The sequence below is a fragment of the Crocodylus siamensis genome, chromosome 5 (assembly GCF_052110815.1).
Source record: "Crocodylus siamensis isolate JL-2025a chromosome 5, ASM5211081v1, whole genome shotgun sequence".
Classification (NCBI taxonomy): Eukaryota; Metazoa; Chordata; order Crocodylia; family Crocodylidae; genus Crocodylus; species Crocodylus siamensis.
This window is the reverse complement of record NC_143399.1, coordinates 130,710,363-131,863,795: the sequence shown is the minus strand read 5'-3', so window position 1 is coordinate 131,863,795 and position 1,153,433 is coordinate 130,710,363. Positions and strand designations below refer to the sequence as shown.

Below are 1,153,433 nucleotides of genomic sequence, written 5' to 3'. Positions count from 1 at the left end.
AAAGCCACAGTATGGCTTACATCGTGACTGGAGGCGCGTAGTCCAAGCCTGCGCAGCCTGTGCAAAGGAGAAAGTACATCCAACGAGGAGCACACAAGGAGCCCTCGCAAAAGAAAATTTCAACCCAGGTCAAACCTGGCAAGTCGACCTTTTTGGGCCATTACCTGGAGCCTCAGTCCCAAATAAGGGGCTACTCGTTATTGATCTTGGCTCTCGGCTAATGACCGTCATACCCCTTCGGAAGTCCCACGCTGCAGCAGTTACTACAGCCTTAACCGCCGTCTTCGCGATGTGGCAAGTTCCCACCACAATACAATCGGATGGTGGGCCACCTTTTACGTCAAACACTGTCGAAAAATTCGCTAGGTCATATAACATCACATGGCATCATCATCTTCCTTACCATCCCCAGTCCAATGGGGTTGTGGAACGGGCCATAGGACTTTATAAAGAAGCGCTCCGAGTAACGGGAAATGGGAGTTATCGAAATTGGACAGTCCGTAATCATGAGATCCTAATTAATCTGAATGCGACCAAACCCTTGTGGGAACAATCTACGGAAAAACCAGTCGAACCATGGGAGAAGAAATTTGCAGACAACGAGTTAGTGTGGGTCTCCCTTCCAGACCATAACCATCGCCATCCTAAAGTTTTGCAAGGCGTAATACAATCTGCAGAGAGCTATCCGAACACCTACTTGGTCACCCTTACAGATAGCGGACGGACCATACTCACCCACCACAACTGGCTATCGAGACGCTCTAATACAGAAACGATTCTACCACAAGACGTTAACCATACCAATGATACTACTTAAAGTCACAGCTCCTGTCCTCCCAGCAAGGGGGCAACTGTTTCTCCCTTATTAAGTGCTGGAAGGTACAGGAGAAAGAGGTCTATAGGAAAAAAGGACACGTTCTGTTGTTTTGTTTATGTTTGTCGTTTCAGGTTATCGGATCATTCCTCAGAGGATTTGAGAGGAGCCTGGAAATTAGAGTGACAACTTAAATCAGACAAGGCTACAAAGATGCCAAGAAGACAAAAGGACTTTGGAGTACTCTGGGTTTTGATGTGTTGTAAATATGTTACTTTTGTATCTACGGTATCGATCTCAGATTCTGAGCGGTCTCAAAATTCGGTTCTGTACTTGTTGTCAATGTGGGCTAATGCCACGGGAGACGACGAGAATGGTGAGGGATTGACCGCGAGTCTTAAAATCCCTCTGTCCGTAGAGGATTCGGTCCTCATCCCATATTCAGTACCGTTTGACATCGAAACATGGTTTACCAAGGTCTCAGAAAGTGGGGAGAATGTTATCAATATCTCTGTCCCCTTGATGGGAGGAGGCTATATTCTGACTAGTTACACTTGGCCCCGTGGATTTAATCTCACCACTCTCTCGCTAATCACTCGACCACCTCGTGAGGAGTGCTGGGAAAGGGAAGCTCCGTGCGCTTGTTCCACTATCCCATGGGGGATACACCCCGAAGGTGAGGATTGGTCTCGACCAGACATGTCGCTAAAGTGGGACCCCCGCTCAATTATCCCACCTTGGCACCTCACCCTCGTTCCCAGGGGAAGGAAAACTTCCGACCCTGAGGTCGTCCTCTCACCCCTCGTAAAGCCTACTCCCTTGGTGGTATGGAACGAATCATTAACAATCGATCTAACTCAGCCAGGCCCCAGGGGAAACAATTCATTGTTTAGTTTTTATTACCCCATATTACGAGCGGTGTTAGTAAGTGCTCTCTGCCATGGTGTGGAACAACCCATTAGACAATCCGGCCCCCCGGAAAGGACTAGGCATGCTTTTCCTGCCCCAGGTCGATGCTCTGAATTGAGTACACCAGCACCTTTGGGAATGGTATGGGCATGCTCGGACGGGCGATTGTACACCACCCTACCAGCTACATTATCAGGTGTACAGTGTTTCTTGAGTTCGATTTTATTTTGTCCACCCCTACAGGCTTTCACGGCACACCCGCCGAGTCCCCTTGTGTCACACCGAGATAAAAGATCTCGTACTCCGGTGTGGAGTTCTTTATCATTTTTATTCGTGTTCTTAGTTATCGTTCTTATTGTTAGTTGTATTTCTAAGATTCTGACACGGAAGGTTTCAGCTTTGTCTGTACACGTGTATTCCATCGTTCCCTCTCCCGATAAGTTTCGGAACGACGACAACACCGAGGGGGAGGAGGTATAATTCGGCCTTCTAGCTTCTGTGCTGACAGCAAGGGGGCATGTCATGGAAATTTTTTGAGTATGTGCTGCCAGTACAGAAGAGGTTAAACTGACATGCGCGGTTTGAAGCTGTGAGTGGAAATTTCCAAGGCTCACCCAGTCCTTGCCCCCTGGGTGACCTGCGGAGCTGTCAATCATTGTTGACCTACTTTCCCCACAGACGCATGCTCAGATTGTGTCAGCTCCTGACTGAGAGCATGCTCAGTCAGAACCTGACATGAGGTAATCGGACTAGAAATTTCTCTGCGGAGAGCACGCTGATTGGCTACTAAATTGATATAAAAGTTCTGTGAGCCCCTCCCTCGGGGTGGTGGTGGTGGTGTGTGGTGGTGGTGTGTGTGTGGTGGTGTGTGAGGGGAGATCGCGCGGACCAGAGACAGAGGCTGCTGCTGCAGGGACTGTTCTCTGAGTCAGGCTTCAGGGCCTATTGATCTCCTCCTTCGGTGGCTTATTGCTTATTGTACTACGGTTTTGACTACGTTCATCTGGCTTCCTGACTTACCTTTCGAACTGATTAACGGCTTACGATTTCGGATCACCCTCTGGACTTTGTTTAACCCGGTTCCGGACCATCGACCTCGGCTTTTCTTCACCAACTACGACTCTGCTCATCCCTCCAACTGACGTCTCCGCTGCATCACCTTCTGGCTACTGACCTCGGCTTTTCTCATACGACCACCCGATTCATCCATTGCTGTGGACTGGCGTCACGCGGTTCAACATCACCGTGTTACAGTTCGTTTTATTGTTTGTTTCGTTGTTTGTGATCCCCATTTATGAGCTGTTGACCAGCCCTGGGACTAGGTCTTCGGACTGAACCTCGTGGGCCAACAGACCCCTTTGTTGTTAATTGTTTGTTTGTGTTCCAACTGTAACTGAAGACCTTTCTGCCTACGCCTGAAGCGTAAGTCAAATAAATTCACCTGTTTTCCTCAATCCGCTCCGAGTCCCTATCTCCAGACTCTACGCCGCTAATCCCACCTGTCCGTATCTGATTGCCACCCCGGCCCACCGTGACCTTGGGGCCCGATCCTTCGGTTTTCCCCGACACCATCTCTGAAATTTATTAAGCTTTTTTGTTATTTTTGGGGACCACAGGCCAATGCACAGAGAGCAATATATATTTTGTACAGCAGAACAGAAGTGGTTCCCAGTACAGGGCAGCAAGAAAGTCATGGGGCATTATTACAGTATTTATATTCACTGTGCATTGTAGAATAGGAGAAATCAATACCAGAATCAGTTATTCTGAAATGATCCATTTTTAACTTCAAATATTAAAAAGGAAAGTGAAGGAAGTCAGAGTAAATTTAAACTTGCTACCAGTTTTGTAGATTTAAAATGCTGTCTACACACACACACACACACGCATGCACGTACACACACACACACACACACACACACACACACACACACACCACCCAAGGGGGATATGATTAAATGTTGAATTCATTTAAGCAGTTCCAGAGGGGTGAAATTTATCCTTGTGCACAAAGACTGCACAAAAGCTAAGCAGCATACAAGTCCTCAAAATACATCCTAAGTGAAATTGAAGTGATTCACAGGATTCATGCTAACTCTCTGCACAAGTGAATGTATAGGGAGAATAAAAGTTAATCTAGTTCTTAATGAAGTTAGTGGGAATTCTGCCTTGCCGTAAGTGAGAACAGGTTCTGGCCCAAATGAAGTGCTTAAGTAATCAGTAAATTGATGTTTGACAAAATAACAAGTGCTGTTCCACATCCATATCCATGTGGGTATCACACACAAGGTGTGTCTACATGTGTGCTTTAATGAACAGTAGATTATTTTACTATGCATTAAAGTGTCATGTAAAAAACTATGACATTACATGAATTCATAGTAAATTAGTCTACTGCACATTAAGCACCACTAAAAAAGCATGCAAATGCAGTCTGCAGTCTGTGCAGCTTAATGCACATTCATTTAGTGACTCACATTGGAGGTACTAAAGTTAATGTGCATTAGAAAAAGTGCATTCATGCACATGTAGATGTCCCCACAGTGCGTTATGTACCACCTCCACAATTTGTTAAAACTAAGCATGTGCAATGCAATGAAGGGTACCAATAAAACAGGTATCACAAAATATGGAAGATGAGTTACTGAAAATACTCCAGGATTGCAATAGAATAAGGATATTGATACAAACTCTTCACTACTGCTCTAACAACAGAGACCAAAAGATTGTGTCTAAGATTCCTTTGTGGGTAGTTAGCTTTCTATTTCAAGAAGGAACTTGGCAAATAAGCACAAAATATAGAGGAACCGAGTTCCTTTGCCATAGAACCAGAGTGACAGAACGGTGAGTTAATTTCATAACTGGTTTAGGTGTATTCCCGCTTGCGAGCCTGCTGGGCACACAAATGAATTGTTGGCTCCTTTTCACCTTTGAGTGACTGAGTGTGTGGAAGTCTGTCACTTGGGTATGTCTGCCTGGCTGTAGCAAAACCATTGATTGCAGTAATCCAATGAAACCGTTGTGTTCTGGTTGCAAGTTTCCTCTTCCTCCTCCACTCAAGTACATTGTATCCTGCCCCTCTGCCATTTTCAAATTTAAAGATGTAATTTGTGAGACAGTAGGCAGCTCAAGCCTGTCTTTCCTTCTCCTTTCTGATCTTGTGTGATGCCCCCAATTTCCTTACCAGCCACACCGTACTCACTTGGGGAAGAATTCTTTAGAAGGAATCTCAGCCATTGCTTGAATGACTTCTCTGAGAATTTTCACGATTGGGCAGTGAAGCCATCTGGCCAATGTCCTTAACATCTATTTTGTGATTCACTGCAAAACCCTCCTTTCCCGTGGCTCTAGCAGTCACATGAAGCATGGGAGTAATTCCACATGCCACCTCTACATAGGTCTAGAAGGCAGCCTCTTTTGCATCTCTCTGCATTATGTAGGTGACTTCCTTTGAGAGCCCACATGGCCGAGACCTTTGGAGGCAGATTGGAAGACAGGATCGAGTTACAGCAGAACAGCAGAGTTCTGCCTGAATGATGTCAGGTCCTTCCACTGATGTCATTGACCTGACACATGCCAGGGCTAACTCTGGCCACAGAAAGAGCAGGCAGATGGCAGCAGCAGCAACAGCCAACAAGGGGCACTGGGAGTCCAGCCAAATAAATCAAAGGTTAGAACTTAATCACTGTAGGAATGTGACCTTACCAGCTGAAGCCAAAACACAGAAATCCAGGGTAGGCAGCACAGCCAGTCTGGTAGTCAAACACTCTCTGGTAGTCAGAGTGTGCAATCTGAACTTGCTCCAGTAAATTGTCCAAGCCAAGTCCATTTTGTAAGGAATATATTTCTCTGCTGCAGGAAAGCAGTTTCTTGGAGAAAATGGCAGAGCATAAAGTGATCTGCAGCAGTGCAGACAACTAAATAAACTTGCAAAATGGACCAACTCCATATCTACCTCAAGCCTTCCAGTACTGAAGACTGACGGTTTAGATTCGTGTTAGCTTGCCCATTGCACAGCACTTTAAAGGGAAGGGACGGGAAGGGAAGGGAAAAGAAATTCACCTGAGTATAAACGGAGTACAACATAGCAAAAAGCTCAGAGAAGCAAGGACAAGAGAAGACTAGAAACCTGTAGTTGTTTGCTTTTCCCAAAAGAAGCAAATTGCACTAATATGTCACACTGAATCCTGACAGTACTGGGCTATTAATAGATGCAAGTCAGTATAAAAGTGTATAAATGGGAAGTGAAGCGTATTACATATGTTTTTGTACATTAAGGGACAAATAGCTTGGCTCCAAACAGAGCTCTATTTCTGAGCGTGCAAGTTTTGCTCCCCTAGTTATTTATGCTTGGAATTGTTTGTGTTTGCAGTTTAGAGATGTCTCAGGGACTTTGACATCTAAGAGAACTAAATTGCTGGCGTAAATAAGGGAAGCTGCAAAATTGCTTCAGGTGATTTTATGCTACTGATCTACGTCCACAAAGGAGGAAGCAACAGACTGAATATCTAGCTATAAGATTCATGATGTATTTAACAAATATGTCCTGAAAACTGCTCTTCCTGCAGCATACACTCCCCTCACCCTCCCCACACTCCTCACAAACAAGAATACCTCTAAATCAAATACATGTAATATAGATTTTTTAAAGGAAAAGTCAAGTAACATTAAACAAAGGGAGGAATTCGCTGCCTGAATAAGAGTCTGGGGGTCTTATTACATGTTGCACTTCAAGCTGCTCAGGTGTTGATCAGTGTTAGTGCAAACTCGAGTTTAGAGCAGTCACACATTCAAACCGACGGGGGCCTGGAGGACTGAAAAGTAAGAATCCCCCTCCTCCTCTCCCCTCCCATTCCAGGCTTACTCCTTACCTCTGGGGCTCCCCCCCCACCCTCCTTCTAGTCCTCATGGTGCATCCATGCCCCCCAGCTTACTTATAGCTCCCTATGCAGCCCAGAGAGTGGCAGCAGTAGCCAGGCAGGCAGGTTTCCTTTCCCTGCCTTCTCCCCTGGGACAGTGCCAAGTAAGCCAGGAAACAGGTTGGGGGTAAGTGAAAATCTGGGGTGTGGCGGGGACAGGAGATGATGGGTCTGATCTGGCAGGGTGGGAAGACAACTGGTCAATCTGGCTTCCTCCCGAACCCCTGGGGTTCCTCCCTTGCTCTGCCCAACCCCACCTTGCTCCACCCCCAGGACTCCCTGCTGCCTCTTTCAGTTGCTGGCATAGTCCCAGGGGTAGACAGGGAAGGGAAACCCATATGCCTGGCCCCTGCTTCTGCTGCTGTCACTGGGCTGCCACTCTCCTCCAGGCTGAGCCCAGCCCAGAGAATAATGGTAGCAACAGCAGTGGTGGAGGCTTGGCAGGTGGGTTCCCCTTCCTTGTCTGCTCCCCTGGGACAGCACCAGCAGCCACAAGTAAACTGCAGGTCATTGGAGGGGGGGCAGCAGTAAGCAGCCATCTGGGGTGCTGGAAGAGCAGGAATGGCAGGCTTGCTCTGGGGTGGGGAAGGAGGGCAGCAGGTACATCAGCGCTGCTGAAAGACAGGAGCGGGGACTGGCAACCTGATTGGGGGGAGTGGGCCCAATCCAGGACGACGGGGGGCAATATAATCCCATAGAAGGCAAGTTATAAAGGGCCAGCTTCTCCATGATGTTAAGGGCATGCCTGTTGCCTCTTAACGGCCCACATTAGTGTGCAGTGAAGCCCATGACACCCATTCAATAGTTGCTACTTCATTAAACAGATGTACTGTAGATGCCTTACTGCAGCTGTGGGCAGTTTTGGGCAGTCTGACCTCCCCTGAAGCACAGTCCTTTGACAGCGCAGCCATGCCCTTTATCCCTGTTATAATGCCACAGTGCTGTAAAGAGACTAAGGCCTTGCTGATAGTTAAAAATGAAGCCATTTTTTTAGAGAAAGCTCAGAAAATGAAGCTAATTCTACTGTGGGACTTAAAGGGAGAGGATCATGTGACTCTTTTGGTGTTTCAACTAAAATGAATTGTATTGCAAAATGTTTGTTCTTTTGTTGAACTGCTGGCTGGGTTGCTTAAGGAGTCTGAATAATACATATGCAGCATTGTGCAGTAATTGTTCCCTGTTCTCAAAAATTAATAGATTTTGAATTCATAGATTGTTTATGCAGCTGACAGCAGCTTGAATACCAGTCTAGCCTGTATTTTCAAAAAGCCAGAATGAGGGATGTGTACGTGGCTTCAAGGTGTCAAAATATAAATCCACTTGAACATTACCTTCCCTAAGAAGACTGTGGCGTTGTTTCCAGGAATACACCTTTCCTTTGATTCCTTTTTTATTGCCACACCTGGGTGTGCAAACAGCAACAGAAAAAAAAATATATCACCTGCGTAAAGGCCCTGCACCCTTTCCAACCTTTGATACACAGAAGGCTTTCCATACTGGATGGGGATAAACTGATGTCACCAAATGAAACGGTCAGGATGTGTCCTGGTACAGCTGATTTTTCATTGGATTGTCTCACAGGGTTGGTCCCTGATGCTCCTGGGAGCAGCAAGGACCCAATCCTGCAGGACAACACTTGAGGCACCCCTCTGCAAAAGAGGGACGCCGGGGTTTCCCTGCTGGCAGAGGAATATCCAGGGATTCCTTGGCTGTGTGTTTCTGCAAACAGGGAAACCTGGGGTTTCCCCGTTTGTGGAGAAATGGGGAATCTCAAATGGGGGAAACAGGACAGATACTCCTGGGGCCTCAGGGGCCCAAAGCTGTGTGCTCTGGGAATGGAAATTCCCAGGGCTGGATTGAGCCTCTGAAGGCTTGGGAGTGTCTGCCCACAGTGGCTGGAGACTGCGGGCAGCTCCAGACTGCTGGCTCTCTCCTGTCCTAAAGCAAACAGATGGTCACAAAACAGAAGCACAAAATCATACCACCTCTGTCACAGCCACAAATTTTGAGCATCTGTGGCTCAACAAGAGGCATGGACGTCTGTTTGCTTAACCTTTGTGCCACCATAAAAATATTTATGGTGGCACAAAGGCAACACCTGTTCACAAACTACCAGAAAAGACCCCCAGCAGTAGAATGAGGTTTAAAGGAAGCATCAATTCAGCTAAAAATGACTGAGGGGATACCAGGAAAGGTGAGGTACGAAAGCCATCTTGATAAGCCAGGAGTGTTGCAAGTCATTTTGTTTCCTGGGCTGGATCCAGATGTCCCATGAATAGCACCAGTAGCAGTGTCAGTCCTCATGGCTGCAGGAACTGCTATATCAGTGTGGCTATACGGGGTTAACACAGCTGCCACTGACACCCTTTTTTGCCTGCCACTAATGACAACAAAAAAACCCAACCCTTGAATTCAGCATCAGGTAAGGAAGGGGCAGCAGAGGCAGCGTTACCCCGTTAGGTTCTGGAGCTGCACTGACACAATGGTTCTGGCAGATGACAAGCTCCACAGCTCGAATCTCACCCATGAAGTGGGCTTTTCAGTCCATGACATAGAGGGAGAAAATATTATTTGGTGGGGGCTGAGTAAAACTTAAACTTAAAAGATACTTCTACACACACGGACACCGTGTCCCCTGCCTGCCTGGTGACAGGAGGCACATGGAGTCGCACGGCTGGCAAGGAACTGGCAGCAGGGTTCAGAGCCCAGCCAGCAGTGGCAGCCTGCCTCCATGAAGCCCTACACAGATCCTGGGGGCACATGCCCCCTATGTCTTGCGCAGGAATGCGCACAGCCCCCCCAATGTCCCTGGATGAGCTGCCTGGGCTCTGACCCTCCCACGACCTGTCCCAGGACCCCATTCACCCCAGCCTCTGCCCCTGCCCTTGCCCCTGCCCCTGCCTCTGCCTGTGGTGCTCTGCACTGCTATCGCTGCCCTGCGTTTGCAGGGGGGTCTAAGCCCTGTTAACCCTGTCCTTCCACTGCCTATGGTCCATGATAAACTCCACAAGCCAGATGACCCACCTCTGTACCTGGATCCAACCCATGGGGCATATGCTTGACATCCCTATGCTAAGTTAATCAGAAATGCCAAAGTAGGCACTGCTGTCTTGGTACAGCTGCTTATACTTGGAAAAGAAAGAAGCATTGACAGCTGGAGATGGGTAGGAAAGAAATGGTTCAAGGAAAGAAAATGAAAAGGAAATGAAGAGAAGAGGAACAGAGAATAATTAAGGTTACAGGGAAAGAGGAGGTAGAAACTACAGAAAGAAGAAAGGGCTAGAAAGACAGAGACAAAATGAAGAGATTGTAAACGAGATAAAATTGTGAGAAAAGCAATATTAAAAATCATATATATGTGCACATATCCAGCTAGGATGGATTGCTTGTACAGTACCTTTAGTCATCGCTGAGACAGAATGCAGACCACTTAAATTCCTCATCTCAGAGCAAACTTGCTGAACAGTGTTCTGCATACCTACTAAGCCTAGAAAAGCTCATGCAAAGCATATTTATAAAAGTTTCCTTAGTTATGAATAGATCTGCCCCAGCTTCAATATACATCAATGGCATGTAGCCTCAGGCCTCTGCTACCTTAAGTGAATCCCTGGTGGTAAAACAGATTTAACTGTACACAAAAGCTGTGTTTTTGAGGCATTTCCATTATGTTCAATTACAGGAGTTCTACCATATGCTGTACATTGCCCTGACATGTACTGGAACAGAACAAATGCATTCTCTTAACTGATTCATTCATCCCTATGTATCACTGTTCGGTGTACAGGTTTCAAGAATGAAAACATTTATATTAGGCTGCTATTTATTTAAAAGAATGTCACTTTCCAGTAGGATTTCATTGCCTTGGGGCACAAGAAAAAGATCCTTTTAGTTGTTTTGGGTAGAGTAGTTGTCTCTTTGTTTGTTGGGTAGGCTTCCGTTCACGTTGCCAGCTGTGGAGACCCGATTCTCTTTTCACTTACACAGGTGCACCTCAATAGAGTATTTGCTGGTGTATAACAGTGTAAGTGGGAGGACATTTGAGCCCAATTTCTTCTGAGGGAAGATTACACCATTAAAATTATCCCTACTTGTCCCTCCGTGGCCGATTGTATCAACAGGGGTGGTGGGGGGAAGGTTCCCTTGAAGCCAATAATGCCGACCTGGAAGTGCCAGTTGCACTTCTGGGTCAGCATGGTCAGATGCAGGGGACACTCCTCCCCCTCTCCCCCCCCCGCAATCACTGACTGGCTGCTGGAGGGGCTAGTGCCTCCCTGACTCAGGAAGTACCAGTCACCCATGCAATGTTTTATTGATATATTTACAATTTTAAAGCATTTTGGAAGTCTATCAGTGCTTTAATAACTATAGTAAAATAAATTATAAGTACCTATAAATTTTGGTATTTGATTTTGGGTTTTCTTATCATGGAAAATCAGAGCTCCCTCTGCCCCCTTAGCTCACCAGGATGCAGGTCCAGGCTCCTCATTCCCCATCCACAGCCCCATGGGCCCTGCCAGTGTCCCTCACTACCCAACCACAGCCCCACAAGCCTGCTAGTGCCCTTCACTCCCCACCCACATCCCCCCCCAGCCCTGCTAGTGCCGCTTACTCCCTACCCATAGCTCTTTTGCCCCAGCCCTGCTGGTGCCCTTCATTCCCCAACCACAGTCTGCTTTTGCCCCTCACCCCACACCCAGAGCCCCCTGCCCCCCCCAGCTCTGCTGGAGGGGGCCCTCAGATGCCAGGGCTGTGGGGCCAGGGACCCGGGTCCACAGCCCCTTGCCCCCCACAGCAGCGCCCAAGCCCTGGCTGTCACCCAGGTGGCACAGCCAAAACAGAGCCTGGGGAGGGGGTAGGTGCGGGCTGCCTGCTATGGGCTTAGGTGGGGGAGGGTTATCTCCCTGCCACTGCATGCATTCCTGGGGGCAGGGTGGGACAAGTGTCCCTCAAATCTGTGCATGGGGTGGGGCAGGGGTGGGGGCAGGCTGCCTGCTACAGGCTTGGGCTCTGCACCCTGCTGCCCTCCCCCTAGGCAGGACCAGGCACTGCTATGAGCCCCGCACTGCCCTGGTGACTTGTCCCCTGTCTGTCCTGCAGCAGCAGGGGTGGCAGTGCGGGGTTGTACCCATCACTGTTCCAGGGTGGGAAAGGGGCACATTGCGAGGGCAGCATGGGTCTCACAGTGGTGGTAAGGAGCTTCCCCTCCTGGCCTCGCTCTGCCCTGCTATGCCAGGTCCTGTCTGCTGGGCCGTGGAAGTCCCATGGAGGAAGGCAGCAGGGCAGGTAGCCCAAGCCCACAGCAACCAGCTTGCTGCTGCCCCCACCCCTCACACACACACGTCTCAGGGCACATGCCCACCCTGCTCCCTCAGGAGTGCGTGCAGCAGTGGGGAGCCAGCTCCACTCTTCAGATAAGCTGCCTGAGGCCTCGGCCCACTCCCTGATAGGGTCCTGTGGCTGTGCATTGCATCCCCAGGCCCCAAGCCGCACATATTGCCTGGCTGGGCCCCAGCTCCGCCCTGCCTAACTCCCTCCCTATGGGGGCCTCAATCCCCACCACCCCACACACTTACCTGCAGGAGCTGTTCTCTAGGCTGCCTGGCAGCCATGTGCACATACATGCACATAGTACCCCCTGTCTGACTGCCCTCCTTCTGTTCCCCACAGCCCCTTGCAGGCTGGAACCCTTCCAGCCTGCAGAGAGCTCTTTGCAAAAGAGCAAAATCTGTGTGTTACTCTGTTAGTATGAAAAAGCTGTGTTTTTCTTGGGTATAAGGAAAAAACCCAGATCCCTGTACATTGCCAAGACCAAGGGTGTTTATACACATGCTCTAGAAATGGGGGAGGCGCTTTAATTAGAACGGGTCCAAGAGCCTCAATTTCCTGTCCTTGAAGCTGTACTAATTAAATGGCCTAAAGTGTCCTGTGTATTAGCATCCCCGTACTAAAAAATGGTGACAGGGGTGCTTTAACTAAAGTGTGTCAAATGAGTTTTAGTTAAAGTGCCCCTGCCACCATTTTTCAGCATGGGGATGCTAATACCTGTGATGCAGGAGTCTGCTGGAGCACAGTAATTACCATACTTCAGCAGACTCCAATGAATCTTGAGTCTGGTCTGACACACTGTAATTACTCGCAGCACATATATAGGTGCCCCAAGAGTCTTCCTAAGGTTTAACTAGCCCACTTCAAAAAAAAATTTGCATCATTTTCCCATGTAGACAAATCTTAAGAGAGGATTTAGAATACTGTCTTAACAAGCAGTAGTAGAAAATGACTGTCATTTACTGTGAATTTCAATAACTTATTTTGATAATATAGTAATTTATTTTTATTATTATAGTGATTTTAATTTTAACATATAAAAGCTCTTTTAATTAATGAATTAATCAGTCAAGCCTCCCAACATCCCAGTAAGAGAAGTAAAGGCTTTAGAGCAATCATTTCAGCCTCCACTGAATTGCAGCTACTTTTATTGTGGAATGTATTACACTAATGCAATAGGAAAAGAAGAGAGAAAGATAAATGTCAAAACCAATTGAATGTGCTATAGGACATTAGGAAAAATGCATTAAACCAATTTATAATTCAATCAGGCCACCATGATGAGCTCCATTTTTCTTGGAAAAAATGCCATGGGATTTCTTTAATGACTAGAAGTGATCAGGACTTCTCTGTAAAAAAATACAGTGCATAAAACAGTACCAGAAATGCTGGCCTTTGCTGAGGAATTGGCTTAATAGCAAAGGATATAAAAAAAACCCAGTCATTTTAGAAGAATATGATTTTTTTTTCATTTAAATCAATTTGATTTTCTTTGGGTGCATCCACATGTTCATTGATGCACCATAGTTATTGCACAATAAGTTTAGTACTTGAATAATCAATACTAAATCAATGTGTAGTAACTGGTGCTACTGTGCACAGCCAGTGCACTTGTTTTTACAGATGCTAGTGTATTAACACGGGTTTTGCCCAGTATGCTACTGTGCAGCGTTATTAGACTACTGTGTAGTTAGTGTCTTGTGTAGACTCACCCTTTATTAAGAAATCCTATTAAGAGCTAAGTTTCAAATAAATGACAGCCTATATCAAGGTCAACATTGTCATAATCAATTAAAATAAATTTAAATTAGTTCTATAAAGTGGTGAGTATTTTTAGCTGATATTTTAAGTAAGTTCACACTACTGAACTAATGGTAGTAACTGGTTAAGCATCTAGACCCTGAATATGTTGATATACTAATTTAGCTTTTGACAGAAATGGCCTTTTGACAGAAGTGGCCTTTTCTCCATTTCATTTTACCCGAGTTTGAGTAAAAACTAGGTGATAGAATCTACTTTTTCTGTAATCTTCAAGGACATCATGACTAAAGCCACTCAGTTTAATTTATTAAATACAGATATACTTCCTTTGTTTTGAATGCAAAACATGTTTTGATTCACTTGTTTCTCTTACATATCCAGCAAAGTAAAGAAGTTTTAACTAATGAAAACTCAATTTTAAAATGCTCCTTTAATACATTTAATTCCATTGCAAGTTTTATCAGCTTGACAGAAATCTCTGGTAAAAAATTAATCAGTTAAAAAAGATGTACATTTTTCATGAATTTCTAATGTAATGAAATGGAAATATTCATAATGTTAATATATTTTAAGCTATATAAGTGCTTAATATTTGGCCATTTCCCATGTTACCAAAGTGTAGTACCAAATTTAGAATGATAGAAAAATAGACCTGAAAGAGGCTTCAGTAGGTCATCTAGTACAACTCACTGCTCCAGGTGGGATCATCCCTGTCTCAAACATCCCAGACAAATATTTAAGTTGCATTTAAAATTTCCCAGTGACAGAGATTGCACAACCTCTCTAGGTAATCTGTTCTAGTACTTAATCACCTTCATAGCTAGAAAGATCTTCCTAATATTGAACTTAACTCTCTCTTGCTGCAATTTAAGCCTGTTACTTCTTGTCTGGTCTTTCATGGACACAAAGAGCAAAGTATTGCTATCTTTGTTGTAACAATGCTTTTTGTATTTGAAGATTTATTAAATCTCCCCTCAACCTTTTTATCTCGAGATTAAATCACCCCAGTTCTTCAAACACTTCCTCATATGTTACATTTTATTCTCTCCAGTTTGACAACAATCAGTCTTTCGAATGTAGTGACTAACTGGTATACCAGGGGAGGCTTCACTGATGCTGAACAGAGAAGAAGATTCTCATCTATTGACATGTATGCAACATCTTAGTGTGCTATTAAATTGTTTTCTTCAATATTGAACAGTTGACTGTAACCCTGAAGTCTTTTTCTACAGAATTGCAATCTAGCCAATCCTCTCTCATTCCGTATTTGGGAATGAGTACACGGGACACTTTCCGTATTTGGGAATGAGTACAATGGGTACACAGGGGCACTTCCAGACAACACACACGTGGTACGAGGCACCGAAGGACCTGTCTGTGGCATTGCACACCACATGCGCTGTACATGCAGGCATATCCTCCACTGCTAATTTGCAACATGAGGGCATTTTTTGACACTGGAAGATCCTGGTGTCAAAAAACCCTATGCCTAAAAAAAGCAGCATGTGGCAGCAGCATGCATCGCCTGAAACCAGAGCCATGGCTGCAGCCCCCAGAGGCCCCCAGGTCCCCAGATAAGGCTCCTGGGGTCCTCTGGGGCAACGTGCTGTGCACCAGAACATGCATGCACAGGGGTTCCCTGAGGACAAAATTGTCCATGGGGAAATGCACATTCCCGCCTAAGGGGATGTGCCCAGGGATTGCTCATTCCTAAATGTGTATTTTGCAACTGTTCTTATTGAAGTTCATCTGATTCGTTTCATATAATTTTTCCAATGTATCAAAGTAGTTCCCCAAAGTAGTTCGGTAGCTCCCACGCACTGACTTGTCCCCTTTCTTCAAGATGGTCACAATGTTGGCATTCTTTCAGTCAGGTGGTGCTTTCTTGTCAACCCATATTTTGATGAGAAGTTGGTACAGTTTTTGTGCAGGTTGCCCAGACAGCAGGCTAATGAGGGAATTAGCTGGCACCTGCACCCAGTCAGCTGACCAGAAGACAGGGCCCTGGGCACATATAAGCCCCAGGGCTAGGGCTGACGGGGGGTTAGTTCTCTGGAAGCTGACAGGGGAAGAAGCTTTTGCAGGAAAGAACTACTCAGAGACGTTTGATGGACTGGGGCTAAGAGGCACACAGAGAGAAGTTTACATCCCTAAGGTGCAGTGTGTGGCCTCCATTATTATTGTTATGTTGTAGTAGTCCAGGGGCTTGTTTTTCTCTTGTCTTTTATACTGGTGGACCAGAAAGAAGCTAATGGGGAGGAATGCACCATAGGGGTGCATTTGCAGAGGCCAGGGGCCCAGTGACAAGTTAGGACAAGACCTTATCAGTGAGACAATATTTATATACCACCTGTGAGGCACAGGGCATGGGAAAGGGCAGGTTTTGGAGCCATACATCTAGCCCATAAGGCTTGGGGTGTTCCATGAAGCACCAACTTGACGGGACCCAGCAAGGGGTCCAAGAACCCACAGGGTTTGGTGGGGTGCAACAGGACAGTAACTGCAGAAACTCATGGGCAGCCTCCCTCTTAGTTGTTTATATTAACAAGATGTGGCAGGTGAGAAAAGAAGGTGCCTGCAGGCCAGAAAGTGGCTTGATCATGGAGCCTTAGGGGCATCACAGCCATCCGTGGGGATCTCGTGCCAGGACAGATACATCCGTGAAAAGGGTAAAGCCAAACGGTTTGGGCCATTGGAACATGGCCTGTGGATGGCTTTTATTGCTTGGAAGAAGCTTCTTGTGTCATGTTGATCAGCAAACAGGATGATCTTGTGGGGAACCTGCGAGTACACAGTAACCTGGGAGATAGTGACCATCACTTGGTAGAGTTCACTATTCAGCATAGGGTGGGAAAAATATCCAGTGAGTCTAAAGTGTTAGACTTCAGAAGGGCCAACTTTAGTAAACTTAGAAGGCTAGTTAGTGAGGTGGCGGAGCTCAAGAGCATCAAGCAAATGGGGGTCCAGGAGGGTTGGAGATTTCTCAAAGCAGTAATCCTTGGGGCACAAAAGGAGTCTATCACCTTATGCAGGAAAGGGGGGAAGGGATAAAAAAGCCCCCTTGGCTGAACAGGGAACTCCAGAAAAGACTAGGGGCAAAGAAAGAGATGTATAGGCAGTGGAAGTAGGGGGCAGCCACCAAGGAGGAATATACCTCCCTGGCATGCTATTGCAGGGAATCAGTTAGGCAGGCCAAGGCAGGACTGGAGCTTATGCTGGCTCAAACAATTAAGGACAATAAAAAGTCCTTCTACAGATACAAAGTGAGCAAAAGGAAAGTGTAGAGTAACATAGGGCCCCTGCAGGACAAATCAGGACAGTTGGTGGTTGATGCAAGGAAAAAGGCAGAGCTCTTCAATGAGCTCTTTGCTTCAGTATTCCTAAGTAATGACCAAGACAATTCCCCCACCTTGAGCATAGACAGATGTCCAAAAGGCATCAAAGGTTAGCGCTGACTTAGTTAAGGAGCTCTTGGAAGGGCTGGATGGGTACAAGTCAGCTGGCCCGGATGACCTCCATCCACAGGTGCTGAAGGAACTGGCCAGTGTTATAGCTGAGCCTCTGGCATGGCTGTTTGAGCACTCCACTCATGGTGCTCTGGCCAGGTCCTTGAGGACTGGAAAAAGGCCAGTGTGGTGCCCACTTTTAAGAAGGGGAGAAGAGATGAGCTGGGTAACTTTAGGCTAGTCAGTCTTACCTCTATCTCTGGGAAAATACTGGAAAAAATCATCACATTTGTGAAGGCCCAGCAGGGGAAATGATGCTGAAAGGGTTTGTCACAGGGAGATCCTGCCTGACAGAACTTATAGCCCTTTATGACCAGGTCACACACTGCCTTGACACAGGAGCTGAGGCTGATGTCATCTACCTGGATTTTAGCAAGGCTTTCGACACAGTTTTGCATCTTATTCTCATAGGGAAGCTAGCAGGCTGTGGAGTGGATGCCTACACAGTTAGGTGGGTGGCCAACTGGCTTAGGGACTGCACCCAGAGAGTGGTCATTTTTGGCCTGGAAGGAGGGAGGCAGTGGGGTCCCTCAGGGTTTGGTCCTTGAACCGGTGTTATTTAATGTCTGCATCAGCGATTTGGACAAGGGTGTGGAGAGCACCCTCTCCAAGTCTGCAGATGATACCAAGTTGTGGGGCAAAGTCAACACAGTGGAGGGCAGGGAGAAGATACAGGCCAACTTGGACAGGTTGGATCAATGGGTGGAATGAAACAGGATGCAATTCAACAAAGATAAATGTAAGGTACTCCACCTAGGAAGGAGGAATCCCCAGCAACCAGGTTGGGGGATGTCCTCCTCAGCAGCTCAGCAGCTCAGCAGCTGAGAGGGATCTTGAAGTCATAGTTGACTCCAAGATGAACATGAGCTGGCAGTGTAACGAGGCCATCAGCAAGGCCAATTGCACCTTGTCATGTATTAGCGGATGCATGACCAGCAGATCAAGGGAGGTGATGCTCCCCCTCTACACGGCATTGGTCAGGCTGTAGTTGGAGTACTGTGTCCAGTTTTGGGTGCTGCACTTCAAGTAGGACACGAGAATCTGGAGAGGGTTCAGAAGAGGGCCACTTGCATGATTAGTGGCCTCCATGAAAGACCTGCGAGGGGAGGCTGAGAGATATGGATTTCTTCAGCCTTCACAAGTGACATCTGAGGGGAGAACTTGTAGCTGCCTATAAGTTTATCAGGGAGGACAACAGAGAATTGGAGATGCACTATTTACCAGAGCACCCCTGGGAGTAACTAGGAATAATGGGTGCAAACTAGTGGAGAGTAGATTTAGGTTAGACATTAGGAAGAATTTTTTTACAGTAAGGGTGGCCAGAATCTGGAATAGGATTCCAAGAGAGGTAGTACTATCACCTAACTTGGAGGTCTTCAAGAGGAGGCTGGATAGTTACCTGACTGGAGTCATCTGACCTCGGTCCTCTTTCCTGCCAGGGGCAGGGGGCCAGACATGAAGATCCATTGTTGTCCCTTCTGACTCTACAATCTATGAATCTATGAAAACTTTGGATCTCCATAGCCTTCGCTTGCCACCACTGATTTTTGATAACCTGTAGTCTCCTCTGAACTACAGCTTTAAGCCAGTGGTAAGACTCTCACTTTTGCTGGTTGGAGGGTTCATTTTGCCAGCTGCAGAACGCAGTTCTCTTCTGATGGATGAGCACTAGGATTTCGTCATTGTTCTCATCAAACCAATCTTGGTGATGGTAGGTAGAGTATCCAATTGATTCAGTGCATGCCTTGTGAATAACATTCTTAAGTTCCTCTCAGTGTGCCTGTATGTCCTTGATGTTCTCAGGTAGGTCAGAGAGCCTCTCATTAAGGTGTTGCTGAAGAGCTTCATATCTAGCTTGATCTTGGAGTGCCTTGATGCTAAATATTTTCCACATTCCTTTCAGTTTTTTATGGTGTTGCAGTGCAAGCTGCATGTCCATGATTAATCTGACTAAACATGGTCCATACAACAGTCATCTGCACCTCTCAGGACCTGGGTGATATGGACATCAGTATAATCACAGGCTCTGACAATAATATAGTCTAGAAGGTGCCAGTAATTGGAGCGGGGGTATTTCCAAGTGGTCTTATATTTGTCACTCTCTCTGAAAATAGTATTCATAATAAGCAAGTCATGTTCTGCACATTTGCTGAGGAGGAGGATACCATTAGAATTGACTTTCCCTACCCCGTCTTTCCTAGTAGTGCCACTCCAGGGTTCAGAGTGTCACCCAAATTTTGTGTTGAAATCACCCATGAGGATGAGCTTGTCTTCATTGGCAGTGGCAGTCAGAACTGTGTCAAGAGTGCAGTAGTTCCTTGTTGACTTCTTCAGAACCAAGAGTGGGGGCATACGCACTGATGACCGTAGCATATTGGTTGTTACTGAGCTTGAGGCGGAGCATCATAAGGCATTTGTTAATGCCCAGAGAGAGTTGCTGGCTGACAATCTTGTTCTTGATGGCAAAGCCAACCTCATGAATGTTCCTCTCTTCAGGTGACTTTTCTTTCCAAAAAAAAGTGTAGACACCTTCTTCTTCTTTCATCTGGCCTTCTTCAGCCCAGTGGGTCTTGCTTAGGGCAGGAATATCTATGTCATGTTGTGAGGGAGCGGGCGCTAAGGGCGGCCGTGAAACTCCCTAGCGCCACTCACCGTCACGTTAGGGTGAACGTAGCACCCTCAGAATCTCGCCCGCCACGACTTTGATGTCTAATATATATAGTATGGAGGCTGCCTGTTTCCCTGGTGGACGGTATCGTTGTTCCTATCTCTACTCCCCAATGGGGTGTCTATCCGTGCCCTGCCTTAAGGGCTACGCGTGCCTCCAACCTCCCCTTTAGCACGCCCCAAGCCTCGCAGCTGTTCCGGGGGACGTTTGTCTTGTCCCTTGCCCGTCGGGTGCCTCTCGGCCACCTGGCGCCCCACAGGGTCTATAGCGCCACCACCGCCCCACTCTCGGCGCCATCGGGCCGGCATTACCGCCGCCCTTGTCTCGGCGCCATTGGGCCGGCGCTATCACTGCGGGTGCCTCTCGGCCACCTGGCGCCCCACGGGGCCTATAGCGCCCCCGCCACCCAACTCTCGGCACCCTTGGGCCGGCCTTACCACCGCCCTAATCTCGGCGCCATTGGGCCGGCGCTATTGCCTCTGTACCTCGCCCCCTCTGGGGCCTCGCCCCCTCTGGGGCCCAATACCGCGCACCTTGCGCCTCGCCCCCTCTGGGGCCTCGCCCCCTCTGGGGCCCAATACCGCGCACCTTGCGCCTCGCCCCCTCTGGGGCCCCGCCCCCTCTGGGGCCCAATACCGCGCACCTTGCGCCTCGCCCCCTCTGGGGCCTCGCCCTCTCTGGGGCCCAATACCACCGCGCACCTTGCGCCTCGCCCCTCTGGGGCCTCGCCCCCTCTGGGGCCTGTGCCTCCCTGGCACGATCTTCCGGAACCCCCCAAGCTGTTGGGGGGGGCCCTGCTGAGGCCTCCTCGCTCCCCAACAGCCTCGCCCGGTCCTCCGAATCTACTTGCTGTTGAGGGTGATCTTGTTCCCTGCATCATTGCAGCCGGTAAGTTTGGTAAGGCTGCCCCACTTGCCTCGGGCTGCTCAGCTCAGCCGCAGAGCTCCTGCTCCTGCGGCAGCCAGAAGGGAACTGTGAGGCAGGCTTCGGCCTAAGCTGTTTATAAAGGCCGGGCCCTGCCCCCTTCTGGCCACGTGACCCAGCTGGTCACCCTGGCAACCGGCACCTGAGCTGCCTGGGTGATTGGCAGCTCTGCCAATCACCCTCACAGTCACGGGGCACCTGCGTGACTCTGTGACACATATCTTGCAAGTTTTCTAGCTACTATGTTGGGTCTTCTTTCAGGACACTCAATGTTTGGGGAGTCCATGAGAGTGTGGACATTCCATATGGTGAATTTCAGTACATTATTTTGTTGATTTTGGCTGCAGGTAGAGTGATCCTACTGGATGCCGTAATCCAGCGAGGGGGGGTTGAGACAGTTTATTTTTAGGGCACCTTTTCTAGCCCCTTTCCCATTCAGGCTGAGCAGAGGGGATCCTAAAGAGGACTGCTTAGTCACAGCCGCAGCTGCTGAATTGTACTTCTACCTCAGCAAGTGCAAAATGACCATCACACAATGGCCGCCTACATTCAGATTTGTGACTAGGGACTCCCAGAGATCACTGTTCCTGTTTCCACCACCACTCATCCATCACCACAGGATTTGGTTTGTGGGAGATGCAATGTTGCCAACTCTCATGATTTTTGGCCTTGTTCTTGAAATCTATGCTTCAGGAATGTGAAAAACTTAGCTTTTTATTTTTTATATGTATAAATATAAAAGAAAGAGCTAAGTTTTTCACATTCCTGAAGTGTAGACTTTAAGAACAATGCCAAAAATCATGAGACTTGGCAGTACTGGAAATGTCAACATCCCTGGCAGAGGCCTGTGACATCTTTTAATGTGGGCAAGCCGGTGTGCAAGCAACAGCCCCATGAACTTGACATGAAGGAGCCCTGAACCCAGTGGCAAGAATGTCTAAGATAACTGGAGACCTCCATCCCACTGCAGCCCTCATGCACCTTGTCAAGTGGCCAACTGGGTAGTTCGCCCTCCCTTGCGACCCTTTCCTTTGTTTTCTCCTCCCGAGAACTATATACACATATAGACAGCTGATCTAGATGCGTGCTTTCATAGGACCTCAGCCCATTGGCTGAAATAAGGGACAAGTCTTAGACAGAGATCCACACACCCACGCTCTCTCCTGCCATGTCTTCGGTGTTTATAGGAAGATTTTCAGTACCTGGATGGGTAGTTCCGTCTAGTTGTCATCCGCCATCCTATGATGCTGAGGGCCCCACCACCCCTACACCCTTGCCCGGTCCCCTGGTTGTCTAGGCATCCTTGGGTTTGTATTCAGTCACCGGGTTCCTCCCCGGGGCCTTTACCTTAACAAAAAAATGAAAGGAACCCATGCCTCCTGTCCTGGAGGATTGTCGCCCAGCTTTTGGCAATAAACAAAGAAACAAAATGTCAGTGCGACTACTCTCTCCTTCCCCTGTGCATGTTCATAGGATCGCTCCTCTTGCACCTTCTATTGGTGTCATCACAGTACCCTCATCTCACTGAAGTCATCATTTATAATTTTTCCTTGTACCCCTTTTAGGGTCACTCTGGTACCAGGCTTTAATAGTGCCCCTCTATTAGAGTCTTTACGGTACCTTTTTTCTCTGTTGGGCTTTGCCGGCTGCCGAGGAGATCACAGGCAGTTCCTGACCCTCCCAGTCCACCGTGCCTTCCTCTAGAGCTTGTCCGGGGAGTTCCCTCTCTGCAGGAGCCTTCTGCCAGCCCTCCACATGGCTCTCACAGATTCCTCCAGTGTTGTTTGGCCCAGCTCCTTTGCTTCTGGTCCTGCGCTCTCCCCTCCTGCTTGCTCCAGGCTCCTCTTTATGCTGCAGTTTGAGTTCCCAGCTCCTCCTCTCCAGAAACATCTGGGTATGAAGGTGTCCTGGGACCCGAAGAAGCCGGGAAGACTTACCTGAAAGGCGGGACGAGAGGAATGCCGCAGTGGAGGGAGAACCCGCGCGGCTCATCAGCCACGTCTATGTACAGCTGTGGCCGGCAGCTGATGATGATGTCAGACGCCAGCCGGGAGATTTAAAAATGGTGGCCGCCGCTTCGGAGGCAGCGGATGGCTCAGGGATCATGTGGTGGGCCGGGAAAGCACTGGCAAAGGATCCCGGGGACAGGACCCACCGAATGGGAGTACAGGAGACAGAAGCAACCCTGACCGGGAGCCCGATGATGGGGACGACATCCGATCATGCGAGGAGCGATAGATCGGGTGAGCGATGAAGGATCAGGACGATCCAGGAAGAGTTCGGGGACTCAGAAGTAAGTTCCGCAACGGTGGGTGCAGGGCTCACCGAAGAGGGGCGGAAGACCGAGAATCCCCAGGCTGAAGGGAGATCGGGGCGGGATCTCCGCCAAAACCCATGGACGTCAGGTCAAGAACAGGAGTGAGACAACCAGAGGGCCACTAAGGGGGAATCCCTTCCCCTCCCATTCCAGGCTAATTAGGATCTGGTGGAGGGATAGCGATATAGTTAGTGACTACACAGGGAGAGAGCAGCACCGGGTGCAGGGCTTGTGGCGAGGGGTCAATAGAGGGTGCAGATTAGGCTCCAGTGGAGGCTACTGGGAGGAGGTTGACCGTAAGGTAGCAGTATAGTGGTATCCTACAGTCTGTGGGATTGAGTAAGAAAGCTGGGGTAGAAGCCGGCGGAAGCAGCGGAGCCGGCTTGGGGAAGTGGAGCCCAGAGGTGGCGTGAGGCCGGGGTGTAGGGGTGGCGGAGCCCCGTGTGTAACCGGCAGGCCAAGCCTGGGCCACTGAGGGACCTGTGAACTAGCCCCGCCCTACTAAGGAAACACCAAGTTGTGGCAGGCGAGAGCGGGGTTTGGCGATGCGGGAGAAGAACAGCCACGGAGACAGACCGGTCCGAAAGGAGAATATTTACCAACCGGGAAAACAGAGCTCCCCGGAGGGGTACAAGAAGGCCCGTCGGCGGCAGAAGGGTTTCAGCCAGGTCCTTTGGGGCTGTGGGTCTAGGGTAGCTTCTTCTGGCTTTGGCACGGGCTCTCTCACTCTCTCACACACCTTCACAGTCCAGAGAACCAGCAGGTCCTCAAGTGTACCTGTTCTGCCATTGGGGTCTTCAGGAGTTTGGACCATGCTTAGTCTGGGACCTCACCTCAGACCTGTTCACCATGGGAGACACTACCAGGAGTACAAGACTCCAGACAACATAGCTTTGAGGGTCATTGGAACACACAAGCATCTTCACTACAACAAGGTTGTGGTCCAAGGAGATAAGCTAGCTTATGGAATACTTTGCACTCTGCCCATTGCAGTGGTACCACTGTGCAGGAAAATTCAAGGTATATTCAGTTAGAGTGAGAGAGAGTGTACAAGAGGGTGGGTTAGTGGTTCTTAAGCTTGTTAAACTCAAGGTTGACGGTACCCCTTGGAAAATGCCAGCTCTTAGCTTTCACTCACTTTTTGACCATGGAAAAATAATAGAGTAATTCTTCTGTTGCAAAGAACTCAGGTCAGTATTTTTTCCTGTCTGAAATTTCTGTTTTATCTTGTGTTTACATATCTAACAGTGCTAATATTGTACAGCATCCCACAGTACCTTTGAAAGGATTTCACAGCACCCCAGGGTGCCATAGCACCCTGGCTGAAAATTACTGGCCTAGGTATACAACCAACATACTACTCTTCAATTTAGGAACAATTGGCTCCAAGTTTGAAATGTGTGGTATGATTCTGACTGTTGACAATTGTTGGGTCTTTCTTAATTCTTTTATCCTCATGAAGATGCTCAATATTCCTTCTTTAAAGGCCAAATACCGTAACAGATTAATTTGGTAGCACGTGCTATTCAGTATACCATTCTATTGCAGCCTCCATCAAAATCCCCTCATAAGTGTAATTTTTTTCAGTCCCCACCCGACAACTTCTTCATATCAGTTAGCTTGTAGGTTCCATGCTTGCTTTATTTTTTAAATTGAGACATACACAAATAGTTTTCTGCTGTCCGTTTTCAGCATTGCCCGTGAGTTTTTGCTGATCTTTTCTGCATGTATTTTAAAGGTCAGGAAAACAAATCAATGAAGAGAAAGACCTCCTGCCCCTTTAAACTCAACATGTAGGATACAGGAAAGTGAAATAACCAATAAAATGAAAGGAAATGTTAAAATCCAGTAGAAAAGGCACACTGGGGAGTGGAAGGGGGATCATGAATCAAAATAAAAAACTGTTTCTGAAGCTCAGGAGTTACTCTCTGCACTTACAGAACAGGATGCACAGGCTTTTTTTCAGGAGACTAATATTTGGGCGCATCCCACTGAAGCAAATGCAATAAAGAGGGGAGGGCATTTTCAAGGAATTTGGGGAGATTTGATTTGACTGAAGCAGGTCTGTATCAGGGTGTGACAAAGGAACCTACTTGTGGCCGGTCACCATACCAGCCTGCCCCTCTGTCTAGGGCAGCTACCCTGTCTTGCCTGCCATGTCTTGTTGTACAATATAGGAAGCTGCCCATTTAAGGCCCCAATGCATAGGACGTTACACGTGGCTCCAACCTACCCTGTACCATGTGCTGTGCCTTGCAGATGGCATCCATATTGCAGAGTGCCTCACACCATGACCCATGGTCCAGGGGTCTCTCACAGGATTTTCACTCCCTGCCTGCAGCTTGCCGTCACTAAGCTAGCCACTATAACGCCCCTCCGGCCCTTTACTGGCCACCCTTAACCTTTGCCTCTGCTTGCCTCAGGTATCCTTAGATGTGTACTGCACACCCTCTCACTGAAGCCCAACTCTGCTTCTGGCCACCTTCTCCTCTGCCCCATTGCTGAGCAGCAGCCCTAGCCGGATGGCATTCTTCCGGCTGACAGCAGCAGACTGCTGCTTCAGACCTGAGGGCCTGGATCTAAAATGGAGGCTGCTCAGCCTCCTCCTCCAATCCCAGGGCCTTCCTGCAGACATGTGACTGCCTCATTACCCTGGTACACACCTGCCAACTGCCCTGATGCCTGCTCTGGCCCTTGAAGTGGCAGGTACCAAAGGTGCTCTGCCACACAGGGTAACTCTTCTTATACAAGTCCAGTAATATAGAACTGCTACCACTGCAACATCAATTCCATTGACCATGCTGGTCCTTGCAAAGGAGACGATGGGTGAAGTTACACATTACACTTATACCATACTAAATACTTGGAACATTAAGCTGTGTTAAAGCTAGAATATGCTGTATGCAGTGGTACGTTAAGTGTTAATACAGTTTCTTGCCTGTACAGTTCTGACAAGAGGGCTGGCAAGTGGGGTATGGTTAGGAGCTGAACACCTGGGCTCTATCCCTGTTCTGGGGGGATGGTGGGCTGGGAGTGATGCTTCCTGGGAAGCTGGAGGACTGCAAATTGCCCATTTTATCTCTGTGGAGATTTCCAAAGTTACCTTAACACAAGCTAGGTAGCATGGCCCAGCACTTACCTCAAACGTCATACCTTTGAAATACTCAAAGGGCACTTAGGACAAGCTAATGAGCTTTAATATGTAGACGCTTGCATTTTAAGTGACCTTAGTCTGATCTAAGTTTAACAGATAACTTCACAAGATGATTCACTACAAAAGAGACTGAGACTTTACAGTTTATTTGATGAATTAGTGTTTGTGTTGGTAGTTATTTGACTCTGGGCGTGTCTACATGTGCCTTATGGACGATGTATAAACATGCCCTCTGTTATCTAGAGTTTGAAATCTCTCTTTCTCATTGCCACTTTCTTTAACTGTTTGGTCCCTTCCCCTTAGCTAGTGGGATTATTTTAGGCCAAAATGCAGGGTATGAAGCTAACAGCAAGAGATTCCCTATTTGCACAACCCATGGAAATCAGACACTTGCTAAGCTGGCAGTGGGTAACAAGGCCACTCAATGAACCTTTCATTTAATCACCATCTTGAATGGTAGAACTATTTTTTCTAATTTAAACCTTAAATTATCTCAGCAGATGCACATCTTGTGTGCTTAGCAAGTATTGCATCAGTTAATCTAATTGGTGCAAGTCTTGAAATTCACCAGACTTCCCAGTAGGTCTTCAGCTTCTTCCTTGCTTTGAAATTCCTTCTTTTTTCACCCCCATCCATCCTTAACTTCTCTTCTCCTATTTAACATCAAAATCAACCTCTGTCTTTAACTACAGATTTTCATTAACTGAATTGTTTACTCGTTACCACTTCATCGTGTACTGTCACATTAATCTTTTCTTATTAGATATGGCCCTGAAGGGGTATCACTGTGATATGTCAGTACTGCTAAGCTATGTTTCAGGATACAGCCCTCCCCCTAGCAATGAGATTGCCAAGCAGAAAACTACATAAAAAAAAATGAATCCCCATTTTAAAACCCTGGAACAACAGCCATCCAAACCATGTGAATAGCAAGTCTCTTTCTACAGATACCATACTATAGATCCCAGACTCACAGTGAGCTGTCCATTGAAATCTTGGTCTGCTCTTTAAATTTGCCCAAATCAGCTGTAGAGATCAAAACCCCTTTGCTTAAATTCTATAAATATAGCCAGCTTGTAGTGGAAAACAAAAGTGCCTGTATTCCTCCACAGAAAATTCAGTATTAGCCCTGCTGTGTAAATGACATTATCTAGCCACTCATCTGCTGGTAGAGTATGTCAGCCACAAAAGCAAAAAGGGACTAAACAAAAAACTGAATGCTATTTCTCCCCAAGGTAGTCCTTTGTGCTGCTAAAATTGGTTCATTAAAAGCCTTTTAGGAATAAAGTTGCTATGTTATTTGCAGCAAGAGCTTTCTTCACAAAGCAGTCATTAGGAAAACTATGTTTTTTTGCAGTAGCTAAAAGCAAAAGTCCAGTGGAAGAATATTTAAACCTTCCCTTTCACAGGTCTGAGTATAAGAATATTTAAACCTTCACTTTCAGTATTCTCTGTTCTGGTCTCTGAAACATTACAATGCTTTGTCTGGTATTGCACGTCTGCTGATTGATAGGGCAGCACCTGACTTACCAGCATGGTTGTCAGAGCCTGTCTTGGATTGGTGTGTATTCTCCATTTTGAAAGGCCTGCCTGAAAGATCTGTTAGGGTAAGCTGCTGACCTCTACAATAGTGCCTGTGTGCATCTTGTTTTCATAAAAGGCATAACTTGTGGGGTTGCAGCATCAACCAGGGGCTCTGAGCAGAAAGTTTTTCTTTTTAGGTCAGCCAGTGACAATTTTTAAATGAAAATATCCTGGATTGCCATAAATATGAGCCTAACATTTCTGCTGCTGTAACTGAGAGAAGAATTCGGCCTGTTAAATTAAACAGGGAGAGATAAATTGTCCTTCAGACTCATGCCCCTTTATCCTGACAGAGAGTAAAAAAAGGGATGTAAAGTAAATGAGAATCTGGCCTTATTGAACAGAGAGAAATTAAAGATTTTAGGATAAGTTCCAGGTTTCTTAGTTCTTAATGTAAATGGGAGCCAGGACCTTTGGCAAGATCTAGGGCAACTTTGTTGGGATCAGTAAAGTGACTCCTGCTTACACAAGGTCTGAATTTAGCCTTCTGAATCTAAAGGTATGTCTGCATTACCTACTGAGAGCCTGAGCATGCTGCTAAGAAATGAGCCCTGATCATGTGCCCTGGCACCATCCTCAGGCTTATTTCCTGGTGGTTTGTCTAAGGTCTCAGAAGGCAACATAAACATACCCTAAGTCAGGGCTGGCAATGTTTTCCAGCAGAGAGCTGGACTGACCCAGTTCAGGTCTGAGGCAGGCAAGCACTGGGATCTGGCCGCCTCTGCTGGAGCCCCAAGGACCCAACTGGAGCACAGTGCAGGGGGACCCCCACTGCCACCAACCTTGCAGGCCGGATCTGGCCCTCAGGCTGTAAGGTTGCTGATCCTTGCCCTAAGCAGCTAATATAAACTCTTCTTGCTCATGCAATTTTCAGTATATAAAGACACTGGGAGAGGGAGATGTGTCACAAAAACATGCTTTTTAAAAGCAAAATGGAAATCTTTGTAAAAACTGTGCTTTAGCTCAGTGGTGCTCAACCTTTTTGTCCAGCAGGTTGAACTGGTAGTGCCTGGGCCCTCCATGGGCCGGATCTGGCTGGGGGACCCAATGCAGTGCTAGGGCAGGCTCATCAGGGACCCATCCAGCTGCAAGGAGGGGGCAGCCCAGCCCTGATCCAGCCACGTGAGGGAAGGGGGCTTAGTCTGACCTTGTGCAGGGGGGCATGACCCAGCTCTGATCCAACTCTGCAGGGGAGGGGACATGGCCCAGCTGTGCACAGGTAGGAGGGAGAAGGGGGCATGGCTTGCCCTGAATCAGCTGGGGAGGGGGAGGGGGAGGGGGTGTGTGGCCAGGCCCCAACCTGGCTAGGGGGAAGGAGGGAAGAGGGTGTGGCTGAAATTGTTTCTTATGCTGGAGCTAAATCTCTCCTTTAATGCCCATACTTGGCCAGGGTCCTCAGGGTAGCTTGAAAAGTCCTCTTCAGAAGATCAATCAATGTTTGTCTTGTTACAGGAAGTTCTCTTTTGCTTATTTTTCTGATCAGTACTTTGCAAAAAATCATGCTAGACAAGTGCTGTGTTATGCTAATGTGATGTGATGGTCACATTCCTACGGACTGGCCTGGAGCACTTTGGAGACCCTCTGAGATGTAGTTTGCCAAACATCTTGCAGCGATGCTTCACACACAACTCTGCATCTTCTCTCTCATTACAGATATTGTCATGTTGGTCTGCTTGGTGCATAAAAGTATATTATTCAATTAGATTAGAGTAATAGAAATAGCATTCACAGCAATTTTACAGGTTGGCTGGAGTGAGTTTGAATGTCTAATGAAAAACTAGATCATTAAAAATTTAAAGTTACATATGGATGGGGAAAGTTCTCTCATCGAGAGACAAGCCCAGCTGTTTGCTAATAAGTGGGATGGCAGAAAATAACAAATGCTGTCTCCGTAGGAATTGCTGACAGTTTGCTACTCACCACAGTTATGTATTCACTCAGCTGATCAGATTACTCAACAAGCTACATATTCCTAACTTGCTGCTTGGAACAGAGGGTGCCCTGCACAGGGAACCAATTGTGTGTCAGGCAGGACTGGCTCACACCAGCAAGGTATGCTCAACCTGGGATAAAAGATCCCTTCATCTCCTTCCCTAGCCCCCTTGACTTCAACTCTGTGAAGGAAGTCACTGGGGTGTTTGGATGTCCTCACCATTGCCTAGGCTCTGCTTTCAACCTCCTTTCTTTTTCTCCATTGTTTCTCTGTGTTAACAGATCACGCTGGTTCCTACTTTACAATAGCTATGCAATTTGTCTTTTCTTCATCCTCAGCACAAGAGTTCTAGAGCACATCGAGTTCACTTGCTACCTTGGTTATTGTCACTCCCTCACAGAGGGAGAATTATGTTAAAAGCAGCCCACAAGAAAACGCATTGTAAAATGAGGCATACAAAATACATTTGGAGAATTGAATTGAATCTGGAGCTTCACTATTGCCAGTGTTTGGACTGAAGTGTTGGTTTGGGTCCATCCTGAAAAGAAAAGAAAAATACAGTGTAAGCAGCTGCTGTTTCTGAATATTGGTTCAGGAAAATGCGGTGTGTCTACACCAGGTGAAATCCGCAAAGATCTAAAATCCCCAGAGACATCACTGAAAAACTTATTCCAACTTGTCTCCTTCAGTGAATGATTTTGACTTTTAAAAAATGAATATATAGAGAAGTTCTACTTGCAGCTACTCATTTTGTCCCGTCATAAATAGTTAGATGGGCTTATTCTGAAATTCTCTTGACGGTAGTTTCTAGGCTGCAGTTTAGAACAAATGTATAGATTGATCCTAGAAGCTTATGGACACTCCCAGACCAATCTAATTCCACCCATGAGCCACCTCAGTGTCTAAGTGCAATTCTCTTCTATCCTGTTGACGTTCCTGAACAACTGTTCCTGCCAAATGATCCTCCTTCTCCTCAATGCTGTTTTTTTGTAACTCAGTCTGCAAGCTAAATGGAGGTTTGTTAACTGTTTCTTTGAGACTTGATCAGGGTGAACTAGGATCACACTTAGGCATCTAAGAGGCCTGTAGGCATTTAAACGTCTAAGAGGTGGAATAGGTTCTAACCCTACATGGCCATACATTTTCTCATGTGATATATAGGTGACTCAGGACAGAAACCATTTTTCTGAATAATGTTAAACATGGGGGCTGAGAGGGTGGTTCCAAGCCACCCACGATCTGGGCTTTGGTTCTGCAAAACAAAAATTGAATCTACTGAGTTTTGCAAAAGTTTCTCCCAATGTTGCCTATCCCATGCAAAATTTTCCTGTGAGTTAGAGCAATGAAACTCCCTCGAGTGCCATGTGGAATGCCATGGCATTCTGCAAGAGCAACACGCAGAGAATTTGGTTTCCTTACAATATGAATAATGCAAGGCCTCCCTTTGCATTTTCATTCTGTCCACAAAATAAAAATAAGAAGCAGTATAGGAACGGACTGAATGTTTTTCATCATGCTTTCCTAACATGAGAAACCACCATTCTTTTCTCAGGCCTGATCTTTTCTTTCCTAGGCTACCAAGTCCTATTTGGAAGTGCTTCAGAGGAAGGGCGTGGATAGATAGATAGTCCAGAGATAAAACTGGTCACTTGAGTGCCCTGGGTGGCAGCCATGCATCAGTGGTTGAACCATTGCTGGCAATGGTGCTCCTGGTATTTTATGTGCCCTGCTCCCAGGGTTGACACCTGGGACCTGCCCTGGTCATCCCTTCATTATGCTACTGATATAGCCTGTGCTTACACAGGGTCTGAATGTAGCCCTCTGAATATAAAGAATGGCTGCTGAGAGGGCCTGAGCATATTACTAAGAAATAAATGCTGTCTACTTGCACTCATTGCATGAGCATACACCTCTGCCTATACATTTTTCACTCCCCTGAGAGAGAGGATTTCCTAAAACTGCTCTGAAACAACAACTTTGACTAATCTAAGAATGGGTAGGTAGGCCGCAAGGACAGTGGCTGGGAGCCATTTTGCTTTACCAGCCTGACATAAGCCCTGGAGGCTTTATTTTCTGACAAAGCATGGGATGCTCTGACTCAAGGCTCTTCTATGAGAGCCTCATGAATTTTGTTAAGCCATTGCTCCTCCACCAGCCTGTTGCCTCCAGCAAGGGCAGAAAGCCAGCCTGTTTCTTAGAACATTAAAAGAACTCAGAGCTATGCCATCTGGGTTGGTTTGGAGGCATTCTTGAAGGAGTTGTTTGATTTTTTTTTTAGTTTGGTTTTGGCATCCTTCTACAATCCCGTCCATGTGGCAGAGTTGACATGATCACTCCCAGAAGAGTCATGGAAGAGGTCCATGTAACTCCTGAAACAAAAGCAGATGGAGAGAAATAGAAGCTGCCAGATCCAAAAGAAGCCCAGCAATGCCTAGAGGAAGTACAGCTGGTAGCGCAAGAGAGGAACTGCCCATGTTGAGAAGCACAGCTGGTGGCCCAACAGCACTGACAGAGGATACACGCAGCCACACAGCAAGAGCAGCTGGAGGCACCATGTGCTGAGCAGAAACAGAACTGCCCATTTTAGGCAGATACAGGCGGACTGCAGGGGAAAACACCAGGATGGGACTGGGGAAGTAGTGGGGAGGCCAGCCATTATGTGCACATAGATCTTACCCTCATCAAGCTGAGGGCAGTGACATCCCAGAATCCTATCGATAGCAAACTGCTAAGGTCAGCTCCAGTGGTTTCATTTAGGTTCCTTTGTTCCAGGGGTTTCATGCAGGTTCCTTTGTTCTCTGTAGGTGGAGAAGCTCATCTTAGTCAAGAGTGTGTGAATCCGTCACTGACTTTGATCATTGCTCTTTCAACGAATATAAAATCTGACTTGGAATCTTGCATATTTAAGTAACCTCCCAACTTTTTGCTCACCCCAAACATAAATGAGCTGCTCATATCTCAATCCCCACAACTCCTGACTGTTGCTATTTGGGGAAATAAAGGTAAAAAGTATAACTCCTCACCAAAGCACCAATGTCTAGGTCCTGTTCTTGCACCACCTGCAATGGATTCATTTTGCTGGTGTGGGCATTGAGTTAGCCATAATTTGGCGAAAGGAAGGGAGAATGAAACTGGGAGTAAAGCAGGCCTAACAATATTCTGATTGGCTTGTGCTACTTGATGGGACTCACTGTGCTGAGATTCAAAATTTACAGCAAAGTCTTTTCTAAACCTGTAGCAGAATGTAAGCAGATGCGTTGTTCGGCCCTTATCTGTGCTAGGTAAAGGAGAAACAATCACAATGAACACTCTCCCAGGTATACCGTTGTGTGTACCATTACCAATTTCCCAGGAAACTGATATAATTAATTGATAAATACAAAGCAAGGTTCATATGGAATGGGAACCGAACCAAGAATAACATATAAATCATTCCAGCCCTCGGATGTACTAAGGCTCCTCGGCTGGTATGTCTGGAACTCTTGAGTTGTGGCATTTCTGCTATCGTGTAATGTTCATCACACTGACTTGGTGCGACAGGTCTCTTATCAGACAAAAGTTATGTCGTCTGCATAAACACTCTTATCAAGTGTCTCAGACTATAGGCTCTGGCTCCATAGTACCATTAGAGTGAAACAGTATTAACCTCACAAAAGACCTTGCACAACCCTTATGAATCAATCAAAACTGGTTTTGTGTTGAGTAGCTGCTATTTGTTTTGATGGGCTGTTGTTTTCTTTTTTCTTTTTAAATCATACTGCTCTTCCAATGTGGCTTACTGAAGTTGCCTAGAAACTGTCTAGCATCAGCTCACTCACCCAGGACACACAACTCCCCACGTGCAAGCAGAGTGATAAGCCCAATTTCTAATTTTTTTTAAAGAAATGCAATTAACCCCTGTTCCCAGGCCTCTCCCTCTATGCGTGTGATGTCTGAGAACCCAGCTAAAGGGAAAATAAGAAACCCACTGAATCGACATGAATATGATGTGAAAAGTCAGCATGAATATGATGTATGAGCGTGTTGATGGACACGAATAAAAGCTATTCCTCAAGATGGTGGGTGAATCAGTAAGGCAAAATGTTACATCCTCCTCCTCTGTGAAGCTCTTTCTGTTCCTTCTAAACACACATTCCCTTTCTCAAAGAAAAAAAACGGAAACAGTTGTTGTTGCTGGCTGTGATAAACATGGAGCGTGCACTTGGATGCAAAAGGAGAGATTCACTGGTACACTTCGGCCACTCCGGTGACAGGAGGCAAACATAATCGTGGCTAGTTTGGGCTTTCAGCTATCTCCTGCCCACCTTGTGAAAATATTAGCTGATCCCTCTTTCCCCCTTCCTCTAATCCAAAATCTTATGTCATCTCTTGAGGGGATGAGGAATCTGTCTCCCGCAGCAGCTGTGACTGACTGTTCTTCCATAGGAAGCAGAAGAGTGGGGAAGGCAGCTACTTTAGAGTAGATTTTGTTGTTGTTCCTGTGTGAGTTGAGCAACTGCATGAAGTTGGAATGTCATATATCATTACATGACTGGTTCTAGCAGGGGCTAAAACTGCATTATTTTTTATAAATCCACAAAAGCTGTGGATGCTGAAACATGTAAGTACTTCAGTTTATGGAAACAAAGTTAAGCAAGTGTGTAAGCAGAGCCGGGAGAAAAAATGATATTTCTGTTTGGGGGCTTAAGCAAAAAAAATTGAAAAAATGGTTTGGGTTGAACTAAAACAGATTTCTTTTTTTCCAGGCTTTTTGGTGAAACTAAAAAACTGAAAGATTTTGCTATGGGTCAACTTGAAATGCTTCATTTCTTTCTTTGGATGTTTAACTCTTTTAAAACTTTTTGTTTGTTAGATTCGGGACAATCTTTATGTGAAAACAATGCAATTTCAAAGTTTAAATTTGAAAACGCAGAAGCATTTTGGCACTCCTGAATGAAGAAATGTTGAAACAAAATGAAAACAATTTTCATACTATTTTCCATCACTTTTTTCATTGTGAGTTAGGTGCCTAAATCCTGTAGTAGATCTGGATCGTAGGTGCCTTGTGGCCAAGCTTTTCATCTTCCAGTTGGGAATAACAGCACTTCCCTACCTTACAGGGCTTCTGAAAAGATAAACCCATAAAGCCTTAAATTAAGAATCTGAGGTACCTGTAGGCTTTTGTAAATAGGAGACCATGTAAGTCCCTGAGAAAAAATCCACTGAACTCATAAGAACATGCCATTCTGTGGACCACTGGGAGTTTTTACCTACTGTTTCTTGCAACAGACAGGGAACATTTTTAGCTGGAGAACAGTTCCCCACAAAAAAAGAGAAAACATTAGTGGCATTCAATTTGATGTCTTTACAACAAAGGACCATGGAGAGTTGCTGTGATGGCATGAACGTTCTCCATGCCGATTAGGCAAAGGAAGGGTTTGCTCCTTGCAGAGAGCAGCCAGGGAGAGGCTTCCCCCTTTACAGAACGTTTCATGATTTGGGCCATGTTGTGTCTTATTGTGTTTTCCTTGCACTGTCCCTTTAAGGCCAAAGCCCGCATGTTCAGCACCGCAGGCTCAGTTGATTTGTGGCAGTTTTGCAGCCCTGGGGATGCCAGGCTTTGCCATGAGGAGCCAGAGGCTTTCTTGCCTCCACAGGACTGGACAGGGTCAAGTTAGAGGTGGAGCAGGTATAAGATCTGTATACATGTACTGATGCAACTGTTAAGATCTACCTGGATACAATTCCAGAGAGTTGTAATGATAAATGGACTGTTAGTTCAACACAGCAGTGGCCAGAGGCTTGTTGCTGAACTCACAACATATTGGGCCAGTTGAGGAAAGTGTTTCCACCCATGTCCATGAAAGCCCTGAGAGTAAACATTTGGGTCTTGCTCAGGAAGTGGCTTGTACATTTGCTCACCAGCCTGGATAGACGCTGGACTTGAGTAATACCTGGGGCGAGGGCAGGATTGCGTGGACTTCTGGTAGAGAACTGTGTTCCAGATTTGGTGCTCTCAGCTAGGGCTGTTGCTTTGCTTTTCATTTCTTTAGATGAAAACCCCCTACGACAGGACTGAAGTGAAGCCTTAAGGGGTAAGCAAGCTAGCTAGCATTGGAGCTGACATCTGCACAACTGATGCTGGAGGCTGGAGTGTACAGCTGGTTCAGTAGCTAAGGCCTCAAGGCAGTGCCTATCCTAAAGAAGAAAGTCCTGGGTTTTTTAGTGCCTCAGCTGTAGACCTCCTTGATGAAAGTGTATTTGTGAAGTGCTTATCCTGAGAAAATATTTGATGTGCAGCGTCTCTTTGTTTGGACTTCAGAACAATCCACTCCTACAATGATCTGGGTGGAAAGTTCAGTTTAGTTATTCTCCCAGAAGAAAGAAAGAGGCTAAACAGAGGGAAGCAGAGCCAGGGGCACATCTGATGTCAGAAAGGCAAACTGTGTTCTCACAGGCTCCAGCTGAAATTGGGACCTTGCATATTAGGCACTGGGTGAATGGTCCCTGACTGGAACAATTTGCCAGCTAAATAGAATAATAGTTTAGGGCGCTGTGTGCAACTTTGGCTTTCACATGGGGAAACTGCACAAAGATAAAATTACTAGTTGTGTCCAGCCTGCTGCCAGTGAGGGGCACTTCGGCTTGACACAAAATGGCAACACATGTTGTTGACCACCAGCTCTGAACACTGCTGTCATTACACTGAGCCCCCTGTAGTACCCAGGAGAGGGATTTTGCCAATGACTGCAACTGCAAATCCCTGTGCCATATCATTTTCCCCAAGCACTGCTGAGGATAGAGCCCATGGGACCACAGCTCTGTAGTATGCAAGGGGTATGGACCTCATTGCATTAATTAGTTTCCTTTTTCCCTCCTCCTGTATGTTAGAAGTCCTTTATGTACACAGCTTACTAGCCTTACATGTGCTTTCAGGAAGCATTTGCACAGACTTGGTGTTGCTACTCTGTGTGAGATGGAGGTTTGGATTATACATATTGTGCTTCACTGACTCTCTCTCTCTTCAGATCTCATCTTAAATTACATCTCATCTCTCTTGCCTCTCTCTCTTAACTCCTCTCCTGCTGTTATTGGCCTTATGACTGAATGCTTTAATTTGCTCCCCATTCAATGGCCTTTACACCGTTTTTCTCTGGGATTTATATTGTACATTGTTTGCTATCCCATACTATTCTACTCTGGAGGCCATGTTAGGATGTGGTTTGCATGAAGGATGTTATATAAAAAATATAACTGCATTGTTCTGTATTGTGTATAGGAAAGAGGTGGGCAGAAATGGAGGGATGATGAGTTATTCACATTTGGAATCGCTGTCTCGAGGAGGTATAGAAGAGTTCCCTTGTTATGAGCTTTGGAATTGGAGTCAGGCAGGGTCAGGGAGAGCACATACACTCCAGTGCCTGCAGCCCCATCTGCCACCGAAATAGAAAGTAAAAAAAAAGGAAAGAAAGAAAGAAAGAAAAAGAGACCTTTTGGGCAATAATGAAAAGCTGCTGAGCACAGATCATGGAACTGCACCAGGCAGCATAGGAAAGTTGCTCACAGAAAGGTGTCAGCTTTAATCACTGTGCTTTTCTGAGACCAAGGAACTTTCCTTGTATAACCGCAGCTGTCATAAGGGCTTCTGGTTGTTACAGGGAATAAACCACAACCCTCTCCCTGGTAAACAGTTCATATCTAATTATCCTCTAATCGTCTCTCTCTGCTGTGCCAGATCTCATATTCAATAGGGTGATGGAACCTCCTAGTTTGTGCTCTATTTGTATTCTTTTAATAGATAGATCCTCTCCTTGCTCCAAATCAACTCTGGCACATCCAAAGCAGAGATGGCCCTTGCAAATCATGATGGATTCTTCACATTACTGAAAGCATGCTGAAGGCAGGACTTGGGGAATGGTAAATCCCAAGTAGATTCATAGATGAAGGGACCATAGCAGATCATTGAGTCCGACTCCCTGCCCTGGGCAGGAAAGAGTGCTGGGGTCAGACAGCCACAGCCAGGTGCATGTCTAGCCTCCTCTTAAAGACCCCCAAGGCAGGGAGAGCACCACCTCCCTTGGAAGCCCAGATTCTGACAACCTTTACTGTAAAGAAGTTGTTCCTGATGTCTAGCCTAAATCTGCTCTCCATCAGTTTGTAGCCACTGTTCCTAGTTACTCCAAGGGGTGCCCTGGTAAACAGAGCATCTCCTATTTCCTGCTGCTCCTCGTCGCATCTCCTGTTCCTTGCTGCTCCTCTCCCCCACTCCCTGATGAATTTGTAGGCAGCCACAAGATCACCTCTCAGCCTTCTGTTGCAGAGGCTGAAGAGACTCAGGGCCTTCAATCTCTCCTTGTAGGGCTTTGCCTGCAGGTCCCTAACCATGCGAGTGGCCCTCCTCTGAACCCTCTCATGGTTGCCCACATCCCTCTTGAAGTATAGCGCCCAGAACTGGATGCAGCTCTCCAACTGTGGCCTGACCAGTGCCGCATAGAGGAGGAGTATCACTTCCCTGGACCTGTTTGTCATGCACCTGCCAATGCATGATAAAGTGCAGTTAGCTTTACTGATCGCTTAATCATATCAACGACTCATGTTCATCTTGGTGTCAACAATGACTGCAAGATCCCTTTCCACTGCTGTGCTGCTGAAAAGGTCCTCCTCCAGCCTGTAAGTGTGCTGGTGATTCCTTCTCCCTTGATGCAGTACTTTGTACTTGTCCTTATTGAACTGCATCCTATTCTGTTCTGCCCACTTTTCCAACCTATCCAGATCCACCTGGATTAGTTCCCTACCCTCTAGTGTGTTAACTTTACCCCATAATTTGGTATCATCTGTGAATTTGGACAGAGTGCTTTTCACGCCTTCATCCAAGTCACTGATGAAGACAATGAATAACACAGGTCCAGGGACTGAGCCTTGTGGGACTCCACTGTCCACATCTTTCCAGGTCAATAGCGATCCATTCACCACTACTCTCTGGGTGCGACCCCTAAGTCAATTTGCCACCCACCTGACCGTGTAATCGTCTACATCACATCTGCTCAGTTTATCTGTGAGAATAGGATGAGATACCATATTGAAGGCCTTCTTAAAATCCAGAGTTCATTTAAAAAGCTTTTATAAACCTGAGGTAGTGTGCTCACAGGGATATCATCAAAATAGCCAGTGCTTCAGACACAGTGAGACTTTATCAGAAAATACATTTGAGAGTTTATGTCCAATACCTTTGTGACAAACTAAATATTTATGTAACTAATTCTTTTGCTCATACTTAGTGGCTGATTTTGAGTTTGAAGGCATGACAGATTCCTCCCCTGTATATTTGTGATGGAGGGTGTGGAGGTGTGGGGACCCCCTCACACTTCCTCCATGATGTGCAGTCATAGTAGGGAGCGGTGGCAGCAGAAGCAGGTGGGGGCACTCCAGGCGCTTGTGCTTGGTTATGGTGCCAGGTAGTGTGCGGCTTTGGCTAGCACTGCACATCGTGGTGAGGAGTGCCACCCCCTGCCGGGCTGCCTCTATAGCCCGACCTCCCTTCCCTCGTGGCAGGGGAGCAAAGCCTCAGGCACTAGAGCCAGCTGCCTTTCCTGCCCCAGCCAGCTCCAGCACATGGAGCTTCCCTCCCTGCTGTGTGATAGTGGCAGCCTAGCGGGGGGCTGTGCTGCTCACCCTGCCAGGCACCAGCACCCCAAGCACCCTTGCCTGCTGCTGTGCCATGGGGGGGAGTGTGGGGGGTCCACCCTCCCTCACACCCCAGAAACACCACACACCCACACCCTGTCCCCCACAACCCCACACATATACACAACCTACCCAACGTACTCTATGCTCCCCACACATAGCCACATCCCCTCACAACCCCCCCACCATACCTCACTGTACATGCACACCCCCCACGCCCCACCACATCCCCCCACCATACACAACCCCCCATGCACCGAACCATACATGCACACAACCACATCCCCCCACACAATATAAAAGACTAAGAATTTATTTTTGAGTTATTGTGCAATCACGTCTATATACAGTACACGGACAAATCACGCAAAAATATTTTTTAAAATAAAATTAAAATGTTATAGTAGGTGTTTGTCTTTTAGCATCTGACTTGGTTTTTTTCTTGTTCTAAGACGGCAACCCCTCATCCCAGAAGGAGTATTTTTGGGGGGGTAAGGGAAAAGACTTCTGATGGCAAAGGTCGGGGGTTAAGGGTGGAACTTCCGATCCCCAAATGGCAACCAGGGGGCGGAGCAACTGCCAAGGGGTGGGGCTACCCAAGTGGCCCTCAAAACATAACCAAATTTCATTAAGCAGCCCTCCAGCTGAAATAATTGGCCACCCCTGCTCTAATTTGCCTGCAGATTTAGAATAGCATATTAGTAATGTCCAGTAAGCCTTGAGTGTTGACCTGAGGAACATTTCTAATAAAGATAACCTATTTCCTATAAATTACAGTGTACTGCAAATTTTTAATTGAAGTCATGAAGAGTATCGTTAATCTGTGTTTCTAGCACTGGATTCAAGAAGGCTTAATACTAGGCCTGTGCGAAGTGGCTACTATTTGCTTTGGATTCAGTTTCAGCCGATTCGGGGGACAGTAATTCCATTTGGTGATTCAGATCACTGTCCCGGTTTGATTCAGCGGAATCTGATTTGGAGATTCGGAGGCTGCCAAGTCTCCAAATCAGTCAGGCCCATCCCCTCCAGCCTGGCAATGGCTGCCCTGCCCACCCCAGCTCCCACACTTGTTAAAAAAAAAAAGCCCCGACTCACTGGGTGCTGCCAGGAAGGGGGGCCATCCCCACTGCCGCCCACTGCCCCACGCTGTGTGTGGGGCTCTGCATGAGCCCCCCGACCCTCCCACTGCTCCCTCAGCTTCCCCCCTATGGCTGCCTTGCCCGTTGTGGCTCCGGCCCTTTAAGAACTCCCCCCAAGAAAACCCCCGCACTCACCACTCCTGCCAGCAGGGGGCGATCCCCGCTGCCCCCCCACTGCCCCGTGCCATGTGGGGGGTTCTGCCACAAGCCCCGTAATGCCCAGAGGCTGCTGCAGGAGCAGTGAGTCCCAGGGCTTTTCTCTGTTTTTTTTTCCTTAAAGGGCTGGAGATGGCACCCATGGAGGGGCTGGGGGGGCATCAGGGGGCTTGTGCAGAGCACCCCACACAGTGTGGCACACGGGGGGGGCAGCAGGCATCACCCCCCATCTGACAGCACCCAGTGAGCACCGGGGCTTTTCTTTAAAGGGCCGATAGCTTGTGTGGGCAGGGCAGCCATAGGGGGGCTGGGGAAGTGGGTGGGAGGCTGGCAGGGGTCCCCCCATGGTCCCCTCTCCCCTCCTCCAGCCTCCCATTCCCTGCTCCCTACTTATCAGCTTGGAGTTCAGCTCCAGCTCCCTGCTGCAGCCACTGAGGACTGCCCAAATCACTGAAGCTCTCCAAATCTTTACCGAACGCTTGGAGAGCTTTGGATCAATTCAGACTTTTTAACTGGTCCCCTGATTCAATTCGGATTCAGAGATTCGGCCAGTGAATCGGGCTGAATCTCCTCCGAAATGAATCACCACCAGAAGCTTCGCACAGCCCTACTTAATGCTGTGGAGGAAATGGGACATTGGCATTGAATAAATGAAAGTTCCTCAGACCTTAAAGAACTCTAAGACAAACCATGTTAAGACGGGGTGTTCATATCAGTAATTCAGGAATAAGGTGCGTCACAAGGAGAACTGAAACAAATCCATGCATGGTAAGATAGGAAATGTGTTGTTAATGCCCCAAAGCAGCCTTAACTCTGCCTGGTAGTTGCACCACGTGTCTTTAAAGAAGAAATGAATGGGAGACCACAAATGCTGAAGTGTTGTAATTATAATAGTATGGTTACTTCTTGGCAGAAAACCTATAAGGCAGAATTAAGGCTTTTTGGGAGCTTTAACTATTGCATGGTTCTTTCAGATATAACCTTGGGCTTTAAACAAACTTGAATAGAGAGAAATGAGGTATTTCTGATGATCTGAAGCATGTATTTTAAACTGCTTCTTGTGGTATTTAAGGACAGATTCACTGTTATGCAAGAGCAGTACCAAGCAGTCAGACTGCACTGGCCAGTTACACAGTTGTTTTGCATCACCTGAGCAGTACAAGCCAGCCAGAGGGCACTGGTGATTGCAGCCTTGAATTTGCAATTTATGCGCAGAGCAGTTGGGAAGACTGGCACTATATGCAGAGGGTATAGCAAGAGACTCTCTGACTGCCAGGGTCTTGGCAATAACATGCTTCCACACTGTTACCTCAGTTCCTTGGGTAGTGCTGTGTCACTGTGATAGGAGTAGTTTCAAGCAGTGAAGCAGAAACTGTTAAGCAGCAAGGGACCCTCCTGAATTGTAGACTTTGCCTGGTTGGTAACAAGGATCAGAATAGTTTAATACAATCATTACTAACATAAGTTACATCCTACTTTATTCAAAGAGTGTGTGCACAGAATATATTAAAGGACAAGTGTTTAAGTTGCTTATTAACACATTGATAAACCTGGCAAAAAGTTATTTTTGTGCTGGGTGCCATACGTTCTGGATATATTTTTTAATTTTACAATGGAAGTGGGGATTCTACCCTAATCAAGATACAACTGGTGCTTCCATCACCCACGCAATAACCTGATGGCTGACTTTTTTTATACTTTCCTTTTCTGGGGCCACATTCTTGCTTTTACTGTGCAGATTCAATAGAAGCCAACTGAGTTGCTCCAGGGGTATAGCATGGCCTCGTGACTTTCAATGAAAGGTTTACTTGAAGACAAGTAATTAAAAAATTACTCTTAAGTTAATTAAAAAATACCCTGTTGGTATAGAGAATTAGTGCAAGAGACAAATAGTTTTTAATAGGTGAGACTGTGGTATTGTAAAATGTACGCTGGTCATGTGATATGATATATTTATTTATTTTATTTTTATTGTCATGCATCCACAGGTGCATCTCAAGTAGGGCCAAGGAGGTGATCCTCCCCCTCTACGCAACACTGGTCAGGCCACAGCTGGAGTACTGTGTCCAGTTCTGTGCGGCCCATTTCAGGAGGGACGTGGACAACATTGAGAAGGTCTGGAGGAGGATCACTTGCATGATCCGGGGACAACAGGGCAGACCCTACAATGAAAGACTGCGGGACCTGAACCTGTTCAGCCTCCACAAGAGAAGGCTGGGGGGGAACCTGGTGACCCCCCTAGGGGAGAGGGGGGACCAGAAGGGTTTGGGAGAGACCTTGTTTCCCCTAGCACCCCCTGGCATAACAAGGAATAACGGCCACAAGTTGTTGGAGAGTAGGTTTAGATTAGACATCTGCAAGAACTAATTCACTGTCAGGGCAGCTAGGATCTGGAACCAACTTCCAAGGGAAGTGGTGCTGGCTTCTACCCTGGGGGTCTTTAAGAAGAGGCGTGATGCCTACCTCGCTGGAGTCATTTGAGCCCAGTTTTTCTCCTGCCCAGGCAGGGGGTCAGACTTGAAGATCCCTTCCGACCCTACTTCTATGATTCTATGATTTAAGTTTTAAGTTTTATGCTCATTGTGCTTAGTATACTACTAATTGTGCTGTAGTAGCTTCTATACAAAAATGAGACCTCTGCTACCAAATCTCTGTATGATTAAACTATTGGGCCTCACTACAGTCCCTAAATAATCAATTAACAATGCTTTCCTGTGCACCTTCACATTTCTACTGTATCTTGCAGCTGCTCTGACAGTTATAATCAGAAGGTTGGTTTGCTCACCACAACTCAGTGACTGTCAGTGCAGTGAGAGCACCATACAAGCCTGCAGGATTTGGCCTGTTATTAAATTTGAACTCTTGATGCAAAATGTACACTGAAGTCAATGGAAATTCAACCTGTTTGTGTGTGTGTGCTGCACATATCCATCTTGATGGTGACATGACCAAAAAATCAATTCTGCAAGAGTCAGCTTTTGAATTTAATAAACAACCCAAAATATGTTTCCCAAGGCGCTGACCAAATATCTTCCCATTTTATACTGCTTTGTTAGCTGTCCCTGTCTTCTCCTCTACTCCACACACACGCGCACACCTGTTGAGAATTAGGTACCCAATCTGCTTGGACTCTGCAGTCTATCAGTAAATCTCTGGTTGTCATTCCAGTGGTGAGAGATGTCATGGGGATGCTGGAGGAAAAATTAACCTTGGCTCCACTGCCTTGTCTTTTTGTCTAGACATACTCTCCCTACCTGGCATAAGGAGGTACACTCAGGCATACACAGATACTGCATCTGGGAGTTGTGATAAATATAAAATGTCTGATAGCTGAAATTCAGCTTATAGCCCTTAAGTGCACTAGAGCAACATAGCAGTTAAAGCCCTGGAAGCTGGACCCAAAGATAAGTGAATTTTTACATATGTTATTTAAGGTCATTACCAGCCTCCTCATTACTGAAGCTAACTTAGGCAGTAAAATAAGATTCCAGCAACTAGACTGTAATAAAGAGCAGGGCAGATACTTTGCTGGTGCAAGTTGATGTAGAGCCGTTAAAATTAATGAAGCCATGCCAGCTGCAGATTTGGCCTGATGCAGCTGGGAGCAAAGAAGGAGACGGCAAATGTACAGGGAGGCTGAGCACTGAGCTCCATGCTGAGTGGTGTATGCACTTAGACGAAATGCATTCTCTAGCAATATCAGGTTTGCTACTGTAGACTCTAATGGGATTTTAGGATGAGCCTGATCTTTAATGGTATTGAATTAACAACACTACTCATTCTGTCTTATTACATGTCCTGCAGTAGCTGTCATATCTCTCAACCATCTACAGCAAATAATGACCCCAGCAATTGTAATCTTTTTGTGCTCATACAAATAAGAAGTACTGTGTCACATGGGGAGGTGCTTGAGCCAAATTCTCCTCGCAGCTACGGCCATGCAACCACATGTAGTAACGTGGTCTTACGTGGGTCTCTTTCTTTGCATGCAGTAGTTCACAAGGGAGAAAAAGCTTTTGTAGAGGAAAGAAAACATAGAGGACTTTGTTTCAAGTTCAGTTTTAAGGGAGAAGCTGATATAAAAAAGGCAAATCTGCTGCTCTACAGGTCTGATATAAAACACACTGAAGTCAATGGAAAGACTGTGTTCCCTCCTTGCCTCCCACGATCTGTGTCCCCTCTTAGAGCATGTACAACAGAGGCAACTACATGGTGAAGGGAGAATGTGCTGCATGTGGTCTGCTTGGGGAAGCAGCAGCAGCCTGTCCAAATAGTGGGGTGGACCTGGAGTTGATAGATCTGTGCTACCTTAACTGGGCTGTGGAAATGGAGGGTTGCCACTGTGGGTGGAGAAGAAGATTTCTGTGGTATGTGGCATCTATGCTTAATGTTTATTTTGTGTACATCATGTTCAATGGAAGCAGTGGCCATGATCACAGTAATTTAACTACTAGTTAGGAGAGGATAATTTGATGAAACATTTAATAAAATCTGGGTCCAAAGTCACATCACATTTCTGATAGTCTGTTCACTTATGAATATAATGCTCATCAAGACTCCTGTGTATTTTTACATGCAGCTGCAAAAGGGGTTTGGACATAAGCATTACAATAGCAAGAGTTGTCTCCTCCCTCCCCTTTCCCCCAGCCCTCCAAGTTACACGTCCATACTTATGTTCCTCCTTGATATAGGATGTGGGAAGGGGTAGTTTCGTGCAGCTCTGTAGCCCTATTCCTTCCCCATCTCCTATACAGATGCTATCTGTGTGCTGGCTAGTACTTTGAGTGGGCACACCAAAGGCTCTACTCAGATTTCTGCTTTGCTAGGCTGGCCTGAAGTGCAAATCACAGTTTTTTCTCAGAAATGAAAACCATTACATTTACATTTCTGTGTTTCACTGTCCTGAAAAAATAACCCCTTAAACATGGGAAAACAGAACAAATGGTGACAGGTGTAGCCTGAAACAGAACAGATGAAGACATGCTTTAGATTTGACATATATGGCTTTTACATGGAAGCAGTGAGAGTTAGAAACATGTGAAATAATAGTAGTACTTTTCCCCTTTAAAGTGCTTTCCTGTACTAATTTATAAATGTAACATTGATTTTTTTGGCTAGGCTGTATTATGGGAATATATTCAATGGCAAAGACCTTTTAAGTCGCGAGTACCCCCTAACTTCTGAAAATTTTAATAAGTACCCCAACACTCAATTTTCCAGGGGATTTTATATTTAAAGACTAATGTGTACCATATATTGGAAGAAGGGCTGTGTATATAATGCCATGATATGACAGATGTCTGATCTGGTGTGGGTAGGGTTACCACCTTTTACACCAGGGATGCTCAAGTATGTACCTGGGCTAGAGTTGATGTTGGCCAAAGCTAGGAGGACTAAACCCAGTGTTGCACAAAGCATAGTACACCAAATTATTGCTGGGGAATTTTTTGCCAATTTTTTTGCCATAGTTTTGAGAGAAGGTAAGAGGGACAGGGAAAGAGGACGAGAGAGGGTGGTAGTAGTGAAAAGAGGGCGAGAGAGAGGAAAAGAGAGCGAGATAGAGATAACCAAGGATATAGAGTAAGAGAGAGAGTGAGACAGGCAAGAGGGGAGGGTGAAGATAGAGAGGGAAGGGGGCGGAGAGAGAGGGGACAGGTAGCAACTGTAATTGTGGGGATGACCCTTAGGAGGAGGGATGATTGTGGCTGCTTTTTTTCTAAAAAGGATATGTCTGCAGGAGTACTGTGGTGGCAGTGGGTGAAGGGGGTGTTTCGATCGGTAGTTCAGAGATAAAAAGACACAAGGACACAGTCAGACACATGTAGCGACACGCTGAGACACACATGAAGGCAGACATGGAGGCACACACACACATAAATAGGCATAGAATAATTCAGAATTTAAGTTTTATTCTTTTTTATTGAAGTTTACAACAGCTTTTGAAACAAAAGAACACATGAATCATAAATTATAGAACAGTAAAAACAATATGTAACTCAAACATTTATATTAATACAACTCTAAACATAGGCTTCTTTGTGACTGAAACTGATACTGTCCCCCTCTAGAACTGTTCTACAAATCAGGGATTGAAATGGACTTTTTGCTAGTTTTATCAAAATAGCATAAAAATGAGTTCTTGTAAGAGCTGGATTTAATGAGAAACTTGGGCCTGTTTGGATGACATAACCATTCCAAATCTTGGTTTTAAACTACTTATTGCTACTATCATATCATTTTCCTGGCACAAACTATTTTTTATTTTACTTTTTAGCCCAGTCAAGTGTGAGAAACTGGTCTCTCACAGATATGTTGAGGCAAATGGGAGCAGCTCTGTGACAGCCATGTTCCTCAGCTGTGTGTATTCCCATTTCATTTTCTGCCAAAATGCAGGGTTGTCACCCAATCCCACGCTTTGCATCCTCTGCAACGTACTGTCTGTGGAAAGCTCAGTAAGTTCTTCTTTCATGCTTTCTGGAATCCTTGCTTGTTCAATAGTGCCATCAGTAAACGGATCCAAAATCCACAGTTTCTGTGGATCTTCATGCTCTTCAACATTAGGGAAATAATGTTCAAAGTTTGACTTCAAATTTACTAAGTGTTCTTTAATATTTTCTTTCACACTTTCATTCAGAGGGATTTTGTTTTCTTCACAGAACTCTGAGAGCTGTGGAAATGAACCAAAATTTCCACATAATGCTCAATTTTTCCAAACCTCAACTTTTTTCTAAAAGCTCTTACTTTGCCTTGCAAAGTAAATATATTTGTGTTGTAGCCCTGAAGCTGAAGGTTCAAGTCATTGATTTTATCAAAAATGTCACAAAGATAGGCTAATTTGCAAATCCATACTTCATCTTCAAAATGCTGTAAGAATTCAGATTTCATCCCTCTGAGAGAGACAGTAACTTCATATCCCAACTCAAACAGGTGGTTCAACATCCTTCCACATGACAACCACAGAACTTCAGTGTGAAGAAGTATGGTAGTATGTTCAGATCCCATGTCACAGCACAGTGATTGGAAAAGACATGAATTCAGAGCCTGTGCTTTTAGGAAGTTTACTTTTTTCATGGCTGTGCTTAGCACGCTGTTTAAATCTTCATTCAGTTGCTTTGCAGCCAATGCCTGTCTATAGATAACACAATGGTTCCACTTGATTGAAAGATTTATAGCTTTTAAACGAGCAACAAGACCACTTTGTCGACTTACCATTGCTGCTGCTCCATCTGTGCACACAGACACACACCACTCCCATGGCAATCCATTTTTTACACTGTGCTCATTTAAGATCTTAAAAATATTCTCTCCTGTTCTTTTTGTGTCCAGTTCTTTGCAGCCATATATTTGTTCCTGTATTCCTTGCTCATCTTCATCATCAATGTATCTGACAAACATCAATGCGACCGCCGTGCTTCGACTAGCTGCTCTCGGATGACTTTTGATCTACTGGCGGATATCACCTCCTTCCGGGCCTGTTTTTCGTCAAGGTAGTTCTCTCCTCCTTGTGCCGCCAACCCTGTTTTCACCTGCCACGACTTGGTGTTCTTCAGTAGGCGGGGTCAGTTGACGGGTCCTTCGGTGGCCCGGGCTGTCTCCAATAGCTGCTCACGGGGCTCCACCACCACTACACCCCGGACTCATGCCACCTTCAGTGAACCGCCTAGCTGTTATCCACGGTCTCCCCCATGGGTCACGTTCACCACTCCATGTCCCAGAGCCAATGGCTAGAGACTCTGCTTGCCCTCGCGGGCCAGCCCTTACAGCCCTTCGCACCTCGGTCCCTTCCTTTGGGGTATCTCCCCCACTATGGCACCCTACCGAGGCTTCCCTGCAGCCCTGCCACAGGGACACTTATCCCTATCTCCCACGCCCCTTTGCTCAGGGTGACAAAACAAAACGACTACAAAAAAGAACTGACCCGTAACCTATTCCCCTTCCCTGAACCCTAAATGGGAGGGATAGTTCTCCTCTTTGTTCGTCACTCCCCAGACTAGCTCCTGTCCAGCACTTAACAGACTGGGCCCCGGTGGCAATACCTGCCCCGATTACAACCCCCTTCAGGGCTGTCCCCTGGTCTTTGCCCCTTGGCATGTTGTGCTCCATGCCCCATTGTCCCGGCACTCCCACCTGGGTCCTGCTGCGCTTCCAGGTGCCACTTCAGCTCTCCCTCCACTTGGCCAGCTCCCCCGTTGTTCGACAGGGATCTTTGACAGGGTGCTCCTCTCTCCCCAGCCAGCGTCACCTCCTGCTCATCAGGCTCCCCAGGATCCGCTCGTGGAGTCTGCTTTGCCGCCGGTGTTGGCTGAAGCTCTGTCTCCCGGCTATCCAGCCCCTCTGCAGCTATGGCCACCATTTTTATTTTCACTGGCCGGCATCTGATGCTGACGTCACCAGCCGGCTGTAATTGTACAAAGAAGTGGCTAACAAGCCATGTGGGTTCCTCTTTCCACCCCACGTGTGTCTCGTCCCGAGCTGCCAGTGAGTGCCCTGCGTTACTTCACCTCGTGGGACAATCATCAATTGTGAATAGTTGGATACATCTGTAGATTCATCAATCTCTAAAGCAAACTGTTGTTTCTGGATAACTTTTTCTGAAATTTGTTTAATTATGTCTTCTGCCATGTCATCAATTCTTGTTGTCATGGTGTCATTTGAATGTGGGATGGTTTTAATTTTATCTACTTCTGTTTTGCAAAACATGATTTCAGCAATTCTGATAGCAGTAGGAATGACAAGGTTCTCAGCAATGGTATGTGGTTTCTTCATTTTTGCCACCAAAGGGTTGGTGGTTTCTTTGTTTTTGCTTCAAATAAAGCTTATAGAGCTTGTTTAGGGAGCGAAGAGTACGGTTTCATAGCAGCACTTGATTTTTCCAAACCTGCACAATTTCTGGTGAAAAAATCTATTGATTTGTCTTTCAGATCAGGGTGTTTAGTATGAAGATGCCTTTTCAGAAGGGAAGGCTTCATACAATGATTAGACAATGTCTAATTGCAAATCACACATAGTGGTAATGAAGGTATACCTCCGTTTGTTGTAAACCTGAAAGCCAGACAACTGGGATCATAGCTATGTGCTTTATGAACCTGTGAAGATTGTGTACTTTCACTACTGAGGTTTGTCTTTTCAGAAACATGTTCCTCTGGCTCCAACACCTGTTGCACATTTGTCTGGGAACTACCTTCTAAATCTGAAGGCTTCCTTTTTACAAGAAAATGATCCATTTTAACACCCTCATAAACAATAAAATTAAAACAGTGCCACAAGCCCACTTAAATTTAAACACTTAAAGTGGAAAGTACAGCAGGCAGGCACGTGGTTAAACTCTGAGAAACACAATCTTTCTCCCCTCTACTGATGGATGACTATTTTTCGTAAAGCAGGAGAGTTCTGATGCAGAAAAGCTGGCAGGCAAGTGTAGGGTTGATGATTGATGGAAGTATCTTATTTTAGGAAAATATACAGGTTTCCCTCGCTTGATTTATGCGGGTTCAGTATATGCGAATTCACTCTTATGTGATGACTGTTTTTACCCCCCAAACTCATTATATGTGCGGTAAATTCATTGTTATGTGATCAGCTCTGGGGCTCTGCTTGTCATCCCACCCAACCCCTGGGCTGCACCTGCTGTGGTATAGGCAGGTGGTGTTGGCTGCTTCCGGGGCTGCTGTAGCAGGGGTTGGGTTGGGGTGATGGGGAGAAGCAGAGGCCCATGGTGCAGCAAGGTAAGTCTGTAGGGCAGGGGTCGGCCACCCCAGGGGCACATGTGCTGAGCATGGCACATGAGGTCATTTTGCTTGGCACACTACTGCCAGCCTGGGCAGATGCTGCCAGCCATGGAGCCCGGGCTGTTTCCAGCAGGCGGCTGGGAGGCTGCAAGCCCTGCTGCAAGCAGCCTGGGTTCTGTGGCTGGCAGCATCTACCCAGAGCCTGGGCTGGCTGCAGCCAGGAGGCTGCAAAGGAGCTGCTCCAGGCTCCAGCATCCTGTGGCTGCAAGCAGATGTGGGGGGCCTGAGGTAGCACAGACCATAAAAGCCCTGTGCTGCCACCAGCCCGTGCCTGGATCCAGCCTGGGCTCTGGGCAGTTGCAGCAGGCAGGCTGCAAACAGCTGCACTGGGTTCTGCAGCCCCAGCATCCATTTCATGCTGGCTACTGCATGTGTGCCTCGAAGCAAAGAACAGGTCTATGCCTGCTCTCTGCTCTGAGGCGTGCGCACAGTTGCCACCAGCATGCAGCTGATGCCAGGGCTGCAGAGCCTGGTGCAGCTGTTTGCAGCCTGTCTGCTGCAACTGCCCCAAAGCTGAGACTGGCTACAAACAGCTGCGATCGGCTCCAGAGCCCCACCATCAGCTCCATGCCGGCAGCGACAGCATATGTACCTCAGAGCAGAGAGTGAAAATAGGCACCCTCCCCCATTCTCTGCTCTGAGGCGCACATGTTGTTGCTGCTGGCATGGAGCTGATGATGGGGCTCTGGAGCCCAGTGCAGCTGTTTGCAGCCTGCCTGCTGCTGCTGCCCCAGAGCCCAGGCTGGCTACAAGTTGGGGCCGGTGGTGGCACAGGGCTTCTCCTGGCGTTTGGTGGCAACGGCACTGGGGGGCAGGCAGCTTGCCCTGAGCACTGGAAACAGCCGGGTGCTGCTGCCAGCCTTCCTGCCCGCAGTGAACTGTGCCCCAGGGGGGCCAGGTCATGGGGCCAATCCCCACAGTGCAGGAGGGAGCGGGGCAACACCATGCCCCTCCCACACTCCCTCCTGCACTGTGGGGGGTCTCAGTCTGCCCCTCCTCCAGTGCCCAGGCAGGATAAAAAAGAAAGAAAACTTACCTGCCTGTCAGCAGGGAGTGTGTGGGTATCTCTGTGCCTGCCCTCCACCTCCTGCAGCAGCCTGTGGCTGGCTTGGGGGTGTGGGCAAGTGGCCAGATGTAAACCTGGCAGCAGGGGAGCAGCAGCACCCCCTTGCTACAGGGGTTTTCAGCATCTGCATACCTCCTCCTGTGTCTTGCATACCCCCAGGGGTACGCATACCACAGGTTGAGGAACTGTGCTTTAGATTACCTTTATTTCTAATGCTTTAGAAATATCATTTCCAATATGAGGATCTCAAAACTGGTAGCAAATACCAGATACATGGTAAGGACCTGTTCTTGATTGCATGGCTGTGACACCTTTAGGAATCTATGGGAATTTTACCCATGTAAATTAGCAACAATGGCTGCAACCCTCCCCCCAAGTGCTTCACTTTCAGCTCAGCACACCCATGCACTGAGATCAGCGCATGCCCAGAAGAGGCACTGTGTCCTGGCTAACTCAACGTCTGTATAGATGGCAAGCTTCAGCGGGGCTTTTTGGCTCTTTTATCCAATAGCTGATTGAATCACTTTTGCTAGGACTAAAAACAAGACCTATTAAAGGGCAGATGGGCTCCTTGTGAGCCAACCACCATCCATAGGTAGAGAGAAGATGGGTGCCCCCAGGTCACTTTGCCCAAAGAATCACCAATGATGCACAGCATCTAAGGTGCCTTAATGGTTGCAGCAGCCTAGATTGACTTGACTTGACTCCCATTACAGCTTAGCCTATTAGAGAAGTATAGGCATGGGCTCCAAAAATGTTTTTTGCATGAAGAAAATACAAGTCCTGAAACATTCTCTTCAGTAAGACATGGGGAAGATGCATAAGTTTGTGTCTGTGGTTGAAGAAGAGTAAGTAAATCAAATAAAAATATCAGTACAATCATAAAGTCTGGTGCATGTTTCCAAATCGTTTAATTTTAAATGACTATATTTGTAATACAGCCAAGCCACTTATTGCTGAGATCCGATCAACCTTTGTAGGAAGTGAAGGAAGCTTCCAATTTCTTTGTTCAATCATTTCATTAAATTCCAATCCCTTTTAAAATCTTGGCTGTTCCTATTCTATACCACTGGCTGCATGCAAGTCTTCTTTTCCAGTTCCCAGACCTCTCATTCCTTCCATTCTTGCACTTCATTATTCACCCCAGCTCCCTGCTACTGCCTCAGGTCAGTGCATCTTAGCTTTTTGCTATAACCTTACTACTTTTCCTGTACAGCAATTAAAACTGGACTGGGAATTAAAACTGAGGTACGTATACAGAAAATATATGCAATTTCCTCACTTGAGGAACCTTACAACATCTTACACTTGAGGAGCCTCCTGGAAAGTACACTAGATAGACTCAGATGCTTTTGGAAGACCAAAATTATCCTGTCCAGTGTACACCACTACAAAGCTTCTGTTGTACAAACAAATGCCCTTGAAGAGAGGTACTGGACATTCCTGACAGAAGAGGTAAATGGTGGAAAAAGCTCTGTTCTCAAGAGAATTGTTACTGCCTGATACAAGGAGTATTTAACCAAGAAATGGGCAATAGCACCTCAGCATAGTTATTACCTGGCAACCCCTCACCCTTTATCATTTCCAGCTTACATAATTGCAGAGCATGGAAAATATAAGTGCTAGGGTTCATTGGGCCCTGCAAGCTGCTTACCTGTGTGATGCACCCTGATATAGGTTAGGGTAGGTCAGCACACCTAGACGCTGCTTGCTTTTTCCTGTGGGAAGGGAGAAGAAGGGTATGATTTGAATAGCAACATACCCTGCCCCAGGCTTCGGGGAAGGAGAAAGACTTGCTTGACAAGGTGTATTGGTGTAGCAGGACTCAGCTGAGGCACATACTCACTGGGTGATGACAGTTGGTGTGCTCCCCAGTCGGCAGATGCCAGCCAAGCCCAAGGAAAAGTGGCGAACCTGTGAGCTGACAGCATGTTCTGCTGCACCACTCCCCCTGGACAGGCATCTAGCAGGCAGTGGGCTCTCCCCAACCTCAACTCCCAGGCCAGGGTGAGAGCCAGAACCCTGGCTCCAAGGGGAGATGGGCCCCAGCCCAAGAAGAAGGCAGGTGGCCAGCACAGGAAGCACCACCTAGAGCCTGGAAGCTGCAGGTGCAGGAGCTGATGAGCCCCTCTAGGGGTCTTAGCACCTGGTGGCAGCTGTAGGACACATGAGAGTCAGCAGGGGTCTGGCCTAGGTTGGCTCAGACAAACCCAGAACTCTCTACATAAAGCAGCAGCAACCCCGGAAATAGAGGAACACCAGCGTAGGCACTGGCCCATGCTATGTCCCTCCATCCCAAAATACCTGGGATTGAGGACCAGGATGATTCTGGCTCTCCCAGCGGAACCCAGACTGTGACTCTGCCACCAGGAGCCAGGTACCTTTAGGGGCTCCATGAGGGGTTTTACTTCCCATGGCCCAAGGTTACCTGAAGGGTTTGGCCCAGGGCAGACCAACCCACTTGAGTTAGGTTCATATCAAGGGGAAACCCTGAAAAGACCCGAGTCTGGAGAAAGATGGTTGACACACCCTGAAAAGACCCGACTACCTGAAAAAGGGTGGTTGACATACCCTGCCAGGCTGAGGCAAAGCCTGAAGCAGGCAAAGACATTGTTATTTGAATTATATTAGTTTATTCATTTTCTTATATGGACAACACCATTGACCACAGGATTTTATTGGAGTGGAGGGCTCAGCCAATGTGCATTGATTCTGGGCTATGGGGTTTCCCTCCATCACAGACCCTTTCACCTAAATAATGATTCCAGATGCCTATTACAACCAGGCATCTACTCCAAGCACCAACAAGAGCACCCAAATGGAAAGTGGTGAGGTGTAGGGGAGGAGGAGCCCCACTGAAGACTCTCAGATGGTGTGGCCCACACCAGTTTTGGGAAACTCTATACAATCAGGTACCACCTCCTGATACCTTGTTTCAGTTACACCAAGTCATGGTAGGTGAGGTATGAAAATAGGGAAGTGAAACACCTACTGAGTGTGTGGCACTCAGGTCTCACTCTGGTATGGCTGCTTGGCCTGGGTCCCTCTACAACTGGCTTTTAGTTGGCTTATACACAATGGGCCAACTAGCTTCCCTTTCACCCTCTTTCAGAGAAAAGTGTACACAAGGGGCTTCTAGACAGGCACTGAAGATGATGCCTGTTGAAAAGGCAGGGCTTCCTAACCAGGGGCTGAATGCTGAGGGATCTTTCACTTCCATCTGTGGAAGTTCTTGGTCTCAATGGATTTTCCCTGCAAAACAGGCATTGCTGCCTGCAAAATAGGCATTGTTTACCAGAGCCATGTGTTTGTTTCTGTTTGGCTATTCCTTCAGTTCATAAACTGCTATGATCCTACTTTTTTTTTAATTTGTATGCCCAGGCTGTCATTAAAATACTCTATTTGGATGGATATCTCAAGTATTTCTCCACTATATATAATTATATATAGTGCTGTTCCAGTTTAGACTAAATCCATCTCTGCTGGTCAACATTTCTTGCCTGGAAAAAAATGTTAGTTACAGCTTTACAATTGAACCATAAGAGATGGTACAAAGTGCTTCTAGTTAGAAGGCTGTGGAGTCTTGGGTGTATTGTTGAAGATGATATATTGATGTAAAAGACATACAGTGTTTGCCTGAAGCACCTGACTCTTTCAGCTGGGGAAGGGTTAAGGACAGTCAGCTGACTTCCTGAGACAGGCAGATATGTTTTTCCTACCTGGTTATGAAATCAGTTAAAGTCTAGGACAAGGGTCAGCAACATATGGCCCACAGAGCCACTGGATCCAGCCCACAGCCCAAGAGCTTTGCCTGTGCCTGCACTGGTACAAAGGAGCAAGGAGCCATACCAAAGCCGGGCACCTTTCCAGCTGCCCCTTTGACACTGCTGCTTCTCCTCCTTGACCCCTTGTCTCCTCCAGCTGTGGCACAGGTGTAGTATACAGATGGTGCCAGGAGCTAGAAGGTCTGTCCATGAAGCTGTCTCTCTCCCTGCTCCTTCCTTCTCCTTGTCCCCTGCCCCTGTGGCACAGAAGCAGCAGTAGTGTGGACACAGTTTCTAGCTGCCAGGCCCAACATAGCTTCCCATCAGCTGGCAGCTGTGCCTATGCTTCAGCAGAGATGCAAGGGACTGGGAGAAGTGGTAAGTGGCATGGACACAGCTGTCTGACTCTGGCATGGGAGCAGGGCAAATTCACAATGTGGAAGCCACCCAGGACCTATTGGAGTGGAGCTGGTTGTTCTACCCCACAGCTTGAAAATGTTGCTGGTTGCTGGTCTAGGACATAGGTTGGGTAGTTCTCAGAGATGCACTCTGTAGTACTCAAGCATGGAGGCAAAGCAGGGGAATGATTTTATTTAATTTTGTGCTTCTATGAATAAAAACTCCAAAGCCTAGCAGAGAGGGGATTGAGGCCAGGTGAAAACTGCATGGACTATCTGGAGCAGGGTGGGAAGCCTCCTGCTTGCAAGGGAAGGTACACCACCTTTTGTTCTGGCACATAAGCTAATCCTTGTTCAGTTGTCTGTCTGTACAGTTTCTAAGCAAATGCCAGTAGGAAAGATTATGCAGCTGTTGGCATTTTAAAGCTTTGACAAGTTGCATTCAACACATGGTAAAAACTGCACTCCTGCAGTACAAGACAGATGTGTTTCAGCTTGCTGGGAAGCATGAAACTGGAAAGGCTGACATTTATCTTTCTTTCTGTTCACTAAAATCTTGTTGCTGAAGTACATTTGTTACCATTCCCTACCCATATGAACCATTTTTTCTAGAAATCAGCATTGACAATACAAATGAAAACTAGATATTGCTGCTTATCACATTTGCTTTTGCATTTGTCCTTTAAAATAAAAGGCTTGAAAAGCAATAGTACAGTAAAACTGGTAGAAGAGGTTTTAAGTTAGCTTAAAAAATCAGTCAAGTGTTTCACAGGGAAGAAAAGGTTGGGAATGTTACCAAATCCCAAGGACATCTGTCTTGCTGAGAGAGACAGAAAGAGAAAGCAGCTATGCGATCTATTGATTTTTGCAGTGGTATCGCTTGCATTCATGGTGCTCCAGCTTTGCATACCTGCTTCAATGTCTCCAAGAAAGGCTTATGACAGCCCCACTCAAATATAGATTGGAAACATCTTGGGATGAAAGATTTCATACCTAAGAACTACCATCACAGCACTTCACCTCCCATACTCACCTTCACACAGATCAGGTAATTTCTGTCACCTGAAAAATATTCCTCCTTAATATATTATCTTGTCTAAAACTGACTCTGACCCCCTTAGCTTGGGACAAAGCTGCTTTAGTGACGTAGCTTGGATAATTCTTCTTCCTCCCCACTCTGTCTCCTTTACGTAATAAGCTTATCTCCAGCCAACTATCTTCTTCCCATTCTAGTCCATAGGCACATGTGCCTAGATCGGCCAGTTTTCTGCTCTCCAACTGCAGGACTGTCTTTCTGTGCTCTTACGGATTTTGGTGTTTCCATGTGATCACATGGAAGAGCCAGAGATGATCTGGAACACATCCTTTGCTTTAAAAAAACAACCTGTCCAGCTTCAGTGATTTAGATAAGGATGTGGAAAGTGTGCTAGCCAAGTTTGCAGTTGATACTAAGTTATGGAGAAAAGCAGTCACACTAGGGGATAGGATGCAGATCCAAGTGGACCTGGACAAGCTGGAAAGGTGGGCGCAAAAGTACCGGATGCCGTTCAATAAGGATAAGTGCAGAATGCTTCATCTAGGGAGAAGTAACCAGCAACATGAATATAAGTTAGGAGGAGATGTCCTGGCAAGCATGGTGGCTGAAAGGGACCGCGGGGTTATGGTTGATCACAGGATGAACATGAGCCACCTGTGCAACGCTGTAGTCAACAGAGCTAATAACATACTGGGATGCATTAGCCGATGTGTCATAAGCAGTGCTAGGGAAGTGATACTTCCTCTCTACATGGTGTTGGCAAGACCCCAGCCTGAGTACTGTGTCCAGTTTTGGGTGCCACACTTCAAAAAAGATGAGGAGAGTCTTGAAAGTGTCCAGAGAAGGGCCACAAGAATGATTAAGGGCCTGGAGGACAAACCTTATGAGGAAAGGCTAAGGGATCTGGGACTGTTCAGCCTGGGGAAAAGAAGACTAAGGAGGGTACTCAGTGTCCATCTATAAGTATGTAAGTGGTGAATATCAGGAGCTGAAAGAAAAATGAACTAGGGTGCCCCAGGGGAGGACAAGGAGCAATGGCCATAAACTGTTAGAGGATGGTTTCAGGTTGGATGTAAGGAAGAATTTCTTTACAGTAAGGAGTAAGCAGAATCTGGAATGGACTTCCCAAGGAGGTGGTGCAGCCCCCAACCTTGGAAGTCTTCAACAAGAGACTGGATAGTAGGGCTGTGCGAAGCGCTTTGGATTTGAACGATTCAGGGGACAGTGATTTGATTTGGTGATTTGAATCACTGTCCCAGATCCATTCAGCCAACTTTGATTTGGAGATCACTCAGGCCCATCCCCCCTGCTCAAATCACTCAGGCCCATCTCCGCCCTGTTCTCCCAGCCTGGCAATGTCTGCCCAGCTCCTGGCACTTTGAAAATAAAAGCCCTGACTCAGCAGGTGCTGCCGGATGGGGGGTGATCCCCACTGCCCCACACTGCATGGGGGGGTCTGCACAAGCCCCTTGACCCCCCCCCCCCACTCCCTCAGGTCCCCCCATGGCTACCCAGCTCACCCCAGCTCTGGCCCTTTAAGGAGAAAAAAAAAAAGCAAGAAAAACCCAGAGACTCACCAGTTCCTGCTGGCAGGGGGTGATCCCCACTGCCCCCCACTACCCCCCAGCCATGTGGGGGACTCTGCATGAGCCCCCCGAGGCCACTGCAGGAGCAGTGCCCCGGGGTTTTTCCTCTGCTTTTTTTTTTTCTTAAAGGGCCAGAGCCACGGCGGGTGGGGTGGAACAGCGTGGGGGGGTGGGGGGCTTGTGCAGAGCCCCCCATGCAGCATGGGGAAGTGGGGACCAGAGGGGATCACCCCCCGCCCGGCAGCACCCAGTGAGTGGGGCTTTTTTTTAAAGCACCGGGAGCTGGGGCAGGTGGGGCAGCCATGGAGAGGCTGGGGGAGCAGGCAGGGGGCCAGAGGGGCTGGGGGGGAGCTTGGGGAGCAAGCAGGTGATGGGGGCTGGCAGAGGTCCCCCCCAAAGTCCCCTCCCCCAGCCCCCCCCTTTCCCACCCCCTTACTTACCAGCTCAGAGTCCAGATGTAGCTCCCTGCTGCATCCACCGGGGACTGCCCAAATCACTGAAGCTCTTCAAATCTTTTCTGAAGATTTGGAGAGCTTCAAATCAATTTGGACCTTTTTATTGGTCCCCTGATTCGATTTGGATTTGTAGATTCGGCCACTGAATCGGGCCAAATCTCCTCTGAATTGAATCACAACCCGAAGCTTTGCATAGCCCCACTGGAGAGACACCTTGCTGGGATCATTTGATCTCAGCAGCAGTATTCCTGCCCAGAGCAGGGGTGTTGGGCTCAATGGTCTTTTGAGGTCCCTTCCAGCATTTAATTTCTATGATTCATTATAGTTCCCCTCCACCTTTCAGTGGACAAAATAAAACCAACAACAGGGTGGGGTTCACATCAACCAGAAATCAAAAGAAGAGGAAAGAAAAAAGAAAAAGAAATCTTGATCTAAGTAAATACATAAAAAACTTTATTACAAGTGCTCCAGGCACTTGTAAAAAAACACAGGGAAATGAAGCTCACAAAACTGGTGTTGATTGGCATCCTTTTGCTAAATTTCACAGTGGTTGAAGTACTTCCCTTGGATGGAAAAGATTCATGTTTTTCTTTGCTTGAAGAGATTTGTACCTACACCATCTACCTCTCTGGCAAGTGCCCCAATACCATACTAGAGGTTTTCAGTCTCTGACCTGCATGTTGTTCCACTTTCCTTGAATGCTTCAGTATTTGCTGAGCCAGACACAGAGTGACTCTGTAGCTTTCCTGAGAGATGGGCCATCTCAGCTTAGAATTATTCTTTCCCTGAATTAGAGCAGAGATTTGGAACAAGGGCTGGCACCTCTCAGGGAATATCCTAATCACCTCTTCCACTGTCCCAGTCAATATGCAAGTTTCCATGCAAAATGGAATTGCCTGAGTTAATGAATAATTTTGGCTGCCCTGAAATCTAACTTGAAATCTAACTTTTTTTTCAGTGAATAAATAAGTAACTGAAAACATTTTGCTTTATTCTAATTATAATAATACCAATTGTTCATGTAAGTCATGAGGTATACAAAATACCTGTTAAGTGGTATGGCTAAGTCAGAGGAGGTACTATCCATGTTGTTATCTTCCATCCTGACTTTTTAGTCACCACCCATTATCAAAACAGAGTTTTATCGTCCTAGGCTGTAGAAGAGCCTTGCTTTTTGATATAGGATCTTGGAAACTTCCACCCTGGCTTACAGTGCTAATACATGCAGTGCTGCGTATCACATTTGCTCTTGCATTTGTCCTTTAAAATAAAAGGCTTGAAAAGCAATAGTATAGTAAAACTGGTAGAAGATGTTTTAAGTTAGCTTAAAAAATTGGTCAAGTGTTTCACAGGGAAGAAAAGGTTGGGAATGTTACACACACACACAACAGGCTAAAATATCTGTGCAAAGTGTTTGTCAAACAGTGATGACTAAAGCAGAGGTTTGTGAACAGCAAAAGCTAAAATCTATTAAAATTACTTGCAACAAATTTTGGTGCACAGAGCTGGCTGGACTACTTTATGCTTCCACAGATGGGAATTATTCAGTTCCAGACTAAACACAGAAGTCCAAGGTACTGTTTAGGCTTCTTGGCAGTGTATTCAGCTACTAAAAACTGAACAAATAGAATGTGCTCTTCTGTATTTTCTCAAATTTAAAAATGGGTTTACTTTATTTGGGTTTACTTTATTTGTGTTTGTGCCTCACTCTGGATCTGGCTGCGAACCTTCAGGTTTTTTTGTGTGAAGGGTTACAGAAAGCCAACTTGAATCCCTCTCTATTATTTGCAATAAAGGTGGTGTCTTTCATATGGACAATATTTCCCCCAAAGCTCTTGTGCTCCAGAATAAGCTATAAAGTGAGCCAAGTGTGGGTGCATCTCTCCCCCACCCAAAATTAGACAGCCTGTGCACACAGCTGCTTCTAATGAGTACAGTTGGATGGAATTAGCTGTAAGATCTGTATCTTGCCAACAAATCTTTCTTCTTGTCAAGTAAAGTATTTGTGACTAGTACTGTGGTCTCTGGAGTAATACAGCTCACAAGTGAATTCTGCCTCATGTGCCCCTCTGGAGAGGGTGCACTGCTCTCTCTAACTTCTTGTTGAGGGAAGAGAGTATCTCTGCTGGCTATGGGGGAAATGTGGCTAAGTCTTTGAAAAGGCTCCTGGTGGGGGTAGGTCTGTGGAAGCCCTCTCCTATACCCAGCCCCTGCATCAGGAAGTTGGGAGTGATTGGTGTGGCTATGCTTTGTGTGTGGTACTTATTCATGCCTTGTATGATAGACAGAATAAATGTTCCCCAAAGCTTCCACTTCATGAAACCACACCAGAGATAGCCTAAGCAAAATAAAAGCCTGAATGCCTAAATGCCTAAAATCTCTTACTAAACACCATGAACTTATTGCTGCTTTCCTTGGGAAATGGATTCTTTCTCTCCAGCCTGTTTTGTGGGCCAAATCCTTAGCTGCTGTAAACCTGCGTGGCTCTGCTGACTTCAGTGGAGCCGCATACATTTGCAGCACAGTACCTGGAAATCTAGGGGGTGGGCAACCATTTCAAAACCCTGCTGATTTTCAAAATTATTTAGTTTGCCAAGTTAAGCACTCAAAAGTTAGTGAATTTTTGTAGTTGTATGTGAAACCTGAATTCTGTCCTCTGTGTGTAAAACAAGGCAAGAGTTCTGTGAGGGGAGAAATAGTACGCGGTCATTAAACTACGGGGGCAAAATTGAGGTTGTACATTCAATTGTAAATCAGGCTGTTCTTAAATCACAGGCATGTGACCTTGCAAGTCTATTTGTATGTGTGGCAGGCTCGCTGGTGGCAGCCCGGCTTGATGGCTTGAGCCACTTGGCTCAGGCCAATTGATGGGGGCATTCCCCTTCCCCATCAATTAGAAGAAGGTAGGAGGGAAGCTGAGGGATGAGGTGAAGAAGAGGACCTGAGGGGAAACTAACCTCTCAGGCTTCCTCATTGGTCTGTTCCCAATCTGGGGGCAGAGCCTTGAAAAGGAATAAAAGCCCATGTGCCCGGCACATGCGTGGCTTCGACAAGAGATGATGAAGACGGGGCTGCAGAAGAGCTGATAGGGCTGACCAGTTGCCCCAGAAGCGCCCTGAAGATGCTTCTGCCAAGCGGGAAGCAGTGGGCAGCTGTGTCCCAGCCCCGCCATAGAGAGAGCTGCGGTGTCAGTGCACAGGTTGGTGAATGGGGCTGAGAGCTGAATGGAGCTGATGGGACACCGCAGCTGCACGAGGCAGGCACCCCTTTGGTGTACAGGGCAGCGCATGAGACTGAGAGACGGCTGAGAGGCCCAGTGGCTGCACAAGGCAGCTCAGGTCTTCCTGCTGCAAGTTGCAACCAGGCGGGTTGACCACCCTAGCGAGGAAGGATGCCCCACAGCAAACCCACAGATAGAGATGAGCCTAGCCCACCAAAGTTGCTGGGTGTTGCGAGTCACCCAGGAAGGGGACTGTCTTTCCCTGAATGGGAAGAGAAGGGGACTTCAACAAAGGAGGAGGGGTTCTCCCTATTCAGGTGACCAAGAGGAAGCCTCTGACAGGGAGAGGGACAATCCACCCTTGAGTGTAGAGATGAACCAAGAGGCCCTGTTTGTTAAGGGAGATTTCACAGTTACAGGGCCCCTCCTAGTTGTGTGACCTAGGAGAGGGTGACGGTGTTCTGTTAAGGTAATGGGTCCCTTCCCCTGGTACTATTTCTTCTTCGAGCACAGCGGCTGTGCTATTGTTATGTTCTGACTCCTTGTGTTGTTGGGAATTTTTGTTGTAAGCTTGCATCCTTATTGTTGTATTAGGAAAGGGTTGTAAGCTGCTTTATTTAGCCTGCTAGTAGGCTCTGCTAGCACAACCCCGCCTCAATATCTGAATTCACTGCATTGGTTATCTTTATGCATTTGTATCCTGTTTGATGTAATCTCACTTGTGTATGTTCAGTTATTGTCCCATCACTGCCTGATTCTCATTTGTTGATTTGCTGTCTAACCTGTGTTTTATCATTGAGTATTCCCTTGCCTGCCACCTGGAGGGCCCTGTTGAGGGCCCTGTTTCTGCACACTAACCAGAAGGCCAAAGAGGATCAAGGCCTGTGCTAACATAATGTTTTTGTCTGCCACACCCAGCTGAATTTGCCCGAGTTCGGGGTTAATACAGTTATTGTCTTTAAAATATTATAGATATATACTATACTATAATATGATTATAGATATATCATTATAGATATATGTAGCAGGGCACTAAGGTGTCTGCTACTTGTGGAGCAGTAATGAAAGAGCCCAGGTGCAGGTTGCTAGGGCAGTCAGATGGAGCCAGAGACCCACACCTGTTAGCAGTCAGCTGACCAGAAGGGGCAGGGCCTGGCTCCTATATAACTCCCAGGCTGAGGCCAGGCAGGCAGTTCCCTGCTGGCAGCCAAAGGGGAAGGAACTCTGCTGGAGCAAGTGAAGAGAAGAGGCTAAAATGCATGAGCACTTGGTACAGGTGAGGGATGGAGCACCCTTGGGGGTGCCTCAAGTGATGTTGTAGCCGATTGGCAGAAATTTATGTTATAGTGTAGGGGCTTGAGTTTTGTGTTTGCTGTTTACAACCGGAGGTTTGGGTGAGGCTATTAAGGGTGGGGGAGGCCTCATAAGGGGACCCACGGCAGCATGGGAACCCCAGCCCCAGACAAGGGGGCAGCAGTTCTGAGCGCCCAGAGAGGAGACAAGGGTTGCGGAGAGCCCGAGCGCCCAGAGAGGCGCGGTGTGAGACAAGGGCTGTGGAGAGCCCAGGTGACAGAGGTAAGACTGAAGAACATCTGGTACATCTGTAAGGCTTGGGGCATGGTACAGGGGTGGTTGGAGCCACGCATAGCCCATAAAGGCGGGGTGCACGGAACACCCAGAAAACAGGACTAGTGATAGTAGGAGAACCGTGGCCAAGAGGAGGAAAGGCAGCCTCCCTACAATATATATAAGACCAAAGATGTGGCGGGCAAGATTCGAGGGTGCTTTTAGGCAGCTTGGCACGGTACAAAGGGCCACTAGGGGAGAGCACGGCAAACCTAGGAATCCCCTCCTACTACAATATACATAACACTATGTATTAGGGGTGTTCGAAACAGGCCATATTCGATTCAGATTCAGCCCACTTTAGGGGACAGTGATTTGATTTGTTGATTCAGATCACTGTCCCAATTCAATTCGGCCGGATCTGAAGATTCAGTGCTGATTCAGAGAATCGCAGATTTGGCCATAGACACAGCTTTAAATGTTTTTTCTACATACCTGAAGGTACCAGGCATGGCTCATGAATGCTGAAATGGTGGGGTGGATGGAGCATCCCACAGGAGCATGGCCCCCCTCTCCCCCCTGCATGGTCAGCGGCAGACCTGGAAGTGGACTGGATGTCATTCCGGTCTGCTTCCAGGTCTGCTGCTGAGCATGTGGGGGACCCCCCAGCTTGGCGATCGGCCGTGGGGGGCCCAGATGACCCCCCCCAACCCAGGAGGCACCAGTTGCCAAGCCAGAGGACGGGGGGGGTGGTCTCCCGTGCGCTCCATGGCAGACCCAGATGTGTTCTGAAAGTGCTTCTGAGTGTCTCATGGAAGCACGGGGGTGGTCCCCAGTGCACTTGGTGACAGACCTGGAAGGGGACCAGAACCACTTTTGGTCCACTTCTGGGTCCGCCGGGGAGTATGGGTGAATCCTCCATGCCCCCCTGGCTCAGCAATCAGCCACAAGGGGACCCCAGGTGCCCCCTCAGACCCAGGAGGCACCAGTCACCAAGCCAGAGAGGTGTGGGGGGCCCCCCAGCATGCTCTCCAGCAGAAGCACTTCCGGTCCACTTTCAGGTATGTTGCCAAGCGCACTGGTGACCCCCCCCATACTTCCATGGGATGCTCTATCTGCCCCGTTATCTCAGCATTCACGAGCCGCCTGGTACCTTGAGGTATGTAGAAAAAACATTTAAAGCTGTGTCTATGTCTGAATCATCAAATCTCTCCGAATCTCTCCAATTCGATTCCAAGAGATTAAAGAGTCTGCTGATTCAGTTCAGATTCAGAGATTCAGCTGCTGAATTGGGCCAAATCTCTGCTGGATCGAATCGGGGACCGAAGCTTCACACAGCCCTTATATGTATGTATATAAGTATATGTTTAAAAGCTTGGTATAATATTATACAATTAAACCTGTAAATAGTTAAGTATCACTGGGTGTCCCTGGTCTCTGCTCTGCTCTGTAGGGAAAGGAGGTGAGCTGGCATGCAGCTAGGCAGTCATGCTCCCACAGCATACATGTACCTTCAATTGAAGAGTGGGTACCAGCTGCGTAACACCTGGGTTCCATATCTAAATTCCTCAACACAGAAATGGCCCACATGTTGGGGCAGACAGTGCTTGTAGGAAGACCTGCCCTGTTTACACACTCTCTCCCTCTCTCAGGCCAGGTACAGCCATTATGCTTTTACTGGTGTAAGTGATGAGAAACTGGTCTATAACAGAACAGAAGTTTGGCACACATAGACTGGTTTAAGATGGTGAAACATGGTCTAAGATTTGCTCTCTCCCTTCTCCCCCAGCCCCAGGTGAATGTGCATTCTGTTCGCTACTAATCTAAACTATGCTGCTTACATAAAACTGCATAACTTAGACTGATTCCACTATGGGCTTTTTGAATGTCTGTTCCTAGCCTCAGTTTCTGCTTCCCTTCCCCCTTCCTCTCTCCAGCAGCTGCCAGCCATTCCCACTGCAGCCTGTGGTGGTGCTCCTGCTGCTCTTGCAATAACACAAGCACAACACTTTACAATTTGGGGGGGGCAGTTTAGTTATTTTGCTTGAGGCCAAATGTTGCTAAAAACTGTTAGAGGCAATGCAAATAGAGGTATAGATATGTGGGTTTGCTCTTTGCATGTTAATAGCTCAATAAAACCAGAAAGGGACTTCATGGGACCGAGAAAAGGCACATCTCTAGCTGGAAGATTTTTCCCTGCTGAATTGCAACATGCAGTGATGGTAGCTACAGAACATTTCAAAAAAGCTGGCAAGGATCTTTCATTATGGAAAGTATTAGGCAGTCTAAATTTAAGGATAACTGGCAGCATCCTTTGTGATCATTTGCTGTGTCTCATACACATCCATATCTTAACTGCTTAATATTGAAAGGAATTCTTCAATTCAGAGCAATGTTTTCATGTCACAAGCAAAAACTTTTCACCCCATCAGGATAACAATACTTGATGGCTAATCAGATATTGAGGATTGTATTTGTCATTTACCATACCATAAAAATATCCAACTTGTTGGCCCTGGTGTAATGTATTTGTGCAATGTATTCTTTGGCAAGATAAAAAGGCTCGGGGCAGGGAGGTTTCCTTGGAACTCAAAATTTGCTTGGCATCACTGAGCATAAGGGTAGTCATGGAAACCTGTCTCTCAAAGCCCTCTCACAGTCTGATAAGAGCCTCAAGTGCTACTGTTTGTGTCCAGCAGGGAAAAGGTGAGTGGAAAAGGTCAGTGCTGATGACAATCTGTGAACTGCCTTGAGGTGATGGAAAGAGGCATGAAGTAGGTTGGTTGGCTGGGGGATAAGTCACTGCAGGAACTGGGGATACAGGCACTCCACATTATTTGCACTAGCCAAAGTGTTCACAAAGGAGGCTGGCCAAAATGTGACAAAGGATAAATTGATCCCACAGCCAGCCCAGCATGCATTTGAGCCATAGTCAAAAGCAGGATTTGGTGCCCTTCTGTTGTTTGCTCCCTAATTTGTGCCTCTATTTGCCTATAGTGCCCTCAATTCAGTTCCAAAATAACTCACTGCTGGCAGTTGTGCTAAAAAGAGTCTGGGGTACATCTTACTTGTAGGGATGCAAGCTGCACATGACTCCAGAAACTCCACAACTAGAGAGATCAGGGCACTGACTCAGTATAGGGATACAGAAATTGTCATATTAGATTATGCCTGTGGTCCACAGAGTTCTGTATCATGTCTGAGACCAGATGTTTCAGAGGAAGGTGCAAGAAACCCTTCAGGAAACAAATGTGGGTTAAACTCCCCTGAGGTGAGTCTCCTCCTAACCCCACGTAGTTGGAGTAATTTATGCCAAAAACTGTATTAATATAAATCTTTAGCTATTCTCATTATCCACACAAAGGGTAGATCCTTTGAATCTTGCCAAGGTCTTGGCTTCAGTGAGAACTAGCAGCAATACTTTCCAAAATTCAATCGTATCCAGTGCACCAGTTCCTTTATATAAAGTTTTAAGTATAAGTTTCTTCAAATGTCCCTATTTCTAGTATGAGACCAAGACAATTTTCTATCCTCCTAAATTTCTCTAGCTGGTCACATCTCTAAAGTAAGCCTAGTTTATTCTCAATTGTTTCTGAGAGCTTCTTTTCTGTTTTAGCCACACACTTCATCCTACCATATTCTTTCTAAGAGTCTGGGCTGACCAGTATTGTGTATAATATTCCAGATGACCCCAGACCACTAACATTTTCAAGTCCATTCCTTCTGCATCCTTACAGTTTGCCATTTTTGTTCCCTGCCATTTCATTTGTCCATCCACTGTGATGCCCAAGTCTATTTCCTGAGTTGATATATATCTATCCTTTTAGGTTCTGTATTGTCTTGTGTTTGGGGGAGTTCTCATTTTCCCCCAAATATAAATTAGCTTCTATTTATAAGCAATGAATTTCACATGCTCTCCTGTTGCCATTCATCTTATGCAGGCCTTTGAAGTATTCTCTCTTCATACATATGTTCATCATCTGCAAAGTTGACACCCTACTCCAGATAAAATATAGTTAATAGCATTTCAAGTAATCCCATAAGTCCCAATACCCTCCCAATATTCCTCAGCCTTGGGGAGGTCAGTGTAGAGTAAGTTAGGATATGCATCTACGCAGCCTGTGTTACTTGACAGTAACTCTCCATGTGCCTGCTTAAAGTGATCACATGGGGAGTTACTGAAGAGTAGAAGTGCACTGTACATTTGCACTCTCACTTATTGTATCCTAACTTCCTGTGAAGACATAAGTCAGTAGGGATTTTTTGGAACCAATGAAGCCTTGCACCCTTCTTGAGTGCTACTCCAATCCCCTTTCCTTGTTCAATATGCTGCCCTGCTCTCTGCTCCCTACTACTGTGCTGTGTGAACCCTCCCTGATCTGTCGCATGCCACACACAAGCTGCCTGTGCCACTTGTGGCACTTGTGCTGCAGTTGGGATGCCCTTTTCATAAATAATGTCTTGGAACTTAAGCTATGCCCAATCCTGTTCTTGCTTGTTTTGTGATAGCAACTGATGGCTTAGATGTATTTGAAGAGCCATAATACACTCTTCAGGCCTCTGGTCTTTCCCCCTCCATTCATCAGCACAAAGTCCCCATTTCATATCTTCTTTTACACACATCTAGAAACTGAATGTCAAATTAATATACTTTGGAAAAATGTCCCTGGCAACTGGACTGGTCTTCTTCAGGCAGGTGCAGCTCGTGTCTGAACAACAGTGTTTCCCTCTACAGCACTTTTAGACACAAGGAACTGATGGCATTGTGAAGTTGAGTGTTATATGAGGAGCCTGGGGCCAAGGAAGCATCATGTACAATACCAAGTAGACAGCTGAATTTTATGCATCTAGTTTTAATTCGACTTGACTTGTTTTATAAAACTTTTTGAGAGAGAGAACACTTTTCCTCTAGTTGATTATTATTCACGGTATGACTTAAAACCACCGTATACACAATCATGTGATGACTTGAGCTTTTATCATTTTAAGATGTGGAGATGGTTTTCCTTTCTTCTTCTCCTGGCGCCTGTGGCAGGCATTCTGAAATAACTCACCTGGTCATCTGTGCTGATTAGATTGATACTAATAAGCATGAATCTGCCACTCCAGAGTCTCTCTCCCTCATTATGTTCTGCAACCTATGGCACATGTAATACCCTTAATATTACTGAACTGGCTGTTTCAACTCTTGGTTTCCTTTTTGCAGTTTGGTTTTGAGACTGGCTCATAGCAAGCAGAAAGAACACGAAAAATGCAGTTTTGCTCCTGCAAGAACCGTTCCTTTTCAAATAGTTCTTTACCCAAGGTACCCATTGTGCACTGTATTGTGTTGTGAAATGAGCAGCACTAAAGTAGGGTGTTTTCTTTTAGTGAAATAAAAATGAACACATGCAGCTTCTCCTTCAGCAGGAATTGCATTTCTATTCAGCAACAACTTGGAAAGAACTAACAGACCAAAATTTCTTTCCTTGTGTGATTATTTCTGAAGAAGTTGTAGAGGAAGGTCTGTTCTGTTGAAAGTACACACACTTTTTGTGTTCTATAAAATTTAATGTCTAATCTTTATTTTTCAAGCAGTGTGCCTTTCGGGATACAGGCTTTGTAGATTCTTATGTAGAGACAGTTTTTCTATCTAGACTGTTTTTACATAGGTGTAAAAATAACCAAGAGAGCAGCTAAAACTTAATCTGAAATTTGACAAAGGCTAAAACACTTGATCTTTACATTGGTATGTCAAACCAACTTCACATGGGTTGGGAGACTACCACCTCACAGCTAATCAGTGGTTTATGTAGGAATATGTGGCACTTTCCATTTATTTCTGAGCAAACACTGCTGCAGATACCGGCTGAAGTAGATGTAGGTTGTCCCTCCCAACATCTCCCTAATATCTTAGTGTTATTAGTGATACAGTGGGTACATCTACACATGCCCTTATGGTGCTGTTGTTACTATGGAGTATGGTGCAGTGACAGCCTGTATTCTGCTGTGCTGGCAGTGCACAGTTATTTTTAGCCACTGCATTGCTGTAGCAATGTGCTATAGCAACGTGGTATGTGTTGCTACGGCAATGTAGCTGCGGCATCACGGTGTGTGCCTGCCAATGCTATGTCGCCATAGTGTGTTGCTACAGTGACATAGCATCTTGTGTAGATGCACCCTGTCATCCTCAACCCAGTACAGTGAAGGGCTCAAATGAAGAGTTGCTGAAAGTCAGGTTTGGGAACAGATAGTTTCATAGTTTTGTAGTTTCTAGTTGGAAGGGACCTGAACAGATCATCAAGTCTGACCCCTTGCCCCAGGCAGGAACGAGTGCTGGGATCATAAAACCCCAGCCAGATAACAGCCAAATTATGTGGCCAAATAACTGCCAATATTCAGATAGCATTGTGTTGTTAATCTCTGCAGACTGACCAAAAACTGCATATGCAAAAGGAAGACTGAACTACTCTGATTACAGAGTTAGTCTTTTGGGGTCACAGTTAAATGCCACTGAGTAGAGGAATAAAGGGAAAGTTTTCAAAATTCCTGTTGTTTCGGGACTTGTTCTGTGTCAAGTCAAGAGATAAATGTTCTCCTTCCAGTTCTGAATCCAATCTGGCATGCTTCTCATGTGTTAATTTTCATAGATTTTATAGACATTAGGGCTGGAAGGGACCTTGGAAGATCATCGAGTCCAGCCCCCCTGCCCAAAGGGCAGGAAGTCAGCTGGGGTCATAGGATCCCAGCAAGATAAGCATCCAATTTGCTCTTGAAGGTGTTCAATGTAGGTGCTTGAGCCAACTCTGATGGCAGGCTGTTCCAGACCTTGGGGGCTCAGACAGTAAAGAAATTCTTCCTTATGTCCAGCCTGAAATGGTCTTGTAGTAGTTTATGACCGTTTGACCTCGTCATCCCTTGGGGCGCTCTGGTGAACAAACATTCCCCCAGATACTGGTGGTCACCCCTGATAAACTTATAGGTGGCCATCAGATCACCCCTGAGCCTACGCTTTTCCAGGCTAAAGAGCCCCATGGCTCCCAACCTCTCATCATAAGGTCTGCTTTCCTGACCTCTGATCATGCACATGGCTCTTCTCTGGACTCTCACAAGCTTCTCCACATCCTTTTTGAACTGTGGAGCCCAAAACTGGAGGCAGTACTCCAGCTGCGGCCTCACCAAGGCCGAGTACAATGGGAGAATGACGTCCTGGGATTTGCTTGAGAAGCATCTATGAATGCAAGCCAGAGTTTTGGTTGCTTTACTAGCCACAGCATTGCATTGCAGGCTCATGAACACCTTGTGGTCAATGATGACCCCCAAGTCTCTTTCTTCCGTAGTGCTGTCCAACGTAGCACTGCCGAGCCTATAAGGACGCTGCAGGTTTTTCCTCCCAAGGTGGAGAACCTTGCATTTTTCAGTGTTAAACACCATCAGGTTCTTGTCTGCCCATATGCTGAGCCTGTCCAGGTCAGCCTCGATCACCCGCCTATCTTCAGGTGTGGATGCTTTGCCACAAAGTTTGGTGTCATCAGCGAACTTGGCCAGTCCACTTCTGACTCCAATGTCCGCATCATTAATGAAGATGTTGAACAACATGGGTCCAAGGACAGAGCCTTGGGGGACCCCGCTGGTCACAGTACACCACGATGAGTGACTGCCATCAATTACTATCCTCTGGGTCTGACCATGGAGCCAATTTCCCAGCCAGCAGATTGTGGTGGACCCAAGGCCACAATTGGCCGGTTTTGCCAAGAGGTGATCATGGGATACCAGATTGAAAGCTTTTTTGAAGTCAAGATATATGTATGACATCAATCTTTTCTCCCTTGTCCAGGTGATAGGTCACCTGGTCATAAGAGGAAATGAGATTGGTCAAGCAAGACCTACCCGCAACAAACCTGTGCTGGCTATCCCTTAGGATGTTGGTGGTGGCCAGTCCACGAAGGATGGCCTCTTTAATACATTTTTCTAAGATCTTCCCCAGGATAGAAGTCAGGCTGATGGGCCTATAGTTAGCTGGATCCACTTTCCTTCCTTTCTTGAAGATAGGCACCAAATTGGCCTTCTTCCAGTCTTTGGGCACTACATCAGAGCACCAGGAGTTTTTAAAGATCTGTGCCAGGGGCTGGGCTATGACGCTCACCAGCTCCTTGAGTACCCTGGGGTGTAGATTGTCAGGGCCAGCTGACTTGAAGGTATCCAGCCTCTCAAGGTGTTCCTTCATGAGGTCAGCATTGATGGAGGGCAGGGGATCTCCCTGTCCCGTAGCGGGAATGGGCGTCCCATGGGACTGATGAAAGACTGACACAAAGTACCTGTTTAATAGGTTGGCTTTTTCCTGGGCGTCAGTTGTCAGTTGCCCCATCTAGTTCAGCAGGGGTCCAATGTTGCCCTTGTTTTTCCGCCAGCTCCCCACATATCTGAAAAAGGACTTTTTATTGTCCTTGATGCTCAAAGCTAGTTGGAGTTCAGTTGCAGCCTTGGCTTTCCTGGTTTTCTCCCTGCAGGACCAGACCAGTGCAGAATAATCCTCCTTGGAGGTGAATCCCATCCTCCATCCTTTGTAGGCCTTTCTTTTTAGCCTCAGGAGGTCTGCTAGGTCCCTGGAGAGCCAGGGGGGCTGCTGTGCCCTCTTGCTGCCTTCCCTCTGAGATGGAATTGAATTAGCTTGTGCATTGAGGATCGCTCCCTTGAGGAGCAGCCACTCTTCTTGAACTCCCCTCCCCCTGGGGTCATGGTCCCTTAGGGCCTCACTGACAAGCCTCCTGATCTTGCCAAAGTTGGCTTTCCTGAAGTCGAGGACTTCCGTGTTCCTGACTGACTTGCCAGCTTTATGGCAGATGGTGAAGGTGATCAGCTCGTGGTTGACTTCTTGAGTCAGGTAGAGATCATCCATGCATGATAGGAAGCTTTGCAACCGCTCGGATTTTGCTGAGTGATCTTCCCATGAGATGTCCAGGTAATTGAAGTCACCCATGACAACCACGGTCCTGGAGCATGCGGCTTCAGCCAATTCCCAGGTGAACTCCTGGTCAAGCTCAGGACTTTGGGTGGGAGGTCTGTAGTAGATTCCCACCATTGTGTCCCCTGTGCCATGTTCACCATGGATTTTAACCCAGAGGGCCTCCAGTCGTCCACCCTGGTTGCCAGTATCGGCTTGCAGGGACGCGTGGCTCTCCTTGACATAGAGATCTACACCCCCGCCCCTTCTGTCCACTCGATCTCTCCTGTACAGGGTATAGCCATCTATACCCATGGTCCAGTCATGGGTGGAGTCCCACCAGGTCTATGTTATCCCTATGACATCATAATTATTTGCATTAAGCAGGAAGACGAGCTCCTCCTGCTTATTTCCCCAAGCTCCTGGCCTTTGTGTACAGGCAGGCAAGTGTCCCCTTGGGGGCTCTTACCTTGCCCACAGATTGTACCAGGGCTGGGGCAGAGGTGGGCTCCCTTAAGTGCCTTGACCTGCTGGCTTTGCAAGGGTTGCTCAGTGGGCCAGCAGTGGCGGTAGTCCCCCAGTGGGCTTAGTTTAAAGCCCGGTGGAGCAGGTCACCAGTCTGGCTGAAAAGAGCTTCCTTCCCAGAAGAGAGAGGTGCTCTTCCCAGCAGCTCGCTGCCTCTCTCTCCAAAGAGTGGGCTGTGGTCAAGGAAGCCAAAGCCTTCCCTATGACACCAGCGCCGCAGTCTTTGGTTCACTATGTGGATCCTCCTCTCCCTCCTCAGCCCATACCCCGGGACTGGGAGGATCGAAGAGAACACAACCTGTGCCCCAGACCCTTTTAGCCCCGCTCCCAAATCCCTGTAGTGCCTAATGACCCGGATGGGAGCGCTCCAAGCTGTGTCATTGGTGCCCACATGAATAAGGAGCATGGGATAGTGGTCTGTGGGCTGGAGGAGCTTAGGGATCTTCTCCGCAATGTCCCGGATGTGAGCCCCCGGGAAGCAGCAGACTTCCCTGGCTAAAGGGTCGGGGAGGCAGATTACTCCCTCAGTCCCCCTCAGGATGGAGTCTCCCACAAAAAACACCTTACGTTTTGTCATGGGGAGAGCGGGGGCGGTAGCTGCAGTTGAGCCTGTGTTGCTTGCGGGAGCTGGCAACTTAGCAGGCTCTGCTGGAGCAGCAAGAGGTGTGTACGTGTTAATTCACATTTCCAAAGCAGTATGCCTAGATGCATGGCTGTTAACAATATATACAAAACCTCATGCAACAAGAACATAATGCTAGACCTTATCTAGCAAAGGGAGACAGGAGATTCATCTGAATAGGGAAATCAGTCAGAATACTTATTTCACAACAGCTCCCTTTGTTGACACTCATGCTCTGGAATAACACCATACACATGTGCTAAATTCACACCATAGTTTATTCTGGAATAAACTCCCCATGCAGACAAGCTTTAACACTTCTACACTGAAAAGGAAAGCTCTTCTATCTTGGAGTCTGCCTGTGCATATCTAGTCATATATTCCAGCTCTTGCCAGCATCATGTTCATGAAAATGTGGTCACTAACATTTTCTTCCTTGCCACCTGGATGTCACTGCACCCTTTCCTGAGTGGGGTCACAGCAGAGTGTGGGTGTTCCAGGGATGTCATACATTGGTGTTTTAAGTTTCTCACTAGAGTGGTTGGCCAAGACCTGGTACCTCCCAGCATACTCAGTGCCTTGACCAAGAGAGAGACTCGTGCACCACATGCTCCTAAGGGTTCATCTACATTACATCCCTGGTACTATCTGGGTTGCACAGGCAATGCATATAGGAAGGTCCAGGGGGTGGCCGGTGACATCTGTGGGCAGTCTCCACTTGCCACCACCGACACTGCCAACAGCAACTGCGGGCGGTCCTTGCTGCCGCCACTGATGCCAGCGGCTGCTGCGGTCCCTGCTCGCTGCCACCAACGCCAGCAACTGTGGGTGGTCCCCCTCCCCCACAATCTTGGGAAGCACCAGTCAATCATGCTGGGTTGCCCACTCTTAAGTACTCTCTGAGAAGCCTGGAAATGCGGCAATGAAAGCTTTCTTGGGGTCATCTCGCTATGGTGTCTGTCTCAAGATCTGTCTCCAGAATGCTGGGGTCTGGCCACGAGGGGACAACCTCAGAGCAGCTTCACTGGTGTTTCTGGGTTTGGCATATGTAGTGGGGCTGTGTTTGAGAGCAGGCACTGCTGGTGGTGGACAAAGTGTAGACCTAGCTTAAGTATGCTTTCTGAAAGCATAGTACTTATGAGCAGTTTCCTGCAGTACACAAGCAATGTGCAGGGTAGTGGCAAAGTTTTTAGAAAAGCAGTGTTTTATTTGTTAATTTACTTACAACATACCAGGTAACTGCAGTATCTCTTCTGTATTGTCATACTGTATTTAGGGCTGGAACATTTATTTTTGAAAAAAAGGGACTAATCTACTATGCTAGACATTATTTTAACAATTTATATTGAAGTCAGTGTTGCAAACAAGTATCTCACGGGATAACTGCATAGAAAAATTGAGTTTATTCAGTGATGTTGTTTCCTGAGTAGGGAAACAACGTATCCTAATCATAGAATTTTAGCAGTATATTGAGGACTAATCTGTTTATCTAAAAACTGTCTTATGGCAAAAGTTTCCATTCAGATACAAATAGACTGATACTGTATGAGTCTGAAATAGATGTCTTGCTCCACCTACATGGACGTGATCATCTCTAGCATCAGTGTAAGCTCTGATCATATTGGTAAGGATGAATGTAAATATCTAGAGCCATGCTGCAAATCAGCAAGTAGAAATTTGCTTTTAATGTCTTTATTCGTGGTGTTTCTGGGAGCAAGTACAGGCCAGTTTAAGAGGGTAAATATAATTTAACTGTAAGTTTGAGTTTGGATTCAGGAGTTTTAATACCTAGAATAGCTACCTTCTATAACATTGTTGCTGCCTGACACAATTCTCATAGCTCCCATGATGAGACTCTGCGCATCCTTCAGCAAGCAAGGCAGGACATCTACTTCCATAGACCTGAGAGCTGTCTGATTAACAGTAACCCATTAATGGAAACCTATGGGTCTAAAACAATTAATAGATCAAGCTGTCCTGTGAATGTATTTCTTCTGTCTTAGAGGTGCTCACACACTGCTCTGACTTAAAATAGAATGAGCAGTGGAATTTTATTGCCTGTTTGTGAAAAGTAATTTTCGGAGGCTGAAGAATTTACAAGCAGAACTTTCTGAAATCTAATGTCCTAACGAAGTATGTTCTCATTGTTTTGTAGTCTAGCCATGATTAAATCTAGGAAGGAACGGCCTCCTGTTTGGCAGTGCAGGGATTCTAAAACCAGAAAGTAACTGAGGCAGCTCATCAGCGTGAGGCTGCCCATAGTAGAAGGGGCTATGGGCAGGTGGTTGGTACCAGAAGGCAAAGCCTTTAATATTAACCTACAGATTCAGTCCAAACCTGGTATTAACAGTCCTGTTCCATGACAGAATCCGATCCAAACTTCTTAATGAAAGTACATATTTCTCAAGAGCATAAAAAGAATATATATATATAATATAAAATTTGGCTTCCTTCTTAGCATTTTTCTTTCATAAAAGATAAGGGACCAAATTTATCCTAGTATGTCTTCTTGGACTTCCATAGGTTTACATCTGAAATGAATTTCACCCAGTAGGTCTAGTCCTTTTATAATGCAATGGTAAGTATGCAAAATTAAGGTCATTAAAGTTCTTTCTTCCCAAATAACTGCTTGTGCTCCCTAGCTTTACTGGCTAATGTTCTGATATTGGGCTTCATTTTGACACTGGTGAAGTCAATGGTGAAACTACTGAATTCAGCTGGATCCAGGCTAAGGCCCACTTTTTCCCACTGTCTTTTATTTTTTTTAACTTGAAAATTCATTGATTGGCTAAGGCTATTCTCCCTTTTGCCAGCACCATATTAATCCAAATGCAGTAATAATGAATTTGTTGGCCAAATTACCTTTACATTAATGAGAAGAAAAGTTCCTTTAAACTACAATACATGTAGTTAACAGCACAATGTATAATACACATGTATTGCATGTTTAATCTTTAGCTACAAAGCAACTACAAAGGGTTTTATTGAGTTACTGATTAAGTACTCTTAATCTGCACTGGGTTCAGGAAATGGCAATAATAGCCTAATATACAGTGCAATCATAAGGTACTCATGGAACTGCCAGTTCTGAGCTAGCACAGAGTACTTAAGTAATGCATCACTAGCTGTGGCTTCCCAAGCAACAAGCACTCAGACGCTTTGCAAATATTCTGTTTTCAAATTGGGTGGCTTAGTCCATTGCTGTTAATGCTAAATATATATGGGGACAACAAATGGGCTGTCCAAAGTGGCCAGTATCCACCTCCCAGACAGGCTTTGATTTTTCTGTTTCTTCCATTCTTTTGTGGTCGTAAGCATACAACTTTTAACACTTTAAGACTATAACTGTTGGCATTTAATACCTGACCATAATAAGCATACATACTCTGGAGAAGCAAACAGAAAATCCATGTCATTTGCTTTCCTGTTTGTTTTTTTTTGCCAAGAAAAGCAGTGACAAAACAATATGGAAAAAGTTAATGTGGGAAGTCACAGGTATACATCTGGAGCCATGTCTCCATTCCACTAGGCCCTGTTCATATCATGTCACTTGAACAGAAAGAAGAAGCTACTAGGGCGGAAATGGGTCATAAGGAATATCCCCTGGTAAGGATGCTAAAAATAGGACTTGAGTAGAATAGGCCTTGTGCTGGCCCTGCTATAAGGTGAATTTCAGTCACACTGGGTGCATCTACACATGCTATTAATGTTAAAATACTGCACAGTAAGCCTTCCCTGATTGTCTACATGTGCTCTCTGTAGGAAGCAAATATGCTCCCAATTGGAGCAGCCTGGTACAGGGCTGCTCCTACCCTGCCCTGCACCCCTGCAGCAGCCACAGGGAGCCTCAGGCTCCCCAGGGGTGTTAGCCTGGGGGATGCTAGGGAGCACAGGGACTGGTCCCAACATGCACAGGGCCAGGAGAGCTCTGCTCGCTGCAGCAGCAGCTGTCTCCTGGCCCTGTGCACACTGGAAGAGGTCCTGATGTGCAGGGGGCTGGGAGATAGCAGCAGCAGAGCTGTCCCAGCCCATGCCCATCAGGACAAGCCTGTCCCAGCCTGTGCCCATGGAGCTTCCCTGCCTGGCTGGGGGCTGACTGGGAAGCTGTCCACTTTTGAAGCAGCTCTCAGCCAGTCCCAAGCTGGGCAGAAGAATCCTTGAGCAGCCCGGGGCTGGCTGGGAGATGCCCCGCTTCTGGGTCAGCTCCTCTCCTGCCCCATTTCCACAGCAGGACAGGCCTGGCTCCTGGCAACACCTGCTATCATGGCTCCAGACCCTACTGCTTCCGTTTATCCTTCTGCAGGCCAGCTGCTCTCCTGTGCTGCTGCCCAGCCCACAGCACCCAGGCGTGGGGGGTGCAGAGCTCCTGGACTGGGATGTGAAACTGGCTACTCCTCATCCTTCCTTCAGGGGGCCTCTCCGGGGAGCTGCCCCAGGGCCAGCCTCCCCCTGTGCCAGTGCTACGCCTTGAATGTGTCCCTGTTGCATGTGTCATGGGTGGTGTGCAAGTTGTTTCCATAAACTGAGGAGTGCCTGACCCACTGCAATCTGCTGCTGCTGATCTCCATGGTGCACTGGGCACACCTACACATCTGGCACAGGACCCTGAGTTTCAATGGTGTGGGGGGCAAACCTGGCCTGCACCACAATGTCTGCCTCCACCTGGAGGGCTACCTGTGGCTGCACTACACATCCCTGCCCCCCGCAGCTGAAGAGGTCATTGCTACCAGCATCTATGTGTTCCTTGACATGTGAGAGGTCCATGTCCCTGCAGCTAGGTGGGCATGGGCTGCTCAGTAAAGTTTGTCAGTGTTTCCCACTTCTCTGTGTACTGTGAGGGGAGAATGCGGTGGCCAGGGGAGTGCAGGCAGGGCAGGCTGGGCGGGGAGGATGGGCAGGAGCAGAGGCTGGGGCGGGGTGGGGAGGGCTCTCCCCCCAGTGTGAGGCTTATCACGTGGATGGGGCTGGTTTGGCCAGTGGCTCTGCTTGGTCCCAGCTGGTGGCAATGGTGTGTGGCTCCAAGCAGTGTCCTCTGGGGCACAACATGTGGGTGCCCAGGCAGGGCCCCTCCCCTCCCCTCCCCCGGGAGGAGCTGGCACTACTGGCAGTCCGCAGTGACATATCCAGCCATGCCTTGTGGCTGTGGCTGAGGCTGTAGAGCTGTCAGGGCAGGTTCTGGCCCAGGCTCCCCAAGCTGCTGGTAGAGGCTGCAGGTGGGGAACATAGCAGGATGGGCTGCTGGAGGCCCAAGGGCCCTCCCCTAGCAACAAGTCACTGTGAGTGCCATGCTGCAGCGCGGGCTCAGGCAGGCCACCCGTGCTGCCGTATACAGCATGGCTATGGCCTGGGTCCTGGGGTGTGAGGATGTCAATTGCCGCATAAAGGGCATGGACATATGGGCACTCTCCAACCAATGGTTGTGGTTGTTGATGGTGACCCACTGTGCCCACAAGGCCTTAACCTTTATGTGGCATTGCCATGCCAACTGGTTGTGCCTGCACTCCCACATCCAGCCTGAGAGCCCCTCATAGACATGAGTTTTAGAGTGCCCATCCTGCGTAAACTGCTGCTGCATCTCTGCCTTGCCCCATAGTGCCATGAGACTGCTAGTGTCTTCCACGGACCAGTTGGGGCCCCAGGTGGTGTGCACAGGCATCGGTGAGGATGAGGCCATCAGGCTTCTGTGCTGGCTCTCTGGGCCTCTGTGTGGCTGTCCCTGCACTGCTGGACTTGGGCAGGTGCCTGCAGTGTCCAGCGCAGGGACACAGGATGGGACTGGCCCAGGCACAGCTGCATGGCAAGGTGATGTCCTGCAGCACCTGCAGGTTCTGGGCAGGCTACTGGGGGTGGCCTGTGGGCAGTTGAAGCCGGTCCTGGCAGCCAGGAGCTGCCTGAAGCTGGGCTTGGGTGCTGGCAGGCCTGGCAGGAGCCTGGAGCAGCCTGCAGGCCTGGATGGTGCTGGCCTGGTAGGCAAGTGGCACTGCAGTGTCAGGCAGCAATGCCGGGTGCAGGCAGGCTGGTACTGCTAGCCTGAGGCCTGCCCAGGGGGATACAGAGGCCTGGAGTGACTTTAGGCTCCCTGCATGTGTGTTCCAGGACTCAAAATGCCTGTAGGCTTTTAAGGGCCTGAGGCTGGGGCTGCCATAGGGGCAGCCCAGCCCTGGGGGAGGAGAGGCTCCCAACCCCCAAGCCCTGAGGCTGAACTCGGGCTAGTCCTCTAGTGACAAGACTGATTGGGAATAAATCTGCTCCTGGTTGGCATCTACACATGTATTACTGCACAGTGTCTACTTGCAGGTAAATTTCCTACTTGCATTTGCAGGTACCAGATTTACTTGTGAGCAGTGTCATTTACTGTGCAGTACGCCTGTCCATGTGTAGACATGTGCACTTACTGCGCAGTAAACTGTGCACAGTTAAGCTTCTCACGCACCTTCACTGAGGTGTTAGGCAGTCAGCAGCTGTTCTTATCTGCTGCTCTCTGGCAGAAGTTCAGTGTCCTGACAGTTGTAGCATCTGGTCTCAGTCTGACCTTTGGAGGCTGTCTCAATGGTATAAAGGGGGAGATGGTAGGTCTTGGGCAGCCTCCACTCCATACTCTTGCCTAGGCATATACATCGAAGGTCTTGGTGTGATGGGTGCATGACTGAATAAGTAGATTCATTAGGTACCTGACTAGACCTCTTATGCATACACCATGATTGAGAGGATAAATAGTTGCCTACTTTGCATAAAGTAAACATTCACAATTCAAGATTGGCTCAGAAAATATAATTAACAGTGACTAAATAATTTAAACCAGTATAAAGGCAGAATAGAGAATCAGAAGAAACAGGAAAACTTCTCAGAGGAAACTTACTCTAGACCAAGGGAAATGGGGTACAATTTATGAACAGACAGGACAAGAATTAATGGTCTAAAATTGCAACAGGGGGAATTTAGGCTTGATATTAGGAAGAACTTTCTAACTATGAGGGTAATTAAGCATTGGGATAGAGGTTATGGAATCTCCATCCTTGGTAGTTTTTATGAGCAGGTTTGACAGACACTTGACTGAGATGATTTAGATCCTTGAGGAGGGGGTCTGGACTCAATGACCTCTTGAAGCCCTTTTTTTAGCCCTACGGCTCTATTCAAATATAGATCTGAGAGCACAGTAGTATAAATGTATAGCCTCGATTTAGATAACATAATGTACCTTCATGACTGGGAGACTCGTGCTGTGCAGCCTCCCAGGAGGGAGGCTGAAAACCAGGAATTCTATTTCAAACAAGTAAGAGATTTGAAATGTGTTCATTCTGCACTGGAACAAAAAGGCGACCTTTGAAAACTTTCTGAAATAGAGCTTCTAGATTATCCAATAGCCAGAACACTCACCCAGGATGTGTGAGTGTTCTCTGATTCAGGCAGAGCATGACCTAACCACTCAGGCTCCTTGGGACAGAACCAGAAGAAAGGGAAGGAAGGAGATACCTTAGGTCCATAATAAACTTTCCTGTTGGAACTAATACATTTCCCATGAAAAATTTTAGTTTTGTTGAATCAGTCTTTTCTGAAGACAAAACATTGCTTTGAGAAAAAAATTCTGCTTGGCTTTACTGTTCATTCTTTTATTTGTCAAATATTAACTAATTTAAGACTCTTGCAGCTACAGCTGTCTACTGTCTGAGGGTATCTCTGGCCTCATATATAATGCTTCTAAATATATTTGACAACAGCTCCTGCAGCTTATATCTTCTGGAAAAGTTGAAAGGAACATTTTCCCCTTCCAATCTATTCCCAGCTAAACCCGTCTGAGATCCCAGCTCTAAGAACCACACCAACACTCCCCTTTGCTTATGTGGACCTTTGCCTGGCTGCGGTAGTTGCAGAATTTAAGTTTTTAATACTATACTTAGAGAGGTAGAGGAAGGACCCTGACCACTTTCCGGCTCCCTTTACTGCATTTAGCCAGACTCTTCCACACCCCAGCAGCAGGGACGTCAGGAGCCACCTAATAGCTTCTCCTCCATAGTTGGGGAAAGGGGTTGCATTCATCCTGCTCCTTTATTAGCAGACTTATATCCTGTTAAGACTTGCTCTTATTACTCACTTCTCTGAAATGCCATTTTGGGATCCCTGAAAATGCAACACTGGAGACTCCCAAGAATACATGTGGGACATTGTCCATGGTGGTTGTCCTTTATTTAAAAAAAGTAAATTTGGGAGACCTAAATAAGTTGACTATGTCCCTTTTTAAAGATTTTTTGCACCAAGAGTTTGGAAATATTTTTCACACAGACCTTTCTAATTATTTCCATTGGCTAATTAGAATGTAGCAGGAGAATAGTATACTAGGTTTATAAATGAGTAAGTTACTGGTTAACTAACCTGAAATAGAGGCTAACACTTGTGTGTATGAGTGTGGTATATCTTGGCTTTTGTGCTAACAGACTCAGAAGATGGCAGGGTCTAACTTGCTGCTTTTTATGAAAATGAGGAGGGAAGTAGATGAGGAAGCAGGCTGGCCCTTCACACAGAGGAAGCAAACCAGAATGCTGGCATTGCTATTCAATGCTCTGTTCATGGGTGCGCTCCAGCTGATCTTGCATTCCAGGAGTAGAATAAAACGCTGATGTATGTTCTTGAGGCTGGGCCTCTAAATACAGGGCACTGAGTGTTTCTTTTGAGAAAATAGATGGCATGGTTATGGCACCATATCCATCCCAAATGCTGCAATATCAGGACTGTTAGATGTGGCTGTAGAATACAGTAGTGTTTTACTGAGGGAGTTGGGGTTGGAAAGAGTGGTGAACACACCAAAAAAGTATGACCAGATGGGATTAAGGGTGTGGTCTGGGCTCTTTGTCTCTCCCTAATTGCTAGGCCCCGGAGAACAGCAATGGGAGTATGTGTTGTTGAATCTAGGCTTCCCAGGCCTCTGAAAGTATTCTGCCTTGGCGCAGCAGCTAAGGGACTATCGCCCAGTTGCTGGTACAGAATTTCAGCTCCATTTATACATACTAAAGCTCCCAGCATGTTTCTATCTTTTAAAAGTCTGTGGGCCAGACCAGTCTTTAGGGCTAGGGGCAGAAGTTACACATAAATTGGTATAAGTGATGAGACACTGATTCGAATCTCTAACACAACAGAAGTTCAGTGCACATAAACTGGTTTCAAAATGGCTAAAACTGGTTTAAGATAAACCTGAATGGATGTAGTATCAGACTTAACTGATTTAGGTTTCACAGTTTGTTAGGGGCTGGAAGGGACCTTACAGATCATCTGGTCCAGCCCCCCTGCACATGAGCAGGAAAGACTGCTGGGGTCAAATGATGGAAGCAAGATGCTTTTTGAAGACTGCCAGGGTAGATGACTATACCACTTCAGGGGGAGCCTGTTCCAAACCCTTGGCACTCAGCTTGTAAAGTTTTTCCCTTATAGCTGGCCTGAAGCTATCTTTAATTTTATCCTCCCCTGGGATGCCTTGGTGAATAGATGCTCCCCTGAACCCTGATGTACACCCCTGATATAGGCTACTACCAAGTCCCCCGGAGTCTTCTTTTCTGCAGCCTGAACAATCTCAAGTCCCTCAGCCTCTCATACATCTTGATTTCTAGGTCTCTAATCATGTGTCTGGCCCTTCTTTGGCCTCTCTTGAACTTTTCCACACCTTCTTGAAGTGCAGCACCCAGAACTGGATGCAATACTCCAGTTGCGGTCTCACCAAGGCTGAGTAAAGCCGGAGGATGACATCCTTTACCTTGCTCGAGATGCCTGGGTGAATGCATGCCAGTGTTTGGTTAGTTCTAGCAGCTATGGCATTGCACAGGTGGCTTATGTTCATTTTGTTGTCAGTCATGACACCCAAATCTCTTTCAGTTGTGGTGCTAGGCAAACAGAGCACTGCTGAGCCTGTAAGTGTGTTATTTCTCCCCAGATGTAGCACTTTACATTTCTCTGTATTAAATGATATCGTGTTGAGGGCTGCCCACTTCACAAGCCTGTCCAGGTTGGTCTGTGTTGCCAGCTTGCCTTCAAGCATACCAGTGCGCCCCCAACTTAAATTACCTGATGATAAGCAGACTTGAACTGACAACCTTGTGATAACTAGCACACAACTCAGGTCCTTGAGCCACAAAACAGGCCAATCAAACAAAAACAAAAAAAAAGGCTCCAGATTCACACCCACACTTGAACTCATGGACCTTGTGTTCTTAACTACACACCAGAGCAAAATGTGGAACACTTTACAAATTTTCATGTCATCCTTGAGCAGGGGCCATGCTAATTTTCTCTGCATCACTCCAGTTTTAGTATATGTGCTGCCAAAGCAAGCACAAGAAGGTCTGCTGACAGCAATGAGATTTGATTCCACACAATCAAAGCAACCAGACCTTAAAGCCAGCACCTTAGACCACTCAGCCACACTACCATCTCATTACTGAATCTCTTTCCTCAAACACCCTAGATTTAAGTTAACTCACAGTCCCCCAGCATCCTAAGATACTTTGCACCTCCCCTGCAAGCCACCTCCTCACAGGGTGGGTGGGCTAACCTTGGCCCAAGCTGTCTGCTCCAGCCAGGCAGGGAGGTGTGCTCTAGCCACCTCCCCCACCTCCCAAGCTTCTGGTCTGGGCCACTGCAGGCTTATGGCTGCATTTCTGGAATCAAAAGTGAATGTCTGTTCATTTGCTTATTGATTCAATCTACACAGCTTAGACTAACCTGTGCAGATTCAATTGATTCAGCCTCAGACTTTTTGACTATTTGTACTTTGCCAAAGTGGTATGTTTCCACTGGCTCTTGAGTCTCAGCAGTGTAGTCGGAGGAAGTCACTTGGGTACTGTGAAGAGCTGTGCAGAAGTGCATCTGGCTTAGGCCTTCCACCAGCTTTACACAATTGCTATGAACACTACTGCACTGGCCACAGACTGTAACAGTGCAATGGCAAATCGGGCACTTTGTATGGCAAAATCGCTGTGCCTAAATATTGCCTGGCCTGACTTTAGCAGTCATCTGGAGCTTCCACTGATCCATCTGGGAGCTGGAGGTGCTCAGCACCTCTGAAAAGCGAGATAGCAATGTCTCTAGAATATCTGTGTATAGCACAAGAGAACTAGAAATGAACTTTTAAAAAAATACAGCCAGGTCTGTGTTTCACATTTCTTTCTGCCCTTTCAGCAACCCTTCCCCTCCCTTCTCTGCAAAGTTTATGTCTACAGTGCAAGAAGCAGTTGAATTCTCATGCAGCCAAGCCATCTCCACGCTGTTTTTGATAGTTGAACTGCCCTTTGCATAGCCTCAGTAGCTCTGGGGCCTCTCACGGACAGAGCAGGGTTTGTCTGAGAGGCATGTTGAACTTGGCAGGTACCGTATATCTAATTCCAATTTAAACTACCACCTTTCCGAAGGAAAGAGTCTGGAATATACAGCAGTAGCCGCAAGGAAAATAAGCTCATCCTGCTGCAAAACTCAACCAGCTGTTACAAAGGACCCAGTGCAAGCAGAAGGCCAAAATGTACACCCAACTCTGTAACCTTACAACATTGATCTAGCTGTAGGGTTTTTCTTTAATTGAAAAAGTGTAACATTGGAGCCCGATGGCCTGAATAGGCTAATGTGGGCTAAAGCAGACATAAATGTAACTTTGGAAAAAAAAATCTGGCCCCTGAAAAACAGCCATCTGTTGTACATGTGGATTTACTGTAGAGTTTGTGTGCTCTTTCATAGCCTGATGGCTTCCTGTGGGTTCATCACTTCCCATTAAGTTCAGCAAAGTCAATATTTACCAGTGCATTTCTTTGGAGTCTGGCTGGGTATTTTTTCCCCTCTGGCTAGTGGAAAGCAAAAGCTGATCTCAAATGAAAAGGGAGTTAACAATGGCTCTCTGTAGGTAACTGGGCCTGTGTAAATGGGGTGTTGGCAAGTTGGCTTTGGTTTGCTGGTGGGAAAAGGGCAGACATGTGACCCCACAAAGATCTTGGGAGAGGAAGAGAGACCTTTCTGAGGAGAGGTGACTTGAGCCAGGAGCAGCTATGATCGGAAATCTGTGTTGACTTAATGGACGTACACCGTGTGCATGGTTAATTGGAGGGAATGGCTGGGGTCTTTCTGACTAGAGGTGAGTGTGTGTGTATGGGGGGGGGAGATAAAGCAGGTACATTCAGCACTTCTATGTGCTGTGTGTGCTTCTGTGACATTCGCTTGTTTCCAGTCACTATTTCCTCAACCAAGCTAACCTCAGCAGCAATAAAACAGTGTTTCTTGTGAAACCGTTGAGGGAGGGAAGGCCACACCAGAGCTGAATCATTCAGATTCATATCTTCTGAGGAATAAAGAGTTATTTGGGTCATTCTCAGTCTTCTACACATGCAGTGAATCTGTAAAGAATAAGTAAATTCCAATAATAATATATGTGCCTGTGGTCTACAGATACCCAGCAAAGCAAACCTGAGCAGTCAATGCTTGGGAAAAACTTTGACTTGAAATTGGACAGATGCAATCAATGAGGAAGTCTTTTGTCAAGTGCTGAATCACTTGTTTCCTTGGTCTCTTGTTAGACAACAGTTCCTTCTTTTCAGCTACCTTTTCCAGATTGGCATAGCAGTGGGCTGCATGACTGCAGCATAAGAGGGATAGAAGATCCTTGCCTGAGGAGATGCATTTGGGGGCATTTTCAGGCCCTGAAGATAAATCTTGATTTTTGTCCTACAGGATTTCAAACCATTCTGAAGAGTCCTCTAAAGAACTCAAATCAAGCAGAATCAGGGAGGTGTAGGTGCCTATGCACATGCCCTGAGGCTGCTCCAGTGCACTGTAATTACAGTGCATCAGAGCAGACTTGATTTATTGAGTCTGCTGGAGTGTGGCAATTACTAGGCTTCTGCGGAGCGGCTAGTATTTGCTTCAGATTCGGCAAATTTCAGGGGACAGCAATTAGATTCGGTGATTTGAATCACTGTGCCGAATCTGATTCTGAGATTTGGCTGCTGCCAAATCGGCTGAATCTCCAAACTGCACAGGCCCCCATCCCCCACCCACTCTCCCAGCCCTGTCAATGGCTGCCCTGCCCAGCCCTAGCTCCCCACTCTTTAAAAAACAAAACAAAACAAAACAAAAAGCCCTGACTCATCCACTGCTGCCAGGCAGGGGGCGATCCCCAGTGTCCCCTACTGCCCCATGCTGTGTGGGAGGCTCTGCCACGAGCCCCCCTCCCCCTGTCCACTCTCTCCACCCCCTCCCCTGGCTGCCCTGCCCGGCCCCAGCATCAGCTCTTTAAAAAAAAAAAAAAAAAAAGCCCTAGATTCCCTGGAGACCTTTGACTCGATTCGGACCTTTTTATTGGTCTCCTGATTTGATCTGAATTCGGAGATTCAGCCACCGAATTGGGCCATATCTCCTCTTAATTGAATCAGCACCCAAAGCTTCACACAGCCCTAGTAATTACCGTGTTCCAGCAGACTCCAGAGTCATATGTATGGGGAGTCAGGGGGACTCCAGAGTCAGCATCCCCATACTGAAAAATGGCAGTGGCGGCACTCTAACTAAAGCTGGTGTGATAAACTTTAAAGTGTCCCCGCCACCATTTTCAGTGTGTCCCTCCTGGAACACATGCATAAACGCTCTGTGATATGGGGAGATGTGGCTCATACTACTTCTTTCATTGTTTTTTCTAGATACCTTTGCTTGCTTATTAAGTTGAGAAGCAAAGGGTTAAACAGTTCCAAGGGGCAAAGTTCAGTCTTCCACCTGACCTTGTTCAAGGATCCGAATTCTGATGCTGATATAAAGCATAAACTAACTAAATGTGTTTGCTTGGGGAAGCAATTTGAAAAAGAGAACTGGGTAGAGTATCTTACTATTAGAGTGAACTGCACTGCTACTACATTCCTGTATGTACTAAGACAAAGGAAGTAAATACTGTACGTGTACCTGTGATTCCTGAGAATCCACTACACCTTGTAGTGTTTTAAAAATATTTTTGATGCTGGTGTTTTTCGGGGGATATGTTTGTGAATAAGTCTCTCTCTAGGAAAAAGAGGGTGAATGAAGAAAGTTGAAATAATAGAGAAAGATGAGTGAACTAATTTGGCATTTTTAGTCCTGTGTCTTTTGCTGTTCATGCAGTAGGAGAATCTCTATGGGGCTCAATAGAATTGTTCATGAGTGACATGTGCCCCTGGAGGCTGGGGGGGCCATGGTGGTGTTGGGGGGGGGGGGGAGGGTGGTGAGCGCCGACCAGCAGTTGGCGACCACCTGCAGATACCACTAGTAGTGTCAACTGTGGCCAGCGGTGATCGGGGACTGCCTGCAGACACTGCCGGCAGTGTTGGCAGTTGCGGGGGGGTAGGAGGGTTGTGAGTGGCGACCGCCCCCGCAGATGCCACTGGTGCTTCTGTCGGGGGTGCACCGCTAATCTCAGGGGGTCCACGTGCACCCGTGTGCACCCCCTATGTGTTGCCATGGCATTGTCTGCTGAGGAAAGTATCTTGTACTAACTCTTGCTTTGACTTTGTTAAAGCATAAATAACTAGAAAAATTGCTTTGTAATCTTTAGGTCAACTACATCTGCAAAGGATCCCAGAACACAAAATAATATTTGATGTTGCAAAGGAACAAAGTATTACCAGGGCTGCCACATATTATTTTGCAACACTGACTTGCCTAATTGTATCTCACACAAAATGTCACACATCTGGCTTGACTACAGTTTTTTGTGCAGCTACTAGAAATTGATGAAGAGCTGATTCCAGGTAGCCAACCTGCTGGTCTGCCTGCTGAGCCCTAGCCAGAGTCACATCAGCAGGTAAAATGAGACTGCTCAATATTCAGCCTAGGCTCCCCCAGACCGGTCCCTTGTCCATTGCTCAGGAAATTGTCTTCCCAGCCAGGCTCAGGATTCTGTAGCTCCCAGAGAGAGCCATGCCAGACCTGTTCCCTTAGGGTACAGACAGAAGTGCAGCTTCCTGCTGAAACTGAGAGCACTTTACAGGAAGCGCTCTGAGTTATAACCATCTCCCAGACCAAACAGAAGTTCACTGTTGATTCTTGGTGGGAGGAGAATCTAGCAGCTGGCTGGGAGCCTGCAGCTGGTTTCCCCTAGTAGTGGCTCCTCCTCCCTCCCAGCCTGTCCCTGTTTTCAAAAAGGGAGAGGGGAAAGGAAGGAGAGGGAGCTCATTCTAGAGGTTCCCCAGCCGGTACTGGAGAGTGGGGTGGGTGAATTGGAGCCCCCCCAACCTTGAAGGGGCTGCAATACAACCACCTCACTCTCCAGTGTGGTCTGAAAAAACCCCAGACCAAACTCCCTATGCTCCCTTTCCTCCCTCCCACTCTGAAAGCAGCTTGAGGCTAGGAGGCAACATATATAGAGGTTACAGAACATGCTCTATTTTGAAACCTCTTTATCTGAACCCTCATACAAGTCTGCAGCCATGCACTTGTGTTTTGTCATGGCTATAGACCACTTTCTACACCTCTGAGATGTTTCAGTTTAAAAGCTCTCTGCCGCCATTTTCTCAGTTCATGTCACCGCTTATATAACTGCATGCATTGCAGTGCTGGGCACTTTTGAAAGCACCCGGCACTGCGATGCATGAATGTGTAAAAATGCCATATGTTCCCAAAGCAGATTCAGGAACACTCTTGTGTAGGGTGACAAAGGGATGAGGAAGTGCCTTGCATCCTTCCCGTTCTGCAGACTTTTTTTAAAGATTTTATCAGAATAGTCACATATGCCAGTCATTTCCCCATGGGGTTGCTGGGGTCCCTGTCTAAGGTCTCTCTTATTACTCCAGTTTCTCTCTGAACTCATAACAGTCCTGGAACTCTTACACAAGCTGTTGAGTAAAATAAGAGTCCTTTAAGAGCTGAGAAGCCATCTAACAATAGAAACATAATATTCTAGTTTATACCCAGGCTGGGGGGCAGTACTTTCTAAAATGCTTATCTCCAGGCCATCAAGCCACCTAACCCTAAATCCAGGTTTTCCAGAAGGAAAGAGCTTGGTTTTTGGCACTTACAGATTTTCCAGATGCAGGTATTTTTAAGTAACTGAAAATTTTTGGAACAAGACAGCAACTGTAATGAAGCAATAAACACAAGTTTTAAAGAGATGAGAATCATTGAATGAGGTTTCCTGGTGCCTTTGTGCTGATGGTCTTTTTCATAGATACTTAAATGTTTGCCTTATTTGTGTATTGTTTTTCCATCCCAGATCATGCCTTCTTATTTCCTCTATATTTTGTGCACTTTTCCATTTCATTTTTGCCCCTCCTTTTTTTCCTCTGAGCTTTTTATTACTGTTTTGAACATGTGCTTTACCTTTGCTTTCTATGTCCATGTTCTTTCCGGTTAATCTAATTCCAGCATCCATTTTTCTCAGTCTCTGTATCAGTGGTTCTCAACCTTTATAGACTCAAATCACCCCTTGTTAAGCTCAAGGCACCCTTTGTTAGACTTGAGGTACCCCTCAGAAAATGCCTTTCACTTGTTTTTTTGCACTGCAGAAAACAAATAGAACAATTCTTCCGTTGCAAAGAAATCAGAAAAACCACAAAAGGTCAGAATGTTTTTGATACACTGTATTTATCTTGTGAATCATGTGTAGCATTTGCATATCCAACAGTGCCAATATTTTGTGGCACCCTTTAAAGGATCTCATGGCACCTCAAGGTTCCATGATGCTCTGGTTGAGAATTACTGATTTATATGCTCCCCACTCTTGTCCTCTCTCTTCCAGTGGATGTTATAGTGATGGAAGTTATAATTCAGAGATGCTTCCTAACAGGAGACTGAGGGAATTGGTAATTGGGAGATGTCCCTTCAGTTAGGGAGCTACTTAATTAAAAACTAAGGGCACCTATACGTGTGTGAGGCTGTTCAGAGGCACTGTAATTTTAGCTCATCAGATTAATAAGCAGATTAATTGAGTCTGCTGGAGCACGCTACCATGCTCCAGCAGACTCTAACATCACATGCATCAGCATCCCCGCACTGTAAAATGACAGTGGGGGTGTTTTAACTAAAGCTCATTAGACCAGCTTTAGTTAAAGTGCCCCCCCCACCATTTTTCAGTGTGAGGATGCTGATGCACTTGATGCTTCAGCTCCTTTAATTACAGCGGCTCTCAGAGCTGCTCTATTTAAAGTGCTTCCCACCCCCTGCCTCCCAGAGCATGTGTATAAATGCCCTAAGGTATAAATGCCTACTGTTCCACAATAAAGTTCACTATTTAGTTCTCTTAACTTATGCCTGTATTTATTGATCACTACGGATGTGTGTATGCACTGTAATACAAAGGTTTGCTGTCATACCTAAGGCAGGTTTACGTGAATTCACTGAGGTACTTTTAACAGTATAGCCATGAAAGCATGGAGTGCAAAACCTACCAAGGATCCTGGGGAAATACTCAGACTCTTGATGTGAGCTGAACTCTGTGCTGACACAACTACAACGTAGTCAGTCCCTGAAGCTAGCTTGCTCTTGCTTGGGCATGTCTACATGAGCTGTAGCCACACCTTTTGCATTGCAGTGTACCCAAGTGTCTGGGTTTTGGCCCTCTATTTTTTGTATTGTTCTCTCACCTCTGATTTTCATCACCCAGTCCTAGCAAGTTGTGCCCTGGTACTGATTTCTTCCCCCACACCTCCCTCCAACACCTCCCTCCAAATATAGTAAAGTCATCAGTCTGTCCTACTGCAGCAGTATCACAGTAGTGAAGAACAGCTACTTAGTACATCATAGCTTGCAGATGTTAAAAATAAAACCCCTAAAATTCGCTTTACTGGAAGAAGCAGTGTGTTACTTCAACCTGGCTCTGCAGTGTCTGTAAAGATCAGGCACTTCAGTGGGGCTTTTTGGTGCTTTTAGCTAAAGCTGGTTCAATCACCTATTAGACAAAAGCACTAAAAAAAGCCTTACTAAGCACCAATTGTTATAGATGTCAGAAAGCCAGGTTGAAGTAATGCTCTGTCTCTTCTGGGCATGCATGGGACTTGGCATGGGAACACACTGAGTTTAAAGTGCCATTTTTGTTTTTTAATGTTTGAAAGCACCCTAGTAGAGTTCAAGTCTCAACAGCTCATATGCTGTAGATGGAATACTGTTTGGATATGGTAGCAAACAAGCTTTGCTAGAAGCACTTGTGTACCTTACCTTTTGTTTCTAGGCAATGGGGAGCAGTATCAAGTCTGTTATCAAGGTCCCCTGTCTTGTGACAAACTGAACCTAAATTTTGTGGTGCTCCAGTGGAACAGACTGAAACTGCCTGCGGCATCTTTGTTTCAGTTATCAAAAAATGGGGAGTAACTGAGTATGCAAACAAGTAATACAATCAGTATGGCAATTCCTTTCTCACTGTAGTAACTTCATTTTCAGTTGGATATGTCCTAGATCTTGTATTGGCAAGGTCTAACCATATTGTAGGAACTGTGAGTGGGAAGGCGAGTAGGAGAGTTGGGGGCTTTCATGCTGAGAGCATTTATTGGAGACAGTTTAACATTGTTTCTGCTAAAATCTAATTAACAGGATTGATAGTTACCTTGTTCACTTCAGGTTTCAAGCGGAACACACAGGGTTTTGCTAATCACAGATCTTCAAAACTCATTAAATTAAAAAACAAAAGACCTGATCTTTCAGGATGTGCACTTTCAAGCTTTTTCTTACAAACTGAGGTCTAAAACCTCCTCAAAAACAATAACTGAGATTGTCCCATCATCACATGACTCTGTTAGCTGGGACTTGAAAATCATCAAATGTGGCAAAACTGGTGATAAAAACAGGAGACCTAGCAACATTGCACTCATAGGGATTAATAGGAGGTATTGTTGCAAGCTGTCTGCACACTCAGGGGCTAAGTAGACAGCCAAAAGCCCAAGTCTGACTTGATTCAGTCTTTGTAGGTTAGTTTAAGCTGCAAAGATTGAACCAATAAGCAAATGAACAGACATTCACTTTTGATTCAGGAAATACAGACACATGCCTACAGTGGTTCAAGCCAGAAGCTTGGGGAGGAGCTAGAGCACAGCTCTCTGGCAGATAGCCACCATTGTTTGCATCTTCTTCCTGCTGCCCCTGAGGACTTTGGGATTTGTAGTCCACAATCGCAGCAGCAGGAAGACTCTGCAGGGTTGCTCATCACTTCCTGTTTCTGCTTCCAGGTGCCTCTGGTATTTGTAGTCTACAGTTGCAGCCAGCACTAAGTAAGCCAGTAGGGCAGGGCAGCTCTGTACTTGGGGGAAGGTGAGTTTAACCTGGCCCCAAACCCCAGCCAAGGTTTGTTGGGGAAGGGGGAGCAGGGAACGAGCACAGTAGGCAGTAAGTCAGGCCTCACTGCTCTAGCCATGGAGTAGAGGGGTGGGCCAGCCCTGCTGTCTGGAGCAGACAGCCCATCCCAGGCCAGGGCTGCAAAGCATGCTGGGGGACTTAACTTGGACCAGAAAGGGGTCTGTAACAGAAGTTTTATAAATCGGTTTGACCTAAATCAGTTAAGTCTGATACTATACTCAAGCCAGGCTTATCTTACCAGGCATTTTGAAACAGTTTAAGTACACTGAACTTCTATTCTTTTACAGGTTTAAACTAGTTTCTGATCACTTAAACTGGTTTATGCGTAACTTCTGTCCCTATCCAGGAAGAGAGCTCTGTATAGAAATAGTGAGCTATGTTGGCTTGAAGTCAGGCAGAAGGCAGGGCAGAGTTGTATGGCATCACTGAATTAGACTTGCATAGGGTTAACTTTAAATGGAAGCAGCATTTCTTCTCAACCATAAAGCCTATAAATATTTTGTTTAAACAAATAAACAGACCAAAAGTACCTCAATTCTATAGCACAGTTTTAGAACAACAGCTGGATTCCCTGGCAAGGTCTACCAGTTACAAAATGCACATGACCCTGCTTTTAATCAATGGATATCCCCATCTTTCCACATCCAGAGAGTCAATATTGCCTTATTGTGCTGCATCCTGAGAAGTCAAGGAGGTCAGTGCTAATGCAAACGCACTGAGAAGCTACAGGCTTCCTGTTCACTCAGCTCAGCAGACAAAGGGTACTCCCACTTTGAAAAAGCTGGCTTAGTCATTATTTGCAGAGCCAGTCTTATCAGTACTGTACTTGATGAAAACAGTTTCTCCTAAGTGTTAAAAATACCATCATGAAAACATGTAGTCACAGTGCCATACAAGTAGAAACTGCTTGATTGGAACACCCACACAGAGTTTTGCAATTAAAGATGATGTCTTGGAAAATTTAAAAAAATAGAACGGACTCAGACTGGAAGTCTGCAAAAGAAAGAAAACTGTGCTGAGTAAAACCATGGCACCAAAGCATGAGGGCCTACACTTATAATGGTATAAACCAATATAAATGAGGTGTGGACCATAACACACAGCTCTACATCAGTGGTTCTCAACCTCTATAGACTCAAGGCATGCCTCAGAAAATGCCTGCTCTCTGGCCCTGTGCCCTCTGGGATCATGGAAAACCCTAACTCCTGTAACCACCATATTTCTCACACAGAAGTCTGCACTCTGAAGCAGAGGGGGCAAAATATAGAGAGCAATTGGGGGGCGGGGTGCAGAACCAGTGGATCCACAATTACATGGTAACCACTGCCACAGTGGTCTTAGGTTACAAAGTAAGCTAAATTCATTTGGTTTTGACTACTAAAAATAATAGAGCAGATCTTTTACAAAGAATCCAGAAAGACTACTACAAGTCAGAATATTTTTGACACTCTGGGATTCTATCTGAAATCTCTGGGTTTATTTTATGAATAATGCATAGATGCTTGCATACCTAACAACACTTATATGGAGTGGCACCTTTAAAAGGATCTCACAATACCCCAGGGTGCTCTGTCACTCCCATTCAAAATTATTGTTTTATACCAATGCAATTACTAGGTGCTGGTGTAGAGCACCACTTACGTTTTTGGCTAGGGACAGACATTCAAAAAAGCCTGAGCCTGAATTGATTCAATCTTTGCAGGTTAGTTTAACCTGGCTATGCTAAACCGGTTTTGTAACCAGACAGACATCCCAGAAATGTAGGCACATGCCTGCAGTGGCTTAGGCTAGAAGCCGGGGGGCACTAACACAGCCCTCCTTTTCTGATCACTTAAACCAGTTTATGTGTAATGTCTGTCCCTAGCCTTCCAGGTTAAAAATTACACCCCTTTAAGTTACATCAGTGTAGGTTTTGCATGTCCTTTTTTTCCTGGGATAGCTGTTGGATCATTTAAACATGATGATTATTGACTCTCTGCCACTTAGTTGCAAGGTACTATATAACACTACCCACAGCAACAGCTACCCACTAAGAGCCATTCATCAGTCTCTGAATACTGGTGTAACTTAGATTAGTATACAAAAACAAAGGGAGTTATATTGGAATTAAAATGTGTGCTGAACCTGTAGTAACATTTCATCTCTGTACTTTGTTCTTTGTGACCTTTAGCACAATCTTTTTTGCTCAAGAGGCACTCTTCTGTGTCTCTTTTTCCCCTCCCCCACTACTTTTTCTGCCTTTGCGCAGCATCTAGCATGGTGAATCTTGGTTGAGATCTCTAGGATACTCCTGTAATTGTTAGCTGTGTTAGCCTGAAGTCAGGCAGAAGGTAGCATCTGACGAAACATCAGATGTGTTTCACAGCATCTGATGAATTAGATTGTTGCTTACTAAAGTTCATACCTCTCTGCAGGGCCATCCCTGGGGGGTAGGAATCGGGGTGACTGCACCAGGCCCCACGCTTTGGGGGACCCCATGGATCCAGGGAGAGCAGCATGGTGCCTCTGCACTGTCGCTGGCTGCTCAGCACCCCCTGCCATTGAATTCGCATGTCCAGGGGCGAGACCCCACACAAGCTGATTTGCCCCGGGCCCTGCACCCTGCTCAGGTCGTCTCTGCCTATCTGAACCACTTAGTCTGTCTATGCCACCCTGACTTTCTGTCTGTAATGTTAGTGATGGGTCTAAACTTAGACACACACATCTCTTCCTGCCCTGGGTGCACAATGCAAGGAATTAAACTGTGTACTATAAGCTTTGTAGCATCTTTTTTTCCCAGGGCCATTCTGCAGCTTACTCTGTATCTCCTAAGGCCATTCTGGCAGTGGTTACCATGTAATTGTGGATCCACTGATTCTGCCCCCCTCTGCTCTTTATATTTTGTCCCCTCTGCTTCAGAGTGCAGACGTCTGTGGGAGAAATATGGTGGTTACAGGAATTAGGGCTTTCCATGACCCCAGAGGCACAAAGCCCAATTTAGCTTTTAACCTTCCCTTACAAACATTTTAAATAACACTTGACTACTTAGTAGTAGCCAAAATACATCCATTATTATATGAAACATGAGTATCACCACAATTTGAAGGATCAGTCATTATGGCTACAATCATTAAGTGAGAAAGGGCATCCTAACAAAAGAGTTATCACAATTTGTGCTGAGCAATGTGTTCAGGACTATCAAGCTTACATATTGTGAAAACTATTCAGTGGACTGCACAACTGCAGCATGAGAGGGGAAAGAGGATCTTTGTCTGAGGGAGAGGATTTGGGGGTATTTTCTAGCGCTAAAGGCAAATCTTGACTTTTGTCTTAATTATTTTAAAGATCTCACAGTGTTCAAAGTGTTCAAATGCAGAGTCCCAGAGAGAACAAGAACCAAGAGTGCAAATGCAGAGGCCTGGAGAGGTTAAGAAAGGTAGAACAAAACAAGGATATCAATGAGACAAGAAAGACATAACTGAATGCAATACCAAAAGTGAAGAAGAGGTTGTATGTATGTCATCATGACAGAAGCCAAGCATTCAAAGACAAAGATGAAGTGGAGTGATGAGATACAGGTAATGCCAGGGAAAAGGAAGAAAAGATGCAAGTTATTGCAGAAGACTAAAGTGCAACAGGATTATTAGAAATATGAAACAGCCAAGAAGGAGACCAAGGAGGTGGTGGTAGAGGCAAAAAACAAAGCACCCTAGAAAAGTTGTAAAATAGACTGCAAACAAAGAAAGGTGAAAAAGACATATGCTGACTGGCAGGGGCTTAAGAGTCTAACCAAAGATATTGGGGACATATAGGGAAGTAGGATATTGACAAAGCCAGGAAAGATCAAGGGCAAATGGAAGAATTATTCTGAGAGACTCTTCATGAAGAGAACCCAAGCAGGGTGTAGAAAAGTTCTTGTAAATCAAGTCTGGGTTGAATCAATAATGGAGAGAGAAGTAGGAGATGCCTTTGATGAGATAAAACATCGTGAAGCTGTAGGACTGGAGAGAATATAGACATGGAAAGCATCAGGGTGCAAAGCTGTAAGTAATCTCAAAAAGTTCTTTAATAAGACCATGTTATGCAAGACAATACCAGTGGCACGGAGAAGGAACTTTATGGTGTTCGTGACAAAATCCTAGGGTGTCAGGATGCTCCCAGACTTACACATAGTATAATAGGGAGCGAGGTCTCCTGTTACTTTAAGAGAAAAGGTGACCCTTAGCAGAGAAGCAAGTACCACAGAGTGTAAAGGGCAATAAGGGTCATCCCGTTGTAGGCAACAGGGCCTGAGGCTGTGGATTTATGGTAAGTAGCAGCACCTGGGCTGGTTACCAGGGAGTCAGATTGGGTGACCAGAAGTAGTAGGACAGGGGTGGACAAAATATGGCCCGCAGGCCTCATCTGGCCCTCCAGCTGATTGGATCCAGCCCACAGGCAGGCACTCACCAATTAATTGTATCCAGGCCGGTCCACAGCTGCACTCTGCCTGGAGCTGAGTCCTGCCTGAGGTAGAGCATGCTGTGCTCCCAGCCTTCCCTGTTGGCAGGCACAGCTCTGAGCAGGGCTTCTGCTGCTGCCACTGCCCAGGGAACTGCTGGGCTCCCCCAGCCTCCAGCAATTAAGGAAAGGGCAGGAAAGCAATTGCCACTGCCGGCAGCAACAGAAGCCCCTGTGAGAAGACAGGAGAGGGGCAGAGGGACAGCTGGCATCACCATCTCTCTTAGTCTCTGTCTCACACTTGCCCAGTGGACTGCAGCCAAGCCTGCACTGGCTCCTGCTGCTGTTGCTTCTCTCTCACCTGCCTGCCTGGTGGGGCCACATCAAGTGCACGTGGGCTCCTTCTGTCCATCCCTGCCTGCCCATCAGGGCTTTGTGAGCGGCCAAGCTCCTTCACGCCTCACTATCTTCCTCCAGTCACATGTGCTCCTTGCATGAGCAGGACCAGAATGAGGTGCTGTCAGAGCCCATCCTGCTTTCCTGAATGCTGCAACTTCCCTTCCCTACCTGCTGCCTGGAGCAGAAGAGGACAGGGACACTGGGTCTTAATTCTGTGTATCCTAGCCCCACTTTAGATTAGTTACAACAGAAAAATCTGTGCTACTACAGCAAGAGTTCGCAGTCACCCCCCATGAGCTCATTGAGCCTTCTGACTGGATGAGGGTCCTTCTGGGTTTTCCTATGAGATGAACAGATGCAGGCCACTGAGCAAAACTGATGTAGTCTTGCACTGTGAAAGCAATATGGATAGGAAATTGCTCCCTTTTAAGTTGGACTGTGCATCCATTTCTTTTTCAGTTGCATTGATGCTGTTGCTATGGCTGTTACCATTCAGGAAGGTGAAGTGGCAGTTTTCATTAAGAGTCTTAGAAACTGGCTTGATTTCCCAGCCTCCCTTCACCCCCACAATTTCCATCTCCATTGCAATGCACAGCACTTAATGCATCTCTAGTGTGCTGACGTATGCAGAGTAAGCCAATTAAGCTTAAGGAAAGATGCATTTAGTTTACATCAAAACGGCCACACCATTCAGCTGTGAGTAACATTCCTCCATTATCGAGCACAAAAAAAGGATCCCTACCACAACACCTGTCCCTGTTGCCCTAGCAACAGCTGCAGACATAATTACAGCTGAATGAGTAAGAGTTTCACAAGCAATTGGAGTACTTTCCATAGGCCTTGCAGATCTCATCATACCAGGAAGGACTGAGTGCGCAGGACTGGGTATGATCAAAGGCCGGTAGTGAGTCATCTCAAATCCAATAAATGATCATTAGTTGGAAGGGGGAAAGAGGTAATTAGATGGGCCTGACTATCTAGTAGTTATGTTGGCAAGACTAATGGGGTGGTACTACTGCCACTGAAGACTTCATTTGCTTAGAGTGACTCATTGAGTGTGCATGACAAATTATACACTGGAAAACCTGTTTGTCCTTTTTGATGGCATTTGATATTCAAAGTCTAGTATGGTGTGTCCATGCAATAGAAAGCAGCCATGTGACTAATGATACAATCACCCAGGTGAGTGCTCCCTTTACTTTCAATCTTATGCAGAAGGAGCCTGCTCATAGACTGAAACTGGCAGTGGTGGTGCTGCTACTGCTAATAGCAATGCAAACTTCTTACATGGCCTGCATCAGAAATTGGGGAAGCTATAACTCTGGGGACAAGGAAGTCAGCAGTGAGGGTCAGAAGGTAGGCCCTAAATTACCAGATCCCTGTAGCACTAGGGAGGAAATTCACACTGTCAGCCTGATTCCTAGCTTTGTGACTGTCCTTAGCTTTATTATAAGGTAGAGTGAAATCTTAGATCCCAGTGGCTCTAAAACTTGGTGTTCAAGCTCTCTATCTAAATCTGAATCTTGAAGCTGAACTAGGTCTATCTTTTACTTAAGGACTGCCTGATAAGTGAACCCCTGAAGTTCTCATTTAAACAACTGATTTATTTGTACTGAGGTATTCATTTGGAAATCACAAGAGAAATTATATTCTTACATGGCTTCTAGATCTTCTGTCTACAGGTAGGCTAGGATTTAGAAATGGGGGGCAATGAAAAAATAAACGACAGCAAAAAATAGTTGCATGGTTTTTTTTTAAATCTTTTTTTGTTTAAACAAAAAAATCTTGTTTCAGTTTTAGGGGCAGTTTCAAGCTTGTTCCTATTTTACCCAAACTGGATTTCTTATCTCTGATTAAACAAACTTGGCTGTTTGCCCTTGAAAGCCTTGGTCTAAAAAGCATCCACTAAAGAACCACTTAGTGCGGGGAATATAAACAATGCTGAGGCTTGTTGGTTATTTCCTTTTATGTGTGCTTTTAAGAGAGAACTTGATTACAGCACTTGAAAATTTTTCTTTTATTATAGCTCCCCATAAGAAAACAATTATGGAGACAGTTGCCCTGATTTTCCCATTGATTCCAATGGTGTGACACTAATTTACACCCTCCTACGAATCTGGCCCAGTAGTAATGAATATTTTAAGGAGCCTTGGTTTGTGTATGTTTTAATGTGGCAAGGTTATATCTCTTGTAATATTTAGCTCAGGTTCCACTTTCCATCTTCAAAGCAGCACATATAGGCTTGGATTATTTCCACTCCTTGCATGAGGGGAAACGTGCAAGGAGCCCCTGTACATGTGTTCAGAGGAGTGCATGTACTGTTCCCAGTAGGATTCATCTCACCTGCAAAAGGACAGAGATGAAACCATAGACCTGGCCTTTGGCTCTGGAGAGCACAGGCTACAACAAAGTAGTCAAGTTCCACATGCCAGATGAGGCTAGGAGACAGAAGTCAATTTTTCGGTGGAAAAGTTCTATCCTGGCTCTGCCTGGGTGAGTAGTAAAATACATCTGTCCCTTACTAATCACTCCCTGTTTCCCTGCCTACCTTCAAGTAGGGAAGATCCCAAGAAATGCTATGAACTAAAACTTCCTGTTGACACTATAGGGAGGATACAGAGTACTTTCTCTGCATCAAACCCCATGTGCTCTACCAGAAGTCACCACCTAGCAGACCCAAAATCACCATGTGGGAGCTCTCAGGTTGCACGTCTGCGCATTTTCCGTCTGATCCCCTCCCTCCCTCAAAGAATGGTATTTGAGAGAGATGAAAGAATGTACCATTTACAATCAGACTAACTGGAATAAACAAAATAAGCAGTAACAGCATGTTATGAAATGGAATTGGGATCTGAAGAGCAACAAGTACCGTAAGTCCTTGCTTTCCTGCACACGGATAGATTAGAGAGTCACAGCACGTCCAGATGTACTTAAATGGTTTGAATCTAGTTGGCTTAGGTCTTGATGGCAGTAAAGCTCTGGGGGCACGGGCTTCAGTGTTGACTTCAAAACTCCACCACTGCATAAGTACTCTGCAGCTGGAGTTTACTTGCCCTTGAAGTAAATATGAATATTTGTCATATTCAACATTTAATATGGAAACAATCTTTTGTAGATAAAAGATCTTGTCTGTCCGCAACTGTTCTAAAGACAGGTTTTCTTAACAGGCAAACACAGAAAGACTTCCTTCTTCCCCTTTCTTTCCTCCATTTTCCCTACTCAGTAAATCCCCATTCTCTCCGTCCCATTTCTGTACATCCAAAACTGAATCTGTGGCAAGACTTGTTTCATGGGAGGTTCAGAATTGGATTTGACACTATATGATGGGCATTCTTTGTCAAAGACCATGTGGTTTTCACCTACTCCTGTTTTTAAAGTGGACTGTTACATATACACCTAACCCAAGTAAATTAACTTTTTTTCCACTTAGTGAGGTTTTTTGGGGTCACGGTTTTAGCTAAAACCCATGTCTGATGAAGCAAGAAACTGAAGAACATGCCCTCTGATGAGGATGGTTAAGCACTGAAACAAGTTGCCTAGAGAAATTCTGGAATATCCATCCTTGGAAATTTTGAAGAGCACGTTAGACTCGAATGGAATGGTTTAGTTGGGGATGATCCTTCCCTAAGCAGGGGGCTGGATTAGATGGTCTAAGATGGTCCTTTCACTCCTTTCCTACGATTCTATACACATGTGGTGAGGTTTTAAGGAGATTACTTTCCATCAGCCTTTTGTAGCTTACAAGCTTTCCCCAGCATTAGGCAAAAGAAATGAAGGGAATGGAGAATTTTGTGCTATGCATTCATAAAGTGTGTGAATATTTAAACAATGGTATACTGATTTTTGTTGAGGCCCTTAGGCACTTCTGAGATTTGAAGGGTTCATTGTGTCCTGTTTCCATCCACGGAGGACAATATCCTTTAAGTCTAGATGGCTCATTTTATATGAAGTATAACAACTGAGAAATACCCCTATACTAGCTGAGGATGTGGCCTTTCTAGTGGCAAGTGAAGAGTTGCTATAGTGTGAGTAGGTCTACTCATGATGGCTTTAAGCTAGCTAGGGTGGATAGTAGTAATATGGTGGCCAGGGTTTCAGTACTGCCAGGATAAATCTGTCTGGGATGCTAGTTGCATACTCGGATCATTAGCCTGCACTAAGGTTTGTGCTACTGTGTCTTGGTATTGTTTCTCATGCTGCTATGCTACATGTGCTGCAACTGCACCTTCACTTTGCTGTGTGGATGTAGGTTATGCTTACATGGCACAATCTGGGGCCATGCAGAGAGACTCAAGATAGCTTAGGTATCAGATGCTGTATTGCTGCATTCTCAGCAGGATTAATTACTCCAGGCAGAGTAGCACACTAACATGGCTGTCCTGCTTCCAGTACTTGAGTTCTGACTTTGCTTGGTTAACTCTGCAGGGTACTGGATCAGGCTGTGAAGACATACGCATAGCTGTACTGAAGTCAGTGGAGCAAGACTAATTTCTACATGCTGAATGTCTAGTCCAGATCTCATCTCTCAATCTATAAGATTCTGAATCTCCTTCCCAGCAAACCAAAAGGTGCAAAAATTCTTTCTCTGCCAGCATTGTACAGACTGCTACCCTACCAGGATGATTTTAGCTATACATTTAACTAACCCGACCTTGCGTAGCTCGTTTTCAGGGTTAAGTGAACTGCCTCATTATCTTCCAGCTCTTGGTTATGTCCTGATCTCTGCTTTGGGTGCCTGAGGAATTAGGGTAAGTGGTCATGCCTACTTATTTTCAAGCTGAGCTCTTCCAGTGAAAATGCTACTGGGCGACATTATTTATGCTGTAGGTAGAATACACAGCTGCTTATTCACTTCTCCGTCCCTTCATTTTCTCCTTTTATGCCTTTCACCTTCCTGATGCACAAACATATTGGTTTAAGTGCACATATGTTACCCTCTGCTCTGGTTGTTAATTCACCTTATTGATTTTGGGTGATCTAGACCAGTGATTTTTTTGATTTTTTTTTTGATTTTTTTTTTTCAACCAGTGTGCTGTGGCACCCTGGGGTGCCTTGAGATTTTTTTCAAGGATGCCACAGTGTTAACACTGGTAAGTGTACAAACATGATTCACAAGGTAAACTCTGAGTTTTCATATAGGAACTTGTATTGTTAAAAACATTCTGACCTGTTGTGGCCTAAGTTCTTTGCTACAGAAGAATTGTTCTATTATATTCTGTGGTCAAAAAACAAGCGAGAACTAAGACCTGGCATTTCTAAGTGGTGCCTCAAGTCTAACAAGGTATGCCTTGAGTTTACAAAGGTTGAGAACTAGTGATCTAGATATGGAAAGGCAGGGTATATCTTGTCCATCTATGAATGTATTTGAATTCATAGACATGAGTTTCTGTATCTATAAATGTGCCCATTCATACACTTCCATCAACAATTGCTCTTTGTTGCTTTTCTATCCTTGGGTAGCAGAACTGATGACAGACGTTATCATCTTAAATGGTGCCATCATGGTGTATAAAACAAGTAAGAACCATCTTCTGGGAGGAGGACACTGACATCAGATGCGATGAATGCTGATTGATTTCTCTGTCAATGCAATCAGTACAACATGGATATCCTATACATTAGCAAAAGGCAATTAGCAAATTTGAAGGCCAATCTAGATCCTGTGATAGACAGGGATTCCACAAATTATCTCAGCTGAGTTGCTGGCCCATATCATCAGTTTGGCTGCGGTTTAAGCAATAATGAACATTGAGTATCAGTACAGGGAGGGTAAAATTAAGCTAAAAGAGAGCTGCTGTTGGTTTCATTGCAGGTAGTACTTTATTTACAGTAGTTATTTGAAAGGCAAAGATTATAATGAAAAATAAATAAAACTCTAGAAAACCAGGTCTCACAGTTTGAAAATGGTAACTGTAAAAGTCTTTTAAAGATTTCTTGTTAAGTGATGCTCTTCCATACCATGAATTTGCTCCTGGGCGCTACCAGTGTTACAGTAAGTTTGTCCCAGGCACTGGCCTCACCTGACATACATAGTTTTGCTGTATCAGATGCTCTTATTGAGAGCAGCCTGATGAAATGTCATACCAAATTACTTTGTACAAGAGGTTTGGCTGAAGCAAAAATCAGCACAAGTGACTGATTGGATTCTGTTGTTTCTGGGGTCTCTTGCAGTTTCAGAAACTCTTGGCCAGATTCCATCTCCTTTTGGTTATGGGCATGGGACTGAGCAACAAATAAGGCCAGACTTTGGAGGATCTACCATTTGTAGGATAGGCTTCAAGGAGGAGAGAAGGGCCTTGTGATAGAGTTCAGTTTGGAAGGAAATGTTGAAAGGTTATTTTTGTGCCTAATTCTCTGTATCTTGTGTAGCTCTTCACGTTGTGTAAAAAGCTCCCAAGTCTGAATGCCAATTTTTGTACTGACCTAAGCAGCTATCACTTTAGACTATGTAAAGAGTCAAAACTGTTATTTTTAACAAGTTGTTTAGTTTTTCAGTTATTTTTGGTTGGCACCTGTTTGCATCCTTATAACTTTTTTAATAATTTGAAAGTGTGCTTAGACATTCATCTGAAAACAGTGAATTAATACAACAAACTTTCTATCACTGGAAATCCACTAAAAATTAAAATGAGAGAGCCTAATAATGAACTGACTGACATCCAAGGATACTGATTATCCACTATTCTTGTTACAGTCAGTGATAGCTTTGGTTGTACTTGGGTGCATCTATCTACACGTTCATTAATGTGCCATAGTTACAGCTCTTTAAGTTTAGTACTTGGTTAAGCAAGTGCTTAGTCATTGCACAGTAACTCATGCTACTGCACAGTAGTGTTAGTGCATGGGTTCTTAGTGATGCTTACCATGCAGTCGCCTAATACTACTGCACAGTAGCATATTGGCATGGTTTCTGCCCAGCACACTACTGTGCAGTTAGCGTCTTGTATATATGTTCCCCTTGTCTCCAAAAAGCAGATCGTAAAACGCTCATGTAATAATGCTAAGGATTCATAGAGAGACACGTTTCCCTCTTTTGTTAGTACAAGGAAGATGAGAATTTGGCTTTTAACACAGTGCAGAACATGAATCAACAACAATCCACTTCCAGTGCTGTAATGTTATAGTTCTAGTATTCTTCCTTAGCTGGTTCCATGGGCAGATGTAGGATTTTGAAAAGGGAGGTGTAGTGCATTGTCACATATAGCACAACACACATTTTTCTCCAGTTAAAAAGGAAAAACTAGAAGCCTCACTAACAAGTAGGAGTCCAGAGCTATAATATTAAATTTAAGATTGAAGTGCAAACCCCACCCCACAAAACCTTTATTGGAATGTGCATTCATTTGCTCTATCATATATTATGTATAAAAACATAACAGCCTAGGCAAAAATAATCCAAATGCATTGTTTCATTCATCCTGGCATTGTTATAGTTAAATGTGTGTTGCTTTTCAGAATCATAAAACAAATTTGAGTCGTCTTGAGCATCTGGATAATGCCCCAATGCTTCATTGAAAGTGATTTCCACACCTGAACTAATGTTCACCTGAGTTAATATTTCCACATCTAAATAAATATTTTTTAGTAGTAAGACTAGCTGCAGTGCTGGAACCATTAAAGACCATTTAAAAGGAAAGAGGGACATTAACACCTGTGGAATAGTTTAGAAGGAATCAAGCAAATTATAAAGAGCCATGAAGTCAATCAACTCCCTCACTGCTGCCTCAATAGAAACGCTGCTGCCTGCTGCTAGATAGTTGGCTTTAAACTTTGGATGGACCAGTGTAACCCTTCTGCCAAGCACTAGATGGCAGCAGTAAGGCCTGAGTTCACCTTGGGGTTTTACACAAATTGATCACCTTGGCTTGAGCCTGCACCCAGAAACCTGGGAAAATAATTTCTGCCTGGGTGCTCCAATGTGAATGAACTTCTGTACTTGCAAGCAATATCAAACTATAACAGGGTTTATTAATAAGGGAAAGAGAAATGGGACGACAAACATTTAAGAACCCCTTAATAATCAGTAGCCCACCTCAACCCACTGTGAACAGTTCAGCACAATCAATAGGTTCAGAATTCTTGCTTAGCCCTACACAGGGTAAACAGTGTAGACCAGCTTGTCCAACATACAGCCCACGGGCTGCTATACGGCCTGCCAAGGCGTTTTCTGAGGCCCGCTGTGCTGTGATGGGAAACAAAAGTAGACATTTGTCCCTCCCCCAGGCCCTCAGCAGCTTCCCAATGGCTGCTGAAGGGCTGGGGAAGGAACAAGATTCCCACACACGCTGTGTCAGCTTGACATTGCCAATGCAGTGTGTGTTGGAAGAGGAGTAGCCATGTGCCTCTCAGGACAGGATGAGCCCAGCTGGAGCAGCAGGGGCTCGGCTGCACTTTGTCCTTACCTGTCCCGGTCAGTTGTGAGCGGCACACAACTCCGCTGTTGCCTCTGCTGGCTGGTGCCAACCCGGGTGGGTCTGTCCTATCTGGAGCAGCATGCAGCTGAAGCCGGATTCCCATGTACTGCTGGGGATAGGAGGAGGTCGGCACCAGCCAGCAGAAGTGGCGGTGGAGCCATGTGCCGCTCAGGACTGACTGGTGCAGGCAGGGGGAAAATGCAGCTGAGTCCCTGCCACTCTGGCAGGGCTCGTCCCATCCTGAGTGGCACATGACTCTGCCGCCACTTCTGTTGGCCGGTGCAGACCTGACTGGCCTCCTCCCATCCCCAGCAGCATGTGGGAAGCCAGCACAGTGGGCCTTGGCAGGCGAGGTCCTGGCGTGACGTCTGTGGGACAAGGCGGCGGGAGCCGGTGTCTGCTGGACCCAGAGCTCCGGGCTCGCAGCACTGAGGCCACCGGGGCAGCATGCGTGGGTGGCCAGGCACCACGGTGAGTGGGGCTACACAGGCAGGATCTCTCTGGGCCAGGACAGAGGGTGGCTCGCCGGCCTACTGGGTAGTAAAGAGTTCATGATCTGGCCCCACATTCAAAAAGGTTGGACACCCCTGGTGTAGACAGGGCTAGTGTAGCTCTTAACCCAAGGCTTCCTTTGCCTCACCAGCTAGGGATAGTCATTACACACAAACTGGTTTAAGTGATCAGAAACTGGTTTAAACCTGTAACAGAACAGATGTTCAGTGCACATAAACCAGTTTGAAAATAGCTGAAACTGGTTTGAGATAAATGTGGTTGAATGTAGTATCAGACTTAATTGATTTGGGTCAAATGCATTTATGCAATGTCTGTCTCAGACCACTGGTTTAAGTGAAACCAAACTCTCCTAGCATCCCAGCATACTTTCTGGGCTGGGCGGGGCACTTGATTCCACAGCAGAGCTGGCTCCTCCTCTCTGCTCCCTGGCTGGAGGTTGTCAGAGACTGGAGACATCTGCCTGGCATCCCCCTGACCCCTCCTCTTCTCTCACAACTCCCTGCTAAACAGGGATTCCCTAGTCCCTTCTGCCTTACACAGACACCTCAGCATGACCACATGCTGGTTTCAGTCCATGCTGTGGCAGATGGGTCAAAGGCAGAATCAACAGGTACCTGGTAATGTTCCTCTGTTGTTTTCTTAATGGGGTGATAAACACTGTGTTATCAATTCCCTACTGGGCTGGTCAAAGGGGGGACCCCTTCCTAATCGGAGCATCCTGCCAGGGCTTGGTCAGGCCCCCCCTCAACTCAGCACTATGGAAGGGAAGGGAGGGCTGCTTTAGTGCCCTCTGGCTTCTAGCCTGAGGTGCTGCGGCCATGTGCCTGCATTTCTGGGATATCTGTACAGTTACAAACTGATTCAGCCTAGCCAGGTTAGACTAACTTGCAAAGATTGAATCAGTTCAGACTCAGGCTTTTTGAATGTTTGTCCTTAGCCACCACCACTGCAGTGCTGCTCTACCACTGCTGTTGCCAGTCCCCACCATGGCTGGGAGGACACAGCTCCTTGTTGCGCCTCACTGTTGCTGTGGGGTGCTGCTCGTTGCTTCTCACCACCTCCATTGCAGTTCCTCACTGCAAGCGGTGAGTTGCTCCTCTTCTGGTTGCAGAGGCAACCCAGATTTTTTAGATGCAGTCTCAGCTCTTTCAGGATCTAGCAGGTACAGGCTTCTGCCTGCTAGTATTCTAAGGATTTCAGTTCTTTAGAACCAGGTGGGTAACAAGCTCATACTGAACCCACTAAAAGGATTTGTACATCACCACCCCTTATGTCTTTATGGTTAGATGGTGAGATACAATACTATCCCCCTAAAAGAACTCCAGTCTGGAGCCTCTCCTTTTTCTTCTTGTGATTCCTAAACAGGGGGTCTCTTCACCTTAGATTTCCACACAAGTCATGGTAAGCACTGACCCCTTACATCCATTTACTCAACTTTCACTTACAATATCGGTCCTCTTATCTGTCAACTTTACAATTTTAGAAGGCAGGGCCAGTCAACACAAACCTGACTTCCCTGGCCCTTTAGGCTGCTTGCAGATCATGGGCAACTGGTGCCTCTCAGGTCTGGTGGGGGGGGCACCAGATTGCTGACTGGGGGGGCGGTCCCCCAGTAGCTGGTTGCCGAGCCAGTGGCAAAACCAGAAGTGCACTAAGTGCACAAAGCAGCGAAACCCCTAAGTGCACTTCCAGTTTCACGGCTGGCGGTTCCACGGAGTCCATGGCTGATCTCAGGGGATGCATGTGTACTTGTGTGCACCCCTACACATCGCCAGTGTTGCAGATATTACAAAACAAAACAAAAAAACCCCTCACACTTTATTGAAATAACCAGTACATTACTTTGACCCAGCTCTGCAGCGTCTGTATAGATCAGGCACTTCAGTGGGCCTTTTTGGCCCTTTTATCTAATAGCTGATTGAATCAATCTGATTCAATCAGCTATTAGATAAAAGGGCCAAAAAACCCCAGTATAGCACCTGATCTATACAGATGTCAGGCGAGCTGGGTTCAACTCAGGTGCTGCCTCTTGTGGAAATGTGCTGGACTCAGTGCAGGAGCGTACCCAGTTTAGAGTAAAGCACTGCTTTTTAAATTTTTTTTATTTAATGTCTGCAAGCAGCCCTACAGTCAAAATGTTAAAAGCTGTTACTGCAGTTGAAACAAGCACAAAAGAGTTGTTTATTTCCTCACCCTTTTATACCAATGACAGCATGCAAATAAGCACCACAGAGCAGTGGCGTACTGATGGAAGGGGCGGGGGGGGGGGGGCCATGCCCCCAGGTGCTGGTTGGGGTGGGGGCACCAGCCAGGCCCTCCGGGGGTACTTGGTCCCCTGTGGCACTTCTGGTTTTGCCGCTGGCGTTTCCAGGCTTGGCGATTTGGCCGTCAGGGGACCCCCTCCACCCCCTCTCAGTGAATGGCCATACATGAGGAGTGCAAATGGATGCAGTGGTCCCTGTGCACTGGAGACTCCCAATATGCCACTGCCACAGAGAAGTTGTCATACTGGTACAGTAACAACAGGGTCACATCAGGAATCAAAGGGGGGTGCACCCCTCCCCTGGATCTGCCCCGGCTGGTTCTGTCATGACTGGAACTCCTCAAATTGTCCTCTCGCAGGTGCTTTATTGATGAAATTTGCAAGGTCCTTGAAAACAAACCACTTCAGCTTTTGGCTAGCTATAATAACAGCAAAAAAAATTTGACTTTTCTTAAAAGGTGAAAAAAGGCCTGAATATGCTGGGAATGGAAGAGTTGTCTGTTTTAAAAACAAAGGAAGACTACCCAGAATGTGTAGCTACTTCTAATTTTATCTTCATATTACTTGCTTCCATTCTTTTGTTTAGCATCTTGCTGATTTGGATCTAGGTTTGTACCCACCAGTTCTCTAAGTAATGTTGTAATCTTTGGCATAGAGGCATACTGTTTGCTTCCATGTTTTGGTGCTTGTTGTTTCTTGGCCTCAATGCCATGTTCTTTAGAAGAGAAAAGATGTGGAAAAGGACATTATTGCAATTCCTTCATCTGTTTTTGTAACTAAATATATACTTTCCCCTCAGATTCAGCGTTTTTTAAAGTTTCCTGTTTTCAGTCTCCTCTTTAGAATCTATGTTGTATATCTTTGTACCAATTTCCTCCTTCATCCCCATACTTTGTGTTGCATTTGTATTTGGACTGCTATCCAGTGTCCTCGTCCGCTGCTATGTCCGGGTTCTGGGTTGTTGTTGTTGTTATGGTAGTCCCTTGAGACCTCAGCTGAGACTGGTGCCACATCACGGTAGGTGCTATAAGATTGCTGCTGCTCCCACTTACAATCTAAATAGACAAGCCAGACCAAAAAAGAAGGGGCAAAGGATGAGGTGGTTTAGAATACAGGTTTTTCTTGTTTTATGCTGTACATCCGTTCCTGGAAAACGGTGCATAACTTGAATTTGCATAAAGGGAACCCATTTTACAATGTAACAAATAGGGATACATTCCAAGACCTTGACTGTACTGACCCCCAGACCCATTTCTACTACTCTTATAAGACAATTTTGGTACTTGCCAACAGCAGACAGTACACACAAGCACTGGTGGTGGTGAATGTTACCATAATGAGGATGGCAACTACAGAAACACATGTCGCAGACAAGTGAGGAGCACAGGGGAGACTATATTTTGGAATGCGTCACTCCCACAATTCGCAGCATAAAGCAGCTGACTGTGGACTTCCACCACACTGATTGCATATGAGTGAATTTACTTCACCTATAACAATTTTTTAGTATAAAAGGGGTCATCACATGAGCAAATTTGCGGAACCTGCATAAAGCGAGGGAAACCTGTAGTTCCACAGAAGGCAATGAAAAAGGCTAGAAGACAACCCAATTATTTTGGGTCCTTGTCCAGTGCCTTTGTCACCTCTCCTGGTGTGGCAGGACCATGCAGAAACGTTCTTATTAAAGGAACATTTTTGCTTTCTTCTTCCCATTTCCGTCCCATTCAAGAAAGGAAGCAAGTCTGGCTGTATAGCAGCACTGTTTCTTTTCCATAGCCTGAGATTCCCTTGTCTCCTGGAGTTTTCAACTGCTCAGCATGCTGGATGTTATAGCAGGGTACTTGTCCCGACATGAATGGAATACAAAATACTTTCAAACCCACTTGAAAAGTAAAGTCTTCTTTTTTTCTTTTTCTTTCTTTAAATTTTGATGACTGTAGATGAAGCTTTGCACAGACAAGAGTTTTGAGAGTGGCAATCTGTATAGTGTACTCTAAATCACATTCTTTTTTTTAATGGACATTCAAAACTTAAGACGCCTTTGTGCTAAAATGATTTATGGGCACAATCACAGTAGCATATTTTCTCTACTCCAATTGGGATTCACATTCTCTGACTATCAGAGGTGCCTCTGAAGGAATTACAGTGTAATAGAGCTTCACGTAGGTGCTTTTTCTGCTTCTGTTAAATTTCAGTTTGTTAAAATTAGAAGTGGACCAAGAGCAAATCCTTCAAACTGAATTTGTTGGATTTTGCAGAGTTTCTGGGTCTGAACTGGATACAGGGGCAAATAGCCTGGTTGGTTAGCAGGAATAGCAAGATATATTTCAGTGGCCAAGAAAATGATAAGGTGGAATTCTAATATTATAAAAGCCTAAGTCTGTCTGTCTCTCTGTAACACTTTATTTGCACTCTGGCTGACAAACAGCCAATCAGAGCACAAAGAAGCATTCTGACAGAAAGCAGTCCCCCACCATGATGGTGGAGAGACAGGATGGAGCAGAGGGAGGTGGCGGCAGCAAAGCGGACAGAAGGGAGGGGCAAGGCCAACAGGGCTGACCTTGCCCTCCCCACCTGCCCAGCTCCCTGAAGGTAATGGCGGGGGGCAGGGGAGTGGGCCTGGAACCAACATGGGGTGGGGGAGGAGCAGGCCTGAGCAGGGGAAAAGCCAGCCCATTGTGTTGGAGGATGCAGCCATGGCAGCAGCTGGGGGAGGGAAGGAAGAGGCCTCTTCCCCTACTCGGGCCCAGGCCCACTCCTCTCTCCCAAGCCTGCTCCTTCTGTCCCCGCATGGGCCTGATGCAGGGAGGGAGGGGGGTAACAAGCCTGAGTCAGGGAAAAGCTGGCCTGCCACAGTAGTGGGGGGGGTGGACAGTAGACCCAGCCCAACACAGCAGCTGTGGGGGGGAAGGAAAGAGTGAGCCTCCTCCCTGCATTTGGCCTGGGCCCACCCCACCCCCAGTTCCTTCCATCCCTTTGCCACTGCTGGGTTGGCCCGGGTCCGCTGCTTCCCCCTGCTGCGGTGGCCTGGCTTCTCCCCACCCTCCGGCTCAGTCCTCCCCTGCATCAGGCCCAGGCCCATCCCTCCCTTCCTCCACCACTGTGGTGGGAAGCGGGGGAGTGGGCCTGGACTCCAAGCAGCAGGAGGGAAGGGGCAGTGGGCCCGGATGGGGGAGGCAGGGCTCTACCCCCACCTGCTCCCCCCCCCCGCCATTCTTGACAGGTAATTGGCTAATAGTTTAATAACTGCCTATACTTGGCACACATGTTTATTGTTAATCTTAATAGCATAAAGTTATTAATAAATGTATTAAGTTCTCAACCCAGATTGTATTATATTCATGGAAAATGACAGGTGCTTCTAAAGCATTCTCAAGCCATAAGAAAGTAACATATCATGATTCTGTAACCTTCAGTTTATTTGCTGACTTCCAGTGTTTCAGAACAGACTTTTTAGCTTCTATAGAAGTAGTTCCTGCTGAGATTTTTATGAGGATTTGAGAGACTCTCAAGGAGATTCAAAACATGTAGTAGAAAATTTGTTGGGTCTACAGGAATGTCCCTGGTTAAGACCTTATTTATTTTTCTGGTACTCTCTTCCAACAGCCTTTGAATGTGGGGAACAATATGAGAAGTGCTAAGCATTTCCTCTGACAGACAAGTTTCTTTTGGTAAATGTGATTTCTTTTATTAGACAAGCTTTCGGGTACAAGTGTTCTTTTCAGACACAGAGAGCATTCCTGAAACGGAGCATTCCTGTGCCTGAAGAAGGGTGTTTGTACTTGAAAGCTTGCAAAGAACAAGTTTCCAACTCTTCATTTGGTCTTATAAAAGATATCACATTTACCCAAAGAACCTTGTCTGCCTACATCCTTAGACCAACACTGTTACAACAAACAGGCCTAAAGCATTTCCTTTTGCATTTCTCCAATGTGTATGTTACACATTTTTTTTTAATACTACCCATTCTGCTACAGAATCTGGTATCTCTGAGAAACGTTTGAGGTTATGACAACAAAATGTTTCAGATTGGGACTCCCTTGTGCACTAGGAAATATATTAATTTCTTAAAGAAGTTAGTAGCACTCATGGTTATAACTGCTAGTTGAGTTAATACATATCTGTGTTCAGCAGTAGTGCTGGATATTGATTACTGAACCAGTGCTGGGCTGCTGAACCCAGTGTGGCAATTCCTGTGTTACTGACTGGGATTAGTAAAATGAATCTGGCTTGAGGTATGGTGCTCCATGTGCCGAAGTAAGAGGGAAAATACAAATGTGTCTTTGCTATAAATACATATTTATGCTTCTTTCCAGTCAGTGATAACTTCCTTCTTTGTACATGGAAGAACTCTAGCCCTTCAGTATTATGAGTATCATTACAGGAAGGTCATGAATGATGCATGTGTATATAGTAACCTGTTTCAGGTATAACATAGATGGCCTTAGAATAAGTATACAGCTTGAATCCACTAGAGAGCCTCTAATGGTTTCATAAACTGCAAAAGCATAACTTTGAGTGGCTTATAAGTGACAGCCAAGGCTCCAGAGTGATTTTGGTCATGTATTCATTCCTGTGCAATGTGTTCAATAGCTGATTTTTCTTGTTTATGTAATGCACCTTTTCTCCACTTTTACCTTTTTTAAACTTCCTCTTGGAGCAAAATTCACGAGAAGGTAATACTGTCACCATACCTATGAAGTCTGAAAAAAGTGGTAATGTCCCCCACTTGTCTAATATCTGTGCCCTGAAAAACCTCTAGCACCTTCAACACAAAGATCTCAGAGTGCTATATAAACATAATACAATTTAACCTGAGAACATGTGAAGCAGGTGAGGTTTTCTTACTACTATTTACCCCTGAGGCACAGAGCAAAACTCCCATTGGTTTCAACAGAAGTGGGATCAAGCTCAAAGTTAGGGTGTAGAGAGACTAGAACCCAAGTTTCCTGACTCAAGTCCTGTGTGTTTAATCATTAAACCAGGGGTGTCAAATTCACCTTTCACCTGAGGCTGGATCTAGACCCCAGAGCTCCTTGTGGACTGGAGCCAACCCAAGGCATGAGGAAGTCATTGTACCGGTAGCTCCAGCACTGACCCAGAGCAAGTGGAGGTAGTGGCAGCAGTTTTGGCTCTGACTTGGGGCATACAGCAATAGCTGCAGCCTTTGCTGTGTGTCCTGTGCCAGAGCTGGAGCAGCTGCCACTTGTGATCCATACCATGGTGGCAAAGCTGGCTTTGGCTTTGACTCCAGCATTAGGTAGGCAGTAGCCATGTGTGAAGCGGCTAGTATTCACTTTGTTTTTGGATTTGGATGATTTGGGGGACAGTGATTCAGTTCGGTGATTTGAATCACTGTCCCGAATTGATTCAGCTAAATCTGATTTGGAGATTCAGCTGCTGCCAAATCAGCTAAATCTCTGAATCACACAGGCCCCATTCCCCACCCACTCTCCCAGCCCCATCAATGACTGCCTTGCCTGCCCCAGCTCCTGGCACTTTAGAAGAAAAAAAAAAAAGCCCCCACTCCCAGCTGCTGCTCACCTCCCCATACCACATGGGGGGGCTCTGCCATGAGTCTCCTGACCCCCCCACCAATGGTCCCAGCCCTCCCCCCCACAAGGCTGCCCTACTTGCCCCAGCTCTGGCCCTTTAAGAAAACCCCCCCACAAAAGAACCCCGAACTCACCAGTTCCTGCCCAGCGGGGGGGAGGGGAAGACAATTCCTGCCACCCCTCATTGCCCTGCGCTGCATTGGGGCTCAGCACAAGCCCCCAGAATCCCTAATGCCACTGTAGGAACTTGTGAGTGTGGCGGTTTTTTACCCTTAAAGTGCTGGAGCTGGGGTGGGTGGGGCAGCCATGAGGGCAGAGAGTGGTGGGAAGTCAGGGGGCTCATGACAGAGCCCCCCATGCAGAGTGGTACAGTGTGGGAGGCAGCAGGGATTGTCCGCCCCCGTGCAGCAGCACCTGGTGAGTAGTTGCTTTTTTTTAAAGCACCATGAGAATTCAAAAAGGATATGGAGAAGCTTGAGAGGGTGCAGAAGAGAGCCATGTGCATGATCAGAGGTCAGGAAAGCAGACCTTATGAGGAGAGGCTGAGAGCAATGGGACTCAGCCTGGAAAAGCACAGGCTCAAGGGTGATCTAGTGGCCGCCTATAAGTTTATCAGGAATGCTCACCAGGATCTGGGGGAATGTTTGTTCATCAGAGTGCCTCAAGGGATGACAAGGTCAAATGGTCACAAAATCCTCCATGACCATTTCAGGCTGTGGTCATGGGGAAGAACTTCTTTACTGTCTGAGTCCCCAAGGTTTGGAACAGACTGCCGCCAGAGGTGGTTCAAGCACCTACTTTGAACACCTTCAAGAGACATTTGGATGTTTATCTTTCTGGAATCCTATGATCCCTGCTGACTTCCTGCTCCTGGGGCGGGGGGCTGGACTCAATGATCTTCCAAGGTTCCTTCCATCCCTAATGTCTATGAGCTGGGGCTGGGTGGGGCAGCCGTGGGGTGGGGGTTGGGGGGAGCAGGCAGGGGTCAGGGGGTTCTCAGGAGGGCAGGCAGGGGATGAGGCCTGGCAGGGATCCTCACATCGTCCCCTCCCCCTTCCTTCAGCCTCCCCTCCCATGCCCCTTACTTACTAGCTCTGAGTCTGGGTCCAGATCCCTGCTACAGCGGTCAGGGACTGCCCAAATCACCAAAGCTCTCTGAATCTTTTCTGAATCAATTCAGAGAGCTTCGAATTGATTCAGACCGTTTAACTGGTTCCCTGATTTGATTCGGATTTGGACATTCGGCCACCAAACTGGGTCGAATCTCCTCCGAATCAAATCGGCACCCGAAGCTTTGCATAGCCCTACTAGGCAGCAGGGGCTGGCATGAGCAATGGCAATGGTGGATGACGCCAGAGGGTGACCAAGGCTGTCAGCCTCCACTTGCCCTCCTGCCACCAATCAGCATGTCCAACAGGGCCCGAGGACTCTGGATTCTGTAACAAGCCAGTCCTCCAGTCGTGCCCCTTAACTTCTAGTGGTCTGCCAGTAGCCTGGTGGGCCACATAGAACAGCTCCATGGGCTGACTATGTTTGACACCTCTGCACTAACCAATCCTTCCTCTCTGGTAGGTGAGATCTTACTGCTTATACCATATGATTTGAATGAAAAGATACTGTGTGTCAGCAGTTCCCAAACTGACAGATTGCACACCACCAATTTAAAATGATACAACCTTAAGTACCACCAAGTGGGGGGTGGAACATGTGTATGATAGGGTGTGTGTGGGGGGGAGGGTTGTGAGGGGGTGTGTGTGTGGAGGAGTATGTAGGGTAATGTCTGCCCATTTGCTGAGCCTGTGCTACAAGAACCTGATGGTGTTTAACACCAAAAAAATGCAAGGTTCTCCACCTTGAGAGGAAAAACCTGCAGCTTCCTTATAGGCTTGGCAGTGCTACCCTGGCTAACACTATGGAAGAAAGAGACTTGGGGGTCATAGTTTCATAGTTAGTAGGGTTGGAAGGGAGCAAATCATCAAGTCTCACCCCCTGCCATGGCAGGAAAGAGTACTGGGGTCAAACGACCCCAGCAAGGTGATTGTCAAGCCTTGTCTGTCTTAAAGACCCCCAGGGGGTCTTCTCTTGGAAGTTGGTTCCAGATCCTAACTGCCTTGATGGTGAAGTAACGCCTCCTGATGTCTAATCTGAATTACCCTCTGCCAGCTTGTGACCGTTATTTCTAGTCACTCCTGGTAGTGCTTGGGGGAACAGGGACTCCCCCAATGCCTGCTGGTCCCCCCTGACTAGTTTGTAAGAGGCCACTAGATCCCGCCTCAGCCTTCTCTTATGGAGCTGTGTTGGTTGCCCCTAAACATAATCTCCCCTGCTGATGCCTCATGGACATGTGCCAAAATATTTTTCTCAAAAAGCTTCCCCAGATCGAGGTAAGACTAACTGGCCTATAGTTCCCTGGGTCCTCCTTCCTCCCTTTTTTGAAGATGGGAACCACATTGGCCCTCTTCCAGTCCTCTGGCACCGCACCAGAGCACCACAAGTGCTCGTAAAGCCGTGCCAGGGGTCCCGCAATGACCTCAGCTAATTTTCCTCAGCACTCTGGGGTGGAGATCATCTGGACCAGCTGATTTAAATACATCCAGTCCCTCCAGAAGTTCCCTGACTAGATCCTCATGACCCTTGGCCTAGGTGCGCCTCCCCTGGGGCCTGAGGGGACCAGATCAGCCTCCCCACTGGGCCCCCTGCTCAGGAAAATGGAGGCAAAGAAGTTTTTAAATAGGTTAGCTTTGTCGTCTGGTGTGACGACCAAATTTCCTAGCGTGTCTTGCAGGGGCCCCACGTTACCCGGTACTTTCTTTTTGCCCCCTATGTATTTAAAAAAAGGACTCCTTGTTGTCCTTGATCAGGGAAGCTAGTTGCAGTTCCATCTCCACCTTGGCCTTCCTGACTGCCCCCCTGCAGCCCTGAGCAACCGCACTACAGTCCTCCTTGGTGATGGCCCCTCCCTTCCATTGGGTGTATGCCTCCCTTTTAGCTAAAAGGCATTCCTGGATGTTTTTGGTGAGCCATGGGGGCTTTTGCACCCTCCTGCCCCCTTTGATCCATGTTGGGATTACCTCCCTTTGGGCTTGGAGGATCGTCTCCTTAAGGAGCAACCACTCTTATTGAACACCTGGCTCCCTTCCCCTCCGGGACCTCAGTGCCTCCCTGACTATTCTCCTTAGCTCATTGAAGTCTGCCCTCCTGAAATGTAGGTCTGCTGCCTTGCTGCAGGCCTTTGCCACCTTGCTCTGGATGGTGAATTCCAGCAGGCAATGATCGCTGTCGCCCAGGTGGTCGAGCTCCCGCAGTCCCCTCACCAGGTCATCGCCTGTGGCCAGGACCAGGTCCAACAAGACATTTCCCCTGGTGGGGCTGTGCACCTCCTGGGTTAGATGGCGGTCCTGCATTTTGGCTAGGAGCCTATGTGAGTGATCAGACCTGGCTGACCGCTCTTCCCAGCAGATGTCTGGAAAGTTCAGGTCACCCATGATGACCATATCTTTTGACCTAACTATCTCCGTGAGCTGACTTAAGAATTCCTGGTCTAAGAAATGGTCATCATTGACCACAAGATGAACATGAGCCTGCAATGTGATGCTGCGGCTAGTAAAGTGACCAACGCTGGCTTGCATCCATAGACACTTCTCAAGCAAATCCTGGGATGTCATTCTGCCTTTGTACTCGGCCTTGGTGAGGCTGCAGCTGGAGTACTGTGTCCAGTTTTGGGCTCCACAGTTCAAAAAGAATGTGGAGAAGCTTGAGAGAGTCCAGAGAAGAGCCACGCGCATGATCAGAAGTCAGGAAAACAGACCCTACAATGACAGGCTGAGAGCCATGGGGCTCTTTAGCCTGGAAAAGCGCAGGCTGAGGGGTGATCTGATGGCCACCAGTATCTGGGGGAACGTTTGTTCACCAGAGCGCCCCAAGGGATGACAAGGTCGAACGGTTATAAACTCCTGGAAGACCGTTCAGGCTGGACATAAGGAAGAATTTCTTTACTGTCCGAGCCCCCAAGGCCTGGAATAGCCTGCCATCGGAGGTGGTTCAAGCACCTACATTGAACACCTTCAGGAGTAAGTTGGATGCTTATCTTGCTGGGATCTATGACCCCAGCTGACTTCCTGCCCTTTGGGTGGGGGACAGGACTTGATCTTCCAAGGTCCCTTCCAGCCCTAATGTCTAAAGTCTATGTTGGGGGTTGTGTATGTGGGGGCAGGATGTGGATGTGTGAGGTTTATGGGGTGTGAGGGTGGGGGGGTTGGGGACCCCCCCCCCCCCACTCCTCTCACGGTACAGCAGCAGGCAGGAGTGCTCAGGGTCCAAAGTGTGTAGGTGCCTAGCGGAGTACAGCTTCAACCAGTGCTGCACATCGCAGCAAGGGGCACAGCCTCTGTACTGTCTGTATTGCCGGTGCTCCCCACACTACTAGGTACAGGAGGGAAGCCCTGTGTGCTGGAGCCAGCTGCCTTCTCCATCCCCCAGGGGAAGGTGGCTGGGGCTTTCCTCCCGCACTGTGCAGCCCTGGCGGGGAAGGCAGCCAGCTCCAGCATGCAGCGCTTCCTTCCCATGCCCAGAGAGTGTGAGAACTGCATGTGCATGTGGGGAGCTCTAGTGCTACAGACGGCCTGGCAGAGGCTGTGCCCCTCACTGAGATGTGCAGTGCTGGCCGGAGCCACACTCTGCCAGGCACCTGCACCAAGCAAGAGTGCACTGAGTGCCCCCTCCTGCCACTGCCACTGCCTGCTGGGGCTGCACACCACGGGGGGGAGGGGGGAGTGTGTTAGTGAGTACCACTGACGGGTTATCTGCATATCACTGGTGGCACATGTACCACAGATTGGGAACCGCTGCTATATGTTGTCAAGAAGGTGATGCTCTTATGCTTTCCAATATGCTATAAATATGTACATTTAAAATATATTTTAAACAGAAAAAGAAACCTGTCACCGTTTTTTGAGATAATCAATATATTCATTTTTTTTCCCAGCTCTTGCTGTTTTAGTTATCAACAGCCAAGCTGTTGTTTAGGCTTCCTGGGTAGATTATTTTTAGCTAGGGTGGCATTTTTCCCTTTGGAAGTTTTCCCTGCTGCACATCATGCAATAAAAGCTGTTTGCTGGCATTACACTTTCACTGCTATTTTTCCTCTTCTGACTTTTTAGCTTTCAAAACATCAGTTTTCTTATTAGATTATCAGGTTGCCTGCAGTAAGAAAGGAAAATAACTTGGTAAAGCTTGCCTCCTAGCACCATGTAACATCCCTCATACTATGATCATACTCAAGATATGCCCTGTTTTCATTCTGTCGGTCTGTACCGGAGACCTGAATGGGTACCATTCACTGGTACTTCTTGCCTTCACTGAACCCATTCTAGGCTTATACAATACTTAGCAGTACTGAGCCAAGCAGGCACTTACATTTACTTGCTCCAGAGAGAAACAAAGGTGCATTTAAAAAATGACTTCAAATGAAGTATTTTTTCTATAGATTTGCAGGACATAACAAATTTTGTGGCTCTTCTCTTTGAGATTTTGATATTGAGGCTTCACCAGAGGTAGAATATGCCTGAGTTTTATAAAGAGGTTTGGAGGCAAAGGAGACACCCAAAGCAACCAAGGGTAAAATACTGTCTCCACTCAAGTCAGTGGCAAACCTGCCATGGTCTTATAATAGAGATCAGATTTTAGCCCACAGTTTTAGTGGGAGTAGAACCAAGTGCTTAGTATGCAAACATTTTGAGGGGACTGGTGCATCTGCCTAAGAATAATGGCAGCCTGTGTCACTGACTTTTTTGTGTTTCAGTGTGTGTGTTGAGACTATATGTTTTCTTCCTCAGGGTCATGGCTAGGATTCCTTCCATTCCCCAGCTACTGAGTTTGCCACTAGCTCTTCCTCTTGCCACAGAAATGTGGTTCAGAATATAAACTTGTATTTAAAAAATGACAATTCTAGCTATTAAAGTTATGAAGAAAATATGAGCAAGTATCCAGGAATAAACCATTAAAGCAATGTGTAAGCCTTCAGATAACTGCAAACGTAGCTTGAACAAATAGGTGAAATGCCACCCATCCTTCTCAATAGGCTTAACTATGAAGCCTAAGCAAGGCAGTTTAAATGTTCCTGTTACCAATTATTTAATTTCTAATCTGTTTTAGTGTAGTTTTTTTCTTCCTCAACTCAAACCCTTTTCTGAGGCCTTAACAGTTGCTAAAGACTCAAATATACTTATGTAGCTGTGAAAATCTACATCTTGTGCCTTGATGGCCTTTATGTTATGCATAGTGAATACCAACACCTGTTACTTATTGAAAACAGTAGGGCAGAATAGAATTATTTCAATTTTAATACTTTTTCTGGAGTCAGAGCATGTTTCTTTAGAGAAGTAGTTCTCAGTCTTTTTTTGTACCAGGACCCATTTGTAAACATCAGTGGCCAGTCCTGACCCAGTGCCCCTCACTCCTAACCTGCCATTTTAAGGCCCTACTCTGCCCCTGGTCCCAGCCCCATAGTGTGTGGAGCAGACGGGGCCTCAAGCAACCCCATGCAGGCTAAAGTTCTGCCAGCCTGCAAGGGAAAAGCCCCAGTTTCTCATATTTTTCTCCTTTAAAGGAGAATCCATTTTTAAAGTTTGTTTGTGACTTTTTGTTACATATTCTTGTGCTCTACTTTTTGGTTTGTGACCCACAGGTTGAAAAAAGTTGCTTTAGAGCAATTGCAGAATCTGAGTAGATTGATGGTACTGTTCATTTCATAGAATCATAGAAGTAGGGTCAGAAGGGAACTTATAGATCTTCAAGTCCGACCACCTGCCAGGGCAGGAGAAAAAACTGGGCTCAAATGATCGCAGCTAGGTAGGCATCAAGCCTCCTCTTAAAGACCTCCAGGGTAGGAGCCAGCACCACTTCCCTTGGAAGTTGGTTCCAGATCCTAGCCGCCCTGACTGTGAAGTAATTCTTACGGATGTCTAATCTAAACCTACTCTCCAACAACTTGTGGCCGTTATTCCTTGTTATGCCAGGGGGTGCTAGGGGAAACAAGGTCTCTCCCAAACCCTTCTGGTCCCCCCTAGTGAGTTTATAGTCACCAGGTCCCCCCTCAGCTCCCCCCTCAGCCTTCTCTTGTGAAAGCTGAACAGGTTCAGGTCCCGCAGTCTCTCATTGTAGAGTCTGCCCTGTAGTCCCCGGATCATGTGGGTGGCCCTCCTCTGGACCCTCTCCATGTTGACCACATCCCTCCTGAAGTGGGGCGCACAGAACTCATAGAATCATAGAAGTAGGGTCGGAAGGGACCTTGTAGATCTTCAAGCCCGACCCCCTGCCTGGGCGGGAGAAAAAGACTGGACTCAAATGAGTCCAGCCAGGTAGGCATCAAGCCTCTTCTTAAAGACCCCCAGGGTAGGAGCCAGCACCACTTCCCTAGGAAGTTGGTTCCAGCTCCTAGCCGCCCTAACTGTGAAGTAGTTCTTGCGGATGTCTAATCTAAATCTACTCTCTAATAACTTGTGTCCATTGTTCCTTGTCGTGCCAGGGGGCGTTAGGGGAAACAGCGTCTCCCCTAAACCCTTCTGGTCCCCCCTAGTGAGCTTATAGACAATCACCATGTCCCCCCTCAGCCTTCTCTTGTGAAGGCTGAACAGGTTTAGGTCCCGCAGTCTCTCAATATATGATCTGCCCTGCAGTCCCCAGATCATGTGTGTGGCCCTCCTCTGGACCCTTTCAATGTTGTCCACATCCCTCCTGAAATGGGGTGCACAGAACTGGACACAGTACTCCAGCTGTGGCCTGACCAGCGTTGCATAGAGGGGGAGGATCACCTCCCTGGCTCTGCTTGAGATGCACCTGTGGATGCATGACAAGGCCCTGCCAACCGAGACCTCACATTGTCGGCCCATATTCATCTTGGAGTCAGTAATGACTCCAAGATCCCTTTCTGCCTCTGTGCTCTCAAGAAGGGAGTTTCCCATTCTATAAGTGTGCTGCTGGTTTCTGCCACTTAAGTGCAGCACCCTGCACTTGTCAGTATTGAAACGCATCTTGTTTATGTCAGCCCACTCCTGTAACCTGTCCAAGTCTTGCTGCAGTCTTTCCCTACCTACTAACGTGTTCACTTCACCCCAAATTTTCGTATCATCAGCGAATTTAAACAGGATTGCTTTTCACCCCATCATCCAAATCACTGATAAAGAGATTGAACAGTGCGGGCCCAAGGACCAAGACCTGGGGGACTCCACTGCCCACTTCTCCCCAGGTCGAATGTGACCCATCCACCACCACCCTCTGAGCGCGACCCTTCAGCCAATCTGCAATCCATCTGACTGAGTACAGTCACCCAGTTTTTTAATGAGGATGGGGTGGGAGACGGTGTGAAAGGCCTTGCTGAAGTCCAGAAAGACTACATCCACGGCAACACCTGCATCCAAGGCTCTTGTGACCTGATCATAAAAGGCAATCAGGTTGGTCTGACATGACCTGCCCCTAATGAAACCGTGCTGGTTGCCCTTGAGCATCATCCCTGAAGCCGGCCCATTGCAGATGTGCTCCATAATGATCTTCTCAAAGAGTTTCCCTAGGATTGAGGTAAGACTGACGGGCCTGTAGTTGCCCGGGTCCTCCCTCCTCCCTTTTTTAAAGAGGGGGACCACGTTGGCTACCTTCCAGTCATCTGGCACCTGGCCCAAGCACCATGAGCGCTCGTAAAGCCGTGCCAAGGGCCCTGCAATAACCCCAGCTAGCTCCCTCAACACCCTGGGGTGGAGAGCATCTGGACCCACTGATTTGAACACATCCAGCCCCTCCAGAAGATCTCTAACCCAGTCCTCCCCAACCTGAGGTCTGGAGGCATTCCCCTCAAGTCCATCTTGCATCACGGTGGGGAAGTCCCGGTCCCTGCCCAAGAAAACGGAGGTGAAGAATTGGTTAAAGAGGTTTGCTTTCTCCTCTGGTGCAACCGCCAGATTGCCCAGAGGATCTTGCAGGTTCCCACATTTCCCGGTGCTTTCTTCATCCTCCCTATATATTTGAAAAAGGACTTCTTATTATCTTTAATTTTGGATGCAAGCCCTAGTTCTATGCCCGCCTTAGCTTTCCTGACAGCCCCCCTACAGGCCCAAACAGAGGAGGTATACTCCTCTTTGGAGATAGCACCCCCCTTCCACTGGGTGTACGCTGCCTTTTTGGCAATCAGGCATTCCCAGACACCCTTGGTGAGCCAGGGGGGCTTTTGGGCACTCCTGCCCCCCTTGCTTTTTTGTTGGGATGGTCACCCCTTGGGCCCTGAGTATTGTCTCCTTGAGGAACAACCACCCATCTTAGGCACTGAGTTCCCCTGCCCTTGAGAACCCCAGTGCCTCTCCCACTAATCTCAACTCGTTGAAGTTGGCATTCTTAAAGTCTAGGGCTACCGCCTTGCTGCTGGCCCTTGACACCCTGTGCTGGATGGTGCATTCCAGCAAGTGATGATCACTATCACCCAGGTGGTCAAGGACCTGGAGGCCCCTTACCAGGTCATCAGCTGTGGGCTTTAACTCGCACCCCCTTACTGGGACATCCACTCCAACTACTCCAGTCAACTTGTGTGCAGTCCTTCAGGCAGTCTTGAGTCCCTACTCTACATTGCTGCAGCTAGTTCAGTCAGGCCAAGTATAGTTCTTCAGACAGTCTTAAGACCCTACAGCTTTAAGGCTCTCTACACAGCTGCCACTATTCTGGTCAGCTTATGTGCAGCCCTTTGGACTGTCTTAAGGCCCTACTCTACGTGGCTGCTGGGTCACTGCTAGTCTGCCCCTCCCTTGCCCTCCCACTGGGGCATCTGGGCCTCAGGCATCTGACTACTTATCTGGACCCTTCAGGGCATTATGCCGCTTTCAGCCTCAGGCATCTGTTGACTTACATGGACCCTGCCTTCAGGCCCCACTCAATGGGCTTGTGCCCCTGTGCTTTTCTGGTGGGGTGTGCTTTCCTAGCCTTTCCGCTCCATGAGGTAACCCACAAGACAACAGTGCCTGAGGCTTTCTGGCACCTCATTCTTGCCCTTCACTGGGGAGGCACAGGTGGAGAGCACTTCCTGGAAGCTGCCCCGCCAGAAGCAGCCCCACCACACCATCCTCCTCAGCAGGGTGTATTTTTACGTCATTCTCCAGGACCAGAAACTTCCTGCCATCTCCATAGTCACCCTGTCCTCCAGGTGTTCCTGAGCAGCAGCTGCAGCCTGGCAATGTTCTGCTTCTGGCTGCTTGCAGCAACTTTTGCTGGCTTTCCAGCTCAGGACTGCTCATATTGCTAGCAGCTGAACCCACTTTTCCAATCAGCCAGTCTCCTGCTGGTCTTATGACTCCTGATTGGGGACTGCATCCACCTGCAGGCTACCTCTGCTGCCTACTCAGACCCTTTGAGTGGCAGACACCCAAAGGTGCCCTGCCACACCTCCATTGTGAGGTACTAGAAAAAGGTGCATTAGCCTATTTTAATGCTTACTAGCAAAAGCACAGGGTTTTTTTTAATACTTTTAAGAAGCATTAAAATAAGCTAATGCTCATTAAAGCACATGTGTAGCACCCACTGTGACTTATCCTAGGAGACACTCAAAATGTTCCTTCCTTTATGCTATCACCAGGTTCTACAATTTAAATGTGTGAGGCAGCCTTCAGTAGAAGAGAGTGGCGAGAGCTAGAACTTTCATAATCCTTAGATAAGTAGTATATAATATTGGTGAAGATTTGAACTTAGTTCATTTTTAACCTCCCTGTCTAGATATTTAAAACTCTAGTGTTAAAGAATTGGTGAGGTCACCATATGCAAGAAAAGGACATTGTTTCTATGCTTACCTGGCAGTTTCCTTTCTTCCAGCAGGAAGGTCTCTAGCTTGGGAATTTTGGCTGGGACTGCAAGTGTTTAGGACTGTGTTTTTAAAAAAACTCCATATAATTGCATCCAGATAGGAGTGGTGGGTAGTAGTGTTTCCTGCTTCTAATAAAGTCTACATACACAAACAGGACATTGTCAAAATTTGATCCCTTCCTGAGGTTTTTCCTTTATTATTCACTTGTAAGACATTGTTCATGTATAAAATAAAGAATTATCAGCCTGAGCTTCCTCTTACGATCGGTTGTTCCTACGTTATTATCCTAAAGAATCCTTAGTAGCAACTTCTCTCTGTGATTTTTGTCTGTTTTCTGAGAGATTTGCACTAATACATTACTTATAAGGAGCAATAAGAACTGTCTCACGTGGCTGCTAGAGTGAATCTGCAGCAACTTTTAGGGACTTTTTCCTGACACCCAGGAAAAAGAAAGAGTTGGCAAATCTCATGCCTGAAGCATGAAAGTCGCCTACTGTATATTCTAGTATGTATCACAACAAATATGCTTGGTCATCAACCCTTACAGCCAAAAGCACTTGACTTGGTGGTGGAAATTCCCTGAGAATTTCCTTTTGCCACGTCTCAGGGCACCAGATATTAATTTCACAGCTGTAGTAGTCTCATGTCACTAATGCCACATAGGGCAGCAGTTGTATCCTGCCACAAGTTAACAAAAGACAGAGGAACTGCAGGAAGGAGAGTGTCCTATCTGCATGATGGAAGAACCAATAAAGGGAGTAAGGAATGGAAGCAGCTTTGCTGATTTTTTCCCAGGACCAGCAGGGAGAATGGGCAGATGGGAAGCTGCCCTGATGGGCTCTGATGGCCAACCTGGGAGTTAAAGCTCTGGAGTTGGACAACTTATCTTTCACTGGAGAAGGGAAACTAGCAGGAGTGGGAGGTCATGCAGCTGCACAGAGGTGCAGCGATTACCCAACCCAGACAAAAGTCAGTGGATTGTGTGGAGGAGCTAAGAAGGTGAGACTTACCTGAGACAAGATCCAGAGCAGAGGCATCGCATGGAAGACCGGTGGTGAGAGCCCAGTGAGTGCAGTGTTCTGTGTTCAGGGTCTACAAAAGGGAAGAAGCCAGGGGGCGACTAAGGGGGATTTGCCCTGAGAAGATGGGGTTCTCCCTTCTAGAAAGGGAGCTCAAGTATTGGGACTGAGTCAGGGGATTGCGCTAAACCGGTTATGAATCTGGATGGTTCTCTATCAGTTAAAGTGGAGTGGCACGGGGACTCGGAAGCTTTATTGGATACTGATTATATGCAATAAATGAGAGCGTGTCCAGAGAGAGGATTTACCCCTTTACACAAAAGGGGGTAGTAGAATTGAGAGCAGACCAGAACTGGGGACTTGAGAGGGTGTACACTGAAGCTGGAGAATGTCATGGCCACAGGCATGTGATAACTAACAAGAGCATGCAAGACTGTCATTGTAGTAGGCATGGACTCTAGTTAAGGAAATGCACCACAGAACATCTGGAGTGGTAAGAGCAGGGTATGCGGGGTGGAAGAGCCCTGCGAAGAGGCTGTCTGGATATCTAGGTTGCAGTAGGAATCAACAATTTACCTCCCAATATTTACTTTCTCCTTCAAAGGCATAGCAAACAAGTTCCAAAAGGAATCAGCAAGTCAGGGGTGGATTGGCTGCAACGAATATTCCCAATGACAGAGTCGGTCTTCTACAATGAGCCTCAGACTTTACACCACAGTTTTCTGAGAAGACCTTGCCAGTGTGTGTGCACTTGGTCTGCTTATTCAGACCCACACCAATTAGCAAGCTCCTGGGCAGCCCAAACATTCAGTCTGCTGCTGTTCATATACTGCTCAAGTAGAAAAAAAATCCATGTCATACATCATCCTCCCCAAAATAAAAAGATTAAATGGCATTAATTAATTTAACTGCACAGCCCATTAGAAGTAAATGCATATTCTTAGAAGGTTCCTTGATTGAGTGTAAATGCCTCATTAATATTGGATATATCAACCTGGGTGCACTAGCAAAGTCAAATAGAATAATGACCAGCATTACAATGAGTCCAACAGACCCCACACAGGGATGCCTTTTCTAGTTCATCAGTCTGCATTCAGATACAGACCTTTCTCTAAAGACACCATCTGTGCAGGTTTCTAATGCCTGAGTCTTAGCTCTTTGGCATGGCACTGGCAGAATTCCCCAGGCTCTGAAAAAATATTTTGTCCATAGAAAGCAATTGCACTGGGGGTGAGCACAGGCCAGGACCCCTGCTGGCCTTAGAGCTGCCTCCTAGAGGGCAGGAATGCTGCATCCAAAAGTTCTAAGTTGGCTTCCTTCATAAACGAGCTCCCCACAGAAGCCTGCCCTTCTCTGGTCTCCAGCTGTTTTCCTTTACAGCAGTAATGGCTAGGTACACTCTAATACCCCAAGTCTACCAGGGCACTGGGGTTGTGCTTCTTGAGTCTTTTGCCTTGGGTACTTCAGTGCACTTCTGTGGTACATTGGCTGTGGTTGTGCTGGAGCTTCAGCACATGCTTCTCTAATTGTCATCTTATTAGAGGAGACTGGACGGTCACCTTGTTGGGGTCTTTGCCAAGGCAGGTTGGCAGGTGTAGCAGTAGGAGAAGCTGGATGAGAGTCAGGAGGTGGGGGTGGGACTAATGAGAACACCAAAAATTACAAGCCAGCAGAAGTAGCATGAGGACATTTCATGGAAGATGAGAGACCACCTCCATTAAGATGAGAATGCCTACTCCTTCCCACTTCTCCTGTAACATCCTGCAGGTCCCCACTCCAAGAGCATCTTTGTAGTCCTAAATACAGCACCTCTGGAGCAATATCCTCAGTAAAACTGAGATCATTTAGAAAACCTTTAAGAAATGGCAGAGAGTGCAGTGCTCCTGGATTCGCTACCGAAGATTGCTCTTACGGGGCAATGTGTGAGCGTAGTGCTGTGGACTAAGGATTTGGAGAATTTGTCAGTGGCCAGCTAAAGAGCATGGGCTCCTGTTCTTCCACTGCTCTGCTCATGCAGGCTGACCTACCAGCTCTTTCTTAAGGGCACCCTTGCTTACACCTGCTTTTTAAAATGAACGTAATGTTCATGGTGCAATTCTGAGCTCTTCCCAGCTACAATATCTGTATGCTTTATTTCTCCCACCTCTGTCCTGCACATTTGTAGCATGAAGGCCAGCACCCCTTTCTTGGTAATGAGCTGAATGTAGAAGAGAGATGTCAGTCATCTCAGACATGTCTCTATCCTGCCTTCCCAGTTGCATCTTCTGGGGTCTCTGGCTTCTGAGCAGAGATTTGCCCACTGGGTAGTCTTTATATCCAAGATGGTTCTTGAGGAATTCAGTTTCTGGCAGAAGAGAAGAATATGGACACAATAGCAACAAGCAAGTGGACATGCTAGCTGCATTTCCCAGCTTTTTTATCTCTAGCACCATCTTCCCAAAATCACCCAGACTAGCTGGACACATTCTACCCAGACTTAGTTTTTAGGTTTTCTTGACAGGGCATCTAGTTCTTCACAAAAAACGATGAGGTTTCATTATGGAAAGGGTCTCCTTTTTTGTGGTGTGGAACATGATTTAGGGAGGAAGCCAGGCCACATAAATATTCGGTGGCTCCTGGGGAGCTGTATCCTATGGTTTATCTGCATCTTAACGGGTAACTAGATCTGTCAGAGAGAGCATGTAGGCCTCCTCCACCTTTGAGCTGGGTCACACTGCCACCTGACCTCACTTTCATTTGTTAAAGGTACTCCTGGCACCATTGGGGTTATACTGCTGCCACTGTCTCTTCCACCCAGAAATGCCAAATACAAGAAGCTTCCCTCAGAGTACACGCCTCTCCATTGTGTTGTCCCTGGGTAGGTGAAAAAAGGGGTCTAGAGATTGTCCTTGACTCTAAAACCTTGATGTGCTGCTTGGGCATGCTTTCTCTCTCTGTCAGTATCAGAGTCTCTATACTTCTCAACCATAAGTGTGTGTGTGCGCGCATATGTATGCATGCATGCATTCTTAGATGTGTTATCAGAGCGAAAGGGAATGGTGGCTAGTTAAAACCCAATTAGAATTTGGTTTCCTAGGGTTGCTGTGTGAAGAGTGGCAAAAGAGTAGCTGCTGTCTCTAGTTTAATGTGAAGCAATCTCAAGGGAATAAATTCCTTTTAAATTCTGCAGAGTACTTTCTGTAGGAGCCAGTTGTCAGTGTTGATGCTGGATTTTAGGAACCCAGCCCTTACCTTTGTTCCAGGCGAGCACAACCCTCAGACTGACCACAACACCTGGCAGTTGATAATAGGTGAATTTATTGATACAGAATAATAACAAACAAGCAACAATACAAACAATCAAGCAATTCTATATCTCCTAATCCTAGGGCTGTCATCAAAGTACATCCGGTCAGGATGCAGGCTCCACTTTGAGGCTCTCTCTTAAGTGTCAGCAGTCTGGAGGTGGGATGCCGAGGACCACAGCCCCCCTCCTGTGGGATGCATGAGATGGACTTCTGGTATGCTCTCTGTCCATGGTGGCTTCAGGTACCCTTCCTGAAGGGGGATGGAGATGGGAACCCCTTTCAAGGAAGAGAAGGAGGGACAGGGAGGGATGGACAAAGGGACAGGGAGGGACCCTTTGTTAATCTCAAGTCTCTGCTTTTGTATTCTCCTTCCCCTTTGATGACGCCTGATGACTCTTCTCCATGGCTAGCTCTGGTTTGTTGTCTCTCTGTGGTCACACATCTACATAGCCTTCTGGGTCTTTTCCTAATTTGGTCGGTTCCCCCAAAACCGGAACTTAGCTGCCCCTGCTGCTTTGGGGCCTTGTAGCTGGTGTCACTTATCTTGTGTTATGGGACAGTATGGTACATACTTCTTTGATTTCCAGGCTGTGTGTCCTTGTTGTGTTAACCTGTCTGCTTTGAAGACTATGAGCTCGTGTTATGGCATGCACCTCTCAGTTCTCAGGCTGTGTCTGCCCATTGGCCCTGTTGTGCTAGACAGCCCATTTGCTTTTCAGGGCCGTGAGAAGCTGTGTGCATGTCTCCCAAGCTTTTCAGAAATCCATTTAACCCCTGCTGCCCATCTTGACCCCTTATAATGTATATATCTATACCTATAAGCTAATTCCCCCCAAAAACAGGCCTTTAAATACTGTTTCTAAGCCAACAGTCAGGCTGTCTCCATATGGTTCAGAGATTTTTCTCCCCAGCCTCTGAAGTTGGTCCATTTCATTCATTGCCACAGTGAGCGTGTCTATCCTGAGCACTGCCACTACATTCCATGGGTTATTCTATGTTATGTAAAATGCTTATAAAAATGCCTCTAAGAGGAAACCTATTATTCACCACAAGAAATCTATCCTCGTATGAATATGCAAAAGGTGACATTTCTTCTTTGAATCTAGGCCAACATCTTGGCTAAACCTGAGCTAAACTCCTATTGTACATAATGTAAAAGTTTCAACAGAAAATAGAATTACTCAGGAATAGCATTTTTCTCTGTTCAATAGAAAATATTTTCTCTTTTTTGCAATGCATATGTACTTACTAACACACACTACCATTCTGAGTGATCAATCATTGATAGGTATATAGAGTCATCAGAAGCCTAGCCCCTCCATCCATAGAGACTTTATATAGTAGGGAAGGCAAACACTATAAAAGAGAGTGCATGGAAGACCATACTACACTGTGAATGGGTTTCCATCTATGAATGAATTACAACATGCTGTTTTATCCTGCAGAGAGGAGTATAGCTTCAAGTGATTCCTGAGTTTACTTTTTAAACCAAGATACACATTACCAAGTCAGTAGTGATGAACATGGATACAAGACTTTTGACTGAGATGTTTACAAATGTCTCCTGCTATTTTCTCTGTGGGATAGTGTAATGCCCATTAGTTTCCACATTCTTTATAGTGCCAGAAAATTATATAAATCAGCCATCCAGCAGCTAGAGCACAGCCTACTTCTTCCTCGGTTTAACTGACCGCAATCTGACTGTCTAGCGGTCTCACTCTTATTAATCTGCCTCAATGCTTTTTTTCCTCCTATGTGTGAGGTGCTAAGTCTAGAGAAAGTAAAAGTGTTGCTTTAAATGTTACTGTATATAACCCATATCTCTTTTTAATAAAACTGTGTGATGAATGAGAAGGTGGTTATTGCAGTCAGAGATGTGTGCAATGTTTGCAGCACTAAATGGAACCACGCCAAATAAAGGCCTATTTGAGGGTTTCATGTCAAGTTACAACTCAAAGAAAATGCCCAGTAAAACTACTTAGTGTCTGAGCATCCTATGGAGATAATTTAATTCAGCCCCATGAGGAGGTAGGAAAATACTGTTGCCCAAATTTTTAAGATAGGGACTGAAGCCTTGAAAGACTAAGGGCCATACATTCAAAGGTATTTAGATAGCTAAAGGTGTAATGAGGGACTCGGGTGCTTTTGATAATCCCAGTAGAAGCCTACCACCCACTGAGTTCTGTGCCAGCAGTGAAGATGGAAACTGAGTCTGCCTTGGATTTAAACCTAGCTATCTAATCCTAGCCTTTTAGGGCTCACTTATGATTTTGTTTAGTGTTCATGCCCTGTAGACCATGAGGCATAATTTCTATTTGACCTGAACTGAAATTCTGGGCTGCAAATCCACACAGACTGAAAACAGAGACCATTTGTCTAAATGCAGGGTAAAGAATGGAAAGCCATAACTTTCCTTAACCTGCAGGGACCCTTTACCCAGTCTTGCTGCCCTTGGTGCCTGAAATGAAAGATTTTTTTTTGCAATTCTTCCTACAAGAGAACAAAATGTAGATGCATCATTTTTCCTACCCCACTGCCCAAAACTTGTCTTCCAGTCAGTCAGCTGCCTTTTAAATTCTACCTGCAAGGGGTGGCTTCCTAGAGCAGAGACGCAGAGGGCTGATTACCAGAGCTGGTCAGGGTGTTTTCAATGCAAGATTTTTTTTTTTTTTACTGTTTTGTCAAGAGCTTAAATGTTTCCCAAAGCGATATAGCTTTTGACAAGGGTTTCTTAGGACTGACATGGACCCTCAGGTCACATCCACAGAGAGAAAGAATAACCTAAATCATAAATCTGACCTCTTTTACCTGAAAATGGATGCCTTAGACACAATTCCTTGGAATGCAAAATTCTGAAAGATTTTATCATTCCAGGAAATTTTGAAAGTTGTCATAGACTAGATTTGTCATTATCTGGCCAGCTTTGACTACCCTTTCTGCAACCTATGTTCTTTGGGAATGTTTCTAAAGAAGTGGGGTTCCTGTGGACAGCTCACAGTACAATTCCGGAAAAACAGAGTGATTGTGGTTGTGTCCTATTCAGTTTATGCCCAGTGATATGAATAAGTTAATGGGCTCTTGAGACCCACTGAATTTCTGCCAGAAAAATAAAAGCTGGAGTAAATATCCTGTCTTTTGATAGCGTATTTCTGCTTGAATCTGAATTAAACATACTGTGGAACAGCATAAGATTTTTGCTTTTGGAATGGACTAGAGTGCCCCAAATCAGCAGTTACTTAAAAGGAGGTGACACAACTTGTTATGGTTACAGGAGTTTTTCATGAGTATAATGCTGTTCACTTCAGTAGAATTCCACTCGTGTAAAAATATTGTAACAGGGTCTAGTATCAGGCCCTAGACGACTGAAATGTACCATATTGCAATGCATATGAAAAATACTCTGAGATCAATTCTATCCGTTTCCCTTATTAGAGTCTATGGCAGGGGTGGGCAAAATATGACTTGCAGGCCATATCCAGCCTGCCAATTAATTCTACCCAGCCCACAGGCAGGCCATGTGAGTGGCAGCTCTGGCTTTGATCTCTGCTGGTGCCACAGGGGATGCTGGGTGGAAGCCCGGGGCTGGCAGGAGCTGCTCTGGGTGCTAGGACTGTGCAGCAGGTGCTCTGCATCTGTGCCTGGAGGTGGTGGTGGAGCTTCCCTGGTGCCTCCCAGCAGGTGAAGCCCCAGTCCCTGTCCTGGCCCCACCACCCACCTTGCTCCTTCGGTTGCAGCCAGCACACCTCCTGTCCCAACTACCCGGCTGAAGCTGCCCCCAGCACCCTGGAATTGGGTCTCCTTTTGGAGAAAGGGGACTCCTGGGTTGTGGGTGGGCCCAGCCTGCATGGCCCTGGTAGGAAGCTGGGGAAGGCTGGAGAGGGCTGTTGGGCTTCCCCTGGCTTTGGGAGGGCAAGCGTGGATGGGAAGGGCAGGCAGGGTTGGGGTGCAAATGGCTCTTGTGGGGTGTGTCAGGATGCAGGCTGAGGCAGGAGCTCCCTTGTGATTTGTGGGGTGGCTGGGTGGTGGCAGGACTGTGCTGAAAGTGGGGACATCCTCCATTGGCTGAGCACCCTGCTGGCTGGTTTTGGTTCCCTTGGGAAACACTTTATTTGGAGCTATTATGCAATCGCCTCTACATACACTACTCAGATAAACAGAAATCAGGGCAAAAACTATTTTTTGAAATAATATTAAAATATGTTATAGTAGATGTTTGATTTTTAGCATGAGGTTTTTCTTAATCTATAATTTGTTAAAATGATATCTTCGCTAATCTTATGTGTGCAGCTCTCAACAGCTCCCCAAATCTCGTTAAGTGGCCCTCCAGCCAAAATAAATTGCCCACCTCTAATCTGTGGTATACAGCCTAGAAATAACTTTTGTTAAAATGTGATTTAAGACAAAGTGATAGAGTTTTGAAGGTGTGATCAGTGTGGGAAAAACAGACCTGTGTTGTGCTTATGTACCAAATTGTGCTTGCTGCACCAAAGTGATTTGATGTGAAACCTTGATTTGCAGAACCAGCCCTCCTGTATGATTGTTTTTTAGCACATAGTGGAATATGGGGAGATTTACATAGAGAAATATGGGGAGATTATATAATTACTATCTGAAACCCCCTTTTTTCACTGAGGCTTTAGTACAAGGCACTTGCCAACCAATCAAATTTGTCAGTTCCTTCAAAATTTCCAATGTCATAAATAAAAAATGAGAGAATACTGAGTTTTCATGGGATGGAGGAAAATTCAAGTCCAAAATGTGAGATGTTTGGAAGTCTAGCAGTCTTCTTCAGTTCATAAAGTCCCTAGACAGAGTAAGTATGTTAGCAGGTAGATATAACTCCAGCCGCCCCTGGAAAAAGCCAAGTTGCTGGCAAGTAAAGGTCAAGTGTTTTGTTATTTTCCAAAGAAGGAAACAAATTAACAACCTAAGTCTTGCTCTAAAGCACTCTGAAGTCAGTGGGAGTCTTTCAGCTGACCTGAACAAGCTTTGGATCAGGTCCCTAATGAATAGTCCAAGGATGATTTGGCCTCAGTTACTGCTCTGATTTTTCTTTTCCCTTCTGGGACGTGTTGAAGACTTTCTGATGATAATCAGATCACGGTTTTCATGTCTCACACTGCATGTGAACAGCAGCAAGTGACTTGTGAGGTTTTACAGTCATTCTCACACTTGGAAACTGTGCTGCAAACCCCAATGGGAACTGTTGGAAGAGTCTCCCCACCCCCTCTCTCCTCCACCCCTGCAGCAACACACATTTTAAAAATCCCACCCTCGGTGATTTCAATCAACAGACAGCCCTGTTACTGCTCAGACTGGGAGCTTTGTAACATTTCCTGCAGACAGCTATTTTGGGAATATTATGCCTGCGTGTTTTGGTGGAAAGCAAATTCAAAGGGGCACAAGAGCAAAGAATGAGTGAATGAACTCAAACAACTTAGCAACACTAAAATTTTGTAACTTCTTTAGACACAGAAGGAGCTTTGATACCACACATGGCAACAGAGACTTTTGTCATGTAGGCTTCTTAGATATTAATAAGAAAATGTTTCCATCATACTAGCATCTAGTTTTAGGAAGCAAGGCTCATAGTAGACAGATAAAAATATTTTTAAGGCTCATCACTTTTTGACATCACCAGTCCAATAACACTTTCCTCCCTATGGTCTTGTACACAGACAGATCATTGTAACTACCATGTCTGGTCTCTTGCCTTACCTAATGCATATACCTGAGCTGATGCATTGTGTTCTGATAAAAGAAGCATATTAGGAGGAAAAAGACTTCAGTGATAGCTTGAAATCAGTAGGGACTACCCCCGCCCCCTCTGTGAGTAAGATATTTTCTTTCACTGTGAAGTACTAAGGAATTGAGTTTCTATTTAAAATTACATTTTTCTATAGCAGGCATGTTAGTCAGATAGCCCACAGGCCAGATCTGGCCCATGGGACTTCTTGTGGGCTGGACCACCCACCTCTGTGGGCTGGATTCAGCTCATGGTGCTCATCACCATGGCTGCCAGACCACAGTGGTGCTGGTGGAGCTTCTGTTTCAGTGAAGCTCCCGAACTTAGAGAGTTAATGCAAACTTGCTGCCTCCACCCTCCTGTGCTGTTGAAATTAGGATTTTTAGTCGCAGTAGTAGATGGGGAAAGGGTGGGAGCAAGAAGCAGTGGCATTAACAGTTGTTCCAAAGCCACGCTGAAATAGTGGCTTTGGCAGCTGTGGGGATTAACACTGACACGTCTCACATGTTGTTCCCTGTTCCACAGCATTAGTTAAAATACACACACACACACGACATAACAGTGTAGTGTTTTGAGCCATGACTGTAGAGTAGTCTTTTTATAAAGGAGCAGCCAACCATCTCTTTAGATCACTTTATTAAATGGAAATTCCTGCCCCTTTGATTTTAAGCAGATGAAACTGCATTAACTGGACAGCAGACAGACAGCAACAGTTTTCAAAGTTTAAGCTTCTATACCACCTTCCACCCCAAACTCTCAAAACACTTTACTCGCACTTTAAAAAATGCGAACCTTCCAACACTCCTAGTTGACTTCCTGATGTGTGGTTGGGGAGTCTGATAGTTGTTTGTTTGTGGCAAAAAATACTCACAAGATTTATTAGCAGTCAGGGTCAAACTATTCTAAGTCTGTTTTAAAATGCAAGGATGTGGACTCAGACATCCTGTGTTTACATTAGGTATTTTTCCCCTAAAAAATTCCCTCCATGGCTAATGTTTGCTGGTGTAGCTGCAAGGGTAAAATTACTAGTATAAACTAGTTGTTTTAACTAACATGTTAGCTTACAAGTTAAGAGAAGATTTAGCTGTTATGATCAGTGAGAGTATCTGTCCACACTACATAGGGCAGGCTACTTAAGGATGGGACTTAAGAAGGAAAATTTAAATGTAGAAAAGACCTCAGTATTCACATTATAAACTAACATGGCTCAGTGGATGAAACCCAACCCATATAAAATTTGCTTATTTTATTTCCTTGCACTGTGTTTAGACTTTGTAACTTAATGGGAGAGACAAGGGGCTACTTAGTAAATATTTCTAGTTAAACAGTGGGACCTAGCAGACCTCCTGAGGCTAAAAAGAAAGGCCTACAAAGAATGGAGGACAGGATTCACCTCCAAGGAGGATTATTCTGTGCTAGTCTGGTCCTGCAGGGAGCAAACCAGGAAAGCCAAGGCTGCAACTGAACTCCAACTAGCTTTGAGCACGAAGGACAATAAAAAGTCCTTTTTCAGATATGTGGGGAACTGGAGAAAAAGCAAGGGCAACATTGGACCCCTGCTGAAACAGATGGGGCAACTGACATCTGATGCCCAGGAAAAAGCCAACCTATTAAATGGGTACTTTGTGTCAGTCTTTCATCAGTCCCATGGGACGCCCATGCCTGCTACGGGACAGGGAGCAGATATGTGGGGAGTCAGCCGGCCCTGACAATCTACACCCCAGGGTACTCAGGGAGCTGGTGAGCATCATAGCCCAGTCCCTGGCATGGATCTTTGAAAACTCCTGGCACCCTGGTGTAGTGCCCGAAGACTGGAAGAAGGCCAATGTGGTGCCTATCCTAAAGAAAGGGAGGAAAGTGGATCCAGCTAACTATAGGCCCATCAGCCTGACTTCTATCCTGGGGAAGATCTTAGAGAAGTTATTAAAGAGGTCATCCTTAATGGACTGGCCGACACCAACATCCTGAGGGATAGCCAGCACGGGTTTATTGTGGGTAGGTCTTGCTTGACCAATCTCATTTCCTTCTGTGACCAGGTGACCTATCACCTGGACAAGGGAGAAGAGATTGATGTCATATATCTTGGCTTCAAAAAGCCTTCAATCTGGTATCCCATGATCACTTCTTGGGAAAACTGGCCAATTGTGGCCTTGGGTCCACCACGATCCACTGGCTGGGAAATTGGCTCCGTGGTTGTACCCAGAGGGTAGTAATTGATGAAAGTCAATCATCATGGTCCTGTGACCAGCGGGGTCCCCCAAGGCTCTGTCCTTGGACCCATACTGTTCAACATCTTCATTAATGATGTGGACATTGGAGTCAGGAGCGGACTGGCCAAGTTTGCCGATGACACCAAACTTTGGGGCAAAGCATCCACACCTGAAGACAGGCAGGTGATCCAAGCTGACCTGGACAGGCTCAGCAAATGGGCGGACAAGAACCTGGTGGTTTTTAACACCGAAAAATGCAAGGTTCTCCACCTTGGGAGGAAAAACCTGCAGCATCCTTATAGGCTCGGCAGTGCTTCGCTGGCTAGCACTACGGAAGAAAGAGACTTGGGGGTCATCATTGACCACAAGGTGAACATAAGCCTGCAATGCGATGCTGCAGCTACTAAAGCGACCAAAACACTGGCTTGCATCCATAGATGCTTCTCAAGCAAATCCCGGGACATCATTCTCTCCTCGTACTCAGCCTTGGTGAGGCCGCAACTGGAGTGCTGTGTCCAGTTTTGGGCTCCACAATTCAAAAAGGAAGTGGGGAAGCTTGCGAGAGTCCAGAGAAGAGCCACGCGCGTGATCAGAGGTCAGGAAAACAGACCTTACGAGGACAGGCTGAGAGCCATGGGGCTCTGTAGCGTGGAAAAGTGCAGGTTCAGGGGTGATCTGATGGCCACCTATAAGTTTATCGGAGTGACCACCAGGATCTGTTCAGCAGAGCACCCCAAGGGATGACGAGGTTGAACAGTCATAAACTACTGCGAGACCATTTCAGGCTGGACATAAGGAAGAATTTCTTTACTGTCCAAGCCCCCAAGGTCTGGAACAGCCTGCCATCGGAGGTGGTTTAGATTCCTACATTGAACACCTTCAAGAGCAAATTGGATGCTTAACTTGCTGGGATCCTATGACCCCAGCTGACTTCCTGCCCTTTGGGCAGGGGACTGGACTCGATGATCTTCTGAGGTCCCTTCCAGCCCAAATGTCTATGAAATCTATGAAATGTCTACTCATATTGAAATATGGTATTTTAAATACAGTATCAGGATTTTGACTGTCAGGCAAAGTTTGTACTTTCTGCTGGCTGTGGTCAATTTTGGAAGTTCATATGTCCAAAAGAAAAAAAAAGGATTCACAGGGCCTCAGCAAGCCAGACTGGCTATGTTTTGCACATCTCTACTGCCCAGCAGAAGTGAGTGAATAAAAGGCAATAACTGCCTATGAATATCTGAATTTGAAAGAGAATTTTAATTTGATAGAGTTTACAACCTTTTGTGTTGATTTCTGCATAGATTTTCATATTCAAGCCTGCTAGCGTGAAGCCTTAGAGTGAATATTAAATACAGGTGTTCAAGTATTGACCAAGAGCAAAATCTGAATTACATATTTGATTGTAAAATTCACATTCTACTGTTCGGTTATCTAACTCCCCCAATAAAGGGATAGAGGAGAAATCACGTTATTTATGTAATAAATGGAAACAGCAAACATTGCAAATGATGGTTACTTATAATGAACAGGACAGGACTGTAGAGAGGAAATGATTCACCAACACAATTCTTGAATGAATATAATAATAAATAAATTATGGAGCTTTGCAGTCTGTGGACAGTTCAGAGACAAAAGGTGAAATAGATGAGCAGAGGAGGGGGGAGGAAGCATCAACTGTGAACTATTTGCTCAACTTTAGTTCTCACTTTTATGGTCAAATGACCTTGAGTGCTCATCAGCCAACATCCTTCAATTCCAATAGCGCTGGTTGTAAACTTATAAAAAGCTCTTGATGGCTTGTAAAGCTAGGAGGGCTTTAATTTAAGTTGCTTACTAATATTCAAAAAAATACCTGTGGTTCACCTTCAGTACTTCAAAGCAGGAGGGAAATTCCATCGATAAGTCTAAGAGCTGTTCTCCTTTTGTCCTGCCAGTTGCTGAATCCTCCATAATCCTTCATTTTCAATAGTGACAGGTGAACTTCAAGGGATTCAGAGAGTGGAGTTCCTATACAGGTCCTCAAATCTGAATTGTTAATTAGGGGGAGCTTATCCAAGTCTTTTGAGCCTTAGTACATGGGGGAGCGGGGAGGAGGGGAGAAAGGGGCAACAACCTGAAGTTTAATATTTGACATTAAAAAAACCCATCAAGTCTATGCAGAAGAGGAATAAGAGAAACAAAATTAATTAGTAGCTGACTCTGATGTTAAGGTAAGGTCTAGCTGAAATGTAGATTTTCTGTCTTTGTCTGTTTTTATTAAAATTGGATAATTGATAGTGCTATAGCCTCATGGCCAATAAAATGGCCTAGTGGTTAAAACACCTCACTAGAAGTCTGTAGATCATAGTTTTGTTTCTGACTTTATCAGAGCCATTCCATCTAATCTTGGGAAAGACAGCTTGCATCTCTTGGCCTGCTTCAGTCCCTGCACAACAGGGAGACGTGCCTGCTTACCTCCTGGTGTTGTTGGGAGGATTCCTTCAACTAATCTTGGTATGGTTCTTACAGCAACATGAATGGGAAGATCTAAACATGCATGGTAATGATGATATGATTAGTTTGAGGGGGATCATAAATAAACCATTTCTGATTGCTGACTTAAGTTCTGATGACCTTTCCACAGAATAGTTCTTAAAAGATTCATTCTGGCCCAGGTACTTCTTCCAGGCTACTTTTTTGTACTGATTTTAGCAGCTGTTTCAGAGAAAGAACAGAATAGCACATTGTGGGATAACAGGAAGCAGTCTCTGCTGCCTGAAACTGCAAGAATTTGATGTGATCCATGTGAATGAATATGAGTCTCATGAGCACAGGAGTTTATAGGGTTGTGCTCACCAAAGTTTTGAAATCTCTATCAGCTACTCACAGCACACCTTGTTAAATGGGTCTATTGCTCATGGCATAAGTCTGAGCAGATCACTGAATGAAGGAAGGAGACTGCAGTTTTGAAATAGTTTCCCATTGTCATGTCTGAGAGGAAGGCTCTCATGATGAACCACACATTTTGAATATCAGTAATACTGTCAAACTTGAAATTAAACATTAAACGTTTATAAGCCAGATTCTTACTTATGCACTCACAGTTATACCACTATGTTCTAAAGCAATTCAGTGGGTCCTTACTCTAAAAGATATTCAGACTCTTATAGGCGTAATTGCTATTGTATTGCATCTGCCAATTGCTCAGGGTGCTGTCCCCATTGGATCTTGCATAGTGATGCAGCACAGACAGATCCAAATGGTAATGACACCCTGTGGCAATTTAGCTGCAGGATCGAAGGAAAAGAGGATCTGGGTTGCAAGAAGATAAAACTTTTGTTCCCTGTCCTGAGATTTCCTGAGATTCAGAAGTCCAGGAAATTCTGCTCTTACCTCTTGTCTCATTTTTTTTTTTTTTTTGCCTGCCTCAACAGCAGCATTACAGTACTTTCCTCTCTACCCCTGAAGCATCCCCTTTCTCCCTCAGCTTCCCTTCCACATCCCCCATCCTTCTCTAGTGCCCAGGCATGGAAGCCCATAGCACAGGAAGAGGCCTTCTTTTCAACCAGGCAGAAAGCCAGGGGATGTCATGTTACCAGCTTGACAATTCAAGACCCTGTAGTGCAAGAGGTTGTGTATCTCAGACTAACATGTTGATGGGGAGGGAAGAGGGCACGGTGTTCTGTCATAAAGGAAACAAATCAATTCATAGCTTTGTCTGCCAAGTCTCGCCTCTTTAGTTATAACAAACCCTTCTACTGACTCTCTGGCCTGGCTCCCATTTTAAGGTGCAAAGAAAGGAATGCGAAGGCACAGCATGCAAAGTGTGGGAAAGTAAATCATATTTCATATAAACATTTTTTTAAGCTAGGTATTATTATCATTGTTACTGTTATTTTAAAGATTTACTATTGTGAATGCCTCTGTTTAAGGCAGGTCCCACATTATTGTCCTTTTGATTTTTCAGTTGGGATTCAGTTAAGATTAACTAGGAGATAAACTCCTGCATAGTCTGGAATGTTACTGCTTTGATCCATTCATTTCAACTTTAAAGTTTACCTTTTTTCTCCAGCAACTGCAGGCCATACACCACACCCCTGCATTGTTATTTTACCCTGCAATTCACATGAACAAAATAAACATTCATTTACTTTGGTCTCTTATGTATGGGCCTAGTGAAATTTTTCTACCCTTTTGGTTTGGTTTCAGTCCTAGCCTGCCTGCCTGTGCTTCTTTTAAGCAACCAATATAATTGCCTCAAATGAATCCTGTTGGGGGAAGCATTAGGGGACAGCATAGTAACTGAAATGACACACCAAGGCCAGCTGAACATAATAACAAGCTGTTCTGCAAATTGTGCCCTGAAAGTAACATGAAAAAAAACCTGAGCTGGGGTTTCTCTTTTTTTATTTTCTATAGGCCATGATTTCTCTTGCCATGCTTTGCAAGCATTTTCTTGCTTTATTTTTTCTGCCCCCATATTGTCACAGATTGCGGAACAAAATTCCAGAAGCAGTTTACTGTATTTAAGATCACACCAGTGCTTTTGGACTATTGGTTCAAACAGAGTTAGCAGATTCATAGCAGTGTATGTGCAGTCTTTTCATTGGATTAAATCTAAACCAGGAAAAGAAAAACTGGGGCTTCTACTCACTCATTCCAGTAATTGCTGGTCTTAGGAGAACTTTGGTTTTAACTGATTGCAAGAGTACAGTGTGAGGTACCAAACTTTCAATTATACTTTTGAAAAGAATGTTAGGAAAAACAAATATATACTGCATTAGTGGGCTAGTATAGTTGGAGAGGGGAAATCAACTGACTATTCTAACAGGCATGCCAAGGCAAAATTATTTGTCATACAGATTTAGTATCTGATCCACCAGCATCATGCTAAATACTCTCCTTTAAATGTGAGAGGCAAGGATTTTTGTGGGCGATAGCTTTTATTTGAATAACTGCATAGTTGGGATGAAGTCAGACAAGCTTTTGAATGCAAGGCATTCTTCATCAGGGAAGAGAATTCTTCTGGGAATTTTGCGTGTCTCTTCCAAAATCCAGTTGCCACTGGGTCCATGTGCCTTGGGACGCAGATCTGGGCACTTTAATTAGCGAGCAGCACTAATTAAAAGCACCCACACATTACGTGTATTAGTGTTCCCCTGCTGCTAAAAAGGTTGAGAACTACTTGGGCCCAGAGTATAAACAAGTCAGAACCAGTAGTCATGAACAGGACTATTTTCTTCCCTCTCTCCCTGCACATTGCCTACCAGATGCTACTAAAGATGACTGATATTACATTAGAGTCTCTCTTTTTTTCTGATAGCAAGAATATATAATAATCTCTCTAGGAAGTAAGTCTCATGCTATCTCCTGGAACAATATCTGCTTGTAAGGCATCCAGTGAAGTCAGAATAGCTCCAGGCTCTGAGTAACGTAGTAACTTTTTGTACTTGTATAGTGTTTCATTTTCAGAGTGATCTGAGAGACAGTTAAGTAACTAGTTTTAAAGGGACTACAGTGCCTCTTTAAAACGAGAACTTTAATGCCAATTGGAATGTGCTTACAATAGCAGGGACAGTAACATCTGAACAGATTTTTTGGGCTCTTGTGATAAGTACTATAGTCGGTGCAATGGCAAGCTTTGGGGTAGGACAGGGACGGCAGGCCATGGACCCTAGGCCATGTGCTGCATGGGCCACAGATCCAGGAGCTATGTGGCACATGGGCAGCCTGTTCCCTCCACCCCACCAAAGCACAGGTTGCTTTGCTACCCTGTACCACCTACCTGTAGCTTGAGCACTCCAGCCCTGGCTGCTGGGGCAGGAATACCTTGAGGGGGAGGGGAGGGGAGGAAACTGCAAGCCTCATACCTACCCTTTGGGGGTAGTATGTAGCCCACAAGATGCAAGTTGGACAGCTGTGGGGTAGGGTGAGGGAAGCAGAGAAAGAATTGCGAATCTGAAGAGATACAGATTTCAGAAACAATCTAACTCAGGGGAGGGCAGTTATTTCAGGTAGAGGGCTACTTACTGAGTTTTGGCAAGCCCCCAGCAACCATTTTGTGTCTGGAAGTCCCCTAACCCCTGACCTTTGTCACCAAAAGTCCTTCCTCTTGTCCCTAGAAGTATTCCTTTTAGCTAGGGGTTTTGCCATCTCAGAACCAGAAAAATACCAAATTATATTCTAAATATTCTAAATAGTGAACATCTAAAACATTAATTAATTTGATTTCAAAAATATTTTTGTCCTGGTTTATATGTGTTCATATAGTGTACATAGAGGTGATTCTATATAATAGCTTAAAATGAAGTCTGATGCTTGTATATTGTGTGTGTGGGGGTGGGTATAGGTTTGTGGGGACTGTGGGTATGTGGGGTGTGGGGAAGGGTATGGGTGTGCCTGTGGGGGTGGATAGGTGTGGGGTGTGTGGGTGTGGGGTAAGGGAGCATGTTGGGGTGTGTGTGTGGATAAGTGGAGTGTGGGTGGGTATGGGGTTTGTGGGGGTTGTGTGTGGGAGTGAGGGTGAGTGTGGGAATCTGCATGTATGATAGTGGGGGGGGAGTAGGGTGTGCGTGTGGGACTCACTCTACAAATACACACGCACACACACACCCCCTGGGTAATGGCGCAGCCCTGTGCTCCCATGGTCCAGCGATGGAGCCGGGAACCACCTGATGCTGGAGCAGTGCAGGGGCAGCAAGGCAGGAAAATGGCTGAGACTGGGGCAGGGCTGTTCTGCTGTCATCTTTGACAGGCAGCCAGGAGCAGATAAATAGTTTCTAAATTTTTTAGGGGCTCCGCAGGCTGGATAGAATGGCATGGTGGGACAGATCCGGCCCGTGGGCTGTATTTTACCCACCCCTGATTTAACTGCACTGCAGATTGTGTACTGTAGTGAAACAATATGTGCATGGGAACTTGTACTGAAATGCACTGTTCTAATACAGTGGTTTTCAACTTGTGGTCTACCCCCCTGGACCTCTGGGGGTCTGCAGACTTATGTCCAAAGGGTCTGCAAAATATGACCATGACCAATCAAAAGTGTGTGAAATCCAGTTACAATTCAAAAGGGTCTGCACCTCCATTTGAAATTTTTTAGGGGGTCCACAAATCAAAAAATGTTGAAAACCACTGCTCTAATAGCATTCAGGCTGTCCATATTTCAGTGATACCAATGCAATACAAAACTGGGCTATGTTCCAGTGGCACATCTGAATTGCTGGTGTCTGCAAATAGCCACATATACTGAAAATGTATTATATGCACAGTTCACCTAGCAGTGTCACAGCTATGAGAAATGTCTGCTGATGAGTAGTGTCCTGCAAATCTTAAGGTACAGAATTTAAAATTGCTCTAAATTTTCTTAACAAAAATAGCCCATTGCAAACTGACCTAAGTAAAGAATTGTTATGGAAGTACATGAGACCCAATTCTTTTTTCCAGAGTGAGACCAATTTTAAAGGAACCTTAGTATAAGTAAGGATCAGGGCCATGAACTTAATACATTTTTCTACCTCTACATCTCTGACAGCAAATCTGTGTTTCATTAAAACCACAGAATTCTTTGCCTAGCTTGGGAATGAAAACGTGTTCTCATATCTCATCCAGGGTATCCCTAATATATTCTGTTTCCTTCTCTAGCGTGGACACAGTCACAATAAACTCTAAATCAAAGCTATTTTATAGTGTTTGTGGTTGCACATGGTGCGTTGGGTTTTTGTTGTTGTGAAAAAAATAGTGATTTTTGTTTTATGAGGCTGTGTCATTAAATGATCATAATGTATTAAGATAGTGTGTTTTCAGCATTCACCTAGACAGGAGTCATTTATGATCATCCAAATCCCGTGAAACTGTTGTGGGGTGGAAAATAAGCTTAATACTTTATCCAAGCAGCTGCTCTATATCTGTAGCATTGTAGCCCACTGCAGTATTGTCAGTTCCCTCAGCCTGGGGTGGCTGCCTCTGCTAACAGTAAGGAGTCTGCATACAGGAAAAAGCAGATTTGATTGCAAGGGTCAGGTGACTAATGTTAGGTCATGTTAAGTCAGCATGCTGGGGTTTCTCTTCCTCCTTTGCTACTGCTTGTTAATGGTTTTAATTGTAGCTTCCAGCAGAAACCAGAAGGTTGCCAGGCACTTGGAAGGTTTGCCTCCCACCAGTTTCTGCAATGCTACAGCAGAGATCTGCATGGCTATAGTACACTGTGAAGCTGGCTTCTTTTAATTTAGTGCTATTAGAGCTGGGCAACATTTTCTCAGTTTTTTATTTGCCAGAAAAAGGCAGCTTCAAGACAGCTGAAACCTTCATTGAATACTTTTATCTGTATGAAAAATGTGTGTGTTGGGAGATGGGGTAGGGAGCTTTCCACATGCCAAAATTTAACCTCTTTTGCATTCTCCAAAGCAGCATTATATTTTTTTGATCAGATGCACAAGGAGGGTTAGTTAGCATTCATGAAGAGGAGGAGGTGCTGCCCTCTCCCTTTTGGAGCCCAATAGCTAGGGGACTTGCCTGAGATGCAAAAGAACTGGGTTCAGTCAACTTGATTTTGAAGCAGACTTAAACCCTGATCTCCAGCCTCCCGGGAGAGTTCCCTTCCCTCTGTCTATGGCAGCGGTGTCAAACTTACCTGGCCCTGCAGGCCGAATGAGTGGTGTGGGGTTGGTTCATGGGCCAGATCAGGACCCCCTGCCTGCATGCCTAATCCAGCACATGCAGCATGCACCCAAGTCAGTCCAGGATGCCAGCCTGAGTGTGTGCCACAGGTGGTGCAGCCCAAGACCTGGCCTAGACAGCTATAGGCAGCTCAGCCCAGGACGGGACTCAGCAAGTGCCACATGCAGCACAAGGCCAGTGCAGCGTGTGGGACAACAGAGCAGCACCGGGGGGTTGGATTATGGGGCTCTGTGATCTGGATGCATCCCACTGACTGGATGTTTGACACCCCTGGTCTAGAATTATGTTGGAATGGGTTTCTCTCTTCTGTTGAAGAATACTCCAGTATTCAGTGGGTTGGGAATCCAGGAGAGTGCTCTAATCGGTAGCTCATAAAGACAGTCTCTGACCGGTCCAACAAATATTTAAGTATTTTTTTTTTCAGTTTTACTTCTCTTCCTGGTTAATGGCTTACAAGACTCCACTTTGCAATCTCTAAACAAAATCCCCTAGAAAAAAATAAAATGGAGCACCATCTGTCCACCCAGGGCTTAAGCTTTTTTCAGCCCATCTTCAGTTCTCCCTGCCCAGATCCCCACTCTTCTGCATAACACTGACCAACATGGCTGCCTCCCTACAGTCTTCTTACCCCTTTTTCAGAGTCCTTTTGCAGGAACTAATTCCACTCCCGTGGCTTTCCCATAGTTTTCTCTCTGCCTAGCTTCTGCCCAGCTCTCCATTCCCATGGAGTGTTTTTCTCAACTGCACTGAAGCACTGAAGTGAACACCTTCCTTTTAATGCCCTGACCTTGAAACACTCTGGTTATTTTTTTTTTTAAAGGGAGTTAATAGAGCTCTCAGGCTTCAGCTAACCACTTCTCTATCAGCGTGGGGTTTATGCTACCATCACAAAGGGATTTAAAGCTAGGTCTCTACAGTATTTTTTAATCTCTTGAGCATATTTTAACAAATTACTTCCTGTTCTTATAGTGGCAGGACTTTGGTAATGCCTTTGTCCCCCTACTTTACTTGTGGCAAGTTAAAGGCATGTTTGATGTTCTGGGCACTATGCCTGTTATGCCTGTTAGTTGTGTTTGAGGGTTGTTTCTGAAGTCTTTAAAAATAGGTTCGATCAGTGGTGCTCAGCTGTTTGGCCTCGAGGGCTAGATAAAGGGTGCAGGCCTGTCTGTGGGTTAGATTGGATCCTGTGTGCCAGGATCTGGCCCTGGGCCCAGCACTGCCTTTGCATACTGGTGTCAGGCTCTAGAGGTCCCCATGCCACCTCTGAGCAGTCCTTTGTGTTGGGATTGGGCTCTAGGACCCCATGCTGCCTTCATCCAGTCCCATGTTCCAGGATCGAGGCTCCAGGGGCCCTGTGTGCCTCCGCCCAGTCCCACATGCCGAGATCAGGATCTGAAGCTTCATGCCATCCCTTGGCCTTGAGTGCTAGCATCAGGCCCAGACTCATCCTGCACACCCAATCTAGGAAAGAGAGCCATGGCCCACAGGACTCCCCACAGACTGGATAAAATGGCACTTGTCTAGGATGGTCTAGAAAGGAATGACCCTGCCTGGAGGAAGGAGTGACCTAGATGACTTCCTGAGTGACAACCCTACTTTTCTATGATTCTCCACCAGGTACAAGCCAGAAGCACTGGACTATGTGGCATAAGCAGAGGTCAGCGGCACTGTGATCATCTCGTCCTCTTCTGTTTTTTTTCAGTTATGCCTCAATCCATGTATGAATCTTGATCTTCAATTGCAAATTTCCTTTCCTTTTATTAAAAATGCCAGAAACAAAATGCTTTGAGATCAACACCATTTTTCATATGACCCCCAAACAATTGTCTTTGATTTGCTAAAGAAACCACAAATAATTAACTTGGGGGCAATCAAAAATACACTTCCCCCCATTTTTAGTTTGGCAACTGAACCAAAAACAATCAATTATTTGCACAGCCCACGGTGTTCTGCCATTCCACTGGCACTTGATCACTTGTTTTTTGAAATATGCTTTTATGGGTTTTTTATGAGGCAGTAGCTACCTGAGTCATGCTGAATGTGCTTGGTTCTGTAAATGAGTGCTTTGCTGTTTTTCATGCTCCCTTAGAGCCAATAGATCTGGCCTTGTTACACCACTTTTTGCACTGCATAGCATCTGGTACCAGAATCTGAAGTGCCCTGCCTGTCTACAACCCAGACACTTCCATTCTCCCCGAGCTACTTCCCCCACCCCACATCCTTTAGACTCAGTTCCCCGCATTGCCCTTGGTATAATTCCTCTAACAGCTGTTATCACCACCACATGAACAGCTAAAACATTTTTTTATGCCTTCTGCTACTGGTACGGAAGCTATTGTTCTGCATACCAGTAACTCTGAATACAGTCATATAGTGAATATGTTACCATTATGGCAGCCCTGGTATGAGCACACGAGTGAAAATAAAGAGCTCCTTGCGGCCTCACTTCCCTTCTAGCACAGGCATGGTGAAGTATAATAACCTCAGTACCAGGGAGCCACTGTTTCTGCATATCCATGCAATCAGTGTGATGCTGTATCTGTGGTGGCAATGCCCCACCTCAAAATTTGCCCCAATGCAAGCGTGCCTCTTCCTCAGACATCTATAGCAGACCATTGGTATCTGTCTGCTGAAAGTATTTCCTTCAGGTCTAAAGCAGCTCCATTAAAACTAAGCCTTGCCTCCAGCTGCTCTGGATGCTGCCTAGCTTTATTCTTTGTCCAGCATCAGCTTCCTACTTTTTCATAGTTCCGTAACTACAGTGTAATCAGCAATTCCTGTAGTTGGTTTGTTCTTTAGACTTCAGCTCCTGCTCAGACACCTGGCTTTCAAACCTGTTCTAGCCATTGCCTCAGACTATGCGTGACGGTCCCTGAGCTGAAACAATCAGGATCTATCCCACAATATTTTAAAACAAATTCAGACTCATGCTTCTAGCTTACTCTTATTATCACTTCCTGTACTCTTAATGTATTTCTTCCAGGCTTCTTCTTTCTGTTTCTGGCTTCCAAGAAAAGTAATGTTGCTAGTGGACAGGTGATGTGTCAGGAGATAGGATATGATTCATAACTCTTAACATCAGACATCCTCCTTGAGTGCTTGAAGAATGACTCAAGTTGCCTGAACCCTACCTTCATCCTGTTTGGAGTTGGAGGTCTGCATTTCCCCCAAAGTTTCAGTATATAAGACTAGAGGTGGTAACCCAAGGCCCAGGTTCTTTAGCGCAGTATGTTTACTGCTATAATAGTAGTAGGTTTTGATCCAATAGCTGGCTGAACTGAGGAAGGAACTTCCCTATGCTATTTTCTTTACCACCCCTCCTGGCAATTCATTGATCATGCCAATCTCTAGTGGTTGTTTCAGAGTCATTTCCAGCTGGTATAACTGCAGGCTCCTCTAAATTATGCCAGAGGACTGGACCTCACATGGCAAGTCTATGAACAGCAAAATACTAGAGCTACAGCTGAGCTCCTCAACCACAGTTGAGAACGTGGGCCACTTTGTGCTCTGCTCCTGCTGGAAGGGTTAAATATGTTCCTTATCCAGCATGTGCTCACCTGACCATAAATTTATGAAATTCAGTGCCCTTGCAATTCAGAAACCAAGACTGAGTATAACAGGAAACAGCTTATTGAGTCCTTCGTGTTACTGAAGTCACATTATTACCGCTTGTATTAGCCTTGGTATGATGTATGTGTTTTCCAGGGTCCTTGATTATATTACATCTTATTACATAATTCAGCTCTTTATCCATTTGATGATAGGTACTTCAGGTAATAAAATTCACTGTTTGTGGCAGAAATGCCAACCAGAAGTGGTTTCTTATAACTAGTCTAGGACTGAAAAGTGGATACTTATATGCTTTCATGTTTGATTCCCATTCGAACTTCACTTCAAAAACGTAATTTTGCTGAAAATATAATAAAGTAAGATGTTTCAATATTGGCTTCTTTTTTTTCTTTTTCTAAAATATCTTGCCATTTTAGGAGGTAATCTCCCTCTTAAAGAAGACAACTCAGAACCAAATTTTCAAAGGATGATTGTTCTCTGAAAAGGCACTCCACTGGAGATGTTTTTTAATGGTAGCATAAATTGCTGTCTCCCATTGCTTAATTTATCAACATACATGTCAGTTCTCTGTGCGCCACAAGGGAGAAAAAACACATAGCTACGTTCCAAGATCATTTGACCTGTTTCAGGGTAGGGTATTCACTGATTAGTATAAACAAATAATTGAGATTGCCTTGCCCTCTGGATTATGAACCACCCATATCAACCCCTTTCTGGTTGTCCACTGTGTTTGAGCAGACTCGATTAAACAAGTCTGCTGGAGCACAGAAATTGATGCGGCAGCCTCCTGCATCTCATGTATCAGCATCCCTGTGCGTCTCCACACTGGAAAAAAATGGTGGTGGGGTGCTTTGGAATAAAAAACATTTGATGAGCTTTAGTTCAAAGTACCCGCCACCATTTTTTCAGCGTGGGGATGTGCAAGGATGCTGATACACGTGATGCACAGGTGCTTTTAATTAGCGCAGCTCACTATTTAAAGTGCCTGGTGCCATGTCCCAGAGCACATATAAAAATGCCCCTTGAGACTGTAGATGGGACTTTCTTGATTCTAATCCAAAACCAATGGAGCCAGTGGGAGGAGTTCTATTAATTCCAGTGGGCTTAGGATGAGGCCTTTACATGTGACCTGGTTTGAAGGAAGTTGCCAGTCCAGAACATAACTGACAAAAGAGAGGAGGAGGAGATGGTCACAGTGCCACTGACCTCTGCTTATGCCCCATAGTCCAGTGCTTCTGGCTCATACCTGGGATAGAATCATGGAAAAGTAGGGCTGGAAATGATCTCAGGAAGTCAGCTAGTTCAATCCCCTCCTCCAGGAAGGATCGTTCCTGTCTAGACCATCCTAGACAAGTGTTTATCTAACCCAGGGGTGTACAAACCCCAGCCCATGAGCCAGATTTGCCCCCTGGTGCCATTTCATCTAGTCCATGGGGAGATTTGACACTTGGCATAATTACAGACCTCTCTAGAGCCTTTCTGCCTCCATTTCCCTGGCAGTGACATAATACGAGTATTTAATATCTTGCCACCTCCACTGGAACCATTTGCTTTTATAGTGGAAGTATCTGATTCCATTGGACAAAGATGCATTGATTTCCATGAACAAGGCAATCTACTATTCTGCTCTGCAGTGAAGAAATGAGCCTTGCAGTCACTTCAGAGTGATCTTTTCAGGAGATATTATGCAAATTAAGAAGTCACATGAGCTAATATTTAATGCCGAAGACAGAAAGACAGGAAAATGCTTAGCTCTCATACACTCTGACTTTGAGGAAGTCACTTGACCATCTCATGGCTTAGTCAGATTAGATGCACATTTGGGGAAAAGCAGTGATGCATCAGTTGTCCTTTTCAGATTTCATGGTTTTCATAGACATTAGGGCTGGAAGGGACCTTGTAAGATCATCAGGTCCAGCCCCCTGCCCCAGGGACAGGAAGTCAGCTAGGGTAGATAAAAAAAAAAAAATGCTCTTCATAGAAAGCAACCAGAAATAATGCTACCTGATATTGAATGAAGTAAGGGGTTTTAGAGCAGCATTGTTTCCATTTAGACTTTCTCTAAGACGGGGGTCAGCAACCTACAGCCTGTGGGCCAGGTCCAACTGCAGAGCCTTTTGATCCAGCCAATGGAGTTGGGGTTTCAGCAGCAGTCACTTTCCCCATGCTGATGCTAGGAAAAGTGATGATGGTGGGCACTTCCCTCATGCCAGCCCAGGAAGAAGTGGCAGTGGCAGCTGGGTCCTAATGCTAGCCTGCTTCTGATTTGAACTTGGTCAATCCAGCTAGTAGTTTTAAAAGGCTGCTGACCACTGCTTTAAGACCTCTTCTTTACCAGGTATTTCTCACAAAGTTAAAAAAGCCTTGGCAGTCAGAAACAACCTCACAGAACAATGGCCTGAAAATAACATTTTCACTATCTGCTAGATTATGCTTTCTTAGAAAAACAGACAAAGACCTATCGAAGAATTTAGATCTCATTTTTTTTATATGGGGTTTTTTTTTTTTAATCTTTGCTAACCTAAGCACAGGCAGGTTTATAGGAAGGTATGCTGTGCTACTGATCCTGCAGTTACTCACAAGTTGCTACTTGTGAGCTGCTTGTGATGATAAATAGAAGTACATTGAAATGACTCTAGTTCTTCTTCTCAAACCACACCTAGAGAGTTGTGATACAAGCAACCCCCACTTAGTGCTCTTGATTGGTCCCTGAAAAAATGAGCATTAACTGAAATGAGCATTAAGCAAAACTGAAAGTATTTAATGACCCAAGATGGTGATCACAATTGTTTTTAATGACCCAAGATGGCCACCGTAAGTGTTATAACGAAACTCACTGAGCGCTAAATGAAATCAGGTATAATTTCAAATGAGCATTTTAGCGAAATAGCGCTAAGTGAAACAGCATTAAGTGGGGGTTGCCTGTAGATAGCTGCACATCAGCTCCCTGAACTCTAACCTGTGACATTCCCTGCCATATAAAACAATTCCTAAAAAATCACTAAAACAGAGCAGCAGACAACACAATCCCAAATGCCAAAACACTGATAATGTATAGGTTTGCTTTCTTTCATATGCAAAAATTACCATTGTTATTACCACTATTAGCTATTCCACTGACCATGTGAAAAAAGAATTTGTGTGATGAATGGTTTGATGAATGCATGGAGCGACAGAAAAAAGTTATTCTTTCTCACGTTGAGGAGCCAAACAAATTAGCCGTATGTTGCCCGGCTTTGGGAGTCTCTCATCACAGCCAGATTTAACCACAGAAATATCTTGGAGCTGCAAATGAACATGGAAGCCTGGGTGTGGGGAACAATCTGGTATACAATATGAAATGAGCAACAACCGTAAGCAAAAGCATGTGACCTCATTGACTGTCCATTAAAAAAAAATCACTAAGTACCACCACTCTCTGATGCAGTGGTTCCAAAATATGCTTTCCAGTCTCTTAATAATTGTACGCCAAGGGTGCATCCGAGATGAGCACGCACGTGTGGTTTGTGACACCTCAAAGCTGTTTAAGGTGCCAAAAACCACATGCAGCACAGGTATACCAGTTCGCTGCACTGCTAATTAGCAGCACGGTGGGGATTTTTTATGCTGGGAGATTCTGGTGTCCAAAAAACTGCTGCTAAAAAAGCAGCACAGTGCAAGTGCCAGCAACAGACACCACCAGAAAGGGAGCTCTGGCTACTGGCAAGGCTCCAAGTGCCTGGATCACCACCACTGCTGCCCCAGGAAGCCCCCAGGATCCCAGGTAAGGCTGCTGGGGCCAGCCCAGCTGCTGGCCCCAGGCTCCCCTACCCCACTTGGGCAATTTGCCAAGCTCTGGAGCACATGTGCAGGGCTGTGCCCTGGGATCAACAGCAGTGGCACAAATATGTGCCACTGCTCTTTGTCCTACAGGAAATACACACCCCTGCTCTTGGGTGCTTGTCTGGACGTGGCCCAAGAGTCAGAGGATCACACCTTGCTAGAGAACATTTGCCTTTTGCTGACTGAAATACTAGATTATCTCAAGTTTCCGTTGCATTGTAGTGACTTATCGACAGAGAAGATCAAATAAATGAGTACTATCAGTGTCAAAGAAGATCTTCCTTTGTCTCAAGAAGGGGGTTGCTTATGCTTCTGATTTTGAAGCAGAAGTTCTCTCTCCACTGGTAACTGGGAAATGAGGCTGAATATTTATATTTAGCAGAATGATATTGAAATGTGCATATCACCTCAGACAATTCCCATGCATTTATTTTAGTTACTTGGCTTGTTTATGTTTTTTAATGACTTAAGCAATCTTTCAGTGTGCTAATGGGTCAGTCGCTACCTTACAAATTATATAAATCAACCCATGCTGCTTTTGTGATCGGAATGAGAGCTCCTTGTTGCTGTTACAACCTTGGGAGTTACTTCCTGCATCGTAGCAGGCCCAGATGGGGGGGTGGCATGGGTGGTAAGGTTGCATGTCTAACAACCTAGGGGTTGTAAGTTTGAAGCCATAGCAAAAATGCAGCCTGTCAGATTACACTGAATCTTCAGGTTTTGCTAAATACCTTGTCACAAGGAAACAAAAAAGGAAAGACGGGCCTAGATAATAAGAGCTCTTCAAAGAGGTTAAGGAAAATCTCTTCCCTTTTCTCTGTAAGCACTGAGCAGTAGAGCTTCTGTCTATTGTTTCTTCCCCTCCTCCATTCCCCTCCTATAACCTGAAGTTAAGAAAATGCATCAGCTGATAAAACTGGGAAAGGTCAGAGCATTTGGTTTAGCATTTGACTGAAAAAATAAGCCCCTCTCTCTAGCGTGCCAAGGAGACTGATCTAGTGGTCTGCTCACAGGACCAGGAGCTATAAATTCCTGAGTTCTAATCCCTGCACTGACAATTATTTCTTCTGTGACCTTGGGCAAATTGCTTAACCTTTCTGCTTCTGTTTCCCTAGTTGCAAAACTGGGAAAACTACCTCACAGGGTTGTTTTGAGAACTAATTATTTAATGTCTGTGCTTGAGTATTCTTATTGTGTGGGCAATGGGTGAACCTGCTTGCTCATTACAATGTCAGGCTGCATTTCTATCATGTACTGTGTGTTTATCTGTGTCCGATGCAGATGGTCTTTGCTCTTTGTGAATGTTAAGATTCTGATGCAGAAATACCAAACAGTGTTCAGTCTCCAGCACAGGCCACATGGTAGGTTAGGGGGGAAAAAAGGAAATATGCCCTTCCACTTAATCAGAAGCAGCAGCAAACATAGAAGGTACAGGTGATCTTTGACCTAAGAGTGTAAACCAAAGATCCACCTTAAATTATCTGCCTAGGGGAACATGTGCCTCAGTAACGAATTTTTATCACTATTCATGCTGCAATGTTGGGTCTGCATCTTGAAAACACTTGAGCATGTCTTGAACTGTCCTCTTACACATCAGTTGGACCAGCAGATATGGGGACAGTCCAGTGAAAGGGTCTTAACAAAGCCTGCCTCCCTTTGAGAAATAAACTATACAGTGAACTATGTACTTTACAAGGTAGCAAAGAAGAGTGAGAAATCTCATTACACCGCCAAGTAGGCCACCTTCATGGTAGATCTGGACATGTAACAGTAATTAAGTTGTTCATACCCAGTGAGCCAATTGAGAGGAGATGTTATTTATCTGTAACTGATTTAGATCAGTGGCAAATTATAGTACTTCTCCCCTCTTTTCCCTGGCCTCACTGATTAGGGAGCAGGGGAGGAATTATTTCTCACAGTATAATTCATGAGGTAGAGTGCTTCCCAGATCTGCTACCAGGTCAGTGTAGCTTACATGATACTCCTGGCTCAGGTCTGTGCCCAAGGTCAATATCTAGTCAAAAGTCAACAGCAAAACTCTTATTGACTTTACTGGTGTAGAAACTGGATTCTAGTGATTGTTGCACTTGCAAATAGTTTGTCTATGCTCTCTTTCTTTCATTTACTTCCACATTTTTGTATCAACATGACTTCATGTGCCATTAATCATGCTTAATAGTTTGTACTTTATCTCCTTTGTCATAATAAATTAAGTACAAGAAAATAATTCAACAGAAAAAGCCCTCAAAATGAGCTCCCTGATTCAGTGTCACAAGCTCAGCTCCCCAACTCTTGAATTTAGAAAAGCATTTGAGCATCTGCTTAAACATAAAAATATAATAAGTTGAACTAGGACCTGAGACAACAGCAGGTGAAGGGCAGACCTATAAAATTAGAAAAAATATACCTCCAAGTACTAATGTCAGTAGTTCTTTCTCAGGAGAGTGATTGCCTTGCTCCCAGTGGGTCTGCTTGACCAAAAGGTGGGTACAGTGCAACCTTTATGTGTCAATGATCCTTGACTTTAGAGAAGGCAGTTTATTTGACTAGAAAAGAACCATAGCTTTGGAACTTGAATGCCTATATTCTGACTCCTCAATCTAACCGCTTACCTTTAAGCTAATATGTAAGCAAGAATACAGGTTTGAAAATGGCAACACTGAATTCACAAACTGTATTTCAAATAAACCAATGTGGACAAACAACATGGAACTGCATTTAAATAAGAAACAGGAAAAGGTTCTCAAAGCTGCTACCTGGCCATGCTCAGTTCCAGCTCTGGTTGCATGTGCTGAGGAAGGAGTTGTGAGGATGAGTTCCCTCAGTGAGGGTGACAGGAGTCATGTGAGCAGAGCACCTGTACAAGGGCAGATGCCTCACAGAAGAAAGGAGACTGTAGCAGGTACAATTTAGCTAAGCATCTGAGCCTGGATCAAGATAGTCTCAAGAAAAGGTTCCCACAAGATCTGTGCCACTCCCTGGTGCTGGGTTGGTGACATGCAGCCTGTTGGGTTTTCAAGGCTATATGCCTCAAGCACAAGTAAAGATGGAAATTGAAGCTTTTAAGCATTCATAGGAAGGGCTCAGTACTTTTCAGGGTTAAACCCAGGGGCTATCAGATTAACCTCTTGAGGTTTTCTAGCATTTTTACTTCTAGTGATGGGCAAAATGTGGAAAAACAAAGAGGTGTCAAACTGAAGGAGAGAAAAACCCAAGACGTTAATTGCTCTTTTGAAACTTAGAAGGGTATAATTTGATTTTGGGGGAGCAGTTTTGCTAAGTTACTGTCTTATTCTAAGGGAGTTCAGTCACCTTTAGATAGACAGTGTAAATTTAAGACTAGAAGCAGTGGGCACATCTACAAGTTGTTTTATGACAAGCTTGTTACTGCACCATGCTTTGGCACTTTCTTTTGGCCCACACTACACCATATGTCCAGCGCACGGTTATTTTTACCAGCTACTTTGCTAAAAATTTGTTATAATGGGGGAGTGTGCCACTACGGCGAAGCAGCTGCTGGTTACGTGTAGACACCCATGAATGCTACATCGCCATAGCACATCACTACAGCGATGTAGCATCATGTGTAGATATTCCCAGTGTGATATAAAATGACTGAAAATAAGACATTCTTATTAACGGTGCTTCCTTATTGAGTAGTGCTGAGAAAAATGTGCTTGAAAGATTTTGCCTGAATTTACCTGTACTGAGGTCCACATATCCCCATTACTGTACCTATGGCAGCTGCAGTTAAAACTGCCAGAGTGAAAAATAGCAAAAGACAGTTTAGACTTGAAGAGAAATTCCAGCTAGTGCTGCAGCCGTGAATTCATCCCTTATTACCACTGACTGGCTAATTCAGAAATGAATCCATAACTAGCTAAGAAATAGCTACTTTTCAGAGCTGTTCTAACTGTGCTGTTCCATAGTAAGGTGGCAGACTGTTTACAGCAAGACTGAGCAAACAGAGGCAAGAACAACGAGGAAGATATCAGAATGTCTTCAGAGAAAAAAATCTAGTAGTATGCTGACTTTTTCCTGCAAACATAGGACAAGAGAGCCGTTTAGAGTGTAAGCGTGTTTTCTTTACAGATTTAGGTCTCTCAGGATTCAGAAGAAAGTGGTATCTCAAACTGGTCAATCTCTATGTAATTGAAAATCTCCCAATACATGGCAGGCTGTATTTTTTTGCAAAGCGTATCAGCCCTCTCTTATTCTGTGGCAGCTAGAACAACTTTACTTATTTTGAAATTCGTCCTGAGTTTCTGCTTAGTATGCAACACAGTCTCCCAATCCCTGCCATCTTCTCTCCATCCAGAGCCTCATCACAAAGGTCATCTCATCTGATTATTCCCTCAGACATCACCCTATCCCAGAATCTTAGCTCAAATAAAAAAACTAAATTCAGTCATGGTTGCATGCTGGTGCAACTCCATTTGAATCACTAGACCTTACATCAGGGCTAAATTAGGCTCAGAAGGCACAGACAGAAGAGCAGCTTCCCATTCTAAATTGTGGTGCTTTGCAGGAAGTCCCATGAGTTACAACAATCCCCTGAACACAACAGACATTTGCTGTTGGATCCCAGGGATTGGGAGACTGTGTTGCTGTTTAGAGCAGCAGCAAGCCTGCAGTCACTCTTGCCTAACAATGCCCATCCCCACTCCTGGCCACAGGACTGTTTTCAGAATAGGAGTGGGGAAGGGAGCAAAGGGAGCTCGTTCTGGGAGTTGCCCAGCTGGCACTGTAGGGTGGGATGGGTGTACTGGAGTCCACTGTACCAGCTGAAAAAACCCCAGACCAAACTCCCTCTGCTCTCTTTTCCTCCCCAACCCCTTCAGAAGACAACATCAAGAGTAGGGTTGAGCTATGTCAGCTGGTTAAGGTAAATGACAGCTTCATGCCAAGGAAATTTTACTTAAAGATTTACTAGTTTTGCAAAATAATTTTACTTAACAGTCAGTGTGTTGCACAGAGGGAAAGAAAGGCAAGAGAAATGCCTAAAACTCACAAGGAACCTGCAAACATCGAATCTTCTCATTTCTGAATTTCTACTAGCTCAGGGAAAAGCTAGAGGAAGAAAATGCAGGGAGACATATAAAATATAAATAGATTAACTGGAAATAAGCAATACTAGTCTTTCATTGAGATTAATAGCAGAACGCCCTTTGACTTGGGAAATGGGATCGAATACCAGAGTAAGAATAAATTTGAGCCATCACTCAAGCTTAAACTAAGAGTTTTGTGTTCCATAGCAGTTTGTTTAACTTTTTCCTTAGCTACTTTTCCATGTTCACTTGCCAGGCTTTGCACTTTTCAGCCAAGCCTGGAAACAGACATAGTGTAGCACAAAAAGAGAAAGGGATCTTCTCTCAGGATTTTTGACCCAAGCAGAATAAGAAGCACCAGAAATTTGGAAGAAATCTTTTTCTTGCAAGTTTTCCGGCTTACTTTTTGCAGAGTCAGTACATTTGGATATGAACTTTAAATAACCATCCAAATGTTTGGGTTTGACCATCGCTAAAAATAATGCAGACTGAAGGATGGTGATTTGAACATAGTCTGCAACTGTTTTGAGGTTCATCCATCACTGGGTGAAATGGCAATTATAATCTGGCAGGGAATGTTATCTGGATTCTAAATTATGTTTATTTTTAATCAGTTTCTCAGTTTGCCAGGTTCCTAATGTGGGACTAAAAGAAATAATTATATCCTAAACAGAATGATCAAAAGCTTCCAATTCCCGAGGTAGCATTTTTTAATGAAAAGTGCATAAAACGACATTTTTGTTGCTAACTTGCATGTAGCTAAGCAACAGGAAGAGGTATGATCACTGCTGCACAGTCAAAAAATTAAAACAAAAAGATTCAAACCCAGTCATAATTTTTAGATGCCACCTACTAATACCCTCCCACAACCCCCAAGAAATGTGTTGGCTTTTCCAACTGCTCTGCAGGGAGCTGCTAACAATTAGGAATATGATTACACTCTAAAAGTATGGTTGAAAGTGTCCTTTTAACATGCTACGTCTGTGTCAATGCCATATGACATGACATGCCTCTGCTATTTTTTTAAATAGTGCCATAGCTCTGATAACACTTTAGAAAGCAGATGAGGCCAGTGCAGTCTCTGGATCAGATCCTGTAGCAGAGCTGTAGTTGCTTCAGTAGGGTATGAGCTAGAACATTAGGTTACAGTGAGCTCCAAATGTGGAGAATGAGGAGATCTGAGGTGTGGGAAGCAAGCAGCTATTAAAGAAGTAGGGGGCAGCAGGCAAAACTGAAGAATAGAGAATGTGAGATGAGGGAGGGCAGGAGGGGGAAAAGGGAACGTTAAATGGATAAAACTGGGCATAGGGTAATATCAAGAGGGAGTGTTACATCTCTTGTGAAATAGGGCAGGTACCTATGTTAAGACTGAGGATAAAAAAAATATTGCCTGTCTTTAGGCAGGTAGAAGAGAAGATTCAGGGAGAGAGGTGGGTTGTCGGGAGATCTCTTACTATTTTTATCTTCTATCTGCAAGAGACAGTGATGGATTATCTACATTTAATAGGAATTTATGATCCATCGAGTGATATTTAAAGGACTCAATGATGCATTTAATACCCAAACATTCTTCCTGATTAGTGCTTATTTGATCTCTTGTGAAAAGAGCTCCTCCTGGCACAGATATGAAAACTTGAATGCCCTTGTTCCCCTATATCTAATGACAGAGCACAGAGCAATGATACTGGCGTCAAAGAAATCTGTGAATTGAAGTCTGCCTGGGAATATATGTAATTTTCGTAGTCTATATCTATCAATCTCACTCTCAGGAACCCCCAGAGTTTGACACTTTGAAGTCCTGCTGATGCTTTATTAGAGGAAGATTTTTTTTCATTATTCAGACATATCAAGATTATGGTATATCAGTATGATAGACTATACATCTGTAAACATGGCTAATTATTTCCAGGAAACCTGAATTTTTTGGCCAATGGAATCAAAAGTTAAAATCTTCATTAATGCTGCATGGCCTTGGTTTTGCTAACAGGCTTGCTAACCTAGTGAAGAGGGCTTTAAACTAGGTTCACTGGGTGATGGAGATAAAAGCCCAGACGTAAGTAAAGAGCCATGAACCTGGATAAAAACTTAGTAATGGGAAAAAAAGTGGATGCCTTAGCTTCCTTCTTCTTAGGGAAAAGAATGAACAATCAGTTAATTACCTGAAATGATTATTCACTAATGCGAGAAGCATGGGAAACAAACAGGAAGTATTGGAGGGCCTAGTACAATTACAGAATTATAATGTAATTGGGATCACAGAGACCTGGTAGGATAGTTCACATGACTAGAGGGTGGTCGTGGATAAGTATAGCTTGTTCAAGAAGGATAAGCAAGGGAAAAAAAGAAGACGTGTTGCCCGGTATATACAGGTGATGTACATGTGTTCTGAGGTACAGTACAAAGTGGAAGATAAGCCTGTTGAAAGCCTCTGGGTAAAGGTTAGAGGGGAGAGCTGCAGGGGAGATATCATGGCAGGCATCTGCTACAGGTCCCCAAACTAGGAGGAGGAGGAGGTGGATGAGACTTTCTTTAAACCACTGATAGAAACTTCCAAATCACAAGGCCTGGTTCTCATGGGGCACTTTAATTATCAGGACATCTGCTAGGAAGGAAGCACAGCAGTGCACAAATGGTCCAGGAAATTGTACTGGAATGTGTTGGGGATAATTTTTGGATGCAGATGTTAGACAGTGTGACAGAGCACTTAACATTCCTGCTACTTTAAGAAGGAAGGAGGCTGAGAAGCAGCCTGCAGATATGGCAGGGGCCAATTAGAGTCACCTGACCAGAAGGGGGCTGGGCTTGAAGCATATAAGCCCAGGGCTTAAGCTGGTGAAGGAGTCTAGCTCTGAGAGCCGCTGAGAGAGGAGCTCCTGGTTAATGTCTGAGCTGGGGTAAGTAATTTTGAGGTTTGAGGAAAGGACTAAGGGGAGGAAGAAGTCCCAGTAGGAACAGGGCAGAGGAAGACAGAGAGGCCTGGGAGATAGGGTTAGAGTCTGTAGCCCAGAGAAGGGCAGGAGGGAACTGAAGAGCCAGGAAGAAAGTGGGGCCAGGGTGCCCATGGTCTCGACTGAAAGTAAGGAACCATAACCAGAGATGGAGGGGGTCAGAGGACCCATAGACCAGGGCAAGGGAGCCCAGAAATTGGGGCCAGGGGCCCAAAGCCCAGCAGGGGTGGAAATAGGAGCTGGGAGTTGTCTGCAGAGGTGAAATGCCTGGGTGGGGAATATAGGCTAAGATGCTGTGTTCAGGAGTAGCTGAGCTAGGCAGTGCCTGTGAAGAAATCCCCTCCCCCTTTGTGTGTGTCTGTGTCTACCTGTCTCTCCTTGGTTCAGGCTGGTCGACCAGGTGACCCAGCCAGATAAAATTCCTAGGTGGGGGGAAGTGCTGTCTTCCTTCTGACAGGCGTTTTGGAAACTGCAAGCAAGCACCCCAGGCAGCTGTCTGGTGACTTTTGTAAGTGGAAAACTGCCAAGAATTAGGAATTGTGTAGCCCAGTCATGTCTTAAAAGGGTGCTTGTATCCAATCTCTGTAAAGACTAAAGTTGCTTTTGTTTGCTTAAAGTGTATTCTGACTTCCTTGTTTTAACGCCCCCTCCCCCCGCCATGGTGCACGCTCTGATCAGTAAAGGTGTCAGGTTACAACCTGTATTGTTGTGCTGCTGTGGGGGAAGGCCTTCTGCCCCTTGCTTGGTCAGCAAAGTTTTTGTTTCTTTTTTTCTTTCTATTCTCCTTCAGTTTTTCCTGATGCTATCTTGGGATACTTCAGGCTGAAATAAAGACCCAGAAATATTTCTGTGGACAAATTACCCCCAAGGTTTGTAGGGTCTTTGTGTCCTGGGCTGCACAGAGCCCTACCAGAGACCAGTGTGTGTGTGGTGGCCACATTACTCCAGGTTTGTGGGTGTTCTCCAGGAAGCAGGACAGCTGGCTGTAGGTTCTCAAAGTGAGGTTTTGGGCCTGGCACAGTGAGGCAGGTGGCTCTACATAGTAGCTCCCCCTACTGTGCTGCCACAGTGCCTGGGCAGGGAGGCTGTGTCATAGGGACTGAAGCCATGGTCCAAGAGGACTAATGATCAATAGGATAGATAACAACATCTGCCAGGCATGGGCATGGTGTAAGGGGTAACTGGAGCCGCATTATAAGCCCCTAAGGCAAAGCAGAGACACCTGAATACCAGTATGAGATTGGGAATCCTTGGGGCAGCCTTCTTTTCTAAAGATCTAAGAACATCAAGGTGTTGTTCTTGGAGTTGGCAGGCAAGGTGAAGGGGAACAAGCCTGAGGTGTGAAGGCAGAGCAGGGATTGAGCAACCACCCTGGGATAAGCATCTGTTATAGACAGGCCAACAAGGGGGGAAAACTCTTATGGACTTGCTGCTTACAAACAGGGAAGTATTGATTGAGAATGTGAAAGTGGAAGGTAACTGATAGAGTTCAAGATCCTAAAGGGAGGAAGGAAGGGTAAAGAATAGAATAAAAATACTGAACTTCAGAAAAGCATCCCTTAAACTCAGGAGCTGGTGGGCAGGATCCCCTGGGAGGCAAGTCTGAGGGGAAAAGGAGTCCAGGAAAGCTGGTTGTGCTTTAAGGGCACAGAAGCAAGCTGTCTAGTGCAATGGAAGAATGGGAAATGCAACAGAAGACCAGCCTGGCTAGATAGCAATTTCTTCAATGAGTTGAAACTCAAAAGAGGAATCTTATCAAAAGTATTGCACAGGCATGCAGGGAGAAAATCAGGAAGGCCAAGGCACAATTTTGAGGTATACCTGGCAAGAGACAAGGTAATTATGAAGGGATTTCATAGATTTCGTAGAGATTAGGGCTGGAAGGGACCTCGGAAGATCATCGAGTCCAGCCCCCCGCCCAAAGGGCAGGAAGTCAGCTGGGGTCATAGGATCCGAGCAAGATAAGCATCCAATTTGCTCTTGAAGGCGTTCAATGTAGGTGGTTGAACCACCTCCGATGGCAGGCTGTTCCAGACCTTGGGGGCTTGGACAGTAAAGAAATTCTTCCTTATGTCCAGCCTGAAACGGTCTCGCAGTAGTTTATGACCATTCGACCTCGTCATCCCTTGGGGCAGTCTGGTGAGCAAACATTCCCCCAGATCCTGGTGGTCACCCCTGATAAACTTATAGGTGGCCATCAGATCACCCCTAAGCCTGCACTTTTCCAGGCTAAAGAGCCCTATGGCTCTCAGCCTGTTGTCGTAAGGTCTGTTTTCCTGACCTCTGATTATGCGTTTGGCTCTTCTCTGGACTCTACAAGTATGTCAAAAGTAAGAGGAAGATGAGAGAAATGATAGGTTCCTTATGGAATGCGCAAGGCAATCTAGTTACAGATGATGCAGAGAAAGCTGAAGTATTTATGGGTAGTATTTTGTTTTTGTGGTTTTTTGTGTTTTTACTTCAGCCTTCACAAATAGGGGCAGCTACCAGATGATTATTGTAGTGGCAGCAAATTCAGGAAAGGAGACAGCCTAGACTAGTAAAAGAACAGGTTAGGGATTACTTAGAGATGCTAGATGCTTTTGGGTTGGCACAGCCAGATGGGATGCACCCTAGCATACTGAAGAAATTGGCATGGCTAATTTTCAGAGCCATTTAGCCATCCTTTTTGAGAACTCATAGAGGTCAGGTGAGGTTCTGGCTGATTGGAAAAGGGCAAATATAATGCCCGTCTCTAAGACAGAGAAGGTAGAGGATCCGGGGGATTACATATGAGTCAGCCTGACTTTGATACCAGGAAAATCATGGAGCAGGTCCTCAAGGAATCTATTGTGAAGCATCTAGAGGAGAACAAGGTGATCGGGTACAACCAGTATGGATTCTCCACCAGCAAGTTGTGTCCAACCAGTCAGATTTACTTCTATAAGGTGATAGGCTGTATGAATGAGGGAGAAAGCAGTAACAAGGCTTTTGACATCTTGTCTCACATTCTCATTAACAAGCTGAGGAAATGCAGACTAGATGAACATACTGTAACTGAGATATATAACTGGTTAGATCATCATGCTCAACAGGTGATCATCAATGACATGAGGTCTAGTTGGAAAGAGGTATCAAGTGGGGTCTGTCCTGGGTCTGGTATTGTTCAACATCTTCATTAATGATTTAGATGATGGTATTGAGTGCATGCTTAGCAAATATGCAAATGACACCAAGTTTGGTAGAACTGCAGTAATTTTGAAGAGTAGGGCTAGGATCTAGGATGACCTAGATAGGTTGGAAAAATGGTCCACAATCAATCTGATTAGATTAAAAAAGGATAAGTGTAAGGTCCTGCACTTGGGATGGAATAATTGCATGCACAAATGCAGACTGTAGAATGAGTGGCTAGGCTGTAGTACTGTAGAGAAGGCCTTGGTTACAGTTGACCACTAGCTAAATGTGAGTCAACAGTGTGCTCGTCTGAGGTTGGGGGAGGTGGGGAGTCGAGGGCATACTGAGATATATGAACAGGAGTGCCCATTTGCAAATCAAAGCATGGGAGTCATTTGTACTATTCAGCATTGGTCCAGTTTTGGCTCCGCACATCAAGAAGGATATGGACAGGTTGGAACGAGTCTAGCACATAACAACAATAATGATTAAGAGCCTGGGAAGCAAGACTTGTGAGGCAAGCCTGGAAAAACTAGAACTATTTAGTCTGGAGATAAAAATACATAAGGGGGATTTGATAAGTCTTCTAATACCTGAAGGATGATTATAGAAGAGGGCTTTTTCTGTGGTCATAGGGAACAGGACTAGAAGCAAGAGCCTCAAGCTGCAGCAGGGAAATTTGGGTTGGAGATTGGAAGGGACTTTCTGACTGTGAGAACTGTAGAATCTCCATTTCAAGAGCAGGTAGGACAGATACTTGACTGGGATGGTTTAGTCAAGGATGATCCTGCCTTGATCAAGGGGCTGGATTAGTTGACCTTGTGAGGTGTTTTCCAGTGCTACGCATCCTATCATCCTGTGGCATCTGACTGGCTGTATATTAACAAATCTAACAATCAAATACACTAGCACAGGTTCTTAGCTGTCATATAATTGATTCAGTTGAGAAGAAGTGATGGACAGGTGAAAATGAGTCGTCTGTAGCTCACTAGCTGTGATGCTGATTTCACACCGGACTTTGCCACCCTACCGATCTCTGCCCTCTGACTGGGTCCCTAAAAGGCCATCCAATGGTTTGGGATTGCCAGGGTACAACACTCTGGCTGCATCCTTCAGACAAGCTTGTCTGGACCAGCTGATGATCCCCCCACCCCCCCCCCAACTGGGGAGATGCGGTGGTTTTCTGGATCTACCAGAACAACACAAAGAATGGAATAAAACAGAGGGTCAGTTTTATTATTTTGAGACGGTGGGAAAAATCTGGCAGTTTCTTTAGACTCTTAATAAACTAGGAATGACTACAGTGTTGGGGCACTTCTATGTGTCTTCCTAAGCCTGTTACACCTGAAGTTGCCCAGTGACTTTCTGATCAAAATTCTCTATTTGAGTGATATGTTGAAGTCATGAATTATCCAACAATGAAAATGACATGGAGCAGGTAGGTATGTGGGGGGAAAAAAATATTTATGAATCGGTTGTACTGTCCATGTGGACGTGAGTCCCTTGAAGAATCCAGAGATTCTGGTGATTTTTAAGCTTTCAAGTTGAAGATGTGCGATTTTGCCAAGTACATAACAAAAACCTGTCTTATTCCCAAACTCCTTGATTGGTATGCAATCACTAATGTAATTAAAATGTTATTGTATCTCACTTAGGTGAGAAACAAGTAGGTAAGTATCTCGCCACCTGCTCTCAGTGACAACAGCAAAGGAACTGCATCCAGTTTATCTATTCATGTGCTGTAATGTTTACAGCTTCAAAAACCTGCTGTAGAAGGCATAGAACAAAGACTAGATTTGCTAAGATGGCCTTAAAATATCTGCTTTCAAGGGCTGTATTGTACAAGGTTTCATTAGTGAACTACATTTAGCTACTATTCTGGTTCCTCGAAAAGAAGTATAACAGTATAAATTCATTCTTAGGACAAATATCATGAGGATTAATAATTGGATAATTTGTTCTATATTTTTATGACATTCTTAGGAAGATGATGTTTTCAGCTTCCAATCTGCTATTCCCTTTTGGGCACTGCTATAGCACTACTAGGTCCAGTTCTATGACTGTACTATGACTGTATATTTAGTATAGTCATTATTAATCTAGTGAAGGTTTTGCCTTCCCACTCTAAAAACCTTCTTTAAAAACCTCAGAGCTATAAGCTTTAACAAAAGGCCCCAGGGATACACTTTAGTGTACACTCTATCCTAGTATGGCCCTTACTTTATGTTTACCCATAAGTTAAGTGCCGTTGCACAGCAATCTGTGTAATGCATCATTTCTAATCTACTGTTGTAGTAGCTCTGAAGGGAGAATTTGTATCTGAAAGTCACAAACTGATGAATGGTGGTTGCTTCCTTTTGGCTTTGGCCCATGAAAACTGTTCTTAGTTAATCACCATGAAGGGAGGGGGGAACAAATCTTTGCTACACTTCTATCTGTTCTCTGAGAACAAAAGTTACTGTAATGCAGGAAATAAGAGGTACCTTTCTGATTCTTTCAGAACTCACTAAAGTTTATCCTGCCAGGGTAATGGGGTTCCCCTGGTCCATTTCCTAGGGAAGAAGCAAGGGTTTCAACACCCAGGGGTCTGGAAGCTGAAACTATCCACAAGGAAGCCTGTGTCCTGACTCCCATCCTTTCTCTCTCCTCTGTCTTCAGCCCTACTCCCTTAAAAGAAAAGGACTCTCCTTGGGCTCCCGCTGACTCTGACAAAGGTTAGCTTTAAAATGCCATTTTTCTTTTGCAGGGTTTGAAAGAAGTGAAAAAGGCACCTGCATAATTTTCTTCTCATCCCTGCTCCTGGCCTCTTCCCCTTCTGGTTATCTTAATTCATCTTTTGCCTAAAAAGGGAAAGCAAAGAGAACATTGATGTGGAAACAGCTGTATGCGGTTCAGGAGATCCCCAAACCCATCCATGCACAGAACAGAGGGTGAGAAGCATTAGGTAATGGTCAGAATTCTTACCAAACTTTGGCTGAGAATTTGCTGGGTGCTTTCTCAGTGTGATACCTCGGCAATTTCACGTTCATTGCCTACCTGATGTAGGATCAAGCTGTCTATAGAGCAGATACACTGTAGCAGAGATTCTGCAAACAAGTGGTTGTACAGATAACTGAATAGCCATTCTGTGTCTTGGTTGGTGGACTGGACATCTCTGCCTTTGCAAGGATAGGTTTGCCCCCTCGCTAAAACTCTTCATCTGTGTAACTTTGGAGCATTGGGGTTTATTTTTGTTTTGCTTTTTTTCCCCCTTGCCTCCACACTCCCCGCCCCCTTCAGTTTGGTCAGGCCCTCATTGCACATCTTTATTTTCCTTCTTCGTAGGAGTTGTACAGTTTTGATGACCTTGCTTCTTCCCTTGGAAGGGACACTAATAGCCTTTGGGGGTTTTCTTTTTTTCCCTTTCTTCTTCAGAAAGTCAATTTATTTTGAATGACAAAAATAAACAAGGCAACTGAAATGCTGTCTCTGTGGATACAAGAGCAGTTTAGCTCAGCAAAGGGGCCCTTTTCTTTTCTTTTTTTTTCTGATTAGATATTTCTTCACAACCTGTACTTGAATTTCAATATCTTGTTGTTTTTGCCTTGATTTATCTTGAACTTTATAGTATAAAGTTCACTGATAAAACTCATTCTTTACCATATCATAATAGACAGCTTTATACAGATGATGCCCCCCTACGGAAAGAGCTATTTTACAGAAGTTCTTATGACTTCATATTTTATGAAAGCCATAGATATACTGTCTTGTTCTGATGTCTTGTGAAGAAAAAGCTAGATATTCACTGTGCGCATCTATGTGAGATGCTGTACTGCATAGTAGCATAGCTTACTGCACAGTAGGCATGTGTGTCTGCATGTGCACATGCTTACTGTGCAGTAAACCTCACTAATTGCAAGTAAATTTGCTACCTGCAAATACAAGTAACAAATTTACTTGAGATTAGTAATGGTGCAGTAGCGCTTGTGTAGACACCTGCCCAGGAACAAATCTGTTCCCAGTCAGCCAGCCACCAGGGGTGGGAGATTGCTCCCTGTCCCCAGGAGTTACCTGCTGCTGGGGTGGGCTCTGCCACTGGAACCCAGCAGCAGGGAGCTCTAAGTCCCCCTTGCTTCAAGATCCAATTGGGGAGTAGGGGCTGGTAGCCCCTTATCTCCTCAGGACGAGCTCTGCAATAGTGGGGCTGGTGCTAGGAGACCCTTATCTCCCAGCGCAAGCTCTGCAGTCACAGAGGTGAGACTGGGGGCTGGAGAGCTTGTTCTCCATGCAGCTCTGATCACAGAGTTGGGTGGGGAACAAACTGGGGTGCTTGTTCCCTGCTCATGAGTAAACTGATCCTGGATCAAATGCATCTGTAGACATGCCAACTGTAGCTCAGTCTACAGCTTTAAGTAACAATACACATTCACATAACCATCTCTATCTAGCTGGGCTTCATTTCTATATTTTCTGTGGTGTATTCTATCTTGACATGGGTCCAGTTGTTTCATTCTGGATACAGACAAATATTTTGCTATTCTTATTCCTGCAGCTCTCAAATGTAAATCATTTGGGATGATTTATTTGGTGTGTTGTCCACATTGTTGAAAAGCTGCTGTCAGTTGGCATGTTTAGCCATGTTTTGGTGATACAGTTTGGGGGAAAAGCCCACCTCTTCATTTCTGTTAAAGTATTGTTTTTTGGCACTAAAGTGGAACTTTTGATCTCTGGACTTATGTATGTACAAATACATCCCATTGAGGTGACTGAACAGTCAGTGGGACAGATTTTTGTAGTCTGCCTACAATATGCCACAAGCATGGTGCATTATTTTGTCTGATTAATACACTGTGACTCTGGAAACTGAAGAGTGTTGCAGCAGAAGGAAGGAGTTGCTCTCTTTAAGATCATGACCTCCATTCTAGTGTCATTTCACACCTCGGGCACTGATCTTGTTACATCTCATAAGCTAAGCAGGGTCAGGCATGGTGAGGCTAAGCGCTTAAATGGGAAACTTCTAAGAAAAAAACTCAGGTGCTGCAGGAAGTGGGTCTACTGTTTAAGAAGGTGACATTATTCCTTTGGTGTCAGTAGTGAAAAAATGCCCCAGCGTACTGTTAAGAAATCCTTATGAATATGTCTATGAATTTGTAGCATGCTTATCATCATAGTATCAGCTAAAGGAACTATCTTTCAGACAAGTCATTAAATCAATGCACTAACCAGTTGTGGTCATTAAAAATCATCCCTTCCCACCGTTTTCTCCAGAGTAGAAGCCCTTGTGTGCTGCTAATTTGGGATGGCATTCTTCCAAGCCAGCTCCCTCCTGCAGTTTCAATTTGATAAGTTACCCTTCACCTACCTTCCTTTACAAGCAATCCCCAGGTAGCTTTGCTCTCATTTTCATCACAGATCAGGCTGCATTTCAGCACTGAGCAAATGAAATACTCATCTTCAGTGAGAGAGAGCCTCCCTTCCCCCTGCATAGAAAGACTGCAAAATGAGGCACTTAGGATGCAGACAGAAGTGCAGCTCCCAGCTGTAACTCCAGACAATTTTTCCAAAGCGTTCTGAGTTACAACATTACCCCAGAGCAAACAAAAGTTCACTGTTGGTTTCAGGGGAGAGGGAAATCTAGCTGTGGCTGGGGGCCTGCAGTCAGATTCTCATAGCAATGGCCAGGATTCTGTCAAGTGTTCACTGTTTCAGAATAGGGTGGGAAAAGGCAACTGAGGGAGCTCATTCTTGGGGCTCCTAGCTGGTGCTGAAGGGTGGGGTGGGTGAATTGGAGCCCCCACTTCAGGAGCTTAAGCCCCCCAGTGGGGGGGGCTGAATTCCCTCTGCTCCCTTTCCCTCCTTCCATTCTGAAAACAGGAACAGGCTGGGAGCTTCCCAGACACAAGTTACAAAAGACACTACATTTTGTAACATCTTTATCTGATACCTCATGCAATGAGGGGTCGGGGTTTCACCCAATCAGCCATTTTTTAAGCTGTTTGCAGCCACGTACTTGTGTTTGGTCACAGCTATAAACTGCTTTCTGTGGCCAGATTAGGCAAAAATTGTCACATCTGTCTGCACCTTCAGAAGTGAGGAACACCAATGTGAAGGATCCCTATGTTTTCTTGACTCTCCTGATTTCTTTTTCTTAGGTACATGCTGCTGTGTTCTTGTAGGACCTCTGCCTCATTCACTGCGCAGGCTAGATAACGCACAGGGCTGAAACAAAACCTCCCTGCTTATGCTTTATCCTCACTGTTCAGTGGGAGGAAAACCTCTTCATTCAATACAAATGGCTGTTTCCTATGTGCTCTTCAATGGAGGGCCCAGATGTGAGCCCATATGTAATAACAGAACAAATTTTATGGTTTAAAACATAATAAACCACAAATAAAATAAGGTAAATCGAGTGACAGGTATTCAGGAGCTGCAGAGTAGCCCATCTTACTGTATACAGGCAACTCCTGCTTAATGCTGTTTTGCTTAGTGCTATTTTGCTATAACGCTCATTTGAAACTGATACCTGATTTCACTTCGCGCTCAGCGAGTTTCATTATAATGCTCGCGGTCACCATCTTGGGTCATTAAAAACAATTGCAGCTGCCATCTTGAGTTGTCCAATACTTTTGGTTTTGCTTAATGTTATTTTTTTTTCAGGAACCAATTAAGAGCGCTAAGCGGGGGTTGCCTATATTCCTGCCTCGCTCATTAAGCATCATCCAGCCTGCCTGCTGGATGAGGTAGGTCTTCGTAAAGAAGAGTGTATTCAATCATGTGTGATGTACAAGATGCACAAATGCAAAAACGGGCAGAATAGAGCCACTTCCTGGCTCTTGACTACTCCACTTTGCTGCCATCACATTCTTCATCGTAAAGTTGGGGCTGACTAGTCTAGGCCCCCTAGCAGAATTGATCTTTTCTAGGGTTTTTGTTTTTTTGTTCTCTTTTTAAGTGTAACTGTTGGCTGGATGTTATGCAAACATTCTGCCTTCCACATGACATACATTCAATAAGGTCCATGTTTCCTTCTCTGTACATGGAATGAGGGAAGGCAAGGCTCCTTCCAGCTGACGAAAAGCAAGGAAGAAACTGGGGTCCAGTTATGTAATTGTAACCTTTCTGTTGGATACCAGCTGGTAGCAAGAAGGGCCAGGTTCACATTTTGTGGTATCCCATAAATTATACCAGTGGCTCAAGCCCACACCCAGAAATGTGGAAACACTAAATTTGCTGGGGCAGCCCATATAAACAAAACCCCATCCTTGCAAGCAGTGTAAACACAAAACCCCAAACTTATTACAGAGAATAAAAAAAAGGGAAAAAAAAAATGCTAAATATAATTTTAAAGCACTATTGACTACAAAGCAAAGTATATAGATGTCACCCTCTTGGGGGAGGCTTCACCCATACCCAGAAAGTCTGAGACTTGAGGCTCCCAAACAGGTAGTTCCAGGGGCCTGCACCCCTATATCTGCTGCTTGGGCTCACTATTCTGCGAGGAGCAGCTTGAGAGCATAGACCCTTCTGCATTGCAAGGAGCTCCATTGTTCCTAGAGAAGGTATAGAGTGTTGATCTTTGCTTCCACAAAGGGGTGTGTGTGTGCGTCCGTCCGTCCGTCCGTCCAGCCAGCATACATGTACCTCAAAACTACTGGGCTGGATTATATGGCCTGCTGAAATGAAAACTGCAGGACACACTCAAAAGGGAGCCAGGTGGATTACTGGCTACAGCTGACCCAACCACACAGCTTGACTGGAGCAAAGGCCCATCAAAAAAACAAAACAAAAGGGAAAAGCCAGGCCTGCCCGCTAGGCCTGGACTGCAGGTAGTTTGGGTAACATGGCTACACCGGGAGCAAAAGTTGCAAACCTCAATCCTAGTCCAAAACTGGCAGGATTAGAAATTCCCAGGTTTCAATCCTATTTAAAATTGCCAGGCCTAATTCCTGCCAGCCAACCCAAAGAACCAGTACCATCCTCCCTGATATTAATCCCTTAAAATGTAAGGAATAGGGGAAGAAAAGGAGGAGAGGGGAATGCCCAGACACTGGGACAATTCTCCTTTTCTCTCTCTCTTCTACCTGGGTTTCCCCTTTTGCTATCTGCAAATTCCTTCTCCCTTGGAGGAGACTTCACTGTTCAGTGGCCCCTAGCAATTTCTCCTCTTCCCCAAACCAGCCTAGCTCACCTTGTATCCCTCTGCATAACATAACCCTGGCCTTGTCCAGTCAGGGAGTGCTACACTCCAGTCTTTCTCTTGACCAATCTGCCTGAAAAGTCTTTGCTCCCCCTGGCCAATCAGGCCAGAGGATTTTATACATTATGCCAGATTTCCATGTGCAAAGTGCATAGCCAGAACAACAGGGGACATCTTGCACACACAAAACAACACATATGCAAAAAGCCATAATACACAACCAAAAGCACACTCTTTGCCCCCCCACAGCCCAAGTGTGTCTGGGTGTTGTATAATATTTGATTCATTTAATTAACTTAAAGTAAGTATAATTTAATTAAGGTTCTGTGATACCTTTTATGGGGAAGAAAAGCAGAGAGAAATATCAGACTAGTGTTATCTATAGGCTATACCTCTAAGTGCTCTTGGGATATGCTCTATCCTTGTACTGCCTCCTGCACATGCCAAACCCAGAAATATGACAGTGAGACTGCTCTGGAGGTGGGGGGGGGGGTTCCCCTCCATGTCTGTTGGAGAAGGGCACCAGGAGAGCAGCTGCAGGAGATTCTGTACCACTGCATTTTTGTGTTGGCACGTGCAGGTGGGAACAGATGGATGGGACATGCTGGAGAGTGTCCCTGATCAAGAGCACCAGGAACATAGCATAGACTAGTGGTGCCAACCTTTTTGGCAGGCTTGCCACAAATTAGCTCCACACCCTCTCTAAGTGTCATTCCTGTCCCCTTCCCCGGCCCCATGTCTTGCTCTGCCTTTTGCTTCCTGCCTGATTTGTTACTATGTTGCTTGTCCCCCTCCCTAATCTGCTGCATGCCACACACATAGGGGTGTTCCACACCACCCACTCATGTGGACTCCTAGGACCTTTCCCCCCGTTGCCAACCCCTGCTGTAGGAGATGAAACCCCTGTGCCTGGTTCTAAGAGGCAGGATCAGGTGACTGGAAAGTGTGGAGCCCAGGGGAGGAGGGACCTAGAGAAGCACTTGGCATTTGGGACTAGGGGCTTAGTGCTTGGTACAGTGCATACAAGTAGGGCCAGGGGCCTAGTTTAGAGAGAGATAGGGAGAATGAGGTGATGGAGGCCAGCCCAGAAGAATGATGTCTTTCTCTGGGGAGACTGAGCTGGCGGGTCCCAGCCCAGGGAGTTAAACAAGTTGGCTGAGACTAAGAATAAGAGGTGCCCTGCTCAGGTCATGGACCTGAGAGCCTGATGATGGGCAGAGCAGGGTGAAGCACTGAGAACTCGCTCTGGTTTCTGAGGGCAGTTTCCCCAGTTACACAAGCACTTTACCACCAAGGCAAGGCAGCAGGGTGGAACCCTGAGAGGCCAGAGTGGGAGGAAACGGGACAAGTGTGGTGCTAAGGGGTGCCCCAGCCCCCTAGAGGCAGGGTCCTGTCACAGTAGTATTACCTGGTCTTTCATATGCATGAACACTCTTCAGCATACTACAAATGCTATGTCCTTTTTTTCATAAAGAAAATATGAGCTAATATGGTGCCGCTTCTCCCCATAGTGACAAGTGCTGCCAAAGCCCCATGTCCATGGAACAGATCAAATGGTTCTGTGAGCCGGACTCATCCCACAGGCCATAGTTTGCTGACCTCTGCCCTAGACCATATTATCTTCCACGCAGGGAACTTTAATGTAGCAAATTCTTTCCTGATGTAATACTATTGTATTGGCATTTTGCTGGTAATTCTGTTCATAAGATAGAGACAAAAATAATATGTAGAAAGCTGAATATTAGTTTCTTTTGGCAAGGATGCTTTTATTTTTAAAATATTTCTTGAAAGGTGTTGTTTTTAGTCCTACATAAAACATTTATGAAGAGCTAAAGATTTAAAGCTACAGTGCCCACTCATGTAAGAACTGAAGTAGACTCTCCTTTAAACTGGAAGAGGGTTTTGGTCAGGAAGTATAGTTATGCTAAAGGCTCAAGTTAGCATCGCCAACCAAAAATTGATGCTGAATATAATTACACATTACAAAGAATATATGTGATGTGATATGTTCTGGGAAGTTATGTCAAAGGCTATTGTTTATTTGAGGTAGTGTGGTCCACTGGATAATGAACTGGTTAAGAAATCTATGAAATGGGAGCTCTGTTCATGATCCTGCCATGCTTCTTTTCTGTTTGAACTTAGGCACCTCACTTCCCTTTCTGTGCTTAGTTTCCCTTTTGTAAACTAGGGATGATCTCTATTTAGCTGGGTTATTTAGGGGGTCTTCATTATCACAGTATCTGAACACCATACAGTCTTTAATATATTCATCAATCCTTCCCACATTGATCTGAGTTAGGGCAGTGTTAACTTCTGCTGTCCTCTGTAAAAAAGGCTTAACAAAGTCTGTGGCAGAGCAGTAAATCACCCTAGGTATTGTTGCTTCTAGGTTGGTGCCTAGACCAGTGGACCAATGCTTTGTAAAGTGCTGTTAGGTCAGTAGACCTCACATTTAAAAGTATTCAAAATAACTACCCTTGACCTTCAGTATACTGATGACTGCACCATACTTACAGACACAGGGGAAAACCTCCAAACTGCACTGGCTCTCTTTGCAGAAGCCTGCTGAACTTTGGGCCTCTCTCTCACCATTGGGAAGACTAAAGGGCTCTATCAGCATGCTCTAGGCCATGAAGGTGACACCTCCCTGCTTCTCAAACCATCATTAAAGGAAAGATCCTGGAAGTAATCAAGTACTTCCTCTACCTCAGTAGCCACCTCTCTCAGACAGCAGGTATTGATCATAAAATCTAGTATGCAAGTACCTCCTTTGGGAAATAACTTTGGATCTCTGGAAAAACACCAAGATCCAGGTCTACAGTGCAGTAATTATCCCTACTCTCCTTTATAGATGTGAAACACGGGTGACCTACCATCATCACCTCAAGACATTGGAAAGGTATCACCTACAATGCCCCTGGAAAATCCTCAGCATCAAATGGGAAGATTGCCATACAAATGCCAGCATCCTTGCTGAAAACAATATTACCGGCATTGAGTAATTCTCAGGCACCAACTTTGCTGGATCGAATATTGTGTGTGGATGTTTGACTCTCAATTCCCAGAGCAAATGCTCTACTCCCAGCTTAGTTGTGGCCTAAGATCACACAGTAACTGCAGGAAATGCTTCCTGGACACATTAAAGTCATACCTCAGTATAGTGGACCCCAACATCAAAAGCTAGGAGGAGCTGGCTGCTAACCAATTCCAGTGGCACCACAACCTCAGCCAAACATCAGCCTACTTCAAGGTAAAGTTTCTTCCCATCAAAGCGTAGAAAAGAAAGCAGAGGAAGAAAAAGAAGAGAAATCCCAGCCTGTGGCTTACTCTTCCTGCAAAAAGACCTGCACAACTTCTGTGGACAGATCTGTGGTTCAAGGGTGAGACTCTTAAGACACCTCAAGTCCTATCAATAAGGGTATAGATCATCCTTGAATCAAGGGATTGCTGATGAGTATCTGGTCTCTTTTTTGATTCGGCCCCTTGCTTGTGAATAAGACTAATCTTGTGCTTTATGGTTTGGGATTCATCATGTCCGTGCCCAAATTTGCGTATTTCTAGTTGTAGTAAGAGACCTGCCTCATTTCTTTGTAAAGCAAATAGCATGTTTAGGGAAAGAAGACAAGTAGAGTGCAGTCAGTGCCTGAACTGTTGCTGGGGTGTAGGTTGTAGCTGTGTTGGTCTAAGGACATAGGCAGATAAGGTTCTTTGTGTGAATCTGATATCTTTTGTTAGACTGACTTAAATAGTTGGAAAACATTTATTAAGCAAGCTTTCAGGTTCAAAAACCCTTTGTCTGGCTAAGGAAGTTTCTGTAGTTGGTGTGTGCTCTTCCTGGATGGAATGAAAAGTAAAGAAGTCAGAGGCTGGGCTGGTATGCATACAAGACAGGTAGTCAGTGAAAATGTAGATTGAGGAGTCAAAGGGTGAGACACAGGCTGGGGGGGCGGGGGGGAGAGAGAAGGGGGATGAATAGTGGAGAGATACCTAGGGAGTCAGATGTCAGGCAGGTTATAATGTGTCATAAATCCAATGTCTAGTCCATGGTTTTTAGTATCCAGGAGGCTGATGAAGTAGAGTTCGTAGGCTTGTTTCTGGGAAGTGTTGTGTAAGTTTCCTTTGAGGGTCAGGACTGAGAGATTGGAGAGAGAGTGGTTTTCTTTTGCTGTTTGATAACATTGATGCAATGTGACTACAATATAGAAATGTTTGAGATGGGCCATAAGGAGTCCAGCCACTTCAAACTGTAAAGTACACAATACTGATTAAGCTTGAAACAGCTGAACCAACAGTCAATAAAATAAAGAGGAGGGAGAGAGACCGATCCTACAAACAGCAGGGATAGCTGCTGCAATAGCAGCTTTGTTGGAGCATGATTTGTGGTTTCCTGGGCTAGCTGGTATCTAAACTTTTATGTGGGGATAAAAGTGGAAAGAGGCCATGATATGCAGAAATTGTTTTCCCATCCTATGACACTTGTTTTCATTCTCTTCCACATTGCGATGAACTTAAAACCTTTCAAGGGTTTTTAGAGTGAAAGAAAGAAGCAGGAAGAGAACAAGAGCCCTTAGAAGAGCCAATAGCCCTGTAGTTATGGCTTTCACCTGACATCTGAGAAATCTTAATTTCAGAATCTTGCCATTGTCCTTTACTATCAGATGAACATCCTCTGTATGAGGGGAAGAAGAAAAGAAGTCTGTATGCTCTTTTGGGGGAAGTGTGGTTATACTTTGGCCTGAACCAGGGGGCTGGGCCTGAATGATACAGCTGATCCTTGAGCTGGGACCCTTGAAGTCAAGTTAAAGTCCTGTATCATATCACATCAGAGTGGCATCAGATAAGTACTCTAACAGTTCATCAACAATAGAAGTATGGAGTTGTTAGTCATGGAAAACAAATGCTTGTATCCATGTTTTAGAATCATTGCTAAGTAAAAAAAAACAAAAAACAAACAAACCCCAGAAACTTTATATTCGGGCATGCACCTTTGTCTTTAGTAACAGTTGATTGCATGGACAGCATAACCACCATCTAATGTTTCCACCTCTTGGTGAACCTAAAATAGTAATTTTTGTGTTCAAAGGGGATGGGTGATTTGAAGGTTTGGAGGATGTTTCAGGGAACTAAGGTGTTTGCCTATGTCCTTAATTTTTTCAGTTTTTGCAAGAGGACTCCAGCTAATTGCAGTTTTAAAAGACTGTTTGATTTAAACTCCCTTCCCCCACACCCTCTCTTTACTCTTCTCTCATGGCTTTCATCACTGCAAAGATAGTGGTGTGTATCATTGAGTAAAATCTGTATCTCAAATTTTCCTGTTTTTTTCCTAGGAATTAAAAAAATAGGTGTTTGGGGGGTGGAGGAGGAAATTAAATTGTAGAAGCCTGCAGCTTTATGGGGTTCTGCTGAGCACAACTGATTAATGTTTGTAAGCACGTTGAAAATGAAAAGAACTGTATTATGGGAAAATTTAATTATTTTCATCACGTTATTTAGCTTTTCACTAGCTACCAATACCACACTGAAGGATGAGCTAATGGTTTCCTTGAAAAACAGAACATAATATTCTTAGAGTTGATGACTAACCTGACTTAAGATAAAATAGAGAAAAATCCATGGCAATAGATTGTATTGTCGTATTTTTAGATTGACTTTAGAGTGGGATCAATATGCAGGAGTTCTGTTTATTATAGCTGTGGTTTTCAAAAACACCTAGAAGCAGGAGGGTGCCCAGCATTTATTGAATTTCAACTCTCAGAATACCAGCCATATATATATTTTTATATTGTCAATGAAAACCAAACCATTTAGGGTAGTTTTGCCTTGAATTTTTGTTCATGATTTAACACATTAACGAACACATGTAAAGTCACATGTTGGAGTAGCGTTGTAGCTGCGTTGGTCAAGGGAACAGGTGAGGAATAAGGTTTGCTCCGTAATATAGTTGGTCCACTAAAAGATATCAACAAACAGTTCTAGTGTCAACAGTCCATGGACAGGTCCTGTTACACCGTGCACAAGAATTTACAATTGTGTTAGTTAACCCATGTTAAAAACGTAACTAAAACTGAACTACATTTCAGATGTAGACATACCATCAGGAAGAGGTCTGAGAAAAACAGTAAGTCATAATGCAGCAGTAAAAGTAGCTAAGCACTTAGGCCAAATTCTTCAAAGCAGAACATACTTTATACATAGTATAAATCATCATAGCTCCCAAAGATTTCAAACCAGAATTTAAAATTGACCAAAATTATTTGCATTGATAATTTTGGCCAGGATTATTTTAAATAAAGTAGTTAAAAAGTCTTCTCCACTACATCATGTCTATCTCTGTAGGCAAGACATTTTATTTCATCAAGTCTTCAAATACCATCCCCCCGGGGCATTCAATCCTGAATGATTTTCTCATTAAAAATTATGGTTCTACTCATAAAAAGTGAGTGTCCTGTTAAAAATAGGAAGGAACAGCACAAGAGATTTATGGGCCAAACACATGGGTTAAAATTTTGATTACTGAGTAGAATTTGGCTATAGAATTCATTATAATCTTAATTTGTCCTCATTTCTGTGGAATTCTGATCCTTTTCTTTTTTATTTTTCTTTTATTTTTATTTTATCTTGAAGAGAAAAATAGAGGGCATAAAGGTATTGGGTTTCGTATCAATGGAGGACAGAGTAGCAGAAAACCGGACTGTCCTCTGTGATGGCTACCCTATTCAGAGGGCACGATGAGGGCAGAAGCCAGGTACAGCATGGTAGACCTAGGCAAAAAGGGCCCAGCTATATGAAAGGAGAGGCTGAGGCCCCCTACAAGGGAATGAAGAGGCCTGACATTGTCTTGGGGCTAAAGTGCCCACTTGAGTGATTAAACAGTAACATCTGCTAGGCATGGGTATGGCTACAGGGGAGGTGAAAGGCCATGAAATTAGCCCTTAAGGCAATTAGCATACTAAAGCAATGACAGGCTGGGAGGGCCCCACCTAGGGCATCATGCCTGAGGGCATCATGGCTGCCCCTGGGGCTCAGTCCTGCTACAGCGGTGCATTGACTGAGAAGGCTGTGTGCACATAGGGACTTAGCATCAGCATCCCTACAGGAGAAGAGAAGGACCCTGGGGCCAGGCAAGGGTAGGAACAGGTCTAGATCAGGCAGGGCTTCTAACCCAGCAGCAAGGTTGGGCAGAGATTAAAAGGATCAGGACTGTTTAGCTGAGGCCACAACAGGAAGGTCTGCAGCAAGGGCTGTGGGGAACTGTTGTGAAGGTGGACACTATCTTCATTAATGATGTGGACATTGGAGTCAGGAGTGGACTGGCCAAGTTCGCCAATGACACCAAACTTTGGGGCAAAGCATTCACACCTGAAGACAGGCGGGTGATCCAGGCTGAACTGGACAGGCTTAGCAAATAGGCAGATGAGAACCTGATGGTGTTTAACACCAAAAAATGCAAGGTTCTCCACCTTGGGAAGAAAAACCTGTAGCATCCTTCTAGGCTCGGCAGTGCTACCCTGGCTAACACTACGGAAGAAAGAGACTTGGGGGTCATCACTGACCACAAGATGAACGTAAGCCTGCAATGCGATGCAGGCTTATGTGGGAGGAGAAGCTACAAATGCTTATGAAAGAGGTTGTTACCATGGCCTCCTGGATAACCGAGAAAGATGCAAATGAGACAGCTGAGACTCCAGACCACTCATGTAAGAGTAGAAAGGAACTATAGAAGCCCTGGAAACATGGGCAATTGGTGCCTCCATTGTCTGGGGGGGCGGTATCAGTGGCCGATTGCTGACTGGGGGGTGGTCTCCCAGTGGCCAATTGCAGTACTGGCAGCAAAACTGGAAGTGCCACTGGCACTTCTCTCTGTGCTGTCGGTGCTTCTCAGGGTGGGGAGCACCGCCTGGTGCTTCACTTTGCACCTCCACTCCCTGGCCACCAAGGGCCAAACTTGGGGGGGGGGCATATGCCTGCCCCGTGCCCTCCTTACCGCTTATGCCTGGAAAGAAAGCCAGGTTTCAAGAGGGAGAGGAAGAGCTTCATGAGGAGGTAGAGATTTGGCAGGGGAAGTATTTCCAGCTGAAAGATGCTGCAAAAATACTTCAGTGAGAGGTTACCAAGAGGTAACTAAGACCCAAATTTGGGTTAAAGAGCTATGCTAAAAAAGCCTGCTGACCAACACACAGAGAAGGTAAAAGAGCAGCAGCATAGCCTCACTGAGTTTCAAGCCAAGTTGCTTTCTTCTGAAATGGAGGCAAGCTGCAAATCTAAGTTCCTAAGGGAGGAACTTTATGGTTTGAAAACAAAGTTGCTGGAGACCAGTACTGAAAACACCCAACTCATGGAGAGGATCAAATCTATTGAAGCCCTCCTAGGACAGGGCAGGTGAGAGAAGCAGCCAGTTGAGCAGAAGTGAGCCAGCTGCAGTCAAGACTCAAGGAAAAAGGTGACCTACTCTCCTTGTTTGAAAAGGAAGCCACCAAACTAAAAGAGATAATCGAATAGCAGAAGACAGAAAACAATGGCCTTCATGAAAACACCTTGAGCAGTAGAAGCGTTGGCTATAACTGAGAGAGCCTGTGAAGAAAAGCTGCTTGCTGCTGCTAAAATGAAGGATAAGTTAGAGCAGCAGCTTGGTGCAATTCAGGGTCTCACACAACAAGCACTACTTTCTGTTTTCCTAGAGGTCACTGCATCTTCACAGCAGACTTATGCTGAGTGGCTAAGAGAGTTTAAGGAGAGGATCCTGGAAATGTTGAAGCAACAGAGGGCAGGAACAGAATTGCTTGATTCGGCCATTAAGTTCAAGAGGCAGAAGAAGTTCAGAACATTTTACAAGCACGTGAACAATGCAGAACCACTTTCACTGAGATGGAAAGAATCCTCCAAGCTCTGCAGGAGAGTGTGAAGAAGGAGGAGCAGTTGTGGAGAGCAAAACTAATAGTATCTGAAGAGGAGCTTCAAAGGGACCAAGTCAAAGTTCAATCCCTGAAATCTCAGCTAGAAGAGAACTTGGAGACAGCTGGTTCTGAACATCAGAATTACCGGAAGGAAGTATTATGTGAAAGAAGCATTGAGGCAACTCTTAGCTGAATCCTGAGAACAGCTGGAGGCAGCAGAAACAGCAGCCCAGAAGACAAAAGAGGTTCAGGAGTTGAACAGGCAATTGGACCTGGAGCTTCAGAGGTGTGGTGCAAGGATCAATCAGCTGAAGGGGAGAATAGATAAGAGATGGAATGCTTCAGTCTGAAGTGAAGGAACTAGAGGAGTGGTTTTCACCCTTTTTTCATTTGTGGACCCTTAACACTTTTTGAGTGGAGGTGCAGAAAATTTTGAATTTTGAAAATTTCAAATGGAGGTGCAGGTGCCTTGGAACTGTAAGTGTGGGTAGTCACATACTTTTGATTGATCATGGTCATCTTTTGTAGACCCACAGGGTTGAAAACCACTGAGCTAGATGTTTGAGTCAACAAATAGAAGGACTGAGTAAGGAGCTGGCAAGACTCGCCACCCAGTATGAGGCCTCTCAAAAAGACAGACTTGAGTTGTCAGAACAGGTGAAGGCTGAGCACCACCTCCACAAACATAGAGGGAGAGCTAGCAGCCTTGAAGAGCCAAATCCTGCAGTTAAAGGCTGAGTGGGAAGAAGCCAAGGTGAGGTCAGCCACAGCTCCACAGCAATATGAAGAGATACAGAGCCCTCCTAAGCGAGGTGGGACAGAGACTAAGTGAATAGAGGACCAAGACCTGAGAGAGGACCTGGAGAAGAAGGTGCCACATGTTAACAAGGACATGGTACAACTTGAGCGAGTCCAGGAAAGGGCTACCCATATGATTAGAGGCTTGCATGGCAAGCCATACAAGGAAAGGCTGAGGGTGCTGGGATGCTTCAGCTTGAAAAAGAGAAGGCTGAGAGGGGACTTGATAGCAGTTTACTGCTACATCAGAAGCTGGCTGAACAACTGGTCACGAGGGCACCCTTGGGAGAACCAGGAGTAATGGCCAAAAATGCTTGGAAGACTGTTTCAGGCTCAACATAAGGAAAAACTTCTTCACAGTTAAGGCATCCAGACTGTGGAATAAGCTCCCTCCAGAGGTGGTGCAATCACTTACCCTGGAAATCTTCAAGAGCAGACTGGATTGTCATCTTCCTGGGGTCATCTGATTCCACCTGTCTTTCCTGCCTGGTGCATGGGACTGGACCTGATGATCCTCTCAGATCCCTTCCAGCCTATGAGTCCTCCACATAGACCATGAGTGAAGGTCACAGGAAATCCAGAAGGCTGAGGCTAGAGTTGCCTGATATGGGGTTTAGATATGGGAGTAGTTCTTCTGGAGGTAACTAAAAATGACATGGGTGTCATAGAAGCCCTACCTCCATTGCAGCCTGAATGAGATGGTTGGCTGGAAGAACGAGGGACAATGACAATGTCCACTACAGCCAAGAATGGGGAAAGGGCTGACACACCTAGAATGAGGGTTATGGGGCTAGGACACAGGGAGAAAACCCCAGGGAAGGGTTCCAGAAGCAGAAACATCTCCATCTACCCAAGCCCAAGGGAGTCCAAACCTTCCTTAAAAGGACAGGACTCGAACAAGAAGAAAAATGGTGACAGCCCAGCCCCAGGAAGACCCGATATGCCACTTGAAAAGGCACAAGGTGGTGGCCTTAATAGCAGGGGTTGTGGGTGATGGGCACATAGTTCCACATGGACTAATAACAATGAGCCTCCAACCTGGGGAAACAACTCCTTAAGGGGGAGAGGAAGAATAGCACTCCCAGAATGGTGGCTGAGACACTGGTTGAAGGGAAAATAGCCAAGGGGTGGGGGAGCAAACTTTGCTGAGCACACAGGAAGTTGGGGGAGCTTCAGGGGAAACAAAAGTTCCTGCAGGTCATTATGGGGACTGAACAGCCACAGCAGGAGCCGCTGATAGGGCCTGTAGACAGCACATCCACCAAGTTGGATACTAAACAAAAGCCTGAGGCGAGGACGAGGAAACCCCCTAAAAGCAACAAAAGAGACAGCAAATACTGGGAATGGCTTGCTGCAGACTCTTCCATGACAAAAGCCAGGACAAGATGAGAAGACAGGGATAGCATCTGCAACAGCAGGCCAGAAAGTCAGCAGCAACACTGTGAGAGACAAATCAGAGAGCCAAAGAGGGGGCGCAGCGTGGCACCTCAGCAGATGCACTCAGAATCACCAATGGAGGAAAGTTGGAATATCTTGCCCAAGGGCAAGCTAAATTGTAGGGCTGATAGACTCAAGTTTACCATGTCTATAAGCAATCTGTGCTTCAGGGTAGGCTAGGGAAGACTGAAACAAGTGTTCCAAATGTAAGATGCACAGAGATATGGAAGATACACAGAGATATGGAAGAAAAGAAGGGGAAAAGCTGAGGCATGGGGACAATTGGTTCTGAACACCCCAGTGAAACCACCTTAGCAATAGACATGCTTGATGGATAGTTTCTGTGTGGCAGACCCGTGCAGGTAAAGATGAACAGAGAGAGTTGTTCATTACAGACTGTCAAACAGAGGCTTGGGCAGTGTCACAACTGCCCTGGGACTTAGGGAACTTTGGGGTAGGGTATGGATCTAGGGGGAAATCCATCAAAGGGAGGGGAGGGGGCGGAGAGTCATGAACAGGAGAGAGAGGAAGGGGAGGTGGGATGGCACTGGTGGGGGGCGCTGAGCCCAAGCTAGACAGGAGGAGCTCCTGGGAGCCAGTAACTGTAAGGTCACAGGAACCTAGGACCAGTGGTGGTGGTGGAAAAATAAAGGGCTGAGAGGAATGGATCTTCCCCCTGTAAAGATTTTATGGAGGGGAGGTGTGTAACAGGGATCTAGAGGCCCCCATTACTTTAAGGGGAAAGCAGCAGCAGAGTCCCCCGGGAGGTAGGAAGGGGGCAGGGAACTGCCCATAAGGAGCTGGCTGCAAGGGAATAAGTAGCCAGGGGGCCAGATGCTATTACCATAACAGGGGCCAGATACTATAACAAGCCAGATGCCTGTTGCAGGGTTAGCTGCTCTGCAATAGGACTGTAGGGCAGAACCCAGGATGAGCAGCCAGGGCACTGCTAGAGCATCTGGAGCAAGGCAGGAGTCATGAGGCTACCAGGCGTGTCACAGCCACCCCTGGGTCTCAGTCCTGCAGGAATGTTGAATGTAAATCATGGCAAGATAATCTACTATTCAGCACTGGTGAGGCTCAAAATGGATCCAGTTTTAGGTGTCACACTTCAATAAAGATGTTGGCAAATGATAGGGAGTCCAGAGGAAAGCAACTGAAATGATTGAAAGTCTAGAAAATGCGATACACAAGGAAAGGTTGGAAGAACAGGGCTTATTTCGTTTGGATAAAAGAAGATTGAGGGCGGTTTTAATAAGAGTCTTAAAATACAAAAGGGTTGTTTTAAAGAAGATGCCAATCACTTGAGCTGTCATGTCTACAAAAGCAGGACAAGAAGCAATGAGCTTAAATTGCAGAAAAGGGATATTTGGTTTGGATACTAGAAAAACTTTCTAACCTTGAGAGTGGCTAAGTACTGAAATAATTTACCTAAAGAAGTTATGGAATCTCCATTGCTGGATGTCTTTAAATGTAGATCACACAAAGATTTGTCTGGAATGATTCAGATAGGGATGTTCTTGCTTTGAGCAGGAGGTATATGACCTCTGGAGTTCTCGTCCAACTTTATTTTTCTATGATTCTATGAGATCTCAGTACTGAGTCAGAGGTTAGAAGGGAACTAATAGCCTAGCTACTCCAACCCCTTACACAAATACAGATTTCACCACAGAAGAATTTTGTCCAAAGTCTTTAAAGCACTTCTGTATCCTTCTTGATGAAAACTCCATATAAATGTAAAGCTTCTGCAGCTGCTGTTATACACAAAGGGAATATTATTGGGAGAATGGAGCTTACATGAAACTCCGATATATTGATTAAGAAAGCAACAGATTCTAGAATTTGATCTGCCTTTGCAGATTCACTTGATCTTCCATTTTCAAATAGGGCATAGTTCTGCCCTAGGAAATTGCAGCCTTGAATTCCACCAAACCACAGATACAGATTGTATATTATTATATATAATTTTGGAAATCTATCTGGAGCACACCATAAAGTAGGAATAAAAGAAAAACTGTAAAGACATTTGTAATTGTCAGCATCTCCCCAGACAGAGCCCTGAGGAGATGGTATTCTTAGAATAAAGCTTTCATTTCACAGTGCATCAGTGGGAAAATTAACAAGCTTTCCTCATACTGTTCCATAATTCATTTTCTTTGTTTTAAATATTGACTGGAGCTAGTACAGCAACTTAAACTGGGAGCATAGATTTTAAACCCTGATCTGGATTAACGCTGGAGGATTTTTCCCTTTCCCCATCCTGCAACTTCACAGTAACTAAAGAATACTAAAACCCCCCAAAACTTCAGCACTGAAGTTATAAGTAACTTAAACGTCCATGTATTACTTTTAAGTGGAAACTAACAAATCACTTCAAATGATTTTGAACAGCTAGGAGCAGATTTACTTACGCTGATGCCCTGGGTGTAAATTGTACCTACTTCTCCCTTGAGAGATTAAAGAGAGATTACCATTCTTACCTCACATCTGCTAACACGAAGGCCAGGACTCCATTAAGTTCTGGCTGAGTGAGATTCCTTTGTGCAAGGCCTGTGTGCTGCCTAAATTCACATAGGTTCTGAATACCAAAACACAAGGGCCCTAATATTATAGTCAATTTAATGCTTTCACTTACTGGACTTTGTAACTGAAAGGCCTGGTTACATATTTCCACTAATAACATGTTGTGGAAACAAAAGTAACTTTAACTTCATTGTGCTGAATCCAGAAAGTTAACTTTGGTCTCAAATACAGTGCACACCAGAGAGAGGGAGGAAGCAGAACATAGCACAGTTAGTTTTTGTCATCAGGAAAACTTTCCCCATGCTAAATCTGGCAGAACAGAAGGACAATCACTGGAACTGGTTCAACTAACAAAGAAGCCAAAACCTTGATAGAAAAATGACTTGTTTCATGCCAATGCGCTGTGCTCTGCCAGTTCGAAAGCTCAACAAAAGTAGTGCCAGATTTTGGTTGCTTATGTACAACCATATCCTGTGCTTGCAAGCTAGACAAATGGAAATTACATACTTCCTGACACTATATCAGCAAGCCCTGGTGATGCTTCCATAGTCTAGGTATCAAGAGCATTTGCCTTCAGGCTAAAAGGTATTGTAGAATCATAGAATTATAGAAACTAAGGGCTGGAAGGGACCTTGAAAGATCATTAAGTCCAACCTCCCTGCTCTGTGCAGGAATACTGCTGAGATCAAACGATCTCACCAAGGTGTCTGCCCAGTCTCTTCTTGAAGACTTCCAAGGCTGGGGACTGCATCACCTCCTTGGGAAGTCTATTCCAGATTCTGGTCACCCTTACCATAAATAAGTTCTTCCTTGCATCCGACCTGAAACCATCCTCTAACAATTTATGGCCATAGATAGCTCCTTGTCCTCTCCCTCTACAGAGGGCAAAGGAACCAGTCTCACAAATTTGCCTGCTGTCATAAGGACCCTTCTTGCCAGTTTGGAAGAGTTTGCTTGCATCTCTGTCTCCCAGAAAGAGAGGAACAGTAGTGGCAAGACATGGGTGATGCTTCTGCCTCTTCATAGTGGTTTCATAGTGTGGTTGCACTTTCCTTCTAGTCCTGCTGCAGGCGTAGGAAGGAGGACCTACCCATTACCACTGTTATCGTCCAGTAGTTGGCATAATTTTTTTCCCTTCTGGGGCCAGGGCATGAAAGCCCACAAGATCCAGGCCAGGGAGAAGTGTGCAGTGGAGGGACATGGGGTCAGGACACACAGGACTTCCCCAACCTCCCACTGCAGGACAGGAAAGGGCAGCTCCCTGCTCCCTCATCTATGCCTCTGCTCCTGAGGAGCACCCTGGGGTATGCAAGCCTGGCCCTGGATAGGGTTCTGTCGAGGTCGGGGACAAGAAGGTCGGATCCTTTGGTTTCCCCTATGCCTCTGTCAGCAAAGGGTGATATGGGGTCACACCCCATTTTTCAGAATCCTTCCAAATCCCTTCTCCTCTTTACCTGTGGTATATTTTGGGAGTTTTTACAGAATAATTTCCTAGCTATGTTGTATGAAAAGGTTTGGAGTAGATGGTAGTTAGGAGTGGATTTAGGGGAGTTCAGGTATGCAGTCCCACCCCATTTTTATTCCTGTTCCACCCAGGATTTAAAACCAACTGCCTGACAGTGGCAGCAGGATTTCTATTTAGGTAGCAGTGAGGGAGTCACTTGGCTTCATGTCTTCTTGTAATCTACCTGCTTCCTTCTAAAATCTTCATTCCATTGATGTTAAGGACCCTCTCACTGTTTTTAATGGTCTTGATATGCACTAAAGCTGTCCTTTTTTCTGCAGTTCTGTTGTCTGTCAGTTGTTCCTCTTAACACAGCTCCTATTTCACAGCCCTGAGACTGCTTTTAACTCTAGCCAAAAACATTAGTTCAGGTGTGGAAACATTATTACAGGTGTGCAAATAACTTTCAGTGAAGGATTGGATGCACTGTTAAAGTGCCCAAGAAGGTTAAACTTTGTTTTATTAATTTGAAAGATATCCATTTAATTCTAATGATAATATGACTAATTCAACAGCATTTTTTGAGTATTTTTTGCCTGGTCTATTGTGTTTTTTATACATAATATATGATACAGAAACTTAATGCACATTCCAATAAAGTTTTATATTTGTTTTTGCTTTGATCTTGAATAATATAGCCCTAGGCCCCTAGCTTATTAGTAAAGCTTCTCGTTTCTTTTAACTTGGAGAAAAATGTGTATTTGTGTTTATATGTGATGATGCACCACACCATCTGCATCCCCCTTGTTAAAATCCTAGATCTTTCCACGATGATAGTTTAGAGTTTTTGGACAAATGCTTGTCCATGAACACAGGGAAATTGACTTGGTAGCCTGGGAGGCCCCTATGCTTTAATGCTGGAACGTAATCCCTCCACTGAATGCATCTCTAAATACTTTTTCCCCATATTTTTGAGCATTGGAAATAGTAAGTCTAATAGTGAACCATATAAGGGCCAGAGTACCCTCAGCTTCTGTTGACTTTATTCACATTTGAGACATTTGACTCATGGTTATTGAGCACTGTGTGAGCATCGTTGAGGAAGAGCTGTGTCAAAATGTTCTAACGTAGCTAAGTATAGGAACCAAAGGGCTACTACACTGATTTAAGAAATAGCATGTCTTTTGTAGTCTTCTGCCCTTCACCTGACACATCTAGGGGGCATGTGGTAGCATGGTCACACTCCTTTTCAATTCCTCCTCTGCTCAGTTATTCATTAACAATTATTCAGTACCTGACCATAATGGACATTTCTTTCAGCTGAAGGCACTTGGTGATTGAGTTATGTTTTGAAGCAAATGAGTTGATATCCTTTATACATCATTTTCTATTCTAGTTCATGTGATTGTGGATATTTAAAACATTTGTATATATGTATAACTCTTTGACTCCTACTCAGACACTAACATCATGTGACAGTGAGTTCCGAAAATTAATGACATGTCAAATAAAAATAGTATGTCAGATTTTCCAGTCCAATAAATCTACTTTGTGCCACAACCACAGCCAGGAATCAGCCCTATATTTCCTTTGTTCTGTTCTGAATGTATTTTTTTATTCCGTTAGGTATCTCCTTGTTCTTGTATTACATGAAAGAGTAAATATGAATAGTCAGCTCACCCTTTCTGTACTATTCATTGCTTTATCACCTCTGTCATGTCACCTCTTATTCTTCTCTTCTATAAAATATATTTCTAATCTTTTGAATTGCTCCCCACATAGAGACCTTTCTGTGTCTCAGATCATTATCATCAACCTTCTGCGGACCTTTCTATTTCTGCTGTTTCCTTTTTTTGTAACGAGAGGGTGAGTGAAACTACAACTGAACATGCTATTCAAGTTGAGGACATAACATGATTTATAGATGGCATTATAATATTTTCAGTGTTTAAATATTTATAATAATGTAGTCATGGACTTCTCATGCCATAAGACCTATTTTAAAACTACCAGAAAATCTGCATTTTATAGACGGAACATGTTTTAAACAAAGACCATGGGTGCTAACTATTTCTGAACATAAGAGTAGACACCATTTTCAGGAATCTATGAGAGAAGCTTTGGCATCCCTATCATTAGTGAAGGGTTTTAACCGAGTGAATGGATCTTACTTGGTTAGGCTTCTCAGTTAGGGCTTTGTGTTCCCCACGCCAGATGGACCTTGGCAGATGGCAAAATTTTGTTGCTTAATTATTTAAAATACTGTATGCAAATCAAACTTTGACATTCACTGATATAACAGCAAGTTTGTGGTTAGTGTTCCATCTTTGATATACTGTTTTGTATTTCTCTCTTTGTAACCCTTTGAAAATTATTCTGGTTTGTTGTACTTATATATGGACCCTACTCTTTCAGTGGCTGTCCACACAGCTGGTTTCAGAGCCTTTTTTATGCCTTAGGAACACCTGACAGATAGGGTGTAGGATTTAAAGGGGGTAGCCTGCAACTCTTACAAGAATAGTCTCATCGATTTCGGTTGCATGGAGAAAGAATTTCACATTTGCAGGGAAAGCAGAAAATAATTTGGATGCAGTCTTTTTTTTTTTTTAATGTTAGCTATTTGAAGCTGCTCAAAGTTTTGGAATTGGAGATGAAATTGTCATTGGTCCAGGACTCAACCCATCCTGATCCCTTGAGTCAGTTAACTGACTTCACTGGAACGATTTACATAGATAGCAGTTTCTGTACCAGAACAAGCCCCTTATAAAGGCAGAAGCTTGCTTGCCGTGAATATTTGTGACACATTTTAGAAAAACTGAATCAAATTCTTATTATTCTTTAAAGAAATGATTCATGTAGCACACTTTTCTATATTTCCAAATGTCATGACTTTAAATTTTGATATTTTGAGATTAAAAAATGAAGGCTGTATCCCACTGGGAAGAGAAGATTCCCAGCACTTTGTTTTAGTCTCCAACAATTGTCCATAAATTTCTGGCTTTTTCTTTAGGGATAGAAAAATTATTTTTAGTAATATATGAAGGTTGATATGGCTTGCCTCACCTTGGAATCATGAGGTGAAATCAGAGGCATAACAAGCAGGTTTTGAGCCCTGGGCAAACTCTGCAAGAAAGGTGAGAATACATGCAGGTTCCTAGAGCTTGGTGGTCAGGAGACTTACTCGTTCTGGGAACTCCCAAACAGTCCTCAGCTGCACTGCTGCTGCTGTCATATGCTCTGCCCACCCCAGTTCCTGCTCTTGACAATTTTGGTGCCCTTCTTAAATTGGTGCCTAGGGCTGGTACCCTCTTGACCACCCTTAGTTACGCTAGTTGGTGAAATCCTGGGACCCACTGGAGTCGCTGGTAAAACTTCTGCTTCATTATCGGGTAGGTGGAGCCTTAGGATCTTTGCAAGTGCAGATTGTAATGTCTAATTCTGAGAAAAGTCTTTAAACTCTTTAACATATTCCTGTTTTTTTTCCCTATAAAATATGGAAGAATACAAGACAGCATGGTTCAGGGCAAATGGATTTATTACTGCCATAGTGCTTATGACAGTGTAAGGGATGATATGCAGCTCCTGGAGGAGCACCAGAGAGATTGTGATTTGTATGGAGGTCTGATCTCCCTAGTGCTGCTTCCTCAGCCCAAAAGAAGTTCAATGGATGGAGTAGATTTATCCTTACCCAGTGCACTGTCTGCACTCCAGAGGCCAGTACCAACAGGGCTGGCACTATGCCCTTGTCACCTTCCCACCTTAGTTCTACTTTCCTTTTATGAGTCCTGCTTCCTGTGGTGGGCTTGAACCCCTCCCTGTACCACTCACCTCACTGTGGCTGGGCTTTTGAATGACTTTTGCAGTACTGCAGAGGTGAGGATGCTTCTCTCACCCCTCAGCTCCTGCACAACAGTAAAAGGACTTCCGTGTGTGTGTGCACGTGTGTATGTGTGTGTGTGTGTGCGTGTGTGCAAGAGACGTGTATGGAAACCTACATTGGAAAATACTTAGCGGGCAGCATTTTAAGAACACACCAAAGTTGTCTGCCTCTGGACACAACTGGTTTTAGGTAAAGGTGCTGAAAAACTGGACACCACAAGGTCAGTATTGGGAATGAGACAGCAGAGGTACTTCACAATACTGCAAATCAATTAACCTTTTGTTAAAAAATAAGAAGCAAGGGGGGAGTTGCATGCTATTGTAAAGGATTGGAATTGAGAAAGAAGCCCTACAGAACAGCTGTTAACACTAATAAACCATTGGTTAGCGTAGACTATTTTTGAAGGGGGAAAAAGAAAAACACTAACAATGAGGCACAGAGAAGTAATAACTAACTACCGTAACAGCACCGATCTGAAACCGGACCCTCCGCTGGAGACTGCAGCAGCTCCTAGTGGACTTCCTCTGGGACGGACGCCGCTGGCTCCCACGAGCTGCCCTTTAGCTGCCCACCACTGAGGGGGGCAGGGCCTGATCGACCTGGCCAGCAGGGTGGACGCCTACCACCTGCAAGCCCTCCAGTGGCTCCTGTATGCCGAGGGCCACCTCCCGTGGCAGCAGCTGGCGTGCCGGTTCCTGCACTGAGTGGGGGGCCTTGGCTTTGACTGGGAGCTCTTTCTGCTGGACCTCACCTTCCTGAACGGGGCAGTCCTCCCCCTGTTCTACCGCAGCATGGTGCGGACCTGGTGGGCTGCTTTCCAACTCTGCCCCCAGGCCAGGCACCTGTGTTTCCCGCAGCTGCTTCAGGAGCCCTTGGTCCACAACCCAGCCCTGCAGCATGTCATGCCAAGTCTGGCCTCCGCCAGCCTCGTGGCTGCTCTCATCGAGGCGCGTACCACCCGCTTGGGGCACCTCCTGGACCCTGCTCAGTCGGGCTGGCTGTTACCCGAAGCCCTGGCTGCCTGGATGGCACTGCACTCTGTCCGCACCATGGGCCGGCTTCTGCATGTCGTTAGGGCTGCTCTCCTTATGGAAGCAGCAACCACCCTAGAAGGCTGCCTCCAGGGTCACCAGGCCCTCCCCACCGCAGACGCTGCAAGTGACACCTTCCCACCGCTGCTGGTCATCCCAGCGGTGGCCAGCGAGCTGGCTGACTGGCCCAACACACTGCTCAGGCTCCCTGTGCCCCCCCCAGCATCAATACGGGCTGCCCCTTTGGCACGCTGCCCCGGAAGGGACTCTACACGTGGGTGGTGCGCATCCGGCACACCCAGGTGCTGGCCGGCTTCCCCAACACCGCAGGGCGGCGGCGCCTGGCGTGGCCTGGGACCCCAGTGTGGTGCACGCTGTACAAGGTGACCACTGCCAAGAAGACCAGCAACCTCCAATGGAGATTGGTGCACGGCATCCTGGCCACTGGCACCTTTGTGCGGCACCTGGACCCAGTGGCCTCGGCAGCCTGCCCCTTCTGCCCAGGGGTGCTGGAAGAGGACATTTTCCATGCCTTCCTCGACTGCCTCCGACTGCAGCTGCTCTTTGCTGCCCTTGGGGCGCTGCTTTGGGTGCTGGGCCAGGACTTCTCCGTGGAAACCTACATCCACTCCTTCCTGTACCGGGTGGCTGAGCGGGCCGCAGTCAGCCTGGCCAACTTCCTGGTGGGCCAGGCCAAGATGGCCACCCTGAAGAGCCGGCGAAACCGGCTTACTGGGACCGGGATGCACGACACCCTGCAGCTTTTCTGCCCGCTGGTGTGGGCCCGCCTCTCTCTTGAATTTGAGTATGCGGTTCTCCAGCGGACGGTGTCCATCTTTGAGGAATGCTGAGCTGTCAATGGTGCGCTGTGCCGAGTTGAAGTGGGACGCCTGTGCCTTGCCCTGTGACACCACCAGCTCCTCAAACTGCAGAGGTGCACCCAGCGAGCTGAGACCTTGGGCTTTGTCCAGGCGGCCCGACCCCTGATGTCCTGAGGCCCCCTTGGGTGTGCCCCCTGGCAAGAACTGTACATATGTATATATGTAAATACATCTTTTGTTCTTTGTGGGGTTTTTTTGTTTTTCTTTTTTTTTTTTTGTCTAAAGTGTGCAGGCAGGCCTTGCAGGCCATGAACCCAGGCCTTGTCCTCGAGGCCTAGGTCCCCAGACCAAACTATACATAATTTCTACTGCCCACCATTTGCCACCCTTCCTGGAATAAACATCTCTTAAAAGTCAGTTTTTCTTTCTTTCTTTCTTGATGGCCACCGACGGGTGGAGCCTGTCTGAGCTTCTCCAGCTCAGGTCCCTTCTGTGTGGTCTCTTCTCCCCCTGCTCCCTGTCCCCCCATTTCCTCTCCCCCCACCAAACCTTGCCTCTCCCCAGCCTGTGCTTGGGGACCCCCTCTTTGCCCCTTTTCCCCACTTTCTGAGCTTTTCCCCCTGGGCTCTGGCATCCTCATTTGCCTCTGCCCGTCCCCCACTCCAGCCTGTGCTCTCCCTTTGATTTCTGCTGCCTCCCTCCTCCAGCATTTTAAGAACACACCAAAGAGACCTTACCCTGGTCTCTGCCGTGTCCTCCTGCCTTAGGGCTTGCCGTCAGCCCCTGCAGGGCTGTTTCTGCCCCCTGGGGCCGATTTTAGGGCTGTTTTAGCCCCCTCCCAGTCCCCAGCTTCAGTCTGAGGCGGCTTTTTTTTTTTCTTTCCTGTAGCAGCCCCTGTGGGAGAGTTAACCCTCTCCTGCCCAGGATGGCTGCCAGCAGCCAGGGCACTTGGCACGGGGATGTCTCTGCAGACCTGCCCCTCGGCCATGGCCTGCAGGTGCACACCCCTCTCCACATCAGGGTGGAGGCCTGCGGACCTGCTGGAATGCCGGAATGTCCGGTACGCCTCCCGGGTGAACTCAGTCCTGTCATCTACCTGAGCTCTCCCAGCCTGGTGAGGGAGGTGTGTGCAGCAGGGCTGGTGATTTCAGGTGTCCCCTGCTTGGTTACACCCCTGGAGACGTTGGCAGTGCGGGTGGTGGCCTCCAACTTCCCCCCACACCTGCCAGACCAGGACCTCACCAAAGCGCTCGAGAGTTATGGTGTCCTCACCAGCCCCTGGTGCAGGCTGACCATGGGGAGCAGGGACCCTAGGCTAAGGCACGTCCTGTCCTTTCAGAGGCAGGCATTCATGCTCCTCAAGGGGGGCTCCCAGACCTTGCCTCTCTTCATGACCTTTGTGATCAATGAGAGGCCATATGTGGTCTGCTTCTCCCAGGGTGGGACCTCATGCCACCGCTGCGGTAGCAGCTCCCACCTGGCTGCCCAGTGTGCAGGAGGATGGTGCATCCACCTCTGGTGTGGGGGCCCATCAAAGGGTGGGGCTGGGGGCTCCCTCCAGCCCCCCTCCACTCCTGCTCCATGGGGGGAGATCGATGCCTCTGGCGTGAGCATGCCACCCATGGGGAGGCCTGGGATGTCCACCTAGGCTCCTCCTGCCCGTCGGGGCTAACGCCCCACCCAGTGGAGGGGCTGGGCACTCCTCCAAGCCACCTCGTGCCCCGGTCCCGTCTGGGTGGCTGGTGCCCCAGGAACTGGCACCTCACTGGGTGAGGCAACCATGGCCTCCTCTCAGCTTCCCTCCACCCACTTGATGGGGCTGCCCCCCCAGTGTGGGGGCTTCATCTGGTAGAGGGGCTAGGATGTCCACCCAGCCCCCCCACATCCCACCCAGGGAGGCCAGCATCTCAGGTGCTGGGCCCTGTCAGGTTGAGCAATTGAGACCCCCCTCTCCACCTTCCTCCACCCCTGCCTCAGTTGAGGTGGTGGGCCCAGAGGTGGTGGACCCCAAGCAGCCCGGCCCACCCCCTTCAGGGGAGGCACCACCTACCCCTAAGAAAGCTAAGACCAAGAAGCAGAAGGGCGCTTCCCAAGGAGCCCCAGCCCCTTTAGGCCCACCTCTGCCAGTGCTGGGGACAGTGTAGCCAGGAAGTCTGACCCCACCCTGCCTGCCTTTCCAGCAACTTCACCACCTTAGGCCATGACTGAGGTGTCCCAGCAGTGTCTGGCAACACCTCTCCCCTGCTCCAGCTGGTGGGACTTGTGAGTGGCGGGGCAGAGATAGAGTTTTTGCCTGTCCAGTGTCAGGCACAGGAGATGGCAGAGGGGCCTGCCACCCCCCACCTACTGCCCTGCCCACCAAGGCCAATGAGGAGGTGATGGAGTGCCTGCCCTCTGAGTGTCACAAGCAGCTTCAGGAGTGGGATGACATTTGCCTCCCAAAGCGGATGGGGATCAATCTCCCGGAGACGGTCCTCGACCCAGATGCTGAGGGGGGCCTGCTAGGGAGCCTGGTTATCAAGGGCACTTTCACCAGCCTCACTGGTAGGTCCCTTCCCAGGGTGAGGCCCTGCTGGTTCTCGGGAACATCCAGCTCCTGATGGAGAACCCTCCCTGGGTGGCCCCCAGCTACAGAGGCCTCCTCAACCTCCTAGAGCAGATGAAGTGCCAGAGGAACGTGGCAGAGAGTATTTAGCAGTGGTGCCTGGACCCCGTGTAGTTTACTTGCACCACCAGTGATGTGGCAAGGCTCATGTGCTGGGACCTGGGCACGTGTCAACATACCTTCTAGCTTGAGAAGCTGGTGACCCGGGTGAGGGTGGTGTGGGGCCAGGGTGGGTCCATGGAATAGAGTAGGGCAAGGATAGGCCTTCCCCTGTCTCTGTGCTTTTGCCCTGCTCTGTTACCTGCTGTCCTGCCTATGCCCTCCCTATCCTTCCTCTCTATTCTCCTATTCATGGCTACTACCACAATTGCCTCACTGAACGCTGATGGCTGCAGGGACCCGGTGAAGCAGACAGCCATCCTGGAGGGTTTGCGGCAGAAGCAGCTGGTGATCGCCTTCCTCCAGGAGATGCACAGTGTTGTGTATGATCAAGCCAACTGGCACACTGCCTGGAGAGGCCATTTGTTTCTAAGCCATGGCACCAATCTCAGCGCACCTACCTTTGGCCCGCAAGCTGCGGACCGTGCTGGAGATGGCAGATCTTGTCAACGCCTGGTGGACCCTCCATGCTGACAAGTGCCAATACACCTGGGCAAAGATGAGTGCCAGTGGCTCGCCTTGACCACCTCTACATCGCACAGCACCATCTGCCATTACTGCAGAGCATCTGCATCATCCCATCAGGCCTCTTAGACCATGCCCTGGTCTGCTGCAAATTAAGCCTGCCCGGCAGGGCACACACACAGGCCCCTTACTGGTGCCTCAACATCAGCCTGCTACAGGACACCCGCTTCAGGGACTGCTTTGCCCACCTCTGAAGAAGCTGGGAGGCTGCATGAGCAGACTATTCCTCCTGGAGGCTGTGGTGGGATGTGGGGAAGATCCAGGTTCAGGTATTCTGCCAGCAGTATTCCCAGCTGGCGGCAAGTGAGATCCGCCACTGCACCTAGGAGCTGGAGGAGGACGTGGTGGAGCTTGAGGCAGCCCTGCTCCACACTGGCAATGACATGGTGCTCCTTGAGAGCCTCCAGTCCCACAAGAAACGCCTGCGGGAGCTGGCAGAGGGCACGGCCCATGGTGCAAGGGTGCGTGCCTGCTGCCAGGGGCTGGCAGAGGCTGCTGCCCCGGCTGGCTTCTTCTTCAACCTGGAGAGGTGGCGGGCTGCGTCAAAGACCTTGGACCATCTCAAGACTCCAAAGGGACAGCTGCTCATGGACCCAGGCAAAGTGCAGGGGCACGCCATTGCCTTCTATAGTGACTTGTTTGCAGCTGACCCCATCTGTCTGGAGGCCACTCAGCAGCTTCATAAGGACCTGCCGCACCTCTGCGCTTTGCAGGTCAAAGCCCTGGAGCGTAAACTCTCCCTGGCAGAGCTTGAGGCTGCTGTGAGGGGGCTTGCCTCAGGCAGGGCCCCAGGCCTTGACAGACTGCCTGTGGAATTGTACAAAGCCTTCTGGTCCCTTCTTGGGCCCAGCCTCCTCCATGTCTTCCATGAGAGCCTCGCTGATGGGACCCTGCTGACCAGCTGCCACTGGGCATGCTCACCTTGCTGCCCAAGAAGGGGGACCTTGGCTGCCTTAAAAACTGGCGGCCCGTCTCCCTTCTGTGCGCCGACTATAAGATCTTGGTGAAGGCGCTGGCGAACTGGCTCCGCACTGTCATGGCGTCTGTTGTTGGGCCCGAGCAGAGTTACTGCCATGGCTGGGTCCTCATCATCAACAACCTGGTGGCAGTGACCCTGTGGCACCGCTGCACTGTGCTGGACCCCCTGCCAGAGCTGCTCGAGAGGCTACAGTGGCTCCTAATGGGCTTCTTTGGGGATGGACACCACTGGCACCCACGAGCTGCCCTTTACCTGCCCACCACGGAAGGGGGCCAGGGCCTGATAAATCTGGCCAGCAGGGTGGCTGTCTACTGCCTGCAAGCCCTCCAGTGGCTCCTGTATGCCAAGGGCCACCTCCCATGGCAGCAGCTGGCATGCCAGTTTCTGCACCGAGTGGGGGGCCTTGGATTTGCCTGAGAGCTGTTTATGCTGGACCTCACCTTTTTGAACGTTTGACCCCAATATTATTTCCTGCCATGGTAGGGGGTCGGACTAGATGATCTACTCAGGTCCCTTCTAACCCTAGAAACTATGAAACTATGAACTACTATGAATGGGGCGGTCCTTCCCCTGTTCTACTGCAGCATGGTGTGAGCCTGCTGGGCTGCCTTCCATCTTTGTCCCCAGGCCAGGCACCTACATTTCCCACAGCTGCTTCAGGAGCTCCTGGTCCACAACCCAGCCCTGCAGCATGTCATGCCGAGTCTGGCCTCTGCCAGCCTCGTGGCTGCCCTCATTGAGGCGCACATCACCCACCTGGGGCACCTCCTGGACCCTGCTCAGTCGGGTTGGCTGTCAGCTGAGGCCCTGCACTCCATCTGCACTGTGGGCTTCTGTGAGCTGTTAGGGCTGGCCTCCCGACAGAGGCAGCAGCTGCCCTGGAAGGCTACCTCCAGGCCCTCCCCACTGCAGACACCACGAGTGATACCTTCCCACCACTGACGGTCATTCCAGCAGTGCCCAGTGAGCTGGCTGATGGGCCCAACACACTGCTGAGGCTCCCCGTGCCTCCCAGAAGCAACACGGGCTGCCCCTTTGGCATGCTGCCCTGGAGAGGACTCTGTGAGTGGGTAGCGCACACCCAGCATGCCTAGGTGCAGGCCAGCCACCCTGACACCATGTGGTGGCAGCACCTGGCATTGCCTGGGACCCCAGGATGGCACACACTGTACAAGGCACCCACTGCCAAGAAGACCAGTGACCTTCAGTGGAGACTGTTGTATGGCATCCTGGCCACTGGCACCTTTGTGCACCACCTGGACCTGGTGGCCTCAGCGGCCTGCCCCTTCTGCCCAGGGGCAGTAGAAGAAAACATTTTCCATGCCTTCCTCGACTGTCCCGACTGTGGCTGCTCTTTGTTGCCCTTGGGGTGCTGCTTGAGGCACTTTTCAGAGGACAGATACATCTGCTCTTTCCTGTACTGGGTGGCTGAGCGGGGTGCAGTCAGCCTGGCCCACTTCCTGGTGGGCCAGGCCAAAATGGACACCCTGAAGAGGTGGTAAAACCGGCTTGCCGGAACCAGGATGGACGACACCCTGCAGCTTTTCTGCCTGCTGGTGCGGGCCCATGTCTCACTTGAATTTGAGCATGTGGTCCTCTGGCGGACAGTGCCCAACTTTGAGGAATGATGGGCCGTTGAGGGGGCATTGTGCCAAGTCGAGGCAGGACGCCTGCTCCTTGTGCTGTGACGCACCACCTGCTCAGGATGAGGGGGCGGGACCAGCGAGCTGAGATCTCAGGCCTTGTCTGTGCGGGCTGACCCCTGATGTCCTGAGGCTCCCCTGAGCATCCCCGCTAGCAGAACTGTATATATGTATATATTTCTTTGTTCCCTGTTTTTTTTCATTTTTGTCTAGAGTGTGCAGGCAGGGCAGGCCATGAGCCCAGGCCTTGTCCTTGAGGCCCAGACTTTCGGGCCAGCCTGTTGGGTCTTTACCATTTGTCACCCTTCATGGAATAGTCGTTTCTTAAAAGTCAATGTTTTTATTTCTTTCTTTTTTTCTATGAGCTTCTATGAGCTTTTCATGTCTTGAATAGCTTATTTTTAACTCTACACTTTCTGCAAGGAAACTGTTTGAAGCAGCTGGATACATGGCCAGGACATAATGAATTGGATCAGAATATAGATAGATATTATTTTAGCTGTATCAGAAACAGAATCACCCCAATGTGAGTAGAAACAAGCAGTTCAAAGTACAATATAAGCAAATCTTGGCCAGCGAGGCCAAGATCATTATCTTAATGGGATTTTATTTTCCACAAGAAAATATGAAGTCATAGTGAACTACCTTTACATTTAAACCTTGTGCAAAATGGGAAATATTCAGATTATGAGATACTAAAGTGCAGTCAGTCACAAGCATGGATGAATCTAGGTTTTTGAATAGGGGGATGCAAATGGTATGGTGCATCATCAGTCACATGTAATGCAATACATATCTTTCTCCAGTTAAAGAGAAACTAGAAGCTTTATTAATATTGTAGGGGACTAATACTGTATTACTCAGTTTAAGATCAAAGCAAAAAGAAATATGCCTTTATAAGAATATGCACTAATTTGCTAGATTGTAAAGTTTAAAAAAACACAACAAACTAGGCAAATACTGTATAATTAGAAGAAATTGTTTTATTAGACCTGTAGTCATTATCATTAAATGTACACATCTTATTCAGGTTCATAAAAAAGAATCTAGTTTTCATAAGCATCTTGACCAGGGGTGGGCAAAATGTGGCCTGGGGGCCGGATGCAGCCCACTGGGCCATTCTATCTGGCCCGCGGGGCCCCTAAAAAATTGAGAAAATTAATATTTATCTGCCCCTGGCTGCCTATCATGTGGCCCTCGATGGCTTGCCAATACTCAGTAAGTGGCCCTCCGCCCAAAATAATTGCCCAGCCCTGTGCAGCTGACACTTCACAGTCAGTCATTTCCACACCTGAGTTAATGTTCACCTCAGTTAATATTACCACATCTGGGTGTTAAGACTTTTAAGTAAAGCTAACAACAGTCTGCAGGCCTGAGAAAAAGAAGTGAGATATTACCAGGAATGGCTAACAGACAACAAAATTACAGAAGGAATGATAGGTTGATTAATGGAACATTAAGACCATTAAAAAGGGGTGGTTGTTAACACCTGAAGAATGAAAGGAGATTAGCAGAAATCAGGTACATTATAATGACTGAGCCATGAAGTGAGTTGATTCCCCCAGTGCTGCCTGAATAGAAATGCTGCTGTCCCTTCTGGGTAGTTGGTTTTAAAATTTGGTTGGAGCAGGAATCAAAAGGAGGATGCAGCTGAATGACTGCATGCCCCTTGGATCCACCCACAAGTGTTGTGGCCATGTGAAAATGGCGTTCCCTTTTTTTTTGTGGGGGAGGGGAGGGAGGGTTGGGGCTTTAGCCAAGCGGATTCCGTTGACATTAATGGGAGTTGTATGGCTAAATCCTTTGGTGCTTTGAACATTTCACACATTTTTTTTCAGGGAGGGGTTAAAGTACCTCTCTCAAAATATGGCCTACTCTGTCTTACCTGTCATGGTTATTATGGGGGTATTAATTTATTGGGTTTTTTTTATGGTTGCAGCTCCAGGACAACTGCACAACTAATTGATTTTTTTTCTATTTGCTGGCCATCCAAAATTATATTGATTTTCTTAATGAAATTTAAAAAAATGTTTTGAGTCTACCAAAGCATTTAGTTAAACTCAGAAAAAAACCTTTCCTTTTCAGGGCAGGGGCTAAGGCTGAGAAGGTTTTTTTAAAAAAATTAAATGTGGGTAAATTTACAAATGAAACTTCATTTTGAAATGAAAATTTGAAGTGGTTACTTTGAAAATATTGAAATGAAACATTTAAACTTGTCTAATTTTCCCTCATTTGTTTCAGATGGAACAGTTTGGCAAATCTGATGCAAATCCAGGAGTAGTTTTGGTTAAACTGAAGTTGCTTTTTTTTTTTAGCCAGTTGAACATTTGCCCTCTTCCCCCCAGAAATTGCCCAGCACTAACTTAGGAAACTTGAGAAATGATGAAGCCCTGTTGCATTTGGTATGGTACACATATTGAATAAGACTATTCCTGCTCCCTGTACATCTGGTCTATTTGCTCAGGAATAAACCCACCTTTGCTTGTATTCACTTCGTAAGTACCAATCTAAAGGAGTGAGGTGGGGTTTGTTCTTCTGCCTTATGCACCATTTCCCAGGTTGTCAGCTCAGTTCTGACTGTAGAGGCTTTGGAACTGGCAGTGATGTGAGACACAGGAAGAATGTAGATTTACACTTCATATTGCATGCCAAGGTGGCAGTGCTAACAGCTAGAAAAGTATATATTTAAACTTGTAAACTAAATCAATACTAAAAGTATTGAAAAAGAACAAATGTAGGACTCAAACTGGCCCTTTTATTATGTCTTATCTGTCAGTAACTAGTGCAGTTTAAATATAATGGTAATTATTGCAGGTAAAACTAATGAGTTTGATTTTCTTTTCACTTAACTGGTTTCACAGCTGTGTAACTGCATTGATTTACATATGGTTACTCGTGTTTTATACTAGTGTAAGAAAAGAATCAGATCTAATTTATTAAAGCAGTGAAAAACCAGTATTGTTATATCTTATGGTTTGATATGGAGGCCCTGTGTCTGAAATATGTTCATTACCAAGAATGAACTTGCATAGGGAGAGATCAGCCAGTTTTGTTGCATGGCTTCACCAAGACCCTGGGCAGAAACAGAGTAACTAACATGTTGCTAGTGTGTAGCGAAGGTGTGTTTTGTCCCATCTTCCAGTTTATCTGTCTGTGCTGCATATACTGTGCTGGTGAAAAATGACTGTGAAGTAGCTCCAGTGGTTTCTGGAGTCCACAGAATTCCATGACCCCATTCAGTCTGATTTCAGGACTTTGTATGGGAGAGAAGCAGCACTTCTTCTATTGATCAATGGTTTATCTAATCTGGCTATTCTGTGCTTATCGCTGCAGTATCTAATCCCCACTGTCTCTCCAATTATGTGTCTTGGAGGATTTCTGCAGACAGTGCACTGATGAAGAGTGGATGTCAATGGATCAATGTGCTGTTTCTTTCCCTGATATGACAGGGTTTGCTAGTCTACTCCATTCGCATTCATTTACTTTCAGTACACTGTCTGCAGTAAGAGGGGAGGTGTCATTGGGGACTACAGGCTGACAACATCATGGCTTCCTATTAACTTATTCTCATCAAGCCTGGAACTAGACATCAAAGACTGAAAATCTGACTGCAAATTTTGGGGAATTTTTTTTTTAAAGATTATTTTCCTCCTTTCCTTCTTCACCAGTACTGACTGACCATTTTTATTTTCCCTCTTCTGGTCCTGTTAGGAGTAACAACTCCCCCCCCCCCCCCCCCCCCCCAAAAAAAAAATACACCCCAGTTCTTCAGGACACAATGGAATTAATACACAAATGTTGTTGATGATAGGCAGGGAGACTAGAGTAGACTGAAATACAGGATTGTTAAGGGAGTTCTGGCTCCATTCTATTTACAGTTAAAGTGGTAAAAAATAGCAATAGCAAATGCATCTTGGCACCTACATAGCTCCATGCTTTTGGTTTGAAATGTTCTGTGTTTAGCGGTTAAGCCTTCATGTGCTAGCTTAAAATAGTAGAACTTATGGGTCCAGTTCTTCCCTCTCTAAATTGGTGCCTTTAAACTTACTGAGAACAAATTATAAAATTGGACTTCATGTCACTAACAACAAAGGGTTATAATTCCTATAGTCACCTTTGCCTTTTATTTGCAGTTTACCCCTAGCAGGTATTTCCTACCCCACCAGCTATTTCCTACCCCACCTGATGTCTTGTACTTCATGCTTTCCATTTCCTGCAAGCTTATTTATTTTTGTTTACATTGTTTTAAAGTTAGGAAATGGTGAGTAGTGTTTAATGGCTTTCACTTTGCTGTCCATCAGTGCTGTTTGAGGGAGTAGGGAGGGATAATAACTAATCTTGTTGTTCAGCTTTGTCCTGGCTGGCTTTCGCAGGCTGCATACAGTAGATTGTGATTCATATATTCCTCTCCAGGTGTCTTGAATGCTCTCTCTGGTACTGTGAAAGTATGACTGATAGCGCAAATCAAAAATAGCACACAAAAGACTATGTCTATGGGAACTCACTGATACTGTTTTGTGGCATGTGGATACTTAAACTGAAAAATCCACTAGCTTGACTGCCTCTGGCAGGAAAGGGCACATCGTGGGTGAAAAATTTGCCAGCATGTCTCTCAATTGCTGGACAAAGTGCACCTCTGAGCCCTTTTGGTCTCTTCAAGTGTACCTCTCCTCATGCTTCAAGCTGTCACCTCCCTCTTAGGGTGGAATCATGGGATTATCCCACATTCAGTTTGGCTTTTGGGCTGGAATCCCTATGATTACTTCAGTTGGTGTGATTGCATCGACTGTTCAGCATCTTCAACCCTTGTTCCCTTGAGAAGAGAGAAACCAAACTTGAAACGAAGTATTGTTTATTTGGAACCAAAATATTGAAGAAAAACTGGTATTAAAACCTTAATCAGGCTATATACATACCTGCCTTTTCCTAGCATTTACCATGCCCTGGATTCATAGAAGTAGGGTCAGAAGGGACCTTGTAGATCTCCAAGAGAACAGCCAACTTCTTCAGAATTCCTTTGCAGAGCTTCTCTCTTTGTTATCCTTTCCCTCTAGAGATCCCTTGAAAATAACAACATCCTCTTCCACTTTGTCATCCAAGGAGGCTTTTAACTGTTTACTACTTTGGCTTCTAATTGCAATCAAAACTTGTGTCTTTGCTAGAGATGGAAAATAGGATTTTTAAAGCTGGTAGGTTTTCACATAGACTTTCCTGTATCTACTAGGTGTGTCTATATGTGCACTTTTGCACATTAGCATATTTTAATGCGCATTAAAGTGTCACAAAAATGTGCCTTTTAGTTAATACGCATTAAAATAGGCTAATGTACATTAAGTGTCACTTAAAGACTGTAGGCACCTATACATATGATGGAGCTCTGCTTCAACACATGCTAGTTAGCATGCATCGGAGTAGACTCAGTTAATTGAGTCGTCTGTGAGTCTACTGGAATGTGCTAATTAGTGTGCTCCAGCAGCTTCCACATCACATGTATTCAGTGTCCCTGTGTTTCAAAATGGCTTTAGTTAAAGTGCCCCCTCCAACATTTTGAAGCATGGGATGCTGAATACACATGATGCTCTGAGTGCTTTAATTAGAGCGGCTCTCAGAGCCACTCTAATTAAAGTGCTCCTCCCTCCACCCCAGAGCACATGTATAGACACCCAGTGCTCTTTAGTTGTTGCACCCTGTGCTCTTTAGTTACTGCAATGGAGGTACTAGATTTAATGCACATTAACTAAAGCACATTAATGCACGTGCATTAATGCACATTAACTAAAGCACATTAATGCACGTGCACACACTAAGCAGTTCTTACCTGGGAAGCTCCTCTTTTTGCCTTCCTGTTCTTCTTCCAACACCCCCCACTGAGTTAAATAAGTTTAAGTGTATAATAAACATTTTGGTAGCCCTTTCTAGATATGCAGTTATCTTAATAACTAACTCAGTATTTCTTAGATTGTTATACAGTAGATCCATGTCCAATGCAGCAGGATTGTGAGACGTTTAGTTTAGAGCTTTTATGAGCAAAAAGTTAACATGCCATAAAGAAAATGTAGAGATTGGTAGGGAAAGGTTTTATCTCTCACTGGTGGGTTTAGTGTACTTTTTCCCCATTTTTATGAGAAAGAACCTCTTCTGATACCTGAAGACAAACTGTTACATGACTTGAGAAATTTATTAGTAGAAGACTCAGGTTTGATGGTGCTCCCCTCCCAGCAGCATCATTTATCCACCTTTTGAGAGTGAATATGGCTTGGGATTTCTATAGACGCCCCAGATTAAAATCAGATTGTGATACACTGGTTTTGATGTCAGACTGGATGTATCTATGAGAGATGCTTTACTGCACATAGAGCTAATTTCTGTGCAGTAAGTGTCTGTGTCTACACATGCAGATGCTTACTGCACAGTAATTGGCTCTAATCACAAGTAAATTTTGCTTTATACAAATGCAAGTTGCAAATTTACTTGGGATTAGCAACTGCTCAATAGCACATGTGTAGACACCTGACCAGGAGCAAATATGCTCCCAATCATTTGGCAGCAGGGAGCAGGAATTTGCTCCCTCCCCCAGGAACTGCCTGTTGCCAGGGCAGGCTCTACTACTGGAGCCCAGGTGGGGACAATGTCCCCCTGCCCTGGCAGCCGAGAGCTCCCAGCCTCCACTCTGCAATCACAGGGCTGGGCCTGGGAGACCCCCATCTCCCACCCAAGTCCCGTGGTGGTTGAGCCCAGAATGGGAGACCCTTATCTCTCAGCCTGAGCCCTGTGGTCATGGGGCTGGCACTGGGAGATCCTTATCTACCAGCCGCAGCCCTGTAGTCAGAGGACCTGGGCTGAGAGATATTTATCCTCCAGTGCCAGATCTGCAGTCATGGGACCAGTGCTGGGAGATCCTTATAAGGATAAGGATCTCCCATCCTGGGAGGATAAGCATAAGGATCTCCTAGTGCCAGTCCCATGACCATGGAACTGGTGCTAGAGATAAGGATCTCCCAGCCTTGCGATTGCAGAGCAAGGGCTGGGAGCTCCCTGCTGCCAGGGCAAGGGGACATTGTCCCCACCTAGGCTGTGGTGGCAGAGTGCACCCCAGCAACAGGCAGCTCCTGGGGGCAGGGAGCAATGTCCCAGCCCCTGTCAGGAGGCAGCTTTCTCTTGGCCCCTGAGCTGGCACCCAGGGGGAGCCTAGAGCTCCCCCAGCTGCTGTAGGGGCTAGTTGCAGGGCTGCAGGAAGTGGGATCATTGTGCTGTCAGGAGAATCAGATCTTCTGCTGAGTCCTTGCATGTGTAGACACATGCCCAGTGTTTACTCTCGAGTAGTTTACTCAATAGTAAACTGCTCCTGGATCTTTTGTATTTGTAAGCACACCCACACTGCTGTGAAGTGCAGCTGGGTGTGAGAAGGGTAACCATTCATTTCGAACAGTAAATTCCATATGCTGCAAACCTCACCAGTGGCTTTGGTTGTTTAACTAAATAGCATTAGCTGCTTCTGGGACTTGAGACCGTGTTCATGTTAGTGAACAAATTACAGATTATCAAGAGCTGTAAGATTTATTTTAAAGTTTGCCCTTCTGTTTCAGATGATTTCTACACAGGTGATTTAACTTTTCAATAATTGTTAGAAGGCTAATATATCAGATTTTGATTTGGAAAAAGAAAAAGTCATTTTCACTTAATTTCAGGCTTGCAAATTTCTGAATAAAACCGAGTGATCCATTTTCTGATCCACTTGGTAAATCTAGAGAAAAAAGAGGATCATGATATTTGGAGTGGACAAAGTACACAATATACACACAATAATGATGTGTACACCTCTTCCTGCGTGCTTCTCAGTACTACTACTTTTAATGGCCTGCTTATTTTTTGCTGCCACTCACCCTTGATGTTCTCCTACTCCATACTTCTCTGTCACATTCCTCCAAAAGTCACATTTATCATGTTATCTTCTTGTAATTAGTCAAGAATGTATGGCTTGATGGAGAGAAAGTCAACAAGTATTCATATTTATTTAAGGTATATATTACAATTATTTTGATGTGCCTTTATCTTTTTCATTATCACTTGTAAGTTCTTTGGGACATGATGGTCGTGCTTTTGGTTGGTGTTATACATCAGCCTCTGGTGGCTGGTGCATAGAGGGCATGAATCTAGTACCTCTGGAAGAGGAGTTACTCTTTTAAATCTTTTGTGAGACGGCTCTTGCTTTTTGTCCAGTTGCATTCCCTGGCACGATCCATAATGGTGATTGTGTCACCTGGATACCATCTGGAATGCTTCCAGCACTGCTGGAATTTAAATTATAAATAGAACTGGGGAGAGTAGTGAGTTACAGCCCCTGACACCTGTAGGTGGAATGAGCTGATTAGGGTGAGGCCCCAAAATAAAGAGCTTTTAATGCAGTGCATCAGCCTCTTTTGGAAAAATGCCTTCATCTTTTGCAACTGTGGAGCCTTCTCTCTTAACTCTCTTTTCTACATGCATGATCCTGAGAAGTGCCAAGTACTTGGAATTCCTGTTGTGAAGGTCATAGGAGTAGTGCTCAGCACCTCATGGGTTTAGTAAGAGAAGGCCACTGATCTTTCTCAGAATGCTGTGTCACTTCAGAAATACAGTAAATGTGAAACTTACTTGGAATCCCAGCTATGGGAAAAGGAAATCAAGAAGAAGAGGAAGTTGCAATCAGCATCTTGGCTGAAAATCGGAAGGATTAAAGTAGGGCAATAAACTTCAGTCAACACTTCCATAAATTTAGCAGGGGAATTAGATGATGCTGTGGTCAGTGAATCCTCAGTCATTTAGTAGAGACACAAACCCTGTATTAATGGCATTAGACTAGGATATTGGTACCAGAGGTAATAGATTTATGTCCTCCATGCACCTACTAAATATAAAACGTGAAATATCATCACATATGAAGATTATCATCAGTCCCCATGGAATGAAACAGGAATAGGCAGCACAAAGAAAATAAAGGCTCTTTATAACTCAGAGAGCAGTAGCCTAATTACAAAATGTTCCTTCAGATATATAGTCTAGGGGATTTCAGCTAACCCCTGGAGTAAGCTTAGTTGGTTAGAATCTAGAACCAAAACCATGTAACCCCCAAGCACTGTCTTTCAACTTGAAGCTGACCTGTGAAAAACTATATTGAAATTTCAATGTGCATTTAGGTTTTAGCAAAAATTACTGTTATGAGAACGGGGAGCATAAGCAAGCACCACAGTCAGATAATGAATCATTGTTGTATATTAAATTAATGTCACTATGAATAGGATCCATTTAAACACTTTCAGCATATCCATTTTCTTCCATTTGGGCTCTAGCTCAATAATGAAATAATAATAATAATAATAATTACGACTTATATGCCTTTCATTTTTGATAGAGCTTCAGAGGCATTCATTGATTAAACTGTGTAATAGTAGTATGAGTTGCATAAATATTACCCCATTTCACAGATAATATTGAGGCATAAAGAAATTAAAGAAGTGTATTTCACAACAATATTCTGGGCTCCTTTTCTTTTTGGTTCCAGCTTGGGACATCAAGGACATGTACTTTAGAGCTGCTGAGCATTTTCAGCTCCCATGAACATCAGTGAGTTTCATAGACCATAGAATTTCTGAGAGGCTGACCATGCAGAAATAGAAGCAGCAGAGATCAGAGGCCACTTGTAAACATAGACTTTCACAGACTTTCATAGACATTAGGGCTGGAAGGGACCTCAGAAGATCATCGAGTCTAGCCTCCTGCCCTAGGGGCAGGAAGTCAGCTGGGGTCATAGAATCCCAGCAAGATAAGCAAACATGTTAGCTTAGGGCCCAGACTTTTAAAGGTACTAGGTTTCTAAAGATTTAGATAGGTGCCTTGTGAAATTTCCAGAAGCACCTAAGCAAAGTTAAGTGTATTACTCTTACTGATTTCAATGGGAGTTAGGAGTCAGAATGATCTCAGAATGAGATCATCTCAGAACAGAGATGATCTCGAAATCCCTCCAACACTTCATGAGGTAAGGAAAGCCATCAATCGGATGAAGAATGATAAGGTATCTGGAGCAGATGGAATCTGCACAGAAATCTCCAAGCAGTGGGGGAGAGGAGCTTACATCACAGCTTCATTCCCTCATCTTAAGGATCTGAAATGATGAGGAAATCCCAGATGACCTCAGGGATGACATGATTGTGACAGTCTTCAAAAAAGAAGACAAGTCCAACCTTGGAAACTGCAAAGGGACCACCTTTCTGTCCACAACAGGGAAGATCACTGCAAGAGCCTTCCTAAATCATCTCTAAACCCTCCTTCCACTTGCTGAAGAGCTCCTCCTGGAATCGCAGTGTGGATTTAGGGCATCGAGAGGCATAACTGACATGATCATCACAGCTCACCAGCTGCAGGAAAAATGCTGAGAACAATATAAGCCTCTCTTTAACCTTATGGCCTTCTTCGAACTCATGAATGCTTTCCATTTTGTCAGCCAAGAAGTGCTGTGGAGGATCCTTCTGAAATACAGATGCCCACCGAAATTTGTCACCATTCTCTGCCTGTTCCATGATGGTATGCAAGTAGTTGTTCTCAGTAATGAATCTATCACAGATCTCTCTGAGGTTAAAACAGGAGTTAAGCAAGGCTGTGTCATCGCTTCAACACTCTTCTCGATATTTCTGGTTGTGATGCTACATCTGACCACCAACAAACTTCCAGCCAGTGTGGAGCTAAACTACTGAATGGATGGTAAGCTGTTTAACCTCAGCCAACTCCAAGCCAAAACTAAGACCATCCTGACCTCAATCATTGAGCTACAGAATCATCAGCGTACTGGAGTGTGTGCTCAGAATCACACTTGCAGGCAATCGTCAATGTCGTTACTGAGGCATACAAGAAAATGGGACTGACGCTTGACATTCAGAAGACTAAGGTCCTCCACCAACAAGCTCCTAACGAACAGTACCCAGCTCCAGTAATCCGTATCCACAGTGAGACTCTGGAGACCAATGAGTATTTCCCATATCTCAGAAGCCATCTCACGCAGAAGGCTAATCAGCAAAGAAATCCGATATTGATGAAGAAATCTGGCATTAATAAAGAAATCCAACATTGCCTCGAATGTGCAAGTGCAGCCTTTGGTCACCTGAAAAATGAATGTTCAAAGATCGTGATATCAGTTTCAAAACTAAGCTCATGGTTTATCAAGCAGTCATTTTCCCCACCTTGCTGTACAGAGCTGAGACATGGACAATGTACATGAGACATCTAAAGTTGTTGAAGGAAGTACCATCAGTGATGCCTGCAGAAGATTCTCTGAATCCAGTGAGAAGAGAAATGCACCAACATTAGCATCCCTCTGTAAGCACCATGAGTGTTGAGGCAATGATCATCCAACATCAACTTCATTGGGCTGCTTCTGTCATCCGGATGTCTGATGCCGGACTCCCAAAGCAAGTTTTATTCTCCCAGCTTAGCCAAGGCATACACTCAAGAGGAGGGCAGAGGAAGCACTTCAGAGACATCCTCAAGGCCAAATTAAAAAAATTCAACATCAGTGTCAATACATGGGAGACTGCTGCCCCAAATGGAGGAAGAGTCTGCTGCAGAGATCTCAGTACTTTGAAACCTCCCAACAACAACAGGAAATAGAAAAGCAGAAGCAGCAGAAACAGTGTATTGTGAACCAACTCAAGAATCCAGCACCACCCACCCTATATAGAAACACATCTGAGCTACAGTAGCATCTGTTGATCCCAGATAGGCCTCATCAACCATCTTCAGATGCACAGATAAGACTGTCATGGCAGACAGTCATCCTCTACTGTGAGGGATTGCCGAAGAAGAAAGGTGCCTAACTTACTTGAGCACTTTTGAACATTCCATTGGATATCCATCTGCATGGTTTGAAACCTAACATCTTTGAGAATCTGTCCCCCAGTAGGACTCAGTGTTAGGAACAACATAAAAACACAATTCTCTTAAATTCTGGGTCTATGCTTCAAGTATGAGGACACTGCCTCAGGAGTCCACAGAGACGTTCTCGTTGTTTGCCTCAGTTCAGTCCTTTATATCCTGCAGCAGCACTTATGGTGGATATAGGAGGGAAATTCTTAGATTTTAAGGGCTGGAAGGGACCTTGCAAGATCATTGGATCCAGCCCCTCTGCATTAGGCAGAAAAGACAACTGGGGTCATGTGACCCCAGCAAGGTGACTGTCCAGTCTCCTCTTGAAGATTTCTAGGGTAGATGATTGTACCACCTCTGGAGGGAGCTTATTCCACAGTCTGGACACACAATTGAAAGAAGCTGCATTCAGGTTCCTGTTTATTGTAATTTAAATGTAACGGGTCTTCATTTCTCCAGCTGTATCATCCTGGTCATACGTGATCTCATTTATTCTTGGGAACTATTCAGGGTATAACCTCATTAGTGTTTGGAATGGGAATCACCCGCAAATGTCAGGCAGTACAGTGGTGCAGGCCCTGAGATACCACAGAAATGAGCACAAAGGTGTACGTGAGAGGGAGCAGTGTTTACCAAGCTCGAGATCAGAAATCAAGAGTTAAAACCAGAATTTAATAAGATATTAACAATGTTATATAAAATCATGTTTAGTTTATCTTATGATTTTGAAAGTCCCCTCTAATCCCTCTGACACATTGAGAATGACAATTTCAGATTGAAAAAAATCATCTTTTCACAGTGCATACAGAAATGCATACTTCTGCAGCTTCTCAGTTCCACTTCCTATCTCCTCATGCCTAAGATTGGGGAACTACCATCACTACCACAGTTCTGTTACCTGAGACACAGCCCTCCCCCAGTTCCCTTCTGCCTCTCCTGGGGAAACACGCATGCACACTCATGGGGACACACCCTTAGAGGGGTGGTGGAGTCACAGAAGAGCTGTGGCTGTGGTCTAGGGGTAGCAGGAGACAAGGAATTGCTATTAGTCCCTGACCCAGCACTATTTTTTTCCCCCGATAGCCCTTGTCAGCCTCCGAGTCTTCCCTCTGTTCTAGGACCAATTCATGACAGCAGGACTAGGTGGTGAGGTCATGTTTGTATCCTTAGCTCAACAGGCTCAACAGAGTTCTGCTGTGTGTGTATGTGAAGTTCAGGAAAATCACAAAAATGGGAGCGTCTTGCATCATTATGAAATGTTCTTTTGAAGCTGCCAAAGTCTTGTAACTAACAAATAATTCATAAGAAATGACACTACCAGACAGAAGAAGTCCTACTTGCTGCAAAACGACTACCATTTTGTGTTTCAGCTCAGATACAGAACATTGAAGATTGAGTCACTGTTTACTCTTCTTTGTCTTTGATGGAAACAATAAAGAAAGAAAAAACTATCTGAAGTAAAAGTCACAGAGGGTAGGCCTGTACCTCTTCCATGCTTTCCCCAAGACTGCCAACAAGAAATACAGAGAAGGTTCTTTGCGTGAATCTGATATCTTTTATTAGACCAACTTAAATAGTTGGAAAAACAATTATTAAGCAAGCTTTTAGGTTCAAAGCCCCTTCATCAGGCTAAGGAAGTTTCTGCAGTTGGTGAGCGCTCTTCCTGGATGGAATGAAAAGTAAAGCAGCCAGAGGCTGGGCTGGTATGCATACAAGACAGGTAGTCAGTGAAAATGTAGATTGAGGAGTCAATGGGTGAGAGAGAGGCTGGGGGGAGGGGAGAGAGAGAGAGAAGGGGGATGAATAGTGGAGAGATACCTAGAGAGTCAGATGTCAGGCAGGTTATAATGTGTCATAAATCCAATGTCTATATTTAGTCCATGATTTTTAGTATCCAGGAGGTTGATGAAGTGCAGTTCATAGGCTCGTCTCTGGGAAGTGTTGTGTAAGTTTCCTTTGAGGATCAGGACTGAGAGATTGGAAAGAGAGTGGTTTTCTTGGGAGAAATGTGCCCCCACAGGTAATTGGTCCTCCACCAACAAGCTCCTGTCTTTGATAGATTTCCGGTGTGCATTCACTCTGGTGCGCAGTTGTTGTTTGGTCTCTCCTACGTATTTTCCCTCAGGGCATTTGGTGCATTGGATGAGATATATTACATTTCTGGAGGCGCAGCTGTGAGATCCAGGAATGCTGATGGCTCTGTTGTGAGGTGTAGTAATTGTGGGGGTGGTAGAGATGTGTTGGCAGGTTTTGCATTTCTTGTCATGGCATGGTTTGGATCCAAGAAATACACCCATTTTTCCACAAGTGGTACTCATGGAGTGGAAGCAAGCAAATGTTTTCTTTTTTCTTGGTGGTGATCACAAACTTCATCAGGGAAGACATACAGACCTATGCATAGACTAGTAAGTAGTATTTGTTCTTTTTATGGTACAGTGTATTACACCCATAGATTGCCTGATGCTGACTGCTCTAGGCCCTTTCACCATAGGCTGCACGGGCAAATAAGTCACCTTGAATCCAGTATTTGTCCTTATTTCCATCCCAGTGCATGAAGCACATTGTTTCTTATCAGCTTGTGAAGCTTGCTTAAACAGGTACTACTACTGCTTCAGTAGGGAATTAGCTAAAACAACATTATTGTGATAAAGTAGAAGAGAATAAGCATCTCTCAGCACAAGAATTAGTCACGTTAAAAGGCGACCCAGAAATCATTCATCGGGAGAAATGTTAGTTCTTTATATCACTCCAGAATTGTAAATCAACAAATATAAAGCAAACACAAGTTTAAATAATGAGGAGTGTACTCTCAGTTAAATGCATGACAAAAGGTCCCATTAATAGCATCTAGTACTTCCACAACAACTCTCACCCCTGAACTCTTCAGATAATATGTACAGAATTGTTGAAATGCAGCCAGGTCCTGGGAGGAAAGCTGCAACTCACACCTGGGGTATGTGTATGAAAGATTTTGCGCAAGGACACAAAGACAAAACTGCCTACCCTTTCCAAAAATGCAATGCAAAACTTTTAATACTTGCAGCAAATATTTAGGCTTTTGCTTTTTAAATTCTCACATGAATAACAGTCTTTATACCCACAGAAGGTGGCTTAAACAATGCTCAGTTTATCTCCCTTTGCTGATGCTGCCAGGACTTGAACCCCTTGATTCTATGGCATCTAGGTATTACAAGCAATCTGGGGAATTACAGACAGCTCTTTTGAGAGCTGCAGAGCATGGGCCAGATCCTCAGATGATTTAGATTGGTGTAGATCCAAAGTCAGTGAAGCAATGCCAGTTTATACCACATGAGAATTTGGCCCTACTCCTCTAGACATGCTAAAACAGTGGTTCACATCCACGTCTAAGAGAGTTCCTTGTACACAACCCTCATAATTCACTCTAAAGATTTGTAGATGCAGTTTTTGCCAGAGATATGGTTTATTGCACACTGTAGGTGGTAGTATGAGGCTGAAAGCCAAGTGACTAACCACCCAAGAAGAAAATTCCCTAGAAATACATTGCTGGCAAATAGCCATATTGAGATTGACATGTATGACATCAAAAATAAATATCCAAATCAGAAAAAACAGTGCACTTCTGCCACTCCTCTGTCAATAATGGTCTAATTAGCAGCTAGTGTTTATGGGTGCTTACACAAGTTACATTTTTCACATGATTGGCGCCCCTAGAAGTGCTCTACAACCATGACATGACACATATACATAGTTGCAGAGCACTTTTAAAATGGCCGATCACATGAAAAATTAACCCTCCTCAAATGAGGTATTAGATGAAAGTGCTCAAAAGCAGACCACCTTTGGGAACTTGTGTTCCCTCCAGGATTATTTGTTCCTGCTTTGTGGAGCTGTGCCAGTACTCATACTGGTGAGCACTAGCCTAGCCCTGCCCTCGGGGCTGTCAGTGGGGGAGAGGGGGAAGGAGCAGCATGGAGCTGCTGGCTGGGTTTCGCCTAGTTGGAGCTAGAGGGGGGAGGGCAGGGTGGAATGGGGCCCCCAGTCTCATGGGCCCCCCCAGCTACCCCACCTGGGGTGCTGGGGGGAAATAGGCTGGGACCCTGAAATGAGGAGGCTCCATTCTACCCCACCTCCACTCCTCCAGCTCTGGTCAGGCTTAGCTGAGCCAGCTGCTGCTACTGCTGCCGCTGTCAAGAGGCCTGGGTGGGGTAAGGGATTTCCCCTTGCCTTGTGGGCCCAGCTCAGCTCTCCCCAGAACCCCAGCTGGGATAGCTGGGGGGAGCCTGTGAAGCAAGGTGGCTCCATTCCAACCTGCCCGGCTCCCTCTCAAGCTCCAGCCAGCAGTTCTGATCTGCTCCCTTCTTCTCCCCCACTCTCCCCCACTGACAGCCCTGAAGCTGGGGAAGGGTGGGGGCTGGGGAGAGATTCAGTTCAGCAGCCTCCTTAGGGGCTGCTGGAGTGCCCCCACCTGCGGGCCAGGGCCAGTGCAGGCAGGCTTAAGCTCCTACTCTGTCTGTTGGGTTGGTGGAAGGAGAGGTCTAACTCATGGTGCTTTGCGTAAACGGCCATGTGTTGGAGTGGGGCCCCTAAATGTCTGTAAGCACTCTCTGTGTCTAGAGTTACTCTTATTACTATCTCTTAATGCTTAATTTAGAGTCCTCTGTACTACCTGTAGTTACTAAAACCATTTTGAATTAACTTGACAATATGGTATGAGCAGTAGAATAAAATGAGAAGTTTTGTTTCTGAACTACATAATACATCATAATTACTACATTAGTAATAGCTGTTAATAATAAAACAACAATAACCCATCACTAAAATTATTTAATATAAATTAATATCATTCACTCATTGATTAAATCTTTGATTTGATTTGTTGTTATGATTATTATTTTCCAGAGTTCCATTAATATGGAGCCTGGTTGACTTGCAGTGCCTTGTCCCCTTCTAGAACATTACATGCACCTATGTTTAGACCTTGAAAACCCAGAAATAAAGTAAAAAAGACTAGATCCTCAACCAGTATAAATCAGTATAACTCCATTGATCGTAATGGAGTTATGTTTAAGTCAGTGATTTTCCACCAGGGTGCTCTGATATCTGTTGGCTCTGGATTTAGTATGCAGATGCCTTGTTCTGGTGGTGGGGAACAGATCCTCAGACTGACTATGACCTTTTCATTCTATAATAGGCAAATTTATAGATACACAGTGATAACATAAAAGGAACAACAGAAACAATCAAGCAATTCTAGAGCTATCAATCATAGAGATGTCATCAGAGTCAAGCCAGGATGCAGGCTTCATTCTAAAGGCTCTTTCTCTGGTGTCAGATGTCAGCAGCCTGGAGGTGGGATGCTAAGGGTTCCACCCCCACCTCCCCCTCCAGTGGGGTGGATGAAATGAGCTGGTGGTGTGCCTTCTGTCCACGGTGGCCTGGTGGCCTCGGGGAACCCTCCTGGGGAATGGGATGGGGACCCCTCTCAGGGAGGAGGGTGGGAGGAGGAGGACCTGTGAGAAGGACGGGGAAGAGTACCTGGGACCCCTTTGTTACTCTCAAGTCTCTGCTTTTGTATTCTTCCCTCCTCCTGATGACTCTTGATCTATGGCTGTTGCTGATTGGTCTCAATGTGTTTGTCACACTGTCCACATTATGTTCCGTTGCATATCCCAAGCTCATCACATACACACCTTTCACAAAACAGGAATTTCAGGCCCCCTTTGGCCTTGTGAGCTGGTGCCACCTTATTTCATGTTACGGAATAGTGTGGTACATGTCCCCAGTTCCTCAGATAATGTGTCCTTGTTTGGTAGACACCCTGTCTGCTTCTGAAGACTGAGAAAAGTGTGTATGTGAAACCCAGGCTTTTAGAAATGAGGTAACCCCTGCTGCCCATCCAGAACCATTCTAATGCGTATGCATGCACGCACGCGCGCACACACACACACACACACACACACACACACACACACACACACTATAAGCTATTTCCCAAAAAGCAAACCTTTAAATACCATTTTCAAGCCATCAACACTCCCAGGTGCTTTGAGACCCTTTTGGGGTGCTGCAGGGTGCCACACAATGTTTGCACTTTTCATAGATTCATAGATGCTAGGGTTGGAAGGGAACTAAACAGATCAAGTCTAACCCCCTGCCTAGGCAGGAAAGAGTGCTGAGGTCCGATGACCCCAGCCAGATGCTTATCCAGCCTTCTCTTAAAGACCCCCAAGGTAGGGGAGAGCACCACCTCCCTTGGAAGCCCATTCTAAATTTTGGCCAACCTTACCATGAAGAAGTTTTTCCTAATATCTAGCTTAAATCTGCTCTCTGTCAGCTTGTGGTCTTTGTTCTATGTTACCCCAAGAGGCACCCTGGTGAACAGAGCATCTCCAATCCCTTGCTGCATCCCCCTTATGAATTTGTAGGCAGCCACAAAATCACCTCTCAGCCTTCTCTTACAAAAAACTCATTGAATAGCTCAGCCTTGTCCCCCCTTGTTGTGGGGGTACAAGCATGGGGGAGCAAGGAGCATGATGGCAGGCTATTCCAGACCCTGGAGGCTTGGACGATAAAGAAGTTCTTCCTTACGTCCAGCCTGAAATGGTATTGCAGTAGTTTATAACCATTCAACCTCATCATCCCTTGGAGCGCTCTGGTGAACAAACGTTCCCCCAAATACTGGTGGTCACCCCGATAAACTTATAGGTAGTCATCAGATCACCCCTGAGCCTGCGCTTTTCCAGGCTAAAGAGCCCCATGGCTCTCAGTCTGTCGTCGTAAGGTCTGTTTTCCTGACCTCTGATCATGTGCGTGGCTCTTCTCTGGACTCTCTCAAGCTTCTCCACATCCTTTTTAAATTGTGGGGCCCAAAACTGGACCGAGTACTCCAGCTGCGGCCTCACCAAGGCTGAGTACAAGGGGAGAATGATGTCCCAGGATTTGCTTGAGAAGCATCTACAGATGCAAGCCAGCGTTTTGGTCACTTGACTAGCTGCTGCATTGCATTGCAGGCTCATGTTCATCTTGTGGTCAATAATGACCCCCAAGTCTCTTTCTTCCATAGTGCTAGCCAGTGTAGCACTGCCAAGCCTATAAGGACGCTGCAGGTTTTTCCTCCCAAGGTGGAGAACCTTGCATTTTTCAGTGTTAAACACCATCAGGTTCTCATCTGCCCATTTCCTGAGCCTGTTCGCCGGCCTGTCTTCTGGTGTGGATGCTTTGCCACAGTTTGGTGCCCCAAAGATTGGACCAACGAAAGCGTAGGGAGCGCAAAGATCCGGAATTGACATCACCAGAGGGCAAGCCACACTAAGATCTTGAGGCTTATCTTGAGGGCTGGCGTATGGATGGGGTGTAGGGGAGACAAAGCCCCACATTCATCCACCGGGGGATGCAACAACTCCGGTGGTACCATCAGTGGGAGGCCCCACCACTGAATATCCATCTGAAGTTGTGGCAGGTGAGTTTTGGGGTTCTACCCGAAGTGACTGAGGGCCTCCCCAGGGATCGCACAAAGTCCCATCACATCCAAGACTAGGCACGCACACCAAAGCAGTGCTGGAGCAGATAATCGAATTGAGACAGGCACACCCTTCTCTGTCACTAATTGCTCCTCCTTGTTCAGTAGGGGTCCTATGCTGCCCTGCCATTTACTCCCTACATACCTAAAAAAAGACTTTTTGTTGTCTTTAATTTGTGTTGCCAGCCTCAGCTCTGTAGTTGCTTTGGCCTTTCTAACTGCCTCCCTGCAAATGTGGCCAAGTAGGTATACTCCTCCTTGGTAGTTTCCCCCTGATTCCACCACCTATATGCCTTCTTTTTTGCCCATAGGCTCCCTTGGATTTTCCTGTTTAGCCAAGGAAGTGTTTTGGCTCCTTTCCCCCTTTGCCCCTGTACTATGATAGTCTCCTTCTGTGCCCAAAGGATTGCTTCCTTTAGGAATGACCACGCTTCCTGGACTCCCATCTTGCCAATACTCTTCTCCTGTAGTGCGTCATTGACTAGGCTCCTAAGTACACTGAAGCTATCCTTCCTAAAGTCAAGGAAGACCTATAATTACTCAGATCCTCCTTCCTCCCCTTCATGTTTGTTAAGTATGCAAATGCAATTAATAAAATAAACACAGAGTTTTCATATAGGGATCCATAGTGTTAAAACATAACTGATTTGGTGTAATCTGAGTTTTTTTACCACAAAAGAATTGCTGTATTATTTTTCAGTAATATCTCCCTCTCTCCACAGCTACAAATTCTACCCCGGACTTTATCTGGCAGTTTCCTCCAGCTCCTGACCATGCAAGTTTGTATTGCTTTAGACTCCTTTGCACGCACTCACATACTGGTAACTCTACATGAAGCTAAAGAAATCTAAATAGAAAAAAAAGAGTGAAAACTAAGAGCTGGCATTTTCTGAGGGGTAGCTCAAGTCTGTCAATGGATGCCTAAAATTTATTGACAGACAAGGTTCTTTGGGTGAATCTGATATCTTTTATTAGACCAACTTATATAGTTGGAAAAAAAATTTTTAGCAAGATTTCAGGTTTAAAAACGCTTCAGCAGGCTGAGGAAGTCTCTGTAGTTGGTATGTGCTCTTCCTGGATGGAATAAATATTCCGTGAGCATAATCTGGGATATAGTCTTAGAGAATTGATAGGCTTTTTGCCTGGGAAGTAGTAGATACCACTTCTAGCTTCATTTAGTGTAGAGAGATGCTGCAGGTAGACCAATGAACTCTCACTAGAGCAGAGCTAATTAGCTTGGGCATGGCACTATGCAGATATAGATTCACAGATTCTAGGGTTGGAAGAGACCTCAGTGGGCCATCTAGTCCAATCCCCTGCATCTGGCAGGCAGGAAAAGGCTCTCCAAACCTGGGATCATATCCTGTCCAGGTGCCTGTCCAGTCTCCTCTTCAAGACCCCCAAGGATGGGGCGAGCACCACCTCCTTTGGAAGCCCATTCCAGATCCTGGCAACCTTGACCATGAAGAACTTTTTTCTAATGTCCAGTCTTAACCTACTCTCCAGTAGCTTATGGCCATTGTTCTTGTTGTTTCGGGGGGTGCCCTGGTAAACAGATCATCACCTACTTCATGTTGTTCTCCCCTTATGAATTTGTACTCCACCACAAGGTCCCCTCTCAGCCTTCTCTTGGAGAGACTGAGGAGGTTAAGGTCCCTTAGCTTTTCCTTGTGGGGCCTTCCCTGCAGGCCTCCAATCAGATGAATGGCTCTTCTCATGTTCATCCTGGAGTCAACAGTGACTCCAAGATCTCTTTCTGCCTCGGTGCTGAGAAGGTCGCCCCTTCTCTTATAGGTATGGTGGCAGTTCTTTCTCCCCAGATGCAGCCCCTTGCACTTGTCCTTATTGAATTACATCCTGTTGCTCTCTGCCCACTTCCCCAGCCTGCCTAGGTCAGCCTGGATCTGGTTCCTCATCTTCACGGTGTTAGCTTCACCCCATATTTTTGTGTCATCTGTGAATTTGGACAGGGTGCTTCCCACCCCTTCATCCAGATCACTGATGAAGATGTTGAACAGCACCAGCCCCAGAACTGAGCCCTGAGAGACTCCACTGCACACACCTTTCCAGGTTGACACCAGCCTATCCACCACCACTCTCTGAGTGTGACCCTTGAGCCAGTTTGCTACCCAGTCTACCATATTGTCATCCAAAGCAAATCTCCTCAGTTTATTTATAAGGATGGTATGGGATACCTTGTCAAAGACCTTCTTGAAGTCCAGATAGATAACATCCACCTCAGCTCCTGCATCTAAACATTTGGTGGCCTTGTCATAAAAAGAAACTAGGTTAGTCAGGCAGGACCTGCCTGCTATAAACCCATGTTGGTTACCCCTCTGCATCACATTAGCCAGCAGGCTCCCACTGATGTGTTCTTTGATAATTTTTTTCAAGGATTTTCCCTGGGATAGAGGTAAGGCTGACTGGTGTATAGTTCCCCAGATCCTCCTTCCTCCCCTTCTTAAAGATTGGGATGACATTGGCCCTCTTCCAATACATGGTTATATTGCTTTTGGTTTGGGAGGTTGCTGTAGGCTCCCAGTGTGGCAGCAGTATAGTGACATTTATGCAGCACAAGAAGCTGTTGTATTCTGTCTGCTGAGGGCAGACCTCATCCCAAAGTAGAAATGGCATTGCCATCATCTGGCAACACAGAAATGTTAGGAAAGAGATTTGGCCAATTCGTGAATAATTTTCCAAAACTGGGATGAGAGTCTTATTTCAGGTACTATTTTGGGACACTGTGATAGCCCCAGTATTTGGGATTGCCCTGGAAAATTCAAGATAATGGGTCACTTTATCTATGGCAATTTATGCTCAATAGGATCAGGCCAGCTATCAGCACATATTAAAAACAGCATTTAAGTGCCTAGAAACTTTAATGTTAAAAGAACCCCATTGTGAATAGATCCAGATGTGAATTAGATAAAAAGATTAAGGTGTATAAAAGAGGCTTTGGGTTCAAGTGAGTGTCAGCAGAAGAAAAATCAAAGAAACAAAAAGCATCAAAATATGTAAATAGCTTCAAGGGGAAAAATCATTTCAATGCTGAGATGGTAACCTTGGAAATATTTATAAGTCATCAATAGTGCTCTTAAAGATGCAAGCCGCACATTCAGTCAAACATCGTAATTCACTCTGAAGTAAACAAAGACAGGACTAATTTGACTAAATCTGGACAGCCTCTTGGCAGATGCAAGCATGTACTGTATATCAATGCTGACTGCACAAGGAAAGTAAAGGTGATCATGTGTTGCCCAAGTGTTAAAATCACATGTATTCACCTAGTAATTTTGGAGATTTGGGATCCAGTGTTGCAGTGAGAGCTGCACAGGTTGTTTCCTTTAGCTAGGCTCTGGAGAATGCCAGGGCCCATCCCATGTAGAAGGGCCTAACAGAATAGTCCACAGATTATATAGTGAGTGGTTACTGGCAGACACCTAAGAAGCATTATGAGAGACAAGGCTAGTGCCTTCAGGAGGCACATGATAGCATATTACAGCATACTTCAGCATGGCTTAATATTTTTAGATTTTAGTATTTTAATTAATTTTTAAACAATTTTATGTGGCTTTATGCAACCTAATCTGTGAACCTATTAAAAAATTCTTCCTAACAAAAGACAATAAAATAATAGGACTGAAACAATAGTAGGTACCTTTTTTCCTATAACTTTGAACATATTTATTAATTTTCAGTGAGAGTGTCTGTACAAGATACTAAATGCTCAGTAGACTAATTCTACTGCACATTAGCATGTTATGGCAAAAACCATGCTAACACGCTAATATGCAGTAGAATTGATCTACTGTGCATTAATGTCACGAAAAGCACCATGCACTGGTGCTACTGCACAGTAGTGCCAGTTACTGAGCACTGGCTTAGTACCTGTTATTACAAGTACTAAACGCGTAGAAACAATAGTGCATTAATGCACGTGTAGACACACACAGTTTTAACCTTTTCTGTTTTGTTATAAGGTTTTCTTCCTGCTTCTGCCATCTGCTTTTTCAACAGCAGTTTGTGAGCTAACCACGTCTTTTCTTTCTGGGAAAACAAAACATGAAGTAATGGATATGCTCTGAAGCCTTGTTCCTGCTACACATTCTGGTGTGGATTGACCCTGTTGCTTGCCCAGAGCCCTGCTGATGGCAACAGGACTTTGGGAAAGTGTGAAGGCTTGTTCATGCAAGTCAGACAGCAGGATTGGGTCTTTATTTTGTACACTAAAAAGCAAGTTCAAAGTTTCTTTTGAGCACAAAGAAATACTGAAAGAAGCTTAAAACATTTTTCCCATCTTCCAGGCAATCCCTCTCTCCACCACTATAAATTCTACCCCTGACTTTATCTGGCAATTTTCTCCAGCTCTTTACCATGTAAGTTTGTATTGCTTTAGACTCCTTTGGACTCACTCACATGCTGGTAGCTCTATGTCAAGTAAAAGGAATCTAAATGAAGTCCCTGCAGATGTTAAAGCAATAGCTGCACTAATTCCCATGGCTCCCAGAGCTGACACAATACTGCTTACCCCACCACTGCTTGTTCTACCACCAGAAGTGGGTCTGGATCCAACCCTCAAGACTCCTTTTGTTCTAGATCTGGCCAAGGGGACTGAGCAAATGTGACATTCCTGGTATAAAAGGTAAGATAGCAGGGGGAAATGGTCCTTAGTAAAACATTATACATCATCTCTCTCTTTCTTTTATTTTTAATCTGCACATGCATGATAGTAGGGTTTTTTGGCTTTGTATGTGTGATTAATTTTTATTTTAAATGATACTTTTATGTGGAGGGTGTGTGTGTGTGTGCACACATATCAATCTATTTAAAGTGAACCCAAGACATTTGTGCCTGAAATTAATTCCTTCACATCTGATGTATATTCAGAGGCCTATAATAAATTAAATAAATTGATGGTCTCACTGTAGTTCCAACAGAATAGTGTTCACATCACAAACACCACTGCAGTTGGCACTGATCAGCAAATATCTAGTCAATGGGAACAGTAGCACATTCATGTGTGGTAGATATTATCTTGGCATATAAATAATGAAAGTCTCTAAAATGCTCCCAGATGTTGGAATCTAGATTCCTTCTGGGCATGTGAAGAATTTGCTTAGAGGAAAATATAGCAGTTATACAGAAATAGAGAGCTGCTTTAGCTTTGTGAAGGTCTGTTCTGCTTATAAAAAAGAATGAATAAAAAAGAAAACAATGAATGTATTGGTTAGTGACTTACATGAGGCTACCAAGGGTAGTTTCAGCTGCTCAAGGTATTACTGTAAAACAGAATATTGGTTTTATATAAACTATTCCTATGGTGTGTATGTGTGTGTGTGTCTATGGGGCTGGGGGATAATACAAAGGGGGCCCTAATTTCTTACAGTTGTCTAAGTTCCAGTTTACAATCAGTTTTTCAATGCATCTTGGAATCTACAGTCTTTCCTGAGAAAAATGAACTATTTGATCTCTTACAATGACAACTTATTCCATAAGATAAGATAAAAAAAGCACAATTAACAAGTGCCTACTGTGAACTATTTCCCATGAGAAGCTGCTGTTCATAGCCTATGCAATTAAAAATTTCTAACCCCAGTGGTTAATGTTTGAACTCTTACAAGAAAAGTAAATAAACAGACAAAATATACAATACCATACAAAGCTATGGAGACCTTTTTCAGTTGTTTAGCAATTAGGGTTATTTATCTGTATAGAAGTTTAAAATACACTTACACAGTTCAGTATTGTCCACACTCTTTAATCTTGTCTAAAATAAATAGCTATAAAGTGGTGAAGGCAAAGGTTTGTCTTCATGGCAATAGGATTAGAACAAGTTTGACTTCTCATTATGTCAAACTTAGCAACATATTTAACTTAGTGATGTATTTAAAACAAGCAGGTTAAATGCCTTACACCATTTAGGATCAAATTCTGTTAAGTTTAGGATAAAGTTATATATACTTAGATGAGAATGAGGGCACTGAAAACATGATTATCTATATAATAAGGTTGTTAACTCATGCTAATTGCCCGCTGTCTCAAAGTGATGCCATCTCAGAAGAGAGTTAACTCTGGAGTATGTAACCTAGCTTGTGTAACTTTAGTCTGCTTCATGGAGATAAAACAAGCAGTTTGTAGTCCTCTAGTATCCCAGGATGCACCACTACCATTCCCCCCCAACCCAGATGTTTTTGTTCCTAGCCCACCCCTGCTCACCAAACCTCTAATGGCAAGTCAGAGCTCTGCAGGCAAAAAGCAGTATTAACCCTTAATGTGTAGCTACTCATAGCACGTTATAATTTTAATACCACTTAATATACTACAGTTTTAATAGGGCCTAAGAGTAAGGTGTAACTTCACCCTTATTCACTTATCTTGCTGAAATTGATGGAATTCCTATTGGATTGAGCCAGCATCCTTTATTCATGTGAGTTTTCTTCACACCAGACTGTAATCCTACCAAAATCCACAAATCTAGTCACAGAAATAAAAACTACCAGTGATGCAATTTGAGCAAGGGTTGCAGAAACAGGTACAATGGCTTTTAAGGGAATAGGGTTATACCCACATAAACAAAGGCCCTCACCACCCCACCCTCCAGACTATACCGTTTGCAAACAGGGACCATGACCCTGATTTTGCAAAGATTTAGACACACACTCAAATTTACACATTGTGAGAAATCTGTATGACCTCTACAAGGTTACTTGCAGTACATAAAGTTTACTGCATGCAGATGTCTTTTCAGGATCAGGGCTTAATTTTGAACCAGTTTTTATTTTGTCAGGATTTATGGTCAATTTATGATATTTTTTCTGTAACTGTAAAGTCTCCGGTTACAAAGGAATGATTTTAACAAGTCTTTTTCTCCAAGCGACAACAGAAATTAGATACTTTTCTTAATCAGAAATGACTCCTAAGCACATCTCTGAAAATTGAACTCATTATGGTTATAGCGAAGGACTTGGTGCTATGCCAACCTCTAACTTCACCTTACTAAATGGCTTTTGGCAAATCAATTAACCTCCCTGTTCCTTTTTGCTCATTTGTAAAATAGGTATGTTACTTTGGGGGGGAAGGGTTGGAAAGTACTGTGAGGTCCTTTGCAGAAATGTGTTCTACCAGAAAAGCATTGATGAGTTCAAAATGTAAGGTCCAGAGTATGCCCCAGGAATACACTGGTTCACTCTTTATATGCCCACTAATGCCATATGTGCTACATCAAGAGTTACTTATTATTCAGGAGTCTTGCTTGTGCAAGGTGCAGTCCTATGAATTAAGATATAAAATTTACACTGGTATATCCTATTTTGTGCCATTGTGCTATTTTTCACACACCAACTTAACTAAAGCTGTATTTGGAGGATGTAATTGTGACTCCAAAGAGGAAGAATGTAATTTAGGAGACCTTAATTCAGTTTTCTGCTCTCCCACAAACTTCCTGTGTGACCTTGGGCTAGTCTCTTGTCCCTTTGCATCCCAAGTCCCTATCTGTAAAACAGATCCCCGCCTCATGTGAGTGTTGTGAGGCTAAATGTATGAGAGGTTGGGAAGTACTCAGATATTGCAGTCATGGAAACTGTCAGTACCTAATAAAGATACGTAGTGAAGAAACACATCATCCTTAAAGTATATTCATGCAAGAGGACTCTATTTTTTTATTAAATAAACGTTTAGTTCAGTGAATAGAAAATACATATTTATCAAATCTATCCTCTCTAGATTTCTGACTAGGAGTTTGAAACAACCAAAGAGACTTCTCCCATCTGTTGTACACTGAGTCTAATGCATGCTGGACAAGACTTTGAGTGACTGCTGTGTACACATTCCACAAGCAGAAGGAGTAACATTCAGTTTTGGTGCTACATGTTCAAGTCTCAGTGCCTGAGGTAAGAAACTTCCCAGTAAGCTGATGTAGCTCAGGTCAATTTTCTCCTGCAGTTTGCACAATAGAAATGTCTTTCCCTTTCATCAGTTTTCTCACTTCAGTGGGCTGTTAGGGCTGCGTGAAAGTATTTCAACAGAACCTGAAACTATGTAGAAGTTTAATGATTTCTGATTTTGTTACTGTCTTGAGGTTCAGATGATATTTGTCCAAAGATAATTAAGGTCTAGTTATACACTAGAAATTTTTGCCAAAAATAATACTGTCAGTTAAGGGTGTGTTTAAGGCAAAACATTCTTTTGTGGATGCAACTATATAAAAAAAAAAAGATCCCTTTTGTAATGACTTATTTCATTTAAGGAACATTAGCAGAGTGCCTTTGATTAATATAATCTGCATCTTGACTAGAGTGATTCCCCAGTATAGTTACTCGCAGTCCCTTTCTGGCAGCCAAAGATTCATAAACACTTTAAGGAATTATGGACTTTTTAGGTGTCTGCACTGAAATTACATCATGTTCATAGTTTCTTGTGGCATTACTATGACTAGCTTTGAAGGAGTCTTTCCTGAAAAGTCAAGTTCATTAGAACCCCAAACTCCAAATGAAACTCAGGGGTATGTGACTCATGCAGATTGTAAATGGAAGGGACTCATACAGCCAATGCTTTGTGCAGCTCTGTTTATTTAATATGTATGGATGCTTGAATGTGATGCAAGGAAAAATGTAGTATTTTCTCAGGTATTCCTTTAAGCAGGTGGCACTGTACTTTGAGGAAAGCAGAGTATTTAATTTAGGTTGTCTACTACAGCAACAATTCTAAATGACAGCGTTTATATTAAAAAAAGCTATTCTACCCCAGTGGCTTTCCTACAATAGAAGCAGCACTGTTATAAAAATAGTAAAACAGAAGTGATATTATTATAGAACTGCTTCAGTAACAAAAGTTGTACTGTATGATAATCTATGATTTAGAAAATTCTTGCTTTTTCTCTGATGATGAGTATTCTCTTGATTTTCCTACCATTAGTCCAATTTTTTTTTTGTGAAGGACTTTGAGGTCATTGCAAATAAGCTGCTGTGTATAGTAAGTGCAATATGTTATACCTTCACTAAAACTACGCACATAAGTAAGCGGTATTTAGCAGGAGCAAAAGTGGCAAAATCTAATTTTTGAACAGTGTTCAGAAAATCAGAATTAAAAAATCAGTTATTAGCTGCTAAATGGTGGTTTTGCCAGAAAGCCTTGTATACATTGAGCTATCACTCAAGGAGCAGCATAGAGAAGCAGTCATTCTGCTTTTGCTCTAACACAGAATGTAACTTGCTGATAGGTGCATAAGAAGGAGAATAACTTTGCAGCTGATCCCTTCTGGTGACACATTATTGTCCCCTCCACAACCTATGGAATTATGGGTAGGGATCTACCTAAACTGTGCTGAGGTAAAGGAAAAATCATGGGCTGCTTGCAGTGCGCATCACCATTTTCATAGTCTTTTTGCAATGTCCCCCCCTGCCCTGGTTGGCCAGGGTGCCCTAGCGGCCCTGCCCTTCCCTGCTGATTGGCCAAGAGGACTGCTCATTGTGCGGCCCTGCACCATGCCACTGATTGGTGGAGAGAGGCAGGACCACACCATGGGCAGCCCTATTGGCCAATCAGCAGAGAGGGGCAGCGGGGCAGCTGCTATCTTTGCTGCTTCCCTTCGTGCTGCTGGCTTCCCTTCCCACCCACCCATTCCAGCAGGTTGCAAGGCTGGGCTGGGCTGGGCCCAGAGGACTGCTGGTTCCAACTTGGGAGCAAGCATTTTATTTTGCATAAGCTTTTCTTTTTCTCCTAGTGATTCTGTGCCAAAATCACAGGAATTGCCATTTTTGCAGGGTTTGTGGAAACTGCTTTTGTTGCTGTTCCTGCAAAAAATGCAAAATCACAAGTAGAGTAGATCCCTAGTTATGGGCTTTGTGGCTCTGCTGGTCTGAATGCACCTGATTTTATCTGAGCTTAGAAGCTAAGTAGTCCTGTACCTGTCTAGCACTTGGATAGAAGACCCTTATGGAACCCCAGCTTTCATAGATACAAGCTATGGAATTGTGGTTGAACACTTTGCAAATACCACTCTGTAGAAAATTGAATGAATGGTCTATACCAACTTCCTGTATTTTCTGGTAGGGTTCTGAGTGGTTAAATCTGAAGTAATGATAAGAGCATAAACATACATTGTGGTGAGCTGGTTGAGGAAGCAGATAAGGGCATTCTGTGCCAAAGTTCATTCATCATTTCTCCTTGTATAGCCACTAAGTGGTTTTTTTAATTGCACTGATTTTTTTGCCGTGGTGACTGACTTACAGATCATCTCTCTGTCCAATTACTGCTTATGTAAGAAAGTGCATCTTGACACTGTCCTCGATTTCTTTTTGCTTTCTTTCCATTTATTCTTCTCTGTGATGGGAAAAAATACTAACTCAGGCTAAGAGTAGCTGTTATTCGTTTTATATCCTTTCAATTAAATATCCTTTGAAATATTTCTAACCCTTTCTTTTTTTTAGCCAGATCTCACAAATTTCATGTCTTAATTTTGAAATTAACTTTTTCAATTCTTCCCTGAGTCTTTTGGGCACTATAATAATTTTCTTATAATTTGATGACCAGAAATGAATGAAGAATCTGTCTGTCTGTCTATCTCTACTGACTAAAGGCTATTCAGAAAGCAATGTTGTTTTTGCATTAAGTACTACTGTACATTGGCCTCAATTCTGAGATGCATTGGCATTACAGATGGCTATATCTGGCTATGCATTTCCTAGTTAGCTAAGTAACTAGCAAAATTACTAAGGGCCCCTGTTACTTTAAGGGGGGAGAGCAACTGGATGTTGCAGCAGAGGAGGGCAGGCTGGCCATCAAGCCCATCTGGAAACCCCTGTGTGTGGCTGGGGAACCATGAGACAGGAAGGGATGGGGCTTTTGCCACATAAGCCCAGTGCCTAAGCCCAATGGGGCAGACTGGCACCGCATACTGCAGAGGGGAGATCAAGAGAGAAGGGCTGCTGAAGACAGACAGGTGGGCATCCAAGGGAGCTAGTATGAGAGGGCTCCAATGGAGGCATGGACTGTAGGCATCATTAACCCAGAGTGGGGAAGACTTTCAGTTTGTGAAGCAGCTTGCTGGCATTTATGTTACATTTTTAGCTTGATCCTGGAGGACTGGATTGTGGCTATGGGGGAGGTGTGAAGACTATAGAGGAATGCCTTATTGGGGCACTCTGTGACAGGCAGCCTAGCCTGGGGTCAGGGACCCAGAGGTCAGAGGCTGATACAGTGAGCACATCCTGGCCAGGGCTTAGGGTTCCAGAGGGCTGAGGCTGACTCAGCAAGGGCAGACCAGCCTGGGATCGGGAACCCTGAGGGTTGAGGCTGATGCAGCAAGAACAACTTGGCCAGGGGTTGGGGACCCTGAGGACTGAGGCTGGTGCAGCAAAAGTAGGCGGGGCAGGGGTTGGGGACCCTCAGTGCTGAGGGCCAGAGGCCCAGAGCATGCAACAGGGCCAGGGCTGGGGCCAAGAGCCAAGGACCAGGGCAGTGGACCTAGGCTGAGGGGAGCAACCAGCATAAAAAGCCAAGGCCATGAAGGCTGACACCTGGACAAAGGTTTGGGGCCTGAAGGCCAAAGCTCTGTTGCGGCTTGAGGGCTCCCTCCAAATGGACATGAACTAACGTCTGTGAGACATGGGCATGGCTACAGGGAAGGATAGAGGCCACAAATATAGCCCATAAAACAACTGGTGCCCTTAGATCTTTATAGGGCCAAAAGGGCCATAACTTAGTGCTTGATGGGCAAGACTGGGGGCAGCCAGATAGAAGAGGTACCAGCTGGCTAAAGTGCATAAGAGCTCACTCTGGAACCCTGGGACAGCTTCCCTTAGCAACAATGTAGTTACATAAAGGCATGGCAGGTAGGGAAAAGAGGGAGTACCCTGAGGGGTGGAGGTGGGGGCAGGAATTGCATGGCCACCGGGGTCATCACAGCTGTTTCCTGGGGTATGGTCCTTCTACAGTGGACTCATGTGCCTGTATTGAGGGACTTGTTTTTATGCTCATGGGAAATTTCACTGGGAAAACAATTGTGTTGAATTCAGCAGAATTTAGCTTATTGGGAATGTCACCTCCTTCTAGTTCCAGTTTGCTAAGCAAGATATTTGTCCACTTGAGACTATAACACATTTACTTATTCCTCTCATACAAGCCAAGTCACCAAAGATATTAGTGGGAACTCCAAAATGCAGGACTGCTGCATTCTGTGATGGATTCATTTATTGGCTTAATTATTTTATGAAAGAAAATCCTGAGCCCTTGCCCAGTAAAACATTCATTGAAGTCAGTGACCATTTGTATAAGTAAGGACTGAGTAAGACCTGAGGCCAGGATCTCTCCTTAGACAGCATTCCCTCCCTGCTTCCTCCCTTCCCACCCCATCTCACAATCTATACAAAAGCAAGGAGAATGCAATCTGTACAGCTCATTCCTTTCCCTGAAAACTCATAAACAGTCCTCTGGCAGGTTCCTTTATGGGTCCAGGTTGCAGCATTGGGAGCTTGAGGACAGGAGTTTGGGAATGGTTAGACTGGAGAACTCAGTCTTCTTTGGCAGCATCTGCTGAAAAAATGGGCCTGATTTCCTAATGTAAGCTAATTCAGTTCAAAGTATTGTCCAGGAGACTAAAAAATGGTTGCAGGCTAGCAGTGCTGGGTGGTGGGTGGGGGTGTGAGCTAGGTGACTGCCCGAGGTGCCAAAGTGAAGAGGCGCCAACAGGCGCTGCCCAGCCAGGGCAGGGCATGGGATGGAGCCGTGAGCAGCTTGTTTGGGGGAGGTGTAGGGATGAGGGGAGGGTGGCTCCCACCGTTGTGTGCAGTCCCAGGCAAGCATGGGAGAGGGGTGCCTGCCCCCCCGGATCTGTGCGCAGGGTGAGGGCAGGCTGCTGCTGCGGGCTTTGCCCCGGTTGCCAAACTTCCTTGCCACAGTACTGCAGGTTAGGACACCTCTCCCATTTCCCCTTCTAGACATTTACCAGGCAGATCTTTTTGGTGTCAACATTAGACCCTATGTGCTTTTAAGCTTTTCTGGGTGTTGGGCAGAGTTTGGGTATTGCCACTGACTCAGGGAATCTAGGCACACTCTCAGGCTGAAGATTCTGTGTTCAAGAGCCCAAGAGGTGACCTGCACCCATCATCTGATTGTCTAGGTCCTGTGACTTATGCTAATTTCCTCAAAGGCTCTAACAGAACCTCCCTCTGCACACCAGTGTGGATGTCCTAGTTTACAAGTTACATCAGGGGTCTCCAACCTCCAGGCCACAGGTCAAATGTGGCCCACAAAGCCAAGACATCAGGCTTGTGAGGCTCCCCATGGGTCGGGACCTTTGGTGGCAGGAGAGTAGTGGCAAGTAATATTGCTACTTTTCCTTACTACCAAACCCTGCAGGGTTGGGCCATGCCCCCTTCCCTCCACCCTTCTTCCCTGCCAGGCTGCATTGGGGCTGGACCACACCCCCTCTCTCCCCATGGCTGAACTGGGTCCCAGATACCCTCTCTTCCCCTACTGTCTGGCTGTTTGGGGCCAGGCCACACCTCTTTCCCCCTAGGCAGCTGGACTGGGGCCAAGCCAAGCCCCTTTCCCTTGCGGGGCCCAGTCGGGGCTGGGCTGCTCCGCACCCCCCACATAGCCAGATTGGGCCCTGTCTCCTCACCCCAAGTGCCAGATTGAGTCCTCCAGTGAGATCTGGTGCACGGACAAACTGAGCACCATGCATCCAATCCGAGAGGGAAAAAGGTTGGGCACCACTGAGTTACACAATTAGAAAACTGTGATAGTTGAAGCCACCAGGCACTGGCTTTGTAAATGATTTCTAATACAATTAGTCTATACTTTAGACAGTACAAGAAATATAGAACTCTATGCATAATAAGGCCCTTTTCTGCCTCAGTTTCTTTATTGTACATGAGCATTCTTTAGGATTGACATCACTGTCCTTTCAGGTTCAAGGTCCTTTCTGTGGGGCCTAGCTTGCAGTTTCCCTACCGAATCAAAGTCTCTGGCTTTCTCTGAAATCCACATTTAGCTTCCTCTAGTCTTGGCTGGGCTCTTAATTAAAAAAAAAAAAGGTCCTTTCTGTTCCTCTCTTGTGTTCAAATTCCCTTTGTCTTTGTGAATTTGCAACTGTAAATTGAAGCAGCAACACTTGGTTTCTTTTCCCCCTTTTTAGAGAAATTCTGTTCCTTCAGACCTTTTCCTTCATAGGAGAAACTGGTGAAAGTGCATTTACTGGCAACCCCTGCTTAACACGGTTTTGCTTACCGTGGTTTTGCTGTAGCGCTCATTAAAAATACCTACCTGGTTTCAGTTAGTGCTCATCAGTTTCATTATAAAGCTTGGTATTGGGGAGGGGGAAGAATCAGTGGTGGCAGCGGCAGCAGTGGTAGCGGCATTGAGTGAAGTGGCCCAGGGTGGGCTGGCATGAGTCCAGGGTCTGCTCTGGCACATGGTGTTGGAGTGGCTGACAGGTTGGGGGGAGCGGCAGTGGTGGTGAGAAGGGGCAGCGGGGGGCGGGGTATGAGCACGGGGCCCAGGGCTGGCAGGGTGGCAGGAGTATTTCTTCCCTGGCAGAGCCAGCAGTGCCTTTCTGGGAGTGGCAGAGCCAGGGCCAGCAGGAGTGCAGGAACAAATTATATTTAGTTACATTAAACCCTTTCGGAAAATGGATTTTGCTTAACACTGTTTTGCTTAGCACTTGTTTTTTCCAGAACCAAATAAGACCACTAAGCAGGGATTGCCCGTATCTAGGATATGGTTTCTCTGTTGTTCTGTCTGGTAAAGATCTATTCACATGCCAGTAGTCTTTATCAGCCAACCTGTTCAAAACTGTGCCATGCAGGCACTGCTGCTTTATTTTTTTTAACACACAGTATGAGTCAAGAGTATGATGCAAATAAACACAAGGGCTTAATGCATGCAGAGTTCCTAATCTCAAAAAACCCAATAAATTGTACACAGGCAAATTCCTTAAATCCTCACAAAGCTCGCAGAAGTGCCTTGCTGCTAAAGGAAGAGAGAGTCCATGGCAGAGTGCACTAATGTAAGTAATCTACGTGGATGGATTCTAGCTCTGTGAATTCTTTTCCTTCAGATCCCCTGAATTTATAAGGTTGTGAGATCTTCCCTCCAAATACTTCCCCTGGGGTCCAGAGCTCTCCTCTTGCAAGGTGTTTCCTGGGAAGTTCAAGTGGAATCTCAAAAAAAATTTCTTTCTCTCCCCTTTTCATAAGGTTCTCCAGGGAATGGGGAATTTGAGCCTTGACTGAGAACTGTAGAGTTTAGTCCACTGTCGTTAACAATAAACATGATATTAAAACCCTATACTGTTAGTGCTCATCTCTAATTTACGTTACCCTGCACTAATATTAAACCTTACATGTGCTGTACAAGCTAACATGTAATTTAGCTTACAGAGAACCATGAGGTATTACACAGCTTTCTAGCCAGAAAATACCAGCATTTTCTGCATTTACTGAGGAGAAAGTATTGCCCAGAGGATAAATGAAGCCTGACAGTCTTTTCTGCCTTATTTTCTGCTGGCAAGTAAATGAATACTTTCAGACCCTGACTGATCTTCCAACCTTACTCTAGTGGCTACATGCAGGCCAGCACTGCTCACTATCTGTTAGTCGTGTTTTGGACAGTACTGGCGTCTCCAGTTTTTCTGTGGAAACTGTTAGGTGTGGAACTTGCTACTTACTCTGAACACTTGGCTCAGAGTATACCTCTTCCCTCATTTAAAAAAAAAAAGATCTGAAACTGTTAGGCCAGGCTTGCTGTTTTACTCTGGCTGTTTTTTGTTGCCCTGGCAAAGTAAAATACCATAATCTTAGCTTAACTTTATGCTGGGTTTGTAGCAGATTTGAACTGCCAAAATGGCATGAAGCAGCTACAGTGAATCAGTTAAGCTTGCTGTGTTGCTGAGGCAATTTCATCTTAAATCTCCATTGATCTTTTTAATTTTTATTGCTTATTATTTGTATTGTGATTGGGTGTAGAGGCCCCAGTAAAGGTCCTGAACCCTATTGCATGGAGTACTGTCAAGAGACAGAAAAGATGATCCCCCTGTCCCAAAAGAGTCTCAGTTTTCTTATTAGATAAAATACAACAGATGGATGAAGACAGATGGAGGAATATAAGGAGAACAGCATTGGTCAGCGTGATAGACAGGACTCTCATCACACCTAACACCAAACTTCCTAACCTGTTGTAACAACACCACGTTGCTGTTGTAAAAAGTTTGTATAACAACCGAAGCGTCACAGCTGGAAGTAGTTCTTTATAAACAAAATGACGTGAGTTCCAGTGGACAGGAGTTGAATATACTACAAGTGGTGTTCTTAGCTGCAGACCATGCACTGATAATTGATATTTTGTCCATGTAAACATACTACAAATCTACTTAAAAAGGACACGCTTAATGTTTGATGATAAGGCAGAATGGACAAAAGGAAACAAACTTTAATTTCAGTACATTTATTACTCTGTATTTGTTAAGACGGATAGTTACACCAGTCCCCAGAGGCATTTTATGGGAATTTAAGATCATTGTTATAGCTTTCTGCAGAAGCAGGAAAGAACTGGTAGGAAGAATTAGTTGCTGTACAGTTAAAAAAAGGACTCAGAGATAATTTTCTCTCTCTAGAAACTGGTTGTGCAAACTCTGTTAACATTTAACAAATGCCTGCACACTTGATAAAGATTTTCGAAAAGTCCAGTAACTATGTGCCTCAGTGTTTGTGTGTCCTGTTAGCAACATATTAAAGGAAATTGGTTTAAAGTGCCCAGCATGCATCTCTGACTCTCAGACCCCTTGATATTGCCTCATGCTGGGCAAAGAACAAGGAAACTAAAATCACTAGTAGTCATGTCTGGAAGTTTTTTACATGTATTTGACACACAAACCATACCAGAAAAAATTATAGTAAAAGAACATAATATAGGCTTCAGGGTCAAACACTTGAAAGAGAAAACACCATATACCAATTGTCATTTCAATCATAATTCAACTCGCTTGTGTTTATGCACTTTGATATGTTTCATACAACTCACATGCTGGATAGTTCAGGCTAGTCGATGGATAATGAATGTCTTTCACGCCACTGGCCTCATAACTCTTCCTTCTGCTCCTTAGCCCAGCCCCGCAAGTTGACCACATCTCAGAAGTGCAAGTTAGGGAGGTTTTTGAGGTGATAGGGGCTGTTCTCCCTTTTGGAGTCTTTTGAGGGTCCCCCTTCCTCAAAACTGTCACTTTGGCATCATTGTTGTTCCTGAACCAAAGTTTCTTGGAGCTGCTTTTCACAACAGCAGGAAGGATTTATATACTCTTACTCCCTTTTGGCCCTTTTGATTAGTTAAAAGTTTGGGGTCCCTTAGGTGGCTTTGGTTAGGAGGAGAGATTGGTGATGGAGTCTCATGTTATTTCATGCAGTTCAATCCTGTTTCCCTGGTCACAAGAGGAATAAAATGACACAAGACAGTTTATCTTCCCAACCTCTCACAGCCAGCACTTAACCCAAAAACTCTCTCTACCTTTTTTCTCAGGATCATGGTACCAGTGGTGCTGTGGCTATATCTGACCCTGTGTCTGCTCTATTTCTGTTTTTTAGCTTTTGCTTTTTCTTCTTCCTCTCCTACACATCTGCTCCTATTCTATTAGTACCCTCAAAAAGTCCCTTCATCCAGTCAGGATCACAAGAAAGTAGGGATGGAAAGTGCCTCATTCAATTCAACCTGTTCCATGCAGGATCATCACTGGGTAACCAACCCAGTCAAGTGTCTGTCTAATTTGCTCTTGAAAATTTTCAGGTATAGATTTCTGTAACATTTCTAGGTAGTCTCTTCTAGTGCTTGACTATCCTTATAGTCAAAATGTTCTTCCTAATTTCAAACAAGGGATGCCAACCCAAGAAATAGATATATTTTTTATTGACAACCATGCTTTTAAAAATGTTTTTACTGAGATTAGGTTTTACATAATGTAAATGTAACCCTTCTGCCAGGCCTTGGACAGCAGTAACAAGGTCTGGGTTAAAATTTAGGGGTTTAACACCATCCTTATTAAAAACATTTCATTGTCAATAAAAAAATTGAAGATTGAAGATTGTCGGTAAAAAAAATAATTACTGGGTTGGCAACCCTAATTGATAACAAGAATGGTTTTACACTGTGAGGCCCCTACCCTAGGGGTTCCTTACTCACTTCCACATCCTGGTACTCCTGACTGCACCCTGCACCATGCTGCTCCCCCAGCCTTATCCCTCCTGGCCCCACTGCTCCCCTCCTAGCACAGAACTCCACTCACTGCTTCTTCCCCATTTTACCCCTGCAACTCTATCCTGGCCACACCACCCCTCCCTGTCTTGCTTGTGGCTGCACAGCCCGCCCTACGTGTGAGGCAAGCAGTGTTACAGGCAGGCCATGGGACACAGCAGCAGCACATGGCTGGGGGACAGGGGGCTACAGAGGCTCCCATGACCTACAAAGCCCTGAGGGAAAGGTCTCTGCAAGGCACCAAGCTGTGTTCTTGCTCAGACATCATGTGGCACTGCCTTCAACATCTAGCCTTGTTCAGACAGCAGATCTTTAATCAAGCTCACGGTTTTGTAGTTTTTATGAACAGCTCCATTTTTACAGGCTTTATAGACAGGTGTTTTTAGCCTGTTTTTTATGGACTGTCCATAAATTTACAGGCAGTTGGCAATCCAGTTGCCAGTCTAAATCCCCTGTGCTGTAATTTGAAGCAATAGCTCCATGTTCTACCCCTACAGCCACAGAGAAGAGTCCATCATGGGGATGGATGAAGGTCACTGGGCTAGTCTGTGATCAGATGGGGCTGTGCCATGTAGGGCTAGTGTAGCAGGTGTTACATGTTGTGCATACCCTGTGTAGGTCCCCTGTCCCAGGTACAACCCTGTGTGCCATGTGCAACTTGCACGAGCGCTGCTCTGGGGCCGCACAGGGTGTGCAGCATGTGGTGCACAGGGCCTGTACAAGGCACATGCTGCATGGGGTGCCCCACTGGAATGGCCCTGTGCTCTGGTTCTGAAGCTGGTCTGGATGGAGCCCCAGGCTGTCCATGTGTGCCACAGCCAGCACACAGGGTCAGTCTGGCAGGGCATCCTATGCAGAGGATGCTGCTTGCACCACCTGCACAGTGAGAAGTAGAGTGGGACCAGCACATGCTGCACATGAGGCTGGGGTTAGCCCTAGAGCAGTGCCTGTCCCAGCCTGGCTGTAGCTGGGAATCCCAGCCCCTATTACTGGTGAGGACAGAGAACAGGCAGTTGAAAGTAGCAGTAGATGTGGGATGAGCCTGGCACTGATGAAGGCAGTGGATTACCAAGTAACTGGCTGCAGGGTGCAGCAGTTCTAGTCCAGAAGTGGTTGCAGCTACTTCCGGGAGTGCTGCTTCCTGGCTGGCACTCGCAGGGGGGGACACCGGCGCTCCCGCCTACCCCCACTGCCCGTCGCCTAAGCAGCAAGCACGGCCAAAAAGGTATGAGACAGCCATTTAGGCCAGGCCTAAAGCCCACAACCTGAGGTCTTTACCAGAGGGTCAAGGTGGGCAGGGTCAGAGAGAAAAAGGGGTCTAGACTGAAGTCCCAACAAGGTCTCTGCAAGGACAGCCACGTGAAAAGAGGAACCCTGAGTGAGTGCTCAGCATGAATGGCACGTGCCCCCTGTGGGAGAGCAGTGGCTGTGGCGGAAGCATGGCAGCGGTAAGCGGTGAAGCTCCTATAGATGCTGCCAGTGGTGTTAGCAGTGGGGTGGTGAGCGGCGACCGCCCACAGGCGCCACCGACAGTATTGGCGGTGCCTTTTTGTAAGAGGTGCACATGCACCCACGTGCACCCCCTACAGATCACCCCGGTGCTCAGGGGTAGAAGGACTTGAGTACAGTGATGGGTCCAGTGGCACCAACCAAGCTGGCTGTGGAGCTGCTACCAGTCCTAGGACTTCCTTCCACGTCCCAATATCCAGTAACAACAAAGTTGCAGTGGGCACAGGGAGGCCAAGAGAAGGTAGTAGCAGAGCAGCATGGGTCCTACATACTTTACACTGACTTTCTTTGCTGCGTCTAGCACCATAGAGCAAACCAGTTCCACACACTCATGCAGTGCATGAGGTTAGTCCAAGGCCCATGGGCCAGATCATGATCCATGCACCAGACTGTGTCCATATGTTTGACATCTCTGGTCTATCTACATCCTCTTTGTAATATTTGTTCAGGTATTTGAAGACTTATCAAATCCTGCCTCTGTCTTCTGCACCCCAAATAGTTCTATTCTTTCCTTTCCTTATAAGCCACATCTCCTGAGCCTCTAATCATTTAAATTATTTTTGTCTTTCCATACTGGACTCTTTCTAATCTATCCACATTTTTCTTGAAGTGTGGGGCCCAAAACTGGACACAGTACTCCAGGTGACACCTCACAACTACCTAATAGAGCTGAAGAATCACTTTCCTTGATTTACAAGATCAACCCATGACGTTGTTGGCTTTTTTGCAACAAGAACACACTTTTGGCTCAAATTTAGCCGATGATGTACTGCAGGGGTTGTCAACCAGGGCTATGTGTACTCCCAGGGAAGCCCATAGTGGGTACATGCAGGCAGCTGGGAATGGAGTGCTGCCACCCACCACCCCATATTACTGCCTTCCAGGAGCAGAACCAGGGGAGGGGGGTCAGGGCAGTGGCGCCCCTCTGTGGGCCGCACTGGTGCCGTCCATCCAGCCAGACATGGGGGAAAGTGGGGAAAGCTTCCACACAGTGGTTGCCACCACAACCCACTACCCCATGCTGCCACCGCTCTGCATCCAGCCACATGCCGTGCCCCACCCTGCTCCCCCCGCTCCACGTCTGGCCATGCACCACCTCCTACCCCGCTCCATCTCTGGCTGCCAGGGATACACTTATTAAAAAAGATTGAAAACCCCATATCTACTGTAAACCCCAGGTTTTTGTCTGTAGTACTGAAGCCCAGCCAGTCACTCACCAGTCTGCAGTTTGCATACAATTATTCTGTTCCAAGTGTAGGACTTTGTAGTAGTTCTTGTTGAATTTCATCTATTGATTTTTGTACCATTTTTGTAGCCCTGCCCTCCAGAGTGTATGCAACACCACCCAAATTCTTTCTTGCACCTTTGTTTTGGGTGGTGACATGCACCCCTTTTGGGGTAAAGGCTGGTATTATTTCATAAAGAAGCTTAACTCACTCTGACACGTATCTTAAATGAAGGGCAGTAGTTAAATCCATGCATTTCGAAATGGCTTTTCACATAAGCAGACTAACAGACCAGGAGGAAGTGGTGGATGAGGCTTTCTTCAAGCAGCTAGTTTCCTGATTACAGGCCCTGGTTCTCCTAGGAGACTTCAATCACACTGAAATCTGCTGAGAGGGCAATATAGCAGTGCACAGGCAATCCAGAAAGTTTTTTGGACAGTATTGGTGCTTGGAGCTGCCAACTAGTGGCCATGTTCTTCTTCACCTGCTTCTCACAAACAAGGAAGATTTGGTGGGGAATGTAGTAGTGGATGGCAACTTGGGCAGCAGTGATCACAAGATGATTGGGTTCAGGATCCTGAGGAAAGGAGGGATGGAGAACAGCAGAGTAAGAACCCTGAACTTCAGAAAAGCAGACTTTGACTTGCTCAGGGAACTCATGGGCAGAATCCCCTGGGAAGTGAGACTGAGGGGGAAAGGAGTCCAAGAAACCTGGTTGTACTTTAAAGATGGTTTACTGAAAGTGCAGGATCAAACCATCCTCACACTCAGGAAGACTAGTAAGTATGGCAGAAGACCAGCTTGGCTTAGCAGGGAACTCTTCAGTAGACTAAATCACAAAAAGGAAGCTTATACGAAGTGGAAACTTGCACAAATAACTAAGGAAGACTATAAGAGCATTGCTTGGGTATGGAGGGATGAAGTCAAGAAGACCAAAGTACAATTGGAGTTGCTGCTAGCAGGGGATGTGAAAGGTAACAAGAAGGGTTTCTACAAATATATCTGTAGCAAGAGGAGGATTAGGGAAAGTGTGAGTCTCTTACTGAATGGGGGAGGCAACCTTGTGGCAGAGGATGCAGAAAAGGCTGAAGTGCTCAATGCCTATTTTGGCTCAGTATTCACAGGCAAGGTCAGCTCTCAAACTACTGCACTGGGTGGCACAGTTTGGGGAGGAGGTGAGCAGCCAGCAAGGGAGAAAGAACTGGTTAGGGACTATTTAGAAAAGCTGGATGTGTACAAGTTTATGGGGCTGGATGGGATACATGCAAGGGTGTTGGCTGATGTGATTGCAGAGCCATTGGCCATCATCTTTGAAAACTCATGGTGATCAGAAGTCCTGGATGATTGGAAAAGGGCAAACATGGTGCCCATATTTAAGAAAGGGGAAAAGGAGGGTCCAAGGAACTACAAACCCATCAGCCTCACCTCAGTCCCTGGCAAAATCATGGAACACAGGGAAGAGAAAAAGGTGATTAGGAACAGTCAGCATGGATTCACCCGGGGGGCAAGTCATCCTGACCAGCTTGCTTTCTATGAGGAGATGACTAGCTCTGTGGATGTGGGAAGACCAGTAGATGTGGTATACCTTGATTTTAGCAAGGCTTTTGATACGGTCTCCGACAATATTCTCACGGGCAAGCTAAGGATGTATGGGGCTGGATGAATGGACTGGACTGTAAGATGGATAGAAAACTGGCTGGAGCATCAGGCTTAGGGACCAGTAATCAATAGCTCAATGTCTAGTTGGCAGCTGGTATCAAGTGGAGTGCCCCAGGGGTTGGTCCTGGGGCCAGTTTTGTTTAATACCTTCATCAAAAACCTGGAAGGTGGTATAGGGTGCACTTCAGCAAGTTTTCAGATGACACCAAGCTGTGGGGAGTAGTAGATACACTGAAGAGTGAATCCTAGCCCTCTAGGATTCAGAGTGACCTCGATAAACCAGAGGATTGGGCCAAAAGAAATCTCATGAGGTTCAATAAGGACAAGTGCAAAGTCCTGCACTTAGGACGGAACAATCCCGTGTACCAGTACAGGCTGGCGACTGACTTGGCTGGGCAGCCGCTCTGCAGAAAAGCACCTGGGGGTTGTAGTGGACAATAAGCTGAATATGAGGCAGCAGTGTGCCCTTGTTGCCAAGACAGCTTACTGCATCCTGGGCTGAATTGGTAGGTGTGTTGCCAATAGGTCAAGGGAAGTCATTATTCCCCTCTATTCAGCACTGGTGAGGCCACATCAGGAGTAGTGTGTCTAGTTTTGGGCCCCCCACTATAGAAAAGATGTGGACAATTTGAAGAGAGTCAAGTGGAAGGCAACAAAAATGGTTTGTGGGCTAGGAGACATGACTGAGGAAAGACTGAGGGAACTGGGCTCATGTAGTCTAAAGAGGAGACTGAAAGGGGACTTAATAGCAACTTTCAACTACCTGATTGAAGGTGGGGTTGAAAGAGGATGGAGTTAGACTGTTCTCAGTGGAACAGGTTACACAGAGAGATTTTCTGGGGATTGGAGACTGAAAGACTATCCTTGGAGATTTTCAAGACCCAGCTAGACAAAGCTTTGGCTGGGGTGATCTAATTGGGGATGGTCCTGCTTTGAGCAGGCGGTTGGATTAGATGACCTCCTGTGGTCCCTTCCAACCCTAACTTTCTATGATTCTATGATAACCCACAGTAAAACCCATATCACTGCTGTTTCTGTCTGTGCAGATAACCACTATCCGTTTTGAAATCATACAGAAAATGTTTAATCATAGGCTTTGTAAGAAACCTTAATGTGTCTGGCTTTTGAAATGATTCATAACAAGGTGACACATGCTTAAGAAAAAAAAACTTCTCCCCAAATGTAAAAGATTATTGCATGAGAACCTCAGCTTGCATTTCAAAGGAAAATGAAGTCTCTGTCCCTCATGGGTAGAGAGCAGAGCTTGAAATTGTTACCCCAGAGACTCAAACTCTAGACCTAAAATAACCCCAACATGCATTTTAAAAAATAAATTAAAAACCAAGCTCATGATTTTGGGGCTACAAACTTCTAATTTTTTAACATGTGGAGTTACCATTGCTACAGAGGTGTAATAGCAGAGTAGGTACGACATCTTGCTTTAGCTCCAGACACATGAGTTCAGGCCTTCCTTTCTGGACTTGTGCTAAACCCTGCCCCTAGTTGATTCCTCTCTAATGGATTACCTGATTATTCACACAGGAAATTCAAGGCAGCTGGATGCAGTGCTGACCATCTCTTCCTTTTGTGTACTGTTGGCTGTGGATGCTGGCACACCTTAACCATGTTAGCCTGTTGGGCTGTTTAACACAGACAGACCTTTGGCTTGAATGCTGGTAAGCCTCATGATTCAGAACAAATCCATGCTTGACTCCTACAGCACAAGAATAAGTAGGGAGAGGTAGAGGGTGACATATCCTTTCCAGTCCTAACCATCTCATGCAGTAGCCGTGAACAGCTTCAGCTTTTCTGGGCACAGGAAATGCTCCCTCCCTCCCTGTGAGAATATGTCATGGCACTGGAATGACAAACAAACCACTGTATGCACTTAATCAACAAAGCTGTTATGAGGTATAACAAATGATGCATGCATTCATGTATGTACTGTGAACCAAATGTCATGTTAAAGTGAGTCACTGGCAGCAGTGGGAAGAGAACTAAGGAGTACCTGGCACTCAGCTCTGCGCTCAGTGTCTGCACATGTGCATGCACATACAGTCAAATACACACCATACCTGGTTTCACGGATAACCTGGTAGATCTTCCCCTTCTACTTCAAGGGGCTATTATTAATGACTTACAACTCAGCACTAGGTTTAGTGAGTCTCACCTGGCCTGTTGCCAGCAAAACTCCCCAAATTAAATTAATTAAATGGGCCTTGGGAAAGGTGGTAAATATATTTCAGAGAATGTTGAGGTAGCCCCACGACATCTGTTAATGATAGCTCAAGTCACATAGCTAATATCTTGGGCATTATGACATTTACCTGTCAGGTTCCTTTTCCTATGGAGTTGTAGTGTGTATAAAAGGAAAAGTTCATTGTACCATCAATGACTTCAAAATGTGGATATGTGGAGGGAGAATTACCTTTAAAGTAGGATCTGTGAAGGAGATGCCTTCCAATAAATTAATTCTTATTATGAGTATAATTGAGAACTTCATGCGCCTTTACCCCACTGACTTAAATGTTAATTCAACCAAGGAACAAAGTTTAATGGTAGTGAGTGATAATGGATTAAAACAGCTGCTATATGGCACAAGATGGTTTATATATACTAGGGGAGAATTCTGTAGTTAAAACTAATGTGCTACTAGAAAGTCAAGTTATCCTCATGACTGGACAGAACAAGGTGACCTGGGCAGGTTACTGCAGTTAGCACAGAATTCATACAACATGGTCTTGTATCCTTAGAAACTCCAACACAAAATAAATTCTTCCTATGCTGCTAATTCAAATGCCTTTATTTCTAAATTGCCAGTTGCAAGAGCAAAATGGAGCAGCGTTTCTGTGGATAGTGAATGTTTTTCTTCCTCTCCATTGCAAATACAACAACAAGCTGCAGTTTTTGCTGAGCTAGCTGTTTCTTTACGTTTTCATTGGCAGGTTAGTATTGCAGATTGTAGGAACCACAATGAGCAAATCATGCTTTAAATTCTGTAAGATAAGTGCTAAATACTTCTGCGTTGAAATATGCTACGGGTGCGATGAGATGTCTTTGCCATAGCCCAGATGAGTAAACACAGATCTTGGCTGTTTGTCTAACCCCCTGTGGGAATGCTGTTGAACACAAGCAATGCAAGGAACTCTTCGGGGTCCTGCGCCTACTTGGCAAGGCAAAGGATGGTCCAGCCCTGGATCTCTCCACCCCTTCTAACAACAAGACCAGGGTGGGAAGCAGCTCCCCCTCCCAGTTAGCAGCAGTAGGGGCTGTATGTTTGCTTGGAGTAAGGTAAATCATAAGGCTAATACAGCACATGTGTCTGTGGCCAGAGGGCTTATACCAATTACACAGGAATTTTAAAAGGATATGGTACTAACTTCCTAAAATTCACCTCTGTCATATGCTGTATATTCTTTCACACCAGGCTTATATTTTTTTGCTTGGATGCCTTATATAGGCTGCCACGCTCATTTCACTGCACCAGAGCCAGTTCAGATATTGATTGCAAAATCCTTCAGAAAGTTTCTTCTTTAAATTCTAGCTATGACACCATCTCTTGTAAGCTCTTGCTTACTGATACTTATGTCATGGTGGTCTAAATTTCCAAACAAAACTAATATTTTGGGAATTCTCCTTTTTGGTATTCCCAATTAGAGATACAGGTTTCCCTCACTTTATGCGGGTTCTGAATGTGCAAATTCGTTCTTATGCGATGACTCTTTTTATAACAGAAATTCAATACAGGTGAGGTAAATTCACTCTTACGCGATAGGATGGTGAAAGCTCGCAGTCAGTTGCTTTGTGTGGTGCATTATGGGAGTGATGCACACCAAAATATAGTCTCCTATGTGGATCTGTGCTCCTCGCTCATTGTCTGTGACATGTGTTTCTGTAGCTGCAGTCCCCATTATGACAGTGCCCTGTGCTTGTGTGTAGTCTGCTGTTGGTGAGTACCAAAATTGTCTTGTAAAAGTGGTAGAAATGGGTCTGGGGGTCAGTACAGTTGAGGTCTTGGAACGTATCCCTATTTGATACATTGTAAAGTGGGTTCCCTTTATTCAAATTCGAGTTATGCACCATTTTCCAGGAGTGCATGTACAGCATAAAGCGAGGGAAATCTGTATCTTAAGGGGCCTACTTTTCAGAAAGTTCTGAGCTACTTTCCTCTGAAAACTTGGCTTCCTTCAAAATGCCACAGACTGGGCACCCAAAGATAAGTTTTGAAAACGTAGGGTGTTTATTAGGCCTGTGAAAAGCAGCTAGTATTCACTTCGGATTCGGCTGATTTGTGGGACAGTGATTTAAATCAGTGATTTGAATCACTGTCCCAAATTGATTTGACTGAATCACCCAGGCCCCATCCCCCACCCACTCTCCCAGCCCGGCAATGGCTGCCCCACTGGCCCCAGCTCCTGGCACTTTGGGAGAAAAAAAGCCCCAACTCACTGGGTGCTGCTGGGTGGGGCTGCAATCTCCACTGCCCCATGCTGCATGAGGGGCTCTGCACGAGCCCCCTGACCCCCCCTTCTCTCTCAGCCCCCCCCTGCCAATGGCTGCCCCACCCAACCCAACTCTGGCCCTTAAAGGGAAAAAAAATAATGTAGAAACCCCCCAAACTCATCAATCCCTGTTGCCCCCCACTGCCCCACTCTGCGTGGGTAGCTCTTCATGACCCCCAAAGCCCCAAGGCCGCTGCAGGAGCCAGTGAGTCCCAGGGTTTTTCTCATTTTTTTTCTTAAAGTGCCAGAGCTGGAGCAGGTGGGGCAGCCATGGGGGGTAGCGGGAGTGGGGAGGGGGCTTATGGCAGAGCCCCCTCTCAGTGTGGGGAAATGGGGGCAGCAGGTATTGCCTCCCCCCGCCAGGCAGCACACAGTGAATAAGGGCTTTTTTTAAAGCACCAGGAGCTGGGGCGGGTGGGGCAGCCATGGGGCGGTGGGCCTGGAGGAGCGGGCAGGGTCAGGGGGGCTGAGGGAGCAGGCAGGGAATGGGGACTAGTGGAGGTCCCCCCATAGTCCCCTCCCCACTCCTGCAGCCCCCTACTTACCGGTTCCAATTCCAGCTGTAGCTTCCCACTGCAGCCACCAGGGACTGTCTGAATCATCAAAGCTCTCCGAATCTTTTCTGAAGATTCAGAGAGCTTTAAATCGATTTGGACCTGTTAATTGGTTCCCTGATTTGATTCGGATTTGGAAATTCTGTCACTAAATCGGGCCGAATCTCCTCCAACTCGAATTGGCACCCATAGCTTCACACAGCCCTAGTGTTTATAGATGTGTTCTGGGAGGCAGGGGGAAGTGGTGCTTTATTTAGCACAACTCCAAGAGCTGCACTATTAAAGTGCCCAGAGCGTCATGTGTATCAGTGTCCCCAAGCTGAAAAATGGCAGTGGGGGTGCTTTAACTAAAGCTCATCAAACGAGCTTTAGTTAAAGCACCTCCACTGCCATTTTTCAGTGCAGGGATGCTGATGCATGTGACATGGGTCTGCTGGAGCATGGTAATTACCATGCCCCAGCAGACTCAATTAACTGAGTTTGCTCTGATGCATTGTAATTACAGCGCATTGGAGCAGCCTCCCTGCAACTATTCCAGGAGCCTGTAGATTCCAAGACTCCCTTTTCTCCCTAGGGATCCTTATCAAGGATTCAGGTTTTTCTCCAGCCTTCTATGCACTTGGTAAAGCCTAGCCATGTATTGCATTCCTTTTTGGAATTAAATACTTTACAAATGTTTTCAGAAAATTGTCATAGCTATTCTTATCTCCTTCCTCAGCAAAGGCAAATGATTTATAAACATTTTCAGCTTTGCTCCTCATTATGTAGAGATTAACAAACTGACCAGTTCTCTTTCTTTGATAAGCTTTGTTATGGTTCAGGATTGACTGAGGTACTTTTCTCCCCTCCCTGTTCTCCTCACACAAGTATTATCAACCTTCAAGCCTGGTGGAGCATTACCTTTGAGTGATTTCATAGATTTCATAGACATTAGGCCTGGAAGAGCCCTCGAAGATGATCAAGTCCAGCCCCCTGCCCAGGGGCAGGAAGTCAGCTAGGGTCAAAGGATCCCAGCAAGATAAGCATCCAAACATTTCTTGAATGAGTCTAGAGTAGGTGCCTGCACCACTTCTGGAGGAAGTCTGTTCCAGGCCTTGGGGGCTCGGACAGTAAAGCATTTTATTCTTATGTCCAGCCTAAAACAGTCTTTGAGGAGTTTATGACCATTGGTCCTTGTTTTTACTTAGGGAGCTTGGTGAACAGATAATAGAATCATAGACTCATAGAAGTAGGGTTGGAAGGGACCTTGTAGATCTTCAAGTCCGACTCCCCGCCTGGGCGGGAGAAAAACTGGACTCAAATGAGTCCAGCCAGGTAGGCATCAAGCCTCTTCTTAAAGATCCCCAGGGTAGGAGACAGCACCACATCCCTTGGAAGTTGGTTCCAGCTCCTAGCCGCCCTAACTGTGAAGTAGTTCTTGCGGATGTCTAATCTAAACCTACTCTCCAATAATTTGTGTCCATTATTCCTTGTCATGCCAGGGGGCGCTAGGGAAAACAGTGTCTCCCCCAAACCCTTCTGGTCGCCCCTAGTGAGTTTATAGACTGTCACCATGTCCCCCCTCAGCCTTCTCTTGTGAAGGCTGAACAGGTTTAGGTCCCACAGTCTCTCATTGTAGGGTCTGCCCAGTTGTCCCTGGATCACGCGGGTGGCCCTCCTCTGGACCCTTTCAATGTTGTCCACATCCCTCCTGAAATGGGGCGCACAGAACTGGACGCAGTACTCCAGCTGTGGCCTGACCAGCGTCACATAGAGGGGGAGGATCACCTCCCTGGCTCTACTTGAGATGTACCTGTGGGTGCATGACAAGGTGTGGTTAGCCCTTCCAACTGTGACCTCGCACTGTCGGCCCATGTTCATCTTAGAGTCAGTAATGACTCCAAGATCCCTTTCTGACTCCGTGCTCTCAAGAAGGGAGTTTCCCATTCTATAAGTGTGCTGCTGGTTTCTACTGCCCAAGTGCAGCACCCTGAACTTGTCAGTATTGAAATGCATCCTGTTTATGTTAGCCCACTCCTGTAACCTATCCAGATCTTGCTGCAATCTTTCCCTCCCTACTAGCATGCTCACCTCACCCCAAATTTTGGTATCATCAGCGAATTTAAGAAGGTTGCTTTTCACCCCGTCGTCCAAATCTCTGATGAAGAAATTGAACACTGCAGGCCCAAGGACCGAGCCCTGGGGAACTCCGCTGCCCACTTCCCCCCAGGTTGAATATGACCCGTCCACCACCACCCTCTGAGTACGACCCTTCAGCCAATCTGCAATCTATCTGACTGTGTAGGCATCAATGCCACAGTCGCCTGGTTTTTTAATGAGGATGGTGTGGGAGACGGTGTCAAAGGCCTTGCTGAAGTCTAGAAAGACTACGTCCATGGCAACACCTGCATCCATTGCCTTTGTGACCTGATCATAAAAGGCAATCAGGTTGGTCTGACATGACCTGCCCCTAATGAAACCATGCTGGTTGCCCTTAAGCATCATCCCTGAAGCCGGCCCATCATAGATGTGGTCCTTGAGGATCTTCTCAAAGAGTTTCCCTAGGATTGAGGTAAGACTGACGGGCCTATAGTTGCCCAGGTCCTCTCTCTTCTCTTTTTTGAAGATGGGGACCATGCTAGCTATCTTCCAGTCATCTGGCACCTGGCCTGAACACCACAAGCACTCATAAAGCCGTGCCAAGGGCCCTGCAATAACCCCAGCTAGCTCCCTCAACACAAGATGTTCTCCCGGAACCTGATGTACAGCCCTTATGTACTTTTAGGCAGCCACCAGGTCCCGCCTGAGCCTGCACTTTTCCAGGCTGAAGAATCCCATGGCTGAAGAGTCCCATGGCTCTCAGCTGCTCTTCATTTCTGTTCCTCTCAGTGATGTTGGTTCAACATTAGACCATTTCTGGCACAGAGTCATTTAAAATAGTAAAGAATAAAAAAAAAATACCTTCCTTTTAACACTGGCACCACCACTCACTCTCTTGGGTTTTTTGCCAGTCTTGTAAGTTTTGCGTTGTATTTGGCTTTTTAGAGGCTCACATGTCTTAAAAGCTCATGAAGTTCTTGTAATTCAAAATGGCAGTCATCTCCCATTATCTTCAGTCAGATGAAGCAAACTGCTGTCAGTAAAAATGAGGATAAAACCAGTTAGGGTCAGGGAAAATGTCCATGCACTGGGCTTTGCAGTTAATGAGATGGACTGGAAACGATGACAAGGGAACAAGTGAAGTAGGGAGGGGAGTCCAAGGGAATTCAGGAGAGAGTTTGAAATGGACAGAGACTGAGTAATGTGCGTAGGATTGTGGGATGCTTTGGGCCTTCTAGAGAGATGGGGATTGGGAGGAACAAGAGGAAATTAAGGTCTAGGAAAAATAAGAGGGAGGGCAGATCTGGGTAAGATTTTATAAAGAGAAAAGGCAGCTAATACCATTTTTATGCATAAACCTCATGCAGCTTTTACCCCAAAATTAGTCCCCCAAAACTGGTATGCATGTTTTAAGCAAGGAAGCTGATCCATGCCAAAATGGAGGCATGGGGAAACTAGAATAGCTTCTGGGGGATTTGTTAGGTTCTATGTTCCACAGAGGAGAGGTAGAGTCTGCTCATCAGTGTCACTGATCCTGCAGCACCAGATCTTCAGGGTTAACCCTGTCACAACCACTGCTAAATCAGCAGTAACTTTCAGCTGAGCAGCCAATTCAGACAGGGTGCGACAGGCTGGATTAAACCTGAAGCTCTGGTGCTGCAGCTACCGGGTGAGTGACAGGAGTGTTCAGACATTGTGAGCCCAGCATTCAGCCATGGAGAGCATGTGTTGTGGTAGTTAAGTTTTGGGTGCCTTTTTTTCTTTATTCAGGGTGTTTGTCTTATTTGGGAGTATGTGGTATTGAAAAGAATGAGTGCATGGAAGGGGGTTTAGGGGAGTATGGAATGGCTATGCAAGCTTGTACGCACACCCAGTTGGGGTAAAAAGAGGAAGGAAACAGCAATCATGGAAAGAAACAGGAGATAGAAAGGCTAATCCCCTATTTCCAGATGCTGAGAGAGGACAAGGGGAAGTCCCATCTGATCGGTCAAAGGGGAAGTCTTTAATTTTGCAAAGGAATTTTGACCCTTAAGTTGTCTCATACACCATAAATGTGAGCAAATGTTCAAAAACCAGAAGACAAAACAAAATCTTAAACTACATTATTTTTTTTCAAACCTCATGACATGTCTCATCATTTTGGGCAGCCTGCATTATAATTGTGGGTTGGTAATGAAGCAGTAGGCCAGAAACTTCATTAGGAGAAGGAAGACAGTATTATCCTCTCTTTCTATCAGGTTTCCTTAGAACCTTTCCAACCTCCTCTTGTCTCAACTTTTTACCATCATAAAGAAGCAAGAGACGCATCTCACACAAGGATGCTTCTGCACATGTACACTGAGGAGCTGTAAGCTGAACTAAAATTAACTGCAAAAAAGCTGCATATGAGGTGGTGCCCCTGTTTGAAGACCCAGTTTGACAAATGGGCAGAACTCTTAAATTCATCATTCATATAATCACTTTTATGAGAGGTATGTGCACAAACCCTCTATGCACTTTGGTTGGACTTCTAAGGTCAGAGTATGTGCAAGATCAGGCCTCTTACCTGGGGTCATGACAACAAAGATTTCACTACCAGGCCAAATGAAAGCAGTGAGAGGGGCAGCAGCCTGGGGCTTCAGTTCAGTTCAACCTAATGAAGACACCATTCAAAGATTATTATCTTCACTGTTACTCACAGCACCATCTGGTACAGATGTACATGTGGGAAATTAAACATGTAAAAGACGGCAGCAGTGGTGGCAGTGGCAGCGGCGGCAGCAGCAGCAACAACAACAAATGTTTCCATAATAGTCGTCTTTTTTTTTCTTTTTTTTTTTAAGGAAAATATGTTGACCGTCTCATTTGGATTCATAAAGCAAACCTGTTAATCAGAAGCTTCAAAGAATTGTCTCAGAACTTTTAATCAGTAGTTGCATTTGCAATGGAAAGAAGTGGAGGGCTGCGTTATGTCTGCTTCTGTTTTTTGGTTTGGGGCTTTGTTTTGTTTTTTGGGGGGTTTTTTTGTTTTTAAAGCAACTGACTGTTTGAAAGCAGGCTGGGTGAGGAAGCCCAGCAGGGATCCTCTTCTCACCCACCTGGAGAAGAGGCTCCCTGAATGCTTGTTTTCATTAGTATGGGCCTCTCTGGCTTTTCAAAACCCTTTCCACTGGTTGCCAAGGCAACCTAGAAACATATTGCAGCACATGGACATTGCACATCAACTAGTGTGTTGCACTTTACTGAAATGATAATTTTTCATGTTTATTTGCTTATTTATGGACCAAAGAAGGGCATTGCCTTTTATCATGGACCTCTCACGCTCATCGGGATTTCAAACACTCTATCTGCCAAGAGACAGTCGATCAAAAGAGGATAATATATGTAGAGAGAGAGCCTGTTCCTTTCATTTTAAAGGGGCTCCTGGCTTGCATGCGGTAAAAAGGATTGGCTCTAGAATGTGCCAGCATATGTGCTGGCACTGCCCTAGGTATTTGCCTAACTCAGCCCCTGCAGTCACAGCCAGTTTTTCAAAGGAGCTGAGAGATCCCAATTAGACACCAAAGCAAGTGATCACATTTTCAGAAACGCTCAGCACAGGTGTCGCAATGGTCACTGCCACATGTCAAGAGCTTTTGAAAATCTGGCCAAAATAGTAAATGCTGTTGAGCACTAAAAAATGGGCTTTTAGGATACAATCGTGAAATTGTCATTTACCCGAGTCATATTTTTTCAAGTAATATTCCCAGTGTAAAAACTAGTCATGGATGAGGGTCAGAGGACCGAGCTCTTTGGTTGCTCAAGGGAAGGCTCAGATATTCTGATAAAATTACCTTTTTGGAGGACAGAATTTGTGGTGACCTCTGGCGATTACTATTTACAAAGGAGAATAAGCATCTGAGTACATGCTGGGAGTCTACGTATATGAGAGAATAAAATGTTGATTGCTGCTTGACTGAGTTAATTTGAAATGAAGGATAACAACCCTAGCCTCCTCTCCCTCCACCAGGCCTGCAAGTTTTCAAAGTGTAGCTGAAGATAAGATTTTGGAAGATAAGACTGTGGAATTTTTGTTGCATGTTTTATTAAATGTGGCTGTGAAAGGGTTTTAATTCAAATTCAGGAAGGGAGGTGCTGGATGCAATTATTGGCAGGAGAAGAAGGAAGGGAAAGGGGCTGAAAACACTGTAGCCACTTCAGCAAATACCATCTAGTTCTCCTTCTGTTTTGTATTAGCTTTTATTGGAATTTGAGAGAACAGTGGCAGGTCAACAGAAGATGCAGCACTTGATGTGTGTGGGTACAGTCATATACTGAAGAAGGCTGGCATGTGTACATGGGATGCAGAGGAAGAGAAAGTATGACGCTAAGGGGAGTGAGGGGCTGTCTCCATTGAAGTAAATAGGAAACTCTATCAACTGCAGTAGAACTAGGATTTCACTCAAGGTGACTAAAAGGTGAATTACCTCAGGCTTTGGGAAAGCTTTTAATTTAACAATTGTCAGACAGTGAGGGTATGTGCACAGTCACAAAGCCTGATCTTTGACCATTCAAGAGGGATGTGGCTAGCATTGAGAGTGTCCAGAGGAGGGCCACTCACATGGTCAAGGGGCAGCGGGGCAGACCATATGAAGACAGGCTGAAGGACCTGAACCTATTCAGCCTCCACAAGAGAAGGCTGAGAGGGGACCTGGTGGCTGTTTACAGACTCACTGGGGGGGGACAGTGAGAATTGGGGGAGGCTCTGTTCCCCCGGGCACCACCGGGGGTTACTAGGAATAACGGCCATAAATTATCAGAGAGAAGGTTCAGGCTGGACATCAGGAGGCATTGCTTTACGGTTAGGGCTGCCAGTCTCTGAATGGACTCCCAAGAGACATGGTGCTCTCTCCTACCTTGGGGGTCTTCAAGAGGAGGTTGGATAGATATTTGGCTGGCGTGTTATGACCCCCAGCACTCATTCCTGGCCGGGGCAGGGGGTCAGACCTGATGATCTGTTTAGGTCTCTTCCGATCCTAAGCACTATGAAACTATGACCATTCACCTTACTTTAAGCGGTGTTATTGTCGATTGGGTTCCCACTTGTGCACACATTCACCGGTGCCAGGAGCCACACCAGAAATGCAGTCTAAGTTAGTTGGGGGGGCAGGCCCTGGCTGGTCTTTGGGGAGGTTGTTGGGTCTGCATGGGGGTTGTCAGATCTGGGTATGGAGAGGTCAGAGGGCTAAAAAATAGCCTGGTCGTGATGCAGGGTGTAGGCAAAACAGAGCCCCAGGGCTGGGGTGAGTGGCTGGGCTTTCCCAACCCCAGACTATGCTCCTAGTGTATATTAAGTTAGCCTAATCTATCTATATAGTGCACTTCCTTAGGTGAAATAAATTAGATGAGGCCACCCATTTTTTGCCCAGTCTAAACATATGTATACATGGCACTTAGATTGACCTAACCTTAGATCGATCTAAGTGTAACATCTAGATGTACCTTTAGATAATTGTCATAAACTTGCATAATTGGGTGTGGAGTTGGATTTCTAGTATAAGTGTTTGGGGTGTAGGGTCTTGATCCCTAAAGGAAATCTTTAGGATTGCAGTCTAAAAACAAAAATGAAGTTTGTTCAATCATACAAATGATTTCAGCTTTGTTCCTCCTCTTTTAATCCCCATGTCAAAATTCTTCCATAAGAACCATATAATGCTAGAGCCTAGGCTCTCAAACTGGCCACAGAGTTTAAGCTCTTTTTCCCAGATTTTCAAAGACATGTAGTTTCCTATCTCCCACTGAAATCACTGACATCTAAATAATCCTGCAGGTATAGCCCTTTGTGTCTTTAGACATACATATTTTATATTAATGCATGTGTACATTGCCTACAGAAAAGGCATCTTAGCCCCTTGTTGAGGCCTCTAGGCACAGTCATACTGAAAATAATAAATAACAATAATATATACCCATGTACTTGCTCCAGTTTAATTCTCTCCTGTTGGCAATGCTGTATTTGAGTAGGTTCTCCTATAGTGACTTGTCTCATTTTTCTCTGAGATCTTACAATGCTAACAGTTACTCTTTCATGCATTAGACTGAAAGGTACATATTTTAAGTTCATAAGTGTTGTATCCCAATGCTTTACAATTCAAGAACTAAAATGACACCAAATATTGGGCACCTACATGTATAATATATTGTAAAACATATGTACATATATACATAAAATATGCATGACACATGTTGATTGTTAGGCCTTCACATAGTATGGTTTTTATTACTTTTTTGGCTTTATTTTTACTTTTTATGTGAACTGAAGCCTGTTATTATTTAGGCTTTTCAAATATACATAGTAGTAGACAACCGTTAATCCCCTGGATCATGGTGTACACATAAGCGATCTAGTCAGATGTGTAATTAATCCGTTTGTGGCTGACAAGCCCAATTCAAGAGCGACACCACTTTTTACAAGTTTCACAGATTCATATGTTGGCTGAGCTGGAGTCCAAATTTCCAGCATACCGATTTCTTCTTTCTCACTTGGCTTCTATCCTATGGATCAAAGCTGCTTCATGTAGAGCTGTACCCAGTGCAAGATGTTCCTTCCAGATCAGATGGGATTCTACACACTCCTCCTACCTTTCTACACTGATGTTGAATGACTTCATATAATTTTTGCGCACATTGTGGTATTGCCGTAGAGGGTTACCCCACTTTCTAGAGCCATCTCGAAGCTTACTATACAAGATACTCTTGGGGATACAGTCTTCTCCTATTCTCCTGACATGGCCAATCTGTCACTTTTTCTTCTTGATAATGGTTTCTAAGTGTGTCAGTCCTGCGCACTCCACTGCCTCTGTGTTTGGCATTCTGTCTCCTCACTTTATTTTCAGGATCTTACTCAGACATCTCATGTGGAAGCTGTTCAGTCTCTTGGTATGCCTAGCATATATAGTCCACATTTCTGAACCATAAAGCAGGGATGAGAGCAGGCAAGTCTCATACATTTGTAACTTCACCTTAGCTGATAGTTTGCTGTTATTCCAAGCACATAGCTGTAATAGCCCGAAATTCATAGCTGCTTTTCCAATTCTATTCCAGTTGTTAGTCAGTTCAGTCTGAAGTTCAAGATTCCTGCTGATCATAGAGTGTAGACAGAAGTGACAATTTTGGCCTCATCTGGCCACATAAAGTGGTCTATACCTGTGACCAAACACAAGTGCACAACAGCATACTACTTAAAAAATGGCTAACTGGGCAAAAATCTGAACCTTCATTGCATGAGGAGTCCGATGAAGATGTTTCAAAATGGAGCAACTTCTGCCTGCACTACCTCGCTGCCTGTTGCTGTTTTCAGGATGGGAGGGAAAGGTAGCAGAGGTACTTTGGTTTGGAGTTTTTTCAGCCCCTGCTGCAGGCTGGAGGGGGGCGGTGGAAGGAAATGTGCTGGGGAATCCCTAGAACATATTCCATCTCTTTCCCTTTCCCCTCTCTCATTCTGAAATTGGGACAGGCTGAGAGGGGTGGAAGGTGTTGCTAGGGGAAACTGGCTGCAGGGTCCCAGCCAGCAGCTAGATCCCCCCCCCCCGGAACCAGCAGCGAACTTCTGTTTGGTTCAGGGGATTGTTGTAACTTAGAACACTTTCTGCAAAGCATTCTCAGTTACAGCAGGAGATGCACTTCTGTCTGTACCCATAGATCCCAAGTAGCAAAAACTGCCAATAACACCAAGAGATTTATCCTCCAGAGTAATGTCAGGTATCGATTCTTTCACCTGTGGTACATGATCCCAGTTTTCTTGAGATTAATTGCCATCCTGAATCTTTTTGCGTGATTCAGAAAATCCACCCACAAGATTTTGCAGGGAAGATTCACTGTGGGTAGTCATAGCCGTGTCATCCACAAATGAGAAATCTCTCAGAACCAGTTCTTTCACCTTGGTTTTCACTCTAAACCTTATGATGTTGAACAGGCTTCCATCTACTCTAGTTTGAAGATAAATACCATCACTGAGGTCCCTGAATATATAAAGAAGCAGGAATGAAAAGTAGGTGTTAGAAATATATAGTAGTGGCAGCTAAAATGAGTATACTTTTCATTAAATATATATCTTATTGTGAAAAGGTTATTTCTTTGGTTGCTGTAGTCTTAGATAACAAATCAGGAATAGGCTATTAAAATACCCAACAGACAGTGAACTCACCTATCCCATTGAAATTAACCAAACAAAATGGACTGAATTCAATTGGCAGATTCCAGAAGGAAGTAGTTGATTGAGCTGCAAATATATTTATTAAGTTCTAGAATTTAAATTTCAGAATTCAAGTTTAATTTAAAACTCAGGATCTTAGAATTAAAAGACTTTATTGGAATCACAAGACAAGCAGTATCAACACCATTTGTCTGTTCAGCTGGTTTTGTTTTCACTAATCGTGAGGGTCTGCCCACCTATGCTATGTCAAAAGCTTACAATTAACCTTGCCAGTATCTTGCATGTAATATGAGACCTGTGCATTGTATCCATCATGCATCTACATGGTCCTCATCACCAGGAATCCTGTTTTTTTCTGATAAAAAAAAAAAATCACAAATTCTCTGATAACCCCTCCCAAATCCATTATTAAAATTAAAAGCCCCCTGCAGCACCCCTAGTCCTGCTGGTGCCCCTCACCAACCCCCAAATGCTTCCCCCAGCCTGGCTGGTGTCCCTCACTTCCCCAAAAGACCCCACAGCCCAGCTGGCACCCCTCACTCACCCCCAAAGACCCCCCCAGCCATGATGGTGCCCCTCACTTACCCCCCAATGCCTCCCCCAACCCTGGTGATGCCCCTCACTGCCTCCAAACCCCCCCACCCTACTTATGCCTCTTGCCCCATCCATAGCCCCTGCCCCCCCAGCCCTACTGGACAGGGCCCCCAGCTCTCAGAGCTATGGGGTCAGGGACCCAAGTCCGCAGCTCCCTGCCCCCAACAGCAAGCAGCTGCAGCAGAACCAGCATGGAGCCAGCTCCCCCACTGCTGCTGCCTGCTTGGGGTAGGGGCAGGGAGGGACAAGCTCTTGGCTCCCCCTCAGCCCTACCAGTGCCCCAACCATGACCCTCAACCCCCAGCCCTGCCAGAGGGGCCCCCAGCCCTCTGCAAGCCCCACTTACCTCAGGCTCTAGGCAGGAAGAGTGAAGCTGAGCTAAGCCCAGAACTGTGGCTGACTGACTACCTTAGGCCCCACCCTTCCCCCTCCCCCTTCCCCTCCAGGTAGAGCTGGGGGTTTCCTGCCCTGTTTGCAAACAGTTCTTGCAGGCTGGAGCTCAACCAGCCTGCAGAGCTCTTTGCAAAAGCAGGGAATCCATGGGTTCCTCTGCTAAAAGGAGAAATCCATGTTTTCTCTGATAAAGACGGGAAACCTGTGGTTTTTCTGTGGGAAACAGAAAACCTGGATCCCTGCTTATCGCTATAGTATCTCATTATTACACCGATTCCTTAATGAGTTTGTTCTTAAAGCACTGTTGTAAGGTAGGGAAGTATCATTAGCTCCATTTTTTAAGATGATGAACTGAGAAACAGAAAAAGCCAGTGATTTCAGGATCTGGGAATTAAACCTAGTGGGAATTGTTAAAAGCTAAATATTAAATTGCCAGATACCAACAGCAAATGTGGTGGACCAAATCCTCGGTTAGTGTAAACTGGCTGAGGCAAATTCATTCTAGTAAAGCTGTATTAGTTTCCTACTGAGCAGCTAGCCCTATGAAGAGAGGATAGAATCATAGTACATTTAGTGGAGTACATCTAGGTCTTCTCCTTTGCTAACATCTATCAGAGTCACTAAGGCTGTAATAATACATATTAGGGGATGTCCAGTATGATCTATGAAGGAGTTTAAATTGCATGAGACTTACTGTGGCCTCCTGCACTTGCCTGAATGGAGAAACTCAATAATTCTAAGCTGCTCTTACACTGAAAAATTGTACCCGTAAATCTCTCTCTCATTTGGCATTTAATGTTCCCAAGGATTGTGGTAAAACCAAGTCTAATAAGCATCATAACAAGTTCACAAAAGAAGGAAGCAGTTTTAACAGTATGTAAGCTTTACAGTCCACCTTTTAAAGAACATTATTTCACTGATCTGCTTTTCTGCTAGTATATCTATGAAGAAATGAAGCAAACTAAGCTATTCTTATGAGGGCAAGTTGATTGCTGCTGGAAAACACAAAGCCCTTGAGCCTGATCCTGCCAACACTTTCTCACATGAGATGCAATTCAGCCTGGGGCAGAAAAGATCTATGCCCCATATTAGCCCTGTGTAAGCCCTGGGAGGGAGGTCACATGTTGGGTGTCTGCACCAGTGGTGAATTGCACCAGTCTTTACTTAAATTAATAGTGCTATTGACCTTAATTGCTCTCCTTACAGCATTCATCATGAGAATAGAGATTTGCAAGGTTTGGCTCTTTATCTGGTGATGGTTTTCTAATTAGGCTTTGCCAGAGTTTCTGAGAGTGTACATGATAGGGTGAACATTCTGGATTCCAAATGACCACAGTGATTTTTCTGTGGATTCAGTAAAATGGAAGGCAGGAAAGAATTGAGGCCTGAGAGCAACCTCCTGGATCATCAAGTCCAGGCCCCTGCTATCACAGGTAGTCACAAATGCTTTTGATCATGCTTAATTATTGTTCCACTTGCTTTTTTTGTAAGGAATCACTTTTGATTAAAGATATGGGTTGCTGAAGCTTTCAGAGTGCTAATAAGTGTTGGTATCTCAACTTATTTCTGTCCTAAACTACTTCAACTCTGCCATCCATATCTTAAAGTAAACTTCTACATCAGAATACAACATCAGTTAGAGAGAGAGAGCAGGAGCTTATCCAGAGCTGATCTCACTATTGAAGTTGATGAGACATACTGCTAAAAACAGTGGTCAGATTTCTCTTGAACAAAGCTTTTTATTCTACAGAAGTACAAGCTCATTGTCCCACTTTAAAGTACCTGTGAAGTACAGGGATAACACACCTCCAAGCAAACAACTGGGGACATATTTGAGTTAACTGCCATTCAAACTGCATGTGTAAATGACTGTCCTGCCCTGTTTTGTTGCAAGTCAAAGCCCAGAACTGGATAAACCCCAGGTGTTTTGAAGGCTCAGATCAAGTGTAGTCTGTTTTTAGTCATACTTGTGTCAATGAGGACTATTCAGTCACGCAAGTAAACATCTGTAGAACTGCACATGGGGTTTTTGAAGGGTAACAGTTATTTAATTTCAGCAAATTATGGGCCCAGTTCTTCTACCTTTAGGCTTTTGAATACCTCAGTCTACAAGGAGACCCACTGAAATAGTGGAACAGCTTATGAAGCAAGGTCTTATTGAACTAGGAGATGGAAAAACAAGAGTGGCAGAAGACATATTGCAGACCAAGCCAAGAACCCCAAGCCAGCCACACTGTATGTGCCTGAGCTGCAACACAGTCTGCTGATCCTGGATAGGCCTCATCAGCCATCTTCGGACCCATAGATGAGACAATTATGGAAAATAATCATCCTCAATTGCAAGGGACTGTGGATAATTCAAGAGTGCACTTAAACATGTCTTTAACTTTAAGCATATGAATTAACTTCACTGAAAGTACTCATGAGTGCAAAATTAAGCAGGTGGTTAAGCGCTAGACTTGGCCTAATAATTAATTCTACATGAGTAGTTCTAGAATAATCTAGTGCTTCACTATTTTGGTTAGTAATTTTAAGGAAAGTATAGTTAAAATGCCCAATTTCGATAGTGGAAAGGAAGGAACATATTAAATATGACAGTGATTCCAAACTTTTTATAGATAGTAAAATAAATGTTGAGAAGCAATCAAAAATGTTTTGCCTACTAGATGTACCCCTTAATGAAAAGTCAAAGAAAAAATTGTACCAGAGAACTTAAGAAGACTGTAAATTGGTCTCTTCAAACAAGTTTCTGTACTTGAGATGGTTGTTAGTAGACACTTCCGCATATTTTTAAAATCCTGACAATTGTTACCTCTACGTGGCAATTTTTTGTTTTAAATGGATACTTTTATTTTAGAAGAGTTTTTAATGGAAAAATTGGGGTCCCAAAGAATATTGTTTTTGTTTTTATGAATAACATTTGCCCAAAGCATATTTTTACTTTATGTGCTCTGTATAAGGGTAATTTTTACCTAATAAAAACAAAACCATACCATGAGGTCAAGGTGCAGTTGGCTTGTAAAAGCCTTGATCTGATTCAAAGTTAGTACAGTTCAGCCACTTGGGGGAAAATTGCCTTAGATCAGAGGCTGGCATTCCCTGGTATGTGAAGGCATTTTGCTTGGTACATCCGTCTTGGGCTCCATAGCGGCCACCCTCTTGGGCTCTATGGTGGGCAGCAGGGGTCTGCCCAGAGCTCAGGCCAGCTGTGGCAGGCAGCCAGGAGGCTACAAGTGGCTGCACCGGAGTCTACAGGGCCCTGGCCCAGCTCATTGCCAGTGGTGGGTGCATGTGTACCTCGAGGCAGACTACAGGGGAGCTGTGAAAGACCTCATCCTTATTGTGGCAGGACAATCCCAGCCCCTCTCCCACCATCTGCCTGGAGGTATGCATGCACCTGCTGCCAGCAACGAGCCAGGCCAGGTGTAGTCACTTACAGCCTGTTGTCCACCTGCTACAGCCAGCCTGGGTTCTGGGCATGCCCTTGCCGCTGGCCACAGAGCCCAGGCTGCTCATAGCAGCTGGCAGGGAGGCTGCAAGCAGCTGCATTGAGGCCTGCAGAGCCCCAACCCCCACAGTTGCCAGTGGTAGGTGCATGCACACCTCTGGCCAGATGGCAGAGAAAGGGCCGGGGCTTCCACAAGGGTGACATCCCTCACGGCCACCTGGCCTTGGCATGCCAGCATCTCACAAGTTGAGGCTGGGGTGTTTTTGGCACTCTCCCCAAAAATGTTGCAGACCCTGCCTTAGATGCTTCAGAGTTCAAAACTAATGTAACCTGAATGGAGCTCCACCTTGAGACTCCCTTCACAGCAGGCAATGTGACTTTGAAAGAGAGAATGTTTCACAGGTTATGCTTCCCTATTTCACATGGCTGTCCATGGCCCAGTGGGGCATTTCAGTAGCAAGAATCATTAGCTGGACAAGCAGCAGAAGAGTCACTCCACAGAAAGAATCCTCAGTTGGTTAATTTGGCTTTTACACCATTTAGCTTCATATGCCAAAGTGTGAATACTTCCCTAAACTATTCAAACTTCTGAGTCTACAAAAAAATGAGAGGCTGCAACAATCTAGAGAGGAAAAAGCTATCGTGAGTTCTCCAGTCCTTTCTGCTTCTGGTTAAGACAGGAATGCCATAAGAACATGAAAATTGCTATGAGCCAAAGAAGGACATTGCCTTTTATCATGGTTCATGGCACTCTCTTACAATATAGGTTCCTTTAAAATACAGAAGCCCTTTCACAAGTGGCCCAGTATGAGGGCCTCATAAAATAAGGTGCAGAAGTAGCATGAAAAAAAAACACATTAAAACATCCTATTTCATTTTGTAACTTGTATAAAGGTTTGATTTAGATTTGGTACTCTGGGCAAGGAGTGACGGGGGGCATAGGTTTTTTATCACAACTGATTTGTCCATCCTTACATATTAGGTCCATATTTTAGTAACATTTTTTGGGATGTAATTCAGCCTTATGTTGGCCCTCTGCACCAACTTATTTCCATAAAAAGTCTCAAGCACTGGTGCTGACATGATGCCTGGGCTTTTTCCTGACCCCCTGCACAGCTGTGTATTTTTACCCTTGATGCTCTTCCTCCCTTTCTCTGGCCCAGAGGAGTTTCACAGCTTTAGGATTCCCTTCTCTTTTTCCTTAATCCTCTACCAAAAAATCAGCACCATTAATATCTCTGTTCATAAGCTAAGAGAATCACAAGAGAAATTCCTGTAGTCTTATAATGGCTCAGATAATAAAGGTATAGGCACATTTTATGAATCTATTTGCCAGTCCTATTAGTCAGGGTAGAAATACGTGATTGTAAGATGTATAAGCATTTTGTCATCCCTCAATAGTTGTACCCAAATATAGTCTAAACAGTTATCATTGTATTTCTGACTAATAATTTAACACTGGCTAATAACAGAGTCAGCAGTGAAAATTATTCTAATCGTTATCTTTCTGGATAGGTGACTTTCCTATTATTTGTTGTATGCTGCAGGTTTGGGCAGGTGGGGGTTCTCTTTTCTTTTCATGTTAACTATGATTTTATCCTCAAAGGGGTGATTATCTCAGAGAAAATTGGCAAGGTTAAACACTATCTATAAAAAACATTCAGCTGTGTGCCATGAAATGAATTACATAATATATCAGTCATCTACCTGCCTTTTGAAAAAGTGCAAATATGTTTTTGTTCAGTCTGGGTAAGTATTTTATATTTGGCTTCTTTTTCCATGAAGGTAAAAATGACCTTGGTTATTATAAAGTGAAGATATATTGAACTTGTTAGAATCAACACAGTTCCATTTCATTTAGTCCCCACTAAAATTGCAAGGATTGAAAATAGAGATTGAATTTATTTTACTATATATTGCCTCATTTGAACTTTAGTAAGGCATTAGCCACTGAGGAAAACCCTTTCCTCCCCCCAGCCTTCCATAATCTCTTATAGATGATATGTTAAGAAAATTGCCTTGACTTTATTGATTCTGGGCTATGAGGTACAACATAACAGCCAGTGTGTTAAACTGGGAAAATTTATGCTGTACTAGACTTGCAGCTAGGTAGCACTTTGACATGGCAGCTGTATCTTCCTTCACAGAAATCTCTGACATTTTGCAACTACAAATTCATATTTTTTTCTAGACACCCTGCCATCTTGTCCTTGTGACTCCATTTTTTTAAAGTTATAGCAGAACAAACTGTTTATTTTACAGAAGGAGAGACATTAGCCCCTTGCTAAGCTGAAGGGACAACAGGTCAAAGCCTATTGCCATGTTAAATCCAGCCACCATATTGGCTGGTACTTCCCTTCCAGAAATGCCTCCCTTAAAAAATTATAAAAGAAACAGTATGTGATCCTGCCTGCTGCTAAACTGTTATGAATTAACCACTGATTAGTTAGAACTACAAATATTTTTCTACCTAAATAATTTTGTGTTGAAGTGAGTAAATGGATAGATGTAAATCTTCCTTTTCCTTATTCTATTTTTAAAAGAAATGAGAATCTAATAAATTCTGGAATGGATCAGCAGCTGGCATAGATCACATTAGCTCTGTTGAAGTCAATGGAGCTACATCAGTATAAACCTTTAGAGCACCCACTCTTTGAATGCAAAAATCCACATTAGCACCTATTTTATAAGTGATAATTGCTGCATAATTGCTGCAAGCCAAGAATATTGGCACTAGCATGTGACCTCACTCTGTGCCAAATTCACTTCTATGCAAACCTGCATGTTTTTTGACTTAAATTAGGTTTTGATTTAAAAGACAGACAGACAGAAAGAAAAAAAGGAAGACAGAAAGAAAGACATCTTGTGAAAAATTCTTGCTTTCCATAGATGTTTCACACTTTTCTTTCTGGGAAAACAGCAAACCCCTCTTCCTAATTTCTGCTCAAGTGTGTTATGATGAGAACCACAGTTTTCCTGCTTTATGCATCTATTTTCTTACATTGGCTGAGCTCACTAGTCTGAATTTATCACCCATGTTTCATTGCTGCCTTGTGACTCCTGTCATTGACTACCTTGTCTCTCCAATAGGGAACCTACCTAGGAGTCTGAGCATAAAAGGAAATGTGAAGTATCCAAATTACAAATCCCACAAGACATTTCAAAATCAAAACCTGCATTTTTTTAGTTGAAACATTTTGAATTTCAAGTTCTCATCCAAATTCAAAATTTTCCATGGAATTTTTTTTCCATTTCAATTAGCTTTTTTGTGAAAAACAACCCCATTTTCCAACCTGCACTGTACTGTGTCTTTTAAGTCAAGCTTACTACATTAGTATATCTCATGATTTTATTGTAAGTCTCACAAGTCGCATCTACACAGGATGCTGACTGCATAGTAGCCCATTACTATTGCACAGTAGTGTTGTATGGCAGGAAGTGTGATGCGATGCTACTGCATAGTAGTAACGAGCTACTGTGCAGTCAGTGTCACCTAAAAGTTGTTCAGGGACACTACTGTGCAGTAACTCCAGTTACTGCACAGTCATTTAGTACACAAGATGCTAACAACTGCGCAGTCATTTATATTTGTGTATGCAAGTACTAAATGACATCACAGTAACAACTGCGCAGTCAGCATCTTGTGTAGATGGGGTAACAATATCTTAAGGTCATAGCTCCTAAATACTTGTATCTACATGGTAGTCTCTGTTTTGATTTAAAACAATAAAAAATACATTTCTAACTCTCATTGTTTTGGAGAAACTATTCTCTCAGAAACAGAAATCACCATTTATTATGGTTTAAAAAGCATCTTGTGACATTTGGGAGTCTGACTTGGAATTTTTTAAAATTTGAGTTTGATAGTATTGTGCATATGCCCTTAAAAGAAGGTTTAATTAAGACTTAGGTTACTCATGGACTTTGCATTAACTTTTTGCAGCCGAAACTGAACGCAATATGGAATCTGAGCTGTAGTCCTTGAGGTTAATAGTATGGATATTCATCATATCCTTATCTCATGTTTTTGGAGGTCTGAATTTATTCCCTAGGTAGTTTTCAATGGGATGGATTAGACTTCAACATCACAATAGGTGTAATTTTATTTGACATGTCTTTGCAATATAAACATAATATATTAACAATATAAAGTCTACTGAGGGGCCAATATGAAACTCTCCCAATCATCCATCAGATTATACTTCTTAGAAGAGTATGACCAGCCTAACCTACTTTAAAGGCCAAATTCAGAGGTGATATGTTTAGCAGTGCAGTTTAGACATCTTGGCCTCATTATTCACCTCTATCTCATTTCTCTACCTTGTTCTTCAGCCATATAAATAAGAAGAAATGCGGCCACTATGCAGTGAGGATGGGATAAAGATTAAGGATAAGTTAAGTATGGCTCAAAAATTAAATAAGTATTTTACCATAGTTTTCAATAAGGAGGATGATTCTAAACATAGGGGAGAATGCAAGATGAATAATGGGAATGATGGTATGGAAATGGATGTTACTAGGCTGCAATGAAAGCAGAAATCATGAAGCTCAATGCACTCAAGCTGGGGAGACTAGATAATCTCCACTCATTAATTCAGAGAGAATAGGCACATAAAACTCCAGCTCTATTGGCAAGTATTTTTAATAAATCCATCCAGTCAGGGGTGGTGCCATTTAACAGGAGAATATTTAAGAGGGTGAGAAGAGATTTAGGCAACTCTAAATCTATTAGTCTGACCTGTAAAATATGCAAGGGTTTAGAACAATTTTTTAAAAGAAAGAATAATTTAAGATATGGAAGAAAATGGAATAAAATACAACACAGTTGTACAAAGGTATACCGTGCTAGGCTAGCATGAAAGTTATCTTTGATAAAAGAACCAATTTTCTAGAAAAATGAAATGCAGTGCAACTCTTCTATCTTCAGTAAAGAATTTGATATGGTTCCATGTATGAAAGTATTAGTGAAGATGAGGAATTGTAGCATGGATAAGGAAATGTCTAAAAGGAGATGACAATGAGTAGTGTTGAAAGGGAAAGTAATAGGCTAGAGAGTAGTTGCTACAGGTTGAGCTCCTTTAGGATTAGTTTTGGTATCAATTCTGTTTAACATTTTCATTGTTGACATTCCCACAAAAAGAATGCTCATTAAACTTGCTGATGATACACAGTTTGGAGGTATTGCCAATAGTAGAGAATCACAATAGTATAAAAGAAGACCTGGACGATCTTGGTAACTAAAATAATACAAATGAGATGGAATTCAGTAGTACAAAATACAAGGTCATGTGCTTGTTGACAAAGATATTGTTAAGAGTGATGATGTAGCCAGGAGTTATGTGAGAGGCAAGGATTTCTTACCGTGATCACTTTTATTGGACCAACTGCATAGTTGGGATACAGTTAGACAGGTTTTCAGGTAAAAGACAATTGTGACAGGCTAGCTGGCAGTGACCTAGCCCAGGGGTTTTGAAAAGGCAAAAGATGATTGGAGGTCTTGGGATTCTTTCCTCACCAATCTGGTAATGATTTGGCCCAGGGGTTTTGAAGGGGTAAAAGATGATTAGAGGACTTGGGATTCCCTTTCCGCACCAATCAGGCCCCAGACACTCACCCCCCCATGTCCCGACTGGCCCCTTGGGTCACCTGGAGGGGGATAAAAGGGGCAGCGTGGGCTGACTCAGGGGAGAGACCAGCGAGGCACAACAAGGAAGGAGCTTCACAGAGCTGAGCCAGCGGGGCAGGAGCAGTGCCCCGGAAGAACCTGAAAGAGCAGAACCTGCAGGCAGCAGTGGGACCCTCAGAAGCGCGGTGTGCGACCGGCAGGAGAGGCTCCCCACTGGGCTCCAGGATCCCCTATGAGAGGCTGCAGCCAGCAGGAGAGGCTCCCCCTGCTCCAGGAAGGATCTCAGCAGCGACCTGAGAGGTTCCCAGCTCTGCTTCCAGCTCCTCCAATCAGATGCCAGGCAGCTTGACGTGAGGCCAGAGCTCTGGGAAGGTCAAGACCCCTACCAGGCTGGAGCAGTGCCACCACTAGTGGCTGTGTTCCTACCTACCATGTGAGGGATCTGGGTTCAAGTCCCAGCTGAGGTGACTTAGTGTAAATGAGATAGCAAGAAGTAAATCTTCTTGCAGTGGAAAGGAGCCATTGTGTTTTCTCCCCCTCCAGGTACCAAGGCCCTATATTTCCTTGTCATTTGACATTTTGCATTTTGCGCCTTTTTACATTTCACCAACCCGTATTGTTTGTTCTGCTGTTTAGTTTTATATTTTATTAACCCTGTTTTTTGTCAATGATTGTAAGTGTCTAACCTTTGTTGAATCCTGCCCCCTTGGGACATTGTAGTGTCCACTATACCCTCTGATTTATGCCTGTTATGTTCCCAGTATTAAAAGGTATATGGTTAAGTCCCCACTGGTGGTCTGGCTCTGCCCTACACCTCCCACAGCGCTTGTGCACCTGCTTTGATCCCTTCAGTTGGAGAGGGGGTACATCTTGGAGTACAGCCCAGGTTACACAATCTTCATTGGGTCTTACATTCAATAGCTTGTCTAACTCTATCCCAGCAATGCAGTTGGCCCAGTAAAAGAGATCACCCTAAGAAATCCTTGCCTCACTTGTTAACAGCAGCTTTCACTGTAATTTAAGAGTTCATCAGGTAGAAATGACTGAGGAGGAGAAGGACTTCAATTTACTAGATAATCACAGGATGACCTTGAGCTTGTGGTGTAACAGCCAACGAAAAGGCAAATGCAGTCCTGAGATGTTTCCTTTCAGGAAAGGTACTTCCATCAGAGAGAGAGAAGCATTAAGTGCAATTGTTCAAGGTGCTGGTGAAACCTCATCTGGAATACATTGTGCAGTTCTGGTAACATATGATCAAAACGGAGGGATAACGGAGACCTGGTGGGACTCCACCCATGACTGGACCACGGGTATAGAGGGCTATACCCTATACAGGAGGGATCGTGTTGACAAAAGGGGCGGGGGTGTAGCTCTCTATGTGAAGGAAAGCTACATGTCCCTGCAAGCTGATGTTGGCGACTGGCATGGAGAGCTAGAGACCCTCTGGGTAAAAATTCGTGGGGAATTCGGCACAGGGGACACAACGGTGGGAGTCTACTACAGACCTCCCACTCAAAGTCCTGAGCTTGACCAGGAGTTCGCCCGGGAACTGACTGAGGCCACTTGCTCCAGGACCTTGGTTGTCATGGGTAACTTCAATTACCCGGACATCTCGTGGGAAGATCACTCAGCTAAATCTGAGTGGGTGCAAAGCTTTCTCTTGTGCGTGGATGACCTCTACCTGACTCAAGAAGTCTATGGGCCAACGAGAGGCAAAGCGCTGCTTGACCTGGTACTGGCTGCGGGGGACGACCTAATTGGCGACCTAGTGATTGATGGGAAGTTGGGTGACAGCGATCACAAGCTGATCACCACCATCCGCCGTAAAGCTGGCAAGTCAGTCAGCAACACAGAAGTCCTTGACTTCAGAAAAGCTGACTTTGACAAGCTCAAGAGGCTAGTCGGTCAGGCCATCAGGGACCATGACCCTAGGGAGATGGGAGTTCAAGAAGAGTGGTTGCTTCTCAAGGAAGCGATCCTCAGTGCACAAGCTAAATCTATTCCAACACGGAGGAAAGGCAGCAAGAAGGCACAGCAGCCCCCCTGGCTCTCCAGAGACCTAGCGGACCTACTGTGGCTAAAAAGGAAAGCCTACAAAGGATGGAGGACAGGATTCACCTCCAAGGAGGATTACTCCGCGCTGGTCCGGTCCTGTAGGGACCAAACCAGGAAAGCCAAGGCTGCAACTGAACTCCAACTAGCTTCAGGCATCAAGGACAACAAAAAGTCCTTTTTCAGATATGTGGGGAGCCGGAGGAAAAGCAAGGGCAATGTTGGACCCCTGCTAAACCAGATGGGGCAACTGACAACTGACGCCCAGGAAAAAGACAACCTATTAAATAGGTACTTTGCGTCAGTCTTTCATCAGTCACACGGGATGCCCATGCCTGCTATGGGACAGGGAAATCTGAGTGAGGGGGATCCCCTACCCTCCATCAATGCTGACCTCGTGAAGGAACACCTTGAGAAGCTGGATACCTTCAAGTCAGCTGGCCCTGACAATCTGCACCCCAGGGTACTCAAGGAGCTGGCGAGCGTCATAGCCCAGCCCCTGGCACGGATCTTTGAAAACTCCTGGCGCTCTGGTGTAGTGCCCGAAGACTGGAAGAAGGCCAATGTGGTGCCGATCTTCAAGAAAGGGAAGAGAGTGGATCCGGCTAACTACAGGCCCATTAGCCTGACTTCTATCCTGGGGAAGATCTTAGAAAAGTTTATTAAGGAGGCCGTCCTTGAGGGACTGGCCCAGGCTAACATCCTGAGGGACAGCCAGCATGGGTTTGTTGCGGGTAGGTCTTGTTTGACCAATCTCATTTCCTTCTATGACCAGGTGACCTATCACCTGGACAAGGGAGAAGAGATTGATGTCATGTATCTTGACTTCAAAAAAGCTTTTGATCTGGTATCCCATGATCACCTCTTGGCCAAACTGGCCAGTTGCGGCCTTGGCTCCACCACGATCCGCTGGCTGGGAAATTAGCTTCATGGTCGGACCCAGAAGGTTGTGATTGATGGCAGTCACTCATCATGGTGCCCTGTGACCAGTGGGGTCCCTCAAGGCTCTGTCCTGGGACCCATACTGTTCAACATCTTCATTAACGATGTGGACATTGGAGTCAGGAGTGGATTGGCCAAGTTCGCCGATGACACCAAACTTTGGGGCAAAGCATCCACGCCAGAAGATAGGCGGGTGATCCAGGCTGACCTGGACAAGCTCAGCAAATGGGCAGATGAGAACCTCGTGGTGTTTAACACCGAAAAATGCAAGGTTCTCCACCTTGGGAGGAAAAACCTGCAGCACCCTTATAGGCTCGGCAGTGCTACGTTGGTTAGCACTACAGAAGAAAAAGACTCGGGGGTCATCATTGACCACAAGATAAACATGAGCCTGCAATGCGATGCTGTGGCTAGTAAAGCGACCAAAATGCTGGCGTGCATCCATAGATGCTTCTCGAGCAAATCCCGGGACGTCATTCTCCCCTTGTACTCGGCCTTGGTGAGGCCGCAGCTGGAGTACTGCGTCCAGTTTTGGGCTCCACAATTCAAAAAGGATGTGGAGAAGCTTGAGAGAGTCCAGAGGAGAGCCACGTGCATGATCAGAGGTCAGGAAAACAGATCTTACGATGACAGGCTGAGAGCCATGGGACTCTTTAGCCTGGAAAAGCGCAGGCTCAGGGGTGATCTGATGGCCACCTATAAGTTTATCAGGGGTGACCACCAGGATCTGGGGGAACGTCTGTTCACCAGAGCGCCCCAAGGGATGACGAGGTCGAACGGTCACAAAGTCCTGTAAGACCGTTTCAGGCTGGACATAAGGAAGAATTTCTTTACCGTCCGAGCCCCCAAGGTCTGGAACAGTCTGCCATCGGAGGTGGTTCAAGCACCTACATTGAACACCTTCAAGAGTAAATTGGATGCTTATCTTGCTGGGATCCTATGACCCCAGCTGACTTCCTGTCCTTTGGGCAGGGGGCTGGACTCGATGATCTCCCGAGGTCCCTTCCAGCCCTAATGTCTATGCAATCTATGAAAAAAAATGAGTGCAGACTGGGGCAGGGGAATGGAGAGCCTGTCCTTGGAAGGGAGACTGGAATGGTTTGGCTTGTTTTGTCTTGCAAAACAAAGTTTGAGTGAGTATGTAACTCATAAGGGTATGTACCTAGCAGTACCTCATAAGGGAAGGAAAGGAGCTATTAAGCTAGAGGACAATGTTGCCTCAAGAATATGTAGGTGTAAACCAGCCATGAATAAATTTAGGCTAGAAATTAAGGCTAGAAATTAAGTCTCTTGACCAGAGAACAGTGAGGTTCTGTAACAGCCTTCCAGTCAGAGCAGGGGTCCAAAACAGCCTAAATATGCTTAGGATGGAGCTTGATAAGTTTATGAAGGCAGTCTAGGCTTGATGATCTAGGAAAACTCTTCCAGTCCTGTTCCAATGTACCCAGATGGTTAATACTCTGTCACTGGCAGGGCCACTTTGCAAAGCTGCCCTATACCCGGTGTAGCCAGTCAACAGAGAACCTTCCCATTACAGACATAGGACTGTTTTAGCTATTTGTGTATCTCTTCCAAGAAGCAAGGGTAGGACAAAGGGCTGTTGCTTCCTTTTGACAGGGTGCTCCCTGGCTGCCACAGTGCAGACCTCAGACTGTCTTGACCCAGGCAAGTTTATTAACTTAGCACACAATTACCTCAAGGTTTGTTGCAGTGAAACTATATTAACATCACCTTCTGAATAGCACTGCAGGCCCTCCAGGCATGGCTGAAGTTCAGGGCCCTGGAGCCTTTTCAGGGCTTCAGTAGCAAAATCCAAGATTAGGAGCAGAGACTTTAAATTTAGTGTACATTCTCTGTGGCTCAACAATTTCCTAGTCCCAAATTGCAATTTCCAATTTCCCTTATACCTGCCACTTGTGATGCTTATGTGGCCTACTATTACTGTAGTGTCTTAATGCCTTACAAATATTAATGTATTTATCTTCACAACCTCCCTGGGAGCTTAGAAAAGTGTTATAACAGTCATGAAACTCAGGTAGATGAAGTGTGTTACCCCATGCCATGGAAAACATCAGTGGCAAAGTGGAATATTAAGGTATGTCTCCAAAGTTTCAGTCCCCAATGTTTACCACAGCAAGCCCATTCTTCCTCCCTGCCTTACATAATGTAACTCTCCACAAATGACCACTGCCCCACTTCACAGAGCTGGGCTTCTTTGAAATCCTTGCACCCAGGCCAGACATCTGCTAATCCCTTATTTAGAAACAGATCTTGAATCTTCACCCTGTGGAAATTGGAGTTTATCTTCCCAACATGAAAGAAAGGAGTATTTTAAAACATTCTTGAAGACAGTACTAGAAGTCTCACTTAAGCCCAGAGATACAAAGGGCTTCAGAACTCCATCCTTAAGGCACCTGTTGTGCCTTAGCCTGCAGCTGATAAGATGTACAAGATCATACATTATTGTGAACCCCTGCACAACAGCGTGTGCTGAGAATGAAGTGGCAGCTGCAGAGCATTGAGTTTCTCTTGCTTTTCTTAATTTCTCATCTAACTTTTACCATTATTTTGACATGTCCAATGTGCCTAGCTTTAAAAAAAAGGCCAAGAAATATGATATTGCAGCTAAACTTCTCCCATCCTTTTTTATTTCCTCCTTCTCCAAAATCCAGACAATTTTGAAGAGTAAGAAGGCTGCTTTTGAGAGGCAGGCCTGCTGTGAGCTGTGATATTCATGCAGAATTAGATCATGTTAATATTAGATATAATCCAGTACAAATCCTGTTAGTTTCGCTGGCACTGTAAGGGTTGTTATAATTGCTCATAGCTTAAAACAATTTTGTAGCTTTTCTTCCTCTCGGCCCGTCAGTTCCAATTAGGCTAAGAGAACTCTACAAACTCATAGAGGGTCTATTTAGGACACAGCCCTAGCCTGACAACATGCTGTCAGCCCCACAGAGAAGTTAGGAAAATGCCTGCTTTATTGCAGAAATGTGAAAAAGCAGAGTAAGAGTAATGTGCATGTTCTACTTACTTTCCAGCTCTTGTACAGCCTTCCTAAGGCGATTATTTCTCTCTGCCTGACACCACTTTGTTTAGACCATGTGTCTTTGTTCTGCGTCGTCCGATTTCAAAAAACATTCTGACTTCAGAAAGTTTGAGGAAAGGGAAAGGAGAACAATTAAGAGGCAGCAAATCAGAAAGTCTAACTGGCTCTTAGTGCATTCTTGAAAGGACACCCAGTGGAGAAAACTACATCCTGATACACTGAGTCTGCTCAGAGGGCTTGAGCCAGATTGAGATGGAGCATAGACCTGGTGTTGGCCCCCTTCAGGGGTCTGAATTTCAGCTGGTCTGAGTAATGAGGTTTACTTGGTGACACATGCATATAGGACTGAAGAAAGGACTTTCCAGCCTGTGTACTTCACTCCCACCCTCATGCACAGGAGTGCCCTGGTCAGCATGCACAGCTTCAGGGCAGGGCTGCTGCTGCAGCCGCCATGAAATCTGCTAGGCTTCCCCAGCCCAGAACTCTTGTTCCTACTGCAGCACTTGTTCCAGGCAGCAAGTAGGGGAGTGGCAGTGAGTGAGGGAAAGCTGCAGCTGGGTCGGAGTATATGGCTGGGGCTGGCAGGAGTGTGAAGCTTGGGCTCTGCACCCAGCAGGATGGCGAGAGCACAGAGTTCTAGTAGGCAGGGTGCGGATGTGAGTGTGTGCAGGGTTTGTGAGGTGTGAGAGAGGGAGGGCTGGGGTGTGGGCACCCCCTACATACCTCCCCATGGTGCACAGCTCCTGCCACCAGCAACAGAAGCAGCATGGGGTGCTCATGGCCCTTGTAGGCACAGCTGCCTGGTGGCATGCAGCTTCAGTGAGTTCTGGGAGCTGCACGTGGCAGCAAGGAGTGGAGCCAAGCCAGCCTGCCTCTATTGCATGGTGCTCCCTGCAGCCCACATGGAGCTCCCAGGACTCAGGCACCATCGGGGGAAGCCCTGCATGATAAAGCTGGTGACCTGGCCAGCCACCATGTGTGACTCCTGGGACTCTGCCAGAGATGGCAGGGAGCCCTACCCATTGCTTTCCGGAACAGTACCAGAAGCTGCACATGGCAGCAGGAAGTGGGGACAGGCCACTGGCTCCATCATGAGGGCTTCCTCGCAGAAGCTCCACGTGAGCTGCGGGGAGCTGGCCTGGCTCCACATGATAGAGGCGGCTGGCCTGGCAGCACTCCTTGCTGCCATGTACAGCTCTGGGAGCTGGCTGGAACTGTGTGCCACTGGGTGGCAGGGAATGAGCACCCTGAGGACCCACTATCTGTTGCTGCTGCTGGTGGCGGTGATTGCTGTGCACCATGGGGCACGGGGTTTAGGAGGTCCCCACACCCCTCCATCCTCCTGTACACCCCACTAACCTCACATACCACCCCCACACAACCCCCTCCACATATACACCCCCAACATTCCCTACGTTCCCCACACACAGCCACACCCCTCACAAACCCTACACATACACATACCCACACCCCCCCACCATACATCACCCCCATTCCTCAACCACATCTCACACTCTCCCCCACACACAATATACAAGAGTAAGACTTTTTTATGAGCTATTATGCAATCACCTCTATATATACTATGCAAACACATATAAATAAGGACAATTTTTTTTTTAAATAAAATTATTTAATAGTACATCTTTGACTTTCAGCATATGTTTTAGTTTTTTTCCAGTCCAAGGTGGTTCCCCACTCCCTTCCCAAAAGTAGTACGTCCAGGGGAGATGGGTAGGACTTTGGTAGCAAAAGTCAGGGGTTAGGGGTGGGACTTCCAGTCCCAAGATAGCAGCTAGGGGGCAGGATACCTCTCAAGGGGCAAGGCTACCCTTGCAGCACTTGACTGCTCACCAGAACTGCACATACACTGTATGTGGCTGCATATGCAGTAAAAGTAAAATGGTACTGCCTATAAATTTCTTTAGATGCAGTGTATCTAATGCCATCCATGCGTTCCAGTAGGGGGTTGATGCCAGTGCAGGTTTATGGTCAGAAGAGCAGGCAGCCAGAAAGTACAACTGTGATAACTGGGTTTGACTCCAAGACAGCAAGGGAAGTAAGGGACACCTTATGTGCTCAGATCCTTGCTTTGCCAGGGAAATTATCAGCATGGCATTAAATGGTGGAAAATGTTGGCAGGAGAACATGACCACAGCTTTGGTGTGTAGTATCAGTGTACCCATGTGGGTCAATATATGGCTTTATTTTTACAAGTTTAGTAGCCCACTAGGTATATGGTTAATCTGAGACTTTATTAATAGCTTTTTTAGGGGAGAAGAGATTGACCTTTATGGTTTGCAAAACAATGATACATCAAGGTATTGGTCAAGCAGTGAAAAATAATGAATAGCAAGACATGTAAAGGTACAGTGTGAAGGAGCATTGTGGAAACATGAACAAGCAAAATGAAAAAAGGTCCAGGAAGAAACAAAGTTCTCCCCTAAAAAGGAAGAAAAATATAATGTCTCATAAGAGGATGCAATTTGTCTGCAAAATAACACTTGTTTTCCTTCCCACTTTGCTGCATCGGACTAAAGTGAATTGGGTACCTCTGGCCATGTGCACTGTGTACACCACGTATATCTCGTTCCATATACTGTACTGAGTGTTTAAGCAGCCACCCAGGCTTGTGGGCAGGCTGCATGATGTGATATGGTGGAGAGCCCCTGATACAGGGTAAGGCAGGTGCTGGAATCACAGCTGGCGTTTTCACAAGTTACCATCCTTTTAATCAGCTACTCCGTCACCTGAGCCCTTCATCCCCAGTATTAGAATCATAGAACATTAGATCCTGATCCTGAGGGACCTCAGGAGGCCATGTAATCCAACCCCTGCTCAATGTGGTACCCATTTTCAAGAAAGAGAGGAAAGTAGATCTGGGGAACTACAGGCCAATCAGCTTGACCTCAATCCCTGGAAAGATTCTGGAAAAATTATCGAAGAGACATTCTTGACAAGCTGGCTGATGGCAACATCCTGAGGGACAGCCAGCATGGGTTTGTTGTGGGTAGCTCTTGCCTGACCATCTCATCTCCTTCTATGACTAAGTGACATATCACCTGGACAAGGGAGAAGAGATTGACATCACGTATCTGGACTTTAAAAAAGCCTTTGATCTGGTGTCCCATGATCTCCTCTTGGAAAAATTGGCCAACGGTGGCCTTGGCTACATCACAGTCCAATGGCTGGGGAATTGGCTCTGAGGCCAGATACAGAGAGTGGTGGTAAAAAGAAGTGAGTCATCATGGCACTCTGTGACCAGTGGTGTCCCCCAAGGCTCCATCCTTGGATCTGTTCTCTTCAACGTCCTTATCAGCAATGTGGATACTGGTGACAGAAGTGGACTGGCCAAGTTTGCCAATGACACTAAACTTTGGGGTAGAGCGTCCACACTTGAGGATAGGCTGGTGATCCAGGCTGACTTGGGTAGGCTCAAAAAGTGGGCAGATACAAACCTGATGAAATTCAATACTGACAAATGCAAGGTGTTTCACCTTGGGGAAAAAAACCCTGCATCACACTTATATGCTCAGCAGTGCTATGCTCACTAGCATCAATGCTGAAAGAGATATGGGGGTCATGACTGACCACAAGATGAACATGAGCCACCAATGCGATGTCATAGCTGGTAAAGCAAACCAAACTCTGGCTTTCATACATAGATGCTTCTCAAGTAAATCCCAGGATGTCATCCTCCTGCCGTACTCGGCCTTAGTGAGGCCGCAGCTGGAGTACTGCATCCAATTCTGAGCTCCACAATTCAAGAAGGATGTGGAGAAGCTTGAGAGAGTCCAGAGGAGAGCCACACACATGATCAGAGGGCAAGAGAATAGGCCTTATGAAGAAAGGCTGAGAGCCATGGGACTCTTCAGCCTGGAAAAGCGCAGGCTCAGGGGTGACCTGGTGGCAGCCTATAAGTACATAAGGGGTGTGGATCAGGATCTAGGGGAACACCTGTTCACCAGGGCACCCCAAGGGATGATAAAGTCCAACGGTCATAAAGTCCTCCAAAATCATTTTAGGTTGTACATAAGGAAAAACTTCTTTACTGTCCAAGCCCCCAGGGCCTGGAATAGACTCCCTCCAGAGGTGGTGCAAGCGCCTACTCTGGATTCCTTTAAGAAGCATTTTTATGCTTATCTTGCTGGGATCCTTTGACCCTACCTGACTTCCTGCCGTTGCGGCTGGACCCAATGATCTTCCAAGGTCCCTTTCAGCCCTCATGTCTATGAAATCTATGAAAGTGGGACAATCCCCAACTAGAACATTCCAGCTAGGGATTTGTCTAGCCGGGTCTTAAAAACCACCAAGGATGGAGATTTTACCACCTCTCCAGGTAGCCTGTTTCAGTGCTTCACCATCCTCCTGGTGAGAAAGTTTTTCCTAACATCCACCTTAAACTTCTCTTGCTTCAGCTTGAAATTATTGCTCCTTGTTCTGTCATCTGCCACCACTGAGAACAGTCCAGCTCCATCTTCTTTGGAACCACCCTTCAGGTAGTTAAAAGCTGCTATGAAATCCCCACTCAGGCTTCTCTTCTCCAGACTAAATAAACCCAGTTCCCCCAGCCTCTACTCATAAATCATGAGCCCCAGCCCCAAAAACAATTTTTGTTGCCCTCCACTGGACTCTCTTCAACTTATCTACATCCTTTCTACAGTGGGTGGCCCAAAAGTGGACACAGTCCTCCAGATGTGGCATCGTCAGTACCAAATAGAGGGTAATAAAAACTAACCCCCCCCCGGGCTCACCGACCCCTGCAGCAGCCTCAGGGCTTTGGGGGGGCTCATGGAAGAGCCCCCCCCATGTGGCACAGGGCTGCGAGGGACAGCAGGGATTGCCCCCCTGCCAGGTAGGAACCGATGACCCTGGGTTTTGGGGTTTTTTTTTTCTTAAAGGGCTGGAGCTGGGACGGGTGGGGCAGCCATGGGGCTGGAGGAGCAGAGCCCCCATGCAGTGGGGGGCAGTGAGGGGCAGCAGGGATCACCCCCCGGTCTGGCAGCACCCAGTGAGTCGGGGGGGGTTTTCAAAGTTCCGGGGGGTGGGGGGCGCAGCTATTGGAGAGGCTGGGAGAGCAGGCACAGGATGGTCCTCTGTGAATCAGATTTGGCCGAACTCATTTGGAACACTGATTCAAATCACTGAATCAAATCACTGTCCCCCAAATAGGCTGAATGTGAAGCTAATACCAACTGTTTTGCACAGGCCTAGTAAGTGTGGAGGGCTAACAGCACCAAACTTGATAAGCCTATGTTCTTACTGCAGTTGGCCACTGCTCAAACCCGTGCCCAGTAAACCATACTTAAGCCTCAAGCCAGACTAAACTGGCAGTGAAGACATAACCTGGGATGAACCACAATGTAATTTATTTACAGCCACCTGTAGGCCTGCCCTAAGTGTGCTGTGGTTTGAACTTGGCACTGCAGAAGTGCCAAAATCACCTTTGCTTTCTGTGACGGCCAGAACCAAAAAGATTAATAAGCAATAAATGTCTTCTTCTTGGAGGCATTTGGAATTTTTGTCTAATATAAAGCTTGTATATTTGTAACCCGCAGATGTAACTTGTGACTGGTTGTGGAACTGACTAGGCCTCAGAGACAAAGCTATAGCTGTAAGATTAGCTGACCTAATGGTTTTTAGCTCAGAATTTAGCTTTGATGATGATAAAAACTGGATTCAACTGCCTGGCCTACCCAGCACATTCCAGGAAAGCATATCTCAAAAAAGCATAGTCAGAGAGAGCTAAAGGGATTGGATTTAGGTGGAGTAATGTTAATTTCAAACCTGAAGATGCTGCATTGTAATTTGCTTATTGGATAAACCCAAGTTTGGGTAGTAAACTTTTATAATAATTTTTAACACCTTTTAATTCCATAGGGTAATAGCTATAGGGCAAGATTGTGAGTGGCTCTAAAGCCAACAAATTAGCATAAGACTAAGTATAAAAAGCGCATGTGTCAGGTGACCAGCAGGAAGGAGGGAATAGGATGGTAATTACTTCTCCAAGCCCAGACCCGGACTCCTGGTGTGAGTGAGGATCAGATCCTGATCAAGGGAACTTTCTCGGTAATCTCTCCAACAGCATTGATCAAGGATACCTGACTTCTCTGGAATCACCTGGCATGCACCTGGCATTGAGGGACTATAGATAAGTTGCCAACCCATGTCTGTCTATTTGTTGTTTTAAACAGCCCAGTGGCTGATGCCGTCGTAGTGCCCAGTTGGCCTGCGACAGATTGATGTATCTATCTGTTGTTATTATCTGTTGTTTTAAACAGCCCAGTGGCTGATACCCTTGTAGTGCCCAGTTGGCCTGCGACAGATTGATCTGTCTCTTGTTATTATCTGTTGTTACTATTTACTATTAACTCTTTAATACTGCATTATCTGCTTATTGCATTTATCTTTCTGTTAACTGTTGTGTGTGTGTAAACTACAATAAATTACTCCCAACTCTGTCTCCTTGATCCCGAACCAAACAGCCCAGTGGCTGATACCCTCACAGTGTCCAGCTGGCCTGTGACAGCTTTCCCACAGTGAGCTACACTGCATTCAATCCAGTGGAAGCACTGATGTGAAATAGATATAGTCACACACTCATTCTGGCTGGAGAGGACAGTAAGTGAGGTAAGGATAGATTATAGGCTACTGCAGGGGAAGTTCAGTTTAATAAATAACTGTGGATATTTCTGAGTGTCACCTTCCTTTCATTTTGCAGATATACATTAGAGTTAATATGGGAAGCAGAATAGCAAATTAAAAGGGCCTGGCCTAACAATGTTCAGAGATGTCACATATTTAAGCTGTGATCATGGAAGACACTGAGTCTCTTCAACTCATAGGGACTTCAGTAGGATTTGAGAACACTTGGTATCTAAGAAATGCTGAGTTCCTGACATGTCCTAGCCATTACTAGGGAGAAATACCCAGAGAGGTGGCCAGAATTCCTGCAGAATCCTGTTCTCTTGGGTAATAAGGAAAGAAATGGTTAATTGTTCAGGAAGATAGCAATTATTTCTGCATGGGGTTTGCTTTCTTAAGACTTTGTAAATAAGAGAATAGAGGATAGTTGCAGTCATCATGTTCTGGTACTCAGATTTCCATCCAGTCTGCTCTCAAGATGAAAGAATGCCAACCAAAAGATCGTATTTTATTTTCACACACTCTCATCTTTTTTTCCTTGGGACATCTTCCACATCAAACCCACCTCCTCTCCCCCAGCTTGCCACTCCCCTTTTCCTTCTCTTTAGACTCCAATATTCATATAAAGTGGTCATGAAACGTGTGAAAATTTGTTCAGAAAGTGATCCCTTCCTGCTTTCCACGTGGACTCAGCTGTGTGCAGCCTTCCACTCATCTGTGCAGAACAGAAGGAAAAATTTAAAAAAAATATATCTAATTTCTGTAAAAACTGTAGTTTCCCCCTATAGTGACAGTAAACCTCTGTGATAAATAGGGAGTGACCCTTTCCCTCTAATGCACACTGTAATACAGATTCAAATTCATTGGATAGAAATAAATGTGCTTAAACTTCTGCAAATAAGGGAAGGCTGCCTCCAAAATTATTTTCATTTTCAAGGTCAGTAAGCAAAGAGTCAGTCCACGTTCCTTGGAGACAGCATCCAATCAGAGGAAGCTGCTCTCTTGTCAGCCAGCTGTTATCTGCATAGCCCTCTTTTGCTATTTGATGTGCCACTGGCTTCTTGTCACTTAACTGTGAGATATTTTCATCAGTCCTTCAGCTGACACCCTTAACATTCCTTTTCTCCCAGCGCAAAAATTCCCACGTCTCTACAGCTGCGAGTGGCTAAAACCCATCTAAGCGAACTCCAGTCTCTGTTGTTTTCACATTGTTGATAATGTAATGTTGTTTTACGGGTGTATATTTCATAACCACCTTCACGCCTCTGTTAGTTTCTGTCTGTCAAATCCGTACATTGATTTTAATATATATTTGCATAATACTCGGGGTAGAGAGATTAGGCTTCTAATGAGCTAGGCAGTATGCATTCCCTGTGGGCCACATCTTGAAGCCCTTGCTCAGGCAAACTCCCACTGAACTGGAAATTGTGTTAAGCCCAGTGGTTTGGCCTAGTCTGATTAGCTAAAAGAACAGAAGACTGAGCACAGTCTGTTTCACCCACTCAAAAGGACACTAAGCTAGCTCACCCTTAGGGTGCTGTCTCATTCACATGGCCTCTGTACTTCCTCCCCCCTGGGTCTTGCTGCGTGATATGAAAGGGAAAGTCACAGGGGAACATAGGGCGGGTGGAGTGGGGTGGGTGGGAAATGGCTTTGTGTAATGTTTCCTCCTTCTGGTATGTAACTGCCAGTGTCCCCCAATACAGCTCTGTGCAACCCTGGAGGAGCTGTGGAATAGTCTCTCTGTGTGGCACACTCCCTTTCCCACCTATCCATGTGAAAGTCCCAGCTTAGTTAGTGGTGCCTGAAGCAAGTGTGCTCACTGTATATATTCCGGGCATGTTGCCGGAGGGGCTACAAAGCACAGGCGCTGGATGGGAGCCAAAAGTAGCAAGGCTTTACCACGGGAAGTAGAGGAGTGGGGACAAGGACAGAACTTCCTTGGAATCGATGCCAGTGGCTCTCAGGCTACTTCTCTCCATACTGCCTCCCTTTGCTGTACCTCACAGTGAAGGGGCAGAGAAATGCAGGCAAAGAGGTTAGAGGTGAAAGAGAGGGAGAAGCTGAGAAGGGGCTCGGCCTTCTGATCAGATGAATGAGAGGATGCAGGTGACAATCTTTATCTAAAGTGAATCCCAAATAACTGTGTATCCCCTCTGCTAGGATACTCACCTGCTCTTCTGGTTTGTTCCTCAGAATCCCGATTGTCACAGTTTTGTTTGCTTGCAAACTGCAAGCAGACCAGTCAGTATAAATTTTCAGTCTGTAGACAGATCAGTAAGAGTAAATGTTCAGTTCCCTCTTCCTAATTCTCACAAACTTAATCACCAGTCTTGTATTTTGCTTCACAAAACTGCAATACCTTTTCATGATGTACCTGGACTGCATGAAGAGGCTTGAACTTTGGGCATGGCCTGAACTTTATTCCTGAAACGGAACACAGTGGGTGCATTCAGATGAGCCCACATATGCCTCTTGCAGTATCTCAAACCCCTTTGAGATGCTGCAAGAGACACGTGCAGGAATGAGAAAGTGTTCCCCACACTGCAACTTTGCAGCGCAGGGGCAAAATTAGTCCCCTGGATATCCAGGGGTCAAAAAACCCCGCTGAGAAAAAAAGCCGCACAGCCAGAGGCTGGGTCCCCTGTAGAGCAAGGGTCCTGCATAGATGCTACCAGAGCATCTCTATGGTTAGCTCTTGTCCTGGTGCCAAAGTATGCTGCCTGCCTGTGAGGCCGTGGTGCTAAAGCACCCTGCCAGCCACAGGAAGCTGGACCCAGGTTCCACTGCAGGTAAGTAAGGGATCAGGGGGCTGGAGGAGGGGGGAGGGCACCATGGGGGGGAGACCCTCCGGCCCCGCCTGCTCCCCCAGCACTTCCCAATCCCTGCCCTGCTCGGCCTCATCTCCTTGAGCCCCCTGATGCCATCCCCCACCAAGCCCTGCCCGCCTACCCCAGCATCCTGGGGAGGGAAACCCATCCCCCCCAAAAAACCTCAGCACTTACCAGCAGTTCCAGCTGCTGCTAGGGTCACTGGGGCTCCCTCCACACAGCACAGGGCAGGGTGACAGCCCCAGTGGCCCCAGCCCATGTCCTGCTGCCTGGGGGTGCTCTGCCAAGATGCCCCAGAGCCACCACAGCCCCTGCTCAGTGAGTAGAGGCTTTTTTTTTTTTAAGTGCCAGAGGCCGGGGGGGCAGCCACTGGGGGCTAGAGGTACAAAGGGGGGATGGGGTTGGGTGGGGTAGCCACTGGGGGTGGTCTGCAGGAGCCGGTGGGGGATGGGGCTAGGCGAGTCAGCAGTCCAGGAGTCTGGAGGACCCTGGGGGAGCAAGCGGGAGTGGGGCATGTGGGCCCTGCAGCAGGGGGCCATAGCCCCTGTGGGGGGGCTGTAACCCCAGTGGGGGTGCCATGGCCCCTGAGGGGGGGGCGTAGCCCATGTTGGGAGGGTGTAGCCCCTGTGGGGGGCAGCAAAACATATATTCATGTATTCATGAATTCATGAAATATGTATTTAGAATTCACTTTATTATTATGATAGAGACACTGGTAATCTAACAAATTGCTTTAACACTGTAGATAGATCAATAAAGCAGTGCCCAACTGATCGCTTTGTCTCTATCTCTCACTCTCTAGTGGTCTTTTGTTCTAACTGTGGAGGAACATGGATTTTCGGGTATTTTACAAAGTGACTGTGGGTTTTTATCATGGATTTTTTCAGTTTTCCAATAGGGAACACCAGAATTCATGCTAGGGAGGCCAGCCGCAGGACCCTGCCTGCTCAGAGCTGGCACCTTGGGCCCAGCTAGCTGTGGCTGATCTCTTGGCCAGTTGGGGCCAGGAAGACATGCTTTGACAGTTCAAAGCAGGCCACCACACCCGGAACATCTTCCAGGCGATAGCTGCCCAGATGGCTGGGTTCGGGACACACATGGCAGTAGTGCCACACAAAGGTCAACTCTGCAGCCACAGCCCATTGGCAACTGGCCCAGAGGGGCAGATGCCTTATCCGGGTCTGGCAGGTGCACAGCAGGTCACAGCCAGGCAGCAGCCCCCCACTGCCGGACTGCTGCAGTGGGTAGAGGGTGCAGGGAACTCTCAGGGCTGCTTCAGCAGTCCAGCTGACACAAAGGGGAGTGTCCCCAGGTACCAATTGGCTGGACCCCAGAAGCTCCTGAGAGCGAGTAGCCCTGAGCTACTTGACAGGGCAGCTTTCTGTACTGCTGGGGCCAGGACAGGGAAGCTTTTTGTACTGCTGGGGATGACACAGGTACTAGCCCTGGGCTCTAGCTCCCTCTGGCTGCAGATCTGGGAGGAGCCAGGCAGGGTTATTTTGCCCCAAGTGGCACAATTTACTCCACAACAAAGTGCATGTCTGAGCATGTGCACTGAGGCAAAAAGCCCCAGCTCAAATTTACACCGCTTCTATTTGAGCTGCTGCAAGTACACATGCGTGCATGCGTGGACACGCCCAGTGAGCTGATCTACACAAGACACTAGAAGCGCAGTAGACCAGTCCTACTGTGCATTAGCGCATCACAGCAAAAACCGTGATGATGCACTGTGTAGCAGAATTAGTCTACTGTGCATTAGTGTCATGTAAAGGATGTGTGCTGGCGCTACTGCGCAGTAGTGCTAATTATGACACATTAAGTTAATACGTGTTATTACAGGTACTAAACTTACTGTGTCGTAATTATGGTGCATTAATGCATGTGTAGACATACCCAGTTATGGCTAAGTACTTGCACCATGTTGTAAGTGGTTCTCCTGATTCGATTGTTTTGGAGTATGAATAAGAGGGAACTTAGTTCATTTTAACGTTTAATTAAAATTTTGCAGACTTTTAAATACACTGCTGTCATGCAACATCAATGTTAATAGTACTGGTGATGGGCTTTGGGGTCAATTATATTGCACGGTCTGAAGATCCTCACTCTCTGGTTGACCATTATTGCTCCGGCACGGTGTATAGTGTTTTGTCTTTTCATGGTGCTTAGAGTACAAATAAAATGGAAGCTGCTATTTTTTGGAAGCAGCAAGCATAAATTCCATAGAGTGCTGCATGATGGATTGCTTCACATTAAACACAAATGGGGAAAAAGTTTACATGCCACAATTACCGTGAACAGTAAATTGTTTTAAAGTCCTAAAGTGGGGAAACCTCATGAAGTGGTACTGACAGAACCTTTAGTTTTATAGCTAGTCTTAGTGTTTGGGGGGATTTTTTAATTAAAAAAGGGGAAAAATAATTGCATAACTACAAGAACAGAGAATGTAAGGCTGGAGCCCCTTGTTGATGATTTCATTAGAAATAGAAGAAAAAATTAAAATAAAGCTAGGTTTTGTTCCTTGGGGTTTTTATTATTTTATAAAAGATGCTTTCTATGGTTAACCCATGTCTCAAGGATCAGCAAGAAAGATCTCTTTTATGTTGCTGGGATTAAGGAGATTTACAAAACAGGAAAACAAATACTAAACGATTCAATTTTCAGTTTAGGTAAGTTTATCCAATACCTATTTTGATACTAAGGGGAATCAGGAAGTCATATTACTTTTTCTAGCTTAGTATATATGATATTACATACGAAGTTTAGTTTAGATTATATAATAATAATATTCTATTTTGTAACAATGTGCATTATAAAACATGAGACACAATATTGGATATGTATAGATATTATATATGATATTATATTATAAAATTATATACAGCTGGTATAATAAACAATGCATAAAATAATATACTTGTTATAGCAAGGCAGACTCTTCCCAGGCTGATCAAAATAGAAATGATAAAAGAGAAAACGATGAATGGGAAGAAACTAACATGAATGCAGGAACGCAAAGTCATGAAGAGATCCCTCTGGATGAACACCTGACTGTTGTGGTTTTTGTATATGTGACATCTCGAAATACTGGGGGAATATAATAGGAAAAAGTAGGTAATTACAAGATACTGGTTTGGAGGAAGCTCTTGTTAGTGGCATCCTAAGGCACTGATCCTGCTGTCTGACCCTAAAGGGAAGATCCTTTTGCACATGTCAAGCCGTACTAGTTTCAGTAGAACTTTGCATGAGCCAAAGGATCCATCCACCCAGACCCAACTGCAGAACTGGGACCAAATTTGGAGCATGATTCAACACTCAGAATCAGGGGCCTGCATTTAAGGGGAGTCTTGTTAAAACCAGTGGGGCTTTCCATGAACACAAAAACCCACAGATCCAAGCATTTTTTACTATCTAGAGCAATATACAAAGGTTCAGGAATGTTATTAATGTTGTATAATATAATGGCGGCCCCAGGTGTGTTACAAATGGTAGCAGTAATAATAATTGGTACTACTACTGTTACTACTACTGGTAATGGTCTGCAGCAAGAGGAGCAGGAGAGAGTAGATTTTTGTTGTTTTAAATTTAGTTTTACCTGTAATAGCAGATAATAACTAAAAGCGCCGAAAATATAGTGCATTAATGCATGTGTAGATATGCCCACTGAGACTGGTTCATCCCATCTAGTGTACTTTACAATGTTAAAAAGAGCCAGAAAGACATTGGGGTTTGTAGAGGTAATAAATCAGTGCTATGTTTTCTGCATTATCACATAACCATTAGACCATTAGTTACCATAGCAGGAAAGAATAAATGGCATGCAAATATTTTGTATGAAACCATCAAGTTCAGCTTGCTCAGATTTAATCATGATGTCTGAGTATTTAGAATACCAACTGGTATTTATGTATCTGGAGCTTTTCATGAATTATTGCACAAATCATTAATTGTCCACAAATTCATCACAGACACCATGTCTACACTGCTTCCTTGACAGGACTGGGGCTCCTGCCAAGAAGCAAGCCCTGCCCACTTGTTCCTACTTCATACACACCAAAGCCCAGAAGTGTAGGCAAAAATAGTTAGGTAAGTGCAACCCTGCATGTGTGCCTCAGTAGTGCTTTTAGGCTTTGTGTCTGAGGCATGCTCAGGGCTCCTCTAAGATGGCTATACTACTTCATTTCTGGGCTCTGGCATGCCCTGTGGGGGAGTAAGTGGGTGGGGCAAACTTCAGATAGTATTCCTGGGCTTGCCAAGAAGGTAGGTTGGAAATGGCCAAATTAACATTTTTTTTTTTGTTCAAGTCCAGTCAGGGATCATTAATCACATCATGTGATTTATATGTCCAGTCACACACCATGAAGAACAGATACCAGATATTCAAAGCAAACAGTAACTCCTAGATTAAAATCTGTCATTTACCGTAACTTACAAGTCACAGGTCCGGTCTTCAGATGTTGTAAATTAGAGTAGCACCATTGAAATCAATGGAACTGCACGTATTTACACAAGCTGAGGATCTGACTGAACCAATAAATACATCAGCAGAAATCGAGACTGATCTGCAAATGACTTGCTAACCAAAAATGAATATCACTTTGTATTGATCCCATTGGATGCCAAAGTGGGCAATTGATTTTGATAGTCCTGATATAAATTAACCCCTTCTCCGCATCAGGAAAAACACATCCACTTCCTTAGTATTTTGTTTCAGACAGTCTGATATACAGGGCTAATATCACTTTGAAACAAACTAGAAAAAGTGTAACTATTCTTGGTTTTCCTCTAAATCCTCTAGGAGGATTTTTGTGGATTGTTGCAGCTTTAATTCAGAACTGTATTGACTGATTTCATCCTAGGGGTTGCTAAGCAACATAGATTCTTTTTCTCCATGAGTTTGTCAAGATAGAAAAAGTGAGAAAAAAATAGAGAGAGAGTCGCATTCTCTAATATATCTATCAGATTATAGCATATCACTTGTTTCACTCTAGCTAAGCTATATACTATTCTTAGTTTTTCCCTCAGAATAGGGGCAGATCCTAGATTCAAACTAAATTCCAAATGAAACCAAGGCCCAAACTTTGCTCTCAAAGACAAGGTATTATCAAAATATGACATTTACCCACAATCGTAACCAATATATTATAAACCTAGTTCACAACTTATTGTTTTATATTCCTAGGTTCCCTTCACAGGAAGCTGTATGATATGAGTTAAGGGATGAAAAACAGAAACATGCTATCCTCAGCATGGAGTTGTTCTCCAAGATGTTTAAAAATGGACAGATAAAACTGGCAGTCAGTTCAGTCAGGATAGCCAAACTGAATCAATCAGGCCTTACAGCTGCCTCATTTCTTGGCCCTTGGCCACTGCAACAGCAAGAATAACCAAAGAGATTGTTACTTTCTAATGTGGGTTATCATGGAATGCTCTACATGTAGTAGATCTACCCCAGAGTCCATAGGCAGTTTAGGATTTGTGACAGCAAAGCTGAAGGTATCAGAAACCTGCATACGTTTATAGGGTATATCAAAAAAAAAACCAAACAGTGATGGTGTACCAGCATCACCCCTCTCCTGGGTCGATGATGGACACCGCAGCTTGTGGATTCACCCACTTCCTCTACTTTTTGATACCATCTCCTTTCTGTGCCTCTTAAACCTTCTCCATCATCCTGTAGTGTTAATGAGGTGGGGTGACCTTGGGCAAGAGCCTCAGGTGCTGCCTTTGTAGGAGGGTGCAAAAATAGCCACCCCCCCCATTGGCAGTACAGCAGCTGGCACTGCCCTCTGCATTGTGGGTGTCTGGGCACGGAGCTGCCCTGCTACATTGCTGCTGTGCACCAGATGCATCTGCAACCCCCTGCTTGCACAATTGGAACATAGCACATGCCCTTTAGTTAACTGTTCTCTTCATGATGGTATATGAGAAAACATCCCAGCTCACACTCCCAGAGCTGAATGAGTTCTGCAGTGCAAGCAACAGTTTAAAGGCAATAACAGCATATTTTTGTTGCTGAGGAAAGTATAACATGGAATCCATATTGATCCAAATTCTAAATTCTGTCATGCTTAAGTAAACCTGGAGTAAATCTGTTCACCTTAATGTCTTCATGTTTTGTATAGTAAATGAAGTTATTCCTGATTAGCACTAGTAAAACTAAGAATGGAATTTGGACCTATAACTGCACTTTAAGCCCCAAATTTGCCCTCAGATAGATCTATTGTGTAACTTCCATTGACAACATGTATCTGAGGACTCGTAAACTGGAACAGTGAAAAGTATTATTGATTGATTTCCTCTTCTGTCATTCATAAAGTATGTTAAGTTCTGTTTCTCATAAACAGCATTTTGAGGACAAAACCCAGCAGCTATATTCCCGCTTTTCAGTTAAAAAGTCAATTGAGTGTTGTAAAAATGTTTTATAGAAAACGAGTAAAATCCTGGACATGAGTCATATTTTTGGCGACAGCTTAAATACTAGGTCTGAGTTAATATAACAAAAATGTCTGCAAAAATTCCTTCGTATTTTCAAATTGTTTTGACTGCGTTCATAACCCAGTATGTCTGTTTTGGCCAACATTCTAGGGTAGGAATTTTACCGAAAGAAAATTTTACTGTGGATAGAAGTGATGAGTTTTAACCATTATTGGATAATATTTTATGAAAATAATTTAATTCGTTCTCACAAATATACGCCCATTACCTGTACTTATAAGAATTACACTAATGCAGTAAAAATATGGATGCATACATAATCTTTATGTTCAATCTAAGCAGCATGAATTTCAAAATTCACTATTCACAATGAACAATTTGCTAATGAGGCACAGATTGAAAATCCCTTGTGCAGTGATGTCAAACATGGTGAAATTCTTTTTTGTGGGGAGTGCCAGCATGAACCCTATGTATAATTTGCATGCCAGTCTGAAGATTTCACAGGGACTGATGTGTGGCACGGACCTTAGGCGAGGCCTCTGCACAAAGTGGAATTTCACTCATAGTAAGTATCACTTCAGAAAATTGTAGCTGTTCCTGGTTAATGTGCAAACATAGAAAAGAGGCAAAACTCACTGAATTAATTACTTGGCATGAGTTATCTACCAGGTACCAGTAAATATCCTTTCTATGATATCAGTGCCTTTTTTAACTTTAACAACTGCAAATATTGCACGCAGAGACATTTAACTATATGTTATCATATATATATTAGTTTTATATCTATATCTATATCTGCTTATATCACTAATATATTCCCTTTTGTAGAATGTGAGCTTGATAAAAACACTTGGGATTACTCATATGAGTAAGGTTAGTCACTTGTGTAAGTGCTTACAGGATCAGGCCCCACATTCATAAAAAATAAACCTCTTTTTTTCTCCTCTCAGAAGTAAAAACCTGGCTGCAATGTGAATCAGTTACATATCTGAGTCGTATTGTATTTTGTGTATATGTGTATTTACATGTAGCTCATCGTATTTACAGTTATGAATCTACAATCTAGTATAGCAATCCAGTGAACAAAGCAAATTGGAAAAGTGCATTTCTTAAGCAATAATAAGATATGCTAGCAGTGCCTCACTGCACAATTACTGCACACCCCAGGCAATGCTGTAAGGCACAGAGTCAAAGGTTGAGTGATTCAACCACTTAATAAATGCTTTAAATTTCTTTCTTATTACTAATATGAAAAGAAAATTGAAGGGAGGGGGAGCAGAAATAATACTTGTACATTTGTTACCTGTTGTTGTAGTTCTTTACATGGCCATATCACCTTCCATGTGAGGGCTTCAAATAGAAGCTTTACAACATTAATTACTGTAAGGTAGGGCTTGTCTACAATACTGCAGCAACGGGTCCTGGCCCAGAAAAGCCCAAGCATGTCATGCCTACACCCTTCCCATGAGTCCTCAGGCATCCTCCAAACCCAAAATATGTCAGTGAGTCCACTCCATTCAAGTTCATCTGCATCTGCTCAGGCCCTCAGTCTTTGGCAGGCCAAGAGTGGCTGCTGGAGATGAGCCTGGAGTAGCCTCACTGGCAAACTCCCAGTATAGGAGTTTGTCAGCTAGCACAGGTTGATGGATCTGGGTGCAGTGAGCTCTGGCTGTTTTATGCTAAGACACACTGCCATAACAACACAGACAATTCCTTAGAAGCCTAATCCAAAACACACTGAAGTGGACAGTTGTCTTTCTTTTGATTGTTCTGGCCTTCAGATTAAGCTCCATACATGACATCAACATTTTTTAGATAAGGATGCTAAACAGACCCTAACTCTTGTGATTTCCCAGCTTCTGTCTTTAATCACTGTATAGTATACTTGTCCTTTCCAGTTAAAAGCTTTAACCTGTCTGTGCTAGATTTAAGAAACACATGCATTAAACCATGTTTGCTAATGTGTTTTTAAACATAACTACACATCTAACTACCTTGCTTTATTTTCCTAAATGAGGCTTGGCCTGTTTGTAGAAGGTTATTACCAGCCAGGAAGAAAACACTACCTACGCCTAGAGTCCTGTCCACCTAGAATGTTAGAACTAATTCTAAACTAAAAATGTTATAGGTAATAAATAACACTTATATAATGGCTGAAGGGATTTTAATCATACTTAAAAAAAAACACAGAGACAGAGCATGGAAAATTCCAGCTCAATAGGAGAGTTCTAGAGGACTATTTGTCTTTGACAACAAAAGGCTGCAATGGAAACTGTTTTGCAACTTTGACTGTAGCATTTGGTAGCACTCGCACACAATGAACTACTAATAGAGAAGTGCACACCACCAAGAACAACATTTCATTAAAGGATTAGCATACCTTCCTCCCCATATATCATATCCCCCAGTTTCATTTGCTCTCTCCACATAAGCCCCAAACCCTTCCAAAGGGACATTTATGCAATATGCACATCACATTCCTCATGATTGCACTATAATGTAAAACCTAACCCTCGACCTCATGTTTTCCCCATGGGAGAATAACTCTGCATACAGCTGACTGGTGCACGGATGTCAACCAGACATGTATGTTGATATTCCTGAGGTTTTACGTCACAGTGCAACACTGAAAAGAGTGACTTTTTTACTGTTTGTATTTTTTTCCATTTGCCAGCAACCAAAAAAACCTCAAAAATTCAGATACCTCAAAGAAAAGGCTCCACTTCATTTTTTTTAAAAAAGCAACCCACTGTGTTTCAGCTCCAGAAAGGATTTTATGGTTAAATCCTTAAGGCATCAAAGTTTAAATCCTGCTGCAATCTTAACTACGGAGCTGCTATCATCACCTCTATAATATAGATAGAACACATATATGCACAGGTTTACTGTAATTCCTTATTCCCCTACTTGTATCTCTTACAATCACAAATTATATCTAGTCCAGCAGTATTACATATTTGACTAATATGCACTGCTACAATTTGTAGTAAGGTATTTTAGTATGTAGTCTGCAATGCCTGTCAGTGTTTCAGTACGTACCGAGATAGCTTTATACATATAATATACTTCCGAAGCTGTCTTATACCAAGTTAAAAGAACGGTCACGTGTTTTTCACTTCACCGCACATCACAGAGCAAATCCCCAGCAGTGTAAAATGGTTCCATTGGCTTCAGTGTGGATCTGTGCAGATGCATGCTATTTAAGGATCTGGTTCCATATGTCACAAAATGCTATAGTTCATGCATAGATTTTATGTGGGAAAATTTCATTCAGTTGGATTATCTATAAAGCAGCATTCTGAAATAGTTAAATGATATGAAGACCATTTCTAACAGGCTAGGGACAGAAGTTGCACATAAACCGCATTAAATGATTGGAAACTGGTTCAAACCTGCAACAGAACAAAAGTTCAGAGCACAGAAACTGTTTTCAAAATGGCCAAAACCGGTTTAAGACAAACCAGGTTAGATGTAGTATCAGACTTAACTGATTTAGGTCAAACCAGTTTATGGAACTTATGTCCCAGATCCTTTCTTGGTTCAAGTTAACTCACAGTCCTCCATCAGCCCAGGATCCTTTGCAGTTTTTGGTTATGCTGTCGCTCCAGTGGAGCAGGGCCTTGCCCCTCTGCTCCTTAGCCTGCTTCCTTCCTGCGTCCCTCAGCTCATAGGGATGGGGGGTGGGGCAGGAGAACAGACCCCCAGACTCCCCAAGCCCAGGTCTACACAACATGTGAGGGGAGAGAAAGCTGCTATGGTGGGGGCGTTTTGACCCTTGGTAGCCCTCCCCCTTCCCAGCTGCTGATTGCTTCAGCAGCTGCCACAGGAGGGAGGGAGAAGTCCTTCAGACCAGGTGCCTGCCCATGCAGCCCAGCATGGGGGCACCAGGGAGCCTTTGCCTTGGGGGGGGCTTCCACCCACCCCAGCCCGGGGTCCCCCAACCCCAGGCAGCCCCAGGGAACTGAGGGAATTCTTCCCCCGCAAACCCCAGAGCTGCTTGCCTCAGTTCCTGCTCCTGAGAGTCTCAGGCAGACTCAGGAAGCGCAGAGAAATCCTCCTCCTCCTCCTCCTCAGCTGGTTTTACCTTAGCTGCTGCAAGTCTGAAGCAAAACCATTGCAGGGGAGTGGAAGAATTTCCCTGCATTTCCTGAGGCTGTCCCAGGCTGTCCCTGAGACTCACAGCAGCTAGGGAAAGCAACTCTGGGGTTCGGGAGGGGAGGAATTCCCCTCAGTCCCTGGGGCTGCCCCGAGCTAGGAGTACCCCCCCTCCTCCCCACCTACTGGTCTGGGTCAGTACAGGCCTCCCCTGCCTCTCCCAATTGAAAACTGAATATCAGGTTAGTTTGTATCCATTCAACCTACACAGCTTAGAGGAAGCTGCCTAGATTGAATCGATTCTGCCTCGGGCTTTTTGACTGTCTGTACTTAGCCACAGTGTCAGAGTCACTTCATCTATAGAGATATATATTTGGTTATGTATTCAACAGAAGTCATAAACTGGGATTTATACTGGGCTATAAGCAGGCCAGGGGATTTGAGGGGCATATCTATGGAGACAGGGCCTGCCACAAAATCCAGGGCCCTGGGGGCCCACTGGATATGACCATCAGAATCGGGGGTGAGCAAGGTTTGTGCTGACACAGCTCTGTTTGCTCTGTGGCTGCTTAGCCCATGGGCCCGTGGGCCACAGCCACCACTGCTTGCATTGCCTTTGCTGCTGCAACTGGCTGCTTGGCTCAGAGTGAATGGCCCACTGCCTCACCACTTGCCCTACTGGTGTCTCCTTTGCTGCCACTTCTGGCCGTACCAATGCTACTGCTATCACTGCCGCTGGGCACACCACAGCCGCTGTTTGTCTTGCACATCTGGCCCACAAGGAACCCCACAGTCTTGATGTGGCCTGGGGCACAGGGTGAGTTTGACACCCCTGGCCACATTTCCTATAGATTAAAAAACCTGTGTGCATGTAGCAATATACAGGAATTAGTTCATGGACCCCAGATATGTCATGATCTCAGGAATCCACAGGGTGTTCTGAATAAAAACTTGCTGATAGATGCACAAGTGGCCAGACGGCTCCCTGTTGAGGTTCTTGAGGATTATTTATACTAGTGAATACCTGGGATAGTCTGTGCTCATAAAATGTGCTCCTGGTAGAAACGATTCAGATAAGAACATACATTTAACTATTGTCAAGGCCTAAAAGCTTCCTATTCAAATGAAATCATGTCCCATTTTGAATGCCTAGCACAAATGAATTAGACACATGTATAACCTGTCTCCTGGGGGCTATCAGTATGCCAGCACACTGCATCATTAAGTAATGGTTACCTCTGGTTTCTCAGACATGGCCAATGTTTAGACTAATATGTGGAACTGAGCGCAAAGCCCTTTGAAGTCAATGGAGTGTTTCCATTGAAGTCAATAGGCTCCAGTTTTGGTTAATGCAAAATTGAAGCCTGAAATGGAGGAGGCCAAACTAATGCCTTTTAAATGGACATCATCTTAAAAATAAAGCCAGTGTCAAATTCTACAGGGAAACGGAAGGAATTGTTTTTCAGTAAGTTTCCTAAAAAGCAAAAGTTAAAAGATTTTTTCATCCTCCTGGTATTAGTCACTTACTACAGCAACAAATAACAAAAAAATCTGTTGGGTGCAATAGAAATTGAGAAGCAAATACAGGATCATCTTCATTGCATGGTGTGAGATTTCAGATGTAAATAAGGGGAGCACTGTGCCTCCTTGAAGAAATGTAGCTGGGCAACTGCGTACCCTGGGATGCTGATACGCATGATGGTCTGGGCACTTTAATTAGAGCGGCTCTCGGATCCATTCTAATTAAAGTATCCCCTCCACTTCCCAGAGTATGTATATAAACACCCCATGGTCCTATCAACTTATTAATTCCCAGCACTGACAAAACAAGCTTTGTAACAAGCCAATGAAATAGGATCTGCATAACTAACAGTTTTGGTATTTTCTCTTAAAGAGCCCTAATCCATATACCAGGAGGCTGCTTACATGGAGCTACTGTGTCACATTCTAGGAACCCTGGAATCAACTGGAATTAGCATAGGCGTACAGCAAACATGCTGCTGATCCAATATAACTGTATGATAAATATCACAGTAATACACTATTGTCAATACAACAGCTATCCCAATAACTAGGTAACATTAGATATTCATAAATTATTACAGATCATCCCCATGTTCCTCAAATGCTTGAGTAACCTAGGAGCCTTTCTTGCACTCAAAGCCAATCACAGTAGTTCTGCCTCTCATATTCCCAGTGGCTTTGGTCTTTGTCCTCCATCTACAGCCTCTGTCTGTAGCCCGCTTCTCCCATGTAAGGCTCAGTCTTTGGACTTCCTTTCCTATTTCAGTCTGCGTGGGGCCTGCCTTTCTCAACACATGCTCAGTCTTTTATTCTTTTCTGCAGGCTCTCATGTTCCAGTGTATTTTTGCCTTTTCAAAACCAGTATCTGCTCTCTGAAGCCTAGTCTGCCTCTTCAGAGCTTGCTGCAGCTTTAGGAGGAGCTTATTCCTGGATATTAACTTCTGTCACTTCAAGTAGTTTCGGGACTACGTGCTTCCTTTTCTTTTGACCTCTGAATGCATTTGAGGAGAAGGTCCCTTGTCTCCTCTGCTTTTACATACAGCATGTTATAGGGCAGGGGAGGGGAGCAATATTTACCACAAATTGAGTTTGTCTCCCTCTCCTTTCCCCTTAGTGCCACTCCAATCCCCTTCCTCTGCTTTCTGCCCCCTGCCCTGTGCTCCCTGACTTATTTGCCATATGCCACACACAGAGGCTGCTCATACCGCTGGTGGCATGTGCCACAGGCCAGTCACCCCTGTTCATTGGTGAATGATCATCACTGATGCCAAGATGAACGTGGGCCCGCAGTGTGGGGACACAGTCAGGAAGGCCAACTGCACCTTGTCATGCATCCACAGATGCTTCTCAAGCAGATCCAAGGAGGTGATCCTCCCCCTCTATGTGGCACTGGTCAGGCCACAGCTGGAGTACTGTGTCTAGTTCTGGGCGCCGCACTTCAAGAGGGATGTGGACAGCATGGAGAGGGTCCAGAGGAGGGCCACTCTCATGATCAGGGGGCAGCAGGGCAGACCCTACGAGGAGAAGCTACGGGACCTGAACCTGTTCAGCCTCCACAAGAGAAGGCTGAGGGGGGATCTACTGGCCTGTTACAAACTAGTCAGAGGGGACCAGCAGGCATTGGGGAAGTCCCTGTTCCCCCATGCACTACCAGGAGTGACCAGGAATAACAGTCACAAGCTGATAGAGGGTAGATTTAGGCTAGATATCAGGAGACGCTACACTTCACAGTCAGGGCGGCTAGGATCTGGAACCAACTTCCAAGAGAAGTGGTGCTAGCTCCTACCCTGGGGGTCTTTAAGAGGAGGCTAGATGTACACCTTGCTGGGGTCGTTTGACCCCAGTACTCTTTCCTGCCATGGCAGGGGGTCAGACTCCATGATCTGCTCAGGTCCCTTCTGACCCTAGAAACTATGAAACTATTTTGAGCTTCCAATATGATAATTTCATATTTAATACCTGGCAATGCTGTTCTGGTTCCCTCCTGTCTTCCCCACTCTTCCCAGCCACATGCATCACACATGCAAACCAAACCACCTGCCCAACTGGCTGCACAGGCAGGCCGGTCACCCCCTGCATCTGTCTAGGCAACCCAGCTCCCCTCCATTACACGCATTTCCTTCCCTTCCCATATGTGCATGCTACCCACCTGCAGTACAGGCAGCCCAGCTTCTGCTGCCCTGAACCCCTCCCACTGCACTGTCCTGCCCCCAGAAGCAAGGACATGAAGTAGAAGCTGGGAAGCAGAAGCTGGAGAAGGGCAAGGGAGTCTGAAGAACCCAACTACCATGGCAGGAGCAAAAGTGGAGGGGAGGGGGCAATGGCAGCTAGAAGGGATCCTGCAGGCCACATACCAACTCTTTGGAGGCTGCATGCAGCCTGCAGGCCACCAGTTGGACAGCCCTGTCCTAGACAATAACAATAATGATGGCAGTTAAAAGTCAAGTCTGCAGAGGAAAGGAGAGAGAAATGTAAAACAGGTAGGTTGGATCTGTAGGTTTGGGGTTAATTTGTAGCAGATTGATGAGATGTTTCAAATAATACAAGGACATTTGATCAGTGTCTTCTGCTTAGCCACTTAGTTGGTCACCTCTGGAAGCTAAAGAATTTCTATCCTTGATGATGTCATCTTACAGTGACCATAACGGTAGTGCACAGTAATTCCAACCCAAGTGTTCTTATTTAATCTGCACTCTAAACATACACACGATAAAACAATCAGAAAATATTACACAAAAAAATGAAATACATATCTACAATGTGGCCTAATGGTTGTAGGCCTTGGCTGGGACACAAGAGTCTGATGATCTGCTGGGTAAGTCACCTCATCTCCCTATGCCTCTGTTTCCCAAATGTAAAGTGGGTGCAGTGATATGGAACACCTTTGTAAATGCACTTTAAGTTGACTGGATGAAAAGAACTAATTTTTTTATACCTTATGTGGAGACACCTCATCTCCTGTCAGTTTGGCTCTGTCACTATGGTGTTGGTCTGTCAGTCAGTCTTTATATTTCTGGCTCAGCCTCCTCCCACAACAGTATACTTCCAACAGACTTCTAGCTCCTGTTCACATATGCAGCCAACTCATTGGTTGTTCTGTTCACTTTGGAGTCCAGCTTCTCAAAGAAGGGGAAGATGAGTCTTCTGTTCCCTGAGATGCAGTGGTCATCCCAGTCCTTACAACATGCTTTCATTTTATTGACACCCTGCTTATTACTGCACTCAGTGCTCAAATCACTGAGGCTTGAGGTTGACCTGAATGTCTTGGACTGTAGTAGCAAGACCCCCTTGGATTGGTTTATCATCACTGCAGATTGTACTCAGTACCTGCTGTTGGGCTCTTAGCTCAGCCAGCTATCTACTGGTATTGGTACTTGTATAAAAAAATGTGATGTCAGTCCTGCACTGAGGTTTGATTACCTCACAGGTCTGTCTGCTGACATTCATGCCAACTTAGAGGCAAAATATTTCAAAACTATGGGCCTGATCATCATCTTTTACCCACATGAGCAGGTTTTACCCATATGAATAGTTCCATTGACTTTCACATGATCCTCTCAGAAGTAACATTGGCTTGTTTTATAGGGTTCTAGGATTGGGCCTTGATTTTCCACAAGTGATCACAGATTATGAGTGACACAGTTTTTTTGGCTGACCAAATTTAGGCCCTGAACATGTCTAAGGTTGGTCATCCAGCAACTAAGGGTGTTTTTACATGCTCTGGGCATGGGGGGCAGGGGGCATTTTAGTTAGAAGCAGCTCCAGGAGCCGCTCTATTTTAAAGCACTCACAGAGTCTCATGTATCAGCATCCCTGCATTTCAAAATGGCAGCAGAGGCACTTTAAGTAAAGTTCATTGAACGAGTATTAGTTAAAGCTTCCCCACTGCCATTTTGAAGCATGGGGATGCTAATACACAAGACATAGAGGCAGGCTGGAGCATGCTAATTAGCACATTCCAGCAGACTCGTTTAATTGAATCTGCTTCGGCATGTTATAAGTAAAGCATATCAGATCAGCATCCTTGCACATGTACAGGCACCCTGAGTCACCCACTCCTGAAAAATTGGCCCTAAGTGATTTAAAATAAATTGGTGGTAGAGTGAGGTTTAAACTAACTAATCCCTATCTCTTTGTTCCCTACTTGGTCCACATCACCTCCTATGTACATCAGTTCATTTTAACTCTTTTTTTTTTTAGGTTATTCATAAAAGGTTTATGTGATATCCCAGAAATTTCTCCTCTTCAATGTTGCTGTTTCTGCAGATGACAAAAGTATTTATTTTCAAGCAGCACTTTCTTTTATACAAGAAGTATTTTATGTAGCAACTGAGACAGTAATTTCTGTTTTCAAAAACAGGAAGACAAGTATAAACAATGTGTAGCCCATATAAGAAATAGAGGAGGTCTGCCAACTACATTCTTACATGCACATACATGATATTTGTGCACAAAATTGCCACAATCTGTGATTTCTAAAATTCAGCTATATCATACCATTCAGTTTAGGCTTATGTTTTATGCGAGATTAACAATGATAAAAATCTACTGCTAATTATGAGTAATCCTGGGATTTATTCACAATCGTGAACTCTTCAGAGTGATCATTACAGGAGAATAGGACAAACTAGAGCAACTGATTTAGCATAGCAGGAACCTTGTATTAAGGGCAAAATTCTTCTCTCAGGTTAGCTCTCTGGATCTTCTCTATTGTCTATCTGGTGCTCCCTCTTTACAAGAAGACTCTATTATAGCTGCAGCAGCTCTGTGCAGAGGATGAAAGCAGTTATGTGCTTAGATTAGAGAAAAGGATTTAGCCCTGTGACAGGCTCACAGTCACTGGGCCACTGATGGCATGTCCTGCCTGCCCAAACTTTGTCATACCAGAGACTACTCACCTCCCATGACTTGTTGTTACATGAGGTTTTACCTGGAGGAGTTGTTCAGTGGTCTCCCTCAGACTCCAGGCACCTCTGCTCATGCTTCTGCTGTGGGACTTCTCCTCCCCTACACCCCACCCCTTTCCACTCAAGTGGTACGGATCAGTCTTAGTAATGTCTTGGTGTGATGAGGGTGCTGTTCACTCCTGCAGTGATGCCCAGCTTTGAGGTTACCTGCAAGATTATGTCTGCGGCTTCACTAATTAACCAATATAGTAAACAAACAGTATTTCAATGAAAACAGCTCAAATGATATGGTGGGCAGGGCAGCAATGCCCACCACACCCAGCACTCTGCCTCAGCACTTGGGGCTTCCAGAGGCATGATTCACCCAGTTCCCATATGGTCCCACGTTGCGGGTGCCTCTGGGTTGATCCTGTGCCTTGGGCTGGCTGTCACTTGGTCACATACCATAGTGTCCTGCACAGCATTCCTTCATGTCTACACAGCACTCATGACTGGGATACCTCCCAGCTGGGAAGCTCTGTGTCCTCAGCTGCCCAGGAGGACGAACAGGGATTGCTGAGTTCCCAAATGGGGTCTTGCCTTCTGTAAGTTCTGGTGATGCCCACCAGGCTGCAGTCTCCCAACCCCAGCTGACCTTGAATTCCTGCGTGTAGGGCCTGACCTGGGTTTCTTGGCCTGCCGGTTGCTGCTCCCTTCGAACTGCCTGGATTATCTCTCCTGAGTACCCGAGTGATCACACAGTCCTTGGGCTTCATAGCTGCTAGGGTGTGCTCTGCCCTGGGCAGAGTCGCCAACTCCTGGGTGGCAGGAGGCACATGCTTAGGCTGAGCCTCACTGGGCTGAGCTGGAACTGTTTCACCAGGAAAACCCCTTGAGCAGGGACATGCCACCTTCCTGTCAGCAGCAGGGCAAGCCTCTGGTTTTACTACCAGTGCTGTCCTCTGTAGTCCGGCTCCCGGGCTCCTTTTATGCCTAGAGCCTTCAAGTGCCGGACCCATTCGGAGGGCTCCTTCCAGCTGTGTGGCAACAGCCAACTCCCCTGCAGAGCAGCCCCTGGGATGCTGGCACGACAGTGAGTATGGAGTGAGCATACTGCAAGTCCTAAGAACTACAAAGCATACGCTCCCTTCATTCAGATGCCCTCTAACCAAAGATACTAGTACAGCTTGCCTTCACACAGCTTTTGTATTGGTTAACTGTGTTGACCTGAAACAAATACAGTTAAGGCAGCCAGTCCTCTAGGAGGATTTCAGTTTTACCAGTATAAAGCACTTGTAATAAGCTGTACCAATAAAAACACCTTCATATCAGTATAATTGTTTTCACACATAGGACTGTACTCATTTTAAAAAGTGATAAAAAACACGTGTGTACTCAGATTAGTACAAAAAACTGTATGAACTAGGCCTAAATACATCTTCCTTTGTTTAATGCCTACTTTGTCTTGTTTGCCACTGTGAAATTTGTATTGGCTTCTTTGTCCCTGGCAAGAAGAAATCAGTCTCATGAACTTAGTTATCTTATGGGGCAGTTCAAGATGCATGTGCCTAAGCTACTGCCTGGCCACTTATCTGGCAGCACCGTTCATGAATCCAGGTGTTACCCTGTGCTTCTGTGGCACGCAGCAGCTCCCAGATAGGTCTGGCAGGATGGGGAAGATGTTTCAGAAGGGTTTTTGAAAAATAAAGAAGTGATGCATTGGCTGAGAAATAGACAGCTCTCTTCTTCACCTTTCTAATTGCTACACCTCCTCTTCCTAACAGTGCTGTTTCAGGCTATATGCCTATTTTAAGGTTCCCTTTAATAACCCATCAGTGAGCCAGCCCCTGCAGGGAGGTTGCAGAGGCACTGTGTATCACCCCATGCTCTGTGATACAGAGGCACTGTATCACCCCGTGCTCTGCGTCTCCTCTGGCACCACTGTCCAGCAGTTCTCTGTTACATATTCTATGGCAAGTAGGTAACATCCAGTTTGGGACTTCACCCCTCAGAAAGGGGAGGTAGCTGGACAGCCTCAGAAAGCTGATAAGGCTGGCTCTGGGCAGGATGGCTCCTACCCATCTTCTGTGAATATGGAAACCAAATGTTTTACAGAGGACTTTCAGACCATTTCCTGAGCCCAGGATCTGGCCCACAATATTTTGGAGGCAAATTCACATGGCAATAACATCTAGTACCTTTGTAAAGGAACTCATGTATTAATTATAGAGATGAAGGTTGCTGTTAGTACACTTATCTGTTGACAAGAAACTGTTACAGAGAGGTCCTGGTAACTTAAGTGAGCTCTCCAGAGTCAGAGTTGAAAAGAGCACCCACAACTCTAGTTAGGATGGAGACTTTTTAACTGGCAGAATGTCATCTGGGAAAACTGTGGGGTTTCCAGCACCTAACTCAAAAAAGACAAACGTAGACTAGAATGTAAGTTGACTGTATTTGTACAAAGCAGCAGACTGAAGTGTGCATGAAAATGCAAAGTGTGTGGGCAAACACTCTTTTGTGCTCACTAGAAGATTTACAATTTGTTCTCAGCTGTCATTTATTTTCATTATCATTCAGTAATTAATATGTACTACTGACTTCCCACACACATGTAAGTACCCCGTTCTGAATCTGTTTCCAGATATGACTATCTGTATCTTTTACTCTCTGTACACACATCATTATGAATGAAGAGACAATATGTACATGGGAAGACATTTTTAGAAATTCTGGGGAGCTTCATAAGAATCATATAGAACAATAGGACTATATTATTCCCTGGATTTTATATACAGTGCTCTTCATTCATTAGGTGAACCTATTGATTTCTATACCCAGATCAAAGATAGTATATAGGCTGTCAAAATTAGATGAGGAAAAGACATACTATGTCCACTTGGCTGTTTTCTGCATCAGTATAAGATTTCTTTCCTGTGCAGTATTAAGTGCTATATCTGGCCTGCTTTCAAATGACTCAACTGATAGTTTTCCAGCACTTTCCTAGATAGGTGTTTTTTGTAAACTAATAGCCCTCGGTGCTGGAAAATTTCTTTTCATACTCAGGCTAATGCTGGTTATTGTTGATTTCATCCAATCTCCCATGTTCATCTCCCTCTGTGGTCTTTTTCTGGGACTGAGTTGCCCAGTATAGTATTCAAGGAGTGATTTTTACCAATCCCCTAAAGAGAGGCAGAATTACCTTTCTGTTACATGAAATGCTGCCTGTGTGTATGTGGCTTAAAACAGCCTATACTTTTTGTCATTATACTGTATTGCAAGCCCATTTCTAATGCACTGTCCTCTGCCATCCAAGGTCTTTCTGAACATTATTGCTGTATAAGTATTTCCCTCTTGTTGAACATCTGCATTTTGAACTATTTCCCAAAGCTCTCTCAGCTTGCATCTTGCTAAGCAGAATATCATTTTTAATTCCCTGTCCTTTTAATCCAGTTTTCCTTTCTTCCCATTGCTGTTCACAGTCCTTCTCACTATGTGTCATCTATGAATATAATTAATGTAGTGTTTACTCCTGCTTTCAAATGTTAATGAAGATGTTAATAAGCGCAGGGGTCAGAACCAAATAAATCTTGTAGGTACTTAAACAGGACTTTGGCAGAATCTAAGCCCAGAAGTGGTCCAAATTGGCCTCAAACCACTTAGGCACCTAGATTTATTAGGCATTTCCATTTTGGTTTAAAAAGAACCTTAAGGACCAAGACTTGGTCTGTTGCACATGGTCAGAAACAACCAAACTCAGAGACCTATCTTCTGCCCAAGTTCCATTATGTTCTAAACCAGTAGGAAAGGCACCAACCTAAATCCTGGATTTCTTAGGTGGGGACCGAGCACACCAACCTAATTTTTGACATTCAGAACATGGGTCAGGAATTATCTAGGTCCCTCTCTAACCCTCCTTTTGCAGGTGAGTCGCTGAACCATGTATTTAATATTTATTGGATAAACTGGATGGAGAGCAGTGGGCATAGGTGACTGGTACCTCCTGAGTCGGGGGGGGGAGTTTCCCCTGCCTCCAGCAGCTAGTCAGCGATTGGTGGGGGAGGGGGGAGAGAGGGCATGGACGATCGTGCTGATACAGAAGTGCGCCACTGGCACTACCGGGCCAATGCAGTTGGCCATGGGGGAGCTCACCCCTGTCCCCTGGTCGGTGTGATCGGCTGCAGGGGGACTGCGGGGATCACTACTCCTGGCACCCCCACCCCCCGGCCGGCACTCTCAGGGGGGGCACCAGCACTCTCGTCTTCCCTCCCTACCCGTCACCTAAGCAGGGAACACTACTTTCAGGGGGTGCACCAGTGCCCTCAGGTACACGTTGCCACTGCCAGTGGGGATGTTTCTGTCCTACTGGGAGCAAGAGGCCAGGCTAAATTCAGGGCTCACTCCCATCCAGAACTCTCACTGAGCCACATACCCTCTAGTTCAGCAGATCTCAACCTTTTTTGACTTAAGGCCCCCCTGGATAAACTGCAGCAGCCCTTGCAAAATGCCAACTCTTGGCTTCACTCTTTTTTGCCTACAGAAAAATAACAGAGCAGCTTTTCTGTTGAACTAAGAAAGACCACAGCTCTGCATTTCTGTTAGAAATCCCTGGGTATCTCTTGCAAATCATGCTTGCACACCTAACAGTGCTAACATTGTGTGGCACCCTATGGCACCCTCAAGACACCCTGGAGTGCGGTGGTACCCTGGTTGAGAATCTTTGCTCCACTTTGTTCTCTTCCTTCTGGCTCTCCACAGTTCCTTTTCTTGCGATGGCCACCTTGAAGAAAAGGACTAGATAATGCCTAACCTGTGGCCTGGAGGAAACTGTATTGGGAAGTCAGAGAAATGTAGTTTTTTGCCTGTCTATAATTTCATGAAGAAGTGCATATGGAGTTGCATACCTGTCCAACCAGTATGTAGCTTCTTTCATATGCTTGGCAGCCATGTGGTTATTTGTGCATTGGCAACACATGGAATAGAATCACAAACTACATGTAAGACCTGAAAATGGCAGTTATGCATCTGGGTAAGTGCCATTTGGGCATGTAAAGTGAAACAGATTCTGCCCTAAATGTTTAGGGGTGGACAAGCATGCATTTTTACCAAAATAAAAATTTGGGATGAAAAATTTCATCCAGTTTCACTTTTACCATGATCTGCTGACTCCTTTCTAGTATGCCCAATGTGCTCATAGCCCATCCACTTATAATGATTTTTTTCTGAGTAAGCATGTAGTTTGCTTTTGTTCCTGCTGTTAATCACATTCATTAGGGTTGTTCCTAGAAATTAACCAGTATTGAGGATTCATTGTCCTAGGTAGCACACAAACACAAAGCATCACATAGTCACTATCTCAAGACCTCTCAGTCTTAATAGACAAGAAACACAGGGTGGAAGTGATAGGACCTGAAGGAGAGCAGAGTAGGAGAATGCAACATGTTAATGTTACTTTTTTAATGGATTTAGTTAGAAGAGGATACATTAAACAAAAAAAAAAAGGAAGAGAAAGGGATGAGTGGCCTAAGGCAAGGGAGAAGAGGAAGAAATTAAGCTGAGGTGAGGGAAATAAGGGAATTTGAATCAACATGTTAATTGCTTTACTAATGTGAAGATACACTATTTCATCTACTACTTTTGTTTTGTAATAAAAAAGTGATTTATTCATTTTCTGTTTATACAGTACTATTAATTACTTATGGTTCTGTCACCCTCTAGATCAGTGGGCGCCAACCTTTTTTGTCAGGCACACCACAAATTAGCCCTACGCTCTCCCTGAGAGCCATTCTGATCCCCTTCCTCCGACTGATCTACTGCTCTGCTTTCTGTTTCCTGCCCTGTGCTTCCTGCCTGATTTCCTGCTCTGTCTTCTGCTTCCTACTCCATCTGCTACTGTACTGTCTGTCTCTTCCCTGATTTGACATGTGCCACACAAAGAGGCTGCCTGTGCCACTGGTGGCACTCATGCTGCAGGTTGACCACCTGGCTTTTACATTATAATCTCTCACCACCTGCCACCCCCAAATTATGATTTAATTCTTCATGTTTCCCGTAATACCTAGGACTAATAAGGGGCAAGATTTAGAAGAGTCTTGCAGCTATTATAACTTCTGCTGCTTGTTATTGTTTCTTAGTGTCCATTATATCAGCCAGGGATCACCAGAGATGAACTGTGCCCCGACCATCCGTTATATTTCCTTATTCAATATAGAGAGGATCTCTTTAGCATGGCTGGGTAGTTTTATGGACCCCCTTTGCACTTTCAGAGACAGACAAAACAGAATTTGGCCCTGCATTTCTTAATTACACAGAATATTGTTGTCTTAGAATCTAATATCTATGCATAGCTATGCATCCATTCCATTCAGTATTGATATCAGTGTTCACTAGGCTCAGGCTTCCCCATCTGCTCTCAATCTTGTTTCATCAGTTACTACTTTTCTGTTATGTTCCTCCTTATTTGTCAGTAATGCCACTAGTGAAAGATAATGGGGTAGGAATATCTAGAGAGATAACAAGATAGATAAGGATGCTCCATTAGGCAAGCATTAGGGCCTAGTGAGAAAGCTTATATAGCCAGAATAAGTCCTCAGTGTACATGTAGGATGCCTATTAAAATCAATGGGAGTTTTGTGCATGGAAAAAGAGTACTACATGGCCCTGAGGATGTAAGGAAAATTTGCTAACTTTGCTTTATACTCTTCATGCAGATAAGGAAGCTTCTCACTTAGTCTCCAATCATAAACCAGTGTTTTACAGTATACTCCCAAAGGCCATAATTACTTCCAGAAGCAGAAATTTGAATGACCCAGATAATTAGTTCAGTGCAGTTGGTCCAAAAACTATTTACATAAAAGCCAGTTTTACTTGAGGGGAAAAGGAAAACAACCTTGCTACCAAAAGCAAATGACCCAGTTAGCTTAGTGCAATGAGTCTGAGGAGGTTGAATGTGAGTGGCAACACAACAGCTCGGTTCAGGGTTTCTCCTCTTGTTTTTAAAATGCAAACTTCTGAAAGCTGACTATGGCATAGGTCCATCAACAATTCTGTATCATATTTTGCCAGACGTAATGGACAGCCCTCTATAAAGAAATTTTTTATAGTGGGGTAGGGAGCAAAGAGACTGGGAAACTCCATGAGCTTGGTTCATTCTTTTGTTTCCTACAAAGTATTCTTTTGTTTCCTACAAAGTATGCCTGATAAGGAAGTTTGGTGAGTCATGGAATCAGTATGGGTGACACTCCCCAGAACAGATCACCCAATCTGCAAAGACAGCAGCTGTGTGTATGGACAGCTTCCTTGCCTGGTTCCTCACCCCTCCCACCCAGCTGTTGGTCTGGTCCAGCAGTTAACACAGACTGAGACAGGAGGAATTCTCCAGCTAATGAGGAATAATAGGAGTGGAAGTTTTTCTGCCAGAATCCTTCCCTCTGCGTGGACTAGAGAAAGCGCTGTGCTGCACCTTACTATCTTTTCTTTCACCCTTAAGCTGCAGCCCATGTCTTCTTTGGCAATCCCTCACTGTCGAGGATGATTGTCTTCCATGATGGTCTTATATGTGGATCCAAAGATTCTATGTTGTGTCGGTGGCTTCATATTCTTGATTCAGTCTGTGACACGCTGTTTCTGCTGCTCTCATTTTTTCATCTCCTGTTGTTGTTGCAGTACTGAGATCCTTGCAGCAGGCTCTTCCTCCATTTGGGGTGGTCCTGGATGATTGTCTCCATGCTTCAGGAGTCTGGAGTCAGACATCTGGGTGACATGGTGAGCCCAGCAAAGTTAATGTCAAATGATCATTGCCTCAATACTTGAAGTGTTTACTTGCAAGAGGACACTAATGTTGGTGCATTTTTCATCCCACCAGATTCTAAGGATCTTACGCAAGTAGCATTGATGGTGCTTTTTCAATGACTTCAGGCATCTCCTGTACATTGTGGGGATCACAACTACTTTATAAACCATGAGCTTGGGTTCGGATCCGATGCCACAGTGCTTTGAACATGCACATCCTTAGGTGTTCGAAGGTTGCACTAGCCCATTTGAGGCAATATTGGATTTCTTTGTTGATCTTAGTCTTCTACGAGAGATGGCTTCTCAGAGCCAGGAAAGTGACCCAGGGGAAGTTAATACAGATCCAAGCTTTCATAATGCCTGAGTGGATCTCAGTGTAGAAATCCAGGGGGTCTGATAGAGAATGGGTTCTCTACAACTCTCATTAGTCTGCACCTATGCTCCCTTCCCCAACACTGTAAGGGGAGAAGACCACTAGAATCCAACTAGAAAGCCTGCTGTAGGATCCTAGGTTGAGGCAGATTGTGTTTTGGAGGGGGCATTTGCCTCCTTGCCACTGCTGGCTAGTGAAAAGGCTGTGCATGTGCTAATACCCCAGAAACATCTCTGGTGTTAACAACAGCACAAAGTCTTCAGTAGCCACAGTTAAAAGGCTGCTTGGCTGTTTGGCTACCAAGCCAGACTCTAGAAGGGATCAGAGAAATTTCAGTGATTCTCTAATCTCAGCAACGCTGTAGTCTTCCACCAGCAGTCAGAAATCACTGTACCATAGAGCTGCCTCAGCTGCACCTCTTTTCCTTGGTTATGCCACCTTCAAGGCATCCAAGAAGGGGCTGGCACAGGAGCTGCTGCCCTGTGCTGCCAGAGCTGGGGAGATCCTCCTCCTCCTGCCACACTGCTTCACAGCTAGGAATGAGGGCTTGCTGACAAAGGAAGCTCATACGCCATATGAAAAAGTGTGAATTTCCAGTGTGGTAGCTAACTTACACTAACTTCCTATGTGGACATTTTCAGTGAACACCTAGACTGGACTAAATCATCTTGCACAAAGACACTCTTAGTCCACAGTGGGACCAAGTCTGTACCACCTCTCTTCCAAGCCTGAGACCACTTCTGAGAAACAAGCTTTTCCTACTCTCTGTCTTGCTGCATGGGCCCACACCCAGCAGTTAGCCCTCTCGGATGGGTCAGAAGGGTCCTGAGTGCGTGCACCAAGAAGTCTTGAAAGAGCCTGAGACTTGTACTGGTATGAAAACTCAGGACTCTTCAAATCTGTCTCTGCTGCTTAATTGCCAGGCTTGAGCACATGCAGAGTGGAAACCAGGGGGCAGGGCTTGTTTCTCAGCCCCGGCCTTGGGCTCAGCAGAGGCAGTACCGACATTGCCTTAGGGATGTCCACAAGGAGAGTTAATGCGGAGTAGCTGGTTTGTTGGAAATTCACCCCTTAGTTCACCTTCCCCATACAGACAAGACCTTAGAGCTCATATTAGGGGTGTGCAAGATGAAAGCCTGAGTCTTTTGTTCTGTTTTGTGGGGTCATTAGGTCTTGTGTAGCTGGAGGCCAGCCATTTACATTTGGGTCTTAGCTGGAGAGCAGTAACTTTCACCATTGCAGAATTAGGCAGATGTTTAACAGCAGAAATTTACCCCTGAAGGAATAAGTCACCTCAAGCGCATCATAAATATCATCTGGTGCCATCACTATTTAGCACGCCCTCAGATGTAAACCTGAGTGTTTTCCTTCTCATAAAATATGCTGACTTTAAAAACAGAGTCCCGTTAAAGAATCTACAAGAGAAATAAAATCTGTGTGAAACCAGGTGGCATTTCAATGGATTTTTTGTATTCTAGAGACAACAGGGACTTGCTTACTTAAAAAACAAAATTGTTCCCTTAATATGTTGTAAAATGTATAAATAATAACAGCAAATTGCTCTGCATCTCAGCAGCACCACGTTACAGATTGCTATTAAACTTGTTACAGATAGCTTGTCACTTAACAGCACAGTAAATAACCAGATAAAATCCACATAAAGTGAGAGTATCTGATTCGCTTCCTACTTACACTGCTTTTACATTATTGTATCCCCATTGGCTTAATAAGGTTAATCCTGATTTACAGCAACATAAAGACAAAGGACGGTCAAGATCACAAAAGGCACAGGGGCTACTGTTCAAGAGCACTGATCTGTACACCCTCTGCCAGATTCTGATTTCACTACTGTGGATGTAAATCAGGAGTGACTTCACTGAGATAAATGGAGCTACACTGTCTCAGACCAAGATGAAGGAGAGTTAGGCTGCCTGTATTTGATGAGTTTTGTATAATAAACATGTATATTACACAGAATAGTGTATATTAGCACACTTCTCATTCTCTCCACTCTTGTTGGGGCTGAATGCTTTTGAAAACTCAGGATCAGAACAAGCATTTTCCTTGTACACTGCCTGGATCTAAAGGGACCTTAATGACATGCAATGTTTTAACATTGTTCTACCCTTTGCCTAAAGGCAACATACACAAAGTCCTATGGGTATATGTTGTATGCATATGTGATGATTCAGCCTTTAGGAGGAGAACCAAGCTGAGGCTTATCTAGGTGTGTTTTATCCCGGTTTAGTTAAACTGGTACAAACTCCCACCTGGACACTTTTACATCAATTTAAACCCCACTTTTATCAATTCAGCTGAAATTAATTCCAGTTTAAACTAAATCAATCAATTTAAAACTGGATTTGAATGCAACCAATAAAATCTAGTATATACAAGTCCTAAAATGTTGAGTGAAGGTTCAGTACAGATTCTCTCCAACATTTGATTCCCTTGTACTACTTTGATGATGCAAAGGAAGTAGAAATTGACTTTATCTTCCAAACTTGGGATTGCTTTGGCAGATGGAAGTGCTAAAATAGCACAGAGCTTCCCATAGACCCAAAAGACACTGTCCTTCTCAGTCCCCAAACTGAGTATATAAAAGCCAATGAGTAGGGATCTACTCAATTCACAATTTTATGGAAATCGTGAAATAAAGCATTGTCCGCAAAATCAGTGAAAAAAAACTGAGAGCCAGCAGTCATGGCCGCTGCAACCTGGCCATGTAGCCCATGGGGGGGTCCCGATGGCATGAAGAGGAGCAGCCAAGATAGCAGCTGTCCTCACCCTTCACTGCTGATTGGTGGACAGGGCTGCTTGTCATGTGGCTCTGCCCCTCTCCACCAATCAGTGATGAGGGGTGGGGCTACAAGATGAACAGCCCTCTCAGCCAGTCAGTGGTGAGGGGCAGGGCCACATGATGGACAGCCCTCTTGACCAATCAGCATTGGGGGAAAGACCAGTGGTGCCCCTTGATCAATCAAGTGTGTGGGAATGCCCCGCTGTGATAACAGGGCAAAAATGGCAGCTGACCCTGTGATTTGCCCATGAGATCAGCTGCCTGCCTCCTCGATTTCAGTAACTTTCTAGTAATAAGGTTCCAGGAGGAGGCATAGCTAATGTGTTGAGTGCTGTAGTAATCATATAATCATAGAAAATTAGGGTTGGAAGGGACCTCAGGTCTAATCCAAACCCCTGCTCAAATCAGGACCATCCCCGACTAGGTCAACCCAGCCAAGGCTTTGTCTAGCTGGGTCTTAAAAACCTCCAAGGATGGAGATTCCACAACCTCTCTGGGTAACAAGTCATGGTATTTTACTACCCTCCTAGTGAGAAAATTTCTTCCTAATATCAAACCTAAACTTCCCTTGCTGCAACATGAGACTATTGTTCTGTCATCTGTCACCACTGAGAACATCATCTTTTGAACCTCCCTTCAGGTAGCTGGAGACTGCTATTAAATCCCCTCTCAATGTTCTCTTCTCTAAACTGAATAAGCTCAGTTCCCTCAGCCTCTCCTCATAAGTCATGTGCCCCAGGCCCCTCACCTTTTTTGTTGCTCTCCGCTGGACTCTTTCCAATTTGTCCACATCCTTTCTGCAGTGGGGGGACTGAAAACTGAACCCAGTATTCCAGATGTGGCCTCACCAGTGCTGAATAAAGGGGAATAATCACTTCCCTTAAACTGCTGGCAACACTCCTACCAATGCACCCCAGTATGCCATTACCCTTGGTGTCATCTACAAACTTGCTGAGGGTGCACTCAATGCCATCTTCCATGTCATTGATAGAGATATTGAACAAAACCGGCACCAGAACCTGACCCCTGGGGCACTCCACTTGATACTGGCTGCCAACTAGACATCAAGCCATTGATTACTACCCTCTGAGCCCGATGCGCCAGCCAGTTTTCTATTCACCTTACAGTCCATTCATCTAGCCCGTACTTCCTTAGCTTGCCTGAGAGAAGGTTGTGGAGACTATATCAAAAGCCTTGCTAAAGTCTAGGTATACCACATCTACTAGTCTCCCCACATCCACAAAGCCAGTCATCTCATTATAGAAAGCAGTCAGATTGGTCAGGCATGACTTGCCCTTGGTGAATCCATGCTGACTGTTCATAATCATCTTCTTCTGCTCCAAGTGCTTAGACATGGATTTCTTGAGGATCTGCTCCATGGTTTTTCCAGGGACTAAGGTGATGCTGAATGGTTTGCAGTTCTCTGGATCTTCCTTTTTCCCTTTCTTAGATATGGGCACTATGTTTGCCCTTTTCCAGTCATCCGGGACTTCTCCTGATCACCATGAGTTTTCAAAGATGATGGCCAGTGGCTCTGCAATCACATCGGCCAACTCCTCAGCACCCTCAGGGGCATCCCATCTGGCCCCATGAACATGTCCAGCTTTTCTCAATAGTCCCTACCTGTTCTTTTTCCACTGTTGGCTGCTCACCTGCTCACCAAACTATGCTGCCAGTAGTCTGGGAGCTGACCTTGTAGTAGTCTGGGAGCTGACCTTGCCTGTGAAGACTGAGGTGAAAAAGACATTGAGTACTTCAGCCTTTTCTGCATCCCCTGTCACTAAGTAGCCTCCCCCATTCAGTAAGGGACCCACACTTTCCCTGATCCTCCTCTTGTTACTGACATGCTTATAGAAACCCTTCTTGTTACCCTTCACATCCCTTGCTAGCTGCAACTCCAATTGCACTTTGGCCTTCCTGACTTCATCCCTGCATACCTGAACAATACTTTTATACTCCTCCCTAGTTGTTTGTTCAAATGCTTCCTGCTTGTTTCCCAGGCTGTGTACATTCATGTACAGGCATCTGAAGTAACTAGTTGATTGCCCTGATTTCTCAGGAAGAAGGAGAACACCTTCTGCTTGTCTTTTCTCCAGGTCACTGACTTCTCCACTTACCTCAGGGTGTTGGTCTCCATCCCCCAGCAAACCTAGTTTAAAGCCCTCCTCACTAGGTTAGCGAGCCTGTCAGTGAACATGCTCTTCCTTCTCTTTGTCAGGTGATTGCCATCTCTTCGTAGCAATCCTTTTTCTTGGAACATCATCCCATGGTCAAAGAAACTAAAGCACTGCTGGTGTCACCACCTGCACAGCCAGGGATTCTTCTGCAGGATATACCTGCTCCTGCCCAGGCCCTTTCCCTTGACCGAAAGGACTGAAGAGAACATGACCTGAGATCTTGTCTCCTTCAGCCTTGAACTCAGACACCTGTAGTCAGTTTTGATCACCTCAAGGTCTCCCCTTGCAGTATCATTTGTGCCCACATGGGTGAGCAGCATGGGGTACTAGTCAGAGGGCTGGATGAGTCTCGATAATCCCTCCATGACATCTTGAATCCAGGCTCCAGGCAAGCAGCAGACTTCCCAAGATGCAGGTCAGGTCAGCAGATGGATCCCTCCATCCCCTGCAGAAGGGAGTCTCCAACCAACAACACCTGTCACTTCTTTTGGTGGTGCTGGTCTTGATCCTGGCCTGTCTTCCTTCACCAATGAAACATGCTATTCACCCTCTGTTGCTCCATATCTATTCTCCTTGTGAACTGCTTCAGAGGAAGATTTCTGCTTGCTGCCAGAGGTCACAAGCTTCCAGCTTCCACCTTCCTGGGAGTCCATGTCCTCTCTCTTCTCTAGCGCTGCTTCTGGCAGTTCTTCCTCCGTAGTCTCGGAGGTCTCCTCCAGCATCAAATCAATGAACTCCTCATGGTGGAGGATGCTTTGGAGCTTCACCACCTCTTTCTGTACTTCTCTTATCTGTTGCCTGAGAGACACCACCAAGAGGCACTGCTCATACTGCAGGCACTCCTCAACCTGGCTGTCATTGGAAGGAAACTGCAAGCCACAGTCCCCACAATGCCAAACCCAGACCTGGGTGGAAGCCTTGATGGTGAGTAGCCCTGCCTGGACAGAAACCTCACCGGTGCAAGCAGAGGCAGTGGCAGTGGCTCTGGCATTGTGACGTCCTCCAGCCATTCCCTGTGTCTCTAAATCTGCCTCTTCTCTCCTGCTGCCCTTCTTCCAAGCACACCTTCCCTAGTGAACTCACCTGAAAGCTGGCCTGTTTACTGTTCCTTGGTTCTAAGGGGTTCCTGAAGTGTTCCTTTTCCTTTTCTCTGCTTCCTCACACCAGGCTGAAAGGCTCTCCCCTCAAATGGGAGAGGAGGAGGCAAACTGAACTGCAACCTGGCCAGCAAACTGCTTGCCCTGTTTGCTGCCCCTGTTTGCTTTCAATCCCCAGTGGCAAGTGGTTCCTCAGGAAATAGTGGTAGTTACTACCATTTAGAGTAGCCTCTGACTTCAGTCTTGAGCAAAATCAGTTAGGAAGTGATTCTTAGTGAAACAGAAAATCTGCTTTTATTCTGGATTTTCACTTTGGTTCTTGCAAAATGATTCAGCTTTCCCATTCACAGCTTGGAAATACTGTCACAGAGGTGTGCACATTGTGTTGGCATGGGTGTCTCCTTTCCGTCTAAAAACACAGCTGATTAACATCAGCAGGTATAAATCAGTAGAAGTCAACAGAACTACGTCCATTTTCACCAGTAAAAAAATCTAACCCCATACATACTTTTTCTCAGAACGCAGTTGTACCATACAGCTCCTCTTTTTCCTATGAGACCGCAGTATTAGTAAATGCACCCTTGTTTACATTTCCTGTTACATAAGGGGAATGTTAACTCTGGCATTTCCTTCAGAACATTTTGCAGTTACTGTATAATATGGGATTTTCACAGCAGGGGGACAAGAAAAAGAAGGGAAGCAGGAAATGGCTCATGTATTGTATTCATGCTACTGACTGACCACACCCATCCACTAGGTCTCTGCAGCATTGGAAGGAACCATCTCTTTGTGGTCTAACTTGCCTCCAAGTCACAGCTACAATTACACCCTGGTACCGTGTATTCCTGAAATGTATCAGTCACTCTAAATTACACATTGAACCAGTGTCCAAAGCCATCTGAGTTTTTATTTCTCTTTTCCCAAGATCACAATCACAGACTGGCTAAGCGCATGGTAAGCAGGGCTGCATGCCGGCAGACAGAACAGATTCAGATTTTGTTTATATTGGAACAAAGCTGGAGTATTTCAGGCTTCTGACAGTAGCATATATCTCCATCTTGATTTCAGGTGTAACTCATGTGGCAGAGATGAATTTGATTCTGCAGGACAGATTTTCAAAAATGCTGGGCACCCGGTAGCTCCCAAGATTTGTCTGCTCATAGAATTCAGTCCCACGTTAGCCAGCCAGATGACATTCAGATGTATATTCCACCCCCCAGTAATACTTAAAAAAACATATTGCATGTTTGTTTCTCTCAGGTCCTTGCTACTGCCCTACCCTTTCTAGATGAATGGTACTTTTCCTTGTGCAAGCTGCTTTCTAAAAATAATAATAAAAAAATCCCCCATATTCAGTTCACACTCTCAGCTGAGCACCAAATTAGATTCTGTCTTCATATCATAAGCTCACCCTCTCTGTTAGTTTATATAAAGCCATTTCAGCCCTCAAGGAATTGGCAGCTCACATCCCTGGCTTCTGAATGCACAGAATAGAGGACTTAAGAACAAAATAGCGGTGGGGGGGGAGAATGGGGGGGAGGGGATGTTCTGTTTCTGCTTCGTAACATGAAAAGTCCTCAAGTTAAATACCAACAAAATATTCAGTGTTAATCCTTAATATTGCTAGGAACTTGTCACCTCTTCTTACAGTCTAGGAGCTGCCATTCTCCTACTAACTCCCACGTCTTGACTTTGGGCATATCATGCTTTCCTATTATATACTAAAAAGAAAAGCCCAGAAGTATAGAAATGCAGTGATTTTGCTTCAGTTTCAAAGGCACATTTTTTTTTTTCTATTTTTTGCAGAAAAAAATGAGTCGGATGGTTGAGCTGTTGAATTGCTGCTTTTTCAGGGGTTACCTCTTTTAAGCAACCTCTGTCTAGCCTGTGTATTTGACATGATCTTTGGTTTATGCAGGTTCCTTATGTGGTTTCCTTACGCTTGTTAAAAAAAAATCAAGGGGCTGATGTGGCAGTTCTGAAACCAGAGTTGTAACTGCAAAATTTGGGATATCCAGCAAACCTGGCCTGAATAAAGTATGATGCCTAAGATAATGACAAGAATTAGGACTTGCCTCCAGTGTTTCAAAATTGACTTGAGGCTGATTTGCAGTCAGAAGAGTCATCTTTAAAAATACATACATTCAGTTTCTCAGTGCTTGCCTCCCAAAATTTGAAGTCTTTCCAAGTTTAACCTTCTGGTGCTGACTGTACAATATGGTCAATTTCCCATTCAACCCTGGAATTTTGGATACCAAACTGCAGATGAAGAAACAAGAGACTGGTTCCTCCCATTCAGTGCAACTGCTTAGTAGGCCTGTGCAAAGCAGCTAGTATTCACTTTGGATTTGGATTCACGCAATTTATGATTTGATTAGGTGATTTGAATCACCGTCCTGAATCCATTTGGCTGAATCTGATTTGGAGATTCGGCTGCTGCCAAATCAGCCTGTGACAGGGCGCTAGCAGGCAGCTACCAGGTGCCTGATGAGGGCAGCCATTTTGAACACAAGACTTAAAGGCTGCAATTTGCTACTACCAGTAGAGGCAAAAACACTGTCTAGCTGCAGCAGGAGCATCCTTGGAGGTAGGAGCAGGAGTTTATGGGGCTGGTTTGGAGGCTCCTGGTCCTGGGCATGACCTAAAACTTTACCCTGCCAGGGAAGGGTGGCCTGGTGGGGCTCCTGGTGGCGTGGAAGTCCCCAGGAAATGCCAGGCCAGTTACCCCTCTTTGCCCTTCACTGGGGAGGTGCCTTATCCCCAGTCCCTCTCTTTGGGTGGGTTTTGGAGGCGGCTGGGGGAGTAGTGGGGGCCCATGTGCTCGTGTGGGTGCCTGAGCACAGCAGGGATGAGAGATGCTGGAGACCCCAGAGAGGGTAGTAGAGAGTTGTGGGAGTAGTGGGGGCTAGGTATGTCCATGTGTAGGTGCCTGAGCCCACTGGGGATATGAGGTCCCAGAGAGCCCAGAGTGGGTAGTGTGGAGAACATTGGGAGGCCCTGCATGAAGGAAGGCTGAAGTGTGGGTAGGCCTGAAGTCCTGTGCATTTGAGGGGGCTGAGTAGGGTTAAAGTTGGAGTAGGCCTGAAGGACAGTCCAAGGAGTACACTGAGTAGGGTCAAAAGGAAGTTAATTTGAAGGACTGTGCAATGGCCAGCCCCATGAAAAGTTGTGCCCAATGAGAGGCTTGGGGCAGAATTAGCTCAGGGTTTGGCATAAGGCTGACCCATATAGAGTAGGGGAACTCGTGGGAACCGAAGGTTCTGTGTGGCAAGGCCAGTATGAGAATAGCGAAGCCTGATGGCCCAAGAGGCTCCGCCCAAGGAGGAGCAGGGCAGTGGAGTGTGGCCTGGAAACATGCAGTATTCCAGAGGCCTTTGTGAGAGAAGGGAAGTGTGGAAGAGACCTTCTGCGAGAATGGAGGTGGTGTGGGTATGGAGCCCGCTTTGGACTTGGTTTGCTCCTGTCTCAGACTGAAAGTAATGCTAACCTGGATGCCATCTGCAAGGCATGGGCTGCAGCGTAGGGGAGGTTTGGAGCTGCAGATAGTACCCCCTAGCATTGGGGCATGTAATGGGTAGTCTCATGTATTTACCATCTGTTTGTAGGAACATCAAAGTCATGGCAGGTGAGAGCAGGCCCTGTAGCAACAGGTAGGCAGGCTGACATGAGACCTGGCTCCGAGAGGTGCCCCTGTCACACAGCCAAATCTCTGAATCACACAGGCCCCATTCCCCGCCTGCTCTCCCAGCCCAGGCAATGGCTACCCCACCCACCCCAGCTCCTGGTTCTTTGAAAAGGACAAAAAAAAAAAAAAAAAAAAAGCCCTTACTCATGGGCTGCTGCCAGGTGGTAGTGGGGGGTGATCCCTGCTGTCCCCCACTGCCCTATGTTGCATGGAGGGGGCTCTGCCATGAGCCCATGACCCTTCCCCCAGTCTCCCACCCCCCATGGCTACCCCTCCCACCCCAGCTCTGGCCTTTTTAAAAAAAAACACAAACAAAAAAGCCCCAAGTCGCCAACTGCTGCCAAGCGGGGGGGGGGGGTGATCCCCACTGTCTCCTGCATGGGGGGGGCTCTACCATGAGCCCCCCAATCCCTGCCCACTCTCCCAGCCCCCACTCATGGCTGCCCTGCCTGCCCCACCTCCTGGACATTTTGATTTAAAAAGCCCACACTCACTGGCTCCTGCCCTGCCTTGCTGCTCCCCACTGCCCTGTGCTGCATGGGGGCCTCTGCCATGAGCCCCCAGAAGCCCTGAGGCTGCTGCAGCAGCTGGTGAATGGGGGTTTTTGGGGTTTTCTATTTTTTTTAAAGTGCTGGGAGCTGGGATGGGTGGAGCAGCAGCTGGTGAGTGGGGGCTTTTTTTCAAACAACTGGGAGCTAGGGCCAGGTGGAGCAGCCATGAGGGTGCTGGGAGAGCGGGTAAGGGTTGGGGAGTGCTCGGTGGGGGGGAGGGCTGGGGGAGCAGGCAGGGAATGGGGCCTGGCAAGGGTTACCCCATGGTCCCCTCCCCCCTCCTCCAGCCCCTCTTCCCCTGCCTCCTACTCACCAGCATGGAGTCTGGGTCCAGCTCCCTGTGGCAGTGAGTAGAGACTGCCCAAGTCTCCTAAGCTCTCTGAATCTTTTGTGAATTGATTTGGAAAGCTTCAAATCAATTTGGACCTTTTACTTGGTCCCCAAATTCGTCAGATTCAGAGATTCAGCTGCTGAATCGGGCCAAATCTCCTCTGAATTGAATCAGGACCCGAAGCTTCGCATAGCCCTGCTGCTTAGGATTTCACTGCAAAAAGACTGCAGCTGTTCCATCAACTTTTCTGGCTTTAGAAAGAATTACCCCTTTATATCTTCTCACATGAACAGCGGCTGACCAAGCGGCTCCAGCACTGAGGCTGTGGCAGCCAGTGCTGCTCTGTGTCCTTGTAGTTGCCCCAGGCATGGAGCTGGCTTACTATGACCCTGCCTGTTAAACCTACCCATGTCAACAAAGTTTAACCCAATTTGTAACAACCCTTTCACTTCAGTGCTGGAGAGGATCATTTCCTGTAGCTGGGAAACTCTATTTCTGGTAAAAAACCCAGTTTTTGACCAGACCTAATGAAAGACCTGAAGCGATCATTCAAAGGGACCAAGGAAGGCTATACAGCACACCGATGCTGGCACAGAGGAAAACCCTGACACTAATTCTAGTCAGTACTTAACAGGCATAACCTGGGGATTATAATATGCCAAGATCACGTTAAGGGAAATGTCACCTGTTAAACTTCAAAATATGTTGGTGATGGGTTTGCTGACTTGCACACCAACACTCTAGTCCCTGGGGATCACAAACATGGGGGAAAAATATTGTTTTGCAACAACAACAAAGAAAATCTGGCAAAAATTTTCCAACAAAACAACCGCTGTGTTGAACTGTAACAGGTGTGTAGAAGATCTGAAAAAGATGGAAATCTAATGGAAGAAAATAAATTTAAGAGGAAAGTCCCTGCCAGAAGCTACTGATAACTTGGCAAATTAAACATCCGAGGGACAAGTAACTGGATGAACGTGAACCAGAGGTTACTGAGGTCATTGAATCAGCAATTTTAGAGAATGTGCGCTAGTGAAAAATGGCTGTCAGGGTTCCCCGACTTTAATTCCTGCCTCCTCCAGGCTCACGAGGCATGTACAAAGGTGCTGTTGTAGCCTTTCTGTGGCTTGGTCTACCCATCTGTAACAACAGGTGTAAATACTATGACGCTCCTGCATAGTTAAGGTGGGAACTAGCTTCCTATTATAAACCTGATTTCTGTTCTCTTTTTTTTTTTTTTTTCCAAAACCCATTTAAATTTACCTCCCAAAAAATGATCTGCCTGAAATTCTGCATGCAGCCATTCATCCCAAAATACAGGGAGTTTTTTTCCTCATGAGAAACTTAGAAAAAAACAGCATAAATATAAAGTTATGTGATGAGATTCTTTAGTCCGCTAAAGTTGTTTCACAAGGGACTTGGGCAAGGGGTGGATGGATGCAACTAGTGCAGTATACTTCTTTGGCAGAAAGATGATGGAGACGGCTGCAGTAGCTTCTCTGCTAGTCAAGCCCCATTCATCAGCAGAAAGGAGAGAGGCAACATGTTGATGAGTTTCAGGGGCAAGGTCTGGTAGAGCAGAGCTACTCCTGATTCTCTGAAAGAGCAGGTAAGAGCTGCTCCTGTACTCACGGTTCACAAGATATTGATTTTTTTTTCACTTCATGTTTTATTCACTAGATTATCTTTTTTATTCGCATTATTTTACCAAACTCACTTTCCCCTATAGGAGAAATAATGATATGTTCCATCTGCAGTGGGGTGCTTATGAGAGCCCTAATGCTGCTTGCAATAAAGATTATGCATGTATTGCAGGTGGCAATAAATAATAAATCCCTTAATGGAACTCATTGATCAGCCATGTTTTGTGAGGGCAAATAGTTAATTAAGGATAAAGGACCATAAGGAAGACTATGTAGGTATTCTAAACTGTTTTGATTTATCTAAGGAAAGCTTTTAGTTTGCATCAAAACAGCAGTCCAGACTGGAGCTCCCTAAATAATTCAGAGCACTCAAATATCCTGTCATTAGCAGAGAAGAGTTCTCCACACAGGTGCTTAAAAGTAGAAGGCAAAGTGGCAGTATTTTCTCTCTAAATCCAAGTAATATTTTACCCCGCTATGCCATAGCACTTAGTAACTTGTATAAATCAATAACCTCATTGCTTTCTATAATTAAATCAACAATTAAATTGTTGCCCATATCCATATGCTCAGAAATCATCTATTCTACTGATTTAATTGCAAAACTAATCTTGCAGTACAGTTTAAGGAGCCATGAATGTCTTAAAGCCCCAATGTGCAGATATACTGGGAGCTTACGTACAGGAGGAATGTCTAACAAAGCAAGCTGCTGCTTTCTTTCCCAGATGTGGTAGGTATCTCTTCACTTTTCAGAATGATAACTGTTATGGTAAAGTTCAGTTAAGCAAAGCAAAAACTTCAGTCACTCTACTTTTCATAGTCAAAACTGGAATGCAACAGGGAGCCCTTGCAGGTCTGATCAGACAGTCTCTCTCTTTCTCTTTGAGAACTTGGGGTCCCAAAACAGGCAAGTGATGCCCTATTGCTGGATCCTCGATTTGAAAAGGGAATAAAATAACAGGATCCATCTCATTCTAGCTCAATAAGCCCTTCTATAGAAAGAGTGCTTTTCTTTTGTACTTGCATGCATGGATCCACACCTGGGAAACTATACTCCTGTTACTTTTATAGGTTGGGTGTTTTTTTTCCAAATGTGTTTCTTTTAGCCTATAGGCAGGGTATTATCTTTTCCAGTCTGCTTAAGTTTTCAGGGGACACCGCAAGCCCACCATTTGCAGAATGAAGTATTTGTAACACAGAGGATTCCAATTTCAACAAGGTGCCAATGCCATCTCCCTTCCTTCATCTGGGACAAGTATAAACTTCAGACTTTGGATGATGATGATGATGATACTTTCATTTATGTTAATGTAGAACTGTCAATGCAATGGATCCAAAGACAAGTGAAGTAAATGGAAGGACTCGCATGAATTTCAGGGATCACAATTGTTCTACAATGTAAATTAATGTAATCCCCCACCCCGTCACTTAGATATGTTGGTAAAATGTGAAACTAAAGTGACTCATTGAAGCTCACGTGGGAGGACTGAGGTACAGCTCTCCCAGTTCCCTGCCCCATGTAAGTTCAAATTCAGCCAGGGGTAAGTGGCTGTAGATATAATTATTGTTCTATGCAGGTGACCAGGACTATGTGGCAGAAGTATTCAGTAAAGACTTCTCTGAATGCTGAGCCTGATTTTTCACCTGCTAATAGACTGGACAGGTGATGATAGACATTGTGGATTGTGACAACTGATCCTGAGCCTGAAATATTTGTCAGAGACTTGGGCTTTACATCCTTGCTGAGTTGGTTTTCAAAGTCAGAGTCACACCATTATGGGCCAATTTACACCAAGTTTTGTGTTTTTGAGCTCTTAGTTCCCTGCTGTGCATATCAATACTGCATTGATTCAAAGTTATTTTTAGACAATCCTTATATCTTTTCTGTGGCCTGCCATCTATTAAAGCAGAACTCTGTAAATGAGAGAGCCAGTTATCAGACACCTTGACTATCAGATGCCCAAAACATCTTAGTTGTGTCTGCATAATTATAGCTCCTGTGCTTTGAATATTTGCCTACTAGGGAACTGCAGTATTTGGGATATTAGTTTGCCATCTTATTTTCATTAGCTTCCTCATGCATTTTTAAATGGAAGTGGTTCAGCTTCTTGACATGATGCTGCAGGTTGTCCATGACTTATAGGCATAAAGGAGGTCATAATTATTGCCTTGTAGGTTTTTAATTTTGTCTGAAAAGTTATGCCTTTCCAAAGACTTTCACTTAGTCTTCCAGAGGCTGCATTACCTTTAATGATTTTGTTGGAGACTTCACTGTCAATGTGAATTCTGCATGAGCCTAAGGTGTGAATTAATTTGTACTTCAAAGCACATGCCCTTCAGTGGTGATGGCTGGTGGTAAGGCCATGCAAAGCTTTGGTCCCTGATTTGATTCAGGCCAAATCTCTGAATCTGAATCAAATCAGACGACCCTTTAATGTCTCCGAATTGATTCGGACGTAGACACAGCTTTACATGTTTTATCTACATACCTCTATGTAGCAGGGGCTTGTGATCACTGGTGCTGAGGCAGATGGAGCATCCCAAAGACGCACAGGGTGCTCCCCAGCACAGATGGCAGCAGACCCAGAAGTGGACCAGAAGCTCTCCGATGGACCCAGAAGTACATGCTGGCCCCCCCCCATGCTCTCCCAGCTTGGCGACTGGTGCCTCCTAGGTCTGGGGGGCCCACCTGGGGTCCCCCTGTGGCCAATTGTTAGGTGGGGGGGCAGAGGGGTGCCCTCTCACATGTTACCTGGAAGTACTTCTGGGATACTTCTGGGTTTGCTGCCAAGCACACTAGAGAGCCCCTGCACTGCTGTGGGACGCTCCATCTGCCCCAGCACTGCACCAATCCTTAGCCGTGCTGCTACCTCAAAGTATGTAGAGAAAACTCTTAAAGTTGTGCCTGTGCCTGAATTGCTGATTCTCTGAATCAGATCAAATCGTCAGATTCAGATTTGGCTGAACTGAATTGGGGACAGTGATCCGAATCAATGGATCAAATTGCTGTCCCTGATTTGGGCTGAATCCAATTGAATAGGGCCCGTTTTGCACACTCCTAGTAGGTAGGGCTTCCTGGGAGCATGTTGGCACATAAACTATCTTTGTATGGCCGTAGCTGTAATGACATTTGGATTGTACCCACCTATACCACCATTGGATTTGGCTTTGCTGATTTTGCTTGCAAACCTGTCCTGCTACAATTAACTGCAGCAGCATATAGGGGACACAAAAATGTTGAGGCCAGCTTTCACCACACAGAACCAACAAGTTTGATTTGATAACATCAGTATTTCCCCCTCACCTATTCACTCTTCTTCCTTAGGACTAATACACATAGCTGATTTTGACCACCCTTATGTAGGGGTAGTTCTGTATAGCTGAAGACTAGATTTCAACTTCTGGAAGGGACAGTTAATAATGGGTTCTTTAGTGGCTGGTAAGTAAGAAAGGCCTGTCCTCCCCCCGCCGAGAAATATTGTTCATGTAAGGAGACTCCCAAATGACACAGCTTTGTGCTATCCTTCCCACCCCAGCACTCGGAATAGAAAGCACATCAAGTACCATGAGAGATGGGAGAGCATGGCCACATCGCACTATGATATGGATATTCTTAACTCTGGAAGGACCCTAAGAGGATTTTGCAACTACCGTATTTTTCGGACCATAAGACGCACCTGACCATAAGACGCACCCAGTTTTTATGGCAGGAGAGACTATGTGTGCCAGTGGCCGGCCATTTTTATTGCCGGCTCCCGGCCACCGGCACGGGCGCCGGCTTCCGGTGTAAACAAGCAGCGGATGTCCCGCTCGGGCTCCGCCGCCTCCGCGGGCTAGCTTCTCCCCGTCTCCCCGGGACACGGCATAAACAAGCGGCGGGTGTCCCGCTCGGGCTCCGCTGCCTCCGCGGGCAAGCTCCGCCCCGTCTCCCCGGGACACACACCTTCGGACCATAAGACGCACCCTCGTTTTCCCCCCACTTTTGGGGGGAAAAAAGTGCGTCTTATGGTCCGAAAAATACGGTAAGTATAAAGTACAGTAGCATTAAAGTTACTCAGATTTATGCTGGGTTCAGGTTAGCATTATAGCAGATACAAATGCACTCTAAAAGTGACTTTTATTCGTGCCCCTCCTCTTTCCCATATTGAGACTAAATTAGAGATGAATTTGGGTCCATTGTCAGGAGCAGAGGAAAGTTGTTCCAATACCAAATACATTGTTGAGATAACAGATCAGGGCTAATTCTGTGTTTTTAAAGAGTGTCCCATTGCATAGATTTATCTGTCTGTGGGATTTAAGCTAGCTTGATGAAAGCTTCACTATATCCTCAACTGAACCTTCATAGTTAAGGACCTTTTTAATTCATGATTTTATGGATTGTCTGCGAAATCCATAAAGTCAACAAAAACAAACCTTAACAAAGATCAAATGCTGGCTTGCCAATGGGAGGCAGCGGTCCTTGCTGCCAGGAGGATGAGAAGCCAGCTGGTGGGGTGGTACAAAGGACAGCAGACAAGATGGTGGCTGCCCCTTCTTCCCCTTAACTTGGCCTCTTCACCAGTCACCACCAAGGGAGGTGGCTGCAAGAAGGGTAGCCAGCAATCAAGATGGTGGTCACCCTCTGGTCCCTCCTTTTCCCACCCCCTGGCCTCTATGCCAATCAGCAGGGACAGGGCCACACAAAAAGCAGCCAGCAATGAAGATGGTGGCTGGCCCCTTATTCCTTCTTGCCCATAGAGCCTCTCCACCAATCAGCACTGAGGGGTGGGGTGACCAAGAAATGACAGTGGAATTAGAACTTGATGCTACAATCAACCATGAACATTGGTAAGTCCTCCCCTTCCCAGTGACTCCTGCTCATGGTTCTGAGTTCTACCTGACTTCAGACTTCCAGGTGTACTTTTGGGTGAAAAATATCTTGTAGCTGCTGCTTTTATATTTCCTGTGTGTTTTAACATTGTCTAACCAAACGTCACCAAAAGCAATGCTCCAAGAGACTGTAATCACAATTGCTGGAAGCCAGCATCATGACCAAAAATAAAATGCCACAGCCTCAAACTGAGTAAGGGGCAACAAGTCCTCCAGCCAATATTGCCAATAACATCAAAGCTGAAAATGAAAGGCTGCATGCTCTGCCCTCCCCTCCCCATCTACCCTGTGTTAGAAGAAAAATATTTTTCAAATCTTGCCATTTTAAATCAGCATGAAATATAGAATAAATTAGATCAAAGAATCTTCCCAGCTCATAGATGGTTATGGTTAAGGTCATACAATGTAGCATGACTGTCATCCATGGCAGATAATGAAAAAGCTTGACAGTCCAACATTGATCAGCCCCTCAGTGCAAAAGGAGAACTGAATTTTGCAAAATGCCTCAAAATATTCACTTGTTTTTGCCACATAACATTATATTTTTTCCTAATTTAATTAGCTAAATTCTAGGGGGTAGGTTGTGCCATCAGGATACAGCCTATTCATATGAGCAGCCCAGGGAAAGAATTATGTCTCAGGAAGTCCCAGTTCCCCCCTGCTTCTTCCTTGTCTACAAAGCATGGGAGGGGGCTGTTTTCTCTGCAATCTCTTTGACTGCTTAAGTGTAATGGCTGCTGCTGTGTTGGAAGCAGCCAAGCTCTGGTTCCACCTACTTCCCATTCATCTGCTCTAGGAAGAAAATAGCAAACATACTCATCCATATTCAGAGACAATATCAAGACAATCATGCAGAGGTGTCTCATATTACCCCTTGGACTCCTGGGTGAGCACTCGGTCTTAGAGACGGTCAAGACCGGTATAAGCTACATTCCTTACTCAAGGAGGTGGTTAGCCATGTTAGTCTGAAGTCAGGCAGAAGCTAGGGCAAGGTGGCACCTTAGAGGCTAGCTGGTTCAGAGTCATGAGCTTTCATAACCAACAGCCTACTTCATTAGATGCTCTGAATGGATGCTGACAAAGTAGGCTGCTGCTTATGAAAGCTCCTGCCTCTCTGTACCAGCTAGCCTCTAAGGTGCCACCCTGGCCTACCTTCTGCCATTCTTTGACCCACTTTCAGTAAAGCAATTTGGTGCTGCATCACCTGTGCAACTCATCCAGAAAGCCAGCACCAACATTAGTGGGGCACAGCCAGCATAATAGTATGTACATTCAGTAAAAGGGGTACAGCTATTGGAATGGCCATGTGGCTAGGGCCTCCATCTACCCTTCAACACAAAAGGTGTCACATAAGACATGCTGACCAATCAGCGCGTTACATCAGTACTCTAGACCACCAGCAGTGAGTCTTCTGGATGCACTAACTTGTAGCAGGAGTTTGGCTCACCATGCAACCAGCTCAGGAGGAAAGCAAAAGAAGCCTTCAAGCCCACTGCATTAAGTGTTGCCTATTTCATCACCTTTGCATATTATTAGGTATAAACTCAATTAGCAGTAGGGTTGTGTGAAGCTTTGGGTGGTGATTCAATTTGGAGGAGATTTGGCCTGATTTGGTAGCTGAATGTCCAAGTCCGAATCAAATCAAAGGACCAATAAAAAGCTCTGAATCAATTCAAAGCTCTTCAAATCTTTGGAAAAGATTTGGAGAGCTTTGATGATTCGGATAGTCCCTGGTGGCTGCAGCAGGGAGCTGGACTCTGAGCTGGTAAGTAAGGGGGGGGGGCTGCAGGAAGGGGGAGGGGACCATGGGGGGATCCCTGCCAGCCCCCATCCTGTCTGTTCCCCCAGCCCCTCTGACCCTCCACCTGTTCCCCCAGCCCCCCCATGGCTACCCCACCTGGCCCACCTCACCAGGTGCTGCTGGACAGGGAGGCGATCTCTGCAGTCCCCCACTGCCCCCCACTGCATGGGGGGCTCTGCCACAAGTCCCCAGACCCCCTCCTTGCTCCCCCAGCCCCCCCCACAGCTGCCCCACCCACCACGGCACTGGCCCTTTAAGAAAAATAAAAGAGAAAACCCTGGAACTCACTGCTCCTACCCTGGCTTCAGGAGGCTCGTGCAGAGCCCCCCACATGACAGGGGGCAGCGGGGATCACCCCCTACCAGGCAGGAATGGTGAATCCAGGGGTTTTCTTGTTTTGTTTTTTTTCCCCTTAAAGGGCCGGAGCTAGGGCAGGCAGGGCAGCGGGGGGGAGGGTTGGGGGCGCTTGTGTGGCGCCCCCCCATGCAGCATGAGGCAGTGGGGGGCAGAAAGGATCAACCCCCACCCAGCAGAACCCAGTGAGCTGAGGCTTTTTTTCCCAAAGTGCTGGGAACTGGGGCAGGCGAGGCAGCCATTGCTGGGCTGGGAGAGTGGACAGGGGATGGGCCTGGCCTGGCTGATCAATGTGGGACAGTGATTCAAATCACTGAATCGAATCACTGTCCCCCGAATCAGCCGAATCTGAAGCAAATACTAGCCATTTCACACAGGCATAAGTAGCAGACCCTGTTAATTTCATAAACTGAACTCATTTGTAATGATTTTGTTGAATTAATTCCTTGGTTGGGTACCTCCCCTCCCCCTCCAAGTTTATATAGTCATTCTAAATTTCCATCAAGTCTTCTGTGGTGAGTGAGCCACCAGTTTACTATGGTATAAGGATGGGATCCAGGCCTGTGCAAAAGCCTTCCTGTATTTTATATACAATATTCCTGCAAAATAAAGGCATTCTAAAAAATTACAGGACACTGCACTTACATGAAAATAAATATAATGCATGTCTTTGAAGGGTGGTGGTGAGGTGTTTTATTTGCAGTTGTTTACCCCGTGCCTCAAAGAAATGAATTTTCAGTCTCTTTTGCTATACAGTATTAAATGGGACATAAAGTGCTTCATGTGAATTATGGTAATTGCTTCGAAGCAGAATTCAAACCCTCCATTGAGAAAAGATAGTACTGCCTCTGAAATGAGAAGAGGAGGTTCGCAAGCTCCCAGAGTGAGTCTTTACTGGGAGTGAGTCTTTACTGGTGGGTTAGATTTCTTCCTAGGGCTTGAGTTGTTGCCATTTAGGATGAGTCCAGGCCTGAGAACTGTAGCTTGTGATGCACTTGAAAGCATCACAGGGTCGAAGACCACAAACCTCAGGCTGATTCAATAGCTGGCTTGGCCCACATCTTTAAAAAAGTTACAAGGCTATAAAAATGATGTTTCAGTGCAGGGTTTTATTGCCAAGAGCAAGCTGCCAGTGCTATATTATTAGATTCAAGGCCCAAAAGAAGGGACGTTACAACTTCTCTCCTTTTCTTTAAAGTCCTATTAACATCTCAGCTGTGTTGTGAAGCAATAAATATGATCAGCCAGTGTGTAATATCTCAAATCAAAACACAGCCCCATCTCCATTTCCCTTTGCTTCAAAGGAACTTTATATGACCATACATCATATGATGTATATTGCCTTAAAACTTTATGATAACCCTTGCAAAGTTTGCAAATATATTCAAAGAGGCTTCTTTTTCTTGAGAAAAGCTGGGGACTTCAGGAATAGCCAGCGGAAAGAGAAATTCTTTGTTAATACCTAATTTAGGAAAGCCAGGGTGGGAGAGCAACTTTTTTCTTCAGATTCTTCCACAAAACTCACTTCTGCCACTTTATTGGCCTAAGTTTATAAGGCAGTTGTTTGCCCAATAAATGGGATCAATATTCGTGTTCACTACATTTTATAAAGGTTACTGTAAGAAACATTGGGAGAGCTGCTTCACAGCAACAGAGCCTATCTTGAAAATCCAAGGGATCATAAAATATCTAGACCCATGGTCTCAAATGTTTTAGACTCAAGCCATCCCTCGTCAAGACTCACCCCTTGTTAGACTTAAGGCACCCCTCCATAACTTTTCTGAATATAGTGGTTCCCCAGTTTAAAATCAGTGCATTAAGTCTTACTGCCACAGCAAGTAAGTGGGCTGGCTGAACACATCTTCTGCTTCATAATACTGGAATAGGTAACTAATGACTGGTACCTTAGAGAAGCCATGAGAGAAACTATTGCCTAGTTTGCAATATAGGGCATGTACACAAGTGTAGGCAGCCTGTCAGGGAGGCACTCTAACTCATGGTATTTTGTATGAAGTGCCACAAGTTAGAGCACCATTGACTCCAACAGGCATTTGATTCTGCCCACATCCTAGGTGGTCTTTGCAGGCTGGATTGGTGCTTGTATGGGTGGGCACCATCCCAGCCCCACCCAGAGAGAAGACAATAAAACTCTGTCTCCTCCCTGTGCTGCACGGAAGGGAGGAAGGTGGGGGAAGGGAGCTACCCCACCATGTGTGCCCCCTCCCCCCCACCAAACTGCTCCTGCTGTGGTCTTGGGGGGAGCTGGGCTGGATCTGTGAGGTTGCGGGGGGCTGCCTTCCCCCACTGTTCCCCTCCCCAACTGTGCAGGGAAGAGACAGTTTTCTGTTTCCTCTCTGTGACAGTCCCAAGGGTGGCACTGAGGTGGTGCTTGCCCATGTAAGCACCAGTCCAGCCCTCTTTAGTGACCATGGTAACCAAATTGTCATATTGGTCACCCACCTGACAGCAGAGTTTGGAGAGAGACAGAGATGGCATTCTGCTACAGTGCACATGTGTGCATAGTAGCCAGACACTGGAGAGCAGCTGCCACAGCTCCTTCCAGGTAAGTCTATGGGAGGGAGAGTGGGGAAGAGGGCAGATTGAGGCCCCCACAGTGAGGGAGGAAGAGATGGAGGGAGGGAGTGGGGCAGGGCTGGGGGCGCTACCCAGCTGGGGCAGTGCATGGAGCCTGGGCACAGGGCTGGGGCAGGAATGCAGGGCCCAAAATATATAGATATTTAGAATTTATTTTATTATAGTGATTGAGGGACTGGTAGGCTTCCAAATTTCTTTAAAATTGTAAATATATCAGTAGAACACTGTATTCAACTGATATCTTTATATATAGTGGTGTTTCATTTTAATCACAGAAAAACACAGATGTGAATGTACTCTGACTCTGTATCGCTGATTTCTCTTCCGCTGGAAAGCCAACCTACAAAGCCCCAGTCAAATGCTGCTGTTCATCAGAGAATCAGTGTTAGCATTAGAAAAGGAAATCAGTGTTGTAAAACAGAGCTACAACTGTAATACTATTTTATCTATATATTGCATATTGTGTGTTACACCTTCTAAAAGTTTAGGGTGCATTCTTCTCCCTTCCCAGGTACATCGGTGACCATTTTATGGTTATCCACAAGACTTTTTTGCAGTTACACCCAGGTAGGAATTCTGTTTCTGGCCTACATGATTGGTAGGGGTGTGCAAAACAGGCCATATTCGATTTGGATTTGGCCCGAATTGGGGACAGTGATTTGATTAATTGATTTTTGGATCACTGCCCCTGATTTCAACCAAATCCAAATCTGAAGATTTGATGCTGATTCAGAGAATCAGTGATTTAGCTATAGACACAGCTTTAAATGTTTTTTCTACGTACCTCAAGGTACTAGGTGTGGCTCATGAATGCTGTGATGCTGGGGCAGATGGAGCATCCCACAGGAGTGTGGGGGGGCCCCCCATGTGCTCAGTGGTGAATCCAGAAGTGGACCACAGGAGGGTGGGGGGCTCCACAGCGCACTTGGCAGCAGACCCAGAAGTGGACCAGAAGTACTTCTGATCCACTTCCAGGTCCACTGGTAAGCACGTGGGGGGCCCCCCTGCACCCCCCGGTCTTGGCGATCAGTCATGTGGGGACCCTGGGTGCCCCCCCAGATCCAGGAGGCACCAGTCGCTGAGACGGGGGGCGTGGGGGAGGCCCCCCTGCACACTCCCCGGCGGACCCAGAAGTAGATCAGAAGTCCTTCTGGTCCACTTCTGGGTCTGCTGGTGAGCATGCTGGGGAGCCTCCCATGCTCCTGTGGGATGCTCCATCTGTCCCAGCGTCACAGCATTCACGAGCCACCTGGTGCCTTGGGGTATATAGAAAAAATATTTAAAGCTGTGTCTATGGCCGAATCTCTGAATCTCTCTGAATCAATTCAGAGGGTTGTGATTTGATTCAGAGAGATTAAAAGGTCTCCTGATTTGATTCAGATTCAGCCACCAAATCAGGCTGAATATCCACTGAATTGAATCAAGGACCGAAGCTTCGCACAGCCCTAATGATTAGGCTGTACATTAGCGATGTATGAGTCTGACTACATGCATGTACCCTTTGTGGAAGTTCAGTAGCATCTAAGGCCTAAACATGTAGTCAGCTGAAATACATGATGTGGTGCTGTGAGGAGGACATTCACCTCCTGTCTTTTGCCTCCAATAGCTGAATGATGAGGACACTCTCCTGGGAAGCCAGAAACCTAGGATATAGCTCCTCTGTTACCCAGAAAGGGATTGAACATTGAAGGACTCAGACATAAGCAAACAAGATCTCTTCCACTAATGCCTCAACAAAAAACTGGTGAATTCCAATCAACAACAATGGGAGACTGTCAGCAGTGTGTGGGGTGCCCTCAAGGCCACCATCATCAGAGCCTATGAAGAGACCCTTAGATTCTCTACCAGGAAATATCAAGACTGGTGTAATGAAAATAACTGGTAGATCCAAGAGTTGATCAAGTGCAAGGCCTTTTGTGCTTGGCAAAATGACACCAACTCCAAGCAAAAAAATGAATCTCCAACAAGCCACAGCAGAGCTCCAAAGAAGGACCCATGATATGAAACTATGAAACTATGAAACTATATGAAGAACAAATTATGGAAAGACAAGGCTAAGGGGATTCAACATCTCACTGACATCCATGATGCAAGCAATTTCTTCAGTACCACCAAAGCTATCTATGGCCCAAACATTCAGTACCAACCCCCTTGCGACCTAAGGATGGAAGAGACCTGATTAAAAAAAAAACAGGAGCCATCAGTGCCCATTAGAAGGAGCATTTTGAAGACCTCCTCAATCAAGACTCTGTTGTTGAGTATTCTCAACTCCATCGTGCAACACTCAGTCAGAGATGATCTCAGAATCCCTCCAGCCCTTGGCAAGGTAAGGAAAGCCATTAAGCCAATGAAGAACAACCAGGCATCTGGAGCAGATGGAGTCCCCTTGGAAATTTTCAAGCAGTGAGCAGAGGAGCTCAAATCACAGCTTCATTTCCTCATCTCAAGGATCTGGAATGGCCAGGAAATCCCAGGCTACCTCATGTTCCAATCTTCAAGAAAGGAGACAAATTTGACTGCAGAAACTACAAAGGGATCACTTTGCTATCCACCACAGAAAAGATCATTGTGAGAACCCTCCTGAACTGTCTCCTTCCATGTGCTGAAGAGCTCCTCCAAGAATCTCAGTGTCAGTCTAGGGCCTCAAAAGGCACAAATGACATGATCTTCACAGCTCACCAGCTGCAGGAGAAATGCCAGGAACAATGTAAGACTCTCTACATGACATTATTTGACCTCATGAAAACTTTCAACTCCATTAGCTGAGAAGTGTTGTGGAGGATCTTTCTGAAGTATGGATGCCAACTGAAATTTGTCAGCATTCTCTGCCTGCTCCATGATAGTATGTGAGCAGTAGTTCTCAGTAATGGATGTATCACAGATCCCTTTGAAGTTAAAACAGGAGTTAAGAAAGGCTGAGTCATTACCCCAGAACTCATCTCAATATTCCTTGTCACAATGCTACATCTGACCACCAACAGGCTTCCAGCTGGAAAGGAACTAAACTACCAAATGGAAGATAAGCTGTTTAACCACAGCTGACTCTGAGCCCAAACCAAGACCACCCTAACCTCAATTATTGAGCTCCAATATGCTACCGATGCTGTAGTGTGTGCTCACTCGGAAGCAGACCTTCAGGCAATTGTCAGTGTCTTTACCAAGGCATACAAGAAAATGGGACTGACACTTAACATTCAGAAGACTAAGGTCCTGTACCAACAAGTTCCTAATGAACAGTTCCCAGCTCTGGTAATCCAGGTCTGCAGTGAAACTCTGGAGAATCTTGAATATTTCCTGTACCTCAGAAGCCATTTCTTGCAGAAGGCTGACATCAATGAAAAAATCCAACATCACCTCAGATATGCAAGTGCAGCCTTTGGATGTCTGAAGAAATGGGTGTTGGAATATTGTGATAAACCAAGCTCATGGTTTATCAAGCAGTCATGATCCCCACCTTGCTGTATGGAGCTGAAACATGGACAATGTACAGGAGACATCCAGTGTTGTCAAAGTACCATCAGTATCAGCATTGCCTGCAGAAGATCCCCCAAATCCAATGGCAAGATAGATGCACTTAGGACTGAACAGTCCCATGCACCAGTTCAGGCTTGGAACCATCGGGCTAAGCAGCAGCTCTGCAGAAAAGGACCTGAGGGTTATAGTGGATAGTAAGTTGGGTATGAGTCAACAGTGTGTCGTTGTTGCCAAGAAGGCTAACAGCATACTGGACTGCATTATGAGCATTGCCAGCATATCAAGGGAAGTAATTATTACTGCGCACAGGACTGAGCAGTGGCCAACTGCAGTAAGAATCTAGGCTTATCAAGTTTGGTGCTGTTACTCCTCCACACTTACCACTCAAATGCATTGGGGCAGTTCTGTCCTAACTCCTCTCTTTTCGTAAGGTGTTAATTTCTTTACTCCATTTGTTTACTCTACACTTGTTTACTCTACTTCTGATGCACTTCCAATGGTATTTGAATAGAGATGCTGTCCAAAACCAGATCCTGTTGCAGGACCATTACTGCAGCTGTGAACAGTCACAGCAACATGATGCAACTGACAACTGGAGAGAAGTGCAGAAGCCTGGGACAAAAAGAAAAGTTGCCAGAGTTAAACAGATGCAAGAGAAACTAGGAGTTATCTAGCAAGAGAGATTTCTTTATAGTGCATGGCAGGCAGGTGAGGGGAAGGAGGAAAAGCTGTAAGTGAACTACATTGCCCATAACCTTGCCATGAGAGAGCAAAACAAACAATGGAACAACAATTAACATACAGTGGACAATAACCTGGATATGAGCCAACAGTGTGCCCTTGTTGCCCAGAAGGCTAAGAGTATACTAGGCTGGATTAATAGGAGTGTTGCCAGTAGATAGAGGGAAGTAATGATTCCTCTTGAATCTGCACTTGTGAGGCCATATCTCGAGTACTGGGTCCAGTTTTGTGCCTCAGCTACAGAAAAGATATGAACGAGTTGGAAAGAATCCAGTGGAGGGCAACGAAAATGGTTTGGGGGCTGTGGCACATGATTTATTAGGAGAAGCTGAGGGAACTGGGCTTATTTAGACTGCAAAAAAGAAGTCTGAAGGGGGATTTACTACAGCCTTTAACTACCTGAAGGATGGTTCCAAAGAGGATGGAGTTAAAGTGTTCTCAGTGGTGACAGATGACAGAACGAGGAGCAATTGTCTCAAGTTGCAGCAAGGGAAGTTTAAGTTGGATGGCCTGGCACCCTCTTATAAACATAGAAAATAAGGGTGGGAAAGGACCTCAGGAGCTCATCTACGCCACCCCTCTGCTCAAAGCTGGACCATCCCCCAACTAGATCATTCCTTGTTCCTAGTGAGGCAGGAATTGTTCCCATTTTCCCCAATGACTAGTAAATAAATGAGTGGCAGAGTCTCAACTTCAAAAGGAGTCCTAGGGAAGGGTTTGCAATAGAGATGCACCGATACATAGGTCCAATATCGGATCAGTATCGATATAAAGAAAACTTACTGTATCGGAAATTGGTCTGATGTGGCCGATTAATTTGGATGATTTAAATGCCCGTGCATGCATTCAGCTGCAGCACAGCACATAGCTGGTGAGGAGCACCGCTTGGCAGCTTGGAGAGTTGCATACAGCTGGTAAATCTGTTGTGGTGGAAGGAGAGGGGGAAGGAAGGGGTATGGAGGGCAGCTCAAGGGCCCCATGGTGAGGGAGGGAGTGGGACTGGGCAGGGTGCGGGACCGAGCTGTGGCTAGTCCAGGGGTCGGGTGGGGGGGGCTCCTGTTGTTGTGCACACCCTAGGAGGGCATGGGGAAGGGGGGACATGTGCTCACGGATCTGTGCAGGGCAGAATGGGGTGGGCTGCAGCTGCACCTGCAAGCTGGGGCCAGGGTGGTGCTGGGCTCTTTTCAGCATGTTGTGGGGAGGGGAAGGGGGAGCTGGACCAGGGCTGCACTCAGAACGGGCAGTGGCAGTGCTAGGAGGGGATGCTATGGGGGGGCTATGGTGCATTTTGGGGTGGCTGAAGGTCCCCCCCATAGCCCCTTTCCAGTGCTGCTGCCCACCCTGAGCGCAGCCCTGAGCCAAAGTCCCCCCCCCCCCCCCACACACGCACACACACCGGGACGATCCCAGTGCCACCAAAGCTCCAGCTGCAGCCCACCCTGCCCCCCACAGATCCGTGGGCACATGCCCTCCACCCCATGCCCTCCTGGGATGTGTGCAGTGACAAGAGCTGACCCCCGCTGCAATTCTCCCCCTGGATGACCTGTGATTGTCCCACACCCCACCCCACCTGGCAGCACCTGCCCCAGCCCCACTCCCTCCCTCATCTCAGGGGCCTTGAGCTGCCCTCCCACACCCCTTCCCTCCCTCCCCCTTTCCACCCCAACAGACTTACCAGTTGGACACAGGTCTTCAAGGTACAGAGCTACATATCGGAAATCGGATCAGTATTGGCCAATATGCCTCCTTAAAAATCAGCTATGAGGTCCCAAAATTTCTATTGGTACACCCCTAGTTTGCATAATTCCTGGCCTGTAGCTTGGGGGTTAGTGTGCTTTGCTAGGAAGTTGGAGGGTAAAACTAGACATTGGAACTGGATTTTTTTTCCCTAGATAAAGCCTTTAATTCTTGAATCCTAAAGCCTGTTGTGTCCCTCTTGAAGTACTGAGATAAAACCTCCACCCTCTTCCCCAACCCTGTTTTGGGGCACTCATTCCAGGAAAAGACATCTGTCTTTAGTCAGAGAGACCTGGGTTTAAACCACTTGTGGGTAGCAGGGCCTAAAACTTAGGGGTGCCTGTAAACATGTGGGAAAGCTGATGCAATGTGCTGTAATTACAGTGTGTTGGAGTAGACTCAATTTGTCAAGTCTGCCAGAGCGTGCTAATTAGCATGCTTCAGAAGCTTTCACATCTTATGTATTCATCATCCCTATGCTTCAAAATAGTGGCGGGAACACTTTAAAGCTCGTTGAACGAGCTTTCGTTAAAGTGCTCCCACCACCATTTTGCAGCACAGGACACTGAATGCATGAGACACTGTGGGCACTTTAATTAGAGCATCTTTTGGATCTACTCTAATTAAAGCACCTCTCCCCGCTGGCTCTGGAGCACTTGTAAAGATGCCCTAGGTCTCTGGGGCTGCCGGTTAGGCAGATGTACTCATTTATGTTCTAACTAAAACACGAACAAGCAGACTCAATTAATCAAGTCTGCTTTGTGTTCTAATTAGGCCACTCCAGAGTTGCTGTAGTGTCACATGTATTAAGCTCCCCACCACCACCCCCCCCATATGACAGTGAATCATTTTAACTAGAGAGGCTGTCTGGGAACATTCTAATTAAAATGCCCCTTGAGCACATGTATAGGGAGTCTGTCTTTCCAGGAAAGTGTCCTAGCCACTCAGCGATTGGAAGCAAAAGATGGGGGATTGTCATCTTCCTCTACTTTGATGTGTAGTTATCTGCACATGGAGGCTTACATGGCCTGGAATAGAATCGTTACCTGTGTGCAAGTGTCAAAAACACCATGTACATGTCCAAAAACTGGCCACTTAGATGAACAAGAAGGGAACAGAATGCCATCCTTAGTGTACACCAATCAACATAGATTTTGACGCCTGCTACACTGGTTGAGTTGTAAGGTTTTTAAAAAGCCATACATTTTTCAGCAATATTTTTAAGGGAGTAAATTACACCCGCTGTTTTCAGTGGTACTATATCTGGTAATCCAGTACTTTGCCACCTCCTCCTCATTCCCGTAAATCTGTGTCCTGGATCTGCATTTTCAGTCACTTAGGCAGATAGGGCAAAAATGCTATTGGGAACCTCTATGAGGCACATGTTCCAAACAGGTAAGGAGCAGAGGGCCTTTACATCTTATCTGTGGTGACAGAATAGAGCCTTTATAAATGGAACCTCTTATTTTCAGAAGAGACTATTTTCAGTTTCTTAGCTGAACCTTTGCAGCTATGGGTTGCAGGAGCTCATTTAGGAATAAGGACATGCAGAAGAGAGGCAGAGGTAGCAGAGATTTCTAGAGGTTAGGCCCATCCTACCATTCACAGTAACTTGTATGCCTGCTTCTAGGAGAAAGTGACTCTGGAATACGAAGGTTATAGGCCATTGTATTACTCTAATTTAAAACTTTTTTTGCCTTGTCCCCAGAAACAATGAATGAAAAAAATATAAAAGTATGGGAACCCATGTTTTCCCCTCTCCCCAAAGAAAATCCATCTTATATGGTTTTAAAGACAGTATAGATGAAAATGTTAAATGTCTATTTTTGTGTGTAAGGAGAGGAAGAAGGTTAAGGCAATAATTTATTCATTGACAACAGGAAACAGCTGATAAAAGAAATCTTCCTTTGTTTTGGATTTTCTAGCCATTTCCCATGTCTGATGTTTGCTGTGGCTGGCTCTGCAGTATCCGCTGAATGAGGTGAGGGGGAGGGGAAGCCAAGTCTGTTGAAACCACAGGACTCCCAACTACTGTCACTCCAGTTGTCCTTGGCATAAAAGTAGCAAGGGCTTGTCTGAACCCTGATCCTTCTCCACATGTGTTTTTAAAGAGTAATTATGTGATTTGTACGTGGAAGCAAGGTTACAGAAACTATCTGGAAAGACATCCCAGGTTTTTATGAAATAGATGAGCTAGGCAGCTCTTAAACTGCAAATGGAAAAGGAACAGCTTAAATAAGCCAACTTTAAAGCGTTCCTCAGTATTACTCTTCAGCTCTTCTATGCTCAGCTGATCCTTTTATTTCAGGAGACAGCAATTTCCAATCATTGTCACACTTCTGTCATAGCCTCTGTTTCCTTACCTGAATAGTGAGGTTCTCTACTGTGTACACCATTACTTCTTCACACTGCAAGGCTAAGATTTGGACTAGGTCCAAAGGAAGTTTGAGCACATTGTACAATGAGAAGTGGTGGGAACTTGTTCACCCATATTAGAAGTATCATCATGCAGTATTTTAAAGCTCCATCAGTGCAAAATTTGCTCCTTTTCTATCAAGGACTGGACCCTTGGTCTGCTCACTGGGCATATCTATGCATGCTTTTACATGCACCTAAACTAAATGCACATTTGCCTAATCCACATTAAGGCTATTTAAGTGTGTGTCTACATGTGCATATGCTAAGGCACATTAACACAGTGTGTGGACCGACTTAGTCCCAAGTCAGTCCACATACACAGTGTTAATGCGCCTTAGCATGCCTACACATGCATTAAGGCACTTTAATTATTCGCACCTAAAATCACCATTTTTAAGGTACATTTAGGGCAAGCATTTGTAGACCCGCACCCTTAATGTGCCTTAAAAATGGCTAATGCACACTAAATCAGCACATGTAGACTTGTCCACTGTGACAGGTGCAGGTGTTTAACAAGGCTGGGGGAAAAAACAATTTTAACAAATGATCAGAAAAGGAAGGGAAAATGGGTTGTTATCCTTCTTGCTGATATGTTACCTATAATGAAGGCTTTGGACTTCTTTTTGGTTCTTACTTTAGAAATAAAAGGAACGACAAGTCTTGTGTTAGCTCTTTTGTTGGAGAATTCATTGGAAGTTTCAGAGACGAGCATGGGGTTATGAATTATTGGACCTTAATTAAATTTCACGGATATTGAACCTTTAAAGAAATGTATCTTTTTCTCTCAAATGCTTCTTAGTCTTTTGAGTCAATGTGTTTTTACAAAAGCAAACAAACCGCAAACAAGTTTTAAACAGCCTAAATAAAAATCACTCCCTCTCTGATTTAATCAGGTATCACTGGCCTAGAATCTCTGATGTGCTAATCCCATTATGTCAACCAGAGTCTTCTAGGAGAAACAGAATAGACAAGCTTTAAGTTTCTAATTAAAAGAAAAAAACAGGGCATGTCACAGGGTAACAAAAAAGCTACTGCTTAAATATTTTTCTTTCTTTAGTAGGTCACTTTTCAGATGTTTTGAAGTCATCTGGTACAGTGATAAGTTATTTCACCATGTATTTTAAAATTATCTGAGAGTTACACTGGATTCCATAAACACAGTGCTAAATAGGGCAAACAAAAATAGCTGTTACTTTGACAAGTGCTTATTTAAAGCATGTTTTTGTCAGCACTACCACCCTGGTTATGACAGGGATGTCTTCTAGAAATTGCATAATTACTAGCATTAAAAAAAAATAACAGAACACAAACCAATAATGTACTGGTGCTTGTTTCCCATCATTATTGCTCCCTTATTAAAGCCATAGTAGGCCATCTTAACACATTTCCTTAGGAAAACATTCTGGTGGCTGCTCTTTGTTTGATATCAGCACAAAAATTTGCTGGTCTCTTGTTACTCAGATTGCTGCTAAAGATTAGGTGATAAGGATACCATTCTCTGTCTGTATCCTGCTGAGAGAAGGCTGGGTTACTTCATTAGCTCCAGCTTCTCCAAGCCCAGCCCTTGCCATCAGGACTGGAATATACTGAAATACAATAGGTGTAAGGATTGGGCAGGGAGGTGAGAAGTATTCCCCAAACATTAGGAACTCCTTTTTTCACATAAAATTTGTAACAAGTTCAACACGTGGGCCTGTGCAGGATAAAAGGAAATGTTCTATGCTTTTTTTTTTTCTTTATTGTAATGGAAAAGAGGTGAGAGAAGCTGACTGGCTCAGAGATTGTTTTTTAATGGTTTGATTTCATGGTCTTTATGTTGCTTAAGTACCATTCATCTTCCTCAGAATCTCTAGTGGGAGTTTCATATGGCTTGGCAGTTCTATTTTCTATCAGCCTACCAGATCATACAAAAGGTCTATCTATCTGATCAGTTATCTAGTAGAACCAGGGAGGAAAGCCTTAGAGTAAGCATTACACCACCTCTGTGAGTACCTTCTTCACTCCAAGATTTATTGCATACACAAGAGGAAATTTACTATTACTTGTTACATTTACCATACTTATTTGGAAGCAACCTCACTATTGATTTGCTGTGCATTTTGTTTCATTTCATTCACTTCTCTAGAAGAGCTTGCTGTGATGTGGCTAAGAAAATGAACAGGGTGTACTAAATTGATTCATTCCAGCTTAGAATCTGACCCTTTCCAGGTATGCCTGCAGTGATATTTTGTGGTGGCCCCAAAGGCCCTAAAGAGCGACCTGCAACACTTGACTGACCATCCAGCGCCCACGCTGTAGCCCACAGTTAAATGGTACACACTGTTCCAAGCACACCACAAAGAAGCATCCTGGACCCTATATTCCTTGAGAACTAGAACCCATCTAGGATTCAGCTCATGGCTAGCTTGTCAACCCGCAGCATCCTTAGGGCTGGAAATTCTTTAGCATCTCTCTCACAGAATTGCTCCTGTGTTCCCAAAGCTGCTTTGGCTTCCTGTTAATGCTCCTTGGCTTTGTGTAATCGTAGCATGGCAGCCAGTGTTGAAGGAATTCACCACTGTTGTCTGGGTAAGTTGGTGGTAACACTCCAGATTGGCAGCGTAAACATACTCTGTGGGCACTTCTACACATTGCCATATGGTGGCGTTGCTATGGCACCATGTTTTAGTACTTACTTTTTGAAGTACTAAAGCATGGCACAGTAACTGCCTATACTGCGCCACGTGCACAGGAAACAGTTAGTTTTCACTGCTACTTCGCCATCGCTGCGCACTAAAGCAGGGGAGCACACCACTATGGCAAAGTAGCTGTTGCTGATGTGTAGACTCACGTGATCACTTTGTCACCATACCATGTCATATGGTGATCTAACACGTTGCTATGATGATGTAGGGCGATGTGTAGGCACACCCTGCGTCTCCCTCTGCCGTTCTTGTGCTCCTCTACTCTTATTCTTGTGGCTTCCTCTTTTCACCTGGCCCCAGCATAGTGGCAAAGTTCCTGCATTATGGATTCCTAGCCATGCCTTCATGTTAAAGTGTGGCTGTTACTTATGAAACAGCATTTTGAATGATGAAGGGCTAGCTTTTTTTGTCAACCCAGTGGGTATGTTAACTTCTAAAAGCACGCTTGCCAAAACTGATACAGTTGAAGTGTGTACCATTTCCCAGTCCTGTCCTCTGCTTCCCGGTCTAAAACAGAAGCTGCTTCATGGATTTCACAAGCAGAGAAGCACCAGGAAAACCATCAGAAAAATGATATCTCCTATCTGTCGGAGCAAGTTGGGCAACTGGGGGGATCTGAGGCTTGGTAGAATGGAAAAGGTGCACACTCACTGACGGATGTCTGATAAAAGTGTGGGTGTGATCAATGAGCTCAAATTAGCAGTGCAAGCAGGCAGTTTCAGCTGCTGGTCTGGGACTGCGTTTGCCTCCAAGCTCCCCTGCCTACTCCTTTGAGAAAAAACCTGGAGTCCAGAGGAATGTCTTCCTGTGAGTGGTTTCTGGCAGCCAGCAAGGAACTTTCTCTGTTCTGTGTTGTTAAAGGGCTCCTTTTTCCTTGCTGGCTGTTTTCTCAGACAATGGAAGGTGGGGGGAAGGCACATGATCTGTTTTTTTTCTTTGGGATTGCTTTAAAAAAACAATTTATTCTGCCACTATAGACATAGTCACAAAAGTCTTCAAGGTTCCAGCCCTGTTAGTCATGCATGCAGTCCAAAGCCTCTAAGTCTTTGGGTCAGATTCTGCCCTGAGATATCATTGGGCAATATGCACAGCTGAGATACCGTGTGGTTTGGCACAATAAGAAGTAAGAATTCGATCATAGAGTGAGGTTGGCGATTATTTTCTTGTCCTGCTGAAGTCTTAGGATTCTTTTTTCCCCCTTCTGAAATTATATAAACAATCAAGATTTCTTAAATCTTCCAAAACTGATAATCCTACCTCCTGCCCCTTTTTTTTGTTTTTGGTTGGGCCAACTAAACCAATTCTGTCATTTAAAATGTTTGCGTTAAATCTTGATCTTTTTCTCATTGTCCTTCGCACACATTAGTTAACTACAGTCTCTAAATCAAATGCTATTTTAATTGAAAAATGATGGTATTGTTTCAAATATCAACAATCTTGAAGCTTCTTTTCAAATGGGAAGTCATCAGCACTGGCCCCTTCTGTGAATAGCTCTTGTTTCAATAGATGACTGACTTCTTGAAAGGCTCATAACTCAGCCAAATCTGGGCAGCTTTTCACAGTGACAGCAAAGCCACAGCCTTGCCACAGAGGCTACCTCCTGCTGGGGTGGCCACTGGTCCTGTGGTTTTTTTGTTTTTGTTTTCTTTTTTTTTTACTGGAGTGTCCTGTTTTTAAGCCCTTTGTCCCCTGCACATTTCTAAATGAGGAACGGACTGCAGAAAGTCCTGTTTTTCAGTTCACTGGTGGAAGTACATGTCAATTATATTTGTCTTCACAATTCTATTGGCTGGACCTAGAGTTAGGGTAGTGCACAACCAAAAGGGGCAGGGTTCCAAGCCAGCCAGGGAGGGAGGTGGCCTTTTTGTGGTGGGCCTGTCCCTTGCAGCTGATTCGCCAAGGAGGCCCGTGGTTTCCCTACGCCTGCTCCCCACCAAGGAGATGTCCCATATTCTGGGGATGTCAGTGACCACCCTACCTACCCCCTGCCCAATTTCAAAGCATACAGGTGCTAGAACTGCCTCAAGAAAAGTTTGTCAGAATTTTTAACCTGCACATAACATAGTACTTTTCCCAGCCCTCGTTCAGGGGAATGGCTGAACTGTTTTGACTGAAATTTTATTTCGAAAACCCTCCGACTAGCTTAAGGCAGATACCTAACAGAAAGGGGTTCAATTCAGATGTCCTACCTTTGGCAAATGTTATAAGCAACTGAAAACAGATTCTTATGAGGGGAAGTGCTCTTCTGCTGCTTATGTTCTTCTGTAAAATGGAGATAATCATACTACTTTTTGTAAGTACTTTAAAATCTCTTGGTGAAAAATGATATATAAGAAATGGTATTTTATCTTCTGCCTCTCATCATCCCCACTGCCACCCATGATCATTATTATTATTTTGAGGAGACTTTTAGCCCATGTTCATAGCCTGGATTTACTGCCCTTTGCCTAAGAAAGTATCCAGGTGCTATATGTTTGAAGGGAAGGGGTTACCTAGCTATCCATCGCTGTTGAAACAAATGCTGTTATGGGCAAGGTTTTATCAAGTGGATACTATTTGATATGGAGTTGAAGGTATTGGAAGGGAAGAGGCAATACAGTGGAGGGAGCATTACAGTGAGTAGGCCTCATGGTTTAAAGCATCATGTTAAGCCATGTTGTCCTGAGAAAAACCTATTTTTATATTTTCCTTTCAAGCCTGAGGACAAAGCCTTGCAAACTGTGGATGCAGAGCAAACATGGCAAGTACAGGGGGAATTTTTTTTTTAGGAGTGAGAGCTTGTTCATGCCTAGAAGAAGATTGCCCCAGGTAGGCAGTAGTAAGAAAGGTTTTTAGCATGGTGCTGCTTCTCCTGAATGAAGGACTCAGAGGATGTGTCTACATGAGTCGCTGACTGCGCAGTAACCAACTAATACTGTGCAGTAACATATTAGCACTGTTCATGCTGTGATGTGCTATTGCACAGTATTATTAGGCTACTGCACAGTAGCCTAATAATATGCATCATTTAAAAGACATTCACTGGCACCTCTGCACAGTAACTCTGGTTTACTGTGTACTTATTTAGTACTTGCTTATACAAGTAATAAATAAAGGCGCATAACCACTGTTCAGAAGCATCTTGTATAGACATGCACAGAGAGCTGAAAAAACTGGAAACTAAGAGAAGACATACAAGTGTTTATCAGGAGTAGGGTAGCCATCATAGAGGACAGTCCAGTTGTTCTCTGTCCTCTATTGATATGAAACCGGACACCTTTATGTCCTCTTTTTTTCTCTTGAAGAATATAAAGGCATCGGGTTTTGTATCAATAGAGGACAGAAGACCGACTAGAAGAAAACTGGAATGTCCTTTATGATGGCCACCCTAAACAGGAGGCACAACCAAATCTTTTCTGTGAAAACATACTACTTAGGGATCAGCCAGCTAATAACATTTGACAGACAGTTAAAAAAACCTCTGAGCTTCATCTTTATTGTCCTGCACCTTAGGCAGTTCTTTTAAACCAGTGCAAAGCAAATGTGATATGCTATATTCTGAGTTTTGCATTCTCCTTGCACTGGTGTAGATGATAATACAAGGGGTGGGCAACAGGAATTCAGTCCCTTTGTTTGTGTCACCATAAGTCATGGGAAGATTTAAAGCACTGTGGATGTGGTTCTCACTTACCCTGTTGCCCTGCAATGTGGTGAGGGGGTCAAGTGCCCCACGAGAGGAGTGAACCCACCCTAAGTGGCCTCAGTCTGTAGGGGAGACCAGCTCAGAAAGGGCTGGTGACAGGCAGGACTTACCCACAGGCGCTTGGGCCAGGATGACAGACCAGCATGCAGCACAGCTGCACCGCTTTAAAAATACATGTTCCCTGCATATAGGAAGATGCTCAGAAAGTGACATACAAAAGGCCACCCATAGGATCAGACACCCTGGGCAGTGGAACCAGACGGAGCCAACGGGGAGAGCTCCCTGACACCACCATGTCAGAGAACCCAGGCTGCTGAGCCAGGTGAAGTCAGCAAGGAGAGGTCTTTGGCTCTGGTGAGTCCACAAATGTGGGATGCTGGGACCTGATGCAGCAGTCTGTGACTAGACAACCCAGAGAGATTCTCTGTCTTGAAGCTTGTGGCCATGGAGAACCGGGATGACAGTAGGTCCGCACACCCGGATGAAGCAAGCTGAGGGGGCACGTGAGTGTGAAACCCAGCACAGCACTGGACAGAAGGTGCTGCTGGGGCAACCATTTTTCTTTGATTTCCTTTTTATGTTTGCATAGAGGATAGATCCTCTTGAAGCTTGAGCACCCTGATCACCCATGCCAGCATCCAGCACCTGGGATTCGTTTAGGTATTCATTTAGTAATGCTCCGGCAAAGTAGCTGCTCATGTTTTGAGTTACTTTTTCCTATGAATTTGCATTGAGAGTGAACTTTGGGGTCCTATTATCACTGCAAGTAAATCATTGGGACAGACTGTTGTCCACTTAGGGGGACTATATGGAACCATGGTGCATATATTTTTTTTCTTTTGAAAGTTCTTTCTTTCAAGTTCTAGAACTGAGAACCATTTGCACCAAAAATGACCCAAGTGTATGTACAGCTGCAACAACCCAGAATCACAAAGCACCATTTTGATAACATCTCGGTGGGCGTGTGGATGGAGTGCAAGGGAGGTGGAACCCTAAGTGAAAGGCACCTCCCACTATTGGAGCCTCCCTCCCTCGAGTTTCTTTTTTTCAACCAAGTCATGGCAGGTGATTTAAAGATGGATCTCCCTCATGGGGAAAAACTCCTGAAACCCAAAGAGGGTAAGTGTAGGTCACCACACATGTACTGAGTAACCCTAACAGTCAAGTTACTCACCTCACTGCCTTGACCAGGTACATACCCTATCACAACTTTCCATTACTCTGGTAATATGTAGAAACTCTGAAGTGACTGGAAATAGTTCCATTTTAAGGCCCCTTTGCAGTGCAAATTATCTATTGATCCCTAACTCTATTTCTGTTGCTTACCAGAGAGAATAATGGGACTTAAACACAATCAATTTGCTGGTAAATATTTTTTTCAGGGACCACACAGATTCCTTTGTAGCTTCCTTCTCTTTTTATTACACTTTTAAATCTACCAAAATAGAGGAGAACTTCCAAAATTCACAGAAAGTTGGCAGTTCTTGACACTGTCTTCAGTTTATTTCAATCAAAATAAATGCTGGATATTATGAAATAGGTGTAGCACACTTGACACGCATTGAAATTTCCATTTTGTTTGGTTGGAATATCTTTTGGCAATAACCTTGCCCCATACCCCAGAAATGTGTTTTTCCTGATTCCCTGTTTTAATTATCTTAAACAATGTAAGATATGCAACACTGACTACCTTGGGAAACCTGATAACAAAGAGCAGTGATACAATACAAGCCTTTCAAATAGATGTAGTTAATCCTATACTAAGACAAAAGAAAACTCATTGCCATGTCATGTCTCATTTTCTCTCTCTTCTGTGGCAGGTACTAGCAGCATGAAGAGATAGCTATGACTCTGCCATGTTTTTCTTGGTAATAATCTCTATATATCAGCAGGTCAGCTATTACTATGGACTTTTTTTCCATTTTTCCCTTCTGTGTGATCCATAAAGGACTAAAATGATTTTTTTAATGTGCTTTTCTTCCTTTCTTTCCTTCTTTAACATGCTTGTTTTTATGTTAGGAATTCAGGTCTTATTTCTCTTGTTTTTAGAATATTCTTTGGACTACTGAAAACTTATAACTTCACAGGAACAAACGAAGAGAAGCCTGAATGAAGACTAGAGGTTTTCAGTCAGCCTGTTCATAATTTGTTGCATTTGTTGTTTGTTTTTGTTTTTGTTTTTATTAACACATCTAACTCAAGTCCCTTACAAACAGGAGGGAAAAGAGAAATCTTTGGCCAGGTATACATGAAAGAATTATTTGCTGGCTGAGCTGTGTTTGTCAGCGGTGACCTTGACTGACTTGGCCGTACAGGCAAAGATGCTTAGTGTAGATGCAAGAATATGAGCAAAACTATGCAAAACAAGAAAACCAAAACACAGCAAGAAAGACAGGATTTACTTGTCAAGTTATTTTGAATATAGAATCAATAATATTTTAAGCAAAGCAACAACAGGCTCTTGCAAACCCATTGTATATTCCAAAAGAAGGGTTGCAGCTGAGTCTTTTTTTTTCTTCTTTTGTGGGTCACCTTTAGTTCACAAGTATACCCCATATCCTGATTAATTACAGGGCATGAAATAAGCTATCGTGATTAAATTGAGAAGACAGCTAATGTACATTTGTACCTGTGGGCGGCACCTTTGTATTACAGATGAGACCAGCTGCACCCTGTTCAATTTCATACGAATTAGATTCATTCCTTCTGGCTCCTGTAAAGTGGAAAACATAGCTCTCCTCTGAGCTAAGTACAGACTATACAAATCTACTACTACTGCTAGAGATAGTGTAGGACTGAAATACTCAATCCACCCAGAAGGAAAAGTAAGAACAGCTTTAGTGTTTGGTACAGCACATTTTACAAACTCCAAATACTTGTGAATCAAAATGAGAGTTCTGGTATAACACTACATGGTAACGTACTTGACTGCTACTGTGGAAGACCAGACTGGAGGCCCAGACATGTGACATACATCTAGGACCGCAACTTAGGTAGGACACATGTGGGACTGTCATGACAGACATGAACAATTCTGAAGTTTAATGAATGGTCTTCAATTCCACATTGAAACAATACTGTCACTCTGTGGCAGGGCACCTTTGGTGCCTGCCACTTTAAGAGCAGCAAACAGGCAGCAGCCAGGTGCCTGCTGAGGGAAGCCATTTTGGCCCAGGTTTATAAGTTGGGCTGCAGATTGCTGCAGGAAGGAAGGAGGAAACATCAGGCTGCTTTGGTCAGAATTAGGAGCTAAGGGCAGGTGATGGGGAAGAGATGACCCCTTATACCGGGTAAGATGTAAAACTGGTCCCTGCCAAGGAAGGGTGGTCTGGTGGGGCTCCTAGTAAGATGATAAGAGGTCAAAATGTCAGACCTACTGTAGCCTTACAAATTTGTGTGGAAATATACAAACTTTCTTGATTTGGAATGTCTTTGACCTTTATCTATAGGGGTTACAGAACAAGTGATTATCTAGGATGACAAAATAGTAGGGGCACTAAAATATTCAGCAACTGCTTGTGTGATTGCTCTACCCTAGGAGAACCAGACATTTGCAAGAACAGTTATCACAGAAAATCCCCTTGAGTGTATCTTACATAACTAGTGTATTTCTTTCCATCTCTCATACCCCTTCACCCTTATAGCTCTCTTCTGTTCACTTCAATGGACATTCTGTAAAGTCATTTGATCTATCCAAATCATCCTGAGTATACAGGTAGAATAGCCTCTTCCCTGTCTTTGAAAGAATTTGGCCTGAATTTCAGCCAAATTTCAAGTATTTCTGAAATTTAGAGAAGTTTGAATCTACTTGTGTACCTGAACTTCCTGGACCCCCTCTGTAGAAGAGAACCCAAAGCAAAGCCTCCCATTTGAGCACACTGAAATTTTGGAGAACCTAATATGTAACCATGGAAGCTCAGGCCCATATCCACATTACACAGCTGCTTTACTATGTTACCTCTAGTTAACATGTTGTCTAACCAATGACTGAGCTCTTCAATCTGAAGTGATATTGTCACAGAAAATATATAATGTATTCACTTGTAAGTACATGTCCCCAAATAGTTGGAGAGCTTCATCAGAATTGCTAACAGTCTTACCTTCAGAATTAGTAATTTATTCCACAACCCTTAAGGGACAACAAACAAAAGGAGGCTAGGAAAATGCCATCCTTCATACTGTGTGAATAAAACTAATGCTTGTGATTTCAAATTTTCATGCATTTGTGCATATAGCCTTTAGTCAGCAAACCATTTATGCACCTGCCTAATTGCACTTTCTTAAGTGTTGTGCTGACCTATAATGCCCAGATGTTCATGCTAGTGAAGAAAAACTTTTTAAAGGTCTGCTTTACCATTCACAGTTTCTGACATTTCAGAACTAAAGATGAAAACTTAATTTTTGAACTTTTACAGGTGTATATATTACCTTTGATCTGAACAGATAGGCAAGGACATATAGTTTTGTGGCAAGTTCATTCCAACAACTGCTATCCCTAGATGAGTGAAAATCCAAAGCGCCTTTCTTCTCAAAGCTCTTCTAGACATTGTAAGAATGGAGCAACTAGCTAGTATAAGGGAAAGCTACAGAACTAAGGCGTCTCATATATTGTAATATAAATGGCTGCAGATCACAGAGCACTTTATTTTCTCTAATTGAGTGCTACAGCTCTCCTCTGAGTTAGGCAACTTTAAGACCAAGTTACAGATGGGGAAAAACTATAATTAAAGATTTGGCTCAGTGAATCAATCAAAACTGGGAAACCTAGGCTGTGGAAACAGGGGGCTCCACATACCCTAGAGCCCATGCAAACCATAAAATATTCTTTTAACATAAACACATTATGATTAATTAGGTCGGCAAGGTTCTTTGAGTAGATGTGATATCTTGTATTAGACCAACTGAGTAGTTGGAAAAAAGTTCTAGGCAAGCTTTTGGGCCTAGCCTTCTTCAGGCATAGGGAGTCTGTGCTGGTCTGAGACTCCAAGGAATGAGAGAAGCTAAAAGTATGCTGGGATGTGACCAATTATGATTAATTAAAGATATATAATTAAAGTGATTCGTCCCAATGCTCCTCCACTCCACCATTCTCCTTTGGTCACTTGCCTGTCTAATCCAGCTATCTTATCATAAAAAAGTAGTATAAAGAGAAGCTTAATAAACAAAATTTCAAAACAAAGAGTGACATTGACTCTTCCTACTGTACATATGGAAGTTCTTCCACTAATGATAATGGGTGTCGTAAGGACAAATTGTCTAGAGAGCAATGCTGAAACACTAAATAAGAAAACACATAAAACTAAAACCCCATGGTTTTTAATGCAAGAAAATAAACCGGAGGTGTAAGTACATAGCTGTAAAGCATTGTGCATTCAGCCAGTGAAACTCAGCAGTGAATAAAAGTGAATGTCACTTAGGGTGTTCTGTAATATGTAGGAATTAGCTTTGTTATCACTCCAATTGGACAACCAATTAACACTTTGCTGATGGAATTAGTTATTAAGATTCCAGGCCCCAATCTTACTCTTTGATGGGAGTTTTTGCCATTGACTTCAAAGAGTACAAGATCAGGCTCAGTATTCCACACTAATGGTCTGAAATTACTTGTTATAATAGTGCTAATGCAGTGTTTGGGACCATTGCTATAGAACAGTATGGTATCTTTTGAAGAATGCATTATATAGTTAGCATGGGAAGTGATATTTGGATTGAGAAACCTCTCTCCATTTCCCCAACCTATATATTTTTTAAAGAACCCATCTCTGCTCAAGAGATTCAGTTTAGCTTTGGATTGCATAACTACCCAAAGGGCACGTCTACACATCACTGTACGGCAGTGTTGGAAGTACTAAAGCATGGCACATGGTTAGATTTTGCCGCTGCATTGCTGTAACGGTGTACTAAAGTGGGGGAACATGTGGCTATGGTGACATAGCTGCCAATCACATGTGTAGAATTATAAGATTGCTATGTTGCTGTAGCACTCTGTACGGCAATGTAGCATGTCACTAGGACAATGTGTAGATCTGCCTAAAGGTAATCTAAATGCATCACTGAATGTGTGTAAGAGTAACTTTGGCATACTCCAAGGAAGTGGACATCTAGCTTAAGAAGCTGTGGCCCCAAACAGACTGAGGCAAATTAAAGGCCAAATTCTAGCACCTACCAGCACAGAGTTCTCTGGAAACGAGAAATGACATTTCTGTTAGCTTGGCATTAGTTATATTAAATTTAAAGTTTTGTATTGTATCACTCCCCTTTATTATCAGGATACTCATAATAGTCAGTAGCTGATCTCTCATGTCATTTGAGCTAATTAAACCAGGAACTGCAATTTTTGGAGGAAAAGGACAAGAGGTTATTTCCCCAAATGCATTTTCTAGAGTATTTCAACATCTCTGGTTAAGTTCCTGCTAGGAAATTGTAAGTCAAATAAGAAATATCAATAAAGCACATGTACAGGTTCATGCACTGTGGCAAAAACTATTTGTGCTGCTCCTATTTTTTTTTGCTGCAAACGCATGCCCCTGCACATCTGGATGCAACCTGAGGGTCTAATCCCCTGGGCATGTTATCTGGCAAAATTCCATACAGTTCATAGATTTAAATCAGAGGGATCAAACTCACACCATGCCTCAGGCCCAATCCAGATCATGGGGCTCCTCTCAGGCTGAATTTATGGAGCAAATGGCACAGGTGGTGGGGCCAGTGGCTGCAGCAGCATCTGCGGAGGCGATGGCAAGGGCAGTGCAAGCAGTGGTGACAGCAGGGCATGCAACTGTGAGGTGAACAGCAGCAGGACAAACAGCGATGGCCCCAAGCAGCCATGGGGTGAGCAAGCTTAGCACAGACTTTGCTCCCCCACCTGCTGCTAATGGCCATGTCCAATAGAGCTGAGGTTTATGCAGTAAACCCCACCCCCAAATTCCCTGGCCTGCCAGGAGTGGTTCCACAGGCTGAACCTGGCCCATTGGCCCTGCACTTGACAATCCCAACCTATACTAACATACACCAGATGAATCTAATACAGCTCTGGAGTTTTAATAAGTGGCTATCATGAGTTTAGTGTGTATATGGCTCTTGAAATAGGTGAACATTTGAGATTATTCTAAGATTCCCTTATTTTCTCATAAGTATTAATGCTATTTCCAATTTTGTATTTTGACTGTTACTACTGATTACAGCATTGGGCTAGCTAGATGATGTCTCCACATAAAGGAAGACAGACAATTATAGACTCATTTTTCACTGTGGTTATAGTCTGAAACATTGCTAATTAAATCATGTAAGTTTTGGGCCCCCCATGGGTCCCCCAATTTCTCTAATTTGTCCATATCCTTTCTGTAGATATGGACAAATTGGAGAGAGTCCAGTGGAGGTCAGTGAAAATGGTTAGGGGGCTGGGGCACATAACTTATGAGGAGAGGCCAAGGAAACTTGGCTTATTTAGCTTGCAGAAGAGAAGACTGAGGTGGGGAGTTGATTCACAGATTTACATAAGTTTAGGGGCTGGAAGGGGCCTTGTAAGGTCATCGGGTCCAGCCCCCTGCACTGGGCAGGAAAGACACATGGGGTCAAATAACCCCAGGAAGGTGTCTGTCCAGAAAAACATGGTCCATTAAACACTGTTTAATGTGCAATGTGTATGGTTTGTGGTGCCACGAATCTGGATCTGGCCTAACAGGTCGCCTCAGCAACCTTTAACTACCTGAAGGATGGTTCCAAAAAGGATGGAGCTGGACTGTTCTCAGTGGTGGCAGATGACAGAACAAGGAGCCGTGGTCTCAAGTTGAAGCAAGGGCAGTTTAGGTTGGATATTAGGAAGAACTTTCTCACTAGGAGGGTGGTGAAGAACTAGAACAGGTTACCCAGAAAGGTTGTGGAATCTCCATCTTTGGACATTTTTAAGGCCTGGCTTGACAAAGCCTTGGCTGGAATGATCTAATTGAGGATGGTCCTGTTTTGAGCAGGGGGTTGGACTAGATGACCTCCTGAGGTCCCTTCCAACCCTCATTTTCTATGATTCTATGATTTCTGTCTCCATGCAATGCCTGTCTTTGTGTAGAAGATTAGGACATGAATCAGTTTGGCCATACGTGAACATGTAGCTTAGTCCTCTAGAACAGTTGTGCTCAAAGTTCTGACCTCTTGGGCTGGATAAGTGGCCGAGCGTGTGTCTGTGAACTGGATCCAGCACAGAGTCAGCATGTGGGGTCAGTCCATGGGTGTGATCTAGCATGCCAGACTGTCCCTACATACTCTGATCTGGCCAAATGCCAACTCAGCCCTGGGCTAGCCCAATCCTCTGCGCCCATATTTAGCCATGCACTGCCCAGCCTCAGGTGCCCAAATCTGGCTATGGAGTGACCCACACACTTGCCTGACCTCACACCAGTGGGATCTAGCACATAGGGCCACATTATCCAGCTTGCAAGGCTCTCCATAGGTTTGGAAATTTTGTAGTGGGGAGCAGCAATTAACACAGCCACTGTGCCCCTGCGACAAATTTTCTGGGCCTTTGGATGACACAGTTTTGCAGGCTGGAGAATGAGCACCACTGCTCTAGACTAATTTCAAGTAGGGAAGCTTGTGATGCCAAGAAACCATTTGTACCCATTCTTATATAGAATTGTTGACTTATGTCCTACAGTAATTTTGTGCGTTGGTAGAGTTGAGTACATTGTAAGCCCCAACTTTGTTAGATTTCACCTCAGCAAACTTACAGGCTTCCCTGGAGCACTGCAGCTGTAAGTGAGTGCATTCACCCTAGGGTTCTGAAGTAGCTCAGATCAGATATTGCTGACCTCCTAACTGTAGTATACAACCTATCACTAAAAACAGAGGACTGGAAGGTTGACAAGGTGACTCCAATATTTTAAAAATCTCTGGAGGAGACACAGGCCAGTAAACCTAACTTATGTTCTTGGAAAGCTGGTAGAAACAATAATAAAAAAAAGTAATGGATGATCATGACTTTCTGGGGAGGAATCAATATGGCTTTGTCAAAGGAAATCATGCCTCACCAAGCTACTAGGGTTCTTTGAGGGTGTCAATAAGTGGGTGGATCAGCCTGATCCAATTGATACAGTATATTTGGACTTCTAAAAAGCCTTTGACAAGTACACCATCAGAGCTCTTGACTATGTTAGGTAGTTGCAGGATAATGGAATATCGACTTGTGGATTAGAAATTGGCTTAAAGATAGAAAGGAAAGAGTGTGTATAAATGGTCAGTTTTCAGGATGGAAAGAAGTAAAAAGCAGGGTCCCCTGGGGGATTTGTGCTGGGACCAGTGCTGTTTAACATATTCATATATGACCTGGAAAAGGGGTGGGAGTGGGGAGGAGGGGGAGTAGCAAAATGGCCAGATTTGAGGATGGCACAAGATTATTCAAAGTGATAAAGACCAAGGCAGACTGTGAGGAACTACAGAAGGATTTGGCACTAATGAGTGAATGGGCAACTAAATGACAGGTGAAATTCAATATAGAAAGTGTGCAGTGATGCATATGGGCAAAAATAACCCAAACTGTACCTACACTATGATGGGCTCTACATTAGCTGTTACTGTGTTATTCTAGATCTTAGGAAGAGACAGGTTTGTTCTCATTAAGACTTTATTGTAACTGATGAACCCAAAATGGTCCACCAAACACTTCCTGTGGATGACATCATTCTTTAGTGAGGGAGTTAACCCTTACTACTACACTCCCTTTTCTCAGGGGGGAAAACCAGATACACACTTAGTTACAAAAAGGAATCTAAGCAAAGCAAAAATATTGGTAAGTCTATTCATTTAGAGCAGACTAATTCATGGGTTTAAACTCCTTGGTGGAACTGAGGCATGTGCAGACCTAGTGTGGTAAACAGGTGGAATATGACATGTTCTTAGTTCCTATGGAAAACACCACTAGGCGTCTCCACCCAATATGAATGAGGGGTAAGTGTTCTAGCCTGGATGGTGCCTTGAAACCCTAAATCTGGGATCCAAACTTTCTGCTGTGGGTGTCTTGAAGCATGCCTCATGGTATAGCTCTGTCTCTGATGATCCTTTATCCATTTGTCTTTCTCACTAAATTCCTGAGGATTGACAAGTTTTGGAACCAAGTAATTTCTCACTTGGTAGGGTTGTATGGAATTAACAATTCATAAGCAACTCAGCTGGACTCCACCCATGTTTCAGTGACATTGACCAGTAGATCAAGAATGCCTTACAGAGTTCTTCATTCTTCTGGAGCAAATTCTTCACAGTCCACATCACTCATTCTGCCTCTCCATTACTGCGGTGGAAATGTAGACTGCTGGTGACATGCTAAAAGTCATACTGGGCTGCAAACTGCTTAAACATGGCTCCCAAAAATTGAGGGCCATTATCAGTTCTTAAAACTGAGGTTATGTCATGGCATGCAATGACACTCTTCAGTGCCATTATAATTCTCTCGAGTTGCAGTGCCTGTATGACCAGTAAGCCAAGTAAAGGTACAGCAAGATTACCAATCACATAGACTTCCTGGTCTATGTATCTCCACTTCAGTGTCATCTTCGCATTAAAGGATCCCAGTACTTTGAGGGTAGTAGTGTCACCCAGTCCTCATAGCTATTTAGTAGAGGTAAGAAGAATTCCATCCCTATGTGGTCTGTAGTAAGAATCAGGGATAACAGAGACTGCTGCTCCTGTATCTATTTTAAATGGCATTGGCTGTCCATTGAGCTCAATTTCTGTCATCCAGAGTCCCATATCTGATGAAGACTCCATAACTTCCTCTAAAAGTACTGTGCAATCCTCTGCATTCTGTTCTGTGACTTTAAAGACTCTGGTGGTGGAGCCACAAGCTGAAGCACAGTGACCTTTCTTTTTACATCGCTGGCATATCTCAGTGTCTCTAGTAGGACACTGAGCACAACTATGGCCTGGGGTTTGACCACTCCTGTAGCATTGGCCTCCTTTTCCACTTGTCACTGTGGGAGCTGGTGGGACCACTCCTTGTATTCATTATGCCTGTCAATTCTATTTGTATTTGTTTGTAGTTTCTTTACAGTGTGCATTGCATCCATATTAACTAATGTCTGACAGGACTGAGAATCACTCCTGATTTCTTTTTGTCGCTGTTTAACTAGCTCTGATTGGACAGCCTGTGTGATACTCTTCTGGAGTGTTAAATCAGGGTCCAACTATATTTTTTGTGAGAGCACTGTTTCATGAAGCCCCACAACTAAGCAGTCCCTAATGAGCTCCTCCTTAAGCTCCCCACATTGGCAGGATTCAGCTTATATGTACACATATGTGATGAAGCTGTCCACAAATTCTAAAGGCTCCTGTTTACAGAGATTGAATCTAGCTCATTCATATATCACATTTCTCTTGCCCATAAAATGATCAGTTACTGCTTCTATCACTGCAGCATATTGCTTTTTCTCTGCATTTGTAAGAGGCAGTGAGAGTAGAATTTCATCTGCCTGATCTCCCATAGAGTAGATAAACTCTTCAGTAAACTAAATCGCAAAAAGGATGCTTATAAGAAGTGGAAACGTGGACAAATAACTAGGGAGGAGTGCTTGGGCATGCAGGGATGAAGTCAGGAACGCCAAAGCCCAATTGGAGTTGCAACTAGCAAGGGATATGAAGGGTAACAAGAAGGGTTTCTACAAGTATATTGGTAGCAAAAGGAAGATCAGGGAAAGCGTTGGTCCCTTACTGAAGCAGGGAGGCAACCTAGTGACAGAGGATGCAGAAAAGGCTGAAGTGTTCAATGCCTTTTTCACCTCAGTCTTCACAGGCAAGTTCAGCTTCTAAACTACTGCACCAGGCAGCACAGTTTGGAGAGGTAAGCAGCCAACAGTGGTGAAAGAACAGGTCAGGAAATATTCAGAAAAGCTGGATGTGTATAAGTCCATGGGGCCATATAGTGTGCACTCAAGGGTGCTGAGGGAGTTGGCTGATAAGATTGCAGAGCCACTGACCACCATCTCTGAAAACTCATGGTGATCAGGAGAGGTCCCGGATGATTGGAAAAGGGCAAACATAGTGTCCATATTTAAGAAGTGGAAAAAGGAGGATCCAGGGAATGACAGATCAGTCAGCTTCACCTCAGTTCCTGGAAAAATCATGGAGCAGATCCTCAAGGAATCCATTTCTAAGCACACGGAGGAGAAAAGGGTGATTAGGAATAGTCAGCATGGATTCACCAAGGGCAAATCATGCCTGACCAACCTGGTTGCCTTCTAGGATGGGCTCTGTGGATGCAGGGAGAACAGTGGATGTGGTATACCTTGATTTTAGCAAGGCTTTTGATACAATCTCTCACAACATTCCTGCAGGCAAGCTAAGGAAGTAAGGCTGGATGAATGGACTGTAGGGTGGATAGAAAACTGCCTGGAGCATTGGGCTCAGAGGGTAATAATCAGTGGCTTGATGTCTAGTTGGCAGCCAGTATCAAGTGGAGTGCCCCAGGGGTCGGAACTGGGGCCAGTTTTGTTCAATGTCTTCATCAATGATCTGGAAGGTGGCATAGAGTGTACCTTCAGCAAATTTGCAGATGACACCAGCCTGGGGGGAGTAGTAAATACACTAGAGGGTAAGGCTACGATTCAGAATGACCTAGATGAACTGAAGGATTGGGCCAAAGGGCATTTCATGCAGTTCAGCAAGGACAAGTGCAAAGTCCTGCATTTAGGACTGAACAATCCCACGCACCAGTACAGGCTAAGGACTGACTGGCTGGGCAGCAGCTCTGCAGAAAAGGACCTGGGGTTTACAGTGGACAATAATCTGAGTATGAGCCAACAGTCTCCTTTGTTGCCAAGAAGGCTAACGGCATACTGGGCTGAATTGGTAGGAGTGTTGCTAGTAGTTCAAGGCAAGTTATTACTTCCCTCTATTCAATACTGGTGAGGCCACATCTTGGGTACTGGGTTCAGTTTTGGGCCACCCACTAGAGAAAGGATGTGGACAACTTGAAGAGAGTCCAACAGAGGGCAACAAAAATGGTTAGGGGCCTAGAGCACATGATTTATAAGGAGAGGCTGAGGGAACTGGGCTTATTTAGTCTAGAGAAGAGGAGACTGAGAGGGGATAGCATCCTTCAACTACCTGAAGGGAGGTTTGAAAAAGGATGGAGCTAGACTGTTCTCAGATGACAGAACAAAGAGCAACAGTCTCAAGTTGCAGCAAGGGAAGTTTAGGTTAGATATTAGGAAATGTTTTCTCACTAGGGGGTTAATAAAACACTGGAACAGATTACCCACATACCCAGAAAGGTTGTGGACTATTCATCTTTGGAGGTTTTAAGACCTGGCTAGACAAAGCTTTGGCAGGAATGATGTAGTTGGGGATGGTCCTGCTCTGAGCAGAGGGTTGGACTAGATGACCACCTGCGTAGTGACTTGGTAAGTTTCTGACTGTTTGTCCAGAGCCAACACTTTCCTGATGTGATTAAAATGCCTGATCCATTGAGGCCACATTCCAGGGGACTGAAAATCAAACTGTTCTGGTGGTGCAACTTCGAGTGCCTGCATAGTCTCTGGAGCCAGCCTCAGTAGAGTATTTACAAGTACTCTATCTGCTGCCGAATACATTAGTTTACTCCAACCTAATAGGGGCACATGTATAGACACGCAACATTTACTGCACAGCTAATGAGTCTCTTGCACAATAAACATCTCATGTAGATGTTCCCATAGGAAGTAAAACTAATTGAAAGGATGTCATGAAACAGCATGCAATTAAAATGTGGAACTCATGGCCACCAGCTGTTGTGGAACTGATAGTTTAACCAGATTCAAGAATGGATTAGATAATTCTTGGAGGAAAAGGGTAGCAGTAGCTTTTGAGCACAGGAATTAGGGGTAGAGCCTTTGAGTCAGAACTTCCTAGATGTTGAATGCTACAGGCTGCAGGTGAGAGAGGAAGAGTGGAAAAAATCCTGGTCATACCCACTTCAGTCTCGCTTTCAGTATTCACTCTTTGCCACTGTGTGACTGGATAGCAAGCAAGATGGACCTATGGTCTGACCCAGTAAATGGCAATTCTTATGTTCTGATTAGTGTCTCCAAGCAATATCTGTCACTTTTGTTTCAATTTTACAGGAACGGAGCCAAGTCATTCACACTTAAGCATGTGTAATGCCATTGGCTTCGTTGAAGGCCCACATACAGTATTCTACAGGGAAATCTAGCCCATACATTTTTAAATGCAGGTAATAGAACAGATAAAAATAGATCTTAGGTTGTAAATAAAGATCCATCATATCTACAAAAATATGATTCTCCCCAGTCATCATGGTGATATGCATAGAGGACTCCCACAACTCTTTTACTACTGAATTAACTCCTGTATATTCTAAAGGTGAATTTATCAATATTTTATTACTATGAATAAATATTTCAAGATGGGTATATTCCTGGATACATAAAGTGAAGTCTTTCAATGGAAGGCAACCAATTTCTGATTTGTAAATACCGAGAAAAATATTTGTCTTGACATACCACATTTATTTTAAGCTGTAGAAACTAAAAAACTAATGCATTTTTAAAAAAAATTTTAGAAATCCTCTACTTTTGCTACTGTTGGTAGCAAAAGAATGACATTTGAATTCAGAAATGTTAGTGACTGCCAATTTCTCCCTCCTTGTAAAGCAATAAAAATGAAATCCATAACTCATGATCCACACTTAGAGTTCAGCTTAATAACTGATTACATGATGTGGCCTATGGGAGGAAAATAACAAAAGGAGTCTCAACCCAAAGACATTCAAACCAAGACATCTAGGGAAAGTAATCCAAATCCCAGCTATTCCTCAGAAGGGAAAATGAGGAAAATAATGCCAAAGGAAGCCTGAGGGAGCCAGTAGAGAGCAAATTAAACATGACTAAACAAAAAACAGTGAAAATTTGGGCTATATATTCAAAGACATTGCATCATGGAAAAGGGAAGAAAAACCTCTTCTCTGCATGGCTTTGGTGTGACTACACTTGGGATATTAAGTTCATTTCTGGGCATCTCATTATCATTTGAAAGAGAAAGTTCAGTGAAGAGCAACAAAACTGTCTAGAGGGTTGGCCAGATTGACTTTTCAGGATAAATTAGCATAGCTAAGACCTGAATTTTGACATCTTTTATTTCTATTGGGTAGTACTTTACTTCAAGTGTCATCCCAAAACCCTTTACTTTAATAGGACTATTTAGGGAGTAAGGTGAGATGGGTAAGGGAGTTAACATGTGGCCCTAAGTATGTCTAGATAAGCTAAAAAAAAGAATATAGGAAGAAACCTAATGACCTATGTATGGTAGAAGGGTTATCAACACCAAATGGGTATAACTAGCAATGGGATGACATTAAAAGAGCAAAATCTCTCTGACCGATCAATTAGCCTGTTGATTTATTTCCCAACTGGAGAAGTGAATGCTCAGTTGGTATGTTTAAAACAACACTGGACAACACACAAATGTGCTCAAGGGAGCAATTCCATATTAGCAGGGAGATTGACTAGATGATTTAGTGGATCTGTCATGTTTCTACTTTCTCTGACTTTGAAACTTTAATGAGACATAGAAAGTTACAAGAAAACCTGGCAATAAATATGCACCAGCGTCTCATCTATTTTTGACCAAAGCCCAGATAGTTCCTAAAGTACACCTCAGGGTCTCATAACAACTCCAGCATTAAATATCTTACAGTCCCACCTCTGCCTGGCAAGCCAATGAAACATTACACAGGATAAATAAGAATTAAATCAATAATTCTAAACCACAGTCTGTAACGATGGCTTTGTCAGAAAGGCAGGTAGCGTTTTCTCAAAATATTTTCCATTACAACTACATGTGATGAAACATTGCGTTTCAATCCAGTTTAGCATTTTAGGAATATCTGCTTATGTAACATTTTTCTTCTGCGTCCAATTTGTAGTTTCAGTGCTTCCCATTTAGGCAGGCCCTCAGTTCTGGTGTGTGCCTGCAAGAAATGACTACCTGTCACTCCTATCAGTGGAAGGTGTTCAGATCCTGTGATAGGAGAATCAGGCACCTCTATTATGGACATTCCCTGGGCTGACTAGTCCAGAATAGTTTCTCCCCTGAAACCATAGGGTCCATTACACCTATCACAGGAGCTTACTGGCTATCCCATAATTCCATGCTTTGGTCCAGTGTCCTATTATACTTCATTAGCACCTTCAGCGTTTTGGCAGAATGTTTTATTTTCCCCTCATAGATCGTTAAGCCTCTATTGATTTCAAGCCATTCGTTTTCCACACTCTCTGTACATTGTTATAAATTACTGATGCGTGATGTAAGCTTATTCAGCTTCCCATCAAATGCCATTAACTGTACCTTGTAAACTGTTGAATTTTGAGTTCATCTCCTCCAAGTATGTCTTTCGTGGTGTGTTCATCTTGGTCACAAGTGGAAGATGATTAGCTTTCTCAGCAGTAATTTCACACATCTCCAAGGTCTTGCCTGGATAGCATATCCAATCCAGATTCCCTAGAAAAAGTCATTGGATGTATTTAATTTTGTGTTTGTTCTGTTCTCTCTGCTAAGGAATAAAGCAATAATGACATGAACAAGCCTTTCTTCATTATCAATAACATTTTAGCTGAGAACGACAAATCCCTTGCAAACTCAGAAGAGGATATTCCCCCAGCCTATGCACTACATTATTGAATCTGTTTGGTCAGAGTCCTCAGCCTTGGACAGCAGCAGCAAGGGCCAGGTTCAATTTTGAGGTACTAAATATATTTTTCCTTGGCTTGAGCCCCCACCCAGACCATCTGGGAAACACTAAATGAATAACTAGGGTATCCCACATAAAAACTCCCTAAACAAAAAAACCCCTCACAAGCAGTGTAAACACAAAAGACAGATTTATAATAGAAAACATAGGAAAACACCAAATGCAGGTTAAAACACTACTACTTACAAGACATAGTTTATAGGTTGTGCTGCACCAGGGGAAGTTGCTAGGGAGCGTAGTCCTCCTGTGGTGCAAGGGGCCCCTCATTGCGCTTGAAGGAATGGTAGCGTGCCAATGTTTGCTCCCACAGAGAGGCTGTATGTGTATGTGTGGAGTGATTGCAGCTCCAGACAGCATACACACACCCCAAAATTTCTGGACTGGATTATATAGCCTGCTGAAACAAAACTGCAGGAAAGACTCCAAAAGGAGCCAGGGTGACTGATTAATGGCTACAGCCAGCCCAACCCCACAGCTTGACTATAACAAAGGACCATCAAAAGAAACAAGGGGAAAGACCAGACCTACTCACTAGGCCTCAGCTGCAGGTGGTTTGGGTCATGTCTCCACTGGGAGCAGAAAGTTGCAGATCTCAACCCTGGCCCAAAACTGGCAGGATTAGAAACTCCCAGGTTCCAACCCTGTTTACATTGCCAGGCCTAACTCCTGGCCAGCGAATCCAAGGAACTAATACCCTTTTCCCCAGTATTGATCCCTTAAAAACTCAAAAGAAAAAAGAAGTTGGAAGAAAAGGAGACAAGAGCACTGGGACAATTCTCCCTCTCTCCCTTCTACCTGAACTTCCCTTTTTGCTATCTGCAATGCTTCTCCCTTAGAGAAGACTTCACTCTTCAGCAGCCCCCAGGAGCTTCTCTTCCCCACCCTCCAACCAGCCTAGCTCACCTTGTATCCCTTTGCATGACATCATCCTGGCTTTGTCCAGTCAGGGAGCCCTGGGCTCCAGTTCCTCTCCCAACCAATCAGCCTGAAGAATCCTATGCTTCCCCTGGCCAATGAGGCCAGAGGGTTTTACATATTTTCCTCAGATACAGACCCCAGGTTGCCAGGTGCTGCCATGGCACATGGCCAAAACACAGGGGCCATCTTGCTTACTTGAAAAACATACACAGAAAACCACAATATACACCCAAGTGTGTGTGTGTGGGTGTTACATATAAAACTTAAAGCTTGACCTTAAATACAGGCAGTCCTCAGACTTCCAACACAACTGGTTCCTGAAAACCACATCTTAAGTCAAAACGTAACTTGGAACTGATGTTCCCATAGGAAACAATGTTATAAATGGGGGATTTGTTCCTGAACCAAGACCCGATACCCTATTTTAACCAAAAAATAACCCAGAATTTTGTATTTAATCAATTCTAGATGAGTAACATAGCTACATTAATGTATTTATGTTGTAAATAGCTATCATATTGATTTTGGAAGGACTTCTTTGAGGTGACTTTGCTGGACTTTTTGAAGGGCTCTTGGTTGGACTTTTTGAAGGGCTCTTGGCTGGAGTCTTCTCAGGAATCTTGGCTGCAGGTTTTTATGGAGTCTTGTCTGCTTTCTTAAAGAAAAGCAAGTTTGGACAGATGTTCTCCAGGAATAGGCGACACAGCAAACTTGTTTGCTGGTAGAGTGTTGCATTGGATCAAGTATGGTAAAGTAGAAACTGATGTCAGAAAGTTGAAATAGGGTGTCAATTTATAGATGTTGTAAATGTGAAACATTGTAACTCAAAACGTTGTAAGTCAAGGACTCCCTGTCATACTGTAGTTACTTGAATACAAGATGATGCCCCCAAAATAATTTGATTCCATATATGGGAAGTTTAAAAATTTGTTCTAATTTTCCAGGTATATAATCTAATTATTGGAGGTTTATTTTGTATTACATGTTAAATTTCATTTTAAAAAGAAATGTTATAAAGATCTAAACAACAAAATAACAAAAATCTGATTGAAAAATTAAGGAATTCACTTTAAAAAAAATACTCAACTTTATCAATCTTGACCTGTGAGGTTTGGGTTAGGCGCTATAAAGAATAACAGAAATAACTATAACACTCAGCAACATATTCAGAACAAAGGGCAAAACTCATTATTTTGATTTAGTTTTCCCATAATAAGCAACTCCTGCCCTCAGAAAACCATATTTATAATAAATCAATTCCCCCCAACATGGAGTGGAAGAGGATGAGATAGATTCTTCTACTTCTTTTAACACTTTCAGGCACTATATTGATGGGCCCAATTTGCTGAAGTAGTCTATGTAGGAAAGCTTGAAGTCCATAGAGAACAGTAAAAGTCTTCTTTCTGAATGAAATAAATGTAGTATGTTTATTTCCCTCTGGCCTATTCCTACATCTTATTTGCAGAACTTTAATGGAACCACTCCAAAGGATGTATTATCTAATTGGTGTCAAGTCCTGCTGCCACTAGTCTTCATTTTTTTTATAGCAAAAGAATAACTGCAGACATGGATCTAACCCAAAGCCAGAAATCCAGATAGTTCAGTCTTTGGAAAAGTCTGGATCAGAACTCTGTGGGTCAGGCCCATTTGCAATGAACTCAAAAGAATAAGAGCTCCCAGTATTCATGTTTAAGGTAATATGTCGATGTTTAAATTTCCTGTTTCTGCATATTCTATTCAGGGAGAGAAGGTAGCAGATATTCCAGTTGTCCTCCTCACCAATATCTCTCACCTTCCCTCTTCATTCTCTTTTATCTGTCATTCTCTTCCCAGTATAAATATTATTAATTATTTGTTGAATGCCACTGCAACAGTAAGCCAAGAGGCTTCCATAACTTTTAGAGGAAAGAGCACCTAGTAGGATGCAGGTGCTAAACTTTAAAAAGGCTGACTTTAATAGGCTCAGAGGATTGGTTAGCAGGGTACTAGGAACCAAGAGCCTAGATGCTTTGGGGGTCCAGGAGGGGTGGTTGTTCCTTAAGGATACCATTCTTTGGGCTCAGTGTGAGACAAGCCCATATCAGAGAAAACGGGGCAAAGGGGCCAGGAAGCTCCTTTGGCTAACCAGGGTCATCCAGGATACCTGAAGGGCAAAAAGGTAGCATACAGGAAGTGGAAGCAGGGGGTAGCTATCAAGGAGGAGTACACTTCTTTGGCCCGCACCTGCAAAGAATCAGTCAGGAAGGCCAAAGCAGCTCTAGAACTCAGGCTAGCGGCAGGGATTCAGATAATAAAAAGTCCTTCTTCAGGTATGTTGGTAGCAAAAAGAGTGTGCAGGGTAGCATAGGATCCCTACAGGACAGGCAGGGGGGCTTAGTGGTGGATAGCAGTGACAAGGCAGAGCTCTTCAATGAGTTTTTTTGCCTCTGTCTTCTTAAATAGGAATTTAGACAAACCCTCAATACGCATCACGGACATCAACAAGGGGAACATCAGCCGACCAACGGTCAGTGCTGATATGGTAAAAGGACACTTGGAGGGACTGGACATGTTCAGATCACCAGGACCAGAGGGACTCCACCCACAGGTAATGAAGGAACTAGTGAGTGTTATAGCCGAACCACTAGCAAGGATATATGAGCACTCATGGTGCTTGGGGCAGGTCCTGGAGGTTTGGAAGAGGGCCAGTGTCATCCCAATCATCAAGAAGGGGAGGAAGGAGGATCTGGGGAACTATAGACTAGTCAGCCTTACCTCTATCCCTGGGAAAATCTTAGAAAAAATTATCAAGGAACACATCTGTGGGAGCCCACTGGCTAATATGATGCGGAGGGGTAACCAACATGGGTTTATAGCAGGCAAGTCTTGCCTGACTAACCTAGTTTCTTTTTACCACAAGGCCATCAAATGTTTACATGCAGGAGTCGAGGTGGATGTTATCTATCTGGACTTCAAGAAGGCCTTTGACACGGTATCCTATACTTTCCTTATTAATAAACTGAGGAGATTTGCCTTGGATGACTATATGGTAAACTGGATAGCAAACTGGCTCAAGGGGTCACACTCAGAGGGTGGTGGTGGATGGGTCAGTGTCAACCTGGAAATATGTGTGTAGTGGAGTCCCTCCAGGCTCAGTTCTGGGGCCAGTGCTGTTCAACATCTTCATCAGTGATCTGGACAAGGAGGTGGGAAGCACCCTGTCCAAATTCACAGATGACACAAAAATATGGGGTGAAGCTAACACCCTGGAGAGGAGGAACCAGATCCACGCTGACCTAGACAGGTTGGGGAAGTGGGCAGAGAACAACAGGATGCAATTCAATAAGGACAAGTGCAAGGTGCTGCATCTAGGGAGAAAAAATTGCCATCATACCTATAGGCTGGGGGGTCACCTTCTCAGCACCACTGAGACAGAAAGAGATCTTGGAGTCACTGTTGACTCCAGCATGAACACGAGTTGTCAATGTAATGAAGAAGTTGGCAGAGCCAATCGCACCTTGTTGTGCATCTGTAGGTACTTCACAAACAGGTCCAGGGAGGTGATTCTCCCTCTCTACATGGTACAGGTCAGGCCACAGCTGGAGTACTGTGTCCAGTTCTGGATGCTGCAGTTCAAGCAAGATGTGGACAACCTGGAGAGGGTCCAAAGAAGAGCCACTTGTCTGTTTGGAGGCCTGCAGGGAAGGCCCTACGGGAAAAGGCTAAGGGATCTTAACCTTTTCAGCCTCTCCAAGAGAAGGCTGAGAGGGGACCTTGTGGTGGTGTACAAATTCATAAGGGGAGAGCAACACAAAGTAGGTGATGATCTGTTTACCAGGGCACCCCCTGGAACAACAAGGAACAATGGCCATAAACTATTGGAGAGTAGGTTTAGACTGGACATTAGAAAAAAGTTCTTCATGGTCAGGGTTGCCAGGGTCTGGAATGGGCTTGCAATGAAGGTGGTGCTCGCCCCATCCTTGGGGGTCCTCAAGAGGAGACTGGATGGGCACCTGGCTGGGATCACATGATCCCAGGTTTGGAGATCCTTTTCTTCCCTGCCAGGGTCAGAGAGTCAGACTAAATGGCCCACTGCAGTCCCTTCCAACCCTAGAACCTATGAATCTATCAGTACCAGGCTAAACTGAACCAGGGAGAACTGACAGCTAGGAAACAAGCTAGCTGCTAATGAAATGGCTCCCAGTAAACAGATCAGGGTGCAAGGCACAGGGAAAGGCTAACTGTGGGAAGGTAACTCACCCTGGGGAGAGAGGTAGAGCAGTAAAATGCAGCAAGGGCAGTCTGGGATCTGCCCAGAAACAAGGGGCTGCAGACAGATGAGCTCAGTTGTAGCAGGGAGAGCAATCAGGCCACCAGGCACAGATGGGAAACTCCTGTGAGTGCCTGCAGAGTTACATAACCAGATGGGGCTGGGCTTAGGGAACTCTTAAAGGCTGGGCCTGAAAGTAGGCAGTGAGTCTGGCTTTGATAGCCACAGAATGAAGAGCTCTTGCCCTGGAAAGCTGCAGTGGGGGCTGCTAATTCTTGGAATGCCTGACAATGCCAGTAAAACACTGAATGCTCGCTGCAATGGGGATAGGCCCCAAAACAGGGGAAAGCTTGGAAGCTTGTCAGACAGCCAATTGGCTTGGAGTTTTGCTAGAGCCTGAGTGCTTATGTGTTTTGTTTGAGTTTGACTGGAGGTTTGGGTGGGACTAGAAAGGGCTGAGAAGAGGTCCCAGCAGTGCCAAAGAGGCATGAAGTTAGAGCCAGAGTGGGCTCATAGCTTAGTGAGGGGCAGACATAGGACTAGGGAGCCCAGAGCCCACTTAGGGGCAGATGTGGGGATGGAGAGTCCAGAACCCAGAGAGGGCTAGAAAGCTCAAAGCCTACAGAGGGGAAAAGGGGGCTGGAGTCCAAGAAGTCATGCCTGGTGCAGTGGGTCTAAGATAAAGGGAATAGCCAGAGCAGAGATGCAGAGGCTGGGACGACCAAGGCCCCAACAATGGAAATGGAGGCCGGTGGGTTTGGATGACGTTCCCACTTAAGTGAGAGTTGCAAACACCTGCAAGGCATGGGCACAGCTGATAGGGAGGTTTGGAAGCCATGAGTGGCCCATAAGGTGCTGAGCAGTGACACTGGCACTCATGAGTGAGATTTTGCTTGGGGAGCCCTGGGGCAGCCTCCTTTTCTAAGATATAATAACATCAAGGCATGGCAGGAAAGCTGAAGTGGAGATTGCCCAAAGGAAGCAGAGAGGGCAAGGGCTGAGAGGGTATTCTAGGGGCATTGCAGCCACCCCTGGGGTAGGACATAGTTACAACTATGAATATGCAAGAGACTTTACCAATAGGGATGAAATAAAAATCCCAGCCCCTTACACTTGTTTCCTCTTCTTTTTAATATCCCCTGCTTTTTTTTCTTCCTTTTTTGTCCCAGTGCCAGTATATCATTCCCTGGCAGATGACTGATGCCAGCTAAGATTATAAAAAGAAAACAGGAGAAGCATGGGAAAGATACAGAGGAAAAGGAAGTTAAAAAAAACAGATCATCCGTTATAAAAATTCTTTGGCACACTGAATCAATGGCATTGCCACAGCTACAGAAAATGAAAGAGAACTAGAAGAAGAAAGCAAAATAGAATTTAATTTAATATAGTCTCTTTTTAAGTTTTGGAAAACATGATAGGAGTATTAAACAGTTCAATCTGTTAATTCTATCACTGTGTAGGTAAGTGCAGTAGCCATTTTGCAGACAACAATAATTCACTGTCTTGGACAAAAGAATCGATTTTATAGAGAAAATGTTGGCCAAGATACTAGGTTACCCATTAAAATGGAAGCTTTTCGATGGAATTCAGTAGGCATTAGTTCACAGATTAACCTTTAATTACCATTTGGACAGACACTAAACAGCTGTAGAATGGATCTTGATGTAACATCTCATGTAAGGTGTGTGCCTTGTGGCAAACATTAGGTCACTCTTTTAACCGGTAATGTTTTGAACATACATATTTCACTAGGCAACATACTGATAGAATATTTGACCTTTTCAAGTGACACAAAATATTTACCAGCTTTGTTATCTGAGAATGCTACAAAGGCTGTCAACCCTACAAATGTGAGATGAGAAAGGTCTACAGCAGCTTCTAATGGTTTCCAATAAATATATAATTATACACACACTATGTAGAGAGAATACATGTATATATAATGTGTATACATAGATCTGTCTCACACGCATCATCATAGCATTTAAGTACCATAAATTAGTCATGGCATTCCAGAACTGAATGACATGAGAGAGAAATATATCATGTTCATGAAAACCATTTGCTAGGATCATCTTTAACATAAATAATATTTTCATTCATACATTTCAAAATACAGGAATCAGTAAGAATTGTTATCATTGTTTTACCACTGGAGAAACAAAGAACAGACAGTTTAAATTATGGCCTAAGGTCACACAAGGTAAATGAATACAAACCTTGTCACCTAAGTTGAACTATCCCCTGAGAGTGCATAGAAGAGAGTGAGAGTGAGCCACAGCATTGCATTTGAAACTCTTCAGCACACATGCTGTAAGAGTGCTGCCAATTGTTTTTGTTGCCTTTTGGTATCTGATTATTTAGAGTTCAGTAAAGTAATGCTTCACAGCTTTTATCCATGACTGTGAGGGATCATCGTCTTTTAAATGAAAGCTGGAATTCTCACAATTCCAGAAACAGTATATTTAGAAAAAAATGGCAAATACTGTAAGTCACAAAAAAATAGTAACGGTTGGCAACACAGCCACAAACATACATACTTCAGCACATTTTAGTGTTCTTCCTGAGAAAACGGGTCTCATGTTCAGAGATGATCAACACCAGCAGCTGATCCCAGTGTACTCAGTGGGGTTGACAGACACTTAGCCTTTTCAAAAATTGGTCTTTTGGGAACTGCAGTGCCCATGAGCGATGTGTGCCCCCGGAGGCTGGGGGGGCATGGTGACCACCCACAGGCAGTGGCAACAGTGGGGGTGTGGCAGTGGCAAGCGGGAGGTGGGGGAGCGACCACCCCCAGACACTGCTGGCTGCAGCAGTGGCGGTGGCCAGTAGGAATTGGCTACCACACGCGGATGCCGCCAGTGGTGTCAGCGAGGTGGGGGTGGCAAGCAGTGACTGCACACAGCGGCAGCAGCTGCCAATTGCAGGGAGTGCACTGCCAATCTCAGGGGGTGCACATGCACCTACGTGCACCCCCTACGTATTGCCAATGGCAGTGCCACCCACAAGCATGTGGCAGATGTGTGGTTTAGGGCACTGGCCATTGTCACTCCTTAAGCCCACAACAATTTCCTTGCAGATCAGCACTGCATCACTGCCCAAAGAGGATACTGCTCTCTGCAGCCAGGGATTCCCAGGAGTCAGGTGAAATCCTGGTCTGAACAAGATGGAACTTGATTAGGTCCCCACAATGCTTTTGTGGCCATCTCACTTTCATCATTTGTTTTCTACAGCTATTTGGCATGTACTTATCACTCATGAGTGCAACATGGTCCACCCAATGGACCTATGCCTTCATTATCCATGCCTCGGTGCTGTAAGAACCAGCCTACTGCAGCACATCGGATAGTCAGTCAAACTGCCCTGACCCTCAGAAGGAGGCATAAGAAGTGTTGATGGATTTTCTTCAGCTGCTGGAAGTGCTAGCTGTACAGTTTCCAGGTTTCACACTCATCAAGCAAAGAAGTAAGAACAAGAGCTTTCTAGCCTTTTATCTTTGTGGAGGCCTCTTTCCCTCCGTATGCACTTGGTCAGTTCACCAGTAGTTGTATTTGGTTTCAGGATGCAGGAAACAACTTCCTGATTGATAGTAACTCCATCAGTCAACACACTGCTGTTTAATCCACCCAAGGTCTGCCTTCCTTCGCAATGCTGCTTATGGAGCAACCTCCCTGACCAGGATCTGTTTGCAGAAGCCCTTTGGATCAAGGAATGGGAATCATGTGAAGTCACAAACAAGTTCCTTGGTACAAACCCCACTTATCAACCTGCTGGCTTTAAACTATTACAGCAAGAGTGGTTCCTACTAAACAGGTTCAAGACAGGCCAAGGACCCTGCACAGCCAAACTTCACCACTGGGGTCTCAGTGGTAACCCATTGTGCACTTGTGGAAAGATACAAACAATGCTGCACATCACCGAGGAGTGTCCCCTCTACAAAATAAGAGGTGGATTAATAACTTTGAACTCAGTTAATGGGGAAGCTATTGCTTGGCTTCACAGGTTTGCATTCGCTAAATAAATAAATAACACAGTGCCAGGAAGTGAAACTCAAGAGCCACAGGAAGCCTCTCTTCACCAATGTGTTATGTGCCTTCATGTAATTCTTACCAGGTACAGGATAACACATGACCTCAGTCTTCGTTAAACAAACTGTAAAACTGAATGTGTGTGGGGCTGCTGCAAAGTGGCCAACCTGTACCTGCAAGTCCCATCTGGAATGTGCCACTGATGCACAGCCATCTGCATAAAGCAATCTGCAGAACACTTGAGTGGTGACTTTTGATCTTGCTTGCACTGTTACGTGACTGAACGTCATGCCAGAAGTGCAGAATCTTGATATCATAATAACTGGAACGTTACCAACCATCTTCTTCACAAGCGCTGCACAGAACAGAGGGAACACAACTGATTCAAGAAAACAGTCTTGTTTCAGTCCATTAGAGATGGGGAAAGCTCAGAGAGGTCAGTGCCAGTCCCTGCTCTGCCAATCCTTCGCAGAATTGTGAGGACACCCAAATATGTCTGGTAGACTTCAGAAACTAGATTGCCTAAGCATATCAAAAGGTTTCTGGATGTCAATGAAAACCACATAGAAAGTGCAGTTCTGTTCGTAACCATTATCTTGGGTCTTTCACATAATAATAACCATTTCCACCTTCTGCTGCCTCACCCTAGAGCCCCACTAGGACCAAAGAAGTTTGCCAGCCAGTGTGTGCTGGTTAAGGAATATCCAAGGCAGCAGTGCCTAGATCAGGGGCAGGCAATTATTTTGGGCGGAGGGCCACTTACCAAGTTTTGGAAAGCTGTCGAGGGCTGCATGGGTAGCCCCACCCCTTGACAGTTGCCCCACCCCTGGTTGCCATACTGGGACCAGAAATCTGACCTCCTAGCCCCTGACCTTTGCCATTGGAAGTCCCTCCCCTTGCCCTGGAAGTACTTCTTTTGGGAAGAAGGGTGCTGTGATTTGGAAACCATGAAAAGGTTATATACATGTACACACACACACACACAAATACACACACACACAAAACATCTACTATAACCTATTTTAATTTAAATATATTTGTCTACTGATTTCTGTGTTTACAAAAAGTGTATCTAGAGATGGCTGCATAATAGCTTAAAATACAGTCCTACTGTGTGTTTTGTGTGGGTGGCGAGCGGATATAAGTGGCAGTGTGGTTGGGAAGAGTGTGTGTGTGTGCAGACATGGTGGGGTGTGGGTATGGTGGCTGGGTGTGTGCTGAGAGAGAGAGCCGGGGCTGCGTTGCCAGCTCCATAGCGTGCAGCTCTAACACACTGCATGTGAGCCTCACATGATGCAACCAGGCAGACCCCATGCCCAGGCTCTGTGCTTCTCCAACCCCACCCTGGGTCTCTACCGGTCCCAGGGCATTTGCACAGGCTCTGCGTTTTTGCCTGCCACCACCTTTCCCTGCATTCCCTCCTGCAGGCTTGCCTGCTGTTCCCTGCAGCCCCCGGCTTCCTGCAATGCTCCCTGTGGCCCTCACCGGGGCGTACCACCTGCCACAGCCCCACTGTGAATCCACTGCCTGCCACAACCCCGCCACTCGCCGTGGCTCCACCATCGGCCAAAGCCCCCCATGGCTATGCTGCCCACTGGGGCCCACTGTGCCTGTGCCACCACCCACTGGGGCTCTGCTGCCCGCTGGGTCCTGCCTCGGCCTGGCCGTGGCTCTGCACCCACCAGGGCCCACCTCCTACTGTGGCTCTGCCACCTCCTGGGGCCTGCCGCCTCCCCACTGCCCACTGGGGCCCGGCTGCAGCTCTGCTGCCTGCAGGGGCCTGCCATGGCCCCACTGCCCACTGGGGCTCTGCTGCCTATTGGGAACCGCTGCGGCTCCCGCCACTTGCTGCGGCCCAGCTACAGCTCTGCCGTCCACTGCAATCCTGCAAACTGCCGGGGCTCACAACAGTTCTGCTGTCCACTGTGGCTCTGCTGCCTCTCAGGGCCCACTGTGCTGCCTGCTGGGGCATGCCGCGACCCCACTGCCCACCAGGCACCACCATGGCTCTGCTGCCCACTGTGGCTCTGCCGCCTGCTGTGCACGACATGGGTTCTGCCACTCCTGGTAGCTGCCACTTCCCACACTGCTCCCCAAAGTCCCCCTGCCACCGCACCACTCCATGCAGCCCCCACGGCTCCCCACAACCACCACTTCCATCCAATCTTACCTTATTTTTCACTCAGACGGAGAGAGGGGGAAGACCTCCAAGGGTACGGGGCCAGAAGCCGCAGAGGCTTCTGGTTGGGGGCTGAGGGCAGGAAGGAGGTGGGGGGCTGGGTGGAGCTGGGTTAGCTTTGTTGCTTAGCCACAGGCTCCCGCTGGGTCCTGCTGCCTCTGGTCGCATGTCATCTTTGACAGGCGGCCACGGGCAGATATAAATTCATTTTCTAAATTTTTTCAAGGCCCCGCAGGCCAGATAGAATGGGCTGGCAGGCCAAATCTGGCCCACGGGTTGTATTTGGCCCACCCTGGTCTAGATCTTAATTAAGGTTGCATCTTTTTGTTTTTAAGATACAACTCCTTACTCCCCAAGGTAGCACAAGAGCTTATTCACACGCTCAGCCAGAGCTATATGCATTCCTTATAGTTGTAGAGTGCCATTAGGACCTGGAGCTTTGCCAGTTTTCAGCATCTGCACAGCATCCAGAACTTCTTCCAGAGTAGGTACGTGATGTAAGATATTGCTAGATCTTGCCTGGGATATCATCAGCATCATTAGACCAAGAATTCAGCAAGTCCTAGAAATGCTGCTGCCATTGCAGTTGGTTGCTGACAGCTTCAGAAGTCACAAGGGATCTGGGTTTTCCATTTGTGATAAATGTGGTAAAATGTGCATTTCCTTATTTTAAGGAGAAAACCCAGGCTTTTCTCCTTTAAAGGAGGAAAAAAACATGGGAAACAGTGAGTTTCCCTTTGTAGGCTGGCAAAGTTCCAGAATGGCAGTCAGGCAGCAGGTGCAATGTGCATATGCTTACTCACATATGCACATGGCTGCCAGGCAGCTTGGAGAGCAGCTCCCACAGATAAACTGGGGGGGATTGAGGCCCCCATAATTAAGGAGGGAGGGAGTTGGGATGGGGCTTGGGATGAGGCTGCTGTCCAGCCTGGGTGGTACACAGGGCCTGAGTGGGGAGCAGGATGGGGCCATGGGCAGCTCATCTGGGGGATGGGAGGGGCTGGCTCTCCGTTACTGTGCACACTCCCAGGGAGGCATGGGAGGCACATGCCCCCCAGATTTGTGCATGGGGAAGGGGTGGGCTGCCCACTGTGAGCTTGGGCTCCCTGCCCTGCTGCCCTCCCCCTGGGGCCTTCATGGCCTAGTAGATGGGGCCCAGCACAGCAGGGCAAAGGCAGGGAAGCTGGGTGCCGTTGCCGCAAGCTCCGTGCTGCCATGGCAAGGCCCCCTGCCTGCCCAGCAACAGCGGGGGGCATAACTTGGTATTGGCACCCTCACTGCTGCCAGGCAGACAGGGGATGCTTCACCATGGCGTTGTGGGGCTCATGGCAGCAGCACTGAGCTTCCCTACCTGGCCCCACCTGGCTCTGCTCTGCCCTGTAGTGCCAGGTCCTGTTCACTGGGCCACTGAGGCCCTGGGGAGAGGCCAGCAAGATAGGTGGGGAGACCAAGCCCTCAGTGGGCAACCCACACTGTCGCAGGGCACTATGGTGCCTGTTCCTCTTAGAGCAGAGATTGTCTGGGGAGGGAACACAAAGAGCCAGATAAGAGCCCAGGTGCAGGTTGCCATGACAACTGGCTAATGAGGGAATCAGCCTCACCTGCACCCAGTTAGCTGGCTGGAAGAGGTGGGGTCCTAGACCTATATAAAGCCTAGAGTGGGGACCAGACAGTCCAGTTCCCTGCCAGCAGCTGAAGGGGAAGGAGCCTTCAGGCAGAAAGGGCCCAGAGATGCTACAGCCATCGGGTATGCTACCCTTAGGGCTAATGGGGCACCAGAAGCCCATAAGGCACCCTCGCCTACTAGACACCCAGTATTAGAGAAGGAGTTTTACTCTTTTAAAGGGGCAGAGCATGCCCTGAACTTTGTGTTATGTTCTATCCCAGGGGCTCATGTTTGATTGCTGTTGTTTGTTTGTTGTCTGATAACACTGGTGGTTTGGGTGAGGCTATTTGAGGAAGGAGGAGGCCTCGTTGGGGGCCCACTACAGCATGGGGAGCCCAGGCGCCAGCATGGGTGCAGAGACAAGGACTGCGGGGAGCCCAGGCGCCAGCGTGGGTGCAGAGATGAGGGCTGCGGGGAGCCCAGGTGCCAGCATGGGTGCGGAGATGAGGGCTGCAGAGAGCCCAGAGAAGACACTCGCATGTTCAGAGGGCAGCAGGGCAGGCCTTATGAGGAGAGGCTACAGGACCTGAACCTGTTCAGCCTCCAAAAGAGAAGGCTGAGGGGGGATCTAGTGGCCTGTAACAAACTAGTCAGGGGCCCCTGTTCCCCCGAGCACTACCAGGAGTGACCAGGAATAATGGTTGCAAGCTGGCAAAGGGTATGTTTAGGTTAGACATCAGGAGGCGCTACTTCACGGTCAGGGTGGCTAGGGTCTGGAACCAACTTCCAAGAGAAGTGGTGCTGGCTCCTACCCTGGGAGTCTTTAAGAGGAGGCTAGATGTACACCTCGCTGGGGTCGTTTGATGCCAGTACTCTTTCCTGCCATGGCAGGGGGTCAGACTAGATGATCTACTCAGGTCCCTTCCAACACTAGAAACTATGAGACAAGGGGGCCAAATCATAGCAAGGCCTAGACAAGACAATGTCGGTGCCATCTGTGAGGCTTGGGGCATGGTAAAGGGGTGGTTGGAGCCACGCATATAGCCCATAAGGATGAGAGACTCAGGAACCATCCACCATAATGTGGGATGCCAAGGGGGGCTCTATGAATCACAGGGTTCAATAAGATCTAGCCAGACTGTGTCTAAACCCAAAGATCAAGGGCAGCCTCCCTATATCAATTATACCAACAAGACATGGTGGGCAAGATAGAGGATGCCTGTAGGGCAAGATTGGCACAGTTAACGAGCCTAGGGGTAACACAGCCACCCCTAGGGACTCCACCCTGCTACACACACCCATGGTGTCCACTCCAGCCATGCTGCCCATGGAGAAGGGAGAGCCAGACTCCATGCTCCACTCCGCTGCAGCAGCCATCACCTCCCGCAGGAGGCAGCTGGGGCTTGGGTACTACTGCAAGGGGCAGGAGGCTGGAGACCTTGGTCCCTGGCCCCATACCCCTGGCAGCTGGGGGAGCAAGTGGCACCAGCATGGGTGGGGGGCTGTGGGTTGGGAGTGAGGGGCACGAGCAGGGGTGATGGAGCTGTGGGTTGGGAGTGAGGGACAATGGCATGAGCAGGGCACTGGCACATCAAGGCTACTCAGTGCCACAAAGCAGTGAAGGGGAACAGTCAGAGCTTGACCTGCCCCCTGGTGAGTGAAAGGGGTAGAGGAAGCTTTGATTTTTCCATGTTGAAAAGCCTGAAATCAAATGCCAACATCTATAGGTATTTAGAATTTATTTTATTATAGTGACTGAGGCACAGGTAGGCTTCCAAATTGCTTTAAAATTGTAAATATGTCAATAAAACGTGTTCCACTGATACCTATATATATAGTGGCATTTCATTTTAATCATAGAAAAAGCATGGATTTGGGGAGTTTTAATAAGAGAACTTACAATTTTTATCAGAGAATTTGTGATTTATTTATTTTTAAATAGAAAAAACCAGGAACGCTGGTAATTGACCATCATTGCCGTTTCCTAGCATTTACAGTAAAAGCCGTGTTATCGAGCACCTTGCAAACCGGCATGCTCTATTAACTGGCATACCAGCTTGTAAGGTAAAAGTGAAACCGGAAGTGCCCACCATGGCACTTCTGTTTTCGCCGAGCCCCCATGGCCTGGGGCAAAGCAGCCTGCGTGAGGCCCCCTTCCTGTCCCAAGCACACTGATGCAGCAGAAGGGGTGGCAACACAGTAGGAGAGGCAGCAACTCGAACAGGCAAAGATGCATATTTGCTAATCCAGCACCCCCCATTCCCCATGGGTACTGGATAACAAAGCTTTTGCTGTATATATAACAGGCAGGTCCATGTGCAGCCTTGGCCTCAAGTAAAAGCATGCCATGTCATGTGCATCATTAGGCTGTTGCAGTTCAGCTGCTTTGGCACTCTCCCAGCTGTCCTGCAGTCCATGGACTCAAACACACATGACAAATCTATTTGTAATCCATCTATTTGTAATCGGGTAGACAAGAGAATCAGGTTTGTGAAGAAGTTTTTAGTGGAGCATCCTCTTTTTATCTAACAGCTCTTGGATGACATCAACATGTGTGTGGAGCCAGTCCTAGAGGCTTACCAACAGCAACACAATACAGTGTTTTGGATGCTACTCCACATTGTAGCGAGAAAGAGACCTTTATGTACCACACCCAGGCCAAACAACACCCAATAAGAATGAAAAATAAACAGCTTTTTTTGTGACTGAAACATTTTTTTTCTCCCTTCAAACTATACCAAGTACAGGCATACCTCGGAGATATTGCGGGTTTGGTTCCAGACCACCGCAATAAAGCGAATATCGCAATAAAGTGAGTAACACGAATTTTTTGGTTTCCCAGTGCATATAAAAGTTATGTTTACACTACACTGTAGTCTATTAAGTGTGCAATAGCATTATGTCTAAAAAAAAAATGTACATACCTTAATTGTGAAGTGAGCAAATGCTGTTGAAAAAATGACGCCGATGGAAAAATGGCGCCAATAGACTTGCTTGACGCAGGGCTGCCACGAACCTTCAATTTGTAAAAAACGCAATATCTGCAAAGCGCAATAAAGCGAAGCGCAATAAAATAAGGTGTGCCTATATGTCACGAAGACATAAAACTGTCATCTTGCAAACAGGATCTCTCAGAAGATAAATACTCCTATACATGGATCTATTGCAGGATCTGTCTCTTAAGCCACAAACCTATACTTACCCATCATTGATTTCTTTATACAGAATTGCAATGATTTTCTCCTTCAGAAATGAGGGGTTTCTTATTTCTCATATGCTAAATAAACAGGTTAACACACTATAATTTGCAGTCCAGTCTTCCCAAACAATACTTATAACATACCAAAACTGTTCTTCTAAACTTTATTCTAGACAATTGGTATTTTTTCCACAATAAAATTTAAAAAATATTAGCCCCTTTTTGTCAAATGTCATAAAACAAAATGCTTAGTTTTTAAAAAATAAGATCTGTTTTTTTCTCCCAAATGTTTCCACATGGATACTAGCTAGGGGCATTTATGGTTGTTTTCCTTCTAAGACAAAGACAATATTTACTTTTTCAGTTTCTGTTGGTGTTTTATCTCTTATTATGCTAAAACATTTTGAAAGCTATATCGTCCATTTAAAAGTCATATCCCATTATCCAGAAAAGAGTTTGAAAAGGTCAGCATTAAAAAAAAAAATTAAAAAGCAAAAGCTAAATCAACCGCAATGACCCAAACTTTCAACATTACCTAACCCATACGCTATTGAAGGTTAATTATATTGCAAGAAAATGTGCTGGTAATACATATGGCATGTTACTGATAAAATAACATTGCTTATAATAAATTAAATTATGGGAGAACCTAACTCATTTGCACTAATCATAGGAAACCCAATGTAAATTAATGGTGAGTTAAGCTGGGCTTAGCTTTGAGTGAATAAACAAAAGAAAACAAGAACAGCATGTACCCAAATGTATTTTGATTCTTTGCTTTTAAGTTATAGTTCAGTTTTACTTATTTTGATGTGTTTCTACCTATTTTGTCACAACTCTTAGTACACAGCTCCAATGTAGCCATCCTTGGTGGGGTCTGTAAAGTATGCAGATTAGTAAAGAGCTATTTAGCAAAGTCCTTCTCTGATGCAATACTTTTCAGCTGTTTCACAAAGCTGTAGCATTTTTGCTACTACATACCTATTAGAGTGGATAAGAGACAATGCATCTGCTGAGAGAGAAAGCAAATACAGACATTTCAGAATCTAAACAAAAGTCAAACATGTTCATCTGATTTCCTTCTTTTTTTTTTTTTTTTTTTTGAGACAAGAATGTTTTATGTTGCACCCAGATATGCATGCCCTAGAAGAGTACGTGTTTGTTGGAGTGAGTAGGGTGAGGTTTTGGACTTCACTGAATTTCATTTTTAACAGAAAACACTTGAGTGTGCACTCTGTAATAGAATATTGTTAAGAGCATAAATCAATCTGAGTACATCGTTCTTGTTTTCAGCTAACATGTTGACAGACTCTGGAATATGCAGTTGCTCAGATTTCTTAGTGCTACAACCTCTAAAAATGTTACAAAAGCTCCTAACAGAGGAAATTGCATGAAAATGCAATCCTGTGGATCTGTAATATGTTCCAATTGGCACTGCATGGCAGTGTAAGCATTAACAAAGACATGGCAGTGTAAACATTAACAAAGTAAGCCTTACAGCACCCCCATGATGCAATTAGCATCATTCTCATTTTACAGATGGGGAAACCGAGGCACATAGAGATTACATGGTTTGTCCATTTTCAGATTGCGATTCAATGGCAGTATCAGGAATAATAGATCTCCTAGGCCCCAGTTCTATCTTTCAACCACAAGGCCATGCAGAAGAGGTTGCTGGCTTACACATGAACTGGCTGAACATCGGAGTTGCTTATGACCAGATCTGTTATATTAGTCTTGAATAAGAGGATGTGTGTGGCTGTATCACAATTTAAATAGCTAAAATGTTGCTTCCCTGGATAGCCTAAGTGGGGCACAACAGAATGACTGACCTGTAATCTTATCACCTTCAGAGCAAAATACAAACTCACTTACTAAACTTTGCTTTCTGATGATCAGTACAACAAAAACAAACACAAAATCAAATTCAACAGGAAGAGAAGGAAGAAAACTTAGAAGTTATGATTTTTTAAAAAAACTTGTTCTATGATTTGTGACACGTTTGGATAGCTGATAGCATAATGTTAAGGGCACTCTCAAAGGTAGAGAGGCATCTTGTTCTTATGCATATCCCAAGGGGACAAATGTCACAGTTACTCCAGTATTAGGCTGGCCATATGGAAATCCCAGAAATCCAGGATATCATCTAGGAAATCAAGGACAGTCCTCTCCCCCTTGCATTCTCAGAAGTGGGTGAGAGCAGAGCTGCATGCTGGGCAGGCAACAATGCCTGCCCTCCACATTGCTATAACTCGTTGCGAGACTGCCCCTCTGTTTCTAGGATGCCTGTTATAATTCCCAACAACTAGCTGGGATCAGCCTCTGAAATCCAGGACTGTCCTTACTAAAATGGGTCATATGGTCACCCTATCCAGTATACCTAATCACAACACGAACAATGCAGTGCAAGATGCTCAGTCTGAGAGAGCAATGAACACTAAACACTCACTATTTCAGGTCAGGCTTTATAAAACAAGGCATGAAACATTTCTTAAAAGCAGATAATGTTGGTTCTTGTTCCAGTTGATCAGTAAACTTATTCCATCTGTTTGGGGTTACAGTCCTGGCTGCCTCCTTTTGAATAACCTCTGACTGAAAGCATTGCAGAACTACATGCTGCCTGTGGCTCAACTTAAAAAAAAAAAAAAAGTTTTGACTTTTATAAGAGGGAAATATATTTTCTTGCTCTGTAACCCCCTCTCAAAAATACACCCCTACTTTAAATCTACTCCATAAGTGTGTGCCTTGATCACTAAAAAACAAAGAAAACAACTGCATTTGGTACACTGTTTTTTTTATGTGTGCCAGAAGCTGTCTATCAGTCCAGAGCAAAGGAGGGTCTGGTAAGTTGTTTTCCATCTTCTGAACTACTGTTATCTCTACTTCTGTTTCTAAGGTCAGTAGAAATATACAGAAGTGATTATGCAGGAACTAGCTCTGAGGGAGTATGCTATTTGTCAAAGTAATAACAGTGAATTCAGTATGTGTAAATCTCTTCTCCCTGTGCAATATAGTTGTGCTCTGGAATTCCAGTGGGATATTGATAGGAATTGTTTCCTAGGCAGCTTGCCTTCTGGGGGAAGTTGTGGTTGCCATATAGAATCCCGAATTTCCACAGAACCTAAAATCATAGGGGAATTCACTACTGTAGTCTGGCCGCTTTCTGCCAGCTAACCCAGCACAGGTAATTAACATTTTTATCAGTGACCTGGAAGAAAGCGTAAAGTCCTCATGGATAAATTTAACAGAGATGACACAGAGATGGGGGGAGCAATAAATAATCAAGAGGAGGGGCCACTGATACAAAGCAATCTGGGTCATATGGCAACCTAACAGTACATGTTTTGATACATACAGTCACATGGCAAGTTATACATCTAGGAATAAAGAAGGCCACAGTTATGGGTTGGGGGGCTCTACCCTGGGAAGCAGTTACTCTGAAAAAGACTTGGGAGTCATGGTGGAGGATCAGCTGAACCTGAACTCCCAGTGCGACAGTGGTACAAAGGACTAATGCAATCCTTGTCTTCTGTAAACGGGAAACTTGCATAGCAGTGAGGAGGTTATATTACTTCTGTAGTAGGTTTGAGCGCAGTTGCTGCAGGAATACTGAGTCCAGTACTGTTCAGTTCTGGAAGCATACTAATAATTTGGAGCGGGTTCAAAGAAAAGCCACAAGGATAACTAAAGGATCAGAAAACTTATGTAAGAAGTGCAATCTAATTTATCAAAGGAAATGTTAAGGGGTGACTTAAGCATCATCTGTAAAAGACCTGCATTGGAAACAAAACTTTGATAAAGGGGCTTTTCAGTCAGCAGGCAAACATGTAACAAGGTCCAGCATTTGGAAATCAAAGCATTATTTCAGACGAGAAATAAGTTCCTGATTTTTTTTTTTAACTGTGAGTGCACCTAACCATTGGAAAAACTTCCCAGGGGTTGGGGTGGTTTGGAGATCAGACTGTTTGCTAAGTTTAGCACTCCACTGCATTGAAGACTGAAACAGAGGAGCAGCATAACAAATATTTAGGACTATGTAATCTCAAGAAAAACTGCTTCCTAAAGCTTTCAGTAATGGGCTGCCCAGTTTAGGTGCTGGGGTTTTGTTTTTTGTAAAGCTTGTTTTTTAAAAGGCCAGATACCAGGGTTATGTGTCAATTTAAAGATCATTTAGGGACTGGGGTACAAGTTGTGTTTGCCCGTTAACGTTGGTTGAGGAGTCAGTGTGCATAGGAATTCTCCTGTAGAAACATGTATGGATATAATAGATGGGTTTAAGCAGGGTCTTGAAAAGGTTATAAACTTACAGCACAGAAAAAGCCCCTAACTCATTATTTTTTAATACTTTAATGTGAATTTAATGCACATTAAAGTTGCAAGATTTATTGTTAGTCACTGAAGGTAACGTCCTGTATATGCACAGCACAGGAACAGTAAGTCAAGCTTCTTTACAGCACATGACAAGAGTACCTTAGTCCTGACAGGAAGGAAATACCAACTCTTGGGTGACTTAGGGGTCTGCGACAGAAGTTTCATAAACCGGTTTGACCCAAATCAGTTAAGTCTAATACTACATTCAACTAGGTTTTCTTAAACCAGTTTCAGCCATTTTGAAACTGGTTTATGTGCACTGAATTTCTGTTCTGTTATAGGTTTAAACCAGTTTTTGATTATTTAAACCAGTTTCTGATGACTTAAACCAGTGTAACTTCTGTCCCTAGCCTTGGTTTTCAGAACCTGTTCAGTCTTTGAGCTCTCTGACAGGGATATCACCTCCAGGGCCAGTTGTGGTTTTTCTTTTTTTGGGGGGTATGGATACATGTACCCTTACCTCACCAACCTTTTTTCAGACATCCTTAAATGGATCTTTTTCTTTCATTGGTTGGGGGGATAGGTATGTTGACATAGCAGGAGGTTGTCTGATTCTTACGGTGGAATTTACACTGTCTTCATGAACGGTGCCTTTATGCTGTTGCCTTTTATTTATTAAATTGTTTTACAACAATGCTCAAAACGGATGCTTTGGGAAAGAAATGGCTCTTGTTATAATGCATTTATGCATCAAAAGGTGAGATTACTGTTTCATAGACTATCATTTCCTGAATAATTCTATTTACATCTTATAGACCCCTAGCAGTTTTATTCAGCTCCTATATTCCTTCTGTCTTCCAAAACTACATTAATTCAAGCACGCAAATGCCTGAAAACTAGGTTATTCACCAGTGCTGGTTATCTGTGGAGCCTAGACTTTATTGTGAAATTTGTTTAAATTAATTCCAAATAAAAAGAGAAAGAAGATTGTTGGGGATTTTTTCTTATCATTAGGAATGAAAATAAACTCTGGGCCAGATTCATCAAACAGGTCTGGTAATTATCAACTCTGCCTTCATAAAAAAAAACAAACTTGTAAACATCTAATTCAAAAAAACACTGATAGGTTGGAAGCTGACAAAAAATTATTAGCAATAAGCTCTTTCGCATAGAAATAGGCTTATTACCATGAATTTGCAGCAGCTGGCATGAGACTGGCTTTGTGCCAGCGAACAGTGTCCTGCAAACACCATCTTTTCACCTGACTACAGGAAAAAATTCAGCAAGTCAGGGTCACAGTCTTCTTTTGATCTCTGCATAAAATTCCCATTGACATCAGCATGCATTTTATGTATGCACAGAGCACAGTGCTAACATAAAATTAGTTTCAGTTTTTAACAGTCAGACTTGTGGGCCACAGAAGGGACTGTAGGTGGCTGTTTAAAAGCTGCAAGCCATTGCTACATAATAAAACACTTGTGGAGGCAAATGTTCAAGGAAAGAACAAATTAAAAATGCAGGAAGTAGAGTAATACAAAGAGCTTAGGTTAAATCTGTTTTTTTTTCCTTAAAATCTGCAGAAAAATTACCTGCAGAATGACATGTGACTCTGACTTCAACCTTTGTGGCTCCTTCCACACATGGCTGTTCAAACATGGTAGTGGCTAACAGAATGATAGCATGATTTGTTTGTCCATTTTGAATTGATTTTTTTCCATATAATTATACTATCAGACCTGTCCCGTTGAACAGGTCCCTCCTTTTGCCCCTGGAAATGCACCTTTTCTGGGGGATGGGTTGCCATCTTGGAACCAGAAAAAAACCAAATCATATATAAAAATCAAACATTTACTATAACATATTTTGATTTTCTTTCAAAAAATATTTTTGTCCTGACTTACATGTTTGCATAGTGTATATAGAAACTATTGCATACTAGCTCAAAATAAAGTCTAACTCTTGTATATTATGTGGGGGGGTGGGGTTGGGGAGCTGGACGTGGGGGGGGATTTATGGGGGGGTGAGGGGGTTTCTGAACAGGTGTGGGGAGTATGGCTGTCAGTGGGGGGGTGGGGGGATTTTGGGGAGGTGTGGGGGAGGTGGGCTTTCCCCTGCCATACGGCACCCCCAAGGTACACAGCCCTTGCTGCTGGCAGCAGCAGCAGCAGCAGGTGGCAGGCCTTCAGGGTGCTTGTGGTCCATGGCAGGTAGAGCCCCCCCATGGCTCACAGCTCTGGCTGAGTCCCAGAGGCTGCATGTGGCAGCAATCGAGCTGGCCTCACCCAGCCCGCTGACATGGGCCTTTGGACCAGACCAGGCTGGCTCCGTACCAGCATGTGGGACTCCTAGCAGTACCGGTAGAGGCTGTGTGCCATCAGGCCAGGCCAGCTCTGTGCCTCCACATGAGGCTTCTAGCATTCCAGCGGGGAGCCATACATGGAGGCATGAAGCCTGATAGTGTGCAGCTTCTGCCTTCAGGGCCAAGAGCTCTGCATGCAGCCAGTCAGACCTGGCCCAGTGGCACACACTCCCAGCTGCAGTGCTAAGAGCCCCACATGTTGACATGGAACCCCGCTGGCCCAATGCTGTATGGCTCCTGGAAGGAGTGCCAGGATCCACATGTGGCAGCATGGAGCCCACAAAGCCCGATGATGCGTGACTCCCTGTGGCTCCTGGTCTGTGCACCGCTGGGCCAGGTGGGCTCCATGCCACCTTGGGTGGCTCCTAGCACTCCTTCCGCGAGCCATGTGGTATCAGGCTGGCTGGGCTGGCTCCATGCCAGCATGTGGGGCTCCTGGAACTGCAAGCATGAGCTCTCCACCCCAGGCGAGTCATAATTGTTTTTTGGAAGGGCCCCACGGGCCAGACAGAATGACCAGGTGGACTGTGTCTGGCCCATGGGCCATATTTTGCCCATCCCAGCACTAGACCATGCCTCCCTATGTGGCTGGAGTAGACAGCTTGCCCCAAGGCTAGCCTGTCCACCCTGCAAAGGAGGGTTTGTGGGGGAGATGCAAAGCATCCTGGGATGCTGGGAGACTGTGAGTTAGCTTGATTCTGATGCGGGTCTGGGACAGAAGTTCAATAAACCAATTTAGCATAAAACAGTTAAGTTTAATACTACGTACAGGTTCATCTTAAACCAATTTTGGCCATTTTGAAAGTGGTTTATGTGCACTGAACTTCTGTTGTGTTACAGATTTGAACCCGTTTCCAATCACTTATATCGGTTTATGTGTAATTTCTGTCCCTAGCCTTTGACTGCATAGTGTTTAAGGGTCTAACACAGTCGTTTTCAGCCTTTTTTCATTTGTGGACTCCTAAAAAAAAGTTTGAATGGAGGTGCAGACCCCTTTGGAAATTTCAAATGAAGGTGTGGACACCTTTGAATTGTAAGTATGGCTATTTACATACTTCTGATTGATCATAGTCAATTTTTGCGGAACCCTTAGATGTAGTCTGTGGATCCCCAAGGGTCTGCAAACACAGGTTGAAAACCACTGGTTTAACATGAGTCCTAGGATGACCAGCCATACAGTTTAGTTGCTAACAATATTGTAGGATGGATAGAGTAAAGTAAGATAAATAGAAGCTGTTACTGAAAATCTAGGGAACATGCCCTTTCCAATGAGACATACAATTTCAATGTTAGTAATTTAGGAAGTGTTTGACCAATCCTGCATTTATTTTAAAAAGCAAATTATATCTTTTATTTTAATTCCTTATTTTAATTTTGATAAAAGGCTGTTTAAAGGGAAATAAAAGAAATGGCCAGTGAGGCCCCCCCTCTTTCACACACACATGCACGGACATGTACCTGCTATGATCCTTAAATGAAACAGTCAACTGATTTAGAATGGCTAGATAACCATGGCACACAAGGAGTTCTAATAAAGTTATAAGCAACTGAGGACTGGTCTTACTGGGTAGTGTCAGACAAGCTTAATAAGAGGTAGTGTTAATAGCCCCACCTATAATTATTGTACTTCCCTCCCTGCCCTTTCTATGTCACTAGTTTCCGTAGATTGTAAGCTCCTCAGACCGGCCTAGAATTGCCGAGAAAAATTGAGCCCCACATCTGGCTAGATTTCTTGGGAGCTGCTGCAATATAAATATTAAATATTAACAACATAAATAATAGTAGTAATAATAAAACAGGTGAAACATCTCTCTGCCTGCCATTTGCTGTAACGTACACAGTACAGTGTAGAGTCCTCTTAAAAGAAGGTAGGTATAAGAAATGATGTATTGAAAGGAATATATTTACTGTACATCATATAGTTCCCATTAGGAGATTTTTATGATCACATTACTATGTGCTTTGTCTTCAAACGGAGACTTCTCTGGCTTTTCCACCCATAAGCAGAAAAACTACTCGCCATGCTCATTATCAGTGTCTTGGCTCAGATTTTTCTCTCTGATGTGCAGAGGTTTTACTTTGGATCTCAGCTCCAGTAAGATCCATTATTGTCACCTTTTCTGCAACAACATTTTTTTATAATCCCGAAGCTAGCTGACACTTGGGACAGCGTTGTTACTATGTGGCTGAGGCTAAAGTGCACTTTGAAATGATTTAGATGACTAGTGCTGGCTGAACTGTTTGTTTTGAATATCTGTTACCAATTAACTCCTTTTTTTGATAGACAATAATTCAGTGATATTGAATTATTGACAATTATTTCAATGACTAGAAATTAAATAATAATGAATAATTTTCAGCCTGTATGTTCTTTAAACAGTTTTGTTTGACTAATTCACATAATTTTATTGTACTGCTTTTGTTTGTTGATTTTTAAACGAGGGATTTTTTTTTTATTAAAAATAATGAATTTGTGGAGCAAATTTTCAAATGAAGGCTTGAGCCAAAGTACAGAGAGCTTGTTGGACTCACTGTTATTGTCTCAATAAACATAAATATTTGCAATTACAACACTGGGAATCACAACTTAAATGCAGTGCTTTTGTTCATGAAAATATTGAATACATTTATTTTTAAACTATTTGGTCAGTTCCATAGAATATAAAGCTATTTAACTGTCTGACAGTGAGAACTTAAACGGGTGAAGCATAGATTGACAAGGGAATGAAAGAAAAAGTACCATTTCTCCATTTTACAGGTAAATACTGATTATACAAAGGTCTTGAGAGAGATTTCTAAAAGTCAGGATTGGTTTTCATGTGTACTTTATTTTAGGTACACGGCCAGATACAATAAATGTGTAGATTCAGGTAGTTGGAGGGAGGAAAATTTGAGGCTATCTGTACATTGTAAGTGCTGTTAGTGTTTAGCTCCTGTAAGATGCATATAGCTGAGGATATTTATGATGGGGATCTATAATGAGATTGAAAGTCAATACATGCATCAGTGTTACATGCCCCAGTACAACTTGTGTGAATGCAAATGCAGTCCTACTCCCAACATTGCAAGAAAATTTTTAGCTTCCTATTGCTGAAAAATAAATGGGCTAATAAGTTATAAATGAGGTGCTGTGTGCCCCTCGTCTGTGGTAGAATCCATTTCCCACAACAGGCATCTTCAGGATGGTGCTGCATCTGGGAGGAGACGAGGCTACTGGCAACCTGATCCTGTTTGCAGAGCTCTTCAAAGGAGACTCAGTTGGCAGAGGGCTTCCCTTTCTCCTGCTTGGATTTTTCCCCACTTGCACTGAATATCCCTCCCTTTCCCAGACCTCCTCATTGGCTCCCTGTTCCTTCCTCAGCACGAACTCAATCATATTCAAGGCCCTTTGCACTACATGTGCAATATCAAACTTAAATTGCTGCGTTGCTGCTATTTACTCAGCAAAACTGCACTACATCCTGCACAGCATCCCAACAGCGTTAACTGATCACAAAACTAATTTGATGAGCTGTGTGCTAGCTCCTAATCTGGAGCAGCAGTGAGGAGAAAAGCAATGTCAAAAGGCACCAAAGCCGGAAGATAAAGGAAATGGTGTGTAGAAGGAGATGGCTGTCATCCAGGGCTCTTAAGCACTGCTTCCAGAGGAGCTCTGGTGTGTGGTCCTCCCTATGATGCTCTCAGTACAGAGGCTTGGTACAAAAAATTGTCAGTTAGCAACTGACTCCAATAACATTTTTCATATAATTTCCAAAGGCCCAGATCCTCAGCTGATAATAGTACTTCTATAGCACAGCTCATTTGAGGGCCTGAAAATGCTTTGCAAATATTAGCTTTTAATAAAAGATATTACCTTGCCTCACAAACCGCGCTTCTCGTGTATTCCCTGGACCATTGTGGCTAACAAGAAAACTGTAATACTAATATAGCAAATATGAGCTACTCAAACCTCATAGTACTGCTCTGAAGTAGGTAATTGGAAGCAAAAAAAGGTTGACTTGCCCAAGGTTACCAGGTGAGGTAGAAGCAAGAGCAGAGCCCAGAAATCTTGAATCCCTCTAGCCAACTCGAAACACCACCACACAATCCTTCATTGGATGAAGTGGTTACTGACAGCTAAGGATCAGATTGTCCCCTGCCTGAGCAAGGTGTAGAGAAGCCCATGCTAATCATATCTCCCCTCTTCTATGCTGTGGGTTGGGGAGTCAGCCAGTTCCACAGCCAGTCCCCACATGCCTGCACCAGGCAAAGCTCTCTTGGCAAGGTGGATATATTGGCAGGCTGTGGAGGCATGGCCGTGGTGTGCATGAACATATTGTATTCCCCTGTAGACCATATGTGAAAAAATGCATGGAGAATTGCTGTGGTTAGGGGCAAGTACCTCTTGGCATGGCTCCCAAATCATGCACTCTACAGGAAATGTTGGTTGGGGGCGGGGAGGGGGAGTCAAGCAAAGGGCTCAGCTACTTTAATAATGAGTGCCATGCAACTATTTCAGACAGATACAAAACCAAAGTGACAAATTGTTGATGAGCCAATTACTTCTTCACCAGGCCCATCCTTGAATTTACCTTTTATTTCTTTAGTTGTGTTGTACCAAGTGTTTAATCGGTAGTACTTACTGAATTTCACTGACAACAATATATGGCTACTTCTTTTGGGCATAAATATGGGCTCTTCCTTATTTTTCAGATAAGAGTATGATCCTGAACAGCTTGCCTACATCATTTTTTGGTGATGTTCAAAGCCTGGAGCCTAACTTTTGCCCATTTTATAGTGCCAAATATAACATAGAAAAAGAGAAAGTGTAGATTGTGGAAACACCCAGTTTGTCCGGAAGTTAAAGGAAAAGTTCCCCCCACTGGCGCTACATGGGCCAATGAGCATTGTATTTCAATAAATTGGATGATTTTTTTAGTAGAATATAACAAAATATGGAGAGTATTTGAAACATCATAAATATAGAGATTGACCTAGTTGCTGACTCTTAGCAAAATAGGCATGGATTTCAATGGAGGTTTGGTCTGAATCTGGCTTAAAAATCAGGTCCTTGGAGTGGTCATGAAGCAACTGCAAAAATAAAATAGATGCATCACATAAAGCCTTTATTATGAAAAAAACACTTATTTGACTGGTCTAGCATACAGGTTTGGAAAATGATAGGGCTTTTTATTATTAAGGGAACAGATATTTGATATTCTAATTTAGAATCCCATTGTGCAACCTTACATTTGTTCATAAGTAATCTATTTGACTTTTATGGGACTATTTGTGAGTAAGCACTCACCAATCCTCATATACTGCCATGCAGGTAGTGTTTCAGCAATAATGATTCTTCTAATTACTATGAGGTTAAGGCAAAATAGAGATGAAATCTCTGCAGTGTCCAAGAAAATTGCTTTATAGCTTCTTTTAGGATACAAACACACATGGAGAGTCTACTTGTTTATATCCCAGAATAAAAAATTTCATGAGTTCTACCAGCTGTTTAAAACACATGGGATATAATTTGCTTTGTTTACATTTTTAAAAGGAAGTAATTTATGTTGTGTCAATGCAAATGGAAAGCTAATAAAATCAGCACAATTTAGCCCTAAATTTCACCCTCAGTTTAACCTTTTCGCAAAGCTTCAGACAGGCAGGTCTGCATACATGGTTTTAGTTTTACATGCAAGTAGATAGTTTTTTGCGTTCATATGCAAAAATAAAAATGGACAGTTTGCCTTTAGTTAGCCTCCTGTCCTTGTAGCCTTGGAGTGCTGCAGTGTGTTAGTGGCATCTGTCTGTAAGGAACTAGGAACTGACTTCCATGAAAACTATATTTATCAGAAAAGAGAAGAGAATTCTCCACTTAGTTCACTGCAGATCACATATGCTAAACTCTAAAAATAATTTATTTTCTCTGCTTTAAAGTTGATGGAACCCAAAGTATTCAAATTTGCATCAGTCACTTCTGAGATGTTTACAGCCCCCACCTTCCCAGTTCCACACATGTAATATCTTATCTACAAAGCTCTGGCATATAACAGGTCAGAAATGATTGGTGGAGTGTATTATGTAGATGGACATCATCAATCCTGGACACATCATGGAGCCTCTTTAAATATTTTTGCATGTGATAGATTTCTGTTTGGGTTTTAAATCCTCTATTCCTGTCTTCTGTGCTGATGACTAAAACATCCAGGAGACAGGATGGTCTTTGACAATAGGTACACAAGATATTTATAATAGCAGGACATTGTACTCTGGATTTTGTTTTAGCATGTGGGGGGGAATAATAATTGTATTCAGACTTGAAATGGCTTGGGTTACTCAGTTCAGAGCACAAGCACCTGCAGCAAATTAATTTGTTGTAGCACATTAATTATCTCATAGCTTCTATTTAGGCTGCAGCTGTTGCTATTATGTTAATAATGTTTTTTATCACCACTGTATACAACAGGTTATGGTAATAGAGAACATTTTTAGGATGGGGTGGTTTTTTATTTAATTTTTCTTGAGAAATTTGGGGGGAAACTAAACACATAGGCATCGATCAGGCATTTAGCATTCTAGTTATTAACTGATTTGAAAGAGAATGGGTAACTGAAATTAGAAAAGAATAACAATAGACAAAGATGGCGCGTGCAGAATTTGTGAAAGCAAAAAAGAAGAAGAGGTGAAAAAAAAAGAAAGAAAGAAACACCGAACACCGCAGTGCTGGGGTGGTGAGTGTGCGGGTGGGGGCGGGGAAAATGCTGCAGTTTTCATGAAATAATAAGGTGGAAAAAAAGGCATACAAAGAGTAGGTTTTTCATTGTCTGTAAAATATAAACACAGATGAATTCTGTCTTTGGTTTGTTCATGCTTTTCACTCTGCACAGCAGGGATGTTCTTAAGAAGTTGCCCTCTGCGAAATTTCACTAAATGGAAACCGTGGACCCTGCATGATGTGATTATAATCACACCAGCCATTCTTTTTACATAATTTTTTGTTTAAAATCCAGTAATGCTTCTTGGTTTAAAATATATATATATATATATATCTCTACATGTAGGCATGTATATAAAACTGTGCTGTTTTACGCCCCTATAGCAAAGTGCGAGCTGAAGCTATAACTGGTTATACCCCATCTACAAATCTCAATGGACTCAAAAACAATATGAAAATTTTTAGCTGACAAGAACATGTCTGCTGCCTGCAGTCACTGCAATAGCTCACCATGTTGCCTACTAACCAAAAGATCAAAAATTATCGATTTCATGGCGCTGCGTGCTCAGGATAGAAAAGCTACTTTAAAATTTGCATTATTTAAGAAATGAATTAAGAGAAAAGGCTCGTGTTTTGGAACACTTTGGAATGTAAAAATGGCTTTATATTTTAATCTTATCAATGATTTACTATAATTCTATTATTTTTAGCAGCTGGGGTCTGGAAATGATTTTTTGCCGATGAATTTAGGATTTTGCCGCAGTATACATCTGCAGTCCCAGAATCCTCTGGTAAGATAATCCCTCTTGCGATGGGGAAACGCCTTTAACCTTTTCGTGAAAGAAAAAATATGCAACCATTTTGAAATAAAAAGGGGGAAAGAATGATGATTTCTAAGAGCTGGAATGATATTTACTCTGCATTGAAAGACCACTGAAGGGAAAACATACTGTAAGCGCTTTGTCTTTTTGCGTTTGTAGTTTTTGTCTCCATTGCTCGTACGCTTCCTTCCATGGTGACCGTAAATATGTACTTCTAGATTATGGTGCTATCCATGCTGCTAAGAAATCAAGAACCAAGATCGAAGAGATATGCAGCATTTTCTTTATATAATTACGGAATCGCCCCAACTACCACCCAAATGCAACTTTTCATAATAATTCTCATTTAATTTGCTCAGTGGATTCTGAGATTACTTGTATAAGAAGAGCCAACTTTCTAGATGACAAGAGGCATTTACAACTACTTAGCCTTTTCAGCTGGAAAGAAATCAAAAGATTCAACTGAGCTATGAGATGTGTTTCAAATCTGAAGTCCTAGTCCATAAATACCCTATCTGAAAATCCGTTAAATGAAACTTATCCTGATGCATAATATTTTCAGATTATATGTTAATTAGAAAAGTCTACATAGTCAGTCTCCATAGGAAAATCTGGCCTTAACATTTAGCATTTTCAGATTACACATTGTTTAAGAGGTCGGTTTGAACAGGAAAATTCGGCCTAATTGCTTTTTTTTTCCCTTTTAAAAAAAGACTGAAACTTTATACACCCAATCACATTTTTACTATTTTAATGTTCACTATATAGACCTGATATTTAAGGCTTTTTATATAGTGCTGATATTTTAAAGGGTTTACACATATGAGAAACCAATGGCTTCATATGGATGAAGTTGAGCGGGGGAGAGGAAGGTAGGTATCACACCTTTGCTACTGCTATTGTTTTCATTTGTTTCTTCTGCAAGGCTGGCCGAGCATAGCAGTAACATATTGATTTAGCTAGTAAGGCAAGTTACCTAATCAGTAGGAGTCAGATATATTTTTAAAAGAAAACTGAAGCTCTGTGGCATATGAGACACAACAAATTCAAAAGGGGAACAGAACTGAGGATTTCTTTTGACCTCGGTCATAATTGGCCATTTTTATTTTATAAATGCAAATCATTTCTGATATTATGCATTTGATTAGCAATCATTAAAATATATTTATTTGGAAAGTACATAGCTTCATGTTTGCTCATTTTTGCTGTGTTTGCTGCTTAATAAGCCAGTAATCAGATATTGTGATGAGTAATCCCCTCAGCTGCTAGATCAGTTGGATACTATTTTCAGTTACTGAAACATACCTGAAATATAGTTAAACTATTGCTGAATTCACACAAATTGTATTCAGACATGTAACACTGATACATGTTATAAGGATTTAAAATGAAAAAACAAAGAGGGAATAAATCCTTTAATTTTTCCCCCCCGAAATAAAATCTATTCATTACTAATGTCTTTTTCTCATACTTAAAATAATATTTAGAGTACTATATGCTTTATATTCTTTCAACCAACTACAGTAGTTTGACTTTCATGTCAGTTTATAAATAATATTTTAATGTCTGCCTTCATTTTAAGATAGATGATCTCCAGTTGTGGCTCTGTATCATTTTTGTCTCATAATTTTGAGGGAACTCAAACCTGGCCAGTAATCACACTTGTGTAATTCATTCATTTTTTTTTCTTTTCCGAAGTGCCTGCACACAGTAGGTATTTTACCAAAGTCAAATCGGACCAGTGCACCCATTTCCCTTATTACAGAGAAGTTTCCCCCTTTTAAAATAAAACAATTCTCAACTAAGCCACAGGCATTAACTTGAGTTGTATATCTCAAATTGCATACTTAAACATTTGCAAGTCTCTACAGTCTTTTTCCTCTGTCTTCTATACCAAGGTACAAAATATGTTTTCCTTTATATTACTGAAACTTTACTTCAGAGAAAGTAGTATTTTTTTTCTTTTTTGCAAAATGGCCAACCTGCTTTATTCTGGTGTTGATAAACTGAACATATCACCAGTCATGATTTAAAAAAAAAATACTTGTCATTGATTCTTAAATCTGCCTCTAAAACACGCGTGATTAGAAGCCATTATGCATATGTTTTTAAGATGTGTCTGGAAAAATCAAAGATTCAGGCCCAAGGTCTTAGACATTTCTTTCATTGTTACTTTTTTGGGGGGTATGTATTATAGCCATTGCTAGTCTTCCTTTACTGTGTGCCTTAAAAAGACATAGTTATATTCCAGTATCCTCAGAGGGAATGGTAGCCAACTAAATTTACCTCTATCCACTTTTCCCCCATTTTTTCCTTTCTGTTTTGTAGGGTGTTAAACACTGACCCTGCAAAAGCAACGCTAAGGATGTCTGAGAGAGGCTAACTAACAAAAAAGATCTGAATCATTATCTTATAAAATTTAACCATGAAGTTCTCCTTTGCACTGAGGATTTCTCACTGCAGTGATACACAATGGCCATGTTAGAAGGCTGTTTGACCTTTTGAAAAAAAAAAAGTGTCTGCAGCATAGTCGACTAACAAACAATCGCCAAGACAAACCTATTAAAGTATAAATTAGCTCCAAAGAAACTTCTGGAGCTATATGGATAGTGATTGCTTTTGGGGAAAAAATGATTCCTAAGATTGATAGATATAACTTGATTGTTGATGTATTCATTAATTGTAGCTTTACACTGTAATATTAAAAAAAAAAATCTCTTTTTGTTCCTTTCTACACCATATCACACTGTATTTTATAAACATCTGTAAACATTTATAAACATTTGCAATGGAACAGAAGAGTGTTATGTCAAAGTCAGTTATAATTATAACATTTACATATAGCTATGAAAGTAATAATGGCCCTCGCACAGCTCCAGAAGTGACATTGTAGTAATGGTTAACTAAATATTGCAATGCCAAACCAAAACATTTTTTTATTTGCATAGTGTTTAAATATGAAAGTATCCTAAGCCCTCTGCAACAACACAAGAACAGATTAAATGCCTAAAAAATATGCAAGATTAAAAGCAACTCTAAAAATTACTACGAAGCTAACATTATGTGCCAAAGGCCTTTTGAAATTTGAAAAAGAAGGGTTTTTCAACCTGTTTTAAAAGGGGCTAAATCCAGTAGTCCTCTTCAGGTCAAAAAGAAAAGCATTCCACAGTTCAGGGGCCTGAGGCAAGGACACAGACTGTACCCCTTCTGCTCCTGCAATCCCGGCTCCACCAGCCTCATCCTCCCAGACCTCAGGGGGTGGGATGGCACACAAAGAGGCTCTTAAAGGTATTTGGGACCATGCGATGTATCAAGAGCGTTTGACTGATTCTCCTGTTGTTATCAAATACCCAATGGAAGCGCTTATCATAAGTTTGGCAATAATACCCTACAGCAGCTGCACTTTGAACTCCGATTGCATCTTTGATCCCAGGGGGTGAAAAGCTGGTCATTCCGCAGCATCATCCCCATTTCACAGAGGGTGGAACGGAGGCACCCGGGATGGCCCCGAGCATCAGGAAGAAAAGACCGGGACAAAGAACCAAGCTTTTGTCTCAGCCAAAACACTGGATCGTACACCTCCAGCTCTCCTGTGAAATTTTACAGTCTTTGCACTCTCCTATGCCTGAGGAAGGGCGAGTGTGCCCAAAAGCTTGCAAATCTTTGTTTGTTTTTTGCAAATATCTAGTAGGTCTAATGAAAGATATCATCTCTGCCACCAGTTCTGAGTCCTGAGCAATTGGACACATAAAGTAGGGGGAAGTCCTGGTGCCGACTGTGCCAGCTTATCCTCAGGAACTTGCACCAGGGGCTGCATTTCAGAAGACGGGCTTGCAACCGCAGGGTCAGGAAGAGGGAGGGTGACTTTGCCCCCTGCGGCTGCCTGGGCTGGAACGGGTCAGCAGCCAGGGCAGGGGGCGAAAGCCCCAGGCCTGACCTGCCCCTCGCCGGGCCTAGGCGCTTGCGGGGCTGCGAAGACACGGTCCCGAGGGGAAGGAGAAGGGGGGTAAGGAGGACGAGAGGCTCAGCCTCGCCAAGGACGTGCCTCCGCCCACCACGCCCAGCCCCTCGGTCCAGCCACCCCCACCCGCCCACGTGGCCTCCGCGGCCTGGGAGCCCCGCCGGGCCGGGCCTGAGCGCCAGAGGGAGCTGCCGGGCTGGAGCTCCGCCTCCGCTTCGCGGGGCTGGGCCGTGTCCGTGGGAGGGAGCAGACTGTGTGGGGGGTGTTGGTGGGAGGGTGAAGCCGCGCAGCCGAGGGGAAATGGGCGTGCTCCCCGGGACGGGTCCCGTTCCTCAGGGCGTGTCCACGGCATTCCTCCGCGCCGCTACAGGCGCTACAAGGGTCCAGCCCACCCCTGCCCAGCTCTTTTAAGAGCGGCCGCCTCCAACTGGCGGACCCCCGCCCCGCCCCCTCCTCCCCCTGCGCTGCCATTGCCCTCAGCAGCTACGCCCTTCCTCGTACGTCCCACGTCTGGCGCCGCCGTGTCCCTCCGCGCCGAGCCGGGCACTACTTCCCGGCGTCGCGCCCCGCCCCGTTCGTGGAGCGCTGCGCGCGGCGGCAGGATACATCCGCGCGCTATAAGAACCGCGTTGTGCGCGGCGCCATTTTAAGCCTCTCGCTCAGGTCGGTGGCAGCGGCGGCGGAGGGAGTGGAGGAGCCGGGATCGCCCAGGCAGCGGCGGCGGCGGTGGCGGCAGCAGCCGGAGGCCGAGGCCGAGGGACCCTGCGTCTGCAGCGTTAGTGCCGCGCTCCCGAGCAGGGCTGGGGGGCTGCGCCTGTGGCGGGGCGGCGGAGCCCGCGGGGGTGGCGGCTCCGTCCCGGCCGCTGTGGGGCCCGCGGGCCCGGGTGGGCGCCGCCCCTCGGCACAAAGGGCTGGTGCGGTCCCTGGCGGGCGCGGGAAGGGGCCGAGCCAGGGCCCCCCTCTCCCTTTGTTCCGCGCTGTCCCCTCTGTAACCCGAGCCGGGCTCCCGGCGGGCAGGGCAGGGCGCTAAGGAAAGCGGGTTTGTTTTGAGAAAGTATCCCTCAGCCAGGGGAGGGGCGGGGGCCGGTTTGCGTTGGGACGCGTGGCCGGGCTGCAGCCCCCGGGACGGGGGCACAAGTGGGGCCCCGGGACGGGCCGGCAGAATCCCAACCTGTGGACCCCGGGGCGATGCCGCTGCGCGGCGGGAGGGAGGGAGGGAGAGACAGCAGTGCCGGGAGCCTGCTCTGCTTTGCAGCCAACTTGGGGCTCCCCGGGCTTTTGTGTGGTGCAGCCGAGCTGGCCGGTCTACCCTCCACTTCGGCAACAAACCCTCCAGACAGTGTGTGTGAAGCCGGAGAGGAGGCTGCTGCAGACTGGCGGCGCGGCTGTAACTGAAGTTGTGCTTTTGGAAGCAGTTCACAATAGTTTGGGTTGGGAATAGCAGGATGGTGGTGACAGCGCAGGCGGCCGCAACAAAACTTTTTTGTTAATAGCATAGCTTAAACTGCCTGTTGTGAATAGGACATGCAGAATATGACCTCACTCCTTAGTATTTTAAGTTTCCTCTGCCCTTGAGCTGTGTTTTGCTTGATCAAGGTTCTGTAAAACAAACTTCGGTAAGAGAAACCAAGCTTAATTGGCTCCCTGATGGACTAGTTGGGAGGGAGAAAAATGGTGTGTGTATTGGCATGCAACTAGAAAAATCGGTGTGGCAGTTGAGCTGCAGTGAAGTAGGTTCAAAACCAGGCTGCATTGAACTGTGCTGCAGACTTGTACAAACCCATTAGTCCAGGGAAGCATGTGTTTCTACTGAGCAAAATTATTGTAGTAAAGGATGGTGAGGTGGGCTCAATATGTCTAAAACTTAGTCTGTGTCTAATTACAGTGCCTTAAAACAACCCCCCGCTTTGCTATACCTTTAAACTATTTGGATTTTGTTGCTGCTTTGACATTGAAAGGTCTTCAGTAATGTAGCTTGCAACCTAAGATTCCCCCCTGCCCCATTTTCTCAAACAACAAAATTAACTCTGTCATATCAGCAAGCCCTTAAACATAGGGAGTTACTAGCTATGATTGATATAGTGAGGTTTTTCACCCTGCTCTTTGTTTCTGGGGGTATGACTGTCACTTTCCAAACCCATTAAAAATGGAATCTTTTGGGCACAAACACCCTTCTTCAGGCATAGGGAGAGACTCCCCCTATGCCTGGAGAAGGGTGCTTATGTCTGAAAGCTTGCAAAGAACAATTCTTCCAACTATTTAGCTGGTCTAATAAAAGATCTCACATCTACTCAAAGAACCTTGTCTGGCGATGTCCTGAGACCCACAAGGCAACAACCCTTAAAAATGAATTTAATTTATAGCAGTAATATAGTCTGGCTTTCGTAGCTGATGGGAATAATTACTTGGATAACTGTCAGCATAATATACCAAACTTGCTTAATACAGTATAGTGTGAGCAGATGTCAAGTTCATTATCATTTTGATGAATGCAGGCTCCATGATGAGATGACATAAAAAGAACTGGAGAAAACAGCAAGTTTTCTCAAGGTAAACATAAAAAAAAAAAAAAAAAAAGACTAGACCACCATACTCTAGGTTGTATGCCACACATCCTCAGAGGCTCAGAGCTAAAACCCTAACATTTGGGTCTGCTATGAATAAGATGGGGATAAATGACGTGAACTAGATGGAGCATTATTGCAGCAGTGTGGTCTAGTACAAAACCAAATCACCATGATTTGTAGTACAGTACAGTAGTATGTTCTTCATTCTGTAGCACTGAACCAAATCCTTAAGCAGTTCCTTGATAAAGCTAATATTTGAGCATGTTGGTGTAGGCTTCAATTGGCATCACAGAATTCTCAAGCCTGCTTCTGCTGAATCGGAGAATTACTTTTTTATTAAATGAAAAGTGACACTTAAACTTACTCAGTCTTGCCTGAATTATTTAATACAAATGCATTTGTTCTAGGCACGTGGTACCCCCTGACGGAATCAAAATTGAGCTAGTATATCTAGCTAGGTATATCCAGGCTGGAACTGGAGGGATTATAAAGTTCCATGTTATAGGGCATGTATGACCTAGTTACAAATATTCCAAGCCATATGTAGTCCTTATAGTATAGAGCTCTGTAGGGTAATGCCAGCTCTGTCCTGGCAACAATATAGGTGCCCTCCAGTGGTCAAGAATCTTAACATCCAGCAGCTATTGAGGAAGTACTATAGCTTAGTCAGTCTTGCTTTAATTCAAGGAGTGCTAGTAAAATAAGCTTGGTCTTGGTGTCGAGCCTCACTCGGGCGGTTCTGTTTTAATAAGCATCTAACTTTATGTAGATAACTTTTTTCATTATAGATTTTACAGCGATGGAATAGAATTGCAGAGCAGTTACTGCCTTAATTTCACAGTTTCTCAGATATCCTGTGGGCATTCTCCTAGTAATAACATTGATTCTAACAGCTGTCAAGTTTTTAAGCCGCAAAGACTAATGGTTAACAGCTATGTGGAAGGCTGACTAAAATAGTCCATTTTTGTGTACAGCTTTAATTTTATTTCCCCCTCCCCCCCGTGGCAATTTATAGAGCTTTGAGGGTGATTTGTGAGGTACCACAGAACAGTGACTCTGTTTGCAGATTGGGATGAGGACAGACTCCACAGCCTCTTAACCTGTTAGAACTTCAATCTTTTACTTCTCTTGCTTTGCAAACTTTGGAAAGTGACTGAATAATTGTAAGTGGTTACTAAACTAGCAACTTCCAGCAGGACTGTTTTAAGATGTCTGTCATAAATCTGAAGAGTTCTATATTTTTGGTTATCTCACATGTAACAGTTACATCAACCAATGCAATATCAAACTCGAGCGGACTCTTATTTTAAGGGATTACTGTACTACTTAATATTGCCTGACCACTAGATCTTTGAAAGCCAGAATCTTGTTTGTCATTACCAAGTAATTGGCCTCAGATTTGAGACTTTTGGATGGGTGCTCTAGTATGAAAAATACTTGCTCTCAACATCGTGGAAATGAGTAACACTGGTGTTCCTTGTGGCAGAGTAGTTAAATTTGCTGGAAATATGGATGTATCTAAGTGGAAATATAAAAATAATGCATTTAGTCTGTGAAAGCAATTGATTAAACTTGCCAACATAAAATGCACAGTAACTTTAGAAAGCCATGTTGCCAAATTCAGGTTTATAAATTAGTACTCCAGAAAAAAGATACAAGGTGCAAAAGACATAGAAATCTGTTTGCATGTTATCATATTTCTGTATATTTGGATGTAGAGTCTAACCAGTGTGCAGATTTGAGTATATGACTTGATTGTTGGTCACACATTCTAGGCAGCTGTACTCCTGGGGTATATAACTGCCCACTGTATATTTAACATTGCTGATTTGGTAAAATTGATGATAAAAAGCTGTCCTGCAGAACACCAGCTATTTTACAAATATGAGCTGCTCTTTGCAGTCTGGACTGTTTGAGTACTGTTGTAGTTCTGGCATGCAACTGTTAGGTTGTACAGAAGGTAAATGTAGTGACATTTGAGGTGTTATGTAGGTAACTATATCTCCTTGGAACGTCGTTGCTATTGCATTGGCTATCTAACTTCCAAGTCCTGTAACTAGATTTTGATACAGTGTGTCAGTAAACTAGCTGTACAGTGTTAATTTCTGGGTGATTGGTTCAGTTTATCACTCGGAATAGAAGGAATGATTTCATGCAGCTTCCTGTAACTCCTAAAGTTTGAACGGGATAAGTGCAGCAGGCCTTTCCTTGGATAAAAACAGTTGTAGCTTTAAAATGGCATGAATTCCATGAACACTTAAAAGAGCTGCAGAGCACAAATACCAGCTTTACCTCCCATAGTGATATGGGCAAGGGACTTTGACTTCTCATTCTTGTTCTCTGAGTCATAGATGACTTGGTGAACAAAAAAGCAACCCGAACTTCCTGCATAATGCTGCCAGATGGCTATGAAGTTGCCATGCCAAATATCCACTTATCAAAACAGCATTCTTTTGGGCATAACTATCAATTTGGAGTGTTGATGTTAAAGAATCTGCAAGTCTTGAGTGGATTATTGCTTATTACAAACCATACAACTGCTACTTGTTCTGCTTCTGTGGTATAAGTATTATACAATTACTGTATTCTAAAGCATACACTGCTTTTCTGTTGCAGTCTGAACTGAGTTGGCATGTGTATACTTCAGGTTCTCCCTTAATTGCCCTTCATTGGGTAAATCTGGCAGTGTTGGGGGCCTGGACTAATTTTAACTGGGGGGGAGGGGATGCAGCTTGTCTGCTGAGTCAATGCTGGTCTTGGTATCCTAATAGATAGGGGGGGTAAGTGGGGAGTTTTACCTCTGTACCTCAGGTTACAGTTAGGTTTATTTCTTCCATGTGCAAGAGGCAAAAGCATCAGAATTTGCTGACCACCTTGGGTAAATAACAGAGGGAAAGCATTTTGCTATATTAAAAACAAAACTGAACAGGCTACGTAATGGGTTCTTGATGTATGTAGGAACTCTGGATTTTGTACAGTTTGAGTGCCGATTTAGGCATTAAAAACTGAAATAAGGGATTCTGACTTTCAAGGATAATAGTGCTTTGTTTGGTTTAGGGGAGACTGGTGGTCAAGTAGCAGATGCTGGTTCTATAGTAGTTGTGTTGTGTGGTGTCCCAAATGTGTGTAGGGTGACTAAGTCTTCACTTGCTTTTATTTGGACTGGTAAGTCGAGTGCAAATGTGGTGCCAGAATAGTGTAATCTATGTTTTGGGTACTCTATTGTGAACAGAAATAAGATTTAAGCCTGAGAAAAACCATCGCTTTTGTTAATACAGGCTGCCAGAATTGCATCTATCCAGTCCAGATTACACTTAAAATTTGAAATTCTGTTACTGGCATTACTTTTTTATCATGATTTGTAAAGAAGTATGTTAAACTGTTCTGACTTGACCATGTGTTGCTTTTCACTTGAATCACTTAGCCTCTGACCCTTGTAGAAAGCTAAAATGTTGAATAAACCTTTCTGAGAACCATGCAGTGGCTTTTTTTGCCCTTTCATGGGCAATATGTGTTCTGTGGTACAGAATCATAGGATAATGCAAAGTAATCCCAGTTCAGATCTTTAAGAGCTATATACCTGCTAGCTTGTGGCCTTGCATGAGAAAAGTTCAGAAAATCCCCTTCACAGTACAACCAATCCAACTTTAGAAAAATGTTGGTGGGACCACTCTGCATGTTCTGGCTCTGGCATCTTACAAACCTGTAGGACTGGTCAGAGGTTATAAGGGAGAGGGGTGCCTAACAATGTAAACAAGAACTTGAAATTACCAATTGAAAGTGCATCTACAATAAGTGTCATTTGGGTTGACACTAGACAAATTGGTTTGAAGTTGTACAGGACCTAAAGGCCTTCTTGAAGCAAGGATTTAAGTGATCTTGTCTGTGAAGGTCCCTAGCAGATTCCAAACCACATGTGAAGTTTGGAAGCCAAAACAGCTGATGTGAGAGCAGATCACTTCCTAGTTGGGAGTCTATTTCAGCACATTTGTACTGCAGGTGACCAAGGCAGACTTGGATGCTGAAAAATACCGTAGTCAAACATTTTTGCTAAATGGCATTCAAGCTTGATTTTTTTTTTTTTCAAGAGTGCACCTGCTGCTTCCCTTAGTCGCTTTCTCTCTTAAATGGCTTTTATGAACTTGGATAAAAATCCTTTTCTGCTTTCTGTGTACACTGGGTAACCTGTACTAGCTCATTGTGTGTAGATTTTTTTTTTTCTTTGCTTTGCTTTTTTTACAGCAGCCTCTAAATGCTTCTAGCATAGCATCCGACTGAAAAGCATTTTATAGAGTTGGAAAACTGCTGATAGCTACCATATGACCACTCTTTAAATGACGATCACTTCCAGTGTGGAGCACCTTCAAGTACCAGCTAGGTAACATGAAGGCAGATTAGTCTAACTACTTCAACTTAAAACTCAAAATGAACAGTTTGATTTATACTTTGTTTTAAAGTAATCCATCTTGCATAATACAAAGAATGAATGACACATTTTAATATAGAAGGATTAAAACTGGAATTGAATGCTGACTTCTCTTTTTTTTTTTTTTTTAACTGCTTCATTTAACTTGATGGCAACCTACAATTAAGTGGCCATTAGCTTTCAATTGCACTTTGAGGTTTTTTTGTTTCATTTTATTTATTTTGATTAAGTTTACAGCACTCATAGGCCTTGGACTTTAGACAAATGGGGTATCTGAGACTATAGGACTAAGACCTCCTTACCTATAGCTAGGGACCTGTCTAATTCATAGAGGCTGCCTCTACATTTCATGGTCCTGGTACATTGTATGCCACTATTTTTGTGGCGGAGCATGGGGGGGGTGGGCTGTGCCTCTGGCCATGGACTCCAGGAGTTGCACCCCTCCCTGGAGATCTGGCAAGTGTCACCTGTCAATCTGAGGTGGAGTGGGACTTCTGAGGGCTCCATGGGGGGCGGGGGGGGGGCACTGCTGCCAATTTTCTCATACAGCCCCTGCCCTGCTCCCCCCCCACTGGCTCGCTGCTGTTTTCCTGCTTTTTCATGGTCCCTGTGCTATTTTGCAGGGACTGGGATTTTTCACAGAACCTATCAAATTTGAAGTTTCTGCAAAAATCAGGAGTTTGATAGGTTCATCTCTGTTGGAAGAGCATTTCACTTCTGTATAGGGTACATGGAGGTAACCAGTGCTTTGTCTGTTACCTGGTTCCATTGTATTACTCTCACCCTCCAAAGCAAACCTACTCAGTAAGGGGAGAAGATGCATACTTTCATATAGTTAAGTCTTGTGTTCTGCAACACTTTCAGTCTGTATCAGATACTAAGTGAAAGCTTCAGAACTGAAGCTTCACTTGGCTCTGTAATCCTACTATTGATTGTACAAAGTCAAACCTCCTGCCTGCCTTTTGGTGGGGTTATCTAAATGAATCTTTCTTAGGTAATTTAGGAAGAATATTAAATGGCTGCAATCAGCCTATAAAAAAACGTAATGCTTCAGGACTCAAAGTGGTAGCATGGGAACCATGCAATCCATGAGTTAACTTGGGCATTTTATACTATCAGGATGGATGGTGGGGGCAGGTTATGGTCTATAGTTGCAGTGGGGTGGAACTAGTGATGCTTCATAAAACTAAAATAACACTTAACCTTAATGCCATTGTTGACAAGGGGGCTTAGTCAAACTTCACAAAGCTGCTCCAAGACAGAAGATCATCAAGGACCTGATAATAAAATTCCTTGTGCAGGTAGATAACTTGCAAGAGCAGCCCTGCTGACTTCAGAGGGAAGACTTCTGTATAAGTGGGTACCACAAGCTACGCATGGTGCATGTACACCCATTTGCATGCTGTTAATTTTGCAGGCTGGTGGGTTGTTTTTTGATTCTCAGATCCCGGAATTAAAAAAGCTGCCTCACCTCAGGACTCCAGCACAGGTGCTGGCCCCACCCTCCCCTACTCCACCTGGATCTATTTGCCATGCTCCAGAGCTCATGTGCAGGGGTGTGCCTGGGGAAATAATAGCAGCAGCAGCAGCAGCATAAAAAATGCATGCTGCTGCTTTTTGTCCTGTGAGAAGTGTGAGCTTCCCCTGTATATGTGTACTTGTGGGGATGTACCCAGTGTGTGCAATGATGAGAGCTATATCTGAATAGTAGCAACCCCTTGCTTCAAAACTTAACTTCTATTTATTAATGAAAAGTAGATGTTAACATGGTGGTTAACTCTTCTTATACAGGCCAGAATTTCCAAAAATAGAGCCCTACATTAGGGGGAGGATGGAGTTTTCAGACCAGCCTGTGTAAATTGAGTACAAGTCAAACAGCTGTGAAAGGCCAGATTCTGGTGTGCATTCTGAAAATGCTTTTCCTGGCTGAGATTGGTGGGAATAGCTTAGACTGTTCTTTTTAACCTAAATCACTTCTTAGATCTGCTACATCACTATTGTATTTGACCTTGTGCTCTCTCACAAGGGCATTGAGCTACTAGGATAATTCTCCTTCCTCCCTCCCCCCTCTTCAACATAAGAATTTTAAGTGGGTGTAACTTGAGTATTTCAGAGGTTTCTTTTTAAATCCTCCTCTTCAAAATTGTTAGAAGTAACTTAAAAAATGAAGAAAGGCTAAGTCCAGACTTCTTAATTTTAGAAAAATTTTCCACTTTGACGTGTTTCATATTGATGCTAGTCTTTCTAGCCTTCCATGCTCACAGGAAACGCCCAATGCTCCAGGACTTCTAAAAGCAATCTGAGAGGCAGTACAAATGTTTTGTGCTGGGCTCTAGATCGGGGCAGCCAATTATTTTGGGCGGAGGGCTGCTTACTGAGTTTTTGGCAAGCCATCAAGGGATGCATGACAGGCAGCCAGGGGCAGATAAATATTAATTTTCTAAACTTTAGGGGCCTCACAGGCCAGATAGAATGGCCTGGTGGGCTGCATCTGGCCTGGGGGCAGCATTTTGCCTGCCCCTACTCTAGGTAAAGACTGTTGGTCCATGATCTCTCTAGGAATTAGAAGCTGGCATGCAAAAAGTGTTGCATTAACTCTGAACTGGCAGTTGTAAAAATCTTTAGTTTTGGAGACCTTGGCCCTAGACTGCTCTTGATTTCAGGTTTTGGAAGAAGGGGTTGCATGTGCCATTTTCTTGTTCCCATATAAGGTTTCTTGTTCTTAATTGGTGTGTAAAGCACTTTCCAGGTACAGGTCCTCCAAACCTTTGGTTGGTTTCTTTTTTTGCTCCTCCCTAACCTTGAGGCTTATGTTTAACATACATGAGCACTAGGCATTCCCCCACAGGACAGGGGAGAAGAGTGTTGGCTACTGGAATGTGATGGCTCAAAATGCTTTAAGTACGTTGTTGGGAAATACAGTGTGAGAATTGACAGTGTCTGTATTCTCACACATGTACAGACTAGTTTAAGGGTTCTCTTTGGTTCTCTGTAGTTGTGTGGTAGCTTAAATCATGGTCAGATCCCTTGAAGGGATGCCACTTTTTTTTTTTTTTTGGATGTAAGAAATTTACAGAATTGCTGCTTAAACATAAGAACTGAAAGAATGTTAAATGATCCAGACTTTTTTTTATTCATATTCAGAAGCAATACAAATTAGGTGCTTTGTTAGAATGTTCATCACACAACTTTTTAAACCTTTTTTCTTCATTCATGGGGATGTCCCATCTCCACAAAACATACTTGTCTACCAGGGAAATTTTACAAACCCCTATCTCTCTTCTACATTATCCAGTAGTTGTCCTTAGTATAAATCTGAATCTACATGTGTTCTTTGCTTTCTATGAGCTTAATTAAAACTAATAGTTGGCTCGGGCTACGTATTTTACCTACTCTAGGGCTCCTACCAATGTTAAGACATTGAGCTGCTTCTTAAGCACAATACTGTTTACAGCAGGGGTGGGCAGTTTTATTTGGGCCTGAGGACCATGTAGGGAGTTCTTGAGCTATTACAGGTCAGGTTGGCACCCTTCTTTCCCCCATTACAACTCCTTATGGGGCTTTGGGTGGGGAGTGGTGTTCAGGAGTGGGACAGGCAGGATCATGGGATTGGGTCACAGGGTGGTAACAGCTTGGGGCCTGGGCCAAGCTACAATTTTCTCCTTGCATAGCCTGCTCTGTGGCAGTGAGAAGGGGCCATTGACCTGGCCTGCGCATGTATCAATGCACATCAAGCTTATTCTGTTTTTAGTATGCTAGATTTGTGTGAACACTGCAGTTTTTTTAACTCTAAAAAGCCTTGGTGCAGTCAGCCTGAAATAGCAGTTAGTTTAATCTGTTACAGGCTGCTCCTGTTTTGTGCAGGTTGAGTTGCATTTTGGCCTGAGACATTGGTACAATTTGTGTACCATTGAGAGAACAAAGCTCAAATACATGCAGTGTTTTTGTTTTTTAAAAAAAACCCTTGACATGTAAAACTTCTAATGGGAAAAGGCCTCTGTCTGCTGTCTGGTTTAGTTAAGTGAGTTGTACAGGGCTAGTACTGCTGCTTTTAGCCTTCCTCGTTAAAACAGCATGTTCATAAAACTGTTTGTTGTGTTAGTCATTCACAGAGACAGGCACGTCACAATTTTTATCTTGTGCTGCTAGTAAGGCTGTACGTCTTACAAAAGGGAAAAGACTTGAGCTTAAGTTACATAAACAATCCAGTCTGAAAACAGATGAAATTTTTTGCAGATTGTGCCTTAACAAGGAAAGGATTTATAGGTTGGATGAGAGAACCCTTTACAGGATGCATGCACCCTGCAGGCTGCCAGCTGGACAGCCCTGCTGTAATCTGGACAACTGAAAATGTGTGGTGGGGAGAGTGTGTGGGTGGGGGGAAAAGGTTGTGTCCTCTGGGCTTCTGTCTGGCTGCCACTTCCCACTCCCTCTTCTAGCTGCTGCAACTTGCCTCTGCCTGGGAGGGTGGTGGGGCAGTATGGTGCTGTCTGGGGCTGTGGAGGAAGCAGGCCTCAACCTGCATTGCAGGAGGTGGGGGGCATCCACTGGGATCTACTGCATGCCCTGTGGGCTGTTCCTTGCCTGGTGTGGCTCCCAGGGCCTTAAGTTGGACAACCCTGATTTTACAGTGTAGATTTTTATTTATCAAGAGGATTTTCATTAGGAATCTTAGAGCTGTATTCATTTCAGCTGGAAGGCTGGGGTACTGCATCTGCAATGTTGTCTTAATGCCTTTTGAGCTCTGAAGTTAGTGGGGTATGAATGTCTGAACAATTCCCCTTTTGCCTCTTTTTTAACCTGAGCTCCTTAACTTATGTAGCTTTTAACTTGCTCTTGAGCTCTTTTGAGTTTGGCAACTCAACTTTTAAGCTAAAGTTGACTTGCATACAAAGACCTACACTTGAATGGTACCCTGTATCTCCAGATGTACATTAAAAGTACATCTTGTTTTCTGGAAAAATATAAAGCTAGTAAACTCTGGCATGAGTAAGTGAAGTAACTAACTAGTCCTCTTAGTGTACAGATGTAGGGAGGGGGAGAGAGCATGGTAATTGGCCTTACTTGCAAAAAAAATCTGCAAGTGTGTTCACTAATTTAATGATGATCACAATCTTAAATTGATAACTGCTGAGTCTGTCCCACAGCTTTTGGTAGGGTATTGCTGATGAACATGTTCCATCTGGTAAAACCTCCTGGGCCTTAGGTATAGAACATCATTTTATTCTAAGTTCTTGTTTCATCTCTTTTGGCACATGGAATCCTGCTGCAGTTAGCAAGGAGATGTATTTAAAAGGAGCATGCTTGTTCCAGTGTAGCTAATGTTAAACTTACCTTTCCTGTTAGGCGGTTTGTTTGTTTTTTTTAAAAACAACTTTTGAAATTGTAATGGTGACCAAAATTTCTGCATTAATGGGTTTTTTAGTAATGAGGCAAGAATTGCCCATGTCTAGTTGAATGGCATCAAATTGAATTGGAGCTAGGCTTAAAGTAGCTGGTGCAAGCATATGTTGTGCAAACCAGAAGCACAGTAGACCTGGCTCCAGGCTGCCTTTTTCACAAAGTAAAACGGTGTGTGTATTGCTTTCCCCTCAGACCAATTATAAAAATTTGCCCATTTCCCTTTACTGAAATTGTTACTACTTATCTTTACCCAAAGTAAATCATCAGTGTTTTTGTTGTTTTAGATTTTGTGCAACAATGGACACATTCAAAATAGACTGAAGACATTGTGGCTCCTTTTAGCTGTAGTAGTGTTGGACTCAAACGGAGTAGGAGCTCATTTCCTCTTAAATCTAGCAGGCCAATCAACTGCTGTAAAAGTTCCTTCACAGATAGATGCAGTATGCACGGTAGCTAGTTCCAAGTGGTCATGCTGTTCCTAGATGGCAGAAATTCAGGGGGAAACCCTGTCTGGTTGTAAATAGGTGCTCTGAGGACTCTTCCTAGACAGAGCTACTTAAATGGTACAAAGTCTTTTTTTACCACTGGAAGAATATCAAAATGGAGATAGCGGTGATTCAGCCGCTATCACTAATCACCTGGAACTGGAACTTTCAAATACTGGATGCTGGATTTATAAAACTACCAGGCCTACAGCCTAGAGCAGTGTTTCAGTTGCATCTTAAGGAATCATCTTTCCTGTTAAACTTACTCTGTAACTGTGCTTGATAATTCAAACTACCCCTTGAAGCAATTATGCTTACTATGTAGTTACATCCAGCCAAGCAAAGTGGTCTCACTTGTAACTTCATCAACAGAAGCTGAATGCAAAAGGGAATATACAACTAGCTGTAAAAAAGGGACTTTAAAATATTACCTATACATAGTGGTGATGTTGGTATACAAGCTTCTTGGCTTTGGGTCAGAGGGAGGGATGTATGTGGTAAAGCTGTTAGGCCTCATTTTAAATGATGCATGACTGGCCATAGCTATGCCATAGCCCAATATTTGGGACTTGTAGCTGGAGACGGGTTAAATAACTCAATATGGGTGATAGGCTTCTAGTTCAACCCTTTCTCTCTGCCCAAATACTGCTACTTCTAAAGTGACACTTCTAAGACTTGACTTGCGTGGAAATGCACAACCATGGTTTTGTAACTGGTTCAATTCCTTGTCAGTTCAGAGCATTGCTGTGTGAACAGTCATTACTGTTACTTGGCTGCGCTAAGGGATAATGCACTACCTACCCCTGGCCAGGGAATGGGTGCATCTCTGGTGGGTTCAGAGGAGGACTTGAGTCTGATCTAAACAACTGCTTTTTAGACCCTCATATCTAATTTAAGCTTGCACTAGAGTTGCTTAGCCCTTCTGAATGCTGTCGTAAAAACTAGTATCTGCTTCCTTTCAGTCTTAGCTTGATGGTTAGTAGTTCTTGAAGGAAAGGTTGGATATCTCCTTTTCAAGATTAAAAATATTATTTAGAAATAAGGGTATCTGAAATACAAACATAGCACACTAATGAATATGTTAGATGGAAATTCTGTACTCTAGGTCAGCGGTCTCCAAACTTTTTTGATTGCACGCCCCTATCAGTAAACTTTTTGAGCATGTACCCCAATATATGTATATTTATATAAATAGAAGTTCTAATACTTTCTTCCTGCACCCCAACAAATCATCTTGCACACCCCTGGGGTCTGTGCACCCCACTTTGGAGACCACTGCTCTAGGTGACATTGGCTTGGTTTTGATTTCAGCAGGTCATTTTAAACATAATGCTGTTGCAAACTGGAAGGGTAAAATACTTTCTCTCAAAGGGAAGTGACTATTTTGTAATCTCACTTGCAGTAGGTGGGCTAGAGTTGTCAATAGTTTTAACTTGTTAAAATTCTAACAACTTTCACCCAGTCTTGACCCTCAGTCTTAAGTTTGTATATTCTTTACAAATACTGTCTGAAAAAAGGAAACTATCCCTATTCAGGTGCATTTAAACTGTCAGGGAATAATAGAGAAGGGCATGTCAGCTCTGTCCAAAGGAATAGTAGGGGCTTGGTGGTTTAGGCTTTGTTTTTAGAATTCTGTGGGTTTGATTTAAATTATTCCCCAGGAATGCATACTACCTACCTGCCTTTTTTAATAAAGGCTAAATTCTCAGTTTGTTTTTTTTTATACCAAGTGGAGAATTCTTAATTGTATCTTGCCCACTTTCATGGGTGGTAGTCTACTTTTTCCCATTCCTTTCTCCTCTTCTTCCCCCCCCCCCCCCCCCCCCCGTTTTGTGGTTTGTGTGTGTTTTTAGCTTAACTGATATAAGACTGATTCCTCAAGTCAGACAACTGCTATAGGTAGGGGTGGGGAGAGTCTGCACCAGAAGCAGATTAAATAGCATTGTTTGTGTTGCTCCAATTAGTACAGAGCCCCAGCTTGGCTTAAATTCTTGGTTGAAGGTTCGTCTGAGAAATTTTTGCATGCTACAGAGGATGAGAAATAGAGAAACCAGCAAATGACTTAATTGTTTTCAATCTTCCATTCTTTCTTCTGTAGTCAACTTTCCCAGGAGGTAAATGTTCTCCATACAACTTCTGCCAGCAGAAAGTGTGCCTGGATGTGGTTTCAGATGTTTCTGCTCCTACATTGGATGCATGTTCTTTTAAATAATGCCTGGGCAGTATCTAAATCCTTGGTTTTGTATGTGTCCATAGTAGACTACTAACCTCTTGGGCTAATCCCCTTGTCTAACTTCAGCCTCTTGTACTAGCTTTCTACAGCTTCTGAGATCTGATTTTCTCTTTTCTAACTTTTTCTAGGGTCTCTGAAAAACAGCAGGCCACAGTTCTGAGCGGGGGGGGAAAAAAAAGGAACATGGCTACTCAAGGTACGTGTGGTGCATCACACTTTGTCTTTTATTTCAAAATGGTTGTAGCACTATCCTCTCTACTAAAATATTTAAAGGTATGGCAGAGAGAGCATGAATTTGTAAGCATACTTGTATTAAGCTTGCTGACACAGGCTGAGAAGCAGGTTGGTCCTTTTCCTGGAATACATGAGGAAGACCGAAGGCCTGAATGTCTGGGTCACAGAATCAAGTTACTGCTGAGGTGCTAAGTACTTGGGTTGGCTTAAGCTGCTCGACTAGATCTATTTTACTTAGGTGGTCAGGTTTGCAGGCTTCTGAATTGGTCAAGTGGTGAAGCCTCAGTCTGAGAACTGGGTTGCAGTCTTTTAACTGTTCTAACTTGAAGTTTGTCTGAAGCAGCCATATTTGTTCTTTTTGCAGCTGACTTGATGGAGTTGGATATGGCAATGGAGCCTGATAGAAAAGCAGCAGTCAGTCACTGGCAGCAACAGTCTTATCTGGACTCTGGTATCCATTCTGGTGCCACAACAACTGCTCCCTCTTTGAGCGGCAAAGGGAACCCTGAAGAAGAAGATGTTGATACGACACAAGTTCTGTACGAGTGGGAGCAGGGGTTCTCTCAGTCCTTCACCCAGGAGCAAGTGGCTGGTATGGAGGGTCTCCATTGTATTGTTGGCTTTATTTTAGATGACTTGCGAGCTTGGCATACAGTGTACATAATTGACACCCTATCTTTTGGGATGGTATTTTTTTGGGGGTGTTTTTTGAGTAGGCATTTAGTAACTAATCTTCCCTCCGTCAGATATTGATGGACAGTACGCAATGACTAGAGCTCAGAGAGTACGTGCTGCTATGTTTCCTGAAACACTGGATGAAGGTATGCAGATCCCATCCACACAGTTTGATGCTGCTCATCCAACTAATGTGCAACGCCTGGCTGAACCATCCCAAATGTTGAAACATGCTGTTGTTAATTTGATAAACTACCAAGATGATGCAGAACTGGCAACTCGTGCCATCCCAGAACTGACCAAACTTTTGAATGATGAGGACCAGGTATGCACATACTTATTTTCTTAGTAGCCAACTTGTAGGATTCCTTTTAATTGACCTGAAAACTGAGAACTTGTTTCAAACTTCCTCTTTTTTTTTTTTTTTTTTTTTTTTTTTAAGGTGGTGGTGAATAAGGCTGCAGTTATGGTTCACCAGCTGTCTAAAAAGGAAGCCTCTCGCCATGCCATCATGAGATCTCCTCAAATGGTATCCGCCATTGTGCGTACCATGCAGAATACAAATGATGTGGAAACAGCCCGTTGTACTGCAGGTACACTACACAACCTTTCACATCACCGTGAAGGACTGTTGGCAATCTTCAAATCGGGAGGCATTCCTGCACTGGTGAAAATGCTTGGGTATGTGGACTACCATCTTAACATCTTATCTGTTATTACCAGTAAGTAGATGGAAGTACTCACCAGGTTTTGCTGGCTTTTCTGTAGGTCTCCTGTGGACTCTGTGCTGTTTTATGCCATTACTACTCTGCACAATCTCCTCTTGCATCAAGAAGGTGCCAAGATGGCTGTCCGTCTTGCTGGTGGGCTTCAGAAAATGGTTGCCTTGCTCAACAAGACAAATGTTAAATTCCTGGCCATCACAACAGATTGCCTTCAGATTTTAGCTTATGGGAATCAGGAGAGCAAGGTAAATGATGTCTTGGAGTCCTAATTGGGCCTCTTTGAATGGTGCTATGATAACAGATAGTACAACGTGGAAGATGTTGGTATTTGACCTTACACTAAGATCTCCAAATATGTCACCTAAAATGTCAGAGCTAAACTCTCACCCCAGATCACTATGTAGCCAGTGAACTGAGAATCTGCCATTAGCAACAGTCTTTCTCTGCACCCAGAGAACTGAATGATAATTGAAAAGGAGTACTATCTTTGTTTCTTGCAGCTGATTATTCTGGCCAGTGGTGGACCTCAGGCTCTCGTTAACATTATGAGGACCTACACTTATGAGAAACTACTGTGGACCACAAGTAGAGTGCTGAAGGTGCTATCAGTCTGCTCTAGTAACAAACCTGCTATTGTTGAAGCTGGTAAGTATCTTTCATGGGACCATGTAATCTTAACTACTGTGTAGTAACCCAGTGGTTCTCAGTCTTAGACTCAAAGCATCCCTCCATAACTTGATTCTGAATTTAGCCCCTCAGTCTAGTGGGGAGATGGAGTGAGTACTCATAATTCCATTCCTTTATTTAAGGTAGTACAAAAGGGTAAGTAGCAATAGTTAGAAGACCTTTTTTTAAGCTGGATTGCAGGAAAGCCTTGATGTTTGAGAGAGGAGCAGCCTCCCAAAGGAAGATACAGGTCTGTAACTTTGAAGTAAACCAGAAATCGAACTTCCTGAAAAATAGAGTAGTGCGGCATAATTTTGTCACAAACCCTGTGTATAATAAACCCCTCTTAAATCATTCCTGTTTCTTGGACTGTTTCATCATGATGCAGTTACTTGACTCCCTGTACTTTTTTAGCATACACACTTAATGAACTCCTTCCCCTTGATCCCAAGGGGTTTGTTGCAATGAACTTATACTGTACTTCTCTGGAGTGGTGAGTAGTAAAATAATACTTTTTCATTAGTTCTTTACACCTTTTATCACAATCAGAAAGCCAAATAAATACAAGAATATTAAAGCAGTCTCTATTAGGTGGTTCTTTGGATATAGAAAATGTTATGTTTACTTACTGTGTAGTGTTGATTTCCTGTGCCCTTCCCTATCTTCCCCCAACAGCTTTGGACAAAAAGTGCAAGAACTGGATTTGCATTTTTCTGTAGCTCACCAGAGAATTTAATTTTTTTTTATTTAAATAATAATCGGGGCTTGTGAAGCAGCAGGTTTGCTTTGCTTAGCACAGGACTCCAGTGTTGCTTGTCTTTACTGTCTTCCATGAGCCTGTCTTGCAGTAAAGGGAGGGGGTAGCATGTGCTGAACTAGTTGAAGGTCCCCTTCAGGGCCCTGGAATGCATGCCCTTGTCCCATCCTGCATGCTCAGCAGGAGTGGTGGAAAAGCTGCAAGATCCTCTTTAAAAAGGTCTCCTGGCATGCAAGTTAAGAATCCCTGAGGTAGCAAGTACTGCATGCTAGAGCATGAATTGATCTTTATGGAAATAAGGAAATCCAGTAAAAGCTTCAAATTCCTTACTCTCTTACATCAGTACTTCCTTGAGATGTAGTATGTATCAGAGAAGTGCCTGACTTGAAGACTACATCTTAAAGCTGTTAAGCTGTAACTGGAACCGAGATGCATAACTGTTTTAAATGATATGCGTACTTGGCAGACTAGAAACCCACACTGTAAAGCAAATTCAACATAGAGGCTAAAGCAGTGATTCTCTGCCAGAGTGCCTTAAAATACTTTAGAGTGCCATAAGGAGCTGCACAACATTAGCACTACTAGATGTGCAAGCATGCTTGCACAAGAATTACCCACAGATCTTGAAGCAGAATGCATAGTATTGAAAATAGCAGCCTGAAAGATCACAAGAGGTCAGATTGACAGACGCTCATTTTGAAGGAGTGATTGAAATCTGATGCCAACCATCATGCCTCCTGCCATGCATGTTTTAATATGCACAGTGCGTGGCAGGAGGCATGATGGTTGGAATTGCAGATCAGATCCCAGCTGTGCCTTGCTTGGGAATCAGATCCCAACTCTGTCCTGCTGATCTGTGTAGAGTAGGGGTGGGCAAAATGGTGGATCTGGCCAGTGACTGGACTCATTTCCCAGCAGCCTGTGCTGACATTGCTTTGGCCAGTTTCCATGGAGACCCCAGGAGCGGCAGGGCTGTGACATGGGCACAGTTTCCATGAAGACCGGCCTGAGCAGCACTGCCAGGGCGCATGGCTGGATGGAGCTGTGCCAGGGCTGGGATTTTGCAATGGGGACAGCACAGGCTGGAGCCAAAGAAGAGCTACGATCTGCTGCTTGTGTGCCCCAGGCTGGTCTTAGGGGAATCCAGGCTCTGTGCTGTCATGACTTCACCACTTCTGGCATTCCCAGGATGTAGGCAAAGGGCTTCTGGGAAATAGTCTATTATGGGCCCAATCTGGCCCATGGGCTGGACTTTCCCAACCCCTAGTGTAAAAAGAGCCTTGGAACCCCCCTACATTGATAAGTTTAAAAGCCAGGTTTCCCTCCTTGCGGTGCTATTAAGTCCCTAAACATATATGGGTGGGTTGCAATTAATAGTCATTTAGTTGCTGACAGACTTGGGGGGGGGGGGGGGACACTTTTAGCAGAAGAGATCTCATGTTGGTATGACCCAGCTCCCCAGCATCTGTATAGCCTGGGTGCTTCAGTGGGGCTTTCTGGCACTTTTTTTTAATCTAATAGTTTATTGAATCAAAGTCCTGCTGAAACATCTGTATAGACCAGGTGCTAGGCAAGCCAGGTCAAACTAGTGCAGTGCCTCTTCTGGGTATGTGCTGCACTCTGTAGGAGGGTGCACCAAACTGAAAGTTTAAATTGCTGAGTTTTTAACTTTTGTAAGCAACTATTGTGTCCAAAATGCTAGCATCTGCCAGGGGCCTTCGTTCTTTGCAGTGGAAGAATTGTTTTTTCTGTGCTCAAGAGTGAAAACTAGTAACTGATGCTTTCCAAGGAGTGACTTCAAGCTAACAAGGATTATCTTGCATCTGAGGGATGCCTCGAGTCTAAAAAGGTTGAGAACCACTGGGCTAAAGCATAACTTGGTACTGAATCTCTAAACACTCTTCAGCCTAAGCCTGACAAGAGCAGGAATCTGACGACAAAGATAGGGACTGACCTGGTTTGGTACCAAACTCCCTTAAATCCTATCTTGAATTCCATGGGAATTTTAAAAATCCTTACCTGCTCATGAAAGTAGTTGACATCTTGTGAGATGAAGATCTGTACAACTGCTGCTTTCCAAAAGAAGGTTGCTGGCTTAATACTGAAGTATCACATCTTGTTTTAGGTGGAATGCAGGCCTTGGGACTTCACCTTACAGATCCAAGCCAGCGTCTTGTCCAGAATTGTCTTTGGACTCTAAGAAATCTTTCAGATGCTGCAACCAAGCAGGTAAGTGCTCTTTACTAGAGATCAACAACAGCTCTGTGTAAAATTAAGATTTAAAACCATCCTTTTTCCCCCCCTTGCTGCAGGAAGGAATGGAAGGCCTTCTAGGAACCCTTGTTCAGCTTTTAGGATCAGATGATATCAATGTTGTAACCTGTGCTGCTGGCATCCTTTCCAACCTTACCTGCAACAATTACAAGAACAAGATGATGGTGTGCCAAGTCGGTGGCATTGAAGCTCTTGTGCGCACTGTACTTAGAGCTGGAGACCGGGAGGATATCACAGAACCTGCTATCTGTGCGCTTCGTCACCTCACCAGTAGACATCAGGAAGCTGAGATGGCTCAAAATGCAGTACGTCTGCACTATGGGCTTCCAGTAGTTGTTAAACTCTTGCATCCCCCATCTCATTGGCCTCTAATCAAGGTAAATGCTGTACAAATGGGTAGTGCTTCCCTATATCTTATTATTAACACTTTAATGTGGCCTGTGTGTGTTTAATTAGCAAAGCTCAGTATGATTTCTGTGTTTCTATATGGCTGCAAAACAGTGGGGTGTATGTCATAACTGATGTATGCTAATGGGTAGGAAGATTGAGCAACTTGTTAGATTTTGCAGGGGTTGCAGTATATTTTTTTTGTATCAAGTGTACAAGCTCTTCAATCCTCTTTCTTTTCCCCTCCAATTGCAGGCTACTGTTGGTCTCATACGCAATCTTGCACTCTGCCCAGCCAATCATGCCCCCTTGCGTGAACAAGGTGCTATTCCACGGCTAGTTCAGTTGCTGGTCAGAGCACATCAAGATACCCAGCGTCGTACTTCTATGGGTGGAACACAACAGCAGTTTGTGGTATGTGATCCAAATGACTTGGGGTGGCTTTTCCTTGTAATTGAGTCTGGAGCACACTGCTGGAAGGTCTAGGTAGGGTGGACTATATAGATTCTGTTAGTCTCTTATTTAAAAAAAAAACAAACAAACCCAACCTGCATGCCTGGAGCTTGTTTTCAGTAGCCACTGAGTGTTAAGAAAAATGTGTACTTGTGGTATGTTTTTGTACACACTATATAATCCTGTTAAGGCAAGCTGTCTTGTTTGAGAATACAGTTCTCAAAGCTAGATTCCATAGGAGAACAAACTAGACAGAATTGTGTGAAAGTGCATGATGCCACATCACTGGGTGATTAGTTAAAGATCTTTTTAGTTTACTACAGTGCATTGTTCAGTGAATCTGAAACGTGACACTTCAATTTTCTGTATACTGTGCCCACTTGGATTGGGCACTATATGAGGTGGTAATGTGGCTTTTTAAATGTGTATGCTATAGCACTAGGTTCTCCTGTGAATTTGTTTGCCCCAGGCAGTATAGGTCATGTAACCTGGTTTAAAGATCACACAGCTTGCAGTAGCTACTATATTGCAGGAAGTAAGTGCTGCACCTGTATGCCAAGGCAACTTCCCACTTCCGGGGCGGCGGGGAATTGGTATTTGGTAGCACAAGAACTCAAGCTTAAATTCAGTTGGAGCCAAGTACGGCTTCAGTCAATAGTTTTTTCTTTTAGCCCATAGCCTTGCTAAACAAATTGTTTGTTGAATCACAAATTGTTCCAGTTGCAATTGAGTCCTCCTGCAGAGAAACCATTGTCGGAGACGTGCGGACTAACAAAGCACTAAAAGCTGAAATACATCTTTGCAAAGTTGTCTGTCATGGTGATAATGTCTATTGACAGTCTGTTATCCCACCTTCTTGTAGGATTAAATGGATGCTTGCTTATCAAATTATCATGTCAGAACTGTGCAAAATCAGGATTTTTTTTTTTTAAACTTCACTTCCATTTGACTTATCCCACTCAGAGGCAGATCCTAATGAGCACTTATGAATGGGTTGGGGGAGGAAAACACCAGCTAGTCCTTTTTAAAGCCTCACTCAAATCTAGCTGTTAGAAGGATGGCTGCTTGCTGTTTCAGTTTTTATCAATAAAGACTTGCACTGCATAGGATAGTGCTGGAGCTGACCACTGGTGACAATCTGGCTAGCCTATGGCAGGCTCATAAACTGCATCTCTCCCAGGAATTCACAGAATTCTCATTCTCTACACAGGAAGGTGTGCGCATGGAGGAAATAGTTGAAGGCTGTACTGGAGCTCTTCATATCCTTGCACGAGATGTCCACAATCGAATTGTAATCAGGGGTCTAAATACCATCCCACTGTTTGTGCAGGTAAACTAGTGTTACCCTTCTGCTTGTCACAGGGATCACATTATTTCCTGAGGCTTCTGTTGGCTTTTGTTGCATTTACATTCTGTGAGCTCCCTGGGCCAGGCCGCCTTATAGGTCACTATCAGGGCTAGCGTGACTAGTGGAATTAGTTCCTTCTTTGTGGTCTTTGAGTCCAGTTTGGTTTAAGTACAAGGCAGGATTAATTTGTGGGTGTTAAGCCCATTATGCACTATGGTTGGGAGGAGGGCTACTAACTTGAGTAAGTAATCAGCATGGGTTCATAAGTAATCAGCATGGGTTCATCAAAGGCAGGTCCTGCCTGACCAACCTAATTGCCTTTTATGACTGAGTAACTAAATCTTTGGATGATGGTGTTGCTGTGGATGTAGTCTTTCCTTTGACACTGTCTCTTACCCCATTCTGGTCAATAAATTTAGGTGACCTGGCATTGATGCCTGCACAGTTGGATGGGTAAAAAATTGGCTGATGGAGCATACCCAGAATAGCGGTGGATGGGTTGTACTCAACCTGGCGAGGATGTGAGCAGTGGGGTACCCAGGGCTCGTTAAACGGGGCAGACCTGAGGACCATCTTCATCAGCAACTTGGATGAGGGGGTTGAAAGCACACTGTCCAAATTTGCTGATGACACTAAGATGTGGGGTGAGGTGGACACTTGAAGGAAGAGAGAGGCTGCAACTAGATTTAGACAAGACTACAAAAGTGGGCAGATGAGAATAGGATGGGGTCCAGTATAGACAAGTGCAGCATGCTGCACCTTGGGAGAAGGAATCCACAGCATGCATACAGACTGGGGAGTTCCCCTTTTGAAAGCACAGAGGTAGAAAGGGATCTTGGAATCATTATTGACTCCAAGATGAACATGAGGTGCCAGTACCAGACTGCAGCCAGCAAGGCCAGCCATACCTTGTCATGCATCCAAAGGTGCATCTGGTCCAGAGAGGTGATACTCCTCTATACGACTTTGGTCAGGCCGCAATTGGAGTGCTGCGTCCAGTACTGGGCGCTGCACTTTAAAAAGGATGGGGCCAGCCTGGAGAGTGTTGCTTGGTGAGAGGACAGCGGGACAAGGCCCTATGAGGAGAGACTGAGGGACCTGAACCTGTTCAGCCTCCACAAGAGGAGGCTGAGGGGGACCTGGTGGCTGCCTACAAACTTACCAGGGGAGATCAACAGCAAATAAGTGGAGCCCTTTTTCTCCCCAGCACCACCTGGGGTGATGAGGAGCAATGGTAATAAACTGATGGAGAATAGGTTTTAGGTTAGAGATCAGGAGGCAATATTTTGCAGTTTAAGGTGGCTAGAATCTAGAACCAACTTCCTAGGGAAGTAGTCCTCAGCCCTACCTTGGGCAAATACAAAAAGAGGTTGGATGATCACCTGTCGGGGGTGTTGTGAACCCAGCATTCATTCTTGCCTGTGGCAGGGGGTCAGGCTAGATGATCTGTTCAGGTCTGTCCTGATCCTAGGTACTGTGAAACTTGGCTGTTTAGAGGATAGCTAAGACTGGCAGTTGCCTGTCATCTTGCTCATTGAAGCTCTTAAGGTGGGCTTCTTTTGATGCCCTGCACCTTGTTGATAGATAATGTCTGTCTCTGGCTTTAGTTGCTGTATTCTCCCATTGAGAATATCCAGAGAGTAGCTGCAGGAGTACTGTGCGAACTGGCTCAAGATAAGGAAGCAGCTGAAGCCATTGAAGCTGAAGGAGCTACTGCTCCTCTAACAGAGTTGCTTCACTCTAGAAACGAAGGTGTTGGTAAGTGAACTAAAACTGAGACGCTTCTTAAAAAATGAGATTTTCTTTAGTGAAAGGCCTCTGCTAAATTCTTACTCTTCTTCAATAGCAACATACGCAGCAGCAGTGTTGTTCAGAATGTCTGAAGACAAACCACAGGATTATAAGAAACGGCTTTCAGTTGAGTTGACAAGCTCCCTGTTCAGAACTGAACCAATGGCTTGGAATGAGGTAGGTCACATTCTTGTACCGGCCTTATTTTCCCTATAAGGCCTGATGCCCCCACACTTCTGTCTTCTGTGCCCCATAAAACTGTTCATGATTCAATCTGTTTCTCTAAGCTTTGCCATAGCTGTATCTTTTTTTTTTTTTTCCCTGTAGTACATTGTCGATCCATTTTGGATCATATTCTTTCAGTAGGAGAAAAAGGGCTTTAAGTATGATGTGCATTTCTCCTGTAAGCTGGAATCATCTAAGTATTGTCTAGAGTGTTAAGAGATGACTTCTGCTGGTCTCTGAAACAATTTGACAGGTTATTGGTAGCTGTCAAAGACGCTATTGTAACTTATTTCTTTGAGAGATACTAATGAAATAGCTGTGTTCTTTGCTCCCTTAGGCCTACCTTGGAGGGATGTCAGGCCAAATTATTTGATAGGTTTTACTATATAAGTTATAACTGGTCAAAACTGTCAGACTGAAAGTTAAAGGAAGCACTGAACCCTAAACTTAACTTACCCTCTTAACCAGATCCACTTCTAGGTATTAAGTGGAGCTAATGATGTTAAATGCAAATCTTTGCTGTTCATGGCAGTTGCTCTCTGCTCTTAACTAATCTTTCCTTATTTGGAGCAAATATCTTCTTTATTAAAAACTACTTTTCAGTCTTCTGTACAAAAGTTGCAACAGTCTGACTACATTGGTCATGTATAAAGTGGTTCATACTGCTGTTTTTAAATTATTACCCACCCTAACAAACTGTCCTAATTTACCTTGAATGAACTTGCAGTGAATACTTAGCTCTTTAGTATTTTTGATCCACCTAGACACTGGGCACTGACCTCAATCCATGTTGTTGCATTTAATGCAGTCTGATCAGGATTGCTGTGTGTTTGTGCATGTAGTATTTAGCTGGTGTACTTGCAGAGGTAGCTGGTGTGTTGTGTGTAGTGTTTTTTTTTCTTTTTCCAAGGCCCTCAAAGACCTTTTCCAGCATTGAAGTATCTTAAGCCTTCACTGTCTCTGGGAGGAGATGGAAGGGAAGGGGGTGGAGGTTGGCTTGTGCCACTTCCAGAAAGCCTGGAGTTGGCAAAGCTTTCAACCATTCTATTCTCCAGGCATTAGGATGAGAATTCTCCCTCTTCCCCATGGGAAAGAGGAGGTAGTGTATTGTATTGTGTTAACTACTGCTCTCAGTCTAGCATAGTGAAGTCCTTCTGGGGGACAGCTGCTTTCACCTAGGAAGGTGTTGGTTTGATATGACACATTTCTGCTCTCTTAGGCAGGGGTAGGAGGAGCATTGGGACTGTTAAGTTGCTTTGTTGTTTTCTCTTGGGACACGCTGGAGTTGGCCTTCAGAAGGGGCAGACATGCTGCTCATTCCACTTGGGTGTTAGCATTTCTAAACAAGAACAGATTCAATCTTGGCACCATCTTATGAGCAAGACGGCCCCTCTCTGTATTGACAAGCCCTGCTGACTAAATCAGTATCTTTCCCAAGGTAAATGGCAGCTGGTGAAAGGACGGCTGGTCAGACTGCCTCAGATTTGCTTTTGTTGCTGAGAACTTTTTCAAATCCTCCTGGGTCTTTAGTTTAGTTGAGACTCAGAGCAGCTTATCAGTACCAGGCACCATTGACAAAGGGATGTGGGGTGCACAATTGTGTGCACCTTCAGGAACTGTTCTGTACATTTAACACTAAGCTAGGCTGAGTAGAGACAGCTGCTTTTACCATATGTTGCTGCCTTCCCTCCCCCCTCTGATTTAGCATGGAAGAACAAAGGCAGACACTGTAATGCTCATGTGAGTTTGTCTGGGGTGTAAAAGATTCCTGTGAGCTGAATCTCTGGCTTATGGAAAACCTGTTTATCTGGTCTAGGTTTTGGGCACCCCTCTTTCCCATTACACAGCATGCAACACATGCCACCCCCAGCCTGTCCTACACTGCATGTGGCACGTGAGGCCGTTCTGGTGCATACTGCATGTGGTGTATATAGGGTTCAACTCAGTGCCATGAGCAGTGGTTTGGTGTCTGGTGAACCAGCCCTGCACATGACCAGCCCTGCAACCCCAAATTTGGGCCCACAGATTGTACCTATGGGCCAGAGCAAGCATGCTGGCCCGGTGTCCAGACACTGCATGTAGCATGAGCCCTGGACTGTAACTGGAATGGGCCTGTGTGGGACATGTGGCACCCTGCCAGACTTTGGTTCTGGGGTTGGTCTGGGTCAGGTGCACACTGGCCCTGTATGCCAGGGCCAGTCTGATGTGGGCACTTCCATGCAGCACACACACGGTGTAATGAGTCTTTAACTAGGGCTGCTTTGAGCTGTGCACTGCATGAAATGCCTGTGCTGGATTACCCTGTGCACTAGTCCAACATATGGAGCTAGTCTGCAGGCTTAATCCAGCCAGCTGATTTGACCCTGTGCCCCTTATCCAGACCTGTAGGGATGGATGCATTTGACACCTCCTGTCTTACATGACTGCCCAAAAGTCTTGGGTGTCCACTGAATCAAAACCCAGTTAAAATGGCACTAAAAGTGGTGTTAAGGCTGTTTACTAGGGAACATACTCTCTTCAGTCTCTGAGAGCACAAGTCACCACAGTAATCGGGTTCAAATGAACTTGCATGAAACTAAACTATTCAGCACCAACTGTCAGGTACTTACAGATACAGTGTTGAGTCCTGGTGGACAATGGCTGTGCAGTTGCATTTGTTTCTAGCAGAAGTATTCCCTGGAGCTCAACTAACCACCTAAACATCACAAGGCAGAACTGCCTGATGCACATCTGTCACCTGAGGGAGATGCAACTTATCACTTTTTTTTTTTTTTCCTCCCCCCGGTTACCCTGCCTATGCACCCCCTCCTCTAGACTGCAGACCTTGGAATTGATATCGGTGCCCAGGGAGAACCTCTTGGATACCGCCCAGATGGTATGTCTCTTCCATTTGCTGTTGACCTCTACGTTTTTAGAAGTTAAGCCTGACAACATTCAATTCATAGCCTTTAAAGGAGAACTGCGAAAAGTGAAAGGCTCCATTGGAGACTTAATTGACCTGAAAACATTCCCAGTTGTTGGGCCTAATAAGCTTTGCAGCACCTTGGGTCCTATTTTGGTGGGATTTAAGAGAACATGCAAGCAAAGCAGGGGGGTGGGGGGACAGTCTGACTCTTTTGTGTTGGGCAGTCTAAATGCATCTTGACCTCAGCCCATCTAAAAAGTATTTCTAAATGGCAGTTTTCCTTTAAAAACGAACCCTAGTGCTTGAGTGTACATTACCCTGGGTCATTCCAGACTTGGAGAACTAGGCACAAGCTGCCTTTTGACTAACATGTATTGGAAGCAGACTGCAGTTACTGGTCTTGTTCTGTCACAGCATTGGTGTGCAGGGTTTTAGTACTGTTCTGCAGACTAAATGGCTTGGCTGGAGTCTGCTTATGCTTCCAATGGCAGTGCACTCTACAGAGCCACAGGAAAGCTGCCTCATTCAGATGGGTGGAGTAGCTGTAACACTACGTGGTAGATCAGTTTGTAGCCATTTAATTTTTTTTTTTAAGTTTGGCCAAATTTGGGGAGGAGGAAACCCTACAAATCTCTCGCACTGATAGATGCATCAAAGCTGCAAACTAACATCTGTTAATATTATGCCTCCTTTTTCTCCCCCCCTCCCACCCCCCCAACTCTTAGATCCTAGCTACCGTTCTTTCCACTCTGGCGGATACGGTCAGGATGCCTTGGGTATGGACCCTATGATGGAACATGAAATGGGTGGCCACCACCCTGGTGCTGACTACCCAGTTGATGGGCTGCCAGATCTGGGACATGCCCAGGACCTTATGGATGGGCTGCCTCCAGGTGACAGTAACCAGTTGGCCTGGTTTGATACTGACCTGTAAATCATCCTTTTAGGTAAGAAGCTCAAAACTTAAAGCAGTCTGCCTATCAAACTAAGAACTTGGTTGGCAGGGAAGGAATGGCTTTACGTAGATCTGTCAAAGTATCAAATGGAATATCTGAAACTCCTACTCTTCTGTGACTCCTGATGTGAAGTGTAGACATAATAATTAACAATGCCCTGTTTGTGCTCCAGCTTCATACGGTCTTAACATGTTCAAGTAACCCTCCCTACTTTTAAACACTGACACCTTTTTTTCTTCTTCCTACACAGCTGTATCATCTGAATGAACTTGCATTGTGATTGGCCTGTAGAGTTGCTGAGAGGGCTCGAGGGGTGGGCTAGTATCTCAGAAAGTGCCTGACACACTAACCAAGCTGAGTTTCCTATGGGAACAATTGAAGTAAACTTTTTGTTCTGGTCCTTTTTGGTCGAGGAGTAATAATACAAAATGGATTTTGGGAGTGACTCAAGAAACAAAGAATGCACAAGAATGAATTGCAAGATGGAATTTATCAAACCCTAGCCTTGCTTGTTAAAAACTTTTATTTTTATTTTTTTTTTTAAATATCTGTAATGGTACTGACCTTGCTTGCTTTCGAGTAGCCTTTCTTTTTGCAGTAATTGTTGTTTAGGGGGCTTTTTGTTTCATTTTTTTTTCTTTTTTCTTTTTTTTTAAAGTCTCTCGTAGTGTTAAGTTATAGTGAATACGCTACAGCAGTTTCTAATTTTTAAGGATCAAGTAACGGTGTAGAACACTAATTCATAATCGCTCTAATTGTATTCTGAATAAAAGTGTAACATTGTGTAGCCTTTTTGTATTTAAAAAAAAAAAAAAAAAATTAGACACATAGAAATGGTCCAATTAGTTTCCTTTTTAATATGCTTAAAATAAGCAGGTGGATCTATTTCATGTTTTTGATCAAAAACTTTACTGGGATATGTCTGGGTAGGGGCCAGTAAGAACTGTTTATTTGGAACCTTGTATTGGACAGTTTACCAGTTGCCTTTTATCCCAAAGTTATTGTAGCCTGCTGTGATACAGATGCTTCATGAAAAATGCAGTTATAAAAATGGTTCAGAATTAAAGTAAACTTTTAATTCGCTGTTATAGTGGTGGTCTGATTATTTATTTATTTTTGTTGTTGTTGCAAACCCACCTTCACTACATGTACAAAAAGCATAGTTGCAGAGAAAAGTCCTTTCTAGTCTATTTCTGCTGTTTAGGGAACATCCATACTTCTGACCAACCACTTTTAATTGTCAAAGGGGGAAAAAAAACCCCAAAAACATTCCTAATGGTAGGCTCCTCTTCCCTTCTATGAAAAAGCAATCTATCTAGTACCAGCATGCTGCAGTCCTGAACACAAGTCAGTCTTCCCTCTTGCAGATATTGGCAGTGTTTTTAGTACGGAGTTCCCTTTGGCTGTTGTACTAGAGCAAAGTGTAAATAGTTTGAAATTTGCTCATACCTTGTTGGCCAAATCCCTGAACCAGTTCTGTTGCAAGTGTGGCAATCAACTATACACCTTCAGGCAGCATGCGTCACTCCTGCTTGGGCTGCAGTATAAAGCATTTGTTTTAACAGGTGCAAGCACCCAGTCCCAAAGACTCTGCCTCAGCACTATCTCTTACAGTCCATGTTGGTGATCTTCTGATCTGACAAGAGAGGTTTTAGGCTCTAATTCAAATACACTGAAGAATTTACAGGTACAGTTCAGTAAGATGTTACAAAATTCATTTCAAGAGCTTCCATTTGCCTTGTATGTGTACAGAACTCTATACCAAGTCTTGTACCCCTTGTATTGTGTGAGCTGATTCTGTAAATGGCATATGCAGACCACCTTTCTACAAGAGATCACTTCTTTGTAAGCCATCTACTGCTATGAAGCAGATGCTACATCCCTCATGGGGATGGGAGTGTACCTTGGATGAAAGACAGAACACCTACAACAAGCTTCCCCACTGAAATTAGTTAGAGACTAAACAAAACTCCCTGAGCTGTAAGGGGGAGGGGAGCACATATGAGAATTGCACCTCTTGTGATCTGCATCTACTTGCCTGCCTAATTAATTCATTGCAGCTTTGTGATGAAAGGCCAGTTGTAAGATAGTGACTGCTCCATGTTTCCTCCTGCCTCTTGCATTTTTCCATAACATGGCTAAAATTAGTTAATACATTTGTGCAATATCTAATCCCAAACTTAGCCTACGTTTACCCTGCTGCCTTGTTTATAAAGAGTAACCACAATTGTCACCCCGAGCAGGGGATCAAATACTGGCTTCCTGATTGTAAATAGCATACTCAAAAGCAGGCAAAGAAAGTGTTGGTACCTGAAGTACAAACTGACTAGCAATAACACCTCTAGCTTGAGTTGGCGTCACAGCAAAGCAGCTAGAATTAGCTGCTTCACAGATGTTTGACTTGGACCATAATATGTTTTACATTCTTCTACGAGCAAAGATATGACATGACCAATGGATGAGCATCCTGGCTGTAGCAAATGCAATTCTGGCAGCTATTTGACAGTCTGTAAGGATTTGGGCTATAACTTCTGGATACCTCAAATTCAATCTCAAGTGTCAGCAGAAATGCTTGCTGTCACTTCAACATGCCCCATGTGGTAGAAAGGAAGGGACATGGTAGGCAAACCTGATCAACTGTACACCTGCATGCTGTAGCTTTTCATCTCCGTGGCAAGTGGGGAAGTGGCTGATGACACAATGCATGGTTTTCTTCTAATAAGTGTGACTAGTAAAATGAAATATGAAGTCTTGATCAACTTAACTTCCAAGTTTTAAGTAGGAAAAAAAGTTTTTAAAGGATTTTATTAAGGCATATTACAGCCTTTCAAAAACTAAGACCATAATTTCATTTGCTTCCCAAAATAGTGACATTCCCTTTTATTTTATTTTGGTGTTAACTACTGAACTATGCTAAAACAACATGCCTCTAGGCTAAGCAACTAAAGAAAAAAACACACTAATTGCTAATGCTGAATTGGGACATGCCCTCTTCATCCAAAACTTAGAAGTATGGAAATGAATTACGGTATCAGACATTTGTATTCTTAGTTAAGACACTTAACTCCAGCAGTCCCTAGGGCTCACCTACCTAATGCAGATACCACAGCATTTCACTCAAGCTTGCATTTTAGCATGCAATCTAGCAGTGACCTTATATCTACATAGAAGATGGGTATATCTTGAGTCACAGATTCCATTACTTTGACCGGTGGAGGCTGTGGGTTATGAAGCTTGGGTACCCATTGCTTTTCATATTTAATGAAGATGAATTATTTTATCAGTAGACTTACAGGCACTATGGAAATGCAAACAATGAGATGTACAGCTGGTATCTTAAACAAAGAACTAGTTAACTTTTAGTTGACATAAAATGGAGACTTCTCCTTTCTCAGGGCATCAGACTGTGTGTAAAGTACTGCATCATTTTGGGATAATGCCAGAACAGTGTAGGAACAACTTGGATGGCTTAACAGCTTACCTCCTCCAGACCATCTTTCCTCCTTTACTGCTACTGTAAAATAGCACTAGATAGTTTGAAACTAACCCTTTATCTAGGACCTTTCAAAAAACTTGCAATACTAAAAGGTGTTGAAAATTCATGCAAATACTTTACCACAAGGTTACTACTTTCAGGTAAAAAAAATGACTTCTACCCAAGACACCAAGTAGACTGAATATAAATGGGAATCTGGCAAAGGAATGTACACTGGCCTAAGTGCCTAACTATAACATTTCATTGAGTAGCTCCTGGGTTTCAAACTGTGCAGTTAATGAAACTAGCAAGTCCTGAAATTCTTTGAGCAAAGGGATACCTGTTGTTTAGAACAAGTGGTCCTGGTTACAAAGTACTTTCACTATCCTGTCCTGGAATGGAGAGGGCCTCCTGTGTGTTAATAGCTCAAAGTGAAGTGACTACTGCCCAAGGGCTTAGGAAGTATTTGGTCACTTACACAAAATTTCCTTTACTGGAAACCAATGCTGAAATGTGGCTAGTGCTTCATTCAGCCTGCTAACACGACTCTGTCAAGAGAGAGTGAGCGAGCCTGCCTGTCACTGAACTAGCAAATAAATCCATGTCATGCATCTTAACCATGCTTGTCTGTGATTAAAAAGTGTTATTGTAGGGAGGGCAATACTTGTTCTGGAAGCACTCATCTGTCAGTGACTGATGAGATGTTCAAAGCCCAAAGATTGATGAGCTATGGGACTTCAGCAGCCTGCTGTCTAGTGGTACTGTCAGTCTCAAGTTAGGCAACAAGTTCCCAGGTACTAAGGTGCAAGTGTGCACTAGGCTCCAAAAGCTTGATGGCACCAGGCTGCTGTGGCAGAAGCTGTGCTCATCTACTGGCAGAAACTCCACACCTAGGGATTTCCCATGCTTACAGGGCAGGGCAACAGTGAAGCATGGGTGTGAAGAGCACAGTGGCACCTAAATGTTAGCATTACCTTGGGACTTAAGGTAACAGCTAGGCACCTAACTTCCTTTGCAGATGTAGTCCACTATGAGGATGGGAGCTGGTAAACAGTTACTAGAAAGCTTAAAAGGTTTGACTAAATCCTGTAGCTGTCCTGCAGTTGAGACTTTCATTTCACAGTTTGACTGGGCATTTCACCTTACTGTGAAATCAGTGCCAACCAGATACCACTGCTGCACGGCAGGAGCATCAAACTAGTATCAAAAGCAGGTAGTTTGAAGGCAGAGCAGGGTGGCACCTTACAGCACGTTCACACGTGCTCTGACAGTCTGATTAGGCGGCGTTGAAGCAGACTTGATTCATCCCATCCAGCATGCTGCAGCGTCTCATGTATTCAGCGTCCTGTGTTTCAAAATGGTGGGGGGGGGGGCACTTTAACTAAAGCTTGTTGAGCGAGGATGCTGAATACATGCGACGCTGCGGGCATTTTAATCAGAGCAGCTCCTGACAGCTGCTCTAATTAAAACACTCCCTCCCCACCCCGGAGCATGTGTATAGGTGCCCTTAGCAACTAGCTGGTTGAGAGCCATAAGCTTGTATTGGCAACAGCCTGCTTTGTCAGAGGCTATGATAAAGCAGCATCTAATAAAGTAGGCTGTTGCCTACAAAAAGTGCCACCCTGCCCTGGTTTCTGCCAGACTGAGTGGAACATGACTGCAGCTTTATGTAGGGGAGCATAGTTGAGGGAGAAAGGTCAAACAATAGCTACAACAGGCCGTTTGCTCTGCCCCAGTTTGACAGCTTCCTTGTCAAAGTCTCTTTATTGTCCCCACGGATTAAGTGTTCTTGTAACAGAATGGGCAAGGTTTGAAGTGTGTTAAACTTGTTCTAAGAATTGCCACAGGTTGGTTTGTGCATATGGCACTTGTTAACCAAACCTCACTGTAACAGGGAAGTGTGAAGGCATTTATTGTACTTCAACTAGAACGCTTTCTCTAGTTTTGCAAATTGCCTTTTAACTACATGACAGAAGATCTCAGTTCTACTGCCTGTGTCCCAGACTTTCTGTAAGACGCTAGGAAATCGCTCACTCTCTGAGCTTGTTTTCTCATCTGCAGCGTGGCCAGGACTGCATCATTAACATTTGCAAAGTGCTTCAGGAATCATTACACGTGAATAAGTCACGTCCTACTCAGCAAAAATGTACTTTCTCCAGTTTCTCTCAACGAGAAAACATTCTATTTCTGATCAAACATTGTGTATGGAAATGGATCACGGTTTGGATGGAACGAATAGGTCTCCCCTACTGTATGTATCTGCATTTTTCTAATTCATGGTTTTCAAAAATACAACTGCCTAGCACTTTTGGTTAAACTAAAAAGGTACTGAATTAAGTTCAACAGAGCAACAGACAAACTATCGCTCTTTCTCCGCTTCTCCCTTATTTTTAAGTCGAGAAGAAAGCAAACATAAATATACATGTGCCCCCACAGTTTTGCTGATGGAATTAGGACTACTCTACCCATCTGCAGCCATCCTAAATCAAGTGCAAGGAATTGACCAGCACAAATGTCTTTTGGTTTCAGTCAGGGCTGCGGAGTGATGTTGATCTGGTAGCCTTGATCTTTTCGTGTCCAACTGTTCTGAGAATTTCAAAAGCCAGGGAAGCAACAGCAATATCTGCATGGGAGCTAGGGAAGAAAACAAAAACAGTAACACTTCTTAGAAATCTTTCAGATAAAACATTGGATCTAAATTCTGCAGTTGCTCCACACTGGAGACTCATCTGAGGAAGGCGGCCACTTTGGATAATGCCTTTATACACCATTTTTCTGCTACTCAGTAGCAAGATTATACAGGCATACCTCGGAGATATTGCGGGTTCGGTTCCAGACCACCACAATAAAGTGAATATAGCAATAAAGCGAGTCACACAAATTTTTTGGTTTCCCAGTGCATATAAAAGTTATGTTTACGCTATACTGTAGTCTATTAAGAGTGCAATAGCACTATGTCTAAAAAAACAATGTACATACCTTAATTAAAAAAATACTTTATTGCTAAAAAATGCTAACCGTCATCTGAGCCTTCAGCGAGTCATAATCTTTTTGCTGGTGGAGGGTCTTGCCTCGATGTTGATGGCTACTGACTGATCAAGGTGGTGGTTGCTGAAGGTTGGGGTGGTTGTAGCAATTTCTTAAAATAAGACAACAATGAAGTTTGCCGCATCGACTGATTCTTCCTTTCATGAAAGATTTCTCTGTAGCATGCGATGCTGTTTGATAGCATTTTACCCACAGTAGAACATCTTTCAAAAGATCACAGATCACCATAACAAATATAATAATAATGAAAAGGTTTGAAATATTGTGAGAATTACCAAAATGCGACACAGAGACACGAAGTGAGCAAATGCTGTTGGAAAAATGGCGCCGATAGACTTGCTCGACGCAGGGTTGCCACAAACTTTCAATTTGTAAAAAAACCCAATATCTGCGAAGAGCAATAAAGCGAAGCGTAATAAAACGAGGTATGCCTGTACTGTTTTTTCAATGTACAACAAGTCATGTGTGAGCCCTTGAGTTCATGTTTACCATAACTTCTTCCCTGATGAGTCCCACTCTGTGAAAGGGAAAACGTAATAATTATATTTTCTTCAGTTTATTTGGGGAAAAAAAAAAAGTCTCATATCTTTTGTCTCTTTTACACACATCTTCAAATGTGTGTCCAAATCCAGAGGCTGCTCTGCTGATGTCTATTTTCTTTCATAGTTTCATAGTTTCTAGGGTCGGAAGGGACCTGAGCAGATCATCGAGTCCGACCCCCTGCCATGGCAGGAAAGAGTACTGGGGTCAAACTTTCCTTCCATAGGCAGGACTAACTGCGCCTGCTACAAGTAGTTATGTTTTTCAGACCAATTCATTGCCTTTATCAGTAAGTACAATGCTCCTCTAGCTCTATTGTCTATGCTAACCATCTTCCAGCATCCCCACACTTATTTTGCCTGTTTTTCATGCTGGGTAACATTTACTTTTCCCAGAATTGGGAAATGTCAGGGCTGGCCCAGCGAAGCTGTTACTATGGGCTACCCTGCCCTTTAGTTATTCTAGCTCTATAAAAGTGTGTTAGCACACTGATTCATTAATGCCTTGGCTTCCATGTGGGATATTTATCAATTGAATGCTCTGTTTTTGGTGAACAATGTGCACAGTCACAAGGTCCCAAATGCTGGTCCAGGAGTTTCTTACTGAGCAGCAGTATAAACCAGAAACCTTAAATTATTTGAACATCTTTTCTGAAACTAATTCAGCTCATAGTCTTGGCAACTGTCTTCACTGAAAAAACAGCAAACCGGACAAATTGGGAAGTACAAAGCTAGTTCAGAACAGTTAACACGTGATGAATTCTATGTTGCTCCAAAATGGTTTGTCCTGACTGGTTCAGCAGGTAGCAGAGAAAAGGTTTAGCAATGCTGCTTCATGTAGTTTCTTCAAGGCAACAGGAAAGCACCTACAGCTCAGCTTTCAATCTATTTAAACCTGCCAGGCTTCTCCTGAGTGTATTTAACAACTACTTCCTTTCTCTTTGTAGGGGCTAGACACTGGCAGTGCCCTGCCCTCCGCTATACCTGTGGCAAGTCAGGGTGTTCCAGACATCGGAGCTTTTGTTTCATAGTGCTCTGAAGTTTTGAAGAATAGGTTAGACCAGCAGCCAGCAACCTTTTAGCAACAGCCAGCTGAATTCACACAGATCAGTCCTAGGGCAGGACACCACCTGAAACCCAGCCATAGCTACCACTTCTTCAGCCACCGATTGTTGCTGCTGTCCCAGCTACATGAGCTGCACAGAATCTCTTTGCAGGAGAGATCCAGCACACAGGCTGTAGGTTACCACTCATCCAGGGTGGTTTAGGGATGATCCTGCCTTGAGCAGACGGCTGGACTAGATGACTTTCTGAGGTCTCTTCTCACCCTTCATTTTCTTTTGCACAGGCTGACAGCCCACAGCCACGCCACCCCAGTTGTAGCCACTTACAACACCCAGGATGGCATTAGCCTTCAGGTCTTGCACAGGAAAATGGGACAGATCTCAGAGGGAAGTTAAAGGGCCTCCTGTCTACGAGCCCCTTTCATATTCCTATGGCTGCTGCAGGGCTGAATCGCAACAAAGCAGCTGAAGAGGTGCTACACACGTAGGGCCCTGCTACATGTTCAAACTAGAGCTGGATAGAAACCAGTTATTGTTACGCATTTTCAAGCACTAACTTGAGAACTCGTTGGCTCTTTGTAGCTGGAGAGTCATGTGCTAATTACTCTGTGTGTGGCCAATCTAAATTTATTGTGCAATTAACCAGTTAATTGCCTAATAGATGTAACGTAGCGTGGGCCTTAATCTACCAATTCGATCATCACTGGGATCAGCCAGGCAGGGCAGAAGTTGATGAAGGAAGCTTCTTGGGCCCTAGCCCAGTTATCGTTTTCCTGGAATAAGGATCTGAGTAGGACCCTTACATAGCAGCATGTGGGTACTTTTAGGCGGTAAACAATTACAAAATGAAGATTAGAAATGACAATGCAGGGATGTTAATAGTACCTTAGATTATTAATTAAAATCAGCACTACAACAAAAACTGGAACTGAATCGTAGAAAAAGAGGAAACCAAAATCTGTGTAAATTTTCTCCCTATCTGATAGTGCTAGGTTAAGGTGAGCTGCAAGGGGGTTGATTACTATGGTCTAGTAATTTAGTTTGATATATAGGAAATTGCAACAACAGCTGCATGGAAAAGAGGGGTAACGGCTTTTCCAAGCTCCATTAGCTCTCTGCACCCATTCCCCTTGCCACACCATCTTTAACTCTATGCCCATCTGCACCCCATAACTGTCTGTTTTTTACCTTCTCTTCCATAATTGCACTGTTTATTACACCCTCTCAAAACCCTCCCCTACAAAAAATACAATGCATTCTGCAATAGTGTATAAGGACCATTTTCAGAACTTGTGCTTAAACCAGGCCATGCATTTAACTCGCACAAAACCTACAGTTGCATGTGCAAAAGTGCATTAGACAGATTAACCAAAGCATTAAAAAATAACTGGCTCGTGACCTCTATGACTTGTCTACAAAGTATATCTCATTCTGCACAGAAACATGGCGTATCAGCCCATGACGCAATATCTTAAGAATGGCAGAGACCAGTCACTATCTGCTGAGTGTGCAAGGGGAATTAAGCAGGGGGAGTGTCATAACCCGGGCTGGAATTCACCCAGGCCACTGGGATTAACAGCTCTGTTCTCACACTTGATGCCCACGCATTTCAGAAGTGGTCAGGACCTCAGTTTTGTAACCTTACCTGAAAAGACATGAGGCTTTCTGAGAAGTAGGATATTTCTCATCTTTCTCTGATGCACATGCAAAAAGTTTCTGCTTTTACAGACCCCAGTATTGTGAGGCAGGGCACAAAAGTTGTGTTTTGCTGCCAGCACACTGTACCAGGGAACAATAGAGCAGTATCTGGTTATGAAGAGGTGAGCCATTAAAAAATAAAAAAAACCCAAACGCCCAACAGATTGTGTCACATAGCTATGGCCTGCTGCATCTGGGGATCAAAGCACACCGCAACAGCAGCAACAGAAAAGCTAGAAAGCTTTGAATAAAAGGAGTGTTGAGGACAGCAATGTCTGAGAGGCGAGGGGTGGTAACACGAGAGGCTTGTAGTGCACGAGGTGATTATATGAGAAGGCCATTTCAGACTAAAGGGGGGGAGATCTCTCGGCCCTGGAAATTCCTTAAAGCCCGAGGGAACTCACCTGGCAGTTTGGGCCAGCCCCCCGAGAGCGTGGATAAGAATGCCTCCATCATTCTTCAAGCTCTCACAGTGCTTCTCGTTTGAAGTTATCTGGAATAAAAAGAAAGGAAGGTTTGCAAAGGCTTAGGAAGAAATTCTTCTGTGTCATTTTTAGTGAGGCGGGGGAGAGGCAAACAAGTTGCAGCAAATTGTTAGTGTTAACTGGAATGTGACGTTAAAGAGGCAACAACAAGAGAAAATTGCTGAACAAGACCGGATTTTAGGCGCAGACTGTCTAGAGCAGCTTGCCTTCATGAACATGATTTATTTTTGTTCGGTATCCCTGCATGTGAGATCATTCACAGATTACAGCCCACCAACCCTGAGCAATTGCTTTTCATATTTATTATTGCTGCAACTAATATTATATCCATTTATTTTGAACTTCAGGAGAGTTTTTGGTACAAAATCATTTTGATCTTGTCTGCCCGCGTTCAGGTTGGCTATCTATATTATAACATGCTGGATTTGCTTATGGGCAAGAGGCAGCTGGTTAAAAATCATGGCAACTCTTGGAAAGGTTCTCCTTCCATGTGGAATCACTACCACTTACTACACATTGGAAACTTTGCATGCTGTGCACAGTGACATAACTGCCTAAGGCCCCCTCCTACAAGTGCAGGTAAAGGTGTGATAGGATTTAATGCACAATCCACACAGCCACTCATCCTGCCACGCCACATGTCCATGACGTAAGGTGTGATTGTTGTATCGTGCATTAAATAGATCCCATTGCATTTTATTGCTGGTGTAGGGGGAGCCTGATCTCAGACTCCCCTTGCACATGAAGCAAGCTCCTGCAGCTGGAAGCCTCCTCAGTTGAGGAGCTCCCAGCCACAGGGTTGCCTTATGCACCCCTGGGGCTGGGGAACTGCAGCAGCCATGATCTCCCAGGCTCAAAGAGGGACAGATCGCGGCCACAATCTCCCAGGCTTGGAGAATCGCAGCTGCCTCAATCCCTAGGGCTTGGGAATGCATGAAACCCCTAGACCCTGCTACATATACAAACTGAAGCTGAATAGCAACCAGCTATAAAGTTAGTACACATTTCTGAGGTCTAACTTTATAGCTGGTTGGAGCTTTTTATTGTGCGATAGCTACTTGGCCTGTGCAACTGGTCTTAAGGTAACTGTGCAATACCTGTAATGTGTAGAGGGGGCCTTACTGTCTCTAAGGCAAGTAAAACAAGAAGGGTCTGCATCATTTCCTGTGTTGGACTAGCTGACCTTGCAGTGCTCTACTAGTTTCATCGCAGTAAGCTAGAATGACTGGTTTATTCTTTCTCCCATCTTAAGCGGTATAACTTTTGCTATTCAAGGTAACTGCAAGAAGCTGCCCATTTCCTAACATGTCAATCATGCTGGCGGGAAGGTCAAGGTTACTGTGACATGGAATGATATAATTTGTATGGCAGGCATTGAATATCTGGTAAATTGCTTAAGGAGCTCTACTATCAGTTTCCTTCTAACGCCCAGGAAAGTGTCAGAGAGATCTAGATATAGACTGCCACCTGCAAAAGTGACCAAAAACTTGGCCAGAAAGGAGAAGGAAAGGAAAGAAGTACAAACATTTAACGTTGGGTGCCTGATTAGTTAAATGACTCAGAAGTTAATGCTTGAAATCACAGATTTTAATCCTAAAATTGGCAGGGAACTACAGGCTATAAGATCTCATAGCTGGTCCTATTTAACATTGATCAGGCATACTGATTTGCCTTCAAAGTCATCTCTTTAAAGCTGCAGCAAAGCTATATTTACTGCTGCCATCATGCCTTAATTTGTGTCAACAGTGATCCTACTCCACCACAACAGTGTCACTGCATCTGTAATCAAAACATCCAAAGACAAAGAACAGGGTCCTTCTTGTACTAAATAACAAGTTTTCTTACATATTGAGTAGAAAAAAGAAAAATAACTCCCCTAAGTAAATCCATTGCCTAAGCACAAGTCAGTGATCAAGTTCTGTTTTAAGACCATTCAGCCTTTCTCCCTTTTTTGAAGCTTATGCAAGATCCCTTCATTTTACAGTTCAATCATCCATCCTTCCTTTGTTTTCCTTTAGCCAGAAAATAGCTTTGTGTTATGTGTTCTGAATTGCAGAACAGATGACAAAGGGAACAAAAACAACATAATCTTATTTAGCTTTGTTCAATCTTGCTTTAAATACCCATGCAGTAATGCCTCTATTTCTTCTCTAGGAAGCTTACACCTATCACAGCTTCCTTTCCATATCGTGATAAAAACAGTATCAAGGCAGACAACATTTCAATTTAGGCTAAACCAAAATTTGTAACACAAATTTTCAGAGGTTTCCAAGAGCTTGTGAAATACACATACTCAGTTTTTGTGCAAAACCACTTGTGAACACAAATGGTAGAATTTGCACATGCACAATCCAGTTTGCCAAATCTGCAAACAGTTTCACACATCTAATCTTGATCTATGGTGTACAGAATACTGTGTTAATCTGCCATACGGGAAATTAGTCCAGGTTACATGATACAATTGGCTTGGAGGAGAACATGTAATAACAGAAGTTGCAGGTCAATTTTGCAGAACCATGCGGGTTAACTTGAATAGCATCTGCTTGTTTTTTTGCCAGTACTATGAACTACTTACTGCCATGAGTATTAAATATTTGCCTTCCCCAAAAAACAATTTTTTATATTAACCAACCTGCTTGACAAAGCTTACTGTGCCACGAGTTGTCAAAGGCCTGCTGACACAAGATACTAGACCCTTTCAAATGTAAATGTTATGAAAAATACTGGTTATCCTCAGGAATCGCTTTGCAGCTAAAAGAATGAGGGCAAAATCTAATATCCATATAATACCGACGAGCTGACCGATTTAATTTTTAAATAACATCTATCAGTGGTGGTAGTCATAGCAATATTAGCACTGTAACAGTAATAACAAAATTATAATAGTGAATTAGTTGCCCCGTTTGGTTTTTAGATGGCTATAAATGATAATATAGCATGCATAAGGAAGACAAAGAACAGAACACTATCAAAACATGACCATTTTAAACATACTTTTAAACATTTTAATATTTTTCTTTTACCCTACATCAACCATGTGACTTGCCTTCACCAGTTATGTTTTTAAGGGTTCCTTTATGTTTCTAACAAATTGTTTAGAGATCTATTGTCACACTGATGTTTTGTTATGGTGGATTACAGCACATGTTCAATGACTTGCAATCAGTGGCTGTTCCCTTAATTAAAAAATTAAATTAAATCTCAATTTAGTTGTATATTCATTGCAATTTAATAAGAATTTCAAAAAGATTTTTCTTTATTAAGCTAATAACCACACAGCAGATTTCCTTTGTTTAACTCTGTTAGGCAAAGATGAGTAATAAAGAACATCATAATTGATATGTAAATCTAATTATTTCCTAATAGATAGAATATGTGGTCAGGTAAGTGCATTCAACATTCAGGAACACATATCAAATGAAAAAGTAACTTCAGCTTTATTATAGTATGAATACTTATTCATACTATAAGGTGTGACCTTACTGGAGTTGGACTTTTGATTTAACTAACACTTGTTTTTGTCTGATTTTCCTATTGTCTTTTTCTGAGACTCAAATCTGGGCTTGGCCCTATGCAAGAAGAGAAGATAAGGAGCTATTTTCCTTTTTTAAATTTTCTGGCTTCACAACACTGAGCTGTCTTCAATTTGTCACAACTTGTACATTTTTGATTTATGACTGACTTTGAAATCAATTAAACCGAGGGGTGAAATTTTCTCTCTCCATTTAGAAAGGAATGTGTTTTTTGCTTGCCCTGTTGAGGGTTTAAGTGAACTGGAAGTTTCTGTCTGGGTGGGAAAATTATATCCAAATGGGGAAATATAAAATGCTTTACTGGATAAGCAAATGGGGCCAACTGATCCTGAAAATTTGTATTTTGTGATTTTCTTTTTCAAAGCAAGGCCCTCAGGATCATTTTAAACTGCATCACTCAGCATTCCCTTCACAAGTATGACAAATGTCCATATACATGGATTGGTGTCTACTCATTTTCACTATCAAACACATGATTTTCACAAGTCATTAGTACAGATGCATACAAAAGAGTAAGTGCATCATTTTCCATCCATTTCTGTGCATGTACCCTGAACTTTTCTTTTTTCAGTGTGGCCTGACACTTGAGTTCCATAAAGGGATGGATTTTTTCTATGTAAAAAAAATCTGGTACAACAAAAACCATGTCATCTTTGCAGAATTCGTTGGCTCATGGTGTCTACTCTCACATTAACCTTCATGTGTTAACCTGCCTGAGAACAGCAAAAACATCAAAAAACACTTTAGCTGCATTGCCTTAGCAGCAGCTAATAGAGTGCCACCACTGCATTACTATGTCTAGCATTAGGAACATTTGCGTGTCAACTCAAGTTTCGTGATGGCCCAGTTAGCTTGCGATCAAGGCTCTACCTAACTAGAGGCAGAGATTTTTGTGGATGGGTGCTGAGCTTAAGCAATACCCAATTTATACTTTGAGCTAACGCTGGAGCAAAGACAAATCCAAAGCTTTCTTTTTTTCCTCTGTACAATAGTTGTAATATGTTTGTGGCCCTATACAATATTTATCATTACAAAGTTTCAGTAAAAGTTTTTCAGTCCTGCACTCACTACAGGCTTTACTTTAATTAAAGTGATATAAAATGTCATTCGTAATATTTACCATGTCACTCAGTGCATATGGAGCAGAGTCAGAACCACTTGATCCTGTCCCTATTTATGTATACAGATAAAATAGTCCTTTCAAAATAAATCTCTGTATACATGCATATATTTCAGGCAGGGATTTTCAAAGGTTTCTAAATGTTATCAGCTTCATCCTGCCTGGTAACGTTAGGCCTGTATAGTTTGCCTTCAGATGTGAGCTTAAGATCTTAAGTTTATATAATTATTAACTGTATTACAGTATTACCTAAAAGCCCCAATCAATTGGTGTGTTAGCACCATGCAAATATACAGTACAAATGCACAATACCAGCTCCACAACAGCTTATGAACTTAGCTTAAGTAAGTTCATTTACAAATATGGATTGAAAAAACATGCAGGGAAGAGATGGCACATGGAGGTTATGATAACAGTGATTTGAATATGGACATATGAACAACTCACTGTGGTGAAAAAGAGGCAGAGTTTTACCATGTGCCTGCTGATCCAAAGTAACGGCTCCTATATGCCGCCTTATTCTATTTTGATGAGGATGAAACTATTGTGGCTTAGCTTCCACATACCATAAGATAAGAGTGTGCACATGGGCAGTTACCACAGAGGAGCTGATATGCAATAAAGCTCTGTCCCCTTTCACTGTACAGTTAAGTTTTTTCTATGTGAATAGCCTATGTGTAGTCAATACTTGGAAATGCAGAGCTACGCATTCAGCCCTTTGTACTGCATCTGTAGAGTATAAAAGGACCATAAAACTTCCAGAACTGGGCAACTTTGGATTATGCCTAGTGAATCTGTAGATGCCTTGGAGTCAGCATAACCTGTTATACCTGCCCTGCCTGGCCTCCCCACACTGTTACACTGTGTTCAGCAATAGCTAACAAGGACAATAGCTCCTTGGCAGCTGTTACTGCAGGCACAAACTAAAGCATTCCTCCTCTTTTTAAGTCCTACCAGCGTCGAAGTCCACAACAGCCTCTCACAGCTCTACGAATTAAGGGCAACAGAGATGATGTCTAATATTAACACATATCTCTACTGATAGTCTATTTATCAACAGATATTGCTTTAATAGATATTTCATTATTTTCTCTATCTCTATCATTCTTACTATAGCCTTCAAAAAAAAATAAAAAAATCGGCAGCCTCAGTTTACCTAAAACAGTGAGAAAACACAACTTTGCAGTGATACCTGTAAAATGACAGTAGAGACACTGAGAACTGATAGAGGTCTACAGAGGGGACATTCACAGATATGCTCAATTAGTGTTTATTTAAAAAATAATCATCACTATTCTTACGATCTTGTACAACTGTACAAAGGAACGGGACACAGTGGAAGCACTCTTACAAATAGGGCTCACAAATGTACGCCTTGGTGACACAAAATATGAGAGATCATTCTGAAATGGTACAATTATATCTGATGCATTGCAATTGTATTTTCCTGCTACTCTTTTTACAGCAAAAGCTTCAGCTGGCAAGCGAGACGTGTGGGAAGAGCAAAGCAGGTTTAACAAGTTTCGTCTACGCTGCTAACTGCCAGCTCAACTGAACAGGTCTGGGCAAGGCTGATGGACCTTAAAAACAAGTAAGGAAAGTTACAAAAGTCTGAGTGTTCCAGGTGTTCTCTGGCACACGTCTTTGTAGAGGTGTATTTCACACATGCAGATTACAAGGACTTCATGGCCTTCAGATCTTGTAAGTACTTGTAAAGACAAGCAGGTATCTGCAATGATAAACCTACATCAGACGACTTGGATTCAAGAGCTCATGTGTCTTTTTTGTTCTTTATGGGAGACATACTTGCCCAATGAAGTCAAGGGCATACTCCTTTTGACCTCAGTGGGACCAAGATTTCATTCTACTTTTCCTTGTTTGCATTTACATGCATATGCTTGTGGACATCTTTCTTATGAGCTGAATGCAATTTTCAGCGCTAATTTGCAAAGGTAGCAGCCTCCTAATGTTCCAGTTGTCAAAGAAGCCTCAGGGTTTGTGGTGGTAAGTGCTACACCTCACCTGTGGTTGCTATCAGACCTCAGATATCTTTCTGCACCCTCCAGATTGAAGGTATCCTCTCCTTGGCATGTATAAACACACACTCAGGAGAACTCCATGGCTACTGTGTATCTTGTAAAGTTCCAGGATTTTTACCTGTAAGGGTCTTTTGCTGAAGTATTAAAGACCATTTACAAAGCTTCAGAGTAATTACTGAGCAAAAGAAAAATATCAGGAGTGCTCTCTCCTGATAATTCTCACTACTCTCTTTTGGAAAGTACAAACGTCTTTATTATCCAGAAAATATCCATTATTATGGCAGTTTCTGTCCACTATAACTAGTGAGTTAAAAGTGTCTGATTGAATATAGTTGGTTAGGGAAATCTTTTTATGTCCAATCTAACCAACTGTCCATAGCAACTGCATCCTGTACAAGTGAACTGCAGTTAATTAACTGGCAAAGAGAGTCTGACATTTCCTGCTTTTGAGAAGAAATGTATGGTATAACAGACAATCTTGAAGGGGTTACAGGTGATTCTCAAACAGTGTTTCAGACTTCTGCTCTGTGCATGTGTGCAGTTGTATGTGAGTACACACACACCCCACCCCATATCCAAGAGCAATATCACAGTGAAAGGCAAATCCTTGGCACCCCACTTCTCCGTGATCATATATACAAACTAAATTTCAACAATCACCTCCTGGCTGATGATTAACAAATGTACCTCTCTCTCAGAATTGTTTCTTTTGGTCTGAAAAGTAACCTTTGCCTGCCTGCCTTTCTTTCTTACCCATATCGGGCGGCTGAGAAGGGCCCCATCTGCCTGGCCAACTTCTTACTGGGTCAGGCCTAGTTGGCCATCCTCAAGAGCCACCGAAACCGGCTTGCCGGGACCAGCTCAGATGATGCCCTGCGGCTTTTCCACCTCCTGGTGCAGGCGCGCCTCTTGCTGGAGTTTGAGTGTGCTGTGCTCCAGCGGGCAGTGCCCGCCTTTGAGACACGCTGGGCCCTTGAGGGAGCACTGTGCCATGTGGAGGACGGCTGTCTCAAATACACGCTCTGATGTCATGACCGGTCTGGGCGACCGGGCTGGCTCGGAGTCGGACTACGATTTCGTAGCCCTCACCAGGCTGCTTTTTTGCTTTCTTTTTGTGTGGGAAGTTGAAGGTTTTTGTTGTGTGTATGACTGGATGGAGCAGGGTATGAATTGTTCATCTATAGTTATGACCGTGTGGCCGGCACTCCGACCACATAACTAGCAAGTAAGGCACGACGTGGCATGTAGCAAGGATGTCTGTCACGGTGTGATGTGTTGAATGCAATGATATGGTATTCTTGGTTTGATAGTAATTTGTTTGTTTTTTTGCTTTGTAAGCACCCACCTTTTTTGTATCCCTGAACCCCTGAATAAAGTAGTTAAAAAGTCAGAAGTCTTTCTTTCTTTGAGATTGGTGCACGGCATCCTGGCCACTGGCACCTTTGTGTGCCACCTGGACCTGGTGGCCTCGGCGGCCTGCCCCTTCTGCCCAGGGATGCTGGAAGAGGACATTTTCCATGCCTTCCTTGTCTGCCCCCGACTGCAGCCGCTCTTTGCCGCCCTCGGGGCGCTGCTTTGGGCACTGGGCCGGGACTTCTCGGAGGAAACCTACATCCACTCTGTCCCATACCGGGCAGCTGAGCGGGCCGCAGTCAGCCTGACCAACTTCCTGGTGGGCCAGGCCAAGATGGCCGCCCTGAAGAGCCGGTGAAACTGGCTCGCTGGGGCCGGGATGCACAACGCCCTGCAGCTTTTCCGCCCGCTCATGCGGTCCTGCCTCTCTCCTGAATTCAAGTATGGGGTCCTCCGGTGGACGGTGTCCACCTCTGAGGAACGCTGGGTCGTTGACGGGGCACTGTGCTGAGTCGAGGCGGGACGCCTGCTCCTTGCCCTGTGACACCACCAGCTCCGCAAGGTGCAGAGGCGCACCCAGCGAGCTGAGACCTTGGACTTTGTCCAGGCAGGCCGACCCCTGATGTCCTGAGGCCCCCCTGGGTATGCCCCCTGGCAAGAACTGTATATATGTATATATGTAAATACTTCTTTTCTTCTTTGTGGGTTTTGTTGTTTGTTTGTTTTGTTTTTTGTTTTTGTTTTTGTCTAAAGTGTGCGGGCAGGCCTTGCAGGCCATGAGCCCAGGCCTTGTCCTCGAGGCCCAGATCCTCAGACCAAACTGTACATAATTTCTATTGCCCACCATTTGTCACCCTTCCCAGAATAAACATCTCTTAAAAGTCAAAGTCTTTCTTTCTTTCTTTCATCTCCAGTAGCTGTCCAGACTTCACCTTAAGCTAAACATGGCCTATAAACAACAATTAGTGTCTTTTCACACAATTTTTCTGTACCCTCCAAGAGCAAGGCAGTGGTTAATAACATGAACAATAGTCTCCAATTCTTTAAAACTAAACCATTGCAGGGGAAACATATATAAAATAAATAAAACAGACTATGCACATGTAGCTTTTCCCTATGTCTCATCTTCCCCTGGATATGGAACAACCCACTTCTTTTCACTTCTGTACAGAAACTATAAAACATGTCAGCCAGCACTTCATGTCCTGAGAAGCATTAACCTCCCCTTCCCCTCCCCCACCCAAAAAACCCCAAACCCAAATCTCTTTAATGTTCTTTTGATCTCCAAGAGCCACAATTTTGAAGGTATTTAGATGCCTAAAGATGCTGGCAGGCACCTACTGAGTTTTTCAAGAGTGCCTATGCTCCTAACTTTTTGTGATTTTAATGGATATTATTGTGTTTTTGAAAAATGCCTATGTACCTACCTACTACTTTTGGCACTTACATCTCTTTAAAATCAGGCATTCATTTCTGGGAACAAGCTACATCCTCCTTGGAGACAGGGTCCTTGAAACTAACAGCTTTCCTCCTTTTCAACTGTTTCACCTAGACCTATTGTGTTACTCTTCCTAAATCCCTGGAAACTATTACGACAAGTTATGCAGGAAATTCTATTAACCCAACACAGCTATAGAGTAATTTTCTTTCACTGACCATGACACAACAGCCATACTATTATTACATTGTGAGAATTCATACACTTCCATGGTCTATCATAATGCCACCACTGTATTTCTCGCTCATACCTATAGCCAGGGTGTTATCTAGAACACAGCCTTCTCTTTAGATGTAACCCATATCTGTATCATTTTATCTTTTCCTGAATTAGCCCTGTAAAATGTGCCTGTCCTCTCCTGCCCCCCACTAAATTGTTCATTCAGGACCTCACAATCTCATGTCTCACCTACTGCAATCAGCTCATCATTGGTCTCACTGCTTTGTCTCCTGTATAGCCATTCACACAGCTGCTGCAAAGAGAACAGCTTCACCTCACAGATCTGACCATGTTAACTTGCATCAAACACAAATTCTTCCCTTTTAGGACTGTTCATGGCTTATCCCTGCTCTACGTAATATCTTTGATACAACATTAATATTGCACCTTGCATCTACTATGGCAGTGATGTCCATCTTCATGGCCCATGTCAATATGTTTTCAAATAAGATGTACTTTCTTCCATGTTGCCCCTAACACTAAGAAGGAAACATCACAAAGCTACATCAATTTCATGTTTTAAATCCCTTCTCAAAACTCCTTTGCTGTAATACCTATAAACACTGACAGCGGTTAGGCAGCTGAAATGCCCGTCTTGTATACTTAAGACTTAGTTCTTTAGTCTGGAGACAGACTTTTTCTTGTGCGCCTGCACAATGCCTAGCCCAGGAGAACCCTGCTCTGTGACTAGCATCCAGCAGTGCTACCACAGTACAAATTAATACGTAAAGAAATAACAGCATTCACCAGAACTACACAACTGCTACAATTATTGCTTATTTCCAGTGGGGGAAAATATGGTTGCAACTGCATTTTACTCAGTAGTAACGGTTGGAAAAATGCTGACTTTTTAAATAGTGATCAGTGGACAGCAAAAACATGAAAGTGACCAAGTGATCAGAATTGAAACCCCCTCCTCTCCCCCCCCATTTGAATACCTAAGGACATCAGCCTCAAGGACGACATTCCTGTTGCACAGCAGAGACCCAGGTGTATCTCTATAACTGCAGGGCAGTTGCTGTTTGCCAAGGAATCTGATGTTTCCAATGAAAACCATCTCCAGCTTGGTATTTCCATTTCTCTCATTTTTAAATGTTTATTTAGCAGCCATGATAATGAAGGACACTGCTGGGTTTAGCAGGACACAGTGCAAGTAGATGCTGTCCAAGCTTTCCTGAAATGGATCTGCCAGTGCATTTTAAGCCTGCCCTGATGCACAGAATCCTTAGCCTTTCTTGAGCAGAGTACTAATCTGGTGCAGCATGTGTGGTAATTTTGTGCTACTGATTAAAGTTCACTACAGATAAAGAAAAATCAGAAAGCTTATTTTCATGTGGGTTTGAATCCAGGACTCCAGAAATACAACTGTATGCAGTATTTTGACTTACTATATTAGGTTTGCCATCCAGCAGAGGACAAAGACAATGGGATGTGTTAAGAATTAAAGAGGATTATGAAAAATACATATTCAAAGTATAAAAAGAGCAATAACATCTTGTTAAAAAATTACTGTGGGCTCTGATTTTGAGGCGAAATATGACAGCATTATACATGTTTCTCTTACTAGGTTCTATAGGAAATAGATGTAAATTCCCCCATTTCCAAGGGCACATCAAACTTGGAAATGGAGCCCTTGAGGTTTTCACTGAGTATCAAATATGGATAAGAGTCCTTCAAGGATTTTGTTAAAAGGACAGAACTTCGGTCTAAAGACTCTTTTTTATTTAACATCTATATTTGGGCTCCATGTAAAAGCAGCTAAATATGTAAATGACTGAAGAGGGATATAAAGTCTCTAAAATACCAATTTCTGTGGAAAATTATGTTTTATGTAATGGGCCAATTTCCATAAAATTGTAAAAACTGTCATAAAAACAAATGGAGTCCTGAAATCTACTCTTGCTTATTGTCATGTGGCAGATGGCTCTTACTGCCTGGCAAAGAATAAATAGGTAGTCAGTTGGTCTTGACTGACCTTTGAGAGAACCATTTTGGTTAATTCACATTTCCTCTAATGAGCCTGGTTGCATTTAGGTACCTTTACAGCAGCCAGTCAGTCATGCATGCACAATTACAGAGAAGAGGTCAAAAGGAAGTAATAGTGATGGGCACAACAAATGACACAGCAAGGCAAGCTCAACAGAACCGCACCATGTAAAATTACAGTGCACTGAAACACCGAATGAACATGGCAGTCCTTTTGTTCCCACAGCAGCACTGAATTAGGGCAAGAACTGCTGCACAACAAAAACAATTGTGATCATTGTAGAGATTTGCATTGACTTGAAATTATGAATCAAATGTAAACAAGATATCAGGTTCCAGAATCAGACAGACAGTCTCACTGTGCCACCAGGAGGGAAACATTTGTTCACATGGAAAGAAAGCATATTTCTCATCGCTAACAACGCTGTTTTGTGGACCAGCTCCCATATTTACTCACAATCACACCAGGCTCCCATTATTCAAAAGCCAGAACAGTGCCAGTTCCTCAAGGGGTGCTGGAAAGTGAATGTATTCTGAACAAATGGGGAAAGAAAGGCAACCTCTACTGGAACATCAACTTACAATACTCCAGCAGTAGAAATAAAGCCTGGTCTTTACTTTCTTTTCTCCTTTCTGAAACCAGGATAAAGTGCCTCTGATTTGATTTTTCCAGGAACCTAAATTAACATCACCCATTAGACTTCATTGAATCCTTTACTGTCAATAGACTTTGGTAAACAAACAACAACAAAAATGGCAGCCAGATAGGCAGAAATGCATACATTTTTAGCAATCGACTACCTATTTAAATAAACAAACTCTGCCTAATCAGAATACTTGACGTAACATGGACAAAAAAAAGAATAGGGCAATGGGCTGGGTTTCAAACGCATTGCTAAAGCTTCATCTTAATCATTCATGCCCCCACCATTAACACCCACACCCAATATTAGTACTTTGCACAATATTTGGTGAATATATTTTGTGAAGAGGTCTCACCACATGTGAGTTCTCACACCATCTCTCACTCAAAAGGCAGGGCAGGGATGCATCTGATGAAGAAGGCTGTTGCCTCCAAATGCTTATGTACTACATTTCCAAATGAGTTAGTCTCTAAGGTGCCACCCTGCCTTACCTTCTACCTGAATTCAGACTAATGCAGCTAACTCTCTCCTTCACTCAAGGTCACTTTGACATTTCCATATCATCATTACAGCATTCCACGTGGCACATCTCATTTCTGTGCCTTGCTGTTGTAGTGACATCCAGCAAATATCAATGTTATGATTCCACTACCATTCTCCCTCCACTCACTCCCTGCCAATCCACAAACATGCACTTGCTCAATTTTATCACAGTTCCAATTGGTGATTGACAAGAACAGACTCATGAGTGGCTTTTCTATGCTTTTATCAGTTAGCTGAGTTCCAGGTCCTGGCAGTTCTCAGTGTGACACAGAGACCCCTGCAGCCATCCCCAACATAATGCCATTTTACCATACTTTATAATCATATTCAAGACACAAATGACTGTAAACACTGCAGCTTCTTTGCTGCAACTGCAAAAACAAAAGGACTCCAAGACAAGGTTAAATGATTTACAAGAACTCACAATAAAAAGAAATAATATAAATCATCCTCTTTTCTTTACATAACCAGTAATGAGCACAATATAGTCATCTTCATTCTTTCTTATCACCTGCCACTTCTAACATATACAAGCAGGGCTCTTATTGTCATGGGGAGAAAGAAAGGTCAGGGCTTCCAACCCTGCATTCCTCTGTCAACCAGCAGAAGAAAAAGATATAAGGACTACAGAAACCAAAGTGATAGTGCTTCCCAGTGACAAGAATGGCAATGGGCTGTGTACTGTTAATAACATAAGGCTTGGAAGAGTGAAGCTTCACTTTGTTTAAAGAGAAAGCCTGATATTTCATATGGGTGGCATGCAGAGAAGGGCACCTTACTACAGCTCCAAATAACCTGAGGCAGCTGGAGCATATGTGTTATTGCATAATTAATGGGGCCAGAAAGACAAATTCCTCATAATGCCACAAGCCCATTGACTGCTACAGAGGGACAAGGCAAGAAAGAATATCTTTATGGTGTCAGGAAACAACGGTAGACTACACAGTGGACACATCTAGTGCAACACAATAAACTCTGGTGCAGTTTGTGCTGGAGTTTATTGCTCCCAGGCACAACATTTACACCTGTGCCTGGGACTGGACAGGTGGAGCCCTAACTGGCAGGGTCCCAGGGGGCAGCCTGCTAGTCTGGAGCTGCTTCCCCTGGTTCAATGTGTTGTATAGGGTTTGGCTGGGGCACAAGTGTGCTACAGTGCAAGGCTAGTTGGCAGGAAGCCCTGTACTGTAGCACCCTCGTGCCTCAGGCAGCCCCATCACTGTCTACACATGCGCTGCAGCGAAGTAAATAACTCTGCCATAGGATAGTACTCATGTCAGGCAATACTAACCTATGGCAGAGTTAATTAGTTTACTCTGGCCTAATAGCTCCATACGTGTAGACAGTGAAGCTTTACTGCAGAGTAAATTAGGCAACTTGGCAGTAAAGAGTCTTGTGTAGATACCCCCAGTTGCTATTTAAACTGTTCTTCCTATCCATGTAGTGTAGCATAAGGTAACTGTCTTATTATGCACAGCTCGGCAAAATTGAGCTAAATTATGATACATGGTTTTGAGGCAAATTATTTTCATAATTTGATTGCTGTCATCATCTTAAGCAAAAAATGCTATAATCAGAGACAAATGTAGCTGGCACATGTACTTTCAGAGCATCCCAACTTTCACAAAGCTTACTATAATTATTTTTGATTAGATGTCATCCAGTTCTAATCTAAGTAAATATATACAATTTTTTTCTCAGTGAAAAGGGATTGAGTTACAGAGAAGGGAAGCTCAAAAGACAAGACTTTTAAGGCAGAAATTGTCCCACAATAAGAGGAAATACTGTCTTTAGATAATCATGTTATCTGCAGAAGTTCCTAGGACAATGCAGAAAAACCTCTATATACAAGGTTAATGTTTGAGTTGGATAAGAAAATCTTCTCAGGAAGACAGCCTATATTTCCCTTTCTCCTTTCCCACTTGGTAGCTTTGATGACACAAAATAAATTGTTCTGTATGCCTTTGTTTTAATGATCATCATGGAAAAACAACCTATAGGTCAATGTCTAGCAAGAAAGATTTAGAGGATTAATTACTGTTATGCAAAAGTATGGGCAAATTTAACACAGAAAGCCTTCTAAAATATGAGTCCAGCTGCTGTATCTGTCATGTTAGCTGGCTTTGTATTCTACTGTTTATTTGTATCTGAAATGTTTGCTGAGACAAGTTAATCACGTAATTCAAATTTGACACAAGTCTAGCTTTAGATAGTAAATTATCCTTTGGTACTTTTGCTTGGTTATCTTTGAGAAAGTTTGACTCAAAATGCATATTACTTTCATATAGATTGAGGAACAGAAATACTTACTTTGTGCAAATGTGGGATTTTGCTTTGTATTTTGTGGGGCAATTTATGATTCATAAAAGAAAGGGACATATATGATAGGCATAATCCAGTGGTAATGCAGGTAAGACCTGTGGCAAATTTCTCCTACATGGGCTCAGTGAGCTTTACTCCTAACTTAAAACACTGCTGCTACTCCAGTCTTAGGTTCCAACTGAACAGAGGTAAAAAGTCAGACTTAATCATGTACAAAAGTAGAGTGTGATGACACCAGCAGCATCACTTTTGGATGCGACTCTGTCAAGATGTGAATGATGTGCTTTTTTCAATTTAGTTTTGATTGATAGAAAATAAATACAAACTACATTTATAGCATGGGAAATAGCCAGTTAGAAGTTCATACTAATGCCAAAGGCCAACAAGGTTCTTTGGGCGAATCTGATATCTTTTATTAGACCAACTTAAAAAGTTGGAAAACAATTATTAAGGGTTCAAAAATCCTTCGTTGGGCTAAAGAAGTTTCTATAGTTGGTGAGCGCTCTTTCTGGATGGAATGAAAAGTAAAGCAGCCAGAGGCTGGGCTGGTATGCATACAAGACAGGTAGTCAGTGAAAATGTAGATTGAGGAGTCAATGGGTGAGAGAGAGGCTGGGGAGGTCAGGGAAAGAGAGAGAAGGGGGATGAATAGTGGAAAGATACCTGGGGAGTCAGATGTCAGGCAAGTTATAATGTGTCATAAATCCAATGTCTATATTTAGTCCATGCTTTTTAGTATCCAGGAGGTTGATGAAGTGGAGTTTGTAGGCTCGTCTCTGGGAAGTGTTGTGTAAGTTTCCGTTGAGGATCAGGACTGAGATATTGGAGAGAGAGTGGTTTTCTTGGGAGAAATGTGCCCCCACAGGTAATTGGGTATTCTTGCCTTTGATAGATTTCCAGTGTGCATTCACTCTGGTGCGCAGTTGTTGTTTGGTCTCTCCTACGTATTTTCCCTCAGGGCATTTGGTGCATTGGATGAGATATATTACATTTCTGGAGGTGCAGCTGTGAGATCCAGGAATGCTGATGGCTCTGTTGTGTGGTGTAGTAATTGTAGGGGTGGTGGAAATGTGTTGGCAGGTTTTGCATTTCTTGTCATGGCATGGTCTGGATCATTTTGGTGTGTTCTGGGCTTGAGGAAGTCTGGTGATGAGGTTTGTGAGGTTCGGTGCTTGTTTGAAGGCTAGGATGGGTGGCTCTGGGAAGATCTTTTTAAGAATAGGGTCTCTTTCTAGTATGGGTTGCAATTGTTTGAGGATTTTCTGTACGGGTTGGAGGGAGATGATATGTCATAACCAGCGGTGTGCGATTTGTGTGTGGGGGGGAGGGGTTTCTTCTGTACTGCAGCAGTTCTTCCTGTGGTATGCGGGTGGCTCTTTCAAATGTGCGATCTCTCTCTCTGGAGGAGTGTCCTTGTTGGGTGAAAGCCTTACTAGAAAGAGACCCTATTCTTAAAAAGATCTTCCCAGAGCCACCCATCCTAGCCTTCAAACAAACACCAAACCTCGCTAATCTGGATCTTATAGCTGCACCTCCAGAAACGTAATATATCTCATCCAATGCACCAAATGCCCAGATGAAAAATACGTAGCAGATTTACCCAGCGAACCTTGTCTGCCTATGTTCTTAGATGAGCACAGCTGCAACCTATACACCTGTGTACTAATGCCAAATAAACTATTTTAATATACTGTTTTCCCCCCTCTTGTAGGCTTCAGAATAAATCACTTATAAAAAGACATTTTTGTTGAGATGTAGCTAATTACATCAGTGGTTTGTATTCATTATTACACAACTATTATGAACAGGGCGTTCCCACAAAACAGAAGTTGCAATTTAGGCACTTAGCCTGATTATGTTAGTAATTTAAATACTAACATGGGAAATGAGACCAGGAGGACATCAGTTCTAATGAGACCAGGAGGACACCACTTTTAAAGCTTTTCATTCTTTATTCTTAGGAAACCCTCTAAATTGTAGAGATACGAAACAAAACATTTTGGACCCAGGACAAATATTTAAGGCTCAGCTATATAAAGGCTTCATTTTTGTTCCTTATATCTATGTTAGGGGCTGCCAATTTTATATCTTTGCCCTCTGTGACAAAGTAATTGTGTCATGATGATTATCGTATCAGAGCATGGAGTTAATATATCACCGCTGCACCTGACAATGGCTGATAAAACAATGGAGGGGTGTAATTCCTGGTAACACTTCTCATTAGAGATGCAATAATATTAGTCCATTACTATTTAAGAGTTCACACTGGCAAACTGAGCAGTTGTCTACAAATACCCAGGCAAGATGACTGGGCACCTCCATGTTGTCCTCTCCTACCTCGTGAAGGAAGTAAGTGGGATGGTAACATTCATATTTTTAACAAGACTCTTGATGCTTTGTTGTCTGATTTTTAAACTGCAGTTTAAAAGAGTTCTGATATTTTACCAAGCCTGTGATCCTTTCCCTTAGTGTTAAGGTTCCTAGAAATATCTTTATGACAGATTAAAAACGGTTTTGTACTTTAAAGGATAGCTTTACAATGCCATTTCAAGTGTTCAAATCAATCAAAGTTGGCTATGATTTCATTTTGTAGCCATTAATCTAATTTTACCTAGCATTTGGATTATTTTCTGGCATATTATCAGACATGCAGAAACAAAATCTAACATATCTAGATCTGACTTGAAAGAATACCAGTGTGATCAAAGTCTCTAGTTCACCTGTTTTTATAGCAGAACTAACTAGTGGGAAAAGTCTTATCTTCTAAGAGAGGTACTCAGGATCAACTGCTTTCAAAGATTTGAAAAAAACATTGGGATTATGCTCCTAAAACAGCACCAAGGGAACTGGGTGGATCAACAGACTGATAATGAGAATCTGAATCTTTCAATTCTAAATTGCTGATTTACACTGAGCCCAAGATGACAGCAACCACAAGTAATCACCACCTGATGGCCATTTGATGGCCTGTTTGAGAGCAGCTGACAGTCTTACTCCAGTAGTTGGCAGACATGAATGTTGACAGTACAAAACCATTAACACAATCTGAACTCTCAGCAGTAAATAAAAATGAAAAACTGAACATGAAACTTGAACTACCATCTTGCCAATAGAAACAATCCTTTAGATCACAGCTCTGGCACCTTGGAAGGCAGAGGAGGACAGGAAGAGTGATTTAAAACACCACCACTCATGTTGTGTCTGTTCTGTCCAACCTGCTTAAAGGAAGTATTTTAGTTTAATGCTTGTCGACCACACAGGAGACCTGGGTTCGATTCCCAGACACTTATACAACTACAGCCTTGGAGGCACCAAACATTTGGACTCAGTCTGGTCCTTGGATTCTGTCTGTGGCCTCAGGGAGGATGCAAGGTCTGGGCAGCTTCTGCTCCTCCAAAAATTCCTGCCCAGGCACATACATTGAAGGTCTGGGTGGCCCTCATGCATATACCACAATCCAAGAGGATCGATGGTTGCAACCAAAAATAAGCATATTGGCAAATAATAATAGTCTAATGCTGCCAGACAACCTCCTTATCTCAGATTGAAAAAGATACCTTAAAGGCTCTCTAGAATTTGTATCCTTGGAAAATACTTAAAAAACATAACCTCATATTTCACTTACGTTTCATTAGAAGTTACTTTATATGACGGGGAATAAGATGGGGAAGCCATATCCCCTCAAAAAACTATTCTGAGGGGGAAACCTAGCTAGCCTCTTTAGTTTAACAGCTATATGTTTGCTTCTCCCCAATATTTCTTCTAAAGACTGTGCCCCACTCTACATGTTATATGTATTATGAAATTAACTGCTTAATTGTGCAATTCATTTAGATCGGCTACATGTGCAAAGTAACTACCATGACATAAAAAGGTCCAACCAGCTATAATGGAAAATAACTTTATAGCTGGTTGCTATTCAGCTTTAATTTGTACACATAGCAGGGTCTCCCCCTGCAGCTGGGAACCCCGTCAGCTGGCGGGGCTCCCAGCCACAGGGGTGCACCATGCACAGCCAGGGAGCCCTGCAGCTGAAAGGACTCTAAGCTGAAGCAGTGCTCCACGGCAACACCCTGGCAGCACCTCCCTCTCCTTGAACTCTCAATCCTGGCAGCACACCATGGCCCTGTCAGCTATGGGACTCACAGCTATGGGAGCCTGATACTTGGAATTATATGATCTGATGCTGGATCCCACAATCACGCCTCCTGCTATGCACATGTGGCATGGCAGGAGGCACAATTGTCTGGATCATGCATCAGATCCTCTCATGTCTTTACCTGAATGTCTAGAGGGGCCATGAATACCCCACAATCCTCTACCATCAACAAAGATTCTTTTCTGAGGATTATACTATGTTATCTCATGATTACTCAGCAGCCAACTTTTATGCTAAAATTCTAACTATTATCCCTTTTTACAAATACAATGACCCAAGATTTATCCCTTCCAGTTTCCTTCCTACCACATAACTAAGGACATGACCCCCTAAAAAAAAAAGCATCTAACCCAGATGATAATTATTCCATCCAATTTAAGCTATAAAGTAAACTTCTCAAGCAGCTATTGATGCGGTTTCCCAGAAACCTACTTTTAATTCTGCTCTTTTAGTATATGGTGTGCTTGTGTATTCTACTTACTACACCTTAGTTCAGCAATCCTGCACTCCATAAAGTTCCCCTTCCAGATGCACTACCGAGCTGTGCAGTGGAAGGTAACAAAGTGAAGACCCACAAAACTGCAGCAACAGGCAGCTTCAAAAGCCAGCAATGAAACTCTGACATGGAGAATTTATGTAGGTAGGAGCAAACTGCCTGTCAATAATGACAGGGGGTGGTGCAGACAGGCAGGGGTGGAGCCCCATGTCCACACCCACCCTCATCTGGGACTTTTCCCCTCCGCCCCCACCACTTGGGGTTCAGCCCCATTCCCCCTACCCTGTGGTGTCAGGCCCAGGCCCACTCCCCCCTCACCCCTGTCAGGTCAAGCCCAAGCCTGTTCCTCCTTTCTCCGCCCCCCATTGGGCTTAGGCCCCAGGACCCAGGGCCGATCCCCACCCCCACTCCCACTGCTTGGGGTCCAGGCCCACTCCACCCGCTACCACCTCCAAGAAGCGTGGGGGGGGGGGTGGAACCAGCACCACTGACCTTACATCCCCACACCGTCGCTGCTGCCTCCAGGGCCGCACCCCCTGTTCTGTCTCCACCGTCATGGGCCACCGCCTCCTGTCTGGAACACTCTTGGAGCACTCTGATCGGTTGTTTCAGACAACTAACCAGAGTGCGAATAAAGCATTACAGACAGACTAAGGCTTTTATAATGTAAGAATCCTAGGGGAATATTTTGAATCCATAGAGTACCCACCCACCACCACATAATTTCATTAAGGAAAGAATCTAGCACAAAAATGCAAGATTTTTAGACAACTTCCCCATATATTTGTTGCACTTAGATTGTACGCAAGAATATAATTAGCATCTATCTGGATTTGGACTCTGAGAACAAGCTGAGAACTTTGATTCTGGCCAAAATGAAAGTACCACAAGGAAGCACATTTTCAAATTATAAATTAGTACAAATGTTTTTAATGTTCAAGAAGTGAGAAGATAACTTAGCATGTGTGGACTGTGGGAGCTGGCTGTAAGCATACTCAGAGCCATGAGGATTTTTTCTTTTTTCGATGAACTGTACAAGCTTCTCATGAAGATATGAAATAAACAGAATAATTTTAACATCATCTCTGTATTTGCCCTTCATAAACAATAATAAATAGCAGGGAGTGGAAATTAACACGCATGCTGGAGATAAAACTGTGATGTCACAGCTTTTCTGTTACCAGTAAGAATCTTGAATTCAAAATAAAAAATATGAAAGAACAAAAAGACTAAATTTGATTAGAAAGGTTTTTAAAGCATCTCTAAAAATATAACCAGAATGCTTGTAAGAACAGCAGCTTATATTTAAGAGCCAGGTAATTAGCATAATTAAAAGGCATTGATAATTTATGTAATGCAGGTGAAAGAGTAGAAATATCACACCATAGTAATTAGCCAAACTGGTCTGTCAACTATATTTTAATTGAACTAAAATGCTTCAGATAAGTCAATGTCATTTACAACTGTACATATTACTCTGGAGATCAGATTTTAAAACTAAAAATTGAGTTGCCTTTCTACATATCTAACTCTTAAGTTATTTGACTACATATGGCATGATGTAGGCAGGGATGCTATACCCAAAAATAATCTGCAAGGAAAAAGAGAGGGTAAATTGCCCTCAGTGATAATCATTGAGGGCAGTGGCAAAAAGGCATTAAGTTTGGAAACATGTCAAATGCATAATTAGGTTTTGGAAACATCAGTTCAGATATTGAGGAGCAGATATATAGTAAGTGGCCAAGGCCTTGGTGACTAGTAAAACTAATGGAGGAGACTGTTGTAAGAATGTGGTAGGATCTGGCAACTGGGGACAGTCCCAAGAGAGTGAAAAAGTTTGGCAGTTTGGGGAAGACCAAGTCATTTTCCCAGAGACACATGGGAAGGTCAGAGACAGTTGAACAGGGTTATGTTCAACAAAGTTGCTTCTAGGGAGAACATGAGGATTCTAAAGTAGAAAAAGGAAATCTTGTGATAGGGTCTTGGAACAGGAGGTATAGAAGTATTTTGTACTGGAGAAAAGTCTTGTTCTGGGTTGACACTTTCTCTTCTCCCTCTATACTTTAAAGAAAATCAGGATTCAGATATAGACTTGCTGGGTCTAGAAGTGCTGTCCATCTTTTATGGAACTATGTATCCATGATTCATTTTTTAGACCAAACCATAGAGTTAATTTAGTGAGTTTGGTTCACCCAATGCTACTACTTTTGTCATGCACAGATTTGCTTTGCTTTATATTAGAGAGGTTAAGTTGGTCCATCTTTTAGAGAAGATACATGGTGAAAAGAGTGTGTTGTTTCCTAGCTCTAATATTAATGCTTATCACAGCAGTACATTAGAAAATGTATATAAATGCTGAAGGGGAACAGCAATGGATCAACATGAGATAATGTTTGTTGGCCATCACCTCTGAAAAGCTCATAGAATAGCATAAACTGATGGGTACAAAATTCAAACTAATGAATTAACATGGGAAGCAATTTCAGTGCAGAAACCTCACTGAAAATGCTTTGTTTTCTGTCCCATATATATATAAAATATATATCTCATATATATATAAAATGAGAGCTGTAAATTTAAGTGCCTCAGATAATCCCAGTGTCATGGTACTGTACAAGCAGATAGGCAATATCTGAGGTATTTAGGAGCCAACTCAGTTATGGCTCTATGGGTTAAGGCAACACCATACATTACACTAAATGAGCTGGACACCAGGTACTTCACATAACAGAGATGTAAATATACTATCTACAAGCAACACTGCCTAATAAAAAAACAACTGCATTCTGCATCAGCTAGGGTGGCCATCATAGAGGACAGTCCAGTTCTTCTCTGTCCTCTATTGATACAAAAATGGAAGCTTTTATGTCCTCTATTTTCTCTTGAAGAGAAAATAGAGGACATAAAGGCATCCAGTTTCATATCAATAGAGAACAGAGGACAGAGTAGCAGAAAACTGGAAAGTCCTCTATGATGGTCACCCTAGCATCAACTGATGTTTCTAAGAGGCTTTTAGTAGCAAATCCATGTAAAATGTGGCACAGAATTCTAATTCAAGTAACGAAGCAAGAGCTCCAGTGCTGACATTGGCATTTGAAGGAAAAGGCCATTTTTGTTTTTACCACGTTGATGGTAAAAAAAAAAAAAAAAAGTTGCTCTTTGGACATCCAGGAGCACTAAGGTTCTCAAGTTACAAGTTTACATAACAAATGTGAGAGTCTGCTCCCTCAATCAAGAGAAACTATGCAACTCCACCAGATTTTTCAATTACTTACCCCAGTTTATTAATATTCCCCCAATTTTCTATGAATGTGTCCTGCTGCCACTTACCATCCTCCCCAGTCACTGCTTCCGACTAGGGGCTAGGTTTATATTTGGCACTAGTCAGACTTGATGGAGGTGACATACAGAGTTGAGTACTGTAACCTTTACTGGAAATGCTGACCCCATCCCCATCTTCATTATTTCTCCTAACTGCTTCACACCCGTTGAGTAAGGGTGATAGAACCGAACTCTGAAGCACTCAGTATGACTGTATTTTCAGGCAAGGGGAGAAATCATCCAGATACTATCATGTAGAGCCCTTCAGCAAGAAAGGACCACTCAAGCACAACCCTAACCATTCCAATTAGGGATCTGAGGCAGTAATATTCAATGGTCAGTAATATTTAACCATCAATGAAATCAGTCTGTGCAGTTCTTATTCATCACCAGAAGATCAAAAATGAATTAAAATAATGCAGTCTCTGGTTAGCTCCTAGACATATGAGAGACAGGTGAGAGAACTCTGAAAAATGGTATTTCCCATTTAATTTTATCAGCAAGGAAGAGCTTGAATCCTGGGCATACAAAAATATAACTCAAGTGAGCTGCCATTTCCTTTGAAGCAGTATTTTGTCACTGGTTCAACACTCACACTGGCAGCTGGATATAAACTGCCAGTCATATAAATCAGCACATTCAAAGTCATCAATTTTCTTCAATGTAGTTTTATGTATTATGCCATTTATAACCAACCGCTATAATTAAAGTTGTAAAATTATCTTCATTCCAACACCCACTGTTTTCACACATGCATACATTTCTGAAACATTTAGCATTTCAGATAAAACTTTCCATGCTTCTACCCATTTGAAAATGATGTAGTGCATAGCTTGCTGAGCACACATTAAAAACCTGGATAAGAGAGTCATCTGATTTTGCTCAATTGCCACCTGATGCCATGATGTCATGCAAGAACAGTAGTCAGGAGGCAGTAGAGTGTTAGATCACATTCGATGAACAGGCACCAAACACTAGCTCACACATTCAATTTACATTTTCCAGACTACAGGCCTGTGCATTCCAAATGTACTGAGCAATACAAAGCCTTGGGAATTTGAAACAGTGGTTAGCCAGCAGCTCACAAGGTTTCTCAAAGACTGGCAAAAGGGTCCTCAAAGTTGATCTACAAGTCCCTTTTCCCAGTGGGCAACAAATGAAGAATCTGCTCTTTGGAGCTTCTGCTCTTGGAGAGGAAGCAGGCTCTCTGTTTCACATCCCTCATAAATTTTCTGGGATGTAGTGCTCAGTCAGCTCCTCAGCCATCCCAGCTAACTTCACAAAGACACGGGGGGAATTTATAGTAAACTACAAACTGCCTTTGTTTAGTGGGCATTCCTGCAAATACAGAGCTATCAGCGTTGTTAGAAGTATATACCTCATAGATGCACTGATATAATACTTCCAAGAAATGTAGCTGTACTTCTAAAAAAAAACCTTAGCGGCATCTGGTGGCACATGTTTCAAGCAGGTGTACCTTCTGAGCAACCCTACACAGAAACATACTTTACTCTAAAGAAGACTATAATTTAGCAAATAAAGCTGCAATGTAATGGAAAAATTAGAGGGCCCATTTCTCCACTGCCTTGCATCTTTGAGTGGTCAGGTAGACCTGTGTCAAGTGAGCAGCTTGTTAACCAACGGTGTCAGAGGAGAAACTGATTTGGCAGCATTTAATACATGATTGTAAATGACTACACAAGGTGTGAGGCAGCAGAAGGTCATATAATCCATCTCCCGGGCTAAGTACAGACAGTCAAAAAGCCTGAGGCTGAACTGGTTCAGCCTTTGCAGGATAGTATAAACTGTAAAGGTCGAGGCCAATAAGCAAATGAACAGACATTCACTTTTGATTCAGGAAGTGCAGCCACACGCCTGCAGTGGCTCAAGCCAGAAGCCAGGGGGCTAGAACATGGCTCTCTGGCATGTAGCCACCACGGGCTGTGTGTTCACTTCCTCTTCCTGCTGCCCCAAGGATCTCTGGGATTCACAGTCCAGACTCACATCAGCAGGACTCTGCAGGGTTGCTCATCACTTCTTCCTGCTTGCAGGTACCTCTGAGGTCCACAATCACAGCTGGCACTAAGTAAACAGGCCAGGGCAGGTCTGGTCTGTACTTGGGAGAAGGGAAGTTTAATCACCTTCCTGGGCCCAGGCCCCAGCAGGGGTTTGCCTGGGGGGGGCCAGTGAGCCAGCCCTCACTGCTCCAGCTAGGGACTAGAGGGGCAGGGTCAGCTCTGCTCACTGGAACAGACAGCACAACCCAGCCCAGGGCTGCAAACTACTAGGATGCTGGAGGACTGTGATTTAACCTGAACCTGAAGGGGGTCTGGGACAGAAGTTTCATACACTGGTTTGACCTAAATCAGTTAAGTCTGATACTACATTCAGCTAGGTTTATCTTAAACCAGTTTCAGCCATTTTAAATCTGGTTTATGTGCACTGAATTTCTATTGTGTTACAGGTTGAAACCAGCTTCAGATCACTTAAGCCCGTTTATGTGTAACTTCTGTCCCTAGCCCTAGTCACAGCCTCTCTTCCCCAGCTCCTGTCTCAGTCTACACAGTGTCAAGCTACCTTTTTCCTCATCCATATGGTATCAGGAGTTAGATGTCTTCTTCCTCTGTGTTGCCTAGGTGCCAGCAGAGGGGTCACTAAGGATGTGGACACATGAATGCTTGTAGCCTTTTCAAAGGGAAACATTTCAAAAGGGCAGCAGCTGGTATGTTCTAATTGTTACGTTTAAACTGAGCTGAGAAAGATTCAAATGCAGCAAAACTGTTCCAACTTTACTTCTGGACAAAGCTACTGCCTTTTTTAAACATTCCACTTTTGAAAGAGCTCCAAGCGCTCAAGTGTCCACACCCCACACAGCACAGGAGAGACAGTATCCCTGCTTTCAGTTTCACTGTACAGTTCTGCCTTTGCCAAGAATAGTAAGGACAGAAGAAAGTCTGGCTTCAGCCCTGGGCAAAATCATACATTGTTGCTCTGTAGTGATGGCACACAGGCACCCTGGTCACACAAAGGAGCTATGAAGGATGTTTGACTGTTCTAGGAAATGGCCTGCACATGGCCTACTTGGTACTGAGAGCTGCAAGAGGCTTGAGAGAGTTCAGTGGGAATGGACTTTTGGAGAGTTTAACTGGTAACAATGAAGAATCTTTAACTGAGGATATGACCACCAAAGCTTTCAAATACAGAACTGTCCCTCTGAATCTCATGTATGGAGACTGAAAACATTTGTTGAACGAGCCCTATACTATCATTCCATCCCTTCCATAACATTTCCCACTACTTTATTTAAAAGACCATTTCAAAACTTCTCTCCTCTGATAGCTAGAAATATTCTAATTTCCAATTAAAATTTGTTGATAGCCAGTTGGTAACTATTCGATCATGAGCTGGCATTCTTCTTTTACCTAAAAAAGCTCTTTTCTCTCCCTAAAATCATCTAACAATTGGATTTATAAAAAGTACTCATATGCCCTTTTAACTTACATTTTTCTAAGCTCCTTTAATCTCCTTCCATAAGAAGAGGTCTATAACATTCCCTTAACCATCTTGCTTCCAATGCACCTGGCTCACCCCTTGGTGAGTTTTGTTCATCTTTATTGAATGTCGGTCACTGAGAACTTTACACAATGTGCTAAAGGGGGGTCCTCCCAATGCCCCGTAAAGTGCCACTAGTATTTCTTTGTCTCTGCTGTATATGCTCTACCTAATATACACTAAACTTTTTCCCAGCCAAATCATGCTGGCAGCTCAAGGCCATCCTACAATCAACAGCAGCCTATACAGAAACAGAGGAGAATAAATATACAGTATAGGTACCAGGCTTTTCAACAGCAAATTGCCATTTATTGATGATGGAGATATCCTTAATATCTATAGCAATTTTGTATATAAAACCTCGGATCCTCATTCTGTGTTCTGAGTGCTGTCAGTCTCAGCACAACACGGCTGGGCTTGATAAAGATCTGAGGGACAGGAACCTACTCATAGCTTCTGTACCTTTCCACGACGCAAAGCCAGGGTCCATTGTAGTTTAGCTTCATGTGCTGGTTTTCTGAGATGATATTAAGCCATATTTCTCATAAAGGTCTGCTGGGCCATCCTCCCACTGCCAATCCATCAGGGGGTGGAGTGGTTGTATAGAAAGTAGAGATTGTTCTAGCTGTTAAATAGGGCTCACAACAGCAGAGCAGCCCCAGTAAAATTCTTTAAGCTGTACTGAGGCAGGGCGGTAAAAGATCAGATTGAAGCAACAGCAGTTTTTCTTCCCTATATCCAGAGTTCAGTCACAACAAAGAATCATTCTCCAAGTCTTCCCCTCATGCAATAAATACCCTTTGGATCTAGTAATTAGTGTCTGTGATAATCAGTTACTTTCTAAAGGTTACTTTTATAAATGCTTATAGTGATTACAAGTTGTTAGGTTTTTATATTGGTTTTGAGGGAAAAGAAAGCACTGGGATTGCTACAGAAATCAAACTGGAACGACTTTCTGTATCTGCTTAATTTTTAAAGATCACAGAAGCAAATCCATAGGGATGATGGAGAGTCAATGGGGAGTTGGCTTTTGGGGGGGTGTTTTTTTTTTAAAACTTGTATCCATTAATATTACCATCACACACAGGAGCACTAAATAAGATGAGTGATGGTTAGCATCAAAGATTTACACCACTCCTGTACAAGGCAAGTGCAGTCCATTCATTTCAGCTGTTTTTTTTTCTACTGTATGTAAATTAACCTAACCACAGCTAGCAATTTTCCTTAGTCAAGTCATTCGTTCCCCTAAACAACAAATTACCAGTTTTATTACAGTGCGAACATCAAAATAAATGACTGAGTTGAGCTGCAATTCTTAAGGGGAAAATTTAATAAAATATTTTAGTAGGTTTTTGATTTATCTTAAAGAACAATGCCGTTCAACCTATATATTGGTCTTGTGCAACATGACAAAATGAATTTCAATTACTGCAGGCTGTGATCATAAGATTTATTTTCTGGTTCTAAAACTGAGAAAGTAGATGCCAGCTATTCCTCTTTTATATCTATTTACAGTAATTTTACTATGATTGAAGGAAAATAGTTAAAACACCCTCCTGCCTTCTCCCAATGGGATGCATGGTTCTTGTCATTTTACCATAATAGGATGTGTGCTGTCACGGTGTTTAGGGTGAATTATTTATGAATCCACTGGAAGCTCCCTCTTTCTCATTGAGGGACTCTACCTAGGGACTGAAGGGTCACCAGAGGGCACATTCTAAAAAGTAGCGCTCCTTTTAGCCATGTTTTTAGTAAGACTTCTAAGATACCAAGAGAGCCTTCTACTAGTTTGAATTATCCAGCATAACCAGTTATTTTCCATTAATATGAGATATGAGTAGTCAGTTTACAGAGTCCTACGTGCACATTGATGAAAAGGTTTGTTTCACTGCAGGGCTACATTTTGCACCGGTGATGCTCCAGGAAAACTGGGAAGTCAATTCATAGCTACAAATATAGGACTCTGTAATAGTATTTATTTGTATTGTGGCAGCTGTCAAAGGTCCTTTTGCAGGATCAAGGGCAAATTGTGCTATACAGATACACATGAAGCTACAATCCTTGCTCTAAGAGTTTACAATTTAATTTAATACAAGATACAAGAGCTTCCCTGGACTTTGGATCAGACCACGCAACTGACAGTGAAAGAGAGAAATCAGGAGGAGAGGGAAGATTTGTGGAACAATATTGAAATCACATATGTATTAGGCTAGACCAGTGCTCAAGCTTTTGGCACTGTAGGCCAGAAGACCAACACGGGACTGGTCCATGAGCCAGATCAAGCTCCGCCCACCAGAATCGGACCCTGCCTGACCTCACATGCCCAGATAAGGCACCAGGGCCCACATCACCCAGTCCAGGCCCTGTGACCTTGAATCAGGTCGTGTGTGCTGGGACTGGGCCCTGAGGCCTGGCACCATCCACGCTCAGCCCCCTGGGCCAAGATTGGGCCCAGAGCCTGAAATTGCCCCCACATGCCAGGATTGGGCCTTGGGGCCCTGTGCTGTCCCAGCGTGCTGGGATTGGGCCCCATACTGCCCTGTGAGCTTGATCTAGCATTGTGTTCCCAATTTAGGATGCAGGGTCCAGGGCTCTGCACAAAACTGGAAATTTGGCAACAGAGGAATGGTGCTACCCATGGGGAGCCCCACAGACCAGATGACATGGCACCAGGGGCTAGATCTGACCCAAGGGGTGAGCCAGAGAGCTCCACATACAAACGACTGTGGCAAAATTAAGTGTTTGTTTTTCCATCTTACCCATAAAGTGGTGCAACTCACTTTGGCCGTACACAGAGGTGTGGCAAGAGCTGACATATGTAACAATAATACAGCAGATTATAAACCTGATTTTCCTCTTAGGTCAGTTTTGTCACCAGTGGAGTGACTCCTGCTGTGAGATGAGGAGCAGTCCCCAGATTTAGGTAAAATTTCTCATTTCATAAACAATTTGCTTTAATCAATAAAAATGAATGCTGGAATACCCATCACTTCTGGAGCTGGAGGTTTATAACACGGGCTCTTTTAACTCTTGGTGATTTCCAGCAACAGAGATAGGGAGTATGAATAAAACAGAAGATATCATTGATGTGGTGGTTTACCGTTTTGTACTTTTCACAGGCACAACATTTAATTAAAAATAAAAAGACCTGTACTACCGCCTTTCTAAAGATGATGTTATTGTGATAATAAAAGGAACTACCTGTCTCTACACAGATGAGAGATTGATGCTTGTCTTCTGTTATAGAGTCTAATCTAACTCTTATTGAACACCCTTGTCCCATAAGCCAGATATAGTAAATCCCCTACCTTCGCTATATACAAAATAATCAGATACACACTTGTAAGAACATAGACTTGTTCTAGTGAAGCGGTTTTCACATGGCATTTCATAAACAGACATTCACAGGTGTCAGCAACCTTTGGCTCTCTGGATCTGCCCTGCAGAGCAGTGGCTTTGGAAGTGTTTGGTGATAGGGTGCTTTGCCTCCACTGTCCTGTAACTGGGCACTGGAGGCTTTGATAGAGGGGGCACTCTGCTCGCACCATGCCAGTTGGGTGTCTGGGTCTCCAGCAGAGGGAGGCTCTCCTTGTGCTGTACCGCAGCCAGGAGGCAGGGAAAAGTGGCAGAGGCAGCCAGATCCTAGTGCCTGCCTGCCTCAGATCTGAGCTGGGGTATTCTGGGCCGCTGCTGGACAATGTTGCTGACTCCAGGATATTCAGAAAAGGAGGTGTTCTCACTTTTTGAACCTTTTTCTACTTAAAAAAACAGCTTTTTTGAGTTGGGACTCTAAAGTAGTTTCACTGATCAGATTTATCATTATATACTATTAAAATATAGTCATACAAAACAGAGCCATGAATAATGAATTTAAAACTAAATACTCTCTTTGCAATGCTAGTTGCTTCAGTTTCTTTGAGGTAACAGCAGGAAGATTCCTTTATCTGACTTAGGAAGATATTCTATGGAAACTTTAAACTTATGCAACTGCTGACAATGTCCTGTTCCCAGGCTGAGGGTGGAACAAAATTAACTCAGGTTGTCCTCATTCCCATCAGCAAACATGTGGCAGCAGAACAACAGCAAAGGGGAGGAGTTAAACTGCGTCACTCAGAGTGAGCAGTCAGAAAAGGAGTACAAAAGGAGTCAACAAGGAGCAGTTAGGAGAATGGGTGTGATAGTTTGGCTACTGGCCTTGAGCAAATCACTTGGCCTCTTGGTGCCTGACTTTTACCTTTCCCCATAACGTGTAATTGAAATATGCTTTAATTCTTCATGATTACTATACAAAACTATGAATCTTAATAATTTGTTTATAACAAATTATTTCATTTTCCCTACTATCATACAGGCATTGATAATCACAACAAAGACACTTATAGAATCATAGAAAATGAGGGTTGGAAGGGACCTCAGGAGGTCATCTAGTCCAACCCCTGCTCCAAGCAGGACCATCCCCAGCTAAATCATCCCAGCCAGGGCTTTGTCAACTGTCTTTAAAAACCTCCAAGGATGGAGATTCCACCACCTCTCTGGATAGCCTGTTCCAGTGCTTTACCGCCCTCCTTGTGAGAGAGTTTTTCCTAATATCCAACCTAAACCTCCCTTGCTGCAACTTGAGACCATTGCTCTTTGTTCTGTCATCTGCCACAGCTGAGAAGAGTCCAGCTCCATCCTCTGTGGAACCACCCTTCGGGGAGTTAAAAGCTGCTATCAAATCCCCGCTCAGTCTTCTCTTCATCAGACGAAAGAAGCCCAGTTCCCTCAGCCTCTCTTCAGAAGTCGTGTGCCCCAGCCCCCTAACTACTGTCATTGCTCTCCGCAGCACTCTCTTCAACTTGTCCTCATCTTTTCTGTAGTGGGGGCCCCAAAACTAGATACAAATACTCCAAACGTAGCCTCACCAGTGCAGAATAGAGGGAAATAATTACTTCCCTTCATGAGCTAGCAATGCTTCTACCAATTCAGCCCAGTACACTGTTAGTGTTCTTGGCAACAAGGACACACTGTTGACTCGTATCCAGTTTATTGTCCACTGTAAACCCCAGGTCCTTTTCTGCAAAGCTGCTGCCCAGCCAGTCAGCCAGTCAGCTCCCAGCCTGTACCGGTCCGTGACACTCTTCAGTCCTAAGTGCAGGACTTTGCACTTGTCCTCGCTGAACTGCATGATATTCCTTTTGGTCCAATCCTCCAATTTGCCTAGGTCACTGAATCCTAGCCCTAGCCTCCAATGTATCTACTACTCCCCCCAGCTTGGTATCATCTATGAACTTGCTGAGAGTGCACTCAATCCCATCTTCCAGATAGTTAATGAAGATATACAGTATGGCTGCTTCACTAATGTCTATGAGCCTGCTTGTGCCTATTAACATACCTGAACCAAAGCACTATCCTATTATGACATATACCTTAATATAGCTAATGACACAGGAATACATCCTATTGATACATCACATTGTGACAAGCTCACAAGACAAAGAATCTCTGATCTTAATTTAAATCTTGTTTCAAAAAGAGAAACTTGCCTTTTCCCTCTTTCAAATCAACTGTCTCCTAGACTAGTTTCAACAGCTAGGACCAAAGAGGACCCTAATGTAGACAAAATTATGTAAAAAAAGTGTCTGCCAGAATTACATCAAGGGAATCAGTTTAAGTTAGATCAGGAAAGGATTTTTTTTTTGGTCTTTATTAGCTGCATCTCCACTAGGGGGATTTGCAAGTGCAGTTCTGCAAGTGTAGATTTATCTGCAAACCCTTTTATGTGTAAACAGATCCTCAGAGGGACTCCATTGGCTTCAATAAACCTGTGCCAAATTACACTCACTGACAACTTGGACCCTGGTGTATTTATGTAGCTGTTTCCTTCACTGCCCTATTTTTAACATCTTAAATTTCTCTACAAACATAAATTGAGCTCTCCCTCACTTCATGATTTTTTTTCTTTCATACTGCAAGCTTGCCCACCACAAGAGTTTTTCCCCAAGCTCCCACAGCTCCATTTGAAAGGAGGGGAGAGGTGTTAATTAGAGGAGTAATGGCCACAGAAACACCTTTTCTCATTTCAAGGAAGAAGCAGATACTGCTGGAAACTCGGTATTCCTTTCAGATGTGCCAGACTGCATAAAAAATTCAACAAACAAAAATGCTTTTAGTCTGCACCCGTTTACTCAAGTAAATAGCACTTGCCTCACAACTGATGCAAATTACAAGCATAATCTGTCCACCACACCTCTGATTTGGAACCATTTTGCTGTGGAGCAGGTTGTATATGTTCTTATCTTTGAGCTGTACCTTTTAATTCACAAACTGTGTTCCACTCTCAGGGTGCATATTCACATAGAAACTCTGCCCTCGATGTGCGATAGCCAACAGGAGGCAAAGCCCTAGTAACTACAGGGCTACTTGTAGTTTTTATACACGTTCTCCTGGAACAAAGCCTCTTATCCTAGGATCCTACAGATGTACAAACCCATTGCCCCACTCTAGGACCTGTGAAGCAACCAAGGTAACACTTTTTCCAAGAATACTCAAATCCCAGACCATAGTACCTTACAGCTCAACATGGACAACTCTTCAGGTAAGCCTCCTGAAGATTGCAGCTAAATCCTACACTGATGCGAGTCAAAACTGCAGACCTAGGATAAATCTGATGTCTGTTTTTAACCATGGTTACAAGCTAGCTTTACAAGTCTTTACCTTAACTCCCTGTCTTATAAGACAGCAATACATAGTTCAGCTCCACTAAGATTTTAATTCATGCCCGGATACCAGGTGTTAGCGAGTATGAGGTAAGAACTTTTCCTCTTTGCCTAATAATACGCCTAAGGTTTGACCTTTGTTTTCTTCCTCTCTGATCCTGATATAATAGTGTAAAAACTGGCCCAGTTTTTTTGTCTACATTACAACTATAATCAAGTCTAGAAATGTAGCTAACCACTCACTTGTCTTCTCACCAAGTAGATATGGGTAAAAGTTACAGGCAAAATAACCATAGCAGTGCACAATAACTAGAGGTGCACCAGTATATTGATCCATATTGTATCAGCACCAGTAAAAGGAAAATTGACATTACTGGCAATTGGCTTTTTTTGACTGATGTGGCTGATAACGTCACTGATAAATGCCGCATGACTGCGCACAGTCGTGGCATGCATGGGGCCAGGAATGAAGCCCCGCAGCTTGGAAAGCAGCATCTGGCTTGTAAGTCTGGAGGGGAGAAGGGGTATGGTGGGGGCAGATCGAGGCCCCCACAGTAAGGGAGGGAGGGAATGGGTCCAGGGCAGGCACTACCCAGCTGGGGTGGGGCAGGGCATGGGACAGAGTGACAGCTGACTCATCTGGGGCGCACTAGGATGTGTGGAGGGTGATGGCTTTCACTTCTGCACGCACCTCTGGGGAAGGGATGGGGGGGCATGTGACCTCCGGATTTGTGCGTGGGGAAAGGGCAGGCCGCCTGCTGTGGGTTGGGGCAAGGGGCTGCATTGGCCTCTTCCTGGTTGGGGACTGAGTTGGAGCGGTGCTCGGGAATAGGGGGTGGGGCTGGTGGCAGCAGCATGGGGGAGGCTATGATAAATTTTGGGGTGGCTGTAGCCTACCTCCATAGCTCCCCCTCCCAGCACTGTCACCTGCACCACACCTGCCCACCCTGAGCACAGACCCAACCCAGCCCCCTCACTGGGAAGAGACCAGTGGAGTCACTGGCCCCAGTAAGCCCTTGCCATGCACGCAAATCCAAGGGGCACATGCCCCTAATGCTTTCCCTGGGAGTGCTAGCAGTGATGGAAGCTGTGCACCCAGACCCCTGGATGAACCGCCTGAGGCTCTGTCTCATGTCCTGCCCCACGTGAGCAGTGCCTGCCCCAGCCCCAGCCCCATTCCCTCCCTCACCATGAGGGCCTCAGTCTGCCCCCCACCCTTCCCCACACAGACTTACCGGATGGACACTGCTCTTCAAGCCACAGGGCTGCATATTAGCAATTGGATTGGTATTGGCCAATATGGCTGGTTAATATTTGGCCATTGGTATTGGCCAAAAAAACCTTTTATCAGGTTTATCAGATGCACTCCTAATAGTAACTGGTATGTTTCAAGTAGAAGTGAAAAGACTTCAAATGTTTTTAGATTATAATAATTTTGGAAATGCCAAAAGTTAGGCAAATGGCTAAGAAACTATGCTTCTCCTTCAATTTGATCCATGTGCTTAGGATCCAGTTAAGGGACATGGAAAGATTCAGTTTTAGGTTGACTATGATTGTCTCTGAAGTCTGAATGTCATCTTAAATGTTGACTGCTTTCCCTGACTGTTGTTCAGGAAAAAAGGGAAGGGTAGGATCTGTAGACTAACTAAGATGCCACATTTAAAACAATTTATTTCGGTTGGAGAACCTCCATCCTTTTATTTTTCAGGACAGTGGGGAGCGGGGCATATAGGATCACTCCTCTAAAGGAGTGAGCTTTTTTTCCTGTTTTCTTATTCTCTGATGCTTCAGGAAGGACTGCCTAGGCTTCTCCCAACTAGCTTGAGATTTTCTTTTGAATACAATGGGAGAGGAAAAGGAAGGAACTCTGAGTGTAGCCATCCTCTTTCTTCTCCCCTTATTCTCTCACAGAGAAGACAGAGATTATTTAGCTGTGCTAGTCTGCAGTCCAGCAGAACGCAGGGCAGGGTGGCACCCTGTAGACTAATTAGTTCAGAGGGGCATAAGCCTTCACAGGTGAGAGCCTATTTCATCAGATGCTATGAATCATAGCATTTGACAAAGTATATTGTCATCTACAAAGATTTAGGTCTCTTCAAACCAGTTAGTCTCTAACTGGTGCTACCTTGCTCTGACTCTTCAGAGAGAAGAGCTTCTTGCTTCCACTAGAAAGGATCGAGGTTGTAAATTAGATCCACTCCTATCGGATGTATTATCTGTTCTGGTTCAGATATGGCCTAAATCATGTGGGAACAGCTATTTCATACAATTAAATCTTGAAATTGCAGAGTTGTCATGAGACCATCTGATTTAATGACAACTGTGACATTAAAAATGGCAGAAATCTCAAGATTTTGTTCTGCCATTTGCAGATGAACTCTTAAAAAAAAAGCTCTAGAGAAAGGGATTCTGCATCCTCATATCTAACCCTAAATCCAAACTCAGTTTAGCCCTCAGCTTCATTTCATCCAGATTCTCAGCTCATCTTCCCTTTCAGCTATTATTACCAACTGCTCAGACTGCTACGATTGACAAACTGCTTCAAATTTAATGGCTGAGTGAAGAAATTCCATCTAAATTTCTTTATTGCCTTTACCTTTTCATAGGATAAGATTGTGCCTACATTGTACTCATTTTTCTCGCTTTATTCAAATAGCCCAATATCCCATGTTCCACGTTCTTCTCAAGATTCAGAGTAAATAAATAAGATGTCTCAGGCCAGGTACAAATATTGCACTTTTACCCATATAATTGATTTGAAACGGGTCTATACCCAGAAATTCAGCACACATAAGCTGGTTTAATATGATGGAAACCAGTCTACAATTTGCCCCCACCACCAAAAGGCAAAAGTGTGTTCTGCTTACTACCAATCTAAACAACCCTGCTTACAGAAAACCAAATAATGTAGATCAATTCTGCCTCAGGCTTTTAAATGTCTGTACCTAGCCTCAAGTCTATGCTTTCCTAAAGAACACAGCCACAACAGATCTAATCTTTTCAAGTAACTAAAATCCTTGCATCTTTAAATCATTCTAATTCCATTCTGTTTGTTAACAAGAAAACTAGGATGCACATGCTGCATCCTAACTCAGATTTCGACACTAGTATGGATGTAAGCAGGCATTGTATTGCCTGTAGTCATCTATCTACTACAGCAAGGTTGTTCATAGGCAAATATGCATTTCAGTTCTACAGTTATAGAATTGCTGGTCTCCTGTAAGAAATCATTGTATAGTGAAACACTAAAGATAACAAAAAATTGGAGGCTAATGAATGAAAATAGGTCCTCCCCCTACTTTTATAGGAGATAGCTACCATATTTACTAGAGTACATGATGACCCTAAATATAAGATGACCCCCCTCCCCACAATAAGTAGATTCTGTATATGGAAAACATATAACATTATACATGTTACAATTTTCAAGGCATAAAGTATAATTATTGGAGGCTTTGAATTTGTCCCCCTTCCACTACTACAGCAGGGAAAATAAATGGGGGGGGAGAAGGGGTCAGGTGGCCCCCTTTCCCTCTGCCCCCCCAACTTCTTCCCCCTATAGATCCTTACCCCCTTACTGTCAGATCCTGCTCTCCCATTCCAGATGGAAATAAGAGACCCATTTGAAAACACTAACTTTGAAGTTAACATGCCTGTTATACATGCCTATACTTGCATATAGGCAAAGTACTATGGGTACCAGTAGACTTAGCTTCCGTATGACTTGCATTGTATAGGAATGCAAGAGGAGGAACTTTTTTCTCCATGCTCACTGGGGGAAAAACCTTGTCTTATATTTGAGTAAATATGATCTGTAGCTAAGGATTTTTCTGGTGAAAAAAGGAATTCTAACATTCACTGGTGCTCATCACAGTCACTTCAATATGCCTGATATATATGAAGATTAAATATATCAGATTTATATATAGAACAGATTTTTAGCAGCTTAAATCATAAGTGTCTGAGTAGGGTACAGTTTCACTACAGCATGTCGGGTACCCACCCCCTTCTGATTGAACAAAATGACATATTTGATCCTAGTATGAAATGCTGGAAGAGTCCTTTGAAAAGAAGCTCTTTAAAAAATATGCGTCAGCTTAGTGGCCCAGAGCTAGCGCTCAATGCTGCCTCTGTGGAAGCTGAGGTTTAGTTCCCAGTTAGTTCCCTTATTAATTTCTGAACTAACAGTGGAGTCTGGAAAAGATTCAGATGGGCAAAGCAAACGAAGACTATGGCAAAGTCTGAGGATCTAATAGGGCTTCAGTCTAAAGGATAAGAAAAAACAACCCTGAATACCTCTATCAGAATTAAATATAAACAGAGTTGAATGCTTCAATGGTTTCTAGAAAGAAACAACTGAGAGATTAGAGTCTGAAACCAAATACTAGAGCAGAAAAACAGATTTCAAATTATTATGCAAACCAGACATTTTCTATGCAAATTTAGGGACTGAATATCTATAATCTGAAATTTAAAACATAATTTGATGTCTTGATTGTGAATGTCTTTTTTCCCTTCTTGAATGTCATACTAAATTACTGCGTGCATATGTAGGGTGTGTGGGTGGAAGGGATTAGCACAGGGAAGATCAGTCTTATGATAGAATAAAGATTTTAAAAGGACGTGTTAAGAATAAACATCTAGCACTTCCATTAAAATGGAACGAACTATTATTTATAAACATGTCAGAGTGCAAATGGAACAGTGCTACTTGCTAGTCTTAAGTAGCGAAGACATTTGTTTCAGCCTGTGCATATACCAGTAATTTGGTGTCAGTGGCCACAGTCCACTTCTTATCCTTCTTGTTCTTCTAAATCAGTGCTTCTTATCATAGCGAATACCAAGTACCTTTCAGCTCAATGTGGACAACTCTTCAAATTAGCCTCCTAAACACAGTTTTGCAGCTAATTCCTATATGGATTTCATTATTAATTGAAGTACAATTTAGATCTACTGATTACATTTCTCAATTCCTGTAATTCCCATTTAATTTATTCAACCAGATTAGCACAACATCTGTTGAAAGCCTATCATATTTAAAACAATTTTCTGTCCATATAATATATTTGAGTATATTTACTAAAGATAGAAAATAGTGATAGTTACATGGAAGCAGGGATTCACTCCTAAGCATCACAGGTTCTGCTGAAATCAGATTTGATATATTTGACTTTATGTCAGAATGGAAGAAAGACAGAGCTGCTGCATGTTATGGCTCCAATCAGGCAACATTCTGTGTAACTTAACTCCCATTAACTTCAACATGGCCAGATCTAGGTTTTTGAAAGGGGGGTCTAGGAGATGTAACTAATACCTGACGGTGGCCACCCCCCACCTCACCTCCCTTAGGCAGACTATGCCACAGCAGCAGCTGCCAGGGTTTTTCTTAAGCCCCCCAAACAGGTAAGTCTTTGAGTCCCCATCTCCCCCTAACCCTGCTTTGGGCATGTCTTCTCCTCCCACGCTCACCAGCACCTCCAGCAAGGGTTGCCTCCAGGCACAGAAAAGCGGAACCCATCCACCACTGCTGCTGTCCCCAGCTGACCTGGGGTTGGGGACGCCCCAGGATATTTCCTACCCCACTCCAGCCAGGAGCCGAGTTGATCAGTTGTATGGGGTACTGGGCTCAGCTAGGGACAGTGATGGCAGTGAATGAGTCCTCTTCCAGTGCTTGCTCCTTGCTCGGTTCCCCTAGGCCTTCCTCACTCTCAGAGAGCAGGCACTGAAGCTGGGGACTGCCCCCAATGCAGATGTCCCCAGCTCAGCCTGGCAGCTGGAGGCCCAGAGCTAGTGAGGGAAACTTGGGGGAGGGACAAGAAGCAGAAATCTGCTCACTGCTGCTGAGTCTGGCACCCCATGAAACCACGCACCACAGCTCCTGGTTGGAGCATAGCATAAGTGCCTGAGGCTTCTCCCACCCCTAGTCAGCCAGGGACAGTGACCTCAAGCATGTCCCCTTTTCCTTACCTACTCCCTGCTTGATCCCCTGGGGTCTCCCTATCGCCCCAGGGTTCTGCAGGAGACCCAATCACCTGGAGCTGTGGGCAGGTGAGCTATACTGCTGAAGTGGGAAAAAGTGTGTGTGGTGGTGGGAGAGTTCAGTACAACTATGCCACTGCATCACCATCAGATGCAGAGTTCAGTACTGCAGAGTTCATTACAACTATGCCACAGCAGCACCATCAGATGCACCACCACTGAACTTCTGAAGTTGTTCAGAACCTTGCAGTTTTGGACCCAATGAGCTGGAATCCCTAAATAGTGCAAACTAGCATAGTTCTACTGAAATTATTAATGTCTTACTAATTTATACTAGTAAGGGATAAAGCTATCGTTTTGTACCTATAGCTAATGCAGCAAATGCTTAAGTAAATCAAAGGATGAAAAACAGTTAACATTGTTTATTATATATTGTGCAGGATTATTTAGGCAGTTGTAAATTTGGTTATGCAAATAAATGGGAAACCAAAAGCAGCTCTTTCTAATAAATTTTAACAGCATTTCTCCCAATATTAGAAAAACAAAAACCTAGAATGTAAAACAGCTCCATTTCCACACGCATTCTAGGTTATCATACAAAGATAAGGGGATAGTAGCATGAATTACATTCTAGTAACTAGACTAAGCAACTCTGTTTATTTACTGCAGCTGAATAGTGTTTTCTGAAATAACTTCTGAGTTCTCAAAAACACCAGGGAAGCACTTGTAACCTGCTAGCATGGCATTCAGTAGGATGAAAGCATTATTGCTGTTTAGTATTGGAATATACTGGTCACCCTTTCCCCAACTTTTGAAAATACAATTAATACAGGGACAGTATCAACTTAAAAATATACCTCTGAAATTTTTTTATAACTATTGCTATTGGGGTGTAAGAAGCGGGCCCTATTTGATTTAGATTCAGCCCAAATTGGGGACAGTGATTCAATTTTCTGATTCAGATCACTGTCCCCGATTCGATTCAGCTGACTCCAAACCTCAAGAGTCGATGCTGATTCAAAGAATCAGTGATTCGGACATAGACACAGCTTTAAAAGTTTTTTCTATATACCTCGAGGTACCAGCACGGCTTGTGAATGCTGAGATGTTGGGGCGCATGGAGCATCCCACAGGAGTGTGGGGGGTGGCCCTCCATGTGCTCGTCAGTGAACCCGGAAGTGGACCAGAAGTACTTCCGGTCCGCTTCCGGGTCTGCCAGGGAGTGTGCTGGGGGACCCCCCTGCACGCTCTACCTGGGTGATCAGCCATGGGGGGACTCTGGGTGCCCCCCCCAGACCCAGGGGGCACCAGCTGCCAAGCCGGGGAGACATCGGGGGGCCCCAGCATGCTCCCCAGTGGACCCAGAAGTGGACTGGAAGTGCTTCTGGTCCACTTCCAGGTCTGCTGCTGAGCGTGCTAGGGAGCCCCCTGCACTTCTGTGGGATGCTCCATGTACCCCAGCATTGCAGCATTCACAAACTGCCTGCTACCTAGAGGTATGTAGAAAAAAACATTTAAAGCTGTCTCTATGTTCAAATCTCCGAATCTTTCCAAATCTCCCCAAATCGATTCAGAGTGTTCTGATTCGATTCAGAGAGATTAAAGGGTCCTCTGATTCAATTTGGATTTGGAGATTCGGCCACCAGATCGGGCCAAATCTCCACCAAATCAACTCAAGGATTGATGCTTTGCACAGTCCTAATTGCTATGGGGCACATTATGATTACTAAAACTAAGAGAGATTAGAGATAACAAATCTTCTTCAGTTTATTTATTTTTGGTTTTCACAAGGCCTTAGAATAATAGAAAATTAAGATTGGAAGGGACCGCAGGAGGTGATCTAGTCCACCCCGCTACTCAAAGCAGGATCATCTCCAACTTGCCCACAGTCAGTGTAACTATTTTCCTGTCGACAGTCACAGAACTTCCCCTACAAAATTTGTATGGTTTTTACCCAGATCAACAGGGAAGTGGCACACCAAAGATAAAACAGGAAATTATTATTATAAAATTGATACATTTTATTATCAATAATAAAACAATTGATAGGGATCTTAGATAATAGTATCAGAAAGTATCTTCAACTCAAATTGGGGGTTTCGAGTTGATGCCCCAAATTTTGAAAGCAAATGACATACAACTAGTAGTGAAGTGACGTTGTTCAATATTTCTTCGTGAAGAATTCATAACATTTCTGTGCAGGTTTGCAAAGCAAAACCCAAGTGATTTAAAACTGATTATACTGTAAGATTATAGTTCTAATACTAAATTTTGTCTCTAAACATAACATAGAAAAATACCATGAAAGGAAACAGTTAAAATAGCAGAATACCATACAAAATTGTACTCTCGAATTGGAGAGTAAAGTCCCCTTCAATAATTCTAACAGAAGGCAAGTAAGTACTGACAGAGAATAGAGCATTTAGAAACATAGGTCTAGGAGGGGAAAAAAGATGATCCACAGAATAGTAAGTCTTGAACACCCAAAAAAAGCCAGTCTTTCTAAAGCGCAAGAGTAGAACTCTGATGTTTAGCAGTTCAGTAAAATATGTGGGACCATTCAGAGCCTTACAGGTTAAAACTAAACTTTTATACTGAATCTATGTGCCAAAAGGGCATCAGTGCAAAGTGAGATAGTGGTCAGTCACAGTTCTTTTAGCCCACTCCAGATTTTAACTGGCTCGCCTCATTCGGCATTAGCTGCAGGCCCAATATTCAGCTTTTAGGACTCTAAATATAAATTCAGTCCTTTCATCAAGACTCTGTATTACACTTCTCAGTTAAACAACATCTTCATCAAAAAAGAACGAAGCCTAAGGTGAAGTTGCTACTGTCACCCCCTTGCCTGAAAAAAGGAAATATTACTTTTTCTAGGGTTTAATTCCTGATAATTCTCTCTCACCCATTTTTGAGTTTCTTTTAAGCAGTATGTAATCTGTCTCAGTGTCAGGAGATACAGCTATGAAACATTTGCATCACAAGATCTCTCAAGATCTCCCTCATTACAGCACAACAGATCAATAGAAACACTTGAGGTAGAAAAGACCCTTGTAAAATGCTTCATGCACTTGCAGTAAAAGTACATGAACGTTCACCCAATGAAGCTGTTAGTTAGAAATGACCAGAATGTCACAATGGGTTGAGTGAGAGCCAAGCTGGCCCCCAAGCAGTTTAGCTGGTGTCAATAATAGAAAGTAGCAAAAGAGATCCAATAGCAGGGGATCTTTTATCTACTAGCGCATGCTACTTGTATAAGTGGAGACAGGCTTGGTTCTGTGACTGGGCTGAAATAAGGGCTGAATACTTACTTACACATAAGTCTATTCTAAATATTCCTGTGTATGTAATGCCAACATTGTTTCTAGGTCATGGGTTAAATGTGAGAAGTTGAATTAGGCAATATTTTTCTCAACAGAGTTGTGTCACCCAAAGCTATCTTAAATAAATGTTTTACAACCTTTTTCTTCAAAGCGCCAAGAATATATGTGTCTTGTAAACAACTTTTAATTATGCTTAGAGGGGCAGAAAGCAATAGCTGTTGAAAATCTGAAAGACATTTTGTTATGCACAGGTCCAAACTGTACCTGGCAGAATGAAGCTTAGTAACTATACTAGCACAGGTTTGGTCCAGAAACAGCTCTAACACCTCTCTGTTGCTGAGTAAATGGCATAATTTATAACTTTTTGTTCTAACCATAGCTCCTTCAGCTTCTTCAATAGGACACTGCATGCAGGTCACCATCTTCTGGCGTGAACACTACTGAATCAAGTTTTATTCTGAATTTTGAAAATGTAAAGTGCTATAATAAATGTCAAACATTGTTAAGTCTGAACAGGAGAAAACTGATGATGCATCGTAGCTGATGCAGTCACCATACAGCGATATACGATCACTGAAGCATGAATAAGATTGCCCACAGCCTTGAACAGGGCAGACAGGTGGTTTCAAGCCGATGCCTTTGAAAAATAAGGCCATTTTTCAGAGGTGATGGTTCTCTGATGATGGGATAAATATCATAGGGATACTTCGTCCTTCCAGAAACTCAATGACTTCATTAGTTGCAATAATACTGCCACTATACCCAAGAGGTTGGTTAGGACCGAAATATGCCATTTAAAAATAAACAGATTTTTTTGCAGAAACAGAGATCCAGTTTTTGGATAAGCAATGCTAAAATAAAAGCAAGGAAAAAAGCAATTTAAATGTGCTTTCTCCATTTTAATGATCAAACTAACTGTAACAACACAAGAACAACAGAGAGCACCATCTGAAGATTCTTTCTTTCTTTCTTCTTTCTTTCTTCATTCTTTCCTTTTTTCACACTGATATTTTATAACTGAAATTAAATATTCAGTTTCTGAAATATTAATCTTTCCTTACAGCATTGTTCATATGAAAATTTTAAGGGTTTTTTTTGCTTCAAACTGGAACTTCTTATTTAAAATTTAACCTAACGCCATCCCTCCCCAGTCTTAAAAAAACAAGAATGAAACAAAACATTTTATATGAGGCACTATTTCAGAATGACCTATTATAAAATGTTTCATTTTTCCCCCACCAAAAACATGACAAATTTCTGTTTTGGCTTGATCAGAAGAATTCTTTCCCTAATTTTTCAGTTCAGCCTTTAAACCAAAAATCCATTACATCACCCACTTCCACTGCAATATAAATGAGAATCAAGCCTATTGTATCTGAATGACAGGCTTCCTGAATTATCTTGTATCAGTAGCTTGCAAAATAGACCACTTGTCTTTGCATTTTAAAAAATCATCATTCGAAATATGTATGTTAAAGCTGCTATTTTTATTATTATTGATTGGCTGCATTCTTCATTTGTATCATTAAAATTAAGGCAGAAAACTCAAATTATACTTTGGGTCATGCAAGTGTAAAGAAGAATCAAGTATGAATTTTAATAACTAGTGATCAATAATCCCGAATTCTACATGTAAGCAAAGAGGCAAAAATATACCACAAGAAAGCAATTTCCTTTCCCAGAACTTTTTGTATTTACATTAAAACTGTCAACCTAACATATATCAGCTTCAATGAGGACAAATAATATATCTAAAGTAGGGAGTGGAAAGGATTTATATACGTATATATGTATGTGTGTGTATAAAAGTATCATCATTCAGTCTTGCTTGTATGATCATTACAAAAAAACTCACTGATTTTAAGTTTCATTACATACCTCAGACTTAAGCCAAATTCACTAACTTGTCTGACCATGTTTTGAATATGCCTGGATACTATTTGGGGAAAATTTTCTTGTATTTCATGTAGTTGTTGTAAGTTTATTCAAATGAAAATGACAGGGAATTGACGAGGGATAGAGCAGGTGAACTTAAAGAAAGAAAGAATTACACAATATTTGCAGAGATTCACACAACTTCAGGCAGACCTCTTTGGAAACATGAGTGAAAGTTGTTCCTGACAACAGTGCTCCTTTGCTCCCTCTTCAATACAGAGCTATTACACTGGAGGGCTGAGATGTTTGCATGAGCTCGTTTTTTAAAGCAAGGATTAATTTACTTGAGGAGCTAAAAACCACCCATATAAAAGTAAGAAAAATATAACAGAAAATGCATGAACTTTGCCAACAGAAGTATTAAAATAGTAGGTCACAGTAGGTTTTATAGGTACTGTTTAACATTGCAGAGGGAATTTAAAAAGGAGGCTACCTCATTCCTTTGAATTTCTATAGGATTGGGATGCTTAGTTTGCCCTGGTTCCTTTGAAACTGCTATCCTGTAGCTACATTTTAAAATATATATTAAAGGTCTGTCTCTCTACCTATCATTCCAGCATATAAAGTGAAGGATAAGAATAATGCCTCCAAAGAACTCACATATCTTTGACGAGATTTAGCAGCTTTCTGTTAGTGAGTTGTCTTAACATTTAATTCTTCTTCCCTCTCCTCCTCCCTCTTCCCTTAGTTCAGACCATAACTGCCTTTTCTCTCAATCAACTGGCATGAGTTTGTTTTCTAATAGGGAATATAAAGATTATTCTCACAGTATCAAAATTCTGGGTGGGTTAAATCCAAGTTCTCAAAATTTGAGATCATTATAAGCATAATGTCATTTTCCTTTCTGTGACTTATTTGGATGTATATTATTATCATTTATTCTATCCTTCAAAATGAATAATTAAACTAAAAATAATGATGCCAAAGTTGTGGAGTTTAAAGGACTGCCATAGAACTAACCACTTGCTATGGCAGGGGCAGGCAATTATTTTGAGTGGAGGGCCACTTATCCAGTTTTGGCAGGCTGTTAAGGGCCACATGGGTAGCCCCCGCTCCTTGACAGGTGCCCCGCCCCCTGGTCACCATCTTGGACTGTGCTGCAGCCACTCACAGCCCATGTGTGGCTGCCTGTGCCTGCTCCAGACAGCTGCGCGTGGGCTGCGAGTGCCTGCAGTAGGGAGCGCCTACCACAGGGCGAGGGAAGGGCTGCTTTCCCCCCACCCGTTCTCAGCTTTTCCCTGGGCTCCTTCCTGGCGCAGGGTCCTCCCCTGCCCTTCCTTCCCTTCCCCCTTACATGAGGTTCCAGCCAGGGCAGCTATGTGGTCCTGGGCCAGAAGCCCCTGCTGGGGCTTCCAGCTGGGGGGGCAGAGCTGGGCAGGTCCTGCCGTTGTGGGAGCCCGTTGGGCTTTCCCATGGTCCTACTGCCCTTGGTTCCCGTCATTTTTTACATGAACCAAAGGCAGAGAAATATTAATTCTCTAAATCTTTTAGGGGCCCTGTGGGCCAAATAGAATGGCCCTGTGGTTCTGTAAGACTATCTAATATCTTTGATTGCCAACTACAGATCTCATGGCATGAGGATACCATAACTTCCTTAACAAAACATACCTATGGAAATGAAGTGGTTGGTAGTAGCCACAAATGTAGTAGTTTAATTTGTTATTGACAAACTTGCTTAATGATGGTATCTTAGGTCTAAAAAACAAAACAAAATAAAACAAAAGAAAGCCATGTAATATTAAAAAAGACGACCAAAAAAGCTTTACTGTATCACTGAAAATCATTCTGCAAAGGACACGACTGTAGAAGCAACAGGAAAAGCAGAAGTATTTACCAATTTTATAAAATATTTGAAGAATAGGTAATATGACCAACGAATGATGAAGGTTGCAATAGACATTCAATAACCGTACCATCTAACTACTTATGTGATCCCTGCTACCGCAGTATCTGCACATATCTCCTACAAATAATAATTTTCCCTCTCTCCCTTCTCAGCCTATAGGAAAAACAACTTAATTAGTTTGTAGTTTTTGTGCATGTGAAAACCTTCTGAGAGAAATAAAGAAGTTGAAAAGAATATTGCATTTGGATCTTGATTCAGCACAATCCACATTCAGAAAAGCACTTACACACATTTCACTTAAAGGACACAATTAAGCCCTGTTGATGTTAATGGGACTTCTCCATGTGCTTAAAGTTAAGTGCAATGTACCCAGTGAATCCCATAGCCTAACACCAGTTTCTGTCATAGTTCTATGCAACAGTGGTTATGTAAGTACTCATGTACCACTTTCCTGAGTATGATGAGAAACGTTTAGATCAGTGATTTTCAATCAGGGTGCTGAGGCATCTAGGGCTGCCTTGAAATCCTTTCAAGGGTACCTCAGAGTGCTGCACATGTTTAGCACTGTTATGTGTACAAGCACAATTCATGAGATAAACCCAGAGATTTCAAATAGGAATTCAGTGTTCAAACATTCCAATCTGTGGTAGTCTTTCTGAGTTCTCTGCAGCAGAAGAAGTGCTCTATTATTTTTCTGTGGTCAAAAACAAGCAAAAGCTAAGAGCTGACATTTTCTGAAGGGTACCTTGAGTCTAATGACAGGTTCTTTGGGTAGATGTGATATCTTTTATTAGGCCAAGTGAATAATTGGAAAAAGGTTCTTTACAAGCTTTCGGGCATACACACCCTTCTTCACGCAATGGGAGACTCTGCTGACATTATGAGATCTCCAGGGTAGAAAAGAATCTGGATCTGTAAAGAAGCTTCTTTTCTACCCTGGAGAACTCATAACATCAGCAGAGTCTCCCATTGCGTGAAGAAGAGTGATTGTGCCCAAAAGCTTGCAAAGAACTTTTTCCAACTATTCAGTTGGTCTAATGAAAGATATCACATCTACCCAAAGAACCTTTCCTGCCTGTGTCCTTAGACCAGCGGCAGGCAATTATTTAGGGCAGAGGGCCACTTACCAAGTTTTGGGAAGCTACCAAGGGCCGCATGGGTAGCTCCATCACTTAACAGTTGCCCTGCCCCGGTTGCCATATCGGGACCAGAAGTCTGACCTCCCAGCCCCTGACCTTTGCCATTGGAAGTCCCTCCCCTTGCCTTGGAAGTACTTCTTTTGGAAGGAAGGGTGCTGTGATCTGGAAACTGTGAAAAAGATTTATATATATATACACCCCCCACCACACACAAAACATCAACGATAACCTATTTTAATTTATTTAAAAATTTTTTTTACTGATTTCTGTGTTTACAAAAAGTGTATTAGAGGTGGCTGTATAATAGCTTAAAATACAATCCTACTGTGTCCTACGGGTGGCAGGCAGGTATAAGTGGCAGTGTGGTTGGGAAGAGTGCGTGTGTGTGTGTGCTCGCGTGCACTCATACACGGTAGGGTGTGGGTATGGTGGCTGGGTGTGTGCTGAGAGACAGAGCCAGGGCTACGCTGCCAGCTCCATAGCGTGCAGCTCTAACACACTGCATGTGAGCCTCACATGATGCAGCCAGGCAGACCCCATGCCCAGGCTCTGTGCTTCTACAACCCCACCCTGGGTCTCTGCCAGTCCCAGGGCATGTGTACAAGCTCCATGTTTCCGCCTGTCACCACTTTTCCTTGCATTCCCTCTTGCAGGCTTGACTGCTGCTCCCTGCAGCCCCCACTTTCTGCAGTGCTCTCTGTGGCCCCCACTGGGGCCCACTGCCTGCCGCAGCCCTGCTGTGACTCCACTGCCTGCCACAACCCCACCACTCACCGTGGCTCCACCATCTGTTGGAGCCCCCTATGACTACGCTGCCCGTTGGGGCCCACTGCACCTGTGCTGCTGCCACCCACTGGGTCCTGCCTTGGCCTGGCCATAGCTCTGTCACCCACTAGGGCCCACCATGCACAGCGACTCTGCTGCCCGCCAGGTCCCACTGGGGCCCAGCTGTGGCTCTGCCATCTATCGGGGCCCACCTCCTGCTGTGGCTCTGCCACCTCCTGGGACCTGCCACCTCCCCACTGTCCACTGGGGCCTGGCTGTGGCTATGCTGCCTGTTGAGGTCTGCTGTGCTGCCTGCAGGGGCCTACTGTGGCCCCACTGCCTACTGGGGCTCCACCGTCTACCGGGTCCCGCCACCCATGGTGGGTTCACCAACTGCTGGGAACCACCGTGGCTCTGCCACCCACTGGCTCCTGCCACTTGCTGGGGCCCAGCTACGGCTCTGTCACCTGCCAGGGCCCACTGCCTGCTACTGCTCCACCACCCACCACAACCCCACTAACTACCAGGGCCCATGATGGCTCTATTGCCCGTTGTAGCTCTGCTGCCTCCTGGGGCCCACTGCAGCCCTGCCACCTGATGGGGCCCAGCCGCAGCTCTGCCACCCATCAGGGCCCACTGTGCTGCCTACTGGGGCTTGCCACAGTCCTGCTGCCTGCTGGGGACCATTGTGGCTCTGCTGCCCACTATGGTTCTACCGCCTGCTGTGCACCACGTGGGTCCCGCCACTCCCCGCAGCTGCCACTTCCCACGCTGCTCCCCACAGCCCCCCTGCCACTGCACTGCTCCACGCATCCCCCATCACTCCCTGCAACCACCACTTCCAGACACTCCCTCCATCCAATCTTACCTTATTTTCCACTCAGATAGAGGGAGGGGGAACAGCTCCAGGGGTATGGGGCCAGAAGCCACAGAGGCTTCTGGTAGGGGGCTGAGGGCGGGAAGGGGGTGGGGGGCTGGGTGGAACTGGGCTAGCCTTGTTGCTTAGCCACAGGCTCCTGCTGGGCCCTGCTGCTGCTGGCTGCCTGTCATCTTTGACAGGCAGCCACAGACAGGTATAAATTAATTTTCTAAAATTTTTAAAGGCCCCACAGGCCAGACAGAACGGGCTGGTGGGCCGCATCTGGCCTGCAGGCTGTATTTGCCCACCAACACGGCTACAACCAAAAACCTTGAGTCTAATGAGTGGTGCCTTGAATCTAAAAAGATTGAGAATCATGGATTTATATAGAAATGGGAAAATGGTGAGGAGAAATACGTCCCCAAATATACAACCATTTGAAGAGTTGAGTACTTTCATTCCATCTTTTTGAAAAATAGTGCTACCAGTAGTTAAACTAGGAAGTTATTAAACTAAGAAGAGTTATTGAACAACTGTGATGTTGATAATTTTCCCTACCATTTATGAGAGCCAGCAGTATCATAAAATGTTAGGGCTTCCTTATACTCTGTAGGTATAGAAGATTGAGAAGCAATACTCGGTCTCAGAGGGAGCATGGGAAGCATTTGGCTTCAGAATACCACCCAGAGTTCCCAGATACTTGACATTACATTTCTGTATGCTGTTTACTACTCCCCTTATGGCTGACCAAGTGAAACTTCAGATGGTCCCCATCTCAGTCTAGCTATCCTCTGTGGATATCTATGTGCCACCACAAAACTAGGGCTTGTGCTGCATTGTGCTTTCCTCATTGAAGGGTCTACAGTATTGCTTCCCCCACATTTAAAGGTACTGAAAGGAAGTAAAACAGGTTCCTTATGGCTTCCCCTTACTATGAATCTCTCATACCTTAATAGGAGCATCAGCCCCAAAAATCCTTGTGAAAAAGTAATAAACCTGACCACAGAAACACAAACGTGTCTTTGTATAATGATATGGAATTAAAAACAAAAACCATACATTTTCCTGTTAAGATTTCAAACTGTTAGCTTTCACTTCTACCTAGTGCTGTCATGTAGATAAAACACATGTACTCAAATACTCTAGATACTATACATAAGCAACTTTTTATGGCAAGGAACTCAAAATGTGATGTAACAAAGAAAAAGGGCAGAAAGGTCAATATTTTCTCAGAATAATCTGGATTTACATATCCAGTTCTTTAACAAAGGTTTTATTGGATGCACAATTTCTTTTGTGTGCTTTGTAATCCAACTGGTTCAGGCATTTCTAGTAATAAAGATGCTGCTTCTGTTATTATATTTAAATATATAAATGTATGTGAGCAGCAATGGTCTAATAAAGACCCAGGTGAACAAAGAAAACGGCTGACAAGCTATAGTCTCATTTTAATTTTAATTTTCATGTGTTCATATCACATTTTAATTGTACACAGCAATAAATAAGCTTCTGTCATTACTAGTTTCTCATAAATGGGCTAATGCTAATCATCATTCTATTTTCAACTCTATGCCTTTAGTGAAAAGATTAATGTCAGGAAAATAAAATCAAAATAATGAGCTTTGCAAGCCACCTGAGAGACGGAAAAGCTCATGATTTTCCTTATTACATTTTACTGAATTTATATGAAAGCTGTTATCATCCATTTCATATATTTTAAAAATCCTTACATTCTTGGATTAAGATCCATTAATGTATTAATTCTATATGAATATATAATTTTTTTTCTAGATTCTTTTCAGGATTGTCATATCAGTGGCAGTGAAAGGCCAAATGTATTGTTCTTAGTTACTATCCTTTAATCAGGGAGTTAGGTGATCCTCCTCTTGGAAAAACTTCTATGTCCAGGTAGTATATTTTTCTTCCCATTCTTATCTCTGTTCTAAAGCTGATGTTAATGAAAGCTTACTTTTCCTGAAATTACATCTGCTGATCTGTTAAAATGACTCTAACCCTGGTCCTAGATGTAAAAGAGTAGGTGTCTAGAGATGGATTCATTAGAAAGTAAATGATTTGCCAGTAACTCAAATTCTTCAAAACGTGGTGTCCAAAAACACATTCTCATATGCAGAGTTGGAATCAGCCCATGAACCTTCTAATTGGACACTTTAATATTTAATCCATAAAGGCCAATCCAGCCCCTTCCTTCCCTTTGGCTTCTCCCTGAGCCTAGGGGAAAAAGAGTGGAGTGCACAGCCCCTCTCTTCAGTTTCTTCTCAGCTACAGACTTTCTGAGAGAGGGGGGAAGAAGGACAGGGTTTGAATGTGCATGTGGCTAACACATCTAAAAAAACCCCAGTTATCAATAAGTGATTTCGTTTTTCTTCTTCAAGTAAGTACCTCATATATTCTCATATGTGGGTGACTCCAACACCTGGAGGTGGGAGGCTGTGTCTCCTCACACCTGACACTCCACTGAAGAAATCTTCCACAATCTGAGTGCTTAGTGAAGGTATAACCCAAACCTGAAGGGCTCCTATAGACATGCAGGGAGTCTGCTCCAATGCGCTGGAAATCCACTGCGTTGGAACAGACTCAATTAATCGATTAATCGAGTCTGCCAGAACATAGAAATTGACATGCTCCAGCAGCCTTCCATGTCGTGTGTATCAGTGTCCCCGGGCTGAAAAAATGGCAGCAGGGTGCTTTGAAATAAAACATGTTCAATGAGCTTTAGTTCAAAGTGCCCCACTACAATTTTTCAGTGCGAGGATGCTGATACACATGACGCACAGGCGCTTTTAATTAGCAGAGCTCACTAATTACATCACCCGGCACTGCACCCCTGAGCACATGTAAAAATGCCTCAAGTTACTGCTTAGCAAATATTTGACATGGAGGCCCGTTGGGAAAAAGGCAGCAGAAGTAGCCTAAACCCTGGTGGAAAGCACTTGAATTACCAAAGCACTCATTACCTTCAGCAGCTTGTAAGAGTCTGATACCTTCTAAGGAGTTTGCTCCTATGCAAGTAAAAGCCCAGAAATCTTTTCCCATCCAATGTGTGAAGGGCAACTTCAGATTTGAACAGCATGAATTTAGGGAAAAAAAAAAATCAGTAATGCAATTTGTAGGTCAGAGCAGAACTTAAAGAACAATCTTTTACATGAGGACGGATACAGAGGACCACCTTACCCAGATAGAACATCATATAAAGAGAATCTCTCATTCATACTGGGATTTCACTAACACATCTGGAGGTGATTCCTACTAGGAAAACCAATTTCATAAACAGATGGCAGAGGGAACAAGAAGCCATTTGCTTCAATGATTGGTGCATCAGTGCCATAAGGACCAGATTCTGATCCCAAGTGAAGAACTGGGTCCGTGACACAAAAGAAAGGCTTTTGCAAACCTTTAAGAAACTTCAGTGTGGCATGGTGGGAAAAAGTTGGCTCACCCTTGATTGGGGGTGGGAGAAATAGGGTGATGGGCAAATTGCATCAAGAGTCTTGGGATTTTTTGAGGGGAAAAGAAGGAGTATAAAGAAGGAAAGAGAACAAGAAGAAACAACACCAGAAAGGAATAGTGGTAAGTAGACATCTGGTCATGGGCTGTGATCGCTACACAACAAGAAGATACGCTGATTTAGCCAGGTGGTTGAGAAGAACTGAGAGCATGTGCTTCACCATTTGTCTGTTTGGTGTGAAGGGTGGGAAGCGGAGGGACAGAAGCTGAGGACAGAGGCCTGAGCAGTAGGGGTGTATGAAATGGGCCGTATTAGATTCGGATTTAGGTTCAGCCTGAATCGGGGGACAGTGATTCGATTTGTTGATTTGGAGCACTGTCCTGATTTGATTCAGCTGAATCCAAATCTGAAGATTTGATGCTGATTTGGAGAATCAGTGATTTGGCCATAGACACAGCTTTAAATGTTTTTTCTACATACCTTGAGGTACCAGGCGTAGCTCATGTATGCTGAGATGGTGGGGCAGATGGAGCGTCCCACAGGAGTGCAGGGGCCCCCTGGCCTGCTCAGCGGCAGACCTGGAAGTGGACCAGAAGTATTTCTGGTCCACTTCTGAGTCCATCACTCCCAAGGCACTCTGAGTCCATCACATGGCACTCCCCCCCACTCCTCTGGGGGCAATTGGCCATGGGGGGACCCTGGGTACCCCCCCAGATCCAAGAAGCACCAGTCACTGAGCTGAAGGGTGGGGAGGGGTCCCCCAAATGCTCTGCGGTGGATCCAAAAGTGAACCAGAAGTGCTTCTGGGGACTCCCCCACACTCCACGCTCCATCCACCCCAGCATCGCAGTATTCATGAGCCGACTGGTACCTTGAGGCATGTAGAAAAAATATTTAAAGAGGTGTCTATGTCCAAATCATTGAACCTCTCCGAATCAATTCAGAGGGTTCCAATTCAATTTGGAGAGATTAAAGGGTGTCCTGATTTGATTCAAATTCGGACACTTGGCTGCTGAATCAGGCTGAATCTCTGCTGAATCAAATCAGCAACCAAAGCTTCGCACAGCCCAACTGAGCAGCCTGTACTGAGTACTGCTCAAGTACCCACAGTTGTTCAGACAATTATTCAAAGAAGAAAGATACTTTGTTCTATTAAAATACTTAGTCCTTGTAAACAACCCGCCCTTTTTTTTTTTAGCTTTCCACACACGAAACAGATTATTCTTCCTGCTAAGATATATACTACAATAATATCCAAGGTCTGCAGGACTCATTCTGTTGAACACTGAAATACACACACACCCTTTCCCATACTCCTTGGACTCTTTCAGTCTTTTACTAAAAACAAACTCTACTTTACATCTTCCAAACTTTTACAGTTTCCAGCCTTCCTCGTCTTTGTCTCGCTTGCTCTCTCATTTTGCAGTCTTGCCCAACTCCCGTGCTCCCATCGCTCTAGTAATTAGATTTTGATTCTAGTTTCTCATCCATATGCAATTAAGTTTTATCAGTTTTAAAATCTGTTCTATGTTCTGTAATGAACATTAGGCAAAAGCTAAATAAATTAACTTTGTTATAATTGACCTTCAGTAGTTATTACTTTCTAGTAGAGATGGACAAACTTGTTTAGCCTCTTTTCCAAACCACTTGAAATTTCTATGATGATGCTTGAAATTTCTGGGTCAAACAGTGACTACATCATTTAGTTCATGTCTCCTTTAAAGGAGACTGTGAAAAGGGGAATTGGATATGGGTACAAGGAACAATTCTAAGGGGAAAAAAAGAGAGAGAATATATCATATATGATCATCCCCTCTGCCTTCCAGGCAGGTTCTGGGGGACTGGTACCTTTGAAAACCGAAAGTATTATTTGAGAAGTTTGCAAAAGCTTCCTATTGTGACTGGATTCACCTCTCTGCTTCCAAGTCTCTTGTAACAGAAACGCACAGTTTTTGACCACAACCTGTAAAAGTGCCTAGTATTTTTGGATGACAAACTGGATATGCTTTAAAAAATGCGTGATTTTCAGGAGTAAGAGCATAACACTTTCTGACTACCAGGTTCTTATAAGACTCCTTAGAATGGGTACCCAAAAAAGAGGCACTCCAAATCACAAGACACTTTAGAAAATCATAACCATTATGCATATGAAAATGCTAAATTAAAGAAAGCTATTGTATATACTATTCAAATTTAACATCATAATTAAAAATTGATTGCAGAAAAGTATATAACTCTACCATGTGTACACATATAAGAACATAATCATATGCATATATAATTATGGACTCTTGATATCATACATAGCTATGCAAATTTAAAGTACCAAGCCTCAGGGAGGAGAAGACGATCCTGCTGAAACCTGCAATGGTCAGAATGCAACATAAGAGAAAGCATTTTAATATTCAAGAGGCTCCTGCTGCTCTAAGTTTCAATGGTGATTCCTATACAGCTTTCAGTTTCTTTTAAAAACTTTTTAAGTCCTGAAAGATATTAGAAGCACCTGGTACAGGGGTTGAAATGAGAATCAGACACACGTGGGGGCAGAGGTGGCAATACAGGAAAAAGACATGGAATGAGCAAGGCAAAACAGCAAAGACTAATAAACAGAAAGGTGAAGTAGGACATACTATAGAGAGTAGAAGAGAACAGTCTACAGGATCCTTTGTTATTAAATAACATCATATTGGGGTTCTACTGAAATGAATGAACAACGTAAGTATCTCCTTATGATGTTTTCCAGAACCCTTCAACAGAATTATAGTCCATATAACCCAAGAATTTTAGGGTATGTTATTCCTAAAGTCTTGACAGCCATAATTTGCCTTTCAGTAATCACAAAAAGTAAAATAAATATCACTATGTCAGTAGTGCCAAGGCCACACATCTTACTGATAAATGTGGCACAAACTAGTTTTAGCCATCTCACAGATATGAACTATAGAAATAAATTTTGCATTCTATTTCATGATTATATCCTCATTAACACTGCAAATACATACATTTCACTGCTTAAAGATTTGCAATGATAAAAGAGAGCTCTGAACATTTCTTCATAAGCAAAGGCCCTATTCATGTTTCATACAAATGTATTATTTATCATATATATTAAGATGACTTCTGTTCATTTTAAGAATGGCTAGTACTTTGACAATGTTAGTCTTTTGCTACAATATTAATTTTTGTCAGTGTTATTCTAGTCTATAGGGTTCAATGTGCTATTTACCATATTTACCCAAATCCAAGATGACTTCAGATTTATGATGATCCCCAATAATTAGATTCTAGACATGGAAAAAATAAATGTATTATAATTTTCCATACCAGGAATCTAATTTTAGAAGGCTGTCTAAAATTCATCCTCCTCACTGCTACAGAAGGGAAAGCAGTACCCCCTTTGTCTCTCCCCCAGTCCTTGTCCCCGCTACCCCCAGTGTATGCCACCACTAGCACCTGTCCTCACCCCCCCCACCATTTACCTTATGTGGTGACTATGGCTCTAGCTCAGGGCATGGAGCACTCAGTGGCTCCTGGTCTGGCCCTGGCCAGGCAGTCATAGCAGTGGCAGCAATTCTGAGTTCAGAAGGCAGCAGGGAGGGGGAAGAAGAGGGGAACACAAGCTACTGAATGGTTTCCTTTGGGCTTCTCCCTCCCCCACACTGCATGATCTCCCCTGTGCCCTCCAATATATCACATGGCTTTCCCCATGCTCTCCCTACCCTGCACTGCACAATGACATGCATGTTCCATCCTCCACATCAGGCACTCTCCCCTCTGCCCTCTTGGCAGTGCAGTGTTCCCTGTGCTCCTCCCCACTCTGCACCACATGGTCTCCCCCTACTACGTGCCCTCTCCCCTGTGAGACAACCTCAAGCTACCATGACCCTGGCCAAGGAGCAGCAGCAGTAACAGCTTTGGCCCCAGCACTAGGCCATGATAGGTGGTGACTGCAGCTCTGGCTCCAGCCCTGGACCTGGGACTAGAGCAACAGCAACCCATGTTAAGTGCAAGAAAAAACACATCTTGTATTCAAAGAAATATGATGGTGGCTGTTACATATATATGCGCATATGTAAAACTTGACTATAGTTTTTCACTGATCAGAATTAGTAGATTAAGAAATTATGGATAAGTGGAGGATCTTAGTCAAAACTTGAGTTGGTGCACTGTAACTCTACAGCTACAGAACTGCAAAAGTGCATATTTATTACAAACACTTTCGAAAGTGCCCATTGGTTTTTGGCTGTCAGACTGATCTCACAAAGCACTTTATGACATCTTGCTGTTATAGCTTTGGAGCCCTCTAGTGGAAAACTATACTACAAATAAGTAACACTGGACCAAATAGGCTGAGTGGATCCTTTACCCAGACGCACTACTCGATTAGTTTAACAACCATAAAAAGATGAATTCAGTGTAAATGACTAGAATACAAATCTTATATCTGTCTCTGAATTCTTATTTAGTTGCATGTATCCCATCTTTTTCATACCCATTCCACATAACGTATACTTGGCTGGGCTCACTCATAAATACGATCCTAAGCAAATTTTGATCTCACTTATACTCTCATAAATCCAGTTCTAATCCAGAATAACTCTACTGAACAAAATAGATTTACCCAAGTTTCAAGAGCATAACTGAGGTCAGAACTTGCTCAATGGTGTATGACATGATACAGCCAACTGGAATAAAATGTATATCAATTTTTGTATTATACCTATATATTATCATTCATGTATTCTAAATGCCATTGCATGGCTGTAAGCATGGGAACATTTTGTTAGAAACATATTCTAAATAGTTTGGACTGAGTATTCGATACTGGTAAATAACATGCATCTGTTGATCCGTATCTGAGAAATGCTATTAAGCTTGACTGACTATTATATACACCTGGAGGGAGTACATTTTTACTGATATTCAAAGAATTAAGCAGTCAGCTCCTTTTGGCAAGAGCAGGAGTTTTGTCAACTCCATTGCTCTGAAAACGCACCCTGAACAATCTAAAAAAAGCCAACTGTATAATCAGTACAGAACTGGTATGCAAATTATGAGATATTCTTATGCTACATCATATGAACTAATCAACTTGGCATTATATCCCAAAGAAAGCATCTGCTGTGTGAAATTTAGGACAGTAATTCACAACACATAGAACTGTGCATCATCACACAAATTACTTTGTTATAAATTTATAATGATATTCACATAAAACCATTTCGTCTTAATAGTTTAAAGAAATGACAGCATTGGGCACTTCTATAAATGTTTAACTAGCACAGCCTTCATAATTCAGAATGTGTAGGTTTCATCACTGAAGATGTTGAATTGAAACACTGTCTGAACTCTGAAAAATACACCAATTGCTATAGCAATCTATTGAAAGCATGACCTCAGTGCACATACATGCTATTTTAAAATATATCCCTATTTCCAGAATCCTAATGTGAATCATGGACTTATTTGAGGTTGTTTCAAGTGCACAGTCACACATACCAGTATCAGGCACTGGAGTATCAGAACAGATCCCTTTTATAGGGAATTTCAAGAGCGTGCACTTTAGTGCTGAAGAATACCTAAAACAAATTCAGCCTGATAAAGCATCAGAAGCATGAGGCTTTCAAGGAGAAACATCAAGAAGTTCTACATTCCCTCATCCATTTCTAAAATAATTTTCTTTGACCATGTCAACACTTTCTACCTCCTTGAATCCCTGTCTTCATTTTCTTTTTAGGGCATAAAGGTTCAAAATTCTCTCACCTTCAAGACAGACATACTTTTGCTTTGTCTGCGGACTTGGGAGTAAGAAGAATACATAGGGTGGCACTGCTCCCTGTGCTCAGCTCCTTGCGGCCATGAGCTGAGCAGAGGAAGTGGCATGGCAAATCCCCCGCCTGCTTCTCACTCTGGGGATTTTAGCAGGAGGGGAGCCGCTGGTGGTTGTTCATCTCCTCCCTTCCCAGTCTGTGGGAGGGGTGAAAGCAGCTGCCCCTATGCCTTCTCCAGGCTGGGGGTGAACCTGGTCTCTTGGAAGGCATCAGAGCCTTACCCTGTAGCTCCACTCTTCTGGGGTTCTGGGAGGAGTTGAGCCACAGAAAAGTGTACAGATGTCCATTCTCTCAGGAGCAATTTCTGCTTGGTTGTAGTTGGGTCTAATTTTTTCTATCAATTGCCATTTTTGCTCCAGGAGAAAAATCTGGAATATCTGTATACTTGTGGTTTCTACTGCCAAACTGGCAATTCTCCCAGTAGTAGCCTTATTCCAATAGTGCAATTGTTATAATTTATACAGTGCCTTAAGTTTACAGTAGAAGTTCAAGGTATTTGCAAGAGGGATTTGTAGAAGACACCGTAAAGGAGATTTCTATGCTTCTGTTTATATTTTTCAATACACATAATGTATGGTTTATTTCTTCACAGTTTCTATGGCTTCAGAGAATGGTGTCACATTGATAATGTGTCAAGATTAAGAATTTTGAAGTACTGAATTCACCTCTGTAGGTGAGATTTCAAACTTGGGAGTGACTTCCATATTGATAATTAGGATAACTTGTTAAAGCCTCATCCACATCTGCATGTACACCATGGCTGAAGTCTCATCCAGGCTCACAGCACTTTCTCAAGTCAAATTATCTACTACATGGGAACTTCAGTTGCAGACAATTGTTTAAACATGCTTAGAAGGAACCTAACTATTTGGATTCTAAGTTCTTTAAGATAAGGACTATCCTTTGTATTTGTTTATACAGACAATAACGCAATGGAAGCTTGGTATACAGGTCCCAGTACAAGTAAGAGCAGCCACAAATCCTGGGCCACATTCTAAGGACTCGAGAACATTATTCAGCCTTATATTCATATTTAAACCAGGAATCCAATGCTGACAACCTTAACATAAGCTTACTGATATTGGTAACATCTTGCTAATTACAGTTTTGTGATTATACACTACTGATCACTCAAAGGACACTCAGTACTTAGCAAACATTAGATCTCATGGCAGCGTATGTGGACAGATAAATTATATTAAACTCCCAGTAGTCGTGATAAAGAAGGAAACCATAGAAAGAAAGAACGTCTAGCTATTTACAGGAAAAGAGATATGTATCTTAAAGAAATACTGGAGAATGAAGACAACCACTGAAACTGGCTTCTTCTTGGACTTCTGAACTGATAGATATAGATAATGTAAGTGCATCCCCTTTTGCAGATTTCTTGGGCACAAAAGACTTCAATAAATAACATGCCGACAAGGCAGGTGCACATGTGATGCAAATACTAGACAAAGAGCAGTGTACTTTCTGCTCTATGACAAAAGCACCTGGTTATTTCTTTGTTAAAATAAATAATCTAGACAGCAATTTGGTTATTATGGAGATATGTCTCTAATCAAATGAAAAAGCAAATGCAGATTAAGATAGCCACTGGTGTCTTGCAAAAAAAAAAATCAGCTTGACAAAAAGGGGACCTCAAATTAGAAGACCTTCAAAATCTTTTTTTAAGCCAAAAGCTTCTGAATCCTGAAAATGTGAAATCAATCATTCTTTGATTTAGTCATGCATAACATTCTAATTCAGGTGATTTTTTTACTACACGTAGTTACTAATTTTGAATATTTTATCATGACTCTTGTAATATGTATTTCATAAAAACCAAGCTCCTGGAGTCAAGTGATCATTTGATCATCTCAGCTTTGATTAAAAAATAAAAGTAAGTTTCTGGCCTTCATGGTTGTAGAGAGAATACTGAAAATTTAACCCGATTGTACTCTGAAGGCACAAAAAATGGAAAGTAAAGAAAAAGAACTCAGGATATTAAAGTCCATCTGATGATTTTGAATGATTGCACTTGGTGATAAGTAGGGGTGGACCAATAGAGATTTTTTGGGCTGATACCAACAGCCAATTTTTAAGGAGGAGCCCCTGCCCCAGTTAGCTGTGTTAGCCTGAAGTCAGTCAGAAGTCAAGGTAGAGAAGTACCTTATAGATCAGGGGATGGCAGCCAGACTCCGTTTCCCAGCGGCCCTTGTCCACATGGCTGGGGCTGGTCTCCATGGAGGCCCCAGCCAGCTGTGCTGTGATAGCACAGCTGGGGTTGCCATGGAGACCAACCCCAGCCACACTGGTAGGGCATGTGATAGGGCAGAGCAGGGCAGAGGGCTGTTCCGGAGCCCTGGGATCTTGTGGCAGGGATAGCTTGGTCTGAGGCCAGGGCAGAGCTGCAGTCTGCAGCCTGCATGCTCAGGGACCAAGCTGCCCTCACCACAAGATCCTAGGGCTCCAGGCTAGCCCCCTCCTTGCCCTGCTGCATGCCCTGCCAGCGTGGCTGGGCCTGGACTCCATGGTAATCCCAGATTTGCTCTATCACAGTGCAGCTGTGGCTGGGGTTTCCATGGAGACCAGCCCCAGCCATGCAGGCAGGGGCTGCTGGGAAATGGAGTCCGCTACTGGCTGGAACTGGCCTATAGGCTGGACTTTGCCTGCCCCTGCTATACACTAACTTAATCAGAGATGCATGAGCTCTCATAAGCAAGGCAGTAGTGTAACTGATGGGAAGGCAACAGGTCTAGGTGTTGCCTTTGTGTGGGGGAAGGTGCAAAAATAGCTGCAACTGCAACAGTGGCTGACCATGTTGCTGCGATAGCATTGTGACAGCTGGTGCTGCACGTTATGCAGCTGTCCCATGTGTGGAGCTACTTGGCTACACCTCTGGAGGAAGATCTTGCTTAATAATCTCTACCCATCATCTCCATCACCTGTCTTTATCCATACACTGGATGCATTTCCAATTTGTATCTTTCTCCTTCATCAAATTATATAGGGCAAATACCAAAGGAAAAGTCTCAGTCACTGGTTATAGGCTTCACTCATCTGATTAAGTGAGCTGTTGCTCATGAAAGCTTATGCATCCCTGAATTTCTTTAGTCTATAAGATGCATCTCTACCCTGCCTTCTGCCAATTTATGTATGCAACACTGGAGTGTTAAAATGCTGAAAACTGTGTGTAAAGCTTCCAGCCAGTGGAAATAAATATGTTGCAAGACTTAAAAGTACTTTCATTTTTTCTTTTTTGGGAATAAGCCAGACCTGGTGTCAGACAAACACAGACAGACCTACAATCACACTGTTTTAATCAGTAGTCATGGGGAACTTTCCATTCAGGAGCTCACATTGCTGATTTAGTGCAACTGTCTCATCTGTTTATTCTAACCCACAGTAAAGTAAAGCTAAACTGCAATAATTCTTTGTGGGTTAGGAAGAGACAGATTAAAAACAAACTGTACCAGATTCAGCTGAAATGTGATAAGTTCCACCTTCTTCTTTAAAGTAGAGTAACCGTTTCAACAATCTACACCAGTGATTTTCACCCAGGGTGCTGCAGCACTCTGGGATGCTTTGAGGTCATTTGAAGGGTGCCACAGAGTACCACGCAATGTTAGGTCTGGTCGATGTCCAAATGATTCACAAGATAAAGATTTTCAACAGAAATTCACAGTGTTAAAAACTGTTGTGGTCTTTCGGAGTTCTTTGCAACAAAAGAATTGCTCCTATTTTCCTGTAGTCAAAAAAACAAGTGAAAATTAAGTGCTGCCATTTTCTGAGAGGTGCCTTGAGTATATTAAGGGCTGCCTTGCATCTAAAAATATTGAGAACCATTGATCTACACTCCCAGTTCAATGTCTTTGCTTGCAGATATCATGGATGAATATACAAAATAACAAGTAATCAAGAATACAATATTGTTCATGGGGTTACTACACTAAAAGCAAAAGACAATTGCTTTATGTTCTTTTTTGGCACAAATGTGACATCCCACATTTGTTTAAAGACTTTACATGGTGACAGTAAATATACTTTGTTTCACACACTGAGTAATGGTAAGACTGCTCTGCAGTAATCAGGCCTCTTCTCTGTTTTTTGGAGATAGGTGACTGAAGAGAATGGTTTATCATATATGCAGCGGACGTTTACAACAGTGTGCTGTTGAATTCATGAATAAAAGCTCAGTATCAAAACAGACGGGGAGCTCCTCACTAAAGCTAAGGGGATGTAAATCATACAGTAAAAGCTATGTTATCCGGCATCCATGGGGAATGGGGAGTGCCAGTTAATCAAATATGTCAGTTACCTGAGAGGCGTTTTTGCCTGTTCAGGCCCCCCCGCACGTCTGGTGCACCAGGTCTTTCACTCGCTGGCATCAGTGTGCCAGGGGACAGGGAGAGGGGCCCCGTGCAGGCTGCTTTGCCCTGAGCCGTGGTCCAAAGTCGGCAAAGTGGGACTTGGCGAAACTGGAAGTGCCACTGTGGGACTTCCGGTTTCACTTTTGCCCCGTCAATCAGCATGCCAGTTAATAAAGTGCTGGATAACACAGCTTTTATTGTATAGTGCTAAGACTAGTGAAAACGTGTCACAGATTAAGCTCTGGTTAATTCACTGCTACAAAGAGAATGCAAATAATGGTGAATTATCCAGTACTGACCAATAACCAGGAGTTGATGAATTTGCTGCTGGAAATAATAATAACAGTGATTACACCATCCTGGCAAATTAACCTATAGGTGAATTAAACAGAGTTTATTGCATTTAAAATGACCAACCTGAAAGGAATCCATGGTTTATAAATCAGCCTGAATTTGATGCTTAATCTGCTGTATAAACTCTTCACAGAGAACAATTTATGCTCCCCCCTCTGCGGTAAAATGTTTAACAGTGAAGAGCAGCAGTACACAATAATTCAGGACAAGAAATGGAAACTTCATATCCAACCCAAATCAGAAGTTGGCTTTCAGGGTGTAGAATGTAATTAGACAAATTAGATTTAATCTGATATAGTCTTAAAAAAAGTGCCACGGATTTTGCAGTAACTGGCTAGAATTGAGAATGTAGCATGATGCAAGATCCATAGATAAATACCACAGAACAGTGTTTTCAGTGAGTACAAATTTTATGCAAAAAGACTTCACATTTGAAGACTTTTGCCTTGCTTGAAAAATGTCTGAGGATACATTGGGATTATACGTTCCAAATTAACCAGGCTTCATTTTTTTCACCAACTAAATGAGTTTTCGGTTGTTGCTGAGAACACACAAATAAAGGGAATTTCATAGACACTTTCCAGCGATATTTGGCATTGAACTTAAAAATTGTTTAGTATGAGAATCTGCATTAGTAGATCCCGTAATTGCAAGTAAACTGAACACAGAAATGTTAAAATCAAGTTGTAGGAAAGCTGTTTAAAAACTGTTCACCAAAATGGCTTCATATTCGCTCAACTCTTGGTTCACTGAACAGCCAAACAATGCAAAGGGGCTGTACTGTTGTAAAGAACTGGGCCCGAATCTGTATTAGTTTAATTACATTGATTCTTGCAGCCAGCAACATTAGCTTCTGCTTATATGACTGTTTCAGTCACTACCGAATCTGGACCAGTATATTGCTTCTTGAATGGGGAAAAAGGGCAGCAGACCAGTCCAACCTGATAACAGAATAAGTCTTACTTGTTAGCATTAGTTAGGAGCGTTATGTCTGCTTTTAAAAATATCCTAAAATGTATTTGGGCTGAAACACGTGCAATATTTAGAAAACTATATTTAATAACTTACTTTGTGACTAGATGAAAACCTAGCAGTGAAATGAGGTTTTCACCCTCCAAATACTAACAGAGTACAACCTTTAGAAGGGGATTATTTCCATTACATTTTCATCAGGGACTGGCAGAAGAGCAGTATATCATGTTATTACAGAGTCTGGCAATGTAATGGCTTAAGGTTGCTAAGCAACGTCACCGTGTTAAAGGCCTCTGTATCTGTGATCTCTAGAGACTCTCTCAAATTTCATTAAAACCTGTCCATAACTATTACACAAAGGGCTGTGTGGAGATTATAAACAGATTGAGCTTCTTGACACAATGGTGGAAGGATAAAGCAAAGAAGTGACACTATACTTTCATTACGTTGGCTACAACATTTTTAGGTTAACCCATCCTGTTTGTGATATGCATGTATTGGTTGGCTTTTCTTTGCTGGAGGAGTCATTAGTAATTTCTAACTAATGAAACACCTTATCCTACTGAAAGAAAGTCTACTAGAGACTGCAGCCAACTAAAGAGTGAAAGGATAAAGGATATAACAAGGGAAGGGGGGGAGATGGAGACTATTTGGTATAAGAAAAATGCAGGTTCTTTATATTAAGAACAGCACATTAACCATAGGTTGATTTTAATCAGACTTAGCACAGATATACATATCAGCAAGCCACATCTGTAGTGTGCTGCCTAAAACTGAACTATCATTCCTGTGATGAAGTTCTTCCTCACAACAGATAATGGGCCTCTAAAGTAATTTAGCTTAAGGCATTTTACAGATAAAAGCAAAGAAAATACCCCCACAAGAACAATTCCTTCTCCTAACTGAGGTTCCCTGACAGTGTTCATACAAGTGGGATATACTAACAAGTACATTAAGCTTTATGTGGCTTTTATTAAGGCAGTGTCTGCTGCAAATCACATAAGCACCTCCTTGTGGCTCTGACTAGGTGGAGCTGCATTATAAAGGCAACACCATCTGAATTACCAAAACTTTCGTAAATAAATGCTTTCACTTCTTCAAGGTAACCCATGTGTATCCCTGCTGGTGGGAATCTTGTGTGAGGCACATTCACCAGTAAAGCAGGATTAAGAGTTGTATTTAAACAGGGACTGCAGAATTGCTCTCCTAACTCAAACGTCAGTGAGTGTTGCTTAGACCAGTGGTGCTCGACCTTTTTGGCTGGCGGGCTGGGAAGGCAGTGCCTAGGGCTGTCCGTGGACTGGATCTGGCTGGTAGCCCTGATCCAGCACAGAGCGGTAACAGCAGGGCCCATCTGGCCATGCAGAAGGGGGCAGAGGGCATCACGGCTCCAACCTGACCCTGCAGGAGGGAGGGAGGGGACACGGCTCAGCCCCACAGGGAAAGGGGTCTGACCCGGCTCCAACCCAGTGCCAGGAGGGAAAGGGGTCATCCCAACCCGGCCGCATGGGAGGGAAGGGGTATAACACAGCCCCACAAGGGGGAGCGATATGGCCTGACTTCAAAGCTCCAAATTTCCCCTGCCAAAGCTCCCCTGCTGCCAAATTTCTGAATCTGTGGGAAGCCCCATGGGCTGGATACTTATGGCTCCATAGGCCACATTTGGCCCATGAGCTGGAGGTTGGGCATCCCTGGTTTAGACTGTCAACTCTGGAGCTGGAACAGGCTTTTTGTTGGATGTTATTCAGCATGTTGTGCCATGAGGAACTACCACAATAAAATACAATCATAAATAGATGCCAAGTCAATAGATGCCTAGTGCCGAATAAACCTGTTTACAGAACTCAAACTAATATCTCTGCTAACTTCTATGATGGAAATGAGAAATGTCAATTATGCTTACACCTAGCAGAGCAACTTGTTAGACTTTCATGTTTTCCCACTAATGCTGACATCTTATTACACAGCCTAGAATAAACAGAAGCATTTTTATGCAGGTCATTAAAGGCTACTAAAAGGCTAGATAATTTGCTAAATGTATTAGATTTGCTCAGTAAAAGCTAGAGTACTATTTGACATCTGTTTTTTTAGAGACTAGTTTCACCAGAATGAGAATGAGGCTTTAGGAGGGTCACCAAAGATTAGAAGCCTGATTTAGGTGGACTTTAGATATAATTTTTAAAGTAATTTAGGAGAGAAATACTGAACAGGTAACTGGAAAACAGCCCAAAAAGGGCCTTCCATTAAAGCCTCAAGTTTACTCTCTCTTAAATTAAGTTCTCTTTATGCATAGGCAAACTAGGGAAAAGTTTCCCCTTGGATCAAAAGTGGAAAATATGACTTCTGTCAGTACAAGCTGAAATCCTGCGCTGCAATATTCTGTAACCATTGGAAAGTCATAGGACAGTTGGTTAAGAAATCTTGTGATAGTGCAACAACTGAAAACAGCAGCATTGTGCACAGGAAGATGGGAAACTGAGATGGCAGACAGGTATATCTGAAAAAGAATGGCTGAAAATTTCTGAGTAAAGCAAACTGTTAATATACAATAATCTCCCACTTTGAAAATCTTTTCCTTTTCTGGGGGGAAACATCTCAATGTACAAGATCCCTTGGAAGGTGGCAAAGTATATATAGTCTGGGACTTCTACAGAGTAGGTGAAGTCAGAAGACTTAGCATTCTATTAAGAAGAAGCCAAAATGATTCTGGAACTGCCATACAGAAGAGGGTCCCATTCCTGTGTCAGATAATATGAATGAGACTGCCAGATTATACAAATGCTGCCAAGAAAGATCCAGAAGCTACAAATACCAAAACTGCCTGTCCCAAAATGAAGCAACAACAATTAGGGACATACTGAGTAACACTGGTTATGACATATCTCCCCTCCCTTGAACCTATACAGAAAATCCTCAAATAACTGCAACCCATATTAGAAGGAGACCCTACTATTAAAGAGATCTTCCCAGAACTACCCATCCTAGCCTTTAAACAAGCTCTGAACCTCACTAACATCATCAGCAGAAGCAAGCTTCCTACAGCCCAGAACACACCAAATGGATCCAGACCATGCCATGACAAGAAATGCAAAACCTGCCAACACATCTCCCCCCCCCCGCAATAACTGCACCCTACAACAGAACCATCAGCATTCCTGGATCTCACAGCTGCACCTCCAGAAATGTAATATAACTCATCCAGCGCACCAAATGCCCTGATGGAAAACACATAGGAGAGACCAAATAAGCACCAGAATGAATACACACCGGAAATCTAGTGAAAGCAAGAATGCCCAATTACCTGTGGGGGCACATTTCTCACAAGACAACCACTTTTTGTCCAGTCTCTCAGTTCTAATCCTCAAAGGGAATTGACAAAACACTTTTCACAGATGAGCCTACAAACTTCACTTCATCAGCCTCCTGGATTCAAAGAATCATAGACTAAATATAGACACTGGATTTATAACACAGTATAACTTTTGCCTGACATCTGACTCCCCAGGTTCCTCTCCACTATTCACCTGCTACATTCATCCCCCTTCTGTCTGTCTCTCACCCACTGACTCCTCAAATTACATCTTCACTGACTGCCTTTCTTGCATGCAGACCAGCCTCTGGCTTCTTTACTATTCATTCCATCCAGGAAGAGCACACACCAACTGCAGATGCTTCCTCAGCTTGACAAAAGGTTGTTAAACTCGAAAGCCTACTAAGAAAAAAATTTCCAGTGATTTAAGTTGGTCTAATAAAAGATATCAGATACACCCAAAGAACCTTGTCTAACGGTGGGAGAATATACTTCATTTCCTTGTTGCTATCCAATATTTGTTAGTCAACTTTTCTAAAATTCTGTTCTGAAAACATTGGTACATAAGTGGCTACCTACTAGTATTTCAAGGGCCTACATTTTTTTGAAACTAGGGTAATCTTAGTTTATACTAGTGAGTTGAAGCAAAAAGAGATGGAAGTCAGTCAATGTGGCATATTTAATAAAAAAGACTCATTTTTAAAAATTTGAACAAAGCATATTACCTGATTATTATTCCTCAGTTTTAGTTATCATTAAAATAAAATCAGAATCCAGAGGTGTCTAAAGAACATGTACATTCTGTGACATTTAATTAGTTAGTCTATTCTGGACATTTTTCTTTTCTTGCACCTATTTTACCTTTCAAAAACAGCAACATTTCAATCCAAAATGTCAGTGGGAATGGCAATCCTAAAAGGATAATATATTTCACTGCCTATTGCCATGCAGATATCCTAGTTTAAAATAATCTATCCTAAAACAGCTACCCATCTGCCCACAGTATGCATATAGGAGAAAAAATATTTAAATTCAGGTTATTACATTAAACTAACACCATAGGAGTTTGAAACTCAAATAATGCCTGCTCAGTATATTGTTAATGATTCCACTCACATATTCTAAACCAACGTTCTAGGACTGTTATCCAAGAATCCCTGGTTGTGCATAGAGCACTTGGTAGAGAGCGAACTGGTTCTTCCTCATTTCCAGCATATGCAGTATAATAAGGGAAGCCATTACAGAACTGCATTTAAATAATTTCCTAATATTTCTTTCTTACATAAGCAGTAGCTATGGTTGCCAAAGAGATGGAATAAGATCATGGATAGAAAAGAGATGGCAGTGCAAGCAGTGCTAAATGTGACAGGAAGTCAGTGCACTTGACAAATTCTCTCTCAAAATGCTGACCAAATTTCAAAAAGTTTGAGAAACCATGCTGTAGGATACAAAATTCAGCATGAACAGCTGGAAGTGGGTTGAATTCATCTGATTATATTTCAGTGTCTTTTGTGATTACTGTAATTTTGACAAGATAATTATCTCTTGTGGATATGAATTTTTAAGGTTCATAGAAATAAAATAAGATTTATTATACAGTCTGTCAAATTATTTATGCAACCTACTTTTGCTGCTTTGAGAGGAAATCCTATCATCTCACATAATTGGAGAAATCTTTCCCTGTTCTAGTTTACAGCAACGATCAATATTGTTGACGTACAAAGAGAACCGATGGTACAGGACCTTCCAAGACTCACGTTTATCAAAGGTGATAGGATATATTTATTTTCTGTGGTGTTATGTAGCTTGGAGTTAAGATATTGTGTGGAACATTCACCACCCCTAGGTCACTAGGTCATTCACCACTTGTCCTAGGTCAGCCTTTGGTACTCTTCAAAACAGAGAAATGAAGCCACACAGACAGTAGTAAATTTGGAATGGAATGATCTGAAATCGTATGCCAGCTTCTTGCCTATCTCCGTCAGAACCATCTTTACTATCGACACATCTTGCTGCCTCTTTAGTCTTATTTTTAGGCCAGAGTCAGTTCTACAGCATGGCAGGAGTATGGCTGGACAAACGCTAGCAAGAATGTCATGTAAGATGTTTGCCACAAGTCACTTTTCAAGATGAGGTGAAGTACAGAACAGAGAAGTTGAAACTGGAAAGGAATTCAGGGGTGATGGGAATTCAGAAGTTTAAATTTATCTGGGTAAAGTGAGTTTTAGCTTCACAAGTTAACACTTTGGGGAAATTTGGGTTTGGAAAGGGGGAGGGAGCTATATTTGCTTTTCTGTCATGCAAAGATGAGTGTGGTATGGCAGCCACTTCTTTCTAACTCCATATCTATATTGACTTCTTCAATCTTCTGGTCAGGACACCAACCGACAAAATCCATAAACTTTGCAGGAGCTTAGAAACCACAAGTATACCTTGTTTAACCCTGACTCAGAAGGAAGTTATTCCCCTTGGAAAACATTTTTTTCCTGGAGGCTACAGCAGAGTAAAGGGTAATTATCAGAGTCAAGTACATAGTTCAGCTAAATCATCTTTCCAAAAGACATTAAAATTAAAAGTATGGTGAGATTAAAAGTAAATTATAGATCATATGATTTTCTATACACTTAGTCCACTTCTAAGAAACAACACTGCCCTCCTGATGATTAAGCATGACAGGAATGGAAGTCATGACATGTCTGTAACTTTCACTGGACTTGGATTTGTGCGATTCCTACTGACTTATTCCAAGTTATAACCATTCTGTCAAAAGCAGTTTTACCATTTGATAAAAATAATAAAATAATCTATATATGGATGTATTTCAACTACAAAAATGAATTATTGTCTGACAAGAAAACAAACAATATAATTTTATGTTACAAGGTCAGTGCTTTGGAAATATTCAAAATAACATTCAATAATTTTTAAAGACAAGACACTAAATAAATATATAAACAACATAAGCTTTCTCTTAACAAAGTAAAAAGAGGGTTAATGGTAGTGGGGGAAGGGAATGAAGTTCTATTACAGTGGGTTCTTAATATTGAATATAAAACATGCATTGATCCAGTAACCGGTATCATCTTCTAGAGAAAATAGAATGGATATATATGATAATTTTTGCTTCTTTAAGAACTCTTAATATTCTTTACACACCAAACTTTTATTTAAAGGAGGAAAAACACAAATCACAACAATATCTTTTCATCCAACCATACAAGAACCAAGACAGAAATGTTAAGTTGAATTTTGGATGCAAATAAAGTTTTTTAACTCACCAATCTTTTGATGATTCTTAACAAAAGCTTCTGCTGTCTCAGATCTCTTTTGGACTTCAGTATTTTGGCAAAGCTGTCCATATTTTCTGGAGACATACTTTCTGGACTGTCGCCGCCATACAGCTGAACCAGCAATGACAAGCATTGTGATGCACTCTCATATATTTCAGTGTCTTCACTTGGAAGCTAAAAAACAAATACACTTCAAACTCATATTTCACAAAATTCTGCACCATCAGAATCTGTGAGATTCCTGTGAAGATTTGTACTGTGGTAGAAAGCAATAATTTCCAATCATCGTACTTTAAAACACAATAAAAGTTTATAAAAGATTTATAAAGTGATAGAAAGACATTACTAAGGGCCCCTCTACATGTGCTGGTAAATGTGCAATGGGGTCTAATGCATGATCCACACAATTGTGCCTCCCACCGTGCCACATATGCATGGCAGGAGATATGATTGTGGGATCGTGCATTAGATTGTACTATTGTGTCTTATCACTGGTACGCTGAGAGCCTGGGCTTGATCCTGGGCTCCCCTGGGCGCTCAGCGCAGGGAGCGAGGAGAACACTGCCCCTGTTACTGGTCTCATGAGGTACGGGGCTTGCAGTGGGGAGAACACTGCCACCACTGCAAACCTTGTGAGGTGTGGGGCTTGCAGTGATGGCGGCATTCCCTATGAGCCCCACAGCCAAAGACACTACTCTCACTGCAAGCCCCACAGCCGAGGTGGCTCAAAGGGAGTGGGGAGGAGCAGCATTTTTCCAGCTGCAAACCCCGCAGCTGACAATGCTGTGACCACTGCAAACCTTGTTAACTGTGCGGCTGGTAGCGGGTGGCGCACCTCTGTGGCTGGAAACCCCTTAGTTGATGGGTCTATGAGCCACAGGGGAGCACTTGCCCACACATTCAATTAATGGTGTGATTAGACAAGCTACAAAGTTATTACACATTTTCTGTGGAATAACTTTGTAGCTTACTGCTTGCTTTATCATGCCATTAACCGGTTGAACATGTAGCTGGGTCCCAACTTAAGGCACGATTACCTGGTTAATCACACCTTAAGTGTAATGTGTAGAGGGGGCCTGAACACAGCTATCCTTGATTAGACTGTAAAAGTGTCTATGGTACATTTATTAAGTCGTATTAGTCTAGAGGAAAAAGCAATCAGGGCTTGTGGTAGAGGTGATATTTTTTATTAGAACAATAAGATTTTTTGCAAAAAAACCTTTAATTGCAAGCTTGCAGACACAAACACTCTTCATCAGGCATCGGAGAAAAGATTGTAAAAGTTCTCCTGGGTAGAAATGAAAGTTCATATTTCATACGATTTCACAGAGGAGTCAATAGATAGAAAACTCCTCTAGGCGGGCAGTTCTTAGCTGGCAATGAGTCTTAGCTCTCCTGTGAGGTTCTGTGATGATGCAAATTACCTTAAACAAAGGCAGGAGCAATATCTCCATTGTTAAATTGATTTCATCATTGATTTGCAGAACTGTTCTTTTTTGCTTTCAACAGAATTTTCAATAGATTTTAAGGTCTGACCACTATTATAATCCAACCTGACCTTCTGCATGGTGTAGGCCATAAATTTTTACCCTGCTGTTCTTCCATCAAAACTATAACAACTGATGACAACGATAAAGCACATCTTCCAGAAACACATTCAATTTTAGTTTAAAGACAGCAAATGATGGAGAATCTACCACAGCTTGTAAATTATTTCAGTGATTTAATTATCCTTATTTTCTTTATGAATTTGTCTTCATTTTTTATCCATTGATACTTCTTATGCCTTTGCTAGCTAGATTAAACAACCTTCTAACAGCAGATATCTAGATATTTATGGGCCGTAATCAGATCGCTTAACGATCTATGAGATGACGCTTCTAAATCTCTTGCATTCTGAGGCAAATTGCTCAGATAATTCTTGTAGCAATTTTCTGCACTTTTTCTAAATCTCTTCAAAATCTTTTTTTAAACACTGGACATCAAAACAGGCCATATTTATAGGATTAGGGTTCTCTCTTCTGGGAAACAGTGACTCTGAAAAAGACACAGATTACCAGGGCTGATAATCTGCTGGACACGAACTTCCAAAACTATTTTGGAAGTTTTGATCCATTTAATGGTTCAGAGAAGAGCTGTAGGATAATTACAGGACTGGAAAATGTCTCCATGAAAGTGACAAAGAACTCAATCTACTTATTAGTTTATTTATTAGATACTGTATATATGTTGCCCTTCCCCAAAAAGGCTCGGGGGGGAGGCGCTTACAGTGAGAGACAGAATAACGTATGAAAAGAAATGGAATATTAAAATAAAATATGAAAACAAAAAATCCCTAAGTGGCATCCCAGCTTACCCTAGCTTGCTAAATACCTGCTCAAATAGGAAAGTCTTACAGTGCTCCCAGAGGATATCTAGGCTCAGGCTCTGGCAACCCTCAAAGGGGAAGGAGCTCTGAAGCTGAAGAACAATTATCAAAAACAACCCCTCACACATTTTTGCCAAGGTGACTTGGTATACTGATGATAATAGCATGAAATTGTTTTCAGCTGTCCTTGGGGATTCAGGTACCTAGGTCTCAGACCACTTAGGTCGAAACCAGCACCATGAACTGCAGCTGGAAGCCAATGCAATCTCTGGAGCACTGGAGTTATGTTCTTCTGGCAACTCATGCCCATCTGAAGGGAGCAGCTGCAGCTTTTGGATGGTCTTCAAGGACAGCCCCACACACAGCATATTGTAGTAAACTAGCCTTGACGTTATGAAAGTATGGATGATGGTGGTCAAATCCAAACATGAAAGAATGGGTCATAGCCTTCTTACTGGATGGAAATGAAGATGGAGAGAAGAACTGCTAGCCCCCATTAACACCACCTGCAAATCCAGGGGCAGCAGAGGATCCAGGATCACCCAACGCTGCAAAACTGAGTGAAAAGGGGAGGTTGAACCCCATCAGTCCCAAGCCATCCTGTGTCAAATGGTCTGCCCACCACTATCAACACTGGCTAGTCTGGATCTAGTTTTAATTGGCTCTCCTGCATTCAATCCCCAACTTCTACCAGGCACTGGGGCCCAGGTCAGATGACAAAGAGAGATAGGGATGGGTGTTATAAGCATGCTTATGGTATCTCACTTGAAATCTCTGCACAGTCTTTACCAGCAGATTCATATACATGTTGAATAAGAGTGGTGACAAGAAAAGTTACAAGGGGATGGCACTTACCATTACTACCCTCTGAGACCTCCCTGCGAAGAAAGAGAGGAACCAATTTAAAGCAATCCCACTAATACCTACCAGGTCATGTAAATACTTTATCAGCACCTTGTAGCCATGTGTATCAAAACCCACTGAAAAAACTAGTAAACTCAATGAGGAATAATACCCCCCATCTATCTCCAAGTGAAGATCATCAACCAAGACCACGAGTACAGTCTCTGCTGTACCCAGGAAGAAAGCCTGACAAGGGTCTAAGGAATCCAATTTCATCCAGATGCACCTTGACTTGTTGGGCAACTATCCACTGAAAGACCTTTCCCAAAAAAAGGGAGCTTGGAAACAGGGCAAAAGCTGGCTGGGGAGAGTTTCTTGAGTAAGGGATGGGCAGCTGCAAACTTAAGTACACCTAGCACCCTCCTCTTCCAGGAGGAAGCACTGACAATCCCAGTTCCAGTCCCCCTCAGCTGGCTTTCACAAGGCAGTCTGGGCATGAGTCTAGTTCACAGCTGGTTGCTTCCATTCCCCCAAAGCACATCCTTTGCATCAGTGTGACAGCAACTGAAACTGATCCATACACAAACAGAGACAAGACTGAACTTCCCCAACTCTGAATTCTGACTGCAGCAAAAACGTGGCAGTCCCTGAGCTATGCTGGAAATGGGCAATTTTTGTCTGCAAAGTAGGTGGCAAACTTTTCATAGTGGACTGTAGATGGTTTTGGATTAAAGAGTGGCAGTTATGGAAGGGAAAGTGGACCAACAAATGCGAAATGAATTGGAGCACAGAAACAAAGAGTGAGAGTCTGATGGAAGATGGACAGAGGTGGGGAAGAGGGAGAAAAAGAAGGTAGGAAAGAAAGGTGGGATACTAGATCTAGTGTTCCTGTATTAGTTGACCACTGCCAAATGCATTGGTAACATAACCACTCCATTCCCACTCTTTTATAAAGAGCTGTATAAAAGAAGAGGAATGGTTGGAAGAAAAATGAAGGTTTCCTTGAGGCGATAAAGGAAGGAATAGAAGAAGGAAATAAACAAATTGGAGAAGTTAAGTATGAGAGAGGTAGAAGACTGCTTAAAAACTTGCAAGAGAGGGATTGTGCTGGAAAGAGATGGACTTCTGGTGAAATTCTATGAAAAATGTTGGCAATGGCTGGGGACAGATATACTAAAGACATACAGGGAAATAATGGGGAGATCAGGAAGGATTTTGCAGAAGGTGTGGTAATTTTGATATTCAAGAAGGAAAAAGAAGATGTGTTAGGCAACTGAAGGCCAATAATCTTTTTAAACACAGACTACAAAATGATGGCAAAAGTACTGACCAAAACAATGTGCGACTGTTTAGCAGATGATACAAGAAGAACAAATGTGTGCTGTTCCTAAGAGGAGGGTATCCCATACCCTATGGTTAATGAGAGATTTCATATTGGATGTGCAAGACAGGAAAAGAAACACAGTAATAATGAATTTAGACCAGGAAAAAGCTTATGATAGAGCTGAACTTGCTCTCATGTCTGAAATATTATGAAGGATGGGGTTTCACATGCAAAGATGATTGGATGGGTCAAAGTGTTATATAATAATGTGGAAAGAAAGGTTCTTTGGGTAGATGTGATATATTTTATTAGATCAACTAAAATAGTTGGAAAAAAATGCTTTGCAGGCTTTCAGATACAAACGCCCTTCTTCAGGCATTTGGAGACTCTGCTGCTGTTATGAGTTCTCCACAGCAGAGAAGAAGCTAAAGCATAACAAGAAGTCTGTGAAAATGTAAATAAGTGGAAGTCTGCAAGACAATAGGTAGAAATAGGAGGGGAGGGGAGGGGAGAGAAGATGTGTGAAGGAATGTAAGTGGTCAGCTTCAGCTAACCTGATGAATTAGATGTCAGGCAGGTTATAATGTTATAATGCGTCATAAATCCAATTTCTATATTAAGTCCATGTTTTTTTGTATTCAGTAGATTTATGAAGTGAAGTTTGTAGGCTTGTCTACAAAAGGTGTTTTGTAAGTTCTCTTTGAGGATTAGGAGTAAGAGATCAGAGAGGGAGTGACTGTTTTGTGAGAAGTGGGCACCCACAGGTAATTAGATATTTTTGTCTTTCATGGATTTTCGGTATGTATTCATTCTGGTATGCAGTTGTTGTTTGGTTTCTCCTACATATTTTCCATCAGGGCATCTGGCACACTGGATGAGATATATTACATTTCTGGAGGCGCAGGTGTAAAATCCAGGAATGGTGATGGTTCTGTTGTGGGTGAAGTTATTGGGGACTGGTGGAGATGCGTTGGTAGGTTTTACATTTCTGGTTATGGTCTGGATCCATTTGGTGTGGTTTGGGTCATAGGAAGTTTGCATCTGGTGGTGAGGTTAACAAGGTTTGTTGCTTGTTTAAAGGCTAGGATGTGTGGTTCTGGAAAGATATCTTTAAGAATAGGGTTGTCTTCTACTGTGGGTTGCAACTGTTTGAGGATTTTCCATATAAGTTCCAGGGAATGATGATATGTCATAACTAATGGTGTGTGATTCATGGGAATTTTCTTTTTCTACTGAAACAATTCTTCACGTGATATCTGGGTGGCTCTTTCAAAAGTGCAATCTCTCTCTCTGGAGAAGTGTCCCTCTGGAGAAGGGTGAAAGCCCTTTTGAGATATGTGATGTGATGGTGATGGAGGGGGAGGGGTACTTTCCTCTGTGTAAATTTGGTGGTATTGGCGAGCTTGCTTGTAAATTACAGCCTTTTTGGTGTGTGTCTTTCGTTGATTGCTGGTTCTGTGTAGTTATATATGTTGTGGTCCATGGATTTCTTGTATGTATGCTAGTTCGTGGCTTGTATTTTACCATTCTGGATATTGATCACGACGTCTAAAAAGGAAATGTTGGTATTGCAGTATTCAAGACAGAGTCTGATGGAGGGCTGATGATTGTTGAATTTGTGATGGAAATCAAACAAACAGAAACTGCAGGCTTTCCGTCCAAATTATGAAGATGTCATTTATATCAAGAGGGATGTGGACAACATGGAGAGGGTCCAGAGGAGGGCCACTCACATGATTAGGGGGCAGCAGGGCAGGCCCTACGAGGAGAGGCTACGGGACCTGAACCTGTTCAGCCTCCACAAGAGAAGGCTGAGGGGAGATCTAGTGGCCTGTCACAAACTAGTCAGAGGGAACCAGCAGGCACTGGGGAAGTCCCTGTTCCCCTGAGCACTACCAGGAGTGACCAGGAATAACGGTCACAAGCTGGCAGAGGGTAGATATAGGCTAGATATCAGGAGGTACTACTTCACTGTCAGGGCGGCTAGGATCTGGAACCAACTTCCAAGAGAAGTGGTGCTGGCCCCTACCCTGGGGGTCTATAAGAGAAGGCTAGATGTACACCTTGCTGGGGTCGTTTGACCCCAGTACTCTTTCCTGCCATGGCAGGGGGTTGGACTTGATGATCTGCTCAGGTCCCTTCCGACCCTAGAAACTATATATCTTATGTACAGCATGGGCTTGATGGTGCAGTTCTTGAGGAATTCTTCTTCCAGGTGGGTCATTAAAATGTTGTCATATTTTAATGCCATTTTTGTGTCCATAGTTGTGCCCGTGGTCTGGAAGACATGCTGATGTTGAAACTGAAGTTGTTGTGTGTGAGGATGAAGTGTATAAGTTCAGTAATATCTTGAGGTCTGTACTCTGAGTTGTAATCTTGCTCTTGTAGATATGTAAGGCAGGCCTGGATGCCATCCTGGTGTGGGATGTTGATATATAAGCTGGTGACATCCATAGTGGATAGGAGGGTGTTGCTGAGAAGGTGGTCTATGTTTTTGAGTTTTTGCAGAAAGTCTGTTGGGTCTTGGATAAAACTTGGTCTTTGGATGACAAGATGTTTTAGGATTAATTCAATGAAACCTGATATTTCTTCAGTTAGGGATCCATGGTTGGAAATTATAGGTCTGCCAGGGTTCTCTTGTCTGTTGATCTTAGGGAGCATGTAAAATGTCCCTGGATCCAATCCAATTTTAGGGACATGCTCCCTAAAATCCACAAATAAAGGAACCCCCATCTGAAGAAATATCAGTTTTCAACAAACCCGTCCTGAAAAATAAGGATGAAAAGTGATTGATGGGTGTGGGGAACTGGGAGAATTTACAGAAGTTTGATCTGTGAGTGTTAGAGGGTATAATCAAGATCTTGGGAATCCCAATGGATGCCAAAGGGAAAGAAATAAAGGCATGGGAGATGTTAGATTGGGATTGTCAAGTGGTAGAATGTTATCTTTGAAGGATAAAATGGCTGTGGTTAAAATGGCATTCTTGTTCATCATTCTTTACATGGTAGTGGTGTATCCACCATCATGGCAGAAGATAAGGAGGGTACAGAGGCAGATATGCATTGGGGGAGGTGGGGAGGGAGGGGAAGTAAAAGAGAAATGGTAGTCAGAATATAGCTATACAAAAGCAGGGAATTAGGAGGTTGGAGAATGCCAAATTTGGACAGCTTTGTATACATCTAGTTTATAAGTATGTTCTTTTAAAGTGGCAATGGAGAGGATGGGGAAGACTGCATGTTTCTGTCCTTTCCTGGCAGAAAGAACATTAAGAGGGACATGTACACAGGAGACTGGAAAAAATGTAGGCAGGGCAGCCACCAGCTCACTATGCAAAAATGGAGAGTTTCTTTATAATAAATAATCTAGAAGGAGTGGGATTAGAGTGCTTTAAAGACCATAATAAAGTGACTAATATGGTAAGAAAGAAAGATGATAACAATAGTTGGCGATCTAATGGAAGGACATATGGCAAATGTGGTGAAAAAAGTGACAGAAACTAGACTGAAGGGAGAACATACAAATATCATATCGCTGATGATATGGAACATTCTTCCTGTGAGGGGTATTCAGCATAAATGGGGTTTGGGAAGATTGGCAGTGTGTCTGAGAAAGGGATATGGGGCTGAAGAATCTGTATCGCTTGTATTTTGCGACTGCCCTTTTGAGCAAGGTGTATGGGAGGTGTGCATTGATTTTTGAGGACGATCAATATGAACTGTGACCTAACAAGTAAAATGGTGTTGTATGGGTTAATGCCCAAAGAACTAGAGACAGAAACTGAGAACCACACTACTTTGTTTACTACTTAAACAGATATGCTCTATTACAACTCCAAATTAATTCAGGGAAATCCTATGACTGATGATGATCACAAAGATCATATAATCTATGAACTGTGCACAGTTTTCCAGTAATGGTCTCACCAGTGCAATAATATATCCTATGCAGTTATTTCATTTTGAAAAACAGTATTCACTTCTTCACAAATATACTACATTAAAAAAGATTACTACTGGTTTATCCTTATACTAATAACAGGCAAAAGATTTACATTAAAGACAAAAAATCACAGATTTTACATATACCAAGGAAATTCTATCTAAGAATCTAGCTGACAGTCTTTTTAAGAGACCACAGAACAATGGATGATCTTATATGCTAGGCACCTATGCATGCATTGCATAACTATGTAAGTGATAATATATTTGCCTGACTTCTGTCAGTTAAGAGAAACCTTTATTGTTATTTTAACATAATTCTGGAGAATAACATTTATCATATTATGCCCCTTAAGATACTTTAAAGTATAATTTGCCAGACACCTATACATAAATAAAGCCCACTTCTTTATATCCTTCATAAATCCTGAATTAAGATGGAAGTTATAGATTAGTAACTCTAAGACATAAAATACAGGACACCCTCGCTATTCACGAATCTGCTGTATGCGAATTTGAATATTCGCGGTGCACCACACCAACTGGTTGAGTCAGGGTGAGCACTGTCGCGGCTCCCTCTGGTGCTGCACTAAACTCCTGCCTCTGCAGTTAAGCTAGGCATGGTGTGCTGCACAGGGCGGGAGAGGGCAGAGCTGGGGAGAGTAGAGGGGAGAGCAGAGCCAGGCGGGCAGACGGGGAGGGCAGAGGCAGGCAGGCAGAGAGCAAGTGCCAGAGCTGAGGTCGGAGGCAGCAGCAGCATCTTCTCCCCCAAGGGCAGTCACAGTCAGTCTCTAGGCACTGCAGGGGAGCCCCGCGCTTCCAGCCTTGTGTGGGGTGGGGGCAGGGGATGGCTGTTGGGTCTGATGGGGAGTCCTGTCAGTATTCGTGGATTTTTCCATTTGCAGGGATCTCCTATAAATGGTAAGGGTCTCCTGTACTATATTTGACCCAATACCATAAAAGTGAGAAGATCCTCAAAATTATTTTTCTTCTTCTCTGGGATTATTTTTTTCACTTTGACTTCTTTCCAAGCTTAAAGCCATACACTGTTGATATCTGATTATTTGTTTCTTGACCTACTTACTGATACGACTTATAAAGCAACTGACAAGTAAATGTCTTATCTGGTAAGGTAACAAGAAGGAGTAGTGATAAACATAACTTTAATTCCTGCACGTATCTCTAAAGTCTCAATTCTAAGTAGAATAAAAAAAGTCTACTGATTTCATTGGAGGTTTTCACTGAGCTAACTTAATTTCCCCATTGCTAGAAAAGCAACTTATCAGTTAAAAAAGGTTAAACAAAAAGAAGTCTTTTAAATCACTTATTTTACATCTCTAAAGGCAAGAGAATATAACCTACAGTATCAGTCTAGGCTATGGAATTGTTATCGGGTCAAAACATTGATGTACAGTAAAGCTTCTTACAGAGAAAAACCACTACATCTGCTTTTTAAAATACGGCCTGTCCTCAAACCTAAAAGAACATCCATGCAGATTTATCCAGGATCTAGCCCGGTTTGGAATAGCAGTCACCTAGTTGATCTCTACCAGCAAGAACTAGAGGAAATAATCAGAGTAACTGTTCTCAGTGGAAACTAGAGATTGCTGGAGTAAGGTTTGCTGGGGAGATCAAACCAAACCAACATAAGCCTGAAGAGTGCAGGATTTTTGCCCAGGCCTTCCTGCATCAACCATGTACGAAGTATATGAACTCCTTGTGGAGTTCCTCCTGGGCCCTGGAGACTACAGCTCCTTCAATGAGGTCACAAGAAAATGAACACAATGTAGCTCAGAATTAAAGGGGAAGTCCAAAAAGGTTGACACCCTGTATGAGTGTGTCTACAGCAACATTTTTCTTTGCAACTCCCACATTATGTGACATCAGTGGAATTGCACAGTTGGATTCACTAATGTAGATGGGGCCCTGGGGATATGACTGTATTAGTTAATATTATCAGCCAGTGTATTCCTATTAGTGGCAGCACACAAGAATGAAATTTCAAGAGAAAGTCTGGATGAATGCATAGCTGAAAGAATAAAATGCAATACGTTAAAGCTGGAAAGCTAGAAAAATGAAACGCTGACATTTGGGGAAGTAGTTTCTCATTTAAAACAGAAGCAGCCAAGTTAGGATCTTGTTGCTAGACAACAGGATACTGTTTGATAGTTCATCTCATTTCCTAACAAGCTAGAACAGTGCTCCATTTTATTTTTTTAATTCAGCGAGTCTCAATCTGGCTGTTGCCGCACCCTGGAGCACCTTGAGATCCTTTCAAGGGGGTAGTGGTGTGCCATGCAATGCTAGCACAAGATAAACCCAGAGATTTCAAACAGGAATCCATAGTGTTAAAAACATTTTGATCTGCTCTGTAATTTTTCTCTAATAAAAAATAAGTGAAAGCTGAGAACTGGTATTTTCCAAAGGGTGCCTTGAATCTAACAAGGGGTATTCAGGGTCTAAAGCAGCTGAGAATCACTGTTCCAACTGGACAAATTCTGTTAGTAATTTGCTCATTTGCATATCAAGAAAGCATGTCTGTATCTGTGAATCATTTACTTAATTTTTTTAGCCAAAACACATTATTTGGTCTGACAATGGGGGGCAAAACAAGAAAAATCAAAACCTAGTTCTCGTCCTTTAGAAAAGGAAAGCAACTGCTCACCAAAACATGACAATTCTTTCCTTTTGTTAACCAAAAGGCATCTCTAGGTGGTTTCTATTTTGTCCTTTCAGTTTTAGAAAAGTTTAGGTCTTGAGCCTTTCAATCATGCAGAAGTGTTAGAGCTCCTTCCCACCCATCTCATTCTCCATATGGCTTGGACTATTTTGGGATACTGACCATTTGAATTTCTAGTAGGGGACCCAAAAATCAAAGTAACTTGTAGAAATGTATTTTAAGGAAATAAACTTATGAATGCTCAATGATATACTTCTCTGGTAAAATTTGTAAAATATATAGTAACTCCTTGTAACAACTCTTGATGCACAGAAGTCTTGCATGTCAAGCCTGAGCTTCATTAGATTTATGATTACTTTAGCCTTCTGAAAACAGGTTCATAATGTAAAATCTTAACTGTATTTAATACTGATACAGATCTTATTTGCTCTATGTAGCTTAATGAGAATTTGGCATGAAACATGAGGGGTTTTTCTTATTATAGCACTGCATTTTTGTAGTTTATTGCCAAAAATGTGTTCATTTTGAGCCCAATTTCATTGTGTTCATGAACTGCAAACCACTGCAAGAAATGTGTGATCATTTGAGCTGAAGTGACAGTTTTCACACCGATGGAGTTGTTAGGGCATCTAATTTGAGAGTTACAATGAAACTGTCTGGAATACCCTGAGGGGACACTATTTCAGCACATTAATGAGGTTACACACAAAGAGAGTTTATTACGATAAGAGATAGATGTTCATTAGATCAGTAATATGATTACAGAACATGCTGTACAGGAAGGACCGTTGGGAACTACACACAAGATGATTTTGCAAACATTAAAGAAAATACGAAAGCAAGCATCATTATTGAATCTGCTAACTTTACTATATTATAATTACTAGTAAATGTGCAGTTTTTAAATGAAATTTTAAACATTATAATACTATATTTCAAAGCAGAATAAGCCTCCTACCTAGCCAAGGAAACCACATTTTAGGGTGGATCTTTTTTTAGCTCCCTTGGTCTAATTAAGACCCCTTTCTGAAGTTCTGTACTTATGACCAATATATTTTTACTTCCCCGGTGGTTTTGCTGTGCAACTCCAACAAGGGAAATTCTGCCTAGTAGTCAGCCCTGCTGGAGTTCAAAGTGAGTAAGTACTAGCACAGGATTTTAGACAAGTGAATATCAAAGTGGCACCATTTCAAGGAAGATCATGGCAATGCCTTCTTTTATACCTACAATGTACAGTGAAGAAAGTTTTACATTGGTCCACAGATAGCCCACTTCCATTAATATCTCGTAAAATCACATTATGCGGTCTATACACAATGCTACTATTTCTACTGATACTTTGGTGCCCCGAAGACAGCTTGCTTCCCATGCTCTGTAAGCGAAGCAGGTGCACAATCTTCAAATCATAGAACTGTAGCACTGGAAAGGACCTCAAGAGATAATCAGACTCAAACTTCTGCATAAGAGAGAGAAAGCTTGAGAAGTAAAAAAAGTAGCTCTTGTTGAATGTAGATTTATATGATACCATATAAACAATCAACAGATCTTCCATCATTTAAAAGAGATGTTGTTTGGGAAATCATCACTATTGCCAGTTGCTCTCTGGTGTCAAAAACTTGAAAATGTCATTCACCTGAGATAGGGCAAGTTTCCCACCAAATCATCTCTCACTAACATGATATGATCTAAGAGGGGATGGAAGAGAAATCAAGCATCATTCAGAGGTAAATACTGTATTACAGTTGGTTGGGAAAGAGTTCTTTGAACAGCTTGTATAAACGTCAAGGCTACTCTGTTTATAGTAAATTATCACTTGCAACTAGAGATTTCTGATTTAGGAGCCATCACTCATGCCATGGCAGACCAAGAATGGGAACAAAGAACAAAATGAGGTTGCTCATTTCTAACTGAATTTTAAATCAGTGGCTCATTCTTGGGTTGGAATGGTAATTTTGATTTTTTTGAAGCTATGCTTACGTATCCTTACTTAAATTTAGAATAAAGATAATAGTTAACTCATGTAAAAAATATCACACAATTACTGCTATGATTAGTAAGATTTAGGATCATCTGCTGTCCTGCACAAAGGCAGTTCACACTAATTAATGCTTCTTCCTTGGTTTGGAACATTTTCTTGGAGAGTGCAGTGAATTTTAGAAACCACTTTTTCTGCTTTTGTAAATTTGAATAAACTTTTTCAAATTTGCAAACATTTGACTAAATCTGGCATATCAACAAGTCTGATTTTTTTCCATGTATACCTTCTGCACAATATAATTTTAGCTGTAATATGCAATTTACCATTCTTTTTAAAAGCAGAAGCACTAGACAAAAAGAATCTAAATGGAATTAGTTTTAAAAAGTCAGCTTGACAAAAAGAATCTAATAGTGAGTGCTCAATTTACTTAGCTTTGATTGATCAATTAAGGGCAATACTGATCATGGGTTTAAATACTGCATTATCTGTACTCGCAATTTTTCTGCATGGTGGGTTTTGGAATGATTTCTGCTTCCATATTCTTAAGAACTCAGAGGTTTCATTTAAATGCAATTTTCATTTTTTATATTTCCTTCAGTGTACCCAAAGTAATGGACTAAATCACAAGTATAGAAGGGAAACACTGATTCTAAGATTTGGGTATTTTCATGTTTAACTCATATTGACTTTTGAAGAATTATTAAAAGACCTAAGCATTTAAAACTTTGCCAAAAAAAAAGATTCAATGGGACAGAGGATATAAATCATCATCTCGAAAGATATAAATATCAGTGAGGGAAGGATTTGTTCAAAGTCTAATAAGTTACAAACCTGGTAAAAATAATGGTGTGAAATAAAGAACAAGAGAAAATCTGAATTCAATGACAGAAAATTCTAATCAGGGTGTGGACCAGTAAAAATATTATGGCTACTGAAAAGGGATCCATGGGACTTATGACAATTAGGCTGAATCTGCTGTAACTGTTTAGCTTGTCCATTCTATTTCACAAGTAGAATCTGAAGTGCAGTAAATTACTGACTTTATTTATAGCTAAATGATGTTCTTTATCTTCATTTGTGGTGGAACAGGGGTAGATGTAACACAGCACAGGGTGTTCTGTTACTACCAGCGGCCTGAGTGGCAGCTAGGCAGCTTGCAGCTGCCTGCAATGCCAATTAGGCAGAGCGGCCTGATCGGGAGCAGGGCCCAGCTATGCTCTAAAAGAACTGAACCCTGAACAGCAAAGGGGCAGTAGTTCGCTGCTGCAGCCAAAGGAACAACACTCAGGTGAGCTGCTGTCCATGGAACGCTCTTGGCGGGAAGGGCTGGGGCTATAGGGAAAGAGGAGACCCCATGGTTCTGGGCATGATTGGAAACTGCACCCTGCTGGGTGTGGACCAGTGAAAATATTATGGCTACAGGACACATGACCTGGTGAGATTATCTATGGTGGGACAGTCTTCCAGAAATGCCAGGTCAGTTACCACCCCAGTGAAAGGTGAGTATGGGGTGTCTTCTAACCCTAGCCCCACATCCCTGGTGGGTGAGATCAATGCAGGGGGAGCCCAGACTCATAGAGAGAACTGAGGCAGGGCCCAGGTCAGTGGAGGGACCTGTGGCAACACCCAGACTCTTGGTGGAGGTCTGAGGTTGCATACAGAAGCCACCATGAAGCTCTTGGGGAGGAAGTGGGGGGGGGGGGGTCCTGAGCTGTGGGGAGCTATTAAGGAAGCTCCTGGGGCCAGGGATAAGGAGATAGCCCAGGCAGGGCTTGGGGACAGGGGTTGGAGCCCTGATCTGGTGGGGAGTGAGGGTCCCGATGAGACCCCAGAGCTCGGGTCCCAGTGTGAGCCACTGGAGGGAGAAACATATGCAAGGCTTGGGACATGATAAGGAGATGTTGGAGTCGTATACATAGGCCCTTGCCATCAGGGCAGATAAATAGGCGGCCTCCCACCTCATTAACATTGGATAATTAGTAACATCAAGGCATGGCAGAAGAGGAGGCAGGCAGCTGGCTTTAAAACAAGTGGATGGGCCTACATTTAGACTAGTTCCAGGATGCTCACTTGTTACAGAAGACAAGATTGAACAAGTGCAATGTATCTGATGAGTTCTCAAAAACAGCGAGATTCTCCACCCCCTCCACACTTTAAAACAGTACAATTGGTTGTCTGTCTATGCCTTCAGAGTTTCAATTGCCCTGCAGTATCTTGTACCCCTCTTTCCAGAAGGGCAAAGTCAGCAAAACTCAAAAATCTGAAAACCAGAAAATGAAGATTTAAGATGTACTCCCTGTAACCTTAATTGTATCACCTGCAATGCTCCAATAGACCACTGAAATTATTTGCAAGTACTCCAGGTCCTTTCATTGTACTAGTGCAGGTGTATTAAATGATGGAGGAATTAGTTGGAACAACTTAGTAGAGCCTGTAGGAGACAATCTGAGTAGGCCATGCCCCTTGATGGACTCCACTAGCATAATCTGGGGGGGAGGGGGTACACCTGCAGGGTACCAGCCCTAGGTGCCGACTAAGAGAGGGCATTAGGATGCCTCCTCCATGACCATGGCTAGGGCAGCTCTTCACTGCATGGTCATAGGAACCAGGCAGGCACAGCCCTGTATATAGCCATGTATGGGGGGAGGGAATGGGGGGGGGCAGACCAAGTGGGGCAAGTGGAATGGTGTCCTCTTGCCCCCCCCCCCGGAAGTCTGTGCCACAGGAAGTGCAGCCATGCACCCAAAAGCATATTTGGGGAGAGGGAGCGAGCAGGGCACCAAACATGGCTCCCAGAGAGCCCATACCATGGGGCTGCAGCAGCCCAGGCCGATGCTGCTACAGTAGTAGAAGCTGCCTTCTCTGTGTTTTGCTGACTTTGCCCTTCTGGAAAGAGGGGTACAAGATACTGCAGGGCAATTGAAACTCTGAAGGCATAGACAGACAACCAATTGTACTGTTTTAAGGTGTGGAGGGGGTAGAGAATCTCGCAGGAGCAAACAGAATAACATCATGCTGGTAATCACTTTTGTGGTTCCACAGATAGCCCAAGCTTTTAGATGATGTGACTCTGGTCCAAGTGAAGAGAAAGGCAACAAAAGAATTTCTTTGTAAAGCCTAAGGAAAATTCCACTTGTTGGACTGTTTCTGTTCAAAAGAACAGGGCTGCCTGAGATCCTGGAGGGATGGAAGAGCTTGTCTAGAGCGCTATCTGTATCTCAGGTTCCAAATTATTTCCTGAGTAGACATGATACAGTTTTTATGGGTTATAAATGCTTATTACTATGACTGGCTTTACCCATGCTTTTTCTGTCTTAGATAAGTTTATTTGGGGTTTAACAAAGAACAGATTTTCTGTTCTTGTGTGTACAGGTACCATTTTTCATTTGTGTGTCGTATTTTCACTGTTGGAGAAGAATACTGTTTTCCTGCTGTTTTGACTGAGGCCATAACCCTGCAAGGGTATTGCTACAATAGAGCACTAACAGCTGCATGAAATGCTTTCAGTTTTTGAGTCTGGTGCATCTGGGAGAGGAGAGGAGCACAAAGCACAGCCAGATCAAGGTTCTAGGATTCAGGGTGGGGGCCTGCCCAAGCTGGGTGGTCCTTATTCTTGGGGACCATTTTACCATGAAGGTTCGCTATGCTTCTGCTAAAGGTCTTTTCGTGGTCACTCCCTGTATCTGTCATGAAACACATCTCAACGACAATATCTGCTCTAACAGTTCCAAATGAAAAGCTGTTGCATGACCATAATCAAATGACTGCTGGTACTCTTTTTGCCTGTTTGAACTATTGCTTGAGACCCCTTCATCTTGGACTGCTTTGGTGATGATCCCTTGCAGTTATGTGGAGTGCAACTGCTTTGTACACAGCTGAAACCAACTGATTTCTTTTCAGGGCCTGTAATACTTTTACCTCTTCCCAGAGGTATGAGACCTCTATGCAGCTCCAGCAGACAGATCAGTAGCCAGCAGCTGGCATCCTTGAAAATGCACTAGGAGGTTGTGTAGATCATATAGAGAAGACAACTAGTGAGTTCCCAAAGTTTCAGATCCTGGAGTGTCCAAGCAGTATCTGGCCATGCATCAGAACTCAGTGTGAGATGAGATCTAGGCATCATCACTATATGACCATAAAGTTCATAAAGGTGAGCAGAGAGGGCACAAAATGGTGTGGGAAGGCAGCGGATAGGCAGTTGATTTGAGGTAACTGCCTATCAAGAAAGCAAGGGTAGGCTTGTAATTACAATTACAATTTCTCACCATCATGATGGTCAGAAAAATTATTAAAACTGTGGCACCATAAGTTGAAGGCAGTTAACTTGCAGCAGCTGACTGACTCAAGCAGAGGTCAAGTACAAATTAAGTTGTCAATCACTGAGTGTTAAACATGATAGAGAGGTGTGCAATCCCCAAATTAGGAAATCTAAGGCGTCTACGTGCTGAAAGCTGTAAAGGGAAAACAGCAGAGGACAGCTCAGTTTGGACAGCTCCTGCATAAATACGGTTTTCCCTTAGCATCCACTTTCTGCTACTGTGTGAGAAGATACCTGGCTACTGACCCAGAAAAGGATGGCTTTTCTAATGTTCTTATATTCTTGTTTGAAAAAGAATACCATATTTAGCCTTGACTCATCTAGGAGTAAATTTTACACTAATGGGTGGAGCTAAATCTCACTTAGAAGTTGCATCATTCATATGCAGCTTTTTTTGAATGGGGATGCCATTACTTTATATAGGTTAAACTGCTCCTTGTTCACAGTCCAATCCTAGCCTGCACTCCCATGGGGTACAATGAATTTCGAGGCAAGCAAGCATGTGGATTTTAGAACACTTAGATAAATCAACCTTTAAACAGAAAGTAGTTTGCAGAGAGGTATGAAGTGATCCATTCATCTCTATTTTAAGTTTTAAAATGAATGAGAATATCCCACAGAGATGATTACAGCCTGAACCAATAGCTCAGAGAGGTGCAAACTACTCCATTCATCTCATTGGATGTTTCCATGCCCACAAATCCCTAGTTCCAGTAGCTGACAGCCTGAGATTTGCATCACACATTTCCATTGTTCAATTATTACCTAGCCTCAGCCTTGTGTGCTTGGTGCATATTTCTCTCATGATGTCTTCAAATCATGAGACCGTGGGCCTCTGAACCCCTCTTCCTGTTCCCTTCTGAGCCACTAAAGGACAAGCGTATTCAGAAGGGAACAGAAAGAGGGGGTTCATAATGCCCCTGATCCCACCTCACAAACCCTAGGGGGGTCAGGGATACCCCCAGGTACAGGATCTCATGTGGCAGAGCAGAGAAGGACAGCCCACCCAGACTGAAGCATGTACAGCCTATGCATACCAGAAGGAAGAGCTCAGACCTGTCTCCCTCAACCTCAACACAGAGGTAGAGAGGTAATCAGATACCAACAGTGGGACAGGGAGTCCCTAAACCCCTGTTTTTCTGAAGGGGACTGGGGATGGAGGTCTGATAGGGACCCACAAAGTATAGCTCACATGTGAGAGCATGAACAAGAGCTCAACTGCACTTCTCTTTCCTATTCTTTCCACTTTTCCATTCCTTAATTCCCTTCTGCTATTAATGCAAATATTTGTATATATAATCTATCTTGTATCTGAAAATAGCTTGAGTCTTCCAAATTTCTTATTAAACTCAAATGACATTTTCCCAAAATAACAACAGCAATGAAAAAAACCTTTTTGACAGAGGAAGACAGTAGAGCAAGATGCTTTCTTTCCCCCTTTCCCAAGATTTTGGCCACATGTTACCTTTGATCTGCTATTTGGACTCCTTCCCTCATACAAGCTTTTTTATATGGTTCTTTGAATGCAGTGTAAATGCTGATTTTGGTCCCCTGTTATCTGATGATAACCTCTTCTTTTAATCCTGTAAATCACTGGTAATGATCTTTTTTGGCAGGCATGACACACATTAGCCTTAGACCCTCCCTGAGTGCCACTCTGATCCCCTTCCCCTACCTGACTTGCTGCTCCATTTTCTGAGCCTGCCTGGTGCTCTTTGCCCTATCTGCCACTATGCTGCCTGTCTCCTTCCCAGTCTGCCATGTGCCACACATGGTTGGCCACCTCGGCTATAAGGTATTTTTAAAGAACTTTAGCATGGCTATTTACATAACTCTTCTACTACTTGCCCCTCTGCTTGCTGATGCATTGAACTGCTGAAATTTCAAGAATCAAAGACAGTTTAAAAACTGTGAAAATTCTAAGCCTCTGATCTGTGACAGTTATCCATAATCATAATTAAGTGAAGCTCAAATTCAAAAACATCCTGGAAGATATAATAGAAATGACTAAGCCAGACAAGCAGAGCTTTAACACGGTTAAGCTGACAAAAATATATACCATATACATATAATTTGAAGAGTTTGTTGTTAAGTGCACATGTTGCCTTGAACCACTCTTTGAATTTGTGGTAGTGATACTACATTTAAAGCATCATTGCATTCTAAACAACTGTTTTCAGTCACTTCAAATCTTTTCAGAACTGTTTGTCTTTGGTTGAATGTACTCATCTTTGGCACAATTTAGATGTAGATTTTTATTTGTTTTGAAAAGTAAAGTTATTTCTGAAGTATACAAGTATGGGGAAAATGTTGTGTGCTTCAAAAATACTCAGTGCAGCTTTGACTTTTGCATTAAGTTCAAATGGAACTTTCATAGATTTCATAGACATTTTGGGCTGGAAGAGACCCCGAAAGATCACTGAGTCCAGCCCCCTGCCCCAGGGGCAGGAATTCAGCAGGGATCATAGGATCCCAGCAAGATAAGCATCCAAATGCGTCTTGAAGGCATTTAAAGTGGGTGCTTAAACCACCTCCGGCGGCAGTGTGTTCCAAACCTTGGGGGCTCAGACAGTGAAGAAGTTCTTTCTTACATCCAGCCTGAACCGGTCACAGTGGAGTTTGTGACTGTTTGATCTTGTCATCCCCTGGGGGGGCTCTGGTGAACAGTTGCTCCCCCAGATCCTGATAAGCACCCCGATAAACTTACAGGTGGCCACCAAATCACCCCTGAGCCTGAGCTTTTCCAGGCTGAAAAGCCCCATTGCTCTCAGCCTCTCATCATAAGGTCTGTTTTCCTGACCTCAGATCATGTGCATGGTTCTCCTCTGCATACTCTCAAGCTTTTCCACATCCTTTTTGAATTGTGAAGCCCAAAACTGGACACAGTACAGTAAAGTAAAAACTTGGTGAATCATCACATTCATAGAGAGTTCAGATGGTTTGAGGAGGACCAGGTCATCACAGAGCCTTTAACATCCATACCAACTCATCTGTCTCAGGCCATAGACTTGCATTAGCATACATACACATAAGCAGTAAGGTGGGAGGAGGGGGGAGACACTTTAACTAGAGCAACTCTTGGAACTGCTCCGAGCTGCTGCGGCAGGGAGGGAGGGGCACACACTCTCAGACACAGACAGCCAGAATCGTGGCCCCAGTATATGGATTACTGCTGAGCAAGATGGCCAGGAAAATTTCAGTGTACTCTGAAGGGGTACGGGGTTGGGAAGCAGCAGATCAAGGCCCCCACAGTGTGGGAGAGAGTGGGGCAGGCGCTGGGGTGAGTGGGGCCCTGGGACAGGTCATGGGACTATTGGAATCCCGGGCATCTCATCCAGGGGTGCATGGGGGCTATTGCTCCACCGTGGCAGCCACATGGCAGCGTACGGCTCTCTGGGCAGAGGCAGTGGGGCACACAGCCCAGCCTGCAGCACACAGCCCTTGCTCCACGCACAGATCAGAGGTGCATGTGCCCCCTGGGCCTCTGCCAGGGTGCATGCAGCAGCAGGAGCCCCCCCCATTTCCCTGGATAAGTCACCCAGGCTGAACATCTCATGACCACCCCGGGACCCCATTCACCCAGTCCCTGCCCTTGCTTTTGCCCCACTCCTTCCTGCACTGTGGGGGCCTTGATCTGCCTCCCCACACCTCTTCCCCATGACAGACTAACCTACTGGGAGAGGTGTGGGTACACACGCAAGTGCACACACACTCAGTCCCCCCCCCAAAATAATATTTTCTCCCTCTGCCTACGACAGAACCTGTGCCTGGCTAAAGAAGGATTTCCCTAGTAAAAGGTATGAAGAAACCCCCCGCTCTCTGCCACTCACTTGGGACAAACCAGGTGGCCCCTGTAACTCCTTGGTTTCTTCTTGGTACTGGTTGGTCAATCAGCCTGGCCAAATAAAATTCCTAGGGTGAGGGGAGGGCTTTCCTCTTCCTCCAGTGGGCATTTTGAAAAGCCACAAGCAATATGCCCCCAGGTGCAGCCTGGATGATTCCCTGTAAGTAAAGACCTGGAAACTAGCCAGAAGTCAAGAAATAAGTATAGGCAGTTGTGTTTTAAAAGGATCATTGTATCCAATATCTGCAAATTATCAATTTACTTTTGTTTGCTCTGACTTCCTTGTTCAACACCCTCCCCTCCCAAATCAATAAAGGTATCTGGTTACAGCATGCCTGCCTATGGATTACTGGGGATAGGCAGGCCTTTTGCTCCCTTTGCTTGGCCAGCAAAGTTGGGCTTGGCTTTTTATTTTTCTCCAGTACCTAAGCCTATCTTTGGATGCTTTGGGCTGACAGAAGCACCCCAAAATATTACTGTGGGCAAAGCACCCCCAAGGCTTACCTGGTCTGTGTGCCCTGGGCTACACAGAGCCCCCTACCAGAGACCAATGCCTAGGTGGTGGCAACGTTACGCCAGGTTGTGGGTGTTTTCTGGGAAGGGGGATGGCTGGCTGTAGGCTCCCCAGGGGAGACTCCTAAAGTGTGGTTTTGGGCCTGGCACAGTGAGGAGGGTGGCTCTGCATAGTAGTGCCCTCTACTGTGCCATCACAAAAGGAAACAACCACAGAAGGGTGTCCTTTGAGGACCCTTTGTTGAATGTATTTCACTTTGAGCCACAGCATTCTAAGCTGGGGAGATTTCAGGCAAAGGTGTGACCCCCTAAGGATAGCCCAGTGGAAGCTTCCAAAACTTGGAGATATCCTTATGGCTATTTACTAGTTACATCAACGTTCTCCTACCTCTCTCTTCTGCAATATAAATGAAACCGAATTTATCTAGTTTTAGGTTACACCAGAGTAATAACAGAGAAACACATGCAACTATTTTCTGCTTCATAACCCTTACATCAGAAGTTTCTGTTTCCTTTGAACAAGCATGATTTTTTCAAGTTAACACCTTTGTATACAAATTTGTGATAGCTAGTCAAATGGTAGGTCATTTGTGTTAAGCATATCCTTTCAATCTCTTTTAGGCACTTTATAGATCTCAACAAAGCTCTCTGTTTTTGTGTTGAATTCTGTCTTGGTTGTTACTTTAATGTGATATAGCTAAGTCACAAAGTGAAACTCAAGAGGTTAAAACCTGTGTAAAAAACAAAACAAAACAGGATGCTACTGTTAAGCACTGCAAAATAAGAATTGTTCAAAACTAGTCAGATTTATCAGCCGCAATAATTGTTAATCTACAGATCTCAAATGTCCTGTTTTTTTACTCAGTGGTCACCATTTCATCTGTAAGTACCAGAAAAGACATAAGCCCAAAACAAAGCTAAACTTACATAGCCTAAGTTCTGAGCATGTGGCCCTCAAAGTCTTGCAATGTGATAAACAAGTTTTTTGCAACATGCTTTATGCAAAGTATTTCCAAATAATGAAAATTCAGTGTCTAAAGCTTTGAAAAATGGAATTCAGATGAGTAAATCCAACTTCAGCAACATTCCAATAGTCTTACAAATAAGCAAGTTCTTACCAGTTGAATAAGCAGGCTAATTAGGTCTGTCAGGGGTTTATTGATAAGCAGAAGGTCTTCAGCAACCTGAGTATCTCCTCCTGTGCCAGATTTCTGAGCCTTTGCAAGACAGAGAAGAATAAAAAGGTGTCTTGGTGAGTACTTAGTTCTGAGAAACAAATAAGGCCCATTAGGTGGTGAAAATCTGAATGGAAATTTGTAGGGAACTTAAACTGCCTTTCCTGGTTTAGTATTCAGAAAGCCCAGTTGGGGTGGGGGAGGAGTTTCTCAGGGATCCAGAGGTTTGGTGGCAAAGGATTAGTGGAAGCTTCATCTGCTGTAGCTCCTACAATGTGCTGGAAGCTCCAGCAAGTAATATTGCCACTGCCCCGCTGCCACCAACTTTCTGGACCCACGGGAATCCAAATTTCTTGCATATTTTGTGCACTCCAATTTCCAACTGGTTCTGGAGAAAACATGAATGTTTTATGCAAGAAAATGCAGTAATCCCTTCCCCCACCTTGTTCCGGCCACTTGCTCGATCAGAACAGTTAAGCAGATTTACATGAAATCTTCTGCTTTTGAATTGCTCAAAGTTATTATTTTCCATTTATAATAGTGAAAGATATTTCAAAGCAATTAACTGGTAAAGTTTGTAGAGTGCTTTGAAATCCATAGGTATAAGCTATGTATTACTCAATGCATTATGATACAGGAACATAGCTTTGTCTTCCTTGAGTCCCTATCAGGAGATCTTTATCATCTCTCTAGTAAAAATTTCAAATATTATTTGCTTGGGATATGCCTGGGTTGAAAATATAACTGATTATGTAAATTGTGTCAACAAGAAGGCAGATATACAGTACTGGCTTCATATCCATTAAATCCTATTAAAATCAATTATAGGTTCTCAGTTATATGAAGCTAAAATACAAAACAAAGTGGCTATGCTTTTGTTAATTTTTCTGCCCTCTAAATGTGCTCAGTAAAATACAAGTCTGTCTCTTCCTTAAGATACCCAAAGGAACATCAAAGCTCATGAGAGATACTGATAATCAGAAGTGATGCTGTTATTAGTGTAAATACGAAGTCACTTTCAGTCAACTGGTTGAGGGCATGTATCAGATAATCTTAAGATACGCAACTTGCATGATTTACTGAGATGCAAGTAAAAAAGGAAGTACTTCAATAACTATTATTGTAATAAGAAATCTGTTTCTTCTCTTTGTACATCCCACACTTTTTCCTTATCTTGAGGTAGGTATATGGTATTTCTCTTCACACACTCTTCTCATTCTTTCTCTTTGTTTTCTATTTTCTCTCTCTAGCCAACCTACTGTACTCAGGTTGTAGACTTAAGCCCTCCTTTTATACACCTTTCTACTATGTTTGTCAAACAATTTTAGCCATTCCACCACTATCCATCTTTGTTTTTCTCATTTTGGATCAGTAGTCTAACAATTGTTTTGGCATTCTCATAACCCCACATTTTATGATATTCCATGTTTCTTCCTATAGTGCTCATTTCATCTTCACAATGGCCATAATATTTTCTTTCCCAGCTTCCATGCATTCCTTCTTGATGTCTGGGTCTTTCAATTTATCTGTCTGAGAGATCTTACATCTTGGCACTTTTTTTGGTTGAACTCAGTCAGTGGTAAAATACTATCAGAAATGTATAATCAAAGGAAAGCAAGCCAGGTTAAATAATGGAATATTATTAAGATTGTACATTATACAGAACATTGTAGATTAATCTGTCCCACAGAAATTTCACAAAGGAAATGAGGAAGAACAGTAGTAGTAAAAATCACAATAGAAAGTCTAAAAAAGAGAAAGGTGCCAGGAAATGACAATATAATTGCAGACCTGTTGTAACCAAGTAAGAAAGGCACAACAAAGGTGATGCTCAATCTGCTTAATAAGATTTAGCAAGACAAATGAGAATGAATGCTCCATGATTGGAAGGAGCTGTAATAACTGAGACAACAGTGATTGCAAGGACCACAGAGAAATCCACTTGCTGAGTATATAGGGGAACACATTCACCAACATGTTGCAGAGCAGGGTGAAATAGTATGTGCAAGCAGTGCTTACAAAGAAACATTCCAGATTTCAAAAAGACTTGACTACAATAGACCATGCATTTTTCATAAGAAAGATATCAGCACAGAGAACACAACAAAGCCTGATATAATGACTTTATAAATTTCAAACAGGAATTTGATAACATCTTGCAAAAGGATGTTCTCCAAGCATTGAAAATTTATGGAATCCCCAAGAAACTGATCTTCTCTTGTCTACTTTATTTCCCCCTCTGCACATCATTAATGTGGCAGAGCCACATAACTGCTTTACTGTTGGGGTAGATGGGTGTGCTGCACATGTGAGGAAGTTGTCAGCTGTCTGTGGTGCATCACTACACTCACATATTGGACTGTCCTTTAAGTCATTCTTACAGAGTGTGGCATTAAGTGTTCAGACAGCCGTGCTGCTCCTAGCTGTAACTCAGAACAATTTTTGCAAAGCATGCTGAGTTATGTTACCCCAGACTAAGCAGAAGTTCACGGTCGGTTCTGGGGGGAGGGGAATCTAGCTGTGGCTGGGGGCCTGTAGCCAGGTTCCCATAGCAATGGCTAGGGCTCTCGGCTGTTTTCAGAATGGAACGGGGGAAAGGCAGTGGAGGAAGCTCATTCTTGGGGTTCCCCAGCTGGTGCTGAAGGGGGGGGTGAATTGGAACCTCCCCCATCTCGGGGGGGGGCTCCAAAAAACCTGCCCCACCTGGAGGGGTGGAAAACCCCCCAGAATGAACTCCCTCTGCTCCCTTTCCTCCCTCTCATTCTGAAAACAGCGATAGGCTGGGCGCTTAGCAGACACAAATTACAAAAGACACTACATTTTTAAATGCCTTTATCTGGTACCTTATGCAATGAGGAGTCAGATTTTTACCTGAGTGGCCAATTATGAAGCTGTCTACAGCCATGCACTTGTGTTTGGTCACAGCTATAAACTGCTTTCTGTGGCCAGATTGGGCAAAAATTGTCATTTCTGTCTGCACCTTAAAGTGTCCAGCTCCAAAGCGAATTCTGTTTAATTTAATCCATAAATTGCAGGGGAAGCTCATACCTGGGTGGATAGAAGGTGTTGGGTTGTTTATGAAGCACTTGAAACCTACCTATCTACCACGGTAAACCTATCATCATGATGCAACCTGGCCTTCTTCAAAGAAATTGATTAGACTAATTTATTGTAGACATCATCTATCAATGGTTGTGGTGAGGGCAAACAACTCTAGGAAGGAGTCAGAGGTGGGCACCATCACTGGATTTGTTCCTGTGTAGGTCAGGATGCTTAAGTATTAGCAAAGTCAATAAACAGAGGACACTGACTGCAAAAATGAGATGACTGAGAGGAACAGCAAGTCTCAGGATTACAGAAAATAAAGAATGAAGGGATAAAAACACCCAGGGAAAGAAATAATATTATTACGAAAGGTCCAACACAGATGACTACAATGGTCTGGGCACATATAAACAGTCTCACATATATACAGGCTACTTGATGTGCCCCTATGCTGAGTGCAGTACATGACCAGAAGAGGCATCACATTGTTTGACCTGGCTCATCCAACATCTGAATAAATCAAGCACTTCAGTGGGGCTTTTTGGCACTTTTGTCTAATAGCTGATTCAATCTATACAGACGCTAGGGAGCTGGGTCAAACTACCACACTTCCTCTGCTGGTAAAGCGCTGTGTGGGTTTTTTTTTCATGTCTGTCAGCAGCTATTATTACACATATGCACCATATACACCAGTAGGAAATGCTTTGAAACATAATCAAGAATGTGTCAAAGGAATTTATTCGTGGAGTTCACTAAAGGAAAAAAAAAATCAACAAGTGTGGGTTGACAGCATGTGATGAGGCCCAGTTAACCTTATATGAAAGAACAAATTGATTAAGGAGTTAGTGCTGTGCTACATAGAAGGCCTTGACCCAAAGCTCATTCAAGTATATTTGGAGCTTTTCATCAACTTCAGCAGACGTGAGTTTATATTAGCAGTTCCAAATTATTGTTTGGTGTATTGTGATCTGAATGTGTGGAGAGGTTGATGAAAACAGACATTACAAGATAGGAAATGAGAAAAAGAAACAAATTGCTCTGCATCTGCATAGATACAATTATATATAAAAGGGAAACAGTGAGTTTCAGAAGTTTTTTGATCATTGGAAATAACTGGCTGGTGTTTCTTGCCTACTGAATCCTAAGGAAGGTACAAACTGTTCAGGGTCAAATGATCTGTTTTAGGGAACCACAACACTACTTTGAAAACTCTGCTGCAGATTTAGAAAATTGTATTTGAGAGATTGACAGCATCCCTGCATGCTTGGTCTTGTATTCCAAAGATAACTAATACATATTATTCAATATATATTACTAATCAATAGACAAATATATTTTAGGGGTTAGGAAGATTCAGATAAACTTCTGAAGTGTCTTTAGAAACAATGTACAACATGATGCAATTTATTTGAACCTTTGCTTAACTAACAATCAACTTGTCAAAATGCTGGCAAATGAAACCTACTATAATCCAGTCTAGAATCAATATGGTATCTCTGATGTATGCTCCATATGATGGGAGAAAAGTATTTAATTTTCAAAGTTATTTACACGCCTACCAAAGGATGCTTGGGAAAACTAATCTAAATTAACTAAAGGCAGGAATTGTGGATTTGTTAAACTACATTAAATTCCTTCATATCAGAAGTGAAACAAGCTTAATTGAATACAAGCCACGTTAGTTCTGAATACCACTGTACACACAGGGTGTAATACAGTTTAACCTATTCATTTTAAGCATTAATTCAAGCTTCCTGGCTAAGTATAGACAGTCAAAAAGCCTGAGGCTGAATCGATTTAATCTTCATAGGCTAATCTAAGCCAGGGGTTTTCAACGTTTTTTTTAAATAAGTGTATCTTGGCAGCCCCCTTTTTAGTAAGTGTACCCCAGGGGGAGATAGCGAGTAGCCAGACACAAAGTGGGGTTGTGGTGAGTGGCGGAGCAGCAGCAGTGAAGTGTCTGTGCTGCCCCGCTCTCACCCCGCCCCAGCCCTGCTCCTGTGAGGCAACGGCACAGGGTGGCAGCACTCCGTTCCCACACACCGTGTGTACCCTCTGGGGCCTTTCAAAGTACTTCTCAGAAGTATGCATACCCCTGGTTGACAACCCCTTGTCTAAGCTATGCAGACTGAACTGATAAGCAAGTGAACAGACATTCACTTTGAATTCTAGAAATTCAGCCACATGCCTGCAGTGGCCCAGACCAGAAGTGAGGGTGCTAGAGCACGCCTCCCTGCTTGGCTGAAGCAGACAACTTGGGCCAAGGCTAGCTTGCCACCCTGCAAGGGAGGGGTTTGTGGGGGACTGTGAGGATGTGCAAAGCATCTTGGGATTCTGGGGGGACTAAGTTAACTTGAATCTGGAGGGGAATCTGGAACAGAAGCTCAAAAACCGATTTAACCTAAATCATAAGTCTGATGCTTTCTCCATCCAGATTTCTCTTAAACTGGTTTTGGCCATTTTGAAAACAGTTTATGTGAACTGAATTTCTGTTGTGAACCGGTTTCCAATCACTTATACCAGTTTATGTGTAATTTCTGTCCCTAGTCCCTGAATGTCCCTGTGGAAATAAGCTTTACAGTACTAACCATCGCAACTGGTTTTCAAGTAGTCCAATTCAAAGAGTAAAACGTAATAAAAAATGGATTTCACCAGTAATACACAACAGAAAACACACCTCTTCTTCCTCTGTCAACCTGTTTTAATTTTTTTTAAATAGTGGCAAATTCAGCAATAAGGATAATAGAAAGTAGCCTCAAATGTTTATGACGGTGATTTCTTTACTAGAAAATAGATTCCATACCTGTAATGTCAGGCGGACAATATTTGTTGTATACATCAGCATGTAGTGCAAAATGTCAAGCAAGGACAGTAGGAGCACATTTGCTGTCTTGATGTTGCTTTTATCATCTGCTTCCAAGTACAGAGCTGCAGTTTCTAATAGGAGATTACAGATGTGAGTGACCAGACCTAAGTGGATAACAAACACACACACCTAGCATCAGAAAAGAATATCAGTTTCAGAAGGTCTTGCCATTCTAATAACTATACATTATCATCAGAACAAAATTCACTTAAATACTGAAGATCCATTTAATACATTACCCCCCACTACACTCTTGTAATTACTATTTTAAAAAGTAAAACTTAAGGCCTGTGTACATGAAGCCATTTACAGGATTGAAGTCTAAACTGATACAATCACATATACTACATACTTTTAGAGTCAGATACTGTTTGTTGGAAAGGATGGCATGTAAATCAAAATCAAAATAAATAAATACATAAACACATAAATAAATAAATTATACCAATTGACTAAAACTACCACTACTACAGCTTCAGTTCCTGACTTACTGGTATATACAATCTTTAGACTAGTGATTCTCAACCACAGTGCCATAAGATCCTTTTGAGAGTGTTGAAGGGTGCCATTCAATATTAGCACTGTTAGGTAGGCATGCAAATACCTACATATGATTCACAAAAGAAGCCCACAGATTTCAAATAAGAATCCACAGTGTCAAAACATTCTGACCTGTTGTGGACTTTGAGTTCTTTGCAACAGAAGAAATTATCTATCATTTTTCTGTAGTAAAAAAATTGTGAAATCTAAGGGCTGGTATTTTCTGAGGGGTACCTAGTGTGGTTGAGAATCATTGCCAAAGCTTGTGCAATGGACCACTGGCAATATTGAGTACAGAATGTGAAATCCTGTGCTTTGATTGGTAACTCCCTTTAAATGTCTCCTCACTCTGCTGTCATTTTATAAGGGAACATTTTAAGTCTTAATGTAAAATGTATTTGGTACACCATTCTATTTCCCAAAACTAACAAAGAATCACTTAAGAGACATGATAAATGAAACATTGAACATTACACTAGGAAAACAGTGCTAATGTGGGTTTGATTAACAATAGTAAGAATCTCCTCAAAGCGGCTTTTCTGTCTTGAAATTTTGTTCCGTTTAGAATTTAGGGCTGCTGGTCAAATAACTTTTCATGGCTTGCCTATGCCACAAATCATTTTCTGTGTCAGGGATAAATATCTTAATCAATTTAAAATGAGCAGCAAATCAATTCAGATTCTTAGCCTCTTTCAAAGAAAATGTGACTTAGTTAAACTCTGTAATTTCTTTTCAATTCGTTTCATAAAGGTTGTTCATTCTCAGCCATGGAACACAATTGTGTTTACTAACTAGATCACCTCTTTTAAGCTGGTAATTGAATCACATCCAAGCTCTGGCTTGGTATATGTACTAATGGAGTAGTAAATTAGTAAGGGGATACTGCACTGTTAGAGATGTTGCTCTTTACGTGAGAGATTAATCTGAGGTCTTTTCTTCAATATTCTAATGGCTATCTATGATGCAGTTAAACATCCCCATGGCAGTTTTCCAAAGAGAGTAGAGGCCATCCTTTGTCTCTTAACCAGTATTTTCTTTCTCTGTAGAAGAAGTGTGTGTATTTATGGATATGTGAGCTACTGCTGAGTGCATAATAGCTATTGTATTTGGCCACTGCACTGCACAGGGTAATGATCATGATGGAAAGGATAAGTCTGTTTTGTGAACTGTTTTGGGGTATTATTTGACGTATGAAAGGTATTATAATGAAACCAAATTCTTTTCCATGTGAAGCTAAAACATTTTTAGAAGATTTTTGAGTTCAGCAATTGTTAAAACAGCTTTGATTTAAAAAAAGACAATTCTAATGCATACATGCAATATAAAATTCTCACATTATTTCACATCACTTCAGGTAGATTAAAAATTGACAGAGACAGAGAAAAGAAAATTAATCATAATAAAGCTTTAAAATAGGCTACTGCATTATTCAGTCAAGTTTTTGAAGATTTGGAAGTATATTTTCCTAGAGATGCACAAATAATTTCAGCTATACCTCTCCACCATGGATATGCCACTCACACCATTGACCTATTGCTCTAGTGTCTAGCCAAAAGAGCCTGAAGAACTACTGCCATTCTGACCAAACCAAATTCCTCAGCAAATTAGCTATAACAGAGGAACTCCCAATAACAATAAATTTAAATAATGACATGTATATTCAGAAAGACAAAAACCCTAAACTAAGCAGAGTTTTAGCTTCAAAAGCAAGAAGTTACCTATTTCATGGGCTAGGGACAGACATTCAAAAAGCTTGAGCCTGAATTGATTCAATCTTTACAGGTTAGTCTAACCTGGCTAGGCTGAACTGGTTTGTAACTGCACAAACATCCAACATATGCAGGGACATGTTTGCAATGGCTCAGGCTAGAAGCCATGGGGCGCTGGAGCAGCTCTCCTGTCCTTTCCACAGCGCTGAGCTGATGGGGGGGAGGGGACATGGCCAGGCCCCAGCAGGAGCTCTGATAAGCCCAGCAGACAATTGATAATAGTGTTGATCACCCCATTAGGAAAACAACAGAGTGACGTTACCAGCTACCTGCCGATTCTGCCTGTCGATTCTACCTGCTGACTCAGCACAGACCAGAGCCAGCAGGTGATCTGCTAGCTAATACACAGACACTTCTCTGCAAGGCACAGGTAGGGGAGAATTCCTGTTTAGCAGGGAGTGGTGAAGGGGAGGAGGGAAGCAGCCCACAATCTGTGCTGGAGCTGCAGCCAGAGAGCAGAGGGGATGGGCCAGCCCTGCTGTGGAGCAGAGAGCCCTACCCAGCCCAGAGAGCATGCGGGGGGGTGTCTACTTTATCTTAAACCAGCAAGAGGTCTGGGACAGACATTGCATAAACTGGTTTGACCCAAATCAGTTAAGTCTGATACTACATTCAACCAGGTTCATCTCAAACTGGCTTCCGCCATTTTCAGACTGGTTTATGTGCACTGAACATCTGTTCTGTTACTGGTTTAAAACAGTTTCTGATCACTTAAACCAGTTTATGTGTAATCTCTGTCCCAAGCCATGAAGTCCAGGGTGACCCTTGTGGCTGTTATCACTTTTACAGGGAAGATGCACTGAATAGGGACTGGAATATAATACAGATTCAGTTTGGTAGATGTAATAGGAACTACATGCATGCACAGGGGAAATATAAAACAGGCTTCCAATATTTGTATTAGATTCAGACATGGACAAACTGCACCATTTTATGCAAAAATGTAGACCAATGAAAAAGAGGCCTCTGAAGTAACTGCAATGTGGAAGGGATACAAAGTGGGCATAATAGGAAATAACTACTTGCTTCACATAGCAGAAATCCAGAAAGATTCTGAGAGACCTGGATTCAGGCCCTCGCTGTGCTGCAAATTTCCTGTTTGACCACTGGCAAGTAGGGGTAAATTTAAAATCTAATAAGATTGACAAAAGCGTCTGTAGTGGTCAGATGCTTAACTCCTGTTGATTTCAATGGCAGCTAGGTGTCTACCTTGCAGACATACTAGATTCACTTTTGGATAGATCTTCGGAAATCCTTAAGCTTTTTCTCTCTGATTCCATTGATAAAATGTGATATTATCTCTTTCCCATCTCCCAGATGTGCTGAGGGAATAAATGTATTAAAATATTGGGATGTGTTCAGAAACTACAGTAACGAAGCCATATAAGTACTCAAATACACGTTGCCTCTCAGGTATATCTATTCAGATTCATCTCATCCTAGAGCCTCTACAAGTAAGGGAAAACACCTGGGAGATCTCTATTTACCATGCTGACTTGGTCAAAAAGTAATTGGTATGGAGCCAAGACTCCCAAATAAACTGACACCAAAGCTGCTTGCTGATGTTAAAAAGAAATAAATAAACAAACAAAATGATGCTTTACTTTAAACTTGGCACATTCCCACGCCAAGCCCTGCACATGCACAGAGGAGGTAGCACCTTATTCGGACCTGGCTTGCCTGATGTCTGTATAGATCAGGCACTTTAGTGGGGCTTTTTTAGTGCTTTTATCTAATAGCTGATTGAATCAGTTTTAGCTAAAAGCACCAAAAAACCCTACTTAAGCGATAGATCTACACAGATGCTTCAAAGCTGGGTGCATGTAATATGCTGCCTCTGCTAGTAAAGTGCATTTGGGTTTTTTTTTAATGTTTGCAAACAGCCCAAGTCAATAGACCTGCAACAGAACATGTGCAAGGGCTCAGGGATCACTGCTTTTCAAAGTTCTCACTCATGTGTAAGCGGCATACTTGTCCCATACATGAGCACATATATTGAAAAACTTGTATAGTGTACTCTACCCATTATCAGGGCTTGCCTATCTGACACCCAGAAAAAAGGGATTGGACAAATTCTTAGAGGAAAGGGGTATCAGTAGCCATTGAGCATGGAAGTTAGGGATACAGCCACTGAATTAGAACTTTCTAAACTTTAAAAGCTAGCTATTACAAGTGAGAGAGGAACAGCAACAAAAAACTCAGGCCATACCCAGTTCACTTGCTCATTCTGCTACTGTGAGACACAGGTTACTGGACAAGATGGTGAGACCCAATAAATCACAATTCTTATGTTTTTATGTACCATGGTGCTAAGTGAAATGCTCCCAACTTTTTAATAGATGACCCTAGTTAAATTTCTCTCAAGATACATCCACACCAAAGGACTGCACTAGAGTGCTACAGTGAAACACAGCACTAGGGGTGTGTGAGGCTTCGGTTGTTGATTCAATTCAGAGATTTGGCCTGATTCAGTGGCTGAATCTCCAAATCTGAATCAAATCAGGAGACCCATTAATCTCTCCAAATTGAATTGGAAGCCTCCGATTCAATTCAGAGAGATTTGACAGTTCGGCCACAGACACAGCTTTAATTCTGTGTACCTTGAGGTACCAGGCATGATTCATGAACACTGAGATGATGCGGTGGATGGAGCATCCCACAGGAACATGGGTGGGGGAGTGTGCTCAGCAGTGGACCTGGAAGTGGACCAGAAGTACTTCCGGTCCACTTCTGGGTCCACCACCGACTACGTGGGGAACCCCCACACCCCAGTAACTGGTGCCTCCTGGGTCTAGGGGGGACCCAGGATCCCCCCCCAGCTGATCACTGAGCTAGGGAGCCATGGGGGGGGAGCCCCACACTACTGTGGGACGCACCATCTACCACACCATCTCAGCGTACATAAGCTGCGCTTGGTACCTCAAGGTATGTAGAAAAAACATTTAAAGCTGTGTCTATGGCCAAATCACTAATTTCTGAATCAGAATTGAATCTTAAGATTCAGATTCAGCCAAATCAAATCAGGACAGTGATCTGAATCAGCAAATTGAATTACTGTCCCCTGAATCGGGCCAAATCCAAATTGAATACTGCCTGCTTCGCATACCCCTACACAGCACACCTGCTCCACTCATGGTGTACCCATACTGCAGGTAACATAGCTGCCTTCATGTGGGACTGGGTAAAGCCCAATAAACTCACCCAGAAAATAGTGAGCTTGGTATGTACCCAATACCAGTTTAAGAACTTCCATCAATTTTGGAACGTTGTGCACATGGATAAGGCATGCTAGAGAGAAAAGGATTTTTTTAGGTGATATATCTTTTATTGGACCAACTGCAGAGATGTGATAAAGTTAGACAAGCTTTCAAATGCAAGGCATTCTGCATCAGGTCTGCCAGATTGCCTGAGGCATTCTTTTGACAGCATAGAAGCATCATCAGTCTGAGATTCAACATGGCCCCTGGCACATTTTAATCCTGCTCCCTCTGTCTGAAACTGCCCGTCTTCCTATGGTTTTCAGGTGTGATATGGTATGTATGGTTTTTGCTTCTATGTCTATACTAATAGGGTTTGGAGTAGGGATGGCACAGCAAGTTTTTTCTTCCACTGTTTCTCAAAATAGCCAGATGTAAACATTTGGTGAAGTGTGGAGTAGGCAGCAAACAGCATTTCCTCTCTCCATTTCCTAACTAGTGTCCTATGTAGCCTTGTCTGTCTTCTTCTGCCAGTGCTTCTCCTCCTCCTTTTACCATATTTTCACCACATACAAACATTTCCCCCAAAATCTGACCCCCAACATTTTATTAGGCAGGGAAGCTGATATTCTGACCAGGATAGAAGATTCATATGTTCATAGGATTTAACATAGACAATGACTTCATTGTCTATTATAAGCTACCTGATCCTCACTGATCTCTGCACTTAGGTGATAACAATCCTCCAATCTCTTTTGCCTGTCGGCTATCTCATAATTTCTCCTATATCCTGTTTGAATTTAGATATGGTTTTACACAAGCTATTGTTCGATCTTCTAGAGGTGGTAGAAGGTCCATCCTTGGATGTTTTCAAAACCTGTCTAGACAAAGCTTTGGCTGGGATGATCTAGGTGGGGACGGTTCCTGCTTGAGCAGGGGGTTGGACTAGATCAGAGGTGGGCAAAATGCGGCCCGGGAGCTGGATGCGGCTTGCCAGGCTGTTCTATCTAGTCCGCAGGGCCCCCCAAAAATTTAGAAAATTAATATTCATCTGCCCTGGGCTGCCTGTCACACGGCCCGCAATGGCTTGCTGAAACTAAGTAAGTGGCCCTCTGCCCAAAATTGCCCGCCCCTGGACTACATGACCTCCTTCCAACCCTAACTTTCTAATGAAAGTATGATTCCATTTAGTTCTGCTGTGCCTGCTTCTTTCCCAGAAACTTGAGGAAGGGAACTGTGATACCTGAAAGCTTGTCTAAATCTATCTCAACCATGCAGTTGGTCAAGATACAAGGTATCACCCACAAAAACTCATGCCTCTTGCATAATCTTATTGAGAGTTTTGTAAAATTTTATGGTGTTACCAAAGTCCCAGTTCTCAGATTTATGCGATTACACAAAAATCTCCCTTTAAAAAAAATTCCTAACCCTCATGACTGAAGAAAAATTTGAAAATATGACCCAAAAATATTCTAAAGTCAAATAAAAGAACCTCAAAAGTATTTTTTAAGTTTATATTTTAAACCTCTTTCTCATGACTCTAAAAGGATAAGGTTGGAATTACTATAGATTACAAATAAAATTGTCAGGTAAATATTACATGTACCAAAATATAAAGCTGATTTTATAAACAACATTATAAATAACACACTGTTACAAGCCTAAATACAACACTAAATATAATACTGTACATGTTTGCATAATTAAATGATTAAGGTCTCTTGAGTAAATAAATGCCTAACTGTAACTTCTGCCTTTGAAAGCTGTCCCTTTAATTTACTCAACTTCTATGGAACAGTTTTTTCCTCCATTATCCTCCTCCCTCACTTACCTAAGGAAATAAATATAAAACATTACTTCAGAATATTTTAAAGATCAGTACCGTTTGGGCTCAAGTTATAATTCACACCATTATATCTTTATTTTTATGTACTAATTTAAGAGATGAACCAAGTATCAGGCTAAACTTTGAATTTTCTGGGTTTTGTCTGCTTAAGCCAGACTCTCAACATTATATCAACCTAATCTAATGCATTTAATTTCTTCCCTTTTTTCCAGCATTGTTTCTAACAGTATTCTGAATGTTATACAAAAACGAGATACTGTAAAGAGACATACTGATGTGATATCACCATTATCCACCAAAAAGAAAATAAACAGACATAATTGCATGTCTACGCAATACAAAACCTTGTGGTTACTCTGCTCCTTTTTCACCAGGCTAAATTAGAATAAACCTAAGAAAACAATCCAATAAAAACTGATCGCTATCAAAGTGAAGTTTGCAAATTTTCATATGGGCAGATGTTCAAGTACTCCCTGTTTCTCCCAGTAGGTGACCACCAAACCCACTGACCACATCAAACTGAATGAGTCACTCCTCTTAGTTTTTGTTGATTTACACACTTTGAGATTAACATAGAGAAAACTTCTTTCAAATGGAAGTATGGAAGAGGCAGTGATCAAAACATTTCAGAATATAATTCAGCCAACAACCTCAAATCTGCACAGACAGTACAGAGAGGAACCAAAAAGCCACCATCAAAAAGAAGTTGTGACTGACTTGCAGTTCATTTCCTGATTTACCCCACGACCTCTCGGGGGAGTAACTTCCCCAGCAACAGACTGCTAATGAGCAGCAGATGACTTCTCCCTCAGTGCTGGAAAGACAATGGTCAGCCGACTCCTCGCCCACTCACGCAGGGGCACAAATAATGAAGCCTGACAGATCTTGCTCCTCATATATACAGACTGAAGACCAAAGTCTAGCATGAAAGGAAGTTTGAGATGAAGTGAGGAACTTTACAGCTATCTAGTTTCTTGTGTAATGACATTCTTGACCTGTAACAAGGTGCCTAAGGTTAAAAAATAATGTATGCTGTCAGGCATAATATGCATATTTGAATAATTGAAGTATAACAGTGATAACAATAATAAGACATGTAAATCTGTAACACCAGATACGTATGTATATGTGCCTATACAAATCTGAAGTTTGGTATTTGCATATATATTTGGTTAGTAGGAATATCAGAAATAGTGCACATGAAATGAATATAGTTTCATAGTTTCTAGGGTTGGAAGGGACCTGAGCAGATCATCGAGTCTGATCCCCTGCCATGGCAGGAAAGAATACTGGGGTCAAACAACCCCAGCAAGGTGTACATCCAGCCTCCTCTTAAAGACCCCCAGGGTAGGGGCCAGCACCACTTCTCTTGGAAGTTGGTTCCAGACCCTAGCCGCCCTGACTATGAAGTAGCGCCTCCTGATACCTAACCTAAACCTACCCTCTGCCAGCTTGTGACCGTTATTCCTGGTCACTCCTGGCAGTGCTCGGGGGAATACTGACTCCCCCAGTGCCTGTAGAGGGATTGTAGAGGGGCCCAATGCTTATCTGGGCCCCTCAGTTGGCTCATCAACTCTCAGCCTAACTCCCTTGGCTCACATGGTCTTTCACTGTGCACTTTGTTCCCTCTCTTCTTGGGCTCATCTGGCCTCTCCAGAAGGTCCAGGCACACAGACCTTCTCTCAGGGCTCACATACCTTTTAAAATACTTTTTGTTATAACAAAAGGGAAGGTAAAGGCTACATTATTTACACATGTAAAAATATTCCTTGCTTACTTTAAGAGAATAAATATATGTTCCTTGTGTTCAAAAGATAAAGTCAATGACTGAAACAAATATACACTGGAAATTTAATAGCCTTGACTATTGTGAAAAGGTAGCTATGGAGATCAAGAGACATGCATTTAAAGCATCTCCAAGAATGCAATCCAAAAGAAGATAGTTTGAATAAATATATGGATGATTTAAAAAAAACAAGAGATTCTAAAAGGAGATTATTGTATTCAAAAGGATCATTTAAAAGATTCACCTTCTGATCATTTTTACAAAATGTACTACAAAGGCTTTCTATACAGTTTTGGTAAATGTGTTAATTCAGGGATCAAATGTTTCAATCATCTATGAAAACAGTCAGCCTTAATTTTCAAAAGAGCCTAAATATCAATATCTACATTTTAAAAACCCACATGCAGCATTTCTAATCCATGCACAGGAGCAATATGTTTCTTGTGCAGCAGACTTTAAGACTATTTAAAAGTAGACTTGCCCTGACTCAAAAGCCTCAGTCCATGCACTACTGAACTTTGGGAAATGTTGGATAAGGGATCTGACCTTTGTGGGTTGGTCAAATGTCTAGCTTAAAACTGGACTGGAATAAACTGTGGGAGACTGTTCTACTGAAAACAGCTGTAAAACTATTGAGTAAACTGAGCCCTACTTGGCATTGAACCAGTCCTCCCAGTCAGAAGAGGTTGTTTAATGACAGTTTACACATATTGTCAGTTTTTCATGGTTTCTTTGAGTTCAGCATTTCTAGTTTTAAAAGTTCAGTAAAACCTTGTTTATTCTCTCACTGTAGATTTCTTACTCTGCTAATTTGCAGAGTTCAGCAAACAAGAATACAGTTAAAAATAAAATACACTGAAACACAAAATGTACTTTGTTCATTTATGTTTTGCAAGTGTAGCTGAGTTTGAATCATTATGAGAACATTTCACAGTATACTAGTAAATGCACTATCATATTTTGTAAAAGTGGTGGAATCTTGGAAATAGCAAATCTCAGTGCAAATGTCCACTATAAAAACTGCAGAGAAATGAGGAAAAAATAATTTTGGATGCATGATAGTACATTATGTCCAGAGATCAGGTTAATTAAAATTAGGGTGGAAATCATTTTAGTAAGAATTCCAATTTCATTATCAGAGTTAGAAGGATAGAATGAAAAAGCATACAAAATTTCTACATTTTACAAAACTAAGACATTTAGCTTATTTAATATTTATAACCTGGAGTACCTTCCTGCAAAAGAGAGAAACTCTCCACAATGAATCAAAAAGTTAGCTTCTAGAATTTTATGAATGTGAACAATGACCACCATGTTTATATATTACAAGCCTTTTCATGAGATAGAAGTACCACATTTATCCAAAGCCAAGATGACTCTGAATTTAAGAAAACCCCACAATAACCAGATTCTATACATTGAAAATTTGCTTCAATGTTCCATGTATAGAATCAAATACTGGAGGGTCATCTTAAATTGGTCCCTCCCATTGCTGCAGCAAAGAGAGCAGCAGCAGGGAGGCAAGCAGTGGGGGAAGAGGGGTAAGCAGCCTGACCTCTGTCATTTGCTTCCCTGGTGCTCATGTCCCCTGCTGCCTGATTCCCTACTATCTGCCCCCCTGGTACCTGTCCCCCTTTGCTACTTTCTCTCCCTGCTGCCTGCTCTACCATTGTCTGCCTCCTGGTATTGGCTCCCAGGCCCCCACCCACTGCTGTTTAGCCTCAGGCTCAGCTCTGGATCTGGCTCTGGCCCCATTCTAGCTTGGGGCATGGAGTACATTGTGGCTTGGCAGCAGTGGCTGCAGTGGTGGGTTGGACTGCAGTATCAGTGTCAAAAACATTTTAACCTGTTGCAGTCTTTGAGTTCTTTGCAACAGAAGAATTGTTCTATCATACTTCCACAATCAAAAAAAAGAAAAGAAAAGGAGTGAAAACTAAAAGGCACCATTTCCCAGCTCTATGAATGAAGCACTAGTGAGCTGCTTATACATCTTCAGATAACTCATTCAAGACTGGTCAGTTAATCTCGTTTTCTCTCACATAGTATGAGGTCATGTCACCACTTTATATTAGTCAGTGATGAGTGTCCACTCATATAAGTTCTGTTGCCATTGTGATTAATTGCAGATAACATTTTCAAAAATAAAATACAATTTGTAATAGATCAGTTCATTATAAAAAAGTGAAAATGAGCCATGTAATAAAACTATAATAAAGAGTGAATCTTTGTGTTCAGAAAAAGATGAACCTGAAGCAACTATAAGTTCAAGTAGTAGTTTTAAACAAGGCTAAAAGTAAGCAAGCTGAGACAGTACAATGAAAGAAATTTAGCTATGAGTTTTATTTAGCATACATTTGAGCATTATTCCATAAAAAAACAAGAGGAGAGAAAGACAAAAACTAGGAGTCACAAAAAATAACTAGTAGGTAGTAAGTGTAAAACTAACAAAAGGAAATTCTTTCTCACACCACTTGCAATTAAAGTGTAGAACTCATTGCCACCAAATGTTGTGGAAGTTGACAGTTTAGCCAGATTCAAAAAGGGATTGGACAAATTCTTGGAGGAAAGGGGTATCAGCAGCTACTGACTATGGGAGTTAGGGATACAGCACCTGAATCAGATCTTCCTAGACCTTAAAATGCTGGAGGCGGCAAGTGAGAGAGAAATGCTTAGGTGTCAAACTTCATCATCAATTTTTTTCCAAGCCATATTTTATCACCTACTTGAAATCAAAAAAACTTTGCTACGAGGAGAGAACCATACTGTGGACTAGTCAGCAGTGGTGAGGTAGTTCCTCAATATGACAGTCTTCCAGTAAATAGAAAAGTAATTTGTGGGTCCATAGATGACTGAGAAGGCTGATCTGAGATCTGCATGTTTGACAGAAGATGTGGCAAGTAGTTCCTGGAGGAAGGAGTAGATCCTAGTGATGCTGGGTCACAGCTTTCTTTTTGTCTCTCATCTATCCATGTCCATAGAGAAGTGAATTTGCTTAAAGAGCTCAATGCCTTGTTGTACATCACAGTGCCACTGCTAGCGTGGACTTGTGAAATTAAAGTAAAACAGTTCTACTGGACATGAGTACTTAATCATGTTTTAAAGATTACTCATAAAAAGCATATTAGAATACATAACTGCATGTGTGATAGTCATTATTGTTTAAAACATAGAAGAGGATGTGCCTTTCAATGTTCAAAATCAAAACACCCACAGTTCAGTGTTGAATGGTAAAGTGCGACTTACAGTTTTATATTAGTGACAGTGATAGTAACAGAAAATAATTACTAAGTGAATAACTTTCTTAACAAGCTCAGAACTTTGATTATGTTTCACATTTTTCATAACAGTTTATAAGGGTTGGTACTATAATATTTCCAAGGAAAAAGACAGAATGCTGAGAGATTGTGGAGAAATCCCACTGTCTCTGCCACTCACTTGTGACAAACCAGGTGAACCCTGTATTTCCTGGGTTTCTTCATGGTACTGGCTGGTCAGTCAGGTGACGTAGGCAGGTAAAATTCTTAGGGGGAGGGGAGTGTGGTCTCTTCCTCTGGCGGGCATTTTAAAAAGCCACAAGCAATGCCCCTCCAGGCTGCAGTTTGGATGATTCTCTGTAAGTAATAACCTGGAAACTAGCCTGAAGTCTAGAGATAAATATAGGCAGTTGCATTTAATAGGATCCTTGAATCCAATATCTGCAAAGGCTCAACTTACTTTTGTTTGCTCAAAGTGTATTTCTAACTTTCTTGTACTAGCCCCATCCCCCACCATTGATTAACAGAGGTACCAAGTTACAGCTTGCCTGGCTGTGGTACTGGGAGAGGGGAGAAACAGGCCTTTTGATCCCTTTGCTGAGCTAGTGAAGTTGGGCTAGGCTTTTTATTTTCCTCCGGTTCCTGATTATCTTTGGCTTCTTCAGGCTATAAGAAACGCCCCAGAATCACATGGTGGGTTAAGCACCCACGAGGTCTGCAAGGTCTTTGTATCCTGGGGGGGAGGGGGGAGGAGGCACGGAGCCCTGACAAAGACCAGACCCCGGGTGGTGGTAACGGTTATCTCACACTTGTGGGTATGCTCCAGAAAAGGGGTCAGCCAGACATAGGCGCCCCAGGGGAGGCACTCAAAGCTGGGTTTTTGGTCAGAGGCACTGAAGTGGGTGGCTCAGTGCAGGAGCACCCCCTACTGTCCCACTACAGAGATGCTATTTGATTTGGAGACAAAGATATATGGTGATTTTTAGATAAAACCACCCATAGATGGGAGAGTTAAGGGTTACTGAGCATTTCAATAACATCATTGCTGTTTTGAAAATTAATTTTACCCTAACTTTAAAGGAAAATGAATGGTCCCTAAAAAAGGCATTTTGGGTATGTATCCTTGTACATAAAGTGGCTGCATGCAATTACTTAACAGTCTATTCCTGCTGTTGAGACAACTTACATATAACTGTACAGCTACTGAGGAACAGAAACTCCTACCTGAAGAAGTCATGCTGTAGTAGCCAGGACTATCCCACCCCACATATGTGGAGGATCTACATAAACCGTGCTGGAAGTGCGCTGCGCAGCAGTGTCTTTAATCTTGCTCTTTTTGCCATCCCCTGCACCCCCAATGATTGGTAGAGGGGCCCTAGTGGCCCCACCACTTGCTCCTACTCAGGCAGGAGGCAAAAACTGCAGTTTAAAATATATCATGGTTTTTGGCTCCTGTTGCTGATAGACTGAGGGGTCCTTGTGGCCCCACTGCTTGTTGCTGATTGAGAAGGAGGCAAAAACCATGGTATATTTAAAACTGTGGTTTTTGCTTCCTGGCTGATCAGGAGCAAGTGGTAAGTGGAAGGGCTGCCAGGGTCCAGGGGAGGGGCCATGTAGTTAAAAGACCAAGATTAAAGGAGCCACTGTGCATCACATTTCTGGTGAGATTTAAGTAGATCCCTCATAAAGTCAAGGTGCTGAAGGATAATCACAAAGCATGTAGCATTTCCTTGAAGTCTCAGACAAACAAGGGGTTGTGAGGGCAGCCCCAGAATGGAATAAAATTGTAATGGCTAAGGAGATGATGAGGTTTACCCTTTGCAACAACTAGGTAGGAAGTGGGTTGGGTATCGATGCTATTGATAATAACACTCAGTTATTTGACCGAGTCCTGACACCCAAAGAACAATACAACTGGCACTGAATTAGAATCAAGTTTCAGTTTTGAGACACAGATTCTCTCCAGGATACAGATATCTATATAGATATATATTTATCTATATAGATTCTAATATTATAAAATCCTAAGTCTGTCTGTAATGCTTTATTCGCACTCTGATTGATTGATGGAAACAGAGTGCTCCAAGTGTGGGGAAGCGCCTCCATGATTCCGAAGTTGTGCTGAGGATTGGGCAGAGGGTGGGGGAGCCAAGCCCAGCAGCACTAGCCTTGTCTTACCCATCCAGCACCCTGCAAGAGGCAGAACAGCAGCAGCATGGGGTGTTAGGTGGTGGCACTCCATCCCAGCTCCCTCCCCCACATAGCCCCCCTTAATTTTTTTGGGCAGTTGGCTACTTATAAATCTATATCTATATAGATATATCATCTATCAATGGTCAGTGTCAAACTGGTGAGGGAGCACTTAGAATGGCTGAATGTCTTCAAGTTGGCAGGACCAAATGGACTACACCCAAAAGTGCTAAGGAAATTGGCTGGAGTCATTGCGGGACCGCTGGCGAAGGTATCTGAAGACTTCTGGTGATCAGGAGAGGTCCTAGAAGACTGGAAAATGGCCAATCTGGTTCCAATCTTTAAGAGGAGGAGGGAAGATGCAGAAAACTATGGGCTGATCAGTTTGACCTCTATACTAGGTAAAATTTTGGAAAAAATTATCATGAAGTCCATTTGTGAGAGACTGGCAGAAGGCATGATGCTGAAGGATAGCCAGCATGGTTTCATTGTGGGCAGGTCATGTCTGACTAACCTCGTTTTCTTCTATGATTAAGTAACTAGCTGCTTAAATGTGGGAGATGTGGTTGTTGTCATGTCCTTGGATTTTAAAAAGGCCTTCAGTATGATTTCCCATGGAGCTCTTATAAAAAAAAACAAAACTGGGGAATTGTAGACTGACTGAGTCCACTGTCAGGCGTGTTGGGAGCTGGCTAAGGGGTTGAACCCAGAAAGTGTTAGTGGATGGGTCTGTATCACCTTAGTGGGAGGTGGCCAATTGTGTCCAGCAGGGTTCAGTTCTTGGCCCCATGCACTGTTCAACATCTTTATCAATGATTTAGATGAGGATGTGGAAAGCACACTGGCCAAGTTTGCAGATGATACTAAGTTATGGGGAATGGTAGTCAAACTAGGGGATAGGATGCGGATCCAAGTGGACAAGCTGGAAAAGTGGAACCAGATGCAGTTCAATAAGGATAAATGGCAGAGTGCTTCATCTGGGGAGAAAGAACCAGCAACATGAATATAGGTTAGGAGGAGATGTCCTTGACAGCATGATGGCAAAAGGGACCTCAGCATTCTGGCTGATCATAGGATGTACATGAGCCACCAGTGTGGCAGTCAACAGAGCTAATAGCATACTGGGTGCACTGGCCGATGATGCATTATGAGCAGGGCTAAGGAAGTGATAATTTCCCTCTCTATTTGCTGTTGGTGAGCTGGAGCACCATGTCCAGTTCTGGGCACCACACTTCAAAAAAGATGTGGAGAATCTTGAAAGGGTCCAGGAAAGGGCCACAAGAATGATTAAAGGCCTGGAGAACAAACCTTAAGAGGAAAGACTAAGGGAGATCTGGGACTGTTCAGCCTGGGGAAGAGAAAACTGAGAAGGGAATTGGTGGCTGTCTATAAGTATGTAAGGGGTGACTATCGGGAGCTGGGAGAAATACTGTTCACTAGGGTGCCCCAGGGGAGGACAAGGAACAATGTCCATAAAGTATTAAAGGATGAACCTTGGAAGTCTTCAAGAGGAGACTGGGCAGACACCTTGCTGGGATCATTTAGAGCAGAGGGGATGGACTAGATGATCTTTCGAGGTCCCTTTCAACCCTTAAATTCTATGATTCTAAGGTAACTGAACTATTGTTTTAAATTAATTCTCAGTTGGACATCACAGTGAATAAAACCTGTTGTAATGCAAATCGAATGGGAGGAGTATTCAAAGCTAAATTGAAAACACACTCAAGTGTGTTGAACACATTATGACTGTAGACCCTCTGGGTTAAAATCCGTGGGGAACACAGCACAGGGGACACAATGGTGGGAGTCTACTACAGAACTCTCACCCAAAGTCAAGAGCTTGACCAGGACTTCACCCGGGAACTGGCTGAGGCCGCATGCTCCAGGACCATGGTTGTCACGTGTGATTTCAGTTACCCAGACATCTCGTGGGAGCGTCACTCAGCAAAATCTGAGCAGTCGCAAAGCTTCCTATTGTGCATGGATGACCTCTACCTGACTCAAGAAGTCTACGGGCCAATGAGAAGCGCTGTTCGACCTGGTACTGGCTACTGGGGATGACCTAATCGGCAACCTGGTAATTGATGGGAAGCTGGGTGACAGCGACCATGAGCTGATCACCTTCACCATCTGCTGTAAAGCTGGCAAGTCAGTCAGCAACACAGAAGTCCTTGACTTCAGGAAAACCAACTCTGACAAGCTCAGGAGGCTTGTCAGTGAGGCCCTAAGGGACCATGACCCCAGGGGGAGGGGAATTCAGGAAGAGTGGTTGCTCCTCAAGGGAGCGATCCTCAGTGCACGAGCTAAGTCTATTCCATCTCAAAGGAAAGGCAGCAAGAGGGCACAGCAGCCCCCCAGCTCTCCAGGGACGTAGCAGATCTCCTGAGGCTAAAAAGAAAGACCTACAAAGGATGGAGGATGGGATTCACGTCCAAGGAGGATTATTCTGTGCTAGTCCGGTCCTGCAGGGAGCAAACCAGGAAAGCCAAGGCTGCAACTGAACTCCAACTAGCTTTGAGCATCAAGGACAATTGTTCCTAGGAAGAAATTAGGGCAGCCCAGGTGTCGGTTGCTGGGGCAACTGCAGCAGGTCACCTGACCAGAAGGGGGCAGAGCCTGGCATTTATAAGCAGCCCAGGCCGAAGCCTAGCTGGCAGTTCCCTTCTGGCAGCCAGAGGAGCAAGAGCTCTGCAGTGGAGTCAGGCTGAGTCAAGCAGACTGACAGAAAGAGTAGCGGCATCACATTGCAGGGTAGAGAGAACCCTCCCTGTGAGGCTTGGCAGGAGAGACTGGTGGGACTGGGTTGTATGTTATAGCCGGTAGGCTTATTGTTCTGTTACAGCCGATTGGCTTATGGTTCTGTGGTGTTATTTGTGTAAAGTCCGGAGGACCAGGAGAGGCTGTAGGGGACGGAGGAGGCCTCAATAGCCTGACTTCTATCCTGGGGAAGATCTTAGAAAAGTTTATTAAAGAGGCCATCCTTAATGGACTGGCGGATGCCAACATCCTGAGGGATAGCCAGCATGGGTTTGTTGTGGGTAGGTCTTGCTTGAACAATCTCATTACCTTCTATGACCAGGTGACCTATCACCTGGACAAAGGAGAAGAGATTGATGTCTGTAGCAGGGCACTAGGGTGCCTGCTACTGGCATCAGGAATAAGGGCTGCTGAAGCTCCCTGAGAGCACAGGTGTTGGTTGCCAGAGCAACCAGGCGGGTCATATGACCAGAAAGGGGCAGGGCTAGGCCTTTATAAACAGCCCAGGCCAGAGCCTAGCAGCAGTTCCCTTCCTGCAGCCGCAGGAGCAAGAGCTCTCCGGGAGAGCTGAGCCGACAGAGTATAGGTTGCAGCCTGACCACCCAAGCGGCTACAGAATGATAAGAGTGGAAAGAACCCTGACGGGGAGGCTATCGCTAGAGAGCCAAGGAAGCTTAACTTTTATGTTCGAGCGAGGAAGCTCATTGTTAGGTTACGGCCGGTGGGCTTATGTTTCGGTTTAGTTTCTTGTGGGCACAGCGAGTGGTGCTGGGCAGGCACAGCTGTTTGCGCTGGTGGGGCATATATTGGGGGTGTTGGCCCCAACCGGAGGACCGGGTGAGGCTGTAGCAGTGTGAGGAGGCCTCACAGGAGCTCCCCAATAATCTGGGGGTTCCTGGTGCCCAGTAAGGGCACAGCAAGCGGTGCCAGGGCAACATAGCGATTGCCACCATAGTTGGCATGGAGAGTGAGCGCTGGAGAGGCGCGGGGTGTGGGGTGTAGAGAGCCCAGCCCGTGAGGGCAGTGTTTGCCCAGTAGGGCGTACGACCCAGAAAAGGGTAAGGGGGGGCCAGGCACGGCTATGGGCCACCTGAGCCCTGAGCGCGGGAGGCACGTGAGCTAGGCCCGAGAAGGCGGGTCTGGGGGCCAGGCAGGGCTAAGGCTGCCTGAGCCCAAACTTGGGAAGCCCAAGTGCAGGCAGGGAAGCGCGAGAAGCGCGGCACAGGCCCCAGAGAGGGCAGGGAAGCGCGAGAAGCGCGGCACAGGCCCCAGAGAGGGCAGGGAAGCGCGAGAAGCGCGGCACAGGCCCCAGAGAGGGCAGAGTAGAATAGAAGGCTCCACGGTGAGCGATTGGCACCCTATCAGCGCAAAGTCCTAGAGAAGGGCAAGCGTGCGGTAAAAGTCCCAGAGAGGGGCAGGCGCACAAGAACAAGCCTGGAGAAGGGCGGACATGTGAATAGGGGCCCGACAGAGACAAGGCACAATCAGAAGCCAGAAAGAGGGGCTGGTGGTGTGACAAGCCCAGGGGCGCCAGGGAAGGGCGCCTATAAGAAACTGATGAGAACGTCCGGTACAGCTGCGAGGCTTGGGGCATGCTAAAGGGGAGGTTGGAGGCACGCGTGGCCCCCAAGGCCAGGGTGCACCAAGTCACCCCATACGGAACGGGGAATAGTGCCAGTGCAACACTGTGTACAAGGGGATCAAGGGCAGCCTCCTTAATTGAACCATATAACAGCAAAGACGTAGCGGGTGAGATAAGAGGGTGCTGGATCGCCCATTTGACACGGTAAGGGGACGCTAGGGGGATCACGGCCGCCCCTGCGCCCCGCCCCATGACAATGTCATATATCTTGACTTCAAAAAAGCCTTCGATCTGGTATCCCATAATCACCTCTTGGCAAAACCGGCTAATTGTGGCCTTGGGTCCACCATGATCCACTGGCTGGGGAACTGGCTCCGTGGTCGGACCCAGAGGGTGGTAATTGACAGAAGTCAATTGTCATGGTGCCCTGTGACCAGTGGGATCCCCCAAGGCTCTGTCCTTGGACCCATATTGTTCAACATCTTCATTAACGATGTGGACATTGGAGTCAGGAGTGGACTGGCCAAGTTCGCCGATGACACCAAACTTTAGGGCAAAGCATCCACAACAGAAGACAGGTGGGTGATCCAGGCTGAGCAAATGGGTGGACGAGAACCTAATGGTGTTTAACACCGAAAAATGCAAGGCTGTCCACCTTGGGAGGAAAAATCTGCAGCATCCTTATAGGCTCGGCAGTGCTACACTGGCTAGCACTACGAAAGAAAGAGACTTGGGGGTCATCACTGACCACAAGATGAACATAAGCCTGCAGTGTAATGCTGGGGCTAGTAAAGAGACCAAAATGCTGGCTTGCATCCATAGATGCTTCTCAAGCAAATCCCGGGACGTCATTCTCCCCTTGTACTCGGCCTTGGTGAGGCTGCAGCTGGAGTATTGCATCCAGTTTTGGGCTCCACAATTCAAAAAGGATGCGGAGAAGCTTGAGAGAGTCCAGAGAAGAGCCACGCGCATGATCAGAGGTCAGGAAAACAGACCTTACGATGACAGGCTGAGAACCATGGGGCTCTTTAGCCTGGAAAAGCACAGGCTCTGGGGTTATCTGATGGCCACCTATAAGTTTATCAGGGGTAACCACCAGGATCTGGGGGAACGTTTGTTCACCAGAGTGCCCCAAGCCGTGACAAGGTCGAACAGTTATAAACTCCTGCAAGAAAGTTTCAGGATGGACATAAGGAAGAATTTCTGTACTGTCCGAGCCCCCAGGGTCTGGAACAGTCTGCCAGTGGAGGTGGTTCAAGCACCTACACTGAAGACCTTCAAGAGTAAATTGGATGCTTATCTTGCTGGGATCCTATGACTCCAGCTGACTTCCTGCCCTTTGGGTTGGGGGCTGGACTCTATGATCTTCCGAGGTCCCTTCCAGCCCTAATGTCTATGAAATCTAAGTATTAAATACTGATATGTAGAAGTTACTTCAGCTACTCTTGGAATTATTTCAGTTTGGAGTGTTCAAGACAACTTTTACAAAGATAATCTGCAGCCCTTAAAACATAAGCAGCCTCCACACATGACTATTCAATCGGGATATTTTGAAAGACTAAAAGATAACTATCCTCCAAAATGAGTACAAGAATCTCTAAATATCTTTCTATTATTTTCCAGCACATAACACACCTCCGCCCCCACATTAGAATGAATTTATTTGACTTGAGAGATTATTATATGTTTATGGAGGGTAATGATGTTTGGGAGAAGACTGCTGATATGGCCTTAATAGAGTCTAATTTCAACAGATTTGTGTTTGGATATCATGCTGTTGGCAACCTAATATCCAGAACTTTAACTTTTTACTTGTCTTATATTTTATATTAGCTGGGTAACTGGGTTTTCACTTCAACAGGGCAATGGCAAACAAAGGGAAACTAGGTGCCTTAGAGAGGAATGGAAATAAGATACAACCATTTGTCTTTAAAACAACTATTCAAATCTAGCTCTGCTCTCAAAAGATGGATTCTAATGTCCAATACCTATCTAAGCAGTCTACTTCACAAAAAATGATCCAAGTTGGAAGAAAAAAGAAAGGCATGGAGCACTAAATAAGTATAAAGCTTGAAAGCTTCCATCCCAAATGATGTTTGGTAGAACAGTGTTGAAAAACACTGACTTGCACTATTGCTACAAACATGATGAAACATTTTTGTTTATAGAGACTTTCAATCTGCCAATTTTGCACTGCTCACAGGTATGTTTTTAAACGTAATATACTCTCACTAAACCACAGAAATTCTACTTTCCAAAAAAGAAAAGTAAGCTAAGAAACAAAAGTTTGTCCTCTAGATTCGCTACTATTGATGCTGTTATCACATATAGTTGGCTTTTTGCAGGTCCTTCCTTGCATTTTCCCCCCACATACCTATTTCAGAAATATTCCATTTTACCTTTATATACAAGTAGGACTCCTAAAAGCAGGTTATCCAACAGTTTATTATGCACAGTTGAATTTACATCTTTGGTACTTCCCATAATATCCTCTATTATTACCCATTCCTGTTCCAAAGGTACTAATTACAAATGATCAAGTCACCAGTTTGATGGTCAAAGCTAAAAAAGAAAGATGTCTGTATTCTGAGTTTTAAAAACTCAGCACATAGGAATCGAAGCATTGCTGATACTTCTCTATGCAACAAAGATATTCCCCAAAATACTATACTTCTATTGAGACACTGATAGGCTCTAATCTCAAACCTTCTCATATTCTATAACATAAAAAGGAGGTATAAGAAAATGCCCATAATTTTATGAACTGGTAATTAGAATACAAATAAGAATGTTTTTAATAAAGCAGTATATTGCAGTTATCCACATAAGAAAATAGAATAGTTTAGCAGGTGTCCACAATACCTTAAAACAAGGTGGTCAAACTCACCCCGTGCCCTGGGCCCAATAGGGCCCATGGAGCTTGTTGCAGGCCAGATCCAGCTCAGGGCACAAGGTGATGGCTATGGGACTGGCAGGGCCAGAGGCTAGGATGGATGAAACAGCTCTCTGTCCCAGGTCCAAAGGATGTATTTTTCACATTTCTGCCTTAAACTTTCAGATAAATATTTCTGTATGATTACTTGTATGCTGAACTGAGAATTTATGGTTTGCTGATTTGTTTGGGCAGGTTCACATTAATAAGGGGAAGTTTTCATTTGCTTTCCACATTAATATACAGTGCAGTATATGTTTATAGAAAAGCAAAAGCTGTGTGAAGTCGTCAAATTAATGGCAAAATTAGACAAGAAGTTCTTCATCAGCAGACTCAAACCTGTTCATTTTTCTTAGATCAGGAAGTTTTTGCTGTCAACAAGATTTTTAGAAAAAGACTTTTGACTTAATGCTCAGGAACATCAAGGCTGCAATAATTACTATATGATAAAATATAAAGGGAATTGTATCTTGGGCTTAATTTAGAACTAGATGCTCTTTTAAAGAAAGTAATATTTTAATAATAGACTTCTTGTCACACAAGATTAAAACTTGATTATTTACTTCAAATCTGCAAACATGCCTCTTCATTGGCAGCAATCTCTGCTTTTACTAAAATCTTCAGAGACTAAATTCAAACTTTGAGAGCTGCCTCTTTGACAAAAGCTGAAAAACCCAGATATGAACAGCTTGCTTCAGAATGTGGCTATACCATTAAACTATTTGTCACACACTGTCAGTATTTGACAGCTTTGAATAAAGTTAGCAGCACTAATTACTTTAGCAAGGGCTTCAAGAGTATCTGGACTAAGTGTGATAAGGACCAATGAACCTTGGCTTCAGAAAACTGTCTAAAACTTTAAAACACTTAAAAATGGCAAAACTAAAACAGAGCTGACTAATGTTCCCAAGATACTTAGTAAAGGATAAATGCAAAAACTCTACACGTGTCCCTGTTTAAAAGTCATACTCTAAGAAAGGATGATAAATAGGAACTTAAGACTGAGAGGGGCCTCTGGGACTACAGAGTCCAGTCACCTTCATTCCCAGCCAATCATTTACCCAACAATGCCTGCAGGCTGTCACTATAAACTCTCCATATACTATAATCACAAAACACATGATAAAACCAAGAGCCCTCCATAGTATGCTACAGATAAAGAGTAGGGAAAATGAGCACAGCCAATACAGCACCACTGCAATACCAGAGAAGCAATGGTCAGAGATTGTGTAGTTAACCCCTTCCTTCACATTTGTCCTTCTACTATCTGCTCAGCATATATTAACCAATCTAACCTAAGGAAAATTGTTTCCTGACCTCAGAGCTCGTAATCTGTTTGACCCTGAGCAAAAAACCCAAGATCCTCTAGTCCAGGGGATGGCAACCTTAAGAAGTGACAGGCTGAAAAAATGCAGGTGCTTCTGAAGTAGCTCCCCATTTGCGACCCAGCTGCTGTTACCCTTACCACCAAGAACCCATCTGTTGCCACATGCCAGCAATACTGTTCCACTACTGCCATCCTGGTTTTGAAGGCCAGAAAGAATCACTTGGCAGGCCAGATCAGTCCCAGGAATGAGCAGCCCATGCCTACGGCATGGCTCTGCCAGTGGTGATGGGAGTGCGGCAGTGACCGGGGAGCTCCCACAGATGCTGCTGGCACTGTTGGTGGCAGGGGGTAGGGGGTGAGGTGGTGAGCATTGACCAGGGGTCAGCGACCACCTGCAGGCACTGCTGGCAGTGTCAGGGTTGGCCAGGGGCAATCATGGACTGCCCGCAGATGCTGCCGGCAGTGCCAGTAGAGGGGTAGTGAGTGGTGACCGCCTGCAGGGGGTGCACCGCTACGTGTACCCGCTGCACACTGCCCTCGGGCCATAAGTTGCTGACCCCAGCTCTAGGCAAGTACATGAGAGGTTTCTAAGACTCAACAGGAACACCAGGATACTCCCATCAAAACTCCCACATTAAGGTGTTGCAAATGTGCAGTGCTTCAGACAATGGTGAAAACTCCCTCTAGAAGTCATAATGCAGTCACAAGGGGAAGAGATCCTTCCCAGACCCTGCAAACTACCAGTATGGGACAATTAGGTACCCCCCCAGGTAGGGAAAAGTTATGTCGCAATACTAACACAAGGATTGAGACTACTCCCTATAGTATCACATCATCCCTTCTATAATCTCACTAAACTCAGTCTTACCAGTCTTAAAATGATTCAGTAATTCTTAAAGCAATTCAGGTTCCTTGCTTCTACTGCTTTGCTTGGAAGACCATCATGAAACTTCCCTAATAGTCAGAAAGCTTCTTTTAAATTTCTAATTTAAATTTGTTCATACTCAGTTTACAGTCATTTAATTATGTGCTTGTACTATGCTCCACTATAATTCAAAAAATTCTTCCCGTCTTATTCTCACCCTATGAATAGCTTTTTAAAAGTATCTGTACCCCTCTCAACCTTCATTTTATGAAGTTAAACAAATCAAGCTCTTTTAGTCTTCTCCTGTTAGATGGATTCTCATTTCCTTTGACCGTCTTTGCTGCTTTTCTCTGTATGCATTCCAGTGTTCATCTCTTTTTTACCACTGATGCCCAGACCACCTCCTCCAAGAGAGCTATCAAACAACACTCATTATATACACGGCATTAGGAAATTACTTCAGGTTGATATACATTCTGCAATCTCCACATCCTACTCCTCTTAGATTGATAAGAATAGATCATAGCAAGGCCATCATTTACAAGGTGTGAATACTTTGGGCATTTATACACGGGCTCCACAACTGTGGGCGGAGGTGATAAGTTAGAGCACCCAGAGCATCTTATGCATCAGCATCCCCACACTTAAACATGATGGTGGGAGTGCTTTATCTAAAGCTTGTTCAACGAGCTTTAGTTAAAGCACCCCGATGCCATTTTTAAGCCCGGGGATACTGATACACGAGATGCTGGAGTCTGCTGGTGCACTGTATTACCAGGCTCCAGCAGATTCAATTAATCAAGCCTGCTTTGACATGCTGTAATTAGAGCACTTCAGAGCAGCCTCACTGCTCATGTATAGGTGCCCTTTGATTTTAAAGTTACAGCCCTTGTGAGCTGCTGAAGCTGCTAGTCCAAAGGACAAGCCAAGGACAGGATATTTAACTAAACAGACTCTGGCACAAGATATTATAACTAAATATTGTATCCATTCCACCAGACTGTTTGCTGTAATGCTGAAAATAAATCGTTAATCCTATTTGAAAGAAAAATGAAAGTTAATTACTGGTCACTGGAGTTGGCTCTTAGAGAACAGCCTCTCCATATTCATACTTGCAACATCAAAGCCTATTTTTAGCTCCCTAACCCTCCCTCCACCCCCATGCAAATAACCCTCCCCGGTAAACCTACTCCCTCCATTCCACCTGCCCCCACCTCAATGCCAGGGTAGGGATGTAAGAAAAGCACAGCTTCACGGCTGGGGCTAGCAGCTGGACTTTCCCAGCCCCGGGGCTATGCTGGGAACTGTACAGAAGTTCAGTTACTCTCACTGGACCCAATCTAAGTTAGACTACCTTGGACTACTACTTCCTCAATTTCTGTTCAGTTGGCACTTACATTCACAAGGTTTGTACCTGGGTCAACTAAGCAAGATCAGGTCCTCATTTTTAATGGGATCTAACCTCCCCGAATGTCTTTATGTACTCACAGTGTAGGACTTACCTCAAATCAGGAAGCTTGACTGGTTACCCCTGTTGACGCTTGAATGCAGGTGAAAATCTGGTCTATTAAGTTTTCATTAACTACAATATTTGTTAAAACACAAGTAAAGTCACTGCAACAGAACACGATCACAGAATCCCCATTTTGTTTGGAAAATAATGTTCAAAGAATCTCTCACATTCATATGATGGAATTTCCATGCACATACAGGATAGTGCTCATTTTCAAAGGTGAATGCTTACATCTAAGCAGGCTCAACATTAGGCCACAACTCTACCGCTGATGTCTGGGCATCCACCCAAATTCTGAAAATACAAGTGCCTTGACATTTTAAAGAGGACCTTCTTTGCATCACCCTAGCACATCGCATATGCTGCCCACACTGAGAAAGCTGCATCTGTGTTATCTTTATAGTCGCTCATAAAATTCAGTTATAATAGTGGCCATAGCAACTTTGAACTACATGGGAACCTTGCGGCCAAGCTCGAGGAGTGGATTGTGGAGCATTTCTCCACTCTGATCATTAAGGCTCAGAAAGATAATGTTCAAGAGAAGCTTTTACACCTGCTAGATATGCTATTCTCACTGCCTGTCATAATGGTGATGGACTAGTTCGTTCAAGGAGCAACACATGCTGCAGGCCATTTGTACCTAATACATATTCATTGTAGTAATGGTGGCCTTTCTTTCAGTCTCTTCTGTCAGACCTTCAAACATGCCTTTATAACATCACATCTGACTATTGGGGGAGTTAACTTTTTTTTTTATTATTATTCAGGCAAGTATAGAAACAAAATTCCAATACTATAGTAATACACAGGAATTGCATAAGGTTCAAGTTGTTACAAATTTACAAAGCAAATAATATGCAACAATTCTTAAACTTATCATTTGTACTATCAATATAATGTTTATATATGTTAACATTCAATCTGGCCAAGACAAAGGCTTACTGGCTGGTGAATACATATTAGCTGGAATTGTTTTCTTCTGTTTATAATATATGAAAATAAGAAATAAAGCAAATCTAGATTATGTTTGGTGTACTTAATAGCAGTACTGCTCTCATCCTTGTGTATTCTATACAACCTTGCCCTAAAATTAATTTTATTTACTAAAGTCCCTGCATCCCACCATTATTTACCTTGTTTTCCTAACTATTTTCGTTCCCAATACTGCTGTTTTATTTCTCCCCCTTGTGATATTCTTCCTTCCATTTTTTCCCTCTATTATTCAGTCCCACTCAAATCCTCTTAAATTGCCTTAATTTTGTGATTACTCCCAGTCTTTTTTCTTAGTACTTCAGTATCTTCTTTCACTTAGACTTAAGAGTTTGCTGCTCAGAATCAGTGTTGCTTCTCACTGTCTGGGTTAGTTTCATGTTGAGATTTCAGGGTATTGTCCATTAAGTTTCCCAAGGATTTTAAGACCTTCCCCCCCTCTCACTCCTTTACAATGTACTGCTCTTCTTGATGTGTAAAGACAAGTGTAAATGGAAAACCCCATCTGTATTTTATATTTGCTTCTCTGAGAGATATAATTTTACTACGTTCCTTCCTTCTCATTTTTCCTGGTGACAAGTCCTGAAACACTTGCATTCTATATCCTCCAGGAGTAGGAAGAGAAGCCTAACTTTGCGCTGTTGTTCAAAACACAGCAAGAACTGCATCACGTCTCTGGGTTTGTTTGAATTGGTGGGGGAGTGTAGAGAGCTCTGTATGCTTTATCTACAAAGAACTGTTGCCTTTGTTTTCAGCTGTAGGAAAAAGCAGAATACCTGCTTTAAATATCCTGCTGGACTGCCCTTTTCCACACCATCTAGGAGTCCTCTTATTCTTATGGTATTTTTCCGGTCACAATTTTCAATTATCCTAAATTCCTCTGCAAGCTCCTTTTTTTTTTTCCCCAATCGTAATTTTATTTTGAAGATTTACTGCTGATCGCAGGTTTCCCTTAAGCTTTATCTCCGGGGCTGCATATACACGTTCAAATAAATCTGAGAGAATTCTCTCAGGTTTGTTTTCCTGGCAAGAAACTTGCTTAGAGCTGCATGTACAGACATTTGAATGCTGAGGCCCTAAGAGTGGAGAGCTTGTAGTATTGACACTGTGCAGCCAGGGGGAGCCCCATTCAAAAACATCTCAGCTTGCTCTGCAGCATAGGTGACTTGTAACTGTTGATACTAGGGGTGCACAACTGAAGGGCTGTGGTAAGAAATAGATGGGGAATGGAAGCACAGGCCCTTTCAGATCCCTTTCTCAGATCCCCAGCAGCGGTGCCGGATCCCACGTGAGGCAGCGGTGGGGGCAGAATGAGGTGCTGTTACCTGGCATCACTCTGCTGTTGGTGCTTCGGCAGCCTCTGGCTGTGAAGGGAGCCACAACACGCCCTGTCTACTGATACCGGGCTGCCTGCTGCTGCTGCTTGCCCAGCTTCTGGCCGCAGGAGAAGCTGGAGCAGCAGCAGCACAGCCACCTTTCATGGACCCCCAGAAATTGCGGGGGGGGGGGAGGCACATGCCCCGGCATGCCTCTGATGCATCGCCTGTGCTCTTGCAGGCTCCCTTAATTTGCCTGGCACCAGATAGCAGCAGTGCGTAGGACAGCCCTAATTGGCTGGGCCAGACTGGCCATGGTCAGCCTGTGTTTCCCTGCTGCACAATGTGGGGGTTGTGAAATGGGGGAGGAGGTGTGAAGCAGCAGAATCCAGCAAGTGACAAAGCTCCCCCATCAGAGAGGGGATGCTTCTAGAGGACTATGTTCTCTTCTGAAAGAAGGGTGACATGTGCAGACTTTCACTCTCTCAGGACAAACTGTCTTGGAAGTGATTTAACTTTGGTTGTTACTCAGGCTATTCTCCCCCCCCCCAGTGGTCATTTTTACTTTTGGAGGAAAAAAAGCTTGAACATCTGTACATGTGTGGTTTCTCCCGGGAGAGCAGTAACAATCCCAGGAAAAAACTGAACATCTGTATGAGGCCTTCCCTCAATGTCTTTTATCTCTACTTGGATTTTATCAAATTGTGCTCCCATAGAGGATCTTAAAACTCTACTTTCTGAGATTAACTCACCCAAGTCCTTTACGGACAAAGGGGCTGTTTTGTCTTTCTACTTTGCTCTGCCTGTTTTGTTTTCCCCTGCAGCAACCGTCTTTGATTCTGCAGACCCGGTGAGCTGTTCTAAATGAGAATCTTCCAGCAAGTTTCTTCTGGGGAAGCAGGTTTTCAAATAGTTTCCCTTATATGGAATACGTGTTCTATGAAAAAGGGAAATGCTTTTTTTGGAGGTTAAGGGAGTCAGGGATCAGTGATGTTTGTGGACTGTGCCGTCTCTCCTATGGAGGTCTAGCTTCAGGCAGCCATCTGCTCCGGTGATGTTATGTGACCCTCCACACTGACTACTGTAACTATATTCTCTGCAACTAACAAACCTCTCTTTCTAGTCCATCCAAAATACTGCCTTTAGAACTTCAGCTTTTGCACTGCACCAACCCTATTCTTTCTGAATTGTTCCACAGATGTTCCCCTTAATTATAACTTTTGTGGGAAATACATAGCAAATAACAGTATTGCAGCATGCATGTTCTTATAAATTACATCAGGAACCTGTTCTTTGAGTCATTCACTTAGGTCTCCTTTTTTGGAGATAAGGAGAGAGCACAAAGTATAAAATAGCTCTCAATATTTAGGAAGGATAGGACAGCTGTTTCAAAAGTTACCCATAACTAAAGGCTTCTAAGTTCTTTTGAAAGCCCATAATGGATAATTTTACCATTTTTTTTGGCCTATATATAATTAATATAGCAATAACATAACTGCCAGCCAGAAAAATAAGTCATATTTCATGATTGTGTCAACTGCTAAAAGCTGTATGTCAGTCTGGGCTTAACAACCATGAAATATGACATTTAAAAAATAGGAATATATTCATATACAATACTTTTTAAAGCATGTAGCCATTAATATAAAGAAGGGGTGTAGGCTAATTTTACATGAGCTTGCCATGTAAATTGTAACTATTTTTTTAAACCTTGCTTAAGAAAAATATCATGGGAAAGGCAACAAAAAAAAAAAATCTTCCCGGCTTTTACTACTTCTTAGGAGGGAGAGACACTTTTTGTTTTTTAAGAAGCTTGAGATTAAAGATCCAAACATTAGATCAATAGAACCTGGAATCAGATTTGCTACTCAGTTCCAATAGATGCTTTTGTGTAACTGTAATGCTCTATTTATTTTCCTAGTCACCTCCAAATATCAAGAGACACAGACTTCTCCTGAATAAAAGAAAAGTACTCAAATACTTTATCCAACCAATGTAGTATTTCTAGATGTTACAGGACATAATCAAAAGATAAGGATTTCCATAGAGAAAAATAGCTGAGAAATAGAAAAAGTAAGGTCCTCCAAATTAGGGGTTCTCTGTAGACAAAGTTGTATTGATTTTACTAAAGAGTAAATTAAAAAATGTCTTAGTTATACTGGCATGCAAATGACAATGGAGGCGCTCTACACTTATAGAAGCCAGATTATACAGATGCATGTCAATCAAGAACAGATTTAAGCTAAAAAAACCAGCAGAATATCTTTAAAAATGTTTAGATACTGTTTCAATCGGTTTAACAAATAATTAAAAATTTAAAAATAATTCACTGTATTTTTCTTACATACAAGATGTCACTAAGAAACGCACCTTGTTTTTGAAAGGCAGAATGAAGAAAATAGTTCTTTCCTTTCAAATACTGGTAAGTGCGGTATTTTCCCAGGGTAACATTAGCACTTGTGTTTGGGAGGGAGCAAAACAGTGCGGCTACTCTGTTAACCCCCAGGCTGCAAGACACTGCAGATGCTACTGGCTGAGTCAAACTGCCTGCACCCTGTTCTCTTCTCGAGCTGAACTGGATGGGCAGGCAGCAGTGTCTGCCAAGTCCTCTAAGGGCCTGATTTGAGCCAGCAGCACTTACAGAGTTCACCAAGGACCCACCCGTGTGGTTCAGCAGGAGCCTTTGCCTCAGTACCAAGAACTCGGCTTCACTTCACAGGGTAGGCAGGTAGGCAGCCCCTATGCAGCACGTGCAGGGTTACTTTCCCTTTTCTCAGCAGAAAACTGAGTGGCAGAAGCTGCTGTTTCCTCACTCAAAACAAGCAGCCCAATTTCCAGCAGCTGATTTTTGGGGGCAAAGCTGAGTGTTGTATGCAAGAAGATATGGTAAGTCAAACTGCTGCTATATCTGCATGTAGGCATGACTTAAGACTCCCAGACCTCCCTTGGCAAAAAGATTCTAAAATGTATTCAAGATCTACTTTTTGCTTTGTATGTTTTTTCATATAGATTTTATCTGCAAATGGCTTCTTGAATCAAATATAGTTACAGGGTCAGATATTAGATAACAATAGAAGAGAAAAGGAAGGCAGGCAAAGTTAAGAGATTAAAAGCTATATTTTAAGTGATATGAAAAAAGGGCTGTCAAAGTTGAAGAGTTACAAAATGCTTGCTCTACATGGCAGGAATATCAAAAGAAAAGGTTCTGACAGCCTATGGGCTGCGAGTTTTTTTTTCCGTATTCTGTAGTGTAGAGCATGGTTCTCTTCCTAGGATCTTCTGAGCATATATTAACCAACTACTTCCCTGTCATTGCATCAGCAGGGCACCAGCACTGTCCTAGTCTTCCCTGTTTTTTTACATATGTCATTGTATAGAGATTTCTTAGCATTTCCGGTATTGTTCCTTGCAGTTGTGTGAAAGACTTTGAAGTGGTAATTTTGGGGATTCTTTGGGTTTACAACTGCCTGTAAACATACTTCAATGGCTCTTTCCAGTCCTACATTGTCATGTCTATCTTGGAATGCTTTTAAGCATGAATGTTGGAAAATAAAAAGGAGTGCTAAATGAGCAGTAAGAGGATTAGATAGGTACAAGACAACTAGCTAAACATACCAATTTATTCAAAAAAATAAATGTGTGAAGATATTTCTAGTGTCATCAGCTTTGCATAAAATGGACAGAATCTAAATTTGTGTAAAGGCTGGTAAATATAGGATTAATTATTTAACTTCAAAATATAAGAAGTCTGGAAATTTTTAAGTTTGCTCACACAATACTCTGTTTTAAAGAAAATAAACATTTATTTTAAGGATTAATCAACCATGAGCTGCTTAAATTAGAAGTTTGTTTGTATGACAAGTATATTTGTTCAGTTTTTAGATCTAGTTTATACAGATTTTTTTCTTGTATACAAAAGGAAAATTATTGGTTTCCTGGAAACAAGTGCCAACTACTGAGAAAATGTAACAAACTCTTCAAATTAATGGATGTGAGGGAATAACCATCCAATGCATCCATCTATACAAGCAGTCATGGTTCTCATAAATTGCCAGAATACATAATTTTTAGTGGAATCAATTAAGCACAGAGGAATAGTATTGGCTCAGTGACAAAATAATGATTAATAGCACTTAATTCTTACTGTGTCTAGCACTTTGCATCTTCAAAGCTCTGTGCATACTTTAAATTGTCAGTTCTGCATTGATCTTAGATTGAGACTGTCCTTTAGCTGGAAATCAAAACAAATATTAGCTTCTAGGTAATCCCCAGAATAAAAGGTTGTAACTGTTGAACTGTATAGCTCTGTTTTGAATTTCACTTTCTGGCAGCATCTGATAGCTTACTAATTACATCTGACAAGCTATGTAGGGACATTGTTATCATTAGATCTTAATTTATCATCTGTAACAACTTTAATAGTTTATATCACTAATGGTGCAGTATAGCTAATATGATAGCTATACTATTATCTGGTACTTTATTTTTCTGAGAAATGACAGCCACTAATCCTGACAATTGGGCTGGATTGCAGCCTGCCCCACAAGCTATAATAGGGAGCAATGTAATGATGCCAGGAGAAATAACATTTAAATTAAGTTTAATAAAACTGTAGTTACTAGGGACCAGGATGAAACCATCTTTTGTACAGTTAAATAAATAGGAAAAGATTTGGTGTCCTTTCTCCTTTTTGTGGGACCTAAAAATGCACCAAACCCCCTCCCTACCCCCCAAAAAACACCATGGCTTCCACACACAGGAAACAGAGTTTAAACATGCAACTTTGTTACATGAACAAAACTCACTTGGATAATTTTATCCCTGGTAAGTACAGGAGTTAATAGGCAAAAAGCATGAGCAGAAATTACTCAGGCAAAGGTGGAAGTCATTTTTGAAAGTTTTACCCCCTCAATTGTTTGGACAGTCTGCTGCTTTAAAAAACCTAAACATACATGCGTCTTGTTTCTTCTGGAGTTAAAGGCACTCCCTATTGTTATTACATTACTTTTCAAAATATGGAAATTTTGTTTCATGGATAGTATAACCTGCAGGCAGACTGCTACAATATAATTTTGCCCAAGTCAGCATTTGGTAGGTATCAGAACTTAGATATTACTGTGAATACCCTTTGTTAATAGTTATAAAAGTAGACCTTAAAGATTAAAAAATAGATACCATATTTACTCAAATACAATATGAGGTTTCCTCCCCTAATCAACATGGGGAAAAAACCCTGTCTTACATCTTCAAAGAAGGAAACTGCATTAAGTACGCTATCTTTCAACTGCTGTGAAAAGCAACATTCACTCAGTAACATAAACTAACTATAAAGATGATTAAATGCAGCCAACACTGAGCTTGACTAAAAATTACATGGCCCACTTTTTTTTTTTTAATTGTGTGTTCCAAGCCAAATCACCCAAATCAATTTCAAATCCATGAGTCATTCAAGAACCATATGTGGCCCAGCAAGCATCCTCCACCCCTGCCTGGGGCTTTAGATGCTTTCAAATCCTTTGGGAGGCATCCTACATGGAGGTCCATGCCTGGAGGCTTGGGGTTCAGATGCCCCCAAGTTTCACTTGTCCTCAACCATATGACCGCAGAAGTGAGCTAGGGAGGAGACTCCCATTTCCATATTGTCGATGTATAGCCAAGATGTTCCCATTGGAACTGAAAGTGAGAGGCTATCTATGCATTACTACCCCCTGCCAAGAAAGTGATTTCCCCTGCAACTAGGAAAACCACCTCAGTAGTCATGGTATTTCCCCTGCCAGGTAACCTTACGGGAACCTACCATAAGGATAAGTACATGGCCCACATTGGGCAAACATGCTGATGGGAACCTACCACAAATGTAAGTTAGTACAACCTATCTATATAAGATACATGGTAGTGCCCATAGAGTGCAGCCCACCCTACCCCACCAGCATCTATTCTGTCAAGTCATGGTGAGCCACTACACTGCATATATTTTTAGTTCCTCTTCATTCCCACAACTAAGCTGAAACTTTCTTTCCTATTTCCAATGATTCCTGTTTCCTTACCAGTCTTGTCTGGAAAATTGGGCCCGAAATGATTCACCCAAAATCCCTGTGTCAGCCCCTCTCTCAGGCTATTGCATATGAATAGTGTAGTCCCACCCACAATGAAGTAAAGCCTCACCAGGTTGCCCTGTGACAGGTTGTCCCTATCTTTGGAGTATCCATGGATTCATGATAAGAACACCTAATTAGCACATGAATCCTTTGCGGCAGGGATATCTGAAGTACACACACATGCTGAGCACGGCTCAGTTGTGGGGTCAACATGGCTTGAAATGCTGAGACTCTGCTGGGACCCAGCCCAATGAATTATATGGTAAATCACAAGCCTTTTGGCTTTAGTTTAATATACATAGCAGGCATGTCTACACAAGTTGCTTTACTGTAAAGTAGTGTAGCTTACTGCACAATAAGCATGTGCATCTACACTTGCACATGCTTACTGTGTAGTAAACCTTCCTAATAGCAAGTAAATTTGCTACCTGCAAATGCAAGTCCCTCTGCCTTGGGATCAGGGAGATTCAAGCCCCCCACTCTGAGATCGTGATAGGGGAGCAGGGGCTGAGAGATCCTTATCTGCCAGTGCCAGCTCCATGTCAGTGGGGCTGGCACTGAGAGATCCCCATCTCTGCAGTTTCCCACCCCACTGGGTACGCACTCCCACCAGCCCCAGCCACACTCTCCATGTTCCTGCCCAGCTGCAGCTTCCCTACTAGGTGCACAAAGCAAGTGATGCAGCAGGGACACAAAGAAGAGACACCGGAGGCCAGGGAACCCAGGCAGGTCCCCTGGTGACTATAGCAGTCCCACACAGGAGGGTGGGAGTGAAGCATAAGGGCTGGGTGGAGTACAGTAAATTGGTGGGTGCCTGTGGGCTGGATGGGATTGCCTGGTGGGCCAGATTTGGCCCACAGGATGCATTTTGCCCACCCCTAATATAGACTGAATCTTGGCCTTTTTTCTATAAAAACTGAACCTAAATCTTCTAATATGTATAAATCAGTTCAAATACTGCATTCAACAGGATTTAGGTAGGATCTTATAGGACTGCAACCCAGAACACAGTGGTTACCTGCCTTGCCTCCCCACTGTAGATAGATGAGTTGGCCCTCCCTAGACAACTCCTATTTTCTTTGCCCCAAAAGTATCTATTTTTGCTTTAACTAAGCCAGTGGTGCTCAACCTTCTAGCCCCACAGCCCAAATGGTCAGCACAGGGCTGATCTGCAGACTAGATCTGGCCACAGAGTTACTTTGCTTCCCCTGGATACGACTCCATGTACTGGTGCCACCTCGTGTGTGGGGCTGTCTCATCTGTCCTGTAGATTTTCCTGTAAGTTTGGAAACTTAATAACAGGGGAGCAGCAGTAGCATTAATTGTCATATCCTCCAGAGCAGGAGCAATTAATGCTGCCACTGATCTATGCCACTATTTCTGGACCCCTAAATGCATCAATTCTGGATGAACGAAGTCTATGGGTACTACAGGGAGTCCCAGGGGGAGGACCACTGCTATAAACCATTAAACCTACCTAAACCACTAAAAACCTACACTCCAGGAGTTGCAGCAGTTAATTTTGTGCCTCTCATCTGACTGCCAAATTTCCAGACACAGAGAGAGCCCCATAGGCCAAATGATGTGGCCCCATGTTCAGCACCCAGCCTGTGAGACAACCCACACACTGGATTTGGCCTGAGGTATTGTTCTGCAAGCCAAATCTAACCCATGAGGCCACATGAGTTGGGTACCACTTGGCTACGGAGCTAGATCTCTCATCAGGGTCGGTATCTATTTTACAAGAGTGGGAAGGACAACTAGGGGGATAAGAGGGCTGCATAGGGAGGCAGTAACTCTTAATAAATACTCAGTTTTAAGAGACAAAAGCACTTTGGAAATGAGACCTGAAGTACAGCTATTTGTAAGTAGGAGTAGGATAGAAAAAAGTCCCCCAATGATATGGATAAATTATAAATGTATGGGCGGCTATCTAGATATAAAAACTTTTCAGCTTGCCTATAACTAAACTATTTTTCTGTAAGTGTAAAAAGCTGGCACATGACCTTTTTATTAAAAAAGTTAAAACTGGGTTGCTGGTCTCATGGGAGTCACTTTTTAAGTGTGAAATATTTAACTGACTTTAACAATACGACATGCATAAAGACATCTGAAATCTAATTAATCTCTTGACATTTGACTAAAAGTCAAAGCAGCAGACCACAAGATGAATAGAATATCTCACCCGTGAAGGTTGACTATTATCTTTCTTTCATGAGGTGCAAATGAGTTACTAAAATCCTTCTACAAACTTCCATTGCAGGGCTTTTCGTTTTTAATAACTGTCCACACTTCAAGTGCTTACTGTGTTTTCTTAATACAGCATCAGATATAATTGCTTTAAACTGTCATATTCTGTTTTGCATTAACAGTCTTTCCTTTTCAGTTTTGGTATTGTAGAAACTACCTGCATTCTTATTTACCATTAATGGTTTTACATTATTTTGAAAAGCAAGATGCTGACTATATTATTCTCAATGATGATATCTCAAAGCTTCATTTCCATGTTAGTTTCTGGTATTTAACAGATCTGGCAATTCCAAAAACAGAAGGAAAAAGTTTGGCATATGTTCCACCAGTAACTAGAAACACTTTCTTCAAATTCAATTTACACATAGTGTTTTTGTATCAGTCAAAATTTTGCCTGTATTGCCAATGTTGATGTCTTCAGCATAGGACTGGCCACTTGGCAAAGAAATCTGCGGTATCCTTTATAATATTTTGATAACAGTTTGATTTCTTAACAAGTACTGGTCTGCCAAAAGAAGTTAGACCTAGAAAGTAATATAGTTCTGGACATAGCCAGAATGAGCTACAAACTACCTCTATAATTACCTTTGAATTAACTACTGCAATTAGTAGAGTACAACATGTCTATGTCCTGCCAGAAAAAGAATTCTCTATATAAATAAGAGTGCTCTGACAAATATAAGCTACCAAAAATTTTCTTTTGCCAGTACATCAGTCTACTCTGCAATAGATCAGCTTGTTCATCATGTAGAAATGAAAACACTGAGCTCCAAGACAAAGCCTTACAAACACATTTACCCCTCTAGTAAAATGTGTCCAATTTCTTTCAATAAAACAAATGCCACCTGATGTGACAGGTATAATAATTTTTTTCCATGCCTTTGAATATATACCAAAAGAAAAGAAAAAGTTTCAAAACAGATAAAAATACCATGAAATGGTATGACAAGCTCTAATTCATGTAAAACAATTTGAAAATATATGAGAAAAAAAGAGTTTCTATAATGGTTGTAAAAGGCAGGCATTACAGTAAAAGACTTTGGCTTTGTTTTATGAAACATGATACTGCATAACAAATATGCCTACCTGAGGTTATGCTAAATCTTGCCTAGAATACTTTTTAAAACAGAGTTCCAAGCAGCCTTAGAAGGACATCAGCATGTGAGCATATACTATAAGCCTGCTGTGGTTAACACCGAAAAAGAAATCAGGAGTTGCAAACAATAATTATAATTAAGATGCTACAGTTTTGTCCTAAATGCTAAGAATAGGGGCATCCTTATGTTGACTGTGTAATACCTGTTGGCAGATGTTAATCTTTGTACAACTATGACACGATAAGAAAAACGTACGTATGTGCGAAATTAAAATGCAGGTTTCAAGTACTGATTGTCAATAATTGAAGTTCAGAAATGTAGGCATTCATTAATACTTCAAGAGCTTTTTTAGAGATTAGAACATCTTCCTCTTTGTGTAAGGTAAAGTGATATTTTTTCACCTTGTTCTGCCTTGCACACTTTATATACTTTGGCAGAGGAGAGGTCTCTAAATTAACGTTTGAAGGACATATATCTGATGTTTAATATGCTGGGTGAAAGACCTTTAGCTATCTATCTATCTAGCTATCATTTTTAAGATTTAAGTAATTAAAATACTTTGGTCAGGTTTAGGACCCCATTACACTTCCCAAAATACTAGGGTCATTCTGTTAATATTAGCATCCTTTCTTATTTTCAACCTAGAGAGTTGGATGCTGTCTCCATCCCAGAAAAACCCATACCCTAGTGGTACAGCATTCATGCAAGGTGAGACATTTGGAGCTTGAATCTTGTTAGAGTGAGTCTTCTTCCACTTCATAGACTTATGCCATAAGGATATTATATGATAAGGTAGGAACAAGCATAACACCACCAAAAGAGGGACCCCCTAATTTAGTTCTTGGAAAGAATAGTTATAAGCATCTACTCTGAGAATATGACTTTGGACTATGAATTCTGAATGGATGGAGGCACCTACCTGCCTCCTCAACTTAGGAGACCGTATCTAAACTCTGGAGAGGGACAAGCATATAGGCCTAATCCCCTCCAAAATGTTAAATGGCTCGGATATATTTTTTCTAATCATTCAGAAGCTTATATATTTAGCTGATCTGCTATATAGATGAGTAATAATGCAAGTAATGTTTACCAAGACAATTAACTTTTCTTGAGCCATTACATATTGCTGAATCAACATATAACATTTGGATTTTTTAAAATAATATTTTTGCAGATGGGGCACTTTATATTTTGTACAAAAGTGCATAATTTAGACTGCCATGCTATTTGTACAAAAAAACTGCAATAGAAGATTACAAAAAGGTCAATCTGCACATACTAGCCAAAAGCTAGATTTAAAATGTTAATAACTGTAAAATAATGTAAAACTAAAATGGCTCTCTCTGTGTTATGGACACTATTTGCTAGAAACATTTAATGCTCATGCAAATGCCTGAAATCTTTCAAGTATAATAACATTTCAAACAAGGCCTCTACTGTTAAAGCAAATGATGTTAGCTTCACAATTTTAATATTTAGTTATCTCCAGGTGTCAAATGCAGAAGGGACTATTTATGCTATCTGACTACCTGTATAATATAGGCCCATACTCCCATAATTTGTTTGACATTATTATACGATCATTATGATTATTAATATAGTCACTGGCACTTTAGACCATACATAAAAACAACTTATCCCAAAGAGGTTAGTTAAACCCAGAGAAATCTTAGGAATGTAAGAGCTGGAATGAATAAAAAATACCCAGACCAGCCTGACATTGGTAGATAGCCAAACACTTTATCACCCTCCTCTTCAGCTTAACTTTTTACCTATTTCAAGATATATTGTATAGGTCTGCAAAAGTGATTCTCAACTGGAGATTGTGAGATCCCGTCAAGGGTGTAATGCCATCCAGCCCCTGTGTGATGAGGTAAATGCTTTCAGCTCCAGTGCCCTGCACCTGCCCCAGCTACCCCAGTGGTGATTATGATGCTTCTCTGAGGACTGCTTGCACTGCAAGCCTCTTCTGCTTCCAGGCAACCCCTGTGCCAGCTGCCCCCACACTCCCAGGCAGTTCAGTCTGCTGTGGGTGGGTGGGCAGATGCACAGATGGAACCACGCTTTGTAGTCTCTCTCATCTGTCCCACTCCTCCCATAGACAGCGGAAGAGCCTGTGAGGGTAACTGCTGGCTTAGAGACTCCACAGGATCAGCCTCAAGTGGTGGGAACTACCCTTGCTCCCTCAGATATAGATTCAGAACAGATATGGAAGGGTGACAAAGATTGAGAACTCTGGTCTACATGGTACAATGTAAACTTGTGTATTGCCTCTGTTCTTTTCCACTTTTATCTTTACCTAAAGACTTTCAATGTCTGTTTCTTCCAGCTTGCTTAACTTTTAGTGTAAAGGAAATTAATTCTGGATGCGTAAGGCAAATCTGCTTCCTCTTTTCCTTGCCTATCCTTTCTAAATATGTTAAACACTTTAATAACAATATTTCAAGCCTGTGATGTATAGGAAAAATGACAATGTTGTACATTTTCTGTTGTTACTCCAGCACTGTTTACTTAATTACAAACATAGAAGAAATAAGTAACAAAAAACAGACTGTGCTATAAAGACTTGCAAATTTCTAGATAAATTTAAAAATAAAAATTCACTTTAATTTCATAAATGTCTTTCTTCAACTTATAAACCAAAGCAAAGACCTTTATTTTAACAGATTTTCTTACTAAGGCTGTCTGTTGTTTATTTGCAGAAAGGTTTTCAGTTTCAATATAACCCCTTCTGAGTGCAGCAGTCTGCCTGTGTAATTCATAATACAGAAATGGGGAACCAAGAAAGAAATAGAGTGTTCCACAACTAGCACTTCCATGGATGTAACTTGGAAGGGAGAACACAAGCAGACTCTCCTCTTCTTACATATCCCATATGTACAAAGGCCAGTTGCAATCAGACTTCATGCGTGCCAGACTCTGCACCACCCATATGAAAGTCTGTGCCTCAGAGGCATAATTTAAGCTTCATTGCTTGATGAATTACATTTCCTTTAGGAAGCAGCATTCTACAAGTTATAATTTCTAATCAAAAGGAGTTAAATAAATATGAGGGTGGAGGAGGATGTGTAGAATGCCAGTTGGCTTTAGTGTGGCTAGTGACTACAAACCAGTAAAGAAGTAAGTACAATGAATAGAAAATCTGCATGTGCAATCCAGCTATAACAAGTATATCACAAAACGATGCAGGAAGGAGGATGCCATACGTAGAAAATACATACCTTGTTCATAAAGTAACATCAGGTTTGTATTTTTGTTGGCAACCAGGTTATTCAATAAGGCAATTATACTCTGCACAGTATTTCCCAGCACACTGTCCTGATGCTCCTGTAACACAAATAAAATTAAGTAAAAAATTTATATTTTTGTTCTACAAATTGAAAAATGTATTCCGCCTCCAGTAATACATTCAGTTGCAAATAAGAAAATGTTAATAAAATCTTTTAAATTCAAGAACGATTGCAAGACTTTGATATACATCCTCTTTGCAATCTTTTAAATCAGGTGTCCAAAGATACAGCCAACAGGTCAGATCTCGCCGATGGAGTCCTGTCACCAGGCCCTGGTGCTGCCCCTGGGTGCTACACCTCGCAAGCCAGGCTGGTCCCACAGGGAGGGCACGTGGTGCCACAGACAGCACCCACCCCAGCCAATCCAGGACACACAGTGTCCTGGACACACACATGGCATCTGCTCCTGGCCAGTCTGGGACCTGTGCTACATATGGCATCTGCCTCAGCTGGACTGCGCCACATGCACTGCCCATTCCAGCTATTACAGGATCCAAGCAGCATGCAGTTCCCTCCCCAGCCAGCCTAGGACACAGTGCCGCATGCAGCTGGTGTCCCAGACCTGCTGGAATAGACGTCACATGCATTGAATCTGGCATGGGGGGGAAAGAGGGTCAGAGGAAAAAAGAGTGTCTGTGGGCTCAATTCAGCCCATTGTCTGTGGGGCAACATGATTCTGATACCTCTGGGTTAAATGGATTTCAATTGAGAAGGGGACCTAAATTGAAAACTCACATCTGAACCTCACAGGCACATTTTGTCACTGCATTCAATGGAAACCCTGGACAATGTTGAACTTTCAGGATACTTGGATCTGGAGTATAATTTGCTACTCCCCAAGGACCTCATAGTCATAACCGATTTGTTTGTCTTCTGTATGGTATCTCTTCATCTCATTATTTTCATTATATTCAACTTTAGTTTAAGATCCTACTTTTCTTTTTTGTGAAAAAAATTCACAGCAACAAGATTTTCCTTAAATACAATATTAAAGATAATTTCCAAAGCAAGAAGGATAGGCATTTTCACATATCTAATTTAATGCTTTTTAGTGTGACTCCCTCCTTAGTGACAGATTACTTCAAAGATGTAACAGAATTTTTTGAGTCTACACTGATAATCTGGAAATGTTCTTGGTCCCCAAGAAAAAGATATATTTTGCTGCACTGCAGAATATTCTTAAGCACAATTTGTACCAGAGAGAGAGATGAACTTTTGTGGGATCAAGAACTTCACATAATCACAACAGTTATAATAATAATACATTTGACCACAAAAAGCAAATATAGAAAGATTATGGGCTTGTGACAGAGGCTGCTTAAATATTTAAACCTCAATAGGAAATTCAGGAAATGATAGGCTGAATTTGTATTCAGACCCAAACATGAATCAAATAGGCATACAAAGTCAACATGCAGCATTTCCTACCAAAAATTAATATTCAAAATTAACTCCACATCACCGTATTAGTCAACTGCCCATCAGGAACAATAGGGAGGGGAGCGGGCAGGGATGGAGCACTGCTACCGCCTCCTAGGAACAGGGTGGGGAGGAAGCTTCCCCGCTGTCACCTCTGCCCCCGTCAGCCAGCACACCACACTGCCACCACCTCCAGGGAGCAGGCCAGTGGGAGAGAGGGGGAGCGGGGAAGCAAGGACTGAGGTGCTGGCTTCATCCTGCCGCTCCGTCCACACTTTTGCCACTGCCTCCATGGAGCAGGGCTGGGGAGGAGGGAGGCAGTCAAGGCCAGTGGTGCTGGCTTCATTCCCCCCTCCCCCCACTCCATCTGCTCCATTGTCACCACCTCCAGGGAGCAGGGCCGGGGAGGGAATGGTGAGGCCAGTGGTGTGTCGTCATGGTGGCACTCTGCTGTTGCCTCCTGTCTGGAATACTCTTGGAGCACTCTGCTTGGTTGTTTCAGTAACTAAATTAGAGTGCTCCAAGAGCGTTATGGGCAGACAGAAAAATGGACTAAGCCCTTTTTATATTAGAATTAAACATGTCATGGAACATTCTAATATATTTCAGCCACTTCCATGCTCTTCCCATCTGCTGCTCCTCTTCAGAAGAGGGCAACTACTCTCCAGGCTTCTAAATTACTCTATGCAGCTTTGTTCTTTAATAATGTGTTGAAATTCAAGCACAAGGTAGGGTTACGGCATTAATACAAATGCAGATTACAGCACTGCTGATACAGTTGTGCAGCTCATTTTATCAAAACCAGATGAGGTAGCCTGTATTATGCCCACATTCTATCTGATGAGTCCAAGGCCATGTACAGAAATTCAGTTTCTACTGGGAAAATTTCTAATAGCCCATTAGAAAAGACAAGTGTACAAATGTTCAAGATTTTTCTTCCATAGCAAAAAATGGCCACTTGGGGAGAAAAATAACCCAGAAACAACCAGGGTTAAATCACTCCCAGGAGAGTTTCTCCTAGGAAAGTGAATGTCTGTACATGTTCCCTTCTGAGAGAAGCCACAGCACAGTCCTCCAGCATCCCAGGGTGCTTTTCTCCCTCGCCCCAACCTCTGCATCACTTGCTAGACTCTATTGTTCTAGCCAAGCAGGGAGCAAACCATACCTCTTTCACAATCCCCACATAGTGCTGCAGAAAGACACAGACTGACCCTGAGGAGTTTGAGTCAGCCAATCATAGCTCTCCCGTCCCTTGATGCCATCTGTCACCAGGAAGAATGAGGGAGCCTGCAGAGCATGCTGAGATGTGAACACAACCCCTCCCCCCTCGCCACCTCCCCCTCCAGGCTGTGTAGCATCCACACTGCAAGTTTTCTGCTCCTCAGGGTCTCAATGATCAAATGTCTATCCAGGGGTCACCAGGTAAATTTTTCTATCAGGAAAACAAACCCAGAAGAATGCTCTTGGATCATCTGAACGTGTGTACACAGCCCAAGTCTCAATCTGTACAAAACTGAAGATTTATCCTTAAAGCCGTGGTAAATACTTTAAGGATACAGCAAGGATGCTCACAGACACCATCAAATAGGGTTCACAAGCAAACTTTTTCTACAAAGTTCACAGTTCAGTGGAGTTCTGAGACTAGTCTTCCTTTGGAATTCCAACTGCTGTTGGCATCCAAAAGAATCTTATACACACACCTATTTCTCTGGCAGTTACTTTTGTTCTTCTCTGTCAAGTTTGTTTTCACACACTAATGACAACCCACCCCACTACAGGATCTCTTTGATGACTACTTAGATGTTACAGCTGGCGCAGAATGCAATTTCTTGCTTATTAGATAGCAGCTGGCACAAGGAAGATGTCCCTTCCCCCCCCCCCGAATTTCTACCTATTCATCTTTTAAGTGCAGCTCAAGACAGGGTCTCTAATCTGTAAAGCACTCCATGACTGGAGCCCTTGCTATTTGATAGAACCTCTCTCTTTTCTAAACTTCATACCATATTCATAGCATTTAGAATAAATGGGGATTATTTGAGTGTCTGGATATGATTAGTGACTGGGAATTTTAGTGGGGAACTCATAATTCTGGACCTCTTTCCTCAAGTTGTCTAGTTAATTTTGGGCCCACTTGTAATGCCATACATTAAAGGGTATTCATGCACTTGGCTACTACAGCGAAGAGGATGCTAGAAGAACCATACATATTAGTGAATTGTACTAACAAAGTATTTGCTTGAAGAGAAAGTTCCAGTAAGACAAATGCACAGTTCCTTTGGGAAAAGATACTTTACCTTTTATTTATTAAATAAGAGAATTAAGTTGAATGCTATTATTACTTTTCATAGTTACTCTGAGGCACATCAGACAGGCCATTATATATAAAAAAGATCAAACACTGTCTTCTGTGAAGCCTGGTATAGGTAGAATTACCAGTCCTAGGCACCATGTCTCTCTATAGTGTCTTCTTTGTGGGACATTCTATACATGCCTTCTGTGTGGGACCTTACATTCTGCTACAGTGCTGTAATTCCCTTCCCAACATTTAAATAAATACGCATTTAGATCAAAAGTTGTATTTGTCTTACATGCCATATTGACATATAATTTGTGATGTCTATGAAAGGCACGATATAAGTCTATTTACATCAAAGCCTAAAATATAGGCTAATGTAGCTAAACGTAATGCTGGAAAATATAACTGTCATTTTCTTTACAGAAAAATAAAGTGCCTGAAACAGAAAAGTGATGCCATATGACTACATTACTGCAAAACAACCCTGAAGTCAACTCTTTTAAATAGCTGAATTTAAAAAAAACCCAGATTTTCAATATATCAACAAGATAAATATACATCTGATAGCCTGCCATCATCTAATTAGTCTTCTTAAAGTGTGTTTGGAGCTCATTTCATTAATAAATACTAATATTAATATATATGTTATTGAATAAAAAGTTAATTATATAGACTGCAGAAAACTTTTTCTTATGGAAAAAAACCCTGCAAAGCTAGTAAAATAATCCTGCCTATGATAGATTATACCTTCTTTTTTTTTTGGTGAAAGTCCAATAAATTTATCATTTTAGAGACCAGTGCACCATGTTTTTGGGATAAACATCTTGTAATAAAATATACAAGTGTAACGGAGAAGCTGGTAGTTGTGCAGCACTGCAGTGTTTGGACACACAAGGTTAGCAGCATTTAGATGAGTCATTCTTTTAGTGGAAATCGATCAGTTATATTACACAACCCTTTAATGGAAGACTCTTGCAGAGATGTGTTTGCTTACATAAAAGCAGTACTTAAAGAAACTTATCATACTATAAGACACAGAATTCCAGACTATAGGATATAATCTTAGGTATCATGAGGGAGAAAAATAGTCTCTTAATGAATAAAATCATGTTCTAGATGTCTGTCTTGGAGCAAAACAATGTTCTCAACTAGATGACAGGCATTGTAATACATGTGTAGAAAATGGCTTGTGGTAAGATACTAGGTTTCAAGAAGACACAGGTATGCCTTACCTACCTTAGACATCACTGATGTCTGTTGCACTAGCTTTTTAAGGTTTATGTAAAAAAAAAAGGTTTAACTTCTTCATAATCCATCAGTGAGCAAAGCTGATCTAATTTGTGTGCACAACACTACAGACTGTGGACATTTAATGAACAGTGCACTTGACAGCTTTAATAAAACATAGCATTCGGCAGCAGAGATAATTAGAATTGAAGCAGCAAAATTCTAGTGTTTGGCAACACAGATGAAACAACTTCATTAAAATGTACAGCTTCAGCAAATGAAAGGCAGGAAAGCACTGGACCCTGAAGAATCAGCCTTCTCAAAACTAATTGCTTCAGTGCTTAAACAGGACAGCTATGAAATACCAAGGGCATAACAAGGAAATACTAGTAAAAAGAGAGAAGGAGAGAGAGAGGGAAAGAGAGAAAGAGAAGGAGAAGAGATAAATCAGCTTTTCAAACAGTACTACAATGTATTTAGGCCATTAAACTTTTTATTCTAATTTTGAAGGGTTGTGCGTTAATGAAATAAATCACTCAGAGTGTTTTAAAACCAGTCAAGTAAGCAGGCTTGAATTAGCGAGGTGGGAATATGCACCTCAACAAGATGCTATTGTATACACTGAGTAATAACCATTTTTCTTCCTTTCAGTGTATCAGAGTTTAAAAGAACACATCCAGAATACAACATTTGAACTACCTTTTTGATATTGGACTGAAATTGTGATAAAAGTTAACCATTAGGAGACTGAACATAACATGTGCACGCATGCCCTCCTAATTATTCATTTGGCTGAAAGTCTGGAAAATAAAAAATTCTCTGAGGATTAACTTCAGAGATATGCTGTAATTAAATAACAGGATACCATGACATTTCACACAGTAATTCTCTTCCACTCATTCCGCTGTAATTATTTTAGGGGCTCTCCTTCTCAAGCTTATACATGATCTATGAACCCAAGTAGGATAATTAAGGTGTGATATTTGGTGCAATAAACCCACGATATAAAAGTACTACACAAATGAAATATATTCAAACTATTCTTGACATAAAGGTGATTTTTTTAAAAAGTTCTTTTGGTATGTTATAGCCAAGACAGTATCAATGTTATGACTATATCAAATATACCTGACAAAAATGCAGCCTAATAGTCTACTGGGCATGTTTTAGTCTGTCTTTCAGTGTATATCCACTAGGAAAAGAAAAATGTGGTTATAGTTACTCCTAAGTGGAAAAGTATGATATCATTAGAATACTGTAATTGACATTCATGATAGGCATGTGCACAGTTTTTCAAATCAGAAGAGAAAACCAACTAAAAAAAGGGATTCTGTATAGGGATTCGGTATATAAATTGACCGATCATGCTCTTTAAATTTTGTTCTTTTTAATCTATAAATGTAGTGTTTACAAACCTTGAAATCAATTAATATAACTTACGATATTTAATGTAACTATACTGTATCTGTAGAGGATCTAGCATAGGACAGAGAACATTTTGTTTTAAATACTTTATATTTTCTCAAAAGTAAAATGCTGATCACTCCATCTTTCAAAAATCACCTTTATTCATATGTTCAGTTCTAGTAAACCCAACATTCACAGGACTACAGTATGACATTTGTCATACAATAAAGGAAGCAGCTACCATTTGGGCAATCCAGTTGAGAAGTAATCATGGGAATTCTGATTATTGGATGCATCACAGAATTCATATATTGAACCCACATAAGGGAGCACAAGTGTCATACACCTTTCACTAAAATTTCTGTTAGAGAATTTAGAACAGTCCTTGAAACTTAGTGATGGGAACAGTATCAAGCTCCAGACATCTAAAAAAACCCAGTAGTTCAGTGTGACTGCTGAAGAGCAATATGCATGAAAAATACTTAGAGCCTCAAGAGCCTCAAAAGCCATTCTAACTGGCCACTGAAAACCTCACTCCCTTATTTTTTTTCCACACTTGACCATAGCATTTTCCTCTTTCTTGTAGAAGTAAATGTACTCCCTGAACTCCTGTCCTGGTTGCATTTTTCAGACACAGTCCTGGTAACCATTCCCCTTTCACTGTGTTCTCTTTACACCTAAAATCTCTACAGTTGCCTTCCTGCCTCAATAAAAATATTGTTCCTTAGAGAGGCAGCGATGGCATGGGATGGGGCGGATACTTGTAGAAACTGGCATCTTAGGAACATTGCCTTGTTTTAATCAACATCTGCAATGTGCCCCTAGAAAAGACGATCTTTGGTGGTCTTCTAGACAAGTGGTTTGTGCTGGGAGCAAATGAATGTCTCCTTCAAAAACCAAATATTTAGAATTAAGGAACTACATGGATCATATGTCCCCATTCTCATTTCCTTCTGCTAAACTACAGTCATTCAGAGAGTAGAATGCTATAGAAAAAGCTAGACCTGTAAATAAAGAGAATACTGCTAAACCAAATTTACTAAGGAAACTGATTTCCTTGTTTGAGGTGACTGCTAAATATTCCATCACAGGTAAGACTAGACAGCAGTCAAATCCTCAAAAGGTGTTCTACTTAATAAACTCTGCAGAACTGCTGTACCAAAGTAAATACCAGCTTTAGACGTTATAGCAAAAATAATGCTGAGCATGTTCAGAATTCTAGGCAGAAACCCTACAGAGTTTTAAGATGGAGACAGAATGTAGACATGCCCTCAGTCATGTTCTATGGCTGCCAGAGCAGTGGAGGCCAACCTTTTAAGCACCTGTGGCACAAATTAGTCCCACGCCTTTCCCAAGTGCCACGCCTATCTCCTTCCCTTGTCTGGTCTGATGCTCTGATTTCCTTGCCCAACCTGTTCTGCTTTGCGCTTTCTGTCCTGTGTAGCCCATTCAATTTTTTGCTCTGCTTTCTGCTCCATGCCCTGTGCTTCCTGACCTCTGCAACTCTTTCTGCCTCCTGCCCTATCTGTCACTGTGCTGCCCGATCCCTCCCCAATCTGCTACCTACCACACACAGAGGCTCCCCATGCCACTTATGCCCATGCTACAGATTGGCGACCCCTAAGCTAGAGTGAGCTAAGATCCTCAAGTACTGACAGTTAATTCAGAGAGTAGAATCATTTAAAATAATTCAGTTTACCAAGAATAAACTACTTAAACAAATGCTCTTGCTTTTTGCTATAGTCCTAAAAATGCAGAAGCCCTACTGACACCAAGGTTATAGAGTTTAATTTCCACAAGATGTGAATGAGGTTTTGGCAAGATCACAAGGAAATTAATGGTCCGATTCAGCTGGAACTCAGATGTCACTAGTGGTATATAATTTTTGTATAAGGATAGAGGTCAAGTTTGTTCTTGCTGAATATGGTTAAAAGCAGAAGAAACCTTACTGCTTCAACTCATTCTTTTTACAGAGGTAACTGCAAGACAGCTCAGGACCAGGTTACCAAGACTCAAGGTTGTTTATTCTTCCCCAAGCACAGGGCCAAGTATTCTGGCACTGAAAATTCATCAGTACTTCTCTTTTGCTTGTGCTATTGCTTCTCTAGTGGTTCTCTTCTGCTACAGGGAAGCCAAAAGAGGGCTCAATATTTCCTCAAAGGAAGAGCCTATATGTATTTGATGGAGAAGTCCTGAGGAAGGCCCTGTGGAGATGGCTCTTGTTGGGCACACCTACACTTTCACTAACACACCTGAAATACTGCACATTTAGTTTAGTACTTGCTTAATAAAGTACTAACTGAATGCGCAGTAACTAGAGTTACTGAGCAGTAGTGCCAGTGCATGGTTATTTTGTGATGCATACTGCGCGATAGCTTAGTAACACTGTGCAGTAGGCTATTAGCACGGTTTTTGAAAACCACACTACTGCACAGTGTTAGGCTAATGCGCAGTAAGCGTCTCATGTAGATATACCGACTGTGGCATAACTTTTTCAGCATCAAAGAAAATCCCCCCAAAAAGGGAGTTGGCTTGCTCCAAAACAACAAAGCTCAAAGAAAGCATCTGGTTCCAATACACTAGTAGGTACATGTTTAATATGATAATTTCTTAGTTGCCTGGAGAGTCCCTGATATCAGTTTACAAAGAAGTTAGGAGCTAAAAATTAGTCTTTACATTGGTTAGATTCCAGTACTGTAAATTTTACTACTCAGACCTATTTCTGCACTGGAAATGAGGAACCATTTGTTAAAAACACCTGAAGAACTGCAGATATTGTTATGACTAGTTGACATCTTTTGTTCCAGATTTCCTTTGACTTGTCAACAAGTTGGCCTCTCTGGTTACCCTACAGGTATAGAGGCTGATCCAATGACAGAATCCAGGATATTTAATTGTTGGAAAATGCTGATTTATCAGGAAAAAAACCTTTCATCTGGGTAGTTTTTTGGTATGGGTATGTCCCTTTTTGTTTCCCAATGGAGCTGTTCCCTTATCTCTCTATTTCTCCCATTGGAGATTTATACGTAAATAAACACTAGGTCAAAGAGAGAAAAAGAGAGGCTGATTACTGCCTAGCAACTATAGCACCCTCTGGAGTGTAAGACCCAGGTCTAAATTCCTGGTTTGAGTCTCCCTGTCACAGATAGAATAGTTGGGCCAATAAGAATTATAAAAGTTGGCAAGGAAAGTTTGGGGAAAAGATAACTATGCACTAAAGTCTTTTGCTGTTTGCATTGCTTCACACTTTTGAGGAATTAAAAAAACAAATAAACATTATTTTTAAGATACTGTTTTAATGGCATTAAAATTAATTTATACCTGCCCAACTGTGCAATGAAAAAAACTGCAACCATGGCCAAAATAAATAGAGCTTATGTCATTAACATCATTGGCAGCCAGGGGGCTGCTATTTCAGTCTAGAGGCATGTGTGCGCACAACACTTTAAAGCTGGCTAAACGCTTTTGTACCGCTTTAATGGTGTTGGTGTTTGCACACGACAGTGGCGTATTGCACATTAGTTCCAGTTGCTGTAGGGAATTCAGAGGTGTAATGAGCCTTAAATGACTTGGGGCACACTAAACTAAAACTCCTCGAAGGAGTTTTAGTTTGTTGCCCCTACAGTTACGGAGTGAAGCACCGAGCTCTGTGCAGCTCCATGGCTCTGCAGAAAGCCCTGAGGGCAACCTGGCAGCAGCCTGGGAAAGCAGGCTCCACCCAAGAAAAGCGGCAAACCTGATTTCCTCTCCTCCCTCTTCTTTCACCCCAACCTCCCTCCCCACCCCCAGAGCCTGTGTACCTGCTTGAGCTGTATGAGGGCCTGGTGCTTCCTTCCATGGCTGCAAGGCACCCCAGGACTGCCTGAGCTGGGTGCCTGCAGGCAGGTGCCGCCTGGTGTTGCGGGACAGGTGCCGCTGCTGTAGAGGGAAGCATTACCCCCCCCACACACAGCCCAGGGACAGCTCGCCCTCCTTCCGCAGCTGGAGAGACAGGTAAGGTGTGTGCACGACACAGGGGTTTAATCAACCCTAAATTGAAGTGGTGTTTTTTTAAAACCCCTTTTCATCTACACACACCCTAGGAATGGTTGAAAGGAAAGGTTCCACCCACAGTAGAGTGCAAAAAGATAAACTGGCCATCTCCTTTAAGGAATATCTGAAAGAGGAAGTAAGGGTTAGTGCATAATCTGTTCTTAGTTTTCTTGGCAACATTTTTTACAAGGCTGTGTTCCAAGCCATCACTCCCTCACCTATTCATTAGTTCTCAGGAAATATTCTGAATCTTGATAATTATTGCTATTATGAAAAATGAAGTTGAATAAAAACACAGCATGCAGATATTTTAATCCACAAAAGAATGCCCTAATCAAGCAGCCTGCTTGTATCACCTCTCAGCTTTACATTCCATTTCCACTCTATTTAAAATACAAATGCTACAATGTTCTTCTAGCAAATTTATTATCCATTCTTTTCCAGCTTATTCCTGTAGCAGAAAACAATGTTTTCAGCTAGCTGGTATCAAGGCATCCTGCCTCAAGGCAGGGAGTGGGCTAAAGCCCTCAATGAACTGGCTGGCAGAAGTGCTGAAGAGTAAAACAGCCAGCATTAATGCCCCTTGTGAGCATCTCTCTTTCATGTTTAGAAAGACAAACCAATCTGCTTCAAGCAAACTATATACTGTACAAGAGCACCAGTAAAGGAGAGAAAAATGACCAATTAGTTTTCATTTGTAAATAAAACATAATAAAAGCAATACAAATAAACAAGATGATTCCCCCTTTTTAATGATAAATAATACCTGTTAAAAATCTCTTGGTCACGTTGCTTGTACCAATAGTTTTTGTGCAGTTGTGGTACTGCAGCAAGAATCACAATTAAAGTAAGTAATCAGTTCACCCCTCTTGAGCTATTGTTTGCAGACATCTAAAATTTAGAGAGATGTACCATGGGGGAGGGGTTAGGGGACTGAATGGGGTAAAATATATTGTTTGCTTAAATAGTTAATTTGGAACTATAAACGCTAACATATCTTAATGAGTATCAGATGGTAATTGTATGCTCTGCATTTCCTGGGTTTATAAATATTTAAGATTTGGAATAATTATAGCATCTTCATCGTGTATTTTCCCCTAAGTTACTAATACACCATCTTTACCTTTAATTCCATTTTACCTCAAGATACCTAGGCAAATCATACGCATTATCACTTGGTGCTTATTTAGGAAAATAAGGATGTTCCAACTTCTCATCTTGCTCTATAAATCTAGCTGAAACCTCACCTGGCTCTATAAATTTAGTTGAAATCTAGCTGGAGGGGAACTAGAGACAACTGAAGCTGAACTGAAACCCAAGACTGTAGCGTGTGGGTAAAGGTTCAGAATTTAGAATTGAATCAGGATCAGAATTCATGCTAACCTCAATTCCCTATGTCAATGGTTTTCAGCTAGAAGTATTGGATCAGCACCGATATAAAGAATATTGTATGAGAAATCGGCCCAATATGGCAAATAATTTGGCCAATAAATGGCCCATGCATACGTGCAGCCGCAGCGCAGCACATACACAGCAAGGAGCACAGCTGAGCAGCTTGAAGAGCTGCATGCAACTGGTAAGTCTGGTGTGGTGGAAGGGGAGGGGAAAGAGAAAGGGGAAAGGGGGGCAGATCAAGGTCCCTGTGGTAAGGGAGGAATGGAGCTGGGGCAGGGGCTGGGGCAAGTGCTGCCCAGTTGGGGTTGAGTGGGCACAGGACGGAGCCGTGGCTTGTCCGGGAGGCTCCTGCTGCTGTGTGTCACTTGAGGGAGGAGCTGGTCCAGCACTCACCCGTGCATCCGGCGCTCGCCCAGCAGCTCCTGCTGCTGCTCATCCGGGAGGGTACAGGGAGGGGGTGTTTGCCCCTGGATCGGCACAGCGCAAGGCTCTTCAGTGGGCCTGGGGGGGGCTGCAACTACCCCAAAATCCACCATAGCCCCCTCCACTCCCCTAGTCAGTGCCGTTGCCTGCCCCAAGTCCAGCTCTGCCCCATCAGGAAGAGCTTGGTGCGGTTCCAGCCCCACACAGATCCGGAGGCACATGTCTCATCATCCCCCCCAATGCCATCCTGATGAGCAGCAGGAGCAGTGGAGGAAGCCGCCGGACAAGTGGACAAGGGTCAGACCAGTGGCTCCTGCACAAGATGCACACAACAGTGGGAACCGTGCCCCATTCCCCGTGCCCCCTAGATGAGCTGCAGCTGCATCCTGTGCCCACCCCGCCCCAGCTGGGCAGCACTTGCCTCAGCTCCTGCCCCACCCCCACTCCTCTCTCACCATTGATGCCTTGATCTGCCCCTCCATGCCCTTTCCCTTCCAACCCTCCTCCCCTTCCCCCACACCAGACTTACCAGCTGCATGCAGCTCTCCAAGCTGCCAAGTTGAAATCAGAAATCAGATCAGTATTGGCCAATATGCCTCCTTAAAAGTCAGTTGTTAGTATTGGCCCCAAAAATCTATCAGTGTACCCCTATTTTCAGCCTTTTTCATTTGTGGACACCTAAAAAACTTTGAACGGAGGTGCGGACCACTTTGAATTTTAACTGTGGGTATTCACATACTTTTGATTGATCACAGTCATCTTTCAAGGACTGCTTTGACCTGGTCTGTGGAGCCCCTGGGGTCCATGGACCACAGGTTGAAAACCACCGCCCTATGCCCTACCTCCAAACATTCCTTAATATAAGTGGGTTTGAAATTGGATTTAAATTGCACAGCCCTTGACAATTTCTTGCAATTAAGGCCCAATCCTGCAAATACTAAACAAGTGCAGTCACTTATAACTATCAGCAATTCCAGTGACCTCAAAAAGACAAGGAAGTGCTTGCAAAGATAACTATGATTCACAGCAGGAATGAAGCAAGAAAGGTTCTGCAAGAGAAAAAGTGAATATTATTGTTAGAAAGAGTACAAGACAGCAGACAGGAAGGGACAAGAATGGAAAATAAAGAACGTTAAATGTAGTGGAGGGACAGGTTGTGGCATGGCCTCCCAATTGCAGTCCTGCTAGCAAGTGGTTGAAGAAGCACCTTTTTGTAGAAACTACAGAGCAAGTTGTCCCCAATGCCACCAGAGTCATACTTTTTCTATGTGTTTGACTGGGCAAAATAACTTATAGGATGAGCTGGCATCCAGGGCAAACTATGCAGAAGAAAGTAGAGAGGGACCTGGCTTCTGAGAGCAGGAGGAGACAGGGAGCACGGGTTCAGAGAGTGGGGGGGGGGGGAGATCTGAGAGCAGGGATAAAGGGGTAGCAGCCTTTCTCAAACAGGAATTTCTAAACAGTCCTGAATAAGCTGCTGCTGGTCCACATGCTCTGCCCACCATGCTCTGTTGCTCTTGAACAAGAATAGCTGAAGTTTTGAAGTTCATGGCATGGCAAAGCTGCTGGGGCATATTTGGTGGGAGCGAGGGGCAATTCTGGCACCCTTCCTAACCTGGCATCCTAGGCGGAAGTCCATCTTGCCCAACCCTAGTTACACTACAGTGGGTGCATCTACACAAGACATTTACTGCAGAGCTGACTAATTTGCTGTGCAATACAGTCTCAGCATCTACACATGCTGTGCTATTAGGACAGAGTAAACTAATCAACTCTGCTGTAGGTTAATATTGGCCAACGCAAGTACTATTATACAGCAGAGTTTATTTTACCTCAACACACATGTAGATGCTGATGAGGCTAGCTGGAACATGAAGGTGCTTCAGTGCAGGCTGCCTGCTGGCTAGCACTGTCACACTGTAGCCAGCCCCTCTGAAGTATATTGAGCTATCAGAGCAGCCCTGGACTGGCAGGCTGACCCCGCAGGCCTTCTGCCAGCCTGGACTGTTTCAAACTGGTGTTTCAAACTGGCACAGTGTGCTGCATTCCCCGGTGCATGTGTAAAACACACTGCCCAGGAGCAATAAACTCTGGCACGAACTGCACCGGAGGTTATTCAATCGCATTAATAGCACATGTAGGTTGCACCCTGTGTCTACTAGACAGCTACCAGCTCTAAACCCAAAACTCCTATGTTTTAGAGAGGCCTGAGGGCAAAACTAGGCCTCCAGAAACTGGTTCCAACTCAGAAATATGAAAGTAAAGGGGAAGAACATTGACTCTGTTTTGCATTTGCAAAATAGTATCTGTTATGAGTCAAAAGAATATTCATTGCAACTACATATGATCTCACCCATAATTTATTCCATTTTTATAGCAGATTAACAGATGGATCAAAGAAAAAATCAAGAACAACTATATCAGCAAATCAGAAAGCTTTAATAAACAAATCCCACTTCAATTTTAGAGTGAGAGCAAGCTCTTCATTCTTCTTTATTATGACAGATATGTTGAGCATCAATTTTTTTAATTTATAGTTCTTTACTGTACAATCTCCAAATGATTAATTTTTTTCTTTGCCAAAATATTTAGTTCATTTTTATTTAGGTGTCAGGGAATGGATCTAGGAGGTTTAAATGAAGACTTGAAAAGGATTCCCTTTTATTTATGGACCACGGAGATAAATGCTATTTAACGGCAAATGATTCCTTACAACTTTAAGTTCAAATTAAATCCTGGTTCTGCTCATTAGGTCAGATCTTCATTCTTACTGTCAAGAGATTTAGCTCCTGGAAAGAAAGGAAAACCCAGGCATAATGCCTGCATGCCCCCAAACAGTGAACACTTTTTGAATTTCATACATGTTTAATTAGCTTTCTTCTGTAGTGAACAGATGGCCCTAAAGGGTTACCGAAGAGTTTAGATATCAAAGTTTTAAAAATGGCAATGAACATAAATATGTCATAGCTCATCTTTCCTTGCAAGTTATTCTGATCAGCTGCCATACACAAAATACAAGTGAAACGTATCTGGCAATATTTAAATATGAATGACTTGGGACTTCATGGTGCTTTTAGCTAGAGTTGGGTGGGAAACAATTTTCTTACAAAAAGTCCCAAGATTTCAAAACGTATTCCCAGTTTGTATTGAGATAAAACTGAAACCTTTCTAAGCTTTTCATAAAAATGAAAGAAAATGCCTACCCCAAAAGCCCACTGATTACCTGTCAGGAGATACAAGTTCAAATCCCTGCTCTGCTCTCCCACTTGAATGCAGTTAGTCTCTCTGGTCCAATGAATATTTAACTATTTATACAAATTGCAACAGATATATCGGGAATTACTGAGAGAGGCCCATTCCAAATAATCAACAGCCTTACTGGATACTCACCTGGAATGAGAGAAAGCCAGAGTCAAGTACTAATGGACTTGAATATAGGTCTCCTGTATCCCAGCTGAGTTTCTCACTGCCAGACCACTGATACTCTGGGCTGTCTGTCACCCTAGTTTGGAGTAAAACTGCACCTGGAACTTGAGAAACCTCCCCAGTTGTATTTTTATCACAACAGATTTCATAGATTTCATAGACATTAGGGCTGGAAGGGACCTCGGGAGATCATCGAGTCCAGCCCCCTGCCCAAAGGGCAGGAAGTCAGCTGGGGTCATAGGATCCCAGCAAGATAAGCATCCAATTTACTCTTGAAGGTGTTCAATGTAGGTGCTTGAACCACCTCCGATGGCAGACTGTTCCAGACCTTGGGGGCTCGGACAGTAAAGAAATTCTTCCTTATGTCCAGCCTGAAACGGTCTTGCAGGAGTTTGTGACCGTTCGACCTCGTCATCCCTTGGGGCGCTCTGGTGAACAGACGTTCCCCCAGATCCTGGTGGTCACCCCTGATAAACTTATAGGTGGCCATCAGATCACCCCTGAGCCTGCGCTTTTCCAGGCTAAAGAGTCCCATGGTTCTCAGCCTGTCATCGTAAGATCTGTTTTCCTGACCTCTGATCATGCGCGTGGCTCTCCTCTGGACTCTCTCAAGCTTCTCCACATCCTTTTTGAATTGTGGAGCCCAAAACTGGATGCAATACTCCAGCTGCGGCCTCACCAAGGCCGAGTACAAGGGGAGAATGACATCCGGGATTTGCTCGAGAAGCATCTATGGATGCACGCCAGCATTTTGGTCGCTTTACTAGCCGCAGCATCGCATTGCAGGCTCATGTTCATCTTGTGGTCAATGATGACCCCCAAGTCTTTTTCTTCTGTAGTGCTAACCAACGTGGCACTGCTGAGCCTATAAGGGTGCTGCAGGTTTTTCCTCCCAAGGTGGAGAACCTTGCATTTTTCGGTGTTAAACACCATGAGGTTCTCGTCTGCCCATTTGCTGAGCTTGTCCAGGTCAGCCTGGATCACCCGCCTATCTTCTGGCGTGGATGCTTTGCCCCAAAGTTTGGTGTCATCGGCGAACTTGGCCAGTCCACTTCGACTCCAATGTCCACATCATTAATGAAGATGTTGAACAGTATGGGTCCCAGGACAGAGCCTTGAGGGACCCCACTGGTCACAGGGCACCACGATGAGTGACTGCCATCAATCACAACCCTCTGGGTCCGACCATGAAGCCAATTTCCCAGCCAGCGGATTGTGGTGGAGCCAAGGCCACAACTGGCCAGTTTGGCCAAGAGGTGATCATGGGATACCAGATCAAAAGCTTTTTTGAAGTCAAGATATATGACATCAATCTCTTCTCCCTTGTCCAGGTGATAGGTCACCTGGTCATAGAAGGAAATGAGATTGGTCAAACAAGACCTACCCACAACAAACCCGTGCTGGCTATCCCTTAGGATGTTAGCCTGGGCCAGTCCATCAAGGATGGCCTCCTTAATAAACTTTTCTAAGATCTTCCCCAGGATAGAAGTCAGGCTAATGGGCCTGTAGTTAGCCGGATCCACTCTCCTCCCTTTCTTGAAGATCGGCACCACATTGGCCTTCTTCCAGTCTTCGGGCACTACACCAGAGCGCCAGGAGTTTTCAAAGATCCATGCCAGGGGCTGGGCTATGACGCTCGCCAGCTCCTTGAGTACCCTGGGGTGCAGATTATCAGGGCCGGCTGACTTGAAGGTATCCAGCTTCTCAAGGTGTTCCTTCACGAGGTCAGCATTGATGGAGGGTAGGGGATCCCCCTGACCCAGATTTCCCTGTCCCATAGCAGGCATGGGCATCCCATGTGACTGATGAAAGACTGATGCAAAGTACCTATTTAATAGGTTGGCTTTTTCCTGGGCTTCAGTTGTCAGTTGCCTCATCTGGTTTAGCAGGGGTCCAACATTGCCCTTGCTTTTCCTCTGGCTCCCCACATATCTGAAAAAGGACTTTTTGTTGTCCTTGATGCCTGAAGCTAGTTGGAGTTCAGTTGCAGCCTTGGCTTTCCTGGTTTGGTCCCTGCAGATATTATTCCCATTAAAAGTTTCAGTTTTCAAAACAGCATTTTTTGACAAAACAGTTTTGTCAAAAACTCCCAAAAAGCACTATTCTTAATTCCCTCCAAAATACTTATTACTGCAAACACGGTCTACAAGTCCACTTAAATTGTACTTATTGGGGATCATTTACTTTTGTATTAATGAACAACAGTTTGGATTTATTGAGTATCATCAGTTTGCTTTAAGCTATTCCATCACTTGGTCAAATTCATTGCTTGCATCAATTTCTTCTCCAAAAGGGTTCCCATATTTCTGCACACTTGTAAGTGAAAAATAAAGGAGATGAGAAGGCAAAAATGTTGAAAAAACTGCCCATATCACAGTTGGACTAGATTTAGGGGCAGCTGAAAATGTCAGATATACATGGTACTCACATATGATGAGGAACTGCAATTATTAGAATCAGTAAGAAAGTATGACAGAGGCTGTGGGCAAGACAGTATATGGTTAATGTGTATTATTCACTAAACACTGGAGTTCAGAATTAATTGGCCTGGTACAGATTCTTCCAACTGCTGAGATTACTTTTCACTTAGTAGCACAAAGTTAATTTACATTGGCTGAGAATTACATCTGGGTACAGAATCTCAAGATGGCATTAAGCCAGCACTATCATTTCCTAAAACTTGAGATGCCTCAGTCAACATAAGGGAAAAGTGTGCGGTGGGGGGGGGAAGAATTATGGAGGGGAAAATAAAAAACAGGGTTGCAAAGCAGGGATTCACAACATACAACACTAGAAGATCAGATACCAGCAGTATAAGTTAGAGTTTTCCCTGCAGATAACTGAATGCAAACAAGAGATAAGAATTAGGGCTATGCAAAGTTTCAGTGTCTGATTCAATTCAGTGGAGATCTGGCCCGATTCAGTGGCCAAATCTCCAACTCCATATCAAATCAGAGGACCTTTTAATTTCTGAGAATCGATTCGGAACCCTCTGAATCAATTCAGACAGATTTGGCGATTCGGACGTAGATACAGCTTTAAATGTTTTTTCTATGCGCCTCTAGGTAGCAGGGGCTCTGATCACTGTAGTGCTGGGGCACCTCTGATCAGAGCAGGAAGGGTAAGGGGGGGCCCCCAGTGCACTCCCTGGCAGACCCAGAAGTAGACCGGAAGTACTTCCTGTCCACTTCTGGGTTCGCTGCTGAGCATGCTGGAGAACCCCCCGGTGCTGCTGTGGGACACTCCATACGCCCCAGCATCGCAGCGATCATGAACCGCACTGCTACCTCAAGGTATGTAGAAAAAAACTTTTAAAGCTGTGCCTGTGTCTGAATCGCTGATTCACTGAATCAGCATCAAATCTTAAGACTTGGATTCGGTCAAATCAAATCAGGGACAGTGATCCAAATCAATGAACCGAATCACTGTCCCCAATTCCAGCTGAATCCAAATCCAATAGGGCTCATTTCACACAGCTCTAGTGAGAATCAAAGCAGCATGATCAAACTCTGTTAGCAACTCTTCTCCACTATGTCTGTATTCTGTTCAGGCTTATTAGTTTAAACTAATATAATAGAGTCTATTCCTATGTTAAAATTAAGTATTTTTAATTAAAGCTATGGGTGATAACTAAAAAGAGTTTAGTTTTTAATGACTGATGACAATCCCTAACACTAGCATTATTATTAAAGATGACTAAATCAGCACTCTGTCTCATTTAATTCCATGGACCCTATTTCCCTTGCTATGGTTTGTTCACACTCAAGGATGCTTACAGGATTGAAAGAGAAAAGGGAGAGAGAAAAGGGAAAAATATCTAAAATATACCTGAAAAACTGGTAAATGAGTTTAAAGAAGGATGGACTGGAAAGGGCAGTATGGGTATTATTAGCCTTTTTTTATATCCTAATGGAACTCCCTTACTGAAAAGTGGGTCGGTGGCAAGGAGCCCAAATGAGGTCTGGGAAAGGATAATGTACCTTTAATGATTGAAATAGCAAGAAAATTAAATCTAATCATGTTTCATTAAGCATACTCTAGCTCCCATTTTTACTAAATTATTTTATTATGATTTCCCAACTGTCTGTTGAAATAACCTTTTACAGCAATTTAATTCCCTACCATAAACAAGTCTCATTTTTCACAATGAAGTCCCCTGAGATTAGTGAGAGGAGATAGATAATCTAAATCTTGCCTATCCTGCAGCCACTAAGGTAACCATTCAGGCAGACGAAGATTTTGTTTTCCTATTTGTAGTTGAGCTCATTAAGATATAATTAGAATCTTATTCATGAGTAATAGAGCGCCTGTTATTGAGATGCCATTCACCCAATGAGCATCATCTGTACCAATTTTTAATAAGAAGGGCAGCAGGCATAATCCCCACTTCAGTCTCTGGAGAGTTCTACATTAAATGGACTGCATTAGACATCTCTCCGTCTCGCCTTTTTTTTTAATGGAATCTTATTCAGGCATCCAGTGTTTTCTCAGACTCCATTGTTATTGATCAAACTGCTAGTCTGTTTGCTTTCAGCAATATGCTTCTGCAATGCCATCCAGATGTGAGTCCCAAAGACAGCTACGTGTAGTGAATTTAAATCCCATCCTAGAACCTGTTACAGGGCACATAAATGTGGAACTTTACACTACAGAATAACAAATGAATTGGACTATATAGAATGACCTCTGGCTGTCTGCAGAAATGGAGAGAGCTATCAGCATGTGCAGGTGTCATTTTAGGAACTCAAACTCTTTTTACCTGGTGTATGTTCTGCAAAATAGTATTAGGATGAACTACATTAATTAGGATTAAGCTAAAACTAGTACCAAATTTTATACATCAAATAGCTCCTTTTTTGCCTTGCATATAGAAATTAATCTGGTTCCAATCTCAATCCAAAATATTAAGCATTGCAATATATGGAAATGAGAAATAATACTAATAAAGCATATCATATATCCGTTAAAAGGAAGAATTAAGAAAAGCCAATTAAATTGTACTACGAGTACTATCAACAGATTCTGCAACATATTTAGAACCATGACAAATGTATATTGTGATGGAAACAAAAGGAGAAAAACACAATGCTGTGGGGCATAATGCTGTTACCTTTACTTAAGAGGTGTTCAGAACTACTTGCGCAATAAGTTACTACTCATATTTAGCAGACAAGTAGGATCTGACCCCAAAATAGTAAAGATATGTCTTGAAAGAAGAACTAGAAAGAGTCTAATGCTTCTGGACTCTGTTGAATAACTGCAGGAGAAAGAATACTTTCTCCCTCATGAAAGCTATTGGCTTTGGGGACACTTTTTATGGTGAAAATTTGAAAATCCATTCAATTTACATAAACATGCAGAACCCTGTTTTTCAGCATGCAACTTAGTAATGAAGAGACCAGTTTCCTTATTCAGAAATATGAGTCTCCCTCTAGCCAGCTCTCTGTATAAAACATTTCCAATTTCTGTGAAGGCCATACTACAAGTGTGTTTTTGGCTTCTCCTGCATAACCACCTTCTTTACACTCAGTCCCCAGTAAAATACCTTTTCCACATAGTTCAGCTTCTGCCCAGCATCATATGGGGCTGTATTTTGGGCAGCTATTCCTATTTCAGCTATCTTTCCTACAAATGAACCTGCTTCTTACATGTACTGATCTCTGAACAAAGGCTGGCTAGCATACCCACCCCTCAAAGAGGCTGGTGACTCCCTATAGATCAAAGACACTAACAAGCTTGATACAAATACTTACCATAAGAACCAGAGGATGGCAACAACAAAGGCAACAGAGATGAATTACAGGCATTTACAAGGCCATTACAGAAAGCTAAGGAAGAAGGAAGCCTCAGGACAGAAAATATTTTCAGTTCCTTTATTAGGCACATTAATTAAGAAGCAATTTTTTTCTCTTGGAAAAAAAGCTTTCAAAAAGTTCACCAACCAATAAAATCAACCACAGAAACAGGTCAAATATAATCTGCATTATTTGGTAATATGTGGTGGATGTTATATCATGGTTAAAATAACAAAGCAGTGAGTCTCAACCTACAGGTCCTTTCAAGGGTGCCACATGGTGTCACACAATATTAGCACTGTTAGGTCCATTCTACATGTGCAGGTAAAGGCATGCTGGGATCTAACATGTGACCCACACAATTGCACCTCCTGCCCTGCCACATATGCATGACAGGAGGCATGACTGAGGGCACATTAAATCCTATCATGGCTCCCATGAAGCTGGGACTGCAGATCCCATCAGCTGACTATGGCTACTGACTGAGTCCTGTCAGCGTGTGGGATGCACCCGGGACTGTGACTCCCACATCTGAAGGGGCTTGCAGTTCCAGCTTCATGTGGGTGTATAGCAGTCAGGGCTATAAGTCCTGTGAGCTGCAGGATGTACTCTCCCCAAGTTACGAACAGACATTACACAAACTGGTTTAGGTGACCAGAAACTGGTTTAAACTTGTAACAGAACAAAAGGTCAGTGCATGTAAACCAGTTTCAAAATGGCTGAAACTGGTTTAAGATAAACCTGGTTGAATATAGTATCAGACTTAACTGATTTGGGTCAAACTGGTTTATGAAGTGTCTGTCCCAGATGCTTTTCTGATTTAAGTTAAACCAGAGTCCCTAGCATCCCAGATGTTTTGCAGCCCTGGGCTGGGATGTGCCATCTGCTCCAGAGAGCAGGGCTGGCCCTTCCCCTCTGCTCCCTAGCTAGAGCTCTGGCAGAGACTGCAGGCACAGCAGGGTCTGCCTGGCTTCCCCCTGCCCCACTCCCCCACTCACCACTAGCTGCTCAAGCAGGGATCCCCCCTCCCATCTTCCACAGCACAGACCCCAGCCAGCATGTGGTATGCTAGCTAATGCCGACAGGTGTCTGTGTGTGTCTCCAATTTCACTGGGACAGGACAAAGGCAGACAGGACAGTGTCTACTCAGGGCTTTTTGGAGCTGATCAACAGGTCAGCTGGTAATGTCCCTCTGTTCCTTCCTTGGAAGAAAGACTAACCTGCAAAGACTGAATCACATTCAAAAAGCCTGAGCCTGAATTCTGTCCCTAGCCCCAGCCACCAGGAGCCTGGTATGCACTCCCTGGCTGGGAGGTCTCAGCTGCAGCTATCCAAGGGTGCCTCAAGTCCATCCAGGGATATCTTGATTCTAAGAAGGTGTTAAAAGAAGTTCTCTATTCAAAGTGGAAAGTCAGCTCCACTCCACATATCTTCAAAAACAAAAATCCTTTGGTGTTACTAATGGAGTGACTTGTTTATTGGATTCTAAAGTTTACCTCTGATGTTTGTTAATCAAGATGAGAACACAAGCTGAGGATTTAAGAAAGGATATTTATTTTTTGGAAAAAGATGCTAGATAGTGACAAAAAACCAGCTCATTAATAACATAATGCCCTACTCAATCAATGGTGTTCATATACCATTTTGTTGTATACTTCTGTGCAAGTGCTCTCAGAAACATTTATTCCTATACAGTACAAAACTAATATATTCTATATGTGAAAATAAAAGCTCTGAAAGGCAAAGGCAATAGTCTAAATGTATCTCTACTCAGTTTCCATTTCACTTAAGAAGAAACTGCCATTTCCACTCTCCAACTTTGATCCTGAACTTGACATCCAAGTGGTCTCATTTTTACTGTAAAAATGCTGCATCAAAATCATCTGCTTTAAAGAGAGAAATTAGAAATGGAAAAGGCCTTTTAGATAGTGAAGGCTATTTTTGTGCTGATACTCAATTGTGAAATACAGTGGTGCTCAACCTATTAGACTGGAAGTCAGGTGGTTGGGCAGAAGGGAGGGAAAGAGGGGTGAAGAAAGGTGGCTGTTCATGTCAGAGGGAGGGAAGGCGAGGGGAGGGAGAGAAAAGAAGAGAGCTTACATCTACTAAACAGCACCTGCAATAGGGGAAGTGGAGGAAGAGAGCAGGAAGGACTACAGAGCAGATCAGCAGCACAGTGCAGAGCAGGGAAGGACACATGCTGAACTGGTCTGTTTGCCACTAATCCTTTGTGTCATGGGCCATTCCCAGTCTTTTCAGGGGCTGGATCTGGCCCAGGGACATTGGTGGAGCAACAGTACCTCAAGATATATAAGTATTAATGCTTTTCCCAGACTTGCTTTAAAATTGCTTAAAATTTCCTAATGAAAAGGCTTTCATCACTTCACTTGGAAGACTAAGAGGAGAACATCTCTCACAAGTAGGAAGTTCTTTCTCGATTGTTAAGTTTTTCCCCCTTTTCTTAATTTAAACATTACTCACCAGTTGGAATTCCTGAAATCAACTTCTCACATTCCTGGGCTTTTACAAATACATTAATATAACAGATATTTATGCCCTATCCTGGTCACTGGGCATAACTATACCTCTTCTGCGGCAATCTTCAAACAACCGCAGAAAAATAAAACCTACCCGCTAACTACTGCTCCACCCAAACTGCATCCTGAAAAAATGTTGCGCTATTGCCTTTAGAACATTAGGCACTGCCATGCCTAGTGTTGCTCTCAGGAGTACATCCAAGAGAAATCCTGGGAACACCTTTGGACAGGGCTGGGCAAAATGCGGCATGCCAGGCCATTCTATGCTGCCTGCAGGGCCCCTAAAAAATTTAGAAAATTAGTATTTATCTGTCCCTGGCTGCCTGTCATGTGGCCCTCAATGGCTTGCCAAAACTCAGTAAACTCTATCTGAAATAACTGCCCACCCCTGCGTTTGGATGTGTGCTAAGAAATAGTCAAGTAACATTTTTCTGCAAGTGGTGCATGCAGAGTGCAAGCAAGTGGGTACAAGCTGTGATCTCAGGATTATCACAGAGGAGGCATATACACAGTGCTTTGGTAAAATGTACATTTTCATTTCCTTCATTTCTTTTTCAAACTCTTAATTGTTGTACTTAGTTTAAGCCAGTTTTTAGGCCATCTCCATTTTGGTCTGGCCTCCCATCCATCCCGTTACCACAGTGGCCAGCCAGGATGAGCTAATCCTTCATTCCTCTCACATAAACTCTTGACTTAGAAAAGGAAGTGTCCAGGCAACAGGGCACAGCCCTTATCCAGACCATCTTACTGTTCCTTACAGCTTGTGCCTCTGCCTGCTTTTTGTCTGATTTCCTGGCTACCCAAACTGGGCTTGCCCTCTGACTATGCTGTCTGATCCTTTGGCTTCATAACTCAGTTTATCCCTAGATCCTGCTCTCTGCTTGATCTAGCTTACCCTCTGACACTGTGCTCTGCCTGACCCACTGTCTTCCTGACTTGACTTATTCCGAGACCCAGTTCTCAGACTGACCTCCAGGCTTCCTGACTGGACCCACAACTGGATTCTATTCACTTCTCCCAACCTTGGTCAGCCCCTTGACCCCTGAGTGATGACCCACAGACCTCACTGCCCACAAGACAACCCAGTGTGACACTAGTTTTCTACACTTCCTGTAGTTCATCTATAACTTTTTTCTGTTTTCAGATGTCCATTCATAGATGCTAGGGTTGGAAGGGACCTCAACAGATCATCGAGTCTGACCCCCTGCCTAGGCAGGAAAGTGTTGGGGTCAGATGACTCCAGCCAGTTGCCTATCCAGACCCCAGACAGATGCCTATCCAGAACTGATTCCTGATTTGCTTTATAAACAAAAGAAAGCTAGGGATCTGCCAACCAAGAAATAGCTTTAAAAAACAAAACCTAGTGCAGTGTATCTGGGGAACAACATTTTGGAAAAAAAAATTTGGTTACTTTCAAAAACAATTCACTCTAGGATATAAGAATCTTCACTGCCTTCTGCTGATATGGATTCCAGAGCTCATGTTACTAATTGCTACAATTGGAAGAAGGTATTCACAGGTTTGGCTTCTTCAAATAACATCATTATCATCATCATATAGTGTTTTTTTATTTCTCTGCTTATATTTAGTATATACAAAGAACTTCACTAATATTGTACTCTGAAATGGAAGTTGGGTGTATCTGCCTACCCTTTATATTTTCCTGAAAGGATAAATATTGGAATGGGTATTGAGGATGCTCTCCTGGATGAGAGGTGCATTTTTGCATTTGAAAGCTTGTCTAACTCAATCCCAACTATGGATATGGTCCAGTAAAAGATACCAACTTAAAAAATCCTTACCTCTTGCATAATTTCTGGACCATGACAGCTATAACATCACTCCTATACTACCTCCTGTGTGAGGGGCAGAGAAGCAGAAGTGGGTGAGGTGGGTAAATCTGGAGCCTTTAAAGGCACTTACATACGTGGGGAGCCTGCTTCAAAGCACTGGAAATCCAGTGCAGACTTGATTAATCAATTCTGCTGGAGCATGTAAATTGATGTGCTCCGGCAGCCTCACGCATCATGTGTATCAGCGATGCAGCACATCTCCACACTGAGATAAAGGTGATGGTGCACTTTGAAATAAAACACATTCAATGTGCTTTAGTTCAAAGCACCCTGCCGCCATTTTCTCAGCATGGGGATGCACTCCACCACTGAAGCACATGACGTGCGGGTGCTCTTAATTAGCATGGCTTGATAATTAAAAGCACAAGTGCCACGTCAGAAAGTTATGTAAAAATGACCTAAGATTTTGGGGTGCTGTTTGGGGATTCTGTTTTTGTTTTATATCTTGTGGGCTTTATTGTAAGCTACATTAAACCTTCTTTGAATAGGGTACCACATAAAACTAATACATAAATAAATATTTAATTTGCTTCCATCTAGCTACCGTCTGTCTTTAGATTGTAGAATCTTTAGAACAGAAATCATCCGGCTTTTCTTCTGTCTTTAGAAAATGCCCTTCACACCACACACAGTCAGAAACAAAATTTAAAAATTTATGATAAAATGGAATAGTTCACTAACTACCAATTAAGTATATCACTATGAACAAATGATTATCAGCGTCACCGACGGGCCTTCTTGTGTCGTTCCTGGGAGCACTGCCCTCCTGGTCGTTGGCTACTCCCCATCCGGACCTGGTTGTCACCGTGGGTTTCATAGTTTCATAGTAGCTAGAGTCGGAAGGGACCTAGGTAGATCATCTAGTCCGACCCCCTGCCTTGGCAGGAAAGAGCACCAGGGTCAGATGACCCCGGCAAGGTGCTCATCTAACTTCCTTTTAAAAATCCCCAGGCTAGGAGCCTGCACCACTTCCCCTGGAAGCTGGTTCCAGGCCCTAGCCGCCCTGACTGTGAAGTAGCGCCTCCTAATATCTAATCTAAACTTCGTTCTCCCATCGCCAACCCCGCTCTCACCTGCCACGACTTGCTGTTTCCCCAGTGGGCGGGGCTAGTTCACAGGTCCCTCGGTGGCCTGGGCTTGGCCCGCCGGTTGCACATGGGGATCCTTCACCCCTACACCCCGGCCTCACACCACCTGTGGGCTCCGCTTTCCCGTGCCTGCTCTGTGCTGCTTCTGCAGGCTTCCCACACGTCCTTCGTTCTCGATCCCACCATCTGAGGATTCCCTACCTCAGTGTAAGCCCCTTCACCTTAACCTACACCGGTGCCTCAGTCACACCATCTGTATACCCCGCACCACAAGCCCTTCACCTGGTAAAACCCTCTACACTAGGAGTCACTGATATTCTCACTGTCATGCTGACCCTTCACCAGATCCCTCCTAGCCCGGATGGGGCAGGGAAGGGATTCCCCTTAGCTGCTCTCTGGCTGCCCCGCTCCTATCTCTTTAACAGGCATCTGCTGGTCTTGGCGGCGACCCTGCCCTGATCTCCCTCCAGCCAGGTGATCCACGATCCTTCACTCCTCTTCAGCATGGCTCGCACCCACCGCCCCGGCACTTACTTCAGGGTCCTCAGAATCCTCCCGGGTCGTTCCGACCTCTAGCAGCTCACCTGATCCACCATTCCAGGGACGATCCGCCAATGTCTCGGTCATCTTCTCTTAGGGGTCACTGCTCCCTCCGGCACGCCAGCTCGAGGTTGTCCGTCCCAGAGTTCCCTCACTGTCTCTGGCCCTAACCGTTTCTTTCTTCCCGGGCTCTCCGCTGCCTCTGGAACGGCGGCTGCCATTTTTAAATCCCCTGGCTGGCATCCGGTGCTGCCGTCAGCTGCTGGCCGCAGCTATACAAAGATGCGGCTAATGAGCTGTGCGGGTTCTCCCCCCAGCTTGGCATCTCTCCTGTCCTGAGCTGCAGGTAAGTGTCTCCTGTTACCTCGGGCCCCGGGACAATCAGTTAGACTTGTTATCGCTCATAAATTTCCAGATTTCAACCACTAAACGTAGAAATGCGGGACAATTATCAAATCCTCCAATCACTGAACTTAGAAATATAAACAACGTGGAACAAGAATAGTTAAAAACACAACTGACAATAGAAATAAAACATCCTATCACATCATTTCATAATGTTATGAAAATGATATTATTTCATTATGAAATAATAATAGTTCATAAATTTACATATAAATGTATTTTATAATATCTTCAGTATCCACCATTATCTCCTAGCACATATTTTATGTCATCAGACCTGTGTTGTAGCATGTTATACATAACCCAATGGTAGTACAAATACTGCAATAGATTACTTGTGGTGTTATTTACCCGTTTATAGCCTTCTAAGATAAAGCAGTCATACTTCTACAGCAACAGAACGTCTTATAATTTATCAACTATAAATATATAGCAGATCCTACTAGATGAAAGAAAATAACATTTTAAATTTTTTTCACTGCCTTGTAGTCATCTTTCAGAACACCACCCTCTTGAATATGAAACTCATCTTTGTTTTGCTGCACTGACCTGAATGAATGAAATGCAACCTCTTACAAAAAGAGCTGAACTGAATACACATCAGATACCAGCAGGCTTGAATACTACTCAGGACAAATAATGTTTGTATTTTCCATGTCAATATGCTTTCTAATTTACTGCTTTTTTCCTAATAAATTAATTAAGCCAAGACCCTGAATCAAGTTAAGCAGAAATGTTTTCATCTGTTAAATGAAGTTATTGATATTTAAGACCCAGAATTTAAAACAGTATTTTCTACTAGGCATGAACATACAGAGTAAATGTCAGAAAAGGGAATTATGCCTGGGTATTCAAAGATACACCCTAAGGACAAAAGGAGAGGTGAGATTTGAGAAAGCGTGAAGGTTTTCCTGGAGACTTGCAATTTGTAAAATGATCTAAAAGCAGTGATAGATCTACATGCTGCTTGCTGACTTATTACTCTTTTCAACAGATTGGAATAAGGCAGCATGTAAGGAACCAGAACTGACACTATCTGGTCAGGCCAACTTATCAGAAGAAATCAGATATATGAAATAAACCAGGGCAGGCAAAATACAGCCTGAGGGCTGCATCTGGCCCACCAGGCCAGTCTGACCCACAGGGCCCCTAAAACATTTAGAAAATTATTTTATCTGGCCTTGGCTGCCTGTTAAAGATTACAGGAGCCATGAGCAGTAGGACCCAGGGGAAGCCACCGGAGGACCAAGGCTGCGGAAGCAAGACCTGCCCAGCCTTGTCCCCACCAGCCAAAAGCCCTGCGTCAAGCAGAGCCTTCTGGCCTGGGCCCCTGGGGCTGTTCCTGCCTCCCTGCATCAGAGGAACATTCAGATCAGAAACTGGGGAGGCAGGGGAGGACTGCCCATGATCACCCCAGTCCAAAGAGTCAGGCCAGGATGGGCCAGCTGCTGCGGTCTTGGCACTGCAGCTGGGAATCATGTGGTGCTGGAACAGCAGGTGGGAGTGTGGAGAGAAGCAGCAGCAGCCACAGGGAGGGAAGCACTGAAAGCAGTGGCAAGCAGGGGAAAGGGCCAGCAAGTGGGCACACGAAGGGCAATGACAGCTGGGTGGGAGCGTGGGGTCCACACTGGTGCACCAGAGCCAGGGCCAGCGGGGCCCAGAGGGGGCGGCAAAGGCACGGGACAAGGCTGGCAGGGACTCTGGAGCTGGGCTGGCTCCCCCTCTCCCTATTGGCACAGCCTAGCCTGGCTCCAGAGTGCCCCTGGTGCCCTGCACTGGGCCCTGCTGGCTCTCGCTCTGGTACACCAGCATGACCCCGCACTCCCACCCAGGTATTGCTGCGCTCCATGCACCCACTCACTCCCACTCACCCCACCTGCTGCAGCCATTCAGCCACCACAGCCACTGCTCCCCTCCGTGCCCCTCCCCCCACCTGCTGCTCTGGCACCATGTGGTCCCCGGCTGCAGCACTGGGCCACAGTATGCAGCATGAGCTGGCCCGGGCCCTGTGATTCTTGGCTGGCTCTGTGCAGTGCTAGCCAGACCAGACCAGTCCAGCTCCTGCTGCATCCTGTGGTCTCAGCCGTGCAGCTGGGATGTGGTGCCAGAGCGACAAGTGTGGGGAGGGATGGGGAACTGGCAGAGGGGAGCTGATGACAGATGGGGGAAGTGGCTGCGAGTGGAAGCATAGGCCCATGCTGATGTCTTGGGCCAGGAGCGCAGAGCCTGGGCTGGCAGGATAGCTGTGGGGGGCTCTGCCTGCTGAAGGATGTTGTACACTCCTCTCCCTCCACAGCCACCTTCTCCCCACATACTCACAGCTCCCCACACACCCCCACATGCTCCCTCACCCCACATATATACACACACCCACAAACCTATACCTACCCCCACACATCCTCCCCACAATATACAAGAGTAAGACTTCATTTTAAGATATTATACAATCCCCTCTATGTACACTACACAAACGCATGTAAATCAGGACAAATATATTTTTTGAAATCAAATTAATGAATGTTGTAGTAAATGTTTGATTTTTAGAATATAATTCGGTATTTTTCTGGTTCTGAGATGGCAAGCTCTTGCTGAAATGAGTACTTTTGGGAGGTTCAATGGGAGGAACTTCCAGTGGCAAAGGTCAGGGGTTAGGGGGCAGGACTTCTGGTCCCAAGATGCCAGGAGCTGGGCTACCCTTGCAGCCCTCAATGGCTTGCCAAAACTCAGTAAGCGGCCCTCCACCCAAAATAATTGTCTGCCCCTGAAATAAACACAGTTGTTGGGAGACACTAAAGTACCTAAAGGATACTAAACGACCAGTGGAAAAAAAATGCAGATTTCCCTGTTCTGTGATGCTCAACTTAACGGGACTGGTATTTCAACTCACAAAAACAAGCAGGTATATGAACCTAGACTGCATATTCAGTAAATCCAAACATTCAGATAACTAGCAGTAACACCTTGCAAGATGCTAAACCTGAATTGTTTCTCTAGAGAAACCTGGATAGTTAGTCACTGGGTATGGCCTTATTAATGAATACTCTGAAAAAGGGCACTTTATGTTGCAAACTTATCCAACAAATCTCCCAACTATACAGTTAGTCCAATAAATGATATAAACCCCGTCACTGAATCCCACCCAGAATACTATTGATTTATATATAAAACACTTTGACTAAATTTGTCAGCTATTAAAGTATAATTAGTCCTTTCCAAATGTACACATACTAAATGAGAATGAAATTTGTTCCTAGTAACTGCTTGATTTACAAGGTACTAGCCTACGTCTGCCATAGCATCTGCCAACCACAAGCACTGGCTACTCTTCAGCTTTTATTAATTCAAGAAGATAGAGATCATCAGCTATTCTATTTTGAAGAATTTTCTATTCTGGCAAAAACATCGTTAACTGATGATTTTATTCTCTCATCATCCTGTAATGCTTATACAACGGTCATTCTGAATTTTTATAGTAAGAAGTGGTACAGGAAATATTTATCTGCTTAATAGCTGTAATGCTTAATGTTTTGGGCTGCTGCTGAGATCCAAATTCCTCACTTTCAGGCTGTCTGTGTCTTGCCCCCCTCATGGTTATCTTGCCTGCCATGACTTCATGTTATAGGTTAGTAGGGAGGCTGCTCTAGGAGGTAGATGTGGAGTTTGGGGTAGGTCCTTGCCTCAACTCAGGCCCTTCCAGGCCTTGGCTCATTGTTACTCTGGCTGGGGCCTGTGACTTGGGGTCCACTGCACCAGGACCCTAGGTTCTTGACCCCCATTGAAGCCCTCTGTGGGCTCTGTGCCACTTGGCCCCTAGGTAAAGGCATGGAGTTTACACTGCACCCCAGTCTTGGTGCCAGATGCCCAGTCCTCTGACATGCCACAGTCCTCCCTTTTGCAACATATTTGAGCTACTGCCCACACGCAACACCCTAGGGCCCCAGCCCTCTACAAGTGGGCTAGAATGAGTGCCTCTCCTGCACCCTAGGGGTCTCCAATCCACCCCTTACAGCCACCCAGGTCCTCTGGTTCAAACATAAATCAAAACATGAGCATATGCTTCCAAACAGAAGGCTTGTCAAATATAAGCTCCCCTGCCGGGGTTAATTCTCACACCAGGGTAACAAAAAATGCAAAAGGCGCAAAGTACTTATCTTGTGTTGCTTGCAGCACAGGATTTCTTCTGCCCTTCTGTGGTCACAGTCCTTTCCTCCAGGTGGTATAGACTGCCTGTCCCTTAGAGCTCTGCCTCCCACAGATCCTACAGTCAAACTACCCCTTCTGGGTGAAACCTGGGGCTTTTGAGCCTTTCCCTGGGTCATCTGGCCCTCTACTTCCAGGCCTGCCAATTACTGCCTATGCATCTGTGGCATGTAGCCATTTTATTTAGGTCCCTTTTACCGTTATGTCTGTTCAAAGGGGCTGGGCTGGCCAGTGGGCCCTGGGCTCCCTCCCCCTTCTCAGTAATGAGGCAGGGGCCCTATTTAATAATACAATTCTCATATTCTCACCCAGCACTGAAGAATGGCACTTTGTACTCCAAGTTTATCTATTTTCTCTCCAATTATACAATTGGTCCAGTAATTTCTCCCCAAATATACAACTGGTCTGGGTGGGGGGAGGGGACAGGCACCAAAGGCACCAATCGGAAGGCTCAAGTGCCTCTATACTAATGCTAGGCATATGAGGAACAGGCAAGAACAACTCGAACTCCTGCTTGCAAACAGTAACTTTGATTTAGTGGGGCTAAGGGAAGCCTGGTGGAACCCCACCCATGACTGGGCAGTATGCATTGAGGGCTATAGGTTGTATAGACGGGACAGAGTAGGGAGAAAAGGGGGGGTGTGATTTCTATGTTAAGGAGCGCTATACATCTACTGTAATCAAAATAGGATCAGAGGAGGAAAAAGTTGACATCTTGTGGGTTAGAATACATGGAAGTTGGGGGCAAAGGGACTGGGACTTGGTGGTGGGGGTCTGCTACAGACCACTGCATCAAGAGGAAAAACTAGACTTGGAATTCTTGAGGCAGCTCTCAGACACTGTATAGTCTAGGGATGTGGTTGTCGAGGGGGACCTAAACTACCTTGACATCTGCTGGGAGGAACAGTCAACCAAATCCAACCATTCATGTAGGGTCTCAATCTGCATACAGGACCTTCACCTAACACAGGAGGTATACGGTCTCACTAGGGGGAATACCTTACTGGACTTGGTGTTAACTACGGGGGATGACCTGGTAGGGAAGCTGCAGATTTGTGGTTACCCTGGGGACAGTGACTATCAATCAGTCAAATTCACTATACCGCATTGGGTGGGAAAGATAACTAGTAGGGTGGAAATACTTGACTTTAGGAAGGCTAGCTTCAGTGTGTTCAGGAGTTTAGTTACGATGCACTGCAGGATAGGGGCATTGGCGAGATGGGAGTCCAGAAAGGGTGATTGTTCTTAAAGGAAGTGATCCTTTGAGAGCAGAAGGAGATGATCCCATTGTGTGGGAAAGGGGGCAAAGGGGCCAAAAACCTCCTTGGCTAAACAGAGAAATCCAGGGAAGCCTAAGGGCAAAAGAGGCATACAGGCAGTGGAAGCCGGGGGAAGCTACCAAGAAGGAGTATATTTATTTGGCCCATACTTGCAGTGAGGCAGTTAGAAAGGCCAAAGCAACTACAGAGCTGAGGCTGGCAACAAAAATTAAAGACAACAAAAAGTCTTTTTTTAGGTTAGTAGGGAGTAAAAGGAAGGCACTGGGCAGTATAGGACCCCTACTGAACAAGCACGAGAAATTAGTGACAGACGGGGGGACAAGGCTGTGTTTTTCAATGAGTCCTTTGCCTTAGTGTTCCTGAACAAGGATCAATATAAGTCTCCTAATGGGTTCTTAGATGGGCATCAAAGGAACACCAGCCCACCAACTGTTGATGCTGACTTGGTACAGTCACTTTGATGTACTGGATGCATTTAAGTCAGCAGACCCAGATGAGCTGCATCTGAGGGTACTGAAGGAATTGGCCGGTGTCATAGCAGAACCACTGGCACAGCTGTTTGAGCACTCGTGGCTCTCAGGTCAGGTTCCAGAGGACTGGAAAAGGGATAATGTGGTCCCTATTTTCAAGAAGGGGAGCAAGGAGGATCCAAGTAATTATAGGCCAGTTAGTCTCACCTCTATCCTTGTAAAAATTTTTGAAAAAAATTATTAAGGATCATATTTGTGTGAGTCCGGTGGGAAAAATGATAGAGCAGGGTAACCAGCATGGATTCACAGCAGGTAGATCATGCCTGACTAATCTGGTTTCTTTTTATGACCAGGTCACAAAACACTTAGACACAGGAGTAGAGGTGAATGTCATTTACTTGGATTTTAGGAAGGCCTTTGATACAGTAACTCATCCCATTCTCATAAATAAATTAAGAGGCTCTGACTTAGATGATTACAGTCTGGTGGGTGGCAAATTGGCTTGGGGGTTGTACCCAGAGAGTGGTGGTGGATGTGTCGGTATCAACCTGGAAGGATGTGGGCAGTGGGGTCCTGCAGGGCTCAGTCCTTGGACCTGTACTCTTCAATGTCTTCATCAGTGACTTGAATATGGGCATGAAGTGTACTCTGTCCAAGTTTGCGGATGATACTAAATTGTGGGGGGAATTGAACACGCCAGAAAGCAGGGAACGATTGAAGGCGAACCTGGACAGTTTGGAAAAGTAGGCAGAACACAATAGGATGCAGTTCAACAAGGACAGAGTGCTGCAAAATGCAGAGTGCTGCACCTAGGGCGTAAAAATATACAGCACACCTACTGGCTGAGAAGTAACCCTCTCAGCAGCACAGAAGCAGAAAGGGATCTCAGAATTACAGTGGACTCCAAGATGAACATGAGTCATTAGTGTAACAAAACCATCAGCAAAGCTAACTGCACTTTATCATGGATTAATAGATGTATGACAAATAGAGCCAAGGAAGTGATACTTCCCCTCTATGTGGCATGCGTCAGACCACAGTTGAAGTACTGCATCCAGTTTTGGGCACTGTACTTTAAGAAGGATGTGGATAACCTTGAGATGGTCTAGAGGAGGGCCACTTGTATGGTTAAGGGTTTTCAGGCCAAGCCCTATGACAAGAGACTAAGGGACCTGGATCTCTTCAGCTTCCACAAGAGAAGGCTGAGAGGTGATCTTGTGGTAACCTACAAATTCATTAGGGGGGCGTACCAAGGAACCAGAGATGCTCTGTTCATTAGGGCACCTCTTGGAGTAACAAGGAGTAATGGCCACAAACTGAGAGACAACAGATTTAGGTTGGACATTAAAAAGAACTTCACCATAAGGCTGGCCAGAATTTGAAATGGGCTTCCAAGAGAGGTGGTGCTCTCCCCTACTTTGGGGGTCTTTAAGAGAAGCCTGAATAAGAATTTGACCTCTTTCCTGCCCAGGATGTTGGACTCAATGATCTGTTGAGGTCCCTTCATACCCTAGCATCTATGAAAAGTAGCCAAAAACCTGTCAATTCAGGAGCAGTACAAAGATTAAAACTGGACTTCACCTCTGCTGCTTCCTGGGCAGGGAGAAGCAGCAGGCATTATAGTAAAGTGTCTCCATACTTCTACTCCAGTGAAGAAAATCAGCCTTTCCACTTGAGAAACATATTCCAATTTTGAAATATTTCTTCAGCCATCATGACTACAATAACACTCTGATCCTACCACAATTCTGTTATGCTAGGGCAGGGTTCGTTCAATTTGCATTTTTTGTAGCACTTTTTCTTCATTATAAATTATGAAAAAATATTTTTACTGTGTCTTGATCTGGCATGCAAAAAAAGTCTCAATGAAAAACTGAAAATGGCTATGGATATTTAGTCACTCGTGGATAATTAGTCATCATTTACCATTCTTCTTGGAGTGACAAATGAACCAGATTTTACTGTGTGTATTAGTAAAATATACATACTAAACTCAGATCCTTGACTCAGTACAGTACACACAATTTAGAATTTGGCCCTCAAGGACTGATTTGTTGCCTATGAATCATGCAAAAAAATCATAGGTGTATCTCAAAGTGTCAATTAATTTGAATTTTAATCTTTAAACAGTTTTCTGCAACCCTTCATTAATAAAAATGAAGTGATATACAGCACTTAAGAATCATTTCTAGATTTTTATCTATGTGAAAACACTCAGAATTAAGTAAACAGGATTAATAACATGTTATATCTGGGTAAAAGTATGAAAACAAGTAGAAGTACACTATAAAAATATTGAAATATAGAACTTTAAAAGCTTATATTGCATCTGGGACTAATCACCAACTGGTAGTAAAAATCCATTTTTGTGCTAGAGAAAGAGAAAGTAGAGATGTACCATCAGAGTTATAACAGCCAACCTGCTGGTACAGAGCAAGATGCTTCAGGCTGCATTACACACTGCTTCTCTTACGTACGTAAAAGGACAGTGTAAACATCAAAATGGATTAACATTTTGCCCTTAATTTTTACTGTGATGGAACCTAATGCTGCATCTACACAGATAGCACAAACTATTAATCTGTGTTAGCACATCTTTGTTTTTAGGGCCCGATGTATTGATTTCAACTTGAGAATACATCAATAGCTCTGTTAATTAGTTCTGATTTTTTTCATCATAACATTTTAATCTTCCTGACAATAAAAAACAAACTTTTGCTTAACACGGCACTTCTGATACAAGAATACATTGTGATCTTCTGCATTTAAGACCAAGAAATATACAGCTCCAAAATGATCAATATATAATAGAATTGTCTTGCCTGGAGTACAGAAAGTCATTATAGTAAATCCTTCCATGTGCTGCTAACTCTTAAACATAACAGTTTCTTTTTAAAGTAAAAAAGAAATATGCTGTGATAGTCACCAACTGTTTGAAAAGCAAAGCCCATAAAGAATTAAATTTATTCTCCTCTGAATACAATTTAATGGTTAGTCCCATAGCTTTGAACCAGCAGCTTCTGAAACTATAATTTTCTAACCATTTATTTAACTTTCCAACAAAAAATTAAGTAAGTTACCACATTTAATTAGTTTTAAATCCAAAGCTGTTTTCCCTTCTTCCTTGGATATAGTACATAAGTACACTATTTTTAATAAATATACCTCATTAGAAAGGTGTCCCTCTTCTAGTTGTTCATTGACAATGTTTAAAATACAAGACAGGGTAGAATTGCATTTTACAGACTAACTAAATTAAGGTTAGTACCTAGTACACACAATTTAGTTAGTACCTATGAACTCCAGCTCATAAAAGCTTATATTATATATAGAATGGAGGATGATTTGAATATAAAAAGGAGGAAGGGGGGGAGGGGATAGTTCTAGGAGTGGTAAATAAGCAAAGAACCTATAGGAAGAAAGGAGTCACAAAAGCAAATACAGGCAATAGGATAAGACTCCACAGCCCTTATTTAAACAATTCTTAATGCAATCTAGTCCATAGAGTATTTCTTGTTCCACAATTTCCTGTTCAAATCAGTTTTTAAATGTTTGCTGCCTGAGAACAGCTACTCTGAGGTCAATGATGAAATGTCTGGGGACATTCCAAAGTGTCTGGACACAGGTTTTTGTGTCTTTGTGGAGCCGATGAAAAATTGGTGTTCACTCACCCTTTCACATATGGATCACCCCTTCTTGCCAATCTAGACAGCTAAGGGGCACTATAAGCATGTGATGGCACATATGACGTTGGTAAAATTGCAAGTGAATGAACCTTGGAAGTTATGATCTGTATTATTTGGTTCAGTGATGACAAGGTCTGTAATGATGCTAGGACAAAGCAGGCACCTGGGTCTGCTGAAAGGCCCAGTGCCTTGCTAAGAACGAGAGTTTGGTAGCTTTTTGCTCGAGAGATGTTGTCAGACATTGGGGGACTTCTTGTAAACTAGGACAGGTTTGTTCCAAGTAGCTACCTTGTCCAGGAGTAGTTGACAGACATTAACAATGTTTCTAAGGTGTTCAAGCCAGGGAGTTGTAGGTGACAACCAGAGGGTCTCCTGCTGACCTTGTCCAGGGCTTGGTATTGTAGTGAGTTGGTGCAAGGTCTCAGTCTGGCTTTGCTGATTTGAACGCCTACAGTTCTGAGACTGTATTATAATTATAGGAATCCCTATTCCAATTCCTTAACTCAACCACAACACAAGCCTTTTTCGAACCCCAACCAACCGTTACTTAGCTTTGGGTTATTGTGAATATATACTAAACACTCATTTTGGATGTTTTCAGTCATCAACAAAAGGCAAAAAAATAATGGTTATCCAAAGCATGTTCTGATTTTACACATACAGCTAATGTGTACAAACTCTGTCTCCATTCTCCCTTGGATTAGGTTCACAAATAAAACAGTTACATGGTTCTTGAAAAAGAAACAAAATGGAGGTTTCAATATATAATTGTATGTCACTTTAGAGCAATATAGTGAAAAGCCCTTCCCCTTTTGGATAGAGCAATAAAATGATAAACTACCACAAACCTAAAGAAACACATGAGTGCAAGGCCCAGCAATGTTTATGTAATATAGTTCAAAGAAATACCTACCACAGATAACAAATTCTTTATTTTTCAAGATGACCTAGAAAATGTTATGCTATACTAGCGAGGACTGATCACTTGTGACTAACATACAAACTTTTCCAAAATAAAAACAAGAAGTAATGCTTTTTTACAGCTTAATCCTAATGAAAGAAAATAAATTTATTATAATCTGAGAGATCAAAGAGATATGATACTGAGATGACATTAGAAATAGACTGAGAACTCAAGTTTTGATGTCATCAGCAGCAACTATAGTTTCCATTTCTCCAAAGCAGATACTGATATACCTGTCTGTTTCTTATTCCTCTGTGAACTCTTCTGGGATTTCTTATTCCTCTGTGTTATGGCTAGCTTTAAAAATCAATAAAAGCAACCAATACATGTTTATTATCCATAAAAAATCTACTTTTATAGGGCAAAGCCTAAAAAACCACACATTTTTATTTAATAAATTAAGAAGTCTTTTAGTGGTTCCTTTGTTTAATTAAGAAACTTAGTTATCTAGTAGGGTTGTGCAAAGCTTCAGTCCCTGTTTCTATTCAGCAGAGATTCGGCCCAATTCAGTGACTGAATCTCTGAATCAAATCAGGAGACCCTTTAATATCTCTCCAGATCAATTTGGGAAGATTCAGCAATTTGGACATAGACACAGCTTTGAATGTTTTTTCTACATACCTCAAGGTAGCAGGCAGCTCCCACAGAAGGCACCCCAGCATGCTTGGCAGCAAACCTGGAAGAGGACCAGCAGCACTTCAAGTCCACTTCCGGGTCCACCAGGTCCATCAGAGCGCGCCGAGAAGCCCCCTTCTTCCCCCCCCGCCCCCCGCTCAGCAACTGGTGCCTCCTGGGTCCGGAGTGGGGGGGTACTTGAATTTCCCCCCTCAGCCGATCACCGAACTGGGAGTGACATGGGGGGGGCCCCCCAGCATGCTCCCCAGCGGACCCGGAAGTATTTCCAGTCCACTTCTGGGTTGCTGCCAAGCACGTGGGGGGCCCCTGTGCTCCTGTGGGATGCTCCATCCACTCCACCATCACAAAGTTCATGAGCTGCACCTGGTACCTCAAGGTATGTAGAAAAAAACCGATTTAAAGCTGTGTCTATGGCCAAATTGCTGATTTTCTGAATTTGCATTGAATCTTCAGATTCAGATTCAGCAGAATCAAATCGGGGACAGTGATCCAAATTAACAAATTGAATCACTGTCCCTGATTCAGGCCAAATCTGAATAGAATATGACCCGTTTTGCACACCCCTATTATCTAGTATAATTAAAATACATAGCAAATTACAAGCACCTATATATAGGGCATGTCTACACTTCGCCATACTACAACGTTGCTACGGCACCTTTTGGAAGTACTAAAGCATGGCACAACATGGACAGTTACTATGCATACAGTGCACAGTCAGATTTTGCCACTATGATGATGTAGTATGCACCATTGTGGCAACATAGCTGGTGATCACATGTAGATCCATGTGTTCACTACATCACTGTAGTGTGCCATACGGCGATGTAGTACAATGCTACATCACAGTAAGGTGACATGTAGATGCATCCACAGAGACCAATTTCTGTAGGCTTTAAATAGATTAACTCACTTGCCATTAAAGTGAGTTTTTACAAACAGGGGCAGTTATCAGATGATAAGCACAGTTGCCAGCAAAGAGAGACAGACAGACAGACAGATAGACAGACCAGAGGTACTAAAGAGAAAGGAATAAAGTAATTTAAATACAAAGGATAGGGAAAGGGGGAAGAAAACAGACTAGAGTAATGGCAGAACAGGTTAGGGAGTACTTAGAAAACCTAGATGCTTTCAAGTTGGCATGTCTGGACAGGATGCACTCCAGGGTACTGAAGGAAATGGCCACGGTAATTTTGGAGCCATTGGCTATCCTCTTTGAGAGCTCATGGAAGTTGGTGAAGTCCCAGATAACCAGAAAAAGGAATACATACAATGCCCATCTTTAACATATGGAAGATGAATAATCTAGGGAGCTACAGACTAGACAACCTGACCTCTGTACCTGGCATGGAAAGATCATGCAGCAGGTCCTCAGGGAATCCACTGTGAAGCTCCTAGATGAGAAAAAGGTGATCAGGAACTGCCAGTATAGATTCACCAAAAGCAAGTCATGCCTGACCACCCTGATTTCTTTCTATAAGATGACAGGCCCTGTGAATGGGGGGAGAGCAGTGGATGTGCTATACCTTGACTTTAGCAAGGTTTTTGACACTTGTCTCATAACATTTTAATTAACAATATGAGGAAAGAAAGACTAGATGAAAGTACTATGGCAAAATGGTTGGATCTTCATACTTAATGAGTAGTTATTGATGGCTCAATGTCTAGTTGGGAGGAGGCATCAAGTGGTGGTCCCCAGGGGTCTGTCCTGGGCCCAGTTTTAATTAATATCTTCATTAATGATTTGGATGATGGGATTAAGTGCACGCTTTGCAAATGTGTGGATGACATCAAGTTGGATGGCACTGCAGATACTCCAGAGAGTAGGACTGAGATTCAGAATGACCTGCATAGATTAGCGAAATAGTCCATAATTTATCAGATGAGACTCAACAAGGACAAGTGCAAAGTCCTGCACTTGGGATGAAATAACTGCATAACTGCATGCATACATACAGACTGGGGAATGAGTGGCTAGGCTGCAGTACTGCAGAGAAGGACCTGGGGGTTATGGGAGACCATAAGCTGGATATAAGCCAACAATGTGCTCTTGTTGCAAAAAAAGGTTAACATCCTGGGCTCTATGAAATGGAGAGTCTTTTGCAAATCAAAGGAAGTGATTCTTCTACTCTACTCAGCCCTGGTGAGGCCTTACCTGGAGTACTGTGTCCAGTTTTGGGCCCCACACTTCCAGAAGCATATGAACAGTTTGGGAAAGAGCCCAGCCAAGAGTGACAAAATTGATTAGGGGTCTGGGTGGCAAGAACTAGTGTTTTTCAGTCTGTCAGGCTAGGTACAGACAGTCAGACAGCCTTTAGGCTGAACTGATTCAGTCCTTACAGGTTAAACTGCACAGATTAAATTGAAACAGAAGTGAATAGACTTACCTTTGATTCAGGAAACGCAGCCACATGTCTGCAGTAGCTCAGGCCAGAAGCTAGAGGGGGAGGGAGGGCTGGGGGACACTAAAGCATGGTTCTCTGGCTGTGTGTTCACTTCCTCTTCCTGCTGCCCTCAAGGTCTCTGGGATTTGCAGTCCAGAATTACAACAGTAGGAATATGCAGGGTTTCTTATCACTTCTTCCTGCTTCCTGGTGCCTCTGGGATTTGTAGTTCACAGTTGCAGCCAGCAGTGAGTGAGTTGGGGAAGGGGTGTTTAACCCTCCTCCCTGGCCCCAGAACCCAGCCAGGATTTGTCTGGGGGGGTGGGGAGGGGGCAGTCCCCCACACTGTACACTGGGCTGCATCCCCAGGCAGGCTTCCCTCCCCCTCCCACCCCCTTGTTAGCCAGCCCTTACTGCTGCAGCTAGGAAGCAGAGGGGCCAGGTCGGCCCTGGTCTCTGGAGCAGACAGCACCACCCAGACCAGGGCTGGAAAGCATGCTGAGGGACTGTGGTTTAACTTGAACCAGGAAGGGGTCTGGGACAGAAGTTTCATAAACTGGTTTGACCCAAATCAGTTAAGTTTGATACTACATTCAACCAGGTTTATCTTAATTAAACCAGTTTCAGCCATTTTGAAACTGGTTTGTATGCACTACGCTTCCATTCTGTTACAGGTTTAAATCAGTTTCTGATCACTTAAACTGGTTTATGTGTAACTTCTATCCCTATCCAAGAAGAGAAGACTGAGGGGGATTTGATAAGAGTCTCCAAATCCCTGAAGGGCAATTATAGAGAAGATGGAGATGGGCTTTTCTCTGTGGCTATAGGGACAAGACTAAGAGCAATGCCTCAAGCTACAGCAGCGGAAATTTAGGCTGGAGATTTGAAGGAACTTTCTTTCAATGGTAGGCAAGCTTCGGAGCAGGTTACCTACAGAAACTGGAAACTTGGCTGGGATGGTTTATAGTCAGGGATGTTTCTTGAGGCAGGGGGCTGGTTAAATAATTTTGTGAGGCTCCTTCCTGCTCTGCTTGCTTATGATCCTACTCTATACAACCTATGATAAAGACGGTGGATTATATTCTGTCTTCAGAAATGCATATACATATATACATACATTCCAAAGTATCCCTGTGCACAATTACAGGAGAGGAAGAATTTGAAACATATTTTTGTGGGGTAGAGAATATAATAATATTCATTTTTGTATCTTTTTTTTGTCCAAAGGTCATCCCCTTCTGTTACAAATACTGCTACATAACTTTATTAAAACGAAAGCTCTGGTGTCTAGCATGCTTCTCTAATCTTTACAAGCATATCTCTGTAAAATGGAATGGGTTTATTTATCAGTATTTCTGTGCCATTTATTGCCATAAAAATTGCAGATCTTTCAAATATAAACAAACTTATCACAATACTCCTGTGAAATGCTTTTTATCTCTTGTCTGGAATTAGAAAAGATGAGGGAAAGAGATTCAAACCTTAATTTTCAAAAGTAATTAGTCATTTGGGCCTTCTTTTATGGTCTTAAAGAGGGGTCTCTTTAAGACATTCAGAACATTTTAAGCATTCAGATTTTAGTAATCAGATCAGTGTAAGATTCTTAAGTGAGAAAACACAAAATCTAAAGCTGTCAAAATCACCTACTTGGCTTCTCAATGGTTAAGATACCTCATACTTGGCTCTGTACTGTTGCAGCTAGATTGCTTCAAGAAGGCAAGGCAGTCCATTTAAAAAGCTCTCTCATATATCTCTACACTATACTGCAGTCTGTAATGTGGAAATACAAATGGCACTCACATGTGAAGATTCGTCGTTGATATCATTGGCTGTATTCTCTATGAGGGACTGCCAGGGCAGCAGATGCCAGCAGCTTCCTACTGAAAACAGTTTTACAACTCTACTACATCAGTTGCAGTCCAGTCTGACCTGCAGCTAACTGTGTGACCAGGGACAAGCATGCTTTCTTGCAGGCAACCTGAGCTGGCTTGGGAGCTGAATGACCTACCAGTCTAGGAGAAGGATATGAACTTTTTAATCCCATCTACTGAACTCACCTCAGGAGTAACCGAGTCCTGACATCCTTTTCCAAACCAATCCCTTGAAAAGGCTGTCTACCTATATTCCCAGAGTTTAAGAGAGGCTAGAGGGAATGAAAGGACCAATGAGAGTCCTATTACTTCTCTCAACGCATTTACCCTTTTATACCAATTTTGCAAATTGGGCTAAACTCCGCAACATTGTTTATACAGAAACTGGAGCAGGTAGATTTTCTACTTTATTTTAACCACAAATTGCAGCAGCAATACCCTTGTTCACGTGCCAGTGATGTAAGCAAAAACAAAACTAAAACAAAAATAAAAGACAGTTCACATACTGTAATAAGAATGTTTGCTTGAGGAATTATAAAGTAGAACTGTAGCTGTCTATGTCAATGTAACTGCCAAAGATTTCTCATGCAAATTAGCCTGTCTACTCAATTACTTAGTTCTTTTGAGAGCTATTACATGCTTATATGCAACACCAGTAATGCATAGACAATTAAAAGATATGATCCACAATTCAAGTTAAGATACAGCACCATGGTCATCAATAAAAAGGACAGAATAGGAGAATGAGGTACTCCACTTAATTATTCACAAATCTTAGTGGTTTTATATATTATATTATTAAATAGTGATATAAACTAAAGCTCCTGCCTTAAAGAAGCACAATTTTAAAGACTCAAATCTTGCCCCATACAAAAAGAGTGCATGCACAGATGTGTACCTCCTATGTAGAGTCCCATGGACTTCAAAGGGCTCGTCTCAGGAATAAGGACCTGCAATGAAGGATTTCACTGCAGGGTCAGGATCCAGACTGGTCTTCAAATCTAACCCTCCCATTTTAAAAAGTGAGACAATTGTGGGGAATCACACTGTTGGATTTAAAAAACATCTTTGAAATGACTTTCTATGGTAAATGCTCCATTTGTTTTAGTTTTGCAATGGGTTTAAAACTTCCTAGGAATGAATTAACTTTTTGAGATGTAAATAATGAATTATGCCACCAAAACCAATAATGAATATAAAAGCTCAAACTTAGATAAAAATCAGAAAAATAAGAACCAAAGGTGAATATTGAACAGAATTGTTCCATAGCTGTTTTGATCTGATTTTCTTTTTGGTTTTCTAAAGTATATCTTTGAGAACTTCTACAAAATGAAAGAATTTCAGTGGAAAATCTGGAGTCTTTTTAAAATAAGACATGGTGTATTGGTATTTTAGATAGATCAAAGATTTTGACTAAATCATTATTCAAAGCTATTGTTAATAATTTTACATTAAAAGTAAATTACAAACATCAAACAAACTTTGAAGTATACAAACTACTTTCACAGTACTTTCAATAGAATGAAATATAATTTTAGATAATTTAAGACAAAGTTAGATTGCTCAGTTTAGACATGCCCACAGCATCTACACAAGATATTTATTGTAGTTGCCTAATTGGCTCCACAGTAAATGCCTCAGCATCTACATGAGCAGTGCTATTAGGATGGAGTAAACTAATTAACTCCACCATAGGTTAGTACTTGTAAACACAAGAGGTTTTTTACTCTGTACCCATGAATGTTTAGACACTGATAGCGCTGGCTGGGGCATAAGGGTGCTTTAATGTGGGTGATGCACCTCTGCAGCATGTTGAGCCAGGACAGAGCTGCCAGCAGGGGCTGCTCCAACCCAGCTCAACGTGCTGTGGTCCTGGGCACATGTTCACATGCAGCACCCAGGAGCAATAAACTCAGGAGCAATATGCACCTGAGTTTATTACTGTTTATTAATTGCATGTGTAGATGCACCCTATTTGTACTAAACAATATTACATTTGTAAAAGAGAGCTTGCAACAAATAATTCTTCAGTCCCATTAGAAATACATTTTCAATACAAGGATATACTTTAAATTCCAGCTATATCACTATACATTTTAATGAGGGCATTGACCTTTAAAGGACAGCACCGTATAAAACCTGTTTAATAACACAAACTGAACTCTGAAAAGCTAGTACATTAAAACTTGCACTAAAATTTCTAATAGGGTAGGTATATAGTTGCTATCTGTCTTTAAAAAAAAAAGAATAGTGCTGAGCTCCTAATCACCAACATCATTAGCTTTTGTATTAAAATTTATCTACATAAAAAATACAATTTCACCAACTTTATAGGATTTCTTTTATATGCAATACTTTGCAGTCAGATAGCCCTAAAGTAAGGGCAGATAAACAACACTTTTTACGATGTGTGCAGTTTTTATTCAAGGTCTTTAATTCTGATTGATTTTTTTCTCCCCCAGTGACTATAATAAGAACTACCCAGAAAGGAAGGTAGAGTAGAAAATAATATAAAAATGATATTATTGCTGGTTACTTAGCAAAATGTTGGCAATAATTCTAAAATGCAAATATATATTATACAAATGTGGGGGCAAAATACATTTGTAACACTATTATGGAGCGTTTATAACAGTATTCTGCTACTGAATAGTAGCTTATACTTTATACATTCAGAACACTGATACTGAATTAGATAGTTGATCTGGCTCATAAATTTAACGTTGGCACAAATGTCTGATATTGGGACACAAATGAATCTGAACATAGCAGAAAAAGCTAACAGGAGGGCATTTGATAGTATAAGACACAGCATAAAACAACACTTTATTTTACACTTTCTAGTTGGTTTCTTTTTCTGCTATAATCCCTTCTGCCCTCACAGCACTTACAATGTACCAACTGACACCATTCATAACTTAAAATAATGAACTAAATTCAGTGGTAGTCAATGTTGCTAACATATGTCTGTAAATTGAAAGCTTGAGTTTTAATTTCAAAATAAGACAAATCTTTGACAGTTTTTACACTGTTTTTCCTTATCCTATATTTTTCAAGGTATATTATAATCACTGTCACTAAATCTCATTGTTTCTATGTAGGAAAACTCTCTTTTACAATATTTTTCCTTAAAATCTTGATAGAGTTTAGCATTCATAAAAATGCTGAACTGGAAGCTCTACAAATTAATTATCTACAAAACAAATACCAAGTCTTCATTAGTTAGTCTTCAAAATTAATCACCAATCACTGAATTGGTAAACATTGTCACTTCAGTTATATTTAAGAAATAGAAAGTAATTTATTTCCATCTTATGTGCATATATGAAAGCACATACAACTTGCCACTACTGCAGAATGTCTTGCCATTATGCTAGCTAAAGGCTAGTATAGATATGCATACCTACATTGTAATCACACCTTTGCTTGCAGCACAGACATACCTTAGGAGGGACTGATATTACAAGGCTTAATTTCTCAAGACATTTTCCATTTTTGAGTTCTCATTCATTCACTCTAGACGTTACAATGCCTATCTATGTCCATGCAATTGGTGGAATTTTCTTACCATAAGCTGTGTTGCACAGTTCATGTAGTAAGCATGGGACCTTTGGGTAATGTAGAAAGTCATAAACTAGGCTTAAAGACATGAATACTGGGTTTTGATTAATCTCAAAAGAAGTGGCTTCACACTAGTAGTATAAAGAAATTCAGGCTAGCTTTAACCTAACATGGAGCTCAATATGGACCAATCTATCCTGCCTTTTGAGATTGGCCCTGAAGTATAGACATGTCCAAAGACCAGTTAACCAATCAGCTTTGGTGTCAATGTCAGAAGTGGCAAGACTTGTGTGTATGAGGTGTTTTTAGATCTTCAGAGTAAGAGCAATACTTGAGTTAATAACTTACTGCTTATTGTACTTATATTTGAATTCCTATCTGATGCCATGACAGTAGGAACTGTTTCCCTACTCCATTTCCATCCAGATTGACCACTTAGTATGTTTGTGTACAAGCAACAGAAACACAAAATACTTGGAATGTGCTTTGACATCTTTTTTGTTCTTCTACTGCTTACAGATTATTTTCCAAAGTCAGCAAGGGTGAACTGTTTATTACAAACATTTGCTTCTTTCTTTCTCATCAAAAACAGAGGTCACAGAGAACAAAAGCTGTCATAAACAGCTCTCAGTCTGACCTCTTGGCCAAAAAAAGAGCAGGTTTATTACTAACATATGTGGATTTCTTTAAAATACTTCCATGGCTGACTGGAATTGGTCAGACAGGGAAACAACTGCTCTGCCTTAACAGTCTCGGGTACCTCTGATCTTAAACCATTTGGGTACCCCTAAGTGGCATTCTCTCAGAGCCCAAATGCCACATACATGCAACTGTCTCTTCTTAGAAAAATGGGGCAGGCTGAAGAAAGAGTAATTTTCCCCTAAAAGCTATGATTTGTTTCTAAAGCTTTGCAGTAGAAGACACAACCTAAGTTTCAGTGGACCACCAGACGCAGCAATCATTTTCCAGTGACTTGGGATATCTTGGGGTAACCAACTTGTAGACCACATTAGATCAAACTGTACAATGAAAATAAAGTTACCAATTGATTCCAATTTCTCCACTTTCACATAGCAGACCGCAGATACCAGAGGTACTATATTGAATAAAGGGTATTTTTTGGGGGGGAACATATAATTTCCCAAAATCTATGACTACTCCTGGCCATTTTATTTCCAGCAGAGGAAATAACTCTCTCCCACTAGAAACAGAGTATGCAGAGTATTAGGAGACATGCAGTGATGAAGATCTCACCTGCATGAGAGGGTTTCTTAGGTAGGAATGAATACCTGAACACTTCCCTTCTGCTTGACTTCTCTTGGTCTCCATAGGAGCTAAGCAGCATCTGCTCCCCATACCTTAAGCCAAGGTGACCAATTGCATGCCTATGAACTGCCACAGTTCTGAAGGCTAAGGTTCATGTACTACTCTGGTACTTGGGTAACTTAGCACAAAATATTTAAAAATATTATAGTATATTCCTTTTGTTAGTATATATAATTATTTAGTTAGTATTTATAAATAGGACTTGGAACAAAATGACTATATTTTCTCAAAGCTAAGGTGACTTGGAATTTAAGACTATTCTCCCCCTCCCCCGCATTAGAGTCTATACAAGGAAAATTATAAATTTGCTATAATTTGACATATATAGAATCTAATTATTGGAGGGTTATCTTAAATTCCTTCCCTATATGCGGCAGCAGGGAAGGCAGTGGCAGGGAAGCAGGTGAGCTGACCCTCACCACTTGTCCCCCTAGTGACTGCCCTCCCCATGCTCTGACTCTGGCTCTAGCTTTGACCCAAAGAATAAAGCCACTGTGTCTCTGTGCTCTTGGCCCTGGCCAGGCAGTTGTCCTGGTCCTGGCAGCTTTGGCCCCACCTGGAGTCCTGACCCCAGCCAGGCAGCAGGGGCAGTAGCAGTTCTGGCTCTGGACCCATCCCGGGACAGGCAGTCATGACAGCGCTGAGGCAGACAGTAGCAGCAGCTCTGGGGCTGGACTTAGGCAGTGGCAGCAGTTGAGGGCCTAGCCTGGAGAAAGAAGCAGTGGGAGCTCCAGGTCTGGCCCCGGTCTGGCAACAGCTCCAGCTCTGGCCCATCTCAGAGCTGCAGCTGTATTAGACACTTGCCCCAGGCCAGTACTGAAATCCAAGATTAGGCTTTTCTATTGTCTCCATGTTGAATAAGGAAAAAAACCATCTTGCTTTGGATTTGGGTTAGTAACGTAGCTATTAGTGGCATTTGTGTATTCATGCTATCTGTGTATTTTTGTGGTTAATATTTGACATACGAATTGTTTTAAAAGATTTGTGTATACATGTGATTATAAAATGTCATGATAACAGTATTCTGCATGCTACTGGAAAAAAAATCTGCCATCAATAAAGATTTTTTTTTAATAAAAAGGGGTGTTTCTAGGTATTTGATATTAAAGTGATTTATAATAATAGGCAGTAAAATAAATCACTCAATGAAACAGTGAAGATGAAAATACTTAATCCTAAGGAGGAAAAATCAGAGTCGATTCAGAACTACATTTATGAACTACTAATCTAAATGAGATTGAATGTCAAAGGATTTTACAATAAAAAGTATGTAATGTGCTTGCCTTACATAAATCAAACTATTTAGTATTCGCCTAGAACACCCTGACATGACCGAACTTACCTCATATGAATTTGTGGGGGAAAAAAGTGTTAAAAAAGAAATGGTAAAGAGCTGGAAATGACTGGAGAGTACTGGGCTATCAGTATTTTAAGAAGGACCTCCAAATTCACCACTTCCCCATTAACCTGTAATGAACTCTACAGTTACAACTGCACTGTATGTATAAGAATAGTGGGGGAGGAGGGCTGGCGGCGGAAGAGAAGGAAGGCTGTAGCTTAGGTCTGTAGTGGTGAAGGGCCTAGTACTGGCCACTATTGAAAACCAACTACTGGACGTGGCTAAGCACTCATGTGATTGGACATGGCAATTTATTATCTTTCATCTCTTTGCTTTTTCAAATAGCACCACTGGACGAACTACAGCAGGGAATGCCTCACTTAAGTACAGTAACCCCATTCAAACAAAAGAAAGGTAAACTGCATGTTATCCAGCACATCAGATGTAAACATGATTATCATCGAAGCCAGTCTCTCTCACTTCTTTTTGTATTGTTCTCTTATACTTTTCACTACCTGTGCTGTTTCCTGGACCTGCTACTGGCAGCATCTCATGTAGTTAACACAGTACTCACCTTCCAGCCCAAACTGTAGCATTTTTTTTTCAGTACTCCAGTAACATGAATAATCTACTAGTGTTGTATGATCTATCCAAATGTACTCCCTGACCATTTCTCAAAAGATGTGGCTCTAGTGTAGTGAATCTCAAACAGGGTGCCACTCTACAACTTGTGATGCCTTCAGATCCTTTCAAACATGCCACGGGGTGCTACATAATGTTAGTGCTGTTAGGTAAACAAAATGATTCACAAGATAAAGCCAGAAATTTCAAATAAGAATTCCTAGTGTTAAATACATTCTGACCTGCTGTGGTCTTCCTGAGTTCTTTACAATAGAAAAACTGCTCCATTATTTTTCTGTAGTCAAAAAACAAGTGATAACTAAGAACTGACATTTTCTGAGAGGTGTCTCGAGTCTAACGAGGGGCGTCCTGAGTCTAAAAAGTTTGAAAACTCCAGGCCTTTGTACACACCACATTTTTTGCCCTTTCTTGCACTGCAACTACATGACTGTTTGCACAAGCAGGTTTCCTGCTTGTTCTTCAAAGCTAGAGACAGACATTCAAAAAGCCTGAATTGATTAAATCTTTGCAGGTTAATCTAACCTGCCTAGGCTGAATCAGTTTGTAACTGCACAGACATCCCCTCTGGACTGAAAAAATACAAACACTGATGCGACGCTCCAAAAAAAAACAACCACCAAATTTAAATTCTATAAACCTATTTAATTTAATGAGGATTAAAACCTGTGCTGTGTACAGGCACCCTACAGCTCTAGTAGCTGGTATGAGGAGTTAACAGTAATAGTTTGTTTATGCTGAAAATGCTATCTGGAGACAGTTTTCTGAGGTTATGCAGTGAAACCAAAACTAATACTGTTTGCTGGTGGAGATAAGATAAGTAAAAATAAGGAAAAATTATGAGTGGTAAAATAAAAGAAAATTATTGCTCATTAGTGAGATTCCACATAAATGTCTGTGTAAGTTGGAGATTTATGTACTGACAGATACCATGAAGCTGAACTACCCAAAAAATGCCATAGGACTCATATATAGTCATGTCCAAGTAAAATAAATAGTTATGAGTAGAACTTTTCAGTCAGGGCATTTCAAATGATGTTAAACAAATTTATTTAAAATTTGGTTAAAATTAAATATAAAAATGAATGCATTCTTACCAGAATGACTTGGAAAAGAACTGGAACAAGATTGCTCTCTTCAACCAGGCTGTAAAAACATTAAGATACATATATTTTTATATTAGAATTGTCAACTGGTATTTAACATACAAGTTACTCAGGGAGCAATGCAGCTCAAAAGTCTTTGTTGCGAAAATCTCTGACCCAGAACCCTAGCCTTTGACTAACTCTTCACATAAATGAGCTATTAAATAGAAACAGCAATGTAATACTTCTTTGGAAATTACTCCTAGGTCTGACTTACTGATGTGAGGCAAGTGAGTGGAACAGTAAGTAAATTAATATTTTTAAAATGGCAGAAATTAATTAAAATTTAGAAATACAATACTATAAAGACTATCAAGCAGTCAATGTAGACCATGAAATAATTTAAACTAATAGACTACAATGCCTACAGCAAAATTATAAGCAGACTGCGTGTTAATTTTTTATGTATGCTCCATTAACTATCCTCTCTACTTTAACATATTAATGTACAATGAATATGCAGCATCTTCTCTTTAAAGAGAGTCAGGAAATGATTACCTAGTGGATTTCAGCTATCTCCCAGTAAAAACAAATATGAAACGTGTTCTATATTTTTCTTATAATATGTTCTAATAGTGGAATATTCAGAAAAAAGGAACAATTTTATTTCTGAAGCATTTTCCAAGAGGATGTCAAAGGGATATATATAAATTAAACTTTACAATACATTTGTAAGCAACTGTAAGGTCAGTCTGCTTCCTTTAAAATTAATGAGTGTTTTGCAAAACAGTTGTTGATTTTAGAGAGAACAGGAAGAGGTCTCAGCATTCCATAGGGCTAGAAACTGATTTACTTTAAAAGTGTTCAAATTTATTTTAATAGTCTAATTTTAAAAGCTTCTTACATTAAAAACAAACAAAACTATGTTACCATTAACTCTGCGAGCATTCATACGTCAGGAAACAGAATTGAGATTGTTTACATTAATTTAAATTTAGCCTAATTGTGAACACACATTATGATACAGTCTCTAATTTCATGACTACATAATATTTTTCTCCACAGAACATCTGCTTTATTCAGTGAATGTGTACTTATTCAATAGGTTTTTTCCCCCTTGTCACTCAGTGAGTTGTATCATGCCTTATTTCACACTGTTCAAACCTGGCCTTGAATATCTTCTGTGTTTATCTTATGGTTTTTATTTTCACAATATTCAAATATATCTCCCCATTATATAGATGGAGAACTGAGGCACTGAGCGATTGAAGCCAAACTTATCAAAGGATCCTAGTTTCTCCCGCTTTGAGCCTCTTTTTTTCCAGCATACTTAGCATTAAAAGTCTAACTACTACAAAATGATGAAAGAGAGACTTTGCCAGTGAATTTCATGCTTATTTGCCAGATCACAGAATGCTGCTGAGACTCAAGAGACCTGGTTCACTTCCAGATTATGGCAAAACCTTTTGTTCCTGTGGTCCAGGGCCATCTTTTAGTACAAATTACCAGCCTGACCTGTTTCACCCAGCCCTCTAAGTAAGCCTGCATTTGTCTGACCTTTTCTGTGCCTCATATCCTGCTACACGTGTCAGCATTTTTTAAAGCCTTCCGCAGCAAATAGTCAAGATTGAGAATTTTGACTGATGTGTCAGTACTCCTGCTGGGACTGAGCCCCAACTTTCCTAGCAAGAAGGTCTTGCCCCTCCACTCAAGGTCAGACCAATCACCATACTGGGGTCTGGGATGAATTTTACCCCATGGTTAGACTGGTATGGATTGTGGCACCAATATGGCACTAGTATGGCACCCTGCACCAGATTCAGACAATTGCCCAATCCCACTTGCCAGTCCAGCTATGTATGCTGGATCCTACTATGACCAAACCCTGAACACCAACACAATCATGTGGGGGGGTTTTCCTTCCTCTTTAGTTGGGGTTCAGCCCTCTTCCTTCTCTTGTGTATATTAACAACATGCTTCAGGATGTTGACCACCATGGTATTCCCTCCTTTACCTGTGGCAGATAAGGGTGTAAAGCTTTGTGCTGTGTCAGGGTTGACTGCATAGTTTTGCTGAGAAGTCAGTGAGTGGATGTGTATACAGTGGTTTGGATAGGGATTATCCTGCCCCAGGCAGGGAAATGGACTAGATGACCTATGAAGGTCACTTCCAGCCCTAATTCTCTATGATTCTATGTAGTCAGATCCTACCAAGATCACCAATTTATTATTAATTCACTGGCATTTTATAACATTTCACAGATTTCACAGACATTAGGGCTAGAAGGGACTTCGGAAGATCAGAGAGTCCAGCCCCCTGCCCCAGGGGCAGGAAGTCAGCTGGGGTCATAGGATCCCAGCAAGATGAGCATCCAATTTACTCTTGAAGGTGTTCAGAGTAGGTGCTTGAGCCACCTCCGATGGCAGGCTATTTAAGACCCTGGGGGCTCGACAGTAAAGAAATTCTTCCTTATGTCCAGCCTGAAATGGTCTTGCAGGAGTTTATAACAGTTTGATCTTGTCATCCCTTGGGAGCTCTGGTGAACAACCGTTCCCCCTGATCCTGGTGGTCTCCCCTGCTAAACTTATAGGTGGCCATCAGATCACCCCCGGAGCCTGTACTTTTCTAGGCTGAAGAGTCCCATAGTTCTCAGCCTGTTGTTGTAAGGTCTATTTTCCCAACCTCTGATCATGCGTGTGGGCTCTTCTCTGAATTCTCTGAAGCTTCTCCATATCATTTTTGAATTGTGGAGCTCAAAACTGGATGCAGTACTCCAGCTGCGGCCTCACCAAGGCCAAGTACAATGGGAGAATGATGTCCTGGGATTTGCTTGAGAAGCATCTATGGATGCAAGCCAGTGTTTTGTTTGCTTTACTAGCCACAGCATCACATTGCAGGCTCATGTTCAACTTGTGGTCAATCATGACCCCCAAGTCCCTTTCATCTGTAGTGCTAGCCAGCATAACACTGCTGAGGTTATAAGGATGCTGCAGGTTTTTCTTCCCAAGGTGGAGAACCTTGCATTTTTCGATGTTAAACACCATCAAGTTCTCGTCCACCCATTTCTTGCGCCTGTGCAGGTCAGCATGGATTGCCCTCCTGTCCTCAGGTGTGGATGCTATACCCTAAAGTTTGGTATCATCAGCGAACTTGGCCAGTCTGCTTCTGACTCCAATGTCCTCGTCATTAATGAAGATGCTGAACAATATAGGCCCAAGGACAGAGCCTTGAGGGACACCATTGGTCACAGGGCACCACGATGATTGACTTCCATCAACCACCACCCTCTGGGTCCGACCACGGAGCCAATTCCCCAGTCCATGGTTTGTGGTGTATCCAAGGCCGCAGTTGGCCAGTTTTGCCAAGAGGTGATCACGAGATACCAGATCAAAGGCTTTTTTGAAGTCAAGATATACAACATTAACCTCTTCTCCCTTGTCCAGGTGATAGGTCACCTGGTCATAAAAGGAAATGAGATTGGTCAAGCAAGACCTACCTGCAACAAACCCATGCTGGCTATCTGTCAGGATATTGCCATCAGCTAGTCCATTGAGGATGGCCTCTTTGATGATTTTTTCTAAGACCTTCCCCAGGATAGAGGTTAGGCTGATGGGCCTGTAGTTTGCTGGATCCACTTTCCTCCCTTTCTAGATAGGCACCACATTGGCTTTCTTCCAGTCTTGGGGCACTTCACCAGAGCACCAGGAACTCTAAAAGATCTGTGCCAGGGGCTGAGCTATGATGTTAGTCAGCTCGTTGAGTACCCTGGGGTGTAAACCATCAGGGCTGGCTGACTTGAAGGTGTCCAGCTTCTCAGAGTGTTCCTTCACAAGGTCAGCATTGATGGAGGGCAAGGGATCTCCCTCACATGGGCCTCGATGTTCTGTAATGGGTAGGGGCAACCCATGGGACTGATGAAAAACTGACAAAAAGTGCCCATTTAGTAGGTTGGCTTTTTCCTGGGTGTTGGTTGTCAGTTGTCCCTTCTGGTTTAGCAGGGGTCCAATGTTGCCCTTACTTTTCCTCCAGCTCCCCACATATCTGAAAAAGGATTTTGTTATCCTTGATACTTGTAGCTAGTCGGAGTTCAGTCACAGCCTTGGCTTTCCTTGTTCGCTTCCTGCAGGTCTGGACTATTGCAGAATATTCCTCCTTGGAGGTGGATCCCATCCTCCATTCTTCGTAGGTCTTTCTTTTTAGCTGCAGGAGGTCTGCTAGGTCCCTGGAGAGCCAGGGGGGCTGCTTTGCCCTTTTGCTGCCTTTCCTCCAAGACAGAATAGCATTAGTTTGTGCATCAAGGATGGTTCCCTTGAGGAGCAACCACTCTTCCTGAACTTCCCTCTCCTTTGGGTCATGGTCCCTTACAGCCTCACTGACAAGCCTCCTGAGCTTTCGTAGTCAGCTTTCCTGAAATTGAGGACTTCTGTATTGTTGACTGTCTTGCCAGCTTTACAGGAGATGGTGAAGGTGATCAGCTTGTGGTCGACATCACCCAGCTTCCCATCAATTGTTAGGTCACTGATTAGGTCATCCCTGGTTGCCAGAACCAGGTTGAGCAGCGCTTTACCTCTCGTTGGCCCATAGACTTCTTGTGTCAGGTAGAGGTCATACACGCACAAGAGGAAGCTTTACAACTGCTTGGATTTAGCCGAGCACTGTTCCCACAAGATGTCTGGGTAGTTTAAGTCTCCCATGACAACCATGGACCAGGAGCATGCAGCCTCAGCCAATTCCCTGGTAAGCTCCTGACTTTGGGTGGGAGGTCTGTAATAGACTCCCACCATTGTGTCCTCTGTGCCGTGTTCACCACAGATTTTAACCTAGAGGGCCTCCAGTCGCCCACCCTGGTCACCAGTATCAGCTTGCAAGGACACATGGCTCTCCTTGACATAGAGAGCTACATCCCCGCCCCTTCTGTCCACTTGATCTCTCCTGTACAGGGTATAGCTATCTATACCCGTGGTCCAGTAATGGGTGGCGTCGCACTAGGTCTCCGTTATCCCTATGACATCATAATTATTTGTGTTAAGCAGGAGGACAAGTTCTTCCTGTTTATTCCCCAAGCTACTGGCATTTGTGTACAGGCAGGCAAGTGTCCCCTTAGGGGACCCAGCCTTCCTTGCAGAGTGTTCCAGGGCTGGGTAGGGGTGGGCTCCCTTAAGTGCCTTGACTTCTTCACTTTGCGAGCGTTGCTCAGTGGGCCAGCAGTGGTGGTAGCCCCCCCCCCATCCTCCAGTGGGCTTAGTTTAAACCCCAGAGGAGCAGGACAGCCAGTCTGGCTGAGAAAAGCCTTCTCCCCAGCAGAGGTGTAGGCCGCCTTCCCTTCCCAGCAGCTTCCTGGCTCTCTCACCAAAGAGCGGACTGTGGTCATGAAAGCCGAAGCCTTCCCGATGACACCAGCGCTGCAGTCTTTGGTTCACTACCTGGATCCTCATCTCCCTCCTCAGCCCATGGCCCAAGACTAGGAGGATTGAAAAAAACACCACCTGCACCCCAAGACCCTTTAGCCCAGCTCCCAAATCCCTGTAGCGCTTCATGACCTGGCTGGGAGCGCTCTGAGCCATGAAATTCGTGCCCACATGGATAAGGAGCATAAGGTCAGTGGGCTGGAGGACTTTAGGGATCTTCTCCGCAATGTCTCAGATTTGGGCTCCCGGGAAACAATAGACTTCCTGGGCTAAGGGGTCAGGGTGGCAGATTATCCCCTTAGTGCCTCTCAGGATGGAGTCTCCCAAAACAAACACTTTGTGTTTTGTCTTAGGGAGAGCGGGGGTGGTAGCTACAGTAGAGCCTGTGTTGCCTACGGGAGCTGGCAACTTAGCAGGCCCTGCTGTGGCTTCAAGAGGTTTGTACCTGTTGCAAAGCTCCAACAGGGCAGGGACCTTGGTGCAGCAGATCTTGGGACCCTTTACTACCTTGGTCCAACCCCTGGGCTGGACAGAAGGGGAGGTCCCCGAGTCCTCCCTTGTCCTGGAGGGAGACTGTGGTCTACCCTCCACCTTCCAAGGGAGAAGGGCCTGGTAGTACATTAATAGGATGAACTGGGGATTGTTCACTACTTTTAAATAATGTGCATAAGGATTATTTTTAAAACATTCTAGTTCTCTTTGTGGCCAAATGTAAACTTATTGTATGTATTAAACACAAAGCAAAGCCTTCAATTTGATATTACTTAATTATTCACTAGCTCAGACAACCAAAATAGGCTTTGTAAATTCAAAACCTGTTGAACAAAGTTGAGATCTTAATTTAAGATGTTAATAAAATACTTCTCAAAAATATAACCTTCATAAATATTGGCTATTGTGCATACTATGTTTACACTGAAAGTAGTAATGCTTTTATATTTATGAATGGATGAATTTCTGCTCTCCAATGGAACATTTGCTTTATGCTGACACAATCTTAAATTCCATTGCTCATACCTCAGGGTTGCAAATTATTGGTAAAAGAAATATACATAAAAAAAACACTTTCCCTCTTATGCCCTAGCATCTTTGATTTCAATTTCATTCCTTGTCTATCTTTACATAGAGAATACTATTTGAAGTATATTATAAATAGCATTAAAAATGGAGGAAGATAAACTGTTTAGTAAGTGGGAAGCTACAGATAAGATTGTGAGAAACCCCAAACATCTAGAGCTCCTACTGAAATTAAAGGCCTGTAGTAAAAACACCAATGTTTGGCGAACAGCTGTTCTATTCAGGGTTTATCTATATATCTATATCAATATACTGAATGAGTACTAGACCCCCTGTAATGACTTGGGGGCAAACAGCACTATGTGCTAGCTTTTGGATTATGGGGAGGGGGCAGGATTGGGAGAGAATTTGACCTCTGTTCACTTTGTTGATCCTTTAAAATACCATACCATTTTTCACAAGAATGGGAGAGGTAGTATCCTGGATAGATTCCAATTTGAATAATTATATTCATCTTGTCTAAAATGTCCTTTCAATTTCAATTAGATAATCTATTCTTTAATTTGTATTCTCAAACAGTGGTTTAATATCATTCTGTATTGCTAATCAGTTTCTGTAATTCATACTAGAGGGATTCTGTATTTTAGTGAAGTGATACCAGTTATCTGAATGTATAAAACAGATCTAGTAATACATCTCAAAATATATAATTTTAAAATCACTACAAAAAAAGGATAAAATACAAATAAAATTAAGTCACTTAATTTCCCCAAAGGCTGGGAAGTTTCAAAGTTCTGCCCTTTAGGCCAAGACATTAGTAGGGAAGTCATTCACTAGTGAAGTGAATTACAGAATCAAGAGCCTGCCAGTAAGAATGACCTGCTAGTAGAACAGAAGGAGAATTTTCTGGTTCTGGAAGAAGTATTACTAGACCTGTCTGGACATTTTTTGCTCTCTAGCCTTTAGAAAGTTGAAAATTACAAGTAGAAAGCCTACCGACACAAAAACAGAACAAATTTAGAATTACTCTGTGGGGTAATGCTGAGAAAAAAAATTGTGAATGTTTATAATGAACTCCAGATTGTGAAGAATCTCTCTCAGCCTATGAGATGGTTTGAGGCCGTCTTTCCTTATACCACAACTCTAATTGAATAAGCATTAACATTACCCTCAATTACCAATATTGCCGATAACACTGATAAAATGTCACTGCATAGTAAAACATAATTTTAGCATGGTTTTTATTGAATAACTGAAACATAACACGAAGATAAAGCAAAAAACCCCCAACTTTAATAAACACATTAAGCAATATGTTCTGGTACAGAAGAGAAGTTTTGCACTGGTCCCTTATAGGTAGGGGGATCTTAGGAGGGTGGAAAGCCACTACACAGAAAATCCTACATCCTGCCATTTCCTGAAGGTAGAGCAGGAGGCATGGCTAAGTCCAAAGACGCTTCCCTCGGACCTAACATTTTCTAAGTCCCAGTTCCTGGAAGAGCCTTTTTGTATAAAGAGGCAAATCAGGAGAGCCTTCAAGACTGCTCTTTGCCCTAGTTAATGAAAAGCATCATTAGATCAGAAAGGTTCATAGCCCACATATGGCTATGAATCCTGGCTGCTCTAAGGCAAAATAGAAGACCTAGCCATTGATTCTCAAAGTGAAAACATGAAGATCAAGGAACTTCCTAGAATGTTGGCTAACAATGATAGGTATGAAACATTATACCAATGATGCTCAAACTCCAAGCCACAAGACCACTTCATCTAGCCCATGGGGACAGAAATTTTGCAGCAGGGGAGCTGTGGCAGTGTTAATTATGTGGCTCTGGAAGCTATTGCAACTAGTGCTTACACCACTCACCTCCTGCCAAAATTTCCAGACATGTGGGGAGTCCTGAAGGCTGGCTGACACGAAGCCAGGTGCTGGATTGTCTTAGTGTGCAGGGTCTGGCCACAGTTGGATCCAGCCTACAGAGCCAGGCTGGCAAGTGGGGTCTGGATCTGGTGCAGGGCGCTATACTGGTGCACCACTCACAGCTGCACACTAACCCCCCGCTGGATCCAGGCCACAGACCAACCCCAAAGCACTCATCTAGCCTACAGGGCCAGAAAATTGAGTACCACTGCATTAAACTTTTCAGGGAGAACTAACAACATAAAATGTCCCTTCAGACCTAGGTTATTTTAGAACTAAATACCTGAAGTTATTGCTAAGTTCCAGTTCCTAAGATTTTTCAGTAGCTCTACTTTAAGTGTTAAGTTGTTTCCCTTAGTGATAAAGGAGGTGACTTTCGTCTTTTAAATAGCAAAATAATTATTCTGTTATGGTGTACACAGAATATTATCTTCCTGTCTCACCCTGGAAATCTATTAGTAAGTTATTAAGTCTTCAGCATTTGACTCAATATTCCAGTCTTTTGTGTTAGGCGATGAGAGCCAAGCCAGAAGAGAATGATCTGTATGTGAAAGGTGCCTGTGCCTGAACCAATTACTAGGGGTGTGTGAAGCTTTGGTCGCCGATCCAATTTGGAGGAGATTCAGCCTGATTCAGTGACCAGAACTCTTGATTTGATTCGGATTTAGAGACCCATTAATCTCTATGAATCAAATCAGAAGCCTATGACTCTGAGATTCAACGATTCAGCCACAGACACAGCTTTATATGCTTTTTCTACATACCTCGAGGTCCAGGCAAGGTTCATGAATGCTGAGATTGTGGGGCTGATGGAGCGTCCCACATGAGTGTGGGGGGATCCCCTGCATGCTTGTCAGTGGACCCAAAAGTGGACCAGAAGTACTTCCAACCCACTTCTGGGTCTGCCACAGAGTGCGCAGGGGAACCCTGGCCCCCCAGCTCAGTGACTGATGTCTACTGGGTTTGAGGGGGCACCCTGGATCTCCCCGGGGCCAACTGTTGAGCTGGGGGGGTCCACCACTGAGCATGCAGGGGACTTCCCACACATTCCTGTGGGACACTCCATCCACTCCACCATCTCAGCATTCATGAGCCACACCTGTTATCTTGAGGTACATAGAAAAAAAGATATAAAGCTGTGTCTATGGCCAAATCACTGATTCTCTGAATCAGCATTGAATCTTCAAATTCAGATTTGGCCGAATCGAACCAGGACAGTGATCCAAATCAGTGAACAGAATCACTGTCCCCCGAATCAGGCTGAATCAAAATCAAATACTGCCCGCTTCACCCCCCTAGCAATTACTAAAAGGGGAGGAAAGGGGAAGCCCATCTTGTTTTCTGTAGGACTTTCTTTATAATTTGCCAAGCAATATTCAGCAGATAATTTTTAAAAAGATATATCATAAGTATATGATCAGTAATGAAGATGTGAGCTTTAAGAACAGAAGCAAAGTGTTCCTTACATATGCATATATAAAAGCGTTGGTATATGAGGAAGTGGAAAATTAAGGGAAATGCTGTACATCAATAGCTTTGTCTAATTATAATACTGTTGCATTATTTTCCCTTCTCTTAAATATCTTGATACTCGCTACAGTTGCCAATGTTTGTAACAATGAACAAAAAGCACTTTTTAAGTACAACACAAAGTAGATTTTTATTGAATCTACTGATCCACTAGCAGTGTTGTGTTTAACTATCAGATGTCATAAACTGAATTGCTAATAGCTCCCTGATAATTATATGTTGAAATGAAGAAGGCTTACTCTGAATCTTATCATAAGCTTAAAAACTGCATTTTACTCTTGTTTTATCATACTGGCGTCATTGCAATCTTAGACATTTTACCAAAAGGCTCAACTTGCTTACTGATGCAGAACAGAGTTCTTCTTCTCAATTCCCGTAGTTTCCATTTTCAAAAAAACATATTCTTACAGGATTGCACAAACTATTAGTTTGCCTTTTGACAGTTTTGAACCACAGCAGCACATTTCTTTATTAACATTACTAGACTGGAAAGATCTTGACAGCCATGCTAATCCAAATAAATGCCATTTAATTTATTTTGCAAATTCTCAGTTTTCAGAATTCAGATCTGTAACTTATTTAGAAAGGTCTGCAATTTAACACATACACAGACACACATAGCGACAGAAACACATACTCTATTCCTACTACTGGAATCAAACAAACATTATTCTCATGTTTTTGTTTTATTTTCCAGTTTCTCAATATGTCCTGTCATTTTACACTGTTGTGTTCCCAGAAAATTCATAGCGTCTTTAAAATATTTTAAATGTAACTGTGACAGGAGGCCAAGCCCAGGGCCGAGTCTCGAGTCAGCCCGCCCTCCTGTCTTTATGGGGCAGTCCACCCAGTCTTACCTGCCATGACTTTCCTGGCCCCATAACTCAGGGGTAGGCAAAATACAACCCACAGGGCCCCTAAAAAATTTAGAAAATTAATATTGATCTGTCTTTGGTTCCTGTCGAAAATGACAGGAACCAGGGTCAGTAGGACCCAGGGGAAGCCTGGCAGACTTCCACAACAGCAGGGCCTGCCTGGAGGCCCCGGCAGGGGCTTCTGGCCTGGGAGCACATGGCTGGAACCTCAGGCAGGGGAGAGGGTGGGGGAGGACCCCAGACAGGGAAATGGCCCAGGGAAAAACTAAGCCTGGGGAAAAATGGCCCCTTGCTCGCCCTGTGGCCTGTGCTACCTGCTGCAGCCACTCAGTCTGTGTGAGGCTGTCCTGAGCAGGCACAGGCAGCCCCACATGGGCTGTGAGTGGCTGCAGCATGGGGCGCTGGGTATGGGGTGTGCAAGGGGAAGCTTTTCCTGCACCTAACACCAGCTTGTAACCCACCCCCGCTGCCAGCCTGGGCCCCACGCTGGCTCTGGGCTTGCCCGTCAGTCCCCCTGCACTTGCCATGCTGGGCAGTATTTGCTGCTGCTGCTGCCCACCCAGAACTTGTGTGCTGGGCAGCACAGAGGCAGCAGTGCCAAACATTGGCAAACATTGCCCGCTGCCACAAGTGCGGGGGACCGCAGCTGCTGCCACTGCAGTGTAGCCCCAACGGACAAGCCCAAAGCCGGTGCGGGGCCCAGGCTGGAAGCAGGAATGGGTTACAAGCTGGTGCTGAGCGGGGGAAAAGGGCCCCCACCCCTGCCTGGCACCTCACAATGCAGCCATTTGCAGCCTATGTGGGGCTGCCTGTGCCTACTCAGGACAGCCCTGCATGGGCTGCGAGCAGCTGCAGCAGGGAGCACCGGCCATGAGGCGGGGGAGGGGCCACTTTTCCCTATGCTTCGCACCAGTTCCTCCCTGCCAGTGAGTGCAGGGTCGGGGCTGCACACTAACCCCTGCCTGTATCGCAGGACTGGGGGGCACTGGAAGTGAGCAGGAGCATGGGGTCCACACCAGTGTCCTGGGGCCACCGCCAGCAGGGCCCAGAGCAGGGTGGCAGCAGTACAAGGATCCTAGCTGGCAGGGGCTCTATGGAGCAGGACCAGCTTCCCCCCTCTCTCTGCTGGTGCAGCCCAGCCCAGCCCAGCTCCACAGACCTGCACCCCTCTCTGGGTCCTACCAGTACTGACCCTGAGACTTTGGTCCCAAGACATGGGGTCATTGGTCCCAAGATGGTGACCAGGGGGCGGGGCACCTGTCAAGGGACAGGGCTACCCATGTGGCCCTTGACAGCTTGCCAAAACTAGGCGAGTGGCTCTCCACCCAAAATAATTGGCCGCCCCTGCCGTAACTGGTGGAAAATGTGGGAGACTACCCATTACAGGCCCTGATGCCAGGGTGTGCTATCCACCACTCTGAACCTCCTCCACATGGTAGCCCATGCATCACAGATGACATCCTAAGTTCTTGCTATAGCCCAGCCTAAAGCCAGACCAAGCTTATCTGGATCATGCCTTGGGTGGCAGGCCCCTCAGACGACCCTCACCTGGGTAGGGTAAGCCAAGTTCCCGACCTGGACCAGGCTTGTCCTAGTCCCTCTCGGGGCAAATCTACATACACATACACACACTGGGCCCCAGGCCCCACATACTGGGCTCCCAGCCCTCACTTCTGCCTTACTGCAGCTCCATTGGGGTGCTCCACCCTGTGAGGGTCAGGTGGCCAAAGCCATGCCTGGTCCTCTCTCAGGGCCTCTCCAACCTCAGATCTCAGGGGAAGCCTGTGCTGCTCCAGGTCCCACCACCGACCTAGATCCTGCCTCTGGACTCCCATGAGCCGAACCCACTAGGAATATGGGGGTTGGGGTTTTCAGGCACCCCTCCTCACTTTTCATAGATTCATAGATATAGGGTCGGAAGGGACCTTGCAGATCTTCTAGTCCAACCCCTTGCCTTGGGCAGGGGAGAAAACTGGGCTCAAATAACCCTAGCTAGGTAATCATCAAACCTCCTCTTAAAGACCCCCCCAAGGTAGGAGCCAGCACTACTTCCCTTGGAAGTTGGTTCCAGATCCTAGCCGCCCTGACTGTGAAGTAGTGCCTTCTAATGTCTAGTCTGAACCTCTCTAACAACTTATGGCCATTATTCATTGTTACTCCAAGAGGTGCTTGAGGGAAACAAGGTTTCTCCCATTCCCCACTGGTCCCCCCTAGTAAGTTTATAGATGGCCACCAGGTCCCCTCTCAGCCTTCTCTTGTGAAGGCTGAACAGGTTAACATCTTGTAGCCTCTCCTCATAGGGTCTCCCCTGGTGTACCCAGATCATGTGAGTGGTCCTCCTGAGGTCCTCTTAATGCTGTCCACATCCCTCCTGAAGCGCGGAGCCCAGAACTGGATGCAGTATTCCAACTGTGGCCTGACCAGTGAAGCATAGAGAGGGGGGACCTCCTTGGCCCTGCTTGTGATGCATCCGTGGATGCACGACAGGTGCGGTTAGCTCTACTGACCGTGTCCTCGCATTGGTGGCCCATGTTCCTCTTGGAATTGATAATGACTCCAAGATCTCTTTCTGTCACTGTGCTTTTGAGAAGAGAGTTCCCCAGCCTATAGGTATGCTGATAGCTCTTACTGCCCAAGTGCAACACCCTGCACTTGTCAGTATTGAATCCCATCTTATTCTCATTTGCCCACCCCTGTAACCTGTCCAGGTCCAGCTGTATCCTGTCCCCTCCCTTCTAGCATGCCCACCTCACCCCAAATCTCGGTGTCATCCATGAATTTGAATAGGGTGCTTTTCACCTCCTCGTTCAAGTCACTAATAAAGAAATTGAACAGTGCAAGCCCAAGGACCAAGCCGTGTGGGACCCCACTGCTCACATCCCTCCAGGTCGAATATGACCCGTCCACCACCACTCTGAATGCGGGCCCTCAGCCAATTTGCTATCCATCTGACTGTGTAGGCATCAATGCCACAGTCACCTAGCTTTTTAATGAGAATGGGGTGGGAGATGGTGTCAAAGGCCTTCCTGAAGTCCAGAAAGCCTACATCCACCATGACACCTGCGTCAAATGATTTTGTAACCTGATCATAGAAGGCAATCAGGTTGGTCTGACAGAATCTGCCCCTTATGAAACCATGCTGGTTGCCACAGAGCATCATCCCTGCTGCTGGCCCTTCACAGATGTGCTCCTTGATAATCTTCTTAAAGAGCTTCCCTGGGATCCAAGTAAAACTAACGGGCCTATAGTTGCCTGGGTCCTCCCTCCTCCCTTTTTTGAAGATAGGGACCACATTGGCCCTCTTCCAGTAGTCCGACACCTGGCCAGAGCGCCACGAGAACTCATAAAGCTGTGCCAGGGATCCCGCGATAACCCCTGCCAATTCCCTCAACACCCCTGGGATGGAGAGCATCTGGACCTGCTGATCTCAACATGTCCAACCCCTCCAGGAGTTCCAGAAGTTTCACCATGGAAGTAACTGGTCTGGCATTTCTGAGGAGCTACCCTCCACCAGACCACCCTTCCCAGCAGGGTGCAGTTTAAGGTCATACCCAGGACCAATGAGGCCTCCTCCTTGTCCATAGCCTCATCCTTATCTCTGAATGTTCCAGGAGCAGCTCAGCCTCATGTTGCCTCCTTGGCTGCTCCCCCCAGACTGCTGTCTTTCTGGCCTAAGTTTGAAAAAATGGCTACTGCAATCAGCTCCCTGGCAGATGCCTGTTCCAGCCCTTAAAGTGATGGAGCACTAACGCTGCTCCATCGCAGTAACACTGCGCATAAAATAATAAGCATGTGTTTTCACACCAGGACTTTTCAAAATCCTCTGTCTTGAGGATTGTCCTTTGGATGAAGTGGTTGCTCAACAGTAATAATGCAGAACAAGAAGATAACACAAAAGCCAGTGAAATCTTCAAGGGAAAACAGATATACCATGAATGGACGTTTCGAAAGACTTGACAAAGTTGCAGCTTTTACACTGTGGTTTGTGTTCTGAAAATTCAATAACAATATAAAACCTTTACCTTAGTGTTGTTATATTGATTTCTTTGAGTACTGAATAAAAGATTTTGAATTACTTTTAGAACAAATTATAAACACTTTGGCTCTCACTAGAAAGATATAAATATTATTGCATTTAAAGCTTTTGCTACTTTCCAATAGTTATTAAATCCTCTAGGACAGTTTTCTGGAAAAAATATTATAGTATTTCCATTGTACAATATTATGGTTGAATTACTTTTGTTTGGACCCTCCTTAGAAGAACATCAGTAGTACCATAGTGGGTCAGACCAATGGTCTCTCTACACCAGTATCCGGCCTCCAACAGTGTTGGAAGTGGACGCTATACAGGGAAAGCACTGAGCCTCTCTAGATGATCTATCCTGTATCAATATCCTCCCTGGCACCCACCATTTATTGTTTTTTAAAAGATGTCTGACAAAACATGTCCAACTATTTTGTTATATAGCCATTGATAGATCTATCATTCATGACTTTATCCAGTCTCTGTTTGAATCTGGCTATGTTATTTGCCACCACTATACTTCCTGTGGTGATGAATTTCACAAGTTAACTACACGTTACATAAAAAAGTACTTTTTTGTTAGTTTTAAACATGTTGCATACTAATTTCAGTATTCTGAACAAGATGATGATTTTATGATTTTATGAACCTCTATTATACCCCCCCATAGCCTTCCCCTTTTCAACCTGAAGTGTCCTAACCTTTTAAGTCTCTCCTGGTATGGCAACTGCTCCAGGCTCCTGATCATTTTGGTTGCCTTTCTTGTTATCTTTTCTCATTCTATTACCTCCTTTTTGAGATGCAGGGATCAGAACTACACATGGTATTATTCAAAATATAGGCACACTATGGCTTTGTATAATGGCAGGATGATGGTCTCGATTTTGTTTTCAAATCCATTCTCAATGCTGCCCAATATTTTATTGGGTTTTTTTGGTCACTGCTGCACATTGGGCTCATGTTCTTACAGAACTATCTACAATGATTCCAAGGTCTCTTTCCTGAATTATAACAGCCAGTTCAGAACTGAGTATTGTGCACATATAGTGGATGTTATTTTTCCCCAGGTGCATTTACTTGCATTTGCTGACACTGAAGTTCACCAGCCACTTTTTGCCTACTCCCTGAGCTTGGTAAGATTTTTTCTGCTGAGATCCTTCCTCATACTTGGTTCTTCTTTCTTGTTAAACTGATATGGTAGATTCTAAATTCCCTGAAGTGAAATCCTGGTCCCACTGAAATGAATAGCTAAACTCCCATAGACTTCAATATGGCCAGGATTTCACCCCTCTGTGCTAACTCTTGTGATGTAATGTGGCGCACACAGCTAATCCACCTCTGTATTTCCACAATTGTTCCTTTGCTGATGTAGAGATCAAGTTAAATATTTTTTTCTAGTCTATGTCTATAATACCTGGCCTTTTATAAATAAGATTTTGCCCGTTTTTATTTTGTGGGCTGCAAAAGAGTTATAATTTTTGCCAGTGTCACCACATGCTTTCTATCATTTATTCCACTGTTGAGCACTTAAATATTTGCTACAACCACACAGCTGATTAATCAGAGGGTTTCCTGTTCAACTCAGCCATCATTAAGATTTCAAATAAGTAAAAATATGGTTTTCACACGGTGGAAACTCAAATAAAGTCACAAATTATAGAATCTTATAGCCTGAACATGCTAACTCTCGTTCTGATGGCACCACTCTCCAAATGACATGCTGCTTATTTTACAGACCTTTCCCCCTGCAAGCAAAGCTGAGGTAGAAAGCAAAGCAGTTAGCTTCAAGAACTTGCTGCAATCTTACCTAAGAGTTAGATGACACCATTGTGAAGGAACTTTTGAAATTTAGTTGCATTTTGCCTATGAACAAATCAAAATCTTACAAATATTTCCATGAAACTGGAATTGTTCCAAAATGAAGATTTTTGGACCAAAACATAGCATAGCATATGAAGTGAGCACTTGCTCATAAAAGCTTATGCATATGTAATTCAGTTAGACTATGAGGTACATCTCTACTCTGACTTCTGCCTGATCAGACTAACAGACTAACAAGCCTTACTACCTCCCTCTGGATCAAAGCTATAAAAGACAGAGCTCTCCTGATGGTTACAGGCACCTAGGTCCCTGCTCTGCCCAATGCAGAGTGATCTGAAATAATTAAAAACTTTGCTCTGAATTGGGCAAAATGAAAGATTTGAACCTACTTTGTCAGCATCTTAGGCCAGTGGCCAACTACCATGCTAGAGAGCGCATCAATGTGTCAGTCAGTGGGCTCTCATGCACCACTGAACTCGACACCTTTTGGCTTCAAAAAAAGATCTCAGTGAAATCTCACTTAGCCAAAAACGTTCCAACCAGTTCTGCTAAGATTAATGGTTCACATTATCAGAAGCAAAGGCATATAGAGCTTTGAGTATTATATTAATAGGAACATAGAATTAAAAGGTTAGGAGAATTAAAAATAAACCCTTTTGAAAATGTATTTCACTATTATGTTCTTGGGATGGCTTCATATGGCACAGTATTCCTTTATAAATGCTCAACATCAGGAAATAAAGCATACTAGATTAATTATGGTCAAATGATGAGGTTACTTTTTGATAAACCTCACTATGTTGTCATATTTTTCAGAAATTACAATTATTAAAAGGTTTTTCATTTCAAGCAATCAGTCACTTCATCTTGCTTCAAAAATTTGTTTTGAAATATATCCACCTCATAAAATTCCACAGCTTAAGAACTTTACTTCATGTACACTAGATTTCACAAGTGGAACAGATGAAAGCCGGCAAAAACTTAATACCCTTAAGGTTTGAAACCATTCCTCGTATAGCATTTTTTTGTTCTTATTAAAGTTGAAGGACTAATATTACTTTGTAAGTTTTTGCCAGAATGTACTGTATACATTGGCAACTCTGGGATCTGTTGTTAATGGTACATTAACATCTTTTCAACTAAATTTAAAATACCAGATGTTCAAAGATCAATAACAACTTACAATTTACTTCATTAACACAGGTTAAGATTCCTTAGATCAGTATCCAATTGGAAACTAGATGTATTGGAACTATAAAGCAAAAGACAATCATCTTGATTAGTGCTTCTCAGGTTTACAAGACTTTTTAGGGAAGAAGCACAAAAAATGGCTTTTATCTAGCTTTCAGTCAAATGCTGACTTTAGATCAAATAAAACTGCATGCAATGTTTAAAAGCCAATGGCTGCTTATACATGTGAGCACGGTGTAGTTCACTCTAAATTTAAATAGTGGGCTTTGAATTGCTTGTTTTTAATTGTGACAATTAAAAAATCCACCGGTTCAATTTAAGGGCTCCATCACTGTTATGGCCAATCCCTTTTTTTCCCTGCTGATGGAGCCCACTCACAGCAGGGGGGTGAGCTGCCAGTGGACCCTGAATTGCTCAGAGCCAGCAACCAGCGCACCTGCACCCTACCCAGGTGGCCCCAGGGGATGTCACTGGCCCAGAAGGAAGTATTGGGGCCCCCCTGCAGTTCAGAAGACATTGACAGTTCACCCCCTGGCCACAGGAGAGGTTCCCCACCTCCCGCCAGGGCTTCCAGCACCCCATGTACCATCCCCACTGCCTAGGAACAGGCTGGCTTGCCTCTAGGGCAGCACGGAAAGGCAGAAGGGTGGCTGGGTGTGCTGCCAACCAGAGAAGTCAGTGGAAACAGTGCACAGACCACTGGAAGCCTGAGCTTCCCTGAGCACACCTGAGCTGCCAGCACCCCATGCACCATCCCCGCCACCTTCTCTAGCTACCAACACACTGAGCTGCCCTCTGCCTGCCTTCCATACTGCCCCAGGGACAAGCCAGCCCATTCCCAGGCAGTCCCAGGTGGTGTGAAGGTGGTGGGGATGACAGTGCATGGAGCACTGGAAGCCCACCTCCTGCAGCTTTTTTCCCCCCTTGAAGAGCCTGTCTGCAGCCAAGGAGTGAGCTGCCAGAAGGATGAGTGGTCCCTGAGCTATGGGGGGGTGCGGGGCCACAGGGATGGATGTATCACTGTAATTTGTTATATGGCAAACTAAAATACACTGGGATGTGTTTTAGTTTGGTACATAAAGTCACTGAATTTATAATATACTGCCACACATGTACAGTGTGACATGATTAAATCGCTAAAAAAGGGCAATTTTGTCATGTGTACAAGTATCTAATGTTCTCATTTTCAGGATGTGCTTTCACATAACACATCAGTGCTTTATAAAATAAAATTATCTACAATACAGAATCTGAAGAAGAATGTCTAACTATATCCCAACTATGCAGCTGGTCCAATGAAAGCTATCACCCTAAGAAATCCTTGCCTCTCCTATAATACAACAGCAGTGTACACACACACAAATGTGATTGTGCCTGTACATCAACATCCTTACACAGTGTTCAGGAATTTGACATTATTTCCATTTTTGAATTTTGTTCAAAGCTTTCCTCTTTTTTTAAAATTTGTCCTTCTTGAAACTTTAAAGTTGAACATTTGCTCACAACTTGGATTTAAAAAATTAATCCCAAAATCTAAAATTATTGATATCAATTACTATAAATACTTTTGCTTGATCACACAGAAACAAACTTAAATTTCTGGCTACATGATAACTACAAACAATGCAATACCTCATCTTGCAACTCTTACAAACATTTGTGGTGTTTACCTTATGCTGGTAATCTCATCCTTGTCAACGAAACTGTTCGAGCAAGTTGGTGTTGTAGGACTAGGTTCTTAAATAATTAATTGAAATTAAAACTTGTATATATTCTTCAATGTGACCTGAGGTCCTTCAGTATTATTCTCATCCATAAGGCAAATCCTGATCTAGGGGGTGTTTTGTAAAGGGGACTGCAACTGCAATGTAAACAGACAACAGCCCTGCCCACAACCAAATCTAAAGAAAACAGACAACCCCTCCCCCCAAATCGCACAGCCTTAAAGATGCATGTTTTGAATATCCTAAATAACAGGGGTAAAGTAGACCGTAAGCTTATAAAGGTAATTGATTGAGTCTTAGCGTTACTGCTTCCTAAATCCCCCACTACAGAGATTCTGAGTATCTGAGTACGGAAGCAACCTAAAGGGTATTATGGGACTTTCTGGTTCTTACAAATTAAGACAAGACTTGCCAGGATATAGAAAGTAATCATGCTGGCCATGTCTACACATGCATTAACGTGCTATTGCTACTGTGCATTAAATTTAGTACCTCTAATATGAGGTACTATATAAATGCACAGTAGCCAGTGTTAATGCACAGTAGCAGTGGCACACAGTCTTTTCATGACACTTAACGTGCAGTAGACTAATTCTACTGTGCATTGGTGCATTACAGCAAAAACCATGCTAATGTGCAGTAGAATTAGTCTACCGCACATTAAACATCTTGTGTAGATGCTCCCACTGTGTCTTACACGATCCTATCTTGCTGAAGCAGAACCCAGACATAACAACTGACAGGAGAAAAGGTGAAGAAATAGCATGGAAGGAGGGATCCAGCCCATTTCTCCAGAGATCACCACTCCAAGAAACAGTATTAACCATTTTTCCCAATTCTCTCATGAAATCTCTGTCCTTCATCAGAAGATAGATGCGACAAAGTCTGTGGAAAAGAGGGAAGGAAGCCATAGGGGGAAGAGTGCCAAGTCAGGTGACCAGTGTGTGCCATTCCTGCATAGGTTACAAATTCCATTTGACATTGAATAGGTGCTAAGCATCTTAGAAGTCAGATATCCAGGAAAAGAACAATTTAGCTATGTTGAAGTTGAGGCAATAAATATTTTCCAGCCCTTTTTAAACAATATGTTGTCCGGTATTTTGTAAGCCAGGAATAATGTCTATTAAATTTATTACAAAAGCTCAAGAGTTGAGAGAGTACAGAAAGAAACAATAACAACTAATTTAGAAGCTAACAGGTTAATTTTTAAAAATATTCAGTATTACTACATTTTAAACTAGAAAATACAAAGTTAACAGTTTTAGAGATCATGAAATGCTTTCTAGGCAATTAATATAAGCGTTCATTAATAAATTTACTATGGAAGCAAAGTTACAAGAACTTTAGCTTCATACTGTAAGTGCAAAGATAATACTGTTTTTTCATGGAGAATGTGTAATTTAAACTACTGCTTTTCATACTACACTTTTAAAATAGATACCAGAAGCTATGTTTAAAAATGTAGCATCTTCTGACTCAAAAGCAATTAAGATTTTCATATTCAGCTCCAAAGAAAAAGGGTCAAACTCTTCTGTTGCTGCTTTTTTAAATCAAGGACCAGGAAAATCAGATAATGTTTTTCAGTATAGGCTGGAATGTAAACAAACGTTAAAGCAAGCATCATGATATATGAGAAGAGGATCAACCCATTACTAATACTGACACTAAAATGTGACTTTAATGGCCTTTAAAGAGATAAAGCATGGGTAAAACCAGTGGTGTAAATGAAGTTTGAAAAGTAGATCCATCTTGGATGGTTCCAAAGACATCATGATAAAGAGTTACTTTAATTAATCACAACAGTCTGTTATGTTATACAAGGTTAATCCATCTATCATCTTCACAAACTGTATCATTTAGAAAAGGTACATTTCTGAACATTTTTTTTTCTGTTTTGCCACCTACCTCTATGGCTGAGGCTATCTCCTTTTCTGGAATTGTCCTCCTTTGTGGACAGCTACATGGAGATAACTAAGAGCACAGAAGCTGTTTGTTTCTTTCTTCCCCTATTACTCCTTACCATAAAAGCCCACACATGATCCAAAGACATTCTATCCCATTGTCTCAATCAGATATTTACAGAAAGAATGTCAATATTCAAATCACAGACAAATGTTTTCTTTCTAGTTTAGCAAGATTTCACTTTAAGAGACTGCTCTCCACATCTTAAGTAACATTATTTTAGAACATGTATTATGGATGCACCAGTACATTAGTAAAACCTGAGCTGAGCTTCGTACTTGAGTCAGGGATTTCACTTAGCATTGAGTGTCCAACACATCTTCTTTTTTTTTGGCTTGAATTACCATAAAAATCAGAACAATTCAGTGTTTCCAACTCTCATGATTATTGATGAGTGTAACGGGGCCTTCTCGGGGCCAGTCTACCAGTGGCCTGCTCACCTGTTTCTGGGCTAACCGTCTGCCTTCTTGACTGCCACATCTTGATATTTAATTAGGATGTTAATTAGGTGAGAGGCTGCCCATTTCTTGCCCCGATGCTATAGGGCACTATTTGCGGCTCCGTTCTTCCCCTACACCGCAGCCTAAGCCTCGCAGGTGGTGTCCATGGATCATAACTTCACCAGCCCCACACTGGGCCCCAGAATCCTTGGATCTGGACCCCAACTGGATGCCTCCACTCAGGCAGCCTACTCTGCCTTCATTCTGGGCTACCTAGCTCCCTGAGCTGTTCCCCCTCAACAGGTGTGGTCCCCTCAGGACCTCTGGCTACACAAGCCCTGGCCTCACCTCCAGGCCAGTCAGAATGCCAGGTCCTCAGCTCTGGGCATCCCTCACGGTGGGCCCCTGGCCCTTTGACCCTTCCGGTCCTCCCCCAGCATTGACCAGTCAAGAGATTTCACAGAATCATAGATGTAGGGTCGGAAGGGACCTTGTAGATCTTCAAGTCCGACCCCCTGCCTGGGCGGGAGGAAAAAAAAACAAAACCAAAAACTGGACTCAAATGAGTCCAGCCAGGTAGACATCAAGCTTCTTAAAGACCCCCAGGGAAGGAGCCAGCACCACTTCCCTTTGGAAGTTGGTTCCAGCTCCTAGCTGCCCTGACTATGAAGTAGTTCTTGCGGATGTCTAATCTAAACCTGCTCTCCAATAATTTGTGTCCATTGTTCCTTGTCATGCCAGGGGGTGCTAGGGGAAACAGTGTCTCCCCCAAACACTTCTGGTCCCCCATAGTGAGTTTATAGACAGTCACCAGGTCCCCCCTCAGCCTTCTCTTGTGAAGGCTGAAAAGGTCTAGGTCCCGCAGTCTCTCATTGTAGGGTCTGCCCTGTTTTCCCCGGATCATGCAGGTGGCCCTCCTCTGGACCCTTTCAATGTTGTCCACTGATTTCAAGTCAGGATTCTGAGTCTATAGCCCCACTCTCTCTCCTGGTTCCGCCTTCTGGACCCTGCTACGGGGTAACCCACTCAGTTGTGGGAGCTGGGGTTATTAAGGCATCTCAACCTGCCTTTCACTGGGGTGGTAACTGGCACGGCATTTCCTGGGGGCTCCCGTGCCACTGGGAACCCCACCAGACTACCCACTCCTGGCAGGGTGCAGTTTTAGGTCATGCCCAGGACCCAGAGCCTCCAAACCATCCCCTTAAGCTCCTGCCCTTACCTCCAGTATGTTACATGCAGCCAGGCAATGTTACTGCCTGGTCTGCCAACAGCAAACTGTTCTGTTTATATAGGCAGCCAGAGATCTAAAATAGCTGCAGCAATCAAGCATCTGCTGGCTGCTTGGCTGAGCTCTTAAAGTGGCAGGCACCTACAGTGCCCTGCCACAATGAGAGTAGCACAACCACGGTAGGGTAACCAAGCAACCCCTTCCTGGTCCAGAAGTTGCCACTGCCCCTTGATGCATCCTACTGCCCCAGGTAACCCAGCTACTTTGTTATGCCTCTGCTAAAAAAAACTTAGGCAACAATAATCACTTGCTCTTCACAGCCTCTTCATTTCTCAGTAGTATCATCAGGATACCATTTCTGCTAAGACCAACTTAGCTTTATTCATACCAGGAGGAAAGGAGTAGGACTTCAAAAATCAGTTGAAACTAAGGTAGGACTAAACTATTCTATCCATTAATCAGAATCCAATGTTTACTGCAATGTAGTACTACAGGATAGAGTTAAAGTCATATTTTTTCTGCTAATGAAATAGTCAATCTCTTTACTGAAGAAGCATGTAGTAGTAAAATATTTACCACCATGCAAAGAGTAGACAGATAAACAAAATCTTCATCAACATCATGATTCCTAGGGTGAGGAAAGATTAAACAATTGAAACACTTCCAAATGAAACACACTTGGAAACATTTCCACCAGTGAGCAAACACACTCCCTCTGTGCTGTTCCTGGCTGGAACATTTTAAAATGCAACACAGCCTCTTCTAGCCTTAAGCAGGGGGCCCTAGAGGAGGCTGCAGTGATGTATACCTCACTCTTTGTTTCCCCTCCTCCCTTCCCCTCACAGGGATGAGAGGTAGAAGAGAGGGATGAGAAGTCAGTGAAACAGGAAAGTAAGAGAAAGGATAGGTCTGGGAGTCTGACATTCCAGCCCCAGTCCTTTGAAGCTGGAGAGTCAAGGAGCACTTGGAGTGCCTCAATTCCTCCAATTCCTGCTTTTATCTGTCTTCATTAGTTTGCAGTTTTCTCTGACATGTCTGGTAGTACTGTCCAGAACTTAGGAACTCTGTCAAACACTGTGCTCCCCGTTTCTAGTGCATGACAAGCATTGCAAAAAGATAAGAAATTAAAAGAGATTGAGGCAAAATCACTTTGGTAAATTGGGGATGAGGATGCAACTCTACCACATTTAAACATAAAAACTTACAAACATATTCAAGTCATCAGAATACAGGAATCTGAAAACAGAAAATGCATTTGATTTGAAGAAGCCCAATTACTGGTATTTTAAGTGAGAAGATAGTTACTAGTAACTCTTGCACTTCAGAAGTTGCCTGTAAGGTTTTATCTGCGAGACGTCACCTTCCGACAGTACACATGCTCATCACAAGAGACAACACTGCACAAAAGAAAATGTACGGAGTTCTGTGAGGCAGCCATAAGAAAATTACTTAAAATATTCTCTGCAATTTTTATTCTGCACTATGCTGCCATACTCTTTTTTCCTTTTATACTTAGTGTAAAATGAGTTCTGTGCAGTCATGAAATTAAGATCTTTATCTGCAGCTGTAGCTCAAAGATGTTATATATTTTGAAGCATGTAGTGCTTCAACTCCAATTTAGGTGTTTAAGAACACATGTAACCTCATTAAAATGCTTAATATTAAATATATACTTAAATAACTAGCTGATTTGGTTTATGATAAACTAAGAAAATAAACTACAATTCTATCCTCTTCTACTCAACATCTTTTTTCCTGTAAAATGTCTACAGTAGTAATCTTTAGCTGGGCATATCTAAAATGCCTATACTTACAAACATTTATTTAGATTGTAAATGTCTGTATTTAGATTGTAAATGGGTTCTGTACGTTTCTAACATTAGACAACTACAACATTTTAAAATTGCTAACTTGTACTGTTGACCTGAACTTCAGTTTAAACATACGTTGTCATATTATCAAAGTGCTTAGGGTCGGAAGGAACCTAAACAGATCATCAGGACCAACCCCCTGCCCTGGGCAGGAAAGAATGCCAGGGTCATATTACCCCAGCCAAATATCTGTCCAGCCTCCTCTTGAAGGCCTGCAAGGTAGGAGAGAGTACCATCTTACTTGGGAGTCCATTCTAGAGCCTGACAGCCCTAACTGTAAAGTAATGTCTCCTGATGTCCAGCCTGAACCTTCTCTCTAACAATGTGTGGCCGTTATTCCAAGTAACCCCCGGTGGTGCCTGGGGGAACAGAGCCTCCCCCAATTCCCACTGGTCCTCCCTGGTGAGTTTGTAAACGGCCACCAGATCCCCTCTCAGCCTTCTCTTGTGGAGGCCAAATAGATTCAGGCCCTTTAGCCTCTCTTTGTAGGGCCTGCCCCACTGCTCCTTGACTCTGTGAGTGGCCCTCCTCTGGATCCTCTCAATGCTAGCCACATCCCTCTTGAAGTGCGGCACCCGGCACTGGATGCAGTACTCCAAGTGCGGCCTGATCAATGTCACATAGAGGGGAAGGATCGCCTCCCTGGACCTGCTTGTGATGCATTTGTAGATGTATGACAAAGTGCAGTTAGCCTTACTGACCACTTCCTCACATTGGTGGCTCATGTTCATCCTGGAGTCAACAATGACTCCAATATCTCTTTCTGCCACCATGTTGACAAGTAGGGTGTTCCCCAGCCTATAGGTGTGTTGCTGCTTCCTTCTCCCTAGCTGCAGCACCTTGCACTTGTCTGCAATAAATTCCATCTATTCTCATCTGCCCACCTCTGTAATTTGTCTAGATCTAGCTGGATTATGTCCCTCCCCTCCAGCATGCCCACCTCTCAACTTGGTGTCATCAGCAAATTTGGGCAGTTTGCATTCCACACCTACATCCAGACCACTGATAAAGATGTTGAACAGTACAGGCCCCAGGACCAAACCCTGCTGGACTCCACTGCCCACATCCCTCCAGGTCAAAAACGACCCATCAACCACCACTCTCTGGGTGCGACCATCTAGCCAATTTGCCACCCATCTGACTGTGTAGGCATCAATGCCACAGTCACCAAGTTTTTTTAAGAGACTGTGGTGGGAAAACGTGTCAAAGGGCCTCCTTAAAGTCCACGAAGACGACATCCACCCTGACACCCTTGTCCAGGGACTTTGTGACCTGATCATAAAAAGAAACCAGGTTAGTCAGGCAGGACCTGCCCTCAATGAACCCATGTTGGTTGCCCCTGAGCATTACCTCCCCTGAGGTAATTGTCAAGTGAGAACAACCAATAAATTATGCAAATATGTTGTGCACTATCGTCTATTTACTATCAGGATACCAAAAACCATAGTCTTCAACCATGTTAGTCTTTTTTTTGTATAACTGAAGAGCATTCAATAAATGTAACCCTCAGCTAAAAAGCAAAATACAAAAACTGAAATAAAAATATTTAATTGCAAAAGCTCGGAGTAATTCTAACATTGACTGTAGAAGTCAATATTGTTATATTACTTAAAAAGAATCAATGGAAAGTGTATGTCATAAGAAAGGAATAAATGAACTCAACAAAATCATCCTCAGATAATCCAGCTATTTGATCATTATATATGTTAAATAGGGAAATGATGGACAGTGTCTCAGAGAAGCAACTGATTAAAAACTGGATTGGCAGCCTAACAACGTCATCTCAATAAACAGCCACCATATTAAATTGTTCCAAACACACTGCAGACAGTTAAATCAGATCCGATTCTACTATGCAAATATCTGTTCCCAATAGGAGTTCATTTCCTCTGACAATTTCTTATACAAGCACTATCTGTAAAAAGTAATTAAAAAAGAAACAAATGCAATTTTTCAGTTGTCCAGAGATGAATTTTATTAGTTCAAGCTGTCCTTTTTTTTAGTATTCACTCCTTATTTTATTTTACACCATTACTGGTCTCAAAACAGCTGAAAGCAAACTATGGTTTAGTATTATTTAATGTTTATTAATGGATTTTGAGGTTGGATATTTGAAACATATTTCACAAGACTGAGCACTCTGATGGATGACTTATTCAGGAAAGACAGGCAGAGGGGGAAAAAAAGGTGCTGTTGCTCTCTCTATATAAGCAAGCAGGGGTGGATGAGGTGCATCCTAGAGTACTGACGTAATTTGCAGAGGTAATTTCAGAGACATTGCCTATCTTCGGGAACTCAAAGACACTGGGGAAAGTAGCTGGAGAAATGGTCCAAAATTAACTAAATGAAATTTAATAAGGACAAATGCAAAGTCTTGCATATGGGATGGAACAATTCCATGTACAAATATGGACTGGGGAATGACTGGCTAGGCTGGAGTATTGCAGAAAAGGAACAAGGTGTTATAGTAGACCAAAAGCTGAATGTGATCCAAGAGTATGCTCTTGTGGCAGAAAAGCCAATGGTGCTACATTAATAAGAATGTCACTTGCAAGTCAAGAGAGGCAATTCTTCCTCTGTTTGTCACTACTAAGGCATCAGCTGATGTACTGCATCCAATTTTGGGGGCCACACTTCAAGAAAGAGGAGGATAAATTAGAAAGACTCTAAAGGAGACCATCTAAAATTATTAGACCTCTGGGAGACTTGGATTTACAAGCTGAAGAAAAGAGGGTATTTGACAAGTCTTCAAATACATGAAAGGTGGGTATATAGAGGATAGTGATAGAGAATTCTCTGTGTTTGCAGAGGACAGGATGAGATGCAATGGTTTCATATTTCAACAAGGAAAAGTTAAGGTGGATATTAAGAATTTTTTCACTATAAGGATGATCAAGCATTGGAACAGAGAAGCCGTGGAATCTTTTCTCTTGGAAAGTTAGACAGTGATGATCCTTCATTGAGCAGGAGGGTGGAGCAGATAACTTCCTGAGGCACCTTCAACCTCTAGTTTTCTAGGTTTCCATGAGAAAAAGATATCTATTTACCTATTTAGTTCTTCCACCGTAGCAATGCATTTTTCTATGTTATTATGTAGGTCATAAAAGAAAGATATTCTAGGAGGCAGTCATTGTGGGAGAAATATAAATTCAGTTAAATCACTGACTCAGTAGAAAGTGATATCCATCATTATATATTAAAATAGTAATGTGAAAGGACATTCAGGAGTAAAAGGAAATGAAGAAAATCAGTTCTAGAAAGTACCTCTATATTGAACAACACACCACGTGGAATCATTCTGTTCATCCCCTACCAAATCCCAGAAATGAGGCAATGTGGCTACCTTGGGTCTACCTTGAGCACATGTCAATTTACATACTCAAGATGGAGCACATGAGAGCAGTGCTAGTTGTGGGAGATGATGGGTGGGAAGTGCTTCTCAGTGGTGCTGTTCATTCAGCACAAGTGACACTATAGATAACCCATGGGGATCTACTCACAACTACTACCATCAGATATGCTATAATTAAAAATAATAATAATTTATAAATATGGGTTATAAACCACCTAGAGTTTCAATAGTCATTTTCCAATAGTGTCATAAACACAATGAATATAACCCAACTGTAAGTACATTACAAGATTGAGTGTCAGCATCTGCAACCCCAGTGTCTGCTATCCAATCACATTAAGTATATGAACACAAAGAAAATTCTCCAGATAAAAAGAGCTTACGATGGTGAGCCACAGTATTGCCCTGATAACCAAAGCTCTACTTACAGTGACATTTTATGAATTGTAATAAAGATTTAGAAGCTCAATAGAAAAAATCATACCATTTATTTGCACAATAAGCATAATCCCATAGTTGTATAAATATAATTTATATAATAAAATGCAGTTAAATACTATATTTACTGGATTCAAATTGTTCAAAAATCTCAAATCACCCAAGCGATTTTCTAGTTTATTTTAATCTATTTAGTGTATTGCAGCAGTGCTTATGGTCGCATGTAAAAGATGAGAAGGTATAAGGAATATTTTAGTTGCTTTTAGGACAACCAACTGATCAGACATCAGCCAAAGAAAAAATGTGACTATGTTTCCAGTCTTTGTTCATTACATTAGGTTCAAGAAAGAGAGAGTAACAATTGAAGAACTACTACCTACTCATAGTGAAAAGGTGAGTGCAAGAGCATGCGATCCTCACTTAAATTTTCTGCTAGTATAATTTAACCTACTTCAGTAGAGTTAATTAAAACTTAATGGAAGTGAAAGAAGGACCTGGCTCATTGCCCTACAAGGGTACCTTTTAGGCTCCCTACCTGTCTCCTCCATCCCCAAGGTGCCTTCTATACGTTTCTGGACGGGCTTTCTCTAGCTTTCCCTGATGTTTGATCTCCACAGCATGAACAGTAAACACCATTCACCCTCTCTCAAGCCTAACCCAAGGCCTATTATGGAGAGGAGTATTTTCCTTTACCAGTTTGCAAAGACAAATATGTATCATCAAAAATTTATTCTCCCATCATATGAACATGCATGTTTCATAACCAGAATTTGCTTATTTCACATTTATTGTTTTATTCTTGTCAATGTCATGAAATAGAAATGTAAAAATTAATTTAGTGCCCTCTAGTGAAACTTTTGCCATGAGTTCCTGACATATCAATGACTTAGTGCTCTAAATTTCAATAATTTCACCAACATATTTTGAAAATAGCATAAAAATAAAAAACACGATACGAGTTTACAAATACTTGCATGGATTTCTTTTTTACCTATCACGTTCTCTCTCTCTCAATATTACATCTCTGACAAAAGAAAGTAATTGAAACAGCTAGTCACTCATTACAATACTGTTCACACAAAAAACAATTGGGAAGCAGAGGGGTTTTACAGCATATTAATAGATTCCATAGGATGGCAATACATGGGAACATTACAGTATGCTCTATAGTGTCAAAGATGTCTATTGCCACAAACTACTCAGGTCAGCCATACTTTTCAGTGACTGCCTTGCATATAGAATTGGCTTCTGTCTGCAGAGACAACATATATACCCAATTTTCTGCATTGTAAGTACTTCCACATTCAATCATTCACAAGCATAGGTGACACGTGCCCCTCTGAGAGCACTGGTGCCCACCCTGACAGCAAGCACTGCAGCTGGTAGAGGGGCACAGAGAACGCTATTGCCCTCCCTGAAATTGGCTCTCCATCGCCGGCTGGCCGCTGGGGGACGGACCCCTCCCCACCAGTTGTGCCCTGCTGGTGCTTCCCCCACCCACAAGACTTGGGAGGCAACAGTTGCCCATGCTCGCAAGGCAGAAATTGGTACACAGAATAATAGAAAGTTAGGGTTGGAAGGGATCTCAGAAGGTCATCTAGTCCAATCCCCTGCTCAAAGCATGACCATCCCAACGTATATCATCCCACCCAAGGCTTTGTAGCTAGGTCTCGAAAAATTCCAAGGATGGAGCTTCTGCCATCTGTCTAGGTAACCTGTTCCAGTGTTTTACTAACCTCCTAGTGAGAAAATTCTTCCTAATATCTAACCTAAACTTCCCTTGCTGCAATTTGACACTGTTGCTCCTTGTTCTGTCATCTATCTCCATAGAACAGTCTAGCTCTATCCTCTTTGAACCCTATTTCAGGTAGTTGAAAACTGCAATAACAACATCACCCCCTCAATCTTCTCTTCTCCGGACTAAATAAGCCCAGTTCTCTCAGCCTCTCCTCATAAGTCATATGTCCCAGTCCCCTCACCATTTTTGTCACCCTCCACTAGACTCTAATTTGTCCACATCCTTTCTGTAGAGGGGGGTCCAAAACTGAACACAGTACTCCAGATGTGGCCACACCAGAGATGTGGGGCACCAAATTTTCCCATGCTTTATTTTTCTGTGGGAAATTTTCCATTTCTAAAAATGCATTGTTTCATAAAATTCATTAGTAACAATGAGTGGATTCCAATACAAAATTAGGCAAGCCTGGCAGTTTCAAAGTTGTAATTAATGTTTTTCAGGTAATTATCCCTAGGAACTGTGAGAGAAAGTACAAATATGTTTTATTGATTTGTAAACAGGAGGGTAAATGCACTCACATAATAATCCAAACCAAAAATCAAGTTATGAATTCACCTAGTTGGCTTTGCAGGTCATATCAAAACCAAAGCTAAAATTCTTATTTCATCTCAGACTGCAAGTGAAAGCAAAACCAGAACTAAAACTGTGATTAATTTTTCTTTCACTTCAGCAAACACACAGCAGTGTCTCATTTCTTTTCTTGAGTTGGGGAAGTTGGAAGTGTTTGTAAAAGATGTTAGTTTTTTAGTGCTTTTGCTCTGAAGTAGTCATAATAATGCCTAATAAGGAAAAAAAACTGGTGTTCATCATTATAGTGAAGTTCAAGTCACTGAAGGAAGGAAGTTGGTAGATTTAAATATTGTGGGCAGGAGTATGTTAACAATGCAACAAGAATGAAGAACATTTAATAACAGGTAGAAACTGTCCTGAAAAAGTACAAGCCATATACAGTAAGCTAATACAACGAAATGGTGGAACAACATCATCTGAGAAAAAGTCTACTTCAGAAATCCTGTGCTAGTAAACAAATTAATATGTCAAACAAGGCACAGTATAGACTGAAATGTACATTGTTTTAAAACATTACAATTTTAAAAGTTGTTAATGCAACCCTGGACTATTATTTATTTATTTAATTAAAATATTTGTATCCTGCTTTTCTGCTTGCACTAAACACCTAAAGTGGCTTAGCCTTAACAATATATTTTTAAAATTACATAATAGATAGTTAACTATTTCAACCCAGCAGAGCAAGCTTAGTCCTCTGGTAGATGGCAAAGGCCAGACTATACTTCCTTTTGGCTCTGCAGTCCCACGGCAACTGAGCAGCAAGTTAAGCGGCAGGGTGTTCTTTCTGGCAGGGAGTGGGGAAGCAAGCACCCTGCTACTTCTCCTCCTTCTGATCGATGAGGCCAGACTAGAATAGGCTAAGATAAAAATCTTTCCCCTTTTTGTTGCAGAAACTTGGTAGCTCAAGTGAAATAGCAGATTTGCAAAATATGGGAAATGAAAACGTTGGGCTGCCAGGTCTAGGCAGCAGCAGGATCCTCGCTTTCAAGATCACTGTCACCACATATGTGATCCACCATGAGTAGCTGTTCAAGATAGTCAAGCTTTTTTAATCAAGCCTTGTGGACAAAATGTCAAAATAAGATCAAGAAAAAGCAGATGAGACATTAGCTTGAGGTATATTTGCAAGTTGTACACCTCTTTCCATAACTGAAAATCAATACTAGAAGGAACACTACAAACTAATTCGCTCATCATATAAGTTACCATCACATGATCGCCCATCACATTCTCTCTTAGGTAGAGAGTATGACAGGATTCAAACAACAGTTATTCAAATGATTGGTCAAAGACAATCACTGATTCTGATGTCAGATGGATGGACTGATTGATATACAAGGAAATCCTTTATTGAACATTATGTTAGCAACACCTGAACCAATATTCCTGAAAGCAATTGCTACCAAATCTTCTCGTCAAACAGGTGGATACATAGCCAATTACCGAGTGAAGAGACAAAGTGCAGGTCCCTCCATGGTACCAGCCCTTGTAACTGATAATTTAAGTAACATGAAAGCTGCATGGCAAATATTAAAGGCAAAGTATCCTCATTTTAATAGTATTAGGCTATCTTGCTCATGTTTTGAATCTTCTGGCAAAGGACATAGTAAGTATGAATACAATGAAGACAACATTGGCAAACTGCAAAGCGATTGTGAAGGTATTCAACAATCATCATGTTGCTAATCAGACTTTGAAGAAATTACAGAAAGAGAAGCAGGGGAAGGAAAGTGCACTTTTATTGCCATGAGAAACTAGATGGGATCTGCTACAAAGTGTTTACATAGTTTGCTGTGCCCAAACAACTGTTTGTAGTGTGCTTCAATAGATGACACGGCACCCCGGATTATTCCCGTGAACTTACAAAAGCAGATTTTTGACAACAATGTGTTCTGGGTTCGAATTCAAGGAGCATTCAATTTGCTACTACCAGTTCCCAGTGGCTATCAAGAAACTTGAAGGAGATACACCAAGCCTTTCAAATATTCCAGAGATATTCAGATAACTGAATGAAAAAGTCTAACTGAGCTTTTGCCTTCTTCACCTCTATCCAAAAAAGTAGTAGTAAAACAAATGTTTACTAAGAGATCTGAGTTTTGCTCTCATCCAGTTCATCTGGCAGCAAACCTTTTGGATCCTCAACACAGAGGGCAACATTTAATTGGAAGATTAATTATCTACTGCTCTTGATACAATTATGTAAGTAGCTAAGAATGTCCCCAATGCTGATGCAATATCCCTGATAAAAGACATTGCCAAGTACTGCACAAAAGAAACATTTTGGGGCAAAGATGTCATTTGGCAGGTAGCAGAGAATATGTCTCTTCTCACATGGTGGAAGGGATACTGTAACACCTGACTGCTGTACAGGGTTGTTCTAAGGCAGTGTTTCCCAACTGGTGTGCCATGGCATTTTGGGCTGGAGCCACGCCCCCCACCTGCTGCTGCTGCAGATACAGGCAGACGGGGAGCATGGCTCCAGCTCCAGCCCAAAATGCCTTCTGGCTGGCCGCACACCACCCCCCTGGTTAATGTCTGGCTGGCCACGTGCCATCCCCCACCCCATTCAGTGTCTAGCTGGCTGCACACCACCCCCTTCCCCGCTCTGTGTCCAGTGTATTGTGGTGCTTTTTTTTATTTAGGTAAGTGTACTATGGGGCGAAAAAAGTTGGGAAAAGCTGCTCTAAGGATCCTAAGCATTCCACCAACAGCTACTTCTTGTGAACGGAACTAGGTTTTCAGCTCAATCAAGAAAAAAAAGGAGGAATAGACTAACAAATGAACGCACCTCTCTCAAAATCTCTTCCTTCTGGAGAATCAGTCGAAGCACAATTAGTGAGGAAGATGCAGTGTGATGATAGGTTGCCCTTGCCCATAGACTCATTGGTCAAACCATCCTTTAGTGAAAGAGAATGTGGTTCGAATAGTTCTGAATCAGATTTGCCTCAATCTGATACTTAAATGGAACTAATAAATAGTACAAGTGATTCTACAGATAGCGACAGTGAAAGTGGAGGTGCCAAAATGACTTCAGTGGAAGAGAGTTAAACTCTGTTAAAGTAGATGAGTGGACAATCATGATATATCATGCAGATTCTTTGGGTGTGCTAAAATCAGCGTCAACAGTTTTCAGTGCCCTCTTTTTTTCTTAAATTTAAACGAACAACATAAGGGAAGTACATGCTATTGTGTTTGTCTTCACATTTTTACAAGTATTCCAATAAAAATAATCTCTTTCCACATGAAGCTCTGAATAATATTTAAACCACATTAACAGTGCTGTATTTAATTATTCTTCTAATCAAATATTTCAGTTCAAATACTTGTGGCTACTGAGACATAAAATTAACATTAACTTTTTTAGTTTTGTTTACTAAATGTAAGTCAAATAAACATGCTAAATCAGATCACGATCTATTTAGGGCAATGCCAGGTAGGGACTGCAGCCACAGCCACAGTAGCCACCTGACCCCTCCTGCCTGAAATATGCTGACAGTCACTGATCCAATATTCCCCCTATATTTAAAACAAGATACACATTTAAGAATTAAAGATGCCAGTGTGCAGACAGATATGCAGAGAGTGAGATCTTCTCACACTTCTGCTTTTTTAAAATCAGTAAAGCACTCTCTCTTCTACCTTAGAAACCCACCCATCTGCAGTACAAACCCTAGTAATGAGGGCATTACTAGACTCTGATTCACTAAAATGAGATGCATAGTCATTATAGGCAGGTGGTGTTAGACCCCATATTCAAACATAAGATATTGTGGGAAGAATGGGATAGATGATTTAAACCCCGATTTGTGGCCTTGCACATTCTTTGAAGAATTAAGAGGAAAATGGATCTCTACCTTAGTTAAAAATGATAAACACTGGGCTCCTTCCTAATATTTGATTTCTTTCTAAAAACTTGCAGCCTGTCCTATACTCCTTGGGTGCATTTGCAATACTTGCATGAAGATAAAGGCCAAACTCTAATGAAATTTCTTTTTTAAATTCTTTTACTATAGCATATTGTTTCATTTGATTTTTTGCATCATATGTTTGTTTTAATTTTAAGTTGGTAAAATATATAATGTTATTGTATGTTTTTACTGATAACTATGAATTACCTAATTTTATTCCAATATATATAAATTTTATCGTCAATTTTACTGCATAGTTTTAGCAAAAGCTGTAAACATCCCAATATCTAGTAGTAGTTTTTCCAGTATATACATTCTTTGATATTTCTATTTACCTCATATCTTCAATTCTTTCCTTCAAAATTTGCTGTAAAGTCTTTCATTCTACTGAGGTCAGGATAATAGGTATGAAATTTCATAAGTAAAATCCGTAAGTACTAAATTTGCTGTGCACATGATACCCCAAATTTGATATTTTTATTAAAAATTTATGTTTTCACTTTTACAATTTTACATATTAGGTTTTTTAGCGTTCTGGATACAGACTATTCAACCCTTCCCAATTTGAGTCCAAAATGTCCTGGAGCAGGGGGTTGGACCCAATGATCTACCAGGTCTCTTCCAACTCTAGAAATCTATGAATCTATGTCCCTGAGATTTGCTCTGCGTCTTGGATAGGGTAATTCACATCTTGCTTTTGTCCCCATGCTCAACATAACTGTACTGACTGAATCAAATACTCATTTAATACTGCAGCCATAACTAAGTTATTTCTAATCTCTACTCTTTTGCAATTCCATTTCTTTTCTTCTCATCTTTTCATTTATAAGGATATGTAACCTTTTACTATTGTTTTAATTTCCTTTGCAAGGAATTGATTTACAGCTATTCACCCTTTACCTATACTGACATCTAAGACATAGATTTCTTTGCTGATCAATTCTCTTTCCCCCTTTGTGGGAGGCTCTGCTTACTGCTAAAATCTTTTCTGGGGATAATTTAAACACTCAGTACTGAATATTCTGATCATAACTTGCTGAAACCTCATGTTAGCTTTATGTAACCTGATTTCAGAAAGTTCAGAATTATATAGAAACCTATTTTGTTACTGCCACTATTGCTTTCAGGATTTAGAAAGTAATGGACAAAAATGAAGAATGAGCTGAAAATCTCACTCACCAGTCAGAAGTGAGGGAAAGGCAAATACTGGTAATTCCAAACACTACATTCTGACATAGCAGCACAGTGTGCAAACTACTTGCAGAGGAAGGGAAACAAATATAGTGTTTTTACACTAGGTGTTATATACACACTGAAAATAGACATCACATTGGTCATATTATCCTGGGACAAACTACAGGCATACAGATATCCATTCTCTTATCCTGAGATAAATCCTAAAAATGTTTCCTGCGTAACAGGTAGTAACGGCTTGTCCCAGGTTATTGCAAAGTATGTCCAAACAGTTATCCTGGGATTATGTCATTGAATCAATGGCAGAAAGGTGGTACTGCATTGAACTGCTCACTAAATCCTGACTATACGGGTGATGTGCGTACATACCAATCCCAGAAATTTTTGTACTGGGATAAACAGAAGCACAATTTTCCAGGGACAAATATGATGTCTGTTCCTAGCCTTAGTGTATTTATATTAGCATAGACAGCACAAGAAATTCAGAAAATTCAGTAAAAGATTAACAAAAAGATTCAAATCAGAAAAAGATTTTTTATCTTCCCATTATTTTATACTTTTGTATTTAATAGGGCTAAAAGTATTCAAAAACATAGAAAAAAGCAGTAGAGCATATTAAGAACTATGAATTGAATAAATCTTACCTGCAACAAACACCAGTAGTGTAACTATGTTGGAGGAGGGGGAAGCAACTGGGGCATTTGTTACCAACTTGGGAGGGTAAGCAGAAAGAGCAGCCTCCACTCTGTGGCCTGGCTACCACCACTACCAGCTGGAGCTGCTGCCCTCATGCATTACTACTACCCTGGTCACAGAACTATCCAGCTATGACTCTGACAAGCACGGCCTTAAGTAACAGAAAACTGTTTTCACTATTACTACAAACCCATATCTCTACATAATCTCAACAGGTTGAACTGAATTTATCCCTAGAGTAATTCTTAACAATTATCTGAGTAAGTGAAAAGAGAGAAGAGAATGGTGTGTTACCTTGTAAAAGCTGGGCTGTGTTCACTCAGGGCTACTAAGAGTTTTAGAGCATACACTGGGACTGGGTCAGGAGCCATTAGAATGTGTTCATAACTGCAACGAAAAGAAAAATTAATGGTGAAAAGCTAGAGACTGAGTGTATCAAGTAGCCTATAGACTTTGTTAATGGCTTAAAATATAGTCACTCCTAGAATATTAAGGAAAAACAGCACTCCAAAATAATGTATTTTTACTGATTTGGTAACACAAACAATAAGGTTCCTGCTACTTGGAATTATATAATATTAAACACCACCACTATTTGGAAATGAATGGTTTTTTTTTTTTCCAGTTTATGGCACTAAGTCAAAAAATATAAAAAACAACAACAGTATTACTGAAAGAGCAATTTAGTTTCATCATATGTACTTGAGACAGGCAAGCAAAACTATAAAGAATTAATTTTATTCAATGAATCTTAAAATAGTAATAGGTACAAGATATAGGAATCTCAAACTATTGTATAGAAGCTTATACATGACCAGGTGCTGGGATTTTATATTTTACTTTGTTAATTTTTTTGCAATTTAAAGCCTTTTATTTTTGAAGTGCTTCTTTTAGTTTTGGTTTTCTTTTCTTAAATACAGTGTACTTTCATTCTCTTAGGAATGCTATTGAACAATGCAACAACTCCAATCAATGCTTCTTTTCAACTTCTTCGATAAATGCACTTCCACAAAGAAAAGATCTATAATATATATCAAAATATTTCTACCTAACCAAAAGCCTTGTCAGGGAAAACAAGGTGCTGTATGTTAATATGAAAAATTGATCATCTTGGTTCTCCCTGGGAATAATGGTATTTCTAGTTCTTTTTAGCCCATTTATGAAAAAGAAGAGCTGATGCATAATAAGATATAAGATGATGGATAGAAAAAAAAAGATACCGGTGCAAGAGGCTTAAGTTCCGTTTCAAGAACAGAACTTCTCATTAATAAATACTATAACTCTACATAAGAAATAAAAAAGTAGAGACAAAGTCCTTGATTTATGAAAGGACAATGTAAAGAATTAATATATTTAAATGGGGGATTATTCGAAGGAAAACCTAGTAGACTACCATAATATGGGCATCAGATGCATTCATATTTTACATACCATTTTGCGAAAAAAAATTCTGAAGGGGTGGATGGGGAATAGAATACCACCATTAAAATTTTCACTTCTACTAAAATGAGCAAGGAAGGGCTTGTCACCAGCTTCTGTGATATCCTCAGAGAACTGCACATGCTTCTCACACCTTGAAGAAGCAAGAGCTAAACCTACAACCTTACACAAAGACTTATTCTTAACTTTTTGTCTATCCGATGAAAAGGCCAAATGTTACTCAATATAGTTTTTATTTCCTGAAATAAAACCCATTTTCTTGTGTGTGATTAATACATTAATTTTTTACGAGATAAAAATATTTTAATTCACTATGGCGCTTCTACTGAACTAAACACATTTACTCACATGCATCTACAAGCTGCTTGGGGTTTAGCATGGGTGCTTATACAGTCTCCAAAATTAACTGCCAAAATCTATACTTTGCTATATAAAACATGGATTTGTGTCTCAAAATCATAATCCATAACAAAAATAATAGTAAAAATTGGTTAGGGCCCAACTTCAGACACACAAGCTCAAAAATGTAACAATATATACTTTTCTGCAGATATAGAGGTAAGGTGATTATTACCTTGTAGAGACAATATCCACTTTATATTTAAAATCTACTATGAATTATTTTAAAAGATTACCTTTATATTTACCGTCATACTCTCCCATGCACTTGATAAAAATCAGTTCTTCTTATTTGCTTCTACTGAAAATGCCATTTTTTTTCAAAGATAGTATAAGTGAATACTATTTATGGTACAATATTTTTAGCTTAACAAGCAAGAAATTTCATTGCAAAGTGATTCATCGACCCAAATACCACATAAAAAACCCACAGTAGCTAAAATGAACATTCTTTTTGTGGAAATCATATATTTTTTTCCTGAGGAATCACTACAATATCTATTAGAAGTGCTCAATTTTCTACAGGGAAAATAAATCTCTTTGCCGTTGCAAGCTACCTTTAAATCATTCTAAATTTGTGGAATGTTAGGCAGTATTAAAGTAAGAAGGGTTTCAGAGCAGTCACACATTAAGTTTAATGCAGTCTCCGTGGGCTTGAGACTCACCATGCTTGGTACTAGGCAGCCCTTTCCCTACTTCCACCTCTCAGGAACGTGGCAGCCATGGTCCCCCCACCCCAAATTCTCCTTGCTAGGAACGAGTCACCCAGATGTGGGGCAAAGGTTTAGCTATCTGCATCAGGTCTCCTGGGTGCTTGGAGCTAGCAGTGTGGTTGTTATGTGGGCTGGGGTCATACCTAGTGGGGGCAGGTGGGGGTGGTGGCTTGGGGCCAGTATCATACCCTGGGCAGTAGAACTAAAGAGGGTGGAAATTTTATCAGGGGGAGAGGGGCTGAAAGCCAGGGATATTGGATGACTGCAAACTGGTTGCTTTATCTCCATGGAGCACTCTAACAATACCCTAGCTAAAGCTAGGTGGAATGGTTTAGAGACAACCCTAGTCTGAAGTAGCATAGCTTTAGGATGCTTAGAGGGTACTTTACACAGTTCAACACTTTGTGGCACTGGCCATTTTAAGGGTTTTTAAAATAGTTTAAAGGGTAACTTGTAACACCACCCGTACTGTGGATTAACTGCAGGCCTGATAAAATTTCTAATCCTTGTTAATTGCAGGTACAAGAACAGTTTGTGTGGGGTTACACTGGAAATTAAACTAGGATGGTTTTGCCTTGTTGCATCCAAGCTGCCCTGGTTTGGCTCTCACCACACAGAAATCGAGAGCCCAAGGACAGTTGCTCTGGAGCAGCTGCAGTGCGGTAAATCTGGGCACACATATAGGTCAAGGCACATAGTATATCCCCTTAAAAAATAGGGAACAGGCACTTATCAGAAGGGCAATAAATATTTGTGTGCCTGCAAGTGAAGGAGTGAAGTTACTGTGGTTTAGTACTTACATATGGGGTAACTGCAGACAGAGGGATAGTTGATGTGCATCCGGCATGACAGTGGAATTTAAGGGCTCTGTGAAGCTTATGACCCCATGTGGGATTGCAACCGCATAGGGAACAGTTGCCCTAACTTATGGATTTACAATTAGAACAGTTTATACCACTATAATACCGGTACAATTTAAATTATGTCCATCTACTCCTGTGCCAGTATAAGTGGAACTATACTGCTAAGCTAAACCTGAAGAAAATGCCTTTTAAGTTACAGTGTCTTTAGTTCACTTTATACCTGTATAGGAGAGGACAGACACAGTAGTAAAATCTAAACAACTGACGCACTATCAGTTGGTTGGATCACTGTACTCAATAGGCACATCTACACAAGGTGTTTACTGCACAGTAGACTAATTAACTACACTGTAAACATCTTGACAGCTACATGTATATCCCTATTAAGCTTGAGTAAACTAATTTACTCCACAGCAGCACACATGTAGCTGGCTGGGGCACAAGGGTGCTTCAGTGCAGGGACTGCCTGCTAGCTAACCCTGCACTGAAGCACCCTCATGGCCCAGCCAGACCTTCTGCAGCACATTGAGCTGGGGAGAGCAGCTCTAGGCTGGCAAGCTGACCCCCCCCAGTCCCCATGCCAGCTACGGCTGCTCCAACCGAGCTCAGTGTGCTGTACTCCTGGTCACATGTTCACACAGCAATTAACTCTGGAATTGATTGCTCCCAAGCATATATTCAAACAGCAAACCCAGGAGCAAGAAACTCTGGAGCAATAAACCCCAGAGATTATTGCTTCAAATTAATTGCACATGTACACATGCCCAGTGAGTAGTCATCAATGGCTTGATGTCCAATTAGGAGGAGGTATCTCCAAGGTTCTCTCTTGGGTCCAGTATTGTATAATATTCTTGTTAATGATTTGGATGATGGAATTGAGCGCACGCTTAACCTAGTGATGTCTTCAAATTTGTTATGTGGAGTTGCAAACACTAAAGGATAGGTCTAAGATCCAGAATGACTTTGATAAACTAGAAAAATTGTCTGCAATCATTCTGATGAGCCTCAATAAGCACAACTGTAAAGTCCTGTACTTGAGACAGAAAAACTGCATGCACAGACTACAGAATGAGTGGCTAGGCTACAGCAGACCATAAGCTATATATGAGTCAACTGTGTGCTCTTGTTGGGAAAAAACCCAACATCATCTTGTGTTATATTAACAAAAGAGTCACTTGCAACACAAGAAAAGCAATTCTTCTTTCCTATTAGGCATTGGTGAGGCCTCATCTGGAGTACTGTGTCCAGTTTTGGGCCTCACTTCAAGAAGGAAGTGGACAGTTTGGAAAGAGTCGAGTGCAGAGCGACAAAAATGATTAGAGGCTTGGGAGGTAAAACTTCTGAGGAAAGGCTGAAAGAACTAGTTTTATTTAGTTTGGAGAAAAGAAGACTGGGGAGGGATCTGATAACAGCTTTCAAATCCCTGAAGGGGGATTATAGAGAGAATGGAGATGGGCTTTTCTCTGTGATTGTAGGGGACAACAATGGCATCAATCTCTGCAGGGGAAATTTAGGTTGGAGATTAGGAGAAACGTTCTGACCATGAGGATGGTGCAACACTGGAACAGGCCACCTAAGAGAAATTGTGGAATCCTCACCCTGGGAAATTTGCAAGAGCAGATTAAATAGACATTTGCCTAGAACAGTTTAATCATGGATTGTCCTGCCTTGAGCAGGGGTCTGGACTGGATGACCTCATGAGATCCTTTCCTGACTTTTCCTATGATCTTATGATCACCAGGTGACAATCACTTCACTAGAGAAAAACAAAGGCACAAATACATGAATAAGATTTTTCTGCAGACGAAAATAATTGAAAAATTCCAACTACAATCTAGTAAGTGCCGTTTTACTGATATTTCCCAAATAGAAATAGTATCATGGGAATCCAGAGGTTTTGGAGCTTGGGTTCTTTTAAGCACTGAGACATCTAAACATTTTTTTATTTTTTATTTTTTTTTAATTATCCATGATTTTGGCTTACAGAGCTGAACTGAACAGTTCACATAATATTCTTAACCACATTTTATCACTTCAGATCTCAGCCAGAACTAGGATGCGCAGAGCAATGTGCAAGTGAAAAATACTATTTTCTTTAGTATAAGAATATAAGATAACCTTTCCATATATGAAGGTTTTTTGTAGTCTGAGTTTCTGAAAAAAATTTAGGTAATTTCTTACTAAATGTAAACCATTTTCACCCCTTTTACTTGCTTTATTAGTTTCCTAAAGTTTTGTACCCGTTGCACCAAATACTGAGGAGACAGGAAACCAAATCTTTCACTGAAATAAACCAAGACATTCCATTCAATGAAAGGCAGAAGGGGAAATTAACATTCTGATCTACAAATATAGAAATACAGCTAACATGGAATTACCATTCTTGTAGATGGGACATGCATATATACAGCAGATGAGAACATGGCAACTGTTCTTTGCCCAACTGCATTTATCTCAAACTGTCCTTTTGCATCTCCTGCATATTAAGCAAAATTCTACCACTGGGACAATTTCATGCTTAAATCAATTGCCTGCTGTTGGCAAAGATCTGGCACAGTCATAACAAATGTGGGCCCTTCAGGGGGCTACATTTCAAAGTGGACAGCAGGAAGCTACATTTACATTTCAAAGTAAAACGTGTAAGGGGCAAGAGGCAGACGCTGAACATGTGAGGAAGTCTTGGAATATGTAAAAGACAGTCCATCCAAAGGGCGGGGGGGAGGTGCAAATCACCTATAAAAGCCCAAGTAAAAATGAAACTTATGGGACCACCCTCACCAGCTAAGACCTGCGGATCCCCAGAAAGACCCTCCAAATGTCTGGCTGCAGGGAGACACTCTGCCCTTGGGATTATGTAAGACCTATGAACAGATTTCTGTTGTCTTTTTGGCTTATTAGGTTGTATTTTGACTCAGGTTATTGTTCTGTGGCTTATTGTATTTTAGCTTAGGCAAAGTTTTTCTGTTCTTTCTTTGTCCTATGCTTCAAGTTGGAAATTGCTGTGCTCAATAAGTACTCTCATCAGAGAACAGACTATTTCTGTCCAAATATTTTCATGAGTTCATTGCCACTACCTAAAATCTAATGTTAAGTCCAGTAAGACCTGTGGGCAGCTATTTTGTAGGTATAAAGTGCAGACATACAAGAGTCCTAGCTAAAGCTCCCCTTAAAAAGAGCAAAACTTAAACTGGGAAGTCTTCCTTTTCCATACAGCTAGTTGGAAAGGCTCATTTCTTGAAACAAAACCAAGCCTCGATTACTACATGCTGTTTGCAGAAGGGCAACTCATCACCTGATCTACTGCCTCACAGCAGAGCATAGAAACACAGGCACTCCTCCTTGGGAGCCCACTGCCAACAGCCACTCAGTGGTCTGCCTTTCATAACTTAGGCACCCAGCCAAGAAATATTCAGGCACAACAATTCAAATGGCATTCAGCCCCTGACCACAGGCTTAGCTATTTGTCTCTTGTAGGCTTTTCAAGAGTTCCTAGCCCCAGATCCAGGATTTTATACACTTCCTTGGCTCAGCAGTTGCTGGCATAAATTAGACACTACCTTTACTCTGTGCTTCAGTCTAGGGACCAAGCCCCAAGTAGTTAGGGTCTGTGTTCTCAGATTCCTTACTGTTTCCTTGGACCCAGGATTTACACTTCCTGTTCCTTACCTGGCCTCCTTTTCTAGGGCCTATCACTTACTTCAGTTTCACTCTTGCAGCCATGTCTAATATCGTAGAGTATTCCTCTTAGCTTTTTGACCAAGTTCCCTTCTCAGGAAGGGATCTCAAGATCCCTTCTTAGTTCCTTAGCTCTGTATTGCAGTCCTTTAATAAGTTACATATCCCTCACAGCTGGAACACTTAATTTACTTAGAACTGGCCTATCCTCCAGGTGCAGTTAGGTGCACTGTTTTCTCTGACTGCAGTTAACTCTTGCAGGGTTGCACTGATGTTTCCATCCTCCATCACAGTGTTTCACAGTTTTATTAAATGTACTTTTATCTTTGCACAAAATCTTTCAAATGTTAATAATCTGAGTGTATATATGTCATGTAATATGCTTTTCAAGGATGGATATTATTATAGCCTTTACTAGAAACAAACAAGGGACCTAACTCAGAGGAGTTCATTTGACTCCAAAAGGATTGGTATCAGGGTCAAGAAAAGAACCCACAGCTCCTGACTCCTCATCTGAACAGGATTGAAGCAATATTTATTTATTTTACTACAGGCTATACTCTATTTAAGTCAAATTTCCAATACTATACAAGTTCAAATTTTGGAACTAGTGTTTATAAATTCTGTGAATCTTTGGCAAAGGGGAAGGATGTTGTGAGGGATTATTAAAACTTCTTTCATGGAAAAACTCGTAAGAGCAAACCTCGTGAAGATAAAAACCTCAACAAGTTTTCATTCAGATTCACTTTCAAGTAATTCCACAGGAAGGAAAAGGAAGGACTTGCACTATTCCTACCTCCAAATAAGTTAGCATATTGCCTAGTATCCACAGAATTTGCAGGCCAGTCTATTACAGGAATAGTGCCATTGGTACAAAGGGCATGCATCTGCTTTTCTCCTAACATGCCCTGCTGTTGGTTTCCTAAAGACTTGATGTGGGTACTTTCCTTAATTTAGAACAGGCAGACAAGAGACAATGAAGGTATATATTGCTTCAGCAGAGAACAATGGAGAAGCATATCCTACCCACCCCTTTGTTCTCTCTTTGAACAAGTGAAACTGCCCTAAGAAGGTCCTTTGTGGTCACTCTTGAAATCTCTCTCTCTAAAGTGCTTGAGAGCAATGGTGGAGTGCCTCTAAGGCAGCTTTTAGGCTCATTTCTGGGTTTAGAAAATGTGGAACAGGAGAATGTCAGTAAGGTATGCTTCCTGACAGAAACATGGAAATGGTATAGACATAACCAGATAGCAATTTAAAGAGTGCACTTTACTTCACTACTGAAAAGCTTATCTGAATCCCAGAGGCCTAATCCCCCCTCACTCTCCTTTTTAGAAGTTCATATTTAAATATGGTACTCTCTGAACATCTTTCAGAGGCATAGTATTCAAAAGAGAAGAAAAACATTATCGTCAGCAATGATCAGAACTGTTCTGACCTAACGTGCTGGGCAAGCAGGGGAGTTCACAGCCCAAAGCCTATGGAAACTCCTGCCTCATTTCGAAATGAGGCAGCCAGGGAGACAATACAACTAAGCAGCAAATGTGGGTGTCCTACAGATGTGCAACTTCTGTCACAGATGGCCAAGCAATAGATGTGTTTGGTAGGGAGTCATTTGGAAAAGAAGTGTGTGACACAAATTCATCATTATTTATTATTTTAGCTTTGTTATTTAAATAAAAAAGGATTCAAAACAAATACACAGTCAAAGTGGACTGAGTATCAAAATATTCTGTGCTAGAAGGGCATCAGTATACTTACTGAGGCAGCAATGAATCTCTAATGAGAGACAGAAGCTTGTTGTTTGAGTCAAGGCTCTCCTCTTTCTCCTCAGCCATGACCTTGTGGCTAACAAGCAGTGATGTGGTTTCTGAGAGCAACCGCAAGCTGAAGAGTCTCCATTCCACTTGAAAATAAATGTGCCAAGAATGTGACCACACTGAAGTGTAATTAAAACAAAATGTGGAATTCATGGAAATTTTAGTTGATGTGGCCATATACTTACCATTCTGACTGTGGACCAAAGAAATTAATGATGGGAGGATATATTCTTCAACCTAAAACAGAGCATTAAAAAGATCTGGCTTAGATCATTCAGAAGGAAAAAATAGAACCCAAATATATTATAAACTCTGTTATTCCTCTCCTAGAGCCTTTAATCAAAGGGATGAACTATCCTGGAAATTTAATCAGACTGAGGAGGCTGCCAAGCTCACATTGCTCTGGTAAAATCACTATGAAGTTACAGATAGCAGTATATCAGAATACCAGTATATCAAAGTAGATATCAAACTTCAGCTTAATTTACTAAAAAGTTTTTTTAGGTTTAAAATGCAGAATGTGGTTTTGATGTAAGACATTAAGAAGCTAAAAGAAAATTAGGAAATCTATTAATCCTCAAACCCTAGTCCAATGGGGGACAACCTTTCTGGTAGGTGTGCCACAAATTAACCTTGTACTCTCCCCAAATGCTACACAAATCCCCTTCCCCTACCCAATCTGCTGCTCTGTATTCTGCTCCCAACTCTATGCTCCCTGCCTAATCTGATGCTCTACTTTTTTCTTTCTTCCCTCTGTGCCACTGTGCTGCCTATCCCCTCTATGATCTGCCACATGCTATGCACAGAGATTGCTGATGCCACATGTGACATCAATGCCACTGTTTGGCCATCTTGCTCTAGTCCATGGAAAAAAAATCATTAGATAGACTTAGAAAGAATTTTTTTAGATAATATGTGACTGTGAAGTTAAGATACAGAAATGCAGCTTTATATCCTCTACTGAAGTGACCACCAGTACCAGTTTAGAAGATAGAATAGTTCCCCACCTTCCTTTAACTGAAATGAGTTTCTTTCAAGCTTCACCTTTATTCAAATTCATCCTTAACAATTAATAAAAATATTATTTTTAGATTTGGGAAATGAAAAAGAGAAAGGAACTGAGGTGAAAAATCACTGGACATAATACAAGCAATAAATCTCAGTGTCCCATCCACACCAGGCTGTAAAATATCATAGATCCTAAAATTGCAAAGTTAGGATTACTATTTAATGCTCATTTCAGAAAATGACACAAAGTCAAAACATAAATACCTCCAAGATAATAAAACTACAAAATCGTGTAATAGTCGCTTTAAAATGAGAGTCTCAATTGTTCTGAACAGAATATAGCAGATTAAAAGACTGGGGATTAAAAATGTATTTCAGGCCACATGTTCAACTGATGTAAATCAGCTTTGTTCCCTGTGAGGTCAATTTACACCAAGTCAGGATCTAGCCCAAGTTATTTATATTTTTAAATGGTGTCAAATAGCCCATTAAAATGGCTAATAATCTTTGGAGAGTACATTACAAAGTCACACAATATAATATAGTCTACATTCATACTATATAATCAGTAAAGTATATCATAAGGCTTGGGGGAAAGGGAAACAGATGATAATGACAGTCATATAACAAGCAATTTGGAAGACTAAATCTCCCTGTATTTAAAATATACTACAAAAAAAGTGTTCTGGTAACTCAGGCCTGATTCTTTGGCTTTGATAAACAAAAGAAATACAGAATGATTGTCATTAATCTAAGCAGAGGTACTAAAGAAGAGTACTTCTTAAGGATTTCAGGAATCTCCATATCCCTAGTCTCCTCTATTCTGGGGAGTTCTTTCCACCACTTATATAGTCTATTCACAACATACTTTATACTTCTGGCCTCCCAGGATGGGCAGCCTAATGCTCCCAGCATACATTTACTGGGCAGCCCATGCATAAAGCTACTTTGGGCTTCAAGCTACATACTTCCATCTACTTGCTGGTTGGTTCAAGTACAAAACTCCTACATGTAATACTTTCAAGAGGAAAGAGGGAGCAGTATCCAATAGCAATTGGTACACAACAAGATAGATAGGTGTGGGAGCTTGGGAAAGACATGGTCATTTAAGACTCTTCTCAAGAGGGAAACTCACATTATTAGGCTTCACTTGTTGCATTAAGTATTCCTACTGTTAAAGGGAACATATCAAGAAACTTGTGTCATTCTATCTCTGCAATTACTATTGTTATTAATTGTGTTTGTGTTCTGGCACAATTATACACTGTTTTTACAATGATTATATACTATTTTTACAAGGATTCAGTCCATACAATATATACCTCACAATCTAAAGCAAGCAACTTGGAATGTATAGCAAGCAACAGAGCTATAATCAAGACTTAGATTTTATGTATGTATGTAGAGTTGCCTATTAAATAAATATGAGTCAGGTGTACCCAATGGTCCCTTGATTTACTTACATAAACATTTCAAGAAAGGATCACACTATATTACTAACAAGGTAAGCTGTAATTAGGCTAGGTTAACAATTTTCAAAGAGCTTTATTAAGCTGCTCTTGATCTGAAGACTAATACCTATGAGACTTCCACTAATAGACCATAATAGATGTTACCAGGCTATACAAAAATCATAGAAAATTAGGGTTGGTCATCTAGTCCAAGGCCCTGCTAAAAGTAGGACCATCCCCAACAATATCATCTCAGCCAAGTCTTCATCTAGCCAGGTCTTAAAAGATTCCATGGATGGAGATTCCACAACCTCTCTGGGTAGCCTGTTCCAGTGCTTTGCTACCCTCCTAGCAAGAAAGTTTTTCCTAATATTGAATCTACACTTCCCTTGCTGCAACTTGAAACCATTGCTCCTTGCACTATCTGCCACTGCAGAGAAGAATCTAGCACCATCTCCTTTGGAACTACCCTTGTTGAAGGCTGCTGTCAAATCCCTCCTCAGTCTTCTCTTCTCCAGACTAAATAAGCCCAGTTCCCTCAGCCTCTCCTCATAAGACATGTTCCCCAGTCTCCTAACCATTTTCACTGCCCTCTGCTGGATTCTCTCCAATTTGTCCACATCCTTTCTGTAGTGGGGGACCCAAAACTGAACACTGTACTCAGTTGTGGCCTCATTAGTGCTGAATAGAGGGGAAGAATTGCTTTTCTTGATTTGCTGGCAACACTGCTACTAATGTTGGAGCAAGGAAACTATGGCCCGCCAAGCCATTCTATCTGGCCCATGGGGCCCCTAAAAATTTTAGAAAATTAATATTTATCTATTCCTGGTTGCCTGTCAAAGATGACAGGAGCCAGAGGCACTAGAACCCAGGGGGAGCCGGCAGAAGCCAGCAACAAGGTCGGCTCAGCTCTGCATCCCCCAACCCCGCTTCCAGCCCCCACAACCAGAAGCCTCTGCCTGCCCCGGCTTTCACTGCTTCCTTGCACGCCTGCTCCAGCACTACGTGGCCCCAAGGTGCATCACTGGACCATGGGAGCACAGGGCCACACCAGTACCCCAGGGCCAGAAGTGGGAGGGTGTGTGTACGCGTGCGTGTCTGTGTGCACGTGCAATGAGGGAGAGGGAGAGGGAGAGAGAGAAAGAGAGAGTGTGTGTGTAGTGAGGGGGGCACAGTGTGCGCACGTGCGTATGTGTACTTTGGAAGGCACAGTGCATATGTGTGTACACTTTGGGAGGCACAGAGTGTGTGTGTGCGTGTGTGTGTAGTGTAGGAGGGACAGAGCACACGTGTGTGTGCATACACAGGGAGGGAGGGAGGGGGAGAGAGACAGATAGTGTGAGTGTTTATAGGGCAAGGCCCACAATCACACCCCAACATACACACAGACCCCCACACCCATACCCCCTCACACACGCCAACCACTCTCCACCCCACACACACAACCCCCACAAACCCCATAACCACCCACACCCCACATATCCACACACCCATGTGCTCCCACACCCACACACCTATCCTCCCCACACACCCACACACTCCCCCACATACCCTCACACCCACAGCCCACCAAAGACCTATACCTACCCCTGTATGCTCTCCACCCCCTACAATATACAAGAGTAAGACTCCATTTTAAACTATTGTTCAATTTTTAGACTATAATTTGGTATTTTTCTGGTTCTGAGATGGCAAAGCCCCTTGCTGAAAGAAGTACTCCCAGGGGCAAGGAGAGGGACTTCTGGTGGCAAAGGTTGGGAGCTAGGGGGTGTGACTTCCAGTCCCAAGGGGACAACCAGGGGGCGGGGCACCTGTCAGGGGGTGGGGCTACCCATGTGACCCTCCACAGCTTGCCAAAACTCAGTAAACAGCCCTCCACCCAAAATAATTGCCCGCTCCTGTACTAATGTAGCCCAGTATGCCATTACCATTCTTGGCAACAAGGGCACACTCTTGGTTCATATTCAGCTTATTGTCCACTGTAACCCCAAGGTCCTTTTCTACAAAGCTGCTACTTAGCCAGTCAGTCTCCAGCCTGTGTCACTAAGAAAATTAGCTCTTCAACTCTTCTCTTCCCCCAAATCAATATTGATCTCTACATCATAACTAGTTGGTAGACAGGCTGAAAGGAGTTTTTATTTTAGTCTACAACTCATAACAACAGTTCATTTTCTTAAAACCACAAAAGATGCCAGTTTCTGCCAGCTCCAGCAGAAAGGACTGTAAAGGACTTTAGAGGTACTGAAGCCAGCCACACCCTCTCATATACAAGCGGTTTCTCCAGGTCAGGATTAATTTATTGGACAATACAGGAAATCCTAAACAGCCATTGCTATAGAAACACGAAGACTTTTCATTTAAATGTTATCAATGGTAATTTTCACAAGTAGTAAATGAATTAAAAATAATATGGCAAGAAAAGGAACAGGCTAGAATCTAGTGTTTTCATAAGGCATTCAAGGAAAAAAAAAGTTTTAATCATACAATGCAACAGTTCAATAATTCATCATTTTGAAATCTTTTATACCCTTGACAATTAATACAATAATATAACAAACAATAAAATTATTTTTCTGAGGGGCCTTTGCAACAGAAAAAATTAGTAGCTATGCAAATGGTTTACAAAGTCTCACAACAAACCTATAAATAAGACCTGGTTTAAATCATAGGCTCAGCTCATGGTACAGTGGCTCCTTTAATCTTAGAGCTTCCCCCACATACCCGCCTGCTGGTGATTGGTGGAGGGGCCCCATCAGCCCTGCCACTTGATCCTAATGGTAAAAACTGAGATGTACTGCATCCAGTTTTCAGCCCCCACTTCAGGAGGGAGGTGGAAAAGCTTGATAGAGTCCAGAGGAGAGCCACTCATATGATCCAAGGCTAGAGGGCAGGTCATACGAGGAAAGACTGAGGGATTTGGGACTCCTGAGAACATTTAGATATGTGGGGAGCTGGAGGAAAACCAAGGGCAATGTTGGACCAAGGGCAGTGCTATACCAGATGGGACAACAGACAACCAACACGCAGAAAAAAACCAACTTGCTAAATGGGTACTTTGTGTCAGTCTTTCACCAGTCCCAAGGGACACCCCTGCCCATTACAGGGCAGGGAGGCCTGGGTGAGGGAGATCCCTTACCCTCCATCAATGCTGACCTTGTGAAGGAACACCTCGAGAGGCTGGACACCTTCAAGTTAGCTAGCCCTGACGGTTTATACTGCAGGATACTCAAGGAGCTGGCTAGCATCATAGCTCAGCCCCTAGCATGGATCTTCAAGAACTCCTGGAGCTCTGGTGAAGTGCCCGAAGAGTGGAAGAAGGCTAATGTGGTGCCTATCTTCAAGAAAGGGAGGAAAGTGGATCCAGCAAAATATAGGCCCATCAGCCTGATCTCTATCCCAGGGAAGGTCTTAGAAAAGATTATCAAAGAGGCCATTCTTAACAGACTGGCCGATGGAACATCCTGAGGGATAGCCAGCATGGGTTTGTTGCAGGTAGGTCTTGCTTGACCAATCTTATTTCCTTCTACAACCAGGTGACCTATCACCTGGACAAGGGAGAAGAGATTGATGTTGTATATACTGACTTTAAAAAAGCCTTTGATCTGGTATCCCATGATCACCTCTTAGCAAAACTGGCAAACTGAAGCCTTGGCCTCACCATGATCTGTTGGCTGGGGAATTGCCTCCATGGTAGGACCCAAAGGGTGGTGGTTGACAGAAGTCAAAATCATTGTGGTGTGCTGTGACCAGTGGGGTCCCTCAAGGCTGTCCTTGGGCCTATACTATTCAACATCTTCATTAATGATGTGGACATTGGTATCAGAAGCGGACTGGCCAAGTTCACCAATGACACCAAACTCTGGGGTAAAGAATCCATACCTGAAGCCAGGAGGGTGATCCAGGCTGACCGTGACAGGCTAAGGAAGTGGGCAGATGAGAACCTGATAGTGTTTAACACCAACAAATGCAAGGTTCTCCACCTCGGGAAGAAAAGCCTGTAGCATCCTTATAGGCTCAGCAGTGCTAGGCTGACAAGCACTACGGACGAAAGGGACTTGGGGGTCATGATTGACCACAAGACAAACATGAACCTTCAGTATGATACTGCTGCTAGCAAAGCAAGCAAAACACTGGCTTGCATCCATAGATGTTTCTCAAGCAAATCCCAGGACGTCATTCTCCCACTGTACTCAGCCTTGATGAGGCCTCAGCTGGAGTACTGTGTCCATTTTTGGGCTCCACAATTCAAAAAGGATGTGGAGAAGCTTGAGAGGGTGCTGGGGTGAGCCACATGCATGATCAGAGGTAAGGAAAACAGACTTTATGATGAGAGACTGAGAGCTATGGGGCTCTTCAGCCTGGAGTCAGGGGTGATCTGGTGGCCACCTATAAGTTTATCAGGGGTGCTCATCAGAATCTGAGGGAACGTCTGTTCACCAGAGTACCCCAAGGGATGAAAAGGTCGAATGGTCACAAACTCTTCCATGACCATTTCAGGATGGACACAAGGAAAAACTTCTTTACTGTCTGAGTCCCCAAGGTTTGGAATAGACTGCTGCCGGAGGTGGTTCAAGCACCTAGTCGGAACACCTTCAAGAGACATCTGGATGTTTATCTTGCTGGGATCCTATGTTCCCTGCTGACTTCCTGCCCCTGGGGCAGGGGGCCGGACTCAATTATCTTCCAAAGTCCCTTCCATTCCTAATGTCTATGAAATCGATGAAATCTTCAGTCTGGAAAAGAGAAGGCTCAGGGAGGACTTGGTAGCAGCATACAATTATATAAGAGGGGTACATCGAGACCTGGGAGAACAGTTATTCACCAGGGCTCCCCAAGGGATAACAAGGTCTAACGGCCATAAACTCCAGGAAGACCAATTTAGACTAAATGTAAAAAAAAATTTCTTTACAGTGCAAGTGTCCAGGGTCTGGAACAGACTCCCCACCAGAGATGGTGCAAGCACCTACTCTGGACTCCTTCAAAAAACATCTGGATATTTAGCTTGCTGGGATCACTTGATCCTAGCTGACTTCCTGCTGGAGGGGCTGGACTCGATGATGTCACGAGATCCCTTCCAACCTCTAATGTCTATGAAATCTATTAAATAAGGTTGCTTGACGTCTCATTTAAGACTTTGCTCTAAACTTGTTGATGACACTAATATACTTCAACAATCTGAGCTGAAATCTTCCATACGAGGCAACTGTTCCATGCTGAATTGTTTTGGATTGATTGAATGAGACATGGATCCTGTTGAAAAAATATTATGTGATATGTAATTGGAGACTACAATAATATAAAGTGCAATAAGGGGGCGCCAAATTAAAACTTTAATTCTGGCACCACTTAACTTTTGAATGCTTGATTTTACAACTGTTATGTTTTTATGTTGGTTTTTTTGTGGACTATATACAAGGAGAAGCTTTGAAAATGCCTTATGAATATTTCAAGCAATTAGGCAGAGGAAGCAAATTGGGATAACTAAAGGGAAAATAAAAACAGTAATAGGGTTTCTACAGCATAAAGAAATCCTTACTGAATTCATCTGTGCTAAAATAAGAGTGGTTATGCTTGAACTTGAGCAGAAATAACTTTTCTATTTTCAAGAACATTGGGAATGACATATGAATGAGAATGTGGTCAAGTAAGGATTTGCTTTTTCCTCCTTTGTACAGCTGCTGAAATTTGAAAATAATTCTGTTCTGAAAAGTCTTTTCATTTGTGTATGGCTGTATGATTATTTTTCTTCTCTCTCACAAAGGTCATATATATAGGAGAAAGTTATGGAACACATTTTTCTTACTTAAGAATTTCCTTCACAACACAGAACTGTAACAGGAGATTCACTTCTTTTCCCCCCAGGTGATTAAAGTCATGCCAGATCATTAAGGCCTGCTTCTCACTTACACTAAGGACATTTTTCATCTATCTGGAGACATAAAATGGTGTCAGTGTAATCGGAAGCTACAGTTGTGCAGCACTGCACCTGTGTTAATTAGGTCTTTTAAGAGGCAGGCTTTAGCTTGGGTGCAGCACTACTCAAATACAGCTAATCTGCTTCTGGAGCTGGTATGCATACAGCTAGCTCAGGTGTCTCTTTCTGACACTCCCTTACACCAAAACAGGTGTGTATCTAGAAAGGAGGATCCCTCTATGTCGGTTTGTAGGCAGGTTGAGACCCAGTGTATTTCTTGGTCTTGCTGTTTTTAATGCTTCTAATAGTCAGTTTTGGAGCTGCTATTAGAAGCCTGAAAATAAAGGGACCTGGTCAGGTCCACAGCAGATAATATGCCAAGACTGAAAGTGTTTTGTACTTAACAAGCATTGGTTTTTTTAGCAGAATCAGTGTTGTGATATTAGCGGACTGGAAACAGACTAGCTTTCATTTTCAGAGCTTATAGTGACAAGTGTTAGACAACTGTTTTCCCTTCACTGCTTCTGACAATTAAAGGGAGCACAGTTAGTTACAAAGTGCACAGTTACAGTTAGTATACAGAGTACTATTATGCATCAAAAGTGGATTATTAAGGCTGAAAGATGCTCTGCACTTAAGCAGTTTATGCATTTAGCCAATATACAGATAATCTTTGTTACAATGTAAGCAATAAGCCTACATTTTTCTCAAATTTTTCTCATAAATTTCCACTGCAATAAATGAATGCCTATTCATACCCTATGTACTATGTGTGTGCAGGTATGTGTGCATCTGTGTAGTACAAGCTTTCATGAGTTGAGCTCACTTCATCAGATACTGTAAAAGGATGTGCAGAAAGCTATGTATAAGGACAGGCAAGTTTCAATACCAAAGCAGAAATGAAAGGCGGGGGGGATGGGGGGCAGCACTGGGAGAGGCAAACATGCAAGCAATAAACCTTCAGGAACAAAGGAGTCACAAAAGCTAATTCAGGTAATGGGATAAGAATCCACAGTCCCTGTTTAAACCATGCTTAAACAGAATCCAATCTGTGGATGATTTCTTGTTCTGCAATTTCCAGTTCAAATAGGTTTGTAAAGGCTTGCTGCCTGAGACCAGCTACCCTCAGGTCAGCAGTGGAATGACCTGGGAGGTTAAAGTGTTCTGCCAAAGACCTATGTGCCTTTCTGCTGCTGATGTCAGATCAGTGTTCATTCATTATGTCATGTAGGGATCACCCCACCTGTCCAATGCAGACAACACAGAAGCACTGTGAGCAGATGATGACACTGGCAGAACTGCAACTGGATGAAACTTGGGTGTTATAATTTACATTATTTGGTCTGTATTGGTGCTGGGGGCAGAGAACACATCTGGGTCTGTGGCAAGGTCTAATGCCTCAGTGCGACTGAGTTACGTAGTCTGTTACTTGAGAGATTGGTGGCTACCTGTAAGCTAGAAAAAGTTTGCACTCCATGACTGTTTTGACATGGTCATCCTTTTCCAGGAGTTGGAGATCCTTATTATTCTCTCATTATGAACACCTTATTGTCTCAGGTGTTCAAGTCAGGGACTGTAGGTGATGACCAGAGGGACTCTGTTGTCTTTGTTCCTACAGGTTTACTGTTTTCATGTTTGCCTCTACGGATACAGCAAGGGATCAGAGATGCTCTGTTCACCAGGGCGCCTCTTGGGGTAACAAGGAACAATGGTCACAAACTGACAGAGAGCAGATTTAGGCTGGACATCAGGAAGAACTTCTTCACAGTAAGGGTAGCCAAAATTTGGAATGGGCTTCCAAGGGAGGTGGTGCTCTCCTCTACCTTGGGGGTCTTTAAGAGAAGGCTGGATAGGCATCTGGCTGCGGTCATCTGACCCCAGCACTCTTTCCTGCCTAGGCAGGGGGTCGGACTCTATGACCTGTTGAGGTCCCTTCAGACCCTAGCATCTATGAATCTCCCAGCATTGTCCCTACCCCGCAACTTACTTCCTTCTCTTTCCCTCTCTGTGCCTCCCCTCTCCTTCTATATTCTCATTTCTCTCTTTTTACACACAGATGAACCTGTCCTTTTACAGCATCTGATGTAGTAAGTTTTAGTTAGTATATAAAGTGCAGATCTACCCTGCTTTCTACTTTACTTATGACTAACTATGTCTCTCTATTTCCTTGGTAGCCATTTGTGCTGTTACGATTATCTGTTATTGTTACCTGGGCTAGTTAGGTTAAATCTAGCATAACTACATCCACATAGTTGCAATCACACCTCTGGATTGCAGTGCAGACATACTGGGAAAAATCAGCAAACCTGTGTCACTTTGTAAGGTGCAGTGGGATCATGAGACAATGGATACAAGGTCCAGGGAGACTGAACTCTTAGAAAAGGGAGGCTATACCAGAGAAAAATGGGAGTGGACCGGGACCAGAACCAGAACCAGAACCAGGCAAGACTGAACAAAATAGAAGGAATTCAGGAATTGAACAAATCTGAGCAGGTTTTGAAGTGAAGAGGAAACTGAGACAGGAAACTGCATGCAGGTTTTTTGTTTTCCACAGATCTGTAGGACCCTTGCACAGTTTATGAGTAAGGTGTGTTGATGTTTAGAAATTCCTTTGCTAACCTACACATTATTTTATCATCACTTGGTCACCAAAGAAACGAACAGTAAACCAGAACACACAGCTTTGGAGGAAATGAAATCATGCATCAACTACTGAAGTGGCTTGGAAGAACTCTTTATGACACTACAGTCTACCCTATGGGGCTGCATTATGTGTCAAACACAGGGTCTGGACCTTTCGTGAGTGCCTTGTGATCCAGAGCCATGAACAAAGTGTCTCAGCGTTCAAGTTTGGGTCCAGAATAAGAGCCTGAAAAATGTCCATCACAGGGAGCTGCAACACTGGAAAAGCTCAAAATGAAAGGATGCAATTTAATCACATTAAATTCTTACATGAGTGTGTATCACTACCACCAAGACAACCCAGGGCTTGGAGGAGATCTGAAAATGGAAGAATAGTATCTGGTTGAATTTGAACCCAAGAAAGTACTCAAAAGTACAAGCCCAGCATAGTTAAAAGAAGCTTAAACTTTGAGACAAGGATCATGGTTGAACATTCCACTCTTCACTCCCAGAAGAACTTCTGACCACAAGAATAAAGCTCATCTATACAAGTAATAGAGTTTTTTGAAGCTCAATCCAAGAAGATGGAATGAATGCCTGCAAAAACTTCATGCTGACACAACATCAGCACTTTCAAAGGGGTTCCCAATATCCTCTTTTCAAACGCATATCTTTAACACATGGAAGGAAGAGAGTTCCAGAAAGTGTAGAACAGGTAGATTTTTTTCTAAATAGATTATTTCTCAACCCTTACCATAAGGCATCAAAGCTTTTGAATTAAATGTATTTTTTTTAAATCAGAGTCTGACAAACATTCTCAAATCTTAATTCTAATTTTCTTAGAGGCATCATGGTTCAGTTTCTACTATCTTCTACGTAGGTTTTTATATCACACTTTTCACCATCATATCCAGTGCCTGGGACAAAGAGGTTAATGGAAGTCCAGGACCAGAGCCAGGCATGTAGCAAATCTCTCTCTGTGTCTTTAAATATCACACATAACCATATGCTAAAATAGATCACCTATCACAGAAATAAATCTGTACTTGCTTTCAAGTAGCTCCCTATTTATTCTGATGCTAATAACATATATTTGAACATTTTAGGAATAAATATTGCCAATAATCAACATGCATTTGATCTCATTATGCAGTCATCCTGTTTGGAATCACTGACCTTGCTGTTAGTAATACCAGCTAATGCAAAACTATCATAACATTATTATTTTTAAACTGAAGGACAGCTTTAATAGCCTTTTTTCAAATGAAGATGAATGCCATGAGTTTTGTTTTGTTTTTCCCCATTTGCTACGGGAGACTAATAAATAATTTCAGTGCTACTGTAGTGCAACAAAAGTACACCAACTGAGTGACTTTCTCTCCTTCTCCCACACCCCCTTCCATGAAACACTGATGGTAGCCCACTTTGCTTAAGTGAACTATCCTAACCTCTGGGAACAATCTAAAGTACACATTTCTGGCCAGTAAAAGGATATCCTATTAACCACCTTTATATTTAAAAGTATTGATCTGGAACCTTGAGCATGCCTTGCTTCAGCTTTTCAAAAAAACATTAAGTTCCTTTGGGCACTGGCATTTATATTCATAGATTCCAGTCATGCTCAACCAGCAGCAATTAGAAGATATCCCTCGAGTAACAGCATTTCTAAAAATATTTTGTATGCATCATGTAAGATGAAGTAGCATTTCCTCTAAAGTAATGTACGTTGTACATTTAAAAATAATTAGCACACTAGACCCTGAAAGTGGTAATAAACTAATTATTGTTCACACTGCTACTGGCAGATATGGTAACATTAGCAGTTATACCGGTCTAAACCAGATCTCTTAAACCTAACATAGTAAATTCAAGGCACTTCCTCCATTGTGCTTGCAGTCTGAATGGCCATTTGTTGGGCACAAGTACTGCTCTGTAAAAGCAAAAAGCACCATTCTAATATTATAAAAGCCTAAGTCTGTCTGTCTGTCCATAATGCTTTATTCGCACTCGGATTGGCTGACAAACAGCCAAGCAGAGTGTGAACAAGCTGGCAGTGGTGGAACACCACCATGATGGTGGGGACACAGGGAATGGAGGCAGCTGGCCTTGCCCCCCACCCCCTCCCCTGCTCCCTGGAGGTGGGGGCAACAGAGCAGATGGAATATGAGAGGTGAGGCTAGCAGTGCTGGGCTCGCCTCCCATGCCCTGCCCCTTGCAGGTGGTGATGATGGAGCAGAGGGGGGAGTGAGGCCACCAGAGCTGCCCTCACCCCCCACTTACTCCTTGCAGGTGATGACAGTGGTGGTGGTGTGGGGAGGAGTGGAGCCAGGATATCATGGAGGGGAGGCCACCAGCTCTGGCCTCAGCCCACCCCTCCTCTCTTCCATCATTGCTGCCTACAGGGCCTGATGTGGTGGCAGTGAGGAGAATAGTGGGCGTGTCACAGTGGCAGCAGCATGGGGAGGAAAGGAATGGGCCTGGGCCCAATGCGGGGGAAGACAAGGGTGGGGAGAAGCTGGGCAGTCATGGCGGGGGGGAGAAGCAGGCTTGGAGCCAACACAGGGGGTGGACGGAGGACTGGGACCAGGCCTGAGGGCAGGGAGGAGGACCAACCTCAAATCCAGGGAGAAGTTGGCCCACCGTGGTGGTGGAGGCAGGCTCTGTGGGCCTGGCCAGACACAGCAGCAGTTGGGGGATGCATGGAGCAGGCCTCCTTCCCCCTTTGGGCCTGTTCCCTCTCCTCCTCCCTCCCCCTCCCCCTCATGTCAGCCCCAAGCCCACTCCTCCCCCATCCCCCCACTGCCACTGGGTTGGCCCAGGCCCGCGGCTCCCTCTGCCGCCGCAACCTGGCTTCTCCCCAGCCTTGGGCCCAGTTCTCCCCCACATCGGGCCTGCTCCTCCCATCTCCCCACTGCTGCACTGGGGAAAGGGGGGAAACAGGCCCAGACCCCAAGCAGCAGAAGGGAAGAGGGGACCGGGCCCAGATGGAGGGCATGGGGTTCCATCCCCCCCCCCACTCCCCCTCTATCATTCTTGATGGGAAATTGGCTAGTTATTGATAGAAATGAAGAAGAGAAGTGACAGATTTTATTTTCTCAAAAAGCCATGGAAGTAATTATTTTTAGTTAATATTAAAGATATCAATTCTAAATCCAAGTAAGGATTCTGTATATACACTGAAGTGGTATACTTCATAAACTTTAACCAGCATTTGGATGGGTAAGAAGCTTTATTTTTACCTACAGAAAAGTTAATGGCTACCTTCAGATGGGTTTTAGATAACACTTAACATTTTGACTGTTTAATGTGAACTGAACCAAATATCCAATCATTTTAATAATCAGTCAATACTAATCTGCAGCCTTAAATCTGAAGAGGCAAAATGAACCTAAGTTGGTTTAGTGATTATTTCAAAGACAAGTAGGATAGTGGCTGCTCTCTTTTTGATGATATATGGTGCTCAGTATGTGTGTTACAAGGGAACTGTATCCTTACTGCAATCTATTTCAGAAAAAAACAGACCCATTAAAGAGTAAACATCAACTGTGGGAATTTTATATAATGTACGGAGAGAGGGTATCGCCATTTCAGTAAATATTTTGACAGAAACTTGTATCACTTTTATGGATGTCCATCAATAAGATGCACTGAAAAACCATTAAAACTTAACAATGATTCTACAGAAAGATCACTGCTCTTGGAATGGTGTTATAATGCAATGAATTTATATGCCGATAGGTATCTGAGACAATATCCATAGGTATTCATGGTACAAATACCTTGCGTGCATTTAAATTCCTCTTAAAGAACCAATTCTGCCATGCAGCTTACAGTGAGTTGAGCTGACTTAAAAGTACACTAAACAGAACTATGTATTTCTTTTCTACTTCCCCTAACCTTCGTCTACTTTTTTACTGTTAGATTCTGAGCTCCTGGGAGGAGGAATCATCCCTTCTTGAATGCCTATAAAGCATATAGCATATTTTTGTCACTACAGTAAACTAATATTAAAGTAGTATTATAATTCTAGCTCATCTCTGTTTCTGAGCTATAGCGTTTTCACTTCACAACTTAATACCCTGCTTAAAACACATACCAGAGTAGGACTAGGTGATGGAGATATGCAGCATTTCACCTCTAGGGAACCTATTCCTCCAGTCATGTTTGTTTTAGTTTGTCTTCATTTAATTTTTAGCTCAATGCAAATCCCATGCACATACAAAAATCATACTTAGCTTGCTTAACTGATATTTAGAAATCACACTAACTGGTCCATAGAAGGGGAGGGGGTGAAGGTTAAACACTCAGGGTAGTAAACTGTGGGGACACAAACAAACCAAGTTACAACAACTCATTAATAGCTAATTCATTCAAACTGCTGCTATGAAGTCTCTACCTACCTGGGTGTTGTTTCACAATATGGCTGTTCCTACTTGAGGTAGGCTAATCTGACTGGAGTAATTTGAAAGTATTAAACTGAGCTGACCATTGCAGTGAATGCATGACCAAAGACATGAAATATCTTATGGTTGTTAAATTTGTATGTAAAATGAGTTTAGTGATTGCAACCCAAGTGGGCACAGAATAATAACTGGCACTAATCAGTCCTCTCAATGAGAGCCTCATCAGAAGGAGAAAAGATTGAATGGTTTGAAAGCTCAAACATTCTTTCACCATTAGAGGTTTTTTCTTTCCCTGGTCATGGCAAAGGCATGCTGACAGAACAGTGAGAAGGTTTCTACTGATGTGCTTCAACATAATTTGTTCTAGAGCTTAAAAGAGGACTTCAGTCTGCAGTGCTGTCAATCCAGTACTTTCTCAAACATTTTCATATGAAATCATTCTGAAAATGGATATACAGTACCGCCATAGCTAATTTAGGATAAAATATTTGCAACCCTTCCCAGTCAAAACAATTATTTTCTTCTTACAATACATTTTAAGCTGTGATTCCATCAGCTACTGAAATTTTTGAAAAAAATGGCTCATTAGTGGGAAATCAGCCAGTAAGTATGCAACTGTTTCATGTGGTGCTAGGACTTACTGTTGTGTGGTAGAGTGTTAACAAGGCTGGATGCTGAGTTACTGCTTCAAATGTGGATAAAGTGGTCTTAATCAATTCTTCTGATGCAGCTTGACCTATTAGTAAATATCATTGTATTTCTTTATTACAATGCTACCATGCAAATGTTTTCATATAAAAAGTTATAGAAATGCCATAAATGAACTTACCTATAGCTCCATCTAAGTTAGTTTCTCCTGAATCTATTGATTTAATAAAACTCTGTAGAAAAAAGAATTACAAATATATATTCAAAAGGTTCATGAACAAAATGTAACAATGTTTTTTTAAGATCTCTGTATTGTTATGAAATAATGAAATAACATGGAATATTTTAACATTATAAAAAATTCACACGTGCACAGACACACATATATGAACTTATATTTCAAATACGAAATACAATGCACTGGTAAGCATGACACAATTTTGCAGTTCTACTAAACAGTCAAAGAATTATGCAATGATGATCATTACTCTAATATTAAGAATGATAATGTTTCTATATAAATATGAAGCAATTAAACCATGTACTTTATTGCTAACAGAAGGTTGAATGTTCTAAAAAGACTTTGAATTGTCTTAGATCCTGCTATGTTAAAACACCAAAGATCTTCTGGAAAATGCAATTTTTTGTTATTTGTGCCACCTTTTTGTTTTCCACATATAATACATATAGCATAGATGCACTTACATGTAGGAGTACATACAGAAAGGCATACTCTCCTAGATTTTAAGGATAACCTAAATCAATGATCATTCTGAGGAACAGGATAAATTAAATGTTAATAATTTGGGATAAGTAAACACTATACTATTATTCCCATTGTTTTGTGTCATTTAATTCATTTCTAGTCTTTCAAGTCGACTTTTATGTCCGAGTATTTCTTTCATGAAGGATGCAAACGACACACTAATGATGCTTCCTGAGAATAATTCTCAGCAGAATTTACAACACTTATATTTATCAAATCAGAGTTTTATTGCACATATAAATTACCTGCTTTGACACCATCTTTCTGATCTTCAGTTTATGCAATATATTTCTATTTCTTTTTAAGGCATATGATATTAGAATTCTCATTTCATGTCGTGGTGGTGTCAATCAGAATTTCATTACTACATCTTTTACTGATGGGTGTAAACCCACTAGTTACCTTAATATGTAAGTATATGAATTTTTCAAAAATACAATAAATCACCATTTTATATTATATATATATATATATATATATATATATATATTATTTTTTTTTTTTTAAATTAATTATCACAAGGTAGGTCATCAAACAACAATTATTTTGGGTGTTAGAAAATCAAGAATGTAAAGTTCATCTCTATTCAAAAGGCAGTTTATTTTATCTACTATAACTTTTAATGCAATTGCTTGTTTTTGTGTCCAGCTGAGATGGGGTTAAATTTGACTATATTACCAAAATTCATCCCAAAATCCATAAACTATGTGTGAAAATTAGACCTTGCTTTTATACATTTCAGTGAAAACACAGAAAAATGTTGCTTACTGCTGCAGTTACCATGCTTTTGGAGAGATGCTGTGTTACTGTAGAGAGCGTGTATACATTCTACTGTATGGAGTGTGTATGTGTCCGGTGTACTTGAATCAATCTAATACTAACAGTGCCATCAGAGAGGAGTATGTCCTGTACATGTTCTTGTACACACAGCCAAAGCATAAAGAAGCAGGACTGTGCCAACTCCCTCTCATTCCTTCATACAGGAATACTGATGATGATAAAAACAACTCCAAAGCATCAGGAAATAATGGAGGATGTAAAGAGTGAGTAAGAGTGTGAGAGAGTGTGTGAGAGAGTGCGTCTCACATTCTCCATTCTTCCCTGATGCTTTGGAGTTGTTTTTATCATCATCAGAACACAGCTTAAACAACCTTTACAGTATGGGTACCCAAATTTGTTCTCCCGTTTCAGTGATTGCACATTACACACACACACACACACACACACACACACACACACACACACACACACACACACACACACACACACCCTACTCCCAAGCACTGGAGACATCAGCACAAGGACAGTAAGATTGATTTAGCAACGTCCACATGAGCCCAGAGAAGCCCAAGTTACAGTAAAGTGCTTCAAAAGATACATTCAGACAATCAAATGTCCATTTACAGACATCCATGATGAGTACATTTCTAAAGAAAGCTGAAGTAGCTTATTCCTTGGTAGAACACCAGTTATCTTGCCCCAAAAAATTGTTAGCCAGGTACAAGATGAAATCCAGTGCAGTGTTCCATGTACAATCATCACCTGCCTCCTACAATTCTTGTTCTTAGTCTAGCAGTACAAAAGGACAAGACACTGCAAAGTCTAGCAAGTGAAGCCTTTTCTTACCCTTTAAAGTTAAGCTTGGGGAAGAAAAGTAGCAGATGGACAGTTAGGTTCATGGTGCACATGACATGAAACAAAGTTTGGATGTGGTCTCAAAAAGGCCTATCTTTTTGGAATGTCATGCAGGTGAGCCTGCAAGTCAAATTCTCCCGGTCAGCATTAAAAATATAAGAACTGCCATAGGTGTCAGACCATAGGTCTATCTTGGCCAGTATCCCAAGAACAGGGTATGTCCACGGGTTTTTTTGTTTGTTTTTTGTTTTGTTTTTTTTTTTACTGTTCTTATCCCACTTGCAACCTCAGTATTTAATGTCTAGGAAGTTCTGATTCAGAGGCTGTATCCCAAACTCCCATAGCTAAAAGCTGCTGATGCCCCTTTCCTCCAAGAATTTGCCCAGTCTCTTTCTGAATCTAGCTAAACTGTCAGCTTTCACAACATCTGGTGGCAATGAGTCTCATACTTTAATTCAGCATTTCTCAACCCAAAAATGGGTCACAAGAATATGTGAAAAAGTCACTAGCACACTTTAGAAATGAATCAACAATCTTTAAAAATGGATTCTCCTTTAGAGGAGAAAAATGTGGTAAACTGTGTTTTTCCCCTTGCAGGCTGGCAGAGCTGTAGCCTAAAAGGGGCTGCTTGAGGCCCCCCCCCATGCCTGACATACCCACCCACTGCCCCACACACTGGGGGGCTGGGACCTGGGGGCAGTGGGTTGGGAGTGAGCAGCACTGGGTTGGGACTGGCCATCAATATTTACAAATGGGTCCTGCTACAAAAAAGGTTGAGAGCCATTGCTTTAATTGTACACTGTTTGAAAAAGAACTTCCTTTTGCTAGTTTTAAACTTACAAATTGCTAGTTTCATTTTGTAACCCTAGTTCTTGGATTGTGAGAAACAGTAAATAATAAATCCCTATTTACTTTCTTTTCACCATTTGGCATTATATAAACCCTTATCATATCCTCTTCAAGCATCTCTTTTCTAAACTTAATAGGTCTAGCCTCTTTAGTCTCTCCTTATATGGAAGCTCCTCCACACCACAACTGGGAACAGTATTCAAGGTCTGGATGCACTAAGGATTTATTAAGAGGCATATTGATACTTTTGTTTACAATTCCCTTCTTAATCCCTAATATTGTTTGCCTTTTTGACAGCTGCTGTGAACTGAGCTGGTGTTTTTAGCAAACTGTCCACAATGACTCTTTCCTGTGTGGCAACAGTTAATGTATAGCCCATCACAGTATAGGTATAGTCTGGGTTATTTTTGTCCATGTGCATCACTTTGCACTTATCTACACTGAATTCCATCTGGCATTTACCTGCCCATTTACTCAACAGTGCCATCCTGTTGTATATCCTCACAGTCCACTTTGGTCTTTAACACTTTGAAAAGTATATTGTGTCATCCACAAATCTGCCCACCTCACTACTCACCCCTTTTCTAGACTGTTTATGAATATATTAAGCAACGGGTTATATCCATAAGAATACAGGTTTCCATGACAAAAGACATAAAGAAGAAAGCAGAAAGCCATAGGTCAAATGGGGAGCCATAGGGGGTGGGAAACACCTCATAAATTAATTTCAGACAAGGTCAAGACCCTATGGAGAAATCAAGTTCCCAAATTGATGAGAACTGTACCCAAACCTTGTTTCAGGGGTGCAGATTGTAGCTGTGTTGGTCTAAGGATATAGGCAGACAAGGTTCTTTGGGTAAATCTGATATTTTTTTATTAAACCAGCTCAAATAGTTGGAAAAATTCTTCTTTGCAAGCTTTCGGGAACAAACACCCTTTGTCAGGTTGAAGAAGCATCTATATCGGATTTGCCCAAAGAACTTTGTATGCCTTTGAGAAACCTTGCCACTCTGGGATGAGAGATACCCAAGGCAACCCCTTCATGTTAAGACATACAGCTCATGTGAGAACTAAAACAAACTCTGATATAATAACAGAAAGTCCCAAGTCATTTTGATGCAGCAAATATTGCAATGTCCTGAAACTGACCTCAAGTTAGAGAAAACAGATGAGCTACAGCTCATACAAAAAACCTCCAACTGCAGGAAATGCAGATTCATAGGCTCCCTGCAATTTATCAGGAAGCTGTGGACTGCCTGAGAGAACAATCTTTCTATTAAGTTTGGCTACTCATTACCTATAAGGTTCAAATGGTGCAGGCTAGAAAGCAGGACCTGGCCCCAAATCTGTGACTGTAGCCTCTCCACCAGAGTAAGCTTCACATGCGGTTAAATAGCAGTCGGCATAGAAATAGTTTTGATAAAGCTACTGCTATGCAGACCACTGCAGTGTACTTTTATTTGAATTCCCTTCTGACTGACATTCACTGAAACTTGAGGAAAAGAATTATAAATTTACCAGAGGAAAGAAACAAATGCATTGGTGCTTCACACTGGAACAGTATATCTCAGACACTTTTGCTCAAGTTAGGCACTAAAAGGCCTGCTGTGGATACAACTCGTCTGTGTAATATATTTGCTATTTCATTTAAATCACATCTTAGCTAACCAAAAACTAACTTCCATGTGTAGAGAAGCACAGAGACAGCAAGATCAAGCAAGGGATATATAGCTTATTTAAAAGATGTTCTCTTAGGCAAATCTTTCTGGACATAGTCCAAGATAATGAGGATGTGAAAACTGAGCATTTGTCCTTAAATGCCCCTCATCTAAACAAAACAGCTTGACTGTCCATCATTAGCCAACATCACAGCTCTGCAGGAGGCTCTTAGTTTACAGCCTGGAAATTTCTACATAATTAGAGCAGAGTAGTTGGAAGGGGGAGGGGGATGACAATTAAAGTGCCTGTGAAGGAGATTAACACTTCTTTACAAGAAGATTTTAAACATACTACCCATCTAGAGAAGAACCATGACTCAAGAGAAACAGGGAATGCTCCATCTCCCACCAGCGCGGTAAGATGGCACAGAGAGGGAGTTGAGGCAGCTGCAACTATACGCAGGCTACATCCAAACAGTACTGCTAGTAACAATCTCTGATGCAAATCCACTGGTTTAACAGACCCCTACAGTAGGCTGCATATGTGGCTAGTCACTCACTTATTTATAAGACCAGTAGCCACTTATAATATATATAATTTTTGTATACAACCTGGGATCATGCTTGAGAGAGGGCTTTGTTTCAGAGTGGGGATGGTGGCCACTTAAACAATGGAAGAGTTTAGGCCAAAAAATAAATTTTAAAGTGTGAGATCCACCTGTTTTAAGTTTCTGTTCTTCAACTATTTTTTCCTAATTCATTGCCTCGTGTCGTGTTGTTATAAAAGGGTTTTCCAGGATATATTTTCCCATCCTCTTGCCAGCAAGACTAAAGAGAACAGGAGACAAAAAAGTTAAATGCCAGAATTCCTATTCTGAAACTGACATAGCTTTGTCCTTCCAAGCTTTTATTGGTTTTGTGATCTCCACTTCTGGGAAGTAAGATGCAGCATCTCTAGACTCATCTTTTTTGATGCCAAGACATGGGGAGTGGTGGGACGTAGGCTCCTTACACACTTTCCTCCTTTCTCCCCTTTAATATGCCCCCAAAAGGAACCAGAGATAACATGCCTATGGGCTTTATGAGTGTTCTCAAGCGATCTTTTCCTGCCCATATGCAAAATATATAATCACCAATTCATCGACTAATATCAAGACTAGTTTAAGAAGGTATTTTACAAAGAACTCTTTCATAAGTCACTATTCAAGCAGTCTTTAGAGCAGTCACAAGGATGACCACCAAAGAGCTCTTACATGATTTCAGCCTGGGCAAAAACATGGATAAAATATTTCATTCTTCTTCCTCTTCTTTGAGGATATGGTTGCAAAACCAGGGGAGTTGGAGGTGCTCAGCTACTTGCAGGTCTGTGTCTACATTATTTATGGCATTTGAAATTACATGAAACATAGCAGGGTCCCTAGGAATCCTGAAGTTCTGGGTTTGATGTAGTTTTTCAAGAACTTGGCTCTAGCTGTCCTTAGATTCATTTTAAAACCTTACATATAAATAATTTGGTTAACTATTTGGGATGCGAAACAATTATTTTCAATTTGGATCACACATTTTTAAGTGAGATCTAAAAACCTTTCACATTTAGTTTCCTATTTTTAATTTAGCCCAGGTAATGCCTATAAATTATTACTACCTGTCAGCAATTTCGCAGTCCAAGTAAAATGGCTTATTTTGGAAGGAGGTGGTTGAAAAATCACACCTACACATTTGTTAGCTGTTTTAGGAAAGCCAAAGGAATTTGAAGGTGAACAACTTTAATCTTTCCAGTAAACTTGGCAGGGCAGCAAGAAGCAGCTTGCACTCCAGCTGCCAGGGTTATACCATGTACAGTTGATAACAGAGGACTTCTATCTCCAAAGAGATCAATCACGAGAGTTTAATAAGCACTACATTTATTTACAGAAGATTAAATAAGAAAGAAATGTCTTGCAGTTCAACTTTTAAAATATGTATTTTTTCTTTATTCTAAGGACCCTCATTCTAAAATATAGTCTTTGTGTACATTATTCATTCACAAATAGGTACTGCTAAATCAAAATCAATTAAACTCTTCTCGGAATCAAAATCCTAAGAAGCAAGAAAAAGTGAAACTGTCTTCAATGAAGAGCTTCTGCACTGTATTGTGTAGATAAATTGCTAATCAGTCTTTATGTACATATGAACTTGACAATATTTTATTTCACCATGAGATATAACTTCTAGAATATATTTTTTTCATTTGACAATAGCAATCACTCTCAGTCTAAAATCTAACAGTACAATATAGAAGTACTGCTTCATTTTAACTACAGTGCTGTATAGCATATTTGAAATCCCAGTTCAGTTTTTATTGTTAATATCAAAGCTAGACTGCAGATGCTGAATGTGACAAATGTCTTAGCCATCTAGTTTATACTGCTTGGCATTTCACCAACTAAATATAATGTAAATGTACTGGCAAGGAGAAAAAGATAACATAATTCATGCAGGTCAAATCCTTAAACAAAGGAAGAATGGGTCTCACTAAATGTAAGTGTGAACTGAGCATTATAGTTTATCTTTCATTCCTACTCATAATTTCACCATTAAATTATAGAAAGTAAAATCATGTGTAGTTTAGATTTAAGTTATTCTACTATCAAATAAAGTGCTCAGGAAATTCTGCATTTATCAGAATGTCACAGGGCACTTCAGTGTCCTGCTCTTATAAAGAGTTACAGGTGCTGGTTGTCAGGGCAACTGCAGTTTGGTCAGCTGACCAGAAGGGGGCAGGGCCTGGCCTATATAAACAAGCCAGGCTGAGGCCAGAGGCAGTTCCCCCCTAACATCCAAGGGAGAAGGAGCTCTGCTGGAGCATGCAGCCTAGAGAAGCTTGATGGCCTAAACAGCTTCAGTTTGAGGACTGGGTGGAGAAAGCCCCTGGTAGGAATTTGAATGATGATTAGCCAGAGGGCTTAGAGTCTGCGTTTTAGCCGGGAGGCTTAGTTTTGAGTTGTAGCTGATTGGCTTACGTTATTGCTTTTGTTGTTACACCAGAGGACTGGGTGAGGCTAATAGGGGTTGGAGGAGGCCTCGTAGGGGCTCCACAGCGGTGTGCGGACCCCGGTGCCAGAGAGGGCACAGCATTTAGGGGTGTACTGACCCCAGCCCTGAGAAAGGGCACAGTGCACTGGGGGCCAGGTAGGGTGGAGGCCGCTTGAGCCCCACAGGAGTTGTAGACCTGAGGAGGGGATTTAGGGGTCAGGCACGGCTGTGGCCACCTGAGCCCCAAGCATGGAGAAAGGCCCTAGTGAGGGCAAAGCCCAGGGAGGGCACACAGGGGAGAAGCCTCAGGAAGGGCGCTTGCTTAAGACCCAAGAGGGGAATTTTGGGGGCCAGACATGGCTACAGCCACCTGAGTCCCGAACGCAAGGGAGGGCCCCAATCGCAAGAGCAGATCACAAGGGAGGGCCCCAATCGCGAGAGCAGATCGCAAGGGAGGGCCCCAATTGCGAGAGCAGGCCCCATGGCGGGCACAGCCACAAGAGAGGCCAGAGAGCATCCGCGGAGAATGCAGGCACCTGAGAAAAAGGAGAAGCCAGGAAGCGCTCGTGAGAACTCAGGCAAGACGGCTGTGAGAGAGGCCAGAGAGCGTCTGCAGGAAGCGCACGCAACTGCGAGGAAAGAGAGGCTAGGGAACATCCGTGGGGGTGCAGGCCATTGAGAAAGAGGCCAGAGAGCCCGTGAGGGCCTGGGCCAAGATGAGATAACCCCAGGGAGCCCATGAGGGCACCAGCAATTACGTGAAGAGCCAGGGGTGCCCATGAGGACACAGATAGAAGTTGACTAGACAATGTCCGGTACATCTGCGAGGCTTGGGGCGTGGTATTAGGGGTTGTAGGAGCCACATGTAGCCCCTAAGGCTTTAGTGCACGGAGTCATATTAGACGGGGCACAGACTTGGATACATCACGGGTACCGTGTCCAAGGGGGCGAAAAGGCAGCCTCCCATAACACTAATAACATCAAAGACATGGCGGGCGAGAATGAGGGTGCATTGACACCAACTTGGCACGGTAGGGGGCGCTAGGAGAGATCACGGCCGCTCTTAGGACACTGCTCTGCGACACAGAAAATATACATAACTTCTGGATTTATTTTTTTTCCAGTATTTGAATGTCTTATGAAATTTGATCCTAAGAGACATGAAAAATATTCTGTAGAAAAGCCACTTTATATGTTTTTGCCTTTTGAGCAAATACATTATGGAAAGAAAAAATGAGATAGTAGCAGAAAATGTAATAAAATCAAAGGCAAAAAGGCACATCCAAAATAAAATAAAACCTCCCTTTCACTTTAACAGTGAGGTATATGTTGTATAAGACTAATCCCCATGATTTCTCTGTGTGCACTTTCCTGATAAATAGAAAGTTAATATAATGAAACTCTTTACTTACAAGCAAGCTCCCATAGTTGAAAAGAAACTCTTCTGTTATAATTTGGGGACGGAAAACCTATTTGAACAGAGTTTGGCAAAAAGTTAAACAATCCAAAAAATATTAAACATCCTACATTTTACAAGGGATCTAAAAAATAAGCAGAATACTTATTTTTTTAATCAGTAAAATTGTCACATCACTACAAGCGCCAGGCTTCGTGTTTATTCTGCTATACAGCCATATCTTAACTTCAAATAAAGCAGTTAAAAAAGGCAGTCAATGCAAACTGCATTTCAGAAGCTCGTACAAGTGTAATGTCCTTTGTTAAAAATTTGAAAAAATAATTACCTGGGATGTTACAAGATGGAGGACAACAGGCATCATGGGAAGACACACCTTGAGCTGTTTGGCCTGAATTGTTGATGGATGTTTACGTCCAGATACATTAGCTAAGGCACTGAGAATGTCTCCTGCAACAAAAGTACTGAAGTGTATTTTAAATACAGTATATTTTCCCAAACTTCACTAGTTTACTAAACAAAGTTTTTATTATTCAAAAATATTTTTCTTCCAGTTTCAGTTGCAATCTGTATAAGGATTTTGAGGATTTTCCTTAACTGAAACTCATGCTGATTTTTTTTTCCTTGTTTGAAATTCTAGAGGACTTAAGCCTGCCAAGTTCTCAGCAGTCCGCTCCCTGTCCTTCAGAACACATAAGTATGTGCCTATCTTTGAGCACGTATGCAGTTCTACCATTTTTTACAAGAGTAAAGATTAGTCTCTTATGCTCACCAGTAACATGCACTAAATTGTGAGGATTTGGAAGGGAAGAGATTCTGTTTTTCTCTAGGAGGTAACTTTTAAGAGTGTTAAGGCACCTAACTCTTATCTGGCTAAAAAAAATTATCACTGCCAGATACACCGTACCCTAATTCCACATTTTCCCCACTAATGTGACATATGGTCATTTTCTTGACGCTAAATAAGTGCCAAGCTAGAATCTAAGGGATGATTTCTCTTTTACTTCTCTTTTTATGTCAAAAGAAAGTCCATCGTGTACATCTACACATGCAATTGATGCATCTTAATTTTCTGTGTAAAAGATTCAGGTGCATTAAAATGAGGCTTCGCACATATCTGAACGTACACCTACTGGAAGCAAGGTGGGAGCAGTTCAGTTCAGGGCTGCTCCTCTCCTGCTCTGCCCTCCTGCAGCAACCAGAGGGAGTTCCAGGCTGTCCTGAGTTCCAGTCCCAAGCTGGCAGGGTTCATGAAGGCTGATGCCAATCTCTGTGGGGAGGGGGAAGCTGTCCTGGCTGCTGGGACAGGTCTCCCAGCCACATGGAGATCAAGACAGGTCCAAATCTCCACGTAGCTGGGAGGCAGGTGCCCAGCAAAGAGGACAGCTCCTCAAGCCACGTGGAGATCAGAAAGTGTCCCAATCTCTCCGCCTCCTAGGCTCCCTGCTGCCTAGGCTGATGTATGCTTTGGTGCATTAGTTTAATGTGCTGAATTCTAGTATCTGCATCTAGAAAACAGCGCATAAAACTAATCTACTGCACAGTAATTGCTGCACATGTGTAGATGGTAACACTTTACTGCATATTAATCTAATGTGCAGTAAAGCATCTTTGTAGAGGTACCAACTGATTCCAAGCAGAACTATATTTACAAAAATCTGCAGTAGTGCAGTAGATGAATCAAGTCATGGGAAAATGCATCATTTTTTGAGGCAAAATATCTGTAATTCTGTAATTATGTTGGTAAATTCTGACGTGTACAATCTCTTAGAAGCTTTTATTTCTTCTCCACAAGAAACATTTGCAAACCATCTCTCTGACCCCTTCTGAGTATCCCAAACTCAGACATATCAGAATGAACCACAGGAAGCTTATGCAGTCCAAACCTAATTGAGTGATCAAAACTCTGAGTAGCCTTGTTAGCAGCTTTTCATGAAACATTACAAAAGAGCCTTCAATGACTGATCTTTGAATGAAGAACATTTTTGATAATTGTCTCACAAATACTTTCCCGAAACTTAAATCAAATCTTGTGCAAGATGGTGTGTTCAATTTCATATACAATACAGGGGTGGGCAGAATACATCCAGCCTGCCAGGAAATTTAATCCAGCCTGTGGGTACCCACCAACTAATTGTACTGTGCCTAGTCCACACTTGTCACTCCTGCCCAGCCCTTCTGTACAGGGCTGCTGCTGTCACTGCAGCAGCTGCCAGGGGATCTGCTCCAATAAATGGATGAATATAAAAAACTGTATTCTGACTGGTTCTGTTCTACATTAACTACATTAACTGTTGTCTCAAGCAAACATGACTCCATCATATCTTCATCTAAAGTGGAAGAAAGAGGCCAGAGAAAGTCTTTGTTTATATGCAAAGAAAGAAAAGCAACTACCAAAGCAATGAAAATAATGATTGAAAGGGCCATATTCTATCTTTGAATGTTCACAGGATCATAGGAAAGTACGGCTGGAAAGGATCTCATGAAGTCATGCAGTCTAGAATGTGCACTTCTTTTCCCCAAGAACACTGTACTGAAGATTATTTGCAGCATAGAGTATGTGCATTAAACAATTAAAGGACACATTCCGCCACACTTATTTAATGTTTCATACACTTTAAGGCCAAATGGCACCACACAATCTTCATAATCAGATCTTCTCTATAAAACAGGCCATGGTATTAATTCATACTTAGCAGTAGCAGTGTTTTATCTGTTAAATATTCCAAGTGATTGCAATGTTCAACAAATAGAAAGACAGAAGAACTAGGTACCAAATTAAAAGGACAGATCTATGTTTATGGATTTGACTGTCATGGATAGTTAACTGTCCATGAAATCTCATTTTTTTTCATTTATATAAGATACAAGAAAAAAATCCTATTTTTTAATAAACATACACTTTTATTTTGAATAGTTAAGTAGAATAATCTGCCCACACCCAACTTGCAGTGACAGAGATGGTGAATCACCCTCATTTGGTAGTCTGGTTTTCTGTATGGTAAGATGCATACAGTGATCACCTTGTTGCCAATTCTGCATTAGATTAATAGGTATGCTTACCTCAGTATTTCAGTATGACTTGCACTTCTTATAGTTATTACAGAAGAGAACTTAAAATTCTATAATTATAGAAGTTAGGTTATTTAAAGTATTTGGCAAGTTTGGAAGACTGACTGCTCTATTACAGATTTAACTGAACTTTTTAATGTGTGTATGAGAAACTGATTTCTCTTTTTTTAAATATAATTTGGTTTACAGCAACATCTGCTGGAACAGAAGGGGATTAGAAGAGAGTTTAAATATATGCTTGTAAAAAAAAACAACCAAACATTAATTTGTTAATCAGTAATTACATTACTTTTAACTAGTTCCATTTTGTAAGGTATCCAAGTCTGGACACCTTTTTCACATGAGGCAACAGCATTCACTCTTCGACCAGCACATGGTTCTTCATTGATCCCAAATAAATAAAAAGAAAATGCTTAATGATAGAAATGGACAGCTCAGAAATAATCAAAACAGATGAAGAAAAAAATTAAATGGAAATGTCTGCAATTGGCTTTACTTTAGATACAGTAATTGTCCAAGCCATCCCATTAAAACTGTACAATAGTAAAATCAGAAAATTGCGTGCAAAAACCACGATGCAATATTCTGGGTGAATAGTAACAATGATATGTTTTATCTCCCAAATGAGATGAGGACCACATAGTGTGAGGTACTGCATGCATATATGGTAAAACAGTTCATGCCTCAATCATTTTATAGACTGTGGATGCAGTCCTGGAATTGACCCTGAATAGGCATCTGATATATTTAGTTACGTAAAGAGAAAAAAAGGCATTTGGTGTGAGGAAAAAACAAACATCACATGGTCTTTGTAAATAAACTTTAAGAGAATAAAGTGACTTCTAGGCCTAGCATCTTTGCAAGTGCTGCCCATTCTTTCTCATTCCTGTAACAATAATTAACACCAGGGCCATCCCTGCAGGAGCGGTGGGGGGTGGCACGGTGGAACTGGAGCAACTGCCCTGAGCCCCTTGCTTTGAGGGGCCCCACAGAGCCAGGTGGAGAGGCCACGGCTGCAAGTTAGGCCACTCGCCCACCCAGCAGGTTGGATAGCTCTTTGCCTGTTCTGCCCAGAGGTTCCGGCCACCACGCATCCTGCCGCATCTGGTGTGCCAGGGCTTTCACTCCTTGGCATACATGTGCGGGGCAGGCAGGGGGACCCAGCCCAGGCTGCTTTGCCCTGGGCCCCGCACCCTGCTGGGATCATCTCTGATCAAATCAACTGTCATCTTGGATCCAAAAACCATTACACAGAGTCTTACTCTTCTCTCCTGCCTGAAGGTTGCAAGAGTCTCTATCCTTGGCCCCTTCTCTCCTATACCTTTGCACCCATATCTCTGGGGGTGGAAGTAGACAGACATCCCCTTTGCACTGCCATAACTTATTTTATGGTAGTACAAAGGCCAAGCAAACAGACACCCATACCCCTATCAAGCCACAAATGCCCCAAATTTGTGGCCACAACATAGGTCATATCAATTTGTGTTGCTTTAATCTGTTAGGTTTATGGTGCGAGTGTGCAGTCAGCCCGAAGTTGCACACATTTCACAGTCACTGCAAGCAGGCAGACTTAAGGCTTCAGGGGTCCAATCCAGTAAGCCCTGTGAATTCCTATTCCCAGCGTATGAAGGATCAGGTCCTTAAAAGCCTTGGGAATGCCTGCCTGGGTTCCCCCTTCTGGGACTACCTGTCGACACTCCAGTGTAGTCCCAGGGTTGTGGCCAATCAGCTGATTGGTGGCCCAACTCTGTCACCACATCAGAGTTTCCAACTCGCTCCAATGCAATCTCAGGGGGGGAAGCTGGGATTTCCCTGCTTATAGAGACATATCAGAGAGGAATGTGTTGCCCACAGTCCTGCAAGATCAATGGGCAAAACAATAGGTGATGTGTTTCACCAAATGAAGCAGATCAGCTGTGCTAGGTTAAATCCTGACACCTGATTCACTTCATTTGGCAATATCTATTTCTAGCCTGGGACATCCCGTCTGCTAAGACAGTTTTAACTGCCACCTTTGTGTTGACAACTCGCAGATCAATCTCTCTTCTCCCACAGTATTCAAACCCACATCTCATCTTTCCTGAAGCCTTTCTCTTGCACTTGAATTTATGTTCTGCCTGTAACTCCCCAAACTCTGACCTCCTCTGCCCAATCTGCTACAGACTGATTCTATCCCATCCCCTTTTCACCAAATCTGGCTCCTTGTCCTGGTCCCATTCTCTTGCCTGCCCAGTCCAAATTTCCAGACTCAGTTTCCCCAACCAGCCAGTTTGAAAATCTTTCCCTCATAGCTTGCTACCCAAATCCCAGTCTTCTCATCCTCCCTACTTCTAGCCTCAGTTTACATACACAAGTGGCCCTTCTACTCTTCCCCTTCCCCAAGCCATCTACTAACTTCTAGTCCTAGGCCACTCATCCCATTCCTTGGTGATTTCATTTCACCCACAAACACCTCCACAGATCCTTATCCCTGTCTCATCCATCCACTTCCTTCTCCACCCCCACTGTTTCTTCTAGCTTATTGAACCTGGCAGTCCCATTTTCCCTGTGCACCCTAACTTCTTGTCAGAGGTGGCTTCCCAAGTATTATTTCCAACCCCTAGTCTCCTCTTCCTGTCAGTTCCTCCTCCTCCTAATCTATCCAGTGTCAGTGTTCGCTACAACCAAATGACTGCCAGTTGTTCCTGCTTCCTTTCCTAGGTTCCTCTCCATCTATAATCTGTGTCACCAGTCTCTATGCCCCCTTTTTACTCATTTCCCTCTCCTAACTCCAGCTTTTGATATATAAATCTTAAACAAAACAAAGCATTCTCTCAATATTCAAATGCAAAATATCATCATACAACCAACAGTTTATCTGCACCATTTCCATATGGTGTCCTAACTTCATGCCCATAAGCACACTCAAGACCAAGAGCCTGAGGGACAATAGGAGCCTGGGTCCAGGTCCACTGTAATGTGACTACATTGCTATATTTCTAGGACTTTTAGCACACCCAGAGTAAGACTGAGTGGGCAAGCAAAATGTGCTTTCCAGGAGTGCTCCCAGCCTTAGCTCTAAGCTAAGCCCTGAGAAACTCTGTGAAGCTAATGTCATAAACAGTAAATGATTGGAAAATAGCATCTTTCCACCTTCATTTTTGTTCGTTAAAAAGACATTTAAATGTTCCACAAGGGCGTAAAGAAAAAAAAAGTAAAATTAAAAAAAAAAAAATCGGTTTACAGTTAGCCAGTTCAATTTACCTAGAATTCCTGGAAGCTCCTGTACAATGTGATAGATGAGAAGATCCACGCATTTTGACAGGTATTCATTGCCGCTTTGCTGCTCTTTTCCTGGTGTGGCCTTTCTGCTGTCTCTTTCAATGTACATCACCAATCTACATGCAAGCAAGTACAAAAGATTACCTTTCATGACAAAAAACTGACTCTGTATCTCAAAAATACTACCGAGGCAAACATTTCAGTTTGCACAGTTACCAGCAAAATGACACTTAAATATCGTTTCTGCAACTTGCTGAAAATATTAGATGCTGCCTTCCAAACAAACAATTACAAATACTCTAAAAACAGTGAGCTAAATCTAGCTCTATGGTAGTTAACCCTATTAGTATAAATGGAGATACAATGTATACATGACAAGTGATTTGCCCCTTACAAGCAGACTAGGGAGATACTTATTTTAAAATAACTTATTTTAGATTAAAATAACATTCCAAAAAAACCCAAACCCCTCCTGCCTACAGTAGCAAGTTTCCAAATTTATGAGCGTAACATTAGGGCCCCAAATCTATTTTTAACTTCATCAGAAATGACCTGATTGTCCGGAAGAGCCACAAATCCCAAAGAAACCAATGACTATTTTCTCACATATCACACACCCTGAAATCAGATGTGCACCTCGTTTTAGGGAAAGCTGAATAAAGGAAAAAAGATTTTTTGAGAGGCATGGCTCTGTCCTGAACACAGAGGCAGAGTACATGCTGCATTATCAGTATTAACCCTTTCATTGCCACTGCTGAATTAGAAGCAACTTTTGGTCAAAAGCTAAAAGCTGCTACCAATTTGGCAGTGGCTGTAAAAGGATTAACACTATAGGTCTGACCCTGCATGGGGTGCACATAGTGGCAGTGCTGTGGGCGGAGGGGGAGAATGGGGTGGGGCTCATGTGGTGGCCACTGGCGCCAACTTGCTTGGCCGCATGCTGCACTGCTTTGCCATGGCCAGTTGTGGCTCTGTGGGCTGCTGACTGGCCTCACATCTGGCCAACTGCACGCTGCCAGGGGCAGGCACTACCCCCCAACCATTCAGACCCTACCACTCTGCTGTGGGGGTAGTGGCCAATCTGGAGAGTGAGCTGGGGTGAGGGGTGGGGAGGTGCTGCAGCATGCTGCATGGGGCCTGCGGTGCCTGGCATGTCCTTCCCCTGGGTAAGAGGTGAATGCACCAGGGGAGATGCTGCCCCCGCACCCCAGGGCATGTTCCAACCCCGCCCACCCATGCATACCCCTAACAACCTTTCTAAGTAACCCTGGGGGTGCATGTACCCCTGGTTGACAACCCATGGACTAGAGCCTTCATAACATTAAGCAAATGTAGAGAAGCTTTTGCCCAAGAGAAATGGGTCTTTGGGAAGAAAACTGGGAGAATGATCTGTCACTATTGTGCAACTCAACACAAGAATTCTGGATAGGTCTTCAAGGTTTTGTCAGGATAAAATATGATGTAAAGAGGATATGCCATGAAGGCTTGGATCTTGCCTGCTCTCCTTGCTAAGGTAACTGCTACTAGGAATTTTTGTTAGTAGATGATAGCTGGATCATTGATAGATGAATCAGGGTTCATGTTGCCATAGCCTCAAACAGTGGCTCTATTTAGTATATAAGGACCAGATTTAGGTCCCACTGAGGAATCAAGACTCATACACATTGGCCTGACTCTAAGGAAAACAAGTGTAATGGGGAACCAGGGGCTCCTTTTACTTTAGGTGAGAAGCAGCAGCAGGGAGATCCCCAGGTTCAGGAAGCACTGCCCATTATGGGCTGGTTGCAAGGGAACAGGCAGCCAGGGATTCATGGGTTACGAGTGCCAATTGCAGGGCTAATGGCCCAGCCACAGGTTGATAGGACAGAGCCCTGCTTGAGCAGCAAGAGCCCTGCTATGGCAACTAGAGTAGCAGCTTAAAGGAGAGGGCTAATAGAGGAACATCCAACACTCTATGAACCTTCCTTCAAGGTCTAAGAGGTCTCATAACCTGACAAATCAATACAATGGTCCTTATGGGGGTTTATCCTGTAAAAAGCATAGGGATATAGGACTAAAAGGGGCCTCCTGGGCCACAAAGTGCTTCACAGTCTGTGCTTACAAGAAAAATTCCTACTTGACCCCAAATTTGTCATTTGGTTTGATCCTGAGTGAAAAAGCAGGATCTTTCAGGCTGGATTCTTTGGGTTTATTGAGCTAGAGGAGGCATAGTGAACCTCAGTCAAAAATGACCTCAGGTGTGGCCAATGTCCCAGTCCCTCAAAAACAAAAAAATCTTCCTGGCCCCAACTGGAATTTCTTCCTGGCCCCAATTGATGACCAGCAAAATACAGAGTCATGGGATTACTAATCTTCCACATTACAGTTACCTTTATACCATAACCTGAAAACCAAAATTATATGAGTCCATACCACACAGACTGAGTGGTCTTGTACCAAAATTCCCAATCAGTGGTTCTTTTCTCATAACTCACATACACAGATATCCCCTCCACTTGATTAACTACTGTCATATTTGGATGGAATAATAAACTATGTTTATTTTTTTATTTATATATTTATATCAAACCTCACACCACATAAAAATATATTGTTGTAATTCTTTACTTTGATTTACTCAAGAAATTGTCAGTTGGTGTATTTCCAGCTAGGTGATAAGAGCACTTCTCACTAGGCAATGGTTAACTGCATACAAAAGGAAACCCTAGTCAGCATACCTATCAGACAGAGGGAGAAAAATTCTGGGAATGTTTACATGAAACAGAATATGTATCAAACAATGGCCTGGTGCATGCCAACGAATACAACTGGTGCAATTATCAGGTGGATGCCAGACATTGGAAGAAAATCATCTACCAATATAAACATGTGCCCCAGGAATTGAAACAAGAAATGAGAGTTTAGATGGAGATGATGATCATGGGATTTAAAAAAAAAATGTTGGGAGAGAAGAAGTTACCAGGTGTCCAGGGGAAGAGAGGAAACCAGCCAATGAGGCAAAAGAGTCACCCAAAAAGTTAGCAAGACTGCTTGCTGCTGGAAACACAGGAAACATCTTCAGGTTAGAAGTTAGCAAGGAGGTATTTTTATTCTTGTATGTCTGTTTAATCAAACCAAACAAACATTTGATTTTTTTCCCCTTGCCTAATAAACCTGTCTCAACTTATGACTTCATAGCTTTTCTAAGGGGAGAGAAGTCTCCCAGAAGCAAAAAGCAGTCAAAACCCTGAGGATACATAGCAAGGCAGTGGGGAGAGACTCTGGAGCTCTGGGGTCACCCCAAGATGAGACTGATTTCATTGCATCAACCCTTCCACCAGACTTATTCAGATTCAGGTTCCTTAAGCCCACTACTTTGCTTGGAAGACTGTTACAGAATCACAGAATCATAGAAAGTTAGGGTTAGATGGGAACTCAGGAGAGCATCTTGTCCTGCTCAAAGCAGGACCATATGCAACTAAATCATCTCAGCCAAAGCTTTGTCTAGCTGGGTCATGAAAACCTCCAAGGATGGAGCTTTCACCACCTCTCTGGGTAACCTGTTTGTGTTATACTACCCTCCTAGTTAGAAAATTCTTCCTAATATCCAACCTAAACTTCCCTTGCTGCAACTTGAGACCATTGTTTCTTCTTCTGTCATCTGCCACCAATGCGAACAGGTAGCTGAAGGCTACTATGAAATCTCCCATCTTCTATTCTCCAGACTAAATAAGCCCAGCTCCCTCAGCATATCCTCATAAGTCATGTGCCCCAGCCACCTCACCATTTTTGTCACCCTCCACTGGACTTTCCAATTTTTTCACATACTTTCTGTAGTGGGGGCCCAAAACTGAACATAGTACTAGTATACATAAGCCTCTTTTTGGATACTCAGATGTGGCCCCACCAGTGCTGAATGGAGGGGAATAATCACTTCCCTTGACCTACTGGCAACACACCTACCAATGCAGCCCATGATGCCATTAGCCTTCTTGGCAACAAGAGCACACTGTTGGTTCATATTCAGCTTATTGTCCTCTGTAACCCAAGGTCCTTTTCTGCAAAGCTGCTGCCCAGACACTCAGCCCCCAGCCCGTACTGGTGCATGGGATTGTTCCATCCTAAGTGCAGGACTTTGCACTTATCCTTATAGTTTCATAGTTTCATAGTAGCTAGAGTCGGAAGGGACCTAGGTAGATCATCTAGTCCGACCCCCTGCCTTAGCAGGAAAGAGCACCGGGGTCAGATGACCCCAGCAAGGTGCTCATCTAACTTCCTTTTAAAAATCCCCAGGCTAGGAGCCTGCACCACTTCCCCTGGAAGCTGGTTCCAGGCCCTAGCCACCCTGACTGTGAAGTAGCGCCTCCTAATATCTAATCTAAACTTACCCTCCGCCAGTTTGTGACCGTTATTCCTGGTCACTCCTGGCAGCGCACAGGGGAACAGGGATTCCCCCAATACCTGCTGATCCCCCCTGACCAGTTTGTAGCAGGCCACAAGGTCCCCCCTTAGCCTTCTCTTGTGGAGGCTAAACAGGTTCAGGTCCCGTAGCCTATCCTCATAAGGCCTGCCCTGCTGACCCCTGATCATACGAGTGGCCCTCCTCTGAACTCTTTCCATATTGTCCACGTCCCTCTTGAAGTGTGGCGCCCAGAACTGGACGCAGTACTCCAGCTGCGGCCTGACCAGTGCCGCATAGAGGGGGAGGATCACCTCCCTGGACCTGCTCGAGATGCATCTGTGGATGCATGATAGGGTACGATTGGCCTTCTTGACTGCCTCCCCACACTGCCGGCCCATGTTCATCGTGGAGTCAATGACGACTCCAAGATCCTTTTCCGTCTCCGTGCTGGCAAGAGGAGAGTTCCCCAACCTGTAAGTGTGGTGCCGGTTCTTCCTCCCCATGTGCAACACCTTGCACTTATCAGTGTTAAACCCCATCCTATTCTCATCCGCCCACCGTTGCAACCTGTCAAGGTCAGCTTGTAGCCTATTGCACCCTTCTAGTGCACCCACATCCCCCCACATCTTAGTGTCATCAGCAAACTTGAACAGGGTGCTTTCTACCCCCTCATCCAAGTCACTGATGAAGATGTTGAACAGTGCAGGCCCGAGGACCGAGCCCTGCGGAACCCCACTGCCCACATCCTTCCAGGTCGAGAAGAACCCATCCACTACCACCCTCTGGGTGCGGCCCTCCAACCAGTTGGCGACCCATTTGACCGTGTGGGCATCGACACCACAGTCTCCCAGCTTTTTGATGAGGACAGGGTGAGAGACAGTGTCGAAAGCCTTCCGGAAGTCCAAAAAGACTACATCCACAGCAACCCCTGCGTCTAATGATTTGGTGACCTGATCGTAAAAGGCCACCAGGTTGGTCTGACAAGACCTGCCACTGATGAACCCATGTTGGTTGCCCCTGAGCATGCATTCCCCCGCAAGGCCCTCCTGGATGTGTGCCAGGATAATTTTTTCAAAGAGCTTACCCGGGATTGAGGTCAGACTAACTGGCCTGTAATTTCCCGGGTCCTCTTTTTTTCCCTTTTTGAAGATAGGGACCACATTGGCCCTCTTCCAGTCCTCCGGCACCTCGCCAGAGCACCACGAGTGCTCATAGAGCCGTGCCAGGGGTCCCGCAATGACCTCAGCCAGTTCCTGTAGAACCCTAGGGTGAAGATCGTCCGGACCAGCGGACTTGAACACGTCCAGCTTCTCCAGAAGTACCCTAACTAACTCCTCGCTAACCCTTGGCCCAGGCGTGTCTCTCTCGGGGCCCGAGGGGGGCCCAGCAGGGAGGTGGCTGAACTGGTCCCTACTTAGGAAGACAGAGGCAAAGAAATCGTTAAATATGTTAACTTTGTCATCTGGCGTGATGACTAAGTTGCCCATCGTGTCCTGCAGGGGCCCCACATTACCCGGGACCCTCTTTTTACCCCCTATGTATTTGAAGAAGGACTTCTTATTGTCCTTAATCCGGGAAGCTAGTCCTATCTCCAACTCTGCCTTGGCCCTCCTGACTGCCCCCCTACATCCTCGGGCGACTATAACATAGTCCTTCTTGGCGATGACCCCATCTCTCCATTGGGTATATGCCTCCCTTTTAGCAAGGAGACATTCCCGGATGCTCTTAGTGAGCCATGGGGGTTTATGTGCCCTCCTGCTCCCTTTGACCCTTGTTGGGATTACCTCCCTTTGGGCATGGAGGATCGTCTCCTTAAGGAGCAACCACTCACCTTCGACATCTGATTCCCTTCCCCTCTGGGTCCTCAGCGCTTCCCCAACTATCCTCCTTAGCTTGTTGAAGTCAGCCCTCCTAAAGTCTAGGGCTGTTGCCTTGCTGCAGCTCTTTGCCACCTTACGCTGGATGGTGAATTCCAGCAAGCGATGATCACTGTCTCCCAGGTGGCCCATCACCCGCAGCCCCCTCACCAGGTCATCACCCGTGGCCAGCACTAGGTCCAACAAGGCGTCTCCCCTGGTGGGACTGTGCACCTCCTGGGTTAGATGGAGGTCCTGCAGTCTGGCTAAGAACCGACGTGAGCGATCAGACTTGGCTGACTGCTCCTCCCAGCAGATGTCTGGGAAGTTCAGGTCCCCCATGATGACCACATCCTTAGCCCTCACTGCCTCTGTAAGCTGACCTAAGAATTCCAGGTCGAGCTCTTCTCCCTGGTTGGGAGGTCTATAGTAGACTCTCACCGTTAAGTCTCTCTCCCCTGGACTGCCTTTTACTCTAACCCAGAGCACCTCAGAGTGCCCCCCCTCTACCCCCATGCTAATTAACGAGGAAGTATATTCCTCCTTGATGTAGAGTGCTACTCCTCCACCTTTCCTTCCTATCCTGTCCTTCCTGTATAGCCTATAGCCCTTGACACTCACCGCCCAGTCATGCGATGAGTCCCACCACGTTTCTGTGATCCCTACTATGTCAGGGCTGGTGACAGCTAGGAGGAGGGCGAGTTCCTCCTGCTTCTTCCCCATACTTCGAGCATTCGTGTAGAGGCATTTGAGGCCTTCAGCGGTTGTGCCCACTGACCCCCTAGTCTCAGCAATGCCCCGTCCCCCATCGCTTACCTGTTTCTCCCTTTTGACCATTGGTCTGGGCTCGCTGGCTGTTGCTGGGCCTGGTATCTCATCGTCTCCTCCGCCCTCATCTTCCCCCTCCCCCGACGAGCCTAGTTGAACTGCATGACATTTCTTTTGGCCCAATCCTCCAATTTGTCTAGATCACTCTGAATCCTAGCCCTACCCTCAAACATATCTACTACTCCCCATAGCTTTGTGTCATCTGCAAACTTGCTGAGGGTGCACTCTATGCCCCCTTCCAGATCGTTGATGAAGACATTGAACAAAACTGGCCCCAGGTTTAACTCCTGGTGCACTCCGCTTGATGCCAAATGCCAACTAGACATCGAACCATTGATTACTACTCTTGGAGCCCAATGCTCCAGCCAGTTTTCTATCAACCACAGAGTCCATTCATCCAGCCCATACTTCCTCCCTGGCAAACCTAGTTTAAAGCCCTCCTCACTAGGTTAGTGAGCCTATTTGTGAAGTCACTCTTCCATCTCTTTCTCAGGTTGATCCCATTTCTTCCCAGCAATCCTTCTTAAAACAACATCTCATGCTCGAAGAAGCCAAAGTGATGCTGGTGACACCACCTGCGCTGTCCCGGGCCCTTTCCCTTGACCAGAAGGATCAACAAGAAAACAACCTGAACCCTAGACCCCCTCACCCTTGCACCCACAGCCATGTAGTCACTTTTGCTATACTCAGGGTCTGCCTTGGCAGCATCATAGATTTCATAGACATTAGGGCTGGAAGGGATGTCGGAAGATCATCGAGTCCAGTCCCCTGCCCAAAGGGCAGGAAGTCAGCTGGGGTTATAGGATCCCAGCAAGATAAGCATCCAATTTGCTCTTGAAGGTGTTCAATGTAGGTGTTTGAACCACCTCCGATGGCAAACTGTTCCAGACCTTGGGGGCTCGGACAGTAAAGAAATTCTTCCTTACGTGCAGCCTGAAATGGTCTTGCAGTAGTTTATGACTGTTCGACCTTGTCATCCCTTGGGGCGCTCTGGTGAACAAATGTTCCCCCAGATCCTGGTGGTCACCCCTGATAAACTTATAGGTGGCCATCAGATCACTCCCAAGCCTGCACTTTTCCAGGCTAAAGAGTCCCATGGCTCTCAGCCTGTCATCATAAGGTCTGCTTTCCTGACCTCTGATCATGCGCGTGGCTCTTCTCTGGACTCTCTCAAGCTTCTCCACATCCTTTTTGAATCGTGGAGCCCAAAACTGGATGCAATACTCCAGCTGCGGCCTCACCAAGGCCAAGTACAGGGGGAGAATGACATCCTGGGATTTGCTTGAGAAGCATCTGTGGATGCAAGCCAGTGTTTTGCTCGCTTTACTAGCCACAGCATTACATTGCAGGCTCGTGTTCATCTTGTAGTGAATGATGACCCCCAAGTCTCTTTCTTCTGTAGAGCTAGCCAGCGTAGCACTGCAGAGCCTATAAGGAAGCTGCAGGGTTTTATTTCCCCCAAGATGGAGAACCCTGCATTGTTCAGTGTTAAACACCATCAGGTTCTCGTCTGCCCATTTGCTGAGCCTGTCCAGACCAGCCTGGATCACCCGCCTGCCTTCTGGCATGGATGCTTTGCCCCAAAGTTTGGTGTCATCAGCGAACTTGGCCAGTCCGCTCCTGACTCCAGTGTCCACATCATTAATGAAGATGTTGAACAATATGGGTCCAAGGACAAAGCCCTGGGGGACCCCACTGGTCACAGGACACCATGATGAGTGACTGCCATCAATTACTACCCTCTGAGTCCGACCACGGAGCCAATTTCCCAGCCAGCGGATTGTGGTGGACCCAAGGCCACAACTAGCCAGTTTGGCCAAGAGGTGATCATGGGATACCACATGAAAGGCTTTTTTTGAAGTCAAGATATATGACATCAATCTCATCTCCCTTGTCCAGGTAATAGGTCACCCGGTCATAGAAGGAAATGAGACTGGCCAAGCAAGACCTACCTGCAACAAACCCGTGCTGGCTATCCCTTAGGATATTGGCATCGGCCAGTCCATTAAGGATGGCCTTTTTAATAAACTTTTCTAAGATCTTCCCCAGGATACAAAATCAGGCTGATGGGCCTATAGTTAGCCGGATCCACTTTCCTCCCTTTCTTGAAGATACGCACCACATTGGCCTTCTTCCTGTCTTCAGGTACTACACCAGAGCACCAGGAGTTTTCAAAGATCCGTCCCAGGGACTGGGCTATGATGCTCGCCAACTCCTTGAGCACCCTGGGGTGTAGATTTTCAGGGCTGGCTCTCTTGAAGGTATCCAGCTTCTCAAGATGTTCCTTCACGAGGTTAGCATTTATGGAGGACAGGGGATCTCCCCCACCCGGACCTTCCTGTCCCATAGCGGGCAAGTGCGTCTCATGGGACTGATAAAAGACCGATACAAAGCACCCATTTAATAGGTTGGCTTTTTCCTGGGCGTCAGTTGCCCCATCTGGTTCAGCAGGGGTCCAATGTTGCCCTTGCTCTTCCTCCGGCTCCCCACATATCTGAAAAAGGTCTTTTTATTGTCCTTGATGCTCGAAGCTAGTTAGAATTCAGTTGCAGCCTTGGCTTTCCTGGTCTGCTCCCTGCAGGACCGGACCAGCCCAGAATAATCCTCCTTGGAGGTGAATCCCATCCTCCATCCTTTGTAGGCTTTTCTTTTTAGCCTTAGGTCTGCTAGGTCCCTGGAGAACCAGGGGGAGCTGCTGTGCCCTCTTGCTGCCTTTCCTTAGAGATGGAATAGACTTAGCCTGTGCATTGAGGATCTCTCCCTTGAGGACCAACCACCCTCACTGAACTCCCTTCTCACTGAGGTCATGGTCCCTTACAGCCTGACTGACAAGCCTCCTGAGCTTGTCCAAGTCGGCTTTTCTGAAGTCAAAGACTTCCATGTTGCTGACTGACTTGCCAGCTTTATGGCAGATAGTAAAGGTGATCAGCTCGTGGTCACTGTCACCCAGCTTCCCATGGATCACTAGGTCGCCAATTAGGTCATCCCCGGTAGCCAGTATCAGGTAGAGCAGCGCTTTGCCTCTCGTTGGCCCATAGACTTCTTGAATCAGATAGATTTCATAGACATCAGGGCTGGAAGGGACCTCGGGAGATCATTGAGTCCAGTCCCCTGCCCAAAGGGCAGGAAGTCAGCTGGGGTCATAGGATCCCAGCAAGATAAGCATCCAATTTACTCTTGAAGGTGTTCAATGTAGGTGCTTGAAACACCTCCAATGCAAGACTGTTCCAGACCTTGGGGGCTTGGACAGTAAAGAAATTCTTCCTTATGTCCAGCCTGAAACGGTCTTGCAGGAGTTTGTGACCGTTCGACCTAGTCATCCCTTGGGGCGCTCTGGTGAACAACCGTTCCCCCAGATCCTGGTGGTCACCCCTGATAAACTTATAGGTGGCCATCAGATCACCCCTGAGCCTACGCTTTTCCAGGCTAAAGAGTCCCATGTCTCTCAGCCTATCATCGTAAGATCTGTTTTCCTGATCTCTGATCATGCGCGTGGCTCTCTGGACTCTCTCAAGCTTCTCCACATCCTTTTTGAATTGTGGAGCCCAAAACTGGACGCAGTACTCCAGCTGCGGCCTCACCAAGGCCGAGTACAAGGGGAGAATGACGTCCCGGGATTTGCTCGAGAAGCATCTATGGATGCAAGCCAGCGTTTTGGTCGCTTTATTAGCCGCAGCATTGCATTGCAGGCTCATGTTCATCTTGTGGTCAATGATGACCCCCAAGTCTCTTTCTTCTGTAGTGCTATCCAACGTAGCACTGCCGAGCCTATAAGGATGCTGCAGGTTTTTCCTCCCAAGGTGGAGAACCTTGCATTTTTTGGTGTTAAACACCATCAGGTCATCCATGCACGAGAGGAAGCTTTGCGACCGCTTGGATTTTGCTGAGTGGTCCTCCCACAAGCTGTCTGGGTAATTGAAGTCACCCATGATAACCATGGTCCTGGAGCATGCGGCCTCAGCCAGTTCCCGGATGAACTCCTGGTCAGGCTCTGGACTTTGGGTGGGAGATCTGTAGTAGACTCCCACCGTTGTCTCTCCTGTGCCATGTTCCCCATGGATTTTAACCCAGAGGGTCTCCAGTCGTCCACTCTGGTCGCCTACATCAGCTTGCACGGACATGTAGTTTTCCTAAACATAGAGAGCTACACCCCCACCCCTTTTATCTACATGAACCCTCCTGTACAGGGTATAGCCATCTATACCTGAAGTCCAGTCATGGGTGGAGTCCCACCGGGTCTCCGTTATCCCAATGACATCATAATTATTTGCATTGAGCAGGAGGACGAGCTTCTCCTGCTTAATCCACAAGCTCCTGGCATTTGTGTACAGGCAGGCAAGTGTCCCCTTGGGGGCTCTTGCCTTGCCCACAGATTGTACCAGGGCTGGGGCAAGGGTGGGCTCCCTTAAGTACTTTGGCCCACTGGCTTTGCAAGGGTTGCTCAGTGGGCCAGCAGTGGTGGTAATCCCCCATCCCACAGCGGGCTCAGTGTAAAGCCTGGTGGAGCAGGTCAGCCAGTCTGGCTGAGAAGAGCCTCCTCCCCAGGGGAGAGAGGTGGAGTCCATCTCTCGCCAAAGAGCAGGCTGTGGTCATGTGTGACACCAGCGCCGCAGTCTTCGGTTGACTACGTGGATCCTCCTCTCCCTCCTTAGCCCATAGCCCGAGACTGGGAGAATTGACGAGAACACCACCTGTGCCCCCAAACCCTTTAGCCTCGCTCCCAAATACCTGTAGAACCTCATGGCCTGGCTGGGAGTGCTCCTAGCCGTGTCATTGTTGTCCACATCAATAAGGAGCATAGGATAGTGGGCTGTGGGCTGGAGGAGTTTTGGGATCTTCTCCGCAATGTCTCGGATGCGGGCCCCCGGGAAGCAGCAGACTTCCCGGGCTAAGGGGTCAGGGCAGCAGATTGCCCCCTCAGTCCCCCTCAGGATGGAGTCTCCCACAACAAACACCTTACGTTTTGTCTTGGGGAGAGTGGGGACGGTAGCGGCAATTGAGCCTGTATTGCCTGTGGGAGCTGGCAGCTCAGCAGGCTGTGCTGCAGCAGCAAGAGGTGCGTACCTGTTGCTAAGCTCCGGCAGGGCAGGGGCCTTGCTGCAGCATGCTTTAGGGTCCTTGACCAGCTTGGTCCATTCCCTTGACTGGACAGAATGGACTGAGTGGGAGGTCCTCCTTTGTCCTGGAGGGAGACTGTGGTCTACCCTCCGGCTTCCGGGGGAGAAGGGCCTGGCAGCAGGAGTCAATCTCCTGCTCACATTCCCTGATGGCATGTAGTCTCTGGACTGCGGCCTGGAGCTCCTCCAGCTGGCATGCCCTTTTTAAAATAACATGGAACCCAGAACTGCACACAGTACTCTAGATGAGGTCTAACCTGTGCTCACTGGAGAGGCACTATCACCTCCCACATCTTGCACCTAGTACTTCCATAGATGCATCCCAAAACCACATGCATCTTTTGTGCAGCTGCATCACACTGCAGGCTCAGACTGAGTCTATGATCTGCCAAGAATCCCAAGTCCTTTTCCACAATGCTGCCATCCAACTAAGAGTCATTCATTTTATATTTGTGTTTTTGATTATTCCTCCCAAGGTGTAGCACCTTGCATTTGCTCACATTGAACTTCATTCTCGTAGCTCCAGGATCAGCCTATCCTCCTCCAGATGCTTGCAAACAAATCTTATTAGGACATGCTCCAGTAACTTACTAGGTACTGAGGTGAGGCTAACTTGTCTGTAGTTCCCCAGGTCCACCCTTTTGCCTTCTTTAAAGAGAGGGGCACTATGTTGGCACTTTTCCAGTCCCCTGGCCCATCCCCCACAACTTCATGAAAAGCACTGCCAAGGGCTCCAAGATCTCCTCTGATGGTTCAATTCAGTATCTTGGGATGAAGTTTATCTGGCCCTGGTGACCTGAATTAATTTAGACCCAATAAAAGCGCTCTAAGCATCTCTTTTGTTATCTCTTCCCTCTGCTCACCCCCCTTCTTTTTCAGATAATTATTTGGTATCTGGCTTCAGCTTAATTTTTTTGATGAAGACAGCAGAAAAGTAGTTGTTGAATAGCTCCACCTTCTTTGCATTTTTTGTTAGGAATTCCTCCTGGCTTGTTACCAGAGGACCCACAGCTTCCTTGGTCCTTCTTTTCTAGTAAACATACTTATAGAACCTCTTGTTGTCCTTAACCTCCTTTGTCATATGCAGCTCATTCTTTTTTTTGTTTGTTTTTCTGATTTTGTCCCACCAGGTTCTTGCTATTTCTTGGTATGCTTCCTTGGTGACCTGCCCATTCTTCTATTGCCTGTATGCATTCAAGACATTTTAGAAACTCCTTGTGCAGTCACATTGGTCTCTTGCCATTCTTCTTGTGCTTCCATCATGTCTGGAAAGTTTCTTCTTGGTTTCCCTATACTGTACTCTTTAGAAGCACTCAGCCCTCTTGGGAGCCTTTATTCTTCAGCCTATCTTCCCGTGACACCATGCCTATTAGCTCCTTGAGTTGAATGAAATCCAATTTTTTTAAAATTTAACAGTTTCTTAGGTTTTAATCTTTATAGTATTATCACCCCTTACACTTTTAATGCACTGGGTAGCTCCAGCAGCCTAATATTAGTGTTCTGAATGGGTGTGTGTGCTGCATTGCCACTTAAATGGGTCAGGCTGGTTCCTACATCTTGTCTCAATCTTCTGAAGAACGATAGGTTTTGCCTCGTCTTACCCACTAAAGAATTTATGCAAGTTACAACCATTTGGTCAAAAATTCCAGATATTGCTGTGCGTCCTGTAGGGCTGTGCGAAGCTGTGGTTCCTCATTCGATTTGGTGGAGATTTGGCCCAATTTGGTGGCCAAATCTCCAAATCTGAATTGAATCAAAGGACCCTTTAATCTCTCCAAATCGAATCAGAACCCTTCGAATTGAATCAGAGAGATTTGGAAATATTCAGTGATTTGGACATAGACCCAGCTTTAAATGTTTTTTCTACATACCTCAAGGTAACAGGCGGCTCGTGAATGCTGTGATGCTGGGGCAGACAGAGTGTCCCACAGGAGTGCGGAGGGCTCCCCAGAGTGCTCAGCAACAGACCCAGAAGTGGATCAGAAGCACTTCTGATCCCCCGGCCCCCCACTTCCAGTCCCCCAGCTCCCCGTGCCCCCCTGACTTGGTGATTAGTGCCTCCTGGGTCTGGGGGAACTCCCTAGCAGACCCAGAAGTGGATTGAAAGTACTTCCAGCACACTTCTGAGTTTGCTGCTGATCATGCGGGGGGGGGGCCCCCTGCACTCCTGTGGGATGCTCTATCCATCCCGGCGTTGCAGCATTCACAAGATGTGCCTGGTACCTCAAGGTATGTAGAAAATACATTTAAAGCTGTGTCTGCATCTGAATTGCTGATTCTCTGAATCAGCACTGAATCTTCAGATTCGGATTTAGCCGAATCGGATTGGGGACAGTGATCTGAATCAACTAATTGAATCACTGTCCCCAATTCAAGCCAAATCCAAATTGAGTAGGGCCCATTTTGCACACCCTTAGTCTCCTGCTATTTGCAAGTGGCACATATGTCTGTACCAGCATACACACGGGTTGTCTTTTTCATTCTATACTCCCTCTTATGACATGGTCATTTTGAGCATCTAGAAGTAATTTATATCTTTCAACATTTTTAATTTTTCAATATCATTACCAAGGCAAATTTTCAGTGAAAAAATGTTTTATTATTGCATCTTGCTGTTCCACTTATCATACAAAAATCTGTTATATTGAAAGCAAGTAATATTATGATACTCTTTTTATTGGTAATTATATAGGAGAGAAATAATATAGCAATTATGCTGATACTTAAGATGACCTAATTCTAAAACAGCTAGGCACCTCAAAACAGAATACAAACCTTGCATGTGTTAAGTTCTGTTTAGCTGAAGCATGACTATAACTTAAAAAAGTGACTACCCAAACCTTCAAAATTTAGTCATTACTTAAATTAGAAGGGCATGATGCATCTGTAAATAAGTTACTCCAGCTACTGATTGAACAGCTATTTTTATACACCAAAGGAAAAATGCTTGATAAAACCCTAAGAAATTGTATGCGCTTCCAAAAAATAATACTGAGCAACAAGCTGTGAAAATTTATAAAAATTACAGCGCACAGATGCTTGCTTCAAAATTGAATTTAAATTGCATGACAGCTACTCATATAAAAACATTAGGGAATTCCAGAAAATATTCTTAATTTATGACTTATGTCAACACTCTATGATGCTCTGTGCTAAATGGGGAAATTAACTTTGGCCCTGATCCTAGAAAAACTTACACAAAGGTTGATTTCATTCATTGTGAATCCTGCATTTCAAGATGACTGAATTTAAGAACCCCCCGTCATAATTAGATTCTATATATGGAAAAGGTATAATTCTTTTATCATTTATAATTTTTTCAATAATTTTCCATGTATAGAATCTAATTATAGGAGGCCTGTCTTAAATTCACCCCCCCACCCCCACTGGGGCAAACAGTGGCATGGGGGGCAGGCAATAAGGGGGCAGGAGGTTGGGGGGGGACAGGCAGTGGGAAAGTCAAGTGGCCTGTCTCCCACCCCTTGCTGCCTGTTCCCTTTTGTGGTGCCTGCAGCTCTTGGCACCTGCCTCTGCCTGCATCCCCCAACAGCTTGCCACCCCTGCTGGTGCCCCAGTATTGCTCCAGCCCAGAACACATGATTGCTCTGGCCCCAGGCACAAAGCACACGGTCACTCTGGACCATGTCCAGTCAGGCATCAGTAGCTGCGGCTGCAGCTGTTCCTATCCTGGCCTTGGACCCTGGATTAGAGCTGAAGCAAGAGCTGGACACAGACGATATGTAAGCATTGACAGTGGTAGGGCACAACTCTGTGCTGCTGCTGCCACCCCTGATGCTGCTGGGAATGGGCTCTGTCCAGGTTGCAGCCCCATGCCCCACTGTCAGTGCAGAAATCTGGGTGGGGAAACATGTCCCCCTGCTCCCCTCCCACACCACATCATCTATGGCTGGAGGCACTGCTGCCACTGATGCAGCCTGGCCAGATGGGCCAGAGTGACCATATGCTCTGTGTCCTGGGACACAGTGGGTCTCAAGTGGGGGATGTGAAGGACAGTGAGTGAGTGATAGGGGGTAGGGAGGGCAGACGGAACTGGGGGAGGTGAAAGGGAGCAGAAGCTGCAGCTCCAACTCTGACCCTAAACCTGGGCTGGAGATGGAGTCAGAACTGCAGCAGCCACCTGCCACCCAATTTCTACTCAGCTCCAAGAGGAGGAGATGTTTCCCACCATGTTGTATGAGGGAAAAACTGTATCTTGGATTTAAGTAAATATAGTAATCCAACTGATTCAAAGGATAAACTCAAAGAGCATAAAGATAAGTATGTGTGTAAGCTTTTTCAGGACAGGGATCTAGTACCGTGAATAAGAATAGTTACTTCTGGGCTTATAATATAGGTGCTGCATGTTGAATTCAGCACTCTGCTGTATGTAATAATTTTGTCAAACTCAGAAGATAATTCAAGGAGTCTGGTTTAATCAATGGCGGGCTAAGGGTTAAATTGGAATATTTACTATCTGTTTGAGAACACTTTAAAAAAACAGGCCTGGGTTTAGAGTGTTAATTTGCTTAGTGATCTAATCTTATTCTGTTGCTTCAGGTTTTTAAGGTCTATTTTTTGGTTATCCTGCAAACAATCCTTTACATTGAGATATACTCAAAATGTGGATATCACTGATTATAAAATTTACTCAGCTTGCTAAGTGACTATTGTATGTGTGGAAAACTGTTTCTTCTATTGTATGTGTGGAAAACTGTTTCTTCTGTGGCAACAGAATGAAGCGTCAGCTCCACATTTGTTAAAGACTTAACAAATATCTTCAACTTTGTTGCTGGAGTAGAGAGCAAACAGATCAAGCTAGAGAAATCCAAACATCTAGCCTTGTTTTCCTGTAGTGAAAATCTCAAAAAGGATGCAAAAATCTAGAGACAGTTAATGCATCCACAAATGCATTAACTATCAAGATTAGTTATTTACACTACATCACATTAGCCAAGAACTATGCTTAGCACTAGTCAAAGCGGATACCATTCTTACATTACTAAATGCATGAGAAAACTCTTCATTCCCCACTCTTCTTTTTTATGTTTGAGAACATATAACACCAGCAGAGTCTCGGTCTCCCTATGTCTGATGAAGGGTGTTTGTGCCTGAAAGCTTGCAAAGAACTTTTTTCCAACTATTTAGTTCGTCTAATAAAAGATATTTCCATCTACCCAAAGAACCTTGCCTGTTTCATTCTCCATGTGAAATGGTCAGAGCACCTTGAAAACTAGTATGCTGAAAGGGACAGAGCCAACTTGATTTATTTTTTATTTAACTCATTTTAAAAGGATATCAATTTGGATTGACCTAGGATTCACATCTTAGAATTTTAAATATTTAAAAATGTTTATAAGGGTTGGTCTACGTTTTCTGCTGTATTCATAAAGGTTTTTTGGGTGGGTACGCAAGAAACAACATCAAACAGGTTGTCTCCCCCATAAATGCCTCTAAAATAGTAGTAAGCAAGAGTTTCACCTCCCAGGAACACACATACTCTCTTTCTGTCCCCCCAGCTTTGGAGAAATATAATGAGCTGTGTTCTGCCACATTAAGCACTTCTGACAGGTATATGCAATGATAATTGTGCCAAATAAATAATCTGTAAGTGCCTTGGGGCAAGCAAATGACATTCTTTTATGGCTGGAAAGCACCTGGCACATGGCAGACATTAACTGGAGTAAAGTACATAACAATATTTAACTTTTGGTTAATCAATCTGCATTTAATGAAGGCTTTTTTTTTAAATTGCTTCTAGTAACACCAGGGTTGTATTACAGAATAAAGAATGAAAGAACAACTGAGAAAACATAGTGATGTTGACAGAGAACTTGTTTTAAAAGAACTGTCAGCACTCTCAATCTCAGAGTATAAAAAATGAGTTCTGATCTATGTATATAGAACATAAAGGGCTATAGGCTATCCAGGAGGGATAGAACAGGGAGGAAAGGTGGGGGTGTGGTGCTCTATGTCAAAGAACAATTCACATCCTCAACGAGCAGCACTGGGTCAGAGGAGGGGTACACTGAAGTGCTCCGAGTCAGAATACAAGGGGGTTGGGGGGAAAGGGACTTAACGGTGGGGGTCTACTACAGATCACCCAACCAGGGAGAACAGCTAGATTGGGAATTCTCAGGTCAGCTCCTGGAGGCAGTTAAGTCAAAGGATGTGGTTATCATGGGTGACCTAAACTATCCAGACATTTGCTGGGAAGAGCAGTCAGACGCTCACGTAGGTTCCTAGCCATGTTACAGGACCTTCATCTAACTCAAGATGTTCACAGTCCCACCAGGGAAAATGCCTTGTTGGACCTGGTCCTGGCCACAAGCGACGACCTGGTGAGGGGACTGCAGGTGCTCTATCACCTGGGCGATAGCGATCATCGCCTATTGGAATTCACCATCCAGCGCAGGGTGGCAAAGGCCTGCAGCAAGACAGCAGCCCTGGACTTCAGGACGGCAGATTTCATTCAGCTAAGGAGACTAGTTGTGTAGACACTGAGGTCACGGAGGGATGGGGAGTTGGGAGTCCAAGAAGAGTGGTTGTTCCTGAAGGACACAATCCTCCAAGCCCAAAGGGTGGCAATCCCAACACAGATCAAAGGGGGCAAGAGTGCTCAAAAGCTCCCATGGCTAACCAAAAGCATCCAGGAACATCTCAAAGCTAAAAAGGAGGCATACACCCAATGGAAGGGAGGGGCCATCACCAGGGAGAACTATACCTCCATTGCTCAGGATTGTAGGGGGGCTGTTAGGAATGCCAAGGCGGAGATGGAACTGGGATTAGCAACCTGGAAGAAGGATAACAAGAAATCCTTTTTTAAATACACAGTGGGTAAAAAGAAGGTTCCGGGTAACATGGGGCCTCTGCAGGACATGCTAGGAAATCTGGTGGTTTCACCAGATGACAAAGCTAAACTATTTAATAACTTCTTTGCCTCCATTTTTCTGAGCAGGGACCACATCATCCCCCCACCAGGATCCCTGATGGTCCCAGGGGAGGCACAGCCAGGCCCAGGGTCAGAGAGGACCTAGTTAGGGAACTTCTGGTGGGACTGGATGTGTTCAAATCAGCAGATCCTGACGATCTCCACCCCAGAGTGCTGAGGGAATTAGCAGAAGTCATTGCCCTGGCAGAGCTTTATGAGCACTCATGGTGCTCTGGCAAGGTGCCAGAGGACTGGAAAAGGGCCAATGTGGTTCCCATTTTCAAAAAAGGGAGGAAGGAGGACCCAGGAAATTATAGGCCTGTTAGTCTTACCTTGGTCCTAGGGAAGCTCTTTGAGAAAATTATCCAGGTGCACATCTGCAAGGGGCAAGCAGGGAAGTGTATGCTTAGGGGCAACCAACATGGGTTCATTAGAGCCAGCTCCTGTCAGACCAACTTGGTGGCCTTCTATGACCAGGTCACAAACTCCTTGGACGCAGGTGTCGTGGTGGATGTAGTCTTTCTGGACTTTAGGAAGGCCTTCAACACTGTCTCACCCCATTCTTGTTAAAAAATTAGGAGATTGTGGTATCAATGCCTACACAGTCAGATGGGTCGCCAATTGGCTGGAGGGCCGCACCCAGATAGGGGTGGTGGAAGGGTCATTTTTGACCTGGAGGTATGTGGGCAGTGGGGTCTCCCAGGGCTCGGTCCTCGTGCCCGCACTGTTCAACATCTTCATCAGTGACTTGGATGAGGGGGTGAAAAGCACCTTGTTCAAATTTTCAGATGACACTAAGATGTATGGAGAAGTGGGCACACTAGAAGGGAGGGTCAGGCTGCAATTGGATCTGGACAGGTTACAGGGGTGGGCAGATGAGAATAAGAGGGGATTCAATACAAGTGTACCTCCCTGCACCTAGGGAGAAAGAACCAGCAGCATACCTACAGGCTGGGGAACTCCCTTCTTGTCAGCACAGAGGCAGAAAAGGATCCTGGAGTCATTATAGAACTCCAAGATGAACATGGGCTGCCAATGTGGGGACGCAGTTAGGAAAGCTATCCACAGATGCATCACGAGCACGTCCAAGGAGGTGATCCTCCCCCTCTATATGACATTGGTCAGGCTGCAGTTGGAGTACTGCATCCAGTTCTGGGCGCCGCACTTCAGAAGGGATGTGGACAACATCGAGAGGGTCCAGAGGAGGGCCACTCGCATGATCAGGGCCCTACAAGGAGAAGCTACAGGACCTGAACCTGTTCAGCCTCCACAAGAGAGGGATTCAATACTGACAAGTGCAGGGTACTTGTCAGTCTGGATCTAGTAGAAGGCTCAAGATGAGTCCCTGCTCCTCCTGAATTCCTACTCTCTTCTGTATTTATGATACTTCCCAACTGCAAATCAACAAATGATATTACTTGGTACTCCCTTTTTTGGTACCAAACCATTCCTGAAAATATTAAAGACCAGACTCCAAACCAATCCTTAAAGAATTCTGTTAGTAATCTCCTCCATCCCAACAGTTCTCTTTTTATACATCTCATTTTCATCTCCACTTCTGATAGTTGTCTATCCATTTTCCAATATGTACTAACTTAGTCTGACCAGATCTAGGTTTGGAAAACCCACAATGTGTGTCATCCCATTTTCTATTTTCTCCAGCTCTTTAATCCTTCTTTCTTTCAAAATTCACTCTAAAGCTTTGCATGCTACTGAGGTAAGACTAGAGGGTTACACTTACCTGGTTCATTACCTGAAAAACCTTATTAAAAACAGGTACTACACTTGATATTCTCCAATCATATAGTCCCCAAATAGTAAAAACATATTGTAAGATTTACTAAAACTCTTCTACTGCTGGACTTATGATTCCAGTGTCACTTCCTTCAGAATTCCAATTCACTGACTTGAGTGCATTGAGCTATTTAAAGTGTCTTGAACCACAGATGTGAGAATTCTTATTTCTGTATTCATTCCCCACTTCATCACTCTGTTTTTTCCACCATTTTCTGCATCACTGTACTTGTTGAAAACAGAGGCAAAGCATTCATTTAGTTTTTGGCACATACCAAAATCATTTTTAATCCTCATTGCATAGTAGACCCACTTTTTCCCCCGTATTCTTCTTCTACGTATATGGCTGCATCCTTTTTCTAAACGTTTTTCTCCCTTGTTTTGGCTAAAAATTCAGATTATTTTGGCACCTTTAGCTTAAAGGTATTCCAAACTTCCTCCACATTCAAGCACGTAAATTTTACTTCACTAGTTCCCCTAACTAGTCAAAGTTTGCCCTTTTGAAATCAAATAACTTAGTTACAGAGATATTTTTCTTTATTCTTTCTGTTAAAATTCATCTGTACCACACAGGAACTCTTAAGGCACCATTATTTTCTAAAAACAGCTGTTCTATAATGTCCTCAATTCTACTTATTAACAAATTCTTCTATAACATGCTCACTCACCAAAAGTAAGTCTAAACTCAAATAGCATCACTGTCTTGGTCCAGTAACAAACTGCTGAAGGAATCTGTTGGTTTTCACATCTTTATCTCTGGAAAGAATCACGGATAATCTTGCAGTGTTAGATGACCTGACTTAAAGGATGCTGACAGACATGCAGATCCCTGTTCTAACTCATGGCGCTTTGCACTGAGCACCATTAGTTAGAGCAAACTGCCAACCAAACAGACATTTGCCTGTTGGGTGGGGATGAGGGAAGGGAGGGAAAAATCAAGTCTGCCCGCCTGTCCTATGATTGGGGTTGGGCTGATGCAGCCCCACCGCCTCTGACCCAGCTCTAGTGCTATCTGCAGGAAGGGAGGGGGGAGGGAGGAGGAGAGGGAGGAGGAGCTGCAGGCTGGGTTGTACCCAGCCTGGACCGAAGGAGTGAAGGACAAGGGGGGACCATGTCCAATCCATCCACCCTGCATCCAGCTCAGACTGGGCAAACCCAAGCCCACAGCTTCCCCTCTCCCTTCCCTTCCTGTAGACAGTACCAAGGGAGGGACTAGGCTACATCAGCCCACCCCAACTGCACTGACAGACTGACCCTAAGGAACACAGGTTCCCTCAGGTGCTCCACTTTGGAGCATCGTCATCTGATCCCACATTAGATGAGGATTAATTTGTTGTGCAATCAGCCACTTTTAAAGTGATCTGCAGTCGTGCATGTGTGTCATGGCATGGTTGTGGAGCACTTTCAGGGGGCAACCAAGCAACCAATATAACTTCTGTCTGTGCCCAGGACTATCGGTAGATTCTTCAGAAGTATAGCTAGGCAGCTCCATGCCCTGTACAGCCATGAAACACTACTGTCTCTGTGGTCACAGGTATCTTTGTGCCCTACCACAAAGTTGGCACTGGGGCTCCTACCCCAGTCACTCCCCACCCCCTCTCCCTTAGTCACACTCCTGGGATTTCCCTTCACTCCCATTAAGATCCAATTCAACCTTTAAGTCCTCGTCATATTTTTACACTCAACACATAGAAAACATTTTCAATCTCTGGATCTACTCTAGTGATAGGCCTCTTGAGTCTCCTTAACAATGATTCCTCAGTGATATAGTCATCTCTTTGTGTGGTATGAATGGCCCTTCCATTTCTTGCCTTCTGTTTTCTCTCTCACTCTACTATATATATTATTCTTAACCCTTCTTATGCTCCAGTTTCTAGCTATCTACCTGTCCTTCTCTTCTTCCTTGCCAGCTCATTCTCTATTTCTGTCAGTTTGTTCTCCATACTTTCCAGTGCAGCAAACCTGTCCCTACATGACTTTCTCTTCCATTGGCTGGTCTCTTTCTAGCTTACTCCTGTGTTCACATACTTCCCTAGGACATGCTCCTCACATGGATTTGCCCTTCAGGTTCTCTTGTTTAGCAGGTGTCTGAAAATCAATTTGTCCATGGCATCTTCCCTCTCTCGTCATGTCTTAAAACCCCCATTTGAACTCCACCATCATCTCAAGCTGTACCACTAGATATCTGATTTTCTCTCTTGAACTTCATGGCTCTATGAAGTATGGAAAATGATTAATTAATTCAACATCTAAAGAAAGAGTGACACAGATATTATACTTTTTTTAATACTTAAGGAACCCAAATGACTGGTAGCTACATTTCCAAAAAGAAGAAATGAAACAAGTAAGAAAATGAGGTGGTGTTATTTTTATTGTGACTGTAAATCATTCTTTTGACAAGTTTTGTGATAAGGCGCATAATTTCCTATACTGAATCTCAGCTGTAAGTTTTATTTATTGAAGTAATTTACATAGCACCCTTCATCATGACATCTGCACTGAGATTACAAAGAACTAGACACCATTAGTGCCAAAACTGACTGAGAACAACCAGCCCTTTTCTCTGACATTTCCATCCATTAAAGTAACCCTATGCCTACAAAGCCAAATTACAAAAAAAACCCCAGTGAACAAAAGTGTATTTTATCACAAAGCTAGAGCTCTTACAGACACGAGAAACAGCAATTTCTAGATCCAAGTTCTCTGCATCAGGAATACCTGCTGCCTCCCCACAAGTCCAGCTCTGCAGATGGGTACCAGGAATACATAGGATCAATAATTATTCTAGTGATGGGACTGCAATTTTGTCTATGGCAGCCATGGGTAAAAAAAGATGCTTCATTTAAGAATCCATCTGCACCAATGGCTCTTATAAGACCTAAAGTTTATCATTCAATGCAAAAAATGAATGCCTACTTCCTCTGTGAAGGTATTGATTACAGAAGAACCTGGACAGTTCATATTGGGATGGATCGTAATCTGTTTAATTCAACTGCTGAATCACAGACAAACTATGCAGCTGTTTAAATCTGGCTTCTACTTCTATGTGTGTTAAATTTCCAGCCAGCTCAGACACCTCAACAAACCTACACAGCTGCTTTGCTGTGCTTTAAATACTCCCAGTTAATTCACAAAAGCTCATTTTTGCAAGGGCTAAGGAATTTAACCTTATGAATTATCCAGATTATACCATTTAACTCCTTCCCCTACTCATCCCCTAATCTACTTCCCCTACTCATCAGCACTAACTCTGTCCTGACAGATAGACAGAACTAACTCTGTCTGTATTATTAAGCAGTGATAAAAGTGAGGAGACTAAATAATCAAAGCTGACTAAGAAAACATGCAGCTAAGTGCTATCAACATACTAATGACACTTCTGCCAAAAAGTCTCATTATCTCAACTAGCTTCAACGCATACATCTTGAAGAATTTGGAGAAAAAGTGTGAGCAGCTCATCACTTTTCTGATTGCTTAACTAATCCTAAGAAAAATATTTATAAGACCAACAGCAGACTACATTAACATCAAAATTAATCTCTGTAGCAATGTCATCCATCTGTCGAACCAATATTTTAATAAAAAAGTGTGAAACAAATTTGAATTTTTTTAAACATTAATAGCTGAAGAAAAACTGAAAAATAATTATAGCATATTACTGTATACTTTAAAACAGAGAAAAAGTGAAGACACTGAGTTTTTACTTCTTTTCATTTATGTCATACTTCTTTAAAGTAGCTTTATGTAAAGGGAGACAAAGAATAAACCAAAAAGTTCTACATCGCATAACAGAATGGCAAAGAAAAAAAGAAAGGAAATAATGACTGCAGGGAAAAAGGTCACTGTTAAGAAAAAGTATGAGCTAAACCAAAAATTCAGTTCATTACATCAAATCTTGAGAGCAGCAGTACTGTACACTATCATTGGAGTATACCTCTATCATCCATTTTAAATCACCAGCAGTCAAAATGTTCTAAGGCAAATGGCACTACAGTAGCAGCTGTACATTACCAAATAGCCAAAACTTTTTATGAAGACCTATAAATCAAGTGACAGATATCTGTCACAAGACTATATTATTGTGTAAAATGATTCTATGTACCAGGGTACTTTAGCGCCATGAGGATGAAACAGAGTAATTCTGTTGAACAACAAAACTTTGAAAGACTTCTGTGACCCATCAAAAATGAAACAGCAATAACCTTACAAGGTATGTATTTTTGTATTCATTTAGACAAATATGGTGCTTCTGAAAGGTGGCATTGTTAGACTTTCTTGGACGGCTAACCATGCTTTGTCTGAGCCAGAAGGCCTATCTGGCTACCACAGATGCAGCATATTAACTCCCAAAGCCCATAGCCATATGAGACAGAAGCAGCTGAATGCGAATGCTAGGTCTCTTACCCAGCCCAAAGGATTAGGTACCCATTTACAGTTAGGTCAAGCTGGGGTGGCCTTCAGCTTCAGTCCAGAACAAGACTCAAATTAAGACTGGTGGAGCCATAGCAAATCACTGAAATCAGTAGGCTCCCTGCCATAGAAAGTAGTGGCAAGTCAAAATGTCTCAGCATTAAAAAGATCAATTATAAAGTTAGAGGATAGTTAATGTTCCATGCTCATTCAATCCTTAGAGTCTCCCTGCTAGGCTGAACATGCATACGCCGACATTGGGACTGAGTTCAATTAAGTTCAAAACTGGACAGAATTTGCTCAGTCTTAACCTGGGTCCAGACTATAACCAGTAACCTACAACAATACTATTTATAAATGCTTTCTATTTACAGATCTCAAAGTACTTTAAAAAGTCTCTGAGACAGGCTTCAGTACACATTGCCACATATTTGGGGACTGCCCCATTTGACCATGGGGTCAGATGCCTCCATTATCAAGTGCCTGAGCTATCCAGTTCCCATATGATTAATTTTGAAATATTCATTTAGAAATCAAGCTCTTTTGGGGAAATATTTTAACTATATAGCATATACTTTGTATATGCAAATACTGGATTACACATTTAGTCAGTTTGCTAAAGAACTCACAAATAGCTCTGCTATGTTATTAATTTTGATAACTTACCTGGGTGCAATGTTGCCTTGGGGTTGTTATTACTCTCACTGTTGTATCTTCTACCTCAACTAATTCACCTCAAACAGTCCCTTGATACTGATGGCCAGATTTTATAGTCTGGAGCAGTATATGTGTTATACTTATTTTCTGTCTGTATATTCACCTGTAATAAAATATTACTAAAAGCAAAGCCAATAAACTCCTATTTTGTAATTTTTCTAGAATTTCTATACATTTCTTATATCATCAGTGTCTGTAAAAATGCATGAAAAAAATCAAATTTATTTTTAAAAAATAGCCACTCAACAAATTTCTTGCTCACTGTACATCTGGCACTAAAGTAAGCACAAGGTTCATCCACAAATCTAGGAGGTACCTTGACTACCTGAAATACACTGATGAATGATCACTGATACACTTCAAAGAATATCCATTAATTTTACTGGGTCAAATAAAATGCTATCAGAGTCCAGAGTTACAAAAGTAACAGCCTCCACATATAATGGTCCATTTCTTCTGTCTCTCATCCCACTGTCCCCACCTTACAATCTAAGCCTCAGAGAAATGTTTCAGTTTAAATCAACTATCATGTCAGGGGATATACTGTTCATTAAAAGAGCCTCTCTTATGTGTAAAGAAATCATAATAGGTGAAGAAAAACAGTGCGTTAGTTCAATAAAATCTTTACTGCTGCTAGAAGACATAGCTATTGTTAATCCTGATGGCTTATATTGGAGACTGACCATTATCTGTTTTATTTGGAGTATTAGGTAACAGTATTAGAACAAAACGAATATTCACAATGTACAGTAACTTATCCCACCATTTTTCTCACAGAGGTGGCGCAGTGGGAAGTATTTAAAATGTAAAAAAATCAAAAGCCTAAAGAACAACTGGCAACATTAATTCAGTGACCAAAATTGTTCCAGGTTTATCCTTCACAAAATACAGTAATATGCCTTGATAAACAAATAGTATTCACAAATAGAGGATTTTTGTCAGGATTCTGTTACTTGGTCGGGGGCGGGAGTTATTAACTACCCTAAGCAAGCATGCAGTCATCATTAAGTCATTAAAAATGAGTCATAAGTGATAACAGATCATGCTTAAACTAACAGAAAGACTATCAAGTCAGTTGTGTGATAAAAACAATTTTAAAAGGAAAAAAACAAACCAAAAAAAACCCTTGATCTAATTCTTGTTCTTTAAATTCAGCAAAATGTGGGACCATCACAAAAGCAGTTTACTCAAGTAATTAAGGACTACGAGGGGAGGTAGGGGCAGTACAGAGCTAAGAAGTACCCCTGCAAACTATGCAGATCCCTCTCCCCGGAATGTCCTCACAAAGGTCTGAGCCCTTCATGCAATGATCCTGCTCCTTTGACCTCAACAAACCAGTCTATCATTGGCTAAAGTTCCTGACCTCAGTGTTTGGGTCCTAACTCTCCTTTGACAGGGATACAAGACACAAAGTTATGACTGCTATAAGCTGTAATTCAAAGTAGATTTTCTTTATTTGAGGGAGCATAGGACAGATTCCAACAGCTCTCACACTCCATCCTTACATATTTTCTCCTGCCACAGCCTCAGACAGTTTTTGCTTCTTTGTGGGTTTTACAGCATGTTTTTATCTTTCTTCATAATGCATAGTGGAAAATGGCATCAGATATTTTATAATCAGATTCTTTTACTTCTCTCAGGTAAAAAAAAAAAAAAAAAAAAAAAAAAAAATCAGACTTCCCCTTATTTACCTCACCCCTCAAAAAATACATTTGCATATTACATACTAAAATGAGCCTGAGGATACATAGGATTTTCTCTGGTCAAAGCAGGTATCTCATGACGATCAGAAAAGACACAGAAATTAGAGATGCTACTTGTATGAAATATCAAATGCATTTAAAACAGACAATCACTGCTTTTAAGTGGTCTACTCATCTGAATAGCCTCGGGTAACAGGTTTTTATCAATGCTTACATTTTAGTCCAAGAAAAAGAAAGAGAACTGGTTGAAACTGATAAAACAAACAAGAAAGTGTTAGAAGAATGCTCTCTCCTCTCTTGGTTTCCAAAAGCATCCATTCTTCTAAAACAATCCAAGTTCCTACACATCAGGGTCATTTCTGCAATGTCTACACTGATTGGCTTCAAAGCCCACTCACTGATAACCTATACTGTAAATGCCAAAACTTTGATGCTACAAACTCTGCCAAACTGGGTTCAGCTGATAACGCTGCCAACTGCCTCAGAACCTACCTTCTCCTGTAGCTTATATGTAATTTACTCATGTGTGGTTAAGTTTTATGCAAAAGAAATCTACTAGAAGCAATGTCACAATTCCTGCCCTCTGGTTGTTCTGCACCCTCTACCCTTTCTACACTGCTTCAAAGTTAAGACATGCAGTCCACAACCTGATCCTAGAAGAGTTCCATTTTGCACACATAAGCCAGGTACAGCTATTTCACTCTTACTGGTCTAACTATTTGGAAACTGGTCTATACTCATAACAGAAAAGACACATAATCAGTTGATAAGTGTAACAGAACAGAAGTTCGGAAAACAGACTAGTTTAAAAATTACGGAACCCTGTCTAAGATTTATTCCCCTCCACCAAAGGGCAAATATGCATTCTGTTTGTTACCAATATAATCTATGCTGCTTTCAGAAAAGCACGTAACTTAGACTGATTCTACCTTGGGATTTTTGAGTGTCTGTACCTAGCCATGTCTGCTACACTGTGGGTGCATCTACATAGGCAATTAATGTGACACAATAAACTCTAGAACAGTTTGAGTTAAAGTAAACTGCTCCTGGGTGCAACATCTACACATGCACCCAGGATAGCAGCAATTTGAGCCAGAGTGGAGCAGGTCCCTGGCTGGCTAGGCTGACTAGGAGTAATGTATGCCCACAGTCCACATCTACATGTGCAGTTAATTACTCTGCCGTAAGACGGTACTGCCCCTGAGTGGAGTTTTTTAGTTTACAGCACCCTAATTCCAGCTCAGGTGTAGACTGTGATCCTCTACTGCAGAGCTAATTAATCTATTCTGCAGTAAAGCATACATGCAGCTACATCCTCTACGAGGTACTGTGCATTCCCACGCAGCAGCTCCCCCTTCCCTTTTGAGACCAATCCAAGGTATATTTGTCCATGCTCTCAGACAGACCTTTGGTGCCAAGAGTTACAGGACTTCACTGCTATTGTGTAGAGTCTCATCAAAACAGCAGAAACTCAGAAGCATTCTCCTCCAATAGTGGTACTATATTTAAGAGCCCACAGATTACACCTGACTCTAGGATGGGGCAAGGAGTAAGGAGCAGTGTCCCAACTTGCATTCTAAGTCATACACTAGCTGTAGTTGCTTTGCCTAATACAAAGCCTGATCCTTGCTAGTGCCAGCTGGTGGCACAAGTTATTCCAAAAGGATAAGGAGTAAATAAGATCAAAGGTCCATTAAAGGATGCTTTCTGTTATAGAAGGCCAAAGCATGAGGGCAAACAAACTTTTTGCTAAATATAGTAGTCATTACAGGGGCCAGCTTTTATAGGCTTGGACTAATTTTAAAGAGAAAATCAGCTTCTCCCCAAACAATTACATATATACCCTACACTACTTATTGAGAGTTCTTAAAGCTAATTTTAGAAATGTGCACCATATGTCTGATTATATTAACCAGTATCATCTTACCTGGCTTGGCATCCGAGCAGTAACATCTCTCTATTGTTAATTAAAACTTGTAACAGGACCAGAAAGGCTTTTGCTCGAATGAAAGTTGAAGGACTTTCAAATAAACGAATAACTGTAGTAACAAAGTCCTAGTTGAGAATAAAACACAAACAGATAAATATTGTTCTTTAAAAATAAAACAATTAATATTGTCTATAAATATACAAACATTTTAAATCATGCCATTTGTATTTGTACTTGGGTTCCATCTTAGTATAATCATTTTAACAATGTTATCTGATAATCCTATTTGATAAAGTAGTTTTGCTCAGACAGACTGTTCTATGGCCCAACTGGTATGTACAACCTTCCAAGCATCAAGATTGAAAGACATTTTCTACTGGGTGGACAGAATGGAAAATTTAAAATACAAAGACATGTACACGTTTCTTCTTAACACTTAAGATATTTTAACAAATTTTAAAAGTTATGGTACAAAAATTTATAGTTATTTTTCCTTAAATTACTAAGTTTGATAATAGTGCATCTGCTAATTTCCAGGTGAACAGGAAAACTGATGGCTAAGAAAAATTAATAATTATGGGCTGCACCACATCCTATATGTAGCAAACTAAGACAGTAAGGATTCTAACTCCACATAGCAAGGACCCCAGACTTAGGAAATAAAACCTTTTTTCCCTTAAGCATTCATGCTCTGCTCACACCTGCCTGTTTTAATAATATTTTAGGCACATAATGCTATCAGACCATGCAAAGAGTGGTAAGGAGAACTAAACTCTGGATTTATATAGAAAAAACAAGATTACTTCCCTTAACACCATCATTCTATTGACCACTTCTATTGACCCCCTGACATAACAAGGAATAATGGCCACAAGTTGTTGGAGAGTAGGTTTAGATTAGACATCCGCAAGGACTACTTCACAGTTAGGGCGGCTAGAATCTGGAACCAACTTCCAAGGGAAGTACTGCTGACTCCTACCCTGGGGATCTTTAAGAAGAGGCTTGATGCCTACCTGACTGGAGTCATTTGAGCCCAGTTTTTCTCCTGCCCAGGTGGGGGGGTCGGACTTGAAGATCTACAAGGTCCCTTCCGACCCTACTTCTATGATTCTATGACTTCAACATTGCTGCCAAAGAGTGAATCGGACAGGAACTTGCTAGGTTAACCGTCACTCCAGAAAAGGATAAGCCCATAATAAAGAAAGGCGATAGTTAAAATAGAAACGGTGCAAGCAAAATAATGAAAAATGCAGAATAAACTATGTCATAAAATACTTTCTCTGCTGGATCACTTTTAAAGTTCCAACAAAAACTTAACAATTGTAGATTGAAAGAAATCTCCTGCTCAGATTCAAGAAACTAGACACAAAGGTGAAGGGCTCTAAGGTTCATATGTAGCATCTGATCTTTCTTCTGAAAAGAGAAGATTCAGAATCAATGTCAGGAAGGAGTGTGCAGGAGAAGGGGAACTTTCATACTGTATGGAATAGGCTTGAGTATTATAGTTTGCCAGTTCTGGTCTCTTTCCTCGTCTTGAACTGAATCCTGGACAATTCAAGGGTTGTCTTGTTAAGTCAATGCACCTCAAAAGGTGACCCCATTTTGTTTATTTTTTATTGTCAAGATGTTTATTGTCATAGCCTCCTTTTGTACTTTTTTGTTCTTGGTTCTTCCATTTCTGATTCACTGCCATAAGCATTTTTTTTTGCTTCTTACCAAATGAACTTCTGATGGCAGCATCTGGTTCTGAAAATACTATTATGACATTCTTTGGATATGACAACATATGCACTAAAATAAAATAAATGGGTGGAGCTTTATCTTTTTTCACAGTAAGATTGATAGAAGAGTGATACCAGCAGCAGTAAAAGCCTAGAGATCTATGGTAGAGTCCATTTTACTGTATAGACTGGAAATATGGGGTGACGACTCCATAGTTCATTCACAAATAGAAAAAAAAAATCTAATTACATTTTAAGGAGGCTTTTATCTCTACTTAATTTTATGATGGAGGGCTCATGTGATCTGTTATGGGGTTATTTAATGTAAGCATTATAGCTCAGTTAATAACTCTAAATTACTGAATAAAAATTAGAGCATATACCCCTATCAGATATTTCAAGAAGTGCATTTTAGAATCCTCTCTTATTCCAAATATGCCTTTATTTGGATACTTACATAACATTTATAGTGTCCTCCAGACAAATGGCATGCAAGACTTACTTAATATTTCCCCCATTTTTAAAGCAAGATATAAATTTAAGAATTAAAGATGTCAGCACGTAGACAGATATGCAGATAGTGAGATTTTTTTAAACTTCCCTGTTTTGATAAAAGAGCACTCTTTTATCTTAGAAATCTACCTATCTGAAGCACAAAAGTACAAACAATGAGAGGCCATTACTAGGCTGTGATTTACTCAAATGAGATCTGAAGCCATTATGAGCAGATGTTTTTAGACAAAGATATGTTCATGCGACAAGAAAGAGATAGGCGATCTAAATTACTTCTTGTGGTCTTGCTCATTTTTTGAGGAAATAAGAGGGAAAAGGATCCCTCCGTTAATGGGAAATTTTAAATACTGGGCTAATGAAGGAAAAAAAAACAAATTTGGGTCCTCAAACCATGTATATTCCCTAGGTATATTTGCATTAGTTGCACAAAAAATAAGGGCCAAAATTAAATAAAATCCCCCTGATTCTATTATTTTACTGTATTATAGTATATTGCTATATTTTATCTTTTCATTGTATCAGCATATATTATGTTTTGTTTTAATTCAGTTTAAACTGATAGAATGTATAATATTAATGTATGCTTTTGTCAATAACCATATTACCTAATTTTATTGTTAATTTTAGTGTATTATTTTAGTGAAAGTTGTAAATAAACTACTACTACCCAAATGGTTTTACATTCTGCATTTTGTTGATCTAATGATCAAATGAAGACTACCAGTACAATGCCAATAATTACTCTTCAAACATATAAAAAAACATTAACAGAAACTTATAAAACTAAATCCAGTGAGTGTGTTAAATTATATCTGGTAGCAAAAGTTTGAGAAGTTAGTAATGGGGAAGACAGCTATTGTAATACATGCTCCTTTTGCTTAGATCCCATTTTACTGTTATTTGTGTAAAGAAAGAACAAACACAAACGCCCTAGCAGCCCAAATTAATATTACATATTCTACAATATTTTTGTAAATGTATTTATATATAGGATGAATTCTTAAATGCTGTGACTGTTGAACATACACATGAAATGGGTTTATTGCTCTAAACAATGTAATGGTACATGTGGTATGACTTACAGTTCCTTCAGGAAGGAGCTACAGGAGCAATTTCATGAAAATGCTGGAGTCTACTCAGTAAGAGGAATTTAAAAGCACACTGGGCCAATTTATGGGTCCAAATGTAGCAGCTACAGCTGGAGAAGCTCACTCAGGGCTATGCCACTCCAGGCAATTTTAAATTGCCATAAATTTGTTCATTTGTTTTCAGAATTGCCTCCTGCTGAGACTGCAACCACACAGTGGAAACCACAACTAGCTCATGGTAAACAATCACAGATCGCAGTCAGGAAAGATCTTGACAAATTTTTTTCCTCAGGCCTGTAGGTAGTTTCAGAATGATTTTACCTACCAGCGTCTCAGTCAAAAAGTTCTTATATCCAAAAGAGCTCCAACCACTTTCATCAAGGTCTATGGTGATTCTTCACTTGGCCGTAGGTGAAAAAAGGCAGCTAGATTAAGGTGATTAGCAATGTCCTCCATTACTGCATTTTGCCACTATTTTTGTTCCACTCTAATTTTTAAAAACATCTTGTGAGAATTTTAGTCTCATAAACTGAAGGCTCACACAGAGGCTGTATCTTTGGAGGAAAAATTACTTTACCGTATTCTAGTTCTTTGAAGAACTGTATCACGTTAGATTACCTCTCAAACATCCTTCTTTCCTCCAGTATTTGAAAGATCCTGCAATTTACGTGTACCTTTCTTCTTGCTCAAGCATTTTATTTCAGAACTCTCTGCCCCCATTCTGAAAAGAACTGGGGCAGCTGAAGGGGCAAAGTTTGAGAAAATACAGGGTGTCCCATAAGTTTCCTAGTGACTTAAGATTTTTGAACTAGGCAATTTTTTCCACAGACACAGTTATACAGTGTGACCGCCGGACTGGGGCCCTCCCCAAAGGTGGTTCACCTTTGGTGGGGGGGGAACGCCGATCACACCGGATCGCTACGGGTTCGGAGTAGGTCCCTTAACATCCAGTCCCTGCCTTAGTTCTCGCCTGCCACAACTTGCTGTTAGGTTCAGTTAAGGACGGTTTCTGGGTGCTCCGCAGCCCGGGATCCCTCGGCGGTCACGTTGAGGGGCTCCACCACCCCTGCACCCCGGCCTCACTCCACCTCTAGTGCTCTCCCCTCTTTTGTGGGACCGACCTCCTGCTGATGGGCCGGCCTGCCTCGTCCTCTACTTCCCCCTATCCTGTTTGACCTGACACTGGGTCCCAGCACAGGTAGGGCTCCCCTACAATATCTTTGACTATCTCCCTGAATGTGCCTCCTCAGCTATTCCTGCCGGGGTACCCCTTTTAACTGGGAAACAAAACCTGCAAACAACTTAAAGCTTGGCCCCACAGCCCCTTACCAGCTGGGGCCTCCTATTTGGATCTCCCTGGGTCCCCTTGGGCAGCCAGGGATGCTCGAAACATGGCAGCACCAGTTCCTCCAGTCCGGCTGGGGAACAGGTATGAAGCCCTGGCAGCCCAGGAGGAGGAGGAAGTAGAGGACAAAACCAGGGAGGAGGCAACTCCACACTCACCGCGTTCCGCGCAAGCTGAAGGAGGCAAGAAGGCCAGGAGGAGGAAGCGTCGCATGATCGTCATTGGTGACTCCATCCTGAGAGGTACGGAGGGCCCCATCTGTCACCAGGACCCCTCGGCACGCGAGGTCTACTGCCTACCTGGAGCGAGTATTCAGGACGTAACAGGGATGCTCCAAACTGTAATCCGGCCCACCGATTATTACCCCATGGTCCTAGTCCATGTGGGCACTAACGATGCGGCCAGGAGGAGCCCTGATCGCCTGATGGATGACTACCATGCTCTGGGGTGCGTGCTGAAGGAGATGGGCGCACAGGTGGTTTTTTCTTCTATCCTGCCAGTGAGTGGACGAGGCAGATGGCATAAAACGTGCATCGCGGAGACCAACTGGCAGCTACAGGAATGGTGCTTCGAGGCGGGCTTTGGCTTCCTCAGCCATGACCGGCACATCACAACGAGAGACATGCTGGGATGGGACGGGCTCCACCTTTCCCCTAAAGGTAGACATGTGTTCTCTTCTGGGTTGGTGGACCTACTCCGGCGGGCTTTAAACTAGGCTCGTCAGGGGAAGGGGTAGACGAAGGTGGAGGAAACATCAGACTGCCAGACCAAACAGCACCCACAACTACAGCCCAGCCCAGACCACCGAGCGAAGCAAATAAACAGGTAAGAGATAGGGGCCAGGGTAATGCTGGGACTAGGGGGTCAGTACACACATCTACAGGAGGCCTCAAATGCCTCTACACAAATGCTCGTAGTATGGGCAACAAGCAGGAGGAACTCACCCTCCTGCTGGCTGACACCAGCCCGGACATAGCGGGGATTACAGAAACGTGGTGGGACTCAACGCATGATTGGGCAGTGAATGTCAAGGGCTATAAGCTGTACAGGAGGGACAGGATAGGAAAGAGAGGTGGGGGCGTGGCTCTCTATATTAAGGAGGAATACACATCCTCGTCAATTAGTAAGGAGTCAGGGGAGGGGCATTCTGAAGTGCTTTGGGTTAGGGTACAAGGCAGTCAAGGGGAAAGAGACTTAATGGTGGAAGTCTACTACAGACCTTCCAACCAGGGAGAGGAGCTTGACCAGGATTTCTTGGGTCAGCTCACAGAGATAGTGAAGGCTAAGGATGTGGTAGTCATGGGGGACCTGAACTTCCTGGACATCTGCTGGGAAAAGCAGTCAGGCAGGTCAGATCGTTCACGTAGGTTCTTAGAGTGCAGGGCCTCCATCTAACCCAGGAGGTGCATAGCCCCACCAGGGGGGATGCCCTGTTGGACCTAGTGCTGGCCACGGGTGATGACCTGGTGAAACGGCTGCGGGTGCTCGACCACCTGGGCGACAGCGATCATTGCCTGCTGGAATTCACCATCCAGCGCAAGGTGGCAAAGGCAAGCAGTAAGGCAATGGCCCTAGATTTTAAGAGGGCAAATTTCAACGAGCTAAGGATAGTTGGAGAAGCGCTGAGATCCCAGAGGGGAGGGGAGGGGAGCCAGGTGTCCAAGGTGAGTGGCCGCTCCTTAAGGAGACGATCCTCCAAGCCCAAAAGAAGGTAATCCCGATGAGGATCAAAGGGAGCAGGAGAGCACACAAGCCTCCCTGGCTCACCAAAAGCATCCGGGAATGTCTCCTTGCTAAAAAGGAGGCTTACACCCAATGGAAAGAAGGGGTCATCTCCAGGGAGGACTATTCTGCAGTTGCTCGGGGATGTAGAGGGGTAGTTAGGAAGGCCAAGGCAGAGATGGAACTGGGACTATCTTCCCAGATTAAGGACAATAAGAAGTCCTTCTTTAAATACATAGGGCGTAAAGAGAAGGTCCTGGGTAATGTGGGACCCTTGCAGGACACACTGGAAAACTTGGTCGTCACACCAGATGACAAAGCTAATATGTTTAACAATTTCTTTGCCTCCGTCTTCCTAAGTAGGGACCAGGACAGCCACCTCCCTGCTGGGCCCCCCTCAGGCCCTGGGGGAGGAACACCTAGGCCAAGGGTTAGTGAGGATTTAGTTAGGGAGCTTCTCGAGGGGCTGGAAGTTTAAAAGTCAGCCGGTCCAGATGATCTCCACCCTAGAGTTCTAAAGGAACTGGCCCAGGTTATTGCAAGTCCCCTGGCACGGCTTTAAGAGCACTCGTGGTGCTCTGGTGAGGTACCGGAGGACTGGAAGAGGGCCAACGTGGTTCCCATCTTCAAAAAAAGCAGGAAGGAGGACCCGGGAAACTATAGGCTGGTTCCTCTTACCTCGATCCTAGGCAAGCTGTTTGAGAAAATTATGCTGGCATACATCCAGGAGGGGCCAGCAGGGGACTGCATGCTTAGGGGCAACCAACACGGGTTCATTAGTGGCAGGTCCTGTCAGACCAACCTGGTGGCCTTTTACGATCAGATCACCAGATCATTAGATGCAGGGGTAGCAGTGGATATAGTTTTCCTGGACTTCCAGAAGGCTTTCGATACTGTCTCTCACCCCATTCTCATTAAGAAACTGGGGGACTGTGGTGTAGACACCCACACAGTCAAATGGGTCGCCAACTGGCTGGAGGGCCGCACCCAGAGGGTGGTAGTGGATGGGTCCTTCTCAACCTGGAAGGACGTGGGCAGTGGGGTTCTGCAGGGCTCAGTCCTCGGGCCCGCACTGTTCAACATCTTCATCAGTGATTTGGATGAGGGGGTGAAAAGCACCCTGTTCAAATTTGCTGATGACACTAAGATGTGGGGGGACGTGGGCACACTAGAAGGAAGCAATAGGATACAATCAGACCTAAACAGGTTACAAGGGTGGGCAGATGAGAATAGGATGGGTTTCAACACAGACAAGTGGAAGGTGATGCACCTCGGGAGGAACAACCGGCACCATACCTACAGGTTAGGGAACTCCCCTCTTGTCAGCATGGAGGCGGAAAGGGATCTTGGAGTCATCACTGACTCCAAGATGAACATGGGCCGGCAGTGTGGGGAGGCAGTTAGGAAGGCCAACCGTACCTTGTCATGCATCCACAGATGCATTTCAAGCAGGTCAAAAGAGGTGATCCGCCCCCTCTATGCAGCACTGGTCAGGCCACAGCTGGAGTACTGTGTCCAGTGCTGGGTGCCGCACTTCAAGAGGGATGTGGCCAGCATGGAGAGGGTCCAAAGGAGGGCAACTCGCATGATCAGGGGACAGCAGGGCAGGCCCTATGAGGAGAGGCTACGGGACCTGAACCTGTTCAGCCTCCACAAGAGAAGGCTGAGGGGGGGATCTTGTGGCCTGTTATAAACTAGTAAGGGAGGATCAGCAGGCATTGGGGGAGTCACTGTTCCCCCGAGCACTGCCAGGAGTGACCAGGAATAACGGTCACAAGCTGGCAGAGGGTAGGTTTAGGTTAGATATCAGGAGGCGCTATTTCACAGTCAGGGCGGCTAGGGCCTGGAACCAACTTCCAAGGGATGTGGTGCAGGCTCCTACCCTGGGGGTTTTTAAGAGGAGGTTAGATGAACACCTTGCTGGGGTCATTTGACCCCAGTACTCTTTCCTGCCATGGCAGGGGGTCAGACTAGATGATCTGTTCAGGTCCCGTCCGACCCTAGAAACTATGAAACTATGAATATCTGTTGCTCAATCTCTCCAGTACCCCTATAGGTTCCTGACCATAGCTTGCTGGTGGTAACCTCTGCCCGAGAGCACCCTCTCAGGGCTCTTCCGGGTCCTGGCCCCCTCTGGCAGGGTCATTTCCCCGCACCACCGCCCCGGCACTCAACCTGTGAGTCTCACAGGCTTTGGGTCCGTAATCCGGAAATCCCACCTCGCTGGCTTCTCTGTCCTCATGGTCCGTCTCCAGCCTCCTTGCCTGCTTCTGCTTACTCGACGTCCTGCAGCTGGTGGTTGCTGCTATCCTCTCCTCTGGCTGAATGGGTTGTGGCTCCTCTCTGGGGCTCTCTGCCCCTCTCACTGGGGAAGCTGCCGTCTGCTCGGCTCTGGTGCTCTCTGTCCCTCCTATTGGGGAATCTGCTGCCTGTCCTGCTCTGGGGCTTTCTGCCCCTCTTGCTGAGGAGTTTGCAGCTTGTCCTGCTCTGGGGCTTTCTGCCCCTCTAGCTGAGGGACCCAGTCCCGGTTCCTCTGCCCCCCATCCGCCTTTCTCCCGTGGCCACTTTTATCCCCGCCAGTTGCTTGCTCACGATGACGTCATCTTCCGGCTGCGTCAGTATAAACAAGCGGCAGACGTGCCGCGTGGGTTTCTCTGCCATCGCCGGTAAGTCTCGTCCTAGCTCCCCGGGACATACAGCTAAAGACATTAAACCATGTTTTTTTTTTTTTACCTTTAATGTATATTTTAAAACACTGGCTTGCAGCTGCATTAAATGAATAGTTGCAGCTTTGTCATTATCTCCAATATAACACCAGCTCTCCAACTATGTGTACAGTTGCTTTACAGAAGAGAAAAGGCTTTGGAGAATGATATTGTACATTTCTCTTTTCCTGCCTTTCTTTAATGAAGACTGGTATAGCTCTTTTAGAAACTATTGGAAATTGTATGGATTATGGGTTACAGCTTTTAGTAATAAATACATTATTATTATTTGTATTGTAGTTCATTGTTGCAGGTTCTGCATAAACAGAAAGGAAAACCAAAACCTTGCCCCAAAGATCCTAAACTCTAATTTCTGATACTGGAGCTATAGAAGTGAATCCAGAAGTGTATTATCCCAGCATGGGAAACACATGGTAAAGACAAACTAGAACCCAGAACTGACTAGTAAGCCTATACATCAACCACAAAATCATTTTCCAGTTAATATAATCTAAGGAATCAAAAACAGGTTTTTAAATTAGAGAATTGGGTTCTGTTCTCAGTCTTGCCATTGGTTTGGTGTGCAACTGTGCAGAAAAAATCATTAAACTTCTCAGGTTTGATAATCAGTAATATTCAGGACATGCCTTAACATCCATGTAAAACATGCTTCAATCATGTTTTTAAAAAAGGACCTTGAGATCTTACGATCTTAATTTGCAGTGAGACTAAACAATTTTTGCAGGTCTATCATGCATAAAGAGAAAATTTTTCAGATATTTCCCAGATGTGTTCCTCCAGCCCCATCCCTTGGTGAAGAGGCTCCAGCAGGGGAGGAGGGATGAGGGGGCAACTGGCATCTTGTCTGCTGACTGCCCTTCATATGGCCCCACCCCTTGGTGCTGATTGGTGGAGAGGCCCCAGTGGGGGTAGGATGGACAAGAAGGCAGCCATTATCTTGTCCACTGCCCTTCATGCCATCCTGCCAGCCAGCGCCTCCCCCCCATCGGGGTGGGCTGTGTGGCCAGGCCATGGCAGCAAAGACCACTGGTTCTCACTGGGGAGCCTGCATTTTTATTAAGTTGTGGGGTTTTTTTAAGTTGATGTTGCGGACAATCACAGATTTCATGATTTCCCAGAAATCCACAAAATTGCAAATTGAATAGACCACTAGTAATGACTGAAATCTTGGGCTTCCTTTAAAATTAATTTTACTGTACTTCATAACTTTAATTTACAAACAAATTTCTTAAAAACAACAGCATCAAAAAGGGAGATCCCTTTAGTGAGAAGTCGTGTACAAACATGAGACTTTACTAGTAACTGTCACCCTGAAATTGCTTTTCTTGTTTGAAGCTGTATGTTTTATTTGAATGTTCTCTGATACATCATTTATTCATAGGAATATGCAGAGAAAGAAAATGCGGCATTGTGGTGCAGTTTGTCATCTGGTGATGCTATTTTACTTGAAGCCCTGGAAAGCTCCAGGCCAACTAGTATATGTAATATAATATGCATTCTGATAAGATGTGCAGGAAAATGGAAATGATTGAAATAAGGAAGTGGTCTCATGGTGATGAAAGAGATGGGTGGAAGATAAGGGTTATATAATTTTTGTAGGCCTAATAATTTTTTCATATAAATACAAGGTGAGTTTACAATATATTTACAACAGAAGGTTGCAGGAAGAACTGCATTTGGGGTTCAATTTTTTGCTGATACGAATCTTCCTACTGTCTGAGAGCAGAGGTGAACTCATTTTGTTTCTTAAAATATGAAATCTCATTGCTGAAACATGAATGCATACATTCAATTTATACTCTCTTTTCAGGGAATCATTGGGTAATCAAAATAAACAGCTTTTAATGACATATTCTGAAAATTAAATTAGATATTTATCAAAACCTGTAGTTTTAGTCTGTAACACTGTAAAAAAATGTCCAAGTTAATAAAAAGATTATTTCCTGAAGACATTTCATTTACAAATTTGCCTAAGGTCCTATAGGGATAGTATAATACAAGTACAGCATTAGATTCAATCAGCACACTCATCATTTTCTCTTTTAAATGTCTAAGATTACTATGTCAAAGAAGTATATTTTCCTTGGGGCCATCATCTGTTGATGGTCAGGCTAAAGCTTTTTAAATGTACTGAATTTTACCTATAGTAGCAGCTTAGCTACAAATCAGTCTCACCTCATGAGATTCACAAAAAGAGCCATACTAAGTGTTATACCTCATTTATTTCACTTTTGGGGGAGTTTATTTTTAAGAATTTAAATATATTACTGAATAAACCAGTGGCTTTCAAAGTTCCTGAAGTGACAGAATCCTTTCATATTACTTCTGCTGTGGAGCTCCTATCCTAAAGACTGATACTAAACCAGGTGACCCAGCCTTGCAATGGTGGTAATACTGCTTCCGGCTCACTTTCTCATTGCCCCCAGTCTCTTTGCAGACCACCTGATAACCTATTGCAGACCCTTAGGCTAGCAAAGAATACAGTTTGAAAACCACACAGTGGCCCTGTACTCACCCTACAGACTATAGGTGGTGATCTCTACTCCTTTAGTATCCAGTTTGGACAGTGTCCGCTGAAGTGGTCTTACTGTAAAGGCATTAACTACATATTTCCTGGTTTTCAAAAATACAAGTTTGAATTAACTTAATTCTTCACTTCCTGATTTTAAGAGATTTGACCATCACTGAAATCAACATTCTGAAAAGCAAGAACCACTAGAACAGACAGCATTAATTCTACAGTAATGAAATGTTGTGTCAGCAAACAGTAATGTAAAGTTTAAATCAAACCTTTTCTTGAATCAGCCTCTGCAGATGAATTCCACATGACAACATAGCAGCAAACATGGTCAGAATGTACTGCTGAACTTTGCATATTCCAGTTGCCAATGAGTTTAGTACAGCTGTTAATCCCACCTTTTCTATGACACTCTGAAAAGCGCTGGGTGAGTGACGAGTAATTCTGCATGCAGCCTGTATCAATGAGATAATATCCCATTATATAACAAAATACACATTTCATTAACAAGTAATAAAAGAATCAAATTAATCAGCAACAAATCTTCCAATTTGTTTTTAGGTACAGAAGAATATCTGATAAGAAGACCAGATAAATTTTATTTTCCCCTCACTGCGACTTGCCATATAAATTATATAAAAAAAGAGTTAGTTAATTTTGCAGAGCTGGAGTTCTTTAAGAAACCTTACCATGTGCTCAACATCCAGAAACTTTTGGTCATCAATGTCCACTATGGCTACAATTTTGCCCTGAATATAGAAAATCATAAAAAAAAAGTGGGGCTGGAAGGGTCATCTGAGGCAGGATCATCTCAATCCAAATCATCCTATAGAAACCAATATCTAAAGTATACATAAGGCTACTGTCAAACCTGATGCAACACAGATCTAACAGCCTAATCTGCCATTGGTAAAGCAGGGCAACCACGGCAGCCAATGTCCTGCTTCTCTGAAAGGTTGTCAGTACATGCTCAAGAGATCCCTAATATAGGGCCACGCCCCTCACAACACAAGGAGGAAAAAAACTGCACAATCCATACCAATCTGACCACAGGGTAAATTCCTTCCTGATGACAAACATGGCAATTGGTCAGACCCTGAGTGGAGGTGCAAGACCCTCTAGCCAGGAACCAGCTTTGGTCCCAGCAGGAGCATTAGCACATCCCAGTCAAAGTCCGCAGCCTTGAGAGGACCAGTGCCTCTGAGCGAGGCTTAAAAACACCCTGATACATATGGGGGGTAGGGGAAACCAGCAAAGCCCAGAAGCATTGGAAAAACCCATAGTACAATATAGGCATAGCTATGTCTAAATCATCCCTGACCAGTGGCTGTCCAACCTCTTCCTCAACACCTCCAATGAGGAAGTGTCCACAAGTTCCTGAGGCAGTCTATTTCACTACTGAAGAAGTTTTTCCAGATAGCCAATCTAAACTTACTTTGCTGCAATGGAAGGCATTGTTCCACATCCCCTCTGCAGCAAGACAAAAGTGCTTTCCCTCTTCTTTATGGCAACCCTTCAAATATTTGAAGACTGCTATCATATCCCTGCTTAAGCGCCTTTTCTGCAATCTGAACATGCCTAGCTCCTTCAGCTTCTCCTTTTATGACTTGTTTTCCAAGCTCTTTATCATCTTTTTTGCTCACCTCTAGACCCTCTCCAACTTCTCAACATCTTTTTTAAAATATGGAGCACAGAACTGCACACAGTATTCTAGATGAGGCCTAACTTGTGCTGGCTATAAGCACCATCACCTCCCACATCCTACACCCAGTACTTCCACTGATGCATCCCAAAACTGCATTCACCTTTTGTGCAGCTGCATCGCACTGCAGACTCATATTGAGTCTATCTATAATCTACCAAGACTCCCAAGTCCTTTTTCATAGTGCTGCCATCTAGCCAAGTGTCACTCATTTTGTTTGCATTTTTTATTATACTTCCCACAGTGAAGCACCTTGCATTTGTCCACACTGAACTTCATCCTGTTAGCTCTATAGCGCAGTTTTCCAATCTGTTGAGATCCTTCTGAATTGCGTTTGCACCCTCCAACATGCTCACAATCCTTCTGAGTTTAATGTCACCTGTAAACTTGTTCAAGAAGCTTTATATGTTAGCATCCAAATCATTAATAAATATGTTAAACAGCACTGGGCCCAGGAATGACCCCTGAGGCACTCCACTCAAAATCTCCTGCCATTCTGATATGTACCCATTAATAATTACCCTTTGTGGCTATTGAGCCAGTCGTCTATCCACCTTACCATAGTTTTGTCCAGCCCACATTCCTCTGATTTGTTTATGAGAAGGTCATGTGGGACCCTGTCAAAAGTCTTGCTGCAGTCCAGATGCACTATATCCACAGCATTCCCTTCATCCACCCACATAGCTACTTTGTCACATAAGGAGATCAACTTTATTTGACATTACTTGTTTTTCATAAATTCATGCTGGCTGCTTGTGATCAGCCTTTCTTCCTCCAAATGCTTGCAAATGGCTTTTCTTAGGATATGTTCCAGTAAGTTACCAGGTATTGAGGTGAGGCTAACCACTCTGTAGTTTCCCTGGTCCTTCTTTTTGCCTTTTTTAAAGAGGGGTACTACACTGGCCCTTTTCCAGTCCACTGGTACTTGGCCCATCTCTCACAACTTCATGAAAATCATTGCCAAGGACACCAAATTCTTCTGTGTCAGTTTCTTCAGTACTCTGAGATGAAGTTCATCTGGCCCTGCTAACTTGAATTCATTCAGAGCCAATAAACACTTTCTGACCATCTCTTCTGTTATCTCCTCCTTCAGCTTGTCCTTTTCCTTATCCCGATACTCCTTATTAGGTGTTTGGCTGCAGCTTAACTTTTTTGTGAATGCTGAGGCAAAGTAGCTGTTGAGTAGCTCTGCTTTTTTGAATTTTCTGTTAGGATTTCTCCCTGGTTTGTTAACAAGGAACCCACAGCTCCCTTGGTCCCTCTTTTGTGACCAATGCTTACAGAACCTCTTCTTGTTGTCCTTAACCCTCTTTACCACGTACAGCTCATTCTTTATCTTTATCTTCCTGATTTTGTCCCTGCAAGTTCTTGCTATTTCCTGGTATGCTTTTACTTCTTGCCCTGCATCCTGCAGATATAAAGAATGAAGAGGGCCCATATATCCTTCAGTTTTTTCACCAATACAGAATTTAAGTTAGGGCTAACTCCAAAGTGGTTGAAGGCCACATGCCACATGGACCACAACAATGGAGGGGGGCACACTAATGTGAGCTACAGGCCCCCATGCCTCATCCCCTACCACCACTGGACATGGACAACCCCTACACCCACACCACTGCACCATGCATGTGGGCTCCTCCCCCTGCCACCAGTGCTACACTGCATACGCAGGCAGCCTCCCCAACTACAGAACCACACATGTGCAGGCCACCTCCCTCCAACCACTGCACTGCATGTTGGCAACACCCCCATGCCAGCTACCTTTCTGTAGACTCCTCTGATGCTGCAGGCTCCCCAACCCCACCTAAAATGTTAGGGGAAGGAGGGAGAGCCTTGGCTGCAGTTTCTGCCAGAGTGAAACAGGGAGCAGTGGCTGGGTGATGGGCCAGAGGCTGTGTATTAATCCCTTACAGGCTGCATGTGGCCCACAGTTGGACAGCCCTTATCTAGGTAACATCAGACTGCACAGTAAGTAGAAGGTGGCTTGGTTGTAGTATACATATAGAAAACACAAAAGGAGAACTGCAGGTACTGAGAACATTGTGTGCTTGTATATATGTATTTCACTTCTGGTGATTCTCAAGCAGTAAGATGAGGTACAGGAGATTGCTGCTTATATTGGAGCTTATATTTGAAAAAGGATTGTAACACAACTCTGAAAAACTGGGCTTCAAATCTACATGTCTCTATTAAAGGCCAGTATTCAGTTAACATATGGACTGGTTTCCAGGTAATTGCTTTACAAATGTCAGCACTTGCAACACTTCTAAAAGAGGTATTTACTTCTGAGCTCAGGGGCAAGTGTCCTAAAACCCTGTAATGAATATAGTGCTTTGTCAGTTTTAATGTTGAAAAATGAATTCCCCTCAATAGGAAGACCTTCTATACTATTCTGGATTTCTCTGCGAATCCCAGAACATTGTAGCCATGATGTCTGGCACATCATTACAGCTTTTGCCATTGACCTTGCGGTGATATCTGAAGAATTGATTGTGGTTACAAAATGGTCTGCAAAATAAGCTAACCTTTTGCCATTACAGATTTTGACATTACTGTTTCTCTGACAAAAGGAGCTCTACTTTATCCAGAAGGATCCAATCTAACCAGATAATAGCAATCATTGTCCCAATCTGAAATTCACTGACACCACCTCTGAAACAATACAGCTTGTTCCTTGCAACAAATAATTCTGGAGACTAAATTATTTTGTTTTTTCCAGATAAAATGATAGGGTTTTAAGGATACGGGATCCTAATTTCTCCTTGGTTCAAACATGGAATGGGTAAAAAGAGAAATATATCATTTGATTTAGATGAAAATTCTGAATATCCTGGAGGAGCACACAAAAAAACTTGGGACTTTCACTTGGTTCAGTCAAAGTTCAGAGTAAGAAGCAAAATTGCACGTAGTGCCTATAAAGAACAGCTGTTGCAGAACACCCAATGGCATACTGGGCTTTATTAATAGAAGGCTTGCTTTCTTGTTTCTTCTGCTCTATTTTGCACTAGTGAAGTTTCACCTGGAGTATGGTGCCCAGTTTTGGGCACCTACTTCAATAAGGATATGGACAAATGAGAGTCCAGAGGAGAGAAACAAAGATATTAAAATAAGCACCAGCAGCAGATTTTCTGAACAAAGTCTTGACTGTTTTCTTCAAAGCTCAATAGTGCAAGTGTCCTAAAGCCCTTTTAATGAATATGGTGCTTCATCAGTTTCAATGTTGAAAAGTTCATTCCCTTCAACAGAAAGATCTTCTATACCATTCTGGCCTTCTTTGTGAATCCCAGAAGATTGTAGCCATGATGTTCAACAGATCATTACAGCTCTTGCCGTTGACCTCATCGTGGTATCTGAAGCATTGATTGTGGTTCTAAAATGGTCTGCAAAATGTCTTTAACCTTTTGCCATTATAGATTTTAATTCCCTTATGGAGCCTTTTGGAACCTGATCAGGGAAGTCAGACAGATTGTGTAAACTAAGATGGTCATAATAAGAAAGGAGAGCTGACAAGTGCCTATTCTAAACTGAAGATTAGCAGATGAATAACTTTTCCTGCCAGAGCCTTTGCTATAGGTTTTGAACCCTGCTACCTTATTTTTTCCTGAGTTTCAGTGACCACTAAAAGACACTGGCACTAGATGCATGTAAAATACTCAAAGCCAGAAGAAGAATGTTAATTTATTCTATCCATTTTTTCATAAATTGGAGGAATAAAGTCAGTGTTTGCCACAGCAACTGCACTTGCTCTAAATTTTACCTTCATTCACATAGTCGAAACTAATATAGCCAGTTGTTTAGTTAAAGAAAGATGCATCATGTCCATCAATTTGCATACCTCTTCTTACACAACCTGAATAACTGTTTCCAAATACTATGAACCTTGGAAAGGAGGTTTAAATAGCTCTTTTGTCATCATGAGGAGAAGAAATAAGCATCAGCACTTTCACTGGGGAATGAAGATACAACCAAGAAATTTTCAGTAGATTTAAACTTAAAGACTCAAGCCTGAAAATAAGAAGAAGTGACATAGCTATATATTAAAAAAATATTGACAAGAAAGAACATAAAAAGAATTAGTTTTACATTACTCAATTGCATGTAGCATATGTTTAGTACTTGAAAGACCTATATAAGTTTTCTGTAAATTTAAAATAAGGGTTTGGTAGGTTTAAAGAAAAATAGCCACAAGGACAAGAGAGAAAAAGGTACATTTTAAATGGAAGAAAAGACTCTTGAGGGAGTCGCATCACAACCAGAACATTCAAATAAATTAGAATTCTCTCCATACTCAGCTTAACACAGACAAACTCAATTGGTCTCATAAGCATTGTTAAGATTCAGGAGCAGCTGGTTGGACTAAACATGACTTTTTATTGATACAAAATCCCTATCCAATTAAATTAAAGAAAGGGTTCCCCCGAGGACTTCTAAACATATTACTGAAGACTAGACCAAATCTGTGTAAATACTGCTCTTTAGAATGTTTTTGTAAACTTGGCAGACTTCCACTTTTAAAAGAAAAGCAGTGATAAATTTTAGATTTCATACTGGATAGCACTTGCTGATTGACACTGCAAAAATAGGCTTTATCTTGCTTTAAGCACCTTATGCCTTTATAATTTCTGAATCTGAAGTACATAGAACTCTCAGCTAAGCTTCAGAGACATAGTTTAATAAAGGGAAAATTTGCAAGAATGATTTTGCTTCAGCAGTCCTATTCAGTCCAGAAAGAGGAAGATTGTTATTAAAAATCTGGGGCAGTCATGAAAGTAACTTGCTTGAGAAAAAGATAAGGGGCTAAGACTTCATGACATTATACAGTAAATAAAAAAGCATCTAAAAACTTTTTTTCAGGTACTGTGAACCAGGTGTTGCCTTTTAAAAAAAATAAAAATAATTCCAGGGCAGAAAAACTGAAACGTACACAGTCCTCAAAATACGGCACAGACTGCTTAAACTGAATGTAAGTTACTAAAAGACAACTAGATGAACATTTTCTTGAACTTATAAAATTATTCATATTTCTACTTCCTTGTCCTCTCAGCTAGGGACACAAGTTATATATAAACCAGTTTAAGTGATCAGAAACTGGTTTAAACCTGAAGCTCAGTGCATATAAACCAGTTTCAAAATGGCTCCAGACTTTGTAACCCTACCATGTAACCCTGCTACCTACTATTTAAGTATACTTTCTGTAGCTAGCTCTCCTTTAAAACAGACTATGCAGAGTTCACTATGTCAAAAATATTGGATAAGATGATACAGTTGAGCTCTACTAAGTGAATCTGCATTTAAGTGGATTCATCCAGGACCTAGCAACCTTTTTAGGCTGCAGGCTGGACTGACCCAGTTTGGGTGAGAGGCAGGTGGATATGTGGGTGCTAGGACCCAGCTGCTGCCACCACTTTTCTCAGTGGCAACACAAGGAAAGTACTGGCCCATGCCACTTTTCCCCATGGCAGGACAGGGAGAGTGTTTGCAGCCAGTGCTCGTCCTCACAGTAACAGTGGCTGGGTCCTAGCATTTGTGCACCCACCTGCCTCTCACCAAACTGGGTCAATCCAGCTGCTGAAGCCATATGTCTGAGGGCCAGATCAAATGGATGTGTGGGCCAAATCCAGCCTGGTAGGTTGCCAACCCCTGCATTGGTCTATAATTGACTGCTACACTTGTCATAGAAAGGACTTTCAAAAAAAAATGTATCAATATTTTGTGGCTTTTGAGGACATTATCGTTCCCCTTATTGTGAAGATAAGCATTTTTCAGTGCTGAGCTTGTAAGCATAAATTATTTTGACACTGACATTTTAAAGAATTATTTTTCTGACTCCAGAAATATGATAAAAGATTCTGTTTCTTTACAGGCAATATTTGTGGTATTTACCTGAGGCAGGAGAGACCCAAAGTAAACAAAAAATTTTGAAACACATCTTCTGTTTGCAACCTGTGATAGGCAGGACTGAGAAAAGCATAATTTTCTAGATACCAGACATTGATGACAGAGACTTCCTAATACATTTTTATATTACTGATTAAAAAAAGAATAATGGCACAATCCATAGCATCCTTACAGTGAAACCCTGCTTTTGGTATGTTACCCATACTGCCTATGGTCCACAGGTCAAAACACCATATGCCTTTCTCAACAGAAATGAATTTTCATGTGCAAACATAGGTCTCAGTTGGAAAGAAACCCTTCAGGAGATGTTTAAACAAGACAAAGGAGGGCCCGTAAAACGTAGGGTATAAAGACAGAATAGAGTATAAGAGTGTTAAAAAAGCCCCCTCAACAAGTCTTTCAAATAGTTATATGACACAGAGGACTAGATACATTTAGAAAAATAAAATATAGTGACAATTAAGACACTTCATAAAAAGAACTATAATGTCAAAAAAGACATGGTACAGTTTAGTGTGCAAGTGCGGCGGGGCAGTCAAGCCCCGAGACCCGCGGGGCGGAAGGCTCCGCAGCTACCGTCCGCCCACGACCCTGGGAGGCAAGGCGGACGAGCTCCGAGACCCGCGGGGCAGAAGGCGCCGCTGCAACTGCCTACCAGCAGCCCCGGGAGGCAGGGCACTTACTCACCTGTTACAGGTGTGAAGAGAAGCCGGTGGGCTTAAAGGTGAGCCCAGAACCAAGGAGTGGTAGACCGGAAGTGCTGGTGCGGGAGCAGACCGCCGGCAGAAGCTCAGCGTGGGGGAGACGCTCCGACACGCGGCCGTCCCGTACGTTCTGGGGCAAGGGTAAGGCCCCGGAAGGGGCGAGACGACGAGGGCTGTAGACCCTGAAGTTGGTGGTGGAGGCTGTGGTGGTCGGGAGCACCCAACCACGACGGGATTGTCACAGCAGGCAGCTTAACCTTCAGGGCGGCTAGTAGCACCCCAACATACCCGTGCAAGGGAAAAGTTTGTCCAGAGAGGGGAGGACTCTCAGGGGAACGAAAGGAGTTCCCGGGATACAGACTTTGAGGAATTCTACGCGAGCCGGTGGACCATAGAAAGCCAGGATTTGGTGCCTGCAAGTGAACTGAGTGTAACCCTGGACAGGGTGATTTTTGGGACTCATGTATCTCAGGCGTTGGCCTGCACTCCCGCCCTAAGGGAAGGGGGGGGGCAGTTAAGAGACTGACTGTGAACTGTCACGGAGGCCCAGGCGAGCGTGTAGGGGAGGAAGGAGCCCTCAAGGATCACCCCCTGAGGTGATGGGAAAGTTTCATTTCTGGTCCGGCGCATGCTAGAAAGAATTCACTGAACATAGTAACCATCCAAGTCGTGGCAGGCGGTTCTGGCGTATGCCGCTCTGGGAACGGCACACTTCCGGCCAGAGGTGGGTGACCAGATGAGAAAAGACAGTGCCATAATCGGACTCGTTCACATTTAACCCAATGGTTTTCAACCCACAGACCACATGCAGCCCAATAAGCATGCTGCTGAGGCCCACGTGACATCCAGTTGAAAAAAACAGTAAAGATTGCTGCCCATGGTTTGTTAGTCAGGGAGAAAAATGGGCCTGGCCGGGGAGCACGACAAAGCCACAGGTGACTCATCCAGGAGCTTGGCTCTATGCCACTGCACACACTCCTGGGGAGGGAGGCATGGGGGAGGAGGGCCTGTGCCCCCCTGATTTGTGTACAAGGCGGGAGCTGATGCAGGCTCAGGGCTCCCCACCCTGCTGCCCTCCTCCTGGGGGCCTCCACGGCGGGGAGGCTTGCTGCCACTGCCTGGCAGCAGCAGGGCAGGGGGCGCCTCACCATGGTCTAACGAAATGCTCTAACGAACTGCTCCGGGAAGTAGCACCAAGCTTCTCTGCCTGCTGGCATTGGGTCCCACCTGCTGGGCCATGGAAGCCCCAGGGGTAGAGCAGCAGGGCAGGGAGCACTAAACCCACAGTGGGCAACCCACATCTACCCTCCTTCCCCCTCCCCCCCCCATGCAAGCTCCAATCCAGCCATGCCACCCATGGGGGGGGGGGAGTGGTGAGCCAGGCTCTGTGCTCCACTACAGCTGCAGCAATCACTGCCTCCTGCAGGGAGTAGCTGGGGCTCAAGCACTTCTGAGGGGGAGGGCCAGGAACTGTGGGCCCTAGCCCTGGTCTCACAGCCCTGGGAGCTGGGGGCTCCCTCAGCTGTGGGGTGCAACTCACATAACACATTGAGAGCTGCAGTGTCGCCCACTTTGACAAACAGGTTGAGAACCACTGAACTAACCCAAAAGGGTAGTAGCTGTGTAGCAAGACTTCCATCAATCCACTGCAACCCCAGCATGGCTCACATGCCCTTCTGCTCAAAATTTTATGGACCATAACAAATATTCACATAATGAATATAAATTTGTACCTCTCTTCCTAAGTTCCTGTCATGGAAATTTTTTGAGTATGTGCTGCCAGCACAGAAGAGGTTAAACTGACATGCGCAGTTTGAAGCTGTGAGTGGAAATTTCCAAGGCTCACCCAGTCCTTGCCCCCTGGGTGACCTGCGGAGCTGTCAATCATTGTTGACCTACTTTCCCCACAGACGCATGCTCAGATTGTGTCAGCTCCTGACTGAGAGCATGCTCAGTCAGAACCTGACATGAGGAACTAAAACCTCCAAACATGCCCTTCTGCTCAAAATTTTATGGACCATAACAAATATTCACATAATGAATATAAATTTGTACCTCTCTTCCTAAGTTCCTGTCATGGAAATTTTTTGAGTATGTGCTGCCAGCACAGAAGAGAGCACAGTTTGAAGCTGATGCCCCCTGGCTACTAAATTGACGCATGCTATAAAAGCATGCTCAGTCTGACATGAGCGGACCCTCCCTAAATTGATATAAAAGTTCTGTGAGCCCCTCCCTCGGGGTGGTGTGTGGTGGTGTGTGGTGTGTGTGGTGGTGTGTGTGGTGGTGTGTGTGGGGGAGATCGCGTGGACCAGAGACAGAGGCTGCTGCTGCAGGGACTGTTCTCTGAGTCAGGCTTCAGGGCCTATTGATCTCCTCCTTCGGTGGCTTAGTACTCGTTGTATTACGGTTTTGACTACGTTCATCTGGCTTCCTGACTTACCTTTCGAACTGATTAACGGCTTACGATTTCGGATCACCCTATGGACTTTGTTTAACCCGGTTCTGAATCATCGACCTCGGCTTCCTTCACCACCTACGACTCTGCTCGTCCCTCCAACTGACGTCTCCGCTGCATCACCTTCTGGCTCCTGACCTCGGCTTTCTCATTCGACCACCCGATTTGTCCATTGCTGTGGACTGGCGTCACGCGGTTCATCATCACCGTGTTACAGTTCGTTTTTGTTGTTTGTAATCCCCATTTATGAGCTGTTGACCAGCCCTGGGACTAGGTCTTCGGACTGAACCTCGTGGGCCAACAGACCCCTTTGTTGTTAATTGTTTGTTTGTGTTCCAACTGTAACTGAAGACCTTTCTGCCTACGCCTGAAGCGTAACTCAAATAAATTCACCTGTTTTCCTCAATCCGCTCCGAGTCCCTAACTCCAGACTCTACGCCGCTAATCCCACCTGTCCGTATCTAATTGCCACCCCGGCCCACCGTGACCTTGGGGCCCGATCCTTCGGTTTTCCCCGACAGTTCCCTCTACATTTGCACATTCACGTGATCTTTGCTTCTTTATGAAATGTAGAATATATGTAAAGAGCAACTTCTTGGTTACAGTGACAGAGAATACTCAGGTTGGCAGAGAAATGAAAATAAGTCAAATAATTTTGAAGCTTTTTCCAGATCAGAGCAAAATGTTCAAAAGTTAGCAATATTTGTCACGTTTCATTTAGAAAAAAGGAGGGTTGTGAAATTTACATGGCCCCACTGTGGGATCCAGTCCAGGTGATTTCTAGTGGGCCAGATCTGGACATGATGGTAGCAATGGAATGAATGGTGATGGTAGCCGTGGCCACAGGAGTTAATGCAGCTGTTGCTTGCCTCCCGTGACCATCAAGCCTTTCCCAATGGGGTTCTATACACCAGATTTCAGTGGAGGACCCTGCTCCTACTTGCCTTGCACCAAAATTCCAGGCTCATCTCTAAGCCCTGTACGACAACTTACAGAGCTCTGTAGGCTGGATGTGGTCCATTTGCCATACACTTGATAACCTCAATTCAGAGCAATTATAGTTCCACTAACATCAACTTCGACTGTAAACAAGTCAAGATTTCATAGAATCATAGAAGTAGGGTCGGAAGGGACCTTGTAGATCTTCAAGTCTGACCCCCCGCCTGGGCAGGAGAGAAACTGGACTCAAATGAGTCCAGCCAGGAAGGCATCAAGCCTCGTCTTAAAGATCCCCAGGGTAGGAGCCAGCACCACTTCCCTTGGAAGTTGGTTCCAGCTCCTAGCCGCCCTAACTGTGAAGTAGTTTTTGCGGATGTCTAATCTAAACCTATTCTCCAATAATTTGTGTCCATTATTCCTTGTCATGCCAGGGGGCGCTAGGGAAAACAGTGTCTCTCCCAAACCCTTCTGGTCCCCCCTAGTGAGTTTATAGACGGTCACCAGGTCCCCCCTCAGCCTTCTCTTGTGAAGGCTGAACAGGTTCAGGTCCCACAGTCTTTCATTGTAGGGTCTGCCCTGTTGTCCCCGGATCATGCGGGTGGCCCTCCTCTGGACCCTTTCAGTGCTGTCCACATCCCTCCTGAAGCAGGGCACACAGAACTGGACGCAGTACTTCAGCTGTGGCCTGCCCAGCGTCGCATAGAGGGGGAGGATCATCTCCTTGGCTCTACTTGAGATGCACCTGTGGATGCACAACAAGGTCCGGTTAGCCCTGCCAACCGTGACCTCGCATTGTCGGCCCACATTCATCTCGGAGTCAATAATGACTCCAAGATCCCTTTCTGCCTCCGTGCTCTCAAGAAGGGAGTTTCCCATTCTATAAGTGTGCTGCTGGTTTCTACTGCCCAAGTGCAGCACCCTGCACTTGTCAGTATTGAAATGCATCCTGTTTATATTAGCCCACTCCTGTAACCTATCCAGATCTTGCTGCAATCTTTCCCTCCCTACTAGCATGCTCACCTCACCCCAAATTTTGGTATCATCAGCGAATTTAAACAGGTTGCTTTTCACCCCATCATCCAAATTGCTGATGAAGAAATTGAACAGCGCAGGCCCAAGGACCGAGCCCTGGGGGACTCCGCTGGCCACTTCCCCCCAAGTCAAATATGACCCGTCTACCACCACCCTCTGAGTATGACCCTTGAGCCAATCTGCAATCCATCTGACTGTGCAGGCATCAATGCCACAGTCGCCTAGTTTTTTAATGAGGATGGGGTGGATTTGTTGTCCACTGAAGAAAAAAAATTCTGTCCTTCCAGACTCAGACCACAGCTGTCTTTGTATAGGAAAAGTCAGCATACTTGCTTACACAGAGAGATACTTCAAGAGCTACATTCAACAAAACTAATACTGATGCCGGGCAGTGCACCAGATGGTGCACATTTGATTAACCAGCATATTTGATTAACTGGCACCCCCCATTCCCAGGGTATGCCAGGTAACAGAGCTTTTGTATTAGACTGCTGAATGCTTACCTTACATTTATAGAAAACTTACATCTTACATGCATAACATATATCAAATGCAATCAAATATTAACAATATCCATATTTACTTGCATACCACATGTACCTTGCCAGCCCTCCTTACCTCCCCAAAATCAGCCCTCCAAAATCAGGGTGCTTGCCTTAGGTAAGATGATTTTTCCTTCCTGGAATAGAAGCAAGGAGGAATAGAAGCATGCAGACACTGTGCTCTAATGGCTGCCAAGATGGCTGTCACTTCTCTCCAGCCCCAGCAAGCAGAAAGGGAAAAATCCCATGTTAATCTGTTCACAGCTGCTAAGGAATTTGCAGCAGCTACCAGATGAGCACTGTAGCTGTGCTTAAAGCAGCAATTGAGATGGCTGAGGGTGCTGCATGCAGCCTGTAGTATCTTGATAAGGCTTATGGTGTAGAAACAACCCTCTACTACAGACACTTTTACAATAAACTATTTACAGTAAAGAAGTAGCAGTCTTGCTACTGCCTTTGCAAGGGCCAGGGACAAGCCTTGTTGATGTCCTGTTATACTAAGATGTTCCTTTTGCCTCACCCAGGTTGTCGCTTCAGGCAGCACACTTCCTAGATCCCCTATGTTTCCAAGAGCACTTACTGTATGTTACAGAGTTGACAATGACTCTAGAAAAAACTTTTATTCTACATTCTGACTTGCAAAAAGGAAGCGTCTTAATTGGAAGCATGCTGTGTGCAAGAAAATCCAGTATGTGCACAGAATACTCAAAAGCTTTTCAAATTATCCAAAGTATTTAGTTTTGAGAGAAAGCTTCTTACCGAAATAGCAGTTATCTTCAGAGAATCTACAGTAGAATGTGTAAAAAGGTACCATAACACTGGTCCAATTTCTGCTGTAATAAATCCCTGTGCGTGATAGGAGACAGTGGTACAAACATTTTCAATGATCTTTGCTGCCATATGGTTGACAACACGTTCTTCCTACAGGGGAGAGGAAAATACATTTTATATGAACATTACATGTTTCTGACTTTGTTTTTTTGAACTAACTCAAAAAAAACTCCACAGGATTCAATAAGTGCCCTTCATCTGAATCCTGCTACATACAAATCAGGTAACACACTTAAAATCTGTAAGAGAGTCATTCCACAAGGCAGCTCAGCCAATTTTGAAATATGAAATTGATGGAATTTCCAACTTACTCTTATACTGTAGAGAGGAAACAACAGAAATAGCATGCAACACTGAATCTTTTATCTCAACATGACCAGTCTGAATCCAATTTAAGTCAATTAAGAATGAAAGATGATCAATTCTTTAGGAAGAAATGTTCACATTATAAAATATATTAATTACTAGAGGTGCACCGATACATCGGTCCGATATTGGATAGGTACCAATATAAAGAAAACTGGCTGTATTGGATATCAGCCCAATGGGGCCAATAATTTGGACAAGATATGCCTGTGCTGCACGCAGCCGCAGAGGAGCAGAGCCAGCAGCATAGAGAGCTGCCTCCAGCTGCTATGTCTGGTGTGCTGGAAGGGCGGGGGGGAGGGAAGGGGCATGGGCAGGGAAGATCAACACTCTCTGCAATGAAGGAGGTGGCAGGGGTAGAGGCAGGTGCTGCTCAGGCAGGGTGGGAGGGAGCCGGAGCCTGGCTCATTGTGGGGGAGGCAACTCCCCCCCTGCTTGCATACCAGGAGGACACAGGGGGGCATGTGCCCCCTGGATCTGCGCAGGGTGGGGCAGGCTGCAGCAGGGGCTGCACAGGGCTCTTCTCAGCAGGGGCTGGGCTCAGAGCGGGTGCCGACGGCACTGAGAGGATGCTGTATCCACCCCAAATTTCACTGCTTCTCTGCTCCTAGCACCACTGCCACTAGCCAACTGGCGCAGCCCCAGCTCTTTCTGGCGCATGGACAGAGGCAGGGCATTGAGCTGGGCCTGCACCAAGCAGCTGGCAGCAGCGGCGGCACTGGGAGCAGAGTGACGGTGAAATCTGGGGTAGATGCAGCATCCTCCCAGCACCGCCAATGCCCACTCCGAGCCCAGCCCCTGCCGAGAAGAGCCCCGTGCTGCCCCAGGTGCAGCCCACCCACCCTGCGCAGATCCGGGGGCACACACCCCACCATGCCCTCCTGGGGTGCAAGCAGAGGTGGGAGCTGCCTCCCCCCGCCACAAGCCGCAGCTCTGACCCCACCTGCCTGGGCAGCTCCTGCCCCTGTCCCCTTCCTCACTGTAGGGCAGTGCTGATCTGCCTCCCCTTCTCTCCCCACTCCCCTTCCACCATACCAGACTTACCAGCTGGGAGCTACCTGCATCGGAAATTGGATTGGTATCAGCTGACATGCCTCCTTAAATATTGGCTATCAGTATTGGCCCCAAAAATCTCTATTGGTGCACCCCTATTAATTATTGTTAGCACTAATTAGCATGACTGAAGTGAACACCAGTTGCTATTATTTATTTTAGGTTTAAAAAACCCAAAAAACACACACTCATTTTTTCATATCATAACCCTTAAAGTAACTTCCTGGAATAAAAGAAAAATGTTAGATTACTAGATTAGATAGATACAAGTTAGATTACTCAGTAACTGCCAGTCCTTATACATTCTTCTAAAACATCTGTTACTGATCATTACTGGACACAGAATAATGACATATACGGACCTCTGGTATGAACTTATTCAGTAATTCCTAAATTTCTGGGACTGATTCTTTGCCCTTTCTCCATCCTCTCTAGGCTTATTGATCTCACGTGCATAAATATTTACAGGATCAGGGATGAAGTGATTTTTAACAACACTAAAATATATTTTTTACAACAATAATATATATTCAATGGCACGTTGTCTGCACATGCCATTGATCTCTGTATTATCAACCCCAATGCTGTGTATTATTATACATACTAAAATCTTTCTAGAGAATAAATTGCCATGTCAGAATAATGCTGATCCATGAACATATATTATCACAAAACTTATCTTGCAGCTGTTTTTACTCCAGAAATATCCAAGAGGCTTAGTGGAAGCTTTACCTGAATACAGGATGCACAGCCAGATACCATATTATATACAGTAATCAGATAGGTTACCAAAATAGAAATGAAAGATCAATAGTGTATAGTTTCTTATTTATTGTGCACTGCATCACTTTACTTCCAGCTCTGTGAAAGAGCATTGCCTTTCAGCAATAACTTATACTTAAGCAGTGTTCACGAATTTGTTAACAGAGAATTTAAATATAAGAAAGAAGGACAATAGATGTACTCCAGGGATTTAATTTGTCAAGTCTATAGCACGCTCTGACTTCACTAATAATTCATCATAATGGCATTAATTGATTTATCTTATATTAATCTCCACATTATCCTACTACTGCATTCCCTTTGGATTTCTGACATTTATCTTCACAATCATAACCACCAACAACTGGAAGCAGTAATAATGATACCTCTCAGAAAGCAAGACAAAAGTCATCGAAAAAGGGAAAATTTTAATGCCATTAAAATATATTCTTTACCTTCTTCCCCCTACTGACCATCATTGCTTTAATTTTTAAGCATGTAAGATTATAGAAACTTATGGGAATTGTGGTAGAATTCTGATTAAAGGAAATTTTCTCCATAAATGCCAAATTACTTCCTGCCCAGTGTCTACATTGCTTCAAAGTATTTCAGCTCAACTTTAAATAAGTAGAATTTACATGTGGCATAATTCTCATCTCACATCAGTTTTACACTGATATAGCTCTACTTGCTTCAGTAGAATTGTTTTTCAGGTACAGCTGTGTAAGTAAAAAAATTATGCTCTTGGTCATAACACAAGTTTTGTTGGCATAACATCCTGTACTATATGACTCCATCTGCAGATACAACTGTACACCTATCAAAATTCAGCCTCTTGACACTCTCTCTCAGGTACTTCCATTACAAATTATTATAACACTTGTTTTTAGTATTTTCTATGATTCATACAACTGCATTTTAGTTTGAATGATCTTCTGCACTCCTCAAGAAAAAAAGAGATAAATCCATTTATAAAAAGCACTATATGCATTCAGAATTTCTTCCATATCCAAAAGGTTAATAATAGCATTAAATCTCTCTTACCTATGAAATAATTATTAGGAGCACTAACTGGGGCTCCTGTGCTGCTTTCAACAGGCAGCAATGCATTTAATAAATACATTATAATCCCATAAATAAATCATATTCAAAGCATTATGCAGCAGGGAATGGTTACTATGAATGCTAAGAGATCTCCAGCAATATCCAGATGCAGTTTTAGCTATCCTTAGCAATATATGTCCCCTGATGTGTACTTTATCTTGTAGTTTGCACCCAGTGCTAAGATGAGTCGTGCCCTGTGCTAGATAACCAGAGTCATTCCAGCATCTTGGCTGGAAAAAGGTCATGTATCCTCACAGTGCTGTATAAACTCAATGAGGCTGTCAGACTAATTCAATTTGCTGCCACCTGAGATTGCCTATCATAGCCCCCTCTGGGATCTGTTCTCGAACACTGTATAAGCAACAAGACTTGTACCATTTTCTGCTTAATTAACTCTGGAAGTGAAGCTTGAGCTAAACTAATATTTGGCCTCTTAACTGAAGGAGTCATCTTGTCATGTTATCAGGATATAAGCTATGTTAGTGGAAAGAAATGGATCCTCAAGATATGATTAAAGAGCTTCCATACACCAGTTAACCTCTGTCAGTATCATGAACTGTATTATACATGAACTGCAGGAATAGAACAGTATCAAAAAGCAATGCTGGCTCTATTTTCTCAGAGTCCAAGTAGTTTTATAAAATGCATTAGAGGACACAGCACCTGATATTCAGAAGTGCTGAACACTCACAGCTCTAATAGAAAACAATGAGCTGTAGATGCCACACACTTCTGAAAGTGAGGCCTGCATAAATGGCAAAGCAAGCACCAGAAAGGTAAGTACACATGAAAGGAAAACATTAAGGATCCTTTCAATTGTCTGTTAATTTAACTCCTAAAGGAAGTAGAGAATATGCAAAGCAGTCTAACCTTATACATTTTACTGTGTATTATTTTCATTTTGATGATGGAAGAGCCAACAGAATATGGGAAGTTTTCTGAAACAATAAAGATCTAGTCTCCATCCTGAAGAACACATGATATGAAAACAGCAAATTTCTGTTTAATGCATCACCCTTTTAAGCTTAGTATAGATCAGGGGTGCTTAACTTCTGGCCTACAGGCCACAACTGGCCCATGGAGCTATGTCATTCAGTCTGCTTGCCTCCCCATGGGTCTGAAAATTTGGCATTGAGGGAGCTTTGGTAGCATTAATTGCTGCTTCCCTGTTGCCAAATTTCCGGGTTCATGAGTAGTCCAGCAGGCCAGAGAGCACAGCCCTGCATGCTAGATGGAGTGTGCAGCGTTGAAGCAGAGCAGAACTAGATTCCAGCATGTGGGCTGGGCTAGGGTGGCATGGGGCCCAATCAGGGGTGGCAACCCCATAAGGGATCTAGAGCACAGATTGGCTCTGTACCATTCATCTGGCCCAAACAGCCAAAAAGCTGAGTACCACTGGTATAGCTACAAATGCATATATATAAGCACATCTCAAAGATTGAAGACAGAAGTAGAGAGGAAATTAATTTAGCAAATAAGAATTTATTTCAGCATCATTCTACATCAATGTCCAAACAGTTATTTTTAAAAGATGAAAGCCTCACACAATCTAATACACTCGTATGACCCAAGGGCTAACTTCTGTTCTGTCAGCATTCCACATAATTCCTCAGTTAACTGTGATACGTAATTACAAATTCTTCACTTTTAAAAACAAATGGAGAAAATATTTTTTTAAGTTACTTGGTTGGGAAAAATATAACAAGTCTGTATCTGTAAACTAGATATCTGAACTTGGAATATGAAAAGAAATACTGTATATAACATTCTATTCACAGGCGACACGTAAGTGCTGCCAGCGAGAGGGCACAACTCTGCACTACCGTCACAGTGTGGAGAAACAACTCCATGCCACTACCCCCACTGCCACTGCTGCCAGGCTCTGCTCCAGCCATGCTGCAGCACTGCCCCGTGCCTTGCTGTTAGTGCAGAAATATGGGGGGGACACTTGCCCCCCATGTCCCCTCCAACACATCATCAGTGATTCTCTCTGTTTCCTTTAAGATATGGACAGGCATTCATTTGAAGTGCTAAGAATTACTGAGAAATTTGCAGCACTATGATAATATGATGTGACATACAAATATAGCCATTCAAGTGCCCAGTCATCTGGCTTGCCACAACACATAGTAAGGGGAGCATGCTGTGCTGAGATCCTAGCATGCTTTGTAGAAGGCCCCATATCTCCAGAATTGCCAAGGACAGCCAAGCACAAAGGAAGGCACCAAATGGCTGGCCATCTAAGGACTATACCTACCCAAGGATCTCAAGGTCTCTAGAGCCCCAGCCCTAATCACTGCTGGCAGTGGATGCATGTGCGCCCCTGGGAGGAAAGTGGGGAAGGGGCTGGAGCTGTACTACAACATCAAGGACCAGGGCCATTGTGGCTCGCTTGCTATCCACTCTGAGGCATGCATGCTTCTGCCACCAGTAATGAGCCAGACCAGGGCTCTGCTCGTAGCCTCTTTCCTCAGTGCAGCTGCTTGCAACCTTCCAGCCGCCTGCCACAGCCAGCCTGGGCTCTGGGCAGGCTCCTGCTACCCATCACAGAGCCTGGGTTACTTGCAGCAGGTAGCAGAGAGACTGCAAGTAGCTGCACTGAGGTCTGCAGAGCCCCAGCTTAGCTTATTGTCCGGCAGATGTACACGCGCCTCCAAGCAGATGGTGGGAGAGCTTCAAAGGGCCTGATCCATGTTGTGTCAACACAGCCCTGGCCCTTTCCCCACCATCAACCCCTTCCCCACCATCTGTGCGCATGCCAAGCAAAATGCCTTTGCATGACACACTGGCATGTGTGCCACGGATTGCCGACCTCTGGCTTATCCTTTACCGGCCAATAAATGGTCATAATTGCATCTGTTAATTTTTTTTTCTCCAAGGCCCTGATATGGTATGAGCTCCACTTTTAAATTAATTACTTTGTGTATGGGGGTGGGCACCACAGAAAACAGGACAGAGGCCTTAGCTCTTATATTTGGCAAAAACTTAAATATTTAGCCATACCTTTGTATTCCAAAACAATAGGTGCTAACTTACTGAACCAAAGTAAGGAAGTTCAATATTAAAAGGGGAATTTCTTTTCTAATCCACCATTTGGTACTGTATTAGGTAGTAAACAGACTGCAATTCTCCTGGAAGAAAGCTTTTTTGTCCCTGAATCCTATAGATGTTCACATTCATTGACCCACTTCAAGTACCTGGAGTATGCTGTATAAGATGTGCTAACATTTTCCCCCAACCCACTTCTGGAAATGCTGTGTGCTCCTGTAAACTAACTGCATTGCACTTAACTGAACTGCTATTCACTTTTGGGACAAGCCGATGGGATGTCTGTTGTCCTTGGCCACCTACTAGCAGGAGAAAAGTAATGCACAGTTTGGAAGGGCTACATGTATAAATATCTGCTTTGATTAGTTAAAACCAAGGACAAGAGGTCCCAGCTCTAATGAGACATGTTTCCAGCTTTTGAGTACATCTAATACAAAACAATTCCTACTAAATTACTGCATACATGTGGAACTAGAAGAAAGAGAAAAAAATAGACCTGAGTCTAAAAGAGAAAAAATCCTATTGGAACAGAAATTTTATAAAGGAATTCCCTCTCTACAAATTTTAGAATAAGAAAATTAGCTGAATGGGCCTCTTGGCACTAGGAATCAGAATTTAACAAACAGAAACTTCAGATCTTTCATTTTAATTTATTTTTGTCAGTTCAGACCTGAAAATGTATAATTTATGTCCTAGTTTCTCAGAAAGCAAGCAGACCATATGAAAGATAAAAAAGCGCTTGTCACCAAGTTATAAGACCAGTATTTTATTAGAAATCATACTGACACATATCAAAGAGGCAAAAATTATCCTTTGTAGCCTCATGTACTATTTTGCAGTCAGTACTTCAACATTATAGAGTTATACAGGCAATAAAATGAGATATAGTTTCTGTATAACACCAATATAATAACTTTCTACAGGTTCTACCCAACTGTTGTTAAAAATCATATATAATGTGTTGTGCATATACACTGCATTTATATGTGGAAAGGGTCAAATTCCAAGCCCCTAGCTCAATGATTCACAAAGGGTCAGACTAGCATGCTGCAAAAGCAGCAAAAGTGTACCATAAAAAATGATCCCTTTGCCTTCTTTTTTGTATTTTAAGCTGGGGGAACAGCATGTGTGCAGGGAGCAGCAGAGCGTGGCATGGCTGCATCCCCCGAATGCAGGCAGAGCAGTGGCAGCTATTTGCTAATATCTGGTCCCAACACAGTTTCCTAGCAGCTGGAAGTTTCACGCAGACCACACCTGGGAAGAGGAGGGCTGGAAGAAGTGGCAGCAGCACCAGAATTAGACATCTACAAACTGCGTTTGTGTTCCCACTGCCACTTTTCTCCTCTTCCCTTTTCAGGTGTAAAAGCATGCCAACAATTTTAATCCAGAAAAGGTGTGCGCCCCAGGTATCAACAGTTTAAGACTAACATTTCCTAAGCTATAACATGGGCCCAATGCAGAGCTTTCTCTCCCCTCTTTGTGTAGCCAATATAAGGATCATGCAGTTAGTATTCAGGACCACAAATGAATAGAGTAAGTAGTCTAACCCTACAGGAATATGCCTATAAGACATAGGAAAGCAGTTCAGACAATGTCATGATTATTAGAGATAAAAAATACCCAAGCAAGAGTTTTAAAAGAGGGATATGGAGAAGCAGAGAGGTTATTTAGAAAATAAGAAAAGGAAGACTGTTCCAAATATAGGAGTAAGCAGGGACAAGTGAGTAAGGTAAGGAGAAAATGGAATTAGAAAAGCAAAAAGTTCATTTAGCAAAGAGGAATGCAGAGACACAGTAGAAGACAGAAAACAAAAGTAGCAATTAACATGGGTCACGATTAGGTAAGGCTTTTTAAGTGACAATGAGAAGCTGAAATATTATGCAGTGAGATAGGGACTCAATGATGAGCTTCAAACAAAAGGAAAGGATGATATACAAAAGAGTGACAGGAGCATAACATTAGCAGAAGCATCATGAATAAACTAAGAAGGGAATGAGTAAAAAGCAAGCCAGCCACAATCTTGGCACTATGTAGCTATTATTAAGTGAAAAATATCCTCTCAGGTTTAAGAGCAGCCTCTGTGACTGCAAAATCTGGAAGCATTCTGTTTGAAGGAGTTACCCAACAAAGGCCAGCTAATAGTTAAAAACACTGAAATATTTAATTAACTGATTGAGGAAATTATTGGAATATTTAATTCACTGACTAGATACGTGTCAAATGGCGATATCATTTAAATCACCACGTCCTGCTCTTCACATCAAAACAACATGACTCTCTCTGGATTTATTACTGATTTTTTCAATGAATAGATCAACTTCCCCATTTTTGATGCCTCACTGCAAATGTCTGCAGTTCATCCAGACCTAAAATCAACATTCATCTCAATTTAACAGTGTTCAAGCATTGCAAATTCCAGCTTGCAGCTCCCCAACTGAAAAAGATTTTTCTGTCTTATCAGTTTTAATTTACTGTCCTATCAGTTCTCAGTATTAGATTCATTTTTGCTGCTGTTTGACTGTTTTGTGCACTTTCTACACCTGTCTTTTAATCAGTCACCTCCACATTGTGTTCCTTTATTAGTCAATAAATATATCAGATTGCCAGGCCTCCCGCTTGTTATGCCATATTATAGTTGCAATGACAAAACTTAATAGAATATATAAGATATTAAAAGAAGAAAATCAGTTCAACACAAATACATTCGTTATTGCAAACTCTTTCCTTCCTCTATTATTCTGTTTCACTGAGTTAGTTCTGCTCTGGAAATGACAAATCTTACTAAAACACAAGAGACTCAGGAAAGCTTCAGAGCAATTCCTAACAGACTTGAAGAACAGCCAATTTATCTTAAGGAATTCAAGAATATTTAAACAACTGTACCAAATGATGTAAATCTGTTTTATTTTTTCAAATTCCTATTAAAGAGAGCAAACAAATCTTCTTAATTGGCAATAAAAGACTACACAAGTGTATTTCTTAATTCACATACTTTAATTTAACAACAGTACAGTAATGATGAGTCTATTAAAAAAGGGGTTTGCTGATCTTTTCAAATGCAGAAACCACATATACATATTTGGTGAGTGAAAATGCTGCCATTCTAATTAGATGCACAAACAAAGTTTAAATGCTTATACGTGAACATTATGCATTATCCATAAACATGATACTAAAGTTACGGCAATTTGTACAGCAGATAACAAGTTATAATATATTTCAAGAGAAGCTACAACTGCTCAGATTCTAAGCAGTTGACAAGAAGCATAGATGGAGACACAGAAATACGAGATGTAGAACTGAACACTATTGCCTAGCTCGTCAAACCCAGTTCCTGCCATCCAGTTTCATCACGCAATCCCTTCCAAAAAGCTTCAAGCTTCAGATTAAAACCAGTTTGCTCCAACTACTTCTATTACTTCCCCCGCTGACTTGAATTACGAAGCACAAACATATCTTTACGCAACTTTAATTCACACAAGAACCCGAAACACTGGTCTTATCCACTTAAAGACTGCTGTATTAACTATACCGGTTGCTAGCAGCCCTAGGGCATCATTCTGGCAGCTAGAAAATCACAAGGGATTATGGGACAATCCCACCTTTTATCTTGTCACATGTAACAGTGCATTCTTCAGCACAAAAAACTCCAAAAATATATCTAAAAAAACTAAATAAGTTGCTTTAGTACAATATATTTGTCAATTTGTCAAAACAACCTTTTTGTAGAAAAATCTATCTGAATATGCTTGACAGTTGTTTGTTTGACTTGCTACTTTATAGATTTATATTTTGAAATAATTTTGTTCCACTAAATATTTGTTTGAATCTTATTCAAGTACACATTGCTGTTCAGATATTTTTTAAGAGTTAAACTGCTGAACTATAAAAGGTTCTGTTTACTAAAGATGATTCTTGATGTGAAAGACTGTTGAGAATTAGAAACATTTAAATAATTAAACTGATTTTTATCTGTCTATAATCTGAAAGGCAATTCAACCAAATCTTACAAAAAGTACTTAGAAACTATGGAAATGCTCCACATTAAATCTATCTATGAACTTTTAAGCAACAGATATGCACCAAGAGGCATATCCTCAAGCTTTGGGGAGCAGCTTTTAGGAATAGAAGAACTACTATACATTCTAGATCAGTATCTAGTGCATCTGTTCCAGGATGCATCTATTCTAGTACCTTGTCTCCAGAATGGCCAGAATTAGAAGCTTCAGATAAGGGACAAAAGACTGTCACAGAGCAGATGTGATTACTCCAAGAAAACTTTTTCCTAATGACTAAACATTAGAGATTGGTTTAAACCCAAAAACACAGGGGGCCAACGTTGTTGGCAGACATGCCACGAATTGAGTCCTGCAACCTCTCTCAGTGTCACTGCAATTACTTTCCCCTGTGGCACAAAGCGACAATGAACAGACGTGTATACCTTACATTGTGCCACAATGTGGCTGTGATAGAAGGTAGTAATAAATTGTGCTGCTTTATTTGGAAAGACATTTATTTGCTTTATAGAAGTTTATGGCAGGAAAGCACAGGCAGCCAGAGTTGTGCACACTGCCGTTGCCCTGGGCAAGCACTCCCAGGGCTCAAGGGGCCTGGTCTTATGCACTCCAGGAATTCCTGTGCAGGATTTGGCCCTGGAAGCATCTGCCAAGCTGGGACACATCTCTGAAAGTGGGGCAAGTCAAGGATTGCTGATACCAGGAACTCACCCTGGAGACTGCCTGGGGTGTCTCTGGAAAGCAACCTGTTGTCCTGCAAGATCAACTGGCAGGACAACAGGCAATGTGTTTTGCCTAATAAAGTAGATCAGCTGTGCTGGGAGCATAGTATAGCTGATTCACTTCATTTGTAGTCATCTATTTCTACTTTAGAGACTCCCTCTATTCCCAATAAAATCCTGTGAGGAAGACAGCTGCTGAAGCGTTATTGTAGGGGGACTGTCCACTTTCCCCCAGAAAATGAAAACATATGAACAGACCCTATTCTTGAAAGTACCAAGTGTCTTAGGTGTGGGCATCTCAGCTACTTCCCCCCTCCAGTTTTTCTGTATCTGTGTACTTTTTTAACTTATGAGACCTAAGGGTCCCCTAAGCTCATCTTCTAGGAGAGGTATGCTCTGGCTACCACAGTACTATTTCACACCTCAAGCCAAATATGCAATAGTTAAAACACTTCTGGTAATTCTACATCCACATACACATTTTGGGTTGCTTAAAATTAGGATATACTCATCAAATGCTCTGGGGCACATATAGGCATATTAAAGGGCAAAGCATAAAGAAAGCCAGCAAGCACAGCTTCTTTTTATTAAAATACAGAGAGTAATTAAGTGACTGCCCATGTTCTGTTCATAATCTACCCTTTTCAAACACAATATGCAACACAGGACAATCTGCCCCTGAGAACTAGCAGCCAGACCTGTTCTGCTGAATGACAGGTCAGATGGTTTCATCAACTAGTGTGGAGTGAGAAGATTTAAACAAACTTCCTGGAAGTGAAAGGCAGGAAAAAGGGCTGTAAGAGAGAAGTCGTGCTATGGAGAATAAGTAGAGGCATACTACCCACGTCACGCTTTCCTTAAAACTTGACAGGACAAGGGATTCTTGGCTTATGGTTGTGATCATTTACATTTGAGAATAAACTGGTCCAAAGAGCCTGGAACTGGAGCAGAATATGGCTGACTGTTATTACCCAGACTAGTGAATTTAACTTACAGCACACTTTCAGAATAGCCAAAAATTTCTCTGGTCTATCTAGGTCATTCTAAATCCAAGGCCTACCCTTTAAAGCATCTGCAACTCCAATAACCTAGGTGTCATCAGCAAATTTGCTAAATATGCATTCAATACCATCATACAAATAATTAATTAAACTGTTCCAGACCCAGGACAGACCCCTGGGGAACCCCACTTAATACCTCCTCCCAATCAGACATTGAGCCATCGAGGACTACTCGCCGAGTATGACCCAGCTAAGTACATTACAGTACTTTCATCTAGTCTGCATTGCTTTGGCTTGTTAATGAGAATGCTGCAGGAGACAGTGTCAAAAGCCTTGCTAAAGTCAAGGTACATCACATCCACTGTTCTGCCCCCATCCACAGGGCCTGTCATCTTATCATAGAACAAAATTAGGCTGGCCAGGCATGACTTGCTTTTGGTGAATCCATACAGGCTGTTTCAGATCACTTTGCTCTTATGTAGATTATTCACAATATATACCTTGAGGACCTATTCCATGATCTTTCCAGGTATTGACGTCAGGTTGACTGGACACTCTTTCTTCCCTTTCTTAAAGATGGGCACTATATTTGCCCCTTTCCAGTCAGCCAGGACTTCAACCAATCTCCTTCAGTTCTCAAAAACGATAGCAAATGGCTCCAAAATTACCTCAGCCAATTCCTTCGGTACCTAAGGTGCATCCCACCCAGCCCTGCCAACTTGAAAGCATCTACCTACTCTAAAGTAAATCTTAACCTGCTCTGCCATCAACTCTAGACTGTTTATCTCCTTCCCTATCTTTACTGACAACTGTACTTGCCTATCTGGTAGCTGTCCCCGTTTGTGAAGTCAAGTAAAAAAAGGCATTAAATACCTCAACTTTCTCTGCATCACCCATAACTAGATTCTTCCACATTCCATAAAGAACCTATTATTTCTCTCAACTTCCTCTTACTTCCAACAAATTTGTATAATCCTTTCTCACGCCTTTTATGCCCTATGTCAGGTGCATCTCAAAATTGTGCCTCAGACTTCTTGATTTTCTCTCTGTATGGCCATGCAATGCTCTTATACTTGTCCTTAGTGTTTTAACTAAGTTTCCACTTTAATTGTTTTCTTTTTATAAAATTCTTTTTTGAGTTTCAACTTGTTGAAGAAATTGCTGCCTTGCCAGGCTGGTCTCCTGTTCCATCACATTGAGATAGTTTGCTGCTGCTGTTTCTAGAATCTAGAAAACTCCACATTTGTGTTTGAAAAGCTGAAACCCAGTTGGAAAGATGTCAAGAAACAAGGACAGGGAAAGAGAGCAGAATCATTAAGGTCCCTTGAATTCCAAGGCTCCAATACAGGAGATGTGTCAGTCTAAATCCCCTTCAGGGTTAATAGGACCCCAAGCTGAAATTCCAGTAAAGACTAAAAAGATGCAGTATTCTGCAGTGCTGGATAGTGGATTTCAAACCATTATTTTTCAGTCATTTTATAATGAAAATTTGAAACACTTATCTTTACAACCATCAACAGGGCCATGACTGTGTGGTTTAAGCAAAGAGGGCTACCCATACAGTGGATATGTCAGAGTTCGGTTGGAATTTCCAAAGGAGACTGGCACGGTCAAGGTATAAATGACCACTGCTGCACTGAGATGCTCTGAGCCAAAAGACATGAGATGCATCTCTGGTAACAGAAAGTTAAAAAATTCTCTTAAAAGCCCTTGCCCAATAGTGCTAATGAAAAATAAGGCAGTGATTTTTAAATACCTTAAAAATGTACTTACTTTATGGATTGGCAGGGAGAAAATTGAAAGTACTGGTGAGAGCAGTAATGACAACCCAGCTGGGACATAGGAATGCATAGGAACGGTCACAAACTCCTGCACGACCGTTTCAGGCTGGACATAAGGAAGAATTTCTTTACTGTCCGAGCCCCCAAGGTCTGGAACAGTCTGCCAGCGGAGGTGGTTCAAGCACCTACATTGAACACCTTCAAGAGTAAATTGGATGCTTATCTTGCTGGGATCCTATGACCCCAGCTGACTTCCTGCCCTTTGGGCAGGGGGCTGGACTCGATGATCTCCCGAGGTCCCTTCCAGCCCTAATGTCTATGAAATCTATGAAAAAAGACTTCTATGGCAAGCCTACCACTGGGTTTGGATGATGACTTGGAGCTTTAGCAGAGGTGGAGTCCTTGAAGGGTATCACCACCTCAAGTTTACCATAGGCCAGGGGAAGGCAACTTCTGACACAGGTGCCAGTGTGGTATGCGAATGCATGTTGCTTGGCACGTGGGCCTTAAGATGGACAGCTCCGGAGGGGCTGGGCCTGTGCTGCCACAAAAAGGATCGGGCCCCTTACAGCTCCTTCACTATCCACCGCAGCATGGGAACATCTTACAAGTCGAGGGTGTGGGTATTTTTGGCACTCTGCCAAAAAAAAAAAAAAAAACTTTGCTGACCCCTCCCTTAGACCTGAAAGACATAAAAAGCACCTTCCTATAGAAGGCAGAGTTGGTGGTGATTCTATATCTGCAGGGCAGTGTCCATCCTTGGCATGGGAGAACCTTGAGGACTTGGAGGATAAAACTGGTTTGCAAGCACTGCGCGAGAGCAAGCAGGGGCAGCAAACAGGAAAGTTTGCAAGCTGTTTACTAGAAGCAAGGGGAGGAAGGGGAAGAGGAAGAGGAAGAGGAGCCAGGCAACAGATCCTGCTCTGGAAAGGTAAGCGAGCCAGGGCTAGCTGTGCGTTTGGCTTCCTGAGCGTTTGTTCAGTGAGCTGTGCTTGGGCTCTGAGCAGCTAGGAGTGCTCCTGGCTGGGTGATTGCTGCCTATGTCTGACAAAAGCCCTAATGCAGGGGTGGAGCCAGTCCAGGCCAAGGAGGGTATAAAAGGAGACGCCTCAAGTGAGTGAGCATGGGCAGCAAACAGGGCAGTTAACATACAGTTCACAGGTCAGGTTGCCACCTCCTCTTCAAAGGGGAGCCTTTAATTTAAGTTCTTTCCTTAATTAAGAGTAACTAACCTACATATATCTAGTGTAAGTAGCTAAAGCAGCATTTTGACCAATACTTAAGTCCCTTGTTTAACTAGAGTCCAGAGTGAGGGGAAATTCACTAGGGCATTTGCCTGGACACTCTCTCCTTCCTTTACAGCAGGCTTGGTGAGAGAAAGCAGGCTAGCAGAGAAAAAGGAACCTTTCAGGACCAAGGAGCAGCGACTAGGCCAGCTTCCAGGGGAGTTTGCCAGGGAAGGTATGTCTGGAAAGAAAGGCAGAAAGAGAGAAGCAGTGAATTAAGAGAGCCAGAGAAATGGCTAGAGGATGTCACAACACCAGAGCAACTGGTACTGCCAGCTCTTCCTCTGCTTGCACCTGTGAGGTGTCTGTCAAGGCAGGACAGCTCACCGAAACTTCCACTGAGGTCCTAGTTTGGCACTGTGGAGACTGTGGCTTACAGATTCCTTTCAGTGACTGCCAGGTGGAGTCCCTGTGAAGTGAGCGCTTTCTCCTGGTAGTGTTCCTCAGGGAACAGGCAAAAGAGCTACAGGATGTGGCAAAGCTCTGAAGCATCCTTTGCCATGCAGACTTCATCAGTTTCATGCTGGAGGAGACCTACTGTATTGCACAGCAAGGACTGCCAGAGGCAACAATAGAGAAAGAGAAGACGACATGGACTCCTGGGAAAGTGGAAGCTTGTGACCTCTGGCAGCAAGCAGAGGTCTTCATTTCCACCTGCAGCAGTTTGCCTGAAGAACAGACACGGAGCCCTTACAATAGAGGAGGAGTAGCATATTCCACTGGTGGAAAAGACAAGACCAGGTATCCCCAAAGTTAGGAGGATTGAGACTACTGCCACCAAGAGGAAGCATGGTGGTGGTTAAAGATTCCCTTTCGCGGGGCATGGAGGCATCCACCTGACTTGTCGTCTCAGAAGGTCTGCTGCTTTCCCAGAATCCAGATCTGAGATGTCACAGAAGGACTACCAAGACTCATCAGGCCCTCTGACTATTATACCATGCTGTTCATCCATGTGAGCACTCACGATACTGCCAGGAGTGACCCTGAGCAGATTAAAAGTGACTACAGGGCTCTGGGTGCAAGGGTGACGAGGACAGGGGCTCAGGTAGCATTCTCCTCGATCTTTCCAGTCATGGAAAAGGGCCCAGGCAGAAGCAGATGCATCCTGCAAATGAATGCATGGCTGCACAGTTGGTGACACCAGCAGGGCCCTGGCTATTTCAACCACAGGATACTGTTTCAAGAAGGACGGCTAGGAAGAAATAGGATCCACCTGACGAAAAGAAGAAAAAGCATCTTCACAGACAGGCACATTAACCTAGCAAGGAGGGCTTTAAACTAAGTTCACCGGGGGTTGGAGACAAAAGCCCTGATTTAAGTGGTGAAGCAGGTGACCTGGAGAAATCACAAATAGGAGAGGGCAACAGGGCAGACCTTTTCATTTGTCCTGAGAATGTGGGACAATTGGCTAGTTACCTTAGGTGTACACACATGAATGCACAGAGTCTGGGAAACAAATAAGTTCTTTTCCCCTCTCCGAGCAAGCCCGCCAAAATCAAGGTCATGCTGCTTTTCACGGAAAACACTTGATTTTGTATTTTCCACAAAAAACACGGAGTTGTGATTTGGTAAGTCCCTAGTGGTTACCAAGAGGATGAAACTAGACTATTCTCAATGGTCTCAGAACAAGGAGCAATGATCTCAAGTTCCAGCAAGGGAAGTTTAAGTTAGATACCAGGAAAAAACGCTCTCACTAGGAGGGTAGTAAAGCACTGGAACAGATTAACCAGAGAGGTTGTGGAATTTCCACCCATGAAGATTTCTAAGACCCAGCTAGACAAAGCCTTGGCTGAGATGATAAAGTTAGGAAGGTCCTGCTCTGAGCAGGGGTTTGGGTTAGACTTTGAGGTCCCTTTCAACCCTAATTTTCTATGATTCATTGAAGACCATAGAAGACAGTGAGAATCATGCTCCTGAGGGTACAAGTGGTCTGCATCCCTTACTGGAGACCCCAGAAGACAATGAAATCATACAAATACAAAGAGTGATGGGAATCCTTCAGGGTTCTCCTCATCCACGACCCTCCTATATCTGTACCAACCTTACCTGGGGTAGTAAAGTCATTGAGTCAGTGAAGTCATAAAGCCATCCTATTGGCCTAATGTATACTGCTGCACCTAGAGTTGAATCAAAAGAACCAATAAATGGGTAATCATAATGACCCCAGGGTTGAGTAAGGGGTAATCCATGTAAGAGAGGTTGTACTGGTTTGCCAGGACATCAAATTTTTGGCTGTGTCAAAGATGCAACCCTATTAACATATCTGTGTTTCATGTGACAACCTCTCTGGGGTGCTTATCTGCCTATGCACATTGATATACAGATTCAGATTCCTTGGAACTGCATCCCTTACCTGAACACCCTTACTGATACAAGTTCAATGAGAGTGGGAACACTTTGTGCTTCTTTTGACTGTGATAACATATTTTAACAGTTCTGAATATAGGGGGCCAGGTGAGTCAGGTTTTGTGTGCAATGCCCCCCCTTCTAAAAGTGTAAAATTCATAAGGCACTGACGCATTAAGGAAATATTGGATAAATGTTGCTGAGGGTTTATGTGGAGATCTAAGGTGGAGATGGAGCTTAGGTATGACAAAGGAAGCTTGGGAGACTCCCTAGGATTGCACTGTATTTTGCCACCAAGTCTCAAGCAACAACAGCAATGGCAGAGCAGCCCTTGCCCCCTGCCCCTCCCAGTGGTAAAAAATTACAACAGCAGCAGCATACCAAACCCCTTCCCTCCAAGTGGTGAGGAGATATGACAGCAGTGACAGAGCAAGGCCATCCAGGAGAGATGAGACTTTTTAAGACAGAATACTCTGATCAACTGTTAGTAGTTGGTTGCAATGGGCTACTAACTATTAAGAGATTTCCCAAGATCGTCTGTTTATCCCATTTATCTTCCTCTTCAAAAAACCCTGTTATAGTTTAATATTGCATGTCAGTGAAATACTCTGTGCTTTTATTTTCCCAGGTGTCTAGATGAGGTCTCAAGCCAAAAAAGAAAATTTATGTAAAACTGATAAATTGAACTTGGCCCTTTTTACTGCCATCCTGTGCCTGGCAGAAGGCTTACACATAGTTAGCCACCAGATATTTTTAGTTCACTTATTTCAGATTTATCAGGTAGTAGGCAACTGTTGCTAGCGAGACAACACCAAATATCTCAAGAGAGACTGGACAGATACTTACTGTCTGCAGGTGGAGGCTTTTGAAAGAATGCTATAACGTCATTACATTCCTAAAGATCTCCACAGGGAATAGAATAAGACAGTTGATTTTTTTCAAGCAGAAAAATACTGGGTTGAAGTGAAATTCTTAAAATGATAATTGGACAAAAGTGAGCCTTCTGATGCAAAAATACTTGATATAAGCACACTTTCATAAATGGGCTCCTTCATGATCTGAGGTGGAATTAAGAGCTGTAAACATTAAAGAGTTGTAATACGGTAGCCACTTCTATGATCAACATCTAGAACGCTACAGCACAGTCTAGGAGTTTTGATTTATTTTGGTATATTTTATATATTTTTATATATTTTAGATTTTTAAAATGCATCCTTCCTTAAAGGTACGGAAAGACTACCTATGTGCAATACCCACATTCAAACATCTGGGCAGATTTGTTTTGCATGTGCATGGAGGCAGAAGATGGGAAACTGGTGACTGTGCTCAGTCATTTCCAATCAGACTTCAGTTTACAGGGCTATCAATTCAGCAACAACTTCCAGGAACATTATACTTGATAATTTGGAAAGACATTTAATATACACATTCTCAATGAAAACAAACACACTGCAGGATTTAGAATTAGTTTTACTATATAGAAATGATGTTCTTATGCATGCCTGTATCATTCCTATCACATGGTCACCTACAGTTAGCATGAAGCCTCCCATTACTAAGTTGATAATTATATGGTTTATCACACATGGATGGATCTTAGAATGACATCTTAGTATGTATATATTACTGTCTGGAAAGAATCCAAAAAAACATATCAGCTGTACATTCTTGGTCACTTGAAAATCTTTTTTAGTCATCAAGCGATTTCTTTTATTAAATCACAAACTGTAAGCAATAAAGATCTCAGAAGAAAGAAGTTTACCTTGATTTTTTTTTAAATCCCTACAAGGAATATTTTCAGCCTTCGGCTTTGCCTCGGGCAGAAATAATGTCAAATGATCTCAAATAAACAGTAAATGCCAGTCCCATACATGACTTTACTCAATTATTTTTTTCATTTTAAGAGTGGGGGACCATACATGTTGGCATCCTTTTCTTTTTTTAACATACCAAAGTTGTTACACAAGAAATGAAGTGTATGGCAAATAGTATGTAGCAAAGAAAAACTAGTATTTCACATCTACCACTTTTGGGCCTCAATAGGATGCTGATGACCTGACAGAATGATGATGGAGTGTTTCAAGCCTTATATATCTACTGTGTTTTATTAAACTGGGAAGAAGTAAATTCTGTTAAAAAAACCTGTGAAAAGTTAAGTTACAGCAGAAATTGTAACAGTTGTCAGAAAATTCCTAAAAAAAATCTTAAAAATCATAAATCAGGTAATGGTAATTTTTATTTACTACCTTACTTCCAAAATCAAGTAACTTTAAATTAATGTCAAAAATAGAGAACGCCATTTCAATTTTTGCACTCTTCTGTGTAGGTCATGGTCTTATCATGATTATTTAAATTCAGGAGCAATACTTGGTTGACAAGGTACTGCACTGCTGCAGGCTACAATCCTCACACAATGCCTAAAGGGTTATTACAGTGGAGAAATTCTATTGAGGACAATAAAAGAGCCTTACCCCTTCCCGAAGGCACCTCATTAGCACAGTGTAAGCAGCCAAGGGAACAACCCAGCATTCTCTAGGGTGCTCTTTTTTTTCTTCCTGTAATGAAGTGGAAGGAACAGCAATGAAGCTAACGGCACAAATGATATTAACCCTTCAAGGCAAAACAAAAATCACATTAATATTACAGACACAAAAAATGCACACAGGAGTTTTTTTTAAATGTTACTAGCATATATATTTCAAATTAATAAAATTTAGGAAATACTATATTCTGGAACAATATTTTGATATACCGCTATTGTTTTTGTGGGCAGCACAAAAATTGATTTTTGTTACATAATTTAAACATGCCTTACAATTTTTAAAAAGTATTTCTTCTAATGTTTCTATTTGTCATTAGCTCAACTGATTCAATTTGCATGCAAAACTGAACCTGAAGTTGTAAAAATCATTTTGATTGCTACAGAGCTAGATAATTGATTATTTGAAAAACAAAGTCCAATTATTTAAACAATAATTATGTTTATATTATAATTGGAAACAATATTTCTTGGGGCCTCTCAATTAAAAGAAAAGAATTTTTAAAGTAAACATGCCTTTAAAATATATTCAAAAGTTAATCAGTAAAGGGAAAGCTGTTAAAAAAAGGTTAAGTGTGTGAGATACCAGGTAAAGCACATAGAACCTCTCAAGAGATCCATAATGTTCCAAGATCCTTACATGCATGACACTTACATCCAACTTTTTTAAAAAGATCAATTCACTATTAACTAAAATGAGACTGATTGCACCTTTAGGAGTAAATAGGCTGGTGGGTTTTTGATTGGTTTGGCTTTTTTTTTTTTTTTTTTTTTTTAGAAGTAGCATATTATAGGTAAAGAGAAAGTTGTTTGGCTTTTTTCTTAGCAAAGGGACACATGATGAAAACAAATTTCATATTGCTCCCCTCCTGCATTTGATAGCACATGGACATTAGCAACTGATGGAGCAGAGCCCTTGCTGGAAAAAATTAAAGAATAAAAATTAATAAATTATATTAGATTCACAGATGCTAGGGTCAGAAGGGACCTCATCAGATCATTGAGTCCGATCCCAAATCATCAAGTCTGACCCCATGGCATCTTACAAAATGATGGCATCTTACAAAATGAATTTTGATTTTGTGAGATATCCTTATTCTGCAGAGTGTTTTCCTCTGAAAAGTAGCATCTGCTTCTAAAATTATTTATTAAATTGGACTGCTCTGAATAATAATTTTTTAGAAACTGTTTCATGCGCTTTTGTACAATGAAAAGCACAGGATGCCTAGTGTGTTCAGGTCAATGATTCAGGAACAACCTTAATTTTCTGTACTTTCTAACTTTTGAGTGTTCTATACAGGATTTCAACATTAAGATTGTACTACTGGTCTGTTTTAATTTAACTATGGTACCTTAGTTGAAGAAAAGCTGCTAATGAGATGCCTTATATTTTCCTTTGAGAGGAATGCAACATCTCTCAACTTCATCAGAAACAAATGCTTTCTTTATTAAAAAAAATGTTACCACTTCTTAAAACTTGTTCTATTCAAAAAGGAATGGAGTTGAAACTGTTTACAGTGGCCATCCATAAAGAAACTGCATGCTTATCAGGGCCTGATTTCCTTGGAGTTTTACATCTGCTAAATTTAAATTACAAAACTGTGGTATAATCTCTCCTGAAACTCTATTACATGCAATAATAATCTGGCATAATCTACAGAGATTCTTCATGACTTTAGACAGAGACATCCAACCCAGGCTCTCAGGCTTCAAGTTTCCATTTTTAATATACAGGCATTAATATAGAGACTTTTTCCATTTACCATTTTTTCTTCAGCATATCGCTGTTAAAAAAATAAATAAATAAATAAAATAAATCGGAGATTAAAAATTTACAATAATTCTCAGCACTTGAATAATGTTCACTTTTAGACAGTGAACGGGTCCAAAAGTGGTATCTGGATACTAGCAAACAGGTATAATCCCAATTTGTCTTCATCCTCCCACTGCAAAGGGTTTAGGGAAGATAAGATTAGAGATTATAGGCCAAACAAATTCTAGGAAAGGATGACAAGCATCTCTCTAGGGAGAAACAGAAGAACAGATACCTTGAAAAATGGAGGAGTTCTTACCCAGTCATTAAACAGTACAGTCTGAAGATACTAAGGAACTGGGGAGTCTTAAGGAGTGCCACATGAAGGCTCAAAGTTTGTTTGGTTTTTTTTCAAAATATTGAACGTATAAATCAAACTTAAGATGAGAAAAAAATATGAGACTAAGATAGCATTTTTGTTATCTAAATATCTTTATGTACACATCTCCCAAAATTGGTTACTGGGAACTTCCAGGAGTTTCAACATATCCCCATTTTGAATTTTTTCCCCATGGATTCTGTGTCCTGAAAACCCTTCCAGCAGAAAATGAATGCAGCTATTTCTGAAATGTAATGTCTTGAGATTGACATCAGGTTCTGCCTCAGCATTACTTTTAGTCTTGCTTTTCATGTTTTATTGTATATCATATTTACCTGAATCCAGGATAACCCAGAATTTAAGATGACCCCATGCTAATTAGATTGCATACAAGAAAAAAATTACAAATTTATAATTTCCCATGTATAGAATCGAATTATTGAAGGGTCATCTTAAATTAATTGCCCCTCACTGCTGAAGCAGGGAAAGCAATGTTAGGGAAGCAGGGAGTGACGGATACAGTATGGCAGATGGGAAGGGGGGGGGCAAGCAGCTTGACACTTGCCCTTTATCCTCCCACATCTTGGCCTTCTGCCTGTCCCACCACTACCTCAGGGGTGGGCAAAATATGACCTGCGGGCCAGATCCAGCCTGTCAATTGACTGGATCTGGCCTGCGGCTGCCCCTACAGCACTCCATATGGGGCTGAGTCCCACCCTCTCTCACCCGGGCAGCCCATACCATACTTCAGCCTGCACCCGCTGGCCGGGGCCCCAACCAGAGCACATAGCTTTCAGCAGGACTCCTCCTAATGCAGATACAACCAGCTGGGTGCTGCTCTATTCCCCTCGCCTCCAGATGTGCCTTTTCCTCCTGCTCCTGCTGCACTGCTCCAAGCTGGGGAGAGGTCTGGAGAGGATCTTTAGCTGCGTGGCTCCTGCCCTAGTACATGGGGCTCTGGCTCCAGTTCCCAGCTGCTTTCTACTCACTCCACCCACCCAGCACAGTGAGCAGCCAACTGCAGGTGGGAAAAGCAAGTGGAAGGCACCTGTGTGCTGGGGCGGAAGCTGCCAAATTGAAGCTTCCCCCGATAACCCACCCACTCAGAGTGGCACAGTAGCAGGAGGAGCTACCAGTGGAGGCAAAGGGAGCAGAACAGACCCACCAGCCCAGGCCCTGACCAGGACACACAGCTTCCGGTGGGCCTGTTCCTGGTGTGGCTGTGTCCAGCTGGGTGCTGCTCTGCTACCCTCACCCCTAGCACTTAAAGACTGACAAAACTAGGAACTGAGTCTATGAAATCTATGAAACTAAGATGGATAATTCCCACCCTAGAAATGATTCCAGGAGAGGGATCAGTACAACCATTCAGCTGATAACTGCCCTTTCTCCCCTGTTCCTCATGCCTTCCTGAGACCAAGGTGATCCTAACCTACTTTAATCCTCTCATTACCAGGGGTAAAGGAGCAGTAGGGCAAAGTCCCCTGCCTGTTTCTCACATTGGGGACTCCATTGCAAGAATCAGGCACAGGGGGTTACAGTTCCTCTCCATCTCCTCGGCAGTACCTGGGAGTCAAGCGGATGGAATAATGGATCAAAGCTGCCTGCTTGCTTCTTACTCCAAGGACTCCAGGGTGTGAGGAGCCATCAGGGAGCAGCTGGGAGAAATGATCCTCCCCTCCTCTCCCTGTATATGGGATGGGCAGGAGCAGCTGCCTCTCACACCTTCTCCAGACCAAGATGACCCCAGTCTCTGGAACACACAGGAGACTTTCACCATGGCTCCACTAGTCCTGATCCCTGGTAAGAGTTAAGCCATGCAAAAGTGTACAAATGGTCATTCTCACTGGAGAATTTTTTTTTTTTTTTTTGGAAGCCAGTATAACAAGGCGGTTCAGCCTTTTTTTCTTTCTTCCTTTCTTTCCCTGGCATGCTTCCTTTTTGTTTCCTGTTGACCTGTGCCCATTCCTCAGTTGCTTCCTGTTTTATTTTGTTGTTTTATTTCACTTGTTTGCAACCCTTCATTGAGGGATCTGGGCGACACCCATACAACAAAAGGACCGCCCGCAAAAAGCAACAGACAAATGGGAGACAGCAAGATAGACCCAGAGGACAGGGGAACAGCCATCCGACCCAGGGTCCATTAGGAAGAGAAATAGACCCGATACCTGAGATCAAGCAACAGGTAAGAGTCATCAAGACCAGAGGGCTGGCTGCATCAAGATCAGGTGGCCCATTGGAGGCTGGCATATGGAAGGAGTGTAGGGGAGGTGGAGCCCCACGAATATCCATCAGGAGGAACAACCAACCACGAGGGACTGCCAATGGGAGACCCCACCACTGAAGAAACACTCAAAGTTATGGCAGGTGAGTTCTGGGGTCTCCCCTGGGGTGACTGGGGCCCCTGTCAGAGATTATATGAAGCCGCCCCATGTCCATCACCAGGCGCCCGTGCCAAGGCAGCATGTGAATGCATACACAAAGCAAGACGGGCATGCTGAAAAAAGGGGCAACAGAGGGATTCTGGGTGAACTGTTTGGGGCCCCATTTGCTGATGTTTGCCAGGCACTTTAGGCTGGTGAAAAAGAGAGAATCATTGGAAATGGGAAAGAAAGGCACAGCTCAACTGTGGGAGTGAAGAGGAAATAAGAACATATGCAATGGAGTGGCTCACCACTGCTTTCTGACAATGAAAGCAGAAATGGGGAGGCAGCCCTAGAGAGGCAGGGGCATATAGAATCTGAATGTAAGCCTTCTGGACAACAAAAAAATATAGCTAGGGTTCAGACAACATTACACAGGGTTGAAAATGCACAGACCTGGGTACCAGAACCACACAGAGAGGTGGGTCAGTGCAAGAGAGAGAGCAAGAACATTTTTCCAACAGGCAGGAGGCAGGCATGGTACCAGGGAAAGCAAAACAAATGTCTAAACCACAAGTTGGAGAGTCTGAACAAGTAGACGGCTTGGGGTTGACCGTGAGGGAGGCCATGCGGAAGGTGAAGGCCCAGATCAGAGTCTGGTACAGGGAACAGGCCCAGAAGATCTTCCTGTTCTGGGCTCCCTGGGTGGAAAAGGGGGAGAAGTGATCTGCTTATTTTAGCAGGTTAAAAGGGACCAAGAGAAAGGCCATGACTAGTCTGGTAGATAGAGCAAGCGTGGAGCACCAGTTGAATGAGGGGATGCTGGAGATGGTGGCAGTTTTCTAGCAGGAGCTCTGCAAGGCCAGAAAACCTGAGAGCCATGCTGGAAAGGACAGAAGTCAGAAGGTGGGGGAGGAATTGACTCTGGAGATCAACAAAACTCTCCACAGCTTCAAGAATGGTAAGACTCCTAGGGCAGATAGCCTGCCCAAAGAGCTCTACAATGTCTTCTGGGACCAGCTGGGCCCAGACCTGCTGCAGGTCTGTAGACAGTACCTGCAGGAGGGCAACCTGGGGACAAGGATTGAGGAGGGCCTCATAACCCTTCTGTACAAGAAGAGGGTGAGGGGGAATTTCAAAGATTGAAGAAGCATGAGGCTCCTGAACTTTGACTGTAAGTTGCTGGCCAAAATCTTGGCTAAGCATTTTAAGTCTGTTATAGGTTATCCACAAGGACCAGTCATGCATAGTGCCAGAGCAAAAGATCTGTGGATCCCTGCTGCAATTGTGAGACATGCTACAGTACCAATGGGAAAGAGGGTTGAATGCCACCATGCTGAACCTTGACCTGGAGAAGATCTATGACTGAGTGTCCCACTGGTCCCTATTTGAGACACTGAAGATGGGGGTCCCCCTGATGCTGGATAAAGACACTGTACATCAACATAAGCAGCAAGATGCTGGTAAATGGGTTCCTGACAGCCTCAATCACAATGGAGTGGAGCATCCAGCAGGGCTGCCCACTCTTCCTGATCATGTTTATTTGTGTGATGGAACCACCTCTACTTTGGCACTTGTGTATGCTCTTGCTAAGTACTGTGCACCAGCATGGGGTCAGCACACTAAACTAGTGGATTCCAGCCGTAACACCATCATAAGCACCATTACTGAATGCATTATGCCAACCCCAGTTGACTGCTTACCAGTCATCTCAGGAATTCCTCCCCCCCGACATCCAGAAACAAGCTGCTACCCTGGTCTAGGCCTGAAAACTCAAGATTCAGACTCATGGATTCACAGATGTTAGGGGCCAAAAGGGACTTTACAAGATCAGCAGGTCTAGCCTCCCTGCACTTGGGCAGGAAAGACTGGTGGGGTCAGACAATCCCAGCAAGGTGGGCGTCAAGATGCTTTTTGACAATCACCAGGGTAAATAACTGTACCACCTCAGGGGGGAACCTGTTCTAGACCCTCAGCACTTGACTTGTAAAGAAGTTTTTCCTTATGTCCAGTCTGAAGCGATCTTCAAGCAGTTTGTACCCAGTTTCTTCTCTTCCCCTGGGGTGCCTTGGTGAACAGATGCTCCCCCAGGCCCTGATGTATCCCCCTAATATACTTATACACTGGCCACCAAGTCCCCTCTGAGTCTTCTCTTTTCCTGGCTAAACAGACCCAAGTCTTTCAGCCTCTCCTTCTACGACCTGCTCTCTTGACCTCTAATCATGCGTGTGACTCTCCTTTGGACTCTCTCGAGCTTCTCCACATCCTTCCTGAAGTGCAGCACCCAGAACTGGATGCACTACTCCAGCTGCGGTCTCACCAAGTCTGAGCAGAGTGGGAGGATGACATCCTTAGCCTTGGTTGAAGTGCATTGGTATATGCATGCCAGTGTTTGATTAGCTTTGCCAGCTATGGCATCACACTAGTGGCTTATGTTCATTCTGTGGTCGATCACAACACCCAGGTCTCTTTCACTTGCGGTGCTGCCAAGCATAGCATTGCCAAGCCTGTAAATGTGATGCAGATTATTTCTCCCCAGATGAAGCACTTTACATTTCTCCATGTTAAACAACATCAGGTTAAGATCTGCCCACCTTGCAAGCCTGTCCAGGTTAGCCTGTATTGCAGGCCTGTCCTCAAGCATGACCACACTCCTCCATAACTTGGTGTCATCCGCAAACTTTGCCAGTTTGGTTTTAATACACAAATCCAAATCATTGATGGACATGTTGAAAATCACTGGTCTGAGTACTGAACCCTGAGGGATGCTACTGGTCACCTTGTTAACTCAGTTCCATCTATTAATACTCTCTGGGTCCTACTTCAGAGCCAGTTACCTAGCCACTGAACCATAAAAAATAGTGGAGGCCACATTTTCCCAATTTTATCATGAGGACATCATGGTAAAGTAGGTTGAAGGCCTTTCTCCAGTCCAAGTATATGACATCAACCTCATTTCCCTTATCCAGGTGGCAAGTTATCTGATTGTAGAAGGAAACAAGGTTGGTCAGGCATGACTGGTCTACAACAAAGCCACGCTAGCTATTCTTTAGAATACTGCCTTCTGTTAGCCTATCAATAATGGATTCTTTAATAATTATTTTCAGGATTTTACCAGGAATTGAGGTCAAGGTGATTGGCCTGTAATTCCCTGGGTCCTCCTTTCTCCCTTTCTTGAAGATAGGCACTCCATTGGCCCTTTTACAATCTTCTGGGACCTTTCTCAAGCACGTGAGACCATTCTTTACACTTCAGCCTAATAGCTGTAAGCCAGAAAACCAATTACCGCTTGAAGTCTCAGAACCCATTCTCAACTCAGGCTAGCACTTATAAGCGCAGTGTTGTAAACCACACTGGCCTTTCACCTCCTCAGAGCAAGTCACCCATAGACCTGAGAGAGCCAAATGCATCTCGTTCTGGGGCTCCAGATGAGAGAAAGCTGCAAGGACCACATTATACAAGATTAAACGGACTGTGAGCAGTTCCTGTTAGCCATCATCTTGCTGTTCCTGTTAGCCAAGTACATGAAACAGATATGCAAACTGATGACTGGGACAGAATCCAAAACAGCTGGCTTAATAAGATACTTTATAGGGCCCCTATTGCAATATTGGCTAGTATACATACCACCCAACTCAAGCCTGTAGATCATGGAAACACTGTGGTTCTGCAAGGTCCTGCAGTGCTTCTGGATTAAATATGATCTGCACAATGAGAGCCCAGCAACCCTGACAAACTTAGGCAAGGGCAAGAGAAAATTTGTCAGTTGTGGACTTACTACTCAGAGACAGCTTCTAGGCCATGTAGGAGCAAATCTTCCACAAGGACCTACAGGAGGAGCACAGGGATTTGAACTGGCCAGCAGCCCACTGGGCAGTCCCCATGAGGGTGTTGAAAAACAGAGAGGGGCAGAGGGGCCCATCAAACTTCCCCAGACAAACCTGCTGGTAGAAGGCAGAAACAATCGACCACCTTCTCTGGCACTGTCCATTTGCCAGGGAGATGTGAAAGAAAGTAATCATACTCCTCCTGATGCTGACGGAGTCAAGACCCTGACCTGAGAGGCAGTGCCATTCAGTCACTTAACCAAGCAGCAGGGAACCCCAACAGCCAACTTCAACCAGTTCATCTCCTGCTTCAGGAATACTGTGTGGAAGACCATTAACCTGCTCATAAACAGACACACAGTCCTCTCAACTAAAGACTGCATCAAACTGGATCTGAGTGAGATTCAGGGCTGCTACAGAAATATGGTTGAAGATAACAGGGAGGAGACTGTGGAGATGATATGGAAGAGAAAAGACTGCCACCAGAAAGAATGACAATGATGACAAAGATGAGAACAGTGACAATGATTATAACAATGAATGAAAGGACTGGGGAACTGGGAACGAGGAGGCAGGGGAGGCACTGAGACAGTCTACTGAGGGATGGCGATAGGCACACTGATGCATGGGTGTGCAGGAGTGCAGTACAGTGCTTGTAGTGAGAATCAGAATAGTGTAATTGTAAAGATGTGGTTTGGACTGTTGAGTGAGCCATATCAGTCACAAGACAGACAGACAAGTACATACACATATATATATGCGTGTGTGTATATGTATCAATTTACATAGAAATTAATATTTTTTCCAAAAAAAAATATCAGCATGGTTTGCCCCATAAGGGCCATGTGTTTTATAGTCATGTTCAGTACTGGCTACATTTAATCAACATCATAGTTGGTTTCCATTACTGAGCACATGCTGCTTTTGGCAGAAGTTTAATGACAGACAGTGTATTTAATGAGGTTTAATAATTTAACGAGAATAGTCATTCTTAAAGTCAGAAGAAACTATCTTTAATTATGTCTACTAATAGACTTTATCTTTCTGTGGGTCCTCTGCAGATAATAGGTGGATCAGAAAACTGTACCTCTTGCTTCTACTGGCCCAAATAAACCTGTTGCCATTTGACATTTCTCACTTTCTTAGCATACTGTAACTGTAAAGAGAAAAATTAGTAAGTTCTTTGAGATGTTCTAAGCCTGTGGCTCCAACCTTTGGTTCACATGGGGTATGAACACAGGAGTACCAGGAGTACCTATTAACAGGTACTTGTGCTTCTGCTGCTGAGGCATAAAGGGCAAAATGACCTTAACTGCTGATCACATCTTTCAATGATCAGAATCCAAATGAGATTCTGAGCTTGAGGGGAGAAGAATGGATTATGGGTTCTGTGCATACAGGCCTCATAAAACTTCAATTATTATAAACCAAGTAAACTTTTTTCAATTATTTGTCCAAAGCAATCCCATTCTTAGAAAGAACAGGAAAGCTTTTCTAGATATTCATTTAGAAGTTCAGCTGAAAAAGCCCATAAAATTGTTCTTCCAAACTATGCCCAATTAGGGCAGTGAGAGGTTTCAGACAGAGCTTCGGGCCCAAAGCAGCACATCCAGGTCAAAGCACTGGCCTTGGAAGGCTTCCCGAAGCGGTTCAGAGCTTCCGAAGCACTTTGGAGCCACCTCGGAGACCCGGCCATAGGGTATAATGGGGAAACAATAAAATATAACTTTGTTGTTTTTTGTCCAAATTGGATGAATTTTTCAGGGGTGGTAGACTCTGCAGAGAGGATGAAGCCTGCCAAGTTTCAAGAAGATCAGTGCAGAGGTTTGGGGACAATGGCACCCCAAATTCTTGAAAGCAAAACTCCTGTCACGCCTATGTGTTACAACACGGGGGTCAAAACCGCAGGGATGGTAGGTCTTATTGAGGCCACAAAGCCTGCCAAGTTTCAAGAAGATCGGTGCAGGGTTTTTGGGGGAACTGCACCTCAAGCTGCGAGCAAGCAAAACTCATGCTATGGGTGCTTGTGGGACTGACCATCTCTGGCTTGGGGCCTGGGAGACACTACTGCAGGCCTGGCTGCAAAGCTGCTGTGTTCCCAGTTATCAATCAATCATGATTCATTCAGGGACCAGTCAGTAGCTAAGGGTGCAGGGCCCCAGAACCCCCCTGCACCAATCTCCTCGACGGCTGGCAGGTGTCGTGGCCTCAGCAGGGGTCACCATCCCTGCAGCTGTCATCCTGCTGTGCCTTAACACACACAGTGTCACCCATGGCATAAGTTCTGCTCGTCCGCAGCTTGAGGTGCAGTTTCCCCCAAACCCCTGCACTGATCTCCTTGAAATCTGGCAGGCTTTGTGGCCTCAGTAAGAGCTACCAGCCCTGCAGTTTTAACCTCCCCTGTGTTGTAACACACAGCCGTGACACAAGTTTGGCTTTCAAGAATTTGGGGTACAGTTCCCCCCAAACTCCTGCACCCATTTTCTTGAAACTTGGCAGGTTTCATGCTCTCAGCAGAGGCTACCATCCCTGTAAGATTCATCCAAATTGGACAAAAAACAACAAAGTTATAGCTATTTCATTGATTTTCCATTATACCCTATGGCCAGATCTCCAAGGCAGCTCCAAAGCTTCTGAGCCGCTTCGGCTGGGTCGAGGCGGAAACCCAGTCCAGAGCTCCAGATCAGATCGTGGCCATCCGAAACGGCCGGATCCAAAGCCAGAGCAGATTGCTGCCGACTTGCACAGGCTTATACCCAATAGTTTGAGGTGGTCACCAAGGAATGCCACTGGATAAATATATAAACTAATCTCCACGTAATTGCCTAACTGGAACTGCTATTATAACATGGTCATTAAAACTGCCTGAAGTAATGGAATGGTAGAATGGGATATCATATGAACTGGAGGAGTCAACTTACTGATATAGACTTGTCCTGATATAATCTGGAACCCATGTGGAAAGTCTTTGAGCTGCATAATCTCATAACCTTTCCTTTGGTCAGCTACCAAATACCACCAAAATATTTGGTGACTTACAGTACTGTTTAGCTCTGTAGAGATAGCATAGACAGCAGTACCAAGAAGGCATTTTTAGGAGAGTGATTTGGAATCCTTAATTATTAGCACTGTGGTTATTTTAAACAGAAACAGTATTGAGATCAGTGAGTCAGTATCAAAGTCAAAGTCAATCATCAATGCAGTACTAATTTCACTATTATTGATCCAATTAGGTTTCTGGAGTCTCTGGGTTTCTCTAGCTTGCTAACTCTGCTAAGTAGTGGTACCAAGATAGACATGGAGTTGTGCTCCTTTCTCTCACAAAGAGCAGAGTTGATTGACTGTATTGAAGATGCCATGAAATCTTTGCCCTCTTTACAGATGTGTATATCCACTTATGCCCTAGAACAGAGGTTTTCAATCTTTTTGGGTCATTGTACCCCTGGTGGCCTGTTGAGAAGGCAGGAGTCCCCCAGAGGCCAAACAAGCGTGGGGGAGGAAGCAGAGAATCCCCCAGCAGCCAATCAGTGACCAGGGGGGCAGGGCCCAGCAGCCAGTTGATGGGGGGAAGGGTACCCCATTGACCAATTGGCAACCAGGAGGGAATCCCCCCCTGCTGCCAATTGGCAAAGTGCCAGCACCGGAAGGGCCAGCAGCACAGCAGCAACAGAAGTCCCAGTGGCATGGCAGTAGCAGCATCTGCTGCCAAGAACCCCTGAGGCCATCAGAAGTACCCTTAGGGGCACACATACTCAGTTGAAAAACTCTGCCCTATAATCTGGAACATCTTGTAGGAGGCATGAAGCCTGGAGAAGAAGCAAAAATCCATTCCTTCAGAATAACTGTTAAAACAGATTTTCCTTGCATAAAATCATAGAGAAGATGGGCTGTAAGGGACCTCACAAGTTCATCTAGTCCAGCCTCCTGCTCAAAACAGATTTACCCATGATGAAACTCTCCCAGCCAGATGTGTGTCTAACTTGTTCTTGAAAACTTCCAAGGATGAAGATGCCATCATTTCTCTATGTAACCTGTTCCAGTGCTTGACCACCCTCATAATCAAAAAGTTCCTCCTAATCTCCAATCTAAATTTATCTTGCTGAAGCTTGAGGCCATTGCTCTTAGTCCTGCCCCTAACATCACAGAAAAAAGCACATCTCGATCCTCTCTATAATCCCTCTTTAAGGATTTGAAGACTGTTATTAAATCCCCCTCAACCTTCTCTTCTATGTATTAAACAACCTTAGTTCTTTCATCTTTTCCTCTTAAGTCTCGCTTCCCAGGCCCCTAATCACCTTTGTCATTTTGAGTTGGAGTCTTTCCAATCTGTTCACATCTTTCTTGAAGTATGGGGCCCAAAACTGTTTACAGTACTCTAGGTGAGCCCTCACCAGTGCTGAACAGAGTGGAAGAATCAATTCCCTTGATTTGCAAAGGTCACTCCTGTTAATACAATCCAGGGTGCTACAGGCTTTTTTTTTTGCAACAAGAGCACACTGTTGGCTCACGTTCAGTTTATGGTCTATTTTAACCACCAGGTCCTTCTTTGCAGTACTGCAGCCTGGCCACTCATTTCCCCAATCCGTGTTTGTGCATGAAATTATTCTGTCCCAAGTGCAGGGTTTTGTACTTGAATAGAAGGTGATCAGGTCACTTGGTTTATAAAAGTGTTTTTCAAAGCATCACTTGCGTGAAAATCTGCAAGTTCTATCTGATATATTTCAGATGCCTCTTCAATATCAAATGCAAATGAGTTGTGGAGAAGGCAAATGTCTTTTGAATACTTATAGAGATCCTTAAACCTTTCCTGGATTTCCCCCTACACGTGTTTTAAAGCCTCAATAAACCTGCCCAGTGTAAAGTCCAAATCAATTCCTTCTTCACTCAATAAATGTTTGCAACAAGGAAGGTGTGAAAAGTTTATTTCAGTGATATGTTTCATCAAAAGGTTCAGTTTAATCTTAAAAGCTTTCACATCAGTGAACCTTTCAGGCAGGAGGCTTCCCTTTGCCTGAAATTTTACATTCAGATCATTCAGCAGTTCTACTATGTCTGCTAAAAATGCTAAATCCCAGATCAGACAGTTCAGCTTTATGCTTTCCTTTCTCTGTTAGGAATATATCAATCCAATTTGGCATCTGGAAGAAACATTTGAGATCCTTACCCCAACTGAGCCATCCCACTTGTGAGACAGCTCCATATTCCGCTTCAATGTCGTCAAGGAACTGTTGAAACTGACAATGGTTCAAGCCAGGGCCCCAGATGAAAATCATGCTTCAAAGAACCACGCCCATGACTGATTGCCAATGTAACACCTTGCTGCAAAATGACTGCTGGTTTATGATGCAGTGAAGTTGCCTTGGAGGGTCAGCATTCGATATCTGCCTTTCGTTGCTGATGTATCCTATTACACCAGCCTTGTATCCTGTCATGGTTTGTAAATCATCTGTTATTATGCTTTTCAGTTTCTCCCAGCTCAGATGAAGCATTCTCACTGTTTCACACACTTTGATAAATAAGTCTTCTCCAGTTGTCTCCCTCGGACCCTAAAGTGCATCAAGCCTCTCAATAACCACAATCTTCAAGTCTATTCCTTGCACAGATATGAGCAGTTGGGCTATATCTGACATGTCATTACTCTCAAGCGCCAATAAGAAGTCTTGGAACATTGTGGCCTTTTCATTCAGCATGCTAGGCAAATCTGTCCCCATCTGATCTGCTCATAGTATGAGCAGAAAAACCTCTCATCATTTATCTTTTCTTTTTCTTTTTTAAGGATATGTATGCCTCCTCAATTACTACCATCAGACTCTTCGGTGAATTATCTGTCTGTAAAAGGTCTTCCACCATCAGCAACTAACTTAGCCACATGATAACTAGCTTGAGCAATTCCTAGGTTTTGCTCAATGTCTCTTCTAAAAATATCCTGCCACCTAGCAAACTGTTTCTCAGAGCTTCTGTTTTGTCACTCATAGGTTACCTTACCAAACAGTCATACTTTTCTTTATGATGTGTATCAAAATTACACCTTATACTGTATTCTTTGAACAGTGAAACAGCATCTTGGCAAATCGGGCAGACTGCTTTGTCTTGTCATTGCAAAAAAAAGTAATCATACTTCCACAGCTCATTGAACACTAAGCACTCACTATCAATTTTGGTTTTGTTTTTTTGACAATGACATGGCAGTGGGTGGCTCCTTCAGTACATCATGTACAAAGATTACTGGACTGTCTAGTTGGCAATGATGCTGAATTAATCTGAGGCACTACTCTCCAAGTGAATTTCAGGAACTCACTACAACTCCTTGCAGTTTTTCTGCAGTAAAAAGACACATGGAGCACCTACCAGAGTAATCCCATCCCTAGGGATAGAAACCTCCCCGGTTCTGCACGCAGCAGGAAGTGGAAGGATGGGCTGTCCTTGCTCATGCACCTTACAAGCAAGTTCCTCTCTTCCCTCCACAAAACTCCACACCACCAACTGAAGCAGCAGATTCCTACCTTCAGAACATCCCCATCCACTGATCCTTATTGATTAAGTGCAGCACAGCACAACTCATTACCTAGCTACTCTGGGAGCCTATGTCTGGCTGAGAACAGCCTGGAGCCTGCCCCAATCCCTGCTACTACAGCCCAGCCCATGACACATCAAGTTCCAGGACCAGCAGACTGTGAGGAGCATCCCAAAGTGCAGGAGCCACAACAGCAGTCATGGCCACAGCTGTATAGTCTGGGCCAGGCTGGCCAGGGACATATTAGTCCCTGCTGCTACTGGCCAGCACAGCATGCTTTGGGACACAGGGAAGTGGCATCTACATGTGCTATTAGCATGAAGCAATAAACTCCGTCACATATCATGTCAAAGTTTATTGCTCCTGGGCGCCTTGTTTAAACATGCACTCAGGACTGCAGCATGTTTAGCCGGGTCAAAGCAGCCCTGGCAAGGGGCCTACAGGGTCAGCCTTCCAGCCCAGGGCTACTCCAACTCAGCTCTCAGCTGCAGAGGAACTGGCTGGGGCACAAGGGTGGTCCCAAGGGCTAGCCCTTGCAGGGCTAGCCAGCAGGCAGTCCCTGCACTGAAGCACCATCGTGTCTCAGCCAGCCTCATCACCATCTACACATGCACTGCTGTGGACTACAGAACTCTACTGTATTCAGAAGTACTAACCTGCAGCAGAGTTACTCAGTTTCCTGTGGCCTAATAGACATGTAGAGCTAATTAGGCAGATCCACAGTAAACGTCTCATTTAGATGTGTCCATAGAGGAGCAGTTACAGTCACCGTGGCTACAGCCATGTGATCTGTTACAAGTTGGGAACGTGCTGGTGCCTCCATCCCAGTTCCTGCTGCTGCTTTCTGGTACATCATGCTCTGGAATGCATGGAGGAGCTGCTACGGTGGCCATGGCCACAGCTATGCATGTTTGTTCTGCACCAAGCACTGGGCTGGTGAGGTACATCACCCAGCGTAGCCACTGCAGCTGCTGCCCAGCACAGGGTATAAAGCAAGGTACAGAGCATTCTTCACCAGGCAGCTGCTATAGCTTCAGGAACTGGGACAGAAGTGGCAGCATGCCCCGACCAGCCTGACATGCACTGCAGAGCAGACCATGTGACCCAAGCCACAGCCACAACTCCTCCCCAGGTCTCTATGCTATTCTGCACCATGTGCTGGATTGGTTGGGGATCTGCTAGTGCCTCTGTCCAAGTTATCACTACAGCTGCTGCAGGGGCGCAGTACAGAATGGGCTGGGTAGCTGTTGTTGCCATGGAAGCTCCTGTACACGCACCTAAGTGCACTGCACTTTGGGATACTCCTCGCAGTCTACTGTATCCTGGAGCTTGGAGGGCCAGCTAAAAAAGCTCCGCAGAGGAACGACCGTATGTGCTGTATATTACTGATCCCTGATTTAGGTTATATAACCTCTCTACATTCCTATTTATACACCCTAGAAGACTCAAGCCTTTTTAGCCCTGCTCACATTCAACTGATTATCCACCAAGACCCATAACTCCTTGATAACAGTTAAACTCCTCAGGATAGAATCCCCATCCAGTACATATGGCCTATCATTTTTGGTTGTATACATAATTTACAACTGGGCATATTAAAATATATATTGCTTGCTTCTACCCACCCTACTAAGCAATCAATATCACTCAACATTACCCATTTTAACTATTTCACTCTCATTCAGTCATGTGCAAACATTAGCAGTAGCAATTTTGTTTTACTTGAGGTTACTGATAAAAATGGAAAAAAAAATAGAACAAAGCAGCAGTTCCCAGAGGAACACCAATAGGAACAAGTTTGTTCCGCATTTAAAATTTTGTAAGCGCTGTTAGTTGGTTAGTCTTTAATCAATTTAAACATGTATATGTTAATTTTATATTATATTTTCTTAAGCAAAATGACATGCAGTTCTCAATCAACCATCTTGCTGAAGCCTAGGTATGTTACATACAGTATGTCCTCACCATAGCAATAACTTCCCAGCAAAAACGCCCACAAGCATGACTCACCCACCTGCTCCCACTCACGTACTCCAAGCCTGGAAATAAACCACCGTGATCATTCCAGAACATCCCTCTATAGCCCATCTCAGAATCTTCACCTCAAGCAAGCTTGAAGAGTGGCTATTAGAGATGTCTTGAAATGGCCTGATAAACATTTCTGGGTTTGAAGTATGGACACAGGTGAAGGAATGGCAGACAGGGCATACTCAGGAGCATCCCAACCAGGGTATATTGCTTCTTGGGTGCATGTGGATGCATATCAGATGTGTAATCTCCTAAAAATAATATTGCTTCATTTTGATAAGATCTCTTTTCCATAAACCTATGCTGGCTGGCATTATATTACCTGCTTTCTTGAAAAAAATCAAGCTTTGTATCAGCTATTCAATTATTTTGCCTTGGATCAGGTAGACAGGCTTAGAACAGCCTTAAAAAAAAATCACCCTTTTGTAAACATTAGCATTATATTAATTTTCTTCCAATCCTCTATAATAGGGCTATCCAACTTATGGCCCACAGAGTACATGAGACCGCCAACGGGTTAATTTGCAGTTCTTGGGCTCTCATCTAGCTACTGCTTCCCCCATTACTCTGGTTGAACCAGGAACCAGGATCTGCAGGGTCACATGGTGCCTGCCACAGGGTGGGACACAGACAGCATGCAGCCCAGGGAACTTGTGGCTTATGTTTAGTAGCCCCAGCTGTTTAGTAGTTGGACAGCCCTGCTCTAGAACATTAAGTGTTCAAACAGCTCCTCAGCTAGGTCTTGTAAAATCTGTGGATGCAAACTATCTAGATCTACTTAACCTAAAAATATCTAGATTTCATAGCTTCTGATGATGAATACCCTCCTCAATTGCTGCTAGAACACAAAGTATTTTATTACTACCATATGTTATAACTGTATCACTTGGCCTTTTCCAAATATAGAACAGGAATATTCAATGAACAATTTGTGCATTCTGCAGCACTATTAAGAATTTTACCTTTTGTGTCTAATAATGGACCATTTCTAGAATTCATTTTGTTCCCACAATTTGCTTTAAAAATTCTTCATCTTACTTAATATTGTTGGCCACAGATTCTTTCTAGTGTTCTTTTGCTTCTCTTATTACCTTTTTCTAGTTTCTGGTTTTGGATTTATATTAGTTATCACAAACTTCCCTTTTCTTCCACTTGTGTTTTTACTGCCCCCTATGCTGGCTTTTTAATCAGTTTAGCCATCCCTCTTAATTCTGGTATTTTGGGCTTCTAGTGCAGGACTTGAGCAGTTCCCAATTGTCATTAACATTTTCCCATTTAAATTATTTTTCCCCATGTAATTTGTCTTTTAATTATTTTCAGTCTTGCAGAGAACATCAAAATATCAGCTACATATAAAACAAAGCATTGAGAGTGTCTGTGTATGTGTAAACTACATGTATGTATATATAAATTGGTTTGGACAACTTCTGCTTACACATGACCAATATAACTAATTCATGATAATGTGTCTCTAAGCTACCAATACTTCAGGTTCTGGATCAATTTCTCTAATACAAAAGACTGCTGAGAGAAATTAAAACAAGGTTAAAACTATGGGTGTTTATAAATGTGCTCCAGGAATCGGGGTGCTTTAAAGCGCCCAGAGTGTCACATGTATCAGCGTCCCTGAGCTGAAAAATGGCACCAGGGACCATTTTTCCTGCTACCATTTTTCAGCATCGAGACGCTGATAGATGTGATGTTAGAACATGGTCTAGGGTTTGCTAAAGTGTGGTAATTACCACATTCCAGCAAACTCGATTAACTAAGTCTGCTCTGACACACTGTAATTACAACACATCAGAGCAGTCTCGCTGCACGTCTACAGGCACCCTATACAACTAGCCTTTAAAATACACTAATTAGGGATGGAATATAAAATAACAAACTACACAAGTTTCCATCTGTGAATGGTGAAATAATGATAACAAAGCACAAAGTATGTGACTTCATAAGTTTAATAGCAGGGGATTTTATAGGAACTGCAAAATTAGGGCTGTGTGAAGCTTTGGTCACCAATTGATTTGGTGGAGATTCAGCAAGCAAATCTCCGAATCTGAACTGAATCAGGAGACTTTTTAATGTCTCCAAATTGAATCGGAACCCTCTGAATCGATTCAGAGAGATTCAATGATTCAGACACAGACACAGCTTTAAATGTTTTTTCTACATACCTTGAGGTTAGGAGTGTGCGAAGCGGGCCATATTTGATTTGGATTTGGCCTGAATCAGGGACAGTGACTCCATTCGTTGATTCTGATCACTGTCCCTGATTCGATTTGGCCGAATCCAAAGATCCAATGCTGATTCTGAGAATCAGTGATTCGGCCAGACACAGCTTTAAATATTTTTTCTACATACCTTGAGGTACCAGTGCAGCTTGAATGCTGCAATGCTGGGGTGGATGGAGCATTCCACAGGAGCATGGTGGTCCACTCTCGTGTTCATTGGCAAACCCAGAAATGGACCAGAAGTACTTCTGGGTTCTGGTCCACTTCTGGGTAAGGTGGGGAGTGCACAGGAGGTGCCCCTGGCAGCCCCCCCAGCTCAGTAATCAGCCTTGGAGGGACCCTGGGTGTCTCCTCCCCCAGATCCAGGAGGCACCAGTTGCTGAGCTGAGAAAGTGTGGGTGGGCCCCCCAACATGCTCTCCAGTGGATCCAGAAGTGGACCAGAAGTGCTTCTGCTGGCAAGCATGCTGGGGAGCCCCCCATGCTCCTACGGGATGCTCCATCCGCCCCAGCATCGCAGTGTTCACAAGTCACCTGCTACCTCAAAGTATGAAAACATTTAAAGCTGTGTCTGTGTCCGAATCTCCCCGAATCGATTCAGAGATTCTGATTTGATTCAGAGAGATTAAAAGGTCTCCTTATTTGATTCAGATTCGGAGATTTGTTTGCCAAAATGGGTCAAATCTCTGCTCAATCAAATCAGAGACCAAAGCTTTGCACAGCCCTACTCAAGCTATCACGCCGAGATGCTGGAGTGGATGAAGTGTCCCACAGGAGCGCAGCAGGGTCCCCAGCATGCTCAAAAGTGGACCCAGAAATGGACCAGAAGCACTTCTGGTCCACTTCTGGGATTGCCACCGAGCACACGGAGGACCCACCCCCCTGCACTGCTATGGGATGCTATATCCGCCCCACCATTACAGTGTTCACAAGCCATGCCTAGCACCTTGAGGTATGTAGAAAAAACATTTAAAGCTGTGTCTATGGCTGAATCACTGATTCTCTGAATCAGCACTGAATCTTCAAAATTTGGATTCAGACAAATCAAATTAGGACAGTGATCCAAATCAACCAATTGAATCACTGTCTGAGATATGGTCTGAATCCGAATTGCATACCATCCATTTCACACACCTCTACTGCAAATCCCCTGCATCTTCAATGTCACAACACTGAAAAAAAACTACTGAAAAATAGATACCAGCACCTTGAAAAATAATTTATATACTACAATGTATATATGACAAAAATATCCACATGCACTTTAGGATACAAGTGCCAAAAGGATGTTTATTTTCTACTGAAAATGATATACAGCTTGGTAAAGAGATTTGTAAAGATCACCTTCTGTTCTTACCTGACTGGCTATAAGGTAAAGGAGCTCTCCAAGGGTGGGTAAAAGGCATTGTTTCAATTTACTATTCCTGAAGTTTTCCCTGATCAGTTCAGTTAAAAGTGTAACAGCCTAAAATGCAAAACGAAACAAAAAAATATTAGAACACTATTACAAGATGTGCCTGAATATCAGTCCTTCTTCAAGCAAAATTAAATATGGAAGCAATTTTAAGATTTGCTTAAGACCCAACAATAAGTCTCTATTCCTTGGACAAATCTTCCATTCTCATACAACTAGGTTGGCATGGAAAGACAAGGAAGTAAGCTGTTATGCAGTTAAAAGCTGTTGCTTAGAATAAAGAAGATCATAGGAGCCTATCTAGCGAGCCCCCAGAATTATATAGGGATATTAAGCCATTAAGAATTCACAGCAATACCTCCAGTGGTCCTTCAGAGGGAAGCTGAGAGGAAAGAGATCAGCTAGTGCACAGGTTGCCAATACAGGACTGCAATTAGATATGGCAGAGAGAGGACAATAACCACCCTTTCCCTTACATCATAATTTTTCTGGAAGAGGGCCCCAAAACTTGACTTATCACGGGGTCACGATGCAAAAAGAAAAATCATAGGTTTAGATATTAAATTAAGAGATTGGGAAACAAAACTCCAGGGCTCTCTATTTTTTACTTTACCAATGACTCGCTGTGTACCACCAAATAAGTCACTTGACCTTTCTGTACATCAGGTTACCCATCTGTAATAAGTATTATGTCTATATATCATAAGCAGCACCGTAAAGTTTAAGGCAAAATTCTGGATAAGTAAGATGCAGCAAGCAACATTTATGCATTTACTTAGTAGGACTGTAACCTGGCACTCAATCAGGACTTGATTAAGAGAACATGCACCTTCCCACCACACCCTGCCAGCTTCTGCATCATGAACCAGAGGGAGCATAGAGTGCTGACTTGGGCAGATGGTCAGGCTCTTTAAATTCCCACTCATATTGTGATGTACAGCAGGCATAAAACAGAACACTAACTTAATCTCTGTTTTAAATGAGAAGGCAAACTCAGCCATTTTCCCCTGCTCTCAAAACATCCTTCTCCTGCAACAGTAGAAAGGCAGACCTTGAATTGCACATACATTTAGCATCCTTCTTATAGTCTCTTACTTTACTCCTAAGAATTGGAATTTTGAGATGAAAAACAAATAAGCTCTATATACCAAATCAGCTTTAAAACTTGGCTTCCAACAGTTGCCATACTATGCTATCTGAGATACCATGTGATTTTTATACAAGTTAAATAAAACAGTTGTGGTACTGCAGATGCCATAGTGCCATAACGCTTGGAAAAATGTCATTTTTTTAAATGACTATTATGAATGTAAAGTATATAAAAGTAAAGTAAATGTAAAGTATGTTATTGTAGCTTGCACTACTTCACAGATTCACCAAAGTTTAGGGCTGGAAGCGACCTTATCAGATCATCCGGTCCAGCCCCCACTTCTGGGCAGGAAAGACCGTTGGGGTCAAATGACCCCAGCAAGGTATGCATCCAGTCTCCTTTTGAAGATCTCCAGGGTAGGTGCCTGCACCACCCCTGCTGGGAGTCTATTACAGAGTCTAGCCACACAAACCATAAAGAAGATTTCCCTTATATCTTGCCTGAAACCTCCTTCTAGGAGTTTATGACTGCTGTTCCTGGTTTTTCCCTGGGGCACTTTGGTGAATAGCTGTTCGCCTAGCCCCTGATGCTCACCCCTGATATATTTGTAAGCTGCCACCAAATCCCCACAAAGTCTTCTCTTTTCCAGGCTGAACAGTCCCATGTCTGTCAGCCTTTCCTTACATGGCTTGCTCTTCAGGCCTCTAATCATACAAGTGACTCTTCTCTGGATTCTCTCAATCTTCTCCACGTCCTTCTTGAAATGTGGTGTAACTGGATGCAGTACTCCAGCTGCGGCCTCACCAATGCCAAGAAGAGCGGGAGAATAGCTTCCTTAGTTTTCCTTGAGATGCATCGGTTAATGCATGCAAGTGTATTGTTTATTCTGCTAACAGTAGCATCACACTGGTGGCTCATATTCATTTTATGGTCAGTTATGACCTCAAGGTCCCTTTTGAATGTGATGCTAGCTAGCATAGCACCACCGAGCCTGTAGGTTGGCTGCAGATTTTTCCTCCCCAGATGGAGCACTTTACAGTTCTCAGTGTTGAACAGCATCTGGTTCTGGTCCGCCCATCTAACTAATCTGTCTAGGCCCTCCTGGATCATCAGCCTACCCTCACGTGTGGCCGCACTTCCCCACAGCTCTGTGTCAATGGCAAACTTTGGCAGTGTGCTTTTCATCCCCAAATCCAGATCATTGATGAAGATGCTGAAAAAGCACTGGTCCAAGCACCAAACCCTGGGGCACCCCACTGGCTATCTTCGGCCAGGTCGACACAGATTTGGCTATTAGTACTGTCTGGGTAGAACCCTGCAGCCAGTTTCTCACCCATCTGAGCACTGAAGTGTTGAGCCTGTAGTCCCCTAGTTTTATTTTGAAAGCCTCATGGGACACCAAGTCAAAGGCCTTCCTAGAGTCTAAGTAAATGACATTGACTTCATCTCCCTTATCCAGGTAGTGAGTAACCTGGTCATAGAAGGAGACAAGGTTAATCAGACATGACCTACCCATGACAAAACTGCACTGGCTGTTGTTCAGAATTTTGCCTTCTACTAACTTCTCACATATGGGCTGAGAAATTTTTCAAGAACTTTTTCTTGGATTGAGGTCAGGATGACCAACTTGAAGTTCCCTGGGTCTTCTCTCCTCCCCTTCTGGAATATGGACACAGCACTGGCCTTCTTCCAGTCTTCTGGGGCCTCTTCCAGGTGCCACAAATTCTCAAAGAGGTTTGCCAGTGGTCTTGCAATGACTTTGGCTAGTTTGTTCAGCACTCTCAGATGAAGTTCACCCAGTCCTGCTGACTTATACGTATCCAACCTCTCTAGCTGTTCTTTCACCAGCTCTACATTGACTGTTGGTAAGTGATCATGCCTACTGTGACTATTCTCTGCCATATTTGCATTCGGCAGGCTATCACTCTGAGACTGGTGGAATACAGATGCGAAGTACTCATTCAGGAGTTCAGTTTTCTTCCTGATGTCAGTGATCAGATGTCCAGATGCACTGAGCAGTGGTCCCACATTTCCACTGATTTTTCTCCTGTTGCCTGCGTACCTATAGAAGGACTTCTTATTGTCCTTAATTTCAATTGCAAACCTGAATTCGGTTACTGCCTTTGCTTTTCTAATCTGCCCCCTACAGGTGTGAGCCAATCTTATGTAGTTCTCCTTGGGGCCTATTCGTAACTTCCATTGTTGATAAGCCTTCCTTTTCTTTTTCAGAAGATCGGCCCTTATGTAACCTTTTTCACATACAGATATGGAAGTCTGTGCTCCGAGGATCATGTCCTTGAGGAACGAGCACTCTTCATCCACACTTTCCCTGCAGTCTATGATCTCACAAGGCATTACTCACTAAAGTCCTTAGCTTATTAAAGTCAGCTTTTTTAAAGTCAAGAATTTGTACCTTACTGACTGATTTCCCAGCCCTACAACAGATAGTGAAAGTGAGAGGGTCACAGTCACTGTTGCCTAGGTTCCCCTCTATCATCAGATCACTCACCAGGTCATCCCCCTTGGCCAAAACTAAATCTAAGTGCACACTTCCTCTGGTTGGACTGTATACTTCCTGAGACAGGGAGAGTTCATTAATACAAGTCAGGAATCTATGCGACTGGTAAGATATGGAACAAGTGTTCTTCCCAGGAGATGTCTTAGTAGTTAAAGTCACACATGGTACCTGATAAAGGTTCTTTCAGGGGATCTGATAAAAGTTAAAATACCTTGAAATATTTTGCCTCTGATAGCAAATATCATATTTACTCAAATACAAAATGAGGTTTTTCCCCCCAGTCAGCAGGGGGAAAAAGCCCCTCATCCTACATTCACATACAAGGACACCTCACTAAATACATTGTCCATTCATAGATTCATAGACTGTAAGGGGCTAGAAGGGACTTTGCAAAATCATTGAGGCCAGCCCCCTACACTAGGCAGAAAAGACAACTGGGGTCAAGTGAACCCAGCAAGGTGACCATCCAGTCTCCTCTTGAAGATTTCCAGGGTAGGTGATTGCACCACCTCTGGAGGGAGTTTATTCCACAGTCTGGACACCCTAACTGTGAAAAGTTTTCCCTAGTGTTAAGCCTGAAACCATCTTCCACAACTCTGTGGCCATTACTCGTGGTTTTGCCCGCAGGTGGCCTGCTGAACAGTTGTTCACTGAGCCCTTGATGTATTCCCCTGATGTTGCTATGAAGTCCCCTCTCAGCACTTGATGTATTCCCCTGTAGTTGCTATGATGTCCCTTCTCAGCCTTCTTTTTTTTTAGGCTGAAGAGGCCCAAGTCCCTCAGCCTTTCCTCATATGGCTTGCCTTGCAAGTCTCTGATCATATAGGTGACTCTTCTCTAGACTCTCTCAAGCTTTCCCATGTCCTTGTTGAAGTGCAGCACCCAGAACTGGATGCAGTACTCCAGCTGTGGTCTCACCAGTGCGGAGTACAGCGGAAGAATCACTTGCTCAGTCTTACATAAGATGCATCAGTTGATACACGCCAGAGTATTGTTTGCGCTGCTGGCTACAGCATCACACTGATGGCTCATGTTCATACTATGATCTATTATTACCCCGAGGTCCCTTTCAGTCACGGTGCTAGTCAGTATGGCACCACCGAGCCTGTATGCTGGGGACTGTTCATCCCCAGATGGAGAACTTTACACTTCTCGATGTTGAACTTCACCTGGTTCCAATCTGCCCAACTTGTCAGCCTGTCGAGGTTCACCTGTATCTGCAGTCTATTTTCAAGTATGACTATGCTCCCCCATAACTTGGTGTCATCTGCGAACTTGGCTAGTGAGCTCTTCACCCTCACGTCCAAATCACTGATAAAGATGTTGAAAAGCAATTCCTGAGGGACGCCACCAGCCACTTCTCATAAGGATGACACAGATCCATTCATTAGAACTCTCTGGGTCCTACCCCACAGCCAGCTTCCAACCTGGCATTATGCAGAGTTCCCAGGGATGGCCATGATGCCCCTAGAGCTCCATGACCATGCCAGCTTTGCCCCGTGGGCACCTTCTAGTCTTGCCTCCCACATCTTGTTGGTTTAGATAAGATAGGTAGGCTACCCTCAAGTTGCTGTGCAGTCATGGTCCTGATGATCCCCACTAAACCCTGTAAGTTCTTAGACCCTTTGCTGAGTCCATAACCATTAACACTGGAGACAACATTCTTCCCCTTTAAGGAGGCAAGCTTCTCTCTCCATAATGTGCATCTCCTAGCCCCAGGTACTTTAGGAGCTCTTGGAGCCTGTTAGTCTTATCAGCAGCAGAACAGGCAACCAAGCATCTCTGAGTAAGTTTTCCTGCAAGAGCTCCTTCCGCCTGGCTGCTGCCAGAGAACTGACTCCTGCCAGTCCTGGCCCTGGGGCTTATATGTGCCCAGAGCCCTATCTCCTTCCAGTCAGCTGACTGGGTGCAAGTACCAGCTAATTCCCTCATTACCCTGCTGCCAGGGCAACCTGCAACTGTGGAGCACTACTTAGCTCTCAGGGCTCTCTAGCTAGGCTGCTTCTGCTCTTAAAGGAGCAGGCATACTTGAGTGCCCTGCAACACTACCCACCTAACTATTGAGCAGTTAAGCCCGCAATCCTCCAATTTTCCTGTGAGAACATCATGGGATACCAGATCAAAGGCCTTTTGGAAGTCTAGGTATACAATATCAACCTCCTCTCTTATCTAGGTGGCAAGTTACCTGGTCATAGAAGATGAAATTGGTAAGACAAGACCTACCTGCAATGAAGTCATGCTGCCTGTCATTCAGAATCCTACCTTTTGCAAATGTATTTCACGTAGACTCCTTGATGAATTTTTCCAGAATTTTCCCTGGGATAGAAGTTAGGCTAACTGGCCTATAGTTGCCCATGTCCTCTCTCCTCCCCTTCTTGAAGATTGGCACAACATTGGGCCTCTTCCAGTCATCAGGGATTTTCCCCGAGCGCCACAAGTTTTGGAAGAACTTCACCAGAGGTCCTGCGATGACTTTGGCCAGCTCCTTCAGCGCTCTCAGATGAAGTTCATCTGGCCCTGGTGACTTATAAATGTCTGACTTTTCTAACTGATCATGCACCAGCTCAACTTCAACAGTAGGAAGGTGGTCATTCCCACCATGCCCATTCTGAACCCTATCTACTATGGTTTTCCCCTTAGTCTGGTGAAATACTGAAGAAAAGTAGTCATTCAAGAAGAGTTCAGTTTTCTCTTGAGTGTCAGTAATGAGGTGTCCTGAATTGTTAAGCAATGGCTCCACACTTCCATTTATTTTCCTCCTATTCCCTATATACCTAAAGAAGGACTTATTATCCTTGACTTCTGTTGCTAGTTTAAATTCAGTTTTTGCCTTAGCCTTTCTGATCTGCTCCCTACAAGTGTGGGCCATTGTTATACAGTCCTCTTTGGGGACTGTCCCAAGCTTCCAGTGTTTCTTGCCTCTTTCTTTTTTTTCAAGAGGACCATGATATCCCTATTAAGCTAGGAGGGCTTACCAACTTTTCTGCTACCTTTCCTCCACTTGAAAATGAACTTCTTTTGTGCTTCAAGGATCATGCACTCCTTTCACCTTTGGTCCCTGGTCCTGCAGTGCTTCTCCTACTATTGCCCTGAGCCTGTTGAAATTCACTTTTCTGAAGTCCAGAACTTCAACCCTACTAGCTGATTTGCCTGTCTTGCAACAGACAGTGAATATCTTTGAACTGCTGTTAAAAGTAACATATGCTCAGTAACAGAAACCAACTATGAAGATAGTTAAATGCAACCAACACTGAGCATGACTATAAAACACATGGCCCATACTGGGAAACATGTTGATCAGAACCTACTACAAAGATAGGTTAGTGCAGGGGCGGGCAATTATTTTGGGTGCAGGGCCGCTTACCCAGTTTTGGCAGGCTGTTGAGGGTCTCATGGGTAGCCCCGCCCCTTGACAGGTGCCCCACCCCACCGGTCACCGTCTTGGGACCAATGTCCTAATGTCTTGGGACCAATCAGGGCTGTCAAGACCAGCACTGGTGGGGCCCAGAGCGGGGCACAGGCTGGCAGGGGTCTGCACAACTGGGTTGGGCTGCACCAGCAGGGAGAGGGGGAAGCTGGTCAGGCTCCATAGAACCCCTGCTAGCCAGGACTCTGTACTCCTGCTGCCTTGCTAGTGCTGGCCCCGGGACTCCAGTGTGGGCCCCATGCTCCCACACCCACTCACTCCCAGTGCCCTCCCAGCACCATGGTACAGGCGGGGGGGGGGCAGTGTGCAGCCCTGATCCCCTTGCTTGCAAGCAGGAAAGGAGCTGGTGCTGAGTGCAGGGAAAAGCAGCCCCTTCCCCACCCCATGGCCTGTACTCCCTGCTGTAGCCACTCGCAGCCTGCGCGGGGCTGTCCTGAGCAGGCACAGGCAGCCCCACATGGACAGCAAGCGGCTGCAGTGCGGGCCACCAGCCGTGGGATGGGCAAGGGGCCACTTTTCTCCGCACTCAGCACCAGCTTATAACCCACCCCCACTGCCAGCCTGGGCCCCACACCAGCTCCATCCTCCCCACAGGGGCTGCGTGCAGCAGCAGCAGCTGCTCAATGCAGAGTAAAGCATTCCCCCTGGGCAGTGTTTGCTGCTGCTGCCCGCCCAGAGCTCACATGCTGGGCAGCACAGAGGTTGCCCAGCCTCTGGCAGCTGCACTGAGGCCTACCACGGTATGAGCTCTGGGTGGGCAGCAGCAGCAAACACTGCCCAGGGGAGCTGCTTTTCCTCCATGCCGAGCAGCTGCTGCTGCCATGTGCAGCCCCAATGGGTGAGCCCGGAGCCGGCACAGGTCCCAGGCTGGCACTGGGGGGTGGGTTACAAGCTGGTTCTGAGCATGGGGAAAAGCAGTCCCTCCCCTGCCCCGTGGCCGGCACCCCATGCTGCACCCACTCACAGCCCACATGGGGCTGCCTGTGCCTGCTCAGGACAGCCCCTCGCAGGCTGTGAGAAGCTGCAGCAGGGAACACGGGCCATGGGGTGGGGGAGAGGCTGCTTTTCCCTCATGCTCAGCACCAGCTCCTTCCCTGCCCAGGGTCCTCTCCTGCCCTTTCCCACCCCCCCTTACCTGAGTTTACAGCCCCAGTACAGCCACATGGTCACAGTCCAGAAGCCCCTGTTGGGGCTTCCAGCTGGGGGGGCAGGGCCAGGCAGGCCCTGCTGTTGCAGGAGCCCTCTGGGGCTTCCTCTGGGTGTTACTGCCCCTGGTTCCTGTCATTTTTGACAGGAACCAAGAACAGACAAATATTAATTTTCTAAAGTTTTAAGGGGCCCTGTGGACCAGATAGAATGGCGTCACAGGCTGTATTTTGCCCACCCCTGGGTTAGTGCAACTCATCTGAACAAGATACCTGGTAGTACCTATTGAACAAAATCCTCCTCAGCACTGAGACTTTTCCAAGTCTTGGTGAACCATTACACTGAATACATTTTGACTTCTTCTTCACTCCCATGCTGAGCTGTGACTTTCCTTTCTCATTTCCAAAGATTCCCCCTTCTTTACCAGCCTTAAATGTCTGGCAAACATCACCAAACAGGACCCCAAACAGTTCACCCAGAATCCCTGTGTTGGCCCCTCTCTCAGACTGTTGCATATGTTTAGTGTGGCCCCACCCTCCATGAGGTGAAGCCAAACCAGAATGCCCTATGCCTCATCTGCTTTAAAATATTCGGAGAATCCCAGAACTAATGACAAAAACAGGTCTCATGAATGTGGGGCTAATTAGCACATGAACCTTGGTGGGAGGTATCTGGAATACAGACACACACTGAACAGAGCTGAGCTGTGGGGTCACCATGGCTTGAAATGCTGTTGACCCTATTGGGGCCCAGAAGCAATGAACTATATGGCAAAGCATGCATCTTTTGGCTTTGGACTAATATCATGCATAGTGTTTTATGATACATAAGTAGTACAATCACTTCTTGGACTTTTGGCTCTGATCAGATGACATCTACATGGAACACATCATGGGTGAACACCAGTACACAGACTCCAACCCACCACAGCCTGGAAGCGACCGAAAGGGGACTGCCTGATGACACTCACCAATAGATCATGACTTCGAACATTTATACCTGGACTCTTCCACACCCCTCCAATAGTACTCTGCATGCTATTACTTGTATCTATATGTTCCCTTTAAAACCCACCACTCTGTAATGCAGTTTCCTTTCAGGGGACATCTTGTATCTTCTCTACCTTGCAAGCATTGCACCTCTACCTTAGCTCCTCTATCCTCCACCCCTACCCACTCCTGAGCTAAGTAGGCTACAATTTCACTACGTAACTTAGTTGCGTCTTCCCCCCACCCACCCTGTACAATGTAGTCACCCTTCCCCTGGGTCTTACTGTATCTCCCTTTCACCCCTTCAACTTACTTTTTAGCATTCACTAATAACGTTAAATCTAGACATCTCAGTTCAGATGCAGAACAATGAGACACCTCTGTGCTCATGTGGGGGGAGGAGCAAGGACCCTAAATTCTGTAGTTACTGGATCCCAGGTTGGGGAACACCTCCAAACATAGAGACAAATGGAAGAAGCTTCCCAGTGAAGGTCCTGGTGAAGAATGGACACTTGAACCAAGAAAAGCAGATTCTGGAGAGAGATGACTTCTTAGTCAAGATTATGCAAGACCTGCTCAAGGTAAACCTGAAAAACTTGCATTAACCTATTTTCCCTGCTGGGCAGCGTGGAATGTAAATTGGGCTTCAAAGATTCCAAGGTGAGACCTGATTTTTGGTGACAGCTTGAGGCAGCTGCAGGAAATCCCCAACTGAAGTTTTATTTTGTCAAGAGAAAAATGAGAAGAGAGAAGCTGATTATAATCCAAATGTGTTAAGCCCAGATAAAGGAAGAGGATGTGAGTTTTGGCTCAGAGGACACTGGAAAAATAGGGAAAGTGGAGAAAGTCCTAGACAAGTTTGAGATATGGACTGGAGCCTGGTAAACAAGGGTAATGCTGAAAAGCATGCCTGGGAATCCAAGCAAGGTACAGCATCTCCCCCACAACACTCTCCCTGAGACCCCATAGGCATTTCATCTTCTAGCGGGGGCAGCCCAAACTCTGCCATAAATGCAGAGAGCGGAGGCACCCAATAGCACAATGAACAACTAAAATTTGTGCCAGGTGCAAGGAGAAAAATCAAGAAGCCAAGGACTGTGAACAGAGCTGGAGCTGCCATCTATGTGAGGAAGAAGGGCATGTCTCTAAAGATTGCCCCCAATCCTACACAAACATAGGAAAAAACAAAGAGGGGACTGCAGGAACCACAGCAGCCCCAGTCCCCCTGGCCCAGCCTTCCCAGGCAGCAACAGAGAACAGGGAGGCAATGGAGGTGAAGGTGAAGAGAACAGAGGAGTGATTCCAGGAAAAAGAGGGAAAGGAACCAAAGATGCCCCACTTGCCCCACTCCCACTGTCTACAACTGCTCCCTCAAGAAGCTAAATAAACTGAGAGGTTGTGAACGAAACAAGAGACAAAGAATGTGAACCTAGGCACCCCAGAAGGGAGTCTGGAAAAAACCTCAGAAGCCAGAGGGGAATTCAGTTTAGAAACAGAAACAGATTTCCAAGAGGAAGCTCCGCTGGAAACCCAGAGACAGATCAGGACAGCTGGACACAGCAGCAGGAGAGCAGGAGGACCTAAATGTCTCCTAAAACCACCCAGAAAAAAGATCTGGACTCCAGGGGGGGTCCTGGAAGTGGGGTGGAGGGAAAGGCCTGAACCTGAACAAAAACCCTCAACATGCAAACAAATGTGTGATCCTCACCTTACTGCTTTCATTATGGGGATACTAATTGTCTCAATAAATGTAAGAAGCCTGCTAAAAAAAGAAAAGTAGACACAATAGAACAGTGCCTGGAGCAACTATGAATGGACATTATATGTTTCAAGAAATGTAATTTGCCCAGCTCTAAAAACTATGCTTTGTTCAAAAGACACTGGTGGCATGGTTGCTCTATGTGGAGAGGAGCAAATGACAATAGAGCAGTGAATGTTGCAATCCTTCTGAAAGGAGATAGAGTGCACTCCCTACAGCACAGAGAAATTATTGCAGGCTGGCTTCTGCAATCCGCTATTCAAACAGAAAGAGGGAAATCAGATCTCCTAAATATTTACCCACAGCTAATATGGAAGCAAGGTATACCTTCCTAGAAAACATGGCTGTGGCAATGCCCAGTACCCAACCAGTGTTGATTGCAGGAGAGTCAAATACATCATCGATGAGGGAGACAGAGTAAGTGGAGGCCAAGCAACAGGCCTTGACAGACCCTCCAAGCTGCTAAAACAACTGATCTCTAACTACAGCCTGGTGAGTGCAAGTAAAGGAGCCCAAAGACTTGGGAATAACTTCACTTGGGTGGACTGCACAAAGCAGACAGTCATGCCCCGGGGGGGGGGAGGGGTGGTACATAGCAAAAGCCTAATCCCTGCCTATCTGCTTCTTGGACCACTGCCTTCTGACAGTGAAGGCAGAAATGGGGAGGCAGCCCAAGAGAGGTAGGGGCATGTGGAAGTTGAATGGGAGCCTCCTGGACAATGAAAAGACACAGCAGGAGTTCAGACAGTGCTACATAGGGTGAAGAACCTGTAGAGCCACCTCTGTACCCAGTGACAGATTTCTTCCAACAAGCCATCAGGAGGCAACACAAAAACTTAAACCACAAGTTGCAGAGCCTGTACAAGTAGGCAGTGTGGCGTGAGGATGTAAGGGAGGCTATGCTGGAGGTGAAAGCTTAGATCAGAGCCTGGTACAGGGAACAGGCCATAGGCCCCCTGGGTGAAGGAGGGGGAGGAGTGGTCTGTTTGCTTTGACAGGTTGAAGATGACCAGGAGGAAGGCCACGACCAGCTTGGTGGACAGAACTGGGATGAGTTGCTGGTCGAACAAAGGGATGCTAGAGAAGGCAGCAACCATCTACTCAAAGCGGTACACAGCATGCCCAGAGGACCTGGAGGGCATGCAGGAATGCTTGTACGAGCTCAGCTTGGTCCATGGGGGAAACAAGGGCCAGTAAGTGGTGAAGGAGAGGACACCAGGGGAGACCAACAACACCCTCCACAGCTTTAAGAACAGTCAGACCCCTAGGGCAGACAACCTGCTCAAGGAGTTTTACATCATCTTCTGGGACCAGGTAGACCCAAACCTGATGGAGGTGTATAGGGAGAAGCTGCAGGAGGGTCACCTGGGGGTAGGGACTCTTTTGTGCAAGATGGGGAGGGGAGGAGTTGAAGAACTGGAGACCCATAGGCTCCTGAACTTCAGCTATAAGCTGATGGCCAAAGTTTTGGCCAAGTGCTTTAAGTCTGCTATAGGGGCGATGGTCCATGAGGACCAGACACGTGGTGCTGGGGCAGCAGATCCATGGAGCTTTGCTAAAACTGGCAGATACAGGGGTAGGCAACCCCTGGCATGGGTGCTAGAGTGTGGCACTCAAAGGCATTTTTCTTAGCACATGTCCCAGGGCAGGTGGTGGGGAAGGGGCCATGACTGCACTGCCACAACAAGGATCAGGCACCTTAGAACTCTCCCACCATCTGCCCTGGCACACCAACATCTTACAAGTCAAGGTCATGGCGATGGGTGTGGGTGGGTGGGTGGGTGCATGTGTGCGCGCATAGCAAAAAAAAAAAAAAAATAGTTTGTACTAGATGTAAGTAAATGCCAAAGTACTAAAAGTGTGTTCATGGAATACCTGTGCTAAAACTTGCAGCAATTTCAAAAAAGTTAAAATGGATCAATTCTGGGTGAACTAAATCTATGGATACTATATGCAAATTACTAAAGCTATGTTTATTTCAAGGTCAGTTTTTTCAAATTTGTTCCTCACTTCCATGTGCTCAGGGAGAGAAGGGTCTGACAGTAAAGAGAGGTGGAAGGGCTGTAGAGAGAAGTTGGGGACAGAGGGCAAATGGGCTACCTGACTCCCCAGATTTATTTTTCCTGCTGTAACAACAGGATGGGGACAAATTCAAGACAAATTTCCAATTTTTAGATTCTATACCGAAAATTATATCAAATTTATACATTTTCCATACAGTGAAGCTAATCATGGGGGAGGGGTCATCTAATCAGGGCCATCTTGTATTTGAGTAAATAGGTAATACAGAAGCAGAGCATCTTCTTATATGCTTGATTCCATTACATTAAAAAGAAAACAAAACTATACAAGTTATGGCATTATTACAAACATTGGTGTGACAAACATACGCCATGTATAGACATTACATTTCTAACAGGAAAATCACAGCTCTCCCAATAGAAACCACATGTGTACAAGCATTCATGCAGTTTTTACCAGAACAAAAATGGCTGTTCCAAGAGAAAAATAACCCATCTCAGGTAGACGTCACTCTCATAGAATTAACTTCTGCATACTTTCCAGCTGCTCAACTCCTCCTGGGGAAAAGGAATTGTTGAGTGGCAGGGAAATATCCCCTGCAACTTCTACAACTGGGGTCACCCACTCTGGGGAAAAAGCTGCTACTCACCTCCTCTGAGTCCTGGGAGGAATTAGGTTATCCTGGTCTGGAGAATGTGTTGGCAGCAGCTGTTCCCACCCCTCCCAAAGACCAAGAGTAGAGTGGAACAGTAGCTGCCATGGTGCCTGGGAGTGAAACAGACTGAGCAGTGCCACAAAACAGGGAGACCAGTAGATGTGGTATACCTTGATTTTAGCATGGCTTTTGATACGGTCTCCCCCAACATTCCCACAGGCAAGCTAAGGAAGTACAGGCTGGACGAATGGACTGTAAGGTGGATTGAAAACTGGCGGAGAATCAGACTTAGAGGATAGTAACCAGTGGCTCAGTGAATAGTTGGCAGCTGGTATCAAGTGGAGTGCCCTAGGAGCCAGTCCTAGGGCTGGTTTTGTTCATCAACAACCTGCAAGATGGCATATAGTGCACAGTCAGCAAGTTTGCCGATGACACCAAGCTGTGGGGAGTAATAGATATGCTGGAGTGCTGGAGAGTAGGGCTAGGATTCAGTGGACCTAGACAAATTGGAGGATTGGGCCAAAACAAATCTCATGAGGTTCAAGAAGGACAAGTGCAAAGTCCTGCACTTAGGATGGAACAACCCCATGCACCAGTACAGGCTGGGGGCTGAGTGGCTAGGCAGCAGCTCTGCAGAAAAGGACCTGGGGGTTACAGAGGACAATAAGCTGAATATGAACCAACAGTGTGCCCTTGTTGCTGAGAAGACTAACAGCATACTGGGATGCATTGGTAGGAGTGCTGCCAGCAGGCAAAGGAAGTGATTATTCCTCTTTATTCAGCATTAGTGAGACCACATCTGGAGTCCTGTGTTCAGTTTTGGGGTCCCCACTACAGAAAGGATGTGGCAAATTGGAGAGAGTCCAGCATAGAGCAACAAAAATGGTGAGGGGGCTGTAAACACATGACTTATTTAGTCTGGAGGAGAAAAGATTGTGGAGGGAGGGAACGTAACAAGGACCAATGGTCTCAAGGTACAACAAGGGAAGTTTAGGTTACATATTAGGAAGAATTTTCTCACTAGGAGCATAGTAAAACACTGGAACATCTTACCCAGAGAGGTTGTAATCGCCATCCTTGGAGGTTTTTAAGACCTAGCTAGACAAACCTTGCCTGGGATGATATAGTTGGAGATGGTTCTGCTTTGAGCAAGGGGTTGGACTATAGATGGCCTCCTGAGATCCCTTCCTACCCTAATTTTCTATGATGCTATGATTCTAAGGTGCAAGGGGCAGGGGAGAGGGGGCAGTTTCAAGGTGAATACCTTACTGCTCCCTGTCCTAGAAATATTTGTATCAGTGAAAAATCTGCGGAAGAAAATGCCTGTTTGCAGCCCTAATGTGTGTTATTTCAATCTTCTGTTTATAACTTCTTCTCCTGATCTTTCTCTTTAGAGAGCAAAAGCATTGCATCACAAGACTAATGATAAAATTCACATGCTTCATTTATGCCTTTTGCTACAAAACAATGGACTGCAGACTTTTCTAAAAGTATTTTTTAAAACAAAATGGTAACTTTAAGACAAGCTTATCCGCAAATAATTCATTCCAAGGTCTTGGATATCTATTTTGTTTTTCTTAGCCGATGAAAAAAAAATAGTCTACATAGTTCTTATCTGACAAATAATGCACTGACAGTATACTTTCCAATGTTCAAGTTTAGTCTATTTTTAAATTTCCATATGGTTTAAACATTGTAAAAACATTTTGGTACTTCTCTCACGTTAGATTATTTGAATGAATGATACCAAATTAGTTATTCCCCCTGCCCTCTCCAAGTATTAAAACAGGTTCTCTGTTAGTCAGAAATGGCACTTCATGTCCAGCTTCCATAAGCCTGCAAGATCAATGTTTATGCTCCATTAATCCCAAATGGCTTAAATACACACCCTCCCAGAGCTCCAACCTTTCCAATAAATTTACCTGTTCTGGTTGAAGCATAGAACAGGAAGATTTTTTGAAGAGTTTCAAAACTGCACAGAGATACCCCAAATCATCATGTCATTAATGGAGGTCTTTCACACAGAATCATAGAACACTACCCTCCTAGTAAGAAAGTTTTTCCTAATATTGTTCTAGGTGTCAAAAAAATGAGGCCTCTCAAACTGTCATTACTTATAATTACTATTCCTGAATCTGGCAAGCAGGAAATAAGTCTCTCATGTGATGCATAGAAAGAAAACAGAAAATATTACCTTTGTGATATCAAATACAATGTTATTTATAAGTCACATACGTTAACCAACTGTATCCAAATGTTCAGAGACATGTATTGACTATTGTTTAGTACACAGCAGATGGCAAATTTGTTATAACACAGCTTGTCCAATAGGTAATATATTACTTATTAAAACTTTAAAATATATAGTACAATAAAAATAAAGATACACAATTGGAAGTGTCCTTATGCATAAAGCAAGAACATAGCAAAACTAAGAAATAGTGTAACTCGTAACACCTTAAATGCAAAGTATCAGAGACAGAAACAACTCTCTGCTATTTTTTGAGAGCATCAAGTACCATAAAGAATTAAGGAGGAAAAAAAATATATACACGCTTTGACACACCAGAAATGAAATTCATTAATATTCTATGCTGTTCTGAACAGAAATCTAGGAGTATCAATACTGTAGGACATTGAAAAGCTTAAAAATCACTTCAGATTCATATTGTGGCTTCATCCTCCAAATAACTTTATCAGGAAATTGATCCTAGACAGGGTTTTTTCATTTGTTGGATTTTTCAACTTCATTTGTTACAAGATTTACAAGGTTTTACAATCACATGTTCACAGATGCATAAAATTGGATGCTGGTAAACAAACACTCTCATCTCTTTGACCCTCTGCTTCTAATAAATCAAATTCATGTTCTTGTGGGTTACAACATCTTAGTAGGCAGAAGCAGAGTTCCTAACTCGAGTCTCATTGATATTTGCTTCTGAATTCAAAAAGTTAAAAAAAAAAGTAACACGGGTCTCATAAACCAAGTGAAAAATATGAAGATATCTTATGAAATAATTCTACATTCATGGCAGACTACGGAAGAAAACAGCTTGTTCTGTTCATCATTTCTCCCCATGTGAAAGATAAGTTGCTACATATACACACAATTAGAAATCACAGCAACTTAAATGAAATTCTGTTTTCTATAATTATAATTTTTTAAAATTTAAATTATTTTAACTTGAGAAGTTTAAGCTTGCCTACAGGTAACTTAATAGCCCAATAATGAAGTACCCCTACTTGTGCAGCGTACAATCACTGTTTGGTAGAACTAAACTTAACCAAAGTTGCACCATATCTTTCTCAAGCTCTTATGTTGTTAGAAGCTTTAAAACTATTGTTTTTTTACTTTGTTTTTAAATTAAGACAAAAGTTAAAAACAGTAGCTCTGTCTAAAATGATAAATTATTGTAGATTCTTAAGTAATATCTAGCAGGATATTACAAAAAGGTCCTGGAAAATTGCAAGAAGTATGCAGTTGTTTAAAGGAGAGGGAGGGTCAGAAGTACAGTATATTAGGGCTCTGTACTTTCTTGTGGGAGCTAAATTCCACAGCTATATACAGTAAAAGTTCTGTTATCCGGCATCTTACAAGCTGGCATGCTCCACTAACCGGCATGCCGGCTTGTAAGATAAAGTGAAACCAGAAGTGCCCACCGTGGCACTTTCGGTTTCTCCGAGCCCTCATGGCTTGGAGCAAAGCAGCCTGCGCTACCAAGTCCCCATGGCCTGGGGGTATAACAGGCTGCACAGGACCTGCAGGAGGGGTAGTGATACGGCGGGAGGGGTGATGATGCCATGGGAGGGGTGGAGGGATGCCCCAGATGCGGCAGGAGAAATGGCAGCCAGGGCCACTCAATTAACCAGCATATTTTTGTTATCCGGCATCCCCCATTCCCGGGGGTTGCCAGATAACAGAGCTTTTACAGTGTGTATATATATATATATGAAAGGTATATTTATATACAAAATTGGTTTCATTTTAAAAACAAGAAACAAACAACAATAAATGCTGCTTATTAATTTCAAATCAGTGATAATTGTCCAAACCCAGTAAATGCAATGAATTTACATGTTTCCTCCTTTCTCTGTCACTTAGCACCACCATTTATTCTTCCTTCTCTGACTTTGACAAAAACTATGCAGAGACCATTACTAACTCTGCTATACCTAAGCCCAACATGGTCAGCCTTATCCAAACCTTGCACACCGTCTTCCATAACAATGCCAAACATACAGTTTTATCTGTCTACATGTGAAACAGCCAGTCTGAACCTCATCAGCCATTCATTGACTACTGCAACAATTATTTCTTCTACCCTTCCTGTCACTGGTAAGTGTTGTACGGCTTTGGGGACCTCTTTGTCGGCACCCTGCCCCCCCAGCGACATCAGGGTGAAATTATTCCAGTGCCCCTAGATGGTATGGGTGCTTCCCCTTTGCTCACCTGTCACGTCTTCAGTGTTCTTGTTGGGGAGGCAGTTCCTTGCCGGGGGACCTGGAGGGGTCTCGACCCTGTGGGTGTCGTCGTGGGGCTCCAAACCTACCCTTTACCCCACCCTTACCATGTCCTTGGCTTGGGTAGATGCTGTTCCCCACAGGTCTTCCCACACTGCCTGCCTTGATAGGGTCGGGTCCTCCTGGCCATCAATCGTTAGGGGTCTGTCCTTCATTTCTGGGTTGGCTTCCCCTCTCCTGGGAAACTAAACCTGCCCCATCTGGGGTCAAACTGTAACTGAAGATACTCAACTGAAAAATGACCGGCTTCTGCCGGTGGTCTCCTGAGTTTCCTTCTCTCTGGGCCCTCAGTTCCTTGAGGAAGACTTGTCTGTCTCCTTTATCTTAACAGCCGTGTGTACAGACAACTGCCCTGTGTCCAGCCCTTGCCAGCTCTTCTGTCATCACCTTCCTGGGGCTCGGCTGACCTGTGGTCTTGTTGCTCTGGTCCCTCCAGCTGGCACCATCTACTTCCCCCCCTGGGGGCTCATGATTCCCTGTGCTCTGCCTGCTGTAGGGCTGTCTGGGGATGCCTGTGAGCCTGAGGCGCCATCCCCAGCCCTGGTGTCTGAGCTCCTGGTCAGAGCCCCTCTGCTTCCTGGCAGCATCCCTTGAGGCTGCTGCCTCTCAGTAGAGCTCCCTTGCCCCTGTCGGCCCCCAAGACTGCCCTCTGCTTCACCCGTCTGGGTCCTCTGGCGGATGCCCAGCCCCTTCTTGTGGCAGCTGGAGCTGGAGCCTACCAGTTCCATAGCCGGCATCTTCCAGCTGGCATTCTGCTTTTCTCCCCATGGTGCCACCTCAGCTGGATCCCTGGCTGCTCACGAGCCATGCCTCCAGCTCTCACTGATATGCAGGCTCAAGCAGCTGCGAAACTGCTAAGCCTGCTTTTGTGTTGGCATTCAGGTCTCTTTCCAGCTGCTGCCTGTCTCTGTTCCTGGGGAAAGTATCAGGGTGCGCTGATCAGGGTCTGGGCTACACTGGGGGGGAGGGATGACTCCTGCCTCCCCTCTCACACTTCCAAACATCCACCTCCCCCCCACTACATCCACTCAAAACCTTAATATTGCCATCCAGAATTCTGATCCTATTTATGATTCTGTTCAAGGCCTTCTATAGACTTCCCATTTTACATTGCACACATTCAACATTCTTCTCTTAAGGTTATATGCTCTTCAAAACGTTGCCTGCTCCAACATTGATTTCCTATCTGTTATTATCTCCTCCTCCATTCTTCTGTTGTCCACTTTGATTTCTGTTTGCTCATTTTTAATGTGGAACAAATCCATGGAAAGGCCACTTCACAGATGACAACTGAGACAAAGAAGAGATGTGGGATAGAATAAAAGTATGTGCACAGGCACATGCACACACACCTCGAGGGGTAAGGGTTGGGGGAAGGGACTTCAAGCAATTCTATTTTCATCTTTCTCTCTTCAAGATTACTTCTATGCCTGACAGGAATAATGAAGGCCAAGCTACAAATTGTTCATTAGTCCTACTTTAGGACAAAGTTTAAGGTTGCAATATTTTGGCCACCAATTTTTCGTTCAGGATTAGAAGGAAAAAAAAATTAATGTCATGAATAAAGTTTTTTCAATGTTTTATTACCTGCAAAAGAAATGCTACAAAAAAGGAAATTTCTACTAATTAATTACAGTCTGTCAAATAACAGCTCACTCCCACTCCTGCACCATGTTCTTCAACTAGTCAACATTTTCTCTATATATCATTAGTAATGAAGAGTCAGTTCCATAGTGTCCAGTCAAAGTATTTTAAGTGTAATACATTAGCTAAACATTTTATATTACCTGTCAAAACAGGATGGATTTAATATAGTTATAATAAAAAGACAAAATATAAGATTCATATCTGGACAGACAGCTATTAGCTGCATCTGCAACAAAATAATATGTGCATTTGACAAGTTATTCCTTGAAAAATTTTCTCCCCATTTCAAGATGTATCTAAAATTTTCACTGCTGTTTCTACTGTCCAGAATTTAATTGTGAAGTGTGTTCACAAACAAGACCTATTTATACCTTACGGGGTAGGTGGCAGAGATTTGCAATATTACTCCATTTTCAATCCATTAGTATGAAGTGTCTGTAAGCATTTGTGGGAATTAAAACACATTTCTAATGCTGCAGACCCTTACAGAGATAAAACTGTCTATGCCTCAAGCATAATAGAAATTACTTTAGAGCTCAGTGTCTTGTAAGTACACACACATCACGTGCTGGTAATGTCAAAACAACCTCACTTTCTTTAAGCAAACTACTCATTTGGCTGCAAAAGTAGGTTATATATAGGATTCCTATTTAAAAGAAAAGTAATCATCTTTGGAATGTTATTTATATAGAATATGAATGTACTATTTTTTAAAAAATGCACATGAAAAAGAACAAATACTCCAAGATTAAAAGTGAAAACAAAATGGTGTTTATTAACGTCTTAAAATACTAACTAATGTAAGGAAAAGGCAGTAAAGCACTGTTTTCCCCCCCACACATCTGCAAGCAGTCAATAGGATAATACTGTAGAACATGACCAGACAAAACACATATCAAAGAAACATGCTAAAGAATATGATAAACTCAGATATAATGTATTGTCCAGACTTAATGAAAAGATCAACACCTGAGGGTTTCACATCAGGAAGATCAAACACTGGAAACTTTCTGGGTTGGTCTGTGTTCCTGTTTGTGAGAGCATGACTGTCACAAATTATATTCTAAGTATCTTATGACTCTTGCTCATATAAAATGTATGGAAACAGAACTTATTTTGTCCACCAGAAACTATTACTGCTACGTTACTACAATTATAGAGCTTTCTAATTTTTCTAGCTTTTCATCCCATGCTATCCGACACACAGTTTCTCTAGGAAATAATAGATGTCAGTTCTGCAATAAAGCAAAACAAACAAAAACAAACAAACAAACAGCATCAATATATCAGACCGTTCTAGACATAGTAAATTTGTACATGCGCTAGAGATGTACATATTTTTTTAATGAGACACCTCATTAAATGAATCGCTAACTGGCTGGAGGGCCACACCCAGGGAGTGGTGGTGGATGGGTCATTTTCAACCTGGAGGGAGGTGGGCAATGGGGTCCTCCAGGGCTCGGTCCTCGGGCTGGCACTGTTCAACATCTTCATCAGTGACTTGGATGAGGGGGTAAAAAGCACCCTGTTCAAATTTGCTGATGACACCAAGATGTGGAGGGATGGGGGCATGCTAGAAGGGAGGAATAGGCTGCAATCAGACCTAGGCAGGTTACAGGGGTGGGCCAATGGGAACAGGATGGGGTTCAACACTGACAAGTGCAAGATGATGCACCTGGGGAGGAAGAACAAGCAGCATACCTACAGACTGGGAAACTCCCTTCTCATCAGTGTAGAAGCAGAAAAGGTACTTGGAATCACTACTGATGCCAAGATGAACATGGGCCAAGATGAACATGGGCCGGCAGTGTGAGCATGCATGAAGGCCAACCACACCTTGTCATGCATCCACAGATGCATCTTAAGCAGGTCCAAGGTGGTGATCCTCCCTCTCTATGCGACACTGGTCAGGCCACAGCTGGAGTACTGCATCCAGTTCTGGGTGCCGCACTTCAAGAGGGATGTGGACAACATGGAGAGAGGTCCAGAGGAGGGCCACTCACATGATCAGGGGGCAGCAGGGCAGGCCCTACGAGGACAGCCTACGGGACCTGAACCTATTCAGCCTCCACAAAAGAAGGCTGAAGGGGAATCTAGAGGCCTGTTACAAACTAGTCAGGGGGGACCAGCAGGCATTGGGGGAGTCCCTGTTCCCCCAAGCACTACCAGGAGTGACTAGAAATAACAGTCACAAGCTGGCAGAGGGTAGATTTAGGCTAGATATCAGGAGGCACTACTTAATGGTCAGGGCAGCTAGGATCTGATACCAACTTCCAGGTAAAGTGGTTCTGGCTCCTACCCTGAGGGTCTTTAAAAGGAGGCTAAACGAAACTTTGCTGGGGTCGTTTGACCCCACTACTTTTTTCTGCCATGGCAGGGGGTCAGACTTGATGATCTGCTCAGGTCCCTTTTGACCCTACCAACTATGAAATGTATAAAACTCCTTGTCTTCTAGTGGATTTCTGCTTCTCATTTACTTATTTATTTTTACATGCCATAATGTGACTATCAATCATCAAAATGTAAGTGAAACCCTTTGCACCTGTAAAATATGAGAAAGACAAAATGGCTGTATTCAAAATTTTAACTGTTGAAGAATTTTCAAATTAGAAAATGCCTAATTTTCATTTTTTTAAATTTGCCACATTTCAAATGGCATGAAAATGTAATTCTGCATAAAAAGGAATGGGTTTATGCAAGACATGAAAAAAGATAGCGAAACAAAACATTTAATTATATCATCACCATATAATGATAAATTTATCAAACTCTTTCTGCCCCAATGTACAACTGCAAAAAAACCCACTTCCTTCTCCTTTGCTGCATTATTTTCCAGGAGAACAGGGGTAAAATGTGTAGCACTTTAACCGAAAAGAAAGTAAAGCATAAAATGAAAAGACGGAAATGATTAATTTATATATTTCTTTTTTATTTGCTTTCTGCTCCTTATATTTCACAAACTGAAAAGCCACTAGATGACCTGGAAGGCCTTTTACAAGCCTATCATTTACAGTTCTATGGATTACAAAAATACCACTGAATTATTTTAGTGTTTTTCCCCTGAACTGCTGGTTTCCAACACTACTACTTCCAAATATTAATCAAACAAAGAGCATAGCCTACATTTTAAAATTTCATTTTGCAGATTACTTCTTATGGAAGAAAAATAATACTGTTTAATCACGACAAAACTTTGCTGGGAAGTGGGCTTCTGAAGAGCTGTGGCAGGAAGAAAGTGGCAGGGGGTAGGCACACACAGAAGGGAAGAAAATGGCACCGGGCAGGCAGTCACTTGGGTTGGGGGGCGCAAGAGGCAGGGGTCTGGGCAGGGGTAGGGTTCCCCTACTGCTGCTTTCCCTGCCACAGCAGGCATGGAGACAAATTTAAGGTAACCCCCCAATAATTAGATTGCATACATGGAAAATTATAAAAAAATTAAAGGGAGGGGAAGAAGGAAGGATCCAACAAGAAGGGTATTTTGTTTGTATATTTTATCCCACTTCCTTTGCTTGAATTTGTTTAGTCTGTCTACATTATGGATTCTTAGAAAGGTACTTTTTCTCACTGTATTTGGAGGCCATGTAACTCTCACTTCCTCCCCTTTTTCTCACTGTATTTGGAGGCCATGTAACAATAGGTTACATGGAAGCCATGTAACAACAGGTTTGGAGCCTTTATTCACTACCACAATACAAATAACAAATAATGAGATTAAGTGACAGATCTTTATATTTTAGAATCTGTTTCCTTCAACGTGCACAACTTCCATTAAGGTCAGTGAGAGTCTGATGCTACAATCCTCAGGCATATTAGAATCACTCACTTTTAAGGGGTAGTGTGAAATGATTAGGGAGGGAAGAATAGCATAGGCTTGAATTGGAGTTACTTGTAAAGGATAGAATATAATAACCAGAAAGGAAGGATTAATCCTATTTAAATATGGAAACTTATTTTCCTACCACAGAATTTAAGCAACTGTCAAAGTGTACAAGAAAAAGAAAAAAAAAAAAAGGAGAGAAAGAAAGAAAAAATAATTTGTACAAAAGACTTAGGACTGCTTAAATAAAGTGTTAAAACATTATTCAAAATTATTAGACATTTATAATGATTAGAATATAAAAAATATTTCTATTGTGGAGTTACATAACTTCCTATTTAACTTTGCAATAAACCTAGAACTATATTTGATATATTTTTCTTTATTTAAGCAGAAATGTTCTCAGCATTCAACTGCTGATGATCAAACTTTCAGCTAGAAAAGGCAGACCTTATTAGGATTCTGATTTTGTATTTTAAAGGACACACCTAATTACATTTCTCTAGATTGCACTAAGTGGCATGCTAATTTATTTTATAGCCATTTATCATTTAAAATAATTTAAAGAGTCAACATCTTAACCTTAAGCAAACAAAACACATTGATGTTTGTTAACTCTTCCTACAAACACCTATAATCTCAGAATTGCTTGAGAAAATACTTCTCAATTGAATTAAACACTAGTCTCTGTGTGCATGTGGATTTAGACAAGCAAAAGACATGTTTGGAAATCCTGGACCCCAGGCTTTTATATGGGCAACATCCCGCCCAGAGCATTTAAGAGTCCTAAGGTAACATAACTGTAAGAAAAGCTATTTTAAATTGTGTTTCTATTTCAGAGAGAAGCCTTAATTATTTGGGGATAACATCATCTCCTCATTTTATTTTTATGATCTTTGATTCCTAGGATTTTCTAATAGAAAACATGAATGGTTTGAAAGAAAAATGAAAATACAAAATGGTTTCCATGGAACTCTCATGACTCGTTCTGTGAAAATCTTACAAATATAGGCAGAGATACAAACTAGTTTGAATCAACAAAAATCCACAATTACAGAAAACATATATGCTGAAAACTGTTCTACAAGGCATCAGGTAGGACATCAAATATACTTCTATCATTATGAGTAAGGAGGCAAAATCCTTTTAAAGTGTTCTTTGATGTGTGATGATGTGTTATTTCCATGCATAAGCAATTCAAACGCTCTAATTTTACATCTGAATTGCACTTCAGTTTCACTTCGCTTACACAGGAAAGAGAAAGTAACATCATTTTCTTTTAATTCTCTACCCCACAATGAGATTAACATTTTAGCACCCTACTTCCTCTCTACAAACAAGCTTATCCTTGAGTCACCAATCAAAAACCAAGTACATCATATTTAAAGTAAATAACTTGCCTAGCCATAACATAATAAATATAATTAAAACAGGAGACCTAGACTTGGGGCTAGCCACAGGCCAACAATAAACCAATAGCAGTGATGTATTAGGTTTTGTTCAGATTACACTTATCATAAAAAATAACAATATAATTAAAATGAAGGAAAAATCGGTAGGGGTTGTGACCTCATATTATACTATCAAAGTAACATTATCTACATCAAGAAAAACTAAGGTTCTCAACCTGGATCAAATTTAAAGTTCACCTTTTCCATTATTTTGTTCTCAACAGTGACCATCACCAGATACTTTAAAGAAAAGGGTAAGCAGATAAGGAATAATCAGATAAGGAATAATCAGATAAGCAGATAAGGAATAATCACAGCCTCTCCTTCTCTCCCTCTGCCACCCCCCTCAACCCCCCCATCTCTTCCTAACTCCTTGTTATAAAACCTGAAAGATAAGTTTTTATATACCTTTAGAAATTATTTCTAACAAACTATTACAGCTTTGCATACCTGCTTTCCATACAAGTAACCAAAGCCTCTTTGAATCTTGCTAATTTCCTGATTTCAGTGACATAATAGGGCAATAAGTTTCATGGTCTAATTACATGTTGAATAAGAATTTCCCTTTGTCAGTTCTGATTTTCCCATGTTTCAATTTCATTGAACACTCCTTTCTTCTTGAGTTATGAGGAAGGGAGAACCAACATTTCCCAACCAATCTTCTCCATACCATTCCTTATTTTATATTTCATCTTTCTAATGAAAACATGCCCCACTCTTCTAAACCTGCATAAAGCCCCTAATCATTCTTGATGCCCTTCTCTGAACCACTTCTAAATCTGCAGTAGCCTTCTTAAAATAGGGTGACTACCAACACTGCTCATAGTACTCCAGATAAGAAAGCACTATTATTTTAGTAGTGTATCTTCTTACATCTTCTGTGTATTTTCCAGTTCTTAGGAATCCAAAAATCATGGTGTACTTTTTACCCAGAGCTGCACTTTAAGCCAAGGCCTTCAATTGAGCTTTGAGAAGTGATACTCAGGCCCCTTTCCTAAGCTGATACTATTTAGAACACTGCAGAAATCCACAAATGTACTCAAGAACTATTAGAAAGAAAGATAGGGAAACTATCAAAAATACATATGAACATTTTAATTGTCAAGATCAAGCCACCTCCAAAACTAAAGTACAGTATTATCCATATGCAGAAAGCATGATATTATCTAAAGAATCCTCATTGCAGACTGTTTCATTTTCTTTCTCAAGAACTATGTTATTATCTGGGCTATTAACCTAAGAGCACACAATTAAAAAAAATATAACCTTAATTGTGCAGATAAATGATGGCATAGGGTTAAAATCTTAAAAATTAAAATGTGGATTGCAAAACCAGGAAGATATTGATTTTGAGTACAACTGAAACAATTAAGAAAACCAAAAATGTTTATGGTCAGAAAAATCAATTCTGAGCTCTGCACCCACTCTGAGTATCTGGATTGAGCATTGATTAAATGCTTGTAGTAGGAACATAAAAAGAAGGCAAGGATTTCTTAGGGTAATACCTCTTCCTAAACTAGCTACACAGTTGGGATAAATTTAAACAAAACTTTGAGATGCAAGACACTCTTTTTCTCATCTCACATATATATGCATAGGTGAAGTATATGACTGCAGACTTTCTACACAGAATGTTTTGGCCAGTCCTCATGTGTCCTATATCTCTTTGAGGTAGGGGGAAAAATACTCTGATACAAGGATATTCATAAAATGTCCTTATACTCCGATATATGGATATACCCTGTCCCTATGTGTTGTGAATAAGGAGTATACTTTGAGTACAGGAGTATGTAATGCATAGCTCTCGACATAAAACCTAAAGATTTTTGGAAATCTTTTGGTAAAAAAGTCTCATCAAGAAAAGCAAATTCACTGAAACCATAACTTTTTGTGGGACTATATGAGTTTGAAAAATCTTTTGCCAGGACAGATTTCTCAGCTTTAGAATGGAATACCTAGAGAGACATAATAACAGAGACAAAATGCACATGCTTAAAAGATTCAATAATTTGATGTCCCAGACAGTCTTCTAGGATTTCAATTTCAATTTCCCTGCTCTGCAAAATTAAGATTAGAAACTTGTATAAAAAAATTAAATATTCACTGGGTGAATGCTGTACAGTAGTTAGGGCACTCACTCTAGGTAGCAGAGAGACCCATTTTCAAGACTGTTCTCAAATTAATACTTACTTAAAATGTGGACTAGCTCCAACAAGACAGACAGAGAGACTATTACATAATAACGAAGAGCCTGACAGCTTTAAGGCACACATCTACAATTTGAGAGGACCACAGAGCAATGGACTCAAATGTGTATCCCCTATATCCCAAATGACTGGGCTAACCACCGGACAAATAGATATGCTAGGTGGGTGGACATGGACACATCTTTCCCTCACTTTTTTACAAAACCTTCAAAACATTTTTGGTTTCATGTAACTGAAGAACAGCTAATATTATCAAAATCTCAAAGTTTCATGGGATGGAAAACCACTTCCCACCCAGCTCTACAGAACCCTCACATCAGTTTCTCTGCATCATTATAAATCTGTGGAGTTGGACGGAAGAACTGTTTTTCCTTTAATGTATATTATCCTTCTTTCTCCAGATCAGATTCATATTTTTACCTGGTGTTTAACAAAGCCAAGGGCACTACTCCATTTTCAAAAACTTATGAAAGGAGAAGGTCCACAAAAGGACTGAGGACTATGAAATATACTTCAAATGCTGAATGAAGAATTCAATTAAATATATACTCTTCTTCAATACTTCTCTAGATTTTAGAGTCTTGCAGTTATATTAACAGAAATAGTAGATCACACCTTCATCATCACCAAAATAACCAACTGATAAAGAAATAAGCAAAAAAAAGACACTGGATCATTACCTTCATAAAAGATGCATCAACTACATCAGACTAATCAAGGAAACACTTGACTACACCAGCTATGTAGTTTTAGTGAAAAAGGTATAGCAATTTGTTTCATGACAGAAATGAAATTAATTTAGGGTAGTCCATGACAACAGTGTCAACTGAAATCAGTGTTTTTTATGAAGGTAAAATTTTGTTTTGATGAAATAATTAATCAAAATAAATTATAAAAATGTACCTCGTGCTGCAATTCCTGAATGAAGTGCCTAACAATTTTGATGCTATACTCCATGGGTGTTTTGTAGGCCTGTGCAAAGTGGCCAGTATTCGATTCAGATTCCGCCGATTCAGGGGACAGTGATTCAATTTGGTGATTTGGATCACTGTCCCAAATCTGTTTGGCTGAACTGGATTCAAAGGATTCAGCGCTGATTAGGGGTGATTTGACCATAGACTATAATGTGGAATCACTAAAATACCTATAACTTTATCCTTTTTTTGCAGAATTGAGTGAAAACAGCAGGGATGGTAGCCCCTTCTGAGGGCACAAAGCCTGTCAAGTTTCAAGGAGATAGGTGCAGGGGTTTCTGTGAAAATGCTGAAAGTAATACTTGTGTTGTGTGTGTGTTAAGGCAGAACAGATAGCCTGTAACGGGGCCTTCCAGGTGCTGGTTAGATCTTGGGCCACCCACCTGCTTCTGAACCAACCACCCACCCCTCTTTTCCTGCCACATCTTGATGGAAAACTGGTTCAGATGTTACCCAAGCGGAAGGCTGCCCATTTTAGTGTAGGGCAGCTCTGTACCTGCCCTACACTGTGGCCCATGCTTCACAGATGGCATCCTAGGCAGCTAAGCTCACCTGGAGCCTCACAACTCCACCACAACCAGTAAGCCTCTGGTCTCTCAAAATTCTTACAGGTCTGGGCTTTCCCTAGCCAGGACAGTGTGTACGTGGAGTGTCTGGAGGTTTTCAGGCCCCTACCCGCCTTTCACCAGGGAGGTTCGTGCTCCTGGCATTTCCTGGGGCTGCCACACCACCAGGCCTCCCTACCCTGGCAGGGTGCAGTTTTAGGTCATCCCCAGGACCTGGGGCCTCCTCCTTCCTGATAGCCCCAGCCCATACCTCCAAGTTCATCCTAAAACGGGAGCTCAGCAGGGACATCTTCTTCCCCTGCTGGCTGGTGAAAAACTGCTGCCTCCAACTCTAAGAGCAGGGCATGAAATGGTTGTCAAAGAATATTGAAAAAGCAAATAGGTGCAGAGTGAGGACAGTGGCACTCACTCTGTCTGCATGTGGAGTTTGGGGAACCCCCAAAGCAGGAGGTTCACCTTCAGGAATACCAGCTGCTCCACAAAAACCAGGATCCAAGGAGGTGCAGTGGGGTTTCACAACATCACTAGCAATGCTGAACACCCTCTCGCTTGGAAACACTAGTCGGTGGACAGGACAGATGTTCCCAGGCAACTGTGGCCAGATCCTGTAACATCTGGCTGCAGGTTGCCCAATACTGACTGGGAGATTTTCTTTTGCCCATAAAACAGAAGATAGATGAATGACACAAGGTGCTCACAGGAAAAGTAGACAAACCTACAATCAAGCTGGGATTGTTTGCAGAGTAAAGAAAAGACTTAATGTGTCAATAGAAAAAACAAAACAAAAACAAGTTCTCCATGAGCAGAGAAAATTAGTTAGTCCTGTCACTCTGAAGTCAGATAGACAGCGGGGCAAGGCAGTTCAGAGGGACATGAGCTTTCTAGGCAACAATCTACTTCATCTGATAAAGCAGGCTGTTGCCTATGAATGCTTATGCCTCCCTGAACCATTTAGTCCCAAAGGTGCCACCGTGCCCTGCCTTCTGCCTAAATAGGAACGATGGGAGTCAACTGTAGAGAAATTAGAAAGCTGGGATAAGACATTTTTCTATAGAAGCTAACGGAAAGACTTAAAGATGGGGGTAATGTTGTCAGAACTTGATTGTAGTAACAGTGAACTTGAGTTCATGGAGGTTGTAGTCAGAGAGAAGTCAACTGCAATGGATTGAGAGAGAAGCCATAAAGTCTAACCCGAAAGATATCATTACTATACTGAATGGACATTAAAAGAACAGAAGACAGGCTTCCCCCTTCTTTCACATAAGTTTATAATATTACATTAGGATTCCCTGTGATTAAGGAACTTAGGAAGTATTTTATTCTTCTAAAAAGTTTGGGAAAGAGTGGCTCAAATTATACAGACCTTCGTCCTCCTGTCTGAAGAACAAAAAATGGAATTTTCCATTAGTTTGACAGAAGAGTCTTATTTGGAGAAGCAGCTCAGCTTAGCTTTTTGGATTTGTCTCCTGTCCTACTATCCCCTCTAGGAAAGTAATAATTCAATTAGCTTAGATTCAAGGAGCTGAATAAGCAGAAAGAAAGTACCATATAGAAACCTGTTTTTTCTCTTGCAGTAACCCACTTTCATCTCACTTATTCACTCCTCATTCAGGAGAGTATGCTGTCCCACATCCTTTAGAACTTGCTTCTAAAGGCAGGAATGTAGAAATTCAGTACCCTAGCAAGGGAGGAGTGAGTGGGGCGACCACCCTGGGCACCAAAGTGAGGGGGCACCAACCGCACTGCCTAGCTGGGGCGGGGTACAGGATGGAGCCACAAGTGGCTCGTCCAGGGGAATGTGGGAGGAGGTGGCTCCCCTGGCCCGTTGCATGCATGGACAGGCAAGCATTGGGGGGGGGTGGGGAGGGGTATTTTTCCTCTGGATCTGTGTGCGGGGTGAAGGCAGGCTGCTGGTGTGGGCTTGCACCGGGCACCAAACTTCCTTGCTACAGCACTGTAGAAATTTCTTCCTCTTAGAACTAGCCCCCAAAATTAAAAGAAAAATAATCTCAATTGAAAGTAAAAAAACACAAGAAAAAAAACTTGAAAAACTTTAAAAGCTTAGAAAAGTAACATGAAAAGAAGCGGGAAGATGGATAGATGCTCTGGACTGGCAAATGACAACTCCTTGAAAGGGCTCATAAACTAGAACAAAATTGGGCTGTACAACCACAAGAACTGTATACCTTTACTGTGACTGGACAAATCCACATAAACATATCTTCAACTGCAATCAATAAAATATGTAAGAAACCAATTTACTTGTTTTGTTACAATCACTAAAGTGGGCTAAAGTAATGAGAAGTGCAATGACAGTGGTGAAACTCAAGTATAAGAACATTCATTAACTGCAAATATGAATATTTCTCAAATATTAGACTGTAAAGGTAGTGAAGACCTCAGTGTAACATAGTGTTTCCTGAGGAATTTGCCTAGTCCATTTCAATTTAAGATTCAAATTGAACAAGAATGTACATTTTGCTTATAGTTTATTTTTGTATTTGAGTGACATCTAGTGGATATTTGTACAACAAGCTGCTCTTTCCAGGTGTAAATGCTAAACTTTGCAAACTTTTATCAGAAGAGTGGGTACTGAATTTCTCACACAACAGGCAGCAAAAGGGTTTCCTGATTTTTCTATTATATCAATGTACATAAGCTTATTCATGTGAACTATACCACAGATGGTAGCTCTCTAGCCATAGAACATATGTAGCAGGACACAACACTAAAAAAATATTCATCATACCATCCTACACCTGGGCATAAGTCTAGTCCTAAAGCCTCTGTCCATTCAGACCATGATCTTCCTCATGTTCAAAACCAGTGAAAAAACTTCATAGACTATTTTTTTCCTAAGACTGTCAAAGAATCCTAATTAGGATCACTGGTACTAAGGTTTTGTGACTTACCTACCGGGAACTGACCTGAAACCTGTCATGTCATATTAGCTGCTGTTTAAGCCCCATAAGGTCTTGTGGCTGGAGACAGCACTGTTTCTGACAACTCCGTATGCAGGTTGGTATGTCAGGGCAGTGGCCACAGAGACCAAACTGGAGCATGCACTAGATTACAAGATGCACTTGAAGACCTAATACAAATTTGAAGAGCTTTTTAATATATTCAAAGAAACAAAACAAATCTCTCAAAATTATGCCTCCTACTTTAAATAGTGCCATACAAGCCATGTGAGTTTTGCTGTGGCATAACTGAAGTGTTATTAAACATACATTCAGCTCAAAGTGTCTGAACTAAACCAATTACATAATTAACAAAAAAAATTGTAAGATTCGTGGAATGTATATTTTCTAATGCAGCGATCAGCAAACTTTTAAGGCTGTGGCCTGGATTGACACAGTTTGGGTCAGAGGCAGACAGATCAGTGGGTGCTAGGATCCAGCCACCACTACCACTAATCCTCAGTGGTATGGGGAGAGTGACTACTGCTGAAACCTCCCAGCCACTGAATCCCACTTAAGCTCTACCTCTGCAAGCCGGATCTGGCCCACGAACCATAAGTTGTCAACCCCTACTCTAAAGTCATATATATATTGAATATATTTCCAGGTCTTATATTGTCCCATGTAAGTCAGTTCATGCTACAGTTTGGGCTCTGTGGCCACTGTCCTGACATACCAACTTGCATACTGATGTGCAGTGCTGTCTCCAATCAGAAAAAAATACAGGGTTTAAACAGCTGCTGGTATATTTGATACCTCTTTCCATATAGATACTGAATCACTGATGACAACTCATTGCATATATGTAGTAGGTTTACTGGGAAAATAAGGGCTTACATCAGTATTCATCTCCAGCTTGTATCTATAACATCGCTCAAAAGATACTTTCTATTGTTTCTTAATGATATTTTTTCAAAGTAAGCTTTCCCTAAAAATTATTTTATTTCCAGTCTTTTACAAAAAAAGTCTAGTCCAAACATTGTGGTGCCCTAGGAGACCGAGAGAGAGAGAGTGTTACATTTTTACAGATTACTTTCAGGGTGCCAACAAGCAGCAGCAGATTCCAATCTTTGTGGGCTAATATGCACATAGCAATATTTGATGTCAGAAGGCAAGACAGCTATGAACCTTTATAGACTAACTAAATATGTGATGCAATGAACCTGGGTTCACAACTTTTATGCTCTCTCATATATATTTTATTTAATACGTCTCTATAAAGGTGCCTATCTACCCTGCCTTCTAACTGACTTCAGACTAACCTAGCTGACTACCTCTCTCTGCTCACGAATGTTTTGATGGCCACATGTGCTTAGAGAATACCATCACCCAATGTAAATGTTTCACAGCCAGATACCACAAAGTGCAAAGTTCCAGGTATAATTACCATAAGGAAAAGGAAAAAAAAAAGAAATGTACGTGCTTAAATAACTCACGAATGTTTTGATGGCCACATGTGCTTAGAGAATACCATCACCCAATGTAAATGTTTCACAGCCAGATACCACAAAGTGCAAAGTTCCAGGTATAAGTACCATAAGGAAAAGGAAAAAAAAAAGAAATGTACATGCTTAAATAATCTTTGGAGTCAAACTAGCTAACCACCAGCATGTAATAATTTTTAAATGGTTGACAACAGTTTAAATAGTGTGGAATAAAAATATTTTTGTCCTCTATAGGAAATGATTTCCCTTTCAGTGTAAAACATTCTGGGACTGGTAGTAGTGAAGTGCAACTTAGTCACATTCCTAGCTTTATCCAAGCTTAGCTGTGAGATGTATATTACTAAAAAAATAAGAGTAACACGTATCTCAGAAAATAACTGCGTATGAAGAAACCTAACTTTGTTTACATTTTACAAAACGTCAATAAAATAGACTCATATAGCCTAATGAAAAACAAAATGCAAAGTACAGCATGTAAAACTGAGTTTGTGAAAAAAACAAGCTGAAAATATCATTGCTCTGACAAAGTTTACTTAAAATCAGTACAACTATTTTTGTGCATATAGTATCACAGATATGTAGTTTTAGATAACAGAATGTTGTAAGTCCATTTTCACACATGGAGAAAAAATAAAGCAAAGTTTAATAAAAAGGTATGAAAATTTTTGAGTTTTCTAATAAAAACATCAATATTCTTAACTCTGGCAACTTAAATAAGGAAAAGAAAGTTACCTCCAAAACAGGTACATTTTCTTTTAGTTCAGTTGTATGCGATGCCAGTAAGCCAATCACTCTGGCTACTTTAGTACGTCTATGAATTAAACACATTTGTTACTGAAATGAAAAACATACTACATTTAAAACATAAGAAAAACATTGTTATTGTGACTAGTTATTTATAATGGTATATTATACACAGATAATTAAGTACAGGCATTTTTCAAGCACAATTTTACAAATTAAGTAATTGCAAAAGCCCAGTTTGTTCTTAGATACTACACATTGGGCACATCTACATGTCACCATACGGAAGTACACCTTTTGGAAGTACTAAAGCATGGTGTAGTATATGGGTGGTTACTGCACCATCTGCATGATACACAAGTGAATTTCACTGCTTAATTGCCATACCGACACGCTATCACCTGGGAGTGCACCACCCCGGTGACATAGCTGGCAATCACATGGCTACTTCACCATAGCACAATGTACAGCAATGTAGGGCAACATGTAGGCCATCCTTTTGCCCTCTACAACAGCATGTTACTTCAGCAATTCTAACTGAATTATGATATAAGCAATTAGTGGTCTATAAAAAGGCATAGACTTTCCTTTGTTTACTATAAAGTGGATTTAGAAATAATACTCATGCTAATCTCATTTGTTGTTCATATTCATCAACATAATTTAAAATACAAAAGATCACCATGGGTCATTTTACACTTTTCATCTTAGTTGTCAAAACAGATTTCATTCCCAGAAAAACATGAATGGGAGCAAATTAAAATATTAGACGCATCATTTTAAAGGACATTTAAAAACTTACTTTAAATGCTGTAAAGGATTAAAAAACCTTAATACAAAATAACCAGTAGAGGGCATTATTACATCATAATACTTCTGACTATTAAAGCAAAGTAAGTTTCTATCATTATGAACATTATGAAGGGGTTGGATTAAATCAAAGCTAAATCAAAGTTTAGATGATATTTCCAATTATTTATTTCCTCTACTTCTAAATTACATATGTTAAGTAAAAAAAAGAGACCTATTCATGATCACAAATTCATTTTAACAGTGCACGCATTTGTAAAAAATGGACTGTGGTTATGCAATTCGCGTCTTTTGTCAACACTGCAGTAGATTTAATCAGTCAACTCCTGGATTATATTTTTTTATTTATAGTATAAGTAAAATCCTCAACGGCCATTTAAAATTGGTAGTGGCTAGAACATATCAGATCTTGCTATGTTTATGATGCTGAAAATAAACAATTCATTACACATGTCATCAGAAAAGGCTGGCAGTACATAAAATTAAAGGACATCATCTAACATATTCAATGATGATCAGTATTTCAACAAATCCATTTGAAATGAGTTACTTGTTACTTACATATCCCAATTGGCAGCTGCCCTCATCTGCTGAAGTAATACTGGAAACTACAATTAAAAACATACGATCCATTGTGAACCGAACTCCCTGATGCTATATGAGAATCAAGATAATGGTAGACAGTATTCAGAGTTTTATATTAAATATTAAAAAAACCCTGAGTTTATTTTGCAAATATAAAACAAGGGTAGGCAGTGAAAGCAAAAATGTTAACTGAATATTGAATAAATCTATGTATTCTATGATCTAATAGGGGCGTCCGTCTCCCAACTGCATGTTCTTATTTTGTCAAACCTTTGGCTGGACCATATTCTGCCTTTGGTGTTACCACTATAAACCTGGTTTCATCAGCTGAGGGAAATTTAACTTGGCTGTACTTTCCATACTTTGGCCTATTTTGATTCCCCCAAATTCTACCATCTTTAACATTTCATGGTCTTACTAAGCTTGGGAACATTTCACAATTAACTCTTTATTAATATAGCAAATGATTATAAACATATTTATCTAGTCCAAAAGATGCAATGCCCCCCAGCTCCTCCTCAAAATTTTTATTTGGCATGAAATTTAGTAGCATAAAATATAATAGGCATAATTCATTATTTTGTCCTTAATTCATTGTATTGTATTCGTCATTATATCAACAGTTTCTTAAAATAGAAATAAAAGGGAAGCATTGCTAACGACAGCTGAGTTGTTGCAATGGCTGACATGTGAACCATGCTGACTCTCCCAGAACTCTATTACTTACCAGCTGTGAGCAGATTAGTCTAGTTGCCACTTCTTTGTGGCCAGCTACAGTGCACAGATAGCAAAGCAAATTCAGTTTAGCTCGTGGTGTCCCAGTATTCTTTTCAGTGCAGTCGATCAATGAACAAATTTGTTGCAAAAAGTCATTCCAATCCGTTTCTTTCAGAGATGATAGCTTCTCAGCTGTTTAAAAAAATTGAGCAGCTGTTTAAAAAATCAGAACTTGTAATCTTTGATTTCATTTTACGTACTAAATGTGTCAACATTAATCAAAGCAGTTTCAAATCTTCTGGACGCAATCACAATTTTAATGTTTAAAACAGGAAGGGACCAAGACACAACCAAAGTTTGGTAGCAGGGGAGCAGTAGCTGTGTTAATTGCTGCAGCTCCCAGAGCTGTGGCAGTTAATACTGTCACCATTCATGGTTCTGTCAAATTTTCAGACTTATAAGGAGACCCACAGGGCAGATAAGGCAGCCCCATGTGCCAGGTCTGGCCACGTATGCCACATTTTGCTTGAAGACTGGCTCCATGCCGCTCTTTCGGCTCACAGGGCCCAATGAACTGGGCACCACTAGTTTAAAATATTAAGAAAGTGATATTTAGAACACAGCTCCTAAACTACAAGTTACTCTTCAATTTAACACTTGGGCTCTACACAGAGCATGGAACTATAGGTTATTTATTTATCTATTTATTTATTTTTACTATCTACCCTTTAAGGACCCAGATCTGAAAATATTAGTCCATGAATCTCTCTCACAAAGAATCTGCTGAACATTTGTTTGGGGACAAAAGCAATGATAAAACTCCGTCAGCAAAATCACTGTCCAACAAATTTTACAGAATAAAGAAAAGAATCTTACATTATTCTTTACTCACACCTCCTGTCTACACACCCAAGAAGCAAAAAATTACTAGGCACAAACACTATCTGATTTCTAAAAAGGAAAATATTTTCAGCTAAAGTACACAGCCCTTCCTCAAAACGTAATAAAGCCTAACAATACCTCCAAAAATAAACCAAATGGAAGTGATGCAAAGAAGATATGGTATGCTCCCAACAACAATTAGCCTTTTGTTCTAATAAAATTACAACTTCAGCAACCATTAAAAAACAACTTGATGCTGGGCATTAGAAACATTTCATAATTGAAGGTGGCATTAGCAGGACTGGGATGGGTGACAGATTCACAGAAGTTTAGGGCTGGAAGTGACTTCGTGAGATCATCAGGTCCAGCCCCCTTGCTCTGGACCGAAAAGACGGCTGGGGTCAAATAACCCCAGCAGGGTGCGTGTGCAGTCTCCTTTTGAAGATCTCCACGGTAGGAGGGTGCCTGCATCACCACAGCCGGGAGTCTATTCCAGAGTCTGGTCACACGAACCGTAAAGAAGCTTTTCCTTATATCCAGTCTGAAACCTCCTTCTAGTTCATGACCATTGCTCCTGGTTTTCCCCTGGGGCACTTTGGTGAATAGCTGTTCACCTACCCTCTGATGCTGTTCCCTGATATATTTGTAAGCTGGCACCAAATCCCCCTGAAGTTCTCTCTTTCCTAAGCTGAACAGTCCCATATCTGCCTCTTCCTCGTATGGCTTGTTCTTCAGGCCTTCATAATCATATGAGCGGCCCTTCTCTGGACTCTCTCAAGCTTCTCCACATCCTTCTTGAAATGTGGTGCCCAGAACAGGATGCAGTACTCCAGCTGCAGCCTCACCAATGCCAAGTAGAGCAGGAGAATAACTTCCTTAGGTTAGCTTGAGATGCCTCGGTTGACACATGCCAGCGTATCTTTTGCTCTGCTAACTGTAGCATCACCCTGGTGGCTCATATTCATTTTATGGTCAATTATGACCTGCAGGACCCTTTCAGACGTGTTTCTAGGTAGCATGGCACCACTGAGCCTGTAAGTTTGCTGTGGATTTTTCTTCCCCAGATGAAGCACTTTACACTTTTCAGTGCTGAACAGCATCTGGTTCTGGTCTGCTCACCTAACTAATCTGTCCAGGTCTGCCTAGATCACCAGCCTACCCTGAGGTGTGGCCGCACTTCCCCACAGCTTACTGTCATTGGCCAGCTTTGCCAGTGTGCTTTGCAGCCCCATGTCCAGATCATTGATGAAGATGTTGAAAAGCACCGGTCCAAGTACTGAACCCTGAGGGACCCCACTAGCTACCTTCCGCCAGGTAAACACAGATCTGTCTATTAGTACTGTCTGGGTCTGACCCCACAGCCAGTTTCCCACCCATCTGACTGTTGAATTGTAGAGCCCATAGACCTCTAGTTTTACCTTGCAAGCCTCATGGGACACCAAGTCAAAGGCCTTCCTAAAGTCCAAGTAGATGACATTGACCTCATCTCCCTTATCCAGGTAGGAGTAACCTGGTTGTAGAAGGAGATGAGGTTAGTCAGACATGACCTACCCGCAACAAAACCATGCTGGCTGTTGTTCAGAATTTCCTATTATCCTATCGCATATGGACTCCTTGAGAAATTTTCTCTCTTCCTCTTCTTGAAAAAGGGCACAACATTGACCTCTCCTGAGTGCCACAAATTCTCAAAGAGGTTCACCAGCGGTCCTGCGATGGCTTTGACTAGTTATGACACCTCTGATTACAGAAACTATTTTCACTTGCTTACACATTTATCAAACTTTAACCATTTTGACTAAACTTCTCCATATCAGTTGTCTGCCTTAGGTTGAATATTTTTCAGAAAATGTCAATTGCAGGGGTTCAAGCATTTCCAAGAACAACAATAAAGAAAATTATGTGATTTTATCTATGTTGAATTCTAGTAATCTTATTTGAAAAAAGCTGGAGCATTCCATTCTTTGGAGCAGACATGCAAAGGGATATGACGTTAGGGATATACACTATGCCATCCCCATGAAATTTACCGTATGCAATCCACTTTATAAGCCTTTGAAAAATCTGCTTCTGTACACTCAAGAGAGACTTTCCAATGTTAAGGTGCTAAGAAATCCCTCAAATTCTGCTCTTATTAAGAATGCTCAAGCCTCTTAAAGCTCCTAGTGCTGATCAGAAAGCACATATGACGTCCTCAGAAAATGCTCAAGCATTCTCTATCCTTTCACAACATCTACATATTACAAAGACTGGGTAATCATGTACCTCTAAATTCAAATTTTCCCTATAATTACTGTTCTAAACAAGGGTGGGGCTGAGCATCTTTCTCTTTCTCCTGTATTTTCAGTGACATCCTAGCTGGCACCCAAGCAGTGTAAAAAGCTCTCCTATTTGAATATAGATGAGAATAGAAGTAAACTGGGATAACAATGTTGGTAAAACTGGAAGTGAAGAAGAGATCTTGAATGGAAGACAGAGCTTGAGACAGGGAGCTGATGAGGAAAGCAGGTCGAGAAGGAAGCAAGATAAGACAAAGTGATGTAAAGAGAATAAAAACTACTGGCCAGACAAAAAATTGTAACAAAGAACTAAGTGGTAAAGACTGGGAAGGCGCAGAAAGAAACCTGAACTGGGATGAGGAATTCATAAGGGAAACTGGAGACCAAGGTGAGTTTGAAAACAGGCTGGATGAGGAGCAAAAAGGAGGAGAAACAAGGACTGGAAAAAATGAATACAACTGTGTAAATTAAGACTGTATCATAATGATTATACATATGAAGGCAGAACTAGAGTTGTACATGTAATGTTAATTTTGGGATTTCCTAACTTTTGAGTTCCTTGACTTGGCAATTTTAATAAGTTTTGTTCATCATTTATAATTTAATTTGCACATTCAGAAAACTGTGATTTAATCAAAGCAATAACACCTGCTTATTGTAAATTTCTGTAAATAAAAACATTCAATTTTACAGATTACTATAAAGAGTTTCACTTTTTTCCCCAGATCCAAGTTTGATGTGCAGGGGGAAAAAAAATAGAAAAGTTGTAAGTGATGCAAGTGATCAGCTTCTTCTCCACTTCTGTTGTGTGCTAGAAAATGCTGCAACTTTGCGAAATACATGTAAGCATAGAGATTCCACTTTCCTGAGCATATTTTAAATAATGTCAGCTTTCCATAATTTTAAGGTAAGAAATGGATTTATGTGGTACTATTTTGGTTAATACGTTTAAACAATAACAGCTCCTAATCACTTTCTTGTGGACTGCACTGCAATTCATGAAGATCATTCATTGTCCTTGCAATTATTGTAGATATTATGTGAAACTTGATCTTAGGTTTATTTCAACAATTTAGCATTGTTTATAACAAAATTACAATGTAATACAAGAAACATGAATCACCAGCTATGAAACTTAAAGATATGAATCAAAAGGAGACTGCAGCTCTTCAAATGGAAAATAACAAAGAGGAAAAGAATTATTACGTTTACATCTGTAGCACTTATACTTTTAAACAACTTTAGCAGGATTGTACCTGAATATGCTGGTATATGTAGTGTTTTCTGATCAAATCTAACTGGTGCTTGTTTCATTATCTGGAAAAAAAGGTTGTTTGATATAACTATTAGTTTTTAAAAGAACTGCTGAAAGTCTGAGTAGATAAACTTGATATTATGAATCATGAGATTATTTCATGCACCCAATAAAAACATTCTTGCCATTACTAAGGCGATGTCAACTTTATCACATAAATTTATTCCAAGCTATTACTTACGATTTAACGTATCAGTCTGGCAGTAATTAAGTAACCAATTTCAGCATTGAGCTGATTTTAATGAACAGAAATAGAGCACCCATAATTTGTTTTACATTTTTACTTCACTTCCATAAGAAAAAAATGCCTTTTCTTTTTAAAATGATCTATTGTAGGGTAATAAATAGACGTGGTTAAAGACCAATTAATAAAGAGTTTCTATTATATAGTACGTACATTGAAAGCATTACCACATTGTTAAAAAAAAAAGGAAATTTCATATTAGCATAGTAATGCATCCAGTGCTAAATGCATATTTTCATGAGAGATCAATATGCAATGAAGGTTTATGGTTGAGTTGGACAATTACTTATACATTCAGTTATGCATTTGAGTGTGATTTATAGTAACGGGATGTCAATACAGTGTAGCTGGAGTTTAGAGGGCAGTATGTGACACAAGAACAGTGTGGATTGGAATATTTTCTCCTAAAAATCATCAGATGCATGAGTATAGCTAGTTAAGAGAAAGTATGTTGCTGATTTAAGTTGGAACTTCTCTAAGGCAGATATGTAATGTTATTGCAGGTTCCCCATTTTTGTCATGGAATAACTTGCATTGCTTTTTGTAATATCTGGCTTGTTACATAAAAGTCATGCAAAACTCACATTTATCCTGCAACAAATAAAACATTGAATGGGGCCTCAGATAAATACTTGATCTAAAATTAAATCAAATTCTCTAAACTTGTATCATCACAGTGTGAAAAAAACTCCAGAAAATTCAAGAAGGCTTGCTAAATGACTGGGTGTATTTGTGTATAATGAAAATTATAAAGGTAAGGAAGAGTTTCACTGTGTGAAAAGTTGCTGTGCATAAACAGCCCAGCCCTGCAAGCCCTTAATCTATTATTTACTATTTTATTGTATTGTACCTTTGGATTGTCAAGAATGGGGGTTACAATAAGGTCAAACTCAGTGTAGATAAGCTCTTTTAGCCTGAACTCCATATCCTGCTGACTTGAACATATATGTTCAGCCTAGAAAAAGAAAAATGTACATAAGTAGACAGATTTATAACAAAGAAAACTTTTCTTCTGCAACATTGTGTTTCACCATTACCAAACCGCACTGTATAGATCAGTGGTGCTCAATCTCATGCCAGCCCATGGGACTTACAATAGGTCCAGAAATTTGGTGCTGAGGGAGTGGTGGCATCATTAAATTTCTACTCCCCTCCTGCCATATTTCTAGACCTCTGTGGAGTCTTTTGGGCTGGATGACATGTCCTTATGCATTAGATCATTCAAACACATGGTCGGGCCAGTGTGTTGTGTCACTCCATGACTGGATCCCAGAACACAGGTCACTCCACAGCCAGACTGCCTCCCTGGACCAATGCCACATGCTGGATCCATTCTCTGGGACCAGATAGGTTCAGCATCATTGGTATAGATAAGAGAAATACTCTTAGTTCTGTATATTTTATGTATTTACCTGAATCAAGATGACTTTAAATTTAAGATGACCCCCTAATAATTAGATTCTCTATGTGGAAAATGTATCAATTTGTTTAGAATATACAGAACCTAATTATCAGGAGGCTGTCTTAATTTTTTCCCCCACCACCGTTTCTTGCAGACATCTGCCAATCCCCACTTCCCCACAACACTGTATTTGAATCTAAGACAAGGGGCCTTCTCCCCCCCATGCCAAACAAGGAACATAACTGTATTTCCTCAGATCTAAGACAAGGTTTATATAGTGCCTAGATTTCTTAACCTATAGTAAACAAAGACAGCTCAGTAAAGGGCAGGAGAACAAAAAGTAGCATCATCACCTTTTTATAGATTGGAAACTGAGGCAGAAGAAAATTAAACAGCTTGCCTGAGTCCTAAAAGTCTGAAGAATAGGGATCTTAATATTCAACATTCCTGCCATCCTTATCACTACATATTTCTATTAGCAGATTCCTCTCAATTGTACAGATAATGCTTTTTTTCTTAAGCCTCATGTAGAAAGAATAGGTATTTATATACAACTAAGAGTTTATGCCATTTTTGACATAACTTTCATTCCTGAGAGGAAATATTCTATATGGACAACATCCAACACTTGAAAGAGCATTTCAAAGTTTATCTAGAAATATAAGAGAAAGGTATGTGCACAAACATTCATGCCCAATTTGCAAAGGAATCAATTTTGCACAAGATTATTTAATGTGATTAAATTTACATATTATGGATTAGTCTCACTGAAAATTCAAAACACACATGTCTTTGCAAGAGCAGGGCCCAAGATATTAAAAACATTTTCTTAATAGTAAAGACATCTTGGAATTAATATCTACAGTTATTTATGTAATTATATTAATAATCTCATTGCCTCTAACATTTAAAATGCAATTATTTTATTTCATGGATTCTATGTTATTTATTAGACTGCATTTGGAACATTTAAAGTATGTGAGACAATTAATCTTTCTTTAGCGTACAATTAGTTATAATAAAGGTGATTTAAAAAAACTATCAGGTATGTTTTATGAACTATAATTATATTAACATATTTCTTTTAAGTGGCAATATCAATAAATAAAAAAATCATTTATTTCACATATGGACCTTTGTTTACAAATACACACACACACACACACACACACACACACTTCCACAAAAAACCCTGTAGCTTAAAAACTACCACAGTAATGAGTATTTTTAAAAACACTATAGTATGAAATCCCTAGTCTTTAAAGACTATAGAAACGATAAAATCAGATAAAGTACAGTGTTTTGATCACTGAAGTTTATATTTTCTAAAAAGGATATGCTTATACATGTGAACTAACATTAAATATTGCAGTAACAACCTTAAATATGACCCTAACATATTTCTTCTATAATGCAGTTTCTTAGTAAGGTATTAAATCAGTATTGCATATTATACAAAGCCATTATTGAAAGCTAAATAATTATGTAAGTATACACCATTTTATATACTTTACTTGGTACAGAAGTTGTAAAGTAAAAACAAAAAAAGTGTATCAGTACTATTTCATGTTTAATACTGATGCATAAATCTTTGAGGAATTCAGGCTACAACCTTAAATCTAAAAACACTACCAACAGGCTATAATATTTTTCTGCTCACCTTTGTGGCCTGTAAATCTCTCTGAGGGGAATTCTTAGTAGGAGTAAGAAGAACGCTGTTGGTTTCTACAGCAATGCTGGTTCTAGGGGTAGGACGGGAGCTAAAATAAAGCCAAAAAAGAGAGAGAGAAAGAAAGAGAGAGAGAGAGAGTCCTGAATAGGTTTCATATTCTATAAACCATACTCTAGTTGTTGAAACTTTCACACATTTCCCATTTTTCTGAAAAGCTGTAAGGCTGTCAGGCACAAAAATTGTTCCATCTACCAAAAATGTACTTACTGTTTTTAAAATACCCCTGAATAGGGTAAACATGGCAAAATCCCATCTCCTCAATCTTTAAGTCATCAAATATCTCAAGAGAATTAAAGTCACTGGAAATGCTTCTCGGCCTTTTGAAGGCTCAGATCGAGCGAAAACATTTATTCTTCTGTTCTCACTACCAGCTCTGTGAAAGCTGGGAAAGTATTAAAAAATTACAAAAGATTCTCATGCCTTCCCCCCACCCCCACACACTCCCATTTCCAAGGCCGTTTGTTCATAAAAACTTTAAAAGCAAGACAATGAAAGGAATCAGCATGGAGAGACTAGTGTGCAACACATCTGTGATCACAAAAACATTTGTGATCACTATTAAAATCATTTAAATACTTTTACTTGAGATTTTAAAACTGTACACAGGAAACTCAGATGTTACATTATCAATTTTAATCGTATTCCACATTTGTAATTTTAGTCATTTTATTTATAGTTTGTGTCCACAAAGAAACATGACTTCTTCAGATGGAAACTGGAATTCAATTTTAAAATGCACAAAAAGAAGCATGTCAGTATTATTAGTTAAATATCTGTACATTAATGCGCCGTACAAAAAAAAGAAAGGAGCTTAACTAGCTATTTCCTTTCATAATCTATTATGCAAAGGAAGTATTGTCTAAAGATGATAAACAGAATCAATTATTTGTGATTATCATGTCAAGTTCAAAATTTAGGAATTGGTAAATCCCATCCTTCACACCTTGTCTTTATTCATAAGTGACAGAAAGAAGATGCATGCTTTTCCACTTTCTCAGCTCCCAGTTTGACTCTGAATGAGCTAATCACTGAACTAAACTACCAGAAAAGATACAAAAGGAAGAAAATTTTCTCTCTGCCTTGCAAAAAACCTTATTATAGTCAAACACTGGTTTAGCATAGTGTTTTTCAACCCGTGGTACGTGTACCCCAGCGCTATGCGAGACATGGGCAGGGTATGTGGGTAATGCATTTTGGCCTTTGCTTTCTCAGGCCAGAAATTCCAACCGCCACCCCTCCCACTGTGTCCAGTGCACCGGGGCTTTCACTCCCCAGCGTCAGTGTGCCAGGTAATAGGGAGGGAGGCCCCGTGCAGGCTGCTTTGCTCCACGCCACAGTAAAAAAAAGTGGGGCTCAGCTCACAGTGATGGTATTACCCACATACCCCCTGCCTGCGTCTCGCATACCGCCAGGGGTACACGTACCATGGTGGGACTCCGGTTTCACTTTTGCTGTGTCAGTCGGCATGGGGTATGTAAGGTATCAAAGGTTGAGAACCACTGGTTTAGCACATCCACAAACCCTTTGTTTCCATATATTCGACTTGTGACTCCCTTCAAATGCAATGGTTTGACTTCCTTCAAAAGTCTGGCAGTCAAAATGTCTGAATTAAAGATTAAAATAGCATCATTCTTCTTCAAGTTAAACTTAGTTTAGCACATTACAATTTTATTTTATTTTTTTATAAAGAGGGTTTTCAGTGTTCTTTTTTAGTAAATCTTATTTTTTTCAAAAATCACTGGCTGAACTACTCTTACGGCTGATGGGCTATTCGTCTTGTGTGTTTGGATCATAACACATGAGCCCTTTATTTGGGCTCATCTTCTGCAAGAGCAGTACATGACTAGTATTTTTAATTAGCATTTACCTTCTCCATTCAGACAAAAACTGAGCCTATAACTAAAATTAATCACTTCATTTTTTTTTCCTTACAAACTACTGGGGTACATGGCACAAATAATACATAGCAATTGATATCCTCTATAGGACTTGCTTAACAAATTTGCAGATGACAGTAAACTGGGCAGAGTTGCAGACACTAGAGGGCAGGGCTAGGATCCAGAATGACCTGGAAAACTGGAGAAATGGTCCAAATCAATCAGATGAAATTCAGCAAGGATAGCTGCAAAATCCTTGTGGAACACCTGCATCACAAATACAGACTGGGGAATGATTGGCTAAACTGCAGTACTACAGATAATCTAGTGAGGATTACGTTAGACCATCAATTGATTATGGGGAAACACTGTGCTCTTATTACAAAAACAAAACAAGTCAAAAACTAGGTTAGAGATTAGGAAAAACTTTATGGCTGGGGACAGACATTACACGTAAACCTGTGTATCAGTGATCAGACACTGGATTAAACCTGTAACAGAACAGACATTCAGGGCATATAAACCAGTTTGAAAATGGCTGAAACTGGTTTGAGATAAACCTGGTTGAATATAGTATCAGACTTAACTGATTTGGGTCAAACTGGTTTATGCAATATCTGTCCCAGACTCCTTCCCGGTTTCACTTAAACCAGAGTCCCCCAGCATCCCAGATGCTTTGCAGCCCTGGGCAGGGGTCTCTGCTCCAGAGCAAAACTGGCCCCACCCCTCTGCCTGGTTTCCCTCTGCTTCCCCCTCCCCCCTTCCTGCACAAGCAGAGATTCCCCACCTCCCTTCTCCCACAGCACGGACCAGACCATAGGCAGCATGTGGTAAGGCAGACAGGACAAAGGCAGATAGGCCAGTAACTGTTTATGGCTTTTTGGAGCTAATCAACAGGTCAGCTGGTAATGTCCCTCTGTTCTTTCCTTGGGAAAAGTTGTTTAAATTAATGAGAGAGGCTTTTGTTTTCTTGATGGGGTGCTAAATGCTCTGTTAACAACACCCTACTGGCTCCCTCCCTGGTCAGGAGGAGCAGGGGGAAGGAGGAGGAGGGACACTCCTCCTTAATCAGAGTGTCGGTCCAGGGCGTGGCCATGCCCCCCTCAGCTCAGCACTGAAAAATAGAAGGGAGGGCTTTTCTAGCACCCCCCAGCTTCTAGCCTGAGCTACTGCAGGCACGTGACTGCATTTCTTCAGTTCAGAGGGAATGTTTTCATGGTTAGAAACCGGTTCAGCCTAGCCAGGTTAGACTAACCTGCAAAGACTGAATCAATTCAGGCTCAGGTTTTTTGAATGTCTGTCACAGACTATGACTATGAAAGCCGTTAAGCATTGGAATAGGCTACCCAGAGAAGTTGTAGAATCTCCATCCCTAGAACTATTCAAGAGCAGATTAGTTAAACAGTTTAGTCAGGGATGCTGCTGCCTTCTAACCCTATTTTTTTACCTGTGAACTGCAGTAAAAAACTGTTAGACTATCTGAAACAAAATGTTTCAAACATACTGTCCTATTAGGATGTCATTAAGGACTGTTTAAATAGTAAAGAGCACTGCGGCTGCTTACAGACGTTAACAAAAAAAATGGCACTTTAAACTTGGCATGCTCCCAATCCGCGCCCAGTGCATGTCCAGAAGGCAGAGCATGTTAGTTGGACCCAGCTTGCCCAATGTCTGGTCTGTATAGCTCAGGCGTTTAGTGGGGCTTTTTTGGTATTTTTATCTAAGAGCTGATTGAATCAGCTCTTAGATGAAAATGCCAAAAAGCCCTGTTGAAGCACCTGACCTATACAGACGCTGAAGAACCAGGTCAAACTACTGTGCTGCTGCTTCTGGTAAAGTGTGGTTTTTTCTTTTGTGTTTTTTTTTTTTTAAATGTCTGTAAGCAGGCTGTGCATATGTAAAGTAAGAACAATTTCAAAGTTCTAAACAATGGATAAACCTACAATAATGTTTCTCTAATCTGGTTTAGGAAAACAGCGAAGATTAGCCCTCTCTGTGAAAAACATTACTAAAAACATTATTTAAATTTCTACATCTCTCAAAGTTGAAGGAGACGACTTTATACTATTTAAACTATGTACTTATATGCCACCTTTCCCTATGAACTTGTGGGACAAATACTTCATTCCAGCCATGTATTATATCTTAATATAGTAACAAAATATCTGAGCATATAGAAAGTAAAAATTATAGACTGCTTTTGTTGTTCATACCTGAGAAGAAACATAGATTCACTTGATTCACCATCAAGTGCACTTTTAGGCTGCAATTCATCTGGATTTTCTGTTGAAAAGAACACACAGGACTTGCATTCATTAACAAATAAGAGGAATAAAACACATCTTGCTGGGAACAAGTGGCTGATAAGATTTATGGGATTTGTTCATCCCAAATTAATTCGTTACTGAATTTCATTATTAGCTATGTATAATATTACCTAGCTTGAAAGATCTGTTAGGGTGTTTATTATCTGCTCCTGAGGATGACAGATTATCTGATTTTGTATTGGTATCTAAAGGCTCCTTGGTATTTCTGGATACAAATGCCTCTGAATTTTCACTGCCAGTTAACAAGAGAAGAGAGATACAAATTACTGAATGCATTTTAAAAGTCAATATAATTTCAATTATTATTTATTCTTTGTATTACTGAAACCTTTATCATGAACCAGGACTACACTGTACTAGCTTCTGTACAAACAGTGTTTGCATCAGTGTTAGCAATGGTAGTACACAGTGTTCTACCAAGTAACTGGTAGAAAATCTCAGTACTAAAACTCCTGAATCTTAACACCCATTAATTATGAGGAATCAATGCCAGTGGCGCTAAATATATTAGAGATGAAACTAGAGAGGCTAATTTTATATCACCATAACAAATGATTTATTAAATTATTTCAAACTACAGAAAGACCATACATCTGATGACAAGGAGTTTTAGAAAACCTGTGCAACTTTACACCGGGTTACAAAAAGCAGTAGTCAAAACAAATGTGTGTTTAACAGTGACGTCTATAAACTAAACTAAGACAGATGAAAGCTACTTGATTACCTTTTGCACATGGAGGTTAATAAATTAAAAGGTTGGCATACCCTTTTAGATGCAACTGTACTTTGCTATTAAAAATATGCTTCTCTAGGGTTCACATTCTGAGAACTTGACCCACAAGCTTAGCTTCCTTATACTCAAGAACCATACAGAATGTGAGAGAGTTTACTGGCTGTGAATCCCATTGAGTCAAGAAGCTCAGAAATGTAGGTGGTCAAGCACTTGTATCACTTCAATAGTACTAGCAATAGTAGTAGTGCTAATAAAAGCCACCACCATTCTAATCATGTTATATACCCGTGCACACAGCAAATCTAAACAACACAGTAGTTAAAACCCCAGTAAGCCATTCTAGATAACTTAACAGAATATGTGAAAAAATAACATAAAGGCTTAGACTGTAGCATGTTCTGTAAAGGAATCTCATAAATCTCTTGTACTGTCTTATATCATCTCTAAGAGGTTAGATATTAGTCCACTTTGTACCAGGAAGCAAACAGCTAATAATTTCTAAATTTGGAAAGGAAACGGTATAGACTCCAAGATGGTTAGATCTCTTATTTACTTAAAATTCAGCAGATCTTTGACAGGTGATGTAAAATACCCAGATATTTTATAAAGAAAACCACTATATTTATGAGCAACACAAGCACCACCCACATTTATCACAGACTTTCTTGTCTTAATTATGTCCCTAAATGTATATTCTGGTTTCTTGCTTGACTGGCAATATGAAATCCTGCAGCACTTAAGCCATAAGCAGGGAGAGAGTTAAAGAGAACAATGGAGGAATATAAAATAAATATTGTAGAGACCCATCATTCTAAAAGACTACCATTTCACTGTTTTGGAACGAAAAAGATCTTCCAAACCTATAAAACAAGGTATATAAAAGAACAACCATAATAAAATATTCAAAGTAAGAAATTATAAAATAAGTCAAACAGAAGTAATTATGGAGAAGCCCAACCCTTTTATTGCACTTTTGAGAGATCCTATTTTCAGAAATGTCTCACATGCAACACAGTGTAAACAATTTTTGTTTATAATGTTTTGTATTATAGTTTTGTCTACATGCTTTTATGTTTTTATAGTTTTTATGTTTATGTTTTATATTCTAGTTCCTGACCTATGCTTACATTCACCTAGTTATAAAACTTAACTGTATAAAAGCAAGATGCTGAACTGCTAAGCTTCATGATACTATAAGACTAATTCATGAAAAGCACTAAAGGATTATTTTTATCAACAGATGTGTTGATAAAAATAACTCATCTCTCTAAAACAGAGATAATATTGACCCACATTTAAAAGGTTTTGAGAAATCTGAAAAGGGCATTACATAAGTGCATATTACAGTGCATCATTATTATACAAACAAGAAGAAAAGTAAGAGCAATCAGTTTAGCAAGAAATTTCAGTTCGTTATAGTTAGGAGAAAAGCAAGTTTATTTCAGCACCAACATATACTGTGCAAATGTCTTCTAAATTAAGCTGAGAATGAAGTTCCAAATTCAGCTCCCCATACATACGCAACGAATCTCCAGTGAAGTCAATAAAACTATTAATTTGTGGGAAATGAGTGAGATTTCTCATCATATGGCAAGTAAATGAGGGCACAACTTCACAATGACAAAAATAATGTAATTCTAAAGATGTGGAAGATATACATCAAGTGACATGAAATAGCTCAAGTAAATTATTGTTCTAGAAATACTAAAAAATGAAGTTTAAAATTTCTTATATCCCAAGAAAAATACAAGTGACTACCAGAAAAAACAAGCAGCAAGGCGTTTATGTGATACAATCACTCCACTATAAGGTATACTGTAGTTGGGAGAGCCGTTGAACAAGCCTTTAGGCATTAGGTGCTCTTCTCTGAAGAGGGTCTAAGAAATATACACACAGGCTGAACTAAACAGCAGAGACAAGACTCCATGTAAAGGCAAACAGTCTGCTTGGAGGGAAGAACAAGGGCAGAGGTCTCATAGATTCATAGTTGGTAGGGTTGGAAAGAACCCAAGTACATCATCAAATCCGACCCCCTGCCATGGGTGGGAAAGGATGTTGGGGTCAAATGACCCCGGCTAGGTGATTATCCAGTCTCCTTTTGAAGACCCCCAGGGTAGAAGTGAGTACCACTTCCCTTGGAAGTTGGTTCCAGATCCTAGCTGCCCTGACTGTGAAGAGTTCCTCCTGATAACTGGCATGAATCTACTCTCAGTCAACTTATGGCTGTTATTCCTTGTTACTCCCGGTAGTGCTCGGGGGACAAAGCAGGGACTCTTCCATTGCCTGCTGGTCCCCCGTGGCCTGTTTGTAGATGGCTACCAGATCCCCCCCTCAGCCTCCTCTTGTGGAGGCTGAACAGGTTCAGGTTCTGTAGCCTCTGCTCATAGGGCCTGCCTTGCTGCCACCTGATCAAGCAAGTGGCCCTCCTCTGGACCCTCTCAATGCTGTCCGCATCCCTCCTGAAGTGCGGCACCCAGAACTGGGCACAGTACTCCAATTGCGGCCTGACCAGTGTCGCATACAGGGGGAGGATCACCTCCTTGGACCTGCTCGTGATGCATCTATGGATGCATAACAAGGTGCAGTTAGCCTTCCTGACCACGTCCCCACGCGGTTGGCCCCTATTCATCTAGGAATCAATAATGACTCCACGATCCTTTTCTGCCTCTGTTCTGACTAGAAGGGAGTTAACTTAAAAATACTCAGCCTGTAGGTATGCTGCTGGTTCTTCCTCCCTAGATGCAGTACCTTGCAATTGTCCGTATTGAAATGCATCCTGTTCTCATCCACCCACCTCTGTAACCTGTCCAGATCTAATTGTAGCCTGTCCCTCTCCTCCAGCATGCCACTTCTACCCACATCTTAGTGTCATCCCCAAATTTGAACAAGGTGATTTTTACCCCCTCATCCAAGTCGCTGATGAAGATGTTGAACAGTGCAGGCCTGAGGACTGAGCCCTGGGGGACCCCACTGCCCACATCCCTCCAGGCTGAAAACAACCTGTCCAGCACCACTCTCTAAGTGTGGCCTACCAGCCAATTTGCAACCCATCAGACTGTGTAGGCATTGATGCCACAGTCACCTAATTTCTTAATGAGAATGGGGTGAGAGACAGCGTCAAAGGCCTACCTAAAGTCCAGAAAAACTACATCCACCGTGACACCTATGTCCAAGGATTTTGTGACCTGACGGGACCTGCCTCGAATGAACCCTAAACATGATCACCCCTGCTGGTCCCTCACAGATGTGCTCCTGGATAATTTTCTCAAGAAGCTTCCCCAGGACCGAGGTAAGACTAACAGGCCTATAGTATCCTGGGTCCTCCTTCCTCCCTTTTTTGAAAATGGGGACCACACTGGCCCTTTTCCAGTCCTCTGGCACCTCACCAGAGCACCACAAGTGCTCATAAAAGCTGTGCCAGGGGTCCCACAATGACCTCAACTAATTCCCTCAGCGCTCTGGGGTGGAGATTGTCAGGACCTGCTGATTTGAACACATCTAGTCCCACAAGAAGTTCCCAGACCAGGTCCTCTCCATCCCTCCAAGCAGACTGTTTGTCTTTACATGGAGTCTTTTCTCTGCTACTTAACTCAACCTGTGTCTACCTGTTTCTTAGGCCTGAGGAAGGGCACCTGATGCCTAAAGGGTTGTCCAACATCTCTCCCAACTATACAATTACTCCACTATACGGTATTACAGAAATTTTTCACTCTTGTACATTTCCTGAACTATCATGGCTACAAACACTCCAACCCTACCACCAGAAAAGTGTACAAAAGTAGAAGAAAAAACAGACATGTACACTTTATTTAAGAATGTTATGTTTCCTAAGCACACTGTACCTTGAGGTTGTATCCAGACTGTTTGCAGATTCACCTCCATAACTGCTGAAAGCATCTTTCCAGAATGAATGCTTTAATAGGTTTGTCCAGTTCAATCTTTAAATATAATAGAAAAGAGAGTCTGAAACAGTACTATAATTCCCAGTAACAGGTGAGTCTTACATAGTTACATACAGTACATATACAATTTTAAAATAAAAGCCCAGTAATGTTAACATTTTGACTGCTCACTTCATCTAGCCTGAAAATAAGTTAAAAATAGACTGAACTTAAAATTAACATCATTCTAAAATGGGTATCGATTTGATTACCCATAAGACAGTCTTTGTTTGGTATCATTACCAAACTATATGTAAGCAAAGCTCAAATCACAAATTTTTGTAAGTGAATAATTTTGATTCAGTACATGCAAAACAAACAGCTATATCATTTTCCAGACTATACCTGCAAAATAAAAATTCACTATTTTAAGAATATGTTTTCAGAGGAGTGTAGGCCAGAAGACAGGCTAGAAAAAGTTTCTTTGTGGAGGGCCTACATTCTGTGAAGGGCAGCAGAGTGCATCAGAGAAATTGGGATCTGTTTAAGAACATCCTGAGATGAATGGAATCGATACAAGCTACAATATTAGATAAAAGCACACATGATGGTATAACCAAGCCTGAAACAATTACATGCATAGGAAATGCTGTACTTGAATAAGTTCATTAATCAGTAGATTGTGAAGTTGCATGGCACCAAGCAGGATTGATCATAAGAAAAAGTATGAAGAACAATACAACACAAAATAGGTATAAGAAAAACAAAGGGTAATTATAAAGATCATTAATCAGCAAGTAGTAATAAATAATGATGCATGCAAAGATATAAGCATTTCTAATGCATGTAAAAACATAAAATAGAAGCACACTTTGGATTTGTGTTTAACCTGGCACCATCCCTGTTCTCAGTCAATCTGGTATGAACAGAAGGCTACATACTTAAGCTTATACTCACTGAATAGCTGCTACATGCTTCTTCAAACCATGCTGCAGTAAGACCTGACAGGTCCCGGGGTGGCGGGCAACAACAAGGAAGAGGAAAACCATAAAATATTAATAATCTTGAATTAGACTGCTTTACCTTGTCAGGGGATCCTTCTGAAGCAGACCATCAAGCAAACTAACGAAGTCTGAGGAAGGTTTGGGAAGAGCAGAATCTGTAAACATAAGAACTTGCAGTAAAATGTGTTTGGTAATAAAAATAAGTTATTTCAAAGCTAGGAAGATTATGTCAATATCAGAAAAAAATATATAGACCCTCATCCTGGCTTTAGCCACTGAAGTCAGTGTGTTCAACAAGGGTGCAGGGTCTGTCAACTCAGAACCAATTGCAAAACAAGAGTCTTAAACAGTTATGCCTCAGAAGATACCTGTAACTAGGTGAGATGGTACTTTCTGAAAATTTTAAAATGAACTTTTTATATTCTCAAATGTGGCCTGCAGGACGGAGGGGGAGGGGAAGGGAGTATCAGAAGTGTGCGGTACAACTAGGGTGGGGGTACACAGTGCAACGGTAGGGTGCATCACGGGTGCATGGTAGGGAAGGGGAGACATTCATGAGGTGTTTGGCACTAGGGCCTATGGGTTGCCTTAGTGTGGCCCATGTGATATGTGCCCTCTCCCCTGGTCCAGTTGGTGGGGTATGTAGATTCCAGCTACCTGGAACTTGGACAGCCCCTATTTAAATCATAATTTCCATTGTTTCAGCCCTGTATTATACCTTTTAAACCATTTTTTTAGTGCATATCAAGGGCATTTAAGATGAAGTTTACTGCAAGCTAGATATTTAAGAAGCCATACTGCACACAAAGCACAAAAGATGTTTCTGAATTTTTTCTTTAACTGACAAAAAGCATTGTTTTGCTTACTCTGTAAATTCAAAATAATAAAATGAAATTTAAAATAATATATGAGGGCTACCAAGACCTTCAATGCATGTGCCTGGGCAGGAATTTTTGGAGGAGTGGAAGCTGCCCAGACCTTCCATCCTCTCTTTAGGCCACTGAGACAGAATCCAAAGACCAAACTAAGTTCAGGTGTCTGATACCTCCATGGCTGTAGTTGTGTAAGGGTCTGGGAATCAAACCCAGGTCAAATGTGTAAACAAGAATTCTACCACTGAACCACAGGGGCCTCCTAAGAAAACATGGATTCAGCCCTGAAACATTCAAATCTGAGCTAAAGCTACCCACTGAAAAGTGTGTAGTTTTACTACATGTAAAAATTACTATCTTATGTCTGTGCCCTGACTTAGTTTCCCTGGCCATCTTACAGCACTTAATGTGGGAAGGTAGCATTGAGTTGGTCAGTGTCCGCTTAATATATGTTTACTGTACAATAAAATTGAGATACATTACTTCAAAACAAAGGCCTTGTGTCCACACCCTAATAATAATTATAACAACACCAACAAAGGTGTTTGAGAGAATAGACATCAGGTCAGTTGAAGTTTAGTCAACTGAGACAACTGGCTTCAGTCATTAAGAATTTTAACTTTCTGAACTGAAACACTGATTAGCAAAACTGGGGGGGAGAGAGGGGAGGAAGTAACCCCCACCCCTTCCACCCCACAAAAAACACTTAAATATGGCAATCTAGGTACAAACAATCTGGTTTGACTCACTGAGCAAAGAGAACGTTACCTTTTGGTCTAGGTGGCAAAGGATCTTCAAACAAAATCTTTTCAGTTAATTCAGAAAAGCTTTCCGAGAAGAATGGAGGTCTTCCTATGAATGGTATTTTATTAACAGGGTTAGGTAAAATTTTGTAAGGCTTCAAAGCATTTTGTGAGTTATAGCCAGCAACAGCTAGATAATTTTCATTCTGTTAAGGATAAGCCTAAAGAAACAAGTACCTTCAATCTGAATTCAATTACGAAGCACCTACAAAAACAACAATAGACAAATTCTTGGTGCTGAGAGCCAACGAGTAACAAAAGCAGCAGAAGAATCCATTTGTAGGATGCTCCTAAATGTCTTGCATGCCAAGGGGGTCTCCAGGCAGCCCCTCAAGACAGCAAAGTGGCAGCAATAACATCAAGGTGAGGCAGGAGAGGCATTTCAACATCTACGTAACTGTTTTTTTTAACGGACCAGAACACTGTTACTACACTACAACTGTGCACCACTGTTTGAAGAGGAGTTTTCTGATCTCCAGTCCCAACACACACATACCACTTCACCTGCAGGGCGTCCAATTACTCTAACTTTATACAGGGGCAAGTGAATTTTACCTTTAAAATAAAAAAGAAAAATAATGTACAAAAATAAACCTTCATGTTTAGGAGAATAACATCCATTGACAGAACCGAAACTCACATTGTTCTAATTTAGCAAAGTCATAATGACTGAGGACTACAAACAGTTAAAACCATCTTATAATTCAGGTATCAAGCCAAACTGAATTTACTTTATTTTAGTTATTTTACAAGGGTCCTAAATAATTGTGACTACTTTTATAAACATCTCCAGTAGAATTTTCAAGAATTCTTTAGACAAATACTTACTAAAAGCAATCCTATTTTTTTAACTTTCCTAACAATTTTGAAAGTGTGCACAGTGGAAAAATGAGGTTTTAGTACAATTGCAACAGAGATTAGTCAGATATATGTATACACACACACACACACAAATATATACCTGAAAACATTTCATATAGTAAACAACCCAATGACCATAGATCACTGGCTTTGGAGAAATCTTGTCCATTTATTACTTCTGGAGCAGTATACATTGCAGACTCTACAAAACAAAACAAATGGAGAACAATTTGACTATTCATTCAGCATTTCTATGCTTCAGCACTGGACATACCACTAACAAGGCAATCGTTTCAACAATTATGAGGAGGTCGTTACCTCCATTTAAAAAAAGAAAACAGTACTGGAAAATTTAAGGCCACTTGCAGGTATTTAGCTCCCACTAGGAGAGTCTCTGCTCTCCCCATGGAAACCATGCATGTACAGATGTTCAAGAATTTTTCTCCCAAAGCAAAAATAGCCACTCCAGGAGAAAAATACCTCAGGAACAAACAGGACTAAATCACTTCCAAAAGAAAGCAAATGTCTGTAAACTTTCCCTTATGCAAGGAGCTGCAGCAGTCTTCCAGCATCCCAGGATGCTTTGCTTCATCTCCCTGCCCCTGCTCCCTGTCTGTGAGCTAATTAGGGCTGCCCTGTACACTGCTGCCATCGGTCTCCAGGCAGGCAGAGAGCCTACAGAACACACTGAGATGTGTGCACAAGGGGCCCTTGGGTGCACAGCATCAGTACTGAAAGCTCTCTGCTCAGCATTCAAATGTCTGTTCAGGAGTTTCTGGGTAAGTTTTTCCATTAAGAAAACAAACCCAAAAGAATTTTCCCAGATAATTTCAATGTGCATACACAACCTATATAATACAGAGAATACTGATAGCCAAGTTAAGGAAACAGGACTTCAAAACTTATGCCAACCTTACACACAATTATACCTGTATTCTTCAGCAGAGGGAGAAAAAATTATTTGGGGGGGGGATGAATGCACACACATTTGCATGTGTGCACACACACCCCTGCCCAGGAGGTAAGTTGGTGGGGGAAGTGGAAAGGGGAGAGGGAAAGGCCATGGGGGGCAGATTGAGACCCCCCATGATGAGGGAAGGAGTAGGGCAGAGGCAGGAGCAGGGGTGAATGGGGCCCCCAGGCTGGGGTGGGTCATGGGAGGGTTGGAGCCTGGGCAGCTCGTCCAGGAGTGCAGGGGGCTCCCGCCAGTGCATGAACTTCAGGGGAGGCCTGGGGGGGGATACATGGCCCCTCCCCCCGATCTGTGCGCAGGACACAGGCGGGCTGCTGTGCACTGGGTCCTGCACTCTGCTGTTGTTACCTCCAGAGCTGTGACACCATGTGTGTCCTACAGCTGGGCAGGCAGGGGGCATGGCACAACCCAGTGACAGCAGGCACATGGTATTGCGCCATTCTGGAGGCAGCAGCAGCAGGGTACAGAGCCTACTGTGCAACAGCCCACCTCCGCTCCATACAGATTGGGGGGGAGACACATACCTCCTGGACCTCCCCCAAGGTGCACACAACAGCGGGAACCTCCTGGCACCCCTGGATGAGCCACCCAGGCTCCAATTGTCCCATGACCCAGCCCGGCCCTGGGGCCCCAATTCACCCAAGCCCCTGCCCCACTCCCTCCCTTAATGTGAGGACTTGATTTGCCTCCCCAAACCCCTTCCCCTTTACAGAGTAGACTGATACTTGCCTGCCAGTGCTGGACCGTGATCCACACAGGGCTGTGATCCTGGCTATGTGTGCACCCCTCCCCATCCCTGCTGCATCCACCCAGAGCCCATGGCCAGGCTACCTTGCACCTCTACCTGCTGTCCGGCATTTGGGGCAGCTAACTCTGTTAGCCCTGGTTTTCTGCTGCCTATGCCTGTATTAGGTTATTACATAAACTATTCTATAAGCTATTTTGTTTGGTCCATCTATACCCACATCCAAACAATAACTGTAAGAATTTTGTGCTGTTCTTTTCTAGTGTTCTTTATAACAACAGACAGTATATTACATATTTCAGTGACTACTCAGAATAATGAAGCAAATGGTTGGAGTGGTAGGTTACTACAATTCTCACAAGAAACGAAAAATATCTACAAGTACATGACTGAGTCTCAAAAAACAAACAAACTGACCTTATCATGCTATGGATCCCAAGACAATCATAACTATATGGAGTTTTAAAATGTTCACTTGAGTAGGTTATGTAATTAAGAGTTCATTATACTGGCTTGTTTTTGTATTTTGCACCTTCCTAAAAAGCATCTGCTACTGACCAGTGTTACAGACAGGATACAAAATCAAGTGAACCCCTGGTCTGATCCAGCATGGCTATTCCTATATTAAAGTAGGACAGAGACCAATCTACACTCTCTAACACTCCATCAATTTTTATTAAGATGCCCAGGGCTAAAATCAGCTTTAGATGTGCACGATGTGAATCAGAACCTTCATACAAAAATGCAGCTCTGTTCTTCATTGCAAAGAGCTTTCTGTCCTCAGCCAAACAGATTTTTTTAATGTAACTGAAATTTATTTAAAACTTATTTTTAATAATAGTGGTCTGCCCATGTGCAGGCATTTAAGTAATTCCAAAGCTAAAAAAAAGAGATACAGGGAAAATTACTGCCATCTTTTATAGAAAGCACTGCTCCTCACAGAAGAGGAAGGAGAAGCCTAGAATTACTTCTTTACTGAAACAAGATGTCTAACTTTAAATTTGTTGGTTTGTTGTTGTTTTTTTAAGGTACTGCTTTTTTTTTTTTTTTGCATTATACACATCAGACCTTTTGAAGATACCAAATAGAAGCTTCATAGAGATGTTTAGCCAGCAAGAGATAATTATGTGTTTAAAAAGGAGAGATCCATTGTATACATTTTAAAATAAATACAGAGATGCAAAAAATAATGACAGCCATCTGAAAGCAAGATGTGCTACAGAATTATCCCAGGTAATTGTTCATATACTCTATAATAATAATAGGCTTATTTGGTCTGTGCGGAGCACGCCAATTGGTTGTCTTGGCAGCCAATCACAATGCTTACTGAAACAACCAATCAGAGTACTCTGGTCTGGACAGACAGTGCTGCAGACAGACAGAATAAGCGTGTTATTATTATAGATCCTGAGGCATTTCAAACATGTGCAGGCAAATCAGAGCTAGAATGAAGCACCAGCACACTCTGCCAAAATGGAGGGGGTGGAGCCTTGGCGGAGCCTGCCTGTGCGAGCTGCCACCAGGTTGCGCAGCCTGTGAGTTGTTGGGGGACCCGGTACTTCCCTTTGCAGCGGCAGTGCCTCCCAAGGCTGCTCAGGTAGGGTGCTAGTTGCATGCGTGCAGCTTCACATTGCAGACAGAACCTGTTGGATCCAACAATGCACGGGACACTGGAAGCCCACGTGTGCTCAGGGAAGCTCAGCATCAGAGGGCTTCCAGTGACCAGTGCACCATCTCTGCCACCTTCATGCCACCTGGAACCACCTGGGAATGGGCTGGCTGCCCTGGGAAGGTGGCAGGAGGATGGCTGGGTGTGCTGGCAGCCAGAGAAGGTAGCAAGGATGGTGAATGGTGTGCTGGAAGCCCGCCAAGCCCAAGCTTCCCTGAGTACACCTGGGCTTCCAGCGCCCCCTGCACTGTCCCTGCCACCTTTTCCAGATAGGGCCCTTGTACACATATGGAATATTGCTGTAATTTGTTAGGTAGCAAACTAAAATACATGGGATCTGTTTTAGTTTGCTACGTGAAGAAGTCATTTAAATATGCTGTTGAACATGTACACTGTTACACAGTAAAACTGTTAAAAAGGGAAGTTAAACCACTAAAAGGGGCAATTTCCTCACATATACAAGGGTCCTTAGTCACTGTACAAGGACCCTCTTATTTTATGATTATAAATAAGTCAGAAGGTCAGACTTTTGACAAAACATGTATTCAAGCCTGTTTTTATGCATGGACAGCTTTATGTAGCCTTTTCGAGAGTGAGAAGTTTTGATTCTGTCAAAGCATAGCTAAAAATCCTTTATTTAAAGAAATACTTTTGCAATAAAAATTTAAATGCAAATGTTTTGTGGGTTTCAGCTAGTAAGGACTGATTCTGCAATATTTGTACGGGCAGATCTCCCAACAAAGCCAATACATAGCATATTAGTTACAAATCCAAGCTAATTTCAATGGATTTTACTTAAATGCAAAATACTGGCAATAACAAAAATACACAAATCTGATCTGGTATATCAAAATAATCTTCTTTATTTCCTATAATCCCCTTTTCCTAAGTGGACTGTAATGGCTGCTAAAATACCAAAGCAGATAAGTCAGAGGTAAAACTGACATGCATGTCTAATTACAAATATAGAATTAAATAATCTTCAAGTCCTTCTCTTAATTGGTCAGTGACAAAGCCACTCAGATTTTCAGGAGCTAGTAAAGAAAATCTGACATCTTTAACACCTTTGGCATTCCCCCAAATATACTTTAATTAAAAGTATTAACACAAAAGAACAAAATCAGTGAGAAACTACTTTTTCTGAGTACTAAATATAACAAAAATTGACGCCTTGGAAACTTAAAAATGGATCAAAGACAAAAATATAATTCAAACGATAATTTGCCCTGCAAGCCTACCAGCCTACCTAACGTTTCATCAAATCCAAAAAATTCTCAACATTACTTTCAATAAGGAAAAAATACACATTTGAAAAGAGGAGTTCAATGTATATACCTTCAACCCAAACAGATTAAAAAACCCATAAATAAAGTTTGATGGACAAATATTAAAAATGAAATTTATATTAAAACTAGTTGAAACTCGCAAAACATTTGCGATTAAATTGTAATTACAACAGTATTTCTTTAAATAAAGGATTTTTAGCTATCCTTTGACCGAAAACTACTGGAATCAAAACTTCTCATCCTCAAAAAGCCTACATAAAGCTGTCCATGTGTAAACACAGGCTTAGGAATATAAATACATATTTTGTCAAAAGTTTGACCTTCTGATTTGTTTATAGTCATAGAATAAGTGGGCCCTTGTACACATGACTAAGGGCCCTTGAACACGCTTATTCTTTCTGTCCAGAGTACTCTGATTGGTTGTTTCAGTAAGCATTGTGATCAGCTGCTGAGACAACCAATCAGAGTGCTCTGGACAGACAGAATAAGCCTATTACCATTTTAGATAGAGGTGAGGGACTTCCCCCTGCCCCCATGAATCTAGGCACCATTAATCAATTAATGCCAAAGGGACTTGGTCTTAATTGATCACAAGATGAACATGAGCCCCCCATTGCGATGCTGTGGCTGGAAGAGCAAACCAAACTTTGGCATGCATCTATCAACACACATCAAGCAAAACCAGGGACATCATCTTCCCACTTTACTTCGCCTTAGAGAGGCCGCAGCTAGAGTACTGCGTCCAGTTCTGGGGCCCCCACATCAGGACAGATGTGGATAAGCTCAAGAGAGTCCAGAGGAGAGCCACCCATATGATCAAAGGCCAAGAGAGCAAGCCTTATGAGGAGAGGCTGAGGGACATGGGACTCTTCAGCCTGGCAAAGAGAAGGCTGCCTATAAGTATATAAGGGGGTGCATCAGGATCTGGGAGAACAGCTGCTCACCAGGGCTCCCCAAAGGATAACTAGGTCTAAAAGCCACAAACTTCTAGAAGACTGATTCAGACTCTATACAAGGAAAAGCTTCTTTACAGTCCGAGTGTCCAAGGTCTGGAACAGACTATCCCCAGAGGTGGTGCAAGCACCTACTCTGGACTCATTCAAAAGGCATTTGGATGTTTATCTTGCTGGGATCATCTGACCCCTGCAGACTTCCTGCCTCAGTCAGGAAGGCTGGACTCAATGATCTCATGAGGTCCCTTCCAGCCCCCAACGTCTATAAAATTTATGAAATTATCATATTGCATTTTGGATATTTTTACATTTCTTTAAGCAGCCAGAAAGACAAAAGACTTTCTACACTCTGCTTTTCCTCTTTGGCAATCCCTTACAGTTGAGGAAGATCGTCTTCCATGATTATCTTATCTGTGGATCTGAAGATGGCTAATGCCAGAATTGACAGACTCTGCTGCAACTCAGGCACACATTTCCAAGCAAGGCAAGTAGCTCTGGATTCTCGATTTGATCTGCAACATGCTATTTCTGCTGCTCCCGCTTTTCCATCTCCTTTTGTCACTGCAAGTTTTCAAAGTACTGAAATCCTTAGAGCAGACTCTTCCTCCATTCAGGGTGGTCCTGGGCAATAGTCTCCCACGAGTTGATATCAATGTTGCATTTTTTCAAGTTTTTCTGCCCTCATTTTGAGCATACGCCTTAAATGAGCTGGGAGAATAAGGCTTGTTTCAGGAGTCTGGAGTCAGACATCTGGATGACATAGCAGCCCAGCAAAGTTGATGTTGGATGATCATCACCTCGATGCTCATGGTGTTTGTTTGCAAGAGGACACTAATGCTGGTGCATCTATCTTTCTACTAAATTCAAAGGATCTTCCACAGCCAGAGCTGATACTTCAACAACTTGAGGTGTCTCCAGTATGTTGTCTATGACTCGGCTCTGTACAGTATGATGGGGATCACAACTGCTTGATAAACCATGAGCTCGACTTCAGATTCTGATGTCGTGATCTTCATACACCCATTTTACACTCAAGCAATTACAAACTTACAACTTACAGCTGACTCTATTTATTTTTACTTAGTAATATGCATTTCACTTGATAGTTTGAGTAACCACTCAAGGGAATGACTATGTGACTTCTTAAACCAAGCCTTTTTCATATAAAACCTTAAGTTTTCATGTATAGCTTAAATGAATCCTATAATAAATCAAATTATTTGCATTTAACTGATGCCAAAACTTATTTACTTCTCAGTAAAGTACCATGTACTTAACTAATTTTCTAAGATACACTTGATAAAAATATACAAGGTAGATTGTTGATAAAAACACACACACATCTGTGTACCAATTAAACTCAATACAAGAAATAAAAAGTGTATAATCTATGAATACCATTGTTACAAGCATCTTTGGGATCCTTAAAAAAACTACACAAAGTCAACAAAAATCCCAGTTCCCTCTTCTACTCATATACTGGTTTCTTTCTTAGATTTTGGTTCTTATATAGGAACAGGCTGTTAATCATCTTTCCAGAAATTCTTTAAAAGGTTATAGGAGAGAGACTGGGTTTACATTTCTTCCTGAACATGTTATGTTCCCTATTGTTCTTAATTCTGGCAATAAGTAAAACAAAAAAGCTTCTAATCCTGTTCCTATAAATCTTTTTCTTACTGTCAAGACTCCCTTTGTTCCTGATGAATGGGATTGTCAAAGCAGATCTTGGACAGCAGTAATTTCTGAGATAGTCCGGCTGCAGCCTACTAAGGACTTTGGAAGATTAAATTTTGATATCTGATAGGAAAATAGTGTAGTATACAGCGAACTACATTAATGCATTTTTATATATTAAACTTGCTGAGCAAAAACTGCTGCATTCAGGACCAGCAGTTTTTAATGCCTTTCTTTAACATCTAGCATTCATTCCCAAGTAGAAGGCACTCAAATAGCATAAGTGTAGGTAAAAAGATTGTGTGCATCTAACAAGGTCCTGGTCAATGACAAATGGGAGAGGTGGGACATTTCTAGCCATAGTTCATAAATGTATACTGAACAGCAATACATTGAACAAAAGAGAAAGTACATCTGCCAGACCTCAAAGGAGACAGCCTTCTTGAGAATAGCCACAAATAGACATTCATTTCTATCAATACAAATGTCTCAGAAGTTTTCACCAGTAGAAACTGTTTCTGAAGAGGGACCAGTATAAACATTCAGCCTGCAGCCACCTCCTCTACACTGCTCTTCTCACCTTCCCAAAACCAGGGTGATCCCAGCCTGGGGGAAGGTAAGAGAAACAGTGCCTGCTCTACTCCACCTGGTCCCCAAGGGGAGTAGAGCAGCAGGGAAAGTCTCCCCCCACCTGCCCCAGACCAGGGTCTGCTGAACTGGGGAAGAAGCCTCTTCTCCATTCCATCTGGGAGTGAAGCAGATGGAGCACTGGGACAAAACCCCCAGCCCCTACCACAAACTGGGCAGTGTCTGGCTTGGAGAAGAGTCAAAGAATAGAAGCAGCTAGTTCTCCCCCTTCCCAGACCTAACCTGGGGTAGATGCTGGCTGTGCCTTGGTGCTTCCCTTCTTCTCCATGGGAGAAGAGCATAGGTCAAAGCCCCTGAATGGAGGAGCTATTTCTCTAATCTGCTCCTGCTCTCAGGGAGAAGAGTGGAGGGAGCAATGGGGCAACCCCCACCCCACACACACATACACACTTACTTCTCACTCTGAGGACTCTGGTTTCAGAAGCAGACAGGGGGATTGCAGCACTGCTCCCTTTACTCAGCTTCCAGTGCCAGGGAGCCAAGTGGAGGGAGCAGTGGGGCAAAGCCCCTGCCCACTGCACACACATAAGACTCTGATATGAGGAACCGACAGAGACTTTGCCTTACTCTGCCATGCAAAGCCTTCCTGAACCTGGTTCCCTGTTGACCAGCTTCCTTTTCACCCTCTCCCTCAACATGCTAACTGAGAGGTGAGGTAAGGGGAAGCTGGCTGGCCCAAGAACCAGGCTGAGGAAAGCCTCTCTGAGCTCAGCTCCCAGCCAGCTTTTGAACACCTGCCCCACAATACAGCTGAGCAGCACAGGAGGGGTGGGGACCATAGGCACTGACTCTATGGGTGCTCCAGGGCTCAAGGCAGACAAGATTCTTTGGGTGAGTATGATATCTTCTATTAGACCAACTTAAATAGTTGGAAAAAATTGTTATAGCAAGCTTGAGACCAACATAACTACAACCTACACCCCGGGGCTCAAGCACACATCAAAAAACAGGTGCTCAGCACGCACAGAGCTGCTTGCAGATGGTTTAAAAAGAAAAAAAGAAAGAAAAAAAAATAAGCAGTTTACTGGAAGCAGCAACACGTAACTTCAACCTGGCTCTGTAGCATCTATAAACATCAGGAGCTTCAGCAGAGCTTTTTAGGGCTTTTAGCTAAAGCTGATTTAATCTGCTATTACATAAAAATGCCCCAAAAATCCCCACTAAAATTCCGGAGCTTTATGGACGCTGCAGGGCCAGGTAGAAATAATGTGCTGCCTCTTCTGGGCATGCACAGGGCTCATGCCGCATTAAAAGTAAAGTGCTGGGGTTTTGTTTTGGTCGGGGGTGGGGGGTGTTATGCCTACAAGCACCCAACGGCAAGACAAATAGTTGGTGCCTTTGAAAAGGACAGCAAGCAAAAGGAAGCTGGCAGGGACAGCACTGCTCCCTGTGCTCAGCTCCAGGTACCCAGCAGGGAGCAATGCAAGGCAAGGTTCTGCCCACTTCTCACATTAGAGCACCAGTTCTACAGAAGAGGTGGAAGCAGCTGTCCATTCCTTGTCCCCACCTCACACTTGGTGACCCTGGTCTCAGGAAGGCTAGTCCCCAGGAGGAGTTAAGCTGGGGGGCAGGGAGAGCAGGATGGAATGTGTAGACGTTCAATCTCCCAAGAGAAACTCTCCTGGAAGAGATTTAACTCTGGGTACTCCTGGGTTATTTTTGCCTTGAAGCAGCCACTTTGAGAGAAAAAAGCATGAACAGCTGCACACTTGTGGTTTCTGGAGGAAGAGCAATTCACCAAGTAGAGACTGAACATCTTCTGTATATAGCCTTTATATAAACAGCTATCTATAACTAACTTCTAAAGTGTCTAAGGTATAGGTGTTCACAGATCCTTAACCCAACTCATCAAATCCTGCTAGTTACTGAAAGTAGGACAGCAATAAAGAAGACATTAACAGATCTTAAAAGAATCAAGAACAATGCAAAGGCCACGTCTATACTACCTCATTATGATGGTATACATTTTTGCACAGAGAAAATGCAGTTCTGTTAATGGGGCTACTTTCTATATTCTACTGGTGTGCAGTACAACGTTTAAACCCTTATTGATCAAAACCGTTCTTTCACTAGGCTGGTTTAAGTTTAAAATGACCGTAATCCTGTTTATTTCCATACTTCTCAAAAATATTACACTATTAGCAACCTTATAATATCTTCCCTTTGCTTTACCATGGTTCCAGCACTAGTCATTTGCTCATACAATACATATCACTGATGGCCAAGGCCCAAAGAACTGTAAATTAAGGATCACTTTTTGCCAGAGTTAGCTTCATAAATAAATCTATTTTAGATTATTTCAAAAAATACTTCCATATGGTTAGTATCCCAATACAGAGGTAGGGAGGCACCGATAAAGATTTTCTTGGCTGATACTGATAGCCAATTATTCAACAGGCATATTGGCCAATACTGATCTGATAACCAATTTACAGGAATGCCACCAGGCAGCATGGAGAGCAGTGTCCTGCAAGTAAGTCTGTGGAGGACAAGGGGCATGGCAGGGGCAAATCAAGGCCCCCACAGTGAAGGAAGGAAAGGGGCAGGGGGGTAAATGGGACAGAGCTGTGGGCAACTCATCTAAGGGATCAGCATCCCAGCACTTAAAAATGGCAGCAGGGGAACTTGAACTAAAGCTTATTTGAGCTTTAGTTCAACTGCCACCGCCACCATTTGTAAGCACCAGGACGCTTAGCCAGAGCAGAGCTGAGCAGGACAAGGGAGGAAGTGGGCTGCCCGCTGCAGGCTCAGAGCTCTTCACCCTGCTGCCTTTGACCTGGGAGCTGCACACTGGCTCATCATCTGATGAGCTTTAGTTCAAGCATCCCGGCCACCGTTTTTAAATGCTGGATGAGTCACCTGCAGCTCTGTCCTACTCCCTGACATGGCCCTGGGGTCCCATTCACTGCCCTGCCCCACTCCCTCCCTCACCGTGGGAGCCTTGATTGCCCCTCCCCCACCCTTCCCCTCCACAGATTTAACTGGAGGGATTGATCTCCACACTGCCTGGCTTCATTACTAGCTGGTGCATGCATGTGGCTGCACACATGCACATGGTCTCTGGGGGCCCTGGCCAGAAGGCATATTATATTTATCGATACATTATCAGCTACACTCTGACCGAAAGAAGGCTGATAATGTTCATTTTCTTTTTATCAGTGCCAATCCAATATGGCACCAATATATCAGTGCACCTCTATACAGAAGTTCAAATTGTTATTTTAAGTGTTCATGAAACTGTATTCTTTGCACTTAGCTTTGATTTTATGCATTTCTTCTATCAGCTATTTCAGTTTTACTTTTTCCATTCATCTGCATCAAATATTAATGTGGAAAAATGAAAACTCATCAAAAACCAAAATCCTTATTAGACTTAATCCAAAGACTTAACTTTTCTAGCCAGTTAGGGACTTGCTGCATTTAAATTCTTATCAATTTGATTAACATTTTTAGAAATGACTACACATTTTTTATGTTAAAAAATCCAAAGCAGCACAAAAAAAAATAATTATGAAAATGTTATGGAACTCCCCAGTACCAGGAGTAAATGAATAAGAGAGAGTTGCATTTTGGGGATGGAATTTTATAAACCAATACAAAATAAACCCTTTTCTGTTCTTTAAATACAATGCAAATTCATGCACTATGGTATTATATACTCTGCTTCTTAGTCCCTTACTTATCACTTGGATTTGGGCTTCAGTTCCAGGGTAATTTGAAACATAATCAGAATTAAAGCTAACATAATAAAACACATTTAATTATATGTTTTATTGCAAATACAATTTTGTTGTTCTGAGTCTGAGCAAAGCTTGCTTGTATAAGAGTGAAAAACAAGGTTCCATGCTTATAAAATCTGTTGCTTTTCTACACTTTACTTAGGAAATTCTTGTTATACTGCAAATTAAGATCCCTTTAATGGTTTATGTTTCCAAAGGCTTGCTTAAATAAAACAAAGGGTCCAATCAAAAACTGTTCCACGCACAAAAGTCCTATACAGGACCTGCTCTCAGTTTTCATGATCAGGCTTTTAGTTACCTGCTTAGTTACATATAACCAGAGAAATGATTCAAGTTGACCAAAAAGCAGCAGTAATCATGCAGTTCTGTTTTTCCAAAAGTCTGCAGCATCCCAACAAAATGATAATCAACAATCCTTTTTCATACTATATTCTTTGTCATTTTTACCCTAACATTAGTGCTAGACTCATTACCAGAACTGAATGTCCCTGTGCATTATTGCTTATTTCCAATATGTATTGGACTCTAACTTATGTGACAGTAGCATTAATTATAACAGGAAGAGGAAATAGAAACGTCCCTTGGGGTAGTAGCTCCACATACAGATAAATCAGTAACAAAACAATTTGTTTAACAAAGGCTTTTCACAATCACATACAATGTTCTCATATTTTGTAACAGGGTACTGTAGCTTATTATGTGATTTATACCATATACAAATTCAAGTAATGCTTACCACTGCTTAGCCAAGGACACTGACAACACCAAACAAAAAATGTGTGTGCAATAAGAAGTAATACAAAATTCCACTGCTCTGAGGATTTCTGGCACAAAAAACAAGACCTCTGCCTCCTCCCCCCACCCCACTACATAATCAAAACTTTAAAAGCTTCCACTATATCTCATTGGGCTTAGTTAATTTGGCCTGGTAAAACACATACTTTACCTTTAAGTCTGTTTTTCAGGTTTCTTTGTGGAGTACTTTCATTACCATCAATACCTCCCTCTTCTGATCCAATTAAAGCAAAAAATTCTTCCAAATTTTCACCCTCTGCTTTAGCCAAGCAAAAGCTATTGAACTTCAGGGTGCCAGGCCCTTCCAACAGTATCTAAAAATAAAAACAAAACATAATTCAAAAATAGAGCACCCAGGTTTTTCTTTTTAAAATTAGGCTTCTCTCAGGTTTCATGTTTCAAACCAAGCTAATTAAAGTTGCCATTTGGATCAACACTCATTATTACTATTTATTATAGTATTTACATAGTCTTGATCACAATAACAGTTGACACAATAACCGTCCCAAAAGGAAAAGACTCTCATTTCCCTTCCATTCCTCCTCCTCCCTCTCCCTCTCCTTTCTTCCTTGCCACCAAGAAGTAGGTTTATAGAGGATTTTTGTTTTAGTGAGTTCAGGTAAAGAGGTTTTTTTTATTTTATTTTGGATGAAACTACTGTTTCAAAGCCTGGGGGAAAAGGGGGCTTTGCATTTTCTGTGAATGAAACAAAGTTATCCAACTTAAATATTTAAGTGAAATACAAACATTTGATCCAGCTCCTATCCAGCTATCATGCAGTCACTAGTGTACCCATATTGGTTGACTGTCACTGTTTCAAGGAAATTAAGCTATCATAGAAGGTTATGTTCACGAGAAGAGTCTTACAAAAATGAATGACTTCCCTACCTTGAAATGGCTAAATTGAACTGGATTGAATGACAGAAGTGATTACCAACTATGTTATGCTGCAGAAAGAAGTTAGAAATAGAGGCATCCTCACAGAGATCTAATGTGTGCATAACAAACTAATAGTAACTAGGATTAGCATTTAATTTACAAAAGATAGAACTCTCTACCTAGCCATCAGGTTCTGTGCCACCTGGCTTAATAAATGAGGGACTTTAAAGGAGACACAGGCATCCTGACTCTGCTATATTCTGTTTGCATCTCTACAATCTCACACCCCTGGATTTGTAACACTATATTTTTTTTATGAAGTCAGCTAATGCACCTGTGCATGGTAATAGATTTTACAAAAATCTTGGGGAGGAAAAAAATATGACCACATATTAGAGAATACAATCAAGAGCAAAGACAGTACATCAAAAGTAAGTTAAATTCTTATCAGGGTCATATTGTGATTGCCATATAGGTTTTTAGAAAGAAAATTACAGTTTTACCAGACTATTACTACAAAAGCTAGCCAAAGATCTGCAGCCCTGTTTTATGAAATCATTAAACTGATCATTTATACTACATTTCAGAATTTGTTGGGAAGCTGTTACCAAAGAAAGTTTAGCTAACTGCATGTCTCAACTGTTATTACTATACTGTATGCAATATTAATTTTGATGAAATCATTGTTTTTTTTCCAAAATGACATGTCTTTAAATCTTAAAATATTCTTCAGGGTGAAAGATAAAGTGCATGAGCTAAGAATTTTGTGGTTTCCTACTGTAGATAACATACATACAGAGAGTACAGGTAGAGCTGTAAGAGAACGGGTTTCAGAATGAACATTCAGCTAGCTCATTTTATCATGCTCCAGTCTGGAAGCAGGTATTGCTCTCTCAGACATACATCTGCAATTGTAAGAAATCTTTGAAAGGAATAACAAAGAAAGAAAATAACCTAGTGAGACCAGCAGTCGGCAACCTCTTACAAAGGGCTGGCCAAAGTAATAGGGCTCAGCTGTTAGAAGCGCTGTCGTTCATGACAGCCACTTTCCTTGCCCTCTAGTGCTGTGCGACACTGAAAGTCACCCTAGGCCAGAATGGAGTCTGCATCCCTGTACTACAGCCACCATTGCTCATCCCCACTGCTGAGTGCCATTGACCACCATCCCCAGTGGCAACAGACAACAGTGGATTTGGTGGTCAGAAAAGTGATGGATGCGGTAGGGCATCACAGATTCTATTCTGACACCCCAATCACCACATGTCACCAACCTCTTCTTCTGCCAGCTCCAGAATACCGCCATGTGCTGCTGATGCCTGCTGTGGGCTGGATCAAACCTTAGCAGGTTGGACCACATCCTGACCTGCAGGCTGTAGGTTGCCAACCCCTAAGTTGGGCTGTTCAGAGCATGGACTTGTGCTGAGTGTTTTAAGTGATTATGATAAGAGACATCTGGCCCCCAATGCCAAACAGAGCTTCTTGACCCTACTGTAATACAAACTATTCCTTAGCCTAAAGGTAGTAATTTAAAGATAATTGCTACATTTTAGTATGAGATGCCCATTATAAAACAAGTAATATTCCTTGTTACCTTTCCAGGTGTGAGTTCACAGAATATAATTCCAAGGTCATGAATATGATGTAAACCAGTAACCAAATCAATACCAAAGTCTCTCACTACATCTTCAGGTAGATGTTCATCTTGAGCAATAACCACTTCTAATGAACCACCTGAAATGTATTTATACATAATTATTCAGGTCAAATGTGTACCAAAATAGGATAGAGTAATAGTCTACTATAATTATACATGTTTCTTTAAACACACACACACACACACACACACACACACACAGGTAAGAACTATTGTCATCTTCAACAGTTTCATCTTTAGACTCTCCAATACCTGAGTTTCACAACAAAGACAAAGAATATGTTTCTAGAAAAGTCTGTCAAGATTTCACTGGCAACCTCAATACTAGGCATCTTCTAAATTCTGAGTGTTCATCTTTGCAATCTAACTTACATTTTTACTTTAATTTTCCGATAGGTAAAAAGAACACACACCAAAGATGCAGTCAATCTATCACATCATCACACTGGCACATATGGTTCATCAAAGTTGTGCCCTTACCATACATACACCACAGATACCTCTGCAACACTGAGTAAGAGCTCAACACTGAGTAAGAGCTCAACAGGCATCAACAGCAGACAATCATCTTTTGTGGACTAACATTAGAAAACGATGCAACACACAATTAGCTTAAAGGGTGTCATAAATATTCACAGGCTGCAAATGAGTTAAGAATCTTGGGTTCTATTCCTGACTCTGCAGGACAGACTCCTTCTATCCATTTACCACAAGCATAATCACTTATGCTCCAACCCCTTCAAGCTTCCCATCTGTCTCTCCCCCCAGCTACTTGTTCTCATCCAACTCCCTTTACCTAGTCAGTTATAGTCAGCACTTCTCAGGCTTTTTTACCTCATCCTTAATTTCCTTGTAAAGCAAGTCCTAATCTTACCCTTTTAGAAGACTCATTCTTGTGCACCCCAGTCCTAATCTCCTTTCTCAGCCATTCTCAACTTTACCATCAGTTCCATTACTCCGGTCTCCATGTTCCATGAAGTCTTAGTTACCCTCGCCTCAATTCTCACTGAATCCCCAACCATGGCCTCTAATCACCACTCACCTATGTTGAGTATCCCTACTGGCTAAGAGTCCTGAACTCCAAATGCAAACTTCTCTTCCAGTGCAGTGCCTCTCCCCATCTCCACTTACACCATAAATCTTTGCCTGACCTATTTCCCCTCCTGTCACATCCTTTCTACCCCTTCACTGGATCTCTGTCGTATCTCCATGTCCATCCCTTTCAATTATTCCCCAATTCTTCATCTAGTACCCTCCTATTTTCCCCACCAAGCTTCCAGCCTCTGTCTCCCTGTCATCCAGTCTCAGACTTAATCTGCTTAAAAACATGATAGCTATGATTTTTTTAAAGAAAGTTATAATTACAGTAATTTCAAAGCATTGATCCTCGTTAGAAATTATTAAATTGTTTGGTAAAGTGAATGAAGACTACTCTCAATATATATATTTTTAAAGATGGCATACTCAAAAGTGTATACACTTCTCATTTAATTAAACTTAAAAAGATAGACCAAAGTTTTCAAACCTGGCTATATAAAGTTAGTTCCCCATATGGAGTTGAGTACTAAGTATATGGCCTGATTTTTTTTCCCCCACTGGCACCAGAACCTGAAGCTTTTATATTCAAAACCAGCTTAAGCAGCACAGCACAGGAAAATGCTACTTTTATTTAGGTCATACTGTGAGACAATTTTAAGCATTCAGATTTGATCATTTAACCCCTGTAACATGCCCAGTCCTCTCTCTCCAAACAAGGAAGCAATACTAACAAAGAGTCCAAAATGTACAAGTAATAACAAATTATTTTAAAGGCTTTATCATTTATTATGATTATAATTTAGATAACAGGAGGAGAATAAGGAAAGCTCAAAGAATCACCTTGGTTAAGTTCTATAGTTCTTTCAATCTCACATTTTAAATTAGAGTTAGGATGAGTCCATTCACCTAGAGGAGAGACCTTATCTAGGGATGTAAATACAGATTTAAAAAAAATCTGTTTAACCTGCTGTAATTATAATGGTTAAATAATTAACCAGTATGGCAACTCCTGGTCTGATCCACATGGGGGTGCTCCAGCCAGTCCTGTGGGACATCCCTGCCTGGCCCAGCATCAGAGAGGCATTTCCAGCCCTCCCTCGGCAAGGTGTGGCAGGGACTCAGTGGCTCCCTGGGGCCCTGACTCCCCAAGACCATGCACCATGACAAGCTATGCATGTGGGCAGGTAGCCTCTGAGGCCAGGCCTAGACATGACAGGCAAGCAGAACACGAGGCTGAGCTGCAGGCCCAGGGAGCCACCATGCACCCCCTTACATCCACCTTACCCCTGACAGGCCCTAGAGCCGCTGCAGGTCTGGCTGGGGAGCATGCACAGATGCCAGCAGCAGCTGCAATGGTAACTGCAGCAACAGAAGCTGCCGCAGCCAACTGGAGTGGGGAGGCTGCAAGCAGCTGCATGAGGGTCCGTGGAACCTAACTATATGTACTAATCTCCCCTCCCTCTTCCCCCTCTCCTCCTACTCACTGTTCCCTCCTGCCTGCCCTGCTGTCTTCCAGTTCCCGCTTGGGCTGGCTTCCCTTCCCCACCTTCCCTACTGGACTGCACTCCATCCCATGGTAAATGATAACCAGCGAGCTATAACCGGTTGTCACTGGGCTTATCGGTTAAATGATTAATTGTTTAACCGTTCACATCCCTAGCCTTAACTCACTTAATACCACCATAAAAATCCCCATTTGATGTACACAAAACTATATGGGGCCCTCTACAGGTGCAGGTAAAGGCACGATGGGATCTAATGCATGATTCATAAAATCATACCTTCGATCATGCCACACGTACATGGCAGGAGTCGCAACTGTGGGATCATAAGATCCCATTAAGCCAAGCAATAAGAACCCCTGCACTGGCCAGCAGCAAGTTCTCACAGCTGGAAGCCCCCATAGCTGCAGGGGCTCCCAGGTGAGGGGGTGCACCATGCACCATGAGGCTAGAAGACTGCAGCAGCTGCAGTCTCCCAGGTATGGGGTACACAAGGTGCTCCTGCAGCTGAGAGATCCCAGCAGCTAATCTTCCAAGTGCAGGGTGCATAGTGTGCCCCCTTGGCTGGAAGATCACAGCAGTTGGTCTCCCAGGTGCGGGGCACAAAGTATGTCCCCATGGCTGAGAGATCATAGAAGCTGTGATTTCCCAGCCATGGGAGCACAAGCTACATGTGCAAATTAAAGCTGAATAGAAACCACCTATAAAGAGTATTACACATTTTCCAGCAATAACTTCAAAGATGGTTGCACCTTCTTAAGGCACCACAGTTAATTTGCGCATATAGCCAGTCCAAATTAATTGCAGTTAATCAGGTAATTATCTAATAGATATTTGTAGAGGAGACCTATGAATACTCCATATGGTCATATTTACGAGTTTATTAGGTTTTATCGCCCTCCCTTCTTTAATATTGCATAAAATCTTGGAGGACTATAAAAAGAGAACAAGCTGGCAGTCCTCAGAAAACTTACTCCACTTGTTCAAGTCACCACTGTAAGAATTCACCTTATATTGTTCTGGAAAACCCAGCAGCTGCACACTTGCTAACCTTTTTAAATCTCATCATATTATTCACATCAATTAACTTTTAAAACATATTCATTGAAATAGAAAAGAATTCTGCCTGGAAGCATTTTTCTAGGAATCATTTCAAAAGTTGTGAATGATTCCTTCATACAAATTTTATAGTAAAATTTCTGCTCTTTCATTTACGTTGTTAAATAGAACTTTGAAAAAAATTAAATAAATGTATATGTTAGGTAAATATTTTAGTTACAAATTTATACTGTAAAGCTCCTATCCAGCATTTTACTTATTTAGTATCGCTTACCTGTGCATAATTCTACTACGAGCCAGAGATGGTTGCTTGTTTCATACCATTCATGAAATGTTACTATGTTCTTATGTCTTATTTCATGTGTAAGACGAACCTGTAACAGAGTAAGTGAATGTATTTATTTGGAGAGCAGTATTAAGAGTTACTAAAAATACTACAACAAAAAGTAATTCTAGATTCACCTGTCATGCTCTTAAGAAGTTAATATTTAAGCACGCCTTAATACTGTAAACATTAAATGGCTAAAGTATTTTGAATAGTTTAAAAGGAAATTATCCCATCTCAAATCTCAGGGATAGAAGGCATCTTTTGTCATAGACTTGCTCAACTTCTCTGTGTTTAGACACACACAGAGGAAGGTCCCCCAAACCAGTTCAGCTCATGTAAAACAATCACTGTTAATTTAAAAAAAAAAAAAACAGGGTCAGGCCAGCTGACCCAAGACAGAAACAAATTATTATTTTGTTGTATAATCAGAAGTTCAGGTCAAAATTATGACTCTCATTTTCCAGGTCAATGAAACTGAGCCTTTGTTGGGAAAAGTGGCATATAAGTAAATAAACAAACAAACTGGAAGTGTTAAAAAGGCATAAGCCTCTGAGAAGAAAAGCAGCACAAATCTTTTGCAATCTTGAATAACTTCATCAAACCAAGAAAAACATGGCCATATATAATGCCTAAAGACCTGTCACAGCAAGACCTTGATTCTGACCTCCACCTTCAAAAGGGAGGAAAAAAAATGTGTGGAAGAAATTTAAAAGTCCTCCCCCTTCTCCACTTCCTTTCAGGGAAATGTAAACAAAAAAGAAGACCTAAAGGGAATCTAAATAAAGGAGGAAGCTTAAATGTGCAGAATTGTTAGATATCCCAGTCACAAAGTGAAACAAAATAACCTGAGCATATTTAAGCAATGACACGTTGTGGTAATTTAATAATCATTTCCTTAATTACTTCAGAAAACATGAATTTAGGAGTACAGATACTTGATACACAGCAACCTAATTTAGAATTTCATAACTATGTTTCTTGATAAAGAACTCTGGGCACATATACACGAGACATTAAATGTGCAGTAGACTCACTCTTTTGCGCATTTGTATGGCAGGCAAAAACTGTGCTAATGCAATTATGTGCGGTGAAATTAGTCTACCGCACATTAGCGTCACAAAAAAACATGCATCGGCACTAATGTGCAGTAGCATCAATTACAATTACGATGCAATAACAAGGACTAAATTTAATGTGCCATAATTATATTGCATTAATGAACGTGTAGATATGCCCCTTGTCAAGCTGTTACCAACCAAAATTTAAAATAACTTAATTGTATATATTCTTCATATATAAATTTACTCTTCAGAGGTATAAAAATGACTGATTACCAAAAGTTGCTTGTATTTGCACATTGTATAAACAAAGCATAAGCCAGTCATTAATGTAGTGATATAGGTATGAAGATGTGACAGCTTCTGTTCCTTTCCTTTTTCATGTCCTTGTGACAAGGTATTTAGCAGATTTGCAGAATCTGCTAGGGCCTCAAACTTACAGTATCCCAGCTGCCAACTGTGTTTCTTAACACCTGCGCTACCTCAGTCCCCCACAGCTTCTGTGATCAGCACAAAGCTAACTTGCAAAGCAATTTGTTTGCATCTACAATTTGTGTCTAAAAAGGAACTGAAGGAAGAAACTTGAGCAATGCAAAAAATGAATAATAATCATAATTTAAGATGCAAGAATTTTAAGCCTAAGAGCTTAAAATTTCATTATAAATTGTGAAAAATTAATTCTACATGAAGTAATATGTGGTAGTGCCTTATTATCTGTAAAATTCACATCTACATGTTCTCCCAAAAATAGTCATCAGCATGTTTCTTACCCAGTTTGTTATTTCAGGTCGCTTGCATTTATCAGTGCAAAGAATGGCAACAAAATTAATGGTGCCTTTTCTTCTTCCTTTATAAACAACTGTCTTGTTTCCTCTTCCTATCTCTTCATACAGGATAAAGTTCTCCATGTTTAGGATTTTTACAAGAAACAAATTGAGAAATACGTTGTTTTCTTCATTAACATACCATCCTAAATAAAAAAGAAAGGAATTCACAGTTATTTTATGTAAATATGTAGCAATTATCCTTCTAATTTTTATGATAATTCTTACAGTATTGACCATCAAAAAATACCATCCATGCAATTAAAAACTTTCTACAGCGAAGGGACACATGCCACATATTCCTCCCCCCACCCTCCAAATGCCACTGTAGTACCCTGCCCCTGCCTATTCTGCTGCACTGCTCCCTACTCTACACTCCCTGCTCCGTTCTCTGCCCTATTTGCTGCTGTGCCCCCCCTGTTTTGCCATGTGCCGTGCAAAGACTGCCCGTGCCACTTGTGGCAGATGTGCTGCAGGCTGACCACCCTGTTTGTTAAGATCAAACATAACTGTTAAACAATAAAACCACATGCAAGGAAAATCTCATCAACATTTTAGACAGAGGATGATATCATCTGCTTCCAGAATTAGTCAATACTTTCAAGGCTTCCAACTGGATCAGCAAGTACAGGATTTAAATGTTCACGCACCACTGGCCTCCCAGTAGAAAGATACAGAGTTCTGACATTTGAGTGCCAAAGGCAAGCTAGGGGTCCTATCTTGCATCACCTTTCAAGTCCAAACCAACTCCCTCTCAGCGCTCCTAACAGTTTGCTCCTTGTGTGGGAGGTGAAGTTTTTGACATGATGAGCAGGATCACTGGGATGTGCCAATGCTCCTGCTGGGACCAAAGCTGGAGGATCCTGGCTAGAGGGTCTTGCCCCTCCACTCAGGGTCAGACCAATCATCATATTTGGGGTCAGGAAGGAATTATACCCCTGGTCAGATTGGTACAGACTCTGGGAGGTTTCACCTTCCTCTGTAGCAGGATGCATGGCCCTTTACCCGAGATCTCTTGAGCACATATTGCCAGTATTTCATAGATGCATGACACTGGTCATCACGGTTCCCCTGTTTTACCTGTTAGGTCTGTGTTGTGTCAGGGCTGACAGTAGGTGTACGTAAAGTTGAGATTATGGCTTGTCTGGGATAGTCAGGATCACTTCTGTCCAAAGTAAGGCAAGGGGTTGGACAATATACCCTCTGGAAGTCTCTTCCAACCTAGCTTCTCTATCAACCAAATCAAGAACAGTCAAAAAACAAATAATGAGGATATCTCTAGATGGACTCCCAATGGGGAAGTAACAGCTGCACGCAGAATTCAAAGAAACGTACTCTGGAAAATAAAGTCCAAACTTGTCCCGGCCACAGAACACCAGCGATTACACCGTGTGGAAAATGCAGCCAGAGAACAAATGCAGAAAACGCTGCATGTTAGCACCCACAAAGAAGAACGTTCTGGGAGCAGCTGCGACAGTATTCTAGGAACTGCTTTGGGCAAATCCTTTTATAGCATCTCATGAGGCTGAGCTTCAGCCCATGAAAGTTTGTGTGCTATGTGTGTGTGTATAGACATATATATACATACACATGTAAACACCCCGCCATGTATAAACACTCATATACACACTTGTGTGTATGTGTACACATACATGGGTACGTATATGTATATGAGTGTATATACATGGGGATGTTTACATGTGTATATATGTACACACACACACACGTTGTGTATATATGTGCCCCCTGGATGCCCCTTCCATCCCTGTTTTTTTATGAACCGAATCAAGAAGAGCCAAAAAATGTAACACATGCATATACACACCTCTCAGGCCCCTGCTACACATTACATTTATTACACAATTGACAGGTGAATGGTGCAATAAATGGAGCCCAGGCGCACAGGCAAAACAATGACTGTGGAACTGGGAATTTTTTTTTCTTGTAGGAAGCCAGGGACCCTTTTGTTTGCCCGGCTAATGTATCTTGAGGAGGAGCTGCTCATTTAAGAGAAGAAGATGCTCCTTTTGCTCATGTTCATAGTTAAGGCCAAGAGTGACCAGCTGCGGGGTTACAACATACACACGTGTATATATATACATCCGTGTACACTGTGTGAGTGTATGATGTCTCAATAGTATATATATACACACACATATACATACATATATATGCAGAGAGAGACACACAGACGTATGTATAAACATATCTCTCTCTCATTTAGGAGCCCACATGGTGCGGACCCCGGCGGTCGTCAGGGAGCGCAGAGGCGCGCTGCAGCAGCTGCCCAGAGCCCGGCCCCCCTCGGCCCCGCCCCGCGCAAACCCAGTGAGAAGCCCAGCGACCCTCAACCGGGGATGGGCAGAGCCGCGGCATCACTCACATGGGCCGCGGCGTCACTCCCGGCCCGCCGCCAAATAGGACACTGGACCCCCGGACGGCCGAGACAAGCACTGGGTTCCGGTGGAAGCGCCGCCACCGCCGCCAACCGAAATGCCGGCCCCGCCCCCCTCGGCCCGTTCCACTGCTCAGTGCGGCGGAGGCGAGGGGCGGGGAGCGCGACGCGTCACCACAAGCGCGTCCGGAAACACCGCCGTTTCCGCCGGAGCAAACCATTGAGATAACACCAATCGCTCACTGGATCCCCCTTCCCGCACCTAAACGTCCTTCTGTGGAGCGAACACCCTCTTCCCGGCGCTCCCGTCCCCCCCGCATCCTCCAACCTGTTGGTCCGGCCCTGTCCGGTAGCTAAGATACAGCGTCGGACGCCGGAACCGGAACGGCGCAGCGACTGGCTAAACGCCATGCTGATGTAAGAATGGGTGGAGCTTCTGAGCGAGGGTAAGAGGAGTTCCCGGATGTTGAGATTTTTGCTCCTCTTTTGCCTGCAGATAATCGTGATGGCTGGGAGTCGCATGGTCTAGCCCTGCAGCCGGTCCCCCTTGACCTTGACCTTGACCATGAACATGAGCAAAAGGAGTATCTTCCTTTTCCCTTCGGTGGGCAGCGCCTCCAGACACACCAGCCGGTCAAACACGGGGGTGCCTGGCGGCCGAAGTCCTCACGAGAACAAAGCAGTTCTCACCGTCACAAAAGAGTCATTTTTCTCCTGCCATCTTTGCTTTGCCCCCCCGCAGCCCGGCGCCATGTAGTGCACCATTCATCCCTCAGTTGTGTAGTAAATGTAACGTGTAGCAGGGGCCTACAAGCGAGTTCCTCCCTCCAGCAATTGTCTGGCATAGCCTGTGCCACATATGCGTAGTTACTTTTTGCACATGGTGCAGTGCTGGGTTTGTGGTCTTCTCTAATAGCAAGTGATTGCAAACTGGGAAAATCCTAGATCACCTGCAGCAATTTGAGCTTGGTATGGAAGTGGCTGTAAGTGCAGAGAAATTCTCCTAAAGCAGTGGTTCTCAACCTTTTCATAGCAGGACCCATTTGTAAAGGTCAATGGCCATTCCCGGCACACTGCCCCTCGCACTACCCTTTACTCCTTCCCAGTGTGTGGGGCAGGGAGGGGATATGTGGGGGGCCCCAAGCAGCCCTTCGCAGGCTGGAACTCTGCCACCCCGCAAGGAAAAGGCCGTGGTTTCCCACTTTTTTCTTCTTTAAAGGAGAAAGTTTGATTGTGACCCTTTCATACATTATGACCCACTTTTGAGTTGCAACCCATGGGTTGAGAAACACTGCCAAGAAGCAAACCAACGGGAAAGTTTGCTTTAATATCAGTCTTCATTTTATTAAAACAGCCATCTTGATATGAAGACTTCAATTATGACTGGGTGCTACAGGGACACATTGAAGGCATACTGCACAAAAATGGATGCTGAAGTCCAGACTTGGGTGGAGCTGGCTAATGATGACTAACTCCAGTGGCACTGCAACCTCAACCAAGCAGCAGCCCATTATGAGGTCAGGCATCTCATCCATGAAGCAGAGAAGAGAGCACAGAGGAAGGAAAAGGAGAGAAATCCTGGGCTACAACCTACCCTCCCTTGAGGAAAAACTTGCAACTTCTGCAGATGGACACATGGCTCAAGGATTAGGTTCTTAATTCACTTTGACCCATCAGCAATCTGTGGTAGAAATCATCCACAAATTGGGGGATTGCTGCTAATGCTGATTGGGCCGGGGTAGCCTAGAAAGCAAGCTGTCAATAAGCCACAGGTTCAGAACCTTGCAAAATCAATTATCTCATAAGAAAGGGTCACAATGAAAGGACATGCAAGTACAATTCTTTGTTGATGTAAACTACACTACAAATAGCCGTATCTGTAGGGAGCTACTGAATTCACGATTTCACAGATTCTAAAAAATCCAGCACTGCCTGTGAAATCCAGGCGATGCCCACGGAATCTGTGGGGGGGGAAATAACTTACTGAGAGCTGCAGCATCTCAGGTGGCTGAGGTGCCTACTCAAAGGGCTGCCCACAAAATAGCTCCCTCCCCCTTGCTCCTTGCTGCTGATTTGCTGTGGGGGTTGCCTGTCATATGGCCCTGCCCCTTTCTGCTGATTGATGGTGGTGGGTGAGGTTGCATGATCTACAACCCTCACAGGCAATCCATGGTGAGGGGTGGAGCCGTCAGGGCCCCTCAGCCAATCAGAGGCACGGTGGAGCTGCACTTCACCTGCAAAATGGCTGTCTGGGCCCCTGTTCTGACTGTGAAATCGGAGGACAGCCCTGGTGAATTATATAGGTCCCTATATATCTGTGTAATTGCCTGGCTGTGTTACTGGCATGTGCTTTGCAGCGGGGTTTCCATGAGGACTGCTTGGAAGCTTCAGCTAGTGCAGAAAGCAGTGGTCTGCTCATGTAGTAGACTGGATTACCAAAAGCACATTGCACATGTATACTGTACACTGCTCTTGTGTGCAAAGTATTGGTTCCAGTATAGGTAGCACTATATGATTGCATTGGCATCCTTTTGTCTGCAAGAGATGGTGGGTATTGCAGCCTATGACGTAGATGGTTTGCAGTGTCTCATGTGACTGAATAGTCCAATCTGAGATTTGCACGATCTGTGGCAGTGGTTGCAAGTATATGTGTCATGGTTGGGTGGTTCTGGAGCTGCTTGCTTCCTATGGACTCTTTTCTCTTCAAGCTGTTGAAGCCAATTCCTGTCATGGACTTTAACGCCCTGGTGGAAGTGATAATGCCACTTGTTTCAATCACTTGCCAAGGTTTCCCATTGGTCAGGGTCAATTCCAAATGTCTTTATATCTTGCTTGCTTGCATGTGTCTTTGTAGCGAAGCTCGGGGTGTCCTACTGTTCTTGTTCCCTCCTATAGTTCCCTTGACAGCATGTCTTTGGGTATACGTCCGTCTTCCAATCTGCTCAGATGGCCTAGCCAACCTAGTCATCTCTGTTTAAGTAGGTCTGTCACACTTGGTAAATTTGATCTTTGAAGAACCACTGTGTTAATAATGTTATTTTGCATTTGATTTTGAGTATGCAACATAAATAGTGCAGGTGGAAGCTGTTTAACCTTTTCTCTTGATGTGCATAAGTTGTTCATGTTTCTCCACTACACCAGAGAGTGCTGAATATACAAGTTTTGTACACTAACATTTTGGTCTTGATAGTAAGCTTTGTGATATTCCATGCTCTTTTATTTAGTCCGCTGAAGGTGGTGGCAGCCTTTCCAATGTGAACATTAAATTCTTCATCCAGTGAGAGTTTTGTGGTCACTGTGGAACCTAGGGAGCTGAACTTTTGGAATACTTCCAGCTAGCTCTCATTATGGGTGATTGATGGATCTTGTGGAGCTCCCTGTCCTAGTACAACTGTTTTCTTTATGCTGATAGTGAGAGCAAATGCCTGGCAAGCTCTTGAAAGGCAATCCATGAGTTCTTTTACTAGGTCTTCATCATGGGCTGTAAGAGCAGCATCATTGGGGAACAGAAGCTGCCTGATAGGCATCTTTCTAAGTTTATGTTTTGACTTGAATCACGACAGGTTGAAGACTTTCCCATCCGATCTTGTGTGAAGGTACACTGCACCTTTCATATCTTTAAATGTGCAGTTCAGGAGTACCGAGAAGAAGAATCCAAAGAGTGTAGGGGCAAGAACATATCCTTGCTTCACTCTACTTTTTATCTCAAAGCTCTCTAAAGTGGACACATCAAACTGAACAGTTGCATTCATGTTGTTGTGGAAGGAAAGTATAAGACTTAACAGGATTGGTGGGCATTCTATCTTTTCTAGGACTGCAAATAGACCTGGTCTGCTGATGGTGTCAAATGCTTTGGTTAGATCTGCAAAGGCAATGTACAATGGTCAGTTTTGCTCTCTGCACTTCTCTTGAACTTGACAGAGGGAAAATATCATGTCTGTGGTTGATCTTCCAGCCCTGAATCTGCACTGAGACTCAGGATAGACACACTTGCCAGCTGTTGTAGGTGCACCAAGATGACCCTCATAAAAGCTTTTCCTGCTATATTTAGTAGTGAGATGCCTCTAGTTGCTGCAGTCACCCTTATCTCCTTTATTTTTATACAAAGTGACAATGTTTGTGTCACACATGTCTTGTGGTACCTCACCCTCTTTCCAGCATTTGAATAGCAGCTGATGAAGATATGATAATATGCTTTTTTTTCCTCACTTGAGAATTTCCACTGGGATGCCATCTTTTCCAGGAGCCTCACCACTTGCTAATGTATCAGTGGCCTTGCTTAGCTCTTCTACAGTGGGCTACATGTCTAACTTTGGCATGACTTGTAGAGTTGGTATTTGGTTCAGAGATTTGCTGGTGATGTTTTTTTCTTGTAAGTATAGCTCTGAGTAGTATTTAAACCAGAGACATTTGCTTGCTTCTAACTGCAGTGTGATTTGAGAGTGGTAACCTTGTTGACATTAGGGCTTAGAACTTTCTTCAGACCATTGTACATGACTTCTAGGTTTCCTGTCTCTTGTGTACAAAGTATTGGTTTCAGTATAAATAGCAATAACTGATTTGGGGCCTCACTAAGGCAACCTTTTTCCCTATATATCTTCCTGGGGAAGATCTTAGAAAAGTTTATTAAGGTGGCCATCCTTGAGGGAATGGCCCAGGGTAACATTCTAAGGGATAGCCAGCACGGGTTTGTTGCAGGTAGGTCTTGTTTGACCAATCTCATCTCTTTCTATGACCAGGTGATCTATCACCTGGACGAGGGAGAAGAGATTGATGTCATATATCTTGACTTCAAAAAAGCTTTTGATCTGGTATCCCATGATCATCTCTTGGCCAAACTGGCCAGTTGTGGCCTTGGCTCCACCACGATCCGCTGGCTGGGAAACTGGCTCCGTGGTCAGACCCAGAGGGTTGTAATCGATGGCAGTCACTCATCGTGTGCCCTGTGACCAGTGGGGTCCCTCAAGGCTCTGTCCTGGGACCCATACTGTTCAACATCTTCATTAATGATGTGGACACTGGAGTCAGGAGTGGACTGGCCAAGTTCGCCAATGACACCAAACTTTGGGGCAAAGCATCCACGCCAGAAGATAGGCGGGTGATCCAGGCTGACCTGGACATGCTCAGCAAATGGGCGGACGAGAACCTGATGGTGTTTAACACCGAAAAATGCAAGGTTCTCCACCTTGGGAAGAAAAACCTGCAGCATCCTTCTAGGCTCGGCAGTGCTACGTTGGATAGCACTACAGAAGAAAGAGACTTGGGGGTCATCATTGACCACAAGATGAACATGAGCCTGCAATGCGATGCTGCGGCTAATAAAGCGACCAAAACGCTGACTTGCATCCATAGATGCTTCTCGAGCAAATCCCGGGACGTCATTCTCCCCTTGTACTCGGCCTTGGTGAGGCCGCAGCTGGAGTACTGCGTCCAGTTTTGGGCTCCACAATTCAAAAAGGATGTGGAGAAGCTTGAGAGAGTCCAGAGGAGAGCCACGCGCATGATCAGAGGTCAGGAAAACAGATCTTATGATGATAGGCTGAGAGCAATGGGACTCTTTAGCCTGGAAAAGCGCAGGCTCAGGGGTGATCTGATGGCCACCTATAAGTTTATCAGGGGTGACCACCAGGATCTGAGGGAATGTTTGTTCACCAGAGCGCCCCAAGGGATGATGAGGTCGAACAGTCACAAACTCCTGCAAGACCATTTCAGGCTGGACATAAGGAAGAATTTCTTTACTGTCCAAGCCCCCAAGATCTGGAACAGTCTGCCAGTGGAGGTGGTTCAATCAGCTACATTGAACACCTTCAAGAGTAAATTGCTTATCTTGCTGGGATCCTATGACCCCAGCTGACTTCCTGCCCTTTGGGCAGGGGGCTGGACTTGATGATCTCCCGAGGTCCCTTCCAGCCCTGATGTCTATGAAATCTATGAAATATATGCCGATGACAGTTGTGATCATGTGAGGTGCTTTTACCATTTTGAGGGTGTGCAGGTGAGGTGCTGTAAGTGGAAGATCTGCCTTTCTTGCCACGCACTTTTTCAAAATAGTACTGTTGCTAAATTCATAAATGTTACTCTGTGCAGAAATGTACTATGCCAGGGGTGGCCAAACTTCCTAACCCTTGTAGCCACTAACCATTATCTTGACAAAGCTAAGAGCCACAGAACACATGACTTTTTTTTGGATGTGCCTGCTACAGAATCAATAGTCTGTGCACAGCACCCTTGATTAAAGAATAGTATGTCGTTAAATGGCTTTCACCTGGGGCCATGCTGAAACTGCACAGAAGCCTACATTTGGCTTAACTGTAGTATATTATAACATCCTCTGTCGCAGGGTACTTAATCTCTGGTCTGTGGGCCAGACCTGGCTCATGGAGCTGTGTCATCTGGCCCTCACAGGCTCCCCACAGGCCCAGAAATGTGATGATGGCAGTGTGGTGGCTATGTTAATTTCCTCTTCCCTACTGCCAAATTTCTGGCCGTGTGGGAAGCTCTGCAGACCATATAACAGTCCCCTGCACACTAGATCATTCCAGTGCTAAGCCGGATCTGAGCACATGGGGTCAACCTGTGAATCAGTGTGCACAAGTCATTTGGCTCAGGGGCCAGAAGTTTGGGCACTGCTGCTTCTTTGGGAAACTTCTACCTTAACATAGTTTTTGTTACAGTTATGGATGATAGTAACATTGTATATTAATCCCATCATCTGCTTACAGGAAAGAATTCTTATGGGTACTATCTTTCATTGAATTATTAAAAGATGTCACCTACAAGAATTTTTGCCACTTGCATATCTCCTGGACCATCATGGCAACATCATCACTTCAATGCTACCATTGATCCTATGACCCCAGCTGACTTCCTGCCCGTTGGGCAGGGGGCTGGACTCGATGATCTCCCGAGGTCCCTTCCAGCCCTAATGTCTAATGTCTATGAAATCATCTGTTCTACAAATTTGACACCTGCATTTCTCTCCCTTTAAAGTCTATTTCCTCACATATATAATTTAACATCAATGTTAAAAAAATACTAACTCTTACGCTGCTGGAAGCTAAGGTATTTCTCCTCTGGATTTTGGAGGGTTGCTCTTTCATACTTTAGTATTGTACGTGTGTTTTATTTACCTTGCAGATAGTTTGTTATCAGAGAAAGATTGTGCCAAGCAAGAGACTGCTTTCCACTCACTTCTTCTCCTGGTGTGGTGTTTCAAGCATCTGTTCCCATGGTTTCTTAGTGTTTTCTCTGTACCCTTCTGATCAAGTTTCAGCAATGTGCATATTACAAGTCCATGATTATGCCTTGTATTTGTAGTGGGTGAATATAGTTGTGGGTTGGTGAAATGTATGTCCACCTACTGCCATGTTATGTTATCAATTGTTAACCCATGAAAAATGCAGTTGGTAAACACATCCCTTTTCATATCCATCTGGTCAGGAAAAGGAATCTGATATGCTGCCATGATGATTATTTTTAATTTGTTTTGTTCTGTTTGTTTTCACTGTATATTTTTAGTGTCTGATTGTATGTACCAGCAGGGGCTGACCCACTTTTTACACCATATTCAGTGTTTGAGCAAAAAGGAGAAGAAAGCTGAAACAGTGGCGCATTCAGATTTTTTTCCTTTCTCCTATATAAATTTCTTCTTGCTGAAAGAGTTCTTTAAGCTCATAGATATTATCCTATACATAAGCATATGTTATGTTGGAGCTAAAACTCATTGAAATCCTAGAGTCCAGAACCCACTCTTAATTTAAGATAGGTTTAAGAAACTCTTATATTTGTGTCTTTAACCAGGTAGCTGAAATAGTAATGCCCTCCACCTAAAACATAGGAATATGTCACTGCCTAAAACAAAAGCACATGCAAGGTACAAGTGAATGAAAGAATTTCACTGGTTCTCATTTTTCAAAGGTTTATATGAAATAGAAACTGGTAAAATCAAGGGAGAAGCAGGGGCAGAAAAGTCAAAATTACAATAGCAACAAGCACTGGAATCACAGCCTGGAGAAAACCTGTGAGAGAATTCTGGGGATAACTGGAATATCTTGGAACTGTGCATAAAGATATTACTTGTTGACGCTTGCTGTGTTTGAGGAAAGGCAGCTTTGTATATTCTTTTTAAGTAAACAGGATTACAGCAAAAATGTCATGACATGATCAGTTTCTCTTCCTAATGGGAGCAGCTCAGAATACCACAAATTTTGCTAACTGCCTAGATACAAATGGGCTATTAATAATTAATACCACAACTGCATGACTCACACTTGGAAACTTTCTATCATAAATCCAAATGGGATTCTATCTAAATAGAAATCCAAATGAAATTGGTAGGTTTAATTTGCCTTTAAGATAATTGTAAGAGGTAATAAGCTTCTTTTTAGAAGAGGTAACTGAACAAGTAACTGTCTCCAAACTCAAAATACAGACACAAGTACTTGCCCAAGCCAAAGAAAGCTGCAGGCCACTGGGAAATTTAAGACTAACTGGGCAGATGGTCATCACTGACTTGGGTGAGGGGGAAAGAAAGAGAGAGAGTGAATATGAGACAGCTTAGATGGAGAAACAGTGCCACAGAGCTCAGAAACAGACTAAGGGAAGAGAAGATTCTCTGCCTGAAAAGGCACAGTAGCATGACCCACAAAAAAACCTAGAGACTTTCTGCACTGGTAGATGCTGTCTGAAAGAGTTGTGTGGCTGTGAGCAAGGGTATTCTCTTCTGCTATTTAATTACTCCTGCATTCAGAAAAATAGGATTTCATACAATCTTATAAATAAAGAAAATAATTCTATGATCAAATGATTCTCTTCCTACTTAGAGCTACTCGCAAGACTACACATTTCTAGCCAGCCACTCAGGTCAAAAAGGGTAAGCATAATTTTAAAATAGGGAGAAGCTATGAGAACAACAGAAGGCATGTGACCATGAAAATGCTTTTCCAAGTATTTCAAGTGTGGCTTAGTGCAGGCAATTTGGAAAGAGGGACTGACAAACTAGGCCATAGATAGGCTAATAGCAACAACTAGAGAAGGAAAACAAAATAATTTTTTCTTCCTCCTTCTTAGCTCTCTATGCCTAGATATTTGTATCTGCCATATTTTTAATATATTTTTCTCCCAGGCCATCCCTTGGTGACCCCTAATTTAAAAACCGTAGTTTTTAAACAATCTTTAATGATCCTGGCTTAAATCCCAGAGATGTATTACCTTATTATTATCTGAATTATGAATTGGCAAACTAAACAGAGAAATCTGAAATTGGTGTTGACTGATGTTGTTAAAGCAATACTATACTCTTTGATTGTTTTACACAGTCCATAAAAGAAGGTCTAGAAACAAGGGGGGAGGGGGGGAAGTGTAGAAGTCAAAGCTGGTCCCTGAAAGACACAGTAGAAAATTCCAGATGTCAGTAGGGCCACATCAAAGTGGTTTAAATGAGGGAACAATACATACAATAAATGAGTTTGGTAAAGGAAAGAGGGTGACAGCCAAGAAAGGAAGAGGAAATAAGTATATAGAAAAAGCAAATATCTGGGAGCCAGCCTTTTCTTTTTAAATATTTGATTTCCCTAACACAATTATCAGCATGAGAGAGAATATGCAAATGTGGTATGGTAATATATGTATTGAAGGCAGTTCTTAACTATTTGTGAAATGTCCCGTGCGATAATATTAGAAACTCTGGCCCCTCTACAGCCTGCCTGTGGCTCTGACATACAGTTACCAGGCAGATTGCTTCTGGGCCATGGACCTGGGGTTCCTGGGTCTGTGATTCAGAACCATCCACCCATGCTGTAAGTTACAGGCTCTTTGCCAGGGAACCAGAAGGCTGGGAGGCCCAACTTCAGCCAAGGCTCAGCTCCTTTTTCTGATGCTGGGAACCTGGAAGCTCTGATAAAAATCAGTGATTAAAAAATCAGGGTTTTTCTATTTAGCTCATATCTGTTTTTGTTTTGTTGTTTAAATTATAATAATTTCTTGGTCAAAAAAGGGAAAAAAACTGTTCAAAATGACATCAGAAATTAATACAAAATAAGTTAAGGCCTAAATAATCCATAACCTTTAAATATATATGCTGAATCCATCAGCCTCTATCAAATTTTTTGAGTTACAGGCTAGCTCTCTATATAAAGAAAGAATCTGGGAAACCATCTAAATTTAACTTGACTTTTTAGGTCAAGATTTGTAAATATGGCTTAATAGGTCACATACTGTGTTAAAAACTAGATTAGGGATCAGCAACGTTTTCAGGCAGAGTGCCAAGAACACCCTCAACCTCAACTTGTAAGATGTGGGTGTGCTGGGGCAGATGGAGGGGGAGCTGCAAGGGGCCTGATCCTTATTGTGGCTGTACCCACCATTCGCCCTGTGATGTGCGTGCCAAGCAAAATGCCTTTGTGTGCCACACTGACACCAAGGTTTGAAACAGACTGCCGCCGGAGGTGGTTCAAGTGCCCACTTTGAACGCCTTCAAAACACATTTGGATGCTTATCTTGCTGGGATCCTATGATCCCTGCTGACTTCCTGCCCCTGTGGCGGGGGGCTGGACTCGACGATCCTCTGGGGTCCCTTCCAGCCCAAATATCTATGAAATCTATGAAAAGACTGGCAAAATAATCGCAAGTATGAAGAGTCAGTCTCTGACTCCAGAATACGCCATACATATCTTACCAGGATCATCTGCTGAGCTTATGTGGGTGGTCATCCTGGTGTTTTAATGCAGCTGCTTAAATCATAAATACAATGCCTGTTATCTTGTAAGTAGGCAACAGAGATTATTCATTATGTTCTGATGTATAAAACTTCAACACTAATAAGAATCTTAACAATATTATAATACATAATTGCTTAAATAAATGCTTGTAGTTGGAGCGCCCCGTCCTAGGTAGCAAAACAGATGTACTACTTCTAAATGTAAAGATTTTATTTAGTTTTAAACCTACATGTTTGAAATGTCATATCAACCAATAAGAATTAACTTTTTTTTTTTTTTACAAAATACATGAAATACAAATGGAAAAAATGATTAAACTTGATTATATATATTAAGGCTTTGCTCTGTATGATTTAAATCAGTCCAGCCTGTCTGAGACTCCAAAACTGGAAACTTAGAGCTCTCAGAGTTTCCAGGCTCCCTGCTGTGGAACCAGGACTTGGAAGTCCTGGGGCAGGTTCCTGTGATTTGTAGATCTGCAGTAATCAGTTCGACAGGGCTGCCCTGGAGCTAGAGGTTCAGGGGGTCCCCCAGGGCTGCTCAGTTGAATTGACATTCTATTTTATTATTAGCAGTTATGGATCTGACAAGAATGTCAATTTTCCAGAGTAGCTGCAGAGCTCCTGTGAGCTTCCTCTGGGTTGGACATTTTATTTGAGGTCCAGTGCAGACTGAAACTGAATTAGGAGGATACTTTTTTTTCCCTCCAGCAAACAGAAAATCCTGCTTTTTGGCTAACTGTGCTCCAAAGGGAGCCTGAGCCAAATGGATTATGTTTGCTCCATGTTTTCTTGCATCATTAATGTTTAATGTTACTTCACCACCCCTACCTTTACCCCTATATTTCCTGAAGTCTGTGATATTTTTACTTACAATATGATTCTTCTTCCATGATATCCAGTTTCACATCTGGCCCAGTAGTTAATGTGCTCATTCTGTTGGCCAAGTTCCTTGCATCAATACACAAATGTTTTGGTTGTTTCTCAACCAATTTATCCCATTTCCTTGCTGGATTAGACAGTTTCTATCAGAAGTTCTTGTCTACTGCTTTCACAGGTATTAGTTCTTGAACCCTCTTGTTCTTCATTCCTTTCCCTCTGATATTGCTTTTTATAGATTGCTGTAGTTTTATTACCCAGTTTTCCTTGTTTGTGTTTTAAAACCAGGCATATACATTATACATGTCTTTCCCAACTATCCCTCAATTTTCAGTATAAACATCTTTTCATCAGTCAAGCCAGCTTTGGTCCCAGAAGGTAGACACTTTTTTCATGAAAGCCCCCCTGTGGTCCTAAAACATTTCTCTCTTCACCAGTTTCTGAGTCACATTTTGATCATCATATTGTTATGCCCTTGCCTTCTGTCTCTGGGTATTAGGTGAATTCCACTAAAAAATCACCCTCCCCTGTTTGGAGAGACTTTCCTAGCTTTTCATAGCTATCCTTCATTCATTCCTGTGGGAATCCAGCAGTATCATTTGTCCTGATGTGAGTCACGTTTTGTAGATTCTTCCCAGGCAGCAAACTTACTATTCTTTTGATCCACCCTGATGACAGCCCAGTTTACCTTTTTAAGGAGTTCCTTGTCACATAGAGCTGCCTCTTCCTAGTGTTTATGGCAGTAAATAGATGTCTCATTTGACATAGGCCTCATTGTTCTGGTGTTTGACCTGGATCAAAACAAATGCAGCTCAGTCTTTTTCACACTTTGTCCTTCCAAGCTGTGCTGCTGTTCTCCTGATGGAGAAGTACACACACCTGTCCTCTGATAGATGAGCACACAGGCCTGTCCTTGAAAAAGTGCAATAACCTTACAGAGGCAGGCAGCCACATCCTGGGGAAAAGTGTTAGGACATTTTATTCCACATATTTCAGAGGAACTTCAAGTGGAACAGTGGACTTGTATATCTGTGGGATCCCAAGATAAAAAGTTTTTTCCCAAGACAATGCAATATTTATGTATAACCCATGTGACACTCCAGTCCTTTCTCTTCTATTTCTTTCTTTTCTTTGTAAATCATCTAATCTCCCATGCTATTCTCCTTGTTCCTCCTGGAGCTGTGGTCCCTTATCTCATTCTCTCTTTTAATTTCTTCTTCCGTGCCATCCTGTCTTTTATTTTTTCTGCCTATTTCTTGCCTTTCTCATCCATGCAACAAATCTCAACTCAGTTTCTTCTCCACTAGCTGGTCTCTTCCTCTGCCTTGTCTTCCTGATATTTGTCCAGAAGAATAATAACCTTTGTTGACATGACAGCACTACCAGAAACAACAAAGAAGTTCTGATTCTTTCCCAGTCAGTCATCTACATATATACTAGCCACTTAATTGTAATACTGTCAAGGGACACCTTGTATCAGTGTTAATTGCTATCACTTTTGTACTCTGTAGCATTTTGTCAATAATGATTTTGTAAACAGAAGTTTTCATGCTTTTATTTTGGCTCAGAGCTGGGGCATGGGGGGAAGACAGACACATCTGCAGCACATGTGCCACAACTGCAATGAGCAGCTTCTGTGTGGGGCAGGAGGCATATCAGGGAGGAACTAGGCAGCACACTGGCAGAGAAAGCAGAGAAGCAGATCAGGGAGGGGAAGGGGATTAGACTGGTACTTGGGGAAGGTGTGGAGCTAGTTTGTAGCACACCTGCAAAAGAAATTAGCTTGGAGCTAAATGGCATAGCTTAAGTTTATGATGGCCATGTTTTCACCCATTCAAATATTAGAAGAATGGGGGTAAGTAAATACATGCTGCAGGTTGGTCCCTCTTGCTCTGAGCCAAAATAATAGCAGGGAAACTTCTACTTACCAAACCATTATTGACAAAATTCTGGTTTCTTCTCTTTGGATTTATTAAGACCATTAAAAACAATTTTTTTAGTGTCTTGCATGGCCACAAGTGATTCTACCACACTTCCTAAGCATCCTGATTCATATTAATTGTCCCACATGAAAAGTTTCCTTTCTTCTGACTGTTGTGTCTAGTACTATTTGGGGGTCTCCATCAGTTTGCGTGACTGAAAGCCCAGTTTGTAACCTCACTGGGGCTGAAACATGACCCATAAACTTAATTAAAAATAACACAGTTAAAACTAACAGGTGGCCTCTTGAAAGTAATGTGTTTCCATCATTTTTAAAGGGCATGTTATAAAATAAGCAGATTTTTTTTTAATTAGATCACAGACTAGATCTCGGCTCTCACCCCAGAACTTTTTTTCCCTCCAAGGGCAAAGAACATGTCTGGTTGTAAACTGTTCATATAATATAGGGAGGCTTGGGTTGTATAATTTTTATCATGTGTCATTAATTAACCCATTGCAGAAAAGGACCTGGGGGGATTACAATAAGCTGAATATGAATGAAGAATCCTAAGAGCATACTGGGCTACATCAGTAAGAACATTGTCAGCAGATCAAGAGAAGTGATTGTTTCCCTTTTTTTGGCACCAGAGGAGCCACATCTGGAGTACTGTGCCCAGGTTTGGGCCCCCACTACAGAAAAGAGGTGGACAAATTGAAGCAAGTCCAACAAAGGGCAATGAAAATGGTTGGGGGGATGGTGCACATGACTTATGAGGGAAGGTGGAGGTAACTGGGCTTATTTTGTCCTGAAAAGAGAAGACTAAGGAGAGAGTTAATAGCAGGCTTCAGCTACCTCCAGTTCCAAGGATGGAGCTGGACTGTTCTCAGTGGTGGCAGATGACAAGACAAGGAACAATGGTCTCCAGTTGCAGCAAGGGAAGTTTAGGTTAGAAATCAGGAAAAAAACTCTCTCACTAGAAGGGTAGGAAAACACTGGAACAGGTGACCGAGAGAGGTGGTGGAAGCTTCATCCTTGGAGGTTTTTAAGACCTGGCTAGACAAAACTTTTGGGCTGACCTTGCTTTGAGCAGGAAGTTGGACTAGATGACCTCCTGACTAGATGTCCCTTCCATTCCTAAATGTCTCTGTTTCTATGGATAAGTTGTTGGCTGAAGCCATGCCCACTGTATTTGCCTTTTTTTATTAGGTAATCAGTGCTCATTGTTATTGCAACCTAAGGATTGCGCTGCAAAAAATGTCCACAGCCTGAAGTTATCCTGCCAATGCCTGTCCAACTCAGGCTTATTGATGGCCCCAACAGATTAGCAGAGAGCCCATTCTTGAAGTTGGCCATGGCAACATACTTGTCTGGGCTTAAAACCACCGGTAACTGGAGATGATGCTACACCTTGAATTAGCAGAACCTGAAGAGAATTTATTGTATTTTCTCTCTGTGTGTTTTTTTAATATCTATTTGGAACATCTCTGTTACTTCTACCTCATGATTTGGGACTTCACCCCTTGGCATTTCCTCGGGGCAGGGAAAGTTAACTCTGGTGTGTCATGGTGGCCTTCAGCTCTTTCTAGGGAGTGCAGCCAGGAGCTGTTTTGGTGCCTTATTGCCATCACATGGATGTCTCCGCTGGGATCGCCCCTCATCGTGGCACAGAGTCCTAGAGGAGCCGGGCTGGAAGGGGACCTTGGAGGTACAGTCCACCCCCTGCCCCAGGCGGGCTCTTCCCTATCCAAACGTTTTAGGGCTGCCTGCGCCGAGGCCCCAGGGTTTGCCGGTCCAGAGAGGAGGCGCGTGAGGCGGCCTGCGGCAGCCCGGGTGCCCAGCCAGTCCCGGCGCCCGCCCCCCGCGGCCGGCCGGGGGAGGGAGATGAGGTCATGGGCGGGGAGGGGCTGCGGCGCAGGCACCGGCCCAGAGCCCGGCGGGGAGAGCCAGAGCAGAGCCGCCACCGCCGCAGCGCTGAGCGCCTGCCCCGAGCCCGCCTTCCAGGGACCTGCTGCGGGCGGGTGGCCGGGCCGGAGCTTCTCCCCTGGTGCCTGTGGCGCGCGGGCTTCCCCCACGTGCGGCCTGGGCGGGGCGGGGCGGGCGGGAGGAAGCCGCTAGCAGCAGCAGCCGCCGCCGCGCCGGCGCCCTTGCTCCCCGGCCCGGCGGCGCCTGAGCAGCGGGATCCGGCTCTGGCCCGCGCTGCACCTCCGAGCCCGGTGAGTGAGTGCCCGGCCTCCCGGGGCTTGGGGCCGGGAGCAGTTGGGGCTTCCCGCTGCTCCCGGGGGATCCTAGGAAGACCCGGGCTCTTGCTTACTCCCGTAACACCTGGGCGACCTTCACAGGGGCATGGAAGGGGGCGTGATCCTATCCCATCCCCAAGCTGGGCCTGAGCTGGCGAGGGAGGTAGATCTGCCTTTGTCTCCAGCCTCTGCCACCAACGGAGCTTTTAAATATTAAACATGCCCCCTCCCCCCCTTTTCCAGCCTGGATTATTTATTTGCTGTGAGCCAGGTCACTATTCAGGACCCGAGCTGGCACGTGTTTGGGAGCCCGATGGGGTCAGTTGTGCCCCTGCCAGCAAGGCTGATTAGAAGAAGAGGGTAGGGTGTTATAACCCTGGTTTGGTTTCATTTGAGGTGAGGCTCTGAGGAAAAAAATCAAAAACCCTCCACATGCTTTGCTGAGGGAAGCTTATTCTCAGAGGGAGGGAAGAAACAGAGACAGGGAGATGTCCTGGAGAAACTGGAGTGTCAGTGAAAGGGTTGGAAGCTCAACTCTTTCCCTTCCTTACCACGCATCCATGCTCATGAGGTTGGGGGATTAAACCCCTCTTGTGCCCCTTGCTGTCTCCTTTAGAATTGTCCATGCAGCCAAATTTAGGAATCTAATCCGGTGAAAGCACCGTTGTGTGTTGAGACTGTCGTGCAACCAGTTTGTTGCCCGGGCCTAGAGAAGGATAATTAGCAGGATGGAGGGGCTTCCATATGAGGAAAGACTGAAGAGAGGCCTAGTCTTTTTCAGAAGAGACAGGCTTAAGGGGGAGATATGACAAAAGGCTAAATGGCAAAGAGAAAGTAAATGGGGATTTGTTATTGACTCTCTCATAGTCCAAGAAGTAGTGGGTCATAAAATGAAACTAGTAGGGAGGAAGTTGAAAACAAATGAAAGGATGTTCTTTTTCACACGGTATGTAATTGAAGTGTGGAGCTCGTTCCCACCAGACATGAATGACTGGTACCTCCCAAGACTGGGGAGTCTCCATGGCGGTGAGCGGGGACCCCCCACAGATGCTGGCAGCCGCGTCGGCAGCGAGGGGGGTGCAGGTGACCAGCAGAAGCCAGCGGCGGCTTTGGCAGTGGCTCGTCAGGGGGGAGGGGGCATGTGCCCCCACAACATGTTGCCTATGCCACCAGATATTGTGGAAGCTGACAGTCTAGCCAGATTAAAAAATGGTTTCTACAAATTTTTGGAGGAAAGGGACATCAATAGCTATTGAGTGTCAGAGTTAAGAGTACAACCTCTGAATTGGAACTTACTGGACAAATGCTGGAGGCTGCAAGTGAGAAAGAAATAGCAGTGGGGGAAAAAACCCTGGTCATGACCTGTTCAGCCTTTTAGCATCCCTGCTGGCATTGTGTGACACAGGCCAGTTTGATGCATAGGGTTAATGTGGCCTTAACACACACAGTAACAGTTAGCCCTCCCTGTTATTAGAGGGGGCTATTGGGTATGTGTTAATTGATTTTTGGGAGATAACTAATGAGAAAACAAGCTGTGTGATGCAGGATATGGGGCAAGATGGATCTGTGGTCTGACCCAGTAAGTGGCAGTTCCTATGTCCTTGTATTCTTAACTGTTTTGGTAATATCAATCGTTCCTCTTCTCCTGGCTGTGCTGGACCTGGGTTGTGTTTAAAAATGACTTTTTCAGCGTTTCCCCAAGTAATGTGAGGGGATGGGATGTCTCCCCTAGGAACTATGTCATCCCACATCTTCCCTCAGGTCACCTGTAACCTGATTTGGATACAACAAAACAAATCTCTGTATTTAACAAGAAACCTATGCTGAAATTGTGCTAGCAGTATGTGTTTTAATGTGGTAGTTGTGTATCTTAACTGGGGCACCTCTTAACTTCAGGTGAAACTGTAGCAAAGACAGGGAAGTTTGTTGCTATCACATGAGTTAGCAGGTTGAAACAAGTCTAGGCTCTCTCCCACATGTGGGCAGGATTTACATGTCCGTTTAACTTTTTCTTTGAAAAAAAATGTAGCCCTTGTAGTTGTACAGATGTTTTTGACAGCGCACACAGATTGCAACTGAGGAAATCTGTGGAGGTAGCAGAGGACTTGTGGACCTGCTTGAACAATTGGGGTTGGTAGGGTGGTTCTGATGCTCCTCTGGATAGTATGATAAACAGCAGTGTGCCTAAAAGGGTCCAAATCACATCTGACCACACATGCAAGTAGATGTTTTCTTTCTGTAGTTCGGTCTGACTTTCATATATGTTCAGTGCTCACAACTCCTACGGAAGGTGGTAGGTGCTGCAGCGTCTTAGTACCTCTGCAAAGTAAAGCTAGCTTAATCTGGTGTTGCAAATACTGAGGCAGCAGGAAGTGCAATGTGAGTTTCTTTTGTACATCTTAACAGGGTCTTAATTTGTTACCTTGTTAATAGAGCGTGACCCTCCATGTTGGTGGAAATCCAGACAGGATTTGATTGATGGGAAAGAATCTGAGTACCATGTACCCCACTCGTAACCTCTGAACTGGAAAAAAGACCATGCACTTCCTAGTGTATGTACTTAGACCTATTATAAACAGTGCTTATTAACTATATAGCACTGCCAGTGCTTTAGTATTAGCTGAATAGTTCCACTAATCTTCAAAACTTCTAATAGTCAGTTTGGCGGTTGTCATTAGAAGGCTTGAAAATAATGGGCATGAGTAGATTGCAGAACTGCTATTTAAATCCCTGAAAACAAGGGGCAATGTCAGTTTCTTGTCTGCTTAGTTTCCATGATTTTCAAGGCCTACAATGGCAGCCCTTTGATAGCTGCTTTCCCTTCCCCAGTTCTGGAGTAGTTACGCAAAGTATACTTAGGTTACCAAGTAGACAGTGGGGCTGAAAGATGCTACACCCTTAAGAATTATATGCATATTTTGAAGTTTGTTACAATGTAAGCAAAAGGCAGTAAAGGTGGAACTTACATTGTGTTAAAACACTGAGGTGAATTGCCTACTTATCCAGTATTCATGGAAGTGCACTCCTGTGTTCCACTAAAGCAAAAGTGAAATCACTGTTTGGCATAGAAGGGAGCAAAATCAAGAATAAGACAACCTATTACTTTTGCTCTCTTCACTTCCTACCCTGCTGCTTCTTGCACCTTAACTGGTTTTCCATACTCCACTCCTAGTAGGCCATCTACTGCTGCTCTCTTACCCGATGTCACTTAGTCTGATGTTACTCTTCTTTTTTCTCTGGTGTGGCTGTTTTGCATGCTGCCTTGCTATCTTGCTTGCCTCTGGGATATGAGAGTAAGATTTGAACTTTAAAATGAATTCAGGAATAGATCATTACTAGAAGGGGAATAGTGGGGGATAGTGCTGAAACTTCTCAGTGCAGAGTACATGGCAGATAAACTAAAGGCTGGACTTTTCAAAATAGCTCAGCTGCCATTTAAGCACTTAAATGGTCAGAATGGGAACAGCTGGCACTGAGTCCTTTGGAAAAAATCTAACCTTAAGTGCAGCTCAGTATTGGAATAGATCAACTGTTGCTTGTGAGGAAGCAAAAAGGAGAAAAGGTTAAAAAAGGAAACCTTGCACCCGGTGTTCTTTAATTCTCTTCCAGGGAGCAAAGGAAAGGCAGCAAAAAGGGGGAAAGTATTCTCACATTCTCTCTCTGGCTCACCTCCTGTTTTAAAATATCCAATTCTTTTGTATATCTACATTAACACTCTTCAGGAAATTACTTATTTTTGGTCAAGTTTTGCCAGTGGTGCTAATGGTTTGAGTGATACTGTATAAAGAGTTGGCGGTAGAAAAATGTCTGTCATTTAGCTGCCATTTGAGCACTTATCTGCTTAAAGAGCAGGAGTGCAGCGGTAGAAAATCTGTCAGAGAGTTAACATGGTCATGGGCATTATTTTTGTAACTACATTTCTATAGCTGATCTCTTCATACTTATCCAGATCCTGGTATGTGCTTGGAAAAATAGCTTGGCTCTTTCATTTTACTGTAAGTCAGTGTCTCCTTTAATAAATGTCTGAACACTTCAAAATTCGTCACTCCATTGACTTCAGTACAGTTATGCAAATGAGAAATTTGTATTGTCTATCTTCACAACAGTTCCTTGCAGAGTTAAAAGGGATATATAAAATACGTCTTGCCACTTTGATTTTTCACATGAAATTAGAAGTCGTATGTTTTTAACTTGCTAACTCTTATAGCAGTGGTGCCATGCACATGTGCACAAGTAGACGAGTGGCACCTTGGTATGGTTTTTAAGTGACCACTTATATTGGTAACAATGCTTGTTGATATAAAGAAATAAAATCACTGTCATAGATGTGTTATTGCTTATTGATTCCTGGAATAAAAAAAGGTTTGGATAGAAACTGTAAACTAAAAATCTTTCAAAGAAAGTGTAAACAATCTAACAGATTGAACAGCTACTTTCCAGTTATAATATCTGCTAAGTTGTTTAGTATCTTACCTAAAAAAAACTCATACAATAATACTCTTCACTTCTTTATAGGAGAAATCTAAACTATCTATTGAACTTAAAAATGTCCGTGCTTTGATGGTAAAACTTGGGGTTGCAGTTCTGTAATTTGATCCTCAGGAAGAGACCTTTTATATCACTGGAGCTCTGTACTGACAATGAGTGTTGGTCTGTCTGGGTCCAACGGAAGGATCAAGGGTATTAGAAGGGAAATACAATCTTCAGAATGAACTTTCTGTTAATGCATGTACCCCTAAGAATATTAAGTAGCATCTGGTACAAAACCTTTCTGCTTACTAATTGACTTAATAAGTTCCTTAGGCATAGTAATACCACTTCAGAAGTAATAGTAGTTCAATTTCTTTTGCCTCTTGCAAAAAAGGATGAATATGGAGTGTGTACTTTGCTTAGCATATAAGCTTTTTTTTTTCTTTAAATCAGATCTGTGCTTTGACCCCAGATATTTTTCCTCTGAGGGCATAGAATATGTCTGGCAAATTGCTCATATAGGAAGGCTTGGATTGCATAACTTTTATCACATAGGTAATAAATAAATATTTGGTAAAAGCTGTTCCCATGTTATTTGACCTTTTAATTTGTTAATGAGTGTTCCCCATTTTATTGTAATGTTTTGATAGAGGTACAAAAAGCATCCATGTCCTACAGTTAGCTTACTGATTTCTATCCCGCTAAGAGGCTTATTGATAGCACAAAAAGATTAGCCAAGAGATAATTCTTAAATTCAATTATGGTGGCACATTTGTCTTGGCTTAAACCATTTTTAAGTAAACTGGAGATGATTCTACATCTTGTCTTATCACCCATCCTGGACAGGGTAGATTCAGGACTGCACAAAATCCTGAGGAATAATTATAAACTTCATGCAACTCTGAGTCACTTAATAACATCATAAGGAAACATGAGCGTTTTTTTCTGATGGGTAAAATACACCAGGCGCCTGAAGTTTCCACTTCCTTCTGGATTAAAATTTTCAAAATCTCTTGATTTGCTTGGATTCAGTGGTGGAGGGAATTAGAAAGGAGGCAGCAGCAGCAGTTATTAGGGAGTTCCCTTCTGTCTCTTAGATTACATTGTATTATAACCCCAAACAACCTGAATACTTGTTTGGAGATGCAAGAATACAGTAATAATGTTTGTGTAAATATATCTGTTGCTCTGGCAGGCTATTGTTGGTTTGCTAACACTGACAAACACATCATGGGGAACTCAAATTAATTAAGTTTATATCGTATATAACTTGAGTGTAATATATAACTTTTTATGAAAATGAATATGTGTGTATATGTTTTACTTAAGCTAACCTTTAGCTCATTACTGTTCTAATGGCACACCCTTGATAGTTTGGTAAATACCCAAATCTTAATTCATATACTTTTATCTATTATTTTAACACTACCCAAATTAGTTTGTGGTAGGATTAGGTGACTTTAAGGGGAAACAGTGTTAACTGCTTAAGTTTGCCTGGATATACACTTTAAAAAATGATTCATTATTCTCTTGTCTTCTCAGCAAATTTACTTTCATTTTTCTGAAACCTGCACAAAAATATATTTGTGTAAAATCTGCTGGCATTTAAGCACCAGAAAAACAGCATTATGCATAGATTGTAAAGCCAGGAGAAAACATCAGATTGTCTTAGACATACATCAGTATGCTAGAAGCTATGTTAAATTAAATTACCGGTCGGTATCTGGAGGTGAATGGGGATTCCCTTATTAATTTTTTTGTTCTGTGTATTTGTGGATATGCTGAAGACTGACATTGATATTTCTCTTTTTTTTATGGCTATCCCTCCATACAGGGATGATGTCTGCTGGGGGGGAGGGGAAGAGAGGGAGATTACTGGTCAGTTTTAAGGTGGCTGAGGAATCCAGTCCATGTGCTATAGCTGATGTTTTGGGCAGTGAGGGGCAAGGGCCTGGGGCAGGGGCAGGTACTACACAGCTGGGGTAGGACAAGGTGTGGGACAGAGCCGGTGGCTCATCTGGGGAGTGGGAAAGGGGAGCAGCTGCTTCTGGCCATTGTCCCCCCCCCCTCCCCCCACACCTCCCAATGAAACTCTGTTTCATTGTGAATATCAAGGTGCATTTGTGATTAGAAATATGACTTTCTAAAAATGATCTCTCCTTACTCAATATCTGCTTCCTGGGGGGACTGAGAGTTTTCTAATTACTTTACTAACTAAAATGGGACTTTTTGTCACTTGCTGAAGCAGTGTGTTTTTATTGTTCATTCAGCATGAGCCAATGAAAGAACAGAGTCACTTGAATATATCAGGTTAGGTTTATAAGTAAGAGGTTTGGTTGGGGTAGGAATCATAACTTCATTTTTCATTTGTAAATAGGTAAATATGAAAGACAGAAACAGTTCTGGGTGCTGCTTTTTGTGTAACTGTTTTAAATAATTTAAAGTGACTTTAAATAATACATATTACTTGGTATGTGCTAGGGGTGCACCAGTAGAGATTTTGGGGGCTGATACCAATAGCTGATTTTTAAGGAGGCATACTGGCTGATACAGATCTGATTTTCAATACATCTGTGTGCAGCTGGTAAGTCTGTGGTGGTGGATGGGGAGGGGGGCAGGGAAGGGACATGGCCAGGCAGATCAACACCTCCACAGTTAGGGAGGGAGTGGAGCAGGGGCTGGAGTAGGCGCTGTCCAGCTGGGGCAGGGTGGGGAATGGGACAGAGCCGTAGCTTATTCGGGGGGTGCAGGGAGGGGGAGTGTGTGCCCCTGGATTTGCATGGGGTGGACAGGCTGGGGGCTGCACTGGGCTCTTCCTGGTGAGACGAGGCTGGGCCAGGATGTGCTTGGGGCAGATGGCAGCAACACTGGGAAGGGGCTGTGGTGAAACTTTGGGTTGGCTGCAGTCCCCCAGTAACCCCCCTGCTTCTGCCTGCCCCGAATGCAGCCCAGCCCAGCCCCCCCTGCTGGGAAGAGCCTGGCCCAGCTCCCGGCCCCAGCCTGCACCTGCAGCCTGCCTTGACCTACCCTGTTCAGACCTGGGGGTACCCCCCACCCCTCCCATGCCCTCCTGGCATGTGGACAGTGGTGGGTGCTGCCCCCAAGATGAGCCATGGCTCTGTCCTGTACTCTGCCCACCATGGCTGGGCAGTGCCTACCCCTGTCCCAGCCCCACTCCCTCCCTCACCGCAGGGGGTGTTGATTTGCACCCCCCCACCCCCCGTGCCCCTTCCCTCCCTCCTCCACATCCACCTCAACAAACTTAATAGTTGCACTCACCTCTCCATGCTGCTGGGCTGTGCTCCTCACCTGTGTGCTGCCCTGCAGCTGCGCATGTGCACAAGCATTTATCAGCCAAATTATTGGCCACATCAGGCTGATTTCTGATACAGTAAATTATCTTTGTATTGGTGTTGATCTGATATTGGACTGTGTACTGGTGCCACTCTATGTGCAAATTACAGTTCATATCTGTTTATACATTTCCCTCATTCCCTTTTCACTACACTGCCACCTTGATTGTACTAGTTAAGGCTCTTGGGCTGATTCCTCCCCCACTTCAATGGAGTTGTTTCAATCTTTTTCTGGTTATGGCACTGTTGCAGCATCTGTATACTTTAGGAATGATGGTACTGTTTGAAGAAGTGTGAGACTTATGGAGGAGGGAAGCAGACATGGCCTTCTTGTAGAGTGGCCTTTTACAGAACGCTTCCATAGCTGAACAGTTGCACCTCTTGCCTCCTTTAGGAAGAAATGTCAGACTACTTACAAGAACTTTTCCACAATAACACCTACTTCTGGGATTAAGAACCTAATGCATGAAATGATGTGGAATTACAATATCCAGTTAGAGGTGAAGAGAAGTTCACTTTAGTAGTAGGGAAGATCTTTTTTGAAGTCCTAATTATGCAGTGAAGTCTGTGCTCTTAGGACCCCGTCAGGTACAAATCAAGAGCTTGTGGCTACAGTTCATGGGTATTCTGTAACTTTGTCAAGTACCAAATGCTGTACTACTGACATCTATTTTAAGAGTGACTTGACAATTTGAATTAGTTTCTGAGGACACTATAACTCAAAGATAAAACAGTTTGACGCATAAATAAAATGCAGCTTTATCTAAAATGACTGTAACCTTTGGTTATTTTATCTTGACTTCCTCTGTAACAGCTGCTATGGAACTTGTGCAGGAATTCCCCAATATGCAGAAGGAAAGGATTGTGAAAGTTTAGATGCTGATACTAATTGGCTGTATAGAAGTTGTTTCTGTTGCAATCCTATTGGATATCTTCCATTTCAATAATCTACAAGGTGATGGTCTCAGTGGGTGGGGGAGAGCAGTGGATATGATGTAGCTTGACTTTAGCTAAGCTTTTGACAAAGTCTTCTGTGATGTTCTCATTAGGCTAAAGTATGCTGCCTAGATGAGTGGTTCTCAACCAGGGGTGAGAATCACTGGTGTGCCACAAGATCTTTTCAAGGGTGCCATGAGGTGTGAGGAGATATGTGGGTTTGGGGAGATGTGTACAAGCTGAGGCTTGTCCCTGCTTGGCTTCTGCCCTGCCTCCACTGCCCAGCCCCTCTGTTAAAAGGTAAACACTGTAATAAATTCATTTTTTAATTGGATGATGTTCAATCTGCAAAAGTTACAGAGGGGTACCTCAAGTCTAAAAAAGGTTGAGAACCACTGGTCTAGATAAAACTATTGTAAGCACTTCACTTAAAGAACTTTCAAAATGCTCTTTAAACATATTAATTAACTGAACTTCACATTAGTTGTTCCAGCTATATAATTGGTCCAGTAAAAAAAATACTACCCTTACCTCTTGCATTAAGCTTTACAACACACTTATGAGTTCCAAAATTAGTGTTCCTCTATTTTGCAAAATGCTAAGGGCAAGAAGTTAAGGAAAATTGGATTAAAGAAATTCAAAATTCATCTGACCCCAGAGCTTTTTCCTGCCCAGGGCAGGGGGTCAGACTCAAAGCCAGTCTCCTGATTTGCAGCCTGTTATCTTAGTCCTGAGATCATCCATCTCCTATGATCAGCAGACTGTTATTCTATGTTTGGCCTCAAGACACGAGAGAATAGAACAACTGCGCTCTAAGGAATTGCCTCTAACAGGGAACTGAAAAGTGCAACCCTCTCAACAAGGTTTGATATTATAGTTTATTTGGGATTGGGAGCTGTCATTCTGCTGAACTATGTACAAATGGAAAAGAGACGGTCTCTACTGGGAAGGAAGTGGTATGCATAAGAAGTTTCAATTTTTTATGTTGTATACATCTGGAATGCAGGATTTTTAAATAGAAACACTGTCAGATTCTCAGCAGTAGTAAGTCTAGATGACTGCTGACATCTTTATCCAATCTCAAACTAGTAATAAAATTGTATTCTGGGATAGTAGGGTAGTTTACTGGCTGACTGGTATGTTGGGAATCTGTGATTCAGCGCTAGAATCTGATTTTACTACTTAATTTTCAGTTTGAGACAATTGGAGTGAGAGAGAACAGGTCTTTGAGATGGGGAGCACCAATTCTCAGTGCTCACTAGTGATCACTAGTGTAATAAGGGTGGGAGTGAGGGGACCAGGGCAGCAGCAGCATCTGTGCAGTGGTGGTGCAAAAATAGCTGCAGCTGCGGCAGCGGTTGATCATGCCACTGCAATCAACACTGGCAGTCAGCGCTGCCCTGCGTATCAATCAGTGGCTGCCCAGCTACACCTCTACTAGTTACTCTCTAGACTGGTGGTTTTCAGCCTTTCTCAACTGGAGGCATCCCTCTGAAAATGCTGCCTCTTATTTCCATACTCAGAAAATATGAGTGAAAACTATAATAAAGAAGGGTTTTTTTTCTGTTGAAGAGAACTCAAAAGATCACAACAGGTGTGGGTGTTTTTAACACTCTGAATTTCTGTTGGAAATCATTGGGTTTATCTTGTGACTCATGTTTTCATACCTACCAGTGCTAACATTGCATGGCACCCTTGAAAGGATCTCAAGGCGCTCAAGGGTGCCATGACACCCTGGTTGAGAATCACCACTTTAGAAAGATCACTGTTGATTTTTGCAATCTTGACTGTTTTGCACTTGCTGTGGACCTCTGGTTTACACTGGTAAAAATGAAAGAGAATCAGGAATTGTGAGAATACCTTCATGTATACATTGTATAAAATTAAAGGGGAGAAAAATAGAGATCCTTGGCTTAGAGGACCCAAGGAGGAATGGTTTGTATGTGTTTTGGGTTGGGTTTTTATAAAGCCTTTTTTGATGTAATAAAGTAAACTGGAATTTAACCTTTAAAGGCACAGATTAGCTTTTCTCAAGTGAAACAAATTTGAACTTTATATAATTGAAGTAGATTAGTACATTTAGAAGACTTCAAATCCTGATCCCTCAAATCCTTTCCTGAAAACAGTGGATTAATTACACTCTTCTGATTTTTGATTTTGAAATTAAAGGTTTTTTATTTTTCACTTGTATTACTATTTTCTCTGAAGAGAGGTTGATTCTTATTTGCTGGTATTGCCAATAACACATTGATTTGCAACTAAATGTAACTTTTACTCTAAATTCACTATTAATCTTGCTAATAGCTACTTACTGTTTTTTTTAGTTTCCTAAATTTTGATTTTTTTTTATAATGTTGGAAAATGCTGTATTACTGAATTACTGTGCTTTTTCTAAACTTGTGACTTGTCATAAAAAAGCCATTTATAATATAACTGAAAATACCCTTAATATATGCAAACCTTGTTTTGTATCTCAAACAAACTGATTTATTATTATTTGTAAATTAGTGTTAGAACTGCCTGCTTCTGGTTGTCATAGAGAAATTGGGCTTGAAGGGACCTCCAGAGGTCATCTAGTTCAACCGCTTGCTAAAGGGAGGATCATCCCTGTCCAAACCATCCCATACAACCGTAATCTAAACTCTACGTAGGACTGCTCTCAACCCTGACGCAACATACACCTAACACCCTAGCCTGCCACAGGTAGGAGAACCATGCCAAAATGTCCTGCTTCTGTAAAATATTGTCAATATATGTTCAAGAGGTCCTGGGTAGAGGGCCGTGCTCCCCTGTACAGAGAAAGGCAAAAACACCCACAGTCCATACCAATGTGACCAGGGGGTAAATTCCTTCCTGACCCCAAATATGGTGATTGGTCTGACCCTAACTGGAGGGGGAAAGACCCTCTATCCAAGAACTTCCGGCTTTGCTCCTACCAGGAGAATTGGTAAACCCCAGTTGAAGTCCTGAGCCGTAGCTTTAGCCAGTGCCTCTAGGGAGGTTTAAAAACACCCTGATGTGTATAGCAGAAAAAAAAGGTGTTGGAGGGGAGGTGTAGAGAGCAACCAGCAAAACCCTGAAGCATGGAAAATACCCAAGGTAGAAAATAGGTATAGCTGTGCCAAGATCATCCCCAGTCAGTGTCATGTCCTACAAGATATTTAGAACAAATATATCTCATGTTCTTGTACTCTTTTTATTGTCGTTGTTGTTAGATAGGAAGAGCTTTCCTGCTTTCTTAGTTGGAATTCAAACAGCCATTGAACTGAGCTGATCTATCAAGTACCTTGAAATGAAATAAATATTCACATCTGGGTTCGTAACGGTTATTTCCATCATGCCAGTCTGTTAAAGTTTGGCAGCAAACATACTGCATGAATATTATTTGCCTAATCCAGTGGTGCTCATGGTTTCAGCCCCATGGGTCTGATGAATGGCCAAGGGCTTGTTTGCAGGTTAGATTGAGCCCTGCACCACCCCTGCCTGACCAGGATTGGGCCCTGCACCACTCCTGTGTGCTGGGATTGGGTCCTGTGTGCCTGATCTAGCCTTGGCCTGCTGTGCTCCCCACAGATCCATGAGCAGCCATGTGAGCCAGGTGACACGGCACCAGGGGCTGGAACTTGCCCATAGGCCAGGGGTTGAGCACCCTTGCCTAATAGGTTTGGCTTTGATTATATTAAATATGACTTGACAACTCTAAAAAGAACCATGTATTTTGATAGAATCTATATAAAAATAATCTTGCACTGTGGCAAAAGTGTATGGGTAAATTTTAGCTTTAATTTAGCTCATGTTACCAGGTTGAACACTGGCTCTAGTTAACTCCTTCTTATGATCATTAAGGAAATGTCTAAATTCACTTTCTGGCAGATCTGCTTGTTTGGATGCAGTTAGCTTGGGGATGGAGCAAAGTGATAATAAAGATATCATATCGGAGTGAAGCAGGAGAAATGAGTAATTGGAATTAAGGAGAGGCTGGCATAGTCAGGAAAATGAGCATCTAGTTAGTGACCAGTGAGATTTGTGTTGGCTTTATCAGTATCTATAATCTCTCCCTAATTTTTTTTCTCTGGAGCTAGCTGAGGAAAACCTACTTTTTTTTTGGATTTGGGTGGTGCTATATCCTCTCATTTGTTTCTCTCCGGGATTAAAGTACTGCCTTTTGAGTGCCTCTAATTTGTAACTGGAAACTGTGCTCTGTTTTGTGTATAGGAAACTGATAGTGCAGCCAGGTGGCAAATTGGGTTCACGTGTATTAAACTTTCAGCTGTATAGATTAGGCTTCAAGTGTGAGCAGGGGCAAATGAACCTAGATGTTAGTTCACGTCAGTTGAGCAGAACATGTGACATACCAATAAAGTGGTGTAACTAGAGCCAGCGGGAACTCTGTACTCGAGCTTTTAAGAACATCTAATTTCAGAGGTCTCTTCTCAAGCCTGCCATTCTGGTACAAGTGGAGCTGATGTTTTCTCTGAGCTCTGCACAGCCCCAGCTTTGTTTAGTGTGCTATGTGAAATGTTTTGTGTGTTATATGAAATATACTAATATTTGAGTTTTCTTCTGGACTGGTGCCTTAAGGTGTGGCCACTTCAATTTTACTCTTCAACAAAGCAAGTAGATTGGGTACAAACAATACCAAGGTCTACCACGTTATATGAAAATTATTAAGTGAAAAACAAACAAACAAATGAAACCCATTAATATAAGTTTTCTTGTAGTAATTAAGGTTTATTTTTATCAGACCTAGGTGGGCAATGTTTTAGAAGGATTTTGCAGAAGGATTATAGGACTATGACCTTGAACAAAAGAAATTCATGTGATTACTTTATTATGGCATGAAAAATGAATTAAAAGTAGCTTTTATTATTCTGGCTTTTTTTCTAGAAATCTCCAAGGAAGCATGAAGTGACAAAGAGACTAAATCATTTAAATTAATTATCTCTGTGGACCGGACATTGCTGTTTCCTAGCAAAAGCTTCGTATCTGCTTGAGAAGCTGATTCAGCTTAGTTGACTGTCAATTTTTCAACCACCAGCTTCATGGTGAGCTATAAATAGCATCTCTGAACGAAAGTATCTACTGGTTTCTTGGATAAAGAATAGATTTCAGTTGGTGTTAAAAAAATAGTATGTGTTTCCAGTTGTAACAGCTACCTAGAATACAGTATAATACTTCAGTTTACAATAGAATTATTGGAAATGGATCCTCAATAGAGTGCCAACTATTATGTTGCTGATTACTGATTGTAAACCTGTTAAACCTTGTAGCATATTCAAAATGTCATACCTTTTGGCATTTTGGGCCGATAATTATTGAGAGCTGACTGAAAAGGTTGAAATAGAATGTATTAGTTTCTCTCAATTCTATGTGACAACACTCATTACAGGAAAAAAGTACCTGAAGTCAATCTAGGTAAAATCCATTAGAAATGCTTTTACTCAAGTAGCTATTTCTGATCCAAAATAAGTCTCCAGATAAACTTTCACAGCAGCAAATAAACATGGTGTAAATTTTTGTTTTCATTGTAAGTTTGTGTGAAAGCCAGACTTAATACCTGCCATGAATGGTGGGTTATTTTATTTTCACTTTTTTGCCTGTGTCTTGAGAAGTAATCAAAGAGTCTGTTATAAACTACTAAACATCTTTGGATCAAATGATTATGAAGTTTAATGTACAAGCTCTATTTTGGATGTTAAATCATATTTGAGAATCTGTAGATATACCTTTTTAAAATTAAATGTATGTTTCACTGATCTCATTTTATTGGTTTAACTTTGGTCACATTCAACAAAATTGGTTTTTAAGGCACTTTTTCAGTACCTAAACTGTAACAATCAGCACTGTTCAACTTCTGAGTGGTCAGGGGCTTCACACCATATGGGCAGCAGGTTGTGCTGCCCTGCCTCAAAGACCCCAGATGCTGCAGAAGCAACAGCAGCAGGAGCAATGAGGAGCCCAAGGGCCACATGATAATACCATCTGGCAAGCAGGCTGCCATTTGGATATTCTTGATAGATAATGTTTCTTTCCTTCTCAGAATAGTCTGGATTTTATAATACCTTTTAAACTTATTTCTGAATGGCCACCTTTTGTATTTTAACTTCCTCTTCTGGATGTGTAGATTAATCTTAGTCTCATCTGGTCAGAATGTAGGATGTTAGCATTAGCTTATTTTCCTTTGCAGCAAGTGTTGACTAGTTGACCTCCAGTTAAGTGGTTGCCCTTGGTCAAAAGTTCTGCCTGCTCACCTGAGCTAAGTGTAGACAGTCAAAAAGCCTGAGGCTGAATTGATTCAGTCTTTGCAAGTTAGTCTAAAGTGAAGAGATTGAATTGATAAGCAAATGAACACATGCTCACCTTTGATTCAGAAAATGCAGCCACATGCCTGGAGTGGCTCAAGCCAGAAGTTGGGGGGCACTTGAGCATGCCTGCCAAGCCATTGCCAAAGGGGAGGGAAGACAGAAGACCTCCAAGACACTTTCCCACTCCCTGCTGGAGAGGAGGCGCCATGGCCAGGCCCCAGATTGTGCTCTGCCTGGGCAGGGGGCAGAAGGTAATGGCACTGAATTCATAAAAGCTTGAACAAGAATAGTTCCTTCTCTGAAAATAGTATAAACTGAAGAACTGTAAACACAGCATGGGCTCTGTGTTCACTTCCCGTTCCTGTTGTCCCTGATGTCTCTGGGACTTGCAGTTCAGACTCACTGCAGCAGGACTCTGCCGGGTTACTTATCACTTCCTCTTTCTGCTTCCAGGTGCCTCTGGGATTTGTAGTCCACAGTTGCAGCCAGCACTAAGTAAGCCAGCAGCACAGGGCAGCTCTGTACTCAGGGGAAGGTGAGTTTAACCCTCCTCCCTGGTCCCAAACCCTAGCCGGGGTTTGCCTGGGGGGGTGGAGGGCAGTAAGCCATCCTTCATTGCTCTAGCTAGGGAGCAGAGGGGTGGGTCCAGCCCTGCTCTTTGGAGCAGACAGCATAGCCTAGCCCAGGGATGCAAAGCATGCTGGGCTGCTGGGGAATTGTGATTTAATTTGAACCAGGGAGGGGTCTGGGACAGAAGTTTCATAAACTGTTTTGACATAAATCAGTTAAGTCTGATATTGCATTCAACCAGGTTTATTTTAAACCAGTTTCAGGCATTTTGAAACTGGTTTATGCGCACTGAACTTCTGTTCTGTTAAAGATTTAAACCAGTTTCTGATTACTCTAAACCAGTTTGTGTAACTTCTTTCCCTAGCCCAGTTGTGCTGCTCTGTCACAGCTCTTGTTAGAAGTTTTAGAAAACAAGGTGGAAGCATGAGGCAATTTAGATGCACCTAGGCTTACACACAGCCCTTATGATGATGCTATGCTGACAACTAATCAACCTTCATCCCAGAACATTATACCAACTGGAATGAAATGGCCAGCAACAGCACTTAGAATTAGAGCTGAACAAGATGATGCCTTATTTATGTTGTAATTTGCGCATGTTCACTTTGATAGTGCATCTTGCTAAATGCTCCAAAACAGACTCTATTTAAAAAAAACAGTACAAGGCTGTCCTGTAAAAGTCCTGACAACTGTCATCCATTATTCCAGCAGAACATAAGTCTTAAAAGTTGCCTGTGGTACTCCAAGCATAAGCATAGGCTTGCTGAACTGAAGCTGACAATAACTTAATCAGGAAAAAATGACACACTTGGTATGATATGATTAATAAAAGAAATGTACTTGGCCATGCTCTTGTGTTCTAGTATTTTTGCTGCTTTGATCTAGGTTCTGCTTAAACATTTCCACTTCAGCCAAGCACCTGTTTCTTAATGTAAATGAGGAACTGGCATAAGAATGAATGTTGAATCTGGCTCTGAACAGTTGGTTTGTGTAAGGTTGAAGAATACCTGATTACCAAGTTTGGTTTGGCCCACTTACAGGAAGAAGTCCTGAGGTTTTACTTTGGTTACAAATTCCTGTTCTTTGATTTTTAACATATGGTAACTAAATATCTACCTAGCATCACACCTTAAACACAGAAAACCCAGAAACAAATATATTTCTGTTGATTTTAAACAAAAACCTCTGTGGAGGGAAAAGACATATTTCTATCGTAGAAAACTAGGAGCTGGCTCAGATAAGAAATTCATGAGTACAGTACTTGCATAGTAGTTTATATTAGTCCTAAATAGTTGCATTCTATCTTTGTATATTTCTGCAGTGGTCATCCCCCAACTTTTATATTCAAACACTCAAATCCAAGATGAAGGAATTTTTCTCCATGTTAAATGTGGGGATGGGAATCCAGTTCTCTTGAATTCAGATAAATATGGAACATAGTTTTGATGCTTTCGATTATAGGACTAAAATGAAGAAGAATGCTGTCTAGCATGAATTTACCATAATAGTTTTGTTTGAAAGAAGGAAATCTAACTAAATAGCATAAAAAAAAATAAAGTATGTGTAACTGATAGATAACTAGAAAAGATGGTTATGGCATGGCTAGATTGATTTATGGTAGCCAGGGAATCTTATGGCATAGCTTTCTTTAGAACTGAGCATTTATGATGTGACTAATTGTAATTGTTTTTACTGTGCCCAAACTCATGTGCATAGTATTGCCTCTTTCTTCCTCCCTCTTGTGTACCAACTGTGTGTTTAATGTGCTATACGAAACGAAGTCCTAAGTCCTGAGAGGTTTGCTTTCTAAATTAGGCAAATATTGATAAGCATTACTGTCTCTCTCTTCTTTCTTTACCAGACTGTGCCTTTGTGCAGAGGGGGTTTTGTTCTCTCTCTCTCTCTGTTTCTTCCCCACTCCACCCCCAACTTCCCCATGGGAAGTAGAATGAAGACATTTTACCCTAATTAGGTTATGTAATACATTGGTGTTTTATAAAGAATGTAGATGAGCTGTACTTAAATCCACAGTTCTTGACTCATTCTTAAGTAACTGTGGATACAATTACACTACCAGTAGGAGCTACCCCTTTATGCTTGGTCAGTGCCTGTAAACTTTGGTGGTTGGGGTGTAATTTTGGAGTTGGTCTACCTTCCCTCCCTGTATGTGTAAAATAAAATCTGAACCAATGCTAATTAGGTCCTTAAGGTTTTGAGAGCTGTGAAGGAACAGGCAGAAGACAATGAGTATCAAAGCGGAATTAAAATCTTGCCCACCCCACCTCACTCACTATGAGACACTACTTCTTTGTTCCCACCACCAATAAGTCTGCAATACGGTTTCCCATAGCAACTCCCACTGGTAGTGGGAAAGCTAGGATGTTTCTCTAAAACATCCCTATGACAAGTATCTATTAATGCCTGGCATAGATTCAGGACTGCATTCTGTACAAGAATTATACTTCTACTGGGTTCCCTCTTTGCCCACCCCCCTGCACCAAATAAACAGCCCTCTAAGTACAAGTGATCACAGTAAGTTATAGATGTGAATTTTTTTTTGCTAAAAGATGTTGATACTGGTTTAACTTCAGGGTTAACTAACTAGACAAGAATATAAATCAGAATGTAAAGTTAAAAAAAATAAGTCTAGTTAAAAATATTTACCTTTCAGTGTTCAGATTGCCCTGTCTGCAGCTAGTCTTCTGCACACTTATGGAGGAATGATTTGTTTATTGATTTGTTTAATGGTTTGTTGGCTTCTTGAAAAGAGAAAGAAGTGGAAAGCAAACTATTGAACACTTTTTTTTTAATGGAAGCTAAGTTCACTCTCTTAACTGGTTTATTTTTTTTAATGCAAATTGGGTTGTGAATGAATGTGTCCAGCTATTGTTTGTTTCTCAGCTCCTCCTCCTCATTGGGGTGAGAGTCAGGAGTGGTCACATGATTCGGTGGTGAGATCATTAGACAGGGGACACCAGCTGTGCTATTATTAGGGGTTTTAAAGTCTGTGACAGATGTTTTTAGGCTCTTGTCCAGTCTGTTTTACATCCTACATATGGTATAATAGAGTACATGGAAAAAGAGGTGTCTGACAAATGTTTTTCCATGCAGCAAATGGGCATGTTTATTTCTGTACAACTAAAATAATTCCATGTGTGCTCCTTTGAATGAATTTGAAATAGAGTATGAGGGTGACAAAGTAAAAAAAGATTAATGTTTTTTGGAAAGTATTCTGTACTTTCTTAAGCTTGAAAATATGCATGCTTTTCAATTAATTTAATTACTTGTCATACTCCTTTGTAGTATCCCTAGGGTCCCAGTGAGGGACTGGTTCCCATTGTACAAGGCATTCTTGACATGCATAATGAAAAAGTTGCAGTTTCAAAAAAGGTAACATTTGAGAGAGATGTGGCTATGACAGATATGTGGGGGAAGCAGATGTGGTAACAATGCAGTGATTGACATTTGTAGTAGTGTTGTTTACAAAGACGGGGCCGGATAGTTTTCTTTTGTTCCTTAGTTTCTAATGTTTCCTCCAGTAATAGGAAAATAACATACTTGTCATACGTTGTTTAAATATGTGTTGTGTTTAGTGTCTCAGACACTGAAGTCAGTTGACTAGTTGAGCTATTCCATGGAGATGGATAAGACCACTAGCATTGGTAGCATTTTGGTTTAACTCTTCCAGTGTGTGCTCTGTACTGTACAAAACTCAAAGGAAAGCATGGTCCTAGCCAGAGTTCTCTGAAGCAGAACAGGCAGCAGAATGAAAATGCCCTGGGAAGGTCAAAAGATGGTGATTAGTAATAGCTAACTGTTTTATATTAAGTAACATGCACACCCTTGTATTTCCTGTGTTCTTAGTCTCACATAAGCATGTTGTTACTAAGCAGAGCTATGATTTGTTTTAACTCTTTCATAGACTTTTACCTTCCTTCTTGTCAGAAATATTTCTTCAGTACTTGAGTAAAAATAGCTCCCAGGCTGTTTTTATTTGATACCAAGGAGTAAAACTCAGTGTAGCAAATATTATATGTTTGAAAAACAAAACAAAAGAATTTGTTCTCAAAATTGGGGAGATGGAAGCCTGGATATGTTATACCAGCCAACTGTTCCAAACAACTTTATATTAACCATGCTTAAAAAAAAAAAATGACACAATACTACAAGTAGAAGAATGACCTTTAACTTGCTACTAAAATGTTATGTCTTCTTATAGTATCTGAGCTGTAGCTCATGAAAGTTTATGCATCTCTGATTCGGTTGTCTGTAACGTTCACCTCTCCTGTACCTTCTGTTGGATTTCAGACTAACACGGCTGTCATTTTCTAAAATTTTCTGGACAAACTGGGCATCTTTATGTCCCTTCCTTGATATTAAGGAACATCTCTTAATTCTGAAATTTAAAGGCGGACCATAAACTACTCTGTATTTCATATGGCATTAGTACAAAACTTGCTCAGGCCTTGGGGGATGTCTTCAGTACAGATTTACCTAGGCTTTTACTGCAATGTTACCCATTCAGCTAGTACCCCTCTCTACACACACACAACTCTGACCCAAGTTTGGTGCTTTCAGCCCAGGCTGGTTGGCTCGTTTACAGTGAGGATGCAGACTGAACCATGTGACTGAGTATTGATAGTTCTCTAGTCCTTTCCCACAATTCACTGGCAAAGAATCAGCAGCTCAGTTTACTATAGCACTGAGAACCAGGGGATGGGATGGCAGAAGTGCTGAAACCTCATGTGATGAGTATAGCTCCATTGTGTATGTACTTAATTGGTGTGTGACTGCAGTGTGGCCATTCGTGCCTAGCTTAGGTTACTTGGTATACTCTAGCCTTGTAGGCCAGCCAGTTTAACTTGGTAGTGAGGAATGAATTGCAGTAGAAACACTGAGACTATTTTCCTGTTCCTGCTTTTTGTAGTTCTCTCAAACTGAACAGTGCTTCCTCCCTAACAGAATAGAATGCAGGACCCAGAGATATTTTTAAAAGGATAAATCAGTGAGCATTGGGGAAAGCCTGTCTGCTTAACTAGGAGAAGTATGTGTGGTCTTTTTAAAAGACTCTTGCTGGCAAAAAGTCTTGATGAGTTCTTGAGACTTTCTTATTTTGAACTTTAAAGGCTCCGAGCAGGTGCAATGATAGTATTTTTGCATTGCTAATTTGGAGAGCCCTGCACAGGTAAGAGTTAAGCTGTTGGGCATCACAGTGGCATGGGCTCCATTCTATAAGCTGGCAGAAGATTGTTGCTAAGGTTCTTGTAACATCAAGCTTAAAGCAGCTCCTGGATAAATAGCAATCTGTTTGACTAAAACCCAACATTATATCTGCTTCAAATCTAAAATATGTTTTGACTGAAGAATAATTACCCAGATTAAAGTGATTGAGTCTTGTACAGAGTATTATTGTGAGTCCAGTAGTAAGATGAAGTTTTAGATAAAAATTCAGGACTAATGCACAACTTTAGCTTATATATATAAGGGCAGAGACTTGTCATTTGATCCGAATATTTGTTAGAAATATAATTTGTAGCAAGATTCAATAATATGATGATCTACAGTAAGCAGTTTAACACGTCTAACTTCTGGACCTTTGAACAGCCCTGTCATGTCATCAGTCATGCTATTTTATAGATGTGTAAGCTTCGTGGGTACAGCAATGTAGAAATGGTTGCTTCTACCAAAGCTTATAATTTGCTTTCATGTAATGTGAGCATGCATTCATAAAGGCAGATACATGGCTTCTGGATGTGCATGTGGGAGTGGATGAATTGATTGACACTTAACAGATGGGAAAGTGTGTTTCTGTATAGAAATCTTTCTAAAACATATGCTCTGTGAATGGAGAGGACTTGCTATTTGCACTGTTGCAAGACTCTTACAACTTGCTAGTCCAATCATTTCATCTGTAGGGAAAAAGGTAGGATGGGCTCAGCTCTTAAATCAATTTTAAATAGGTGATTTTTATTATCTGATTACCATTAAGACCTGCTGTATTTTAATTAAATATAGTCTTTATACTAAAGTGGAGAACACAATAGAAATGCACAGTGAAGCAATCAACATACATTGATACAGACTCCTAATTTTCACATTTGTTATGTTAAAAAATGAAGACTAATATGTTAATTTTCTTTGTATGTTATTAAGTGGCTTTTGAGCAAAAGCTGCAGTTAATTTATGCATGTAAAGGAATTTTTTAAAGCTGTTACTAGTTGAAAAAAACAGCCTTATGTACTCATTACATTAACTTATCATAACAGCAATTTTCCTTTAAAGCTTCTTTGAGAGAGTATTTCCTATAGTTTCTAGTTAGTGTGTGCTTTAAGGTTTAGAACTAAACCTCACAACTCCCGCACCTGGTTTTACTTGTATATGGTAAGCTTTTCTCTCCTTTCAGCATTTAAATCAACCTTTCAGTGGACTAGTTCTTAACTGGCACTAATAGAATAGTGTTCCTGTTTCCATTTACATCTGCAGAAGAGATTTCTATGCTAACAAGCTAGTGTAGATCTCAGCAAACTAGGGACAGGTGCAGATGTGACACTTTTTCTGGTTTAAGTGGTGGAAACTGTTCTGTACCCATAACAGAATAGAAGTTTGGAGTGCATAGACTGGTTTAAAAATGACTGATCCTGATCTAAGATAAACCTCGATTGATGTGGTAAAGCCGGTCTGTTGAGCTTCAGTACCAGATCCCCTCCCAGCAAAACTTAGGTCGCTGTCCACCAGCATCCCAGGTGCCTTTGCCCACCCCTCCCTCCCCCCATCTTCCCCCATTTTGTTCCACCTTGCAGGGAGACAGGCTAGCATTTGCCAGGTCCTCGGCTGCTCTGGGCTGTCACAGACCTAAACCAGCACAGATGCAGCCATAGAGAAACCCGTGTATATTGGATCGGTTCTACTTTGGGCTTTGTAAATGTCTATACTTATCCTCAGATTCCAGTATATCCTCCCCTCCAGTTCAGTGGTTTGGCTTTCTTTAAAATTAAGCAGTGAGCATGCTTTACTTAAAATAATATTAATGTAATTCATTTTAGTAGATTAGGCCTTAGTATGGGTTGTCAGATTCAAATTTAATAGGTCTATTTTTAAATTGTCTTTGTTTTTTGCAGGGAAGAAAAACTTGCTAGTAAAGGATAACTTTTTTTTTTTTTTTAATTTAAATCTATCCTGAAAAGATGTGACATACCAAGCAAAACCGTTCTGGAATTGTTAATTTAAAAATCAATAACTAAGGCAGCAATAGTATGTTCTTAGCTTGATAATATTCCTTTTAAAATACAGCTTATATATCACTGATATTAGATATATTGCTTGCATTTCAAATTAATACATGTAAAATTACTCAAATTCCCTTAGATAACATTGTAATGTTTGGGGTTTCTTCCCTTTCATGTTTAAAATAATTGTATTGACTATGACAGTAAGTTACTTTTACACTTCATTTGCAGAACATGCAATCAAGCTACATTGACGCAACAGTATTCCTGGCTCTCTTTAATCATTCATTCATCAATTTTGTTGCCTCCTGATTTAATAAGTACAGTAAATGTATTCAGAGCTAACAAGATCCTGCTTGTTAAACACTAAGGTTTGTTAACTGTCCTATTCTTTTCTAGTGATCTGATTCATAATTAGAATGCTGCCACAATGTCTCAGTACAGCCTTGTGTTGTCATTGGAGAGATCAGATACTCTTTGGGTATGCGTGGTTAGATATGATTGTCAGAGGTTGAATAGTGTAGTCTAATTTGCTTAACTGATGATAGGGAAATTAAACTTTGGCACCAAATCTGACTCTATTATGCTTGTGTAAATGTAAAGTAATGCTACTAATTGAAGTGATTTCCTAGAGATTTCAACTTGTGGGTAGTTGAGAAAATAATTTGTTTCATGTTATAGAAACTCAATATTGTAGTGGATGAAAAATGAATAATTTGTTACAGGGGCTAGGTTAGTTCAGAGAGAAGCTGTTTTAAATTGCAGGCTCCTAAAAAGCTTCCTGAAACTGCATCATCAATGATGATAAAACACCTCAGCATATTAAAGTTAATAGATCAGTGCAATGAACTGGTCATTTGGCTAGTTTGGGCACAAAGGCATATTTAACGTAATGTAAATAGAATATGGTATGATACTAAATATTTGCTTTTTACCTGGACTCCATTACTGAGAAATTTAATTTAAAAAGTAACTCTCTCATATACACTGGGAGCATCTATACATGTGCCCCACTGTGCAGTTGATACTTTGCAGTCATTTAGTACTTGCTTCAGCTGGTGTTGTGCAGTCCCAACAGTGCACAGGTTGTTTCCGACCCTGCTGTTCATTAGCATCAAGCTACAGCGCAGTAGTGGCAGAGTCCCATTTAGTGCCCATTGACACTGTGTCTCTGTAGCTCATTGCTATGGCAACATAGCATCTCATGTAGATGCACCCACTAATATGAACCAAAGATACGAATATTTTTTCCCAAAGATTTCTAATTTTTTTTGTGGATACAAAAAAGTACAAGGTACAATAGCAAAATTATGATACTCGTCTTGGGGCCTCCAGTATGCCAGGGATAACATTGATGCAACATTTTCTAAATATAGTTGGAAACCTATTTGCATGTATGGCTCTCTTAATTTACCCCCTGAAAAAACCTTTTAGATGCTTCCAGGTACCTGGCTGCTGTGAGAAATAGTAGGGTTATGTGTAGATGGAAATGTATACTTTGATCCTCTGTCTTCTGCAGATGCTGTTACAGCCAGGCTTAGCTGCATCTGGTATTGGTTCCCTAGCAGAAGGGTCTTTGTAGGTCCCTAGCTGCACTTCTTCAAATTCTCCTCCCCTTCCTAGAAACAATTTCTTCTCAGGAGTCTTAGATATGAGTTATTGTTGGTATGTCTTCCCAGTAATTTTCTGTATCTGGTGAGTTAATATACTGGCTCCATGTGTATTCATAGACCAGGTAGAGACATAACACTTTTACCAGTATAAATGATCAGAAACCAGTCTATATATGTAACAGAACAGAAGTTTGGCGCATGAAGCCTGGTTTACAAATGTCAGAACAGAGTCTAAGATTCTCCCCTGCCTGCCCCCTCCTGCCACAAGGTGAATGTGTATTCTGTTTGCTACCGATCTAAATGCTGCTTACAGAAAACCATGTAACTTAGATCAGTTCCATCTTGGGCTTTTTGAATATCTGTACCTAGCCATAGTGTGCAGGATAGTACAGGTGTACACTGGCCTAAGCACTAACAACAGAGGTAGCTTGAGGACGAAGGACTTTTTTTACAGGGTGCAGCAAGAGTGGATGAATTTTTTCCCTTGTCAGAATGTGCAGAAACAGCAGTGTCTTTCCTGGGGACGGGAGGGGGTAGGCAGTTATTAAAGACTGCACTGCTGCAAGAAGTGTATGCTTCTTCCATGTATGAATGGTGAGTATACCATTGTACAATCCATGGTAGTGCGTCTGCCCTGACTCCTCCTTTTAATATTACTAATCCACATGTGCTGGGGTGTATGAGGCTACATAGACCTATGCTGTGTGCCAGTGGTATGACTTGTGTTTTTCCTATAGGTGATACATAGGTGCTGACAGGGGTGGGGCACAACTCTGCACTGCCACCTCCACTGCTGCCAGGCATTGGGTCTGGCCAGGCTTCAGCCCCATGCCCTGCCATCAGCACGGGAATCCGGCGTGTCATCAGTGGTTTTTCCTTCTGATTCCAGAGACTCCTTACTTAATGTTGTGCAGATGGGGAAGTGCTCTGACCTCTTTTGAGGAAGCAATATTTTTTCCTGATGCAGATCAGGAATATTTTTTCCTGATTCCCTCTAATACTTTTAGAGATTATCTGGCTCTTAATACCAGACTGAGTTTTTTTCCCATAATATTTGTATATATTTTAGTGTATTGTCCTATCTTTCATATGCCTAATCCTGTTCTTTTAAATTCTCAAACTAGTTTTTTATTATAGTTTTTTTTGTTTGTTTGTTTTTTTAAATATACGCAAACTGCATTTTGTCTCTGACCAAATCTATAATAATAATAGGCTTATTCTGTCTGTCCAGAGAATTCTGATTGGTTGTCTTGGCAGCCAGTCACAGTGCTTCCTGAAACGACCAATCGGAGTGCTACGGACAGACAGAATCAACATGTTGTTATTATAAATCCTGAGGCATTTCAAACAGATATGCAAGCAAGCCAGAGCTAGAATTAAACACCTGGGGCCCCCACCGTGCAGCAGGCAGCCTCTGCCGAAGGAAAAAAAAGAAGTATTGAAGGGTCTGATCCTTTCTTTTTTTCCACCCCCAGAGCCTGCCTGCCTCTCCCAAGGCCAGGGGGTGAGCTGTCAGTAGGTCCTGAGCTGTGGAGGCCCTGGTGCTTCCTTCCACAGTGGTGGCACCCCTGGGCAGGGTGCTAGCAGGGTGGTGCTGCCTAGGAGGCAACGCCACGGTGGATGGAAGCATGGGGATCCCCTGCAGCTCAGGGGCTGTGTGACCTGCTGGCAGCTCACTCCCTGGCCACAGGAAATGTAGGCAGGCTCTAGGAGAAAAAAATAAAAGATCAAGCCCCTCAAAGCCTTGCCTTGCCTTGCCTCGCCTCGCCTCCCCCTCCCCCCATGGCAGAGCCTGCCCATGCAAGCTGTTGCTGGGTTGCACAGACTCCGAGCTGTGGGGTGGCCTGGTGCTTCCCTCTGTAGAAGCAGTGTCCCCTAGGGCCACCCAGGTGGGGTGCTAGGTGTGTAGCTCGCAGGCAGCATCTGCTGAATCCAGTGGTGCACTGGTGCTGGAAGCTCGGGCGTGCTTGGGGAGGCTTGGGCTTGGTGGGCTTTCAGTGCTCCGTGCACTGTCCCTGCTGCCTTCTCACTGCCTGGGATCACCCACGAACATGGCAGGAGGGCAGCTGGTATGCTGGCAGCCGGAGAACACAGTAGGAATGGGGCACTGGATGTTTGCCAAGCCTGAGCTTCCCTGAGCAGGCGCAGTAAATACTGCCTTTTCTGGATAGGGCCCTTGTACACATGAGGAATATTACTATAATTTTGTTACTTAACAAACTAAAATATATGGGAAGTGTTTTAGTTTGCTATGTAAATAAGTTATTTAAATAGAAATACACTGCCAAACATGTACATTGTTACGTAGTTAAATTGTTAAAAAAAGGCATTAAAACCACTAAAAGGGGCAATTTCCTCATATGTACAAGTGCCCTTAGTCATGTGTACAAGGGGCATCTTAGTTTATGACCATAAACAAGTCAGAAGGTCAGACTTTTGACAAAATATGTCTTTATATTCCTAAGCCTGTGTGTCACACATGGACAGCTTTATGTAGCCTTTCTGAGGGTGAGAACTTTGATTCCGTTAAAATATTCGGTCAAAGGACAAGTAAAAATCCTGTATTTAAAGAAATGCTTTCGTAATAAAAATTTAATCACAAATGTTTTGCAGGTTTCCGCTAGTTAAGATTATATCTGGTTTAACACTCTTAAGTGTAGAATTACTTGCATTGTGTTTTAGCGTGCATAAATATCAACATATTTGGTACAGAGCCTTCATTTTCTGGTCTCTTGAATGACAGTTGGTCTTGTCTACATAATGCGTTTTCAGAGAAGGGAGGGATGCTGTATAGAAGATGCATTTGTATTGGCTTGAAATGCTGTGTAGATGATGCTTTTTACCAATAATTTGTTTTTGTGCCATTGTCTCTGTAGATCCTTTTGGCACATCACTAAATATATTGTTCCAGCTTGTCGCTTGGAGCCTTGGAACTCACCCTACTTAGTGAGAAGTTGTTATAAAGGGCAGGCTTTTGTTAACCTGCATTAGTAACATCACAGTAGTAGGCATTAAGGAATGACTAGATTTCCTCTCCCCCATCCTTCTCTTTGAATTATTTAAAGACTGTGATTTTCTTTTCTGAACTCCAGGCAACGGGAAAGGAATTGAGGCTTTTTTATAGTAGTTTATCAAGGTGGTGATATTTAGAAGGCTTGAGTGAATGCACCTGCAGCCAAAGTGAAATTGTGAAACTTGCTGCCTTGCATAATGTGGTATTAAACTTGTTTTAATTTGGAGTAACAGATGAGGTTATATAAAACATCTGATCATGAACTAATAGTACTTTTATTAAATGCCTGTGGAATACTTGCCACCTAAAGAGATGGAAAGACCTAATCCCCACCTTATGGACATTCACTCTGAATAGATGAAATCCATGTAAATACTGATTTTTATTTTTATTTTTTTTATTTTGAAGCACGTGTTTAAAAAAAACCCAACAACAACTTTAGAAAGCTTGAACTTTAGAAAGCAAATTCGTTTTTCTGCACATGCTAAGGAAGTAGTAAGCCACCAAGCCCTAAGCAACTGACTTAATCACTCCATAGATAAATAGGTCAAAGTACCAACAGGATTGATTCCACCTTTGTCCTTTTCCAAGTTTCCAATACTTATACCTTGCCCTGTGCAATATTTATTCTAATATTTATACCTTACCTTGATGTATGGGTCTCAGATGGAAACTTAAGTGAAAATCTGTTTTGCCTTTTGTGGATTTTAAAGATCCTAAGACTTCTCTCCCCCTGCCAAAATCTGGGTATACCCAAATATGCTTAAGTCATTTACATTCTCCCCTTTATCCTGGTCTCCATTTGGCTGCTTCCTTCCATGACTGCAGCTGATTGAATTTCAGTGGGGTTTTAATCCCTGCATGTACTGCACATAGTTTGAGAAATGTATTTTGGGATTTATAAAAATGAAAGGCACTGAATAAACTGATATTGCTTTCAGTAAGATTACTTGCCATTGGGGAATAGCCTATGAGCAGCTCTGGTGTCGAAGTGCCTGTACTAAATTACTCCTTTTTTTTTCCCAATGAAAATTAGGAAAATGGCTGACTGTATTTTGGAACTTCTTTAAGCAACATCAAGTAACTAATTTAGATAGCATAATATAATTGCTTTGTTGCAAATGCTTTGAAGATAGGCTATTTTAATAATATCTTACTACTGTACAAATATTTTGTTTTTGTGTCAATGAAAATACATGATAAGCAGTAACTTAAAGGTAAATTTTGTCAAATGATGTATAGAAAGCCAGTTGTAGTGTCAGAATTAAATCCTTAGACATCAAGCTGAAAATGTACTATGTTGCAGTCTGATGTGAGGGTGAACAGTCTCTATTCTGTGGTTAACAAGGCCTGTTTAAGAAACTGGAGTGCTTTTTGTATGCCTGAACAGGCAGATTACAATTTTGCTTGAAGATGTAAATTGTGCACAGTACCAAAAAAAAAAAAAAAATGTCTGGTTTAAGTCTTCTTATCTCCTAAGAAAATTGTAACTAACTACGTTGGCACAACGTAAAAAGTTGAAAAGCACAATCCAGTAAAAGATCTGGGAATTTGGAATATATTGTAGTACAGACCTGTACACAAAGGGACATATAAGAATAGTTTGTGTTCTTAAGTACTGTACAATGCTGAAAAGAAACCACTTTTGTCAATGTGATCTACAGTCTTTAAAAAAACCAAACAAACAAAGCAAGTTTGTCTGTCTGAAAAATTCCATTGTATTGAATTGTTTTTTTTCAACTTTTACTAGTTGCTCAGTTCCACAGCTCTCGAGTTATACAGTTCCATTAATTTTTCACTTTAAGAGATATTTTTTTTGGTTCCCTTTTAAAAAATTAAAGTGTAGGGATTGAAATGTTGATATTAAATCGTGCTGTCTTTTTAATACATTTAAAAAAATCAAAACAAAACAATGTTCTTCATTTTTTGTTATTGGACATGGATAGGTAGTGGTACAGAGAGCTTTAATTTTTTTTATTGTTGTTTTATTGAAGACCTACTTGCAAATGTAGTTATGTACAATTTAAATCACAAAGGCCAGAGTTAGTGCATTTGTCACTCAACAAAAATTGCAGTTGCATTAACATGAGTACTTAACATAATTGTATTGGTGACTTTTAGGTATTTGCACATGTATTGTCTCTTATGCTGTAATTATATTACAGTTATTTGAGTCTGGACCAAAGGCCTAACAGTTTAGTTGTGGGCCCAGGGCAGTGGTAACACAATGGAGCAATAGCAATGTCCAGCTGCTAGTGCCACTGGCATGGCTGGGGTTGAGAACTTATTTTTTCTGCTCTTCTTAATCCCCTCTCCTTCTCCCATGTCCCCAAGTCAGCAATCCAGGGTTACCTTGCCTTTGTTACACTACTGGTCAGGTCTTTCATGAAGCAGCAGCTAGTTCTTGAAAATGGCTAATGGGAATATCTGAAGCCTTTGTGGTACTGTAAAATCTATTTACTTGTCTCGGAGGCTGGGCAGTAACTTGGAAAGCTCCGGTGGTAGTGCTCAGCCTTCCGTTAAGGAGTAGTGGTTGAATGCAAGCCTGTCTGAAGTTTTGTATAATCCCAGGAATTTAGAGAGAATAGTATGTGCTGGAACAGCCATTTGAGGAGGGAGAGGCAATGTGCTCATAGAGCGATGTGGGAACAGTAAATGAAATGAAAGGTGTACTGTTGGGGCAAGTTAGTGCTTGAATTCTAGTAGCTGAGTGTAGAGAACTAGAAGTGGATCTTTGGAGAGGATGTGGTTCACTTTATTTGTACTGTGTTCCAAAATGGAAATTATTTTATAAGATTAGCTCCCTCCTAACAGTCTCAAGGAGCAGGCTTTTGAAAGATTTGCTGTTGGACAACCTTTATTCCATATCTACTTGAATTCCATAACCTGTTAGTATGGGTCTCACTTGGCAGAAGGAAACTGAGTATCTTTTCTGTCTGGAACTGGAACTCAAACCAGAATCAGCAAAGGGAATTGCTTGGTGGGAGGAGATAAAGAAAGGCAACTTGTATTGACTCTTAAGTCCATGTGGGAGAAAGAGATGGTTGTGATTGGTAGTTGTGGTCCAGCCGTTAAGACCAAGTAAAGAAAATGTTCCCACTAGTTCAAAGGACAAACTTTTTTTTTTTTAAGGCTATTAGTTTTCTGAGCCTGTTGTTGGGACACTGCAAAGAATGCTAAATATTAGTCCCGGTTGTGGAACTAGGGCTCTTTCTTTCCAAGTATCAAAGCAGTAGTCCTAAACTTAAATTAGTGGGAGCTGTCTTGTGTTAGCAGGATGAGATTATCATCTTTTTCTAGAAAGGCAAGGTTCTTTTGGTAGATGTGGGTTTCGTTTATTAGACCAACTAAATAATGTTATCTTGGTCCACAACCCAGACCAAGATTTAGCATAAATATTATTTAGCTGATCTAATAAAAGATATCACATACCCAAAGCAGCTTCCCTACCTGTGTCCAACATGGCTACAACCAACAGCCTGTATCCTTTTCTAGGAATCTTGAAGTACTGAGGTAGTTCTGTCCATACTCTTATGCATGTTAAGTAAGTATATAATTCGCTTAGCTTTATAATGTAATACTGGACCCAATTTGTTACCTTTTTGCTTACATGATAAGATATTCTGCTTATCTGTGCAGTGCATAAACTGCTTAACTGCCTGGGAACTCTTCAACTTCAGTGTCTGTATTGCAGTTTTACCACACTTAATTGCCTAAGTGGAGCTGTCTGTTTTGAGGCTTCTGAAGGAGTCTTGAACTGACTAGGTCAGTCAATTTTAAGGTTGCCATTAGAAGAATAAGGAACTCTGAGAAATGAGGCGAGAAGCCTGAATGTGGTGACATCGCTTAGGGAAGGCTGTTCCAGCAGTTAGCCAGAATTGTTTATGCAGAGTTTAGAAGTTCAGTCTGAAAATTAGTGCATAACCTCTTCTATCTCAAGACTTTTGTACTTGGACAAAAGCTGCTGTAATAGCAAAGGCACATAGGCTTTCATCTAGCATGTTTTAAAATACTGCTTTATTTCATCCTGCACAAAAGGTTATTTGGTATGTCTTGGATACTAGTGTGGTTCAGCAAATTTGGGTTCTTAATTCCTGATTTGGGAGTGCCAGTGATGCCTGGGTTCACACTCTGAATAAATAACCTCTTTCATGATATTTCACAATCATTGCTTTGTAACATTTTGTGGCTTCGTGGATGCCAAGCCTTTTTTTCTTTTCCTTTTTTTCTTTTCTTTAAAAAGACTGAGTTTAAATATTGGTTTCTGTAAAAGTTTGGTCATATGGCAATAAATACTTTCCAAGGTCAAGCAAAAGTGGCTTGATTGTGCATGGTAGAAGAGAAAAATCACATCAAGAGATCAGAGAATCAAATATGAACAATACAGAGGTGTGGGAGAGCAGTTAGACTTTTCTGACAAATTTTAGTGGTGGGTATAAATATTGTACCAGGGGATAAGGAGTCTGGCACTTGAGCCAAATGACCTTGCATTTTGAAAGACTATTCATGTGGGGAAGAGGGTGAGGGAAGCACAAATAAAAACATTTTAGTTTAAAAAAAAAAAATACTGTTAGCTAAAGGAGTGTTTTAGTGAAATACTGGAAGAGAATAGAACATTTAAGAACAGGTCATAAATTAAGTAGCTTCAAATTGATCAAGAGCAAAGGGTGCTCTTGATCCAAAAAGAGCAGATACACAGTATAATGTTCTGACATTATTTACTGAGTCTCTGGTAAGGCTTTGTTTTCAATTCTGTATGCATGCTGTGATTGTACAATGGTGCTGCTATCTACATTTTAAACTGAATAAAACAGAGGAGTGGAATATGACATCTATCACTTCATTACCATTCAGATTCCCTTACTTTGCAGACTAGTTGAACATTGTTTTCAAACTGTTGCTCTGAATAATACTGCCTGGCATTTTTAATCAAACAGTGCTGGTCACTGGAACTGCTATTTGTATTGTAATCTACAATATGTTTGTGGTTGTATTAAAAAATAATGTTTAACTTCGGGCAAATAGGAGGACCTTGCTAATATACATTGTTTGGACAAGTCAAGAATTGGATTATCTAGTGGTACTTACTGATATTTTGGGTGCATACAGACGTTTGGGGAGGATAGGGGGAGGTTAAATTCTGTTTAAAATGGCCACCCAATCTAACTTAGTTCACTCCAATGTGGACCTGACCCAAGTTAACCATACCTCAGAGGCAGTCTAACTTAGATCAGTTTGGTCATTTTTAGACTGATCCAACTGTCCTGAACTTCTATACAATTGCCAGTGCAGCCCAGGGTTAACCCACCCCAAGACAGACAACCCGTGTCACACCCCCACAGACCAACCAGTTCCCCCCTCCCCCCTTCCAAGCCTGCCAAACCCCTCATCCCTCAAGCCACTCCCATTACTCTTTTTATTGGTATTTGCCAGTTCCAGGAGCCAAGGAAGGAAGTTGGGGTTGGTGGAATGGGAAAGATTGGTTTACCAGGGAGGGTTAGGGGGGCTAAAAATAGCCCCTGGTCTTAGGGGGGTGGGGGAAAGATTCCCCCCCAAACTCCCCTATGGAGCCATCAGCCCCTTTGATCCCACCAAATCCTCCTAGCCCTCCCCCCATCCCTCCCCTGGAGCCTGCTTTTCTCCTCCATTCCTCCCCAAGCCCCCCCACCCACTAGCTCTCCCTACGCTGACTTACTTTAAATCAGGTGGCCATTTTTAATTCAATCTAACCACTCCCTAACCTCCCTGAATATCTGTACACACACTTTACATAGTCCCCACAGTTATTTACTGTGCAGTGTTGAGAGCCCTAGCTCAGTGCCCTTTACTGTTCTCAGTTACAGGATATCTTACATATAATACACTACCTATAAGCGACTAATACAATAGTGATATGCCTTTTATCCAGAATAGCTAGGATATTTGCAGTAGTGTCTCAGATAGCTGTGTAATGTTAAATGAGTGTTGTGATAGTATGGCAGATTTGTTGATGCAAGGTGAAATTTCAGTTGTGAATAGAGTTTCTGTTGCCTTTTAAAGGCCCTGTTGTCTCTACACTAATGACTATATTTCTGTTGTCATTATCTGATGTCTACAATATATGTGCAAGAATTGGTCATCTTTTAATATTTTTTTTTTTCAAAGATTTTACTTCTATAATAATTTTCCTTTACTCTCTATTCAGTAAACTTACTTTGGGTTACTTAGCAAGCTAATGATGATAAATATTAATGAATTCAGGCATGGCTGTTAATATCACAAGGAAGGAGTAAAGGATGTAGCAGTGTGCATTAATTCCTGGAAATCTCTAGACCATTTAACTTCTAACAAACTGCAACAGATAACTGAAAATAGAATATTGATATTTATAACATTTCAGGCTGCAAGGGTATTGCAGTTTCAAAATAGCTTCTTGACATTCATTAGTCTGTTCATTTACTATCAATGAAATATGGTATTTATTTGAATGCAAGACAAAGGGTTGGGGGGGTTTTTGTTTTGATTTTAAATCAACATGAGAGAAACTCTTCATCTTACATTTGCGTACAAGAAAACCTCACTAAATACATTGTCTGTCTCTTAAACTGCTGTCAAAAGCAACGTGTAAACCAACTGTGAAGCTGATTACATGCAGCCAACACTGAACATGACTATAAAACACATGGCCCGTATTGGGCAAATATGCTGTTGTAAACCTACCACAAGGATGCATTAGTGCAGCCCATATGAATAAGATATATAATAGTGCCCATTAACTTCAGTCCTCCTCAGCACCAACTCTTTGAAGTCCTGGTGAGCAAGTACATTTTGACTGCCTTTTCACTCCCACAGCTGAGCTGTACCTTTCTTTCCCATTTCCAATGATTCCTGTTTCTTCACCAGCCTTAAATGTCTGGTAAACATCACCAAACTGGGTCCCAAACAGTTTACCCAGAATTGCTCTGTGGCTCCCTCTCTCAGCCTGTTGCACATAAAATTAGTGTGGCTCTACTCTCCATGAGGTGAAGCCAGACCAGGCTGCCCTATGCTTCATCTGCATATAAATTTTTGGAAGATCATAGGACTCATTCAGGAGGGGTGCTAAATAGCCCGCAGATATTTGGGCAGGATAATTGGAGTATGCGCACACAGTGAACAATGGTGAGCTATGGGGTCACCATGGCTTGAAATGCTGTTGACTCCTGCTGTTGCTCAGCTCAATGAACTGTGTGGCAAATCGTGAGACTTTTGGCCTTGGATTAATATCATGCATAGTTTGTACTATATATAAGCAGGTACCAAAGTGCTATGTATGGGGTACCTGTACAAAAACTTGCAGCAGTTTAAAAAAAATAGCATGAATCAATTCTGGATGAACTAAGGCTATGGATGCTATATGCAAATTACTACAGCTATGTTTATGTCAAGGTCAGTGTTTTCAACTCCGCTCTTTGCTTCTAGTCTCCTTTGGACACAGAGGAAGACTATCCCATTGCGAGGGAAAAGGGAGAAAGGAGCCAAAAAACTTCCTTGGCTAAACAGGGAAATCCAGGGGAGCCTAAGGGCAAAAAAGAAAGCATATAGGCAGTGGAAGCAAGGGGATGCTACCAAGAAGGAGTATACCTACTTGGCCTGCACTTGCAGGGAGGCAGTTAAAAAGGCCAAAGCAACTACAGAGCTGAGGCTGGCAACACAAATTAAAGACAAAAAGTCTTTTTTTTTTTAGGTATGTAGAGAATAAAAAGAAGGTGCAGGGCAGCATAGGACCCCTACTGAACAAGGAGAAGCAACTGGTGACAGAGAGCGGGGACAAGGCTGAGCTATTCAATGAGTTTTTTGCCTTGGTGTTCCTGAACACAAGTCAAGATAAATCTCCTAATGGGTTCTTAGATGGGCATCAGAGGGACACCAGCCAACCAACTGTTGACGCTGATTTGGTCCAGAGTCACTTGGTGGACTGGATGTGTTCAAGTCAGCAGGCCTGGATGAGCTGCATCTGAGAGTACTGAAGGAATTGGTTGGTGTCATAACAGAAACAACTGGCACAGCTGTTCGAGTGCTCATGGCGCTCAGGTCAGATCCCAGAGGACTGGAAAAGGGCCGATGTGGTCCCTATTTTCAAGAAAGGGAGGAAGAAGGAACCGAGCAATTGTAGGCCTGTCAGTCTCACCACAATCCTTGGAAAGGTCTTTGAAAAGATTATGAAGGATCATATTTGTGGGAAAAATAGTGCAGCAGGGAAACCAGCATGGATTCGTAGCAGGTAGATCATACCCGATCAATCTGGTTTTGTTTTATGACAGGGTCACAAAATGCTTAGATGCAGGAGTAGATGTAGTTTTCTTGAATTTTAGCAAGGCCTTCGATACGGTATCTCATCCCATTCTCATAAATAAATGAAGAGGCTGTGACATAAATGTTTACGTGGTCGGGTGGGTGGCGAATTGGCTGAGTGGTTGCACCCAGAGAGTGGTAGTAGACGGGCCAGTATTGACCTGGAACAGCGTGGGTAGTGGGGTCCCACAGGGTTTGGTCCTTGGATCTATACTCTTCAATATCTTCACCAACAGTGATTTGCATGTGGGTGTGACGTGTACTCTGTCCAAGTTTGCAGATGATACTAAATTGTGGGGTGAAGTAAACACTCCAGAGGGTAGGGAACAATGGAAGGCAGACTTGGACAGGTTGGAAAAGTAGGCAGAACACAATAGGATGCAGTAGAACAAGGACAAATGCAAAGTGCTGCACTTAAGGTGTAAAAATATTCAGTGCACCTACTGGCTTGGAAATGACCCTCAGCAGCACAGAAGTGGAAAGGGATCTCGGAGTCACAGTGGACTCCAAGATGAACATGAGTCATCAGTGTGACGGAATCATCAGCAAAGCTAACCAGACTTCATCATGCATCAGCAGATGCATGACCAATAGAACCAAGGAGGTGATACTTCCCCTCTGTGCGGTATTGGTCAGACCGCAGTTGCAGTAGTGTGTCCAGTTTTGGGTGTCATTCAAGAAGGATGTTGATAGACTTAAGAAGGTCCAGAGAAGGGCCACTCATGGTTTAGGGGCTTACAGGACAAGCCCTATGAGGAGAGACTGAGGGACCTGAACCTCTTCAGCCTCCGCATCAGAAGGCTAAGAGGTGATCTTGTGGCTGCCTGCAAATTCATTAGGGGGATGCAGTAAGGGATCAGAGATGCCCTGTTCACCAGGGTACCTCTTGGGGTAACAAGGAACAATGGTCACAAACTGACAGAGAACAGATTTAGGCTAGATATCAGGAAAAACTTTTTCACGGTAAGGGTAGCCAAAATTTGGAATCGGCTTCCAAGGGAGGTGGTGCTCTCCCCTGCCTTGGGGGTCTTTAAGAGAAGGCTGGATAGGCATCTGGCTGGGGTCATCTGACCCCAGCACTCTTTCCTGCCTAGGCAGGGGGTCGGACTCTGATCTGTTGAGGCCCCTTCCGACCCTAGCATCTATGAGCCTGTGAATCCATGTGTTCAGGGAGAGCAGGGTCTGACAGTAAGAGGCGGGGGGAAAGGGGCTGCAGGAGGAAGAAGTTGGCCGGGGTGGGATGGGGCACAGAAGGGGGCTATCTGACCCTCCAGATTTACTTTTCCTGATGTATTAGTGGGAGGGACTCAAATTTAAGGCAAACCTCCAATAATTAGATTCTATACCTGGGAAAATGTAACAAATTTATACATTTTTCATATAGAGAATTTAATTATGGGGGGGGTTAATTATAATCAGGGTTGTCTTATTTGAGTAAATATGGTAGGTTTCATTTTTTTTAGACCAAAAATTGAGCAACAATAAGTCTAAAAATTTTAGACTGAGATCTAAAGATTTCTAAGAAGTCACTTGTCTACCTCTTCCTTGTAACCTGAAAATACAAAATTGCTGATTTTGTATCTTGGGGATTCAAGTAAACTCATAAACTGAAGGAGAGTAGATTTAGATTGGACATTAGGAAGAAATTCTTTACGGTGAGGGTTGCCAAGCTATGGAATGGACTTCCAAGGGAGGATGGTGTTTTCCCCTACCTTGGAGGTGTTTCAAGAAGTGGTTAGACAAGCACCTGGCTGGGGTCACTTGACCCTAGTGCTCTTTCCTGCCCAGAGCAGGGGGTTGGGCCCAATGATCTAATAGGTCCCTTCTGACCTGAGAAATCTATAAAATCCAATTCTTTTGCATCTGCCAAAGAAGTTAGTGTACATATCCCTTTTTAGTAACGTACCAGTTGGAAACAATCCATATAATTTGTTGGCACTTTATATACTTCCGTGTAGTATTTATTTATCTGAATATGTAAGTGTTTGTTTACTTCTATGGTCAACGCTTCTCAAATATCAAGTTTTACTCTTCTTTTATTGAAAAACCTGGCCTTGGAACCAGAACCCCCTCTAAAATTTTCTACAAAAAATGTAGCAAAAAAGTTGGGTTTGTCAACATGTATGGGTAGGGGTTTGTTTTTAGGCTTATTTTTTTGACACCTTGGAAAAAAACTGATGTGCTGACATTTATTTAATTCCTTTTAAATGTTGGTGTTTTGACCAGCTCTAGTGCTACCGCAGATTTTCATACTCAAATTCTTTTTTTCGATGTCCACTGTTATAACACAGTTGGATAATGGAAAATTCCATACCATGTGATGGAAGATATTTCTTCCCTCTGACAATTATGAAAGCAGCATTGCATTTATTCCCTGTACTAACCCAAGAGTTACAAGGGACATAAATATTTTAGTGTTGACTTCATGGCAGATGGATGGAAAAACCTAGAAAGTTTCCCAAGTGATGAATTTTCCTGGCCTCTCATCCCTGCTCTCCATGCCATGAGATGGAAAACCGAATTATGTAGAATGTAAGGTGTGTATACATCCTTCTGGCAAAAATCCCTTCTCCTTTTACCTCATCAGTTTTGCTTCAAGCTGGGCCCTCTCCATCTGTAACAAAAGGATTAAAATTTTACTTCCTACCTGGTTTCCTCATCTGTGTTGGAAGTGAAAACATTAAGGCTAACCTAATCAATACATTAAAATGCTATGGGATTTTTCTGATGGAAGCCAGTAAATCAAAAGTATTATATAGAGCTTTTGAATGTAGTGCATAGCTTATTATTTATTGTGGCTGCATGCTTTAGACTTTCTTCTCTGTGTAAATACGGGGCGATCATATATTGAGATCCAACTTTTCTTTTTTGGAAAGCTGTCTCTTAAAGCAACGGTTAAGTTTTAATGTATACAATAAATGAAGGGTAGAAAACTGGTGCGAGAGACTTAAACCATAACTTCTGAGACAGTGATAAGGTGACTAGCGCTAAAAAAGAGGAGGGAGCAGGAATGAAAGAGAGATGGAGCCTATCATACAAACCCGAGCAAATCCTTTTATGTTAAAATAGATGCAGGTAAACAGAATAGGGTAGAAAGCCGGAACTTTCTTCCTGCAATTTTTAAAATATAGTTGTTGAACAGATATTATAGTTAGTTTATAAAGCAATTAAAAATATTTAGTTTGCCTTTTTGGTTAGTCCTTTAGTTCTGGAATTTGTTCACTGAGTCTCATCTTAAGTGATTACACTGAGTTTAATTTAGTAAGGCCTTCTACTCAAGCTATAGTTTTAGGCATAGTTCATTTAAGATGGACTTATCAGGAAAACTTTTTGGAGTACAAGGTAGGACTGTATATCATATTGCAAGTTTCTTATAAGGAGCTTTCAAAAGTGGGGATGTCCCACCACCTTGGTCTTTGAGTTTCTTATTCTGGAAGCATGTCATAATTGTGCATTTTGCTCAAAAAGCGAACACCGCTGCATTATAGTTTCTTATGTAGCTGGCTTTGTATGAAGCTTCACTGAATTGTTGAAATTGAAGATATAGTAAGAGCAGAATCAGTGGCCTTCTGAAGTTCTTTTAACAAAAAAAGGTCAACTGTAAGCCACTCAGGCTTAATTTAGTCAATGACTGGCATGAGAGGTTTAATATATGCAGGTGAGATCATGCTGAAGCTTTAATTTGGGTGTGTTGATGTATTAGAATTTAAGGTTGCTCTTTTCTGTCCATTCAAAATTAGCTTCTTTTTTAAAGGCATGTTCTTCCCCACCTACTTTGGAAGTACAGTAAATCCATGAATCTTAATGGAGTACTGAGCTAATCTTAACAGCTAAGGCTAGTTGTTTTCCTCAATTTATCGCTAATGCTGTGGATCTACCATACAAGAATTCAAGTCACGTAGGTATGATTGCAATCTGTTTTGAGCAGCTCCTCATTCAGTTACAGCATGGAAACAGAAGATATGACCCCCCCCCAGTATCCACTTACGTATTTTTGGAGCTGGTATATTTGTGAATGAAGTAGGTCTGGGGTGTTTTTTGTCAAGGAGTGGTGTCACCCCAGGCTGACTGAGGTATGGTGCTGATGGAACCTGGAGTGAGCATTAGCTATTTCTCCAGCATGAAACTTCTCAAATGGTAGTTGGAAAATATAGCCTGGACCTACAATACAGTTTTCCCTTGCTTTATGCAGGTTCTGTATGTGTGAATATGCTCTTATGCAGTGACCCTTTTTATACTAAAACTGCATTGTATGCAAGGTAAATTCACTCTTATGCGATCGACGTGGTGGAAGCCTGCAGTCAACTGCTTTGCGCAGTGCATTGTGGGAGTGATGCGTATCAAAACGTAGTCTCCTGTGTGGATGTGTGCTCCTTGCTCGTTGTCTGCAACACGTGTTTCTTTAGTTGCCATTCCCATTATGATAGTGTCCTGTGCTTATGTGTATTGTCTGCTGTTGGTGAGTACCAAAATTGACCTGTAAAAGTGGTAGAAATGGGTCTGGAGGTCGGCACAGTAGAGCTCTTGGAACATATCCCTATTTGTTACGTTGTAGAGTGGATTCCCCTCTACATGAATTTACGTACTGCACCTTTTTCCAGGAATGCATGTACAGCATAAAGTGAGGGAAAACTTGTAACTGTTAACGGAGAGAGAAGGGCAAATTAGGTAACTATTCTTAATTTATTCCTACTTGTCTTTTGAAGGAAGGTCTGCTTCAATACCTTGAACACTAACTGGAAATCATTTACTATTTGTGTTAAATTTTTGAGAGCAGACAAGTGCAAAAGCAAATATTGAGTGGATTGAATTCTTTCAGTTCAATTCCCATTTATACCCCAAACATAGTATGCTGCAAAACAAATGACTGATTATTCCTCCGAAGGTGGTGGGATCTTTGCTGAGTTAGATTTTTCCTTTCATGCCTTTATGCTTTAAGAAGCTGCTTCTGTTTTCAGAAATAAAAAAACCCCCCAAAAAACCTATTTCCTCTACTCTTTTACCCTCAAAAAGCTTCACAGACAGAATTTTTTGCTTAAGAGCATCCTTTTAGGGAGAATGGAAATAAATAGCTATCAACCACTTTAACTTGGTGATTGTGTGTTTGTTCTGGTCAATGACACTCTCCACCCCCATCTAAAACTAAACTCTTGGATACAATATGAGCTGCACAGTAATTGCTAACTTGGGTCAAAAAACTTTGTTTCTGGAATGGTCATTAGCATAATATCAATGGAAAGGTCATTATGTATCCAGTGTGACTTGCACTCTAATAAAAGTGTCATGGGAAAAACAAATGGGGGAGGGGGGGAAAGGAGGGGGAAACACCTCTTTTCAGACCAGCTGTGGGAAAGTTCTGTTTCACTACATTTTAGTGTAGACTTAAGACGTGTTTAAATGTTCTGGTTTCCTGAAAACAGATGACAGAAATGAAAACATGTTTTAATTTTACATTTTATTTTATTCACAAATTTAGCTGTGAAGTTTTTTTTGTATTCTTTTGGATTAAACAATGCAAATTTAAGATGCTTGTTGTCATAGGATTAGAGGTTTTAGATGGTCTGGGGTTTTAGTAGCAAGGAAGAGGTTTTAAGTTAGTAAGCAATACTTCTGTAGCACTTCAAAGCATGCATCTCTCTGCAGTTGCAAGCCTGCAGGGTAGTGATTGCTAACACCAGAAACCAGTCTCTGGCTGCTTAAAATTCCAAAGCCATAAAATCATTCAAAGCTGATGACATTTGCTTTAACTCTTTCCATTTACATGGATGCATAACGTTTCATAGATGGAAAAACCTACAACTTTTCGTAATTGTAGACAACTACTGATATATGTCTATATCTGTCTTCAGATCCATATTTTTACAGTTTTTTATTCCTATTGGAAGTCAGATTTTTGAAAGAAAACAAAATGCAGATATGTTTTGAAAATTGGAAGGATTGTCTTTTCTCCAGAGGAAAAAAAATGTTCTCTAATGGGAGTGACAGCAGTTATCCATTGTTAGTTGTAGTCCATGCCAATCCTGCATTCTGAAAAGAAGCAGGGTCCCTGCAGGTAAAAGGGAATAATAGCTCCTAGACTAGAGGAAGCACTTTCTTGATTTACAAGAGAGTTGATATTGTCTTCTCAAGTGATAGGAAGTAAAGTGGCAATAAAATCTAAAGGAGAAAGCACTCTCTTTTCTCTGCTTTTTTATGTTGTTGAGGAATCTGCTGTGTATTGTCAGGACATCAGTAGTCTGGCAATATTTGTTAAGTATTTTAAATCATAGATTGCATGCCTGGTGATGGTGTTAGACCTGAAAATTTAAGGGACAGAGAAAGTTGTTTCCAGTTGTCTTCCCTGCGTCCACCAGGTGTTGTGGGAAAGAGCTGGTAGGGAGAATGGTTAGATAACTTTGTACTAACATAACTGCTTTTCAGTAGATACAGTCACAACATTAATTCAGCGCTCATGTAATATGAATGTATGATTGGAGCTATGGATGTTCATAGTGCCACTTAATTTCTAGATATGGCTCCCAGAGGAGAATCTGCAGCCCTGAATTGCATGCCTAAGCTCCCTGTACATTGCATAGAGAAAGCTAAACGGTTTTCAAAATATATGGTAACATTAGATTGATGTAGCCATGATAGTCCATGAGTTATGCAAGAGGCAAGGATATTTTTTGGGCAGTACCTTTATTGGACCAGACTTATAGTTAGACAAACTTTCACATGCAAAGCATTCTTCTTCAGGTCATGGGAATTTACATTACAAATCATAGGATTTATAATAATGAGCATATGGAGTGGTGAGGTACCTAAGCTAGCCAATTGGAAATGTACGAAGAGAGATCTTGAATTCCATTCTTTCCTGGGGGTGGATCTCTGAGTTACAATGTGGTGCCTGTATGAGATCAGGTTTCAGCTCCAGTCTCCTTTATCTGACTATAACATAAGTGTCTTTCTTCCTGATAGTGGTGGTTCGTTCCAACTTCAATACAATAGCTAAATAACTACTTAACCCAGGCTTCCCTCTTCCTGCACATGGCCCTTTACATCCTGAGTGGGTTTAAACTCAAATATCTGGTCTTGCCAGGAGAATGCCCATCACAACAGGCTTCAGAATAGGCTGGACAGGATCAGAGAGGGAATAAGAGGAAGCTTTACTCTGTAGCCCAGCAATGAGACCTCTTGCCTGTGTGGAGGGGAGAGCACATATATATAATCCAGTGGCTCTCATGTAAAAGCCACTTTGGTAAAACTTTACATTAAAACCAGATGTCTTTTAAAAATAAATCACCTGATATGTATACTAATAGTTAAAAGAAATAATACCTTAAGGTTATTGTGTTTGAGAGTTTTAAAACAATACTTCCTTTGTATTATTGGGGTTATAAAATTTATCTGTGCTTTTGACGTAGTTTATAGATTTTACTTATACTTCATTGTCTCATTTGGGAGGGTGTGTGTATTGTGCAAATCTTTTCTTTAAAAAAAAAAAAAGTTCCTCCCTCCTTCCTGTATCAAGACAATACAATATAAAACTGCAATAACTAGTAGTGCAGGGTGGCTCTGGTATCTAACACTACTTGGTTGTTTCTTCAGAGTGTTTTGCCTTTGAGTTGATGTCCCTTTTTCATTATTTGAAGAACTGTCTTTAATGACACAAATCCTCAGTAGGAAATCTTCATACACTGGGACAGGTTTAAGGTGGAAAATTGTTTGAGAATTTTTGCTGCAAAAACCTTATTCAAAATGGTTTACAATGAATGTCTGCAGGGTGTTGCCCTACAGAAAATGTTTGAGAAGGTTAACAAGAACTGATTTTTTTTTTTTTTTTTTTTTTTGTACAGGTAGGTTCACTTCTGTGTGTCAAGTTTCCAAATCTCACTGATTTTACATTTTCTGGTGTTTCCAAGGAACATGAGTTTCCTCCATAACTAAAACCTAGAGGCCACTGGTGTTCTGGGCAGAGGTATATGTCTTCTCCCTCTCACCCTTGCTTTCAAGAGGCCTTGAGGAGGTTTATGTCAATAGGTTTCAACCTTTTTTTAGGCTCAAGGCACAGTTTAGAAAATAGCAGTTCTGGGTTTTCACTCTGTTTTTTGACAACAGAAAAAATATAGAGCAATTCTTCTGTTGCAGTGAGCTCAGAAGGATCACAACAGGTCAGAATGTTTTAACATTATGAAATCTATTTGAAATACCTGGTTTTATCTTGTGAATCATAGTTACACACCTTAGAGTGCTAATGTTGTGGCACCTTGCAGCACCAAAGGATCTAAAGGCACCCTGGTTCAGAATCACGGGTTTAGATAGAGCTCTTATAGTCAGAGCTTCTACCATCAAATATTCCATTCAGGATTCTTTCTAAGGAAACCCTGTTCTCAGTATGTGTTGTCTATCGCTTCCAGTTACTCTGTTGGGATTTGTTAATTTATGGTAAGTCTAGAGGTGTCTGAATCTACAAGTTAGCATACCAGTATAACTTTTGAAAAGATTAAAAAACGCTTCATGGTATATATAGACTGTTGAACTTAACATTTTTTTGCTGAAAACAAGATGGTGATTGTTTTAAGTCTTGAAAGAACATCTTGTGTAGCTTGAAATTAATCTCCTACCCACTCCTTGTTTGGGATCCCTCCCCCCTGCCCCTCCTTGCAGCCATGTTCTGTTATCATTTTCTGACAAAATGAACTATTAGGAATTACTGCATTTTATCTTCACTGTTCTAAACTTGTGTGTGCATTACTGAAAAATGTCCCTTGACACACTGCTTGTCCTTTGTCTCATTTTGTATTCTTTTCCTTTTAATGTTGTCTTCCTTTCCGCTTTGCCACCAAGTTCTTCTGTCTTCTTAAAATGACACTTCCCATTTTTAGGTCATAAAATTTTAATGTGTTCAAGTCTGTAACCACAGGGTATTGAAAAGTAAAGAGCCCTGTATGAAGTATGGTCTTGTGTAGTGCTGCTCAACTTACTGTGGGATCTGGCCCCAGAAGTGACTGGATCCAGCTCATGGCATGGGAAATAAGCTTGGCACATCCCCTTTCCTCCCTTGTGCTGTGCTGCTGATTTTTCCCTCCACAGCTGTCCCTCTTTCCCACCCCTGTCTGACATTGGCAGCCAGCTTTTCTTCCCCTCCTCCCCCTCCTTGCTTGTAGTGTATCTTTGTATGTATGTGGGCATTTAATAAGAGGAATATTTATTTCTTTGTAATGGTTGTGAAGCCAGCTACATTGCATCTGTATTCAAAACTTCCCTTTTAAGACAAAAATATTTGATAACCCCACCTTTTTAGCATGCAGTGCCATCAACTGGTACTGCTGGGCTGCAACCAAGTTTGCAAAAGTGTTTTCTGTTGATAATGTACAGTCTTATCTTGTAGCCAGGAAGCTATTTTTGTCAGCTGCAATCTGCTTATGCCCTCAGTCATCAAGGGACAAAGTCCTGCCAGGGAGCTGTAGGCAGGCACTGTGGATGACTTGGGATGAAACAAAGAAAATGAACTGTTTGGAGAAGAAAGGAGAGACGTTAACATTTGACCACATTGTTTAAAATGTGACCATCCTGTATCTTGAAAGACAAGATTTTCATGTTGTGGAAATCTTTCCCAGCTCAGACTAACATTATATGGGAGGAGACTGATGGAACTGAATTAGATGTAGCATTATATATTTGGAGTTGGAGGGAGGAGGTGGCAAATGTTTTTAAATACAGTTTGAAAAATGTTTTGCCTGGGGAAAAATGAGACCTTGAAATTCATCTGTCCCTCTGCTTTTTGCTTCAGCTTAATTGAGATGTCAGGACCCAAGAGGGACCAAATTGAATAGGAAAGACATTGATACTTTGTGTGCTGCATCTGGTTATGTGGAAGCATCTTGACTGCAATTTGTATGGTGTTAGTTACTGTGCATAGTAGCTACAAGGATGACAGTCAATCTAAGGTACAAGACCACTGAAATAGTGGTTTACAGGTCATGAATTCATTGCCCTGTAAATCTTTAAGTAATGATTCTGACAGAGACATGGGAAGCCTATTAATACTTAACATATGCATGCACTTGATCTGATTTAGTTAGCATCATATCTGGTTGCCTTTAACTCCTCAACCTGAATGTCTAGATACACGATTGTAAATGTGTTCATGAGGATAGGAGGTCGTAGCCTTTGGCTTGAATCTGGAGAGAAGCTTGTACTCTACCTTTAGATCTGTAGAAGATGCTCTAACCACAAGGCACCTTTGTGTACTCACATGTGATATTTAAATTGTATTTTAAAATATTCAAGAGTAGTGAACTAGTAGTCTAGTTTTGTGAGTTTATAAAATGAAATAATATGAAGAGTAGGGAAGGATGGAAACCTTGTTTGAAAAAATATATTTTTACTTAGGCACTTCTTAGAAGGTGAGAATGTGTTCTAATTTGGTTTCATATTAACAACAGATGCAGTGCAGATTTCTGCTCTGATCTTCATGGATTGTTTTTCGATGCAGAGTTATCCTGAGCTGGAGCATCTCCACTGTTTATATGGTTTATCTATGCCAAATAAGGTTAGCGTTGTATGGCAGTACAACTTCTAGAGGGGTATTGGATGTCACTCTTTCCACTCTTCATACTGTGAAAATTTATAGGACTGCAATTTAAGGTTTTGAGAGAGTTTGTCTGTTGTCTGTGTAGCAGCACTGTTGGATCCATGCCTTGCCACCAGCTGGAAGTGTGGTCAGTTTAAGACAATGACCTTTTCCTGAGTTGTTATTAATATATCTTCATTCTCTCAACAAGAAGAAAGATACTGTACAGGGAATGAGACACACTGGAGGGCATTTTGTCAGTGGTTGCTCTTGCTTGAGAGTAGTGTTGAGGCTTGCTAAGATCATGTGAGCTGCATGTAGAGATGGAGAAGTGCACAGCAAATATTGGTTTAATAGCAGTGAATAAACCCAGTATTGAACAGCCGCTGCACATCTTGAGTGCATTAGGTTCTTCCCTGTTCTCTGTTCTATGGAACAGAAGTGCACAAAATACATCTGCTGATAAGCACTTTGCTTCATGGATTGTTTTAGACTGGCTCATTCCCCAGCCAGAATAGCCCACTGGCTCCATCACACAGCATGAAGGAAAGGGCAATAAGGCTGTGGTCAGCCGCAAAGAGAATGTTTCAATCCTGTTTCTTCCTCATCTGGTTGTGCTTGAAGTAGTCTGCTGTCACCTGCTCCAGTATCTTTCCCAGCAGACCTGGGGGATGATCTGACTAGCTGACAAAGTTGTCCTGCATTTCCTGTGGTGGGTGGATCCTCCTTCATTTCTTAATCTCTATCCTCAAAAGGCAGTGGTTCTTTGGATGCCCTGGGTGAAAGCTTCTTCTCAGTGAGAGTTGCAATGAAATGACCCCTTCATCTTCCTTTGTAACTTAACTGTATCACAAAAAGGTAAAGTTGTAATTTTTTTTCTTTTTGGACATGCAGTCATCACTTGTATGCATTTCAGCATTTGGAACAGCTGCATGGACTTGTCATCTTAAAAAAAATGACAAAGCCCAGCTCACCACACCTTATGTTGTATTATTTTCCCCTCTCTCCCCCAACACCTAGCCGGGGTTGTTTGACCTCAGCATTCTTTCCTGCCCATGGCAGGGGATCGGACTTGATGATCTACTTAGGTCCCTTCTGACCCTACCAACTATGAAACAATAACATTTGGATCAAAGATCTCAAATGTGCAACCCAAGGGCTGGATCTGGCCCCATCATGCAGGCCATGGTGATGCCCCTGGATCTGATGAGACCCACACAGTGCACCGCACATGCCTATGGTACAGAGCTAGTCCACAGGCTGCATCAGGCCCACAGGCTCCCTCTCATCCCTTCTTCTTCCCCTCCCTCCCCTCTCCCCCAGCATACATCATTTGGCAGTTGCTTTAGCCAGTCTGGGACCTGCGCTGCATGCGGACTGCATGTGGTCAAGTTGGCTGTTGTGGCAGCATTGTTACGTGTGATGCAGGTCCTGGGTTGGCTGGAGCAGGAGCTGCTGGGGCAGGTGCCACAGTGGCACAGTCTGCCAGGGTGGTCACCACATGTAGCATGAGTTCTGTTCTGCCCAGACTGCATCACATGTGATGCCTGTCCTGTCCTGGCAATTCTGGGATCTGTGCTGCATGAAGTGTGGGTCCCAAACCAGCTGGAGCAGCCACCTGATCAGGTATGCTGGGGAAGGAGAATAGGAGGGGGTCCATGCACCTGATCTGGCTTGAAGATTGGCCCCATGCCACTCATGGCATGTGGGACCAGGTGAGTTTGACACCCCTTACTTAGGTGATGTATTTTGCTGATCATTTCTGATGTGTCTTCTAGTCAGGTTCTGTGATTCTAGCCAGAAAAATGTTTGTGCTTTTAAGCAACTGGTGTACCTCTAGCCCCTTGTCTACAGTATATGCTGTGGCTGCTCTGCTGCCACCAGGTCTAAAGTCTTGCCCAAAATGATTGGAAGGGGGGTGTTTTGGAAATGGGAAGAGGTGGCTAGAGGTTCAAGTAGAGCAGGGGTTTTCAACCTTTTTTAAGGAGTGTACCCCTTCTGGGTACACTTCTGGCAGGGAGTGGTGGTGGTGGCTGGACTGGTGGCAGGGGGTGCTTGCATGCGGTGGCAACAGTGCAGTGGGTGATGGCAGTGACCCCGTCCCCCCTAACTCCCTGTCCAGCCGGCCTCTGCCCTTACCGCCCCCCCCACCCTACTCCTGGGAGGCAGTGGTGTGGGGTGGTGTGTAGTGGTGCTCCATCCCTGCCTGTCCATGCGTACTCCCCTAGCCCCTTTCCAAGTACCCCTGGCTGACCACCCCTGAAGTAGAGGCTAGTGTTGGATACCTTGATAAACCCATGGAAGAATGGGGCCGTTTTCAGTGACTTACCAGATGTGTAAGGTACTGTTCCTGTACAGCAAGGTGTCCAAAATTATGACCCACAGAAACATGTTGTGTGGCCTAGAGTGCTCATGCTCTTTTGGAGTGATGATATGGAACCCTTTTGAGGTCTCTCGCTCTCTATCCTCTCTATACCCTTGCATCTGGTACATTTAGCAGCTTGGAAGAGGTTAAAGGGTTTTTGGATCACATGTGCTTTTATATTTTAATAGGCATGTAAGGATTTATGCTGTACTTTACATATCTGTCACCAGCAAGTTAAAGTTGCAATCTTGGCTGTTTGCAGAGCTTATAGAACATAATGGAAAGAGAACCTGATATTAATGCTCTTCTGCAAAGGTCAAGTGATCAAATTTAGAGGTGGTACCTTGAGACAGACTGTTTTGGGCTCCAGCTGTCAAATCCTGGCTTCTGTTGATCCATCTGAGCTCAGCCTCTGGGCCAAATGGACACCCTCTTGGCAGGGGTTGTACAGTAGGTAAGAGATGGCTTCCTTTTTATGAAGCTGTAGGTTCTTTTACCCCGTCTCCATATATTCATAGTCCTCATTTTCCTTTTTGTTTGGCTGCTCTGCCACCCATTGTAAGATACTGGCTGCATACATGAGAGTAGGAAGTGTGAAAAGTGAATACTACTCTTCACCTGCTAAGCTGTTACCTAACATTTCTAAATCTGTTTCCATGATATTTCCTTATGGTTATTCATGTTGACCAACTGCAAAGTAGATGTGCGTATCTTCAGTCCTATCCATGCTCAGGTTCTGATCCTGGTAGATACTCTGTCAAGACTGTTGTTTTGGGGTTTTTTTGTCTTTTTTTTTTTTTTTTTAACTGGAGTGCCATTGTAGTCTAGTAGAATATGCTTAGGCCATAGAGCAGAGACATGGGCTCTAATCCTGGATCTTATACAGTTGTATATGTTGAACTGTCTGAGACTATCCCCTTCCATCCAGCAACATATCCATATGGTGGGAAAAGAATTTGAAACATTTTTAAACTCTGCGCAGTTGTTCCACATTTTGCTATGCTTGATATACTGAAAAAGCAAATGTTTTTTGTAATATCCACTTAACAAGTGAGGCAGATGCAATTAAACTTCACCTGTTGTCTGACGCTAGCTTGTTTGCACAGATACTGTAAGTCTGTGAGGGCTGACAATTACGTTCTTTTTCACTGTATAGAACAGTGTAGTGATCCTGATTACTGCTGGTGTTACAAATTATTCCCTTCCCCCCACCCCAAGGTTTACCACTAATATTGTAAAATGAAGCAGAAGTTATCAGTTACGTGCAAAACTATCAATTGAAGTGTTTTATGTGTTTTCTAGGGTACATAAATAAAGCTATATTTTTCTTGACCAAAAAGACTAGCCAGTATGTGCAACATCTATTGTCTGCTGATAAGAAAAGCCATGAATAGTTCAAAATACTGGCAGGAGAACATGACTTTCTGCTTTGTAAGCACATGAACTTCTCTGTTCCAGTTAACAGGAATTCAGTTTCTGCTTTGTAAATTATGAGGTGGGGCACATAGAAAGCATTGGTGGCAGTTAAGAGGTGTGGTTCCTGGAAGTTTAGTCCAATTATGCCATACCTGTTCTGTAGGACAAATAATGGAATTCAATATTCTGAATTACCAGTTGGGTACCTTTGGAGAGCACATCCTATATACAAAATTATCTTGCAGGGAAATTTTTAAAAAGCGATTGGCTAAACTCTTGTTTCCCAATTTTAATTGCAAACATTTTAATAAATAACAATTTTACTCTTCAGGGAGGGCTCATCTCAATCTTTTTTGGTTTTTTTCCTCTGCTTCCTGGAGGGAAGCAGTAATACTGAATCACTGATGAACCTAAACCAATGATAAATTCATTACGTAATCAAGCCAGATGGCTAGTCTGTAAGTGGTGGTTTTGTCCAAACATAAATATTTGAAATAACAAAGGGGACATCCAAGTGAGCATTTGAGAAAAGAGTTGTGGGTGTATGTTTGTTTTTTGTTTTGTTTTAATAAAAAAACCCCCACTTGTTTTAATTTCTTTTCTTTTCTTCCCAAGTTTGTACCTTTGTATAGTTCTCCCTCTCAGGGGGTTAATGGCACAACTGTAAGATAAGTATTTAATGCTCTACTGTTCTACTACCCTAAAAACTGCTTGGAACATTGGGCCAAATTCTCTGTCCCCATGTGACACTGACTTCAGTGGAAATTGGCTCAGCGGCCTTAAATTCCACAGCCTGTTGTTAAGGTAAACAGTCTTAGTTCCTGAAAACAGAAGCATGTATATGGTGATATGCAAGCTTTAAACAGCAAATTCTTAGTTTTCCTAACTTGTATTTAAAACACGTTTATAAAGTTCATTGAAAGCACAGAAATTAACTACCTCATTGAAAGTGGCTCCATAATACTTCAGTGCTGGGTTGTTCGTTTTTCAGTTTCTAAGAACTGCAGTGGTAGTTAAGGGTAGTTAAGGCTTTGGTTATAATTGCTAAACTTCACATATGCAGGAAGAGTGAAGAGCACCATGAAGGCATGCCATATTTCTGTCTATTCATAAATGTGAGCAAAGTTTGACTGCATGCCGATTTTATCATGTGGCTAGTTCCAAATGCCACCCCCCCCCACCCTTGTTGCTATTTAATAAAAACAAAAGTCAGTGATCATGAGGCACAGTGATCTTACCAGTCACCATGAAATTATGGGGCAAGGTCTAGAAAGCAGTGTGCTTTGCATGGGTGCATCCAGGATTTAGTGAAGTGGGGTGTGAAGCCCATCCCTGCTCCCAACACTTCCCCTAGCCCTGGGCAGGCATACCATGTCAGCAGCAGTGGCAGGGAACTTTTTGAAGTCCACATCCCCGCCTGAGCATCCCTACTCTCTCATTCCACCTCCATCAGCAGCAGCCCACTTGTTCCCTCTCCTACCCTAAACCTAACCCTTCCCCGCCCACTTGTTCCCTCTCTTACCTGCCGCTGCTGTTGTCTCAGGCTGAAGTTGGAATTCAGGATATTCCAGAGCCACATCTGCCTGCTTCTAGCAGGGCACAGCAGCAGCAGCAGCTGCATGGGGTCCTTCTCTATGCCCAGTCCTGCTGGTGTTCCCTGCTGAACCTGGCTGCAGCAGCTCTACAGCCCCTCTCCCCACAACCCTCTCAAACCACAACTGTCCCAATTCATTTCACAGTGGGGTGGGCTTCAGAGCCACTGGGGTAGGCTCAGCAGGGGTTGGCAGTGGGTGGGTTCATGGGTCCATGCTCTTGGGCTGGTAGGGATCACTTGGGGACTTGGCAGAGAGGAGAAATGCACAAGCTGACTATATCCTGCCTCTCCTCCTCAGCCAGGATGCTGAGTGGCAGGGGCTCTCACACACTGAGGATGGAGGAGAAGGCAGGAGGTACTGAGAACAAGGTTGGGGATAGAGATGGAATTTTTACCTGATGCGTAAAAAAGATCCTTGCCGCTGTTCTCAGTATATTCATAAAGATGTGGGGCTGGATGTCTGCATCACTGCAGCCCTCCTGGATCTGCCCCTGCACCTGTAGGTTGTCAACTAATGGAATAGGAGAGAGGTTTTCTGTGGGTGGTCCTAGTCTCTATAACGAGGTTATTTGTGCTATTTGTAGCATGTATGCTACAGGTTGGGCAACCTTGTTTTAGGCCACTGATGAAAATAAGCCATGTAGAACTTTCCAGGCTTCACTGAGCAAGATGCTGTTGGTATGGTTATCCCTCTCTGGAGCAAGCTCTCCTCTTGCTGTCCCTGTTATACTAGCTGAATACTTGTTGGCATTTCTTTTGCAGACTGTGGGAATCAACTCACCCTCTTCATCTATCTACATTGACATGCGACCTGAACTTTCCATCCCTTGGATCCCTCTGCTGCTTGGGAACAAGTGTGATGTAATTACGGCGTGAGGACTGTAAGTCTGAACTCTTGAGTTTTAGGGCTTATCTATACAAGCATTATAGAAATATAGCTGTTCTGGAATAACTTTGCATGAACAAGCCCTTCATTTCAGCTGTTCCACTGATCTTGCTTAACTTGGGTCTCATTTTTTTTTCCATATGGAAAAACAACAGTTTCACTGATATCTTGCTCCTCAGTTCTGTTCTGACCTTCCGGTACCATTAGTTTGGCTGGACGTGTTTTGTTCTGCAAAACTACTTGGAGGTGGGGAGTGGGGGAAGAATCTCTTTACCCTATTTTCCATACTGCTTGCCTATTAAAGAGTCTTAGCAGCTGGACTTTTTTGTACCTTTATTATCTTCTTCTATTTTCTTTTGTTCTCTTCTAATCGCCGCCTCTGGGCAGTTGTCACCTTGATTAGTTTTTTTCAGTTCTTTCCAGTCCTCCTCCTCCTTTTCTTTTTCCCCAGAGCATGTGGATGTGGTTCTAAAGGGGACTTTGGTTTTGTTTAAAAAAAAAAAAAAAAATTGGACTTAATTTAGTGCATGCAGATACCCACCCAATTTTACATTTTAACAAAGTGCCTATTTATAAATTCTGAAACTATGACAACCTATATAAAGGCCTGAACTTAATGTAATACGTGTTTGCTGATGTTTTAAAGTCAAATTGCTGAATTGATTGGCAGTCACTAGCTAAACACTTGGAACTGAATTTTTTGAAGAGCTAAGCACTCTTTCAACAGCTGTGGTTTCTTCAGCTGCAGAGAGAATATTTTGTCTCTTTCAGTTGTTTGATTCAATACAGTTTCAAAACTATTTCATTCAAAGATAAGAAACTGCTGGGAGTTAAAAAAAACAAACAAAAAAGCTTGTTTTACTCTTTAACTCTGTGAACACAACCTAATTGTGGGAGGCTGGTTTCTACTAGATTATAAAAGTTTTTTGAAGAATGTACTGACCACAAAGAATTGGTTAAATTTTACTAACTACTAATAATACTTCTTTTTTGTGTAACAATTCAGTTAGTTTTAAATGCAAAACAAGATTCAAGAGACCTTTTAAAAAGATATTTAATTGAAACTTAAAAAATTATTTTTCTTTTTACCTGAATTCAATTTTTCAAAACCAGTTTAATGCAGTGTGTGTGTGTGTGTGTGTGTGTGTGTGTGTGTGTGTGTGTGTGTAATACAAGCCACTAATCATTTTCTAATATGAAAACAGGAATCTGAATAAATGTTGGGTAAGCTATATAACTGCCTAAAATGTGCATAGTGTATTCTCCTAGATGCTACTTACTGTTAGCAAATTTAATGTAAAAACTGCATAGTTTCAAGCCAGCATGTCTTAATGGTTTAATTTAAATATAACTGTCTGGATTGCTTATTCAGCTACGTTAGGCCTTTTTTATTAAACCAGTCCACTCTGCTGCTGTTAGCCACAGGATTGCTTGAAGTAAAATCTTGGCTCTGACTAGAAACATATTCCAGTTACTTATTTGTATAAACCAGCAGGAGGTGGGTGTGTGTTACAACCTGGGCTTTCAACTATTTTTATGCTCTTTCTCTTTGTTCTGAGTAACCAGTACTAGGCAGCTTACTTGGCTAAATGCTCAACTTGGAAGAGTACATTTGTACAGGCATACCTCGTTTTATTGCGCTTCGTTTTATTGTGCTTTACAGATACTGCGTTTTTTTACAAATTGAAGGTTTGTGCTCATTTACCATTCCGAAAATCCTAGGGCCCTTAAGAATTATGCTAAATCTACTCTGCCTGTGCTCTATAAATGGAACAAAGAAGTCTGGATGACAGCACATCCGTTTACAACATGGTTTACTGAATATTTTAAGCCCAATGTTGAGAACTACTGCTCAGAAAAAAAGATTCCTTTCAGAATATTACTGCTCATAGACAATGCACCTGGTCACCCAAGAGCTCTGATGGAGATGTACAACGAGATTAATGTTGTTTTCATGCCTGCTAACACAACATCCATTCTGTAGCCCATGGATCAAGGAGTAATTGTGACTTTCAAGTCTTATTATTTAAGAAATAGATTTCGTAAGGCTATAGCTGCCATAGATAGTGATTCATCTGATGGATCTGGGCAAAGTAAATTGAAAACCTTCTGGAAAGGATTCACTATTCTAGATGCCATTAAGAATATTTGTGATTCATGGGAAGAGGTCAAAATATCAACATTAACAGGAGTTTGGAAGAAGTTGATTCCAACCCTCCTGGATGACTTTGAGGGGTTCAAGACTTCGGTGGAGGAAGTAACTGCAGATGTGGTGGAAATAGCAAGAGAACTAGAATTAGAAGTAGAGCCTGAAGATGTGACTGAATTGCTGTACTCTCATGATAAACTTTAACGGATGAGGAGTTGCTTCTTACGAATGAGCAAAGAAAGTAGTTTCTTGAGATGGAATCTACTCCTGGTGAAGATGCTGTGAACATTGTTGAAATGACAACAAAGGATTTTGAATATTACATAAACTTAGTTGATGAAGCAGCGGCAGGGTTTGAGAGGATTGACTCCAATTTCTACTGTGGGTAAAATGCTATCAAACAGCATCGCATGCTACAGAGAAATCTTTCGTGAAAGGAAGAGTCAATCGATGCGGCCAACTTCATTGTTGTCTTATTTTAAGAAATTGCCATAGCCATCCCAACCTTCAGCAACCACCACCCTGATCAGTCAGCAGCCATCAACATTGAGGCAAGACCCTTCACCAGCAAAAAGATCACGACTCATTGAAGGCTCAGAAGATGGTTAGCATTTTTTAGTGATAAAGTATTTTTTAATTAAGGTATGTACATTGTTTTTTAGACATAATGCTATTGCACACTTAATAAACTACGGTATCGTGTAAACATAACTTTTATATGCACTGGGAAACTAAAAAATTTGTGTGACTTGCTTTACCGCGATATTCGCTTTATTGTGGTGGTCTGGAACCAAACCCGCAATATCTCTGAGGTATGCCTGTATTATGTTTAATATGAGTGTGTTGTTTTTTTCCCCCATTCACTCTTGCATTAAGAGAAATACTGTATCTAGTGAGTCTGGGCGCTAATAACAGCTTTTCCTTAAGGGTAACACATTGGTATGCCTGCTTTGCCATGCTTCCATTTTCCATTTCTACTCGGCTGCCAGTCCAGGACTGCCACCATTAGGGATCCAGCAGAAGTGGGATTCATGGGACTTTGGTTCCGTTTCTGACTCCTGCTGCTGACTGTTGTGCCCTGCAGGGTCAGGACCTGAGGCACAATGAGGAGAAGGTTCGTTTTGTCTTTACGGGAGGGAGGGGTGTTTTTTTTCTCTGTTTGCAGATCACGGAGCCTCTCGATCGCAGAACAGGGCATGAGTTGTAAATTGTAACAAGAAACTTTTATTTGTTTACTTACACGCCGATGAACGAGGTGCGTAGGTGCAGCGGTTTGATTAAACGCGTTTTGTTTACAAAACAAATTAACGACTCTCTTTCGCGGATCGTGGTTCGGTTCGCTAATTGGGTCGGTGCGCAGGGAAGGGGTACGCCGGGAGAATTGGTGGCAGAGAAGCGCTGATGCGGTTGGCCAGATCGCGGCAGAAGGGACTGATCTGCTGGTCCCAAAATGGCTTCTGCCCTGGCATGGACTCAGTGAGGCTTTTAAAGACTTCCCCCTTCTCCTCCCCCCGCTCCCTCTGACGTCAGAAGGGTAAGCTGTTTTCCCGCCTTTTCTAAGCTTGTGGGAGGGGCTGGGTGCTGAACTTTGTGCTTATGGCACTTGAACTGAAGTGAAGTACAAAACATGCCCCCTTGCCATACAGCACAAAGTTGCATCTCACTTCCGCTTTCTACGGATTTTGGATCTTGTGCCGGCAAGTGGGTGTACACAAAAGCGGATAGCATTATTAACTTTTGTTTCAAAAACTGAAAAACACAACAGGCACAAGAAGTCACAACGACAATCAGAAATAAGAGGGATAACAGCGGGGTGAGTAAGTTTAACAGCCATGACAAGGTATCCCAACCCAACCACTTAAACACGCTCGACAACCACCCTTGGCCCACGCCAGAGATAGCATTGACGTCTTTGGCGATCTTGCGGATCTTGGTGATCTGGTTTTGAAGAGGAAGGGAAACGTTAGGGATGGCAATGCAACACGTCACGGGACAGGTTTAAGTATTGACAAAGGCCTCCGTGTTGGATGAGCATAGTGTCTAAGGCGAGGCAGTTCTGCATGGTTATTTGGGATGTTGTCTGTAATTGCTGGTCGAGTAAGTCAAGGCCACTTGTGCTACGGTTGCCAAGGAGCTTGACTTGTTCCGCCAGTTGGGCGCTAGCCATGCGGGCTTTTGCAGTGCCCAAATCCCAAACAAAGAAACCTTCAAAAGCCCAACTTAAACCCTGGGCTACCTTTTCTCCGTATGTAAGTGAACTCCACACGGGATTAATGGAGCGAATGCGTTGGTGGAGGAGTGGACTCATGGGATGAGCGGTAGAATCTTGTAAGGGGGGACAAAAGGAGACAGAGCCTAAAAAGCATTGGAGACCTGATAGTGTGGCAGGTAAAACAGTATACAGTTGGCCGTCAGTATGTGCCCAGACGAGGCCGAATGGTGCCGGTGTGGACAATTCCAAACATGTACTGCTAAACTTGAAAAGTTCGGAGGCTTGCTCCGGAGGGCCAGACTGTCAAAAGGGGAAGGCGACATTGTGGCAAGCGGCACTGATTAACGCTGCCTGTAAAATTGGGTAATAGAACCTGAACCAGGAGTTTTTTCCGAGGGGCTCTTGGTGGGTTAGGTTAATGGCCAAGGAAGCATTCCAGTGGACTAAAGGAGTGGGCTTGGTAAGGGGGGAAGGGGTGACTTCAGACTTGAATTTGGCACCGCTGGGTGTAAGTGAGAGGTACCAGGGTGGGGTAATAGAGTGGAGGTCCCAGGCAAGTGACATGTCAGGACGAGACCAGTCGATGCCTTGTGGGTTTATTCCCCAGGGGATGGTGGAGCAAGTGTGTGGGGCTTCCCTCTCAAAACAATCCTCACAAGGGGGCAAAGTGGTATTGGAGAGGTTCACGAGGGTAAAGTTGCGGGGCCAGGTGAAATCCTTAAAGATAGAATCTCTGCCCTCTAGAGGTGCAGAGATATTGATCGAGGTCACCGAACCCTTCAAGACCTGGGAAAACCAATCTGAAACATTGAAAACTTTAAGGTACGGGATCAAAATGGGGTCTGTAACCGACAAAGGTATCTTGAGGCATGCAGCCAGGCCTTCTCCCGTCCCACTGTCTCCCAAAGCGTTGGCCCACAGCGACAGTAGGCGCAAAACCGTGTTGTCAGTACAGATGGGGTTGTCAGTGGTGGGATTCGGGCTTGCGCATTTCATCACCGGCAGGGTGGCGAGCGAGAGTAGGGTGAAGAGTAGTCTTATGTTGGCAAAGATGAACCTGGAAATAACATAAGGAAGGGGAGAACAGTAACTGACTTCGGGACAGGTTAACACTCTAACTGTTTTGAGCTCCTGGAGAGCCAGTTGTGGTGAGCTAACAGGTGGCTGTTAGAGCCTTTTATGTTGACTATATAGGTGTTCGGATGGTCCCCTTTTCATACAATTTCTCCTGGAGATACTCGTGGGTGTTTTTGTGTAGGATGTGGTACTGCGATCCAGACAAGTTCTCCAGGTTGAAATTTTGGAGCCCATAGGAGAGGTGTTTCTGTGTTTCGTGGTTCCCATAAGGCTTTTCCAATGTTTAGATTGAGAACAACTTCGCTTAGATGTTTGGTCCAGTTTCTGTAGGATCCATTCCCTTTGACCCGTATTCGTTCTTTTATTAACCTGATGGCGCGTTCTACGACTCCATTGGACTGAAGGGTGGTATGGGAGGTGATGGTGCCAGGCGATATCGTGTAATGTGGTGAAAGTTGATATTGTTTTTCTGGTGAATGGTGGTCCTCTGTCAGAGTGGATTGTTTTTGGGGTCTGCCAAAACGCAAAGATTTTTGTGAGGGCTTTAGTTACGTCGCTGCCACAGGTCTTACAAAGGGGTAGTACTGCAATTTGCCAGGTTCCTAGATCAACAATGACAAGTCCCTTGGTTGCCTCCTTTGCTCTGGGTAGAGGTCCCATGAGGTCGACCTGCCAAACCTTCCCTGGGGCAAACTATTTTGGATCATAAGCACCTTGTTCTGCTTTGTGGAGGTGTGCTTTTTCTTTTGCACATTGTTCACATCCCATCGCCACTTGTCTCCAGAGGTGTCGTGGACTGTGTTCTTGACTACCTCCCATGTGTCGCCAGCAATCATATGCGGCCTTGGTTCCTGGGTGGCCCCAGTGTTCGTGTAACCATCTGATATATGGTTCAGAGTGTGTTGTGGATGTAGTGTAGGCGGTGTCTGTGCAAAGTGGGTTTTGGAACATCTTGTCAATGACTTTGTGAACAGGGTCTGTCTCAGGTTGGTGGGATTTAGTGTGTTTGATCAGTGGTAATCTTTTAAATCTTTCAAGTGTTGTGAAAACGTCTTCCCACAGGTCTGTGTACTCGGAGGGATCAGCTGTTCCTGTTACTATTCGCTAAATGTACTGGGAGTCGATGGCCATAACTGGAATAGGTGAAGTGTCATTGAGACAGTGTTGTAACATAAGGGCGAATCCTCGTAGCTCACATAGTTGTGGAGAGTCGCCAGACTCTGCATGACGTAAATCAAGTTTATGGCAGGGTCTGCAGTAAAGTCCGAAGGCTCCTCCATCTTTGGATGCACCGTTAGATGCCATCCACACTGCTTGAGTCGTTCCATAAAGGGTTATTCTCTGTGATATTTCTTCTGGTGGGGGTGGGAAATTATGGTGGCTCCAGTTGTGCCAAAAGTAGTGGTGTTCAAGTACTAAAGTGCTCCACGTGGACACTTCTCCTCCAAAAGCAGGGTCTGGCCGGCTTGGGTCTAGAAGTGGTAATAGTGTTCCTCCTGGCAGGGTGACTGACCCTTGTCCTTGGTGTAGGGGTTGTGCTAATTGAAGAGCGAGTAGTGCTTTCCCTATAATCCCATAGCAGAATTGGCAAGTCTGGAGTGTCTTGTGCGTATTAAAGATCAATTTTCCTTCGGTGTTTTTTGCGGTTGCATAAGCGTGTACTGGTGTATCCTGCTATGATGTGTATTGGTTTGCTTGGATTATATGGTTCAAGGCAGGTTTCTAGTGTTGCTGTGAGTAGGTCTGATAGCTTTTCTGTGTCCTGAGGTGTCCAAGGATGTTTCTTCTGCTGTTTATTTCGCAGTTGAGTTTGTATCCTGGCTAAGGCTGACTAGTGCTGAGAGGGTATGTAGGAACGAAGCCATACTAGTTGGCCTAGTAGGGTTTGGAAGTCCTGACGTGTCTGGCATGGGTGAGTCTTCCAGTTCCGCTGGTTGGGAAGATCACGTGCCGTCCCTTGGCGGGTTGATCCATTGAAGGTGGTACCCAGGAACTGAATGCATGTTGTCGGCTCAAGGTTTGACTTCTTATCGTTAATTATCCACCCTTCTCATTGTAAATGAGTGACTAATTGGTTGGCCTTTTGTTTGACCTTATTTCAATCGAAGCCCATAATAGCGAGGTCATCGATGTAGTTCCAGACCTTCACATCTTGATCTTCCTCTCCTGCTTTTGTCATAAACTGTCAGAGAGTAGCATTCATTTCGGAACACACTAGAGCTGGAGAGTTGCTATAACTCTGGGGACACACATTCCATTTATACATGCTTCCCTCAATACACATGTTGAGGAGGCCTTCTTCGTCTTTGATGGGGATCGAGAAAAACATATCCTTTAGGTCGGTTGTACAGCCCACCCAATTTTTGGCTTGTACTTGTGACATTTAGTGGATGATCTGTGACAGGGTTTTGGACTGGGGTTGGGCCAAGGTATGGCACCTTTTATTGACTTCTCTATAATCGATAACAAGACGCACTGCTGTCTTGTTTCTCGGTTTTGGTATTCCCCATCCTGCTGACAGGTATGTGCTTGTTGTCGTCCGTTGTATCTTACCTTCATCTAGGAGGTGTTGAAGTAGTATTTCTAGAGCGGCTCTATAGGTTTCTTTTGATGGAGTTGGTTTGTAACGCCAATGACTAAGGCAGGTAAGTTTGGGTGTGTGCATCTGTGACACTTGAATGGGTAGTGCTTGAAGGACTTGTTCTTTCAGTTGCAGGGCTCGTATTCCCAGGATTCAAAGTAAGTTGATTGTCCCGAGTACTGCTGTCAGGCCTTTTGGGTAGTGGCTTGGAAAGAATTTGACGTGCTGCACTTGATCGATCGAGTTAAGGCCTTGTATGAGAATTTTTCCAGAGGTTAGAATATGAGGAACAGTCGATTGTATAACATTTACTTGAGCTCCGGTATCTAATAGGAATCGCACTAATTGGTTGTCTTTGGCTATCTGGGTGTCATACATTGATGCTGCAATAGGGTCGTTGATCTTCATTGCCGCCAGGGCAATCAGTGGCAGCTACTCGTTTTTTGCCTTGTCTCGGAATCCTAATGCTTCGGCCAGTTTCTCTTGTCCGGCATCCCCAAGTGCTCGGAGCTGCGACTTGCTGAGTCCGGATTTCGCAAGTAGGAATTCGAACATGGCCCGTTCTCGTGGAGTTCTCTCGAACCGGTTGGCCCGCTCATGAAGTGCCCTCTGAGGCCCCGTTCGTTCACTATCATTGCCTTGGGCTGGGGTACTGGCCATCATTACACTCCGGTTCCCTGTGTCCATGGTGGCAGCAGGGTGCACTTGGGTGGTGGGCGTAGGTCTCGAGAGTGCCTGGAGTCATGGGAGTTGGCTTACGATGTTTCCTGCGGGCTGGCCGACTAGTGGGGCTAAAAGGAGGTGGAGGGTGATGGTGTGGTCTCCTCTGTAAACTTCTACGCAGGCCTCTACTGCCTCGATGGTTGTTGGTACGGCTCCCGGATTTCTTAGAAATCGATGAGGCCATGGTCCATTTCACTGAGCTGTGGTTAATCCCAGTTGGTGCACTGTGGGATTCCAAGTACAATATGACGTCCCTATGATACTCAACAACAGTTGTTCGGTGGTAGGGTCAGGTGGATGTCCTTCATGCCATAGATGGGACTTGTCATCGACTTGTCCTGCGATGAGGGATGGAAGCAGGATGTTCCAATGTACATTATTCATTATGGCTGTTAGATCAGTAACGTGTCCTCCACTCCATGAAGCTTGACAGGTTAGGTAGGAGGACTGATCTAAATCTAGTTGCTCCGACCCATATTCTATGACGAGATGACCTAGCCAAATCATTAATGTTTCATTGGATTTAATCTTTGACTCTTTGTGTAATTCCTGCAGCTCCGCTCAGGTGCGGTATGTGGTGGTGCTATGGGTCACGCCCTGCCCGTCGGCTACTTGCTTAACTAGAGCAACAGGGTAAGCAGTCGTGGGTGGTGACGGCTCGGAGTCTCTGGAGGGAAGGGTTGGATAAAGACTTTCACTTTTTTCTTTTCAGTTTCAGCGGTAACTCCTCCCTCTACTACATAAGGGGGTGGTGCGGTCGGCGTCATGGGAGGTTCATGCGTCAGTGTGAGTGGCTTCCCCTTCTCTTCCGCCCCGTTTCCACCATGTTCAAGTTTTGGCGCTATCACGCTGCCGCCGCCATCTTTGAGCTCTGGCTCCGTCATGCTGCCGCCGCCATTTTCAGGCACTGGCCCTGCGGCTTGTTCAACAGCTGTCTGAGCTATTGTTTTTAATTGGGATGTGAGGTCATTGTTCTTGCATAGCAGGATGGACACCGTGCGGAACAACACATTGATTATCTTCCCCTTATCCCATTTTGGCCCCGACCATTTTGTGGCCGTGTGGCCTTCTGATTCTAAACTTTCATGGCACTGCATTAGTAACTCGTGCCCTCGGGACCCTTCTTCTAGTCCCAGGCAATTGAAGTTGTCGGGCGGGGTTGTTTCACCATCTTCCTTAACATGCCATATACGGCGGGCAAACTCCTGAGATGGGGTGGGATTGACGGTCCTTGCCGCTTTTACTTTGCTCAGGCTTAATGTCGCAGTCACCTCTTGTGGTCAGTAAATGACTGCGGGCGGCCGCATGATGCACCCAAATGCTGCAGGGCTTAAGGTTACTGTCCGCTCTTTTCCCTCTGGCAATTTCAGGGAGAGGTACCCGGTTATTTTATTCTTCTGGCTTACTCCCCCACTCTGATGGTACACGATGTGAGCCCAGAGTTCATCAGATCAGTAATTGAGCTTGAGCCCTCCCGCCAGGGGCAGAGGTTCACCAGCGTCCCCTCCATGTTCTCTGCTCCCTTCTGGCATCCTGTTTGTGACGCCATGTTGTGCCCTGCAGGGTCAGGACCTGAGGCACAATGAGGAGAAGGTTCGTTTTGCCTTTAAGGGAGGGAGGGGTGTTTTTTTTCTCTGTTTGCAGATCACGGAGCCTCCTGATCGTAGAACAGGGCATGAGTTGTAAATTGTAACAAGAAACTTCTATTTGTTTACTTACACGCCGATGAGCGAGGTGCGTAGGTACAGCGGCTTGATTAAACGCATTTTGTTTACAAAACAAATTAATGACTCTCTTTCTCTCGCGGATCGTGGTTTGGTTCGCTAATTGGGTCGGTGCACAGGGAAGGGGTACGCCGGGAGAATCAGTGGTGGAGAAGTGCTGACACGGTTGGCCAGACTGTGGCAGAAGGGACTGATCTGCTGGTCCCAAAATGGCTTCTGCCATGGCGTGGACTCAGCGAGGCTTTTAAAGACTTCCCCCTTCTCCTCCCCCCGCTCCCTCTGACGTTGGAAGGGTAAGCTGTTTTCCCGCCTTTTCTAAGCTTGTGGGAGGGGCTGGGTGCTGAACTTTATTTATTTATTTTTCATATGTGGATTGACAAGTCCACAGTATCCAGGCTAGGCTTACACCGCAGCTGGGAGGTAGCATCATTTGCAGCACTTGTAGCCATGCTTGAATTAGTTCTTAATCTAACTAGCTCTGTTGCTTTTTAGCTATGAGACTCATGCAGCAATGGCTTCATCATAGGCTGTACAGGTCACAGGACCCATTCATTTAGTGGTTAAAGTCCATGTTGTTTTGCTTTTGCTATTATGCTATTCTGTATACCCAAGCTCTCTATATCAAGGCTTGCATAAGTATATCCACACATCCTGCTCTTACACTTCCTAACTGTACCCAGCCCCAAGAAGGGGTTGCTTAGATGCATTTTTTATTTCTCTGCCCTTAGGTGTGCACTAGTTACTGTTACACACAGATCCATCCTGGCCCCAAAACAGTAGTACTTCCTTATTGGCAACTAAGTCAGCTTTTGTGCTTAAATTTGGAGCATTTTTATTATCTTAATCTTCATTCAAACTGACATTACAAGAATACTTCTTTACCCTTATCTTAGTGCCATATTTGACTTCAAGTTTTAGTGAGTAACGTATAATTTCTTATTCTTATGAGGAATGCCTTTCAAGAAGAAAGCAATTTAAAAAAGTAAAGACTCGAGTGTGCCACCTGGCAAATGCAACCACGTATTCCTGTGCTTTGTGTTTGCTAAGACGTGGTAAATCCATGATTGCTTAAAGAAGAATCCAGTTGTGCTGCTTTGCAGTGACCATACCATGCAACTGTTCCCCAGTACCAATATAAAAATTGGACTCGGCAGCTCAGTGAGTCGAGGGGACAGTGGTTCTAAATTGGGGTGCCACAAGACCTTTTCTAGGGTACCATGGCATGGCCGCTTGCCTTGGCCAGGTGAAACTGCCCTGTACACCTTTTGGAGAGCCAGATGGGGAAGTGGTTGCAGCAGGAGCTAGTGCTTCTGCCTATACTAGGGCTGTTTCATTTTGCAGCGGCAGGGCAGCCTAGAGATAGTCAGCCAGGTGGAACTGCCCTGTGTGCCTCTGTTCCCAAAGGAAAGTTTCTGGGAGGTTTATCAGGGAAACTTGTGTACCTCTGTTTCCAGGAGGAGTGTGCAGGGCTGGACTGGGAGGGGAAGGAGCAGGAGCTCCTGCTGCAACTGATTTCCCCATCTGGCTCTGTACAAGGCAATGTGTCTTTAATCCCAGTTGAGAATTACTGAGGTAAACTAGGTGGTTCTCAGCCCAGATGCTGTTAAATTAAAAAAAGTTACAGAGGGGTGCCTTGCATTTAAAAAGCTTGAGAAGCACTGGTCTACATTATGTGGCAGCGAGGTACACAGAGGTTAGGAAACAGAGTGTGAGTTTTGCCTAAGCCATTTAAAGAACTAGAAATAGAACCAAGACCACCACCTCTTCTGACACCATACCACCCTGATGTAGCCTTTACCATGGACTCTACTCCCACAAGAAGACTGGTCAGCTAGAACTATGCAGCAGCCCTGCAGAAAAGGACCTGGGGGTCACAGTGGACAGTAAGCTGAATATGAGCCACAAGTGTGCCCTTGTTGCAAAGGAAGCTAAAGGCATACTGGGATTCATTAGTAGGAGCATTACCAGAAGATCAGGGGAAGTTTAAGATAAACCTGCATGGATGTAGTTAGTATCAGACTAAACTTATTTAGATTAAATGGGTTTACTGAACTTCTGCCTTAAATCCCCTCCAGATTCAAGTTAATTTGCAATCCCCCAGCATCCCAGGATACTTTGCACCATCCCTACAACTCCCCCCGCCCCTCAGTGGGTGGGCAAGTTAGCCTTGGCCCAAGCAGTCTGCTCCAGCTAAGCAGGGAGGCATGCTCTAGTGCCCCTTGGCTTCTGGCCTGGGCCACTGCAACATGTGGCTGCATTTCTGGAATCAAAAATGAATGTCTGTTTACTTGCTTATCAGTTCAGTCTGTGCAGTTCAGACTAACCTGCAAAGATTGAATTAATTCAGCCTCTGGCTTCTTGACCATCTGTACTTAGCACTTAGCCATAGTCTACAAAATATACTGGTAAACGATTAAAAAAACACAAAAAAAATGTTGTAAATATCTTTGTAAATATCCTCCAGATACAAACAGTAACTGCAATAATTTAAGATGTGAAGGGATTTTACTACTACTTAGTTTTGGCCTTTGATTATGGAATCAGCTATTCCTGTCTCCATAGTAAGACATAATCCTATCAGCCTCCCATTAAATCAAGAATTTGTAACCTAAGTACATTTTCCGGAGCCTGGGTAAAAGTTAGCTGCACACAAAATGAACGCTGAGCTGGCTGGGTTTTGAGGCCTACACTTGTATGTGGTATACACTCGCATACAAATCCTGCTTCAATCATGATTGAAGTAATTTTACACTTCAGCACGTGTTATACAAGAAGCCCTGAAAACTCATGAGCCCATCTGTGTGTACACGTGGGTTTTATGCGTAAATAATCTCCCACCCTTACCCATACACACAGTACAGGGCAACATAGATAGTGCTGTTCTGATGCATGGGGGAAGGGGGGTTATTTTTCTCCTTTCTGTCTTCTTACTGTACTTGCAGTTTTTTACAAACCTGACTGCTGCAGTTAGAACACATTTTTCCCTTCATCTAAAATAGATGCAGAGCAGCTTCAGATAAGGTCTCCCAGCATGAAACCCAGCATACCACAAAATGGCAAGAAGCCAGCTTTTAATTAAAAAAAAAAAAAAAAAAAAAAATCAAAACGACCAACTCATAGGTGTTTATGCATAAAAATAGGTGACGGATCAGACAAAAGGAGAGGAGCTGCAGAAGGCCGTCTAATGTGAGCCTTACATGAGGAAGGGACTATTTATAGACACGTATAACATTTGCAAGTTGCTTCAGTGAGAGAAGCAGTATTACATAAACTTAGCTGAGAGCGTACTCCTGCACATACAGCTGTGAAGGTCATATGGAGGGATTGTCTTGCAGGGGATTCCCTTCTTTCAGGAGAAAACGCTAATGGGCTTGTATGTGATACTAAATTTCACTGGTGAGAGATTTTATTTTGGGAATAGCTTTCTCTCCTTCATCCTTGTTGTGTAGCTTTTGATCTAGAATTTAAAGATGGCTTTGCATGCATTGCTGTAGAGAAAGCACCACTCAAGGTCCTGGCTAGTGCTGAAAAGGAGGTTAAGTAGCATCACAGCTTTAGCCTTAGGTGCATGAAGATGTTAGTCTCCTCTTAGAAGTTTTGTTTCTTTTTTTTAGTTAAGTCAAGCATTGGCAGCTGCTAAGAGAAAAACTTTCTTTTAAAAGGAATCTCTGCTCTACTCATTTCGTAAGCTTGATATTTTAGCCTTTTTCCCTTGTAGTAGTGACTTTTTATAATTATTTCATTATTGCGTGTAATTTTCTGAGATTTGGTTTTGGGTTCTTTCATATGTACCATATATCCTAGTAACAAGGCTTTTATAATGACTAACTGCACTAGAAAATCCTGAAATTGTCAACATGTAAAACAAGGAGTTAAGAATGTTGTCAGACCAGCAAATGTTATGTTGGCCAGGTCACTTTATTTATGTCCTAAAATACAGTATTCAATCTCGTGTATTGATTAGGTTTCATCTAAAGAATCTGTATTTAAAATCTGTTTTGTTTGGGTTTTTTTGCCTGAAATAGAAGGACTGACCCTGAGGTTTCATGGGTTCACATCAAGATAGGATTAAATAAAATGATACAGGAGCACTTCTATAGAAAGCTGTTTAAATGGCTCTAGAATTGCTGTAGATAAAGCCTTAGTCTAAACATGGTGATTGCACTGCTTTAATGATTTATTGTTTGTTTTTTATCTGCTTACCAATTTGTTATAGACCTGCTCATAGACCATGACTCCCTGTGCTATTGGCACAGTTAAAGGAATGTAGTTTCTCTAAAGTGTCTGCGCCTTTAGTTATACTGCAGGAATAGATGCATGCAGACTAGGGGTTTTACCAGTATGACTTCCTTGGTAAAACACTATACCCCTAATGGAAAAATTTTAAACTGCTACAAGTATGTAGACCAGGCCTAAGGGCAAAATTATCCAATCCTTAGCACGGTGGGTATTAACAAATTTATCAAAATTCCAGTGACTTCACTGAGTGGGATTACTTAGAACCTAGTACTCAGTGGTGACTCATGGTATCAGAACCTGGACCTCAATGCTAGACATAAATATTCAAAAAGCCCGAGGCAGAATTCATCTAAGTTATGCAAGTTTCTGTAAGCAACATAGTTCAAATCAGTAGTGAACAGAACACACATTTGTCCTTTGGTTGCAGGAGCCAGGAAATCTTAGACCATGTTCCACCATTTTTAAATCAGTCTGTCTGCCAAATTTCTGTTCTGTTATGGGTATAGACTTTCCAGTCACTTTTACCAGTAAAAGTGTAATGTCTATATCTGGCCTAGTGGAAGTGGGAGTAGTGATTTGGGTGTGGAAGGGAGGAGCTTTCAGGAAAGGCAGTGAGAGTATGAAAATATGCCACACCTCTTAAGAGTCTGGAGAAAACCTCCTGGTCTGTAAATCTGCCAAAATTAGTAGGGTCTGTTACTTTGAAAGGTCTCAATGGCTTAAACACAATGAACACCATCAATGCTGTTTGTGTAGTGAGAGTCGAAATAATAGAAGCCATGCCTGGGCCTGAGGAGAAACTAAGTTATGTTAGCCAAAATGTTTCCTGGGAAACATTTTCCTGTTATGCTCCTGATTTGGATGATTTGACTGCTTAAAGTTTCATCCTGTTAAGTAGTTGCAGAACAGATAACTCAATATACTGGACTCTGTATGGGAAAAAATGCATGTGAATACCTCTCTTTCTCTGTCTCTCTCCCGCCTCCTCCTCCTCCTTCCCCTTCCTGAAAAATGCTTTAAATGGGGAATTGGACTACATGTCTTTCTGAGGTCCCTTCCAACCTTATTTTTTTATAAACATCATTAAAACAGTTCAGAAAATTCTTGTTAAAGCCTGTTCTCAGCCCTATCTAAAGGAAAACAAACAATCTTATTTTCTTCTTAAATATATGAGTCCAATTGTGAACTATTGCAAATACTTATTTTGCAGTCGATCAACCTGCATGTTTAAATAGATGTAGGTGTTTAAAAGTGAATCAAGACTGGTAAATTACTATATATTAGCGGACTGCCCTTTTGACTGGCTTTATAAAGTCAGTCTATTTTCACTTGGCAAAGTGAGAATTTGAATAAAAATATCTTTTTAAATGCAAGTTGTGACACAAAAATCACAATTGGGAGATCACAAAGCTCTGGTGCTTGAAGCAAGTCTTGCTGAGTTGATTTTATAATATCACTGCATTTGATGCATTCTATGACCCATTCCAAAGTATAAACTGAAACGATAAATTCTGAGTTGTTGGACATAGGCTGGTTCGGTCTAATAGTTTGCTCAGCTTGGTGGCATGTTGAGCACATTAGCAGGAAAAGTGGCTGGTGAGGTTTATCTCTCTTAGACAGCCATGCTTTCTCATGTTCTGGTCTCAAAAATGTTTCTTAAAGATCTAAAGCAATTAGTTGGTCATTTTCACTAGACCAAATGTATCATATGCAGGTGTATGCCGCAGGTGTTGCACCAACATGGATCACTGGCCCTTTGGGTACTCCCCGCTGTACCCGGCATGTGCATGTTTCTCCTGCCCTTTTGCACTGGTGCAGTGCAGGAAGCAGAAGCCAAAGGGAGGTTGAGCCCAGAGCCTCTGGCCCCTGTGTCTGCAGCCCTAGCAATGGTGTGAGCAGCTACCATGTGGGAACCCCAGGGACTGCAAACTAATCCCTCATGGGCTGACAGTTGGACAGTTCTGCTCTAGTGGGTACATGTCTAGTAAGCATACTAAGATCCACAACACAATCTGATTATCTAAGATAGCTCTACAAGTAAAAATATTGGAGTTTTGTTGTTTTATCACCAAGAATGTTTAGTTTTTCTAGCCATTATTTTATATAACTGTATATAAAATAGTTCCTCCAACTCCCCTGCCGGGTTGGACTAGACCCACTGCTTCCCCCGCTGCAGTACATAATAGTGTTCATTATGTACAGTATTTTGCACATGACAGTTTTGTAGTTCATTTAATAGAAAGAGGAAACCATTTCTACAGATCTGGGATCTTAAGCTGTCTGTCTTTAAGAGTCAAAGATAAGTTTATGAACAAGTATATAAGAGAATGTAGCTGGCATGGAACCCATGTCTATACTGCATGTACAGTTTTGTAAGTGTATTTTGTAAGCCGTTATGTGGTTTCCTTTTACTTACGAAATCGGTCAAAGGCTTAAATTAGACAAAGAAACCTGCCGATTTCCACATAATTTTCTGTATGTTGGTGCATTTGTTTGGGAGGAGGGGGAATACCAGTACCAGTTTCAAATAACAGTTTGCTTTCCTCTTGCATTAGTTCTCTGTTTGACTAGGTGCCTAACAGTAAGGGCTGGCTGAAAATTTTGTCCATTTATGCTTATACAAGATTGGATTGCATCTGTATGTGCAAGGTTTTGACTCCTAAAAAGGGATATGGGATCCAAAGGGTTATAGAAGTTCATGGTCCCTCTACTTAGAAGTACAGATGTGTTAATTTATAGTAGTCTCCCATTTGCATAGTATATATGTCAGTCCCAACCATGATGAGGGCTGTAAAAACAGTGAATTTTTATGAAATCTCTCAGCATCTCCTGTATCAAGCATACATAGGTTTATAAGTTAAACGTTTTGGAATGGTCAGCCTGGCAAAGTCTTTTTTGGATCTGAATGCACAGCTAGCCTCTCTTATTTCTCAAGCATTGTTACTCATTATAAAGATTCTTCTGGATCATATTCTACTTCTGGGTTACCCATCTGCTGCACAATTATTTTGGCTCACAGGACCCAATTTTGCGGTTGCTTAAGAAGTAGTAGGGGATCAAATTCTATCTTCCATATGCCATTATTTCAAGGCCTTGCATAGGAGGAAACATTTTATTTTTGCCCCTAAAAACAACAGGGAACACTCTGAACATGCATGTCTGAATATGCTTTATTTACACTAGATACTTTTAACACTTTAACTACATATTCTAAGTGGTTCAAAACTCCTCTTGTGTGGATGCAGGCATATCGCTATAGCTAGTACCATAGAGGAAGGGAAATGAATATACTTAAATGAGCTATAGTTGGGGCTCAGGAGTATAGATGGCTTATTGGCTATAATGATAAAAACATAACACCCAGAACATTATTACAGTGTAACTAGCAATAAGAAACCATGCCTAGGGGCCAGGGCTAGTTTAGTGTGATTTGTACATTAACCAAGCCCTTTCTACTTAAAGGAGCAGCTAGCTTCAATGAGTCCCATTCCTAAAATCAGTATTTGACACTACACTACAATATTTGATGATTATATTTATTCTAGTGGTGTTTCTTACCCAAGTTATGAAATAATTAATAATATATTTTAGCCATCATGTAATAAACTCTGGTGTTGTTTTGTGGTAGTACTGTTTTATAAGGTACTAGCCAATTGCCTGTGAGGAATGACCTGGGGCGGGGGGAGGACATGCAGGGAAGGAGCCCTGTGCTCCACCCCATCCAGGCCCACTTCCCCTTTACCTCCTGCTGCTTGAGGACTGGGCCTGCTTCCCACCCCACTCTGCTGCAGCAGTAGGGGGAGGGGAGGAGCAGGCCTGGGCCCAACGTGGGAGGAGGGTGAGACTCGAGGGTGGGGAGAACCTGGGCTGCCGCAGTGGGGGAAGCAGTGGGCCTAGTCCAACCCGGCAGGGGAGAATGGGAGGAGCAGGTTCACACTTGATAGTGGGGTAGGGAAAGAGTGGATCCAGGCCTGAGTAGGGGAGGAGGCTTGATCCTCCCCTCTCCCAGCTGCTGCTGTGTGGGGCTGGGCCCACTGCTGCCCTCCACTGCTGCAGTGGGCAGGCCGGCTTTTCCCCAAGCTCAGGTTCCCCTCCCCCCCATCAGGCCTGGGCCCGCTCCAGCTCCGACCACTCCTCCCCCCCACCTCCACCGCGTCGTCTGTGTCGGGCCCTGCAGGCAGCAAGAAAGGAAAGCCGGAGGGGAAGCCTGAGGCCAGAGCTGGTGGCCTTGGCAACCCCCTGCTCCCCGCACTGTCACTATCACCTGCAAGGAGTAATGGGGGGGTGAGGCCAGCTCTAGTGGCCTCACCTTCCCCTTCACTCCATCATTGCCACCTGCAGGGAACAGGGCAGGTAGGGAGAGACCAGTAATCCATTGCCCCTCATCGCTCCGTCTGTGTCCCCATCATCATGGCAGCACTCCACCGCCGCCAGCTCCTGTTCGAGTGCTTGTTTGCACTCTGATTGGCTGTTTGTCAGCCAGTTAGAGCATGAAAAAAGCGTTATGGGCAGACCGACAAACTTTGGCTTTTATAATATTAGAATTTTAAAAATGCTGTACACTGACTGCTAGATTTGTGTAATGAATACGAACAGCATCAGTTTATTCAATGCATCGGCTTCCCATGCATCTGAGTTGTATCTTATTTGCTAGGCAAATACTCAATATCCTTCCAATATCCATGTACATTTTTAAATAGGTTTCATCTGCATTTGGAGCTCTTGTATTTTGTTCTGCAAATTGTTTAGTGACTGAGTTAAAGGACCTTGAAACATTCATAGAGCAGATTCAGCTCCTATCACGTGACCAAATTACAAGTTACAGTGATCGAACTTTGAATAGGTACTTACAAAGGTTTGATTATAAAGACTAATGCAGTTACTTACTGAAAATTTCAAGGAAATCCAAGAAAATTGATCTGCTTGTAAGATGCTTAGAAATGGAAAATAAAACGGATGAACTTGTTTTCTATTAACTATAGATCTGATATAGGCATAAAAGCAAAAACTGGATTATGTTGTTTTTGGTGGAGTGTTTTTGTTTTTGTTTTTTTTTTGCAGGTAGCAAAGGTATTGGCTAAATTCTGATTGTGGGCAGGTGGTGATTTTAAGGAGCAGGGAGAATAGTTTTCAACTTCTAAAATGGATGTGTAGTTTGTGAGAATATTTTTTTTCTAAATGATCTTTAGACTGCATATTTGCCATGCTGAGAGAGAAAATAATTATTTGAACAACATAATTTCCATTTGTGTTGCTCTGCCAGGTTTTGACGATCATAAATGGGTTGAATGTAAAAAAGAAAATCTTTGCTTTTAAATTTTGGTATTAGGCGTGCATAATGAGTAGCTCTCTTCATGGTTCTACTGCAGTAGAAGCAAACACTGCTCAGTGATAATGCTTGTTTTTTTATTTTCCTGTTGTTCAATGACATGATTTTCTATGAGTAAAACCACTTAGTTTGGGAAATAATATTAGTTTAAATGTTGAAGAGACAGTAGAGGAAGCACAAACACTGAGGTTATTATAGGTCTTATAGCTTTAACATTCAGGTATGTTGAATTGGATCTGAATGCATGTTTGTGAGGCCTCTTAACCAGTGTAGAGATTTGATCAGACTGACTCATGCTTGAATGGTTTCTTCTGAAAGATTGGGTCTTAAGGCCTCTCTTTTTTGATTCAAAACTGCAGATAAAAAATTTTTCTTCTTTAGTCCAGGCTTTCTGTTTTTTCTTTTATAGAGCTAATGATCTAATTGTTGCAAATTGGCTTGCTAGTTTTAATAGGTTCCACTTCGGATTTAATTACAGTTTCATTAATTACAGACAGTTAAATGCCTTGCCTTACAGAAGTGAATGGATGTTTTTGGGGTTTTTTTTAAGTTTGGTTCTGGCAATTAAGGATAGTGGAGACAACTGAGATGGAAGGAACAAGGATGGAGAGAACTAGTGTGACCTTTTATAAGTTGAACTAGATGCTAAGTTAGTTCAGTGGAAAAGGTTGTGTTGGCTGGAATCCAACTACCATGAAACTTGCAGCATTACATCTTGGCCAAATGTTTTTGTGTTCATGGATATGTTGGGTGGGGGGAGGGGAAGGAGGGAGGGATGCAGTGAAAGAGATGAAAGAGCTACAGAGTATCTGATATGGAAACACTAGTTTCCATGGGTGATATAAATACAAAACACAGAGACTTGCTTTAAAACAATCTTTGATAAATAGAAGTACAATTGATAGACATTCTGGACTTATAAACTCTGGCTATTGAGACGTTCCTGATTTGCAATAATTGTAAAAGGTGTGATATTGGGGAGGAAGGCATGTGGCAGTAAGTATTGCTCTTGCCAGAACATTGTTTCTGTGAGCAAATGATGTGCTGATACACAACAGCATTTCCTTATTGCAATCTATGTGATTGCTAGACATTTGGTACGGCATAATGGAGAAACAAGGTTTCTATTTATTTATTTAAAAATACTTAAGCCGTTACATTTTGAGCATATTTCCTTGTCTGTTCCTTGAATCACTTCTACCTAAATTGCAAAATATGAAAGAAGATTTTACTTCAATTCTAATTTCACTCAAACAGCAATAGTCTCTCTTTTAGTACAGCCACTTGAAAGGGAACAGATTTAAAAAGATTGGTGCAAATATTCCAATTTTTCCACAAAGCTGAATTTAGCATATGCTTGGATAGCTTTGAGATGAAATGTACTTTGCAGAAGGACTATAAGATGTACTAAGTTATTCTTTGGAGACTTCTCCACTTGGTGGCTTCCTCAATAAAACTTTGAATGCAAGGGCATGCCATAAAATTGCATCAGTATAGAGAAGAAATGATTGTTGTGCAGGTGTAGTAGAAGCAGTATGTGTGCAAGTTTTTGATAACTTTTGTGCCTCTAAACCTGAGAGCTATTGTTAGGTTTACCCCTGTTTCTAAAGTACCAATGGATAATTGAAGAAAAAAATTATGCACGATACAGTATCAGACAGTTTAAAGCTAAAACTGTCTGTTCCTATGCCACTGTCTATGTCTACCTCTGCTTTTCAATATAAATGAGACTAAAACCCCAAATTTCAGACCTTCTGTCTGATTCTAGTTTTTAAACAGATAGGAGTACAAGATTGAGAAGAAGATATGTGTAAAGAACTGTATGAAGTATGCAACTGAATCCAGGATGCATCTGAGAGGTGTTTTGTGCCCCAGTCCCTTTAGATGTCTGCTAGTACGCCCGATAGCTCATGAATTTAGAGAGAGGTGCTGTAGTATAGACACTCCAAGCGCTCTACAGTGTTCATTGAGTTCCAGTAAACCACACTCTATGGAGGTAACAATATTATTTTGCTAGGAGCATTATAAAATAAGATGGCAATGCCTCAGGCAGAATTACTTAACTTCAAGGTCAATAAAGTAAAGATCAGTAAAGGTGAACATAAAACTGATGCTAACCAGGGCATGGATGTACCTTTATGGGAATCCTGGAGCCTTGTGCCAAGAGTACTCCCTGTGGTTCCTCCTCAGTGAAATTCTGGCTGGCAGACATCACTATCCAGAGCTGAGTTCTTTCTCATGAGGGCCAGTTCGCCGATGCAGTTGCACCTGTGCTTTCTGTTTGCAAGTCAATGCATTATTTCCTCATGTGCTACTGCTGGCTCCCTGACAGTACCAGGATTTGTCCCCAGCTTTGTCCTATGTGCTGTTAGGATTTTACTCTTTTATCTTGTACTCTGCGAAGTATATATCCCTCTACAGGCTGAATCTTGACTTGGGTAACCCAATATTTTCACCTGGCTAGGGTAGAGCTAGGTAATCAGGAGCCAGAACGTTCAGTACAGAGTTGTCTAAGGCTGATGGCTGATACAGTTTTAACTGGGAGGAAGACAGTAAAGGTCTTAGTATTTCTCCAACCACTTGTAAATATTGATATAGCAGGCCTAGCACCAATCTGCGGATAAAATAATTAGTGTGTGAAAGACTGAAAGCTGCTCTGTGTAGGGTGTCTGTCTTGCTAGATCTTGTGAATTTATCACAGAATCAGTACAGACTGCTTAAAAAAGAAAGCTGTTTTGTTTTTAAGTTGGTTGGAAGGCTTGATCTAAGTATTTTCCGTCCTTTGTGTTTTTCAGACCTCTCACGCATGCAAACGCTTGCAAAGAGGCAAGGTTGGTTTTCTGCCTGCCAGACCCAGTCTCCGGCACTGGTCCCCCTGATGGCAGTTTGTATATCCCTGTGAAACCTGCCAAGCTGGACGCCACAGCTCTGCACGACTGCACTTTGGCCATCCCTGTGCCCCCTTCAGAGCCGACAAACCATGCAGTCTTAGCCTGTGACACAGGCATTCATGAAGAGCACTATGTAAGTGAAGCAGTGGAGGATGATGTGCCAGACTGGAGAGAGTACCGAGATGCCTGCACCATTACCGGTATGCTGCAACCTATTCTCTTTCCTTTTTGAGATGGTTACAAAAAAACTAAGCTTCCTTTCACCTACTGAAGTGATGTAGTAACGTAATATGTAGACCAGCTGTTGTTCTACTAGTCTGGAACATGAGGCCTGAATCCTAAATTAAGTCTAAACACTTCCAAAGAGTTTTGCTTGTTGCAAATAGGCTATTAATTTACTACTATGTAACTAGAATATTTCAGGATTTTCAGTTATTGTATAGTTGCAGTTTGGAATGTAGGTTAACAAGAAAATGGGGCATTAGGAATATTCTAGCTTTTAAAATAATTGTCAGAAACTTTTATAAAAAGTTGTGGTTGGTGTTGATATCAACCTTAGCTTAGCCCACTTGTTAGTTAGGGACCTACTTAATCGTGTTTTCATGGATTTTGCAGAAACCACAAAAATCCATAATTATCTGCGAAATCAACTTAACAATTAATAAAAATAAAATGCTGGCTCCCCAGTGGGAGACAGCTGTCCTCGTAGCCCACCCAGGAGGGGAAGGCGCCATTTGATGGTGTGGCATGAAGGGCAGTCAGCGGCCAAGATGGTGACCACCCCCTCATACTTCCTCCACCAGTCAGTGGTGAGTGGCAGAGCCTCTGGGAAATGCCTGTGAAATCAGCTTTTCGTGCCATGACTAAGCCACAAACGTTCCTTTGTTTGACTGCGAATTAAGTAGGTCCCTATTGCTAATGTGTGAATTGCAGTTGAGTAACAAGCAGTTTTTGGCGTCTGTCATGGGTACAATTCTGTGGCCCTTTTTAGTACTTTGGAACTGGTGCCCCACCTGCCTACCCCTAGTTAGGCTCCTGACTGCACTGTTTGCTCTATGTGTGTTTGGGGGTTGGTGGGGAGAAATGCTGCAGTGTTTTGTGCTTTGGCTTTGGTTTGTTTGCTTCTTAAAACAGAAAGTAAACAGAGACACTGTACTGTTTCCCTTTTCACTGTTAGCTCTAGGGCTAATATTTAAGCTTTATTGGATGAACTCTTAAAATCACTCCTAGTAAACACTTGAATGAAATGGTAGTTTTGTTCTTCTCATGGCTGTAATCAAAGGTGTACGGAATATGGGTTTCATAGATTCATAGGTTGTAGAGTCGGAAGGGACCCTGAAGGATCATTGTGTCTGACTCCCTGCCCCAAGCAGGAAAAAGACCAGGGTCAGACAATCTCAGCCAAGTGGCTATCTAGCTTCCTCTTGGATTTAGATATGTAGAAGTATAGGATAGAACTTAGTGCTTGAATTCAACTGTCCTTTTCCTTGTATATGAATGAGCATTATGATTCAAGTTATCCAAAGATATAGGCATCAAGTTTCATAGTTAGTAAGGTCGGAAGGGACCTGAGCAGATCATCAAGTCAAACCCCCTGCCATGGCAGGAAAGAGTACTGGGGTCAAACGACCCCAGCAAGGTGTTCATCTAGCCTCCTCTTAAAGACCCTCAGGGTAGGAGCCAGCACCACTTCTCCTGCAAGTTGGTTCCAGATCCTAGCCGCCCTGACCGTGAAGTAGCGCCTCCTGATGTCTAATCTGAATTTACCCTCTGCCAGCTTGAGACTGTGTTATTTCTAGTGACTCCTGGTAGTGCTTGGGGGTACACGGACTCCCCCAATGCCTGCTGGTCCCCTCTGACTAGTTTGTAACAGGCCACTAGATCCCCCCTCAGCCTTCTCTTGTGGAGGCTGAACAGGATCAGGCCCCGTAGGCTGTCCTCATAGGGCCTGGCCTGCCCTGCTGCCCCCTGATCATGCGAGTGGCCCTCCTCTGGACCCTCTTCATGTTGTCCACATCCGTCCTGAAGTGCAGTGCCCAAAACTGGATGCAGTACTCCAGCTGCGGCCTGACCAGTGCCGCACAGAGAGGGAGTATCACCTCCTTGGATCTGTTTGAGATGCATCTGTGGATGCATGACAAGGTGCGGTTGGCCTTCCTGACTGCCTCCCCACACTGCTGGCCTATGTTCATCTTGGCATCAATAGCGATTCCAAGATCCTTTTCTGCCCCTGTACTGATGAGAAGGGAGTTCCCCAGCCTATAGGTATGGTGCCGGTTGTTCCTCCCCAGGTGCATCACCTTGCACTTGTCAGTGTTGAATCCCATCCCATTCTCATCTGCCCACCCCTGTAACCTGTCTAGGTCCGTTTGTAGCCTATTCCTTCCTTCTAGCGTGCCCACATCGCCCCACATCTTAGTCATCAGCAGATTTGAACAGGGTGCTTTTCACCCCCTCATCCAAATCACTGATGAAGATGTTGAACATTGCGGGCCTGAGGACTGAGCCCTGTGGAACCCCACTGCCCACATCCCTCCAGGTTGAAAATGACCATCCACTACCACTCTCTGGGTGTGGCCCTCCAGCCAGTTGGCAACGCATTTGACTGTGCAGGTGTTGTCCTTACCGGCTCAGCTAAGAGGGCTCTGGGGGGCTTCTCCAGATCCAGCTCAGCTGTGTCTGGTCCCTCTGTCCACTTACCTTAAGGGGATCAGCCGATGCTGCCACCGCTGCTGGCTCTGCTGCTGCTGCGTCTGCCTCCGCCTCGGGTCAGATAAGGGGGCACACGTGCGTGCGGGGCACACGTGTGCCTGGATCCCTCCTCTCCTCCTTGCTCCTGGCTCCCGAGTGATGGACCAGTTCCTTTTCACATGCATGCTTTGTTGGCTCAGTTCAAAGCTTTCTACTCAGCTTGATATCACCTGTCCATTTGGATGTCTGTATAAGTTATGAGCTCAGAAGCAACAAAGGATGCAACTCTCCCTGAGCAGATGCGTCTTAAATGAAACTGAGTAATGCAGCATTGCCCAGATGAACACTAAAATCTCTGGAGAAGCCTCCTGCCTCCAGTATACTCAAGCCAAGCAACCTTCTTTTTGTTCTTAAGATCCCAGTAAAAACTTGTGTTTGGCAGCTAGCTGTTTGCAAGTACACATCATACACTGCTACCTAGCATCTCTGTCCTTTTAATTCCATTCACAGGAAAGTCTAAACTCCCATTATCAAAAAAAGAAACTTACTAACTTTAAATCAGGAGATCCTCCCCAGTCACAACTAGGTGATTAATCACACACACAGGTGCAAGTTGGAGTCCTCCATAGAGTTTCCTCAGTGAAATTCTGACACTTTTTAAGTTTCTTAAATAAGAAAAAGTATAGCAGCAGTGACTGTCAGTGGCACAAAGGCTTTAAATACTTTAAAAAAAAAAACCTAAATTCAATTATATAATGAGAACAGGCCTCCTAATGGGTAAGTAAAGTTCCTATTGCCAAAAGGAACTTTTCCTCTTACCATAGATACTTGCACCTGTTTCAGAAGCTGGTCTTGGGGTATGACCATAGTCCATAGGCATTTGCATCATTCCAAAACTTCCCAGGTGGAGTTGGAAGCCCACAGAAAACATGTCATTATGTTTAATAACAAAACCATGTTGTATCTGTTCCAGGCATGCTGTGGCTGAGCAGTTCTTGTGACTTATTCTTTCAGTACGTCCCTGGGAACACTGAGGTCTGAAGCTGGTGTTTTGTTTCTGACTCCAGGCCAGAACAGCCCAGAGTTTTGTTACAAATGTAAATACCTTCCTGACTCCTGGTCTTCAGAAGACAAGGCAGTCCCCTCCTCTTATTCAGTGCTTTTTATAAGTTGAAGCCAATGTTTCCTTTCTCACTGTGAATTCTCTTAAACACAGCTTGCTTTTTGGATTTCCTGTGACTAAGTCTGTTGTTTGCCAAATCTGGTTGTTGTTGTTTGCCATATCTGATTTACTTATTGCTCCTACAAGGTTTGGGGTTTTTTTATAGATAGGATTTTTAAAAGAGCAAATTTCTGCTGCGTCTAGCTTGGGAACAGGAGCCTGTTCTGTTTCTGAGTGCTTTCCATCCTTTTTCCCGATGGAATAGGGATTTATAAAGGCAGTCTAACTTGTTCACATGTTTAAGCAAGTTGAAAGGCACAGACTAAGATTTTGCCAAATTCAAACTCCAACACCACCTCATCTGCAGAAGTAGGATTAGTTTGTAATTATTATTGCAGATAATGTCAAGAGATAGCAGATATCCAGGGTTGATAGCTCAGCAGGACTTACAGAGCAACATCCTGTTTGAGGGAGGAAGAAATCAGTGAAGAATGTTTAGTGTTGAGGTATATTTTAGTTGCTTGTCTTATGTAAAAATAATCCAGGCCTGGAACAGAGATGATCAGAAACAGCATGCAGGAGAGTCGCTGTTTCTTCCAGCCCAACGATAATAATTAGATTTCAGGAGATAAGACTCTGTTTGACTCCAATCAAAGATAAAGGTAAAGAACCAACTTTCCTGCTATTTTCCATCCCAGAACATCTTGTCAAATTAATGACCATACCACATGACGTGTTGCAAATGAAGGGGAAATTTGGAAGATGGTAGCATCTTGTGACACCCAATGAATCATAATTGACGATTTGCAATTTGGAGCTTACATAAATCCACATATTTTAAAGGGTCCTGATATTCTTGATTGATTGAAATTTTATGGTGGAGGAAACATGTTTTTAAAAATGTTTCCAGAAAAAGCAGTGTTACAATATACTGTTGAAAGAGTAATTTCCTAAATCGGAAGAGTGATTTCAATATAGGTAATAGGTGGGTTTTAATTAAGTTTTAAGTGAAAAAAATGCATCCCTAATTACAGGGCTTTTTTCCTGACACCATAATTATACAAGTAGGTATGATGGGCAACATTTAGTATTGGTCCTGGTTTGCAGATAACAGGGTCAGTGTTGTATTTCTGAAACATCCTGGATTTAGGTGGTGGTTGCATTATTTGCTCTTAATTACCACTTTGTCCTTTCTTCTTTTTGTCTTTGCATTCTTAGATGAGCAGTGAGAAATACAGATGTGGATGTAGCACCATCTAGTGTGCTTTCAACTGCAAGTCATCATATTTGAGCATACTTGCATACTGTAGTTTTTAATGCAGGACTAGGCATTTCTGGCTAACAGGTGCTGGCTGGAAAACTACATTAAAGAAAATTTCCTTCCCACTTCCAGTTCTTACTATCATTATTCAGGGACAAAGAGAAAGGTAAAATGAAACACTGCCATACAGAGGCTGCTTGGAGATGTGGAAGAAAACCTCCAGTGCTTTACTTTCAGTTTGGCGTGCCCCACACGGAGCACGGGGCATGCCCAGAAGAGTAATTGTGTTAGTTTGACCTGGCTTGCTCAGTGTGTGTATAGCCCATGGGCTCCAGCAGAGATTTTTGGTGCTTTTATCTAATAGCTGGTTGAATCAACTATTAGATAAAAGCACCAAAAAGCCCTGCTGAAGCGAACTATACAGATGCCGTGGAGCCAGGTCAAACTGACTCAATTCTTCTTCAAGTAAAGTGTTGAGTTTGTTTTGTTTTGTTTTTTGGGGGGGAGGGTTTCTCCCATGTCTGTCAGGGTGCGGGGGCGGGGAAGGGTTTCTCCCATGTCCATCAGCACCCTAAGAATGTAACTTACTCCAGCTTTTTAAATTCTAAACGTCTATTATTCTTCTTGCCTTGGCCTGTCTGTCCATCAGTAGTTGTCATGAATACCATCCTTTCTGAAATGGGGGAGTCAGACAACTGCTGATGATAGCAGCAGAAATGGGGGAGTTGTGCTTGCAAAATAAATGGGAAATTTTGCACGTTTTTAACATTTCCATGTTTTTGTTGTGGTTTTCTTTTTTTTTGGCAGGGAGGGAGGGGGGTTGCCTTTATGTTACTGTTTCTACTAGAAATTCCTGACTCTTTTTAGTCTGTCTTCAATATGTTGATTTAGTGTGACTGAAAATTTTCTTGGGTGTCAGGACTCCCTTACTGAGAATAACTGGCATGGCATATTTTGCAGTCTAGAACTGATAGCTCTTTTAATATATCACCTGGGCTTTTTCTTTGCATGTGCATGTGTTGGTGGGGAGAATGGATGAGTAGTCTGTGAGTAAAAAAGTGTAGTGGTTTCAGTGCTATACGTGACTCAACCTAATAATCCCCTTGGGATATGTGTCAGAAGAGTGGTATTTACCTCTCTGGCTGTCACTTTGGCCTGTGGCAAACATTACACTTAAGATGCGATTAGCTTGGCCATACATTCATCCAATTAATGGTGCAATAAAACAGGGACTAAGCCACACAGTTATTACACATATTTTGTGTAATAACTTTTTGGCTAGTTCTCATTGTGCCTTAAACTGAATGTGTGGCCAGGCCAATAAGCTGATCAGGGCTCCCAGCTGTGGGGGTGCATCAAATCCTTGACTCAATTTGTCTTTGACATCTTTTTCTTTGCCCCTTGTATACTTTCCTGGTACAGCCTCATTTGATGTCATCACTTATAATTCCAGAACCTGGGCCGCTGCTTTATCATCTACTACCCCATCTCTTCAGTCCTTCTCAAACTTCCACTCCAATATTGTTGCTTATAAATGTATCTTGTTCCTCTACCTCTTTTTATGCCACCTCCTAACCTAGACATCTTCCTTGTCCTGTGCACTTGACCTCCTGGTGGTCACTGTCTAAATCTCTTTTAAAGAGAGAGTTTTTTTAGGGCAGCTTTCCAGTGCTGGTTTTGCTCCATTATTCCTGTCCTCCTGCTGGACCACATTCTTTAGGCTGCTACACATATTAAGCATCATTTAAATGTAAAAATAATTACTCTGTATCACAATGAAAGCACTTATCTGTAAATACTTTGGTAGACAGTTAATCTTCCTGAAGCTGATGTCCTGTTATTGGAATGTCCATAGGGCTGGAGAAAAATCCAGGGGAGCCACAAATGCTCATATCCAGGAACCTAGTGAAATCATGACTTTTCAGTTTTCATGGAAACTGTGATTTTTGGGGAGACTGCAAAAAAGCTTAGGCTCCGTGCTTTTGGCAGGCTCCCTAGGGGGGGGAAAAAAAAACTTTACCAAAAATAAAATGATGGTTCCCTCTGGGGAGCCAGTTCTCCTGGCCACTGTGATCCGGCCATACAGCCTAGCAGGAGAGGGAAGGATTGGGGGGGATCTTCTGGCATGGCAAGATGGCTGCTGTCCCTGCCCCTTGCTGCTGCTTGGTTGTGAGGGTGGTCCGTCATATAGTCCTGCCCCTCTTCACCAATTGGTGGTTATGGCAGGGCCTCATAACAGGGCCCTTGAAGGCAGGCAGTGGTGAGGGGCAGGGCCGCATGACATACAGACCTCTCAGCCAAAAAGCGGTGAGTTGCGGGGCCACCAGGGCCCCTTGGGCAATCGGGGGAGGGGGTGCTGCCGTGCTTGGCCGCAAAAATGGCTGCCAGCCCTGCAGTCTGCTCATGAAATCAGCTGGCAGCCCCCTTCAGTTTAATAGACCCCTACTCATGTCCTGAAGAACTTGTCTAACTTTATTCCAGCTACATAGTTGGTCCAATAAAAGATATGACCCCAATAAAGCCTTGCCTCTCACATCATTACTTAGCATTTGCCCCTTAGATTTGTGAACTACTTGGAGTAAGTTCTTGCCCCTGTTGATATCTCAGTAAGTTGCACCTTCGTTGTGAATTAGGAATAACAAACTACAGTTGATTACAAATGAATTCAAACTGGTGCAAATAATGATAAACAAAAGATTTTAATCTTAAAGCTGTGAAGAAATCCCCTTCTGTCTGTCCCTGGATTTGGACATTCCAGCTACCCCTCTGTTTTTCACTCTGGCTGCTACTATTTTGTTCAATGTGGTCACCTAGGTGACCAGGCTGTAAAAGTTTCTGAGGGGAGGGGGCGCTCTTTCCCTTCTTTCGGCAGGATTTTGGGAACACAGAAGCCATGAGCCTCCAGAGAATCTCTTAATGAACTTGTAAGTAGAAATCTAGAATCTAGCTAGTAGATTTAAACCTAAGTAATTTAGACATGTATTAAAAGGGTCCCCAAACCCAATCTCTGTAAAGACCTGAAATGTGTATGTTTGATCAAAGTGTGTGGTTTTTTTTTTTTGGTTTTTTTTTAATTCCCTTTGTTCTACCCCCCACTCTCTTCCCCTGATCAATAAAGTTATCATGTTAGAGCATGCCTGGCTGTGCATTACTGAGGGGAGAGATGGGCCATTTCACTCCCTTTGCTTGGGTGGCTAAGGTGGGCTTGGCTTTTCACTTTCCTCTGGAATAGGAGGCTATCTTCTTGGATGCTTTAGGTGGAAAGAATCACCCAGTAATATTACAGCACCCCCCAAGGCTTGTAGGGTCTGTGTACCCCAGGCTGCCCAGAGCCTTAATGGAGACAAGTGCCCAGGTGGTGGCAGCTTTACCCCAAGCTTGTGGGTGTTTTCCAGGAAGGGGAACAGTCAGCAGTAGGCTCCCAAGGGGAGACACCAGAAGCATGGTTTTGGGCGTGGTGTGCAGAGGTGGGTGGCTCTGTGCAGTAGCGCCCCTTCTCAGATGTCACAAAAGCCATAGTACCATTGATTCTTCCCCAAGATGCTTTTTTCTTCTGTTTCAAAGGCAGTCTTACTAAGGAACACCTTAGAATTGAACAAGGATGTGTAAGATCATTCTGTAATTTTAAGAATGACTTTAGAGCTGTAGTACTTTACACTTTGTATCAGAATTGAAACTTAGCAACAATAGTGGAACTGTTCTTAGGATTTTATGTATTCTGTGCTTTATCAGTGATGCCTTTACTTTTTGCAATGCATTCTCAGTCTGTCTTGGCTGTTTAGGTCTAAAAAACATAATGAATCTATTTGTTCTTAATGCAGTTTAAATGTTTGTTTTGCCAGCATGCAGTTCATGTGCTAATAGTTTTTGTTCCTGTGGAGAGGAATGGGCTTTGATTATCCAAGTTTACTTTTTTCTTGGGAAGTACAAAAAATAAATTAATTTGATTGCATTGGCCAAGCGGGGAAAATTTTTTTCATATTTGAGCAAAATTAACACTACTTGATATCCTTACTGTACAGTAAACCACTACAGTTCTCTGTGTGTGTATGTGTGTGATCTGTATGTGGAAAGTTCTGAAAGCTGTTATGTCAAGTTGTTTAAAATAAGGGAGATGTCTGTATGTAAAATTTTAAAATTGGGAAATTTGTATAAAAACAGTTCAGTTCCTAAGACAGTATAACTTCTTGATCCTTAAGCATGAGGTCAGGCTCTTGTGCTTTTATCTAGCTCTTGGCTCAGCGAAAGTTCAGACAACCAGTGGCAACGTGTAGTTAGTGATCAGCCATGGGGGAACCACCCCTGACTTAGGTAGCACCAGTCACCCATGCAGACAAGTTTTTTCATTCAGCTTGGCTGCACAAAGTGTGTCAAACTTAAAGAGAAGAGAATGACATGCTGTAGCTGTACACACCCATGGCTACTGAAGTAGAATAAGCATTTACAGGCATATATGTTCTCCCTATTGATGCTGCTACATGGCAAAGAAGAGTTGTGATATTACATGCGACATAAGTCTCTATGTATGACCTTGGGAAAGAAGGTTCTTTTTTAAATGTCTATAAGGTGTGTTACACATAAGACTAGTAGAATTTTTTTCCCTCTTGAAACAACAGCGTTTTTTTAGTGGAAAAACTGAATTTTTGATAAACTTAAAAATGAAAATTGATGACAGAAAACCAGCATGGCACTGTGGGTCTTCATGCTCTGTCTATCTGTCTTTTCCTCTCCTTCCCTCCTTCTGTGAGCTAGCCCCCACAGTGAGAGAGCACCTCCCATGAATCGTTGGAATTGTGCAACTACCAAGATTCATTACCTGCCCCCCATCGTGGAGCGGAAAAACATGTGGATATGGACAACTGTTACATTTGTAATGCTACAAAATATGATTGTGCATGAGTACAAGCCATCTGTAGTGCTAAAGAAGTGGTCAAAGCGCTACAAAAAACCACAGGAACTTCTCTGTAGCACTTTTTCGTAGCATCACATGCTACATGTGTTTAGTTTTCTGCAGAGCTAGAGGGGTCTCTAGCACCCCCAGCATCCCAAAAGCCTTTGCTGTCCCTGCTCTTTTCCAAGTGGCTGGTTCCTTGAGCCCTCCCAGCTGGCAAGCTGTCGGGGAGTCCTGCTGGGACCCTAGCCAGTGCTCTACCAATAGCATCATTGTCACAGGACCATCTGCCACCACTGCCAGAGCCCAAGAGTGCTGGGAGAGTTCCCAACACCATTTGCCACAGCACATGTTTTTACTGAAGCACTTATAGTGCTACAAATAAACCAACTATCCATACCTGCGGTGTAGCCAGGAAGCCAGTCTGTGGGGAAAGAAGGGGAGAATGCAACTCGTAAGTAGGTTTGGCAGGATTCAGTTTTTATTGGTAAATGCTGATAAATGTTGATTTTCACCTCACACTCACAGACCAATGAAAAAGAATATTTCCATTGCTAATAAAGTTTAGAAAGGGCAGGACGTAAGAAAAATGATGCCTGGTGGACTATATGACAACAGACCAAGCAGTCCTACAAAACTATGCTGAATGTAGTTTGGACTGCAACTCCTAGAAACCCCAGGTAACTGGGAACAAAGAAAGAGGAAGTGACAAAGTAGATGAGGGAGCTATGGGCGAGTGGAATTGGAACTGATAGCAGCTCTGCCACTCAGCTGGTGGCTGTCCTATAGTAGCTATGTTTGTTGCAGTGGGCAGTTATACTGCAGTCCTCATAATTCAGATCAATAAAAATCAAAATAAATGCTTAAAAATAGACATCAATATTATCCATCAAAGTTATTAAAAAATAAAAATTGACTTTCGTGAAGCCTGCTCATAAGGCACTGAAGTGGTATTTCAGAATTAAAACCAAACCAGAGGAACACACTTTTCAGTTTTACATAAGAAGCCTCAACAATTAGTCTTATTTTTTTTTTAACTTCTTTGTTTTTAGAAAAACAAGTTTCTGACCCGTTTTAGTAAAAGTCACAGGACCTTGCCATGACAATATCCTAAAGCTTAGCTAGAACTGCTGAAGCAGCTTTTGAGACAGCACTCTTTAAATGTGCAAGGACTGGTATCTTCTTTCTTTCTTAGTAAAGAACACAAGATTCTGGAATTAGCTCTTTCAGCCAGCTCCACAACCAGAGGTTGAAGTACAGGAAGCAAATCCCAATATTTTTCATAGGCAAGTTAATGAATTTAAAGGCAGGCTTTTTCCCCCCACCTTTTGATAAGTCTTTTCTCTGAGTTGGAAAATTAGGCGCGTTTTATAAATTCTCACACACACTGTGTACGTAGTATTTTATATCAAAATCAGCAGAGTAATGTTCCATTTTCAAGAGTAGTAATTCTTGCCAGCAGCAGTAACCACAAATGAGCACTTGAGAAACCATCTACCATGTCCCTTTTGTAGAACTAAATGCATGTATGTATTGGTCGTTTAAGTGGTATAATTTAAGTGTTGGCTTGCTGAGTTCATCCAGTTGGAAGTACTGCATACTGTTTTCATCCTTCTCAGTTGATTGATCTGTAGAAGAACTGATAGCAAGGCTGAATTCTCTTAGACCTGTGGCAGCCGTTATTTCTGCAGAGATGCAGTGTTTGTAGCATTACAAAATAGTGCTGTGGGCAGTCATGTGTTTAGAGACCCCTGACTAGAAGGCAGCTAAAATCCCATAAAGTCATTCTCTCCAGCTAGAGCTTGGTAGGGGGCTGTTCCACAGCTCCCTTTGCCCTCAGGTGCGCTGCAGCAGCATTCCCTGGTCTTGGGCTGCCCACAAGCCCTGTAAAGTTCCCAGGTTGCAGGCAGCCCCATTACCCTTGCTGCACCCCCTAATCAGCCCTTATCACAGCCACTTGCATGGAGGTAAAGGTGAGGGAGTTCCCTGCAAGTGGTGGCAGGAGCTGATCAGGAGGCATAGACCTCCCTTTGCATTACAGGGTCCCTCTTATGGCTCATCAGGGGCAGCTTTGATAACTGCCTCTCACCACGTAAGAACTGGGGCTGCCGATTCCTGGGACCTTGTAGCCAGAGCACTGGCTCTTTGATGGAGAGTCCTAGCTGTTGGATTAGGACTTCTCACCAGAGCTGTCAAAACATGGGCAAGAGCTCATACCCTAACAGCTGTGCAGTACTGCAGGGGGCTCCACCCTGAATCCAGAGCACCAAACTGGGGGCAGCAGCATGGCAAGCAGAGCTGAAGACTGATTGTTGGACCATGCAGGGGGCAATGCTCCCAGAAAACTGGCTTCTGAATGGACTGTCAAGGAGCTAGTCACTCTCCCTCTCCCCCTCCCCTCTTCTCATCTCCCCCCCCAAGAGGGAGGAGAGGAGGGAAAGTGAAGGCCTATGTGATACTGGTGGACAGAAATCCTCGTCCAGACATAAATTCTTTGCAGAAAGCCTCCCTGAAAAAAAAAAGAGATTGCTGTTTTAAACAGTAATTTTTGTTGTTGTTGTGGACCCACCATTTTTGAGGGAGATATGCCATCTTTATCCTATGACAGACAACTTAAATATCTAGCTGGTCATTTTTTGTAGTGGGTAGATGGTACACAGACCATAATACATGTAATGCCATAATCAGCCTTACATCAGAATGTCTTCCTCCTTCTGATTATCCATAAGGATAGGCTTACAGCTGTGTTTCTTCCAATTTGTGTTTCTGCCTAAAGTGGGAGGAAAGCATCAAAAGACCATGTCAGCTCTAAGACAGAGAGCTGCAAGCATCCATTTCAGGATTGTTGTGGTCTTCCAAATCCCATGACCTGTCAACTGGGTAGGTAGTTCTAGGAAAAATATTATCATTTTGGCTTCCATCCTGGGACTGTTACCAGGTTTATGACCAGACCAGCAAGGAAAACCCTATTAGTCATAGCCTTTTAGTTGGCTGTGAGCCTAGATTTGCTTGAATGACAGCTTTCCAAAGCTGCTGGTCTCTCCTTCATTTAGCAGCCTCCTATAGCAGGGCTGTTTTGATATCAAACGGTTTTAGTGACTTGCATTCCAATATTTAGAGATGGGATGAAAGTTGATCACCAGAGAGCCCTCTAAAGACCCTGTCCTTCACCTTGAACTGCTCCTTTTTCTGGCTTCACATGGGCTTCAATAACAGAGAGACCTTGAGGAAGGTGAATTTTGTATACATATTATTTGCATCATCTGGGATACTTTCCTGTCCAGTTGATGTCCTGTGAGTGCTTAACATGCAGTCTGTGGGCCTTAGCAGCTACTTTCAAGCTGCCACACAGTGAGTGAGGTCCTGGGGGATTGCATATTGCCAATGCAGCCTGTGTGGCTGGGCAGGAGGCAAAGTGGTGGGGGGGAGTATGTGCTTTTTTTGGAGGGGTGGTAGAGATTGTGTGCCATGGGCAGGGAGGGATGCTGCATAGTCCATATGGCAAATGGATCTTGGGGGGGGGGCTGCCCCTGCAGCGTGTGGCCCATATAGTGTGTGGCCTGTGGCCCTAGGCTGTAACAAATTTGGACAGCCCTTCTGTAAGGGGCCAGTGGTTTTTACAAAGTATGCATGGTGTAGCTGCTGTCAGCTGAAGTAATTTCTAAGTGATCAAGACTGCTCTCCAAAAGATTGGCTACCGCTTTCTCTCCCCTAAAAAGTGCTGTATCAGCTCAGCTGTCATAGTTGTCTGAGGTCAAGGTCTAGTAGTCATTAACAGTACCTAAAGATAGTAGAGTGGGGTTTTGGTTATTTTCTGGAGAAGGGAGGGGAAGGGGGAGAAAAATATATTGACCAGTCTCTTACTTGAGATGCCATGTAATGTATAATTTTAAGGAAACTGTATATATGGAAGCCTCCAAACTTACCAGTTCTTGAAGTGCTTATGATTTTATCCAGGAGAGTCTTTTATGTTTATCTAGAATAACTATTAAAAAAAATAGGTATTACTTTTTTTTAGTATGAATTTTATACTTAATCTGTTTTAAAATATTTAGAATCAAACAGTTAAGAGACTTCTATCCCCTTTGGTTCATTCATAAAGTTTTATGTGATGTCATACTAAATTTTCACACAATTGCCCACTATGTTTCTGTGATACAGTCCTTGTGTTAGTGCACTGCGTAGCTGTATAAGGGAGTTGATACGGCTCCATAGCCAAACATGACTGTGACACTTGCTTGAAGTTCTTAAACAAAACAATAATCTCCATTGTATTATAGAACTGGACAGCATGCTGCTAATTTTAAAATTTTTAATATTTTAAAAATCAATGCTCTGAAACAACACCCATTCAGTTCCCACCCCCCAAGCTAGGGCTTTTGATTTATTTTTGTGTATTTTTGTGTAGTAAGTAGTGAATCAGAACTGCCACGTGTGCATTCAACTGTAGGCAGCATAAAGTTCATTTAATGTCTTGTATTGCACTTCAGCCTCCGGGCAGTTACAGTGCAAAAAACAAAAGCTGGCTTTTAATGAGATCATTTCTAGTGAGCTGGCACTAGCTGTTTCAGGTATGATTTTTTTTTTTTTTTTTAAATTATCATTATTTGAAAATCTAAAGTTAGCAGGTTGTCTTAAAAATGTTATCCAGCAAATTACTTTTTAAAACATGGATTGACTTTTATCTAACTAGTTATAGAAGGGATGCAGATGGGATGCAGTGTAGTAGGGTAGGATAGGACAGAGGAAAACTGAGTGTGAGAGGAAATGGGAGTCTTTGTGGCAGGCTGGTCTTCTGAACTCATTGTTATGAATCCTCCCACAGCTTCCCTTTTTGTTTTTTGAGGTTTATTTCTTTTCCTTTTCTGCCCACTTCTTCCTCTGTCCATGTCCTTTCATATAACCTTTTTTCTGCCTCCCCTCCCCTCCCCCTTCCCTGGTCAGACTCAGGGTATCCCCATATAATTTTAGTGACTAGAGTGGCATCCCACTTCAAAAACTAATTTATTTATTAAATTGCTCCCCTCCTTGGAGAGGGGACAGGCAGTGGAGGTGAGGGAGCAGTTAGGCAGGGGGAGCTTGAGCCTGCCCATATCTGCTTATCTTGTTACATCTAAAGCCTGAGCCTGTTTTTATCCACTTGTCTCCTCACACATCCTGCATCACCCTTCAAAGGATCTGGGAGCACCCAACCCTCTTGTGGACTGGCAGCCAACCTTTCACAGCCTGGGGGTTGAGAATTTTTGCTGTACAGCACCTTGACCTTTGGGAGTGGCAGCATGTGGGACTTGGAAAGGAAAGCTCCTCCTTTTGCAGATCCAGGGAGGGTAATAAGGGGCCACGATATGGATAAATGCTAAAGATCCTTGTGTCCAGGTAAAGAACACTGGCTTTGGGTAACTTTCATATCCCGCAACTTCTTAAGAAGGTCAAAAAATGTAAACAGTAGAGGTGCACTGATGCATTGGTCTGATATCAGATTGGCACCAATATAAAGAAAATTGTCTGCATTAGAAATCAGCCTGTTTTGGCCAGTAGATCGCCTGTGCATGTGCGCAGCCACAGCGCAGCATGTAGGTGGTGAGGAGCACAGCCTGGCAGCTTGGACAGCTGTATGTAGCTGGTAAGTCTGGTGAGGTGGATGGGGAAGGGAAAGGGTGTAGGGGGGCAGATCAAGCTCCCTGTGGTGAGGGAGGGAGTGGGACTGGGGCTGGGGCAAGCACTGCCCAGCCAGGGTGAAGCCATGGCTCATCTGGAGGGCATGGGGGGAGGGAGGAGCTGCTTCTGTCGCTGTCCACTACTCGTCTGGTGGCTTATCCACTTGTCCAGCAGTTCCTACCACTCCTCTGCGAGGGCATGGGGCAGGGGTGCCCCGAGATCTGCGCAGAACAGGGTGGGCTGGGGCTGCACAGGGCTCTTTGTGGTGAGAGCTGGGCCTTGCTGCACTCAGGGTGGGCAGTGGCAGTGCTGGGAGGGAGAGTTGGGGGGCTATGGTGAATTTTGGGGTGGCTGCAAGCCCTCCCCCCCCATAGTCCCCTCCCTGTGCTTCTGCAGCCCAGCCCTGCCCTGCCCCACACAGATCTGGGGGCATGTGCCTCTCCCATGTCCTCCTGGGGTGTGCACAGCAGCGGGAGCTGCCCCACCTCCCCACACCCCGTGGATGAGTCGCAGCTCTGTCCTACACCCCGCTTCGCCCCAGCTGGGCAGCGCCTGCCCTAGCCTCAGCCCCACTCCTTCCCTTACCACAGGGTTCTTGATCTGCCCCCACACACCCCTTCCCTCCCCTCTCCCTCTCCACAACAACAGACTTGCTAGCCAGACACAGCTGTCTCAGAAATCAGATTGGTATCAGCCAATATGCCTCCTTAAAAATTGGCTATCGGTATTGGCCCCCAAAATCTCTATGCTATGGCATCCTTGAATGCCTTGAAATCCTTCCAAGAGTACCCCAGGGTGCTACACAATGTTAGACTGTCAGGTGCACAAGCATAAGAAAACCAGAGATTTCAGATAAGAAACCATAATGTTAAAAACATTTTGATCTGTTGGAGTCTTTTTGAGCACTTTGCAATAGAAAACTGCCTTATTATTTTTCTGTAGTCAAGAAACAAGTGAAAACTAAGATCTGTCATTTTCAAGGGCTGTCTCAACCCTAACGAGGGATGCCTCAAATCTGAGCAGGTTGAGAACCGCTGACGTACAAAAAAAATGTGTAAAAGGTTTCTACTTGCTAGAAAGGCTGTTCTTTTACAGTGAGTGTGTTTAAACGCCAGGTGGCAATATTTGCCATCATAATATTTGGCAATGAGATGGAAAATACTTTAAACCCTGAAATAAAGGGCTAACAGAAGCTCCCTGAAGATTCAGAATAATTGGAAAGTATATTAAGGATGGTCTTGGATGATATGTTTTGCATTCTATTCAACAGAAATGGACAAGCTTGTGGAGGTCAATCACCTAATTTAATTCTGAAAATCTTGGTTATGTCTCTTCCCAACTGTGCTTAGGCTGAGGGACAGTTAGAGAAAAGAAATGCTGTAAATTCAGGCAGCCTATGGGGTGCAAAGTGCAGGGCACATTGCTGCCAAGTTTAGTGCAGCTACATATGAGGGGTTTTTGTTTTTTTTTTTGTCTGGTGAAGTGTTTCCCCTTCTGCCTCTGTTTCTTTCAGTGTTCCCTCATTCTTTTCTCTTATGTTAACCCCACCCCCTGCCTGCTTGCTGACTTGTCTTCACTCTACTGCTGGCTGCTCTGTGCAGAGCTTGCTGAGCAAGGGCTAGTAATGCTGCTGAGACGCTTACTGTGGAATGTGGGTCTCTGGGCCAGCCCACTCCCTTTTCGAGTTTAGTTTTTTTAGCCTGTTTTGAAATCTTGGCTTGGTTACAGTCTGAACTAAGTTGCCCTTCTGGTTGGTTAGTGTTTAATGTCTGAACTCTCACAGGTCTCTTTGAAGTCAAATAGTTCTTTTTCATTAGTCACTGATTAAAGATAGGTGATTAAAGATGGGTGGGAAAATCACTTGCTCATGTTGTAATCTAGAATGTACTCTTTTATAAGCCCATGGATTGGTAGTGGATGGAAAAAACAGCTACCTCGGAGGGAAGAATACTCATTAGTTGGGAAATTCTACATCACCAACAAGATTGCTAAATCTTCCTTTGCCTGTGAGGGCCCTGCCTGATGACATAACAGATGAAGCTTGCCTGAAAAGGTTAATTGTGAGAAGTTACTTACTGAGATTAATTTGAAGGAGACTTGAGCGCAGACCAGGATAGGGAAAAAAGAGGTAAAAGAATACTTAAAGGCAGTCAAATTGGTAGGGTTGGAAGACATTCACTGTACAGTTCGTAAGGCCTTAGCCAAAGCAGTCGCTGAACCTTTGAGTGCTCATAAATGTCTGGTGAGGTCCCAGAGGGAGAAGGACAAACATAGTATCTATCTTATTTTAAATAGCCGGGCTAGTAGGGACACGGAGAACCTAGGATTGTATATACCACTCAGCCTACCATGAGGATCCAGAAAGAAATTGATAGGATTTGTTCTTGAAAAACTAATGAATTAGTTATAAACTACTCTTAATTTCCTCCTCTTACAAAACAAAGATAAGGGTTACACTAAGAGGGGGAAGCCTGCAGCTGTAATAATCTTGACCTTAAAGGAGCCTGTAACATAGTCCCATGTTGTTCTCATAAGCCAGTGAAATTTGGTGTAGAGGAAAGCTCCATAAAAATGATTTCACAGCTAGCTAATTGGAAAATGTATACTCCAAAAGGAGTTATCAGTAAACTGATGTCAAACTGAGAAGACCTCTAAAGTGGGTTCCACAGGCATCTGACTGTGACTCTCTCTCTCTTTTTTTTTTTTAAACTAGAACAGATTTTAATGTATGGTCCAACTTTACTTACTTTGTCATTTCTACTAATGGTCCACTGGAGAAACCTATGTAAAGTGATGATTTACAGTAATAAAGAAAACTACAGTGCAACCGTCTATGACTGCCAGGGGACATCTCGATGAAACTATAATACAGCATCTAATTAAATGCTATTTCAAAGCCTAAAAGATCTGAAGTCGTCTGGGTAAAGAAAATGTATTGCTTATATTAGTTTGATATTTGTGAAGTTCAAATAAATAATTATATTTATAGGTTTCTTTCATTTGGATTATGTGGGAGGGAGGTTGAAAATTATACTTTTTTAGAGGAAGATCTTAAAGGAAGTTGTATATATGGACATTTATAGATAAGAGATTCAGCTCATCAAAGGGGAAAAAAACATTAAAAAGTGGATTTGGTACAAGGTTTGTAAACAGATGAAGCACTAGTGCAGAGATTCTCAATCAGGGTGCTTACACATGATTCATAAGATACACCCAGAGATTTCAGACAGTACTCCATAGTGCCAAACACATTCTGACAAGTTTTGGTTCTCTGAAAAAAGAAAAAAAAATATAAAGAAATTCTCCATGGTTGAAAAACAAGTAAAAGCTTACACTCGCTGCCAGATTCACTCCCTTCTACCCCACATTTCCATTGGCAATGGACATTGGTGGCAAAGGTGAGCGAAGGCTGTAGCCCTTGGCACAGAACAGGAGGACTGGGACTCTTCAGGGGTGGCAAGAGGGGATCTGTTGCCTGTGGCAGCAACCAGGTTGCAAACCACAGTCTGTTGTTCGTAAAGATTATTAATCCTTATCTTGAGGTATAGTTTCATAGTTTGTAGGGTCGGAAGGGACCTGAGCAGATCATTGAGTCTGACCCCTTGCCATGGCAGGAAAGAGTACTGGCGTCAAACAACCCCAGCAGGGTGTACATTTAGCCTCCTCTTAAAGACCCCCAGGGTAGGAGCCAAAACCACTTCTCTTGGAAGTTGGTTTCAGATCCTAGCCACCCTGACTGTGAAGTAGCGCCTCCTGATATCTAGCCTGAATCTACCCTCTGCCAGCTTGTCACCATTATTCCTAGTCACTCCAGGTAGTGCTCGGGGGGGAACAGAGATTCCCTCAGTGCCTGCTGGTCCCCTCTGACTAGTTTGTAACAGGCCACTAGATCCCCCCTCAGCCTTCTCTTGTGGAGGCTGAATAGGTTCAGGTCCCGTAGCCTCTCCCTTGTAGGGCCTGCCCTGCTGCCCCCTGATCATGTGAGTGGCCCTCCTCCGGACCCTCTCCATGTTGTCAACATCCCTCCTGAAGTGCGGCGCCCAGAAGTGGATGCAGTACTCCAGCTGTGGCCTGACCAGTGCCGCATAGAGGGGGAGGATCACCTCCGTGGACCTGCTCGAGTTGCATCTGTGGATGCATGACAAGGTGCGGTTGGCCTTCCTGACTGTATCCCTACACTATCAGCCCATGGTCATCTTGGCATCAGTGGATGACTCCAAGATCCTTTTCTGCCTCTGTACTGATGAGAAGGGTGTTCCCCAGCCTGTAGATATGGTGCTGGTTGTTCCTCCCCAGGTGCATCACCTTGCATTTGTCAGTGTTGAATCCCATCCTATTCTCATCCACCCACCCCTGTAACCTGTCTAGGTCTGATTGCAGCCTATTCCTCCCTTCTAGCATGCCCACTTCTCCCCACATCTTAGTGTCATCAGCAAATTTGGACAGGGTGCTTTTTACCCCCTTGTCCAAGTCACCGATGAAGATGTTGAACAGTGTGGGCCTGAGGACCGAGCCCTGGGGGACCCCACTGCCCACATCCCTCCAGGTCAAAAATGACCTATTCACTACCAGTCTGCGTGTGGCCCTCCAGCCAGTTGGCTACCCATTTGACTGTGTGGGTGTTGACACCACAGTTCCCCAGTTTCTTAATGAGAATGGGGTGAGAGACCGTGTCGAAGGCCTTCCGAAAGTCCAGGAAGACTATGTCCACTGCTACCCCTGCATCTAAGGATTTGGTGACCTGGTCGTAGAAGGCCACCAGGTTGGTCTGACAGGACCTGCCTCTAATGAACCCGTGTTGATTGCCCCTAAGCATAATGTCCCTTGTTGGCCCCTTGTGAACACATACCAGAATAATTCTCAAAAAGCTTCCCCATGATTGAGGTAAGACTAACTGGCCTATAGTTTCCTAGGTCTGCCTTGGCCTTCCTGACCACCCCCCTGCATCCCCAAGCAACCGCAGTATAATCCTCCCTGGTGATGGCCCCTCCCTTCCATTGGGTGTACGCCTCCCTTTTAGCTAGGAGACATTCCCGGATGCTTTTAGTGAGCCATGGGGGCTTTTGTGCCCTCCTGCCCCCTTTGATCCATGTTGGGATTACCTCCCTTTGGGCTTGGAGGATTGTCTCCTTAAGGAGCAACCACTATTCTTGGACACCTGGCTCCCTTCCCCTCCGGGACCTCAGTGCTTCCCTGACTATTTTCCTTAGCTCATTGAAGTCCACCCTCCTGAAATCTAGGTCTGCTGCCTTGATGCAGGCCTTTGCCACCTTGCACTGGATGGTGAATTCCAGCAGGCAATGATCACTGTTGCCCAGGTGGTTGAGCACCTGCAGCCCCCTCACCAGGTCATCACTAGTGGCCAGCACCAGGTCCAAGAAGGTGTCTCCCTTGGTGGGGCTGTGCACCTCCTGGGTTAGGTGGAGGTCCTGCATTCTGGCTAGGAACCTAAGTGAGCGGTCAGACCTGGCTGACTGCTCTTCCCAGCAGATGTCTGGAAACTTCAAGTCACCCATGTATGTAGTACTCTCTCTCATTCACAGATGAACATACAGGTTTACTAAATGAACTGGACAAACAAATGCATGCTGAGGGCATTTACAATATTTTCTAAGTCAGGGTTGTCAACCGGGGGTATGCTTATGCTCTGCATCCGGCTGCCAGGGGTATGCTGATCCAAAAAGGTTGAAAACCCCAGTTCTAAGTAATATATGTGAGCACTGTTTCTTGGTCATTGTAAACTGAACTGATTAAGCAGCATGTCCTATAAGTAGCCTGGTTTTATCTGTTCTATGTATAGCAAGGACATTCAGTCTGTTTGAAGATAGCTGCTCTTGATGTCCTTTGCCCTGCAGGCTGGTAGTAATGTCCTTACTAGCTTTGCAGCTAATGGTGGAAATAAGAGGTTTGGAAAGTGTAGCTTTCAGGATTAGGGACAAAACAAAACATGAGTAAGTACAATGTTCTGTGGAAAATAATTATGTCCTTTATCATTTTGTTGGGGTTTTTTTCTTGGTGGGGAATGAATTTCATTAGCTTGCAGGTTTGCCTCAGTTATATGGTGATGAGGTCAGTCCTGCCCAGTAGGATTGTCTTTACAGTAAATGGTAAAATGAGTCACTACCCTAACAATGCCAAATTGTGAGAGCTGCCACTATTTAAAAATGAAATTTGGGGAACTATGTACTTACAGCATGCAAGCTGCTTCTTAAGTAGCCTTTTTGCTAATGAATGTTGATTTCCCCCCCCCCCCCCCCCCCCATAAGAAGGCTTTGATTTCTAGCTTTGCATTTGCACAGTTTTTGCTTTGGTTATAGGAACCCAAATGCAGTAAAGAAATCATCTATACCTATCTGAAAATGTTATTTAGTCTTCTGACACGCATTGTTTCATTATTATGAGAAGGTTGTTGCAGACTTGTATACAAGTTGAAGAGTGTACATTAGAAAAAGTGTGTGACCATGTGTTTTGCTCTTTCTGACTAATTTTAATTGTTTGAACTACTACACTTATGTTTGCAGTTGTGTCAGGAACCTATTTGGCCATCAGTTTCTTCTTTATCTTTTTTTTTTCTGTGTGAATTTGATACTTGTGAACATAAGGGACTAATATATCACGGTTGGCAGCCAGACATAGTACCAGCAGGTGCTCTGAAGCTTTTCACACCCAGCTTTGCCAATGCATAGCAGGCCTGAACTGCAGTGGCACCTGCTATTTCACTCATGAGATTTTTCTTGAGCAAGGCCTGCCAGAAAAAGCAGTGTGTATAGTGGTACTGAGTTCTAATAATAAGTCAAGCAGGGCCAATCATGAGACTTGCAAACAAAAACTCATTTTAACAAATAGCTGAATGTGTGCCACTAGCTACAATACCTCTCAGTCACCCTGTTGTCAAACATGCCTTCCAAACCAAATCAAACCAGTGTTTCACTTTCCCTTTTTTCTTACATGAAACTCATGTCAGTCTTGAAGTAAATGAGCATATTTGTCTAGCTTATATTAACATAAAAATACAAAATCATATAAAGTTATTAACATGGGAGGCACTTTGTTCTTTTTTTCCTTACAGATGTGTGCAATAGTACTGATCTTCCTGAAGTTGAAATCATCAGTCTGCTGGAAGAACAGCTGCCCCATTACAAGCTAAGAGCAGATACAATCTATGGTTATGACCACGACGACTGGCTTCACACACCTCTCATTTCTCCTGATGCCAATATTGACTTAACAACGGAACAAATAGAAGAGACGTTGAAATACTTCCGTAAGTTAAAACTTGAGAGTTGTGTTGAAGAAAAAATATGGTATAAAGACTAAATTAGTGTGCTTTTTCCCCAGTGCCCTCAGTGTGGTACTTCTGCCTAAGGAAGGGGTGGGCAAAATATTGCCTGCTGGCTGCATCCAGCCCACCAAATGATTTTATCTTGCCCATGGCTGCTCCTCTGAAAGAGAATTGTATCCAGCCCACAGCTGCCCTGGCTTTTGGTGCCTATTGCCGTTCTCCCTTTCCCTTGCTAAAGACAACAGCAGCTCCAGTGGCCAGGCAGCCAGTCCCCTCCCTGGCCCAACCCATCCTGCTCCCCCCACCCAGTGTATGCTCCAAGGCAGGGGGCACTGACCTCCTGGCCAGGGTTTTGCCCAGTGAGGCTGTCTGCACGAAGCTCCAACCCTGTTGCTGTTCACAGACCAGACAGCCCAGCCCCGGTGAGAATCAAAGCTTAGGTAAGGTTCTCCCTGCTTGTAAGGAAGGGAGCGCAGAAGGAAGAGAGCCAGGAGCTGTGGGTTATCCAGGCCCTGCCAGGCCAGATCATTGTGCAGGCACCACAAACACAGTGCCACACTGTGTTCCCATGTGCTGCTTCTGGCTGCACCATGTGGTCACAGCTGGATTGGCTGATGCAGCTCCTGTCCAACTCTGGCATGTCTCCTGCCCGATGCCAGGTCCTTGCATGCAGCCAGGTCAGGCAGAATTCACACCAGCTGCTCCAGGTGTGCCCACATTGCCTGAAGCAGCATGTGGGAACCCAGCGTAGCACTGGCCCGATCTGGCTGCATGCCAGGGTTGCGAGGAGAAGGAAGGTACACAGTGTGGCACTGACCCAGCCAAGCCTGGCCTCCTTCTCCCTGTGCGTGCTGAGTCCCTTACACATGGTCAGGCCAGGCTGTATTCCCATGTGCCACTTCAGGCCATGTGGGTGCAACTGGAGCAGCTGCCGCAGCTCCTGCCTGACCCGACTGCATGCTGGGAATTTGGGCAGGACCTGGGGGAGGGGTGCATGGAGAGCTGCAGGGAGCTCGTGTGCCTGTCTGTGTGTGTCTGTATGTGGCCCTCCAACAGCTCAACAAAACTTGTTAAGTGACTCTCCAGCCCAAACAATTGCCTTCCCTAATAAGGGGTTGGAACATATGCAAGGTCTACATTTAAAAGGACTTCCAATTGCAACATTGTGTCAAAATCTTCAATTTTATAAAATTCCTAGTTTGTTCCCTGTTCTAGTATTATAGACTCTTGATTGGAAGTACAGTGAGCACAGAACTGGAGCTTCTAACAATTTTGTACTGTAGCTCATACATGAAAAGCTCTACCCTGTTGTAATGTTCTTGATTATTACCCTGGATTAAATTTAATTATGAATGGGAAAGTAAGAAAAGCTTGATTTAAGTGAGAAGGGAAGGAAGAAGGAACAAAGAACCTAAAAGCAGTGTGTTTGTTTTTTTCCTTTGGTGCCCCACTTCTTTAAGTTTCCAGTAGATAAGGAAGTTTCTGAAACATCCACTGTGGTTTTGTACATTTTATATAACAATATACTTTGCTTTAGGGCTTTATAATGACCCAAAGCTAGCATAATAATTGAAATGACTTTTTTCCTGGCATAGGCTTAATTTGCAGGTGATAAAAAGTTGAGCTAATGGAAGAGACTTAAGAATAGCTGTAATAATGGGTATCATTGTTCTCTGTTTCTCTCTTAAATGGAAGCTTGTATAAAAAGGAAAACCAGGAAAAAGAAAACGTATGACTAAAAAACAACTAACTTTTCAAATGTTTGGATTTCCATTGGTAAAACTGAAAGCGATCACTTTTGGTTTTTGTTTTTGTTTTCTCTCTGGGGCAGGAAGTTATGATTTCCTGATGTCAAACACAGGTACAAAATGCAGAGGCATAGGCCTAAGTCACCCAGCTACTGAATTCGTGTATGTTATTTGCTATGTTGTATTGGTGAATGATGTTATTGTCTCGACCTTACATCAAGAAACTATTGCAAATAGGGTTTTGGGAGTCCCAGGAAAATCTTCCTTCAAGAAAGAAGTTGGAACCTGTTTTTATTTAAATCAGATTTTTTTTTTATTTACAGTAAAAGCTCTGTTATCCAGCATTCCCTGGGAATGGGGGATGCCAGATAACAAAATATGCCAGTTAATTGAGAGGTCCTCCTGCAACATGGCTGACCCTCCCGTGGGCCCTGCAAGACCCACAGGACAGGGAGGCGGGCCCTGCACAGCCTGTTATGTCCCTGGGCCATGGGGGCTCAGCAGTGCAGGCTACTTTGCCCCAGGCCATGGGGGCTCAGAGAAACTGGGGAAGATCTTGGAAACGTTTATTAAGGAGGCCATCCTTGAGGGACTGGCCTAGGCTAACATCCTAAGGGATAGCCAGCACGGGTTTGTTGCGGGTAGGTCTTGTTTGACCAATCTCATTTCCTTCTATGACCAGGTGACCTATCACCTGGACAAGGGAGAAGAGATTGATGTCATGTATCTTGACTTCAAAAAAGCTTTTGATCTGGTATCCCATGATCACCTCTTGGCCAAACTGGTCAGTTGTGGCCTTGGCTCCACCACGATCTGCTGGCTGGGAAATTGGCTTCGTGGTCGGACCCGGAGGGTTGTGATTGATGGCAGTCACTCATGGTGCCCTGTGACCAGTGGGGTCCCTCAAGGCTCTGTCCTGGGACCCATACTGTTCAACATCTTCATTAACGATGTGGACACTGGAGTCAGGAGTGGACTGGCCAAGTTCGCCGATGACACCAAACTTTGGGGCAAAGCATCCACGCCAGAAGATAGGCGGGTGATCCAGGCTGACCTGGACAAGCTCAGCAAACGGGCAGATGAGAACCTGATGGTGTTTCACACCGAAAAATGCAAGGTTCTCCACCTTGGGAGGAAAAACCTGCAGCACCCTTATAGGCTCGGCAGTGCTACGTTGGTTAGCACTACAGAAGAAAGAGACTTGGGGGTCATCATTGACCACAAGATGAACATGAGCCTGCAATGCGATGCTGCGGCTAGTAAAGTGACCAAAATGCTTGCGTGCATCCATAGATGCTTCTCGAGCAAATCCTGGGACGTCATTCTCCCCTTGTACTCGGCCTCGGTGAGGCCGCAGCTGGAGTACTGCGTCCAGTTTTGGGCTCCACAATTCAAAAAGGATGTGGAGAAGCTTGAGAGAGTCCAGAGGAGAGCCACGCGCATGATCAGAGGTCAGGAAAACAGACCTTACGATGACAGGCTGAGAGCCATGGGACTCTTTAGCCTGGAAAAGCATAGGCTCAGGGGTGATCTGATGGCCACCTATAAGTTTATCAGGGGTGACCACCAGGATCTGGGGGAACGTCTGTTCACCAGAGCGCCCCAAGGGATGACGAGGTCGAACGGTCACAAACTCCTGCAAGACCGTTTCAGGCTGGACATAAGGAAGAATTTCTTTACTGTCCGAGCCCCCAAGGTCTGGAACAGTCTGCCAGTGGAAGTGGTTCAAGCACCTACATTGAACACCTTCAAGAGTAAATTGGATGCTTATCTTGCTGGGATCCTATGACCCCAGCTGACTTCCTGCCCTTTGGGCAGGGGCCTGGACTCGATGATCTCCCAAGGTCCCTTCCAGCCCTAATGTCTATGAAATCTATGAAATTACCTACCCATCAGCCCTGTTGTCTTTCTGCAAGCTTGTGAACACAGTCAAGCCCTTGCCTCTCTCTGAAAGTGTTACGTGAATAGAGGATTGTTGGGGGTGGCATAGATCTGGGCAAGGAGAAGGAGTCTGGAGATAAATTCAAGGAGAGAGGGGCAGTAGAAACATAATGGTCCTCTTTTGAGGAGAATATTCCAGAAGTCTTGAGAAAGAAGTCCCTGAGTATAGCCTTTCCATTGGTTTGAGATCTAGTGAGAGAATGGTATGGTAGGAGGGAAATGTATTATGGTAGCAGGCTTGCCAGGCATAAAAGAGACTGTTTGGAAATAATGAAAGTTATATCAAACAATAAGAATGCACTTCTTGTAGAAAACAGTGATTACATTGAGGCTTCCTGACTGGTGTTTTAAATAATTTAAATCAAAGCCACCCTGATACTGGTACCAACTACTGTATACCCTGGCTTGGTTTATTGCTGCAAAACTATGGCCCATTAATACTGTATTTCATTTGTAAAACCAAAAGTTTGGTAGATGCTGCCAGATTTTGTCATGTGTCCTCCTGCTATAAAAAGCACTTCTATTAGTGGAAGGCTTAGCTCCTTTTTCATGGCAGAAAAGCTGTTCATCACTTTGAAACCTGCTTCCCCTCATCCCACTTGATTTTTTTTTTTCTTCTTCCCATTTCTCATTGGCAGGATGGAGAGTCAGCTCATTCTGTCTTTGCCCTTAAAAGAAAAGCAAGCTGATTGGCTTTTTTGGTTTGTGCCTAACTTACTTTCCATTAAAACTTGGAGTATTAAAGGCCTGTAGTAGAGCCTGTGGCTTAGACTAAGCACTAGGGGTGTGCAAAGCAGGTCCTATTCAATTCAGATTCGGATTAAGCCCGAATCGGAGACGGTGATTCGATTTGTTGATTCGGATCACTGTCCCTGATTCAATTCAGTCAAATCTGAAGATTCAAAAAAAAAAAAAGCTTTAAAAGTCTTTTCTACATACCTTGAGGTAGCAGGCGCTGCTTGTGATCACTGCAATGCTGGGGCACATGGAGAGTCCCACATGAGTGCGGGGGGGCCCTCCACATGCTCGGCGGCGAACCCAGAAGTGGACCAGAAATACTTCCAGTCCAATTCTGGGTCTGCTGGGGAGTGCACTGGGGGGCTCTCTCAGGCCTTCCCAGCTCAGTGATTGGCCATGGGGGGATGCCAGGTGCACCCCCAGACCCAGAAGGCATCAGTCACTGAGCCAGGGTGGCACAAGGGGGGCCTTCTGCATGTTCCCTGGCAGACCCAGAAGTGGACTGAAAGTGCTTCTTGTCCACTTCTGGGTCTGCTGCCGAATGTGCTGGGGAGCCCTCTGCACTCCTGTGGGCTGCTCCATGCATCCCAGCATTGCAGCATTCACGAGCCACCTGCTACCTAGAGGCATGTAGAAAAAGCATTTAAAGCCATGTTTACGTCTGAATCAGAATAATAAGTATGTTATTCCTGTTATAGGTAAGCATAGAGATGGGTATAAAGGACACTTGGGGCACAAAGTGCAACATTTGGAGAAGGTTTGTTTTTTTTCTTTTTGTATTTTGCTTATTAACAAAGGATTTGAGTTTGGAACTAGTTTGCTTCCTTAGTTCAGTACTTATATAGATGGGTTTCCCTGTAATCTATCATGGTATTTATGCCACATTTTATTACTGAAATATCTTGAATGCAGTGCACAAATATCAGTCTGGCAGTCCTCTTTTCCATGGGGGGGGGAGGGAAATCCCTGTGTTCCCTGCAGTTATTATTCTTCCCTCTTATGGATGATGGCTGTCTTGTTTATGAAGAACATTTAGTTAAACTTGTAAGTACTTCCCAATTAAAAATTATACAGATGCAGGAAGGGGAGATGGCTTTTGAGTTAACTGGGTTAAACCATCGAAGGTAGTCAAACCCAAAAACAGAGGTTTGAATCAGACCTGGTATTCAGCAGATTCAGTATTGCTGATGTTTATAGGAAGCTGCTCACTGTATGTTGATGTATGTATGTTTAATGTCCTTGTCTTTGTTCCCCATTATATTATAGTGAAACCAACCTTGTAGGGTGCACATACAAGGATTCATGTTCGCAAGGTCTACAGTTTTAGAAATGAGGAGTAGTCTCCTGGTCAGCAGTATTTACCAGAGGGTATTTTAGCAACTAGTGCTTACATTACCCAGTAGCAGTGAAGGTTCAAAACTGACTTCTATCCCAGTGGACTTGAGGCAGTGCTCCATAACTCTCTTGCGAATTGAGTGGCACCCAATTTCGAAAGGTAATTTATACATTACAGTGCTTACCTCCTTGAAGAGGGGCCAGGCACTGTGGATAGGGGATCATCCAGGCAGGGACAAGCGTGAGTCTATGCTTATTTGCTTATCTCTTCACACCTTGCGGCACCCCAGGTGCCCTAGCAGCCTGGTTGAGAATCTCTGTTCTATCCTGACCAGAGAAAAAGGGAGTGCCTTCAGTTGTGGAGGTGATGTTACTTGCAGAACAGGGATAAACTGAATTTATTTGGCTTTGGAAAGCTCCTTAAAGAGTTGGGTTGTAGAAAGAAATAGAAATAGTTGGCTGCTTCATTCCATTATTCTCTCCCTCCTTTGACATCTTCCTTATCATCTGGCATTTATGCTGAATGCTTGCTAGAAAATGTCTCCTCTGAGATCATCAGGTAAATTGAAAATTCTGGTAAATTTTCTGCTTTAAATCAGACTACAGATGGTTTTCTTTACTGATCTCAATTACTAGTGAGCATTTGTACTTTGAGACATTTATTGCAAAGGTCAAAATGTGACAAATGGTTTTCTTGATGTTCCCTAGTGTTTCTTTATGGAATCAAGGAATGCTTTATGTACAACAAATTGAGTAGGTTGCATTGTTGCTAGATACTGCATGCAACACGCACTATTTAGTATGACCTGAAGTACTAAAGGAAGACCCTCCTTAGAGTGCTGCCAGATAGCAATAATATTGGCACCTGGACAACTTATTACTTGAGATACACCATATAGGTGTAACAGTCTGTCCTTACTCATGAAATGTGGCAACCGGTGGCAATCAGTTTTAGATATTTTTGTAACCCTGTTGGATAACTATTTGCAGAATGTTAAGGACTTTTTTTTTAGAGATTACAGTAGTTCAAATTGCCATCAACAGATGTAAAACTTGATAAACTTGGAAGCAAGAGAGGATGTTATGTATGTTAGGCTTCCTGGTTCCATTCTGATAAGCCAGCATGAGCATGGGACACAAGTTCCAATAGCATGCAAAACAGAGCAGATAAGCACAATGGAGCAGACAATGGAAAATGCCTTGGTAACCAAAAATTTGTTTTCTAATTCCTTCTTCAAGCCTCCAGGTCTTTAGAATGATAGAAATGATAATATTTAGATCTTAAATCATGTTTAAGTAATATCTTGCAGAACTAGGACTAGATGATGTTCTTTCTATTTGAATTCCAGTGTTGTACTACTGGATGATGCTATCACCTTTGGCCAGTGCTCTTTCCATCTTATTTGCAAAATAAATTGGAACCAAATGTTCTAAACCAAATTTCCTGATCTATGAAAGTGGCATAGTTGCTTGCTTGATGTTTTGTTGGAAAGATGAATGTGCTTTCAGCACCATTATGGTTGGAATCTTGGGTGGTGAAGTTTGCAATGGTCCGCATGGGGCTAAGCCCCACCAGCTCCTGCCTGTACCCACCAGCCCAACCCTGGCCAGTATGCCCAGCTTACCAGCTGAACTGTTCCCAGTGTGGCAGGCCCTCTTGGCCCTCTTGTCTCCAGTGGTGGCTCCTCCTCCTGCTGTGCTGGTGGGGGAAGCTTCATCTGGGCAGCAGCTGCCCCAACATATGGGTCTCTGGTTCCAGCTCCTGGCTACCTTCCACCCACTCTGCCCACCTGGTGTGATAAGCAGCCACTTGTGGGATGGTGGAGTGGGTGGAAGGTGTCTGGAACCTGGAGCCTGGCGCACTGGGGCAGGCACGTCCCAGCTGCAGCTCCATCCCTCCCTCCCCCCTGGTCTGGAGCCACCCACAGGGACAGGAGCAGGAGCTGAAGGTAAGGTGAGCATGCAGCACCCGTGGGGCTGCAGTCACACCAGGAGTAGCCCCACGGTAACCTGTGCATGCTGGCCTGCCCTGGGCTGGACTTGGCCCTATATGAAGCACCACAGGGCAGCCATGGGCCAGATCCAATCAGTTTGTAGGCCAGATTGGCCCGCAGGCCATATTTTGCCCACCTCTGCAATAACCTAACCTCCTAAGTACTGTATGTTAAAGATCATTTTCTGTGTTGATTTCCAGAGGAAATGAGCCTGCTCATGCTTGCCTGCAGCGCAGCTGTGGCTTATTAGCTTGGGTGGTAGTGCCTCATGCTTTTAACGCTGTGGGGCAGGGGGCCCTTGGTTTGATCCCTGATTGGTAGTCAAGGGAATAACCATTATAGGTACCAGATCCTCCTTTGTGTGTTTTATAGGAGCAATGATGTGAAGCCACTCAGCTTTTCCTTTGTAGTAATTGTAACTGGTAATATATTGGCATGATGTTTATACATCCAAACAGCTTCAGTTTGTTAGCAACCTTTTTTGAATGTGAACTGCCATCTGTATCCTGGGGTAGAGAATGTAAAGACTTAACTTCAAGCTTTAATTGACAGCCAAACAAATAGGAGGCTCGAAATCTGATGGATAGAAGAAATGCCCTTTGGAAATGTCTGGTTGGCTGGAGCTCTAAAATCGTCATTCTTCTTAATTCAAAAACAAGCAGGTTAGACTTATTTTTCTGTCATTAGCTGGCCTGCAAAGAGTCGAGACCTGTTTTTCTTTAATGAAAGCCCAAAGCACTCCCTCCTACCTCCACATACACACTGCTTTTGTTTTTAACCCATGTGTGACCAAATCTTCACTGATCAACAGTCTAGCCTTCAAATCCTGGAGCCTAGGATGTCTTTTAGACCAGTCTAACCTTGGTTGGCCAAAGTGTTCCTCCTATTGTTAATGCAGCAAATTACTACTATCATCTGAAGTATCAATATACAGTCCTAAGGAAAATAAAAGTTTTAAAATGCAAGATGTAGCATGTGCTTAAACCTGTAGATAAGAGAAGCTACAACCTTCCGCATTTTTTCTAAATTTATTTGCATACCTTGTGCCCCAAGGAAATTGCTATTGTGATGTTCAGTTGGGAGGAGTTTGGATGTATTGCTTTGGAAAATGGTATTTGTCTTTTTCGTTAGAAAAATGTTAAAGTTGCATTTATGGCTAAGGACTTACAGAATTTGGGACAAGCGCCTCATGACTGCTGTTTGAGCGTGGTGCCGGTCATCATTTTCGTGGCAGAGCACGGCGGGCCATCCACACCTCTGATTGGCTGAGGGGCCCTGAAAGTCCAACCCTTCCTCAGAGATTGACTGATGGCCATCAGTCAATCTCCAGAGAGGGGCGGGATGTCTGGAACCCCTCAGTCAATCAGAAGTATGGAGGGCCTGCTGCACTCCACTGTGAAAATCTCTCCCTTCTATTCTTCCCTCTCACTCCCCTTCCTGCCATGCTTCAGGATGCCAGGGTTTTCCACCATTTTGCAGCTCCCTTTTTTTCCCCCCCCGCTCACTTTCCAATTTTGTCCTTTTTCACAGTTTCCACGCTTTTTCACGGAGGCCTACAGATTTAGCAGTTTCTGCAAAAATCGCAAAATTGGGAATTCAGTAGGTCCCTACTTTATGGCCTGATTTTGGTTTTCAAGTCAAGAAAATCAAGTCAAGAAGATCTGCCTTCTTCATTTCCCAAATATATTCACTGCTTCTGATTAAAAATAGAAGCACATACAATATATATTTCATTTCCAGTATTTCTGCATGGAGCTGTATATACAAGATCAGCTTTGAAATTATATTGAATATTTCATCTCCCACATCCCCTGCACAACAGTTGCATGTTTTGGAAGTCGGGGGGAGGGCATATCTTGAGTTTTCTGGGTTGTCTAGATTTTGAGACTGGATTTTTTTTTTTACCTCTTGCTTCAGCTGCTTTGCAGTATCCATTGGGAAATATGTACAACAAACTTGTAATTGAGTTGAATAACTATATTTTATTTGGGTTCATGAGGGGGATTTACTCTTTCAAGAGAAAATTATACACAATGGTGGTCTAAAGTCATATTGTATGGAATTTAAATGTCTTTGCGGGAAGATGCATTTTTAGCCCTATTATTCACTCATTTTCTGTCTCTAAGCTAAATCACATAGTTCAATATAAGAATAGCTGTAGAAATCTAGAATTCTAAAACAGCAAAATCTGCAAAATACCTTTTCTTGTCAACTTAATCTACAACCCACATTTACTTTTACTTTCCTACTCCATTGTAAGAGTTAGTTGGTGGTAGAACAGACTGTTAGCAACAGGCTGCCAATTAGTGATCTGTAGACACTAATAGTGTGTGTGTGTGTGTGTGTGTGTGTGTGTGTGTGAGAGAGAGTGAGTGAGAGTATATACCCTTGTGACAAACCCCACTTGTCAAGCTGCTGGCTTTGAATTCCCACAAAATTAAAAATTTAATTTTAAATGATTGATCATTAAAACGATTGAAAGTATAATAAGACTTTAACTATTTTTCCAGGATGTTTTAAACCAAACTGTCAAAGCATGACTAGCAAAGCACTGAAAAAATACCATTGGGAACAATGCATTATCAAACAGGTGCCCAAAAGGACCTAACAGAGTAGGTCCTTCCATTTTGTAATGTTTTTTTTTCTTTTGTATAAGTCCCTAGAATGATTTTATTTTACATTCTTGTGTTTTAGTTTTTAAATGAACAAAAGGAAGTTTTTTTTCACACAGCATGTAGTTTAAGGTGTAGAATCATTGCCACCAGATGTTGTGGAAGTTGACAGTTTAGGCAGATTCAAAAAGGGATTAAGCAAATTCTTGGAGGAAAGGGGCATCAATAGCTGTTGACCACGGGAGTTAGGGAAACAGCACCTGAATCAGAACTTCCTACACCATAAATGCTGGAAGCTGCAAATGAGAGAAAAAAACCCTACCCTGTTTACTCGCCCTTTCAGCATCCACACTCTGCCACTGTGCAAGACAGGATAGTGGGCAAAATGAACCTGTGGTCTGACCCTGTAAATGACAATTACTATGTTCTTAGTGTGGCAAGCTACAGCAGACTAAAGGTCAGTGGGTGTTTCCCTGTTAATATGAGCAGCTTGCATTTGTATGGTACATATGGAGTATAATGCTGTAGACTGGCTGCAAGGTCAGCTGGTGAATAGATTATTACAAGGCGTTCCCATGTTTGTTTTTTGCAGCATATGCATTGTGATTTACTTCAATCTCTATTTAGGAATTATGGAGTGGAAGGTATCTTACGGGTCATTGAATCTAGACCTATGCCATCACAGGGAAAAACATCTCTTTTATTAATTTTCATCTTATAGTTAGGGTTTTAGCTATACACCTATTCCAGAACAATGAGGTTTTCCTGATGTTCAGTTTAAATTCATTCTTGGCCAGTTTATCACCATTTGTTCTTGTTCCAGTGTTGCCCCTAAGTTTGAATAGTTATTTTCTATCTTCCTTTTCCCTTTCCTGTGAAATAAGTTACCAATATTATATACCCTTAACCAAACTGCATTCCATAATCAGCTCCTCTTAAAATAGCATAACTCTTTTTTCCTTCCTCTTTCCCTCACTTCTGGTTTCATAGTTTCATAATTTGTAGGGTTGGAAGGGACCTGAGCAGATCATCAAGTCCAACCCCCTGCCATGGCAGGAAAGAGTACTGGGATCAAACAACCCCAGCAAGGTTTCATCTAGCCTTTCTTTAAGACCCCCGGGGTAGGAGTCAGCACCACTTCTCTTGGAAGTTGGTTCCAGATCCTAGCCACCCTGACCGTGAAATGAATTGGAGTAGCACCAGAAATGAACTGGATTACATGAAGCACAAGAAAAGCAGGAATGAAACAAATAGCTTATGCTAAACAGTTGAGTTAATATTGCTATAGGAACCTTCATGTTCTACATTCCTGCCATTATTTTAACAACAAAAACAAAAAATTACATGTAATTGCAATTGTAGTTTCTTCACTCTGTGTGTGTGCATGCATACGTGCTGGTATATGCAAGGAATTCTCAAAGTCATGAGAGATTGTAGTGAAAAATTAAGTGGCTGCTGTAGTAAGATTTTTGCATGTGATAAAATTGCATGAGCAGAGTTGGAAAAGGCAGTTGTTCAAGGTATGTTCTCTTTTATTCCATAAGTGTGTTAGGCTTCTCAAGCTCATATTTTAAAAGGTTTCTAATGTCGTCTTGTATATTCCTTTGTGACATACTAATGTACAGTTTACAGACATAATTTTATTGCTTTTAGTTAAATGTTGAACATACTATAAGGAAAACTGATTTGGCAAATGAAATGCAAAAAAAATAGCATTATCTGTCACTGTAAGTAGAGAAACTACAAGGAAAAGTTCTTATGGGTCCCCTGTTATCTTCTTACAGTGCGGTTCTTCCTTTCATGAAAGTCAGGTTTTGCTGCAGTGTGACAAATTGATAGGTAGGGGTAGACCCAGAGACGATCCTAGGGAAGGCCTGGGGCAAATCTGCCTGTGGGGGGCCCAGATGCAAAGAAGTAAGAAGCTGGCGGTGGTAGCGGCGGGGGGAGGGGGGAGCGGGGGCCTTGCAGGAGGGGCTGTGGCCGCTCTACCTATCTCAGTGTGGGCCCCCAGGGCCCGGGGCACTTGCCACCTCCCCTCCCCCGAGATGGCCCTGGGTAGACCCCTTCCTTGCTTCTCTTCTATAGGTAACTTGGGGGATGAGGATGCATCTTTGTACCTTGCATCCATTGGATTTGAACCTACCAGAGTGTGAAGTTTGGCCCTGAGGAATGAGGTAAAAATGAGAAGGGATAGAGGGAATTTGGAGCACATGCCTTCAGTCTGGGAGTCAGGGTCTGGTGCACACCCTTGCGTTAGTTCACTGGCTTTTCCACAGTGCTCTGAAATAAAATATAGATGGGGCTGAGTATCAGAGAAAACCATGGGAGATGGTGCTTGGTAAATCTTCCCAAGGTATGCTTAAAAGTAGTTCTTGGTGCTCTAAAAGATGGGGAGGATTTTTCAGTTAACAGGTGGCTGGCTAATATTCCTCTGAGCCAGTGCTTCTTAGCCATTTTAGACTCAAAGCAGCCCTCAAACATGCCAGCTTTTAGCTTTCATTTCTTTTGGGGGTTTTTTTTACTACATCTTGTGAATTCTGTTGCCAGGAACTCAGAAAGCCTACAACAGGTGAGAATGTTTTTGGCACCCTAGATTCCGATTTGAAATCTCTGGGTTTATCTTGTGAATCACATGTGTGTTTGCAAACTTAACAGTGTTAATATTGCATGACAATCTGTAGCCCACTTAAAATGACCTTGTGGCACCTAGGGTTGAGAATCAATGCTCTGAGCACAAAGACAGTTCTCTGGGTGGGGTGACATCAGTCTCTACTCCCTCCCACCCCTGATAGGGCAAGCATTGTATCTGTGGTAGGAGCCTGTTTTAGATAGTTAAGAAAACATTTGCTTGTTGCATATTGGTGAGAGTCCTTGCTGGAGGATTACAATTTTTGGCTTGGGGCCTCAAAGCCTGATGCTGGGCTTACGGAAATATAGAGATTCAAGAAAGGCAGTGCTAACTGGTATATGTATGGAGAAGGTTTTTTTCTGAGTGGAGGGAGGCAGAAGCAATGTATAGTTTAAGGCACTGGGCTGAGATCTGAGTGGACTTAGGCTCAATTTGTAGCATTGCTGCTGATTTCCTTTGGGTCCCTGAGAAAATCAGTTTATCTCTCTGTGCCTCAGTTCCCAATGTATAAAAAGGAAGTATTTCCATAACTCAAAATTACTGTAAGGATAAAGTCATTAAAATGTGTGAGGCTGAAGTGTTACTGTCTTGGGTGACTTACAAGGACCTAAATAGAAGGAAGTATACGTTATTATTTGTTTTGGTCAAGGCCCTGCTGTGTTACATGGGGCCTACTACACACCATGCAGATGGGTAACAGAATGCATATTTCATACGTTTTAATATAACTTGCTTATTCCAACCTTCTCTGTTATTTTCTTTAAAAAACATATTGGGGCCCAAGGTTATGGGTGATGTACAAGACCAGAATTGATGTTTGCATAGTTTTTACCCAGTTCTAGTCAGACATAATTGTCAACAAATTATTTATAGTAATGTTTTAGAAGATGACTCTATTCCACAAAGAGCTCTAATTGTTCAAGACAGTTTACTGGGATAACTGATGTGAAGGCTATTCCGTATTAGTAATTTTCCTTTCCAAAATCTTAAGAAATGTTATGTAAAAATGTAAGCATTTTAAGGTGTACAGATGGCAGTAGCTTGTCATAATCCCTTGTTTTCTGCCTCGGTGTTTGGATGTTTGAAAAATGGGTCACTGGTTCACTGAAAAGGCAAAAGCAGATGAGGTGATCTAAAGGGGAAATGTGCTGCTGCCTGGTTCTTCTAGTTCCTCTTTCATCTTTAATTTAGTCATTTTTTTCTTTAAAAAATATCACACTGAAAATCCAGTAATAGTACAAAATAGCAACAAAACAGCAGTGTATGTTCATTTTCTACCTTTGGGAAGAGGGGCAAAGCTCTCAGCAAAGTAGGGGAGTTGGTAATGGATTTGATTTTCATTATTAATGCACTACATATACTCAGTGCATTGCAAGATTTTGATAATCGTATAGAGCAAGCAGCAGCATGATGCAGAAGGGTATGTTTGCATTATAGTGCTGATCATTTTTCTATGTGAGGGATTTTTTTCTTTTTCTTTTTGAGACACCTATTAGCCTGTGAAGCCAGAAACAGCAGAATGCATTTCCTCCATCTCTGCATCTCTTTTAGAGCCAGCCAGTCTCCATGGTAACACGTTAGACTGAAAGATATGTGAGGACCAGGGAGGAAAGGAATGGGTTAGAAACAGCGAAGTGGTGGTGTGTGTCCCTCACATCAGTGTATCAGCCTTTTGATAGGATGGTTTTGTTAACTCCCATCCAAGGCTCCTGTGTAGCTTCTTTATTAGAGCAGCCACCAGGGCATTTGCTTTAGAAATCTTTCTCCGTGTTTCTATCGTACTCCCCCTCATCCCACCTCCTCTTTCTTTTTCTTTTTTCTTTTTCTTTTATCTCCAACCTCTCTTTTAGTTTGGCTCTAGCCTCTTATTGAAAATGTACAGCTCATTTTCAGCTTTCTGTGAGCTTCACTGCGGTTTGGTATTTTGTAAGGGCAGGGAGGCATGGCTGCGTTTCACTTGACCTTAGCAGCACAGTGAAATCTCTTCTACATTGCTGAAGGATACTGACTATGCAGAAATTTATTGAAGCAGATTACTATGAACTTGACTGGTATTATGAAGAATGCACGGATGGTAAATATGCCTTTGTCATGTATTGGAACATCATTTGTCTTTTGAAAGACCAGCGTGCAGGTCTTACACAATTTTGAAAAGGAACTGAAGAAAAAGGCAGTGTTTGTGTGCCATGGAGATGCCTGGCCTGTGACATCTCAGCATCTATTGTAAGCATGTTACATGAGGCTGCTGTAGGGCTTTCTGTGTTTTAGTGGGAGTGGCAGGTGAACATATGTGTACTGTAAGATCTGTTCTTCAGAGGGAGAAAACAATTGAAGTACTTACTGTATGACTAGTAATACTGAAATTAATGTGTAAATATATTTGTTCTTTAAATGTTAAATTGAAATATATTTTGCGTGCATATGTGAATATACGTTATAGATGCATAACAGCATCTTTTAACATGTATGTGTTTAATAATATGTGGTGGTTTACACTTCGTGTGCGTGTATTTGTACATATTTATTTCATAGCTGCATATGTAGAAGAGGTTTTATATACAAGAATATGCTTATTTTCACAAGATCTATGATGCTATCAGAGCGATAATGCTGTAGGCAGGGTCCCTAGATGATTTTGTGAGCTTTTTGCCATTCACTTGGGTGGTGGTTTCTTTATCACAATGCTGAAATGTTCTGATTGCACTCACCATAGAGGGCACATAATGAGGGGGGAAGAATGCCTCAAATTGCTCCACCTGTTTAGTGGGAGAGTCAAACTCTTTTGCCAATGGCATCCAACTGAATCCTGAAGGAAAATGCAGTGTTCAGAAAGAGATTGCCATGTCAGGCTCTCTTTTTGTGTAGGAATATTTCTATAAGCCAGAAGAACCCAAGATCGTAAATGGGACCGAGGACAAAAATTAGTGGCAGGAGGCTGGGAGGGCTACAAGAATTGTGTTGGGCACCAAAATATTTCATAGTGATTTTGCATTTTGTCGAATGAACAATAAAGTGTTTATATATCAAAACCTTGAGCTGGTGATTCAAGGATTTTTAAAATCAGCATCAAAAGAGCTATGTACACATGCTTTTATTTGTATCTTTGGGCTATATTTCCTAGACACTGTGAACTTGAACGATTTCTGTTTTTAAAATGAATAATTCTGTGTATGTATCCAGAAGTATGCAGCACATCCTCCTACATATTTGAGATGTATGATCAACATTTAGTTGTACTGAATCCAGTTATTTTTATCTTCTAGATTTAACCTTAGTAAGTGCTGCAGCATCTGATATCATCAGAATGATATAGATAGGTCTAGTTTAGGCAAATGCTGCTTCCCCTTGTGTCCTTGTCATAAATTAGATGTTTTCCCATAATTGTGCGTAAGTGATGGCTCTTTCCATTGCTCCAGTGAGATCTTCCTTCATACAGGTTTCACCAAGGAGTTGGCAAATGAGTATGTGCTCTGTAGTCTACACTTCACCACACTTGCATATATTCATGTCATTAGAGTAGCCTCATTTGATCATGTTTAATCTTTAAGTTTGCAGGTGCTGGTAATTCATGCATCTCCAAGTTCACCAAACAAGCTCTGCCACTCTTAGAAGGTCCTCCTGGAGTTCCAACTCCATTTCAGAGCATCTGATTGCAAGTAATTTTTCCTCCTTTAACCTCAGTCATGCTCCCTGTCAGCTGTCATCTCCAATGGCACAGCACTGGTCACACAGCTTTTTCTCATGTTAAGCCATTAAGTTACTTCTGTGTAACCATACGTCGGGTGCCTTGGATCTTCCATCTGCTGACATCTTTCTTTTTGGCTCGCTAGCTTTCTTCTGATACAGTGGCAGGTGCCCCACACAAAAAGGGCAGTTGCTGCTCACCACCCCCTGTGCGTGGTTGCTGCTCATCACCCCCGCCTCCGACAGCATCTGTGGGTGGTCAGTGATCCCGCTAGTGCCACCATGCTACCCCAGTTGCCGGGGGCCCATGTCGTTCATGTTCAGATATCGGTTGATTGTGTCAGCCAGTAAGTACAGGCTATCTTTTAGTGTTGGCTTTAGACAACCTGTTATTTCATGACAGCTGTTGTTTAGAACTGGGTCTAGTTTCTTGGCATGAACTGATCATTCCCATGCTGGAAGTGCTTAGTCTGCAGTAGAGTAACAGAAGGTAATAGCATGAGTTTATAATGTAGCTGGGTTTGCTTGACCAACTTTCAAAGTATGCTGTTGTGTGTGGTGACTTTGCCTTTTGTTGTTTTAAGTTTTTAAGTTTTCTTACATCTTCGCTTTAAGCTTTAGCAAGCTTAAGAATCAGAACAGTTGCACTGTTGTTTAAAGACGATAGTTCGCTTCTGCAGTGAATACCAAAGGGGACCTTGTTTTATTTTGGGAAACAGAAGGACTAAATTTGTTCCACTATTCTTTTATTGTTAATGTCAACCAGGTCAAAGTGTCGGTGTATGCGGTGATGTGGTGTGTATGGCTACCAGAACCGAAATGAAACGTTTAACTGTTTTATAGTGGGTAACTTCTAGGGCACAAACTTGGTTACCAAACAGTATAACTTTGCTCTTTTTTAATAGGCCCTTTTTTTTTTTTTTTTTTTTTTGCCAAAGATGCACCTCTGTACTGAGAAAAACATAGACTTTTTAGACTGATCCTATAAAGAGCACTGCAGAGGCAGGTTCTGACCCTGCTTTCACTGGGGACCGAGGCCTCTGCCTACCCATTCTTCTTTTAGAAACAGGACTTTAATTTGAAAAATAAGCAAGTATTTGCTGAATGCATTTGCAAAAATCTAGGGGCAGCATTCCCAGAAGAAAGGGCAAGTTCAGCTTATCTTTTGGGGTGCTGAAAGGTACAGTCTGCCTGTTACATGGAGTATGTATCCTTCTGATTGGAAACAGTAGTTAAGGTGTGCAGGGGGAAATCCTGTCAGTTCTGCCTTAGTCCCTAGGTTAGTGGTCAGATAATAGCTCTTAACAGGTTCCTTGCATGTTTTACTTGTTCCTTTGCTCCTCCCACCTGTAGTCATGGGGGAGTGAAGGGTGGAGTGCATCTTCAGGATTCTATAGAAGTATATACATTGGGGTTAGGGTTTGGCTATTTTTTTTTTTCTTATTTTAGGGGGAGAGAAGAAAAATATCTCTGGAGGTAATTGGACATGTGATAAAAAGGCTTACTACTTTTTTGTTAACTTCTTTCGTTGAAGGGGTAAAAATTAAAGTGCTAATCCAAAGTCTTGATTATAATTAGGCTTGGCAAAATTTGATTTTCATTTTTTAAAATAATTTTGACAGTTAAAATCAATGTTTATTTTTAACCATTTATTTAAGATTTTTATCTATTTTAGATTTTCGGGGCTGTGCGAAATTAGGGGCTTGGGGGCACATGTATGTACACACAAGAATGTGTGCACACATTCACGCACACACACAAATAGACAGGTGCTTCCTCTTCCAGCCCAGCACACAGCAGTTATGAGGGAAATTGCTGTGCTACTAGGCTGTCAGCCCACCACCTGGCCCCCATGCACTGCACTGCCAGGCTCAGCGCCCACTTTCATTTGTCCTGCGATATTCACTGCCCCATGTGCTACCCCGTTTCTTTTATTTAAAACTAGACATTAAATTATTGTTATTTAGATATTCTCTCATACTTTAGAATTATAGGCATGAATCTTTTATCTACTTTAAAAGGGAAAGGTGTGCCATTCAACCACGTGCTTCATCTGTTATGATGTAATGTACATCTGAATAATCCTGTAGCAATATGTTAGTTACCATATTTTTTACATTTGCCCAAATACCCACTGCTGAAAATTGCAGTGTGTATTATCTGTAAGAAATATGGTAAGAACAGTTCCTGCTACTGAGGGCAAAAGTGAAAGTAAAATCTCAGGGAGAAGAGCAGTAAGCAAGCTTTTCTTCCAGATACTGAAATCAGGGTCTTATCATATGTTATACTTAGCACATGTTAACTGCACTTAAAACTAGCATTCAAGCAGTAAGACGTGTACCAAGAGCCATAGTAGCATAGTAATGCTAGGACTTTTCTGGAGCATCTCCAGATATTTGATACCTGTTTGTTGGACCCAGCCCCGGCACCACATAGTGCCAATTTTAAGACACTGAAGCAGTGGGAGGGTTGGGACTGACAAATAGCTACTTGTTGGTTACAAGCCCTGTAACACACTGCGGTGCACTGGAGTCTTCAACTGATCCTGTGCTCAGCAAGTTATATGTAGATCATAGTAAACATTACTGTGCAACTGCTCATAAAACTTTCTGATTCATTGTAATGCTTACTACGATCCACATAAAATATGTCATGGCGTTATAGAGAATTAGGGCTGGAAGGGACCTTGTGGTCATTTAAACCAATGCCCTGCCAAAATATCCTATACAAATCCATTTTCTAACCTCTTGGAAAAAAACTATCAACCCTAATATGGCACAAGATATAACACCCTAACTGGCCACAGTTAGAGAGACTGCAGTGACCAAAATCCTGCTGCTGTAAAGGTGGTTAATATACACTCAGAAGATCCCAGGAAGAGGGACCTGTGTCTCCTGCTGCAGGAGAAGGCAAAAACCTCTACAGTCCATACCCATCTGACCATGAGGTAAAATTCCCTCCTGACCCCAAATATGGCTATCAGTGTAACCCTGAGCAGAAGGGCAAGACCCTTGAGCTAGGAACCCCTGGGTTGAAGTCCCAGGAGGAACACTAGCACATGCCAGTCAAAATTCCCAACCTTGGCTGTAACTAAGACTTATTGTCTTTGAGGAAGGCTTAACAAAACCCTGATACATGTAGCATTGGGGAGTGTGGAGGAGCATGCATTCCCTCCTGGCAATGAGCAAAGCTCAGAAACATGGGAAATATCCATAGTAGAGCATACTCTTAGCTATGTCAAAATTGTCCCTAACCAGTGGTTGCCAAACTTCTTTTTCAATATCTCCAGTGTTGGAGACCAAAGCAGTCTGCTTCACTGCCTCACTGTTCTGACAGCGAAGAAGATTTTCCTGATATCCAATCTGAACCTGTTTTCTGTAACTTCAAGTCATTGGCCCATGTCCTCCACTCCACAGCAAGAGAGAAAAGGTGTTTCCTTCCTCTTTATGGCAGCCCTTCGAGTATTTGAAGATTGCTATCATGCCCCCGCTTAAACACCTTTTCTGCAACGTGAACGTGTCTGGCTCCTTCAGACTCTCCTCATATGACTTGCTTTCTGAGCCCCTTTATTATTTTTTGTCAACCACCTCTGGACCCTCTCTAACTTCTCCATGTCCTTTTTAAAATATGGAGCCCAAAACTGCACACAGTACTCTAGATGAAGCTTAACCAGTGCCAAGTAGAGGCATTATCATCTCCTGTGCCTTGCACCTAATGCTTCTGTTGATGCAGCTTAAAACTTCCTATAGAGTCTGTGATCTGCCAAGACTCCCAGATCCTTCTCCATCATGCTGCTATCCAGCCAGGTGTCATCCATTTTGTATTTGTATTTATGATTATTCTTCCCAAGGTGTGCTAAATGCAATATGTGATGAGGCTCTTAGTTGTTTACTACAAGGAAAGATCTTTTTTTCTTCATTCCGCCTTTCAAAAAATAAAGTGTGTATTACATTCTGGTGTGTGTTCTATGCAAGAAAATACAGTAAATCTCTCTACCTTTTCACTTTGAATGAAATGGGGTTAAAGTTCCAATGGCTTTGCTCACTCGTGTTACTATGAAAGCATGCAGACATACATTTACATCATAACTGCTTATATTGGTGTCATTTGGTATTGATACAGTTGTTGCGTCTGCACTTTGGGGCTAAGAACAGACATTCAAGAAGCCCTAAAATGAATTAATTCAATCTTTGCAGGTTAGTTTAAGCTGCATAGATTGAACTGATAAGCAGGTGAACAGACATTTACTTTTGATTCCGGAAATGCAGCCACATGCCTGCAGTAGCCCAGGCCAGAGGCCAGGGGGTGGCAGGGCTTGGGTCAAGGCTAGCCTGTCCACTCTGTGAGGGAGGTTTGCAGGGGAGGTATTCAATAAGCCGATTTTAATTTAAATCAGTTAAGTCTGATACTACATCCATGCAGGTTTATCTTAAGCTGGTTTCGGCCATTTGGAATGTAGTTTATGTGCACTGAACTTCTGTTGTTACAGATTTGAATCACTTTTACCAGTTTGTGTCATTTCTGTCCCTAGCCCAGATGTTTATTTGTGGTAACTGGAATAATAGCTTAAGTTTGGCATTAAACAAATAAATGTACAAGTTTTATTTTTTAAAATGTTAACATGGTATTAGAGAAAGGAAGAAGTAGATGATTGTGTCTGAGTAGGAAAATCATTTCATGATTTCTAAAATAAAAACAAAAAAGGCATTTAGCTGGAGGAACCTTAATTCTGACTTTTATAATAAAAAATATAAAGATTTGGAAAAGTCTTGCACTTTCCTCCTGCCCCTGATTATGTTCCCTTATAAAAATGTTGTGAGGCTAGAAGGTAAAATGTATATGCATCAAAATATCCTTGTGACCTCCTTCCAGACTTCCTCTCAGTACCTACTCCCTCCATTCTTTCTCTCTACAGCGTGGAATGTCTCCAGCGGAAATTTATTCTGACTTTCTTCATTTCAAATTTTGTTCATTTTACTCCACTTTTCTGACATAACCAATTCCACACCTGCAGTCCCAGTTACCCTTTTTGCCACCTTTGAATCCTCAAACCTCCCTCTTTTTGCCTCCACTTCTCAGTGCACATAAACTCTCAGATTTTCGTCCAAAAGAGAAAAATGCAATAACATGGCATGTACTTTCTTTCTCTTCCTACAGTGTGCTCTCCTTCTCCATCACAGAAGCAGCAATTTCTCATTTGTTTTCTGCCATTTGCCTCAGTAATGCCATCCCATCCACTGCTCTAACACCTACTCTCATCTGTTTCATTGCCCTTCTCTTTAATCTCTCCTGTTCTGACTCTTTCTCTTTGCAGTAAGAAGTGTGCTATATTTTTCCCCATCTTAATTTTTTGAATGTACCCTTTGCCCCACTAATGTCCTCAGTGGCCTTTTCCTTGCCGTCTCTATATTGAATTGAACATGCTGTGTTTGCATTCACTGTTTGGAGTTCTCCTTCTGTTCCAACCTAGACCATCTTTTCAGGTCTTTCCCTTCTATACCACTGAAACATCTCCCTTGCCAGTGTCTGTGAGCACTTCCTAAACAAACCCCAGTAACAAGGACTCCATCTTCATCTTCCTTACCTTGTCAGCCACCTTTGCAATAGATGAGGCTCCTCTTCTGGAAATCTGGGTCTCCCTTGGTTCAGTGACTCCATTGTCTCATGGTTTTCACCCTGCCTCTCTGTTTTTTTCCCTTAAGATATTCTGTAGAGCTCTGTCCTTTGCCCCTGTATTCTTTATCTCCACACTGGCAGCACACACATCTGCCTCTCCAATTGGTTCCCATCTGTAGCCAATCTAAGTCTTGCATATTAGGCAGCCCTTCTTGTCCACCCATACAGCGAAATCCCACATATATTCCCATCTTGTTTGCTCATTTGTTGCAACAACCTTTTTCCTAGTCCAGATACACTTTTCATTGAGTAATTAATGGAAAATAAAGAGAGTCCTTTTAGAGGTTTTGAAAAAGGGAAATGGTTTTTGTACGTGCAGCTGCTGTTGTAAAATTTGTTTGTGTTTGAAGAAATCCTTTGTACACAGCATGGCATAGTTATCATTACAGTCCTTGGTAGTCATGCATGTACGCAAATCTAGATCTTGCTGATAAAAAGTAGGTAGCAAGGTCTTGCATGCATTTGGAATTATTTGGAAGTAGTGAGTCAGGCTATGAATGTTAGCATTCCTTCCAACCACACCTATTCAAAGCTGCTGGCTTCTCCCCCACCTTTTTTATTTGCACAGTTTGTGAAACCCCCTTGGTGTGTGTGGTTTAGTTTTGTGTTTTTTTCTAGAGCCACTATGTGACCAGAAGGCTTAATTTATCGTGGCTCGCTTAGCAACTTTCCTAGCTGAGTTTCACTGTCTCTGGCACCTGGTTCAGAGAAGCAGACCATTTGCTGACTGGGTTGAGTGAACATGATTAGATTAAATCTGCCAAATGTGCTTTTACAGCGCTAGTCAGTAAAGGGAAAGACTAATATTGTATTCTTATTTTCCATGACATTCTAGCCAGCATCTGTATTAGAAACCTCTTTCTTGAGTATTGCCTGATGCATACGTGTCTTTGGATACCCATACATCTTTTATAAACCCTGTAGTTGACCCTTAGGTCAGCAAGCCAGCTTACATGCATCAGTGAGTAGAACTCAATTCTCTTCACATCTGCTTCCTTCCCATTTTCCATGTATCTACACATCTCTAATTTTTAACAGTGTAAGTACCCTAAATCTATTAATGAAAGCGAGGTAAGCCACAGTTTATTTTCCCCCTCCAGCTATTATGAATTTACAGCTTCATGATTATGTTCTGTTTCAAAAACACTATTCAAGCAGGGCACAGATGCTATTTTAATGGTTGTTAGTGCTTTCAGTCAAGATCTCTTGCTGTATTGTGACTTAATGTAATTAATTGGCTAAGTACAGATGGTCAACAAGCCCAAGGCTGAATCAGTTCATTCTTTGCAGGTTACTCTAAACTGCAGAGATTGAGCCAATTTGTAAATGAATAGGCATTCACTTTTGATTCAGGAAATGCAGACACATGCCTTCAGTGGCTCAAGCTTAGAAGTTGGGAGGTGCTAGAACACCTCTCAGCTCTCAGGCTTACCTCCCCTCCCTGCTCAAGTGGAGAGGGAGTGGCCAAGCCCTGGCCCAGAGCTAGCTGTAGGGTCTGCCTGAGTGGAGGGGGCAGAGGGGGCAGCAGTGCCTGAACTGAATTCATGAAAGCTTGAACAAGAATAGCCCTTTCTGAGAAGTGAGCATGTTTTGAACAGAAGGGAACAACCCTGCAGAGTCCTGCTGAATGTGATCATGGACTACAAATCCTAGAGGCACCTGGAAGTTGGAAGAAAGTGATGAGCAATCCTGCAGAGTCCTGCTGCTGTGCTTTTGGACTGCAAATCCCAGAGACCTCAGTGGCAGCAGGAAGAGGAAGTGAACACACAGCCTATGCTGGGGGACTCTGATTTAACTTGAACCAGTAAGGGGTCTGAGACAGAAGTTTCATAAACTGGTTTGACCTAAATCAGTTAAGTCTGATGCTGCATTCAGCGAGGTTTATCTTAAACTAGTTTCAGCCATTTTGAAACTGGGTATGTGCACTGAGCTGCAAGGAATGCCTACATAGGTATAATCCCCTACTTCTCCTCCCCCACTGCTGAGGCATGATTTGCCCATCCCCGTCTGTCCCACAGTCTCAGATTCAGCCTCAGCTGATCACACTTGTCATTAAAAGCGGTGATATGCTAGTTATGCTCTAGTAGAATAACTACTTTAATAACTGGTTTACTAGAAGTGCCACATTTGTCCTGAATGGGTTCCTGAAAATCTTGCAAACTTTCATTAAGGTATTCAAAGTGGGCCACCTTGTAAGCCGACTGAGTTTGAAGAGTAGAGTGTTTACTGTGTACAACCAGGTTCCATTATGCACCTGTTTTACTGAACAAAGGCCAAAGTAAATAATTAAATTGTTATGATGAGCTATGAGGTACAGTTTCTCAGAGGAATATTTCACATAGTCATGGAATGATTGTATTTGGAACTGATCCTGACAGGACTCCCAAGTGAATTGCTTGCATTTGTGAATGGATGGATCTGGGTGAAAGGAAATGTTGACTGTATGAAGTTTCATAATAGTTAGGTGTTATCTGTAAAGTCTTAGCTTCTAGAGGCAAGTGATGTTTCCTCATATTTGTGGGGAAAAGATTAAAAATATGAGAAAAGTGCACCTTAAAGTTATAGTCAGAAGGGAAATAAATCAATCCTGAACTTATTTGGTCAAAAATCATTTAGAAAAATTTTCCCAGTTGATTTGAGGAGGGTCTTGGCCATAATTTAATTGATGTGGGTCATTCATACCAGCACACACAGTAATAAGGTTTGTAGAAATAGAAGTTAAATAGGTAAATGGATATAATAGGAATCTTCCCTTCAGCCAAAAATCTTATGCTTTTTTCCTTCTTTTTAATCAACTTTAAAAATACCCTGTCATGTATTTTTATAAAAACCTACAACACAGTAATACATTATGCTTGTAAGTAAGTAGTGTATTTTCATCCATGACTTTCTCTCTGGTGAGACATTTATCCATTATGAGGAACAATTCATCAAATGCTTTTATTGCTGAAATGCTTATGAATTTTCTGTAATTAAACTCTTAAATAATGGATTTAAAAAATATATCTGATAGTGTAAAAAAATTCAAGTTCATAGAATTAAAGCAAAATAGGCCTGAAACAGATCTCAGAAGGGCATATCATCCACTGCTCTGCCTAAGTTAGGATTATTCCTTCTAAAACATCCCAGACAATGGTTATGCCTTATGTTCAAAGACCTACAATGATGGAGATTCCCCAACCTTCCTAAGTAATTTGTCCCACTGTTTAACCACCATCATAGTTAGAAAGTTCTTCCTAACATTCAGCCTGAACCTCTTGTTGGAATTATAAGCTGTTGCTTGTGTGTCCACAGTGGACACCTATAATAGTTGATTGCCATCTGCTTTATCAAAAACCTTTTTGTATTTCAAGTCTGTTTATCAAATTCCTCCTCAGTGTTCTCCAGACTAAATAGTCTCAGTTCTTCCAGGCTCTCCAAGCAAGTCATCCTTTCTACACCTTTTAATTGTTTTTTGTTGCATTTCTGTGGACTCTTTCCAATTGATCTGCATCTGTATTGAAGTGCAGTGCTCCAAAATAGACCCGGTATTCCAGGTGAAACCTCTCCATTACTGAATAGTGGAAGAATTGCTTTCTCTAAGTTGCAGGTGACACTCCTATGAATACAACCCATTATGCATAGTTTCTGCAAAAATAGCACACTAACTCATAATCTGCTTACAGTCAACCAGAACCCTGAGGTCTTTTTCTGTAGTAATGCAACCCAGAGAGGCACTCCCTAATTTATAATTGTTCATTTGATTGTTCCATCCTGAGCATATAGCTTTGTACTTATTCTTACCAATTTTCATTTGATTAATTTCAGACTATGTTTCCAATTTATCAAGGTCATTTTGAATCCTCATCCTATTCTGTCCTAAGTATGTACTTGGTTCCATTTCAAAGTTGTTAAATAGGGTAACTGCTTAGCAGATATGAGGCTAGGGTAGATTTCTGAAGGATCCCACTCAATAACAGATTTGGAAACAAGGAAAAACCCCTCATCTTATCTGTCAATTCATAATACTTAACTATAAAATAGAGAGATGGAGGGAGCCATTTGGAACAATAATTGAACATTAAATTAATTCAGGCCTTTGTCATTTAAAAATGTCATGTTTTCCCAGATGTAACTGAAGTTAAGTTGAGAGTACCTGAAACATTTAGTGGTCAAGCTGTATACAGTAGTAAACTAATTATAATAATAATAAAAAATATTTTCATGAAAAATTGCTATTCTGTACAAGGCAAATGACTGGACTAATATTGTGTTTAGGTGGCTTCAGAAGAGTGTTAAGCGCTTGGGGATTTTTTTAACTTCTATTGTTTGTTTTGGTATTAAAAATATTTACATTGAACATCTGAATATAATATTAAGACTGAGGGTCAGGCCTCAGAGTTATTTCTTTAATGAATTGATATTAAGACTGATGTTACTCTTGTTAATAACCATTTGGTATCTTTTTTTTTTTTTCCTTTCTTTTATAAGCTTTTTAAATACATGCCAGGTTTCTTAACAGTTTGCTGTCTCCTTTGTAATATCCAGATCACAGAATCATAGAAAATTAGGGTTGGCAGGGAACTCTGGAGGTCATCTAGTCCAATCCCCTGCTCAAAGCAGAACCATCTCAAACTATCTCATCTCAGCCGAGGCTTTGTCTGCTTGGGTCTTAAGAATCTCTGTGGATGGAGATTCCACAACCTTACCATGTTGCCTGTTCCAGTGCTTTACTATCCTCCTAGTGAGTGTTTTTCCCTTATATCTAACCTAAACTTTCCTTGATGCAACTTGAGACTATTGCTCTTTGTTCTGTTATCTGCCCCAATAGAGAACAGTCTAGCTCCGTCCTCTTTCGAACCACCCTTCAGGTAGTTGAAAGTTACTATTATATCCCCCCTCAGTCTTCTCTTCTTTAAATAGAGACTAAATAAGCCTAATTCCCTGAGCCTCTTCTCATAAGTCATGTTCCCCCTCACCATCTTTGTTGCCCTCTGCTGGACTCTCCCCAATTTGTCCACATCCTTTCTGTAGTAGGGGAGCTCATAACTGGACACAGTACTCCAGATGTGGCTTCACCAGTCCAAAATAGAATGGAAGAATCATTTTAATCTGTCTGCTGGCAGCGATCCTACTAATGCATCCCAGTATGCCATTAGCCTTCTTCGCAACTAGGGCACACCATTGGCTCATACACAACAAAGGCATGAATGTTGGGAATGGTACTGTGACAGGTGCAAAACAATTCTGGTTACTGTTTTGTTTATTATCTATTACAGGATTGCCCTGCCCCAACCCATGGGGCACATCCAGCCCCTGGTACCATGTAATTTGGCCTGCAGGGTGCCCCTGGTACCATGTAATTTGGCCTGCAGGGTGCCCTATGGATCCATGAGCCATGGCCCTGCATGCTAGATTAGGTGCACATGGTAGCATGGGGCCTAATCCTGATGTGCAGGGGTTGCACAGGGTCCCTAGATCCCAATCCCAGGTGGGTGAGGGCACCATGGGGATCTGGGGCCCAGTTTGGCCCTTGGACCAGCTCTATGCCATTCATCTGGTCCACAGAGTCAAAACCATGAGCACCATTAACCTATAATAGTTAAGACCGGAACCACTGATTGATAGCTCAGGCTTAAGTTCCCTGTCTGTAAAAACTACCTTTGAAATCAGTAGATGATTGCTGCTCAAGCAAAGATATAAATCCAATTTATGTGGGAGAGATCCTGAATGCCTACTTCCTTGTTATATTAAGTAATTAGATTTGCCATCTAGACAGAAACAAATCTGGAGAAAAAATAAATTATAATGTTCAGTTACTAGGAGATTAAGCAGAGGAGCACAATTAAACGCTAAAGTTTGTCAAAATGAAATAAATATATCTAGCACATACTGAACAGATATTTTCCAGTGTTAAGAATTCTATATAATCAGTACATGAAGTGGGACAAACACTAATCACAGATTTAGGATGGCAGATGAAAACTATTTATCCATCACAGTCAGTCTCTGCCATTGTATAGTTCTTCTCTTAAATGAGAAATTTGTAAAACTTTCATCAGCTTACCTGGTAAATGTTTTAAAGAGTGGAATTAGGCAGCCTAATAATTAGTAATATTAGGAAAAATCATTTTCTAACTTCTATGTTAACTTTTTTTTCCTTTCACCTAGGTTTCATCCTATTTGTAATAGGTATATTTTGCACCACCTTAAACAATTTCTCGCTGTCTCAAGTGTCTCTCTTCGAATACATTTCTAATTACTTTTTTATGGACCCACCCTATTGTGCTTACTCAAACCAGGATCTGTTAATGTCTGGTTTCTGCCCTTCTTACTTCATTTAATGCTATCAGTTACACCCTGGTTGAGGACAAAATTATTGTTACTGCTCTGTGCTACAAGTCTGTCCTGTCCTTCAATCCAGAAACTGCTTTGCTGCTATCGTACAGTACCTTGGGCTGAGGGCAATGTAATATTTTTTTTTTCTTTACAAGTAAAGGGCATCTTTTTGACATTGTGAAGAAGGGGAGGCAACCAAGTAATTTAAACACCACATATAATGTTTTGTTTGCAGAGATTAAACTAAGTTAATCTGTATCTAGACTACATGTTTCATAAAGGTTTGTTTGCAAACACAAATGAGGTAGACTTGTTCACTCCTGCAGTCTTGTTTGTCATTGGAATTGAGAATGTGTGTGAATTTACTGTGATCTCTTGAGCAATGCTCTGTGATGCTAACCAGGGTTTTTTGTATTTTAGTTTTCCAAGAATACAGTAGGGAAAGGTTATGTAGTAGGTTATAACTGGGGGTAGGGGGAACGAAACAACAACAAAAAACCAAAAATACCCATGAGAAGTTATGATGAAGATTTTGGATGTTCATCATATGGGGGGATTAATGTTGTTATGATTATTATTATGATTATTTTATAATTATTGTTATTGTATTGTTATTGTTATTTCTGTGTTGCTCTTCTCTATGCTGAGACCAATTAAAAGCCAATTCTTTATTTATATAAATATTTTTTATGTGATTTTTTTTTTTTTTTTTTTTGCCTGACTGATGCTGCAGTAGTCATACCATGCAGTGGTTACAGTTTGTAAGAACTATGTATGTGAAATTTCATGAAAGTCTTGTGAAATTTGTTACTTGTAGCAGAAGGCAATAACTTACAAAGGTGATTTGCTGGTTAAAGTCCCCACCCTCAAACAGGTGTAGCAGTCCAAGTATCAGTCTCTACTTCCTTGTTGCTATGAAACTTGGAGGACGCTACCATTTAATTCTGAATACCAGGGGAGGAGAAGAGCTTTTTTTTTTTTTTCCCCAAAGTGAATTAATTTTTCTCTTTAAAAAAAAAAAAAAAAAAAGCTTTCAGCATACTAAGTCTTGTTTATTCAAAATGTGCAAATTGAGCTGTTATGATTTTAAAATAGTTATATTTACTTATCGGGAGCAATGTAATATATTTTCAGAAATTATGATACAGATGCTCCTCCCCTCCATTTCTTCTGTATGTTACAAAGCTGCTGTGCTAATGACATGTACACAGATTATCACCTAGTACTCTTAGTTGAAGTATGCTGGCTGACAAGGATGGTACTTGCTCCGTAGGGACTTTACTTGGGTTGTTATCTCTCCAATGGGCTGGCTTGCCATCTCCTTGGGGACTGACGTGTGGGACAGTTTCTGCCTTGGGATAACTTTAGCAATGTCATTAAATGAATCAGTAAATGAAGAGGAGATCTTTGAATATGACTGTAAGAATGAATGTGAGAGCGCACACAGGTTTAACTATGAAAACCTTGATATCTTGGAAGAAGGTACTTAAAGTTTTAAAGAGACTAAATATTTAATGCTAACATTATATAACCTGATGTAGTTAAAGTGAGCTAAATAGTTTGTGTGGTTTTACATTTTGGACTTTATTTGGTTTGATCAGCTCCTGAATATTGTAGAGAAACTGCGCTATTAGTCTGAGTAAGATCGTTTCCAATGTTGTATATGTCTTTTCGGAAGTAAATATAGCCAACCTTTGTAGCCTAAGTCAGTAGTAATTAGTTAATAGTAAATGGACTTTGGAAAATTCTTTTTTCTTATCATCTTTCTCATGGAAATGCAAAGATATGCATCTGTGTGTAAAATTATGGGGGTTTTCTGACATGGAGCAGAAGTTTTCCATTTTAGTTAATTGCAGTGGGTTACTTTAGTAGATTGAATGAAAGAACAAAGCTAGAACCTTCATACTTAATAAAGGACATGGACAAAAATATTTATAATGAACTCGGATCTCAAGAGTGTCCGATCGTAACATCAGACAAAGGTATCCCTCTCCCATTGCAGTTGGTGTTAATGCTGTCAGGTTGGATTTTTGGTATGGATTTCTCAGCCATTGTAAAGACAGTATATTGGAGCTGTAGAACAGAGGAGGAAGACAGTTAGTATTCCTTTAGCTGGAGTAGTCACTTGAATGACAATTAAGTGTTTGCCTTGTGTGCCTGATACTCTAAGGTAAAATGTACAGTTGGTATCATCTTGCATGTCACAGATATTCCCTCTGAAGCAACAGGGGTGTTAAGGAATGCTGGTCCCTTGAAAAACTCTATCAAACCATAATGTTGTCTAAAGACTGTGGAGGAAGTTAGGAGTGGAGAAGACTGAATTAGTAGATGTGGGAGGGGGTCTTAGGCAGAAGTCTGTTAATGTGGCCTCAAAGGTGGTCTAAAAAGCAGAACATCCATGTCAAACTCTAGTTTATTTTAAAAGATTTTTAAAAATGGGAGGGGGAGGGTTAGTGTTTGAATTCTTTAGGTGTAAGTGTACTTAATTTGTTGATTTTTCAAATGGGTGGTGGGTTCTTCTTGGGTTTTTTTGTTTTGGTTTTTTTAGAATAAAGTGTGTGCTGCTTGTGTTTTTAATAATGTTTTTCCGTACCTGACTTTCTCTGCTATGGGGCTGAAAGAGAAGCTTAAGATGTCCATTTGTGCCTGCATGTATTTCCTTCAAAAAAATTTTTAAAAAGGTAAAAACAATTAGAAGCATGCACCTATGTAGTTATGGTATCTGACTCATACAGTGGACCAAACTGAGCCCTCACCGCTCCAGTATGATTAGGCCGTTCTGGGAGCTGTCTGTCTTTTGTCCATATGGGGCATGATATGAAGATATTATAGATATTTAAAAAAAATAAGGAAAGAAAAAAAAATCTGATCTAAGATTTGTAGTCATGTCTATAGATATAAATACATTAAATAGTCACTGTATCTGTAGAGCATAAAAACAACAAATTCTTGTAAGAGTGCAGTGGTTGAGCAAACAAATTCTTGTAAGAGTGCAGTAGTTGAGCAAGGAAGCAAGAGGAGAGCTGATAGAGACTTAAGCACAAAATACCATGATGAAAAGTACAAACATCCAAAATATTTCTTGTAAGCTAGAAAGAGGAGAATCAGACTGGTAGCATATAATGCCATAGGCATTTTGTTATCTTCTTTATTTCTAAAGAAATTTAGTAAGAAAAATGAGGGAGAGGAAGAAGAGAATGGGTGTCCAACCAAAGAGTTTTTGTGATTTCTATTGCGCACCTGAGTGCATGAACACTTTGCCAATGCTTCTATTAGACTACAAGGATCATTTTGGCACTGTGAGTGGTATAGCTCATGCGGCAGCCTTCAGATATGATCTATTGATTGACTGCTTTCTGGTCTCCTCTATAAAGACAAAAATATAAAAGGCAGTTTTCTGTGTTTTATCTTATGTACTAAGCAATTTGTTGTGTGTACCTCTAAACCAGTGGTGCTCAACATTTTGGCACCGCAAGCCAAATAAATGACATGGAGCTGATCTGCAGTATAGACTGGTGCTGGATTATGCCAACGTGGCCTCAGCTGGCTCCTACATACTGGGGTCAGGCCCCATGTTGGGCTCTTGGGCCCCAGATCTCTGCACCACCCTGTTATGCCAGGAGTGGACCTTGCATCTTCCCTGTGTTCCAGGATTGGGCCCTGAGGGTCCGTGCCTCCCTTGCCTGGCCCTGCACACTGGGATCAGGCCCTGGGATCCCGTGCCACCCTTGCTTAGGCCTGCATGCCAGGATCAGGCTTTGCACACCAAATTTAGCTCACAGAGCCACAGCCTGCAAGGCTCCCTACAGACCTGTAGACCAGAGTTGAGCACCCTTACTCTGCAAAGTGTGGGTATTGTAAAATAGTGGTCAATACGTTGACTTTGGTTTTATCAGGAAATGAGAAGGTTTCAGAATGCTGTAGTGATTTTGTGTGCTGATTGATGGAATTTTGTATAGTGATCACTGTGTTTAGAGACTGTTCCACTTTTAGAAAATTGATTCCTATCATAAAGGGTGTTTCTAAGCTTTATACTTGATACTGGGGTTGTCAGATCTGGCTGCAACTAAAAAGTCTTGGATCCTTCTTTTTAAAAGCAGAAACAAACTTCAAAACTCTTTTTTTTCAATACCACTTCTCTTCAAGAAAAGATTAATTTCTGAGTGCCAAGTATAGCCTAATATTTTGACAGAGGCATCTTAATATTACAGCTGCATGCAGAAGCCTCTATCATAATCCTGTCTGCATTGTATTATTCACTGAGCAAATAGATGTTACGATTTGGCTCAATTTTTTAAAATGATTGGTTACTTTTTGGTGCCACAGTGTTTTTAGGGCTTAATTCTAACTTCCAGAAAATGTTAAATACCCATTTACTAAACATTCAGCTTCCTTACGTTGTTCAAGACTGGATCCTAAGCATTCAGGCTGAGAATATCTATGCTGGTTTTTGACAACAATGGCTTCTGTTCCTGTCGCAAAGAGCTGACTACCTAAGAAGGGAAGTGAAATATGTGAGAGAGGGATTTAATGTACACTTGCAGTTTAAATTCTTGAAAATGTAAGGAAGTCATCTGGAAATTATCTCATCTACACTGAAATCATTAATTTTTTGATTTCTTAAAGGTATTGCAGCACAGACAGTTCTTGATGAGAAACTGAAAGAAGCTTAGCAGCTTTTGAATACTTTTATAGAGGGCTTTGCATGAGGTCCAGTGCGGTCATGAGAGAAGTCTAGTTGCACCATTGTGGTTTGACTTGCTTTAAGTGCCCTGAGGGACCTGCATTGTTCACATGTAGGTCTGATTCAAGAATCTCACTGATCTGTAGGTCTGGTTGAAAAGATCATTTTAAGGTAACTGTCAAAATTGGTGATTTCCTAAATTAAACTCTGTTAAACAGTTTTCTGTTGCCGAGATCTTCAGAACGACAATGGAACCTTGAGTGCCAAATGCAGGAAAAAAACCCAAATTTAAGTGAAGTGGTATCATCTTTTGTTCTTACTTCTTAATTTAGGGTTGGCAAGATATGACCCGCAGGCTGGATTTGGCCTGCCAAGAGATTTTGATCAGCTAGGGGCACATTCCATGGCCCTGCCCAGCCCAGGCAGCCTGGGCTGTGGCACGCGGGGCCAGTCCTGCTGCCCTGGGTGGACAGCTGAGCTGGGGCAGTGCAGGGGCTGAGCTTGTTTCCTGGCTGCCCCCACAGTGGCAGCTTCTTCTAGCTGCCCCTGCCAGTCTCTGCTGCTGGACTAGCCCTGTTGCCAGAGCAGCCCAGCTTGTCCTCCCCACACCTACTGTTAACAGGTGCCGGATGGAGCGGGCGGGTGTGGTCTCTATGGAGATGAGCCTGAGCAGGGTGTGCTCATCTGGATGGATGGGATGGGATGGGGCCGCAGGCAGGCAGGGAGTGATGCCCAGGAGTGGGATGCCACTCCATGCCTGTCTGCAGTCCGATCCCATCCTCTTAGCAGTGGGTCCTGGCTGGTCTCTGGGAAGACCCCGGCATCACTGGGCAGTGACAGCACAGGGCCAGGTCCTGGGGCAGAGCCTCAATCCACTCCCTGCATCTCCCTGCCTGCAGAACCACAGCCCATTGCAGGGACATGCAGGGAGCAGACAGTGGCCCCAGTCTCGCACTGTCACTGCCCTGCAATCCTGACCCCGGCCCTGGCCCCACCTACCCTCTCCTGCTCTCAAATGCTGCTTGTCATCTGCCTGGGGCCCCATCCCTTCTGCCTAGCCACTTGAGGAGTTTTGGTGAGCTGTTGTGGGTTGGTTGGGGGGTGAGCTGTTGTAGGCCAGCTGACCTGGCCCACAACAGCTCATTCAAACTCACTAAGGTGGCTTTTGGGCCCAAATAATTGTCCTTTCCTGTGTTAATCCTGTTCTTGTGCTGCCAAATTAGTTCAGGCTTCTGATCGTGACACTGATGGGAATAAGTAGGAGGGGTTTTCTGGGTGTTTTTCTTTGTCAAGTTCTAGTACACTAAATGTACCAAATGAGAACTCTTAAGAGTATACATCCTCTGTTTCAGAGAAACTCTTCAAAATGGCTACTATCACAAGCCTTGGCATATTCACTTTCCCTGTACTTACACTGTTTCCCAAATTTTTTGTCCATTTGAGAAGAAGTAATGCATCAAATTAAAGCTGTGCTCTATTTGAGACTGGTATGAGGACCTAGATGGTCAAATACTCGCCAAAAGAACTTGCTAGGAAACTCCTTTTTTTTAAATTGCAGATTAGCTAGGAAAATTAATCTACAAATGTCAAAGAAGAATACAGTTGTTTCTTAATATTAAAATTAATTTGCAATCTTTACAGTTAAACTAACAGCAGACAAGAATGTGACATATCTGTGTTAGTGTTTCTGGTAGAGTTCATTATTACTAGTGAAAAAAATAGCTATTGTATCAGTTTGCTGGCTGAGTACAAGGTACCACTTTACTATGTTCCTTCTAATCTCTTCTTAGCATTTGCCTATGCTGTAACTTGACAGTGGCTAGGTACTTGGTAAATTGTGATCACAGTTTTTATACTTGATCATCACGGATCCAGGTTTTCCATTTCCAGAAAAATGGGGGTGGGGGACCTGGAGTCCCTCTCTTACCCAAGAAAAATGTGGAGTTTCATTTTAATGGAGAAACACAGGGATTTTGCATTTTTGCAAAGAGCTCTCTGCAGGCTGGCAGAATTCCAGCCTGCAAGGGGTTGGAGGGGGAGTGAAAGGGCGGTCAAGCAGGGGGCATCAATTGCATATACATGCACATGGCCACCAGGCAGCCTGGAGAGCAGCTCCCACAGGCAAGTCTGGTGGAGGGGAGGATTAAGGCCCCCCTAGGAAGGCGGAGTGAGCTGGGAAGGACTGGGGTTGTGAGCAGGAATACCTGGCCACAGGGCCCCAGCAGGGAGTGGGACGGCCACGGGTGGTTCGTCTGGGGTGGTTCGTCTGACTTCCTGCCACTGCACTGACTCCCAGGGAGGTCAGGGGGAACCCATGCCCCCCAGATCTATATGCGTGTTGGATGCAGGCTCAGCACAACAGGGCAGGCTCAGCACAACAGGGCAGTGCGGAGCCTGGTGGGGAAGCTGCTTGCTGCTGTGAGCTCCACGCTGCCCTGACAAGGTGTTCCCAACCTGCCCCGCAGCAGTGAGGGTGGCAGTGAAGAGTTGTGTCCCTTGCTGCTGTGGGGCAGGCAGAGGGCTCATTGCCAGGGCAGTGCAGAGCTTGTAGCAGCAAGAAGCTTCCCCACCCGGCCCCACACTGCCCTGCTGCATTGGGTCCCACCTGCTGGGCTGCAGAGGCTCCAGAGGAGGGCAGCAGGGTGGGGAGCCCAGAGCCCATGGCAGGAACCCCCCGCCTCCCTCCCCGCACACACATCTGGGGGGCATGTGCCTCCCTATTCCCCTGGGAGCATACACAGCAAGAAGCAGCCAGTTCCACCCCCTGCCTGAGCCTGCAGCAGGCAGCCCACAGCCATTCCTCCACGGGCTCCGCTCTGGCCATGCTGCCCATGATGGGGGAGAGCCAGGCTCTGGGCTCTGCTCTGCCATGGCAGCCAGAGCTCAGGTGCTCCTGTGGGGGACAAGGGACTGTAGACCTGGGTCTCGGGCTTCATAGTCCTGGCAGCTGGGGCCCCCTCCAACAGGGCTGGAGGAGGCTGGGGCCTGTAGGTATAGTGAGGGGTACCAGCAGGGCTGGCGGAGGGTGTGGCTTGCGAGTGAAGGGCCTGGAGCTGTGTCTCTGAGCTAAGGAGGTGGGGGAACTTTAATTTTTCACAATAAAAAACCAAAATCAAATGCCAGAATGTATAGGTATTTAGAATTTATTTTATTATAGTGACTGAGGCACTGCTAGGCCTCTAAATGGCTTTTAAATGGTAAATATGTCAATAAAACATTGTGTTCAATTGATACATACATATATATACATGCATACATATATATAATGGTATTTCATTGTAATCATGGATGGGGGGCATTAATTAGAGAATTTGCAGTTTTTTTCTCAGAGAAAACCAAGATCCCTGCTGATTTATAATAGTTTCTTTGCCACCTAGTGTTTTGCTGCACCTATTGCCTCTGTTACCTCAGGAGTGAGAGGAAAGAGGCTGCAGGAACTGAGGAGCTATGTAATCTTGCTTTTATTGGCTTGTTACAATGTGCACAAAAATGCATGCCTAAAGCTCAGAGTCCCCATAACAATAAGTTTAAAATACAGCATACAGATTTATGCAGTCATTCCCCCAAAACACTGCCTGTGTAGCGACACAATTGAAGTGTCAGTCCCAGGCCAGCTGGACTCATCACTCTTCCTTCTCCTGAAAAGTCAGGGAAAAAGAAATAAGACCGTTTAAAGCTGAGCTGGTTTGGATCAAAATGGAGGATGGCAGTGAATTCCAAAGAGGATCAATGACTTCAGTTGTGAGGGCAATATCTGTGGCAAAGCTTGAAAAATTCGTTACTCGCTTGTCCGAAGACATCAGGAATTTTTTTTTTTATTTTGGCTAGTATGGGAATATAAACCATCTATAGCTATATAATTTAGGCTTCAATTTAAAATAATTTTTCTGTCATTTTAAGGTTTCATAAAATAACCTTCCAAGAGTGACACTCATGTAGACTAGTACAGTGCTGCATTTTTAGTCTTTCATGCCTTTTGTTGCTTATCCTTTGCTGAAAAGTAGCAAAGTGTAACGTATACAATCAGTCAGTTTTAATCTCTTTGGAGAATGTCATGTGTGCTCAGGCAATCACCTTTATGCTTTGAGATGACTTGGAGCAGCTACAGAAACTAGCTACAGCTATTTGTGAAGGAAGATTGCTCAAAAACAGAGGGTGGGGGAGAAATAGACTAGCAAACAGCAGTAGCTCCCAAACCTGTTGGACCAACAGAGCACTGTCAGTCCTCAGTTTTTACGGACCACCATATCCTGTTATCAAATGTTTCATAAAAAAGTGTGAGGGTATGGTACAATCTGTGGATCACTTTTTATAGCCTCATACACGACAGTCTCGAAACCAGTAGCATAGATCAGGGCCATCAAACTCCATTCAGTGCTGTGAGCTGGATCCAGACTACCCACAGTTGACTCTGGAACTGAAAGCATTAGTGGAGATGTCGCTCGGCTCCCCTTTCTGTGTTACAGTGGAGGGTTAGGTGAGGGCTTGGTCCTGCTCACATGGGCTGTAAGTTTGATACTGACAGTACCCTTGCCCCTAATTTATCCGTAGCAAGTTGGGGTGTTTTGACATTTGTGGGCATTATGCCTAGTAGTTGTACAAGTGAGTTGTTCATGCAGTTTGGATGACCCAGTTCTGTAGGCTGGATTCAGCCCACAGGGCTCAACCCCCAGCAGCTTCTGGAACCATGTTGGCACAGTGGCATTGACCCTATGGGTTCCAGAGCCACTGTACCCTGGCACTGACCAGACAAGAATTAGTTTGATAAAAGACACTTGAGAAATCCAAGGAGATCCATTACCTGAGCCTTGGCATCTTTTATCCATGCAGCTGCTGGAACTCCTATATTGTAGTTTGTGCATTGGGCTCTAATGGATGACCTACCTCTTTGGGCTGGGTCCTGCCCACAGGCTGTATGTTTGATACATCTAGCACAGGTGATCTTAGCACAGGTGATCTTTCCTTGCACCAGTCAAAGGCTTCAGGTGATGGATCTCCTTGGATCTCCCAAGTGTGTTTTACCAAAACTACTTCTTGTCCTTGCAATGATAGGACATTGGTATTGTCCTTGTCCCCTGCTTTACCTGTTACAAATTAGGTAGCTGTATAAGAGGGTTGTTCATGCAGTGTTAAGAAAAGGTTGGAGAAATGCTGTAGAGTTTGGATAGGGATGATGCTGCCTTGGGCAGGAGTGGAACTTAATGGAGCCCATTCCAGGCCTGCTTTTCTATGGAGGTCATAAACTAGAAAGATCCTTTATACTTCCAGCAGTATAGGTGGTGGTCATATTTACCAGACACCCATTAGTCAGAAGCACAAAAATGAATAACACTAAAATTGTTGTCATAAAATTGTTGCATTGTGGCACTACATAAAGGTGGTCTTATGAAGTCTGCAAAATGACATGTTACCTGTCCCATAGAGTTTACATCCTAATTCAAGAGGTATATGAGTATATAGCTCTCAGTCCATTTTGCAGCACCTGGAAGTCTGGCTGATAGCCTCAACAGAAAGGAGCTCTTTTTATTTATTTAATTTTCATCTAGCTGATTAAACATTTAGTAATTTTTTTCATTGCTTGCCAGATTTTGCTTTGGTTTTGGTTATAAACAGCATAGTATGTCCTTCCTTTCTTTGACTCTTGCAGGCTTAAGAAAAATAATGCCTCAGATACTTCACTTCATCTTGAAAGTGAGATCAGATCCTTGCTGCACACTTACTGCTTCCTACTGTCTTGTTCCTTGTTCAGATCCTGGCTTCATGGGTAATTTTACCACAAATTACCCCTGTGTACTGACTCTTTCCTACCTCCCTCCTCTTCTCCCCTCTCCCCCTCAAAAAAATGAAAAGGAAAAAAAAAGCATTTGGTCTGTGCTTTTAAAGACCTAGGTGATAGAAGAAGTTTGGAATCTGTATCAAATGTATTGTACATATAAAGTATTTTATGGGTGTAGCTCAAAAATCACAATTTTAAAGCAGAATCCTATATCCCAATTAATATTTTGTATTTGGATTGAAGACTTGTTAAAAGAAGTTCTCTCTGTTCATAAATTTACATTTTTCTTTGACTCATGAAATGTCAAGTGTGCAACTCAGCTTGGAAAGCAATTGTGAAAAATTGCTATATAATTCTTGGAATTCTGAGACACTTATTTCTCTTACATGACAGTAACTGCTCAATTATCTGACATTACTGTGAACATAAGCACAGTTATGGGTTCTGAAGTGTATTTTGTCTAAGGGGATGAAGGGGGAGGGTGGGTGCACATGTGCCTGTGTGAATGTCACTCCCTTGAGCAAAAATACTGCTGATTTACAAACATGGAAAAAAGAGGCCAGTAATTCTGCACTGTGAGTTTTATATTACAGTGCATTGTCCTTCATTTGCCCTTATTTTATCTTTACACTAGTGTTCCTAGGTTTGTGTTCATCAGGAACATGAGAACGTCAGAGACAATAAATCATAAATCATATGCCATTCATTGGGGAAATACATATTTTATTTGGCATTCTTCATTGGCAAGAGCATAAAATGTTTGCACAGGAGATGTTCACGTAATCATAGTAGGGTAGCATGTCCTTCTAGTTCTCCACAATTTTTGGTTAGCTGAGTATTGTCATACAGTCCATTTTTGACTTCCTAATATTTTTGCACCTTACCAGTGAAAAATTTTGCGTACTACTGTTTTTCTGTTTGTCTCTTAGTTTGTGTATTCTCTCCCTCTTGTCTCCCTCTCTCTCCACCCCCTCCAAATCTTTTCCTTGAGTAGAGCAGGGAGAGGAGGCAACCATCTAAGTCTCTTCATTTTGTCCTGTCAGCTTTCTCCCCTTTTGGTTGCCACCAGTTGCATTATACCGTGAAACACTGGAAGGTGGGTTTGTAGGTAGTTTAAGAACATGTAAATTAACATGAATATAATATGGTATATTTAAGCCTCCATTTTATTTTGGAAATATGCTGAAGGTGTCACAGTGGTGCAGAGAGGTCATTGGTGTTTGCTCATTTCCAGTGAGATCTATAAAATCATTGGGTACCAGGTTTACTATTGTTTGTTGCTTTTGGTATGTATTATAGTGTGTTTTCAAGAGTTTACTGGTTTGTTGTCATTGTCAAGGCTTAATTTTATATATATTCAAAGGGAAAGTTGGACTTTGACTACCCCATAACTATTTATAGTAAAATCATTACCGCCCCCCACACAGGTAAGTTTACTGAAAATAAAACATTTGTACCTTTCAAATGCAAAACACTTTTAGCTGTTATTTGACTTGGCATTAATTTTTAAATACCTGAACATGCTGATACCATGCTGTTAAACATTATATAGCAAGTTCTGAAGAAATAGTTGAGTGAGCAGCCTCACGTACCAGCTTTATCAGCCTTCCTTCCAATCAAACAACCTTACTTGCACTGTGGGAGCCACCATGCTTTTTCTCTAGTTGTTTAGGTTTTAAGATTGTAGATCGCCCATCACTAGGGTGGTGCCAAGTTGCTATAGTCACAATCAGTGGACCTGACACAACTCTTGGCATCAATTTAAAAATGAGTTAGTGACAGTCCCAAATATTGTATTACTGTTGTAACCAAAGGAACTGTGATGTGATAATAGTTTTGGAAAATAAAATGCCTGTCTGTGGCAGTATTTATAGTAAGCGTTTTTTGATGTTGATTTGTGCATCGATTGTATAGGAAGCTTGTTTTTATAGTCCCTCTAAACTTTTGCCCACAGGCCTTCTGAGGTCAGAGTCAATGCAAATCTGTTTCTTCCTGTTTAGTTTTCATGAAAAGATTCTCTGTGTAATGATTACCTCAGTTATCTGCTGCTGTGGCTCCCATTGTTTGTTAGTTATAAAAATCTATTTTAGTATTGATTAGCTAAAACTAAACCATACTGGCTGTGGTTTGCAAATACCTCTTGTTCTTGTTTATGTGATAACACTTTCATGCTGTGCTCCTTTTAGAACTATTTTGTACTTATGTCTTTGGAGTTTAAAGTTTTCACTGTAATGTTTTAAGTTGTACTTCCCAAGTTCTTGACTAAGTTTAGAGCGGTGTGATTTAAAGTTCCCGATCCATCAAGTTAGTTAACTAAGTGCAGGATTTGGCCCTAAAAGCACAATATAAAAAGTAAAGAAATGGACACCTTTATTTCTTTCTCGCTGTTGCTAGTGTTTATCATCTGTGATCTGTAAGCTAAATATCTCTTCTTTGACAAAGGTCAGTAGGGGGTTCATCAACTGTCAGTACTAAATTAGTATTTTGGTAGATAAGAAATATGTTGATCATTTTTGTCTTGGTGTATTCCTTCACTGTTTCAGGTTGCTAAGGGATTTGAGTGCCTAACTGTTAGTACTTTTGTTCACTGGTCTAACTGTTGTATCTCAGGTAAACTGTGGTGTCAGCTTTAGTTTCTTAATGCAAGCTTTGTAATGTAATTTGGACTATTTTTTCACTGAAAAAGCACTTAGGATTCTTTCACCCAAAGTCTACATCAGCTTTATCTTTGACAGTTTCAATTACTTTCAGTCTAAAGAAGTTTGCTTATAGCAGTCCCCTATCCAGAAATTAGTGTAATCAACTTATCTGACTTTACTACCTATTCCCCTTTTCCAGAAGGGTGTATTTTAAGGAATAAAAATACCAGTGGTGGCAGAAGGGGTGCATAAGACTGAGGACAGAAATGGTGCTGGGTGGGTGCAGAGCCATAGCCAGGCATTCAACATGGTGCATGTCCTGTGCAGAACATCCCTAGCCCCCCCCGCCATGTGCTAATTCCTTCCAGTTTGAGTTGGAGTCTCCCATACAATAGCACCCAGTGCCATGGCACCACTGACACCACCCTTGCCATAGTGCTGTGTGGTTGTCCCCTTCCCAACTCATACATACACACTCCTTTTTCCTATACATTGAAATACCAATAGTTTGGCTTTTTTATATTAAGAAGCCATAGTGACCCTGGTTCAAAGAAAAATTCTACAGCCAGACTTAACTTTCCTAAATTTTGCATCAGGGTGATGATACTGATTTTTGTTAACTTAAACAGAACCTGGCTTTCAATTACTTAAACTTTTTATTATTAGTATTATTAATAACTAATGTTTTTTGTGAAATGCCCTTGCTATTACGTGCATTATGAGGTGTATCCAGTTTAGGTCATTCAGAATCAAGATTGTGTGTACTTTGTGTAAATGCTATGGAGACTCATGTGGTAGAGCCCTACTGTGCCAATCTGCTGCTCTGATAGGACTAACCTGGGCAAGAAAATGAGAGAAGGTTCAATGTAAGGGTGCCATGAGAACACCTTATGTAGGCTGACATGCATTTTCCCCCTTTTTTAAATTCAAATGGTTGTACAAGTCCTTTTTTTGGTTAATTGCAATGATTCTCTAAATAATTTGAAAAGTAATAAGGTTTTACTATGACTTTTTTTCTTCTTCACTCCATGTTTTCCATTCTAGCTGTGAAATTCATGACACCTCACTTTTAAAAATTCTTTCAATGTGCATTGAATCAAAAGTAAATGTCAATATTATGCTCTAAATTTCTCCAGTATAAAATACTTTAAAATTTCCAAGTTGAGATTTATTCACAGGGCTCTAGTAATTTTAAGAATCTAATGTCTCCAGGACTTTAAAAAGTGAATAAGCTTTTTTTTGTGTATGTTTTTTACAAAAGTCTGATTTTATTTTTTGTTTGTTTGTTGTAATCATCTTAGTTTATTTAAGAATATTAACTTTCTTTTTACTGGTTTCAGCTTTAGGGAAAACTTTTTAAAAATGTAAACTTTTCTCTTTTGTATATATTTTCTTGGTTTTTGTTTGTGTTGAACTGAAATTGCCAGTATAACAGATGTTTACCTTTTGTTTTCCTACAGTTTTATGTGCTGAAAGAGTGGGCCAGATGACTAAAACATACAATGACATAGATGCTGTTACACGTCTTCTTGAAGAGGCAAGTGTTTCTTTACCCAGCAATTCCCATCCTGAGAGAGAAGTATTAAGGAGTCATCCCGTAACATGTAAACATAGAATACTTATGTTTTCCAACTTGCTAGTCAGGGTGAAGGAAATAGTTTAATTCTACATGTATACGTGTAATTCATAAGGGAAATATTTTTGTTAACAAAAGGTGCTCCATTTATTTATATTCGCTGTACAGATGCATTGCTTATGTGTTTGCACAAGGCTAAAGCAAATCTACTTGACTCTTACCAAATGCAATTAGTGACAGGCAAAACGTGGTTACACTGAAAGTTGGGCAGGGAAGAATGAAGTTTATATGCAGGCATATTATATTTAAAAAAAAATGGATAGTAAGTATTATAGATAGCATACTCCTGATTTTAAATAAAAACTAAGCTCCCAAGTCATTTTTAGTTTACTTATTTGTGTCTGAGTGGTTATAACCTTCAAAAAAGCATGTAGCCATTGAGTCAATGTATTCTTCCCATCCTGTCTCCCTAGGCTTTTCTTCTTTACATTCTGGTGCCTTTATTTTTAAAAATATTCTAGCACATCAGCTTTAAATAGTTATGATGGGTTACAGTTTTCAAGAAATGTGAGAGAGAAAAATGAACTACAGGATGGTATTTAAACATACTAAATGGCCTAATAAAATTGACCAAAGAGACCTGATTTAAAAGAAAAGTAAGTAATATATTTTCTCAGATCACATCTGCAAGGCATTGTTGAGATAAAGAATAACAATGTATTCTTATTTATAATCCCTGGAGGTTTATAAATAATGTTGCATACTATGAAGCTTTGAGTATAAGGACACAGCTACCATTTTATGCAGTGCTAGCCTGAGTATGTGAATTGGTAGAAAGGGTGAAGCATGGGCCTTAATGTATCTGGTTGAAGGACAGAGGCCTTTGTGCTTACTTGCATCTTTTTAAAGCAATTTTCCCCATGTATGTCCATATTAAGACTCTGATACAGCCCTTGAATGACTATCTGTTGATTACTGTTCTAATCCCTCCTATACTGTGTCTTCATGCTTCTTTCTGCTGATTTATTTTGCTTGCATTTGTTGGCCTGACTTTGTCAGCAGTGATTCTATATCTGGAAACCTACAAATATATTCTTGCTTCCTTTTATATGAGAATTTCTGATAGTCTCTCATAGCTTCAAAGGCAGGAGTAATTTGTTTTCTTTATTTAGGAACTGGACCAATCCAGAATTATTTCTAGCCAGGCTGGCTATTGAAAAGTGGAGATGTTTTCCCCACCACTTTTTTATTAGGGGCAGGTTTGAGTAATCTATATTTGCCCACACCTGTCTCTTCCTAGAGTACACACAGTCTGAGTTTGCGTTGATATCACAAGCAAGGTTCTGGGAACAGTGTCAGGGAATGCCCTGAGCCAGCTTTTTAAAGCAGTGTGCTTTCCCCTTCAAGAAGAAATTTTCTGTGGGTCATATGTAGAGAACCAATACACCAATATTTCTCAGTAAGGAAAATATTTATCAATATGTTGTTCATCAGGCCAAAATTGTAAGTACTCAGATACCATGACAAAATCCAGTCTGTCTTTTGTGTATGGATGCGATTATGCAGTCCCTCTCCTGTGATGGAGAAAGTATCCATCTGAATAGGTCTTAGGATCCTACGCTGCTGTTCCCACGTACAGCAGTTGAGGGTGGCTCCTTTCCTGCCATTATGCACATTAATGATATTTAGTGGGGGGAAGGGAAGGATTTTAAAGAAATGTTGAGTCTCTCCTCTCAGAAGGGACTACTCCAGCCTTATAGTCTGAATAAACTATGTTGCCTGGGGAGAAGATGAAGGGAGGGTATGGGAGACGAGTCTCCATGCCTAAGCGAGGGTGTTGGCATGGCTTAAGAGAGCTTTGTGCATTTACTTGAATGTAAGCTTTCTAGCCTCCTCAGCTGTTTCATAAATATGTTTGTAGCTGGGGTGCTTCTGTGGTTCCTGTTGTCATGGTATCTGAGTACTTACAATTTTAATACATATCCCAGTGATGTAGGAGACAGGATATCATCTTCATAGCCCCCAGTTTATTGCACAGACCTTATGAGTTATATGCAATTGCTTGTGCAATCTGTAGCAGAACAAAGAATTAAACCTAGGCTTCCTCACCAGGTACTAGAATCCTCACCACTGGCTCATCCTTTCTCTGGGTAATACTGTACAGTATGAAGATATGTTTCCCATTTTTGGACTTGTGCAGTGGGCCAGCTTGTATTTTTGGAGATGTTGGCTTGCTGCATATCACAAGTTCATTTGTAAGGCCTTTTGGCACTTGTGTAGTCTGGAAGTCCATGTGTCATTTTTGGCTAGAAAGAGCAGTGGGCTTCTAGTTCAACAATAGGCTTGGCCTCCTATATTGAGAACTGTTTGAAAACAATGGCAACGATCAGCTGCGTAACTCTTATTTATGCCTTATGGGCAAACTGTGTTGGTAAACACAATTTCTGCTTTTCTGCTGTTATTTTGAGTGGAGGCATTTGAAACTAAGTTAATTCAAACCCCTGTTGCTGGTGACTGATCACTGGCTTCTTTGCAGAAACTTTGTGTGAGTTACAGGCAATAAATATTAGTCATCAGTGAGTCCAACAATTGCAGGCCAAAGGAAACAAGTTACAAGGTGGATATTTTTCAGTGTATAACCTGAAAGGAACCAAATTAGCTTTCGTAAGAAGAAACTAAGCAAAAAAAAGAGGAAAATGGGAAAATGGCATCACTGCCACACACGGGTTTTTACATATCTAACAGGAAAACCAGTCTCTTATTTATAAAAGCACTCATACAGTATGGCAAAGTTATATGATACTCTGTAAAACACCTTTTTTCCCCAAGAGCTTAATCAAAAGCCTGATCTTCCAGAAAAGTGCACATCCTGCCACACCAAAGTTTCATGATCTGGTATGGCAGGATATGCAATTGTTGTTGTTTGGGATGAAATTCCTCACATCTCATTACGCAGCTGTTGGGGTGTGCATCTATCTGCGTATGTAGTTTGGAGCACAGGAGCTGGGGGTAAGAGAGTTCTGCACCACATGTTGAAATTAAAGTGCTATGCAAACCAGCCACAAAGCTGTTTTATATTTAATGTGGTTTTGTCATTTTATTGTGTGATAATTTGGTTGAATGTGTGGCACATTACACACTACTGAGCAAGTAGCCCATTTATTGTGCGATAAATGTAGGACTACTAGCCCTAGTGAGACTTACTTATAGGTTGTCTGATTGCTTGTGGGTGAGAAAGAGAGAGAAAAGTATAAAAAGCTTTTTCCTGTAGTTTTGAGTCCTTTAGAAAGAAGAGATCTTTGAATTAGTTAAACTGAAGAAATTAAGCACACCAGTCATGTAGGGTGACAGCCTCTGTTCCTGACCTTAGAAAAAAGTTCTTCAAGGTCAGGGTTGCCAGGATCTGGAATGGGCTTCCAAGGGAGGTGGTGCTCACCCCATCCTTGGGGGTCTTCAAGAGGAGACTGGATGGACACCTGGCTGGGATCACATGATCCCAGGTTTGGTGACCCTTTTCTTGCCTGCCAGGGCAGGGGGGTCGGACTAGATGGCCCACTGAGGTCCCTTCTGACCCTAGAATCTATGATAGAATATTGCTTAATTGCCCATTTCCATTCAGCTCTCTTAGATGTCCTTTTCCCTACCTTCCAGAACTATTGTTGGATCAACTCCTGTTTGCAATAGGCCACCTTCTCCCCTACCATAGATGGTGATAATAAAGCCTTGCAACTTTAACACAGTTGCTTCTTTTTTTCTGAAGCTATTGAAAGAAAAGATTTACTTGGTGACTGTGAATGAAAGTGATTCTACAGTTACTGAAATCTGTTTTATTTGAAGTGGAGCAATGGAGAAACTGCGAAATACAGTAGCTGAGAGATCCAAATGTGTTCTAACTGTTTTGTGCTATGTTTCAAAAGCCCTTAAAATACAATCCCAAGTGCTCCCTACAAGCCCTGTGCAAAAGTTCAAGAAGAAAATTTAACATGAATATTTTTACATTAAACCTCTAAGGCTGTGCTTTCATTTGTATAGTTCATTAACTAACTGTACATGTCAGTGTTTCTGAATTATGTGGGTATAGCCTAAGCAGAAATAGGACAAGAAAATGAACAGAAATTATTAGTTTATTTTTTTTGCAGAGCGTTCGTTCTTTTCTTTGTAGTGCAGATTTACTTTCCGTCCTCCTTGGAAGAGCCAGTTGTTTTCTAAGTGAACACAACATTTGAAATCAACCTTCTTTTCTTTCTATTTCACAGAAAGAGCGAGACTTGGAATTAGCTGCTCGGATTGGCCAGTCACTGTTAAAGAAGAATAAAACGCTAACCGAGAGAAATGAACTGCTTGAGGAGCAGGTAGAACATATCAGAGAAGAGGTAAGGACATATGCACACATGCTTTCTCTACAGCCAGTGGTGCTTTAAAAAAAAAGTCCTCTTTTGCTCAGTTTCATCTTGTGTGTCATTCATTTTCTTTGGGGTATATGTTGTAGCCATGTTGGTCTAAGGACATAGGTAGGCAAGGTTCCCTGGGTAAATCTGATATTTTTTTATTAGACCAATTCAAATAGTTGGAAAAATTATTCTTTGCAAGCTTCCAGCCGCAAATACCCTTAAAGATCATTAATATTCTTTGATCTTTTATGAATGATCATAGAAATGTGACTGACTGGTGAAATGTTGGTATGTAGGTTTCTGGAGTATAGCGCGTGCATAAATTTTGGACAGGAAGACGTGCTAGGATTTTGATACACATATTCTGTATGTGTGTGTGATTATAATGATGGTATAGAATATATAAAAACATTTAAGTATTCTTGTATTCTTGGAGTCATATTTGCTTCATACGGTGTGACAGAAATCTCATGCCTATTTGCCTATTTAATTTTATTCAGAGTAGTCCCAAGGATGAAAAGCCAGATGCAGTATAAAGCCAGATGCAGTATAATCCCAACTGAATCCATCTCAAACAGAACCATAAAAATGTCCTAATTACCCCATTTTAATACCACGCTGATGCATGTTAACTTGCTGCCCCAAAGGATTAGAAGTGAGTGCTGGGATTGGTCTGCAGGCTGGATCCCATGTGGGGTTAGTTCCCAGGTGTGACCCCATGTGTCTGAATCTGGCTGGACACTAGTCCATCCCTATGTGCCTGGATCCAGCCATGTGTCAGAGCAGTCTAGCATGCAGGGCCATTACCTGGCCTGCAGAGCTTCCCATGGAGCTGGAAACTTGTCAGCAGGGAAGCAGCAATTAATGCTACTACTGATTTTTCCAATGCCCAATTTCTGGAGAATCCCCATGGACCAAATGATATGGCTCTGCAGGCAGGATCTTGTCTGTGGGCTAGAGGCTGAGCACCATTGAGATTAAAAAAAAAAAAATGGGGCCATCAGAAAAATCTCTTTTATTCATAGAGAGAGATATATATAATAAAAATGGTGGTAAATGGAGATGCTCAAAGATTTTGGATTAAATGTGAGAAATGGGATTATAAACCAAGTGTGCATGAAGGACTCATACATGTGTAATAAATGGGAAATATACTGTATAGGAAAGTGATCTGCTATGGAGGGGGGGAAAAACAGATTCCTTGCTCACCTTCAGTTGTGTGGCAGTTGAACCACACTATTACCAGCCTTTTTGGAGATGAAGGAAAAGAAGTTGGCACCACTAAGATATTGCAACTTTTTCAGTGGGACCACATACAGAGTTTCCACCAAGATGCAGGGATTAAAAGCCAGGGCAGTTTTGCATGAAGGAAATCTTAGGCTAGTTCTAATAATTTTTGTAGCTTTCTTTGAATCTTGTATACTTGGAGCCATAATAGCTAAACCAACAGGCTGTACAGAGAGAGATAATAGTCCCAATAAATATTTTTTAATTATCTAAACTGTTCTTAAAATAAACATTTTTTTTTATTTGCAGTGTATGACACACTTCCATATCAGTTTGTGGCATAAAATAGAAGGACTTTGCTTTAGCACCTGTAAGGCATGACGTGTATCAGGGTATTTCTACATAACTACTGTCATGCCTGTTTGCACTGCTGTGAAGCATGCTCTGCCCTTCTTCTCCCATTCCACATAGGCCAAATCCCAGAAATAGCAGTCCTGAGTTAGCACTAGTAAATAGTAAATATTCCCAAGTTAGGGAGCCTGAGAGTAGCACTGACAGCCTGTTAAGGTTTGCTGCAAGGCTGTTAGGTTTTTTGGTTTTGGGAGTTGGCATGCAGGGAGGGATTGAGAGAGGGGTGTGCTTCATGGATCTGTACCTGGGCACAGCCTGGAGGTAATCTAGATATATTCTGACTTGCAGTGTCTTCCTACTTGTAGGTAAGATAGGAATGCTTCCAAGCATGCTAATAAAATCTCAAAGCCACATCACTGTGGCCCTGCCATTTGTCACACACACATTGTCTTCACATATGTTTGTGGGCATAAGTAAAATACATAGATTGTACTTGCATGCATGTGTGTATGTGCTGGCCTCCCTCCCCGTCCCTCCCCCCCCATGTGAAACAAAACTAATAATTCAAGTACAGTCTGTGATCATGATAGGATTACTGTTATGATGTCTTTAACATACATGATTTAGGCAGTTTTATTCAAGGTGGATCCTTTTACCCCATGGATTATATTTTGCCCTACTTTAGCCTTTTTAGATGAAATGTCTCTACCTACAGCAGCCTTTCTTGGATGCTTCCTCAAGCTAATTTGAATGTTCATTTCTTCTTCTAAAAACAGACAGAACGTTTCCCTTCTCAGTTTGATTTATTTGCTAACAACAAGGATTTCTTTAGGGTGACATCTTTTATTGGACCAACTGCAGGGGTGGGTTAAAGTTAGACAAGCTTTCAAATGTAAATCATTCTTTCTCAGGTCCCTTGCCTTTGAATGCATTTAAAAAGCATGTCTAATTTTATCCCAAGCATGTAGTTGATCCAATAGACGATATCACTCCTAAAATCCTTGCCTCTTGTATAATTCCTGGATCGTTATGACTACAACACCAATCAATCTGCCATCTAATTGTTACTAATTTCTGCCCGGTATTATACTTTCCAGTAAAATTAAACTGTGGAAATTTGAGATTTGCATCTGCTGTATGACATTAGAAAACAAAAGGCCGGGTACACTGAAGCAAACACCGTAGCTTAACTCTGTGCATGGTAGACCGTTGCCCTGCTGTTTCAGAAATATTTACCAATGGCTTAAATATTGTATTGAACAAAAGTTTTGGTTGTAAATTGCTTTCATTGCGGAAATAACTCTTCAGATGGTCCAAGAGCTTCTGAAGTAAAGCCTGTCTCCCTGTCTCAACTTAAACCTGTCTGCTTTGAAATCTGATCTAAGAGTCTCATCTGTGGAGGTTCTTAGTTGGTAGAGAAATTTATCTGATCTAAGAACCAGAGTAACACAAACTGTCAGTCTGGATTAGAGTAGAGAAGGTTGCTAGGTCTTTGCACTCTCTTTTCTAAATTGCTCTGTTTACTACATTGCTTAATCCTCTTCAACTTCTTCGTCTAGTTATCCTTTCTATGTGCTGGAAGTGCAGTGCTTCCAGTACAATTCATTGTCAAAATGAGGTTTTCTCTGATGGTTAAAGTTGGCAGAAAAAAATACTAATCTAAAAAAAAATATCTAACAGTGAAAGGTACAACAAAAAATAGATGCATTTGCTATGTAGACCTTTGCATGGCTGTTGTCAGCATATACGAATAAAGGACATGAGACCACTGTGTATCTTCATTGCTTTATTTGCAACCTAGCCAACAATTAGAGCTACAGTGTAAATAATGGGCCTCATTCTTTAAACCCTTACTTATAATGAATGTAAGGACTGCACAAGAGTAAGGACCTTATAAAATCATCCTCTATTTTCAACTCAACTCTTTCTTTTCTATTTCTTTACCTGGGGGGAGAGATCCTGTTTGCCCCTTTCTTGGCTTCTGACATCTGTGATGACTGTCTTGTTGGCTGTGGTAGGCTGGATGCAGCTGTTTTCCAGAAGTGATTGACACCACTGAATGAGATGCTCAGAGGTGGGAGGAAAACATCCAAACCCCCAGAATCAAGTAAAATCCTAGGAACTGAGCATGCTGATCAGCCAAGGATCTCAGATCAAGCTTGATTCCTGGAATCTTATCCTGTGTTTCCTAATGCATTAGGATCCACTTTGGGGGAGTTGTAAGGAGGGACTAAAGGTCTTCAAATTGGTATGTGTCTGTAATGAGTCCTGTAGTTTTTAACGCACAGCATGCAAGATTTGCTGTTCTTAATTAGAGTGCAACTGAATGCTTAGTGTAAGGCTGATTTTGATGTCCCTCATGCTAGAGGGACTCTACTGACTTTGCTAAAGTTAACCTGCCTTACACCAGAATGAGAAGAGAATTGGGCCCAGTGTAGTCTCTCCAAAGCTTACTTTATCTGTCTTGTCTGAGTTCTGTCTATTTGGTTCTTGGAGAGAATGAAGATTCAGAGTATAGGGGTAGGTTGAGAGGAGATGCTGAGACTGCCATTGAAGCTCAAACAAGAAAATTCACTCAGATTATACTGTCAGAGAATATACAGAAAAAACACTTCCATATACTTTCTTGCATGTTAAAATGTGCATCTCAAGAGGGTCTCAGTTTAGCAAGGTGCTTTAGGCCAAAGCTAAATGTTTAGATTTGTGAGTAGTTCCATTGAAGTCAGTGGCTGTGTCCAGATGTGCATGGACATTTGGTTCCCTGGAGACAACTAGCAGCGGCACAAGGTGTGCTGCCACTAGTTGTCCTCGGGGAGTGCCTGTGTCTTGCATGCGCTGGTGCGTGGCAAGTTACCCTAGGTGGGGCAAGGGAGACTGGCTCCAGCAGCCTTATCTGGACTCCTGGGGCCCTTCTGGGGCTGCAGCAGTGGTGATCCTGCTGCATGGAGCCTGTCTAGCAGAGGAGTGCAGCTCTGACCAACCAGGCCCTGGCCTCAGGTGCCATGCACTGCCACTGTGTATGCAGCTCTGCAGGTTTTTTTGCCCCCTGGATATCCTTTGCAGCATGGAGAACAACAGAATGTATGGTATGTAGCACTGCAATACTTGGGTAAATTGTGGTGTTTAATTCATGTCCAGGGGAACATGCATCTAAAACAAGAATCAATATAACAGATGTTAACTAAAGATGTATTTACCAGTGATAATCAGCAATAGGCCTGGCATACCATTCACACTAAAGCCTGCTTGAACAAATGGGCATTGTACAGTGTCCTAATGGTTAAGACACTTGGGGTCTGGTCATGTTGTATAAGAGCAGATTAACTAAATGTTTTGCCTTTCTCCTTAGGTATCATCAATAATGATGCTAATTAAGTGGTGGCATTAACGTCTATTGCAAATGCACTGCAATCAGATTTTTCCATTGAGGGCTTAATTTAAATCTGTGAGGATGAAGAAGTGTTGTTCTCCAATTATTGTCCAATTTGACCAGCAGGCTGTTTTTGACCTGTGATGAAGCACAGTGTGGAAGAAAGCTTTTGTGTTTGCAGAGCTAACTATTACAGGGAAGAAACATACCCATTTACTTTGAAACTTGGTGTGTTTGTTCCAGTAGACATAGGACTCCTTGATACTGTTTCTGCTGAATTGTTTTTCAGAGAAGAAATACCCTCTGAAAACCAATGCCTTGTATTGTATTTGGAGGCTAATACAAATCATTTGGAATAATGATTTCCTGTGGCCAGAACTGTTAAGCAGTGGAATTGTCACATTTGGTATTACACGAAGCATCAGAGTGCTGCCCAAAGAGAACCCTATTTTGAGGGCCCTACATTCTCCAGTTGGATCAGTCAGTCAGGAATAATTGTGGCAAATGTCTAAACCAAATGGTTACAATCTTCACATCAAAAACAAATGAATCTGAACCTGATTCACACCCACAGTCCGTTGTAACACCACTGAAGTCCACATGGTCTCACTGATACAAATCTGGAGCAGTGCAGTAGTGAATCAGGTTCAGAGTATGAAATAGTATGTCTGGAGCACACTAGTCCCTTGACTAGTCTGATGGAGGTGATTTGCGTATCAAATGAAAACTAGTGATTTTGCTATTAAAAATATGTCTGGGAAGGAAGCGATAGACCTTAACCCCTTTCTTTTTGTATAGGTTTCTCAGTTGCGCCATGAGTTGTCCATGAAGGATGAGCTGCTCCAGTTCTATACTAGTGCTGCTGAAGAAAGCGAGCCGGAATCCATCTGCACTACACCGTGAGTTATCATACCAGAATGGGAATGAGACTTTTTGGTGTGGGTCTGTACAGGGAGTCTCTGAATAATGTTGATACCCTTGTGGGGGATCAGAGAGGGTCAAATAGAATAGAACAGTAGGAGCCAACCTTTATGGCAGGCATGCCCTGTATCCTTCCTCAGTATCAGTCTGATCCATTTCCCTTATCTGATGTACTGTTCAGCTTTTGGTCCCTGCACTGTGCTCCCCAACCAAGCTGCTGCTTTGCTTTCTTCTCCCTGCCCTGTCTGCCACGATGCTGGCTGTCACATCTCCAATCTGTTATGTGCCCCACACAGAGGTTGCCTGTGCTGATTGTAGCACCCACGCCACAGGTTGGCTACCTCTGGACTAGAACAAATGAAGTTGGGGCTATAACTCTAAATTCCCATCTTGCACTGCCCACTCATACTGTTAACGGTTTGTGTCAGAGCAGCTGCGCTGATTCCAGTGTAAGAAGGGGGAAGAAAGGAAGCCAAAGGCCAAGGATATACTGTTCCATAAGCTATTACAGTTGCATTGGCCTGGACTGGTCCACAGGGTCACAAGTCAGTTCTGTGTTCCACCCCTAACTTTCACATGGCAGAGCTGTGTGTAAGGGCAAATAGAGCTCAGTGTTGGAAGGATAACCTCCATATTCATGCTGTTATGTCTGGAAAAGGCTGGAGGAATAGCTAAAAATGCCATGCAGTGTTTGACAGAGAGAGGAGATGAAGCATGGTTCACAGTGTTTGCCAGGCAGTTAGCTGCTTCATTGCAGACTTTGAGGAGGTTATCTCCCCTTGTCCTCTTGTCTGCAAAGTTATTGCAGCATTTTGGTAGAGCATATGCTGCATTAATCATGAAAGTATTAGATTACTCCTTGTATAGCTGCATGTGGAAAAGATGGCTTTCTTTTTAATACCCAGGGCTGAATAGCTTTTCCATGGGAAGTGAGGAATAAGGCAAACTGACACTTTAACTTTAAAAAGTTGATGAAAATGTATTGCCACAAATAATGTAGAGTGACAATACTGAATTTTTTCATAACTCTATCTGTTGAGACCTCTTTACAGCTTGTCCCCTTTTTTCTCACCTTGTGTGATGCTGGCCAAGGTTTCAAATGCATGTTGGCAGAAAACAATAGAACTAAACGCTAATTAATGTTTTGGTTACCAGGCTGAAGAGGAACGAGTCGTCCTCCTCTGTCCAGAACTATTTTCACTTGGATTCTCTTCAAAAGAAACTCAAAGACCTTGAGGAGGAGAATGTTGTGCTTAGATCAGAGGTGAAACTTCTCCCTCATTTATTTTGTTGTACCTATGCTTTCCTTTTATTGTGAGAACAGATGTGCTGAAAACTTGATTTTAATAAATGCTATTAATGGAATCTTGTTAGGGGAGTTAGTACCCTATAATCCTGTAGGTGACATAGCAGATCCTACTGCAGCGACATTAACTAACCAACATTGATCTTCTGATATTAAGAGTACAAGTGAAATCTACAAAACTGAAAATGAGCCTTTCTTCTGAGTTTCGTAATCAGACAATACAGTTCTATAAGCATGTTAGTATAAAGTTTTATACCATACAACAGTGGCTTTTAACTTGTGGTGCTCAGACTAAGTCTAAGGAGTCCGCAAAAGATTAATATATTCAATCAGAAGCATGTGAATACCCACACCAACAATTCAAAGAGGTCTGCAGGTCCATTTGAAAATTTTTAAGGGTCCGCAAATTAAAAAAAGTTGAAAAACACTGCCCTAAAATTTAACAGTTCTGTGCACACTGGTATCTGGAACATGGATGAACCATCTCTGTGGCTCTAAATCTGTAGACTGGCACAATGTTCTTAATATTCACCAATGGTTAAGAATGGACACTAATGACTTCTAAATATATTAGGAGGGAGCTAATCTAAATTACTGCAAATGGCCTTAATTAGGGTGTATTAAGTCATATTTTTCACCTTGTTTTAATATTAATGGATTTTGTTGTTTGAGTTTCATCTTTTTTGATGGTTCAAAAGAATTACAAGCAATTTGGGTTGACGGAGTTATATGTCTGTTAGTTAACATTTACAAATGAGTACCATTTATTTAAGGTTTTTCAGTACAATTTACTTTGAGAATTTGAGGATATGTTATTTGTGAACTTTAAGTGAATGGGGTAGTAGAATAAACATTTTGATCTGGGAATGATGCACACAGATCCACAGCTTCATTTAGCTTTCCTACTACAGATGCAAGTCAGCTTGCAACAGACCTGTTTAACAGGATGTTTTTGATCAGAGTGCAGTATGCTTCACCTTCATATAAAATACCTGAGGGATGATAAGCAATATAAGTGCTTGTGATGCAGTATGTGGGAGTTTTTTGATGCTAACTTAAGTAGGCCTAGGAGTGAAAGCTGCTTCCTTTGAGGGTGTTATGAGAGAATGCTATATAGCATAGTCCAGGGTTTCCAGTGCTCCCAATGAAAATGCACGGTAACACATATGAGGTCATCTGTTTTAGAGATGTCAAACTATCTCTGTCTAGGTAATTAGTTTAAACCTTGTGTTCTCTGCATACTGTCAGGGTTATTTATCTTTGTTCTGTGTACAGTGGTGACATCTTGTGGTAATGTGATAGTAGATGCAAACTTCTGTGACTGCAGATGGCAGGGAAACAGGTTCCTTTCTCATCGTCTCTTGTGACTTGAAAAGGGATCTGCTATTATGGAGCAAATGTAAACACTCTAGTGGAGTAGAAGACAACCAGGATGCTAACACTGGTATGTTTTGCTGTGGATCTTTTGAACAGGCCTGTCAGCTGAAGACTGAAACAATTACTTATGAAGAGAAAGAACAGCAGCTTGTAAATGACTGTGTGAAAGAGCTGAGTATGTCTTGTCTTTTTTTTCCTCCCCTCCCCCCTTCACATCTGACATTATTGTTTAACATTTAGATTGAGCTGTAAATAAATCCTGTGGTCTTTTATGTCCCTACTAGCTATTATCAGTTTAACCCAAGATGTTTAATCTCTAGGATTGCTAGTAGAAATAGGTACAAGGTTAAAAATTGCTCAGTTTTGTGTTGTTTTTTTTAGCATTTACTCTATGTACTGTGTGAGAAAGCTAAAGTATTTTTACATTGAATATGGGAATACTGTGGATTAAGCCATAGGTTTTTAATTTCAAGGTATTTCAGTTTAAGTGCAGACCCTCAAAATAAACTGCAACATTCACAATAGCTATATAAATTACCAAAGAAGCATAAGGACAAAGTTTGAGAGGTGAAACTTTCATACCTTTTGTTAGGTACCAGTGCACACAAGAAAGCTGAGGCCTAAAGTAAATATGTCAAACATTTTTTTGCACTTTTTCTTAGTGAAGGAGTGTTTTCTTAGCCTTGGCATTTCTTCTAAGCAGCCAGTGTAAAAGTATGAACTAAGCTGTATTGCGATTTCTGTGGTGGTAGCCAAATACAGCTCTGTGTTTTACAATGCACCCAGTACTTATATGAACAGAAACGGAACAAAAAATACTTAGGATTTGTAGGATTTGATGTCCAATTATCTAGATAATAGCATCTGTATTTTATCTGGTTTCATTCAAAGTAAGTGCAATACTTTGGATGCTGATAGCTTGCCAGGAGCCTGTGCCCCTCAGTGTGCAGCTTGTATGTTCTTAGTTTAAAGGAGAATTAGGAACTGTGGCTTTCTAAACAGTTCTCAATTTGTTCACCATAAAATTTTAAAGCAGTATTCATGTCATGAGGATGTCAAGTTCATAGATCATTATTTTCTGATATTCTAGCATGATATCTAGTTGTCCATCTACCTAGTAATGATAGACGGACAATTAGATCACATGGTCATAGTTTTTAGGAAACTAGGCATTCTAATTATTTGATGCCTAATATTTACTAAAACACAAAAAATAAAATATTATGTTTTCTTTGATAGGAAAGATGGACCTAGCGAGCAACATATTTTACATATCACTGGGTAATCTGATTACAATGAAATTAGAATAATAGCTTTCTATTTTCAGTATGGTACAATGTGAAAACAATATGACATTGAATCTCACTAATGGACTTTAGTTGCAGGTATTGGCTTTTAAATATGAACCCTTAATGGCTTCTTTTTTGTCTTAAATAAAAAGGTTTCACTGCAAATGGCAGCTTTGCCCATAATATAATGGAATACTTTGTTAGTGGATGTGAAGCTGGCCATGCAGTATTAATTCTTTCTCAAAAAGGCATTAGAGAGTATATTGCTGTGTGTTAGGGGGAAAAATTCTACACAGTCTTCTATCATTAGCACATGCTAAAGTATGTTGGCGTGTAGTCATGATGGCTTCTCTCTCATTAAAGGGGATGCAAACATCCAGATTGCCTCTCTCTCCGAGGAGTTAGCAAAGAAAACTGAAGATGCTGCCCGGCAGCAGGAAGAGATCACCCACCTTCTCTCTCAGATAGTTGATCTTCAGAAAAAGGCAAAAGCTGTAAGGAATTCAAATGCCAAATTGTAATAAAGTTTTAAGTCTCACCTGTAGTTGGATGAGTAAATGAACCTGTGTCATACATATTCCCATGAGTTGTATAGAGCAGTCTCATTTAGCAACTAGAAAATTGTATAAATGCCTGGCAGGTGGTTAATCCCATGTTGTACTTTCATCACCCTTGAAACTGACAAAGTTTTGTCAATCTAGCTGCTGCTATTAGGAGAAAAACCCTCTGAATTAAGCCTTAATGAGGTGCAGACAGCCCAGAGCAGGCTATTCCTGCACTAGCAGGCAGGTTTAAATTGATTTAAATCCTACCTTTCATATTGAAATCAATGAGCTTTAGCAAAGAATAAATCTACAGGAATGACTGAAATTGCTCCTGCCTTACCGGTTTTAGGAATGATCATTTTCTTTACAAGCTGGCCTACCATTTTGATTTTCTTGTTTTGTTATAGAAATGTATAAATATCTGATTTAATTCCCTGTATTTTAACATGGAAAACTGGAAAAAAAAAGTTACATTTATCTTTAGCAATTGGGGGTAATTTCTGGTCTTGTTGAAGTCAATGGCAAAACTTCCCTTAACTTCAGTAACTTCAGTAGGACGAAGCTGTTGCCAAAGATGCCTCAGATAAAGGATTCCCAGTGGTTCCAGGCCTGAGATTTTAATTTTAGAGCACAGAAATGTTGTAATGCTGTATCTAATATTAAAATACTTTAATTACATACAGAATTAGATATATGTAAACATTGCTCTGCTGTTTGCATTGTCTGTGACAAGATGTTCTCTGTAATTGGTGTATTGCAGTGAGTTTACCATTTTTGGTCCATTTTAGTGTGCAGTTGAAAATGAAGAACTTGTCCAGCACCTGGGGGCAGCCAAAGATGCTCAGCGGCAACTCACAGCAGAAGTGAGTATCCTGGCTAGTACTGAAGTGCATCAGTAACATTATCTGTACTTTTCACCTCTACATCCCTGTTTCTGGTCCAGCATAGATCCACAGTGAGAGTTGTTGCCATCTCTTAACAATTCAAGGCCTGCATGAAATGAATGGCACTCAGCTTCACTGTAGATGGATTGCTCCCCTCCTCCCTGCCACAAATGCACGTTTTGGGAAGTCAAGGTTTGAAATAGGCTTGGAGGCTTAATTACCCTCCCCCTGTCTTTAGAGCTTGATTCCTACTGATCATAGTTTCTGCATACTGGTGGACTTAAGGGACAACATGGGAAAGTTTTGCAGCTCTTCTAAAATAAAGGCTAGCCCAGGATTACCAGAGATCTGTGTGTTTGTGTGCGTGCGTGTGTGTGCTTTGTGTATGCTAACTGGTACTACTTAATATTAGGTGAGTAGAGGGCATTGAAGATATTTAGAGAGAACTGTCAGGTAAGTCAGGACACATTTGTGTCTAAGTACTCGTAAGGATTGAAATGCCATTTCTCTGGTCTCATTCTTTTTTTGCCATTGTTCAGTTTTCATAAAAATTAATCCTTATTCTCTGTTTAAATAGGTTTTTTCTCTTCCATCAGTATTTCAAATGCTTCTGAAACTTTTGGGGGCATTAGCTTGGCTCACAGTATGCTTTCTGTTCAAATGTTATAGTTGCGAGAGTTGGAAGACAAGTATGCAGAGTGCATGGAGATGCTTCATGAGGCGCAGGAAGAGCTGAAGAACCTTCGGAACAAGACTATGCCAAATGCCATATCACGTCGCTACCACTCCCTAGGCCTCTTTCCCATGGTGAGAATGTCTTAATAGAAGTGTTTGTACCGTGCCGAACAGGGAGGACAAGGGGTCTCGATTGATGACTGAATCCTCAAGGCATTATTATGATAGTGGTAGTGAAAAACAAGCTCCACTCCTAGCTACCCTGTCTATGAAAGTCTGCCCAAACCTAGTGTAACTACATTGTGGGTTTTTTTTTTCAATGATTTTAAAATTAAATTAACTGAAGACACTCTACAGTTACCCAGATGTAACTGTACAACAAAATCTGTCCCTCTTTTTTGCTTTCTTTTGTTTTTTTCCATCTGGTACTTCATAGATTTCATAGACATTAGGGGCTGGAAGGGACCTCATGAGATCAAGTCCAGCCCCCCCTGCCATACGTGGAAAATCTGCTGGGGTCAAACGATCCTAGCAAGATAAACATCCAAACGCCTTTTTGAATGAGTCCAGAGTAGGTGCTTGCACCACCTCTGGGTGGGGGGTCTGTTCCAGATCCTGGACACACAGACTGTAAAGAAGTTTTTTCTTATGTCCAGTCTGAATCAGCCTTCCAGGAGTTTGTGGATGTTAGACCTTGTTATCCTTTGGGAAGCCCTGGTGAACAATTGTTCTCCCAGGTCCTTATGCCATGCCCCTTATATACTTGTAGGCTGCCACCAAGTTTCCCTGAGCTTTTTCTTCTCCAGGCTGAAGAGTCTCGAGTCCATCAGCCTCTCTTCATAAGGCTTGCCCTATTGGCCTTTGATTATGTGGGTGGCTCTCCTCTGGACTCTCAAGCTTATCCACATTCCTACTGAAGTGGGGAGGGCCCAGAACTGGATGCAGTACTGCAGCTGCAGCCTCACTAAGGCCAAGCAAAGCAGGAGGATGACCTCCCTGGTTTTGCTTGAGACGCATTGGTGGATGCATGCCAGAGCTTGGTTTGCTTTGCTGGCCACAGCATTGCATTGGTGGCTCATGTTCATCTTGTTGAGAGAACAGGTAAAAAATATGAATAGCACATATTTACCCCATGTTAAACTCCCAAAAAGTGAAAACCTGCAACATCAATTATGAGCCAATATCCAGATTTCCTAAAATTCTGGTAGCTGTTTGTAGTTGGTAGAAACGTATGCAAAACTGGTAGCAGTTTGAAATGCATGCATTAGTGAAGAAAGCATTTTTATATTTTTATGTGAGATGTTTTTATTTATTTATTGCTCAGATCTATAGTCAGAGAAAAGAAAATCCTCTAGGCTTTTGGTATTTAATGGGCCTGTGGAATTGCTAGAACTTAAGGGCATTTGTAGATGACACATTAAAGCGGGTTCAGTGCCCTTTTGCACCGGTTTAATGGTGTTGCTGTTTGCACGAGTTTGCAAATTCAGCATCATATTGTGTGTTAATTCCAGCTGCTGTAGCAAATTTGGTGGTGTAATGCACCTTAAATGACTTTGGGGCACAGCAAAGGAGGTGGTTAGGTCAAAAGACATGGTCATCATGGGTGACCTGAAGTTTCCAGACATCTGCTGGGAAGAGCAATCAGCCAGGTCTGACCGCTCATGTAGGTTCCTAGTTGAAATGAAGGACCTCTGTCTAACCCAGGAGGTGCACAGCCCTACCAGGGGAGATGCCCTGTTGGACCTGGTGCTGGCCACAGGTGACGACCTGCTGAGGGGGCTGCGGGTGCTTGACCAACTGGGCAACAGCGATCATCGCCTGCTGGAATTCACCATCCAGCGCAAGGTGGCAAATGCCTGCAGCAAGGCAGGAGACCTAGATTTCAGGAGGGCGGAATTCAGTGAGCTAAGGAGAATAGTCGGGGAGGCACTGAGGTCCCGGAGAGGAGGGGAGTCAGGCGTCCAAGAAGAGTGGCCGCTCCTTAAGAAGACGATCCTCCAAGCCCAAAGGGAAGTAATCCTAACATGGATCAAAGGGGGCAGGAGGGTGCAAAAGCCCCCATGGCTCACTAAAAGCATCCGGGAATGTCTCCTAGCTAAAAGGGAGGCATATACCCAATGGAAGGGAGGGGTCATCACCAGGGAGGATTATACTGCGGTTGCTTGGGGATGCAGGGGGGCGGTCTGGAAAGCCAAGGCGGAGATGGAACTGGGACTAGCTACCCGGATCAAGGACAAGAAGTCCTTTTTTAAATACACTGGGGGCAAAAAGAAGGTACCAGGTAATGTGGGGCCCCTGCAAGACATGCTAGGAAATCTGGTCATCACACCAGACGACAACGCTAACCTATTTAACAACTTCTTTGCCCCATTTTCCTGAGCAGGAACCAGATCAACCCCCGCACCAGGACCCCTTAGGCCCCAGGGGAGGCGCACCTAGGTCAAGGGTCAGGGAGAATCTAGTCGGGGAACTTCTAGAGGGACTGAACCTATTTAAATCAGCTGGTCCAGATGATCTCCACCCCAGAGTGTTGAAGAATTAGCTGAGGTCATTGCGGGACCCCTGGCACAGCTTTATGAGCACTTACAGTGCTCTGGTGTGGTGCCAGAGCACTGGAAGAAGGCCAACATGGTTCCGATCTTCAAAAAAGGGACGAAGGAGGACTCAGGAAACTATAGGCCAGTTAGTCTTATCTTGATCCTGGGTAAGGTTTTTGAGAGAATTATCCTGGCACATGTCCACGAGGAGCCAGCAGGGGACGTTATGCTTAGGGGCAACCACCACGGGTTCATTAGAGGCAGGTCCTTTCAGGCCAACCTGGTGGCCTTCTATGACCAGGTCACAAGATCCTTAGATGCAGGGGTAGCAGTAGACATACTCGTTTTGGACTTTAGGAAGGCCTTCGACACTGTCTCTCACCCCATTCTCGTTAAAAAATTAGGAGATTGTGTTGTCAACGCCTACACAGTCAGAAGGGTCACCAGTTGGCTGGAGGGCTGCACCCAGAGCGTGGTGGTGGATGGGTCATTTTCAGCCTGGAGGGATGTGGGCAGTGGGGTTCTTCAGGGCTCAGTCCTCGGGCCCACAGTGTTCAACATCTTGAACAGTGAACATGGGCCGGCAGTGTGAGTATGCAGTCAGGAAGGCCAGCCACACCTTGTCATGCATCCACAGATGCATCTCAAGCAGGTCCAAGGAGGTGATACTCCCCCTCTCTGCGGCACTGGTCAGGCCACAGTTGGAGTACTGTGTCCAGTTCTGGGTGCCACACTTCAAGAGGGATGTGGACAGCATCGAGAGTGTCCAGAGGAGGGCCACTCACATGATCAGGAGGCATCAGGGCAGGACATATGAGGAGAGGCTACAGGACCTGAACCTGTTCAGCCTCCACAAGAGAAGGCTGAGGGGGGTTCTAGCGGCCTGTTACAAACTAGTCAGAGGGGACCAGCAGGCACTGGGGGAGTCCCTGTTCCCCCGAGCATTACCAGGAGTCACTGGAAATAATGGTCTCAAGCTGGCAGAGGGTAAATTCAGATTAGACATCAAGAGGTGTTACTTCACTGTCAAGGCGGCTAGGATCTGGAACCAACTTCTAATAGAAGTGATGCTGGCTCCTACCCTGGGGGTCTTTAAGACGAGGCTAGACAAACACCTTGCTGGGGTCATTTGACCCCAGTACTTTTTCCTGCCATGGCAGGGGGTTGGACTTGATGATCTGCTCAGGTCCCTTCCAACCCTTCAAACTATGAAACTATGAAATGACTTTGGGGTGCAGCAAACTAAAACACCTCCCAGGAGTTTGTTTTTTTTAGTTTGCTTCCATATTGCCATGGAGGGAAGCGTCAGGCTGTATGCTGCTCAGAGGCTGTGCAGGCAGCCACAGCAGGCAGACCGGGAAGGCAAGCTGCACTGAAGGGGGGAAAAAAAAAAAGTGGTGAGTCTGATCTTTTTTTTTTTTTTCTCCCTTCACCGGAGTCTGCCTGAACTGCGCGGAGGCCTAGTGCTTCCCTCCACAGCTGCGTTGCCCCCGGCACTGCCCGAACCAGGTGCCTGTGGGTTGGTGCTCCGGGTCAGCAGGGGCACTACTACAGTGGAAGGAAGCACCAGTCGTTGCCCCCCCAGCTTAGGGACACCTCAGCCCGCCGGCAGCTTGCTCTCCTCTCCCCGACGGCATCTAAGGACACAGGTGTACAGGAAACAGGGGTTTACTTCTCCCTAAATTGAAGTGTTGTTTTTTTAAAAACACCGCTTCAGTTTAGGGAAAATTAAACCCCCATCTCATCTACAAATGCCCTAACAAAGCAGTAATAATAAATGATGAGTTAGGTATTGTTTTGGGGTAGTTATTATGTTTTAAAGGCAGAATATGAAGAAAGAATTTAGGCATAATTGTATGTGTGATGGGCCCTCTCTACACCTTATAGGTTTCATGCAATTAACTGGTTAACTGGGCAATTAACTGAGACCAGGTACACATGGAAAGTACATATCAGACCTTTAAAAGCTGCAGAAGGGTGGGGTGGCTGTAGTAATGTTGAGTAAACTCCGTGGAACTAAAAAAAAGTAGTACTTGATATTGTATCTGGCATTCAGATTTCTTTGTTGGTCTATGAGCTAGTCAGTTTTTAATTTTAGAATTGTGTGCGTGCATGCGTGCATGTTCTTGTCAGAAAAATTGCTGAATTATGGGGCTGTTAATTAGTGGTATGATAAGTTTTTTCTTGTTTGGCAGGACTCCTTGGCAGCAGAGATAGAAGGGTCAATGAGGAAAGAACTCCACCTGGATGAGCCCGACTCTCCTGACTTAGTGTACGATCAGTGTGATTGGCTCCTAAATTCAGTAGAAGATTGATGGAGTTGATCTGTGCCTGAAATTAATGAATTTGCAAGGAAATAGTGTCCCTTTCCCAAGATGACATGAGAAGTGTTCTAAATCCTATTTCTAGTTGGACTGTTGTCCTAACTACTGCTGTCACTATAGTTGAACCTAAGTTTTCACCCTGGCTAGTCCCCTCATCCTCATCCCCAAGAAGAGCAGCAGCATGGAAACTGAACTAAACTTTCCTCCCTAGAAATGGTTCCCTTAGGTCAAAAGAGGTACATTGATATAGTGTTCTGAGAGAGCTTTCCTTGCTGTGGATAAAGGACTCTGCTCTTCATTGAAGCTACCTGACACTTTTCAGGAGTGTTAAAATCCAAATTAAACAAATTGACTTATCTTCAAATTTAAGGAGCATGATGTCCAGAAAGGTTGTGGGTTGAAACTGATTTGTCAGTTGTTGTACATCTTAAGTTTACAAGTTCATTCTTATCTGCAGTTACTTAAGTAACATTGGCAAGGCTAGTGGTCTAAGACCTATTTGTCCAGCAAATGTAACCGTGTCTATTGGTTATGATAGCCCATAAAGGCATTTGCTATAGCTTGGGCTCGCTTGCATACATAAGACTTAAATTATGCTATATCCGCATTAAAGCTTTGTTCAGGTTAGGTTAGCAGGTTGTGCAAGACCAAACTCTAATCATGCCACTACCTGGCACAGTAATAATATTAGCTATGTAGATTTACCATAACAATGCATCACTACTGGTTTTATGGAAGACGGACTAAATAGCTGAACTGGGGAGTTTGGAAGGAAGTTTGATCAAAGAGCTTGGGGGAGTCCCTAGTAGAGTACTGTTTTCTTCAAAAGTAACTTAAATGGTGGTAATAGTGCTGACTTCACCATGGGATGAGGATTCTTGGAAGATGCTATTTGAGGCAGGTTTGTTTTATAAGAAAAGGCTAGTTAAAATACCTCCCTTATCTTTCTTTTGAAGCACATGAACAAAAACTGTTACAAAATCAGGATAACTGGTGGTGGCAAAGGGGCGGGCAGAAAGAGGGCGACCTTTAAAAATAAGGCAGAACTGAAACTTAGCCATTTTGACAGCATGCCTTTAATGCCTGCATATAAAATAACTAGATTGGAAAAAACATTGTGGTTTCCAAAGGCCAAAATGTAGGGTTTCTGTACATGGGGATACTCAAAAGGGTAAATCCAGATTAACGTTTAGATTAAACTAAATGTGTGTACACTCTTATTTATGAAAAGAGAGTTCATTCAATTTTTAACTTGTACCATTTTGCAGTGAATAAACTTCTAAAAGTGGCAAGTCCATTATCTCAATCTGAGTGTGCACACAGGGGTTTGGTGTGGTCTAAGTAATCTGCTTTAAAAGTTACCTCTTTTATTTTTTCATTTGAAACAAAATTTCCCGAGTGTCTTTGTGTGCCAGAATTGTACTGTGTTTTGGAATAATGAGGGGCTTCCATTAACAACTGAATATTATTTTAACATGTCATGTTTTGGACGGCCAATTCTTGCAAATTTCAGATCCAAAATACAATAAGCTTTTAACATGCTGTTGAAACCATATACGCTGGGTAACTGGTAATTAGGTAGTAATTAATTATTTGCTTCTGTATTAAGGCTAAAACATTGTTTTGTGGCATGGTTACTAACTATGTGCATGTTTATCAGTCATCAGAAGCGAGTCTTTGAGACTGTGAAAAATATAAACCAGGTTGTCAAGCAGAGATCCATGACTCCATCTCCAATGAATATCCCAGGCTCCAATCAGTCTTCTGCTATGAACTCAGTCATTTCTAGCTGCATCAGCACTCCACGTTCCAGCTTTTATGGAGGAGACATCTCCAACATTGTGATAGACAACAAAACCAATAGCATCATTCTAGAAACGGAGTCTTCTGACAATGGGTCAGTACTAGCCAGGTTGATTTATTGTTTTCTAATAAATAAGAAGCAAGCAAAGCAGTTTCACATTTCTTCTCTCAATTTATCTCTATCATACAGGTTGATACAGTGGCCTACATTTTAAAGAATGACTAGCTCATCTTTTTTCCTCTTGCATTTAGAAATGAAGATAAAACTAAGAAGCCTGGAACCCCAGGAACCCCAGGCTCTAGTGACCTGGAGACTGCCCTACGAAGACTGTCCCTTCGGCGAGAGAATTACCTCTCAGAGAGGAAGTTCTTTGAAGAAGAGCAGGAAAGGAAGTTGCGGGAACTGGCGGAGAAAGGCGAACTCCATAGTGGTTCCATTACTCCAACAGAAAGTATCATGTCACTGGGAATGCACTCCAGGTTTTCAGAATTCACTGGCTATTCAGGAATGTCCATCAGCAGTCGCTCCTATCTTCCAGAGAAGCTCCAGATTGTGAAGCCCCTAGAAGGTGATAATAAAAGGCCTCGGCCTTTATCTGTTCTTCTAAGTGACTGTCTGTGGTCTCTTATCCATCACCAGAAAGCAGGCAACCTCTGTAATACATACTCCTTTTACTTTAGAGATAGCAATCCACGTTGCTGGTTTGAAATCTTTTAACACACAAAAAAAGTTTCTGTAAACCTAAAAGGGCATTGCATAAAAATGAAGAAACCACACCATAGAGGGTAGAATATGCTATAGATCGAAGTATTTCAGTGAAACAGTTCTGTATCCAAAATGAACCCTGCTACTAACTTTTCACACCTGGGAAAGAAAGTTATGAAAAGATCTAAATTTATCAGAGTTGCACTAGGAATTAAAATCAATTATTGCATCAGGATCCAATCCTGCAAACAGTTTGCACATGACAGAACTACTTAGAGTTAAATATGTGTTAGCAGGATTACAGAAAGGCTTATGAACAAACTGATTTCATTAGTTAGTTTTTAGCATTTCCTTTATTATAAATAAACAGAAATCATTTGAAGTGCATTTCTCACACGTATTTCAGAGGAGAAAGAATTGTTTGTGGGGGGGGGTTTGACTTGGAAGAATGTGGAAAAACTGCTTCTGTCTGTTTGTGTGGCTAGCCATAGCAATGATGGTTATCATTTCTCATTTTTGTGATTATTTTCAAATAGTAACCACATGAAGTTCTTGTATTGCTTTAGGAAAGGGACAGTTCAATTATACTTAACATTTATTGGTTGCTGACATTGTAAGAGGTTTGTCATCCAACTATTTCTTCAGGGGGTTTTTTCCCTTCAATAAATTCTTTCAGTTTTCCTGATTTATCTACCTGTCTGTCTTTTTTTTTTTTTTTTTCTTTCTATTCTTAACTTTTTCTCAGTTTTGTTTCATGTCCTATTGACCCACTTTTTATTTTGAAACATGTTACTTTCTGGTACATATTCACTGTTGAGTTGCCACATCTTAGCATCTGTTCACTGTTGAAAAACTATCATATTTGCCATGTTTAAAAACCAATAAATATAATTTGTGATTCAGGCTAGGTTATTTAAAAAAAACAACAACTTGAGATTAGGGGGTTTGAAATACCAATGGACCAAATACTGGATAACTCTCTTCTCTAGTGTAAATATTCCACTCTGCCTTTATCAAAGTTTGGTAGTGATGTTATTAGTGTTGCTGTACAAATCCACTTCTCGCTGTGGTAGTGTGTTTTTCCCTTTGAAACAGCAAACTTACCATTAGAAACACTTGGATAGTGGTGGAAGACTTTTCTCTTGGTGTCTCTTAATCTTTTTGGGTGTAGGGGAAAGGTGTTTTATCAACAATCAGGTGAATAGTATGACTCTGTGCTTTGCATCATATTGTTTTTTTTCTTTTTTTTAAATCTAGCTTTAGTTCTCCCTCTTTCTTTCTTTACACGCATACCCCTTGTGCATCACATTACATGATTCTTCACATCCAACACTAGTAAAATGTTAACTTGAGCTTGGCTGAGCCTTCCAGTACCCAGCTGCCAATGATGAAGCCTCCATGCTATTTCTTTGTTCCCTTTCACCCTTATGCTAAAGATGCATCAAATTGCTTCAGACTTTCCAAAAGAGTTACTTTAAATAACTGTATCAATGATTAAAGCTAATCAATATTTTAGTTCACCCATGTCTGTTTTTACAGTCTTGCTCTTTTACCCTCTTGATTCTACTTGCCCCCGTTTAGTGAAGCCCTAATAAGATTATAGAGTTGCAATAGGAAGTTTGTTTCTGTTTTTAAAAAAAAAGAGTTTTTCTGGCATTAAAAGTACTAATCCCAGCAGAAAGAACCCACCACTGTCTGTTCCTTGCCTCCTGCAATAGTATGTCTATTTAGGAGCACAAAATAAAACTCATTCTTTGGAAAAACAGTAATTAATAAGGGGAGAGAAGGATGTTTGGTTGGCTTTTGTCAATGCTGTATATTTTCTTAATGACATTTGACATTTTACCCTTGTACAGAAGGCCAGGGTTAGGCCAATGTACATCTTATATTCCACTTCAAAAGTTCAAAATAGAAATGTTTTGGTAATGCAGTCACTTCAAAGATGTATCTTTTGTATTGCAATATATTTCCATCATGATTTTTTATGATAGAAATCCAAAATGTGCATTTTAATACACTGTGCTCCTGGATTCCTTTATGGTGGAGGCTATGGATTTTGATGACCCTAAATCAAGAATTAATTTATTCCCTTTTTGTATTTCCAAGTCCCAAGTGGCCTCCTGCTATTCACAATATATTTCATTTAGCTGCTTATTATTGATTATGCTTCTAGAATCTCATTCTACAAACATATTTAAATGTCTTCAATTAATTTCTGAAGGGCAGTGGCCCTGTAATATTATAATTTAGGTTTGCATGTTGGATACCAAAAACTGTTTTTAAGTACCACAGCACCATCACACATTGTGCTACACTGCATTAAGCGAAGGAATGCTGTGCTTTGGCAAAAGGTTTTTTGTTTTTCTAACTAGTGTTGCCAGTTAAGTGCATTTTTATCATGAACTTGAAACAATCTTAAATACTATAAAATATTGATGTGGACTGGTCAGAATGCAGTTTTAGGGGGTTCATATGCTTTTAATATATGGTTTAATCTGCCTTCCAAATAAGTCATCATCAAGTCTTCCACTAATTTCTGTGGATGTAGGATGAGGCCCATAGTCAGAACCCCAGAACTGATGCATAATGTGGTGACTACTTCTGGTTTATTGTCATTTTGAATATTGCTGTCTTTAAAATGTGCCTTTTTCACACCCTAAATATTACTCTCCCAAGGATGAAGCTACAGGTACAGTAGAATATGTTTATGAATTAATGAATTCTAGTAGTGCAGGAGCTGTAAAATACCTTGATTAATAGGTCATGAATGTAATCTGTTTTGTTTGCCTGTTCTTGATGTAGTTATCTAAAGATCTCTAGATAATTGCTATCCCTTGCCATTAGTCACTGGTAGTATATTCTGGTATCTTCTTATCGCCCTTTTCTATTTCAGTTTAGCACAAAAATACTCAGTGCTCTTTTCTGAGCTTTTTCCATTGTGTTGATTAGAATGTAGTTTAAATGTACACTTCTTTTCACTTCTGGTTAGTCCCGGTGGCATAGATGACGCACTGATGGGAAAGAGTAGTACTTCCTTATAGTGGAGAAGAATTTAGGGAACAGGCTTGTGGGTGGGTCCCATTTTGACCAGCTGCATATGTCTAAGTTGCTTTTTTTATGTGACCAGTGTATTTAGTAAGCCTAGACATGTCTAAAAGCCACAATTCTTTTGTCATAAGACAAAATTTTATAAAAACAAAATCTAGAAGTAGTAGTTGCAAAACTATACTGGGACTGGGATTTGACTAGACGAATTAAATAAGAATGTCCAGGTATTTAGTTGAGGAAAGAACTACCCAGAACTCACTGGCTGACTTTGGTTGGTTGCTGTTTTCTGTTTTGTTCCTCTTTAAAGGTTCTGCCACTCTGCATCATTGGCAGCAGCTCGCTCAGCCCCACCTTGGGGGAATTTTGGACCCAAGGCCTGGGGTTGTCACTAAGGGCTTCAGAACTCTGGACCTTGACATGGATGAAGTGTACTGCCTTAATGACTTTGAGGAAGATGAGACAGGTGACATTTCTTACAAGGGCCTAACTACCTCGACGCCAGTTCAGCACACAGAGACCTCAGGTGAGAGGTCACAAGCACAAGTGACTGTTTCAGACAGCAAGAATAATCCAAGCCAGTCTCAGGCTTTCACAGAGGAGATGCAGGACTCCACGACTGCCGGTGATGAGGGGTCTGGTGAGGGAAACTCATTAAGTCCAGTAAAACTGACATCTTTACAGGATATTGATTACTGGGCCATTCTTGCATCTCTCCAGAGCAGCATCCATAGTGTCGCTTTATGTGCAGCTTCTGCACGTTAACGTGTTTGTTAATTAAAGCATATCCATTCTAACATTAGCTCAAAAATCTTTCCCTAAAATCCTTTAAATTGTTTTATCTTTTTTAAGGCACATGGCTAATGTATTCCTATATTTTGATAAGAGAAGGCTGCTAAAAGGAATTAATTTATCTGTATGATTGAAAAAGACTAGGCTTTGTAATATTTCTTCAGGGTATGGTATGTATAGTATACATTGTGTGTATAATACAAATACCTTAATGTTTTTCTGTGTCCAAAAGTGAAGGTACCATTCTCCTTGAATTCTTTTTGAGAAAGAAGGACCCTCCAGAAGTAAATTATGTTTAAAAAAAAATTAACCTAAGTTAATTTTCCTTGGAAACTAGTGAATATGCCTCCCCTGAGAAATTTAAGTACAAGAATTCACAAATTAAGTTTACAATTACTAAAGTTTGCATTTCTTTAAGTTTACCCCATAAAGGCTGTCTCTAGTAAAAGAATTAAAGGGATTTTCCATACCAAAGAAGCAGTAATAAGTCTCCATTGCACCAAACCATTCCTAAATTCCATCCTCTGAACTTAAAGCATCTTGGGGCTTAGCACTAAATCACTTAGTCATATGAACTGTACATGTTACATTTTATCAGCCGTGTCTCAGAGTTCATAGCTATGTAGCCTCACAATGTAGATTTAAGGAGCTTATTTTACATAGAGTTTTTCTTAACATGGATTCCAATTTGGAGAAAAATGTACTGTTTTACTTTTTTGTGGTTTAATAATTACGCAATTTTTTTTTACTAGTACCAGCCCTGGCCAATACTAGGGTTCCATCAAAAGTGTCTGATTTATATTGGGGGAACTTATTTCCTGAAATGAAATTATATTACAAGTGTGCAACCAATGGAAAATAAATAGCTCTTCAGTTCTGCATCCTAAATGGTGATTTGGACCTTCTGTGAAGTGCTGAGTCTTCTCAACTCATACTGAGACGAATGGGAGTGAGGCATTCAGCACATCCCCAAGCTGAATGTAAGCTTCAGTTCTTCCTCTAAATCATAATAGGATCAGACTCTCTTGTGTTCAGTTTTTGCAGCTTCTGTCCAAATACAGATATGGACTTTAACCTTTTGAAACGCATTGTCTGATAACTGGTATGACTTCTGAAGAAGAAAAGTATATATTGGAATGCTGGCTGTAATTAAACGTGGTAGGAAAGATTTTTTTGGGGGGTGTGTACATAGGTGTGTGTGTGTGTGTGTGCACACGTGCGCGCGCCTGTGTTTATGCATGCTCCCCTTTTCTCTGCAAATTGAGTTCAGGTCATTTAGAAACAAGATACTCCCTGGCTTCTCCTTTTCTAGCCATGGAGACTTGGACTATTTAGGACAGTCTTTGCATGTTCACCAATTTAGAAATTGTTAAAGCCAAACCTTAAGCATCTGAGTTAGTCCTATTAGTAATCATGTTGACCTCAGTTGGACAGCAGCTAAGTCAGGGGTTGGCAAAATACAGCCTGTGAGCTGAATCCAGCCTGCCAAGTGATTTTTATCTGGCCCATGGTGGGTCCCCTTGGCCCTACCCAGTCTGGGCCAGGGTGTTTGCAGCTGGTCCTCCATCCCCAGGTATGCAGTGGGGCTGGAGCTGGGGCAGCATGGCAGCCGGACTCACTTCCCAGCAGTCCTTGAAGAGGCAGCTCCTTTTAGGTGCAAGTTGCCACAGCTGCTGCTGGACCTAGCCCTGCTGTCCAGACACTGCAGCCCATCCACCGTGAACAGACTGCCAGGGGTGCCGGACAGACGGAGCAGGCAGGTGGGTAGGTTTCCATGGAGACCAGCTTGGGACCTGCACAGGCAGTGTGCACTGGGCCCAGGACACATGGGACAGGGCCTTTTGGGGGGCAGAGAGTGGTATCTGGCAAAGAAACAGGTGGGGACAGGGCCTGGGGCAGAGCCATGATCTACTGCTTTCATATCCGTGTGACAGGTGCCAGTTCCACAGGCAGGCGCACAGCGGGAACAGATTGTGGCTCTGCCCTCAGCCCTGACCCTGCCCTATGATCCTGGTTCCAGCCCCACTTGCCTGTCCTACTCCTGCATGCTGCTCCCGAACACTGCTTCCCGCTGTGCCATGGCCCCATCCCATCCACCTGGCCAAGGACATCCTGTCCGCATGGGTCCTGGACCAGTCTTCATGGAGACCCCAAGATCACTGGGTGGTGACAGGGCCAACCCTGTGCTGTCATGGGCCCCACAATCCTGATCCCAGCCTTAGCCCCGCCTGCTTGTCTCACTCTCAGATGCCATTCCCCACCTGCCTGCCACCCCAATTCATCCACCTGGCCAAGTGCAGGGCAGAACCACTTATGGCAGTGGTTCCCAAACTGTGACAGATTGTGCACTGCCAATTTAAAATGATACAGCCTTAAGTACCACCATCAAATTTTTCTCATATAAAGTAACTATAATAAATCTGTTAATGTGTACCACTGACAGGTTGTGTACCACTTGTGGTACCCATACCACAGATTGGGAACCGCTAACTTAGGTGTTTTGGTAAGCTGCTGTGAGGGGGTGGGGGGGTTGCTGACCCAGCCTGTGCCAGCTCACCAAAACTGCTTAAGTGGCCTTCCAGCTCAAATAATTGCCCACTGCTGAGTTTTGTCCTCTGCTGATGTGGAGGCATACTGTCACGTTTCCAAATTAATGGTATAAATAACTTCAGTCTGGAAGAAAATAATCCCTTCAAACCTTGAGATGTGAAAGATGTTTCCACCACTTTCCCTTTCAGTGTGTTATATTCTGTCCCACCCTAGTAGATCCCTATTGGATTTGCATTTGCCATGGCCTCATTCAAATTAAAGGGGTGGTAGACTGATGCCATCTTTTTCTTTGAATTAGAAAGATTCAGTACTTTGGAGGCTGCCTAATGTTTCTTAGACTAGCAGAATTAAGGGTTTGCATTAAGTATGCTGCTGTTGCTATAAAAAACTGTACAAACATATATAACCCCTGCTATCTCATCACACATGTGGATAAAGCCCTTAGCTGATGCTAAGCTTCCCCTAAATTCCTTAGAACATACGTGCCAGACCTCAGTGAGCATGTGAAACAAGACACTTTTTTCTTGAAGAGAAAACAATGGCTGAAGGAGTAGTTTCTGCAGTGAAGCATAAGTAAACCCTAGAAGAGTGGATACCATGTTTGGTGCAAGAATGGGGGCTAAAATAGGTATTGTGGTCCTTACTGAAAAGTTCCAAGGAGCACTGGCTTGCTTGGAAGAAATTAAAAAGGGGTTTTTCATGCTGAAAAGGTAGGGATGGGTGCTTCATTAAAAGGTACAGTGGGGCTTTGTACATTTGGACAGAGTTCATGTGTTTTGTGTTTCAGGAAATGTCATAGCCAAAGGATTGGCAAAAATGAGAGAAGGTCATTCATAATTGGTATTTCCTTCTCGCACTTGGCTAGTTTTCAAAGCTATTTCTTATTTGAATATTGACAACATTGCTCTTTCTCAGCTTGCTTGCCTTCCAATGTAAGTCCCACTTTAAGAGGAGATGGGGAGGGGAACCCAGAAAGTATCTTCCTTTCAGTTATTCTTGGCAGTCCTTAAAAATGATACAGCACCCTTGTTTAAACATAAAGTTCCCCAAAGATTGTCTGCAGTATCTATAGAGTCACTGTAACCTTTTGGCTCACTGTCAGGTCATAGGCATCACCTGGGAACTGAACTTTATACTGCAGAATCAAGACTATGAAACTACATATATTCTTTAAAACATGTATTTATTTACACTGGGTTTTTAAGGTACCTAAAATGGTGGGGTTGTACAAGGATTACTGTCAAGTTAAAATGTAATGTATGCATCAAAACTGCTTTTGAAATAATTCTGTCCGTAATTGCGGTTCTAAAACTTGACTCTATCCCTGTTATGCAACACGTATTTTTTGAGTTGTGGATTTCCTTGTCCAAGTCCCAAACCAACAAAGCACTTTTTAATATGTCTGACTTTGAATTCTTTGTTGTCCTATTAACTTTAATGGCACACCCTGCTAAATATTTAAAGTTCAGCTCAGGAATTGTACTGAATAGTATGAAGGCTTGAGACTGTAGGGACAGATGTGGCACTCTTTGCTGATAAGGAGTTCCATGGACTCAAATGAGATTACATGAGTAAAGAATTTTGGGATCAGGCTCATGCAGCCTGTTATTTCTTTAAAAATCTTGACAATTAAAGGTTTCTTGAAAGCAAGTGTCTAAAATGGTGAAAGCATCCAGTTAATGTCTTTAAGTCTTGTTTTTAGCAAGGCAGTATATTCACTCACTGGAGATTAACAGCAGTATTGAAAAGAATACACATTAATCCCTTTTCAGAACAAGCTGTTGATGCATATATGAATGTTATCTTTTATGATGGCATAAATACTTCAAAGTACATTTTGCAAGAAGATCTGCTAATATTCAAGACTGATAATGTTAGTGTGTAGAATTTGGTCCACGTTACCTAGTCTGGACAGAATCGTGTTGAAGCCATAATAAGATTCTGAAACTTTTCTTACTGTATTCTTGTGTTTGGCTATTTTATGGAAGGTAGCTCTTAGCCAATTTTAGCCTAGCCATATTCTCTCCCAAATAACGTGTGAAACTAGTACACTTATAGAACTAATGTATTTCCATCACAGTCCATTTTTAAAATGAATTCTCTCCTTTAAACCCATTGTTGCTCAGTTTAAACCTGTTTTAGCTCTTAAGGATAAAATAAGTGGTAAAAATGACAGTATCACACCAGAGAAGAAAATTAGTTTTCTCCTTTTTACAAATTTCTTAAAAGATATCCATTGGGAATAATGTTGTGTCATTGAAATATAGGACCTGTCATTGAAATATAGGACCTGGATTGACAAGGTTTTGAGCCTGTTTTGGAGGCTGTGAGCTCACAGAGGGTGCCCCAAAAGAGACGTTCCTCCTAGGAGGCATGGATATCAATGATGAACAGTTGTTGTGCTGACCAAATTTACTTGAGTATTTGCTGTCTTAAATAAGTTGCTGACTGATGGTTTTTATCTCTTCCCCTTGCCTGTGAACATTATTTCTTAATTGCATGCTTCCTTAAAAAAATGCTATGAGAAGGTTGTGACTGAAGATGTATGAGGTATGATTAGGGTTCAGCAAAAGCCTCTGGGATTTCTCACCTGCTTAAAGTTCAAGTATTTGCATACATGTTTTTGAAGGACTAATCACAAATTCTTGATTGCTTTGGAAACAAGCTATTTCAACTAAACATCTTACTTATGGTATTTGTTATGCATAAGCAGCATTTTACCATAAAATTTATTTTAGTTTATAATGCAAAATATGCTTAAGGGGATGTAAAATATTTGCATATCATCTTATGCACCATTGTAAACTCCAGCCTGGTCCATTTTGTCCCTGTTGCACCTTCCAAAAGTTTTCAGTCTATGAATCTCTGGTTTCTCTGTGACATCATCTGGAAACCACAGGCTTTCACCAGCAATTGAGAAGGTAAGCCCTCAGAGGCCCTTTTCTCTTTCTTGTGTCAAAGCTTCCATCTTCCATTGCCTGGGGGAGTCGTACTGAGTTTAGAAAATACCCTGAAAACATCCATTCTGCTCTGCTGTGTGATGACACTGTAAATGTTTTTCTCCCCAGAAAGCCTACGTGCAGGCAGTTTTGGAGGGCTCTGTGCATCATGGATGTTGGTACACAGTAGTGCTAGATGCAGGGCCCCTATATGCTGTTTCTTGTATCCATCACTACTTTATAGATTACATAAAAATAATAGGGCAATTATTCTGTTACAAAGAACTCCGAGCACAGCAGCTCAGAATGTTTTTGATGCTCTGGATTCCCAATATAAATCTCTTTACCTTGTAAATTTTGTAGGTGTTTGCACACTTAATGGTGCTAATATTTTATGGCACCCTGAGGCACCCTTAAAAGGGTCTCATAGCACCCTGATTAAGAATGACTGCCTTTAGACTCTGTAAGTTTAAAACTGTTTCTGAAGAAAAACAGCCAGAGATAGGGGCCTCCCCCTCCAGCCAATGACTAGATCCACTCATCAATAGAAGCCCAAAGAAGAAATTCTGGACCAAATAGTATATTCTTGAGTTAAAGGCAAAATACAAGCAAACATGGTCTCTGCCTCCCTTGAAGTCTTTGTGCCTTTCTAGCTGAGTTGTATTCCAGTACAGTAACTGTTTCTGAAGGACTATGGGTTTGACAAACAACTAGCTTACAGTTCAAGATTGTCTGATGCGTTTGGCTCAATGCAGCCTCATACATAAATAACCTTAGCATAATGGAGATCAGGAGTCGGACAAAAAAAGAGGTATGTCCTCACTGGTACATACCTACTGTAGTTGCAAAACACTGTAGCATGTGTATATTTAGTAAGTTAGTTTTGATCCTGGAATGTTTTTAGGCAAGAATACAATAGCTAATTATCAGATGTAATTCCCTTTTCAACATTTTTTAGGAGAAACAAAGATTTTAAAACTATAACTATCAAGGTTCAAAGCAGTACTGCAAAGTTGCATCCTTTTAAATTACCTAGGAGAAAATGTATCCAAACTTTGAGGCAAAGAGTTGGCTTGGTGTTTGCATGTATGAAATATTAGTTTTAAAGAGAATTTTCTGACTCTTTCTTCTTTGTAAAACAAATTGCATTTTTCAGTTTCTCAGTTTTCCTCCCAATATGAATTTTAGCTGTGAATTGAACTTCCAAAAGAAATGGAATGAAAATGAGACAAATAGTTATATTCAGGGACACAAGTTGATGTCCCAGTGAAATCTATGTGAAACAGAATGAGTCAGAATTCTTAGGATAAAATCAAAATTATGGATCTGTGCTATGGTATGGGTAGGAGATTAGTACTACAGACTGGAGAGAGATTTTCCCCTTGGCTATGGCTGCAGGGTTTTTTTTGTTCATTTAATGACATCTACAGAAAAGTTTTTTAAAGAAGTATAGGAATCTAGATCCTTAGGTGTTGTAAGTCCTACATAATTCCATTGATTTCCACATGAATTTCTACCACCTCAACACCTGTCCATTCTTCTGTAGGATAATTTAGCCTGGGGTAAACCTCTGGCTTTCATTTTCTTCATGTTGTTTTGCAGTAATGGGTCCTTACTCTTTCTTCATATTTCATTCAAAGGATGGAAAATGCAACAGCCAAATGATAGACTTCTCTGACTGAAGGAGGATATGAGGCTGGTTCAAATTTTCTTAGTGGTATTTTGAGGATTGAAAATGTGGCTTTGGAAATTGATGTCTCTGATCATTCAAATTTGTTCCTTATTGCTGGGGTCAATGATTTCTGTACTTTTAGCAGCCTTTTCCTATCTCACAGACTAATGACAATGAGCTTTGCTTTTGCTAATGCAACTATATATCTTCACTGTGCTCATTTCAAATCTGTGGGGAAAGTGCAATTGATGTCTGCTGCAGTGGGTGTTGCAATCAGTAGGGAGGGGAATACAATTATTATATCATAGCCATGTGCATAATTGGGGTGAGCTCATAATCTAAAATCAGCATTGCTTTGTTCTGTTCTCTTCCATCATCTAGCAAGACCTGCTTTGTTTCAACTTGATTACGTTCAAATCCTTTGTTTTGTCCAAATAACTTTTCATGTCCAGTTATTTGAGATCCTTTTTTAGTTTTTATTTTATCTCTATAGTGTGCAGAGAATCATGATTGCTAGGCTTTGCTCCCTTATATAGTAGCTATTTACATGGTTTACGCTAATCTCCTAAAGCAACTAGATTCTGTCAAGGATCATGTCTGGAGGTGAAGTAGTTGCTTTTCTTAAATATTGTACTAACAGTCAAGCTTGCTTACATACTACTCCAGTATATTTAATCACAAACATACCAGAGTCTTCCCTTAATATGCAGCAATGTGTTCTGTTGTTAAATGGATGGAGAAGTCGGCTCCTTGGTGATCACTTGTCACATGCTTAGAAACTTTCTTCTGTTTCCATTCCCTGCTTTTTTCCTCTTGCACCTGTTGCTTTCCCATAGTCTTTAAGGACTACTTGACTGTCACATGAAGAAGGGAAACACAACAACAATTCAAACTTGCTTTACATATTGCTGAGCACTCTGGAAGTTCTGAATGGTGTGTCTGGCCAGTGCAAACTGTGGAGTAGTCGCATACTGCAATATTAACATGTGACCTACTCGGGGAATGTGTCATGGGGTTGGGGAGGGGATGATGGGTGGGGAAATCACACACGTGTTTTACTGTGCATGTTGTTTTGAGCACCACTATTTTTAGAAGCTCAATTATGAAGTAGAAGAACCTATGCAATCATGATATCTTTGATGTAGTACTTTAACTTATTTTGTGTTCTTCAACAAGCTTTTCAGTTGCATGGCTCTTAAACTTTCTAATTACATTGCAAAGAACTATATTCCACAGCTGCATTTTATAGCAATTATTTAGAGAAAAAAAAACCTACCAAATTTCTCCTCTTAAGATCTCTGGCTTGAGTGCTTAATTATTTACTATAAATTGTATCATCTCATCTTTAATTTGTCCCCAGGATATCATTTTTTAAATGAAATTAACCATTGGAAGTACCAAAAATGTTTGGCCACACTCATCATAGCGCACATTTTGAATGCTCAAAATTGCTATATTCTGCAGCTGGGGTCATTCTGTCTTTGGGAAGCACGGGAGTACAGTAGTGGAGTACATGTCACAGATGTACAGTAGTGGATCCAAAAATTTTTAATGATATTCTTTATGGATGTGAAAGGGGAAAAAGCTGATGATAACTTACAGTATATACAGATCCCAGAGTTTTCCAAATAATGTTTCTGTATCTTTAGTTTGCACAGAATAGCTGGATCCATTACTGACATAAAAGGTAATGAGATACCTTTGGCCTGGATTGGTAGGAAGGCTGAAATGCACATGTCTTCAGGATTTAATTCTTTTAGGCCTTGCCCACGCAGGCAAATTTTTTGCTACATTTTTCCTCAGAGTTTTTGCTGTAGACCAAGGGGTCTGTTGGGCTTCTAGCATTTTAAGTATGTTGTCACCTAGATCTGTTCTGAGCACAATTTGAGAGCACTGGTGAACTGGAGATAGCAATGGTAGGAAACTGAATAAATATTTAAGTGTAGGCAACAAAGTCCTAGATTTATGGATACTGGTTTGCAGAATTAGTAGAAGGCAGGATAGATTTGCACCTTATAGACTAATCAAAGCATGCAAGGAGCAAGGTGCTCCACCTTGGGGGGGGGGAGGGGAGGGACGGAAGAAACCCACATCACACTTATAGGCTTGGCAGTGCTACACTCACTGGCACCATGGCTGAAAGAGACTTAGGGGTTATGATTGACCACAAGATGAGCATAAGCATCCAATGTGATTGAGCAGTCAGTAAAGTGAACAAAACTCTGGCTTGCATTCATTGATGCTTCTTGAGCAAGTCCCAAGAAGTCATCCTGCCATTGTACTCAGCCTTGGTGAGGCCACAACTGGAGTACTGCATCCAATTCTGGGCTCCACAATTCAAAAAGGATGTGGAGAAGCTTGAGAGAGTCCAGAGGAGAGCCACGCACATGATCAGAGGGCAAGAGATCAGGCCTTATGAGGAGAGACTGAGAGCCATGGAACTTTTCAGCCTGGAGAAGCAAAGGCTCGGGGGTGATTTGGTGGCTGCCTGTAAGTACTTAAGGGGTATGCATCAGAACCTGGGGGAATACCTGTTCACCAGAGCACCCCAAGGGATGACGAGGTCCAATGGTCACAAATTCCTCCAAGACTGTTTTAGGTTGGATATAAGGAAAAACTTCTTTACTGTCTGAGCTCCCAAGGCCTGGAACAGATTCCGCCCAGATGTGGTGCAAGCACCTACTCTGGACTCTTTTAAGAAACATTTGGATGCTTATCTTGCTGGGATCCTTTGACCATAGCTGACTTCCTGCCCCTTGGGCATGGGGCTGGACCCGATGATCTTGCAAGGTCCCTTCCAGCCCTGATGTCTATGAAATCTGTTATACCAAAGTAGATATAGGTCTATATCTACTTCGGTTAGTCTATAAGGTGCAATTCTACTCTGCTTCCTACTTGACTTCAGGCCAGCTTGGCTCACTGTCTCTTCGCAGAATGATTCCCAGTTTCAATAACTCAGTGAGCTTGTGTGTTTGCCTTCCTTGCACTGATCCAGTCCAGGTACCACATCACTTTTTGCATCTGTTTATGAGCACACAGACCTTTTTATTTTCCTTGTATGTATAAATGCAAAGAATTTGCTTTTTTTTTAATTTAGTACATCATCCTGGGAAGTGCATGTCACAAACCAACTCCACCTTCACCTTCACCACCTGCCGCATTCTGCACCCCTCCGATGAGCTCACACGAGTCACTCCAAGGTAAGGGCTTTTAGAGGCACCAAAGGAGTTCAAGGATTTGTCACAGTCCCCCAGAGAGATGAAATAAGTCATGGTGTAAGCCAGGGGTTAGCAAGCTTTTGCCTCCAATCCCTGGCATAAGGAAAGAAGTAACAATGGTGATTATCCTTTCTGGGAGTGGGGAGAATTATAACGTATCTCCAAAGTGTTCTTCTCCCTTTACACTCTCTGCTAAATCTCAGCCAATTTTAAGAGGGATATGTGGAGCATTTAGCTTTGATAAGCCAATAAGGAGATATTTTAGCATCTATGTTTTGTAGCTCAAATGTGGGGAAGAATCAGAAATGAAGAACAATGCACCCACCTCACTTCTGCAGCAACCCAGGACAGCTATCAAGTAACAAACCCTGTTCATTCACTCCTACTATGCACATATAACTGGCTGGAAAAAAATGTCTAGTGATTGCTATTAGTGGTGCCTGTTGTCCATGGCTGCTCTCAGGATTCTGCCTGAGTTGAAGATCCTAAGAGCATCCATAAGTTTGTTCCAAAAAGTGACTAAACAAGTTTTGCATTTGATGCAAGAGCACTTGTGTGGGACTTGTTTCTTTGTCAAAACTGGATCACAATGGAGGAGGTGCAGATTTACATTGATTTGCTACAGTATTTTAACCAGGGGCTTCCCACACTTTGCACCTGAACATCAATTGGATGTATCAAGTTTGTGTGTTTACACACAGTGAAACTAGCTGTCATGCAGAGGACCAGCATGAGACCTTGGTTTCCATATAAGCCCTCAAAATTGCTTTTTACTTAGTATTTTTCTCTTGTTCTACAGGGGTGAATTTCACCCAGAGAGAAGACTGAGGGACTAATTATTTAAGTAAGAAGAGAAAGAGGTGAAGAGTGGCAGTCTCCTTGCTGGGGAAACCATTTGAAAATATCTGACATTTGATACACAGGGGCAAGAACAGGCAGGAGTAAATTTTAGCAGCTCCAGAGACATCACAATCTCTGGAACATGATTTGGCAGTATCTGGATCAAGCGAAGGAAGGGTTTTGCTCAAAAGCAGGGATGTTTTTTGATTCTCTGTTCAATTTGATGCAGGCTTAAAAGCGTGATGAGAGCTGCCTGCTATATATCAGTGTAAATATTTGAAATGAAGAGATGACTCCGTCTAGTCACTGTTGAGCAGGCTGCTCTATAACAGAGGTCACCGATAGGCACAGGATTAGTCTTTGTAGAAGGACTAAGGATTTGATTATCGAGGAAAATTAAAGAATTGGACCTTGTGGCATACCTTCATAACAAGTTGGAGGTCCAGCTTGTGCCATCGCTTTTTTTTTCCAGTTATAGCAGGCTTACACCCTTCCACCATCTTCAGCTTTCACCAGTCTCCACAAGGGAGAGTACTTAATGTTTCCTTATTCGAGATTTATTTCAAAGATCTAGATTAATGAAGGATATTGCTTGGGAACCAAACTGGTGCTGAATGCATGTGACCTATATTTGAGGCATTTGATAAATGATGGCTAACTGTGAACACATGGTAGAGCATGAGTATTTAGAAAAGAAGTGCAAGTATATGATGACAGATCTGACTGTTTATGCATTTATCCCCGGGGGGGTATAAATAAAGAGCCAAGGTGTTACCTTTCCCTTCTAGTACCCCTACTTAAATAAGGTACTTCTATTTTGCTGCAGCTCCTCTTTTTAGAATGTAGACAATGTAGAAGAGCTCTCCATTATGTCCATATTTATCTCCCTGAGGTTGCATTGGCTGCTAAACTTCCATTTTGCTATAACTGGGAACTAAATTCAGCTTCATTTTAGTCCATCTTCAGGGGTATTGGTACCCCAGTATGTAACATAGTCACAAACATGTGATGATATCGACAGAGGTGTTGGTGAGGGGGAACTCCTTAAACTATAAATGATTCTTCACAGGTCATGTGAGGAGGACGATGAAACTGCATTATGTCACGTTATGCTGAGAGGAGATATAGGGCAGACACTATGACCCAGCGTGGCAGGGGGTGAGCAATACTGCCAGCAGTTTCTGTGTTGGCAGGGTCATGTAGAAGGAATGCTAGTGTGTGTGGCACCAGCTAACCCAAAGAGCTTAGATGTTTACCCCACCGGTTGCATTTCAACCTAACATCCTAACACAGGTTACATTCTAACCAGACTAAATTTCATATAGCAAAGCAAGGTGCTGATCTTCTTAAACCTAACCCTGGCACTGTCACTAGGTTGAGGTACTTAAGCTAATTTTGGGTCTACTTCTGTTTTATTTCCTGTGGGTGTATTTGGGCTGCCTTGAAGCAGTTCATTTTGGTGGGAAAAGTCCTTCCAATTAAGGTGATACAGGAATATAATACCACTGTAACAGTTCTTTTCATACCTTTCTGGACTTCAGTGTATATCTATGCTGGTAAAGTAGCAGAAATGATGACCTCTGTTACAGTAAAATGAAATAAAGCAGGGAGTTGGAAAGAGGGGGAAAGATAGTCATTCATATCAGGGCTGACTTTGCTTTTTGCTGGTGGGTTCTTTTTTTTTGCTGGGGGGAAGGGGATAGCCGAGCACTGCACATGCCCGGAAGAGGCAGGACATTACTTCAGCCCGGCTCACCCAATGCCTATAAAGATCGGGTGCTTTAGTGGGCCTTTTTTGTTGCTATTATCTAATAGCTGATTGACTCAGTTTTAAGTAAAAGCACCAAGAAGCCCTGCATAAGCACTCAATCTTTGCAGATGCTGCAGAGTCAGGTTGAAGTAATGTGCTGCTGCTTCCAGTAAAGTGAGTTTTTTGGGGGGGGGGGTGCTTTTTTTTTTTTAAACATCTGCAAGCAGCCACAGAGATTTAATACAGAAAACCAAAACAGCTGTGGCTTATGGGTGCTGAGCACCTGCTAATTTTTTTGGTGGATGTTTGAGCCCTTGAGCACCCACAGACTTGGCACCTATGGTTATCCAGGAAGGCCAGAAAGATTTTTATGGATGTTCTTTGGTATGTTTTATTTGATTAGCACTTAAATTTGACCATTATCAGTGGCATCCCTAGTTTCCAAAATGTCTCTGGTTCCAGTCTTTACAAATTAGTTTATGAGTGAACTTTCTCCTTCTTCTCCCTTCTCTGCCCCCTCGCCTCCCTCAGCTTTTTAGAGCTGCATGGATACCCCTGTTTTTAGCCAAGTGAGGCAGTATATTGTTGTGACTGTCTTTTTGTCCATCGCTCTTTATTGTTGCCACCATCAACTAATCAGATACGAGATGCAGCTTCACTATGTGGCAGAAAGACACATTCTTAACTAACCTCTCCTTGTTCTCAGCCTTGCCTTCCAAGTGTGTGTGTGCACTGCTACAGCGGTCATGTGTTACCTTCTTGGCTACCATGAGGAGCCCTCCCCCTGCTACTGTTCCCAAGCCTGTGAGAGCATGGAAGAAAATTGCCTGTTTCGGTTGCAGCAAAAGCCACCAGGGGGTGCAAGGAAATCAATTTCCCAGGCAGCTGAGAGCTGTCAAATTGGAATGTTAAAGCTGATAAACCTTTCAATGGTACTTGGCTGTATGTTACATTTGTTGCAGCCGGGGAATCTGTTGTATATGTGTGGAGAATTCCTATACATTACGCAGGGAATGTACTGTTTTCCTGACAGTACACAACACAATTTCTCTGGCCCTGATTGTTCACTTAACTGCTTGGCCACAGGGAAGGAATAGGACTTTGAATTACTGGTGCTTTACAAATGTTTTGCCCAAACCAGTTAGAAAGCTGTCATGCTCTGCGACATGTCAGGATTAAAGTGTCTGGTCCTGTTTTTTAACTTGCGTTAATTGCTTGCCTAATGCTAAATAGGCATTATTTAGCATTAGGTCACGTGGTACCACAGCTCTTAGGCATCTAAGAAGAAAAGTTCGTGGAACGTATAAACTTGTACAGGCAACCCCTGCTTAATGCTGTTTTGCTTAGCATTATTTCACTATAACGCTCATTTTAAATTGATACCTGATTTCACCTAGCACTCAGTGAGTTTTGTTATAACGCTCCTGGTCACCATCTTGGGTCATTAAAAACAATTGCGGTCGCCATCAAATACTTTTGGTTTGCTCAACACTTGTTTCACTTTTTTTTCAGGAACCAATTAAGAGTGCTAAGTGGGGGTTGCCTGTAGTGTTAATTTAGTTTGAGTCTATTAGCAATCTATTAACTTGTGTTAAAACCTCACTACAAACTCTAATCATGGCAAATCCTAGTGTTTTGTCTCTCTGGGCACAAAGAGCATGAAGTTTGTTACCATAGGCCTTGCCTCCACCTGGAGTTTTACCAGAATAGCTATTCTGATAGACTCTCAAGTGCAGATGAGACTTTAAATTTAATTCAGCTGAACTCCACTCCCTGGCACCGCCCGTCTCTGTGGATACAGTTCAACATCTTTCAAACAAAAAGGTTAAACTGTGCCTATGTGACTTAAAACCTCCAGTTTTGCCCACATAGACCTGACCAATGAGGCTGCATTCAGCAGTCATAAAATGGTTGGGTTTGTGAGTCACTTTAAAATTCTCCTGATTGAAGGTCTGTATTTGCAACGTTACCATGTCTTGGCTGGTAAATAACCAAAGCAGGCAGTTCTTTTGACTTCAGGTTTTGAGTAGGGCTCGTACAGAGGTAAAGTTATTTAGTTACCTAAAACTTCTTCTGAGATGGCAAGAGCTTAGTGGAGCTGGAGAGGGCTGAGTCTAACGCTGAACTAAACATCAATAAATTTAAGAATTGGTATTTCAGCACATAGGAACCTAAATATAACATTCGCCACCATTGTGCTGTTAATTTTTTAGGAATGGAAGTTGAGTTCAGTCCTCATTCGTGGGATAGGGCTTGGCAGCTGAGAAAGAAGTGCACCAGAATTAGTGCCATGGGGTACATGGTTTTTAATCCACAGATTTTTTTTTTTTTTTTTTATATGAAATGTATAGTCATTCCTGCTTTTCTTTTTATTTCCCACCTTCTGGCCTATTGCCTAGGTTGCTTTGATTTTGGTGTGGAGAGGAGGGGGAGTACTCTTGGATCACAGCTATACAAATAAGTCTTTGCATATTTAATTTCCTACCAAGTTGTCGATTACTCAACTAACAAGCAACTGGTAGCGAATGGCTTTTTTTCCTTTTTTCTTTTTCTTTCCCTGCCCTGTCCCTTCCTCCCACCTGTTTTCCCCAAAGGTACTGAGTTTCTAGTAGGAGTTTCTCTGGCAGTGAGTGCTCAGTACCTCCTAAAAATCAAGCCACAATGGGTTTTTTTGCACATTTTCCACTACATGCAAAAGGAATAATTCTAGCTAAGCATGTCAGTGAAAATGCTGAATTCCAGCCACTTTGCTACATCTACTTCTGCAGCAGCTAGAACAGAGGCTACACTTGAGCTAATCTTGCTGTTATAGGTTCTGCTTCCCATCATTTGTAGCCTGTCATACAGTGAAGGCAGCATTGCTGGAGCCATAAGCATTAGTGTAGCCATTTGTGTAGTAGGTTCAAAGCTGTGGCTCTTAGCCACATCTCAGTCTTTTAGCAGCTGGTAGTAAACTCTCATTTATTTAATCCTTCTCTCATTGAAATAATTGGGATTTTTAGGGTCAGTTATTTGGCCCCTTGCAGTCAGTGAGCAAAGCCTGTAGATGCCAAACTATTTAAGACTATTTGAGATTGTGTCAAATGTTGGTTTGGATTTTGGAAACTGTTAATCCAACTGTCCTGGACAAATATTGTGTTTAAAGCTTTGCACTTGGAGAATGGCTGCTAGTACAAAATTTGCAAGTCATGTAAACTGTACATAAGATACATTTCTGGGTCCATCTTTCAAGCATTCTTGGAAATGGAAGGCCTGTTTATCTTCTAAAATTGTTACATAAATTGTGATTTCTAAGAAGATATTAATTCAACTTCTCTTATTTTCAGCCTTAACACAGCACCTACTCCAGCTTGTGGCAGCGTTAGCAATTTAAAAGGCACACCAGTGGCCACCCCGTGCACCCCTCGACGTTTAAGCTTGGCAGAATCCTTCACTAACCTCCGGGAATCAACGACTACTATGAGCACATCCTTGGGACTGGTGTGGCTGCTTAAAGAACGGGGGATCTCTGCAGCTGTGTACAATCCACAAAGCTGGGACAGAGCTAGCAAGGGCACTCTCCTGACCACATATTCTCCTAAAATGGCTATCATTCCTTCGACTCCTCCAAACTCCCCTATGCAGACTCCCTCTTCCTCCCCTCCATCTTTTGAATTCAAGTGCACCAGTCCACCTTATGACAACTTCCTGGCTTCCAAACCTGCCAGCTCCATTTTGAAGGAGGTGAGAAATAAAAAGAACATCAGGAACAGTGAGAGTCAGACTGATGTGTCTGTCTCCAACCTTAATCTTGTGGACAAAGTGAAGCGGTTCGGGATTGCCAAAGTAGTTAGTTCAGGGCAATCACAAGCTCCTTCCTTAAGCGATGACCAGGGACCTCTTCTCTGTGGGGCACAGGGACCAGTGAGGGCCTTTGTTCCCACAGGCCTGGCACCAGAAGGTCTACCCTTGGGCTGCCCTGCTGTAACAAGTGCCATTGGGGGCATTCAACTGAACAGTGGCATTCGAAGGAACCGGAGCTTCCCAACTATGGTGGGCTCCAGCATGCAGATGAAAGGCCCTGCAACTCTCACTTCAGGCATCCTCATGGGAGCCAAGCTACCGAAGCAAACTAGTTTACGGTGAAGGATTTAATTTTTATGGCTTGTCTTTTAAACAGATACCAGGAATCCTCCTTTTCCAATCCTTTTTGTTTTTTCTTCCATTGCCTCCTGAGTTTGACAAATCAACTTTGTGCCTAATGGGAGAAGCGTGTAAATTTGTACAATGTGTAAATATGTACTTGAATCTGATATATTGTAACTAATTGGATTATTTTACTGTCAACTGATTGCAAAATGTTCTTAACACTGCAGTTTGCTGTACTGAGAGTTTAACTTGCTAACCTTTTGAAAGGGTTATTTTTAAAGATGCACTGAAAAAAAGAGACAAAAAAATCCTAACTAAGAAAAGTGAAATTCTGTAGCTAGGCTAACTTGACAGTTGGAAAGCGTAGCAAGGCTGCTGGATTATTGATTAATACCTGAGACTTTGAATAACAGCACACAGGGCGCCTGTGAGCCTGGGAGCATTTATACTTCATTAAATGCTTTAAAAATCACTGTTCAGCATTTGTTACTTACATTTTGCATTTGTGGTGTTGGGCTATTTGAATGCATGCCTGACCTAATGAGACTTCTATTGCTTTCTACCACACGCCCATCATAAAACTTGAACTAACCATGTTTTTGAGGTCAGCAGGTCTGCTGGGTGCCTGAAACAATGACACATTTCCACTACTGCTGTTTCACCTGTCACATCTATATTCTGTGTGACCTTTTGTGTTGGCTTTTTTTCACTGCCCTCCCCCCCCCTCCCCCCCGGTGCTGCACTGGACTGTGGAAGGGAAAATGCTTTATATTATGTTCCATTGCTAACACTGAAACACACACCTTGCAAACTATGCCTAAAAGAGTAGTGTTCATGATTCATAAGGAAACATGGCAGCCTCATTCTGGGAGCCAAAGTAGCTGAATGGATTGGAAAATACAGTGTTCTTTTAGAACGATATTAAACAGTATTGGGAAAAGGTGTGTCCGTGAAATACCGTGCAGGGAAGAACCACAAAAGCATTTAGTAGCAGATTGGTACAAGTGAAAGAGAACAACTTCTGAGCTTCTTTTTGCCTGTTTTCTCTACAGTTTTTATATGTAAAGAATACACAAATGTTAAGTGGTTTTGTAACTCTGGGTGAGAGTCTGTCTGTCTTTCACTGTGTTTTCAGAGAAACCTGTTTTCCTACAGGTCCAACCTTGCTAGAAGGAACAGTCTGGATTTTGGTCAGAAGAACCTAACATATGTTGGAATATTTCTCCCTGCCTGTCCCAATTCTATGTTTCGGTGCTTGTAATAAGATTCGATAGCTCTTGAAGTAAAAATGGACAAAAAATTGCTGACTTCGTAGCCAAAGCAAGACCAGCTTCTAGTTTGTTTGTTTTTTAAACTTCTGGCATCTGCTTTTTTTTTCCCCTTGCAATTCAAGCACCCAGTTTATTTATTGCCACCAATACTGCACTACTTGTAACTGCCATGAATTGCCATTTGTACCAGACTGTTACTAAATCATTAGCACTGATCATTTATTGTATAAATGGAACTGTCTTTTAGTCTTTGTGACAAGAGATGGGTGTGTTTTGTTTTTGTTTCTGGTTTTGTTTTGTTTTTTTGGATGAGGTAGATACTAGAGTAGTGCAATGGACACTAAGGATATTTTGAGAGAAAACACATGATCCAAATACTGCATGTGTTTTGAAGACTTCTATTTATTCTATGAACTTAAAAATGTTTTAGTAAAATGTCATCAGCTCTATTTGCTGTTGTATGCGTGCACTTATTGCAAGTAACTTTAAGTATCTTTTTATTTGAATGTATTCTAAAACAGTAGATAGAATAACAATTGTTTCTGAAACATCATAGACTTATATGGACCATTTTATGTACCCAGAGAGAAAAAGCAATACCATATGAGAATTTAAAATGTTAAACTTTATCATGCAATTGGGAAGTATTACTTAGCCTTTAAAGAGACAGTAGGAAGTATCCAACCGCCAGAAAAAAAAATGATTGTAACATGTCAGAAAGAGAGAACTTAAATTTCTTCACGGATGAATATCAATAAAATCAAATGAAAATTATCTGGTCATCTGTTATTTAGCTTTATCCTGGGCTTTTAAGGTGATTAATACTTTCATCTCGGAATGTGTGACTCTCACATAGCCACAAAATGGAAGTCAAATCAAACCATAATGTGTATAATTTGTAAATTATGCTAGAGAGAGACCTGGTTCAAAAACATTGATAGAAAAATATGTGGTTTGTAACCAATTGTCTGAGAAGTGAAGTGATTCTATAGAACTGCTTTTCCTGCTATTGTTCAACCAACTACGGAACTGACTACAATTGTATTTAAAAAAATTGAACAGTAAAGTAATAACTCTAGGAAAAGGGTCAACTTGGACTTCTATACAGTGTGTGTTGTTTAGAGTGGGGCATAAACATCCCCTGTATATGGACGAGATATAAATGGTGATAGTTAAAAAGCAAAGTACTGAGATGAGCCAAGGGGACCTTTGTCAGGCCTGTTATTAAATACCTTCTTTTTGGATTTATAAAGGGGACTAAGCATGCTAGCAAACTTTACAGTTCATATTAATAAGCAGCTACAGGCACCGGAGAGGACTGAGTAATAATAGAAATGGATGTAGGCGAATAAGACTGGCAAGCAGAAAATCGCAGTGAGATTCAACTTCAAAGATGCAAACCAGTATCTGTGGGCAGGGGAACATGATATCAATTCTAGATATTCATTGGGAAGGGAGAAACTTCAAGGCCAGTTAAGCCAAAGGCAACTTGGGAGGCTTTGCATTCTGTCCAATTAAATGGAATGTTGCAATGTAATATGATGACTAGCACAAAATGCCAGTGTGATTAGAGGCTGCATACATGGAGACCTACTGTGAATAAGCAGACAGCAAACTCTTTTGGTCCATTGTGACACCAGCAGAAATTGTGTTCAGTTGTAGGAATCTCATAATCAGAAATATGTTGATTGATCAGAAGGAATACAGAGAAAAGGAGCACAATAATGAGATTGTCCTTAGAAGACTGACTTTAGGAAGTTGCAACTTATACAGATAATCCTAGAAGTAATGGAAAAGCATAAACAAGAAGGTGTTTGCACTGTTCCAGTTGTGTGATGGAATTAAGAGTGGGTTGGCTATACGAATTAATATTGACAGCATTACATCAGTGGTGAATAGTATCCCATTGGAAGACTCCTTGCCTACGAGTTTTGCTTTTAAAATGGACACAGAACTAGTAACTTACAAAACAATCTGGCATGGTCAGAAGAGCAGGCATAGGCCTGGTAATTATTACTGACATTTTATTACAAATTGCACCCTGAGGCTTCAAACATTGTACAGGACTGCTGCCCAGCTTACCATTAGAAGTCTTTTTTTTTTCCCCCCATCAACTTTTATGATCCATTTGAGTCCATGAATTTGGTAGCTCTTACGTAACATCTTCTGTATATTATACTGCTGCCAGGAAGTGCTAGACAGCCTACAAGTCATAAGTATATATGTCTTTTGATTTCAATGAACAATGGTTGTACTGCTAGAAGATACAGCAGCAAGGATGTTCCTGACTTATTTCTCTAGAACACTGCCTCTCAGTCAGAGTGCTCCAAACTGCCCTCATCTTCTATCTGTTCTACCCATCTATTATGCTGCAAAATTCACTCAAAATCATAACGAGCTAGCACAGATACTCATCAGGACTGTATTACCTCTGGCCACTTAAGGAAATTTTGGTATAACTGGTTACTCAGGCCATCTTCATTTTAAACTATTGAGAACCTCTCTCTCCTTTTAGAATAGGGGCTGGTAAAATGCAGCCCATGGGCTGGATCTGGCCCACCAGGTCATTCTGTTCAGCCTGCGGGGCCCGTAAAGAATATAGAAAATTAATATATATCTGCTTCTGGCTGCCTGTCAAAGATGATGGGACCCAGGGGGAGCCAGCGGCAGAACTAAACAGCCACAGCAGCAAGTCCAGCCTGGCCTTGCTTCCCCTTCAGCCCCTCCACTGCAAGCCCCAGCTGGAAGCCTCTGCCTAGCAGGGGCTTCTGGAAGGTTCTGGCCTGGGACTGTTTCTGCCTCCCTACACCAAGGGAAATACAGATGAGGTGGGGGGGGGTGGGAAGGAAGCAGGGAAGGACCTTGGGTTATCACCCCAGTCCTCCGGGCTGGCCTTGCTCCTGCTGTCCTAGTGCTGCAGCTGGGAACCATGTGGTGCCAGTGGGTGGGGGAGCAGGGAAATGGCTGTGGCAGGCAGGGGTAAGGGGCAGCGCATGAAACAGAGCCAGGCTGAAGTGCGAGGCCTGTGCCAGTGCACTGGGGCCAGTGCCGGTGGGGCCCAGAGTGGAGAAGCAGGAGCGTGCGGCTGGGGTGGCAGGGGCTCTGCGAAACCAGGGTGACTCCCTGCTTGAACAGCTCAGCCTGGCTCCACAGAGTCCCTGGCACGCCAGACCCTGCATTCCTGCCACCCAGCTCTGAGCCCCACCAGCCTGGTACCAGGGCACTGGTGTGGGTCCTGCTCTCCCGCCTGGCTGTTGCTGCACTCCACGTGCCTGCTTGCTGCCCCTTCCCCCCGCCTGCTGCAGTCATATCCCCGCTCCCCCCCACCCATGTTCCTGCATCACATGGTTCCCAGGTGCAATGCTAGGACCGCAGGAGCATCTCAGACATGGTGCTGGAGTGGCTGGGGGGTGGGGTGTGGTGGTGGTGGTGGGGAAGTGGCAGCAAGTGGGAGTACAGGGCCCATGCCAGTTCCAGGAGCAGCAGAAACACAGAGACCGGGCTTGCAGGGGCTCTGCTTGCCACATGGGTGAGGAGGGCACAGGCTGTGGGCAAACCCTCCCCCTCCACACAAGCCAAAACCCTCTCCAGCCACCCTCCCCTCACATGCTTACAGCCGCCCACAAAACCTACACCCACCCACCCACCCACAAATCTCACACACATACCCTCCCCCATGGCCCACATACCCACAAACCTATACCTACCCTCCTGCCCACACCGTCCCACAATATAAAATAGTATAAGACTTCATTTTAAGCTATTATACTGTCACATCTATGTACACTACACATGCACATGTAAATCAGGACAAATTTTTTTTAATTAAATTAATGTTGTAGTACATGTTTGATTTTTAAAATACAATTTGGTATTTTTGTGATTCAGAGATGCCAAAACCCCTTGCTGAAAGGAGTATTTTGGGTGCAGGGGGAGGACTTCTGGTGGCAAAGGTCAGGAGTTAGGGGGTAGGACTTCTGGTCCCAAGATGGTGACCAGGGGGTGGAGCACCTATCAAGGAGCAGGGCTACCCATGCAGACCTCAATGGCTTGCCAAAACTGGAAAAGTGGCCCTCCACCCGAAATAATTGCCTGTCCCTGTTTTAGTCATTCCCAGATCTATAAAGGTTCTATCTGGGCCAAGGCTAGATGGATTTCTTGACATGAATCTTTCTCAAAATTCCACATTTCTGGTACAGCATGGTTTATAGACCAAAGTATTCACAGTTTAATTACTCTCAAACCTCTCCTCACCCAGCCTTACCAGAGAAAATCCAGCTTCCTGGAGAAAGCCTGTTTTGGATGAATTGTGATGGTAAGGAAAACAAAAAACACTGTTCAGACCAACTTGGCTGGAAACCTTCTTGAAGCACATCTCCCTGCTATATGTCAAGGAATTAATTCCTAGAGAAGTCCAATTTTTCCGAGGGCTCTTAAAAATTTCTCTTGTTCCTTGAAAGGAACGTATGCTTTTTTTTGTTGTTGTTGGATCTCTTCCCTTTCTTCCCCCACCCAGCCTGTCTCTGCCTACTTTTCCAGGCAGAAAAAGGATGCATGCAAAATTTGTGCATCTGAGATGCATGTGGAAAGCATAAGTGAAAAGCAGTTCCTTTTCAGCCAGGGAAGAGAGAAACCTGCTTTCTAGGATAGTACTCAAGCCTGTGTACATTCAGGTATCAATGATGCTGCCTAATTCTTTGGGGGTGATGGCATAGGAAAGGTAACAAGGAAGGCCCAAAAAACAGCTGGAAAATTACTTGCAGAAATGCCTGACTCCATCAGGCTGCTGGGTTTTTTGGTTGTAGCTGTGTTGGTCTAAGGACACAGGCAGGCAAGGTTCTTTGAGTAGATGTGATAGCTTTTATTAGACCAACTAAATAGTTAGAAAAAAGTTCTTAGCAAGCTTTCGGGTGCAATCACCCTACTTCAGGTATAGGGAGTCTCCCTACGAGACTCCCTATGCCTATCCCTATGTCTGTGAGATACCCTGTGCCTGAAAAAGGGTGATTGCACCTGAAAGCTTACTAAGAATTTTTTTCCAACTACTCAGTTGGTTTAATAAAAGATATTACATCCACTCAAAGAACCTTGCCTACCTGAGTCCATGAGCTAATTTTTATTACCCTAATAAAAAAACAACTAGCAATGAAATGCATGTTGGCTAAGCACTCAGGTCAAAAGGACTTAACAGCATTCAGTTCACAATTTATATTTGCAAAAGGGTATACAGGGGTGTACTTGATGAGAACAATTTGACTTATTTTCTCTTAGTGGCTTGTGTGTGTCATCCAGATATTGAAGTGGCTGCAGTCTGGATCTTGTGCATCTTTCTTCAACCTTTGCCCTGGTTTAACACTGTTAGCCAGGATGTGATTCTGCTATGGCTGCAAAGGGAGTGAAGAGAAGTGCTCCAGTGACCAATGGGAGCAGCAGACAAGGGATGGAGTTTCAGGAATGCATGGAGAAGACAAAAGAAATGCATGTGCTGCAGGGAATATGAAGGTAAAAATGATCATGCTGACTGTGCTCTAAGTATTTGTGTATTAATATTATGAGCCTGAGACACAAAAATTAGCCTGAGAAAATAGCTTGAAAATAGTATAGCTCTTAACTCGCATCCAAAAGGGTTAACCTGTGAACACCCACAGCTGCATGTTTGGGCCTTGGAAGTACTCGTTTTAGGTAATATGAATTTAATGCAGCTTTTTAAATAAGATTTAAGGAGATATATGTTATACAGATATGCATCATTTAACACACGTAGATAGGTGTTATATATAAGGTTTTTAAACCTTAAAGGATATTTATGTTTCCATCTGCTCTGAAACAGCTATTTAACACTAAAAAGTCACTTCTAGGCAAATCCCTTCAATATTTTAATACACTGGTCAGAATGTTCTTCTCAGTTTTGCAAGACTTGCATGCTGCAGAGTTAATTTTAGTTTGGGCATTTCTACCATATAATTGAGTGGAAAATAAAATGTGTTGGCTCTTCTGACTTTTTCTCCATCTCACTAATTTGAAGAAAGTGCTCTTCCAGAGACCTGGTATTTGAGTGCTTTTGCACTGCCTTTGAATTGTCACAAGAGGGTGCTCTGAGACCTGCACATGTTTGGAAATGAAGAATTGCTTCCAGGCAGCTTTGGCACTTTGGTGCAGTGTAGGGCTCGGTTCTTCTGCCAGCCTAATCTCTCCATCTGAAGGGAAATATTTGAGACTAACGAAGACAGCTTTAGCATAAAGTCGTGTAGTTGACAGCCTCAATACGTAGCACTGGTGCTAATCCTTAGTTGCCTTTGAGCCATTGACATTGTTCCCCTGAGGTAAAGTAGCTTGTGATACTGCTGTCAAAGGATCTGTCAGTGGTAATCTGTGTTGAGGGTCTTGTAGTGCCTTCTCCTGAAAGAAGATGTGGGAAGCATGGATGGGGGAAAGGGAGATGTGGCCTGTACCCTGCTGCCCAGTTACTATGATAACTGGCTAGGACCATTGGTAGATAGTGTGAGTTACAGTTCACCAGGCTGCTTTGACTTGTTCTGGGAGACCAGCCTAGCCTGTAGCCAGCTCTCCTGAGTTTTACTGTGTGTTTCTCGTCTACAGCTGAGGATCAAGGTAATTTTGTGGATTGTTAAGTTTGGAATAACACAAGTCTATGTGTTTTCCCTTTCTAACAGCCCCTTAACTCATTTGCTTGTATAACCAAGGCTTCCTGTGGAGACATAAATTTCTGGGTTAAAAAAAGATCAAGTGCTACAGCTTCTTTTAGAAGTCCCCATATGGCAGCTATGGTGCTGGAAGCAGAGTTGAGCTCCTTGCCAAGTGTCAAACTGCTCTTTGCCATTATGTACCATTTCTGTTGCAGCAGTGCCTAGGAGAGATGGTCCTGGACTAGGGTCCCAGTTGTCCTAGATGCTGTACAAGCACCACTGGGAGAGTCTCCCTCCCTGAAGATCTTACATTACATCAGTAGATTTTTTTTTCTTTTTAAAAAGGGAAGCTGGTTTGAGCTTTAATACTTCACCCTTGAAGACGCATTCAGTCCTCTGTGCCACTTCACTGAAATCACTGCAGGAAGGCAGGGCCACCAAGGTTCAATATTTTCATGGGCTATTAAGGGGAAGACATCACTCTCGACTCTCCACTCCAGATATCAGTTCAAAATACTTGGTTCACGCAGAGCTAATAATGGTATGTATTGATACCTCATGCCCTTGCAGAGCATAGAGTTCAACAGAATCCAACCTTCTAAATAAGTAAGAAACAGAGCAAGTGTGTGCACCTACACACCACCTCTCTGCAGCCAGCAGAAACTCCTTGGTCTAGTCATAGCTATGTTGAGAATAGAGAGCTTCTACTGTCTTAGCCAAAGTCTTTTCAGAGGTCGTATAGCTGAACTGGTAGCAGAAAACCTGTTCTGTTGCCACAGCCTGTGTTCCTACTAGAGGGCTCTGCTGACATAATTTCAACGGGCATTTCATTTCAAAGCTTCAACGCATTTTGAGCTTGAAACAGCAAAATTGAAATGAAACAAAAGGCTTCGAAACAGCTTCAAAACGAAACGAGGGCACTCAAAACGTTTTGAGTTTCAAAGCTGGGCTTGCTGGGGAAGCGATCAGAGAGCTGGGGGATTGAACCAGGATCCCTGTTCCCAGTTGGATTCCCCAGCTCCCCGATCTTTTCCCCAGCACTCTGATCACTTCCCGCAGCTCTTCCCAGGGGGCTACTGGTGCCAGCTGCAATGGGAACGCTGCAGACTTGTGGGTTGTGCCAGGGTCTTCCCTACAGAGCTCAGCCTGGCAGCAGGACAGCCAGTGGTGGAGCTGGTTGGAGCGCAGCCCTGGCCAGTGGTTCCCTGCCACCAAGCTCAGCTCTGTGGGGCTGGCAGAGCCACTTGGAGTACAGCCTGGTGGCAGGAGGCGGGGGAGAGCCAGGACTGTGCTCTAAGTGGCTCCACTAGCCCTACGGAGCTCAGCCGGTGGGGGGAGGCAGTGGGAGAACCAGTGGCAGAGCCACTCCGAGTGCAGCTCCGGTGAGCACAGCCTGGCGACTGGAGGCTTTGCAGCCCCACGGAGCTAAGCTTGGCAGCAGAGAGGCAGTGGGGAGCCACGCTGAGCCCAGCCCTGGCCAGTGGCTCTCTGCCGTCTCCCGCCGCCAGGCTCAGCTCCATGGGGCTGCAAAGCCTCCAGTCGCCGGGCTGTGCTCGCCAGGGCTGTGCTCTGAGCAGCTCTGCCCCTGACTCTCCTGCCACTTCCCACCACTGGGATGAACCCCATGGGGCTGATGGAGCCGCATGGAGTGCAGCCCTGGCCCCAAGCACAGCCCAGCAGCTGGAGGCTCTGCAGCACTACAGAACTGAGCCCAGCAGTGGGAGGTGCTGGAGAGCCAGTGGCGGAGCCACCCAGAGCACAGCCCTAGCTCCAAGTGCAGCCCTGGCCAGTGGCTCTCGCCTGCCTGCTGCCATCAGGTACAGCTCTGTGAGGCTGGTGGACCTGCTTGGAGTGCATGCCAGTGACAGGAGGTGGGGAGAGCCAGGGCTGTGCTCCGAGCGGCTCCACCAGCTTCACAGAGCTCAATCTGCCCTCCCAGTACTGCCACCAAGCACCGGGAAGAGGCCGGTGCCACCCCTGCTGCAGCCCTGGGAGTGGCGGACACCGCCTGCCTGCCTGGCGTGGTGCAGCCCAGCAACTGCAGGCAGGTGGCATCTGTCGTTCCCGGGGCTGCAGCAGGTGCAGCACCGGGCTCTCCCCAGTGCTTGGGGCAGGCCATAGTGATGGAAGAGGGGCCACTGCCATTGCAAAATTCACTGTAGCCCCTCCCCACCTGCCCTCCCTGCACTGCCACTGAGCGTGGGCTTTCCAGGGGGTGCAGGCCCTCAGATCTGTGCGTGAAATGACGGGGGGTTGCCTCTGCTGCCTGGGGCCAGTGGCAGCAGCAGTCTTCCCAGCACTGGGCATGAGCTGTGCCCAGTGCCAGTCCCAGGTGGCAGTGGCAGCCTGCTGTAATCCCATGCACAGATCTGGGGGCCCGCACCCCCAGACAGGAATCTGGCAGTGTGGGCCCCCAGATCTGTGCATGGGATGACAGCAGGCTGCTGCTGCTGCTGGCAAGTGACACGAGCCTTGCTTTCAACTGTTTGAGGTGCAGTTTCACAAAGCCACCTGTACGTATCTCCTTCAAACTTGGCAGGCTTCATGCGCACAGAAGGGGCTACCACCATCCTTGAAATTTTCATCCACATCAGGCATGAAATGACAATTTATAGGCATTTTCATGATTCCCCATTACAGCCTATGGGCGAAATGTTGAAACAATGAAACAGTTTTGACAAATCGATATAGAACAGTACTTTGAAACAGAACAATGAAATGAGACACTGTCCCTTTGAAATGGCAAAACGGAAATCGAAACAAAATGGTGCTGTTTTGCACAGCCCTAATAACTGACTGCAGGGCCATCCCTAGGGGGAGGGGGTAAATTGTGGCAACCGCACCTGCACTTTGGGTGGCCCCGTAGGCAGTGGCATACAGGCCCCACCATGGCTGCCACTGCCAAGCGCTTCTGGCTCCAACTCCCTCCGTTGGCTCTGGCCACTCGCCACCCCTGGCCCCCATCACCAGCACTGCCACTGGCTTTTGCGGGTGGTCACTGACCCCAGCCCCACACAGACTGATATGCCCCTGGCTCCGCACACCCTTAGGAACAGCTCTGACTGACTGTGTATCAACACCCAGAGCTGACCTGAGCAGGGTGTGGGGCCCAGGGCAAATCAGCTCTTGTGGGGCCCTGCCCCTGCCCTGAGCCGGCATGGAGAAGCCATCGTAACCACTGTTGGCAGTACCAGTGGGGGGAGGCGGTGAGGAGGGAGTAGTGAGCCACCCTCAGAAAGAGAAAGGGAGAGAGCCATGATATCATGAGCTGCAGGAATGGGATCCATGACTTCCCAGGGAACTCTGCCCTGAGCCTGAACAATGCTCAGGAGTGAGAAGGGAACAGGATGAATGGAAATGCACACAGATGTCTTGTTATTTGGGCCTGGATCCATACGTCTTGTGTGCTAGCATGGGAAAGATTATTTGTGTCAGGAACCTTTACAAAGTCTATATGTGATTTGTTTTCAACTACCATGAGTCCCTGGAGAGTTGAACTGTAGGCCCAGCATGCCCACAAAGCTGGGGCTCAAGGAAAGGGAGTGTGCTTAAACAACAGAGGAGTTCACGGCATCAGCACTGGTTGTTGGGTAGTCTAGGGCAACTAAATCTCGTGATCCCTTGTCTTTGAAGGGGTAAGAGGCAGAGAGCCTGTGCCCTGGGAGTGTGCCAGAGAGGGCAAATGAAGACAGAGTTCTGAGGCTCACCTAGCGCCTGGGTCTAGTATATTGCATATTGTTTCTCAAACACAGCAACCTTGTGAGTATCCAACAGAGACGATGTGACAGTCACCTACTGGAGGGTGATCCAAAGCCCGTGGAAGAGGACTCCTTTTGCTTTTAATAAGTTTTGAGTGAAGCCCCCAGTGTTTGGGATAGAACCAAGTCATAAAGCAAATCTCCTCACTCTGCAGCTTCTGCTTCTGGAAACCGTGCTAAATACCTGGGGAGATTATTAGTTGCTTCATCACAACATTAATTTACACCAGTGGGGCTGACTAGAGAGTCAAGCATCTACACCATAAACATTCATTTTAATACAAGCAGCAAGAGAACCTTTAAAAAGGAAATAAACTACTGCAGAAACCAAACACAAGAAACCAAAATAACTGCTCATCTGGGTTACTGCTATTTCAATAGATATTTCCCTCTTGCCTTGTAAAATCTGAGGATCTCAGAAATGTTAGTTAATATATCTTCATAAGACCCCCTATGAAGTGGGAGAGTACTATTTTCCAGTGCCTTTATAACTGAGGATCCGGGGCACAGGGAAATTAAGTTCTTATTCAGACTTAGCTAAGATGCTCTAAGAAGTCCGTTGTAGAGACAGAGCTGCAAAGTCTCTTGGGCCTTATTCAGTGCCTTTACTACAAGACCATTGTTTCTTCCTCCTTCATCTTCCCAAATCATCCTACAGCTTCTTGATCTAACACTCTGAGATGAACAGATTTCAAACCCACCCCAGATTGCCTTTAAATGTAAAAATGTATCCATGGCTTATTTGCAGTTAACTGAGGATGAAGTTAGCCAATGCTGTTAAACAGTGGCATGCTTCTCTGGTCGATGCAAGTGGCTGATTTTGTTACCCCTATGCATGTTAAGTAAGCTGTTGTACTCAAATGTGACATGCTACCTCACTGGGGCCAGTTGGACCTGCTGGAATACTACAATTTGAATAAATAAATGTATAACACATAATAAGGATATTTCAAGCTACTGAAAAACATTAGTACTTCTGAGTTGCTTCAGTTGTACCATTAGCAGTATGCTGCTTTCCAAAAATGTACAAATCAATTTTTAAAAACCAAACTGAAATATATATCTCAAAAAGATGATGCCAGTATTGTCTCTTTGAAGTGTGCCTTTAATTATGCTGAATACCAATTTGGGTTCAGTTACCACAGGCACGCATTAAAAATTAAAGCTTTAACCAGAAGATGTATGTAAATATAACGATGATTGGGTTTCTACTTTGGGAGAATTGAATTAGATCCTGTTGGGATAAAATCATATATTAAAAAGTTTCTTGACTATACCCATTTTGAGTATTTACCACTTCTATATTACTTTTGTCTGCTTTATAAATTCACTCAGTTTAGACAACAAAAATAGACTGACTGGTTTGTAGACAGTTTCATCATGTTCAAGCAATGTGCTGCAGCAGCTGGGTTGCAAATGGAAGAACCTGCTGTTGTCCTCTCACAGGGGCTATTTCACATGGGTGACAATAAAAGCCTGCTACTGCTACAAGTCAGATGGGGGATTCCGTTAGCTAGGTGGTTAGATACCAGTGCCGAAGTCCTGGGTTCAGGCCCATCTGATCCCATAGTTGGTATCATCTGCCCTGGCCTTCTGACCCTTCTGGGGAGACAGCAGTGAGTGCTTTAAACTTTTCCTACCTGGGGGAGAAGTTTGAATCCATGCACATGAGAAAAGGGAGAACATATAATTAGTGCAAGGAGCTACATAGCTGTTGTAAAGGCTGCTCAGAGCTAGGGTGACTCCTCTGACTTGTTCAGTAACAGGACTATAATCATGTGTAGATCACTTGGCTCCATTCTGTCCCTGCAACATGAATTCATCTACTAGTGACACAAACTCTCTCCTTATAGGGTGTGTAAACAGAGAGAAGAGCCCCTCCTGAGCTAGAGGTAACTACAGTATGGGACCATGCAGAAAGTTCACAACATGTTGCACATGGTTTATACTCTTCAGCTCTGCCTCTTTCTGCACCTGGGCAATTGCAGTGCTTCACCTGTTTGGCCTTTGCTTTGAAAACCATCTCTGATTTGTGCAGACCTCTTATCAGTATGTTTAGATATGCTTCTGGCACCTTTTTTTTATTCTCATTTTGTTCTTCATCCCTTTAAGGGCAGAGGTGGGCAAAATATGGACTGCAGGAAGGATCCAGCCTGCCACCTAATCAGAACTGGCATACAGGCAGGCGTCCGCCAATTGACTGTATCTGGCCCATAGCTGTCACTGCAGCACTCCACATGGGGCTGGGCCCCACCCACTCCTGCCCAGGGCAGCCTGTGCTATGATCCAACCTGCACCCACCCCACACCTGCTAGATAGCATGGCCTCAGCCCCAGCCCGTGCACACAGCTTCCTGGTGGGGCTGCTGCCGCAGGCTCCCAGATACTGCTCGTCTCCCCCTGCCTCCAGTGGTTCCTCCTCCTCCTGCCCTTGCTGCTCCAAGCAGCTGGTAACATGGGGAACCCATGGGGATACATGCCAGGCAGCAGATGCCCAGCTAGGTGTGGGGGAACCTGCAGCTGGGCAGTTCCTGCCCCAGCTCATGGGGTTTCAGCTCTAGCTCCCTGCCACCTCCCACATACTCAGCTGCCCACAGCTGGCTGCTCATCATGCCGGGTGGGCAGAGAGAGTGGAAGTCATCTGGGAGCTGGAGCCCATGCACTGGGACAGGAGCTGCCCAGCTTTAGCTTCCCCCCACCTGGCTGCCCAGCACGTATCCCCACAGCTTCCCCATGCTGCCTGCTGCCCAGAGTGGCCCAGTAGGGGCAGGGGGAGGAACTGCTGGAGGTGTGGGGAACCAAACAGTACCCAGGCAGCTGCAGCCACAAGGGGAGCAGCCCTACCAGGAAGCTGTGTGCACTGGCTAGGGCTGGGGCTGGGGCCAGGAAGATGCTGTCAGCAGGCCTGCAGTGGGTGTGGGTGGGAGTGTGGCACAGGCTGCCCCAAGCAGGAGTGGGTGGATACAGGGGGAGAGGGGGAGCAAACCACACCTGCAGAACCCAGGTGAGGTCTGCTGCATGCACCTCCTGTTGTTCCCTCACTTCCCCCACCCTGGCCAGCGCCTGGGACTTAGGGCATCCCCCCACACACATGTACACACCCACACCCCTCACCTGCCCACCCTTCCACATCCCTGACACATCCACCCACCACCCACAACACTCCCCTTCCCACACATAATAATAGAAAGTTAGGGTTGGAGGGGACCTCAGGAGGTCATGTAGTCCAACTCCCTGCTCACAGCAGGATTATCCCCAATCAGACCTTTCCAGCCAGAGCTTTGTTGAGCCAGGACTTAAAAACCTCCAGGGATGGAGATTCCAACACCTCTCTGGGCAACCCATTCCAGTGTTTCACCGCACTCCTAGTGACAGAGTTTATCCTAATATCCAACCTAAACTTCCCTTGATGCAACTGGAGACGATTGGTCCTTGTTCTGTCATCTGTCACCACTGATAACAGTCCAGCTCCATCCTCTTTGGAACCCCCCTTCAGGTAGTTGAAGGCTGCTAACAAATCACCCTCAGTCTTTTCTTCTCTAAACTAAATAAGCCCAGTTCCCTCAGCCTCTCCTCATAAGTCAAGTACCTCAGACCTTTAACCATTGTATTGCTCTCTTCTGGACTCTCTCTAACTTGTCCACATCCTTTCTGTAGTGGGGGACCCAAGACAGGACACACTACTCCAGATCTGGCTTCACCAGTGCAGAATGGAGGGGAATCATTACTTCCTTCCATCTGCTGGCAGCACTCCTACTAATGCAGCTTAGGATGCTGTTAGTCTTCTTGGCACTGTTGACTCATATCCATCTTATTGGCCACAGTAACCCCCAGGTCCTTGTCTGCAGAGCTGCTGGATAGCCAACTGGTCTCAAATCTGCAGCAGTGTGTGGGATTTTTCTATCCTGAGTACAGGACTTTGCACTTCTCCTTGTTGAACCTCATGATATTTCTTTTGGCCCAATCCTCCAATTTGTCTAGGTCACTCTGAATCCCAGCCCTAACCTCCAGCGTATCTACTACTCCCCCCAGCTTGGTGTCACAGAATCAGAGTCATCCACAAGAGTAAGATTTTAATTTTAGCTTATTATGCAATCACTTCTATATATGCCACTCTGAAATGCACTTGGCAATAAGTGTGACAAGGATAATGAAGAATGGGCTTCTAAGCTAGTGGTAGGCTGATTGGCTAACACTACATACACATGAAGCACATAAAGTGTACTGCGAGGTGACACCAGATGAGAGAAGAAATGAATGTTTCAGTTAGAAAATCTTCCATCTGATATTTTAAAATAGGGTTGGACTGTTACATTGGAGAAAAGAGTGGTAGTTAACCATGTTAGTCTGAAGTCAGTCAGAAAGCAGGGTAGATATGCACCTGTATAAATTAACTAAGATATATATAGAGAGAAAGCTAGTAAGTCTGTCTTTTCCCACAAGCTTTCAAGGTGATGTTTTTTTCTTCCCTACTCATTAAAGAGAATAAAACATATTATGTATTATAGGTAAGGCTGCTTGCATCATCCAGTTTTAAGGTTGCTTGATGTTTCCTATTATAAGGCCCTGCTTTTAGTTGCTTATAGATTTAACTTTAAGCTGAATTTCTCAATGTTGTATATTTGCCTTAGTCTGAATTTTCTTGGAAGATGTCAGCCAAAACAGGCCAGAAGTTTCCAGGAGCAAGACTGTGAAAAGCACACTGTCTTATAATGAGGGGGGCATGGAGATAACAGTCACTTGTAGTATGCATTTACACCAACTCTGTGTGGCACCCAGGTTTGCTGCTTTCAAGCACGCCCCACTCATTTGCTCCCGGTGTGCAGCATATCCTGGCAATGGGACCTTAGAGCAGGCCTGAGACAGAGCCCTACAGCAGGACTGGGCATGTGCTGGGGGCTACTGGAAGGCAGCTATGGATTGAGGGTGGTGTGTCTGGATTGGGAGTGGTGCTCCCATGTAGAGCAGTGCTGGGGCCATGGAGCTGCTCCCTACTTGGACCAGACGACAGAGGAACAGTCTAGTAAAAAGCTTGTAGTCCAAGAGAGAAATAAAATGGCCCAACTTTGCCATTTGTTTCCATCTCATGCATAAGAACAGAGCTGAGTAGTTGAAGGACTGTGCATGTTATTCACTGTACTTCAACATAATGCTAAAAGGTTGTCAACACCATGAATAAATTATGTGTTGTCCTGAAGCACAGCAGCTCCTTCCCAGAACTCCTTCCCTGGCTGTGATAAATAATTAAGTATTTTAAAGTAATTTTATTTTATTACAGACACACTACCAGAGGTTGCACTTATTAAAAATATTACCCAGGATTCCATACTCTGTGCCTTTGTGGGAGTGATTAATAAAGACTCTCTCCTTCCTTGCAAATGTGTCTACCTCTCTTGGTTTATACAGTACCTGTTTTGAAATTAAATTAATAAAGCAAGCGACAAAATTAATTGGACCATGTCTACAGAGGGAATCAGTGTGTCTTTAAAAGTAAAATGTATTGATTTGCCAATGTTAATTTAAATCTCTCCCATGAAAATGAATGCAAATGATGCAGAATGAAATGTCAGAAAGTTGGCAGCATTCATAAGCTCACTTCCAATGCAAACAAAAGATGGCTGCGTTATTGCCAATATACTGTGCAGATGGAAATCCACACAATGGTTCTCAGCCCAGATTCTCTAGTACATCTCAGAGGCACATATCACATCTTGGGGAGAAGAGATACACTGGGGCTGTAAGTCACCTTTGTAAACTCCATTTCTGAACTGGTTGGGCTCCAACATGGCTTTTTCACTGAAGTTACAGCATCTTGAAAGCTGCTTTCATTCGTGCCCAGAAGACATTTGGAGGTAATATGGCCTGCTGGCCTCACCATTTCCCTTTAGCCATAGGTGTCAGCTATAGACTAAAAGGTATCCCAGAATCTGTTACACTGGCCCTGTGGCACCTCAAAATCTGAGACGTTTTGAGTTGTATCTGTGTTGTTTTCAAAAGACCAAGGAGTTAAGCTCATATAATGATAAAGCTTGTTTATTCAAAGAGCCTCTTGTTCTGCTGTTCCCTCTTGCAATGCAGGGCCAATGTAACAACTTATACATAACACGCTTAAAGGTATCCTAAATTCACATCAGGGATTCTTTGTGCAGATTGAAATGACAGCAAGCAGTCCCAAGCCAGAGGAAAATCAGAGCCAAACATCAAGGATCTAGACTGTTCAGTGGCAAGAAAATGCTCCCCTCTGGTTCTCCTATTGCAGCTACTACTTTCAGATCAACGATGGGATTGTTTCCAGCTAAACGTACACTGTATTGGATGAGTTTAACTGAAAGCAGATCGATTTTTACAAATGTACTGGGTCAATATTGGGTTTGCTTCTGCTTCTTATATCATCTGTATTAACTCTACAACTTATTAGTAATAAATGGTAACCTTGTGGCTTGGGTATCAGCTAGACCCTGCAGGCAAAAGCCACAATTCAATAAAGGACTTCAATGCTCAAGGGGGAATTTAAGCCGAATTTAAGCTCCTAAATCCACACCTGTGACCCTGACGCCTCCTGCTAAATTGCTGTCTAATTGTGGAAACACAAAGACTGTACAGACAGTCAAAAAGCCTGAGGCTGGCTCGATTCAGTCTTTCTAGGTTAGTCTAAGCTGCAAAGCTGAAATTGAAACAGAAGTGAAAAGACATTTTACCCTAGATTCAGGAAATGTAGCCATATGCCTGCAGTGGATCAGGCCAGAAGCCAGGGGCCACTAAAGCTCTCTGGCTGTGTGTTCACTTCCTCTTCCTGCTGCCCCACAGGTCTCTGGGATTTGAAGTCCAAAACCAGAGCAACAGGACTCTGCCAGGTTGCTCATCACTTCCTGCTTTCAGGTGCCTCTGGGATTTGTCATCCACATTTGCAGCCAGCATTAAGTTTGAGCAGGGGAAGGGGTGTTTAACCCCCTTCCTGGCCCCAAACCCCAACCAAGGTTTGTGTGGAGGGGGTGGGCAGGCCCCCTACTATAGACTGTGTTACATCCCCAGCTGGGCTTGCCCCTCTACCCCTTGTCAGCCAGCCCTTACTGCTCCAGCTAGAGAGCAGAGGGGCAGGGCCAGCCCTGCTCTCTGGAGCTGACCGCACAGCTCAGCCTAGGGCTGGACAGCATGCTGGGATTCTGGGGGGCTCTGATTTAACTTGAACCAGGAAGGGGTCTGGGACAGAAATTTCATAAACCAGTTTGACCCAAATCAGTTAAGTCTGATACTACATTCAACCAGGTTTATGTTAAACCAATTTCAGCCATTTTCACACTAGTTTATGTGAACTGAACTTATGTTCTGTTACAGGTGTAAACCAGTTTCTGACCACTTAAACTGGTTTATGTGTAACTTCTCTCCCTAACCCTGAAATGTAAAGGTTCACAAGCATCTAAGTTTCACAAGCATTCACACCATTTGGCTTCTTGAATGATTTTAAAGGGAAAAAATGGAGTTAAGATAGTTTTAAATTTTACCTGCTCCCTAGGAAAAAGTGAAGGGAAAAAAGAAAATAACAGGAACAAAGCAAAACACTGTCTTCTCAATTTGTACTGATTTATTTCCACTATAAAAAATTGGGTAAAGTAAACAAAGTTGGATCTCCCATATCCCCTAAAACTGAAAGGAAAAACATTATTACTGTTTTAGTTTTCAAAATCTGTGCCAGAAGACTGACCCACATTTTGCTTAAAATGCTTCATTTTAATAAAAAAAATGAAAGTTGGATACTTCTTTTCCCCAAAGAAAATTTAAATTTTTAATGAAATTTCATTTTTTGGCAGGAGCATTTCTCAAAATGTTTTGACTGACACTAATGTCATTGTTTGGTAAAACTGGATGCATCAGGACTCTTGTCTGTGGGTTGTGGGAGGCAGTCAAGAATAAGGAGTCAAGTCAAGTTGGCAGAAGTCCAATAAGGATGAGGAGAAAACAGAGGGAAACCGGAGGCAGGAGTTTGAATAGGCAATATGGAGGGAACCACTAGCTTGAAACAAGACTAAGATAGCCTAGGCCTAGGGGCTAGGGTAGAAACTGGTCAAAGACAGGTGGGATTTCAGGGTTTGAAATCAGCAACTGGACAAAAAGCATGGATTTTGTCAAGGTAAGAAATGTCAATATATGTTGTAGAGACATGAGTCACTACACTGCCATCTACTGTTTATTGGTTGTATGACTAGTTACAGGTAGAACTGGCTGAAACTATTCGACACAATTGGGTGGTTTTGGTCAAAAACTGAGTTAATTTCTGACACAAATTGCCAGTTGATTTTAAAAAAATGTTTTATTTTGTTCTGGGATAATTTTGTAGTGGAACTTGTTATTTGTATTAAAACCAATATCCAGGTGATTATCCACAGAGCTATCCTTCCCAATAGCTTTTTGCACAATAAAAATGTAAATGGTCATAAAGATGTTTTTGATAATACTTGACTAAAGATTTCACTTTAGGTCTGAGAAACAGTACCTCCTGGAAGTATTGCTCTGATAAGGGCAGCTACACCATGACCACTGAAAAGGGTGAAGTGTCTTTTGTGCTCTGCATTTGGACAGCATCCTGGGTGCTACATTAGGTTTGCCTGGAACTCCTAGGAAAACCTTCTGCTGTCATTAGCCTGTATCGTCCTTGCACATAAACACAAGGATCATGCTGTGTGCAGTCTGGGCACAGTTGGCCAAAATGGGCCAGGTCACTCGCACTTTTCTTTCTTTCTGTGCTCCAAGAGAGAACTGAGCCCAACCTTGCCTACTGTTTTCAAGTAGGCAATCTATCTAGTATATTCTGGTAGCCTCAGTGGTGTTTGCAGGGGATAGCTGTACCTTTTCAATAGGCCTTAAAAACTACCTGTCTTCAATTTTTTTTTTTGCCAAATTCATTTATTTTACTGGTACAATGGAAATGTCTGGACCTAATTAGCCCAACGTTGCTCATGCTTTGGAATACATACCCACTCAGAGCATGCAACCCCTTTCTATTTCAAAGACCTAGGTGGAGAGTAAGCTAAATTCATCTGGGTTTTTTCTCCATGTCACATATTGTGTGCCGAGGTTATTTCTGCTTCTTAAATCCTGATTACATCAGCTCAGTATTGATGTACTGGCCTTAATTGTAAAGATTTGCTGTACTCTTCAAGTGGCATCCACCAGCTGGTGGATTAAACCACCTGCCAAATCGATGTGGGTTGAATTGTATGACTCCCTCTTTTACCTACTGCAGATAATAATATATGGAGCACATATGGGGTCAATATGAGGAGCTTCAGTATGAGAAACTGCCTTACATCTGGCTCAGTCATTTGCATTTAGCCAAACTGGATATAAAATGCTACTCCATTCTGCTTTGATAGAAATGTCTCAATACTTTGATATACAGTTACAAGCACTTTGCATTGATTTGTATAACAACTCAAAGTCCAAGCCAGTGAGGCAATAAAGAAGTAGGCATAAGCAGACTTTATACTGAGAAAAACTACTGGGCAAAAATGGCACCTTCTGCTCTAGCATATTTGCTTCCAGTAAGTTCAGCTCAGGTTTTCCTACCGTTCACTCTGGAGAGATGAGAACATTTGTGTAGAAGAGTGAACTGGATTTATTTTATCTCATGCATGGGGTGCAAAATACCATCTCAGTTCGAACTGCAGAATTTGCATTATTGTGAAAGGTGATGTATGAAAAACATAGGAAAAAGTCCCTCAAAACTTGATTTTCAGATTATTAGATAAATGTGGATGTAGGGGCTCTGAAACATCATCTTTCAACTTGTAAATTGGAACATTTGATCTGCAAATTGCATGAGGTCAAAGAGAGTTTTGACATTGAACCTACTGGAGCCAGGATTTCGTCCAATACATCCACTGTATGTATCCAGCCATGTATATACATATATTACAATGTCCATTCAGAGCACCCTGAAATTATTGTTCAGAGTACCCTGTAACTGCCCTTTTTACAATATTCCTTTTTCTCAGAAAAGCAACACAATTACCAAGTTGAATGTTGTCAGTTTTAGGTATTGGTTTGGTTGGTTGGTCCTTTGTTTGCATTTCTTACGCAGTAAACCTCACTTCAGACGCAAGCTTAATTTTTTGAGGGTATCTTTTTTATTTTCCCTGGAAGTTCAGTTGGGATGATGGAAACACAATGGAAGCCTAGGGGCTATCCCTGTAGTCATGTGCTTAACTGGTGAGTCATTTTGAATTCTAGTTCCCCTATCTCCTAGCTATGTGTTTTAACAGCTATGCACCATGTCACTCACTTTATATTTTCATCTTCTATGAGCAAGCAATTGCTGCCATGACTAAGAAGATCAGATTTTTCCTTCATAAAAATGCAGTGAAAAAAATTTCACCCAGGTCACAGCCATGACATTTACTGGTCTTTGAAATCTGATGTTTGATCATGAATAGATGTTAGATATGCAAGTAAAGGGATTCTGGGAACCTCAAGGGGGCTCTACACAGCACACCGAAACTTAGATTTTCCTGGAGAAGTCTGGGGGTGTACTTTGTACATGCTGAAAGAGGCTGAGGGTTGGGAAGCCAATCAAATACCTGTAGAACCACTTTCATTCATACTGAAGCTTCATTTCATTTTATTTAAAAGTCTGATTAATTAAATTAGGAAGCTTCCAGCCTTGCGGGAAGGATCTTCATTTTAAATCCAAATGAAAACACTGTACATAACTTGAGCTTTACGTTCATGTTCTTCCTACAGATCAAAGAGGGTATTTTTAGGTCACTTGAGAGTTTCTGCCAAATGAGGTCTCAGAGCACAAACAGCCAACTGGCTTCTCGTTAAGGTTAGGAGTTATATATATAATTTATATATTTTTCTGTCTTGCTGTCCCTGGTTAGAAACATGTCAAATTTGCTAGCCTTAGCAGTGCAAACGTCTAGAACTCCCAGTTCAGAGGTGACACCTTTTATTAGACCAACTGAGAATTCACCAAGAAAAATTAGCCTTAGAAGTATATTTAAATGAATGTCTATCTGTCTTTTTCTTTTACAGGTAATGCTTCTGCCGCAGAAGAGCGCCTCATATGTGAAGTAAATGGGATAAAATTCTGATATGTGGCAGATTATATCTGTTCTTTTACAAACTACATAACACTTCCCTTCTTCCTCCAAAAAAAAAAAAATCCCATGCTATATTTACAAAGTTTACTTCATAAACCCCAAACAAATCTATAACTTACCACAAGGCAAGGAATGTTCTGTTTATTCCATGATTCATAGCTGTTAGCAGAACAGTTTGTTCACAATAGAAAATAATTGAGCCAAAAAGGTTAAATGTAATTTTTTAAAAAGATTTAGTACTGTTTACTACTCACTACAAACACGTGAATTTGTTTTAAAACTGAATCATCTACAAATGAAGTAATCATGAAGATACGTGATGTTGTGCCGCACCATTGGGCTACCATGCTGATACTTGGGCAAGTTCTCTTGTCACGGCCAATGAGACTACTACAAAATTTATTTTAAAAAGTGATTCTTCATTAGTCTAACTGTTTAACAGATGTAATATATGTACATTACGGAGTGAACGCCTTTCCATGCTTTAGTTTATTGTAAGACCCGCAGCATTTGTGGTGACAGAACAAGAGAAGATAAGTGAAATCATTTTAATATAGTATCAGTGAACAATAACCCATAGAAGAAAGAAAATAGTTCTTGAAAGTTCTGCATATGTATACATTGCATTGAATAGTTTTACAGACAAATTTACATCAAGTACATAATATATTTTAAAACACTAATTTGTAGAGGACAACAAATTAATTTTTTTCTTCTGTACAGAAATGGTGATGAGATTTTTTTTTTGGTGATATTTTGATTTATTTAGGAGGAGTACTCATACTCTTCAGCACTGCGGCGTCCAAAATCCATCCAGCCCATGTAGTCTCTGTCGTTTATCCTGTGCGTTGGGTCAATGCTCTGTACCCTGTTTCCCATAATTGAGATCCTTCCAGTCGGGCCTAATGGATTAGAGATGATGGGTAAAGAATGAGTCAGCTTAATTTTAGGATTAACTCAGTTACCACCTTGATTTTTGCATTTGTCACAGGTTTGTGTGTACAATGGGTTGAGTAGTCTTATTTATACCAACTTTAGCTATACTCTGCAGTAATTTCTTAGATAATAATTTAAACATTGGAGCAATGTCTTTAGAATTATTTGCTTTTATACAAAAAAAAAAAAATCACAACAACTGAAGGTTTGCTGAAATTGTACATTTTATAGTTCTTGTTTGACTATGACTGTGCAGGTTTCCCTCAGCCCAGGCATTACTGTCATGTTAAGAAGTCTGCACTTGTAGATTAACTGTTTGGGGGGGTCTTTTCTGCAACTTTACTTGATATGTTTTTGTCCTTGCTTCTGGCTGTTGAGAAGGAGACTGACTAGTAGGGGTGGAGGATAGGGTGTTGAGAAAAGATTCGATACCTCCAGCTCATTTGCTTAGTGGGCTTTACACCAGTGGTTCTCAACCTTTGGTACCTTACGTACCCCATGCCAATCAACGCAGCAAAAGCAAAACCAGAAGTCCCACTGTGGCATTTCCAGTTTTGCTGCCGCAAGCCAAGTCCCACTTTTTCCAATATGGCCTAGGGCAATGCATCCTGCACGGGGCCTCCCTCCCTATCCCCCAGCACACTAATGCTGGAGAGTGAAAGCCCTGGTGCACTGGACATGGCGGGAGAGGTAGTGGCCGGATCTTCTGGCCTGAGAAGGCAAAGACCAAAATGCAGCATCCACATACCCTCTGCCCATGTCTTGCATACCTCCAGGGGTATGCTTACCATGGGTTGAGAAATACTGCTTTATACCATCTACAACATTTCCCTCTTGTTTGTTAGGCATTTTGAATAATATTCTGGCAATGAGCTAATTTTCTTTGAGAGCAGGCTCATATCTGAGAGACGGATTTCATGATGATTTCTTAGGGTTGCTTGAAGAGTTACGAGTTGAACTAAAGATGAGTAGACATATCTTTAATATGAGTGGGATGGAATTAAAGCATATGAGTTTGGCAGAAGAGCTAGGAACACATTTGAATGTGAGAACAGTCTGGCCAGAAGTTATAGACAGAGCTATTTGTTTGGAAAACTATCAATACTAGTACTTTGAGGGAGGGACTTAGCAATGTTAGCCTGAAATCAGGAAAAAGGCAGGACAGGGCGCTATCTTAGAGAAGTGATTCTTAACCAGGTTGCCACAGTATGCAGAGATTCTTTCAAAAGGTGCCTACAGGTGTCGTGTAATATTAACACTGTTAGGTTTGCAAACATGATTCACAAAATAAACTCAGAGACTTCAAATAGGAATTTATAGTGTTAAAAACATTCTGAGTTCTTTGCAACAGAAGAATTGCTCTATTATTTTTTTTGTAGCCAAAAAGTAGTGAAAAACCAAGACCTGGCATTTTCTGAGGGGTGCAATGAGACTAATGAGTAGTGCCTTCAATCTCAAAAGATGAGAACCACTTCCTTAGAGACTACTTTGCCATAGCATCAGATGAAGCTGGCTATTGCCTAAGAAAGCATATGCATTTCTGAATGAGTTAGTTTCTAAGGGTTAGTCTCCAAGGGCTCGATTAAAATAGAGTCTGCTGGAGCACAGAAATAAACACACACCAGCAGACTCTGTCATCATGTGTATGAGCGCCCCTGAACCAAAAAATGGTGGTTCAATAAGCTTTAGTTCAAAATTCCCTGCTGCCATTTTTCAGTATGGGGGATACCAAAATATGATGCACGGGTGGTTAATTAAAAATACTCATGTATTAAAGTCACCCCCCATGCCTCCCCAACCAAATGTAAAAATGCCCTATAGTTCTGAGTGAGTTAGTCCTGCCCTGCTTTCTCTCTTACTTTTGAGAAACTTTTGTTGACTCAATGTCTTGGTTCTGAACCTTTGCTGGCCCATCAGCAACAATTTAAGCATTTGCTGTAGTCACCCCCAAACTGGGTTGTTCCCACCAACCTCAGCTTTGTCTTTTTTAATTTACTATACATACAACCAACACAGAAGAGCCTCAGGGGAAACATATTGCTCGCACACTGTGGGTTTGGGGACAACTGATCTCAAGTGTCTCCATAGCCAAGTGTCTCCATAGGTCTGAACATTATACAGTGTTAAACTAGACTGCTGATCCCTGCTGTTGTCATAAAGGCAAAGAGATCTTTAGGGTGGCAACATAATTAAAGTAATAGGATGCTAAAGCCAACATTTTCTGTAATAAATCAAACCCCTGTACTTTAAAAAGGAAGAGTCTTTTTCTGTCTCATTAGCACCATGTAATTAGCAATGAAAGAATTGTAAAATATCAATTTAATTTGCACTTATCCAAACACATGAAAATTTACATTTCTGTGGCTACATTTTAAATCCAAGTGCAGTAACACTGTAATTATGAAAATGAGTTTAAACCTGTTACCATTCAGGTCTATGACAAATTTCCCATTAACTTCAGTGGGAACAGGACCAGACCCATGTTGTTAGTGCTTAATTGGAACAGGTCTGGCAGTCTTTAAATGTATAAAAATTTAAAAAAAATAATCCCAATCTGCTTTCTTGCTTATGGGGTTTTATTTTAAAGGAGCACCTATTGCCTCTTAGCTTTTATAATTGGGTAGTTTTCTTCGCAGATGCAAAGAAGTCATTTAAACAAAAAAAAAAACAACAACAAAACCCCACTTAAACCACTTTGCCAATGATTGCAGAGGGTAGGAGAGTAAATATAAACTGAAATAAAAACCTTAGCGGATTTTAGTCATTTACTTAGACCAAAATGTCAAACATTAAACCACACACGAGTGTGTTTGACTAATGTTAGAAGCTACGAAATTCACACATTTAATTCAAAGTATGTAATTATGGAGTGATGAGAATGGTTTCTTGGCACAGTAGAATAGCTGGAAACCATGTCTTAGATCAGGGACTACTTTAGAAACTTCTGAGCTTGCAGATCAATGATCCAGTGGGCACTAATGGCTCCTCTGAACTAATTATGGTCTGCCTCGGAAAATGCTCCTTGGAGAATTTTAAATCTTTGTATCACTGACTTGATGGCCACAGTGTGTTTCATCCATCCAACTGCCGGATGCATGCTAAAAAGGCTTTAATTGAATGGCCTGGTGGTTTTGTTCAGTCAACTGAATTTGTTAGCATCAAAATAGTGGTCATCTTAGTTACCTTCCTCCAGATTCCAGAAGCATGATGAAGTATGTACACTTATGAAACAAATGAACCTCAAACATTCCAGGTTTCAAACTGTGGTCATTTTTGGAAAAAACTGACCTTCTTAAGAGAACCCCCCCCCACTGTTCTAGCTGCAAATAGTGACCCTCCACATAAACTATAACAACAAATATCCATATTAACCACTCATAGCAATGAAAAATATTCAATCTATATACAGCTAAAAACTGATAGAGTTTTCTAACTATTAAGTCTGAAAATGACTGATGTACTGGAGGGGAGGTATCTCTAGAGCCTTCCTGTATTGTTCAGAACCTTCATTTTACCATTTTTATGTAATTTAAAAGCAACACTGTCTTGTATGAGGAGGAAGTCACACCTCTTTGAGCAATGCAAGAGTATGAGGCAAAAGAGAATTCTGCCATCCCAAACAGATCCAAAAGGTACAGGTTTATCTAAAATGGGGAGAACATGACTGGTACTGGGTTTGAAAGGGAAGTAAACTAGAGATCATTGGGTAAGTCTACATGTGCCATTAACATGCAGCAATAAACTGCAGAGCTTATGCTCTCGGGAGCTTCCCAGAGCAATAAAGTGCGGAGCAAAGATTTACACATGTGCCTGGACTGCAGCACATTGAACCAGGTTGCAGCATCCCTGGCTAGCAGGGGACCTGGGAGGGTGGGGGTCACCTTGCCAGTGTGGGGCTGCTTTGACCAGGCTCAATGTGCTGCAGAGGGGCTGGCTGGGACACAAGCATGCTTCAGTGTGGGGCTAGCTGGCAGGCAGCCCCCGGACTGAAGCACCCTCATACCCCAGCCAGTGCCATCAGCATCTACATATGCACTGCTGTGTATGAAGAACTCTGCAGCAGAGTAGGACTTGTATGCGCTGCTGTGCATGAAAAAAAAAAAAAAAATGCAGCAGAGGGGTGCTCATATAGACACCGAGATGTTTACTATAATTAGTTAGGGTGCACAGTAGGTGTCTCATGTAGGCATGTCCATTCTGTGCTTTTCATCAGACCCAACCATACAAAAGGTTTTTATATATATTGGTTTGTCACTCTAAATCCTAGATTTTCTCCTTTTACGAGTCAGGGTCCAAGTGTCCATCAGTAATATTCTAGAATTAAGCATAGCCTTTATAGGGTCAGATGCCTATGGCAATTTTTAAAGAACAGTAACATACATTTAAAAAAGAAAACTGAACTACACAACTACATAGGCTGTTTTCTATCGCATAATATTTAGGATAAATAAAGCCTAAAGCCAAAAGGTTTGTCACTCTGGCTGGTTTAGATAGTTGGAAATGCTAGCCAGGTATTTTGGGTAATGCCCAAGCTGACTGGTTTCTTTTTAGGGGGAGGGGGTAAGTTTTTTTTAGTTTTGCTTGTTTTGTTTTTACATATTTTAACTGTTTTGAGGGTGTAATATAAATATATGAACTGGAATAAGTAAATTAGCTTACAGATAACAGATTTTCAGGAAATAGAGCAAAGCTCTGCAGATAGGAGAGAGATTGAGATGGTACTCTGCAGAATTCCAGTAAGAAACATTTTGCTTACTCCTAAAAAGTATATAATTGGGCCACTAATCTTTTGCATGTAATATCAAAATCTTTCTTTTGTTATATTGCATTGGTTGTTAAACTGAGCTCTGAATGGACACAATTAGAATTGGCATCACTAGGTTCTGTTGAAATTTCTTCTGAGCACACTTAAGTGTTTGGGTTTTTTTTCCCCAAACACCTTTTTTCATTATTACATAACAAAGATGTGTATGCAAGGAAAAGTGTGCATGCATGGGTACACATGCAGTGCATGTGCACCCATGTAAGTGTGTGCATGAACCATTCATTACAGACAAATACAGATGCTGTGTGATGCACAGTGCAGGGTGCACATAATATCAAGTACCTTTCTATGCCTGTAAAGATATACTGTATATAATGCATGCAGTGTCTCTTAATTGTAGATCCCTATTAGGAGTAAGGATGAAATTTAAAAGTTAATTTGGAGGCCAACACAGTAAATCCCACAATGAGAATATTTGGAGGGGAGAAGTCAGGAGTGAAGTGGAACCCTGTTGCATGGCATAGACTTGGGTTTTGTCAACCCTACCTGACACAATGTGGAATGCAATGGCAGTAGTTACTGTTGTGGTCATGGGTGGCCAACCTGTAGCACAAGTATACATGGCATCCAGAAAGTCAGGGAGGGAACAGGCAGCACAACAGCCAATAGGACAGAAAGCAGAGCAGGAGATCAGGCAGGGAACACATGGCAGGTAGTAGAAAGCAGAGGAGATTGGGCAGAGAGTACAGAGTAGGGAGCAGAAAGTAGAGCAGCAGATTACTCAGAGGAAGGGGATTGGCATGGCACCCTGGGAGGGCATAGGCCAGTTTCTGGTATGCCTGCCAAAAAAGTTTATCACATCACTAAGGGCATGAATAGAACATCCACTGTGTAACAGCATTTACTGTACCCCTCCTGGTCTCCTGACATCTACCCTCTTGATTTCTGAGATATCCTCTTTCCCTGCAAAGCAGGAATGCAATGTGGAATATAGAGAATCTGTGGTGGGGAAACAAGACCTTCGTAATTCAACACATTGCCTGCAGTAGCATTTGCTGCTCATAGCAGCCATCATGCTCACCGGAAGTGCTGGGCCAGCAGCTTGCCCTTGGAAACATGCAGCATGCATCCAGATTTAAAAAAAAAAAACAAAAAAACAAAAAAACCCCACCTTCCCTTTTTCAGAATAGAACACTTGTAGCCCTTAGACTATGGTTGTATGGGATGGTTTGGATAGGGATGGTCTGCCTCAGGCAGGGGGTTGGACTACAAGACCTCTGGAGGACCCTTCCAGCCCTACTTCTCTATGACATCTATGACCTGAAAAAGAATGAGCCTCTTGGGAATTGAATCGGAAGCGGTCTGCAAGTGTTTTAATTTCTAGTATCTCTTTTGGAATCAGTGTGCAGTGATTCTTTTGGAAGAATAACCACCTCATTTTTCAGGATAAAAACAACATCTGGTCTGAATAGTGAGCGTTCATTGAATCCAGCCCGTGAAGTTGATATTGTCAGCAAACCCAGCTGCAGTATCAGACAGGCTTGTAATAGTTGCCTAATGCCATTGCCTAGTTTTCAAGTGATTTTAAAACTAAAAACCCTAAAAGAAATGATTACTGTGCATGTGTGTGGGGAAACAAATACTCCAGCACTTACCACTTTTTTCAATTTTTTCCTTTTAGAAAATGTACATTGTGATCTTGGAAAGGCTTACAAATGTGTGTGCATGTGCAGACTGGAACTGAAGTTTCTCACTAAGGACTAGCAAACACACAGCGTCTGAAATGCTGAACCTCCACTGTCTTGGTGTTGGTTGCCAGCCCCTTTAGTCTGGTCTTAATTTTATTATATAGTAACAGGAAATGTGATTATTTTTGCCCCTGCTTGCTCAATTAAAAAATAAATGAATTTTAAAACAAGATTCAGGAAAAAATCCAGTTACCTTTGGGCTGAGACCAAATGTGGGAAAAAAGTTATGAGCCAAAACAGGAAATTGAAATCAAAAGCTGATCTGAAGTCTTACATATGGGCTCAGTTCTGCTCTCAGTTCTGCTCCCTAGTTCTCTAAATCTATAAAGATACTGAATGTCAAAAGTGTGGGGGGGGGGAAGGGTCCTTTGACTCAAACACATGGCATAATAAGTAAGTTATTACCTTTTCTGGCTTGCTGGAGATATTTGGTCAACAAAGCTCCAATGTTGGCCTTTTGGTCAACATTTCCATCCACCCGTTGGACAGATCTCAGCTGGCTGGCAGACGAAGGAGTACGAACATGTCGGTGATGTTCCGTCAAGCTCTGCTCCAGCTCAGGGGCCACAGGATTCGCATTGTGAAAGCCTGTAGACTGCTGTCCAAAGGAGATCGTTGCGAGTGCAGCAAGGAACACACAGATGCAGATACCGCTATACATGGCTAGAGGGGAAGAGAAGCAGAAGTTGTCACAACAATTAGCTTCCTCTATTTCGGTGGTTCTCAACATTTTTTTTGGTACCAGGACCCATTGGTAAACATAGATAGCCAGTGTCCCGACTCAGTAATAGCTTAAGTAGAAAATACACAAAGTATTTTGGCCCCAAGTTAAAACTACAAGTTAAAGCAGCTCAACAGTCTTAATTTTAAAGACAGAAATCAATATCAGCAGGAAAACATTAACCACAACAGCAGGATGTGGCCCTACATTACTCCCAAGTGACATTCATGTTTTTCCATGATTGTTCATGACCCTTTCATATATTCTTGAGACCCACTTTTGGGTCATCGTCCACAGGTTGAGAAACGCTGCTCTATTTCGTACTATGCCATCTTGTTAAAAGTGCTGATTTAAGAACAGATTTTAAAGTACTGTAACTCAAGCGTCTAGGTTAAGACCTTGAAGAGGATATATGCAATCTAATCAAGGTGTCAACATGCCTGTAAGGAGGAGAAATCTTTGAACACTACAGTAGCATGAGATGGGATAAAAATGAAGCGATTGCAAGCCTTTCTTCATCTCTACAGCTTGATATATTCAATTCTTATTCATCTTTTTCATAGATCACATTTAATAAAAACAGATGGTACCCACTATGCACAAAACAAAGAACCCCCCCCCAACAAATAAAAACAGCAACAACTGCCTCCCCCCAAACTCCCCCCCCCCCCAGGACAGAATATTTCACTTTTTTTGCTATAAGTTTTAAAATGATACTGTGTGTGTTTCAGGTTCAAAAGTTTGCAGAGAGCATTTGTTTTAGCAGCTCTTTTTTAGTGTGGCCCTAGTATTTCCAATGGTTTTATTATATCTTAGCAAACAAACAAACTATAGCAAACTTGCAGCATAGCTCCAAGTAAAAGAAAAAACAAATCCTAAAATTGATCGTTTGCTCCAACAGTGGAGAAGCCATTTGGTTAAAGTTTTGTCTCAAGCAACTTTTCAAAGCCATTCGATTTGGTCTATCAAGCAGAGAATTCTAATGCAATAGATACGTGGCTGCTGACAACTAAGTCCGAAGATTATACAAAATGATATCAGGCTTTGGCATGGTTGATCCTTCGGGGATCCTATGCACTGAAATAAAATTACTCTGGAAAAGGGAAAAGAAAAATAGTTAGAAGCTCCCGCGGTTCAAAAGAACGCTGCTGGCCACTTCACAGTTAGCTGCTATTTTTCATTTGCATGCACATTAATGAAAGGTCCCTCCTGGAGCCAACCCCCTCGACAGCAGAATGATTCCTTCCCGGGACGCTTCTAAAACTTCTCTCTCAGCAAAAGATTCAAGCAAACGTGCCCATCCCACAAGAACAAGGATGTCCATGGCTTAATAATGACGGGGGGTGCTTTATGTCTGGCAGAGGGGTGATCATCACTGCTAGGAAAAGGGGGCAGGAAAGCAGGGGAAGAGTTGCAGTGCAAAGGGAAGAAACTGAGTGCGGAGGTATCCAGCACAGATTCCCCCCCCGCCCCCGCTTGCTCTGCCCCTTGCTTGGGCTAAGGAGGGTGGCTGTGAGCCCCAGCCCCTACCGGGTTGCCCTGGGATTGTGTCTCCTTTTTTGGCTCAGCTGGAGCAGGAGGTGAAATGGTTTGAGAAGTTGATGGCAGGGTAAGAATATGCATGACCCGCCGCAGTTCACACACACACTCTCTCTCTCGCTGTCCCCCGATCGCCTGGATCGGAGCTGGAAAGCCACATGCCCGGGAGCGCCGCCCCAGCCTCTCCGGTCCTGTCCTACCTTCCTTCCTCCGGGCAGACCTGGGCTGGGCAGGGCAAGGCGGTGTCGCGGGCCGAGTGCTGCCGCCGCGCTCCGCTGCCGCCTTAAGTAGCGCGGGCCGGGGGGCGGGGCGGGGCTGGGGGGCTGGGGGCTGGCAGCGCGGGCCAATGCGGGCGGGGCGGCGGCGGGGTGGGGTACGAGCAGCTCCTCCGGGCTCTTAACCCTTCCCTGCCCGCAGCTTCCTTGCCGCGTGAGCTTCAGGTGCTTGCTGAGTCGGGGGTCTTTGCATCTGTGCCAAGACTGCAGCTGTGCCCCTGTGTGCGTGGGTGTGCGATGCGGGGCAGAAGCTGCCCCGGGTCACTGCACACTGATCCCTGCAGTGTGTGCCGGCACCCCTCAGCCGGGGCTCGCTGGATCCTGCCCCCTCTCTTCCCAAGGGCAGAGGGATGCTGCCCGGTCTGTCCTGCCTGGCAGGCACCGAGGGGCTCCAGACCCCCGCTCAGGGGCTCCCAGGCCTGGCACCACGGCTTGGGGCCATGGGAGATTCTGGGCCCTGGTGACAAGGGGAAGGTGAGGACCCCTCAGAGGTGAAGGGAAGGTGATGGGGTCTGTCTCTTTTAACCCACCCCTGACTTCCCGCAGGAGCTGTAATGCCCTCCTTCCCCTCAACATGGTCCCTGGTTTCTTTCCTCTGTAGAGGTTTCACGGCTCCTGTTTATGTGGAAAGCCTCGGGCTGTGCCATCTTCTGATTCCCTCCCCAGTCCCTTTCCTTTTGCCATCATTGTCAGAAATCCCTCAATTTGAGGATGATCTCTACCACAGCTCATTGAGGGATCTTGAGGTGACTCCAGAGTCCAATCCTTGAGTCACAGATGCATCTGTACAAGTTGCAGGTCTTTCCCCAGGGAAACCCTGCAGGCCAGGATTTCTCTCCTTTTTCTTTCTCCAGTCCTTCCCCTCACAGTGTGCCAGGCAGGACAGAGACCCAGTGCTTCCCAGACTGGTTCCTACCAGGTCTTGTCTGTGATTCAATCTCTTGCCCTAATGACTTTGGGGATCTGCCTTTGCCTCACCCCAATCCCTGATCTGATCTTGAGCCATTTGTGGGGGGGCGGGCATTGTCAACATGCAAAGAAGGTGGGAGATGGGAATTGGGCGAGCTCGGGACCCTTCGCCCTACCCATGCTTTTCTCTCCTGCCTTCGGGATCCGGGGACCTGGCTCCATCAGCACCTTGGACAGCGCCAAGGCAGGTCTAACACTCCTGATCCGAAGGGGATGTTGGTGACTAGGGGCCCGGCTACACTTTCCAATTAAAACTGGTTAGAAACCAGCTGTAGAGATGTTACACATTTTCAAGTCCTAACTTGAGAGCTGGTTGGCTCTTTTTATAGCTGGGGAGTCATTTTTATCATGTGCTAATTACGTTGCAGGTGTAGTCGGTCTAAATGTATTGTGCCATCAGCTAGTTAATTGTGTGACAACTACTTTACCCTCATGGTCAGTTTTACTTTGCATGTGTGGCTGGTATATTGTGTGATATGTTGCAGAGGACTGGCTCACTGATCTGGGAAGAGAGGCTGCAGCTGTTCAATCAGATCTGGGGGGATTTGCAAGGAACAGAGGAAGTCTGAATGGGTGTATGTATGGAGAGAGGAGAAGAAAAGAGGGACAGTGCAAATAAAGCCAGCATTTGCCTCAGCATGCTTTGATGAAGGAACTGTTTCCCCTTTCCTAAGAGTTTGTTCCCTCTGTCAAACTGAACCTTGGACACATAGCATATTGACATCTGTGTAATCAGCCTTTATACTGGTGCATGATGTGCAGTGCTACACTGGGGTAACTAAATTGAACCAGTGTAGAATTACCCTGGGAAAAATCAGGGCATATAATTAAACAGGTGCAAGTTACAGTGCTGCAAGTGTGGATGTGCAGAGCTGTCCCAAGAAAGTCTTTGGCCAGAGGTTTGGAGGCTTTCCTGCCACCTCATGGGAAGGAGCTGTAATACTGTATACTATCCTGGAATACCTGGTTCTCTCTCTACTCTGGATCCTGGTGTAAGGTCAGCATATGAAACCATTGTAAGTTATGCCAATGTAAAAGCGCCATGTGTCCAGGCCCAAAAGGTCTTTCTGATTAGTCAGTTTTCCTAGTTTGGCTTAATAGTAAAACTGCTCACTGTATTACAGAAAGAAAACGGGCAACATGAAAACACACAGTGACTGTCTGGAGAAGTAGCACAAACTTTCTGTGAAGGTACTATGCAATAATACTTCTCATGAAGAGTGACTTCGTGGAGCCCTTGCGAAGACATGTTATAGATCATGAATTCCCACAGAAATAGCCTAGAGGTTCACGTAGGAGAAAATCAGACAACTAGTATATATAACATAATATTGAATATATAATATGTGATGTTAAAAGTTGATCTGGGTGAACAATTACCGTGTCAATGCAAATGACATCAGCAGTACATAATGACAGGAATTCAATTACATCAGTATGATGTGACATATATATTGCTTTGATTATAAATACATTCTAGCTGAAATGCTGAAAAACCTAACTCTTTTCTATTTCAGACAGACAGACAGCAGCTGTATGTTTCCTGACAGCTAAATCACTCTAAATAATAGGAGAGGACATCATTCTAACTCATCCATTTAGAAGTTCTTAAAGCAGATGCTCCTCACAAGTGCATCTCTTGTTCCATAGGTCTAATACTATGGCCCTGAATGTGTGGAATGCCATGTAATTGAGGAGAATTTAAATACATTGTTTTTGCTGTTGAACAAATAACCCTGCTGTGTGCCTTCAAAATACAGCAGCAATGATATTAGTGCTGTACCAAAACAGAGAGAAACTACGACTGTCCATTGTATAGTCACACATATAATATCTACATATATTAGAGGTGTGTTCATGAATATTTACAGTATTGCATAATGATTGTTTAACTTTCTTACCATTTGCTAACTCTGTATGTAGGTCTAACAATTTTCAGTGAATGTTGCTGCTGTTAGATACTTTTTATTTCTAGTGTTCAAAATTCTGGTTTTCTGCCTCATTCAATCCACACTATCTATCCTCCATAGCGAATATATTCATCATTTATTCACCATTCTTCACAGTGACTAAGAAAAATAGATGATATTAGGTTAAATGTAATGCTGCTCAAAGCAGGTTAGCATCTTAACTGGTATTCTGAAGTTTTTGCATTTGCTACCTTAACTTTCTTTTAATCAATTTTTGTGTGTCAGATTCTGAGATTGTATGTTGTAATTTGTGTGTTCTCCAGTTCTGTGCCTGATGTTGTATAAAATGCTTGGTTCTCCATAAATAGTTTTTGCATTTTTGAGAGAGTCAGAAAGATATCACTCTAGTGAAGTAAATTCAGTAGTTGAGTGCAATAGGATGGAGTTTGACTATAGATGCTTTATATAAAATATCTCTCAAACAGTTTTTATGGATCTGGATAACTTGTTGTAAATGTTATTTCAAAAACAGCAAAGTAGCTTATTAAATTGATCTCCATTATAGTCTGATATATTCAAATATCAGGAAACTTGCAGTTATTATTGTTATTATAGTAATTGGGAGGGTTCTAACTTTTCATGATCTTATTCATTAGGTTTTGCACAATCTCATATACAGTATATATTTATTAAGCTCCTAATCAAAACTATAGGTTAGTTTAAATCTGGTTGAAACCGTTAGGTGAAATGGAGACTTTTCAATTTAGACAATGCGAGTGTCTGTAAGTGACAATTTGCCTGTTATCTGAGCAGGAAAAGCCTGTATTTTAGAGGGCTGAGGCACCTCCCACTTTAAAGTAAAGGATCCTAATATTCAGAGCTTCTCTTCTTTCTCTACAGTATTAGAGGAATCACACCCTGTAAGAACAGGAAACTTTCTAAAGCCTGTTTCTGGGTAAATTTAGCTTCTTAAAGAGCTTGGGTTTGTGCATCTCTTTCCTGTCACATTTTTCTGTGTCACACAGTGACTCTTCAAGATCATGGGAATCATTTAAAAAAAGGTGGGTGTTATGGCCTTTCTCTCAGGGATAAAGAAACTCAGTTCTCCCTACATACTTGCACATCCTTTCTCCTATTACAGCAGTAGATATAGGTGTGCTAAGTGGCTGTGGCTTTTGTATCCTTGAATATAGTTCCTGGGTGATATCAGCTGTTCCTTATAACAATATGGTTTTATGTGGAATGATAGAAGCTATATACTTACTATGCTTATATTTAATATTTTTCTAGAAAAAGGAATAACATATGGGCCTTTATTTATTGCATAGTTCAGACTCAAAGACATTTACACTCTATATTGGAGAAGTAGCTATGTATTGCCAAGCATAAGCATATGGGGAAGTTATACCACAGAGGATAAAGCCAGATGGCTGTTTTGTGGAACCAAGGAAGCCTAGTGCTTAGGAGTGTGATCACAAGCACATTTTCTCCTTTGTCAGTATCACATTTTTCTAATTTGCGCTGTGTTTTTTTTTCTACTAAGACCTGGCTACTTACGAACAAGTACAAGCTATACTGGGCAAATTTATCTTTATTGTGGCTCCACTGAAGTCAATGGAGTTGGCCACAAATGGGATGAATTTGGCCCATTATGTATAATGGAATAGCAAGAACTGGCAGCAAATAACAGATGAGTGGAACTGTACGTTCTTCTGGCACTCATTTTATACAAGCATATCAATGAATATATCATTTTTGCAAACTTCATAATTATATGAAGAGCCCCCTGAGAACATTTTAAGAGACAAAACTCATTTCTTTTCACACTATCATTCATATTGGCTCACTTGTTGTTAGCTGATTTTGGTCTTAGACTGTCTTTTAAATGCAGAGAACTGAAGGCTTTTGACCCCTTTAGAGAAAGCTGTTCACTTTGGCCAATGTGTGGAAGGAAGAAACACAATAGGAAAAAAAAGTGTCCACATTTTGCTTGGAGTGGTGGCCATGCAGGTGGCTTGTAGGAGTAGGGCACCATGAGGATCATAATCAGCATTAACTCCACTTTCGCATCCCACTCGTGATGGTACAGTGAAGACACTCCTGCTGATTAATTGATAGCATCTGATGAAGTGAGTTGTTGCCTAGGGAAGTTTATGCCTCTCTGAACCTGTTAGTCACTAAGGTGCCACCCTGCCCTGCCTTCTGCCTGATTTCAGACTAGCAGAGATAACTGCATCTCTCTACCAATTAATTAAGAGTTTCTGTGTGTGATGTCTGCTCCTTTTCAGGATTTTAAGGGGGTGTGATGAGAGGTTAGGTTGAAAGAAGCCCGAGGGGAACTGATAGCATCCCTCTCTAAATCCAGGGGATTTTTCTGTGTAAGACCATGCTGACCTTGCCACCCTTACCTTATGGGGAGATGCACTGTTTGTTTACCAGTAAACTAAAACTGGGGAATTAAGGTTTTGGCTCAGGAACAAATGGAAAATTAGAAAAGGAATTTTAGGATCTAGGAAAGATAAATGAGGAAGGTAAGTTGACTGCTATGAACATGAAAATACATGGCTAGAAGGGTCCTCCTGAGTCACTGAGTTCAGTACCCTGGGTTCATAGGCAACTATTTATCCAGGAAATTTTCCCACATCATCACTTCAAACCCTCATAATTATCAGGCACAATATACAAAATGTTAAGAACACCTATGACATGACATTGGTTAAAGCAGAGGAGGTGAGGGTGATGCCAATGCTTTGTCACTGCATTCACAGAGAGGTAGTTGGTTAATGTATGGTCAGAAGGTCCTAGGAAGAGGGCCAGGGCCTCCTAAAGAGGAAGACAAAAACTACTACAGTCTGTGGCAATCTGACCTGGTGGAACAATTTCTTCCTGATCCCAGATTTGGTGATTGGGTTTACTTTGAATGGAAGAGAAAAATTTTTTTTCCAGCCAGGAACATTTGCTTTTTAAGTGTGGGCAGGAGCAGTCAAAAACTCCATTCAATGTCCCCTTAACCTTAGCAGTGGCCAATGTCCTTTTGAAAGAGGTGAGACACTTTTCCCTCCAGAAGCCAATAGTATCCATGAAAGGAAAAAAAAAAATCCTTCCTGGCCCCTACAAGCAACCACCAAAAATCCTGAAGCAAGAAGTTCTCAGACACCTGATACACTACAAGAGAGTTACCCAACATGGGGATTGTAAATACATGATGGTTGAACCAATATCCTGTCATACTGTCCCTTCCATGACTTCATCAAGTTCAATCATAAAACAATTCAGGACCGCTACTTGGCTTAGAAGGCAATTCCAAAACTTCACTTAGACTGTGAAGTTTAGACAATGATAGCTAGAAATCTTTTAATTTCCAATCTAAATTTATCTGTAGCCATTTGATTTTGTGCCAACATTGCTTTTCAGCCTAAAAATAGGCTTCTTTCTTCCTAATATTGAATCCACAAATAATTTTTAAAGAGTTATTATATCCCTTCTCCATCTCTGTTTTTTAAGCTAAACAAGCCAAGGTCCTTTAATCTCCCATAAGAAAAGGTCTCCATTCACTTAACCATCACTACAGCCCTTCTTTGAATAATTTAATATTTCTGAATATTGGTAATTAGAACTGGTAATTAGAATTGGTAAGTGGGGTCTTACCAGTGCCTTGTACAATGTTATTAGTACTTCTTTGTCTTTATTGACTATATCCCACCTAATACACCCTAGGATTACATTAGCCTTTTACACAGCTGCATCACACTGGAGGCTCATGAACATCAACCAATTCAGACAGGTCCCTCTCTTCCCCAGTTGTTTCCAGATATATTTCCATTCTACAGTCAAAGTTCTTATTATTGGGTGCTAAGTGCATGGCTTTGTATCACATACCATTTATATTCATGCCCAGTACATCCTCTGTGATTCCAACAAGACTATGAAGGCTTGTCTGTACTGGCTCGGGGTGGATATCACAGAAGCTGCAGATAAGCATGCCTTACCCACCCACATCAGCTGACTTGCTCCACAGTCAGAAGTTTGGCTGTGAGTCTGCTCTAGACTCACCCCCCAATGCCCATTCTAAGATGCAGTGAAGACTGAATGCTCAAGAGTGTGTCCTGGGAATGAATCCAGGGTAGTGTTGTGTTGTGGCTGAACTTTCAACTCTGAAGCATGCATGTGAATGTGGGAAGGTAAGGTGTGGGTGGGGTGTGATTATCTCTGTTCTCCATGGGACCTACCTCTGACACAATACAGGAAAATTCCTGAGAGCTCTTACATTATTTGAATACATAAGGAGATCCAGGTTTGAAATAAAACAAAACTGTCAAACTCAAATAATCAGCCGCTCATGAAGAAAAAAATGTTGGTCTAATATTTTCATTGTAGAATATCATGATATTTTAGTTCTTGCTTTCCTTTTGCTTTATTGTTTGCAATATACATTTGTTACTTTTCTGCATACAATTCAATAGTAAAATAGGAAGTCAAAGAGTCACATTTTAATTCAGAGGATTAAGGAGAGGATAATTGCTAAACAAGCAAATAAACACATCCTAAATGACCATACAGAACTGTGTCCTTAGGTTTGTTTCAGCAAAGTACCTGTACATGTGGTTAAGTCCCCCTAATGATACTAGAGCTAATGCATGTGAATAAGTGGTTTACTAGACTGGGGTGGGGTTACTTGTGCTTAAACTTAAATTCATGTGTTTTGCTTAATTATGCTATTAATGTAGTTATTAAAGAATATTTTCCCTTTGAACCATTTGCCATTTTTGAGGTCCCAAGGCTGAATTGTGCAGGTGATGCAACTTCTTTTGTCTGAAAATGTGAGTCACATTATTCTTCTCTGTAATTTGTGTTAACCTTCAAATGTGACACTACATGTGTTTAATTCTGAGTGACATGGATACTTCCCTTCAAAAACAGATTTTTGAGAGAACACATTCTTGAGAGATTTACCATTCAAATATGGAGTATTGCCGGGTGTACCACACAGTTCTGTGATTTCTGACAGCTGAAAAATGTGTTCAGTCTGGAAAACTGTTGGGAATTTTGCTTCTGGATGTTAGAAACAATTTTACATTAACCCCAGGGCATTACAGCCTATTATACATCCGATTGCACATCAGTTAATATAAAACATAAACTGAGAACACCATAAATTTATTTTTAAAAATTAAATATTATCCATCATATGAAAACTAATATTTATATTAATTGAAAACTCACTTCAGTGAGAAACATACCAAAATATATACTTTTCAGAAAGTCAAAACAGTGAAAACACTATATTGAAGACATCACAGTTTACGCTATTTGACTTAACTCCCCTAACAAGCTACACATTGTTTAGCCATTTTTGCACATTGTCATCAGGGCAGAAATCTGATCCTGGGATTCTTTGGAACACCTCTGATAGAAAGTTAAAAAAAATCCCTCAAGAGTAACTTTCATCAGCACCACCTGATAGGATGGTTGAAGCTATCAGAGGAAGCTAATAGAGCAAACAAAACCACAATGGACTTCATCTACTGTCCACTCCAGAAAGTGCAGTGCTGCCTGGACTTTGGCATCACTTATGACAATACCTGGAGGTCTGAGCCGTTAATATTTATTAAACATCTTCAATATGATAAGCACAATGCATTGTTTTATTTCCCATACATTTGTATATTCTTGTCTATGCTGACACCAGAATTTAACTGTAGTGACGTCATTTGAGGTTGTATGTCCAGATCTAATAACAAATTTTTTTTTTCATTTTTTGTCCCTCAGAAAGGATAGAGGCACTTTGTTTGAAACAGAACTGAATTGGACAGCTGGTGTATTGCTGTCTTGCTTCTGCCATTCAGTGACACTTCATAATGTAGAGGAAATTGAATTAACCTGGGTGTGAAATATAAATTTTAATTCTGACAATTCCTATTTAAATGGAGAGACAGCAGGGAAGAAATTCTTCCAGAAAAGTCTTCGGAGGAGGTAAGCATCATATAATTATTTAATATGGCTGGAGCAGATGAAAAGATTGTGATGATGAGTTTAAAGACAACTTAAATTCAAATTTAGAAAACCCATAGTAGAAAGTAAAGTTTAAAATTAGATTGTCCTGAAGAAGTTCCAGGAGGGTGGATCAGACAAAAAAAGATTAAAATATTCTCTTGTGTTAGATGCTAAGGCTGATTGCAGATGTTAAAAAACAAGCAAACAAACAAACAAACGCACTTTAGTGGAAGAAGCACGGCATTATTTTGACTTGGCTCTGCAGCATCTTTAAAAATTGAGTGCTTCAGTGGGGCTTTTTGGGGCTTTTAGCTAAGCAAGAAGCCTAAAGGAACAATTCAGAGAAGCAAAAACCTATACAGGCAGTGAGATGTTTTGTCCAGTTTATAGCCACAAACTTTTATAAAATACAGGGGTACAAGGGAATGCATTTTGAGTGATGTCAATATTTGCATGTTTTTGGGAAAGCTGCTATTCAGGGCCTTGTTATACTTTGCACTTTGAGCTGCTTAATTGTTGATTGATGTTAGCGCTAGCTCTAATTTGGAGCAGTTGCACCTTAAGGCTAAAATCCTTCCCTCTCTCCAACGTGCACAGCTATGACTTGCCAATAGAGGGCTGACAAGTAGGGGCTGGACTAGGAGCTATAGCTGTGAGTTGCCACTGGAGAGCTGGTGAGCCAGGACAGGCTTCTACCCCTGGTGTAAGTGGGGGTGTGTGAGAGATGGGTTGGGGGCCAGTAACATGAAGCTGGGAGGTGGAGAATTAATGGGATGGGGAAGAAATGAAATGGGAGGTAGATAGAAAATGGGGAATGGGGGGATGGGTGGTGAAATGAAGGAAGTCGGCCACTGAAGGATAAAAGAAGTAAAAAGAAAAAAGACTTTAAAAAGAAAGAGGAAAAAGTTAAAGAAGGTCTCTAGGATTTGGGAGTTGGGATTCCTGGGGTGCTTCCTGGGGTGGCTGAGAGCTGGGAGTGGTCAGGAAAGGCATTTTGGGGGAGCTACTTCCCCTACTTTGGGAAGGAAGCCCCAGCTCACGGGGACCCAATCTGGACCCCGAGTTTGTTCCCCTCTCCACCCTCTTTAGATTCAACTTCCAGACCTGTCCATGCCCTGCAATGTAGCTAGCTGGCTGGCATGTACTTTGTAAATTGTTTGCAAGGGGTTACACCCCTGGGGGTAGAAGTGGGGGGGTCGGCTTGGTGCCAGAACTGCCCCTATGGGCAGTAGAGTAAGGGGGTGGAAAGTTTGTCCACTCAGAATAGGAAGGTAGGGAAGGGGACACGGCATCCTGGGATGCTAACAGACTGTGACTTGGGTGGCTCATCCATAGGGAGTGGGCACACATTAATGGAATGCAAGCTGGGTAACACAGATCAGAGATAAATCTGCCCGGGACTGGTATAAATTAAAGCTGCTTAAAATGTGCTTTAGGTGTGCACAATCCAGGGTTAAGAGCTTCAGAAGCTGCCTAAAATGAATGTGTAATGAGGCCCTCAGTCAGTCACTCAGAGTTACCAGAGGTGACAGCTCTCCCAAATGCATTGCTAGAAAAGCATGGTACTTTCTGCTGCAACAACAGCCAAATGATCAAAAGCCTTTGTATCTAGGCTACATTGTCTCATATGTGACCTTTTTGTGGCTAGATGTACCCATATTTCCATCTTCAAAAGTATCTGAACTTTTCTGTATGAGTTAAATATACTGCATTCTCCCCTCTTTCCTCTTCCTTAATTTCTCCAAACTTGAGACCCAATCCTAGGGATTTCCTCAGAGCAGGTCAAATGTGGTTAACATTGATCCAATGATGGAAGACTACACTGAAATCTCTGCTAGGAATATCTCTGAGTTGTCACACAGTGGGTTTACATACCAGTAAAAGAACAGAACATCTCTGAGCTAGGGGAAGTTCACTGATCCTTTCATGTTAAATGTATTTTCTGTCCCCACTCAAGACTGGAACTGCATGATCTTTGTGATCTTGTCATGCATCCTGCAATTCTCCAAAAATTTATATGCAGATGAAGCACAGTGCAATGTGGTCTGGATTCACCTTATGGAGGGTGGGGCCACACTAATTATGTGCAACAGGCTGAGAGAGGTAGTGACAGAAGGATTCTGGATGAACTGTTTGGGATCCCATTTGGTAATGTTTGTCAGATCTTTAAGGTGGTGAAGAAGGGGTAATCACTGGAAATGGGGAAAAAAAGGTGTAGCTCAGCTGTGGAAGTGAAGAAAAAAATCAAAATCTATGCAATGAAGTGGCTTACCATGATTTGAAAGAGAGTCAGTGCTGAGGGGGAGAGTGCTAAATGGGTACCACTTTATATCCTGTTCAGATGGGTTACACTCACCTATCTTTGTGGTAAGTTCTGATCATCATGGTTGCCCAGTATGCTTAGTTTTATAGTTATGCTCAGTGTTGGCTGCATTTAATTAACTTCATAAATAGTTTCCATTACTGAGAATGTGTTGCTTTTGGCAACAGTTTAATGTTAGACAATGTATTTAATGAAGTTTCATTGTATGCAAATGTAATATGATCAGGCTTTTCCTTCCATGCTGACTGGGGGCGGGGAAACTCATCTTGTATTTAAGTAAATATAGTATGTAATTACTTAAATAAAATAGATATAAGATTTTATTGCACCATTTCTGGGCAGGAATCACCCAAAGCCTCCCTTGAATGAAGACTTCTAGTTACAGTTACTAATTCCTGGAGGTGGTGATGTGGTAATATGGACAGAAGCTATGAAAAGTAGACCACAAAAACCTACTGCACCTGATTCTTCTCTCTCTGAACTTGGTGGGAAGACTGCTATTGGCTTCAGTGCTACAGGATGAAGCTTGTATTTATTTGCATCCTAGCCTGGACCTTAGCTCAGCTATAGTATGGAAATAATTGAAGGCAGATTGCTGTAACTCATTTTTCTGTTCCTGACTGAGTCGGAATGACTCTCTGAGTCAGTCAAGATGATTGTTATACATATTACTTCTCCCACTTCCCACTGAAGACTTGTATTAGCTGTTTTACTTTGTTTCTCTTTAGTTAGACTAGCTCACCTAGGCTGAAGGTGTATGTGTGCCATTTATACATGGCAAATAGAACAGCTACATTATTAAACTGGCATGCCAATGTACCTTCGGCCTCTCTTCAAACAGAGCTAGTTTTCCCTGCCAGAGATGAGGTTGTGCTTAAGTTGGAACAACTGTGCAGCACTAGTTTTTGTAGTTCAGTAGTACTGTCTTTGCCACAACCCCCTTTTAACAACTTACAACTCTGCCCAGGTTTCCAGCCTGACCCGTGTGGGGGGATAATCCAACCAGTAGTGCTGAACGTTCTTCGTGAGGGAACACTGGTGGGAGGACAACACAACAGATATATTTGACTGTCAGCTTGGTAAAGGCTAGACACATCATCCTCTTGTTCTGCCAGAATAACAGAGTATTAACTCTGGAGATCATGTAGGCTTTGCTAAGTAGCTGTTAACTATGTTGTTCATGTTACCCACTTAGAAAATAATATGAACTGAATATTCCATATCTGAAATCTCAGCTGCGCTCTTCCATTGCTAGCTCTTTCACCAAAAGATCCAGTAATGTTCTTGCTGCCTCATCACTAATTGAAATATATGGATTTCAGAAAGTTGCCACCTGAAATTCTCCTTCAGAGCTCAGAGTGATAAGTTCTGAGTGCATTGATCTGATCTCTATTGAAAAAAATATTGTTAAATCTCTTGATACTTTGGCATTGTGGGACCAAAGATTTCAAGCCATTTCAGGTAACGCAAAAGATGATACCAAATCTTTTATGACTTCAGTGTCCTGACATCCAGTCTTGAGGTAAGCATAGAAAACAGATGCCGTATGTCAGATCATTCTGCCTTCTGTGATGTTCCTACATAATGAAGGGATGAAATATGGGTGAGTTGTTTTCTTATCTCTTTACTCTTGTCTGTCTGAGCCATCATCTTAAATTTACTTCAAGGCAGATTTTTTTTTGCATTTTAAATAATGCCATTAAAAGATAATTACTCTAAGTGCACATTTAAACTGAAATCAATCTATGTAGATTTCAAACTGCCTGTATTTTCAAAAGAAAGGAGAGTAACTCTTGAATATTGTTTTATCTGCTAGCAATTTACCTTTTATATTTTCTTCACCAACTGAAACTAAAAAGGAAAAACTTTAAGAACAAAAACCCTGAATTACCATATTTCATTAGAATTGAATTATCTAAATACAAATGCGAACCAAAGTTCTACGTGCAATAACTTGTTGTTTACGCCAAACTTTTGGTTTGTTTCACTTGTTTCCCTGACTACAATTGTAGAGATTCTGATTTATGCTGAATTGTAACTTCATGGGCAGTCCCACTTAGTTCTGGAACAAGTTGCCATTAAACTAGGGAAAACAACAGATAACTCTTCAATAGAATTTTAACTTAAAAAAAAATAAAAAACACAAATGTCAGGTGATTTTGGCTGAAAACCAAAAAAAATTAAGCCAGTCCCCTCCTTCACAAACTTTCGATTTTTGCTATGGCCAGAGCTGGATGTTGTAATTGCTCTACTTGGGAACCTTGGTATTACTGTTATGTACCTGAGGTAATGTGGCAGTGCACTACTTGTGCCTGCCACTTCAAGAATATCAGGCAGGCTGTGGGCAGCTGGCAGGTGGGTTCAGGCCCAATTAGGCAGTCACCTGACCACAGGCAGTTGCCTGATTGGAGGAGGGCTGGGCAGGGACTATATAAGCCCAGACCCTGGGAGCAGGGCTGGGAGTTACATCTAGGGAGCCAGTGAAGTAACATTGCATAGCTTGAGAAGAGCAGCTCTGGGAATATCTGGATGTCAGGGTAGGAACTATGGGGATAGAGGAGGTTCCTGTTGGTCCTGGGTAAGACCTGAAACTACACCCTGCTGGGGTTGGATGGTGTGGTGGGACTGCCTGTGGTGGGGTAGTCTCCAGGAAATGCCACACCTGTGCCTTCTAGTGAAAGGCAGGGATGGGGTGCCTGAAAACCTCAGCCCCCATGACCTGGTAGGTTACCTTGTAAAGGGGACAGACTAGGTTAAGATCATACAGGCCAGTGGAGATTAGTTTAGGAGGGCTGAGCAGGCCTGTACAGTTGAGCAAGACCTAGGAGTACTGAAAGGTTTGGGCCAAGATCCACTTAGCAGGACCTGAGGCCTAAGGGGAGAAAGGCCCAGAGGGTGAATGAGTGAGTAGTCTGAATAGCCATGTAAAGTAGGGTCAGTGAGATGACCTGAAGGCCTGCATGGAGTAGGGTGGAGCGAATGAGTGAGGTAGCCCAAAGGTCACAGGACTGCCTACTCTACTGTGTAGAGTACATCACAGTACTGTCAGAAGGCAGACTGATCTGACATATGGCATCTGTTTTCTATGCTTACCTCAAGACTGGATGTCAGGATACTGCAGTCATAAAAGATTTGGTATCATCCTTTGTGTTACCTGAAATGGCTTGAAATCTTTAGGGCTGGAGAGATTACCCAAAGTTTTGTGTGGAGTAGGGTGGAGTGGGTGTAGCCAAATGAGGGGCAGAATGATACTCTTCCAGTAAGAGGGGGCAGAGTGAGTGTGTTGGTCCAGTAAGGGACTGGGGGAGTGGTCCAGTGAGGGGCCAAGGGGCCAAAGTCCACTTAGAGGGACCTGAGGCCTGTGTGGGCCAGAGGCTGAGTGGAGCCCAGGAAGGGACTGGGGGAGTAATCGTGGATTTGGATGCTATCTGTGAGGCATGGGGCATGGTGTAAGGGTGGAATGGAGCTGTGTATTTGGCTCAGTACTCCAGGGCCACAACTAGGGCAGCCTCTCACATTTTATATCAATTAATTTTTACATCAAGCATGGTAGGCAAGTGAGGACAGACTTTCCTGGAATGGGGGGGAGGAGGAAGGGCATCAACCTTTGGGTGCCTGGGGACTCCCCTGTTACAGGTAGGTACACCCTACATCCCAAGGCCTATGTTAAATGCCTATATTACCTTTGAAAATGAGACTTAGACTCATAAATCCTTTGGGATCTTCTTTAAAAAAATCACCCTTATTTAGTGTATCACACTGTTGAAAACTAGAAACGGATCCTAACGAAAACCCTAGACCCAGGCATTCTTGAATATGGAACGTGTTTTAACTTTCCAAGTGTCCAAGTATGAGCTGCACCTAAGCTGTGAATCTTTGATGTATATCATACATTTTTCAGTTTGATCACTTTCCTGTTGAAGTTATTCATGAAATGGTGCTAATAGTTTTAACACTGAGCATGGTTTGCAGAATCAGAATGAGAATCCAGCTCTATTTTTATATCTTAAGCAAGAATATTTTCAACTAAAGCATAGGATTTGAAGGGAAGAGGCAAAGGAAAGAAATAACTCACCCATATACTATCTGCTTTCTTTTAAAATAATATTTCATCTCATTGTCATTTTTTTTTTCTGTAAAATTTTATATGTCCTTTTTCTGGATGTACCAACATCTGGGCCTATTCTTCCTCTAACCTTCAGGCACTTGAGATTTTTTTCCTCTTCTAACACGTAAAATACATAACAAGGTAAAGATAAGATATTCAGAAGACAGGCTTATTAATGTCTGGGACTGGAAAACATTCTTTTCTGTCATGCATATTTTGAAAATTAAGTGACATTTAAATAACTATGCATTATTTGGTGATGGACCAATATATTAGTCTCTGTGGGAAAGATATATGGTATTACACTATAAAATACTTAAAGTGCATCTTCTAGCATGTTAGCTATCTGTAAGACTACATTGTAAACCATGGTCACTCATAAATTAGGGAATTATCCCTAATAGGGCTGCATCACTAAAATGTGGAGATGCTGCAAACTTTTCTTGGTATGTGGAATACTGAAACTGCAGCTTGTAATGTACACATCAGTAATTTCCTCCCATAAATATGCTGGCTGTAGTCAGCATCCTGGCTGTCTTGCTTTTGACTTAGTGTTTTGGTAGTTGTCTCTGCAGTCAATGTCTTCTGAAATTGGAAGGGCATTTCCTCTTCTTTCTAGGTTGCTTGACCTTGGTCATTCCATCCCATTCTGGCAGCTTAATTAGAAGCAAGTTCATTAGAGGCAAAATTGAAGGCAATTTAACATAATTACCTAGCACTGAAAAAATACTAATAGGAAGAGAGATGGCAGGACAGACCTTCTTTGTCTTTCCCAGCTTAGATGCAAGGTCAGATCACTTTCCCTTGCCAGCTCAAGGATCTCATACCCAGGTAGTGTCAAGTGTCTTCCCTAAAAGGTCAAGAACGCTGCTGCTTTTAGTCTTGCTTAGTTGTTCTGCTCTTCAGTGGGTGCATCTACATATGCTTTTAGGATGGAGCAATAAACTCTGGCACATAGCATCCTGGAGTTTATTGTTCCTGGGTGAGCTGTTTGAATGTGTGCCCAGGATGGCAGCATATTGAGCTAGGTTGGAGCAGCCCCAGCTGGTATGGGATCTTGGGGGTCAGCATGCCAGCCTGGGGCTGCTCCAACCTGGCTCAATGTGCTGTGGAGGGCATGAATGACTGGTGCCTCCTGAGACTGGGGCGGACATCATGGTGGTGATGGGGGGGGGTGTTGCAGATGCCAGTGTCAGTGTCGGCGGCAGGGGAGAAGGTGGTGAGTGGCAAGCGGAGAGCGGGGACTGCCCACAGATGCTGGCAGCAGTGTTGGTGGGGGAGCAGGTTGCAAGCGGCGACTGTCTGCAGCAGGCAGTGGCAGCTTCATCAGTGGCCAATCTCAGGGGGTGCACATACTCCCTTTTGCCCCCCTACACATCACCTATGGTGGAGGTGCTGGCTGGGACATGAAGGTGCTTCAATGAGGGGCTAGCTGGCAGGCAGCCCCTGCACTGAAGCAGCCTTGCACCCCAGCTACCTGGGTCAGCATCTACACATGTGTTGCTGCACACTAAAACAACCCTTCACAACAGGATAGTACTTGTATTTACATGCAGTAATTTGCTGTGGAGTTTATTAGTTTCCTGTAGCTTAATAGAGCTGCACGTGCTGAGATGTTAATTGAGGAGCTAATTAGGCAACTGTAGTAAACATCTCATTTAGCCCAGTGAGGACTCTCTCAATTTGTTCCTATCAAATGTTAAGGGATGTAACATTCTTAGCTAACGTACACTTGTATGACATGTACCTTGCATTTTTCTTTTTTTTTCTTCACTTTGCTCCTCTGTAAGAAATGTGCTTGTGGCACCATTTTGCTTACTAATCACCATAGACTACTGTCATGCACTCTAATATGCCCCTATCATCATCATCAGTTCCTCATTTGCTAGCTCTCAGTGGCTATGCACTGACTTCAGGCAGCTCTCTGCCCACTGTATTGATTGTTTGAATCCCATTCTGAAGTGCCTAATTAACTTCATGCCCCATTTAGAGAACCTTAGTGCCTAACACAGGGCTCTGAATGCCATTCGGAGGTGAGATGCCTAAAATGTAGTCATTGCAATTCCTAAATTGTAGGAAATGAAGTATTGTATCAGATCTAGTACACTGTATCTTATGACAAGATCATATGTATTGTTAGGGCAAGGATGAGCTATGGCTAGAGGTTTTGTTACACTCCCATCTTAACAAGTAAAGTGTTTTTGTAATGAGTTGGTGGCAGGAGATGGGCATGGGCATGGGCTATACAGTAAAAAATCTCAGTGGTTTTGTCTGTAATGGGATATGACTGACTGGACATAATAAATAATGGAATCTGTTGTAATTGCATCAACATGAATATTTCATACACTCAGGGAGCTGCTGTGAATTTATTCCACCTCTCAGAATCCTCTAAAGAATCTGGCAGAGCTTAATTGTTTGCTTTTACTCTGTCCCTCTCATAGCCATGCCTCAAAACCACAGCTATTTAAAAACACATCATTTTCCACAGAGTTTTGTGCTTCTGTGTGTGTGAATAGAAAAACCAAACAGCAAGCTGTGAGCCTTTTCTCTTTTTTGTCATAACATTTTTTTTCTGTGAAAATCTGTGTGGAAGGAAGCAATGTAAATGGCTTCCTCCCCTCTATAGAAATCTGTTTTACTTCTCCATGGACTTTACATGTATGATGAGTTTTTCTGAGCAAGATATGTAAACATTTCAAATGGACTTTTATTGCAATGGGTAACAAGAACATAATATTGAAGTTTTTAACTTTCTATAGACATGGGGCTTAATTCTTAACTTTGCTAAGGCCACTGGCATCACTCCACAAAAAGAGAGGGAAACATGGAAAATTTTTGTCCTGCTAATCCCAGGTATTCAAAAATCTTTGGCCTCCTCTTTCTCCAGAATCATGAAAATAAAAATAAAAGTAATACATTTAGGGTCTTCTTATTTGCCTCTGGTGTTTGAATCCCTAGGGTAACTCAGACCACATTTCCAAGCTTTTCTCAAGAGTAGTGATTGCCAGAGCTTGAAACATTTAAAAAAAATTGAACTGGCCACCTGCTTCCAAGAGCAGGGTCTTTAAGAGAAACAAAATATTGTCCAACTCACCACAAATTTCTGAAAGTCTGCAACATTGTGTTTAGAAGAATGAGCCTCCAAATGATAGGAAGAAATGTGTCCATCATTAAAGGGGGCAAAGTGAGGGGAGTTGAAAAACTTATTCATATGCACAGGCACAAACAACTCAAGAAAAGGGTTACTGCAGTGTTTGATAGGCACCTGACAATTGTTTCTGGACTCTCCACAAGTAAGAGTTATGCCCATGGGGAGACTGACTGAGCTCAGTTTACTATGTCAAGGCTCAGACTTGGCCCTGGAAGACCCCCAACACTAGATGATCAGAAGTAGCTGGCACAGTTAGCTCTGCTGGTTTCATGACATATGGGGAAAGGAATCCTTAGTCAAGAGGAATCCTTAGTTGTCTGTACAGCAGGTTTTCTATCTCTGCACAATGAGAGCAGGGATTAGGATCTAGCCACCAAAGATTCCCACGTACTTTGATTTAGTTTGTACTTCTTTTCACATATTGTACAGGTTATAAGGTATATGAATAATATACAGAGCAGTTTAGGCCAATAACAGCCATTAACCTATTTTCAGTTTTCCATGGGGCCCAAAGGGTGCCAGAGCACGTAAGGGGGGAAACTACATTCATACATAAGCTAGTGTTTACCAAATGATGCTGCCATTAAAGATATAATCAATTTTTGATTAAAGAAAGGAGTAAATAATACATGACTTTGAAGTTCTTCAATTCATCTGCCTCTGTTAAGTTTAATAAGGAGGACTGAGTTGTGGTGCCTGTCCAGAGTGTTCCCATGGTACTTTTGTACTAGGTTTTTTCAAAATACTAATTTAGCTCTTGAAACTCATGTGTGTGCTTAGATACTCCGTTATTTTTTCTTGTTCATGCTATGCCTGACACAAATCAAAGATAAGGTCAGATCTTCAGCTGTTATAAATCAACATCGTTTCAGTGAAATGAATCAATCTGATTTATGCCAGCTAATCTTTGGCCCATAGTATTTACAACTCATTAGTGAAATGAATTGTTCAAAAGCTGAATTAAAGGAATTGTATCTAGGACTGGCTGTACAGCAACATTTCCATTTCAGGAAAAAAATCAAAATTTGTTTTTGGTCTGATGTGGAATGACACCAAGAGCATTTTGAAAATTCTTGTGAAAAAGATGGAGCCCCATCCACTCCAGAATAGCCATTATGTAGTTGAGGGGGATAAGCACATGGGATGTGGGAGACACAGGCTTTCCGGTCCTTCCTTTGAATTGGAGGAGACAGCAGAACCTGGATTTCGTACATTCTAAGTGATTACTATCACCATTGGGTTATTGGCTGTTGTTGGGACGTTAGGTTGTAGCACCTGACAAAGTGGGTTGCTGCTTGTGAAAACTCATGCATTTCTGAACAAGTTAGTCTCCAAGGTGCCGCCCCTCTTTACCTTCTGCTTGACTTCAGACAAACACAGCTCAGCAGCTCGCTGTTGGGAGGGAGGTGAGTCTCTTTCCTCCTTGCCTCCCCAGACTTCTATCCTGAAAAATGTCTGTACCAACCAATGTGCTGACACAAGGCATTTTTAAAACTGATTTTTGAAGAAATCATGCTTTTCAATGGGGAAAAATTTCATCCAAAAATAATGAGATTTGATTGCTCCAGCTCACTGCTGGTGTAAAATCGGCTTTTTCTGAATGCAGCTCCCTGGGGAAGCCACCTTAGTGCCACTTCAGGGGAAGGAAGGAAAGGAATTTTAACCAATGGCAATCCATATATAGCAGAGGTGTTAAACTCATGGGTGATCTGAATGGTGCAGAGCTAGTCCATGCGCTGGGTGAGTGGCTGGTCCAGCATGTGATGCATGCAGAGTACTGGTCCAGTTTAAGACTCATGGGCAGCACTGCAGGCTGGATGATAAGGCTCAGTGAGAGTTATCCTTCCATCCTGGGGTGGTGATAGCTGTGTAAATCATGTGTGATTTGCTCATATAAATCTTAAATGATCTCACCAGCATCCGTTGACAGTATTATGGCCTCATCCATCACTTGCCTATTATGTACATACTATTTAGTCTGTGCTGCATTACAGCAGCTGCTTTAAAGAGATCTTTTTAAAGTGCTTCATGATAAGAGCAATTTAGCCCATGGTGCCAGAGCCACTTTATGATACTAAATGAAAACGTATTTACACTTCATGGGAAAAGTAAAAAAAAAAAAAAAAGAACTCATACATATCCCCAAACCAACAAAAACTCCACAGAATTGAATCCATTATTAGTTGCTACAGAATTTCTAATAAGCCATGAACAATTGATATTGTTGAGCAATAAATTATTAGAAGCAGATCATTTGCATGACTATTAAGGTTTATCAGTCTTGTTTTTCAGCTAAAGATACAATGTTATTATTAACATGCAAGGGAGAAAAATTGTATCTTCATCTTTCATCTCCTTTAAAGTTCCTAATTATTTCCAACTTAATTTCCCTGCACTTTTGGCTTTGCTACATCTTTCATCTGCTGGTATTATTCTGATTTAATAATTGCAAATGTGTTGGGGATTTCACCAAGAGCTGGAAAGCTGGTATCAGGTCTTAGGTGAGTGACTAGCCAACCCAACTCCATGCTTGTAAAATCTTAGGAAAAAATGTCCTCTGTTATGTTACTGCAAATCAGACGTGGTCCACTGTGTTTCCACATTTGACTTTAATCAAGATAGCTGAGATCAGCAACAGGTGCTCAGGGAGGAACTCTAAATTGCCAATCTCTTCTGCTTGGTACCAATTTTTCCTGTAAATGTCAGGTCATTTAGGATGATGTGGAACCTAGGGGATACGAGAGAGAGAATCCAAAATCTGTTTAAGCCTCTGTTTGTGTTTCTGGATATTTACTCCTTCCAAATTAATTTGTGCTAAATGCAGTACAAAGTAATCAGTGGAAGTACTGAGGGTCAGATAATTACCAGTAAATTGGGATCTGAGAATCTGGCCAAAACGCTAAAAACTTTGTGCTGATGTGATAAATACAAAATATGGGGGTGTGAACAATTAACTGTCAATTTGGCAGATATAATTAATTATACATGTTTGTCACATGCAGCTGTCAAAACCTAACCTTCCTTGGGCTATTGTCTCTGGCACTGGAATTCTGTGTGATCTATGGAACTTGTGCCCTAAGTATTTTAGTTCTTTGTTTTCAGTACCTTCCCACCTGATTTACATAGTAGGGATGAGCAATTATTTGCATGTTTAGGATTCTGATTTTTGAACTACAGAGGATGATTTGACAAATGCTGATAGGTTGTTTGAACAAACACACAAGTCTGTCCAAAATATCACTAGTGGGTTATGGTATAGGAATGTAGGGTTTGCTGTACTGAATTACGTCACTGGTTTGTTAAGTCCAGTATCCCATTTCTGACAGTGTTGAACATCTGATACTTGATGAGAGGATAAACACCTTTCCCTACTGTGGCTTGCTAGTTGTGTAGTGCTGCATACAAAAACGGAGAGGGCAATTACTTCCAGCCACTTCCAGATAATCATTTGTGATCCAAGCACTCATATATGCTCAAAAACTACAGTCATGGCTATGGTGCAAGACTGATTAATTATCTTACATTCTGTGCCACCATCTTAGCTTGCATAGTTGCAACATAAGTGATTATGCATAATCAAAAGCTAGGTCTGGAGAAGCTATTTTACTAAACTAATATGTACATGTGGCATTGTAGTCCCTTTACAGGGAAGAAAATACAAAGGAGTCATTTCTCATATGCAAAACATAATAACCACTCCACAAGCCCCACAAATATTCAGACCTATTTTAAACAAGGATGACTGCATCTTTAGGATGTAGGTTTTTGTATACGGTACAGGAAGGATGGAAGGTTTTGTACACTGGCAAATCTGTCTTGCTCCATTGAATGTCGCCACATTCTTCTCTACCTTGTTGCAACTTTCTTGGTATTTTGTAAGCAAATTTGCCTAGCATAAAAAGTTTTCAAACTTGATTACTGACTCGGGAATATTCTCTTCTGGTTGTATGTGCAGAACTGCTTTTAACCTACTGGTTTATTTGTAAACTTCCATGGGTAGATTTCAAGGTGCTGTTTGAACACTATAGAAGTAAAAGACAGCAAAACTCATTGAGACGGATGTGTCTGAAAGTCCTCTAGAGGCTGCAGTCTGTATGTGTGCTTTTCACAGCATTGCTATGGTAGCAGAGACAGGGAATGCATTCTCATTTACTGATAATAGGATGGGAGGATTGCTTTCTCAATATTTCATAGAAAGAGGGGAGGCTGATTAGATCCTCACTTGTGATCTAAAAAAGTACCAGACTTTGACTGTTTTCTTCCATTTGACTTTGGTTTTCAATTTGTTCACTGTCAATATTAGACAAAATATAGATCTTTTGCCCATTACCAGAAGCTGCTTACAGACTGCTGACAATACTGAATTAGCAATGTTACCCTAAGCTTTAGCAAAAATAGAATCTGTTTTCCAGGAGAGATTTTTAATAGGTTTATGCCCAATTAAAAAGTTAAACGAAAAATGATCTTTTTAAAGTAAAGCATTATAAATTGGAGGATTTTAACAGGAACTCAGTGCCATACAGAAGAGGCAGACCTTTCTTGGGTGATAGCGACCTTCTGTACTTGGAATGGTATCATGTCTACATGGCACAATGAAGTGCTGCGCAGAGATATCCCAGGCTAGCTGTGTGTGTGCTAGTTGTGGAGCAAGCAGTAGTGTTACTGCCTCATTAGCACTGCCTGGCATTTATAAGCAGACTCTTTGGGTCTGACTTTGAAGCCTTTACTCATATCAATGAGCATTTTTATGCATAAGTCCTAATGAAATCAAAGGGACTATGCATGTGAGGAAGTCTCTACTGTGAGTATGGGGAAGGGAGGAAAGCAAGGAGCCTATAGCTGGGCCTTTTGGATCAGGGAAATGGATTATGTTGCTTGTCTGAACATTGCAGTTTAGCTACTGGTGGTGGGTGGTGGTAGTGATAGCTTGTATTATGGCAGGAAACAGAAGCTGCAATTGAAATCAGATCCATTATGCTATGATCCACAATAAAAGACAGATCCTACACCAAAGAGCTTATATTTTAAATGGCATGGCAGATCAAAGTTGGGAGGGGAAACAGGCACGGAGAGGTGAAGTGACTTAGCTCAAGTCAGTGGGAAACCTGGGAGTAGAACTGAGGCCTGCCAAGCTCCAATCCAATTGGCACTTGCATTCCTTACAGAGCATGGTGTATGCACCAATGAGTTCTTTGACGGCTGTTGAGTCCAATGCGCGAGTGACAGTCCTGCCCACAGTTAGGGCATACCAACGCATTAGCAATGATCTGAATCTGAGCAGCAGATTCTTTCCTCCTCTGACTCCATCTGCAAGCTGACTCCACCAACCAGGGTGGCATTTTGCACTCCTTTCTGTTACCAGACTTGCCTGTCCATTTGGTGTGCACTCATTTATTAGGGGTATGTTTCTAAGCTCTCTGTAATTGTATCAATGTGCTGCTTGTATTACTTGTGTTTCTATATGGAGCTGTATCTCTCCCTTCTGCAAGTCCTCACCCCCACTGGAGCTATCTTGCAGGACTCAGTTTCAATGGGGCTGGGTTCCTCCAGCCAACCAAATCAGTCAAATACATACACACACACATACAGATTAACGTGACACGCCTGACCTGGCCTTGTTGATCAGCGTGTACAGGCTGACACCCTCATATGCCAGGAATCAGTTCATCAAGGTAACAATAAAATGCCATCAGACACAAGCACACCGGTGAACAGAATACCTCTGAATCAGGCTGGGTGTTCAGCTGACACCCCCATGGGCCAGCATTCAGTTCATTAGGGCACGTCTGAGCCAAACGGAGTCAATCAGCCTGTACAAACTGATCCCCTCATGTGTCTCAAACTCAGCATGTCCCAGTCTTTTGCCCTAACTGCCCTAGTAGTGGTAGCCTCTTGATGAGCAGACCCCACAGTATTTTTGGGCTTTACAGGGTTCTTTGGCTTAGGTAAAAGAAGTGTTGCTGCAGAGGAAGTGGGGAAGGGGAAGTAGAGAAGGAAAAATACACCCTGTTACTATCAGTTTAACTATAAAAGTTATTTATTGCTAAGTATATGAAGTTATGATGGTACTAGTAATAATAGCCATTCAAGGAAAAACAAACAAAAACAATTACAATATTACCCTGGTTCAATTTAGTATTTGGGGAAATGTAGCTCAAGCTTAACTAATAAAATTCAGGTTTAGAAAGCTATGCCTAGAGAGACAGAGAGCAAGGGCTGGGATCTCACTGTTCCAAGGCACTTGGGTCGTTTGCTGACAGGTAAAGTTCCCAGCACTATCATTGAAGGTTAAACAGGCAACCAGAAGAGACAATCTATTTATCCCCACTTTTCGAGAACAACCGTGCATGGTATCAGAGAGATTTCTCCCTCTTGAAGCACACTTTACAGCTTTCTTATACGCTTAGTCCAGCCTGTCAAGGAAAAATCTTAAGTTTGGTGCTGCCATCACAGGGAGCTGAAACTACAGACAGGCCCCCTGAATGTGCCCTCTGGGTGACCTGGAGGCTTGTCAATCACAGAGCATGAGGTAATCTGATCTAATGCACATGCTCAGTTCACTGACTGCATGATGTAATTTGACTAGAAATTTCTCTATGAAGAGCGTTCTGATTGGCCACTAAATTCTTATAAAAGGTTTGTGAGCCGCCACCCGGGTGTGGTGAGGTTGTGTGTGTGTGTTTTGGAGGAGAGACTGTGCTCGATCCTGTGAGCAGAGGCTGCCTTTGCAGGGACTGTCTCACAGGGAGAGAACGATCCTGTGAGCAGAGGCTGCGGACGGCAGGGACTGTGAGGCGCGAGCAGAGGCTGTGGACGGCGGGTGGAGCGACTCGTCTTTTCTATCTCGTTTACGGGACTGTTTGGCTTCGATTTTGACTTTGGCTTACTTCGTTCTGGCTTCTCATCTCCGACCTCAGTTTACGAACCGTCTTTTGGACTGGCGTCATGACCCCGTTCCTCAATTCACTACGTTACAGTTTTTGTTGTTTGTTATCCTGTTCATGAGCTGTTGACCAGCCCTGGGACTAGCTAGTGGGCAGCCGCACCTATCCCTCAGGGGGTAGAAAGCAAGGGCTCGCTAGTGAACCCCGTGGGCCAACAGACCCCTTTGTTGTTCGCTATACTGTAACTGAAGAAATATCTGAGCCTCCGCTTCCCAAGCGTGAGTAAATAAATCATCTTTGTTTAAACTTCCCGTACAGCTCACACTCTACCGCCGCTAATCCCACCTGTTCGTATTCCAATTGCCACCCCGGCCCACCGTGACCTTGGGGCCCGATTCACTCGGTGTTCGGTTACCCCGACACAGCCTCTTCAAAGAATTCTTTTAACTGTGTAAATCAAGAGGGTCCCATGCCCTAGTTGACAGGGAAAATCCTGTTATATAAAGAGTTTCAATGTAAATGAATTACCTTTTTCAGTGACAAGGAGTTATCTGGTTTGGAACAGCTCAAGAAACTAATTAACAACCATAAAGTTTTAAAAACTAACCAGACACCTAGGAGCCAACTTGAAATTATTGTGAATATAGAAGATATACTGGAAGGGATACCACATTTTTTCTTCTCAGATGGCCTAGCTATGCTTGCACTGTGAAGTCAGCATCAGTGTTTTGTATTTTACCTGTTCTGAATAAGCCTCAGCTTAGCATAGCTTTCAGATCTTACTGTAGTTTTTTAACATACTTAAGGGGATTACTTGGAGTGATCATAAACTTTGTGGGGAGGACTTCCCCTAGTCATCCTGGGAAAAGTATGACAGCATTTGTGGTCAGGGCTTCACTGTGGTGGACCTTGTGATGAACCTTTAACCATTGTTCAAGTGTTACCCATATCCCCTCTGATTCAGTCTCTTGCTTCAGCACTCCCTAACCCGGCAACCGGGTTTTAGTCAATCAAGTTTAAATAGGCCTCCCATATTGGGACTGGGGAATGTACAGCCTAAGATGCTTATTAAACATTTCTTCTGCTTAGTTCTGGTTAGATGAGGGTGTGTGTGTGTGTGTGTGTGTGTGTGTGTGGGGGGGGGGGGGGGAGACAGGTATGTGAGGGGCAGAAAAAGTCCTTTGTAATTCCAGCAAGCTGGTGGCCAGGGTTCCCTGAAATCTGCACAGCAGTATGCCTCTCTTCCTAGACCCTTCACAAGCTTCAGAGTATAGTACATTCCTTGGGAACCTGTGATCCGGCATTTGATTGACATGACCTGAGTCTTTTCTTACTAATCAACATTCCCATGGATGACATACCAGCACAATTTAACACTTCTAAATTTGTCACTCTGTCTTGCAATATTATTCAAAGAATTTTATGCAAGCATCTGATATGAAAGCTGTTTAGTCTTTTGATATGTTTGGCATAGGTCATCCATGTTCTAGGTCTAGCCATATAGAAGAGTGGATAAAAATTGTCTCATAAATATGGATTTTCATTTTAGTTGACAGTGGTTATGTCTACACATTCATCGATGTGCCATAGTTACTGTGCATTAAGTTTAGTACTTGTATAACCAAGTACTAAATCAATGCACTGTAACTGGTGCTGCTGTGCAGTAGCGCTAGTGCACAGCTTTTTAGTCATGCTAACTGTGCAGTAGCATATTAACATGGTTTTTGCCCTGCATGCTACTATGCAGTAAAATTACGCTACTGTGCAGTTAGCGTCTTGCGTAGATACAACCAGTTTTTTATTGTTCCAGACTCTGTCTTGCTAAAGACCAAAGTTCCTGACTGCTTTGGCAATTCTGCTAGTGAGCTCAACATCAAGATCTACATTGCTGATAACAATAGAGCCAAGGTAGAAAAACTGCTCGGCAATATCCAGATGAGTGCCATGAGGGCGATATCTAGAACTAGTTCTGAAGAGCCTTGGTGCATGATAACAGTCTTATTCAAGTTTATTGCTAGCCCAAAGATTTTGCTTGAGCCAGAGAACTTGGTAATGAGATGTTGTAGGGTATCAGCACTGTGAGCCACAAGGGCTGCATCATCTGCAAACAACAGGTCCCTTATGATGATCTGCTTCCCCTTTGTCTTAGCTCAATGTTAAACAGTCCTCATGTCTAGTGCTGAGATATACCTCCTCTTAAACATCATTGAATGTGTGTTGAAGCAGGAATGAGAAGTAAATGTTAAACAGCATGGGAGCCAGTACACAGCCTTGCTTCACTCCATTGTTCATGTTGAATGAGTCAGACTCTTGGTTTTCATACATTACATTTCATACATTGCCTTCATGCCATCATGTAACGATTTCACAAGGTTTAGCAGTATAGGTAGATAACCAAGCTTCTTCAGACCACTGTAAAGCCCTGATCAACCAACTGTGTCAAAGGCTTTTGTTAAATCTATAAAAGCCATATACAGTGTGATATGCTTCTCTGCACTTTTACTGCAGTTGTCTTACAGAGAAGACCATATCTATGGTAGACCTTTCTGAGCAGAAGCCACACTGGCTCTCAGGATAGATTCTCTCAGCTAATGTTTGAAGTCTAGGTAAAACAATTTCCCACAATGATGAGAAGAGATTTATAGATTGTTATTCATAGCTTGTTAGCGGCTGGAAGGGACCTTGCAGATCATCTGGTCCAGCCCTCCTGCTCTAGGCAGGAAGACAACTGGGCGACCCCAGCGAGGTGACTGTTTAATCTCCTCTTGAAAACCTCCAGGGCAGGTGACTGCACCACCTCTGGAGGGACATTATTCCACAGTCTGGACACCCTGACTGTGAAGGAGTTTTTCCTGGTATTAAGCCTGAAGTGGCCTTCCAGGGGTTTGTCCTGGTCTTGGTCCTGGTCTTCCCTGGGGTTGCCCTAGTGAACAGTTGTTCACCAAGCTCCTGGTGCACTCCTCTGATATAAGCTGCTATCAGGTCCCCTCTCAACCTTCTTTTCTTTAGGCTAAAGAGTCCTGGGTCCCTCAGCCTTTCCTCATATAGCTTGCTTTGTAAGTCCCTGCTCATATGGGTGCCTCTTTTCTGGACCCTCTCAAGTTTTTCCATGTCCTTATTGAAGTGTGGCACCCAGAACTGGACGTAGTACTCCAACTGTGGTCTCACCAGTGCTGAGTACAGCGGGAGTATCGTTTCCTTAGTTTTACACGAGATGCGTCAGTTGATGCATGCCAGTGCGTTATTTACCCTGCTGACCACTGCCTCACACTGACAGCTCATATTCATGCAATGGTTACCCCTAGGTCCCTTTCGGCTGTGGTGCAATTCAAGCTGTCACCATCGAGCCTGTATGTATGTTGAGGGTTGTTTGCCCGCAGATAGAGCACCTTATACTTGGAAGTGTTAAACTTCATCTGGTTCTGGTCTGCCCAACTCTTGAGCCTGTCCAGGTCCACCTGTTTCTGCAACCAATCTTCTGGCATGTCCACACTGCCCTATAACTTGGTATCATCCATGAACTTGGCCAGCAAGCTTTTCACTCCCCAATCCAAATCATTGATAAAGATGTTGAAAAGATATACATCTGTAGTTGTTACAGACACTTCTGTCTCCTTTGTTTTTATAGAGTCAGATAAAATGAGCGTTCCTGAAATTTTGTGGAACAGTTTCTTCCTTCCAACAGAATAGCAGTACTTCGCTCAATCTTTGCAGCAAGACTTTGTTTGTACATTTGTAAAGTTCAGCAGTTAACCAGTCAGATCCTGAAGCTTTGTTATTGGAAATTTTTTTGATGCATTGCTCAAGTTCCTTCAGTGTAGGGTTGGCATTCAGCGAAGTTATAACTTCAAACCTAGGCAATCTGTCTAGCACACGTTGGTCTACTACAGACCTCCTTGAGTATATTATTCCATAGTGCTCAATCCACCTCTCCAGTTGCTTCCCCTTATCAGTTATGTTATGACCATCCAGGTCTTTCTAGAGCTGTCTTATACTTTGTTGGCCTAATGGCATTTCTAGTGCCCCCATCCAACCATCTACTGTCACCTGTGTCAGCTGCCTGTTGGATGCTGTCACAAAGTCCCAGCACACCTCCTGGAAGCTGTTTGAACACCCTTATGGGTGCATCCAGATGAGTGTGCACGTACCTCTTGCCCCATCTCAAACCCCTTTGAGACGGGGCAAGAGGCACACGCTGGAATGAAAAAATGTTCCCCGTGCTGCACGTTTGCAGAGCAGGGAGCAAACTAGACTCCTGGATATCCAGGGGTCTAAAATGAAGTTTTAAAAAGCAGGGCAGGGTATGGTCCAGAACCATGCCCTGAGGGAACTGGAGGTTGGGTCCTCCATGGAGACACTCTGGCTGTCACCGCGTCTTGATGGTTTGCCCCTTGCCCTGGTGCTGAAATGTGTGGCCGGCAGGCCACGTGTTCAGCACCAGGGCTCCAGTGCCTGTAAGTAAGGGGCTGAGGGGATGGAGGGAACCATGGGGGGGACCCCTGCTGGCCCCACCTGCCCCCCAGGCCCCAATCACTTCCCTGCCTGGCACCTGTCCCCGCCTACCCCCCCAATCACTTTCCTGCCTGGCCCCTCCCCAGACCCCCCCAAACCCTGCCCTGCCCAACCCCTGCCTGACTTCCCCCCAGCATCTCCATAGTTTAAAAAAAAACAAAACACAACCCTCCCCTCGGCACTTACCAGCAGTTCTGGTGCCATCTGGCTCACTGGGGCCTCACTTACATAGAGGGACACCCCTAGTGGCTCCAACCTGGGCCCTCCTGCCCCCTGCTGCCCAGGGGGGCTCTGCCAGGAGGCCCTGTAGCCCCCCCACCCTTGCTTCTAGACTAAGTAGAGGCACAATTTCCCATTTATTTCCCATTTTTCCCCTGTCTTTTCCCCATTTTTTCTTTTTTTCCCCTTTAAAGTGATGTTGCCTGGGGTTGTGGGGGCAGCCATGGGGGCCTGGGGGTGCAAGTGGGGTGTGGGGCTGGCTGAGGCAGCAATCAGGGGGCTGCAGCAGTTGGCGGGTGATGGGGCCAGGTGGGGCAGAAATTGCGGGGCTGGGGTGGGGCATGTGGTCCTTGCGGGGGGGGAAATCCTCATGGAGGACCATAGCCCTTGGGTAGGGGCCAAATCCCCTGTTGGGGGGCCATAACCCCTGTGTGGGGGCCATTACCCCTGTGGGAGGGCAGCAAAATATATTCATTAATTCATGAAATATGTAGTTAGAGTTACTTTATTATTATGATAAGAGACATGCTTTAACACTGTAGATATATCAGTAAAACATTGTCCAACTGATCGCTGTCTCTGTCTCTCTCTCTCTTTTTATAGTGGTCTTTTGTTCTACTTTTGGAGGAACATGGATTTTGGGGTATTTTACAGAGTGACTTTGGGATTTTTTTATCAGGGATTTTTCAGTTTTCCAATAGGGAACACCAGAATTCCTGCTAGGACCCTGCCTGCTCAGAGCTGGCACCTTGGACCCAGCTGGCTTTGGCTGATCTCCTGGCCAAATGGGGCCAGAAGGACAGTTCAAAGTAGGCCACCACACCCGGAACATCTTCCGGGTGATAGCTTCCCAGATGGCCAGGCAGGGGCACACATGGCAGTAGTGCCGCACAGACGACAACTCTGCAGCCACAGCCCACTGGCAGCTGGCCCAGAGGGGCAGATGCTTCTACTGGCTGTGCAGTCCCTATCCAGGTCTGGCAGGTGTGTAGCAGGTCACAGGCAGGTGGCAGCTCCCACTGCCAGACTGCTGCAGTGGGTAGAAGGTGCAGGGAATTCTCAGGGCTGCTTCAGTGGTCCAGCTGGCATGAGGGGTAGTATCCCCAGGTACCAATTGGCTGGGCCCCAGAAGCTCCTGACAGCTTGTAGCCCTGAGCTACTTGCCAGGGCAGCTTTTTATACTGCTGGGGACAGCACAGGTGCTGGCCCTGGGCTCTAGCTCCCCCTGGCTACAGATCTGGGAGGAGCCAGTCAGGGTTATTTTGCCCCAAGTGGCACAATTTGCTCCACAACAAAGTGCGTGTCCAAGCATGTGCGCTGAGGCAAAAAGCCCCAGCTCAAATTTGCATCACTTGTATTTGAGCTGCTGCAAGTGCATGAGCTTGCATGTGTGGACATGCCCTATGAGCTTCTTTTAGGTTGTTGATCAAATCAGTAATAGGAGTAGACTTGTAGGTTACTAAGGCAGTTTTTTTTCTCTCAGTGAGTAGCAGCAGTACCTCTGAATGCACTACAAACCAGTCTATATTTTTCTTAGTACTCTTTTTAAAACTCTTGGTTGCTGCATTGTATATACTTGTCTTCAGGACTTCCCAAGCATCTGATATTGTTTCATTCATTCCAGCTGACTTTGCTACTTCTTCATTGAAAAGCTGTTTCTTGACAGAAACATTGATTTGGCACAAGTCAATATGAGGTTGTCCAGCAGGTTTATTGCAGTGGCATCTTAGCTTGCTATTGCTAAGCATCTTAGCTTAAAATTTCACTTTGCAGCAGGCAAAAGAGTGGTCTGCATCACAGTCTGTGCTTTAAAGGATTGTGTATGCAGGATATCTTTCATGTGTGTATCTTATACCAAGTCCAGCTGATGCCAGTGCTTGGACCTTGGGTGTTTCCATGATGTTGTTCTTCTGATGTTAGCAGCAAAGGTGTTGGTCAGTGATAAGCCTTGACTGGCACACAGCTCAAGAATTCTCTGGCCATTGTCATTCATCCATCTAAAGTAATGCTTACCCAGAATCCCAGGTTATATCTCAGCATTGGACCCAACTCTAGCATTTAAGACTCCAAGTAGTAGAATGGGTTCCTTCCATAGACTCCTGCTGATCAGTTCTTTCAGCTGTTGATAGAAACTGTCCTTCTCCTCATCACAAGTCTGCAGAGTTGGAGCATAGACACTGATGAGGTTGATGAATCCCTTCTGTAGTCTCACTCCAAGTGTCATGGTATGCATGGACACTGCAACCGGAGCTTCACACGATGACATAAGTTCATTTCTGATAACAAAACCTACACCATGCTCTCTCCTTACTTCTTCAGGTTTGCCATGCTAGTAAATCTCCTTTATGAAGCCTAGTCTGAGAGCAGTTTCCAAAAGAGTTGCAATATCAATTCTGAAATGTGTAAGCCTGTTACTCAACACATCTGTTTTCCTGAGATCTGAATTTAGATCAAAGTCATATTTAGGGGTCAAAGTCCATATAGTCCAGCAATTTTGTTTATAAAATCAATTAAGCCAGGATGTAAGCAGCGAGGCAGAGCTTGTTTGACCCACCTTTTCAAGGGCCACCCTCATGCGAGGTAAGCAGGCCATCCCTAAACAGGGCTGTTTGGAAAGCTTGCTAGCTGCCTCAGGGCCCTTATGCTTCTCTTGGATCCCTGCAACCATCTTGCCAAGACTTCTAGTGCATATATCTAGGCAGAGTTATGGGGCCCCAATCCAGCTTTTTTTAATTCATGTTCTGAGCCTGTGAGCAGAAACAAAAGGACCAGACAAAGCAGTGCAAGAAGCCTAGGGTAAACTATGGATTAGACTGGGCAGAGTGAAAACACATAACAAGCGACTGTGAAAAACAGTGTCAAGGAAAGGGAAGAAAAGAAAAGGAGAGATACACTGAGCTTATGAGTTAAATTTTATCTCCCAAACTCTGTGCATGCCCCAATTTTTTCACATATGGTTTCCATCCCACCCATGTCCTGAGGCAACATTTCTAAGGTAGGATCCACTGTTTGGCTGGAGGATTTCTGCTGGCTCTAAAACACAGCACAGGTTAGAACCCAAGAGCCCTTGTCAGAGGAAGAATTATTACTGTTTGTCTTGAAGGGCTAGCTTCCTACCTCTTCACTAAGTGTTTCTTTATCTCCATTCATGACTGGATCAGCACTAGAGAACTGAACTATTGGAACTTAAATCAGTGTGAATGAATGTGTGTGCATGTCCACACTAGCTTACCTCCTTTTTTCTTTTAAGTGCAGACTGCTTGACTCTGCTTGACTTGACTTTATAAAGGTCCTTCAAGAATAGCTTATGGAAATTTCCAAAAGCCTTGTGGAATGGTAGAAAAAAGGGTCTCATTTCTTTAAGTCCTTAAGTGCTCCTGCCATTTAAGAAGCATTCAAATGGGGGCTGATCTTGTTTTTGCCTAGCCAGAAACATTTTGTCTGGCATGCTTGAAATTTACGTATTAGGAAAGGGAGATGGGGTTGGGGGGGAGACATGTGGGTCCTATCTATGAAAAGATAAAGGCAAGAGCAACTTTCAATTGAGTTAATGCTATAAGGCATAGCCCCGTTTCCTATTCCTGGAACAGCCAGATTCAAACACTATTTCAAGAAGACCCTGAAATGTGTAGCTTTTCTGAGGTCACATAGGCAGCCATGTCTTCTATGCCCTGGAAAACAGAGGTGTCACATTACTTGCTTCCTGAGGTACAATAGCATTCTTCTAACAGAGCTTGAGGTGATGTAAGACTGGTGAGGGTTTTTCTGTACCCACCTATTCTCTCAAGTAAGAACAATGTCTTTGCTTGTAAGGTCTTATAAAATGAATTTCCAACAGTAAGTAACAGGGTAACAGGGAGTGTCATTTTGCTTTGCCTCAATCCTCAGAACATTTACCGCTGATGTTCCTTAACAAATCCCTGAGCATTAAGAGGGACACCTCAACTTATATCAACTTGCAGTGTGCCAGATTGCACAGTGGTGTAACTAGGGTGGGACCTGCCAGTGCAACCACCCTGGCCACTGACTTGTGTGCATTGGGGGCTGGGGGCATGTCACAAAATATGGCTGCTACTGGCAGGTGCACAATCGTGCTGATGGTGCAGCAACATCCAAAAGTTGCTGCTTCCCCTGTTTCCTGGGTGCCAGACCTCATGACAATGCTGCAGAAGTTGTAGTCAAAAAGTCCAGGGAACCGATCCAACTTCTGCAGGTTTTTCTAAGCTGTGTAGATCGAACTGATAAGGAACTGAACTCATATTTAATTTTCACTTGGAAAAGGCTGGCAGAGGCCTGCACTGGCCCAGGCCAGAAGGTAGAGGGTGCTTGAGCATGCCTCCCTGCCTGCTGGTCGTTATTAAGCCTGCCCCAGCCAAGTGGGGGCCATCCCTGATTGGCTGCCCAGCACATGCCTCCAAACTCCTGCTGCCCCCATCATAGTTTCATAGTTTCATAGTTTGTAGGGTCGGAAGGGACCTGAGCAGACCATCTAGTCCGACCCCCTGCCATGGCAGGAAAGAATACTGGGGTCAAATGACCCCAGCTAGATGTTCATCTAACCCCCTCTTAAACACCCCCAGGGTAGGAGCCAGCACCACTTCTCTTGGAAGCTGGTTCCAGACCCTAGCCGCCCTGAGCGTGAAGTAGCGCCTTCTGATATCTAACCTAAACCTACCCTCTGCCAGCTTGTGACCGTTATTCCTGGTCACTCCTGGTGGTGCTCAGCAGAACAGGGACTCCCCCAATGCCTGCTGATCCCCCCTGACTAGTTTATAACAGGCCACAAGATCCCCCCTCAGCCTTCTCTTTTGGAGGCTGAACAGGTTCAGGTCCCGCAGCCTGTCCTCATGGGGCCTGCCCTGTTGTCCCCTGATCATACGAGTGGCCCTCCTCTGGACCCTCTCCATGCTGTCGACATCTCTCTTGAAGTGCGGCGCCCAGAATTGGACGCAATACTCCAGCTGCGGCCTGACCAATGCCGCATAGAGGGGGAGGATCACCTCCTTGGACCTGCTCAAGATGCATCTGTGGATGCATGACAAGGTGCGGTTGGCCCTCCTAACTGCCTCTCCACACTGCCGGCCCATGTTCATCTTGGAGTCAATGATGACCCCCAGATCCCTTTCTGCCTCCATGCTGACAAGAGGGGAGTTCCCCAACCTGTACGTATGGTGCCGGTTGTTCCTCCCGAGGTGCATCACCTTGCACTTGTCTGTGTTGAAACCCATCCTATTCTCGTCCGCCCACCCTTGTAACCTGTCTAGGTCAGATTGTAGCCTGTTGCATCCTTCCAATGTTCCCACATCCCCCCACATCTTAGTGTCATCAGCAAATTTGAACAGGGTGCTTTTTACCCCCCTCGTCCAAATCGCTGATGAAGATGTTGAACAGTGTGGGCCCGAGGACCGAGCCCTGCGGAACCCCACTGCCCACGTCCTTCCAGGTTGAGAAGGACCCATCCACTACCACCCTCTGGGTGCGGCCCTCCATCCAGTTGGCGACCCATTTGACTGTGTGGGTGTCTACACCACAGCCCCCCAGTTTTTTAATGAGAATAGGGTGAGAGACAGTGTCAAAAGCCTTCCGGAAGTCCAGGAAGACTATATCCACTGCTACCCCTGCATCTAATGATCTGGTGATCTGATTGTAAAAGGCCACCAGGTTGGTCTGACAGGACCTGCCACTGATGAACCCATGTTGGTTGCCCCTAAGCATGCAGTCTCCTGCTGGCCCCTCCTGGATGTGTGCCAGCATAATTTTTTCAAACAGCTTGCCTAGGATTGAGGTGAGACTAACCGGCCTATAGTTTCCCGGGTCTTCCTTCCTGCCTTTTTTGAAGATGGGGACCACGTTGGCCCTCTTCCAGTCCTCCGGTACCTCACCAGAGCACCACGAGTACTCGTAAAGTTGTGCCAGGAGACTTGCAATGACCTCGGCCAGTTCCTTTAGAACTCTAGGGTGGAGATCATCCGGGCCGGCTGACTTGAATACATCCAACCCCTCCAGAAGCTCCCTAACTAAATCCTCGCTAACCCGTGGCCCAGGTTTGCCTCCCCCGGAGCCCGAGGGGGGCCCAGCAGGGAGGTGGCTGTTTTGGTCCCTACTTAGGAAGACGGAGGCAAAGAAATCGTTAAACATGTTAGCTTTGCCGTCTGGTGTGACGACCACGTTACCCATGTCATCCTGCAAGGGCCCCACATTACCCGGGACCTTCTTTTTACCCCCTATGTATTTAAAAAAAGACTTCTTATTGTCCTTAATCTGGGAAGCCAGTCCCAGTTCCATCTCTGCCTTGGCCTTCCTAACTGCCCCCCTACATCCCTGAGCAACTACAGAATAGCCCTCCCTGGTGATGACCCCTTCTTTCCACTGGGTATAAGCCTCCTTTTTAGCAAGGAGACCTTCCCGGATTCTTTTGGTGAGCCACAGAGGCTTGTGTGCTCTCCTGCTCCCTTTGATCCTTGTTGGGATTACCTTCTTTTGGGCTTGGAGGATCGTCTCCTTAAGGAGCGACCACTCTCCTTGGACACCTGGCTCCCCGCCCCCCCGGGACCTCAGCGCTTCTCCAACTATCCTCCTTAGCTCGTTGAAGTCTGCCCTCCTAAAATCCAGGGCCGCTGTCTTACTGCATGCCTTTGCCACCTTGCGCTGGATGGTGAATTCCAGCAGGCGATGATCGCTGTCGCCCAGGTGGTCGAGCACTTGCAGCCCCCTCACCAGGTCGTCACCCATGGCCACCACTAGGTCCAACAAGGCATCCCCCCATGACCATCCTCCTCCACATGACCCCATCTTCCTCCTTGGGCCAGTCACATACCCACACAGCTGGGTGTGGGGAGTACAGGAGAAGCCCTGTACCTCAGGGAGCTTTCCCTGGCTTGGCCCAGGGTCCCCCAGCCTGGGGCTGCCCTACCCTGGGAGCCAAGATGCCCAGTCACACAGGTGAGGGGGATGGGAAGGATTCCCCTCGGTTCCCTGTGGCAGAGCACCCTTGGATGGGGGACCCTCAGGCATAGGAAATCCCCCTGTGCCCCCATGCTCAGCTGCACTAGCAGAGGCCCAGGATGGGAATCCTCCCCATCTCCCATATGGCAGTACTGGTGGAGGTGAGCTGTCTGGCTGTTCAGGGCAGGGGCAGGGTGGGGTTCCCCATGGCTCCTGACAGCAGGGCAGACCAAGGCTCAGTGGGGGACTTCCCCCCACTGCCCTGCAGGTCTGACAGGTGCAGACACAGGAGAAGAGGCAGAGGCTTTGCTGTCTCCGCTCTGTGACAGCCTGTGGGCAAGGCAAGGTAGGTGCTGTGCTGGAGCAGCAAAGCATAATCCAGGTTGCAGTAGGTCACCCTGTGAGTGGGGTTTGCAGGCAGGGGGCAGCAACCTGGGACTGTAAGGTAACTTGAGTCAGGAGGGGATCTGGGACAGAAATTCAATAGATTAGACTGGTTTAACGTAAATCAGTGAAGTCTGATACTACATCCATCCAGGTCTATCTTAGATCAGGTTCAGCCATTTGGAAATCAGTCTATGTGCACTGAACTTCTGTTCTGTTACAGGCTTAGATTGGTTTCTGATCACTTATATTGGTTTATGTGTGGTATCTGTTCCAAGACTCAGTGTGGAAAGAAGAAGCTTGATGGAGAGGTTTTGTTTGGATCTTGGACCTAGTCTTGTGCCCTTGTTTTCTCAGAAGCATTCAACCCAGATGTATCAGAAGTGTCCCCATGCTCCCCAGAGAATACCAGGAGCTGCTAGGAACTCTCTGCTCACTCTCCCCATCTCCAGCCATTGTTTGCACTTAAACCTGTATTGCATTCCTATTGTTATAATTTTTTGCTACAGTAATGTGTCACCTCCTTGATCTTGTGGCCTCTTCCTTACTTAAAGGAGCCAGCCCTTAATTTGTTGGGCTCCCCCTGCCTCCTCTTAGAATTGAAATTGGCTGGCTCTGGACCCTGTTGGCCTACCAAAACTGGAATACCAGTCTATGGAAGATGCAGAGACTCTTTTCAGAAGTCAGCTGGCCTGGAAGAACACGCTTTCCTTTTGGGACTGAAGCAGTGGGACATGGGGAAGATGAGCATGAAGCTATTTGTCATGAATACATCTGAGCAGTCAGTTGCAGCAGCGATGGAAAACAGGGGAAATGGGGTTGAAGCTGGAAAGATGCCTGGTCATGTATAAAAAGGTTCCATCCCTAAGTAGGGAGCCTTGGAAGGAGTGGGAGGAGCTCTAACCCCTTGATGATCACTGTTTCAGAGTGCCCCTGTCTGGCCACGTATCCAGTTACTTCAGAAGATGGATTTTGGCTCTAACTTCTTTTGTGGGCTGCAAAAGAAGAGGGGTACCAAAGGAGCCATGTCATCTACCTTTATCTTTGGGGAAGGACTGGACCCTTCTAACACATCAAGAGATGACTGAGAAAAGGTCAAGATGTTATGAACTGGCAGCTCCTGCACAGAAGCATGGGCATGCAGCTGTTGCAATTCATGGATTCACCTGATGCCTACACCTTTATGACAGGGAAACCCTGGCACAGACATGAGTACCTATAGCATGACAGGTTGAATCTTTGGTTCATCCAGATCTTTCCGATGAAGTGAATTTTATTTATGCACTCCTGTCTGTGGGTGTGAGATGTCTTTATCAGCCTCTGCCAAAAAGGGTTACTTCTGCCTTGTCCTTTAGCCCAGGCGGAGGAAGCAGCTGTGTGGGGAGGTTCTATGCGGCTGTGGGGCCTACTGCCATTTCTTGATTGTCTCACAAATTTGGGCATGCTAACTCTGGGCACCATCTGCTGGATCCTTTGAGTCCTTCATGGGGCAATAAGAGTAGTCTGGGTTTCCCTGCTTAGTGCCCCCATCTTGCAACCTTGTTTAAAGCCTTTAGTTTGCACTTCTATTTGTAGTAGGTTTTGGTTCATCACGTCCCAGAATTCAGACAGAGTGGTTTCTCACTCCTGCTTAGTTGGCTCTATGACCTTCCAATGCTCTTTCCCTTCTAATGAATGGTCAGTTGTCTACTAAGACTTCATCTCTTTTGGCCTTGCTTGTCAACTGGGCTCAGGCAGGCTGTGTTTCAGGGAGTTCTAATTTCATTTTAAGGACTCTATTTAGTAAATATGTCATCAGTGTCATATGAACTCAGTTACTGTGCCATTTAAATCATGACTGCATTCCCCCAAATTAATACCTAACTATGGAAAAGAGAGAGAAAACAAAAAATCCCCAAAACCTTTCCAAGGTCTTAATCCAAAATTTGAGTCCTATTTTTTTCAGTGGGTTTTTCATCAGGCCTAAAATGCATTTTAGGTTTTTGCTTTAGAGAATCATCACCCCATTTAGAACCCAAACCATGATGATTTACTACATAATTATTCATATCTTCATAGTTTCTAGGCCATTGCATTGGGTCTATTCT

The 1,153,433-nt window shown here is 43.2% G+C and overlaps 5 protein-coding genes, 1 non-coding gene and 1 pseudogene across 20 annotated transcripts in view; 3 read left to right on the top strand and 4 right to left on the bottom strand.

The window, feature by feature from the left end:
* The window catches only part of LOC149864585 (uncharacterized), a 4,086-nt gene extending 2,895 nt beyond the window's left edge, over positions 1 to 1,191 (top strand). The window contains exon 1 of the mRNA XM_090049790.1: positions 1 to 1,191. This exon is cut by the window's left edge and continues 2,895 nt beyond it. Coding sequence (XP_089905916.1) covers positions 1 to 817 — 817 coding nt within the window. The 3' untranslated portion in view covers positions 818 to 1,191.
* An 82,743-nt stretch (positions 1,192 to 83,934) lies between these two features.
* On the bottom strand, positions 83,935 to 84,041 carry LOC149864584 (U6 spliceosomal RNA). The gene has a single exon (XR_016442821.1). It is a non-coding gene; the product is annotated as a U6 spliceosomal RNA (small nuclear RNA).
* A 312,065-nt stretch (positions 84,042 to 396,106) lies between these two features.
* On the top strand, positions 396,107 to 425,059 carry CTNNB1 (catenin beta 1). The gene is made up of 16 exons (XM_090050399.1): positions 396,107 to 396,241; positions 410,709 to 410,776; positions 411,179 to 411,406; positions 411,561 to 411,814; positions 411,932 to 412,170; positions 412,258 to 412,459; positions 412,715 to 412,859; positions 415,763 to 415,866; positions 415,950 to 416,288; positions 416,554 to 416,712; positions 417,962 to 418,081; positions 419,707 to 419,857; positions 419,946 to 420,067; positions 422,930 to 422,990; positions 423,746 to 423,967; positions 424,227 to 425,059. Exons 2-15 carry the CDS (start codon positions 410,764 to 410,766, stop codon positions 423,952 to 423,954), a joined length of 2,346 nt encoding a protein of 781 aa, XP_089906525.1. The 5' UTR covers positions 396,107 to 396,241; positions 410,709 to 410,763; the 3' UTR covers positions 423,955 to 423,967; positions 424,227 to 425,059.
* ULK4 (unc-51 like kinase 4) lies at positions 424,781 to 879,343 on the bottom strand. Of its 5 annotated transcripts, XM_090050394.1 has the most exons (38): positions 878,946 to 879,261; positions 877,643 to 877,792; positions 876,509 to 876,708; positions 874,627 to 874,726; positions 870,691 to 870,830; positions 868,372 to 868,534; positions 855,838 to 855,939; positions 854,842 to 854,925; positions 853,281 to 853,356; positions 852,159 to 852,254; positions 847,694 to 847,815; positions 847,470 to 847,539; positions 843,308 to 843,407; positions 841,096 to 841,200; positions 839,943 to 840,003; positions 835,539 to 835,720; positions 834,788 to 834,834; positions 833,405 to 833,483; positions 799,422 to 799,529; positions 778,903 to 778,986; positions 758,875 to 759,036; positions 745,116 to 745,298; positions 733,208 to 733,335; positions 703,529 to 703,662; positions 697,542 to 697,663; positions 697,212 to 697,268; positions 688,058 to 688,109; positions 687,870 to 687,964; positions 672,016 to 672,067; positions 671,772 to 671,916; positions 663,218 to 663,310; positions 625,971 to 626,019; positions 574,606 to 574,711; positions 534,013 to 534,179; positions 528,108 to 528,206; positions 505,172 to 505,357; positions 434,205 to 434,293; positions 424,781 to 430,085 (listed from the first exon to the last, which is right to left on the bottom strand). In XM_090050394.1, the coding sequence occupies exons 3-38, from the start codon at positions 876,644 to 876,646 to the stop codon at positions 429,977 to 429,979; spliced, it is 3,885 nt and encodes a 1,294-aa protein (XP_089906520.1). In that variant the 5' UTR covers positions 876,647 to 876,708; positions 877,643 to 877,792; positions 878,946 to 879,261; the 3' UTR covers positions 424,781 to 429,976. The 5 variants fall into 5 exon arrangements, with proteins under 5 accessions (XP_089906520.1, XP_089906521.1, XP_089906519.1 ...); XM_090050395.1 differs by lacking the exons at positions 877,643 to 877,792; positions 878,946 to 879,261 and adding an exon at positions 879,286 to 879,343; XM_090050393.1 differs by lacking the exon at positions 877,643 to 877,792 and having other exon boundaries at positions 878,946 to 879,260.
* Positions 879,344 to 894,386: 15,043 nt separating this feature from the next.
* Positions 894,387 to 1,083,231, top strand: TRAK1 (trafficking kinesin protein 1). Of its 11 annotated transcripts, none has more exons than XM_090050370.1 (21): positions 894,387 to 894,687; positions 905,979 to 906,173; positions 908,358 to 908,515; positions 909,842 to 910,026; positions 910,229 to 910,310; positions 970,156 to 970,451; positions 992,984 to 993,178; positions 1,036,431 to 1,036,507; positions 1,040,803 to 1,040,919; positions 1,046,684 to 1,046,784; positions 1,047,962 to 1,048,070; positions 1,049,586 to 1,049,664; positions 1,051,142 to 1,051,272; positions 1,052,112 to 1,052,186; positions 1,052,877 to 1,053,014; positions 1,057,615 to 1,057,691; positions 1,059,404 to 1,059,640; positions 1,059,799 to 1,060,115; positions 1,063,608 to 1,063,937; positions 1,074,348 to 1,074,450; positions 1,080,385 to 1,083,231. In XM_090050370.1, the coding sequence occupies exons 4-21, from the start codon at positions 909,855 to 909,857 to the stop codon at positions 1,081,181 to 1,081,183; spliced, it is 3,435 nt and encodes a 1,144-aa protein (XP_089906496.1). In that variant the 5' UTR covers positions 894,387 to 894,687; positions 905,979 to 906,173; positions 908,358 to 908,515; positions 909,842 to 909,854; the 3' UTR covers positions 1,081,184 to 1,083,231. The 11 variants fall into 11 exon arrangements, with proteins under 11 accessions (XP_089906496.1, XP_089906505.1, XP_089906497.1 ...); XM_090050379.1 differs by lacking the exon at positions 905,979 to 906,173 and adding an exon at positions 1,076,378 to 1,076,466 and having other exon boundaries at positions 1,063,608 to 1,063,823; positions 1,080,385 to 1,080,523; XM_090050371.1 differs by lacking the exon at positions 905,979 to 906,173 and having other exon boundaries at positions 1,063,608 to 1,063,922.
* LOC149864581 (uncharacterized) lies at positions 955,778 to 957,165 on the bottom strand (annotated as a pseudogene).
* A 21,263-nt stretch (positions 1,083,232 to 1,104,494) lies between the features above and the next one.
* Positions 1,104,495 to 1,113,988, bottom strand: CCK (cholecystokinin). Its single transcript, XM_090048857.1, has 3 exons — positions 1,113,870 to 1,113,988; positions 1,111,815 to 1,112,072; positions 1,104,495 to 1,104,862 (listed from the first exon to the last, which is right to left on the bottom strand). The coding sequence occupies exons 2-3, from the start codon at positions 1,112,068 to 1,112,070 to the stop codon at positions 1,104,726 to 1,104,728; spliced, it is 393 nt and encodes a 130-aa protein (XP_089904983.1). The 5' UTR covers positions 1,112,071 to 1,112,072; positions 1,113,870 to 1,113,988; the 3' UTR covers positions 1,104,495 to 1,104,725.
* Between the last annotated feature and the right edge of the window lie 39,445 nt (positions 1,113,989 to 1,153,433).

Excerpts from the sequence above, each read along its gene's own strand:
- CTNNB1 (XM_090050399.1), top strand. Across the intron at positions 412,860-415,762 it reads ACCTGCTATTGTTGAAGCTG|GTGGAATGCAGGCCTTGGGA; the intron begins GTAAGTATCTTT and ends ATCTTGTTTTAG. Across the intron at positions 418,082-419,706 it reads CCATCCCACTGTTTGTGCAG|TTGCTGTATTCTCCCATTGA; the intron begins GTAAACTAGTGT and ends CTCTGGCTTTAG.
- ULK4 (XM_090050395.1), bottom strand. The coding sequence starts at position 876,646 with ATGGAGAACTTTATCCTGTATGAAGAGATAGGAAGAGGAAACAAGACA. Across the intron at positions 847,816-852,158 it reads AGTCTGGATACAACCTCAAG|TGAAAATTCAGAGGCATTTG; the intron begins GTACAGTGTGCT and ends GTTAACTGGCAG. Across the intron at positions 687,965-688,057 it reads TAACTTAGATGGAGCTATAG|GTCAAGCTGCATCAGAAGAA; the intron begins GTAAGTTCATTT and ends ATTTACTAATAG.
- TRAK1 (XM_090050368.1), top strand. The coding sequence starts at position 909,855 with ATGCCTGGAGTGGCTCAAGCCAGAAGTTGGGGGGCACTTGAGCATGCC. Across the intron at positions 1,048,071-1,049,585 it reads ATGTTGTGCTTAGATCAGAG|GCCTGTCAGCTGAAGACTGA; the intron begins GTGAAACTTCTC and ends TCTTTTGAACAG. Across the intron at positions 1,060,116-1,063,607 it reads GATTGTGAAGCCCCTAGAAG|GTTCTGCCACTCTGCATCAT; the intron begins GTGATAATAAAA and ends TCCTCTTTAAAG.
- CCK (XM_090048857.1), bottom strand. The coding sequence starts at position 1,112,070 with ATGTATAGCGGTATCTGCATCTGTGTGTTCCTTGCTGCACTCGCAACG. Across the intron at positions 1,104,863-1,111,814 it reads TCTCCAGCAAGCCAGAAAAG|GCCCGACTGGAAGGATCTCA; the intron begins GTAATAACTTAC and ends CTAATCCATTAG.